The 990,817-nt window shown below is 43.2% G+C and overlaps 2 protein-coding genes and 1 pseudogene across 9 annotated transcripts in view; all 3 read left to right on the forward strand.

Annotated features, from left to right (window-relative positions):
- The window catches only part of DUS2 (dihydrouridine synthase 2), a gene marked incomplete at its 5' end in the record, with an annotated part of 554,363 nt that extends 471,423 nt beyond the window's left edge, over positions 1 to 82,940 (forward strand). Inside the window, 2 exons of the mRNA XM_089676359.1 lie at positions 55,581 to 55,654; positions 82,620 to 82,940. Of these exons, the coding sequence (XP_089532485.1) occupies positions 55,581 to 55,654; positions 82,620 to 82,845 (300 nt within the window). The remainder of the gene's footprint in view (positions 1 to 55,580; positions 55,655 to 82,619) is intronic.
- A 106,526-nt stretch (positions 82,941 to 189,466) lies between these two features.
- On the forward strand, positions 189,467 to 192,049 carry LOC149462794 (uncharacterized; annotated as a pseudogene).
- A 140,226-nt stretch (positions 192,050 to 332,275) lies between these two features.
- Positions 332,276 to 951,450, forward strand: NFATC3 (nuclear factor of activated T cells 3). Of its 8 annotated transcripts, none has more exons than XM_089676352.1 (12): positions 332,278 to 332,501; positions 408,286 to 409,396; positions 488,067 to 488,229; positions 512,266 to 512,465; positions 542,440 to 542,612; positions 632,729 to 632,869; positions 708,140 to 708,195; positions 711,389 to 711,475; positions 744,698 to 744,824; positions 792,244 to 793,233; positions 793,852 to 793,902; positions 950,307 to 951,450. In XM_089676352.1, the coding sequence occupies exons 1-12, from the start codon at positions 332,417 to 332,419 to the stop codon at positions 950,402 to 950,404; spliced, it is 3,282 nt and encodes a 1,093-aa protein (XP_089532478.1). In that variant the 5' UTR covers positions 332,278 to 332,416; the 3' UTR covers positions 950,405 to 951,450. The 8 variants fall into 8 exon arrangements, with proteins under 8 accessions (XP_089532484.1, XP_089532478.1, XP_089532481.1 ...); XM_089676355.1 differs by lacking the exon at positions 793,852 to 793,902 and adding an exon at positions 794,674 to 794,767; XM_089676351.1 differs by lacking the exon at positions 793,852 to 793,902 and adding an exon at positions 843,617 to 843,706.
- Positions 951,451 to 990,817: the final 39,367 nt, after the last annotated feature.

A 990,817-nucleotide genomic window follows, 5' to 3' on the forward strand; every position in this document is an offset into this window, starting at 1 on the left:
TGAAAGTGGCACATGGCAGAGTGTGGCGATGGAGACAGCAGCAATGGGAGGCCGTACAGGGACCCATGAGAGACTCTGGACTTGGCAGCAGCATGAGGAGGCGGTATAGGGGCCCATGGCAGATTAGGGGCCTGGCAGCAGCTATAGGAGGCCCGTAATCTGCCAGCACCCTATGACAAAAAATGGAACACACCAGCAGTGTGAGGAGACCTGAAAGTGGCACATGGCATGAGACACTGTGGACCTGGCAGCAGCATGAGGAGGCGGTACAGGGGCCCATGGCAGATTAGGGGCCTGGCAGCAGCTATGGGAGGCCCGTAATCTGCCAGCACCCTATGTCAAAAAATTGAACACACCAGCAGTGTGTGAGGAGACCTGAAAGTGGCACATGGCAGAGTGTGGCGATGGAGACAGCAGCAATGGGAGGCCGTACAGGGACCCATGAGACACTGTGGACCTGGCAGCAGCATGAGGAGGCGGTACAGGGGCCCATGGCAGATTAGGGGCCTGGCAGCAGCTATGGGAGGCCCGTAATCTGCCAGCACCCTATGTCAAAAAATTGAACACACCAGCAGTGTGTGAGGAGACCTGAAAGTGGCACATGGCAGAGTGTGGCGATGGAGACAGCAGCAATGGGAGGCCGTACAGGGACCCATGAGAGACTCTGGACCTGGCAGCAGCATGAGGAGGCGGTATAGGGGCCCATGGCAGATTAGGGCCTGGCAGCAGCTATGGGAGGCCCGTAATCTGCCAGCACCCTATGTCAAAAAATTGAACACACCAGCAGTGTGAGGAGACCTGAAAGTGGCACATGGCATGAGACACTGTGGACCTGGCAGCAGCATGAGGAGGCGGTACAGGGGCCCATGGCAGATTAGGGGCCTGGCAGCAGCTATGGGACGCCCGTAATCTGCCAGCACCCTATGACAAAAAATGGAACACACCAGCAGTGTGAGGAGACCTGAAAGTGGCACATGGCAGAGTGTGGCGATGGAGACAGCAGCAATGGGAGGCCGTACAGGGACCCATGAGAGACTCTGGACTTGGCAGCAGCATGAGGAGGCGGTATAGGGGCCCATGGCAGATTAGGGGCCTGGCAGCAGCTATAGGAGGCCCGTAATCTGCCAGCACCCTATGACAAAAAATGGAACACACCAGCAGTGTGAGGAGACCTGAAAGTGGCACATGGCATGAGACACTGTGGACCTGGCAGCAGCATGAGGAGGCGGTACAGGGGCCCATGGCAGATTAGGGGCCTGGCAGCAGATATGGGAGGCCCGTAATCTGCCAGCACCCTATGTCAAAAAATTGAACACACCAGCAGTGTGTGAGGAGACCTGAAAGTGGCACATGGCAGAGTGTGGCGATGGAGACAGCAGCAATGGGAGGCCGTACAGGGACCCATGAGAGACTCTGGACCTGGCAGCAGCATGAGGAGGCGGTATAGGGGCCCATGGCAGGTTAGGGGCCTGGCAGCAGCTATGGGAGGCCCGTAATCTGCCAGCACCCTATGACAAAAAATGGAACACACCAGCAGTGTGTGAGGAGACGTGAAAGTGGCACATGGCAGGGGCATGATTCATGGCGGATTTAGTCAGTTGTGTCAGGAACTGGTGGTTTGAAATCCAGACTAATCCACGCCTGATTCATTTTCACAAACGTGAGTCTCTCCACACTTTGGGTGGACAGTCGTGTCCTCCGCGGAGTTACAATACCTCCTGCCGCACTAAACACGCGCTCTGATGCCACGCTACTGGCCGGGCATGACAGCCTTTCAAGGGCAAATTCAGCTAGTTGGGGCCAAAGGTCAAGTTTCGTTGCCCAGTAGTCAAGGGGATTGTCTACCTCGGTTGGCAGGGTGCTGTCCAAGTAGGCCCAAGCCTGTTGTTTGAGGTCCTGCTCCAGGTCCACCTGATGCTGCTGCTGCTGCGGCTGGTTAGTAGTTTCCTCACTGCGCTGGTGAAGAAAGCTACTCATCATCGACTGCAGACTGAGGCAGCCGCTGCTGGTGGAGCTACCACTGCTCCTACCACCCCACCCCTCCCCTGCTGCCATGGCAGCGGAACACGAGCGCACAGGGCCCACAGTGTCTGAGGATGGACGTTGGCGCACAAAGGCAGAGACCAACTGACTACATAGGTGGTTTTTATAGTACGTTATTTTGGCCTCCCTCTCAGCAGGTGTGAAAAAGGCCACCATTTTTGAACGGTAGCGAGGGTCCAACAAGGTGGACAGCCAAAAGTCATCTCTCTGTCTGATGGTTATTATTCGGCTGTCGCTACGCAAGCAACCGAGCATGCTATGGGCCATTTGTGCCAAGGAATGCGAGGGACTCCCTGCCTCCATCTCCACAGCATACTGCCACGGTGCGTCTGGGTCCTCTGTCTCCTCCTCCTCCTCCTCTACCAGATGCTCCTGCTCCTCCACTCCTGTCCGCTGAGTGGAAAAACCACCCATTTCACTCAATAATTCCTGAGCACAAATGTCCTCCTCTACCTCCTCCTCTTCTTCCTGTCCTGCCCCCACAGGGGTCATGTGGCGTTGAGATCTGTGCGCCACGTCTACCGCACCCTGACCAGCCATTGTTAACAGCATTTGTTCCAGGACGTGCAACAGAGGAATGACGTCGTTCATCCCATAGTCCTGCCGACTCACGAATAGCGTGGCCTCCTCAAAGGGCCTGAGCAAGCGGCAGGTGTCACGCATGAGCTGCCAATGGCTGACATCGAAGTTACACAGGGGAGTACCTTTATCCGCTTGTAACATCAGGAAATCGGTGATGGCCTTTCGCTGTTCGTAAAGGCGGTCTAACATGTGTAGGGTTGAATTCCACCTTGTTGCAACGTCGCAGATCAGGCGATGCTGTGGAATTCCGTTCTGCCGCTGCAGCTCAAGGAGGGTGTGCTTTGCGGTGTAGGAATGGCTGAAATGCATGCAAAGTTTACGTGACATTTTAAGGATGTCTTGCAGTGGGATGGTGGATTTTAGGAACCGCTTGACAACCAGATTGAACACGTGAGCCATGCATGGCGCATGGCACAACCTTCCTTGACGCAGAGCAGACACCATGTTTTTTCCGTTGTCGGTCAACATGGTTCCGATTTTCAGTTTGCGCGGAGACAGCCATCTGTCGATTTCTCTGTTCATTACACTCAGAAGTTCCTCCCCTGTGTGACTACATTCGCCAAGGCATACCAGGTGCAGCACAGCGTGACACCATTGCGCCCTGCACATGTGATATGCCGGTCGGGTAATGGGACTTGGCACGTGGGTGGCGGCTGAGGACACGGCGGAAGAAGAGGTGGTAGAGGCGGACATCTTTTGTGGACCAAGGACGTGCAAACGTGGAGGCAAAAGCGGCATGACCTGTCCAAGTTGCTGGTGCGGCTGTGACGGCACCACGTTCACCCAGTGGGCCGTAAATGACATGTACTGTCCCTGACCGTAGTTACAGCTCCACACGTCGGCGCTGCCGTGCACTTTGGCAGAGACCGACATGCTCAAAGACTGGCCCACCATCTCTTCTACATGTGAATGCAGGGCTGGCACTGCCTTTTTGGCGAAGAAATGACGGCTTGGCACTCTCCACCGCGGCGCGGCACAAGCCATCATTTCTCGGAAAGGTGCTGAGTCCACCACTTGGAAAGGGAGGGACTGCAGCACCAGCAACTTGGACAGGAGGACGTTCAGCTTTTGCACCGTCGGGTGCGTGCTCGCAAACTGTTGTCTCTTGGAAACGGATTCCAAGAAAGACTGCTGACGGAATCCGTGAAGAGGAGTAGCAGGAGAAGGAGCATCTGAACGAGCGGAAGATGCCAACGAGCGACAACTTCCCTCAGCAGAGGTGTTGGAGCCTTGACTGGCTGATAGAGGGCGATTGACGTCGGGTGACGGAGCAAGTAACGGAGGGGGTGATGGAGCGGGGGCTGGGGCGGGCAGAACCGCCGTATCTTTATCACGGTTTTCCCAGGCCACCAAATGGCGACGCTGCATATGCTGACGCAACGCTGTAGTCCCAACATGGGCCCCCTGGCCACGCTTGATTTTCTGGCCACATAGTCGACATACGGCTACGTTTACTTCCTCGGGCGGCTTGACAAAAAATTGCCACACCGCCGAGTAGGAAACTTTGCCCCGATACTCCTCACTGGCTGACTGCTGCTTCCTCCGTGCACACCGGCACCACTACTGGCCGTGGTGGTAGGCTGCAGTGGAGCTGGTGCTGTACTCCATGGCCGTTTGCCTCCACTGACACTGCTGTGACCCTGCTGCCTCCTGGGCAACCCACCGACTGTTTTGCTCGCTGCCAAGCTGCCACCCTCTTCTCCTGATGATGCGGAAGCAATTGCCTGATGACGACGAGGCTGCCAAGTGCGATCAGCCTCATCATCATCAGTTAGGGTCTCCGCCTCACTACTAGCCCCCTCGGCTGCGTGTGGGTCAGGAGACAGACCTGTCTCTAGACCGGCTACCGAGCCACTCTCCTCGCCACTACTTCTTCGCCTGGCTGCTGAAGAGGCGGATGTCTCCCCCCGTTCCTGACCGCCCTCTGTTAGCTCTTCCTCACTGTACAGTGGGGCTGAGCCCACAGCATGCGATACTTCGCTTGGTGAGGGAACACCAAAGGACAGGGGCAGGTAGAGGACACGTGATTTCAGTGGGCTTGCTCCTGGGCCATGCCAACTAACGGTTGTGTCTGACGTACCCACCGACCGTTGGCTGTAGGTGTCAGAGGTGACCTGGGAAGAGGAAGACGACCGAGCCAACCAATCGATGATGGCAGGGTTGTCGGTGGAGACACGACCGCTGGATGACACCGGGAGCACTGGCCTCTGGCTGCGAATAGTGCTGCCTCGACCCCTTCCTCTGCTGCCACGTCTGCTCGCTCCTAAAACATTGCCTCCTCTGCCACTCCTCTGCATGTTGTCTGACATACTCTTTAATTAAACGATTCTGTGTCCCTGAGTAACAATTCTGTGTCTGTCCCTGAGTAACAATTCTGTGTCCCTGAGTAACGTTTCTGTGGCCCTAAGTAACAGTTCTGTGGCTCTCAGTAACAATTCTGTGTCCCTCAGTAACAATTCTGTGTCCCTCAGTAACAATTCTGTGTCTGTCCCTGAGTAACAATTCTGTGTCTGTCCCTGAGTAACAATTCTGTGTCCCTGAGTAACATTTATGTGGCCCTAAGTAACAGTTCTGTGGCCCTCAGTAACAATTCTGTGTCCCTCAGTAACAATTCTGTGTTTGTCCCTGAGTAACAATTCTGTGTCCCTGAGTAACAATTCTGTGTCCCTGAGTAACAATTCTGTGTCCCTCAGTAACAATTCTGTGTCCCTCAGTAACAATTCTGTGTCCCTCAGTAACAATTCTGTGTCTGTCCCTGAGTAACAATTCTGTGTCCCTGAGTAACGTTTCTGTGGCCCTAAGTAACAGTTCTGTGGCCCTCAGTAACAATTCTGTGTCCCTCAGTAACAATTCTGTGTCTTTCCCTGAGTAACAATTCTGTGTCTGTCCATGAGTAACAATTCTGTGTCCCTCAGTAACAATTCTGTGTCTGTCCCTGAGTAACAATTCTGTGTCTGTCCCTGAGTAACAATTCTGTGTCCCTGAGTAACGTTTCTGTGGCCCTAAGTAACAGTTCTGTGGCCCTCAGTAACAATTCTGTGTCCCTGAGTAACAATTCTGTGTCTGTCCCTGAGTAACAATTCTGTGTCTATCCCTGAGTAACAATTCTGTGTCCCTCAGTAACAATTCTGTGTCCCTCAGTAACAATTCTGTGTCCCTGAGTAACAATTCTGTGTCTGTCCCTGAGTAACAATTCTGTGTCTGTCCCTGAGTAACAATTCTGTGTCCCTAAGTAACGTTTCTGTGGCCCTAAGTAACGGTTCTGTGGCCCTCAGTAACAAATCTGTGTCCCTCAGTAACAATTCTGTGTCTGTCCCTGAGTAACAATTCTGTGTCCCTAAGTAACGTTTCTGTGGCCCTAAGTAACGTTTCTGTGGCCCTAAGTAACGATTCTGTGGCCCTAAGTAACGTTTCTGTAGCCCTAAGTAACGTTTCTGTGGCCCTAAGTAACAGTTCTGTGGCCCTAAGTAACAGTTCTGTGGCCCTCAGTAACAGTTCTGTGGCCCTCAGTAACAATTCTGTGTCCCTCAGTAACAATTCTGTGTCTGTCCCTGAGTAACAATTCTGTGTCCCTAAGTAACGTTTCTGTGTCCCTAAGTAACGTTTCTGTGGCCCTAAGTAACGATTCTGTGGCCCTAAGTAACGATTCTGTGGCCCTAAGTAACGTTTCTGTAGCCCTAAGTAACGTTTCTGTGGCCCTAAGTAATGTTTCTGTAGCCCTAAGTAACGTTTCTGTGGCCCTAAGTAACGTTTCTGTGGCCCTAAGTAACGTTTCTGTGGCCCTAAGTAACGTTTCTGTGTCCCTAAGTAACGGTTCTGTGTCCCTCAGTAACAATTCTTTATCCCTCAGTAACAATTCTGTGTCTGTCCCTGAGTAACAATTCTGTGTCCCTAAGTAACGTTTCTGTGGCCCTAAGTAACGGTTCTGTGGCCCTCAGTAACAATTCTGTGTCCCTCAGTAACAATTCTGTGTCTGTCCCTGAGTAACAATTCTGTGTCCCTAAGTAACGTTTCTGTGGCCCTAAGTAACGGTTCTGTGGCCCTCAGTAACAATTCTGTGTCCCTCAGTAACAATTCTGTGTCTGTCCCTAAGTAACAATTCTGTGGCCCTAAGTAACGTTTCTGTGGCCCTAAGTAACGTTTCTGTGTCCCTAAGTAACGGTTCTGTGTCCCTCAGTAACAATTCTGTATCCCTCAGTAACAATTCTGTGTCTGTCCCTGAGTAACAATTTTGTGTCCCTAAGTAACGTTTCTGTGGCCCTAAGTAACGGTTCTGTGGCCCTAAGTAACAATTCTGTGTCCCTCAGTAACAATTCTGTGTCTGTCCCTAAGTAAAGTTTCTGTTGCCCTAAGTAACGTTTCTGTGGCCCTAAGTAACGTTTCTGTGGCCCTAAGTAACGGTTCTGTGGCCCTAAGTAACGGTTCTGTGTCCCTCAGTAACAATTCTGTATCCCTCAGTAACAATTCTGTGTCTGTCCCTGAGTAACAATTCTGTGTCCCTAAGTAACGTTTCTGTGGCCCTAAGTAACGGTTCTGTGGCCCTCAGTAACAATTCTGTGTCCCTCAGTAACAATTCTGTGTCCCTCAGTAACAATTCTGTGTCTGTCCCTAAGTAACAATTCTGTGGCCCTAAGTAACGTTTCTGTGGCCCTAAGTAACGATTCTGTGGCCCTAAGTAACGATTCTGTGGCCCTAAGTAACGTTTCTGTGGCCCTCAGTAACAAATCTGTGTCCCTCAGTAACAATTCTGTGTCTGTCCCTAAGTAACAATTCTGTGGCCCTAAGTAACGTTTCTGTTGTCCTAAGTAACGGTTCTGTGGCCCTCAGTAACAATTCTGTGTCCCTCAATAACAATTCTGTGTCTGTCCCTAAGTAACAATTCTGTGGCCCTAAGTAACGTTTCTGTGGCCCTAAGTAACGTTTCTGTGGCCCTAAGTAACGATTGTGTGGCCCTCAGTAACAAATCTGTGTCCCTCAGTAACAATTCTGTGTCTGTCCCTAAGTAACAATTCTGTGGCCCTAAGTAACGTTTCTGTGGCCCTAAGTAACGGTTCTGTGGCTTTCAGTAACAATTCTGTGTCCCTCAGTAACAATTCTGTGTCTGTCCCTAAGTAACAATTCTGTGGCCCTAAGTAACGTTTCTGTGGCCCTAAGTAACAATTCTGTGGCCCTAAGTAACGATTCTGTGACCCTAAGTAACGGTTCTGTGGCCCTCAGTAAAAATTCTGTGTCCCTCAGTAACAATTCTGTGTCTGTCCCTAAGTAACAATTCTGTGGCCCTAAGTAACGTTTCTGTGGCCCTAAGTAACGTTTCTGTGGCCCTAAGTAACGTTTCTGTGGCCCTCAGTAACAAATCTGTGTCCCTCAGTAACAATTCTGTGTCTGTCCCTAAGTAACAATTCTTGGCCCTAAGTAACGTTTCTGTGGCCCTAAGTAACGGTTCTGTGGCCCTCAGTAACAATTCTTTGTCCCTCAATAACAATTTTGTGTCTGTCCCTAAGTAACAATTCTGTGGCCCTAAGTAACGTTTCTGTGGCCCTAAGTAACGTTTCTGTGGCCCTAAGTAACGTTTCTGTGGCCCTAAGTAACGATTCTGTGGCCCTCAGTAACAATTCTGTATCCCTCAGTAACAATTCTGTGTATGTCCCTGAGTAACAATTCTGTGGCCCTAAGTAACGTTTCTGTGGCCTTAACTAACGATTCTGTGGCCCTAAGTAACGTTTCTGTGGCCCTAAGTAACGTTTCTGTTGCCCTCAGTAACAAATCTGTGTCCCTCAGTAACAATTCTGTGCCTGTCCCTAAGTAACAATTCTGTTGCCCTAAGTAACGTTTCTGTGGCCCTAAGTAACGGTTCTGTGGCCCTCAGTAACAATTCTGTGTCCCTCAATAACAATTCTGTGTCTGTCCCTAAGTAACAATTCTGTGACCCTAAGTAACGTTTCTGTGGCCCTAAGTAACGTTTCTGTGGCCCTAAGTAACGATTCTGTGGCCCTCAGTAACAAATCTGTGTTCCTCAGTAACAATTCTGTGTCTGTCCCTAAGTAACAAATCTGTGGCCCTAAGTAACGTTTCTGTGGCCCTAAGTAACGATTCTGTGGCCCTCAGTAATAATTCTGTATCCCTCAGTAACAATTCTGTCTGTCCCTGAGTAACAATTCTGTGTCCCTAAGTAACGTTTCTGTGGCCCTAACTAACGATTCTGTGGCCCTAAGTAACGTTTCTGTGGCCCTAAGTAACGTTTCTGTGGCCCTAAGTAACGATTCTGTGGCCCTAACTAACGTTTCTGTGTCCCTAAGTAACGTTTCTCTGTCCCTAACTCTCTCCCTGAATACAGCCAGGTCTGCCTCTGTTGAATGACTGGAGGCAAATGGAGAATTCTAAAATAGCCGCCATTTATAGCTCGACCATTACACTGTGCTGGCTGGCTGGCTGCTGATTGGCTAATGCGATCACATGTCATGAATGAATGCATTAAGGGTCAGCGCGCCTTGTCTGCGCGCCTTCCCAGACATCCCCGCTCCGTCGCCGCACATGTCGCCGCCATTTTAGGAAAAATTTCGATTCGCGCATCCGAAGTCTGCTTATTTTCGGATTCGACGCGAATCGAAATTTTCCTAATATTCAAAACGAATTCCACTTCGCCTACTTCGATTCGCTCATCTCTATTTGTAACATTTACATTTAAGATCTCGCTTTTCGAGGGGTTGATTTTAAGGTTAGATAGTTCTCCGTATTATTTCAGTTTTCTCATTATATGTGGTAATGTTAATTTGGGGTTTGCTATATAAAACAGCATATCGTCTGCGTAGGCAGCTACTTTATGTTCTGTACCCCCCATCCTCATTCCCTTGACATCTACGCTATTTCTAACAGTTGCTAATAACGGTTACAAGGAGATCACAAATAGCAACAGGGATAATTCCTGTCTGGTTCCATTGTACATCCTAAAAAATTTGGATAGTGAGCTGTTTACTTTTACTACAGCTGAGGAACTCCTATTAATATTCCCCTAATACAGGCCTTATGTGCTTCCCACACCATGGTGATAGAGACTTCCTTAGACTCGTTTATCTTAAAATATTGATTTATTTCCTGTTTTACTCTCCTTTCCGCTTCCAGATTTTGTAGGATGGTCTCATTTAATCTCCACATATTTATTTTACTCTGCTCCCTTCCGAACCGTAGTTTCATTGTGACAGGAGCATGGTCCGATATAGATATTACATCTATCTTAGTTTTCACCAAAGACTCCAAGGCCTAGACACATTTCCGTGGGATAAAGTCTACTTTTCAATAGAGTCCGTCTACTTTTAGACGGCAAAGACATTTACTAAAGAAAGTAGACTCGAAAGCGAATTTACTAACTAGGCACAACCCAGGAATCAGTCTAAAAAAGCAGACATGCTAGAAGCATGTCTAACACAAAAAATCACTGCAGAAAAATGTTCACATTGAAATTGGCTTTCCCAAATATCTGTACTTCACTTTAAACAATATCTTACATTTTAAAAAATGTTTTCAATGGGTAAAAAATAGGGAATTCGTGACAGTCAAGAACTAGACGCTTTTCCAACGTCTATGCAGGGATAGAAATGAGCATGTACAGGACACAATTTATCCGTCTGCTGTTGGCGCTTTTTTTTAGATGCTGTTTAATATTAAATCTCTGTGTGGAGTCCTCTGCAAGTCGGCACTCAATCGCGTCTACTGTGTGTGACAACCAGCACGATTTGTAGCTAGGCATATCTTTATGTATTCTAATTTGATTTCCTTAGTTCTATTGATTTTGTTTTTGTCGGCAATTAAAAAAAAATCAGCGTGGGGTCCCCCCTCCCATCCATACCAAGCCCTTCGGGTCTGTTATGGATCTTAAGGGGTAACCCCACACCAAAATGAAAAAAAATTGCATGGGGTCCCCCCAAATCCATACCAGACCCTTATCCGAGCATGCAACCCCGCAGGTCAGGAAAGGGGGGCAAGCGAGCGCCCCCCCTCCTGAACCATGCCAGGCCACATACCCTCAACATGGGGGGGTGCTTTGGGGTAGGGGGGCTCCCCCCAAAGCACCTTGTCCCCATGTTGATGGTGACAAGGGCCTCTTCCCCACAACCCTGGCCTGTGGTTGTGGGGGTCTGCGAGCAGAGGGCTTATCAGAATCTGGAAGCCCCCCTTAACAAGGAGGCCCCCAGATCCCGCCCCCCCACGTGAATGAGTATGGGGTACATGGTACTGCTACTCATTCACAAAAAAACAAAAAGTGTAGTGTAAAAAAAGACAGGACACAGTCTTTGACAAGTCCTTTAATAAAAGAAAAATCTAAAAGAATGTCCCCCCAAAGTAGATCCAACGTCAATCACGATGTAAGCCACCAGCGACCCAAAAGAAGAAAAAAAAAAAGGTTCAGTTCCTGACGATGGCATCCAGCCCTCTGCTGTTGGCTGGGTTGACAGCTCTTAAATATGTAAGGAGCGAGGCCACCTGGGGACATCATCTGAGTGACCCCGCGCCATGTGACATCATTGATGTCACATGGGGTGGGGTCACATGCATGATGTCCCCGGGTGGCCCTGCCCCTTACATATTTAAGAGCTGTCATTGCAGCCAACAGCAGAGGGCTGGATGCCATATTAGGGAACGGAACTTTTTTTTTTCTTTTTCACTATGTAAGCCTCCGGCGACCCGAAAAAAGAAAAAAAAAAAGGTTCCGTTCCCGACTATGGCATCCAGCCCTCTGCTATTGGCTGGGCTGACAGCCCTTAACCTTTTGCCGCCCGGCCAATGGCCGCTCGGCGGCTGGCAAAATCCCTCAGCGTTTCCGGGTGGATGCCATATGGCGTCCTCCCGGGCATGTGCAGGGACACGACCAATGACAGATCTGAGTATCGGGCCCGTTGCCGGTACCATGTGACCTGCTGTGACCAATCACAGCAGGTCACATGACAATTGTATACAATGAATGACTTCATTCATGCCATCCATTGTATACTAGTGTGTCTAGCTGTGAATGGTCACAGCGATCACATGCACACACTGGGCCAATCACAGCCCAGCTGTGTCATGTGATTAGCCATGGCCAAATCACAGCTAAGCACAAAAAAAAAAACCCCTGAATGAATCGATGTCATTCAGGTAAATGCTTGCTTTTAGCAAAGTTATTCTTTGCTATAAGCAAATTATGTAAAAAAAAAAAATAAATACTGATCACTTCCCCAAAGTAGTACAATATTACTATGGTAACATTGTACTACTTTGGTTAGAGTGAAATATAAAAAAAAAATCTTAAAAAAAAGTAATAAAAAATTAAAAAAAAAAAAAAAGAAAAGAAAAATTATGTATTTTTTTTTTCATACTGTCAGTGTCCCTGATCACCGCCATGCCAGTTATATGATGACGCTGTACTGCACTGGTGACAGTATGTAAAAAAAAAATAATTTTTTCAATTTTTTAATTTCCTGAAAAATAATGACAAAAAATACAACTTCAAAAATCTCGCCATGCCTCTTATGAAGTACGTCGGACTGTCTACTTTGTAAAAAGTGGTCATTTGGAGGATATCTGTACTGTTCTGACATTCTTGGACCTCAAGAAATTAGATTGGCCGTCAGTACTTCAGGATTGATCAATTTTCAGATCTATACCATAGTTTGTGAACTCTATAACTCTATAACTTTCCTACAAACTAAATAATAGATCCTAATTTGGATTATTTTCACCAAAGACATGTAGCAGAATACATCTCAGCCTAAATTTATGAAGAACAATTATTTATTTGCAAACTTTTATAACAGAAACAAAGAAAAAGGTTTTTTTTTTTCAAAATTTTCGGTCTTTTTTTGTTAATTTAGCAAAAAAAAAAAATCCGAGCGGTGATTACATACCACCAAAAGAAAGCTCTAGTTGTGTGAAGAAAATGATAACATTTTAGTTTGGGTACAATGTATGACCGCGCAATTGTCATTCAAAGTGTGAGAGTGCTGAAACCTGAAAAATGGCCTTGGCAGGAAGGGGGTAAAAGTGCCCTGTATTGACATGGTTATATATGTAAGGGGCGGGGCCACCCAGGGACATCATCCGAGTGACCCTGCCCCATGTGACATCATTGATATCACATGGGGTAGGGTCACATGCAAGATATCCTGGGTGGCCCCACCCCTTACATACTTAAGAACTGTCAAACAACCAGAGATGTCACACCGCAGGAGCCAGCGTCGGGAACGGGACCTTATTTTAAATTTTTTTTTATTTCAGGTCGCCGGTGGCTTACATCATGATTGACATTGGATCTACTTCAGGGAACATTCTTTTAGATTTTTCTTTCAATAAAGGACTTGTCAAAGACCGTGTCCTGTCTTTTTTTACACTACACTTTTTGTTTTTTTGTGAATGAGTAGGGGTGCCATGTACCCCATACTCATTTACATGGGGGGGCTGGGATCTGGGGGCCCCCTTGTTAAAGGGGGCTTCCAGATTCCGATAAGCCCCCCGCCCGCAGACCCCCACAATGACCGGCCATGGTTGTGGGGAAGAAACCCTTGTCCCCATCAACATGGGGACAAGTTGCTTTGGGGGGGAGCCCCCCTGGCCCAAAGCACTCCCCCATGTTGAGGGCATGTGGCCTGGTATGGTTCAGGAGGGGGGGCTGCATGCTCGGATAATGGTCTGGTATGTATTTGGGGGTGACCCCACGCCATTTTTTTTATTTTGGGGTGGGGGCTTCCCCTCAAGATCTACACCAGACCCAAAGGGCTTGGTATGGATGGGAGGATGGACCCCACACCATTTTTTTTATTTATTATGTTGCTGGTTTTTAAATGTAATTCTGGCTTTTTTTTTCTTCACAATAGCTCGGAAATTCAGTTGTCACTTTCCCCCAGCTAAGAGAAAGTTTTCTTTGAGTTTATTTCCCTAAAGGAAACAATGTTTAATTTTAGTTTATTAAAAGATACAAAGTTTCCTGAAAGTGACATCTAAGCTTGTGAACTATAGTGAAGAAAAAAAAAAGGCTGGCAACTGCATTTAAAAATCAGCACTGACATACACTTCATATTGTGGAAAAAATTATGAAAAATTTGTAAACCGAGGCATTATTTTGAATGGATTTTCATTCGTAAACCGAAAATTATGTTAACCAAGGCGTTGGTAAACCGAGGTACGCCTGTATTAGTATTGCAATCCTTTGTATTGGGATACATAGAACCAACATACATCTGAATTGGAAACATAGCACAACATTTGTGTCACATTTGAGATATCTGGCTAGTTACACTGACCTTGCCCAGGGACTTGGGGTTGATTCACACCACAGAAATACAGGCTGGATTAGTGTCACAGCTCAGTAGATAAGTGGTTAGCACTGCTGCCTCACAGCGCTAGGGTCGTCGGTTTGAATCCCAACCACGGCAGTGAAGTTGCATGTTCTGCCTGGGCGGCTGCCCCAATGTAGATGTGCTGGCAGCATTTTTTTTTTTCTGTCTAAATGATCCCTAGAATGTGAATTAGAATGAGGCCTTGTCTGTTCAAACACTTTCAAAGCTGCACCTTATGTGAAAGTCAAACGATGGGGTGAGATAAGGGCCTAGACTAATGATTGATTTGATAATGCTGGTTTGCACTCCGCCCCCTTTTGGGAAGGGTTTGTCAAGCCAAGAGGTGAGAGCGAGAAAAGGATTTAAAAAAAAAAAAATAATGGCATGAAGTCCCCTCCCCCAAATCCATAACAGACCCTTATCCGAGCATGCAGATACACATGCCTTCAAAGATGTATTTCCTTTGTTGAATTGCCTGCTTGGTTCACATTAGATGCGTTTTAAAATTTCGCTTTTTGTTGGCAATTTCACCGTGTTTTCTGTAGATTTACCAACAAGTTATTGCATTGTCAATTATGTTTTGCATTGTGATTTCTCATGTAGTCTATATGTGAAATCGCTACAAAATGCAGAAAAAGTTCGACAAGAACTACTTTTGAAATTGTGCTGCAGCAAATCACATATGTTAAGACATTCACATTCAACATTTCTTGAATTGTTTTGTATATGACTTGAAAAATTAATATTTATAAAAAAAAAAAAAAAGACATTCACATTCATTAGATCTGATATCAGGTGTGATTTCAATTCCCAAATCGTACCTGAAGTTGCGCACCCTGGATGCGACTTGGCGTGCAATTTGCATGACCTGCAACTTGCAAATCGCATGCCAAATTGGACCCGATGTGACCGGGGGCTAACACCACAGTCACATCTAATCCGATTTGGAAATCGGGCAACTTACAGTGAAATCGCACAATTTCAAAATCAGATTGGATGTGAATGGAGCCTATAGTGGACAATAGGGTGCGACTTGGCCTACAATTTACAAAAAGTCGCCTGTCATGCAAATCGCATGCCAAATCGCACCCGATGTGACTGGGGGCCACCCCGGTCACATCAAAGCGGATTTTGAAGTGGTGCAACTTACACTATGACACTATGGTCACATCATGTGACTTACAGTGAAGTCGCATGATTTCAAAGTCAGGGGACATGCTGATTTAAAGTGCGATTTGCAATACATCGGACACAGATCTCTCTGCAAAACGCATAAAAAGTAGTGTATTAATTACTTTATAAATCGTTGCAGCTCCAACCAAGCTTAAACCACACTAATTTGAACGCTCTGATAGCGGTCACATTGAGTGCGACTTGGCATGTGATTTGCATGACATGCGACTTGCAAATCGTAAGCCAAGTCGCACCCTATTGTCCGCTATTAGAGCGGTCACATAGGTGCGTTTCCGACACTGATTTCTAAAGTGGTACATAATGTACTACTTTTGTGGTGATTTGCATAGATATCTGTGTCAGATGTCTTGCAAATTGCAAGGACAACGGCAACTTCACTGTAAGTCGCACGATTTCTAAATCGGCTTTGATGTGACCGGGGTGTAAGATCTTTTTATGTTTGATTTCCGGAATGTTTTTCCGAAAATCCCACATACTAGCAAATGTGAATTGACATTTTCAGTATTGCATGCGAGATGTGGTCTTGTGACTGCCGTAACTCATGCAATAATCTGGAGTGAATTGTGCTCATAGTACCAATAAATGTTGCCATGGGGTTCCCCTTCACATCCCTGTTCAATTTTCTGTTGTATGCTGCACAGGTACACTGCACTGTGGATTTCTTTCTGACTCTGATTTGTGGGGCCTGTATACCAAGGGTTAACGCAGGTGAGAAGAGGATTGGTGCTGGATAATCAAGTGCAAACACTTTCTCTGATCAAATGAATGACAGTGGTGGGTGTGGCCTTCGTTGGGAGTGGGGCCTTGTTTAGTGTGCTCCAATTGCAACCTATGTTATATAAAGACCTGCAGTGGTGGGTGATTTCCTGTTACTATGCCAGTTTATTTTCAGCAAGTCTGTGCTTGTGGTCATTTGGGGAGGAAGAGATATTGTGCTGAATTGCCCACAGACCCCACTCAGGCTGTGTTTTGATGTGGGCTGTAAATGTTTTGCATATTTTTTCCTTCTAAAGTATGTTTGTGTATTATTGTACAATGATTGTATGTTTATTATTTTTGCATTGTAATCCTAACACGTCAATTGCTCTGCTCTTCCAAATCTGCACTTGGCTATAGTTTGCTTATTTAAACTGAAATGCAGTTTTAGGACAAACCTGATGAGAAATGTATGTGTGGGGGATTTGGGGAGGTGGGAGGCGTTTGGTATTTTGGCACTGTCTTATGTATTTTTATATTGATATTTTGATCTGGAGCCTGTTTTGTGGATAGATAATCCTACTAAGTGATGGTGTGTGTTAATTTGATGGCCCTGAAAATGTTGCTTGATTCATATTAACCGTTTGTTTCCTGCTGTAACCTGTGAAAGCACAATTCATTAGAAGTATAATCTTTAGATTGTAAACTCTTATCAGCAGGACCGTTCTATTTTAGCAACATCAATCCTGCTTTTCTTTTTTTCTTTCCCACCAAGAAGTTGATTGTACCTACTTGTTGCTGCTGTCCAAATTAATGTGGAATATGTATTTGGTCAATAAATGTTTGGACTATGTATTTTTTGGGGTGGTTATTTCATGTTCAATATACTAGCACACCTAACACTTATATTTTGCGAGCTATATAATATGCCCAAATCTAGCTTGTTAGAGCGCACATATGCAAGTATGTCCAAACTAACAAACCAAAAGCCCCCTATTGCACCACAAGACCATGTTATGTACCAAAGAATGGGTCGGGTTCAATGTGTAGCTAGCTATTCTTTTTCTACAATCCTCCTAACCTCCTTGGCGGTATGATTATTTCAGATTTTTGGTGCTGAAAGCGGTACCATTATTTTGCTTGGAAATTTGGCATTTTATATTGTAGGCCTGTAATTCATTGAAATCTGTCCGAAAAAGAGTCTAGTAAACATCCCGGGTAGGATAAAACTTGAAACACAAAATTATAATTTAATAAATAATCATAAAAAATAATAATATAATAATACATTTAATTCAATAATATAATCAAACCAAAAACACTGAAATTTGAAATAAAGCGCCACGTTCGCACATCACTGAGCAAAGTCACAAACTTGTTTTCCGTGTCTGATGACGAATTTCCCCACGAATCATTATCACTCAATTCTGCAAGTGGTTCTAATTTACTATCGCTGTTCTCTAGCTGGTCTAAAACCGCTTTTGACCTAAAGGGACGCTTTTTGGACGCCATGGACATTTCTCAGTTTCCAGGTAGAAAGAACAGTAAAAATGAAGGCAGGGCACAGGACAAAGCACTAGGGACAAAAAGTAAGTGAAATGGTTTGATACAGTAATGTTTTACCATGTGATTTTAGTGAATGTTACTTTTTGTCATTTTCAAATTTCCCGCCGTTCCGTCCCCTGTACGTCCCGATGCTCGCAGGGGACGGAACCCAGATCACCCAGCATCCGCCGGATTACATTGCCAGGGACACTGCAGGAGGGACATCGCGGGAGCGCAGGACAAGGTAAGTGACTGAGGGATCGTGGAGCAGCGCCGCATGGTAAGCCCGAGTGTAGCTCGGGGTTACCGCTTGTGGTACTGAAACTTTACCCCGAGCTACACTCGGGAATACCACCAAGGAGGTTAACAGTAATAAATTAGGCCCCCAATTTATGTAGACTTTGGGCCTTTAAAGGCAAATATATATTAACCAATGCCAAATACACAATAGAACTGCAAACATATATTCACCAATGCCAAATACACAATAGAGCTGCAAACGTATATTCACCAATGCCAAATACACAATAGAGCTGCAAACAGATATTCACCAATGCCAAATACACAATAGAACTGCAAACATTTATTTGCGAATGTCATATACAAATAGAGCCGCGTGGAAAATTTTTATGGTGCACCAATAAACGCCAAGATGGCTGTTGGAGGAGGTGCTAGAGCAGCTGTCATACCGGAAATACGTCGTCACGTTTGCGGTCGGACGTTCGCGCGCACCCGGAAGTGGTTGTGTGGAGTGTTAGTGGATGGGAGTGTAATTAAGAGAGTTTAGTGGTAAGTTACAAATCTATTTTTTGGCTTTGTGAATTGTTCTTTTGTGGAATTCCAGACTACATCTGGACATGGCGAGATCGCTGTTCTCGTCCAAGGAGCTGATCCTCATTTGCAGGGGAAATATTACTAATAATCGTATTTTCAGCTAAAAACATGTCCGATTCCTAGATACATTGAGGTACATAGCAGAGGTTCAAGGTATTCCATAGAAGTTATTGTTCTTCCTAACTATAGAGGTGGCACAGACACAAGAATACACCAAGGGCCACTGTTAGCTATCACGGGGCTCCGTACAGCATACCTGACAGCCTCCCACTTCCAGAGAAAATATCAAAATTATATTTATGGTAAAAATACACTAGAAACATTATTAATGGACACAATCCCAACCAAATTCCCGTTAAATCTAAATGATAAAAGTTAATAAATAAAGCTGTGTGTGTAATTGAGGTCTTGGGGCTCATTCACATGGGTGCTGTAGCCTGCAGAGTGTGAATCAGTGGTTTGTATTTGTGGCTGTCGCCATTTGCAGGCAACCTATGTTACACTATGGAAATTCTGCAGGTCCTAATTTGACAAGCATATGGGTGCAGGTGTACAGCCCTGTACATGTACATGTGAATGTACAGTGAGCATTCAGGGCCACTTCCCCACGCCTGCACACCATACAGCTGCTGTGTCCCCATAGTGTAACAGGTGGCTCCAGCCACATGAACAACCCAATCATTCATGCTGTACAGGACAGACGACCTATGTGAATGTGGCATTTATGACTTTTTTTTTCCTCAGCTCATTAATTTCAATGGGCTGCCTAACGTGTGGGAACATACTGCATACTACATGATGTGTCACATCATCCCCCAGACGAAGCTACGCAGTCCCTGTGGCACAACGCATTGGGGAGGGGCAGTGATGTCACTGCACATCTGATACGGCGAGTACTGACGGCATGGGGTACACACCCTCTGGCCAGACCTTCACCACAGGCAGCGGTTGTTTGCTATACAAAAAGCGCTATTGATGTTTTTAACATGTGAGTGTAATGTGAAAGTGAATTAAAATCTGAATTTGTCTCTGGGATAAGGCACCATATATTCTTTTCTCTTTGCATGCATTTGGCTGTTACAACAAGGAGTGGATAAAAGGAGGGATCATCCCTCACAGACACACAGGCTAATTATAAAGCTGCAGGATTGAAGCAAACCATATGTTGGAAGGAGAGTATGATTTGATTTGATTTGACTTGAACACTATAGCACTTTCTTTTTGCACTTGGGACTTTTTATTTATACCTTTTGGATTTTTTTGGACTTTATATATTATTTTTATCATGAATTATTATTTGATTTATTAATTGGCACATATATAGGAGTATTTACAATTTTTTAAAGGTATCATTAATTGTTGTTTTATATTATTTTTCAAGCACTGAGCACTTTTTTAATTAGTATTAGAGCGCGGTAATTATTGAATTAATTGATATCAAATGCATACCTGTAGAGAGTGTGCAAAATAACCAGCGATCTAGAAAAATATATATGCTCCTCTGTTAGTATACCCTGGTGGCTCAAAAGTAAACACACTATAATTACAGGATGCAGGTAAGATTCACTCCCTTTCCACTTTCTAGTCAGTAGCCAAAATCTTAATTGATTGATCAATATTACTGGCACTGACAGAACCCTGGAAATTGATCTCCATATTTTGGGCTTTTATAAACATCAAGGAGCTTACAATCGAAGGCCAGAAACTCAGCCACGTACTAGGCCCAATTAATCTAACAGCAAGTCTTTGGAGTGTTGGCAGAAATACACCCATGCAGAGAAAGCATGCAAACTGCAGACAGGGGTAGCCATGACTGGGATTAGAACCCATGACCCAAGTGCTGTAGGTTTTGAGTTCTAACCATTAAGCCACTGTGGGAGACAGAGTTTGAGCTGGAATGTAGAATAGTTACATGATTAAAGAGAAGGAAGATGTATAGTTATATTGGGAAATTAGAACTAGACATTCAAATTTTTTGAGATATAAGTGTGAAAATGTTTGACATTTGAAAATAGAATGTATGACATTCATTAAAAAATGCTTTAGTTGGCCAATCATTTTTGGAGAAACAGCAAAAAAAATATATATAATATACCGTATTTTTCGCTCCATAAGACGCACCTGACCATAAGACGCACCTAGGTTTTAGAGGTGAAAAACAAGAAAAAAAAATATTCTGAACCAATGGACTGCAGACATAGTACAGGGGATGACCAGAGACTGCGGACACAGTACAGGAGATGACAAGAGACTGCAGACATAGTACAGGGGATGACCAGAGACTGCGGACAGTACAGGAGATGACCAGAGACTGCAGACATAGTACAGGAGATGACCAGAGACTGCAGACAAAGTACAGGGGATGACCAAGAGACTGCGGACATAGTACAGGAGATGACCAGAGACTGCAGAAACAGTACAGGAGATGACCAGAGACTGCGGACACAGTACAGGAGATGACCAGAGACTGCGGACACAGTACAGGAGATGACCAGAGACTGCGGACACAGTACAGGAGATGACCAGGGACTGCGGACACAGTGCAGGAGATGACCAGAGACTGCGGACACAGTGCAGGGAATGACCAGAGACTGCGGACAGTGCAGGGGATGACCAGAGACTGCGGACAGTGCAGGGAATGACCAGAGACTGCGGACAGTGCAGGGAATGACCAGAGACTGCGGACAGTGCAGGGAATGACCAGAGACTGCGGACAGTGCAGGGGATGACCAGAGACTGCGGACAGTGCAGGGAATGACCAGAGACTGCGGACAGTGCAGGGAATGACCAGAGACTGCGGACAGTGCAGGGAATGACCAGAGACTGCGGACAGTACAGGGAATGACCAGAGACTGCAGACAGTACAGGGATGACCAGAGACTGCGGACAGTACAGGGAATGACCAGAGACTGCGGACAGTGCAGGGGATGACCAGAGACTGCGGACAGTGCAGGGAATGACCAGAGACTGCAGACAGTGAAGGGGATGACCAGAGACTGCTGACCTTTGGGGAGGGAGGGGGAGCGGGTACCTGAATTTGACAGGTACCCGCTCCCACTTCCGCGGAGTTGCCTTCCCTCTTCTTCCCGGGCCGGCTTCTGTGACAGCCGGGTGCCCACTGCGCAGGTGCAAGAAGCGCTTCGCTTTGTGAATGGCCCGGCGCCTTCTGTGACCTTTCATGTGTCCCAGAAGACACCGGATCATTCACAAAGCGCAGCACATGCGCAGTGGGCCACCCGGCTGTCACAGAAGCCAGCGCGGGAAGACTGTGCAGCGCTGGAGCGAGGAACAGGTAAGGCCCTGCAGGGGAGAACAGCTGAGCGGCCGGCCCGGTATTCTGACATGGTGGCGGCAGAAATACCGGACCGGCCACTTTACATTCGCTCCATAAGACGCACTGACATTTTCCCCCCTTTTTGGGGGGGAAAAAAGTGCGTCTTATGGTGCGAAAAATACGGTATGTGTGCTTTTTTTTAAAATAAATATTCTCATATGCGAACAGATAAACGATAATGGGACAAAGCCCGTGGTTGTGTGCCACCTAGTAAACATATCTGGCATTGCATCTAGAAATGTGCCCAACGTCATTACGTATTTACTAGCAGGAAAGAGTCTAGAAAGTAAGACTCTTTAATCAGCTTGCTGGTCACCTTTCTGAAGACTGACAGGTCTTGATTGATTGAATTGAGTCTGCCTGATTGTTCAGTGTCTGCTGGTAGACTCAATTCTTAGTAAATCAGGGCCCAAGAGTCTATGTTCAATCAACATATAGTCCAGTCTTGAATGCATCCTGTGCGCTGCAGAGAAGAAGATATAGTCCCTTTCCTTTGGATGATCAAGCATCCATCAACTGACATTGATGTAACTTTTTTTTAATATTCCTTAAACTCCTGTCTCCCTCTCTTCTGGCGCACAAAGAGGCATCCATCCCTGGGTCCATGCAAAAGTTTAAATCACCTGCAACAATCACACTACCCCTTTTAAAGTCTGAAAGTTTTTTGCCAGTATGCCTTCCAAGTATAACGTCAGATTTTTATTAGGGCAGTATATATTTACTAGTGTACACTAGTGTGTACAGTATATATTTACTAGTGTTCCTTCTTCCTCCTCCAACCGCCCATTCTCCTTTTTTTTTTTTCCCTTCTCTGCTCTATCCAGTACACATTTTCCCCTGTCTTAGAGTCCCCGGAGAGAAAGGAAAAAAAAAATTAGAGGAGGTAAGGAGCACCAATGCTGGGTCCCCCCCCCACCTCCATCTCCTCTCTCTCACCTCTCCTCCATTGTGCCGACACCACCTGCCCTCCCACCTATCTCTTTTTAGAAACTCTGTCATTTCTCCTTGTTTGGTCTTATACTCTATTTCCCCCCTACAGACAACCCACTAATGTCTGGAGTCTGTAGTTCTAGTTTTTCACAAAAGTCATTTAAGTCTTCTGGAAATTTCAGTTTCACCGATTTTCCATCCGGGAATCCCCAGGTATAATGAACGTTTTTGTTCTTCATCTGTTCCAACAATGGTTTCAGAGTTCTGCTAGCGAGTGTCACCCTGTGCAATATCTGCAAAAATTTGCACCTTCATCTGTCCATACTTTGTCTGGGATCCCTTCTTCCAGATGATGTCTCTAGCTTTGTAATGATGAAATCGTACTATCACATCACATGGAGTTTCTGATGTAACTGTTTGGGGTTTTCTTACCCTGTGTACTCTTTCTATTTTAGATTGCTCTGTCTCTCTCCTCTCCATTATTGGATTAAACAATCTTCTCATGGTATCCCTTAGATCTTCTCCTTCAGACATTTCTGATAAACCTCTAATCCTTAGGTTATTCCTTCTGTCTCTATTTTCCTGATCTTCCAATTTATAGGATAAGAGTCTCTGCTCTTTTTTCATTTCCTCCATTTGTTTTTCGAGTTTATTAATTTCTTGTGCTTGTTTTTCCAATTTCCCTACTGTTTCGAGACAGGACTTGTCCCATTTCGCGGTGTAAAACCTCTACTTCACTTTACTGAGTTTTCAAGTTTTGCAAACATATCAATAATTTTCGTTTTAGTGGGCATTTTTAACGTTTCCTGCTTCTCCTTTTTCCCCTTTCATTCTCTTGTTTTGAGATTTCCTTCAGCTGATTTCTATCCACTACTCCGAAAGATAATCTCACTTGACGTCCGATACAATTTTCCTCTCCATGACTTTCTAGGGGTTGTTCCTCAGGGCTTTTCTCATGCAAAGGCATGCACTTTTTTATTGTAGATGATAACAAAGATCCCCCTGCGCTAATATGGAAACCTAAATCAATATGCAGCTACACCCTATCCTCTACCTATAAGTGGACAAGTGAAAAAATAAAGATAAAAAATGGTGTAGCACCTAAACTAAATGTGCAAGTACCACAATAAATAAATAAAATAAATACAGATATGATAAATAAATACGTGATAGATCCTACAAGATCTAAAATTAAGTGTCTCAACCGTGATAATATCAATACATAAAGTGCATATGATGAAGCTGGTCCTGTACAGGGACCCTTATAAAGTGACAAAAACCTATCCCATAGGGATCAAACCTCCAAACTCTAGGTGATATAAAAAGTGAATCCCAAAAGTGGAATATATATCAAATAAAGTGACTGGTGTAAAATACCCCCAAAAAAATCATAAATACACATGAAACAATCACAAAAAAGTGTCCAAAACAATGCAGAAATTGCAAAAATTGCAATATATGTAAACAAGTGCCTTTATCTTCACAAAAGTTCTTCAGTGCTGGTGCAGATGGTAAGCATATATCCTTAGATGGCAGATATGCCCCCTCACCTCCTTGATGCGACCCAAACGGGCCAAACCGCCTTTTGGATCACCCTGGATCCTGCAGGTAACAACTCTCCAGGCCACTCTGGTCCCTCACCGGTATCTCCTTCCAGTAATAGATCGCTCTTCCATACACGTATAAATTCAGTGCAGACCAATATATGAGCACCACATTACAGCCCTCTTACAATCAGTAGCACTCCCTTAGATGAGAAAGGAACCCATTCGCTAACAGATGCCTTCTGAATTTCTGTGCAAAAAACGTATTACTAGATACCAATTTACTTTTAAATAGAGTCCTGAACACACTGTCTCCTCTATGCCTGGGATCCCCAAAACACAGAGACCATATCTTCGTATCTCCCAGTATCTCCTAGTTTCTACAACAGCACTCTGGGACTCGGCTCAACCCTAGGGGTTTACTGCCGCCCGCGGCCACTCACCCATTCCTGAGCGCTGTTACCAAGGCTTGTTGTCAGTTGTTTCCTATTTTTCCTGGGTCTCCTACGCTCTCTTGTTTGGGGGTTCTCGGTCCTGACAGTCTCTGTCCCAGGTCTCCACTCCGGCTCTGCAATGTGATCTTCCTTTCGCTGTACAGTGCCGCCAACACCACCTCTCCCTCTATCTCCTTGCGGGAAATCTGACGCACTGGAGAGGGGAACAGACTGGGGGTCCTTAAACTCCATCCTCCTATCTCCAAAGATCAGCTCCGAGGCTTCTCTGCTCAGTCGCCTGACTGGTCATGTGGGTCTCCCTCCTCCTTCATTTCTCCGCTGGGTCCTAGTGACAGGCAGCAGCCTCGTGGTCCTCTGCCACTGTGCCTCTCCCAGGCCCCAGATCTACACAGGACGCCCTGTCTCCAGATCTCATTGCGGCAACACAGTCGGGTAGAGGAGTCGGGTAAGCACTATTACTTGGGGGATGTGAGAGCTCCTAACCCCTGCTGCCAAAGAGTGCCATGCTCACGTCCCTCCTCCTATAAACCTGATGTGGGAAGGTTTTAACATAATTGAAAGTGTGTAGAGCAAGTGTAGTATTTTGTAGTATAAACATTTTGAAGGAGGCAATTTTCCCTATCCAGGATAATTTAACTTTTGAGTTAAGTGGAAGAGGTCCTGACATATGTCATTAAGAAGTGGTTTAAAATTAGAATCAGCTAGAAGGGACATTTGGTTAGAGTGATTCCAAGGTAAGGTATGGAATGTTCCACCCAGGAGTATGGGAGTTGAGCTTTTAGGTGACTTTGGGCATGAGGGTTGACTCCTAAATCCAATATTAAACATTCAGTAAAATTAATCTAATAGCATGAAAAAATGCTGAAATGAGTAAGAACTTTGTGTGCAAATGGAAGTGAGACGTTCGGGTTGGATGAAAGGAGTATGACATCATCTGCAAATAGGTTTATGATGTGGAACTGCTGGTGAAAATGGCAGCCTGATATGAGGGTGAATCCGGATAGCTTCTGCTAATGGTTCCATCATCAGGTTAAATATGGAGGGGGAGAGTGTGGCATTTGAAATCATAAAAGGTTGGGATAGGAGACCTGCGATGAAGACTTGTGCTGAAGGGTGGGAATATAAGGCAAGGATGGCTGATATAATTGTACCCTGGAAGCCAAATTTTTAAGAACAGCGGACATGTAGCCCCAGCGCACTCTACCGAATGCCTTCTCTGCGTCAATAGCAGCAGAGAGTTTTGGTATAGTGGATAATATTTTATATACAGTTGCAAGAAAAAGTATGTGAACCCCTTGGGATTCCGTGGAGTTTTGCATGAATTGGGCATAAAATGTGCTCTGAACGTCATCTAAGTCACAACAATAGAAGAACACAGTCTGCTGAACATAATACTACACAAACATTAGATGTTGCCATAGTTCAGTGTTTCTCAACTCCAGTCCTCATGGACCCCCAACAGGTCATGTTTTCAGGATTTCCCTCAGATGAAACAGCTGTGGTAATTACTAAGGCAGTGAAACTGATCAAATCACCTGTGCAAAATAAGGGAAATCCTGAAAACATGACCTGTTGGGGGTCCATGAGGACTGGAGTTGAGAAACACTGCCATAGTTTAATTGCACATAACATGTAAACATTCACAGTGCAGGGAAGAAAAAGTATGTGAACCTTTGGACTTAATAACTGGTTGACCCTCCTTTGGCAGCAATAACCTCAACCAAACGTTTCCTGTAGTTGCAGATCAGACCTGCACAACGATCTGGAGTAATTTTGGACCACTCCTCTTCACAAAACTGTTTCAGTGTAGCAATATTCTTGGGATGTCTGGTGTGAATCGCTCTCTTAAGGTCATACCACAGCATTTCAATCGGGTTGAGGTCAGGACTCTGACTGGGCCACTCCAGAAGGCGTATTCTGTGCTGTTGCAGCCATTGTTTTGTTGAATTACTTGAATGCTTTGGGTCATTGTCCTGTGCATCACCCATCCTCTGCGGAGCTTCAGTTGGCGGACAGATGGTCGTACGTTTTCCTGCAAAATGTCTTGATAAACTCTGGAATTCATTTTCCCATCAATGACAACAATCCGTCCAGGCCCTGAGGCAGCAAAGCAGCCCCAAACCATGATGCTCCCTCCGCCATGTTTTACATTGGGGATGAGGTTTTGATGTTGCTGTGCTGTCCCTTTTTTTCTCCACACATAGTGTTGTGTGTTCTTCCCAAACAACTCAATCTTGGTTTCATCTGTCCACAGTATATTTTGCCAGTAGTGCTGTGGAACATCTAGGTGCTCCTTTGCAAACTTCAAACGTGCTGCAATATTCTTTTTGGACAGCAATGGCTTCCTCCGTGGTGTCCCCCCATGTACTCCATTTTTGTTTAATGTTTTCCTTATTGTAGATGTGTCAACAAAAATGTTAGCATGTGCCAGAGATACCTGTAGGTCTTTAGCTGACACTCTGGGATTCTTCTTTACCTCATGCAGCATTCTGCGCTGCGCTCTTGCAGTCATTTTTACAGGACGACCACACCTAGGGAGAGTAGGAACAGTGCTAAACTTTCTCCATTTGTAGACAGTCTGTCTTACCGTGGACACATGAACATCAAGGCTTTTGGAGATACTTTTGTAACCCTTTTCAGCTTCATGCAAGTCAACAATTCTTGATCGTAGGTCTTCTGAGAGCTCTTTTCTGCGAGGCATGGTTCACATCAGACAGTGCTTCTTGAAACCAGTAAACCCAAAACAGGTGTGTGTTTTTTAAGGGCAGGACAGCTGTCAGCAACACATCCAATATCATCACACTGATTGGAGTCAAGGTTGGCTCACTCCTGGCTCCAATTAGCTCTGGGAGAAGTCATTAAGCTAGGGCCTCACATACTTTTTCCTCCGTGCACTGTGAATGTTTACATGTTATGTGCAATTAAACCATGGCAACATCTAATGTTTGTGTAGTATTATGTTCAGCAGACTGTGTTCTTCTATTGTTGTGACTTAGATGACGTTCAGAGCATTCATGCAAAACTCCACGTAATCCCAAGGGGTTCACATACTTTTTCTTGCAACTGTATGACAGGTGGCGTCAGCTGCTTGGTGACCTTTGGTGAAGTCTAGTTGATCATCCGAGGGTTAGGATGATGTTAAACAACCTCTTAGCTATAAGTTTGGCATACATTTTGATGTCCACATTTAACAATGATATGGGATGAAAGTTGGATGGTGTGTCAGGAGGGTCGCACGGTTTGGGAAGAGTGATGATGTAGGCTTTACGCATTTCTGCTGGGAATGTGCCTGATTAGATTACTTCTTGAACTACTTGAAGGAGATGTGGGATTTAGGTGTTTTTAAATGTTTTGTGATATTCATTGGTAAGGTCATCTGGGCCTGGGGACTTATCATTCAGCAAGGAAAGGACAATATTTTGTCTGGGGTAACTTTAGCGTTCAGTGTCTCTAACTGAGATGTTGATAAAAAAGGAAGCCAGTGTTGCTAAGAAGTTTTGGATAACCATTTTAAAAGGTTGGGGGGCTGTTGGTGTTGTCCTTTAGGTTTAGAGTGAATGATAATAATCAGCAAAAGCTTCAGCAATTGCCTTATGGTTTTCAAGTTTAACGTTCATGATAACGTGTATGACATGGGAGATTTCACTTTTAAGCCTGTTAGCCAGGAATTTTCCTGCCTTATTATTATTTGCATAATAATTAAGTTTTTGTTGAAGGCAATCGTGTAGCGTGCATAGCAATTCTCTAAGATTGATTGTAAAGGAGCTTTGATATCTTCATGGCCAGTACATTAGAAGGAGCAGATAGGTTTTGTGAGTCTAGGATATGAATTTTGGACACAAGGGTGTTTAATATAGCTGTACGCCTTTTTTTAATTTGGAATTTAGTTTGATGAGAATAATCCTTATATAGACCTTAAGGGCATTCAAATTAGTAAAGGGCCCTGTAACTTGAGGATCATTAAAATGAAAAAAAATAATTTAAATGCTGAGTAATCTCCTCCCGTGTTTCTGGGTTTTGTATCACTGAATCATTACATCTCAATCAACATGATTGCGCAACCTTACCTTACACTATTCTGTTGTGATACAGGTGCATGGTCAGACAATGTTATGTCTTTTGTAGAGGAATCTGATATTCGTTGCATAAACAGCTTTTCTGTAGTAATATGAAGAGTAGTATGAGACGGTTCTCTCATTTGCATGCTAGCACCTCCAAACATCATAGAGTTCCTCCCTGTTAAGGAGATCGCATAGGAAGGAGAAGTGACTCCTAAAGGGAGAGGAAGTATCCAGGTTACAATCCACAATAGTATTAAAATCACCATATAGCATGGGGTTTCCAACCTACACTTGAGAGATCTTTTTAAATACTTTCCAGAGAAATCTCAGTTGGTGCGTGTTGTGAGTATATACAGTTGTGTTCAAAATAATAGCAGTCAGACATCACTAACCTAATCAATCACTGTTTTTGGTAGAAATTATATTTCTACATTGCAAATAATTTACTAGCAGGTGTAGTAGAGTAATATAAATCCAACAGACCCAACAGTCATGACATGGATGCTGCTGATTCTGTGTAATTGAATCACTAATTGAAAGGGGCATGTTCAAAATAATAGCAGTGTGGAGTTCTTTTAGTGAGGTCATTAATTCTTTGAAAAACAGGTTGCAATTATTGCCCTTATTTAAGGAAGGAAGGCAGCAAATGTTGTACATGCTAGTTACAGTGCATTTCTCTCTGAAATTCTGAGGAAAATGGGTTGTTCCAGACATTGTTCAGAAGAACAGCGTACCTTGATTAAAAAGTTGATTGGAGAGGGGAAAACATATAAAAAAGTACACCAGTAATCACATCTAGTTATTAGTTGAAGGTTTGGTTTTGGTTGCATGGTGCGTTTCTGTATATTGGTGTAAGCTCTTAATAAATTATATTATTACATCATTCCTGCAGTCTGCTATTCCCTGTGTCAGTCCACACATCTCTGGTCATATCTGGATCCTTGACATAACACCAAGGCCAGTCCTGACCAGACGTGGCTGCACAGGGAAGCCATCTTGGCTTATTTGTGAAGGATGCATCCGGAGGAGGTTATGTACTTGTCTCTGCTAGTAATAGAAGACAGAGAATACGGTTATAAGATTCTGAAGGAGTATGCCAGGGATCAGCTGCTAGAGTGCATGAGGGTTGCTCATTCCCTAGTAGATCAGGGCACGGTGTTTTCTGAGGTGCAGCCATTGATCCAGCCTTGTGCTGAGTTGGCTCTGTCCAGTACCCCTGAAAGCAGGGATGACTTTTCTCCGCCATTCAGTACAGATCAAGTAGAACCACTGGTATGGTTGTTGGAGGATGATCCGGATTGCTTTTTTGAGCATTATTCAGCATGTTCACCACATGTGCTTGTGGATTGTATAAACGCAGTGCAGTCTTTGGTCAGACAGGCTACGTGTAAGCTAAGCTTTGTTCAACCGGTATTAAAGACATGGTCAGATTTGTTACACCCAGCCTCAGTAAGCTTGCAACAATCCAGTCCCGCTTCTAATCATTCATCTTCTCAAAGCTCTCTTGCTTCATTCCCCACAGCACCCCCAGTTACAGCCTAGTATGCCCTGCTATCAACCACATATCAGTACCCTGTTCCCACTCGCTACACCTATCGTGCCTTTAATCCTGTAAAGAAGTCCTCTGTAGCGACTGCTCCCTCCTCTGTTCCATCCTTCAGCTCTTCTCTGTCTTCAACTGCTCCCTCTGTTTACAGCCCTGCATTCACTTGCAGTGCTTCAGTAACTAAACCCAGGAAGAAGCGAAAATTCTTTCCAACCAGTACCATCCTGCCAGTATCCAAATCGGTCAGCCTGCTGTCTGAGAACCCGCCTTCTGTTATCTTGCCTGATGACCTGATGCCTATTATCCAGCCTGATGCCTCGGTGCCCACTGTCCAACCTGATGCCTCGGTGCCCGCTGTCCAGCCTGATGACCCAGTGTCCGCTATCCCGCCTGATGATCCTACCCAGCCTGATGATCCTACCCAGCCTGATGATCCTGCCCAGCCTGATGACCCTACCCAGCCTGATGACCCTATCCAGCCTGATTCACATTTCTTGGATTCAAGCCTTGTATTCTTCCCCTTCGGCTTCCATTAAATATGCTGGGTATTTCTCAGATCCCTTTCCTATTTGGCAAGGGACGAGACAGGACTGCCCCCTGTCCCCGGCACTCTTTGTCCTGGCGCTTGAGCCGCTGGCTTTGGCGCTCCAGACTGATTGTAATGTATCGGGGGTTCCATACGTGGGACAGGAGTTAAAATTGAACCTTTTTGCAGACGATGCCCTCTTGACTCTCACTAATCCCCTGACGATGCTTCCAAATTTGCAACAGGTTCTTGAGCGCTTCTCTTTGATTTCGGGTCTCCGTATTAATTTGGATAAGACTTAATATTACTGTGACAGGAGTCACTTTGGGTGGGGGGCCCATGGAACAGAGCTCACTTTAGAGAGGTGGGGAGACCCCTGTCTTAGCTCCCCATATCCCTCCTATGTGTAAGTCACCCTTTGCCTGTTAGGGGTACAGGGTGGAATGTCCTGCTATTGTGTAGACATGTGTAGGTGGGGGTTGTTCATTGTTCACTGCCTTGTGTCTCTGGCTTGGTAGCAAACTATTATGGGATGTGTTTGTGTATTGGCTTGGTGGGGGGTGTCTGCTGTGTATCTCTTGTTACTAAATGTATTGACCCGCCCTGTGTATATATCTTGTATCTGTGTTAAAATAAAGCAGTCTATCTCCTGGAATCCTTCAAGTCTGGTGCTGTCTCCTCTTGTATCGTCAGTGGTGGTGTCCGTGGATCTGTGTTCGGACAGGGAAGCGGGAGTCTAATGAAAGTACCCTAGTGCAGTCAGGTTCCGGTCTGTTACAATTACTTTGGCCTCAGATTTGGTTTCGCGCCTACAATCCCACTTCCCTTACAAATGGGCTTCTTCTCTTGAATACCTAGGCATTCGCTTGACCCCACTTATGACTCACTGTTTACTGCAAATTATTATCCATTGCTTCGCTCTGTGTCCTCTCTTATGCATTCTTGGCAATTTCCGCAATGTCTTGGATAGGACGGGTTCATTCAGTAAAAATGACCATCTTGCCGAAATTGTTATACTATTTTCGCACCCTCCCAGTGCGTGTTCCTCCTCATTTTCTTAAGTTGATTCAGGCGAAGATTATGCTTTTCATCTGAGCCGATAAACGCCCCAGAGTCTCCAGAACTACACTTTTTGTTCATAGACTCCAGGGTGGTCTTGGGGTTCCTAATGTAACTAAGTATTATCAGGTGAGCCAGATTGCTCTGCTGTCTATGTTGCATGCTTCCTCAGTCATTCCTCTCTAGGTCCTGCTAGAACTACCTAATTGTGCCCCTATTGTGATATCGACGCTTCTATGGCTTCCCCCTGCCCTGCGCCCTACGGCACTAAGTACAATTTTGCTCCATGGCTTACAAGTGTGGGACTCGGTACGTTACTCCAGTGGCCTGATGTCACCTTTCTTGCCTTTGCTCCCATTTACTAACAACCCTCTCTTCCTACCGGGTTTAGATCAACCAAGGGCATTTTCTTGGTGGGTGACCAATGGTCCCTCTGGCGGAATTTTTTTGTTACCTTCAATTGCGGCATTGGCTTATCTCATTGCGGGGCACTTCTACTTTCCCGTACCAGAAATCTGCCTTTGAACTGCTTTGCCAACAGCGTCCGGGCCCCCTGGGCCTTATTTCCCTTCTTTATGCAGGCGCATAACACATACTTCTCTTTCATATGTTGTTCAGTGGGAGCGCGACCTGGGGGCAGTCATGGATCTGGAGAACTGGAATAGGGCCTGGTCACTTATAGCTAAATGTTTATTTAATATGACCACGCTGGAGGCGGCATACAAAGTATTGTTTCGTTGGTATTCGGTTCCAACTCGTTTGGCACAAGCGAACCCTGCCTGCAGTGATCGATGCTTTCGAGGTTGTGGCCATCGTGGTGATGTATTGCATATCTGGTGGTCATGCCCAAGACTACTTCATTTTTGGTCTCATGTGTTTGGCCTCCTTTTCACCTTGTTACATCTCTTTATATGATGGGATGCTCGGTATGCTTTGCTTCATTGTCCCATACCGAGCCTCTTGGCTCATCAGCAGAATTTGGCTTTCTATTTGTTTCTATTTCAATGGTTTTTATTAATTTTTAAACCGTATAAAATAGAAGCAATAAAACACGCCCACGCAGGGGCTATCAATTGCACAGATAAGAAAAATGCAAAATAAAAAAAAAAAGGAAAAACTCTAATGCCAACAGGGCAAAAGGTACGCCCACAAAGAGGCTATCAATGGCACATAAGTTACAAAACATTACTGTAACTGACTATAACAACTAAATGCAGCAGGCCAGTCACACCAAAACAGAGAAAGAATGAAAAAAGAAGAAAGAGGGGAAGAAAAAGAAAGAGAGAGAAAGAAAAAAAAAAAGAGAGGGGCAGGGGTCCAAGAGCGCCAATACCGAATGCCATTACATCCCCAGACTAAGGTGAAAAGGAGGCCAAACACACGAGACCAAAAACGAAACAGTCTCGGGCATGACCACCAGATATGCAATACATCTCCACAATGGCCACAACCCCGAAAACACTGATCACTACAGGCAGGGTTAGCCCGGGCCAACCGAGCCGGAACCCAGTACCAGCGAAACAATACCTTATAGGCTGCCTCCAGCGTGGTTGTATTAAATGAGCATTTAGCTATGAGTGACCAGGCCTTATTCCAGTCCTCTGGATCCACGGCCACTCCCAGGTCGTGCTCTCACTGAACGACATATGAAAGAGAAGTATGCGGCTTGCGTCTATTCAAAGCTGCATAAAGAAGGGAAGTAAGGCCTGGGGCGCCCGGCCGTTGTTGGCAAAGCAGTTCAAAGGCAGATTTCTGGTACGGGAAGACAGACGTGCCCCGCAATGAGATCAGCCAATGCTGCAATTGAAGGTAACGAAAAAACTCCGCCGGAGGGACATCCCGTGACTCCTGAAGAGAATTCCAGGTAGGAAAGGACCGAGAGGTCAAAAAATGTCGTACCTGGGAAAAACCATTGGTCACCCACCAAGAAAACGCCCTTGGTTGATCTAAACCTGGTGGGAAGAGGGGGTTGTTAGTGATTGGGAGCAAAGGCAAAAAAGGTGACATTAGGCCACTGGAGTAACGTACTGAGTCCCACACTTGCAAGCCATGGAGCAAAATCGGACTCAGTGCCATGGGACGCAGGGCAGAGGGAAGCCATAGAAGTGTCGATATCGCAATAGGGGCACAATTAGGTAGTTCCAGGAGGACCCAGAGAGGTATGTCTGAGGAAGCATGCAACATAGATAGCGGGGCGATCTGGCTCGCCTGATAATATTTAGTAACATTGGGAACCCCAAGGCCACCCTGAAGTCTATGGACAAAAAGCGTAGTTCTGGAAACTCTGGGGCGTTTATTGGCCCAGATAAAACGCATAATCTTTGCCTGAAGTAACCAAAGGAAATGAGGAGGAACCCGCACTGGGAGGGTGCGAAAATAGTATAGCAGTTTGGCTTTCTATTTGTTTTTGTCGGCCACTAGAACAATTGGTCAGGCCTGGAACAGCTCGTTTGTCCCTCTTCAGGGGGTGCGGGACCGTATGACCACTATGATGCTCAATGAACAGATGTTGAGTATCTGCAACGACTCCCAACATAAATTCTTGAAAATATGGGAGCCGTGGTTGCAATATGCCTTTCCCATGCTCCCCTGGGGATGTGATTTTGTTCGGCATTGGCATTCTTGGATCTCTGCTTTTGGTTTTGCTATCTTTTTTCGTTTGTACTTTTCCTTCCTTTTCTTTTTTTTTTTGGTGTGGCAGTGGATAGCTGCCTTTAGTTTGAGTTACTATCAGTGTTATACTAATGCTTTGTTATTTAAGTGCCATTGTTAGCCCCCGTGTGGGCTTACTTTTTGCTCTGTTGGTGTTAGAGCACTGATTTTCTAATTTTTTTATGTGCAATTGATAGCCCCTGCATGGGTGTGATTTGTTGCTCCTGTGTTAACTGTTATAAATTAATAAAAACCTTTGAAATACAAAAGTTTATCTTTGCATTCTGGGAGCTGCCTTGTTTACAGGCCACACCTTTAGACACTTTATCCCCCTAGTTTTGCCCATTTCTGCAGCACCAATGGTGGCCTACTGACTCTGAAGCTGAATGTCTGCAACTTGCAAGGACATTTAGTTTATTGTTCATGGAATCAAACTGACCAGAATAGTCTGTTTTTGGGGTTTCCCCACATGTCTGCTTGCACCAGGACCACCATCCTGGTATATTATTTTGCTTTCCCTCTGCCTTCCCTTCCCTTGGAAAATAAGCTGATATCTTGGAACATACGTGGCCTGAACAATACTTTTAAAAGAGCTATCGTGTTCAAGTTTTTTAACAACCACAAACCTCATATCCTTTTTTTTTTTTTTTTTTTTTTTTTTTTTTTTTTTTTTTTTTTTTAAAGAAACCCAAGATTCTTTCTCTTCGCAGAGCATGCGTGCAACAGGCCTTTCACTCTACCTATTCCAGCTACACCAGGGGAGTCGCTTCTTGAATAAATCCCTCCTGTATAAAGTTTTACATGTCTACACTGACCCCAGAGATAAATATATTATTCTGGTCTAGGAAGTGAATAATGTGAGGCTAGGATTGAGAAACATCTATATTCCACTGTCTTTTTCACCTGGCACACTTTACACCATCCAGGAAAAATTGGCCCCTTTGCAGATTTCCAGAATCATTTGAGCTGGGGATTTCAATTCTGTTTTGGATGTTCCCCTAGACCAGGGGTGGGCAAACTTTTTGACTTGAGGGCCGCAATGGGTTCATATATTGGACCCGGGGGCCGGACCAAGAGTAGATGAATGATGTGTATGTGTCATCCATAGTAAGTATAGTAATATTCCCCATAGTAAGCATAGTAATTAATCCCCCATATAGTAATTCATCCCCCATAGTAATTCATCCCCCATAGTAATTCATCCCCCATATAGTAATTCATCCCCCGTATAGTAATTCATCCCCTGTATAGTAATTCATCCCCCATAGTAATTCATCCCCCAGAGTAATTCATCCCCCATATAGTAATTCATCCCCCATATAGTAATTCATCCCCCGTAGTAATTCATCCCCCATATAGTAATTCATCCCCCATATAGTAATTCATCCCCCATATAGTAATTCATCCCCCATAGTAATTCATCCCCCATAGTGATTCATCCCCCATATAGTAATTCATCCCCCATATAGTAATTCATCCCCCATAGTAATTCATCCCCCATAGTAATTCATCCCCCATATAGTAATTCATCCCCCATATAGTAATTCATCCCCCATAGTAATTCATCCCCCATATAGTAATTCATCCCCCATAGTGATTCATCCCCCACAGTAATTCATCCCCCACAGTAATTCATCCCCCATATAGTAATTCATCCCCCATAGTAATTCATCCCCCATATAGTAATTAATCCCCCATATAGTAATTCATCCCCCATAGTAATTCATCCCCCGTATAGTAATTCATTCCCCGTATAGTAATTCATTCCCCATATTGTGTCAATTCACTTACCTTTGCTCCGCACGTTCCTCTCGCCGTGTTCCAGCGCCGTTCCGGTCTTCAGGGCGGACTGTGAGAGGAGTTTGTTACGCTGCCCCGCCTACATCCTGACAGCCAATGTTTGCCACGCTCCGCGGGCCAGATTAAAAGGTCCGCCGGGCCGTAGTTTGCCCATTGCTGCCCTAGACTCTGCTAATTGTCAGAGAGCTCCTACTATTAATCTTGAAACCTGGGTGCAAACATTTGATCTCACTGAATTTTGGTGATTTAGACATCCCCAGGAGCATTTTTCTCTCATTTATCTAGCTTTCACAGATCAGGCTCTAGAATAGACCTAGCATTCAGTTCTAGGCCAATGTTGGTCTTGGTGTCTGCTGTCTCATATTTTCCCGTAGGCATCTCAGACCACCCCCCTTTGGAATTAGCAACTGAGCTTGGAGGTCGTAGAAACCCGGGCTGCTAGTGTTTGGATTCCAGGTGGCTTCATAACACCAAGGTACAGGATCTGCTTTCTGACTCTCTCGCTCAGTATTGGGATGTAAATGATCAAACTGCGTCCCCCCAAGTGGTGTGGGACGCTTTCAAAGAAAATACTAAAGGTCAAGACATACCTGCCATAAAATTGGCCCGACAGGAATTCTCCACACAACTCACTAAATTGGAGTGAGATGAGTCAGGGACAGCTTCAGTTTTTGCACTTTTCCCTACTGGGGATAATTACTCTCAGCTGGCTTCAGCCTGCAGTGAATTGGAATTTCATCTTACCTTGCTAACCCACTCTGATGCTGCCATACAGGAAGGTAGGCTGTTCAAATCTGGAGACAAAAATGGCAAGCTATTGGCCAATTTGGTTGCAGATGCCAGACAGCTAACAGTTGTTTCTGAACTGATTTCGGAGTCTGGGGAGCGTCTTACTTCTTTCTTCTCTAGTGAAAACACTGCAGAGCCTCTCTTTGCCAACCCTGTCAGAGGAAGCTGTATCTGCTCTTGACAAAGAGATCTCCGCCCTTGAAATTGAAGCAGCTATCCAATCCTTTCCCCCCCAAAAAAACTCCAGGGCCAGATAGTTTCCCGGGAGACTGGTATAAGATGCATTCCAAGGAATTGGCCCAAAGACTCTGCAAAATATTTGCTGATAGTTATGAGTCCCAAACTCTCCCTCACTCTATGTATCAAGTGCACATCATGCTATTACCTAAACCAGGAAAAGACCCCAAATACTGTGCTTCATATAGGCCCATATCGCTCCTAAGTTATGATTTAAAGATTCTAAACAAAATCCTGGCCATGAGACTGATGAAGTTTCTGTCCTTCTTGGTTAGCATAGATCAAATAGGTCTTATACCTGGGAAATCCACAGATATTAATCTTTGTAGAGTTTTTACTCATGTACAGCTCCCCACGAATGACTCTGCCTCACAAATCCTTTTTTTTTTTTTAGATGTATCCAAAGCTTTCGATTTGGTAGATTGGGCTTATATGGCAGCTGTTTTAGAGGTGATGGGATTTGGACTATACTTCTGTAGATGGATTAACGTCCTTTTTTAAACACCATTGGCTCAGATTAAGTTGAGGGGAGCACTTTTGATTTGGGTTCTCATCAGTAGGGGGACGAGACAGGGGTGTCCCCTCTCTCCAGCCTTATTTGCATTAATGATGAAACACATTGCTCAGGAGGAGTGCGCATGCGCGGCCGGCGGGACGGACATGACCCGATAAAGCTCCGTCTCACCATTGAAGAGCCGAAGAGCCGCGGATCCTGGCCCGCACCACAAGCACAGGAGGACCCGATCCCCACGGCGGGCCCCCCCTGACCCGAACCGCTCCGTTTGCAGCTGATTTGTAGCTGCGGGGCACTGTAAATAAACAGGGGCTCCGTCCCCATAGAGCGCCGCATACAGGCCCGCCCACGGTCAGGAGCACGCACAGTGACACAGGGAGATAAGGGGGTTGAATTATTGGTGACAGCCCCCCCTCTGGCAAGCAGCACCATGGTCAAAGGGGCACCCCGACACCAGGCTCCCCCACCAAATAAGACAATTAAGGAGGCCCTGGCTAAAGCCTCTACAAAGATGGCCACTGCCCCAGCTCGTGGAAGCAAGCAGGTCGCAGGAACATACACAGCTCTGCAGGATTCGCAGCCCAGCCATCCCTGCACATCAGAGTCTTACATTGAACCGGACACCCCTACACATGCTTCGACATCTTACCTTATGCCCCCTGACTTGTTAGCACGCTTTGAAAAAATGTTGCATAAGGCTCTGAAACAAACTTCTGACCGCATCACCGCCACGCTATCTAGAGAAATCCGTGTACTAGGACAACTCCCTGCTGATCTAGAACAGAGAGTGGACAGCCTTGACGCCTCACTTCGGACACATACGGAAGACCTTGACCTCCTGCGTGACGAAAATGCAACATTATTAACACGACTAGAGGACTTTGAAAACCGAGCTAGGCGCTCCAATCTGCGTATCCGTGGCCTTCCCGAAACGATCGTTGACGTTCAGTCAACTGTAACAGCTCTATTCCAAGAGCTCGCCCCAGCTATCCCAATTGAAAGATTAGAAATGGATAGAGTTCATAGGGCGCTAGCTCCACGATGCACGGAAGGTCCACCGCGTGACATTATAGCCAAACTCCACTTTTTCCGCACTAAAGAGCAACTCCTCCAAGCAGCTCGCAATATGGACTCTCTGCAGTTTCAGGGTCACACCTACCAACTATTCCAAGACCTGTGCCCCACAACCATTGCCAAACGCAGGGCTATGAAACCTCACCTGCAGGCACTTCAACAGCATGGTATACCGTATAGGTGGAGCTTCCCTTTCGCAGTGCATTTCCGATACCAGACCCGAGAATTCACCTGCAAGACTCCTGAAGATCTACTGGATACTCTGCGGAACTTGCAACTACACTCCCCAGCAATGCCGTCAGAGAGTACTAAATGGAGGTCTACGTCCTGCTCACCGCGGACATTTTATCCCCTACACACAACCGATGGCCAACTCAGCTTCCACAAACTGTTGTCCTCTTTCTCTCTCTGTTTGAACTCGGTTGCCCCACAAGTTAGGGGCTGTTTTGGTTTTTGTCTCTCCTACGTCATGGAGAGCCTGTTGAACTTCGCAAGTTATATTCTGCATCACTCCTCCTGGACTATTTCTCAGTTTGTATATGGGAGCCTCGGCTCTGGCAGCATGGTATGACACACATCCCTACTCATGTCGATTCATCCGTGCAGCCGGTGCCGCCTGAGCCTAGGACCCCCTGGATTCTTCAGGTGTTTATCTATCTGCTCCCCCCCCCCCCCGGGATACCACTACCGTATATTTATTTTAATACTGTCATCACCACGGTCTACGTACCTGCGCACTCTACATTAGCTCCTGTGTTATTGACTATTTAACCATTTGAATACCGGACAATTTTACACCTTCCTGCCCAGGCCATTTTTCAGCTTTCAGCTCTCTCACAATTTGAATGACATATGCGCGGTCATACAACATTGTACCCAAACTAAAATTTTATAATTTTCTTCACACAACTAGAGCTTTCTTTTGGTGGTATTTAATCACCACTGGGGTTTTTATTTTTTGTTAAATTATCAAAAAAAGACCAAATATTTTGAAAAAAAACACGTTTGTCTTTGTTTCTGTTATAAAAGTTTGCAAATAAATAATTGTTCTTCATAAATTTAGGCCAAGATGTGTTCTACTACAGGTCTTTGAAAATAACCCAAATTAGGATGTATTTTTTAGTTTGTAGGAAAGTTATAGAGTTCACAAACTATGGTATAGATTTGAATATTGATCAATCCTGAAGTACTGACGGCCAAGCTAATTTCTTGAGGTCCAAGAATGTCAGAACAGTACAGATATCCCCCAAATTACCCCTTTTTGCAGAGTAGACAGTCCGACGTACTTCATAAGAGGCATGGCGAGTTTTTTGAAGTTGTATTTTTTTGTTATAATTTTTCGGAAAATGAAAAAATGCAAAAAATTATTTTCACTATTTTTTTTTTTACATACTGTCACCAGTGCAGTACAGCATCTTCATATAACTGGCATGGCGGTGATCAGGGACACTGACTGGTGACAGTATGAAAAAAATTTTTTTTTTTTTTTTTTTATTATTTTTAATTTTTTATTACATTTTTTTTCTTTTTTTTAAGATTTTGTTTTCATATTTCACTATGTCCAAAGTAGTACAATGTTACCATAGTAACATTGTACTACTTTGGGGAAGTGATCAGTATTTTTTTTTTTTTTACACAATTTGCTTATAGCAAAGAATTACTTTGCTATAAGCAAGCATTTACCTGAATGACATTGATTCATTCAGGGCTTTTTTTCTTTTGTGCTTAGCTGTGATCTGGCCACAGCTATTAACATGACATGTGCATGTGATTAGCTGTGACCATTCACAGCTAGACAGTAGTATACAATGGATGGCATGAATGAAGCCATCCATTGTATACAACGGTCATGTGACCTGCTGTGATTGGTCACAGCAGGTCACATGGTACCGGCAACAGGGCCAATACTCAGATCTGTCATCGGCCGTGTCCGAGGTACACGGCCGGTGACAGATCGCGCCGCAAGTACGAAAAGTGCACATGTGCGGGAGGACGCCATTTGGCGTCCAACCCGGAAATCCAGTACATTTTGCCGGCCACCTTTTGGCTATTGGCCGGGCGTGTATTGGTTAATAGCACTTGGGCTATCATTGTTCCCTGGCCCACCCTGCATTAGGGTGTCCTCGGGGACCACCTCCTAGGCCTTGAATACCTAGGCCCCCTATACCCTTTTTTTTTTTATTACCCTTCCCATATCATACCCATCCTCCCTCCCCCCTATATGACTCCATGACTTCATGCAACCTCTTACGCAAACTACCCGTCTCATACGGTAATCTTCAGGCTCCGTCCCAGCTGGCGATGCCATATTATTCAAAATACTACACACTCTCCCCATGGGCTCGCTAAACATCTTTACCCTGAATGTGCAGGGTCTTAACATACCACAGAAACGTAACAAGGCCTTCCGCTCCTTTGCATCACTTAAGGCTCACGTAGTCTGCCTACAGGAAACACACTACACCCCCAATTCCACTCCTAAGTTTTTTGGCCCCCGTTACTCACAGGTCTATACGGCCTCCACTGCCACCAAACGCAGAGGGGTACTAATAGCCTTCCATCACACAACACCCTTTACACTATATACTGAAGTCAAAGACCCAGAGGGTCGCTATCTCCTGTTAGTAGGGCAACTCTTAGATGTAGACGTCACCATTGCTACATATTATGCCCCGAATCAAGGTCCCCTACCATTTCTTTCCCACATACTTTCGGTTATAGAGCACCACAAGCAAGGGGTTTTGGCCCACACTTTTTAACCTGGATTTTCTTGCTATATCAAGAGCCTTCGGCCAGAATTGGGTATCTAGGACATAGGTCAGCTCAGTTTCCAATCTCCCGAGGTACGAGGCAGGGCTGTCCTCTGTCCCCCTTGCTCTTCACCCTGGCCATAGAACCTTTGGATCTTTTAATTAGAGCTAATCCGGATGTTCGGGGACTTGAGTTAGGCGGCACTCATCACAAGTTATGTCTCTTTGCGGATGACGTTTTACTTTTTCTCACATCTCCCTTGACTTCCTCTCCCTCCCTACTCTGGCTTCTCGAGACGTTTGGCTCACTTTCTGGTCTTATAATAAATCCCATCAAATCAATGGCACTCAACATCTCCCTTCCCCCTAAAGAGCTGGCCCACCTGAAACAGATCCTACCATTTCCCTGGTCACAACACCATATCCCTTTCTTGGGAATCAAATTGACCCCCAATCTGTCAGATCTTTATGCAGCTAACTACACTCCGATGCTAAATCACCTCTCTGCTCTTTTGACCAAGTGGTCCTCCCTACCCCTCGCATGGCTAGGTAGAATTGCAGTTATAAAGATGTCAATCCTCCCAAAAATGTTATACCTGTTCAGAGGCCTCCCAGTACCCTCTCACTACCTTCGCACACTGCAGCGCTGCATGTCCTCCTACGTTTGGGGCAATGCCCGTCCTCGTTATACCCCGCTCCACCTTATATCGCTCCAAGCTCAATGGAGGTCTAGGCCTCCCCGATATTGGTAAATATTGCCAAGAAGCACACCTAGCGCAGCTGCCAAAATACCATGTGACCTTCGAAATTCCCTAGTGGGTGGTCCTTTAATCGATAGAGAGCGATCCCCTTTCTACTGCTAACTTACTTTGGTTAAGGCCAGTAGACCACTGTTCAATAACCAACCCCATTACCTCCCACTTCTTATCATTATGGGACAAACTGAAAACCCGCTATCTCCTCCAATTGCCACATAACCCCCTGCTCTCGTTTCTTCGAAACCCAGCCTTTCCCCCGGCTTGGCAGACACCCCTCTCATTCAAAGCATGGACCTCTGCTAACCTGCTCCGTACACACCATTTCCTACAGAGAAATAAGTTTAAATCCTTTGCCTCACTACGGGAAATTTATAGCCTCCCAGCTTCGGAAATATTTAGATACTTACAGCTACAGCACTTCTACGCCCCCTACGCAACAACAACCAGCCAACCTAACACCATGTCTCTTTGAACGGGCATGTTGCAAAGACCCACACAGACGTGGCCTCATTTCATGCCTCCCTCCTCACAACTTGGGTCACCACATCCCCCCTCCTTACACCCATAGATGGGAAACTGACTTAGATATGCAATTAGACTCATCTGAGTGGGACCACATCTGGGCCAATACAAAATCATCTTCGCAGGACATTGTTGCTCTAGAAATCAATTATAAAGTCTTAACACAATGGTATTTGGTCCCAGTGAGAATCGCAAAATACACCCCTAATTACTCGCCCAATTGCTTTAGAGGCTGTACAGACCCAGGAACGCAGTAACCATATATGGTGGGATTGCCCAGTAGCTCAAACCTTCTGGGTTGAAATCTTCAACATGTTCTCCACACTTAGCGCTACCAAGCTACAACCCAATCCAACAACAACCTACTCAACATGAATCCTACTCAATCAACGCCCTCCTGGCATTTCCAATTTGGAATTCAAACTCCTTCTGCAAGTAGCTACGGCAGCCAAGCAGGTCATTGCGAAATCCTGGAAATCCTCCTCTTTAAATATTACAGCTGTTAAATCCAGAATAACGCAAGCTATGATACACGCAAAGGTGGAAGCCACAATTCTTGACACGATCCCTAAATTCTTAAATGTTTGGAGTCCCTGGGTAGAGTTTTTCCTCCCGCCTAACTTTGACGAATCTCTTCTTCTCCCTTGATTTGTATACAGTACACCCTTGACACTGCTCATGACCCACCTCATGTGGTGCATAGGTGTCGCCATGCTCTTATCTGCCGTTCATGGAGTCATTGCTGTTGCTCTTTATTTCCTCCCCCCCTTTTTCCTCTCCCACCCCCCTTTGATCCTCCTCTAAATCTCCTCAACCTTTCACAATGTTCCAGTGAGTCATTATCCAAACTGATCAAATTTACGAAATTTATCGCTAACAACTTCTACTCATTTGCTATCACCAGAAACTTAGCATTGTTTTTGTGATCTTCTCTTTCCTCCTTATCATAAGGACATTGACACTGTGATTTTTATTCCCTATGTTTTGTTGTCAGTACAATGCCTAATATATACTGGTAATGTCTCTCTGTCCTTGTTACATTGCTTCATTGTTAATAAAGTGTTTGAACAAGGAAAATTCAATAAAACGTTTGAACAAGGAAACACATTGCTCAGGCTATCCATAATAATCCCCTAATTATAGGAATCCCAGTGTGCCTCATCACAGAGAAGGTAGCACTATACAGTGATGATTTAGTCTTATTTCTTAATGACCCCGGGCCTTCCCTTAAGAAAGCACCTAATTTATTCTTGGGGGCTCTGGACGGCCCAAGTTTAAATTGGCTACTCTCCACGAGCCCTGGACACAAGGGGGTTGGCATGCCCTAGCTTGTATACCTATTATATTGCTGCTTTGCTTACTCATGCTCATAACTGGCTGGTGGCAAACGAGAGAAACACTGCAATGAACATGACTATGAGGCAATGAAAAGCCTGCTATTTATAGGGGCTTCGGCTCCTTACCCTATTACAGAATCCATGAAATCACTTATTAAGGCTTGGCAATTGTATCATCCTGCCACCTTCAACCAGTGGTCACCTCACATGCCTTTGTGGCTGAACCCCCATCTCAATAAATTCTTCTTATGCCCAGATCCTAATGTCTGGGCGTCTAAAGAGATCAAATATCTTCCACAAATTTGTGAGGCGGGTACTCTTCAAACTTTTCACTCTTTGAAAATAAAGTATACTCTCCCTAATTCATATTTGTTCAGGTACCTCCATCTGCGTCATGCATTCCAGCAGCAATTTTGTAATCAACCCATATCTTTTGAGGTGTCAGGACTTGAATCTCTATTGCATACTGATGATTTGGTGAAACCATTGTCTAGTATATATAAATATCTGCTACCAACGGTTCATGAAGATAGATAGGCTGCTCTCCAGCTGGCGGGAGGAGGTGCCTGAGCTAGATACAGAGGTTTTTGAGGACATCTAGGAATGTTCCATGCAGTCATTTGTTTCAACTAGAGATCGCTTAGTTCAGTTTAAAATACTACATAGAATATATTTCACCCCCAAAAAACTCCATAGGATTTATCCATCCCACTCCGCTAAATGTTGCTGTTGCCCAGAAGATCCAGCGACATTCCTACATGTATTTTGGGATTGCCTAGCAATTCAATCTCTTTGGTTGGAGGCCATTCAATGTATTAGGTCTGTAACGAGCATTTCTGTACCCTTAAAGGTGAATTTATCCATGTTAGGTTTAGTTCATCTTTTAGCCGTGGCTATGTTTGCTTGGGTTTACTACTTTTTTATGCACGTAAAGTAATTCTTCTCAAATGGAAGACCCCACAAGCTCCTACATTTGATTTCTGGAAGCATATAGTTAACAAAACAATCCCATTGTATAAATTTGTATACTAGTCAATGGGTTGTCTTCACAAATTCAGTCAAATCTGGGATATATTGATAGACGCAAGAGATTCAGTGGCTTCTATTGATTTACCCCATTAACTTTTTAGCTTGTGGTATCCTTGTATTTGGTATAGCATACTTCAGTTTACGTTGTGGAGCTTTGGAGACCATTTGTATTGCTCCTATCTTATTAGTACGGCAGGGAAGTGACGGCTGGCACTGGTCGTCACAAAGCTTAACAGTTAAAGTGTTTGTTATCTGTTTTGTTTTTAGTTTTCTTACCTGGGTATGCCCAATAGGCTTTGTTTTGTAACTTACACTTTAAAAAAAAAATAAAACAAAAAAAGAATAGAAGAGAATTTGCAAAAAAAAAAATGCAATTGTCCAGCTCCCCAGAGATACATTTTTCCCCCATAATATCTTTATTGAGAAAAAGAACAGAACAAGAAAAATGAATTGGTACAGTGTATGCAAAGTGATCATAGGAGGCACAATGGTCTGAGCGTCATATGCAATCTTGAAAGACGCACTTTATATTGACAATAACAATAAGAAAATATTTCCAACAAAGATGCATAATATAGCCTCTCCGAAATAGATATGATCAAGGAAGGATAAAGTATATTCAGAGTAATGTAGGGTAGGCAAGGTGTCGGTCAATAACCATCTAAGAGCTACTAATGTTCCCTTGGGAGGGGGCAATGGGGAAGAAGGGGTGAGTAAATTGACGTCATGCGGTGAGTTGTGAACGAAATGAAGTAGGGATCTGAGTGGTGGAGAGCATGTTATCGTGTGAGCGGTAGTATTAAGTATAGCCAATGAAGACTTCAGGTGATGTTGATCAAGAGCATGTGTAGGTAGGGGCGTCTATGTTGCGAGAGGAATAGTTTCAGCCAAGAAGACGGAGAAGGGGGTGTCATAGAGATCGGCAATGGAACAAGCACAGGAAATAAAGTACAAAAGGAAAAGAGGGAAATTCATGGATGAGAGAAAAGGGGGCACGAAGGAGAAAGAAAATATAAAAAGGGGAGGGGGTGGGGGGGAAAGGGAAATGAGGGGCGGGGGAGGGATGAAGGGAGGGGAGGAAAGGGAAGGCAATGGGGAGGAGGGGGACAGGGTGGTGGAGTGTAGACTAGGCCATGAAGCACTTCTGAAACCATTAAGTTAAGGGACCTGACAAAGACCAAAGCTATCCCTTATATGGGCTGCCTCCTCACCCTTTGGTGAGAAGGGGTATTTAGACATGAGGCCTGAGAAGAACATTAAGATAACAAATGGGTATGTAGGCGTTGCTCTCAACCTGAGCTCTTCATCTGGTAGTTGGCTGGCGGGGAGCTGAAGGATATGGTATTCCAAGGTGGTTTGAAAGCGAGTCCAGCAGGACCAGGTGTGTGAAAATTTTGTGGGATTATCCTGAGATGTCGCGATCATTTCTTCCATGTCCACAATTCTACCAAGGCAGGTAAGACAGTCGTGGACCAACGCAGCACGAGTGGAACCCCCAAAGAACCGGTATACAGAGTCTAGCAGCATTGATCATGTGCATTGCTAACGATTTAAGATACAATTTGCTGGGGAGGGAGGTGTGATGAAGGAGAAGTTGGGCTGGTGAGTAATCGAGGGTGAGGGTAGAGACTGAGGAAGTAATAAATTACCATAAAAAATGTTTAATAAAAAATAAAGTAGGTGTTGTACTCACAAACGACAATATAAAGTCAAGGCACATCATAAAGAACAGCTGGGTCAACACCGCGCTGAGTAACAGTCCGCAATAGGGAGTGTAGACATCCAATAGACTGATGCGTTTCGAGGACTTGCCTCTTCCTCAGAGCCACAAGTCCTCGAAACGCGTCAGCCTATTGGATGTCTACACTCCCTATTGCGGACTGTTACTCAGCGCGGTGTTGACCCAGCTGTTCTTTATGATGTGCCTTGACTTTAGTGTCGTTTGTGAGTACAACACCTACTTTATTTTTTATTAAACATTTTTTTATGGTAATGCACTAGGCCTGTGCGCCCTCTGTTTATTCTTTCCTCATTCAGTATGTTTGGATTCCCCCGGTGAGGGCAGCAAGGTGTGCATGTTCCAGGACATTCTTAATGTGGTTGTAGCCTGCATCGAGTCCATCCCCAAGCGCAGGAGCATTTGTGTTTGCTGGTTCCTTGAGGAAGTAATATGATGCACCTCTGCCCAGTAGGTTTGTATAGAGGGGCAATCCCATCAAATATATAGAAGAGAGCCCACCGCCACACCACATCTCCAACACTTATTGGACACTGAGACAATGAACCGATGAATTCTCGAGGGAGTCTTGTACCAGTGTAAGAAAAGTTTGTACCCATATTCCTGGGTGAAAACATTTAACGGAACCTTTATGAGGGAGATAAAAATACGTTCCCAGTCCAAAGCTGTCATTACAATGGATGTCTTTTTCCCTTGAACGGTAATCTGGAAGTGACTGAGGTGCTTGGTTACAGAACAATAAAAGATACATGGTTGACACAAGGTGTTGTTGAGGTTCAGCTTTGGAACAAACCGTCTCAAAGGGAGTAAGAGGTCCATTCCATTTATGTAGGTTAGCCGGGGTCTGAAAAAAGTGCCTTATCTGGAGATATACCCAAAAGGGAAAGGTCTGTTTCTGCATGGACCTGGCTAGGGACATATGGGTCACCACTTGGCCGTCATAAAATAAGGGCTTTGCACGGATGTGCCAATAGGGCCAGTTTCCAGCAAGGAAATTCTCCTGCATTCCTGGGGGGGAATTCTGGGTTTAAATGTATAGAGGTCAGTGGGCTTGGTATAGAAGAGATCGGAATTGTCTTACAAACCGAGTAGAAGGTTTTCAGAGTTGGACCTATGAGTGGGTGAGTGAGAAGTGTTTGGGGTAAATGTTTTACATTAAGCCAGGGAGTTGAAGCAATGGGCGTTTGCGAGAAAGTGCCTTCCAGATTCACCCAGGACTTAGTAGATGAATGGACATTCCAGTCAATGATTCTGGAGAGATGACAAGCCCAGTGATATTTTTGGAAATCTGGGAGCCCAATCCCACCTTGGATTTAGGGAGCACCAATTGAGAGAAATAGATATGCGGGTGTTTGTGACTCCAAAGAAACTGAGAGCAGATCCACCTGCAGAGAGTAAATAATGCAGGGAGCAAGTGGATGGGCAGGGCTTGTAGCAAGTAGAGGAGATGGGGAAGGATGTTCACCTTTAGTATGGCTGCCGTCCCAAACCAGGAGAAGAAGGGTATATGCCATTCCTGTAGATCAAATTGAATAGAACGGAGAGCAGGAAGGAAGTTTTTCGTAGAGTTCAGAAAGGTCGCATGGAAGTTGAATACCCAGGTAAGTGATGGCATCGGCTTTCGAGGTGAAGGGAAAATGGGACTGGCAGAAAGAGACCAAGTCTGTGGAAAGAGAGATGTTCAGAGCATAAGATTTGGAAAAGTTAATCTTTTAGTGTGAAATACTCTGGAAATGTGCAAAATCTTTAAGCAAATTGGGTAGAGTAAGACGGGGTTCGGACAGGAATAGCAAAATGTTGTCCACATATGCGGCTATCTTGTAATCGCGTCCTGAGACTTAGATGCCCTTTATGTCTTGGTTGGAACAAAGTCTACGGAGAAGTGGTTCAAACGTCAGAACGAAACGTAGCGGTGAGAGGGGGCACCCTTGACACGTGCCGTTACGGAGTAAGAAGGCATCCGACAGGTGGCCATTTACGCATACCTAGACTTTTGGGTGGGAATACAGGGCCATGATAAAGTTCAGCATGTGTTGCCGAGGGCCAATGGTCCTCAGGACCACCGCCATATAGTCCCAAGCCAACCTGTCGAAAGCCTTCTCAGTATCCAGAGAGAGGAAAACTTCAACTTTTAGAGGTGTGTAGCCAATGATGAAGGTTAAGGGCCTTGATGGTATTGTCCCTGGCTTCCCTGTCAGGGACAAAGCCCATCTGATCTAGGTTGACGGGGAGGAGGTGGTTAGCTGAGATCTTGGCATAGATTTTGACATTAGCGTTCAATAGAGATATGGGCCTATAGTTGACCACTCTCCTTTGGGGATGACCGTAATATACACCTCTACGAGATGATGTTGCGAATCAGGGAGCGTGGAGAAGGTGTTGAAGGCCGATAGGAACAAAGTATGTAGGATATCTGAAAACATTTTGTAGTAGGCTCCAGAGAAACCGCCAGGGCTTTTCCCAGGCTTTAGTTGTTTGATTGCCTGTTCTAACTCCATGTTGGATATAGACCTTTCCAAGTCTTGAACTGTGTCCTGCGAAACAGGTTTCGGGCTATATAAGCGCAAAAAGTCGGAGATCTTGAGGGATCTGGACTCGTTGCCACCATTAGGTGGGGACTCCAAGGGGAGATTGTATAAGTTGTTGTAGTAATGCTCAAATTGAGAAGCAATGTCTGCATTCTAAGTAGCTATGGAACTGTCATTACCCCGTATTCAGTGAACCGTTAAACAAGCTTTCTTTGCGTGAAGAGCTCTGGCAAGGTATTTGCCACTTTTATTAGCATGCTCATAAAAGAGTTTTTGTGTCAGGACATATTTACGTTTCATCATTTTGCCCAATTTTTCCGAAAGCTGAGAGCGTGCATCTGTCAGGTCTTTTAAACTTAGTGATGCTTGAGTGCTTTGTGGGCTCTTTCCAGGAAAGCAATACGATCTATTAGGGTATTTATACAGGTTTGCCTTACTCGTTTGTGTTTTGTGGCGAGGGCAATAAAAGTCCCGTGTATGACACATTTATGGGCTTCCCACGGTGTCAAGGGAGAGGTGTCTGGGGTGCGGTTTGTGTTGAAATACTCAATGAGTTCAGTGTGAATGGTAGCCTCATGAACTGTGGGATAAGAGTGAGGTGTCCAATCGCCACGTTTTGGTGTAGGTCTGTCTTTCAGGGAAGTGTAATGTGAGCTTAATAGGATGATGGTCCGAGATCAACATCAGTTCAATAGTGGCATCCTGCAGGTAAGGCAAGTCATTTTGAGTGAGAAAGAGGTAATCAATCATGTATCGTGGAGAAGAAGGTCTTGGAGTTGTATGTGGATCTGACGCAACGCTTTATAGGGCAATGAATTATGTGCCTGAGGAAGAGTCTACTAGAGGGTGTAAGGGAACATTGAAGTCACCCCCCATGGTTAACAATCCTGTATGGAAAGAGGCAAGCAGATTAACAACTGATTGGAAAAAGGATAACTGCTTGACATTGGGGGAGTAGATATTAGCTAATGTGATGGGTCTGTCAGCTAGTTTCCCCTTTAGAAACAGGTAACAGCCTTCATGGTTGATTAAGGAATCCGTTACAGCCAAGGGGAGGTGTTTGGCAATTAGAATTGAGACTCCTTTAGATTTGGATAGTTCTTTGGAAGCATGCTACAACATTGGATAGTATGTACGAAAGAGTTTAGGGATAGAATAAGAGCAAAAATGCATCTCTTGTAAGAAGACAACATCAGCTTTATGTTTGTGCAAAGATGAGAGCTGTAGGGAGTGTTTTTCGAGCTTGTTCAGACCTTTAGCGTTGAGGGAAAGCTCTTTCAAGGAGGAGCAGCCTGAAGAGGTCCTGGGGGTTCCCATGATGGAAGGGGCAAGATCAGGGGCAGGTGTGCAAAGGTCAGATAAGGGGGGGTGTGGGGAAGACTGACTTACACAGACCTATGGAGGGGAGGGTGTAATGGGAGGGGGACAGGAGGGGTTGGAAATTGGGGGGGAGAGAGGGGAGGGGAGAAAAAAAAAGGGGGTTGGGAGTAGAGAGGGGTGTTCAGTAGGAAAAGGGGAAGAGAAAGAGAATAATCCGGAGGTGAGAATAGCCCAGCTTTTCTCACAATGAAAGGGGAGGGGGGAATTACTAGAGAAGTCAGTAACAGCTCACAGAGCCTACTGTGTGGAGAACGAGGGTGGCGTAGATCCGGATGGGGAGTCGCCGCCGCAAGGGAGACCCCTAAGGCTTTAGGAAGGGTAGGTGAGAGTATCCGCTTGTGTGGGTTAAGGCTGGCATGGGACAGAAAGGCGGAGCGTGCGGTAAAGGAGAAAGGGGGGGTGGGATAGTTACGTTTCAGCGCATAACATCGATTAGGCAAATTCATAGAGAGTTCTCACAGTGATCTCCTCTTAGAGTATAAAGTATAGGATTGAGTCACCCAGGATTAGTGTATGCAGGGGTAAGGACAGCCGAATAATCACAACAGTAAGCCTGGTATCAACCTGCTAAGTGGGGGACAATGGTTGACTATGGTTGAGGTATAGGACACAGAGTTAAGCATAGTGTCCCTTGGGGGAGAAATGAGTGAGGTGTTGGAGGTTTGCAGGCTTCCAGTCTAGTTTCGCCAGGGATAATCAGGGCAGAGGCCTAACAATGCAAGAGAAGAGCACACTGAGAAGGAAAAGGCAAAATACTAGAAACCTGCAACTTTACAAAAATTGAGGAGAGAACACAAAAAATACAGACAAATAACAGAACAATCATATGGTAACATGCAAATTTACCATATCAATGAGGCCTAGAGACCAGCATAAACCAGAGTCCTAACCTTGCCTGGAGCATAAGTGTTTAGAGGGCGGACCAGGAAGATGGTGGAGTGGCAGAATGTAATATGGGTAGGGACCCCCGACCAGGACAGATTGGACAGAAGTAGGTCGCAGGGAGGAATGATGTCACAATAAGGCCTTGTATCACTTAGTCATCATGAGGTCTATCCAGGGGCGTCACTCATCTGTAGTTTGGGCTCTGATAAAAGCCAGCAAGAACCAGCACGTTCTTTGTGGTTGGTGAAAAGTATGGAGATAGAGTTGTTGTGGCCATAGCAGTAATATCCAACAGTGGGACCTTGTATCGAAGCAGCAGGATGTAGCAAATAGGCAACATTCAGTGAAGGTGACAGGAGTAGATGCAAGGGTCCATCATCTTGCGACCATTCATGTAAGATCCAGGAAGGATTCTTATTGTGGAAGAGAGTCCACGAATTCCCAGCCTTGATATGCCAGTAGAGACCTTTGTGTATATGCATGAGCTTGTACATCTCCAAGGCACGAGGGAGGGAGTTGGCCTGCTAGGCGAACCGGAGACGAGGAGGAGGGCGGTTGAAGAGTGGATGAAAAGTCGGATTTCTCCACTAGTCAGGAGTTGTGTAGACTGAATATCTCCTATTGTGTAGACTGAATATCTTCTTTTCTGGAAAAATCTTCCATGTTTAAATAGCCAGGGGGCCAGTAAGGCCTCGGAGGGTCCCCCAGTCTAGAAGTGCGCTTTTCACAGTGTACATCCAGTAGGGGGAGGAAGCAGGCAGGAACCAGGGAGAATAGAATATGGATAAATCCAAAAGGCAATCAATTCCGTGAGGAGTCAGTCCTCATACAAAAAATGTGAGATGGAGGATAATGCGTCAAGCTATGCGTTATCAGGCGTGTATCTATTCTTTTTCAGTCAGACTTTGTGGCGAGGTCTCCGATGCACTGGAGAGGCTGTCAGGCTGTTCTCCACGTGGGTCTCTTGGACCGCAGGTCTCGGGGAGTTGAAGGGATTGATCTGCGATGGCAAAGTTGTTGACCTTGCCATTCCATGTGGCTTGCTCCTGTATTAGAGTTCCAAGAATCAGGAAGATAAAGTGAGTGGTACCAGTCTGGTATGTCGACCAGAGGAATATCAGCAGCACAAAAATGAGGCAAATCCTTCGGGACCCTCAGGTATGCTGTATGACCATATGCGGTTGCCGAGAGGCAAAAAGGAAACTTCCATCTGTACGGGATTCCCCTGGAGTATTTTCTTTGTTGCAGAGTTAGGTTGGAGAGGTCCTGGAAGAGCTGAATTTCTGTACCGCAGTGTAGAAGGAGACATTTCTCTCTAGCGCGTCATAGAATGTCTTCCTTAAGTGGGCTGCTGACCAGACCGCATACAATGTCACGTGGGGGTTGGTATCTCTGCCCCTAGAGCGAATGGATCTATGTATGCATTCCATCTCAATGGGAGTTGTGGGCGGTTGGCCTAACAAGTCGTTGAAAATTGCAACCACTGCTTTAGGGACATCACCCGGTTCTACTGATTCTGGGAGACCGCATATTCTGATGTTATGTCTGCGCCCACGGTTGTCAAGATCTTCTAGGTGCCTATAGAGATCACAGATGTGATGCGAATGGTTTTTGGTCGCTTGCTGCACCTGCTCTATGGCTTCCGTGTGTGATCTGGTAGTGAGTTCAACCCCTTCTAGTCTTGTGACCAGGGTCTGGAGGTCACTGCATAGTTCAGCTAAGCCTGTAGTTTGGGTGTCCTTAATATCAGCTGCCACTGCCTGGAGATTTCCCAGAGAAAGTGTGTGAACCACTGAGGAGAGATCATGCTGTTGTAGACTGTGTCTCACAGGGCTCTGAGCGGTGCAGGCTGCTGCTGACGGAGGAGGAGAGGAAGAAGATGGCAGTGGTGTGTCCCTGTTGTAAGCAGACGTGATCTGGTATATTTCTGTTTGGCTGTGAGATAGGTGCTCGGAGGAGAGTGGGAATAGGATGCGGAGGTGTTCTGGTCCACTTTCCCCATTGTGTGGTAGGTGTACTTTCACCGATACCGCTACAAGTAGAGAGTGCAGGTCCTCAGTGGGGGCGATGGGCGCAACTGTAGCTATGGGAACATGTTCCATGTTCCATCCTAAAAGCGAGTGGAACGAGCAACATGTTCTAAAGGTAAACTTATCCTTTAACTAGTTGCTGACCTCAGATAGCCGAATGACGGCTGCACTGCGGCCGGCCAGTTCTGGGAGGGCGTCATATGACGTCCTCCCAGAACGCGCTCTCCTGCAATCACAGCTGCCTTTTACCACATGATCAGCCGTGTCCAATGACACGATGATCACAGGGAAATGCAATTGCCGGTTCTCGGCTGCACTTTCCTCACACTGTGAGAACATAGGGAAAGTACTGCTGAGAACCAGCAGTTGTCAGAGCAGGGATCAGCACTGATCATCAGTGCCCTGATGATCGGTGCCCACCAGTGCCGCCCACCTGTGCCCAGCAGTGCCACCCACCTGTGCCCAGCAGTGCCACTGTCAGGGCAGGGCTGTGGAACGGACAGGTAGGCCTAGTGGCAGGGTAAGGCACTGGCTGACGACAACCACCACCAACAGACCGAAGTCCCTCAGGGCGCGGAGTCTAAGTCCCAGGCTGCCCTTCACCAGGGCCCCTGATGGTGGGGATGGACTTGACGCAGCCAGGAACCAGGTCGCGGCCCCCGAGACACCCCGGCTGCGGTAATGGCCGCCGCCAATGGCGTGTAGCTGGTGAGAATGACAATAGCATAGTCAGGCAAGCCGAATCGACAACAACAGGACAAAACAGTACAGAACAGTAGACAGAGAATCACAGGTCACAGGCCGGGTTCAGCAACGGAAGGTCAGATCGAAGGAAAACACAGAGAATGGTCTTAGTCACAAGCCGAGTCAGAATACCAGAAGAGTCACGAGCATATACACAGAGCTGTAGCAAGACAAAGACACAAGACACAAGTGCAAAGAGCATGTGCGGATCACAGGCTTATATGTACTCAGCCACACCCCTCTGGGGGATGGACCTCAGAGACCTGAAGGCATAAAAGCTTCCCACCATGCTCAGCAGAAATCCAAGATGGATGCCAGCACATGGAGTAACATAACCTCTGGGAAAAGGTAGGACCTTGACAGCCACCCACCTGTGCCCATCAGTGCAGCCCAGCAGTTGTGCCAGTCAGTGCCCAGCAGTGACGCCAGTCAGTGCTAACTATTAGTACCCATCATCAGTGCCACCTATACGTGCCACCTCATTAATGCTGCCTGTCAGTGCCCATCAGTGCTGCCTATCAGTGCAGCCTCATCAATGCACATCAGTGAAGGAGAAAAATTACCTGTTTGCAAAATTTTATAATAGAAACAAAGAAACTTTTTTTTTCATATTTTTTGCTCTTTTTTTGTTTATAGCACAAAAAGTAAAACACCCAGCGGCAAGAAAATACCACCAAAGGAAAGCTCTGTTTGTGAGAAAAAAATGGTAAACATTTCATATGGGCACAATGTTGCATGACCGCACAATTGTCATTCAAAATGCGACAGCGCTGAAAGCTGAAAATTGGCCTGGTAAGGAAGGGGGTATAAGTGCCCAGTAGGCAAGTGGTTAAACTATTAAGCCTTGTAATAGTAATTGCATTTTTTATGCTATAAAATAAATTACATTTAAAGCCCGTTGATTTAAAAAAATATACAGCAATCTCACCACAAGGTGGACATCAACATCAATCCTAAAGTATGCCTGTTACAGAAGAAAGCCTAAATGCGCTTTGTAGCTTCCTGTATACATTCTTAGGGATATATAACTATTTAATAATTATGGACATTTACATTGTTTCCTTCCCCATACTGTAACTGATGTAACTAGTTTTTCTTCATCTGTGGCTTATTTAATTCATTTTTAAATTTTTTTTTGTGATATTTTATGTCATCTAGGTACAGAGGTCACTTGATAAGTTTTTCCACTCAGTTGTCACAGTGAATGAAAAGAAATACTGCTCTGTTCTGTGGTGAGTTATTATTAATTAATATTGCAACTATTTAGTGTGTTTAGTGTGAAAGTTCCGACTTCGTCATCTGCTAATATACGTTCTTCACTTTGAACTGGGTTCATACAGTATATAGGTAACAACATCCTTAGCTGTTCAAAGGATAAGTTCACCTTTAGGAGTGTAGCAGGCTCCTTGTACAAGAGGATTCAGAAGGAATCACATGTTGAGCAGTCAGTCCTTCCTCTCTCCCCTATTTGTAAAACCTGGGCATTCTGCCAAGTTGATGACTCATCCACTACACAGCAAAGAATGCAGGGAAGGGGAGGAAGCAGGAAGTGAAGGGGAGAACAGAGAGACACAAGGCTGGAGAAAAGACAGGGACACGTGGAGCCCATCCAAGCAGAGGAGGAGGCACTACAGCACTCAGCGCGGATAGAGGGACCCTGCTGTGTGTTCAGAGTCTGGTGAGCTGTCCCCCTGGAGAGAGTAAGACACACCATTTACACTTTGCATATAGACTGGGACATCCGCACCCCACTGCTGGGATCTCACCCATCCAGGGCCCTGTGCAAGCCACAGATCCCTCTGCCTGCTTTGCCCCTCACCACCAGTGTAATTGGGACTGTCCGCCCCGGGGACTGACACATACTGGGAGATTTCATCCTGCGACTGCCCCTGGTCTTGGGGTGCTTTGTGTTGCCTTTAGACACTGAGGTTGGACCCTCTCAGCCCAGAAACCTAGTGAAAGCTGATGTAACCCACACCAGCTGAAACTCCAAAGAAGTCTTCAGCTGCTATTTACTTCATTATAAGGACTAAACGTGCACCAACTAGAGCTCCACCGTTACAAGGACTGAAGTGGGGGAATCTGGCTTAGTAGCTTTATTAGAGGTACCTCTTTATTGCATTCTGTTCTGACTCTGAGGTGATTTTTGGCTAACGCCCCTCAGAAGCAGAATCATACACCGGTGTGGGTAATACATTTCATTGATAGAGTATAAGTAAGTTTATTTGTTTGATATCAGTTGTATTCTGCTTAAAGTGCGGCTCTGCCATCCGGAGACTCTTGGCTGTAAAGCCCTCTAGTGGCAGACCAAATTTACTGCATTGCATAAAAGAAGAAAAGTAAGTTTTGAAGTTGAAAGGGGAACCCCACCCCTCTACACTACATTTTATTCTCCATAAAATTGTTCTTGTTTTATTTAACCTTGTGTCAGCAAATTTCTTGGCGGGGTATTTGCTATTCATTACCAGTTGTGCCAGAGGGATTGGGTTTGCTTAGGGTTGGATCTATTGAGCGCAGGACCCATAATATATTACAGCTTGTCCCAAGGGGCAGTGCTACAGGAGCATGTTACATGTTACACTCATATTTATAGTGTAACATGCTCCAGTGCACCCATCTCTTGCTGCCAGCGCTCCCCTCTCTGTGACAGCAGGCAGGGGTTCTTCTCCCTGCACCTGCTGTCACAGTTTGAAAGCAGTGCGGCTGAGTGAGGCTCCACCCACATGGCCATGTCGTTTCATTCACAGTTTCCTGTGAATGAATAGACTACAAGTACTGCCATTGCAGCTGATGGCTTGTTGTTCTCAATAAACTGAGGGTACTGGTGAATGCTCTCAAAGTTCATTGATCCTTCCCAGCAACTGTGTCCGTAAGTCCATGTTGTGAAAAATGTGAACAAAAACAAACAAAATAACAGTTCTAAAATGTGTTCCAGCACTCTTAAATGTGGAACTGTTTTTTTTTTTCATATTATGGATTTTGGTGAAGTGGACTTTGTTCTTTCTATCCCATATAGTGATGTTTATTGATATAATATTTATACACTGTTTACACTTATGTGATATTTTTCAATCCTTTATTTGTTTTAGTGTTTATTGGTATAATGTTTATGTACTGTTTGCATATATGCAATATGATTTATCAAAACTAGCGCTGCTGTAAATAAATATATATACCGTATTTTTCGCACCATAAGACGCACTTTTTTCCCCCCAAAAAAGGGGGGAAAATGTCAGTGCGTCTTATGGAGCGAATATTCAGCGGCCGGTCCGGTATTTCCACTGCCGCCATGTCAGAATACCGGGCCGGCCGCTCAGCTCTACAGCGGGACCTTATAGAGATGACTGCTGACCTTTGGGGAGGGGGGGGGAGCGGGTACCTGAATTTGACAGATACCTGCTCCCACTTCCGTGGAGTTGTTCTTTCATCTTACCCGTTCCTCTATCCAGCGGCGCGGTCTTTCCGGCTTCTGTAGTGTGGGCATGACAGCCGGGTGCCAAGTGCGCACGCGCAGGAAGCGGTGCTTTTTGTGAATGGTAAGGCGGCACCTGGGACACATGACAGATCCTAGAAGCCGCCGGACCAATCACAAAGCGCAAGTGCTTCTCGCTCATGCGCACTGGGCACCCGGCTGTCATGCCGAGCGCCATTACAGAAGCTGGGAAGACAGCGCGCGGCTGGATAGAGGAACAGGTAAGATGAAAGAACAACTCCGCGGAAGTGGGAGCGGGTATCTGTCAAATTCAGGTACCCGCTCCCCCCCCCTCCCCAAAGGTCAGCAGTCATCCCCTGTACTATCCACAGTCTCTGGTCATCCCTGTGCTGTCCGCAGTCTCTGGTCATCCCTGTGCTGTCCACAGTCTCTGGTCATCCCTGTACTGTGTCCGTAGTCTCTGGTCATCCCTGTACTGTGTCCGCAGTCTCTGGTCATCCCTGTACTGTGTCCGCAGTCTCTGGTCATCTCCTGCACTGTTTCCGCAGTCTCTGGTCATCTCCTGCACTGTTTCCGCAGTCTCTGGTCATCTCCTGCACTGTTTCCGCAGTCTCTGGTCATCTCCTGTACTGTGTCCGCAGTCTCTGGTCATCTCCTGTACTGTGGCCGCAGTCTCTGGTCATCCCCTGAACTGTGTCCGCAGTCTCTGGTCATCTCCTGTACTGTGTCCGCAGTCTCTGGTCATCTCCTGTACTATGTCTGCAGTCCATTAGTTCAGAATTTTTTTTTCCTGTTTTCTGCCTCTAAAACCTAGGTGCGTCTTATGGTCAGGTGCGTCTTATGGAGCGAAAAATACGGTATATATATATATATATATATATATATATATGGCCCGTAGCATTGTTTGTGTTGGATCCTGCTTGAGAACCCACCTCAGAACTTAGTAAAATGCATGAAGTTGGCCACAACATGCTATGCAGGCCCATGGTCCATCCATATGGAACCTAGGTCCTGTTGACCCCTCGGGGTGTATGCCCACAATGTTGCATGACCGCACAATTGTCATTCAAAATGCGACAGTGCTGAAAGCTGAAAATTGGCCTGGTAAGGAAGGGGGTATAAGTGCCCAGCAGAAAGAAGCACAATGGCTCTATATGTTAAAATATAATTAGAATACGGGGGGCGCTCGTGAGCAGCCTGAAGAATGGCTGCTATTTAACCTTGGCTGCTTGACCACCGGCATATCAGCCGATTTTCAGCTCTCAGGGGGGGTTTCTCGCCTCTCCTCCAACCTCTCCTGGCCCCTCATCCCCTGGTGCCCCGATGGGGGAAAAAAACAGCTGCCTCCCGCGCTTCTAGCACTCCGCAGCCCGTTTTCAATCTTGCGGCCTACCCGCCGGAGATCGCGGGTGAAGCCGCGGCCTCGATTTTTGGCCTGCCGCCGGAGATTTCCAGAGCCCCGTCCGCGGGATCGAGTCTTCCCCCGGAGACCGCAGTTGAAGCCCCGGTCCTGATTTCAGGTCCCCCGCTGCCCCTACCCGCAGGTGGGCTGGATCCCAGGGGTGAAGATGACCTGGCATCATCAGCTTCCCTGCGGTCTTCCCCTCCAGGTCTAAGGGATGCTGAGCTTCTGCACCGTTTCAAGGCAATGCTACAGTCAGAACTGTCCTCCGCTACCACCAAGCTTGCTGACCGACTTTCGCGTGAAATCCGAGAATTGGGCAATCGGACGAATGATCTTGAGGATAAAATGGATGCGGTGGCCACAGTCATTGAGGGTCACGAACAGGACTTGTGTGACCTCAAGAAAGAATTAGCGGATGCGCTGCTCCGACTTGAGGATTTCGAGAACTGTTCCCGTCGCGGCAATTTGCGGTTAAAGGGTATACCTGAAACGATCACAGATCTCACCTCCACCGCTACTGCTCTGTTTCAGGAGCTGACGCCTGCAATTCCCATCGACCGGCTTGAATTTGACTGCATTCATCATGCATTGGGCCCCAGACGACCGGATGGGCCCCCGAGGGACATCATCATCAAGTTCACTTTTTACCGCACTAAGGAAACCATCCTCTTGGTGGCCAGAAACAAACCAGACCTCAGATTCCAGGGACATCGCTACCAGCTCTTCCCGGACCTCTCCCAGACCACTCTGCAGAAACGACGTCAGTTGAAGCCCTTCACTTCGGTCCTGGTGAACCACAGAATTAAATACACCTGGGGCTTTCCGTTCCGCCTCACCTTCAACTACCAGGGCCGCAGTCACTCTGTTGTTACGCCGGAGGAGGCCCAATCGCTCCTGGAATCTTTGCACCTTCTTCCGCCGGGGGCCGCTACTCAGAGCCCTGCTCACTTCAATGGATCCCCAGCAAGGCCGCTTCTACCAGGCCGCCTCTGGGAGCGGTCGTCCAACAGGAAGAGGGCCCTCCCTCAGACCCCTCAACGATCAAGTCCATCCTGCTCTTCTCCGGGCTGAAGATGCGTCTTGGATCTCCTGCGTTGTGTTTCACCGTTGGACTCTCCTGATGGGACTGTGAGTTTGGCCCCAGGGCTCTTCCAGTTTGTTAGCGTTCCAGACTAGGCCTGATCCAGCCTACTCTCTTGGGTTCCACCACTGAATGGGGGGTAGGGTCTCCTCTTGGACTCGTGGATTATGACTTTTTGCTGTCCTGGCCTATCTCGGGTCCGGGTGCCATTGTTCGGGTTCTCGTTTGGGTATGGGGTGATGGTTCCCTTGGGCTCCGGTGGCAGGTTGGTCTGGTGGGCCTGCTCGGGTGTTGGCCTTTTTGGGAGATGGGTGGGGGACCACTTGGGTTGTGTAGTGGTTCTATGGCGGCCTGTGGCTGTCCTCCTGGAGGGGGTTGGCCCCTAGTTTAGCTGGGTTCTCGATCGAAAGGTTGCTGTGGATGTGCTCACTTCTGGGACTCTTAGTTATTTCTTTTGGTGTTCTGTTCTACTGTGTTAATTGCCTTTTTGCCCCCTGGGGGCTTATGTTTTTGATGTTTTCATTTGCAGCCATGTGTTCGGTGGTAGAGCCACCCCCAACCGGTATCCTTCAGGTGTAGGAGGATGCATGTCACCATTGACGTGACACGTTTGTACTGCTATATATATTTCTTGTTTCTTCTTTTTTTTCTCCCTTTTCTTTTCCTTTCTGTTTTTTTGTTGTATCCTTATGCAGGGTTTCGGGATGCCATGGTCCGAAGGCCATTGGGAGTGGTAACTGGTGGCCGACCTATGCTTTTTCTGCTGAGCATGCTCTGCTGATACCGCCATGGCCTCACCCCTTCTGAAAGTATACTCACAGAATGTTCAAGGTTTTAATTCGCCTCAGAAGCGGGCTAAAGTTTTCCATCACCTCAAATTGCAACAAATTGATTTGGTATGTTTACAGGACACCAGGTTTTCTCAGTCCTCCGCTCCACGGTATCTTTCGCCTCACTTTCCCACCTTTTACACTGCCTCGGCCCCTGAGAAACACCGGGGTGTACTAATAGCTTTCAAGCGCAATCTTCCTTTTGTCTGTGCTCGGAATATAGCGGACCCCACGGGTAGGTACTTGCTTCTGCAGGGCATCCTCTGGGATCAGGAGGTTACCTTTGTCTCTTACTATGCACCCAATCGCTTTCAACACAAATTCTTTTCTCATCTTTGCACCATTGTCTCCCGACACTCCAAGGGTCTTCTTTTTCTTTTGGGAGATTCTAATGTTACCTTGGATTCCACATTGGATAGGCGCTATGCCCAGGGGGCAGCCCCTTCTCATGACTCGGTGCTAGAGGAATGTATGCGCTCTCTCTTGAGGACGGCGTGGTTGGCGGACGTCTGGAGAGAACTTCGCCCAACTGAGGGTGACTTTACATTCTACTCCAACTCTCATAACAGTTTTTGTACAATTGACCATATATTCATGCATGTTCAGCAGCTTCCTTTGGTCAGGCGGATAGCTATTCCCTCCTCGCCCTGGTCAGACCATGATCCCCTGGTACTCCTCCTGGCCCTTTCTGGGTCGGTGCAGCGCCCTTTTCACTGGCGCATTAATGATTCCTTATTGACCACCCAGGTCACTTGCCAACAAATAGAATCTTTCGTACGCACGTTTTTCGCGGAAAACTCAGGATCTGTTTCTTCGGCAGTTCCCCTGTGGGAGGCGCATAAAGCCACGGTGCGGGGTCAGGTTATACAGCTGGTGGCGGTTCGGAAGCAGGAACAGGGGCGCCGACTTTTGGAGCTTCATTCTCTGTTGGCCTCTGCGGATGCCCGTTGGAAGTCATTCCCATCCATGGCCCATAAACGTGCTCGGGACACCCTGGCGGCAGAGTTGGATCTACTTGCCTCGTCAGAGGCGGAACGGGCCCTGCGTTGGACCAAACATAAATTTTATTCCTGTGTGAATAAGCCCGGTCCGATGCTGGCCAGGAAACTCAATTCTGTGTGGAAACCCCACAAACCGATCCGATTGCGACTTCCCGTGGGTGGCTGTACTTCTAATCTCCAGCAGATTGTCTCCCGTTTTGCGGACTTTCTCTCGCGCCTTTACGCTAAACCAGATCCCTTCCCTGTGGCTCAGGCAGAGGCATTTTTTCAAGACCTCCACCTTCCTGGACTATCTGAGGCAGCGCAGAAGGCCCTCAATGCCGGTGTCAGTGCACCAGAAGTGCTACAAGCTATTAAATCTCTACGGTCCACCGCGGCCCCAGGTCTGGATGGCTTTTCCGGCCTCTACTATAAGAAATTTGCAACCCTGTTAGCACCCTTCTTGGCTGATTATTTTAATGAGTTATGACGGCTCCTTGCCCTCTCCAGACGCGCTTAGAGCTCATATCTCTATGATTCCTAAGACGACCGATGATGTGCAGGAACCGCAAGCCTTTCGGCCTATTTCTCTTCTTAATGAAGACCTAAAGATATTAGGCAAGATTCTTAGCTGTCGTATCAATAAATATTTGCGTAGCCTGATTCACAGGGACCATCCCTGGGAGGGGTTTCATCCCTGGGAGACAGGCGGGTGATAACGTTCATAAGGTGGTCCATCTTATACATTTTCTACAACAGCGGAAAATACCGGGATTCTTAATGTCCTTAGACATATATAAAGCCTTTGATTCTCTATCCTGGGACAATCTGCGGTTTGTGCTGTCTCGCTGGGGTTTTGGGGACTCGATTCTTTCTTGGATTCAAGCCTTGTATTCTTCCCCTTCGGCTTCCGTAAAATACGCTGGGTATTTCTCAGATTCCTTTTCTATTTGGCGAGGTACGAGACAGGGATGCCCCCTGTCCCCAGCACTCTTTGTTCTGGCACTTGAGCCGTTGGCTATAGCACTCCAGACTGGTTGTAATGTATCGGGGGTTCCATACGCTGGACAGGCGTTCAAGTTGAACCTTTTTGCAGACGATGCCCTCTTGACTCTCACTAACCCCTTGACGACGCTTCCAAATTTGCAACAGGTTCTTGAGCGCTTCTCCTTGATTTCGGGTCTCTGTATCAATTTGGATAAGACTGTCGCACTTAATATTACTTTGGCCTCAGATTTGGTTTCGCGCCTACAGTCCCATTTCCCTTATAAATGGGCTTCTTCTTCTCCTGAATACCTAGGCATCCGCTTAACCCCCACCTATGACTCCCTGTTTGCTGCAAATTATTATCCATTGCTTCGCTCCGTGTCTTCTCTTATGCATTCTTGGCAATTTCTGCACCTGTCATGGATAGGACGGATTAATTCCGTAAAAATGACCATCTTGCCAAAATTGCTATACTATTTTTGCACCCTCCCAGTGCGGGTTCCTCCTCATCTCCTTCGGTTGCTTCAGGTAAAGATTATGCGTTTTATCTGGGACTATAAACGCCCCAGGGTTTCCAGAACTACGCTTTTTGTTCATAGACTCCAGGGTGGTCTTGGGGTTCCCAATGTTACTAAATATTATCAGGCGAGCCAGATCACCCCGCTATCCATGTTGCATGCTTCCTCAGACATACCTCTCTGGGTCCTTCTGGAATTACCTAATTGTGCTCCTATTGCGATATCAACACTTTTATGGCTTCCCCCTGCCCTGCGCCCCACAACACTGAGTCCAATTTTGTTCCATGGCTTACAAGTGTGGGACTCGGTGCCTTTGCTCCCAATCACTAACAACCCCCTCTTCCCACCAGGTTTAGATCAACCAAGGGCGTTTTCTTGGTGGGTGACCAATGGTTTTCACAGGTACGACACTTTTTGACCTCTCGGTCCTTCCCTACCTGGAATTCTCTTCGGGAGTCACGGGATGTCCCTCCGGCGGAATTTTTTCGTTACCTTCAATTGCGGCATTGGCTGCTCTCATTGCGGGGCACTTCTGTCTTCCCGTACCAGAAATCTGCCTTTGAACTGCTTTGCCAACAGCGGCCGGGCGCCCCAGGCCTTATTTCCCTTCTTTACGCAGCTTTGAATAGACGCTCGTCGCATACTTCTCTTTCATATGTCGTTCAGTGGGAGTGCGACCTGGGAGTGGCTGTGGATCCGGGGGACTGGAATAAGGCCTGGTCACTCATAGCTAAATGCTCATTTAATACAACCACGCTGGAGGCGGCTTACAAGGTATTGTTTCGTTGGTATTGGGTTCCGGCTCGTTTGGCACAGGCAAATCCTGCCTCCAGTGATCGATGCTTTCGGGGTTGTGGCCATCGTGGTGATGTATTGTATATCTGGTGGTCATGCCCGAGGCTGCTTCATTTTTGGTCTCGTGTGTTTGGCCTCCTTTTCACTTTGTTCCATCTCTCCATACGCCGGGATGCTCGGTATGCTTTGCTTCATTGTCCCATCCCGGGCCTCTTGGCTCATCAGCAGAAGTTGGCTTCCTATTTGTTTTTGTCGGCCTCTAGAACAATTGCTCAGGCCTGGAAGAGTCTGTTTGTCCCTTTTCAGGGGGTGCGGGACCGTATGACCACTATGATGCTCAATGAACAGATGTCGAGTATCTGCAACGACTCCCAATGTAAATTCTTGAAAATATGGGAGCCGTGGCTGCAATATACCTTTCCCACGCTCCCCCCGGGTAGTCTGGGGATGTGATGTTGTTCGGCTTTGGCGTTCTTGGATCCCTGCTCTTGGTTTGGTTATCTTTTTTCTTTCGTACTTCTCCACTTCTCCTTCCTTTACCACCACCCCCCCCCCCCTTTTTTTTTTTTCTTTGTTTGCTTTTGGTGTGGCAGTGGATAGCTGCCTTTTATCTGAGTTATTCTCAGTGTTATATTTATGTTTTGTTATTTAAGTGCCATTGATAGCCCCTGCGTGGGCGATCTTTTGCCCTGTTGGTGTTAGAGCACTGATTTCTTTAATTTTCTACTTCTTTTATGTGCAATTGATAGCCCCTGTGTGGGCGTGATTTATTGCTCCTGTGTTAATTGTTATTAATTAATAAAAACCATTGAAATACAAAATATAATTAGAATACAATTTACGAAAATAATATTAAAAACCATAATATATATATATATATATATATATATATATATATATATATATATACAGGTTAAACTCAAAAAATTAGAATATCGTGCAAAAGTTCATTTATTTCAGTAATGCAACGTAAAAGGTGCAACTAATATATGAGAGAGACTCATTACATGCAAAGCAAGATAGTTCAAGCCGTGATTTCTCATAATTGTGATGATTATGGCTTACAGCTCATGAAAACTCCAAATCCACAAATCAGAAAATTAGAATATTGTGAAAAGGTGCAATATTCTAGGCTCAAAGTGTCCCACTCTAATCAGTTAATTAAGCCATAACACCTGCAAAGGGTCTCTCAGTCTGGTTCAGTAGGAATCACAATCATGGGAAAGACTGTTGACCTGACAGTTGTGCAGAAAACCATCATTGACACCATCCATAAGGAGGGAAAGCCTCAAAAGGTACTGTAATTGCAAAAGAAGTTGGATGTTCCCAAAGTGCTGTATCAAATAGAAAGTTATGTGGAAGGGAAAAGTGTGGAAGAAAAAGATGCACAAGCAGCAGGGATGACCGCAGCCTGGAGAGGATTGTCAGGAAAAGGCCATTCAAACGCGTTGGGGACTTTCACAAGGAGTGGACTGAGGTTGGAGTCAGTGCATCAAGAGCCACCACACACAGACGGATCCTGGACATGGGCTTCAAAGGTCGTATTCCTCTTGTCAAGCCGCTCCTGAACAACAAACAGCATCAGAAGCGTCTTACCTGGGCTAAGGAAAAACAGACCTGGTCTGTTGCTCAGTGGTCCAAAGTCCTCTTTTCTGATGAGAGCAACTTTTGCATCTCATTTGGAAACCAAGGACCCATAGTATGGAGGAAGAATGGAGAGGCACTCACTGCAAGATGCTTGAAGTTCAGTGTGAAGTTTCCACAATCTGTGTTGATTTGGGGAGCCATGTCATCTGCTGGTGTTGGTCCATTGTGCTTCATTAAGTCCAGGGTCAATGCAACCATCTAGCAGGAGATTTTGTAGCACTTCATGCTTCCTTCCACAGATGAGCTTTATGTGGATGCTGATTTCATTTTCCAACAGGACTTAGCACCTGCCCACACTGCCAAAAGCACCAAAACCTGGTTCAATGACCGTGGGATTACTGTGCTTGATTGGCCAGCAAACTCGCCTGCCCTGAACCCCATAGGGAATCTATGGTGCATTGCCAAGAGAAAGATGAGAGACATGAGACCGAATAATGCAGAAGAGCTGAAGGCCGCTATTGAAGCATCCTGGTTGTCCATAACACCTCAGCAGTGCCACAGGCTGATAGCTTCCATGCCACGCCACATTGAGGCAGTAATTGCTGCAAAAGGGGCCCAAACCAAGTCCTGAGTACATATGTACAATCCTTGTTTTATTGATTGCATGTAATATTCTAATTTTCTGAGATTGTGGATTTGGAGTTTTCATGAGCTGTAAGCCAAAATCATCACAATTATAACAAACCATGGCTTGAACTATCTTGCTTTGCATGTAATGAGTCTATCTCATATATTAGTTTCACCTTTTAAGTTGCATTACTGAAATAAATGAACTTTTGCACAATATTCAAATTTTTCGAGTTTCACCTGTAAATAATGGTATGGTAATATTACATATATACATGTGTTATATCATGATAATAATAGCTGTTAATGACACATCAAGACGAATGTCTCTATCAAGAAGAAGGGGGGTACAAAAATGAATGTGCCCAAGTTACAAATACTCAAGGTTATAAATTAAACTGGTGGACATAGTGGTGCAAAATTCTCTAAATTAATATACAATAAATAAAATAAATACACAGTTGTGAATACCACTACCATTAAAACACATATCTAAATGGCATACTTAATATTATAATACATAGTTAAATCACATATATAGACACACGTGTGCAGATACATTCATATGTGTGAATTAAAAATTTACTCCACTCATAATGGGCGACTTCTAAAATATATGTTATCGGAAGGGTCATTAGACCCAAAGATCCCAGTATCCAAATTGTTGGAAAAATGGGTAATCACATAAGTTTATTAGACAATAAAATTATATAAAAAATTATTATAAATAGAAATAAATTGAAATTATAAATCTATAAATATAGAATAAAATAGCCTAAAATTTGCAATGATGCTATAGTAGAAGCCATTTAAAATAAAGGAAGCATAAAATCAGTCACAAATTCAGAAATTCAGATATGGCATATGATACAAGGAGGTGATTATAATCAGCTATTATCTATGAAGCAGTTAATGTCCATGTCTATATTGAGCCTCCCTGGACTAAGGGTTCCCATTTCAAAAATTCATTTTGATTCCAAAATCACAATACGTGTAAATTAATTGGTTTACGTGAAAGTTATAGCGTTTACAAATGGCGGTATAGATACTGGAATTTTTTTTTTATACCAATAATGGCGGGACTACGGCGGGCATTCTGACACTAGGGGGAACTGACTCGGTGTCACTGACATCCCCAGTGACACCAATACAGTGATCAGTTCTGAAAAAACCACTGACACTGTATTAATGGTACTGGGCAGGAATGTGTTAACATTTGGGGGCAATCAAAGGGTTAAGTGTGTGATGGGAGAGTTTTACTAGGGGACGAGGGGGGGGGGATGCTTCACTGTAAAACACACTGATCGGGATGGCTGTGCTCAGCCATCCCGAGCAGCGTGTCCAAACTGACAGGGAGGTGATCGCCATTAATCGGGTAATCACTGGCTGGGTCCCGGTGATTGACACCTGGGGCCGTGGTCGGCGGTGCCGGTAGGGCGGTCGCATGCCCCTTACTTGAAAATGCAGATTCACGTATATATACATGATTTTGCGCACAGGGCCTGCCCTGCAGCAGTAAATGTTCTGTGGGCGGGCCTTAAGCGGTTAAAAGACTTTAGTTATCTTTCATATTTGCGGTAAGATAAGTCCTTTAATTTTTTCCCCCTTATTTTTTTGTCAGATGCTAATACCATCACTTTTTTTTGGGTCCTCCTTTTTAAGTCCCCCATGACTATCCCCCCCCCCCCCCAAGTTTAACCCACACCACAGTTTGGGGTTTTGCTTGTTTTTTTCCCACTTTCTCCACTGTCCTCTTGCATACTGTTTATAAATTTTCATATTGCAATTATGGTTTGCAATATTATTTTCATACATTGTATTCTAATTATATTTTAATACATACAGCCATTGTGCTTCTTTCTGCTGGCTTGAATCCTGATGAAGCAGTGTTAGCAAAACACGTTGATCCTGTACGCCTTCTTTAATCATGTACAGACAGAAGCCTATGAAATCTTTTATATTGCAAAATATATTTCTCACCTGTCTGATTATATATTGTACAGTATATGGCTTCTTTTAAACATATTTTTGTATCATATCTTTTATTGTTATTTGTAATAAAGATGTGTATAGATATTTTTTTTATATATTTTGGTTACATTCTTTTATTATGGCACATTTAAAGTCCCTTTACCTGTATTCCATTCTCTCCCTTAACCTCCCTAGCGGTCTGATTATGTCAGTATTTCTGTGCTCAAAGCGGTACATTGTTTTCAATGGAAATATGTTGTTTTTTTATTGTAGGCCTGTAATTCTTAGGAATAACTCACTGAAATCTGTCCTAACAACATCCCGAGTATGATTAAATGTGAAACACAAAATCATAAATAATAATATAATAAATAATCATAAAAAATAATACCAAATTTAATTCAATAATGTAATCAAACCCAAAACACTGAAATTTTAACTAAAGCGCCAAGTTCGCACATCACTGAGATCAGTCGCAAAATCGTTTTCAGTGTCTGACAAATTTCCACACGAATCATTATCACTCAATTCTGCAAATGGTTCTAATTTACTATCACTGTTCTCTAGCTGGTCTAAAACCACTTTTGACCTAAAGGGATGCTTTTTGGATGCCATGGATGTTTCTCAGTTTCCAGGCAGAAAGAACGATAACAAGGCAGGCAGGGCACAGGACAAAGCACTAGGGGAAAATGTATGTGAAATGGTTTGATACAGTAATGTAATACTATCAGATTTCTGTGTATTGAGTGAATGTCAAATTTCTACATTTTTAAAATTCTCACCGGTTCCATCCCCCAAATGTCCTATACGTCCCGACGCTGGCAGGGAACGGAAGACTGATGCCGGCATCGGCCGGAGGACATGGCCGGGGACGCTACGGGGGGACATCGCAGGACCGCAGGACAAGGTAAGTGCTTGAGGGATCCCAGACCAATGCTGCAGTGTAATCCTAAGTGTAGCTTGGGGTTACCGCTTCTGGTACTGAAAGTTAACCCCGAGCTACACTCGGGAATACCACCAGGGGGGTTAAAGAGGAGAGGGAATAATTTGTTTTCTGACAAATGAGTTAGCCCTGAAAGAATTTTCTCCACTCCAAGAATTATTTCTAAAGTCTATCCAATGGAAGAAGAGTTAATTAAAAGTGGTCAGTTCTGGTAGACCCTGCCATCTCATCTCACTTTCTAAGATTTCCTTTCACTTAACGTAATACTAAGACCCTAAAGTAAACATTTCTTATATTGCAGCTTACCAATTCTTAAATGTGATGGATGTATTAGTTTCCTTTTTTTGTCTTTCTTTCTTCCATATTCTTCTGGTGATTCAGTGAGAAAATCAGCTTACATGATGATATAATCAATTTACCACTGACAGGGGTGATTAAAACTATCCACTTCTATTCATGTAAAACTTTTATCCTAAAAGGAAAAATGTTTGCTGTAACTGATTATAAAGTGTAAGATGGAGCTTGGCTTCAATTTGTTATTTGTGTTCCAATCTACTAATACAGGTGTACCTCAGTTTACAAATGCCTTGGTTAACATAATTTTCAGTTTACGAATGAAAATCCATTGAAAATAACGCCTTGGTTTACAATTTTGTTTCGCAATACGAAGTGTATGTCAGTGCCGATTTTTAAATGCAATTGCCGGCTTTTTTTTTTTCTTCACTATAGCTCACAGAGCTGTCACTTTCCCCAGAGTTAAAGGAAGCTTTATTTCTTTTAAAAAAACTAAACGGAAACATTGTTTCTTTTAACTTGGGGAAATAAACTAAAAATAAACTTTCTCTTTTAGCTGGGGGGAAAGTGACAGCTGAATCTCTGAGCTATAGTGAAGAAAAAAAAAGTGGTAATTACATTTAAAAACTGGCACCAAAATAAATAAAAATAAGGGCATGGGGCCCCCCTCCCATCCATACCAAGCCCTTCGGGTCTGGTATGGTTTTGGACGGAACTCCCACTCCAAAACCCCCCAAATCCTTATCAGACCCTTATCCGAGCATGCAGCCCAGCAGGTCAGGAAAGGGGGGTGAGCGTGCACCCCTCCCCTCCTGAACCATACCAGGCCACATGCCCTCAACATTGGGGGGGTGCTTTGGGGCATGGGGGCTCCCCTCCCCAAAGCACCTTGTCCCCATATTGATGGGGACAAGGACATCTTCCCCACAACCTTGGCCGGTGGTTGTGGGGGTCTGTGGGCAGGGGGCTTATTGGAATCTAGAAGACCTCTTTAACAAGTGGGCCCCAAGATCCCGGCCCCCCCATGTGAATGAGTATGAGGTACATGGTCCCGATACTCATTCACAATCAACAAAAAGTGTAGTGTGAAAAAAGACAGGACACAGTCTTTGACAAGTCCTTTATTAAAAGAAAAAACTAAAAGAATGTCCCCCGCAGTAGATCCAACGTCAATCACGATGCCCGCCGCCGACCCAAAAAAAAGAATAATAAAAAAAAAGGTTCCGCTAACGACGATGGCTTCCAGTAGTCTACCTGCTCCGGTGGTTTGACAGTTCTTTTTATTTATTTTTTTAATTGCTGGCCGCTGACAGCTGAAACAACACATGGTTGTCACTACTAAAATACCATATGACTTGATAAAATACTTTTTTCTGACCTTAGGAACGGATTGGTTTTCAATGCATTCCTATGGGAAACAGCGTTTCGGTTTACAAATTTTTCGCTATACGAAAAGTCCCGCTGAACTGAGGTATGCCTGTATATTTAACACTCCCATCCATCCCAGACTGACAATACTGCTGTCTGCTGTGGCCTGGCTCATTCTTCGAAAGTGTTGTCTCACTAATACGGGAGGTATCAATAAAACAGTATGAATGCGGCGCTATAAAGTGCAAATGATGAACAAATATGTTTATAAAACAACAGAGGTTCAGTCTTAGATATAGTTCATAAGGTGCAGCGTGACAATAGTGATTCAATGAGTAACTATTAACTTTCGTGACTGCCGTGGTTGTGAAGAATGAGCGTACAATGCACTAACCAGATAGCACAAATTATTGTGCGTTGGAGTATACAAGACCTACTCCTAGGTGCTCTGGGGATAGGAACTCTGCATACGGATGAAGTCGTCAGGTAGGGGTGCGTCACCAGGTGTCATCCATCCAGGGCAGGTAACCTCTCTCCAGCAGTGTGTGAACACATCAGGTTAACTGCATCCAGCAGTACGGATTTCAGCCATCAGGGGGATCATACATTCAAGTGTTAATCCAAAAAAGCACATTCAGGGGCAGGGGGCTTAAAGTGCCAAAAAATTAGCTCAGAAGAGATAAAACTCCAATAGTGTAGTATGTTTATTGATCAAAGTGGAGTAACATCAAAATTCAGATAAAAGAGGATAAACACTTACATCAGAGGTAAACAATAGGTCATGCAGTCAGTAATCCATGATTTAGGGTACCCCCCTAACGCGTTTCGTGTAATAACACATTTTCAAAGGGAGAGAACCCTGTCTCATGTGGATCTTTATATATAATAGTGGAGAAGAGTAAAATAACAATCCAAGCTTTTTAAAATATTGTTTGTGAAATTGCGAGGTGGGAGCATATTGGCCCCATAAAGGATGATCAGAGGAAGTTGTTCACAAGTGACAGGGAGAAGGCAGCTATAATAAATACATATATTCTTTACAATAAAAAATGAGGGGTAAAATAATCAAGGTAGTATTGTTATTAACGCAACATGGAATGTACCCTTGTGGCTAACGGAAGCCAGTGTTCAAAAAATGCTTGAACAACCAGGACCAGATGGCTTTCACCTTGAAAAGCTTGAAAAAGAGAGGAAGGCGCCTCTAAGTGCAGTATTGACAATTTATTTAGTGAACAATGGATAAATTGCACTTACAAGATAATTGATTAAAAAGACTCATTGTGTGGTAATTGCATCCAGGTGGGACATCCAGCCGTCCAGCAGCAAACTATGTCTATAGGATCAGAAAGTAGAGTCCAGGATGTGCCTGTGCATCAAAAATGAAGCTTGGAGAGCAGAGTCAGATATAGCAGGTGAAGGGGGCGGTAATGCATTTCGGAGCATGCTCAATAGGCTCTGTCTTCAGACCTTCAGAGGCACATCCTGGACTCTACTTCCTGATCCTATAGACATAGTTTGCTGCTGGATGTTCCACCTGGATCTAGTTACCACACGATGATTCTTGTTAACCGTTTATCTTGTAAGTGCAATTTATCCATTGTTTACTAAATAAAGTGTCAATACTGCACTTAGAGGCGCCTTCCTCTCTTTTTCTTGTTACAGCATTAGAGCCTTGCTTCCACTCTAAGAAGAGCTGGCTCAGTGTTACTGCTCCCATCCATCCATCCCTGATATCCATCTGGCACCTTTATCTTACAGCTACAGAGTTTGGGCTCCAACAAGCGTGCCCTATATAATATACATTTACCTTGAAAAGCTTAGCTGTTATTGCCAGCCTATACTATTGCATACAGTACATAATGTTTACTAATTAAGTGTTCTTGCATGGCAAGACCACTTACTGTTATCTCACATATATATTCTTATTATAGCCAAATTAACCACCCTAACTCCTCCCACAGGTTTTACACTACATAGACAGTAATATACCGAAACGTGCGGATTGTTCCCGATTGGTGTGCTATTACTTTGTGGAACATTTCGCCGAATGGTTCACGAAATATCAGCGTTTTTGTGGTGAAATTGGTCCCATAGGAATGAATGGCAGAATGTTCAAAACTAGAGCGGGAGCTGACAAAAGCTAGAGTGTGAGCTGAAAAATCAGGACATGATTTCTAAACTGCCATCACTCCCTCATTTTCAAGCCCACCTACACAAATCGTATATCAAAACGTTCAGCTATCCCTGCTGCCACTATAAATGTCCACGGCTAAGCCATAGTCCTGATAGTTTTCACAATATGACCATTTGTTTGAAACTCATGCCGCCCAATTGACATTCATTGAAACTGCACTCTAGCCACCTCAAATTTGAAGGGCAATTTCTAAACTGCGACTGTGCCTTCATTTTTAATATTTCAGAGACATACTGTGCATCAAAATGTAGGTCTTGGTCTTGTGATTCTCACAATATTAAGCTTTGCGCTGTAGGATTTATAGTTTGTAAAACTACGACCATTTGAAGATGCCAGTGAAGTGAGCAATTTGGAGCAGTTTGTTTTTAACCGCTCTTCTCTGCCCTATTTGAAATCTAATTTTGAATGCGTGACAGTTTGGCCGGCTTCTGGTTAAAGGTTTGGAAATTAAATTTTCTACAGTAGAGTATTTGAGGTGATAATGCTGCTAATGTTTTTATAAATGTATGTTTTAATGTAACTGTGAAGCACTTTGGGCAACAACATTGCAATTAAATGTGCTATATAAATAATTAAAAGTTGAAATGCATTTCTCACTCTATCAAGCTTGCCATGTGAACTTTTTAAATTTGATCAATCAATTGGTTAGCGTAATGTTTACGATCTTTACTCACTCCAAACACTCCACACAGTTACTCTGCTCACTCCAGAAAATTACTCTGCCCAGTCCAACCTTTTCACAGTTACTCCAGCCACTCCAACCACACAACAGTTATTCAAGCCACTCCACCCAGTTACTCCACCCACTCCAGTTGTAGACTACTGGTGGAGGCAAGAACACTTCACACAATTTCCCCAGAAATTGTAGCTTTTCTAGTTAATATTATTATTATTATTATTATAATACAAGATTTATATAGCGCCAACAGTTTGCTCAGCGCTTTACAATATAACAGGAGACAATACAGCAACAATACAGTTTGATACAACTCTCTCCAGCATGCTCTTACTAACTCTCTTTATTGCTATAATGCCCTCTCTTCTCAAACTCTCTCTTGTATACCCCTCCTCCCCACCACACAACCTGTACTTATCACCCTCACTTCTGCCCTCTCAATATCACTGCACTTATCTCCTGCTCTCTCTTGGTCCATATAATGTCACGCTACAAAATCACTGCAGCATTTGCCCTCATATAAATCTCGCTCCCACCTCACCTCCCTCACCCTCCTATTACTACTAACTTCTGGAGACATTGCCCCAAACCCTGGCCCTCCACCATTAAACTCCAACCCACAGAAGCAGCAGCCTCCCCTCTTTGGCTGCAGCCGCAACCCTCACTCTCTCATCTTAATTCCCCTGCTTCCACGCACCAACTCCTCCCTCCTATGTGCCCACTGGAATGCCCGCTCAGCCTCTAACAAACTCTACTATCAATGACCTCTTCCTGTCCCACTCCCTCAACCTTCTTGCTATTACTGAAACCTGGCTCCAGGATTCTGACTCTGTCTCCTCAGCTGCACTCTCCCATAGCGGCCTCCTCTGGACTCACTCACCCAGTGCCAGTGGACAAAAACGGGGCAGGGTCGGACTTTTTTTCCCCACAAAGTACGTTCCAGGTTCTTCCTGCCCCTCCGTCTCTGTCCCTCCGCTCTTTTGAAGTGCACTGTATTTGTCTCTTTTCTCCTGTTTGTCTGAGGATCGCTGTCATCTACCGGCCCCCGGGCCCAGCTTCACGCTTTTTCGATGACTTTTCAGCATGGCTACCATACTTTTTCTCCTCTGAGGTGCCTGCCATCATCCTCGGTGACTTTAACATCCCAGTCAATGTTCACACCCCTGCCACCTCTCATCTACACAACCTAACTTCCTCTTTTAACCTAACACAATGGTCACAATCCACCACCCACTCCAATGGCTACACCCTTGACCTTGTATTCACCCACCTATGCACTCCCTGTAACCTCTCTAACACCCCTTTTCCTCTCTCTGATCACAACTTTATCAGCTTCACACTCTCCCTGACTCCTACCTCCCATGCCTCCAACCAGCAAACCGTTATCTGTAGAAACCTCCATCAACTCAGCCCTGACCTTCTCCACTCCGCTACTGAGCGCCTCTATGATGAAATTGCACCCCTGTCCTAGCCAGAGCTGGCCACATCTGCCTACAACTATCTATCATCCTCCCTGGACGCTCTTGCTCCTCTTTCTACATGCAGAACCAGGCCTCACCTGTCACAGCCCTGGCAAACAGATGACACCAGAAGTCTCAAGAGATGCAGCCGCACTCTTGAGTGAGCATGGCGTAAAAATAAATCCCTGGAAAACTTTACCCTTTACAAATCCGCTCTTCTCAAATACAACTCCAGCATCCACGCTGCTAAGCAAACCTACTATAACACTCTCATCAAGACCCTCTCATCCAATCCTCGTCAACTCTTCTCTTCCCTTAATTACTTACTCTACCCCCCACTGCCTCCACCCACTAACTTACTGCACAGGAGATTGCCAGTCACTTCAAGAAGAAGATTGACACGATTCGTGATGAGATCTCCAGTGTCAAGCTTCCTCCTCTAACCAACATACCAGGCCCAACACCAAACTCTACACTCTCCTCCTTCGACCCTGTTACCACCAAGGAAGTTACTGAACTCCTTTCCAAGGCCCACTTCACCACCTGTCCCCTGGATCCTGTCCCCTCATGACTGTTGCAGCCTCCTTCCTGCTCTATCCTAAACTCTCTAACCCACATCTTCAACCTCTCACTCTCCATGGGCACCTTTCCCTCCCCACTCAAACATGCACTGGTTACCCCCATCCTCAAAAAACCCTCGCTGGACCCCACCTGTTTGAATAACTTAAGACCCATTTCCCTGCTCCCGTTTGCCTCCAAGCTTCTCGAGCACCTTGTTCACAACCGTATGAACTGCTACCTCACCAACAACAACCTTCTTGATCCCAGACAGTCTGGCTTCCGCCCACAACATTCCACAGAAACTGCCCTACTAAAACTCACTAATGACCTACTAACTGCTAAAACTAACGGCCATTACTCCATACTCATACTCCTTGACCTTTCCGCTGCCTTTGACACAGTCGACCACCCGCTCCTCCTCAGTAAACTCCACTCCATTGGCCTCCGTGACTCTGCTCTCTCCTGGTTCTCCTCTTCCCTTTCTCAGCGCACTTTCAGTGTCACAACTCCTCCTCCTCCGCTCCGCTTCCTCTTTCTGTTGGGGTACCCCAAGGTTCTGTTCTTGGGCCCCTCCTTTTCTCTCTCTATACCTCCTCCCTTGGCCAACTGATAACCTCCCATGGCTTCCAATACCACCTCTATGCTGATGACACCCAGATCTATCTCTCCACTCCCCAGCTCACCCCCTCAATCTCCTCACGTATCACAAATCTACTAAGCAACATATCAACATGGATGTCACATCACTACCTCAAACTCAATCTTTCAAAAACTGAGCTTGAAATATTTCCTCCTCCCCGATCCCCCACTCACGACCTTTACCATTAAGATCAACAGCACAACCATTGGTCCTACCCCTCATGCCAGGGTGCTAGGCGTAATCCTAGACTCTGACCTCTCCTTTGGGCCCCACATCCACTCACTGGCTAATTTATGCCGCCTCAACCTCTGGAACATTTCCAAAATCCGCCCCTTCCTGACACCACAAAACAATTTATCCACGCCTTGGTTATATCCCGCCTCGATTACTGCAACTCCCTCCTCACTGGTCTATCGTTACAAAGGCTATCCCCCCTTCAGTCTATTATGAATGCTGCTGCTAGACTCATACACCTTACCAACCGATCAGCGACTGCTGCCCCTCTATGCCAATCCCTCCACTGGCTTCCACTAACCCAACGTATAAAATTCAAAATACTAACCACAGCTTACAAAGCCATCCACAACACTGCCCCTAGCTACATCACCAACCTCATCCACAGATACCGCCCAAATCGCCCACTCTGCTCCTCCCATGATATCCTCCTCTCTAGCTTCCTCATCACCTCCTCCCATGCTCACCTCCAGGACTTCTCCAGAGCCTCTGCCATCCTCTGGAACTCCCTTCCACAGCATGTCTGGTCAGCCCCCACCCTGTCTGCCTTTAGACGATCTTTGTAAACTCACTTCTTCAGGGAAGCCTACCCCACCTCCACCTAAGAACTCTTCTTGAATCACCTCCGCCAGATCATCCCCTGCAGCTATCACCTTTTGTATCACCTCCCCCTTCCTTTAGATTGTAAGCTCCACGAGCAGGGACCTCCTATTCCTTCTGTACTGAAATGTATTGTAAGTGTACTGTCTCCCTTATATTGTAAAGCGCTGCACAAACTGTTGGCGCTATATAAATCCTGTATAATAATAATAATACAAGAGGGTTAGGCTTCTTGGAGCTTACAATCTAAGAGGGAGGGGCTAGTAGTACAAAAAGTGATAACTGTGGGGGATGGACTGGTAGGAGGAATAGAAGATTCCATTATTATTTGAGGGCAGGATAGGCTTCCCTGAAGAGATAGGTTTTCAGAGATGGAGGGTTAGGGAGGACTTGAAATATGCTCAGTGGGGATAGAAGCAAACCAACTCCACCAGCTTTCCAACCATTGGGTCTGGGTGAGTGGGTCCAAAGAAGGCCTCCATAGGAAAGTGCTGCGGGAGAAGACGAATCTGATGCTTGAAGCCAGGTTTCTGTAGGTTAAGGGAGCGGGAGACAAAAAGGTCATGGAGAAATAAGCTTATTACAGACAGAGCGGGCATTCCAGAGTGCACTTGAAAAGGGGAGGCTGGTTTTTAGGAGCACGGGGATAGAGATTAAATTGAGCGGATTGAGGCTATTCCCAGAAGGAGGGTGCCTTGTGTGGGGGTGAAATACTGGAGGACCAGGGTTTGGGGAGATATCCCCAGAGGTTAGGAGGAGGGTGAGGAAAGAAAGGTGGGAGCGGGATGTATATGAGTGCACATGCCTTCCTGTCCTGCTGTTTGGGTCAGCAGGTGAGTAAAGTATCAGCAGGAGGTGATGAGAGCAGTAGTAGGGAGATGGTAGAAGTGAGGGTGAGATGTATAAGCTTTGGGGTGGAGCAGAGGGGTAAAGAAAGGAGGTTTGGGGAACACAGGATAGTAACATGAAAAGGAGGAGTAGAGGCAGGATATTAAAAGGTAGATGGAGTGGGACTCATACTTGTAGTAGATGTTTCCCAGGGTGTTTGTATGCAGTCCATCCAGCATGCAGTAGAGTTCTTTGTTGTATCATCCTGCTGCTTGAGTTATCCTGCCTTAGTTAAACTGCTGTGTGTAACTGCTGCTTCACACTCCAGCATAAAACACACTCTGTGTTCAACTGCTGCTGCACACTCCAGCATAAAACACACTTACGCAGAAAACTGTAACCTCCCCCATGAGCTGGTCTAAATTTATAGGGAGTTGATCAAATGAGCAACTCTTCTCCACCCCAATTAGGAACTGATAAGGATCACATGAATTGGGGGGATGTTGCTCAAAGACAGACCAGCCACAGACACAGGCCAAAGTCATAAAGATTCTCTGATCACAGAAAGGCAAAATGTGGTGAGAATCAATCACCACAAATAGACAAAAAGATATAGACTAATTATCCTGAGTTTTGCAGAAGTCAATGCGGTGCAGATAGACAGACAGTTTAAGGTAGAGATAAAACAGCAGCATGTACCCTAAGTTAGCAGAAGTCAATATGGTGCAGATAGACAGTTTAAGGTGGAGATGAAACCGCAGCATTTACCCTAAGTTAGAAGTCAGTGCGGTGCAGACAGTTTAAGGTGGAGATGAAACAGCAGCATTTACCTGTGAAAAAGCAGATGACTTTTATCTGCTTCACTTTCGCCATGCATATATATACAGTATGGCCCGTATTGAGGCGGTTATACCGGGATCATGGTAGAAGCTACAACCATGATCCTGGTATAATTTTTTTGTGCTAGCGATTCTCTTTTATTTAAAAGTAATCTGTGCTGCTATGCAGCTGCTGGATTACTTTCACAAGTGGAGCAAGGGTAATAAAAGTGATCCAAAAAAAGGGATAGTGTAAAAAAAAAAAAAAATTAAATTTAAAAACTTAAAGCGACCCTATCTCCCCGGCTTACACACAAAGGTGAATGCATGCATATGTTAGCCATAAACATGTTAGGTATCTCCGCAAACATCAGAAAGCAATAATTATAGCAGCAGACCTCCTGTGTAACTCTAATCTGGTAACCTGGAAATACTTTTAAAGCGTTGTCTATGGGTAATTTAAAGTACTGTAGTTTGTCATCATTCCATGGGCGTGCACAATTTTAACCAGAGGATTTGCCCCCCTTCCTCACCAGGCCATTTTTTGCGGTATGGCGCTGCGTTATTTTAACTGACAATTGCGTGGTCATTCAACACTGCACCCAAATGAAATTTATATCCTTTTTTTCCCCACAAGTGGAGCTTTCTTTCAGTGGTATTTGATTACCTATGCGGTTTTTATTTTTTGCGAAAAAAGCAATATTGTGACTTTCTGCTATTAAACATGTCCAGTAAAAAAAAATTAAAAATCAAATTTCGTCATACATTTAGGCCAAAATGTATTATCGTACAAAAAAAATTCCAATACTTGTAAATTAATTGATTTATGTGAAAGTTATAGCATCTACAAATGGCAGTATATATACTGATATTTCTTTTTCTTTTTTTTTTTCTATACTAGTAATGGTGGTGATCAGCGACTTATAGGGGGACTGCCGCGGGCATTGTAACACTGGGGGGGAACTAACTGTCAATGATATCCCCAGTGACACTAATACAGTGATCAGTGCTAATAAAAAGCACTGACACTGTACTAATGACACTCGGCAGAAAGAGGTTAACATCTGGGGCACTCAAAGGGTTAACTGTGTGTGTGTTTTGCTGTGTAAGCAAGCTACTTTGTATTGCTTTGCTATGCAGAGCAATAGAAAGCAGTGTGCTTGAGCTGATGGGAGAGATCTGTATTGTTTAACCTCCCTAGCGGTATGATTATTTCAGATTTTTGGTGCTGAAAGTGGTACCATTATTTTGCATGGAAATATGTAGTTTTTTTATTGTAGGCTGTAATATTTAGGAATAACTCACTGAAATCTGTCCGAACAAGAGTCTATTAAACATCACGGGTATGATAAAATTTGAAACACAAAATCATAAATTATAATTTAATAAATAATCATAAAAAATAATATAATATTACATTTAATTCAATAATATAATCAAACCAAAAACACTGAAATTTGAAATATAGCGCCAAGTTCGCACATCGCTGAGCAAAGTCGCAAAATTGTTTTCAGTATCTGATGACGAATTTCTCCACGAATCATCACTCAATTCTGTAAGTGGTTCTGATTTACTATCGCTGTTCTCTAGCTGATCTAAACCCGCTTTTGACCTAAAGGGACACTTTTTGGACGCCATGGACTTTTCCAAGTTTCCAGGCAGAAAGAACATTCAAAATGCAGACAGGGGACAGGACAGAGCACTAGGGACAAAATGTATGTGAGATGGGTTGAAACAGCAATGTTTTACTACGTAAAATCGTTTTGAAAAAAATGAAATTTTTTTAAAATTTTCAAATTTCCCGGCGCCCGTACGTCCCGACGTCACAGGGACCGTTACACAGGTGCCGGGATCAGCTGGAGGAGATGGCCAGGGACGCTGCAGGGAACACATTGCGGGAGCGCAGGACAAGGTAAGTGCTGCAGGGACTCCCTATGCAGCGCCGCATGGTAAGCCCGAGTGTAGCTCGGGGTTTCCACTTTTGGTACAGACATTTTACCCCGAGCTACACTTGGGAATACCGTTAGGGAGGTTAAATACAGACCTTTCCCCCGTCAGTGTTCCTTGGTGATCTCCGGGTGCTGGCAGGGAATCTCCAGCCGGGACCTAGTGATCGACCACTGAAGCTGCAAATGGCAAAAATGCAAAAAGCATGGTCAGCTCCCCCTACCCAGAAATACAAAATTATGTACAGTATATATGTGGGATTTTGCGCAGCCATGCCGCCCTGTAGCAGTAGTTCTGCTATACAGCGGTCGGGAAGCTGTTAAAGCATGATGTTTGGTATCTATTTACTCAGCGTAACATCATCTTTTATATTTTACCAAAAATGTGGTATTATATTGTGTTTGTGTTCACTAAAATGTATTAAAGTGTATTTAAAAAACAAAACAAAAATGGTATTGTAAAAACCACTGCACAACTACTGTGTCATAAAAGAAATTGCAACACCAATTATTTTATTTTCTAGTGCCTTTGCTTGAAAAATATGTTTGGGGGTTCTAAGTAATTTTCTAGCAAACAAATGATAAGTTTTGCATGTAGGAGAGAAATTTCATAATGGTCCCAGTAGGAACGTGGTTGAAAACATTTTTCAAATACAATTAGTGACTTTTAAATAACTATCTCATTCAAAGTAATCAGTACCTAAAAGGTCTCTTTCTGTTTTACATATGGTTGTATGTTTTTTTCTGGGGATGTTGTTGCAGTAGATATATTGATACTTTAGTTACATTTAATACTTTCTGTTCTTTACAAATCTTAAAATGTTTGTAAAAATTTAATTTGTAATAGCTATGACATTACTATGTATATGAACGTAGATCACTTGAAGGGAGATTTACTAAAAAACCATGCACACAGAACCTGGTGCAGCTGTGCATAGTAACCAATCAACTTATACGTTTTATTGTCAAAGCTTAGTTAAACAAGCTGAAGTTAGAAGCTGATTGGTTACTATGCACAGCTGCACCAGATTTTGTGTGCATCAGTTTTAGTAAATCTCTCCCATTGGCTACATTTGCACAGGCGACTAGCGCTGGTGTGCATGACAGCGACAGAAATCTACCGATTCCTGCAGCTGCTTCTGCCAACTGTGAGTGAACTAGTTACAGCAGACGAGCGCTGTACACTTCAATGACAGGCCGGTGTTGGCTGCAGCTATCCGTGTGCCTCCAGCAGCGATCATAGCAAGTAATTACTGACTGAGCAGATAGCCATGGATAGCTAAAGCTGACACAGACCTGGTGACAGAAACAGCGGCAGTAATGACCAGATTCATGCTGTTGTCATTTGCACAAGCACTAGTTGCCCTTAAAATGTAGCCTTACTTTCCTAGTTATCTATAAAAAATATTTTTTAATTTCAGGGATAAGTCCAAGAAGCTAGCAGAGCAGGCTGCTGCCATTGTTTGTCTTAGGACACTCAAGCTCCCTGAGGGAAGACTTGGAGAAGGAGAAAATGACCTTGTTCACAAACGAAAGAGAGAAATCCAGTATCAGAATGTTGGCTCAGGAAACTTGTCAGAAATGCCTCAGACAAAGAAACTACACCAAGAAGATGACAAATCTGAAGAGAAAGATAAAGAAAGTTGAAATCATATTTTAGTATAATTATTTTTTCCCAAAGATAAACAGTAATGAATTGTAATTACACAAAGGTAATAAAAACATAAATCATAGACATTGAATTAGTATGCCAGTAGTTCTTTAGATTTAACATCTGGTTGTTCCATTATCAACAACTTCTCTTCCAACTGAAATATAAATATTGGACTATGCCCCAAGCATTTATACTATTTCTACACTGTAGAATTTAACCCTTAAACATATTTCTTTGTTAACTAATTTTGGGGACTTTTAATGGTTTTACTAAAGGTTCAAAAAAACACCCACTTTAACATCCGGTTGCTCTATTATCAACAACTTCTCTTCCAACTGAAATATAAATATCAAACTAATTATTACTCCTGAGTCACTAGAAAGGTGCTTACTTACATTAAAAATATAATATAGTGTAATTTAGTGTTTTATATAATTATATTAGATCGCAGGATACTTCGTTCACTCACTCTAGGTGTGTATCAGTTGACAATATATTCCAATATAGTACCGTGCTCCAATAAATCTTACCACATATATCAATTCTATGAAAAACTTCTATATATACCACAAATCATCAAAACATAAAATCCATTCATTAGTGCTAAAATATATGTGGAAAAAATTCCTTTTTTTTCCGTTCCTCTGTGGATGCGTGATGACGTCACCGCCCCTCCCCTACGTGTTACGCTACAGGGATTTGTAGCTTCCTCTGGGGGACGAGTCCCTGTAGCGTAACGCGTAGGGGAGGGTTGGTGACGTCATCACGCATCCACAGAGGAACGGCGAGTATACACATTGAGGGCAGACACACCTACAAGGCTGACCCTATTGTGGTCTGGATACATTTTATACAAAGAGAAATTGTATCTTTAACAATGTGAGTGTAAAATCAGCGCACATTAAAATATCTTTAATCCCGGATAAGACACTATGTTTCTTTTCCCTTCTTTTCATGTTCCATATATGGAGGATAAAGTCAAGCAGCTAGCTGAGAATGATCTAATGAAACGGTTGTGCTGAGGAGAGAGAGGCTCACGCTGTTGACACAGATCCATGGTGCAGCTTTGTTTGAACATTATTATTTAATCCATCACAGAGGAGGAATATCTTGTGGTATATTGAATGCTGTACCCATCTGGGTGATTAACACTATATTACAGAATAGGAAAAATATTTTTCTTCCCACATATATTTTAGCACTAATGGTGCAACTTTGTTTGAACATTATTATTTAACCCATCACATAGGAGGAACATTTTGTGGTATATTGCATACTGTATTCACTTGGGTGATTACAGAAAGGAATTTTTTCCACATATATTTTAGCACTAATGAATGGATTTTATGTTTTGATGATTTGTGGTATATATAGAAGTTTTTCATAGAATTGATATATGTGGTAGGATTTATTGGAGCGCGGTACTATATTGGAATATATTATAAATATCAAACTATTACTAAAGATTCACAAAACGTCCACTTTGCACCAACAATTCACATATTTTTCAACCAAGATTCTATTAAAAAATGTATGTGTCATTGGTGAATATTGTGTGTTTGTTGGTGAAATGTGGGTGATAAATAGGCCCTTTATTGTAACCTGTTCATGTTTTTTGCTTTTTATTTTTCTGTTCTTTTTTACACCTCTGATGACCAATCCAATCTTTCTATTTTTGACTCGTAGCAACATAAATCAGTGCTCTAGAATCCAGGTGATAATCTTACTTAACTACCAAGTTAGATATAAATATTGAAGGTTGACTTAACTTTACTTTACTAGTAAAATACTTTTAAGTATCAAGTTCAATGAAACGACAAAAGAATAAAATAAAAACACCCTGCTTACTCAGAATCCTAAACCCTTAACTGATACTTTTTTCATTATGTGGTCTGCCCCACTCAATACAGTTCAGTTGTTAACTGCTTGCTGAAAAAGGACAGCAGCTGCAGGCTAGATAATGTACATATAACTAAATAGAGTAATGTCCTTAACCACTTGCCCTCCAGAGAATTTACCCCCCTTCATGACCAGGCTTGTTTTGCTATTCGGCACTGCACTATTTCAACTGGTAATTGCACGGTCATGCAATGCTGTATCCAAACAAGATTTATTTCTTTTTTCACAGAAATTGAACTTTCTTTCTGTGGTATTTAATCATCTGTGCGCTTTTTCTTTTTTGCTCTATAAACAGACTGAAAACTTTGAAAAAAAACAATATTTTCTCATGTCTGTTATAAAAAATCCTATAAACTTAAATTTTTCCATAAATTTAGGCCAAAATATATTTTTCTACATGTCTTTGGTAAAAAAAAAAATCCCACTAATAATTGGTTTGTGTGAAAGTTATAGCGTCTACAACTGGCAGTATGGATATTGGAATTTTATGCCACTTTTTGCTATACAGCGTTGCACTAGTTTAACTAGCAATTGCATGGTCATGCAATACTGTACATAAATGAAATTTTATGTTCTTTTTCACACAAATAGAGCTTTCTTTTGGTGGTATTTGATCACCTCTGGGTTTTTTGGACTATAAAAAAAAAGACCGAAAATTTAGAAAAACAAATATCCAAAAAACCTCAAATTTCGTCAGACATTTAGGTCAAAATGTATTTTGCTGCATGTCTTTGGTAAAGAAAAAAATCCCAATAACTACATAGCCATTGGTTTGTTTGAAAGTTACAGCAACTACAAACAATGGTATAGATACTGGAATTTACACTTTTACTTTCTGACTGCCTATCACATTTCTTGAGGTGCTAAAACACCAGGGCAGTACAAACACCCCCAAATGACCCCTTTTTGGAAAGTAGACACCCTAAGCTATCTGCTGAGTGGAATGTTGAGTCCATGGAAAATTTATTTTTCTACACACGTTTTTGGAATATGACAAAACATTTTTTTTTTACACAGAGTTGTCACTTAAGTGATATATTGCTCAAACATACCATGGGTATATGTGGAATTACACCCCAAAATACATTCTGCTACTTCTACCGCGTATGGGGATACTTTTTGGGAGCCTAGCCACATACAGGAGCTTGATATCCAATGACCACTTTGAAAGCCTGAAGGTGTGTATCTTCCTCATTTCACTTCCTCACTACCCTATCACAGTTTTGGAGGCCCCAAAATGCCAGCACCAAACCGCTCACCAAATGACCCATTTTCGGAAAGTAGATACCCCAAGGAATTTAATAAGAGCTGTGGGAATTTAATAAGAGCCATGAGTATTTTGCAGATCTAATTTTTTCTCACAAGGTTTTGAATAATAAAAAAAGAAAAGAAAAAATGTTTCTGTTTTCTTTCTTAATTGTCCAAAAACTTGTGGCAACAAACAAGATCCTCAAAATACTCACCATGCTTCTTAGCAAATTCCTTGGGGTGTCTACTTTCCAAAAAGGGGTCATTTAGGGGGATATTTTATACCCAGCATTAGAAGTTTATGCCACACATTCAGGGCCGTCTTTAACCACTTACCAACTGCGCTATAGCCGAATGACGGCTACAGCACGGTTGTCCAGTTCTGGGAGGGCGTCCTATGACACCAGATCACCGGTAAATGCAGTTGCTGGTTATCGGCTGCACTTTCTTCACGCTGTCACAGCGTGAGGAAAGTACAGCTGATAACCGGCAATTGCCAGAGGATGGATCAGCACCAATTCAGGGCACTGATGATCAATGCCCAGCAGTGTCACCCACCTGTGCCCAGCAGTGCTGCCCACCTATGCCCAGCAGTGCAGGCGGTCAGTGCCATCAGTCAGTGCCACCCATCAGTGCCCATCACTGCTATCCATCAGTGCCGCCTATCAGTGCCCATCATTGTTGCATATCAGTGCTGCCTATCAGTGCCCATCAGTGCTGCCTATCAGTCCAGCCTCATCAACGCATCAGTGAAGGAGAAAAATTGCCAGTTTTGCAACATTTTATAATAAAAACAAAGAATCTTTTTTTTTCTTCAATTTTTTTGCTCTTTTTTTGTTTACAGCCCAAAAAAATAAAACACCCAGGGGTGAGTAAATACCATCAAAATAAAGCTCTGTGTGAAAAAAATGATAAAAATTTGATATGGGTACAGTGTTGCATGACCGCGCAATTGTCATTCAAAGTGCGACAATGTAGAATGCTGAAAATTGGCCTGGGCAGGAAGGGGGTATAAGTGCCTGGTAGGCAAGTGGTTAAGGAGGGGCAAAAGGGACAGCTGCCCTGGGTCCAATCATTGTTGTGGGGCCCAAAGAAGCTGCCCCATACTTGCCAACTATACTGGTTTATGTTCCCTTGTCCCTTGGAGCCCAGTCTCCGAAGGGAGGGGATCATGCTCTGCTTCAGTATGTCGCAGTACATGTTGCCATTCATGTTTCCCTCAATGAACTGGAGCTCCCCAGTGCCAGCAGCACTCATGCAGCCCCAGACCATGACACTCCCACCACCATGCTTGACTGTAGGCAAGACACACTTTTAAACATTTTTAAAACCAAAAATAGCTGTAGTTTTTTTTGTTAACTTTAACCAGATTGCAGGGTCCCTCAAAATTTAGATAGCCAGTTTCCTGACTACCTAACATCTCTTTTAAGACCCTGTGCAATTATGTGTCCTGAACTGTGTCATGCTGTACCCTATACTAATAGTCCATTAGTGTATGGTAGCGACAGAAGCAGTCCTTGAGGCAGAGACCAGGTTGGCCAGGACAGGGGGGACAAAAAAAAGCGTGTGTCATGCCTAATTCCATGTCTGCCATAGACACAACACTTTTTTTGGGGTGTCCTTTGGGTTGGGGTACCAGGAATGGCATCGGGAAAATGCCTCTCATGCAGCCGGCTAACTGCATCTGGGTTGGGGGTTTGGGCCATTGCACCTTCTGGATACAAAAGGGCTGTGATGATCTCTTCCTGGAATTTTAGGAAGGATCCACTATGTCCAGTTTCTTAGTAAAGCACAAAAGCTTTATATAGAACCAACTGAAGTAAATAGACACTTTTTTGTGCCAGCATCTGACTTTTCGGGAAACTAAGTACAGCTTGTAGCGAACTAGCCCATCAGAGTTGGACGCAGAGTTCCCCTTTCTCTTTTCTTTTTAGTGGAAGTATTCATCAGCCCTCATTCCCTACCCCCTCCCTTCCTGAGAGGCAAATGTTATCTCCTGAGTGACAGATGGCGGGGGTCAACCCAAGTTAAGGCATCCTCAGTCCGGTGCCAGGCCGTCTGCGGAAGTGTAACCTTTCTCACTTAAAAGCACTGACCTGAGAAACTTATGTAGGCTCACCCATCATAAAAACAGAAAAGACAGCTTCTCCCCGGACTTGAAAGAAGTTGGAACCTCATAAACTGACCAGCAGTTAATTGAACATTCCTCAGGTCAGCTGTCACCTATGTTTCATATCATGGATTATGAAGCTGTTAGTTTTAATTGAGAGTCCACCGACATCCTGCCCAAAATATTGTATTGGGCAGACTAGAGCCACCCCCCCCCCCTGCAGAGGGATTTTAAAAAAGGACAGGCTGCAAGCCTGGTGTTTAGCTGGAACACATCTCCCAAAAATCATCAAGATACCACCTAGGGAGACCCTTTCGCTCTGCAACGTGGATCTGCTTACAAACCAGGGCGTAAGAGCAAGTAACTTAACCCTGTACTTTCCTTCCTATTATCTCTTTGCTGTACCTTTATATGCATATATATATTTTAGTGATATCTCTTTGTAAATATTTTATTGCACCTGTTTGACACTTTTAGTAATAAATCTTTCTTCTGAAAGTGTTAAACTGTTTTTAAGCGCTTACTTGCAATTCACGAATTCCTGCCTTTTGAAGAGACGCTACTGTCTTTGTTTACTCCCTGCCCAATCGGCCTGTGGTGACTGTATTGGACAGGCGACTTTTCAATCATTATAGTGTATATTTGATAACGGGAGTTTCCCAGTCTCCGACAAAAGTGGTGGTAGCAGTAGAGGGTTAGTTGCGTAATTAACCTGACCCAGTAACAAGCGCATTCAGGCTGCAGGCACCGATTGTAGCCCATTAGCTGGACAATCGCTGTGCAGGGTGCAGCTGGGTGGGGCCTTGTTACGCGCGTCACACCGCGGTTTTAGATCGGCCGGTCCTTCAGTCACGAGTTTGGTGAGAAGGTCTGGGGTCTGACGCCGCCGACGTATTACTGTTAGTCGCGTATTACTGTTAGTCACGGTCGTGCGATTGTCGCATGTTGGTGGCGGCGACCGTGCGATCGTGACATATTGGCTGACAGCATACGTGGGATAATTGCATTAAGAGCTTCAGTGCACTGTTAAAAGTTGGCTCTGCACTGAAGGATTGTAACCTTTGTGGAGACAGTCCTTAGAAACAAGAAGTGCATATTTTATATATATATAGAGAGAGAGAGAGAGAGAGAGAGAGAGAGAGAGACAGACATATAGCAACAGCTATTTCCTTTTCCTACTTTTCTCTACTATCTTTGCTTGCAACTATGCCTGGTGTAGCAGATTATGAGAAAATGAGCAAAGGTGATTTGAAAGCTGAATGTGCCTCACGAGGATTGGACGTCGGTCGCAAAACTCGTGAAGATTTGATTAGTGATCTAGTGGAGTATGATATCCGAGCAAGTCAGAACTCGGGGGAACTTGACCATGGAGGGGTTCCCGTTACCCACATTGTCAGTGGCTCAGAGACGGCCTCACAGGATGGGCATACAGAGACTGACACTGGAAGATCACCAAATGTTAGCGTCGCACCACCACCTGAGGGCGCTAGCACCGTGGTGCCTGTAACCAGCAGGGACTCTTCTCAGATGCAGGAAGCCCTGAAACGCCTCATGGAGACAGATCAGGAGGCATACCTGCGGTTCCTTGAACGCCAGGCTGACAGAGAAGCTGCGGTACGCCAAGCTGAAAGAGAGGCGGTGCAGAGGGAAGCTGATCATCGGCATGAGCTGGAGATGGCAAGGCTCCAGCCACAGCGACCAGGTCAGAACCTCGGGTCCCTAGATCACAGGGACGCCACTCTTTCCGTGGGCGCAGCCAAGTTTCCAGTGATGGAAAAGGACAGTGACATTGACACCTACTTACTGTCCTTTGAAAAAACGTGCCGTCAGTACCATGTGCCCCAAGCTCAATGGGTTCGGTACCTGACACCAGGGCTACAAGGCAAGGCCCTGGACGCGTTTGTTGAATTGCCAGAGGGGCAAGATGATGATTATGAACTTTTAAAAGATGCTATCATCCGGAAGTACCAGATGACCCCGGAAGTGTACCGCAAGCGTTCAGGTCTATGCAGAAGGGACCTGGGGACTCTTACACAGTGTAGCAAGTTACTTACGCACCACATTCCGACAGTGTACTAAGGGACTGAAAGCTGACTCCTATGAATCTTTGGAGGATCTCATAATCCGAGATCAACTCTTGCACATTTGCCCAGCAGACGTCAGACAATTTGTCTTGGAGAGGGAGCCAGCATCTACTAAAGCTGCAGCAGATCTGGCACATACCTTCGTCCACACATGAGTGTCTGACCCTCGTAAGGCTCCTCCAAACAGCTGGAAAGGGGGGAAATCGTCCCTAGCAACCTCTCCTACTTCGGTGAGTCAAGCTTCACCTCCACCCACCCCTGCAGCGCTTGGAGCCAAGCCATTCCTGCCTGACACTCGCAGATGTTTCGCCTGTGGGAAAGCCGGACATCTCAGGACCCAGTGTCCTGAGCAGAAGAAGATGACATCATCGGGCCAGCCAGCCCGCAACTCTTCCTCCGTGCTGTTGGTCAGTGGGAAACCTCGGGGACCCAGCACCAACCTACAGCCGGTCATCGTTGGCAACCGGACAGTAACGGGTTTCCGTGACACCGGAGCTGAAGTCACCTTAGTCCGACCCGAGGTGATAGAGGACACAGACATCATATGCCCGGGGTATGCGGGAACGGGTTCCCCCCACTCCGGTGAGGGTCAGGAACTTCTCTGGGATGATGTCTGTGTCCTCTATCACCTAGGGTCGATGAACACATATGCCCGGGGTATGCGGGAACGGGTTCCCCCCACTCCGGTAAGGGTCAGGAACTTCTCTGGGATGTGTTCATCGACTGGGGTGCAGGGAGGGGGATTAGGGAGGTAGGAGTCTCTGATGAAATTCCCACAGCTGTCTTATTGGGGGCCGATCTGGGCACCCTTATCTCCTATTATGCCCCTGCTAAGGACTCTCCGGATGCCTCCCTGGAACTCTCGGGACCTACCAAGGTACTGTGTGCAGATATTGGGATAATGTCTGGGCAGCCTGCAGAGGGACAGAGGGAGGGGGCTGGGAAGGGAGCGAGGTGGCAAGATTCTCCATTAGCTGGAGAGGGAGAAGAAATCCCCTTGTTGGGGGAGGTAACGAACTCAGGAGACATGGACAGTAGACAAGTAACTGTTGATAATTATGAGGACAATGATGTTGCAAATGCCTGTAATGTGGATGATAATGTCAGTAATATCATTACTAATGTCAGTAATGTCATTAAAAAGGTCAGTAATGTTGGTAATTATGATGACGATGATGTTGCAAATGGCAGTAATGTTGATAATGTCAGTAATATCATTAATAATGTCAGTAATGTCATTAATAAGGTCAGTAATGTTGATGGTTATGATGATACTAATGAGGCATCCCTCACCTTAGTGGTCACCCGCTAGCTGAGGCACAGACTCGGGTTTCAGAACAGCAGGAGGACGTCCCTGACCCCTCCCCTTGTTCTGACCCAGTGGACTCTGCCTCCAGTGAGTCTCAGCAGCTGTCATTGTTTGCTACAGGACCGCTGGCTGGGACCTGTAGTTCCACTTTTGAGGCTGCCCTACTGACAGACCAGACCCTGGAGCAGCTCAGGAATCTGGCTAATTGCCCCCCTGCGGAGAATGCTAAACAAAAGGTCTATTGGGAGCAAGGCAGACTGTATAGGGAGGGGCTGCCCACTGAGGGAAGGGGGGCTGACATTGGTAGACGACAGCTTGTCGTGCCTCATCCCTGTCGGGGGCAGCTGCTGAAGGTGGCTCATGAGATTCCTCTGGCTGGACACCTAGGGATCACTAAGACCCGAGCCCGGTTGATTCATAAATTCTTTTGGCCCACTATGTTAGAGGACTACTGTCGGTCCTGTGTTACCTGTCAGCGAGTGGGCAAAGCAGGAAAGGTGCACAGGGCCCCATTACAACCTTTGCCTGTGATTGACAAACCTTTTAAGAGGGTGGCGGTAGACATCGTGGGGCCTCTAGCCATCCCTAGCAGCTCAGGCAAACGTTATATCCTGACAGTGGTCGACTATGCAACCCGGTATCCAGAAGCTGTGGCTCTCCTCCCTCCGGGCAGACAAGGTTGCGGATGCTCTGCTGGGAATCTTCACCAGAGTGGGGTTTCCGGCCGAGCTTATTAGTGATCAAGGGCCCCAGTTTGTGTCCGACCTGATGCAAGCTCTCTGTCAGAAGATACAGATGACGCACATCATGGCCAGTCCTTACCATCCACAAACGAATGGCTTGTGCGAACGTTTCAATGGCACATTGAAGCAAATGTTGCGCACCTTTGTGGAGTCCCAGGGCAAGGACTGGGAACGATATCTGCCTCATCTGCTATTCGCTTACAGAGAGGTGTCTCAGGAGTCCACCGGGTTTTCACCCTTTGAACTTCTGTACGGGCGGAGGGTGAGAGGGCCTCTGGACCTAATCCGTGAGACCTGGGAGGGCAAGATTGCAGACCCTGAGGTCTCCGTGGTGGATTACATGCTCAGGTTCCAGGATAGAATGGAGATGCTGGTGGGGATGGTACGAGAAAACATGGCCGAGGCCCAGACCAGGCAGAAACGTTGGTATGACCATAATGCCAGGGACATACAACGTTGGGCAGCAGGTGTATGTTCTGCTCCCCTTGCGGCAGAACAAACTGCAGGCTGCCTGGGAAGGCCCGTACCCCATCACCCAACGCCTAAACAATGTGACCTATCTGGTTAGGTTGGGCGAAGGGAGCAGATGGCAGAAGGCCTTCCATGTTAATATGATCAAGGCCCACCACGAACGTACGGCCTAGGTCATGCCAGTCTGCAGCCCACAGGAGTCCGAGGAGGCTGACCCCCTCCTAGACCTACTCGCGGACACTAGGGAAGGGGAGTCAGCCCTCCTGATCAACCCCCTCCTTACCCCCACCCAGGTACCTGGGCTGGAGACATTTCTGGCAGTATATGGGGGTAGATTTACTGGGAAGCCTGGGCGAACCCACCTCGCTGCCCACAAAGACACAGGGGCCCATCCTCCTATTAGACATTCTGCCTATCACGTCTCGTTAGAGGTGCTGGCATATATGAAAAAGAAGGTGGAGGAAATGCTGCAGTTGGGGGTGATTCAGAAGTCCTACAGCGCCTGGGCATCCCCTGTAGTCCTGGTCCCCAAAAAGGACCAGACGACCAGGTTCTGTGTGGACTATCGGAAACGCCATCACCACTGCAGACGCCTACCCCATGCCTCGGATCAATGAATTGTTGGATAGGCTGGCGGCGGCCCGCTATCTCACAATCATGGACCTGAGCAGGGGGTACTGGTAAATTCCTCTAGCGCCTGAGGCCTGGGAAAAGTCGGCCTTCATCACCCCAGTCGGCTTGTTCGAATTCACGGTCATGCCCTTTGGGATGAAGAATGCCCCAGCTACTTTCCAGAGGGTCATGAACGACCTGTTGGAGGGGCTGGAACAGTGCGCAGTAGCCTACCTGGACAACATCGTCGTGTTCAGTCACACCTGGGAAGAACATCCTGTGCATCTGTCACAAGTTCTGGACAAACTGACCACCGCCAATCTGACAGTCAAACCCAGCAAGTGTCAGATAGGCATGACAGATGTCCAGTATTTGGGACACCAGGTAGGAGGAGGCGCCCTGAGGCCTGAAACAGGGAAGGTGGAGGCCATCCTGGCCTGGCCTACCTCACAAACCAAGAAACAGGTCATGTCATTCCTGGGGACATCTGGCTACTATCGGAAGTTTGTATGTAACTATAGTAGCCTGGCGAAACCCTTGACTGACCTGACCAAGAAGAAACTGCCCAAGGAGGTGTCGTGGACACCCGATTGTGAAAAGGCCTTCCAGGCCTTGAAGGAGGCGCTGGCCAGCGCCCCTGTGCTAAAGGCTCCAGACTTCACCCGTCGTTTCCTAGTGCAGACGGATGCCTCTGCATATGGATTGGGTGCAGTCCTGAGCCAGGTAGATGGTTCAGGAGAGGAACATCCCATCCTCTACCTGAGCCGGAAGCTGCTCCCGAGGGAGGTAGCATACGCCATGATCAAGAAAGAGTGCCTGGCGATCGTGTGGGCGCTCCCGAAATTACAAACGTACCTTTATGGGCGGCACTTCACCATGATCACTGATCACAATCCCCTGAGCTGACTAAATTGTGTTGCTGGGGAGATTGGCAAACTACTCCGGTGGAGCCTAATTCTCCAGCAGTACGATTTCACCATACAGCATAAGAAGGGCAGCACCCATGGCAACACGGATGGGTTATCACGGCAGGTCGAGCAAGCAGAAGTTGGTTGCGTCAGGAGAGAACTTGTAGTTCCCTCCCTGGCAACCACCTGAGGGGGAGGTGTAGCGAACTAGCCCATTAGAGTTGGACGCGGAGTTCCCCTTTCTCTTTTCTTTTTAGTGGAAGTATTCCTCAGCCCTCATTCCCTACCCACTCCCTTCCTGAGAGGCAAACGTTATCTCCTGAGTGACAGATGGCGGGGGTCAACCCAAGTTAAGGCATCCTCAGTCCGGTGCCAGGCCGTCTGCGGAAGTGTAACCTTTCTCACTTAAAAGCACTAACCTGAGAAACTTGTGTAGGCTCACCCATCATAAAAACAGATAAGACAGCTTCTTCCCGGACTTGAAAGAATTTGGAACCTCATAAACTGACCAGCAGTTAATTGAACATTCCTCAGGTCAGCTGTCACCTATGTTTCATATCATGGATTATGAAGCTGTTAGTTTTAATTGAGAGTCCACTGACATCCTGCCCAAAATATTGTATTGGGCAGACTAGAGCCACCCCCCCTTGCAGAGGGATTTTAAAAAAGGACAGGCTGCAAGCCTGGAGTTTAGCTGGAACACATCTCCCAAAAACCATCAAGATACCACCTAGGTAGACCCTTTCGCTCTGCAACGTGGATCTGCTTACAAACCAAGGCGTAAGATCAAGTAACTTAACCCTGTACTTTCCTTCCTATTATCTCTTTGCTGTACCTTTTATATGCATATATATATTTTAGTGACATCTCTTTGTAAATATTTTATTGCACCTGTTTGACTCTTTTAGTAATAAATCTTTCTTCTGAAAGTGTTAAACTGTTTTTAAGCGCTTACTTGCAATTCACGAATTCCTGCCTTTTGAAGAGACGCTACTGTGTTTGTTTACTCCCTGCCCAATCGGCCTGCGGTGACCGTATTGGACAGGCGACTTTTCAATCATTATAGTGTATATTTGATAACGGGAGTTTCCTAGTCTCCAACAAAAGTGGTGGTGGCAGTAGAGGGTTAGTTGCGTAATTAACCCGATCAAGTAACAAGCGCATTCAGGCTGCAGGCACCGATTGTAGCCCATTAGCTGGACAATCGCTGTGCAGGGTGCAGCTGGGTGGGGCCTTGTTACGCGCGTCACACCGCGGTTTTTGATCAGCCTGTCCTTCGGTCACGAGTTTGGTGAGAAGGTCTGGGGTCTGATGCCGCGGGCGTGACGCATTACTGTTAGTCGCGGTTGTGCGATTGTCGCATGTTGGCGGCGGCGACCGTGCGATCGTGACACAGCTAACCTGGCGGGGGGCAATTTCCCCCTTTATCCCCCTGTAGCAATGCCACTCTGTCCAGGCCCCATCAGTTCAAAAAGGGAACCTGGGCAGCAATTACTGGAACTGGTCCTCGCCTGTAATTCCTTCTTTGCAGCAGGTGAAAGCCAGACTCTTTCTCTCCCTCCTGCTGTGTTTCAGCTGTAACTCCAATAAATGCCACTCCTACTGTACCACTCACCCCTTTCTATGCAGGTTCTCCTTCCCTCTGAGGCCGGGCCCCACCACAATGCTTTGGTCCACAAACAAATCATACAAATCATCTGTGGAACACAGCTCCAAAAAATCAAGGGATTTTGCTGTTTCCACCTGAATTCTGAGTTGGGCAGTGAATGGGGGAAGTACGGGTAATGCAGAATTTGTGGGCTGCCAATCAGGATTTGCCAGCACACCCGGAAGGCCACTATGGGCTCTACGGGCCTGTATTTGAATTCATGGTGGATACGGGACACTACTTGTGCAAACCATCACACCAGCTTGTACTGCACTAATGGGACTTTCCAAATCACTAAGTGATACTGCAGTGCTGTTATGAAAAAGACCAGGATGTACTAGGCCGCAGGTGCTCGCCAGTTCATAAAAAGGTAGAACGGCACTAGTACTGGCACTCTGCTGCATATGAGAATCATCATGCAATTCTAACACCTCAGCAACCTGGGAACAGGTTCGGGTACCCCTGACCTTAGCAAGGACCTCTACTCCATCATCTAAGCTATCTGTCAGGGTGCCGCCGCTCTCTACAGGTTCGTATTCTGAGCCTGATTCTGTCAGTGAGGTATCCCCTTCACTTTCATCTGACATACTCAGAATCCTGTAGGCCTCTTCACTAGAGTACCTTTTGTTGAGCATTTTGGCCACTAAATTTATAGGTACTCAGTTTAGCTCAGTGGTAGATGTTTTTTTAAGTGAGTTAATGCCAGACAGGTATTAAGGGGCCTGGTAGCCCACTTTTATTAAATGATAAATTAAAAGTATGTCCATTACAAGGTTTCCCATGCAGGGGGTTCCAACTTAACTCAAAATCATACACAACGAAAATGCTGAGCCACCTGGCACTCTGGTTAGCAGTACCTCTGCTTGGTTTGGTCTCCCAGACTACTGGCTATTTAGGCTCTCTCAGCCTAGGTGACCGCTCCTTGCTGTTCAGGCCCCACATGGCCTCTTGAAAGAGTTTTCCTTGTACCTCAGCTTGCTTCCTCCAGAGACTCACGGATTCCCTCCAGCCACTTGGACTCACTGGCCTCTGCAGCTTCCTCAGCCTCCCAGACCCTCTCTTGGTTTCCCAGACTCATAGCTGGCCAGAGTTTCCCAGCCTTTGGGTCCAGACTCCCCCTCAAAAGGGTTGTAGTCTCCACCAGGAGTTTCCAGCTGTCCTGACAGGGCTCTGTCTTCAGACTGCAGCAACAGCATCTACTCTCCATTCTCCCTGCAACTTTCAGCAGACCATCATTATAAGGGCTGTGTGCACCTGGGTACACACCCTGCTGGTTGTCCACAAAACCTGGACACAGGGTTGGAGATTTCCTCCCTCCCAAGGCACTTTGAAATCTCCAAACTAGGGAGCCCTATCCAGAAATACAACAATCAAGAGAAAGCTGCAAAAGCAGTTTTCTCTTTTCCAAATCTATGCTCCATAGTCCTGCACTTAGCAAATGTGCAAACTCTGGGTGAAAATAGATAGAAATGGTCAGGAAAAGGACACAGTGACAGGGCATTGCAATGTTACAGTACCTAGTGCAACTCACGGGAAAAAGAGCACCTGGTTGTCAGGGACTGCTTAAACCAGTACAAAAAGAATTTACCTGCTAGTGCTAGCAGAGATCAGGCATGATTTTTTATAATTTTATAAAATTTTTTATAATTTTTATTAGAAGAGGTATTTGCAAAGTACAAGAAAAGGAAAAAGAAGATAACAAAGAGGGTCAAAACTTTCCCTCTAATAAGACAATATAAATCTTATATAAACGTTGATGGGGTATAATGTTATTATTTCAGTCATTGCATTCCTAAATTATGTTTAACCTCATCATGCAAGGGCAGATCACAAGGGGAGATGGGGACCTTTCTGAGAGACACCGAGATATGTGCTGGGAGCGTGCAGGGTGCGAGCTCTCAGCACATATGTGTTTTCAAATGGTAAGCAAATATGCGGCCGCTCGGTGTCAAGGCCCGAAAGGCCGCATATTTGCGTATGGTCGGCATCAAGGGGTTAATCTTTTTTATTAAGTATGAAGTATTTACATGTGGAACAGGAATACATAGCATTTATACAAAGCGTGTCAATAACTATGCCAGAAACATAATAACCTCATATGATAAACACAATATAATACAATATAGAGCATTAGAAGACTAAAATAATTCATAAAACATCTTTCATTAGATATGACCAGAACCTTGGAAAAATTACAGTAGGTTATCATATCCAATTCAATTAAGAAAGATAATATCTGGGAAGTATGTGAAGTATCAAAACTCCCTGTAAAGTGATTGATAACAAATTACTATGAAGCCAGCAATGGATAGGAAAAAAAATAAGTAGGAAACAGAAAAGAAAAAGAGATTAAAAAAGGGGGGGGGGGGGGTGAGGAATTCTATTAGCAAGAGGACTGTCGACCTAAGCTGAAATAAGAGTCAAAGCCCAATACCACACTGTCCACATAACCTTAAATTAGTCTGATTTATTTTCGTTCCATGCAATCATCCATTCCATATACTCAATCTTGTCAACCTCAAAAGTCCATTCAGCTATAGATGGAGCCTCGGTCTGACGCCAATGCCTTGCGTTCACAGAACGAGTGGCTGCTAAAAGTGTCGTACAAGACTTCTTTTCATTTGCTTATATAAACCTGGCAGCATAGACAATATGGTAATCCGAGGTTCATTTGGAATGTTGTCTCTAGAGATGAGCGAAGTATTCAAAAATTTGATTCAGCGAATTCGCGGAATAAATTCGATTCGAGTCGAATATATTTGCTGCGAATTTAACTTATAAAAAGGGTGTTTCTAGGCTTCAGAGAGCCTTTATATTAGTGCAGAACACTGTACCTTTAATTTAAATGCCCTTGGAGTCTGCTGGGGAAGAGAAATAATACTGTCAGTCAGTATGACATGCAGATGAGTGCCGTCGATCTTAGAATCACCGCACACTTCACTCATATGGGCAGTCACGGGGCCAAAACCAGAGTGTGGAGCCACAGTGTGGCGGTGGAGGCAGCAGCAATGGGAGGCCATACAGCACCCTATGACAAAATGGAACCCACCAGCAGTGTGAGGAGACCTGAAAGTGGCACATGGCAGAGTGTGGCGATGGAGACAGCAGCAATGGGAGGCCGTACAGGGACCCATGACACACTCTGGACCTGGCAGCAGCATGAGGAGGCGGTACAGGGGCCCATGACAGATTACAGGCCTGGCAGCAGCAATGGGAGGCCCGTAATCTGCCAGCACCCTATGACAAAATGGAACCCACCAGCAGTGTGAGGAGACCTGAAAGTGGCACATGGCAGAGTGTGGCGATGGAGACAGCAGCAATGGGAGGCCGTACAGGGACCCATGACACACTCTGGACCTGGCAGCAGCATGAGGAGGCGGTACAGGGGCCCATGACAGATTACGTGCCTGGCAGCAGCATGAGGAGTCGGTACGGGGGCCCATGGCAGATTACGGGCCTGGCAGCAGCATGAGGAGTCGGTACGGGGGCCCATGGCAGATTACGGGCCTGGCAGCAGCAATGGGAGGCCCGTAATCTGCCAGCACCCTATGACAAAATGGAACCCACCAGCAGTGTGAGGAGACCTGAAAGTGGCACATGGCAGAGTGTGGCAATAGAGACAGCAGCAATGGGAGGCCGTACAGGGACCCATGACACACTCTGGACCTGGCAGCAGCAAGAGGAGGCGGTACAGGGGCCCATGGCAGAGTGGCGAAGCGTAAGCAGCTTAAATTGAAGGCCATACAGAGGCCTATGTTAAAAATAATAACATGTTTGGGGCATGATTCATGGCGGATTTAGTCAGTTGTGTCAGGAACTGGTGGTTTGAAATCCAGACTAATCCACGCCTGATTCATTTTCACAAACGTGAGTCTCTCCACACTTTGGGTGGACAGTCGTGTCCTCCGCGGAGTTACAATACCTCCTGCCGCACTAAACACGCGCTCCGATGCCACGCTACTGGCCGGGCATGACAGCCTTTCAAGGGCAAATTCAGCTAGTTGGGGCCAAAGGTCAAGTTTTGTTGCCCAGTAGTCAAGGGGATTGTCTACCTCGGTTGGCAGGGTGCTGTCCAAGTAGGCCCAAGCCTGTTGTTTGAGGTCCTGCTCCAGGTCCACCTGATGCTGCTGCTGCTGCGGCTGGTTAGTAGTTTCCTCACTGCGCTGGTGAAGATAGCTACTCATCATCGACTGCAGACTGAGGCAGCCGCTGCTGGTGGAGCTGCCACTGCTCCTACCACCCCACCCCTCCCCTGGTGCCATGGCAGCGGAACGCGAGCGCACAGGGCCCACAGTGTCTGAGGATGGACGTTGGCGCAGAAAGGCAGAGACCAACTGACTACATAGGTGGTTTTTATAGTACGTTATTTTGGCCTCCCTCTCAGCAGGTGTGAAAAAGGCCACCATTTTTGAACGGTAGCGAGGGTCCAACAAGGTGGACAGCCAAAAGTCATCCCTCTGTCTGATGGTTATTATTCGGCTGTCGCTACGCAAGCAACGGAGCATGCTATGGGCCATTTGTGCCAAGGAATGCGAGGGACTCCCTGCCTTCATCTCCACAGCATACTGCCACGGTGCGTCTGGGTCCTCTGTCTCCTCCTCCTCCTCTACCAGATGCTCCTGCTCCTCCACTCCTGTCCGCTGAGTGGAAAAACCACCCATTTCACTCAATAATTCCTGAGCACCAATGTCCTCCTCTACCTCCTCCTCTTCTTCCTGTCCTGCCCCCACAGGGGTCATGTGGCGTTGAGATCTGTGCGCCACGTCTACCGCACCCTGACCAGCCATTGTTAACAGCATTTGTTCCAGGACGTGCAACAGAGGAATGACGTCGTTCATCCCATAGTCCTGCCGACTCACGAATAGCGTGGCCTCCTCAAAGGGCCTGAGCAAGCGGCAGGTGTCACGCATGAGCTGCCAATGGCTGACATCTAAGTTACACAGGGAAGTACCTTTATCCACTTGTAACATCAGGAAATCGGTGATGGCCTTTCGCTGTTCGTAAAGGCGGTCTAACATATGTAGGGTTGAATTCCACCTTGTTGCAACGTCGCAGATCAGGCGATGCTGTGGAATTCCGTTCTGCCGCTGCAGCTCAAGGAGGGTGTGCTTTGCGGTGCAGGAATGGCTGAAATGCATGCAAAGTTTACGTGACATTTTAAGGATGTCTTGCAGTGGGATGGTGGATTTTAGGAACCGCTTGACAACCAGATTGAACACGTGAGCCATGCATGGCGCATGGCACAACCTTCCTTGACGCAGAGCAGACACCATGTTCTTTCCGTTGTCGGTCAACATGGTTCCGATTTTCAGTTTGCGCGGAGACAGCCATCTGTCGATTTCTCTGTTCATTACACTCAGAAGTTCCTCCCCTGTGTGACTACGTTCGCCAAGGCATACCAGGTGCAGCACAGCGTGACACCGTTGCGCCCTGCACATGTGATATGCCGGTCGGGTAATGGGACTTGGCACGGGGGTGGCGGCTGAGGACACGGCGGAAGAAGAGGTGGTAGAGGCGGACATCTTTGCTGGACCAAGGACGTGCAAATGTGGAGGCAAAAGCGGCGTGACCTGTCCAAGTTGCAGGTGCGGCTGTGCCGGCACCACGTTCACTCAGTGGGCCGTAAATGACATGTACTGTCCCTGACCGTAGTTACAGCTCCACACGTCGGCGCTGCCGTGCACTTTGGCAGAGACCGACATGCTCAAAGACTGGCCCACCATCTCTTCTACATGTGAATGCAGGGCTGGCACTGCCTTTTTGGCGAAGAAATGCCGGCTTGGCACTCTCCACCGCGGCTCGGCACAAGCCATCATTTCTCGGAAAGGTGCTGAGTCCACCACTTGGAAAGGGAGGGACTGCAGCACCAGCAACTTGGACAGGAGGACGTTCAGCTTCTGCACCGTCGGGTGCGTGCTCGCAAACTGTTGTCTCTTGGAAACGGATTCCAAGAAAGACTGCTGACGGAATCCGTGAAGAGGAGTAGCACGAGAAGGAGCATCTGAACGAGCGGAAGATGCCAACGAGCGACAACTCCCCTCAGCAGAGGTGTTGGAGCCTTGACTGGCTGATAGAGGGCGATTGACGTCGGGTGACGGAGCAAGTAACGGAGCAGGTGATAGAGCGGGGGCTGGGGCAGGCAGAACCGCCGTATCTTTATCACGGTTTTCCCAGGCCACCGAATGGCGACGCTGCATATGCTGACGCAACGCTGTAGTCCCAACATGGGCCCCCTGGCCACGCTTGACTTTCTGGCCACATAGTCGACATACGGCTACGTTTACTTCCTCGGGCGGCTTGACGAAAAATTGCCACACCGCCGAGTAGGAAACTTTGCCCCCGCTACTCCTCACTGGCTGACTGCTACTTCCTCCGTGCACACCGGCACCACTACTGGCCGTGGTGGTAGGCTGCAGTGGAGCTGGTGCTCTACTCCGTGACCGTTTGCCTCCACTGACACTGCTCCGACCCTGCTGCCTCCTGGGCAACCCACCGACTGTTTTGCTCGCTGCCAAGCTGGCACCCTCTTCTCCTGATGATGCGGAAGCCATAGCCTGATGACGACGAGGCTGCCAAGTGCGATCAGCCTCATCATCATCAATTAGGGTCTCCGCCTCACTACAAGCCCCCTCGGCTGCGTGTGGGTCAGGAGACAGACCTGTCTCTAGACCGGCTACCGAGCCACTCTCCTCGCCAGTACTTCTTCGCCTGGCTGCTGAAGAGGCGGATGTCTCCCCCCGTTCCTGACCGCCCTCTGTTAGCTCTTCCTCACTGTACAGTGGGGCTGAGCCCACAGCATGCGATACTTCGCTTGGTGAGGGAACACCAAAGGACAGGGGCAGGTAGAGGACACGTGATTTCAGTGGGCTTGCTCCCGGGCCATGCAAACTAACGGTTGTGTCTGACGTACCCACCGACCGTTGGCTGTAGGTGTCAGAGGTGACCTGGGAAGAGGAAGACGACCGAGCCAACCAATCGATGATGGCAGGGTTGTCGGTGGAGACACGACCGCTGGATGACACCGGGAGCACTGGCCTCTGGCTGCGACTAGTGCTGCCTCGACCCCTTCCTCTGCTGCCACGTCTGCTCGCTCCTGAAACATTGCCTCCTCTGCCACTCCTCTGCTTGTTGTCTGACATACTCTTTAATTCAACGATTCTGTGTCCCTGAGTAACGATTCTGTGTCCCTGAGTAACGTTTCTGTGTCCCTGAGTAACGATTCTGTGTCCCTCAGTAACGATTCTGTGTCCCTGAGTAACGATTCTGTGTCCCTCAGTAACGATTCTGTGTCCCTCAGTAACGATTCTGTGTCCCTGAGTAACGATTCTGTGTCTGTCCCTGAGTAACGATTCTGTGTCCCTGAGTAACAATTCTGTGTCCCTGAGTAACGATTCTGTGTCCCTCAGTAACGATTCTGTGTCCCTGAGTAACAATTCTGTGTCCCTGAGTAACAATTCTGTGTCTGTCCCTGAGTAACGATTCTGTGTCCCTGAGTAACGATTCTGTGTCCCTGAGTAACAATTCTGTGCCCCTGAGTAACAATTCTGTGTCTGTCCCTGAGTAACGATTCTGTGTCCCTGAGAAACTATTCTGTGTCCCTGAGTAACGATTCTGTGTCCCTGAGTAACGATTCTGTGTCCCTCAGTAACGATTCTGTGTCCCTCAGTAACGATTCTGTGTCCCTGAGTAACAATTCTGTGTCCCTGAGTAACAATTCTGTGTCTGTCCCTGAGTAACAATTCTGTGTCCCTGAGTAACAATTCTGTGTCCGAGTAACAATTCTGTGTCCCTGAGTAACAATTCTGTGTCTGTCCCTGAGTAACGATTCTGTGTCCCTGAGTAACGATTCTGTGTCCCTCAGTAACGATTCTGTCCCCCTCAGTAACGATTCTGTCCCCCTGAGTAACAATTCTGTGTCCCTGAGTAACAATTCTGTGTCCCTGAGTAACAATTCCGTGTCCCTGAGTAACGATTCTGTGTCCCTGAGTAACGATTCTGTGTCCCTGAGTAACGATTCTGTGTCCCTGAGTAACAATTCTGTGTCTGTCCCTGAGTAACAATTCTGTGTCCCTGAGTAACAATTCTGTGTCCCAGAGTAACAATTCTGTGTCCCTGAGTAACAATTCTGTGTCCCTGAGTAACAATTCTGTGTCCCTAAGTAACAATTCTGTGTCTGTCCCTGAGTAACAATTCTGTGTCTGTCCCTGAGTAACAATTCTGTGTCCCTGAGTAACAATTCTGTGTCTGTCCCTGAGTAACAATTCTGTGTCTGTCCCTGAGTAACAATTCTCAGGGACAGACACAGAATTGTTACTCAGGGACACAGAATTGTTACTGAGGGACACAGAATTGTTACTGAGGGACACAGAATTGTTACTGAGGGACACAGAATTGTTACTCAGGGACACAGAATTGTTACTGAGGGGGACAGAATCGTTACTGAGGGACACAGAATCGTTACTGAGGGACACAGAATCGTTACTCAGGGACACAGAATCGTTACTCAGGGACACAGAATCGTTACTCAGGGACACAGAATCGTTACTCAGGGACACAGAATTGTTACTCAGGGACACAGAATTGTTACTCAGGTAAGTCTGTGTCCCTGAGTAACAATTCTGTGTCCCTGAGTAACAATTCTGTGTCCCTGAGTAACAATTCTGTGTCTGTCCCTGAGTAACAATTCTGTGTCCCAGAGTAACAATTCTGTGTCCCAGAGTAACAATTCTGTGTCCCAGAGTAACAATTCTGTGTCTGTCCCTGAGTAACAATTCTGTGTCCCTGAGTAACAATTCTGTGTCCCTGAGTAACAATTCTGTGTCCCTCAGTAACAATTCTGTGTCCCTGAGTAACAATTCTGTGTCCCTGAGTAACAATTCTGTGTCTGTCCCTGAGTAACAATTCTGTGTCCCTGAGTAACAATTCTGTGTCCCTGAGTAACAATTCTGTGTCTGTCCCTGAGTAACAATTCTGTGTCCCTGAGTAACAATTCTGTGTCCCTCAGTAACAATTCTGTGTCCCTCAGTAACAATTCTGTGTCCCTGAGTAACAATTCTGTGTCCCTCAGTAACAATTCTGTGTCTGTCCCTGAGTAACAATTCTGTGTCCCTGAGTAACAATTCTGTGTCTGTCCCTGAGTAACAATTCTGTGTCCCTGAGTAACGATTCTGTGTCCCTGAGTAACGATTCTGTGTCCCTGAGTAACAATTCTGTGTCCCTGAGTAACAATTCTGTGTCTGTCCCTGAGTAACAATTCTGTGTCCCTGAGTAACGATTCTGTGTCCCTCAGTAACGATTCTGTGTCCCTGAGTAACGATTCTGTGTCCCTGAGTAACAATTCTGTGTCTGTCCCTGAGTAACGATTCTGTGTCCCTGAGTAACGATTCTGTGTCCCTGAGTAACGATTCTGTGTCCCTCAGTAACGATTCTGTGTCCCTGAGTAACAATTCTGTGTCCCTGAGTAACAATTCTGTGTCCCTGAGTAACGATTCTGTGTCCCTCAGTAACGATTCTGTGTCCCTCAGTAACAATTCTGTGTGTGTGTCCCTGAGTAACAATTCTGTGTCCCTCAGTAACAATTCTGTGTCCCTGAGTAACAATTCTGTGTCCCTGAGTAACAATTCTGTGTCCCTCAGTAACAATTCTGTGTCCCTCAGTAACAATTCTGTGTCTGTCCCTGAGTAACAATTCTGTGTCCCTGAGTAACAATTCTGTGTCCTTGAGTAACAATTCTGTGTCCCTCAGTAACGATTCTGTATCCCTGAGTAAAAATTCTGTGTCCCTGAGTAAAAATTCTGTGTCCCTGAGTAACAATTCTGTGTTTGTCCCTGAGTAACAATTCTGTGTCCCTGAGTAACGATTCTGTGTCCCTAAGTAACGATTCTGTGTCCCTAAGTAACGATTCTGTGGCCCTAAAGTCTCTCTGGCCCTAACTCTGTCCCTAATACAGACAGGTCTGTCTCTCTTGAATGACCGGAGGCTAATGGAGAATTGTAAGATGGACGCAATTTATAGCTCCACCATTACACAGTGCTGGCTGGCTGGCTGCTGATTGGCTAATGCGATCACATGTCATGAATGAATGCATTATGGGTCAGCGCGCCTTGTCTGCGCGCCTTCCCAGAGATCCCCGCTCCGCTCCGAAAATTCGATTCGTGCATCCGAAGTTGGCTAATTTTCGGATTCGGCGCGAATCGAATATTTCCCAATATTCGAAACGAATTCCACTTCGCCATGTTCGATTCGCTCATCTCTAGTTGTCTCCCACTAATGTATTAAACAAATTGAGTATTTTCTCCCAGAAAGGTAACATTTTCGGACAAGTTCCCCAAATATGGGTCATGATACTAAGTTCTTCTAAGCATCTCCAGCAAGTCTACGGGATAGATGGGTCCATTTTATGCAGAATACCATCTAGACAGGATCTTGTAATTTCGCTCGTGTGCATACGAAGATACAGATAATTTGTATGATACAGCCAGTATCTTGTCCCAATCCAACCCGTCCACCGATGTGTAGTTCCTGTTCCCATTTAGAAAGGAACGGAGGGAGATTTGGATATGTTTCTCGTTGTAAGGTCTAGGCGATTGGGTTAGGAGAGATTCGAAAGTCAAAGAAGATCGTGTCAGAAGATCTGTATAGCGCTGCGTACTCAGATGTTTCAATTGTGTATATTCCAACTATGCAAGTAATGAGCTATGACAAGAGGGAAGAATTTGGGAAAGAAATAAAAGGGTCCAGCCACGCAAAGTGTGGCTCGGTAAAGGACAAACCTGGTGGTGCCAATGAAGAAACCGAGAGCAATGTTCCGTGGAAGGGAAGGATGCTAGCCAAAACAATGGGGTCAAAGGGCTCAACCTAGAGGACACTAGGCCCTTCCATAAGTAGGTATCCCAAGTTTGTAGAGTTGCATAAACCGTGAGGGGTATTAAATCTCTGAGGTCTCTGTCCAGGTTCCATTCAAGGTAAGGATGTAAGTTCAGGGGTGAAAAGATCATTCTCCAACTGAGTCCATAACTTGGTAGATTGACCATGGTACCAGTCAACCACTCTGAGCAGAGAGGCTGCATAACAGTAAAGCAGAAAATTGGGCAAGGCCACCCCACCCCTACATTTCGGTAAGAATAGAATAGTGGATTGTGTTCTAGGTTTCTCATGGCACCACTGAAAAGTGCGTATCGCCCTGTTTAAAGACAAAAATAAACCTGAAGTTGTAGGGATTGTGATAGCCTAAAAAGTGCATAACAATTTCAATCTTGATGGCATTCACGCAAACAATCCAATGTGTGGCTTGTCATATGTTTGGAGACAGGTGCAGACTGTTTTGCGAAGGGGTGCATAGTGGGCAATGAAGATAAAATTTTAATACCGAGATATTTAATAACAGTCTGTTGCCATCTGAAAGCAAAATTACATCGAAGCTGAGACACCGAAGATGGAGGTAACAAAATGTTCAAGGATACTGTCTTATCGTAGTTCACTTTAAAATTGCTTAATACCCCAAACTCTTCAAATGTCTGCACCAATTAAGGAATGGAGACAAGAGGGTTGTTAATGTAAACGAGGAGGTCATCTGCATACAAAGAAAACTTTAGTCATCGCGGCCGACTGAAATGCCATGTATATCAGGGTGTTGACGTATAGCGACGACAAGATGTTCCATTGTAAGGATATATAGTAACGAGGATAGGGGGCTCCCCTGGCGAGTGTCATTACAAATCCAAATATGAACTGATAAGAGACCATTGGAGCGGATTCTTGCTGAGGTGCAGGTATATAAAGCCAGGATTTTAGTCAATAACTTAAGGCCAATGTCAATCTGTTGGAGTGTTTGGCGAAGGAAAGACCAATGGACCCGGTCAAATGCTTTTTCGGTGTCTACCGAGATAAGACAAGCCGGAACGTGGCATTTTTTAGCATATTCCATCAGGTTATTTGTTTTAAGGGTATTGTCCCTGTCCTCCCTATCCGGGGTAAAGCCCACCTGATCAAGATGTAAAGATCCGGAAGTAAGGGTGTAAGCCTGTTAGCAATGATTTTGGAATACAGCCTAATATCTACATTTCTCAGGGAGATGGGACGGCAACTGCCACCAAAAGTAGGGTTTGGACAATACTGTGATATGAGCCTCTAGTGCCTGGGTCAGGAAAGGGGAATCTGCAGAAACGAAGTTAAACATTCTGGTCAGGAAGGGGGTAAGAAGGCCACTAAATGTTTTATAAAAGCGAGCGGTGTAGCCCTCAGGACCAGGGCTTTTATTAGGTTTAAAGGAAGAGAGTGCACAAACAAGTTCTTCCATAAAGGGTTGGTCTATATCCTGTACCATAGTTGGAGATATAGTGGGAAGAGCGGTTTTAGCAATGTATTCCCCTATTTTAGAGTCATGGATCTCGGAGGACATGCCATCTGGACAAGAAGGCAAACCTTATAAAGTTTCATAGAAAGAACAGAGAATATCATTACTTTCTTTCGGAAGATGAGTAAGTTGACCGTCAGGGTGTTTGAATTTTGTAATAGAAGCAATGCTATTTCTGGCATGCAACGCCCTGGTGAGCATTTTCCTTGGTTTATTAGCCTCGACATAAAACCGTTTGCTCATCCTGTCCCTGATAACCATAGTCCTTTGGTCCAAGAGTCAGAGAGTTTGAAAGCTGAAGCATAGTAGAGGGAGATTGAGTCTGTTTATGAGATTTTTCTAGAGTGGAAATATGAGTCGAGAGATCAGCTGTTTGGGCCAAATGATCTTTTTTTAAGCCTAGAGCCATGTTTAATGAAGACACCCTGAACCATGCATTTCAGTGCTTCCCACTGCATGAGAACGGGGTATCGTCATTTCAGTGGTCAGCAATAAAGTTGGTTATGGATTGCCTAATGTCGCTGGACCACAGATCATCTTGGAGAAGCGAGTCATTCAACTGCCAAGTCCATTCTTGTTTCGACAGATGTGGCAGAGAAAGAGACAAGCATATTGGTGCATCGTCAGACCAAAGAATATTGCCAATACTACTCTGCAGGTGGAAGGTCAAGGCAAAATGACTCACTAAAAAGAAATCTATCCGCAAATAGGATTTTGTGATCTGCTGAATAGTATGAGTAATCTCTGTCTGTTGGATAGGAAAGTCTCCACACATCCATCAGGTTATGTTGCTGGAGATATTTGTTCAGTTTTTGAGTCATGAATAGGAGATAGAACCTCGAGGGATTCAGCACACAATTAAAATCCCCCGCGAAAAGAATAATGCCGTCAGCAAAGTCCAATAATTATTTAATATAATTTATGAAGATATCAGAGCATATAGGTAATTTGATCCTGATTAGGGATATACATATCCACTATTGTGTACATCTTGCCAGATATAATGAGTTTCACAAACAAATATCTACTGTCAGGATCCATACAAATATCCAATTATGTGTATGGGATTGACTTGTGGATAGCATTAGCTACCCCACGAGATTTTGAATGAGCATAGGTGCTATGAAATCATGACGTGTAGTACTTGTTACGTAGGGTAGGGATATGATCAGTGCGGAAATGAGTTTCCTGAAAAAAGACCAAACCTACATTGGACTTGTGAAAGCTGTACAAGATTTGAGAACATTTAGAGGGTTCATTCAATCCATGAGCATTAAAAGAACAGAGCTTCAAAGAGGTCGCAGACCAGGGACCCCCCATGGCAAAAAAAATAAAGGGGGGAGGGGGATTCAAAGATAAAGACTCAACCCAAAAGTACAATACAGAGAGATCAGAGAAGGAATGGGGTTTCACTACCTCTAATAAAGATTGGCGAGGAAAAGAAGAGAGGAGCATAGAAGCCAAGAAAATAATCTTAACACTTTGTAATTAATGAAGGCAATCGGCAAAATACACCTACAAAGATCTGTATGAACCCAAATATTCAGGTGACAGACAGAGGTCCTGAAACTTATATGGGGAAAACCAAGTAATATCAGCAAGGACGGAGCTAAACCCACATAACGTAAAAGCAACAAATAACCAGATAATGAAGTGAAGGGATTCTCAACACTAAATTAGGACCGATGTTTATCGTCAAAGGGGTATATAGTCGGAGTACAAAAGACATCAGTGATCTACAGTTGCAAGAAAAAGTATGTGAACCCCTTGGGATTACGTGGAGTTTTGCATGAATTGAGCATACAATGTGCTCCGAACGTCATCTAAGTCACAACAATAGTCTGCTGAACATAATATTACACAAACATTAGATGTTGCAATGGTTTAATTGCACATAACATGTAAACATTCACAGTGCAGGGAGGAAAAAGTATGTGAGGCCCTAGCTTAATGATTTCTCCCAGAGCTATTTGGAGCCAGGAGTGAGCCAACCTTGACTCCAATCAGTGTGATGATATTGGATGTGTTGCTGACAGCTGTCCTGCCCTTAAAAACCACACACCTGTTTTGGGTTTACTGGTTTCTAGAAGCACTGTCGCATGTGAACCATGCCTCGCAGAAAAGAGCTCTCAGAAGACCTACGATCAAGAAAAAAAGGCACAGCACACCAACATCAAAACCTCATCACCACTGTAAAACATGGCGGAGGGAGCATCATGGTTTGGGGCTGCTTTGCTGCCTCAAGGCCTGGACGGATTGTTGTCCTTGATGGGAAAATGAATTCCAGAGTTTATCAAGACATTTTGCAGGAAAACGTACGACCATCTGTCCGCCAACTGAAGCTCCGCAGAGGATGGGTGATGCAACAGGACAATGACCCAAAGCATACAAGTAATTCAACAAAACAATGGCTGCAACAGCACAGAATACGCCTTCTGAAGTGGCCCAGTCAGAGTCCTGACCTCAACCCGATTGAAATGCTGTGGCGTGACCTTAAGAGAGCGATTCACACCAGACATCCCAAGAATATTGCTACACTGAAACAGGTTTGTGAAGAGGAGTGGTCCAAAATTACTCCAGATTGTTCTGCAGGGCTGATCTGCAACTACAGGAAATGTTTGGTTGAGGTTATTGCTGTCAAAGGAGGGTCAACCAGTTATTAAGTCCAAAGGTTCACATACTTTTTCCTCCCTGCACTGTGAATGTTTACATGTTATGTGCAATTAAACCATGGCAACATCTAATGTTTGTGTAGTATTATGTTCAGCAGACTGTGTTCTTCTATTGTGACGTTCAGAACACATTTTATGCCAAATTCATGCAAAACTCCATGTAATCCCAAGGGGTTCACATACTTTTTTCTTGCAACTGTATATATGTATATATATATATATATATATATATATATATATATTCATTAGAGATGAGCGAAGTATTCAAAAATTCGATTCGACTGATTCGGCGAATTCGTGGAAAAATTTCGATTCGAGTCGAATATATTCGCTGCGAATTTAACTTATAAAAGGGTGTTTCTAGGCTTCAGAGAGCCTTTATATTAGTGCAGAACACTGTACCTTTAATTTAAATGCCCTTGGAGTCTGCTGGGGAAGAGAAATAATACTGACAGTCAGTATGACATGCAGATGAGTGCCGTTGATCTTAGAATCACCGCACACTTCACTCATTTGGGCAGTCATGGGGCCAAAACCAGAGTGTGGAGCCACAGTGTGGCGGTGGAGGCAGCAGCAATGGGAGGCCATACAGCACCCTATGACAAAAATGGAAACCACCAGCAGTGTGAGGAGACCTGAAAGTGGCACATGGCAGAGTGTGGCGATGGAGACAGCAGCAATGGGAGGCCGTACAGGGACCCATGACACACTCTGGACCTGGCAGCAGCATGAGGAGGCGGTACAGGGGCCCATGACAGATTACGGACCTGGCAGCAGCATGAGGAGTCGGTATGGGGGCCCATGACACACTCTGGACCTGGCAGCAGCATGAGGAGGCGGTACAGGGGCGCATGACAGATTACGAGCCTGGCAGCAGCAACTTGGACAGGAGGACGTTCAGCTTCTGCACCGTCGGGTGCGTGCTCGCAAACTGTTGTCTCTTGGAAACGGATTCCAAGAAAGACTGCTGACGGAATCCGTGAAGAGGAGTAGCAGGAGAAGGAGCATCTGAACGAGCGGAATATGCCAACAAGCGACAACAGGGGCCCATGACAGATTACGGGCCTGGCAGCAGCATGAGGAGTCGGTACGGGGGCCCATGGCAGATTAGGGGCCTGACAGCAGCTATGGGAGGCCCGTAATCTGCCAGAACCCTATGACAAAAAATGGAACACACCAGCAGTGTGAGGAGACATGAAAGTGGCACATGGCAGAGTGTGGCGATGGAGACAGCAGCAATGGGAGGCCGTACAGGGACCCATGAGAGACTCTGGACTTGGCAGCAGCATGAGGAGGCGGTATAGGGGCCCATGGCAGATTAGGGGCCTGGCAGCAGCTATAGGAGGCCCGTAATCTGCCAGCACCCTATGACAAAAAATGGAACACACCAGCAGTGTGAGGAGACCTGAAAGTGGCACATGGCCTGAGACACTGTGGACCTGGCAGCAGCATGAGGAGGCGGTACAGGGGCCCATGGCAGATTAGGGGCCTGGCAGCAGCTATGGGAGGCCCGTAATCTGCCAGCACCCTATGACAAAAAATGGAACACACCAGCAGTGTGAGGAGACCTGAAAGTGGCACATGGCAGAGTGTGGCGATGGAGACAGCAGCAATGGGAGGCCGTACAGGGACCCATGAGAGACTCTGGACCTGGCAGCAGCATGAGGAGGCGGTATAGGGGCCCATGGCAGATTAGGGGCCTGGCAGCAGCTATGGGAGGCCCATAATCTGCCAGCACCCTATGACAAAAAATGGAACACACCAGCAGTGTGAGGAGACCTGAAAGTGGCACATGGCATGAGACACTGTGGACCTGGCAGCAGCATGAGGAGGCGGTACAGGGGCCCATGGCAGATTAGGGGCCTGGCAGCAGCTATGGGAGGCCCGTAATCTGCCAGCACCCTATGACAAAAAATGGAACACACCAGCAGTGTGAGGAGACCTGAAAGTGGCACATGGCAGAGTGTGGCGATGGAGACAGCAGCAATGGGAGGCCGTACAGGGACCCATGAGACACTCTGGACCTGGCAGCAGCATGAGGAGGCGGTATAGGGGCCCATGGCAGATTAGGGGCCTGGCAGCAGCTATAGGAGGCCCGTAATCTGCCAGCACCCTATGACAAAAAATGGAACACACCAGCAGTGTGAGGAGACCTGAAAGTGGCACATGGCATGAGACACTGTGGACCTGGCAGCAGCATGAGGAGGCGGTACAGGGGCCCATGGCAGATTAGGGGCCTGGCAGCAGCTATGGGAGGCCCGTAATCTGCCAGCACCCTATGTCAAAAAATTGAACACACCAGCAGTGTGTGAGGAGACCTGAAAGTGGCACATGGCAGAGTGTGGCGATGGAGACAGCAGCAATGGGAGGCCGTACAGGGACCCATGAGAGACTCTGGACTTCGCAGCAGCATGAGGAGGCGGTATAGGGGCCCATGGCAGATTAGGGGCCTGGCAGCAGCTATGGGAGGCCCGTAATCTGCCAGCACCCTATGACAAAAAATTGAACACACCAGCAGTGTGAGGAGACCTGAAAGTGGCACATGGCATGAGACACTGTGGACCTGGCAGCAGCATGAGGAGGCGGTACAGGGGCCCATGGCAGATTAGGGGCCTGGCAGCAGCTATGGGAGGCCCGTAATCTGCCAGCACCCTATGACAAAAAATGGAACACACCAGCAGTGTGTGAGGAGACCTGAAAGTAGCACATGGCAGAGTGTGGCGATGGAGACAACCCACCGACTGTTTTGCTCGCTGCCAAGCTGCCACCCTCTTCTCCTGATGATGCGGAAGCAATAGCCTGATGACGACGAGGCTGCCAAGTGTGATCAGCCTCATCATCATCAATTAGGGTCTCCGCCTCACTACTAGCCCCCTCGGTGCGTGTGGGTCAGGAGACAGACCTGTCTCTAGACCGGCTACCGAGCCACTCTCCTCGCCACTACTTCTTCACCTGGCTGCTGAAGAGGCGGATGTCTCCCCCCGTTCCTGACCGCCCTCTGTTAGCTCTTCCTCACTGTACTGGATGACACCGGGAGCACTGGCCTCTGGCTGCGAATAGTGCTGCCTCGACCCCTTCCTCTGCTGCCACGTCTGCTCGCTCCTAAAACATTGCCTCCTCTGCCACTCCTCTGCAAGTTGTCTGACATACTATTTAATTAAACGATTCTGTGTCCCTGAGTAACAATTCTGTGTCTGTCCCTGAGTAACAATTCTGTGTCCCTGAGTAACGTTTCTGTGGCCCTCAGTAACAATTCTGTGTCCCTCAGTAACAATTCTGTGTCCCTCAGTAACAATTCTGTGTCCCTCAGTAACAATTCTGTGTCTGTCCCTGAGTAACAATTCTGTGTCTGTCCCTGAGTAACAATTCTGTGTCCCTGAGTAACATTTATGTGTCCCTCAGTAACAATTCTGTGTCTGTCCCTGAGTAACAATTCTGTGTCCCTCAGTAACAATTCTGTGTCCCTCAGTAACAATTCTGTGTCCCTCAGTAACAATTCTGTGTCCCTGAGTAACAATTCTGTGTCTGTCCCTGAGTAAGAATTCTGTGTCTGTCCCTGATTAACAATTCTGTGTCCCTGAGTAACGTTTCTGTGGACCTAAGTAACAGTTCTGTGGCCCTCAGTAACAATTCTGTGTCCCTCAGTAACAATTCCGTGTCCCTCAGTAACAATTCTGTGTCCCTCAGTAACAATTCTGTGTCTGTCCCTCAGTAACAATTCTGTGTCTGTCCCTGAGTAACAATTCTGTGTCCCTGAGTAACGTTTCTGTGGCCCTAAGTAACAGTTCTGTGGCCCTCAGTAACAATTCTGTGTCCCTCAGTAACAATTCTGTGTCTGTCCCGGAGTAACAATTCTGTGTCTGTCCCGGAGTAACAATTCTGTGTCCCTCAGTAAAAATTCTGTGTCCCTCAGTAACAATTCTGTGTCCCTCAGTAACAATTCTGTGTCTGTCCCTGAGTAAGAATTCTGTGTCTGTCCCTGAGTAACAATTCTGTGTCCCTAAGTAACGTTTCTGTGGCCCTAAGTAACGTTTCTGTGGCCCTAAGTAACGATTCTGTGGCCCTAAGTAACGTTTCTGTGGCCCTAAGTAACGTTTCTGTGGCCCTAAGTGTCCCTCAGTAACAATTCTGTATCCCTCAGTAACAATTTTGTGTCTGTCCCTGAGTAACAATTCTGTGTCCCTGAGTAACGTTTCTGTGGCCCTAAATAACAGTTCTGTGGCCCTCAGTAACAATTCTGTGTCCCTCAGTAACAATTCTGTGTCTGTCCCTGAGTAACAATTCTGTGTCTGTCCCTGAGTAACAATTCTGTGTCCCTCAGTAACAATTCTGTGTCTGTCCCTAAGTAACAATTCTGTGGCCCTAAGTAAAGTTTCTGTGGCCCTAAGTAACATTTCTGTGTCCCTAAGTAACAATTCTGTGGCCCTAAGTAACGATTCTGTGGCCCTAAGTAATGTTTCTGTAGCCCTAAGTAACGTTTCTGTAGCCCTAAGTAACGTTTCTGTGGCCCTAAGTAACGTTTCTGTGGCCCTAAGTAACGTTTCTGTGGCCCTCAGTAACAAATCTGTGTCCTTCAGTAACAATTCTGTCTGTCCCTAAGTAACAATTCTGTGGCCCTAAGTAACAATTCTGTGGCCCTAAGTAACGTTTCTGTGGCCCTAAGTAACGTTTCTGTGGCCCTAAGTAACGATTCTGTGGCCCTAAGTAACGTTTCTGTGGCCCTCAGTAACAAATCTGTGTCCCTCAGTAACAATTCTGTGTCCCTCAGTAACAATTCTGTGTCTGTCCCTAAGTAACAATTCTGTGGCCCTAAGTAACGTTTCTGTGGCCCTAAGTAACGGTTCTGTGGCCCTAAGTAACGTTTCTGTGGCCCTAAGTAACGTTTCTGTGGCCCTCAGTAACAAATCTGTGTCCCTCAGTAATAATTCTGTGTCTGTCCCTAAGTAACAATTCTGTGGCCCTAAGTAACGATTCTGTGGCCCTCAGTAACAAATCTGTGTCCCTCAGTAACAATTCTGTGTCTGTCCCTAAGTAACAATTCTGTGGCCCTAAGTAACGTTTCTGTGGCCCTAAGTAACGATTCTGTGGCCCTCAGTAACAATTCTGTATCCCTCAGTAACAATTCTGTCTGTCCCTGAGTAACAATTCTGTGTCCCTAAGTAACGTTTCTGTGGCCCTAAGTAACGTTTCTGTGGCCCTAAGTAACGTTTCTGTGGCCCTAAGTAACGATTCTGTGGCCCTAACTAACGTTTCTGTGTCCCTAAGTAACGTTTCTCTGTCCCTAACTAACGTTTCTCTGTCCCTAACTCTCTCCCTGAATACAACCAGGTCTGCCTCTGTTGAATGACTGGAGGCAAATGGAGAATTCTAAAATGGCCGCCATTTATAGCTCGACCATTACACTGTGCTGGCTGGCTGGCTGCTGATTGGCTAATGCGATCACATGTCATGAATGAATGCATTATGGGTCAGCGCGCTTTGTCTGCGCGCCTTCCCAGACATCCCCGCTCCGTCGCCGCACATGTCGCCGCCATTTTAGGAAAAATTTCGATTCGCGCATCCGAAGTCTGCTTATTTTCGGATTCGACGCGAATCGAAATTTTCCTAATATTCGAAACGAATTCCACTTCGCCTACTTTGATTCGCTCATCTCTAATATTCATAAATGTAGGAGTTCTAAAACTGAAAGATACCGGACTCTGCATAAGAGTCCTAATCTGACTCTTGACATCAGATACAAAAGGAGAAATTTAAGCATACTTGTAGCTAGTTTAAGCAGTTCCTGCAGAGGTCTCTGCGCACCAACCATACCTCTGCTGTAATGCCCATATAATGCAGTTAAAAACCATATAACACACAAACAAGGGTAACCTCATATAACTAAAATAACATTAGAACAATAAGAAAAATATAGGCCAAGCCTGAGAGCGGGGAGCACCAAGTCTACTGAAGATGCCCGTATAGTGACCCTAGATGAATAGCTAAATCCATCCCACTATCCTTAGGGAGGCCCATGCAGTAAGGTTACTACAAAGAGCACGGCCAAGGTGAGGAAGGGTAGCGTCAGTCGATGAAAATAAGAAGATTGATCCATATCAGGGTTCACTCAGCAGAGGAACCAGGGATGATGGACCAGACTGGTTTCTGTTAGACGGTGCCTGGCGTCTGTGCTGCAGCAGCAGAGCCCCAACATGAGCGATATCAGAGGTAAGCCAGTCCGGGACTGCCACCGGAGCAGTATGGAGAAATCGGAAAGCCTCAGGGAGTTGATCCGGGTCATTCAGATTGAAGTCTGATAAGGCCAAATGGATAGCTCCAGACATACAGTAGGTTGCCACCACAATCTCTGATGGTGTCCAGTAGAGGTCGTAGTAGGTGGCACATAAGAGAGTCCTGTGCGAAAGGTCTTGTAGTAGTTGAATGGATATACCATCAAATTGCAGGGGCTCTCTGTTCCAGGGTCTTCTCATGATCTCTTCTTTGACAGTAAAAAAAATGTATACAACAGAGTATATCTCTGGGTGGATTGCATTCAGTTGACCCAATGTATCCTGTCAATTTCTATAGGAGAAGCAGCAGGTTTGCCTAGCAAATAATTGAAAAGACCAAGGAAGGTGGCCCTCAGGTCTGCCGGTTCAGTTGCCTCAGGCAACCCTCAAATTATTATTGTTATTAAGTGTTCTTGCATAGCAAGGAACACTTATTGTTATCTCACAAATATATTCTTATTAAGTGTTCTTGCATAGCAAGGAACACTTATTGTTATCTCACATATATATTCTTATTCTTATTATAGCCATATTTGCCACGCTAACTCCTCCCACAGTTTTTACACTACAAATACAAGTAATATATCAAAACGTGTGGATTGTTCCCGATCGGATTGCTATTACTTTGTGGAACGTTTCGCCAAATCGTTCAAGAAATATCGCGGTTTTTACGGCAAAATTTTCCCATAGGAATGCATTGAGCAGCAGAGCACAGCTAGAGTGTGCAAAGGAAAAATCAGAAAAATCAGAACATGATTTGTAAACTGCCATCACACTGCCATTTTCAAGCCCACCTACACATATCTTATATCAAAACGTTCAGCTAACCCTGCTGTCACTAAAAATGTTCACGGCTAGGACATACTCCTGATAGTTTTCAGAATATGACCATTTGTTTGGACCTCACCCCTTCCATTGACTTTCATTGAAACTCCACTCTAGATACCTGACATTTTAAGGGACGTTTTTAAACTGCGACTGTGCCTTCATTTTTAATATTGCAGAGACATACTATATATCAAAATTTAGGTCTGTTTCTTGTGATTGTCACAATATAAACCTTTTCACGGTAGCATTTATACTTTTGAAACTACACGCGTTTGAAAATGGCAATCGCCAGTGAACTTGGCAAGTTTAAACAGCCTGTTTAGAGCAGAGCTTCTCACACACCTGTGACTGACTGAGTCACAGGTGCACCAAAGGTCACTCAGGGGGCAGCTGAGTCACATTAGAGTGAGAAAGCTACAGTGTGAAAGGAAAAATCAGAACATGATTTGTAAACTGCCATCACTATGTCATTTTCAAGCCCACCTACACATATCTTATATCAAAACGTTCAGCTAACCCTGCTGTCACTAAAAATGTTCACGGCTAGGACATACTCCTGATAGTTTTCAGAATATAACCATGTGTTTGCACCTCACCCCTCCCATTGACTTTCATTGAAACTCCACTCTAGATACCTGACATTTTAAGGGACGTTTTTAAACTGCGACTGTGCCTTCATTATTAATATTGCAGAGACATACTATATATCAAAATTTAGGTCTGTTTCTTGTGATTGTCACAATATAAACCTTTTCACGGTAGCATTTATACTTTTAAAACTACAAGCGTTTGAAAATGGCAATCGCCAGTGAACTTGGCAAGTTTAAACATCCTGTTTAGAGCAGAGCTTCTCACACACCTGTGACTGACTGAGTCACAGGTGCACCAAAGGTCACTCAGGGGGCAGCTGAGTCACATTAGAGTGAGAAAGCTACAGTGTGAAAGGAAAAATCAGAACATGATTTGTAAACTGCCATAACTATGTCATTATCAAGCCCACCTACACATATCTTATATCAAAACGTTCAGCTAACCCTGCTGTCACTAAAAATGTTCACAAATGCCAGTAGTGTACCGCGCTCCAATATATTCTACCTTATGTGATATAATGAATTCATAAGTGTACCACCGATAATCAAATAATTACATCAATTAATTATACTTAAATATATGATTTGTGTAAATATATAAAATAAATTAATTTATCAATGTGAAAAAACAAAAACTATGAATGAAAAATATAAATAAAAAATATTTGCAGTGGGAATGACAGTTCCTTCTGTATAAATGAGATGGTGTTATTATTCAGTCTGGATAAAAATAAAATAAAAATAAAATTAAAATAAAATTAAAATAAAAATAAAAATAAACATAAAATAAAAATAAAAATAAAAGTAAAAATAAAAAAAAAATAAAAATTAAAATAAAAATAAAATTAAAATTAAAAAAAATAATAATAAACATAAACATAAAAATAAAATTCAAATTCAAATTAAAATAAACATAAACGTAAAATAAACAAAATAAAAATAAAATAAAAATAAAATTAAAATAAAATTAAAATAAAATTAAAATGAAAATGAAAAAGAAAATAAAAATAAAAATAATAAAAATAAAAATGAAAATAAAATTAAAAATAAATAATTGATATCCCGGATAAGACACTATGTTTCTTTTCTTTAATATTTAATTAATACTAATTTTGGCACGCAATTAATTAATTAATTCGTAATTAATTTGTAATATTTTATTATTTATATATTTTTCACATATATTTTTTTATAATTTTTTATGTATGATATCAATTAACAATAGAGTTTATATATAGAAAGAAAACTCCTAGTGGCTCACAAGTAACTATCCAACTTTTTTTAAAAATGTTCACGGCTAGGACATACTCCTGATAGTTTTCACAATATGACCATTTGTTTGCACCTCACCCCTCCCATTGACTTTCATTGAAACTCCACTCTAGACACCAGAAATTTTAAGAGACGTTTTTAAACTGCGACTGTGCCTTCATTTTTTATCTTTCAGAGGCATACTATACATCAAAATTTAGGTCTGTTTCTTGTGATTGTCACAATATAAACCTTTTCACAGTAGCATTTATACTTTTAAAACTACAAGCGTTTGAAGATGGCAATCGCCAGTGAATTTGGCAAGTTTGAGCAGTGTGTTTAGAACAGAGCTTCTCACACACCTGTGACTGAGTGAGTCACAGGTGCAACCAAAGGTCAATCAGGGGGCAGCTGAGTCACATTAGAGTGAGAGCTACAGTGTGGAAGGCAAAATCAGTACATGATTTGTAAACTGCCATCACTCTTTCATTTTCAAGCCCACCTACACATATCTTATATCAAAACGTCCAGCTAACCCTGCTGTCACTAAAAATGTTCACGAATGCCAGTAGTGTACCGCGCTCCAATATATTCTACTTTATGTGATATAATGAATTCATAAGTGTACCACCGATAATCAAATAATTACATCAATTAATTATACTTAAATATATGATTTGTGTAAATATATAAAATAAATTAATTTATCAATGTGAAAAAACAAAAACTATGAATGAAAAATATAAATAAAAAATAAAAAATATTTGCAGTGGGAATGACAGTTCCTTCTGTATAAATGAGATGGTGTTATTATTAAGTCTGGATAAAAATAAAAATAAAATTAAAATAAAAATAAAAATTAAAATAAAAATAAACATAAAAATAAAATAAAATTAAAAAAAAAAAAAATGAAAATAAAAAAGAAAATAAAAATAAAATAAAAATTAAAATTAAAATAAAAATTAAAATAAAATTTAAAAAAAAATAAATAAACATAAACATAAAAATAAAAATAAAATTAAAATAAACATAAAATAAAATTAAAAATAAAATTAAAATAAACATAAACAAAATAAAAATAAAATAAAAATAAAATTAAAATAAAATTAAAATAAAATTAAAATAAACATAAACATAAACTTAAAATAAAAATAAAATAAAAATAAAATTAAAATAAACATAAAATAAAAATAAAATAAAAATAAAAATAAAAATAAAATTAAAATTAAAATAAAATTAAAATTAAAATAAACATAAACATAAAATAAAAATAAAATAAAATTAAAATTAAAATAAAATGAAAATGAAAATGAAAAAGAAAATAAAAATAATAAAAATAAAAATGAAAATAAAAATAAAATTAAAAAAAAATAATTGATATCCCGGATAAGACACTATGTTTCTTTTCTTTAATATTTAATTAATACTAATTTTAGCACGCAATTAATTAATTAATTCGTAATTAATTTGTAATATTTTATTATTTATATATTTTTCACATATATTTTTTTATAATTTTTTATGTATGATATCAATTAACAATAGAGTTTATATATAGAAAGAAAACTCCTAGTGGCTCACAAGTAACTATCCAACGTTTTATAAAAATGTTCACGGCTAGGACATACTCCTGATAGTTTTCACAATATGACCATTTGTTTGCACCTCACCCCTCCCATTGACTTTCATTGAAACTCCACTCTAGACACCAGAAATTTTAAGGGACGTTTGTAAACTGCGACTGTGCCTTCATTTTTTATCTTTCAGAGGCATACTATACATCAAAATTTAGGTCTGTTTCTTGTGATTGTCACAATATAAACCTTTTCACGGTAGCATGTATACTTTTAAAACTACAAGCGTTTGAAGATGGCAATCGCCAGTGAACTTGGCAAGTTTAAAAAGCCTGTTTAGAAAAAAAATGCTGACATTCCTCTCAGAGTGAGTTGTCATAACAACCCAGCTGTCTCAGCACAGTGAGCCTACTCCGCCCTCTCCAGGTGCAGCAACCAAAGGTCACTCAAGAGGCAGATGAGTCACCAGGCTGGACTGTGAGCTTCAAAATACAAGCTGAAATGCATTTCTCACTATCAGGCTTGCAATGTGCACTGCTTACATTTCATCAATCATTTGGTAAAGTTTGCGGCAAGAACACTTTACACAATTTCCCCAGAAATTGTAGATTTTCTAGTTAAGTGTTCTTGCATAGCAATCGCCAGTGAACTTGGCAAGTTTAAACAGCCTGTTTAGAGCAGAGCTTATCACACACCTGTGACTGACTGAGGTAACAGGTGCAAGCAAAGGTCACTCAGGGGGCAGCTGAGTCACATTAGAGTGAGAAAGCTACAGTGTGAAAGGAAAAATCAGAACATGATTTGTAAACTGCCATAACTATGTCATTTTCAAGCCCACCTACACATATCTTATATCAAAACGTTCAGCTAACCCTGCTGTCACTAAAAATGTTCACCGCTAGGACATACTCCTGATAGTTTTCAGAATATGACCATTTGTTTGCACCTCACACCTCCCATTGACTTTCATTGAAACTCCACTCTAGATACCTGACATTTTAAGGGACGTTTTTAAACTGTGACTGTGCCTTCATTTTTAATATTGCAGAGACATACTATATATCAAAATTTAGGTCTGTTTCTTGTGATTGTCACAATATAAACCTTTTCACGGTAGCATTTATACTTTTAAAACTACAAGCGTTTGAAGATGGCAATCGCCAGTGAATTTGGCAAGTTTGAGCAGTGTGTTTAGAACAGAGGTTCTCAGACACCTGTGACTGACTGAGGCAACAGGTGCACCAAAGGTCACTCAGGGGGCAGCTGAGTCACATTAGAGTGAGAAGTGAGAATGCTACAGTGTGGAAGGCAAAATCAGAACATGATTTCTATACTGCCATCACTATGTCATTTTCAAGCCCACCTACACATATCTTATATCAAAACGTTCAGCTAACCCTGCTGTCACTAAAAATGTTCACGAATGCCAGTAGTGTACCGCGCTCCAATATATTCTACCTTATGTGATATAATGAATTCATAAGTGTACCACCGATAATCAAATAATTACATCAATTAATTATACTTAAATATATGATTTGTGTAAATATATAAAATAAATTAATTTATCAATGTGAAAAAACAAAAACTATGAATGAAAAATATAAATAAAAAATAAAAAATATTTGCAGTGGGAATGACAGTTCCTTCTGTATAAATGAGATGGTGTTATTATTCAGTCTGGATAAAAATAAAATAAAATTAAAATAAAAAAATAAAATTAAATTAAAATAAAAATAAAATTAAAAATTAAAATAAAAATAAAATAAAAAATAAAATAAAAATAAAATTAAAATTAAAATTAAAATAAATAAAAAATATTTGCAGTGGGAATGACAGTTCCTTCTGTATAAATGAGATGGTATTATTATTCAGTCTGGATAAAAATAAAAATAAAATAAAAATTAAATTAAAATAAAAAAAAAATTAAAATAAAATTAAAAATAAAAATAAAAATTAAAATAAAAATAAAATTAAAATTAAAAAAAAAATTAAATAAAAATAAAATTAACATAAAATTAAAATAAAAATAAAATTAAAATAACATAAAATAAAAATAAAAATAAAATTAAAAATAAAATAAAATTAACATAAAATTAAAATTAACATAAAATTAAAATAAAAATAAAATTAAATTAACATAAAATAAAAATAAAATTAAAAATAAAATAAAATTAAAATAAAATAAAAATAAAATTAAAATTAACATAAAATTAAAATAAAAATAAAATTAAAATAAAAATAAAATTAAAATTAACATAAAATTAAAATAAAAATAAAATTAAAAATAAAATAAAATAAAAATAAAAATTAAAATTAAAATAAAAAAAAAATTAAAATAAAAATAAAAATAAATAATTGATATCCCGGATAAGACACTATGTTTCTTTTCTTTAATATTTAATTAATACTAATTTTAGCACGCAATTGAACCTGGCAAGTTTAAAAAGCCTGTTTAGAACACACATGCTGACATTCCTCTCAGAGTGAGTTGTCATAGCAACCCAGCTGTCTCAGCACAGTGAGCCTACTCCGCCCACTCCAGGTGCAGCAACCAAAGGTCACTCAAGAGTCAGATGACTCACCAGGCTGGACTGTGAGCTTCAAAATACAAGCTGAAATGCATTTCTCACTATCAGGCTTGCAATGTGCACTGCTTACATTTCATCAATCATTTGGTAAAGGTTGCGGCAAGAACACTTTACACAATTTCCCCAGAAATTGTAGATTTTCTAGTTCTTATTCTTATAATTATAGCAAATTTGCCACGCTAACTCCTCCCACAGTTTTTACACTACAAAGACAAGTAATATATCAAAACGTGCGGATTGTCCCCGATCGGATTGCTATTACTTTGTGAAACGTTTCGCCGAATCGTTCAAGAAATATCGCGGTTTTTGTGGCAAAATTTTCCCATAGGAATGCATTGAGCAAAAGAGCACAGCTAGAGTGTGCAAAGGAAAAATCAGAAAAATCAGAACATGATTTGTAAACTGCCATCACTCTTTCATTTTCAAGCCCACCTACACATATCTTATATCAAAACATTCAGCTAACCCTGCTGTCCCTAAAAATGTTCTCGGCTAGGACATACTCCTGATAGTTTTCAGAATATGACCATTTGTTTGCACATCACCCCTCCCATTGACTTTCATTGAAACTCCACTCTAGACACCAGACATTTTAAGGAACGTTTTTAAACTGCGACTGTGCCTTCATTTTTTATCTTTCAGAGACATACTATACATCAAAATTTAGGTCTTTTGTGATTGTCACAATATAAACCTTTTCACGGTAGCATTTATACTTTTAAAACTACAAGCGTTTGAAGATGGCAATCGCCAGTGAACTTGCCAAGTTTAAAAAGCCAGTTCAGAGCACAGCTAATGACATTCCTGACAGAGTGAGTTGCTATAGCAACCAAACATGACTCACACGCAGCTGAGTCACACAGGCTGGACCGTGACATGGTAAATACAAGCTGAAATGCATTTCTCCCTCTGTCAGGCTTGCAATGTGCACTGCTTACATGTCATCATTACTTGGTAAAGGTTGCGGCAAGAACACTTTCCCCAGAAATTGTAGATTTTCTAGTTGATATTGGAATATCCCTGGATTGATCATATGTTTTTAGACTGATCCTTATCTAGATTCTACTGCGATTATACTTATCCTAGCACTGCACTTTATTAAGTGTTCTTGCAAGAACACTTATTGTTTTCTCACATATATATTCTTATTAAGTGTTCTTGCAAGAACACTTATTGTTATCTCACAAATATATTCTTATTCCGTTTCTTATTATAGCCAAATTTGCCACGCTAACTCCTCCCACAGCTTTTACACTACAAAGACAAGTAATATATCAAAACGTGCGGATTGTTCCCGATCGGATTGCTATTACTTTGTGGAACATTTCACCAAATCGTTCACGAAATATTGCGGTTTTTGTGGTGAAATTTTCCCATAGGAATGAATGGAGCAACTAGAGTGGGAACTGACAAAGCTACAGTGTGGAAGGAAAAATCAGAACATGATTTCTAAACTGCCATCACTCTGTCATTTTCAAGCCCACCTACACAAATCTTATATCAAAACGTTCAGCTAACCCTGCTGTCACTAAAAATGTTCATTGCTAAGCCATAGTCCTGATAGTTTTCACAATATGACCATTTGTTTGCAACTCATGCCGCCCATTGACTTTCATTGAAACTTCACTCAGAGTCACCTGAAATTTGAAGGGATATTTTTAAACTGCGACTGTGCCTTCATTTGTAATATTGCAGAGACATACTATACATAAAAATGTAGCTCTGGTTCTTGTGATTCTAACAATATAAACCTTTTTGCAGTAGCATTTATACTTTTAAAACTACAAGCGTTTGAATATGGCAATCGCCAGTGAAGTTGGCAAGTTGGAGCAGTGTGTTTATAAAAATTCCTCTCAGAGTGAGTTGCCATAGCAACCCAGCTGTGTCAGCAGAGTGACCAAGGCTACTCCGCCCACTACAGTTGTAGACTACTGCTGCAGGCAAGAACACTTCACACAATTTCCCCAGAAATTGTAGATTTTCTAGTTATTATTTATTGTACTTTTAAGGTTTCATTTGGTTGCCTGAGTGTATCAACTGCTATACTGGAGAGCACTCACTACCATTATCTTATACTGACTATTTCAACTGATAAATGTGTGGTCATGCAATGCTGTACCCAAACTAAATTTATGTCCTTTTTTTACACAAATAGAGCTTTCTTTTGCTGGTATTTGATCACCTGTGTGCATTTTATTTTTTGCGCTATAAACAAAAAAATACCAAAAATTTTGAAGAAAAACTATATTTTTTTACCTTGGGCAATAAAAAAATATAGAGTATATTCAAAGTAAGTCATAAATTTAGGCCAAAATGTATTCTGCTACATGTTTATGGTAAAAAAAAATCCCAGTAAGTGTATATTGATTGCTTTGTGTGAAAGTTATAGTGTCTATAAACTATGGTATAGATACTGCAATTTACACCATTTTTTGGCTATACAGCGCTGCACTAGTTTAACGGACAATTGCGCGGTCATGCAATACGGTACGTAAATGAAATTTATGTACTTTCTTTTACACAAATAGAGATTTCTTTTGGTGGTATTTGATCACCTGTGCGCGTTTTATTTTTTGCGCTATAAACAAAAAATTTTGAAAAACAAATGTTGGGAAAAAAAACCCAATATTTTCTCATTTCTGTCATAAAAAATATCCAAAAAACTAAAATTTCATCATAAAAGTTAGGCCAAAATATATTCTGCTACATGTTTCTGGTTAAAAAATCCCAATAAGTGTATATTGATTGCTTTGTGTGAAAGCTATAGCATCTACAAACTATGATATGGATAATGGAATTTAAGCAGCTTTAACTTTCTAACTGCCCATCACATTTCTTGAGGTGCATAAATACCAAGACAGTACAAACACCTCAAAATGACCCCTTTTCTGAAAGTAGACACACTAAGCTATTTGTTGAGAGGCATATTGAATCCATGGAAGATTTAGATTTTTTCCACAAGTTTTTGGAAGCATTTTTTTTTTTACACAAAGTTGTCATTTAAGTTATATATTTCTCACACAAGCCATGGATATATGTGGAATTACACCCCAAAATACATTGTTACTTCTACCGAGTATGGGGATACCACATGTATGAGACCTTTTGGGAGCCTAGCCACATACTGAAAGCCTGACTGTGCATAACTTCCTCATTTCATTTCCTCACTACCCATCACAGTTTCAGAGGCCCTGAAATGCCAGGATAGCACCCCCCAATGACCCCTTTTTGGAAAGTAGACACCCCAAGGAATTTAAAAAAAGAGGCATGGTGAGCATTTTGCAGATCTAATTTTTCTCACAAGGTTTTGAAATATAAAAAAAATAAAAAAAAAATATGTTTTTGTTTTCTTCATTCATTTTCCAAACACTTGTGGCAACAAACATGATCTGCAAAATACTCACCATGCTTCTTATCAAATTTCTTGGAGTGTCCACTTTCCAAAAAGGGGTCATTTGGGGGGTTTGGTGCTAACCTGGCATTTTAGGGCCAGGTTAGCACCAGGAAGTGTAATGAGGAAAAAAAGCCTGAAGGTGCTTATTGGATTTTGGGGTCCTGTACTTGGCTAGACTGCCAAAATGTCTCACATGTGGTACCCCCATACTCGGGAGAAGTAGCAGAATGTATTTTGGGGAGTAATTCCACATATACCCATGGCAATAAATCATTGAATTGACAATTTTGTGTAAAAAAAAAAAAGTAATTTTCAAAAAACTTGTGGTAAAAAATAACTTCTATTGACTCAACATGCCTCTCAGCAAATAGTTTGGGGTGTCTACTTTCCAAAAAGGGATAGTTTTGGGGAGTGTGGGCATTTTATGACCAGCATTAGAAATTTATGCCACACATCATTCACTCTTCTAACCACCTGAAGACGAAGCCTATGTTCCCATGAAAAAAAAAAATATTATTTGCTAGGAAATTACTTTGAACCCCCAAACATTATATATTTTTTTAAAGCAGAACACCCTAGTGAATAAAATGGTGGGTGCTGCAATTTTTTATGTCACATAGTACTCACGCAGCAATTTTTCAAAAAATTTTTGGAAAAACACACTTTTTTTATACTTTTAATGCACAAAAACACAAAATATTGGCCAATAATTTGGTAAAATATAAAAGAAGATGGTATGCCAAGTAAATAGATACCAAACATGACATGCTTTAAAACTGTGCATGCCCCATGCAATGGTGACAAACTGCATACATTTTCAATATCCATAGGCAACACTTTAAAAGCCTTTACAAGCTACCATTTTAGATTTACAGAGGAGGTCTAGTGCTAAAACTTCACGGTGATACCTCACATGCATGGTGCAACCGCTGTTTCCATACCGGCACAGGGTCAACGCTCACGCACAGGGGGGAGAGGGTGCTTTTCTTTTTAAGTTATTTTGATTTTTTAATTATTTTTACACTGTCCCTTTAATTTTTTTTTAAACACTTTTAACGCTACCACGGGGAACGCAAACATGCCCTATAACTTCAATAGGCATTGTCAAATATTCTCTTTTGAGAAATCTGGGGTCTATCAGACTCCAGATATCTCCTCTGCCCTTACATTATCTACTCTCACCAAGATCGGTGTGATCAGATGCTTTCCCAATTTACAAATGGCGCTGTTTAAATCCTGTCAAACTGAAGTGATGAAATGCTTGTAGCTTCCAATTTCTCAGACTATAGAGATGATTGGCATCATTCCGATCTCTAATCAGCTCTATGGTCAGCTGGCAGAAATACCCGCTGCATTCTAAGGTTCCCCCGATGGCATGGGACTGTCCAAGAAGTCTGTGGAAGGCAGTGGGGGGAGGGGTATCGTCTCCCACTGCTTGTAAAAGCAATCCTGCAGCTAATTAGCCACTAAGATTGCTTTTATATAAAAAAACAATACCAGGATGATGCCTGCAGCTGTAGGCATCATCCTGGTATAACCATTCAAAGTCCAGTGATGTACCAGTACGTCGCTGGTCCTTGTTGGGTATATATGCTATTTTTTTTGTATGCAGCCTGTGGGTTGAATGAAAAAAAAGAAAAGAAATCTCTGCCAGAAAAAAGTGTGTGGTATGCCCACAATTAGTATATACCACCCTGCATCCACCCACTTCTAATGGCGGGCACACATTAGGTCGTACGGTGCCACATGCGTGAATTCCAAGATTGTACAAATGTTTAAATAGTGGCACGCTTCAATAAAAATTGTCCACATATAAGTGGTACCCCATATGGAAAAAGGATGACACCAAGTCCCAAACTATCTTGCCACTACTCCCCATTTTTTGCTAAAGGAGTATAGACATCTGCAAATTTTTGGTTAAGGTGATTTACGAGGTGCCAGATTTTCTGAAGCCAGTCAAATTCAGGGTCACCCAAGGACGACAGAGTGTAATGTCGTTGAAATGCATAAAACACATTATACTCTCATATCTATGCCTGGCCATGGCAGCAGAGAACACGGGTATATGATGAATCAGGTCTGTGGATCAATACAACCGCAATTCATTTCTTTTTAGTAATGCCCATGTTGAGGGTTAGGCCCAAAAAAAATTTAAATTTGGAGACTGTAATGGGTTTCCAGGCAAATGGTCTGGCAAGGTTTGAATTTGGGTTGGCGGCGATAAATTTTTGTGCATTGCTTTGGTCCACAATCAATCTATACAGATCTTCCATGAAAAACAGCTCCAAAAAATCAAGGGAAGTAGTTAAATTTGCTATTTCCACTTGAATTCCAGGATGGGCAGTGAATGGGGGAAGTACGGGTGCTGCATAATTTGTGGGTTGCCAATCGGGATTTGCAAGCACATCTGGAAAGATACTAGGGGCTGTACGGGCCTGTGTGCAAATTCTTGTTGGTTGCGGGACAATACTTGTGCTTGCCACCGCACCAGCTTATACTGCACTTAGGGGACTCACCACATCACCAAGTGATACTGCAGTGCTGGTATGTGAAAGCTTAGGATGTACTAGGCTACTGGTGCTCACCAGTTCACCAAAAGGTAGAGCAGCACTAGAACTGGCACTCTGCTGCATATGAGTGTCATCAAAATTTGCCGGCAAGTGCTAGCAGAGATCAGGCCTGATTCTGCGAACACTGCGGTTTTGTGTGCAATGTATTAAGTAACAGTGACCTACTGACACTGCACTTGCTAGAGGAGAAGGGGGGGTAAGCGTAGGGGCTAAATGCAGGTGCTGGCAGGAGCTGCGGCTGATCCTGCTAACGCTGTGTTTTTGGGCACACTATACTAATGTGAACGCTGGTATAGTGCTGATCTGATCAAATATATTGATCCGTTCAGGAACTATACTAGCAATGGAGGTTTATTGTGTAGAGCATGTTCCTGGAAATCAAGGAGTTAAACGTGATTACTGGTGTACTAACGGGCAATCGGATGCTATCTGGGAGGGGCGTGAAAACCACGGGAGCGTGAATCACATATAGACAGATATATATCACAGATATATATATATATCTGTGATTTTGCGCATCTGTGCCGCCCTGTAGTAGTATTTCTGCTATAGGGAGGTCAGGAAGCAGTTAAAGAAGCATAAACAAAGATAAGGCAAGTGAGCGCAAAATACAAAATATCGGCAGCTAGCAAATAAGGCAATCCTCAGCACCTCAGATCAAAATACAAATAATTGGAATATGCAGCGCTATAAAACAAATAAAATGTTAAACACGAAATCTCAGCATAATCGCTGGAACATAATATCAACACCTTGAGTAAAAAAAGTCTGGTATGAAATGAATAAACCCAGTAAGAAAAGTTCCCGTGGACTTGAACATATGTGGGATGTACAAAAACAGCAAGAACTTCAGATGTTCACTCGATCTAAAATCCTGAAGAAACTAGTACAATAATGCGCTTACCACAAGAACATACAAACTGAGCGTTGTATGCATGTCATCAAGTATACCATCAGCAGCTGGAAAAGGGCCTGGACGGAAATGAGAACGGTAACCGGTTATCCACGTTAGACTCTTGAGGGCCTCAGCAAACACTCAGGGGTCACATCTGGTTCACCGGTGAGTCCAACGACGTCCAGCCTGGTCCTGGTGGTACTTCTCCTGAGATGGTCCACCTTACATGGCTCGCAAATAACGAGCCAAAGGCAAAAGGTACTAATGGTGAAGTACGTCTTTATTCTAATATGTCAAATAAAATTGGTATACAACTCACATTTGGAGTTTTAGGTGATCTCCAAGCATATAACAAAGATTCCTGGTGGTCAGTGGTTCCCTGGTGGTTAGTGGCGTCTGCTGGGTGGATCCCCTGACATGTTTCGAGCTCCAAGCTCGTTATCACCCCTTTGATAACGAGCTTGGAGCTCGAAACAAATGAGATTTACGCCCAAATGCGACCAAATGAGATTTACATCCTTTTTTTCCCCACAAATTGAGCCTACTTTCAGTGGTATTTTATCACCTGTGCATTTTTAATTTTTTGCTCTATAAACAAAAAGACCGACAATTTTGAGAAAAAAAAACAATATTTTGGATTTTTGCTATTAAACATGCCCAGTAAAAAAATCAAAATCAAATTTTGTCATAAATTTAAGCCAACATGTATTCTGCGACATGTCTTTGCTAAAAAAAAAAATCCCAATACGTGTAAATTAATAGGTTTATGTGAAAGTTATAGTGTGTACAAATGGCGGTATAGATACTGGGATTTTTTTTTTAATACTAATAACGGCGGCAATCAGCGACTTATAGCGGGACTGGAGCGGGCATTCTGACACTGGGGGGAACTGACTTGGTGTCACTGACATCCCCAGTGACACCAATACAGTGACCAGTGCTAAAAAAAAAAACTGACACTGTACTAATGGCACTGGGCAGGAGAATGGGTTAACATGAGGGGCAATCAAAGGGTTAAATGTGTGATGGAAGTGTTTTACTAGTGTGCTTCACTGTAAGCACACTGATCAGGATGGCTCTGCTCAGCCATCCCAAGCAGTGTGCCCAAAATGACAGGAAGGAGGGCTGCTGGTAAACAATACAAGCCCTCCTCCCTGTCGGTGATCACTGGGCGCCGGCGGGTAATCATCGGCCAGGACCCTGTGACTGACACTCGGGACCGCGATCGGAAATGCAGAATCACATATATATACATGATCCTGCGCACAGGGGCCACCCTGTAGCAGTAAAAGTACTGCGGGTGGTCCCAAAGCAGTTAAAAAAATCCCTGACCCTTTCCAAAAACGCACCAGCTCAAAAAAGCAGTGAACATCTTCCATAGGAAACCATGTTAAATGGACTGTAGTGCATTTCTGCAAAAAACACAAAAAAATGCATTGGTGTGAATGGAGCCTAAGAGAGTGGTGCTGTTCAGAAGAAGGCAAGTCACTGAAAGTCTGCAATCCCCAGCTGCTGAAATAATCCACTGATATAGTAAGTTGGTTAGAACTAAAGAAAAAATAATAAACAGGCAGCTAGCAGTAAGTGTACACAACCTAAAACAATATGACTTAACCACTAGGGGACTGCCCACTGTACATTTACTGCGGCAAAGCGCCCCCTGTAGGCAGGATCACGTTTATAAACGTAATCCTGTTTACATGCTAGGGGGCGCGCGCCCGCCCTACCCACGCCACCGATCACGGCCCTGAGTGTCAATCACCGGGTCCGTCAATCACCGGGTCCTAGCCGGTGATTACCCGCCAGGTCCCAGCAATTGCCGGCAAACACTGACAGGGAGCACAGCTGCATTGTTTTCAATGCAGCTCTGCTCCCTGTCAGTTTCCAGCACACTGTTCTGGAGAGCAGAGCTTAGCTTTCAGGGACAGTGTGTTCCTGTGAAGCACACACCCCCGCCCCCTAGTTAAACACTCCCCTCACACAGTTAGCACTTTGATTGCCAAAAAATGTTAACCCCTTCCTTCCCAGTGCCATTAGTACAGTGTCAGTGCTTTTTTTTGCACTGATCACTATATTGGTGTCACTGGGGATGTCAGTGACCCCAAGTCAGTTCACCCCCAGTGTCAGAATGTCCACCGCAGTCCCGCCATAAGTCGCTGTTTGCCGCTATTATTAGTATAAAAAAATATCTAGTATATATACCACCATTTGTAAACGCTATAAATTTATGAAGAAATTAGATTTTTATTTTTTTACTGGACATGTTTTATAGCAAAAAGTCCAAAATATTGTTTTTTTTCTCAAAATTGTCAGGCTTTTTTTTTATAAAACAATAAAAAAATGCACAGGCGATCATATACCACCAAAAGAAAGCTCAATTTGTGGGGAAAAATGACATATATTTAATTTTGGTGCAGCGTTGCATGATCGCACAATTGTCAGTTATAGTAACGCAGAGCCGTACAAAAACCGCTTCTGTAACCGCTTCCTGACCGCCTTATATCAGAAATACTGCTACAGGGCGGCACGAGTGCTCAAAAATCACATATATATACGTGATTCGTGCTCCCGCGGTTTTCATGCCCCTCCCAGATAGCGTCACCAGTAATCACATTTAACCCCTTGATTGCCAGGAAGGCGCTCATACACAATAAACCTCCATTGCTAGTATAGTGTCTGAATGGATCAATATCTTTGATCAGATCAGCACTATACCAGCGTTCACATTAGTATAGCGTATCCAAAAACGCACCATTAGCAGGATCAGCCCCGGCCCCTGCCAGCGCCTGCGTTTAGCCCCTACGCTTACCCCCCCTTCTCCTCTAGCAAGTGCAGTGTCAGTAGGTCACTGTTACTTAATACATTGCACACAAAACCGCAGTGTTCGCAGAATCGGGCCTGATCTCTGTTAGCACTTGTCGGTAAATTTTGATGACACTCATATGCAGCAGAGTGCCAGTACTAGTGCTGCGCTACCTTTTGGTGAACTGGCGAACACTAGTGGCCTAGTACGTCCTGGTCTTTCACATATCTCTTAGATTGTAAGCTCCCAGGATCAGGCCCTAACCCTCTTATATTGAACTGTATTGTTGCTGTATTGTCTCCCATTATATTGTACAGCACTGAGTAAATAGTTGGAGCTATATAAATGCTATATAATAATAATACCAGCACTGCAGTATCACTTGGTGACGTGGTGAGTCCCATAAGTGCAGTACAAGCTGGTGCAGTGGTGAGTATTGTCCCGCAACCACCAATAATTCGCACACAGGCTCTACGCCCCTAGTATCCTTTCGGATGTGCTTGCAAATCCCGATTGGCAGCCCACAAATTCTGCAGCACCCGCACTTCCCCCATTCACTGCCCAACCCGGAATTCAGGTGGAAACAGCACATTTAACTACTTCCCTTGATTTTTTGGAGCTGTTTTTCTCGGAAGATTTGTATGCATTGATTGTGGATCAAAGCAATTTATATGCACAACAATTTATTGCCGCCAACCCAAATTCAAACCTTGCCAGACCATTCACATGGAAACCCATTACGGTTACCGAATTTAAATATTTTGGGGGCCTAACTCTCAACATGGGCATTACTAGAAAAAAATTAATTGCTGTTGTATTGGTCCTCAGACCCGATTCATCATATGCCCGTGTTCTCTGCGGCCATGACCAGGCATATATATGAGAGTATAATGTGTTTTATGCATTTCAACGACAATACACTCTGTCATCCTCGGGGTGACCCTGAATTTGACTGGCTTCACAAAATTCGGCCCTTTGTAAATCACCTTAACCAAAAATTTGCAGATGTCTATAATCCCCAGCAAAAAACAGCTGCAGGCATCATATTTGTATTGTTTTTTCAGCCAGCGATCGGCTTTCATGTAAAAGCAATCCTAGTGTCTAATTAGCTGAAGGATTGCTTTTACAAGCAGCGGGAGATGATGCACCGCCTCCCCCGCTGCTTTCCACGGCCTTCTCGGGCAGTCCCGTGCCATCGGGGGAACCTGAGAATGCAGCCAGTGTTTCTGCCAGCTGACCATAGAGCTGACTGGAGACCAGAATGGTGCCAATCTATAGTCTAAAAAATCGGAAGCTATAAGCATTTCATCACTTCAGTTTCACAGGATGTAAACAGCGCCATTTGTAAATTGGGAAAGCATTATCTTGGTTTTAGATAATGTAAGGGCAGAGGAGATATCTAGAGTCTGATAGACCCCAGATTTCTCAAAAAAGAAAGTATGCCAATGCCCATTGAATTTATAAGGGATATTTGCATTCCCTGTAATAGCATTAAAAGTGATAAAAAAAAATTAAAGGGACAGTGTAAAAATTATAAAAAAAAATCAAAACATTAAAAAAAAAACCTCGCCCCATAACCTCGGCACAAGGTTATGTTTGTCTCTCCTTTTGGACCTAGTATGGTTCCTATATTGGAGAAAATAATAAGCAAAGAAGAGATGAAGAATAAAAATGTTAAAAGTAATGGGCCAAAGGGGTATCAAACTGGTGCGATAAAAAAATATACATCACAAGGCAAATTGACTCCAGAAAGATCTCAGGGGGCTAGTGAAAAAAGTGAATTGAAAGTGAGTGTTGATGGTAGCCCCAGACTGTCCCTAGGAGCAAAATATAGCAATCAACAAATAATAGGAAATATGGAGATAAGAGAAGAACAAAGTGAATTGCAAGTTCCAAATAAAAAAGAAATGTCGGATATGTTCAAAAGTTTGGAGGAAACAATAAAACAAGAAATGGCAACTTTGCGGAGTGATATGGGGCAGTTGTTATGTAGAGAGGAGGAAATGGAGGAAAAAGTTAAAAACCATGCCCAGAATATTGCTGATTTGGATAAAAGGACACTCGCCATAAAGAGGGATCAAAGAGAATTGCTATATAGGCTAGAGATACAAGAAAATAGGGAGAGGAGGTGTAACATAAGGGTAAAAGGTATTCCGGAACTTTTAAGAGGAGAAGAATTACGAGGTCTAATCGGCAAAATAGTAAACTCCATAATGGGTAGAAATGAAACTGAATTGGTCAACATAGGAGAAATATTTAGAATTGGAAGGTCCCAGCAAAGAAGTGGAAAAGAGAAATCAAGGGATGTAATTGTGCAATTTCAGAAGTATGGAGACAAGGAAGAAATATGGAGAAAGATCAAGGGAAGATCAAGTATTAAATACGGAGAAGTAGATATACAGATTTTTGCGGATATTTCGAGAGAGACCCTAAAAAGAAAGACTTTTAAAACCCCTAATAGAGCAGATGAAAAAACAGAACGTGCACTATAGATGGGGTACTCCGGTGTGCTTAATCGGATGGAAGAATGGAGTTACAGCTTATTTGAGATTCCCTGAGGACTTAAAGGACTTTTGTGATAGACTTGAATTGCAACTTATAGAGGTTCTTGGATGGGATGGGGAGGAGGGAGATTTGGGAGTTAAGAGAAGAGAGTGGCAGGTGGTTAGAGGGAGGAGATAGGAGGGAGGGAGAGGGGGGAGAAGGGAAGAAAATATATAAGGGGAAGAAGAAAAAAGGAAGGAAATTTTTTTTTTTCTCCTCTCTTTCCTTCCTTGTTTCTATGTCTCTTATTCTCTCTTGCCCCTGTATTCCCTTTTTTTTCTCCTCTTCATCCTCTCTGGAGATAAATGTGCATATAAAGGAGGGGTGTTTAGGGTAGGAATGAGCCATGCGGAGTCTGAGATGGAAGAGAGAAGCCTGGGGTGATGGGGAGGGAAGGAGCCGTGCAGGGTTAGAGCCCAACCCCAGGTTTTAAAGCTAAGGTGGGTTAGAACCCTAAAATGATTAGAAGGTAATTGATAAGCCAAATTAGGGATGGGATGGGAAGTGGGGGGGGGATTGATGGGGGGAGGGGCGGGGGGAATCTTAAAGTTGATATCCTACATGAAGAGGAGAAAGATGAAGTAGGGAAAAATAAGGAAGAAAAAGAAAGGAAAAAAAGTAAAAATAAAGAGAGTAGAGAAAAGTGAAGATAAAAAATCAAAAGAAGAATAGAGGAGTTACAGTTTATAACATATAACATAAATTGGCTGAATTGTCCGACCACTAGTTAGGGAACTTCAACATAGAGCAGTTTCAGTAGTATTTTTGCAGGAAACGCATTTTGCGTTAAGATCAAATATTAAGCTAAACTCTAGACATTATCCAACATGGTATTATGCAGATTCCCCTATTAAGAGGGCAAATGGTGTTGCTATAGGATTCGCTAAGAATATAAGATTTGAATTGGAGGATAGAAAAACTGATCCTGAGGGGAGGTTTTTGTTTTTGAAGGGTAAGCTGCAGGATATAGAGTGTACAATTGCTAATATCTATTGCCCAAATAAGAAGGAGGAGGTATTTTTGAAAGGAATTTTAAAAAGCTTGTTGGATTTTAAGAAAGGATTTTTGATAGTGGCTGGGGATTTTAATTTATGTATGGACCCACAGACGGATACGACTTCTTATGTTCAGAGAGAGGGGAGTAGGCCCTTGAGATTATTGAAAAAAAGAGATGAAAGAATGTCAACTGGTGGATAGCTGGAGAATTATGCATATGAGGGATAGAGAGTATACTTTTTTTTCAAGTGTCCATGAGATGTATTCCAGATTAGATTATATTTTGATTGATCACCAACTTATTGAAACCTTAGCTAAAGTAAAAATAGAAGCAATGTCTCTTTCGGACCATGCTCCTGTCATAATGAAAGTGGGTTGGAGGAGGAAACTGGTAAGAGGTATGTCATGGAGGTTAAATGAGTCATTACTTATGGATCAAGACACTGATAGAAGAGATTGGAGAAGAGATTAGGAGATTTTTTGAGGAAAATGAGACGGGAGATGTTTCACTGGCTACAGTGTGGGAGGCCCATAAAGCGTACATAAGAGGAATCCTTATTGCAATTGGGGCAAAAAAGAAAAGAGAAAGGAGAGAATAAAATTGTAGGCTCTTGGAGGAATTAGCTGAATTAGAACAACTGCATAAAAAAATGATGAGAGCCGTGAGGAAAAAGAAAAATAGAAATTATATAGATAAAATAAAAAACCCCAAGGGAGAATTGGTGTATTCAACTAAAGAAATAGCAAAGGTATTTAAGGATTTTTATAGTAAATTGTATAACATTGCCCCACATGACTCTATAAGTAAGGAAGATAGTGTAAATAATGGAAAAAGAAGGGAATATATAAAAAATGCAGACCTCCCGAAATTAAATGAAGAACTTTTAAATTCCCTAGACTCTGAAATTACACAAGATGAAATAAAAATGGCATTAAAGAGTTTTAAGACGGGAAAGAGCCCTGGGCCGGACGGTTATACAGTAAGGTATTATAGAAAATATATTGAAGTACTGATGCCTAAATTGAAGAATTATATGAATGGGGGGAGAGATGGAAATGAGGAGGGAATCCTTGCATGCTCAGGTGGTCCTTATCCATAAGGAAGGAAAGGATGTTTCCCAATGTTCAAGCTATACACCCATATCGTTGTTGAATACAGATACGAAACTGTATGCAAAGGTTTTGGCAAATAGATTGAGAGACCTAATGCCAGAATGGGTACATAGAGACCAGGTTGGATTTGTCCAGGGTAGAGAAGGTAGAGACAATGGGTTAAGATCGTTAATGTTAATTCAGAAATGTAAAAAGGAGAAGCTTCCGGTGGTTGTGCTTTCTGTGGATGTGGAAAAGGCATTTGATAGAGTTAGCTGAAGCTTTATGATGGATACTTTGGTAGCCTTGGGAATAGGAAGTAGAATGAGAGAGTGGATAGGATGGATAGGAAAATTATACAAAAGGCACTCTGCAGTGGTTCTGGTAAATGGGGAAATGTCAGAGTCATTTGATGTCATATGGAACAAGACAGGGTTGCTCATTGTCCCCCCTGTTATATGTCTTATCTTTGGAGTCCTTGCTGTTAACAATAAGGAGAAACGTTGATATTAGGGGAATAGGTATAGGAAGTACTGAACATAAGGTGGCTGATTTTGCGGATGATTTATTGTTTTATGTTGGAAACCCTAGAATAACACTCCCTAATCTAATGAGAACATTGAAGGAATATGGGGAGGTGTCTAACCTAAAAATCAACCCTAATAAAACGGTTATATTGAATATAAACCTCCGAAATAGTGAGAAAGAAAAGATGCAAAGGGAATTTCCCTTTGTATGAAAAGAGAAGGAACTAAAATATCTGGGGGTGAAACTTACTTCTTCATATAAATACCTGTATAGATCAAACTATATTCCCCTGTTAAATGAAATTAAGGAAGAAATAAAGAAATTAAGAGGAGGGAATATATCTTGGATGGGAAGAATAAACCTGGTAAAAATGATAATTGTTCCTAAAATCCTATATAAATTCCAAATGGTCCCTATTAAGCTCCCAGAGATGTATTTTAAAATAATTAAAAGATTAATAACAAGGTACATATGGAAAAATAAAAAGCCTAGAGTAGCATATGAAGTGTTAAGCAGAAATAAAGAGAAGGGGGGTTTGGGAGTGCCAGATATTAAGAGATATTATAGAGCGGTAATCTTGGCAAGAATATTTGATTGGACGCATAACCCAAATGGGAAAAGTTGGGGTACAATAGAAAATACACTTAGTAGAAATAATTTGAGTAAAAGCATATGGGTGTCTTCACAATATAGAAATTTTGAAGAGAGCATGAGTGTGTACACATTAAATGTTTTTAGAGTATGGGAGAAAATGCATACGCGGATGAAATGGGATTTCAATTCACTTTTAATGCCTTTGAGAAACTCAGAGTATTTTCCTCCAGGTAGAGAGGAGCTTACGGGAAGGTGGTTTAAGAAGGAAGAGGCACAATTGGGTGATATAATGGAAGGAGTAGAATTGAAATTATATGGGGACTTGGTGAAAGAATTGGGAGGGATATTTACTAAATTAGATATGTGGAAATATAACCAGTTGAAACATTTTGTTGGGACCCTTCCGAAACCTCTGAGAACGAGGGAAAATTGGAATGCGTTTGAAAGGTTGTTGGGATCACGAGGAGATGGGAAGCATGGCACAGCAAAAGTATATAAAATTCTCACTGAATTAGATATGGATACTAAAACAGAAAAAAAATGTATAGATTGATTCACAAAAATATAAGTATGTGTGAGGTGGAAATTAATTATAAGTGTTTGATAAGATGGCACATTACACAGAGTGTAGAACACAGGATGAGTGTGGAGAAATATTCAGGGTGTTGGCGAGAGTGTGGAGAAATTGGCACAATATGTCACATTTGGTGGGAGTGTCCCAAAATACAGATATCCTGGAAAAGAATAATACATCAAATCAGGTTGATAACAGAAGTAGAGCTGAGATTGGATCCAGAAATATGTCTCTTCCATAGTACAGATTTGTCAGTTAAAAAATATAAAGAAACAGGAATATGGCACTACTTGAATGCTGCAAAGGGATTGATACCTATGTTTTGGCGCAAAGTTGAGGCACCGGGGGAAGAGGATTGGAGGGATAGGGTGGAACAGATAAGGATGGAAAAACTGTATTACATTCAAGAGATTAGGAGCATATTATGTGAAATGGAACACATGGGAGGAATATAGATTGAAGGTCAAATGTATGAAGTAATAATGATTATCTCTGAGATTATTTTCCTTGCTTTAAGAACTGAAGTGTTTGTGTTTTGATAAGGTGGAAAACGTAGGATAAAATAGGGGGGGGGGGTTGAGGAAGGGGGGGGGGATTTTGATAGGAAGGGAGAGGAGATGGTATTGAATGGTAATAGAAGTGGAATATGTATTTTTTTTTGTATTTTTGTGAAAAATAAATAAATATTTAAATTATTTAAAAAAAAAAAAAAAATGGTCACTTAAATGATTCACTGCTCACACATGCCATGGGTATGTTGAATGCATTCTGCTACTTCTCCTGAGTATGGGGGCACCACATGTGAGAGACGTTTTGGCAGTCTAGCCAAGTATAGGACCCCAAAATCCAATAAGCACCTTCCTGACTACCCGGAAGGTGCATAACTTCCTCATTTCATACCCTCACTACCTATCACAGTTTTGGAGGCCCTGAAATGCCAGGATAGCACCACCACCCCCAAATTACCCCTATTTGGAAAGTAGACACCCCAAGGAATTTGCTAAGCATGGTAAGTATTTTGCAGATCTCGTTTGTTTTTGGAAAATGAAGAAAAAACAAAAACATTTTTTATTTTCTTTTTTTAGATTTCAAAACCTTGTGAGAAAAAATTAGATTTGCAAAATACTCACCATGCCTCTTTTTAAATTCCTTAGGATGTCTACTTTCCAAAAGTAGATCATTTGGGGGGGTTTGGTGCTATCCAGGCATTTCAGGGCCTCCAAAACTTCTGGGTTTCAAAGTGGTCATTGGATTTCAGGCTCCTGTATGTAGCTAGGCTCCCGAAAAGTTTCACACATGTGGTATCCCCATACTCATTAGAAGTAACAGAATGTATTTTGGGGTGTAATTCAACATATACCCATGGATGTGTGAGAAATAATTCATTTAAATGACAACTTTGTATAAAAAAAAAAAGTGTCATTTTCCAGAAACTTGTGGAAAAAATTAATCTTCCATGGACTCAATATGCCTCTCTTCAGATAGCTTAGGGTGTCTACTTTCAAAAAAGGGGTCATTTAGGGGTGTTTGTACTCTCCTGGTATTTTAGCACCGCAAGAAATGTGATAAGCAGTCAGAAAGTAAAAGCTGTGTAAATTCCATTATCTATACCATAGGTTGTAGACGCTATAATTTTACACACACAAAGCTATCAATATACACTTATTGGGATTTTTTTTTAACCACAAACATGTAGCAGAATACATTTTGGCCTAAATTTATGGTGAAATTTTAGTTTTTTTGGATATTTGTTATGACCAAAATGAGAAAATATCGTTTGTTTAAAAAAATGTTTTTTTCTTCAAAACCTTTTTTGTTTATAGCACCAAGATTAAAAAGTGCACAGGTGATCAAATGCCACCAAAAGAAAGCTCTATTTGTCTGAAAAAAAAGGACATACATTTCATTTATGTACCTTATTGCATGACCGCGCAATTGTTCGTTAAATTAGTGCAGTGCTGTATAGCAAAAAAAAAATGGCATAAATTGCAGTATCTATGCCATAGTTTGTAGATGCTATAACTTTCACACAAAGCAATCGATATACACTTATTAGGATTTTTTTTACCAAAAACATGTAGCTGAATACATTTTGGCTTAAATTTATAACTAACTTTAAGTTTACTATATATTTTCTATAGCCAAAAGTAAAAAATATTGTTTATCTTCAAACTTTTCTGTCTTTTTTTGTTTATAGCGAGAAAAATAAAAAGCGCACAGGTGATCAAAAACTACCAAAAATAAGCTCTATTTGTGTGAAAAAAAAGGACATAAATTCAGTTTGGGTACAGCATTGCATGACCGCGCAATTATCAGTTGAACTAGTGCAGCGCCGAATAGCATTAAGGTCATTAAGGGGGGGTAAATCCTCTAGAGGGCAAGTGGTTAAAAATAGTGTTGCTGCACAAAATGTAAATATTACACCCACAAAAAAAATATATATTTTCAGTGATCACAAAATGCTTATCTGTACAACAGATATGTCAAAACAAAAATGGACAAAAACTTTCTAAGTGTAAAAAACGTCTTATATAAACATTAATCCCTGTGTGTACATCCACATATGCCTGGAATTGAGTCTGCAAGTGCAAACCTCATACCCTTTTTTACAATTTTACGTCATCAGCAGAGATCAACTCTACTTAGATTAAGGATTCCTAAAATGGAATGTGCCTAAGCGGAATTGTCTCCCTTGAAGAATTATTTTCACAATCTCAAATCCTAAAGGAATATGTTCTTGGAGAAGGGTTACAAGGAGGAGGAACTGAGCTTGCTTATTCAACAAGTACGGAAGACCGACAGACAATCTCTGTTAGAGCCAAAGATTAGAGATAATAAATCAGATGTCATGTGTCATTTCATTACTAACGTCTCAGTCCAATATAGACAAATTAAAAAGGGTTATCAATAAGGACTAGGATATTTTTAAAAGGGATCCCACTTTGAATACCCTTCTGCTCACTCGCCCTGAAGTTATCTTCCAGAGAGCGTCTGATTTAAGAGACAGGAATTTTTTAAATGTATGTATGTGTGTATATATACCGTATTTGCCGGCGTATAAGACGACTGGGCGTATAAGACGACCCCCCTACTTTTCCTGCTAAAATGTAGTGTTTGGGCTATACTCGCCGTATAAGACTACCCCTCTTCCAATGCACACCAGTGGGAGGAATAGTGCCCCATCATTGATGTCAGTGGGAGGAATATTGCCCCATCATTGGTGTCAGTGGGAGGAATAGTGCCCCATCATTGGTATCAGTGGGAGGAATAGTGCCCCATTATTGGTGTTAGTGGGAGGAATAGTGCCCCATCATTGGTATCAGTGGAAGGAATAGTGCCCCATCATTGGTATCAGTGGGAGGAATAGTGCCCCATCATTGGTATCAGTGGGAGGAATAGTGCCCCATCATTGGTATCAGTGGGAGGAATAGTGCCCCATCATTGATGTCAGTGGGAGGAATAGTGCCCCATCATTGGTATTAGTGGCAGGAATAGTGCCCCATCATTGGCATTAGTGGCAGGAATAGTGCCCTATCATTAGTATCAGTGGAGGAATAGTGCTCCATCATTGGTGTCAGTGGGAGGAATAGTGCCCCATCATTGGTATCAGTGGCAGGAATAGTGCCCCATCATTGGTATCAGTGGGAGGAATAGTGCCCCATCATTGGCATCAGTGGGGGGAATAGGTGCCCCATCATTGGTATCAGTGGCAGGAATGGTGCCCCATCATTGGTATCAGTGGCAGGAATAGTGCCCCATCATTGGTGTCAGTGGGAGGAATAGTGCCCCATCATTGATGTCAGTGGGAGGAATGGTGTCCCATCATTGGTGTCAGTGAGGGGTGGAATAGTGCCCCATCATTGGTGTCAGTGGGGGGTGGAATAGTGCCCCATCGTTGGTGTCAGTGGGGGGGAGGAATAGTGCCCCATCGTTGGTGTCAGTGGGAGGAATAGTGCCCCATCGTTGGTATCAGTGGGAGGAATAGTGCCCCATCATTGGTATCAGTGACACCAATGATGGGGCACTATTCCTCCCACTGAGACTTGCTGACCCTGTTCTCGTATGGTGCTGCTGCAGCCAGCATATGTGGTTGCAGCAGCACCTCTACACAGCACACTTACCTGCTGCTCCGGCACTCAATTTTCGCGGGGCCGCTCGGCTCCGCCCCCTTCGCCGGTGATTGGCCGCCTGTGTGCCTTTCCTGAGCTACAGTTCTGGCGGCCAATCACCGGTGAGGAGGCGGAGCCGAGCAGCCGCACGAACATCCAGTGGCCGAACTGAAGGAGACGCCGCGCTTCCTGGACCGGATCGTCGTGGGACTGGATCCAGGTAAGAGACATCAGCCCCTGCAAACCCCTGTACTTAATGCCGCAGCCCCCCTAACATGTGTACCGGCGTATAAGACGACCCCCGACTTTTGAGAAGATTTTCAAGGGTCAAAAAGTCGTCTTATACGCCGGCAAATACGGTATATATATATATATATATATATATATATATATATATATCCATCCAGGCTTTTAAATATTTTTTTTATTTATCTTATATATTTTTATAGATTGGTTTTAATATAGTATCTTCTTTCATCTTCATCCATTTTGGCACCATTTGACGTTTTTTGTTTGACTGGTTTAGCGCATTAAGGAGAATTTAGTTTGTATTGCCTTTTATATACCTGGCATTTTATTTTTATTTTTTTAGACGTTTTGTCCAGATTTAATAGTATTTTATAACATCTGTATTTTAAATGTATCGGTGCAATTGCTGAGTATCTTTAAACCACAATAAGATGGCTTCTTTTGTTTATGGTTTACCCTTCAGTCTCATGCTGTTCCTAAGCCGAGGTGAATGTCAGTGGTATACAGGGGCGGACTGACCATTTAGAAACTCGGGCATTGCCTGAGGGCCCGGAGTCAGTTGGGGGCCCCATGAGATGCCCCTGGAACCTTTTTCATAGGCTTTTTTGATTTTGGGCAAGGACACAGGGGCCCCATGATCCCCTATTGCCCGGGGGCCCCATGAGTTGTCAGTCCGCCCCTGGTTGTATATCGCTGGAAAAATGGCCACCGTATTTATAGCTACAAGAAAATGGTGTCTATTAGTTCAATTCAGTGGCTCTCTAGTGTTTGAGTCATTCATTAACCACTTCAATACCAGACACCTTTATCTCTTTCCTGCTCAGGCCGATTTTCAGCTTTCAGTGCTCCCACGTTTTGAAAGATAAAAGTGCACCCAAACAAATTTTTAATTATTTATTGGGGGACAGATAGAGCTTTCCTTTGGTGGTATTTAATCACCTCTGGGTTTTTTATTTTTTTGCAATATAAGCAATAAAAAAACTGAACATTTTGTTTCTAGTATATCATTTTGCAAATAAATAATTTTTCTTCATACATTTAGGCCAAAAGTTAGACTGCTACATTTCTTTGGTAAAAAATAACCCAAGAGTATATTATTTAGTCTGAAAGTTAGAGTCTACAAACTATGTTAGGTATCATTGAAAAACGATCAGTCCTGATGTACTGACTGCGTATCTCATTTTTTGAGGCCCTAAAATGCCAGGACAGTACAATACGCCCCAAGTGACCCCTTTTGGAAAGTAGGCAGTCCAAGGTATTTAACAAGAGGCATGATGAGTTTTTTTAAGTTGTAATTTATTCCCACAATTCTTTGGAAAATTAAGAAATGAAATATTTTGTTACACAGAATTGCCATATTAACAAGCTATTTCTCACACATGGCATAGGCATACTTGCATGTACACCCCAAAACACACTGTGCTACTCCTCCTGAGTAGGGCAGTGCCATATGTGAGACTTTTGTACAACCTAGCCATATAAAGAGGCCCAACATCCATGCAGCATCTTCAGTTCTAGGGGCATAAATGACACATTCCCTGGCTATCTATCACATTTGAGAAGGCCCTGGAGCACCAGGGCAATGGAATTACCCACAAAATGACATTTTGGAAAGCAAACACCAAAACATATTTTCTATGAGGCGTAATGAGTCTTTTGAACATGTCATCTTTTTCCACAAGTTTTTGGAAAATGGGGAAAGAAAATTGAAACTTATTTTTTTTACACAAAGTTGTCAATGTATAAGATATTTCTAATAAACACCATGGATCTATTAGAATTACACCCCAAAACACATGTTGCTACTCCTCCTGAGTATGGTGATACCATATGTGTAAGATCTTTTCAATGTCTGGACTGATTATGTACCCAACATTGCAACCTGTGTAACATAAAAATCAACCAATACTGTATAGAAAACAATGTATTGTAATGGTTGTAAGAGTGGTCAGTGAATGTAACATAGTGTAGCTTCACCAACAGGATTTCATGTTCCTAAAAGCCAAGCAAGCCTAATCTCAATAGCAGAGTGTGTTTTGGGGTGTACATGTAAGTATACCTATGCTGTATGTGAGAAATAGCTCGTTAATATGGCAATTCTGTGTAACAAAATATTTAATTTCTTAATTTTCCAAAGAATTGTGGGAATAAATTACAATTTAAAAAAACTCACCATGCCTCTTACAAAATACCTTGGACTGTCTACTTTCCAAAAAGGGGTCATTTGGGGCATACAAGGCTGCCCCATAGATGAACAAAAGGTTATCTGTGGTTTTAGTAGTGCAGTTGTCCACAGAGGAGGGCATTGGTCCAAGCAGGGACATGGTCAGCAACAGCCAAAGGAATCATCCAGACATCAGGCAGGTATATTGTCCATGAACAGTCCAGGGTCAGTACAGGCAGCAGGCAGAGATATTGCCAGCTTAGCTAGTATTGGTCCAAGCAGCAGGTAGGAACATGGTCTATAAACAGGCAGCAGGTAGATACAGTATATGGTAAGCACAGCCAAAGTATTGGTCCACACAGCAGGCATGAACATGGTTCATAAACAGTCCAAGATCAATACAGGCATAAGGCAGAGATATGGTCAGCACAACCAAAATATTGATCCTTTCTCCTACCTCCACTCTTAACTCCAAAACGCATTGACTCCTGCTGCCTTCCTCCTGGGTAAATGCTCCTTTCTCCTACCTCCACTCTTAACTCCAAAACGCATTGACTCCTGCTGCCTTCCTCCTGGGTAAATGCTCCTTTCTCCTACCTCCACTCTTAACTCCAAAACGCATTGACTCCTGCTATATTCAGAACAAATGGTGTATTTATATTTTTGTATATGTTGACGAGCTCTCACCTTTAGCTGCACCCGTTTTACGATTGGTGTCTGTTTCCTGAGAGAATCATCCCCCACTCCTCATGTGATCTTTATCAGCTTCTAATTGGGGTGGAGTTGAATGCTCATTTGAGCATCTCCCTATAAATTTAGATCAGCTCATGGGGGAGATCTCTGATGGGGGGCACAGTCTCTGATGGGGTGCTGCTTCAGATTGAGTGCGGCTTCGAACGAGTGCATAGAAGAAGCAGTTAAACACAGCAGTTGAACTAAAGCAGGAGAACCCAAGCAGCAGGAAGACACAACAACAGTAAGAAGCTCTACTGCATGCTGGAAGACTGCAAGCAAACACCCTGGGAAACCTCTTACATGCCTGAGACCCACTCTGTGTGCCTTTATATAATACGCCCCTCTTCTCATCATATTACTACCCTCTGTTCCCAAATCTCATTTCTCTACCCCTCTGCTCCACCCCACAACCTGTACATCTCCCCCTCACTGCTATCATCTCCCTACTACTGCTCTCTTCACCTCCCCAAAATGTCTCTTCCACTCCTCCTTCTCATTTTCCTCTCCTCCGTTCCCAAATTCCATTCACTATATCCCTCTGCCCCTCCCAAACATTTGTATATCGTGTCCTCACTGCTTCCCTCACCCCTCTATGGCACCCACCACCTCCTCCTATTACTCCGCTCTCCCACTGACCCCAACACCTCCACTAGGAGTTTCTCACGCTCCTGCACATCCCGCTCCCATGCCACCTTTCTCACCCTTCTCCTCCTCCTAGCCGCGGGGGACATCTCCCCAAATCCTGGCCCTCCACCTCCCTCACCCGCTCAACACCCTCCCACTTCCACGTCCTACTACAACCCCCGCAACTTAGTATCTGTCTCCCTGCTCCCTAAAATCTCCCCCCCGTTTTCATGTGCACTCCTGAACGCCCGTTCGGTGTGCAACAAGCTTACCGCCATCCACGACCTCTTTGTTTCCCGCTCCCTCAACCTCCTGGCGATCACGGAAACCTGGATCCAGCCCACTGACTCTACCTCCCCTGCTGCACTCTCCTATGGAGGTCTCACCTGGACCCACTCACCCAGGCCTAACGGTCGTAAAGGTGGTGGGGTTGGTCTGCTCCTGTCACCGCAGAGCACCTTCCGAGTCCTCCCAAACCCCCCCTCCCTATCCTTCTCCTCCTTCGAGGCCCACTGCGTCCGACTATTCTCCCCAACCCCCCTGAAGATTGCTGTGATATACCGGCCTCCTGGATCCATACCCCGCTTCCTGGATGACTTCTCCTCCTGGCTACCATTCTTCCTCTCCTCTGAGCTACCCACCATAATTCTTGGGGATTTTAACATCCCTGTCAACCTCGACAACCCGGACACAGCCCGTCTCCTCCACCTAACCTCCTCCTTTGCACTTGCACAGTGCATACAATCCACCACCCACTCCGACGGAAATATCCTTGATCTTGTCTTCTCCAACCGATGCGCTCCCCACAACCTCACTAACACCCCCTTCCCTCTCTCTGACCACAACCTGATCACCTTCTCTATCTCCTCGTCCTCCAACGCCTACCCCTCCAAATGTCACACTACTACCAGCCGTAACCTCCGCAACCTTAACCCTGCCTCCCTCCACTCTGCAGCTGATCAACTCCACGACCGCATCCTCCCCCTGTCCTGCCCCGACTTGGCTTTGACCGCCTACAACAATGCGCTCTCAACAGCCCTTGACTCACTAGCGCCTTTAACCACACGCAACACCAGACCCCGACCGCTCCAGCCCTGGCAGACTGATCACACCAAAACCCTCAAACGACAAAGTCGTGCCCTAGAGCGACTATGGCGCAAAACCAAATCCAAACAAGCCTTCACCCGCTACAAATCTGCCTTCCGCACCTACACCTCCTCCCTCCATGCTGCCAAACAGGCCTACTTCTTGACCCTCATCAAGGCCCTCTCCTCCAATCCTCGCCGACTCTTCTCTGCCTTCAACTCTCTACTCTCTCCACCCCCACCTCCACCCAGCACCTCACTCACTGCCCTTGAGATTGCCAATCACTTCAAAAACAAAATTGACACAATTCACAAGGACATTGCCGCAACTCACACGCCCTCTCAACCTGTCCCCTCTCACACAGCTACCCCCTTATCCCCCCTCCCCCTCGACATAACCCGCAGGGACCTCGTCGCTGCTCAAACTCTCTCCAACCCCCTTCACCCTCACTCAGCTACCCCCTCATCACCCCTCTCCCACGGCCCCACCACTGCTCTGACCTCCTCTTCCACCCCACCCTACATTCCTCATACTGAAGCTCCCCCAACACTCCACACCTTTGACCTTACTACCATCGAGGAAGTCTCCAAGACCCTCTCTGATGCCCGCCTCACCACCTGCCCCCTCGACCCTATCCCCTCACAACTCCTACGACCTTCCTCCTCCTCCATCCTACGCTCCCTCACCCACATCTTCAATCTCTCCCTCTCCTCAGGCACTTTCCCCTCCCCTCTGAAACATGCACACATCACCCCCATACTTAAAAAGCCCTCCCTGGACCCCAATGACCCGAACAACCTCAGACCCATCTCCCTGCTCCCATTTACATCTAAACTCCTCGAGCGCCTAGTCTACACCCGCCTATGCTCTCACCTCAACGACAACAACCTCCTCGATCCCCTACAGTCCGGCTTCCGTCCCCTACACTCCACCGAAACTGCCTTACTCAAACTCTCCAACGACCTGCTAACCACCAAAGCTAATGGACACTATTCAGTGCTCCTACTCCTTGACCTCTCTGCGGCCTTCGACACAGTCGACCACCCCCTCCTCCTCAAAAAACTACACTCCCTCGGCCTCAGAGATTCTGCTCTCTCCTGGATCTCATCCTACCTGTCAAAACGCTCTTTCAGCGTTACCTATAATGCTACCACCTCCCCCTCACTCCCCCTCTCTGTTGGGGTCCCTCAAGGCTCTGTCCTCGGGCCCCTTCTCTTCTCCATCTATACCTCCTTCCTTGGCCAACTCATACACTCTCACGGCTTCAACTACCACCTCTATGCCGACGACACACAAATCTATCTCTCAACCCCCCACCTCACCCCCTTGGTCTCAGCCCGAATCACACACCTACTGAGCGACATATCAGACTGGATGTCGCTCCACTTCCTTAAATTGAACCTCTCCAAAACCGAGTTTCTTGTCTTCCCCCCAGCCCGGACACCACCCCCCATTGATTTCTCCGTCACATCCAACAACGCTACCATCAAACCCGCCCTGCAGGCCAGAGTACTGCGTGTCATTCTGGACTCCAACCTATCCTTCCAGCCCCAAGTCCAATCTTTAACAAACTCGTGCAGACTCCACCTCCGCAACATCGCCAAAATCCGCACGTTCCTAACCCCAGAAACCACTAAACAGCTCATCCACTCCCTCATCATATCACGACTCAACTACTGCAACTCCCTCCTCACTGGCCTGCCTCGCCGCTGGCTATCCCCTCTTCAGTCCATCCTGAACACGGCTGCCAGACTCATTCACCTTTCCAACCGCTCTGTCTCCGCCACCCCCCTCTGCCAATCCCTCCACTGGCTTCCGATTGCGCAACGGATCAAATTCAAAATCCTAACGCTGACGTACAAAGCTGTCCACCATACTGCCCCGAACTACATCACTGACCTAATATCCAAGTACTGCCCAGCACGCACACTCCGCTCCTCACAAGACCTCCTTCTCTCTAGTTCCCTGGTCTCCTCCTCCCATGCCCGCCTCCAGGACTTCTCCAGGGTGTCACCCATCCTCTGGAACTCCCTGCCCCAACCCATCAGATTATCACCTACTCTCCTCTCCTTTAGGCGCACCCTGAAAACCCATCTCTTCAGGGAAGCCTACCCCACCCCCTGCTAACTTGCCTCCCTCCTCCACTCTTCCTACCACTCCATCCCCCACAGCTATCTCCTTCTGTACCACCACCCCCTCCCTCCTAGATTGTAAGCTCGAAAGAGCAGGGCCCTTGATCCCCTCATGTTTTGCATTGTATTGGTATTGTTCTGTCACATGTTCTGTCTCCCTTTGTAATGTACAGCGCTGAGCGAACTATTGGCGCTTTATAAATACTGTATAATAATAATAATAATAATAATCCAGGCAGCAGGCAGGATCATGGTCTATAAACAGGCCAGGGTCAGACGGCAACAGGCAGAAAAATCAGGCTTAGGGCTTCGGTCAGGTAAAACCTGGGTACAGGGATAGAGGCTTCTTCCCATCCAAATCTCTTTGAAGCCTCCACACTCTAGCCTCTGATCTGGGAATTACAGAACCCAGAGAAAACCAAATATGAGACCCATGTTATCCCACTACTACAGTAGCAGGGCAAGAGATCCAAGCGGCAGGCAAAAGACATGGTTGATAAACAGGCTGAAATCAGTTCAAGTGGAAGGAAGAAATGTAGTTGATAAACAATCTAGACGACATGCAGAGGCATTGTTGATAAACAGACCAGGGTTAGTTTAGGTGGCAGGCTGAAAGGTGGTTGGTAAACAAATGATTATTTGTCAATAATGACCCCTCTCTCATGCAAGTCACAGCTATTCAGTCCATACCTAACACACTCTCTGAGGGAGAAAGATTCAAGAGACTTTGTGCCCAAGAAACCTATTGCATATTTAAGCTTAATAGTTTAAACCCCAGAGATCTGAATGAAGAGTTAGAAGTTCATACCATCCTCTGAACCACTCTTAGTCAATTGGCATGTTTATATTCTGCTTACCACCTTTTATACATGCATCTCTTACATACATATTTTGTCATTCATATCACCCTTCTATTCTTACTACATATGGCAGCTATTTTGTCTGCACATCCCCCATTTTATAGTAGGGCTTGGGTCAGATCATTTTAGGGCTATTCCCCCCTTTCCCTTTTTTGTTTTGTTTTCTAGCTTTAGTGCAATATCTATTACTAACCCCATCACTATTGTCCTTCCTTTTTTTCCCCCCACTCCACCCCCTCTTTTTTTCAGGTCACCATCATCATCATTTTCAATATTTTTAATATCTACATTGTCATTACCATTGTGATTGTAATGAACCACCTGGCGGGACCTCTATAACCCGCAGGATAGGATTCCCCAGAGCGCGGAGTCTAAGTCCCAGTCTGCTTGTTCACCAAGGCCCCTGATGGTGGGGATGGATTTGGAGCAGACCGAGACCAGGTCGCGGCCCCTGAGTACACCCACCTGTGGTAGAGGGGTCCGCCAGAGGTATCTGCAAGATGAGAGCCTGATGTGAAGAGGCGTATGGGCCCGAGCAGGACGGATGGATGAGCAGAAGCGTGGTCAGACAGGCCGAGTCGGTAACCGTGGGAGCAGCGCAGTACAAGGCAGCGAATAGTCGGGTCACACGCCGGGTCAGTAACAGAAAATCAGATCCAATGGGGGGCATCCAAGAGAGAGGTCAGGCAAGCCAGGGGTCAGAGCAGGAGAATACAGCACAGTCAGGGACAATCCGGGTCAGCAACGATCAAATAGCAAGGAATACAGGAGCAGGAACACAGGATAGACCAAACGACAATCAGTGTCAGCGCAGAGCGGATTTAAATACCGCGCCCTGCGCTGTCATTGGTGCCAGGCGCGCACCCGCGGCCCCGAGTGCGCATGCGCAAGTTCCGTCTCCGCCGTGGCCGGCCAGGACCTAGTGCCCGCACACCAGCGCGAGCCGGCACACTGTGCCTGCGCCGAGCCACGCGCCATGGCGGCCCCAGACATTGCCCCCCCCTACGGAAAACCTCCGGGTGCCCAACCAATCTCTCCACCGTGGGTGGCTACGATAAAATTACTGGATAAGCCTGGGGGCATGAACATTTTGGGCTGGTTCCCATGAGTTCTCCTCAGGACCATAACCCTTCCATTTGATCAGGAACTGTCTGGCCCCCCCTTTTCCGGCAATTCAGGATTGCTTCTACCTCAAATACTTCTTGTTCATCAATGGTTATTGCTTCTGGAGGTCTGGACTCCCAATCCGGGAAGGGGTCTGGCGTAGCTGGCTTTAGTAGCGACACATGGAAAACTGGGTGGATTTTAAAAGTCTCCGGAAGAGTAAGTTCATATGCCACCTTATTGATCATTCGCTTCACCCGGAATGGACCCACAAACTTCGGCCCCAGTTTCTTCGACGGGCAAGACATCTTCAAATTCGTTGTTGCCAGCCAGACCTGATCCCCAGGTTGCAACGCTAGTTCTCCCCTTCTCTTCCTGTCGAAGGCCTTTTTATTGTCCTCTTGAGCTTTTGCAATGGCTTCCTGAAGTACCTTGTTGGCAGAAAAAAAAATTCAGCGTGCTTTGAGTGGCAGGAACTGAGCTTTCGGCAATCAAATCAGGCAGAAATGTGTGATGGAATCCATAGTTCGCAAGAAATGGGGATTGCCCCGTAGCTGAATGATTCGCGTTGTTAAAGGCAAATTCTGCCAGTGGCAAGAGTGCCAGCCAATCGTCCTGCAGAAAGGACGTGTAGCATCTCAAATATTGCTCCAACATTTGGTTTGTCCTCTCCGTCTGCCCATTTGTCTGTGGGTGGTAAGCGAAAGAGAGGGACAATCTGATTCCTAATGCTTCACATAACGCCTTCCAGAACTTCGAGGTAAACTGGACTCCTCGGTTTGAGGTGATGTCTTCAGGAACTTCATGCAGTCTTACCACTTCTCTTATGAAGATTTGTGCGGTTTCCAAAGCTGATTGCATATTCTTCAGAGGTAAGAAGTGGGCCATTTTCGACAGGCGATCCACAATTACGAAGATCATGGTGTGGCTCTGAGATGGAGGAAGCTCGACTATAAAGTCGATTGCAATCATTTGCCACGGTCGATCGGGTATAGGCGGTGGGCGTAGCAAACCCCAGGCCTTGCTCCTGAAGGGTTTGTTCCTCTGGCAGGTGGTCTTGACGTAGCGCTCACAATCCTTGATCATACTTGGCCACCAGAATGTGCGCTGAAGTAATTCTAGAGTTTTTGCCATTCCGAAATGACCTGCCATCGGGTGATCATGGCAGTGTCCCAGGACCAATGTTTGGACCTCTTCCGGTACCGTGATTATGCCTTCCTTCCATAACAGCCCTCCCTTGCTCTGGAGGGACACCCCAGGTGGATTTGGCATTCCCATGGATGCATCCTGCAGCCTGGAACGCAGCTCTGTCTGGAGGGCAAGAAAGTTCCCCAAGGACAAGATAGTGTCAGGCTTAGGGACCTCTTTAGGGTCTTCAAACATGCGCGAAAGGGCGTTGGGCTTCGTGTTCTTGGAGCCTGGCCTGTATGTGACGTGGAAGGAGAACCGGGAGAAAAAGAGTGCCCATCTCGCTTGGCGTGGTCTCAAATACTCTAAGTCTTTGTGATCGGTGAAGATCAGAATTGGATGCGTGGCTCCTTCCAGCAGGTATCTCCACTCCTCTAGTGCGGTTTTTATGGCCAAAAGTTCCCGATCTCCAATATCGTAGTTCCTCTCTGCCGGTGTAAGTTTCCTCGAGAAGAATGCCACTGGGTGCAGGAGCTCCTTGGTGCCCTTTCGCTGGGACAGGATGGCCCCTACTGCGTTTTCCGAAGCATCAACCTCCAAGACATAAGGCAGGGAGGAATCAGGATGACTGAGAATGGGAGCGGTGGTGAATAGCTTCTTCAGAGTTTCAAATGCTGCTTGAGCCTCGGGCGTCCATTTGAAATGGACCCCCTGTTTGGTCAACTGGGTAATGGGGGAAACCAGACCAGAGAAGTTCCTGATAAACTTTCTATAAAAATTTGTAAAACCAATAAAGCGTTGTACGCCCTTCTTATCCGTGGGTACTGACCAATCCAAAATCACCAAGACTTTCTGTGGATCCATCGCAACCCCCGTGGTGGAGATGATCAGCCCCAGGAACGCAATACTGTGCTGCTCGAAGCTGCACTTGTCAGCTTTGGCATACAGTCTGTGTTGGCGTAATCGTTCTAATACACTTGTCACATGACCCCTATGAGCTTCGAGGGAAGAAGAAAAGATTAATATGTCATCTAAATAGATGACCATGAAAACATCAAGATAATCTCAAAATACATCATTGATGAAGTGTTGGAACGTGGCTGGGGCATTGAAGAGTCCGAATGGCTTGACCAAATACTCAAAATGGCCGAATCCAGTACGAAACGCCGTTTTCCACTCATCCCCCTCCCTTATACGGACCAGATTGTATGCACCTCTTAAATCTAGTTTTGTAAAGATCACGGCTGATTTCAGTCTCTGGAAGAGTTCTGGGACCAGGGGCAGTGGGTAGCGATTTTTTATCGTGATCTTGTTTAAATCGCAATAATCAATGCAGGGCCATAGGGACTTATCTTTTTTCTGAACAAAAAAGATTCCGGCCCCGGCTGGTGACGTGGAGGGCCGAATGAACCCCTTTCGGAGGTTCTCATCTATGTACTCCTTGAGGACCCCTAATTCTAGCTCAGACAGGGGGAAAATCCGACCGAACGGAATCTCAGAACCGGGTAGGAGGTCAATGGGACAGTCATATGTTCGGTGTGGAGGAAGGACGTCTGCCCCCCGTTTGCTGAAGACGTCCAAAAAACTGTGGTAGGCCGGGGGGATGCCCTGAATTAGGTTGGAATCTCCGTCCGTGCATAGGAGGAATTGGGGAGCCGCGGGGCCCGAGGCGTGGCAGTGTTCCCAACAATACGGGGATTGGAACTGAATGGACCTGGTCTCCCAATAAATCTGGGGGTTATGGGCCCGCAACCAAGGAAGCCCCAGAATGACTGGGAAAAGAGGGGAGGCTATAGCGTCCAGTCGGAGGAACTCCCGATGATGGCCAGCTACTGTAGTGCAGATAGGAGAAGTCTCCTGGTCCACCAACCCCGACTTGATACGTGACCCGTCGGCCAAAAATATGTTAAGCCCCCGTTCCCTAGTTTGGAGGGGAATTTTCTGTTGATTAGCAAAGTCTAAATCCACAAAGCAACTGCATGCTCCGGAATCAATTATTGCCATCACCGACACGGTTCTTCCTGGGAGCTGAAAGGAAACAGGTATGGCTAAGTAACTGGACTGGTTGAGACTTTCAGCAGATACAGAAGAAAAAAATAGAGGCAGATTTACTCATTTTCACCAAGCAGGAACGCACCATATGACCAGCTTCTCCACAGTACAGGCATAGATTCTTGGACCGCCTCCTCTGGCGTTCTTCGGCTGATAATGATGGCCGAGCCAGTCCCAGCTGCATGGGTTCAGGGGTATCCTCAGGCTCTGAGATCCGGTTTCCTCCCAGCAAAAGGTTGGACTGAACCCCGAGGGGGTACCCATGTTGCTCTCTGACCCTGGCTGGTCCTCTCAAATCTGTGTTCCCGTAGTCTACGGTCTATCTGAATGGCCAAAGTAATGAGGTCCTCCAAGGAATTGGGGAGGCCTACCCGAGCTAACTCGTCCTTGCGAGCCTCGGAGAGCCCTATGCGGAACTGGTGGCGTAAGGCAGCGTCGTTCCACCGGGTAACCCCCATCCACCTTCTAATTTCTGACGCATATTCCTCCGCTGCCCGGCGGCCTTGTCTGAGGGAGTACAGGGCCATTTCTGCGGAGGCTGCCCGCTGCAGGTCATCATACAACACGGCCATTGCATCGAAGAAATCCGTTACCATCTCCAGGTGGGAATCGTGGTTTTCCATCAGTCGGTGAGCCCAGTCCTGGGGTTCGTCCTGGAGCAGAGATACGATAAACCCCACCTTAACTGACTCCGTGGAAAATGTGCGTGGCTGCAGATTGAAGTAAAGTAGACACGCATTCCGGAAAGGCCTGAATCGTGCTCGGTCCCCGCGGAAACGTTCCGGCAATGGAACGCGGGGTTCTGGAGTAGGCAGCGCGTCTACAGCTCTAGTAGATTGTCCTGGAGATCCCCCAGATGGAGCAGGGGTAGCCGGACTCTGGGAGGTGGTGGCAGGTGCGGCTAGCATCTGAATGCGGTTCTCCAGATGTGTGTATCCATCTTGTAGTGTCTTGATGGCTTGGGTCAGAGCCGCCAGGTGCTGGCATATGTCCTCTAGGGGGGATGGTCCTCTCCAGGCTCTGTCATGGCCGTTTGGTACTGTAATGAACCACCTGGCGGGAACTCTAGCAATCCACAGGATAGGATTCCCCAGAGCACGGAGTCTAAGTCCCAGTCTGCTTGTTCACCAGGGCCCCTGATGGTGGGGATGGATTTGGAGCAGACCGAGACCAGGTCGCGGCCCCTGAGTACCCCCACCTGTGGTAGAGGGGTCCGCCAGAGGTATCTGCAAGATGAGAGCCTGATGTGAAGAGGCGGATGGGCCTGAGCAGGACGGATGGATGGATGAGCAGAAGCGTGGTCAGACAGGCCGAGTCGGTAACCGTGGGAGCAGCGTGGTACAAGGCAGCAGGCAGAGAATAGTCGAGTCACACGCCGGGTCAGTAACAGAAGATCAGATCCAATGGGGGGCATCCAAGAGAGAGGTCAGGCAAGCCAGGGGTCAGAGCAGGAGAATACTGCACAGTCAGGGACAATCCGGGTCAGCAACGATCAAATAGCAAGGAATACAGGAGCAGGAACACAGGATAGACAATACCAGAGAAGTATCACAGCAGCCAGATGAGGATATGGGAGATGGAGCAACCAGCTAATCTCCTCATCAGCAGTTCCAGAGTCCAGAAGAGGAGGTGATCATCCTCCCTTCCCAGCAGGAGATACACAGGGCGGGAAAGAAGTGGTCGTCCTCCCTCCACAAGGGCAGTTCCACAGTCCAAGAGAGGAGGTGGTCGTCCTCCCTCCCCAGTGGCAGATCCACAGTCTGGGAGAGGAGGTGGTCGTCCTCCCTCCCAAGTGGCAGATCCACAGTCTGGAAGAGGAGGAGGTCATCCTCCCTCCCCGGCAGCAAGTCCACAGTCCGGGAGAGGAGGTGGTTGTCCTCTCTCCCCAACAGTCAGCCAGAGCAGAGGATGTGGGGTCCTCAGCTGAAGTGCTGGCCTCTGTCCAGCACCTACCTTGCCTTCATAGCTCCAGGAAGTTGGGGCAGTCAGCCCCTCTCCCCAGCAGCAGACGGAGCCCTGGGAATGGTAAAGACTTCCCAGCTGAAGCGCTGGCAGCCAGAGAGAGGGTTCAAGACCTCTGCTCCACACCTATCCATGACAACTCTTCCTTGCGGTCAATAATGGAGATCGTGTGGACCGACTATGTGGGTTCCCTCTGCCTGACTAAAGCATGTCCAGACCAGGTGGAGGTCTGGGACCTGGTTAGTCTACCTTTGAGGGGGGAAATGTTATAGACCCAATTGAGACAGGGGCTTTTGGAGTGGACTGTAAGCAAGCCTCTTGCCTACTGGCCTACTTCAACCCCCCCTCCTAGACTCAAAGACTCAGAGCAGATGGTAATATAATCAGCTCAAAACAACCTGATGCTGAGGTCTCTTGCTGTAATTTGTTTATTAAAGTGGTGTGTGTTTACTGTTGTGCCTTTGCCTCATTTTTAATTGAGTTAATTGAGTCACCTATTGTTTCTGTCTGTTGGTTAATTCTCCTGGAGGTTCCTACATGATGAGATTAGTCTTGTGTCAACTTTACTTCATTACCTAATCAATCTGGGATATTTAACCACTTGCCTAGCAGGCACTTATACCCCCTTCCTGGCCAGGCCAATTTTCAGCTTTCAGCGCTGTCGCACTTTGAATGACAATTGCGTGATAATGCAACATTGTACCCATATGACATTTTTATAATTTTTTTCACACAAATAGAACTTTCTTTTGGTGGTATTTAATTGCTGCTGGGTGTTTTCTTTTTTTTGCGCTATAAACAAAAACATAGCAAAAAAATTGAAAAAAAAGTTTCTTTGTGTCTATTATAAAATTTTGCAAACAGGTAAATTTTTCTCCTTCACTGATGTGCACTGATGAGGCTGCACTGATAGACAGCACTGACAGGCACTGATAGGCACCACTGATAATGCTGCAGTGATCAGCAGCGCTGATATGCAGCAATGATGCTGCACTGATGGGAGGCACTGGGTGGCAGCACTGCTGGGCACTGACTCGCAGCACTGCTGGGCAGCACTGATGAGTGGCACTGCTGGGTGGCACTGCTAGGCACTACTGGACATAGGAGGGTGACACTGATGGGCACCAGTGGGTGGTACTTCTGGGTGGCTCTGCTGGGCACTGATCATCAGGGCCAATCTGTTCTCTGACAATTGCCTGTTATCGACAGTACTTTCCTCACACTGTGACAGCGAGAGGAAAGTGCAGCCGATAACCGGCAACTATATTTACCCGGTGATCTGCTGTGTCATTGAACACAGCTGACCACGTGGTAAAACACCCGGTGATTGGCTGTTTACCACATCACGTGATCAGCTGTGTCCATAGGACACAGCGTTCACGGAGATCGCTTGGAGGGCACGTTCTGGGGGGACGTCATACGATGCCCTCCCAGAACTGGACAACCACACTGTAGACGTCATTCAGCTATAGCGCTGTTGGCAAGTGGTTAACCCAATGTGTAATATTTGTTTTTATTGTATGTGGGGACTGCCCCTGTATTTCTGTTCAATAAACAAATTCCGGTTGCACCTAAGGTAGTGTTGTCTAGTTCTTGGGTGCAATGCCCAAATATAATATGCTGTGTCTCAGCAGCAAGGAAGCAGTTCACTGACGGAAGCACCTAGGCAGGGGTCCAGGAGGTCCGTCACAGAAGTTATCCAGGTAGATGTGATACCCCTTTTTGATTATTGAAATGCCAGGTCCCAGGCAATGTTTCCACTTTCGTTGATGCACGTTGGGCTGGAGCTGGGAATATTTGCCTTTGTACAACGCATACAGATACAGTACCCTGTGGCTCTTTCACCGAGCTTATAGAGCTTCACTCCATATTTGACCCTTTTACTAGGAATGTACTGCTTGATTCCCAGCTGGCCAGTGGAATACACAAGGGACTTGTCAAAACAGATGTATTAGTGAGGGATATACAAATCAGCGAATCTCTGGGAAAAAAAATAATTAGTGGGTGGGGTGAATTTTGTAAAGCTTCTCATAGCCATGCTGATCTCGGGGAGGGCACTGTGTATTATTGCTGAAGTGGAGAAAGTATATAACAGCTGAATAAATGGGCATGTGATGAATGGGGTGGGTGGACCAGTAATCATGCCCTTCACTTTTTTTGTAAGTCTCATGTTAATTGTGAAGCCCAAAATTAATTTGAATGGGCATAAGGTGAATTAGAGTTATTGGAGATATATTGCTGGGTAAAAATATTGGTCTGACTTAAAAAAATCAATTGTTGAACATTTTTAAATGTTGACCCGAACACCTGGCTGTGCAGTAAAAGAGGGAGTTGTAGCTGATCCTGAGTGGGGGGATTGTAGCTGATCCTGAGCTATCAATGTCCAGCCATAATGGGTTTGAAATGCCTCCTCACTAATGTAAAATTATTTGGACATAGCTGGCTATAGTGACACCGGGGCAGGTACACTGCTGATGTGTGATGGATACACTGCTGATGGCGGCTATGTGACAAGTACACCGCTGATGGGCGGCTGTGTGATAGGTCCTCTGCTGATGGTGGCAGTCATGGCTGCTGTGTGACAGGCACGCTGCTGATGGCAGCTGTGTGACAAGTACACTGCTGATGGCAGCACTGATGGCTGTTGTGTGATGGGTACACTACTGATGGGTGGCTGTGTGACAGGTGCACTGTTGATGGTATGGGCAATACTAAACGGTTAGCACTTCTGCCTGGCAGTACTAGCGTCATTGGTTTGAATCCCAACCATGGCCCCACCTGCCTAGTGTGTGCATGTTCTCCCTGTGCCTGTGTGGGTTTCCTCTGGATACTCCGGTTTCCACATGTGTAAGATTTTTCCACAGCCTGGCCACATCCAGAGGCACACCATCCAAGTAGCACCTTCAGGCTTCTAACACATAGCATGTACATACCAAGAATTACAGCCCAAAAATACATTCTGCTGAGCAAAGGATAAACAAAAAATTACCTGTGATTTTATTAGTGCAGTTGTCCACAGAGGAGAGCATTGGTCCAGGCAGCAAGTAGGGACGTGGTCAACAACAGCGAAAGGAATTGCCCAGGCAGCAGGAAGGAATACTGTCCATAGTCACTACAGGCAACAGGCAGAGATATTTAAATCACAGACAAAGCATTGGTCCAGGAAGCAGGAAGACATGGTCAGCAACAGCCAAATGAGTTGTCTAGGCAGAGACATGGTCAGCACAGCCAAAATATCAGTCCTGGTAGTAGGCAGGAAAACGGTCCATAGTACAGGGAGCAGGCAGAGGTGTGGTCAGTTCATGCGGGAGGCAGAGGCATGATGGCAGTAAATCAGCAGCAGGCAGAAATATCAGGCTTAGGGCCTTAGTCAGTTAAGACCTGGGCACAGGGGTAGAGACTTAGTTCCACCCAATCTCTTTGAAGCCTCAGGAGTGACACCCCCTTTTCCAGGAATTACAAAGCCCAGAGAAAACCAAAAACTTTGTTTTCTCCACTCGGAAAATCTATTCTGCAGCCCCTCACATATGTGACCCCTGTGTTGTCTTGAATCCAACTAATACACTGGCAGAGCATAAGATCAGTTCAGGAGGCAGGCAAAAAGCATGGTCGATTTATAGGCTGAGGTTAATTCACATGGAAGGCAGAAATGTGGTTGATAGTTCAAGCGGCAGGCAGGCGTCAATAAACAGTTCAAGGTCAGTTGATGCGGCAAGAATACATACAGGAATATAGCAGATAGTAGAAAAATATCTTGACTAATAGTGTAGTGATGTGTGATAGATCCGGAAGCACTCTCCAATACAGAGTCCTGGCTGGGAAGGACATTGGGGACAGTAGTTGTTAGGAATCCCAGGGCTCGTGGCGGCGCACGGGTCGGCGCATGCGCAGAACGCCGAAGCGCTTTAGCCGGCGGGCACTGGGACATAGGCAACCGCGGCAGCCGCGCATGCGCACTCGCGATTGCGGACATGCGCCTGGCACCAATGACAGCGCAGGGCGTGCTATTTAAGCCAGCCCTGTGCATACTCGAGTTGCCGTATGGTCTTTGTTCCTTGTTCCTTGCTCGTCTGTTCCTGAGAGATATATCTTGTTGCCGACCCTGCTTGATCCTGATCCCTGTTTCCTGTCTCCTGCTCTGTCTCCTGCTCTGACCTCTGGCTCGTTTAACTACTCTTTTGCCTACTCCTTACTTGACCTCCTGTTGCTGAACTTGGCTTGTGACCCAACTACTCTCTGTCTGCTGCTCTGTACTGTTCTGCCTCTGCTGTTACTGACCTGGCCTGTCTGATTACACTATACTTGCACTGTCATCTGTCCATCCTGCACAGATCCAGTCACTACTGCCCGGGCCTGCCAGCCTCTTCACATCAGGCTCTCTTCCATTACATACATCCAGCGGTTCCATCTACCACAGTTGGGTGTACTCAGGGGCCGCGACCTGGTCTGTCTGCTCCAAGTCCATCCCCACCATCAGGGGCTCTGGTGAATAAGCAGATTGAGGCTTAGACCCCACGCCCTGGGGAATCCCGTTCTGTGGGTTGCTAGAGGTACCGCCGGGCGGTACCTGACAATACCATACGGCCATGACTGAGCCTGGAAGAGGACCTTCCCCTTTGGACAATATATGCCAACATCTGGCGGCGCTTACCCAAGCGGTTCCAACGCTACAGGAAGGTTAAACACACCTGGAAGGTAGTTCAGACGCTAGCCTCGCCAGCATCCACATCTCAGAATCCGGTTACTCCGTCTCCAGCCAGGAACCCCTGGCAACCTTCTGTCGGAGCAGTGGTCTCAATACCTCCACCTGAACCCCGTGTGCCGACGCCGGAACGTTTCCATGGGGATCAAGGAAAAGGCAATGGCATTGTTATACGATGATCCACAGCGGGCAGCTTCAGCTGAAACGGCTCTGCATACACTCAGACAAGGTCACCGAGCAGCGGAAGAATACGCTTCTGATTTCAGACGCTGGAGTGGGGACACCCAATGGAATGATGCAGCCCTGCATCACCAGTTCCGCTTGGGTTTATCCGAGCCATTCAAGGACGAGCTAGCCAGAGTGGGCATACCAGATACCTTAGAAGACCTAATAACTCTGGCCATCCAGATCGACCGCAGATTACGGGAACGTAGGCTAGAAAGGTCCAGCCAAGGTCAGGGACCAACATGGGTACTACCTCATGTTCCGGTCCAGTCTACTCCTCTTGTTGGAAATCAGAACTCGGAAACAACCGACATGCCCGAGCCCATGCAATTGGGATTAACGTGACCTTCATTAACGTTTGAAGAACGCCAGAGACGTCGGTTAAATTACCTCTGTCTTTACTGCGGGGAAGCAGGTCATGTGGTACGCTCCTGCCCAGCAAAACTAAGTAAGTGTGCCTCTGTTTCTTCTGCTGTATCTCCCACCTGTCTCAATAACTCAAATTACCCAGCCGTGCCTATTTCTTTCCAGCTTCCTGGAAGGACCATGTCAGCGATGGCAATTGTTGATTCAGGAGCTTGCAGTTGCTTCATAGACCTAGACTTTGCAGCTCAGCAGCAGATCCCCCTACAGATAAGGGAATGTGGGTTAAATATCTTCCTGACCGATGGGTTTTGCATTAAATTAGGGTTGGTTGACTGGGAGACCCCATCCATCTGCACTATGGTGGCTGGCCACCATCGGGAATTCCTTCGCCTGGATGCCATTGCATCCCCTCTATTTCCAATTATCCTAGGGCTTCCCTGGTTACGAGCGCATGATCCCCAGATTAATTGGAAGACAAGGTCGATTCAGTTCCGATCACCCTACTGCCAAGAGCATTGCTGTCCCAAGGTTTCCTCAGTTCTACAGTCCCTATTATGTGTGAACGCAGAACTGACCCAAGTCATCCCCCCGGCCTACCACAGCTACCTCAATGTGTTTAGTAAGCGAGGGGCAGACATTCTCCCTCCGCATCGAACCTATGACTTCCCAATCTACCTTCTCCCGGGATCTGAGATTCCTTTCGGGCGAATATTCCCTTTATCTGAGCGGGAGCTGGGGGTATTAAAGGAATATATAGATGAAAACCTCCAAAAGGGTTTCATGCGTCCTTCCACGTCACCAGCCGGAGCTGGAATCTTTTTCTTGTAAAAAAAAAAAGACAAGTCCCTAAGGCCCTGCGTGGACTATCGGGAACTAAACAAGATAAAGGTGAAAAATCACTACCTGCTTCCTTTAGTTCCTGAGCTATTCCAAAGGCTGAAGTTGGCATCTGTTTTTACTAAGTTGGATTTGAGAGGTGCTTATAATTTAGTCCGCATAAGGGAAGGAGATGAATGGAAGACAGCATTCTGCACCAGGTTCGGGCACTTTAAGTACCTGGTCATGCCCTTCGGGCTGTGCAATGCACCTGCCACATTTCAACATTTTATAAATGATGTGTTCAGAGATTATTTAGATGTCTTTGTCGTCGTCTACTTAGACGATATCTTGATTTTCTCCTCATCCCTGGAGGTACATAGAGGTCATGTCAAGAGCGTGTTGGAGCGACTTCGCCAACACGGGCTGTATGCCAAGGCAGACAAATGTAGCTTTGAACAACACAGCATTTCTTTCTTGGGACTAATCATCTCCACCACGGGAGTTGCCATGGACCCCCAGAAGATCTCTGCAATCTTGGAGTGGCCAGTACCCACCGATAAAAAGGTCATTCAACGGTTCATTGGCTTCGCCAACTTTTATAGGAAGTTCATCAAGAACTTTTCGGGTCTTGTGTCCCCCATTACCCTACTCACAAAGCAGGGGATTCGCTTCCAGTGGACACCTGAGGCACAGGTGGCATTCGAATCCCTGAAGAGATTATTTACCGCAGCTCCTAACTTAAGCCACCCGGATTCCTCCTTACCCTATATACTGGAGGTGGATGCGTCCGAGAACGCAGTGGGGGCAGTCCTGTCCCAAAGAAAGGGCATCAAGGAACTCATTCACCCAGTAGCCTTCTTCTCTAGGAAATTCACATCAGCAGAGAGGAACTATGATATTGGAGATTGGGAACTCTTGGCGATCAAGACGGCACTGGAGGAGTGGAGGTACCTGCTGGAGGGGGCTACGCACCCGATCCTAATTTTCATGGACTACAAGAATTTAGAATATTTGAGGATGGATAAGCGCCTGAGACCACGTCAGGCCAGATAGGCACTATTATTTTCAAGGTTCGTGTTCCAAGTAACCTATAGACCTGGATCTAAAAACACAAAACCTGATGCGCTCTCGGGCATGTTCGAGGACCCTGAAGAGGTTCCTAAACCAGACACCATTCTGTCTACAGGGAATTTTCTTGCCCTCCAATCCGAACTGCGGTCCAAGTTACAAACTGCATCCATAGGAATGCCAAGTCCACCCGGGGTTTCCTTGCAGAACAAGGAAGGACTTTTGTGGAAGGGGGGACAGATCGTGGTACCCGAGGAAGCCCATACCTTGGTCCTGGGCTACTGCCACAATCATCCATTGGCAGGCCATTTTGGAGTATGTAAAACTTTAGAGCTTTTACAGCGCATGTTCTGGTGGCCGACTATGGTCAAAGATTGTGAATTATACGTGAAGACCTGTGCCATTTGTCAGAGAAGCAAGCCCACCAGAAACGAGGCCTGGGGTCTACTATGACCCTTACCAATACCCGACAGGCCATGGAGAATGATTTCCATAGACTTTATAGTAGAGCTCCCACCTTCTCAAGATCACACTGCAATCTTTGTGATTGTAGATCTGTGATACGAGTGTGACAAGCTTGTATAGAATGAATGTATACATTTTAATTGAACACTTGGTTTCTTTGTTACCGGTATAACAGGTTATTACAGGTTTTGCATTGTTATAGGTATAACAGGTTATTACAGTTCAGATTTGTTTGTGCAAAGGGAATGAAACTGGTTTTATCTGGAATTATGACTTATTGTTATGAGATAGGGCACACCGTGAGAACAAGCAACTGAGCATGAACCCGTGCTGTGTTCACACGCTGGAACTTATCTACTGCGCAGATACACTCTTGAAATAACAATTTTGTCTTATAAGAAGGGGGATGTCTGAGGAGAAAACGGGACTTAATCTTGGTGCGACAGACGTGTCTTGCGGTGTTTTCTCCCAGTTTCCTCCTCGCCGATTGCTGGAAGTCCCCCAATCAAGGCGAAGGGTGATGCTACAATATCCGGTGATGTATTGATGCTTACTCTTTATGATTTATTCTATATATGATTAGCTATAACCTGTAATAGGGAATATTAAATATCAATAAATATACTTTTTTTATTTTACCTCAAAAGACTTAGTCTTTGCCTATCTAGTATGATAGTGAGTGAGTAGCAGACTTAATTTTGAGCAGGTAAAATATAAATTGGCGTAGTCGGCAGGATTCCTTGGGGAAAATGTTGTTTTAAAGTATTTTGTTTTTGGGATTTTCAGCGGAGACCTCTTTTGCGCAGAAGAGTCTTCGTGCAAAATCTTGAAAATTGGCTTTTTGCCAATAAGATTCAAATGTTTATAGAAGGACAGCGGAAAGTGATATTGAAAAATTAAGGACAGAAATTGAAAGTGTGCATTCAGATGTTTTATTTAAACCTGTTGGCACTTTGCCAAAAGTTATGAATTGGTATGTTTTTAACATAGATGTTAAAAGAGGGACGAGACTTTGGGAGATTCAACTAGTAAAAGAGTGGAACCTCTGACCAGAGTCACGCCCGCATTTTGCCAAAAATTTTGAAACACATAACTAATATCCCTGTTTGAAAAGAATTAACCATGTTTAGGAAGAAGAATAAAGACAATTAGGAAAAAGTGGAGGTACCCGGCTGGACCGAGGCTCCATACAATATTGTTGCTAGAGAATTAGTTACACAGGGTTTGGCTGAATCATGGGAGAGTAAACTAAAAGAGGCAGAACCCCTTGATGTTGTAAATGTACTCAAGGGGGTCCCTGTAAAGACAGGTGATGCAGTGGCTTTAGGCCGGAGGGGCTGGATATTAGCATCCGCCTATCAAAAGGTTCATAAAAGGTTGCAGAAGCTACAAAAAGATTTTCAGAAGGGAAAATGGTGGTATTGCAGTGTAACCAAAAATTATTGAAGGATAAACTGGAGCATTATCAGAATATTGCAGAGAAGGCTGCAGTAAAAGTTGCCCAAAATAAATACAGAAAGAGGAAGGGAAGAGTTAATAAGAGTAAGATTCATAAAGCAATAGCCTCAGCGTAAGTGGATTGGAATCCTGATAAATGGGATGGAGATGTGTGGGATTCTTCATCCTCGGATGATTGGGATGATTGCCCTGGGGGGGTCCGATTGTCCTGATCCAAAGATAGATCCCCTGAAAGGGGTGAAGCCAGTAAAAAGGAGGCAGCAAACCACAGAGGATGGCCCACTACGACCTGTGTTAGACGCCGATGGAAACCGGTTAGAAATGAACAAGGAGAACCTGTCTTTGAACCTACCTCCATAGTTAGGAACAGGGTCAGAATGGAGGATTTTACACAGGCGGAGGTAGATGATATTCTCCACAGATTTAGGCAACAACCTGGAGAGTCGGATGCTCAGTGGATGGTGAGATTATAAAATATGGGGGCAGGAGGAGTGATGTTGGATGTGGGAGATGCTTTCAAATTTGTCACCCTATCTAGAGATCCGGTAGTTCAGAAGATAATCAGGACATATTTCACAGAACACCCAGAAGAGCAATTAAATTTATTTGCTCTGATAGCAGTCGGATTTAATGAAAAATATCCCAAGTGAATCGGATTGGCCCACTAATGATAAACCTTGATATACCCTTAGGGACAGGATAGAAAGAGTTAAGGAGGAAGCTATGAAAAGTGCAATAGTTTATATTGCGGACAATGATCTAATGCAAACCAGGTTAACGGTAGGGATAAGAAATAAAGCGATAAAGGCGGCGGCCCCCGCATATAAGAATGTGGTCATGACGTTGCTGTTGTCACTAGGAGGGGCTACCATTCAGGAGGTAGTGGATAAAATGAGGAAACTTCAGAAAATTGGGGCATGGGATTCTAGGGACAGAGAAAATGTTAAACCCCAAGGAAATAAGGAACGCAGTCAGGATAATTTTTCTGGGAACTCTGGAGGATTTCCTCGGGTCTCCAGAAAAGAAATGTTTCAGGCTTTATTAAAAGCAGGAGTAGATAAGGACAAAATTGATGGTCAGGATACCACAGTGTTGTGGAAATTATATAAACAAAAGGTTTTATCTGGAAAGAGGTTAAATAAAACTGAGTCCAGGGAGGACGAGGACCATGGCAAATCCAAGAAAGAGGAAAAGTTTCCAAATTGGGATGATTTTCAAAAAATTTACCCATGGGAGGAGATGGCCGCTATGGTAGCCACCAAGGTACAGGCTGCCATTAAGCCGTCTGCTCCTCCTCCTGTGGATGAGGGGAGTGAGGATTCAGCATAGGTAGCTAGCCAAGCCCCCATATGGATAAGGAAAGATGAAAGACCATATGTAAAGTTGGGTATCCATTGGAAAGAGGGCAATATGCAGCGTGTGCCCGCTCTGGTGGATACGGGGGCGGAGGCTACCTTAATTTACGGGAACCCTAAAAAGTTTAAAGGCCCAAAAGTAAAAATTTCTGGGTTGGGAGGAAAAGTAACAGAGGGAGTTCAAACACAAGTGACACTAAAAATAGGGAATTTACCTCTTAGAAAACACACAGTGCTGGTCGTTCCCATTCCAGAGTATATAATTGGAATAGATGTACTAAAAGGGTTGTCCCTACATTTAGAGGAAGGTAAATTGCTTTTGGAGTTGAGAGCAGAGATTCAGGCTAGGCCAGTGGTAGTAGGAAAAGCAAAGATGCCCCCTGTACACATTCCCCCAGCAACAAAAATGGTGTTAATGAAACAATATAGGATTCCGGGGGGACATAAGGAAATAGGAGAAACAATCAAAGAATTGGTTGATGCGGGGGTAATGAGGCCCGCTACCACTGCCTGGAATAATCCCGTTTGGCCCGTTCGCAAAAATGACGGTTCTTGGCGTATGACAGTAGATTACCGAGAATTGAACAAATATACACCCCCTTTAACAGCTGCCCAACCAGACACCATTACCATTGTAGAACAGACACAATCACATACAGGAGAATGGTATGCGGTTATTGATTTGGCAAATGCCTTCTTTACTATTCCTATAGAAGAGAAGGCCCAAGACCAGTTTGCCTTTTCCTGGCTAGGGAGGCAGTACACTTTCACTAGGTTACCACAAGGTTGGCTGCATAGTCCAACCATATGCCACTGGAGGGTGGCAGAACATCTGGATAAATTCCATATATCTAAAGAGATGCAAATTTCTCACTATATTGATGGTATAATGATTCAAGGGAATACCAAAGAAGAGGTAGAACAACAGCTTGAGAAGCTGTTGGTTCACATGAGGAGTAAAGGATGGGAGATTAATGCTGAAAAGGTCCAAGGACCGTCTCAGGTGGTGAAATTTCTAGGCATACAGTGGAACAAGGGACATAGGGAAATACTCCCTAAGGGCTAAACAGAAAATACTAAATTTTGTAACACCCAAGACTAAGCAAGAAACCCAGTCCTATTTTGGACTTTTTGGATTCTGGAGACAACATATTCCACATCTGGGTCAATTGTTGGCTCCATTGTACAAAGTCACCAGGAAAAAGTATGAATTTTCCTGGGGAGAGGAACAAATTGCATTTGAAGCAGTAAAAGAGGCTATTCAACAAGCAGTAGATTTGTGGCCAATAAAGGAAGGAGAGGTGGAATTGCATGTTTCCACCCAGCATATGTATGCTAACTGGTCATTATGGCAGAAACAGGAGGGAAAAGGGGTGCCTTTGGGATTCTGGAACAGGAAATTACCTGATGCAGGTTCCAAATATACCCCTTTAGAACAACAGTTATTGGCGTGTTATTCGGCATTGGTGGAGACAGAACAATTAACTTTGAATCATGTAGTGTTGTTGAGGCCGCAGATTCCCATTATGCAATGGGTCCTGTCCAATCCTAAATCTAACAGAATAGGACATGCACATCAGCAAAGCGTGATTAAGTGGAAGTGGTATATTTCTGAAAGAGCAAAAAAGGGGGAGGGGGGAGTAGCAGCTTTACATGAAAAAATAGCTGATATCCCTCCTGAAGAAATTAACCCTTTAGAAAGAGCAGCACAAATAGAAGAATCACCAGTAAAATGGGGAAGACAATATTTAGAATTAACTGAACAAGAACAAACACATGCATGGTTTACAGACAGGTCTGCCAGATATGTTGGAGGGCACAGAAAATGGAAAAGTGTGGCCTTCAACCCCAAGTTGGGAAAGACCCTGGCTATGGAGGGGGATGGCAAAAGCAGTCAATATGCAGAACTATATGCTGTGTATATGGCTTTCAAACAGGAACAAGGTAGTGAGTGTCATGTATACACTGACTCATGGTCAGTGGCAAATGGATTGGCCACTTGGCTCATGGGTTGGAAAAAACATAACTGGCAAATACATGGTAAAGAAGTGTGGGTGAAAGAGTTATGGCAAGATATAGAGAATTTTGTGAGAAATACCAAATCCTCTGTATTCCATGTAGATGCACATGTGCCTCTTGACTCATTAGAACGCTTGTTTAATTCCCAAGCAGACGCTGCCACAGCCATATCCAAAACATCCCATGAGCAAGAAGATAATACCGAAAAGGAAACATGGCTTCAAGGTACAGCTGTTTGGGCTCACCAATAAAGTGGACATCTTGGAGAAAAGGTCACTTACAGGTGGGCACAAGTGAGAGGCATACCTCTGACGTTAGACATTATTAAGCAAACAATAGCACGATGTCCAGTATGTCAACATACCCAAAAGAGGGAAGTTCCACATACTGTGATGGGACATATAGGGAGAGGACAGTTACCTGGACAGATTTGGCAGATGGATTTCATTGGGCCTTTCCCAGAAAGCCGAAGATGTAAGTATGTATGCACAGCAGTAGACACATTTTCAGGATTAATGATTGGTTTCCCTTGTCGGTCTGCCACTCAATGGAGTACATTGAGAACTTTGGAAATTACCACACAGTATTATGGTACTGCCCTACAGATTCAGGCTGACAATGGATCTCATTTCACAGGACAACAGGTAAAGGAATATGTGAAGGAGCATAATATTGAATGGGTATATCATATACCCTATTACCCACAAGCTGCAGGGCTTGTGGAAAGAATGAACGGATTACTAAAATCCACTTTGAAGAAGTTGACTGTCACGATATAAGGTCAGGTTCAGAGACCAGTTGCTATAGCAGTAAAAGGCTTACCTGAAACCAGCAGGATAGGTACACCAGCGGGTCCCCCTGGGAATGACGCAGGCTCACCTGAGGTGCGGGGTCTAAGTATTAACCGGTATTCACCAGAGCTCCTAATGGTGGAGATGCATTGGGCTGCGTGTTAATACCAGGTCGCAGATCTCAGGATCACCCCACCAGGGAATGAGCAGACTGGGAACCAATAGCGGATCAACAGGTTAGGGATCAGACAAAAGCAGAGTCAGTCACAAGCCAAGGGTCGGTCACAAATGGTAGCAGATCAATCGTAGTAGGTTAGGATGAGACAAAATCGTGGTCAGGAACAAGCCAAAGGTCGGTAGTGGAGGTGTAGACGGCAGCAGGAGCAGTAGCAGGATATTGGCTGGAAAGGCACAATAATCTGGCAAGGAGGAAGTGCATGGACATGACTTTTATAAGGAAGTTCATGGAAGGAGCAAGGAGTTCAAGGTTCAAGAGAAATCAAGGCACAAGGCAGGATTATCCAAGAATTGTCAAGGGAGCTGTCCAGCATTCCAGATAGCTCAGTGAGAAAAGACATTGCCTCCCACTGCAGAAGGACCAGGTTCGATCCCAGGCTCTGACAGTACTCCCCTCCTCACAGGACGTCCCCTGGACGTCTTAGGACCAGGCTTGTGAGGAAACCTCTGGTGAAATTCTCTTGTCAATCTAGGAGCATGGACATTTTGCTCAGGCTCCCAAGAATTTTCCTCTTGCCCATATCCTTCCCATTGGACAAGATACTGCAATTTTCCTCTAAACATCCTAGAGTCAAGAATCTCCTCTACCACATATTCTTCTTCACCCTGTACCTCAACAGGTGGAGGAGGAGGAAGAATTCTTCCAGAGAAAGGATTTTCATGAAATGGTTTGAAAAGTGATAAATGAAACACAGGGTGAATCTTCATACTGTCAGGAAGTTTTAAGCGAAAGGTGACTGGGTTGATCTGAGCAGAAATCTGGAAAGGTCCCACAAACTTTTGGCCCAACTTTGTAGCTGGAACCTGAACGTTCAGATTTTTGATAGATAGCCAAACCTTGTCGCCCACATGAAAGGTAGGAAGTGATCTGCGATGACTGTTGGCAGCCCTTTTATAATTTTCCTGAGTTTTCCCCAAGGTCTCGATCAACTTCGCCTGAATCTCCTGCAATGCAGTTAATCTGTTGGCAACAGCAGGAATTTGAGTTGTGATAGGGAGATCCGGAATAAAAACTGGATGATACCCCATATTAAGGAAAAAGGGGCTTTGGGAAGTGGAGCTATGTTTAGCATTGTTATAGGCAAACTCTGCTGTAGGTAGATAGTCCACCCAGTCATCGTGAAGATAACTGACGAAGCACCGAAGGTACTGTTCCAAAGTTTGATTCGTCCTCTCAGTCTGACCATTAGACTGTGGATGAAAAGCAGAGGACAGGTTAACGGTTACCCCTAAAGCTGAACAAAAGCTTTTCCAAAATTTTAAAGTAAACTGTACTCCTCTATCAGATACCACATCATCAGGGATTCCATGTAATTTAAAAACATCTCGAACCATCAACTCCGCAGTTTGTTCAGCAGACGGTACCCCCTTAACCGGTATGAAATGAGCCATTTTAGTAAGGCGGTCGACAACTACCAAGATCGTAGTCATTTCTCTTGAAGGAGGTAATTCGACTATAAAGTCCATAGAAATTGACCCCCAAAGCCTTGATGGAACAGAAAGTGGTTGGAGCAACCCCAAAGTAGAAGCTCAGGGTGTCTTATGATGTGCGCATGTCAAACAAGAGGCCATGTAGCTTTTGATATCTTTCTTATAACTAGTCCACCAGAAGGAACATGCCAGAAGATCCTCTGTTTTTCACATCCCAAAGTGTCCCACCAGTTTGGAGCCATGCACTAATTTGAGGACTTCCACTTGAGCCGACTCAGGTACATAGAGACGATGCTCTAGAGTCCAAAACCCGTTCTTGTACTCAAGGTTAATGTCTCTAGGAGGATCACTGAGAAGTGGGTCATTCTCATACCCCTCTTTGAGAAGACTCAAGAATGTCTTTGCACTTGTGGCCCCTAGAAAGTTCTTTTGAGTTAGGATCGAACATTCGGAATTACCCTCCTGGGGAGGCTCAGATAGCATCCTTGATGAGGCATCGGCCTTACCATTCCTCGATCCAGGTCGATATGAAATGATAAAATTGAATCTAGAAAAGAATAACGACCAACGTGCTTGTCTAGAAGACACTCTCTTGGCCGAGCGAACAAATTCCAGATTCTTATGGTCAGTGAGAACAGTTACAGGGTGATTAGCCCCTTCTAGCAGATGCCTCCATTCCGAAAAGGCTCCCTTAATTGCCAGTAGCTCTTTATTCCCAATGTCGTAATTTCTTTCGGCTGGAGACATCAAACGGGAAAAATAGGCACAAGGATGAAGCTGCATCTTTTCATCACTTCGCTGAGACAGGATCGCTCCCATGGCAGAATTGGAAGCATCTACTTCCACTATAAAGGGTAGTTCAGGATCAGGATGTACAAAGATTGGTGCAGAAGTGAAAAGAGTTTTCAGCTTTTCTTGTTCAAACATTTTTATTAACAAACCATAATGACACAAACAAGGAGACTTTGTTAAGGTACATTGGACATTGAAGTGGCAGTAGGACATAGAAAAAATGAATGAGAATCACATTACAAGTGTCTATACATTTCTAGCGGAAACAGGTACATAAGAGTCGACAACAAATGACATTATTGTCCCAGCCAATCAGAGTAGTGTCTCCCAAGTGCATTAAAGAAATAGGGGGAAGTTTGGAGAGGGGTCAGACGGGGGTGGAAGGGAGGGAAGGGGAAGAGGAACAACAATGACTCCATGAGCATTCATCAAGTTTACAGCAGACCCTACGTGCTGCCAAGAAGGGCTATTGACAGTATCCTTGGCGCACAGTATACAAATCAAGGGAGAAGGAGTGATTCATCAAAGTTAGGCGGGAGGAAGCGCTCTACCCAGGGGCTCCATATGCGCAAGAATTTAGGAATCGTGTCTAGAATTGTGGCTTCCACCTTTGCATGTATCGTGGGTTGTGTTATTCTGGTTTTGACGGCCGTGACACTTAGGGTGGTGGATTTCCAGGATTTCGCTATAACCTGCTTAGCTGCCATCGTAACTTGCATAAGGAGCTTGAATTGCGAAATGGAGACGCCAGGGGGGCACTGATTGAGTAGGGCTGTTGTTGGGTCGGGTCGTAGAGTGATAGTGCTAAGTGTAGATATCATGGTGAAAATTTCATCCCAAAAGACTCGGGCCACTGGGCATTCCCACCACATATGGTAGTGTGTTTCTGAGTCCGTACAGCCTCTAAAACAGTTGGGCGAGTAATTAGGGGTAAATTTTGCGATTCTCGCTGGGACCAAGTACCAGCGGGTTAAAACTTCATAATTCGTTTCCAATGCTACAATGTTCTGCGAAGATGATTTTGTGTTGGCCCAAATGTTCTCCCAATCAGATGGGTCGAATTTCTTACCTAAATCCACTTCCCACTTATGGGTATACAGAGGGGGGGGCGTGGTAATCGAAGTAGTGAAGAGTGAATATAAGCTAGAGATAAGCCCACGTCTATGAGGGTCTTTGCAACATGCTCGTTCAAAGAGAGACATGGCATCTGGCCGATTGGTTGTTATAGCGTAGGGGGCGTAAAAGTGTTGTAGCTGCAAGTATCTGAATATCTCGGAAGCTGGGAGGCTATGTGTTTCCTGCAGCGAGGCAAAGGATTTAAACGTATTCCTCTGTAAGAAATGATGCGTGCGGAGAAAATTAGCAGAGGACCAGGCTTTGAATAAAAGGGGTGTCTGCCAGGCCGGGGGAAAAGCTGGGTTGCGCAGAAACAAGAGCATAGGATTATGTAGTGATTGGAGGAGATATCGGGTTTTCAGTTTGTCCCATAAGGATAAAAAGTGAGAAGTGATGGGGTTGGTTATAGAACGGCGGTCTATTGGCCTCAACCAGAGTAAGTTAGCTGTAGATAAGGGGTCACATTCTATCGATTCAAGTGCAACCCATTGAGGGATTTCAAAGGTTGCATGATATTTAGGTAATTGGGCTAAATGCGCTGCTTGATAGTATTTGCTGATGTCGGGTAAGCCTAGACCACCATTGAGCTTAGGACGGTATAGGGTGGAGCGAGGTATACGAGGACGAGTATTGCCCCATACATAGGAAAAGATGCGACGCTGTAGTGTGCGGAGGTAGTGAGGGGGGACTGGGATTGGGAGGACTCTAAATAGATATAGAATTTTTGGGAGGATTGACATCTTCTTGATAACTGCTATTCTGCCTAGCCATGCAAGGGGTAGGGAGGACCATTTGGGCAGAAAGATGGTTTAGCATCGGAAGATAGTTAGCTGCATAAATGTAATGGACCTCCTGACAGCACCTCTATCAATCCCCTGGCAGAGCCTCCCCAGAGTGCGGAGTCTAAGCACCGGAGCACTTGTTCACCAGGGCCCCTGATGGTGGGAATGGACTTGGAGCGCTCCGGTACCAGGTCGCAGATGCTAGGTATCTCCAACAGGGGTAGAGGAGTCTGACAGGAGCTCCAGGGGGCTAAGAGTCTGATGTGAGGGAGCCTATTCATCCCTGCGGGATGGATGAGCTAAATCAGAGTCATACAGGCCGGGTCGGTAACCAGCGGGTCGGTGAGGTACAAAACGGTAGGCAAAGGATAGTCGGGTCACACGCAGGGTCAATACCAAAAGATCAGATTTAAAGGGGAACATCCAGGAGCAGAGTCAGGCAGGCCAAGGGTCAGGACAGGAGAAGGCAGCAAGGTCAAACAATCCAGATCAAGATACTCACAACACAGGTAACAGCATACAAAGACCATTCGGCAACAAGTGTTTGTGCAGAGCTGGTTTAAATAGCCCGCCCTGCACCTGACAGGCGCAGCCTAGGTCCTAGTGCCTGCCTAGTACTGTCAAGACGACGGGTGCGCCTGGGTCCTAGTGCCCTGCCACCTACACGTCTTGGCAGACACCTACGCCTGTGTAGACCCATGCGTCGCGATGGTCCCTGACATTGCCCCCCCCTATGGGTACCCTCCGGGTGCCCAATTGATCTCTGCACTGCGGGTGATCACGCACGAACCCCCGCATAAGTCTAGGAGCATGAACATTTTGAGCGGGTTCCCAAGAATTCTCCTCAGGACCATAGCCTTTCCACTTAATCAGAACTTGGGTCTGGCCCCCCCTCCTCCGACAGTTCAAGATTGCTTCTACCTCAAATTCCTCCTGTTCCCCTACTATAATAGCCTCTGGGGGCCTGGATTCCCGATCCGGAAATGGGTCTGTGGCTACTGGTTTCAGCAAAGAGAGGTGGAACACAGGATGAATCTTGAAGGTCTCAGGAAGGACCAGCTCGTAAGCTACCTCATTGATCATGCGTTTAACCTGGAAAGGGCCTAAAAATTTTGGTCCTAATTTCTTAGATGGGCACTGCAATTTTAGGTTAGTCGTTGCTAACCAGACCTTGTCACCAGGCTGCAATATTAATTCCCCCCTTCATTTTTTGTCAAACGCCTCCTTGTTGTCTTCCTGGGCTTTAGCCATAGCTTCTTGTAATCGTTTGTTATTGCTTGAAAAAAAATCCATCATGTTTTGGGTAGCTGGGACCATGCTTTCCGCAATCAGGTCAGGCATGAATGTGGGCTGGAACCCATAATTCGAAAAAAACGGTGACTGTCCTGTAGCAGAGTGATTCGCATTTTTGAATGCAAATTTCGCCAGGGGCAAGAGGGTCAGCCAATCATCCTGTACAAATGAAGTGTAACATCTCAGATATTGCTCTAACGTCTGATTGGTCCTCTCTGTCTGCCCGTTGGTCTGAGGATGGAAGGCGGAAGAAAGCGAGAGCTTAATGCCCAGGGCCTTGCATAGGGCCCTCCAAAATTTGGAGGTGAACTGCACCCCTCGGTCGGATACCACATCCTCAGGAACCCCATGTAGCCTAACTACTTCTCTGATAAGGATCCTGGCGGTCTCTTCTGCTGATGGGTTCCCCTTCAGTGGTACAAAATGGCCCATCTTTGAAAGTCTGTCCACTACAACGAAAATTGCCGTATGTCCTTGGGATGGAGGTAGTTCCACTATGAAATCCATAGCAATCTTCTGCCAACATCGGGTGGGAATGGGTAGTGGGCGTAGCAGCCCCCAAGCCTTGTTCCTGGTTGGTTTATTCCTTTGGCAAATCGCACAAGATTCCACGTAGCGTTTACAGTCCTTGTTCATTTCAGGCCACCAGAAGGTGCGTTTAAGTAGTTCCAATGTTTTTGCCGTTCCGAAGTGCCCCGCCATTGGGTGATCGTGACAGTGCCCTAATACCTGTGTCTGCACCTCCTTTGGAACCACAATCAGCCCCTCTTTCCGTATCAGTCCTTCTTTGCGGGAGAGTGGTACTCCTGGCACTGTGGGACAAGCCTCAGATGCGTCCTGCAACTTAGCTCTCAGTTCCGTTTGGAGAGCCAAAAAGTTTCCAGCAGACAGAATGGTATCCGGTTTGAGTTCTTCCTCAGGATCCTCAAACATACGAGACAGGGCATCTGGCTTTGTGTTCTTTGAACCTGGCCTGTATGTGATGTGGAATGAGAATCGCAAGAAAAACAGGGCCCATCTGGCTTGGCGTGGTCTTAGACGTTTGGCTGTTTTCAAATATTCGAGATTTTTATGATCCGTGAAAATCAAAATTGGGTGCGCCGCTCCTTCCAGTAGATATCTCCATTCCTCCAACGCGGTCTTGATGGCCAACAGTTCTCGGTCCCCGATGTCATAATTGCGTTCTGCCGAAGTAAGTTTCCTAGAGAAGAATGCCACTGGGTGTAGCAGTTCTTTGGGCCCCTTCCTTTGTGACAAGATGGATCCTACTGCGTTCTCGGATGCGTCTACCTCCAGTACAAAGGGCAGTGCCGTATCCGGGTGACCCAGAATGGGAGCGGTGGTAAATAGTCGCTTCAGGGTCTCAAATGCTTCTTGAGCTCCTGATGTCCATTTAAAGCGACTTCCTGACTTAGTCAACTGCGTGATAGGGGAGACCAGACCTGAAAAGTTCCTGATGAATTTTCGATAAAAGTTGGCGAATCCAATAAACCTTTGGACGCCCTTTTTATCGGTTGGAGCTGGCCAATCAAGGATTGCCGAGACCTTTTGGGAATCCATTGCGATTCCCGCAGTGGAGATGATCAAACCCAGAAAGGAAATGCTCTGCTGCTCAAAACTACACTTCTCGGCCTTGGCGTATAGGCCGTGCAAGCGCAGTCGCTCCAGGACCTTAACTACATGGCTTCTGTGGATGTCTAGGGATGGGGAAAAAATCAGACTATCATCCAGGTAGACGATAACAAAAATGTCCAAGAAATCTCTAAACACATCATTCACAAAATGCTGAAATGTAGCCGGGGCATTGCATAGTCCAAAAGGCATGACCAGGTACTCAAAGTGACCAAACCTAGTACGGAAGGCTGTCTTCCACTCATCCCCCTCCCGCATGCGTACCAAGTTATATGCCCCACGCAGATCCAGCTTCGTGAAGCAGACCGCTGTTCTTAGGCTTTGAAACAACTCGAGAACCAACGGTAGGGGGTAGCGGTTTTTAATGGTTACCCAATTTAATTCCCTATAATCCACACAGGGCCTCAATGTTCTGTCTTTTTTCTCCACAAAGAAAATACCCGCCCCTGCCGGTGAAGTGGAAGGGCGGATGAACCTCTTCTGGAGATTCTCCTCAATGTACTCCTTCAATACCCCCAATTCTCTCTCAGACAGTGGAAAGATACGACCAAAAGGGATCTCAGAACCTGGCAATAAATCGATGGGGCAATCATATGGTCGATGTGGGGGTAATGTGTCAGCCCCCCGTTTACTAAACACATCTAAATACCCGTGGTATGCTGCTGGCACAACCTGTCTTAAGCTAGCATCCTCCTCAGCACATAAGAGGATTTGGGGGCCCCGAGGCATGGCAGTTTTCCTGACAATAGTCAGAGGAAAAACGAAGAGACCCGGTTTTCCAGTTGATCTGGGGGTTGTGGGCCTGCAGCCACGGAAGCCCCAGAATCACTGGAAAAAGGGGTGACGCAATAGCGTTAAAATGTAACAACTCCTAGTGGGAGCCCAATATGGTGGTGAGTATGGGAGGGGTTTCTTGGTCAACTAAACCTGATTTTATCTGAGAGCCATCAGCCAAGAACAAATTAAGCCCCCATTTCCTGGCCTGTAGTGGTATCTCCTGCTGGCGGGCAAAATTAAGATCAAGGAAGCAACTGCAGGCCCCCGAATCAATGATTGCAGTGGTCTCCACGGTTCTTTCCGGCAGCTGAAACAAGAGGGGTACCGCTAAGTAACTGGATTGACTTGTGTTACTCAGAGACAAAGGAACTGTAGATCGTGACTTACGTGTCTTTACTGGGCAGTTCCGCACAGCATGTCCAGCTTCCCCGCAGTTAAAGCACAGGTTCCTGGCACGTCTTCTCTGGCGTTCCTCGGGGGTGAGGGCCTGCTGAGCCAATCCCAGCTGCATAGGCTCCGAAGTGTCAGTGGGAACGGCTGGTGGAACATCAGCAGGAATGGGGTGACCTGTGCCCCGGGAAGGTGTCCAAGTAGCTCCTTGACCCTGACCTGTCCTCTCAGACCGGCGTTCCCGTAACCTGCGATCAATTTGTATCGCCAGGTCGATCAGATCCTTTAGGGACTCGGGGAGGCCAACCCAGGCTAACTCATCTTTAAGCCCCTCCGAGAGTCCGACCCGAAATTGGTGACGCAGGGCTGCGTCGTTCCAATGCGTGTCCCCCATCCATCGCCTGAACTCGGAGGCATATTCCTCCGCAGCTCGACGACCCTGTCATAGGGCATAAAGGGTGGTTTCAGCCGAAACCGCCCGTTGGGGGTCGTCATAGAGGACCGACATGGCTTTAAAAAATGCGTCCAAAGTCTGCAATTGGGGGTCCTGCATTTCCCTTAGTCTAAGGGCCCAATCCTGCAGTTCGTCTTGCAGCAAGGAAATTACATATCCTACTTTGACCGACTCCGTGGTAAACGAACGAGGTTGTAAGTCAAACTATAAGTAACAGGCATTTTTAAATGTCCTAAAACGATCTCCCCGAAAGCGTTCAGGCATGGGCACGCGGGGTTCGGCTGGTGGAGCTGCAGCCGCAGCCCCTATGGGCGATCCAGAAGTTACCTCAGCGTCAACAGCTAAGGCCTGGCTTTGAGGGGGATCCCCGGACACAGTTAAAGTGTCAAACCGATCTTCAAATCGGGCGCATTTGTCCTGCAGGGCAGTTACTGCCTGCGTCAGGGCGGACAAATGTTGACACATCCCTTCAAAGGGGGAAGAATTCCCTCCAGACTCAGTCATGGCCGAATGGTACTGTAATGGACCTCCTGACAGTACCTCTATCAATCCCCTGGCAGAGCCTCCCCAGAGTGCGGAGTCTAAGCACCGGAGCACTTGTTCACCAGGGCCCCTGATGGTGGGGATGGACTTGGAGCGCTCCGGTACCAGGTCCCAGCTGCTAGGTATCTCCAACAGGGGTAGAGGAGTCTGACAGGAGCTCCAGGGGGCTAAGAGTCTGATGTGAGGGAGCCTAGTGATCCCTGCGGGATGGATGAGCTAAATCAGAGTCATACAGGCCGGGTCGGTAACTAGAGGGTCGGTGAGGTACAAAACGGTAGGCAAAGGATAGTCGGGTCACACGCAGGGTCAATACCAAAAGATCAGATTTAAAGGGGAACATCAAGGAGCAGAGTCAGGCAGGCCAAGGGTCAGGACAGGAGAAGGCAGCAAGGTCAAACAATCCAGATCAAGATACTCACAACACAGGTAACAGCATACAAAGACCATTCGGCAACAAGTGTTTGTGCAGAGCTGGTTTAAATAGCCCGCCCTGCACTTGACCGGCGCAACCTAGGTCCTAGTGCCTGCCTAGTACTGTCAAGACGACGGGTGCGCCCGGGTCCTAGTGCCCTGCCACGTACACGTCTTGGCAGACACCTACGCCTGTGTAGACCCATGCGTCGCGATGGTCCCTGACAGTAAAGGTCTGATAACTTAGGGGTCAGTTTGATTCCCAAGAAAGGGATATGACACTGTGACCAAGGGAATGGTAAAATCTGCTTCAGATGCATCAACTCCATAGGGGGGAGAGAGATGTTGAGTGCTGTTGATTTATTGGGGTTTATTATTAGACCAGAGAGCGAGCCAAACGCCTCGAGAAGCCGGAGTAAGGAAGGAGAGGAAGTCAATGGAGATGTGAGAAAGAGCAAGACGTCATCCGCAAAGAGACATAACTTATGATGTGTGCCTCCTATCTCGAGTCCCCTGACATCCGGGTTAGCTCTGATTAAGAGGGTCAGAGGCTCTATAGCCAGGGCAAAGAGCAAGACGGACAGAGGGCAGCCCTGTCTCGTGCCTCTGGAGATCGGAAACTGAGCTGACCTGTGCCCCAGATACCTAATTCTGGCCGAGGGCTCTCGATACAGCGAGAAGATCCAGGTTAAAAAGTGTGGGCCAAAACCCCAACGATGCAAAATATAGCTGAGGTATGGCCATGAGACTGTATCAAATGCTTTCCGGATATCTAGGGACAGGAAACAGGCGGGAATATTGCGAGACCTGGCTAAATTAGCCAAAAGAGATGCACGCCTGATGTTATCTCCCGCTTGCCTAGTTGAGATAAAGCCCGCTTGGTCGTTATGAATTAGAGAGCCGATACACAGGTTAAGACGTGAAGAGAGGATTTTGGCTAACAGTTTGATGTCAATGTTGAGCAGAGAGATTGGCCTATAATTGGACCAATGCGTGTCGTCAGAATTCGGCTTTGGGATCATTGAAATGTTCACATGCACGGTTTCATGGTTGAAGGTTTGGCCAGATAGTAAAACGTAAAAAGCATTAGTGAGGATAGGTGTAAGGAGATGAGCACATTTTTTATAATAAGTGGCTGAGAAGCCATCTGGTCCTGGGCGTTTACGTAGTTTTAGATTTTTAATAGCATCTAAGGTTTCGGCTGGGGAGATGGGTCGCTCAAGTGCCGCTAACTGGCACTCTGAGAGTTTCGGGAAAGAAATGGAAGTTAGAAGGGTATCAGCTTGTGCGGGGTCAAAAGGTGTGGAAGAGGAATAAAGCTGTGACAGGTGTTTATGGAAAGTCTGTGTGTTCTGGGTTACTAGTAAGGTTGCCAGAAGAGGTGCGTATCCGGATAGGTCTAGTGAGCTGGTCAAGCCTGCGAAGTGAGAGGGCCAGGAATGTATTGGGTTTAATTGCCCTAGTGTAAAATTTGTGCCTAGATCTACGGAGTGAGAGTTCCGCTTGATCTGTGAGAAAGAGATCTAGAGCCAATCTAGATCGCTCCAGGGCCTCACGGTTGGCAGGCGTAGGAGCCGCCTGGAAGGCTTGATGGGAGCGATCATAGGCCTGCTCCAGGGAGAGACGTTGTTGCCTTTTGCTTTTATTTAAGAAGGATGCATTGCTAATGCAAAACCCTCACAATACCGGTTTATGCGCTTCCCATAACAGGAGAGGAGAAATATCAGGCGATTGGTTAAGAGAAAAATAGTCTTTAAGGGCTGCTTCGATTTCTAGACAGTGAGCTGGGTTTGCAAGCAGGTTATCATTAATAATCCAAGAGGGTTCAGCGGGGGATGGGGCTAACGAGGTCATAGCCGTGAATACGGCGCAATGGTCAGACCAAGGGATTGGAATTATTTCAGAAGTCAGGAGCCGGGGGGTAGAGGCGGTGGTAATGAAAATATGATCTATCCTGGAGAATGACTGCTGGGGATGAGAATAAAAGATGTATTGGCGTTTAGCCGGGTTGAGTTCCCGCCATGTATCTATCAAAGAATAACGTTGTAGTATGGCTTGGAAAATTTGTTTAGAGGAAGGGACAGGGGATGGTTGAGGGGATTTGTTGAGAAAGGGATATATTACACTGTTAGAGTCTCCGCTAACAATTAAAGTTCCGCGCTTATGGTGGTCTATAACCGAGAATATGTGGGAAAGGAATGGTAAAGGGTCTTGGTTTGGGGCATAGTATGCAACAATGGTGACATCTACGTCCAGGAGGTGCCCTACTAACAGGAGGTAACGACCCTCCGGGTCTTTGATTTCGATGCATAGCGTGAAAGGTGTTGTGCGATGAAAGGCAATCAGTACCCCCCTGCGTTTGGTGGTGGTAGAGACTGTATAGACCTGAGGATATCGAGGGCCAAAAAACTTAGGAGTGGAGTTGGGAGTGAAGTGTGTTTCCTGTAGACAGACCACGTGAGCTTTAAGTGTAGTAAAGGTTCGGAAAGCCTTATTACGTTTCTGTGGAATATTGAGGCCCTGTACATTCAGGGTAAGGATATTTAACGAGCCCATGGGGAAAGTGCATAGTGGTTAGGATAGCATGTCACTACCTCCCGGGGTGGAGCTTGACAGGTACTGTGGGGGATGAGAACGCTGTGGAGTATGTTGTGCAGAGTCATGGAGTCATGTTGGAGGGAGGGCGGAGGGGTACGGTATGAGAGAGGTAACAGGAAAGAAGGGGTGTAAGAGGCCATTTAAGGTCTAAAAGGTGGGTTCCCAAGGACACCCTGAATAAGGGTGGGCTAGGGAACAATAGTAGCCCAAGTGTTATTAAGTAACCAATAACACAGGGGCTAGGTTGGAGTGTGCAGGTACACGGACCGTGAGGATGACAGCAACGTGATTGATAAATGGTGGTGAGGTCCCAGTAGAAAAAACAGGTATATAAAAAAAACACATTCAAGAAAATCATGGTATCCCAGACTCAGACGGCATTAGCAGTACTAGTGAGACATCATGGATGAAGGGGTGTGGCATCGCATGCCGTCAAAGCCTAGGCTCCCATATATAAACTAAACTAAAATGGAGCCCAGGAAGAGGGGTGCAGAACAATCCCCAGGTTGCGGAGCAACCAAAATTTAACAGGTAGAGGGAGAAAGGATATCAACGGTGTTAACCGCAAGGACAGTCAGAGTACACCGTTTGGTGTCTGTGGCCAAAAACAAAAGGGGGTTAAAAAGAAGGATAAACGTGGGACATAGTTCAGTCCATGGCATCTTGTGAAGATAGGCCCGGAGACGAAAAACGTCCTTGTTTGTGGAGGTTGAGTGGGCCTTCAGTTGCACGCGCGGGGAAGGACTTCCGCGGCGAGCAGGATGTGGACCTCCGCTTGGCACTTTCTGAAGGCGTCGCTGGGGGATGCAGGTGTAGAATCCACAAGGTGTCTAGTAGGTCTTCTGGAGTCTTGCAGGTGTAATCTCGGGACTGGTATCGGAATTGCACTGCGAAGCAAAAGCTCCACCTATATTGTATAGCGTGTTGTTGAAGTACTTGTAGGTGAGGTTTCATAGCCCTGTGCTTGGGGATAGTTGTGGGGCATAGATCTTGGAATAAATGGTAGGTATGACCCTGGAACTGTAGAGATTCTGCGTTACGGGCAGCTTGTAGGAGTTGCTCCTTGGTACGGAAAAAGTGGAGCTTGGCTATAATGTCACGTGGTGGACCGTCGTGGTGCTAACGCCCTGTGTACTCTATCCAATTCTAATCTTTCGATTGGGATAGCTGGGGCAAGCTCTTGGAACAGAGCTGTTATCGTTGATTGGACATCGACGATCGTTTCCGGAAGGCGCCATGCCCGGTTTTCAAAGTCCTCCAGTCGTGTCAATAATGTTGCGTTTTCGTCACGCAGGAGATCAAGGTCATCCGTATGTGTCTGAAGCGAGGCATCAAGACCATCTACCCTCTGTTCTAGGTCCGCAGTGCTTTGTCCTAGTTCACGGATTTCCCTAGATAGCGTGGCAGTGATGCGGCAGCATGTGTAGCATTTTTTCAAATCGTGACAATAGGTCAGGGGGTGTAAGGTCAGGCGTCAGGGCTTGTGCAGGGACATCAGTTTCAGTGTCAGACTCACCCTCAGACATGCAGGGATGGCTGGGCTGCGGATTCTGCAGGGCTGCATATGCCCCTGCTGCCTGCTTGCTTCCACGAGCTGGGGCGGTGGCCATCTTTGTGGAGGCCTTTGCCAGGGCCTCTTTGATTGTTTTGGTTGAAGGGGGACCTGGTGCCGAGGTGCCCCCTTAACCATTTTGCTGCTTGTCAGGGGAGAGGCTGTTATGGTGATCTCAGCCCCCCTGTTCTCTCTCTCCTCAGCCTAGGCGCAGTGTAGGCAACGGTGGGCGGGCCTATGTACAGCTCATAACGGGGACAGAGTCCCCTGTCGGATTTCTCCGACCTGCTGCGGGGGATCCGCCGCAAACCAGGGCGGATCAGACCCTGGGAGGGTTGCTTCGGGATCGGATCCCCCCAGGATATATTGCAGGCCGGGACCCGCTGCTTTTCAGCGTTGTCACCCGACGGGGAGACGGAGCCTCATCGGGACATGTCCATCCCGCCGGCCGCGCATGCGCACTCCCGAGTTTTCAGCTTTTCAAACGCAGCTTGTGCCTCAGAGGTCCACACGAAGGGTACCCCTTTCTTTGTAAGTTGTGTGATTGGAGCTATCACTCTAGAGAAGTTTCTTATAAATTTTCTGTAGAAGTTGGCAAACCCGACAAAACGTTGAATTTCCTTAACATTTCTGGGTGCTGACCAATCTACCACTGCTTTGACCTTCTCGGGGTCCATGCTCACTCCCTCCGGAGAAATGATACAGCCTAAGAACTGGATCTGGGTTTGTTCAAACTCACATTTCTCCAATTTAATGTAAAGTCTATTTTTCCTTAATCTTTCGAAAACTGTGCAAACATGTTTGCGGTGCTCTTCCCATTTATCAGAAAAGATAAGGATATCATCCAGATAGGCAATTACAAATTGGTCAAACAGATCACGAAAAAGACATCGTTGATAAAATGTTGAAATGTTGCAGGGGCGTTGCAGAGTCCAAACGGCATCACCAAGGATTCAAAATGCCCATACCTGGTTCTGAAGGCAGTCTTCCATTTGTCTCCTTGACGAATGCGGACAAGGTTATATGCCCCTCGTAGATCAAGCTTGGTAAAGATCTTAGCAGAACGAAGTCTTTCCAACATTTTCAAGATTAAGGGTAATGGATAGTGGCTTTTAATAGTGATTTTATTCATGTCTCGGTAGTCAATACATGGACGCAAGGTGGAGTCTTTCTTTTTAACGAAGAACAGGGCTGCCCCCGCAGGAGAAGTTGAGTGTCTAATAAAGCCTTTTCCCAAATTATCATCGATCCACTCCCTGAGTACTTTTAGTTCAGGTTCTGACAGATTGAACAGGTGGGCAAAAGGTATTTCTGTCCCTGGGAGCAGCTCAATGGGGCAATCATATGGGCGAAGAGGGGGCAATTTATCTGCATTTTTCTTGTCACAGACATCCCGGAACTCATGGTAATGTGGGGGCAAATTGTCATGTGACTGGATAGCCGCTATATCACTTAGCACCTCCTTGGTTGGTGATGGACTTGGTTGGCAAGGTTTTTTGCAATATTTTTTACAGTGGGAGGATGTAAAATCTATAGTTCGTGCTCCCCAGTTAATGGCAGGATTGTGAGTGGAGAACCAAGGAATGCCCAGGATGATGGGAAACTTGGGTGACGTAATCAGCTGAAAGCTGATGGTCTCACAATGGTCAGCCTCAAACAACAGTACCAGGACAACCATTTTATGGGTAACAGGTCCTGAAGATAAGGGTGACCCATCAACTGTCTCCATATCAATAGGGGTAAATGTATCTCTTGCTTGAATATTATTTCTGTTGGCAAACTCTATATCCATAAAGTTCCCCCCCCCCCGCCCCGGAGTCCAGCATAGCTGAGCAGGAGATTTCACGGCCCTCAGATACAAGTTTAATAGGGATACCAAAGTGAGAAAGTAGTGAGTTTACTTTATTCTCTTCAGGAATCAGTGGGGAGACAGACTGGCTTATGGAGTTTGTGTTCAGGCTCAATCACATCAGTCACAGCAATAGTTCTTTTAACCTTGTTAGGACAATTAATTGCATAATGACCAGAATCCCCACAATAAAGACATAAGTTCTCTGAACGTCTTCTCTCTTTCTCCTGGATGGAAATGGATCTCTTGATCGCATCAACCTGTATAGGCTCAGGAGTGTTAGAACCCAGAGAGACTCTTGAATCCTGCTGAACAAATGGACTAGCAGAGAGATGCATGCCCCTATTACCTCCAAACATTCCCAACCTCTCCTTCCTCCTTTCTGTAAGTCTTTGATCAATTTGGATACACAATTGGATGAATTCCTCAAGATCATTAGGAATATCTACTCTGGCAAGCTCATCCTTTACCTGTTCAGAAAGCCCTTGGCGGAACTGGCTCTTTTGTGCTGCAGGGTTCCAAGTGGTATCTGCCATCCAACTTCTGAACTTGGCTGTGTATTCAGTGACCGAGCGTCTACCCTGCCGCAGACTATGCAATTTTGCTTCGGCAGTAGCACAACGGTTGGGATCATCAAAAACCTGATTCATCGCGGTCAAAAAGGTGTCAAAATCATTCAACATGCCATGGTTTTGCTCTATATAAGGGGAGGCCCAAGCCAGAGCTTCCCCAGTCAGAAGCCCAATAGTAAACATTACCTTCTTTTTCTCTGAAGGAAACACAGCAGGGTACATTTGGAAATATACACAACAATGATTAAGGAAACCCCTGTAGTGGCGGCGGTCTCCATTAAACTTAGATGGTTGGGACTGGGGCATATGTAAACTAGTATCATCTCGGTTCAGCAGTTGTCTCTGTAGAGACTGAATCTCTCCCTGTTGCCTTGCTAGTATACCTTGCAGTTCAGAAAATTTCTCTTGGTAGGTAACACCAAACTCTTGCAGCTCTGAAATTTGCTGCCTGACAGGAGCCATGGCATTTGCTATAGTGGCCTCCATGTTTTGGGCTAGATTATTCGGCCAGATTATTCTGTCACGATATAAGGTCAGGTTCAGAGACCAGTTGCTATAGCAGTAAAAGGCTTACCTGAAACCAGCAGGATAGGTACACCAGCGGGTCCTCCTGGGAATGACGCAGGCTCACCTGAGGTGCGGGGTCTAAGTATTAACCGGCATTCACCAGAGCTCATAATGGTGGAGATGGATTGGGCTGCGTGTTAATACCAGGTCGCAGATCTCAGGATCACCCCACCAGGGAATGAGCAGACTGGGAACCAATAGCGGATCAACAGGTTAGGGATCAGACAAAAGCAGAGTCAGTCACAAGCCAAGGGTCGGTCACAAATGGGAGTTGTCCAGCATTCCAGATAGCTCAGTGAGAAGAGACACTGTCTCCCACTACAGAAGGACCAGGTTCGATCCCAGGCTCTGACATTGACAGGAACAGAATCCTATGGACAATGGAGGGATAATTTAACTGAAGCCTTACAGATAATAAATAATAGGCCCATTACTGATTTCATGACACCTCTGATGCGGATGTTAACCCCTAATTTGAGCATTGGGGCAGCAAAAGTTGAAACTATAATATATTGGAAAATGAATAAAGAAGCTCAGACACCATACAGAGGAACACCCGCATCAGCTGGTCTGGATCTTTATTCGATAGACACGATTGTTATAGGACCAGGAAAGGTAAGTACCATCCCTACTGGAATAGGTTGTAATATACCTGACAATCATTTTAGACAGATATCAACCAGGTCTAGTTTTGCACTTAGAGGAGCCGTAGTCATCGGAGGAGTGATTGACTCGGATTATCAGAGGGAAATAAAGGTAATTATAATCAACCTAGGAGGAGAATCCTTGACTAACGATAAGGGAGAAAGGATGGCATAGTTGATGTTAATACCCATATACCTGGCCCAACTGGAGGAAGGGCAGGCTCCAACCGAATTGACAGTGTGGGGGGATAAAGGATTTGGATCCACCGACACAGTCAATGTAGAAGCCAAAATATGGGTACAAGACGAGAAAAGTCCGCCTGCCTTTGCAGAAGTAATAGCAGTTGGCAAGGACCGAACCCTGTTAATCATGAGACCGGGAATAGAAAAATGGGAATATGTTCCTCAGGGAAAATGTTATTTGAGAGAATAGAGCTGAAATTTGTTTCTGATTACAGATCAAGCTAAAACATGTCATCGCCCTTGGAATCCTTGGTATCGGTTGGTCGGCCACTTTTTCCGTTGAAGCCTGGACACCAGGAACTAAAGTGACTGACACTCATCAAAGTAGGGTGGGGTGGAGATGGAAAAACTCAACCAAAAACTGGCAACAGGATTCCTTTTCTTGTCCTGCTAATCAAGCTTGCAATATTTTGAATATTACTTTCGATGGAAGCATGTGGGTTGGGGCTCCTGATCCAGCCAGAAGCAGATACCATCCGACGTATGCATTGCATAAAGACAATGGAAAAGTGAATATGATGGCTCGAGTAAATGTTAGTTGTTTCCAACGTTCTTCTCTCTTTCTTTTCCACAATAAGACTGTTCAAGACATCTTGTATAAGAACTGTACTAAGCACGGAACTAACTTTCTTTTCTATCTAAATGAAACTGAGGTGGTGAGGTGTGCCAACAGCACAGTCACACAAAACAGAACTTGGTGGGCACAACATCTGGTTTTTGTTAACATTAATACGTCGCGTGTCGATTCGGGTCATATCAAAAGACTCCCATCTACTTGTGAAAAAGTGGGGCAATATGCCCAAAAGACTATAATACATGCTCAAGTTGTTTTACCACAGACTATGAACTGTCCAAAGCCTGCACGTACTAAACGGGCGTGGTATGATACCATGCTTGGAGGTTATGGGACGTTAACAGGGACTTTGAATGGTTTTGATATTAAACATTAGTCAATAGATTACATAATGCTGGTAGCAAATTAAATGATGCTTTAACTTTACAAGCTAGATGGATGCCCACTATATGGCAGCCAGCTAAAATAAGTGCCAGTGTAGATACTAAAATGGCCGATTTACAAGCTGCTTCTAACATATTCAATTATGGTTTTGATCAACATGTTGCTAATTTTGTAAACTGGACAGTATGTTCACTGCAAACTATATATCAACAACAACAGAAAGGCGTTCTTCAGGCCATGCTGATGGCCAGAAATGAACAAATATGGAGGAATATGTTTAATCAATCCATTGATCTAAAGTTTTGGGTACATTTGGAATATCAGAAGATGGTTTGCAATGACACATTCTGTTCGAGAACAATCCATATGTATAATGTGACCAAATCTAGTGTAATGTGCAAATTTGTGGTAATGCCTTTGATTTTAGGAGTTTCCGGAGATTTACATTATTGGGCTCCGGAATTTTATGTGGATGGTGAAAATAGAACGCATGATCTTTCCTTCTGTGATAATACTTATGTTAAGTTATGTAAGTTGCAGTCTGCTGTATACGAACCTTGTTTATTGCAAAATACTGTAAATATTTGTAAATGGACAATTTTACCTTTGACATATAAATATATGATTGAAATTGCACCCCAAACTGTCTGTATGATCACAAACGTGCCCGCCATACCGAATATGCAAGTCCCCTTTTCAGGGTGTGTAAGTAATATGACAATATTACATTGGGAAAATGAAACCTTTATTTTAAAAGTGGATACTGAAGTGGATGTACAGACATATTGGAGACATATTAGTTTAGAAGTGCCTAATTGGGATTTTAGCCTTTCAAAGTTGGAAAAGATTATTAACCAATCATCTGAAGTTAGGAAACATATTAAACTGCTAAACAAATCAATTGCATTGCATGTGATAGGGACTACTATTGTTAAAGATAAAGATAAGCTTGTCAAGGTGGGCTCTGGCATAGCTGATGCAACTTCACACCATTGGTGGGATTTATTTACTGATCATTCTCCTTCTGCAACACAAGTCTTGAATCTTTTGATACACCCTGTATTGGTTATTTCTATTGTGGTAATTTTATTGTTTTATGGCCTATAAATTGTTTTGTAAAAAGCCAAGAGTATTAATGGTAACATATGGAACCTAAGCATTCAATTAAGGACCGATTGTGATACGAGTGTGATAAGCTTGTATAGCATGAATGTATACATTATAATTGAACACTTGGTTTCTTTGTTACCGGTATAACAGGTTATTACAGGTTTTGGTTTTGCACTGTTACAGGTATAACAGGTTATTACAGTTCAGATTCATTTGTGCAGAAGGGAATGAAACTGGTTTTATCTGGAATTATGACTTATTGTTATGAGAAAGGGCACACCGTGAGAACAAGCAACTGAGCATGAACCCATACTGTGTTCACACACTGGAACTTATCTACTAAGCAGATACATACGTGAAATAACAATTTTGTCTTATAAGAAGGGGGGATGTCTGAGGAGAAAACGGGACTTAATCTTGGTGCGACAGACGTGTCTTGCGGTGTTTTCTCCCGGTTTCCTCCTCGCCAATTGCTGGAAGTCCCCCAATCAAGGAAAAGAGTGATGCTACAATATCCGGTGATGTATTGATGCTTACTCTTTATGATTTATTCTATATATGATTAGCTATAACCTGTAATAGGGAATATTAAATATCAATAAATATACTTTTTTTATTTTACCTCAAAAGACTTAGTCTTTGCCTATCTAGTATGATAGTGAGTGAGTTGCAGACTTAATTTTGAGCAGGTAAAACAAGATTGCCTGTCAAAAATGGCCCATTTCTTACCATTAAAGAACATGCCTTCAGCTCTTGAGACAGCACAAATCTTTATTAAGGAAGTTGTAAGACTCCATGGGATGCCTAAAGAAATTGTCTCTGACCGGGGGGTCCAGTTCACCTCGAAGTTCTGCAAAGCCCTATGTGAAATCCTAGGAATCAAACTTTCCTTTTCATCTGCATACCATCCAAAGACAAATGGGCAGACCGAACGGACAAACCAAACATTGGAACAGTATCTCAGGTGCTACAACTCTTTTCTCCAGGATGATTGGCTGACGCTATCTTTAGCCGAATTCGCCTACATCAATGCGAGTCATTCCGCCACCAAGCAATCCCCGTGTTTTGCTAATTACAGGTTCCATCCCACATTTCTGCCTTATCTGATTCCAGAAAGTCCGGTTCCCGCTACACAAGATATGCTAAATTTTTTTTCCTCTAACAAGCTGTTACAAGAAACAATTGAAAAAGCCCAGGAGGATAATAAAAGGGCTTTTGACAGAAGAAGAAGAGGCGAACTAATTCTGCACCCTGGGGACCAGGTCTGGTTAGCTACGACCAACCTGAAAATGTCGTGCCCATCAAGGAAACTGGCACCTAAGTTCACGGGTCCATTCCGGGTGAAACGGAAGATTATTGAAGTGTCTTATGAGCTCACACTTCCTGAATCCTTTAAGATACATCTCATTTTTCATGTGTTTTTATTAAAACCTGCAATACCGGATCCCTTCCCGGACCGTAGGTCCAGACCCCCAGAGGCCATAAACGTTTACGGTGAAGAACAATTTGAAGTTGAGGCGATCTTGGACTGTAGGAAGAGGGGAGGCCAGATGCAATTTCTCATTAAGTGGAAGGGTTATGGCCCAGGGGAAAATTAGTGGGAACCAGCCCAAAACGTCCATGCTCCTAGGTTGATTCAAGAATTTTTCCGCAACCACCCACAGAGGAGAAATCAGTTGGGCATCCAGGGGCTGCCCGTAGGGGAGGGGCAATGTCAGGAATCCCAGGGCTCATGTCGGCGCACGGGTCATCGCATGCGCAGAGCGCCGATGCACATTAGCCGGCAGGCACTAGGACATAGGCAACCGCGGCGGCTGCGCATGCGCACTCATGATTGCGGACACGTGCCTGGCACCAATGACAGTGCACGGCACGCTATTTAAACCAGCCCTGTGCATACTCGAGTTGCCGTATGGTCTTTGTTCCTTGTTCCCTGCTCGTCTGTTCCTGAGAGATATACCTTGTTGCCGATCCTGCTTGATCCTGATCCCTGTTGACCGTCTCCTGCTCTGACCTCTGGCTCATTTGACTACTTTTCTGCCTACTCCTGATTACTTGACCTCCTGTTGCTGAACTTGGCTTGTGACCCGACTTCTCTCTGTCTGCTGCTCTTTACCGTTCTGCCTCCGCTGTTACCGACCTGGCCTGTCTGATTACGCTATACTTGCACTGTCATCCGTCCATCCATCCTGCACGGATCCAGTCACTACTGCCCGGGCCTGCCAGCCTCTTCACATCAGGCTCTCTTCCATTATATACCTCTGGCGGTTCCATCTACCACAGTTGGGTGTACTCAGGGGCAGCGACCTGGTCTCAGTCTGCTCCAAGTCCATCCCCACCATCAGGAGCTCTGGTGAATAAGCAGATTGAGGCATAGACCCCGCACCCTGGGGAATCCCGTTCTGTGGGTCGCTAGAGGTACCGCCGGGCGGTACCTGACATTAGTATTGGTTGTCACTGCAAATTTGGTTACTGGAACATACATGGCATTTTTTGGAGGGGTTGCGGCTTGTTTGGGTAAGAGGGATGATATCGGGGGAAATGCCTCTCATGGAGTCTGGTCATTGAATCAGAGCAAATATGTTCAGGGGCATGGCCATGCAGATAGAGAAGGGCTGTAACAATATCCTCTTGATATTTCAGGTAGGCTAGGGATCTTTGTGTGCACTTAGAAAAGATGGCATACAAATTGTACAGGGCTAACTGAAACAAGTAGATGGCAATCTTTTTATACCAATAGATTGATCTCCTGGTGGCTAAGTACGGCTGTAACATCTGGTCATTCATGTCCACCCCCCCATGAACTGGTTATAGTCGTGTATGCATTTTGGTTTCTAGACAGGACCTTGTCTTGTTTGAAGTTCCACCGAGGTGTCATCATGAATTGAGGAAAGGATGTAGACATCTCTTATCTTTCCACTTTAGAGCTAGGATCTCTTCATTCTGCACACTGGCTGTTTCCCCCTGTTTTAATTTTGTAGTGCCCAATCATTGTGGGAAGCCCTTGCGGTTGGCCTGTGCTGTCCCACAGGCCACAATTTTCTTCAAATAGAGATGGCGGGACAATGGGAGACTTGTGTAGAAATTATCTACATGCGTAACCCTTTTTGGACAGCAGTTCTATAAGCTGCCCAACAATTTTGCCAATTGTTCCCATATAGGTAGGGCATCCAGGGAGGTCTAACTGGCTATCCTTTCCCTCATATGTTTGTAAGATTTTAATAAACAAAAATGTATACTGGTACGGCGTGACAGATGTGGATCACTGGTACAGATGTGGATTTGACACTGGTAGGCAGTGACAGATGTTGATCACTGGAAAAAAGTGGATGAGCACTGGTACACTGTGACAAATATTGATCACTGGTACTGTGTGACAGATGTGGATCATTCGTGCACTGACAGCTGTGTGAGGGACACTATGGGGTGATGTTTTTGTATAACTCACTGTTTTTACACAGATCGGCTCTGCTTTTCCTCACTAGTGGGCTCTCTGTGAGGAGAGGCAGAGCCGATCAACTGAATGGCGGCTGTGTTGACATTACATAATGGCTGTGAATGGACACAGCCATCATGTGATCAGAAGGGACAATTAGATGGGGGAGGTGCTGGAACATGGCACTGGTAGGACACTAGTAGCAAGAGCTCCCGATGCCTGTATTTAAAAATGGATAGTCACTCCTGAATAGCCCCTCTCTTTTCTATTTTCTGATTGTGCCTCTGGTGTTGTGCGGGCAAACCGAGTAAGGGAGACCGCCTACCCTGGCCGAGCCGGAGCCCTGTCCGGTGAGTGAAGCGGTGGATGCTGGGAGTGCCCACGTGATGGCAGCAGAGCACCTTGGGAGCCACTGTGTGCTGGAGGGGAAGTCGGTACGGGACTCCGGAGAGTAGTGGATATCATGGGCGCCCCCCCAACAGCGGTGGAGTGTCCCGGGTGCTGCAGGTGAGCTACGGAAGAGGGAGAGAAGCAGGATACAGAACGCCCACAGCCCTGTTATCCACAGAGGGTGACCCCTCCACATCACCAGTGACCCCCGGTGAGTTAAAGTGACCGCTCCTGTAACAAGACCCTAGACTGGAAGAACAAACATGAGGTCCCCTTCAAATGGGGTACAGACAGTGAGGGAGTTACCGCGAGTAGCAGCAATTTTATTTTATTTTCTCTTGATTTCCATCGATACAGTGTCTGTGCTTAAGAGGAGTGGATGTTTAAAAAACTACAGAAGGCTCTAGGAGGGGTTCTGGGGACAGTAAACATAAGGAAAAGAAAAGAGAGGGGTCACCCAGTGGGCAAAGAAGATAAGGAGCAAGAGGCTGAATTCTCTTTGATGTGCTGTATCCTGTATAAGAGAAGAAGAGAACACCTGTTTGGAGTTTTGAATTAATTAGCAAAATTTTAAAAATACTATCTTTATTTTGGAGTCACAGTGATGAAAGGGAAAACTTGTAATGTAACAACATGAAGAGTAGATCTGTTAAAGGGGGAGGAACAAAAACTCCCCAATTTAGTACAATAAGGAAATATATGCCCCCACAAGAAAAAAGTCCAGAGGGTTATACCCCTGAGAGACAACAGGGAGCAAGTGAGAGGCATGAGCTGGGAAATAACAAGAGACCAAGCCAGACTGTCATTAGTAGTATCAAATTTGAACCAGACTAAAGAATCTATTAACATGGAAAGTGAAATAGACTCTAGAGACATAGAAGAACAAGGCTCAAGTTTGCAAATACTTACAAAAATGGAAATTGCAGAGATGTTTGCAAAACTAGAGCATTCCATAAAGAATGAAAGGGCCATATTACATAATGACATGGGACAAGTTCTATCTCGATTAGAAGAGACAGAGGAAAAATTAGAGAAACATGCACAAGTAATCATTAAGCTAGATGCACAGGTGGAGAATATGCGCAGGGAGCAAAAGACATTAGCATACAGATTAGAAGACAAGAGCATAGAGATAGAAGAAACAACTTGAGGATTTGGGGCCTGCCAGAAGTAAAAGATTTATTGGACGAAATGAGAAAAAATATTTCATCCGATAATGGGTAGGCCAGTGACAGAACAACTGAAAATAGATAGAGTGCACAGGATTAAGCAACCCCAGGGAGTGGCCCCGGATGCTCATAGAGATGGAATTATGCGTTTCCATCGTTATGAAGATAAAGTTAATATCTGGAAGAAGCTGTGTGGAATTCCAGATGTAAAATGTGGAGAAACGAGTTTGCAAATTTTTGTGGACATAGCACCAGAGACGCTGGCTAGAAGGAGAGTTTTGAAACTATTATTGAACTTGATGCACAAAGGGAATGTACGATAGAGCTGGAGCTTCCCAGCATGCCTAATTGGGTGGAAAGATGGACAATTGAGTTTGAGGTTTCTAGAAGATCTAAAGACCTTTTGTAAAACACTAGACTTACAGATAATATATATTCCAGGGTGGTCTGAAGGGACCAAAGAGAGTGCAGAATTAGGAAAAAATATGTGACAATTGGTTTCTAAACAGAGAATAGGATAGAAAGGCTGCATTCCCTGGTGGTGTTCTCTCTTTTTTTTTTTTTTTTTTGGAAATTGCTGACTAGATCCAAGGTATAAAGGTAGACACAGTAAGGAGGTAGGGTGGAGGAAAAAAAAAATTAAAAGAAGGGCTTCAAGAGGCTCAATACAAATTCGGTCATTTTAAAGTTTGGAGATAGTGGTCTGGATAGGTGTACATGATCTTAATTCCACCCCGAAGAGGAATCAATGATGGGAATTAGCCACAACTGATTACAGGGCTAGAATATGGGCCAAGGGGCATTAAGAGGTGGGGAGGGGAGGTAAAGGTCACCCTGAGGAAATCTTCACCCTGTTCCAAAATGTACAGTTGTGGCCAAAATTATTCAACCCCCACTGAAATTGAGTGTTTTGGCCAGTTTGACATTGCTTTTGATCATTCAGTCATCTTGCTTACATTTACATTAAAGAGGCACTTGTAGGTCAGACAAATATAACATAACAGTTATAATGAAATAACCACAAATGTCTTTTCTGTGCTCACAGCATTATCAGTTTTATTCAACCCCCAAGTGACATTCAATCTTAGTACTTAGTACAGCATCCTTTTACAGTTATAACAGCTTTTAAACGTGAAGCATAGCTTGACACAAGTGTCTTGCAGCGATCTACGGGTATCTTCGCCCATTCTTCATGGGCAAAGGCCTCCAGTTCAGTCACATTCTTAGGCTTGCGCACTGCAACTGCTTTCTTTAAGTCCCACCAGAGGTTCTCAATCGGATTTAAGTCTGGTGACTGCGATGGCCACTCCAAAATGTTCCAGCCTTTCCTCTGCAACCATGCTCTAGTGGACTTGGAGGTATGCTTGGGATCATTGTCCTGTTGAAAGGTCCAACGTCTCCCAAGCCTCAGGTGTGTGACGGACTGCATCACGTTTCCATCCAATATCTCCTGGTACTGAAGAGAATTCATGGTACCTTGCACACGCTGAAGCTTCCCTGTACCTGCAGAAGCAAAACAGCCCCAAAGCATGATTGACCCTCCACCATGCTTCACAGTAGGCAAGGTGTTCTTTTCATCATAGGCCTTGTTCTTCCTCCTCCAAACATAGCGTTGATCCATGGGCCCAAACAGTTCTAATTTTGTTTCATCAGTCCACAGAACACTATCCCACAACTTTTGTGGTTTGTCCACATGGCTTTTGGCATACTGCAGTCGACTCTTCTTATTCTTTGGAGACAGCAAGGGGGTACGCCTGGGAGTTCTGGCACGGAGGCCTTCATTACGCAGTGTGCGTCTTATTGTCTGGGCTGAAACTTCTGTACCCACATCTGACAAATCTTTTCTCAGTTCCTCAGCAGTCACACGGGGACTTCTCTCCACTCTACGCTTCAGGTAGCGCACAGCAGTCGAAGTCAGCATCTTCTTTCTGCCACGACCAGGTAGCGTTTCAACAGTGCCCTTTGCCTTGAATTTGCGAATGATGCTTCCTAAGGTGTCTCTTGGTATGTTTAACATCTTTGCAATCTTCTTATAGCCATTGCCCTTCCTGTGAAGAGAAATCACCTCTTCTCTTGTCTTCCTGGACCATTCTCTTGCCTTCACCATGTTTGTAACCACACCAGTAAATGTCTAGAAGGAGCTGAGTATCACAGTCATTTTAAAGCTGCCTAATTGGTGCTTATTATGCTTGATTGCTGCTCGGTGACATCCACAGGTGTTTTCAATACCTGATGGAAAGCACCTGTATGAACCTCTGTTCTTCAGAGTGGTAGTCTTTAAGGGGTTGAATAATTGTGGCAATGAAGAAACCACATAAGAACCATTTACTACTGTATTACATAAACAATTGATGTCATTTTAGTTGCATTTGGGTAGTTACAACGTCCTTGTAGGATTTGATTCTGAATACAATTCCAAATGTACACTATAGTCCCTAAACCCCTTTACAGCATTGGGGGTTGAATAATTTTGGACACAACTGTATATATCCATCACCCTTTGAGTTGTTATATAGATGGAGAATAGAGGCAGTAGTAGGAATGAATGTGGGTAATTTTATGACATACACTGTGAAAGGATTGAACACTCTGACTAAAAGGCATAAGATCCTTGGGGAAATTCATCAACATTCTATTGATGTTGTGTTTTTACAGGAGACACATTTATCCCAAGATACAAATGTTAAGTTATAATCCAAATATTATCAAACTTGGTTTTATGCAGATTCACCAATTAAACATGCAAAAGGGGTGGCGATTGGGTTAGCAAAAAATGTTAGCTTTGCTACGGAAGATAGATTGGTAGACCCAGAAGGTTGTTTTTTCTTTGTGAGAGGGAAATTACAAGGAATAGAATGTACATTAGTGAATATCTATTGCCCTAATAAGAACCAAGTGGTATATCTGGAGGGTTTATTAAGAAAACTTATGGATTTTAAGAAGGGTCAGCTGATTGTGGCAGGAGATTTTAATTTCTGCATAGATCTGTGGATGGACACATCATCACAGGTGCAGAGGGATGGAGGTAGTAGTCTAAAGTTGGTTAAAAGAAATGGTATATGGGGGCGCTCGTGAGCAGCAGCCAGGATGGCTGCCTTCTAAATCTGTGCTTTGGCCGCCGGACACATCGGCCGATTTTCGCCCTCCAGGGGGGGTCCCCCTGTTTCCTCACTGGCCCCCTGTCTCCCTGGTGCCCTGATGGGCAAAAAAACGCCGGCCGCCCATGCCTCCAGCTCCCGGGGGACCGTTCAGAAGTTTGCGGCCTACCCGCCGGAGATCGCGGCTGAAGCCGGAACCTCGATTTTGGGCCGGCCGCCGACCACTTCCAGTACCCCGGCCGTTGATTCGCGGCTCCCGCCAGAGACCTTAAATGGAGCCCCAGCCGCAATTTTGGGTCCCATGCCATCACCATCTGCAGGTGAGTCGGATCATGGCAGTGTGGAGGACCCGTCCCAGCAGTCTCCCATGCCATTGGAGCCATCCCAGCAGTCTCCCATGCCATCTCTGCGGGATGCTGAGCTCCTGCTCCGCTTCCAGTTTATGTTACAATCAGAATTGTCCTCCGCTACCTCCAAGCTGGCCGACCGTCTCTCACGGGAAATTCGGGAGTTGGGCAGTCGGACGAACGACCTTGAAGATAAAATGGATGCTGCGGCTACGGTCCTTGAAAATCACGAACAGGATTTATGCGACCTCAAGCAAGAATTGGCGGGCGCGCTGCTACGGCTTGAGGATTTTGAAAATCGTTCCCACCGTGGCAATTTGCGGTTAAGGGGTATCCCGGAAACGGTTACGGATCTTACCTCCACTGCTACTGCTCTGTTCCAGGAGCTGACATCCGCCATTCCCATTGACCGTCTTGAATTTGATTGTATACATCGTGCATTGGGCCCCAGACGACCAGATGGGCCCCCGAGAAACATTATCATCAAGTTCACTTATTACCGCACTAAGGAAACCATCCTCTTGTCGGCCAGAAATAAACCTGATCTCAGCTTCCAGGGGCATCGCTATCAGCTCTTCGCGGACCTCTCCCAGACCACTCTTCAAAAGCGCCGCCAGTTGAAGCCCTTCACTTCGATCCTGGTGAAACATAGTATTAAATACGCCTGGGGCTTTCCGTTCCGCCTCACCTTCACCTACCAGGGCTGCAGTCACTCTGTGGCTACACCAGAGGAGGCTCACTCTCTCCTGGAATCCTTATACCTTCTTTCACCGGAGGCTGCGGATCGGAGCCCAGTTCATTCATCTGGATCCCCGGCGAGGCCGCTTCCTCCCAGCCGCATCTGGGAGCGGTCGTCCAATAGGAAGAGGGCCCTTTCTCAGACCCCTTCGCGATCAAGTCCTTCCTGTTCTTCTCAGGGCTGAAGATGCGTCCTGGATTTTCCATGTATCATCTCACCGATGAACTCTCTGACGGGACCGTGAGTTTGGCCCTTGGGGCTCCCCCAGTTTGTTTGCGTTCCGGGTTGATACTGCTCCTCGGGCTCCGGGGTGGGAGGTTTACCCGGTGGGCCTGGTTGGGTGGAAGGGGATTGGCCCCTATGGTTCTCCAGGTTTCTATGGGGAGGTTATCGCGGAGGTCCCTGCTCCTGGGACTTTTAGTTTTATTAAGTTTTACTACATTATATTATGTTTATTACCTTTTTGCCCTCTGAGGGCTTCTGTTTTGATGTTTCCATTTGCAGCCATGTGTCCGGTGGTAGAGTTACCCCTAACTGTATCCTTCATGTGTAGGATGCACGTCACCATTGGTGTGACACAATTGCACTGTTGTGTATACTTTTTGTGTCTTTTTCCTTTTTTCTTTCTTTGTTCTTTTCTTTTTCTCTGTTTTTTTTTGTTTTTGTTTTCTGCAGGGTTCCGGGACGCCATGGTCCGATCGCCATTGGGAGTGGAGTTTGCTAGCTGCTTTGGGCTTTTTTCTGCTGAGCGTGTTGCGTTGATACCGCCATGGCCTCGCCCCTTTTGAAAATACATTCACAAAATGTTCAAGGCTTCAATTTGCCTCAGAAACGGGCTAAAGTTTTTCATCACCTCAAATCGCAACAAATTGATGTGGTATGTCTACAGGAGACCAGGTTTTCTCAGTCCTCCGCTCCGCGTTATCTTTCACCTCACTATCCCATCTTTTACACGGCCTCGGCTCCTGAGAAGCGCCGGGTGTTCTGTTAGCTTTTAAACGCAATCTCCCCTTTGTCTGTTCTAGGCATATAGCGGACCCCATGGGCAGGTATTTGGTTCTGCAAGGCACCCTCTGGGACCAGGAGGTTACCTTTGTCTCTTACTACGCGCCTAACCGTTTCCAGCATAAATTCTTTTCTTTTGCACCATTGTTTCTCGACACTCTAAGGGTCTTCTTCTTGTTATGGGGGATTCGAATGTTACCTTGGATTCCACATTGGATAGGCGCTATGCACGGGGAGCGACCCCCTCTCATGACTTGGTGCTAGAGGAACGTATGCGCTCTCTTTTACGGACGGCGGGGCTAGCGGACGTCTGGAGGGAACTTCATCCAACTGAACGCGACTTTACGTTCTATTCCAATCCTCATGACAGTTTTTGTAGAATTGATCATATATTCATGCAGGTCCAGCAGCTCCCCTCGGTCCGGCGGATAACTATTCCCTCCTCACCCTGGTCAGATCATGATCCCTTGGTACTCCTCCTTGCCCTTTCTGGGTCAGAATGGCGCCCTTTTCATTTGCGCATCAATGACTCTTTGCTGACCACTCAGGCTACCTGCGAACAAATAGAATTCTTTTTACGAACATACTTTGCGGAAAATTCGGGATCGGTCTCTTCAGCAGTGCCCCTTTGGGAAGCGCATAAGGCCACGATGCGGGGTCATGTTATACAGCTGGCTGCGGTCCGGAAGCGGGAGCGGGAACGCCGACTCTTGGAGCTTCATTCTCTCCTGGCCGCCGCGGATGCGCGTTGGAAGTCATCTCCATCCGTGGCCCATAAACGCGCTCGGGACGCTCTGGCGACAGAATTGGACCTCCTCGCCTCTTCGGAGGCGGAACAGGCCCTGCGTTGGACCAGACATAAATTTTACTCCTGCGCTAATAAGCCCGGTCCCATGCTAGCCAGGAAATTCAATTCTGTGGGGAAACGCCATAAACCGATTCGACTTCGACTTTCCACAGGTGGCTGTACTTCTAATCCCCAGCAGATTGTTTCCCGATTTTCGGACTTCCTTTCACGCCTCTATGCTGCCCCAGATCCTTTCCCTGTGGCCCAGGCAGAGGCATTCTTTCAAGACCTCCATCTTCCCGGATTAACCGAGGCAGCACAGGCAGCCCTCAACGCTGGTGTCACCGTACCGGAAGTGCTCCAAGCGATCAAATCTTTACGGTCCACCGCGGCCCCAGGTCCCGACGGCTTCTCCGGTCTCTATTATAAAAAATTCTCAGCCCTATTGGCGCCCTTTTTAGCGGGCTGTTTCAATGAGTTACGACAGGGCTTTTTGCCCTCTCCGGACGCACTTAGGGCACATATCTCTATGATTCCTAAGACGACCAACGATGTCCAGGAACCGCAAGCCTTCCGGCCCATTTCTCTTCTTAATGAAGACCTGAAGATATTGGGCAAGATCCTTAGTTTTCGCATCAATAAATATTTGTGCAGCCTGGTCCACCGGGACCAAGTAGGGTTCGTCCCCGGGAGGCAGGCGAGTGATAACGTCCGTAAGGTGGTCCATCTTATACATTTTCTGCAACAACAGAAAATCCCAGGATTCCTACTGTCCTTGGACATATATAAAGCTTTTGATTCTCTATCTTGGGAATATCTGCAGTTTGTGCTGTCTCGTTGGGGTTTCGGGGATTCTATTCTCTCTTGGATTCAGGCCTTGTATTCCTTTCCTTCGGCCTCCGTTAAATACGCTGGGTATTTCTCGGATCCCTTTCCTGTTGGGCGAGGGACGAGGCAGGGTTGCCCGCTGTCCCCGGCACTCTTTGTCCTGGCGCTTGAGCCACTGGCTTTAGCGCTCCGGACCGATTGCAATATATCGGGGGTTCCATACGCGGGACAGGAGTTTAAGCTGAGCCTCTTTGCGGACGATGCCCTCTTGACCCTTACTAATAATCTGGCGACGCTTCCTAACTTGCAACGAGTTCTTGAGCGCTTCTCCTTGATTTCGGGTCTACGTATCAACTTGGATAAAACCGTCGCTCTCAATATTACTTTGGCTTCAGATTTGGTTTCGCGCCTACAATCCCACTTACCGGTGGGCTTCCTCTTTTCTGGAATACTTGGGCATTCGCTTGACCCCCACCTATGACTCCCTTTTTGCTGCAAATTATCATCCTTTGCTTAGCTCTTTATCTTCTCTTATGCATTCCTGGCAATTTCCGCACCTGTCTTGGATAGGACGGGTTCATTCAGTGAAAATGACCATCTTGCCGAAATTGTTATATTATTTTCGCACCCTCCCGGTGCGGGTTCCCCCTCACTTTCTTCGGTTGCTTCAGGCGAAGTTTATGCGTTTTATCTGGGCCGATAAACACCCCAGAGTCTCTAGAAATACGCTCTTTGCTCATAGACTCCAGGATGGTCTTGGGGTACCCAATGTAGCTAAGTATTATCAGGCGAGCCAGATTGCCCCGCTGTCTATGTTGCACGCTTCCTCCGATGTTCCTCTCTGGGTCCTGCTGGAACTACCTAATTGTGCCCCTATCGCACTGTCGACACTCCTATGGCTTCCCCTGCCCTGCGCCCTATGGCGCTGAGTCCGATGTTGCTCCATGGCCTACAAGTCTGGGACTCGGTACGTTACTCCAGTGGCCTGATGTCACCCTTTTTTGCCCTTGCTTCCAATCGTTAACAACCCTCTTTTCCCACCGGGTCTAGATTGCCCGAGGGCATTTTCTTGGTGGGTGGCTCATGGTTTCTCACAGGTGCAACACTTTTTGACTTTTCGGTCCTTTCCCGCCTGGAATGTCCTTCGGGAGTCTCGGGATGTTCCCCCAGCGGAATTTTTTCGGTACCTTCAATTGCGGCACTGGCTACTTTCGCTGAGGACCACTTCTGCTTTCCCATATCAGAAATCTGCCTTTGAACGGCTTTGCCAGCAGCACCCGGGCGCCCCGGGCCTTATCTCCCTTCTTTACGCAGCTTTGAACAGACGCTCGTCTCACACTTCTCTTTCATATGTTGTTCAGTGGGAACGCGACCTGGGAGTGGCTGTGGATCCGGAGGACTGGATTAGGGCCTGGTCACTCATAGCTAAATGTTCATTTAATACGACCACGCTGGAAGCAGCCTACAAGGTATTGTTCCGTTGGTACTGGGTTCCGGCTCGTCTGACCCAGGCTAACCCTGCCTGTAGTGATCGATGTTTTCGGGGTTGTGGCCATCGTGGTGATGTACTGCATATCTGGTGGTCATGCCCGAGGTTGGTTCATTTTTGGTCCCTTGTGTTTGGCCTCCTTTTCACTTTGTTCCATCTCTCCATACGCCGGGATGCTCGGTATGCTTTGTTTCATTGCCCCATACCGGGCCTCTTGGCTCCTCAGCAGCGGTTGGCTTCCTATTTGTTTTTATCGGCTACTAGGACAATTGCTCAGGCCTGGAAGAGTCTGTTTGTACTTTTCCAGGGGGTGCGGGATCGTATGACTACTATGATGCTCAACGAACAGATGTCGAGTATATGCAACCACTCTCAACATAAATTTTTGAAAGTATGGGAGCCGTGGTTGCAATACGCCTTTCCCACGCTCCCCCCGGCCAGTGTGGGGAGGTAATGGAGTTTGGTATTGGCGCTCGTGGACCCCTGCTCTTTGGTTTTTTGTTTTTTTGGGGGTTTTTTCCCCTTTCTTCTCTGCTTTTCTTCTCTCCTTTTCTGTTTATTTTGATGTGACAGTGGAAAACTGTCTTTAGTTGCGATAGTCAGAGTCTTACTGATGTTATTGTAACCTATGTGCCATTGATAGCCCCTGCGTGGGCATACGTTTTGCTTTATTGGAATTAGAGCGTTGTCTGCTCTATTATGCCTTTTTTTATTGGTGCAATTGATAGCCCCTGCGTGGGTGTGTTTTGTTGCCTCTGTTTTATACTGTTTAAAATTAATAAAAAACCATTGAAATACAAAAGAAATGGTATATCAGTGTCAGTTGTTGGACACATGGAGAATGAAACATCCAAGAGACAGTGATTATACCTTCTTCTCTCCGACGCACAAGATGTACTCAAGGTTGGACTATATAATGATAGAACACAGACTCTTGGAGTCTTTGGTAAAGTGCAATATTGAAGTAATGTCATTGTCAGACCATGCACCTGTCACAGTGAGATTAAGATGGGGAAGGGAAAGGAACAGAAGTTACACGTGGAAACTAAATGAGACGCTTATTCAGGAATTAGAGATGGAGATGAAATTAAAGAAGGAGATAGAGCAATAATTTATACTCAATGACTGAAGAGATATCCGTTGCTGCAGTCTGGGAAGTATATAAAGTGTACATTAGGGGAATTTTGAACTCGATAGGGGCCAAAAAAAAGAAAGAATGGAGAAAGAAAATAAAACTACTAACTGAGGAATTATATGACCTAGAGCAATTATATAAAAAGAAAATAGATGTGGAGATACAACAGAAGATAACTTTGAAAAGAGAGGAATTGAAGGCTAGGATAGAACAGGAAACGAGAAGAGTCTCTCACATGGTGGCTAAATAAAGATATCAGTGGGGGAATAGACCAGGAAAATATTTACTGAGAAGGCTAAGGGAACAGAAATCATGGAATTATATAGAGAAATTAAAGATGAGAATAGAGAAATTATTTATTCAACCACTGATATCGCTAAAACATTTCAAAAATATTATAGCAAATTATATGTTATAAAATCTAAAAACCCAAAAGAATCAGAAGGAGAAAGAAAAGAAAAAAGGCAGTTATATGTAAAAGAGGCCGGATTAACCAAGCTAGAGGAAGAGAGGTTAGCAGCCTTGGAAAAACCAATATTGCAGGAATAAATCTATGCAGTATTGAAGAGCACAGCCGCAGGAAAGAGCCCTAGACCAGATGGTTATATGTTGAGATATTATAGGAAATTTAAAGAACAACTTGTGCCCAAAATGTGCTTGTACATGAATGCACTAGGAGAGGGGATGGAAATGAGGGAAGAGTCATGGTAGGCATACATTACAATTATACCAAAAGAGGGGAAAGATCTATCCCAATGCGCCTATATCACTATTAAATATAGACCTATATCACTATTAAATATAGACGCAAAATTATATGCAAGCGTTTTAGCAACAGGATGAAGGAGTTGTCAGATTGGATACATATAGACCAGGTGGGATTTGTAAAAGGGAGGGAGGGAAGGGATAATGTATTGAGATCATTGCTTCTTTTGCAAAAGAGTAAGAGAGAGACTGGTTAAGCGTTGGTTTTGTCGATTGATGCCAAAAAAGCCTTCAATAGGGTGGATTGGGGATTCATGATTGTGTCATTGGAGGTATTAGGAATTGGACCCAGGATGGTACAATGGATAAAGAGGCTATAGAGTTTTCCATCAGCAGCAGTGAAAGTAAGGGGTTCATTGTCACAATTTTTTAAAATGTACAATGGAACAAGGTAAAGATGTCCACTCTCTCCTTTGCTTTTTGTTATAGCTTCAGAACCATTATTGGGGGGGGGGTACAGTACAAGGGGTGCCAACATCCCTTGAAATATAGACAAAAAGGCGAAAGGTCCTCTACTAGGTGGGACTTTAAAGGCACAGGTTTGTAAATAAACTAATGAATCAGCAGTTAAAACATAACGCTGAATTTTATACAATCTTAAAAAAGACATAAGAAGTACATAAATTATGGAGGTAATTGTCAAAGGATAAGTAACTTAGTATTAAACTAGAAGCTTGCTCATGCAAATGTTGCATCTGATGCGTTTCTAGACTAAGCATTGTTTCTTCCTCAGGGCGCTCAAAGAGGCATGAAATCTGTAACAAACATACATATCAGTATACATCTTTATTCATAGAAATTTTTTCAAACATTTAAAATATGATAGAACACTTACATGGCCCCATGTAGGGGTAGGAAAAATACACAAATAAAAATGCAATTGGCGCAAGAGAATTTGTAGTGGACATAAGGTTCACTCAGCAAACCTTAAACAAAATAATCCAGTAAACAGAAATTAAGATATATAATCGTACATGCCAGTAATAAAGGGGCAACAAGTAGATGATGCAGCTTTAGTGGTGAGGAGAGGGAAGGGGGGAGGGGAGGGGGGTAGGGAAAGGAGGGGAAAAAAGGCCTTGTGATGCAAACAGTACTGGATTGAGATAGATGGTATATATGTGTATACATATATATACAACGCTGCAATGTAGACACCGTCGTGAGGCTTGCACTTTCTAGAGTAAACCGGACTCTGTGGTAAATGGAGAAGAAAGAGAAGTGCGCCAGACTAAGTGCAGTATGAATATAAAAGTTTATTGCACACAAGATTATAAAAACTCACAAGAAGTGGGTAGATATCAGGCATCAATATATAAGGAGGAGGATGTCATCTGTGCTGCACCTCACAAATGGATGGCTGTAATGTCAAGGTGTTGCGTGGCTGGCGCTCTAGGCGGGTCCCACAGGAGGAAGCGAGGATGGCAGGCGCAGTAACCGGGAGTCGCGGCGCAGATAAGAACCGGGATCCAGGGCAGGCACTGCTGATCTCTCACATCAGCGTGGGTACAGTAGCCAGCTTGAGGCACATCCAAGATGGCCACCGGGCAGGAAATGACATCAGAACGTTGCTGGGAATCCTCCAAGGGGGCGGTGACGCGTTTCTAGGCAACCTGCCTTTTCATCAGACCTGATTGGCTAGTGGAATGAGCCAATAAATAAGGAGAGGAGGAAGGGGTGGGGCAACTGAGGGCGGGGTAGTGAAATTAAAAAAAAATGTATAACGCATACAGGCTTAACAAGCAGTGGTGGAAAACATAAGAAATAAACGGTGAGCAGCTGCTTTCTGTAGAACATGTGAAAGATAGGAAGAATAGAAGGAAAGGAAAGAAATGGGGAAAAAAAAAAAAAAAAAACGCATGTGGAAGATAAAAGATTACACAGGAAATATTTAGTTATAAACGTTATTACTATGATGTGGATTGTAAAGGGTAAGATGGGCAGGTAAGAAGGTGGAATATGAAGGGGGGGGGGAGACAATCAGGGAAAAAAAAAAAAAAAAACACAAAAAACGCATATAGAAAAAAAAAAAAAAAAAAAAGGGAAGTGGTGGGAATTGAAGTATATACGATAAAAAATAATAAATAATAAAAAAGATATGAAGAATAAATTAAAATAATTTTTTTAAATAAATTTAAAAAAAAAAAAAAAATTAAATAATCGTGTGTATCTCAATCTCTTCATTGAGGCCCCTAGGTGCAAGGGTATCTAAAGTAAAAATCCAATAGGTCTCCTGTTGGCATAATAATTTGAAACGTTCAACTGGGGGGAGATGGTCTGGTATAGCCTCAATGACCCATACTTGTAGATGGAGAGAGGATTTAGAATGAAACTCTGAAAAATGGCGGGGAACACTATATTTAGTAATGCCATCATCAACTGACCTCCGGTGCTCTCCAAATCTTTTTCGCAGTGTTCTAATGGTACGTCCCACATATAAAAGGCCGCACGGGCAGGACAAACAATAAATTACATATGTGGAAGAGCAATTATAAAAGGCTTGGAGGGGATAGACTTTTCCATTAATTGTAAAATTTTGTTGGCCATGCTTCACATGGGCACACGTGAGGCAGAGCGGTTTGTTGCAGCGGAACATCCCAATAAGTGGGATTAGTACCGGTCTATTGTGAATAGGAGGGGATTTCAGGGGGGGAATTTTACTAGGTGCAATTTTATTCTTAATGTTAATTGCTCTTCTATATACAAATGTGGGGGTAGGAGGCATAATCATTTTAAGGTGTGGATCTTGATGTAAGATAGGCCAGTGTTTCTTCAGGATGGATTCCATTTTGTGATGTTTAGAATGGAACTGTGTAATGAAACGGATATTGTTGTTGTTCGATGATTGCGGCTTAGGTGGGGGGATCGTGTCTGATAAGTAGCTGAGATATGCTTGTTCCACTAACTCAGAGGGATATCCTTTTTCTGTAAATTTTTGTTTTAATTCAATGCTTTGGGCTTTGTAGTCCTTAAGTAAGGTACAGTTGCGTCGAAGTCTGCAAAACTGCCCTTTGGGTATATTTTTGAGCCATCTCGGATGATGACAGCTAGTATAATGAAGAAAGGAATTACCAGCGGTTGGTTTGGTGTAATTTTTAGCTATAATATTAGAGTCCGAGTGGCTAAGTTCCAGGTCAAGAAAACTTAGTGAGGTAGGGTCCATAACGTGGGTAAAAGAAAGGTTGAATGGGTTATTGTTACAGTGTTGAATAAAAGGTGCAAGAGAAGTGACAGGGCCGTCCCAGATGATGATAATGTCGTCTATATAACGACCATAGAACACCAAATGGGCAGCAAAGATGTTATTACTCCAGACATAGCGATCTTCCCAGAGGCCCATGGTGAGATTGGCATAGCTAGGTGCAAAATTAGCGCCCATGGCTGTGCCCGTTTTTTGTAAATAGAAACTATCATTAAACAAAAAATAGTTGTGCTGGAGGCAGAATTTTGTAGCAGTGAGGATGAAATTAATCTGGCTAGGGTGGAGGGAAGCATCCAAAGACAGGAAGTGTAGAACAGCTTCTAGTCCTACATCGTGAGGGATAGAGGTGTATAGGGAACTAACGTCAAGGGAGACCCAGATGTAAGAAGGTTCCCAGGAGTACGCCTCAAGAATTTCCAATAGATGTACACCATCCCGAATATAGGAGGGAAGTGATTGGGCTAGAGGTTGGAGAAAGCTATCAATATAGAGCGAATAGCTGGTGGTAATGCTCTCCATAGCTGCAACTATAGGGCGGCCAGGCGGATGATCAAGGTCTTTATGGATTTTTGGGAGATGATAAAAATATGGAGTTTTGAATATGTCTCTCCGGAAAAAAGAAGCCTCTGATTTAGAGAGAATTCCTTCCTGGGTGGAAATTTTGATGATATCATTCGATTCTAGAATGTATTTAGGAAGAGGGTCCGAGGCTAATTTAAGGTAGGTGTTGGAATCAGACAACAGACGATTGGCTTCATTAAAATAATCGACCTTATCTTGGATGACTATCCCTCCCCCCTTGTCAGCTGTCTTAATGATAATATCAGAGTTATTGCTAAGGGTTTTGAGGGCTAAGAATTCAGAGTGGTTGAGGTTAGATGTAAATTTAGTGTTTTCAGAACAGAGGATTTTGAGATCAGAGTGTACCATTTGAAAAAAAGTCTCTATGTAGGGACCCTTATTATAAGTTGGGTTGAATGTGGATGGAGGTTTTAGATTTGTATGTCTAATACGGGGAGAATCTGGAGGATATTGAGACAGAAGAAAGGTGTCATCTGGGTCTCCGTCATCCCAGAGTTCCATTAGTAAGTCTAGGGCCTGAGGGTCAATTGAAGGATCTGTTTCCACAATGGTGGTGTTAGGGGATAGAGATGATGTTTTGGCGTTCTTAAGGGCCTGTAGCTGAAAATGTCTTTTGAGAGTAAGATTGCGGGTGAATTTATTGAGGTCTTTGAATAGGGTAAAAGGATTAGGTGTAGTAGTCGGTGCAAAATTGAGGCCTCTTTTTAGTAGTGACAGTTCACTATCTGTTAATGTGATGGATGAAAGGTTATAAACTTTTATAGTTTCCTGATTTTGACAGGTTTTTTTGGGTTTGTGTCGACCCCCTCTCCTGCCTCTTCGTCGTGTTTTCTTTTTAATAGGCTGGAGCGGGGGGTCTGATCTAAAAAAGGGACCTCAATGTTGCTGGGCTGTTCAGGGGAATAATTGGTGGTAGCATTAACTGTAGATATATGACTAATATGGTTGGTGGTATGGGTAGTGCGGTGTGTGGTGTGTTGGGGTATAGGATCGGGGATGTGGTGGGTATGAAGTGATGAGTGGGGCCGAACAGATAAATGATGTTTAGTAGGTACTGTGATGGAATGGCTGTACCTAGGGAGTAATGATTTTGGATGGACTGGCCTACTATGCCATCTGGAGGAGGAGGTAGGTTTATTACTAATAATGCCAGGGGAACGAAATGGTGGATGGTTACGAGTAGTGGTATTTTTTAAAAGGGATGGTATATGTTTGGGAGGTAAAGATATATGTAGTAAACTGGGGATGGGGGGAAGGGAAGAAGGAGGAGAAATGGAAATGACAGTTTTAGGTTTCTTCCAATTGAAGACTCTATTAAGGTTATAATCATCCAGGTCTCTCCTAAGTTTACCTAATTTGGTACCTAGGAGCGAGTCCTCCCTATATTTAGTATTGCGTTTAAGTGTTTTAAGCCAGATTAGTGGAAGTGTGGGTGTAAGAGACTGAAGTTGATAAATAAGTTGTAAGGTAGTATTTTTGAGTATCTGGAACCTATCGTCTCTATACATGATTAAAAGTTTGATCCATTTTTGTGTACAAAATTCTGCAATTTGGGCCCATTCAGAGCAAAGATCAGGATCCTTAAAGGAACAGGTATTAAGAATACGTAGGCCCCGGGGGGAAATCATGGCCAGGGAATAGCGTTTTAGAAAGAAACTGTCCCACCATTGTTGGTTGGTACGATTAATAGAATCTTCTATTTTCACGTAATACATGTGGACCGCCAAAAAGCTAAAACAATGTTGATTCTCATGGTGCAATGAGTATTATCAGGCCTCTTACACCATGGATGATGCAGTGCAAGGAAAAGGAAAATGAGAGACTGCCCAAAATGTCTCCTGGAGGGGCCCCGCCCAAAACACCAATGGCAAACCCACAGAGGTCCGCACATAGATGCAAATGGGACAGTGCTGTGCTGGAATAAATAATAACACAAATGTAAATAATGGAAAAAAAAAATCATGATATACCAGAACATCATTAACTGTTTGTAATGCCAAGTCCACTTACTGGAAGGAACCGGAAAAGTGATTAGCTCCAAACAAATACAAAAAGGATTTACCGAGGAGGAAAAACAGGGGGGACCACTTCCGGGTCATTTGCCTATAACAGATAAAAAGTTTGGGACACAAATATTCAGAACAGTCATCAGCAAAAAGTGTCAAATATGCCTTTAAAAATTGTTAAATTGGTCCAGCAAGATGTAAAAATCGTGGCACACCTAGAGGCAATGTAGTGCTATATGCATAAGCCAGGCTGCATCAGCCATGTATGGGCTTGATGGCCAACTTAAATGCCCCACAGGAGACTTGAGGTTGCTCCAATGGTGTTACAGGGAACAAGTGACAGGCTCAGTCAGAGCTTATCATGGCCCTCGGCCAATCACAGCGCCCCCCCCGACAACGGGGCACGCAGCGTCGCCACATTGACGTGGCGAGATGATGTCACACCATCGCCGATGCATGGACTAGATCCTGGAAGAGGGGCAGACAGGAGAGAGCTCAAACCAAGACTCTCTCTGATGGAGTAACACTGTGCCGCCACCTCCCACACCCGGCAAATGCGGCCAGAGACCCCAGAAGCCCTGTGTGACGGGGAGACGCAGAGGCAGCAAAAGACAAAAAAATAAGAAAAAGTGAGAACAAAAGGAAAAAAGTGTGAAAAATAAAAGGAAAAGGAGCAAAATGTAGAGAATGAAAAACAAAAGCTGGAGCAATAAATGGAAAATGAAAGGGGAAAGAAAAAGGGAAAAAAAAAGTTGACAAAGGTAAAGTCAGAACCAAACAGTTAAAAAAAAAGACCTGCAATGAGAGAACACTCATAACCTAATACTCCTAAAGCATAACCTTAATGCACAGTATACATATATACATACATAAAAGTGCATATATAGTCTACAAAAAAGGGGGGGTGGAGGGATAGACAAAGAGGGAATGAAAAAAGGGGGTCACAGATTCTTTTCACAACCACCTGATACAAATCCCTCCAGAAATGGCTTGAATGACATGGCTTCATTCAGCCCTGGAGAGGAGGTGGCATTAAGTCTATGAATCCATATGAGTTCATGTTGGATCGAATTCTTGTTCCAATCGCCCCCTCCAGGCTCGGATGGACCCTGTCAAAAATCAAAACGTTTACTTTAGGAAAATTGCCCCCGTGGAGCCCCAGTGTATGACGGCCTAAAGGTACCTCAATATTATTGGATTTAATACTAGAAATATGGAGATACATGCAATGCCATAGTTTTGTCTTTCACACAAAGAAACAGTTGCAGTCAGGGGCGGACTGACAACTCATGGGGCCCCCGGGCACAAGTGAGTAAGTGAATCACGCCGTTGGTTTTGCAATTACCGTAATGTTTAGGATTAAACTTCTCACCATTGGGTACTGAGATGGACTTTTTAGTGTTCATATACTGACAATAATTGCATCCTCCACATGTGAAGTCCCCAGAAATTTTCAGGGATCTTGGTTTTTCTGAGGTTGATCACTTTTTACCAAGTGATCTTTTAGTGAGTTGGCTTGCTTAAAAGTGAAATTGGGAATATCTGATACAAATTGATGGCGGGATCAGTTGTCAAAAGATGCCAATATTTCTGCACAATGCGCTTAAATTGAGTGTGTTGGTTAGAAAATTTGGGTATTATCCGAACTTGGTTGCTTTATTTTTGGTTCTTAGTTTGATATAGTAAAGAGTGTCTAGATTGATTAGATGCTTTGTTGAAAGCTTTTTTGAGACAGGTGGATGAATAACCCCCTTAACAAAAGGCGTTGCCTCAGGTAGGTTTATTGTACAAAAACAAGACAGAGTCTATGCAAGTCCAACAGCAACAGCGGATGACTTGGTAGGACAGAAGCGAATTTATGTCCTACCAAGGAAATGGATCTCTTGATAGCATCAAACTGCATAGGCTCGGGAGTTTTAGAACACAGAGAGACTTTTGAATCCTGCTGAACAAATAGACTAGCAGAGAGATGCATGCCCCTATTACTTCCAAACATTCCCAGCCTCTCCTTCCTCCTTTCTGTAAGTCTTTGATCGATTTGGATACATAATTGAATGAATTCCTCAAGATCATTAAAAATATCTACTCTGGCAAGCTCATCCTTTATCTTTTCAGAAAGCACTTGGTGGAGCTGGCTTTTTTGTGCTGCAGGTTTCCAAGTGGTATCTGCGATCCAACATCCCAATTCGGCTGTGTATTCAGAGACCGAGTGTTTACCCTGTCGCAGGCTATGCAACTTTGCTTCAGCAGTAGCACAACGGTTGGGATCATCAAAAACCTGATTCATTGCGGTCAAAAAGGTATCAAAATTATTCAGAGTGCCATTGTCTTGTTCTATATAAGGGGAGGCCCAAGTTAGAGCTTCCCCAGTCAGAAGACCAATAATAAACATTACCTTCTTTTTCTCTGAAGGGAATGCAGCAGGGTGCATTTGGAAATATTTACGACATTGATTAAGGAAACCCCTGTAGTGGCGGCAGTCTCCATTAAACTTAGATGGTTGGGGCTGTGGCATATGTGAGTTGGTATCATCTTGGTTCAGCAGTTGTCTCTGCAGAGTCTGAATCTCTCCCTTTTGCCTATCCACTATGCTTTCTAGTTTGGCAACTTTTTCTTGATGGGTAACCCCGAATTCCTGCAGCTCAGCAATTTGCTGCCTAAGAGGAGCCACAACGTTTGCTATAGCGGCCTCCATGTTTGGCCCAGATTATTCTGTCACGATCAGGGGTCAAGCTCAAAGACCAGTTGCTATAGCAGTGGAAAGGCTTACCTGAAACCAGCAGGATAGGTACACAGGCAGGTCACCGTGGCGGAGGAGTGGGATCACCCGAGGTGCGGAGTCTAAGTACCAACCAGTGTTCACCTAATGGTGGAGATAGATTTGGTTGCGTGTTAGCACCAGGTCACGGTCCTCGGGATCACCCCACCAGGAAGTGAGCAAGCGGAGGTCCAGTAGTGTATGAACAGATTAGGATCAAACGGAAGCGTGGTCAGTAAACAAGCCAAGGTCGGTAAGGAGCAGTCGCAGGTTGGCATCAGGCAGAAGCGTAGTCAAGAACAAGCCAAGGGTCAATAACGAGTGTAGCAAAATACGGGTAACAGCAGAGATAAGGAGCACGATATTGGCTGGAGAGCACAATAATCTGGCAAACAGGAAGTGCAGGGACATGGTTTATGTCAGGAAGTTCATGGGAGGAGCAAGGGGTTCAAGGTTCATGATAAACAAGGTCAAGGTAGGATCGTACAAATAATTGTCAAGGGAGAAGTCCAGCATTCCAGGTGGCTCAGCAAGAAGAAACATTGCCACTCACCGCAGAAGGCCCAGGTTTGGACCCAGGCTCTGACAGGCTTTTTGGGAAAGAATATGTTGAATGCATGTTAAACCTTTGGACTGTGGTATAGAGCCTATATAGTGCCTCGATGTCAAGGGCTACAATAATTTGAAGTAGATGAATGGTGTCTTTGACATAGGTGGGTAAACTGGTAACATATGGTCTTAAGTGATCATCTATTAGTTTGCTCAAGCTTCCAGTTAATGAGCCATTCCCTGAAATTATTGGTCTACCTGGAGCTAAGATTCGACCTTTATGCACTTTAGGTAGGGAGTATAATGTCAGAATATGGGGAAAACTTGTTCTCACAAATTCCCACTGACTTTTGGTGATGACACCATTGGGATAAGTCACATCGATAAATTGATAGAATTTGTCTTGGAATTTATGGATTACCGTAGTGGAGATCCGGTGATACCACGCTTTGTTTTGAAGAATTTTGTTAAAAATCATTAAATATTGTTTGTTATCCATGATTACGACATTACCTCCCTTATCTGAAGGTTTTATGGTAATATTATGATTGGCTGCTAGATTGTGTAATGCTTATTTTTTTTGCAAAGACATGTTACTTTGGGAAGAGTGGATCTTAAATTGATTCATTTCCTGGCTTACTAATCTGGCAAAGGCCGCCACATTGGGGTTAAGGCTTAGAGAGGGAAATTTGTCCGATTTTTTTCTTGTTAGTACTAACATTTGTATTTGTTGGAGAGAATTTAGTTTCTTGATAGTCACAAGACTCAAATTCTTTGAGTATCTCCTCAATGTCAAATTTATCAATGAGGTCTACTGAATAATTTTCCTCAAGCAGTGATATCAGGGTGGCAAGGGCTTCATCTTGCAAATTCGGAGTATCGAGGGATTGATTGATTTTATTTTTTTGTATAGAATTGGATATCTTTAATGGCTTCAAATTTATCCATATTGGCATTGGGACAAAAACTCAGGTCTTTAGTAAGAATCTTAATTTCATGTGCAGAAAGATTATTTGAGGAAAGGTTAATGACACTTAATTAATTGTCCCTAATTAGGGGCTTTGGATTTTCTACTATCAATTTCTTGGGCCTTTGACTAGGTTGGGATGATTGTAGGTTGCTCTAAAAAAAAACCTCCTTGGGCGTAGATAGAGTACTCCCAGAAATACAAGAGATTACATTAGGGAGAACTATATTCTTCGATGAGTGTAAAGTAGGAAGAGTGGTGCTAAATCTAAATTATGATTCGGCATTTATATTGATGGCAAGCTTGCAAAATATTTGGTTTTTATGATTAGTCATAATTAATATTAATATGTGTAAGTGGTCTTTGACAAATGGTAGTATTTACTATTCTTCAATTATAGCTGAGACCAAAAGATATACAAGTTAAGCTGAGATAGTATATACCAACTGATAGTTGAAGACTATATTTAGATATAGTTGGTTAAAAGTATCTGGTAGTTATGTCAAGGTTATTAGAAGTGACTTACTATTACAGTATGTATTTTAATAGTATCTGTGAGTATTTAGTATACGTTTCTAACATTGATACATATATAGTTTAGTGATTATACATTGATATGTTCTTAAGCTATACTGTTCTTTATATATAGCTGAGGGTTACATCATTGGTATATCAGCATACATATGTTCCTGTCCATCAAACATCATATGTATAGCATCCTTTCCTTATATGAAATGGCTTTGCTAAGCAGTAATAATTTCCATAGAAGGTATTAAGATCACTAACTATGACGTACATTTGCCTCTTAAAAGTCCATGAGAGAACGGACAAGGAGACACTCACGCTCACACACTAATATTGACACTTTGACATACACGTACACACACGGATGAGATGCTGGAACAGGTGCTGCAAGACAAGAGATCATCATTAACATCACGTCCGGCTCTTTCTTTCTCGGACTCTGTGTTGGACAAGGACGTGAGAATCGCACATGGCAAGGACAGCCATGACAGATAATGGTGACTTTGTTTTAAACGTTTGCTTGTCATTTTTACAGTAGTTTTATCTACATGGAACTGTTCATAATACGCTTTACATTGTTATTTTACACCATTGTGTGATAGAATAAAATCACACTTCATTTTTTTATTTCAATGGCTCTTTCATTCATAATCGCCTCAAGACACTAGAAGAAGTATTATATGTGTCTAAAAATCCAACAAGTGGTGATACAATCATCATTGCTTGCATTACCTCCTATGTCTGTGAAGTCACTATTGGAACCATTGAGAGGTGCTTGTTCAGTAGTACGCTTCTTGGATCAAGCTGTCAGAGCTCCGGGTAAGACCAGAGGTATGTGAACTGACGCAGGGAAACGCAGGCTTCAGATATGTTATAAATGATATAATTTATTAATACTAACAATACATAAACGCAGTGCAATACTAAAACATAACAGTGCAAACGAACCAAATCAAACAACCCACAGATAACAATGCATACAATGCAAGCGTAATCAGGCAGGCCGGGTCAATAACAATCTGTAGTGACTTTTGGGGACTATCAAAAACATAATTTCATTCCAACAGCAAACCAGCCCAGCCGTCTGTTAAGGGTAAACTTTTCCTGGTTAGAATTCAAATGACCTTCTAGTGAAATTACAAACACAATGAGTAGAAGGGGCTCTTTCCAGAGACAATAGACTATTTGAATATCTACAGGTGGTCCCAAGACAGACAATCCTGAGAGCTTAGGTTGGTGACTATAAGACTAGCTAAAGTATATATTCTCAACAAATGCTATTTGTCTATTAGAGTTGAGGAGACTGCACCTACAAAAAAGTTAATTAGACAGTCAAATACAACGTTGGACTTCCAAACAGTGAATCACCACACCAACCAAGTTAACAATACATAAGACCATACTTGTAAGTCTGAGAAGATTAAACAAAACCTTGGAGAGAGTGATAAGCCAACAGATATCTCAAAGGAAGGTTACAAGGAGAACTGGTTGTTTACCCTATTATCTTTACAATGGACACGTAAGCAGCGGTTTCCTGTGTCATTCTTAAGACCAAAAAGTTGAAACTCAGAACTTATATTTTTACCCACAAAGACATTAAAAGAAAGACACATTATTCACACTCTTTCTCAAACAAAAATATATTCAGCAGAGTTGGGGATTGTATACCACTAAATTGAGTATGAAATGGTGAAAAGTAAGATATATTGTGAATTGGTATCAGTTGTATATTTCTATCAGAAAGCAAATGTTTTCACCCAAGTTTAAACCTCAGGGAAATGAATAACTGAATACACATATATCTTCTATGGTTCCTATCCAGGACATTATAGGTATAATCAAATATATATTTGGATGAGACGTCTATTTAATACCTAAAATCACCTTGGGTTCCACCCGAGGTATGATTCATCATAAATACTCAAATTGTTTTGTGATCCCTGACTGCCCCCTAGTGGACAGGTGAGAGATAGCTTAGGTACATACACTTCTTGACCGACCAATCAAAAAGCCTGTTGGGAGGGTCTTTTAGAACAATGGTTTGGATGGTATAAAAAAGCCATGCACCTCATTTAAAAAAAAACAAGCTGAAAAAAAAAAAACACACAAAAAGAAACAAGCTACCAAAGGAGAACAGCAAGCTGAAGAAATCTGACAAGGCTGAAATCTATCCCTTCTGAAGAACCACTACTTAATCCTTTCAAACTTTTAAAAACTTTTACTAAACTTCTAAATCTCTGTACCTTTAACTTCCTACATTTTCCAACATCACTGCCTATTGCACTCTCACTTGCCCCCTGCGGTCATCCCTGAAGGCGTTTCCATTGCCAGCTGAATCCACTGGGGAGGCGTCATAACCCAGGTTCTGGGTGTGGTGAGACTGTTTAGATCTAATATTGTATTGCATATTTCCTCTGTTGCTTAGAGTGATAAGAATTACATTAGAGTGATAACTGCATTGGGTTTATATATATATATACATATATATATATATATATATATATATATATATAGGAAGATCCATATTATTACTGCTAGAAATTGTTTGGTGTCATATTAAAAAATTTACATATTGCATAAATAATTAATTTTTATTGGTTAGAGTATATTTTATCAGGGAATATTTTCTCCCATTTCTATGGCCACGTTTTGGGAGAAATAACCTCTGAAATACTCTAAATTACCATATATCACAAAATGTTATTGTAACCTTTATTATCATTTAGAAATAAATGTTTGGTGTATAATATTGGTGTAGTATATCTTTGATCGTGTGTACCAGTATCCATTTATTACCAGTCTTTTGCGTTTTGTGTTAATATATATATGATTTTTGTACATAAATAAATTTATATATTTATTTATTATAAGACAATTTTTGTGTATATAGTACGAAATCATACTGGCTAAAAGGACTCAAGGTATAATAATAAGTGGCGATCAAATTATTAAGGTGTCCAAATTATTGGTTCATTAAATATTTGCCGTATTTTAATGGCTGGAGGCACTGTAATATTTTATCTAAGGGAAAGGGACACCGCCCTTCATAAGTAGAATAAATCCTTACATAAACCACCACAAATCAGGCAGGTAGGAACAGGAGGAGCAGGCAGAGAGTAGTCAGGTCACGAGCCGGGTACAGCAACTAACGGGCAGGTAGGTACAGGGGGTCAGGCAGAGAATGGTCGGGGTCACAAGCCAGGGATCAAACAGGAGAAGTCAGCAGAGGTCCGGATCAGGCAGGGTCGGCAGCGAGTCAGTCAGGCAGGAACAGGAACAGGAATGCAGGTAACAAGATACAGGGGCCCATAGAAAAACACACACCAAGGCACAGACTGCAGGTCTGGCCATCCCTTAAATACACTTGCAATCAGCCTCAGGTGTTTTGGCTGACTGCAGGGTTGAGTCTCTGATTGCTGAGAGCACCCGCTGGCCAGCCCTGGTACTGCAGCCCACAAGGCAGGTGAGTCCCACCATTATTGGCAAGTCCATTCCTGACAGTACCCCCCCCTCAAGGAGCGGCCTCAGGACGCTCCAAACAGTCCTAGCTGGGCAAAATGTTCCACCGCCCGGGTCTGGTAACTGGCGGGATATCAAAGACTGGCACATCGGGCTGGACTCCGGGCAGCGGCACATCGGGCTGGACTCCGGGCAGCGGCACATCGGGCTGGACTCCGGGCAGCGGCACATCGGGCTGGACTCCGGGCAGCGGCACAGGGCCCCCAGGCGGGGCGGCGGGCGCCGGGCCCCCAGGCACGACAGTGGGTTCTGAGTCAACTGGCATGACCGCGGGCACTGGGTCAGACATTGGATTGTCTGGCTCGACAGCGGGCATCAGGTCACCAGGCATCAGGTCATTTGGCTCGACAGCGGGCACCGCGTCATCTGGCAAGGCAGTGGGCACCGAGTCACCAGGCCCGGCAGTGGGCTCTGAGTCAATTGGCACGACAGCAGGCACCGGGTCATCTGGCGCTAGATCGTCTAGCTCGACAGCGGGCATCGGGTCACCAGGCATGACAGCGGGCACTGGGTCATCAGGCATTGGATCGTCTGGCTCAACAGTGGGCATCGGGTCACCAGGCATGACAGCGGGCACTGGGTCATCAGGCATTGGATTGTCTGGCTCGACAGCGGGCATCGGGTCACCAGATATGACAGCGGGCACTGGCTCACCAGGCATCAGGTCATTTGGCTCGCCAATGGGCACCGCGTCATCTGGCAAGGCAGTGGGCACCGAGTCACCAGGCACGACAGTGGGTCAGACTGGCATGACCACGGGCACTGGGTCAGACACCGGATCGTCTAGATCGACAGCGGGCACCGGGTTTTCAGGCATTGGATCGTCTGGCTCAACAGCGGGCATCGGGTCACCAGGCATGACAGCGGGCACCGAGTCATCTGGCGTTGGATCGTCTGGCTCGACAGCGGGCATCGGGTCACCAGGCATCAGGTCATTTGGCTCGACAGCGGGCACCGAGTCATCTGGCAAGGCAGTGGGCACCGAGTCACCAGGCACGACAGTGGGCTCTGAGTCAATTAGCACGATAGCGGGCACCAGGTCACCAGGTATGACAGCAGGCACCGGGTCATCAGGTACCGGATCGTCTAGCTCGACAGCAGGCACCAGGCCATCTGGCGCTGGATCGTGTAGCTCGACAGCGGGCATCGGGTCACCAGGCATGACAGCGGGCACTGGGTCATCAGGCATTGGATCGTCTGGTTCGACAGCGGGTATCGGGTTACCAGGCATGACAGCGGGCACTGGGCCATCAGGCATTGGATCGTCTGGCTCGACAGCGGGCATCGGGTCACCAGGCATGACAGCGGGCACTGGGTCATCAGGCATTGGATCGTCTGGCTCGACAGCGGGCATCGGGTCACCAGGGATGACAGCGGGCACTGGGTCATCAGGTACCGGATCGTCTGGATCGACAGCGGGCACTGGGTCATCAGGCATTGGATCGTCTGGCTCGACTGCGGGCACCAAGTCATCTGGCAAGACAGTGGGCTCCGAGTCACCTGACAAGACAACGGGCACCGAGTCACCTGGCATAATAGGATCATCAGGCTGGATCAGTTCATCAGGCTGGGTAGAGGCATCAGGCTGGGTAAAGACATCAGGCTGAATTGTGGGCGCTGAGGCACCAGGCTGAACCACGGAAGGCAGGTTCTCAGATGGCAGGCTCACCGGTTTGGATACTGGCAGGATGGTACTGGTTGGAAAGAATTTTTGCTTTTTTCTGGTTTTAACTACTGGAGCACTGCAAGTAAACGCAGGTCTGCAAATGAATGGAGCAGCTGAGGACAGAGAAGAGCTGGAAGATGGAACAGAGGAGGGAGCAGTTGCTACAGAGGACTTCTTTACAGGGTTAAAGAAAGGATAGGTGCAGCGAGTGGGAGCAGAGGACTGGTATGCGGTAGTTGGCAGAGTATACTGGGCCGTCACTGGGGGTGCTGTCGGGGATGTAGGAAGAGTACCTTGAGCGGAGGAATGACGTTGTAAGCTGACTGAGGCTGGGTGCAACAAGTCTGACCATGTCTGAAGTATGGGTTGAACAAAGCTCAGCTTACACAAAGCCTGTCTGGTCAAAGACTGCACTGCGTTTATACAATCCCTTAATACCTGTGGTGAACATGCAGCATAATGCTCCAAGAAGCAATCCACATCATCCTCTAATAACCATACCAGGGACTTTACCTGGTCTGCACTAAATGGTGGCAAAAAGTCATTCCTGCTTTCAGGGGTACCAGATGAAGCCAACTCTACACAAACCTGAATCAAAGGTTGCACCTCAGAGAACTCTGTGCCCTGATCTACTAGAACATGAGCGATCCGTATACATTCTAGCAGTTGATCCCGGGAATAAGCATATTCTCTGTCATCAAAAACCAGCAGCGACAAATACACAACCTCATCAAGATCCATCCTTCCCAGCAACAAGCCAAGATGGCTTCCCTGTGCAGCCACTTCTGGTCAGGATTGGCCTTGGTGTAATGTCAGAGCTCCGGGTAAGACCAGAGGTATGCGAACTGACGCAGGGAAACGCAGGCTTCAGATATGTTATAAATTATATAATTTATTAATACTAATAATACATAAACGCAGTGCAATACTAAAACATAACAGTGCAAACGAACCAAACCAAACCACCCACAGATAACAATACATACAATGCAAGCGTAATCAGGCAGGCCGGGTCAATAACAATCAGGCAGGTAGGAACAGGAGGAGCAGGCAGAGAGTAGTCAGGTCACGAGCCGGGTACAGCAACTAATGGGCAGGTAGGTACAGGGGGTCAGGCAGAGAATGGTCGGGGTCACAAGCCAGGGATCAAACAGGAGAAGTCAGCAGAGGTCCGGATCAGGCAGGGTCGGCAGTGAGTCAGTCAGGCAGGAACAGGAACGCAGGTAACAAGATACAGGGGCCCATAGAAAAACACACACCAAGGCACAGACTGCAGGTCTGGCCATCCCTTAAATACACCTGCAATCAGCCTCAGGTGTTTTGGCTGACTGCAGGGTTGAGTCTCTGATTTCTGAGAGCACCCGCTGGCCAGCCCTGGTACTGCAGCCCACAAGGCAGGTGAGTCCCACCATTATTGGCAAGTCCATTCCTGACACAAGCGATCTATCCCCGAGAGGGGTTCTTTTCCCTTTATGGAATTTTTTGAACCTATTTGAGCTCTGGGATACAATAGAAGGATTGGATGAGGCTAGGGAAGAATCAGAATGAGTATCATCAGGGATTCCATAATTTTTTTATTTTTAAAAGTTCTTTGGCTTGAATGCCATTTATATGCTTTATGATCACGGAATGCTAATTTATCCCTACAAAATTTATTTTCCTTGATGATCAGTATTTCTTTAGTATGTTGTTCTACAGTATATGACTTTTAAGATCACGTTCAAATTGGACAAATTTAGGATGACTGTTGAATGACAATAAACTGAAATATATATTGTCAACTTATTTATCAATTTCTTTTAATTTACAATTATATCCCTCTATTAATAAAGACATCATATTTCTAGAACACATTTTAAGATTATTCTCCCATTCTTCCTTGAAGGTTAGACTGACATTTTCTATGGTGGGAAGAAAGGCCTGAGTTTTTGTCCCGGTGCCAATATGGATACATTTTAAGCCATTAAAGATATACAACTTTTTTTCAAGGAAATTAATTCTAAAAACTATGTATACGAAAAATAAAATCAATCAATCCCTCGATACTCCGAATTTGCAAGATGAAGCCCTTGCCACCCTGATATCACTGCTTGAGGAAAATGATTCAGTAGACCTCATTGATAGATTTGACATTGAGGAGATACTCAAAGAATTTGAGTCTTGTGACTGTCAAGAAACTAGGTTCTCTCCAACAAATACAAATGTTAGTACTAACAAAACAATATCGGACACATTTCCCTCTCTAAGCCTTAACCCCAATGTGGCGGCCTTTGCCAGATTAGTAAGCCAGGAAATTAATCAATTTAAGATCCACTCTTCCCAAAGAAACATGTCTTTGCAAGAAAAATAAGCACTACACAATCTAGCAGCCAATCATAATATTACCATAAAACCTTCAGATAAGGGAGGTAATGTAGTAATCATGGATAACAAACAATATTTAACTATGTGCTACAAAATTGTTCAAAACAAAGAGTGGTATCGCCCGATCTCCACTACGGTAATCCATAAATTCCAAGACAAATTCTATCAATTTATCGATGTGACTTATCTGAATGGTGTCATCACCAAAAAGTCAGTGGGAATTGTGAGAACAAGTTTTCCCCATAATCCGACATTATACTCCCTACCTAAAGTGCATAAAGATCGAATCTTAGCTCCCCGCAGACCAATAATTTCAGGGAATGGCTCATTAACTGAAAACTTGAGCAAACTAATAGATGATCACTTAAGACCATATGTTACCATCTTACCCAACTATGTCAAAAACACCATTCACCTACTTCAAATTATTGATGGACTTCAAGTCTCTCCCACAGCTTTCTTGGTAGCCCTTGACATTGAGGCACTATATAGCTCTATAACACATTCCAAAGGTTTAACATGCAGTCGACATATTCTTTCCCAAAAAGCCATTGACAATTGGCGCTTTATTGAATTTATTCTAACCAACACACTCAATTTAAGCGCATTGTGCAGAAATATTGGCATCTTTTGACAATTGATCCCGCCATCAATCAGTTTGTATCAGATATTCCCAATTTCACTTTTAAGCGAGCCAACTCACTAAAAGATCACTTGGTCCAAAGTGAATATCAACATCAGAAAAACCAAGTTCCCTGAAAATTTCTGGGGACTTTCACTTGTGGAGGATGCAATTACTGTCGGTATATACAGTCATGGCCGAAATTGTTGGCACCCTTGATATTTCTCCAGGAAATCATGTATTTCTCACGAAACGTATTGCATTAACACATGTTTTGCTATACACATGTTTATTCCCTTTGTGTGTATTGGGACAAAACAAAAAAAGGGAGGAAAGAAAGCAAATTCGACATAATGTCACACAAACCTCCAAAAATGGGCTGGACAAAAGTATTGGCACCCTTTCACAACTGCGGATAAATAAGAATGTTACAAGCATGTGATGCTCCTGTAAACTCACCTGGGGCAAGTAACAGGTGTGGGCAATATAGAAATCACACCTGAAAGCAGATAAAAAGGAGAGACGTTCACTTAACCTTTGCATTGTGTGTCTGTCTGTGCCACACTAAGCATGGACAACAGAAAGAGGAGACGAGAACTGTCTGAGGACCTGAGAACCAAAATTGTGGCAAAATATCAACAATCTCAAGGTTACAAGTCCATCTCCAGAGAACTAGATTTGCCTTTGTCCACAGTGCGCAACATTATCAAGAAGTTTGCAACCCATGGCACTGTAGCTAATCTCCCTGGTCGTGGACGGATGAGGAAAATTGATGAAAGATTGCAACGCAGAATAGTCCGGATGGTGGATAAGCAGCCCCAAACATGTTCCAAAGACATTCAAGCTGTCCTGCAGGCTCAGGGAGCATCAGTGTCAGCGCGAACTATCCGTCGACATTTAAATGAAATGAAACGCTATGGCAGGAGACCCAGGAGGACCCCACTGCTGACACAGAGACATAAAAAAGCAAGACTACAGTTTGCCAAAATGTACTTGAGTAAGCCAAAAGCCTTCTGGGAAAACGTCTTGTGGACAGATGAGACCAAGATAGAGCTTTTCGGTAAAGCACATCATTCTACTGTTTACCGAAAACGGAATGAGGCCTACAAAGAACAAAACACAGTACCTACGGTAAAATATGGTGGAGGTTCAATGATGTTTTGGGGTTGTTTTGCTGCCTCTGGCACTGGGTGCCTTGACTGTGTGCAAGGCATCATGAAATCTGAGGATTACCAAAGGATTTTGGGTCGCACTGTAGGGCCCAGTGTCAGAAAGCTGGGTTTGCGTCCAAGATCCTGGGTCTTCCAGCAGGACAATGACCCCAAACATACGTCAAAAAGCACTCAGAAATGGATGGCAAAGAAGCGCTGGAGAGTTCTGAAGTGGCCAGCAATGAGCCCAGATCTAAATCCCATTGAACACCTGTGGAGAGATCTTAAAATTGCTGTTGGGAAAAGGTGTCCTTCCAATAAGAGAGACCTGGAGCTGTTTGCAAAGGAAGAGTGGTCCAAAATTCCGGGTGAGAGGTGTCAGAAGCTTATTGATGGTTATAGGAAGCGACTGATTTCAGTTATGTTTTCCAAAGGGTGTGCAACCAAATATTAAGTTAAGGGTGCCAATACTTTTGTCCAGCCCATTTTTGGGGTTTTGTGTGACATTATGTCATATTTGCTTTTCTGCCTCTGTTTTATATTTGTTCCAATACATACAAAGGGAATAAACATGTGTATAGCAAAACATGTGTTAATGCAATACCTTTTTTGTGTGAAATACTTGATTTTCAGGAAAAATATCAAGGGTGCCAACAATTTCGGCCATGACTGTATAACACTAAAAAGTCCATCTCACTACCCAATGGTGAGAAGTTTACTCCTAAACATTGCGGTAATTGCAAAACCAAGGGCGTGATTTACTTACTCACTTGTGACTGCAACTCTTTCTGTGTGGGAAAGACGAAACTAGAACTATGGCGTCGCATGTATCGCCATATTTCTAGTATGAAATCCAATAATATTGGAGGTACCTTTAGGCTGTCATACACTGGGGCTCCATGGGGGCAATTTCCCCAAAGTACAATTTTTGATTCTTGACAGGGTCCGTTCAAGCTCATGGGGGAGCGATTGGAACAATAATTTGCTCCAACGTGAACTCAGATGGATTCATAGACTTAATGCCTTCCAGGGCTGAATGAAGTCATGTCATTCAAGTCATTTTTGGAGGGATTTTTTTCATTCCCTGCCTTTTTCCCTTTCCCTCTTTTTTTTTGTACATAGACTATATATGCACTTTTGTGTATGTACAGTATATATTTATTTAAAATACTGTGCATTAAGGTTATGCTTTAGGAGTATTTGTGTTCTCTCATTGCAGGTCTTTATTTAACGGTGTTTGGTTCTGACTCTCTCTTTCCTTTCTCTTCCCCCTTCCATTTTCCCATTTATTGCTCCAGCTTTTGTTTTTCATTCTCTACATTTGCTCTTTTTTCTTTTATTTTTCACACTTTTCCTTTGTTTTTGTTCTCACTTTCCGGGGTCTCTGGCCTCATTTGCCGGGTGTGGGAGTCGGCACAGTGTTACTCCATCAGAGAGAGGCTTGGTCAATCTCTCTCCTGTCCACCCCTCTTCCAGGCTCTAGTCTGCGCGTGGGCATCGGCCTGACATCATCACGCCACGTCGACGTGACAATGCCACACAGCCTGTTGCCAGGAAGAGGCTGCTGTGATTGGCCGAGGGCCATGATAGGCTCTGATTCAGCCTGTCACTTGTTCCCTGTAATCCCATTGGAGCAATCTCAAGTCTTCTGTGGGGCATTTAAGCTGGCCATCAAGCCCATACATGGCTGATGCAGCCTGGCTTTTGTATATAGCACGACATTGCTTCTAGGTATATATAGACAATTTTTACATCTTGCTGGACCAATTTAACATAATTTTTAAAGGCATATTTGACACTTTTTGCTGATGACTTCTTTCTGAATATTTGTGACCTAAACTTTTTATCTATTATAGCCAAACGACCCGGAAGTGGTCCCCCCTCTTTTTTCCTCCTCGGTAAATCCTTTTTGGATTCATTTAGAGCCAAGTCACTTTTCCGGTTCCCTCCAGTAAGTGGACTTGGCATTACAAATAGTAAGTGATGTTCTGGTATATCGTGATTTTTTTCTATTATTTACATTTATATGCGTTATTATTTATTCCAGCACAGCATCCTCCCATTTGCATCTATGTGTGGAACGCTGCGGGTTCGCCATTGATGTGTTTTGGGTGGGGCCCCTCCAGGAGACGTTTTGGGCAGTCACTCATTTTCCTTTTCCTTGCACTGGATCATCATCCATGTCGTGAGAGGCCTTTGAATACTATTTATTGCATCATGAGAATCAACATTTTTAGCTTCTTGGCTACAGATATCATGCCTCTTTGAGCACCACTGAGGAAGAGACAGCTCTTAGTCTCGAAACGCATCGAATGCAACATTTGCATGACCGAGCTTCTAGTTTAATACTATAAAGTATAAAATGCAGCGCTAATAATCAGTATATACAATAATCAGTATAGGGTGAATATCCGATCATAAACTGCAAGAAAAATCAAGTCCTGTGATGGTGCTCCCTGTGTTCCCAGTGCATATGGAAAAAATGCGCACTAACCAGAGGCGTATTAAAAATACACGGTGTGTAAATATCATGAAGATCCCCCTTCTCTCTGGTCAGGATATGGACTGGAACTGGAGATATTGAAGATGAAACGCCCTCCTATGATGAAGATTGATCTGGAGTGTCAGAAATCCCCTTTAAGGGATATGCGGTAAGAAATCCTGGATTACAGGTCGTTCCCCTCTCTGGAACTGATGGGTGGATCACAGCAGGGCTCTGAAAGTTGAAAGCTCCTCAAGGAAGGCCAAGGGAAGTACTCATAGTGTAGTAATTAGGTAGAAGCTTTATTATGAACAAACGATGAGCATAGGGGTGAAATGAATCACAGCAGTGTCAGGTAAAAACAAGTGACTGACCATCCAAATTCAAAGATGGCCATCGGGCCTCCATGTGGCACCGGCGGCGTGACGTCACGACATCCTGGGCTCCACTGACGCGTTTCGTGCGCACACACTTCCTCAGAGGTAGAGACGAAGGAACGCCATGACAGTAGCGCCGTCTTTATATATGTAAAACGGCTCATGCGCACTTAGTCAGCGCCATTTTGCTGGAGTCCGGAGCAGTTTTAGTAGATCAGTGTGCCTGCGCAGCGCCATTTTACCATGGGCTTAATATCATATCTTGTCATTGTTTACATGGTGAAGGATAAAAAGTAAAAAAATAACAAATAGTAAAAGGGGTGCAATCCGCAGTGATGGTAAGTGGTATACAACACAGTGTCAGACCATATGATAAGGTCACTTGGTATTTAGAAAGCGCTACAGGCCATTACTACAAATGGAAATGACTGGTAAATATGCAAGTAAGAGGGGGGATTAAACAGCACTAAAATACCAATAAAAAGGATAATATAAAAGTTATAATAAAGATTATATTGAAAAAATATTTAACAACTCAGACGATGGAAGTGTCTGATAAAAATAAATAATCAAAAATTTAATAAATAATATGGCACCCAAGACAATCAAATATTGGTACCGAGCAGTCTCTTTTAAACTTTTTTAAAACTCTTAATAATAATAATAATACTATTAATATTAAATTATCTTTTAACTATAGCACCACCGAGATTGATTTTTTCCATTTTAATGGACACATTATCACTAAATCTTTCTTTAAACTTCAGACCGCAATAGTTATATTCCCCTAGGGAGCTGTCACCATCCCAGTTGGCTTTCCAACATCCCTAGGGGACAGTTCCTCAGGCTTAGGAGGAATTGTACAGAGGTTAATACCTACTACTCACAGGCTACCATACTTAAAGAAAGATTCCTTGAAAAAAGGCTATAGTAGTGAGATTTTAACTGATGTCCTTGAGTCTGTAGCCAGTCTAAATAGAGATGATTTACTCAAGACTCATACCAAACCTTCTAAAGACTTGGTTTGTCCCTTTATCACCACTTATTCGGTCCAACATAGATCAATCAGACATATCATCAAAATGAATTGGGGTATTCTAAAGGCTGATTCTACATCGGCTTCTTTCCTTGCAACAAATGCATCGCTTGCAAATGTAATGGTATTAGAAAGAAGAAAATGGATACCTTCATTTCCAACCAAACTAACAGATCTTATAAGATTGATAAATTAATTTGCTGCAACAGCAAATATGTAGTATATTTGCTCAAGTGCCCTTGTTCCAAACAATACGTGGGGAGAACGACTAGGAGACTTAGGGACTGTCTCCGAGAGCATATTAATATTATTAAGAGAGGATACAAGGAGCACTCTCTGTCCCTTCATTACAGGAGACACCACAATAGGGACCCCACCAGTTTGAAATTCACTGGTATGGATACCGTTATTCCCCACTGGAGAGGGACATTCAAAACTAGAGCTGTCTCACAATTAGAAACTAGGCTAACTTATGAATTAGACACTTTTCATCCAGCGGGACTCAACATTGAACTCGATGTCAATTGCTTTATTGACAATAGTTGAGCCCTTCTCAACCCCCCCCCCCCCCCTTTTTACATCCTAATACATTTCACTATATCTTGTGCTTTATTGTTTTTTATATATCATTTTTTTATATATTTATTTTATGAATATTCGAGCCGCTTGGTTTTATCTTTATCAATGTCGTTTTATATTCGTTGTTCATTATGGTATTAGGCTTCTGGTGTTTTTATCATATTGTATTGTGCTATGCCCTTTTACCATGCGGTTGTTTTTGCCTTTTGGCATTCATTTAGATTCGGTTTTTTATATTCATATAATTTTTATATAATTTTTGTTTGTCTTGGGTGCCATATTATTTATGATTAATTTTTTATTTATTTTTATCAGACACTTCCATTGTCTGACTTGTTAAATATTTTTTCAATATAATCTTTATTATAACTTTTATATTATGCTTTTTGTTGGTATTTTAGTGCTGTTTAATCCCCCCTCTTAATTGCATATTTACCAGTCATTGCCATTTGCAGTAATGGCCTGTAGTACCTAATAGCGCTTTCTAAATACCAAATGACCTTATCATATGGTCTGACACTGTTGTTTACCCCTTACCATCACTGCGGATTGCACCCCTTTTACTATTCGTTATTTTTTTACTTTTTATCCTTTACCATGTAAACAATGACCAGATATGTTTTTTCCTTGTATTAAGCCCATGGTAAAATGGCGCCGCGCAGGCTCACTGATCTACTAAAGCCACTCCGGACCCTGGCATAATGGCGCCGACTAAGTGCGCATGCGCCGTTTTGCATATACAAGGATGGCGCTACTGTCATGGCGTTCCTTCGTCTCTACCTCTGAGGAAATGCGTGCGCACGAAACGTGTCAGATGGAGCCCAGGATGTCGTGACATCACGCCGCCGGTGCCACGTGGAGGCCCGACGGCCATCTTTGAATTTGGATGGTCAGTCACTTGTTTTTACCTGACACTGCTGTGATTCATTTCACCCCTATGCTCATCGTTTTCTGATAATAAAGCTTCTACCTAATTACTACACTATGAGTACTTCCCTTGGCCTCCCTTGAGGAGCTTTCAACTTTCAGAGCCCTGCTGTGATCCACCCATCAGTTCCAGAGAGGGGAACGACCTGTAATCCAGGATTTCTTACCCGTATATCCCTTAAAGGGGATCTCTGACACTCCAGATCCATCTTCACCATAGGAGGGTGTTTCATCTTCTAAATCTCCAGTTTCAATCCATATCCTGACCAGAGAGAGGGGGGATCTTCATGTTATTTACAAACCGCGCATTTTTAATAAGCCTCTGGTTAGTGTGCATTTTTTCCATATGCACTGGGAACACAGGGAGCACCATCACAGGACTTGATTTTTCTTGCAGTTTATGATCGGATATTCACCCTATACCAATTATTTCTTATTGTATATACTGATATTAGCACTGCATTTTATACTGTATGCTATTTTCACAAGGTTTTATGTGGTTTCCTTGAATGTTCAGCTGCTTTTACTTTGAGAGCGCACACTGTAGCATTTTATTATCTAGTTTAATACTAAGTTACTTATCCTTTGACAATTACCACCATAATTTATGTACTTCCACTTATGTCTTTAAGATTGAATAAAATAAAATTGAGCATTATTTTTTAACTGCCAATTCATTAGTTTATTTACAAACCTATGCCTTTTACCACTAGGGGACTGCCCGCAGTACATATACTGCTACAAGGCGGCCCCTGTGTGCAGGATCACTTATATAAACATGATCCTGCATTCCAGGGTAGGGGGCGCGAGCAAGGTGCGTGACTGCCGTACCCGCGGCACCGATTGCGGCCACTGGTGTCAATCACCGGGTCCCGGCCAGTGATTACCTGCCGGAGCCCGGCAATTGCCGGCAAACACAGAAGGGGAGGAAGGCTGCATTGTTTTCAATGGAGCTCTTCCTCCCTGTCAGCTTCAGCACACTGTTCCGGGATCACTGATCACAGCCTTCCGGGACAGTGTGTAACAGAGGTACACACCCCCGCCCCCTAGTAAAACACTCCCCTCACACAGTTAACCCTTTCATTGCCTCCCAATGTTAACCCCTTCCTCCACAGTGCCATTAGTACAGTGTCAGTGTTTTTTTTTTGCACTGATCACTGTATTGGTGTCACTGGGGATGTCAGTGACCCCAAGTCAGTTCCCCCCCCAGTGTCAGAATGTCCGCCACAGTCCCGCCATAAGTCACTGATCGCCGCCATAAGTCGCTGATTGCCGCCTCAAGTCACTGATCGCCACTATTTCATAATAGTGGCGATCAGCAACTTGAGGGGCCGATCAGCGACTTATTGCGGGACTACGGCGAACATTCTGACACTGGGGGGGAACTGACTTGGGGTCCCTGACATCCCCAGTGACACCAATACAGTGATCAGTGCAAAAAAAAAAAAAACAGTATCTATACCACAATTTGTAAACGCTATAACTTTCACGTAAACCAATTAATTTACACGTATTGGGATTTTTTTTAGCAAAGACATGTCGCAGAATACATTTTGGCCAAAATTTATGATGAAATTTGATTTTTAAATTTTTTTACTGGACATGATTTATAGCAAAAAGTCCAAATTATTGTTTTTTTTCTCAAAATTGTCAATCTTTTTTTTTATAGTACAAAAAATAAAAAAAAATTTACAGGCGAGCAAATACCACCAAAAGAAAGCTTAATTCGTGGGGAAAAAAGGATGTAAATTTCAGTGTTGTATGACTGCTCAATTGTCAGTTGAAGTAACGCAGCGCCATAACACAAACCGCTTATGTAACTGCTTCCTGACCGCCCTATAGCAGAAATACTACAGCTATTGTCTCCAGTTATATTTTAAAGTGCTGAGCAAACTGTTGGCGATATACAAATCCTGTATAATAATAATAATACCAGCACTGCAGTATGACTTGGTGACGTGGCAAGTCCGATAAGTACAGGACAAGCTGGTGCGGTGGCGAGCACAAGTATTGTCCTGCAACCACCAAGAATTCGCACACAGGCCCATAGAGCCCCTAGTATCCTTGTGGATGTGCTTGCAAATCCCGATTGGCAGCCCACAAATTCTGAAGCACCTGTACTTCTCCCATTCACTGCCCAACCTGGAATTCAGGTGGAAATAGCAACTTTAACTACTCCCCTTGATTATTTGGAGCTGTTTTTCACGGAAGATCTGTATACATTGATTGTGAATCAAAGCATTTTATATGCACAACAATGTATCGCCGCCAACCCAAATTCAAACCTTGCCAGACCAGTTGCATGGAAACTCATTACGGTTTCCAAATTTATATTTTTTTGGGACCTAACCCTCAACATGGGCATTACTAAAAAAATTGCAGTTGTATTGGTCCACTGTCCCAATTCATCATATGCCCGTGTTCTCTGCTGCCATGGCCAGGCATAGATATGAGAGTATAATGTGTTTCATGCATTTCAACAACACACTCTGTCAAGATGTAGAAGATGTAGAAGACCTGTGACAGGACAACAGGCTATACTTATAAGTTTCGGATTTACGAGGGAAAGGATAGGCATGTGGAGCCCCCCGGATGCTCAGACTACATGGGGAGCAGTGGCAAGATAGTTTGGGACTTAGTGTCATCCTTTTTCCATATGGGGTACCACTTATACATGGACAATTTTTATTCAAGTGTGCCACTATTTAGACATTTGTACAATCTTGGAACTGGTGCATGTGGCACCGTGTGACCTAATGTGTGCCCACCATTAGAAGTGGGAGGATGCAGGGCGGTATATTTTAATGGTGGGCATACCACACTTTTTTTTTTTTGCCAGAGATTTCTTCTCTTTTTTTCAATTCTGTCCACAGGCTGCATAAAAAAAAAAAGAAAACATAGAATATATACCCAACAAGGACCAGCGACGTACTTGTACATCACTGGACTTTGGTTATACCACGATGATGCCTACAGCTGTAGGCCTCATCCTGGTATCATTTTTTTCAGCTGGAGATCAGCTTTCATGTAAAAGCAATCCTAGTGGCTAATTAGCTGCAGGATTGCTTTTACAAACAGCGGGAGACAATACCCCCCTCCCCCGCTGCCTTCTACGTCCCGAGCCATCGGGGGAACCTGAGAATGCAGCCGGAGTTTCTGCCAGCTGACCATAGAGCTGATTGGAGACCAGAATGGTGCCAATCATATCTATAGCCTAAGAAATCAGAAGCTACGAGCATTTCATCACTTTAGTTTTGCAGGATATAAACAGCGCCATTTGTAAATTGGGAAAGCATCTGATCACACCGATCTTAGTTTGATTAGATAATTTAAAGGCAGAGGAGAGATCTAGAGCCTGATAGACCCCAGATTTCTCAAAAAATAATGTATGACAATGCCCATTGACGTTATAGGGAATATTTGCATTCCCTGTGATATCATTAAAAGTGATAAAAAAATAAAATTAAAAAGGGAAAGCGCAAAAATTAAAAAAATCAAAATAACAAAAAGAAAAAAAAAAAAGTACCCTCGCCCCCCCCCCCCCCACGCATGCACGCACCTGCGTTCGTGAGCGTTGACCCTGTGCCAGTATGGAAACAGCAGTTGCACCATGCATGTGAAGTATCGCCACGAACGTCAGATCAAGGGCAATAATTCTAACACTAGACCTCCTCTGTAAATCTAAAATGGTAGCTTGTAAAGGATTTTAAAAGTTTCATATGGATATTAAAAACGTATGCAGTTTGTCGCCATTGCACGGGGTATGCACAGTTTTAAAGCATGTCACGTTTGGTATCTATTTACTCGGCATACCATCATCTTTTATATTTTACCAAATATATTGTGTTTTTGTGCATTAAAAGTAAAAAAAAAGTGTATTTTTTTTTTAAAATTTGCTTTTGAAAAATCCCTGCGCGAGTACTTTATGACATAAAAAATTGCAGCACCCACCATTTTATTCACTAGGGTGTTTGCTTTAAAAAATATATAATGTTTGGGGTTTAAATTAATTTCCTAGCAAAAAAGACTGATTTTTTTTCATGTGAACAAAAAGGGTCAGAAAATGCTTGGTCTTCAGGTGGTTAGAAAAGTCAGTGATGTGTGGCATAAACTTCTAATGCTGGGCATAGAATGCCCCCACCCCCCAAAACTACCCCTTTTTGGAAAGTAGACACCCCAAACTATTTGCTGAGAGGCATGTTGAATTAATAGAAGAATTTCTTTTTTTACCACAAGTTTTTGGAAAAGGACAAACAAAAAAATTCTTTTTTTTTTTTTACACAAAATTGTCACTTAAATGATTTATTGTTCACACATGCCATTGGTATATGTGGAAGTACTCCCCAAAATACATTCTGCTACGTCTCCTGAGTATGGAGGTACCACATATGAGACATTTTGGCAGTCTAGCCAACTACAGGACCCCAAAATCCAATAACCACCTTAAGGCTTTTAAAGGGCTTTATTTCCTCATTACACTTCCTGACTACCTATCACAGTTTCGGAGGCCCTGAAATGCCAGGATAGCATCAAACCTCCCCAAATGACCCCTTTTTGGAAAGTAGACACCCCAAGGAATTTGCTAAGAAGCATGGTGAGTATTTTGCAGATCTCGTTTGTTGCCACAAGTTTTTGGAAAATGAAGAAAAAAAACAAAAATGTATTTTTTCTTTTTTTATATTTCAAAACCTTGTGAGAAAAAATGAGATCTGCAAAATACTCACCATGCCTCTTTTTAAATTCCTTGGGGTGTCTACCTTCCAAACATTTCAGGGCCTTCGAAACTGTGATAGTTAGTGATCATTGGTCATTGGATTTCAGGTTCCTGTATGTGGCTAGGCTCCCAAAAAGTCTCACACATGGTATCCCCATACTCGGTAGAAGTAGCAGAATGTATTTTGGGGTGTAATTCCACATATACCCATGGCTTGTGTGAGTAATATATACTTTAAATGACAACTTTGTGTAAAAAATAAAAACGTTTGTCATTTTCCAGAAACTTGTGGAAATAAAATCAATCTTCCATGGACTCAATATGCCTCTCAGCAGATAGCTTAGGGTGTCTACTTTCCGAAAAGGGGTCATTTGGGGGTGTTTGTACTATCCTGGTATTTTAGCACCTCAAGAAATGTGATGAGCAGTCAGAAAGTAAAAGCTGTATAAATTCCATTATCTATACCATAGATAATGGAATATACACTTATTGGGATTTTTTAACCAAAAACATGTAGCAGAATACGATTTAGCCTAAATTTATGACAACATTTTAGTTTTTTTGGATATTTGTTATGACAGAAATGAGAAAATATTGTTTTTTGCAAAAAAAACATTTTTCTCAAAAATGTTTTTGTTTATAACGCCCAAAATAAAAAGCGCACAGGTGATTAAATAGCAACAAAATAAAGCTTTTGTGTGAAAAAGGACAGAAATTTCATTTATGTACCTTGTTGCATGACTGCGCAATTGTCAGTTAAACTAGTGCAGCTCTGTATAGCAAAAAAAGGAGTAAATTGCAGTATCTATACCATAGTTTGTAGACGCTATAACTTTCACACAAAGCAATCAATATACACTTATTGGGATTTTTTTACTAAAAACATGTAGCAGAATACATTGTGGTCTAAATTTATAACTAACTTTAAGTTTACTATATATTTTTTATAGCCAAAAGTAAAAAATATTGGGGTTTTTTTTCAAAATTTTTTGTCTTTTTGTTTATAGCACGAAAAATAAAAAGCGCACAGGTGATCAAATACCACCAAAAGAAAGCTCTATTTGTGTGGAAAAAAAGATGTAAATTTCGTTTGGGTACAGCATTGCATGACCGCGCAATTATCAGTTGAATTAGTGCAGCGCTGTATACAAAAAGAGGCCTGGTCATTAAGGAGGGTAAATCCTCTAGAGGGCAAGTGGTTAAAGTCCCACCTAGTAGAGGACCTTTCCCCTTTTTGTCTAGAATAGTTATTAGTGACTTTCCAAAAGAGTATATATGTAAAGGGAATTTTGATAGGAGATGAAGAACATAAAGTCACAGCTTACACAGATGACATGTTATTTTATATCCCTAGAGTAACATTACCTAACCTAATGAAACTTTTAAAATATTATGGAGAGCTATCAAACCTGAAAATTAACCCTTCAAAATCAGAGATATTAAATATTACAGTTTCAAAGACAGAGAAACAGATTTTGCAGAAAGTTTTTCCCTTTGTATGGAGAAAAAAATAATTAAGTCATTTAGGAATAAAGTTAACCCCTTCCCTAAAGAACATTTATCAGATAAATTATATCTCATTCACCACTGGCCTCCAGAAGATTTACCCCCCTTCCTGACCAGGTCATTTTTTGTGATACGGCGCTGCGTAACTAACAATTGCACGGTCTTGCAACTCTGCACCCAAATGAAATTTACGTCTTTTTTTCCCACAAATAGAGCTTTCTTTTGGTGGTATTTGATCTCCTGTGCATTTTTTATTTTTCACGCTATAAAAAAAAAAAAAGACCAATAATTTTGAGGAAAAAAAACAATATTTTTGACTTCTTGCTATTAAACATGTCCAGTAAAGATCCTTACTAATATATCTGGATCTGTTTCTCCACCGTTCTTGGGAAAGTGGGAAAAAGAACTTGGAACAAAAATTGATGAGAAAGAAAAAAAAGACAATATTTAAATGAACACAGGGTGCTGTAGATATGAACATAGTAGACATTAACTATAAATGTTTAGTAAGATGGTATTGTACACCTACTGTGGCACATAAGCAACGATCACAGAGTTCACCTTTATGTTGGAGGGGGTGTGGGATGGAAGGAACTATACAGTATGTGGTAGGTGTGTCCTAAAATACAAAAGTGCTGGCAAGGAGTAATACAACAAATACAGGAGATAACAGGAATTATAATATTGAAAGACCCTTGGGTCTGCTTATTAAACAATTCAGATTTTACAGTGAAACATAAGAACTTGATATTTCATTTAATAAATGCAGCCAAAGGAATGATCCCTAGATTTTGGCAGATACAGGAAACCCCCAAAATAAAAGATTGGATAAACAGAGTGGAGTGGACACAGGATAGAGGAACTATACCATATCGGAAAGGATAAAATTAAAATCATTTTAAAAACCTGGGAAAAATGAATCGGTTTTAAAACAACTAAGATATTTAGAACAGATAGGAGTGTAGAAGAGGGGAAGGGGAAAGATTGAAGGTTTCTTTTTCCTTTCAGATTCTCCTTTTTCTCACAAAGGATCAGTGTGTGAAGGAGAAGCCGGTAACGGCAAGTTACCAGTCTTTGTTTACATTTCAGTGATTGGAGACAGCGATCATGTGGCAAAGAGCCACTGTCATTGGCTTTTTTCCCTGACCAAATGATGCACTTTGTCCAGGGGACACAACTCACCACTGATCGCTGTGCTGCGCGAGGACGTCATATGTTATATTTTTGCCTCCACAGAAAATGTTGTGATTTGCTCAGACATTATTCAGAAAATGAAAGTTAATTGGCAGTCTCTGAGAACTGTATAGGTTGCTTGGATATGTGCTTTAAGGTTGTTTGTGAAGCAGACTGCTGTATCACTAGCTTGAGAAGATATAAGCAGAAATCAGAATACCTCAGCACATGTTGGAAGGAGAAGGCTGGCACATGCTCATACTTATGTGCATGCTCATAATTTTGAGCAAAAGCTCAATACAAAACAAGTATTGTCAACATATTTCCGTGTGCAGAAAACAACTGCACATTCACACATGCATTGGCATGCATATGAGCGCTGGCACCAAAAGGCCTATTTAAGCTGCACTCTGACATGGATGAATTACTGAATGGTGTTCAGCTAGTTCTGGCTTTACCTGAGCCTTGACCTGCTATACTTACCTGTGCACAACCTGGCTTGCTCTTGACCTGTATACTAGGATAATTATTTAAGAGGTTATTGAATAGATTAGCGTGTCACCCAATGTATGGTCTCCATTCAGTAGCCAAAAGAGGCATACAAAAAAAGGGATTGTGAAAAGAGATTCACAGAAAAGCGGCTACATAATGAACAGAACGTGACACTCAGGAAATAATTTCCAAAAATTATGCTTTATTACACATATATAGATATGACATATGGGCATTTGCCCTGGTTTACCATCACCTCAGTATGAGACAATACACACAGACCTAAAACCATTTAAAATGACACCAGAACCGGTCTAAATGTGTGTGTACAGCAGGAAAAATGGCTACATGAGTCTAGTGTCCCTGCAGCACAAACACATAGGTGAACACTTCCCTAGGGAGGTGTATCCAAAAATTATGCCATAGGCATACCAAAATGGAGGATAAAAGGGATTAAGCAGTAACCATTAAGGCAAATCCCTAACAAGGAATCCAAAAATTAAGCTATAATGTGTAAATCACATGTATGCAATTGAGCAAGCACAGGAGAATTTTGAAAAATATAATGAGCAACTGAAAAAGGAAGTTGAAAAAGTACAAAAAAATCTTAGAACCACAAAACAAACCAAATGTAGACGTGATCTAAAAGACTGGGAAACAGGTGAGATATTTGATCTCACTACAAAAAGAAGTAGAAGTCGGTCTAAACGAAGAGTTTTTCGTTCACACTCTAGATCAATGGGAGAAACTATGTCCAGTGAAGTGTTCACCTATGTGTTTGTGCTGCAGGGACACTAGACTCATGTAGCCATTTTTCCTGCTGTACACACACATTTAGACCGGTTCTGGTGTCATTTTAAATGGTTTTAGGTCTGTGTGTATTGTCTCATACTGAGGTGATGGTAAACCAGGGCAAATGCCCATATGTCATATCTATATATGTGTAATAAAGCATAATTTTTGGAAATTATTTCCTGAGTGTCACGTTCTGTTCATTATGTAGCCGCTTTTCTGTGAATCTCTTTTCACAATCCCTTTTTTTGTATTGCTCTTGACCTGTCCCTGGATTTCTGCCTGCCTACTGTGACTGGCTTATATTCTGACTCTGCTCCTGTATTGTGTTTCTGTACTTCGCTGCCCAGGTGTGTACTGATCCCAGCTTGTATCCTGCCTCTGTCTCTGCCAGATGTTCCTGTACCTCGTTGCCCATCTGTTGATGACCCTACACTCCCCATCATCACTATCAGGGGTGTTGGACAAGAGGTGCAAGAGAAGCTTCCTCTCCAGCTCGATCTCCACCAGGTACGTGACAATAGGTTGCTATTACTGTATGCATGTATAACAGACCCATTAGGCAATCACTATAGCATTGGTATTGTAGGCTGTAAGATGTTGTGCCTTGCAGGCATGTACAGGCTTGTATGATAATGGCTGCACTGTCCACATCCCATCTCACAGTGTGTTCCAGGGCTATACAGTAGATTTGTATATATTTTGTAGGAACTTGCATCAAGTGGTAGAGCTTTTTAAAGCACACAGCAACTCGTTTTCTTTTTAAGGGCCGTTTTAGCCCACTTTTATTTAAAGGAAAAGTTCCATAAATCCAAAGCAAACAATTTCCCTCACAGGGGTTTTCAGCATGTCATTCTTCCAAAACTGACTTTTAGCCTCTTGGCTTATACATACAATCCTCCTCTGGCCTTCCACTGCAGGCTTATTTCTGTCTCCTGCAGACTCTTTTCCAAATCGCTGTTTCGCACTCAGCTAGCCACTAGCACACAGCTATTCTGGCTTCCACCTCTCCTAGGTGAAGTCCTCCTGACTCCAAGGCAGTGACCTCCTGTCTGCTGGGGTGGAGGTCACTGCCTTGGACCTGACTCTAGAAGAGAGCCAGGCACACCTGTCCAATCAGTCTCCTGCTCATTCCCAAAACCTGGTCCCAGGATTGGAGATTTCATACCTCCCAAATCACTTTGACCAGGCTCCAGGCTCCAGGTCCCAAAATTGACTTTACAAAGACATGAGGAAAGTGAAAAGCCACTTTTCTCTGCATCAAATAAATACCCTGGAGCCCCTCAACCTGCCTTGAGAATCCTGGGTGAAATAACCTTTCCACAGATCACCACACTGTCACATATCCCCCCCTTTGTTTTGCCCTGGAGGGTGAAACACACAACTTACAGCTTCTGGCACCTCTGTGCCAGCTCTCACTTATAGGGGTCCAATCTGGTCTGACCATATCTTTCCTAAAGGGGAACTCTACCCAATGACTCCTTTGGTGTCTTTCCCCAAGCCCCATTGTCACTCTGCTATGGGCTCTAATCAGACCTTCCCTACTCTTTTTCGGGGTGCATTTCCATAAACACTTCCTTTCCTGAAATCTTAACGGGGTCCCCCTGGTCTGTCTATCAACCTTTCTGCCTCTTTGCTTCGGGTTCCAAGGTTTCCTAATACCTCTCTCAGGATTACTGTCCCAAGGCTGTAGGGGACCTATTTCTACTGTATTTGTACCAGGAACGCCCCTCTTATTTCTGGTACCTTTGGATATCAAACCTGCATGACTCATCACCACAGTATTAAGTTTACCATGAACAGATATATTCCAGTCAATATTACACCTCTCAATATCTTTTCCAGCATTTGTTAGGACAGTGTCTGCAGAGGGCACACACACCATTAGGGCAGCCATCACCCACGGGAACCTCATAAGATGCCACTTCACCAGGCATCATGCACTCTGCAGGCGGCTGTCCTACCATTTCAACTTTTCCTACACCACTTGGATCTGTATCCAAATCCTGAACAGATGAGCTCTCTTCTGATCCATTTTTCCAGTTTTCACATACCATTTGTCCCTGTATTCCAGGTGTCTTATCAGACCTACTACATAAACCTCTTTTTGGCCTAGTGACCCTGATTTCTTTAAGCACATCCATCTGAGCCCTGGTCAGGATCTCTGCTGTTCTCTGGTTCATGCTCGGCCCTTCCATCTCATGTGGTTTGTCCACTGGTGCAGTAAACACGCCCTTCACTGACAACTGACCAGCACCATCCTGGACCATAGCAGCACAAATGCTTCCCACCTGGCTGTTAGGAGGTGAAACCTTTGACTCATTTTTAATTTCTCCAAAACTTCTCTCATATATCACATTTACAGGTAGTCCAGCGGCATACCCTGATGCAACTTTTAATACCATCAACAAATTCAGGAATAAACCACTTTCTTGTTCCCCTTTGATCTGTACAGCCAGCCATTCGGTGCTCCACCTAGTGGTACTCCGCAGTACCAGACCATCTGATTGTGGAGGAGGCACCGCAATATACATTGGCTGTACAGGTGAAACTCAAAAAATTAGAATATCATGCAAAAGTTCATTTATTTCAGTAATGCAACTTAAAAAGGTGAAACTAATATATGAGATAGACTCATTACATGCAAAGCAAGATTGTTCAAGCCGTGATTTGTTATAATTGTGATGATTATGGCTTACAGCTCATGAAAACCCCAAATCCACAATCTCAGAAAATTAGATTACATGCAATCAATAAAACAAGAATTGTACATAGAACAATATCGGACCTATGAAAAGTATAAGCATGCATATGTACTCTGTACTTGGTTTGGGCCCCTTTTGCAGCAATTACTGCCTCAGTGCGGAGTGGCATGGAAGCTATTAGCCTGTGGCACTGCTGAGGTGTTATGGAAGACCAGGATGCTTCAATAACGGCTTTCAGCTCATCTGCATTGTTCGGTCTCATGTCTCTCATCTTTCTCTTGGCAATGCCCCATAGATTCTCTATGGGGTTCAGGTCAGACGAGTTTGTTGGCCAATCAAGCACAGTAATCCCACGGTCCTTGAACCAGGTTTTGGTGCTTTTGGCAGTGTGGGCAGGTGCCAAGTCCTGCTGGAAAATGAAGTCAGCATCCCCATAAAGCTAGTCTGCGGAAGGAAGCATGAAGTGCTCCAAAATCTCCTGGTAGACGGCTGGGTTGACCCTGGACTTAATGTAGCACAGTGGGCCAACGCCAGCAGATGACATGGCTCCCCAAATCAACACAGACTGTGGAAACTTCACACTGGACTTCAAGCATCTTGAAGTGTGTGCCTCTCCATTCTTCCTCCATACTCTGGGTCCTTGGTTTCCAAATGAGATGCAAAAGTTGCTCTCATCAGAAAAGAGGACTTTGGACCACTGAGCAACAGACCAGGTCTGTTTTTCTTTAGCCCAGGTAAGACGCTTCTGACAAGAGGAATACGACATTTGAAGCCCATGTCCAGGATCCGTCTGTGTGTGGTGGCTCTTGATGCTCTGACTCCAGCCTCAGTCCACTCCTTGTGAAAGTCCCCAACACTTTTGAATGGCCTTTTCCTGACAATCCTCTCCAGGCTGCGGTCATCCCTGCTGCTTTTGCACCTTTTTCTTCCACACTTTTCCCTTCCACATAACTTTCTATTAATGTGCTTTGATACAGCACTTTGGGAACATCCAACTTCTTTTGCAATTACCTTTTGAGGCTTTCCCTCCTTATGGAGGGTGTCAATGATGGTTTTCTGCACAACTGTCAGGTCAGCAGTCTTTCCCATGATTGTGATTCCTACTGAAACAGAGTTCCCTGGATATTTCTAAGGACACCTGTGCTGTCTTACCACCAGTTGCTATGTGAAATGACCCATCTTTAATTACAGCTTTTGCCCTGCAGGAGCTCAGGGTTTTTCCAACAGCAGTACATTTCTCATTATCACCATCATTATCAGCATTTTTAGCTCTTGTGGGCTGTACTAGCCCACTACCAACTTGTGCCTGGCAGATATCCCTTTCTTTTTTAGAACCACACACAGGTTTTACTTTAACTCCTACCTTCCCACTGTACAAGGCACTGCAGAGGGAAAAGTCACTCTCAAGAGCACATTCAATGGCCCAACTAACTGGGGTCACTCCTACATCAGAATGGACAGTATCATAACCAGTCCTTCTCAACATGACAGTCCCAGCCATGGCTTTATCACACACAGTCTTACCCACCACAGTAGTAGGTGTTGCCATCTTCATTTGAGTGCGTCATCTCATGAATCCATCCTCAACTGCACTTTCCTTGGCAACTTTTCCCTTGCCCCAAGGTGAAGTAACAGGCGTCCTCATAGGCTCCATGGACTCTCTGGCACCCCCTGTAGGCCCAACAGATACTTCCTCCCTGTTACCAGAGGTGGCTGCCAACATTTTAAAACAAGAATCTGTGCTTGCAGTTGAAGACATTTTCCCAGTATCAGCGGTATTCCAGAGTCTGGGACAGTAAAAGATCCCATGCCCCCACTGACCACATTCCAGGCAGGGTATATTTATACACTTCTTTCTTGGGACACTGAGCCACATCTCCAATGCAGCTCCTCCTTCCAGGCAATACTTTTTCTCCGGTCGCCATGGGAGATTGCACTCTCCAAGAAGAACTTTGCTGGCTCTTTCCAACACGCTGTATTGGCTCCTCTCGATACCACTTGCCATTATCCTTGTACAACATAGCCCCCCCTACACAGACAGCCCGACTGCCTCCTTTGTGTTGCTATGGGCAATCACTCTTGGTCCTGGCCTCTGGTCAGCCCCTCTCCTTGCACATAGCATGGGCTTCTCTCTGCTGGACCCTCTCTCAAGCCATGACATTCACATTTTTCACAACAGCTACTGGTTTAACTGCAGCAGCGTTGCCATGGGCGACAACACCCCTCTCCCAGATACGGACATCCTACAGCTCTCTCCTTGCACTGAAGGTTGGCTTGCTTTCCTCTGTAGGTTGGCTCAATGCTGCCAGGTGCCGCTTGCACCAGTCCGCAGCAGACTCACCCACATTTAAATTTCCCGGCTTGGCTGGGGCATGCGGTATATAACCCTCTAGCCACAGGGCTCCATCTCTTGCTTCAGCAAGCATTGCCTCCTTTTTCTGTTTTGACCGCCCCATCTTTGCAGTCACGCACACAGCAGTTTGTTACACAGTTCAGCAACACATGGAACACTGTCTCTTTAACCACTTGCCCTCCAGAGGATTTACCCCCCCTTAATGACCAGGCTTCTTTTTGCTACTCGGCGCTGCACTAATTCAACTGATAATTGCGCAGTCATGCAATGCTGCACGCAAACTAAAGTTACGTCCTTTTTTTCACACAAATAAAACTCTTTCGGTGGTATTTGATCACCTGTGCACTTTTTATTTTTCATGCTATAAACAAAAAAAGACCAAAAATTTTGAAGAAAAATAATATTTTTTACTTTCAGCTATAAAAAAAAATGTATAGTAAACTCAAAGTTAGTTATAAATTTAGGCCAAAATGTATCCTGCTACATGTTTTTGGTAAAAAAAATCCCAATAAGTGTATATTGATTGCTTTGTGTGAAAGTTATAGCATCTACAAACTATGGTATAGATAATGGAATTTACACAGCTTTTACTTTCTGACTGCTTATCACATTTCTTGAGGTGCTAAAATACCAGGATAGTACAAACACCCCCAAATGACCCCTTTTTGGAAAGTAGACACCCTAAGCTATCTGTTGAGAGGCATATTGAGTCCATGGAAGATTTATTTTTTTTCCCACAAGTTTCTGGAAAATGACTAAATTATTATTTTTTTACACAAAGTTGTCATTTAAACGATTTATTTCTCGCACAAGCCATGGGTATATGTGGAATTACACCCCAAAATACATTCTGCTACTTCTACCGAGTATGGGGATACCACATGTGTGAGACTTTTTGGGAGCCTAGCCACATACAGGAGCCTGAAATCCAATGACCACTTTGAAAGCCTGAAGGTGCGTAACTTCCTAATTTCATTTCCTCAATACCTATCACAATTTCGAAGGCCCTGACATGCCAGGATCGCACCAAACCCCCCAAAATGACCCCTTTCTGGAAAGTAGACACCCCAAAGAATTTAAAAAGAGGCATGGTGAGTATTTTGCAGATCTCATTTTTTCTCACAAGGTTTTGAAATATAAAAAAATACATTTTTGTTTTTTTTCTTCATTTTCCAAAAACTTGTGGCAACAAACGAGATCTGCAAAATACTCACCATGCTTCTTAGCAAATTCCTTGGGGTATCTACTTTCCAAAAAGGGGTCATTTGGGGGGATTAGGTGCTATCCTGGCATTTCAGGGTCTCCGAAACTGTGATAGGTAGTCAGGAAGTGTAATGAGGAAATAAAGCCCTTTAAAAGCCTGAAGGTGCTTATTGGATTTTGGGGTCCTGCACTTGGCTAGACTGCCAAAACGTCTCTCAAACGTGGTACCCCCATACTCGGGAGACATAGCAGAATGTATTTTGTGGAGTAATTCCACATATACCCATGGCATGTGTGAGCAGTTAATCATTTAGGTGACAATTTTGTGTAAAAAAAAAAAATGTAATTTTTCCAAAAACTTGTGGTAAAAAAATAAATTCTTCTATTGATTCAACATGCCTCTCCGCAAATAGTTTGGGGTGTCTACTTTACAAAAAGAGGTTGTTTTGGGGGGTGGGGTGTTTTATGCCCAGCATTAGAAGTTTATGCCACACATCATTCACTCTTTTAACTACCTGAAGATCAAGCCTTTTCTGACACTTTTTGTTCACATGAAAAAAAATCAGTATTTTTTGCTAGAAATTAATTTAACTCCCCAAACATTATACATATTTTTAAAGCAGACACCCTAGTGAATAAAATGGTGGGTACTACAATTTTTTTATGGCACATAGTACTCACACAGTGATTTTTCAAAAGCAAATTTATGTACAAAATACACTTTTTTTAAATAAATGAACACAATAAATTGGCCAATTATTTGGTAAAATATAAAAGATGATGGTATGCTGAGTAAATAGATACCAAACATGACATGCTTTAAAACTGCGCATGCCCCGTGCAATGGCGACAAACTGCATACATTTTTAATATCCATAGGCAACACTTAAAGCCTTTTAAAAGATACCACTTAAGATTTACAGAGGAGGTCTAGTGTTAGAATTACTGCCCTTGATCTGACGTTCACGGCGATACCTCACATGTGTGGCGCAACCGCTGTTGACATACCGGCACAGGGTCAACGCTTGTGCACACAGGTGTGCGCACATGGGAGGAGCGAGTTTTTATTTTTAACTTATTATGATTTTTTTTTATTATTTTTACACTGTACCTTTCATTTTTTTTTTTTTTTTTTGATCACTTTTAATGCTATCACAGGGAATTCAAATATCCCCTATAACTTCAATGGGCATTGTCATATATTCTTTTTTGAGAAATCTGGGGTCTATCAGACTCTGGATATCTCCTCTGCTTTTACATTATCTAATCAAACCAAGATCGGTGTGATCAGATGTATTCCCAATTTACAAATGGAGCTGTTTATATCCTGCAAAACTGAAGTGATAAAATGCTCGTAGCTTCTGAATTTTTAGACTATACCACCACTCTAGCTTATTAGCCACTAGGATTGCTTTTACATGAAAGCCGATCACCGGCTGAAAGAAATGATACCAGGATGATGCCTGCAGCTGTAGGCATCATCCTGGTATAACCATTCAAAGTCCAGTGATGTACCAGAACGTCGCTGGTCGTTGTTGGGTATATATACTATGTTCTTTTTTTTTTTTTTTTGTATGCAGCCTGTGGACTGAATGAAAAAAAGAGAAGAAATCTCTGTCAGGAAAAGTGTGTGGTATGCCCACTATTAGAATATACCACTCTGCAATCACCCACTTCTAATGGTGGGCACACATTAGGTCACACTTTGCCACATGTGCCAGTTCCAAGATTGTACAAATGTCTAAATAGTGGCACGCTTGAATAAAAATTGTCCACGTATAAGTGGTACCCCATATGGAAAAAAGATGACACCAAGTCCCAAACTATCATGTCACTGCTCCCCATGTAGTCTGGGCATCAGGGGGGCTCCAAGTGAATCCCTCGTAAATCCGAAACTTATAAGTATAGCCTGTTGTCCTCTCACATGTCTTCTACATCTTGACCCCATATCTGGCACGCCTGCTGAGGAGAAATTGTTTGAATACAAGGCGGCCAGAAAACTGAATCAGGGACTCATCAATGCAGATTTTTTGCTGGGGAGTATGGACATCTGCAAATTTTTGGTTAAGGTGATTTGCGAGGGGCTGAATTTTGTGGAGCCAATCAAATTCAAGGTCACCCCAAGGATGACAGAGTGTATTGTCATTGATATGCATAAAACACATTATACTCTCATATCTATGCCTGGCCATGGCAACAGAGAACACGGCATATGATAATCGGGTCAGTGGACCAATACAACCGCAATTCATTTTTTTTAGTAATGCCCATGTTGAGGGTTAGGCCCAAAAAAAAAATTTAAATTCGGAAACCATAATGAGTTTCCATGCGACTGGTCTGGCAAGGTTTGAATTTGCGTTGACGGCAATAAATTGTTGTGCATATAAAATGCTTTGATCCAAAATCAACGCATACAGATATTCTGTGAAAAACAGCTCCAAAAATTAAGGGGAGTAGTTAAATTTGCTATTTCCACTTGAATTCTGGGTTGGAAAGTGAATGGGGAAGTACAGGTGCTGCAGAATTTGTGGGCTGTCAATCGGGATTTGCAAGCACATCCGGAAGGATACTAGGAGCTCTATGGGCCTGTATGCGAATTCTTGGTGGCTGCGGGACAATATTTGTGCTCGCCACTGCACCAGCTTGTACTGGACTTATGGGACTCGCCACGTCACCAAGTGATACTGCAGTGCTGGTATTATTATACAGGATTTATATGGTGCCAACAGTTTGCTCAGCGCTACAATATAACAGGAGACAATACAGCAACAATACAGTTCAATACAAGAGGGTTAGGAGGGCCCTGATCCTTGGAGCTTACAATCTAAGAAATATGTGAAAGACCAAGATGTACTAGACTGCTGGTGCTTGACAGCTCACCAAAAGGTAGAGCGGCACTAGTACTGGCACTCTGCTGCATATGAGAGTCCTCAAAATTTACCGGCAAGTGCTAACAGAGAAAAAATAAAATATATAGTGTTGCGCTCCCAAACCTCAAATCAATATATTGTTATTTAAATTTGATCTCTATTATAAGGATCACAGTAATTAAGAATGATGTGTGTAAGTAAACATAAATACTAATACACTTATAATTTAAATTAGTACAAATAAATAATGTGCATAACAAATAAAAAATAAAAACTATAAAATAAAAATAAAAATAAAAATAAAAAATGTTCTAAAAAATAAAAATAAATATAAAGAAAATGTCCCAAAAAGTGACTTTGTGCTGGAAAATCTTCAATCTACAAAGATTATAAATCGGTGACTGCTTGTGAATCCTCCCTCAAGTGAAGATGTGCGCTCACCTCATAAGAAGCCTGCAATTAGGCTATATAAGCTTGTGGTTCACCTCCTTTGGAACCTGCTTATTTAGAACTCCTGCTTTAAGATATCCATGGTATGCGACATATGCTATAGGATGAATCTCCTCTCCAGAGGGTGCAATTCCTCTATATTTTCATCTCCATGCGATTATCCACATACAAAAAAGATCTCGACATGGTGCTTTATCTTTTATATAAGTATGACTTTAATTTGCTTGGGATATGGCACTCACATATAAAGTGTGCGGATAGTGGTAGCACAAATACAATCCCAAACCGCCGCTGATTGTCGGAGCTGTGTACTCGTGGTCCGGCAAACTGACTCCCTCCGAGTGACGTTACAGTCCCACCCCTACGCGTTACGCCACTGGTCACGTGGCTTCATCAGGGGGATTTGATTGGTCCGTCACTCGCATATTGCCGGCTTATAAAGCACGGCGCGGCCATTTTATTGACTATCTGATGGGGGCAGCCATTTTTCTGGTGGTGAATATAATTTATACACGCTATCTTCCTCTGCTACATATGATAATAGCATCTCTCTAATCATCCCGGAGGGACACATAGGGTCACAATTCCGCAATCAGCTCGGATATAAATAATCACTACAATAACATAAATATAAGATATATTGCTGGTACATCCATATGTGAAATAAGCAAACAATACCAAAGTACAAAACATTTGAAATTACATCAATAAATATGATGTTTTAATTCATCATTATTTAAAATTAAAAAATATATAAATAAAAATAAAAATAAAAATAAAAAATAAAAAATGAAAATAAATATAAAGATCAAAAAATAAAAATAGAAATAAATATAAAAATAAAAGATAAAAATAAAAGGATAAAAATTATAATTTATTATATACTGGAATACTAACAAAAATTAAAAAATATAAAAATGAAGTATATGATATACACTTCCTTATATATTGATATATAAATGGATACATATATTTATAATGACAACCTATAATATCACTAGGATAAGCCCTGATTGGGTACTAGTTTGATAAGGTGTATCAAGGATGTATGGTGGAAGATAATCAGAGCATAATGACGTCCTAATCCTATTCCGATATATCTCCACCGCACCTTATTGAACCTCTATATAATAATGTTGAACTAAATTATGATGGTGAGTCTAACGTATATTTCCCAATCTAAATATCACTGATAAAACATGATAAATCAAAATCCTTATTTAATCCTCCTGGTGCTAAACTGCCCAACTCATAAATCCAAAATGATTCCTTTTTACTTATTTCGCGTACTAAATTATCCCCCCTCCAGTGTGAATTATGTTTAGTGATACCCCAAAATTCTATTTTGTCTATATCTTGATTGTGGTGAGTTTTGAAATGTACTGATAGATGATGGTATTTGAATCCTATATCTATATTGTGTACGTGTTCTTGCATGCGTTCTTTCAGGCTTCTCTTTGTACGACCTATGTATAGATAATTGCAGGGACATTTTAAGGCGTACACTACACCCGTACTGTCACAAGAAATGAATTGGTCTATTTTATATTGTTTCCCATTCCTCGGATTTGTAAATGACTCTCTGTGTCTTGGATTTGAGTGTGTTTTTCTACAACTGTAGCACCGACCACATTTGTAAAACCCAGTTCCACTGAAGAAACTTAGAGTATTTTTCAAAGTTTGGGGGGGTTCTAACACATTCTTAACTACACGGTCACGAATATTTGGTGCTCTTTTATAAATGAACCTGGGTTGTTCTTTAACGATATTTTTCAATGTTTTATCAAGTTGGAGTATATTCCAATGTTTATTTATAATTTTTTGAACATCTTTATATTGTCTATTATACGGTAATACTATAGACAATTCTTGTTCTCTAACCTTTTGTTTCTTCTTCTTCTCTAACAATGTTGTTCTGTCTATAAGTTCTATTTTACTTCTTTCATCCAATATAGTTTCTTTCTTATAACCCTTGTCTACAAATCTTTGAACGAGTACTTGACTTTGTTCTCTGTAATCTTCAATATTAGTACAATTACGTCTCAGCCTATAAAATTGTCCCCTTGGTACATTTTTGATCCATGGTCTATAGTGGCAGCTATTAACAGGGATATATGAGTTACGATCAGTCTTTTTGAAATAATTTTTAGTTATTATCCCTTCATCTGTGTTCACTAAAGTGAGATCTAAAAAATTTATTTCCTTCACATTGATGTTCCAACTCAATATAATATTTTTGATGTTCAAATTTAAATTTTGGTAATAATCTGTCAATGATAATGTATCACCTTTCCACAATATCAGGATGTCATCGATAAATCTGCCATATACAACTATATTGTTATTTATATTGGAGTATACTACTTCCTCCTCCCATTTCGCCATGTACAGGTTGGCAATACTGGGTGCAAAACGGGCGCCCATGGCGACTCCCCTTATCTGCAGGTAGTAATCTCCCTTGTACCAAAAATAGTTATGGCTAAGACAAAATCTGATACATTTAATCAGAAATTTGATTTGTTTCTTAGAGAGAGATGAATATTTGTTCAAAGCCCAAGTTGCTGCTTCTATTGCTCCAACATGATCAATTATGGTATAAAGTGAAGAGACGTCTGCTGTACTTAGAATTAGATTATTCCTCTTTTCCACTGTTTGAACGATATTAATCACATGTGTAGTATCTTTTATATACGCTTTTGTTTTCTCTACTAAGGGTTGAAGAAATTGATCTATATATTGTCCAATCCTAGATAATAACCCATCTATACCATTAACTATGGGTCGCATAGGAGGGTCCTCTAAACTTTTATGTATTTTAGGTATTGAGTAGAGAACCGGTATCTTACTCACTGAGGGCACCAAATAATTTGCTTCCTTTTCATCCAAAATGTTTCTTTGTTTACCATATAGTATTAATTTACTTAATTCTGTCTTATATGTCTTTGTAGGGTTGTTAATTAATTTACAATAAGTATCAGTATCTTCTAACATTTTTCTCATGGAAATTTCATAAGAGTCCTTCGATAATAACACTATTCCCCCCCCCTTGTCAGCTGGTCTCACCACTAAGTTGTTTCTATTTTGCAGAGACTTTATTCCTCTATTTATATCAAATTCTCCTTTAAACGTTTTAATCTTAAGTTCTTCTATGTCTTCCATCACCATTTTCTTAAAATTATTTATATATAGGTTATCTTGATTTTTAGGATTGAATAATGATTTATTTTTCAACGTACTGTGTTGTATATTACCAGTGCACTGACTATTAGTCGCAATAGGATTCTGTAAAAAATATTTTTTTAAATTTAATTTTCTCACAAATTTTTGCACACTTACATAAGTTTCAAACTTGTTCAACCTATTAGTTGGCGCAAACTTCAAACCTCTATCTAATGTTTTAATCTCATCACTGGTCAATGGTATACCACTTAAATTGTATATACCTTCCCCTATGGATCCCTTCTCCTTTTCTTGTTTCCTTTTTCTTCCTCCTCTTTTTCCCCTCTTTCTGATCTTTCTATGTTGTGTGTGGGATTGTAATCCCATCCTAAAAAAGGGTTGGGGATAGAGTTGTCCTGTTGTTGTTGCTCTAATGGTGAATAACTGTTGTGAACTGGAACATTATACATATGATTGTATGGTGGGGGGTATCCTTGTGATTTGTGGTTTGGGGATTTATAATAGTTGGGTCTGTATCCTTGTGTGTATCTAGGTGGGTGTCCATATGGTCTCCTATAACCACCTCCTCTATATCCTGGATTATAATAGGGTCTATATCCTGGATGAGGGAATCTGTGGGGTTCCCTATTCTGGGATTGATAATAATCGTATTGCCTCCAATTGTTAGCGTGTTGAGATGGTCCCATGTCTTTTTTAGATGTGGGAGTTTTTTTATGATTGTGAATTGGAGCTGCATTTTTTGGTGTAACAAATCCTATGGTTTTTTTAACTGGAGATCCAGTTCCTGCAATGGATTTGGTAGGTGTATTTTCTACTGATGATGTACCTGTGTTGTTATCTTTACTTTGCCATTTAAACACCTGTTTTGAGTTGTAATCTTGTACCACTCTTTGATATTTCCTTTTCTTTTTTCCTTTATTTTCTTGATCTTTATTCTTAACACTCCTGTTTAATTCACTCATATATTTACCAAAATCAGAGTGATCTTTAAAGGTTTCTATTTTTGTTACTTGTTCTTGCATGTTTAATTCTATTTTCCTCATCTTCCTTTGTTTTCTTTTTTTTTTTTTTTTTTTTTTTTTTGAGAAATACTAATAACTCTAGACTTTTCTCACTGAAAAAATTGTACCATTCAATTTTATCTTCCTCTTCCATCAACCCATCTGCAATGGGTAAATCCCATCTCAACTTCCTAGGTATTAATTTTTCTTTTATATATTTCTCCATCGTTATAATATCCCACCATGTGTTAATCTTTTTTTCCATTAGATGTCCAGCCCGTCTAAACACATTGTGAATATTTACATCATTCTTATCATCGGCCTGAAAAATGGCCTCAATATCTATATTTCTATCTTCCAAATAGGTAAATACTTCCATACTGTCTCAAGCAAGTTGGTATGTATTAGTAAGTGTAAAATATTTAAAATATCTTGCGAGCCAGAAAGTGGACAAAAACTCCTTATTAATACACTCTAATATTGGATCGCAAACCTCTAGCACATAACTACCAATGTGATAAACCGCAAAAATAAAATATATAGTGTTGCGCTCCCAAACCTCAAATCAATATATTGTTATTTAAATTTGATCTCTATTATAAGGATCACAGTAATTAAGAATGATGTGTGTAAGTAAACATAAATACTAATACACTTATAATTTAAATTAGTACAAATAAATAATGTGCATAACAAATAAAAAATAAAAACTATAAAATAAAAATAAAAATAAAAATAAAAAATGTTCTAAAAAATAAAAATAAATATAAAGAAAATGTCCCAAAAAGTGACTTTGTGCTGGAAAATCTTCAATCTACAAAGATTATAAATCGGTGACTGCTTGTGAATCCTCCCTCAAGTGAAGATGTGCGCTCACCTCATAAGAAGCCTGCAATTAGGCTATATAAGCTTGTGGTTCACCTCCTTTGGAACCTGCTTGTTTAGAACTCCTGCTTTAAGATATCCATGGTATGCGACATATGCTATAGGATGAATCTCCTCTCCAGAGGGTGCAATTCCTCTATATTTTCATCTCCATGCGATTATCCACATACAAAAAAGATCTCGACATGGTGCTTTATCTTTTATATAAGTATGACTTTAATTTGCTTGGGATATGGCACTCACATATAAAGTGTGCGGATAGTGGTAGCACAAATACAATCCCAAACCGCCGCTGATTGTCGGAGCTGTGTACTCGTGGTCCGGCAAACTGACTCCCTCCGAGTGACATTACAGTCCCACCCCTATGCGTTACGCCACTGGTCACGTGGCTTCATCAGGGGGATTTGATTGGTCCGTCACTCGCATATTGCCGGCTTATAAAGCACGGCGCGGCCATTTTATTGACTATCTGATGGGGGCAGCCATTTTTCTGGTGGTGAATATAATTTATACACGCTATCTTCCTCTGCTACATATGATAATAGCATCTCTCTAATCATCCCGGAGGGACACATAGGCCCTGATTCACTAAGATGTGAGTGTAATAGCAGAGACTGACCATTCAGGCAGACTCCGGTCAATCAATCAGTGGTCTGACCAGCGTCTAGCAAGCTCATTAACGAGCGTCTACTGACTACTTTGCCATTAGTGAATGAGGTATCCTGTCTGGCACATTTTTAGGTGCAATACCGGATATATTCGCTAGATGGCGCACAAGCGCGGGCTTTATTCACATTGGCGTTTTTCTGATAGAAAATTCTAATACAGCTGTACTATTACATTCTGAAAATTCTCTTTTGCTATTTTTTTTTTTTGCTGTTTCTCCAAAATGATCAGGAAAGTATTGCATTTACTAATGAATGTCATACATTCTATTTTCAAATGTTAAACATTTTCACACTTATATCTCAAATAATTTATATACTTCTAATTTCCCAATATAGTTATATATCTTCATTCTCTTTAATCACATAACTATTCTATGTTAAAGACAAGTGCAGCGCTATAAATGCATGTGATCAATAATGAACGCATGTAAAAACCAAAAAGTGTAAAGAATTGCAATAATGATGTAAACTGGTAAATCGTGCTAAAATAAGTTCATATAATTATTCCTGAATAATGGAATGTCCTTGGTGTGAGAGTACCAACTCAGAGAGTGCCTATGAATGGCACATGTGTTCTCTCCATGACGGGCAGTAGTGCATGAACTCGTGAAAGGTAAACCACCCTTGGGACTGGTCTACACTCACCAGAACAAAAGTATTAATGTGCATGGGTTATACACATCGCACATCTGGGGGTGCAGCGGTATGCTGGCAGCTATGGGTTAGTCATCCAGCTCCATCCATCCATCCATCCATCCATCCATCCATCAGGGTGGGTGCCCAAATGGTCCTGGGGAGGAATTAGCTCAGCCACAGGAGCCAGAAAGGTGCTCAATAGTGTAGTACACTGTCACAGGGGTGGATGACCTTTCACGAGTTCATGCACTACTGTTCGTGGTTATATTTATCTTGTGTAAGACCATTTTACTAGTCTATATCATTTGACCAGCGCTCGCTTTATCATTTTTAAACAATGTAACTATTCTACATTATAACTCAAACTGTGTTTCCCACAGTGGTTTAGTGGTTAGAGCTCAGAACTTACAGCACTTGGGTCATGGGTTCTAATCCCAGTCTTGGCAACATCCCAAAAAAATGGAGATCAATTTTCTGGGTTGTGGCAGGAATATTGATCAATCAATTATGATTTTGCCTAATGACTAGAAAGTGGATGAATGTTACTTGCGTACTGTTCTTCTGCCAATTAGGTCATGTGCAAGTTTCATGCCGTGTATATTTCATTGTAACTTTTTTCTCTTTTAAATCTGTCTCCTTATACAACTTGACCCCCTCCCCCACCCCATCATCACCTGTCCCATATGCAAATCTATGGATCACCGCCCCACTCTTTAACTATCTATTTACTGATCAAGTGAATGTGTCTCATTTTCTATCAGCTACAGCTCAGATCTCACATTATTATACAATTGCTGATTGTATCTCACCACTAGTCTGATTGAATTCACAATTCCTGGTCAGTCCTGTTCCCTGACCTCTAATAACCTTTAGGGCCAGTTCACACTACATGTGTTTCAGTTGCTTTTTCAGCATCACAAACGCACAGAAAGAAGGTTATATGGTTGTCAATGTCATAGTTCACATCAGCGCTTGCATTTTCAATGCATTGCAGGTGCTGTAAACAAAGTTGACCACGCTGCATTGTTTCTGCACAGAACTGTACTGGAACACATTGAAACGTCCTTGAATGTACTAAAACGCACATGTCCCTAACTACATTGAATACAAAGAAAATAGAAAAAAATAAGTGGAAGGGATACAAAAATGCAATGTAAACATGTCCAAAACGCATCCAAAATGTACTGGAACACACTAAACATGCATGCCAAAAGGGCATGAAAAAAACCCATCAGGAACACATCTAGACTGTTTCTATAGTGTGAACCAGCCCTTAGGACTTGTTCACACCATTGGTGGTGCAGAAACGCATGCAAGAACACACATTTTCCAGCACAGCAAAGAAATGCAATGCCCTGTGTAGATGTGCGCAGGTACCATGATGAAAACGTTGTTGCACCTACACACGTCTATTAAAAACAGCCCCATTCACAGCCACAAATACGCATGGCACCACACTACTGTGCGGTTAGGTGCGACACACTTGGAAAATAACATAAAAATAAGCCAACATGGCTAAAACATATCTTGAAAATATGGGGACTCTGATATCCGGCGACAGTCCGTTCACGAACGAGAAGCAATTCTGCACCCCTAAAACCAACATAGAGGAAAGGGATGGTCAAATTGCTGTGCTGCTTCCAAACCACCTCTGGCATGCCAGGGTCATTATGCAGGTCCTCGATGCCAGTTCTTGCCTGCGGCCACAAAATATCCACTGGCCACAAGTGAAGGTGAGTGGAGGACGTGAAGGTGGATTTCTACCAGCTTCAACCGCAAGCAGTACCACTCCTGAAAAATGAGAGCAAATAATCATTGACACGTCATCATGACAGTCAATTCTCAGTGCAGGCTATCTAGAGTGTCTTTCCTTTTTAACCATTTCAAGAGTTTAAGGAAACATTCTTGGAGCATCTACTGTGTTTGGAAAGGCCAAAGGTCCCCCCCTCCCCCAGGCACACTAATGCTTATGCAGGCCATAGACGGGGAGAAAAACAGCCGATTTTTCTTTTAAAAAATGAAAAATCGGTTGTTCAAGCGGCCGACGTTACCAGCAATGGTAAAAAAAAAATCGGCCGATTTTCATCCCGTCTACAGCCGGCAAAAAGTGTCCCTGCAGAGAGCTCCGCTATTTCTTTGACAGTTCTTTGACATTTATAGCGGTTGCAACAATGTATTTGTATCCATTTCGGATACAGATGTTTTTATTCGGAAACAAATAGATACAATGTTGCAACCGCTGTAAATGTCAAGGAACTGTCAAAGAAATAGCGGAGCTCTCTGCAGGGAAACTTTTTGCCATACTGGAATTCCTCTCATTTTTCATCCTTCTTCTTCCTCTTCTTCTTCCTCTTCTTCTTCATCATCATCCTCTTCTTCCTCTTCATCATCTTCTTCTTCTTCTTCATCATCATCCTCTTCTTCATCATCTTCATCATCATCATCCTCTTCTTCTTTTTCTTCTTTTTGTCTTCCTCTTGCAGGTCACTGCTCATGTGCAGATTTTTTATCAGTAAAAAAATCGGCTGATTTGCCCATCATTGCCGCAAAAATCGGCCGATCGGCAAATTCGGCCGTTTTTTTCCAACTTTACCGAAAAAAAAATCTGCCAAAATACCGAAAAACGGCCGAACAAATAGCCCACCAACGATCCGAAAATCGGCCGATTTTCGACCCATCTATGGCCTGCATAAGATATGGTGTGGCCCTAGGGTCAATGTGTGTTTAGAATACTTCCAAAATGCACATACAAAAACACTCCATCCAAATGCATGTTGCATTTCTATAGCATGTTAAACAGAAGAAAAATGCACTTACATAATGTTAACATGCGCAAGTAAAAATAGACAAAATCCACATCCTTTTATTCTGGCTTCACATACATGCATTGTGGTCTAACACCGCACTCCTGGGCAAATCACATGCAATTTGTGTGCGTTGCAATTAGAGACAAACATTTTGCACACCTCAAATTGCACCGCATCCGGGCCAAAAATGTGCAGGACCCTTTTTCAGGGTATGCACATGGGTGTGAATAGGCATGCCATCCAATTTGGCAAATCGCAATACGCTTTGTGTACCAATATTGGTGTGTTGGTAACTTCACCTAGAAAGCCGCAGCAGGTGGCATGAAGGGGTTGCGGTTGTGATGCGGTGCAGCGCTTGCACAGAAAACACTGCAAAGTTCACATCGCATCTGTGTGACACCAGAATGTGCCAATATGTGGCTTGACAAAGCACAGTGGTCAGTGCAGATTATTTTCAATCCATGTTTTTTTACACTTTTCATTCACTGGTTTAACTCAGGTGATCATTAATCACAATTATCTCCGGAGATCACATGCAGCCCCTCAACCATCTACACATATCTCTGGAAATCTATACAGATCTCCTTGAAAAAATGTCTCCTCTCCTCTTCGGAAAACAATTGTCCTCCACCTCATAAACAGGGGGACAGAGAAGACTTCTCCTTGATAACTAAAATCAGATGAATTATCTGTGCTTAATAAACATACACCAATACTGCAAATGCATTGTACTGTCCAAGGCATTGCACACTAACGCATTGCACACTAGAAATGTCAAATGCGTTAGTGTGTACAGTGCATGAGTGTAAAATGCTTTAGTGCACACTGCAGTGTACAACGCATTGCACACTGTAATACTCTGTACAAAGTAATACCGTGTACACCCACACATTGTAGACTGTAATGCACTGTACACTGTCATGCAGGATGGAGCAACGCATTGCACACTGTGATACCGTGTACACCCACACATTGTAGACTGTAATGCACTGTACACTGTCATGCAGGCTGGAGCTACGCATTGCACACTGTGATACCGTGTACACCCACACATTGTAGACTGTAATGCACTGTACTCTGTCATGCAGGATGGAGCAACGCATTGCACACTGTGATACCGTGTACACCCACACATTGTAGACTGTAATGCACTGTACACTGTCATGCAGGCTGGAGCTACGCATTGCACACTGTGATACGCTGTCCACTGTCATGCAGAATCCAGCAACACATTGCACACTTTGATATCGTGTACACCAACACATTGTAGAATGTAATGCATTATACGCAGTATACATGTCCAGATATTCAAAGATTAGCCATGAAGGCCTAGCTGGTTACCTATTTGGCGACCGCAGATAGCCGAATAATGCTACACTGCATCCAGGCAGCTCTGGGAGGGTGTCATATGACATCCTGGCAGAACACGCTCTCCGTGATTGCTGTGTCCTAAGGACACAGCTGATCACGTGATGTGGTAAAGACCAATCACAGCGGCTTTTTACCATGTGATCAGCCATGTCCAATGACACGCTGATCACCGGGAAATGCATTTGCCGGGTCTTGGCTGCACTTTCATCACGCTGTCAGAATGTGTGGAAAGTACTGCCGAGAACCAGCAGTTATCAAAGCAGGGGTCGGCCCCGATGATCAGTGCCCACCAGTGCCACCCAACAGTTCCGCCCACCTGTGACCAGCAGTGCCGCCTCATCAACGCACATCAGTGTTGCTAAATTACCAGTTTACCAAATGTTATAATATAAACAGCCTTTTATTCATTATGAGCTATTTTGCGGTTTATCGAGCAAAAAGTAAAACTCACAGCAGCAAGTCAATACCACCCAAAGAAAGCTCTATTTGTCTGAAAAAACTGATAAAAATTTAAGATGGGTACAATGTGGCATGACCGCACAATTGTCATTCAAAGGGTAACAGTGCAGAAAGATGAAAATTGGACAGGACAGGAAGGGGGTAGGAGTACCCAGTAGGCAAGTGGTTAATATAATTGACCCATCAATACCCAGGAGCTAATGTACAGATAAGTAGCATGTGCACCAAGTGAGATTCTGCTAGGCCCCACCCACAAAATTACAATTACTTGTCCCTCACATGTTATAAACATATTTGCAATGGTCACAGTTACTTTACATATAAGGATCATCTCCTCAGTTGAGAACTGTGCTCTCGCCATGTCCAAATGCCAATAAAGTTATCAAAATTTTCAACCAACACAAAACCTCCAACCACTTCTCATCCACTTACACTCCCCACAACCACTTCCGGGTGCGCGCGCACCAGATGACGGACTTCCAGGAGGATAGCTGCTCGTGCGCCATGGGGGACACCTGTTTGGCGTTTATTTGTGCACGATCGCGCATATCTATGCACGATCGCTCATTTCTATGCACGGCTATGATAGCTTTCGCGAATGTGTGTTTTAGTGATTTTTTTTTCTTTTTAAACCTTGGCTAATATATCTTTGTTGCCAAAGGCCAAAAATCAACATACAGTGGGGGCTATTTTATTACTGTAAATCAAATTGTAGAAAACCTGTAGCTGGCTGCACAGTGAATGTGACATTCATTAGTACATAATATTGTGGTGCAAGCAGGTTTTTTATTTTTTTGTTTGGTTTTGAAAAAGCCAGTTTGCACCCACTTGCATATTCACGCTCTTACAAGCTACATTTGAGCAGATTATATAAGTATACAAAGTAACTATTAAGGTTGTTCATATATTGAACATAAAATAAACACAAAAACATCGGTCAGACATTTATTGATCAAATATATCTTCATTTATTTGGTCAGCAGGAACAAGTAGGTACAGTCAATATCTTGGTGAGTCACAAAAATAGGATTGATGTGGCAAAAAGAAAACACTCCTGCTCATAAGAGCTTACAATCTAAAGATACTTCTAATGAACTGTGTGTGCTCAGGTTATAGCAGGAAACAAAGGGGAAGATGAATCAAGTAACATTTTCGTGCACATAAGGTTTACTTACACAATCATTTAGTATAAAGATCCATTCACAAAAAAGTCTACAGATCAAAATATCAAGAAAACAAGACATATGTGAAAAACCCCTCCCACCTCTACAAACCCCCTACACATACATTTGTCAGCAGGTTTGTAAGAAAAATGCATTTGAGTCTAAATAAGCAAGCAAAATTAAAACAAGAGCAGATTTTAAACAAAACGATTGACATGTGTGAGGCTTTCAATGCAAAAAGAAAAAACACAATCATTGTGCAATAACACACAAACACACTTTACAAGGCCAAAAATATGCAAACATTTCCAGCCCACTTCCAAACACAGCCTGAGTGGTGTCTGGGGCAATTCAGCACAAAATCTCTTCCTCCCCCAAACCACTACAAGCAAGGACTTAGTCACAAACCACCCGGCCTAGTAACAGGCCAAATCACTCCCTACTGCACATCTTTATATAAGCTAGGTTGTATTTGGAGCGTGCCAAACAAGGCCCCACACCCAATGAAGCCACACCCACCACTGACCTTAGTTTGGTCAGTGAAAGTGTTTTCACCTGATGAATCCGCTTCCTACCTGCATTAACCCTTGGTATACAGGCCCCACAAATCAGAAAGATATATACAGTGAAATGTACGTGTGCAGCATACAACAGAACATTGAGCAGGGATGTGAAAGGGAACCCCAATTGGAACCTTTATTGCTACTATGGTCACAATTCCCTCCAGATTCTCGCATGAGTTAAGACAGTCACATGACCACATCTTGTATGCAATACTGAAAATGACAAATCGATTTGACTAGTATGGTGAATTTCCCATCAATTGGTAAAACACTCCAGAAATCAAACATCACCAAACATTACACTCTGGGCAAAGCTGATTTACAAATCATGCAACTTACAGTAAAGTTGACCATTTCAATGCAATTTTCAAGACATCTGACACAGATCTCTATGCAAATTGCCACTAAAGTAGTACATGTACTACTATAGAAATCAGTGTTTGAAACGCACCCATGTGGTCACTCTAATAGCAGACAATAGGGTGCGACTTTGCAGACGATTTACAGCTTGCATGTTGTGCAAATCACATGCCAAGTCCCACTCAATGAGCACGCTATTGGAGCGTGCATATTGTTGTGGTTCAAACTTGGTAGGAGCCGCAAGTAATAATAGAGTAATGAATACACTACTTTTCATGCAATTTGCTGAGAGATCGATGTCGAATGTCTTGCAAATTGCACTTGAAATCACCATGTACCCCGACTTTGAAATCATGCAACTTCTATGCAAGTCACATGATGTGACTGTGGTGTCAATAACACCACTTAGAAATCTGCTTTAATGTGACCGGGTAGCCCCCAGTAACATTGTTTGCGATTGCCATGCAATTGGCATGACAGGCGACTTGCAAATCGTAGACCAAGTCGCACCCTATTGGCCACTGTAGGCTCTGTTCACATCCAATTGGATTGTGAACTCGTGCAACTTCACTGTAAGTTGGACAATTGCCGCATCGGATTAGATGTGACAGTGGTGTTGGCCCCCAGTAACATTGGGTGCAATTTGCCATGCAAAGAGCAAGCTGCTGGCCATGCCAATCACATGACAAGTCACATCCAGGGTGTGCAATTTCAGGTGCGATTTGTGCATTGACATCGTACCTGATATTGGATATAATGAATGTGAGTGTATTAACATACACCATTTGTTGCAGCGAGAGTTCAAAGGTATTTGAGAATTGTGGCCATTTATTAGCAATTTAACATCTAGACTCAAATAGAAATCGCAATGCTACACACAATTGAAAACACAACTAGTTAGTAATTCTCTAGAAAACACAGTAAAATTGGCAACTTAAAGAGTAATTTTCAATTGCATATAGTGTGAGCGAAGCAGGAAAATCAACAAAGGAAATAAATCTTTGAAGGCGTGCGGTACCTGCCTGCTGGGATAAGGGTCTGCTATGCATTTGGGGGAAAAATGCACGCCAGGATTTGTGACAAGTTTGATGTGTGGATTCACCAACCAAGTCTGTTCTCTCTCGTTCACTCTTCTGAATGTCTCTCTTTATCACTCTTCAGTATGTATCTCTTGCTCACTCTTCTTTGTCTCACTGGCTCGCTCTTCTCTCTCGCTCACTCTTCTGAATGTCTCTCTTTATCACTCTTCATATGTATCTCTCGCTCACTCTTCTTCGTCTCACTCTTCTCTCTCTCTGTCAGCTCTTTGCTTGCCAAATCCTTCACAAAAGTGGGTGGAGTGTAAACCATCATTATCAAATAATTCAGGCCCTTATCTTATCCCATTGTATGACATTCACATAAGGTGCAGCTTTGAAGGTGTTTCAACAGACAAGGCCTCATTCTAATTCACATTTTAGGGATCATTTAGACAGAATGCAAAGATGTTGCCAGAACATGTATGTGAAGACAGCCACACACGGAGATCATGCTACTACCTCGCCGGGGTTGGGATTCGAACCGACAACCCTAGAGTTGTGAGGCAGCAGTGCTAACCACTAATCCACGGAGCTACATTGCTAACCCAGCCTGTATTTCTGTGCTGTGAATCAATCCTAGGTCCCTGGGCATGGTCAGTTTAACTAGCCAGATATCTCCAATGTGACACAAATGTTGTGCTATGTTGCCAATTCAGATGTATGTTGGTTCTATGTATCCCAATACAAAGGATTGCAATACTAATACAGGCGTACCTCGGTTTACCAACGCCTCAGGGAACGTCATATTTGGGGTACAAATGTCAAACCATTTCAGTTAATTGGTCTGTTTACAAATGTTTGAATAATTTGGTATGGGCATGTGGCCTGGTATGGTTCAGGAGGGGGGGAGGCACTCGCTCGTCGTCGTCCCCCCCTTTCCTGACCTGCCGGGCTGCATGCTCGGATAAGTATGTGTTATGGATTTAGGGGGGTACCCCATGCTGTTTTTTATTTAATTTCAGCGTGGAGTTACCCCTTAACATCCATACGAGACCCGAAGGGCTTAGTATGGATGGGAGGGGGGACCCCACGCCAGTTTTTTAAAGAACTGTTTATAAATCACTGCAATACTTTGACATTCAACTGTCAGTGGGGAAATCCGCCGACAGCTGAAACATGAGCGCTGCATTGGTTTTCATTACTAAAATGCTGCATGAGTTGATAACATAACTCATGCGGGATTGTAGGAGCGACAGCCATGAGTTAATGTTTCATCTGTCAGCGGGGTTCCCCACTGACAGCTGAATGTAAAATAATTCCCTTTATTGCATAAATAATAAAAAAAAAGCGTGGGGTCCCCCCTCCCATCTGTACCAAGCCCTTCGGATCTGGTATGAATATTAAGGGGGAACTCCACGCTGGAATTAAAAAAAAAACCAGCGTGGGTCCCCCTCAATATCCATACAAGACCTTTATCCGAGCATGCAGCCCGGCAGGTCAGGAAAGGGGGGGGACGAGCGAGCGCCCCCCCCTCCTGAACCATACCAGGCCACATGCCCTCAACATGGGGGGGTGCTTTGGGGCAGGGGGGGCTCCCCCCCCAAAGCACCTTGTCCCCATGTTGATGAGGACAAGGGCCTCTTCCCCACAACCCTGGCCGGTGGTTGTGGGGGTCTGCGGGCGGGGGGCTTATCAGAATCTGGAAGCCCCCTTTAACAAGGGGGCCCCCAGATCCCGGTCCCCCCCCCTACGTGAATGATTCCGCGGTACACGGTCCGCAGACTCATTCACAAAAAAACTAAGTGTGGTGTAAAAAAAACACAGTACAGGGTCTTTGACAAGTCCTTTATTAAAACAATGTCCCCCGAAGTAGATCCAACGTCAATCGCGGCGGCGGCGACCCGAAAAAAGGTAAAAAAAAAATGGTTCCGCTCCCGTCCAAGGCTTCCAGCCTAGTGAAGAAAAGCCTAGCTGACAGTTCTTATATAGGTATGGGCGGGGCCAGCCGGGGACATCATCCCAGTGACCCGCCCCATGTCACATGCTTGCTGTTCCCGGCTGGCCCCGCCCCATACCTATATAAGAACTGTCAGCTAGGCTTTTCTTCACTAGGCTGGAAGCCTTGGACGGGAGCGGAACCTTTTTTTTTTTTTTCCTTTTTTCGGGTCGCCGCCGCCGCGATTGACGTTGGATCTACTTCGGGGGACATTGTTTTAATAAAGGACTTGTCAAAGACCCTGTACTGTGTTTTTTTTACACCACACTTAGTTTTTTTGTGAATGAGTCTGCGGACCGTGTACCGCAGAATCATTCACGTAGGGGGGGGGGCCGGGATCTGGGGGCCCCCTTGTTAAAGGGGGCTTCCAGATTCTGATAAGCCCCCCGCCCGCAGACCCCCACAACCACCGGCCAGGGTTGTGGGGAAGAGGCCCTTGTCCTCATCAACATGGGGACAAGGTGCTTTGGGGGGGGGGAGCCCCTCTGCCCCAAAGCACCCCCCCATGTTGAGGGCATGTGGCCTGGTATGGTTCAGGAGGGGGGGGGTGCTCGCTCGTCCCCCCCCCCCTTCCCTGACCTGCCGGGCTGCATGCTCGGATAAGGGTCTGGTATGGATATTGAGGGGGACCCACGCTGTTTTTTTTTTTTATTTTCGACGTGGAGTTCCCCCTTAATATCCATACCAGATCCGAAGGGCTTGGTACAGATGGGAGGGGGGACCCCACGCTGTTTTTTATTATTATTTATGCTATAAAGGGAATTATTTTAGATTCAGCTGTCAGTGGGGAACCCCGCTGACAGCTGAAACATTAACACATGGCTGTCGCTTCTAAAATCCCGCATGAGTTATGTTATCAACTCATGCGGCATTTTAGTAGTGAAAACCAATGCAGCGCTCATGTTTCAGCTGTCGGCGGAGTTCCCCACTGACAGTTGAATGTCAAAGTATTGCGGGGAATTAGAAACTGTTTTTTAAATAACTGGCGTGGGGTCCCCCCTCCCATCTGTACCAAGCCCTTCGGATCTGGTATGGATATTAAGGGGGAACTCCACGCTGAAATTAAAAATAAAAACAGCGTGGGTCCCCCTCAATATCCATACCGACCCTTATCCGAGCATGCAGCCCGGCAGGTCAGGAAAGGGGGGGGGACGAGCGAGCGCCCCCCCCCCCTCCTGAACCATACCAGGCCACATGCCCTCAACATGGGGGGGGTGCTTTGGGGCAGGGGGGGCTCCCCCCCAAAGCACCTTGTCCCCATGTTGATGAGGACAAGGGCCTCTTCCCCACAACCCTGGCCGGTGGTTGTGGGGGTCTGCGGGCGGGGGGCTTATCAGAATCTGGAAGCCCCCTTTAACAAGGGGGCCCCCAGATCCCGGTCCCCCCCCCCCTACGTGAATGATTCTGCGGTACACGGTCCGCAGACTCATTCACAAAAAAACTAAGTGTGGTGTAAAAAAAACACAGTACAGGGTCTTTGACAAGTCCTTTATTAAAACAATGTCCCCCGAAGTAGATCCAACGTCAATCGCGGCGGCGGCGACCCGAAAAAAGGAAAAAAAAAAAAAGGTTCCGCTCCCGTCCGAGGCTTCCAGCCTAGTGAAGAAAAGCCTAGCTGACAGTTCTTATATAGGTATGGGCGGGGCCAGCCGGGAACAGCAAGCATGTGACATGGGGCGGGTCACTGGGATGATGTCCCCGGCTGGCCCCGCCCATACCTATATAAGAACTGTCAGCTAGGCTTTTCTTCACTAGGCTGGAAGCCTCGGACGGGAGCGGAACCTTTTTTTTTTTTCCTTTTTTCGGGTCGCCGCCGCCGCGATTGACGTTGGATCTACTTCGGGGGACATTGTTTTAATAAAGGACTTGTCAAAGACCCTGTACTGTGTTTTTTTTACACCACACTTAGTTTTTTTGTGAATGAGTCTGTGGACCGTGTACCGCAGAATCATTCACGTAGGGGGGGGGACCGGGATCTGGGGGCCCCCTTGTTAAAGGGGGCTTCCAGATTCTGATAAGCCCCCCGCCCGCAGACCCCCACAACCACCGGCCAGGGTTGTGGGGAAGAGGCCCTTGTCCTCATCAACATGGGGACAAGGTGCTTTGGGGGGGGGAGCCCCCCTGCCCCAAAGCACCCCCCCCATGTTGAGGGCATGTGGCCTGGTATGGTTCAGGAGGGGGGGGGGCGCTCGCTCGTCCCCCCCCCCTTTCCTGACCTGCCGGGCTGCATGCTCGGATAAAGGTCTGGTATGGATATTGAGGGGGACCCACGCTGTTTTTTTTTTAAATTTCAGCATGGAGTTCCCCCTTAATATCCATACCAGACCTGAAGGGCTTGGTATGGATGAGAGGGGGGACCCACGCTGTTTTTATTTTTTTTTTTTTTATTGCGGACCTTTATTTTTACATTCAGCTTTCAAAATAAATTTTATCTAGACCTTCAAAATAAGTAAAATCATAACAGAAATAATTATAAAGGATAAGAAACAAAAATATAATCACTAAAACGAAGGAAATCTAATTAGATTACATGAAGATATGCTTAATGCTGTTTATTAAACACAGTAGTCGCGACCGAGTGCCGGCTGTCAGAGGAATCCACAATCAGATTCACTATTAGTCAGTGGCTAAAAAGCAAACGCCCATGGCAGAGGACTAAAAGGTGTTCTGCACATGCTCAGTTCTATCTGCCAAAGACACTGCACGGGCATCTAGATTTTTACTGTGTCGATTTCCTTGAGAAAAACGATTTTTAACACATTCTTAATTTTTTTGGAAATAGCAGATATTGTTTAAAGTGAAGTCCTGATATTTGGCAAAGCAAATTTTTAAGTGAACATGTCTCTACAGTGATTTTTCATGGTGTTAGACGTGCTTCTTAGCAAGTCTGCTTTTGTGAGTCTGATTCCGGGCGTGTGTCTTTTTGTGAATTAGATTGGGCGTCTGCTTATGGGCTCTGCTCAATAGTGAATTAGGTTGCAGGGTCAAAAATGGACGGACGCCCATGAAAATTGGGCTTAAGCCCATAAATATGCGCCCACGCCCAATAGTGAATCAGGGCCATAGGCCCTGATTCACTATTGGGCGTGGGCGCATATTTATGGGCTTAAGCCCAATTTTCATGGGCGTCCGTCATTTTTTACCCTGCAACCTAATTCACTATTGAGCAGAGCCCATAAGCAGATGCCCAATCTAATTCACAAAAAGACACACGCCCGAAATCAGACTCACAAAACAGACTTGCTAAGAAGCAAGTCTAAAACCATGAAAAATCACTGCAGAGACATGTTCACTTAGAAATTTGCTTTGCCAAATATCAGGACTTCACTTTAAACAATATCTGCTATTTCCAAAAAAATTAAAAATGTGTTAAAAATCGTTTTTTTTCAAGGAAATCGACACAGTAAAAATCTAGAAGCCCGTGCAGTGTCTTTGGCAGATACAACTGAGCATGTGCAGAACACATTTTAGACTTCTGCCATGGGCGTTTGCTTTTTAGCCACTGACTAATAGTGAATCTGATTGTGGATTCCTCTGAGAGCCGGCACTCGCTCGCGACTATTGTGTTTAATAAACAGCACTCGGCATATCTTCATGTAATCTAACTAGATTTCCTTAGTTCTAGTGATTCTATTTTTGTTTCTTATCCTTTATAATTATTTCTGTAATGATTTTACTTATTTCAAAGGTCTAGATAATATTTATTTTGACAGCTGAATGTAAAAATAAAGGTCCACAATAAAAAAAAAAAAAAAAAAAAAAACAGCGTGGGTCCCCCCTCTCATCCATACCAAGCCCTTCAGGTCTGGTATGGATATTAAGGGGGAACTCCACGCTGAAATTTTAAAAAAAAAACAGCGTGGGTCCCCCTCAATATCCATACCAGACCCTTATCCGAGCATGCAGCCCGGCAGGTCAGGAAAGGGGGGGACGAGCGAGCGCCCCCCCCCTCCTGAACCATACCAGGCCACATGCCCTCAACATGGGGGGGTGCTTTGAGGCAGGGGGGCTCCCCCCCCCAAAGCACCTTGTCCCCATGTTGATGAGGACAAGGGCCTCTTCCCCACAACCCTGGCCGGTGGTTGTGGGGGTCTGCGGGCGGGGGGCTTATCAGAATCTGGAAGCCCCCTTTAACAAGGGGGCCCCCAGATCCCGGCCCCCCCCCCACGTGAACGAGTCTGCGGTAGATGCTCCCGCAGACTCCTTCACAAAAAAAAAAAGTGTGGTGTAAAAAAAACACAGTACAGGGTCTTTGACAAGTCCTTTATTAAAACAATGTCCCCCGAAGTAGATCCAACGTCAATCACGGCGGCGGCGGCAGGGACCCGAAAAAAGAAAAAAAAAAAAGGTTCCGCTCCCGTCGGAGGCTTCCAGCCATGTGAAGAAGAGGCTAGCTGACAGTTCTTATATAGGTATGGGGCGGGGCCAGCCGGGCACATCATCCCGCCCCTTACCTATTTGAGAAATGTCACCCTGTCTCTCCGCTGAGGCTAACTAGCTGAATGCAGGAGACAGTCTGACATTTCTTATATAGCTATGGGGCGGGGCCAGCCGGGGACATCATCCGAGTGACCCGCCCCATGTCACATGCTTGCTGTTCCCGGCTGGCCCCGCCCCATAGCTATATAAGAAATGTCAGACTGTCTCCTGCATTCAGCTAGTTAGCCTCAGCGGAGAGACAGGGTGACATTTCTCAAATAGGTAAGGGGCGGGGATGATGTGCCCGGCTGGCCCCGCCCCATACCTATATAAGAACTGTCAGCTAGCCTCTTCTTCACATGGCTGGAAGCCTCCGACGGGAGCGGAACCTTTTTTTTTTTTCTTTTTTCGGGTCCCTGCCGCCGCCGCCGTGATTGACGTTGGATCTACTTCGGGGGACATTGTTTTAATAAAGGACTTGTCAAAGACCCTGTACTGTGTTTTTTTTACACCACACTTAGTTTTTTTGTGAAGGAGTCTGCGGGACCATGTACCGCAGACTCGTTCACGTAGGGGGGGGGGCGGGATCTGGGGGCCCCCTTGTTAAAGGGGGCTTCCAGATTCTGATAAGCCCCCCGCCCGCAGACCCCCACAACCACCGGCCAGGGTTGTGGGGAAGAGGCCCTTGTCCTCATCAACATCAACATCAACCTGCCTCAAAGCACCCCCCCATGTTGAGGGCATGTGGCCTGGTATGGTTCAGGAGGGGGGGGGGCGCTTGCTCGTCCCCCCCCTTTCCTGACCTGCCGGGCTGCATGCTCGGATAAGGGTCTGGTATGGATATTGAGGGGGACCCACGCTGTTTTTTTTTTAAATTTCAGCGTGGAGTTCCCCCTTAATACCCATACCAGACCTGAAGGGCTTGGTATGGATGAGAGGGGGAACCCACGCTGTTTTTTTTATTATTTATTTAATTCACGGAAATAATTTAAAATTCAGCTGTCAGTGGGAAACCCCGATGACAGCTGAAACATTCCTTCTGTCCCTGCAGAGAGCTCCGCTATTATATTTGACATTAAAAAGTATAGAGACTGCAACATTGTATCCATTTGTATCCATTCCGGATATATATGTTTTTATTCGGATACAAATAGATACAATGTTGCAACCTTTATACTTTTTAATGTCAAATATAATAGCGCAGCTCTCTGCAGGGACAGAAGTAATTACTTCGCTATTATATTTGCAGGCCGTAGATGGGGCGAAAATCGAACAATTTTTTTGCCATTGGTGGTAACGTCGGCCCATTGAACAACCGATTTTTTTTTTTTTAAAACGGTCAGTTTTCGCCCCATCTAAGGCCTGCATTTTTCTTTTTCTTATTCTTTTTTTTTATTCTTTTTCTTGCAGGTCATGGCTCATGTGCAGATTATTTATCTGTTAAAAGATCAGCCAATTTGCCGATCATTGCAGCTAAAATCGGCCGATCTGCAAAATCGGCCAATTTTTATCCAAATTTACCAATTAAAAAAAGTTGCAAAATCCCCAAAAATGGCTGACCAATTAACCCACTAACGGGCTGAAAATCAGCCGATTTTTTTTGCGGACGATTTTAGACCCATGTAAAGCAGGCCATAGATGGGTCTAAAATCGGCCGATTTTTCTGCCGAAAAGAAAATCGAACGATTTTCGGGCCGTTAGTGGGTTAATTGGTCAGCTGTTTTTCGGGATTTTGGCACATTTTTTTTATCAGTAAATTTGGAACAAAAAATTTTCAACTTTACTGGTAAACAAAATATGCTAAAATCCCAAAAAATGGCTGACCAATTATCCCAATAACGGAAGAGGCCCTTGTACCCATTAACATGGGGACAAGGTGCTTTGGGGGGGAGCCCCCCTTCCCCAAAGCACCCCCCCATGTTGAGGGCAGGTGGCCTGGTATAGTTCAGGAGGGGGGGCGCTCGCTCGTCCCCCCCCCTTTCCTGACCTGCCGGGCTGCATGCTCGGATAAGGGTCTGGTATGGATTTTGGGGGGATCCCCAAGCTGTTTTTTTTTATTTCAGCGTGGAGTTCCCCCTTAATATCCATACCAGATACGAAGGGCTTGGTATGGATGGGAGGGGGGACACCACGCTTTTTTTTTTTTTTTTTACATTCAGCTGTCAGTGGGGAACCCCGCTGACAGTTGAAACATTAACACATGGCTGTCGCTCCTACAATCCCGCATGAGTTATGTTATCAACTCATGCAGCATTTTAGTAGCGAAAACCAATGCAGCGCTCATGTTTCAGCTGTCGGCGGAGTTCCCCACTGACAGTTGATGTAAAAGTATTGCAGGGAATTATAAACAATTTGTAAAAAACCCGGCGTGGGGTCCCCCCTCCCATCCATACTAAGCCCTTCGGGTCTCGTATGGATGTTAAGGGGTAACTCCACGCTGAAATTAAATAAAAAACAGCATGGGGTACCCCCCAAAATCCATAACAGATACTTATCTGAGCATGCAGCCCAGCAGGTCAGGAAAGGGGGGGGGGACAAGCGAGCGCCTCCCCCCCTCCTGAACCATACCAGGCCACATGCCCATACCAAATTATTCAAACATTTGTAAACAGACCAATTAACTGAAATGGTTTGGCATTTGTACCCCAAATATGACGTTCCCTGAGGCATTGGTAAACCGAGGTACGCCTGTATTAGTATTGCAATCCTTTGTATTGGGATACATAGAACCATCATACATGTGAATTGGCAACATAGCACAACATTTGTGTCACATTGGAGATATCTGGTAGTTACACTGAACTTGCCCAGGGACCTAAGATTGATTCACAGCACAGAAATACAGGCTGGATTAGCAATGTAGCTCCGTGGATTAGTGGTTAGCACTACTGCCTCACAACTCTAGGGTTGTCGGTTTGAATCCCAACCACGGCAAGGAAGTAGTATGATCTCCATGTGTGGCTGTCTTCAAATAGATGTTCTGGCAACATCTTTGCTTTCTGTCTAAGTGATCCCTAAAATGTGAATTAGAATGAGGCCTTGTCTGTTGAAACACCTTCAAAGCTGCACCTTATGTGAATGTCATACAATGGGGTAAGATAAGAGCCTGGAGCACTAATAGATTTGATAATGATGGTTTACACTCAACCCACTTTTGTGAAGGATTTGGCAAGCAAAGAGCTGACAGAGAGAGAGAAGAGCGAGCCAGTGAGATGAAGAAGAGTGAGCGAGAAAAATATACTGAAGAGTGATAAAGAGAGACATACAGAAGAGTGAGCGAGAGAGAAGAGCGAGCCAGTGAGACAAAGAAGAGTGAGCGAGAGAGAAAAGACTTGGTTGGTGAATCCACACATCAAACTTGTCACAAATACTGGTATGGATTTTTCCACCAAATGCAAAGCAGACCGCACGCCTTCAAAGATTTATTTCCTTTGTTAATTCTCCTGCTTCGTTCACACTATATGCAAATGAAAATTACTGTTTAAGTTGCCAATTTTACTGTGTTTTCTAGAGAATTACTAACTAGTTGTGTTTTCAATTGTGTGTAGCATTGCGATTTCTATTTGAGTCTAGATGTTAAATTGCTAATAAATGGCCAAAATCTTCAAATACCTTTGAACTCTCACTGCAACAAATGGCGTACGTTAATACACTCACATTCACATTCATTATATCCAATATCAGGTACCATGTCAATTCACAAATCGCACCTGAAATTGCACACCCTGGATGCGACTTGTCATGCGATTGGCATGGCCAGCAACTTGCCCTTTGCATGGCAAATTGCACACAATGTTACTGGGGGCTAACACCACTGTCACATCTAATCCGATGCGGCAATTGCCCAACTTACAGTGAAGTTGCACGAGTTCACAATCCAATTGGATGTGAACAGAGCCTACAGTGGCCAATAGGGTGCGACTTGGTCTACGATTTGCAAGTCGCCTGTAATGCCAATTGCATGGCAATCGCAAACAATGTTACTGGGGGCTACCCGGTCACATTAAAGCAGATTTCTAAGTGGTGTTATTGACACCACAGTCACATCATGTGACTTGCATAGAAGTTGCATGATTTCAAAGTTAGGGTACATGGTGATTTCAAGTGCAATTTGCAAGACAATCGACACCGATCTCTCAGCAAATTGCATGAAAAGTAGTGTATTCATTACTCTATTATTACTTGCGGCTCCAACCAAGTTTGAACCACAACAATATGAACGCTCCAATAGCGTGCACATTGAGTGGGACTTGGCATGTGATTTGCACAACATGCAAGTTGTAAATCGTCTGCAAAGTCGCACCCTATTGTCTGCTATTAGAGTGACCACATGGGTGCGTTTCAAACACTGATTTCTATAGTAGTACATGTACTACTTTAGTGGCAATTTGCATAGAGATCTGTGTCAGATGTCTTGAAAATTGCATTAAAATGGTCAACTTTACTGTAAGTCGCAGGATTTGTAAATCAGCTTTGCCCAGAGTGTAATGTTTGGTGATGTTTGATTTCTGGAGTGTTTTGCCAATTGATGGGAAATTCACCATACTAGTCAAATCGATTTGTCATTTTCAGTATTGCATACAAGATGTGGTCATGTGACTGTCTTAACTCATGCGAGAATCTGGAGGGAATTGTGACCATAGTAGCAATAACGGTTCCAATTGGGGTTCCCTTTCACATCCCTGCTCAATGTTCTGTTGTATGCTGCACACGTACATTTCACTGTATATTTCTTTCTGATTTGTGGGGCCTGTATACCAAGGGTTAATGCAGGTAGGAAGCGGATTCATCAGGTGAAAACACTTTCACTGACCAAATTAAGGTCAGTGGTGGGTGTGGCTTCATTGGGTGTGGGGCCTTGTTTGGCGTGCTCCAAATACAACCTAGCTTATATAAAGATGTGCAGTAGGGAGTGATTTGGCCTGTTACTAGGCCGGGTGGTTTGTGACTAAGTCCTTGCTTGTAGTGGTTTGGGGGAAGAAGAGATTTTGTGCTGAATTGCCCCAGACACCACCCAGGCTGTGTTTGGAAGTGGGCTGGAAATGTTTGCATATTTTTGGCCTTGTAAAGTGTTTGTGTGTTATTGCACAATGATTGTGTTTTTTCTCTTTGCATTGAAAGCCTCACACATGTCAATCGTTTTGTTTAAAATCTGCTCTTGTTTTAATTTTGCTTGCTTATTTAGACTCCAATGCATTTTTCTGACAAACCTGCTGACAAATGTATGTGTAGGGGATTTGTAGAGGTGGGAGGGGATTTGTAGAGGTGGGAGGGTTTTTTTTCACATGCTTTGTTTTCTTGATATTTTGATCTGAAGACTTTTTTTTTTTGAATGGATCTTTATACTACGTGATTGTGTAAGTAAATCCTATGTGCATGAAAATGTTACTTGATTCATCTTCCCCTTTGTTTCCTGCTATAACCTGAGCACACACAGTTCACTAGAAGTATCTTTAGATTGTAAGCTCTTATGAGCAGGAGTGTTTTATTTTTGCCACATCAATCCTATTTTTGTGACTCACCAAGATATTGACTGTACCTACTTGTTCCTGCTGACCAAATAAATGACGATATATTTGATCAATAAATATTTGACCAATGTTTTTGTGTTTATTTTATGTTCAATATATGAACAACCTTAATAGTTACTTTGTATACTTATATAATCTGCTCAAATGTAGCTTGTAAGAGCGTGAATATGCAAGTGTGTGCAAACTGGCTTTTTCAAAACCAAAAAAAAAAAACCCACTTGCACCACAATATTATGTACTAATGAATGTCACATTCACTGTGCAGCCAGCTACAGGTTTTCTACAATTCGATTTACAGTAATAAAATAGTCCACACTTTGTTGATTTTTGGCCTTTGGCAACAAATATTAGCCAAGGTTAAAAAAAACAAATCAATAAGAAACACACATTTGCGAAAGCTATCATAGCCGCACATAAAAATGCGCGATTGCAAACAAATAAGCACCAAACAGGTGTCCGCATGGCGCATGAACGGCTATCCTGGAAGTCCGTCATCACGTGCGCGCGCACCCGGAAGTGGTTGTGGGGAGTGTAAGTGGATGACAAGTGGTTGGAGGTTTTGTGTTGGTTGAAAATTTTGATAACCTTATTGGCATTTGGACATGGCGAGAGCACAGTTATCAACTGAGGAGATGATCCTTATATGTACAGTAAGTGTGGCCATTGCAAACATGTTTATAACATGTGAGGGACAGGTAATTGCAATTTTGTGGGTGGGGCCTAGCAGAATCTCACTTGGTGCACATGCTACTTATCTGTACATTAGCTCCTGGGTATTGATGGGTCAATGATATTAACCACTTGCCTACTGGGTACTCCTACCCCCTTCCTGTCCTGGCCAATTTTCATCTTTCTGCACTTTTACCCTTTGAATGACAATTGTGCGGTCATGCCACATTGTACCCATCTTAAATTTATATCAGTTTTTTCAGACAAATAGAGCTTTCTTTGGGTGGTATTGACTTGCTGCTGTGTGTTTTACTTTTTGCTCGATAAACCACAAAATAGCTCATAATGAATAAAAGTCTGTTTATATTATAACATTTGGTAAACTGGTAATTTAGCAACACTGATGTGCGTTGATGAGGCAGCACTGGTGGGTGGCACTGCTGGCCACAGGTGGGCGTAACTGTTGGGTGGCACTGGTGGGCACTGATCATCGGGGCCGACCCCTGCTTTGATAACTGCTGGTTCTCGGCAGTACTTTCCACACATTCTGATAGCGTGATGAAAGTGCAGCCAAGACCCGACAAATGCATTTCCCGGTGATCAGCGTGTCATTGGACATGGCTGATCACATGGTAAAAAGCCGCTGTGATTGGCCTTTACCACATCACGTGATCAGCTGTGTCCTTAGGACACAGCAATCACGGAGAGCGCGTTCTGCCAGGATGTCATATGACACCCTCCCAGAGCTGCCTGGATGCAGTGTAGCGTTATTCGGCTATCTGCGGTCGCCCAATAGGTAACCAGCTAGGCCTTCATGGCTAATCTTTGAATATCTGGACATGTATACTGCGTATAATGCATTACATTCTACAATGTGTTGGTGTACATGGTATTACAGTGTGCAATGCGTTGCTGGATTCTGCATGACAGTGGACAGCGTATCACAGTGTGCAATGCGTAGCTCCATCCTGCATGACAGTGTACAGTGCATTACAGTCTACAATGTGTGGGTGTACACGGTATCACAGTGTGCAATGCGTTGCTCCATCCTGCATGATAGTGTACAGTGCATTACAGTCTACAATGTGTGGGTGTACACGGTATTACAGTGTATTACAGTGTGCAATGCGTTGTACACTGCAGTGTGCACTAAAGCATTTTACACTCATGCACTGTACACACTAAAGCATTTTACACTCATGCACTGTACACACTAACGCATTTTACACTCATGCACTGTACACACTAACGTATTTGACATTTTTAGTGTGCAATGCGTTAGTGTGCAATGCCTTGGACAGTACAATACATGTGCATACCCTGAAAAAGGGTCCTGCACATTTTTGGCCCGGATGCGGTGCAATTTGAGGTGTGCAAAATGTTTGTCTCTAATTGCAACGCACACAAATTGCATGTGATTTGCCCAGGAGTGCGGTGTTAGACCACAATGCATGTATGTGAAGCCAGAATAAAAGGATGTGGATTTTGTCTACTTTTACTTGCGCATGTTAACATTATGTAAGTGCATTTTTTTTCTGTTTAACATGCTATAGAAATGCAACATGCATTTGGATGGAGTGTTTTTGTATGTGCATTTTGGAAGTATTCTAAACACACATTGACCCTAGGGCCACACCATATCTTATGCAGGCCATAGATGGGTCGAAAATTGGCCGATTTTTCGTCCGAAAATAAAATCGGCCGATTTTCGGATCGTTAGTGGGCTATTTGTTCGGCCGTTTTTCGGTATTTTGGCAGATTTTTTTTTTCGGTAAAGTTGGAAAAAAAAACGGCCGAATTTGCCGATCGGCCGATTTTCGCGGCAATGATGGGCAAATTGGCCGATTTTTTACTGATAAAAAATCTGCACATGAGCAGTGACCTGCAAGAGGAAGACAAAAAGAAGAAAAAGAAGAAGAGGATGAAGAAGAGGATGATGATGAAGAAGAAGAAGAGGATGATGATGATGAAGAAGAAGAAGAGGATGAAGAAGAAGAAGAAGAGGATGATGATGAAGAAGAGGATGATGATGATGATGAAGAAGAAGAAGAGGATGATGATGATGATGAAGAAGAAGAGGATGATGATGATGATGATGAAGAAGAAGAAGAAGAGGATGATGAAGAAGAGGATGATGATGAAGAAGAAGAGGATGATGATGAAGAAGAAGAAGAAGAAGAAGAAGAAGATGATGATGAAGATGATGAAGAAGAAGAGGATGATGATGATGATGAAGAAGAAGAGGATGATGATGATGATGAAGAAGAAGAAGAGGATGATGAAGAAGAAGAAGAAGAGGATGATGATAATGATGAAGAGGATGATGATGATGAAGAAGAAGAGGATGATGATGAAGAAGAAGAAGAAGAAGAAGAAGATGATGATGAAGAGGAGGATGATGATGAAGAAGAATAAGAGGATGATGATGAAGAAGAAGAAGAAGAAGAGGATGATGATGATCAAGAGGATGAAGAAGAAGAGGATGAATATGATGAAGAAGAAGAGGATGATGATGATGATGATGATGAAGAAGAAGAGGATGATGATGATGAAGAAGAAGAAGAAGAGGATGATGAAGAAGAAGAAGAAGAAGAGGATGATGATAATGATGAAGAGGATGATGATGAAGAAGAAGAGGATGATGATGAAGAAGAAGAAGATGATGATGAAGAGGAGGATGATGATGAAGAAGAATAAGAGGATGATGATGAAGAAGAAGAAGAAGAGGATGATGATGATCAAGAGGATGAAGAAGAAGAGGATGAAGATGATGAAGAAGAAGAGGATGAAGAAGAAGAGGATGATGATGAAAAAGAAGAAGAGGATGATGATGAAAAAGAAGAGGATGATGATGAAGAAGAAGAAGAAGGATGAAAAATGAGAGGAATTCCAGTATGGCAAAAAGTGTCCCTGCAGAGAGCTCCGCTATTTCTTTGACAGTTCCTTGACATTTACAGCGGTTGCAACATTGTATCTATTTGTTTCCGAATAAAAACATCTGTATCCTAAATGGATACAAATAGATACATTGTTGCAACCGCTGTAAATGTCAAGGAACTGTCAAAGAAATAGCGTAGCTCTCTGCAGAGACACTTTTTGCCGGCTGTAGACGGGATGAAAATCGGCCGATTTTTTTTTTACCATTGCTGGCAACGTCGGCCGCTTGAACAACCAATTTTTCATTTTTTAAAAGAAAAATCGGCCGTTTTTCTCCCCGTCTATGGTCTGCATAAGCATTAGTGTGCCTGGGGGAGGGGGGGGACCTTTGGCCTTTCCAAACACAGTAGATGCTCCAAGAATGTTTCCTTGAACTCTTGAAATGGTTAAAAAGGAAAGACACTCTAGATAGCCTGCACTGAGAATTGACTGTCATGATGACGTGTCAATGATTATTTGCTCTCATTTTTCAGGAGTGGTACTGCTTGCGGTTGAAGCTGGTAGAAATCCACCTTCACGTCCTCCACTCACCTTCACTCGTGGCCAGTGGATATTTTGTGGCTGCAGGCAAGAACTGGCATCAAGGACCTGCATAATGACCCTGGCATGCCAGAGGTGGTTTGGAAGCAGCACAGCAATTTGACCATCCCTTTCCTCTATGTTGGTTTTAGGGTGCAGAATTGCTTCTCGTTCGTGAACGGACTGTCGCCGGATATCAGAGTCCCCATATTTTCAAGATATGTTTTAGCCATGTTGGCTTATTTTTATGTTATTTTCCAAGTGTGTCGCACCTAACCGCACAGTAGTGTGGTGCCATGCGTATTTGTGGCTGTGAATGGGGCTGTTTTTAATAGACGTGTGTAGGTGCAACAACGTTTTCATCATGGTACCTGCGCACATCTACATAGGGCATTGCATTTCTTTGCTGTGCTGGAAAATGTGTGTTCTTGCATGCGTTTCTGTACCACCAATGGTGTGAACAAGTCCTAAGGGCTGGTTCACACTATAGAAACAGTCTAGATGTGTTCCTGATGGGTTTTTTTCATGCCCTTTTGGCATGCATGTTTAGTGTGTTCCAGTACATTTTGAATGCGTTTTGGACATGTTTACATTGCATTTTTATATCCCTTCCACTTATTTTTTTCTATTTTCTTTGTATTCAATGTAGTTAGGGACATGTGCGTTTTAGTACATTCAAGGACGTTTCAATGTGTTCCAGTACAGTTCTGTGCAGAAACAATGCAGCGTGGTCAACTTTGTTTACAGCACCTGCAATGCACTGAAAATGCAAGTGCTGATGTGAACTATGACATTGACAACCATATAACCTTCTTTCTGTGCGTTTGTGATGCCGAAAAAGCAACTGAAACACATGTAGTGTGAACTGGCCCTAAAGTTTATTAGAGGTCAGGGAACGGGACTGACCAGGAATTGTGAATTCAATCAGACTAGTGGTGAGATACAATCAGCAATTGTATAATAATGTGAGATCTGAGCTGTAGCTGATAGAAAATGAGACACATTCACTTGATCAGTAAATAGATAGTTAAAGAGTGGGGCGGTGATCCATAGATTTGCATATGGGACAGGTGATGGCGGGGTGGGGGAGGGGGTCAAGTTGTATAAGGAGACAGATTTAAAAGAGAAAAATGTTACAATGAAATATACACGGCATGAAAATGGCACATTTCCTAATTGGCAGAAGAGTACATTCATCCACTTTCTAGTCATTAGGCAAAATCATAATTTTTTGATCAATATTCCTGGCACTGACACAACCCAGAAAATTGATCTCCATTTTTTAGGATGTAGCCATGACCGGGATTAGAACCCATGACCCAAGTGCTGTAAGTTCTGAGCTCTAACCACTAAACCACTGTGGGAGACAGTTTGAGCTATAATGTAGAATAGTTCCATTGTTTGAAAATGATAGAGCGAGCGCTGGTCAAATTATATAGACTACTAAAATGGTATTACACAAGATAAATATAACCACGAACAGTAGTGCATGAACTCGTGAAAGGTCATCCACCCCTGTGACAGTGTACTACACTATTGAGCACCTTTCTGGCTCCTGTGGCTGAGCTAATTCCTCCCCAGGACCATTTGGGCACCCACCCTGATGGATGGATGGATGGAGCTGGATGACTAACCCATAACTGCCAGCATACCGCTGCACCCCCAGATGTGTGGAGTGTATAACCCATACACATTAATACTTTTGTTCTGGTGAGTGTAGACCAGTCCCAAGGGTGGTTTACCTTTCACGAGTTCATGCACTACTGTCCGTCACGGAGAGACCACACGTGCCATTCATAGGCACTCTCTGAGTTGGTACTCTCACACGAAGGACATTCCATTATTCAGGAATGATTCTATGAACTTATTTTAGCACCATTTACAATATTACATCATTGTTGCAATTCTTTGCACTTTTTGGTTTTTACATGCGTTCATTATTGATCACATGCATTTATAGCGCTGCACTTGTCTTTACCATAGAATAGTTACTTGATTAAAGAGAATGAAGATATATAATTATATTGGGAAATTAGAAGTATATAAATTATTTGAGATATAAGTGTGTAAATGTTTAACATTTGAGTACAGAATGTATGACATTCATTAGTAAATGCATTAGTTTCCTGATCATTTTGGAGACACAGCAAGAAAATAAATAGAAGAAAATAGAAAATTCTAATACAGGTGTACAGGTGTATTTATAACATTCTAAGAATTCTTTTGCCATCATGAAAACGCCAATGTAAATAAAGCCCGCGCTTGTGCGCCATCTAGCGAACATATCCGGTATTGCACCTAAAAATGTGCCAGTGATAGCAAAGTAGTCAATAGACGCTCGTCAATGAGCTTGCTAGACGCTGGTCAGACGACTGATTGATTGACCGGAGTCTGCCTGAATGGTCAGTCTCTGCTATTACACTCACATCTTAGTGAATCAGGGCCATAGTGTCACAATTCCGCAATCAGCTCGGATATAAATAATCACTACAATAACATAAATATAAGATATATTGCTGGTACATCCATATGTGAAATAAGCAAACAATACCAAAGTACAAAACATTTGAAATTACATCAATAAATATGATGTTTTAATTCATCATTATTTAAAATTAAAAAATATATAAATAAAAATAAAAATAAAAAATAAAAATAAAAAATGAAAATAAATATAAAGATCAAAAAATAAAAATAGAAATAAATATAAAAATAAAAGATAAAAATAAAAGGATAAAAATTATAATTTATTATATACTGGAATACTAACAAAAATTAAAAAATATAAAAATGAAGTATATGATATACACTTCCTTATATATTGATATATAAATGGATACATATATTTATAATGACAACCTATAATATCACTAGGATAAGCCCTGATTGGGTACTAGTTTGATAAGGTGTATCAAGGATGTATGGTGGAAGATAATCAGAGCATAATGACGTCCTAATCCTATTCCGATATATCTCCACCGCACCTTATTGAACCTCTATATAATAATGTTGAACTAAATTATGATGGTGAGTCTAACGTATATTTCCCAATCTAAATATCACTGATAAAACATGATAAATCAAAATCCTTATTTAATCCTCCTGGTGCTAAACTGCCCAACTCATAAATCCAAAATGATTCCTTTTTACTTATTTCGCGTACTAAATTATCCCCCCTCCAGTGTGAATTATGTTTAGTGATACCCCAAAATTCTATTTTGTCTATATCTTGATTGTGGTGAGTTTTGAAATGTACTGATAGATGATGGTATTTGAATCCTATATCTATATTGTGTACGTGTTCTTGCATGCGTTCTTTCAAGCTTCTCTTTGTACGACCTATGTATAGATAATTGCAGGGACATTTTAAGGCGTACACTACACCCGTACTGTCACAAGAAATGAATTGGTCTATTTTATATTGTTTCCCATTCCTCGGATTTGTAAATGACTCTCTGGCCCTGATTCACTAAGATGTGAGTGTAATAGCAGAGACTGACCATTCAGGCAGACTCCGGTCAATCAATCAGTCGTCTGACCAGCGTCTAGCAAGCTCATTGACGAGCGTCTATTGACTACTTTGCTATCACTGGCACATTTTTAGGTGCAATACCGGATATGTTCGCTAGATGGCGCACAAGCGCGGGCTTTATTTACATTGGCGTTTTCATGATGGCAAAATAATTCTTAGAATGTTATAAATACACATGTACACCTGTATTAGAATTTTCTATTTTCTTCTATTTATTTTCTTGCTGTGTCTCCAAAATGATCAGGAAACTAATGCATTTACTAATGAATGTCATACATTCTGTACTCAAATGTTAAACATTTACACACTTATATCTCAAATAATTTATATACTTCTAATTTCCCAATATAATTATATATCTTCATTCTCTTTAATCACGTAACTATTCTATGGTAAAGACAAGTGCAGCGCTATAAATGCATGTGATCAATAATGAACGCATGTAAAAACCAAAAAGTGCAAAGAATTGCAACAATGATGTAATATTGTAAATGGTGCTAAAATAAGTTCATAGAATCATTCCTGAATAATGGAATGTCCTTCGTGTGAGAGTACCAACTCAGAGAGTGCCTATGAATGGCACGTGTGGTCTCTCCGTGACGGACAGTAGTGCATGAACTCGTGAAAGGTAAACCACCCTTGGGACTGGTCTACACTCACCAGAACAAAAGTATTAATGTGTATGGGTTATACACTCCACACATCTGGGGGTGCAGCGGTATGCTGGCAGTTATGGGTTAGTCATCCAGCTCCATCCATCCATCCATCAGGGTGGGTGCCCAAATGGTCCTGGGGAGGAATTAGCTCAGCCACAGGAGCCAGAAAGGTGCTCAATAGTGTAGTACACTGTCACAGGGGTGGATGACCTTTCACGAGTTCATGCACTACTGTTCGTGGTTATATTTATCTTGTGTAATACCATTTTACTAGTCTATATCAGTGACCAGCTCGCTCTATCATTTTCAAACAATGGAACTATTCTACATTATAGCTCAAACTGTGTCTCCCACAGTGGTTTAGTGGTTAGAGCTCAGAACTTACAGCACTTGGGTCATGGGTTCTAATCCCGGTCATGGCTACATCCTAAAAAATGGAGATCAATTTTCTGGGTTGTGTCAGTTCCAGGAATATTGATCAAACAATTATGATTTTGCCTAATGACTAGAAAGTGGATGAATGTACTCTTCTGCCAATTAGGAAATGTGCCATTTTCATGCCGTGTATATTTCATTGTAACATTTTTCTCTTTTAAATCTGTCTCCTTATACAACTTGACCCCCTCCCCCACCCCGCCATCACCTGTCCCATATGCAAATCTATGGATCACCGCCCCACTCTTTAACTATCTATTTACTGATCAAGTGAATGTGTCTCATTTTCTATCAGCTACAGCTCAGATCTCACATTATTATACAATTGCTGATTGTATCTCACCACTAGTCTGATTGAATTCACAATTCCTGGTCAGTCCCGTTCCCTGACCTCTAATAAACTTTAGGGCCAGTTCACACTACATGTGTTTCAGTTGCTTTTTCGGCATCACAAACGCACAGAAAGAAGGTTATATGGTTGTCAATGTCATAGTTCACATCAGCACTTGCATTTTCAGTGCATTGCAGGTGCTGTAAACAAAGTTGACCACGCTGCATTGTTTCTGCACAGAACTGTACTGGAACACATTGAAACGTCCTTGAATGTACTAAAACGCACATGTCCCTAACTACATTGAATACAAAGAAAATAGAAAAAAATAAGTGGAAGGGATATAAAAATGCAATGTAAACATGTCCAAAACGCATTCAAAATGTACTGGAACACACTAAACATGCATGCCAAAAGGGCATGAAAAAAACCCATCAGGAACACATCTAGACTGTTTCTATAGTGTGAACCAGCCCTTAGGACTTGTTCACACCATTGGTGGTGCAGAAACGCATGCAAGAACACACATTTTCCAGCACAGCAAAGAAATGCAATGCCCTATGTAGATGTGCGCAGGTACCATGATGAAAACGTTGTTGCACCTACACACGTCTATTAAAAACAGCCCCATTCACAGCCACAAATACGCATGGCACCACACTACTGTGCGGTTAGGTGCGACACACTTGGAAAATAACATAAAAATAAGCCAACATGGCTAAAACATATCTTGAAAATATGGGGACTCTGATATCCGGCGACAGTCCGTTCACGAACGAGAAGCAATTCTGCACCCCTAAAACCAACATAGAGGAAAGGGATGGTCAAATTGCTGTGCTGCTTCCAAACCACCTCTGGCATGCCAGGGTCATTATGCAGGTCCTCGATGCCAGTTCTTGCCTGCAGCCACAAAATATCCACTGGCCACAAGTGAAGGTGAGTGGAGGACGTGAAGGTGGATTTCTACCAGCTTCAACCGCAAGCAGTACCACTCCTGAAAAATGAGAGCAAATAATCATTGACACGTCATCATGACAGTCAATTCTCAGTGCAGGCTATCTAGAGGGTCTTTCCTTTTTAACCATTTCAAGAGTTCAAGGAAACATTCTTGGAGCATCTACTGTGTTTGGAAAGGCCAAAGGTCCCCCCCCCTCCCCCAGGCACACTAATGCTTATGCAGACCATAGACGGGGAGAAAAACGGCCGATTTTTCTTTTAAAAAATGAAAAATTGGTTGTTCAAGCGGCCGACGTTGCCAGCAATGGTAAAAAAAAATCGGCCGATTTTCATCCCGTCTACAGCCAGCAAAAAGTGTCTCTGCAGAGAGCTCCGCTATTTCTTTGACAGTTCCTTGACATTTACAGCGGTTGCAACAATGTATCTATTTGTATCCATTTAGGATACAGATGTTTTTATTCGGAAACAAATAGATACAATGTTGCAACCGCTGTAAATGTCAAGGAACTGTCAAAGAAATAGCGGAGCTCTCTGCAGGGACACTTTTTGCCATACTGGAATTCCTCTCATTTTTCATCCTTCTTCTTCTTCTTCTTCTTCATCATCATCCTCTTCTTCTTTTTCATCATCATCCTCTTCTTCTTTTTCATCATCATCCTCTTCTTCTTCATCCTCTTCTTCTTCATCATCTTCATCCTCTTCTTCTTCATCATCTTGATCATCATCATCCTCTTCTTCTTCTTCTTCATCATCATCCTCCTCTTCATCATCATCTTCTTCTTCTTCTTCATCATCATCCTCTTCTTCTTCATCATCATCCTCTTCATCATCATCATCATCCTCTTCTTCTTCTTCTTCATCATCCTCTTCTTCTTCTTCTTCTTCTTCATCATCATCATCATCCTCTTCTTCTTCATCATCATCATCATCATCCTCTTCTTCTTCATCATCATCATCATCATCATCCTCTTCTTCTTCTTCATCATCATCATCATCATCCTCTTCATCATCATCCTCTTCTTCATCTTCTTCTTCTTCATCATCATCATCATCCTCTTCTTCTTCTTCTTCATCATCATCATCCTCTTCTTCTTCATCATCATCATCCTCTTCTTCTTCATCATCATCATCATCATCCTCTTCTTCTTCTTCTTCATCATCATCCTCTTCTTCTTCTTCTTCATCCTCTTCTTCTTCTTCATCATCATCATCCTCTTCTTCTTCTTCATCATCATCCTCTTCTTCATCCTCTTCTTCTTTTTCTTCTTTTTGTCTTCCTCTTGCAGGTCACTGCTCATGTGCAGATTTTTTATCAGTAAAAAATCGGCCAATTTGCCCATCATTGCCGCGAAAATCGGCCGATCGGCAAATTCGGCCGTTTTTTTTCCCAACTTTACCGAAAAAAAAAATCTGCCAAAATACCGAAAAACGGCCGAACAAATAGCCCACTAACGATTCGAAAATCGGCCGATTTTATTTTCGGACGAAAAATCGGCCAATTTTCGACCCATCTATGGCCTGCATAAGATATGGTGTGGCCCTAGGGTCAATGTGTGTTTAGAATACTTCCAAAATGCACATATAAAAACACTCCATCCAAATGCATGTTCCATGTCTATAGCATGTTAAACAGAAAAAAAATGCACTTACATAATGTTAACATGCGCAAGTAAAAGTAGACAAAATCCACATCCTTTTATTCTGGCTTCACATACATGCATTGTGGTCTAACACCACACTCCTGGGCAAATCACATGCAATTTGTGTGCGTTGCAATTAGAGACAAACATTTTGCACACCTCAAATTGCACCGCATCCGGGCCAAAAATGTGCAGGACCCTTTTTCAGGGTATGCACATGTATTGTACTGTCCAAGGCATTGCACACTAACGCATTGCACACTAAAAATGTCAAATACGTTAGTGTGTACAGTGCATGAGTGTAAAATGCGTTAGTGTGTACAGTGCATGAGTGTAAAATGCTTTAGTGTGTACAGTGCATGAGTGTAAAATGCTTTAGTGCACACTGCAGTGTACAACGCATTGCACACTGTAATACACTGTAATACCGTGTACACCCACACATTGTAGACTGTAATGCACTGTACACTATCATGCAGGATGGAGCAACGCATTGCACACTGTGATACCGTGTACACCCACACATTGTAGACTGTAATGCACTGTACACTGTCATGCAGGATGGAGCTACGCATTGCACACTGTGATACGCTGTCCACTGTCATGCAGAATCCAGCAACGCATTGCACACTGTAATACCATGTACACCAACACATTGTAGAATGTAATGCATTATACGCAGTATACATGTCCAGATATTCAAAGATTAGCCATGAAGGCCTAGCTGGTTACCTATTGGGCGACCGCAGATAGCCGAATAACGCTACACTGCATCCAGGCAGCTCTGGGAGGGTGTCATATGACATCCTGGCAGAACGCGCTCTCCGTGATTGCTGTGTCCTAAGGACACAGCTGATCACGTGATGTGGTAAAGGCCAATCACAGCGGCTTTTTACCATGTGATCAGCCATGTCCAATGACACGCTGATCACCGGGAAATGCATTTGCCGGGTCTTGGCTGCACTTTCATCACGCTATCAGAATGTGTGGAAAGTACTGCCGAGAACCAGCAGTTATCAAAGCAGGGGTCGGCCCCGATGATCAGTGCCCACCAGTGCCACCCAACAGTTACGCCCACCTGTGGCCAGCAGTGCCACCCACCAGTGCTGCCTCATCAACGCACATCAGTGTTGCTAAATTACCAGTTTACCAAATGTTATAATATAAACAGACTTTTATTCATTATGAGCTATTTTGTGGTTTATCGAGCAAAAAGTAAAACACACAGCAGCAAGTCAATACCACCCAAAGAAAGCTCTATTTGTCTGAAAAAAATGATATAAATTTAAGATGGGTACAATGTGGCATGACCGCACAATTGTCATTCAAAGGGTAACAGTGCAGAAAGATGAAAATTGGCCAGGACAGGAAGGGGGTAGGAGTACCCAGTAGGCAAGTGGTTAATATCATTGACCCATCAATACCCAGGAGCTAATGTACAGATAAGTAGCATGTGCACCAAGTGAGATTCTGCTAGGCCCCACCCACAAAATTGCAATTACCTGTCCCTCACATGTTATAAACATGTTTGCAATGGCCACACTTACTGTACATATAAGGATCATCTCCTCAGTTGATAACTGTGCTCTCGCCATGTCCAAATGCCAATAAGGTTATCAAAATTTTCAACCAACACAAAACCTCCAACCACTTGTCATCCACTTACACTCCCCACAACCACTTCCGGGTGCGCGCGCACGTGATGACGGACTTCCAGGATAGCCGTTCATGCGCCATGCGGACACCTGTTTGGTGCTTATTTGTTTGCAATCGCGCATTTTTATGTGCGGCTATGATAGCTTTCGCAAATGTGTGTTTCTTATTGATTTGTTTTTTTTAACCTTGGCTAATATTTGTTGACAAAGGCCAAAAAATCAACAAAGTGTGGACTATTTTATTACTGTAAATCGAATTGTAGAAAACCTGTAGCTGGCTGCACAGTGAATGTGACATTCATTAGTACATAATATTGTGGTGCAAGTGGGTTTTTTTTTTTTGGTTTTGAAAAAGCCAGTTTGCACACACTTGCATATTCACGCTCTTACAAGCTACATTTGAGCAGATTATATAAGTATACAAAGTAACTATTAAGGTTGTTCATATATTGAACATAAAATAAACACAAAAACATCGGTCAAATATTTATTGATCAAATATATCGTCATTTATTTGGTCAGCAGGAACAAGTAGGTACAGTCAATATCTTGGTGAGTCACAAAAATAGGATTGATGTGGCAAAAATAAAACACTCCTGCTCATAAGAGCTTACAATCTAAAGATACTTCTAGTGAACTGTGTGTGCTCAGGTTATAGCAGGAAACAAAGGGGAAGATGAATCAAGTAACATTTTCATGCACATAGGATTTACTTACACAATCACGTAGTATAAAGATCCATTCAAAAAAAAAAGTCTTCAGATCAAAATATCAAGAAAACAAAGCATGTGAAAAAAAACCCTCCCACCTCTACAAATCCCCTCCCACCTCTACAAATCCCCTACACATACATTTGTCAGCAGGTTTGTCAGAAAAATGCATTGGAGTCTAAATAAACAAGCAAAATTAAAACAAGGGCAGATTTTAAACAAAACGATTGACATGTGTGAGGCTTTCAATGCAAAGAGAAAAAACACAATCATTGTGCAATAACACACAAACACTTTACAAGGCCAAAAATATGCAAACATTTCCAGCCCACTTCCAAACACAGCCTGGGTGGTGTCTGGGGCAATTCAGCACAAAATCTCTTCTTCCCCCAAACCACTACAAGCAAGGACTTAGTCACAAACCACCCGGCCTAGTAACAGGCCAAATCACTCACTACTGCACATCTTTATATAAGCTAGGTTGTATTTGGAGCAAACAAGGCCCCACACCCAATGAAGCCACACCCACCACTGACCTTAATTTGGTCAGTGAAAGTGTTTTCACCTGATGAATCCGCTTCCTACCTGCATTAACCCTTGGTATACAGGCCCCACAAATCAGAAAGAAATATACAGTGAAATGTACGTGTGCAGCATACAACAGAACATTGAGCAGGGATGTGAAAGGGAACCCCAATTGGAACCTTTATTGCTACTATGGTCACAATTCCCTCCAGATTCTCGCATGAGTTAAGACAGTCACATGACCACATCTTGTATGCAATACTGAAAATGACAAATCGATTTGACTAGTATGGTGAATTTCCCATCAATTGGCAAAACACTCCAGAAATCAAACATCACCAAACATTACACTCTGGGCAAAGCTGATTTACAAATCCTGCGACTTACAGTAAAGTTGACCATTTTAATGCAATTTTCAAGACATCTGACACAGATCTCTATGCAAATTGCCACTAAAGTAGTACATGTACTACTATAGAAATCAGTGTTTGAAACGCACCCATGTGGTCACTCTAATAGCAGACAATAGGGTGCGACTTTGCAGACGATTTACAACTTGCATGTTGTGCAAATCACATGCCATGTCCCACTCAATGTGCACGCTATTGGAGCGTTCATATTGTTGTGGTTCAAACTTGGTTGGAGCCGCAAGTAATAATAGAGTAATGAATACACTACTTTTCATGCAATTTGCTGAGAGATCGGTGTCGATTGTCTTGCAAATTGCACTTGAAATCACCATGTACCCTAACTTTGAAATCATGCAACTTCTATGCAAGTCACATGATGTGACTGTGGTGTCAATAACACCACTTAGAAATCTGCTTTAATGTGACCGGGTAGCCCCCAGTAACATTGTTTGCGATTGCCATGCAATTGGCATTACAGGCGACTTGCAAATCGTAGACCAAGTCGCACCCTATTGGCCACTGTAGGCTCTGTTCACATCCAATTGGATTGTGAACTCGTGCAACTTCACTGTAAGTTGGGCAATTGCCGCATCGGATTAGATGTGACAGTGGTGTTAGCCCCCAGTAACATTGTGTGCAATTTGCCATGCAAAGGGCAAGTTGCTGGCCATGCCAATCGCATGACAAGTCGCATCCAGGGTGTGCAATTTCAGGTGCAATTTGTGAATTGACATGGTACCTGATATTGGATATAATGAATGTGAATGTGAGTGTATTAACGTACGCCATTTGTTGCAGTGAGAGTTCAAAGGTATTTGAAGATTTTGGCCATTTATTAGCAATTTAACATCTAGACTCAAATAGAAATCGCAATGCTACACACAATTGAAAACACAACTAGTTAGTAATTCTCTAGAAAACACAGTAAAATTGGCAACTTAAACAGTAATTTTCATTTGCATATAGTGTGAACGAAGCAGGAGAATTAACAAAGGAAATAAATCTTTGAAGGCGTGCGGTCTGCTTTGCATTTGGTGGAAAAATCCATACCAGTATTTGTGACAAGTTTGATGTGTGGATTCACCAACCAAGTCTTTTCTCTCTCGCTCACTCTTCTTTGTCTCACTGGCTCGCTCTTCTCTCTCGCTCACTCTTCTGTATGTCTCTCTTTATCACTCTTCAGTATGTTTTTCTCGCTCACTCTTCTTCATCTCACTGGCTCGCTCTTCTCTCTCTCTGTCAGCTCTTTGCTTGCCAAATCCTTCACAAAAGTGGGTTGAGTGTAAACCATCATTATCAAATCTATTAGTGCTCCAGGCTCTTATCTTACCCCATTGTATGACATTCACATAAGGTGCAGCTTTGAAGGTGTTTCAACAGACAAGGCCTCATTCTAATTCACATTTTAGGGATCACTTAGACAGAAAGTAAAGATGTTGCCAGAACATCTATTTGAAGACAGCCACACACGGAGATCATGCTACTACCTCGCCGTGGTTGGGATTCAAACCGACAACCCTAGAGTTGTGAGGCAGTAGTGCTAACCACTAATCCACGGAGCTACATTGCTAATCCAGCCTGTATTTCTGTGCTGTGAATCAATCCTAGGTCCCTGGGCAAGTTCAGTGTAACTACCAGATATCTCCAATGTGACACAAATGTTGTGCTATGTTGCCAATTCACATGTATGTTGGTTCTATGTATCCCAATACAAAGGATTGCAATACTAATACAGGCGTACCTCGGTTTACCAATGCCTCAGGGAACGTCATATTTGGGGTACAAATGCCAAACCATTTCAGTTAATTGGTCTGTTTACAAATGTTTGAATAATTTGGTATGGGCATGTGGCCTGGTATGGTTCAGGAGGGGGGGAGGCGCTCGCTTGTCCCCCCCCCCTTTCCTGACCTGCTGGGCTGCATGCTCAGATAAGTATCTGTTATGGATTTTGGGGGGTACCCCATGCTGTTTTTTATTTAATTTCAGCGTGGAGTTACCCCTTAACATCCATACGAGACCCGAAGGGCTTAGTATGGATGGGAGGGGGGACCCCACGCCGGGTTTTTTACAAATTGTTTATAATTCCCTGCAATACTTTTACATCAACTGTCAGTGGGGAACTCCGCCGACAGCTGAAACATGAGCGCTGCATTGGTTTTCGCTACTAAAATGCTGCATGAGTTGATAACATAACTCATGCGGGATTGTAGGAGCGACAGCCATGTGTTAATGTTTCAACTGTCAGCGGGGTTCCCCACTGACAGCTGAATGTAAAAAAAAAAAAAAAAAAGCGTGGGGTCCCCCCTCCCATCCATACCAAGCCCTTCGGATCTGGTATGGATATTAAGGGGGAACTCCACGCTGAAATAAAAAAAAACAGCTTGGGGATCCCCCCAAAATCCATACCAGACCCTTATCCGAGCATGCAGCCCGGCAGGTCAGGAAAGGGGGGGGGACGAGCGAGCGCCCCCCCTCCTGAACTATACCAGGCCACCTGCCCTCAACATGGGGGGGTGCTTTGGGGAAGGGGGGCTCCCCCCCAAAGCACCTTGTCCCCATGTTAATGGGGACAAGGGCCTCTTCCGTTATTGGGATAATTGGTCAGCCATTTTTTGGGATTTTAGCATATTTTGTTTACCAGTAAAGTTGAAAATTTTTTGTTCCAAATTTACTGATAAAAAAAATGTGCCAAAATCCCGAAAAACAGCTGACCAATTAACCCACTAACGGCCCGAAAATCGTTCGATTTTCTTTTCGGCAGAAAAATCGGCCGATTTTAGACCCATCTATGGCCTGCTTTACATGGGTCTAAAATCGTCCGCAAAAAAAAATCGGCTGATTTTCAGCCCGTTAGTGGGTTAATTGGTCAGCCATTTTTGGGGATTTTGCAACTTTTTTTAATTGGTAAATTTGGATAAAAATTGGCCGATTTTGCAGATCGGCCGATTTTAGCTGCAATGATCGGCAAATTGGCTGATCTTTTAACAGATAAATAATCTGCACATGAGCCATGACCTGCAAGAAAAAGAATAAAAAAAAAGAATAAGAAAAAGAAAAATGCAGGCCTTAGATGGGGCGAAAACTGACCGTTTTAAAAAAAAAAAATCGGTTGTTCAATGGGCCGACGTTACCACCAATGGCAAAAAAATTGTTCGATTTTCGCCCCATCTACGGCCTGCAAATATAATAGCGAAGTAATTACTTCTGTCCCTGCAGAGAGCTGCGCTATTATATTTGACATTAAAAAGTATAAAGGTTGCAACATTGTATCTATTTGTATCCGAATAAAAACATCTATATCCGGAATGGATACAAATAGATACAATGTTGCAGTCTCTATACTTTTTAATGTCAAATATAATAGCGGAGCTCTCTGCAGGGACAGAAGGAATGTTTCAGCTGTCATCGGGGTTTCCCACTGACAGCTGAATTTTAAATTATTTCCGTGAATTAAATAAATAATAAAAAAAACAGCGTGGGTCCCCCCTCTCATCCATACCAAGCCCTTCAGGTCTGGTATGGGTATTAAGGGGGAACTCCACGCTGAAATTTAAAAAAAAAACAGCGTGGGTCCCCCTCAATATCCATACCAGACCCTTATCCGAGCATGCAGCCCGGCAGGTCAGGAAAGGGGGGGACGAGCGAGCGCCCCCCCCTCCTGAACCATACCAGGCCACATGCCCTCAACATGGGGGGGTGCTTTGAGGCAGGGGGGGCTCCCCCCCAAAGCACCTTGTCCCCATGTTGATGAGGACAAGGGCCTCTTCCCCACAACCCTGGCCGGTGGTTGTGGGGGTCTGCGGGCGGGGGGCTTATCAGAATCTGGAAGCCCCCTTTAACAAGGGGGCCCCCAGATCCCGCCCCCCCCCCCCCTACGTGAACGAGTCTGCGGTACATGGTCCCGCAGACTCCTTTACAAAAAAACTAAGTGTGGTGTAAAAAAAACACAGTACAGGGTCTTTGACAAGTCCTTTATTAAAACAATGTCCCCCGAAGTAGATCCAACGTCAATCACGGCGGCGGCGGCAGGGACCCGAAAAAAGAAAAAAAAAAAGGTTCCTCTCCCGTCGGAGGCTCCCAGCCTTGTGAAGAAGAGGCTAGCTGACAGTTCTTATATAGGTATGGGGCGGGGCCAGCCGGGCACATCATCCCCGCCCCTTACCTATTTGAGAAATGTCACCCTGTCTCTCCGCTGAGGCTAACTAGCTGAATGCAGGAGACAGTCTGACATTTCTTATATAGCTATGGGGCGGGGCCAGCCGGGAACAGCAAGCATGTGACATGGGGCGGGTCACTCGGATGATGTCCCCGGCTGGCCCCGCCCCATAGCTATATAAGAAATGTCAGACTGTCTCCAGCATTCAGCTAGTTAGCCTCAGCGGAGAGACAGGGTGACATTTCTCAAATAGGTAAGGGGCGGGGATGATGTGCCCGGCTGGCCCCGCCCCATACCTATATAAGAACTGTCAGCTAGCCTCTTCTTCACATGGCTGGAAGCCTCCGACGGGAGCGGAACCTTTTTTTTTTTTTCTTTTTTCGGGTCCCTGCCGCCGCCGCCGTGATTGACGTTGGATCTACTTCGGGGGACATTGTTTTAATAAAGGACTTGTCAAAGACCCTGTACTGTGTTTTTTTTACACCACACTTTTTTTTTTTGTGAAGGAGTCTGCGGGAGCATCTACCGCAGACTCGTTCACGTAGGGGGGGGGGCCGGGATCTGGGGGCCCCCTTGTTAAAGGGGGCTTCCAGATTCTGATAAGCCCCCCGCCCGCAGACCCCCACAACCACCGGCCAGGGTTGTGGGGAAGAGGCCCTTGTCCTCATCAACATGGGGACAAGGTGCTTTGGGGGGGGGAGCCCCCCTGCCTCAAAGCACCCCCCCATGTTGAGGGCATGTGGCCTGGTATGGTTCAGGAGGGGGGGGGGCGCTCGCTCGTCCCCCCCCTTTCCTGACCTGCCGGGCTGCATGCTCGGATAAGGGTCTGGTATGGATATTGAGGGGGACCCACGCTGTTTTTTTTTTTAAATTTCAGCGTGGAGTTCCCCCTTAATATCCATACCAGACCTGAAGGGCTTGGTATGGATGAGAGGGGGGACCCACGCTGTTTTTTTTTTTTTTTTTTTTTTTTATTGTGGACCTTTATTTTTACATTCAGCTGTCAAAATAAATATTATCTAGACCTTTGAAATAAGTAAAATCATTACAGAAATAATTATAAAGGATAAGAAACAAAAATAGAATCACTAGAACTAAGGAAATCTAGTTAGATTACATGAAGATATGCTGAGTGCTGTTTATTAAACACAATAGTCGCGAGCGAGTGCCGGCTCTCAGAGGAATCCACAATCAGATTCACTATTAGTCAGTGGCTAAAAAGCAAACGCCCATGGCAGAGGTCTAAAAGGTGTTCTGCACATGCTCAGTTGTATCTGCCAAAGACACTGCACGGGTTTCTAGATTTTTACTGTGTCGATTTCCTTGAAAAAAACGATTTTTAACACATTTTTAATTTTTTTGGAAATAGCAGATATTGTTTAAAGTGAAGTCCTGATATTTGGCAAAGCAAATTTCTAAGTGAACATGTCTCTGCAGTGATTTTTCATGGTTTTAGACTTGCTTCTTAGCAAGTCTGTTTTGTGAGTCTGATTTCGGGCGTGTGTCTTTTTGTGAATTAGATTGGGCATCTGCTTATGGGCTCTGCTCAATAGTGAATTAGGTTGCAGGGTAAAAAATGACGGACGCCCATGAAAATTGGGCTTAAGCCCATAAATATGCGCCCACGCCCAATAGTGAATCAGGGCCTATGTGTCCCTCCGGGATGATTAGAGAGATGCTATTATCATATGTAGCAGAGGAAGATAGCGTGTATAAATTATATTCACCACCAGAAAAATGGCTGCCCCCATCAGATAGTCAATAAAATGGCCGCGCCGTGCTTTATAAGCCGGCAATATGCGAGTGACGGACCAATCAAATCCCCCTGATGAAGCCACGTGACCAGTGGCGTAACGCGTAGGGGTGGGACTGTAACGTCACTCGGAGGGAGTCAGTTTGCCGGACCACGAGTACACAGCTCCGACAATCAGCGGCGGTTTGGGATTGTATTTGTGCTACCACTATCCGCACACTTTATATGTGAGTGCCATATCCCAAGCAAATTAAAGTCATACTTATATAAAAGATAAAGCACCATGTCGAGATCTTTTTTGTATGTGGATAATCGCATGGAGATGAAAATATAGAGGAATTGCACCCTCTGGAGAGGAGATTCATCCTATAGCATATGTCGCATACCATGGATATCTTAAAGCAGGAGTTCTAAACAAGCAGGTTCCAAAGGAGGTGAACCACAAGCTTATATAGCCTAATTGCAGGCTTCTTATGAGGTGAGCGCACATCTTCACTTGAGGGAGGATTCACAAGCAGTCACCGATTTATAATCTTTGTAGATTGAAGATTTTCCAGCACAAAGTCACTTTTTGGGACATTTTCTTTATATTTATTTTTATTTTTTAGAACATTTTTTATTTTTATTTTTATTTTATAGTTTTTATTTTTTATTTGTTATGCACATTATTTATTTGTACTAATTTAAATTATAAGTGTATTAGTATTTATGTTTACTTACACACATCATTCTTAATTACTGTGATCCTTATAATAGAGATCAAATTTAAATAACAATATATTGATTTGAGGTTTGGGAGCGCAACACTATATATTTTATTTTTGCGGTTTATCACATTGGTAGTTATGTGCTAGAGGTTTGCGATCCAATATTAGAGTGTTTTAATAAGGAGTTTTTGTCCACTTTCTGGCTCGCAAGATATTTTAAATAAGTGCTAACAGAGATCAGGCCTGATTCTGCCAACACTGCGGTTTTGTGTGCAATGTATCAAGTGACAGTGACCTACTGACACTGCACTTGCTGGGGGAGAAGGGGAGGGTAAGCGTAGGTGCTAAATGCAGGTGCTGGCAGGTACTGGGGCCGATCCCGCTAACACTGCGTTTTTGGGGACACTATACTAATGTGAACGTTGGTATAGTGCTGATCTGATCAAAGATATTGATCTGTTCAGACACTATACTAGCAATAGAGGTTTATTGTGTATTAGCGTGTTCCTGGCAGTCAAGGGGTTAAATGTGATGACTGGTGTACTGACGGGCAATCTGACGCTATCTGGGAGAGACGTGAAAACCACGGGAGCGCAAATTGTGTGTGTATATATATCACGTGTATATATACACACATGATTTTGCGCAGCCATGCCGCCCTGTAGCAGTATTTCTGCTATAGGGCGGTCAGGAAGCGGTTACAGAAGCGGTTTGTGTTACGTCGCTGCGTTACTTTGACAAATGCGCGGTCATGCAACACTGCACGCAAATTAAATTTACATCCATTTTTTCCACAAATTGAGCTTTCTTTTGGTGGTATTTGATCGCCTGTGCATTTTTAATTTTTTGCGCTATAAAAAAAAAAAAAAAGGCTGACATAAATTTCGGCCAAAATGTATTCTGCGACATGTCTTTGCTAAAAAAAAATCCCAATGCATGTAAATTAATTGGTAAACGTAAAAGTTATAGCGTCTACAAATGGCGGGAAAGATACTGGAATTTTTTTGTTTAATACTAATAATGGCAGCGATCATCGACTTATGGCGGGACTGCAGGACTGCGGCAGACATTTTGACACTGGGGGGAACTGACTTGGGGTCACTGACATCCCCAGTGACACCAATACAGTGATCAGTGCAAAAAAAAAAAAAAACACTGATACTGTACTAATGGTACTGGGGAGGAAGGGGTTAACATTTTTAGGCAATCAAAGGGTTAACTGTGTGTCTGCGAGTGTTTTACTAGGGGGCGGGGGGTGTGTACTTCACAGGAAATTCTGAAGGACCCTCTGCACACTGGTATACCCTTTCAAGCAAACTATGCAATACATAGGGATATTTAGTTCACACATATTGCAATACATGCTTAAGCTGGCCAACTGCGTCAAAGTAATCCCTCTATGGCCAGTCCTACTCTGCCCTGCCTAAGCAAGTGCTACTGTGGACACAATGCTAGCATAGGGGAAAAGACACAATGGGGAGAGCTACAAGGTTCAGGTCTGGCTACTGACCCAACAATGTGGTTACACCCCTTCAGCACCTGATGGATAAATGCATGCACTAGCTGTATGGATTTGAGCACAGGGATCTCTTGTCTCTTGTTTGGTGTACTTCACAGGAACACACTGATCCAGAGAGCTAATCTCTGCTCTCAGAAACAGTGTGTTGGGAACCAGGGGCGGACTGACAACTCATAGGGCCCCTGGGCAATAGGGGATCATGGGGCCCCTGTGTCCTCGCCCACACCCAAAAAAGCTTATGAAAAAGCCAATGAAAGGTACCAGGGGCATCTAATGGGGCCCCCTTCAGACCCCGGGCCCTCGGGCAGTGCCCAAGTTCCCAAATGGTCAGTCCGCCCCTGTTGGGAACTGACAAGGAGCAGAGCTGCATTGTAAACAATGCAGCTGTGCTCTGTGTCACTGTTTGCCGGCAATCACCGGGAAATCACTGGTCGGGACCCGGTGATTGACACCCGTGGCCACGATCAACGGCGCGGGCAGGGCAGGCGTGCCGCCCTGCCGCAGTATATGTACTGTCGCTGGTCGGCAACCGGTTAAGGCAAGTTCCTTTTCTCTAGCAGGTTCTCCTCACCTGCACACATCGATAGTGCAGACTTATGCACCAAACACAGTTCATATAACAAATTAACTTACTTCATTGCAGGGATCTCCTGTTCTGCTCGCTGCATCCGCAACCATATGTGGTAACTCGCATCAAGTGGTAGAGCTTTTTAAAGCACACAGCAACTCGCTTTCTTTTTATTTCAAATAGTTTTTATTGAAATTATCAGTATCAAAAACAGGGTAACATCATATAGAAACATTATAGTACAAGGTTAACAAAAACAAGTGTACAATCTATGAGCTGAGTGGAGAGGTAGTAGATCCCCACCACACGGCCGGGGACCTATTGATCGTAATCATGCTTACATGAGAGGTATGCTCGTGGTATCTGAACCTTGTGGAAAAACGTAACACATTTGAAACTAGGTAGGGGTGGAAAAAGGGGGTTAGGAAGAATATGGGAGGGAGGGAGGGGGCACCAATAAGCTACGGGCATAAGATCCAGTAAGAGTTGGGATTAGTAATCAGGTGAGTGAGCAATTGGGATGTTTTAACCAACGAGACCATTGAGATATGAATTTATGATAAGTGGAGTTTCGGAGAGCCGTTCTTCGTTCCATCTCACATTGTAAATTGAGATCAACAAGAAGACGGGACAATAAGGGAGGTGACGTAGACCGCCATAGTTTAGTAATGTTTATCTTTGCTGCTGCCAGGATGTGTACGATAATAGTGCGTGAGCGTATGGGGAATTTTTCTATCGTTAAATGAAGGAGGGCTAGATCAGGATTTGGGGTCATTGGTGAATCTATAATTGAAGAAATTATTTGGAATACTTTATTCCAATACGAAATTGATGGATTTACATGACCATAGCAAGTGGAAAAGTGAGCCAGTTTCGCCACACTGTCTCCAACAGGCTTGTGATTGCTGGGGTAGTATACAGATAGTTTAGCAGGGGTTAAATAGCATTGGTGGAGAATTTTCAGGTATGATTCCCAATGTGAACTACACTTGGAGGCTTTGTATGTGATGGTAAACGCTGTTTGCCAGGATTGTGTGGATGTTGGGAGAAGTAAATTCCTCTCCCAGTTAGTCAGAGAGGACGTTTGGGTTATGAATTGCGCTTCAATTAGTAAAGTATAGAACGTGGATATTCCCTTCTTTGGATATATAGTCCTATGTAAGAAGTGGTGGGCAGTAGCTGGAAAGTCTATTTCAAGTGGTATGTTTGTTTTATGGAGCAAGTGTGTTATTCGCAAAAAAGTGAATCGCTCTTTATCAGGGAGATTGAATCTCTCTTGGAGGGTCTGAAAAGAGTCTGGTTTTTGCAGATTGTAGATATCTTGGATATGATATATACCGCACGCTTGCCAAGATGTCAAGTTCAATTGGGGGGAAAAAAAATGTAGAGATGATAATGGGGTAGGGATTTGTAGGTTAGTTTTGTGGGAATGCGTATAGGTCAAGAAGTCACGCCAAACCATCATAGAGGCCTGGATACATATATGTGTATGCAGAGGTCTAGTTTGATCTACATAGGGCGTGAAAAGTAGGTCTCTTAATGTGCCTGGCGAGTATAGGGAGGTTTCCATGATAGTCCAGGTTTTGTCTAGAGTAGGCTGCCACCAGTAGAAGAGCTGGTCTAGTAAGACCGCTTGGTAATAGGATAGATGCGGGAGGCCGGCTCCCCCTCTGGAGGGCGGACGTATCAGGAGGTTTGTGGTGCACCTCGGCCGTTTGGAGAGCCATATAAAGATTCAGAATTTTTTGAAGTGAGGAAAAGAAGGAGGAGGGTATAGGGATGGGCAGCGTACGGAAGATATATAATATTTTAGGCAATATGCACATTTTGATAGTCACTATTCTGCCTAACATTGATAAAGTAGCCGTACGTAGGTTTCTAAGCTCCTGTGGAATTGTATCTAGTAGCGGTTTAAAATTAGCTGCATAGAGTTGATTAGTGTTGGCAGACAGTTTAATCCCCAGGTAGGGGATATTATGTTTTTCCCATTTAAAAGGGAATCGTTTGGTAAGCAGGTTTTGGAGTGGAGCAGGAGTGTACAGGTTTAAGATAGATGACTTGGGTTCGTTGAGCTTATAGTATGAAACGTCCGTGTATGTTTGTATGTGGGTGCGTATCGCGGTAAGTGATTTATAGGGGTTTCTGATCATTAGAATAATGTCATCTGCAAAGAGACTGAATTTGTGTTCGTGTTTAAGGAATTTGATTCCTGAGAAACTGGGATCATTTCTGAGGTTGGATGCCAGTGGTTCAATGAGTAAAGCGAAGATTATGGGGGAAAGGGGGCATCCCTGTCTAGTTCCGTTAGAGATTTGGAACGGTTGCGAGAGTGTGCCGTTGGTGAGAACTCTAGCGGAGGGTTTGGAGTATAGGGACAAAATTGCAGATAGCATCCAATCCGTAATTCCAAATTTTTGGAGGGTAAGTGTCATAAATTGCCAGTAAATGCGGTCAAATGCTTTTTCTGCGTCAAGTGATAAGAGGAGTGAGGGTTGATTGTCTGTTTTAAGGTGGTGTAGTAGTGATATGATTCGTCGAGTCGCGTCAGGGGCCTGTCTGCCTGGTATGAATCCTACTTGGTCAGGGTGGATTAGGATGGGAAGGTATGGAAGCAGTCGTTGAGTTATTATCTTGGCATATATTTTTAGGTCTGTGTTAAGCAGAGAAATTGGTCTATAGTTTTGAACTAATTGGGTGTCTTTACCTGGTTTCGGGATAGTAGTAATTATTGATTGAAGCATATCAGAGGGAAATTCCCCTTTAGAGGCAACAAAGTGATAGAGAACCGAGAGGTGTGGTTTGAGATGGGGTGCGAACGTCTTATAGTATTCATTGGTGAAGCCGTCATTACCTGGTGATTTGTTCAAGGGGAGCTTGTTTATGGTTTTCTCGATCTCAGTAGGCGAAATCGGCACAGATAGGGAGGCCAATTGGGAAGGCGTAAGAGAAGGGAGATTGGTATGTTGTAGGAAATGTTCAATCGATGGGGTTGTTGGTTGGGTCGTGTTTGGATCGTCTTTTATATTGTATAGCGCTTGATAGTAACACGCAAATGCATTAGCTATGTCTTGTGGATTGGTCAATGGAGTATGTGAGATTGGGTGTTGGATCGTGGGGATTTTTTTTTAAGCCGTTTTTGTTTGATGATTTTGGTAAGAAGAGAGTTTGATTTATTGCCTAATTGGGATTTGGTTTTTTGGAGGTTCGTGTCATAAGTGTGCAATAAAATAGTACGTAGTGCATTTCTATCTCGGTTTAAGGCCGCGGTCGCGGTGGGGTTTGGATTTTGTTTGTTATTGTCTTCATTTTTGCGTATAGAGGTGAGGAGTTGGTCAATTTGTTGTGAGCGTTGTTTTTTAATGCGAGAATTTAGTTGGATGAGGATACCTCTCATATAAGCTTTATATGTTAACCAAAGCGTGGTGATAGAGATATCCGGGGTGCTGTTAGTTTCAAAAAAGAGGTGATGAGCATCTAATATAAATTTTTGGTTTTCCGGGAGTTTCAAAAGTGTAGAATTCAGTCTCTAAAGAGGTGGGATCGCTGAGCGTTGGGTATCGTCTAAGGATATTCTGATCGGAGCATGGTCGGACCAAGTTATAGTACCAATGTTGGATGAGGACACGTGTTGTAAAGTCCATTTGTCAGTGACGAACATGTCAATTCTAGAATACGAGAGATGTGGGGGTGAGAAGTAGGTGTAGTCTCTCTCCGAGCCATGTTGGCATCTCCAGATGTCGTATAGGTCATGGTCATGTAATAAACGGTTGAGATCAAGGTTGGTGTGTTTCTTGTTAGAAGATGAGTCTAGGAGTGAATTACTAAGAACATTAATGAGTCTACCTCGTTTGTGTTGGGAGATGAGATTGAAGAGCTTGCGATAAAATCTTATTTGTTTGCTATTTGGTCCATAAATGTTCACCAAGGTGTAGGTAATCTCGTTAATTTTGCATATCAAAATAAGGTATCGCCCTTGTGGGTCGATTATGGTGGAGGTAGATTGGAACGAGAGAGCGTCATTAACAGCGATAATAACTCCATTCTTCTTTTTAACATTTGTTGCCATAAATTGTTGAAACGGTGAAGATACAGTTTAGGGGTCTTGTCTGTGGCGAAGTGGGATTCTTGTATAAAAAGTAGGTCAGTTTGAGATCTTCGGATTTCTTTTGATAGCATCGATCTCTTAAATGGGGAATTGAGGCCTCGTACATTAAGAGATGTGATGGTAATCATTTATAAATGGATTTGCGGAGTATGTAGATATCTGGAGTGTTCTTTGGCAGTATTCGGGGTCAAGAGATCTAAATCAGGTGTCCGAAATATATAACTGGTGGTGCCACGGTAGGGAGCAGGTGGGAAGGAAAGGAACAACAGTAAAAAAAACTCTTGCGTATAATGCAAGTAACCAATGTAGCTAGGATAGCTACTTCAAAAATGGGGGAATCAGACAGGTTTTGACCTCCAGAAGGGTCATACCTATAGAAAATTTTGAAAATGAGAGTCATTGGGTATAGGCCGATCGCCAGAAAAAGGGGTGTTCAAAAGGAGCCTCCAGGGAACAATATAAACATGTGTATCGCGGCTTGTGCCGCTAGGCCCTTCAGGTCGCTTCCATGTTTTGAACGGAACCAGGGTTGTTCTTCTGTGGATCTGCAGGCAATATGCTCCAGGCCTTAAGAAAGTCCAAGCCAGCCTCCAAATTTTTTAATGGTATAAACTCTGCCTTGGTGTCGTACTATTAATTTTGTTGGGAAGCCCCATTGATAGGCCATATTATGATTTCTGAGTGCTTTTGTAATTGATATCATTTTCTTCCTATTGGAGAGTGTGGCCTTGGATAGATCAGCATAAAGACGCAGATTCGCATGAGAGGGTGGAAGTGGAGGTGGATTTCTAGTGGCCATCATAATTCTCTCCTTAATATGGTAGAAATGTAAGCGGACGAGCACATCTCTAGGGATGGATGCTGACAGGAATGAAGGTTTAGGAAGTCGATGTGCGCAATCAATCGTGGCCTCAACTTCAGAGAGTGTTGGGATTAAAAGCTTGAGAAAGTGTTGCAGATATGGCAATAACGCGTCGGTAGACACTGTTTCTGGAATCCCTCTGAATTTGATATTATTACGGCGTGATCTGTCCTCCATGTCAGCTAATTTTAAGTTGATTTGCTCGATGTCCGATACGTGGTCTGTATGAGCATCAATCAGATCATTGTGCGCTTCTATGATGTCTGCTATATTGGTCTCAATGTGGCGGATTCTGCGTTCCTGTCTTTGTACCAAAGCAGTAATTTGGGTCAATGGCGCAGATATATCATTGTGTAAGGTCTGGCGCAGTGATGTCAGCATGTTTTTCATGCAGATTTCAGTCAGTGGTTGGTCAGACGCTGGAAATGCGTCTATACCGGGCAAGGAGGGGTGTGGTGGCTGAGGTGGAAGGTTTAGGGCCTGGTGCGTGTCGTCAGAGTCACTCTCTAGCCGTGGCCGTGATTTTGCTGGGCTGCCGGTTGTGGGTGACAATGGAGGCGACAACTCACCAGGGTCCCCTGGATAAAGCTGGTGCTGCAGCCTGGGATCCACACTCTGGGACCTGTAGTCCTCCTCCTGGCCATTGCTGCCTCCCCGCACGTTTGTATGGCGGCCGCCATCTTGGTTTCCCGGCATAACGGCCGGGAAGAAGTTTGTAAGCTTCCCTGGCTGCCCCGGACTCTTTTTCCTCCGGGGCATGTCTAGTGGGCTGCGGGCACACTCCGGGAGCTGCCGTGTGCCGTTGGATTTCCCGGTGGTCTGAGTGAGCCGCTTCAGTGCTGGCGGGTGGACGGAGCGGGAGCTATCGCGCGTCCATCCTGGAGCCGGCCGCGCATGCGCCCCTCTCAACTCGCTTTCTTTTTAGGGCCATTTTAGCCCACTTTTATTTAAAGGAAAAGTTCTATGAATCCAAAGCAAACAATTTTCCTCACAGGGGTTTTCAGCATGTCATTCTTCCAAAACTGACTTTTAGCCTCTTGGCTTATACATACAATCCTCCTCTGGCCCTCCACTTCAGGCTTAAGTCTGTCTCCTGCAGACTCTTCCAAATGGCTGTTTCGCACACAGTTAGCCACTAGCACACAGCTACTTTGGCTTCCACCTCTCCTAGGTGCAGCACTCCTGACTCCAAGGCAGTGACTTCCTGTCTGCCAGGGTGGAGCCCAGAACCCTGGTCCTGACTCTAGAAGACAGCCAGGCACACCTGCCCAATCAGTCTCCTGGCCATTCCCAAAACCTGGTCCCAGGATTGGAGATTTCATCCCTCCCAAATCACTTTGAAATCTCCATGCTCCAGGTCCCAAAATGGACTTTACAAAGACATGAGGAAAGTGAAAAGCCACTTTCCTCTGCATCAACCTTGGAGCCCATCTACCTGCCTTGTTGAGAACCCCGGGTGACATAACCTTTCCACATCGTGACAGATCGCCACACTGTTACAATTTAAATTAAAAAAGTTGGTCAAACTACTATACCAACAGTTACACATTATGATATCTCATCACCTATTTATATATGTGAAAATATATAATTTGACAAGAAACCAATATGAAATTCCACCATAAAAATGAATAAAATACACAATGTTACCAAAAATTCATTCACAATTTTACATAAAAATAAACGTAAAATGTGAAAAAAAGAACATAAATAGTCCACTCCCAGTGTCCAATTATGGTCCAAAAAGGACAATCCACTTACAATATGAATGCTGTGTGCTATGACCTCCACATGCAGAGCTTCCAGGCCACCAAATAACCACCTAATTACCAGATTAGCAGGATCTCTAACCAAAAGAGATCAAAAGCGCTTGAACACATATGTAGGACCACTCCAAGAGTCCACTGCCACTTTCCAAACATGTCCAATCAATCCAGAATTTGCTAGAATACTCAGCTTTTCCCCAGGAATAGTAGGAAAAGAGTAGGTGGAAATGGGAGAGCAGGAGTCAGTACCTGGAAGAGCTCAAGTCTGCCAATAGCAGGCGAGCTGCATCTTGGGCTGGACAGCAGGTGGCCATGTAATGCCCCAAACGGATGAGGTGGTCCCCAGTGCAGGTGGTCATGGCTGTGCAGGGTTGGTAAGTAGTGACCTTGCCCAGTTCGGGTCTCATTTTTTCTTTTTTTTTTCTTCTTTTTTTTCTTCCTTTATCTTTCCCTGGTGCTAGTGGGTCCTGGTCTGGAACGGTCTCCACATGCACGGAGTGGGCCTCGGAACAGGCTTGGCTTCATGCATGCGCACTACGGCAAGATGACTCGTGCATGCGTACTGGTGTATATGCGTACTGGCATTCCGGGGTCTGTCGCATGCGCAGTACGGCAGCGGTGAGATCATAGCTTTGGCAGCAAATTTAAACAGCTGTCAAAGCTGTTTTATTTGGGATATACTGCAGGCTGAATGTGGCAGCTTCCCCAAGCTCTATGGTCCACTGTGGAGGCCATTACCTGCTTCCTCCTGCCCCCTGCTGGTCTGCTTGTATTCTGCATGTCATTTTTTTTCTTACAGCTTGGTTGCCTTCACAGCTGACCCGACATGGACGTGTCATCGCCTCCTTGTGGCCCTGCGCAGTAGGTACAGACAGGCGGCTTTATCCACCTTGATCCCCCACTGGTGCCTTTCTGTGGATTTGAACTATCCTCCATTCTGTGTCTTTTTTTTCTCTCTCTCAGCCCTTCTAGGTCTGATCGCCACTATACAGCACACGATGACCAAAGTGCGCCAAGGTCTCAGTGCCATCACTCGTCCTCTAAATCTGGACGCCACAGGTCTCTTTCCAGCTCCAGGCATCATAGGAGAAGCTCTCGTTCCTCCTCCAGGCATCACGTTAAGGGGCACTCCAGCCACTCCAATAGGAAAACTTGCTGGGGGTGTGGTTCTCAGGTTCTTGACGACAGGTCAGTATGTGACTCCTGTTTTGCATGGGCAACTGGCAAGAGAGAAAATGCCAACCAACAGATAGAGGCTTTGGTCAGACGGGCCGTTTAAGAGTCCCTGAAATAAATTGGGACTAGTCACGCCTGCAGCCCATCGGTCGGGGTGTGCTCCCTTCCCAAAGATCCCCAGGAGGGATTGGAGCCTTCTTAACCACTTGCCTACCGGGCACTTATACCCCCTTCCTTACCAGGCCAATTTTCAGCTTTCAGCGCTGCCGCACTTTGATTGACAATTGCGCGGTCATGCAACATTGTACCCATATGAAATTTTGATCATTTTTTTCTCACAAATAGAGCTTTCTTTTGGTGGTATTTAATCGCCACTGGGCACTTTACTTTTTGCGCTATAAATTAAAAAAAGTGCAAAAAATTTGAAAAAAAAAAAAAGTTTATTTGTTTCTTTTATAAAATTTTTCAAACAGGTATTTTTTCTCCTTCACTGATTTGCGTTGATGAGGCGGCACTGATGGGCACTGATAGGCGGCACTGATGGGCACTGATAGGCAGCACTAAAGGGCACTGATAGGCAGTACTAATGAGGTGGCACGGATAGGCGGCACTGATAGACAGCACTAATTAGGGGTCACGGATAGGCGGCACTGATATGCAGCACTGATAGGCGGCACTGATAGGTGACACTGATGATGGGTACTGATAGACGGCACTGACTGGCATCACTTCTGGGCACTGACTGGCGGCACTGACTGGCACAACCCCTGGGCACTGACTGGTGGCACTGACTGGCAGCACTGGTGGGTGGCACTGGTGGGTGGCACTGGTGGACAACACTGGTGGGTGGGCACAGGTGGGTGGCACTGGTGGGCACAGGTGGGTGGCACTGGTGGGCACAGGTGGGTGGGCACAGGTGGGTGGCACTGCTGGGCACATGTAGGTGGCACTTCTGGGCACAGGTAGGTGGCACTGCAGAGTGGCACAGGTGGGGGCACTGCTGGGCACAGGTGGGGGCACTGCTGGGCACAGGTGGCGGCACTGCTGGGAATGGGTGGGCGGGGCTAGTGGGCGCACTGCTGATCGGAACTTGCGGGGGTCACTGCTGGGCACCGATCATCAGGGCACTGATCATCAGTGCCCTGATGATCGGTGCCGATCCCCGCTCTGACAACTGCCGGTTCTCGGCAGTACTTTCCTCACGATCTGACAGCGTGAGGAAAGTGCAGCCGAGAACCGGCACTTGCATTTTCCTGTGATCAGCGTGTCATTGGACACCGCTGATCACGTGGTAAAAGGCCGGTGGGATCGGCCTTTCACCACATCACGTGATCAGCTGTGTCCGTAGGACACAGCGATCACGGAGATCGCCGGGTGCGCGCCCCCTGGGGCGCGCAGGAGAGCGCGTTCTGGGAGGACGTCATATGACGTCCACTCAGAACTGGCCGGCCGCGGTGAAGCCGTCTTTCGGCTATGCGCGGTCGGCAAGTGGTTAACCTAGCCACCTGTCAGCCAAAACTTCAGACAGCAAGGCAGAGAGTGAGGATCCATGTGTGGGCTTCAATTTCGCTTTGGTCTTGTCCTTAGTCAAAGCAGCCAAAGAGGCCCTGAAGTGGGAAGAAGCCATGGAGTCTCCCCCTAAACACAGGAAATTCTTCAAACATCTAGGGAAGGATCGCCCAAACTTTCTGTTCCTGGAGGAACTCGTCGATAAGAGGGCCACCTTACTTAATAAAGCAGCCAAGCTTTATCTATTCAAAATATAGAAAGTCAAACATTTAGAATCGACCTCTCTGGTGGATGCAGCCTTGATGAGGCTAGCCAAGCATGTTACCCTCCCTCTCGAGGTTTCGGTGTTCTTCAAGGATAACCTGGAGAGGAGAATCAATTCTGTTTGGGAACAAACTGGACAGCGCTATAGCCCGGGCTACAGGTGGGAGGTCCGTTTCCTGCCCCAGGATCGTCGTCTGCTAGGCCAGAAGAGGGCTCAGCCCAGAAGTCAAGGCTCAGAATGAGCTACGGATGCGCATCTCTACAAGCCTGGCCACAAATTCAAGAGGAGCTGGAGGAGAAGCCGATTATCTTTTCAGAAATCCTCCAAGGGCTCGATCTCTGGAAGTTGTGAGGCCACAAAGTCCTTATGAGATTGGGCCCGCTCAGGCAGGCCAGGTGGGACGCCGGAGCCGTCAACATTGTATCTTTAGGGCATGCTTGGGCGTTCAGGAACCCTCCTCATCTCAGGTTCACCCCTATGGCCCTTTCACATTCCAGGAAATCCTGCTGTCCTGTGTGGACTCTCTGCTGGTGCAGGGTGCTGTCGTGCCGGTTCAAGAGGGTGAAGAATTTCAGGGCATGTACTTGCCCCTCTTTTTGGTCCAGAAGAGAAATGGAGCCTAAAGGCCGGTTATAGACCTCACCCATCTAAATTCCTTTATCAGGAAGTCAAAATTCAAGATGGAGACACTGGCAAAAAGCAATTAATCCAGGCAACTGGCTTTTGTCTATAGATCTGAAGGACGCCTACTTTCATGTGCCCATTGCAAGAAATTTTTAGAGGTTCCTCTGGTTCACTGTGGACCATCGGCATCTCCAGTTCGTGTGTTTCTCCCTTGGACTTTCGACATTACCTCGGGTGTTTTCAAAAGTCTTGTTGGCGGTCGTGGCCCAGATCAGACCCAGAGGCATTGGCCTGTACCACTACCTAGAGGACCTGCTCCTACTATCCCAGGACAGACAACAGCTACTACAGCACAGGGCCCATGTCATCACCACCATCTCCCTGCCCTTGGAGAAGATTGTGGTGATCCAGAGCTGAATACTACCTACCCTGTTTTCCACACACCTTCGGGCCCTCCAATGCCTGAAGATCATTGGCACCATGGTGTCCACAGCACTGATGGTGAAGTGGGAACACTGGAGAATGCGACCCTTCCAGAAAGGTTTTCTTCAACAGTGGAATCCAGACAGCATGGGCCGGGTCATTAACATATCGCCCTCCATGAAGGAGAGCCTTCCTTGGTGGCTGCAGCGGAAGAACCTGCTCAATTGCCATTTGATTGCCCCCAGTTCTCCACCACAGTGAACCTTCCACTGCTACCGCTTACCTCATGGTTTGACCCACACAAAGGTAAGGTCAAACATGCTTTCCCAAAGTTATTAAACCCAGAGTGTTAGGAAAGCGTTGTAATTTTTTATCTTTATAATTTTCTTTGCACATTTATAGTGAGTTATACACATTTAGCTGTGATGCACTTTTTTACATTTGGTTTCTATTGGTGTTTGAATGTACAACATTGAGGAGCTGCAACATAATATATGGGTTTTTGATAAACATTTGGGTTAGCACAGAGGTTTCCATCTGTTTAGTACAAGGTCCATTGGCTGGTCTGATTTGATACAAATAGATTGTTCAGGTGTGTCCTCCTATTCCATAATTCTGGTAAATCTAAAGGAAATTGTACAGAGAGTGTCCAATCAGATTGCTTAGTGTATGGATATCTTTATACAAGAACATATGAGGGAGTAGATAGAGACACTCAAGCCCAGACTGAGACAAAAAATAGGCCCAGACATTTTAGACTGAGCTGGCAATTTTTCCAGGGACTTTATTGATTACAGTGCTCCTAGCAATTACAGCCTCCCATCACAGCGCCCCTTGCAGTCAATGCCCCCTTTTCTCTCTAATAAGAGTGCCCCCTTTTACTTCACCTACACAGTCCTACCTTCGGCACGGCACAGGCAGGATTTAGCCCTTGTGTCCTCTCCAGGGTCTCCCTCCCTAACGATGATCTCATCCTATCAGTAAAGCAACGGTGTAAGGAGCTGCAGATCTGGATTATATTTACAGTATATTTTGACCAAAGAGCAGCAAACAGACATCCCCATATATTCAGTAAAGGAATGGCAAAAACCAGCAAAGATGCATCCCCATATATCCAAAGAAATTGCCCGATCCAGCAAAGAGGCATCCCCATATATTCAGCAAAGAGAAAGTCCAATCCCACAAAGAGACATACCAATCCAGCAAAGAGAAATCCCCATATAGCAAAGAGACATCCCAAACCAGCAAAGAGCCCAAACCAGCAAAGAGACAGCCAAATGCAGCAAATATACATCTCCATATAGCAGAGAGACAGCCCAGTATAGCAAAGAGACATCTCCATTTAGCAAAGAGACATCCCAATGCAGTAAAGAGACATCTCCATATAACAGAGAGATAGCCCAGTATAGCAAAGATCCAGCAAAGTACAGCAATCCAGCAGAAACAGCTCCATATAGGAAGGAGCCAGCCCATTCAGCAAAGAGCTCCATATAGCAAAGAGACAGCTCAATCCACCCCCAACCCACGGCTACAGAGCAGGACTGTTTGGCTGTAACACACACTAGATCAGTGCATTCACCTGTCCCTGTGTGCTGGCTGGTGTTGGGAGGAAGCCTTCTGTTGAAGCTGCAGGTGTGTGTCACTGACTGGAGCCTTCTCTCCCGCACCCCCTAGGTTGCTGGCACTGGCTCTGCTATAGGAATGGCCGCATAACGGGAGGAGAGCGGCGGCCGCGGTCTGTGTTAGCCCCGTACAGACCTCGGTCGCCGCTTACCTCCCACTGCACAGCCCTGTCATCAACAGACGTCTCTTCTTGGAACATGTGGCCCGGCAAATGCCTGGTGTGCCCTATGGCCAGTTCCGGCCTGGTTGTCAGGCCCCATTCACAACTCCACATAGCAAACACTCACATTCCTGCATGCGTTTGTTTTGGGTGTTTTGGAGCGTTTTCACTAATCACGCGTAGGGCGGCCCATTCACTTGAACAGACTGCCCTACCCACAACAATCGCTCCAGAACCTTTTTGGAGCAGAGCATGGTGTGTTACTGCGTTTGCCACACTTGGGGTGCATTTATCATGTAATGGCAACACAAACATGATGCACATTTGCAGCATGTTTCTGAAATGCATGGCAAAGCATGCATTTTCTGTGCAGTTTGCCATGTGGTCAAAAACACACAGGTGTGAATGGAGCCTCATTCTTCTTGTGTAAACAAACCAATTTTACTTTCAGGCCCCATTCACACTAGAGTAGTCGGAGTGCATGTTTTTTGGCTCATTTTTCCAGTGACACACATAGGGCAGCCCAATGATTTCAATGGGCTGCGCTACAAGTAGCTCATGATACATTTTGTCGTGGTGCGAGTTGTTTTTTACTGCACGTTTTGCTGTATTTGTCACCCATTTTTTCGTATGGTTTAATGTGTTTGATTCTGTGTTTGGTGTGCCATTAACAGTTAATAACACTGAAAGTGCAACTAGGTAATTTTAGGTGTATAAATGTGGCCATACACTATCAAATCTGATTGTACAATCTCCTTTAGATTTACTAATACTATATAATAAGAGGACACACCATTTATCCAATCACTCTGTATCCAATCAAGCAGGCCCTTACACTACATCAGAGGTGTCACATGGACTGAATGCGGCCCCAGGGAGTTTAGCATGCGGCTTGAGCCCATCTGAAAGGATGCTGGGATGGCCAGGAAAATGCACATGTGGAAATATCCCAGGGATGCTGTGAAAAAAAAAGTTGATGAGTGAAGAGTGTGCGCTAATGAGGTCAGTGCATGATGTGTGTGCTAATGAGAACACCTGGTAATCTGTTTCCTGTTCATACTGGCGCCTCCGTTCTAAGGCCTCTTTCACATGGGCATTCCATTTTTTTCATCAGTTCAGTCGCATTTTTTTTTTTAAATCTGAGCTAAATGGATCAAGACTGAACTTTTTACCTCCATTTTCATATCCGTTGACATCTGTTTTTCATCCATTTTACATCCATTTTTTCATGAGTCATGGAAATTTCCCAAGACACTTTGCTCAGACCCAGCATCCATTGTGCTTCCCATGCTGCTTTGCGGATCCAGTGAATGACTCAGTGTGCATCACAGTGTTCTTCCTGTGTGTTCCTGCGATTTTGCATTGGAGAGCGATGGCTTGTTCCCGATTTTGGGGTGATATGACATGCTTTGTCATGATGACTTATGTGAGGAGAATGGAGAGCCGGAGGAGGAAAGCATGTGAGCAAAAACATCGCAGCTGTTAGTCACATCCCATGCTGCTATGAGGGATTTGTTGTCCTGCACTACACAGATATGCAACGTTATCCCTAAAAATTCTTAAATTTTACTCTGATGTCTATACCCACATTTGATGACCTATTTTAGACGTTGCAACCATGTCTTCAGTGTATAAATACCAACATGAGACAATGTGTGAAGTAGCATGTGAACATTGTTTATTAACCTAGGCAAGTAGATAGATATATACAACCCCTCTTGGGACACATCGAATGTACCAGTAGTGTCACAATGTGACATGCTACATGTGTTTTTTTTTTAACACTCCCTCCCCTCCAAACCAAAAAGATTTTAATATATGTTTTGCCAGCATTTTTGCCCTTAGCTATGTGGGTTTACTCAGAAACTGCATATCCACATATCCAGTCAATGCAATTTAAATTTCCTTTTTTTTTGCTATGTGTAGTCATAGCATAGTAGCGAAGAAGGGCCTGGTTTGGAATGTTCTATATTACGTGAATGTATATCATTCTGTTAAGGCATTCCTAATATCCTGCTTATTACTCCTCCTAGGTTTCTTGCATCGGGTCAGAAATTCACATCTTTAACCACTTGCCGACCACAGATAGCCGAATGACGGCTTCACTGCAGCCGGCCAGTTCATATGACGTCCTCCCAGAACGCGCTCTCCTGTGTGCCCCCGGGGGCATGCTCCCGGCAATCTCCGTGATCGCTGTGTCCTACTGACACGTGATGTGGTAAAAGGCCAATCACAGCAGCCTTTTACCACATGATCAGCCATGTCCAATGACTCACTGATCACCGGGAAATGCAATTGCCGGTTATCGGCTGCAGTTTCCTCACGCTGTTACAGCGTGAGGAAAATACTGCCGAGAGCCGGAAGTTGTCAGAGGAGGCCAGCAGTGCCACCCACCTGTGCCCATCAGTGCTGCCTTATCGTTGCCACATCATCAGTGCCACCTATCAGTGCTGCCTATCAGTCCAGCTTCATCAATACACATCAGTGAAGGAGAAAAATTACCTGTTTGCAAAATTTTATCATAGAAACAAAGAAAAACTTTTTTTTTTTTGCTCTGTTTTTGCTCTTTTTTTTGTTTATAGTGCAAAAAATAAAACACCCAGCGGTGAGTAAATACCACTACAAGAAAGCTCTATTTGTGTGAAAAAAAATTATAAAAATTTCATATGGGTACAATGTTGCATGAATGCGCAATTGTCATTCAAAATGTGACATCGCTGAAAGCTGAAAATTGACCTGGTCAGGAAGGGGGTATAAGTGCCCGGTTGGCAAGTGGTTAAATCACTACTTCCTACTTGGTATTTAAACCATTGTCCATGACTCTTGCCAGATGATGTAGGAGGAGCTACGTCCAACTATGATGTCAGTTCCTGATACTCGTATGTGGGAGGAAATCTAAAATGGATTTATGCAGAAAACCCAGTTCCCAAAATGCATTGGAGCCCTGGATGGCAAATGTGTGCATTCAAATGCCTTCTGGATCAGGCTCCAGGTATTTTAATTACAAGAAATATTTTTCATTGGTCCTCATGGCAATCTGCGACAGTAATTACAAATTTGTTGTAGTGGACATAGGTGCATACGGCAGCACAGCTGACTCCCAAGTGTTATATAGCATCCAGAATGGGGAGGACCAGATTAATCTACCTGCTGACAAATCCCTGCCTGGAACTGATGGACCTGATATACCTCATGTCTTCGTGGCTGATGTGGCTTTGCGCTGTCAAAGCATCTTTTCAGGCCATATGCCAGGCACAATCTGAATGACAAGAAGAGTCTTCAACTATCGACTTAGTAGAACTAGACAGCTAATAGAATGCACATTTGGCATCTTGCCCCGGCAAATGGCGCATTTTCCACAGTGTCATACAACTTAGCCTGGAGAATGCTGAATGTATACTATATGCTGCTGTGTACTATACAACATGATCTGTGAGAAGGAAGGCATCAGTATGGAAGAGGAAAATGAGACACATTTGCCCTCTGTTATTCTGGACTGCGACCAAACACTGATCTTGCCATATACGGTATGACACTTTCGCAGACTATTTCATGTCTCCTGACAGAGAAGTTCCATGGCAGCATGCGCATATGTAAATAGTCCCAACATTGCTAATTACTGACCTGATCACCATCACATCCTTCTGTTGAGAATGTTATTTCTGTACTATAGATTTACAAAAATAAATTAAATTATTGCACGTTTGCAGGCAACCTTTTTATTACTGTCAATATAATTGACCGCAACATGTTTTATTTACAAATAGTGTATGTGTTTCACAAATCACATACTTAAAACAAATGCAGGAAAACATACTGCAGATAAACAGGTACAACAGGCTGGAGGCATTGTCACATCCACGATTATCAGCTGATACCCGAGAAGAGAATACGGCAGATAAAGAAGTACAACACGCAGAAGACTGTCTCATCTGTGTGTTTCACCTCAGTACTGTCACTATAAGGTATATCCCAAGGCAAAACGTTTTGTTCATTTTTGTATAGACTGGAGATGGATCTGAACACCTGTCTGTGTTTTATCGCAGTCTGAGCCTCTGTAGTTGTCATGTTTCCCATAATCATTGACAGTCTCAATTTGAAAACTAGTTTTGGTGACATGGGGGTCCCCAAGGAAGTCCCTTCAGTTGCTGTGATATTATCTCACTTGCTTTTTGGTTATGGGACATGAGAGGGACACAGATAGCAAAAAAACGTGACAGGGGTTATAACCCTTAATTACTCTATACAAAAATAACTGTAAATTTACATAACTTTCTTACTACAGATCCTGATAAAAAGGACTGGGAGAATGTTAATACTGGGTGGTTGTTTGTGAGGAACTGCCATAGGAGTGTGATTGAGAACTTGCGGATTCATATGAGTTGGAGGTGTTATTATTTTGAGTGAACAGAGACACTTGGGATGGTGGCAATGTATTTGTGGAAGTGCAGGTTGGTGTTGCTGCATGAGATTGTGACTGGGGTACTGCTGCTGAGCATATGTGTTATGTGGTGGTATATCTGATGGATAACCTTGTGATGGCCGCTGCTGATGACTTACGCAATAAGTTGGCATTGTATCTCCAGCCATTGCAGCTTTAACACAAAATCCTGCACAGCTAAATATAGCCATTTGAACCTCCCATTTTTTTTTTGAGGAGGAGTTTGAGTAAGATGATGGTACATATTACGAAGAAATTTAGCATCTTGATTGGCTGGATCACTAAATAGATCCATCAGTCAGCCCTCCTCATTTCCCTCATGTCCTCCATGAAGGACATCATTGCCGCTTCCATGACTGGTTGCTCTGTCCTGCTATGGGGATGGTTGGGAAGATGTAGCTTGATCTGTACTCTGCTCAGGTGCTACATGTTCCATTTATGCCTGTGGCTCAGCATCAGTGTTCTCCGAGGACATTTCTCCCACCTGCTCCTCCTCATCAGAAAGGTTGCAGCTGGTACTGCAATAATAGGAGTGGATCATTATGTATAGTTTAGTCATGTAATTGGGGACATCAAGCTATTACACACAATTTGTTACTCACGGTCTTAAGTCCATCACATTTCTTAAGAAGTCCAACATCTCAAAAAGAGGGCTTTTCTTTTTTTTTTTGCTGGTTCCTGTACCGCTTTCCTCAGCTTCTTCTTTGAGTTCTCGTCTATAGCGGTTCCTCTGAGACCTCCAACATGTCATGATCTTTTGACCTATAGGTGTACTACAAATCACAACATTCCAAGAATGACAAATGGGTGGAGTACAAGTGCATGGTGGAGGGAAGTAAAAATAAATAACTAAAATAATATGGTTGCAGAAGTGTGCATCACCTTAAACTAATACTTTGATGAAGCACCTTTTGATTTTATTACAGCACTCAGTCTTTTTGGGTATGAGGCTATCAGCATGGCACATCTTGACTTGGCAACATTTGCCCACTGTACCTTGCAAAAACACTCCAAATCTGTCCGGTTGCGAGATCACCCTCAGATCACCCCACAGATTTTTCATAGGATTCAGGTCTGGGCTCTGGCTGGGCCATTTCAAAACTTTAATCTTCTCCTTCATTCCTTTGTTGCTTTGGATGTATTCTTTGGGTCGTTGTCATGCTGAAAGATGAAGTTCCTCTTCACATTCAGCTTTCTAGCAGAAGCCTGAAGAATTTTATGCCAATATTGACTGGTATTTGGAACTTTTCATAATTCCCTCTACCTTGACTAAGGCCTCAGTTCCAGCTTAAGAAAAACAGCCCGAAAGCATGATGCTGCCACCACCATGCTTTACTATGGGTATGGTGTTCTTTTGGTTCTTTTGGTGATGTGCAGTGTTGTTTTTGCGCCAAACATATCTTTGGTAATTATGGCCAAAAAGTTCAATCTTGGTTTCATCAGACCATAACACGTTTTCCCACATGCGTCTGGGAGACTTCAGATGTGTTTTTACAAAGTTTAGCCAGGCTTGGATGTTTTTCTTTGTAAGAAAAGGCTTCCGTCTTGCCACTCTACCCCATAGCCCAGACATAAAAAGAATACAGGAGATTGGTGTCACATGTACCACACTGCCAGTGCTTGTCAGATATTCCTGCAGCTTCTTTAATGTTGCTGTAGGCCTCTTGGTAGCCTCCCAGACCAGTTTTCTTCTTGTCTTTTCATCAATTTTGGAGGAACGTCCGGTTCTTGGTAATGTCACATATTTTTTCCACTTGATGACTGTCTTCACTGTGTTCCATGTTATATCTAATGCCTTGGAAACTCTTTCGTACCCTTCTCCTGACTGATATCTTATAACAATGAGATCCCTCTGATGCTTTGGAAGCTCTGTGCGGACCATGCTGACTTTTGCTGTAGGATGCAAAGAAAATATCAGGAAAGACCTACCTTGGGGTTAATAAGAGACAGTTTTAATGATGGCAGATGTGTACTGACTCCTATTTAACCACTTGGGGACTGCCCACAGTACTTTTACTGCTGCAGTGCGGCCCCTGTGCGCAGGATCACGCATAGGTCTTAGCCGGTGATTACCCGCCAGAGCCCCGGTGATTACCGGCGATCACAGACAGGGAGGAGGGCTGCATTGTTTACAATGCAGCCCTCGTCCCTGTCAGTTTGGGCACACTGCTCGGGATGGCTGAGCACAGCCATCCCGATCAGTGTGCTTACAGTGAAGTACACCCCCCCGCCCCCTAGTAAAACACTATCATCACACAGTTAACCCTTTGATTGCCCCCAAATGTTAACCCCTTCCTCCCCAGTGCCATTAGTACAGTGTCAGTGCTTTTTTTTTTTTAGCACTGATCACTGTATTGTTGGCACTGGTGATGTCAGTGACACCAAGTCAATTCCCCCCCAGTGTCAGAATGTCCGCCGCAGTCCTGCCATAAGCCACCATTATTGGTATTAAAAAAAAAAATTCCAGTATCTATACCGCCATTTGTGAACGCTATAACTTTCACATAAACCAATTAATTTTCACATATTGGGGTTTTTTTTTAGCAAAGACGTTGCAGAATACATTTTGGCCTAAATTTTATGACAAAATTAGATTTTTTAAATTTTTTTACTGGGCCTGTTTTACGTCAAAAAGTTAAAAATTAGTTTTTTTTCCTCAATCATCGGCCATTTTTTTTATAGTGTAAAAAATAAAAACCGCATAGGTGATCAAATACCACCGAAAGAAATCTCAATTCGTGGGAAAAAAAGGACATACGTTTCATTTTGGTGCAACGTTGCATGACCACACAACTGTCAGTTAAAATAATGCAGCGCCGTAATGCAAACCGCTTCTGTAACTGCTTCCTGACCACCCTGTAGCAGAAATACTGCTACAGGAAAGCACGGGTGCGCAAAATCATGTGATTCACACTCCCATGGTTTTCACACCCCTCCCAGATAGCATCAGATTGCCCTTCAGTACACCAGTAATCACATTTGATTGCCAGGAACACACTCGTACACAATACACCTCCATTGCTAGTATAGTGTCTGAACGGATCAATATCTTTGATCAGATCAGCACTATACCAGCATTCACATTATTATAGTGTGTCCAAAAACAGCGTTAGCGGGATCAGTCCCAGCACCTGCGTTTAGCCCCTACGCTTACCCCCCCTTTCTCCCCCAGCAAGTGCAATGTGAGTAGGTCACTGTCACTTGATACATTGCACACAAAACCACAGTGTTCACAGAATCAAGCCTGATCTCTGTTAGCACTTGCTGGTAAATCGTGATGACTCTCATATGCAGCAGAGTGCCAGTACTAGTGCGGCTCTACCTTCGGGTGAACTGGCAAGAACAAGCAGCCTAGTACATCCTGGTCTTTCACATAACAGAGCTGCAGTATCACTTGGTGACATGGCAAGTCCCATAAGTGCAGTACAAGCTGGTGCAGTGGCGAGCACATGTATTGTCCCGCAACCACCAAGAATTCGCACACAGGCCCGTAGAGCCCCTAGTATCCTTCCACATGTGCTTGCAAATCCCGATTGACAGCCCACAAATTCTGCAGCTCCCGTACTTCCCCCATTCACTGCCCAACCCAGAATTCAGGTGGAAACAGTAAATTTAAATACTTCTTTGATTTTTTTGGAGCTGTTTTTCACGAAAGATCTGTATGCATTGATTGTGGATCAAAGAAAATTATATACAATAATGTATCGCCGCCAAACCCAAATTCAAACCTTGCCAGACCATTCGCATGGAAACCCATTACTGTTTCCAAATGTTATTTTTTTGGGGCCTAACCCTCAACGTGGGCATTACTAAAAAAGATGAATTGTGGTTGTATCGGTCCACAAACTCGATTCACCGTATGCCCGTGTTCTGCTGCCATGGCCAGGCATAGATATGAAAGTATAATGTGTTTTATGCATTTCAACGACAATACACTCTGTCATCCTTGGGGTGACCCTAAATTTGACTGGCTCCGGCCCCTTGTAAATCACCTTAACCAAACATTTGTAGATGTCTATACTCCCCAGCAAAACAAGACCTGTGAGAGGGCAACAGGCTATACATATAAGTTTCCGATTTACGAGGGAAAAGATAGTCACGTGGAGCTCCCCAGATGCCCAGACTACATGGGGAGTAGTGGCAAGATAGTTTGGGACTTGGTGTCATCCTTCTTCTATATGGGGTACCACTTATATGTGGACAATTTTTATTCAAGCGTGTCACTATTTAGACATTTGTACAATCTTACAATTGGTGCATGGCCCACCATTAGAAGTGGGTGGATGCAGGGCAGTATATTTTAATGGTGGGCATACCACACACACTTTTTTTTTTACACAAAATTGTCACTTTACCCCCCTGGCGGTATTCCTGAGTGTTGCTCGGGGTTAAGTTTCAGTACCAGAAATGGCAACCCCGAGCTACACTCGGAATTACATTGCAGCGTTGCTCTGGGATTTTTGGATCACCTACCTTGTCCGCGGTCCCGCGCTGTCCTCCCACTGTGTCCCCGGCCATGTCCTCCAGCCGATGCCGGAATCCGTCTTCTGGGTTCCGTTCCCTGCAAGCGCCGGGACGTATGGGGGGCAGAATCGGTGGGAGAATCATAAATGTCAAAATTTTACATACACATGATACACTAAAATCTGATAGTATTACATTACTGTATCAAACCATTTCACAAACATTTTGTCCCTAGTGCTTTGTCCAGTGCCCTGCCTGCATTTTTACTGTTCTTTCTGCTTGAAAACTGAGAAACGTCCATTGCATCCAAAAAGAATCTCTTTAGGTCAAAAGCGGTTTTAGACCAGCTAGAGAACAGTAATAGTAAATTAGAACCGCTGCAGAATTGAGTGATAATGATTTGTGGGGAAATTCGTCATCAGACACTGAAAACAATTTTGCTACTGAGCTCAGTGATGTGCGAACTTGGCGCTCTATTTCAAATTTCAGTGTTTCTGGTTTGATTACATTATTGAATACAATTTATTACTATATTATTATTTTTTATATTATAATTTATGATTTCGTGTTTCAAATGTTATCATACCCGGGATGTTTACTAGACTCTTCTTCGGACAGATTTCAGTGAGTTATTCCTAAGAATTACAGGCCTACAATAAAAAAAAACAACATATTTCCATTAACAACAATGTACCGCTTTGAGCACAGAAATACTGACATAATCATACCGCTAGGGAGGTTAAATGATTTATTGCTCACACATGCCATGGGTATATGTGGAATTACTCCCCAAAATACATTCTGCTACTTCTCCTGAGTATGGGGCTACCACATGTGAGAGACATTTTGGTAGTCTAGCCAAGTACAGGACCCCAAAATCCAATAAGCACCTTCAGGCTTTTAAAGGGCTTTATTTCCTCAATACATTTCCTGACTACCTATCACAGTTTTGGAGGCCCTGAAATGCCAAACCCCCCCCCCCCCAAATGACCCTTTTTTGGAAAGTAGACACCTCAAGGAATTTGCTAAGAAGCATGGTGAGTATTTTTCAGATCTCGTTTGTTGCCACAAATTTTTGGAAAATGAAGAAAGAAAACAAAAAACACATGTTTCTCCTTTTTTATATTTCAAAACCTTCTGAGAAAAAATGAGATCTGAAAAATACTCAACATGCTTCTTTTTAAATTCCTTGGGCTGTCTACTTTCCCAAAAGGGGTCATCTGGAGGGGGGGGGGGGGGGGTTGTTGCTATCCTGGCATTTCAGGGCCTCCGAAACTGTGATAGGTAGTGAGGATGTGAAATGAGGAAGTTACGTACCGTCAGGTTTTCAAAGTGGTCATTGATTTCAGGCTCCTGTATGTGGCTAGGTTCCCAAAAAGCCTCACATATGTGGTATCCCCCAGAAGTAGCAGAATGTATTTTGGGGTGTAATTCCACTTATACCCATGGCTTGTGTGAGAAATATATAATTTAAGTGACAACTTTGTGTAAGAAAAAAAAAATGTTTTTGTAATTTTCCAAAAACTTGTGGAAAAAATATAAATCTTACATGGACTCAATATGCCTCTCAACAGATAGCTTAGGGTGTCTACTTTCTGAAAAGGGGTCATTTGGTCGTATTTGTACTGTTCTGGTATTTTAGCACCTCAAGAAATGTGATGGGCAGTCAGAAAGTAAAAGCTGTGTAAATTCCATTATCTATACCATAGTTTGTAGATGCTATTACTTTCACACAAAGCAATCAATATACACTTATTGTGATTTTTTTTTTTAAACAAAAACATGTAGCAGCATTTTGGCCTAAATTTATGAGGAACTTTTAGTTTTTTGGATATTTTTTATGACAGAAATGAAAAAATTTGTTCCAATTTTTCTTTTAAACTTTTTTGTTGATTGATAGCGCCAAAAATAAAAAGCACACAGGTGATCAAATACCACGTACATTTCATTTATGTACCGTAATGTATGTCCACGCGATTGTCAGTTAAACTAGTACAGCTCTGCATAGCAAAAAAATGGTGTAAATTGCAGTATCTATACCATAGTTTGCAGACACTATAACTTTTCACACAAAGCAATCAATATACACTTTACACCAAAAACGTAGCAGAATACATTTTGGCCTAAATTTATAACTAAGTTTGAGTTTACTATATATTTTTTGTAGCTAAAAGTAAAGAACATAGTTTTTCTTAAAAATTTTCGGGATTTTTTTGTTTATAGCGCAAATAATAAAAAGCGCAGAGGTGATCAATTACCACTGAAAGAAAGCTCTATTTGTGTGAAAAAAGGACGTAAATTTTGTTTGGGTACAGCATTGCATGACCGCGCAATTATCAGTTAAAATAGTGCAGCGCTGAATAGCAAAAAGAGGCCTGGTTATTAAGGGGGGTAAATCCTCTGGAGGGCAAGTGGCTAACATGATTGTGAATGCTTAATTTTGAACACACCCACATCTCCAGTTATAAGAAGGTGTGCACACTTATGCAACCATATTATTTTAGTTTTTGATGTTTACTTCCTCCCCTAAAATATTTGTTTGTTTTTCAATTGAGTTGTACAGTTTAGAGATCACATTAAAGGTGGAAAAAGTTCTGAAATTATTTATCTTTGTCTAATTTTTTATATCACAGAAATCTGACATTTTAACAGGTGTGTTGATTTTTTATATCCACTGTATATCCGCAAGTCCGTAGAAATACATTGGTGTCTGTTTTTCATCTGTAAATGGACAGATGAAAAATGGACATACAGAACACCTGTGTGAAAGAGGCCTAAATCTACATGTCAGGATGTGAAAAAACTTTCTAGGGCCCCTTTTACACAGGCGTTCCATATGTCTGTTTTGCATCTGTCCATTTGCGGATGAAAAACCGACAACCATGTATTTCTACGGACTAGTGGATGTAAATGGATGATCATCTGTTTACATCTGTTTATGTTCGCATCCGTTATCATTATTATTATTATACAGTATTTATATAGCGCCAAAGGGTTTGCTCAGCGCTGTACAATAGCAAGGGGGACAGAACATGAGACAAGACAGAAACAATACAATACAGTTATCATCTGTTTTCTTTTGAACGGAAGAAAACCCAATTTTTTTTCCGTTAAAAAAAAACAGAATGGACGAAAAACGGATGTAAATGGGCAAAAACAGATGTAATTGGATGTAAACAGACAAAAAGCAGATGTGAATGGACAAAAAAAGATGTAAACGGATGGAAGAAAAAGATGAAAAACTGATGGAAACTGATGAAAAACTGATGTGAACTGATCCGTTTTTTTCTTGGAAAAAGCGTGACTGAACTGATGGAAAAAAAACGGAATGCCCATGTGAAAGGGGCCTAAGACATTTGCCAAGGGCTAAGGTAAGGCCTTTTTCTCCAAATCAAAGACTGTATTTTTTTTTTTTTTTATGCAACTGAGATAGAGTAATAGTATATTGGTACATAGAAGAGCTGAATTTTAGAAAAAAAAAAAACTTAGCCTTTAAGAGTAGGGTTACTACCTCATCCCTTTAAAACTGAACACATAATAATTACACAAGTTCTGAGGCTAATTTAATACAGATAAGGCACTAAGTGAGTTTAATTACACCTTAATCAGCCACAGAACATGTGTAGTTAATGTGTTTGGGTTTAAAGGGATGAGGTGGCAACCGTATTTAACCCCTTCACGCCTAAGGGTAAAACAAATCTAAAGGCCTAAGCACAATTCTGCACCGTTGACATGTAATAGCAAAACCGTACATATCATCACAACTACTTTGCACATCCAGGTGGATTATACCTTGATTTTTTTTCAGGACAAATTGGGCTTTCATTTGGTGGTAAATGGTAATGGATATCTCCTGATTTTTTTTTTTATTATCAAAGGAAAACTGGACCAAAATAGTAAAAAAAATCCTTTTTTTTTATTTAGCTATGTGTTTCTTGTTATGAACATAACCTACCACCAAAGAGCAACCCAAAATAAATTCTCCAGCTCTTGACGATCGCAGCGATACCATATATGTGTATGTTATTTGTTGTTTGTACCCGTAGTACAGCCCAGAAACCACAGTGCGCATTTTGTTTTTGTCTTTTTTTTTACCTAAAACACACTAACACTAACTGACACTGACATTAACACTAACTGACACTGATACCAATTTTTTTTTAAATCTTGACCTTTGACCTTGACCCTGACCTAAACACTAACCCTGGCACTGAACTAGATCAAACCTTGATCTAGGTATTTTTTTTTATTTTTTCTTTTATTTTTTTAATATTTATTTATCTTTTTTTTTTTTACAAACTTTTTTTTTTCTTCTCTCTGACAGGAGTTCGAGAGATACAATGTATCTCTCTTCTCCATTCATAGAGAGAGAGAGAAAAAAAACAAGGGGGCCGGGCTGCACAGTGACTGATCACTGTGATAGCCAATCAGAGGCTATCACAGCGATCATGTGACCCGGGACCGGGAGTCCCGGGTCCCGATCGTTAGAACGGGACCTGGTGCTCTCAGTGACACCGCGGTCTCGGTGCTGGGAGCGCGCTGAGGGCGCGCTCCCAACACAAAGACAGGTACGCAAATATGCGGCCCCACGGAAAAAAGCCCAGGTCCGTGAGGCTGCATATTTGTGTTACGTCGGCGTGAAGGGGTTAAGAATGAAGGTTTCAAAGCTGTGCTACAAAGATGTACAGTTAGGTCCATATATATTTGGCCACAGACACAATTTTAGATTTTTTCAGGTATTTACCAAAAACATATTCAAGCTATAGTTATATAATAGATATGGGCTGAAAGTGCACACTCAGGTTTGATTTGAGGGTATGTACATCCAAATTGGAGGAAGGGTTTAGGACCAAATGTAATTGGACAATTAAATCAGAAGCTGTTTCATGGTCAGGTGTGGACTACTCCTTTGTTATTTCTTCATCAATTAAGTAGGTAAAAGGTCTGGAGTTGATTCTAAATTTGGTATTTGCATTTGGAATCTATTGCTGTGAACCTACATCAGGCATCAAAGGAGCTTGTTCTGCAAGTTTAACAGGGAATTTTAAGGCTTCAAAATCAATCAGAGAGATAGCAACAACGTTAGGAGTGGCCAAATCAACAGTTTGGTATATTCTGAGGAAAGAACGCACTGGTGAGCTCAGCAACATAAAAAGGCAAGGACCTCCACGGAAGACAACAGAGGTGGATGATCGCCTGATCCTCTTTATGGTAAAGGAAAAACCCATTCACAACATCCAGTCAAGTGAAGGACATTCTCCCGGAGGTGGGTGTATCATTGTCGAAGTCTACAATTAAGAGAAGACTTCACAAGAGCAAATACAGAGGGTTCAACACAAGGTGCCAACCATTCATAACCCTGAAGAATAGAAAAGCCAGATTTGACTTTGCCAAAAAACATCTAAAAAGCTTGACCAGTTCTGGAAATGCATTCTTTGGATGGATGAAACTATGATTTATCTGTTCCAGAATGACGGGAAGAAAAAAGTGTGGAGAAAGCTGAGAACAGCTCATGATCCAAAGCACACAACATCATCTGTAAAACATGGTGGAGGCAGTATGATGGCATAGGCATGCATGGCTTCCAGTGACACTGGGTCATTGGTGTTTATTGATGATGTGACAGAAGGAGCCGGATGACTTCTGCAGTGTTTAGAGATACAACGTCAGCCCAGATTTAGCCAAATGCAGCAAAGTTGATTGGACGGTGCTTCACAATACAGATGGCCAATGATCTAAAACACACTGCAAAAGCAACCCAAGAGCTTTTGAAGGAAAAAAATTGGAATATTCTGCAATGGTCAATCACCTGATCTCAACCTGATTGAGCATGCAATTCACTTGCTGAAGGTAAAACTAAAGGCAGAAAGACCCACAAACAAAGAAAAACTGAAGACAGCTGCAGGTAGTGCCTGGAAACGTATTTGGAAATGCCCATGGGTTTCAGGCTTCAGGCAGTCATTGCCAATAAAGGATTCTCAACAAAATATTAAAAACGAACATTTTCTTTGATTATATTAATTTGTCCAATTACATTTGAGCCCCTGAAAATGGAGGGACTGTGCATAAAAATGGTTGCAGTTCCTAAAAGTTGTACTTGATATTTATGTTCAGCCCCTTGAATTAAAGCTGAAAGTCTGCACTTCAAATTCATTTGGATTGTTTTATTTTAATTTATTCTGGTGGCATACAGAGCCAAAAGTATGAAAATTCTGCCTGTGTCCAAATATATGGACCTAACTGTATGTTGATTCCATCTTCAGTGTCCAAAACAACAGTTCGTTGTGAGTATAATCTCCTAATGATTGGCCGCATTGTGTGTAGGGTCTTAACCTTTGGTATTCCAAATGAGACTTGTGATCTGCTATGATATTGACTCCTAACTTGCAGCTGCTCACACCTCTCAGATCCTCATAAACTGTGTGTTCCCAACAAAATACTATGAATGGTGTAGAGCCTGTACTTCTAAACCTTGTTAGAACCTTTTATGTTCATGGGGGAAAATAAATGATTTAGCTCTACACTCTATGTGCCCACATCACAAAATATATATGCATGAGAAATTGTCATAAATGCATGTGCAACAAATAGTCTTTTTATCTAAAGTCATTTTGTGTTTTTTTTTAAATCAAACCTCTGACCAATAAATGTCCTTCCTTGCAAAAAGAGTCACTAACATGTACCCTCGGCAAAGTATCATAAATGCATGTGCCAAGAAAACTTCACTGGTAGCAATCATACGTGTGCCACCATCACCAACAGGTGTGTCCTCACCTTGCTGGTCGGACCCTACATGTTATGCATGGTCAAAAAAACCTTTGCCCTTTTTTTTAAACAGATACAGTCCCGAAACACCTCAGATAGTTCAACTTCTCATTATGTTAATCACCATATATTATGTAGCAATTTCCCTTTTAAGGCAATTTTCCTCAACTGGATCTCCAAATATTTTCTGCTGAACTGTCAATTACAGCCAGTGTGGAGGGGGCGGGACTGAGCCACACACTGTGTGTCCTATAGACACGCATGCGTGCGCATTCATTTTGGCCCGTCCCCCTGCTTGCTCTAGAGGCACTTGGCAAGGGGGAGGGGCCAGAAGAGCTGGCAGGGAACCTGAGAAGATGAGGATCGGGGCTCCTCTGTGCAAAAACATTGTATGTAGCATGTAAGTATAATGCGTTTATTATTTTAAAGGAAAAAAAAAGAAAAAAAAACAAGCCACCCGGCTGCGCTGTCATTGGCTCCCTTACATGCCGATCACCAGGTCCCAGCCAGTGATTCATGGTTGGGACCCACCGATCAGCGGAGCTAGTGACATGAAATAATTCTGTGTATGGAAATAACACAGATCTCTCTCCTGACAGTGGGGATGTGCCGATTTTTGTCGGGAATAAAAACCGGCACATCCTCTAGTAAAACACAGTACAAAACAATAAAACTCCCTAGAAACACAGTTAACCCTTTGATTGCCCAAGATGTTTTTTTTCCCTCCTACCCAGTGTCATTATTACAATGATAGTGCATTTTATTAACAAGGATCACTGTATTAGTGTCACCGGTGATATCAGTGTCATTTAGCCAGTGTCAAAATACCCACTGTACTATCACAGTTGTGCTATAAGTAGCTGATCACAGCCATTACTAGTATATATTTAAAAAAAAAAATTCCAGTAATTGTAGATGCTATAATTTTCATGCAAACTAATTAATATACACTTACTGGGACTTTTTTTTTATTAAAAACACGTAGCAGAATACATTTTGGCCTACATTTTTAAAGAAATTTTATTTTTTAAATGTTTTATAGCAAAAAGTAAAACAATATTTTCTGTCTTTTTTTGCTTATAGCGCAAAAAAATAAAACCCAGTGGCGGTTACCGTATTTTTCGCTCCATAAGACGCACCTAGGTTTTAGAGGCGAAAAACAAGAAAAAAAAATATATTCTGAACCAATGGACTGCAGACACAGTACAGGGGATGACCAGAGACTGTGGACACAATATAGATGACCAGAGACTGCGGACACAGTGCAGGAGATGACCAGAGACTGCGGACACAGTGCAGGAGATGACCAGAGACTGCGGACACAGTGCAGGGGATGACCAGAGACTGCGGACACAGTGCAGGGGATGACCAGAGACTGCGGACAGTGCAGGGGATGACCAGAGACTGCGGACAGTGCAGGGGATGACCAGAGACTGCGGACAGTGCAGGGAATGACCAGAGACTGCGGACAGTGCAGGGGATGACCAGAGACTGCGGACAGTGCAGGGAATGACCAGAGACTGCGGACAGTGCAGGGGATGACCAGAGACTGCGGACAGTGCAGGGGATGACCAGAGACTGCGGACAGTGCAGGGGATGACCAGAGACTGCGGACAGTGCAGGGGATGACCAGAGACTGCGGACAGTGCAGGGGATGACCAGAGACTGCGGACAGTGCAGGGGATGACCAGAGACTGCGGACAGTGCAGGGGATGACCAGAGACTGCGGACAGTGCAGGGGATGACCAGAGACTGCGGACAGTGCAGGGGATGACCAGAGACTGCGGACAGTGCAGGGGATGACCAGCGACTGCGGACAGTGCAGGGGATGACCAGAGACTGCGGACAGTGCAGGGGATGACCAGAGACTGCGGACAGTGCAGGGGATGACCAGAGACTGCGGACAGTGCAGGGGATGACCAGAGACTGCGGACAGTGCAGGGGATGACCAGAGACTGCGGACAGTGCAGGGGATGACCAGAGACTGCGGACAGTGCAGGGGATGACCAGAGACTGCGGACAGTGCAGGGGATGACCAGAGACTGCGGACAGTGCAGGGGATGACCAGAGACTGCGGACAGTGCAGGGGATGACCAGAGACTGCGGACAGTGCAGGGGATGACCAGAGACTGCGGACAGTGCAGGGGATGACCAGAGACTGCGGACAGTGCAGGGGATGACCAGAGACTGCGGACAGTGCAGGGGATGACCAGAGACTGCGGACAGTGCAGGGGATGACCAGAGACTGCAGACAGTGCAGGGGATGACCAGAGACTGCAGACAGTGCAGGGGATGACCAGAGACTTGACAGTGCAGGGAATGACCAGAGACTGCAGACAGTGCAGGGAATGACCAGAGACTGCAGACAGTGCAGGGAATGACCAGAGACTGCAGACAGTGCAGGGAATGACCAGAGACTGCAGACAGTGCAGGGGATGACCAGAGACTGCTGACCTTTGGGGAGGGAGGGGGAGCGGGTACCTGAATTTGACAGGTACCCGCTCCCACTTCCGCGGAGTTGTCCTTCCCTCTTCTTCCCGGGCCGGCTTCTGTGACAGCCGGGTGCCCACTGCGCATGCGCGAGAAGCGCTGTGCTTTGTGAATGGCCCGGCGCCTTCTGGGACCTGTCATGTGTCCCAGAAAACACCGGATCATTCACAAAGGGCAGCACATGCGCAGTGGGCACCCGGCTGTCACAGAAGCCAGCGCGGGAAGACTGTGCAGCGCTGGAGCGAGGAACAGGTAAGGCCCTGCAGGAGAGAAGAGCTGAGCGGCCGGCCCGGTATTCTGACATGGTGGCGGCAGAAATACCGGACCGTAAGACGCACTGACATTTTCCCCCCTTTTTTGGGGGGAAAAAAGTGTGTCTTATGGAGCGAAAAATACGGTAAGTACCACCAAAAGAAAGCTCTATTTTTGTGCAAAATGATATAAAATTAATTTGTGTATAGTGTTGCATGACCGCACAATTGTCAGTTTAAGTAGCACAGTGCTATATAGCAAAAAATTGCCTGGTCATGAAGGGGGGGGGGTAAATCTTCCAGAGGGCAAATGGTTAATGTTTTACATAGCTAGCTATACCAGCAAAGGGGGACAGCCTGAAGTAATCTATCAAGTTTTTATTTTCTGACTAAAAATAAAAAAGATGTGCAGAACATTACCCCCCTCATGACCGCATGATCGTCCAGTTCTGGGAAGGCATCTACAGACATCCTCCCAGAAATGCACCCCCTGGGGCGTGCATCTGGCACGATCTGTGATCACTGTGTCCCTTGGACACAGCAAATCAATGTAAAGGGCCAAACACATTGGCCTTTTACCATGTAATCAACTGTGCCTAATCATAGCTGATCACATTGTAAATAATACTATCAGTCCTTTCCTCATGTGCTGTCACAGCGCGAGGAGAGCCAGTAACTGGAGATCTTGGGACATTTACACTGATTATCAGTGCCGCTTACCAGTGCCTCCTCATCAGTACTGCCTAATTAATGCCGCCTCATCACCATACGTCAGTGAAGAAGAAAAATTACTTTTTTGCATAATGTTCTAACAGACGCTAAGAAAAACTTTTTTTTTTTTTTTAATTTTAGGTATTTTCCATTTGTTTAGCAAAAAAAATTAAATAACAGTGGTGAATAAATACCACCAAAAGAAAGCTCTGTCTCAAAAAATGATAATTTATTTGGGTACAGTGTTGCATGACCACACAAAATTGGCCCGGGCAGGAAGGGGGTGAAAGTGGTTAAAACAATGATTACAACAAAAAATTGACTAATGAAGACAGGATGCTGTAAACATGATTTATTTTCTCTCTACACGTGCAACACAGTCTCTATAAATAAAATCGAATTTATTTTTTTGTCTAGATGCCAACAACCTCAACTACTTCCTCGTCTGCACGACACAAGTTCACTATTGACGGCCATAAACATTTCTGTAATCTGAACGAGTCTTCAAGAACATGGCTACATCGCCCCTCCCCCATTTATCAGAAAAAATAAAGACCAACATGGCTAGAGCTGAGGGTTCTTCGGCGATCCGTTTCCAATGCAAGCTATCCACTACTAATACAGAAATAATAGACGGGTTTTACATGGGACAGTTAGGAAAATGTGTTGTTAGCGTCGAGGCGGGACAGTGACGTATTTGGACGTAGAACCAATGAGCAGTGTGGGGAGGAGGGGTGTGAGGCCCGATCGCTCGACACCGAGAAAGTTGGTGTGAGGTTAGAGAGGAGATCGACTAACCGGCAAAAAAGCGGGACGGAGGGGTGGCGAGGCCGGGAAGTGGTGCACGGCTTATAGGCACCGATGAGTGCCGCACATTGTGGTTCTGGCGAGTTGGATTTCAGGCTCATATTCGAAGAGGCTACAGCGCAGCCTTTAAGATCGACAGGTGAGGCTTGCTGAACTGTTCCTTGATGTGTGCTTTCATCAGAGTGAACACGTGAATCAGTCGATGCGAAATCCTGATTCTGGGATTTAATAGTAACTAGAGACTAAGCTGTGGTCATGTTTGCTGATTTATGGTTAGGGGGCGCTCTCATCTACGAAATCAGCAAGCAGCATAGACCTACGGCCTTCTAACTTTTGAAGATCCACATACCAAAGAATGCCTTGTTATAAAGTGCTGGGGCTTGACAACGGCTGCAGGTTTAGAATGAATAGTTGATTGATTGTATTAGTTTTTTTTTTTACTTGAGAAGGATTGCTATGTTAAAAGATGTGCTTTCTGGGTATGAAGGTGTGTGGCTTTTATCCAGTTACTGTATCATAGATGAGCGCATGTATTGATGACAATTTTCAGTGCTGTCTCACGTTGACAATTGCGCGGTCATGCAACATTGTACCCCTATGAAATTATCATTTGTTTCACACAAATAGAGTTTTCTTTCGGTGGTATTTAATCACCATTGTATGTTTTATTTTTTGCACTATAAACATCCCCCACCCAAAAGAAAAAAAAAACAAAAAAAAGTTTTTCTTTGTTTCTATTAGAAAATTTAGCAAACAGGTAATTTTTCTCCTTTCACTGTTTTGTGTTGATGAGGCTGCACTAATGGGGCATGGATAGGTGGCACGGATAGGCAGAACTGATGGACACTGACATTGCTGCATTGATGATGCTGCACTGATATGCAGCAATGATGAGCACTGCTGGGAGTGCCCTGACCATTGCCCTGATGATCAGTGCTGATCTGTTCTCTGACAGTTGTCGGTTATTGGCAGTACTTTCCTCACACTGTGACAGTGTGAGGAAAGTGCAGCCAATAACCGGCAACTGCTGTGTCATTGGACACAGCTGCTCATTTGGTAACAGGCCACTATGATTGACCTTTTAACCACATCATGTGATCAGTTGTGTCCATGGACAGCAATCACGAAGATCACTGGGTGTGCCCCGCTGGGGACGCATGGGAGAACGTCATATGACACCCTCCCAGAACTGGACAACTGGGCTGTAGACATCATTTGGCTATAGCACGGTTGCCAAGTGGTTAACCACTTCCCCTCCAGAGGACTTACCCCCCCCCCCTTCCTGACCAGGCCATTTTTGCGATATGGCACTGCATTAATTTAACTGACAAATGTGTGGTCATGCAATATTGCCCCTCAAATGAAATTTGTGTCCTTTTTTTCCCCACAAATAGAGCTCTTTTTCGGTGGTATTTGATCGTCTGTGCGGTTTTAATTTTTTACGCTACAAACAAAAAAAGACCGACAGTTTTGAAAAAAAGCCTATATTACTTTTTGCTATTTAAACGTGTCCAAAAAAATAAAATTTCGTCATAATTTAGGCCAACATGTATTCTGCTACATGTCTTTGCTAAGAAAAAAAAAAAGCTGGGTGCCTATTGCACATGCGCGAGACGTTCTACGCCTTGTGAATGGCCCGGTAGTCTTCTGGGACCTGTCATGTGCCCCAGAAGACTACAGGGAGGGGGGGGGGGGGAGGATAAATTCTGCTTCCGATCTCCTAGGCGATCGAAGTGGGAGTGGGTACCTGTCAAATTTGGGTATCCCCTCCCCACTGCTCCCTCCCCAAAGGTGCCAATCCCTATTGGGGAGCGGGGGACAAAGGCTTAAAGCGGACCTTCCCCTTTTGGGTGGAGCTCCGCTTTAAGTGTATTTTGTACAGAAATTTTGCTTTTCCTAGTCCTTTATGATAATATCGTGTGACATAAAAAATTGGAACTACCACTATTTTATTCTATAGGGTATCTGATTTCAGAAAATATATAATGTTTGGGGGTTTTGTGTAATCTTCAGGCCCAAAATTGTTTTTTAAACGTTCAAAAACCGCTATGGTAGTGAAAGGGATAAATTATAAGCTCGACACTCGCCTTTCCTGACAAGCACCCAATGGGTGCTCATTTCCTTCCTGCTATTCCCTGGGTGCGTTGCTGGAGACAGGCATGTAGGGGAGGAGGAGATTTGCAGTGCAATGTTAAAAATATTAAATGTTTAAGTCGCCAGAAAGCCCCTTTTGTTTTTAAAAGGCCCAGACATTACTTAACGCAGATTTAAATACGGTTTTGGTTAATTTTTTTTGTTCTGTTATCAGGAAAAGTAGATTGTCATGAGGACAAGTAGATTGGGACGCCAATCTAGTCCTTGGACAAGTAGTTTTTTCAAAACTTTCCACACCCCTGTAAAAACAAATTTTATTCACAAATGTTAATAAACACTCACAGGTTATAGAAGAGAATAGCGCTCATCGTATAAGACAAACACCGTCACTCATCCCCATACAGTTGGACATGCCAGTGGACTCCTATTTGCTGCCGAAGAGTTGGAGCCGGTATGCCGTGTAGACATCAGGAAGTCTCCAGGGCTAGCTAGTGTGGAGTGCACACATGGACAGATGTGACTTCACTGAAGGGAGGGACTGGAGTGACAGCATGCTACATGCTCGGAGCTCACTGCTCCTTCAACAGGCCTAATGGAGTACCATTTTGTACTACTATATGTAATGGAAACCTACTGCTGGGGAGCTACATTAACCAACAGTGCTTGTGGATTATATATATATATATATATATATATATATATATATATACATACATATATATATATACACAGTTGCAAGAAAAAGTATGTGAACCCCTTGGGATTACGTGGAGTTTTGCATGAATTGGGCATAAAATGTGCTCTGAACATCATCTAAGTCACAACAATAGAAGAACACAGTCTGCTGAACATAATACTACACAAACATTAGATGTTGCCATGGTTTAATTGCACATAACATGTAAACATTCACAGTGCAGGGAGGAAAAAGTATGTGAACCTTTGGACTTAATAACTGGTTGACCCTCTTTTGGCAGCAATAACCTCAACCAAACGTTTCCTGTAGTTGCAGATCAGACCTGCACAACGATCTGGAGTCATTTTGAACCACTTCTCTTCACAAAACTGTTTCAGTGTAGCAATATTCTTGGGATGTCTGGTGTGAATCGCTCTCTTAAGGTCATGCCACAGCATTTCAATTGTGTTGAGGTCAGGACTCTGACTGGGCCACTCCAGAAGGCGTATTCTGTGCTGTTGCAGCCATTGTTTTGTTGAATGACTTGTATGCTTTGGGTCATTGTCCTGTTGCATCACCCATCCTCTGCGGAGCTTCAGTTGGCGGACAGATGGTCGTACGTTTTCCTGCAAAATGTCTTGATAAACTCTGGAATTCATTTTCCCATCAATGACAACAATCCATCCAGGCCCTGAGGCAGCAAAGCAGCCCCAAACCATGATGCTCCCTCCGCCATGTTTCACAGTAGGGATGAGGTTTTGATGTTGGTGTGCTGTGCCTTTTTTTCTCCACACATAGTGTTGTGTGTTCTTCCCAAACAACTCAATCTTGGTTTCATCTGTCCACAGTATATTTTGCCAGTAGTGCTGTGGAACATCCAGGTGCTCTTTTGCAAACTTCAAACATGCTGCAATATTCTTTTTGGACAGCAATGGCTTCCTCCGTGGTGTCCTCCCATGTACTCCATTCTTGTTTAATGTTTTCCTTATTGTAGATGTGTCAGCAAAAATGTTAGCATGTGCCAGAGATTTCTGTAGGTCTTTAGCTGACACTCTGGGATTCTTCTTTACCTCATGCAGCATTCTGCGCTGTGCTCTTGCAGTCATTTTTACAGGACGACCACGCCTAGGGAGAGTAGCAACAGTGCTGAACTTTCTCCATTTGTAGACAGTCTGTCTTACCGTGGACACATGAACATCAAGGCTTTTGGAGAAACTTTTGTAACCCTTTCCAGCTTCATGCAAGTCAACAATTCTTGATGGTAGGTCTTCTGAGAGCTCTTTTCTGCAAGGCATGGTTCACATCAGACAGTGCTTCTTGAAACCAGTAAACCCAAAACAGGTGTGTGTTTTTTAAGGGCAGGACAGTTGTCAGCAACACATCCAATATCATTGCACTGATTGGAGTCAAGGTTGGCTCACTCCTGGCTCCAATTAGCTCTGGGAGAAGTCATTAAGCTAGGGCATCACATACTTTTTCCCCCCTGCACTGTGAATGTTTACATGTTACGTGCAATTAAACCATGGCAACATCTAATGTTTGTGTAGTATTATGTTCAGCAGACTGTGTTCTTCTATTGTTGTGACTTAGATGACGTTCAGAGCACATTTTATGCCCAATTCATGGAAAACTCTACGTAATCCCAAGGGGTTCACATACTTTTTCTTGCAACTGTATATATATATTCACACACATGAAATAAAGTAGATTGTTTTTTTTAGATTAGTGCTGCAAAATATGTAACAGGCATATAAGTGCATACAGAGCCAATTAATTGAATGACTTAAAAATACATATAAGAATAATAGTGAGCCCAATAAACAAAAATAAATGTAACAATATTAGTGGGTCCAATAAATCATGAAATAAATGTTCCACAAATAAACTGGAACACCTCTTCATAAATACTCCAGCGTACTGAAAAAAAACATTTGTGCTCCCCACACTACTGTAATCAAGCAGCTTACCAAGTATGTTTGACCAAAGAAGCATGTTTCCCCACTATGGGTTTATGGATTCACCAGCAAGATAGATCAGCAAGGACACCACTCAAACTCCACATCAATGTCTTGTAATGTACAGCGCTGAGCGAACTATTGGCGCTTTATAAATACTGTATAATAATAATAATGTCAGCAGACAGCATCTCACACTATAATCAAAGTGACTTGAAAAAAGAAAGCAATCTCCATTGCGTAAAACCTTACAGCAGGAATTTGTTAAAACCAAAGTGCAAGCTCACATAAAGACACTTTGTATGACAACATATAGCTCAAGTGATCATGTGTCATAAACACCACTCGGTCTGATTGTATGTGCAATAATGTCGCGTCCTGTGGCCTTGGCCAACCGGTTTAGCTGGTGACCGCATAATCAAGGGTACTGGCCGGATGTGTCGCATCTTTCAGCTGACATATATAAGGAAGACTTTATAGCAACAATTCTTAGTTGGCATACATATACAAATCAATTGTGGGAGTTCCCTCTAGTGTTAAGCCAGAGGAAATAATGATAAAAATACAGTTCACACAGAGCTCCCTCTGGTGTTCTCCAAAAATAACTACACGTTTGTAAAAAAAAAAACAAAAAAAACCCTGACACAAGGAGCACTTGTTTACAAAAGGCTGACATACAGGTGAAACTCAAAAAATTAGAATATCGTGCAAAGGTTCATTTATTTCAGTAATGCAACTTAAATGGTGAAACCATTATATGAGATAGACTCATTACATGCAAAGCAAGATAGTTCAAGCCGTGATTTGTCACAATTGTGATGATTATGGCTTACAGCTCATGAAAACCCCAAATCCACAATCTCAGAAAATTAGAATATTGTGAAAAGGTGCAATATTCTAGGCTCAAAGTGTCCCACTCTAATCAGCTGATTAAGCCATAACACCTGCAAAGGGTTCCCGAGTCTTTAAATGGTCTCTGTCTGGTTCAGTAGGAATCACAATCATGGGAAAGACTTCTGACCTGACAGTTGTGCAGAAAACCATCATTGACACCCTCCATAAGGAGGGAAAGCCTCAAAAGGTAATTGCAAAAGAAGTTGGATGTTCCCAAAGTGCTGTATCAAAGCACATTAATAGAAAAGTATGTGGAAGAAAAAGGCGCACAAGCAGCAGGGATGACCGCAGCCTGGAGAGGATTGTCAGGAAAAGGCCATTCAAAAGTGTTGGGGACTTTCACAAGGAGTGGACTGAGGCTGGAGTCAGTGCATCAAGAGCCACCACACACAGATAGATCCTAGACATGGGCTTCAAATGTCGTATTCCTCTTGTCAAGCCGGTCCTGAACAACAAACAACGTCAGAAACGTCTTATCTGGGCTAAAGAAAAACAGACCTGGTCTGTTGCTTAGTGGTCCAAAGTCCTCTTTTCTGATGAGAGCAACTTTTGCATCTCATTTGGAAACCAAGGACCCAGAGTATGGAGGAAGAATGGAGAGGCACACACCGCAAGATGCTTGAGGTCCAGTGTCCAGTGTTATAGCATCTAGAAACTATGGTATAGATCAGCAATGGGCAAACTACGGCCCGCGGGCCGTATACGGCCCGGCGGACCTTTTAATCCGAGCCGCGGATGTGGCTGTCAGGATGTGTGTAGGCGGGGCAGCGTGACGAACGTGAGGGGAGGGGAGCTAGGCTCCTCTCACAGTCCGCCCTGAAGACCGGAACGGCGCGGGAACACGGCAAAGGTAAGTGAATTGACACAGGGGGGACTTGGCTTACTACTTGGGGGGGAATAGTACTGTGGGGGATGAAATACTATATGAGGGATGAATTAATATGGGGGATGAATTACTATATGGGAGATGAATTACTATATGGGGGATGAATTACTATAGGGGGGATGAATTACTATAGGGGGGATGAATTACTATGGGGGATGAATTACTATGGGGGATGAATTACTATATGGGGGATTAATTACTATGCTTACTATGGGGGAATATTACTATACTTACTATGGATGACACATACACATCATTCATCTACTCTTGGTCCGGCCCCCGGGTCCAATATATGAGCCCTCAAGTCAAAAAGTTTGCCCACCCCTGGTATAGATACTGCAATTTTTTTGCTATACAGTGCTGCGCTAGTTTAACGGACAATTGCGTGTTCATGCAATACGGTACATAAATGAGATTTATGTCCTTTTTTTTTTTTTCACACAAATAGAGCTTTATTTTGGTGGTATTTGATCACCTGTGCACTTTTTATTTTTGATGCTATAACCCAAAAAATTTTGAAGAAAATTTTTTTTTGAAAAAACAATATTTTTTCATTTCGGTCATAAAAAAATATCCAAAAAAACTAAAATTTCGTCATAAATTTAGGCCAAAATGTATTTTGTTACATGTTTTTGGTTAAAAAAAATCCCAGTAAGTGTATATTGATTGCTTTGTGTGAAAGTTATAGCGTCTACAAAATATGGTATAGATAATGGAATTTACACAGCTTTTACTTTGACTGCCCATCACATTTCTTGAGGTGCTAAAATACCAGGATAGTACAAACACCCTCAAATGACCCCTTTTTGGAAAGTAGACACCCTAAGCTATCTGCTGAGAGGCATATTGAGTCCATGGAAGATTTATTTTTTTTACACAAAGTTGTCATTTAAATGATTTATTTCTCGCACAAGTCATGGGTATAAGTGGAATTACACCCCAAAATACATTCTGCTACTTCTACCTAGTATGGGGATACCACGTGTGTGAGACTTTTTGGGAGCCTAGCCACATACAGGAGCCTGAAATCCAATGACCACTTTGAAAGCCTGAAGGTGCGTAACTTCCTCATTACCTATCACAGTTTTGAAGGCCCTGACATGCCAGGATAGCACCAATTTTTTTTTCGTTATTTTCCAAAAACTTGTGGTAAAAAATAAATTCTTCTATTGATTCAACATGCCTCTCAGCAAATAGTTTGGGGTGTCTACTTTCCAAAAAGGGGTCGTTTTGGGGGGTGGGGGCATTCTATGCCCAGCATTAGAAGTTTATGCCACAAATCATTCACTCTTCTAACCACCTGAAGACCAAGCCTTTTCTGACACTTTTTGTTCACATGAAAAAAATCAGTATTTTTTGCTAGGAAATTAATTTAAACCCCCAAACATTATATATATTTTTAAAGCAGACACCCTAGTGAATAAAATGGTGGGTACTACAATTTTTTATGGCACATCGTACTCGCGCAGCGATTTTTTAAAAGCAAATTTTTTTTAAAAAAAATGCACTTTTTTTACTTTTAATGCACAAAAACACAATATAGTGGCCAATTATTTAGTAACATATAAAAGATAATGGTATGCCAAGTAAATAGATACCAAACATGACATGCTTTAAAACTGCGCCTGGCCCGTGCAATGGCGACAAACTGCAAACATTTTTAATATCCATAGGCAACGCTTTAAAAGCTACCATTTTAGATTTACGGAGGAGGTCTAGTGTTAGAATTACTTCCCTTGATCTGACGTTCACGGCAATACTTCACATGCATGGTGCAACCGCTGATTACATACTGGCACAGGGTCAAGGCTTGTGCACACAGCTGTGCGTGCATAGGAGGGGCGATTATTTTGATTTTTTTTTTATTATTTTTACATTGTACCTTTTTTTTCATTTTTTTTTTATAACTTTTAATGCTATAACAGGGAATGCAAATATCCCCTATAACTTCAATGGGCATTGTCATATATATGTTTTTGAGAAATCTGGGGTCAATCAGACTCTAGATATCTCCTCTGCCCTTACATTATCTAATCAAACCAAAATTGGTGTGATCAGATGCTTTCCCAATTTACAAATGGCGCTGTTTATATCCTGCAAAACTGAAGTGATGAAATGCTTGTAGCTTCCGAATTCTTAGACTATAGAGATGATTGGCACCACTCTGGTCTCCAGTCAGCTCTATGGTCAGCTGGCAGAAACACCGGCTGCATTCTCAGGTTCCCCCGATGGCACGAGACTGCCCGAGAAGGCCGTGAAAGGCAGCGGGGGAGGGGGGGCATCATCTCCCGCTGCTTGTAAAAGCAATCCTGCAGCTAATTATCCACTAGGATTGCTTTTACATGAAAGCTGATCGCCGGCTGAAAAATAACGCAGCTGTAGGCATCATCCTGGTATAACCATTCAAAGTCCATTGATGTACCAGTACAATGCTGGTCCTTGTTGGGTATATATACTATTTTTTTTTTTTTTGTATGCAGCCTGTGGACTGAATGAAAAATGAGAAGAAATCTCTGCCAGAAAAAGTGTTTGGTATGCCCACCATTAGAATATACCACCCTGCATCCACCCACTTCTAATGGTGGGCACGCATTAGGTAACACTTTGCCACAAGCGCCAGTTCCAAGATTGAACAAATGTCTAAATAGTGGCACGCTTGAATAAAAATTGTCCACGTATAAGTGGTACCCCATATGGAAAAAGGATGACACCAAGTCCCAAACTATCTTGCCACTGCTCCCCATGTAGTCTGGGCATCCAGGGGGCTCCTTTTCCCTCGTAAATCCAAAACTTATAAGTATAGCCTGTTGCCCTCTCACAGGTCTATTACATCTTGACCCCATATCTGGCACGCTTGCAGGGGAGAAATTGTTTGAATGTGTCAGGGATCGCGGCTCCGTAGTCCCGGATCGCGGCGCCGTCCCCCGCGCATGCGCACTGGCGGCAGATCGCGCCGGGACACAGGCACTAGGTCCCGGCGAGCCGCGGCTGACAGGACGCCGCGCATGCGCAGTAGGAGCCGCGGGCGCGCCTCAGGCGTCCAATGACAGCCGGGGGCGCGTCCTAGCCGGCCAATGACAGTGCAGGGCGCACTATTTAAAGATGCCCTGCACTGTCACAGATTGCCGCAAGGTCTTTCTGTGATTCTGAGTTCCTGCACCCGTCTAGTGACCCTGATTGACCCTGACTACGCTGCCTGCCCCTGTGATTGACCCGGATTGCCCTGACTACGCTGCCTGCTCCTGTGATTGACCCGGATTGTCCTGACTACTCTGCCTGCTCCTGTGATTGACCCGGATTGCCCTGACCATTCTACGGACTGACTTACCCTGCTGATCCTGCGTGTGACCCGACTACTCTTTGCCCACCGATTCTGTACCCCGCTTACCCTCACGGGCCCACGATCCGTTACTACCCTGCTGGGGCCGCCGTCCTCTTCACATCTGGCTCTCCCGGTACCTGTCCCCGGAGGTCTCCTCAGCCACTGGTGGGCCTGCTCGGAGGTCGTGACCTGGCCCGGGACTGTTTCAAGTCCATCCCCACCATCAGGGGCCCTGGTGAAAGCACAGCCCGGGCTTAGACCCCACGCTCTGAGTAGGTCTGTCAGTTGGCAGCCTGGGGCACCACCTGGCGGATCATTTTTTTGTTTTCTGTTATTTTGAAAGTGTAAATGATGGAAATAAAATTTAACTTTTGTTGACATATTATAAGAATGTCTAATCTGTAATTTGATGCCTTTTGGAGATTTTTCCATCTTTCCTTGGCTTCTTTATGCACATTAATACAAATTTTTAGCTGGGGTGCCCAAACTTTTGATCCCCACTGTGTGTGTATATATATATATATATATATATATATATATATATATATATATTGTGGGAACTCGCTTCAAGGTGGTAGAGCTTTTTCAAAGCACACAGCTACTCGCTTTCTTTAAGGGCCTTTTTAGCCCACTTTTATTTACAAGAAAGTTCAAATAAACAAGAATGCTTCCCACGCAGGGGTATCCATCATCAAGCAAATTCATAGTATTCAGCCTCCTGGCTTGCAAGCAGTTTTAAGTCTGCCTCCTGCAGACTCTTCCCAAAAGGTTCTTTTGGCACCCAGCGAACCTTTAGCACACAGCTATTCTGTAGCAGCCCCTTGCTGCTTTTGGCTTCCACCTCTCCTAGGTGTAGCCCACCTGACTCCACAGCAGAAACCTCCTGTCTGCCGGGGTGGAGCCCGCCTGACTCCTAACTGCTGGGGTGGAGCCCAGAACTATGGTTAGGCCTCTACAAAAAGGCCTGCACACACCTGTGCAATCAGTGTGCTGGGGGTTCTCAAAACATGGACCCCGGATTGGAGATTTCATCCCTCCCAGATCTCTTCGAAATCTCCAGGCTCCAGATCCCAAAACAAACTTAATAAATAAATGAGGAAAGCGAAAAGTCAGTTTCCTCTGCAATACATAAACTCTCTGGAGCCCCTCAACCTGCCTGGTTGAGAATCCAGGGTTTTCAACTGGAGTTTGACCGTGGCAGGACACCGCACTGCCACAATATATATATATATATATATATATATACACACAGTGGGGATCGAAAGTTTGGGCACCCCAGCTAAAAGCTAAAAATTTGTATTAATGTGCATAAAGAAGCCAAGGAAAGATGGAAAAATCTCCAAAAGGCATCAAATTACAGATTAGACATTCTTATAATATGTCAACAAAAGTTAAATTTTATTTCCATCATTTACACTTTCAAAATAACAGAAAACAAAAAAATGGCGTCTGCAAAAGTTTGGGCACCCTGCAGAATTTATAGCATGCACTGCCCCCTTTGCAAAGCTGAGACCTGCCAGTGTCATGGATTGTTCTCAATCATCGTCTGGGCAGACCAGGTGATGTCAATCTCAAAGGTTTTAAATGCCCAGACTCATCTGACCTTGCCCCAACAATCAGCACCATGGGTTCTTCTAAGTAGTTGTCTAGAAAACTGAAACTGAAAATAGTTGACGCTCACAAAGCTGGAGAAGGCTATAAGAAGATAGCAAAGCGTTTTCAGATGTCAATATCCTCTGTTCGGAATGTAATTAAGAAATGGCAGTCATCAGGAACAGTGGAAGTTAAAGCAAGATCTGGAAGACCAAGAAAAATATCAGACAGAACAGCTCACAGGATTGTGAGAAAAACAATTCAAAACCCACGTTTGACTGCACGATCCCTCCAGAAAGATCTGGCAGACACTGGAGTTGTGGTACACTATTCCACTATAAAGAGATACTTGTACAAATATGGTCTTTGTGGAAGAGTCATCAGAAGAAAACCTCTTCTACGTCCTCACCGCAAAAATCATCGTTTGAACTTTGCAAATGAACATATAGACAAGCGTGATGCATTTTGGAAACAAGTTCTGTGGACCGATGAGGTTAAAATTGAACTTTTTGGCCGGAATGAGCAAAAGTACGTTTGGAGAAGAACGGGCACAGAATTTAATGAAAAGAACCTCTGTCCAACTGTTAAGCATGGGGTTGGATCAATCATGCTTTGGGGTTGTGTTGCAGCCAGTGGCACAGGGGAACATCTCACGAGTAGAAGGAAAAATGGATTCAATAAAATTTCTGCAAATTTTGGATGGTAACTTGATGCCATCTGTGAAAAAGCTGAAGTTAAAGAGAGGATGGCTTCTACAAATGGATAATGATCCTAAACACACCTCGAAATCCACGGGGGATTACATCAAGAGGCGTAAACTGAAGGTTTTGCCATGGCCTTCACAATCTCCTGACCTCAACATAATTGAAAATCTATGGATAGACCTTAAAAGAGCAGTGCGTGACAGACAGCCCAGAAATCTCAAAGAACTGGAAGACTTTTGTAAGGAAAAATGGGCAAAGATACCTCAAACAAGAATTGAAAGACTCTTGGCTGGCTAAAAAAAGTGTTTACAAGCTGTGATATTTGCCAAAGGGGGCAGTACAAGATATTAACTCTGCAGGGTGCCCAAACTTTTGCAGACGCCATTTTTTTGTTTTCTGTTATTTTGAAAGTGTAAATGATGGAAATAAAATCTAACTTTTGTTGACATATTATAAGAATGTCTAATCTGTAATTTGATGTCTTTTGGAGATTTTTCCATTTTTCCTTGGCTTCTTTATGCACATTAATACAAATTTTTAGCTGGGGTGCCCAAACTTTCGATCCCCACTGTGTGTGTGTATATGTATATGTGTGTATATATGTATGTGTGTGTGTGTGTGTGTGTGTGTGTGTGTGTGTATATATGTATGTATGTGTGTGTGTGATTTTGTGCACCCATGCCGCCTTGTAATCGTATTTCTGCTATAGGGCGGTCTGGAAGCGGTTACAGAAGCGGTTAGTGTTACGTCGCTGCGTTACTGTAACTGACAATTGCGCGGTCGTGCAACACTGCACCCTAATTAAATTTACATCCTTTTTTCCCACAAATTGAGCTTTCTTTCAGTGGTATTTGATCGCATGTGCGGTTTTTATTTTTTGCGCTATAAGAAAAGGCTGAAACTTTTGAGAAAAACAATATTTTGGACTTTTTTGCTATAAAACTTGTCCAGTAAAAAAAATGTAAAAATCTAATTTAGTCATAAATTTCTGCCAAAATGTATTCTGCGACATGTCTTTGCTAAAAACAAATTCCCAATACGTGTAAATTAATTGGTTTATGTGAAAGTTATAGCGTCTACAAATGGCGGGAAAGATACTGGGATTTTTTTTTTTTTTTATTATACTAATAATGGCAGTGATCAGCGATTTATGACCGTGATCAGCGACTTATGGCGGGACTGCGGCGGACATTTTGACACTGGGGGGAACCTGACTTGTGGTCACTGACATCCCCAGTGACACCAATACAGTGATCAGTGCAAAAAAAAAAAAACACTGTACTAATTGCACTGAGGAGGAAGGGGTTAACATTTATTAGGTAATGAAAGGGTTAACTGTGTGAGGGGAGTGTTTTACTAGGGGGGGTTGTACTTCACAGGAACATGCTGATCCCAAGAGATAAAGTCTTCTCTCAGGTTCAGCGTGCTCTGAGCTGACAAATAGCAGAGCTGCTGTGTAAACACTGCAGCCGTGCTATCTGTCAGTGATTACCGGTAATCGCCGGGACCCAGCAGGTAAAGACCGGCCAGGAGCCGGTGATGGACACCCGGTGCTGTGATCGGCGGGACGGGAAGGTCGGGCATGTGCCTCGAGCGCCCCCTACCTGTTTTGCACAGCGACGTTTAAAGACGGCGCTGTGCGCAGAGGTGCGGCAGGTCAGCAACTGGTTAATAGTAAATCTCTGTGTGGAGTCCTCTGCAAGTTGGCACTGGATCACGCCTACTGTGTTTAACAAACAGCGCTATTTGCATCTAGGCATATCTTTATGTATTCTAATTTGATTTCCTTAGTTCTGTTGATTCTGTTTTTGTTTCTTATCCTTTATAATTATTTCTGTAATGGTTTTACTATTTCGAAGGTCTAGATAATATATATTTTGACAGCTGAATCTAAAAATAAAGGTCGGCAATTAAAAAAAAAATAAACAAAACGGCGTGGGGTCCACCCTCCTATCCATACCAAGCCCTTCGGGTCTGGTATGGATCTTAAGGGGTAATCCCACGGCAAAAAAAAAAAATTGGCGTGGGGTCCCCCCCAAATCCATACCAGACCCTTATCCGAGCATGCAGCCTGGCAGGTCAGGAAAGGGGGGGATGAGCGAGTGCTCCCCCTCCTGAACCATACCAGGCCACATGCCCTCAACATGGGGGGGTGCTTTGGGGCAGGGCATTTGGGGATATCTGTACTATTCTGACATTCTTGGACCTCAAGAAATTAGATTGGCTGTCAGTACTTCAGGATTGATCAATTTTCAGATATATACCATAGTTTGTGAACTCTATAACTTTCCTACAAACTAAATAATACATCCTAATTTGTGTTATTTTCACCAAAGACATGTAGCAGAATACATCTCGGCCTAAATTTATGAAGAACAATTATTTATTTGTAAACTTTTATAACAGAAACAAAGAAAAATGTGGTTTTTTTTCAAAATTTTTGGTCTTTTTTTGTTAATTTAGCAAAAAATAAAAACCCCAGTGGTGATTAAATACCACCAAAAGAAAGCTCTAGTTGTGTGAAGAAAATGATAAAATTTTAGTTTGGGTACAGTGTTGTCTGACCGCGCAGTTGTCATTCAAAGTGTGAGAGCGCTGAAACCTGAAAAATGGCCTGGGCAGGAAGGTGTAAAATTGCACGGTATTGAAACGGTTAATAAAAGTAAAATCTAAAAGAATGTCCCCCGAAGTAGATCCACTGTCAATCACAATATAAGCCGATGGCGACCCAAAAAAAGAAAAACAAAAAGGTTCTGTTCCCGGTGATGGCATCCAGCCTTCTGCTGTGAGCTGAGTTGACAGCTCTTAAATATGTAAGGGGCGGGGCCACCCGGGGACATCAAGTGACCCCACCCCATGTGACATTGATGTCACATGGGGTAGGGTCACATGTGTTATGTCCCCAGGTGGCCCCGGCCCTTACATATTTAAGAACTGTCAAACCTCCGGAGCTGTCACACTGCAGGAGCCAGCGTCGGGGACAGGACCTTTTTTTTTTTTTTTTTTTTTCTATATATATATTTCGGGTCGCCGGCGGCTTACATTGTGATTGACGTTGGATCTACTTCGGGGGACATTCTTTTAGATTTTTATTTTAATAAAGGACTTGTCAAAAGGGGGCTTCCATATTCCGATAAGCCCCCCGCCCGCAGACCCCCACAACCACCTGCCAGGGTTGTGGGGAAGAGGCCCTTGTTCCCATCAACAAAGCAACCCCCATGTTGAGGGCATGTGAAGTGGTATGTTTCAGGAGGGGGGGGGGAGCGCTCACTTCCCCCGCCTTTTTCCTGACCTGCCGGGCTGCATGTGAATGTACAGTGAGCATTCAGGGCCGGCCACTTCCCCACTCCTGCACACCTGTCAGATTAAAACCTGTGTTCATACAGCTGCTGTGTCCCCATAGTGTAACAGGTGGCTCCAGCCACATAAACAACCCACTCATTCATGCTATACAAGACAGAGGACCTGTGTGAATGTGGCATTTTTTACTATTTTTTTCCTCCGCTCATTAATTTCAATGGGCTGTCTAACATGTGCATGTGGGAACATGCAAAAATACTGCATGCATATTATTTTAAAAATGTGTTGCACCTAACCGCACAGTTGTGTGGTGCCATGCGTTTTGGTGGCTGTGAATGTGTCTGTGTTTACTAGACGTGTGGAGGTGCAATTAAGTTTTCATCATGGTACCTGCGCACATCTGCAAAGAGCATTGCATTTCTTTGGTGTGCAGGAAAATGCGTTCTTTTTTGCATGCTTTTCTGCACTACAAATGGTGTGAACAAGTCCTAAGGGCCAGCTCACACTATAGAAACACAGTCTAGATGTGTTCCAGATGCATTTTTGCATGCACTATTTTGATGCATATTTAGCATGATCCAGTGCATTTTAGATACGTTTTTGATGTGTTCCAGTGCATATTTTTATGCATTCCAGTAAATTTTTTCCCCTCTTTTTCTTCAATTTAATTAGGGACATGTGCGTTCAAGGGCGTTTTACTGCGTTCCAGTACAGTTCTATGTATAAACAATGCAGCCTATTCGACTTTTTTGGCAGCACCTGCTACACACTGGAACTGCAAGCGCTGATGTGAACTATGACATTGATAACCATATAACCTTCTTTCTGTGTGTTTTGGATGCAGAAAAAGCAACTGAAATACATGTAGTGTGAACTGGCCCTAAAGGTTATTATAAGTAAGGGAACGGGACTGACCAGGAATTGTGAATTCAATCAAACTAGTGGTGAGATACAATTTGGAATCTTCTAATAATGCTAGATCTGACCTGTAACTGATAGGAAATGAGACACATTAACTTGATCAGTAAAAAAATAGTTAAATAAAAAGAATGGGGCGGTGATAGATTTGCAGATGGAACAGGCGATGACAGGGGGGGTGGGGGAGGGGTCAAGTTGTATAAGGAGAGAGCTTTAAGGGCTCGTTCACACTATTTCTAAGGCTACCTTCACACTAGCTTTGTAAGCAGGCATCGGACAGGTGTTTGGGAAGCGTTTTTAATGCTTCTCAAATGCCTATGAAAATTCTGCACATGGCAGCACAGAGTGCTGTTCACACTGAAGCGTTAGTGTTGCGTCACTGCAAAACTGGCGCCTCATGTCCAGACAGGAGTTGAAGCCCACCATTCAAGTCTATGGTGCCGCTCCTCAAACGCCTGGCAGGCATTTGCGGTGTGGTTGCGAGCCATTTTTACGGAGCGTAATATCATTTAACTTCATTATAGGCGTTTGTGGTGCAGTTAACGCTTGGCAAACGCCTATCAAATGCCTCAAAACCGCGCATAGGGCGTTTGAGGAGCGTTAAAAACGCTTCCCAAACACCTGTCAAACACTATAGGGTTGTTTGGCAAGAGTTAGAAGTAAATTCAAGTGTGAACGAGCCCTTACTCTTGCCAAACGACCCTATAGCGTTTGACTGGCATTTGGGAAGCGTTTTTAACAATCCTCAAATGCTCCCCAAACGCCCTATGCGTGGTTTTGAGGCAAACTCCAGACAGGATTAGAACCCATGACCCAAGTGCTGTAAGTTCTGAGTTCTAACCACTAAGCCACTGTAGGAGACAGAGTTTGAGCTGGAATGTAGAATAGTTACATGATTAAAGAGAATGAAGATATATAATTATACTGGGAAATTAGAACTAGACATTCAAATTATTTGAGATATAAGTGTGAAAATATTTGACATTTGAAAAAAGAATGTATGACATTCATTGGGAAATGCATTAGTTGGCAGATCAACAGCAACAAAAAAAGAAATAAAAATTATAATATAAGTGTGCTTTTTATTTTAAATTATAAGTATTCTCATATGCAAACAGCTTAACGCCAACGGGACAAAGCCCGTGGTTGTGCGCCAACTAGCAAACATATCCGTCATTGCATCTAGAAATGTGCCCAATGTCATTATGTATTTACTAACAGGAAAGAGTCTAGAGAGGGGTGACTAACCTGTGGCTCTCCAGCTGTTGTGGAACTACATTTCCCATGAGGCATTGCAAAGATGGGAAGTTACTGACTTGCAGAGGCATGATGGAACTTGTAGTCCTGCAGCAGCTGGAGAGCCGCAGGTTGGCCACCCCTGAAAGTAGACTCTTTTTAATTGGCTTGCTGGGCGCCTTTCTGAAGACTGAAAGGTCTTGATTGATTGAATTGTGTCTGCCTGAATGTTCAACATCTGCTGGTAGACTCAATTCTTAGTAAATCAGGGCCTTTATGTCAAGGTTGAGGATTGAAATAGGACAATAGTTCATCCAAGTAGTGTTTGGGATTTTGGTAGCATAGAAACTATAGTTGTTAGGGTTTCCGGTCGAAATGAGTGCCCATTCAGCAAGGTGTTAAAGGCATTAATCACAGGAGGAATCAAAATATCAGAGAATTTCTTATAATATAAAGTCAAAAACCCATCTGAACCCGGGTGTTTATTAAGTTTAAATGTTTTGATTGCCGTTTTTAACTTCTGTTTCTGAGACAAGACATTTACGATTGGCTTGAAATAGGACCGAAAGGAGAAGAGAGAGTGTCTGCAGCATTTCAATCTAGTTCCTTGTCAGGTGAGTATAACTTGGCAAGATTAGAGTGAAATATTTGTGAGATTTTCACTGGAATTTACTGGTGTGAGTGTCACAGGATAATCTGACGCACTGATGTAGTAGGTTTATTCAGCGATTGTAGGGTATGTGCTAGTAGGGTGTTGGGTTTATTAGCATTAAGATGGTACGTATGTTGCATTTTGTGTAAAAGCTTGTCTGCGGAGTTGGTGAGAAACAAATAAAACTCTAAATGGGTTTTGTCCAATTTCAAGTTTTTTAAATGCAGAGGGAGTAGATTGATATGCAGTAAGACAAGCATTAAAGTCTGTTTCTATTTTTTGGTGGAGAAGTTTGTGTTCTCGTTTAAGGAATGTTGCCTGTTGACTACCCTGAATCACAGATTTGTGTGCTTCACAGAGTTAATGGTGTAACACCAGTGGATACATTGTTAGTGAGATAAACTCAATATCCATTTGGTGGGATGGGTGGGCTAGAATAGAATCATTGATGCACCAAGATGTATCATGTGATTTTGGGACAGAAGAGGTGATGGTAGTACAAACTGCACTATGATCGGACCAGGTGAAGTGTATAATGACCGATGTAAAAAGTTCTGAAGGCATACCTATAGTTAAATAAATATGGTCGGTCCTAGAAAACGACATATGCAAGTGGGAGTAGTAGGTATAGTGTCTACTTGCTGGGTTTGGATTCACGCCACTCTATAAGGTTGTTTGGAGAGTAATTGTTGGAATGTCAATTCGGTGGGACTAGTAGCAGGGGAGGAGGGCGGTTTATTTATCTATAAAAGGAAAGATGACTTGATTTGAGTCTCCACATAGTATGACTATTCCCCATTTGTGAGTCAGCCACATGAAAAAGATGGAAAAGAAATTCTGTTGGGTGCATAGTATGACACAATTGTTACAGACATGTGGCCAGTTAGTATAAGATAAGAGGCTTTCAGGGTCTTTTATTTCTTTAGAAGAAAGAGGTTGTGCAGTGGAAGGCTAAAAGAACTCCTCATTGTTTTTTTAGTTGTAGCTAAAGCTGTATAGGTTTGGGTGTATGAAAAGCTAAAACATTGTGGGCTGGTGTGAGCAGAAAACTGTGCCTCTTGTAAACCGAGAATTGGCAGCTTTACCACAGCAATAAGACAAAATGCCTTGGCATGTTTTTGTGATGTTTTAAGACCTTGAACATTTTAAGGTAAGGATGTTCAGTGGGGCCATGTTTGAAACAATAAGGGCAGTAGATTGACAGATGCAGATCCCAACAACAGAGTCTCAACTTCCTCAGGATGAAGAGCAGGAAAAGAAAAATAGCAGGAAGAGAGATAAATAAATCGGGAAGCCAGTTTATGTGTAATTTGCAATAAAGCAAAAGTGCAATATAGTGTACTGGTGGAGTCCACCAGAGGCCAATGGACTACCGTCAGACACCCACATATTATCAATGGGGATCTGAGGGTAGCTAGTTGGTGCAAGGATCACCTCCAGAGGAACAAAACATTGCATACTGTAGGTACTAACCGCATCGCCCTAGTAACATCTAGGTCCATAGCCATTCCATAGAGAGATTAGGGTGTTAACAAAAAAGGGGGGGGGGTTGGAGGAAGGGGGTCAGGGGAAATCTCTTAATGGAATGGCAGTGGAAGAGTACGTCATAATAAAATAATGTAGCATCACATACAATGTTCTAAAAAGGTCACTCTAGGATTGCAAAAAATAACAGTTAAAAACAAGCAAATAAAGGCTCAGATATCAGTCTCCAACAGCAGCCCATAAGATGACATGAAAATTGGAGGAATAAGCATACATTATCAGGTCTACATTGACTATTAGTACACAACTAACAAAAAGGGATCATTGGGTGTGGAGGGGAGGGGGGAAGGTAAGGAGGGACAACAGGAAAAGTATGGGGTTAGGGAGGGAAAGGGATAAGGGGGAATGTATAGGAGGAAAACTTGCTGATGTAAATAAACCCATCAAGAGTATGGTGAGGGCAAATAGAGGACTTATAAATGAATACGATGAATGCAGATATTAAGTAAGATGAGAAACATCCTGCCGATAATAGCATGGTTAACGGGAACTAAGGTAATAAATCAGGTGTCTAGTGAACTCTTTCTGGCTTAAACCAAATGGAGCAAAACAATCTTCAAATCATGCAGCTTTGTAAGTGGACAAAGTAGTATTATGTCATACGCAGATGGAGGTCAGATGCGGATGGCGTTACCCGTCCTAAAGGGGGTAAGAAGCTCCGTTTTTCCCCATGTGCACCTGACATTGCCGATTCAGAGCCTTGGGAGGTGGGAACTTGGGGACCACGCTTCAACATGGCCTTCCAGATGGACTTTGTGGAGGAAGCTGGTCCTTCACTAGGTATTTTGAAGTTATGGTGGCTATTAGAGCCAGTAGGGCTGTCCTCTCTAACAAGATTGAGGTGGTGCAGCTCAACATTGGCGTGATTCGACAAGATCCACTCCTGGCTCACTACTGACGAGCAGTGGGTTAGCCACGTGGAGGACACTGCGGAGGAGCATACTATGGCTATTCGTCCCTTGCAAACTGAGCTGTGGGCCCTGGAATACCAAGCTGAGGTGCTGAGGAACAATCTTTGTATCGTGGGGCTGGGTGTTTAGGGTAAGAAGCCTACTGTGTTCCTGGAGGAATTACTGTGCTCCTTACTGCCTTCTTCTCAGCTCTCTCCCTACTTCACATGCTGCCTCAACAGGGTCCTACAGCGTTGTCTCCTAGCACATTGATCCTTCGGTTGCTGAACTTCAGGGACCAGGATAAGATCCTGAGAGCTGCCCGCGCAGCTGGTGAGCTTTCCTAACAGAATTGAAGGTTCCTGCTGTTGAGACCCAGAAATTGCATAGGTAATTTGATTTGGTGGATCACAGGAGTGCAGTTTGTTCTGCCTTCCTGTGACCTATTTTCTGCTGACAGCTGGCTGAAGCCCGTTGTCAGCTGACGTCATTCTGCCGGCTGGGGAAGGAGTCTAGAGCGGCACCTGGCTCAGCCTCTCAGCGAGCGCATGAGAGCCTGAGCCAGCCGCACTCTCACCCTCCACAGCCCAGGGTCTCCAGTGAGTGTTGAGGGGAAGGGGTGTCAGAACAGACAATGGTGACTGACAGTTGCCGCTCTTTGCTACGAGTGGCTGCGTGAACAGCGGTCATGTGATTGATCAGCGGGCGGTTGGACCAATGCTGCTTCCACATAGGTAAGTATGATTAAAAAAAAAAAAGTCCCATACTTCTCTTTTAAGGCTGCATGCGGGCTAAGGGCATAAAGTACAACATCCTTTTTCCAGGTAAGTTTTGGGTAGTGCATGGAGAAATGGTGCGCTTTTTCACCACACTTAGTCTAGGTGCACACTTGGTGCGTTTTTCCGTTGCGTTTTGCAGAAATGCATAGCAGGTCCATTCAACATGAATTCCTATGGGACAAGTTCACGTTTCCGCGTTTTTACACGGTGTGTTTTTTGGAAAGGGTCAGGGACTTTTTTTTGGTAAATGAAGAATGTTGCAGTTTTGGTTCAATAGACTTCAATAGGGATGTTGCACAGAAATGCATGTAGTGCACTTTTGACAAGTTGGGGGACCCCCCCGCAAATCGTGTCAAAACGCATGTGCAGAAACACACAGCGCACCTCAAAAAGCACTGCAGAAACGGATAAAACACAAGCTGCATATGTGTGAACATAGCCTTAGAGATGCTGCAACCTGGCTGGAGTCTCTACCGCTGTAGCGATGAATGGGACTGTTATCCCTAGACGCCTTTGCTGTCTCTCACATGTTGCTGCTCATTGTTGGTCCCACGGCTGTGATGGCCTCCCTAATGTGCCTTCCTACCTTGCCTGCCAAACTTTCTGGCCTACATTTCGCCCCATCCCCCCCCCCTTCCCGGAGTTCTGACCTACTGTTTTAGGCAGGCACATGAAGTAACCATTGCCTACCTCTGTTCATATTGGACTTTTAAGATTTTGCCTTGCAACTGACTCTACACTATTTTTCCAGCATCTCTTGTTGAGAATGTTTTGTACCTTTATTATAATCCGCTGGTATAGGCTTCCCTGATACTATGCAGCGGGAATTTTTTGATATCCCACTCTTGGATACACGCCTCCAGTTTGTTGCTCCCATGGGGCTGGGTTTGGATCCAAGCATTTCCCCATTTTGGAGGTCATGACGGTGTTTTTTTACTTGTTGGGTTTTTCTTTTATTTTTTGTTTTTCTTTTATTGTATGGCATTGTCTTTGCTATGTTCAGTCTATCTGCCAGACAATGTTGCCCAGTATGTGGGTGTAACTGGTCTACCCCCTGGGAGGGAATTATCCCTCAGTCTATAGTGGTTTGGGGTGGAGAATACCTTTCTACTGTTGCCCTGCTTCATGTATTTCAGAATATCCGTGGTCTCAATTCAGCTGCTAAGAGGTTCCTAATATATACTTCTGTAAATTTGCTCCCCATCTGTGTGTAATCCATGAGACCCACCTCTTGGGCTCCCATATCCTTAGCCTCAATATCCTTAGCCTGGGTGGGTTCTCATTATACTATATACTCTAATTTACTCTAGGGGGGTTGAGTGTTCTGGTGCATAAATCTCTTCAGTTTCGACTTCTTGATTTCACATCAAGACTGACCCGTCTGAGATCTGACCCGGGGAGCAGATATGTTGTCCTGCATGCCTCGTTTGCTGCTACTGTATATGTGATGGTTGAACTCTACTTGCCTCCTCCAGCAAACAGCATTTCAATATGGTGTGGATATTGTGCTGCTCTCGGGTATGATTTTAATCCCTCTAGCAACAAATTTTTTTCACTCCTCTACTTTTCGGATGTGCTCCCTTAGAGACTTAACATTTGTTGCTCATGCTGTCCTGCAGCGAGTGTCCTCTGTGGAAATTCTTCCCAGGGGTATCTCAGATCATACTCCCTTACTTGTCACAATGTTGTTAGGCCACGATGGGTTGAGGTCTGTGGAGGCTACCCGGATACTGAATCATGGAAAAAAAGTGTTGCCTATAGAAAATATAAGGTACTGAATTTTGTTGCCATTTCACGAGCACATGGAAATTTAAGGTTTGACATGTTGGATGTCTATTTACTCAGTGCAACCTTGTCTTTTATACGTTACAAAAAAAATTGTAATTTATTGGGGGGTTTTTTGTGCCCTAAAATTAACTTTTATTTTTTACTGAAAGTTTACGATATGTGACATAAAAAATTGAAACTACCACTATTTTTTTCTCTAGGGTTTCTGCTTTCAGAAAATAGATCATGTTTGGGGCTTTATGTAATCTCCAGGCCTAAAATTATTTTTTTAAATGTGCAAAAACTGCTCTGGCAGTGAAAGGGATAAAGGATAAGCCCGACACTCCTCCTTCCTGAATAGCAGACAGTCGGTGCTCATTACACTGCAAGGTCTCTTCCCTCCCTGCTAGTCCCTGTGTGTGGTGCTGGAGACAAGCAGGAGGAGGAGATAAACAGTGCAATGTTAAAATTATTACACGTTTAAGTCGCCATTTGCTTTTGTTTTTAAAAGCTCCAGACATTGTAAAAATCACCTTGGATTTAAATAGTTTTTTGGTTAATTTTTATTTTTTTTTTAATCTGGACAAGTAGATTGTCATGAGGGACAAGTAGATTGGGACACCGATTTAGTCCCTGGACAAGTAGTTTTTTAGTTTTTAAAAAAATTTCCACACCCCTGGGGTAATTCACAGCTACCCATATTAGCAGGGTTAGAGACATTGACAGTGATCTGATTACGTCCCCTGACTGTATTAACCACAGATTTCCTGAGATATTCTATCCCAACTATATAACCCAACTTTAACCACTTGCCACCCAGAAGATTTACCCCCCTTCCTGACCAGGCCATTTTGTGTGATACGGCACTGCATTACGTTAACTGACAATTGCTCTGTCATGCGATGCTGTACCCAAATTTATGTACTTCCCCCCCCAAAAATAGAGCTTTCTTTGGTGGTGTTTGATCACCTCTGCAGTTTTTATTTTTTGTGCTATGAACAAAAAAAGAATGAGAATTTTGAAAAAAAAAAACTTTCTGCTATAAAACATACCCAATAAAATTTTTTTTTAAATAAAATGTATTCATAAATTTAGACCAAAATGGATTCTGCTACATATTTTTGGTGAAAAAAAATCCCAATAAGTGTATATTGATTAGTTTGCACAAACGTTACAGCATCTATGAACTCTGGTTACATATACTGGAATAGTTTTTTTTCAATGCACTAGTAATGACGGCGGTCAGCGACTTATGACTGTGATATTGAGGTGGACATTTTTAAACTAACTGAAACTGACACTTTGTGGGAACTAGTGACATGAATACAGTGATCAGTGCTAAAAATATGCACTGACACTGGCTGGGAAGGGTGTCATGGATCCAAACCGCACGCCCACGCCCACCGACTAGCTAACCGAGGCGTGAACGTCCGGCCGTGACTTGGGGTAAAGAGGGAATGAGGGGGATTTACTTTGAATATATAAGACCAGCCGTGATACACTTTCACAGCCCGCACTACCTCTGGCCACCACTAGAGGGAGACTCCACTCCAATCCAGCTGGCTGACCACACACAGGCAGATACGAATCTTATATACAATCTGGTTCACTATTAGGGTTGGGGAGCAGTCTAGCAATTGGCACTTCCTTCTAGGATTCCTCCAGCTATCCTACAAGCTAGAACCCCGGTGTTAATCACTCTTCCACTGTCCATACACTCCCACACCAGACACACAAGATATGGTAGCTTGCCACCACCCAACAGTTTGTCCGCAGACTGGTCTGCTAGACACACACACACACACACACACACACACACACACTCTCTCTCTCTCTCTCTCTCTCTGCTACTTTACATTCTGCATGCAATCTGCCAACACGCAGTGCAATTGCATACCAATAGGAAATGAACTTGACCAAGCATATAAAGATACAACAATCTCTCCGGAGATATGAGCCTGAGCTTAAGTACCCAGAAGTCACTTATTAATTTTATGATTTAATATCCCAAAAGTGGACAATGCATAAAATATGTACAAAGAAAAAACAATTACAGAAGATGCAAAAAGACACACTTGGCTATTATAAAATAAAAGGGAATAAAAGCAGAAATAAAAATAAATAAATAGAACTGGCTCCGTACAAATCACCCTGTCCATATCTCAGGGTCCTCAATTTATTGAAATATGGACATAGGCTGGAAATTAGCCCTTGGCCAATCAACCCTGGGGGGTGTTCCTGTACCAGCCCATAGGACGTTCTGGGTACTGAAGTGCCCAAAGTCGATTGAACCAGGAACGGTTTGAATCACCAAGTCAGAGACAAAATTTCCAACACCAGCGCATCAGTCCGATCATGACAGAACCAATCACTGTTCAGCTGTCGCAATCAGGCGCCATTTAACAGTTTTCTGCATTTCTCTGGGATTCCACAGAGGCTACAAATACAGTTTTACATACAGATGTAGCCTACAGTGTATGCAATCAGAAGGAAGGATTTTCATCTCTCTGCAACTAATATTTTAGCTTTTATGAGAGCTGAAATATATTCCTTTGATCTGCTGATATAAATCATAGCTCCCAGACAGATTGGAGCCACTCCTGGTCTCCTGCTGCTTCCTGAAGCTGAAATGGCTAGAGCCCTTCTTTTTAGATTTCTAGAAGGTGGCAAACTGTGACTACATAGGTGACAACGTTTTATTGGCATCCAGGTGTCACCTCCAGCCTAGAAGCTGCTCTGTCCTTTCAGGTGCTAATTGGTGAACATATGTCTCTGACTGAATACTGAACACATCTTTAATAACATGGAACTATGCTAGATATACAATGACATATTTCTGCTGATCACATCTCAGCTATCCGAATCCTACATTTATGTTACATCTCCTCCCTTCTAGATGACGTATAGCTGAACCTAAATGGGTTGGCTAATGCATCTGCCAGGAAGGTTTCCTAGGTTTAGGGGGGGGGGGGGGGGGAGTTCTCCCAACTAAAGCTTGGCACCGCTGACATTTCAGCCTGTCCCCCTGCAGATAGGAGAGGGCTACTGTACAGCTCTCAGAATGATCCTAAAGGGTCTGGAAGGGTACAGGCAAACTTGTCATTGTCTGCTGTCATCATTTTTAGCCACTGGCCATGGTCATCTGGTGGTTCTCTACTAGCTTCAACACCCAGATGCTTGAGCCTGGCATAAGGTTGTTCCTGGGTGATCTTGACCTGGTTCCATGGCTTGGATACCAGGGCCTCCACCCTCTGACCTGTCTCCCACACTTCTGCTCTTTCTCCTTCAGCCAGAGACTGGTCAGCACAACCCCTGAGTTCCTCCGGGCTGACATTAGACCTATTAGCCTGCAAGAATGCAGTGTTGTCAGATGCAGTCTCCGAGAAAGCAGATTCTGATGGGGTCAATGTTCCCCCATCATCCTGTGGTACTTCCTCTGCTGTGCACAGCAATGAATCCTCAATCATGATACCCTTAGCTCTGGGGACAAAGGATAGATCCACAGAAGACTTTATTTCACCAAGGGTCATCCTCTGACCCGTGCCACACCCTTTTATTCTGTCCTCAGCAGAACATCTCTCAGCACAACACCTGAGCTCCTCTGGGCCAGCAGCAAACCTATCAGCCTGGAAGTACTCAGTGATGTCAGCTGCTGAGGTGGAAGACACTGATTGGGCTGAATTTGCCCCAACATCCTGTAGACTTCCCTCTGCAACACACAGAAATGAGTCTGCACTTGCAGCACCCACGACTGTGGTGACAGTAGAAAGTTACAGGAGAAAGGATTCCACCAGGGGTTGTCCTCCGACCCACGTCACACACACTTTTACCCCATCCTCAGCAGAGCATCTGTTGGCCCACCTGAGTTCCTCTGGGATGGCATCAAATGTAACAGCCTCTGGAAACTCAGTGCCGTCAGCCACAGCTACTGAGGGAGTAGAGTCAGATTTAAACCCTCACCCTGTGGTCCCTCTTCTGTGCTCCACAGCCCAGGATACAAAATGTCATTAGTGGTATTTGTGGTGACAGGGAAGCAGACAAAAGAAAACTTCATCTCACAAGAGGATATGTCAGGGCTCCGGGTATGACCAGAGGTGTGTGGACTGACACAGGGAAACGCAGGCTTCAGGTATAGCGTAAACAAGACAATTTATTAAGACTAAACAACACGCAGTGCAAGGTAAACCTAACACAGTGCAAACAACCCAACCTCCAACAGATAACTATATATACAAATCAAACGTAGTCGGGCAGGCCGGGTCGGTAGCAAACGGGCAAACAGGGTACCAGGAGCGAGCGGAAGAGTGGTCAGGAATAGCTGAGGACAGGCGGAGTTCGTTCAGAGTCATGATCAAAGCAGAATCAGGATCAGACAGGATGCAGGTACAGGGGCTCATGGGAAACATACGCCAAGGCACTGATCACAGTGCCTGGTCCTGCTTAAATACACCTCCTGCAATCAGCCTCAGGTGATGGCCTGATGGCAGGAGTGAGCTTCTGGCTGCTGAGAGCACCCGCTGGCCAGCCTTGGTACTGCAGCCCACAAGGCAGGTGAGTCCCACCACTACTGGCGAGTCCATTCCTGACAGGATAGAGGCACACAATACTGGTCTTTACCAGGACTTACTGAAACACAATATGCCTTTTCACCGAGAACTTCAGAAGAACATTCTGTTTCTTTACATATGGGTACAAAACCAAATTCCTTTTGCCCGTCAACCTCATCCTGCCATTCTCTGCTAGCTGTCCTTCAGCCAGACCCCTGAGATCCTCTGGGCTGCCATCAATTTGTACAGCCTCAGAGGACTCAGAGCTATATGCCACAGGTGCCAGGTGGACAACAGTCTGAGGAGACCTTAGGCCCTCTGGGCCAGGTTCACAAGAGTCCAACCCAGCTAGATTGGGCCCTTCCACAAACCGTTCCTCTGTAGCAGTGGGCAATGACTGGTGGGCACCACTGCAACAGAGGGAAGGTCTGCCTTGCACATGTCATTACATTTGGCATCACATAACACATAATCAGTTGCAGAGGCCTTTGTGACTTTAAGCTCTTCTCCAGGCCTTGACTCCAGAGATCGACTAGAGCCAGGCCCTGGCACACAGTCATTCACCCCCTGACCCTTGCCAGGATCCCCAATCTTCATGTTTACATGAGTCCAGGGCCTCAGGTGGCGATGTAGGTTCTAGGGGGGCTGGATATGGCTCATAATGGGCTACAAAATGTCCCAGGTCAGTACCCAATAATACATTAGTGGGTATGGCATGTGTTACACCCACTTCTCTCATTCTTCTCCCAGCTCCCCAGTCTAGATAAACACAGGCCGTGGGGACAGCTGGGTTGATAATCCCAACACCCTTTACAGTCATGGTCTTACCAGGAAGAAGATCCTCAGGGCTCACCAGTTCTGGGTGGACTAAAGTCACCTCCGCTCTACTGTCCCTTAGGCCGGTAGTAACTTTGCCACCCACAGTGACAGGCTGCAGGTTATCAGAGAGCCCTCTGGCATTCCTGGAAGCACACAAAACAGTAGACTCTGGGAAGGTTGTCTTGGTAGGTGGTGGGGCAGCCTTCTTTCTCTCAGGGCAGGATACACTAAGATGACCTATCTGGTGGCACAAAAAACATCTCCGGGTATCCCTAGGTGTTGGGGTGGCTCCTGAAGGTCTGGGTGCCTTGGTCCTCTGGCTGTCCTGAGAAGAGGGTCTGGTTGCTTCTTCTCCTTTCCATCTGGGTGCAGTAGTCCACCTGGTGACAATTATTCTGTTAGCCACATAGAAGTCAGCTATTTCCGCTGCTTGATCCACTCTCTTGGGATCTCGGTCCAGTACAAACTGCCGGACCTCAAAAGGACATGTCTGTAGGAACTGGTCCTTAATCATTAGCTCCTGTAGTGTGTCAAAGGTGCTTATGGATAGTCCCTTTAGCCATTGCCGGAAAGCAGCGCGCAGACTGCAGACGAGGTCCGTGTATCTGTCATTAGGACCTTGATACAATGTTCTGAAACACTTGCCGTACACCTCTGGCGTGAGTTGGTACCATTTTAACAATGGTCTGCTTAAGAGCCTCATAGTCCCTTTCTTGGCCCTCTGGAAGACTTGCAAGCACATCCAGGGCCTTGCCTTTGAGCCCTGTTATGAGGTACTGTGCCCATTGCTCCTTGGGCAGGAGGTACTGACGACAAGTCCTCTCAAATCCTTGTAAGAAAGTGTCCATATCACCATCTAGGTCCATGGTGGGGAATTTGTCCAGGGAAATTTTGTGTACTTGTTTTGCCCTGGAATCAGCGTTACCAGCAGACCTGTTCTGCTGCAGCTGGAGTTTTGCTAGCTCTAGTTCATGTTGCCGTTCTGCTGCTGCTCACCTGTCCTCTACTTCCCGGCGCTGCGTAATGAACTGGAAGCGTAATGTTTCATTGACTGGGCCCAGCAGCTGTAGATCAGCCTGCAGGGACAACGAATGGGCTTCTAGTTGGTCCTCCTGGATGTCACCACAATCCACATCCGATGACGGGGAAGGCTGCTGTTCCTCTGGGGTATCGAGAGCCACATTCTGGGACTCTGTAGCCAAGGCTTGCTCCTCCTTGTCTTTCTTGGCCAGGGCGCATATCATCCTCTCCTTCGTCTGGCCTCTTGTGGTCAGGATGTCTCTGGACTCGCACAGAATCAGCAGGTCATCTCGACTTTGCTTCAGGTAGCTGATTACTGTTTCAGCCATTTTGCCAAAATAAAAGATAGAAAAGAAAAACAAGAGGGGGTGGGGAGCAAATAGCCAAGTATGTCTTCTACAAAACAAAAATTATGCACTGAGTGAGCTTTTGTAGGTCAGTCACTTCTACCAAGCTTCCAATCTTTAGTACACGGGTTAAATGAATAAACAATGCTCTAATGTACTAAGCAGATCCCGCTCCCTGCTGCCAATCTGTCACGGATCCAACGCACACGCCCACAGCGACTAGCTAACCGAGGCTTGCACCTCCGCCTGTGACTTGGGGTAAAGAGGGAATGAGGGGAACTTACGTTGAATATATAAGACCGGCCGTGATACTTTCACAGCCCGCACTACCTCTGGCTACCACTAGAGGGGGACTCCAATCCAGCTGGCTGAGCACCCACAGGCAGATACGAATCTTATATACAATCTGGTGCACTAATAGGGTCGGGGAGCTGGCCAGCAATTGGTACATCCTTCTAGGATTCCTCCAGCTATCCTACAAGCTAGAACCCCGGTGTTAATCACTCTTCCACTGTCCACACACCCCCACACCAGACACACAACAAACAGTAGCTTGCCACCACCCAACAGTTTGTCTGCAGACTGGTCTGCTGGGCCACCACACACACACAGATCTCCGTCTGGCAGATCTGCTACTTTACAATCTGCATGCAATCTGTCAACATGCAGTGCAATTGTGTCAGGTACCTACCTACCTACAGTAGCTCTAGCGCTCCACAGACCGGATTTCCCCAGGACACAGAGTCTAAGCCCCAATCTGCTTGTTCACCAGATCCCTGATGGTGGGGATGGACTTGGAGCAGACTGAGACCCGGTCACGGCCCCTGGGTACACCCAGCTGTGGTAGAGCGAACCACGTAGCAGGATGAGAGCCTGATGTGAAGAGGCAGAGTGGTCCGTGCAGCATGGATGGACGGAACACACGAACAATATCGGAGTCAGGCAGGCCGAGTCGGTAATGGTGGAGGCAGAATGGTACAGAGCAGCAGGCAGAAGGTTGTTGGGTCACAGGCCAGGTTCAGCAGCAGGAGATCAGATAATCGGGAACAGGCAGAAGAATGGTCAAACGAGCTAGAGGTCAGGGCAGGAGAAGGTCAGCAATAATCAGGACCAAGCAGGGTTCGGCAACAACAGGAAACTCTCACAGGAACAAGACCATACGGCAATTTGAGCATTGCCAGAGCCGGTTTAAATAATGCGCCCTGCGCTGTCATTGGTGCCAGGCGCGCGTGCGCAGTTGTTGCCGCGGGTGCCTATGTCCTAGCGCCCGTACGCTTGTCCGCATCGGGATTCTGCGCATGCGCAGACCCGTGCGCCGCGGCGAAACTCGGAATCCCTGACATTTTGCATACAGATAGGCAATGAACTTGACCGAGCATATAAAGACACTGCAATACAATACAATCTCTCCGGAGATATGAGCCCGAGCTCTGGAACAGCTCGGGGACTAAGGAAAGGGGATAGCGTTTTTTCACCGTTACCTTATTCAACTCCTGATAGTCCACACAGGGTCTCAGGGACTTGTCCTTCTCCACAAAGAAGATTCCAGCTTCAGCTGGTGACGTGGAAAGACGGATAAAACCTTTTCGGAGATTCTCATCTATGTAGTCCTTCAATTCCCCCAACTCCCGCTCCGATAAAGGAAAGATTCGCCCGAAGGGAATCTCAGACCCCGGGAGGAGGTCGATCGGGCAATCATACGCTCAATGCGGAGGAAGAACGTCTGCTCCCCGTTTGCTGAACACATCGAGGTAGCCATGGTAAACTGAAGGAATGGCTTGAGTTAGCTCAGCGTCAGCGTCCACACATAATAGGATCCATGGGACCGAAGGCGTCTTGGGGCAACAATGTTCTTGACAGTAAGATGAACAGAATTGGATCGCCCCTGTTTTCCAATTGATTTGTGGTTCATGCTCTCGTAACCAGGGAAGCCCCAAAATGACTGGGAATAAGGGGGATGCGATGGCATCCAAGCGAAGGAGTTCCTGATGGTGGCCGGCAACTGTAGTACAGATCGGTGGGGTCTCATGGTCTACCAACCCTGATTTGATACGGGACCCATCGGCCAGGAAGCTGTTTAGACCGTGCTCCTTCATCTGTAGGGGGATCTGCTGCTGGGTTGCAAAGTTCAGATCTATAAAACAGCTGCAAGTGCCTGAATCAATAACCGCCGTCACCGACACAGTTCTTCCGGGGAGCTGGAACGAGATAGGCACGGCTAGATGATTTGAGTTGTGGAGACAAGCTGGAGACACAGCAGAAGAGATAGAGGCACACTTACTCAGATTCTCCGGACAGGAACGCACAAAGTGGCCTGCTTCCCCACAGTAAAGGCAGAGGTTATTTGTTCGACATCTTTGGCGTTCATCAAATGTCAGTGAAGGTCGAATCAGTCCCAGTTGCATTGGCTCGGGTATGTTGGTAGTCTCAGGATTCTGGTTATTAACAAGGGGATTCGACTGGACCGGGAACCGAGGTAACACCCATGTCGGTCTCTGACCTTGGCTGGACCTTTCTAGCCTACGTTCCCGCAGCCTGCAGTAAGATCTGAACGGCCAGGGTTATCAGATCTTCCTAGGAGTCGGGTATGCCCACTCTGGCTAGCTCATCCTTAAGCGGTTCAGACAGGCCCAAGCGAAACTGATGGCGCAAGGCTGCGTCATTCCATTTGGTGTCGCCACTCCAACGTCTGAATTCAGAGGTGTAGTCTTCTGCTGATCGGCGACTTTGTTGGAGCGAGTGCGGGGCCGCCTCAGCAGAAGCTGCCTGCTGCGGATCGTCGTATAACTGCGCCATTGCCTCGAAGAACGTAGATACCGAATTTAGTTGCGGATGGCGGGCTTCCAGTAGACGGTGGGCCCAGCCCTGGGGTTCATCTTGCAGTAGGGATATGATGAACCCCACTTTCACGGATTCTGAGGAAAATGTCCCGAAGTATAACTGGCACGAGTTCCGAAAAGCCCTGAACCTCCCTCCATCCCCATTGAAACGCTCCGGCTTTGCACGCGGGGTTCAGGTGGAGGGAATGTGACCACCGCTCCGGCGGAGGGTTCCGCAGAGTTCCTGGCTGGAGGCAGAGAAGCCGGATCCGGAGGTATGGATGCCGGTGAGGCTAGGGTCTGAATACGTCCTTCCAAATGCGTATATCCCTCCTGTAGCGTCTTGACTGCTTGGGTGAGTGCCGCCAGATGTTGGCAAATCTCATCCAGAGGGGATGGTCCTCTTCCAGGCTCAGACATGGTCGTATGGAACTGTCAGGTACCTACCTACGGTAGCTCTAGCGCTCAACTGACCGGATTTCCCCAGGGCACGGAGTCTAAGCCCCAATCTGCTTGTTCACCAGAGCCCCTGATGGTGGGAATGGACTTGGAGCAGACTGAGACCCGGTCGCAGCCCCTGGGTACACCCAGCTGTGGTAGAGCGAACCGCCACTGGCACGTAGCAGGATGAGAACCTGATGTGAAGAGGCAGAGCGGTCCATGCAGGATGGATGGACGGAACACACTGGAACAATAGCGGAGTCAGACAGTCTGGGTCGGTAACGGTGGAGGCAGAGCGGTACAGAGCAGCAGGCAGAGGGTCGTCGGGTCACAGGCCAGGTTCCACAGCAGGAGATCAGATAATCGGGAACAGGCAGAAGAATGTGCAAACGAGGCAGAAGAATGGTCAAACGAGCCAGAGGTCAGGGCAGGAGAAGGTCAGCAATAATCGGGACCAAGCAGGGTTCGGCAACAACCGGAAACTTTCACAGGAACGGGAACAACAAGGAACAAGACCATACAGCAATTTGAACATTGCCAGAGCCGGTTTAAATAATGCCCCCTGCGCTGTCATTGGTGCCAGGCGCGCGTGGGCAAGTGCGCATGCGCGGCCGCAGTTGTTGCCGTGGGCGCCTATGTCCTAGCCCCCGTACGCTTATCCGCATCGGGATTCCGCACATGCGCAGACCCGTGCGCCGCAGCAAAACTCGGAATCCCTGACATTTTGCATACAGATAGGCAATGAACTTTACCGACCATATAAAGACACTGCAATACAATACAATCTCTCCGGAGATATGAGCCCGAGCTTAAGTATCCAGAAGTCACTTACTCATTTTATGATTTAATATCCCGAAAGTGGGCAGTGCATAAAATATGTATAAACTCCTCCTATCTCCTAGATTGTAAGCTCCAAGGAGCAGGGCGCTCGATCCCCTCATGTTTTGCATTGTATTGGTATTGTTCTGTCACATGTTCTGTCCCCCTTTGTAATGTACAGCGCTGAGCGAACTATTGGCGCTTTATAAATACTGTATAATAATAATAAAGAAAAAACAATTACAGAAAATGCAAAAAGACACACAATTGGCTATTGACTATAAAATAAAAGTGAATAAAAACAGAAATAAAACTTTTACCTAGAGTTCGCCTGCGACTGGAGCAAGTCAGAGAAAGTCCGTGATTCGCCAGTCAAATAGAACCGGCTCTGTACGAATCACCCCGTCCATATCTCAGGGTACTCAATTTATTGAAATATGGACGTAGGCTGGACATTAGCCCTTGGCCAATCAACCCTGGGGGGGTGTTCCTGTACCAGCCCACAGGATGTTCTGGGTACTGAAGTGCCCAAAGTCGATTGGACCAGGAACGGTTTGAATCACCAAGTCAGGGACAGAATTTCCAACACCAGCGCATCAGTCCGATCGCGACACTACCAATCACTGTTCAGCTGTTACAATCAGGTGCCATATAACCGTTTTCTGCGTTTCTCTGGGATTCCACAGAGGCTACAAATACAGTTTTACATGCAGATGTAGCCTACAGCGCGTCTAATCGGAAGGAAGGATTTTCATCTCTCTGCAACTAATATTTTAGCTTTTATGAGAGATGAAATATATTCCTTTGATCTGCTGATATAAGTCATAGCTCCCAGACAGATCGGAGCCACTCCTGGTCTTCTGCTGCTTCCTGAAGCCTAAATGGCTAGAGCCCTTCTTTTTAGATTTCTAGAAGGTGGCAAACTGTGACTATATAGGTGCTAAGAAGCAGTTGAACACAGCAGTTTAACTAAAGAAGGATAACTCAAGCAGCAGGAAGATAAAACCACAGCAAGAAACTCTACTGCATGCTGGACAGACTGCAAGCAAACACCCTGGGAAACATCTCTTACAAGTCTGAGTCCCACTCCGTGTACCTTTTAATATGTCCCCTCTACTCCTCCTTTTCATATTGCTATCCTGCATTCCCAAAATCCCACTTCTTTACCCCTCTGCTCCACCCCAAAACTTGTACATCTCACCCTCACTGCTACCATCTCCCTACTTCTGCTCTCATCACCTCCTGCTGACCCAAACACCAGGACTGGAAGGCATGTACACTCGTGTACATCCCGCTCCCATCTTACTTTACTCACCCTTCTTCTTCTCCTAACCTCTGGGGATATCTCCCCAAACCCTGGTCCTCCAGTATCTCACTCCCACACCAGGCATTCTCTTTCTTCCGGGAATAGCCGCAATCCCCTCAATTTAATATCAGTCCCCGTGCTCCCAAAAACCACCCTCCCTTTTTCATGTGCGCTCTGGAATGCCCACTCCGTCTGTAATAAGCTCACCTCTGTCCATGACCTTTTTCTCTCCCGCTCCCTTAACCTACTAGCAATTACAGAAACCTGGCTTCAAGCAGCAGATTCTTCTACCGCAGCACTTTCCTATGGAGGCCTTCTCTGGACCTACTCACCCAGACCCAGTGGTCGGAAAGGCGGTGGAGTTGGTTTGCTTCTATTCCCACTGAGCACCTTTCAAGTCCTCTCTAACTCTCCCTCTCTATCCTTTTCTTCTTTCGAGACTCACTGCATCTAGCTTTTTTCTCCCATTTCTCTGAGGATTGCAGTGATCTATCGGCCTCCTGGACCATTGTCCCGCTTTCTTGATTTCTCCGCCTGGCTACCCTACTTTCTCTCCTCTGAACTACCCACTATCATTCTCGGGGATTTTAACATCCCTATTAATATCAACAACCCGGCTACATCCCAATTCTTCAACCTAACTTCATCTTTTGAATTAGCTCAATGTATACAGTCCTCCACTCACTCTGATGGTAATACATTAGAACTTGTTTTCTCCCATCTTTGCACTCCCTACAACCTCACAAACACCCCCTTTCCTCTCTCTGATTGCAATCTCATCACCTTCACAGTGTCCTTGTCTTCAAACACCTATCCCTCCAAGCAGCAAACAATTACCCACAGAAACCTTCACAACCTGAACCCTGCTCCTTTCCACTCTGCAACTGACCAACTCTACGACAGAATCTCTCCCCTGTCCTGACCTGGCCACTGCTGTCTACAACAGTTCGCTTTCATCCACATTACTCACTTGCTCCTCTAACAACACGAAGCATCAGGCCCCGACCATTACAACCTTGGCAGACTGATGACACCAGAAATCTTAAATGACATAGTCATGCGCTGGAGCAATTGTGGCGTAAACCAAATATTAACAAGAATTCACCCTACATAAATCTGCTTTCTTAACATACAATTCCTCCCTCCATGCCGCCAAACAAGCCTACTTGTTCACTCTTATTAATACCTTGTCACCCAGTCCTTGTCGTCTCTTCTTCGCTAAATCCTGTATAATAATAACATACGTAACAACGTTTTATTGGCATCCAGGTGTCACCTCCAGCCTAGAAGCTGCTCTGTCCTTTCAGATGCTAATTGGTGAACATATGTCTCTGGCTGAATATTGAACATCTTTAATAACATGGAACTATGCTAGATATACAATAACATTTCTACTGATCACATCTCCGCTATCCGAATCCTACATTTATGTTACAAAGGGGTTAACATCTAGGGTGATCAAAGGGTTAAGTATGTGCTTGGTGTATACTAGGTGGTGCTTTTAATATGGGAAGTGATGAATCGTGTTCTCAGCTCTACAGAGAAATTATTTATGACTTTCCACTTTCACAACAGTGCTATGGCTCTGTTCCTCCTTCCTGACTGATGATCTGCAGGTGCTGACGAGCAACTGCTCACCGGGGCTTGCAGATCATTTTGTGCTGTGACCGTTCACAGCTGAAGATCTCCTCCAGCGGCATGCACACACCCCTGTGTGGTGTAAGTGTAGAGTGACATTTATATACGTGATTTTGCACAGGAATGCCTCCCTATAGCAGTAAAACTACTATAGGGCGGAGGGCAAGTGGTTAACCCGGTAAGGCCTCCGGGGCTGATAGGATCATTGTGGAATTTTATTCTCTTTATGAGGAATTGATAGCACCTAGGTTCCCCTTAATTTTTTACCAATTCACGCCCCTTTATTTCTTCCCAGACTGTATAAAGCTGTTATTGTGTTGATACCCTAACCAGGCAAGGATCCTAAAGTCTGTGCCTCATACAGCCCAATCTCTTTGCTCAATGTTAACATGAAGATTTTGGCAACTGTCTGTTGCATGTTCTGAATGATCTTATCCATGTTGAATCGGAGTTTATGTATGGAAAGGGCATCAATATCAATATACACTTGAAGCCGTAGCCTTTTCTGGCACTTTTTTGTTTACATTTAAAAATCAGTATTTTGTTTGCTAGAAAATTAACAGTGGGGACAATAATTATTTGATCCCCTGCAGATTTGTTTTTCCCACTTACAAAGAAAAGAAAGGTCTATAATTGTTTTTTGATTAGTATATATTTTATTAATTTACTTTAGAAAAAGAGACAATACAAATCACATCAAATACATCCCCTTTTCCCCCATTTCCTCCCCCCCAGTCCTCTCCACCCCCCCCCCCCCTTAAAAAAAAAACAATGTCCATCCCTGTCTTAACTTCTCTTTTTCTGTATACCAACCTATTTCTATTTATCTGTTTAATCATTTCAATTCTACAACTCAATTACCTAATCACCCCTCATTTTAACATATTTTCCTAATGTTTTAAAATCACACCACCCTCTCCATTTTTCTCTAAACACTTCACTTTATCCTCCTCAATATAACACAACTCCTCCATTTTATTAATATACTCATTTCTATCTATCCAGTCCTTCATTGTTGGGTGATCCTTGGCTTGCCAATATTTAGAAATCAAGCTCTTTGCCGCGCTAAGTAGATAATACAGTATATTATTTTTATATTGTTTTACTGACAACTCTGTTTTGTAGAAAAGGCACATCCACGGGTCCTTCTGGATTGAAGTCCCCAAAATCTCCTGTATATTTTGAATTATTTCTTCCCAAAATACCTGTATTTTTGGACATTCCCACCAAATGTGCACCATCATCCCTAATGCCCCACATCCCCTCCAACAAAATGGTGATATTTCCTTTCACTGTTTATGTACCACACTCGGTGTACAATACCATCTAGACAAACATTTAGAATTCATTTCAACTACGTTCATATTCCTCAATCCGTTTATTAATTTTAAAACTTTACTCTTCTGTTGATCATTTATTTTTGTACCCAATTCTCTTTCCCATTTTCTGAGAATGTCAGAATTCCAGCTCCCGTGAGTTCAGATAAAATCTTATAAATCCTTGACCAGGGTGGATTTGATTTAAATCAAACTGATTTAAATCTCTAGTCAGTAAGGCTTGATTTAAATCATAGTTTTCTACATAGACTAAATCATGCTGGTATAACTTTAATATGCAAGTAGATGAAGATTTTTAGAATAACTTTTCATATTAGTTTTTTTATCCCCAGTTTAATAGGTTAATCATTCATATTTGGACAACTTTTCTGTTGTGCTTAGGAAGGAGAAAGATATCATTACCTTAATAATAACAATATAAATAGATTTATTCAACTGAAACAATAACATTACAGCATATGTTATTTGCTTAAACAAACATCCATGTTTAACTAATTTGGCTAAACAAAATATATATATTTTAAGAAACTTGGACTGTCAGTCCCTTCCTCCTAACACTTAGTTTCACTTTCTTCTTGTGCAGATCTATTCTACTCCAAACAATCAGAAAAATATTGTTTCTATTCTATTCACTGAACTTCTTGAAACTTAGCACTGAAGGGGTTGATTCTGTATTCATAGGTTTGCAGAAGTTAGGATTAAGGTCTTTTTCTTAACTCTGTTCATGTTATAACATTTTTGCTGTGAAGAAGAGGCATGTGATCTCCGCTGAGTCAAATTCAGTTTTGAGAACTGCAAAAGTAAACCAAGCATCTGTGATAATATCTTGTAGGCAGAGAAACTGCCCAATAATCTTACAAAAACCTCTGGAAGAGCATGACCTTGTGAATGGATTAATGGAATTTATATTACCTTTGGATGGTAATATATTTTCCTCAAAAAGCATTTTATTTAAAAAAAATCCGATTTAAATAAAAAAAATCCGATTTAAATCAAAAAAATCCGATTTTTGTTTTTTTTTTTTTTTTTTTTTTGTTTTGATTTTTTAAAAAAAAAATCATTGATTTTTATCCACCCTGTCCTTGACTTTATATGTTCACAACTCATCTTCGAACTCAACAATTTTTCAAATGGTAGCATCTCTTCCGCCATCCTCAGTGGCTGGGGGAGTGTTGAGACAAAATGAATTGACTATATCTCAGTTCAGGGGTGGGCAACTTTTGCCCTCCATCTGTTGGTGAACTACAAGTCTCATCATGCCTCTGCCTTTGGGAGTCATGCTTGTAACTGTCAGTTTTGCAATGCCTTATGCGACTTGTAGCTCTACAACAGCTGGAGGGACACAGTTGCCCACCCCTGTCTCAGTTCATCTAGTGCAACAAATGTATTCTTTAATTCCTGAAAAGTGCATATTTTCCCCTTATCTATATCTCCCAAATGTGTATTTCTATCTTTAACTACTTGCCCTCCTGAGGATTTACCCCCCTTCCTGACCAGGCCTTTTGTTGCTGTTTGGCGCTGTACTACTTCAACTGATAATTGCGCGGTCATGCAATGCTGTACCCAAACGAAATTCACGTCCTTTTTTTCACACAAATAGTGCTTTCTTTTGGTGGTATTTAATCACCTGTGCACTTTTTTTTATCTTTTGCGCTATAAACAAAAAAAGACTAAAAATTTTGAAAAAAACCCGATATTTTCTACTTTCGGCTATAAAAGATATATTGTAAACTCAAAGTTTATAAATTTAACCCAAAATGTATTCTGCTACATGTTTTTGGTAAAAAAAACTCCCAATAAGTGTATATTGATTGCTTTGTGTGAAAGTTATAGCGTCTACAATCTATGGTATAGATATTGTAATTTATGCCATTTTTTGCTAAACCGCGCTGAACTAGTTTAACAATTGTGCGGTTATGCAATGCTGTACATAAATGAAATTTATGTACTTTTTTTCACACAAATATAGCTTTCTTTTGGTGGTATTTGATCACCTGTGCGTTTTTTATTTTTGCGCTATAAACAAAAAACCCCAACATTTTTGAAAAACACCCCTATTTTCTCATTTCTGTCATAAAAAATATCCAAAAAACTCTAATTTCGTCATAAATTTAGGCCAAAATATATTCTGCTACATGTTTTTGGTAAAAAAAATCCCAATAAGTGTATATTAATTGCTTTGTGTGAAAGTCATAGCGTCTACAAACTATGGTATAGATAATTTGAAATTTACACAGCTTTTACTTTCTGACTGCCTATCACATTTCCTGAGGAGCTAAAATACCACGATAGAACAAACACCCCCAAATGGCCCCTTTTCGGAAAGTAGACACCCTAAGCTATCTGCTGAGAGGCATATTGAGTCCATGGAAGATTTATTTTTTTTCCCACACCTTTTTGGAAAATGACAAAAACCTGTTTTTTTAGTTTTTTTTTTTTTTTACAAAAAAATTATAATAATTTTATAATTATTATAATATTAAATTATCAAATTATATATTTCTCACACAAGCCATGGGTATATGTGGAATTACACACCAAAATGCATTCCACTACTTCTACTGAGTATGAGGATACCACATGTGTGACTTTTTGGGAGCCTAGCCACATACAGGAGCCTGAAATCCAATGACCACTTTAAAAGCCTGAAGGTGCGTAACTTCTTTATTTCACAGTGACTTATCACAGTTTCGGAGGCCCTGAAATGCCAAGATAGCACCAACCTCCCCCCCCAATTGACCCCTTTTTGGAAAGTACACACTCCAAGGAATTTAAAAAGAGGCATGGTAAGTATTTGGCAGATCTAATTTTTTCCAACAAGGTTTTGAAATATAAAAAAAAAATAAAAAATATGTTTTTGTTTTCTTTCTTAGTTTTCCAAACTTGTGGCAACAAACGAGATCTGAAAAATACTCACCATGCATCTTATCAAATTCCTTGGGGTGTCTACTTTCCAAAAATTGGTAATTTGGGGGGGGGGGGGGGGTTGGTGCTATTCTGGCATTCCAGGGCCTCTGAAACTCTGATAGGTAGTCAGGAAGTGTAATGAGGAAATAAAACCCTTTTTGGAAAGTACACACTCCAAGGAATTTAAAAAGATGCATGGTAAGTATTTATTTGGCAGATCTAATTTTTTCCAACAAGGTTTTGAAATATAAAAAAAAAAAGAAAAAATATGTTTTTGTTTTCTTTCTTCATTTTCCAAACTTGTGGCAACAAATGAGATCTGAAAAATACTCACCATGCATCTTATCAAATTCCTTGGGGTGTCTACTTTCCAAAAATTGGTAATTTGGGAGGAAAGGGGGGGGGGGTTGGTGCTATTCTGGCATTCCAGGGCCTCTGAAACTCTGATAGGTAGTCAGGGAGTGTAATGAGGAAATAAAGCCCTTTAAAAGCCTGATGGTGCTTATTGGATTTTGGGATCCTGTAGACTGCCATAATGTCTCTCACATGTGGTACCCCCATACTCGGGAGAAGTAGCAGAATGTATTTTGGGGAGTAATTCCACCTATACATATGGCATGTGTGAGCAATAAATTATTTAAATGACAATTTTGTGTAAATGTTTGTTTTTTTTGTCATTTTCCAAAAACTTGTAAAAAAAATAAATTATTCTATTGATTCAACATGCCTCTCAGCAAATAGTTTGGGGTGTCTACTTTCCAAAAAGGGGTCATTTTGTGGGGTGGGGGCATTTTATGCCCAGTATTAGAAGTTTATGCCACACATCACTCACTCTTCTAACCACCTGAAGACCAAGCCTTTTCTGACACTTTTTGTTCACATTAAAAAAATTAGTATTTTTGCTAGGAAATTAAAGTGAACCCTCAAACATTATATATTTTTTTAGAGCAGACACCCTAGTAAATAAAATGGTGGGTGCTGCAATTTTTTATCTCACATAGTACTCACACGGCAATTTTTCAAACGCAATTTTTTTTTATTTTAAATATACTCTTTTTTAATTTTAATGCACAATAGCACAATATATTGGCCAATTATTTGGTAAGATATAAAAGATGATGCTATGCTGAGTAAATAGATACCAAACATGACATGCTTTAAAATTGTGCATGCCCTGTGCAATGTCGACAAACTGCATACATTTTTAATATCTAAAGGCAACGCTTTAAAAGCCTTTACAAGCTACCATTTTAGATTTACAGAGGAGGTCTAGAGCTTTAATTACTGCTCTTGATCTGACGTTCATGGCGATACCTAACATGCCTGGTGCCATACTGGCACAGGGTCAACGCTCACGACCACAGGTGCGCGGGTGGGCGAGGGTACTTTTGTTTTGTTTTTTTTTGTTTTTTTCTGATTTATTTAATTATTTTTACACTGTTCCTTTTTTTTTTTTTTTTTTTTTTGATCACTTTTAATGCTATCTCAGGGAATTCAAATATCCCTTATAACTAAAATGGGCATTGTCATATATTCTTTTTTGAGAAATCTGGGGTCTATCAGACTCTAGATATCTCCTCTGCCCTTACGTTATCTAATCTCACCAAGATCGGTGTGATCAGATGCTTTCCCAATTTACAAATGGCGCTGTTTATATCCTGCGCAACTGAAGTGATGAAATGCTCGTAGCTTCTGATTTCTTAGACTATAGAGATGATTGGCACCATTCTGGTCTCCAATCAGCTCAATGGTCAGCTGCAAGAAACACCGGCTGCATTCTCAGGTTTCCCCCATGGCACGGTACTGCCCGAGAAGGCCGTGGAAGGCAGCGGGGGAGGGGGGCGTTTTCTCTCGCTGCTTGTAAAAGCAATCCTGCAGCTAATTAGCCACTAGGATTGCTTTTACATGAAAGCCCATCGCTGGCTGAAAAAAAAGATACCAGGATGATGCCTGCAGCTGCATATATATATCCAATTGGAATAATTAAATAGACACTTTTTTGTACCAGCGTATGGATTTTCGGTAAACTAAGTACGGCTTCATCATCTGGTCGTTGTAGTCCACCCTTCCCATGTTAAGGTTATAATCGTGGACACAGAGGGGCTTCTCAACAACACCAGCTGCCGTGGAAATTTGGATGGTCGTATCTGCGTGAATGGAAGACAGGCGCAAAACATCCCATTTGTTCTTCCACTTCATTGCGAGCAATTCTTCATTTCTCAAGCAGGCTTTTTCCTTCTTTCTAAGACGGGTATGTACAAGCCTTTGGGGGAAGCCCCGGCGATTAGGTTGCACAGTGCCACATGCGCAAATTCTAAGATTGTACAAATGTTTAAACAGTAGCATGCTTGAATAAAAATTGTCCACGTATAAGTGGTACCCCATATGGAAAAAGGATGACACCAAGTCCCAAACTATCTTGCCACTGCTCCCCATGTAGTCTGGGCATCCGGGGGACTCTACGTGACTATCTTTTCCCTCGTAAATCCGAAACTTGCATGTATAGCCTGTTGCCCTCTCACAGGTCTTATACATCTTGACCCCATATCTGGCACTCTTGCTGGGGATAAACTGTTTGAATACAAGGCGGCCAGAAAATTGAATGAGGGACTCATCGATGCAGATGTTTTGCTGGGGAGTATACACATCTGCAGATTTTTGGTTAAAGTGATTTACGAGGGGCCGAATTTTGTGGAACTGGTCAAATAAAGGGTCACCCCGAGGACGACTGAGTGTGTTGTCGTTGAAGTGCATAAAACGCAATATCATCTCATATCTTTGCCTGGCCATGGCAGCAGAGAACACGGACACATGATAAATTGGGTCTGTGGACCAATACAACCGCAATTCATTTTTTTTATTAATGCCCATGTTGAGGATTAGGCCCAAAAAAACTTTAAATTCGGAAACCGTAATGGGCTTCCATGCGAATGGTCTGGCAAGGTTTGAATTTGGGTTGGTGGCGATAAACTGTCGTGTATATAAATTGCTTTGATCAACAATCAATGCATAAAGATCATCTGTCAAAAACAGCTGACACAAATAACATAAACACACAATATTAAATAGTGCCAAAAAACTCATAAATAATCACATGTGACAAGTGTCAATACGAGGTCCTAAAATAACATGAATGGTGCCCCAAGTAATCCAATGGGATCCAATAGTGCTCCAAATCAAACAAGTAAGTCACAACAGGACTCAATGTGCTAGAAAAACCATATAACACAACGCATGTGCATCCCAATAAACGCATAAACTAAGAACTGATCATGCAAACAAACATGAATGAATATATAAAGTCCCGTGAGGTGTAAAACACCTGACAATATACAAAAAACCATATATAAAGTCCACAGCAATTCTTGAAGAAAAAAAAAATGTGCTGATAAATGTGCAGAGATATCCAAAAATGGCTGAATTGCCCGCTCACCTCCCTCTTGCGACCCGCACAGGGTCATAAGGCCTTCAGGATCACTAACACATGGACCCTTAATAGTAGGTAATCCTCCACACTGACCTCCCCTCATGTACAGATTCTAGCACAGGCTCACAGGGCAGCAGTTCTCCTCTTCAGGCACATAAGGTGGCTGCAGCCACTTGATCCCTCAGAAAATAGCAGTGAATGCTTGCATAGTGTAAAACTATTTATTCACCAAACAAAGTATCACATATCTAGTATGCTCACATTTAGAATCATCTTGTACATCACATGTAAGTCAAACCTCAGATCAGATGTACTTGCATGGGTGTCCGATGTAAATTAAGAAGGCGTCCGACCGGAAGTGCGTCACCGCCAACGCGTATCGTCGCGCTTAACACATGACTTCATTAGGGCAAGCTGATAAGGTGACACACTTTCCTTATATAATGACCCCCTGTCAATAAATCTCATTAGAAAAGGCACTACTGCACATCTCCGGTGGCCATTTTGATGTAGTCCATAGGTCCGGCGGCCATTTTTCCTTAGTTCATTTTTCATGTAAATGGAATGACTGCATCAGAACAATATATGGAAGCGGCCATTTTAATGTAGTCCATAAGTCCGGCGGCCATTTTAATGTAGTCCATAAGTCCGGCAGCCATTTTCCTTTAGTTCATTTTGCATGTAAATAGAAGGACTGCATCAGAACATTATAGGGAAGTGGCCATTTTAATGTAGTTCATAAGTCCGGCGGCCATTTTTCCTTCATTTTGCATGTAAATAGAATGACTGCATCAGAACATTATAGGGAAGTGGCCATTTTAATGTAGTTCATAAGTCCGGCGGCCATTTTTCCTTAGTTCATTTTGCATGTAAATAGAATGACTGCATCAGAACATTATAGGGAAGTGGCCATTTTAATGTAGTTCATAAGTCCGGCGGCCATTTTCCTTTAGTTCATTTTGCATGTAAATAGAATGACTGCATCAGAACATTATAGGGAAGTGGCCATTTTAATGTAGTTCATAAGTCCGGCGGCCATTTTCCTTAGTTCATTTTGCATGTAAATAGAATGACTGCATCAGAACATTATAGGGAAGTGGCCATTTTAATGTAGTTCATAAGTCCGGCGGCCATTTTTCCTTAGTTCATTTTGCATATGAATGGAATATCTGCATCAGAACAATAAAGGGAAGCGGTGGCCATATTACTGTGGCCCAGAACAATCTCTTTTTTACAGCTGCCTTATTAATAGAGGTCTGAAAATACTTAATATACTCCTTAAGAGGCAGCAAAAAGAGTATATTAGTCAGGACAAGACACACTATAAAAATATATAAATTAATAACAGACTGAGAGACAATAGGAGCTAATAAAAAAAGTCGCATAAAAATATTAATAACGTGTCAAAAATCTGAAATAAAATAGTTAAGATCAAAATCAATGTTCAGGCCTTTAGGATTCAAAGTATGCATTAAGAAAATCCATTTTGATTCAACTTGGCTCAGGCTACGTATTTTGTCGCTGCCTCTCCAATGTCGGTTATATTTTTCAATACCCCAAAAACTAAGCTGTGTTGGGTCTTTATTGTGATGCGTTAGAAAATGCCTTGATACGCTATGCTTAGGAAACCTTTTTCTAATGTTTTGCACATGTTCCCTAAGCCTCATCCACAGCGGTCTTTTAGTCCGACCAACATACTGTAAACCGCAACTACACTCCAATGCATATACGACTCCTTCTGTCCTGCATGATATAAATTTTTTTATAGTATATTCCTTGCGTGTACTATTTGCAATGAATTTATTACGTCTCCTGTTTCTCCCTTTAGTAGCAATACAACTAAAACACATCCTACAGGGGAAAAAACCTTCTTGATCTAAGATTGTAAGATGTTTATTTTTTATGGGGGGATTCAAGACATTTTTCACAATTTTATCCCTCAATGTCGGGGCCTTTCTGTAAATGAATTTAGGAAATTCCGGTAAGATTTTAGTTAATACAGGGTCTGCTTTGAGTAATGGCCAGTGCTTTTTAAAAATCTTTTCAACTTTTCTATAATGACTATTGAAGTCTAGAATAATTGCCAGTTTATCATCATAAACATTACCTTTTTCCTTATCTTTTAGGAATGTAGATCTATCCTTTTCACCTATCTCCTGAATCACTTCTTTAATCTTATTTTCCAAGTATCCTCTCTCTTGAAATCTTTTCCCAATAATCTCTACTTGTTCATAGTAATCCTCCTGTGAGGTACAGTTTCTTTTTAACCTGACACATTGCCCCTTGGGGATATTAAGTAGCCAGGGAGGGTAGTGGCAACTGTCTAACGGAATATAACCGTTCGTGCGTTTTAGTAATAATTTTATCACCATCTACTCTGATACTCGGATCCAAGAAACTGATCTGTTTATCACTCATAACCCATGTTAAGACTATGCCCTTATCATTTTTATTCAGGTGATCAGTAAATTTAAGAAGATCATCTCTACTTCCTTCCCATATAATAATAATATCATCAGTATATCTCATATACAACAGTAATTCCTCTGGGGTATTTCCATATATAGTATCTTTCTCCCAGTGGGCCATAAAAAGATTGGCCACACTTGGGGCAAAACGAGCTCCCATGGTGGAAAAACTGTTTATCGTACCAAAAATAATTATGTGAAAGGCAAAAGGTTAAACATTCCAATAAAAAAGATTTCTGACTATTCTTTATATTCCCATATTCATTTATACTCCATTCAACGGCTTTCAAACCTTCCTCATGACTTATAATTGTATATAATGAAGCTACATCAGCACTGGCCAAAATTAATTTTTCAGACCCTTTAATTCCTTCCAAACATTGTATGAGATATTTACTATCTCTAAGATAAGATGTTTCTTTTACCAGAGGCTGCAAAAAAATATCGACCTATTGGCCCAATCTCGCCAATATAGATTGAATACCATTCACTATAGGCCTTCCAGGTGGATTAACCTTACCTTTATGTATCTTAGGTATGGTGTATATTAGCGGGATCCTGAACACATCTGGAATTCGATATCTAGCTTTCTTACTCAAAACATCCAATTTCTCCCCCCTCTTAATCAACTTTTCCAACTCCTTTTTTGTATTTGAAAGTGGGATCTTTACCAAATACCTGATACGTATTTCTATTGGCCAATTGCGTTTCTAACTCATTAGAATAGTAATCCTTAGATAGGACAACTATCCCTCCCCCCTTATCCGCAGGCCTAATAACTATGTCCTTTCTATTGCTCAGTTTTTTTATCCCCATCTCCAAACTTACATTCTTATGGATTTTAGGTATTGATAATGCATATAGGTCCTGATTTACCATTTTCTTGAAAGCCTCCACTTGGCTATTATTAGACACTTGCGGGTTAAATAGCGACTTGTTCCTTAAGGATGTATGCATGATTTTAGTATAAGGAGCATTACTAACAGTACTTTTTGCTCCTGGTAAACCTATAAAATGCTTCTTAGTATTAATCTTCCTGATGAATTTTTGAGCGTCAATAAATACATCAAACTTATTCACAGGCTTAGGTGGTGCAAACTTCAAACCTTTATCTAAAACTAAAAGCTCTTCCTTAGATAAGGTAGTGCCACTCAGATTAAAGATTCTCTCACTCACTACTCTTTTTCTTTTTGGTCTTCCGTCCTGCTCTGCAACCTCTCCTCGATTGTCCCATCCTTCCCTTATAGGGCTCCTTTCCCTCTGACCCCTCCATAAAAAATCTCTAGGTTGATGACCAAAATCATACTCAAGCTGTTCATACCTATTATATAATGGTATCGGGCTTCTTCCCTCATACCCTGGTCCATTCCATCCTCTTTGATCTCGCACAGGGGTACCTCCCTGACGCGGTCTATATTCAGGGCGAGGATACCAATTCTGTCTTGGAGGGCGGGGGGGTGGATAAAAATCAGGTCTTGATTGAAAGTATGGTCTCATGGGTGGGTGATAAGGTCTCCAATTTGACCCTTGCCCCCTATTAGGAGCATGTCCCTTGTAAGGCGGAGCACCATTCATTGGTTTTCTTCCACTATGAGGGACATGATGACTATTTTCGTTATACTGAACATGAGAGTCTGGACCTCTCTTGGGGCCTGGGACAAAACCCTTATTCTTATTAACCGAAGTCACACTGGAATCCATTTTAACATCTTTAATGGGCGTAGTATTGGTCGATGCAATATCAGTATCTCCCAAGGTTTGCCACTTGAAGACTTGATCTTTTTTAAAATCATTAAGATCACGTTGATATTTCTTTGTTTTCTTGTGCCTTACTTCCTGATCTACCTTTTCTAAATCCCTATTCAGCCTTTTGGTAAGATTGGCCATCTCAGGGGTATCTTTTAATGGTTCTAATTTGCTCTTTATATCGGTAATTTGGATCTCAAGATTCCTCATTTTTCTCTGCTTACGTTTTAATAAAAATTTAATAAGGTCAAGACTTTTTTCATGAAAAAATGGTTCATTCATCCCTTGTTTCCTGATCTCCTAATCCATCACAGATTGGTACATCCCATCGCAATCTTCTAGGGACCAATCTATCTTTAAGATATTTTTCGTGGGTAATCATATCCCACCATGTATTAACCTTTTTCTCCATTAAATGGCCTAACCTTCTAAATAAAGAATCTATATCCCCTGGAGAATCTGAACTAGGTTTCATAAAGATCTCATCTATATTAATAGATCTATTCTCTAGGAATCCAAATATATCCATAATAGCAGCGGGAGAACAAGGTAATTAAGAGTGAATCAATGTGACAAACTCCTGCGCTCCTACCTAAAAACTAATACCTACCAACAAAGGTAAAGCTGCTACATACAGTCATATACCCATAGACAAAAATTATAAATGAAACACAAATGATGCAGCGCTACTACCATAAAAATTCTTCACACATAAATGAATAAGTGAAACAATGCAAAATTAGTGACACAAATAACATAAACACACGATATTAAATAGTGCCAAAAAACTCATAAATAATCACATGCGACAAGTGTCAATACGAGGTCCTAAAAGATCCTAAATCATGTACAAGATGATTTTAAATGTGAGCATATTCGATATGTGATACTTTGGCGAATAAATAGTTTTACACTATGCAAGCATTCACTTCTATTTTCTGAGGGATCAAGTGGCTGCAGCCACCTTATGTGCCTGAAGAGGAGATCTGCTGCCCTGTGAGCCTGTGCTGGAATCTGTACATGAGGGGAGGTCAGTGTGGAGAGCTGTGGAGGATTACCTACTATTAAGGGTCTATGTGTTAGTGATCCTGAAGGCCTTATGACCCTGTGCGGGTCGCAAGAGGGAGGTGAGCGGGCAATTCAGCCATTTTTGGATATCTCTGCACATTTATCAGCACTTTTTTTTTTCTTCTTCAAGAATTGCTGTGGACTTTATATATGGTTTTTTTTGTATATTGTCAGGTGTTTTACACCTCACGGGACTTTATATATTCATTCATTTATTCATGTTTGTTTGCATGATCAGTTCTTAGTTTATGCGTTTATTGGGATGCACATGCGTTTTGTGTTATATGGTGGGAACTGATTTTTAGTTCTGGTGGGAGGTTTTTCTAGCACATTGAGTCCTGTTGTGACTTACGTGTTTGATTTGGAGCACTATTGGATCCCATTGGATTACTTGGGGCACCATTCATGCTATTTGGTCCTTTTAGGACCTCGTATTGACACTTGTCACATGTGATTATTTGAGTTTTTTGGCACTATTTAATATTGTGTGTTTGTTATTTGTGTCACTAATTTTGCACTGTTTCACTTATTCATTTATGTGTGAAGAATTTGTATGGTAGTTGCGCTGCATCATTTGTGTTTCATTTATAATTTTTGTCTATGGGTATATGACTGTATGTAGCAGCTTTACCTTTGTTGGTAGGTATTAGTTTTTAGGTAGGAGCGCAGGAGTTTGTCACATTGACTGCACTTATGGGACTCGCCACGTCACCAAGTGATACTGCAGTGCTGGTATGTATAAGACCCGGATGTACTAGGCCGCTGGTGCTCGCCAGTTCACCAAAAGGTAGTGCGGCACTAGTGCTGGCACTCTGCTGCATATGAGAGTCATCATGCGTTTGTGAATGTAGATATCCTCCTGCGCTTTAATGGATGATACAAATCTACTTAAAGCTGCTGCCACTCAACCTAAACCAATAAGTGTAAACATAAAATATATATAAATAGTGAAGTGCTATATCAATCAAATCTAACACTTGTGCAATACTACCGTGCTGTGTTATTGCAAATCGTGCCAACACAATAGTGCTCGGTGGAAAATCCAAAATTGTAATAATTATTAAACAATTCAAGGTGAACGAAACCTTAAAATACAGTGAACAACCAAAAATGTGATAGTGATTTTTCAAAAGGGGAGGATAGCATCACGTGCTAATTTGCCAATATATGATATAAACACACAATATGTAAATAATATAAACATTAAATAGAAAATAATAAAACAAAAAACATCTGTGAAACTTCAAAGCATAAAGTCCATACAAGTGAGACTGTGCCAATGTGATCTTCACTCTGGTGAAAAGGAATCCTCTAATGGTAGCAATGCCTGCTCACCTTCACACCCTGACCCACACAGGGCCAAAAGGCTATGATTCACAATACCAGATCCTCTCAATTGCACTCCTCATCAAAGGGACCATGGAATGTTATATGGACTTCTCTCAAGCGCACATTATCCACTCCACCTCCACTCAAGGTCATATGCATAAGGTACAAAACTAAGATCCTTCCATAGTGCAGTAATCTTTTTATTGGAAAGCAAACAGAACTACTATTGCACTCACATGTACTCCCAGCAAAAAACGCCTGTCACCACATCCCATAGGTGTACTGCATGGTAACTGGGTAGAGCAAGGTGGCCATCTTGCTCTACCCAGTTACCATGCAGTACACCCATAGGATGTTCTCAATCCATTGTCCTTTCCTTCTCTTCCTGGTATAAACCCGACCTGGTCCAAATGTATCCATTCCGGCATCAGTTCTTTCAACTTAGTAGCCAACACCTTTGCGAAAAATTTGGTATCGGTATTCAACAGTGATATGGGTCTATAACTAGCACATTGAGTGCCATCCTTTCCTGCTTTAAGAATTGTTATATGTGCATGCAATGATTCCCCTCTCATTTCCACTCCCTCTCCCAATGCATTCATATATCTACAGCGTTTAGGAATCTGTAGCTCTTTAAAAATTTTTTAGTATCCCACTGTATAACGATCTAGGCCCTGGCTCTTCCCTCCCACCGTATTTTTCAAAGCCTCACTAATTTCATCCTGAGAAATAGCTCGTTCTAATGATATTAATTTTTCTTTTGCAATCTTTGGTAAGTCAGCTACTGTTAGAAATTCTCGTCTTCTCTTACTCTTCCTCTGTTGCTTTTTGATTTATAGGGTTCACCTAATACAGTCCACTGTAAAACTTATGGAATCTTTCTGCAATACCAGTGATGGTATAGACCAGATCTCCATTTTTTTCCTTAATGTTTTCTGTGTAATTCTTTGATTTATTTTCCTTCAACCTCTTCATTTATTTTCCTGGTCTGTTCCCCCACTGGTATCTTTCTTTTGAAACTCTGTTAAAGGTTTTCCTTGTTTCCTCCTCTATGAAATCTTTTAAATCTCTTTTAAGAATGATCTTTCCATGTAGATCTAAATCCTGCTTTCTTTTATGTGCTTGTTCTAATTTATATAATTCTTCGGTTACTTCTTTTAATTTCTTCTCCCGATCTCTTTTGTTTTTTGTACCTGCCGCTATTAAGATTCCTCACATATATGGGCCTCCCATATCATTGCTACCGATATTTCCCCAGTTTCATTTATTACAAAAAATTGTTCTAGTTCTTCTCTTAACTTCTCTTCTATGTCTGGGTCATTTATAAGTGTCTCATTTAATCTCCACATAGCTCTTTTATTTCCCTCTCCTCCTGTTCATAGTCTCACCGTTACAGGGGCATGGTTTCGAAATAGTCATAACCTCTATATTATATTTAACAAAAGATTCCAACTGTCTATGTTCTATCAATATATAGTCCAATTGTGAGTACGATCTGTGTGCAGAGGAAAATAAGGTATAATCCCTTTCTCTAGGATGTTTTATTCTCCACGTATCTTAGTTTGTTTTGATGTAATTCCTTTTTCAACTTTCTTAGTTTTTTCTTCCTTCTCTCTGCACACTACAAGACGCATCCATCCGTGGATCCATATTGCAGATAAAATCTCCAGCCACAATCAAACAGCGTATCTTGAATTCCATGATTCTCTCAATTAAATTTGAAAGGAAATCTTCTGGGTTCTTATTTGGGCAATTTACATTTACCACTGTGTATTTTTGTCCCTGCAGTTTCCCTCTTAACCTCCTCGGTGGTATGATTCTTTCCGATTTTTTTTGTGCTGAAAGCGGTACCATTTTTTTGCATGGAAACATGTAGTTTTTTATTGTAGGCCGTAATTTTTAGGAATAACTTACTGAAATCTGTACGAACAAGAGTCTAGTAAACATTCCGGATATGATAAAACTTGAAACACGAAATCATAAATTATAATTTAATAAATAATCATAAAAAATAATATAAATTTAATTCAATAATATAATCAAACCAAAAACACTGAAATTTGAAATACAGAGGCAAATTCGCACATCGCTGAGCAAAGTCGCAAAATCGGTTTCAGTGTCTGATGACGAATTTCCCCACGAATCATTATCGCTCATTTCTGCAAGTGGTTCTAATTTACTATCGCTGTTCTAAAACCGCTTTTGACGTAAAGGGACGCTTTTTGGACGCCATGGACTTTTCTAAGTTTCCAGGCAGAAAGAACAGTCAAAATGCAGGCAGGGCACAGGACAAAGCAGTAGGGACAAAATATATGTGAAATGCATTGAAACAGCAATAATGAAATTTTTTAAAAATTTCAAATTTCCCTCCGTACGTCTCGACGTCACAGGGACCGGAAGCCGGATGCCGGCATCGGCCGGAGGAGATGGCTGGGGATGCTGCAGGGGACACATCGCGGGAGCGAAGGACAAGGTAAGTGCTTCAGGGACCCCCTGAGCAACGCCACATGGTAAGCCCGAGTGTAGCTCGGGGTTACCGCTCTTGGTACTCAAATCTTACCCCGAGCTACACTTGGGAAAACCGCTAAGGAGGTTAATCCCAAATACCGACCCTCTGGATTTACCGTTTTCCCCTCAACTTCAAAGTTTATATTTTTTACAAATCCTATTGCTACTCCTTTTGCCTTTATTGGCGAGTCTGCATAATACCAGGTTGGGTAAGACTTTGAGTATAACTTAATGTTGGTCTCATAAGAGAGATGTGTATCCTGTAGGAAAACCACATCTATGGAGTGGTGCACTTCCCTAAGTATCTTATGTTTTTTAGTTGGAGAATTAAGACCTTTCACATTATAAGTCATAATATTGATAAAATTCATATCTAATAGTTATTTTCAAATCTACGTTCCATTTACAGGTAGGGATACCCAGATCTTTTCATATATGGCCAACACCCCTATTCCTCCTTCCCCCCTCCCTGATCCCCCCCCCCTGCACCAGCATAGGATCTGACAATGGGTCCAAGAATTTTATCCTGATACCTAATGGCAGTCAGGGTGCCATTGTCTATCCTGTAGAGGTCTGTGCGTCCCTCCATGGATATGCCTCCCCAGACCATCACTGACCCACCACCAAAACGGTCATGCTGAACGATATAACAGGCAGCATAACGTTCTCCACAGCTTCTCCAGGCCCTTTCACATCTGTCACATATGCTCAGGGTGAACCTACTCTCATCTGTGAAAGGCACAGGGTGCAAGTGGTGGACCTGCCAATTCTGGTGTTCAATGGCAAATGCTAATCGAGCTCTATGGTTCTTGGCATTGAGCACAGGGCCCACTAGAGGACGTCGGGCCCTCAGGTCGCCCTCATGAAGTCTGTTTTCTGATTGTTTGGTCAGAGACATTCACACCAGTGGCCTGCTGGAGGTCATTTTGTAGGGCTCTGGTAGTTTTCATCCTGTGCTTCCTTGCACAAAGGAGCAGATACTGGTCCTGCTGATGGGTTAAGGATCTTCTACGGCCCTGTCCAGCTCTCCTAGAGTAATTGCCTGTCTCCTGGAATCTCTTCAATGCTCTTGAGACGGTGCTGGGCGACACAGCAAATCTTCTGGCAATGGCATACATTGATGTGCCATCCTGGAGGAGTTGGACTGCCTGTGCAACCTCTGTAGGGTCCTGGTATCGCCTCATGCTATCAGTAGTGACACTGACCCTAGCAAAAAGCAAAACTAGTAAAAAAAAACAGTCAGAAAAGATGAGTAGGGGAAAACATGTCAGTGGCCTCCACCTGTAAAACCATTCCTGTTTTGGGGGTTGTCTCATCGTTGCCCATCTATTGCACCTGTTGTTAGTTTCATTAACACCAAAGCAGCTGAAACTGATTAACAACCCCCTCTGCTACTTAACTGACCAGATCAATATCCCAAGTGTTGAATTGACTTGATGCTATACTCTGATTAAAAAGTGTTCCTTTAATTTTTTTGAGCCATGTACAGTGAGTAAAATAAGTATTTGATCCCCTACTAAATGACAGTAATTCTGGCTCCCACAGACTGGCTATGTGCTTATGTGGTACACAGATTAGTCCTGTCAATTTAAAAAGGTGCTCCTAACGACAACTTATGTATAAAAGACACCTGTCCACAGAATCTTTCTTTCATTCAAACCTCACCACCATGGGCAAGAGCAAAGAGACATCAGGGACAAGATTGTAGACCTGCACAAGGCTGGAATGGAGTACAAGTAGTGGTGCACTGAAATTAAAATTCTGGTGCCGAAACAGAAAATTCAGTATGTACTTGGCCGAAAGCCGAAACCGAAGTGGACAGTTTTTAAAAATGTTTTTTGGAAAAAAATACACTTTAATGAATAAAAATAAAACAAAACCCAATATTTTTTTGTAAAATATGAAAGATGTTATGCTGAGTAAATAGATACCCAACATGTCATGCTTTAAAATTGTGCATGCTCGTGGAATGGCGCCAAACTGGGTACTTAAAAATTCTCCATGAGTGACATTTTCAAAATTTCTACAGGTTACGAGTTTAAAGTTACAGAGGAGGTCTAGTGCTAGAATTATTGCTTTGATGTTTGTGGCGATACCTCACATGTGTGATTTGAACACTGTTTACATATGTGGGCGAGGCCTATGTATGTGTTCACCACTGCGGGGAAATTGGAGCACTTTATTTTTTTTAATTATATTTTTTTTACACTCCCTTTTTTAAATTTAATTTTTTATCACTTTTATTCCTGTCACAAGGAATGCAAACATCCCTTGCGATTGAAAAAAGCAGTGATGGGTCCTCTTTATGGAGAGATCTTGGATCAATAAGACTCCAGATCTCTTCTCTACAATGAAAAGCCTATTTTCATATTGGCCAAAGGTTAACGAATGTTTTCGGCTGAAGCTTGCCGGCGCATTCCTAGCCACAAGGCTTAGCAAGAAGCTTTGTGAGAAGAAAACAACTGTTTGAGCGATTATTTGCAAATGGAAGAAATGCAGAATATCAATCAGTCACCCTCGGTCTGGAGCTCCATGCAAGATTTTGCCTTATGGGGTAAGGATGATCATGAGAAAAGTGAGGGATCAGCCCAGAACTACACGGGTGGAGCTTGTGAATGATCTTAAGGTATTTGGGACTATGGTCCCCAAACAAACCATTGGTAACACAATATGGTGCCAGGTATTAAAATCCTGCAGTGCCCGCAAGGTTCCTTTCTTCAAGAAGGCACGTGTACAGGCCTGTCTGAAGTTTGCCAATGAACATCTGAATAATTCAGAGAAAGATTGGGAGAAAGTGCTGTGGTTAGATGAGACCAAAATTGAGCACTTTGGCTTTAACTCTACTCACCGTGTTTGTAGGAACAAAAATGCTCACTATGAACACCATCCCTACAGTCAAGCACAGAGGTGAAAACCTTATGCTTTGGGGCTATTTTTCTGCTAAAGGTACAGGCTGACTTTGCTGCATTGAGGGTCTAATAGATGGGACCATATATTGTAAAATCTTGGAGGAGAACCTTCTTCTTGGATGGGTCTTTCAGCATGACAATGACCAAAAACTTACCACCATGGTAATAAAGGCTCAAGAAGCACATTAAGGTGACCTAGCCAGTCTCCAGACTTTAATCCTATAGAACATTTTATGGAGGGAGCTGAAACTTTGAGTTGCCAAGCGACAGCTAAGAGACCTTGAAGACGAACTCTGGGATAGGCAAAACAATCACCCCTTTGTATACCCCCTACACTAAACTGAATTTTCAAAAAGTAATCTCTGTAAATCAAAAAATAACAGCATCTGCTCTGCCAAGGATGAGGTGTAGCAGCAAGGATTACATCATATCCTCTCCTCTCAGGAAACTACACTTCTCACCAACCACTGGGAATTGGTCGGGTCCAGTTAGCCTGTACTTGTTGAATGTGTACTTCAACATAAATCATGCCCCCTTATTCTCCTGCCACACTGCATAGCATTACACAGCAAATGCATATATATTATACCCACTGTATACTGCTGTAATTCATTATTTTAAATATTACTCTTCCTGCAGCTTTGAGATCTTTCTAACAGCATTTAGTGCTTGTATGGTGTTTGTGAGTACATCCCTAGCCGCAACACAGAAAGAGCTGGAACATGCTGCTTTATGTCGGCATGTAGCACAACTAAACATCAGCATGCTGAAGAAAAAAAAGGGCAGCGCTATTTTACTAATCAATAACTTAATAATAATGGTGGAACTCTTTTAATGTATGGTAATCTTAATTAAAGTCAATATTACTGGTCTCTGATATGTAACTTCACGTATAATACATATCAAACTTAACATAAGGCATACAAAATTACAGCTAGCAGGAATTATTATTATTATACAGGATTTATATAGCGCCAACAGTTTGCGCATCGCTTTACAATATAAGGGAGACAGTACAATTACAATACTTTTCAGTACAGAAGGAATGTGAGTGCCCTGCTCGTGGAGCTTACAATCTAAAGGAAGGGGGAGATGATACAAAAGGTGATAGCTGCGGGGGATGATCTGGTGGAGGTAATTCAACTACAGTTCTTAGGTGGAGGTGGGGTAGGCTTCCCTGAAGAAGTGAGTTTTCAAAGATCGCCTAAAGGCAGACAGGGTGGGGGCTGACTGGACATACTGTGGTAGGGAGTTCCAGATGATGGGAGAGGCTCTGGAGAAGTCCTGGAGGTGAGCGTGAGAGGAGGTGATGACGGAGCTAGATAGGAAGATATCATGGGAGGAGCGGAGTGGGCGATTTGGGCGGTATCTGTGGATGAGGTTGGCGATGTAGCTAGGGGCAGTGTTGTGGATGATGATAATAGTAGTAAAAGTGAGCGCTAATCAGACAGCAGCTGTGCACTCAAGGTAACCAACATACGCCTTATAAACAGAATGAATAAACAGTGCAGTGCTAGAAATATGATTGACAATAAATGTTGATAAATAAAAATTGGGGAAACAAATTCAAAGTTCCATGTAGACCGTCTGTGTGATTATAAAGTGCCAGGTGACTGGTAGAATCAATGGTGGTGCTCTGTGAGAAATAGCAGAATTGCACACTCACCAGAAGTAAAATGATTATACGCGGTATATATCACATCCAGAGATATCCTAATCAGGTATAGGTCTGGTCAGGTTAGGTGGTCCTCCCTCAAGGTAGTAATCATCAGAAGCCCACAGACGGAATTATTCGGATCCAGGTAACCAGAGGTCCCTAATAGGGAATGGGTAGAAGGCGCTGCCTGCTTACAGGATGTCTTCCTCCTCTTGGTAAGGTAACTGGATCATAATACTGGGCTCTGTGAATAAATACCCCTCTCAGGGAGTCAGGGAAGGATGCCCATAGTGTAGTATGGAAAATTGTAAATTTATTGATTAAAAGTATGTTTGCAAACAGAGTAAAACTAAAAACAGCATCAGGGTGTAGAAATGAAACTAACCCTTTAGTAATCAAAGATGGCCACCGGGCCTCCACGTGGCTCCGGCGGCGTAGCGTCACGACGTCCTGGCCCCTCCTTATGCGTTACGTGCGCACGCACTTCATCAGAGGAAGAAACCAATGACGGCTTAAATAGGCGCAATGACGCATGCGCTTTGAGCCGGCGCCATTTTATTGAAGTCTATAATTGTGTATCAGCGTGCGCTCATGCGCCATTTTGCTGATGATTTTAAACAAGTTGGAAATGTGTATAGGCGCAATGGCATATGCATGTTGAGCCGGCACCATTTTACTAAAGCCTATAATTGTGTATTGGTGTGCGCTCATGCGCAATTTTGCTGATGATTACATTAGTGCGATATGTTGCCAAAGAAAAATGAGTGTCAGAATTATCCAAATGAAAGGAATTTCAAGATGATATAATTTGATGATTATACAGGTGTGTTAATGTTCGGAAAATAGTGATAGTACATCATTTTAGTTCGCGCTAATATTGATTGCTATGCTTAGTGAGTTGATCATACTGAACAAATGAATACCAATATCAGCAACTGGTCTAATGGTATAAAAAAAAAATATATAAATATTGCTATTAAAATTGTCCGTAAGTAAATTACTAAAATATGAAAATATTAGATATCTGTCAAAAATTAATAAATGCCAAAAATTAATAAATTAAAACACCTGTTAATGCGATAGTAAATAATAAAAGGGAAATGAGCCCAAACAAGCATATATAAAAAAGAAATTATTATTTAGTTCCTCAGAACTAGAACTATAATAAAATTATATTGTTTTAGGCAAAAGAATTATATATAAAAGACATCCAACATTGGCAAAAATTTGCTCTAAGAACTACTAAAATGAAGGTACTAAAATCAAATATAATAATTATAATACATTTTGATAAGTAATACATCCTGAGAGGAAATGGAGCACATATTCTAAAATTGGCAAAATTCATTCTGTGATAAACTATAACGAATGTGCTGAAATATATTCTTAAATAATACGAATATAAGTAAAAGAAGAGTATAAGAGGGGATACAACACACATAAAAAGCAGATAAATTAACTATTGTCAATAAAGCAATTTAAATCTAGCTCAATATTAAGTCCTGCAGGGTGTAGGGTACTTAACTCAAAGATGTATTTGGTCTCCAACTGAGAGACTGCCCTGGTCTTGTGTCCCAGTCCAATGATAGATGATGGTATCTATTCCAACAAATTTGAGTGTTGAAGGATCTCTATTATGGTATCATCTGTAATGTAAGGACAGGGAATGTTCCTTATAACCTTTTTTGATGTTATAAATATGCTCGCGGAGACGGTCCCTCAGCCTTCTCGTAATACGACCCACGTATTGTTTAGAGCATGGGCATTCTAATAAATACACTACAAATTTGCTATTGCAACAGATAAACTTGTCAATATCATATGTCTTATTGGTTTGGTTAGAAAGATATGTAGTTATCTTTTTCTTTCTAATGCCATTGGCTTTACAAGCGATACACTTACTACAGGGATAGAATCCCTTCATATTAAATAAAGGAAGAGGTTTGGCAGGTGGAATAATAACATTAGGAGATATCTTATCTCTCAAAGTTAATGGTCTACGAAAAATAACCTGGTACTTCAGGTAAAATTTTCATTAGTACTGGGTCTGCTTTAGCCTCTTTGTGTTTAATGTCAAGAAGTTCTTCTCGATTCATGTTGGCCCCGGACATAATTGTATTCTCCAAAGCACTATTATTGTAGCCTTTTTCCAAGAACCTTTCTTTTAAGATCGTGGCCTGTAAGTGATAATCATCTACGTCAGTACAGTTTCTTCTCAGTCTTAAAAATTGCCCCTTAGGGATATTAGCAAGCCAGTTACGATCTGATAATTTAAAGTAAGACTTAGTAGTAATCCTACCATTCGTATTCATCAACGTGAGATCCAAGAAATTGACTTCCACAGTACTGTAATTATACGTAAATTTGATGTTACTATTGTTAAAATTTAAAGTACCAAAAAAGTTAATAAGGGATTGTTCACTACCATCCCATTGGAGGAGAACATCATCGATATATCTTTTATAAAAGACCAGTTCAGGCCAATCCCTGGAGTATATGATATCCTCTTCCCAATAAGACAAACAAATTGGCAAGGCCATTCAAGAGAGCCCATACAGATCAGGGCACCATGGGGGACATCCCTGGAATGGCCCGCCTAGACAACACAACCCTACTAATTATCACTCCCCGTGGACCCCAAGAGGTCCATTCAGACCCCCACAAAGGGATTGCCCCAATCTCCCTAGGAGACCCTTTTATAGTAACCATGCTCCCCCCATGACTCCCAGAACTCAAGACTCTAATGAATATCAACATCATAATAAACAACATTTTTTAGGGAAAGGCTGGATAAGAAAGTGAAGTACAAATACAGAGGGAGGAAGAAGAACACATAGATGCACAGAAAAGAAGGAAATTCTAACCGGCAAAGGGATTTTTAATCTTAGCAACATTAATCTCTCATCAGATGAATTGAAACTTCTTGACAAAGTGCCTTAAATAAGCTCCTATGAGATTTTTGAATAAATTTGAGACTTTCATCGATGTACAAAAGTTTACGAGGAGATTGTCCATCAAAAGACACTTCCTAAGCAACCCTATTATACGAGATATTGTTAGTAATAAGAATTTCTCCAACTTAAATAATACTTCTACTTTCAACCCCCCGCCACAAAATAACTCTAAAGTGGGTCTATTCACAGACCAAACTCTAAGGGACCTTAATAAACTACATGTTAAAAAATTTCACTGATCAATCCATTAAAGGTGCTGTAAAAACACTTTTTTAGAGAAGAATGACCTAGTAGTTCGTCCGGCGGACAAAGGTAGAGGTGTGGGTATAATGAACAAACAGGACTATGTAGATAAAGTTTACAAGATTTTAGATGATACTTCCACCTATTTCCCTCTGAAGAGAAATCCCATTGTGTCATCTAAAAAAACTTTAAAGACTATCAATAAATCAGGCTATGACAGTAATATTATTAACAAAAAGGAAAAAGAGTTTCTCTGTCCTAAAGCACCGAGGCTACCTAGCCTCTACATTTTGCCTAAGATGCACAAAAACCCTGTGAAACCCCCTGGCAGACCCATAGTCAGTGGAATTAATTCTCTCTGCTCTAAAATTGGAGCTTATATAGATCACTATCTTCAACCATTGGTGACGCATACTCCATCTTATTTAAAAGACACAAAACAGGTTTTGAATGCCATTAAAGATGTTACCACTCCTTCCACATTTTTGGTTACGGACGATGTTGAAGCCTTGTATAGTAATATTAACCATGCAGAAGGAATGAGAGCCGGTGAATTCTATCTTAGACATGATACTTCTCTAACCACAAAACATACTGATTTCATCATGAACTTACTAGAATTTGCTATGAATAAGAACTACATGTGGTTTGACAACAAATACCTTCTGCAGATTAAAGGCATGGTGATGGGGGCAAAATTTGCCCCCAGCCTCGCCAATTTGTTTATGTCTTATTGGGAAAAGGATATCATATACTCCAGGGATTGGCCTGAACTGGTCTTTTATAAAAGATATATCGATGATGTTCTCCTCCTATGGGATGGTAGTGAACAATCCCTTATTAACTTTTTTGGTACTTTAAATTTCAACAATAGTAACATCAAATTTACGTATAATTACAGTACTGTGGAAGTCAATTTCTTGGATCTCACCTTGATGAATGCGAATGGTAGGATTACTACTAAATCTTACTTTAAATCATCAGATCGTAACAGTTATATACCCCGGATAGCTGTCACCATCCCAACTGGCTTGCTAATATCCCTAAGGGGCAATTTTTAAGACTGAGAAGAAACTGTACTGACGTAGATGATTATCACTTACAGGCCACGATCTTAAAAGATAGGTTCTTGGAAAAAGGCTACAATAATAGTGCTTTGGAGAATACAATTATGTCTGTGGCCAACATGAATCGAGAAGAACTTCTTGACATTAACCACAAAGAGGCTAAACATATTATCTGTCCATTCATTACAACATTCTCGATGCAACATAGATCCATGCGACATATAATAAAAAAAAACTGGGGAAAATAAAAGCAGACCCAGTACTATTGAAAATTTTACCTGAAGTACCAGAAGTTATTTTTCGTAGGCCATTAACTTTGAGAGATAAGATATCTCCTAATGTTATTAATCTACCTGCCAAACCTCTTCCTTTATTTAATATGAAGGGATTCTATCCCTGTAATAAGTGTATCGCTTGTAAAGCCAATGGCATTAGAAAGAAAAAGATAACTACATATCTTTCTAACTAAACCAATAAGACATATGATATTGACAAGTTTATCTGTTGCAATAGCAAATTTGTAGTGTATTTATTAGAATGCCCATGCTCTAAACAATACGTGGGTCGTATTACGAGAAGGCTGAGGGACCGTCTCAGCGAGCATATTTATAACATCAAAAAAGGTTATAAGGAACATTCCCTGTCCTTACATTACAGATGATACCATATTAGAGATCCTTCAACACTCAAATTTGTTGGAATAGATACCATCATCCATCATTGGACTGGGACACAAGACCAGGGCAGTCTCTCAGTTGGAGACCAAATACATCTTTGAGTTAAGTACCCTACACCCTGCAAGACTCAATATTGAGCTAGATTTAAATTGCTTTATTGACAATAGTTAATTTATCTGCTTTTTATGTGTGTTGTATCCCCTCTTATACTTTTTTTTTTTTTTTTACTTATATTCGTATTATTTAAGAATAGATTTCAGCACATTCGTTATAGTTTATCACAGAACGAATTTTGCCAATTTTAGAATATGTGCTCCATTTCCTCTCAGGATGTATTACTTATCAAAATGTATTATAATTATTATATTTGATTTTAGTACCTTCATTTTAGTAGTTCTTAGAGCGAATTTTTGCCAGTGTTGGATGTCTTTTATATATAATTCTTTTGCCTAACACAATATAATTTTATTATAGTTCTAGTTCTGAGGAACTAAATAATAATTTCTTTTTTATATATGCTTGTTTGGGCTCATTTCCCTTTTATTATTTACTATCGCATTAACAGGTGTTTTAATTTATAAATTTTTGGCATTTATTAATTTTTGACAGATATTATCTAATAATTCATTTTTTAGTAATTTATTTACGGACAATTTTAGTAGCAATATTTATATATTTTTTTTATACCATTAGACCAGTTGCTGATATTGGTATTCATTTGTTCAGTATGATCAACACACTAAGCATAGCAATCAATATTAGCACATACTAAAATGATGTACTATCATTATTTTCCGAACATTAACATACCTGTATAATCATCAAATTATATCATCTTGAAATTCCTTTCATTTGGATAATTCTGACACCCATTTTTCTTTGGCAACATATCGCACTAATGAATGAACGCACATATGTAATCATTAGCAAAATGGCGCATGAGCACACGCCAATACACACTTATATGCTTTAGTAAAATGGCATCGGCCAAACAAGCATATGCCATTGTGCCTATACACATATCCTACTTGTTTAAAATCATCAGCAAAATGGCTCATGAGCGCACGCTGATACACAATTATAGGCTTCAATAAAACGGCGCCGGCTCAACACGCATGCGCCATTGCACCTATTTAAGCCGTCAGTCTCGTCATGGCGTCATTGGTTCCTTCCTCTGATGAAGTGCTTGCGCACGTAATGCGTAAGGAGGGGCCAGGACGTTGTGACGCTACGCCGCCGGAGCCACGTGGAGGCCCGGCGGCCATCTTTGATTACTAAAGGGTTAGTTTCATTTCTACACCCTGATGCTGTTTATAGTTTTACTCTGTTTGCAAACATACTTTTAATCAATAAAGTTACAATTTTCCATACTACACTATGGGCATCCTTCCCTGACTCCCTGAGAGGAGTATTTATTCACAGAACCCAGTATTATGATCAGGGTGGATTTGATTTAAATCACGATTTAAATCACTAGTCAGTAAGGCTTGATTTAAATCATAGTTTTCTACATAAAGACTAATTATTGCTGGTATAACTTTAATATGCAAGTAGATGAAGATTTTTAGAATAACAACTTTTCATATTAGTTTTTTTATCCCCAGTTTAATAGGTTAATCATTCATATTTGGACAACTTTTCTGCTGTACTTAGGAAGGAGAAAAATAATCATTACCTTAATAATAACAATTTAAATAGATTTATTCAACTGAAACAATAACATTACAGCATATGTTATTTGCTTAAACAAACATCCATGTTTGTTAACTAATTTGGCTAAACAAAATACCGTATTTTTCGCTCCATAAGACACACTTTTTTCCCCCAAAAAAAGGGGGGAAAATGTCAGTGCCTCTTATGGAGTGGCCGGTCCGGTATTTCCACCTCCGCCGTGTCAGAATACCGGGCCGGCCGCTCAGCTCTGCAGCGGGACCTTACCTGTTCCTCTATCCAGCGGCGCGTCTTCCCGGCTCCTGTAGTGTGGGCGCTCGGCTTGACAGCCGGGTGCCAAATGCGCATGCGCAAGAAGCGGTGCTCTTTGTGAATGGTAAGGCGGCACCTTGGACACATAACAGGTCCCAGAAGCCGCCGGACCAATCACAAAGCGCAGTGCTTCTCGCTCATGCGCACCCGGCACCCGGCTGTCAAGCCGAGTGCCCACACTACAGAAGCCGGGAAGACAGCACGCGGATAGATAGAGGAACAGATAAGGTCCCGCTGCAGAGTGGACACTAATTAACCATTAGCCGCCCGGCCAATGGCCGTTTGGCGGCTTCAGATGTGCCTCTTCATTCCGGGTGCACGCCATTTGGCGTGCTCCCGCACATGCGCCGTTTGCGGTAATGCAGAGCGGCGCAACAGCGGGATCTGTCACGGGCCGTGCACCTCGGACACGGCCGATGACAGATCCGAGTACCGGCTCCCGTTGCTGGTACCATGTGACCTGCTGTGACCAATCACAGCAGGTCACATGACAGTTGTATACAATGGATGGCTTCATTCATGATGCCATCCATTGTATACTAGTGCCTAGCTGTGAATGGTCACAGCTAATCACATGCACATGTCATGTGATTAGCTGTGACCAAATCACAGCTAAGCACAAAAAAAAAAAAGCTGAATGAATCGATTTCATTCAGGTAAATGCTTGCTTATAGCAAAGTAATTCTTTGCTATAAGCAAATTGTGTAAAAAAAAAAAATGCTGATCACTTCCCCAAAGTAGTACAGTGTTACTATGGTAACATTGTACTACTTTGGTCATAGTAAAATATGAAAAAAAAATCTTAAAAAAAATAAAAAAAATTAATAAAAAATTAAATATAATAAAAAATTAAAAAAAAATTAAAAAATATATATATATTTTTTTTCATACTGTCACCAGTCAGTGTCCCTGTTAACCACCATGCCAGTTATATGATGACGCTGTACTGCACTGATGACAGTATGTAAAAAAAAAAATAGTGAAAATAATTTTTTTAATTTTTTCTTTTTCCGAAAAATTATGACATAAAAATACAACTTCAAAAAACTCGCCATGCCTCTTATGAAGTACGTCGGACTGTCTACTCTGCAAAAAGGGGTAATTTGGGGGATATCTGTACTGTTCTGACATTCTTGGACCTCAAGAAATTAGATTGGCTGTCAGTACTTCAGGATTGATCAATATTCAGATCTATACCATAGTTTGTGAACTCTATAACTTTCCTACAAACTAAAAAATACATCCTAATTTGGGTTATTTTCACCAAAGCCATGTAGCAGAATACATCTCGGCCTAAATTTATGAAGAACAATTATTTATTTGTTAACTTTTATAACAGAAACAAAGAAAAATGTGTTTTTTTTTCAAAATGTTTGGTCTTTTTTTGTTAATTTAGCAAAAAATAAAAACCCCAGCAGTGATTAAATACCACAAAAAGAAAGCTCTAGTTGTGTGAAGAAAATGATAAAATTTTAGTTTGGGTACAGTGTTGTATGACCGCGCAATTGTCATTCAAAGTGTGAGAGCGCTGAAACCTGAAAAATGGCCTGGGCAGGAAGGTGTAAAATTGCACGGTATTGAAATGGTTAAAGAACAACTCCGCGGAAGAGCGGGTACCTGTCAAATTCAGGTACCCGTTTCCCCCCCCCCCTCCCCAAAGGTCAGCAGTCATCTCCTGTACTGTCCAGTCTCTGGTCATCCCTGTACTGTCCGCGGTCTCTGCTCATCCCTGTACTGTCCGCGGTCTCTGCTCATCCCTGTACTGTCCGCGGTCTCTGCTCATCCCTGTACTGTCCGCGGTCTCTGCTCATCCCTGTACTGTCCGCGGTCTCTGCTCATCCCTGTACTGTCCGCGGTCTCTGCTCATCCCTGTACTGTCCGCGGTCTCTGCTCATCCCTGTACTGTCCGCGGTCTCTGCTCATCCCTGTACTGTCCGCAGTCTCTGCTCATCCCTGTACTGTCCGCAGTCTCTGCTCATCCCTGTACTGTCCGCAGTCTCTGCTCATCCCTGTACTGTCCGCAGTCTCTGCTCATCTCCTGTACTGTGTCCGCAGTCTCTGGTCATCTCCTGTACTGTGTCCGCAGTCTCTGGTCATCTCCTGTACTATGTCTGCAGTCTCTAGTCATCTCCTGTACTATGTCTGCAGTCTCTGGTCATCTCCTGTACTGTGTCCGCAGTCTCTTGGTCATCCCCTGTACTGTCCGCAGTTTCTGGTCATGCCTGTACTGTCCGCAGTCTCTGGTCATCTTCTGTACTGTGTCCGCAGTCTGGTCATCTCCTGTACTGTTTCCGCAGTCTCTGGTCATCTCCTGTACTATGTCTGCAGTCCATTGGTTCCGAATATTTATTTTCCGGTTTTCTGCCTCTAAAACCTAGGTACGTCTTATGGTCAGATGCGTCTTATGGAGCGAAAAATACGGTATATATATTTTAAGAGACTTAGACTGTCAGCCCCTTCCTCCTCACACTTAGTTTCACTTTCTTCTTGTGCAGATCTATTCCACTTCAAACAATCAGAAAAATATTGTTTCTATTCTATTCACTGAACTTCTTGAAACTTAGCACTGCCATTGATAGCCCCTGCGTGGGCGTACATTTTGCCCTGTTGGCATTAAAGCATTGTTTTTCCCTTTTTCTTTTTCTTTTTTTTTTTTATTTTGCATTTTGTTTATCTGTGCAATTGATAGCCCCTACGTGGGCATGTTTTATTGCCTCTGTTTATACTGTTTAAAAATTTAATAAAAACCATTGAAATAGAAACTTAGCACTGAAGGGGTTGATTCTGTATTCATAGGTTTGTAGAAGTTAGGATTAACGTCTTTTTCTTAACTCTGTTCATGTTATAACATTTTTGCTGTGAAGAAGAGGCATGTGATCTCCGCTGAGTCAAATTCAGTTTTGAGAACTGCAAAAGTAAACCAAGCATCTGTGATAATATCTTGTAGGCAGAGAAACTGCCCAATAATCTTACAAAAACCTCTGGAAGAGCATGACATTGTGAATGGCTTAATGGAATTTATTTACCAAAAAAATTAAAAATATACAGCCTTATTCTACATAATTAAAAAACTAATCTTTATTTCATGATGGAACAACCTTTGGATGGTAATATATTTTCCTCAAAAAGCATTTTATTTAAAAAAAATCAGATTTAAATAAAAAAAAATCCGTTTTTTGTTTTTTTTTTAATTTTTTTAAAAAAATCATTGATTTTTATCCACCCTGATTATGATCCAGTTACCTTACCAAGAGGAGGAAGACATCCTGTAAGCAGGCAGCGCCTTCTACCCATTCCCTATTAGGGACCTCTGGTTACCTAGATCCGAATAATTCTGTCTGTGGGCTTCTGATTACTACCTTGAGGGAGGACCACCTAACCTGACCAGACCTATACCTGATGAGGATATCTCTGGATGTGATATATAATGCGTATAATCATTTTACTTCTGGTGAGTGCGCAATTCTGCTATTTCTCACGGAGCACCACCATTGATTCTACCTGTCACCTGGCACTTTATAATCACACAGGCTGTCTACATAGAACTTTGAATTTTTTCCCCCAATTTTTAATATCATTTATTTATCAACAGTGTTGTGGATGGCTTTGTAAGCTGTGGTTAGTATTTTGAATTTTATACGTTGGGTTAGTGGAAGCCAGTGAAGGGATTGGCAGAGAGGGGCAGCAGTCGCTGATCGGTTGGTAAGGTGTATGAGACTAGCAGCAGCATTCATAATAGACTGAAGGGGGGATAGCCTGTGTAACGGTAGACCAGTGAGGAGGGAGTTGCAGTATTCGAGGCGAGACATAACCAAGGCGTGGCTAAGGGGTTTTGTGGTGTCATTGGTCAGGAAGGGGCGGATTTTGGAAATGTTCCGGAGGTTGAGGCGGCAGGAATTAGCCAGTGAGTGGATGTGGGGCCCAAAGGAGAGGTCAGAGTCTAGGATTACGCCTAGCACCCTGGCATGAGGGGAAGGACCAATGGTTGTGCTGTTGATCTTAAGGGTAAAGTCGTGAGTGGGGGATCGGGGAGGAGTAAATATTACAAGCTCGGTTTTTGAAAGATTGAGTTTGAGGTAGTGATGTGACATCCATGCTGATATGTCGCTTAGTAGATTTGTGATATGTGAGGAGATTGAGGGGGTGAGCTGGGGAGTGGAGAGCTAGATCTGGGTGCTATCAGCATAAAGGTGGTATTGGAAGCCATGGGAGGGGTGGAAACCCCTCCTATAGATATTTGCAATACAGATCAACTGCAAGAATTAGTGATATGTGATTTCACATGTAATGCATATCAAAATGAGAATTAGTTATTTAATAAAAATGTAAAACTTAGCAGGGATGATGGAAACCCCATCTTACAGATATTTGCAATACAACCTAACTTCAAGTGCAATAAATCATATTATAATAGTATCTAAAACATATTAAATTCACTATACCAAAAACAAAAAAAACCCACCTAAAGTGCTATAACAATCACCCCCCCCATCCAGTGTCTCCCAGCATAGTCACCAAGACCCCCCCCCCTTCCTGCTGAGTACAGTAAGTTGACAGCTAACAGACCTTTAGACACATCATGGCAGCTTATGATACTTCCTTCCTCTCGGGCTCAGGGCTCGCTCCCATTGTGGGACCCTTTATTACAGTCCTGCAGTGGGACTTTCACATTTTGCAGCTGGCCCCCTTCCTACTTTTACATAAGAGTTCCCAGCTTTCCCAGGGCTCCTTTACAGTACATTAGAGTCCACATGGTTTGCTTTACAGTGCAAGGGGAACTCTGTGGACCTTGATGAAAAGGGGAACTCTGTGGACTGTGATATAAAGGGGGATGTTGTGGACTCTGGTGTAAAAGGGAACTCTGATGTAAGAGGTCCTCTGATCACAAGAGCCCCCCCTTACATCAGAGTTTGCAGAGTTCCTCCTTACCTCAGAGTCTGCAAAGTTTCCCCTTGCACGGTAAGGGTAAACTCAGCTGACTCTTATGTAGGCTGGGCTTGTAGTATGTAGGTCTGTTTGAATATAGTTCACTGACAGAACAGCATTCATAATAAGTATGTACCAGGGTGGATTTGATTTAAATCACTAGTGAAAAGGATCGATTTAAAACCTATCATAATTTTTAAAGAGCAACTTTCATCTCTGTCCCGCAGCGGCTCCTCCTCTGACCCGCTGTTAACTCACTGACAGTCCCATTCACTTTAATGGGACAGCTGGTGATGCGGAAGTGACACAACAAGGTGAGGGACATGGCGGCAGTAGGTGAGTGGATTCCGGGTAACAGGCGCTGCTTTGATGGATCTAACATGGCAGGTGCTCTTTAAATGTAAGGAATCCGACTCATTCTTGCTGGTAGTTAGAATCTTTAATATTTGCAAACCAAATGAAGGTTTCCTTTTTAGAATAAGCGGTCAGGTTAGTAAAACAGCGATATGAGAACCGATTTTAGGTTAATAGATTAATCGCACATAGCTGGAGAACTACTCACATTCTTTTATTTCATGTTTTTTTTTTCTCATGGCTACTGTTAAATTGTGTGAATGCGTCAATGCAGTGACTGTTATCTGAGCTTGGATTCGTTGAATGAGTTTACCAAAAATGTAAATATTGCAGAATATACAGCCTCATGCTGCATAACTAAGCTCCATTTCATGCTGAATAAACTAAATTATTAATGTATCTTCAATAGAAAAATATCTTTAGATAGATTTTTACTCCAAAAACATTTTATTAAAATAAATTTGATAAAAATAAAAAAAATGTGATTTAGCCACTTGCCCTCCAGAGGATTTACCCCATTTATTGACCAGGCCTCTTTTTGCTACTTGGCGCTGCACTAATTCAACTGATAATTGTGCAGTCATGCAATGCTGTACCCAAACAAAATTTGTCTTTTTTTCACACAAATAGAGCTTTCTTTCAGTGGTCACCTGTGCACTTTTTATTTTTCTCACTATAAACAAAAAAAGACCAAAAATTTTGAAGAAAAACAATATTTTCTCATTTCAATCATAAAAAATATCCAAAAAACTAAAATTTTGTCATAAATTTAGGCCAAAATGTATTCTGCTACATGTTTTTGGTTAAAAAAAAAAAAATCCCAAGAAGTGTATATTTATTGCTTTGTGTGAAAGTTCTAGAATCTACAAACTAGGGTATAGATAATGGAATTTACACAGCTTTTACTTTCTAACTGCTCATCACATTTCTTGAGGTGCTAAAATACCAGGATTGTACAAACACCCCCAAATGACCCCTTTTCGGAAAGTAGACATGGTGAGTATTTTGCAGATCGTATTTTTTCTCACAAGGTTTTGAAATAAAAAAAAAAAAAAATGTTTGTTTTTTTTCTTAATTTTCCAAAAACTTGTGGCAACAAATAAGATCTGAAAAATACTCACAATGCTTCTTAACACATTCCTTGGGGTGTCTACTTTCCAAAAAGGGGTCATTTGGGGAGGTTTGGTGCTATCCTGGCATTTCAGGGCCTCCGAAACTGTGATAGGTAGTCAGGAAGTGTAATGAGGAAATAAAGCCCTTTAAAAGCCTGAAGGTGCTTATTGGATTTTGGGGTCCTGTACTTGGCTAGACTGCCAAAATGTCTCTCACATGTGGTACCCCCCTACTCAGGAGAAGTAGCAGAATGTATTTTGGGGAGTAATTCCACATATACCCATGGCATGTGTGAGCAAGAAATCATTTAAGTGACAATTTTGTGTTAAAAGAAAAACAAAATTGTAATTTTTCCCAAAAACTTGTAAAAAAAAATAAATTCTTCTATTGATTCAACATGCCTCTCAGCAAATAGTTTGGGGTGTCTACTTTTGGGGGGTGGGGGCATTTTATGACCAGCATTAGAAGTTTATGCCACACATCACACACTCTTCTAAACACCTGAAGATCAAGCCTTTTCTGACACTTATTGTTCACATGAAAAAAAATATCAGTATTTTTTGCTAGGAAATTAATTGAAACCCCCAAACATTTTATATATATATATATATATATATATATATATATATATATATATATACACAGTTGCAAGAAAAAGTATGTGAACCCCTTGGGATTCCGTGGAGTTTTGCATGAATTGGGCATAAAATGTGCTCTGAACGTCATCTAAGTCACAACAATAGAAGAACACAGTCTGCTGAACATAATACTACACAAACATTAGATGTTGCCATGGTTTAATTGCACATAACATGTAAACATTCACAGTGCAGGGAGGAAAAAGTATGTGAACCTTTGCACTTAATAACTGGTTGACCCTCCTTTTGGCAGCAATAACCTCAACCAAACGTTTCCTGTAGTTGCAGATCAGACCTGCACAACGATCTGGAGTCATTTTGGATCACTCCTCTTCACAAAACTGTTTCAGTGTAGAAATATTCTTGGGATGTCTGGTGTGAATCGCTCTCTTAAGGTCATGCCACAGCATTTCAATGGGGTTGAGGTCGGGACTCTGACTGGGCCACTCCAGAAGGCGTATTCTGTGCTGTTGCAGCCATTGTTTTGTTGAATTACTTGTATGCTTTGGGTGATTGTCCTGTTGCATCACCCATCCTCTGCGGAGTTTCAGTTGGCGGACAGATGGTCGTACGTTTTCCTGCAAAATGTCTTGATAAACTCTGGAATTCATTTTCCCATCAATGACAACAATCCGTCCAGGCCCTGAGGCAGCAAAGCAGCCCCAAACCATGATGCTCCCTCCGCCATGTTTTACAGTGGGGATGAGGTTTTGATGTTGGTGTGCTGTGCCTTTTTTTCTCCACACATAGTGTTGTGTGTTCTTCCCAAACAACTCAATCTTGGTTTCATCTGTCCACAGTATATTTTGCCAGTAGTGCTGTGGAACATCCAGGTGCTCTTTTGCAAACTTCAAACCTGCTGCAATATTCTTTTTGGACAGCAATGGCTTCCTCCGTGGTGTCCTCCCATGTACTCCATTCTTGTTTAATGTTTTCCTTATTGTAGATGTGTCAACAAAAATGTTAGCATGTGCCAGAGATTTCTGTAGGTCTTTAGCTGACACTCTGGGATTCTTCTTTACCTCATGCAGCATTCTGCACTGTGCTCTTGCAGTCATTTTTACAGGACGACCACGCCTAGGGAGAGTAGCAACAGTGCTAAACTTTCTCCATTTGTAGACAGTCTGTCTTACCGTGGACACATGAACATCAAGGCTTTTGGAGATACTTTTGTAACCCTTTCCAGCTTCATGGAAGTCAACAATTCTTGATGGTAGGTCTTCTGAGAGCTCTTTTCTGTGAGGCATGGTTCACATCAGACAGTGCTTCTTGAAACCAGTAAACCCAAAACAGGTGTGTGTTTTTTAAGGGCAGGACAGCTGTCAGCAACACATCTAATATCATCACACTGATTGGAGTCAAAGTTGGCTCACTCCTGGCTCCAATTAGCTCTGGGAGAAGTCATTAAGCTAGGGCCTCACATACTTTTTCTTGCAACTGTATGTATGTATATGTATGTACAGTGGGGATCGAAAGTTTGGGCACCCCAGCTAAAAATTTGTATTAATGTGCATAAAGAAGCCAAGGAAAGATGGAAAAATCTCCAAAAGGCATCAAATTACAGATTAGACATTCTTATAATATGTCAACAAAAGTTAGATTTTATTTCCATCATTTACACTTTCAAAATAACAGAAAACAAAAAAATGGCGTCTGCAAAAGTTTGGGCACCCTGCAGAGTTAATATCTTGTACTGCCCCCTTTGGCAAGTATCACGGCTTGTAAATGCTTTTTGTAGCCAGCCAAGAGTCTTTCAATTCTTGTTTGAGGTATCTTTGCCCATTCTTCCTTACAAAAGTCTTCCAGTTCTTTGAGATTTCTGGGCTGTCTGTCACACACTGCTCTTTTAAGGTCTATCCATAGATTTTCAATTATGTTGAGGTCAGGAGATTGTGAAGGCCATGGCAAAACCTTCAGTTTACGCCTCTTGATGTAATCCCCCATGGATTTCGAGGTGTGTTTAGGATCATTATCCATTTGTAGAAGCCATCCTCTCTTTAACTTCAGCTTTTTCACAGATGGCATCAAGTTACCATCCAAAATTTGCTGAAATTTTATTGAATCCATTTTTCCTTCTACTCATGAGATGTTCCCTGTGCCACTGGCTGCAACACAACCCCAAAGCATGATTGATCCAACCCCATGCTTAACAGTTGGACAGAGGTTCTTTTCATTAAATTCTGTGCCCCTTCTTCTCCAAACGTACCTTTGCTCATTCCGGCCAAAAAGTTCAATTTTAACCTCATCGGTCCACAGAACTTGTTTCCAAAATGCCTCAGGCTTGTCTATATGTTCATTTGCAAAGTTCAAACAATAATTTTTGTGGTGAGGACGTAGAAGAGGTTTTCTTCTGATGACTCTTTCATGAAGACCATATTTGTACAAGTATCTCTTTATAGTGGAATAGTGTACCACAACTCCAGTGTCTGCCAGATCTTTCTGGAGGAATCGTGCAGTCAAACGTGGGTTTTGAATTGTTTTTCTCACAATCCTGCGAGCTGTTCTGTCTGATATTTGTCTTGGTCTTCCAGATCTTGCTTTAACTTCCACTGTTCCAGATGACTGCCATTTCTTAATTACATTCCGAACAGAGGATATTGACATCTGAAAATGCTTTGCTATCTTCTTATAGCCTTCTCCAGCTTTGTGAGCATCAACTATTTTCAGTTTCAGTTTTCTAGACAACTGCTTAGAAGAACCCATGGTGCTGATTGTTGGGGCAAGGTCAGATGAGTCTGGGCATTTAAAACCTTTGAGCTTGACATCACCTGGTCTTCCCAGACGATGATTGAGAACAATCCATGACACTGGCAGGTCTCAGCTTGGCAAAGGGGGCAGTGCATGCTATAAATTCTGCAGGGTGCCCAAACTTTTGCAGATGCCATTTTTTTGTTTTCTGTTATTTTGAAAGTGTAAATGATGGAAATAAAATCTAACTTTTGTTGACATATTATAAGAATGTCTAATCTGTAATTTGATGCCTTTTGGAGATTTTTCCATCTTTCCTTGGCTTCTTTATGCACATTAATACAAATTTTTAGCTGGGGTGCCCAAACTTTCGATCCCACTGTATGTATGTATATATATAATATTTTTTTTTTTTTTTAAAGCAGACACCCTAGTGAATAAAGTGGTGAGTGCTACAATTTTTTATATCACATAGTATTCGTGCAGCAATTTTTAAAATGCAATTTGTTTTTTTAAAATACACTTTTTTTTACTTGTAATGCACAAAAACACAATATATTGGCCAATTATATGGTTAAATATAAAAGATGATGGTATGCCGAGTAAATAGATACCAAACATGACATGATTTAAAACTGCTCATGCCCCGTGCAATGTCGACAAACTGCATACGTCTTTAATATCCATAGGCAATGTTTTAAAAGCCTTTACAAGCTACCATTTTAGATTTACAGAGGAGGTCTAGTGTTAGAATTACTGCCCTTGATCCCGACGTTCACAGCGATACCGCACATGCATGGTGCAACCGCTGTTTACATACCGCCACAGGGTCAAAGCTTGCTCACACAGGTGGGGGGGGAAGAGGATGTTTTTTTTTTTTTTTAATCTGATTTTGTTTTTTGTAATTATTTTTACACTGTCCCTTTCCCTAATTACCTATTTTTTTTTTCTCCTCAGATCTTGAGCCTGATGACAGTGCATCATTTTATATCTTCAATGTAGCCCAGCCTTTATCAGCAGTAAGCCAGCCCATTTGTCTTCCATGGCATGGTCATCAACCTCACAGCTCAGCTTGCACTCCCACCTCCGGTTTTCAAGGCTTCAAAACATTTGATGGCACTAATGAAATCCAGGAACATAAGTGCAATCCTTGTGGAGGACCAAAGCCTTTTGAATGTCCCAGCATTCAGATTACATCAATATCGCCTAACTGCCACCAGGATACTGAAACTACACAGGAACTGCAAAAAGGTGACCTTGAAAATGATTATGTTGAGAGGCCTTCACGTGACCATCTCCATCTCCAACTTGAACCTTCTTATAGAGAGCCATCTTTAAGTCCAAGTCCTGGAAGTAGCATATCTTCCAGAAGCTGGTTCTCTGATGCATCTTCTTGTGAATCAGTTTCCCACATCTACGATGATGTTGAGTCAGAACTGAATGAGGCAACAGCGCGTTTTAGCTTGGGCTCACCACTGACTTCTCCCAGTGGCTCTCCCAGAGGCTTTCCTAATGATGATGCATGGCAACCATTTTGCTTTGGTGCCTCTCTATCACCAAGACAGTCCCCATGCCACTCTCCTAGAACTAGCATTACTGATGAAAACTGGCTTAGCCCTCGGCCTACTTCAAGGCCTTCATCAAGGCCCTCATCCCCTTATGGCAAGAGAAGGCACTCTAGTGCAGATATCTGCTATCGAAGTTCTCCCCATCACTCCCCCACACCATCGCCCATCCATTCTCCCAGGGGAAGTGTTTCAGAAGATACATGGATTAGTTTTTCTCACAATGCAGCAAATATTGTATCTCCCTCTCAGTGCTTCCAGGAAACTGATATTCCTCTCAAAACACGGAAGACTTCTGAAGATCAAAATGCCACATTTTTAGGAAAGATTGATCTGGGTGTTGAGGATCAGGGAAATTTATCTCCAACTCTTGAAACACCCTCTGAAGACAGTGCTGGTTCTCCACTTCCACTCAGAAAAGACTCCTTCACTGATCAGTTTTTGGCAGTCCCATCACATTTTACCTGGAACAAACCAAAATCTGGACACACACCTGTATTTCGGTGAGTATAATTAAATATTTTATTTAGCCTTTTTTCTTTTTTACGTTGAATTTCTAAAGCCTGGTAAACTAAACTGTATGTTGCCTATATAAATTAGAGGGAAGCCACCCCATCTTGCCAATTCATTCTGAACTGTTGACAATCATATGTCTGTTGTGGTAGGCATATGCCTGTTGGGCAGAGGTGTTAGAAGGAATGCTTGCATTACTATCCTCTTCCCCCACCATAGGCTGAAGTTGCTGTATTACCACCTAGTGACCATACAGTATGACCTGTTTAAAACCTCTTAAAGTCCATGTTTTCAAACTACAGCTTTGCACAACACTAAATTATTGGCATATGGAGACACATGCAGAAGTAGTAAAATGAGTGTGCATATATGTAGAGGGGTATTGGCTTAGCACCTTTTGTTATTTCTGATGAGACAGTGAAAACATGTATATACAGTCAGGTCCATAAATATTGGGACATCGACACAATTCTAACATTTTTGGCTCTGTACACCACCACAATTTATTTGAAATGAAACGAATGTGCTTTAACTGCAGACTGTCAGCTTTAATTTGAGGGTATTTACATCCAAATCAGGTGAACGGTGTAGGAATTATAACAGTTTGCATTTGTGCCTCCCACTTGTTGAGGGACCAAAAGTAATGGGACAATTGGCTTCTCAGCTGTTTCATGGCCAGGCGTGTGTAATTCCCTCATTATCCCAATTACAATGAGCAGATAAAAGATCCAGAGATCATTTCAAGTGTGCTATTTGCATTTGGAATCTGTTGCTGTCAACTCTCAAGATGAGATCCAAAGAGCTGTCACTATCAGTGAAGCAAGCCATCATTACGCTGAAAAAACAAAACAAACCCATCAGAGAGATAGCAAAAACATTAGGCGTGGCCAAAACAACTGTTTGGAACATTCTTAAAAAGAAGGAACGCACCGGGGAGCTCAGCAACACCAAAAGACCCGGAAGACCACGGAAAACAACTGTGGTGGATGACCGAAGAATTCTTTCCCTGGTGAAGAAAACACCCTTCACAACAGTTGGCCAGATTAAGAACACTCTCCAGGAGGTAGGTGTATGTGTGTCAAAGTCAACAATCAAGAGCAGACTTCACCAGAGTGAATACAGAGGGTTCACCACAAGACGTAAACCATTGGTGAGCCTCAAAAACAGGAAAGCCCGATTAGAGTTTGCCAAACAACATCTAAAAAAGCCTTCACAGTTCTGGAACAACATCCTATGGACAGATGAGACCAAGATCAACTTGTACCAGAGTGATGGGAAGAGTATGGGGAAGGAAAGGAACTGCTCATGATCCTAAGCATACCACCTCATCAGTGAAGCATGGTGGTGGTAGTGTCATGGCGTGGGCATGTATGGCTGCCAATGGAACTGGTTCTCTTGTATTTATTGATGATGTGACTGCTGACAAAAGCAGCAGGATGAATTCTGAAGTGTTTCGGGCAATATTATCTGCTCATATTCAGCCAAATGCTTCAGAACTCATTGGACGCCGCTTCATAGTGCAGATGGACAATGACCCAAATCATACTGCAAAAGCAACCAAAGAGTTTTTTTAAGGGAAAGAAGTAGAATGTTATGCAATGGCCAAGTCAATCTCCTGACCTGAATATGATTGAGCATGCATTTCAGTTGCTGAAGACAAAACTGAAGGGAAAATGCCCCAAGAACAAGCAGGAACTGAAGACAGTTGCAGTAGAGGCCTGGCAGAGCATCACCAGGGATGAAACCCAGCGTCTGGTAATGTCTATGCGTTCCAGACTTCAGGCTGTAATTGACTGCAAAGGATTTGCAACCAAGTATTAAAAAGTGAAAGTTTGATTTATGATTATTATTCTGTCCCATTACTTTTGGTCCCTTAACAAGTGGGAGGCACATATGCAAACTGTTGTAATTCCTACACCGTTCACCTTATTTGGGTGTAAATACCCTCAAATTAAAGCTGATAGTCTGCAGTTAAAGCACATCTTGTTCGTTTCATTTCAAATCCATTGTGGTGGTGTATAAAGCCAAAAATGTTAGAATTGTGTCGATGTCCCAATATTTATGGACCTGACTGTAGGTAATACAATTCTGTTGGGTGTTTATACAGTAAACACATCTCTGCTCATTTGTATGGCAAAATGTAAATCTATTTACTGACCATAGACTGGTATCTGCACTAGTGTTCATACATAGCAGCATGGTCGGTGAATTGAATAGAAACACAGGTACATCCAGTTCAACCTGTGTGTATGTGTGCCCTCGTGTAACTGTGTGTGTACATATTGCTCACTGCTTCTTGTGAAACATCATGATGTGCTCATGTACTGTATCTTCTTCAGAATCCTTAGATTTAACCATTTTTTTTTCTAAATACTGTAGTCATAATTGTTAAATACTTTGTGTATACAGTATGTATGTATATACAGATGTGCTGAAAAGTTTGCAAACCCTGGCAGAAATTGTAACCTTTTTGGCAGTGCTATTGAAAATGAGACTGGTCATGCCAAAAAACTATTTTATTTTAGGATAGTGATCATATGGAGCCATTTATTATCACATAGTTCTTTGGCTTCTTTTAAAACGTAATAACAGAAATAACTCAAATGACCCTGATCAAAAGTTTACATACCTGGAATGTTTGCCCTTGGTACAGACACACCAGGTGATACAGGTTAAAATGGAAATTAAAGGTTAATTTCCCACATCTGTAGCTTTTTAAATTCCAATTTGTTTCTCTATAAATAGTCACTGTGTTTGTTAGCTCTCATGTGGATGCACTGAGCCATGGGGAACAGAAGAGAACTATGAAAAGACCTGCGTAACGAGGTAATGGAACTTTATAAAGTTAGAAAAGAATATAAAAAGATATCCAAAGCCTTGAATATGCCAGTTAGTATTGTTCAATCACTTATTAAGAAGTAGAACATTTGGGGATCTCTTGATACCAAGCCAAAGTCAGGTAGACCAAGAGAGATTGTAGCCACAACTGCCATATGAATTGTTCAGGATACAAAGAAAAACCCACAGGTAACCTCAGGAGAAATGCAGGCTGCTCTGGTAAAGGAGAGTGTGGATAGTTTAAAGGAAGACAATACAATGGTACTTGAACAAAAATTAGCTGCATGATTGAGTTGACAGTTTACTGTGTCAGTGCCACAAAAAGCCTGGTTACAATATGCCTGACAAAACCATGACATGCCTCACTGGTCCTTTTTGTGGCATTGGTGCAGTAAAGGTGGTTGTAAACTCCCCAAAAAAATCTAAATTAAAATGACCAGTGTACCTCACACAGCATTCCTGCAGAAGTCATCTGTCCCCAGTCTGTCCTGGAAAGGAGCAGCCAGTCATCTGAATTCCTATCTGCTTTCCTACACTTGAAAAGAAAGTCCCAGTAAGAATGCTGTATAATTTGGGATTTGCTGAACCATACTCCTAAGATTTTTCATCACGGAGTTAAGAAACAATCTGCTTTTTGGGGTATAAGAAAAAACAGAGAGCAAATTCAGTTTGAGACTTCAAAGTTCAACAATTAAAATATTGCCCAGGGTGGTTAGGCACTGCAATAAATCTAATCAAATGGTTGCAATAGAAAATAGGTTAAAAACAAAAACACCATTTAGGGAGCAGTAGAAAAACATGTTTACTTCGTGTTAAATCTCATGCAGTACACATAATAAAACCTGTGGAACCCTTTCAGTCCAATTTAAATCCAAAACCTATCCATGAAGTCCAAAACCCTGATAACTCTAATTTCTTGTTTGTTTAGGACATCTTTAGTACGGTTTATATGCAGCTTACCTTAATGAGTGGACAGTGTTAGAAGAAAGCTGAAGGGACATCCCCTACATACACCCTCCCATTCCCAGTTCACCCTAGTTTTTTCAATAGAGGTTAGGGTATGGATCTTTTCTCTCTATTGAGAGAAGCTTACCTTTCTGTGGAGCTTTTTTTCTCCAGGTTGTTTCCTGGCTGCACCGTAGCCACTGAGGCTCCTTCTGCAACTTCTGGATTACTGACTGCTGACCTGACAGTTTTGCAGAAAACCATCATTGACACCCTCCATAAGGAGGGAAAGCCTCAAAAGGTAATTCCAAAAGAAGTTGGATGTTCCCCAAATGCTGTATCACAGCACATTAATAGAAAGTTATGTGGAAGGGAAAAGTGTGGAAGAAAAAGGTGCACAAGCAGCAGGGATGACCGCAGCCTGGAGAGGATTGTCAGGAAAAGGCCATTCAAAAGTGTTGGGGACTTTCACAAGGAGTGGACTGAGGCTAGAGTCAGAGCATCAAGAGCCACCACACACAGACGGATCCTGGACATCAAATGTCGTATTCCTCTTGTCAAGCCACTCCTGAACAACAAACAACGTCAGAAGCGTCTTACCTGGGCTAAAGAAAAACAGATCTGGTCTGTTGCTCAGTGGTCCAAAGTCCTCTTTTCTGATGAGAGCAACTTTTGCATCTCATTTGGAAACCAAGGACCCAGAGTATGGAGGAAGAATGGAGAGGCACACACTGCAAGATGCTTGAGGTCCAGTGTGAAGTTTCCACAGTCTGTGTTGATTTGGGGAGCCATGTCATCTGCTGGTGTTTGTCCACTGTGCTTCATTAAGTCCAGGGTCAACGCAGCCATCTACCAGGAGATTTTGGAGCACTTCATGCTTCCTTCCGCAGATGAGCTTTATGGGGATGCTGACTTAATTTTCTAGCATGACTTGGCACCTGCCCACACTGCCAAAAGCACCAAAACCTGGTTCAGTGACTGTGGCATTACTGTGCTTGATTGGCCAGCAAACTTGTCTAACCTGAACCCCATAGAGAATCTATGGGGCATTGCCAAGAGAAAGATGAGAGACATGAGACTGAACAATGCAGAAGAGCTGAAGGCCGTTATTGAAGCATCCTGGTCTTCCATAACACCTCACCAGTGCCACAGGCTGATAGCTTCCATGCCACGCCGGATTGAGGCAGTAATTGCCGCAAAAGGGGCCCAAACCAAGTACAGCGTACATATGCATGCTTATACTTTTCAGAGGTCCAATATTGTTCTATGTACAAACCTTGTTTTATTGATTGCATATAGTATTCTAATTTTCTGAGGTGGATTTGGGGTTTTCATGAGCTGTAAGCCATAATCCTCACAATTATGACATATCACGGCTTGAACTATCTTGCTGTGCATGTAATGAGTCTATCTCATATATTAGTTTCACCTTTTAAGTTGCATTACTGAAATAAATGAACTTTTGTACGATATTCTAATTTTTCGAGTTTCATCTGTAGTTGTCTCCACTTTTAAGCCTTGGAGGATTGTATCTTCAATCTGCTTGGATGAAGATGAGGGGCTGGCCTGTAATGTGGCTTAAGGCACAGGATCCTGCATGGGTGCTCACCTTGTCATGTGCTGCTTTACAGTTAGCTCCAGGATGTTATACAGGTTCAGAGCTGTACTCTGCTGGTGCAGAGCCCTGCTCCTTAAGACCCCATTCAGGGTATACCAGTCATTGAGGCTGACTCCAGTACGGGCATCTAATTCCTTGTATTCTGGCTGGAGTGTATCGATTATTATTCTGAATTAATAATTCTGCACGTATAGGAATTTGGTTTTTATAATAAATCATAATTAAAATGTATGGATGAGCCTTGTGCAGATGATACTGAAAGTCCTATTTAAACCCCCACTCCCCCCCTCCCCTACCCACCCACCTTCCTCTCCTATTCTTTTTAATCCTTCCATTTACTTCTTGTTCTTTTATTGTTCTTTCTGACTCCCCCCTTATCCTTTTTCTTTCTCTCCGATCATGCCCATACTCTTATTCCTATTACCATTTATTTTCTTTTTCCATTACACTCCATCAACTTCTAGGTATCTTTTTGATCTTTTAAAACTATACCAACCTTCCCAGGATTTTTTTAATCTTTAGATTTTATCCTCATCTATATGACATAATTTTTCCGTCTTGTATATATACTCGACTCTATCTGTCCAATCTTTTATTTTTGGGGGCTCTATTGTTTGCCAGTATTTAGGAATGAGGCTTTTGGCCGCATTTAAAAGATGGAACAATATCGCATTTTTATATTGCTTCACTGAGAGATCTGATTTGTGACTAACGGTACACTAATATTCAGTATCTCTTGTGTATATTGAATTCCCTTCCTCCAAAACTCCTGTATTTTAGGGCAATCCCAATCCTGCCAAATATGTGCCATTATACCCTTACTCCTACTCCTACATCTCATCTAACACTGGGGTGAGGCCTCTGCTTATGCATCACGTTAGGTGTAATATACCATCTTACTAGACAGTTATAATTCATTTCAGCTATATTTATATTCACCGCCTAATGCATTAATCTAAACAGTTGATTTTTTTCTTGCTCGTTCAGTTTTGTTCCAAGCTCCATTTCCCACTTATTCAGAAACATTTGTGATACCAGTCCATCTATTTCAGTAAGGGCTTAATGAATCCCAGAGGTAGCCTGTTTTTGTATTCTATTTGAGCTAAACAATTGCTCTAAAGGATACATTTCTTCCTCAGTCCTTAGTGGTAGTGGGAGCTATGCAACAAAATGTCTTATTTGATAATACCGCCATTCATCCAGTGTAAAAATAATTTCCTTCTTCTTTTTCAAATCATGCAAAGAACATAAAACCATCTTATCCACAATATCTTTTAAACATGCATTTCTATCATTTATCCATTTCCCTGAAATATTTTTAATGGGAAAAACTTAGCTCTCACCAACGGAAATGACAATGAATTGAACTTCCAGTCCTTCTGCTTGTGCATTTTTTCCCAAATCCTTAATACATTCCGTATCCAAGTGCTTGAGTCTTCATCCAAAGTGTGGTACTCGTGGTATCCAAATGATTCTATCTAATGGTGCCTTACCAAGCGACCTCTCCATTTTTACCCAACTTCTCCCCCATACGTTATGTATGCAATCTGCAATTCGCGATAACATCAAATTATAATATCTCTTAAAATCTGGCATATTTAATCCCCCCTTTTTTTTATTACTGCATAAAACTTCATATTTAACTTTTGTTTTTTTTGTTAACCCATACATATGAGTATTATTTTTTTAAGGGTCCTAAAAAAAGACCTTTGTAGATATATTGGAAGCATATTAACTTTATATAAAACTTGGTACTATAATCATATTAATATTTATCCGACCTATCGAGGACAGCGTTCCCATGGAGATTTTTCTCAAATCATCCTTTATCTCATTTATTAACCCCCCTGGCGGTATTCCCGAGTGTAGCTCAGGGTAAAGTTTCAGCTACTCCCAAGCCCTCCAACCAAAATTGAACTCGGAGCCACAAAAGATAGAACAACAGGAGAATACTGATGATCTCAAGGTAATTAATCTATCTAAATTTGTTTTAGAAGAAAGACACTATGACCTATTACGTAAGGGACTAACTTTCTCACCAACTGATAAAATGAATCTGTTTGAAGTTTATAAAGACTTAAATTTATTTTTGAGGAAAATTATGCTAAGAATTCCTTATATTTCCCAAGAAAACACATGTGGACTAGATTCAGAAAGGGAACAACAGGCAGTAATGGATCTTTTAAGTCTCCTTGATGAGGCATCCAATATGAAAGAACTTGAGGAAGGATGCATCCCGGATAGATGGAAAAGACACACTAGATTATTAACACCATCTAGGATGCCTAATATTAGAGAAAATTAATGGCTTAGTACCTTTCTGGATCTAGTACATAACGATTTGTGTAAAATTAATTGGTCCATGAGCAGGGTGGATTTGATTTAAATCACGATTTAAATCACTAGTCAGTAAGGCTTGATTTAAATCATAGTTTTCTACATAGACTAATTCTTGCTGGTATAACTTTAATATGCAAGTAGATGAAGATTTTTAGAATAACAACTTTTCATATTAGTTTTTTTATCCCCAGTTTAATAGGTTAATCATTCATATTTGGACAACTTTTCTGTTGTACTTAGGAAGGAGAAAAATATATAAAAATAATAATTACCTTAATAATAACAATTTAAATAGATTTATTCAACTGAAACAATAACATTACAGCATATGTTATTTGCTTAAACAAACATCCATGTTTAACTAATTTGGCTAAACAAAATATATATATTTTAAGAAACTTAGACTATCAGCCCCTTCCGCCTCACACTTAGTTTCACTTTCTTCTTGTGCAGATCTATTCCACTCCAAACAATCAGAAAAATATTGTTTCTATTCTATTCACTGAACTTTTTGAAACTTAGCACTGAAGGGGTCGATTCTGTATTCATAGGTTTGTAGAAGTTAGGATTAAGGTCTTTTTCTTAACTCTGTTCATGTTATAACATTTTTGCTGTGAAGAAGAGGCATGTGATCTCCGCTGAGTCAAATTCAGTTTTGAGAACTGCAAAAGTAAACCAAGCATCTGTGATAATATCTTGTAGGCAGAGAAACTGCCCAATAATCTTACAAAAACCTCTGAAGAGCATGACATTGTGAATGGTTTAATGGAATTTATTTACCAAAAAAATTAAACATATACAGCCTTATTCTACATAATTAAAAAACTATTCTTTATTTCATGATGGAATAACCTTTGGACGGTAATATATTTTCCTCAAAAAGCATTTTATTTAAAAAAAATCGATTTAAATAAAAAAAATCCGATTTTTTTTTTTTTATTATTTTAAAAAAGTAATTGATTTTTATCCACCCTGTCCATGAGGAACCCTGATAATCTGACTAGAGAGGAAAGAAGAGCACTCCTAGAGGTAAAAAATGCAAAAGATATTGTAATAAAGAAAAGTGATAAAGGGGGGAACGTGGTGTTATTACAAAGTGATGATTATGAGATGGAAATTTTGAGACAATTAAGGGATTCTAGTATTTACTGTAAACTACATATGAACCCCTTTCCTAGGATAGTTGAGATATTAAACAGAAAGTTAAAGTGGGCATTCGAAGTAAATCTTCTAACAAAACAGGAATATGATATGTTGACAGTTGATATCTATAACATTCCTACGTTCTATGTTATTCCCAAAATACATAAGAATCCTACCCAACCACCGGGATGTCCAATAGTATCAGCCATAAAAGGCCCACTTGAGACAGTTGGCAAATTTGTCGATGACCTGTTTAAAGACATGGTCATCAAACTTAAGTCTTATGTAAGAGATACCGGAGATGTACTGGGAAAAATCAGTGATTTAGAGGTACCAAAGGGAGCATTTTTAGTGGGTATAGATGTTGAATCACTTTATACCTCAATCCCACATGGCTGGGGATTGAGAGCTATAGCTTTTTTTCTGGAAAAACATTTTCCAGGAATGGAGGCCCAGAACGAATTCATTCTGGACCTCATGGAATTTGTTGACCCACAATTGCTTTCAATTCCTGGGGGCATGGTACCAACAGGTATGTGGTACTTCAATGGGAGCACCATGGGCTCCGGCTTATGCATGTCTCCATTTGGGCCTCTGGGAGGAAGATTTGGTTTATCCCTCTATCCCATTTAACCTACATGTAGTTAAATGGCTTAGATATATTGATGACGTCCTGATGATATGGGACGGAGACATGGGACAACTGGTTTGCTTTCTTGAATTTCTCAATAAGAATGACAGAAATATCAGGTTAACATATATTGCTGACTGTGAAGTAATTTCATTCCTTGATATTTCTGTTTCAATATGTGAGAATAGACTAATTACTAAAACATTTAGAAAAGAAACGGCAGCAAATACATTGCTACATGCTACCAGTTACCACCCGGAAAGCCTAAAACAGGGTATACCCATTGGCCAATTTCAGAGAATTAGAAGGAACTGTACTAATGAGGTCCAGTATAAAGCTGAATCTATTCAGCTTTATAAAAGATTTAGGGAAATGGGGTTTTCACACAGGACTTTGAGAAGAGCGAAACGAAGAGCTTCCTATAAAACAAGAAATGAACTAATCTCTAATTCTAAAACTAAAGCGGGTGATAAATACTTTAACCAACCAGTAAGGTTTATAACAAAATTTGGACAACAACGGAATGATGTTAAAAAGGCCCTGCATACACATTGGCATTTATTAACTCAAAACTTTGGAATAGCACAGATAGTTGGTGATAATCCACACATGGTAGCAAAAAGAGCCCAAAATCTGAATGACATTCTAGTACAATCAGAGTTCCAAAGAACTCCTCAAACCAACTGGCTAACTAAGCAAACCCGTACTACTGGGATGTTCCCCTGTGGCCATTGTCAAATTTGCCCATATGTACACAAGACTAACCAATTTTCTAATATAGATGAATCCCAGAGATTTAAAATAAAGAATTTTATTAACTGTTCTAGCAATAAGGTGATCTATATGATAGAATGTCCATGTAAAAAGAAGTATATAGGGAAAACAAAAAGAACTCTTAGAACTAGGATAGGTGAACATCTGAGAGACATTAAAAATGAGAATAAGCATGGAAATGATAAAGAGTGGGAAAACCCGCTTACTCAACATTTTAAGGATGTACATGGGGGAAAAACTGAAGGCCTGAAAGTAAAAGGAATTTTCCTGCTGAACATCTCAGCTAGACAAGGGGATTTTGATAAAGTTCTTCTCCAAAAAGAAAAATACTGGATATATACTCTTGACACATTAGTCCCATACGGTTTGAACATAGAACTCAATTTCAAAGTTTTTTTTTAATTAAATAAAAGATATACCCTTGATACATCAGACTTATATGGTTTGAAAATAGAACCCAATTTTAAAAGTCTGTTTGAACTGAATAAAAGATCTATTTTAGGGTTTAAGGGTTTCTATTTCAGGGTCTATCCACACTGCTGTCTGAACCAAAAGAATTTTTGGTATGAATCTGTCTGTCTATGGTGGTCTGTAGTGATGGTTTTCTAACACAAGAGGGCGACATAAACAAGAATGTATGTAATTAGGGTACTATATAAGGCAATGCAATAGTAGTCCCCTCCCAGTTCTGATGAAGTCTGCGGTGATTGGTGGACGAAACGCGTCAACGTGATGGATGACATCATTACGCTCGGCGTCTCCATAGGGCGCGGTGCCCACGAGGAAGGAAGAAGCGGTTTGCTTCAGCTCCACACTGGAAAGGCAGGAGACACTCTAATTATGATGAGGATATCATCTAAAGCAGCCCGCACATGGCAACTTTGAGTCACAGCCTACTTCCACCGGTGGCAAGTATATAGCCGTTAGGCTAAATTAGGCTTTAGTGCTATCAATATAAATGGGTTACATACCCTCACATTTTTGGAAACCCTGTGCCTATTTACCTCATTTGGGTGAATATTTTTAACTCCTATTGGAGGAATATCTGTATACTATGCTTTATATGTGCTGTGGCATGCTTCTATAGTCTCATACATATTTCTAAGGAACCGTATTACTTTCTCACTACTGAGCAATTTTTGGAAACCCAGATTTGGGTCTATATATTCATATATACATAGACTGTATCAACCAGTCTGGACTTTACATATCAACTACCTGGCTGCCCACCACCATATTCACTTTTTCATCCAGACCTGATCTTACTTCAAGTGAGGAGGAGTCCCCTTGATCTTTTGTATGGTAATATTCTTTTGATTTTTACCCTTATTTTAGTCTCATTCAGGTTTGTTGGTAGATTCATATTTAATGTTTCATATCTATACACTTTTATAATCACTTACTACTGTGGATACATTTCCATTTGGGGTGGCTATCCAGGAAGGCCATATATCCATCCTTTCATGATGGTCAAGTTTATGAGAAGGTAATGGAATAACATATATACCTGTCATGGGGTTGTTTTGTTATTGCATATGGTTAGTGCATATATCCTATTTTTTGTTTCCTCTACTATGATCCTTTTTTTCTGGTTTTCCATTTTCAGGAGGTCATTCTATTCACTGTGGTGGTCACCAAAACATTTTTTTGAAGAATGTTCCCCTCATGCAGATATTATATGGAAAAATACGGAAACCCTTTGATGTAGTAGTTAGGAACTTCATTGCCTTATGTGGATTCCTGATTGCCGAATACTATTAGATCTGGAGACGCCGAATGTTTTTAATTCAGTGATTTTATAAAGACTTGTTTATCATGTCTCTGTCTAACCTCAGTATGATCCATGTGATCGAATAAAACTTGTTTGTTAATACTTATTATATTACTCCGCTTGGATTTTGTAATAACCACTCTGTGTGAGCAGTATTGCACTTGTCATACTGCTATGTTTTATGTTAAGCTTTTGGGTTTATACATCCACACTAATCATTAGTGAGACGGAGATATTTATATGACACATATTTACGTGTCATGTTAGGTGGCTACCCCTCCCCCTTTTTTCCTAAAGTTTCAGCACCACAAGCGGTAACCCCGAGCTACACTTGGGAATACCTTGCAGCGTTGCTCCGCGATCCCTTCTGCACTTACCTTGTCCTTCGCTCCCGCGTTGTCCCCCCTGCAGCGTCCCTGGCCATCTCCTCCAGTCGATGCTGGCATCCGTCTTCCGTTCCCTGCGACATCAGGACGTACGGGGGGACGGAACCGGCGGGAAATTTAAAAATGTCAAAAAGTGACATTCACTAAATACACTAAAATCACATAGTAAAACATTACTGTATCAAACCATTTCACATACATGTTGTCCCGAGTGCTTTGTCCTGTGCCCTGCCTGCATTTTTACTGTTCTTTCTGCCTGGAACTGAGAAACGTCCATGGCGTCCAAAAAGCGTCCCTTTAGGTCAAAAGCAGTTTTAGACCGGCTAGAGAACAGCAATAGTAAATTAGAACCACTTGCAGAATTGAGTGGTAATGATTCGTTGGGAAATTCGTCTTCAGACACTGAAAACGATTTTGCGACTTTGCTCAGTGATGTGCGAACCTGGCGCTATATTTCAAATTTCAGTGTTTTTGGTTTGATTATATTATTGAATTAAATGTATTATTACTATATTATTATTTATGATTATTTATTAAATTATAATTTATGGTTTAGTGTTTCAAATTTTAACATCCCCGGGATGTTTACTAGACTCTTGTTTGGCAGAGTTATTCCTAAAAATTACAGGCCTACAATAAAAAACATACATATTTTCCATGCAAAAAAATGTACCGCTTTGAGCACAGAAATACTGACATAATCAGACCACTAGGGAGGTTAATGGATATAATTTACTTGATTATAGATTTTTTTATGGGCGATGTTAATTTTATTTCCAGATACTTTAGTTCTTTTTCCCTCCCATGTAAAAGGGATTTCTTTTTGTAAGATTTTCTCAGCCTTTGGGACATTTATATTTAAAATCTCACTTTGAGGGGTTAATTTTCAGGTTTGATAACTCTCCATATTCTTTCAATTTTCTCATTAAGTTTGGTAGTGTTAATCTAGGATTTGTAATATAGAACGCATATCCTCTGCATATGCTGCCACTTTATGCTTGACGTCTTCTATCCACATTCCTTTGATCTTGACACTATTTTTTAAGGTTGCTAATAGCATTTCCAAGGAGATCACGAACAGCAACGGGGATAGTGGGCATCCCTGTCTAGTTCCATTATACATCCTAAAAAACTTTGATAATGATCCATTGACCTTCACTGCGGCTGATGGATTCCTATATAACTCTTTTATCCACCGCATCATTCTGGGCCCAATTCCTAATGTCTTCAGCGTGTGTATCATAAATCCACAATCTACTCTATCAAAGGCTGTGATGGAGAGCAGAAATATTTTATTTTTGTGTTGTTTTGTTAACATGTGTGGTCAACAGTCTGCTTTGTTTATAATTTGAAGTTCCTGTGCTCCGCAGGGGGTGGGAGGTGAGAGTTATTCCAGCAGGGAGCACAGACAGTATGGTTTCCTGTGGCTGTGAAAAGCCAGACTTGTCAGCACTGGGGGCTGGAGGCTTGGGGAAAATGGAAAGGACCTATGTGGGGAGAAGGACTCTTAGAATGTGCAGAGCTTGAGTCAAGATGTACAGAGCTGCTCATGGCTGCAGGCCTAACTAGGAGATGCATTGAACTGTGCTTTGCGCTTCACTGGGAATTGTAGTTCTACATTGCCTGTGTAGTCTTAAAGCTGCAGCCAAGACACACAGCCCTCTGAAGACCCATGAGGAGTTGGTGTCTGTCTGCGTAGACTTCCTCTGCTGAAGCCACTGCTGGCTTGTGAGTCCCTGAATTGCTGCCCTGTGAACTGCAATAGGAAGAAGGGTCAGCTGCACACCAGAGGATAGATGAAAATAGTGTGTATTTATTGATCCATAGGACACACAAAACACCAGGACATAAATACAGGACTTGTTAACGCGTTTCACACAATCTCATGCTTAATCATAACAAAGAAAACAACGAAAGTGCTGTCTTATATAGGTTTTAGTTAATAAAGAACACCTGTCCTAATCAGAGCTCCTGAGTCCTGAGGGTACACCTACTAATACATTGTAACAAGACATATAAAACCATTGTATCAAAAGTAGTGATCTTAAAGAACAACAAGAAAGGAAGAAAAGAAAAAAGGAAAGTGAAGTAAAATAAAAAGAGAAAAATGGATAAAAATAATTGTGAAAATTATAAATAAAAAATAGAATAACAAACACAGATAAAAGTGAGTAAATATCCCAAGAAGATATGGGCTAAGAAGCCACATTAGTAAATATACAAAATTTAAATATAAATATATGCAAAAAACGCATACAAAAATGCATTAAAAAAAACAAACAAAACGCATGTCTTCTTGGGATAAGATCACAAAAAAACATACATATTCAGACCGGGTTATATCAAAACGGCAGAAAAAGAAATATATACCAAAAGTAATGCATCGAAAAACAACGCATCAAATAACAAAAACGCATAAAAAAAAAAAAAAAAAAAGAAAAACCCAAAGGGAAAAAAGGATACATATAAACAACTCGATAAGCATAATAAAAAGCATATATACAAACATACATATATATGGATGCACACACATGTGCATATACACACACGCATCTAAATGCAGGGGTGAAGGGAACACTAGAGACATGCTCTTTATCAATCATAAAAATATGTGATGTCCCATTCATGGTTCAAACCCTGTGGAACACGTGTATTTAGATGAAATATCCAGAATACCTCCCGTTTGCACAACCCCAAAAACGTATCACCACCTCTTTTCAAAGGACAAATTTTTTCAATGACCTGTACCTGTACTGCCGTAATATCTCCTGCATTACAATTATTGAAATGGTGGGCTACACTAGTAGAGAGATGTCTTTCTATACTATATAGATGTTCATAAAAACGATCCCTTAAATGTCTGATCGTACGTCCCACATATTGAATATTACAAAGTTTACAGGTGTTAGAAGGAAGAAATACTATATTCTTTATTATGAGCAGTTGACTGAAATGTATTGCCCTTCATAATATGTACAGCATGGACAGGAGAGCGCACTACAAAGGTAGTTGCCTTTGAAATGCAACCATGTAGTGGATTGTGCTTGTATGGGACTATAGAAGCTGGGAGACAAAGAGTTACCTAAGGTGGGGGCACTTTTTGAAACTACATTAATACCGTTCTTGAGTATATTAGCACAGGTCTGGTCCTCACATGGGATAGGAAGAGAATGGGTGACAATGCGTTTAATTTCATTAAATTCCAAACTGAATGGAGTGGAAAATGTAAGATTCCTTTTACTGGATTGATTGACATTATCATTTCTCTTACTATCACTCCCACTGCATGGTTTTTTCTTCAATAGAAGATCTTCCCTACTGGCTATACAGTATACTCTATCCAGCATCCATTTAGGATATCCCCTATGTAAAAAGCGCTGGTATAGAACAAGAGCCTCTTTGTCGAAATCCTGTTGGGCACTACAGATGCGAAGAATGCGCAAAAATTGTCCAACAGTAATACTTTTCATAGTATGTCTAGGATGGCCCGATTGGGCTAATATAAGAGTATTACCAGATAGAGGTTTCCTGTATAGACTAGTGGTAACTGTACAATTATCACTGGTCAGATGGACATCAAGGAAGAAAATCTCTCTCTCTCCTCCGATTGTCCTGTGAAAAGGGAAAAAAAACACAAGTACAGAAAAATAAGGAAAAAAAAAAAGAAAATCAACAAATCCAACAGAATTCAACAAGGTTCCATAATTTTTGCCATAGGATCCCTCACACTTATAGGTCGGAGCTTAAATAAAGTGTTCCAACGTTGCCATTTAATTTCAAATACTCTTATAGTATGATTCGAGAATGCATAGGATCTCTCATATACAGTCATGGCCGAAATTGTTGGCACCCTTGATATTTTTCCTGAAAATCAAGTATTTCACACAAAAAAGGTATTGCATTAACACATGTTTTGCTATACACATGTTTATTCCCTTTGTATGTATTGGAACAAATATAAAACAGAGGCAGAAAAGCAAATATGACATAATGTCACACAAAACCCCAAAAATGGGCTGGACAAAAGTATTGGCACCCTTAACTTAATATTTGGTTGCACACCCTTTGGAAAACATAACTGAAATCAGTCGCTTCCTATAACCATCAATAAGCTTCTGACACCTCTCACCCGGAATTTTGGACCACTCTTCCTTTGCAAACAGCTCCAGGTCTCTCTTATTGGAAGGACACCTTTTCCCAACAGCAATTTTAAGATCTCTCCACAGGTGTTCAATGGGATTTAGATCTGGGCTCATTGCTGGCCACTTCAGAACTCTCCAGCGCTTCTTTGCCATCCATTTCTGAGTGCTTTTTGACTTATGTTTGGGGTCATTGTCCTGCTGGAAGACCCAGGATCTTGGACGCAAACCCAGCTTTCTGACACTGGGCCCTACAGTGCGACCCAAAATCCTTTGGTAATCCTCAGATTTCATGATGCCTTGCACACAGTCAAGGCACCCAGTGCCAGAGGCAGCAAAACAACCCCAAAACATCATTGAACCTCCACCATATTTTACCGTAGGTACTGTGTTTTGTTCTTTGTAGGCCTCATTCCGTTTTCGGTAAACAGTAGAATGATGTGCTTTACCGAAAAGCTCTATCTTGGTCTCATCTGTCCACAAGACGTTTTCCCAGAAGGCTTTTGGCTTACTCAAGTACATTTTGGCAAACTGTAGTCTTGCTTTTTTATGTCTCTGTGTCAGCAGTGGGGTCCTCCTGGGTCTCCTGCCATAGCGTTTCATTTCATTTAAATGTCGACGGATAGTTCGCGCTGACACTGATGCTCCCTGAGCCTGCAGGACAGCTTGAATGTCTTTGGAACATGTTTGGGGCTGCTTATCCACCATCCGGACTATTCTGCGTTGCAATCTTTCATCAATTTTCCTCATCCGTCCACGACCAGGGAGATTAGCTACAGTGCCATGGGTTGCAAACTTCTTGATAATGTTGCGCACTGTGGACAAAGGCAAATCTAGTTCTCTGGAGATGGACTTGTAACCTTGAGATTGTTGATATTTTGCCACAATTTTGGTTCTCAGGTCCTCAGACAGTTCTCGTCTCCTCTTTCTGTTGTCCATGCTTAGTGTGGCACAGACAGACACACAATGCAAAGGTTAAGTGAACGTCTCTCCTTTTTATCTGCTTTCAGGTGTGATTTCTATATTGCCCACACCTGTTACTTGCCCCAGGTGAGTTTACAGGAGCATCACATGCTTGTAACATTCTTATTTATCCGCAGTTGTGAAAGGGTGCCAATACTTTTGTCCAGCCCATTTTTGGAGGTTTGTGTGACATTATGTCGAATTTGCTTTCTTTCCTCCCTTTTTTTGTTTTGTCCCAATACACACAAAGGGAATAAACATGTGTATAGCAAAACATGTGTTAATGCAATACGTTTCGTGAGAAATACATGATTTCCTGGAGAAATATCAAGGGTGCCAACAATTTCGGCCATGACTGTAGGTAGTGGGAGTGTACTTTATTAATCACTTCCGAAATAGGCAGAGATATAGAAGATTTCCACGCTTTAGTAATTGTTAACCTAGTAGCAATTAAGATATGGGCAATAATTGTTCAAAATTGGACAGAAAATAAATTCAATGTAATATTTAAGAGTGCCAAATGAGGATTGGGATTTGTTTGTACTCCGGACACCCTAGAGATCAATGCAAAAACATCTCTCCAGAATTCTTTTATGCTTGCACATTCCCACAATACATGCAGCAAGCTTCCAACGTCTCCACAAGCTCTCCTACAAACAGGTGAAGTGTCGGGGTATATTTTTGAAAGTTTGTAGGGGGTGAGGTAGCTGCAATGTAAAATCTTAAGAGAGCTTTCCCAATGGTTAGTGCACTTTGAAAGGCTGAAATTACAAGTCCAGGCTGCTTGCCACTTTTCTTGAGTAAAGGATCTCTTCAAATCGCTGTCCTACCTCTCTACACATACTATCACTGAACTATCAGGATCATACTGCAGGAATCTATAAAACCATGAAATTCCCCTTTTTAGTCCAGATGGATTCGATAAAATATGCCAAATCTTAGAATCCACCTCCACTTCCAAATTATAATTGACTCCATTGTAAGCTTGAATCTTGAAAAATGGGTATATGCTGCCCCTCACTTGTGAAGCATGGATGTCCGTAAACTTGGAGTATCCCGTTTCTCTCAAAGATTTTACAGTAAGATTTGGAATAAGATGTTCATAGGTTGTTAATGGTATATCTAGCTTAATATTAGGGGTAGATGGAGTGGATTTAGATAAACCTATTGCCCATGCACTCAGATTCGCAGAAACAGAGGGAAGATAGGTATGAATTAACTGTGTAGAAATAGCTTTTGCATGCAGTAGAGCCTGAAGATCCCCAGCTGGGACTGTGCTTCTCTCTATTTGTACCCATAGCTTCTCTGAAGGGATCAGCCAGTACTGAAGTTGATCTAACAATGCAGCGTAGTAATAGGTAGATACAACAGGGAAATTTACTCCCCCCTTAGATTTATGTTTGAGTGCTGAGAACGGGATTCTAGGTTTATTCCCTATCCAAATCTATATTTTTAATGATATATCTAATTTTCTAAAGTAGGAATGAGGAATAAGTAACGGAATTGTTCTAAAGTAGTATAAGATTTTAGGCAAAACTAACATCTTAAAGGCCGCTAATCTGCCTAACCACGAGAGTTCATTTTACCAATTGCTAATAGATCCGTTAATATCACCTGGTATAGCTTCTCATAATTAGCTTTGAACATGTTGGAAGAAGGGGAAGACACTCGAATGCCCAGATACTCCAGATGCGTAGTGGACCAGCTGTGCATAAATTTATGTTTAAGACATTGTAAAAGAACCTTTGGGATATTTATAGGGAGTGCGCAAGATTTAGTAATGTTGAGTTTGTAATATGAAACGTAGCTAAATGTTTTAAGTGTAGAGGAGATTGCTGTCAATGAGGTCAATGGGTCCGTATGACATCATCCGTGAAGAGGCCATTTTTGTGGGAAATATCTGCTGTTTGTATACCCGAGATCAAAGGGTTAACTCTGAAGTCGCTAGGGGTTCCATCACCAAAGAAAAGATAATAGGGGAGAGGGGACATCTTTGTCTGGTCCCGTTTGTGATGAAAAAGGGATCCGACAAGGCATTGGATGTAAAAACTTACCCTATGTGTGCCATCCGCTGCTTGCCTACCTTTCACAAATCCTACTTGATCTGATTGAATATGGGAAGGAGTCACTGTTCGTAATCTGTTAGCTAGAATTTTAGCATAAATATTAAGATCCGTATTAAGGATATTGGGTGGAAATTTTGGGGCCAGTCTGGGGATTTACCCGGTTTAGGTAGGGTAACAATAATTGCCCTGAGCATCTCTGAAGGGAAAGTAGCTTTTTGTACAGCCTGTAAGAACACTTTCTTAATATGGGGAATTAATATATCCTGAAATTCTTTGTAGTATTCTGCAGCAAACCCATCTGCTCCAGGTGATTTCCCCTTCGGTAGTGCTTTAATGGCGGCTATTATCTCATTATCTGTTATAGGCCGATTTAGAATATCCAGCTTAGACTGGTCCAAATTTGGTAGAGAAAGATTCGCTAAGAAACTATTAATAAGGTCAGGGGTAGGTTTAGGCGAATGTTGGTCTTCTTTAAGATTGTACAATTGAGTGTAATAGGTCCGAAAGGCCTCTGCGATTTTATTAGGATGAAAGACTTTTTCTTTAGATTGAGGATCTATTATCGGGGGAATTTTAGATTTTGCCTATTTGACGTTGATATAATTTTCCGGCCTTATTGCCTTGGGAATAGTAATTCGTTTTGACTCTTCTGAGATTATTTTCGTGTTGGAGTAGTAGGATTTTTTTAAGAACCAGTCTATTAGACTGCAATTCCTGTAATACCCTAGGAGAAAGACCTCTTTAATGTTGAGTCTCTAAGCTAACGATCCTAGAAAGTAGTTCTGACATGGCCTGTTGTCTACGCTTTTTCTCCCTGGAGGCTACTTGTAGTAGCACGCCTCTACAGAATGCCTTATGTGCACACCAAACATTAAAGATATCCACATTTGAGGAAGCATTGAAGTCAAAATACTCCTGTAAAGATTTAGAGATAGAAGAGCGAGTATGGGGGTTAAGAAACATGGAAGTGTCATTACGCCATAAGAATACTGGTGAAAATCGTGTCTCTTTAATACTAATAGATATAGGCGTGTGGTCTGACCACATCATGGGGTGAATTGTTGCCTTGATAATATGTTGCAGAAGTTGTATATCGGTTAAAAAAATAATCAATTCTAGAATAAGACCTGTGCGGGGCTGAGTAATATGTAAAATCTTTCTCAGAGTCATGGCGACATCTCCAAGGATCATGAAGATTTGATTCTTGTAGAGCTGGCACCATAGAGTACCTTTTAATCCACGTGACTGGCCCAATACATCCAAAAATTTATGGATGACAGCATTAAAATCACCACAGTAGAGTAAGAACCCCTTCTGAATTTTCATGACTTTCCTCTTCAGGAAATTGAAAAATGCGATTTGATTGACATTAGGGGCATATAGATTCACAATCGTGTAGAGAACATTATTTAAGTCGCACACCATTATTATGAATCTGCCCTGCCAGTCACTCTCCAGCGAGTGGAGAGAGAATGATACAGAGCTTTTTATGGCTATCAAAACCCCATGTTTTTTCACAGGGGCATTAGCTGTAAACACCTGTGGGTACAGTTTGTGTGAGCAGCGTGGAGGTTTAATTGTAGAGAAATGAGTCTCTTGTACACAGACAATATCCACCTGTAATTTCTGTGCTTCTTTCCACATCATACTACATTTATAAGGGCTATTGAGACCATGTGTATTCATGGACACAATATTCACTACCATATTAAAATATACAAATTTGGGAATGTTCGCCATCTAGTGCTCTGAAGAACAATAGCAGCCCTCTATGGATGGCATGCATAAAATCATTCACGATATTCACCTCTCCTTGAAAAGGGTACATAGACAGACCTAATATCAAGAACCTTTCAGTGTCCCATAGAGGTTGCTGGGTTGAAGCAGTTGCCGATACTCTGTTGGAAAAACTGAGATAAAAACCCAGAAAAAATAGAACAGAAACAATGTGAACAAATAACAAATAATTGCAAGTAAACCAAATCACTTTAACGTATTGGGGGACATTCCGGGAACCGCGAACAACAATGGTAGACAATAATTCACGGTGCTAGGATAGTGAGGCAGCCTCTCAGGTGCAAAATATGGAAGTACAATTTCTATCCAGCCACTTTGTCCCATTCCAAATTAACTTTCTTAGGGGAAGATTTAGCGGCTGTCAGCTCCTCTCCTGTAGGTACAATCCCTCATTCTTTCGCAAGCCGGAATCCTTCTTCCGAGCTGACAGTCAATAGATGGTTATCCCTGGTGAGCAATTTAGGGGGGTACCTCCATTTATACTTTATATTATTATTGCTGAGTAATTTTGTAAAGAAGAGTAACTTTTTGCGAGCAATGATGGTATATTGGTAGAGATCTGCGAAGAAAGATATCTTGTGATATGGCGTCGGTAGTGGATTGTGTGTTCTCGCGAAGATCATCAATTCCTCTTATTCCTGTGGTAGTAGTGGATTCTAGCGATAGTGTCCCTGGGAACATGATCGGGAAGAAAAAAAGGCTTTGGCAGTCTATGCACTCTATCCACTATCACATCTCTCTCTGACATATTTATTTATTTCAGGTACTTATATAGCGCCGTCAATTTACGCAGCGCTTTACATATATATTGTACATTCACATCAGTCCCTAACCCTCAAGGGGTGTACAATCTAAGGTCCCTAACTTGCATTCATCCATACACATACTGGGGACAATTTAGACAGGATCCAATTAACCTACCTGCATGTCTTTGGTGTGTGGGAGGAAACCGGAGTACCCTGAGGAAACCCACGCAGGCACAGGGAGAACATGCAAACTCCAGGCAGGTGGTGCCGTGGTTGGGATATTTGGCAGCAAAGTGTGCATTATCTGTTGTATATAATGTCTGAGGTCTGCAGCAGGGACAGTCTCGCTCACCCCCCTAAATTTAATATTGTTCCTGCGTGAGCGGTCCTCCTAATCCGCCACGTTCATTTTCAGCGCTTTTAAGTCCTCTTCCGCATCATTATGAGCATCCACTAACTCGTTATGAGCAGACGCAAACTCGCCCAATTTAGTTTCCACATGGTTGACGCGCTCTCCCAAACTCTCAACCTCTGCCTTTACTTGTGAGACAAAACTCTTATCTTTATGTAAAGAACTTTTAAGTGTAACAAGCATATCCTTCGTAACTGACGCGGACAAGGGCAGAGTTTCAGCAGAGTAATTTTCCAGGTTCTCAATAAACTTTCTTGTACTATGAGAAGAATCATTAGATTGCTTACCTTGCAGTCGATGGTCTGGGGAGCAGCGCTGCTTAGATTTGTGGGGGCTGCTAGTAGGTTTAATTCCCTCTATAATTGCAGGCTTATTATGCTGATAGCTTGAGCGAGTTCTCTCCTCTGCTATGTGTGGATGCACAGAGGGAGAGATAGTGGGGCCGGCGCCATCTTGGGGGGAGGGGCCACTCACCGGAGTGAAGAACTCTGTCAATTTGCGGGGCCCCTCTGTGATCCTTCTCTTCCCCATCAGTACCTGTCGGGTCTGGGGACTTCCGTGCAGCTGTCAGATGTGAGAGGGTCACTCTCTGCTATCCCACGTCGCTGGTATTTGCCTTGGTTCCCAGAGCATACTCACTATGCAGCCACCCCGCTCTTTGGCTGGCCACGCCCCCTCCTTCAGTTTCTTCATTAGATGTTTCCCCTGTTTATTCTCTCACCGATATCTTTCCTTTGATACCCTATTAAAAATCTTCCTTGTTTTTTGTTCCATGATATCCTTTAACTTCTCTCTTTTTAATATTATCTCCTGTTGTAAATATATATTTATTTTCTTTTTATGTAATCTTTCTAGCTGATATAGTTCTTCCTTTTAATACCCTGATTTTTTTTCCCCCGTTCTTTTTCTCGGCCCCTATTGCAATCACTATACCCCTAATACAGGGCTATGTGCAGTGGCAACAGAAACCTCCCCGGAATTGTTTGTTAAAATATTGTTCTATTTCCTGCTTTACACTTATTTCTGTTTCTGGGTCTTGTAAAATGGTCTAATTTAATCGCCACATGTTTATTTTGTTCTGTTCCCTTTCAAATCGTAGACTCGTGACAGGAGCATGGTCCGATATAGATATTACATCTGTTAGTTTTCACCGAAGACTCCGAGTCTATGTTCAATCAACATATAATCCAATCTTAAATACACCCGATGTGCCACAGAGAAGGTATAGTCTATTTTCCTTGGGTGCTTAACCCTCCAAGCATCCATCAGCTGACATTGATGCAACTTTTTTTATTTAACATTCTTTAACCACCTCCTGCCCTCCATATAGTAATATGACGGACGCAAGGTGGTTCTCTCGTTTTTTTTTTTTTTAATTTTCAGTGGTTTTTGGTTTAAGAAAAAATAAAAAACCCAGAGTTAATTAAATACCACCACAATAAAGCTCTTTCTGTCACAAAAAAAAAGATAACAATTTCATATGGGTACAGTGTTGCATGACCGCGCAATTATCATTCAAAGTGCAACAGCGCTGAAAACTGGAAATTGGCCTGGGCAGGAAGGGGGTATAAGTGCCCTGTAGGTTTGTGGTTAAGCACTTGCCCTCCAGAGGATTTACCCCCTCCCCCCCTTAATGACCAGGCCTCTTTTTGCTATTTGGCACTGCACTATTTCAACTGATAATTGCATGATTATGCAATGCTGTACCCAAACAAAATTTTCATACTTTTTTTACACAAAAAAAATAAACAAAAAAAAAAGACCGAAAAGTTTGAAGAAAAACAATATTTTTTACTTTTGGCTATAAGAAAAATATATAGTAAACTCAAAGTTAGTCATAAATTTAGGCCAAAATGTATTCTGCTACATGTTTTTGGTAAAAAAAAATCCCAATAAGTGTATATTGATTGCTTTGTTTGAAAGTTATAGCGTCTACAAACTATGGTATAGATACTGCAATTTATGTAATTTTTTTGCTATACAGCGCTGCACTAGTTTAACTGACAGGAGCGTGGTCATGCAATATGGTACATAAATGAAATTGACATACTTTTTTTCACACAAATATAGCTTTCTTTTGGTGGTATTTGATCAACTGTGCGCTTTTTATTTTTTGGCGCTATAAACAAAAACTAATTTTGAAAAAAAAACAATGTTTCTGTTATACAAAATATCCAAAAAACTCAAATTTCGTCATAAATTTAGGCCAAAATGTATTCTGCTATATGTTTGGTTAAAAACTATGGTATAGATAATGGAATTCACACAGCTTTTACTTTCTGTGTGCCCATCACATTTCTTGAGGTGCTAAAATACCAGGACAGTACAAACACCCCCAATTGACCCCTTTTTAGAAAGTAGACATCCTAAGCTATCTGCTGAGAGGCATATTGACTCCACGGAAGATTTATTTTTTTCCACAGGTTTTTAGAAAATGAGAAAAACATTTTTTTTTTTTTACATAACATTGTCATTTAAATTATATATTTCTCACACAAGCCATCGGTATATGTGGAATTACACCCCAAAATACATTCTGCTACTTCTACCGAGTATGGGGACACCACATATGTACGACTTTGTTGCAGCCTAGCCACATACAGGAGACTGAAGTCCAATGACCACTTTGAAAGCCCGAAGGTGCGTTACTTCCTCATTTCACTTCCTCACTACCTATCACAGTTTCAGAGGCCCTGAAATGCCAGGATAGTACCAAATCCCCCCAAATTACCCCTTTTTGGAAAGTAGATACCCCAAGGAATTTAAAAAGAGGCATGGTGAGTATTTTGCAGTTCTCATTTTTTCTCAGAAGGTTTTAAAATATAAAGAAAAAAGAAAAAATGTTTTTGTTTTCTTTCTTCATTTTCCAAAAACTTTGAGCAACAAACGAGATCTGCAAAATACTCACCTTGCTTCTTAACAAATTCCTTGGGGTGTCTACTTTCCAGAAAGGGGTAATTTGGGGGGGTTTGGTGCTATCTTGGCATTTTAGGGCTTCCGAAACTGTGATAGGTAGTCAGGAAGTGTAATGAGGAAATAAAGCCCGAAGGTGCTTATTGGATTTTGGGGTCCTGTACTTGGCTAGACTGGCAAAAAGTCTCTCATGTGGTACTCGGGAGAAGTAGCTGAATGTATTTTGGGGAGTAATTCCACATATACCCATGTGTGAGCAATAAATCGTTTGAGTGACAATGTAGAAAAATCAACCAAAAGAAAAGGAAGGGGAAGGCCAATTGACGAACTTTAAAGGCACTACAACAATAATTAATTTAAAATTGCTTTTTTATTGTTAGAATATGTCATTACAATATATGAAAATTATATATCCGCTAAGAATTCAACACCCCCAAGAATGGGGGGGGGGGCGGTGCATTCTATGCAGTTACAAAACTCGTAAATACATATCGTAATTAAAATTGATACAAATATACCATGTCCCGGTAAGGGTATCAAGGAACATAAATCAGATGTCAATAATTGTAGTTACTCAACATGTTTCGCGAGAATATTGCTTCTTCAGGAGTTACTACATAAAAGAAGATTAAATAGGAGTATGACATTTTATAACATATTGTGAGATCAATTATTCCTCATTACATAAATAATGTGTATACCTTAAACATATCGGCTACAGTACAGGAACTGTGTGAGGGGGTTAATGGTGCGTATGGAACATCCATGTCTCAGGCAAGTCAGCAGGGGTATCCCGCAAGGATTAAATACGTACTAGGTGGTACTAGCAGGGGTCTCCTAATATGTACAAGGTATGCAGTCAATAAAATCTGGTAAGAATATAAAGAGGATCCTCCTGCGCTTAAATGGAGCCCTAACTCCAAAGCTGCTAACACTAACCTTATATCCAATAAGTAAAATGACAAAAATACTCAGTGTAGCACTATATAATAATACAAAAATCAATAATAAATAAATAAATACAAAGAAACAAAAAATGTATAAATGATCAGCATAAATATAAGTGCACCACACTCAGTCCCCCCTGAAATCCACACTTGAGGGATCCAAATGAATAAGTGCAACACGTGAATTCCCTCTATAAGAACATAACTAGTGAAACAGTGCCATGTGTCATACATCACACAACAGAATTGTGAATAGCACTAAAAATATACTCAAATCCGTAAGCAAAAAATATGCAGTGGGGCAAAAAAGTATTTAGTCAGCCACCAATTGTGCAAGTTCTCCCACTTAAAAAGATGAGAGAGGCCTGTAATTGGCATCATAGGTAGACCTCAACTATGAGAGAGAAAATGAGAAAAAAATCCAGACAATCACATTGGCTGATTTGGAAAGAATTTATTTGCAAATTATGGTGGAAAAGAAGTATTTGGTCAATATCAAAAGTTCATCTCAATACTTTGTTATACATCCTTTGTTGGCAATGACAGAGGTCAAACGTTTCCTGTAAGTCTTCACAAGGTTGGCACACACTGTTGCTGGTATGTTGGCCCATTCCTCCATGCAGCTCTCCTCTAGAGCAGTGATGTTTTGGGGCTGTCGCTGGGCAACACGGACTTTCAACTCCCTCCAAAGGTTTTCTATGGGGTTGAGATCTGGAGACTGGCTAGGCCACTCCAGGACCTTGAAATGCTTCTTACGAAGCCAGTCCTTCGTTGCCCGGGCGGTATGTTTGGGATCATTATCGTGTTGGAAGACCCAGCCACGTTTCATCTTCAATGCCCTTGCTGATGGAAGGAGGTTTGCACTCAAAATCTCACGATACATGGCCCCATTCATTCTGTCCTGTACATGGATCAGTCGTCCTGGTCCCTTTGCGGAGAAACAGCCCCAAAGCATGATGTTGCCACCCCCATGCTTGACAGTAGGTATGATGTTCTTTGGATGCAACTCAGCATTATCTCTCCTCCAAACACGACGTGTTGTGTTTCTACCAAACAGTTCTATTTTGGTTTCATCTGACCATATGACATTCTCCCAATCCTCTTCTGGATCATCCAAATGCTCTCTAGCAAACTTCAGACAGGCCCGGACATGTACTGGCTTAAGCAGGGGGACACGTCTGGCACTGCAGGATCTGAGTCCCTGGCGGTGTAGTGTGTTACTGATGGTAGCCTTTGTTACGTTGGTCCCAGCTCTCTGCAGGTCCCCCCGTGTGGTCCTGGGATTTTTGCGCACCGTTCTTGTGATCATTTTGACCCCACGGGGTGAGATCTTGCGTGGAGCCCCAGATCGAGGGAGATTATCAGTGGTCTTGTATGTCTCCCATTTTCTAATTATTGCTCCCACAGTTGATTTGTTCACAGCAAGCTGCTTGCCTATTGCAGATTCAGTCTTCCCAGCCTGGTGCAGGTCTACAATTTTGTTTCTGGTGTCCTTCGACACCATAGTAGAGTTTGGAGTGTGACTGTTTGACGTTGTGGACAGGTGTCTTTTATACTGATAACAAGTTCAAACAGGTGCCATTGATACAAGTAATGAGTGCAGGACAGAGGAGCCTCTTAAAGAAGAAGGTACAGGTCTATGAGAGACAGAAATCTTGCTTGTCTGTAGGTGACTAAATACTTATTTTCCACCATAATTTGCAAATAAATTCTTTCCAAATCAGCCAATGTGATTGTCTGGATTTTTTTTTCTCATTTTGTCTCTCATAATTGAGGTCTACCTATGATGCCAATTACAGGCGCCTCTCATCTTTTTAAGTGGGAGAACTTGCACAATTGGTGGCTGACTAAATACTTTTTTGCCCCACTGTACATTCATATAATCAAGTCCCAAAACAGCAACATATACATAATGGTGCTCCAACTTCACTCGCATGCAAGTGATAATGTGTAGGTGGTCAATGAGTGACAATCCTTCAGTGGCCAAAATGCCCCCTCACCTCCTTACAAAGGGCCAGCTCGCTTAAGGGATCACACCAATCCTAATAGGGACAGACTCCTCACAGGCTCCCCTCAGTGGTGGTATGCGCTCCTCACTGCAAGCCTCCACGCAGCTACCAGCAAACCTCTCTCAGGATTATGATAAAACAAAAAGATCCCCCATAGTGCAATCTGTTTTATTACTAGAATGTGCATATATAACATAAGAAATGCCCACTCACATTTTTCTCCCTTACAAATCTGCTTTTCTACCTCATGCTAAAGGTGTACTGCATGGGTATCTGCAAAAGGTGTTCCAAAATGGCCCCAACGCTGGAAGTGCCATCACCGCGTTGCCGGAAGTGCCTCCTTGCGTACCGACGCGCTGCGTCACGCTTAGCACGTGACTTCCTCAGGGTATCATCTGGTAAGAGCCTTCCCAGGTAGAGATATCCGCTATAATAATGGTAAAGACTGCTATACTAACCTTCCATTCATAGAAACTTCAAAATTATTGTCAACAATCTCAGATCCAAATGAGCCACTCAAATAGTATTTGACGACATGAAAAACATGAGAACGGCACAACAAAGCCTTAAATAGATCCACCTAGGTGCCAGTAACTGTTCAACAATGTTTGTAGTGCCTGAAAAGGTCCAATAGGAGGAGGGTTTTAAATAAAGGCAATATCCCATATATGAAAATTATGTTATAGTCAACTAGTGTATAAGCTGCTCCAGTGACTAGGGGTTAACGCTGCATGATAGAGAGATTGCTGACCTTATTGAGTACAGACGGGAAAGAAAAAGCAAGACAGTAAAAACAATATGGTAGGGTTCATCAGTCTCGCAGTATTGCAAGCAAGTTGAGCATGTTAGACTTGTATCTATAAACAGAAAAGCCAAAAAGATCCAAAATTGTACAAAAAGTAGCCCAAACATCAGTATACTTGAAATAAGGAGGTTAATGGCATATGTATGTCAAGTCATACCTGGATCAGAAAATAACCAAACCGACCAGTCTGACCAATACTTCCCCTTAGCCCGTGCGGGCTATGCACACCTGTCCTGACCACCAAGACTGCCTGAGGGCGTATCACTGGAGCTCCCCGATCTCCATCCTGCTGTGCTGGCTGCTGGACCGAGAGCTATGGCTCCCTCTTAAGGGATCCCAGCGTGGGATGCCTGAAGCGGTGTGTGACGTCACCGTGCTCGGCCAGGGAAGGCCTCACATGTGCACAGCGGCACACGCCCACCAACAAAATGGTGGCAGGGAAGCACCATGGGCGACACTCAGCCATTGCCGGCCACCGCCTAGGGTGGCCAGACATCTCAGCTCCCTGGATCGTACCACCCCACACACTAGGTGTGGGGGAACCCGGCCCAGTGCCACTGGTCGCCCTCCGACCAAGTCCGCGATCGCGGGCAAAGACCCTGCACACCATCCCACGGCCACCAACACAAACTAACCCCACGCCCACTCCGTCCAGGGAAAGCCCCCACCAAGCTCCTGCTAAGACATGGATGCTCCATACGTACCATTAACCCCCTCACACAGTTCCTGTACTGTATCCCATATGTTTAAGGTATACACAGGATTTATGTAATATTATTATTATTATTATACAGTATTTATAACGCGCCAATAGTTCGCTCAGCGCTGTACATTACAAAGGGAGACAGAACATGTGACAGAACAATACCAATACAATGCAAAACATGAGGGGATCAAGGGCCCTGCTCTTTCGAGCTTACAATCTAGGAATAAGGAATAATTGATCTCACAATATGTTATAAAATGTCATACTCATATTTAATCTTCTTTTATGCGGTAACTCCTGAAGAAGCGATATTCTCGTGAAACATGTTGAGTAACTACAATCATTGACATCTGATTTATGTTCCTTGATACCCTTACTGGGACACATCATTCACTCTTCTAACCACGCGAAGACCAAGCCTTTTCTAGCACTTTTTGTTCACATGAATAAAATCAGTATTTTTTGCTAGGAAATTGCTTTGAACCCCCAAACTTAATATATTTTTTAAAGCAGACACCCTAGTAAATAAAATGATGGGTGCTGCAATTTTTTATGTCACATAGTACTCGCACAGCAATTTTTCAAACGCAAATGTTTTGAAAAAAATACACTTTTTTTACTTTTAATGCACAAAAACACAATATATTGGGCAATTATTTGGTAAGATATAAAAGATGATGGTAAGCCAAGTAAATAGATACCAAACCTGACATGCTTTAAAACTGGACATGCCCCGTGCAATTGCAACAATCTGCATACATTTGAACATAAAATATGCAGCGCTAGATGTTGTGTGAAAACAAGATAAATATAGTCCCAAATAAAGAGTCCTCCCAGACAAAATTGATATATGTCAGAAATGCTCCATAAAAAGATCAAAAAGTCCTCCAAATAGCAAAAACTGGTTAGGTTAGCAGGTAACAAAATCCTTGTAGTAATGGTTTTATAATGTGCTTACCAGAACTACATACAAAATGCGCATTGTATGTATATAATCTGTAGAAGACATCAGGGTCTGGTCATTAGTATGGTGTCATCAGAACGCCTTAGCAGACTCCCAGAAATGATATTTAGTCACGCTCCCGGTCCACCACAGGGGCTCACCAATAAGTCCACCGTCGCTCAGACACTAGATGTCGATCCACCTTAAAAAGGCTCGTATAATAACAAGCCAGGGAGGCAAGATGGTGCTAATAGTGTAATATAGCCTTTATTCAATAAAATTCCAAAAAAGTTTCAGAGGAACACTCACATCAGAGCATAATAATCTGCAGATCATCCATAAAACATCAAAAGGTCAGCGTCACATTGAGGGATTCCCCTGACATGTTTCGTGTAAATCACACGTTTTCAAGGGGTGAATCCACTCAATGGGACGCCATGTAATAAAGGAACAGCGGCGCCTGCGCAGTACGCGCCTCGCGCCGCCGTTTACGATCGCGCATGAGCGAATGACATCACACGGCGCGATCGTGCATGCGCGAATGACATCACACGCCGCGATCGCGCGAATGACGTCACACGCCGCGATCGCGCGAATGACGTCACGCCGCGATCGCGCGGATGACGTCACACGCCGCGGCCTGCATTGGCCCAGCGTGTACCCGGAAGTCCACCGCTGTTATCGTACAGTCTCCGTCACTCTCACTTGTGCGGCTCCAAACAGTAAAGCCCCACTGCAGGAACATTTAACAATACCCATTAATGGATTGTAAGCCTATAAAGCAAAAAAGCATACCACATTCCTGTGCACTATTACATTCTAACTCAAATATATAAAAAGTTTAAAAAGATAAAAGTCCATAAGCCTCCATTTTCTTGAAGACTCAGCAAGTTATTATTTCCAAACCCTTGCTATTGCAATTATCAGGTAAGTATTAGAGCAAAAGTCACACAAAATATACTCTATATCTAGATGGCCTACATAAACATATATACGAGCCCCAGATGAGGGATAATAGGACAACGTATATAAGTAATAATATTCAAGCCATGACATATGGAAATAAAGATCACACATGTCAAATGGCTCATAGGGGGTCATTATCCCCCTCAAGAGATTATATTCTATTATTATTGACGTGCCCTTATATATACAATAAACAAAATATGCAATAAAAAATATATATGCAAAACACATATTAAATTCATCCTAAAAGAACTAATTCTGTAGGCTAAAACTATAAGAAGTTATCTTAAAAAAATTATTTTTTAAAAACCGAACTTTCTATAATCCATAATGCATTAGAAGTTTCAAGCAGTTCTCCACAGGTGATTAATCTATCCCAAATAGCACAAAGGTAAACGTATATCAAATGCTTCATAGACATTCTATCAACTGTTGTCTATAAAGCAGTTTATATCGAGATCTACATTAAGGCCCCGAGGCGACAGCGATTTCAGGTCCACTATCCACTTCGTTTCAAGTTGGGATATGGCTCTCCTTTTATGTCCCCCTCTCCAATGCTGTGTAATAGAGTCAATCGCTGCAAATTTCAATGTTGTGGGATCCCTATCATGGTGATCCCTAAAATGCCTAGAAAGGGAATGGTATTTGAACCCCTTTTTTATATTGTTAAAATGCTCCCTCAGGCGGTCCCTCAAGCGTCTTGTGGTCCGCCCTACATATTGAAGCCCACAGGAGCATTCTAAAAGGTAAACAGTATGCGTGCTGCTACATGTAATCAATGGTTTGATAGTATAACCTTTCCGCCGTTACATTAGACTTAAAATCCTTCATCCTACTTTTATGTATCCCATTAAAACGACACGCAACACACTTGTTGCACGGATAAAAGCCTACTAATCCGAATGTTGAAGTTATGCCCTTTGGCGGGTCTACCACATTAGGGGCTATTGTCAGTCTTAGTGGTGTAGATTTCCTAAGGGAAATTTCAGGGAAGGCTGGGATCACATCACCCAGGACAGGATCACTTCTCAGGACAGACCAATTTCTCTTAATTATCTTCGTCACGTCTCTGTATTGTATAGAAAAGTCAGTAATAAATGGGCAAAATCTCTCAGGTCTAACTTTTCTATTAGTTGTCAATAGATCCGCCCTATTTAAATGTTCAACTTCGCACATGGCCTGGTCAAGGGCCTTTGCATCATACCCCTTTTCCACAAATCTACTTTTGAGCATATTGGCCTGACCCAAAAAATCAGACAGATTTGTGCAATTTCTCCTTATTCTGAGAAATTGACCCTTTGGAATGTTACTTAGCCACGTAGGATGGTGGCAACTGTCCATGGGAATAAAGGCATTCCTATCCGTTGCTTTAAAAAAAGTTTTAGTAGCAATATTGTTGCCATTATTAATTAAAATCAAATCTAAAAAATTAATTTCTTTGTAATTATAATCGTAAGATAGTTTAATATTTAATTTGTTATCATTCAAAGTGGTAAAAAAATGTTTTAAGGAGAATTCATCTCCTTGCCATAGAAGAAATACATTGTCTATGTATCTCCTGTAAAAAATAAGGGAGGGCCATTCACGAGAGTATATCAGCTCTTCCTCCCACCTGGCCATAAACAGGTTGGCCAGGCTGGGGGCAAATTTTGCCAACATAGCAACACCCGTAATCTGCAAGTAATAAATGTGATCGAACCACAAATAATTCCGGTGCATGGCAAATGTTAGTAGTTCCAAGATAAATTCTTTCTGGTACCTGGGTATAGAATCTGTAGTATCTAAATAAAATTGTGCCGCCTCCATACCATCTCTGTGATTTATGTTACTGTATAAAGAGGACACATCGGCTGTAACCAGATATGTGTCTTCATTTATTACCACATTATTTAGATCTAAGAGAATTTGTTTGGTATCCCTTAAGTACGCTGGCGTAGTTTTAACCAGCGGTTGCAAAAATATATCTATATATTCACCAATGCGTGAATTGAGAGATCCGATACCGCTAATAATCGGTCTCCCTGGGGGACAGACCGGATCCTTATGGATCTTAGGGAGACAGTACATTATCGGAAGTCTAGGTGCAGTTGGGCAAAGATAAGCCTTCTCTTTCTTATTAATAATTCCTTTATCAAAACTCTTCTTTATTATCCCTTTAAGCTCTTTCTTATAATTAGATAATGGGTTACTTGGGAGTGGCTTGTATGTTTCGTGATCATTGAGTAATTTATATACCTGAGTCATATAATCCTCCTTGTCCATAATAACCACGCCACCCCCTTTGTCAGCTGGTCTTATAACCAGATCCTTGTAATAGTGCACAGGAATGTGGTATGCTTTTTTGCTTTATAGGCTTACAATCCATTAATGGGTATTGTTAAATGTTCCTGCAGTGGGGCTTTACTGTTTGGAGCCGCACAAGTGAGAGTGACGGAGACTGTACGATAACAGCGATGGACTTCCGGGTACACGCTGGGCCAATGCAGACCGTGGCGTGTGACGTCATCCACGCATGCGCGATCGCGGCGTGTGACGTCATTCGCGCATGCGCGATCGTGGCGTGTGACGTCATTCGCGCATGCGCGATCGTGGCATGTGACGTCATTCGTGCACGCGCGATCGCGGCGTGTGACGTCATTCACGCATGCGCGATCGTGACGTCATTCGCGCATGCACGATCGTAAACGGCAGCGCGAGGCACGTACTGCGCAGGCGCCGCTGTTCCTTTATTACATGGCGTCCCATTGAGTGGATTCACCCCTTTGAAAACGTGTGATTTACACGAAACATGTCAGGGGAATCCCTCAATGTGACGCTGACCTTTTGATGTTTTATGGATGATCTGCAGATTATTATACTCTGATGTGAGTGTTCCTCTGAAACTTTTTTGGAATTTTATTGAATAAAGGCTATATTACACTATTAGCACCATCTTGCCTCCCTGGCTTGTTATTATACGAGCCTTTTTAAGGTGGATCGACATCTAGTGTCTGAGCGACGGTGGATTTATTGGTGAGCCCCTGTGGTGGACCGGGAGCGTGACTAAATATCATTTCTGGGAGTCTGCTAAGGCGTTCTGATGACACCATACTAATGACCAGACCCTGATGTCTTCTACAGATTATATACATAGAATGCGCATTTTGTATGTAGTTCTGGTAAGCACATTATAAAACCATTACTACAAGGATTTTGTTACCTGCTAACCTAACCAGTTTTTGCTATTTGGAGGACTTTTTGATCTTTTTATGGAGCATTTCTGACATATATCAATTTTGTCTGGGAGGGCTCTTTATTTGGGACTATATTTATCTTGTTTTCACATAACATCTAGCGCTGCATATTTTATGTTCAAATCTGTTGCTGAGGTGCTGAGGTATACCTTTTATGCTAGCGGCTTGTTATTTTACTTTTAATTTTTTTATCTAACTAATTTAGTTGCGCTCATTCATTTTGTTTTTTTTAATCTGCATACATTGTTAATATCCATAGGCAAGCCTTTACAAGCTACCATTTTAGATTTACAGAGGAGGTCTAGTGCTAGAATTACTGCCCTTGATCTGACGTTCGTGGTGATACATCACATGCATGGCGCAACCTCTGTTTACTGGCACAGGGTCAACATGCGGGGAGTGGGCAGGGGTTCGTTTTTTTTTTTTTTTTTTTTTTATTAGTTTAATTTTTTTAAATTATTCTTACACTGTCCCTTTTTTTTTTTTTTTTTTTTTTTTTTTATATCACTTGTAATGCTATCACACAGAATGCAAATATCTCCTCTAACTTCAATGGGCATTGTCATATATTCTTTTTTGAGAAATCTGGAGTCTATCAGTCTCTAAATATCTCCTCTGCCCTTACATTGCCTAATCTCACCAAGATCGGTGTGATCAGATGCTTTCCTACTTTACAAATGGTGCTGTTTATATCCTCCGAAACTGAAGTAATGAAATGCTCGTAGCTTCCGATTTCTTAGACTATAGAGATGATTGGCACCATTCCTGTCTCCAATCAGCTCTATGGTCAACTGGCAGAAACATCAGCTGCATTGTCAGATTCCCCCGATGTCACGGGACTGCCCGAGAAGGCCGTGGAAGGCAGCAGGGGGAGGGGGGCATAGTTTCCTGCTGCTTGTAAAAGTAATCCTGCAGCTAATTAGCCACTAGGATTGTTTTTACATGAAAGCCGATCGCTGGCTGAAAAAAAGGGTTGATGCCTGCAGCTGTAGGCATAATCCTGATATAACCATTCAAAGTCAAGTGATGTACCAGTACGTCGCTAATCCTTGTTGGGTATATATGCTGTGTTCGTTTTTTTGGGTTTTTTTTGTATGCAGCCTGTGGGCTGAATGAAAAAGAGAAGAAATCTCTGCCAGAAAAATTGTGTGTGGTATGCCCACCATTAGAATATACCACCCTGCATCCACCCACTTCTAATGGTGGGCACACATTAGGTCGCACAGTGCCACATGTGCACATTCCAACATTGTACAAATGTCTAAATAGTGACACGCTTGAATAAAAATTGTCCATGTATAAGTGGTACCACGTATGGAAAAAGGATGACACCAAACTATCTTGCCACTACTCCCCATGTAGTCTGGGCATCCGGGGGGCTCCATGTGACTTTCCCTCTTAAATCCTATACTTATATGTATAGCCTGTTGCCCTCTCACAGGTCTTATACATCTTGACCCTATATGTAGGATGCTTGCTGGTGAGAAATTGTTTGAATGCAAGGCGGCCAGAAAAATGAATGAGGGACTCCATGCAGATTTTTGCTGGGGAGTATAGACATCTGCATATTTTTGGTTAAGGTGATTTACGAGGGGCCGAATTTTGTGGAGCCGGTCAAATTCAGGGTCACCCTGAGGACGACAGAGTGTATTGTTGAAATTCATAAAACACATTATACTCTCATATCTATGCCTGGCCATGGCAGCAGACAATACGGGCATATGATGAATCAGGTCTCTGGACCAATGCAACCGCAATTCATTTTTTTTTTAGTAATGCCCATGTTGGGGGTTAGGCCCAAAAAAGCTTTACATTTGAAAACCGTAATGGGTCTGGCAAGGTTTGAATTTGGGATGGCAGCAATAATTTGTTGTGCATATAAATACTTGATTTTGCGCACCCGTGCTACCCTGTAGCAGTATTTCTGCTTCAGGGAGCTCAGGAAGCAGTTAAAGAAGTGGTTTGGGTTACGGCGCTAGTTACTTTAACTGACAATTGCGCGGTCATGCAGCCCTGCACCCAAATGAGATTTGCATCATTTTTTTCCCCCACGAATTGAGCTTTCTTTCGGTGTTATTTGATCACCTGTGCTTTTTTAAAAATGCGCTATAAAAAAAATTGACCGATTTAATTTTGAGAAAAAAAACAATATTTTGGACTTTTTGCTATTTAAACATGTAAAAAAATAAAAAAAATCTAATTTTATCATAAATTTAGGCCAAAATGTATTCTGTGACATGACTTTGCTAAAAAAAAAAAAATTCCAATATGTGTAAATTTAATAGGTTTACGTGAAATGTACAGCGTTTACAAATGGAGGTATAGAAACTGGAATTTTTTTTTTTTTTTTTTTTAATTGGACTTGTGGTGATCAGCGACTTATAGCGAGACTGCGGCGGACATTCTAAAACTGGGGGGGAACTGACTTGGTGTCACTGACATCCCCAGTGACCCCAATACAGTGATCAGTGCTAAAAAAAAAGCACTGATACTGTACTAATGGCACTGGGCAAGAAGGAGTTAACATTTGGGGGCGATGAAAGGGTTAACTGTATGATGGAAGTGTTTTCCTAGGGGGCAAGGGGTGTGTGCTGCACTCTAAAGCACACTGATTAGGATGGCTATGCTCAGCCATCCCGAGCCGTGTGCCCAAACTAACAGAGAGTTAGTTTGCAGCCCTCCTCTCTGTTGGTGATAGTCAGTAATCACCGGCCGGGACCCGGTGATTGTCACCCGGGGCCGCGATTGGCGCCGCCGATAGTGCGGTTGCGTACGCCCCCTACCCGGAAATGGAGAATCACGTGTATATATGCATGATCCTGTGCACAGGGGCAACCCTGCAGCAGTAAATGTACTGTGGGCGGTCCCTAAGCTGTTAAACTCCTATCTCCCTCTCTCCCGAGTACACGATGAAGCAATCATCTCTGGATCCATGCAAACATTTAAGTCTCCTGCCACAATCTGGCTACCCCTTTTAAAGTCTATAAGTTTTCCCAATATTCCTTCCAAATATACCGTCAGGTTTCTATTAGGGCAATAGATATTGGGTAATGTACACTCCCTTCCCTGCAGGTTTCCTCTCAAAAATAAATAACGGCCTGCTGGATCTGCCAACCTTTCATCCAATGTAAATTTTATATTTTTTACAAGTCCTATTGCCGCTCCCTTTGCCTGTCTTATTGGAGAGTCGGCATAATACCAAGTTGGAAGATATCTAGAATATAGCTTAACATTTGAATCTTGGGATATGTGTGTTTCTTGAAAAAACACCACTTCAATAGATCGTTGGTATATTTCCCTTAAAACCTCGTGTCTTTTTGTTGGAATGTTCAGCCCTTTTACATTACTGTATATGTCATAAAGTTAACCATATGCCTTCCTCCCATTTTGTCTGTTCTCCTCTATGTATCCTTTTGCGGGGTTATAAGTAAACAACATTTAGAATAAGACCTTCCCCATTTACCCTTTTTCCCACCCCTCCCACCATCCCTCCCTCTTACCCACCCCTTCCCCTTGAAAACCCCTATGACCTATTTTTGGTCCTTTATTCAGTTGTGACCTACTATCACAATTGATTCCTTCTTCTGGGTAAGACTCTGAACATGCACGCCCATTCAGGCCCCGGTCTCTCATGCTTGGGTCTGAAATTTGACGGAATGTTTGGCATCCCTACTTCCCGCCATGGTACTCCAGTCTTCCTCTCTCACCTACCTGATCTTTTTTCTCCACTCTCTAGCCTGTCTAGTAAACTTTTTTTTTTCCCCATACCTAAGAGCCCCATTTAGCCTGGCCTCTGAAGAGGAGACTTTTATCCCTGAAATATTACAGGGCAAATGGGAGGAGTAAGGCAGTGGAGAGAGAAAGAGAGAAAAAAAAAGGTAGTTGGGTTGGGGGAGCGCAATACTTTGGTCCACCACCTCCTATCCCCCTCTCACCTCTCTTCCACAGCCATCAATCTGAGTTTATCCTAGGGAGAACCACAACATTGGATATTAGGAGAGTATTCTTAAATCTGCAAATTCCAACAGAGGAGGAGGGTTCAAGAGCTATTCTCTCCCTAGATGCTGCTAAAGCATTTGATAGTGTGGAGTGGAGTTATCTGTGGCAGGTAATGGCAAGGTAATGGCCAAGGCAAGGGTGAAAATTAACAATGGGTTATCTGAGTATTTTATTACTGGCACGAGGGTCAAGGCAGGGATGCCCTCTATCACCATTTCTTTTTGCGCTGGCTATAGAACCTCTGGTGATTTCCATCAGAGCTGCAAAGGAGGTAAGGGGCTTCTGTAGGGGAAAGGATGAGGAAAAAAAATCTCCCTATACTCGGATGATATACTCTTGTTACTGGAGGATACAAGGCATTCACTAACTGTAGTAATGGATATTATAAAGTCTTTTGGCTTCTTCTCTGGATTATCTATAAATTGGGAAAAATCCAATTTGCTTCCATTGGACACAAGGATAGAGAAATTACCCGTGGGTTTAAGCACCTACAAGTAGTAGAAAGTTTTAGGTACTTAGGAATAAAAGTAACAGCAAATCCTGAAACATATATTTCGAATAACTTAGTGCCCTTGTTAGCAAAATTTAAAGAGAAGTGTAAGGCACCAACTTCCTCTCTCAATTGTGGGACGATTTAGTTTGATTAAAATGGTATGGTTACCCCAACTTTTGTATATTTTGCATAACACCTGTATGGATTACAGGAAAGTGGTTTAGGTAGATAGATACTCTATTTAGGGAATTGGTGTGGAAAGGGGGGCATGCCAGAATACGTCTTTGGGTATTGCAGCTCCCTAGAGCTAGAGGAGGATTGTTGGTTCCGCATCCTTGGAGTTATTTTTTGACAGCCTGGGAGGCTGTGGACTAGGCGGGGGAAACAGGGATCATAGCATGCATGTGTTGTTACTTTGTATACTCCACCTTACTTTAGTGGAGGCGTTGGAGGCGGAATCCTTAAAGATGGAAAGACAATCACCAACAATTAAAGTGATGCTGAAATTATGGCGAATAATATGAGCGCTACTTTGGTATACAGGGTTCATGAAATACACGCCGATGTGGGAAAATAAAAATCTATCTGAGCTTGAAAAACTGGAGAACTTTCAAGATTGGAAACAGAAGGGAATTGTGTATTTAGCACAGTTATACACACCTAGGGGAATGAAAACTTTTGAGAAATTGAGAGGAATTTGGGCTTTCAAATGTTTCTATCAATATCTACAGTTGAGACATGCTTTGACAGATAAAGGAAATAGAGTGGAGTTATGCCCCTCTGTTAATATCACAGCTGTATACAAATATACAATTAATGGCCTTGGATAAGGATAAATAACTACCATGTAGGGCTAAATGGGAAGATGTGGGCAAATTAACAGATGATCAATGGAAGCATGTTTTAAAATCAGTTGATTTAGTATCATTTTTCCCCTGCACAAAAGCTGACACAGATTTTCATTATTCATAGAACATACCATACACCAAGGAACTGTTTTTGCTGTCCTAGGTGTGGGGACCAGGTGGGAAATTTTTCCCATATGATCTGGAGGTGTCCCAGATTATATAGATATTGGAAAAAGGTGATTGAGATAACAGGATGGGTGGTTTGTTTAACATTAGAGATGGAGCCCAAGTTGTATATACTGGGGACCATGAAAAATTATGAAATGTCATATTCTGTGCAACTGGCAGTGCAAAGATGTCTATATCTGGCCAGAAAATTGATTGTCCAGAGATGGATATCCTTGGCACCTCTAGTTGTGAAGACGGCTTAAAATTGGTGGATGGAACAATAATTAGGGAAAAATCAATATATGAAAGGAGGGGTTGTGTAGGAAAGTATGAGGAGATATGGAGATCATGGAATGTATCCTCTAGTTTGGTGTTAAGCTGTAGAGATAATTAGTGAAGAGGTATAATAATGTTATGTATTGATGTCTGTGAGGGTGGGAAAGGGTTGGGTTAAGAAAATGTAGAGCTGTAATGTTTTATGTATTGTATAATCTTTTAATGAAAGAAATGATTAAGAACAATGATTGGATATAAAAAAAAAAAATGTTGGCAGCTATACAGTGCCACTTGGCAGAACGTGGAGGGCCCTTTTCTATTTCAATGGTTTTTATTAGTTTTAAGCAGTATAAAACAGAGGCGACAAAACATGCCCCTACAGGGGCTATCAATTGCACCGATAAGATAAAAAACATAATAAAAGAAAAACAGTGCTCTAACTTCAACAAGGCAGAAGGTATGCCCACGCAGGGGCTATCAATGGCACATAGGTTACAATGACGGTAATGAAATTCTAACTGCAATTAAAGGCAACTGTCAACTATCACCCAAAAAAACTAACAGAAATGGAGAGAAAGAAAGAGAAGAGAAATAAGAGGAGAGAAAAAGAAAAAAAAAGAGAAGGGGGGCAGAGATCCAGGAGCACCACCATCAAACGCCAGTACATCCCCATACTAGCCAAAGGAAGCGTGGGAAAGGCATATTGCAACCATGGTTCCCATATTTTCGAGAATTTACATTGGGAGTCGTTGCATATGCTCGACATCTGCTCATTAAACATCATATTGGTCATACGATCCCACACCCCCTGAAAAGGGACAAACAGACTCTTCCAGGCCTGAGCAATTGTTCTGGTGGCCGACAGAAACAAATAGGACGCCAGCTTCTGCTGATGAGCAAAGAGACCCGGTATGGGGCAATGAAGCAAGGCATACCGAGCATCCCGGCGTATGGATAGATGAAACAACGTGAAAAGGAGGCCAAATACACAAGACCAAAAACGGACCAGTCTCGGGCATGACCACCAGATATGCAAGACATCGCCACGATGGCCACAACCCCGGAAACATCGATCACTACAAGCGGGATTAGCCTGGGCCAAACGAGCCGGAACCCAATACCAACGAAACAATACCTTATAGGCTGCCTCCAGCGTGGTGGTATTGAATGAGCATTTAGCTATGAGTGACCAGGCCCTATTCCAGTCCTCCGGATCCACATCCACCCCCAGGTCACGCTCCCACTGAACAACATATGAAAGAGAAGTATGCGACGGGTGTCTGTTCAAGGCTGCATAAAGAAGGGAGATAAGGCCCGGGCGCTGCTGACAAAGCTGTTCAAAGGCCGATTTCTGGTATGGAAAAGAAGAAGTGCCCCGCAGCGAGAGTAGCCAGTGCCGAAATTGAAGGTATCGAAAAAATTCCGCCGGGGGAACATCCCGGGACTCCCGAAGAAGATCCCAGGTAGGGAAGGACCGAGAAACCAAAAAGTGTCGTACCTGCGAAAACCCATGAGCCACCCACCAAGAGAACGCCCTTGGGTGATCTAAACCCGGTGGGAAAAGAGCGTTGTTAACAATTGGAAGCAAAGGCAGAAAGGGTGACATCAGGCCACTGGAATAACGTACCGAGTCCCAGACTCGTAAGCCATGGAGCAACATCTGGCTCAGCGATATAGGGCGCAGGGCAGGGGGAAGCCATAGAAGCGCCGACGGTTGGATAGGGGCACAGTTAGGCAGCTCCAGCAAGACCCAGAAAGGGACGTCAGAGGAAGCGTGCAACATAGACAGCGGGGCAATCTGGCTCGCCTGGTAATACTTAGTTACATTGGGCACCCCAAGGCCACCCTGAAGTCTATGAGCAAAGAGCGTATTTCTAGATACTCTGGGGTGCTTATTGGCCCAGATGAAACGCATAAGCTTCGCCTGAAGCAACCGAAGGAAATGAGGGGGAACCCGCACCGGGAGAGTACGAAAATAATATAACCATTTCGGCAGGACGGTCATTTTCACCGAATGAACCCGCCCTATCCAAGACAGGTGCGGAAATTGCCAGGAATGCAGAAGAGAAGATAAAGAACTAAGCAATGGGTAATAATTCGCAGCAAAGAGGGAGTCATAGGTGGGGGTCAAGCGGATGCCCAAATATTCAAGAGAGGAGGAAGCCCATTTAGAAGGGAAGTAGGATTGAAGGCGTGAAACCAAATCGGAATCCAAAGTAATATTAAGAGCGACAGTCTTATCCAAGTTAATACGGAGACCCAAAATCAAAGAGAAGCGCTCAAGAACCTGTTGCAGATTAGGAAGCGTCGTCAGAGGCTTAGTAAGAGTTAAGAGGGCATCGTCTGCAAAAAGATTCAGCTTAAACTCCTGTCCCGCGTATGAAACCCCCGATATATTGCAATCGGTCCGGGGCGCTAAAGCCAGCGGCTCAAGCGCCAGTATAAAAAGCGCCGGGGACAAAGGGCAGCCCTGTCTCGTCCCTCGCCCAATAGGAAAGGGGTTCGAGAAATACCCAGCATATTTAACGGAGGTCGAAGGAGACGAATCCAAGAAAGGATAGAATCCCCGAAACCCCAACGAGACAGCACAAACTGCAGATATTCCCAGGATAGAGAGTCAAAAGCTTTATATATGTCTAAGGACAGTAAGAATCCGGGGATTTTCCGCTGTTGCAGAAGATGTATAAGATGGACCACCTTACGAACGTTATCACCCGCCTGCCTCCCAGGGATAAACCCCACTTGGTCCCTGTGGACCAGGCTACGCAAATAGGTATTGATGCGAGAGCTAAGAATCTTGCCCAATATCTTCAGGTCTTCATTAAGAAGAGAAATGGGCCGAAAGGCTTGCGGTTCCTGTACATCCTCGTTCGTCTTAGGAATCATGGCTATATGTGCTCTAAGCGCGTACGGGGAGGGCAAGGAGCCCTGTCGTAACTCATTGATCTAGTCAGCCAAGAAGGGCGCCAACAGGACCGAGAATTTCTTATAATAGAGACCGGAGTAGCCATCAGGACCTGGGGCCGCGGTGGACCTCAAAGATTTGATGGCTTGGAGCACTTCCGGTACGGTAACACAGGCATTGAGGGCCACCTGTGCTGCCTCGGATAATCCCGGAAGACGAAGATCTTGAAAAAATGCCTCTGCCTGAGCCACAGGGAAGGGATCAGGCGTAGTGTAAAGGCGCGAAAGGAAGGCCGAAAATCGGGAAACAATCTGCCGAGGATTAGAAGTACATCCACCTGTGGGAAGTCGCAGTCGGATTGGTTTATGGGGTTTCCCCACGGAATTGAGCTTCCTAGCCAGCATCGGGCCCGGTTTATTAGCACAGGAATAAAATTTGTGTTTGGTCCAACGCAGAGCCCGTTCCGCCTCCGAAGAGGCAAGTAAGTCTAATTCGGTCGCCAGAGCGTCCCGAGCGCGTTTATGGGCTGCGGATGGAGACGACTTCCAGCGCGCATCCGCAGAAGCCAGGAGAGAATGAATCTCCAAAAGTCGGCGCTCCCGCTTCCGGACCGCCGCCAGCTGTATAACATGACCCCGCACCGTGGCCTTATGCGCTTCCCATAGGGGCACTGCCAAGGAGACCGATCCCGAGTTTTCCGTGAAGTATGTACGTAAGAAAAATTCTATTTGTTGGCAGGTAGCCTGAGTGGTCAATAAAGAATCGTTGATGCGCCAATGAAAAGGGCGCCGTTCTGACCCAGAGAGGGCAAGGAGAAGTACCAAGGGATCGTGATCCGACCAAGGTGAGGAGGGAATAGTTATCCGCCTGACCAAGGGAAGCTGCTGAACCGGCATAAATATATGGTCAATTCTACAAAAACTATCATGAGGACTGGAATAAAATGTAAAGTCGCGTTCAGTCGGGTGAAGCTCCCTCCAGACGTCCGCTAGCCCCGCTGTCCGCAAAAGAGAGCGCATACGTTCCTCCAGCACCAAGTCATGGGAAGGGGCCGCCCCCCGTGCACAGCGCCTATCCAACGTGGAATCCAAAGTAACATTTGAATCCCCCAAAACAAGAATGAGACCCTTGGAGTGTCGGGAAACAATGGTGCAAAGATGCGAAAAGAATTTATCCTGAAAACGATTGGGTGCGTAGTAAGAGACAAAAGTAACCTCCTGGTCCCAGAGAGTGCCCTGCAAAAGCAAATACCTGCTCGTGGGGTCCGCTATATTCTGAGCACAGACAAAGGGAAGATTGCGTTTAAAAGCACCCCGACGCTTCTCAGGAGCCGAGGCCGTGTAAAAGGTGGGATAGTTAGGTGAAAGATAACGCGGAGCGGAGGACTGCGAAAACCTGGTCTCTTGTAAACATACCACGTCAATTTGTTGCGATTTAAGGTGATGAAAGACTTTAGCCCGCTTCTGAGGCGACTTGAAGCCTTGAACATTCTGCGAGTGTATTTTCAAAAGGGGCGAGGCCATGGCGATATCAACGCAACACGCTCGGCAGAAAAACCCATAAAGCAGCTAGCAATTTCTGCTTCCAATGGCGAGCGGACCGTGGCATCCTGGAACCCTGCAGAAAACAAGAACAAAAAAAAAAACCAAAGGAGAAAAAAGACAAAGAAAGAAAAAAGGAAAAAGACACAAAAAGTATATACAATAGTGCAATTATGTCACGCCAATGGTGATGCGCATCCTACAAAAGGAAGGATACCAGTTAGGGGTGGCTCTACCACTGGACACATGGCTGCAAATGAAAACATCAGAAACTAAAGCCCCAGGGGGCAAAAGGGCAATAAGGCAACAAACCTAATCAAACGGGGTCCGAAGCTATAAAACTAAGGGTCCCAGGAGCGAGGCCTCCGTGATGACCTCCCATAAAAACCCAAACCTTGGGGCCAACCCCCTCCCACCCAGCCGGGCCCGCCAGATCAACCTCCCACCCCGAAGCCCGAGGGAACCTCACCCCATGCTACCAACGGAAACCAAAATACCCTCACCCAGGCCCAAGATAGGTTGCGGCAGCGGAAAGTCATAAGTCTTGAGTCCGCGAGGGGGCCCCCTTGTGGAGGGCCCTTTTAAATCTTCCGGGCCAATGCAGGATGTCTGATTTCAGCTACACTGCTGATCAAAGTGCTGGATTAACCACTTGCCTATGGGGCACTTATACCCCCTTCCTGCCCAGGCCAATTTTTAGCTTTCAGTGCTCTCACACGTTGAATGACAATTACTCAGTCATTCAACACTGTACACATATAAAATTGTAGTCCTTTTTTCACACACATAGAGCTTTTGGTTGTATTTAATTACCACTGGGTTTTTTGCGCTATAAATTTAAAAAAAAATGCGTTTTTCTTAGTTTTTGTTATAAAAGTTTGCAAATAAGTAATGTTTATTCATAAATTTTGACTAAAATTTATACTGCTACATCTCTTTGGTAAAGAATAACACAAATCAATCTGTGTGAAAGCTATAGTCTAAAAGCTATGGTACCCTAACAAGCTATGGTAATTCTAACAAGCCAGGACAGTACAAATACCCCCAAAATGAGCCCTTTTTGGAAAGTAGACATTCCAAGGTATTTAGTAAGAGGCGTGGTGAGTTTTTTGAAGTTGTAATTTTTTCCCCACAATTCTTTGGAAAATTCAGATCCCCCCCACAAAATTGTCATATTAACAAGTTTTTTCTCACACACAGCACAGACATACTTGCAACTATGCTGCAAAACACGTTCTGTTACTCCTCCTGAACATAACGATACCAAATTTGTGAGACACTTCCACAGCCTGACCACATGTTCCAACATGCAAGGAGCATCATCAGGTGTTCTAGGGACATACAGTTAGGTCCATATATATTTGGACACAGGCACTTTTGGCTCTGTATGCCTCCGGAATAAATTAAAATGAAACAATCCAAATTAGTTTAAAGTGTTGACTTTCAGCTTTAATTCAGGGGGTTGAACATACAGTAAATATCAAGTTCAAATTTTAGTAACTGCAACCATTTTTATACACAGTCCCTCCATTTTCAAGGGCTCAAATGTAATTGGACAAATTAATATAAACCTAAAGAAAATGTTAATTTGTAATATTTTGTTGAGAATCCTTTACTGGCAATGACTGCCTGAAGTCTGGAACCCATGGACATTACCAAGACTGGGTTTCCTCCTTTTGATGCTTTGCCAGGCTCTAACTGCAGCTGTCTTCACTTGTTCTTTGTGGGTCTGTCTGCCTTTAGTTTTGCCTTCAGCAAGTGAAATAAATGCTCAATTGGGTTGAAATTAGGTGATTGACTCAGCCATTGCAGAATATTCCACTTCTCTTCCTTCAGAAGCTCCTGGGTTGCTTTTGCAATGTGTTATGGATCATTGTCTATCTGCACTGTGAAGCGCCGTCCATTCAACTTTGCTGAATCTGGCTGACAGTATATCTCTAAACACTGCAGAATTCATCCGGCTGCTTCTGTCTTCTGTCACATCATCATTAAACACCAGTGCTACTGGAAGCCATGCATGCCCATGCCATCACACTGCCTCCACCATGTTTTACAGATGATATGTGCTTTGGATCATGAGCTGTTCCAAGCCTTCGTCACACTTTTTTTTTTCTGTCATTCTGGTACAGATTAATCTTAGTTTCATCCTTTCAGAGAATGCTTTTCCAGAACTGGTCTGTTTTTTTTAGATGTTTTTTAGGAAAGTCTTCAGGCTTATGAATGGTTTGCACCTTGTGGGAAACCTGTCAAGGTCCTACCTTTCTTCAGAGCTTGTGCATCTCCATGTGCTGGCGTCCATCTTGGGTTTCTGCAAAGCATGGTGTGAACCTTTATGCCTTCAGGTTTCTGCAGCTCCTCCTCAGAAGGGTGTGGTTGAGCACCTGCTGTCTGCAAGTGCTCTCTGCATTAGTGTCCTGTATGTTTTCTTGTTGCAAGCTCTTGTTCTGTTCTCGTTGCTCTCCTGGTAACCAACTCGGCTTGGACAAGACTATTCGCTGCTTTAACCCTTTACCTGACCTCCGTTGCTGAACCAGGCCCGTGACCTGAGTATTCTTTGCTTATCGTCTAGTACTGTCTGCTCCGTTGTTATTGACCCGGCCTGTCTGACTACGCTACACGTGTTTCCATCTAGCTTCCACCAGCTGTACATCATTGGCGGCAGTCGTTACCGCAGCTGGGGTAACTCGGGGGGCCGCGACCTGGTCTCAGGCTGCGTCAAGTCCATCCCCACCATCAGGGGCCCTGCTGAAGGGTATCCTGGGGCTTAGACTCTGCGCCCTGAGGGACTCTGGTCTGTGGGTAGTGGCTGTCGTCAGTCGCGGCGTGACCGTACCATAGGCCTGCCTGCCCATTCCATCGTTCCTGCCCTGACATTACACTAATGCCATGAATCCTGACGGTGCAGGTACGCCTTTGTTTCTCATGTTAATCACCAGACTTGACCAACAGGATCGTTTGTTGGATCAGTTCGCTCAGGCGTTGCAGGCTCTGCTTGCACACACAGCACACCTTACCTCTGGGGCTATTAGGTCAGTGGTCATTCCAGTTGTTGCACCTACCTCCGCATCTGTTGCTGAACCCGGGGTACCCAGAGGTATGACTGGTTCTGCCCCTCTTCCACAGCGCTTTGGGGGTGAACCGAGTTAGTGTCGTGGTTTCCTTAACCAAGTGGGGATTTACTTTGAGTTAATACCTCATGCTTTGCCTACTGAGAGGTCAAAGGTGGGCTTCCTAATCTCGCTACTCTCTGATAGGGCCTTGGCCTGGGCTAATCCCTTATGGGAGAGGAATGACCCGGTGATTCACAAGTTTACCCGTTTCGTTGCCTCCTTGCGTACGGTATTCGACGTACCTTCTCGCTTCGCTTCTGCTGCCAAGTTGCTCATGTCCATGGATCAGGGTTCACGAACCGTTGCCAAGTACGCCATTGAATTTCGTAGCCTGGCGGCAGAGGTGGGTTGGAACAATGAGGCTCTGGTGGCTGCTTTTTCTTATGGTCTCTCAAATGCGTTGAAGAACGAGATCGCAGCCAAAGAACTGCCTGTGGAACTAGAGGCACTCATCTCCTTCCTAATCTTGATTGACACCAGGCTCAGAGAGAGGCCTTCATTTAAGGAGCGTCTGCGGAGGCTTCCTAACCGTTTGGCACCTACGTTTTCTGTCCCACCCGTGCCTCCCTCTCCTCCCACTCCTCCTGGGGATGGCTTGTCTGGTAGTGAGCCCATGCAGCTGGGATTTGCTCGCCTTTCCGAGGGGGAGCGGGCCTCTCGTCATAGGGAGGGTCGCTGCCTGTACTGTGGTCTCGGGGGGCATTTTCGGCAGTCCTGTCCGGTCCGTCCGGGAAACGCCCGCACCTGAGATCCTGTCGGGGGCAGATCTTGGGTGGAGTTTCCTCGTCCCCGGTTTCCCGTAAAGGTAAACCGCTTATCACCGTTGTCCTCTCTTGGGCAGGAGGCTCAGTGACGGCCCAGGCGTTGGTAGACTCTGGGGCTGGCGGTTTGTTTATGGACAGTTCGTTTGCTGCCAAGTACTCCATTCCTCTGCAGGCTCGAGTTACTCCATTGGTCCTCGAGGCGATAGATGGCAGACCCTTGCAGCCGTTGCAGGTTACCCATGAGACCCTGCCGGTGGAAGTAGCTATTGGGGCTGTTCACAGGGAATTGGCCTGTTTCCAGGTAATTGCTTCCCCGCACTACTCCGTGGTTTTGGGATATCCCTGGCTTCAGAAGCACAATCCGACCTTTTTTACAGCCTGGCCACATACAGAGGCAACATCCAAGTAGCATCATCAGGTCTTCTAGGGACATAAATTCCACATGTAATTTCCAGACAACCTACAATTGTTGAAGGCCCTTCATATTTCTAACGCGTAGTATTTACATACCATGGTAATCAAATGATCACCTGTGGTTTTAGTAGTGCAGTTGTCCACAGAGGAAAGCATTGGTCCAAGCAGCAGGCAGGGACATGGTCAGCAATATCAAAAGCAATTGTCCAGGCAGCAGACAGGATTATTGTCCATAGTCAGTAGAGGAAGCAGACAGAAATATCGTCAGCACAGCCAAACCATTGGTCCAGGCAGCAGGCAGAGATTTGGTCAGCAGCAGCCAAAAGGAATTGGCCAGGCAGAGACATGGTCAGCACAGCCAAAATATCAGTCCTGGTAGTAGGCAGGGACACAGTCCATGGTACAGGTAGCAGGCAGAGATGTGATTAGTTCATGCGGCATAACAAAAAATGAACGGTGTACCCTTTAAATAATTCCCCAATTGCACCTAAACACTTTTCACCCCAAAAAGTGTATCATCCAAATATATATATATATATATATATATATATATATATATAAAGTGCTAATATACTAAATAACACTAATAAATAAATACTACTGTCCAAAAATTATATTGTCCACAATAAAAAATAAAATCAAATAAAATAAACAGAATAGACAAAAATCCTCCAGAAAGACAGTCCGCAAAAAGGCTTCCAGCCGAATGTAGATCACGTGATTATGGAGATCGAACCTCAAAAAAAGAGAGAACTCACATAGTGTGATACCATAAAAACGCATGAGGTAATATCAATATCACTGCAAAACGCATGTGAATCACACTAAACCACACGTGGTGACTCATGCAGGTGAGTATAATGTGAGCTGTGCAAACCGCTATAAACACTCTCATGCAGTGTGCAAACCATGTAAACACGTGTCCACTTCTAAGTGTAAGGATAAAACACCCTTACCAGAACATGGATGTAACAAGCATGTAAGTCCCAATCCAAAAATGGCTTTTCAAACTTAGCAAGTGGGAAATTCCTCCTCCATTACCATATAGATTCCCTCCAAAGCTGAGCAGATTATACTGATAAAGTTCATGTAAAAACTCATCTGGTCATGTTTTCAATGACTCTGGATAATGCCACCACAAACAGCAATAGGAAGTTCTTCAATACCACATAAATTTTATTGCATAAATGTTACATCATATTAAATTACGAACAGACCCTCCATAGATCGTCAGGAACACTCCTCCTGCGTCTCTGAATGGAATTTCCAGGATGGAATTTCCAAGATGGCCGACCGGCAACTTCCGCTTACCCTTTATGAATAAGTCAGGTGACGAAACATGTCAAAGGGAAGTGACGGCAAGACGTATTGAGTAACAGGAAGTTGCCGGTCAGCCATCTTGGATCCTGGAAATTCCATTCAGAGACACAGGAGGAGTGTTCCTGACGATCTATGGAGGGTATGTTCGTAATTTTAATATGATGTAACATTTATGCAATAAAATTTATGTGGTATTGAAGAACTTCCTATTGCTGTTTGTGGTGGCATTATCCGGAGTCATTGAGAACATGACCAGATGAGTTTTTACATGAACTTTATCAGTATAATCTGCTCAGCTTTGGAGGGAATCTATATGGTAATGGAGGAGGAATTTCCCATTTGCTAAGTTTGAAAAGCCATATTTGGATTGGGACTTACATGCTTGTTACATCCATGTTCTGGTAAGGGTGTTTTATCCTTACACTTAGAAGTGGACACGTGTTAACATGGTTTGCACACTGCATGAGAGTGTTTATAGCGGTTTGCACAGCTCACATTATACTCACCTGCATGAGTCACCACGTGTGGTTTACTGTGATTCACATGCGTTTTGCAGTGATGGTGATATTACCGTATGCGTTTTTATGGTATCACACTATGTGAGTTCTCTCTTTTTTTGAGGTTCGATCTCCATAATCACGTGATCTACATTCGGCTGGAAGCCTTTTTGCGGACTGTCTTTCTGGAGGATTTTTGTCTATTCTGTTTATTTTATTTTATTTTTTATTGTGGACAATATAATTTTTGGACAGTAGTATTTATTTATTTATTAGTGTTATTTAGTATATTAGCACTATATATATATATATATATATATATATATATATATATATATATATTTGCATGCGGCAGGCAAAGGCATGTTGGCAACAGGTTGGCAGCAGGCAGAAATATCAGGCTTAGGGCCTCGGTCAGGTAAGACCTGGGCACAGGGGTAGAGGCTTCGTCCCACCCATCTCTTTGAAGCCTCCGGACTGACAGGCTCTTTTCCAGGAATTATAAAACCTGGAGAAAACCAAAAACTTAGTTTTTTCCACTCTGAAAAACTATTCTGAAGCCACTCACATGTGTGAGACCCCTGTGTTATCTTGATTCCTACTACTACAGTAGCAGGGCAGAAGATCAGTCCAAGCAGCGGGCAAAAAACGTGGTCCATTAATAAGCTGAGGTCAGTTCAGTTGGCTGGCAGAAACGTGGTTGACAGTTTAGATGGCAAGCAGAGGCATCTTCAATAAACAGACCAGGGTCAGTTCCAGAACAAGCAGTGGCGCTGCCAATTAACAGGCTAGGGTCAGTTCAGGAGCAAGCAGAGGCATGAGGAGTGAATGGCAGGAAATTCAGAATTACATTTACCATACTAAATTAATATTGTAGAGAAGTATGGTAATAGCGGAAAGTTACCGATGCAGAGGCCTGGTTGGGAAGGACACTGAGGACAATAAAAACTGGTGTCTCCTCTAACTCCTCTTCTGGAGCACACCCAACATTTTTTTTTTTTTTTACATCTTTGACCTCTTTCTCCGGGAGGAACTTTTTTGGGAAAATGGCATTCGTGGAGTCCACTCACTTCATCTGAGTGAACACTTTCTGGTGGGCCTCCAGGGTACAAAAGGGCAGTGACAATTTCCTCCTGATAGCAAAGTAAGGACATGGGTGTCTCTGGATTTCCGATAGATCGCATATGTATTATAAATGGCCAAATTGAAAAAGTAAATGGAGACTTTTTTGAGCAATGGTGGGTTCTTCTTACAGTAAGGTAGGGCTGGATCATCTGATCATTGAAGTGGACCCCCTCATGAACAAAAAACACATTCTGTTTTTTGGATTGTGCCATTTATTCTGGTGATTTGCATGTGGGTGTCGTGAATTGATGAGAGCTTGTAGATATCTCGTTTGTCTCTCCAATGCCTGATTAACATTAACCTCTCTTATCCAGTCTTGAATCGAGGGGGTATGAGTGGTCTTCCAGTGTCTGGGAATTAAGGTCTTAGCCACATTCAAAAGGTGCTGCACCAAGGATCTCTTGAACGATTTCATCGAACACTCAGAAATATGGAGGAGGCAACATTCAGGAGTTAAGGGCAATGCATTCTCCATAATAGAGTAGCTCAGCTCTCGAACTTCATCCCAGAATGGCTGAAATCGTGGACATTGCCTCCAAACATGAAACAAGGAGCCCTCCGCTGACTCACAGAGCCAACATGAGCCTGATGTCTGGGCAAACCACCTCTTTAACCTGTCCGGCGCAGCGTACCAACGCGTTAACAATTTGTAGGAGGTTTCTTGAGTCCTGGTGCTGATGGAGCATTTATGAGCAAAATGCAGGCTTTTCTCCATTCGTCATCGTAGAACTCTGCCTGAAAGGCTAATTCCCAACCTAGCTGAAAATTTTCCTGGGTGACAGATTGTTTTGAAGCCAAGAATAGGCCAAAGAGGTGGTTTTGTCAACTGGTTTCCCTTTCAGACATAGCGTTTTTAGAGTCAAGTCTAGAGTCAAGGTTAGTCAAGTAATTATGTATTTGAAAATAAGTCCAGTATGGGAGAGAAACCTGACCACATATCTCCTGAAGCTCTCCTTTGGACCTAACTCCCCCTCTTTTGAGACAATGAGTCGCCAATAGAGATAGACCCGACTCGTGCATCGGAAACACATTCCAACCCAGGGGGAAACTCGGGATTATCAGCAATGGGGTGAGGGGGACTGGAGCGCTAGCAAAACCCTCAACCTTTGCAAGATCATGATATGCATCTGAAGTTGCACCAATTAAGGGATGAGCCATCAGATGCTTCAAGTAGGTAGAAGCATTTTTTGACAACCATGGTGAAAATCTTAAAGGAGCTGAGGAATAGGGACTTTCAAGGGAAACCCAGTGTTTATGTATGGAATGACAATTCCAGTCTATGATTCTGGTAATGTGAGTAGCATAATACTTTTTAAAGTCTAGCAACCTCATACCACCGGAACTTTCAGTGCGTGTGATTAGTTGAAATTGAATCCATGGTTTATTGGCCCACACAAAGGCTCTCTCTGAACCTGTTGTAATTGCTTAAAAAGATGGAGGGGAGTCTAATAGGGAGAGCATGAATACAGTATCCGAGGGAGAATATTCATTTTGATGATCGCTGCTCTGCCAAACTAGGATAAGGTTTTCGCATGCCAGTTTTTAAGATCGTTCTGAATCTTGTCTACTAAGGAGACAAAGTTTTGCTTGTACAAATCCTCCAAATTTGGAGTAAGCCAAATGCCTAAATATTTAAGGGCTAGAGGGAAACATTTAAAAGAGCAATTTCACTTAATGAGGCCTAAGGAGAAAGAGTGGACAGTTAAATTCAAGGTCACTGACTTAGTGTAGTTAATTTTCAAATTCGAGAGCAAATGGTAGCGGTCGAATAAGCTCAAAAGGTTAGGCACGGATATGTGGGGTTGGGATATGAAAAGCAGGTCATCCGCATATGCCGCCTTTTTGTAAGTCTCATTGTTAATGCAAAATCCATGAATCGCCTCATTTTGCTGAACCAGCCGAATGAAGGGTTCAAGGGTGAGGATGAACAGAAGGGGAGAACGAGGGCAACCCTGTCTTGTTTCATTCTTAATAGTGATTGTGTCAGAGAGCATGCCGTTGACCTTGATCTTAGCCATGGATTTTTTATACAGAGCAGTGATCCAGTTCAGCATGTTAGGTGCCAGTCCGATATGAGCACAGGTAGCATAAAGTCCCAAGATACACGATCGAAGGCCTTCTTTGCATCAGTAGAGAGGAGAAGGCCCTCGAGGCCCTCAACATGCGCTCTATAGATTAGGTTAAGAGCCTTGACAATATTGTCGTGCACTTCCCTACCCGGCATGAAACCAACTTGTTCCAGGCCAATGATATCGGAGAGATAAGGCCTATGCCGGTTAGCCAGTATTTTTTCAAGTAGTTTTATGTCAGTGTTCAGTAGGGAAATAGGTCTGTAGCTCGTGCATTCAGCAGGGTCTTTATCTTTTTTTGGGATTACAGTAATATGTGAAAGAGAGAAGGAAGGGGGTATTGGCTGAGACGTAGTAAGAGAACTGAGGGTCTGGAGTAGAGGTGTAGAGAGCAGAGAACTAAATGTCTTATAATAGTGTGACGTCAAGCCGTCTGGGCCTGGGCTCTTCCTGGGTTTTAAGCTTTTGATAGCATTAGCCAGTTCCACCTTCCCAATGGGGCATTCTAGCAATTTGATATCTGAGCAGTTTAGGGAGGGCAGTTTACTTTTCCTAAGAAAATCCTTAATTAAGTCAAGTTTTTCACCTTTAAGATCTTTGGGGGTGTGAGTGGGGGGCAAATTGTACAGGTTGGTGTATTTTGATGGAACAGCAAAGTAATCAGTTTACTATCGTGTTCCAGGTTATCTTTCAAGTTCCTGACCCCATAGATATTTTCATTTAGCTTAGCCTCACACAAGGCCCTGGCCAAGAAACGCCCACCTTTATTTGCTCCCTCATAATAAACTCGTTTTTTGAAGATCAAGGAACACTTGTAATTAGTGTCTAGAATAGCCTGTAATTCCAACCTTGCCTTTTGAAGTGCAGTCGCCATAGAATTAGCAAGGGATAGTTTATGCTGGGATTCAAGTTTTGTGATGTTTGCGGAAATTTCCGCAATTCTTCTGCTTTTTTTCCTGTTTCCTCCTAGTGCCCCATTTAATAAGCACTCCGCGAACAACGCATTTGTATGCCTCCCACATGTTAATAGGTGAAGTTTCCGTCGCCTTGTTGGCATAAAAATAATGCTTAATAGTAGTGGTGACATCGGTCAGAATTTCCATATCAGTCAACAAGGCAGGGTTAAGTCTCCAGTTAAACGTCTTAGCTACCCGGCCAGGGAGAGTCAAACTAAGTGTTATTGGGGCATGGTCTGACAAGGATTGGATCCCAATCTTGGCATAAAGCAGCAGAGGGAGGTCTCTCTGTGAGATAAAAAGAGAATCAATCAATCCAAACATCAATCAGCTGCAAAGATCTCAGGAGTAACTTGATCTTTTAAGATTTTTATATGCAATGCAAGTTGTCCCGATAGACATGTCTAAAGCAGGGTCAAAAGGAATGTTAAAGTTTCCACCTAGAATTAAGCAACCAGACGCAAAACCCTTTAAGTTCATCAATGATTTGCTGACAAAAGGAGAAGTGGGCTGAGTTGGGGAAGTAGACATTGGCCAAGATGATTGGCATGCCTGCCCATGACCCTTTTAAGAAGATGTATCTACCCTCCGGGTCAATTGATTGGTCTGTAATCGAAATCTGTGCCTCCTTACTGAGCAAATATGGTGACCCCCTTAGTCTTAGCCAAGGCATTAGTAGAATGGTATGCTTTCATAAAGTATTTACTTGCCAACTTTGGTATCTGTCCAGTTTTAAAATGCGTTTCCTGCAGAAACACTATGGTAGTTGGGATCGCTTTTCAGGAATATTTAAGCCCCTGACATTGCGAGATAAGCAGGGGCTTGTTTCCTAAATTCAAGTAGGCCATGGTGGTAAAGGAAGAGAGAAGAAGGGAAAAAAAGGGGGGGGGGGTGGAGAGAGGACAAGAAGAAACCACAAAGAATGCAGGGGTGGGCCTGCTCCAAACAAAGGTGCAGAGAGAAATAAATATCTTGTTTATTGCTAACCTATAGGATACTGTATACCAATAAAAGCAAGTGAAAAATGGTGTAGGGATAAAGTACTGTATCACAAGGTTAAATAAGTGTCAGCAGAAGTAAGCAGGAATGTTAAACGTTGTAATGTGCAACACAAATTGGTACAGATTGCAGGGCCAATGGGAGGGGCTATCGCACAAGCAAAGCCATCAGTCATGAAGCGAGGTCTGTGCTCAGCCGACAACACAAATATTAAATGCATGTTTCAGGTATTTGCAAGAACTATATCATAGGGTCAACATATATCCAAGAATCCGTTATAAACAGTAAAAAAAACCCTTATATAAGTGCAACAATTTCAAACAAAGAGCCAATGGGCACAAAACTATTAGACCATATGGGCCCTGCTGGCCATTTATAGATAGCAGCCTGACCGTCATGCCATAAGCAATATAAAATAGCTGCACCTGGCTGATTAAACACACAAACAATAATTAGGCTACTTATATCAGGCAGTAATACAGGAAGCTAGGACAAACACGCATCCAGGCAGGCCGGTCAGCAGTGGTTAACCGCATGAAAGACCGCTCCCTCCCCGACCCCCTGTCCCCGACATGCAAACTCCCAATGCCTCAGGTATCATCAAAATCCTCTAGCGCTGCGGTGTTTGGACTTGGGAGAGGACAAACTGGAGCCCGGACCGGCCTGCTTCTGGTTCCTGGTCTTCCTGAACTGTGCTTTGGAAGGGGTTTGCAGAGGCGTGCGTGCAGTGACAGGGACTGCTGATGCAAGTCAAAATTCCTCATACCATTCAGGAAGTTCCACGCGCGGAAGTTGGAGGTCGTCATAGAAACCCCGAAGGTCAGCAGGCAGTCTGAGCAGATAGTGTTTGCCGTTCAGAGTCACTTGTAAAGCAAAAGGAAACAGTCATCTATAAAGAATCCCCTTCTTCTGCATAACGGCCAGTAGGGGGCGAAATGCTCTTTTATTTTTCAGTGTAATAGGGGAGAAATCCTGAAAGAGGACAAGTTCATCACCGTTAAAAGTAATGAGCTAATTTTGCTGGCTTTTTGAAGGAGTTCTTCTTGCAGTGTGAAATTGGTAATACAGCAAATAATGTCTCTGGGAGGGGAGGCATCCGCCCCCCTTAGCCTAAGGGCTCTGTGTGCTCTCTCAAAATCAATGACAGTGTCCACAGACCGCACTAACCGATTATTGAAGATGGATTGTAAGGCTGACATGAGCTGTTCAGCAGACAGATTTAGGGTCACCTCTGAATATAATGTTATGCCGTCTCCCTCTGTTATCTAGATCTAGGTGGCGATTCACATTAATCAGGTGTGTGGCATGTTTTTCAGAAACTTTCTCCAGCCTAGAGTTTGTCCTGTCCCTGTAAGCACCAGCCTTCTGCACAGTTATCAATTGCTCAGAGTGATAGGAGATCTTCCTTCAAATCGGTTATGGCAGCTGTGAACGATCTCTTAAGATCTGCAGCAATCTGTGTCATCTCAGAATATGTGAGTGGTGGATCGGGGCGTGTCCTCTCTTACCCTGTCCTCCAAATGCTGGCAGAGACTCCTCACTGTGAACCTCCTCATGCTGTATAGGCGCCATCTTGCTCCCAGCAGGGCCGCTCCTCTGTGTGCCTCTATTCTGGAAAAGATCCTGGATCTGTTGTGCTGAAGCCCCGGAATGCGAGCGCTGTTGGCGATTGTGTGAAGTCGGCTTAGCAATCCTGCCCATAATTGTCCTGCTGTGTACTGCTTAAACTGCTCAAAAGCTGACTTCTCCCTAGAGATTACTCAGTGTGCTGCCATGCTGCTCAAACTCCAAGCCACGCTCCCCAATTCGAAGATTTCTATACGTCTCTGTATAACTTGTCCAATACGCCTCACCTTTTTGCCCTCTTCCCCAGATTCTTCCAGGCACCACCACATTTCTGAATTTTTACAATACGGCCCACTTCTAATTCCCAGGCAGAGGCACAGAGCCTTGAAACCCTTATTAATGGAGGGGAATTAGATAGAGCTATAAAAGAAATGAAAATCGGCAAAAGCCCTGGCCCAGACAGCTTAACTCTCCAGTACTATTCCTGGGTATTCTGAAACCACGCTTTCTGGCCGTCTTCATTTCTCTGGCTTCCTCTCCACCCCAGACCCCCCCACCTTTTGGAAGCTCATATGATTCTACCCAAGGAGGGGAAGGATGATACACTTGTTTGGAATTATCATCCTATCTCCTTCCTTAATGTGAACGTGAATATTTTTGGAAAAAACCCTTGACAACCGAATATTACCATTCTTAACTTGATAGATTACCCGGGATCAAGAGGCTCGGGACAACACTATCAAGGCACTGAATTTACATCACTGGCTGACATTGCAGCAGAAAAGGGAATTATTCCTGTCTTTGGATGCCAAAAAGGACTTTGACATGGTGGCCTGGGATTACCTAGCAGCAACTCTTAAGGCATTTGGCTTTTTATTGAAGATGCTTAATTATATCCAGGCTCTTTACTCTAACCCTTCAGCAAGGGTGCTCGTGAATGGTCACTTCTCTAATAACTTTAGTTTGAAAAATGGCACGAGGCAGGGGTGTCCGCTATCTCCGATTTTATATGCCCTATCCCTGGAACCATTCTTGAACAGGATAAGGTCAAACCCTAGTATAAGTGGGATAGCAGTCCATGGCACTATGTACAAAGTGGCCGCTTTCGTGGACGATATGCTTCTATTTTTAACAGAGCCTCACATATCACTACTGAATCTACTCCAGAATTTGGAGCATTTCCACTCGCTCTCGAACCTTAAGATTAATTATTCCAAATCTCAAGCCTTGGATATTACCCTGTCTGGTGAGGAGATAATTTCCCCTTTACTTGGTGTTCTGATGCTCTGCAGTACATAGGTACCTGTCGGATCTCTTCTGCCAGAACCATCAAATGATTCTGGAAGACATACGTAGAGATATGTGGGCTTGGAATTCTTTGAATGTCTCTTGGTTTGGTCAAGCAGCTTTAGTAAAAATGTTCCTTCTCCCCCATATCTTATATGTTATGCAAATGGTCTTGATTCTGGTCCCTTCCACTTTTTTTTCTGCCTATCGGAGGGACTTATTTGGCGACATAAGCCCCCATGGATCAAATATTCCCGAATTGTGCGCCCAAAACGCAAAGGATGCATTGGTCTGCTTGATCTCCTTTTCTATTATAAGGATTGTTTACTAGTTCATCTAGTGGATTGGAATGTCCATGCTTCAGCAAAATGATGTTGACCACCTAACAACCCTACGCTTTAGTCCCTCCTTTCTTCAGGGGATGTCTACTTTTTTTCCCCAGCGGGGATGGCCACACACAGATGTTTTGGCCATGCATTTTTTCCACCGAGGAAAACTTCTCTCCAGATAGGCTCTTAATGCGAAATTAGCTCCATTTGTTTTACCACACTGGGCTTACCTCCAAATTTACCATTTCTTGCTTACTAGGGGCACTACTACTATGGTCGACTAGACCCTTGTCAACCTTGGAATCTCTGCATGCACACTTCACCCCAAAGACACCTTATTTCCACATTATATTCCTCCCTACTGGACACCTCCTTTGGCTTTTCCAAACTCAGCTTGTATGCATTGGTCTAGAGATCTAGAACTCTGTCTTTCGGAAGAGGACTGGGAGGCCATCTGTATGTACATTCATCAAGGTTTGTCAAACGTTGCTATCCAGGAAAATGGATACAAAATCTTAACTCGATGGTATCGTACTCCTTCCTTACTGCACAATTTTTACCGCTTGGTCTCCAGTCTGTGTTTGCGATGCGGAGAGGCTTTGGGGTCCGTGCCCCACATATGGTGGACATGTTCCCGTCTACAGGCATTTTGGATCCAGGTCCAGGCGATAATCAATAAGGTAACGACTTACACGTTGGAGTTTACCCCAGCGCAAATTTTACTCAATACTTACTAAGAGAGCTTACAATAGTTCTCCAGCCATGCACATGGTTAATGTGGGGAAATTGTGTATACCATGTCACTGGCGTAGCACAACTACCCCCATGGTGTGGGAATGGTTCAACAGAATCAACAAGATGGAGGAACTGATTCACATTATTCAGGATAAACTGATTCACATTACTCAGGATAAAATGTCACGATAAAATGTCAGGCTTGTTGGCTGATTTTCAAAACATCTGCAGAATACAAATCGTATCTATAAACTGGTTGTAGCGCCTTTTGTCTGGGTATCTTGGTGCAACTTCTACTTTCAATGCAATTGGATCTAGGAACGTGGGGATGGCTGGAATTAAGTGGTGGTGTGGGTGGAGGCCATGAGAAGGTTGCTGTGCCCTCTTCCTTACCCTTCATATCCCCCCCCCCCTTTTTTTTTTCTCTCCATCTTTTATCTTTCTTTTTTCTTGGTCTGCATGTGTTCTGGCGTCACTTTGCTGAGTTGGAGCAGGTCCTAATGGGCACCTTTATTTGACGCGGTGATACACATAAAGGGGACCCTCGGTTGTCTGAGGTCAATATGCTGCGTTTCACTGGTTGTATTCAGCACTGTATCAAGTCCGTATTGAACCTAGGCTTACTTTGTTTATCAATGGGTGTGTTTGCTTCTCTCAAATGTGCTTTCTTTTTGACTCTTTCTGTACTTTTTTGATTGTCAAATGCTTAATCACGAAAATGTATACTACTCCTCTTCCTTAATAAAATGTTTATGAAAAAAAAAAAAAATGCTAGACTTGTTCAGACTTCTGCTGAAGATTACCCTTGAGTTTAAAATCAAATTTTCTAAGGCATATAAAATGATCATGGGAATAGAGGAGGAAGACTTGGTTATGATAAATGTTTTTGTAAAGCAGTTTAACTGCCTTTCGCCCGCCATATAAGGAATTGACGGTCACGAGGTGGTTCTCTCGTTCTGGGAGGATGTCATATGACGTCCTCTCACTATAACCGCGTGTGCGCAGCAATCGGTGGTGCGCTGTGTCCCTGGAACACAGATCACCGATCAACGGAAAGAGCCGTTGACGCCGGCTCTGTCGTGATCAGCTGTGTCCAATCACACCTGATTGCATGTAAATAAGGAAATGCCGGTTATCGGCATTCTTCTCCTCATGAGCTGTCACACTGACAGCTTGTGAGGAGAGGAGAGCCGGTAATTGGCATTACTCAGAGGGGACATCTACACTGATCATCAGGGCACTGATCATCAGTGTGCCCTGTTGATCAGTGTAGCCCTATCAGTGCCACCTGTCCCCATCAATGCCACCTGCCAGTGCCCATCAATGCCACATATCAGTGCCTAGCAGTGCACATCAATTCCACATATCAGTGTCACTCTGAGCTGCCTTTCAGTGCCACCTATCAATGCCAGTCAGTGCTGCCAGTCAGTGCCAGTCAGGGCCACCTAACCGTACCAGTCAGGGCCACCTATCAGTGCCTCCTATCCGTGCCATAAATGAGTGCTGCCTTTCAGCGCCCATCAGTGATGCCTGTTAATGCCAATCCGTGCCACCTACCAGTGCCTCATCAGTGCAGTCTATCAGTGCCCATCACTGCAGCCTCTATAGCGCACATCAGTGAAGGAGAAAAATCACTTTACAAAATGTTATTAAAAAAAAGTTTTTTCTTAGTTAATGTTATAACATTAACTAAGAGAAAACTTTTTTTTTCAAAATTTTCAGCTGTTTTTGGTTTGTTTAGCAAAAAATAAAAAACCCAGAGGTGATTAAAAACCACCAAAAGAAAGCTCTATCTGTCTCAAGAAATTATACAAATTTCATATGGGTACAGTGTTGCATGACCGCAATTGTCATTCAAAGTGCAACAGCACTGAAAAGCTGAAAATTGGCCTGGGCAGGTAGGGAGTATAAGTTCCCTGTAGGCAAGTGGTTAAGTACCTTGATCCAACAACATTCGCTATCAGCCAAGAAAAATCTAGTCTTACTGAGGTTTCAAGTTTCAGTGATAATATAAGGAGATAGTTGAAACAGCACTCTCAAATATGAGGTAGCTATGATTCAGTGTGCCAAAGTCAAGCAGCAGTCATGTCAGGAACTACAGGTCCCAGCAAGAATGACAATGACAAGTGCAGGTAAGTGAGTCAAGTAGAGTCTTATCACATTTTTATGGTCATAGACTTGGAGACAATGCTGGAAAAAGAGACGCACAAATAAATACTTTTGGATATGGAAAATGAAAACGCAGCTTTTTTACAACCTGCTTTATTATGTCAAGATAAAAATTAGATTTTACTAAATTGCCTTTTGCCCCAGCAGTCAAACAAATCAGTAGTTTTACGGTCAACAAAAGTTCAGACAATATGGCAAACAGAGCAGTCACTAACAGAGATGTTGTATTGCTTCAAGATTAATCTCCTTTACAATTAGAATATGTTGCTCCAATTGTATAAGATGAGAGTGGAAGACCATATGTTCAAGGTTCACTGAATGGTAAAATGACTAATATTATTAATAGTGTAGCACAGGTTAGTCTCACAAAAGACCATTTACCTGTGAAACCTAACTCTCATGTGTAAAATAGTGGTTTTTAATCATACCGGTAATTCCAAACTAGAAAAAGTTTCTAATGTAACTTTTGAAGTACCTGGGCTTGTACAAACTAACATTTGACATCTGGTTTTGTTACAGTGCAGAGAATATTCTTGCTATTGATGTAATCAATAAGGAAAAGTGGGTTATTGATTTGGGAAACAAATTTTTTGGAAAGATTCATCTATGCCCACATTTATGCTAATTGATCCCTCTGTATACAGTAATGTTGGTTTGATTACGAATATGTCTTCAGAACAAAAATGGCCTGATATAAAGGAAGTTGGTACAACATTTTACAAGTTTGTAGTCAAAGTTCACAAATGGCATAGAAATTTTGAAAAGTTGGGTGTGGAAATTTTTTTTAAAAAACTGCTTGGCCAAGGACTAAATTGGGGTCCAAATTTACTTGTCCCTTATGACAATCTACCTGTCCTGAGTAAAAAAAAATATATATATATTTTTTTTTTTAACCAAAACTGTATTTAAATAAGGTCTTATTTGTTATAATATTACTAAAGGGATTTTCAATGGATGTATGTCCCTTTTTTAACCTTGAAATGAAAAATGCAAAGGGTTGATGTTTTTATGAGACAGATCTGCTTTTGGGAATGTCTGGGGCTTTTAAAAATTAAAAAGGCTTTTATGGTGACCTAAAGTTTTATTATCTTTAACATTGCACTGTTACCCTTCATGCAATGGATCTTTGCTGCTACTGTACCTACCTGTCTTAGCTGTAATTTTTGGTCGATATTCAAAAAACTGTTAAAAAAATCCACTCTAAGCTACAAAACTGTGGAAGTCTGGTTATTAAAGCAAATAATTATTGAGATTGGATTGTAAAATAAGTTGAAGTTGGCATATTTTAATATTTTTTTTTTACCTTGGCACTTGTAAGCTGAATTTATTGGTAGTAATTATTGGTTTAACACTGCTTTGATTACCAGTTCTATTGTCTGTCTAGAGGTCACCTACACTATTGTTCATGGTGTGTTTACTGTAAAGCACTGTAACTCAACCCTATTGTTCCACTTGTCTCCTGGGTCTATTGTGTTTTGAGTGTAGACTCAGACTAGTAAGTGTAGATTCTATTGTGATTATATAACTTTGTGCCTCCACTCTTTTGTACAAATTATTTTGGTAAATGTGTAAATGACTAGGGTAAATGTTTGTTTTGTTGTGTGCTGGAGTTATCTATTTTATTTTGGATTGCTTTCCTTTCTTTATGCTTGTTTTTCCTTACTATGATCTCAATTGCAACAGTATAACCCAGTTGTATTTTTTTTTCTTTAATCTGAATTTGAGTTTTCGATAAGAGAAATGATAACAAGGAGTACAGATACAGTAAGGGAAAGTGCATAAAAGTAAGCGTCGGGAACCAATCCACACATAGCAATAACACAGGTCTGCGACTAAAAAGCTGTTTGATTATTTTCATCTAATTTCCATGTATTTTGGTGTGGCAAAAACAAATAAAATATTGGAAAAACTCCTAGACGTCATGACTTGCCGCAAAATGGTCTTCAAATTTATCAAATTTTTTAAATTTTTGGTATTTTTTTATATTATGGGTTTTTAACCAAATTTAAAGTCCAAATTACTATTAATTCACATAAGTGCATTTAAGATACAAAATGCCAAAAAAAAATCTTAAAGGGGTTGTCCGAGTTATGTAAAAAAAAATATAGCACTGTAAATCTGATGGTCAGCAGAATATACAGTCATGGCCGAAATTGTTGGCACCCTTGATATTTTTCCTGAAAATCAAGTATTTCACACAAAAAAGGTATTGCATTAACACATGTTTTGCTATACACATGTTTATTCCCTTTGTATGTATTGGAACAAATATAAAACAGAGGCAGAAAAGCAAATATGACATAATGTCACACAAAACCCCAAAAATGGGCTGGACAAAAGTATTGGCACCCTTAACTTAATATTTGGTTGCACACCCTTTGGAAAACATAACTGAAATCAGTCGCTTCCTATAACCATCAATAAGCTTCTGACACCTCTCACCCGGAATTTTGGACCACTCTTCCTTTGCAAACAGCTCCAGGTCTCTCTTATTGGAAGGACACCTTTTCCCAACAGCAATTTTAAGATCTCTCCACAGGTGTTCAATGGGATTTAGATCTGGGCTCATTGCTGGCCACTTCAGAACTCTCCAGCGCTTCTTTGCCATCCATTTCTGAGTGCTTTTTGACGTATGTTTGGGGTCATTGTCCTGCTGGAAGACCCAGGATCTTGGACGCAAACCCAGCTTTCTGACACTGGGCCCTACAGTGCGACCCAAAATCCTTTGGTAATCCTCAGATTTCATGATGCCTTGCACACAGTCAAGGCACCCAGTGCCAGAGGCAGCAAAACAACCCCAAAACATCATTGAACCTCCACCATATTTTACCGTAGGTACTGTGTTTTGTTCTTTGTAGGCCTCATTCCGTTTTCGGTAAACAGTAGAATGATGTGCTTTACCGAAAAGCTCTATCTTGGTCTCATCTGTCCACAAGACGTTTTCCCAGAAGGCTTTTGGCTTACTCAAGTACATTTTGGCAAACTGTAGTCTTGCTTTTTTATGTCTCTGTGTCAGCAGTGGGGTCCTCCTGGGTCTCCTGCCATAGCGTTTCATTTCATTTAAATGTCGACGGATAGTTCGCGCTGACACTGATGCTCCCTGAGCCTGCAGGACAGCTTGAATGTCTTTGGAACATGTTTGGGGCTGCTTATCCACCATCCGGACTATTCTGCGTTGCAATCTTTCATCAATTTTCCTCATCCGTCCACGACCAGGGAGATTAGCTACAGTGCCATGGGTTGCAAACTTCTTGATAATGTTGCGCACTGTGGACAAAGGCAAATCTAGTTCTCTGGAGATGGACTTGTAACCTTGAGATTGTTGATATTTTGCCACAATTTTGGTTCTCAGGTCCTCAGACAGTTCTCGTCTCCTCTTTCTGTTGTCCATGCTTAGTGTGGCACAGACAGACACACAATGCAAAGGTTAAGTGAACGTCTCTCCTTTTTATCTGCTTTCAGGTGTGATTTCTATATTGCCCACACCTGTTACTTGCCCCAGGTGAGTTTACAGGAGCATCACATGCTTGTAACATTCTTATTTATCCGCAGTTGTGAAAGGGTGCCAATACTTTTGTCCAGCCCATTTTTGGAGGTTTGTGTGACATTATGTCGAATTTGCTTTCTTTCCTCCCTTTTTTTGTTTTGTCCCAATACACACAAAGGGAATAAACATGTGTATAGCAAAACATGTGTTAATGCAATACGTTTCGTGAGAAATACATGATTTCCTGGAGAAATATCAAGGGTGCCAACAATTTCGGCCATGACTGTACATAAGCTAAGCAAGTTTTAGGGAAAAAAATATATATTTCCTCATTTCCCTAGTTCTCTTCTGGCCCTTTGTTGTTATTTGCAGGTAAACAATCTCTGCCCCTCCCCCCCTGCAAAGGGGGTGAATACAAGTGCTGCTCTGAGTGACATGTCTGACTACTGGGATACTCAGCAGCATGCTGTATGTGTAAGCCGCAGGCCTGAGTCTGTGCTTCTAATGGTAGAAGGGGTTAATCTTTCCTGAAGAATCCAGTGGGAGGGAGACACAGGGCAGATAGCAGCAGCTCCGGTCAGTGCAGGGGGGCGTGGCCAGCACTGTTAAGTCTCCTGTACAGACACAGAGCTGCTCTCTCCTGCAGTCCACACTTGTGCATGAATCATCATCAGGTTCTTGGTTCTAGGCTGTAAACACTTTTTCATCGCAGTTCGTGTTAGCTCGTCATTATTCAACCGTTATGTTATGGCTCCGCGAAAGTGTATTAATTCGCCAGACAGTTTCTGTTTCATCTGTGGTGCATATACAGTGTTGAAGCAACAGCAGAATATTACAGACTTTTATGAAAAAAGTATACTTGGCATACTTTGGTCTAAAATTTGAAGATCAAGATAAAGGTTGGGCGCCTCATAAAGTGTGCAAACGGTGTGTTGAGGACCTCCGAAACCTGTTCAAGGGTAAGAAAAAAATCTTTCCGTTATGGGATTCCTATGGCATGGCGAGAGCAAAAAAACCATAGTGATGACTGTTACTTTTGTTCATGCGATGTGAAAGGGTTTAATTCCAAATAGAAGCATTCCATTTCATACCCCAATCTTCACTCAGCAATTCGTCCCATCCCTCATGGCACAGATATACCAGTACCCAAGCCCCCTGCTACCTTGGAAGAGATACCTAGCTCCCATGAAGGTGAAGTCATACCTGAACCAGATGACGAATAAAGTTCTGACTTTGAAGATGATAAAAGACCAAAATTGTTTTCTCAGGAGGAGATGAATGATTTGGTAAGAGACTTGAATCTTCCCAAAGATGCCGCTGAGTTACTTGGATCAAGGCTGGAAAGCAGGAATTTATTGTTGCCAGGAGTGTTATCTTCATGGTTCAGACATCGTGAAAAGGAGTTCGTTCCTTACTTCGCCCAGGAAGACAAGTTGGTTTATTGTATCGATGTCAAAGGTCAGATGGGTCAATTTAAAATCCAATATGATTCAGAGCAATGGCGTCTTTTTATAGATTCTTCAAAAAGAAGTCTCAAAGCAGTTTTACTCCACAACGGTGGTTTTTATGCTTCCATACCTGTAGGTCATTTCGTGCACATGAAGGAAACCTACGAGAACTTGGAATTGTTTTTTCGTCAACTTAAATAGAAAGACCATGGTCAGCAAGTGTGTGGGGACTTGAAGGTCTTGTGCATGCTGCTCGGGCAACAAGCTGGGTATACCAAATACCCCTGTTTTCTGTGTCTATGGGACAGTCAAGACCGACAAAATCACTGGACCAAGAAAAGTTGGCAGCCGAGGGTGCTAACAGTCGGTGAAAAAAATGTCCTCCGAGAAACTTTGGTACCTTCCCATAAAGTTCTTCTACCACCTCTCCACATAAAATTGGGATTGATGAAGCAATTTGTAAAATCACTTTCAAGAGATGGAGAATGCTTCAAATACTTGGTCACCAAGTTTCCAGGCCTGTCGGAGGCAAAATTGAAGGAAGGTGTGAAGAATCGAGTTTAGTGTGTGTAGGTGAGCTCATTTCAGTTCAAAAAGGGATTTTCATGAAAAAATTGTAATAAAACTTTAATTTTATAAGTCTATTTCCATTTATTTTGAGGTATTGCCTTATTTACCATAGTTACCTAAATTTTCAGGAAACGTGATGTCCTATGACAAAATGGAGGTCATTTTCGGATTCAGCACACCAAAAAACATAAATATTACGTGGAATAAGCAAAACAGCTCTTTAAAAATTTTTTTTTGCAGACCTGTGTAATCACAGATATAGGTATGACACACATATGATACATTGAGTCAGATTGGCGAAAGACGAGAGAAATGTATATCAGTCCAACCTAAAGAGTAACCACAACAATAACAAAGGCATAGCCCTGGGCGCCAAGGCCTAGGGGCAAGGGTTGTATAGTGAGGGAACACATTTCAGAATATATTCAATAATATTATAAAGATTGGAGGAAGTGGTCGGCTAACAGAGGGCATGTTGAAGAGGAAGAGTGGGGTCAGCTCCACGGGCAACCCAACAGTGGAATTCGGAAGATAGAACAGATCCATATTCCCCGATTCCCGCGCCAACAGACGTTCAAGGTCATGGATAGAGTCCAGCTAATTAACCCACTCTCCCAAGGAGGGCACAGAAGTGTACTTCCAGTGGTGGGGGATAACTGCCCGGGTAGCGACCACCAGGTGTCTCAAGATATCTTGTTTCACTGATTTGATTGATCAGGTAGTAAAGAAAGAAGAGCCAGCTCTGGGGATGGAAGAACCGATGTCATCAGTTTACAATACAGGTCAAAAATAGATTGCCAGAATTTCCAGATAGGCGGACAGGACCACCAGATATGAAGTAAGGTACCCCGTGAGCTTTGACAACGCCAGCAAACAGGGAGTGAAGGGAAGAAGCTATGGGCATCTATACCATCTGGTTAGTAGTTTGAAACCTTTTTCCTGAGTTTTGGACAAGAGAGCTCTCTCATCTGGAGGCCAAGCTGAAGCAGGAGAACCGGGAGGCCAGGAGGAGGATCGAGCTGGAGATCAGCCTGCAGCGTGCACGGCCTACGTTTTAACTTCACAGCAATCCCCGGTGAACATTCCAGAGCCTGGACCAGGTTGATCCATTTACCCTGGCTTGCCAATATCCTGTAATCTAAGGAAGGCCATCCACTCCCAGGCTGCATTCCGGACCACCCTAAGAACCGATTCCTGACTGTTCCAACAGTATATGATACAACGCGCTATATTTATGCGCTTCTGGTGAGTGCGCATTTTATACATTAGCATACCCACCTGAGGATTTATACACTGGGATCTTACATAATCACCTAGCGATTATCCTGATAATTATCTGGAATATTTTACTGAGATTTTATTGAGATTTTATGTTTCAAAACGCATTAGAGGTGCCTGTGCATTTTTACTTAAGGGACTATATTTCCATGTGTTTATAGGCATTTTATGATGATAACGCATTTACTATTTGTTTGTTTGCCTTATGAGATTTTTTTTATCATTTTTAGCGCTGCACTATTATTTGAGATTTTATTGAAGGCTTATGGTGTACCTTTTAGTGTTTGCAGCTGCTTATATATATTTTTAGCGCTCGCTTCAATATTTTACATATTGGTAAGGCACTAGACCAGTTCTTTAAGAAGGTTACAGATGGGAAAGTTTTACTTTGTCAAAAGAAGTTATTAAAACCTTGCCCCTTAGGAGTCCCCTAGCACCTCAAAATGCAGAAATCACCTCCACGTTCTAAGCAGGTTTCAACTTCAAAACCCTTCCATTTGCAACAAAGTTTGGTCCTCAAAGGCCACTAAGCCTACCCCAAAGCCTGCTTCAAAATGAAGGTGTGCCTTCATTCTTATGGATGGGGGATGTCTGTTCCAGTTTGCTTATCTCTGGGTTTCAGACTTGTGGGTTCAGTTGGCGGTTTAAAAAATATAGTATTCACAACTCTTCCTCACTGCTCTCTTCTTTCAAAACAAACCAAAATCTGAGGACAGTCAAATTTTCTAAATGCTTTGAACCACCTCTTTCCCCAAGGAAACCTTTTATAGCACTGCCATAGGACAAGTTCAAGGTATTTTGCTCAAACCTGTTCACTGTATGCTGGACCTAGTGTCGCTAAAGGCAGCTTTTTTTTTTTGTTTTTTTTTTAATTTTGGATAAAGTAAGGGAGGGTTATAACCCATTTCAGGTTTTATTTGGCATCTGTGCCCATTGGGGAGATTCCCTTCACTTCCTTTCCCATAAAAAGGAAAGGAAAGGATGTGCTCCAGAACTTTGGCTGGTTGATCTATTTTAGAAAGAATCCCTCAAGACTTCCCTTGTCCTAGAAAATTTGGGTCTGATCCTGGAAACATCCCAAGATAAATTATTTATTTCAGACATTAAAGTTCTTTCTTCAGAAGCCCATGCTTGACAATTGAGATCCTAGATAAATCCCACACTGAGATTTGCCATGAGAGTTCTGAGTTTCATGTTTGCCTCTTTCAAGTGATTATCTTTTAGCCCAATTCCACTCAAGTACTCTAAACAAAACATTCTATCAGCATGAACAATACATATATGGACACAGGCCCTTATCGTTAACCTCCTCAATACCGGACGCTTTCACCCCCTTTCTGCCCAGGCCAGATTTCAGTGCTGTCACATTTTGCCAATTACTTAGTCATGCAACACTGTACACAAATGAAATGTTTATCTTTTTTTTTTTCTTTTTAACAGATAGAACTTCCTTTGGTGGTATTTAAGCACCACTGTGTTTGTTATATAAATTAAAAAAATACAAAAACATTTTTTTAAACCCACATTTTTCTCAGTTTCTGTTCTAAAATTTTTCAAATAATCTTTCTTCTTGGAGTTTAGAGAGCCGATCAGGAAGGTGTTCTGCTTTGCTGAATGTGGCAAGTTGTTCTCTGACTTGGTAGAAGTTCTCTCGGAGGATAACATCTCTAGGAACTTGTGATGTTAGGTTTGGGGACTCTGTGGATCCGGTCGATTGTGAGATCTGCTGATTTGAGTGCGGGTAGGGCAGCAAGGAAGAGGTCACGTGCAAATTGTGACAGTTGCACTGTTTGAATTGATTCCAGAATTCCCCGGATTTTTTAATTATTTCTGCGACACCTGTCTTCTAGATCTGCAACCTTTGATTTCAGCCACATCTGTTCATCTGCATGTGCAGAGTGTGCGTCAACTAGTGTATTAAAGGATTCAGCATAGTTTACAGGGGAAATGTCATCTGAGGAGTCCCTCCGTGGCCTCTATTTAACTGGGCTTCTTGTGGAGGGCGTTGAGGCTCCTGATGCAGGTGAATCTGTTTGTGAACTGTTGTCGGCACCATTTTGTTGGAGACCAGCAGCAAGCTTAGGGAAGAAGCCATCCAGTTTGCCAGGCTGTGGCACATCCCTCCGTCGTCGGGACATGCCTGGAGGTTGCCGAAGCTTATGGGGCCAAAACCACCACTGAGGGATGTTCGTGGGGCTCCAGGAAGCATCGTGTTCTCCAGTGGCTAAGCAGAGGCCATTCAGCAGCGTGGTTGACAAACCCCCCCTTAGTGAGTTTTTTAAAGTTGTAATTTTTGCCACTTTTTTGGAAAACAAATTGTGAAAAAAATACTTCCAAAGTATGGGTATACCACATGTGTTACTTTTTCACACCCTAGATTGCATAGAGGGTCCTAAAATCCCAGGAGCACTTTGGGGCTTTCAAGGAGCATAAGTTACGCGTAACTGACTACCTCTCACATTTTTGGAGGTTCGGGAGCACCAGAACAGTGGAAACTCCCAAAAAATGACCCCATTTTGGAAAGAAAACACTCCCAAGGTATTATCTGAAATTGCAGAAGAGAAACTGAAAATGTATTTTTTTTTTGTCAATAAGATATTTCTTCTATAGAGGGGCCCTGAATCCAAGATCCATCTTCAGGCGTTCTAGGAACAACAATTCCACATCTAATTTCCTAATCGCTATCGCATTTTTAGAGGCCCTGGAGCACCCGGACAGTAGAAACGCCCACGAAATGGCCGCATTTTGGAGAGTAAACACCCACTATTTTTTAAGAGGCATATTGACTCTTTTGAAGACTTCATTTTATTGCCACTTTTTTGGAAAATGCAAAAATAAACCTTTTTTTTTTTTTACACAAAGTTGTCATTTTAATGAGAGAGTTCTCATGTGCAGCGTAGAATTACACCCCAAAACACATTCTGCTACTCCTCCCAAGTATGGCAATACCAGATGTGTGAGACTCTTCCACTGTCTGTACTGATTATGTACTGGACATTGGACAAATCAACCAATAGTGTCAAAACCAATTTTACTTGTCAGCGAATATAGCTTAGCATAGTATCACCTATAGCAGGCCTAATTCCTATTAATCAAGCAAGCCTAGCTTACTAGTACATGTCTGTCCCCTGGAATGCCATGTCTACTGGCCTGGTGTCTTGCAGGAATGTAGTCAGTGGGATGTGCAGATGGGTCAGTTCTGGCCGCAGGCAGAGACATGGCCATTGAAAGGATTGGTCCAGGCAGCAGCCAGATATGTGGTCAATAAACAGGCCAGACTTAGTACAGGTGGCAGGCAGACACAACACTGCGCTCATGTGGTGATGATCAGAGACACAGTAACTGGTGAGGCAGTGATCAAGGACACCGGTGGTGTGTCAGTGATCAGGGGAATATTGTGAATGGTTTATAGGGACACTGACTGCATTGCGGTGATTAGAGATATTGACTAACAGCACTGGTCTGGTGACATTGTACTTCTGGGGCAGTGATCAGAGATAATTACTGATGGCGCTGACATACAGTGATATCAGAGCAGGCAGAAACAAAAATGAACAGTAATTGGCTGTGTCCAGTGGATACAGCTGGCTACAGATCGGGGAATGCACAAGGCGCAGTTCTGGGAGGACATAAGGGTACATCCTCCCAGAACTAGAGAGCACACACCCGGTAGTTTACGTACATTGGCCAGGCAGGAACTGGTTAACAATAGGTTTATAGAAAATGGATATGGTGAACAAGAGTTGGATGAAATTATTGGTTTAGTTGAGAGGATGGAGAGAGATTCTCTGCTGTCAACCCTCTCTGACAAATTCAGAATATGTCATTAAAATGTACCCATTTATTTATCACTAATTTTACCTATCGGCTTTTTGAGGGGAAACTTATTCTTAAAAACACTGGCCTATCCTGAAGAGGAACCTGGTGTTGATCGGCTCTTCACCTGATAATCCAGAGGTTTTATTTTAGGAGAGCCCGAATTTACAGAATAAATTTGCTCTTAATGTAATGAATTCCCCTAATTTTAAAGGATTGGTTCCTTGTTTATACTGTGAATACTGGTAAGTTTTCAACTGTCTATCTATATTATTATACAGTATTTATATAGCGCCAAAGGGTTTGCTCAGGTCTGTACATTAAAGTGGGGGGACTGTACATGAGACAATACAGTAACAATACAATACACGAGGGGTTCGAGGGCCCTGCTCTTTCGAGCTTACAATCTAGGAGGGAGGGGGTAGAGGTACAGAAGGAAGTGGCTGTGGGGGATGGAGTGGTAGGAGGAGTGGAGGAGAACGGCTGTTAGGTGAGGGTGGGGTAGGCTTCCCTGAAAAGATGGGTTTTCAGGGTGCGCCTGAAGGTGAAGAGGGTAGGTGACAGTCTGATGGATTGGGGTAGGGAGTTCCAGAGGACGGGGGAAGTCCTGGAGAAGTCCTGCAGTCGGGCGTGGGAGGAGGAAACCAGGGAGCTAGAGAGTAGGAGGTCTTGTGAGGAGCGAAGGGCACTGGTAGGGTGGTATCTGGGTATCAAGTCAGTGAGGTAGCTTGGGGCAGCGTTATGAATGGCTTTGTATGTCAGAGTTAGTAATTTGAATTTAATGCGTTGGGCAATCGGAAGCCAGTGAAGGGATTGGCAGAGGGGGGTGGCCGAAGTGGAGCGGTTGGTGAGGTGGATGAGTCTAGCCGCTGAGTTCAGGATAGACTGGAGCGGGGATAGCGTTTGTCGGGCTAGGCCGGTGAGAAGGGAGTTGCAGTAGTCTAGGCGTGAGATAATAAGGGAGTGTACGAGTTGTTTAGTGGTGTCTGGGGCGAGGAAGATACGTATCTTGGAAATGTTGCGGAGGTGGAGCGTGCATGAATTTGCTAGTGATTGGACATGAGGTTGGAAGGAAAGGTTTGAGTCCAGGGTGACACCTAGGACTTTGGTGTGTGGGGTGGGATTGATGGTGGCGTTGTTCGTGATGGAGAGGATGGGGGGGTGCGGGCTGGGGGGAAAACTAGGAGCTCGGTTTCGGACAGGTTTATCTTGAGGAAATGGAGCAACATCCAGTCTGTCGTTTACTAGGTGGGTGATGCGGGCTGAGAGTGAGGGGGTGAGGTGGGGGGTGGAGAGGTAAATTTGTGTGTCATCGGCATAGAGGTGATAGTTGAAGCCGTGGGAGTGTATCAGTTTGCCAAGGGAGGAGGTGTAGATGGAGAAAAGAAGGGGTCCGAGGACAGAGCCTTGGGGGACCCCAACAGAGAGGGGGAGAGATGGGGAGGTGGCAGCGTTATAGGTAACACTGAAGGAGCATTGGGATAGGGAAGAGGAGAACCAGGAGAGAGCAGAGTCCCTGATGCCAAGGGAGTGTAGTTTAGTAAGGAGGAGGTGGTGGTCGACTGTGTCGAAGGCCGCGCAGAGGTCGAGGAGTAGGAGGACTGAGTAGTGGCCATTAGCTTTGGCGGTTAGCAGGTCGTTAGTGATTTTAAGTAGGGCGGTTTCGGTGGAGTGTAGGGGACGGAAGCCAGACTGTAGTGGATCAAGGAGGTTGTTGTCAGTGAGGTGGGCGCTTAGGCGATTGTAGACTAAGCGCTCAAGGAGCTTGGAAGTGAGTGGCAGCAGGGAGATGGGTCTAAGGTTGTTCAGATCAGTGGGGTCCAGGGAGGGTTTTTTGAGTATGGGGATGATGTGTGCATGCTTTAGGGGGGAGGGGAATGCACCAGTAGAGAGGGAGAGATTGAAGATGTGGGTGAGGGAGCGAATGATGGAGGAGGGGGGTGACTGGAGGAGTTGTGAGGGGATAGGGTCTAGGGGGCAAGTGGTGAGGCGGGCTTCAGTGAAGACCTTAGTGACCTCCTCAGTGGTAGCAGGGCTGAAGGAGCGGAGTGTTGGGGAGGTTATAGTGTGCGGGACCTTAGGTGTGGTGGGGGGCAGTGCGGTTGAGAGGTCAGAGGAGGGGAGAGTTGAGGGGGCGATGAAGGGAGAGAGGCTAGGTGGAGAGGTAGATTGTGAATTGACAATGTCCTTATGGATTGCGTCAATCTTGTTTTGGAAATGATTGGCAATCTCGTGGGTGGTGAGGGAGGTACTGAGTGGAGGTGGGGGGGGGGAGAGAGCAGGGAGTTGAAAGTGGAGAAGAGCCGGCGAGGACAGGTGGAGAGGGTGTTAATGAGGGTTAAAAGTAGGCTTGCTTGGCGGCGTGGAGAGAGGAGGTGTAGTTGAGGAAGGCGGATTTGTAGAGGGAGAACGCACGAGGGGATCTGGTTTTGCGCCATAATCGCTCCAGCGCACGACTGCATAGTTTGAGACATTTTGTATGGTCATTTTGCCAGGGTTGAAGCAGTCGGGGTCTGACGTTACGTGTGGTTAGGGATGCCAGGGAATCTAGGGCAGCTGACAGTGAGTCGTTGTACGCAGTAGTGGCCAGGTCAGGGCATGACAGTGGAAGGATACTGTTGTACAGACGGTCAGCTGCCGAGTGGAGAGGGGCCGGGTTCAGGTTGTGGAGGTTTGCGGCTGGTGATGGTTTGACGCTTTGGGGGGGGGGGGCCGCCGAGTTAGAGGAATAGAGGAGGGGGAGACTGAGAATGTGAGGAGGTGGTGGTCAGAGAGAGGGAATGGGGTGTTAGTGAAGTTGTGGAGGGTATAGAGGTGGGAGAAAATGAGGTCCAGGGTGTTCCCATCGGTGACATCTATATCATGATGCTTCCCCATACTAGAAGATGTAAATGTACAATTTTGTGTCTTGCACATCCCAGTTTATGGTCTATCTCCTTGAGTTACCATGTGGGTTACAGTATGTGCGCAGGACCAGTAGAACACTCAGGGATGAACTATGTGAGCATATTTAAATTAAATTAAACATGGATTCCAGGGACACAGTCTTTTGGCCCGCTTTCATAAACAGTCTTTTGGCCCGCTTTCGTAAATACAGTATAACAATCAGAACCCTAAAGGTACTCATTTCATGAGGATAGACCAATTCAACCCCCACTGGAGAGGCACAGACCAGAGAGATATCGAAAAAAGGAGATAGTGGATTTATGCGCTGAAGCCTTATACACCACAGGGGCTTAATGTAGTGTGGGATATAAATGGTTTTAATTACACTAAATAAAACCCCCTCATATATATATATATATGCTTAGTCTTTTTTTTGGAATTATTTTTTCATTAGCACAGACTGTATTTTATTTATTTTTAATTTTTTTACTCTCCCTAACCGCAAAGCCTGATACATTCTCTACTTCTACTGATGCTGAGGCTTTTTCTACTTCCACCGGCCACAGTTTGGCCCTCCAAAGTCTGAAGGACAGTAAGCCGCTCCTTTGTTTAGAGAGTTTGTACAACCCTGCACTACAGCATACATAAATATTGTACGCATAGCTACTAAGCAAACCACATTTGTATTGGAAATAGGTTAATTTAAATATTGTACAATCATGTGAAAAACGTCACAGTTCTTTAATATAAACTCAGCAGTAATAAAATGAGTATTTTGTTCTCTGAAGCCTTTTTTAATAATTGAATCATTATGTTGTCTATTTTCATATACAGTGGGGATCGAAAGTTTGGGCACCCCAGCTAAAAATTTGTATTAATGTGCATAAAGAAGCCAAGGAAAGATGGAAAAATCTCCAAAAGGCATCAAATTACAGATTAGACATTCTTATAATATGTCAACAAAAGTTAGATTTTATTTCCATCATTTACACTTTCAAAATAACAGAAAACAAAAAAAATGGCGTCTGCAAAAGTTTGGGTACCCTGCAGAGTTAATATCTTGTACTGCCCCCTTTGGCAAGTATCACAGCTTGTAAACGCTTTTTCTAGCCAGCCAAGAGTCTTTCAATTCTTGTTTGAGGTATCTTTGCCCATTTTTCCTTACAAAAGTCTTCCAGTTCTTTGAGATTTCTGGGCTGTCTGTCACGCACTGCTCTTTTAAGGTCTATCCATAGATTTTCAATGATGTTGAGGTCAGGAGATTGTGAAGGCCATGGCAAAACCTTCAGTTTACGCCTCTTGATGTAATCCCCCGTGGATTTCGAGGTGTGTTTAGGATCATTATCCATTTGTAGAAGCCATCCTCTCTTTAACTTCAGCTTTTTCACAGATGGCATCAAGTTACCATCCAAAATTTGCGGAAATTTTATTGAATCCATTTTCCTTCTACTCGTGAGATGTTCCCTGTGCCACTGGCTGCAACACAACCCCAAAGCATGATTGATCCAACCCCATGCTTAACAGTTGGACAGAGGTTCTTTTCATTAAATTCTGTGCCCTTCTTCTCCAAACGTACCTTTGCTCATTCCGGCCAAAAAGTTCAATTTTAACCTCATCGGTCCACAGAAATTGTTTCCAAAATGCATCAGGCTTGTCTATATGTTCATTGGCAAAGTTCAAACAATGATTTTTGTGGTGAGGACGTAGAAGAGGTTTTCTTCTGATGACTCTTCCATGAAGACCATATTTGTACAAGTATCTCTTTATAGTGGAATAGTGTACCACAACTCCAGTGTCTGCCAGATCTTTCTGGAGGGATCGTGCAGTCAAACGTGAGTTTTGAATTGTTTTTCTCACAATCCTGCGAGCTGTTCTGTCTGATATTTTTCTTGGTCTTCCAGATCTTGCTTTAACTTCCACTGTTCCTGATGACTGCCATTTCTTAATTACATTCCGAACAGAGGATATTGACATCTGAAAACGCTTTGCTATCTTCTTATAGCCTTCTCCAGCTTTGTGAGCGTCAACTATTTTCAGTTTCAGTTTTCTAGACAACTGCTTAGAAGAACCCATGGTGCTGATTGTTGGGGCAAGGTCAGATGAGTCTGGGCATTTAAAACCTTTGAGATTGACATCACCTGGTCTTCCCAGACGATGATTGAGAACAATCCATGACACTGGCAGGTCTCAGCTTTGCAAAGGGGGCAGTGCATGCTATAAATTCTGCAGGGTGCCCAAACTTTTGCAGACGCCATTTTTTGTTTTCTGTTATTTTGAAAGTGTAAATGATGGAAATAAAATCTAACTTTTGTTGACATATTATAAGAATGTCTAATCTGTAATTTGATGCCTTTTGGAGATTTTTCCATCTTTCCTTGGCTTCTTTATGTACATTAATACACATTTTTAGCTGGGGTACCCAAACTTTTGATCCCCACTGTATCTATTTAGAATAATGGTAATGCAATACTACTTTGTATTTATTTAAAATAATAATTTTTTTCTTGATATTAGGACATCCTCTCTGCCTTCATTAGACTGGCCTTTACCCAGCCATTATGGACAGTGTGAACTGAAGGTAGAGGTCCAGCCAAAAACTCATCATCGAGCACATTATGAGACGGAGGGTAGTCGTGGAGCTGTCAAGGCTACAACTGGTGGTCATCCAGTTGTGAAGGTAAAAAAAAAAAAAAAAATCATAGTCTGCATTCAGTACTACAGTATTGTTTTAGTGTTAACCTGTAGAAAGAGAAATATTGAGGCCCCATTGCTGACCTCTCCATCAGCTGCTGCTAATCTGAAATTCACTTGATTGTTGGACTATGTGTCTGGTCTCAGCAGTTCCTGTGGGAAGGACATTGACACTGTTAAACCACTTGCCGCCCTGCTACAGTACAATAACTGAGGAGAGGCGGCATATATACGTGATTGTGCCTGCTCTGGTTTAGGAGAGTGCAGCACTCCCTCCTGTTACCGCTGTGACCAATGGGCACCGTTAATGGTAATCGGGTATCATGTGAGCGATACGATTGGTCACCACATAATAACAAGCCTGACATGTATGACTTTCCATTCATGAACAGCTGGGTTACTGTTGGGATCTGTGACTGGTCCACAGCAATCACACGGTACCTGGCTACTTGTACCACGTGATTAGCTGTAGCCAATCACAGATCAAAACCACAGGCAAGCTGTTCAAGAATATCAAAGTTTTAGGAATAACTGGGAGTAATTTGGTGTATTGGGAATAATTGAGATTAACTCAGATTAACTTGGAGTACGGGAAGTAAGGAGTAACTCGGAATTTTGGATTTGGAATAACCTGGAGTATCTTAAAATTAAAACTATATAGCAAGAGATAGTAAAAAAACCCCCAAAACTCAACTCTAAATTTTCTAATCTATTTCCAGGATTATCCCCATTTGAAGTAGTGGGTAAAATGTCCAACAGGATTGGTGACGCGACCCAGTGCACATCTTGCTCCATGTATACTTTCCTTGAAGAGCCATTTGAGGGCAAATACTGCTGTGCGAGGTGTGAGATTGTTGTTTCTCTGGAAGCCCAGATCTTGGAGAGAAACAAGTGGCAACACTGCGAAGCATCAACAACCTGGAAAGGATCTTGGACATTACCAAGCAGGTGCTGGCGGATGCCAGTATAAAGGGGGATGGGGATATGGAGGTACAGAAGCCAGATGTAAGTAGCTGGGTGACAGAATCAGCTAACTTCCCTACAATCTTTAATCCTTTCTACAGATGCCGAAAAGGCTTTTGACAGGGTGGACTGAATTTTTATGGAAGAGCTATTGTGGTTCCTGGGGATAGATATTTGTATAGGAGGTTGAATAACTGCATTATATCAGAAGCCAGGATATGAGTAAATTGAACTTTCTTCAACATGTTTCCAGTTAGAAATGGGACAAGACAAGGTTGTGCCCCGTCACCTTTACTGTTTGCTCTAGTGTTAGAACCCCTGTTTTGCAAGATTAGGCAAAATCCGAATATAAAAGGAATGTTGATTGGACCCATAGAAAATAAACTTAAAGCATATGCTGCCAACATTGTTTTTTTTATATCACAGACCCCAGCATAGCACTTCTCATATTAATGACAGACGTGAATAAATGCGGAGAGTTATCAAATTTTAGAATAAAATAAAATCTGAAATTCTTGCTACTAATGTACGTAAGTACACAACAATTGCAGGCATCCTTTCTGTTTTGAGTAAAACGGTCTATGCGTTACGTGGGTGTATCCATTTCAGCAGATCTGAAAAGATTATACTCAGAAAAGTATGAACAGTTGTTGAAAGATTTACAAAAAGATCTGCTTAGATGGTGACGGATTGCTCTTTTGTTTCTAGGGAGGATAAATGTTCTAAAAAAAGAATGCTCTCCCACAAGTATATCTCCTATCATACAATTCCTATTGCTCTCCCAAATGATTTTTGCAGACATATATGTCAGATGTCGTCTCTGGTGATGCTACCGACACATCTGGCTCTTCACTTTCAGCTTTGACACCACTTACCAACTGCATTATACATACAGTTGTAGGGCTACGCCCAAACATTCTCACTATGTGGTTCAATCCCTCCTTTCCCCACCAGAGCCTGTGAGCTGCTCCTCACATCACCCTCTGTCTTTAAATGGGCACTCTTGCCAACTTGAACAGCTCCACAGCTGACCCGAGAAACCCTCCGCTCCAACCCTGCGGGCTCCTGGGAGGTTTCCCTGGGCAACTCTGCAGCACCTGTATCTGTCACTAGGGAACATGGTATATGGATTTCTTTGCTCACCCCTAGTTCAGCTCTCCCAACCCTCTGCTGGATTTCACCAGGCACATACAGAGTTCCCATGTCCTTTTTAGTTTTTAGTTCTGCTGCCAGTTGGGCTTCCCCCTGTGCTTCTCCACTGCGACTGGTAGCACACTGCTGCGAGACCATGTCCATCGGTACTGCGGATCTCCCTGCTGGACACACTTCCACTTTATTGGGATCAGTCCCCAAACTGAAACAGTCTTACCAGTTCCTGTAGCAGGTATCATAGCCTGCACCTGAGTGCAATGTCTCTCATCTATCCTTGACATATCCACAGGCTGACTCTCCCATGTCATCATGGGGTGACACTGCAGCCTTTCCTGACCCACTGGTACCCCCTGCAGACAACACAGGATCCCTGTTGCTAGGGGTAACAGCAGACTTGCACTCCATAGACAATCAGCTAGACTTCCACAATTCTGCATTCCTCATGCTCACTCACGCTCTCCTGAGCTGTTGCTTGACTGATGTTTTGGCTTCCCGGTGATACTTCTCCTGGTGCTAAAGGTGACTAACTCCCCTTGCTGTAGTGTTTCTGGTTTTCCCATACACACCGGAACATTTCCCCAAGCAGGATCTCGGATTTGTACTGGTCATAATTATCCCGGCTTGGACCCATCTGTTGGTAGGAAACCTGGAAACGATTCAGCAGCAAGGGTTGCAGCAACTTTGGCCACCAGTCTCTAGGCTAGTGTTTCTCAACCTTTTTCCAGTCGGGGCGCCCTTGAAAAGTATTTTCAGTCACGAGGCACCCCTGTTCACGTTCACGTTACTGCATGTCGTGGAACGCACACGAAATCTCTCTCATTCCTGACACACAAACAAATGCCCTGCTCTTTAGGGATACCCCATACATTGGCAAATGCAGGGTGTTATTGGTGTGGTGCAATTTTAAAACTAAGGTCAGAGACTACTTTCCCTGCATTTCTGTGTGTAAGGCAGCCCATTAAAATTAATGGGCCGCCCTACACACAGCCACAAATATGTGAACCAAGGGCCTGCTCACCTGTGAGGTTGGATAGCGGTAAAACCACGCAATTGAGCTGCTTTTACCACCCCCAACTGCTCCCCCTTTAGCTGCAGAAACAGCAGCTGGGGGTATACACATGCTGTGCATTGCACACAGTTGTGATGTGGTGATTGATGCTGGGGTTGAACCAGGTGGTGAAGAGGCAACATATTGCCTCTTTACCACCTGTCAAATGCCTCTGAAAAGCGATCTGAGCATGGATTGCTTTTCAGATGAGCAGCAGTCCTTGCGGTTATTATGAACAAGTCCTAAAAAAGCAGTTCTGATAGGACAGGAATAGGGGGTCGAGATTAAAAGTAAAATACATATACACACATACAAACACAAGTGTACACACACACACACACACAGGTATATACACACACACGTACATGCACATGTACACAGACAGACAGCATTATGAAAAGTTACAGTACCTTAGCTTCCAAAACACAGCTGGATGCTGCACTCTAGGGGGAAGCAGAGAGCACAGAAGACACTCCCCTTCCCTTTTGCTTTCACTTTGCTCAGCGGTCTGACGGCTCCCAGTGCTGATGTACAGTGCAGCTGGGGATCGGGAGCTCGGGCTCAAGTGACAGCCATTATCCCCACGGCACCTCTGAAGACCTCTGGCGGCAGTTGAGAGAGGCTGCTCTAGGCCATGCTCTCCATATTGCAACTCTTTCAAACTCTGTCAGGAAGTCTTCAACCTCCTCAGTAGACAGCATTGGCTGTATGAAGTTGGATGCCAGTATCTCAACTTCCCACTCTACAGCCAGGGACAAGGGACACTGGACAACAGCCAGCACTTTCAACTTGGTTTAATGTGAACTCTTTGTTTTTTGACCGCCGCATCCTTGCAGTCACACATACAGCAGCTTGTTACACAGTTCACAGCAAAAAATTATTTTGACTTCTTTCACAGGCACACCACCTGCACACAATGCTTATTGCCTGGCTGCACTTCCACACACAGCCACTGACAGTTCCTTGTCAAATCCACTGTTGGAGCAGAGACCCGGATTTCTACCATCTGCATGCCCACATTCCTCCACCACTTGTGATATGGGGGATGCTTAGCTCAAACAGTAGATGCGTTTTTTTAATGCCAGAAAAGAACTGGTAGCCCACTTTTATTAAACAGTAACTGAAAAGTCCTTTCAAAACAAGATTTCCCAGGGGGTTTCAACTTCACTCAAAATAGAACACAATGAAAATGCCAAGCCATCTGGCTCTCTGGTTAGAAGTACCTCTGCTTGGCTTTGTTTCCCAGACCACTGACTAATCAGGCTCACTCAGCCTAGGTGACAGCTCCTTGCTGTTCAGGCCCCACATGGCCTCTTGATAGAGTTTTCATTGTAACTCAGCTTGCTTCCTCTAGAGACTCACGTATTCTTTCCAGCCCCTTGGACTCACTGGCCTTGGCAGCTTCTTCAGCCTCCAAGACCCTCTCTTGGACTCCCAGACTCTCGTAGCTGGCCAGACTTTCCCAGTCCTTGGGCCCAGAATACCCCTCACAAGGGTTGTAGTCTCTGTCAGAACCTCCAGCTCTCCTGACAGGGCTCTGTCTTCAGGCTTGTAGCAATAGCAACTGCTATTCCACTTCCACCACCTTTTGACCTATGCTCAGATCTGCTTTATTTTTTTTTCAATCCAAACTTTTTTTTTTTTAATTGAAAAATGAAGGTAAATACAGGAGCAAAGAGCAGGGCAGTAGACAATCATACAAATGGGTACAAGAAAAATGTACATTGTTCAAATACAGCATACACAATAGGATTACATCTTTATAGCCCTTTGTTGCAGAGTTTGAAGATCACATCAGTAAAAATTTTACAGAGTATGTAGAGGTTGAGTAGAGGAAACAATAGTCAGAGAACAAAAAGAAAGAAAAGACGAGCAGAACACACAACAGGAACGATAATAACAGTTGCAGGTGGGCCATCCAGTTCCATTTCAACAATCAACTAGCCGTAATGTATCATATTTGTAAAAGTCTGTTCATTATCAATCTTGGAGGTGCCAAACCAGGCGTATCTAGCCAGTTCTGCCAGATTAGCTCAGATTTACATGGGGCATTAAGGTGAGGATAGGTAATTTGTTCTCATAAAAGGAGATAATTAACATACTCCACCCAACATTTCTTAGAAGGTATTGTACTACACAGCCAATATCTAGCTATTAGTTTTCTTGCTAAGTACAAGAGACGAGTAATCATGGTATAGATACCTGGAGAGTACAGCTTGGGGTCCAGCGGTCCCAATAGACACACTAATGGATCCGAAGGGACAGGAGTCTGGGAGAGGGAAGACACAACCCCCAGAACATCCTCCCAATATCTTGCTAATTTTGGACATCTCCAATTAGATCTGCTTTATAATGCACCTGGAAACACACACCCTGCCGAACTTCTGAAAAACCTGGACCCAAAACTGAAGACTCCGTCCTACCCAATACTCTTCCTATACTCTTTGGAGCCTTGAAGCTTACAGCCTCAATCCAGACTTAACAAACCAAGGGAAAGCTTAAAACCGCTTTCTCTGCTTGCAAAACATTTGCTGGAGCCTCTCAAACTGACTATTTGATAGTCCTGTGTCCTTCTCAAAACCCATTTCCACAGTGAGAGAGCCTTGCACTGTCACACCAGATCCTGCTGAGGAGATACAGGACATTTATGTTATGTGACCAACAGGAACTGGGCTCTGTAGAGGGGGGCGGGGGGGTAACCCAACGCCCAGGTGAAGACAATCCATGTGGGGCATCTCTTGACCACCTAAACCATCTTTTTGAGTACATGTTGCTATTTCTTGGAGGCAGATTATTATTTTCCCTTTCTCTCTTATGGTGCTATGATACTTTAAAAGTCTGTTGTGGACACTCAATTCAGATGCTATGTCACTTTACGTCATAGCACTTTAACTTGGTCACAGAGGGCATTAATCGTTTTTACTTCACAGCGGTTGTGAGTACAATAGTATAGAGTTTTTCTTTCACTCGCACGCAGTATGTCAGATCAGAAGTGCTTCAAGGAAGCTCTCCTGTGGACTTCATGGACTTACGATCCTTTAACTGTCCAGGGGCGGATGGCAGTGCTTCCTTAAGAACCCTTATGTCACATTCCATCTAAACTGTGTGCACAATTATTAGGCAAGTTGTATTTTTGAGAATTAATGTCATTATTGAACAACTATAGTGCTCTCGGTCAATCCAAAATGTCAATAAACCTCAAAACCAGGGTGGATAAAAATCAATGATTTTTAAAAAAAAATCAAAAAAATCTGATTTTTTTTATTTAAATTGGATTTTTTTTATTTAAATCGGATTTTTTTTAAATAAAATGCTTTTTGAGGAAAATATATTACCATCCAAAGGTTGTTCCATCATGAAATAAAGATAATTTTTTTAATTATGTAGAATAAGGATGTATATGTTTAATTTTTTTGGTAAATAAATTCCATTAATCCATTCACAATGTCATGCTCTTCCAGAGGTTTTTGTAAGTTTATTGGGCAGTTTCTCTGCCTACAAGATATTATCACAGATGCTTGGTTTACTTTTGCAGTTCTCAAAACTGAATTTGACTCAGCGGAGATCACATGCCTCTTCTTCACAGCAAAAATGTTATACCATGAACAGAGTTAGGAAAAAGACCTTAATCCTAACTTCTACAAGCCTATGAATACAGAATCAACCCCTTCAGTGCTAAGTTTCAAGAAGTTCAGTGAATAGAATAGAAACAATATTTTTCTGATTGTTTGAAGTGGAATAGATCTGCACAAGAAGAAAGTGAAACTAAGTGTGAGGCGGAAGGGGCTGACAGTCTTAAGTCTCTTAAAATATATATATATCGTATTTTTCGCTCCATAAGACGCATCTGACCATAAGACGCACCTAGGTTTTAGAGGCAGAAAACAGGAAAATAAATATTCGGAACCAATGGACTGCAGACATAGTACAGGAGATGACCAGAGACTGCGGAAACAGTACAGGAGATGACCAGAGACTGCGGAAACAGTACAGGAGATGACCAGAGACTGCGGACACAGTACAGGAGATGACCAGAGACTGCGGACAGTACAGGGATGACCAGAAACTGCAGACAGTACAGGGGATGACCAAGAGACTGCAGACACAGTACAGGGGATGACCAGAGACTGCGGACACAGTACAGGAGATGACCAGAGACTGCGGACACAGTACAGGAGATGACCAGAGACTGCGGACACAGTACAGGAGATGACCAGAGACTGCGGACACAGTACAGGAGATGACCAGAGACTGCGGACACAGTACAGGAGATGACCAGAGACTGCGTACACAGTACAGGAGATGACCAGAGACTGCGTACACAGTACAGGAGATGACCAGAGACTGCGGACACAGTACAGGAGATGACCAGAGACTGCGGACACAGTACAGGAGATGACCAGAGACTGCGGACAGTACAGGGATGACCAGAGACTGGACAGTACAGGAGATGACTGCTGACCTTTGGGGAGGGGGGGGAGCAGGTACCTGAATTTGACAGGTACCCGCTCTTCCGCGGAGTTGTTCTTTAATTAGTGTCCGCTCTGCAGCGGGACCTTACCTGTTCCTCTATCCATCCGCGCGCTGTCTTCCCGGCTTCTGTAGTGTGGGCGCTCGGCTTGACAGCCGGGTGCCCAGTGCGCATGAGTGAGAAGCGCTGCACTTTGTGATTGGTCCGGCGGCTTCTGGGACCTGTTATGTGTCCAAGGTGCCGCCTTACCATTCACAAAGAGCACCGCTTCTTGCGCATGTGCATTTGGCACCCGGCTGTCAAGCCGAGCGCCCACACTACAGAAGCCGGGAAGACAACGCGCCGCTGGATAGAGGAACAGGTAAGGTCCCGCTGCAGAGCTGAACGGCCGGCCCGGTATTCTGACACGGCGGCGGTGGAAATACCGGACCGGCCACTCCATATTCGCTCCATAAGACGCACTGACATCTTCCCCCCTTTTTTGGGGGGAAAAAAGTGCGTCTTATGGAGCGAAAAATACGGTATTTTGTTTAGCCAAATTAGTTAACAAACATGGATGTTTGTTTAAGCAAATAACATATGCTGTAATGTTATTGTTTCAGTTGAATAAATCTATTTAAATTGTTATTATTAAGGTAATGATTATTTTTCTCCTTCCTAAGTACAGCAGAAAAGTTGTCCAAATATGAATGATTAACCTATTAAACTGGGGATAAAAAAACTAATATGAAAAGTTGTTATTCTAAAAATCTTCATCTACTTGCATATTAAAGTTATACCAGCAATAATTAGTCTTTATGTAGAAAACTATGATTTAAATCAAGCCTTACTGACTAGTGATTTAAATCGTGATTTAAATCAGTTTGATTTAAATCAAATCCACCCTGCTCAAAACTGAATATTTAAGAAAGTAAAAGTGAGATGTTGACTTTCTTAGGAGAGTATCTGTGTGCACAATTATTGGGCAACTATTAGAATGATTATGCAACTAAATGAAAAACGAAATTTTCCCACCTCACTTGTTTATTTTCATCTGTTAAATTGAGAATAATAAACAAATCAAAATTTACAAACAAATATTTAAAAAAAAAGCAGTGATCAATATAGCCACCCTTCTTTTCAATAACAGTCATGGAGTCTGTCAATTTCTTGATCTGTTGGCGATCAATTGTTTGTGCAGCAGCAACCACAGCCTCCCAGACACTGTTCACAGAGGTGCAAATGGAGAAACAAAAAAAAGGGCACACCAACCTAGTGCATTATCGTTTAAAAATATTTATTGAAGGAACAAAGTAAGTATCGTAAGTATCTTGTTCCTTCAATAAATATCTTTAAACGATAATGCACTAGGTCGGTGTGCCTTTTTGTTGTTTCTCCATTAGTATCTAGTGTATTTGGACCACCCCGGTCTGTAGAGGGCAGCAAGCAGTGCATATTTCAGAAAATTCCAGAACATTCCTATTGCGTCTACTGAGTCCATTCCTAGCGCAGGAGAAAAGTGTTTGTACTGTTCAGAGGTGTACTGTTTACCTTCACTGTAAATCTCCCATTTAAGAAGGGCCCATACGTTCTCAATAAGGTTTAAGCCAGATGTCATTATACTTTCATCTTTAAGGCCTTTACTGGCTAGCCACACAATGGAGTACTTTGATGCATGTGGAGCATTGTCCTGTATAAATATCATGGTCTTCTTGAAAGATGCAGACTTTTTCCTGTACCGCTGCTTGAAGAAAGCCTCTTCTAAAAACTGACTGTAGGTTTGGGAGTTAATTTTGAGTTTATCTTCAACCCGAAAAGTTCCAACTAGCTCAGGGGCGTGTCCAAGATGGCGACCAGAGTGGCGCAGTTATGCGGATAACTGAGAGCTCCGTCGCCTCATCAGCTAATCCACTGCCATCCTGGCGGCAGCTGAGTGGCTCTGTAAGGAAATTCCTATATGGCGACTGGCATATAAAAATGCGCAATATTGCGCATAGAATTGAGCACGGGTGCATTGGTAACAAATAAGCATAGGCTCACGCATACGCGCAAGAATGTGCAACACGGGAACACGTACGCGGGAGCCACAGTTTTTGGCGCCAGACTATTTAAAGGAGGCTCTCTGTCAGTGCTGACTGGTCTTCAGCTAATTCCCTGTGTCCTGCTGTATCGTGTGTTATCCGTTACTGACCCAGTTTGCCATTGACCTGCTCTTGGATTCTGTTTATGCTTCTGCTCATCGGTTTCTAATCCTGGCTTCCTCCTGAGCTTGTCCCTGCCTGATATTCCGGTACCTCATCGCCTGCTCGTTGCTGACCCTGGCTACTCTGACTACTCTTCCGGCTCCAGTTTGGCTCTACAGTCCTGCTGTCAGGGCTCCCAGTATGACCAGAGGTGTGTGGACTGACATAGGGAAACGCAGGTATAGTGTAAATAAGACAATTTATTAAGACTAAACAACACAAACGCAGTGCAAGATAAACATAACACAGTGCAAACAACCCAACCTCCAACAGATAACCATATATACAATCAAACGTAGTCGGGCAGGCCGGGTCGGTAGCAAACGGGCAAACCGGGTACCAAGAGCGAGCGGAAGAGTGGTCAGGAATAGCTGAGGTCAGGACAGGCGGAGTTCGTTCAGAGTCAGGATCAAAGCAGAGTCAGGTTCAGGCAGGAAGCAGACAGGATGCAGGTACAGGGGCTCATGGGAAACATATACCAAGGCACTGACTGCAGGTCTGGCCATTCCTTAAATACAACCAGAAGCTCACTCCTGCAATCAGCCATCACCTGAGGCTGATTGCAGGAGTGAGCTTCTGGTTGCTGAGAACACCCGCTGGCCAGCCCTGGTACTGCAGCCCACACAGCAGATGAGTCCCACCACTAATGGTGAGTCCATTCCTGACACCTGCTGAGTGCTTGTCCTGGCTATCCATTATATCTGCTCCAGTTGTCACGGTGTGTTCTGGCCTCACGCTTATCAGAAGTTCCGGCAAGCCATGTACCCCGATCTTGCAGTTCTAGTGGCGTGCCTCCTTAACCACAGCTGGCAGATTTGCCATCTCCTTTGTTCCTGATTGGATGCCCTGCTTTATTCACCGAGGCTACACCACCAGCCGCAAGTTAGACAATCAATACCCACAGGCACTCGAGTTTCTCCTGTCCCTCGGCACCATCTGTTCCACCTTCAGTGGGGCCTGAGTTGGAAATACAAGAGAGGCTGACCTCGTCAATTCAGACTTCTATCAGGTGCGTGACAGGCTCTGACCCCCCTCCAGAGCTCAGGACTTCCATGGCTTATTGAGGCCTCGGCCTGCTCTGTGATCGGAGCCTATTTGGAGCACCACCTCCTGGACACTGTAAGTAAGGCCTGCTGCTGGGGAGGGCTATTGGCAGCTACCTGATCCCCCATCCGGGGACCGTAGCCAGCTGGAGCCTGTGCTTTTGGGCCCGGAGGCCCCTCTTCAGAGAAACAGAGTTTCTACCAGGCCCAAAGGCCTACTCTAGCCTGCAGCCACGTGGGGGAGAAGAGTCCGGGCTCTGCACCCCCCTTATGAGACTCTGGTGCCGGAATCTGTGCAGGCCTGAGTAATAACGGACCCTGTGCCCCATCTGACTCCATAACCACGGCTGGAGTCTTTCTGGGGCCTGCAACTGAGCTGACTGGGCCTCTGGCCTTCGTGGGGAGTGTCACGTCTGACCACGGCCTATATCCACCCCTGCTGTGATAATGATTTCTACAATTCACAGAATGTTGGGGAGTCTGTGCTGTCCCTCGATCACTCCTATGTAGACAGAGCCTCGTTTCTGCATTGGGATTTTGTCCCCTGGGGCTTTTGTCTTCCTTGGCTATACTATTTTCAGTTGATCACCCCCAGGAGACTCCCTGCATGCCGTCCACCAAGAAGAAAAGTAAGGGAACTTCTCAGAAATCCCTTACAACATACTTGCTGAAGACGCAGGAAATTTGCAGCATGTCCCAAGATAATACCGACCGAGCATTCCCATCCTGCCTCATACAGGGTACTGCAGCGAATCCATCTGCACAGGACAGTGAGTATACACAGCAGCTTACAAAGGGGGACTTGGAATCCTGTTTGGAGACTATGTACACTAATTTGGCCGCTAAATTCCAGTCGGAGCTTCATAAGAGTATGTCGTGAATGTGCGCACCAGAGGCAGGACGCAGCCTCCATTTTGTTAAGAATCACCATTTTCTCTCCTCATTCTTTCCCCCCTCCCTCTCTGAGAGGCACAGTGAAATATGGCAGCGTGTGTGTGTGTTAAAAATGTCACAGGCCAGAGCCCAGCAGGGGGGCCATGAGCTATAGGACCCCCAAGGGAGCTGGGGCCTCACTGTCCAAACAACCTGTAAAATGTAGCACCTTGTAAAAGCTACAGCAAGCTTTCCCAGGAGTTCAAAGCATTCCAACGAAGCACGAATCAGATAAACACTTTTCAAAATCAATTTTTCCTCTATGTCTCATATCTTGGAAAATGAGAGACTTACATAAAAACCAGACATATCGTCAGATTGGCTAAGAGGAGACGAACAATTTGATGGGTCACTCTCCTTGTCTCGAATACATAGGAAAGCAGAAAAGTAGATCTCAGGAACCATTCAGTGTATAATTTCATAATTCATATCTAATCAATCCTCAGATGTGTCTGCATAATATTCTACCCGTGGGTGGAGTGTCACTTATGCATATGGAAAGTTATGAGCCAAAATATGAGTTAAGAGAGATTTTGGCTCTAGTTGAGGGATCCGCCCAGACGACCCCTCCCTAAATGAGGCATTGGTCCTTGGCTTTAGAGACACCCCCTGCTGGGGGACGACAAAATGGGCTGTCAGGCCTAAGAGAGCTAAGTTAAAGAATTCTCCCATTTTAACATCAATACCACCTGGGGAGACCCGTACGCTTTTGCTCTGAAACTTGATCTGCTAACCCAGGACTTTGGCAAGTACCTTAACCCTTTAACCTCTCTCTGTTATCTCTTTGCTGTGCTGTTGTTCTCTGTATATTTCTATATATATATATATATATATATATATATATATATATATATATATATATATATATTGATATTGGTTACATCTTTGTTCTGTAAATATTTTTACTGCACCCCTTTTTGACTTTTCAGTAATAAATCTTTCCTTCTGAAAGCGTTGAACTGTTTCTATAGCTCTTAATTGTAATTTACGAATTCCTGCCTCTAAAAAGAATGCTACTGTGTTTGTTTAACCCTCTGTATAACTGGCCTGCAGTGACCGTGTTATACAGACGATTACCTCAACCATTATACTGTTATTACGGATATCGCTGAGTTTCCTCTTTCTCTGTACAAAAAGGAGGTGGTAGCAGTGTGAAGGGTTAATTGCGTAATTAACCTGACCCAGTAGCAATCGCTCAGGCTGCCGGTACATTGATTGTGGTCCATTAGCTGGAAAACCATTGTGCAGGGTGCGGCTGGGTGTGACATTGTTACGCACATGACATAGCGGCTTCAGATTGGCCAGTCCTTCGGTCACGAGTTTGGTGAGAAGGTCAGGGGTCTGATGCCGCGTCCGTCACATATTGGTGACAGCGATCGTGGGATTGTCGCATATTGGTGGCAGCGATCCCGCGTCCATCACAGAGTACAAATGTCTTTTATCAAGAAATTGCTGCACTGGGCTCAAGAACAGATCACTTAGAGACAAAACATGATGAGCTTAGCTTATGGCGAGCTCTCCAGAGATCACGATCATCTACAAACTGCCTTTACACAGTTGCAGGCATAGGTTGAGGATCTCGATAATCGTAATCGCAGAAATAACCTGCGTGTTCGGGGAGTTTCGAAGACAGTGACCGATCTTTCACAAGCTACAACTAAATTGTTCAAATCCCTTCTTCTGGACCACGACACTAGATCCTCTACATGCAACCGTATATATAGAGCTGCGTCCAAAGCTTCCTAATGATAAATCACCTCTGAACATTGTTCTGTGTTTGAAAGATTAAAGAAGACATACTTAGAGCTGCTTGCAATACCCCTGTATATATACAAACACTATATTTCTAAATACAGTAATACCTCGGTCTACAAATTTAATTTGTTCTCCAGTACATTTTTTACAGCGAAAAATTTGTAAACTGAAACACCGTTTCCGATAGGGATGCATTGAAAACCAATTAATCCGTTCCGGAGGTCAGAAAAAAGTAAACGGTACTAACATACTGCGTGAGTTATTTTACGAAGTCATGCAGTATTTTAGTAGTGATAACCATGTGTTAATGTTTCAGCAGGGTTCCCCCCTGACAGCTGAATGTAAAATAATTGCAGACAATTAAAAAATAATTTTAAAAAATGGTACCATACCATACCAAGCCCTTCCAGTCTGTCATGGATTTTGATCGAAACTCCCACGCCAAAATTGAAAAAAAAAAATTCTGTTTGGGTCCCCCCCAAAACCCATATCAGATCCTTTTCTGAGCATGCACCCCAGCAGGTCAGGAAAGGGGGGGGGACTAGCAAAACCTCCCCCCCTTCTGGAACCATACCAGGCCACATGCCCTCAACATGGGGGGGTGCTTTGGGGCAGGGGGACTCTCTCTCCCCCTCCCCCAAATCACCTTGTCCCCATGTTGATGGGGACAACTGCCTCTTTCCCACAACCCTGGCCGGTGGTTGTGGGGTTTGCGGGAAGGGGGCTTATTGTGATCTGGAAGCCCCTTTAACAAGGTGGCCCTCAGATTCCCCCCCCCCATGTGAATGAGTATGGGGTGCATGGTACCGCTACTCATTTACAAAAAGTGTAGTGTGAAAAAAGACAGGACACGGTCTTTGACAAGTCCTTTATTAAATGAAAAAACTAAAGGAATTTCCCCTCACAATGCCCGCCGCCGCCCCCTAAAAAGGAAAAAAAAAAGGTTCTGTTTCTGACGATGGCTTCCAGCCTTCTGCCTCTGAGCTGGCTTGACATTTCTTAAATATGTAAGGGGCGGGGCCACCACCCGAGTGACCCCGCACCATGTGACATTGATGTCACATAGGGTGGGGTTACATGCGTGATGTCCCCGGGTGGCCTAGCCCCTTACCTATTTAAAAACTGTCAAACCACTGGAGCACAGGCAGACTGCTGGCAGCCATCGTCGGGCACATAACCTTTTTTTCTTTTTTTTTTTTCGGGTCGGCAGCAGGCATTGTGATTTGATGTTGGATGTACTGCGGGGGACATTATTTTAGTTTTTCTTTTAACCACTCTAGAGGATTTACCCCCCCCCTTAATGACCAGTCCTCTTTTTGCTACTCGGCGCTGCACTAATTCAACTGATAATTGCGCGGTCATGCAATGCTGTACCCAAACAAAATTTACGTCCTTTTTTTCACACAAATATAGCTTTCTTTCGGTGGTATTTGAACACCTGTGCGTTTTTTTTATTTTTCACGCTATAAACAAAAAAGACTGAAAATTTTAAAGAAAAACTATATTTTTTTATTTTTGGTTATAAAAAATATATAGTAAACTCAGTTACATATAAATGTAGACCAAAATTGTATTCTGCTACATGTTTTTGGTTAAAAAATCCCAATAAGTGTATATTGATTGCTATCTGCTGAAAGGCATATTGAGTCCTTGGAAGATTTATTTTTTTTCCACAAGATTCTGGAAATTGACAAAAACTTTTTTTTTACACAAAGTTGTAATTTAAATTATATATTTCTCGCACAAGCCATGGGTATATGTGGAATTAAACCCTAAAATACAGTCTGCTACTTCTACTAAGTATGGGGATACCATATGTGTGAGACTTTTTGGGAGCCTAGCCACATACAGGAGCCTGAAATCCAATGACCAGTTTGAAAGCCTGAAGGTGCTTAACTTCCTCATTACCTATCACAGTTTGAAGGCCCTGAAATGCCAGGATAGCACCAACTCCCCTCCCAAATGACCCCTTTTTGGAAAGTAGACACCCCAAGGAATTTAAAAAGAGGCATGGTGAGTATTTTGCAGATCTCATTTTTTCTCACAAGGTTTTGAAATATAAAAAAAGAAAAAATATGTTTTTGTTTTTTTTCTATATTTTCCAACAACGTGTTGCAACAAACGAGATATGCAAAATACTCACCATGCTTCTTATCAAATTCCTTGGGGTGCCTGTCACGAATCCAAACCACACGCACACGCCCACGGCGACTAGCTAACCGAGGCATGCACGTCCGGCCATGACTTGGGGTAAAGAGGGAATGAGGGGGACTTACTTTGAATATATAAGACTGGCCGTGCATACAGATTGGCAATGACCTTGACCGAGCATATACAGACACTGCAATACATTACAATCTCTCTGGAGATATGAGCCCAAGCTTAGTACACAGAAGTCACTTATTAATTTTATGATTTAATATCCGAAAGTGGGCAGTGCATAAAATATGTACAAAGAAAAAACAATTACAGAAAATACAAAAAGTCACACAATTGGGTATTGACTATAAAATAAAAGGAAATAAAAACAGAAACAAAACTTTTACCAAGAGTTATTCTGCGACTGGAGCAAGTCAGAGAAAGTCTGTGATTCACCAGTCACATAGAACCGGCTCCGTACAAATCACCACGTCCATATCTCAGGGTCCTCAATTTATTGAAATATGGACATGAGCCAGACATTAGCCCTTGGCTAATCAACCCTGGGGGTGTTCCTGTACCAGCCTACAGGACATTCTGGGTACTGAAGTGCCCAAAGTTGATTGGACCAGGAACGGTTTGAATCACCAAGTCAGGGATAGAATTTCCGACTCCAGTGTATCACTTTGATCGTGACAGTACCAATCGCTGTTTAGCTGTCGCAATCAGGCGCCATATAACAGTTTTCTGCGTTTCTCTGGGATTCTACAGAGGCTACAAATACAGTTTTACATGCAGATGTAGCCTACAGTGTGTCCAATCAGAAGGAAGTATTTTCATCTCTCTGAAACGAATATTTTAGCTTTCATGAGAGATTAAATATTTTCCTTTTTGATATGGGTATATAAGTCATGGTTTGACAGACACCTCGAAGCCACTCCTGGTCTCTTTCTGCTTCCCGAAGCCGAAATGGCTGGAGCTCCTCTTTTATTTATTTATTTATTTTTTTTACTTTTTATTTCAGAAGCTCCTCTTTTAGACTTCAAGAAGGTGGCAAAGTTTGACTACATAGGTGACAACGTTTTATTGACATCTATGTGTCACCTCCAGCCTCGAAGATGCTCTGTTCTTTCAGATGCTAATTGGTGAACATATGTCCCTGACTGAATACTGAACACTAGACCTATGATTACATATTTGTACTGATCACCTCACATCTCAGCTACTCGAATCTTACATTTATGTTACCAGCCTACTTTCCGAAAAGGGGTCATTTGGGGGGGGGGTTGGTGCTATCCTGGCATGTCAGGGCCTCCGAAACTTTGATAGATAGGAAGTGTAATGAGGAAATAAAGCCCTTTAAAAGCCTGAAGGTGCTTATTAGCTTTTGGGTTCCTGTACTTGGCTAGACTGCCAAAATGTCTCTCACAAGTTGTACCCCCATACTGGGGAGTAGTTCCACATATACCCATGGCATGTGTGAGCAATAAATCATTTCGTGATAAGATTTCCAGTGTCAAGCTTCCTCCTCTAACCAACATACCAGGCCCAACACCAAACTTGACACTCTCCTCCATCTACCCTGTTACCACCAAGGAAGTTACCGAACTCCTTTCCAAGGCCCACTTCAACACCTGTCCCCTGGATCCTGTCCCCTCACGACTGTTGCAGCCTCCTTCCTGCTCTATCCTAAACTCTAACCCACATCTTCAACCTCTCACTCTCCATGGGCACCTTACCTTCCCCACTCAAACATGCACTGGTTACCCCCATCCTCCAAAAACCCTCGCCGGACCCCATCTGTTTGAATAACTTAAGACCAATCTCCCTGCTCCCGTTTGCCTCCAAGCTTCTCGAGCATGTTGTTCACAACTGTATGAACTGCTACCTCACCAACAACAACCTTCTTGATCCCTGACAGTCTGGCTTCCGCCCACAACATTCCACAGAAACTGCCCTACTAAAACTCACTAATGACCTACTAACTGCTAAAACCAATGGCCATTACTCCATACTCATACTTCTTGACCTTTCCGCTGCCTTTGACACAGTTGACCACCCGCTCCTCCTCAGTAAACTCCACTCCATCGGCCTCCGTGACTCTGCTCTCTCCTGGTTCTCCTCTTACCTTTCTCAGCGCACTTTCAGTGTCACGTACAACTCCTCCTCCTCCGCTTCCTCTTTCTGTTGGGGTACCCCAAGGTTCTGTTCTTGGGCTCCTCCTTTTCTCTCTCTATACCTCCTCCCTGGGCCAACTGATAACCTCCCATGGCTTCCAATACCACCTCTGTTGATAACACCCAGATCTATCTCTCCACTCCCCAGCTTACCCCCTCAATCTCCTCACGTATCACAAATCTACTAAGCGACATATCAGCATGGTGTCTCATCACTACCTCAAACTCAATCTTTCAAAAACTGAGCTTGTAATATTTCCTCCTCCTCGATCCCCCACTCACGACTTTACCATTAAGATCAACAGCACAACCATTGGTCCTTCCCCTCATGCCAGGGTGCTAGGCATAATCCTAGACTCTGACCTCTCCTTTGGGCCCCACATCCACTCACTGGCTAAATCCTGCTGCCTCAACCTCCGGAACATTTCCAAAATCCGCCCCTTCCTGACCAATGACACCACAAAACAACTTATCCACACCTTGGTTATATCCCGCCTCGATTACTGCAACTCCCTCCTAACTGGTCTACCGTTACACAGGCTATCCCCCCTTCAGTCTATTATGAATGCTGCTGCTAGACTCATACACCTTACCAACCGATCAGCGACTGCCGCCCCTCTCTGCCAATCTCACTGGCTTCCACTAACCCGTCGTATAAAATTCAAAATACTAACCACAGCTTACAAAGCCATCCACAACACTGCCCCTAGCTACATCACCAACCTCATCCACAGATACCGCCCAAATCGCCCACTCTGCTCCTCCCATGATATCCTCCTCTCCAGCTCCCTCATCACCTCCTCCCACGCTCGCCTCCAGGACTTCTCCAGAGACTCTTCCATCCTCTGGAACTCCCTACCACAGCATGTCCGGTCAGCCCGCACCCTGTCTGCCTTTAGGCGATCTTTGAAAACTCACTTCTTCAGGGAAGCCTACCCCACCTCCACCTAAGAACTCTTCTTGAATCACCTCCGCCAGATCATCCCCCGCAGCTATCACCTGTTGTATCACCTCCCCCTTCCTTTAGATTGTAAGCTCCACGAGCAGGGCCCTCCTATTCCTTCTGTACTGAAATGTATTGTATTTGTACTGTCTTGCATATTGTACAGCGCTGCACAAACTGTTGGCACTATATAAATCCTGTATAATAATTTAAGTGACAATTTTGTGTAAAAAAAAATTTTTGTTTGTCATTTTCCAAAAACTTGTAAAAAAAATAAATTCTTCTATTAATTCAACATGCCTCTCAGCAAATAGTTTGGGGTGTCTACGTTCCAAAAAGGGTAGTTTTGCGGGGGTGGGGGCATTTTATGCCCAGCATTAGAAGTTTATGCCACACATCATTCACTCTTCTAACCACCTGAAGACCAAGCCTTTTCTGACACTTTTTGTTCACATGAAAACAAATCAGTATTTTTTGCTAGGAAATTTATTTAACCCCCAAACATATATTTTTTAAAGCAAACACGCTAGTGAATAAAATGGTGGGTGTTTCATTTTTTATGTCACATTTAAAAAAACTTTTACTTTTAATGCACAAGAACACAATATATTGGCCAATTATTTGCTAAAAGATGATGGTATGCTGAGTAAATAGATACAAAACATGTGCATGCCCCGTGCACTGCCGACAAACTGCATATGTTTTTAATATCCATAGGCAACGTTTTAAAAGCCTTTACAAGCTACCATTTTAGATTTACAGAGGAGGTCTAGTGTTAGAATTACTGCCCTTGATCTGACTTTCGTGGCGATACCTTACATGCATGGTGCAACTGCTGTTTCAATACTGGCACAGGGTCAATGAACGCAGGTACGCATGTGCTCCGGTGGGCGAGGGTACTTTATTTATTTTTTTTAAAGTTATTTTGATTTTTTTTAATTATGTTTACACTGTCCCTTTCATTTTTTTTTTTTATCACTTTTAATGCTATCACAGGGAATGCAAATATCCCCTATAACTTCAGTGGGCATGTTCATATATTCTTTTTTGAGAAATCTGGGTTCTTTCAGACTCTAGATATCTCCTTTGCGCTTACGTTATCTATTCAAACCAAGATCGGTGTGATCAGATGCTTTCCCAATTTACAAATGGCGCTGTTTATATCCTGCGAAACTGAAGTGATGAAATACTCGTAGCTTCTGATTTCTTAGGCTATAGAGATGATTGGCACCATTCTGATCTCCAATCAGCTCTATGGTCAGCTAGCAGAAACACCGGCTGCATTCTCAGGTTCCCCCGATGGCACGGGACTACCCGAGAAGGCTGTGGAAGGCAGCGGGGGAGGGGGGCATTCTCTCCCGCTGCTTGTAAAAGCAATCCTGCATCTTATTAGCCACTAGGATTGCTTTTATATGAAAGCCGATCGGTAGCTGAAAAAAATGATACCAGGATGATGCCTGCAGCTGTAGGCATCATCCAGGAAAAACCATTCAAAGTCCAGTGATGTACCAGTATGTCGCTGGTCCTTGTTGGGCATATATGTTATGTTCTATATATGTTATGTTCTTTTTTTTTTTTTTTTTTATGCAGCCTGTGGACTGAATGAAGAAAAGAGAAGAAATCTTTGCCAAACAAAAAGTGTGGTATGCCCACCATTAAAATATACCCACTGCTAATGGTGGGCACACATTGGGTCACACTTTGCCACATACGCCAGTTCCAAGATTGTACAAATGTCTAAATAGTGGCACACTTGAATAAAAATTGTCCACGTATAAGTGGCACCCCATACGTAAAAAGGATGACACCAAGTCCCAAACTATCTTGCCACTAGTCCCCATGTAGTCTAGGCATCCAGGGGGCTCTTCGTGACTATCTTTTCCCTCGTAAATCCAAAACCTATAAGTATAGCCTGTTGTCCTCTCACAGGTCTTCTACATCTTGACCCCATATCTGGCATGCTTGCTGGGGAGAAATTGTTTGAATGCAAGGCGGCCAGAAAAATTAACGAGGGACTCATCAACGCAGATTTTTTGCCCATGACAGAAGAGAACACAGGCATATGATGAATCGGGTCTGTGTACCAATACAACCGCAATTCGTTTTTGTTAGTATTTCCCATGTTGAGGGATAGGCCAAAAAAAAATATAAATTCGGAAACCTTAATGAGTTTCCATGCGAATGGTTTGGCAAGGTTTAAATTTGGGTTGACGGCTATAAATTGTTGTGCGTATAAATTGCTTTGATCCACAATCAATGCATACAGATCTTCCGTGAAAAGCAGCTCCAAAAAATCAAGGGGAGTAGTTAAATTTGCTATTTTCACCCGAATTATGGGTTGGACAGTGAATGGGGGAAGTACGGGTGCTGAAGAATTTGTGGGGTGCCAATCAGGATTTGCAAGCACATCCGGAAGGATATTAGGGGCTCTACGGGCCTGTGTGTGAATTCTTGGTGGTTGCGGGACAATACTTGTGCTGGCCACCGCACCAGCTTGTACTGCACTTATGGGACTCCTCACGTCGCCAAGTCATACTGCAGTGCTGGTATTATTATAATACAGGATTTATACAGCACCAACAGGTTGCTCAGCGCTTTACAATATGGGAGACAATACAGCAACAATATAGTTCAATACAAGAGGGTTAGGAGGGCCTGATACTGGGAGCTTACAATCTAAGAGGTATGTGAAAGACCAGGATGTACTAGACCGCTGGTGCTCGCCAGTTTACCAAAAGGTAGCGCGACACTAGTACTAGCACTCTGCTGCATATGAGAGTCAGCAAAATTTACCGGCAAGTGCTAACAGAGATCAGGCCTGATTCTGCCAACACTGCGGTTTTGTGTACAGTGTATCAAGTGACAGTGACCTACTGACACTGCACTTGCTGGGGGAGAAAGGGGGGTAAGCATAGGGGCTAAACGCAGGTGCTGGCAGGTGCCGGGGCTGATCCCGCTGACGCTGCGTTTTTGGGGACAGTATACTAATGTGAACGCTGGTATAGTGTTGATCTGATCAATGTGATTTTTGTGCACCTGTGCTGCTCTGGGAGGGGCGTGAAAGCCATGGGAGCGTGAATTGTGTGTGTGTGTATATATATATATATATATATATATATATATATATATATATATATATATATATACACACACACATGATTTTGTGCACCCTTTCCGCCCTGTAGCAGTATTTCTGCTATAGGGCGGTCAGGAAACTGTTACAGAAGCGGTTTTTGTTACGGCACTTCATTACTTTAACTGACAATTGCGCGGTCATGCAACACTGCACCAAAATGAAATTTACATCCTTTTTTCCCCACTAATTGGGCTTTCGTTTGGTGGTACTTGATTGCCTGTACGTTTTTTACTGTTTGTGCTATAAAAAAAAAAAAGACCGACAATTTTGAGAAAAATAACAATATTTTGGACTTTTTGCTATAAAAGATGTCCAGTAAAAAATCAAATTTCATCATAAATTTTTGCCAAAATGTATTCTGCGACATGTCTTTGCTAAAAAAAAATCCCAATACGTGTAAATTAATTGGTTTACCTGAAAGTTATAGCTTTTACAAATGGCGGTATAGATACTTTTTTTTTTGGATACTAATAGCGGCCATCAGCGACTTATGGCGGTGATCAGTTGCTTATGGCGGGACTGCGGCGGACATTCTGACACTGGGGGGGAACTGACTTGGGGTCACTGACATCCCCAGTGACACCAATACATTTGATAAGTGCAAAAAAAAAAAGCACTGTCACTGTACTAATGGCACTGGAGAGGAAGGGGTTAACATTTTTAGGCAATCAAAGGGTTAACTGTGTGAGGGGAGTGTTTTACTAGTGGGCGGGGGGTGCGCTCATTAGTTTACTTCACAAACACACTGTCCTGGAAAGCTAAGCTCTGCTCTCCGGAACAGTGTGCTGGAAACTGACAGGGAGGAGAGCTGCATTGAAAAGAATGCAGCTGTGCTCTGTGTCAGTGTTTGCCGGTAATCACCGGCCGGGACCCGGTGATTGATGGCCGCAATCTGTGCCGCGGGTAGGGCGGTCATGCGCCACGCGCACGGCCCCTACCCCAAAATGCAGGATCACGTTTATATACGTGATCCTGCGCACAGGGGCCACCTTGTAGCAGCATATGTACTGCGGGTGGTCCCCTAGTGGTTAATAATGGACTTGTCAAAGACCGTGTCTTGTTTTTTTTCACATTACACTTTGTTTTTTGTGAATGAGTAGCGGTACCATGTACCCCATACTCATTCACATTGGGGGGCTGGATCTGGGGGCCCTCTTTTTAATAAGCCTCCCGTCCGCAGACCCCCATCAACATGGGGACAAGGCTCTTGTCCCCATCAACATGGGGAAAAGGTGCTTTGGGGGGGAAGCCCCCCTGCCCCAAAGCACCCCCCCATGTTGAGGGCATGTGATCTGGTATGGTTCAGGAGGGGGGTGGGGGCACTCGCTCTTCCCCCCGCCCCCCCCCCCCCCTTTCCTGACCTGCCAGGCTAGATGCTCGGATAAGGGTCTGGTACGGATTTGGGGGGGGGGGGGGAACCCCCACGCTATTTTTAAAAAAAATGTATTTTCACATGGGAGTTTCTCTCAAAACACATACCAGACCCGAATGACTTGGTTTGGATGGGAGGTGGATCCCATGCCATTTTTTTTAAATTTATTATGGTGCTGGTTTTTAAATGTAATTATTGCTTTGTTTTTTTCTTTACTAAAGTTCAGAAATTCAGCTGACACTTTCCCCCCAGCTAATAGAGTTTTCTTTTAGTTTTTTCCCCCAAGTTAAAAGAAACAATGTTTCCCTTTAGTTTCCTGTAACATCTGGGAAAGTGACAGCTAATCTTGTGAACTGTAGTGAAGAAAAAAAAATCCGGCAATTGCATTTAAAAATCAGCACCGACGTACACTTTGTATTGCGAAAAATATTTGTAAATCGAGGCATTATTTTCAATGGATTTTTATTCATAAACCGGAAATTACGTTAACCGAGGCATTTGTAAACTGAGGTACCACTGTACCTGATTCAGGTTTTGAATTAAGAGTTGAAGCTTTTACAGCTGCAATGGGTAGGCCAATATAGTGTGTGTGTAGCTAAGATAAGGTAATTTTGGAGGTTGTATTTATACCAAGGTTTGCATATGAACTACTTTTTTTTTTCTCTCAGTTGCTAGGTTTCACTGAAAAAACAGTAAATCTACAGATGTTTATTGGAACAGCTGATGACCGTTACCTGAGGCCTCATGCATTTTACCAGGTACATAGAATCACTGGGAAAACTGTAGCTACTGCTAGCCAAGAAATTATCATAGCTAGCACCAAAGTCTTGGAAATTCCACTGTTACCAGAAAACAACATGTGTGCCAGGTATGTTTGGTCAAAAATTTATTTTTATTATAGGAAAATATATTTTTTTTTCCACATACATTGTTAATCTAAAAAACTAAATTTTACAGCTTACTAATGCTTAAATGGTGGTGGCTGCATTAGTTTACGTTTATAGATGAGTCAGCAATATACCTGTCTTAGGGTGTCTCCATGTTATTGTATACCCCATTAACACCCATCACCGATCATACCATACCAAGCGAACATACCTAAATAATACCGTAAACACACAACAAAGTTTTGTCTGTGGCCTCTTTATTGGGTTTCAATCACTTTTAATTATGAAATGATCATTAACCTTTAAGACCAAACAAATCTGTTAACCATTAGTAGACAAACATGCTTAGCCACTAATACTCAAGCAGCAATATACCAAAGCTATTCCTCCAATATTTCAGATATGACAAAGAGGGGCACCGTTTAGCACACATTCCCGGTAACACACACTGCAAAGATCTAATATGCAGAAAATTATTAGCTAAACAACACAAGTTTATCCACTTTTGCTTTTTTATTGATTTTTCAAAATAAATGCAGTAATCTGGAGGCTGGTTTAAAAAAAAAGTGTAGCATTACACTTTTGGCTGTAAAATATAAAATTTTATATAGAGACATTAGACCAAAAAGAGGGACAGCTGAGGGTGCATGAGGGACAGAGGGTTTTGGCCTCAAAGGAGTGACAGTTGAGAGCTATGCCAAAACGTTGAATGTTTGCATCTTCGGATGCTCGTTTTAGGTGCATGATTTGTGGGTTGCTGTTTAGGTTCCTCGTTTGCCCCTTTCGGGGTTGTTTGGTTGGTTGGCAAGTTTGCTCAGTTGCGCCAGTTGTTTTTTTTTTACCCACCCTTTGTTGAGGCACTGCTTTAGGACATGCCTATGGTCAATATTTAGAAGAGCTGTGTCCATCAATGACATAAGAGAAAACAGGATTTTTATTTTCTCAAATTTTAATTGCTAATTCTTTTGTTTAAACAAATCATCTGTTAAGGACATGGCGGCTGGCACCCACCCCTCTTTTTGAGTTTATACTTCTGACACTGCTTGGTGACTAACTGGATTGCCTATAGCAGAGCAGGGGTTTTATTCAAGCTAGGACTCCCCATAGGCAGTACTCTGTTCTTCTTTTTTTTGCCTAGTGTCCTACTCCTGTAGGTGGCGATATAAACCCATGGTCAAGATTAAGCAGAGCTGTGTCTGTCAATAAAATCAGAGAAAAGAATTTTACGGTTTTTGCTCCTAAATGCCAGTTCCAGCGTGTTGTGTTTTTTTTTCTTCTCTCGGTTAATAGTTGTAAAGGAGCCGGCTAGCAAGCTGGCTGCCACATCTTTAACAGATTACTTATCAGCTGTCAGCGAGGTTCCCCACTGACAGCTGAGTGTAAACAAAAGAATTGACAATTAAAATTTGAGAAAAAAAAAACGTGTGGGCCCCCCAATACATACCAGACCATTATCCAAGCATGTAGCCTGGCAGGCCAGGAAAGTAAGGGGGATGAGGGAGTGCCCCACCTCCTTAACCATAACAGGCCACATGCCCTCAGCCTGCGGGGGAGCTTTGGGGTAGGGGGGAAATGGGCCTCTTTCCCTGCAACCCTGGGTGGTGTTTGTGGGGGATATTTAAAAAGAGGGACCCCAGATCCCACCCCGCCATGTGAATGAGTATGGGGCACATTGTACCCTGACTTATTCACCAAAAAAGTGTAAAAAATAAAAACACAAAGACAGTATTTGACGAGCCCTTTAGTAAACAAAAACTAATGTCCTCCAAATTAAACCCAACGGTAAACACGATGAATGTTGCCAACCTGTTAACAAAAGAGATGTCATTGACCCATCGTGCCTCTGTTGATGTCACAATGGATCGGGGGGGTCACCGGATGGCCCACCCCTTTGTTTATTTAGTGGTTGGAGGCAGCGTCAGGTTCCCCACCCAGGATGACAGCTTCGGCGTCCCTCTTGATTGTCGCTGGATTTACTTTGGGGGACATTGGACCACTGTTTTTGAGGTTTTATTTTTTTTAAAGGACTGGTGAAAAACTGTTTTAATTATTTGTGTTGGAGGGGGCTTCCAGATTCTGATAAGCCCCCCACAACTACAGAATTGTGGGGAAGAGGCCCTTGTCCCCACCAACCTCCCCTCCATTTTACGGACATGTGGCCTGGTATGGTTAGGGGGTGGGGCACCTGCTCGCTGCCCCACCCCCTTCCTTTCCTGGCTTGCCAGGCTGCATGCTCTGATAAGGGTCTGTTATGGATTTTTTGGGGGGGCCCTAACACCATTAAAAAAAATATAGCGTGGGGTTCCTCTCAAAATACATTCCTAAATGTCTGCTATGGTTTTTGGGGGGAGCCCAAACTTTTTTTTTTTGTGGGGTTCCTCTTAAAATCTATACCAGACCAAAAGGGCCTGGTTTAAATTAAGGGTCTTTTTCTGACATTTTCTTTGCTGGCAATTCTTTTCTTTACATTGTGGTGATTTTGGGGTTTAATAGCTCATTGGTGGCGCCAAAACCACGAGTTCACTCCACTCCAGAGGTATTTTTTATGGCTTTTTTTATGCCCACTTTTATTTATTTATTTTTGTTAATTTAAATATTTATTAATTTTCCAGATAAACAAGTTATACAAACATACTCATTAAAACCTTAACATATCAAAACATTTATCGTTTCATCCCTTCCACACCCTAGTGTATTTCCTCCTGCGTTATTGCTGATTCTAGGGATTTTAATTGCTCCTCACTTAATTTTGGTAATCCTGCCTTTTTTAAGTATGTCTGTCTTTTTTCTCTTTTTCCTAATTCATCTTTACTTATGGAGCTGTGGGGGATAATATTATATAGCTTATTACAATATTCTTTAAACACTTTAGCTATATCTTTAGTTTAATACATCAGTTCTCCTTTGTGGTCTCTTATTTTCTCTATATAGTTCCTAGATTTTTTTTATTCTCTGAGCCCTCATTAAATACTTTACTGGCCTATCTCCCCATCTGTATCTCTCACTTATTTTATTGAACACTCTTATCTTCTTCCAGAAATTTATTTAAATCTTCACTTTTATTTATTACCCTCTGCATAATCTCTTTTGTTACTTTATGTTTATGTATCTGCTCTAACGCACAGATTTCATGAAGAAGCATGTTTATTTTTTCTCTTCTTTCCCTCTTCTTTTTTGCTCCAATCGCTATCAGGATTCCTCTAATATAGGCCTTATGAGCCTCCCACACTGTTGCTATGGACACTTCCCCAGAATCATTTTCCTCAAAAAATTGCTTTATTTCTTTTTTAATTCTTTGATCCACCTTTGAGTCCTGGAGAAGTGTCTCATTTAACCTCCATAATTTCCCCCCGATGTGCTCGTTTCCCCATAATAATTGCATTGTGACAGGGGCATGGTCCGATATTTACATCACTTCTATTTTTACTTTGACTATAGACTCGATAAGTCGATGGTCCAGCAATATATAATCCAGTCTTGGAATACATCTCATGTGCATGAGAATAAAATGTATAGTCTCTGTCCTTCATGTGCTTAATTCTCTATATATCTACAAGTTGACATTGGTATATCATTTTTTCAAGGATTTCAGAGACCTACTACCATCTCTCTGCACAGAGGACGTCATATCCATCTGGGGATCCACGCAGAGATTGAAATCACTACCACAATTAAATTGCCTTTTTTGAAATCCATTAACTTCCTCGGAGTATTTTTTGGGAATTCCTCCGGTTTCTTATTCAGGCAATACATATTTACTAATGTACAGTCTATTTCCTTTAATTTTCCCTTCAGAAACAGAAATCTCCCTTCCGGATCTACCAATCTGTCTTCCAGCTTAAACCTTATATTTTTTGCAAAACCTATTACCACTCCCTTGGCATGTTTAATTGGGGAATCTGCATAAAACCACATTGGATAATATCTGGAATTTAATATCACATTTGACTCTTGCATCAAATGTGTCTCCTGTAAAAAAAAACACTGAAGGAAATCTATGTTGAATTTCTTTAAAAATCCCAAATCTCTTCCCAGGGCTATTTAACCCTTTAACATTATAAGTCACCAAGTGAATATCTTTCATTCCTAGATTGTAAGCTCGTAAGAGTAGGGCCCTCTTACCCCTCGTACGTTGTTTGTTGTTGTTGTACTGTGCCATGTATTGTCCCCCCTATTGTACAGCGCTGAGCAAACCCTTTGGCGCTATATAAACTCGTAGTAATAATAATAATAATAATTCTTCTCCTCTCCACACCTCTATCTTCCCCATCTCTTCTTTCTTTCTCTTTCCTCCACATCTTCCCCTTTGATCTCTAGGATTTATCCAGACTGATGTTTCTCCCACTATTTTGCAGTCTTAAACTACCTATACCCTCCTCCCACCCTCCCATCCCTCCTCCACCCCTTTTCCCTCCCTCCCACTCCTCTTCCTCTCCTCCCCCCCCCCCCCCCACCATCTCCCTTTAAGCTTACATTTTGCCTATGAATCATTTGTGGTCCTAACCCCACCTTTGATTCAGCTTTTACCATTAACTTTTCCCCAATAAGCGTGTCTCATCCTCCATATCCTGCCATACTCTAGTAAACTTCAAAGATCATAAGAGAGAGGCAGAAATGGAGAGATAGAGAGAAAAAAAAGGAGAGAACCTCCCCCCCCCCCCCCTTCCCATCTTATTCCTCTTTCTTATTCCTATTCTCTATTTCTCCTTAGAGCTACCTGCCTCCCCTCATTTTCCATAGCCCACATTTCTCCTCCTTCTTCCTCCCAACCAGGGATATTTATTTTCTGTATACAAGTCTCTCACAAAAGTCTCTCAGATCTTTGGGGAATCTCATTCTTGCTGAACGTCCATTTCTCCATCCGATCAAACACGCTGGAAGCCCCCAGCTATATCGAACATTCTGTTTTATCATCTGTTCGAGTAACCGTTTCAGAGTTCTCCTTCTTATTAATGTTTCTGCTGCTAAATCAGCAAAGATCTGTATATTTATTTCTCCATATTATATTATTGCTCTTCCTTTTATCGTCTCCCAAAGCTCTTCTTTATCCCAAAAATTATGGAATTGCACTATTACATCGCATGGCTTTTTCTTTCTATCTTCTTGTATGTATTTTCCTTTTCTATATACTCCCTCCATTTTGAGACTATCCATTATAGTATTCAGCATTCTCGTTATTATTCCCGTCAAATCTTCTCCTTGGGAGATCTCTGGAAAGCCTCGTATCCTTAGATTGCATCTCCTATCCCTATTCTCCTGGTCTTCCAATTTTTATAACATATTTCTTTCTTCTTTTCTCATTTCCATTGCCTGTTTTTCTAATTTCTGTATAATTTGGGCATGTTTATCTAGTTTTTCTTTCGTCTCCTCTACCCTTGATAATATTTTCCCCAGGTCTTTCGCCGTTTCGCCGTTTCCTGTTTTAGGGATCTTTCCAGTCCTTTAAACATTTCTGCTATTTCTGCTTTAGTAGGCATCTGTGAGCTCTCCTCTTGTTCTTCTACTTTATCCATATCCACTTCTTCTTCCATATGTTGACTGTCAGGGCTCCGGGTATGACCAGAGGTGTGTGGACTGACACAGGGAAACGCAGGCTTCAGATATAGTATAAACAATATAATTTATTTAAGACTAAACAATACATAAACGCAGTGCAAGACTAAACATAAACACAGTGCAAACAAACCAAACCAAAACCCCCCAACAGATAACAAAAGAACAATACTAAGCGTAGTCGGACGGGCCGGGTCAGGAACAATCAGGCAGACAAGGTACCAAAGGAGCAGACTGGAGAGTGGTCAGGAATAGCAGACGTCAGGACAGGCGGAGTTCAATCAGAGTCAGGGATCAAGCAGGATCAGACAGGAAGCCGACAGGATGCAGGTACAGGGGCTCTTGGGAAAACATACACCAAGGCCCTGATCACAGGCCTGGCCATTCCTTATATGCACCTTCTGCAATCAGCCTCAGGTGTTTTGGCTGACTGCAGGAGTGAGCCTCTGGTTGCTGAGAGCACCCGCTGGCCATTCCTGGTACTGCAACCCACAAGGCAGGTGAGTCCCACCACTATTGGCGAGTCCATTCCTGACAGTTGACTACTGTTAGCTATTCCCAGGGATAGTCTGGAACATTCCCTGCTTTTTTCCCTCTCGCCTCTTACACTTATTCCCTGTTGTCTCTCTGGAGTCTGTTTCTCCTGTGAGGGTATATATTTTTTAATTGACCCTGTTTGGGAAGCCTTAGGCCCTCCCCCCTTTGTTTTTCACGCTGTCAGGGACTATTTCAATTTTCTGCAGTTCTGGTTTTGGGGGGGAGGTCTATTTTTGATTTGATATCAAAATTTGTTGTTTTCCATGGGTATACCCCTCTCAGTACTTTTCTTCCTTTTTCTCTCCTCCCACTCCCAAACTCATCTACCCGGGTCCTCTTCTTCTAGGTCTTTATTTGTTTTACATTGTCCTCCTTCTGATTTCCTCTAAGACCCCCTGGGTGAACCCCTCCTCAGTTTAAACATATAGTTCAATACATACAGTTCAGTTCCCATGCAATATATTAATCTCGGTACTTTTGCCGCTCTCACTCACCCTCTTGTCCCCCATGGCTTTTCCCCCGTATGAGACCTCTGTCATATATGAAGAAAAGGGTTTCTCTGAAAAACATTTACCACACTGAAAAGTATTTCCCTCCCTCAGGACAGACATATGGCTTTTCACCTGTGTAAGATCTCTGATATATGTAAAGTCTAGACTTGTCTGAGAAAACATTTCCCGCACTTAGAACAGGGATATAGCATCTTCCTCATGTGAGGTCTCTGATATATATGCAGGCTGGACTTCTGTGAAAAACATTTCCCGCACTCTGAACAAGGGTATGGCTGCTCCCTCTTGTGTTATCACTGGTATATATAAAAATACGACTTACATGAAAAACATTTCCCACACTCAAAACAGGATTACTTCTCCCCCATGTGAGATATCTGGTTTCTATAGAGATTGAACTTCCCTGAGAGACTTTCCCGCACTTTAGGACACCTCTTCCTTTACTCCAAGTGAGGGGTGAGGCGGCTCCAGGTACTGTCTTCTGGGGAACATTGCACTCGACATTCCCCTCACAATGAGTGGATTGCAGGGGGGGTTCACCCAGCCCGTTTCCGCGTGTCTCCAGCTGCCACGGTCCTGTGTGCAGGAGGAACTAGAGCCGGCGTCTCTCTTGCTCCAAGAAACGCCGGCCGGCTCCTCTGCCTTCCAGAGCTCCCTTGCGGCAGATCCCCTGGTTGCCCGGCATCCACTGAGCTCCGGTAACACACAGCGCCGGGACGAGAGCACAGGAAGACCCGCCGCGATGGCCGCCACTCCCGGAGGTCCTCGGTCCACGCACCCTGCCAGGCAAGCCCCCCCTCCCCGACTAGTCTCTCCAGGGCTTCCCACACGTCTCTCTCCTTCTCGGCAGGACACTGTAGGTGCTTGGGAGCCGAGAGCATCGAGCTCCGGTTCCAAGCCACGGTCAGGCTCCTTCCTACTGCAGTGCTGTTCCTGATCCATTTTACATGTGTTTGTCTGTGCTCACCTATGCCCACTCCTATTTAAAACAAAGCAAAAGTTCACAAAAAAAGGTTTCCCACGCAGGAGTTCTCACCATGAAACGTAAACCGTATTCAGCCTCGTGCCTCTTTTTTTTTTTATGCAGCTTTGCAGAACAGCACAAGAGAAGAAAAGCCGGGGGAAAAAAACCCTAATTCATTCACCACATATAAAAATGTGTAAGCTACAATAAATAAAATTTTGTGTGGGGTTTAATACCTCTTTAAGACTTTCAGAGTATATTACATGTTGAATTGTATCTGTGCAAATTTAGATGGGTTGCAAACCTATGGAGAAAAATATTAATTAAGTCTTATTTATAATTTTAACTGTTAGCTTCTGTGACAGATTCTTAATTTATGCATGGCTGTTGAAGATTTTGAGCTTCTGCTAATATGAATAATGCAACCATTCTGACATAGTTATGCATCCTCTCTAATAAGTTGAATGGCAGGTAAAATAAAATCTCGATTCAACCAGTTGAGGACACCGGACATGCTACACATTCCCAAAAACAGCAGCACAGTGGCTAAATGGTTAGCACTTCCCAACCACGGCACCACCTGCCTGGAGTTTGCATGTTCTCCCTGGGACTGCATGTTTCCTCCAGGTACTCCAGTTTCCTCCCACCTCCAAGACATGCTGGTAGGTTAATTGGCTCCTGTCTAAATTGACCCTAGTATGTGTATGTATGAATGTGAGTTAGGGACTTTAGATTATACACTCCTTGAGGGTTAGGGCTGATGTGAATGTACAAGATATGTATGTAAAGCACTGCATAAATTGACAGCGCTATAGACTTATCTTATCTGAAATAAATACTAAATAAATACACAGTGTGTGTAGCTTGTCTAGTCATTCTGCTGTCATTGCACCCCCCACCCAACATCAGTTCCTGGCTTTTTCCACCTGTCGTCTACATTCTTAGGACTAGAATATGAAATGTTCTCCTCCAATCACAGAAAACTTTGCATTCTGGGAAAGAATAATAGGAGTTCTATGAATGTATTGGACACAATATAAGCTTTATTTGGTTCCATGTTGGCCACAAAAAGACAAATGAACTCACAGTTCCTCAGTGCTAACTCTGGTTTTTTAGGCTTTAACATTGTTAGCAAAGGCACGCTTTGACTGTTGTAACAAAATGTGTATACAGCAAAAAGGAACTTAGACTTCAGGATATGTGCAATCTTTGTAGTTGTTATGAACAAAGCAAATGATTAATCAAATGATACGTTAGTGAAATAAATACAAACAGGAACGCACATAACTTTGTGCAGTAGAATATACAGTACAGACCAACAATTGAAGTATCATATATGTATTGTAAAAGAAGACTATATTAAGTAAAATGTGGTTTAGTTTTATCCTTTAGGTTAATAGAGTGATGTAATGATCAAAATACTAATAGATTAGGTGGGTACAGCAAAATCATGTCAGAATTTTAAATTCATTTTTACTTTGTCATATAAAGAATACATTTTCAACCCAGTCTTCAACATACTGGCAGCAGGTTTCTGTAGTAATGTTGGTGTGGGCATGCTGCTTATAGTTCTGATTTCAGGCTTCAAAGACTGACAATATGCATGTGCAGTATTTTGTGTAACACTCCCAAAACTGCATACTGGCAGTACACCTCTGTGACAGGAAAATTGTGTTCCTGTGTCATATTTTAGTTGAAATGGAAACACTACTGCACAATTTCAGTAGTGTCTTGGGGTTATTCCAAAATGACACCTGCTCCTCACACATGCAGTATTGTTTTCCATGATTCTTGTGGTCTCTGTGAAAATGACTATGCTACAGTATGTGTGTGTTAACATTTACAGATAATGAAAAATATAGCTGACAAACTGTTGCATACATAGTATTAAGTCAATGTTGATGCTGTGTTTGCCTATCTGTAGAACGTTACCATACATGGATGGTAGCATAGTCATTCTAACCCTTGAATCTCCCGACATGAAGACAATACTGCATATGTTTCCATTGTAGCTGCCATTTTGGGTTATCTGTTTTCTTCCTGCCTTTTCTGCACTCTTTACTGCTGAAATTCACATCCTCTGTCCTTTTCTTTTTTTTTTTCTCTATAATGTGATTCTTAGGACATGTGTACCACACTTTTTCACCTATCACCATTGTACCTCCAACCAATGCACATATTTGCACCTGCTTATAGTGCCCAAGCACACCCTTCCACACCTTTGATGTGTATCACTATTACACCTTAGTGGTTTTAACCACTTTCCACAATCACAATAGCCAATATACGGCTACAGCACGCCTCTCCAGTTCTGGTAGGGCACCCCTGCACGTCCTCCCATGTGCATGCCTCTTGTGCACCCCTGGGGTGCCTGGAGAAGTCTCTGTGATTGCTGCGTGCCTTGGACACAGCGCATTACAGATCAGGGTAAAGGGCCAATCACAGCAGCCCTTTACCACGTGATCGCTGTGTCCATTGCCACTTATCAGTATCCATCAGTGCAGCCTCATCAGTGCCCTGGTCATCCATATCAGTGCGGCCACATCTGTTCCAGTGTCACCATCCCAGCAGTATAGTGTGTGTCACTTCCCTCGCTTGTGAGCCTGACGGCAGAGGAAGGACTCTTGTACAGCTCCAGCTCAAGGGCCACTGAAGGTGGACCAGCAACCACAAGAGCATTGCGGAGTATGAGTGCCTGGTCAGTGCTGTAGTCTGTGTAATAATAGCTGGCACTTTACTGGCAGATGGAACAGCTGGCTGCAGACTGATGTAGCAGTGCAGGCTGGCAGCAGGATGCAGAGCAGGCTGGTAGCAGGTGGGCTGGCAATAGGCAGATGTTGCAGCTGGACAGGCTGGTGGCAGAGCAGGCTTGTAGCAGGCAGACACCACAGGTGGACAGGGTGGTAGCAAGGCAAGATGTCACAGCAGAATGGACTGGCAGCGTATGGCACAGCAGGACTGACTGGCAGCAGGCAGACGTCACAGAGTGGCCTGGCAGCAGATGGCACTGCAGAACTGACTGGCATCAAGCAGACATCACAACAGGGCAGACAGGTAGCAGAGCAGGCTGGCTGCAGGCAGACGTCACAGCAGGACAGGCTGGCAAAGCTAAATGAAGGGTCAGACAGGCCGGGTCAGTAACAGATGAGCGGATCAGGCATAAATGGCAGGCAGAAGAGTAGTCTGGTCACAGGCCAGGGTCAGCAGTGGTGGAGGTGGATCAAGTAGATACAGAAGGCAGAGGCGGAGTTCAAGAAGCAAGCCAAGGTCAATCACAGGTATCACACACAGGAACAGGTACAGTAATACAGGAGGATCTGCAGATCAGACAGCAGAGGATAACAGTACTGCTGAATTTAAATAGTCTCATTGGCGCCAACATTAGTGTTGGGCAGTCATGGGTGCACACACGCGCATGCTCGACTATGACTATGCACAGCAGAATGGGCACCCGCACATCTGCTCCTGCACAGCCGTGTATATCCAGAGGCTTCAGCTGCACTATGGCAAGTACCTTCTTTACATTGCCCCCTCCCTACGAGCAGCCTCTGGATGCCCAGCTGACTTCCCTTCTCTGGGTTGTCATGGAAAAAAAGCACAAATAAGTCCTTTAGCGTGGACATTCTGTTTGGGATGCTAGGAATTTTCTTCAGGACCATACCCTTTCCACTTAATCAGGTACTGCAGCTGGTTTCTTCTTCTCCTGCAATCCACAATAGCTGTCACCTCATATTCTTTATCTCCATTCACAAGCACAGGTTCAGTTGGACCAGACCCCCTATCTGGAAAGGGATCTGGCACCACAGGCTTTAGAAGTGAAATATGAAATACTGGATGGATCTTAAATGATTTTGGTAAAGACAATTCATACGATACCTCATTAAGTTTCCTCTTCACTGAGAATGGTCCTACAAATTTCAGTGTGGGTTTCCTTGACGGGCATGCCAACTTGAGGTTTGCTGTGCCATACTCGGTCGCCCAACTGTAGACTCAGTTCCCCCCTTCTTTTTCTGTAAAATGCTTTTTTGTTATCAGCCTGTGCTTTAGCCACTGCCTCTTGTAACAATTTATTGTTATGCTTGAGAAATTCCAACTTGCTCTGAACAGCAGGAACTGTTGATTCAGAAATAATGTCAGGCAGAAAGGAGGGATGAAAGTTGTAATTGGCAAAGAATGAGGATTGTCCTGTGGCTTAATGGCTGGCGTTATTACAGGCAAATTCTGGCAATGGCAACAATGATACCCAGTTGTCCTGGACAAAGGATGTAAAACATCAAAGGTACTGTTCAAGTGTGTAGGGTATGCCTGTTCATTACAACCTTTTCTACACAATATAGAACCATCAGCAAAATCATTAATAAAAATTCGGGAATCCTAAAAACGGATCCAGTCCTATCACAAATATTACCTGCCAAGCCTGAGATTATATTTCGGAAGGCGACTGCCCTGAGGAACCGAATAGCACCTAATGTGGTTAATCCACCAGAAAATATTTCCCTATTTTCCAACCTTAAAGGGTTTCATCCATGTAATAAGTCTGTTATCTGTCAATGTAACAACACTAGAAAAAAGAAAATTGTATCTTTCGCATCCCAAAACACCAGTAGATTGTATGATATTGACAAATTTATTTCATGTACTAGTCGCTATGTGGTTTATATGCTTGAGTGTCCCTGCCACAAGCAATTTATAGGACACACAACTAGAAGGCTACGAGACAGACTTCGAGAACGTCTACAACATCAAAAGGGGTTTTAATTCATTCATTATCCAAGCATTACAAGTATTTTCGCAACAAAGACTCCTCTACACTCAAATTTGTGGGGATTGACATTGTAACACCACATTGAAGGGGTACACATAAAAGAAGAGCGGTATCACAGCTTGAAACCAAGTGGATTTTTGAGATAAGCACCCTATACCCTGCTGAACACAATATAGAAGTTGACGTTAACTGTTTTATTGACAATAGCTAGACTGAGTTTTTTACATATACTGTACCTGTCCGCATATATCCTTTTTATTGCTTCTTATTCCCCTGTTTTTACTTGAAATATCCATCTTACCATATTTTAAGGTAATGGATTATACTGTGAAGCTATGTTTTCTTTTACATATGTTGATGTTGATTTATGGTTTTATATTTTTAGTCTTATCTGATTCTATATTTTTACTTGATATATAATAATTTTTATTGGCATTTTTCTTAAGCATATAACTGATTTATATATATGCTTTTATATGTTGATTTTATTATTCTATTCTAGATTCTGTTTTATCTGATTCTATAATAATTTCTTTGATATGCCATTTTAGTTACTTTTATCGATTTTGTGGGTTTCACGTGCGTTTTTTGCCATGAATTCTATTTTTATTTTTTATTTCTATTTTAATTTTTTTTTTGATTCTCGTAAACTGGGAGTGAGGGGTTCATTTTATATTCTCCCCTTACTAATATAAATTTTTTCATTTGATAATTCCGGTCAACTATAATGATTTTACTTTACCATGTTAAGATGTTCCCATTTCAATGCATTAGCATCAATGTGTCATTTGTTTTTATTTTTATATCAACGCTAGCCAATTGTCAAGCAGCGTTTTATGGCTTCATGATTTTTAACCCTCTGCACTTTTCACGCTAACCTTTAGTACAGTGTCCGAGGTTTTTAGTTTTGTTTTGTTTTTCTTGCACCTTTAAAATGGGGGACTAGGGGGGGCGCATGCGCGGCCGGCTCGGGGATGGACGCGGCATAAGCACAGCTCTGTCCACCCGCCAGCACTGAAGCGGCACACTACGACCCCAGGGAAAACAAACTACTCACGGCACTTCCCGGAAGGTGCCCGCAGGCCACTGGACATGCCACGCAGGAAAAAAAGCCCGGGGCAACCAGGGAAATTAACCCACTTCTTCCCGGCCGTTCAGCCGGGAATCCAAGATGGCGGCCGCCATGCGGACATGCAGGGACACTGCAGCAACCAGGAGGAGGACTACAGATCCCAGCCTGTGGATCCCAGGCTGCAGCAACAGCTTTATCCAGGGGACCCTGGTGAGTTGTCACCCCCACTGTCACCCACGTCCTGCAGCCCAGTTAAATCAAGGCCACGACTTGATAGTGACCCTGCTGACACCTGCCAGACCCTGAACCTTCCGCCTCAGCCACCATACCCCACCCTGCCTGACATAGACACATTTCCAGCATCAGACCAACCTCTAACTGAAATCTCCATGAAGAACATGCTAACACTACTGCGCCAAACTCTGCATAACGATATTTCTGCACCAATGACCCAAATTACCAATCTGGTGCAAAGACAGGAACGCAGGATCCGCCATATTGAAACCAACATAGCGGATATAGTGGAAGCGCATAATGATTTGATTGATGCCCATTCTGACCACATGTCAGACATCGAACAAATCAATCTAAAATTGGCCGACATAGAGGACGATCACGCCGCAATAATATTAAATTCAGAGGGATCCCAGAAACGGTATCTAACGAAGCATTATTACCATATCTACATCAATTCCTCAAGCTGTTAATCCCAACACTCTCTGACGTAGAGGCCATAATCGATCGAGCACATCGACTACCTAAACCTTCATTCTTGTCAGCAACCATTCCTAGGGACGTGCTCGTCCGAATACACTTCTACCATATTAAGGAGAAAATTATGTTGGCGGCTAGAAATCCACCTCCACTCCCATCCTCACATGCGACTCTGCGTCTTTATGCTGATTTATCTAAGGCCACGCTTTCCAACAGGAAAAAACTGATACCCATCACGAAAGCGCTTAGAAACCACAATATGGCCTATCAATGGGGATTCCCCACTAAATTAATCGTACGTCACCAAGGCAGAATCTATACTATTAAAAACCTAGAGGCCGGTTTGGACTTCCTTAAGGCCTGGAGCATTTTACCTGCTGATCCACAGAAGAACAACCCTGGTTCCGTTCAAAACATGGAAGCAACCTGAAGGGCTTAGCGGCACCAGCCGCGTTTACATCTTTCTCTTTGTATTTTTCTCTGGAGGCGATACCTGAATACTCCTAATTCTGGCGATCGGCCTAAACCCTATGGCTCTGAAATTCAAGGTTTTGATTAGATATGACCCATCCGAGGATCATATCCTGCTTGACCCCCCTTTTTTTGATGTAGCAATCCTGGCTACACTGTTTACTTGCTTTATGTGCAAGTATTTTTTTATTGTTATTTTTCCCTCCCCACCCATCCCTTCCAATGGCACCACTGACTATACATTTTTGACACAAACCTTCACCCTCGTGACCGTAACAAACACTAGCAAAAAAAACACCCCAAGTATATTTGTACCTCGAGAACTCATTTACGAATGATTACCATCACATCTCTTAATGTGCGGGGCCTCAACTCCCCTTTCAAGAGATCGATGCTATCAAGAGAAATCCGGAAATCTCAAACGGACCTACTCTTCATACAAGAATCGCATTTCGCCACAGAAAAAGTCCCTAAACTCTATCTACATCACTTCTCTCAACTCTTCATGGCAACAAACATCAAAAAGAAGAATGGTGTTATTATCGCTGTTAACGACGCTCTTTCGTTCAAACTCACCTCCAAACTAATTGACCCGCAAGGCCGCTATATCATATTGACGTGCCAAATTAATGAGATCTCTTACACCCTGGTGAACGTATATGGCCCTAACAGTAAGCAACTTAAATTCTATCGGAAACTCTATACTCTCATCTCCCAACATCAACAAGGTAGACTTATTATTGGCGGAGACTTTAATGTTCTCAGTGACTCACTACTAGACTCTTCCTCTAGTAAGAAATCCTGTAACCTTAACTTCAACCCCTTCCTGCACGACCATGACCTATACGACGTATGGAGATGCCAACATGGTATGGAAAGAGATTACACCTACTTTTCACCCCCTCATCTCTCATATTCTAGAATTGACATGTTTATCACCGATAAATGGACTCTTCCTCCAGCATCGGTACTATCACCTGGTCTGACCACGCACCGATCACCATAGTCTTGGATGACAACCGAAGGTCGACCATTCCACCTATTTGGAGACTTAACTCTGCACTTTTAAATACCCCGGAAAACCAGAAATTTATATTAGATGCACATGACCTTTTTTTTTACACTAATTCTACCCCGGAGATCTCTGTTACCACTCTTTGGTTGACATATAAGGCTTATATGAGAGGTATTCTCATCCAATTGAATTCTCGAAATTAAAAAACAAAGGTCTCAGCAAATTGAACAACTCCTTGACTCTATACGCACAAATGAAGATATCAATAAACAGAATCCAAATGCTACCACAACTGCGGCGATAAGCCGAGATAGGGACAAACTACGCACTACTCTATTACACACCTATGATTTTAACCTCCAAAAAACAAAATCCCAATTTTATGCGCTGGGCAATAAAACTAACTCTCTTCTTGCCAAAACCATCAAACAAAAACGGCTTAAAAACAAAATTGCCAAGATTCAACACCCAATTTCTAATGTTCCATTGACTAACCCACAAGATATAGCTAATGCATTTGCGTCTTATTATCAATCCCTATACAATATAAAAGACGACCCAAATACAACCCAACCAACGAACCCGTCAATCGAGAACTTCCTACGTCATACTGAGCTTCCTCATCTTACACCTTCCCAACTAGCCTCCCTTTCTGTCCCGATCTCACCTTTAGAGATAGAGAAAACCATAAATAAACTCCCCATGAATAAATCACCGGGAAATGATGGCTTTACTAATGAATTTTATAAAATGTTCGCGCCCCATCTCAAATCACACCTATCTGATCTCTATAACTATGTTGCCCCTAAAGGAGAATTCCCCCCTGACATGCTGCAGTCAATAATCTCTACCATCCCAAAACCGGGTAAAGACCCCCAATTAGTCCAGAACTATAGACCAATTTCACTACTAAACACGGACCTAAAAATCTATGCCAAGATAATAGCTCAACGACTCCTCCCGTACCTTCCCACGTTGATCAATTCTGATCAAGTGGGATTCGTACCAGGTAGGCAAGCCCCTGACGCAACTCGACGACTTATATCATTGATACACCACCTTGAATCGAACAAACAACCTTCACTTCTCCTATCTCTTGACGCAGAAAAAGCATTTGACCGCATTCACTGGCAATTCATGACACTTACTTTACAAAAACTGGGAATTACGGACTGGATGCTGTCAGCGATTTTATCCCTCTACTCTAAACCCTCAGCTAGAGTCCTCACTAACGGTACGCTCTCGCAGCCATTTCAAATATCTAACGGTACTAGACAAGGCTGCCCTCTTTCCCCCATAATCTTCGCTTTACTCATTCTACCACTGGCATCCAACCTTAGAAATGACCCCAATTTCTCGGGAATGAAATTTCTCCAGCACGAACACAAAATCAGCCTTTTTGCAGATGACATTATTCTAATGATTACAAACCCCTACAAATCACTCACTTCAATACGTACACACATACAAAACTATGCAGATGTATCTTATTATAAGCTCAACGAACCCAAATCTTTAATTTTAAACCTTCATACCCCTGCTCGGACCCAAAACCTCCTTACAAAACAATTCCCTTTCAAATGGGAAAAACATAATATCCCATACCTGGGGATTAAACTTACTCCCAAAACCAATCAACTCTATGTAGCTAATTTTCAGCCACTTCTTGACACAATCCCACAGGAGCTTAAAAACCTACGTACAACCACGCTATCAATGCTGGGCAGAATAGCTACTATTAAAATGTGTATATTGCCTAAAATTTTATATATATTTCGTACATTGCCTGTTCCTATACCCTCCTCGTTCTTCTCTACAATTCAAAAAATCTTAAATAAATTCTTATGGAATTCTAAACGGCCTAGATGCTCTACAAACCTTCTGATACGCCCGCCCTCCAGAGGTGGAGCCGGCCTCCCACATTTGAAATCCTATTATCAGGCAGCCATATTGGACCAGCTATACTACTGGTGGCACCCGACCCAAGACAAAACATGGACTATTATGGAAACCGCTATGTATTCGCCAAATACCTTAACAGACTTATTATTTACACCTCGTTCGACACAGATTAGACCTTCACACGCTCACCCATGCATCCAAGCCTCTCTGACAGCTTGGCATGACTTCCTGACTTACACTCATTCACATAAGACTAATTTACGAATCCCAACCCCTATTTCCTCCCTTTACTTCTTATCCCCCCACTTGAACCTAACATCTTGGAAGATGTTGGGTATACGCTATATCCAAGATATTCACAACAATCATAAACCCGAGTCGTTTCAGACCCTTCAAGAAAGATTCCATCTTCCCGATACGGAACAATTCACTTATATGCGAATATCCCATTTGCTCCATAACACGCATATTCCACTTGAATTAGACTTCCCTGCTACTGCGTACCATTTCTACGACAAAACTTTTTATCCAAAGAAAGGAATCTCTACCTTTTATACATTACTTTCTGAAGCACAATTTATAACTCATACATCATCCCTTACCAATTGGGAGACAAATCTCCTTCTCCCAACAACCCCGCAAACATGGCAAGTGACGTTCTCCATCACATACAAAGCCTCGAAATGTAGCTCCCACTGGGAATCTTATTTGAAAACTCTCCACCAATGCTACTTAACCCCTGCCAAAGTATCCATCTATTACCCACAGCAATCGCAAAATTGCTGGAGCCGTTGTGGTGACACTGGTTCGCTCTTCCACTTACTATGGTCATGCAAATCCCTCAAGTCCTTTTGGAATAAAGTGTTCCAATTAATCTCTTCAGTTACAGATTCCCCAACGCCCCCTAATCCAGGGCTAGCCCTTCTTCATCTAACGATAGATCAATTTCCCGTTTGCTCACGCATCATTATCATACACATCCTGGCAGCTGCAAAGACTAACATTACGAGACTATGGCGTTCTACCTCACCCCCCCTATTAGCCCGCCTACTAGCTGATCTCAACTTGCAATGTGAGATGGAGCGAAGAACGGCCCTCCGAAATTCCTCCTACCACAAATTCACATTACACTGGTCTCGATGGCTAAAACATCCCAAATGTTCTATTGTCTGATTACAAACCCTAAACCTTATAAGATGCTACATTTGTAGTTCATTGGTGCCCTCATCTCCCCCCCTCACACTTTCCTATACCCCTTTTCATCCCCTGTTTAGTTCCTTTATGTTTTCATATTCACTGATAAGGTTCACAATCCAATGAGAATACCTCTCTTGTAAGTATGATTATGATAATTTGAACTCCCAGCCAGTTGGTGGGGGTTTATTACCTCGTCTTTTCATTCTATATGTTGTTTCATTTATGTGAACCTTGTATTCGAATGTTTCTATATAATGATATAACATGTTTTGTTCAGAAACCTTAAAACTCCTAATAAAAAATTATTTGAAAATAAAATGGGGGACTATTACTTTCCTGATTATTACATTGTCTCCGGATTTAATTTCGAGCAATTTGAATCAAATTGTCAGAAGTTTAATTGTTCCCCATCCTGTGATCTCCAGTCTGTAAATCCATGGCAAAATGGAACCTGCACATGTGCGCGCGCGCACGTTTTGCCCTTCACTAAGATGGCGCTGGCGTAATGCTCATGCGCCATCTTCCCTATATATTTGTATGGCACACGTCATTGCGGTATTGGCATCCCCTTCTGAAGACGTGCGTGGCACGAAACGCGTAAAGGAGGAGCCAATACGCCGTGACGTCACGCCGCCGGACACTTGTGGAGGTCCGGCGGCCATCTTGCAAAGTGGACGGTCAGTCCTTATTTTAAATCGCATTTTACCTGGAAAATTGTTCATTTTGGAATAAAATTACCTTATTCAAATTTACTACACTATGGGCACCTTTTGTCTGGCTCCCCTGTTGAGCTATTAATTTTCAGAGCCCACCCAAGAGATGAGCTGTAATCTATCCCAGTATCCAGAGGAGGGAGTTTCCATAAACAGGCTGCAAACACCCATCCGTCCCTTAAAGGTCCCCTGGCTGGACGGATTCCTTTACAACCCACGAACACCTGCTGTGCTGTATGCCACCCAGAGGGAGGATATTCCATACCTGGCCTACCTCGCTTCCTTAAAGGGAACCTCTGAGTGTATATTTACATGCGTATTTCCAATACGCATCTGGTGAGTGTGTAATTTTACCATATCTTCAAGCACAAGCACTGAAGCATTTCCATTACTGCAACGGGCACCCTAGCACGGATTGTCATTTTATGAACTATTTATTTATATATATTTTATTTTGTCTTAACTACGGACATTAGTTATAATTTAAGCGCTGTACTTTGAACCTATATACGTATTGAGGTTATATTTGGTTACCTTTTAGTGCAATAGCTGCTTTTATTAGAGCGCTCACTGATTACATTTTAGGTTGTAGGACTGGTGTTGGCTATCTTCGAGGCAGTTGTGTACAGTCAGGTCCATAAATTTTGGGACATCGACACAATTCTAACATTTTTGGCTCTATACACCACCACAATGGATTTGAAATGAAACGAACAAGATGTGCTTTAACTGCAGACTGTCAGCTTTAATTTCAGGGTATTTACATCCAAATCAGGTGAACGGTGTAGGAATTACAACAGTTTGCATGTGTGCCTCCCACTTGTTAAGGGACCAAAAGTAATGGGACAGAATAATCATAAATCAAACTTTCGCTTTTTAATACTTGGTTGCAAATCCTTTGCAGTCAATTACAGCCTGAAGTCTGGAACGCATAGACATCACCAGACGCTGGGTTTCATCCCTGGTGATGTTCTGCCAGGCCTCTACTGCAACTGTCTTCAGTTCCTGCTTGTTCTTGGGGCATTTTCCCTTCAGTTTTGTCTTCAGCAAGTGAAATGCATGCTCAATGGGATTCAGGTCAGGTGATTGACTTGGCCATTGCATAACATTCCACTTCTTTCCCTTAAAAAACTCTTTGGTTGCTTTTGCAGTATGCTTTGGGTCATTGTCCATCTGCACTGTAAAGCGGCGTCCAATGAGTTCTGAAGCATTTGGCTGAATATGAGCAGATAATATTGCCCGAAACACTTCAGAATTCATCCTGCTGCTTTTGTCAGCAGTCACATCATCAGTAAATACAAGAGAACCAGTTCCATTGGCAGCCATACATGCCCACACCATGACACTACCACCACCATGCTTCACTGATGAGGTGGTATGCTTAGGATCATGAGCAGTTCCTTCTCCATACTCTTCTCTTCCCATCACTCTGGTACAAGTTGATTTTGGTCTCATCTGTCCATAGGATGTTGTTCCAGAACTGTGAAGGCTTTTTTAGATGTCGTTTGGCAAACTCTAATCTGGCCTTCCTGTTTTTGAGGCTCACCAATGGTTTACGTCTTGTGGTAAACCCTCTGTATTCACTCTGGTGAAGTGTTCTCTTGATTGTTGACTTTGACACACATACACCTACCTCCTGGAGAGTGTTCTTAATCTGGCCAACTGTTGTGAAGGGTGTTATCTTCACCAGGGAAAGAATTCTTCTGTCATCCACCACAGTTGTTTTCCGTGGTCTTCCGGGTCTTTTGGTGTTGCTGATCTCCCCGGTGCGTTCTTTCTTTTTAAGAATGTTCCAAACAGTTGTTTTGGCCACGCCTAATGTTTTTGCTATCTCTCTGATGGGTTTGTTTTGTTTTTTCAGCCTAATGGCTTGCTTCACTGATAGTGACAGCTCTTTGGATCTCATCTTGAGAGTTGACAGCAACAGATTCCAAATGCAAATAGCACACGTGAAATGAACTCTGGACCTTTTATCTGCTCATTGTAATTGGGATAATGAGGGAATAACACACACCTGGCCATGGAACAGCTGAGAAGCCAATTGTCCCATTACGTTTGGTCCCTTGGGAGGCACATATGTAAACTGTTGTAATTCCTACACCGTTCACCTGATTTAGATGTAAATACCCTCAAATTAAAGCTGACAGTCTGCAGTTAAAGCACATCTTGTTTGTTTCATTTCAAATCCATTGTGGTGGTGTATAGAGCCAAAAATGTTAGAATTGTGTTGATGTCCCAATATTTATGGACCTGACTGTATACCCAGTTCCGTCAGGAACTTTGCAATGGAAGAATTTTCCACATGCAGCAAATCTTCCACTTCCCTGGACGATCTGAGGTATCTGCAGTGGACAACGAGTACCTCACTTTTCTGGCGGCTGTGGTCTCTGTCTACAGCTGGGAAGGTCCTTCCTTCCACTTTGCTGGATAGTGGTCACGACGGATGCCAGCCTGCCGGGTTAGGGAGAGTCCTAGGATTGGACTCGGCCCAGGATCGCTGGATTCCGAAGCAGCTCGACTGGCCACCAAATGTTCTGGAGCTCCAAATGATCAGGCTGTCTCTGCTGCATGAACAGGTCTCCTAAGGGGTCTACCGATTAGAACACAATCAGACTGCGCCACCGTGGTGGCTTGGGTCGATCATCAGGGTGATACATGAAGTACAGCAGCAGCTCTGGTGGTGTCTCATGTCCTATACTGAATGCAAAGGTTTGTTCCAGGGTGGATAAAAATCAATGATTTTTTTTTTAAAAATCGGATTTTTTTTTATTTAAATCGGATTTTTTTTTATTTAAATCTGATTTTTTTTATTTAAATCGATTTTTTTTAAATAAAATGCTTTTTGAGGAAAATATATTACCATCCAAAGGTTATTCCATCATGAAATAAAGATTATTTTTTTAATTATGTAGAATAAGGCTGTATATGTTTAATTTTTTTGGTAAATAAATTCCATTAATCCATTCACAATGTCATGCTCTTCCAGAGGTTTTTGTAAGATTATTGGGCAGTTTCTCTGCCTATAAGATATTGTCACAGATGCTTGGTTTACTTTTGCAGTTCTCAAAACTGAATTTGACTCAGCGGAGATCACATGTCTCTTCTTCACAGCAAAAATGTTATAACATGAACAGAGTTAAGAAAAAGACCTTAATCCTAACTTCTACAAACCTATGAATACAGAATCGACCCCTTCAGTGCTAAGTTTCAAGAAGTTCAGTGAATAGAATAGAAACAATATTTTTCTGATTGTTTGGAGTGGAATAGATCTGCACAAGAAGAAAGTGAAACTAAGTGGGAGGCGGAAGGGGCTGACAGTCTAAGTTTCTTAAAATATATATATTTTGTTTAGCCAAATTAGTTAACAAACATGGATGTTTGTTTAACCTCCCTGGCGGTATGATCATGTCAGGAATTTTGTGCTGAAAGCGGTACCATTTTTTTGCATGGAAATATGTAGTTTTTAATTGTAGGCTGTAATTTTTAGGAATAACTCACTGAAATCTATCCGAAAAAGAGTCTATTAAACATTCCGGATATGATAAAACTTGAAACACGAAATCATAAATTATAATTTAATAAATAATCATAAAAAATAATAATATAATAATAATAAATTTAATTCAATAATATAATCAAACCAAAAACACTGAAATTTGAAATACAGAGGCAAATTTGCACATCGCTGAGCAAAGTCGCAAAATCGTTTTCAGTGTCTGATGACGAATTTCCCCACAAATCATTATCACTCAATTCTGCAAGTGGTTCTGATTTACTATCGCTGTTCTAAAACCGCTTTTGATGTAAAGGGATGCTTTTTGGCCGCCATGGACTTTTCTAAGTTTCCAGGCAGAAAGAACAGTCAAAATGCAGGCAGGGCACAGGACAAAGCAGTGGGGACAAAATGTATGTGAAATGCAGTGAAAAAGCAATGACAGCAAAAATGTCATTTTTTTAAAAATTTCAAATTTCCTGCCGGTTCCGCCGCCCGAATGTTCCGACGTCACGGGGACCGGAACACGGAAGTCAGATGCCGGCATCCGCCGGAGGAGATGGACGGGGACGCTGCAGGGGACACATCGTGGGAGCGAAGGACAAGGTAAGTGCTGCAGGGACCCCCAGAGAACGCTGCATAGTAAACCCGAGTGTAGCTCGGGGTTACCGTTCTTGGTATAGAAATTCTACCCCGAGCTACACTCGGGAAAACCGCCAAGGAGGTTTAGCAAATAACATATGCTGTAATGTTATTGTTTCAGTTGAATAAATCTATTTAAATTGTTGTTATTAAGGTAATGATTATTTTTATATATTTTTCTCCTTCCTAAGTACAACAGAAAAGTTGTCCAAATATGAATGATTAACCTATTAAACTGGGGATAAAAAAACTAATATGAAAAGTTGTTATTCTAAAAATCTTCATCTACTTGCATATTAAAGTTATACCAGCAAGAATTAGTCTATGTAGAAAACTATGACTTAAATCAAGCCTTACTGACTAGTGATTTAAATCGTGATTTAAATCAGTTTGATTTAAATCAAATCCACCCTGGTTTGTTCCAACTTGTCCAATGCGCACATTCCTTGTGTCATCACCGGGCAGGCAGATTTTCTCAGATGTCAAGTGGTCCCGTGGTGTTTCATCAGCCTCCTCTTTGTTGGGGGACACCCGACGTGGATCTTCTGGTGGCCTGGCCAGTTCCAAGGTTCGGGGCAAGCTCATTGGCTCCGCTGGCTGAGGCGACAGATGCGCTGGTGGCACATGGGCAATGAAATAGTACCTTTATGTCCCTCAGGACGTTCCCACTGCTGCTGCGCAGGAGAGAAGCCGAAGGCATTCTTGTTCTTCTTGTGGCTCCAGGCTAGCCTCGATAGCCGTGGTATGCCGCTTTGCGGTGGTGGCAGACATTCCCTGGCAGCTACCTCTTTGGGAAGCCCTTCTTTCCAAGGGACCAGTGTCCCACCATCTTGCTTTACTTTCACTGACATTGCCAGATGGTGATTGAAAGCTAATTTCTGAAAAACAGGGTTGTGTTGCTTGATAATTCGGATTGTATTAAAGGCTTGTACGTCTACATCTCAGAAGCTTTATCATCGCACCTGGACAGGTTATATCCTTTGGTAATTTGGCCTTGGAGTTCTATCCACATTCTTTCTTGGTAGCTCAGATGCTGGCCTTCTTTCCACGTGGCATTGCTCAGGCAGTGCTGTGAGTGGGTCAAGGGTCATGTTTCTGCTCTGGCTGTTTTATTTCGGCATTTCATGGCCACACGTTTTTTTGTTTCACACACTTATATGGGATTTGTCATGTGGTTCCCCCCCACACTCTGTCCTTTGCCCCCCTTGGCTTTGGAGTCTGTATTGTCTGCTCTTCAGAAGTCTCCTTTCAAGAGCATTCGTTATGTTCCCTTGCTTACACTCTCAAAGAAGGTTGCTTTCCTAGTCGCTATCACTCAGCGGGTGTCGGAGTTCACAATTCTGTCCTGTAAGCTGCCTTATTTGATTCTGCACATGAACGAGGTGGTGCTTTGGCGGTTCCCTTCTATTCTTCCGAAGGTGGTGTTGGATTTCCATTTGAATAAGGACATGTCCTTTTCTGCTTGCGTTGTTGGCCGTTGTATCCTCAGGAGGTGACGCTGCACACCTTGGATGTGGTTTGTGCAGGGATGGCCACCTTCCAGTGGTCTGTTTTGTGCTCACAGATTGTCCAGGAACAGGATTGTAGGCTTCTTCTGTCACTATTTCATATTGAAATGGCAGATGATGGTGCAGGTGTATGCCATTATGGGGTTGGGACCTCCCTCCCCTATGGCTCATGCCGCCAGAACTGTTGATGCCTCCTGGGCATTTCAACTTCAGGCGTCTGTTTCTTGACTTGAAGAAACAGAAGTGTTCATCTGTGCACGTTTCTAAAAGTAATTTAAAAAAAAAACGCTTTGTGTTGGCATCTTCTGATGCTAGTTTTGGCCACTAAGCTTTGCAGGCTGCTGTTTAGGATTCCTGGGCACCTGTTGGGGTAGTTCGGAGTGTTGGCATTTTGCCGTGGGTTTTTTTCTCCATTAGTTGATTTGTACACCCCTCATGGCACTACTTGGGGACGTCCCTCTTTGGTAATGAATAATGAAGAAACCGCTGTGTTCATCAATGAACGTAGGAAAACGGGATTTTATTGTAACTCACCATAAAATCCTTTTCTCTGAGTTTGTTGACAGACACAACACTACCCCTCTATGGAGTTTCTTCTTCTTTGACACTGCCCAGAGAGGACAGCCCATACGAGGTGCAGAGTTTTTTTTTTTCTACCTAGTTCCTACTCCTGTAGTTGGAGCTATAAAACCCTGTTTGGTAATGGATAATGAAGAAACAACTGTGTCCATCAATGAACTCAGAGAAAGGGATTTTACAATGAGTAACAAAAAAAATTCATTTTTTTCCTGAAGAGATCTTCTATCAACAGTTGGGCTGGGCGACGGGCTGGATAATTTAGATCCAGTGGTCACCCCAGTCTGACCAGCGAGCCTGCACAGACTGCAAGCTCCGTATTCCGTCGGCTGCAACAAAACCCAATTCTGGACTGGGATGACCAGCAAGGTAAACGTGTTGGGGGAAACATATGATCGGGCATCTTTAGTCTGTGTCAGCGTTACCCCTGGCAGACAGCCCCCACTTCGGTAGGGTGGAGGATCTGTTATGGGAGCCTTATCTATATGCTCTAGCTGGATTGGTAAGATGCCCCCCCCCTCCTTCTCTGGGCAAAGTGTGGGACGCATGTACTCCCTGTGGTGGTCGGTCTCCATGGGGTTCTTTCTTACCCCCCCCCCCCAGACCTGGGTCCCTATGTATCTCTCCCCTATGCCCTTGGGTTGGTATTGGTCCGGAGTTGGGTACCTGATTCCTCCAGTCCTCCCCCTTTTCGTTTGCACTTTGCGGGGTGCACCTGTGGAGATGATGGCCGTATGCGTCTGGGCAGCCCACCATACTGCTAGAAACCACAGGGCTCCATAGAGCCAACCTGATAGGACTATTCCCCCCCCCCCCTTTTCCCTGTCAAATAAAAAAAAACAGTTTACTATGCTTCAATTGATTGGTACCATTCACTCGTTGTGTTAATTCAAGAACGAACCTTTCCCCCACTCTCTATCCTTAATGATATTTTTATGTGATTGTTGCTGCCGGTGGGAAGGAGGGAAGCCAACAGCACTGCGGGAGTGGGGGCACACAGGGAAACGTGGTTCACAGGGAGAGTGATGGGTGCAGTGGGGGGCAATAACTGGAACTGATCCTCTGTATGGTTCTCTCTGCAGCAGTTGAAAGCCAGTTGGAGGGTGAGGAGAAGAAGCCAGCTTTCAGCTGTTGCAGAGAGAGCCATACAGGGAATCGGTTCTAATAATTGCCCCCCACCTCCACTGTGCTGATCATCCTCCCTGCCCACATAAAATTCACCCTGCTGGCCCGAGTCCCATACAGGAGTACTGGTGGTAGCCCCTTATCCACAGCCCTGCCAGCTCCTTCTAGCGTGGAAGGCTGTGCTGGACTCTCCCGCTTTGTGAGCTTCCATGTGGGTGGGTGGTCAGGCAATTTAAGCCGCAGAATTGCGGCCTGTTGGATCGGGTGGTGGCGTCCACCATCTTGATTATGGGCAGTTGCCCTTGCCTCCTGTGACGCAGCTGCTCCTGGCGCAATGCCGGGTGATGGGTGGTGCTTTGGAGGCGGACCCTGGGTGATCTGTAGCGGCCACCATGTTGACTATGGGCTTCTACCCTTCTTCCCTGGTCTGTTTGTTGCCTTGCTCTGTGCCCCAGGGGACTCAGACAAGCGGAGAGACTTGTGGCTGTGGCAGGGCTTGTTGAAGGTCCTACACATGGCACATGCCTGTTGGGGGTTGTGTCTGGCAGGGGGCTGGGTTGGCAGTGGCGGTTGTGCTTCCTGTTTGCTACTTGAGCCAGTTTGGGGATGGGCTGCTGCTGTTGGAGGCATCATGTCTGGTGCCTGGATGGGGGTCCTGGTTCCCCCTCCCTCTTTCTGTATCCCTGTGAATTCCACTTCTGCACATAGGGTGCAGGTTTTTTTGTGTCTAACCCTTGTGTGGTAACTGTTGCACAGAGAGATTTAAGGCACTTTGTGGTACATTACCCATTTGAGGGGCTCTCCTGCCAGAGTGAAGCCTAACCTCCTAGCCATGGTGATCCCATCTGTGGAATTCCCCTCCCTTTAAGGATCCTACACACCTCAGGGTGAAGACAAAGGCCCATCCCATGTTCACCATTGCTGGGTCAGCGCTATAATTCCAGAGTCACAGGCGCTGACCGGATGGGCCACAGTTTTGCGACAAGCCTTGTCTTCTAGGCTGTTACACCAAGCATAATGGAGCTGAAGTGCATTGGTGAGGCTGTGCCTCTTCGTGCCAAGCTTTCCGTTTTGACGGTAGGGCTGGTCTTTGACTCCATTATTGGTCGGCTGACCAGATTTTCACAAGGCCTTTGTGGACCTTCCCTTCCGCTCCTTCTTTTGGGCCTATGCTGGGTGAGACTCTCTAGAACCTTACAGCCTTTCTTCCACTGGACAAGGATAGGATATAATCGCTTAGGAAGGCTAGAGTGGCCTCACAGCGCATAAGTGGATTTTTTGTTCCCCTCGGTCCTTTACCAAGGGCTCCAAACCTTCAAGGAGTGCAGCAGCAGTGCTGGAAGCACCTCAAATCTTACCAAAGGTTGATTCCAGCTCTCTCTGCGATACACACTTCAGGCTTTGAAATACTGGCAGGCAACTTATTCCAGCCTTCAGTTGCTGGATCAGGGAGAGCGGTCCCTGCATTGGGAGGTTTTTCATCTGTATGATCTTTCCTGGAGGACACTGTCTGTTTTCTGGTGTACCGCCTCCACAAGAAGGTTCTGAGGTTCGTGATAAGATCGCTGGATCTCTGGCAGAATGTGCTGGTGGGCTCAGTACCATCTCATCTCCACTTTTCTGCCCCTTGGGCTGATTTCTTGCTGCACAGGATACAAGCCAAAGGAATCCCTGACATTCTTGTGGTTCCACACTAGCCCCTCTACCCGTGGTATGCTTGTGGTGTGCAGGATAGAAGCCGAAGGAATCCCTAACATTCTTGTGGCTCCAGACTGTCCCCTCCACCCATGGTACGTCTATACGATGTGGTTGGTGGCGAACAAACGGTCCCTTGTAGCGGCCTCCTCGGGAGCTCTGTCTATTAATGAACTCGGAGAAAAGGATTTTACGGTGAGTAACACTGTTTTCTGCATACATTGTGGTGCTAAGATAGGGCCGTGGTTGAAAAACCTGGATTGTGGCAATCTCACTACAGCAGAAATTCCTGTGTTTGAATAAAAAGTTTGGCAGACACCAGACTTTGTAATTTATACTTTGTGTGCCGTTTTATGGTCTCTCTAGGCAAAGAATCAGAATACATGCTGATGTAGTTAGGTACTTGATGGGATAATATAATAATAAGCAGGGCTATATTTACCTTAATAGCACTCGCGGGCCAGTGCTTAGGTCTGCAGGATTAAGCTCCAAAAATAACAATTTGTGATGACCTTTTTGCTAGGTTGTTTATCTCTTTTTGTCACATCAGGCATTTATGGCTAAATTCAGCAAGACATCTCTAGATTAAGGAGATGATGGAGGTGTAGAGTCACTACAGTTCATGAAATGTAAACTCTTTCCTTTCTCGTCTGTTGGTCTTTACAGTTAAAATTGAGCTTTGCATGTAAAGCAGACACATTGTAACTTTCAATAGCACATTCTAACATTGTTTCGCCAAAATGATCACGCCTCAAGAAATGGAGTTTGTTAAGCTTTAAATGGCATTATGGGGAAATTTGCAGAAGTTAAAGTACAGCATTGCTGAGAATACATGGGAGTTACAGACTTTTGTGTAAATAAGCAATATTATGGGGTTGACTTGCTAAAACTGGAGAGTGCAAAGTTAGGTGCAGCAGTGCATGACTGCCAATCAACTTCCAACTTTAGCTTGTTCAATTAAGCTTTCATAAAAAAGTTTGAAGCTGATTGGATTCTGTGCAGATTTCGTTTTATCTCGTATTAAAGAAAAAAAAAAATATGACCAATTTCCTCAGATAAATATGGATCTGTTTCAGGGTTACCAAGTAATTTCAAGCTTTTATTTTACAACTAAATTTCCTTTAAAAATGTCTGTTTTTTTTTTTGTAAAGAAGAAATATGAAATTTATATGCTAGAGTATAGGTGTCAAACTGGTGGCCATCCAGCTGTTGCAAAACTACAAGTCCTATAAGGCATTACAAGATTGACAGTTACAAGCATGACTCACGAAGGTAGAGGCATGATGGGGCTTGTAGTTTCGCAACAGCTGGAGGGCCGCCAGTTTGACACCCCTGTGCTAGAGAGTTTTACAAATGTTATATAAAATTGTAAATGTTGATTGCAACTTATGCTTTAGGTAACAAAGTACCTGGTAAGCATAGTTCTTGTGGTGTAGATATTATTCGAATCTTGGTTCCGAAACTGTTTCTAATATAGCTAATATGTATATGAATTCTTTTACAGTATTGATTGTGCTGGTATTCTAAAGCTGCGAAATTCTGATATTGAACTGCGCAAAGGGGAGACTGACATTGGCAGGAAGAATACCCGTGTGCGCCTGGTCTTCAGGGCACATATACCCCAGCCCAATGGAAAAGTGTTGTCTTTACAAACTGCCTCTGTACCTATTGAATGCTGTAAGTATTACTGACCTTGATAAACAGTAATTAAGTCCTAATATCTATTTCCAGTAGTAAATAGACATACCTTACCCATGGTATGCAAATCAGAATGCAAAATAAAGGGACACTATTTGTTTCTGGTTACATATTCAGATCAAATTATCCAAATTAATACCAAAAACAATTATTAGCAGTGCTAGGTCAGACAACAATCAGAAATAAAACAATTGATGCAATCAGAAATAAAACAATTGATCCAATCTCATATATATATGTGTGTATATATGTATGTATGTGTGTGTGTGTATATATATATATATATATATATATATATATATATATATATATATACACACACACACACATTGGATTAATGATTGTTTTATTTCTGATTGTCGCACTCTTATATGTGTTATGATTGTTATATGATTTGCACTTAGATTTAGTTGACCTAGAGCTGCTAATTACTGGTTTTGGTTTATATTGCATATCACAATGTTCTAGCTGGCAGCTGGGTTAGCTGTTGAAAAAAAATGTATGCTGTGACTGCAGGTTGTTCCTTTTTATTCCTTTTAGATTCAACAACAATGCCTGTCTCAGAAAAATTATTTTCTCTATCCTTCATTGAGGGACATAGCACTATAGAATCCATACCAAAGGTTATGCACTTACCAAAGGTTATGCAGCTAACCAAAGGTTATGCAGGAGGATGGACACTATACACAAATAGCCTAATATTTTTTATTATTATACAGTATATAGCGCCAACAGTTTGCTCAGTGCTGTACATTACAATGGGAGACAATACACGAGACAGTACAATAACAACACATTGTGATACACGAGGGGTTCGAGGGCCCTGCTCCTTGGCAGAGGGGGGTGGCGGATACAGAGCGGTTAGTAAGGTGGATTAGTTTGGCCGCAGTATTCAGGATAGACTGTAGCGGGGATAGCCTGTGGTGAGGTAGGCCTGTGAGGAGGGAGTTACAGTAGTCAAGTCGTGATACGATAAGGGAGTGAATGAGTTGCTTAGTAGTTTCCAGGGTTAGGAACGGACGTGTTTTGGAGATGTTGCGGAGGTGGAGTCTACATGAGTTTGTCAGCGATTGGACCTGGGGCTGGAAGGACAGATTGGAGTCTAGGGTGACACCTAGTACTCTGACGTGCGTGGTGGGACTGATGGTGGCATTGTTGGTCGTGATGGAGAAGTCGGGGGGGCGGGCTGGGGGGAAAACTAGGAGCATAATTTTGGAAAGGTTCAGTGGAGTGACATCCAATCCGATATGTCGTTCAGTAGGCTAGTGATTCGGGCGGAGACTGAAGGGGTGAGGCAAGGGGTAGAGAGATAGATTTGTGAGTCGTCGGCATAGAGATGGTAGTTGAAGCCGTGAAAGTGTATCAGTTGGCCAAGGGAGGAGGTGTAGATGGAGAAGAGAGAGGGCCCGAAGTCAGAACCTTGAGGAACCCCAACAGAGAGGGGAAGTGAGGGGGAGGTGGCAGCGTTATAGGTAACACTGAAGGAGCGCTGTGATAGATAGGAAGAGAGCCAGGAGAGAGCGGTGTCTCTGAGGCCAAGAGAGTGTAGTTTTTTGAGGAGGAGGGGGTGGTCGACCATGTCGAAAAGCCACGGAGAGGTCGAGGAGTAGGAGCACTGGATAGTGGCCATTAGCTTTGGCGGTTAGCAGATCGTTGGGGAGTTTGAGTAGGGCAGTTTCGGTGGAGTGTAGGGGACGGAAGCCGGACTGTAGGGGATCAAGGAGGTTATTGTCGTTGAGGTGGGAGCTTAGGCGGTTATAGACTAAGCGCTCATGGAGTTTGGATGTAAATGGCTGCAGGGAGATGGATCTAAGATTGTTCAGGTCGGTGGGATCCAGGGAGGGTTTTTTAAGTATGTGATGTGCGCGTGCTTCAGAGGGGAGGAGAATGCGCCAGTAGAGAGGGAGAGATTAAAGATGTGAGTGAGGGAGCGTAGGATGGAGGAGGAGGAGGGTGATTGTAGGAGTTGTGAGGGGACAGGGTTGAGGGGGCAGGTGGTGAGGCGGGCTTCAGAGAAGACCTTAGTGACCTCTTCAGTGGTAGCAAGGTCGAAGGAGTGGAGTGTTGAGGGGGTTTTATTGTGAGGAATGTTAGGTGGAGTGGAGGTCTGGACAGTGGCGAGGTCAAGGGAGAGAGGTGTTGAGGGGGTTTTTGTGTGAGGGATGCTAGGTGGGGTGGAAGTCTGAGCAGCGGCGATGTCCCTACGAATTGTGTCAATCTTGTTTTTGAAGTGGTTGACAATCTCGTGGGCGGTGAGTGAGGTATTGGGTGGAGGTTGGGGCGGAGAGAGTAGAGAATTAAATGTAGTGAAGAGCCGGCAAGGACTGGAGGAGAGAGTATTGATGAGGGTCACAAAGTAGGCTTGCTTGGCAGCGTGGAGGGAGGAAGTGTAGGTGAGGAAGGCAGATTTATATCAGGTGAATGCTAGTTGGAATCTGGTTTTGCGCCATAGTCGCTCAAGCGCACGACTGCGTTGTTTGAGATTTTTGGTATGATCAGTCTGCCAGGGCTGAAGCGGTCAGGGGCAAGTTATTATAAACAGTAGTGGCCAGGTCAGGACAGGACAGGGGAAGGATACTGTCGTAAAGTTGATCAGCTGCAGAGTGGAAGGGGGCGGTGTTCAGGTTGCGGAGGTTTCGGCTGGCGATAGTTTGACATTTGGAGGGGTAGGTGTTTGAGGACAAGGAGACGGAGAAGGTAATAAGGTTGTGGTCAGAGAGAGGAAAGGGGGTGTTTGTGAGGTTGTGGGGAGTGCAGAGATGAGAGAAAACAAGGTCCAGGATGTTCCCGTCAGAGTGGGTGGTGGACTGTATACACTGTGCGATGGCAAAAGAAGAGGTTAAGTGGAGGAGTTATGATGTACCCGGGTTATTGATGTTGATAGGGATGATGAAGTCTCCAAGGATGATGGTGGGTAGCTCGGAGGAGATAAAGAAGGGTAGCCAGACGGAGAAGTCGTCGAGGAAGCGGGAAACGGGTCCAGGAGGCCGATAGATTACAGCAATCCTCAGAGGGGTTGGAGAGAATAGCCTAGATACTGTATGCTATAACCTCAACCCTATCAAGCATGCATAGTTTAGGTTAGTGGCCTGTAGGGATGTAGGACATCTCTCCCTCGCTCTGCTGCATTGACTTGCCAAGTGGAATTAATCTACACTTATCGGCCACTTAATTAGGTACACCTGTTCAATTGCTTGGTAACAGAAATTTCTAATCATCCGATCACATGGCAGTAATTCAATGTATTTAGGCATCTAGAATTGGTGAAGGCGACTTGCTGAAGTTCAAACTGAGCATCAGAATGGGGAAGAAAGGAGATTTGAGTGACTTTGAACGTGGCATAGTTGTTGGTGCCAGACAGGATGGTCTGAGTATTTAAAAAACTGCTGATCTACTGAGATTTTCACACACAACCATCTCTAGGGTTTACAGAGAATGGTCTGAAAAAGAGAATATATCCATTGAGCGTAAGTTGTGTGGACAAAAATGCCTTGTTGAGGTCTGAGGAGAATGGGCATTCGATTTCAGTTGTCACATTCTAATGGTGAGGTCAGAATTTGGCCTAAACAACATGAAAGCATGAATCCATCCTGCCTTGTATCAATGGTTCAAGCTGATGGTGGTGTAATGGTGTGTGGTATACTTTCTTGGTACTAACAAGGTGTACTTAATAAAGTGGTGGATGAGTGTATATTGAAGCAGGTGGTAGTTGATTTATGCTTGATTTTTAAAATCCTTATGCAAAAATGATTTGCTATGTGCAGCATGCAAGTTCTTTTCATTGTTTTCTGCCTCTGCTACTGCATTTAGGCCCTCTGTCATGTAATCTGGTATGTCTGCATGTTCTTTTATCACTGTAGAAACTTTTTGTCTGTGTCACGGATCGCAAGATCGCTGCCACCAACATGCGATAATCTCACGATCGCGACATCCAATATGTCACGATCGCAGCGTCAGACCCCAGACCTTCTCACCAAACTCGTGTCTGAAGGACTGGCAGATCTAAAACCGCTATGTGACCTGCGTAACAATGCCACACCCAGCTGCACCCTGCACAACAATTTTCCAGCTAATGGACAACAGATCGATGTGCCGTCAGCCTGAGCGATTGTTACTGGGTCGGGTTAATTATGCAACTAACCCTTTCACACTGCCACCACCTCCTTTTTGTACAGAGAAAGAGGAAACTCGCGTTATCAGTTATAACACTATAATGATTGAAATAATTGTCTGTATAAAACGGTCCACAGGCCGGTTATACAGAGGTTAAAACAAACAGTAGCGTTCTCTTAAAAGGCAGGGATTTGTAAATTGCAATTGAGAGCTTATAGAAACAGTTCAACACCTTCAGAAGGAAAGATTTATTACTAAAAGGTCAAATGGGTGCAATAAAAATATTTACAGAAAAAGATGTAACTAATATATATATATATATATATATATCTATCTATATATATATATATATATATATAAAGAACCATAGCACAGCAAAGAGATAATAGGAAAGAAGTTAAAGGGTTTTAAAGGGTTAAGTTACTTGCCAGTATGCCTTGGCTTGTAAGCAGATCCAAGTTGCAGAGCGAAAGGGTCTCCCCAGGTGGTATTGATGTTAAAAATGGGAGATGTCTTTAACTTACCTCTTTAGGCCGGCTAGCCTGTTTTTTAAAGTCCCCCAGCAGGGGGGTGGCTCTGAGTAACTGACCAATACTCTGTTTAGGGAGGGGTTGGCAGGCGGAACCCAAAATTAGAACCAGCATCTCTCATAATTCATATTCTAGCCTATAACTTCCCAGCTGTACCAGCGACAATCTCTCTGCGGGTATTTTATTATGCAGATAAGTCTAAGGATCATGTAGATATGAATTATGAAATTGTACGGTACACGGTGTACGAGTTCTATGTTTCTGCTTCCCTGAGCGTGCGAGACAAATTGAGTTACCTATTAAACGATTCGCCTGCTCATCGTCCATCCGATGATATGTCCGGCTTTTATGTATGTCTCTCATATTCCAAGATATGGGACATAGGATAAAAATTGATTTAAGGAGTGCTTGTTTAATTCTGTCACCTACGCTGCTAGGTTTTATGAGGTTACAATCTCTCAATTCCTGGGAAAGCTGCCTTATCTCTGTTACGAGGTGAGAAATTACACAGGTTCTTGGGCAGAGAGGCTCTGTCTCTCTTGGGGGGCTTAGTAGCTCTGGGCCCCCTGCTGCTCTAGCCTACCAGTGACCCACAACCTGATGTCGCTGTGGCTGAACAGAGAGGAAAGAGGGGAGGATGCAGGAAAATATATTTCAGGATGGTTAGTCCCTTCGCCAAGATGGAGGTTGAAACCAAAATGGTTGAACCGCGTCCATCTCTGATGCGCGCTTTTGTGACAGTCTGTATGCCTCAATTTGATTAGAGTCTCACATTCTGGACACAAGGACCCCTCTATCTCCTGAATACATGTTGCAGAGGTCTCTGATGCATGTTTTTTTTCTCTCCATCTGTGGGACCTTAAGGTTAAGGACACCTCAGGCTGCTAGCTCAGTGACAGATTTGGGCTCATACGAACCCTAATCCTTACCCTTCCTTATCATCCACTATTAAATTATTTTATTTATAAAATTTTGAAGATTACTTTACAAGAAGCCCTCCATAAAATACAGAGTGGGCAAATACATGGCAAATAAAGTTTAATATTGAAAAATAATGCACTTGAGGTTAAAAATACTAAGTTACTTGCTAGGGGAAGAACCTCTGGGAGAATCCAGGATGGAAAAAGATCTGGGTGTCCTAGTGGATGACAGACTCCGCAGTGGAATAGAATGTCAAGCTGCAGCCAGCAAAGCTGGTAGAATTTTAGCATGGTTAATAAGGGGCCTGGGGGACCTCAGTTATAAAGAATGACTACAAACATTAAATGTATTCTCCCTGGAGAAGAGACACTTGAGAGGAGATATGATATTAATATACAAATACCTCAGTGGTAATTCTAGCATAAGGAATAAACTATTCTGTCGCAGGGAGCATAAGAAGACATGGGGCCACTCGAAATTGGAAGAGAAACGATTTAGCGTTAAACTGCATAGGGGATTTTTCACTTTCAGGGCTGTAAGGATGTGGAACTCATTTCCACAATCATTGATGTCAGCGGGAAGTATTGATAGGTAAAAAAAAAAACCTCTTGGATGGGTATCTTGGTGAACACAATATACAGGGATATGGGATATGAGTTTTTGACATGACCACACACATACCCACACAGATTGAACTGGATGGACGTTTGTCTTTATTCAACCTTACCAACTATGTAACTATAATTACTGGAAGGATCAGCAAGTCACAGTAAAGAAGAAAAGGACCCTAAAAAACAAAAATGAATGCAGTCACTAAATATAAGGATTTGTAAGCTGCAATATATAAACTTTTTCTTTTGGGTTTAGATATAAGAACATTACCTAGCGTAGGTTCCTCAAAGGTTAACTCCACTTTCACTAGAAATAAATATTGCAAACTAAAAAAAAACATGGCATGTACAGTTGTGACAATCCATATTGTGATTTAATGCTATTAAAATTATTTATTTTACAATCTGCAGAGCTGAAGTTTTCTGTAAAATTCAATGCAATATGGAGGCGTTACATACACAGTTGGCAAACAGAACTGGCATTGTGTCATTTCCTGCTCGTGTGATGGCTCACTGGTTTTCTCAGAAGTCTGTACAAAGATGCAGGTCAAATTTTAGCACCCTCTGCAACAGAAATTTCCATTTTGGTGATATGATCCTAAAGGGTTAAAGTGTATGTGAACCCATCCGTCCAAAGCTGATTTCAAAAAACCCTGGTAACCTCAGACCTCCAGATTTGCAGGTTGTCTGGTATAATTTACAGAAACTTGCCAAAACCACACAAGTGTGAGGGAAGTGGTATCTTTGTGATACAAGATACATTTCCAGTCTCTTTCTCAAAGGACGTTCTTTTCCTCAAACGTCTGTATATCCCTACAGTGATCTGAAGATCTCCATCGGGTGATCTAAGGTCTCCAATGCCAATAAAGTGATTGTCTCATTTGTCAAGGAGTTGTATCAGTTCTTCCACAGAAGCGGTTTAGAGGTTTCTACTGGAACCTCTTCAAGTTTCTCAAAAAAGTAGGCGTTTGCCATATTTTTAATCTGAAGACTTTAAATGCCTTTGTACATTTTATACATTTCTGGAGGGAAACTTTTTGGTTTGTGGTATCCTTCCTTCACCAGGACTGGCTTCTATAAACATTAAGAATACATACCAGTACACCCCATGATTCCTCAATCATCAGGGTTATTTCCATTTTGTCTCACTGTCAGTTTTTCTCAGCTGTTCAGGTTGACCTTGGCTCCAGTGTTACCACTCCTGAGTAGTATTCCCATGATGGGTTACCTCAGTTATGTCCTGTTGTGAGCTCACTCGTTCCAGGAAATGGAAGCCAACATTCAGCTAGCTTTTTTTGAAAGCTGGAGGAGTTTGGTTGGTTGATAAACTCAAAAAGTCCTTGCTGACTTTCTCTTTCCTGAACACATTGTATACAAGCGTCTGTCTCCCTCCAGCGAAGTTACTGAAACTGAGGTGTTACATTCATCAGCTGAATGTTCATCCTCTGTCAACCCTTGGGAGATTGCATGAGGTTGTTAGGTTTGACAGTATTCACATTCAAGACCGTTCCTTTTTGCCCAACTTCACACAAGCACCTTAAAAATAAAATCCTATAAACAGGAAAATCTCTGGTGTTGATGAACAAGTGACACAAGGATCAGATTTCCGGGGAGACCATCCCTTTTTTTTACCTCTGTCTTTCCTTCTGAAGGACAGACGTGTGTGTGTGTGATTTTTTTTTTTTTTTAGAAGAGGAGTGATGTGAGGAGTCCAAGCATCCCATAAATATTCTGCAAGTTCTGGCAGTTTGATTGTCTCTACATTCCTGAACCAAACTGTTATCTTGCTTCTGTTTTACATGCCACCACAGTGTTGTAATAAATCACCAAGGCGAAGCCACGATTTTGGCAGATTCCAGGAAGGTAAGTTCATTCTGTGATGAGCAGAAAGACATGTCTAGGTGCTGAAAGCTGTTCACATTTCCAGAATAGAAAATTGTCAGGCAGACTTCTTCAGTCATCGACCGCTGGATGCCAGGGCATAGTCCCTTTATATGGAAGGGAGTAGTTGCTCTGGTAGCGCCTTGGGAGAGGTTTTCTCTTCCGTACACATTTCCTCCTATCAGTGCTTCTCAAAATGATCTTCAAGTCATCCCAGTGGCACCAAGGGCTCTGTTCACAAATCTCATTCAAATGCTTGCAAAATTCCTTGAAGTCTTCCAGATCATTCAGACTCATTCATGACTGGGCTTAGGCCCAGTCATGTTTTACCTTAATTCATTCCCTACATTCCCTGCATTAAGATAAAAATGTTCCAGTATTTGTATCACCCCCCCCCCTTTTTTTACTTACCTGAGCCTGATGTCGATCCAGCACTGTGTGCACTTGTAGTGATTCTCCTTTTCTCCCAGCTCACAGACTTTGCTGAAAGCAGTGGAAAACCAGTGGCTGCTATCAGTCAAATCCTGTGATGAGGGAACAAGGGGGTGGGGCTGAGCGTCACTGTCTGTGTCTATAGACACAGGTAGCATGGTTCAGGTTGGAGTCCACAGGTGTGCCACAATAGAAAGTGTCTTCCTATGACTGGTACATAGAGAAGAGAAGGAGCGCCAGCAGGGGACCTCAGAAGAGGAGTTTCGGGACCGCTCTGTACAATGCCATTGCTTAGAGCAGGTAAGCATAACATTGTTTTAAAACAAAAAAAAATACTTTAGAAACATTTAAAGGCCCAAGTGCTGAGGGATAGGGGCATTTTGGAATCTGTTATTCCCACAATGCTGAAGATGCCAAATGCTGAAAATCTACTTTACATAAACTTTTCTATTGTCTATTAAAAGTGATCTGGTTTGTTTGGACCTTCAATCTGAATTACAATAGGATCAATATGGATTCAATATGGTTTCTATTAAAAAAAACTGTTTTAATATGTATTATTAATTAATTATTTACATTTTCTAGCTATGTTAGATATTAACTGATTAACCACATTATTATGGGATTCTGTTATAATTGGTAAAACCAATAAAACTGCATAGTACTTGAGATATGAACATCTGAATGTTGAGAGAGAAACATCACAATGTTAAATCATTATTACTATAATGATTACCATAATGTTACTACATTATGGTACTGATTAAAAATCTTTGTCTACATTACTTTGTAGCATTCTCAGTTGAGACCTAGGATGAAAAGTATGTAATTGATTAATATGAACCCATTTGTCCACAAGGACCTTTCCATGAAGAAAGAAATGTCTTTTCTTTTACTCTATCTCGAGCAAAATTGTACAAATACACTTTATCATTTACTTCATACTCCTTCTTGGTAGTTTTGAGATCATAGTAAGTTTTGTTGCTTACCACAGCTTTCTCTAGATTCTTGTGTGCAAATGCAAAAGTATGTTGTAGATACTGATGAAGGTTTTCAACATAATGATGTGTCGTGGCTGCATTGATCAGGTTATAGTCAGACGTGTGATACAACAGATGTTGTGGAAGTACCATTTTCCTACCTGTCATTAACTCAAATTGTGACAATTTTGTTCCGGTACTTGGAGTTGTTCTAATAGCCATGAGCACTAAAGGTAACTTCATATCCCAGTCTTTACCTGATTCTTTAACGAACGTCTTGAGAATGTTGACAATTGACTGGTTATAGTGTTCTACTGATCCGCTTGATGCTGGCAATATGTAACTTCCATTTGACACCCAAAATTTTCCACATCTTAGACATTACCTTACTTGTAAATATCTGCCCTGATCCGAATCGATCCTTTGAGGCAGACCAAATCTGGAAAATACATGGTTAATGAGTAAAGTTTCAGTGGTATTATTGGGAGCCGGTAAACATTCTTTTGTTTTTATTATATCTTTCTTATTTTTATAATGCAAAATCTACTTTATATCAAACATCATAAAACACAAATTCCACATAAATGTATCTATTCTCTGTATCCCTTTTAACCCCCCCCCCCCCCCCCACCACCACCACCACCGATTACCCCATTATCCATATACAGTGGGGCAAAAAAGTATTTAGTCAGCCACCAATTGTGCAAGTTCTCCCACTTAAAAAGATGAGAGAGGCCTGTAATTGGCATCATAGGTAGACCTCAACTATGATAGACAAAATGAGAAAAAAAATCCAGACAATCACATTGGCTGATTTGGAAAGAATTTATTTGCAAATTATGGTGGAAAATAAGTATTTGGTCAATATCAAAAGTTCATCTCAATACTTTGTTATATATCCTTTGTTGGCAATGACAGAGGTAAAACGTTTCCTGTAAGTCTTCACAAGGTTGGCACGCACTGTTGCTGGTATGTTGGCCCATTCCTCCATGCATATCTCCTCTAGAGCAGTGATGTTTTGGGGCTGTCGCTGGGCAACACTCACTTTCAACTCCCTCCAAAGGTTTTCTATGGGGTTGAGATCTGGAGACTGGCTAGGCCACTCAAGGACCTTGAAATGCTTCTTACGAAGCCACTCCTTCGTTGCCCGGGCGGTATGTTTGGGATCATTCTCATGTTGGAAGACCCAGCCACGTTTCATCTTCAATGCCCTTGCTGATGGAAGGAGGTTTGCACTCAAAATCTCACGATACATGGCCCCATTCATTCTGTCTTGTACATGGATCAGTCGTCCTGGTCCCTTCGCGGAGAAAGAGCCCCAAAGCATGATGTTGCCATCCCCATGCTTCACAGTAGGTATGGTGTTCTTTGGATGCAACTCAGCATTCTCTCTCCTCCAAACACGACGAGTTGTGTTTCTACCAAACAGTTCTATTTTGGTTTCATCTGATCATATGACATTCTCCCAATCCTCTTCTGGATCATCCAAACGCTCTCTAGCAAACTTCAGACGGGCCCGGACATGTACTGGCTTAAGCAGGGGGACACGTCTGGCACTGCAGGATCTGAGTCCCTGGAGGCGTAGTGTGTTACTGATGGTAGCCTTTGTTACGTTGGTCCCAGCTCTCTGCAGGTCATTCACTAGGTCCCCCCCCGTGTGGTCCTGGGATTTTTGCTCACCGTTCTTGTGATCATTTTGACCCCACAGGGTGAGATCTTGCGTGGAGCCCCAGATCGAGGGAGATTATCAGTGGTCTTGTATGTCTTCCATTTTCTAATTATTGCTCCCACAGTTGATTTGTTCATACCATGCTGCTTGCCTATTGCAGATTCAGTCTTCCCAGCCTAGTGCAGGTCTACAATTTTGTTTCTGGTGTCCTTCGACAGCTCTTTGGTCTTCACCATAGTGGAGTTTGGAATGTGACTGTCTGAGGTTGTGGACAGTGTCTTTTATACTGATAACAAGTTCAAACAGGTGCCATTGATACATGCAATGAGTGCAGGACAGAGGAGCCTCTTAAAGAAGAAGGTACAGGTCTGTGAGAGCCAGAAATCTTGCTTGTTTGTAGGTGACCGTATACTTATTTTCCACCATAATTTGCAAATAAATTCTTTCCAAATCAGCCAATGTGATTGTCTGGATTTTTTTCTCATTTTGTCTCTCATAGTTGAGGTCTACCTATGATGCCAATTACAGGCCTCTCTCATCTTTTTAAGTGGGAGAACTTGCACAATTGGTGGCTGACTGAATACTCTTTTGCCCCACTGTATATATACAGTTGTGTTCAAAATAATTGCAGTCAGCCAACACTAACCTGATCAATCACTGTTTTTGGTAGAAATGATATTTCTACATGGCAAATAATTTACTAGCAGGTGTAGTAGAGTAATAGAAATCGAACAGACCCAACAGTCATGATATGCATGATGCTGATTCTGTGTAATTGAATCACTAATTGAAAGGGGCATGTTCAAAATAATAGCAGTGTGGAGTTCTATTAGTGAGGTAATTCATTCTTTGAAAAACAGGTGTCAATTATTGCCCTTATTTAAGGAAGGAAGGCAGCAAATGTTGTATATGCTGGTTACAGTGCATTTCTCTCTGAAATTCTGAGGAAAATGGGTTGTTCCAGACATTGTTCAGAAGAACAGCGTACCTTGATTAAAAAGTTGATTGGAGAAGGGAAAACATATAAAGAAGTGCAGAAAATGATAGGCTGCTCAGCTAAAATGATTGCAAATCCTTTAAAATGGCAACCAAAACCTGAAAGACGTGGAAGAAAGGAAGATCAAAGAAGATCTAAAGTTACCTGTGAGTACTGTTACAATTAGAAGACGCCTATGTGAAGTCAAGATATCTGCAAGAAGCCCCCGCAAAGTCCCACTGTTGAAAAAAAGACGTGCTGAAGAGGTTACAATTTGCCAAAGAGCACATTGACTGGCCTAAAGAGAAATGGCGCAACATTTTGTGGACTGATGAAAGTAAGATTGTTCTTTTTGGGTCTAGTGACCGGCGACAGTTTGTCAGATGACCCCCAAACACTGAATTCAAGCCACAGTAAACTGTGAAGACAATGAAGCATGGTTGCGAAAGCATCATGATATGGGGATGTTTCTCATACTACGGTGTTGGGCCTATTTATCGCATACCAGGGATCATGGAGCAGTTTGAATACATCAGAATACTTGAAGAGGTCATGCTGCCTTATGCTGAAGAGGAAATGCCCTTGAAATGGGTGTTCCAACAAGACAACGACCCCAAACCAGTAAACGTGCAACATCTTGGTTCCAGACCAACAAGATTGACGTTATGGAGTGGCCAGCCCAGTCCCCGGATCTTAATCCAATAGAAAACTTGTGGGGTGACATCAAAAATGCAGTTTCTGAGGCAAAACCAAGAAATGGAGAAGAACTAGAATGTAGTCCAATCATCCTGGGCTGGAATACCTGTTCACAGGTGCCAGAATTTGGTTAACTCCATGCCTCACAGATGTACAGCAGTTCTCAGAAACAGTGCTTATACAACTAAATATTAATTGATTCAAAGGAAAGCAAAATCTTCAAAAAATTTTCAGTTTATATAGTGAATGTTTGAGTTTATAAAGAAGAATACAAACACTGCTATTTTTTTTAACAGTCTAATCTTCACTTTTCATCAATTTTTTTAGAGGAACAACACAAATTTGATATATTTTTCTTCATGTTTTGATTTGGAATAGAATGTGTAGTGTTCCCAATGCATTTGTGTGTATGGAAATAAAAGCTTTTAGAAGGATTTTGAGCTTTATTCACTTTTTTCAACACACTGCTATTATTTTGAACACAACTGTGTATATATATATATATATATATATATATATATATATATATATATATATATATATATATATACACACTCAGCTCTAGTTATCCAATCTTTTAGTTTAAGGGGCTCTGTTGCTTGCCAGAATTTGGGGATGAGACCTTTGGCCGCATTTATTAATTGAAACAGTATGGTATTGTTGTATTGCTTCACAGAAGTCTTAGATTTGTGGAATAAACAAACCCACGGGCCTAACGGTATACTAATCCTCAGTATTTCCTGTATGTATTGAATAAGGATGCACTGAAATTTCGGTGGCTGAAATGTTTTGGCTGAAAACACCCCTTTCAGCCGTTGGCCAAAATTAAAAAAAAAAAGGACTGATACAGGTGCCAAAAAACCCCGCCCCTCGCCCCCACCTACCCCTCGCCACTGCCACCTAGTAGTTCTCAGCCTTACCTGAGAAACCATCAATTCTGGCGTCAATTCCAGAGGAGAAATGTGGGGTCTTATTGACCCCATATCTCTCCATAAAGAGGACCTGTCACTAATTATTTCTATCACAAGAGATGCATGCATTCCTTCTGATAGGAATAAAAGTGATTTTTTTTTTTAAAGGGACAGTGCAAAAAAACAAAAAAAAAACAAAAAACATTGAATAAATGTAAAAAAAAAAAAGTTTAAAATGCCCCCGTGCTCGCATGTGGTGGTGAATGCATACATAGGCCATGCCCACAGGTGTTCAAACCACACAAGTGAAGTATCACCACAAACGTCAGAACATAATTCTAGACCTCCTCTGTAACTTTACACTGCTAACCTGTAGACATTTTTAAAGCATCACCCATGGAGATTATTAAGTACCTCAGTTTCACGCCATTCCACGAGCATGCGCAATTTTAAAGCGTGACATGTTTGGTATCTATTTACTCGCTGTAACATCCTCTTTCATATTTTACAAAAAAATTGGGGTATATATTGCGGGGTTTTTTTTTTGTTTTTTTAATCCATGTATTTTTTTCCAAAACTGTGCATTTCAGTTTCAGTTTTCGGCCAAGTGCATTTTCAGTTTCAGTTTCGACACCACAATTTTCATTTCAGTGCACTACTAATATTGAATTATTGCCCGCCAGAACTCCTGTATTTTAGGGCAGTCCCACCAAATATGTGCCATTGTTCCCTTAATCCCACACCCTCTCCAACTCAAAGGTTAGACCTCTGGTCTTTGTGTGCTACATTAGGTGTAATATACCATCTTACAAGACATTTATAATTCATTTCAGCTATATTTATATTCACCTTCCAATGTGTTAATCTAAACATTTTGTTTCTTTTGTTGCTCATTCAGTTTTGTTCCAAGCTCCTTTTCCCACTTATCTAAGAACACTTGGGACTCCAATCCAGCTAAGATAGCATGTGTTTGTATTATGTTTGAACTAAACATTTGCTGTAAAGGACACATGTCTTCCTTTGTCCTTAATGGTTGTGGGAGCATTGCAACACAATGTCTTAAGTGATAGTACTGCCATTCATCTAATGTAGAAAATATTTCCTTCTTATTTTTTAAATGGTGTAAAGAACATAATTCCCCCTTATCTACAGTATCTTTTAAATGTGCATGTATATCCTTGTTCCCACCAGTGGAATTGATAGTGATTTATACTTCCAATTCATCTGCTTGTACATTACATTCCAAATCCTCAATACATTCCGTGCTTGTATCCTCGTCCAGTGTACGAAACTTATGTAGTATCCAAATAATCCTATCTAATTGTGCCTTACTAAGTGTACTCTTCCATTTTTACCCAGCTTCTCCCCCTATCCAATCTGCTATTCGTGACATTAACACTGAGGTATAGTATCTCTTAAAATCCGGCATATTTATTCCCCTTTCAATTTATCTCTGTGGGGGAATGAGCCTGAGGAGATCGCTTACAAGAAAACTAAGAGCAGTTGGGGGGACAAGATCTTTTTGAATATTTTGTAGTAGTCATTTGTAAGGCCGTCTCAGCCTGGAGCTTTCCTATTGTGTAGGTATAATACTGTCAATTTCTTTTGGGGTAATGTTTGCGTTGAGTATTTCCTAATGAGATGAAGAAAGGGAGGCTGAGAATTTGTCTCTTCTTTTGCAGGTTGTATAGTGCTAAGGTCTTCTTGCAGGCTGTATAGGGAATAATAATAGTCCGCAAAAGCATCAGCTATTTCTTTTGGGTTTGTGAGCCTACCCGACGTGAAAGGTTGGATGATGTGGGAAAATTTAGACCTCATCTTTTGAGTTTTAATCTTGTTTGCCAGAAATTTGCCTGCTTTATTATTGTTGGCGTAATAGTTTAGCTTAATTTTTCGTAGGGACAAGTCATGTTGTTCACATAGAAGTTCTCTGTAGCGAAGCCCAGACAACCTCCTAGCCAGCTCATTAGAGGGATTATACTGTTTTTTTTATTCTATAATGCAGATATCAGTGAGAAGGGTTTCTAACTTAGCCATGTGGAGTTTCTTTTATCTGGAGCTAAGTTTAAGTATGCCTCGTATATAAGCCCTGTGGGCATTCCAGGTAATAAAGGGTCCTGTTATTTGTGGGACATTAAAGTCTAAATATTCTTCCAAATGTTCGATAACCTCTTGTATTTCTGGTGTCTGTATAGAAGAGGTCGATACAGGAGTATGAGTTATGTGTTGGAGAGTAGTATGTAAGCTTTTTCAGTTGCATGTTGGCATCGACAAACTTCATAGACATCCTCTCTAGCAAGGAGGTTGCGTAGAAAGGGAGGGCGGTTCCTAACCAAAGAGGACGCATCCACATTGCCATCAACAATTGTATTAAAATCTCCACATATCAATATGCTTCCAACTCGCACCTGAGAAATCTTCTTGAAAATTTGAGACTGAGTCTTTTATAGCGATCAGAACTCCCCTCTTTTTTGCTGGAATGGAAGCCGTAAAAATGTGAGGAAAGTTCCTATGAGAGCAGGCAGGAGATGCATCTTTATGGAAGTGGGTTTCTTGTACTGCTAAAATTTCAGCTTTGTGATGCATTGCTTCTAGCCATATAGAGTGTCGCTTAGTCGGATGGTTGAGGCCTCTTGCGTTTACTGAAAGGAATTTAAGTCCCATGATGGTAGGTCCATATGATTTGGAGAACCACAGTTGGAGGGTGTGGGTACTTCAACTTAGCATAGTAGGGATATATGCAAGAGGTGCAATATTGATATGGCATGGGAGATTTAAGACTCAGTGATTGGTCTGGGTACTACGGTGACTTCAAGAATGCACTTGTTGAGCCAGCAGAAGCGAGAAAAAAAAAGAGAATTGTGAACGTAGAGTACTGAATAAAATCGTCTGTAACAGTGAAACAGGAATATGAAAACTTGAGGCCTATAGTGTAGAGCAGAGTTTCTCAACCAGGGTTCCTCCAGAGGTTGCTAGGGGTTCCTTGAGCAATCAGCAATTTTTGCCTCTCAGGTAGGTTTCTCACTGACACCATTGATTTTTTTAGCAATCTGTAAGGGGGTAATTCGTGTAGGGAGCATTCTTACCATTGACTATCACACTAATGAAAGTTATGTCAAGGGTTCCTCTGTGTTGAAAAGGTTGAGAGACTGGTGTAGAGCTCTTAAGAAACATGGTCCAACATGGATCGGGCAGTGGATACTGCCAGCAATCATGGGGATCCAGGTAAGTTGACATGTACCTCAGGCACAAGGGTTGATTAGATCAACTGAATGACTAAAGTTGCAGGGATCCTCAAGATTCCTTGGAGGAGGTACTGCGTTGACCAGATTGGATGTGTGTCTGTAGCTGGGGAAGCCATTGTTTGTCGAAATCATGTTTAGGCGCAGTAGAAATAATATTCCAGGTCCGCAAGAGCCTTAAGCCTTCCTCTAAGGATTCAATCATGTGGTTTGAGCCTTGATGCGTAACCAATTGGTTCAAGTCACTGAAGATCTATATATATTTTTTTTTGGACACTAATATATATTTTTTTGGACACTAATTTATGTTTGGTCACTATAATTATTTATTTAAAACACTAAATGTTTTTTTGAATGATATACACCTTTGTATAAGTTTGTTATTAGCGCATACCTTTTTAATTAGGATAATTCCCCCACTGAAATCTTTCTTTCGAAACCCTATTAAAAATCTTCCTTGTTTCTTGTTCCATGAGGTCTTTTAGCTCTTCTCTTTTTAAAATGATCTGCTGTATATCTGCATCTATTTTCTTTTTATGCGATTGTTCCATCTTGTATAATTCTAAGGTTAATAACCTAATTTTCTTACTCTGTTCTTTTTTTTCCCCCGCCCCTTTCAAAATCAGGATTCCCCTAATGTTGGCCTTTTGTGCTTCCCATACTGTAGCAACAGAAACCCCCTCAGTCTCTTTAAACCTAAAATATTGTTCAATTTCCTCCTTTAATCTTATTTCCGTTTCAGGGTCTTGTAAAAGCGTTTCATTTAATCGCCACATATTTATTTTGTTCTTCCTTTCGAACCGTAGTCTCATTGTGACAAGAACATGGTCTGATATAGATATTACATCTATATTAGCTTTCACCAGAGACTCCAAAAGTCTATGTTCAATCATTATATAAGCCAGTTGTGAATACATCCTATGTGCCGAGGAGAAGAAGGTATAGTCTCTTTCCCTTGGGTGTTTAACGCTCCATGCATCCAAGATCTTTTTAACATACTTTAGACTCCTGCCTCCCTCTCTCAGTGCACACGATAACACATCCATCTCCGGGTCGAGGCAAAAATATAAATCTCCTGCCACAATCAGACAACCCCTCTTAAAGTCTGTAAGTTTTCTTAGGATACCGTTGGATTTTTATTAGGAAAATAAATATTTGCTAAAGTACATTCCATACCCTGCAGATTTCCTCTCAGAAATGAGAACCGACCCTCTGGGTCCGCCAGGCGTTCCTCCACAGTAAATCTTATATTTTTCCCAAACCCAATTGCTACTCCTTTTGCCCATCTTCTGGTGAATCCACATAATACCAAGTTGGAAAAGTATAGCTTAGCATTTGTGAAAAATTATATGCTACCTATAATATATATAAATCCTCAATCATATCACAAAATTATAAAATTTTAGTTAAAATAATACAAAATAAATGTCCAAATATAAATAGATACAAAAATAAAATAATGTCCTTCAAAAATTATATGAATAGTCACTCAGTGAAAAATTCCAAAAAAATCCTCGTGTTGAAGCCTTCCAAATGGCTCCTTTGGCCAAAGAAAACCTCAAAAGAAAAGAAAATTCACATAATGCATTATCCCTGATAAACCATAACACACACTGGATAAGCAAATGTAGTCTGTAAAAACCGCAAAAACACACGTGATCACTAATAGTGACAAAGTGAATTGATGTTTCAAAAAAAACACAGCCAACAGCAAGTGTAAATAACTGTATAAGTAGGTAATAGAGCGCTGGGAGTACATAAGTGAAGCAGCTAGCATAAAAGGTAACCTTGGGACCCAGATAGAAACATGAAAAAATAAATATGCAGCGCTTTTGAAATTAAATATGAACAAGCATAAAAAACAGAACATGAACAGCATAACTGCATGACAAATTCAGTCCATATTGCATGGTGCGATAAAGTGATAGGTGCAATTGTCCCAATAATTCATGTTCAGAGAAATTCGTGACTCTTGTGATCTCGTGATTTGTACAAATAATGCACTAACCAGATAGCGCAACCAATGCGCATGGAGCAATTAAGACCCGCTCCTGGTGCTCTGGACTTGTAGTATTAGGAGGATGTCATCTGCAGGTATGGCCACCAGATGTCATCAATCCAGGTATATGGGTAAGTCATCCACCAGAGAGATCATCAGCGGGGGAGGGGTGATCATGCATCATTCCCAAATGAACGTAACCTTCAAAAGCGGGCTCCCATAACATAGATGAGACCCAGAGAAGCCTCTGATAGTGTAGTATGTTTATTAAGTAAAAACTTACACCAGATACAATTGAAGGAAAAACTTACATCAAAGCAAGGTCAGGCCACCAGGGTGTCAATCAGGATGGCTTAGTGGTATGCATACACAGGTCAAGGGCACCTCCCTAACGCGTTTCGTGTGCAAAACACTTCCTCAGAGGGAGTGTGCCCGTGATAAATGATACTGCTTTTATAGAAAGGTAATTGGCGCGCTTTTGAGCGATCTAGCGCCGCCAATTACGGTTCGCGCATGCGCACTGGCGACTTGGCGGCCATTTTACCGGTGCTTTTAGTATGGACGGAGAACGGACTTTCGCGCATGCGCAGTGAGCGCTCGCGGCCATTTTCCAAAAGTTCCTAAGTAGGGAAGGCATTCGCGTTTGCGCTGTGAGCGTTCACGGATGCCATTTTTTCGGTGCCACACTGTGTACATACCAAAAGACAACCTAAACAGACACAGAGGCATCACAGAAATTCTCTTAATTTACTAGTACTCGGCTCGTGATGCAATTAATTAGTGGTGAGCTTTGGACATGAGAAATATAACATAGAAATTAAAATGCATAAAACTTTATCGCACCATGCAATATGGACTGAATTTGTCATGCAGTTATGCTGTTCATGTTCTGTTTTTTATGCTTGTTCATATTTAATTTCAAAAGCGCTGCATATTTATTTTTTCAAGTGTAAATAACTGTGCCCACTTCTATTGTGTAAGGGGTGAATACCCTTACCAAATGAAATAAACAATACGCCTTATAACCATCAGGACAAGATACTTCCACAGAATATGCTCCACCGAGGAGATCCTTTCAGGATATTATCACAGCCTCATGGATACATTCCTGATGTCATCTGGGTACAGCAACCGGCATATTTCTTTATCCTTCTAACATCAATCTCCAAGCTCCACCGATGCCCACCATATATGAAACAAAGTATAGTGTAAACCCGTAATACACCAATAGAATATACTTTATTATTATGCTTACACTTTACTCCATCTTTAAAAACACCAAATTGTAATGACCAGACCTCTAGGAATGTCCTGGTATCCTCCACATGTATTTTAGAGAGGAACTGCCAGTATCCAAGATGGCCGCTCAGTCACTTCTGGTTCCGCTGTGCGTCTAACGTCACTTCCCTTGATGTGTTTCGTCATCGAACTTATTCATAAGGGATACAGACGTCTGACAGGAAGGTTCTACTTATACTCCTCTCTAATATGGCGCCGAGACCATAGCTGCCATGTTAGAGCAGGGAACAATGCCAGTAATGTACGGTATACGGTAAAAGGATGGCATAATAAATATTGCAGCTTCCAATCCAGCTATTCTCTGCATTATAACTAGAAGATATTCCCCAGGGTATTACAAAGGCTAAGATAAAAACATTTAACAAATCGCCAAACAATAAATAAAATAATGGCATACCATTCACATAAGCTCCCCCTAAAGGGTGCTACATACAGTTGGGATCGAAAGTTTGGGCACCCCAGCTAACAATTTGTATTAATGTGCATAAAGAAGCCAAGGAAAGATGGAAAAATCTCCAAAAGGCATCAAATTACAGATTAGACATTCTTATGTCAACAAAAGTTAGATTTTATTTCCATCATTTACACTTTCAAAATAACAGAAAACAAAAAAATGGCGTCTGCAACAGTTTGGGCACCCTGCAAAATTTATAGCATGCACTGCCCCCTTTGCAAAGCTGAGACCTGCCAGTGTCATGGGTTGTTCTCAATCATCGTCTGGGAAGACCAGGTTATGTCAATCTCAAAGGTTTTAAATGCCCAGACTCATCTGACCTTGCCCCAACAATCAGCACCATGGGTTCTTCTAAGCAGGCACAAATTTAGTTATTTTCAGGTATTTACCAAAACATGCTCCAGCTGTACAATGGATATGGGCTGAAAGTGCACACTCTCAGGTTTAATTTGAGGGTATGTACATCCAAATTGGAGGAAGGGTTTCGGAATTTCAGCTCTTAAGAATAGCCATCCCCCTTTTTCAAGGGACCAAAAGTAATTGGACAATTGAATATAATCATAAATAAAATGTTCATTTTTAATATTTTGTTGAGAATCCTTTACTGGCAATGACTGCCTGAAGTCTGGAACCCAAAGATTGAGTTTCCTCCTTTCTGATGCTTTGCCAGGCTCTAACTGCAGCTGTCTTCAGTTGTTCTTTGTGGGTTTTCTGCCTTTAGTTTTGCCTTCAGCAAGTGAAATGCAAGTTCAATGGGAGTTGAGATCAGGTGATTGGCTCGGCCATTGCAGAATATTCTTCTTTTCCTTCAAAAGCTCCTGGGTTGCTTTTGCAGTGTGTTTTGGATCATTGTCCATCTGTACTGTGAAACACCGTCCAATCAATCTTACTGCATTTGGCTGAATCTGTGCTTACATTATATCTCTAAACACTGCAGAATTCATCCGGCTGCTTCTGTCACATCATCAATAAACACCAATGACCCAGTGTCACTGGAAACCATGCATGCCCATGCCATCACACTGCCTCCACCATGTTTTACAGACGTATGCTTTAGATCATGAGCTGTTCCAAGCCTTCTCCACACTTTTTTATTCCAGTGATTCTGGTCCAGATTAATCTTAGTTTCATCCGTCCAAAGAATGCTTTTCTAGAACTGGTCTGGCTTTTTTAAATGTTTTTTTTGGCAAAATCTAATCTGGCTTTTGTATTCTTCAGGCTTATGAATGGTTTGCACCTTGTGGTGAACCCTCTGTATTTGCTCTCATGAAGTCTTCTCTTGATTTTAGACTTTGACAATGATATGCCCACCTCCTGGAAAGCAGGGTGGATAAAAATCAATGATTTGTTTAAAAAAATCAGATTTTTTTTATTTAAATCGGATTTTTTTTTATTTAAATCGATTTTTTTTAAATAAAATGCTTTTTGAGGAAAATATATTACCATCCAAAGGTTATTCTTTCATGAAATAAAGATTAGTTTTTTAATTATGTAGAATAAGGATGTATATGTTTAATTTTTTTGTTAAATAAATTCCATTAAGCCATTCACAATGTCATGCTCTTCAGAGGTTTTTGTAAGATTATTGGGCAGTTTCTCTGCCTACAAGATATTATCACAGATGCTTGGTTTACTTTTGCAGTTCTCAAAACTGAATTTGACTCAGCGGAGATCACATGCCTCTTCTTCACAGCAAAAATGTTATAACATGAACAGAGTTAAGAAAAAGACCTTAATCCTAACTTCTACAAACCTATGAATACAGAATCGACCCCTTCAGTGCTAAGTTTCAAGAAGTTCAGTGAATAGAATAGAAACAATATTTTTCTGATTGTTTGAAGTGGAATAGATCTGCACAAGAAGAAAGTGAAACTAATTGTGAGGCAGAAGGGGCTGACCAGTCTAAGTTTCTTAAAATATATATATTTTGTTTAGCCAAATTAGTTAACAAACATGGATGTTTGTTTAAGCAAATAACATATGCTGTAATGTTATTGTTTCAGTTGAATAAATCTATTTACATTGTTATTAAGGTAATGATTATTTTTATATATTTTTCTCCTTCCTAAGTACAACAGAAAAGTTGTCCAAATATGAATGATTAACCTATTAAACTGGGAATAAAAAAACTAATATGAAAAGTTGTTATTCTAAAAATCTTCATCTACTTGCATATTAAAGTTATACCAGCAAGAATTAGTCTATGTAGAAAACTATGATTTAAATCAAGCCTTACTGACTAGTGATTTAAATCGTGATTTAAATCATGATTTAAATCAGTTTGATTTAAATCAAATCCACCCTGCTGGAAAGTGTCCTTCACTTGTCTGGATGTTGTGAATGAGTTTTTCTTTACCATAGAGAGGATCCTGCGATCATCCACCACAGTTGTCTTCCGTGGACATCCACGCCTTTTTATGTTGCTGAGTTCACCAGTGCGTTCTTCTTCCCTCAGAATGTACCAAACTGTTGATTTGGCCACTCTTAATGTTGCTGTATCTCTCTGATGGATTTGTTTCATTTTTGAAGCCTTACAATGCCCTGTTTCATTTGCATGGACAGTTCCTTTGAACGCATGATGTAGGGTCACAGCAATAGATTACAAATACCACACTTAGAATCAACTTCAGACCTTTTAACTGCTTAATTGATGAAGAAATAATGGAGTAGCCCACACCTGCCCATGAAATAGCTTTTGATTCAGTTGTCCAATAACTTTTGGTCCCTTGAAAAAGGGGGGATGGCTACTCTTAAGAGCTGTAATTCCTAAACCCTTCCTCCAATTTGGATGTACATACCCTCAAATTAAACCTGAGAGTGTGCACTTTCAGCCCACAGCCATTATATAACTATAGCCTGAATATGTTTTGGTTAATATCTGAAAAAAACTAAAATTGTGCCTGTGTCCAAATATATATATGGACCTAACTGTAAATTAAAATAATTACTATAAATAATATAATAATAATTATTCCAATAAATATAACTCGACTAAAATTAAGATTCACAAAATTATCACTATTTAGATCCCATAATATATGTAATCTCCAATATAATTATTATATAAATAAATTATATTTTATATAATCTAATATAACCTCTAAAAACATTAAAAATGAATCACTTCCTGCTCTGTTCATCAAAAATTAGAGATAAAATAATTTAGATCTCGATCTACATTTAAACCATGCGGTCTTAAAGTATGAAGCTCATATTTCCAGAAGGTTTCATTTTGGGAGATAGCTTTTATTTTGTCCCCACCTCTCCATTGAACTTCCATTCTATCAATACCGCGAAATCTGAGTACACTAGGATCACAGTCATGACAGTCCCTGAAATGTCCTGAAAGACAGTGATCCTTTTTCCCTTTCCTAATATTGGCTACGTGTTCACTCAATCTTTTGTGTAATGGTCTAGATGTCCTACCCACATACTGGAGTCGACACGGACATTCCAGTAGGTAGGTCACAAATGGAGTGGAGCAGGTGATACATTTCTTAATATTAAAATTGCTGCCTGTGCTACATGATGTAAAATCCGAATTCAGTCTATTCTTGATATTGGTAACCTTACATATTCTGCATTTCCTGCATGGATAAAACCCCTTTAGATCAAACATATGTTATTTTTTTCGTTTGTGGGGAGATATATTTTTAACCAAAACATCTCTTAAATTGTTTTTTTCTGTAAATAAAAGAAGGCTTTTTAGGTAAAACAGGACCCAGCACATTATCCTTCCTCAATAATGGCCAGTACTTATAAAAGATAATTCCATTTCTTTATATTGACAGTTAAAACCCGAAATAAAAGCATATTCCACCTTATTAAATTTATTCGTATTTTTATGTACCATTTTAGTTTTCTCCTATATAATTCTTGCTAACTTTATATCTAGTTTGCTCCAATACCTCAGGATCCTATCCTTTTTGTATGAAGCTACTTTTAATTAGCTCCATTTGCTCTATGTATTCTTTTAATCTAGAGCAATTTCTTAAGATTCTGATAAACTGTTCTTTCGGTATGCCATTGATCCAGGAGGGGTGGTGACAGCTATTAGTCGGAATATAACCATTCCTGTCTCCTTAAAATACGTTTTTGTAAATAAAACACCATTTTCTTTAAAAATACTCAAATCTAAAAAATTCACTGATGTCTTATCCACATTGAAAGAAAAACCTAAGTCATGTTCATTTTTTTCAATAACCAGAAAAAAAGGAGAGGAGTGGTAGTACTAGATAGACCAGCTTATGAGGAAGTTATGAGTTCTATTCTAAATGATACTGATATTTATATTATTTTCAGAAACAATCCTCTTATTAAATACAAGAAATCGCTTCAGGATTTAATTACAGTTGTGTCCAAAATTATTCAACCCCCAATGCTGTAAAGGGGTTTAGGGACTATAGTGTACATTTGGAATTGTATTCAGAATCAAATCCTACAAGGACGTTGTAACTACCCAAATGCAACTAAAATGACATCAATTGTTTATGTAATACAGTAGTAAATGGTTCTTATGTGGTTTCTTCATTGCCACAATTATTCAACCCCTTAAAGACTACCACTCTGAAGAACAGAGGTTCATACAGGTGCTTTCCATCAGGTATTGAAAACACCTGTGGATGTCACCGAGCAGCAATCAAGCATAATAAGCACCAATTAGGCAGCTTTAAAATGACTGTGATACTCAGCTCCTTCTAGACATTTACTGGTGTGGTTACAAACATGGTGAAGGCAAGAGAATGGTCCAGGAAGACAAGAGAAGAGGTGATTTCTCTTCACAGGAAGGGCAATGGCTATAAGAAGATTGCAAAGATGTTAAACATACCAAGAGACACCTTAGGAAGCATCATTCGCAAATTCAAGGCAAAGGGCACTGTTGAAACGCTACCTGGTCGTGGCAGAAAGAAGATGCTGACTTCGACTGCTGTGCGCTACCTGAAGCGTAGAGTGGAGAGAAGTCCCCGTGTGACTGCTGAGGAACTGAGAAAAGATTTGTCAGATGTGGGTACAGAAGTTTCAGCCCAGACAATAAGACGCACACTGCGTAATGAAGGCCTCCGTGCCAGAACTCCCAGGCGTACCCCCTTGCTGTCTCCAAAGAATAAGAAGAGTCGACTGCAGTATGCCAAAAGCCATGTGGACAAACCACAAAAGTTGTGGGATAGTGTTCTGTGGACTGATGAAACAAAATTAGAACTGTTTGGGCCCATGGATCAACGCTATGTTTGGAGGAGGAAGAACAAGGCCTATGATGAAAAGAACACCTTGCCTACTGTGAAGCATGGTGGAGGGTCAATCATGCTTTGGGGCTGTTTTGCTTCTGCAGGTACAGGGAAGCTTCAGCGTGTGCAAGGTACCATGAATTCTCTTCAGTACCAGGAGATATTGGATGGAAACGTGATGCAGTCCGTCACACACCTGAGGCTTGGGAGACGTTGGACCTTTCAACAGGACAATGATCCCAAGCATACCTCCAAGTCCACTAGAGCATGGTTGCAGAGGAAAGGCTGGAACATTTTGGAGTGGCCATCGCAGTCACCAGACTTAAATCCGATTGAGAACCTCTGGTGGGACTTAAAGAAAGCAGTTGCAGTGCGCAAGCCTAAGAATGTGACTGAACTGGAGGCCTTTGCCCATGAAGAATGGGCGAAGATACCCGTAGATCGCTGCAAGACACTTGTGTCAAGCTATGCTTCACGTTTAAAAGCTGTTATAACTGTAAAAGGATGCTGTACTAAGTACTAAGATTGAATGTCACTTGGGGGTTGAATAAAACTGATAATGCTGTGAGCACAGAAAAGACATTTGTGGTTATTTCATTATAACTGTTATGTTATATTTGTCTGACCTACAAGTGCCTCTTTAATGTAAATGTAAGCAAGATGACTGAATGATCAAAAGCAATGTCAAACTGGCCAAAACACTCAATTTCAGTGGGGGTTGAATAATTTTGGACACAACTGTATAATTGCTAAAAAGGATGGGATATTAAATGACGAAGCTAAGTATTTAATACCATCTCATTGTATTCCCGTTGGTATTCCCGGCGTCCTTCACTCTTCCGCCAGGCTTCTCCCCTGCAGCCACACGGTGCTCTGCAAGTTCCTACCATTATTTGCGGGCGTCTGGAGCTCCTAACACATTCGGCCTCTGAGCACCATGTTCACGCCCCTCCCCTCTGCCAGTAAACATTCTACTCACTTAGTAAATGAACAAGTGAATTTGAACATGTATTTGTTTCCTCTAGATGATTTTGTGGCAGGACCAATAAAATCAATCTGCAAATTGGACCATGGTAATGAGAAACCCTTTTTCTGAAGAGGAGCACGATGTTTAGGATCTTGAGGTTGAAACTGAGCACAAACTAGAAAACTCTGACAGTATGTTTTTAACATCCTTCAACATATGAGGCTACTAAGCATAATCACGTAGTAATTCATAGTTGTGGTACTGTACCACCATTTTAAGGTAACTGTAAAAGTATCAATATTTTATTTACAGTTGTATTGTACTGTACCACCATTTTAAGGTAACTGTAAAAGTTTATTTACAGTTGTACTGTACCACCATTTTAAGGAAACTGTAAAAGTAAAAAAAGTTTATAGTTGTACTGTACCACCATTTTTAGGTAACTGTAAATATAAAAATAGTTTACAGTATTTTTGAGTGTGTTTGGTTTTTTTATGTTTACATTGTATATTTGTGTCAGAGGTGTATAAGATTCACTTTGTCAGACTTGTGAACGAATGTGATTTACAAATGTTCTCCCAGACAGAACTCGTTTGTAAATCGGGGACTTACTGTATATGTTCCTATTTGTTTCAAATGTAGGCAAATCTCGGTGTGACCTCCAAAATATGTCAGAACTTTAGCGCTGAGAAAATAATCAGTATATAATGTATGAAAAACAGCCGGGGATCTGGAATTAAGGATATTCCCTACTAATTTTCAAAAATCATCTGATAATCCAAGCTCTTTATTTGTGCTAATTTGAAGATGAAATAAAAAGCAATAATGTGCAAAAATATATCTATTTATTAATACAAAAAATCATTGCAAATTGGTAATGAAATATAATAGGTGATGATAAATGATAAACAAATCAAAATAGCAGTGCAATGATCTAATCATGAATAATGGTTAGAAATTTGAACCAGCAGTTATTTTCAAATATTAATTAATTTGAACCAACTGTCTAAAAATGCAATGTAGGAATCTTTCAGTAACTTAGCAACATATGACAACAGCTATGCAAAGCAACCACGTGATCTCTCTACAACCAGACATTCAAGCTCAATGAGTACCTTGGCATGATTTGGTCGAGATCATATGTTACACTAAGTGGTCTACTTTGTCATATATACCTAGCTAAACCATTGAATAGAAGCTAAAATTAGCTTCTGAGTTATCTAAAATAAAATCTTTCCCCCAGAGAATTGAAATTAAATTAATTTATACTGCAGTTAAAATTAATTCACATCAACTCCAGTGCTAACCATAAACGTTATCAGACTAGATATAAGATAGAGATATAAGGTGAATACAAGTTAGCTAAAGAAAAAATTAAAGTTACAGTTACCAATATGGACTCTACAGTGTCAATGATGTCAGCTTCCAATCAGCTCACTTCATGGTGTGTCTGTTGTCCCTTGTCTCGTCTTGTGATGTGTTGTCCCCTCTTTGTCCATCTTCCAATTTTTATCCCCCCCAAAAAAACCTAAGCGGGCAAAGCTTATCTCACCTTATCATGATGTCACACTAGTTGTCATTTTCTTTACTAAATTATCCCAGTTACGTGAAGGGGCCAGTATAGGAAAAGGAATAGCTTTGGATTTTTTATTTTTTTTTACATTCCTAGTGTTGTGTGTAAGTTTACCTTTAACCCCTGGCTTGTAAAAATATCATGAATTTTAGAAGACAGACAGACAGAAGCCAGTGTCACTTAAAATAATGTATTACCTAAGTGATTCTGGAGAAAAAATTATATCTATACATCTTACAGACATTCGTTGAGGTCATTTGTATTGAGACGTTTTAATATCTCATGTCTTCTGAAACATAATATCCACAATATACCAATATGTATTAATTGTTAAAACAATTAATATAGATAAAATACATATGTATATGGAATTAAAATATAGTAATATAAAACCAAAATTACTTAACCCCTTCACGCTGGCGCCTCCCGGCACTTTAAGGGGTTTCTGACGCCGGGAGGCGGGGCAGGGTTTAGAGTCATGTGACCGCCGTGACACGACGTCACAGCGGTCACATGATCGGGAAAGGTGTGCGTGCGCTCTCTGCACATATGTCTTTTTTTAATAGAGCGCAAATGTGCGGCTGCTCGGCGTTTAGGCCCAGACGCCGGGAGGCCACACATTTGCGTGCGGCCGGCATGAAGAGGTTAAGCAATTATTAAGTTCATGTTATAATAATTCAATACATTTTTTTGGTTAAAAATATTCTTGTCAAATAATAGCACCATATACAATGTAAAGTTTAATATGCACTTTTTCCAGAGGTTCATGGGAAAAAAAAGCATTGTGAACAGTTCTTTTGTCATTTGTTCAATATAGACATGAACTTGTCCATTAATCTTACAACTTGGTATCATGTCTAGTATTTTTCTTGTAGCTGTCTGATTATTGTGTATTTAAATTGCTTTGGCCCATAATCAATTGATACAAATCTTCAATGAAAAACAGTGGAGGGGCTAAACGCTAGTGCTGGCAGCGAATGGGGCTGATCCTGCTAAGACTTCATTTTTGGGGACACTATACAAACGCGGCACTAGTATAGTTCTGTTTGTGATCAATATATTGATCTGCACTATACTAGTAGTGGCAGTGATCAGCGACCTATAGCGTGAGTGCGATAGTGTGTGGGCAATCTAATGCTAGCTTACCCTGGCTGGGAGAGAAGCTTATAGACCTTGACGTTATCTGATGTCGCTAGTGGCAGTAATACAGTGATCAGTGAAAAATTCTACATACTGACACTGTACTAATGGCACTGGCTGGGTGACAGGGCAATCAAAGGGTTAATAGGGGCAATTAAAGGGGCAAATGTGCTAATCTAATGTGTGTGTGTAAAATGTAGTGCTTTTGCTCAGTGTGGTGTTCTCTTTTCTCTGCCTGGACTGACAGGGGAGGGGGGTGCAGGCATGTTCACAGTCTGAAATAGAAAGTGATGTAAGGTTACATCGCTTTGCCCAGAGCCGCTGCTCACCCACACCATGCGGGCAGGTGGGGTCGGCAGGTAGGAAAATTAAAAAAAAAACCTTAAAAAAATGTTTAAAAATAAAATCTCAGTACAGTATTTTTATTTAAATTAATTTTTACTTTTATTTTAGATATATATATATATATATATATATATATATATATATATATATATATACACACTTTTCCTTTGCAGGAGCATATAAGGATTATTGCTCTACAATGCAAAGCTTGCTTTAACCTGTAATGAATGAGTTAAGTTCACTACAGTTCAATGTAATAGTGATCTGTGATTGGCTAGAGCTGGTCACATGGTACAGGGTGCTGTGACTGGCCCCATGCATGTATCGTATGAGAGCTGTGGGCCAATCACAGCTCACCAGGAAGAGAAGCAGGGCTGTTTATGAATCACTGGGTAACACTCACCGATATCTTCATTCTGCTGTGTCCGGTGGACACAGTGGTCGTGGTTGGGGAGTGCTGCAGAGTGTGTTAGTACAGCCAGTGTGATGTACCCGTACGTCGCTTTGCCTGTAGCTGCCCTAGCCATCCCCTTGTATAAGTTCAGGCTATTCAGTGACTTCCCTCCAGTAAGCATTCTGCCTCATCTACTCAAAAAATAGAGTAGAAAAGGAAGCTGGTGAATCTTCTAGCGCTGATTTGGCCCTACAAAACTTTGTGCACAGATATACTCAGAGGTCTTTTGGAAGACCCCTGACCTCTTCCCAACAGGGCAGATCTGCTATCTCAAGGTCTCTGTCTGGCTTTAAAGGCATGTCTGTTGAAAGCCAGGTATTAAAGAATAGAGGGGGTTCTTAGTTTGTGATTCATACCAATCTAAAAGCAAGAAAAGCTACTTCCTAGAACTATTTATACCTGGAAATCTTGCTACACCTTTGTGTGAGTGCAGTCGCTTCAGCTCCAGAGAGTTTTGCCCCTGCCCACTGGGGCTTGGTCACAGAAGAATTATCTGTGGCGCTACGGCTGAGTCCATTCCATAGACCGGACTTCATGAGGGGATAGAGTGGCGTCCTTTCTTCTAACAAAGGATAAGAGGTATCTCCGGTAGCAAGAGTCTTCAGTGACTACTTAACCTTAGAGGTAAATCAGACATTAAAAGCTCGTAAATCAGACATTAAAAGCTCAAAATTGTTGGAGAATCGAAAAGAAAACCATGGATTCCATGTTTTAGGAAAGCGTGCAACCCTATCATAAGCTTGTGCAAGTATTTCCTCCATGTCCAGTTATTAATTTTTTTAAGCCACTCTTGAATAGGAGGGACACAGGAAGACTTCCAATATAATAGGACAAAGGATTTGGTTACATTCAAATGGTGCCTGGATGAGGGATTTTTATATCTTTTCAATAAAAGGTTGGAAATATGCAACAAACAACAAGCTGCGTTCAAATCAAGAAACACAAATCTTGTGTTTTTTTACAGTATTTCTAGTTCTAGTTGCTTTTCTTAAATTGTTCACTTTTTTAAACATGGATATTGGGTTTGTGTTGCTACTGGTGATTGTGTACTAAGTACTGGAGTAATTGTTTATGTGTTGCTGAGGTGTTGAGTACTGGGTGTTATCAATTAGTAGGTGTTGAGTACTGGGTGTTATCAGCAATGTTAGAGAGGTGACCTTTTCTAATTGATGCCTAATTAGTGTTGTAATTAAGAGGGGTAGCAACTCTGTAGACTTGTTGGAAGTGCATAGTTGGAACAGCAGTATTTTGAAAACAGCTTGGAGTTTGGAAACAGACAACTATCTTTGGTTAGTACTTGTGTATGAATTTAAGTAATACTTTTTTTAAATGTCTGGTTTAGTTCAGTGCAGTACTTGTTTGACATTTGTTTTTTTGTGGTGCTTTTAGGAAGCTGGGATGCTGTCCCATTCGTATGCAGATGTCTAGCCTATGTGATGACATTGCGGCCCTGATTTACTAATGTGCCTAGGCGCATTTCCATAGGCTAACATCTACTTTTTTAATAGCGACCTTCTACTTTTAGATGGCAAAGACATTTACTAAATTAAGCGTCAACAAGTAGATATACGAAATTGAATTTACTAACCAGGCATAATCCAGGAATAAGTCTAAGAAAGCAGACTTGCTAAGAAGCACGTCTAACACAACGAAAAATCACTGCAGAAACATCTTCACATTGAAATTTGCTTTCACAAATATCGGGACTTCACTTTAAACAACATCTTACAGTTCAAAAAAAATTTTAAATGTGTAAAAAATTGTTTTTTAAAGGAAGTCATGACAGTGAAGAACTAGATGCTTTTCCAGCATCTATGGACGGATATAAATGCGCATGTGCAGAACACATTTTAGCCGTCTGTCGTGGGCGCTTTCTTTTTAGACGCTATTTAATAGTAAATCTCAGTGTGGAGTCCTCTGACAGATGGCACTCGATCGCGTCTACTGTGTTTAACAAACAGCACTATTTGTAGCTAAGCATATCTTTATGGATTCTGATTTGATTTCCTTAGTTCAATTGATTGTTTTTTTTTCTTATCCTTATCCTTATACTTATTTCTGTAATGATAATATATATTTTGACAGCTGAATCTAAAAATATAGGTCTGCAATTAAAACACGGTCTTTGACAAGTCTGTTAATAAAAGAAAAATCTAAAAATGTCCTCCGAAGTAGATCCAACGTCAATCACGAAGCCCACCGTCGGCAACCCGAAAAAAGAAAAAAAAAAGGTTCTGCTCCTGACGATGGCTGCCCAGCCTTCTGCTGTGAGCTTGGTTGATAGTTCTTAAATATGTAAGGGGCGGGGCCACTCGGGGACATCATCCAAGTGACCCCGCCCCATGTGGCAAGGTGCTTTTGGGGGGAGCCCCCCTGCCCCAAAGCACCCCCCCATGTTGAGAGCATGTGGCCTGGTATTGTTCAGGAGGGGGGGCGCTCGCTCGTCCCCCCCCCTTTCCCTTTCTGACCTGCCGGACTGCATGCTCGGATAAGGGTCTGGTATGGATTTTGGGGGTGACCCCACACTGTTTTTTTTTAAATTTTGGCATGGAGTTACCCCTTAGAATCCATACCAGACCCAAAGGGCTTGGTATGGATGGGAAGGGGGAACCCACGCCCTTTTTTTTGTTTATTATGGTGCCGGTTTTTAAATGTAATTCTCCCTTTTTTTTTTTTTTTTCTTCACTATAGCTCAGAAATTCAGCTGTCACTTCCCCCAGCTAAAAGAGAGTTTTCGTTGAGTTTTTATCCCTAAAGGAAACAATGTTTACTTTTAGTTTATTAAAAGATAGAAAGTTTTCTGTAATTTCAGGGAAAGTGATAAGCTTGTGAACTATAGTGAAGAAAAAAAAAAAGGCTGGCATTTGCATTTAAAAATCGGCACCTACATACACTTTGTATTGCGAAAAAAATTAACAATTGTGTAAACCGAGGCATTATTTTCAATGGATTTTCATTCGTGAACCGAAAATTATGTTAACCGAGGTGTTGGTAAACCAAGATAGGATGGGAGGGGGGACCCCACGCTTTTTTTACTGTTTATTATGGTGCCGGTTTTTAAATGTAATTCTCCCTTTTTTTTTTCTTCACTATAGCTCAGAAATTCAGCTGTCACTTTCCCCCAGCTAAAAGAGAAAGTTTTCTTTGAGTTTATTTCCCTAAAGGAAACAATGTTTACTTTTAGTTTCCTAAAAGAAACAAAGTTTCCTGTAACTCCGGGGAAAGTGACAGCTAATCTTGTGAACTATAGGCTGAAAAGGCTGGCATTTGCATTTAGAAATCAGCACCGTCATACACTTTGTGTTGCGAAAAAAATTATTAAAAAATTTGTAAACTGAGGCATTATTTTCAATGGATTTTCATTTGTAAGCCAAAAATTACGTTAACCGAGGCGTTCGTAAACCGAGGTACACCTGTATTAGTATTGCAGTCCGTTGTATTGGGATACATAGAACCAACATACATCTGAATTGGCAACATAGCACAACATTTTTGTCACATTTGAGATATCTGGCTAGTTACATTGACCTTGCCCAGGGACTTAGGGTTGATTCAAACCACAGAAATACAGGATGGATTAGTTACAGCTCCATGGATTAGTGGTTAGCACTTCTGCCTCACAGCGCTAGGGTTGCCGGTTTGAATCCCAACCACAGCATTGAACTCCCTGGGTGGCTACCCTAACATAGATAGGCTGGTAGCAGCATCTTTGCGTAATGTCTAAATGATCCCAAGAATGTGAATTAGAATGAGGCCTTGTCTGTTCAAACACTTTTAACCACTTCCCGACCGGTTGTATATAAACGGCCGGACGGTGGCACTGCAGGGTCGGGTGGCTGTTTATAAACAGCCTCCCCGCACCCTGCTTGTGCGCGCTCCCTGGGAGCGTGCAGCACCGCGATCCGGTGCCCGCTGTGTTTTCCGGACCCAGTGAAACACCGATCGTCGGACGGGACCTCTGTATGAGGTCCCGATCATGTGATCACTGATTGGCCAATCAGTGATTACATGCAAAGTAGTAAGCAATATGTCACTTGTGACATCATTGCTTACTACGTGTGAAATCTGTGAATGATCACAGAGGTCACATGGTACAAGGCTATTCACAACAGCCTTGTACCATGTGACAAGCTGTGACCAATCACAGCTCACTCAGTACTTCTCAATGACTGCAAGAATGCAGACAGAGAGAAAGAGAAATGATTGCTTTTACATCCTATATGGGTGTAAAAGCAATCAGTGTAAAAAAAAATCACCCCCCACAAGTAGTACAGTGTCCCCATGGTGACACTGTACTGCTAGGGTGACAGTATGTAAAAAAAAAAATAATAAAAAAAATATAAAAAAATAAAATAAAAATGTAAAAAAAAATGTTTAAAAATTATAATTTTTGGTTATAAACTAATTTGTATTTTTTCTTACTAAAAAGATAACGGAATAAATTTTGGCCAAGATTTATTATGAAATATTATTTATTTGCAAAATTTTATTAAACACTTTTTTTCAAAATTTGTGGACATTTTAATTTACATAGCAAAAAAAATAAAAATCCCAGCAGTGAATAAATACCACCAAAATAAAGCTTTATCTGTCTCAAAAAAAGGTAAAAAATTCATTTGGGTACAGTGTTGCATGACCGCGCAATTGTCATTCAAAGTGTGATAGCGCTGAAAGCTGAAAATTGCCCTGGACAGGAAGGGGGTAAAAGTGTATGGTCTGGAAGTGGTTAAAGCTGCACCTTATGTGAATGTCAAAGGATGGGATGAGATAAGGGCCTAGCCCTAGACTAATGATTGATTTAATAATGCTAGTTTGCACTTCACTCCCTTTTGGGAAGGATTTGTCAAGCCAAGAGCTGAGAGAGAGAAAAGGATTTAAAAAAAAATAATAAAAGAATGGCATGAAGTCCCCCTCCAAATCCATAACAGACCCTTATCTGAGCATACAGATACCGCATGCTTTCAAAGATTTATTTCCTTTGTTGAATTGCCTGCTTGGTTCACACTAGATGCGATTTAAAATTGTGCTTTTTGTTGGCAATTTCACCATGTTTTCTGTAGATTTACCAATGAGTTATTGTGTTGTCAATTGTGTTTTGCATTGCAATTTCTCATGTAGTCTATATGTGAAATCGCTACAAAATGCAGAAAGGTAGACAAGAACTACTTTTGAAATTGTGCTGCAGCAAATCACTTATGTTAAGACACTCACATCCACATTCATTAGATCCAATATCAGGTACAATTTCAATTCCCAAATCGCACCTGAAATCGTGCACCCTGGATGCGACTTGACATGCGATTTGCATGCCCTGCGACTTGCAAATCGCATGCCAAATTGCACCCGATGTGACCGGGGGCTAACACCACAGTCACATCTAATCTGATTTGGAAATTGGGCAACTTACAGTGAAGTCGCACAATTTCAAAATCAGATTGGATGTGAATGGAGCCTATAGTGGACAATAGGGTGCGACTTGGCCTACGATTTGTAAGTGGCCTAGCATGCAAATCGCATGCCAAATTGCACCGGATGTGGCTGGGGGCCACTCTGGTCACATCAAAGCGGATTTTGAAGTGGTGCGACTCACACTACGGTCACATCATGTGACTTACAGTGAAGTCGCATGATTTCAAAGTCGGCGGACATGCTGATTTAAAGTGCGATTTGCAAGACATCTGACACAGATCTCTCTGCAAATCGCATGAAAAGTAGTGTATTAATTACTTTATAAATCATTGCGGCTCTGGCTAAGTTTGAACCACACCAATATGAACGCTCTAATAGCGGTCACATTGAGTGCGACTTGGCATATGATTTGCATGACATGCGACTTGCAAATCGTATGCCAAGTTGCACCCTATTGTCCGCTATTAGAGCAGTCACATGGGTGTGTTTCTGACACTGATTTCTAAAGTAGTACATGTACTACTTTTGTGTCAATTTGCATAGATATCTGTGTCAGATGTCTTGCAAATCGCAAGGAAATCGGCATCTTCGCTGTAAGTTGCACGATTTCTAAATCGGATTTGATGTGACCGGGGTGTAAGGCCTTTTGATGTTTTGAGTGTTTTTCCGATTTATGGGAAATTTCGCATACTAGCAAAAGTGAGTTGACATTTTCAGTATTGCATGTGAGATGTGGTCATGTGACTGCCTTAACTCATGCGATAATCTGGAGTGAATTGTGCCCATAGTGCCAAAAAATATGCCTTCACATCCATGTCAATGTTCTGTTGTATGCTGCACAGGTACATTTCACTGTGGCTTTCTTTCTGACTCTGATTTGTGGGGCCTGTATACCAAGGGTTAACACAGGTGGGAAGACAATTAATCAGGTGCAAACACATTCTCTGACCAAATGAATGACAGTGGTGGGTGTGGCCTATGTGAGTTGCAGTAGTGGGTGATTTTTCCTTGTAATAGGCCAGGTCCTTGCCTGTGATGGTTTGGGGAGGAAGACCTATTGTGGTGAATTGCCCCAGACCACACTTATGCTGTTTTTTGATGTGGGCTGTAAGTGTTTTGCATTTTTTTCCTTCTAAGATATTTTTGTGTGTTAATGTACAATGATTGTGTGTTTATTATTTTTGCATTGTAATCCTAACACATGTCAATTGCTCTGCTTTTCCAAATCTGCACTTGGCTATAGTTTGCTTGCTTATTTAGACTGAAATGCAGTTTTCGGACAAACCTGATGAGATGTATGTGTGGGGGATTTGGGGAGGTGGGAGGTGTTTGTATTTTGGCACGTATGTATTTTTATATTGATATTTTGATCTGCAGCCTGTTTTGTGGATAGATAAGCCTACTACGTACAGTTTATTTCCTGCTGTAACTTGTGAAATCACAGTTAATTAGATGTATAATCTTTTAGATTGTAAGCTCTTATGAGCATGACCGTTCTATTTTAGCAACATCAATCCTGCTTTTTTTTTTCCCCACCAAGAAATTGACTACCTACTTGTTGCTGCTGTCCAAATAAATGTGGAATATGTATTTGATCAATAAACGTTAGGGGTGCTACTATATTGAACTTGAACATGAAATAACCCCCCAAACACTTATATTTTGCGAGCTATATAATATGGCCAAATCTAGCTTGTTAGAGTGCACATACGCAAGTATGTCCAAACTAACAAACCAAAAGCCCCCTATTGCACCACAAGACCATGTTATGTACCAATGAATAGGTCGTGTTCAACGTGCAGCTAGCTATTCTTTTTCTACAATCCTCTTAACAGTAATAAATTAGGCCCCCAATTTATGTTGACTTTGGGCCTTTACCGGCAAACATATATTTGCCAATGCCAAATACACAATAGAGCTGCAAACATGTATTCGCCAATATCATATACACAGTAGAGCTGCAAATATATATTCGCCAATGTCATATACACAGTAGAGCTGCAATCATATATTCACCAATGTCATATACACAGTAGAGCTGCAAGCATATATTCACCAATGCCAAATCCACAGTAGAACTACCGTATTTGCCGGCGTATAAGACGACTTTTTACCCCTTGAAAATCTTCTCAAAAGTCGGGGGTCGTCTTATACGCCGGTATACGGCATACTGACACTTTTTAGGGGGGCGGTGCCGCCGGCGCCCCCCCCCCTTCCAACGGAAGGGACACTAAGTATAGGGGTGGGCAGGGGCTGTTTCTTACCTGGCTCCGGTCCCACGACGATCCGGTCCAGGAAGCGCGGCTGCTCCTTCAGTTCGGCCACTGGATGTTCGCGCGGCTGCTCGGCTCCGCCTCCTCACCGGTGATTGGCCGCCAGAACTGTAGCTCAGGAAAGGCACACAGGCGGCCAATCACCGGCGAAGGGGCGGAGCCGAGCGGCCCCGCGAAAATCGAGTGCAGGAGCAGCAGGTAAGTGTTCAGTGTAGAGGTGCTGCTGCAACCACATATGCTGGCTGCAGCAGCACCATACTAGAACAGGGTCAGCAAGTGTAATTGGTGTCAGTGGGAGGAAAAGTGCCCCATCATTGGTGTCAATGATGGAGCACTATTCCTCCCACTGACACCAATGATGGGGCACTATTCCTCCCACTGACACCAATGATGGGGCACTATTCCTCCCACTGACACCAACAATGGGGCACTATTCTTCCCCCCCACTGACACCAATGATGGGGCACTATTCCTCCCCCCCACTGACACCAATGATGGGGCACTATCCCCCCCCCACTGACACCAATGATGGGGCACTATCCCCCCCCCCACTGACACCAATGATGGGGCACTATTCCCCCCCCCCACTGACACCAATGATGGGGCACTATTCCATCCCCCACTGACACCAATGATGGGGCACTATTCCACCCCGCACTGACACCAATGTTGGGACACTATTCCTCCCACTGACACCAATGATGGGGCACTATTCCCCCCACTGATACTAATGATGGGGCACTATTCCTGCCACTGATACCAATGATGGGGCACTATTCCCCCCACTGATACTAATGATGGGGCACTATTCCTGCCACTAATGCCAATGATGGGGCACTATTTCTGTCACTAATACCAATGATGGAGCACTATTCCTCCCACTGACACCGATGATGGGGCACTATTCCTCCCACTGGTGTGCATAGGAAGAGGGGTAGTCTTATACGGCGAGTATAGCCCAAACACTACATTTTAGCAGGAAAAGTAGAGGGTCGTCTTATACGCACAGTCGTCTTATACGCCGGCAAATACGGTACAAACATATATTTGCGAATGTCATATACACAATGGAGCCGCATGGAAAATTGCTGTGATGCACAAACAAACTCCAAGACGGCTGTTGGAGGCGGAACTATAGCAGCTGTCATACCGGAGATACGCCATCATGTTTGCTGAAGGACATTTGCACACACCTGGAAGTGGTAGTGGGGAGTGTTAGTGGATGGGAGTGTAGTTAGGAGAGTTTAGTGGTAATTTGCAAGTCTATTTTTTAGCTTTGTGAATTATTCTTTTGTGGAATTTCAAACCACATCTGAACATGGCGAGATCGCTGTTCTCGACCAAGGAGCTGATCCTCATTTGCCGGGGAAACTACTAATAATTGTATTTTCAGTTGAAAACATGTCCAATTCCTAGATACATTGAGGTATATAGCAGAGGTTCAAGGTATTCCATAGAAAGTTATTGTTCTTCCTATACAGGTGGCACAGACACAAGCATACACCCAGGGCCACTGTTAGATATCACGGGGCCCTGTACAGCATACCTGACAGCCACCCAACGCCAGAGAAAATATCCAAATTATATTTATGGTAAAAATACACTAAAAACATTATTAATGGACACAATCCCAACCATATTCCTGTGAAATCTAAATGATAAAACTGTACTGAGTTAATAAAGCTGTGTGTAATTGAGGTCTCGGGGCTCATTCACATGGGTGCTGTGGCCTGTAGAGTGTTATTCAGTGGATTGTTTTTGTGGCTGTCGCTGTTTGCAGGCAACCTATGTTACACTATGGAAATGCTGCAGGTCCTAATTTGACAAGCATATGGGTGCAGGTGTACAGCCCTGAACACAGACAGTGAGCATTCAGCGCCACTTCCCCACACCTTCACACTTGTCAGATTAAAACCTGTGTTCATATAGTTGCTGTGTCCCCATAGTGTAACAGGTGGCTCCAGCCACATGAACAACCCACTCATTCATGCTGTACAAGCCAGAGGACCTGTGCGAATGTGGCATTTTTTACTTTTTTTTTTTACCTCAGTTCATTCATTTCAATGGGCTGCCTAATGTGTGGGAACATGCAAAAATACTGCAGGCATATTATTTTAAAAGTGTGTTGCACCTAACGGTTGCACAGTAGTGTGGTGCCATGCGTTTTGGTGGCTGTGAATGCGTCTGTGTTTACTAGACGTGTGGAGGTGCAATTAAGTTTTCATCATGGTACCTGCGCACATCTGCAGAGGACATTGCATTTCTTTGCTGTGCAGGAAAATGTGTGCTCTTGCATGCGTTTCTGCATCACAAATGGTGTGAACAAGTCCTAAGGGCCAGTTCACACAATAGAAACAGTCTAGATGTGTTCCAGATGCGTTTTTGCATGCGCTTTTTTATGCATGTTTAGCGTGTTCCAGTGCATTTTGGATGTGTTTTTGACGTGTTCCAGTGCATTTTGGATGCGTTTTTGACGTGTTCCAGTGCATTTTGGATGCGTTTTTGATGTGTTCCAGTGCATTTTTTTATGCATTCCAGTTAATTTTTTCCCCTCTCTTTTTTTTCAATTTAATTAGGGACATGTGCTTTTTAGTGCGTTCCAGGGCGTTTTACCACGCCCAAGTACAGTTCTATGCATAAACAATGCAGCCTTTTCAACTTTTTTGGCAGCACCTGCAACGCACTGGAACTGCAAGCGCTGATGTGAACTATGGCAACCATATAACCTTCTTTCTGTGCGTTTTGGATGCAAAAAAGCAACTTAAACACATGTAGTGTGAACTGGCCCTAAAGGTTGTTAGGTAAGGGAACTGGACTGACCAGGAATTGTGAATTCAGTCAGACTAGTGGTGAGATACAATCAGGAATCTTATAATAATGCGATATCTGAGCTGGAGGTGATAGGAAATGAGACACATTAACTAGATCAGTAAATAAATAGTTAAATAAAAAGAGTGGGGCGGTGATACATAGATTTGCAGATGGAACAGGTGATGACGGGGGGTGGGGGAGGGGGTCAAGTTGTATAAGGAGACAGGTTTAAGGGCTTGTTCACACTTGACTTTATTTCTAAGTCTTGCCGAACGGCCCTATAGTCTTTGACCGGCGTTTGGGATGCGGTTTTAACGCTCCTCAAATGCTCCCCAAACGCTCCCCAAACGTCCTATAAACGGTTTTGAGTCATTTGATAGGCATTTGCCAAGCGTTAAAACTGCACCATAAATGCCTGTAATGTAGTTAAATGGTATTAACGCTCTGCAAACGCCTCGCAACCGCACTGCAAATGCCTACTAGGCATTTGAGGAGCAGCACCATATACTTGAATGGGAGGCTTCAACTCCTCCTGACTCGACATGAGATCCAGGTTTGGTGCGACGCAACGCTAACGCTTCAGTGTGAACAGCACTGTGTGCTGCCATGTGCAGAATTTTCATTCCTTTTTGTTTACAAACGATTTTATTGTACATAAGTAGACAGTAAAACAACAGCACAGTATGAAAGTGATATTGTCAACAAAAATATGGCACATTTGAAATGTACAATACAAAGTATATTAACATAAAACAGAAGATAGAGGAAGAAAGAAAGTTATGAGTGCATGAGATACATAAATGATAAAATAGATTGAGTGATACATCTATCAACAATATATGTCAGCCATTCTTTACCGGGGATGTTGTCAATCATGCAATAAATGTCTACAATCCTTCCATGACTCCCATTTTTTATCGTATAAGTGCATCTTATCCAGTAGTGTATAATGAATACGTTCCATAAGCATTACAGCGTCAATTCTGTGTAAAACGGAGTCCAAGGGTACAACATTAGACCGCCAATGCAGGGCAATGGACCATAAAGTGGCAATACATAATGTATGTAGCAATCTCAGAGTGGCATCAGGGACCCCTGGGATATGAACCCCCAATAAACAGGTCTGTATGGACAATTGTATCGGGTTGCCCGATAGTGAGGTAGCCACCTCAGATATCTTACGCCAGATCAAAGATATGTTCGGGCAATCCCAAAACATATGGACCAAAGTACCTGTGCGGCCACAGCCCCGGAAACATAAAGGGGATGTTTGTGGAAACATTGTATGTAGTCTGGACGGAGTATAATACCATCTGGTTAAAACTTTAAGGGCCGTCTCACGAACCGAAAGAGATCTAGAGCTCTTGCATATATTATCCACCATGGAGTCCCAATCCTCATCCGAAAAAGTGATACCACAATCCTCCTCCCACCTCTGCCTGTACATAGGGGGAGCATGAAAAAGACAGATCAAAAATTGGTGATAAAGATCTGAAATAAGACCCTTACCTCTAGGAGAGTCACGGCTGACACGCTCAAAAAAAGAGATCGGAGAAGACGGGGTAAGGCCAAAATGCGCATTAAAAAGTGCCTAATCTGTCTATAACGAAGGTACTCACGAAGAGGAACATCAAATAGCACGCGCAGCATATCGAAGGTAATATAAGATCCTCCTCTTTGGAAATCAGATAATCTGATAAAGGATCGATCATACCACCAACGAAACATGTGAGGGGAAGAAAAGGCTACAACAAAAGTAGGATCACCAAAAAATGAAACACCTGGGGGAATATGAGAGACTAAACTCAGCTTAGCCTTGTATTTGGACCAAAGTGTCAGCGAGTGGGTCACTATAGAGTTATAAAAAGTAAGCGATCGGGGGGAGATTTTAGACCATAAAATTCCCGGTAAATAAAAAGGACGTATCGACTGAGACTCAAACTTGATCCACGGGATTTGAGAGTTAATAGTAGCCCATTGTGATAATTGCGCAAAACGAGCCGAGAGGTAATATAGCCAAAAGTTAGGAAGACCAAGACCTCCCGTCCGTTGTGAACGATACAAAATGGATGAGGCAAAACATGGATGCTTATTTCCCCAAATAAAATTGTTAATAATCCGCTGAAAATGATCCAAAAACGTTTTTGAAACCGGAACTGGAAGTGCTCTAAAAAGATAAAGCAGTTTGGGCAAGATATTCATTTTAACCGCCGTGACTCTACCCAGAAAGGAGATATGATAACCATGCCAAATCTTCAGTAGAGTAGAGAGACGTGACACACATGATGGATAATTAGCCGTAAACATATCCGAGTATCTGGGAGCAAGATTAATCCCCAAATAGGATATCCTGTCCTTGACCCAGCGAAATGGAAAAGAACTACGGAGAGATGCACTTAGGGAGTCAGGAACATTAACAGGCATAATTACCGATTTGGTAAAATTAACGGTGAGACCTGACACTTTAGCAAAATCATTCAATACGACACACAAATTAGGCAAAGAAGTCAACGGGTTAGTAATAAAAAGCATAACATCATCAGCATACATGCTCAGCTTAAAATGTGAAACTAATAACGAATAGCCAGAAATATCCGAATGTGATTTCATCGCCAATGCCAAAGGTTCCAACACCAGCGCAAACAAAAGGGGCGAAAGAGGACAACCCTGACGGGTACCTCTACCCAATGTAAAAAAGTCAGAGTTACAGCCAGGAAGCCTTATTCTTGTTTTAGGAGAGTCGTATAGGGCATGTATGCCTGCCAAAAACCCATCACTGAAGCCCATTTTCTGTAGCAAAGAGAACAAGTAGGGCCAAAGAACACTGTCAAAGGCCTTGTTTATGTCTAAACTCATCAACAGAACCTCTTTGGAATGTAAATTGGCATCTTGAATAACGTTTAGAGTGAGACGAATGTTATCAGTAATAAATCTGTCGGGAATAAAACCCGACTGGTCTGGAGATACCAAAGAGGAGATAATAGGAGCCAACCTGTTCGCCAAAATGCGGCTAAATATCTTCAGATCGTTATTCATTACTGAGATTGGTCTATAGTTTTGCGGCAAACAGTGGTCTTTCTGTGGCTTGGGTATTAGAGACATGTTGGCTAACAACATCTCCTCGGGGAACTTACCCCCCTGTAAAACATCATTAAATAGTGTTATCAAGTATGGAGCCAATATAGAGGTAAAATGTTTATAATAGCCAGCAGTAAATCCATCAGGACCCGGTGCAGTAGAGCGTTTCAGCGTTCCTATTGCACATGTTATTTCCTCTAAAGTACATGGGGCATTAAGAGAGGCAATCTGAGAAGGTGTGAGAGCAGGAAGGGGTATAGAATCTAGCCATGAATCTGATAGAGAAACAGAATCCGACTGTGGAGAAGCCAGTAGTTTAGAATAAAAATTTTCAAAAATACCCAAAACTTCCTGAGGTAAAGATGAGATAGCACCTGAATTAGTACGCAATTTATACACATGTGGGGGGCGCAAAGAATGGTTCAATTTCCTTGCAAACATGGTAGATGCTGAGTTGCTATGTAATAGGAACGAGGCCTTCGACCAGCGGAGGGCCTTTTCAGTTTTTTGGGAAAGTAGGGCATTCAGTTCCAAGCGTTTTTGGGACAATAGCTGTTTATTGAGTAAAGATGGATCAGCTACATGGCTTCTATAGTGTGCTTCTAATTCTCGGGTTAAAAGTAGTATCTGCTGCCAACGTTTTTTATTTCTGGCCGAAGCCATAGAGATAAGTCGGCCCCGTAGGACCGCCTTGTGGGCTACCCAGAATGTGGCTGGGGAAATATCAGGGGTTGAATTAGATTGAAAGTATTCCTTAAGAGATGTAACCACCTCCTGCCGAGAGTCAGTATCAGTTAGCATAGAATCATTAAGTCTCCATGAAAAGGGAGTAGGTGCCAATCCCACAAACATGATAGATAAGGCCATAATACTGTGATCCGACCAGGGGCTCAAATGAATACTAGCTATCCTAGAATTAGCTAGCAATATAGGGGTACAAAAGATATAGTCTAGTCTAGCATAAGAGTCATGTGGGTGGGAATAAAATGTGTAATCCCTGGCTCCCGTGTTGTGCGCTCTCCAAGCATCCACCAACTGGAGGGCATCTAGTTTCTTAGTAAGGGATTTTGGGAAAGCTTGGGAAGTGTGCGAGGCGGAGCTACGGTCCAAAAGAGGATTTGCCACCAGATTAAAATCCCCACCCACCAATAGATGGGGGGACAAAAATTTATCCAGAGCACCAAAAAATTAAAAAAAAAAGGTAGCCTGTGCCGAATTTGGTGCATAGACATTAGCAATTGTAAGTTCTCGACCTGAAAGGGTGCCCTTAAGAATAATAAACCTACTGTCTGGATCACGATACACATGTTGAACCTCAAAGGGAAATGAGTTATGTAGAAAAATGGCCACTCCCCTACTCTTGGAGGAATGTAGGGTATAATACCCCTGCCTATAGGATCTATGAAAAAAGGTCGGGTGTTTTGCGGCTGCAAAATGCGTTTCCTGTAATAAGATGATTTTTGCTCCTAATCTTTTATATTGAAGAAAGGCTGTTTTGCGCTTATTTGGCGAATTGAAACCCTGGACATTATGTGAAATACATTGAATTGCCATAATAAACAGAGCTTGCCACTATCATCATAAAAATACACATTACAAAGATATCCCCTAAAGTTATTTGACTAGACATAGAAACCCGCAGGTCTGCATCAGACAGACATACAGGTGGCAGATCCAGCCTAGGGGACCTCTAGACCCCAACATAGGGGTCGTGATGTCCACAGACCGACACAATACCATCCTCATACACTAAAGTTTTGAGAGAAGAGAAAGCGAAAAACAATGGAGAAGAAGCTTTAATATCTTCTATATTTGAAAGGGTAACTGAAGAACATGGATCAGGCAGAAAAGTCGTCATACCTGATAAAACAAAAAGTTCAAACATTAAGGGGCCACATGGGCCCAAACCCTGTCTCCTTAGAACATGGAAAACAGAGCTGCCACCCCGCAATCGGGCGGCGACACCTCCGGCCATGTCAGGAGGCAGGGTGGGGTAACGTGTCAAAGAGTAGTACAACCATGAATTAATGGGCGCAATTAGAAGGGTCCAATGACCCTTGTTATACCTTAACTCGTCCAGTTATCAATGCAAGGCATACAAAATATTCAGTATTGCAAAAATATCACAGCAGCAACCACAGAAATATACAACCTGACAATGTAAGAAATAGAGAGCAAAATCCCTGTGTCCCAAATCTTAGTAAAGTCATAAAAAACAATAGACCAGACCAAAGACTATCAAGACAATGAGTATTAGGCAAGTGAGAATGGGCCTGTCAACCCAGTTCTTGTCTGACTCTCCTTCTATCCCTCCGTGGGGAAGGGGTATGCCAAATGGGAGAGATACGAGGGGTGGAGGGTGGGCGTTGAGGTGATGGGGCATCCGCCAAGCCTAATTTGGCCAAGATTGCTCTACCTTCGGGAGGGGATGTAGCGATATATGTGCTCCCATTGTGTGGAACTATCAGCTTAAAAGGGAAGCCCCACTTGTAGCGGATACGAGCAGAGAACAGGGCAGTTGTAACTTCTTTCATTTTTCTACGCCTCTCCAACGTGGCCGGAGAAACTTCAGGATAGATTTGTAAAACCGAGCCTTCAAAGGAGATCGTTGGAGTATTGCGAGCAGCTCTGAGTATTTCTTCCTTGGTCAGAAAATCCTTCATGCACAAGACAATATCCCTAGGCGGCTTGTCAGCAGGAGGTTTAGGGCGTAGGGCTCTGTGGATGCGGTCACAAGCAAAAGATCCAGGGTCACGATCTGGAAGGAGTGACTTGAATAACTTGATTATAATTAATGAAAGATCCGACATAGACTCCGGGATTCCCCTGATTCGCAGATTATTCCTGCGATTGCGATTATCAAGATCCTCAACCTGCGCCTGCAGTTGTGAAAAGGCCGTTTGTAAATGATCATGCTCTCTGGAAAGTTCACCATAGGCCAGGCTAAGTTCATCGTGTTTGGTTTCCAAGCGGTCTGTCCTAGAGCCCAGCGTGGCTATTTCCTGAGAGAGAACATTAGTGCTTTTATGCAATTCTGATTGAAATTTGGCGGCTAGTTTGGCGTACATAGATTCCAAGCAGGACTCCAAGTCCCCTTTTGTGAGTTGCTGTGTATTTTCGCTGACCAAGGCCGATAAGGGAACGGTGGTATCCCGTGCGGGATCGGACAGGGATGCTTGCTCTGTATTGACTGGAGACATGCCGCAAATCTCGTGAGCCTTAAGGAGGTATGTCGTGAGGGACTTCTGAGCTTGTCCCTTTTTTTTCTTGGTGGACGGCATACAAAGAATCTCCCGGGGGTGATCAACTGAAAATTGGAAAGTGAATGGAGACTATAACCCCAGGGGACCTATAGCGCCCAAAATAGGTTCAGGGTTGTAGTTACATGGATGCTGTCAAACCCATCTGCGATAACATTATATTGTAAAAATATTCAGCAAGCCTTGAAAGGGTAGATAGAACATAAGTCACAGCAACCAGCAAAAATTTCACTCCGGGGCAGGATGATAGCACCAGATCCCAACTCAGGACACGAGAGGGATGGGTGGGAAGCAGGAAGCAGAGGACCTCCGATTCTGAGCACAGGGCCCCGCAGGGAGACACCCCCTGGGGCAGTATCAAGGCCCCAGTAGGCCTCTGAGCCCAGCAAGGGCCACAGACAGAGAAGATGATGGGCTCTGGGGCTATTAATGTGAGGCCCACTCCCCAAATCACTGTGGGGAGATCATGATAACAGGATGCCACCTGTACCCCCCACTCACTGTGACCAGGTAAAAAGAGGCCTCTGGCAGATGGTGTAGGCCGCAAACGTCGCCGCCGCCGCGGGGAGCAGCAACACTCAGCGACGTCCCTCTCTCAGCCTCTGTGATGCAGAGGACGCTGCAGACGTCCACGGGTGATCCCCCACAGCCCGGATGGCAGCGGATGCGGATAGGAGGTGGCGGAGCCCCGGCCCACGCGGCCGCACCAGGCCGCGAACGTCCGCCGCCACGAAGGGCGGAAATATCGCCCGGATTCTACCTCCCAGGTATCCGGGATGATACCAGGGCCCTCCGCTGCTCCACTGTGATCCGCTGCTGCACGGATGGCAGCGGATTCCGGAATACGGCGCCGGAGCTCCAGATTATGCGGCCGCTCCGGTCGCCATCTTGGACACGCCCCCTAGAATTTTCATTCCTTAAAAACGCTTCCCAAACACCTGTCTGACGCCCGCTGACAAAGCTAGTGTAAACATAGCCTAAGAGAAGATAAACAAAGTTGTAATGAAATATAAACAGAAGGAAAATTGAAAATTTCAAACTTGTCAGAAGAACAGGATGCAGGTAAGATTCACTCCCATTGATTGATCAATATTCCTGGCACTGACAGAACCCTGGAAATTGATCTCCATATTTTTGGGTATTCACAAATGTCAAGGAGCATACAATCTAAGGCCAGAAACATATACTAGGCCCAATTAACCTAACAGCATGTATTTGAAGTGTTGGCAGAAGCACACCCATGCAGGGAATCCACGCAAACTGGGATGCAGCCAGGTGCAGCCATGACTGGGATTAGAACCCGTGACCCAAGTGCTGTAATGCAGGCCATAGACTGTTCGTTTACCGGTCAATTTTGCGTCCGAAAGAATAATTTTTTGCCGTTCCTCCTCATTTCTTTTATAGATCATGCTGGAAAATTTGTAATAAACGGCCGATTTTCGCAATCATTGGTGGCAACATCGTTTTACGGAACGACCGATGTTTCGTTTTTCGGACGAAAATCCGCCGATAAACTAACTGTCTATGGCCTGCAGAAGTCCTGAGTTCTAACCACTAAGCCACTGTAGGAGACAGAGTTTGAGCTGGAATGTAGAATAGTTACATGGTTAAAGAGAAGGAAGATATATAATTATATTGGGAAATTCGAACTAGACATTCAAATTATTTGAGATAAAAGTGTGAAAATTTTTTTACATTTGAAAATAGAATATATGACATTCATTAGAAAATGCATTTAGTTGGCTGATCATTTTTGGAGAAACAGCAAAAAAAACTAATAATATAGGCGTGCTTTTTATTTTAAATTATAAGTATTCTCATATGCAAACAGAAACCGCCAATGGGACAAAGCCCGAGGTTGTGCACCACCTAGCGAACATATCCGGTATTGCATCTAGAAATGTGCCTGACGTAATTCCGGATTTACTAACAGTAAAGAGTCTACAAAGTAGACTCTTTTCAGTGATCTTGCTAGACACCTTTCTGATGACTGACAGGTCTAGATTGATTGAATTGAGTCTGCCTGAATGTTCAGCATCTGCTGGTAGACTCAATTCTTAGTAAATCAGGGCCTGTTTGTCTAAATTCACTGGTTTAGTGTCCTGCAGTCTGAGATCAGGAGGCTCTCTAAGCCAATTTGTTCCGTTGAGCTGCCTTACAAAAAGCCACCTCTTCCTCAAAGACTGTGCAGGAGAAGGGCAGTGTGGACAACTGTTGGGTCAGGAAGAGAGAGGCCTGTGGACCATAAACATGTAGCTTTTGGTTTGACACTGCATAACTTCTATAGTGTTCTTTCTGAGCTAGAAGCAGAGACAAAGGCTGCAAACGTAGCTGATTGTGAGCATAGGAATGAGGACCCTGAGAAAAAAAATTGCTTTTTCCAAAAGTAACTGTTTTATCTTTGGGTTCCATTCCAGGCAGGTGTTGTGGATAAGGCTCCTAAAAGGAGAATTTATCATCTTTGTAATTCAATTATAAGAAGTGTTTCTTTAGGAAATCATGTGAAAGTGTCAAAGGATGTTTACCTGGTGCTACTGTAGGAGAGATAAAAGGCATATTATAAAAATTGTCAAGCTAGTGAAGAGTGCATTGTTGACATTGTCATTTACCTTGGCACAAATTATTTGTCCCAGAATGATGAGTGTTCTGTACAGAAAGACTTTCAGTATTTTGGACAGGATTGTTAGGGTGTACTGTTACATTTTCGGAGTTCTTACCTGTGCATAATAGACAACAGGAGAAAGTACTTTGTATAGCAGAGTTCAATGTTTGGTTAAAGGACTGGTGCAAAGCTGAAGGTTTTGGTTATGTTAGTCATGATGCTGTCAGGTAGTCTGACATTGAGCTGTAAAAAAGACATGGTCAGCATCCCTCACATAAGGGTGCTGAGCTTCTTAGTTTGGAATTTAGGAGTTGTTCGGACATGCATTAAAACTGAGAAATGGGGGAAGAGATGTAATTGTTGAGGAGCATTTCTGTCCCCAGCAGGTTAAAGCAAATGTGACAGTTTGTGTTGCTAAGAACTGGGCTGATGGGGTGGTAACTTCAGTTACAGTTTATGGTGGTAAAAATAAAGCAGTAGATAGCAGTGTTTGTCATGCCATGTGCACTAATGCTCTTAGTTTAAGCAACAAACTTTGTGAGCTGACAGCTCTTATGTCTAGGGACAACTTGGAGCTTGTTGGAATTACAGAGACGTGGTTCAAGGATTCAAATGACTGGGAAATAACTATACCAAGGTATACACTATACATTAAAGACAGAGTAAGGAAGAGTGGAGGTTGTTGCCATATATGTAAAAAATAGCATAAGGCTAACATTAATTAAAAAAAACAAATGAAATACTCGAAACCCTCTGGGTCTGCCTTCCAACCAGAGATCAGATCTTCCCTTAGAATTGGTGTAATATACAGAAACCCCCAGGACAGACTGAAGATTATGATAACTTGTTGATTGACGAGATAACTGAAATGGAAATTAAGGTTTTGATGGGTGACTTCAACATGCCTGACATTAACTGGAATTCTCAAACTGCTATTACAAGCAGGAGCAGGGATGTAATGGAAGTACTGAATGGGCTTTCTCTAAAACAATTAGTAAAAAGTCCAACCCAAGGTGACCATATTCTTAACCTAGTACTGACAAATGGGGATCAGCTGTCTAATGTTGAGGTATGAGATAATTTGGGTTCTAGTGGTCAAAAATGTCTTTGGTTTGATATTAAAATAAGAACTGTAAAACCATATACAAAAACAAAATTTTTAGATTTCAAAGACAAATTTTGCTGCAGTGGGTGAATTTCTGAAAAATGAGTTGCAAGGTTGGAGTAAAATGACAGAAATTAAGTAATCAGTGGGTACTGTTAAAGTCTACTATCCTGGAGGCAACTAGATTATATGTCAGGCAAGTTAGTAAGAATAAACGGAATTAAAAAAACAGTATGGTTCACATAAGTAGGATAGTAAAGGGAAAAAAATCAGCATATAGGAGATTCAAGGAAACAGGAGGTGTAGCAGACAGAGAAGAGTATACAAATAGACAAAAGAAGGCCAAACACATTATTAGCACTGCCAAAGCACAGAAAGAGGAGGAAATTGTTAAATCTATTAAGAAAGGAGGTAAAACCTTTTTAGGTACATTAGTGATAGAAAAAATACGATGGAATCTGTCAGAGCTCCAGGGTATGACCAGAGGTATGTGAACTGACACAGGGAAACGCAGGCTTCAGATATGTTATAAACAGTATAATTTATTAATACTAACAATACATAAACGCAGTGCAATACTAAAACATAACACAGTGCAAACGAACCAAACCAAACCACCCACAGATAACAATACATACAATGCAAGCGTCGTCAGGCAGGCCGGGTCAATAACAATCGGGCAGGTAGGAACAGGAGGAGCAGGCAGAGAGTAGTCAGGTCACGAGCCAGGTACAGCAACTAACGGGCAGGTAGGTACAGGGGGTCAGGCAGAGAATGGTCGGGGTCACAAGCCAGGGATCAAACAGGAGAAGTCAGCAGAGGTCCGGATCAGGCAGGGTCGGCAACGAATCAGTCAGACAGTAACAGGAACAGGAATGCAGGTAACAAGATACAGGGGCCCATAGAAAAACACACACCAAGGCACAGACTGCAGGTCTGGCCATCCCTTAAATACACCTGCAATCAGCTTCAGGTGTTTTGGCTGACTGCAGGGTTGAGTCTTTGATTGCTGAGAGCACCCGCTGGCCAGCCCTGGTACTGCAGCCCACAAGGCAGGTGAGTCCCACCATTACTGGCAAGTCCATTCCTGACAAAATCACTAAAATGAAAACTGGGCACAACACTTATGTTAAGGGAGACCTGAATGTAGCAAACCACTTAAACAATTATTTTTGATCAGTCTTCTCAGAAATAAATTACACTAACAATAATAAGTTGGGAAATCATATTGCTTCTAGAAATGATGGTTCATTTTTAGGATTTCTGGAGACAGAGGTAGCAGAGGAACTGGCTTGGTTAAAGATTAATAGCAATGGGACCTGATGGTATTCAGCCCAGAGTTCTAAAAGATCTTTGAGCTATAGTTGTTGGACCATTATCTGATGTTTTTAATCAATCTCTTCCAACAGGAGAAGTTCCCCATGACTGGCGGACAGCTAATGTTGTACCTATCCAAAAGAAGGGCATCAAGGTAGAAGCTGGCAATTACAGGCCAGTGAGTTTAACATTGGTTGTAGTCAAGTTAATGGAATCACTTGGGAAAAGAAGGATCATTGATCACTTAAAAACACACAACTTGCTTGAGCCAAAGCATCATGGCTTTATTGAGGGCAGATCATGTCAGGCTAATCTGATTGGATTTTTTGACTATATTACCAATGTTTTGGACCAGGGTGGTGCTGTGGACATAGCATATCTTGATTTTATCAAGGCATTTGATACAGTTCCACATAATGATCTAATACAAAAGTTGTACAAGCTAGGAGTTAGCCCTTGGGTGGTTCAGTGGATATGCAGCTAAAGGATACCAGAGTGTGGTTGTAAATGCTCACTCGGAAAAGGGACCAGTTACTAGTGGTGTACCCCAAGGCTCTGTACTAGACCCTGTTCTATTTAATCTATATGTAAGTGATATAAGTAAGTGAACATGATTTGGCATTGCTGGAAGATTGGTCGAAAAAGTGGAAATTGCATTTATAATTCCTTCATATCAACTAAAGTTAAACAGTTGACAGATATGAGTTCAAAAGACACATGACAGAGTGTTGTACATTAGGAAAATGCCATGTCATGAAAATGGTGTTAATTGTCTAAGTAAGGCCCCATGTACACGGGACATTTCTGAACGATGGAAACTGACTGCTGAAAAACGTAGCTTAAAAAACGTCTGTTTAGCTGCATTTTCATAACGCGTTTTAAAGATAAGCACAGGAGAACCACCCAAATGCCCAGAATGCACTGAAAAGTGGTAAATTATTAACTATTTCAAACTCTTTCAGAGAAATACGCACAGTAGAAGCAGAGACAGCAGTATGTGTTGAGAAAATTAGGTGTGAGTTGCTCATTTAACATTTCTTTTGTTTCCAAGTGTGGGACAGTATCTGCTGGAGTGAGTCATTAAGGTCACCTGGCAGGGGGTCATCATGAGAAGTTTGAGATGTGAATGCTCATTAACATATTTTTGTTTCCAAGGGTGGGAAAGGTCTGAGGTGTGAATTGGTCATTACAATGTGTGACAAGCTTGGTAGGAACATCCTGTGTTAAGTGTTTTGTCCATCTGAGAACCTTGAAAACTCTTGCATGCATTTTTCATGATGAAAAAAGGCTCTAGACAGCATCAAGAACTGGAAGAGTTAAAAAAACAATTTCAATCGCAAACGCTTTTAAACGCAATTTGCCGCGTTTACAAGCATTTTGCATTTGAAACGCTGATAAAATCGACGTCTGAACGCAAGTTTGTTGCATTCAAAAAAACAACTGTAAACTCAACTGCCTGTAAATGAAGATGTGTACATGGACATATTGGAAAACATTACGGTGAGTTCAGGGGCTGCTGAAAAAAACGCTGAACAGCTCCTAAATGTGAGTTTAGCAGCTCCAGTGTACATGAGCCCTAACACTGAGAAAACTTAATTCCAAAGAACAACATGATACCAGAGCGTAATTTGGAGACATACAATAAAAGATATTACTTTGATATTAGAAAAGGGGTCTAGGGAAAACATGGACACTTACGGTAGTCTAATCCCAGACATGGTATTAAATAAACAAGTACCAACATTTTTAAGCATAAAAACAGTGTGAAAGGCGCTTCCAGGAGGGGAGAAAAGTGAGGGAGGGGAAAACAGGCCAGAGCTTCCTGTTAAAGGAGAAAAAGAAGAGGGAGGAGTCCCTCTCCCAGGTAGGATGCTGGGAGACATGTGATTGGAATCACTGGGTTGTGGCTATCTCACTGAGGTAGGCATCTGTGTACATGAAATAGTGCCCAGGACCTCCAAGTTTCAGTAAACACTTCCTCCGTATTGTGCAGCGTGGCTGTAAGGTTTTCCATGTCCCGGAGTTCATAAACCTTAGTAAACCATAGAGCTTTTGTCGGCGAAAGAGGGATGCATGTTTTAGCAGCATTCAAGACTTGTATGTTAAGGGAGTGCTAAATTTTTTAGTGGGTCTCCCTGCCAGCAGGCAGGCCACAGGGTCATCGTGTAGGTCAACCGCAGTGAGTTGCTTAATGATGGCGACCACTGCCTGCCAGAAAGGCTTAATTAGTGGGCACCCCACAGCACCAGCAGGAGCCAGATATCTGAGGGGAAATGCAGTGGAGCATAGTGGGGACATTATACCACCTGGTGAGTATTTTGCACCTGGTTTTCTGAACCATCAAGGCAATAGAGGATTTGTGGGAGAAGTAGAGAATTTTATCCCTTTGCTGTGCTATGAGTTGTAGGCCCAGGTCTGCCTCCCATTTGGCCAGATAAGGTGGGACATAGTTGGCTCCCGGGTGGAATGCATATACAGGGGTGTGGAAATTTTTGAAAAATCTACTTGTCCAGGGACTAAATCGGGGCCCCAATCTACTTATCCTGATCATTTTTTTTGTTTTTTTTTTAACCAAAATCGTATTTAAATCGGAGCTGATTTTAGGAATGTCTGGGGCTTTTAAAAACAAAAGGGGCTTTATTGTGACTTAAACGTGTAATATTTTTAACATTGCGCTGTTTATCTCCTCTTCCCTTGCCTGTCTCCATCACCACAACCAGGTACTAGCAGGGAGGGGGGAGACCTTGCAGTGTAATGAGCACCGAATGGCTTATACTTTATCTCTTTCACTGCCAGAGTCGTTTTCGCTGCCATAGCCATTTTTGCGTTTTTTGCACACGTTTAAAAAATTATTTTAGGCCTGAAGATTACATAAAACCCCCAAACATATATTTTCTGAAAGCAGAGACCCTAGAGAATAAAACAGTGGTAGTTCCAATTTTTTATGTTGCATGATTTTACGGCAAAATTTTAGTAAAAAATACAAGTAAGTTAATTTTAGGGCACAAAAAAGCAATACATTACCCTATTTTTTTATAAAATATAAAAGATGAGGTTGCAGCGAGTAAATAGATATCCAACTTGTCAAACCTTAAATTTGTGCGCGCTCATGAAATGGTGACGAACTTCAGTACCCTATATTTTCTATAGGTCGACACTTTTAAAGCTCCTTAAAGGTCACTAGTATAGTGTACGGAGGAGGTCTGGTGCTAGAATTATCGTTCTCATCCTGGCGTGCGTGGTGATATGTAACATGAGTATCACAATCGACGGTCTCTTGCGTAGGCGCTCCAGCGTGTACTTTTGTGTTTGTACATGCACATATGTGGGGGTGGGGGCCTCAATATTTTTTTTTTGGGGGGGGTGATATGTGTTTGGGTGTAACTAATCTTTTACAATTTAAAAAAAAAAACTTATTTTTTCACTTTTTTTTTTTCATCACATGGGGACAAAGTCTCCTATGTGATGATTTTTGGTGACAGGTTCTCTTTGAGACATTCAAGGTCTAAAAGACCCTGCATGTCTCCCCTCTGCTCCACTGAATGTAATGTGGTACACGGAGAGGCTGGTACTGTGTGTAAGGAATCGTCGGCAGTTGCTTCATCTGACAGGTGTGCCCGCTGCTTGCCCACAGCAGGGCTAAAGGAGGAAAAAAGCTACCTGCCCAGCGCCCGGAACTACATGTCCCAGGCGTCGGGCGATAGGAATTCAACATCCCTGATATATCTTGGAGAGGGAATGGTGTACCCCTATATGACCTATAGAATCAAATCCGGTAAGAGGTCTGCAGGTGCCCGGAGTGAGAGCGCGTCGGCGGAGAAAGAAGCGCAGCTGAAGCCCGCACCAAAAGTCCAAGGGAGGGTCAGCAAGTCGAGAAAGGTCCGTGGTAATGAGCGCAGCCCCCGAGGTCAGAAAATCTGTCATGTGAGTGTGGCTGGAGGCTTTAGGTGGAGGAATTGAGGTACAAAATTTTTCCCTTGAAACCTGTAAAGTGCTGCTTGAGGGTAGGATGTGCACAGAGTTCTTTTGGTAATGGAGAGGAAATCCAGAGCCAATGCATAGCATTACCCCCAGAGTCATTCATTTCCATGTCAACCCAGTGTTTGGCACACCAATGACAGTGCCAGTCCACCAATCTGGTAAGATGAGTTGCCCTGTAATAGGCCTGAATATCCAGAAGGCCAACGCCCCCAGACATCTTGGGTAGGGTCAAGTGATGTAGAGCTAGACGGGGCTTTCCATGCAACTAGACAAAGTTCCAGAAGAGGGAACTGAGTCTGGAAAATGTTGAGGGGAGGTGTTTTGAAAGGGCTTGCAGTAGGTAGAGAACTCATGGGAGTAACGTCATCTTAAGAGCGGTGCATCGTCCAAACCACGTCAATATTAAAAAATGCCAATGTAAGAGGTCTTCCTTAATTTTAAGAAGTGGTTCATTGCTAGCCCCATAAAATATAGAGGGATCAGGGGTGATGTTCGTGCCCAGATACCTAATGGTTTCTGAAGCCCATCTGAAGGGAAAGGATAGTTTGAGACCACGGATAGTGGTCACGTTTGCAGTGATGTTAAGAGCGGAAGACATCAACAAGTTGACCTTGAAGTTGGATAGAGAGCCATATGTCCAAAGCGCCCGTAGCCATTAAGCAATGATGTAAGAGGGTTTGTGACAAAAAAAAATCGGGTCATCCAAGAAAGCTGCGACTTTTGTGGCTTCCCGAAGGTTTACAAAAACCTGTAATATTGGGTTTTGTGCACACAGTATACAGGAAAGGTTCCAGCATTAAGATAAAGATGAGGGGAGAAAGGGGCACCCCTGACACGTCCCTTTAGAAATGGGGGAGGAGTCGGACCTGGTCTCGTTGACTTTCACTGTTGCTGAAGAGAATGTGTAGAGAACAGAAATCCAGTGAAGCATGGGGGTCCCGAGGCCAATATGTTCTAAAGTCAATATATATGTATAGGCTACAAAAACAATGCTAAGCGAAAAATAATTGGTGCTGCGCTAGTAATAAAAATATATAAAATTGTCAAGAAAATTAATCGTAACAAGAAATTAATTGTTTTATTAGCGATGATTGATTTCTACTTTATCAATTTCTTGTAATGAATAATTTAAAGATATTATTTGCTTTATTAGTGTTTTTTTATATTATCAATTTTCTGGTATGTTATGAATAATTTATCATTTATTTTTCATTATTTCATTTTAATTTTGATTTTATGTATTAATTTGTACTTTCATAGTAATTAATGTTATATATTTATTAATTTAATGTCTAGTAGGTTGCAATTGATTTGGTAGATCATAATTGGTCAGGAAAAGATCTTAATCACAACATTTATTAGGTCCATTGTTATAATTATTTATGCAGCTAGCAATATAGTTTAATATCCACAAGATGGCAATAAGAAGGTAGATTATTTAATCAATGTCATTAGGAGCGGCTTTATTTAAGACCACTCGTCCTCACGCTTGGCAGCACCCTCAGGGGAGGTCGGAATGATGAAACGCGTCAGTGTGTGACCATCTGTGACGTCAGCACGCACGCCGGGAACATGTGACTGCTGCTGCGGGATTCCTTTTTAGAAGTGTGTGGTGAGATTGTCACCTGCTGCTGAAGCTGCTAATAGAATCTATTGGAGTATTTTTTTCATGCGCTTTTATATTTTGCCCACATATGGAATTGGATTACTATGATTAAATCTTGATGATGAGGAGGTCGGAAGGAGAGTGATCAATACTTTATTGGATGGAAGTTGATCTTGTTCTGTGATACTGAGGTTGAACGGCCCACTGTTGGTCTTGTAATCATTCAGTACTAAGGAGTTTGATTTTCCACTGCTGGTGAGTGTTCAGTTTGATGGGGTGTTAGTCACTGGAGGATCACGATGGTGGATTGAACAACCTTAAAGGAATATCACAGCAATGAACTGAACTGAACTTTTTTTTCACATTTTGCACACTTTGGTGGCAATTTCTTTATTTCTTTTTTTTTTTATGTGTTATTGATTTATGTATGATTCTTTGATTTTGGGTCAGATTAATTTATCTGAGCGCTGTTATGAGGACGTTTGAATTACTCATATATTTGTTCATGTTCTAAAGTCACTCGCATGAAACACCACCAGACCTTATTGAATGCTTTTTCTGCATCCACTAAGAGCAGAAGGAGCGGGTGCTTACTGGTCCTGGCACCATGGATTAGATTGAGTACTTGTATAGTATTGTGGCTCTCTAAGAGGGATAAAGCCTGTCTGATCTTTGTGAATCAACTGAGGAATATGTGGAAGTAACCTATTGACTATGACTTTTCTGAAGAGTTTCAGGTCGGTTTTGAGTAGAGCTATCAGCCGATAACTACCACATAGAGCAGGGTCTTTGCCATCCTTGGGAATCATGGAAATATAGGCCCAGAGGGAGTCAAGAGGCATGGGTTTCCCTTTCACCAAGGAATTTCATGCGGTCACCAGGTGGGGGGCAAGCAAGTCACAAAAGGTTTTAGAGTAGGATGCAGATAGAGCATCCGGGCCTGGGGCCTTCTTCGGTTTTGATTGGGAAAGCGCCACGCTGAGCTCCTCTACTATGATTGTTGCATTCAGCTAATTCCTCACTGGTTGTGGGAGTGATGGCATTCCGGAAGAGGAAATGTAGGAGCTGATGTCCAAGGAGAGGGCCCGTGCAGCCTCTCTAGTAGGTGTTTGTTGTAAATTGTATAGGCCATGGCATCCAAAGTAGTTAATTTGGAGCCAGAGGTGGAGTTGATGTGCAGAATGAACATACGAGCGCGAGCGCCCCAAAGTGCCCTGACCAGGAAGGTACCTGCCTTGTTAGAGAACTCATTCATCAAGCGATGAGACCATGCTAATTTCTCTTTAACTTTATGGAAAAGGAGGGAGTTCAGTTCTTCACGCGTTTTCACAAGGTCTCTATATGTGGAGCTAGGCTGGCCTTATGCACAATCTCAAGATGATGCAAGCGAGCTAATAAAGTATCTGCTTGTAAGGTCCTTTGCGTTTCAAATTTGCACCAATCTTAATCAGGGAGCCCCAGATTATGGGTTTATGGGCTTACCAGAGTAAAAGCAGGTTGTCACCCGAGCCCAAGTTGGGAGAAATATTCTGATATGGCACTTTCCACAGCCTGACGAATATCCGGAGATTGAAGAAGAGCATTTTTATGCCGCCAAGTCGGAGGACTACGGACAGAAGAGCCCAAACACAGGGCAAGGTGGATTGGGGCATGATCCGATAGAAGTATGTCATCTATACAGGAAGAGTGGACCTTGGGTAAGTCCACTAGGCATGCCCCCCCCTTTCCTCCTGGCCTGCCAACAACTGGAGTTATCACAGGAGGGCCAGGAAATGAGATGCAGCCCCTAACCATTGTTGAGGGGAACAACCCCCCAAAACCCGAGCACACATGCCGGTCAACCCAGACAAAGAGAGGGGAGGGCACACCACCAGAGAAACACACATGCTACATTCACATTAGAACAACTATATCCATATAGAGGCCATATAAGTCAAATAATGAGTAAGGCTGGGTCAGCAGGCACATAAACAACAGTGTGAAACTGGTATCCCATATACAGTCAAAAAGGGTTGGCACTAGAGGGTCACCGACTCACACCTCACCAAGCCTGAGCCGTGGCAATGTCCAGGAATACCTCCTCCCACAGAAGCAGTTCTTGTGGTGAGTCTTAGCGGTCAGTTCTCAGAGGATGTCGGAGTGCGCCTGGGAGCTGTATCGGCAGATGCGAGAGCATGACCTGCGGATCCTCTGCGGTCTTGGTGGTGGAGGATTCTGTGGCTCTCCTCTACAAAGAGAGTCCAGCCAGTTCGGCACAGTGACAGCCGGACGGTCCAGGAACTGGAACAGTGGTTGAAATTGATAAGGCAAGCGCAGGTAATAATGAGGAGCCTTAATGCTGGATAAACAGGTGGAAAACGTGACCCCAGCGGTACGTAGCCCCAGCTTCCCAGATAACCTTCAGTAAAGGCCGCAGCATACCGCACATTATGCAAGTCCGTTGGGAGACATCTGTATAGGACCCATACCTCAGCTCCATCAAAGTTAAGGGGACCTTTGGACTAGGATCTGCGAAGAATCTCCTCCTTAATGCAGTAAAAATGTACATGGCAGAGCACATGACGAGGAGGTGGCGAAGTTGAGGGTCTGCATGCACCGAGGGAGGAGAACATGGGCTCTGGACCTGATGCACCCGGTCTAGTTTAAGTTCTGCATGTGGTGGCTTGTGCAGAAGTTGGTTGAGGATGGCTACCACCGTGGAGCACAGATCGGGCCCTGCCATGGCTTCAGGGAAGCCCCAAAGGTGGATATTATTCTGCCATTTCCTATTTTCACTATCGTCGATTCTTTTTTTTTTTTTTTTTTTTTATTTAAATATTTATTAATCATTTTCACAGAAATAACAATAGAAAGATAAAAATAGACTTTTTCATCTCAAACATCATAAATATACAATTATTTCTTATTTCTTCCTTTACCCCCCTCTTAAAACCTTAACCCCTCCCCCCTCCACTCTGCATTTCCTTGTCTTGTATCCAAAGCAAGCATATCCTTCCCAGTTGTTTCTCTATGACGTTCTACTTATCACTTTCTTATACTTGTTACAGAATTTTCCCATTTCACGAGATATAATTCCATCTTATCTTCCTGTATATAATATGTCTTCTCCATCTCCTTAGTCCAGTTTACTCTCTCTATCCACTCCTCCTCTTTCGGTATTTCTTTTTTCTTCCAATACTTGGGGATCAGGCTTTTTGCTGCGTTCAAGTAGTACCCCAAACCTAATTTCTTATATTTACTAACTGATATTTCTGAACTGTGTAACAGGCACATCCCAGGATCTAACCCGTTGTTCATTTCAATGATGTTCTCTATTATATATATTATTTTTTTCCAGAATATTTGAATCTTTGGACATTCCCACCAAATATGATAAACTGTCCCCACACTCTCGCCAACACCACTGTGATTTCTCCGCACTTATCTTACCCTCCACACTCGGAACAATGTGCCATCTTGTCAAACATTTATAATTTAATTCCACATCCCTCAAGCTTACATTTCCGTGAACTAATCTGTTTATTTTTTTCTGTTTTCCTTCATCTAATACCACCCCCATATCTCTTTCCCAATTCACAATGTGCAATGGTTTAGTGTTTGTGTCCAAATCTGTGAGAATTCCATATACTTTAGCTATTCCGTGTTTCCCATCACCCCGTGCATCTAACAACCTTTCAAACAAATTCCAATCCTTTTTGGTTCTCGGGTTTTGGGAGATTTCCCCAAAAACATTTTAATTGATAATAACGCCACTCGTCTAGCCTAGTGAAGATGTTTCCCTTTTCCTTTTCCAACTCTTTAAAGGTCTTCAATTTCCCATCCCCCATTATATCTCTGAGTTGGACATCCTCCTTTATAAACCATCTACCTGTTATCTCTTCTCTACCTGGTGTAAAAAAATTCTGTGTTTCTTAGTGGCATAAGTATAGAATTAAATTCCCATTTCATATTTTTGTGTATTTTATCCCATTCCCTTAATACATTTACAGTGTACAAACTTAAATCCTCCCTTAATCCTCTGTATTGTGTCGGTATCCATATTATTCTATTCAAATTAGTTCCACTAAGTGTATTCTCAATTTTTACCCAACTCTTCCCCTCTGAATTGAATGTCCAATCAAAAATTCTCCCTAATATTACTGCTTTATAATATCTCTTTATATCTGGAACTCCCAAACCTCCCTTCTTTTTATCTCTACTTAGTATTTCGTGGGACACCCTCGGTTTTTTCTTCCTCCAGATATATCCCGTTATCATTCTTTTTATTACTTTGAAAAAAGCTTCCGGGAGTTTAATTGGTATAATTTGGAATCTGTATAAAATTTTTGGTACAATTATCATTTTTACCAGGTTTATACGTCCTAACCATGATGGAATTCCTCTCTCTAATGCTTTTAATTCCCCCTTTACTTCATTTAGTAATGAAATATAGTTTAGCTTATACAAGGTTTTATACGACGCGCTGAGCCTTACTCCCAGGTATTTTATATCTCTTTCTTTCCAAATAAAGGGAAATTCTTCTTGTATTTTCTCTTGTTCACTCTTTGGGATATTTATGTTTAAGATCTCCGTTTTTTTTGGATTAATTTTTAAATTTGATAATTCTCCGTATTCCTTCAGCAGCTTCATTAGATTTGGGAGTGTTATCCTGGGATTCCCCACATAAAACAGCAGATCATCAGCAAAAGCTGCCACTTTATGTTCTACACTTCCTATCTGAATTCCCCTTATATCTCCATTTTTCCTTATTGTTGATAAGAGAGGCTCTAATGACAAAACATATAATAAGGGGGACAAAGGGCAGCCCTGCCTTGTTCCATTTGACATCCCAATGGGCTCTGTTTTTTCCCCATTTACTATTACCACTGCAGAGGGTTTACTGTACAGTTTTCCAATCCATTCCCTCAATCTACCTCCGATTCCCAGGGCTTCTAAGGTGTCCATAATGAAGCCCCAGTCTACTCTATCGAAGGCCTTTTCTGCGTCGACTGAAAGGGCCACCACCGGTACCTCCCCCTTCTTACCTCTCTGTATCAGCATCAGGGATCTCAACCCATTGTCCCTGCCCTCTCTTCCCGGGACAAAGCCCACCTGATCTCTGTGTATCCATTCAGGCATAAACTCCTTCAACCTATTCGCTAGGACCTTTGCATATATCTTCGTGTCTAAATTCAACAGTGAAATGGGCCTATAAGTCGAACATTGCGAGGAATCTTTCCCTTCTTTATGTAACAGTATTACATGAGCCTGTAAAGATTCTCTCCTCATGTCCATCTCTCCTCCCAGGGCGTTCATATATTTTTCCAATTTGGGATTTAATATTTCGCTAAATTTTTTATAGTACCCTGCTGTATACCCATCTGGTCCTGGACTCTTCCCCATCTCCATGTTTTTTACTACTACCTTTATCTCTTCTTGTGTGATCTCTGCTTCAAGGGAATTTAGTTGGTCCTCTCTTATTTTCGGTAATCCCGCATTTTTTAAATAAATCTTCCTTTTTTCCTTTTTTTTCCTTTTCCATATTATTTATTTCCTCGTATGGGATAATATTATACAACTTCCTATAATAATCCACAAACATCTTTGCGATCTCTTTATTTGAGTGGACCAATTCTCCCTTGGGGCTCTTTATTTTGTCTATATAATTCCTATTTTTTTTTTTTTCCTTAAGGTTCTCATTAGATATTTTCCTGGCCTATCTCCCCATTTATAATTTTCACTTAATAGTTTGTTATACACTCTCCTTCTCTCCTCTTCCATCAGAGTTTCCAGTTCCTCTTTCTTTTTTATTATCTTCTGCTTAATTTCTTTTACCATTCTATTTTTATGAATCTGTTCTAACTCCGATATATCCTTTAAGAGCCCACTAATTTTTTCTCTTCTTTCTCTTTTTCTTCTTGCCCCTATTGCAATCAAAATTCCTCTTATATATGACTTGTGAGACTCCCATACTGTTGCCTTAGACACATCCTCTGTCTCATTCTCTCTAAAGAATCTCTCAATTTCCTTCCCAATCCTCTGTGCAATATCCTTGTCCATAAGAAGTGCTACCCCTTCTGTTCTCCTCTTTCCCCATCCCATCCTCAATACGACCGGGGCATGGTCCGAAAACGTCATTACTCCTATATCTGCTTTAACCATTGAGTCTATAAAGTGATGTTCTATCAATACATAGTCCAACCTTGAATGCATCTGATGTGCGTTTGAGAAGAATGTGTAGTCTCTATCTTTCATATGCAAGATTCTCCATGCATCTACCAATTGGCATTCATGGATCACCTTCTTTAATAGTCTCAAAGATCTACTCCCCCCTCGCTGCACATTAGAAGTTGTATCATTTTGTGGATCCATACAAAAGTTAAAATCTCCCGCCACTATTATACAGCCCTCTTTAAAATCCATCAACTTTTTTAGCACACCCTTCAAGTACTCCTCTGGTTTTTTATTTGGACAATAAATATTAGCTACTGTACACTCCACCTCTTGTATCTTACCCTTCAAAAACAAATATCTCCCCTCTGGGTCCACTTTTCTGTCCTTCAGTTCAAATCTTATATTTTTTCTGAACCCTATTGCCACACCTTTAGCTCTCTTAATCGGGGAATCTGCATAATACCATGTTGGGTAATCTCTAGATTTCAGCTTCACCTTAGATTCTATCTCGAAATGTGTCTCCTGCAAAAAAACCACCGAAACTGCTTGATGATGTAATTCCTTAAATAACCTAAATCTCTTCCCAGGACAGTTCAACCCCTTCACATTATAAGTGATAATTTGTAAATCTTCCATCCTTTTTATATCCTTATTTTTTCCCTTCTAACTGGAGATCACATAACTATCCTCCTTCTCTTTACGCTTGCTTTTTATACCTCTCTCTATCCTGCAGAGTATTGCCCTTATTATCCATTTCCCTCCCGCCCTCACCTCCCCCCAACCCCCCCCCCTCCCTAACCCTCCCCCCCTGCCATCTCCTCCCCCCCTCCCTCCCACCTCCCCACCCCCCCCAGGCCTCCTATGCCTTTGGATCATATTCCACTTTTGATCCCTCTATAGGGGTTCGACTCTGCCCATGACCGCTTACCTTCCCCCCCTCCTCCCCGATGTCCCCTTATCTGCTGATTCTCTCTTTCCTCTTTTAACCAGCTGCCACTTTCCTGACCCACAAATGTCCAGCTCTCCCTCCTCCCCTTCCCAACCAGATATCACTTGTCTCTGCAGTCCAAATTTATCACAAAATTCTTCCATATCCTCCGGGAATCTTAAGATAGCTGTAGTTCCATCCCTCCACCCAATTAAGCTTAAGTCACAGCCCCATCTGTATTTCACTCCTTGTTTTTTCATCACTTCTAATAGGGGTTTCAGTGATATCTTCCTTCTCAGAGTTTCTGCTGTCAAATCTGCAAAAATTTGAATATTTTTCCCTCCATATATAATATTTGATCTTCCTTTAATCTTTTTCCATATCTCTTCTCTATCTCCATAGTTGTGGAATTTAACAATTATATCTCTTGGTTTTTCTACCCCATTTCCTCGTTGATACTTCCCAATCCTGTATACTTCATCCAGTTTAAACATCTCCTCATCCGATTTATCCATTATGAAGTTCAAGATTTTGCCAGAAAGCTCTTTTAGATCTTCCCCCTGTGTCAGTTCCGGTACTCCTCTTACTCTGATATTATTTCTCCTTTCTCTATTTTCTTGTTCTTCCATCCTATAAAGCAATCTCTTATGTTCTTTTCTATCTTCAATTATCCATTTCTCTAGTTTTGGGATGGTCTGAGCTTGGGCTTGTACCTTCTCCTCCATTTCCTCCACCCTAGTTAACAATTGTCCCAGATCTTCCCGGATCATCCCCATGTCTTGCTTTATTGAATTTTCCAAACCTTTAAACATCTCCGCCATTTCTTTTTTGTTAGGTAATTGCATATCTCTTTCCAACTCTCTTGGTTCCATACCTTCCATTTGACTATTGTATACTGGGCCCAGGGAAAGTCTCGGGCTGTTATCCAGACTTATTTCCGATTCGCTTTTTTCACTTATTCCCTGAGTTCTTTCTGGGGTAACATTTCCTTGTGACACATACTTCTTAATCGTACCCGTTTGGGTGTTCTTAGGCCTGCTCCCTTTGATATTTTTACCTTTCATGCTGTTGTTAGAATTTTAACTCTTATTTCATGAAACTCCTGTTCTCTTACTCCTCCAATCTTCAGACCTGTCCTAGGAATCCCCTATTTCTTTTACTTTCAGGTTGAGTATTTAAGGCACTGTCTTATTCCAGGCACCTAGCAATCTAGTGCAGGAACTCAATATATATAAAAGTCTAATATACAAATCCAATGTATATGCTGTGTAAAAGAGGACCTGCAGGAAAACCCACGGTCATCACTCACCCACCGCGTTGGAACCTCACTTCAGAAACAGTTCTCCTCTGTGTTTAAATCCACTTGTCTCCTTTTGAAAGGATTCCTAGGGGTCTCCTGTAGCTCATGTAGCTTATCCTCCCATCACAGGTCCCCTTAGATTAGAGTTGATATGCAAGTTAATAGTTGAATAGCGAAAGGAGTAGTGTGGGAGTTAGGATGTTTAGCCGTATTATGAGAATAGGAATGGTAATATATAATTGTGAAGCTGTAAAATTGAAAGTGCTATGGAGATGATATGGAGATGGTGTGGAGTTAGGGTGGGTGGAGGAGGCATCAAGATGTTATGTTAATATAAAAGTTATATATATTGTGGGGGCAGTAAGTCCTTTACCCTCAGCCACTTCACCCACTTGCTGAGATGCCGGGCAGTCACTCTAATTCACGGAGCTCCCAGAGCTCCTCCGCGGCTTCCCATGTGTCGGCGTCGGCGTCTCTCCAGTGTCCCAGCTGACTCACTGACGTCTCCCTGGCAACCCTGCTCCTCCTCCGAAGCCACCGCCGCAAGACGCCAGACACCAGATGAAGCCACGAGGCGTCCCTCTCCCGGCTCTCTCCTGGTTCCAGGCTGCCCGATCGTTTCCCAGGCAACCCCACTCCTCAGTAGTCGCCGTAGGGGGGAAGACCCCGAGGTGTCCTTCTCCCAGTGCTCTCCCGACACTCCACTGGCTCTGACCGTCCCCGGAACTCCGCAGACCCTCTCCAGCAGGTGGGTCCCCGCACTCAGTGCAGCTGGTTGCTCTGACGAGGCCTCATGGGGAGATAGACGAGAGGGAGGCTAACGGAGAGTGCTAACTACACCCTCTCCCGTGCCGCCATGTTCAGGCTCCACCCCCCATTATCATCGATTCTGAGCTGTTTGTTGATGAAGTGGCACTGACCGATAACCTAATTAACCTCCAATACCTCCAGGCGATTGTAGTAGAGGCTGAGGATTCCAGGGTGTTCACTCTATCCTCGGTTGACTGTGTCAACCTGTTGTTTCAGGTTATGGAGCTCTCGGCACAGCTTCAACACTATGGAGGTGGCTATGGCTTGTTTGTCTTGACTGGTAGGTAGGTCAGCGATGAGGTCCTGGAAATTACCATCCTGCCGGGAGCCTGAGGTCTGATAAGAGGAAGAGCCAGCAAGGGAGTAGGCCCGAGGAAGCACCAGGGTCAGAATAGGTGAGACCAGGTGTGGGGTAGAGATATAATTTCCTGTTGTGGCAGATGGAGCTGGTTCTTCTTAGAAACTGAGGGTCCAGGCTGACTCTCGGCGGCACCGTCTTGGATGAAGGAGCTGGCGCCGGAGAGGAGGCTGCGTGTTGTCGAAGAAAGTAATGTGTAATCTGCTGTCCCCTCGGCTCACCAGTAGCAAGCTGTGATTTACTCTTATCCGGCATCTAAGGCAGTTCACTGGAAAGAAAAGAAAGTTCCCAGTTCAACTTGCCAGCCAGCTTGCCAACAACCGAATTAACCTGTCTTAACAGTATGCGTTAAAAACGGGTTTAGTTAGCACACATTTGCAAATACATACGTAAGCCACAGAGCCACGTCAAGGCACCCTCATATTCTGTGGTCCTAACTCTGCAAATTTTGAGAGCACTCATAGTAGAGGCACATGCATTTAATGGATAGTGCCTTTAAGGAGGGGTGGGCTCCCTCAGGTTAACCTGCCCTTGGTCCAACCATTAAATGCATGTGCCTCTACTATGAGGGCTCTCAAAATTTGCAGAGTTAGGACTACAGAATATTGGGGTGCCTTGGCTCTGTGGCTTACATATGTATTTGCAAATGTGCGCTAACTAAACCCCTGTGTTTTTAACGCATACTGATAGACAGGTTAATTCGGCTGTTGGCTAGCTGGCTGGCAAATTGAACTGGGAACTTTCTTTTCTTTTTTGTTGTTATGCGTTGCTCGTCCATGTTCCTTGTTGTAAAAGCCAGTTATAGACTGGGGCAGTGACCACTTTTTGTACAGTTCACTGGAAAGGCTAGACTGGTAGTCTTGGGGTCCGGGTCGCACAAAGCTCTTAAAATGTGTGTTTACTCCACCTTGACCAAGCCACGCCCCCTGCAGTTCATGTTTCTAAATGTAAAATAATGCACCTAGGGAAAGAGAATCCCCTCAGAGAGTGCAATATTGTTCATACATTGTTGGCCAGCACTACAGAGGAAAATAACTTGGGGGTGCTTATTTCAGATGATTGCAAAATGAGCAAACAGTTTGACCAGGCAGTGGGGAAAGCAAATAGAATTTTAGGATGCATCACTAGAGGTCACCAGCAGGAGGAAGGAGGTCCTGATTCCCCTATATAGATTTTTAGTTAGACCTCATTTAGAATACAGTGTCCAGTTCTGGAGACCTCACTTACAAAAAGATATTGATAAAATAGATCTAATCCAGAGATGGGTAACAAAAATGGAGAAAGGTCTGGGGGATAAAACATCAAGAGCGACTTCAGGAACAGTCTGGAGTCATGTACAGTCTGGAGGAAAGAAGGGAGAGTGGAGACATGATTGAAACCTTTAAATACATCAAGGAGGTGAATAATGCTCAGGAAGGCAGTATTTTCAATATGAAACCAAAATCAAGAACACAGGAACATGACCTTAAACTAACTGGAAGAAAGTTCAAAGCTAATCTCAGAAAGTACTATTTTACTGAAAGAATAGTTGATGCTTGGAATAAGCTTCCAGCAGATTTAGTGAGCCAGTCAACAGTAATAGCTTCAGACGTGCTTAGGACAAGCATAGATCTATACTCAAAAAGAAAACAAAAAAAGCAAGAAAAAACAAACACCCCTGACCCCCCCCCCCCCCGTCACATTTCTATGTTTCAATGTAATTTCAGTAATTTTGTAAATGTAGGGGACTATAATCGAACATTGCCATCATATGTGTAGAAGTGTACCCCTTGCTCACTGACAACGCTAGCAGATATCCTGAGGGTACCAATGACTTCTTTTAGAAGGTTTGGTATACCAGTGAGTTAGGCGGCCATAGACGGGCCGTTTATCAGCCGAATTGTCGGCCGATAAACAAAAAAATCGGTCGGCCCCATTGCCGATGCTGCCACCAATGTCCACGAAAAACGCCTGTTTTTCGTGGATTTTCCAGCATGAAGGATTAAAATAAATGAGTAGATCCGTGAAAAACGGCTGATAAATGACCTGTCTATCGTCTGCATAAATACAAGAACTCAGGAAACTGCATACTAACAACATACAATTTTAAGAGAGCATTTATGAGATAATATACAGGCTCTCTCCCATTGTTTATCAGTTATGTCCATTTGTAGAGCACTTGCCCAGCTATCTCTGAAGCTGTCCCTAGGTGGGATTTTGATCTTTTGTAACCAAGCATAGGATACTGAAGTCGCTCTTTTGATCTTCTCACCCTGTAAGTACACTGACTCTAATTAAGTTAAGTTTGGTGAAACTACTTTTCCATACATTACTTGTAAGGTAACTATGAATCTGCAGGTATTCCCAGAAGGGTAGGTTAACATGACTCATGTCCAGACAATTCCTGACCAAAACAGGTTTTTCAGGATGGCATGGACTTAAATAGTGATTCCCTACACCTGGAGCGAAATCTGAATTGTCCATTATAACAGTGAGAGGGCTTAAGGGGGGATGAGATAACCTTCTGTTTCACCTTGTGGAGAACTGCAAAGGTGACCCCTTATCAAAGGATGATTTTTTTTTTTAGTGAAGGTTTGTAACAGTACCACGGTGTCCAAGGAGAGAATTGCAGGAGGATAAGGCTGAGGTTTGACTCAATAGTAACCCAATCTTTGAACTCACTATGACAGTGCCAGTCAATCATTCTGATAAGATGGGTCTGGTAAGGTGGATCGCATAATAGTAGGTTCAAAAATTAGGAAGACCCATACCCCAAGATTTTCTAAAACAAATACTGTGGGATATTTTGATGGGTAATGTGCACATCAGGTATAAACATTTCGGCAGCACCGGCATTTTGACAAAGGCTGCATGACCAAACCAAGAAACGCATTTGAGATGGCATAACTGAAGGTCTTGTTCAATAATTTTAATGGGCAATGGAAATTGTGATCAAAAATTGATGGTAGGTGAGGTGTTATCCATATCCCTAAGTAATTAAGTGCTGAAGATTCCCATTTAAAGGGGCATTTATCCTTTACTGTAATGAGGGTCATGTGGAGTAAGGTGATATTTAAAGTCACTGATTTGGTATAATTTTTTGTTTATTAAAATCTTGCAAACATACAGCTGGTTATTAAAACTGTATTTACATATATACAAAAAATAAGATAAAAATTAACATATACATAAGTAAACAATAACAAACAAACTTACATCAGTAAATAACAGAAAAGAAAATGTATTTTTTCTGAAAATAGCATAAATAGAACTACCGTATTTTTCGCTCCATAAGACGCACTTTTTTCCCCCCAAAAAAGGGGGGGAAATGTCAGTGCGTCTTATGGAGCGAATATGGAGCGGCCGGTCTGGTATTTCCACCGTGTCAGAATACCGGGCGGGCCGCTCAGCTCTGCAGCGGGACTTTGTGGAGATGACTGCTGACCTTTGGGGAGGTGGGGAGCGGGTACCTGAATTTGACAGGTACCCGCTCTTACTTCTTTGTTCTTTGATCTTACCTGTTCCTCTATCCAGCGGCGCGCTCTCTTTCGGCTTCTGTAGTGTGGGCACTGGGCATGACAGCCGGGTGCCAAGTGCGCATGCGCAAGAAGCGGTGCTTTTTGTGAATGGTAAGGCGGTACCTGGGACACATGACAGATCCCAGAAGCCGCCGGACCAATCACAAAGCGCAAGTGGTTCTCGCTCATGCGCACTGGGCACCCGGCTGTCATGCCGAGCGCCATTACAGAAGCCGGGAAGACAGCGCGCGGCTGGATCGAGGAACAGGTAAGATCAAAGAACTAAGATCAAAGGAAGTATGAGCGGGTACCTGTCAAATTCAGGTACCCGCTCCCCACCTCCCCAAAGGTCAGCAGTCATCTGTACTGTCCGCAGTCTCTGGTCATCCCTGTGCTGTCCGCAGTCTCTGGTCATCCCTGTGCTGTCCGCAGTCTCTGGTCATCCCTGTGCTGTCCGCAGTCTCTGGTCATCCCTGTGCTGTCCGCAGTCTCTGGTCATCCCTTTGCTGTCTGCAGTCTCTGGTCATCCCTTTGCTGTCCGCGGTCTCTGGTCATCCCTGTGCTGTCCACAGTCTCTGGTCATCCCTGTGCTGTCCGCAGTCTCTGGTCATCTCCTGTACTATGTCTGCAGTCCATTAGTTCAGAATTTTTTTTTCCTGTTTTCTGCCTCTAAAACCTAGGTGCGTCTTATGGTCAGGTGCGTCTTATGGAGCGAAAAATACGGTATATACAAAGAAGCATAATTTATATTATCCGCAAACTACAAAAATTATGCAAAACACAACCCTACCTCCAACTAAACCCTCGGGCTAAGAAACGATTAAACATTGAACCCATGCAGGCAGCCTTTTTCCAAAATTATGATCTTATAAAAATCTAAGGGGATATGAAAGGACAGAAAAACTACGGGGACCTGACATTCCTACACGCCTTCATCCAGGTACTCTGATTTGGTGTAATTGATTTTTAAGTTATATCCATTTTGAGTGATATCCATATGTGGAGAAAGCCTGCAGCAAGTTGGGGATTGTGACATGTTGGTTTGTCAAGGAGAATAATAATCTAATAATCATCAGCATAAGCTGCAATTTTTAATTTCCTGCCAGGCACAGGAAACCCCCTAATAGACTTGTCAGTGTTTACCATCCTAATAAATGTCTCTAAAGAGAGAATGAACAAAAGAGCTAAAAGCTGGCAGCCTTGATTATGCCATCCTCAGATAAGGAGCCATTAAGTTTCAATTTAGCAGAAGTGTTTCTGTATAAAGCAGAAATCGAAGACATCATGTGTGGGCCCAAGCCAACAAATCTACAGGTTTCCAGCACATAGTCCCAGGCTACCCGATTGAAAGGCCTTCTCCGCATCTGCATAAATGAAACCTAGTTTATGCAGCACACACAGGTAAGATGGAAGACCTTACCAGTGTGTGCTGCATAAATTAGGTTTAGAACTTTAACATTATCCTTTGCTTCCCTGCCTGGCATGAAGCCGGACTGTTCAGGCCCAGTTAACCTGTTGTCAGAGCAGGGCTGTAGCACGGACAGGTAGGCCTAGTGGCAGGGTAACGCACTGACTGACGACAACCACCACCAACAGATCGAAGTCCCTCAGGGCGCGGAGTCTAAGTCCCAGGCTGCCCTTCACCAGGGCCCCTGATGGTGGGGATGGACTTGACACAGCCAGGAACCAGGTCGCGGCCCCCGAGACACCCCGGCTGCGGTAATGGCCGCCGCCAATGGCGTGAAACTGGCAAGAATGACAATAGCGTAGTCAGGCAGGCCGGGTCGACAACAACGGGACAAAACGGTACAGATCAGTAGACAGAGAATCACAGGTCACGGGCTGGGTTCAGCAACGGAAGGTCAGATCAAAGGAAAACACAGAGAATGGTCTAGTCACAAGCCGAGTCAGATACCAGAAGAGTCACGAGAGTATACACAGAGCTGTAGCAAGACAAAGACACAAGTGCAAAGAGCATGTGCGGATCACAGGCTTATATGTACTCAGCCACACCCCTCTGGGGGATGGAACTCAGAGACCTGAAGGCATAAAAGATTCCCACCATGCTCAGCAGAAATCCAAGATGGATGCCAGCACATGGAGTAACATAACCTCTGGGAAAAGGTAGGACCTTGACACCTGTGAAGCAAAGGTCTTAGTCTGGTGGCTAAGATTTTTGCCAGGGGTTTCACATTTAAATTTTGCAAGGAGAGTGGCCTATAGCTGGAGCCCTCTGATGGGTCCTTGTTTGACTTCGGTATAACCATGATAAACGCTGAAAGAAAGATCAGCAATATCTTTATAGCTAGATAAGGAATTAAGTGCCCCTCAAATGGGTTCTGTAAGGATGTTTTCAAAAGTCTTGTAATATACGGAAGAAAACCTGTTTGAACCTGGACTTTTTCCAGGCTTAAGGTCTCTTGATAGTCCACATACGTTCGGTTGTATCAATGGGTTTCTCTAAGTGAACAACATCAGTCTTACTTAAAGTGGGTAAGGTACTAGGTAATCTTTTATGATTTGTGATCTGTCTCCTTTCAGGCCCTGAGGTCTGTGTTGTAAGTTGTATAATTTTTTGCAGAAATTGTGAAAATGTGTAATCTTTTCCATGCAAAGTCTACTATACCGTCCTTTTTTCTGATGTTGAAAATATTGTGATTTAATTTGGGATATTTTACTGTTCTGGCCAAGTATATGCCCTTCTTGTCTCTGGACTCATAATAGATCTTTTTCTTGAAGAACAAGATACGTTTGGCCTTATTGTCCAATAATTGTTGTAAAGCTTTCCTAGATTCTAACAGGTAATGTGCGGATTGTATTGTTGTACAAGGAATGCTTGTACAGCATTTCAAGTTTAAAAATTGTCGTTGAAATTTGTGCAATTTCCTTTTCTCGCTCCCTTTTGTGTTGTTCCCCCATCCTAATCAGTCCCCCTCTTATGGTACATTTATGGGCTTCTCAAATTGTTGAGGGATCTATGTCTGGTGTCCCGTTGTGTAAAAATTTAGAGATTTTGCTGACAGTTGTTTACATAAAACAGTGTTGGTTATTAAGGAGGAATTCAGTTTCCAAGTAAAGGTTTTGGAGGTAGAAGGTGTCAAGTCCAAAGTCAGAGAGATCGGTGCGTGATCTGAGATGGATTGAATGTCTGTGAGTTTCCTTGATCGCATTTGTAGCTCTTTGGGTGACAAAAAGATAGTTTATGCGTGATTGTGGGGCATGGAGTAGATTGTGAAGCCCTTACCATCTGGATGTTGTAAACGCCAGGTGTCTACCAATGGCAGGAAATTTAAAGTAGTTTTTGTAGAATCCTATAGGTAACACAAGTTTTGCCTGACAAGGGAATGATGGATTCAAGGGAATGTTGAAGTCACCCCCCCCAGGATACGGCAACCCAAGGAAAAAACCCTCAAGTTGACGGATAATGCGTTGACAGAAAGTAATATGGGATGTATTTGGGAAATATACATTCGCCAATGTTACAGGTTTCCCAGAGCATATAACTTTAATAAACAAATATCTGCCCCCTGGGTCCTCCAAACTGTCCGTCAACTTAAAAGAGGCATTCTTCCTTACTAGTATGGACACCCCTTTTGACTTAGAAGTGTTATTAGTGGCATGGTAGACCATCGTAAAAAAGGAGTCAGTGAGCCTAGGGATATGCTGGGTCTTAAAGTGGGTTTCTTGTAAGAAAGCAAAACTTGGCTTTTATTTTTTAAGTTCTCTCATAAGTGTTATTCTTTTCTCTTGGGATATTCAAAACCTTGATTTTATGTGACACCACTATGGGACACACAATATCAATTGGGACTGTGGGATGAGTATGCCATTAGTTAAAATTTGTGCAGAAATGTGGGGGTATTAACCCCTTGATACCGACATGACACAAATATGCGGCCTCACAGAACTGGGCTTTTTTCCGTGGGGCCGCATATTTGTGTACCTGTCTTTCTGCTGGGAATACGCCGCACAGCGCGCTCCCAGCACAAAGACCACAGCGTCACTAAGAGCCCCGGGTCCCTTTATAACGATCGGGACCTGGGACTCCCAATTCCAGGTCACATGATCGCTGTGATAGCCTCTGACTATCACAGTGATCAGTCGCTGTACAGCCAGGCTACCTTATGTTTTTTTTTCCTCTATGAATGTGGGAGAGAGATACATTGTTTCTCTCTAACTCCTGGCATAGAGGGAAAAACAATGTTTGTAGAAAAAAATAAAAAAAGATAAATATTAAAAAAAGAAATAAAATAAAATAAAAATACCTAGATCAAGGTTTGATCTAGTTCAATGCCAGGGTAAGTGTTTGGGTCAAGGTCAGGGTCAAAGGTCAGGATTGGTATCAGTGTCAGTTAGTGTCAGTGAGTTTTAGGTAAAACAAAAAACAAAACGTGCACTATTGATTCTGGGCTGTACTACGTGTACAAACAACAAATAATATACACATATTTGGTATCACTGCGATCGTCAAGAGCTGGAAAATTTATTTTGGGTTGATCTTTGGTGGTGGGTTATGGTAGTAACAAGAAACACACAGCTAAATTAAAAAAATATATTTTTTTTTTACTAATTTGGGCCAGTTTTCCTTTGATAATAAAAAAAAATCAGGAGATATCCATTTCCCACCAAATGAAATCCCAATTTGTCCTGAAAAAATAAAGGTATAATCCACCTGGATGTACAAAGTAGTTGTGATGATATGTACGGTGTTACTAACACATGTCAAGGTTGCAAATTTGTGCTTAGGCATTTAGATTTGTTTTACCCTTAGGCGTGAAGGGGTTAAGGAAAATAAAGTGAAAGAGAGATAAAGGAAAAGAAAGTAAAAGGGAAAGGGGAGAAAAAGCAAAAAGAGAGAAGGAAGGAACATCAGTATCAGACCTTTAGATAGCAGTAAGTATCTTAAAGATATCAATATAGCTAGCTGTTATAATGGCAAACTGTATGCTAATAAGGTGCTATGCTGGAGAACTTAGGAGGTGCTTTCGAGGTAAGCAGCACAATAGCAAATAGTATACAGAATAGCAAATAGTATACAGTATATATTATTAAAATTAAACTATTAACTGTAGCAGAGAGTTAACATCTCACAGCCTTTATATAATTGAGTGGACAATACTAATAAATCGTCCTTGCCCTATCTGAGGCCAACACAGGCACTGATTACCACCAGGCAATCAGTGCCTGTGTTGGCCTCAGATAGGGCAAGGACAATTTATTAGTATTGTCCACTCAATTATATAAAGGCTGTGAGATGTTAACTCTCTGCTACAGTTAATAGTTTAATTTTAATAATATATACTGTATACTATTTGCTATTGTGCTGCTTACCTCGAAAGCACCTCCTAAGTTCTCCAGCATAGCACCTTATTAGCATACAGTTTGCCATTATAACAGCTAGCTATATTGATATCTTTAAGATACTTACTGCTATCTAAAGGTCTGATACTGATGTTCCTTCCTTCTCTCTTTTTGCTTTTTCTCCCCTTTCCCTTTTACTTTCTTTTCCTTTATTTCTCTTTCACTTTATTTTCCTTAACCCCTTCACGCCTAAGGGTAAAACAAATCTAAATGCCTAAGCACAAATTTGCAACCTTGACATGTGTTAGTAACACCGTACATATCATCACAACTACTTTGTACATCCAGGTGGATTATACCTTTATTTTTTCAGGACAAATTGGGATTTCATTTGGTGGGAAATGGATATCTCCTGATTTTTTTTTATTATCAAAGGAAAACTGGCCCAAATTAGTAAAAAAAAAAAATATTTTTTTAATTTAGCTGTGTGTTTCTTGTTACTACCATAACCCACCACCAAAGATCAACCCAAAATAAATTTTCCAGCTCTTGACGATCGCAGTGATACCAAATATGTGTATATTATTTGTTGTTTGTACACGTGCCTGGTGGTAATCAGTGCCCGTGTTGGCCTCAGATAGGGCAAGGACAATTTATTACCCTAAGAAGGACCAAGTTGGCCATATACAGTTGTGTCCAAAATTATTCAACCCCCAATGCTGTAAAGGGGTTTAGGGACTATAGTGTACATTTGGAATTGTATTCAGAATCAAATCCTACAAGGACGTTGTAACTACCCAAATGCAACTAAAATGACATCAATTGTTTATGTAATACAGTAGTAAATGGTTCTTATGTGGTTTCTTCATTGCCACAATTATTCAACCCCTTAAAGACTACCACTCTGAAGAACAGAGGTTCATACAGGTGCTTTCCATCAGGTATTGAAAACACCTGTGGATGTCACCGAGCAGCAATCAAGCATAATAAGCACCAATTAGGCAGCTTTAAAATGACTGTGATACTCAGCTCCTTCTAGACATTTACTGGTGTGGTTACAAACATGGTGAAGGCAAGAGAATGGTCCAGGAAGACAAGAGAAGAGGTGATTTCTCTTCACAGGAAGGGCAATGGCTATAAGAAGATTGCAAAGATGTTAAACATACCAAGAGACACCTTAGGAAGCATCATTCGCAAATTCAAGGCAAAGGGCACTGTTGAAACGCTACCTGGTCGTGGCAGAAAGAAGATGCTGACTTCGACTGCTGTGCGCTACCTGAAGCGTAGAGTGGAGAGAAGTCCCCGTGTGACTGCTGAGGAACTGAGAAAAGATTTGTCAGATGTGGGTACAGAAGTTTCAGCCCAGACAATAAGACGCACACTGCGTAATGAAGGCCTCCGTGCCAGAACTCCCAGGCGTACCCCCTTGCTGTCTCCAAAGAATAAGAAGAGTCGACTGCAGTATGCCAAAAGCCATGTGGACAAACCACAAAAGTTGTGGGATAGTGTTCTGTGGACTGATGAAACAAAATTAGAACTGTTTGGGCCCATGGATCAACGCTATGTTTGGAGGAGGAAGAACAAGGCCTATGATGAAAAGAACACCTTGCCTACTGTGAAGCATGGTGGAGGGTCAATCATGCTTTGGGGCTGTTTTGCTTCTGCAGGTACAGGGAAGCTTCAGCGTGTGCAAGGTACCATGAATTCTCTTCAGTACCAGGAGATATTGGATGGAAACGTGATGCAGTCCGTCACACACCTGAGGCTTGGGAGACGTTGGACCTTTCAACAGGACAATGATCCCAAGCATACCTCCAAGTCCACTAGAGCATGGTTGCAGAGGAAAGGCTGGAACATTTTGGAGTGGCCATCGCAGTCACCAGACTTAAATCCGATTGAGAACCTCTGGTGGGACTTAAAGAAAGCAGTTGCAGTGCGCAAGCCTAAGAATGTGACTGAACTGGAGGCCTTTGCCCATGAAGAATGGGCGAAGATACCCGTAGATCGCTGCAAGACACTTGTGTCAAGCTATGCTTCACGTTTAAAAGCTGTTATAACTGTAAAAGGATGCTGTACTAAGTACTAAGATTGAATGTCACTTGGGGGTTGAATAAAACTGATAATGCTGTGAGCACAGAAAAGACATTTGTGGTTATTTCATTATAACTGTTATGTTATATTTGTCTGACCTACAAGTGCCTCTTTAATGTAAATGTAAGCAAGATGACTGAATGATCAAAAGCAATGTCAAACTGGCCAAAACACTCAATTTCAGTGGGGGTTGAATAATTTTGGCCACAACTGTAAGCACATAACTGTCAAAAGCCTGTAAGCATGGGCCTGGTAGTAACCCGTGTTGGGGTATAGGGCTATTGGTATTACTAGGGGCTAAACAAAGTGCCTAAGTAGGGACCATTACATAAGCATTAGGTGTATAAACCCAGCTACTATAAATCTATGTTGTCCTCGATAGGCAAAAAACAATTAGTAAATAATCAAGTGATTGTGTGAACAATCATATATGTGTGAATAATCAAATGATTGTGTGAACAATCATATATGTGAACAACATGTAACTGTTCGTAGTAATAAAAAAAAAAAAAAAAGCTAAGCAATCTGGCTGGTGGCTAAGAGTTGGGGTAAATTAAAGGGCAAGCGCCAAAAACATACTAATCCCAGTGTCGTAGGTCTAGAGAATGACCTGAATGTAACTCTAAACTCTCTCGAACTCTAATATTATTCCAGTGTTCTCTGTTGTCAAGATCTTCAAGGTGTCTATTCATTTCAGTGAAATGGAGGGAGTGTGTGGCAGTAATCCTCTCTAGCTATTTAATGGCTTTCTCCCTGTGTTTCCCCGCTACCTCCGCAGAGGCCAGCTGCTCATTAAAAACCCACAGATCTGCCTTGAGGTCCATAATCACTGCAGAGAACGTGGATTTAAACTATTCTGCAAAAACATGTCCTCGTTAGTGAGGGGTGGCAAGAGTGCAGTGTATCTCTTACCGTGTCCTCTGAAGCAGACAGGGAGCCTTTGATTTGTTGTCTTCCCTTTGGTTCAGCACCATCTTGCCTCCTGCCATGCTGTCACGGGAGGATGTTTGACGAGATCAGAGATGTTTCTTGTCGATGTAGCAGTCGAAGAGTGGCGGGATCGGGTGAGAGAAGTGTGGTGGGTCAGTTTGCCCATGTTAGCGGCGGGAAAGAGCAAGGAGTCAGGCTGAGGGCTGTGAGAATGTCGGAGCTCCTCTAATGTGCAGCCATCCGAGCCACATGCCAAGCCACTCCCCTATCTTGGAGATTGTTGTCAGGAAAGTAGCCTTTCTGGTGGCCTTCATGTCTGTCAGATGTGTTTCTGAACTAGCAGACCTTTCCTGTAAAATGTCCTTCCTCATACTTCACAACAATAATGTTGTATTATGCCCTAGACAATCTTTTCTCCTATCTCAATCAGGATATTGTTCAACTGCATTTTTACCCTGCTTTAAGGAACCAAAGAAAATCTCTATACATTTCACCTCCCGATGCCGGGCCTTCTGCACCTCCTGACGCCGGGCCTTCAACACCTCCAGTCACGAGTCGTCAGCATCTCCAGACGCCGTGCCCACCAACACCCCCAGACACCGCGCCCTACAGCTCCTCCAGTCACCGAGCCACTGTACCCACTGACGCCGTACCACAGCACCCACGGATGCCAGCATACAGCACCCACAGACTGCAACTAGCCAGCTGCTGACCCAGCTGCCCACTACTCTCACTCTCCTCCTACAGATGGACTCAGATGAACTCCGCCATGGCGTGACAGACTCTCCGCATCATCACGCCCTGATGTGAAACCTTTCACCTCCCCTGATTTGACCAGCACTCCGCTCACCCTAACATGTCACCTGTACTCCTCCTCCTCGTATTCCTCTCCTCCATTCCCAAAATCTCCACCCTCCTACTCCCCCAAAACAGCTCTACATTGCTCCTTCACTTCTTCCCTCTCCCCACTATGGCACTCACCACCTCCTCCTGATACTCCACTCTCCCGCCGATCCGCACGCCACCACTAACAGATCCACATGCTCCTGCACTTCCCGTTCCCATGCCACCTTCCTCACCCTTCTCCTAACCGCTGGGGACATCTCCCCGAGCCCTGGCCCCTCACCACCTCACTCCCCCTCTAGGCACCCTCCTGCTCCCGCCAACCGCCGCAACCCCCTCAACCTCATTCCTGTCCCCCTCCTCCCCGCATCCATCCCTCCTCTCTCGGTTGCACTCCTGAACGCCCGCTCGGTTTGCAACAAGCTCACCGCCATCCATGACCTCTTTATCTCCCACTCCCTCAACCTCCTAGCGGTCAACGAAACCTGGATCCAAGCCACTGACTCCACCTCCCCTGCGGCACTCACCTATGGAGGCCTCGTCTGGACCCACTCACCCAGGCCGAGTGGTCGTAGAGATGGTCGGGTCGGCATGCTCCTGTCACCACTGAGCACCTTCCAGGTCCTCCCTAACCCCCCCTCTATCCTTCTTCTCCTTCGAGGCCCACTGCATCCGGCTCTTCTCCCCCACCCCTCTGAGGATTGCAGTAATCTATTGGTCTCCTGGATCCGTATCCCGCTTCCTGGACGACTTTGCCACCTGGCTTCCCTTCTTCCTCTCCTCCGAGCTACCGACCATCATCCTTGGGGACTTCAATATCCCTATCAACGACAACAACTCGGCTACTTCCCAACTCCTCCACCTAACCTCCTCTTTTGCGCTCACACAGTGCACACAGTCCTCCACCCACACTGATGGGAACACCCTGGACCTCATTTTCTCCCACCTCTGTACCCTCCACCACTTCACTAACACCCCCTTCCCTCTCTCTGACCACCACCTCCTCACGTTCTCCGTCTCCCCATCCTATAACTCCCCCCCCCCCCCACAAAGCGTCAAACCATCACCAGCCTTAACCTCCGCAACCTGAACTCGGCCCCCCTCCACTCGGCAGCTGACCGTCTGTTCAACAGTATCCTTCCACTGTCATGCCCTGACCTGGCCACTACTGCGTACGACTCACTGTCAGCTGCCCTAGACTCCCTGGCACCCCTAACCACACGTAAAATCAGACCCAGACCGCTTCAACCCTGGCAGAATGACCATACTAAATGTCTCAAACGACGCAGTCGCGCGCTGGAGCGATTATGGCGCAAAACCAGGTCCCCTCGAGCGTTCTCCCTCTACAAATCCCCCTTCCTCACTTACACCTCCTCCCTCCACGCCGCCAAGCAGGCCTACTTGGTAACTCTCATTAACACCCTCTCCACCTGTCCTCGCCATTTCTTCTTCACTTTCAACTCCCTGCTCTCTCCCCCCCCACCTCCACTCAGTACCTCACTCACCGCCCACGAGATTGCTAATCATTTCCAAAACAAGATTGACGCAATCCGTAAGGACATTTCAATCTACCTCTCCACCTAGCCTCCCTCCCACTATAACCCCATCAACTCTCCCCTCCTCTGACCTCGCAACCGCACTGCCCCCCACCACACCTAACGTCCCGCACACTATAACTTCCCCAGCACTCCGCTCCTTCAGCCCTGCTACCACCGAGAAGGTCACTAAGGTCTTATCAGAAGCCCACCTCACCACCTATCCCCTCTCAACTCCTCCGGTCACCCCCCTCCTCCATCATCCACTCCCTCACCCACATCTTCAATCTCTCCCTCTCTACTGCTGCATTCCCCTCCCCCCTAAAGCACGCACACATCACCCCCATACTCAAAAAACCATCCCTGGACCCCACTGACCTGAACAACCTTAGACCCATCTCCCTGCTGCCACTCACTTCCAAGCTCCTTGAGCGCTTAGTCTACAATCGCCTAAGCGCCCACCTTACTGAAAACAACCTCCTTGATCTACTACAGTCCGGCTTCCGTCCCTTACACTCCACCGAAACTGCCCTCCTCAAAATCACTTACGACCTGCTAACCGCCAAAGCTAATGGCCACTACTCAGTCCTCCTACTCCTCGACCTTCGACACAGTCGACCACCACCTCCTCCTTAATAAACTACACTCCCTTGGCATTAGGGACTCTGCTCTCTCCTGGTTCTCCTCTTACCTATGCCAACGCTCCTTCAGCGTTACCTATAACGCTGCCACCTCCCCCTCACTTCCCCTCTCTGTTGGAGTCCCCCAAGGCTCTGTCCTTGGACCCCTTCTCTTCTCCATCTACACCTCCTCCCTTGGCAAACTTATACACTCCCACGGCTTCAACTATCACCTCTACGCCGATGACACACAAATTTACCTCTCCACCCCTCACCTCACCCCCTCAGTCTCCGCCCGCATCACCCACCTCCTAAACGACATATCAGACTGGATGTCGCTCCATTTCCTCAAGTTAAACCTTTCCAAAACCGAGCTCCTAGTTTTCCCCCCAGCCCGCGCCCCCCCCATCCTCTCCATCACGACCAACAATGCCACCATCAATCCCACCCCGCAAGCCAAAGTCCTAGGTGTCACCATGGACTCAAACCTTTCCTTCCAACCTCATGTCCAATCACTAGAAAATTCATGCAGGCTCCACCTCTGCAACATCTCCAAGATACGTACTTTCCTAACCCCAGACATCACTAAACAACTCGTACACTCCCTTATTATCTCACGCCTAGACTACTGCAACTCCCTTCTCATCGGTCTACCCCAACGCAGGCTATCCCCGCTTCAGTCTATCCTGAACTCAGCAGCTAGACTCATCCACCTCACCAACCGCTCCACTTCTGCCACCCCCCTCTGCCTATCCCTTCACTGGCTCCCGATTGCCCAACGCATTAAATTCAAATTACTAACTCCGACATACAAAGCCATCCATATCGCTGCCCCAAACTACCTCACTGACCTGATACCCAAATACCACCCTGCCTGCACCCTTCGCTCCTCACAAGACCTCCTACTTTCTAGCTCCGTGGTCTCCTCCTCCCACGCTCGACTGCAGGACTTCTCCTGGACTTCCCCCATCCTCTGAAACTCCCTACCCCAATCCATCAGACTGTCACCTACCCTCCTCACCTTCAGGAGCTCCCTGAAAACCAACCTCTTCAGGGAAGCCTACCCCACCCTCACCTAACAGCCGTTCTCCTCCGCTCCTCTTACCACTCCATCCCCCACAGCCACTTTCTCCTGTACCTCTACCCCCTCCCTCCTAGATTGTAAGCTCGAAAGAGCAGGGCCCTCGAACCCCCTCGTGTATTGTATTGTTACTGTATTGTCTCATGTATTGTCCCCCCACTTTATTGTACAGCGCTGAGCAAACCTATTGGCGCTATATAAACACTATATAATAATAATAATACATTTCCTGGACATAGTCAGAGCCATTAGAGTGTACCAAAAAGCTACTGCTTCCATCAAACAGATTCTCTGTGCCTGCAAAGGACACCTTACCTCAAAATCCATCACTGCTTGGTCAGTAAGTGACTTGATTGCTAGAGCCTATGCTCCAAAACAACAACCTTTGCCTGGGCTCTCAACACATATAGTCTACCAGATCTGTTGGCATATCATGGATCTTTAGGCACCAAGCCTCTGTCTCCCAATTTTGTAAGGCCTCAACCTGGTCTGTTTGTACTTTTTCTAAGTTTTACCTGGTAGATGTCCAGTTTTCTGTTGACACAGCTTTTTGCTGCAAGGTTGTTTAACGGCACTATGAGCCAGGGTCTTTTACCCTTGTTTTTGGGCCTATTGGTACAGTTCAGTTTGCCTAGTTGTTGCCCACCTTTATATGCATTGCTTGGGGATGCCCCATGGTGTATCAATAAGAAAACTGTCCTGTACTGTACGATTAAGATAAGGATTTTTGACTTACCTGTAAATTCCATATATTAGCGTACAGTGAAGAACACAAGTCACACTCCCTAAATTTTCCTGGTTACTCAGCATTGCTTGTTCCAAAATTGAGGACTCACAGACTGGGGTAGAGTTATTGCGGAGGAGCCCCAGGGGGGAATGTCTGTGAAAGCTTGCTAGTGTCCAATCGCCTGAAGGGTACAAGCCTATAAACCATTTTTTATCATAAAGATGCATGCGTCCTTTAATCTAAGATATAGAATCTACAATTAAGTCGGAATTCCTCTCTTGTGTTCATCATAAAATACTTTTCCCTGAGTTCACTGAGTGACACCGCTTTCCTCTATTTTGCTGTGTTCGGCATGTAGCCTAAGTTAGAGTGGGGATTTTATACTTTTTGTACTGCTTGCTACTAACTATGCTTCTATGCTTCTATGCTTTGTAGTGGAGGTGAGGTTTACCAGGTTGTGCTAGCCCAGTAGGTTTTTTTTTTTTTTTTTTTGCTCCAAGCATCCACTTGCACGTAGTAATATAAACCCACTGGTTCCTGAACTCAGCTGTGCCCCCAATTGAACTCAGAATTTCAGGATATATAACATTTTTTTAGTTCGTTCATACTGTATGGTCTGAATATGTGGCCAGAAACAAACTAGGAACCCTGTCTTTTGCATAAATGCAGTGTTACTGGCATGCCTTTGTGAAGGTGTATGGAGACTGGGCAAGCAATTTTTTTCCTTAAAATATTTGTTCTAATATTTACAAGCATTTTACAACCCAGGAAGCCATCAAACTCAAATTGACTTTTGCCTTTGTTTTTATTTTTCACACTCACTTCCCACATTTTTGTTTTTTTATCCTAGCTAAAGTATGTAACTGATTTCAAATCATATGTATATATTTTAAAGCCCAGCTAAATTTTTAGAGTTTTAGGTGAGAAAAATAAAGATTAGTGCTCCCGCACTACCAAATATAAATAAATAATTAAACTTAACCTGAGTGCAAATAACTCAGTGGCTGCAGGCATCTACTTGTGTTCCCACAATATAAAATAAGTGAATATAATAATGGATGACTTGCCACTAATGCCTTTATGTATATGTGCTTATCATGCAGAAATCACATTACCATAAAATTAAATATATATACCATCAATTTTTCATGCGCTAATAATCATGTGCAATATAACGTGCATGTCCTATGTGCAATAAATTATGTCCATTACTAGTTGCACAAAATAAAAAAGAAGACAAGTCCCAGTATATGTATAATCACTTCAAATGACACAGCCCCTTTTAAAAACAAATTAAATTTTTTCAAATGTACACCACTAAGACTCTTCTGAAATAAATGTGTTCCTTTACACAAAGTTTTCACCCCTTCAGTGATTGCCCTCACCTTCAGCAGTTGACCCAACCACCATTAAGGTCCTCTTTAAGGGTGTTGCTGCTAACGTCTCTTTAAAGTGTAACTGCACTGCATCTGAATACCACAAACCAAAAATGCTATGTAATTAATGTTTAATATTCAAAACAAACTCTTTTATCCATCCATGTCTCCATGCTTTATTGTACTAAGAAAGTTTTTTTTTAAAACTCCTCCTGGCATTTCTGGCTGTGTTCATTTTGTGTAAGGGCAGATGATTCATGTAGCAGTTACTTCATGGAATCCATCTGTCCTTAGCTCAGGCATTGGCTGAGCTAAGAACTCCCCTCCTCTCCTGAAGACTCCTGGGATGTATGAATTCATTTGCCTAGACATAGATAACAGGAAGTAAATGAAGGAATGCTTACAAAAGGTTAAAACAAGTAAGAATGATATATTTTCCTATCTATTTACTAATGCTAGCAGCATAAGATTAGAAACAGTCCATATTGATTGAGAGAGAAGTTCTGCTTTAAAGTCAAGGTTCACTTTTTGACAAAAAATAATAAATGCACATTTTTTTGCTGGTAAATGTGTATTTATTAATTTTTGATGCAGGAGCATGTAAAGCATTGCGCCAGCAAACAGATCGCTGGTACCATGCAGGTCTCCTGCAGAACTGTCTGTATATCTACTTGCCCAATTGAATGAGTGATGCAGGCGGGTGGGTTTTTTCGAATTTTGACAGCTGGCAGGGGCAGAACATCCCCCGCTAGCAGTCAAAGTGGGGAGGAGCGGGGCCAGTCCATTCATAACATGTTACACCCTGAATATGGGTGTAACATGTTATGAAAGGTGAAACTTATTGTTTAACTGTTGGTTCCTCCGTGGGGGCAATAATGCAGTAGTATCCTTTACAGTAAGCATTTTGCTTATTTTCAAATACTTTTAACCTTTGTTAGTATATCTAGTGTACCATGAGGACAGCACACCCTGCTTGTGGGACACACATCAGGAAGTGAGAAAATGAGAAATTGTTGGATATTGTATATAATTTGATGGTATGGTGATTTTTGCATGATAGGTTCATAGACAGGAAGGCATACGTGATGCTGCATCCTTTTTATATGCACAGAATGTTTGGAAACCAACGGCAGGTTGAAGTAACTCATATCTTATCAAACTGAGTTGAGATTACCGTGCTGAATCTTATGGGTCCGGCCACTGCTGCAGCCATTGAAATCTTAGGAGTGATTGTCAGTCTCCTTAGTCTAGATTAAAATTATGAATTTAAAAGTGGTTTCTGCAATGTGCACTGTTTAAAGTCTTGAGATTTTGCTGACCTGGGTTTGACATGTATTCCAAATGCAGATCAAATGTAGGATAACACCACCTGTCAATTTGAGCCTTTATATTTACCTGTCTTGACAACCAACTTGCTGAAACTTAACTCTGTAGCTGAGCTCCTGATACCAATTCCATCCGACACACTGTGGAAAAGCCATGTCACTTACTTGGTCACTCTGGTTTCTCCTGACAATCCATAGATCCTCTTTGTCTTGCAGTGCCTACCTATCAGCAGGAAGAACTAGAAGTTGGTAGCTCAGACATGGAGTGATGTTTCAGTAGGCTGGCCATTGAAGTTTTAGTTATAAGGCATTTTTTCATAGAATACTACTAAGAGCATTGTTTTGAAATTTGGAATTGGAAAGCCCCAATCTCCAAGTTTATTAGCAGCCTCATGAGTTGCTTTTGCTAAACTCCCCTCCATTAAATGCTTTTGGTGTTTTGAAATAATATTCTCTATTTGATTTGTGTGTGTGTATGTACTGTATGTAAGGCTCCGTCCTCGGGCCCCTTCTCTTCTCCATCTACACCTCCTCCCTTGGCCAACTCATACACTCTCACGGCTTCAACTACAACCTACATGCCGACGACACACAAATCTATCTCTCAACCCCCCACCTCACCCCTCAGTCTACGCCCGAATCACACACCTACTGAGCGACATATCAGACTGTATGTTGCTCCACTTCCTTAAACTGAACCTCTCCAAAACCGAGTTTCTTGTCTTCCCCCCAGCCCGCACACCACCCCCCATTGACTTCTCCATCATGTCCAACAACGCCACCATCAAACCTGCCCCGCAGGCCAGAGTACTTGGTGTCATTCTGGACTCCAACCTATCCTTCCAGCCCCGAGTCCAATCTTTAACAAGCTCGTGTAGACTCCACTCCAGAAACCACTAAACAGCTCATCCACTCCCTCATATCACGACTCGATTACTGCAACTCCCTCCTTACTGGCCTACCTCGCCGCTGGCTATCCCCGCTTCAGTCGATCCTGAATACGGCTGCCAGACTCATTCACCTTTCCAACCGCTCTGTTTACTCTACCCCCCTCTGCCAATCCCTCCACTGTCTTCCGATCAAATTCAAAATCCTAACACTGACGTACAAAGCCGTCCACCACACTGCACCGAACCACATCACCGACCTAATATCCAAGTACCATCCAACACGCACACTCCGCTCCTCACAAGACCTCTTTCTCTCTAGTTCCCTGGTCTCCTCCTCCCATGCCCGCCTCCAGGACTTCTCCAGGGTGTCACCCATCCTCTGGAACTCCCTGCCCCAACCCATCAGATTATCACCTACTCTCCTCTCCTTTAGGCGCACCCTGAAAACCCACCTATTCAGGGAAGCCTACCCCACCCCCTGCTAACTTGCCGACCTCCACTCTTCCTACCACTCCATTCCCCACAGCTTTCTCCTCCTGTGCCACCATCCCCTCCCTCCTAGATTGTAAGCTCGAAAGAGCATGGCCCTCGATCCCCTCATGTTTTGTATTGTATTGTATTGTTATTGTTCTGTCCCCCATTGTAATGTACAGCGCTGAGGGAACTATTGGCGCTTTATAAATACTGTATATTAATATATATATGTGTGTGTGTGTGTGTGTGTGTGTGTGTGTGTGTGTGTATATGTATATATACACACACATACAGTTACTGGCACCCCTGCTTTTCTGTCAGATAATGCACCACTTTGCCCAGACAATTGTTGCAATACAAATGTTTAAGCATTCTCATGTTTATTTATTTTGTTTGTATTGGTATGACACAAAAAAGTGGAGAAACAAAAAGCTAAATCTGACACATTACAAAACTCCAAAAATGGACTGGACAAAAATTTTGGCACCTTCTCAAATCTGTAAGAAATAATTGCATTCAAAGTTTGTGATACTTATGTAATTTGTAATTAAACTCACCTGTATCAATTAACAGGTGCTGACAATATAAAAATCACACCAGCAACCATTTAAAATGGTGAAAAATTGACTCAAACTTTCTGTTGTGTGTCTCTGTGTGCCGCATGGAGAAGAGAGAGCAGCAAAGAATTGTCTGGGGATTTGAGAACAAAAATTGTGGGAAAGCATGGACAATCTCAAGGTTACAAGGCCATCTCCAGGTTACAAGGCCATCTCCAGAGACCTTAATGTTCCTGTATCCACTGTGCGCATTATCGTCAAGAAGGTTACAGCCCATGGCACTGTAGCTAATCTCCCTGGATGTGGATGAAAGAGAACATTTAATCAAAGATTACAACAAAGGATTGTTCGAATGGTGGATAGAGAACCTGAATCATCTTCCAGACAAATTCAAGCTGACTTTCAGGCACAGGGTACAACTGTGTCAGCTTTCACTATACATCATCTGAATGAAAAGGAGTGCTATGGTAGGAGACCGAGGATGACCCCAGTGCTGACACAGAGACATAAAAAAAACAGATTGGAGTCTGCCAAAACTTACCTCAGGAAGCCAAAATTCTGTTGTAAGAGTGTGCTGTTGGCAGACGAAACAGAATTACAGCTTTTTGATAAAGTCTATCTTTCTACTGTTTTCAAAAAAAGAAATGAGGCCTTTAAAGAAAAGAATACAGTCAAACATGATGGAGGTTCACTGATATTTTGGGGTTGCTTTGCTGCTTCAGGCACTGGATGTCTTGACTGTGGGCATGGCATTATGAAATCTGAAGACTACCAAAACATTTTGGGATGCAATGTAGGGCCCAGTGTAAGAAAGTTGGGATTCCGTCAGTGGTCATGGGTCTTACAGCAGGGCGATGACCCAAAGCGCACATCAAAAAGCACCTAGAAATGGTTTAAGACAAAGCACTTGAGAGTACTGAACTGGCCAACAATGAGTACAGATCTGAATACCATAGAGCACCTGTGGAGAGATCGCAGAACAGCAGTTGGGAAAAGAAACCCTTCCAACCGGAGAGATTTGGAGCATTTGTCAAAAGAAGAGTGCTCCAAAATTCCAGTAGAGAGGTATAAGAAACTCATTGATGGTTACTAGATGCAAATGATTTCAGATATTTTTTCCAAGGGGTGTGCTACTAAATATTCAATTGAGGGTGCCAATAATTTTGTCCAGTTAATTTTTTGTGTTTTGAAATGTCATATTTGGCTTTTTGTTTCTCCACTTTTTTGTGTCATACCAATACAAAGAAAAGAAATAAACATGAGAATGTCTAAACATTTGTAATTGAAACAATTTTCTGGGCAAAGTGGTGCATTATCTAAAAGAAATGCAAGGGTGCCAATATTTTTTTTTGGCCATGACTGTGTGTGTGTTTAAAATATATGCATGCACATAGAGGCTGTTGTTATCTGACTTTTCTTGTTTGTTTCTTGATTGTCAGCCCAACGATCTGCTCAAGAGTTACCTCAAGTGGACAAATATAACATAAATGCCTGCTCTGTAACAGGTGGAGCTGAGATGATTATCACAGGATCCAACATCCTTACTGAATCAAAAGTAATTTTTATTGAGAAAAGCCAAGGTGGGATGTCTTTTAATTATTTAATAATCTAAAACTGAAAGGAAAACTAGATATTGCAGTGTGATAAGGAAATCAACAAGTCTGTTCACTATGAAAGTCTTGAAAGTTTGAGAAGTGAACAATAACAGAGTAACACTATAGCCATACATGGCTAGGCTTTCTTTGATTTCCCCATATGCACAAAACAGTGTGGATGAAGGAATCTCCACTGTCAAGTATTGTATTCAGCAGCTGCATAACCCATGGTTGTCTACATGCCTGAAAAGTGACTGCATGAAATAGAATAGATTTTTACTTCAGTTTGTTGAGCCAGGAGGTGTTGACGGTTTGAGCCATCTATGGCCATCCTAAAATGACCGGATTAGAAAGTACAGAAACGCATATCTATGGATATCCCTAGACTGTTACTTAGAAGGATCTGATCTTTTGGCCAATAAGTAGGCTTGAGGACTCTCCCCATCATATAGACATTTTAAATATTACATTTAGGAATTCCTGCAAGCAGCACATCTTTGAAGGGGTTAGTTCACCTGTTCTGTACTTTTCGTACTTTTCCCACAACCCCCCCTAAGAATTCCAGGATCCCCAGTGCATTACATACTACTACCCAGCTTGGTAAAATGGTGCTCCTTTTCACTTCTATGTAAGTGGGCTGTATGCACCTCGGCGCTCGAGCAAGTGTACCCCTCCCCCCAAGCAGCTGCTCTGGATTGATCAGACTGTGCACATGCACAGTGTACCATCTTCTCTCTAGCTGTCAGGGATTGCGCGGCTTGCCGCGGCGCACGGGTCTGCGCATGCGGAGATTGCCTAGGCGCACCAATGTGCAGGCACTAGGACCTGGGCACCCGCGGCGGCAATTGCGGCCGTGCATGCGCACTCGCGCATGCGGGCGCGCACCTGGCACCAATGATGGTACAGGGTGCGCTATTTAAACTAGCCAGGCGGTGATCAGATTGCCGCAAGGTCTAGTTCTGTATACCTGTTCCTGAGTGAAGTTCCTCGTTGCTGACCCTGCCTGTCCTGATTCCTGTTGACAATCTCCTGCTTTGATCCCTGGCTCGTCCCTGACTACTCTTCTGCTTACCCCTATGTTGTTGGACCTCCTGTTGCTGAACCTTGGCTCGTGACCCGTTTACTCTTCGCCTACTGCTCTGTACCGATCTGCCTCCACCATTACCGACCCGGCTTATCTGACCACGCATACTCCTAACTATCATCCATCCCGCACGGGTCCAGGACGTGCCAGCCTCTTCACGTCAGGCTCACCCCTGGCACATACCCTCAGCGGGACCCCTCTACCACAGTTGGGTGCACTTAGGAACTGCGACCTGGTCTCAGTCTTGCGCCAAGTCCATCCCCACCATCAGGGGCTCTGGTGAAAAGGCAGACTGGGGCTTAGACTCCGCATCCTGGGGAATCCCGTTCTGTGGGTCACTAGAGGTCCCTCCGGGCGGTGCATGACAGTACCTTGCGGCCATGACTGAGCCTGGAAGGGGAGCTTCCCCTTTGGATGACATATGCCAACACCTGGTGACACTCACCCAAGGGGTTAAAGCCCTACAGGAGGGTTATACATATCTGGAGGACCGCATTCAGACTTTAGCCACACTGACCAGGAATTCTGGGGAACCTCTTGTGGGAACAGTGGTCTCAATACCTGCACCGGAACCCCGTGTCACCACACCGGAACATTTTGATGGGAATCGAAGCAGATTTAGGGCATTTTGCAACTCATGCCAACTATACTTTGACCTTCAGCCACGTAAGGGTAGGGTTCATCATTTCCTTACTACAGGATGAACCCCAGAGCTGGGCCCACCGCCTATTAGAGACCCATCATCTGCATTTAAATTCGGTAACGGTATTTTTTGAGGCGATGGCACTATTGTATGACGATCCGCAGCAGGCAGCTACAGCTGAGACAGCTTTACACACTCTGAGGCAGGGTCACCGAGCAGTGGAAGACTATGCCTCCGAGTTCAGGCGTTAGAGTAGTGACACTCAATGGAATGATGCGGCCCTGCGTCACCAATTCCGCATGAGGCTATCCAAGTCACTTAAGGACGTGCTGGCCCGAGTAGGCATACCCGATACTCTGAAGGACTATCCAAATCGCTCGCAGGTTGCGGGAACGCAGACGGGAAAGGTCCAACCAAGGTCTGAGACCAACCTGGGGACTACCTTGTGCCCTGGCCCAGTCTAATTCTTTTTCGGATAACCAGAACCAGGAGTCTGCAGATGCACCTGAGCCTAGGCCATCAGGAGGGACACGGCCTTCACTAACACTTGTGGAACGCCAGAGGCGTCAGGTAAACCATCTCTGCCTTTATTGTGGGGAAGCAGGCCATGTGGTGCGTACCTGTCCTGCTAAGACGGGTAAGTGTACCTCTGTTTTTTTTCTGCGGTAGCTCCCAATGGTCCTAGCAACACCAGTTATGTGGCCGTGCCTATATTACTTCAGCTTCCTGGGAGAACTGTGTCAGCAAGAGCAATTGTTGATTCCAGAGCATGTAGCTGCTTCATAGATTTAGACTTTGCAGCCCAGCAGCAGATCCCCCTACAAACGAAGGAGGTTGGGTTAAATATCTTCCTGGCCGATGGGTCCCGTATTAGATCAGGGTTAGTAGACCGTGAAACCCCACCTATTCGCACTACAGTGGCGACCCACCATCAGGAATTCCTTTGCTTGGATGCCATTGCATCCCCCTTGTTCCCAATTATCCTGGGGCTCCCTTGGCTACGAGCCCATGATACCCAGATTGATTGGAAGGCGGGGTCAATTCACTTCCAGTCACCCTACTGCCAACAGTATTGTTTCCCTAAGACTTCCCCGGCTCCGCAGGCCTTGTTGTGTATGGATGCAGAATTGGCTCAAGTCATTCCCTCGGCCTACCATGGTTACCTGGATGTGTTTAGTAGATATTCTTCCTCCGCACTACGACTGCCCAATTGATCTTCTCCCGGGATCTGAAATACCTTTTGGGCGGATATTCCCCTTGTCAGAGCGGGAGCTAGAGGTACTGAAGGACTACATAGACGAAAACCTCCGTAAGGGGTTTATTCGTCCCTCCACATCACCAGCGGGGGCTGGTATTTTCTTTGTGGAGAAGGACAAATCCCTAAGACCCTGTGTGGATTACCGGGAATTAAATAAAATAACAGTTAAAAAACGCTACCCTCTTCCCTTGGTCCCCGAGTTGTTCCAAAGATTAAAGTCAGCTTCTGTCTTTACCAAACTGGATTTGAGAGGTGCTTATAATTTAGTCCGTGTCAGAGAGGAAGACGAATGGAAGACAGCATTCCGTACCAGGCTCGGGCATTTTGAGTACCTGGTCATGCTCTTTCGGCCTATGTAATGCACCCGCCACTTTCCAAAATTTCATAAATAACGTGTTCAGGGACTATTTGAATATCTTTGTCGTCGTCTATTTAGACGACATTCTGATATTCTCCCCGTCCTTGGAGGTACATAGAGGTCACGTGAGGTGCGTGTTGGAACAACTTCGCCAACACAGCCTGTATGCCAAGGCAGACAAGTGCTGTTTTTAAAAGCGCAGCATTTCTTTTTTAGGACTGACCATCTCCACCACAGGAGTGGGCATGGATCCCCAGAAAATCTCGGCTATCTTGGATTGGCCAGTGAAAAGGCTATTCAGCGGTTCATTGGCTTCGACAATTTTTATAGAAAGTTCATGAAGAACTTTTCAGGTCTGGTGTCCCCCATCACACAGCTGACAAGGCAGGGGGTTCCCTTCCAGTGGACACCTGAAGCGCAGGTAGCATTTGAAGTGTTGAAAAAATTATTCACCGCCGCAGGATAGGTCCTGAGCCACCCGGATCCTTCTTTACCTTATGTCCTGGAGGTGGACGCGTCCGAGAATGCAGTAGGGGCAGTCCTGTCTCAAAGGAAGGGCATTAAGGAGCTCATGCACCCAGTGGCCTTCTTTTCTAGGAAAATGACCACTGCGGAAAGGAACTATGATATTGGGGATCGGGAACTCCTGGCGATCAAGGTGGCACTAGAGGAGTGGAGGTACCTGCTAGAGGGGGCTATACAGCCAATCTTAATCTTCACGGACCACAAGAGTTTAAAGTACTTGAGGACGGCAAAGCTCTTAAGACCACGTCAGGCCAGGTGGGCAGTATTCTTTTTGAGATTTACATTCCACATCACCTATAGGCCAGGGTCAAAGAATACAAAACCCGATGCACTCTCCCGCATGTTTGAGGACCCTGAAAAGATCCCTAAACCTGATACTAATCTGTCCACGGGGAATTTCCTAATCCTCCAAACTGAGCTCCGTTCTAAATTGCAAACCGCATCCGTAGGAATGCCAAGTCCACCCGGTGTTCCCTTACTGAACAGGGAGGGACTTTTTTGGAAGGAAGGTCAGATCGTGGTACCCGAGGAAGCCCGTACCTTGGTCCTGGGCTATTGCCACGATCACCCATTAGCAGGGCATTTCGGAGTACGTAAGACCCTAGAACTATTACAACGCACATTCTGGTGGCCAAATATGGTCAAGGATTGTGAAGTATATGTTAAAACCTGTGCCATTTGCCAAAGAAACAAGCCCACTAGGAACAAAGCCTGGGGTCTACTACGACCTCTACCGATACCAGACAGGCCATGGAGAATGATCTCTATCGATTTTATTGTGGAACTTCCACCCTCTCAGGATCACACAGCAATCTTTGTGATTGTAGATCGCTTGTCTAAGCTGGCCCATTTTGTTCCATTAAAAAGCACGCCTACGGCCCTTGAGACAGCGCAAGTTTTTATTAAGGAGGTGGAATGGCTTCACGAAATTCCCAAGGATATTGTTTCAGACAGGAGGGTTCAGTTCATGTCTAAATTCTGGAAGGCCCTATGTGAAACCCTAGGAATTAAGTTGTTCTTTTCATCAGCCTATCACTCACAGACTAATAGCCTGACTGAACGGACGAATCAAACCCTAGAGCAGTACCTCAGATGCTATACCACCTTCCTCCAAGATGACTGGTTAACGCTCCTGCCGCTGGCGGAGTTCGCATACAACAATGCGAGTCATTCCGCTACTAAGCAATCCCCGTTTTTTGCGAATTATGGATTTCGCCCCATATTCTTGCCAGACCTGATTCCGAAGATCACGGTTCCTGCTACGCAGAATATGTTACATTTTTTTTCCTCCAATAGCAAGGTGTTGCAAGAGGCAATGGCAAAAGCTCAGGATGATAACAAGAGGGCTTTTGATAGGAAGAGAAGTGGGAAATTAAGCTTGCACCCAGGGGATCAGGTCTGGTTAGCCATGACTAATCTGAAAATGTCCTGCCCATCGAGGAAACTGGCACCTAAGTTCCTGGGTCCTTTCCGGGTGAGACGCAAGGTCAATGAAGTCGCTTACGAACTCACACTCCCTGAATCTCTTAAGGTTCATCCGGTCTTTCACGTGTCGCTATTAAAACCGGCAACAGCAGACCCCTTTCCGGATCGTAGGTCTAGACCAGGGGTAGGCAACTTGCGGCTCTCTAGCTGTTGTAGAACTACATTTCCCATGAGGCATTGCAACATTACAAAACTGACAGTTACAGCTATGACTTGCAGAGGCATGATGGAACTTGTAGTCCTGCAATAGCTGGAGAGCCGCAGGTTGCCTACCCCTGGTCTAGACCCCCGGAGGCTATAAACATCGACGGAGAGGAGGAGTTTGAAGTAGAGGCAATCCTAGATTGTAGGAAAAGGAGAGGCCAGACTCAGTTTCTTGTTAAATGGAAGTGTTATGGTTCAGAGGAATATTTGTAGGAACCGGCCCAAAACGTTCATGCTCCAAGACTTTTAACAATGAAAACCAGCGCAAACCCACATGATCAATTACATTACTCAGTTTAAAAAAACATTAATGTGCTAATAAAGTAAATTATATATAAAATATATTGATATATAAAAATTTAAAATTATAAGTCCAGTGACAAAAAAGCAAAGTGACAAAAAATCAAAAAAATCAAAAAAAACCCCAGAAAATATATATATATATATATATATATAATTACAGTCCCGTGACAAAATTAAATCAAATTAAATTATAATATATTTTCCATTTGATTCTTCCGTGTTACTGATCCCTTCACCATCCACCAGTGCAGAAATCAACATTAACCGCACTCACCAGATAATGGTGAGTCACACGCCTTTCAGGATTGTTAAGGGCTCCTGGACCCCCTTTACTTTGTCTGAGACCTCCAAGTGCTGTTTCCTCTTATGTCTAGGTACCTCTTCTGCTTACTCCTCTCACCGAATCCCCCAAAGGAAAATCAGGAAGAAGAAAAGACCATAGCGTGATACCGCAGTAACTTCTCCTCAAATTAATCTCTCCAGACCACTCACATTCTTTTGCGGGGTATAGCCCACTTTTTATTCAAAACAACAGCGATTCTCTTCAAGAATGATCCACTTTTCATGTACACCGATTATACAAGGACCCCACAGTTTAGTGTGCAGCAGGATGGCAGACCTCAGCTACAGACTCTTCTACTTAGGCTAAGATGGCCCCTTGGAACGCACCGCTCGGCGTGCGCTCCACTCACCGGAAATGACGTCAGACGACGGACCAGGCAACCGGAAGTGCGTCAACGCGTTTCGCCCCACCCACAGGGCGTTATCAAGACGCTCATTACCACTTCCCAGCCGCTTATAAAGCTTTGGGAGATCCCTCCCACTAATTCCTCTGGCACAAAAACCTGGATACAAGCATGTCAATCACCGCCATCCATCTGCACACCCATGTGGGGTCCCTTTACATCAGAAACCATTACAAGAAATATATTGCTTAAAGGACACATTACTTCAAAAACATACTTTACTTAAAAAACATTCTTTAGATAAAAAATATTACTTTTAATCCTAAGTCTTCAACCCCACACACAAGGGAGAAGACCAATAAAAATAAATGCAAGTAAAAATAAATAAAAATAAAAATAAATATAAAAATAAAATAAAAATAAAAGTAAAAATAAAAATAAATAAAAATAAAAATAAAAAAATTAAAAAAAAATTTTTTTTTAAAAAAAAAATTTTTTTTTTACATTTTTTAATTAAAATAAAAAAATTTAAATAAAAATAGAAAAAAATATATAAAAAATAAATAAAAATAAAAATAAAATAAAAATAGAAATAAAAATAAATATAAAAATAAAAATAAATAAAAATAAAAATAAAATAAATATAAATCAAAAATAAAATAAAAAAGAAATAAAATAACCTAATTAAAATAAAAACCTAATCATGAACACGCACTACGGACCTATAACTGGATATTACCAATTCGACAAGAAACAGTTTATATCAATATCTACATTCAACCCATTGGGATGCAATGTACCCATTTGATAAATCCACTTTGTTTCATTTTGGGACACATTTATTACCATATTACCTCCCCTCCATGGGGCTTCTACTCTATCTATCCCACAAAATTTCAACGATGCCGGATCTCTATTATGATATCTTCTAAAATGATATGATAAACTATGATGTTTGAATCCCTTCTTTATGTTCCTAATATGTTCTCCCAATCTGGTGGCAAGTTTCCTAGTTGTTCTCCCTATATACTGGAGCTTGCAGGGGCACTCCAGCAGATAGGTCACATGCGTACTATCACATGATATGAATTTATTGATCTTATGGGATCCTCCATTATAACAGGATTGAAAAACCTTTATTTGCTTCTTTTTATCCCCTTTCAGGGTTCTACAAACCAAACACCTCCCACATTTTAAAAAACCAGCCCTATCCAAGAAAGTAACCAATTTTTTAGGTACATCTGGAACATTTTTAACAAGTCTAGACCTTAAAGTAGTCGGTTTTCTATATATAAACAAGGGTTTACTAGGTAACACTTTCCCAAGCGTTTCATCTCTCATCAAAATAGACCAATATTTTTTAATTATGTTTTCAACTAATTTGTAATGCTTAGAATATCCTGTGATAAAAGCCACATCCCCCAACTTGTTTTTACTTGCTTTTTTCTTAAGAAGTTCATCTCTACTAATCTTTTTAACCTGTTCTAATGAAACAGCCAAATTTTCTTCTCTATATCCTTTCTCCCTAAACCTTTGCAATAACACCTCAGCCTGTTCCAAAAAAACACCTTCATCATCACAATTACGTTTGATCCTAATAAGCTGACTCTTAGGGATGGATTTGAGCCAATTTTTATGATGACAACTAAAACTTGGGATATATCCATTCCTATCTACTTGCTTGAAATATGTCTTAGTGTAGAACCTGTCATCTTTCTTGTAAATTGTCAGATCCAAAAAATCAACTGCCACCTCACTAATATTTTTAGTAAATGATATGTTATAAGAATTAATCCCCATTTCTTGGATAAACTCCTCCAGTGTCTCTCTTGTACCTCTCCAGATTATAAAGATGTCATCGATAAATCTTCTATACACCAGCAACTCTGTGGTTTGTTTCTTAAAAATAGCTTCATTTTCCCACCTACTCATGAACAAGTTAGCCACCGATGGTGCATACTTGGCCCCCATGGCCACGCCTCTTGCTTGCCTATAATATTTCCCAGAGTACCAAAAGTAGTTATGTGACATAGCTAAATTTAAACTATTAAGTAAAAATTCAGTTTGTTGTGGTTTTAAGCCTGCCTTAGCCTCCAAGGCCCATCTAACAGATCCTAATGCATCCGTATGCCTTATGTTAGTGTACAGGGAATTAACATCCACACTCGCCATCACACATTTCCCCTCTTCCCTTATTCCCTTAATCAGATTAATCAGATCACCACTATCCCTCAGGTACGCTGGAAACATTGGAACTAGAGGTTGTAGAAATTTATCCACATATTCACCCAGTCTACAAAACAATGAATCTATCCCACTAACAATGGGTCTCCCGGGGGGTTTATTAAGATCTTTGTGAATTTTTGGTAATTGGTAGATCACAGGTGTTATTGGAGCAGAGGGTACCAGATATTTAATCTCTTTTTTGTTAAGTATACCTTTTCTACCCCCTTCTTTAACATGTTTTACTAACAGACTCTTATATTTATTGATAGGGTTACCCCTTAACAACTCATATGTTTCAACATCATCTACCAATCTACTTAGTTCTGTATAGTAATCCACCTTGTTTAGTACCACCAGGCCACCACCCTTATCGGCTGGCCTTATAACAATATTTTTATTTTCCTCCAGTCTTTTTATACCAATTTCTAAATCTTGTTTCTTTCTCATAAAGGGAATGGCTAAATCCTCCAGATCATGTTCCACCATTTTTTTAAACGTTTCTACACAACAATTATTAGAGATTTTCGGATTAAACACCGATTTATTCCTCAACTGCGTATGCAGAAAATAATCATCTCCTTTTACACTATTATACCCAAAATTAGTTTTATTCGCCCAATACTTCTTTAAATTTATTTTCCTTACAAACTTATGTATATCAATATAAGTTTCCAGTTTATTCAGTTTTTTGTCCGGTGCGTATTTCAATCCTAATGCTAAAACTTTTAACTCTTCTTCATTTAAAACAGAATCACTCAAATTGAAGATCCCTTGATTTAAGTTGACCTCTTTCTTTTTCCTTGTCCCCCCTCTGCATCCCCTCCTTTTGGCCAGTAGGGTTCTTGTTGGTTCATAGGAGGTCTCCACCCTCCTCCTCCCCTCCTCGGTGGATAAAAAGGTCCACCTCTTCCCCTCATCTGAAAAGACCCTCTTCCTCCTCCCCCTCTCCATGGGGGTCCCCCATACCCCCCCCTCTGAAAATCCTCCCTCATTGGAGGGTAACCATATTCCTGAGGTGCTAGGTTGCCCCAATTGTTAAATGGCTCAAACCTATTATATACTGGCACATTATATTTTGGTGTCCCATTTTGTCCCTTGTTTTTTATGGGGGATTTTCTTGTATCCTGAGGGGATTTATTTTTATTTTTGACCATAGGTGATTTCCCTGTCGTCCTCTCATTTCCTGTTCCTGGTGAGGAGCTCCTAGATTCACTATTAATACTTGTAACATCTTCCTGCCATTTATAAACATTATTATTTTTATAATCCTGCATATCCCGATAGTATTTCTTAATTTTCTTTTTCTGTGTATCTTCATCCACTTTTTTAACATATTCCTGAATTTGTTTAACCTTATCTCCAAACTCACTGGAATTATTGAAAGGTGTCATTTTATCTTTTAATTCTTGAATTTTCTCATCCAATATTTTAAGTTTCCTTTTCCTTCTCTGTACAATAAGTTCCATTAGTTTCATTTCCACATTATTAAAAAAAGAAAACCATTCCTCATCCAATTCTTTACTTATCAAACCATCATTTGGTCCCACCTCCCACCTTAACCTTCTAGGCGTGATCCCCTCTTTAATATATTTTTCTAGAGTGACTACATCCCACCATGCTCTAATCTGTTTATCAGGATACAAGAAAATCCCCCATAAAAAACAAGGGACAAAATGGGACACCAAAATATAATGTGCCAGTATATAATAGGTTTGAGCCATTTAACAATTGGGGCAACCTAGCACCTCAGGAATATGGTTACCCTCCAATGAGGGAGGATTTTCAGAGGGGGGGGTATGGGGGACCCCCATGGAGAGGGGGAGGAGGAAGAGGGTCTTTTCAGATGAGGGGAAGAGGTGGACCTTTTTATCCACCGAGGAGGGGAGGAGGAGGGTGGAGACCTCCTATGAACCAACAAGAACCCTACTGGCCAAAAGGAGGGGATGCAGAGGGGGGACAAGGAAAAAGAAAGAGGTCAACTTAAATCAAGGGATCTTCAATTTGAGTGATTCTGTTTTAAATGAAGAAGAGTTAAAAGTTTTAGCATTAGGATTGAAATACGCACCGGACAAAAAACTGAATAAACTGGAAACTTATATTGATATACATAAGTTTGTAAGGAAAATAAATTTAAAGAAGTATTGGGCGAATAAAACTAATTTTGGGTATAATAGTGTAAAAGGAGATGATTATTTTCTGCATACGCAGTTGAGGAATAAATCGGTGTTTAATCCGAAAATCTCTAATAATTGTTGTGTAGAAACGTTTAAAAAAATGGTGGAACATGATCTGGAGGATTTAGCCATTCCCTTTATGAGAAAGAAACAAGATTTAGAAATTGGTATAAAAAGACTGGAGGAAAATAAAAATATTGTTATAAGGCCAGCCGATAAGGGTGGTGGCCTGGTGGTACTAAACAAGGTGGATTACTATACAGAACTAAGTAGATTGGTAGATGATGTTGAAACATATGAGTTGTTAAGGGGTAACCCTATCAATAAATATAAGAGTCTGTTAGTAAAACATGTTAAAGAAGGGGGTAGAAAAGGTATACTTAACAAAAAAGAGATTAAATATCTGGTACCCTCTGCTCCAATAACACCTGTGATCTACCAATTACCAAAAATTCACAAAGATCTTAATAAACCCCCCGGGAGACCCATTGTTAGTGGGATAGATTCATTGTTTTGTAGACTGGGTGAATATGTGGATAAATTTCTACAACCTCTAGTTCCAATGTTTCCAGCGTACCTGAGGGATAGTGGTGATCTGATTAATCTGATTAAGGGAATAAGGGAAGAGGGGAAATGTGTGATGGCGAGTGTGGATGTTAATTCCCTGTACACTAACATAAGGCATACGGATGCATTAGGATCTGTTAGATGGGCCTTGGAGGCTAAGGCAGGCTTAAAACCACAACAAACTGAATTTTTACTTAATAGTTTAAATTTAGCTATGTCACATAACTACTTTTGGTACTCTGGGAAATATTATAGGCAAGCAAGAGGCGTGGCCATGGGGGCCAAGTATGCACCATCGGTGGCTAACTTGTTCATGAGTAGGTGGGAAAATGAAGCTATTTTTAAGAAACAAACCACAGAGTTGCTGGTGTATAGAAGATTTATCGATGACATCTTTATAATCTGGAGAGGTACAAGAGAGACACTGGAGGAGTTTATCCAAGAAATGGGGATTAATTCTTATAACATATCATTTACTAAAAATATTAGTGAGGTGGCAGTTGATTTTTTGGATCTGACAATTTACAAGAAAGATGACAGGTTCTACACTAAGACATATTTCAAGCAAGTAGATAGGAATGGATATATCCCAAGTTTTAGTTGTCATCATAAAAATTGGCTCAAATCCATCCCTAAGAGTCAGCTTATTAGGATCAAACGTAATTGTGATGATGAAGGTGTTTTTTTGGAACAGGCTGAGGTGTTATTGCAAAGGTTTAGGGAGAAAGGATATAGAGAAGAAAATTTGGCTGTTTCATTAGAACAGGTTAAAAAGATTAGTAGAGATGAACTTCTTAAGAAAAAAGCAAGTAAAAACAAGTTGGGGGATGTGGCTTTTATCACAGGATATTCTAAGCATTACAAATTAGTTGAAAACATAATTAAAAAATATTGGTCTATTTTGATGAGGGATGAAACGCTTGGGAAAGTGTTACCTAGTAAACCCTTGTTTATATATAGAAAACCGACTACTTTAAGGTCTAGACTTGTTAAAAATGTTCCAGATGTACCTAAAAAATTGGTTACTTTCTTGGATAGGGCTGGTTTTTTAAAATGTGGGAGGTGTTTGGTTTGTAGAACCCTGAAAGGGGATAAAAAGAAGCAAATAAAGGTTTTTCAATCCTGTTATAATGGAGGATCCCATAAGATCAATAAATTCATATCATGTGATAGTACGCATGTGACCTATCTGCTGGAGTGCCCCTGCAAGCTCCAGTATATAGGGAGAACAACTAGGAAACTTGCCACCAGATTGGGAGAACATATTAGGAACATAAAGAAGGGATTCAAACATCATAGTTTATCATATCATTTTAGAAGATATCATAATAGAGATCCGGCATCGTTGAAATTTTGTGGGATAGATAGAGTAGAAGCCCCATGGAGGGGAGGTAATATGGTAATAAATGTGTCCCAAAATGAAACGAAGTGGATTTATCAAATGGGTACATTGCATCCCAATGGGTTGAATGTAGATATTGATATAAACTGTTTCTTGTCGAATTGGTAATATCCAGTTATAGGTCCGTAGTGCGTGTTCATGATTAGGTTTTTATTTTAATTAGGTTATTTTATTTCTTTTTTATTTTATTTTTGATTTATATTTATTTTATTTTTATTTATTTTTATATTTTTATTTTTATATTTATTTTTATTTCTATTTTTATTTTATTTTTATTTATTTTTTATATATTTTTTTCTATTTTTATTTAAATTTTTTTATTTTAATTAAAATTTTTTAAAAATTTTTTTTTTAATTTTTTTATTTTTATTTATTTTTATTTTTACTTTTATTTTTATTTTTATTTTATTTTTATATTTATTTTTATTTTTATTTATTTTTACTTGCATTTATTTTTATTGGTCTTCTCCCTTGTGTGTGGGGTTGAAGACTTAGGATTAAAAGTAATATTTTTTATCTAAAGAATGTTTTTTAAGTAAAGTATGTTTTTGAAGTAATGTGTCCTTTAAGCAATATATTTCTTGTAATGGTTTCTGATGTAAAGGGACCCCACATGGGTGTGCAGATGGATGGCGGTGATTGACATGCTTGTATCCAGGTTTTTGTGCCAGAGGAATTAGTGGGAGGGATCTCCCAAAGCTTTATAAGCGGCTGGGAAGTGGTAATGAGCGTCTTGATAACGCCCTGTGGGTGGGGCGAAACGCGTTGACGCACTTCCGGTTGCCTGGTCCGTCGTCTGACGTCATTTCCGGTGAGTGGAGCGCACGCCGAGCGGTGCGTTCCAAGGGGCCATCTTAGCCTAAGTAGAAGAGTCTGTAGCTGAGGTCTGCCATCCTGCTGCACACTAAACTGTGGGGTCCTTGTATAATCGGTGTACATGAAAAGTGGATCATTCTTGAAGAGAATCGCTGTTGTTTTGAATAAAAAGTGGGCTATACCCCGCAAAAGAATGTGAGTGGTCTGGAGAGATTAATTTGAGGAGAAGTTACTGCGGTATCACGCTATGGTCTTTTCTTCTTCCTGATTTTCCTTTGGGGGATTCGGTGAGAGGAGTAAGCAGAAGAGGTACCTAGACATAAGAGGAAACAGCACTTGGAGGTCTCAGACAAAGTAAAGGGGGTCCAGGAGCCCTTAACAATCCTGAAAGGCGTGTGACTCACCATTATCTGGTGAGTGCGGTTAATGTTGATTTCTGCACTGGTGGATGGTGAAGGGATCAGTAACACGGAAGAATCAAATGGAAAATATATTATAATTTAATTTGATTTAATTTTGTCACGGGACTGTAATTATATATATATATATATATATATATATATATATATATATTTTCTGGGGTTTTTTTTGATTTTTTTGATTTTTTGTCACTTTGCTTTTTTGTCACTGGACTTATAATTTTAAATTTTTATATATCAATATATTTTATATATAATTTACTTTATTAGCACATTAATGTTTTTTTAAACTGAGTAATGTAATTGATCATGTGGGTTTGCGCTGGTTTTCATTGTTAAAAGTTTTTGGTCCTTTGTACCTGTGCACAGCAGCATCTCACGGGGATTTGTATGGTAAATAGGAAGTCCTGAGCGCTGAGGTTTTGTTTTTTTACATGCTCCAAGACTTGTTCGGGAATTTTTTTTAAATCAGCCACGGAAAAGGGGTCAGGTGGGCATCCGGCGGCTGCCAGTAGGAGGGGGGGAATGTCAGGGATTGCGGGGCTCGCCGTGGTGCACAGGTCTGCGCATGTGCAGATTGCCTAGGCGCACGCGGGCGCGTGCCTGGCACCAATGACGTTGCAGGGCGTGCTATTTAAACTAGCCAGGCGGAGATCAGATTGCCGCAAGGTCTAGTTCTGTGTACCTGTTCCTGAGTGAAGTTCCTCGTTGCCGATTCCTGTTGACCATCTCCTGCTCTGATCCCTGGCTCGTCCCTGACTACTTTTCTGCTTACCCCTATGTTGTTGGACCTCCTGTTGCTGAACCTTTGCTCATGACCCGTTTACTCTTTGCCTACTGCTCTGTACCGATCTTCCTCCACCAATACCGACCCGGCTTGTCTGACCACGCATACTCCTAACTATCATCCATCCATCCAGCACAGGTCCAGGACGTGCCAGCCTCTTCACGTCAGGCTCACCCCTGGCACATACCCTCAGCGGAACCCCTCTTCCACAGTTGAGTGCACTCAAGAACCGTGACCTGGTCTCCGTTTTGCGCCAAGTCCATCCCCACTATCAGGGGCTCTGGTGAAAAGGCAGACTGGGGCTTAGACTCTGCGTCTTGGGGAATCCCGTTCTGTGGGTCACTAGAGGTCCCGCCGGGCGGTGCATGACACTAGCATCAGTAAAAGGAGACTAAAACTGGCCATATATGGAACAAGATTCAGTTGGTCCCTGTTGAACCAGCCAAATTTCGATCCATGTATGGGCAGGCTAGTTGTACAGAAGTCAGTCTGTGGGTAATTTCTTTTAGCTTTGCGCACTCTGGAAAGTATCCCTGCTGTCAGAATACAATAGCACAACGGGGAGGATTTCCCCCATCCACCTCAAATGTGTGGAGGTCTTTTTTTGCTTAACCCACTAGTTTAACAAAAAACAGCGAGACATTCCAAAAATTTTGAAGACTGCAATTTGTTCTAATAACATCTGGTTGTGATCAGAGAGAGAAAAGCGGTGTTGGTGAGATTGTAGGGAGTGCAAAGATGGGAGAAAAACAAGGTCTAGGGGATTCCCATCAGAGTGAGTGAAGGACTGTGTCCATTGTGTTAGTTCAAAAGATGAGGTTAGGTTAAAATTTTGGGATGTAGCTGGGTTAACACTAATGGGGATATTAAAATCAACAAGAATGATAGTGGGTATTTCAGAGGAGAGAATATAGGGTAGCCAGGCAGAGAAGTCATCAAGAAAGCGTGACACCAGTCCAGGAGGCCAATAGATTATTGCAATAATGGGAGAAAACAGCTGAATACAGTTAGTCTTGAAAGAACAGAAGGATAGAGAGGGAGGGGTAGAAAGGACTTGAAAGGTGCTCAGTGGGAATAGAAGCAAACCAACTCCACCTCCTTTCCAATCACTGGGTCTGGGTGAGTGAGTCCAGTGGAGGCCTCCATGGGAGAGGGCTGCGGAAGAAGCAGAATACTGATGGTTGAAGCCAGATTTCTTTAATTGCTAGTAGGTTAAGGGAGTGGGAGACAAAAAGGTCATGGACAGAGGTGAGCTTGTTACAGACATAGTGGGCATTCTAGAATGCACATGAAAAAAGGGGGGGGGTTGGGAGCAGGGGGATCAAGATTAAACTGAGTGGCTTGGAGGAAAGAGGGTTCCTTGTGTGGAGGTGAGATACTGGGGACCAGGGTTTTGGGAGATATCCCCAGAGGTAAGGAGGAGGGTAAGTGAAGTAAAATGGGAGTGGGATATATATGATTGCACCCACCTGCTGACCCAAATACTGTCCTGGTGTTTGGGTCAGCAGGTGGGTTAAGTATTAGCAGGAAGTGATGAGAGCAGTAGTAGGTAGATGGTAGAAGTAAGGGTGATATGTATACATTAAGCTTTGGGGTGGATAAGAGGGGTAAAGAAATGAGATTTTGAGAACAGAGGATACTAATATGAGAAGGAGGAGTAGAGGGGTAATTATTAAGGGTAGATGGAGTGGGAATCAGACTTGTAAGAGATGCTTTCCAAGGTGTTTTGCTTGCAGTCCATCCAGAGTGGAGTAGAGTTCTTTGTGTGGCTTCTTGCTGCTTTAGTTAAACTGCTGTGTTCAATAAATCACGTCAATGTTGGGTGTCCTATGTGTGTGGATGTTGCTGCATTTTAGGGTGGGGTGCATCGAGATTGTGTATAATTTTAAAGGGTGCCTTGACTGAAAAAGGATTGAGAAACACTGCAGTAGAACAGTACAATGTCACCATAGTAATGGACTACTGCAGTCCAGGGATGTGCAAATCATATCACCAGATGCTCGAGACATGCAATTCCGGGCGCTGAGCAGATGTTTGGGGGTTTTTTTACATTTAGCCCTGCTGCGGGCAAGGAGCAGAGTTTACTTTATGCGGTGCGATTTTCATCTCAGTTTTTAGTGTTTGTCAAAGGCGGTTGTTCAGCGGTTCAGGTTTGAATCTGTCCTCTATCCATTTCTAAGCAAATTTATCTGCTTGCCACTTCTATCCAAAACTGCCTTCCAGCCACTTCTAAGCAAAAATAGCTATGAATTGCATCTTATGTGAACAGTTTTTAACCGGATCAAAAGTGCACCGCATAGATTTGAACAACCTTCATACAAAAGAATTTCAAATGCCTTGCGACTCCATGCCTGTTGGATCACATCCGATTCGCATCAGTGTGAACTGGGATTAAGTTTACACCTGGGAATTTTGGGATCGCAGCAGAATCACTGTGATTCTGCCTGCAATCTCAAAATGCACTACAATTGCAAAATGCAGGTTGAGGTGCCATTATTTTCAATAGCACCTAAAACGCAGTGTGTTATTGTCATGATTGTCTTGCAATTTATCGTGCAGCAATCACAGCAAATTGCTTTGCATGAAGATTGTCACGCAAAAAGCAACCGGGGCTTCTTTTGGCTTACAAGCTATATGCGATGCGAATTGCCGTGCTATAATTGCAACAAAACTGCACCGCGTTTTAGGTGCAACTGAAAATAAAGGCACCCCAACCTTTGTTTTGCGATATTACTGCATTTTGAGATCACGGTCTGAATCATAGCAATTCCCAATCTGCTCAGGCATGAATGGAGTCTCACAGAGCGGACACTGGAACTTGATTTTGGCTGCTCAGCATGTGCTGGTACTGAGCACCCAAGTGCTTTGGTGTGCGAGAGTAACCTGAAGGAATTTTTTTTCTCAATGGGGCCGGCGCCTCATTTATCAAGTGCCAGATGCACTTCTGCTAAGCATTGAGAGAGCCAGATACTCCCTTTTCCTGACAAGCACCCAATTGGTGCTCGTCACAGTGCAAGATCTCTCCCCTCCCTATTGGTCCCCGAGTGTAGTGCTGAAGAAAGGCAGTGAGTAGGAGATAAACAGCGCAATGTTAAAACCTTATTTAACTAAATAAGGTTTTGGTTAAAATAATTTTCTTTCTTATTAGGAGTAATAGATTGTATTGAGGGACAAGTAGATTGGGACCCCGATTAAGTTGCTTGCACAAGTAGTTTTAAAAAAAATTTCCACACCCCTGCCATTTGAACCGCTTCACATGTCTGGCATTGTGGCTACTACAAGAGCGTCTGCTCTGGCTTACTTCACTAAGGACTATTTAAGAGCAGCACTAGCAGGATTGGAAGGCAAGTTTGCAGGGATGCTTGCTTCTGTAACAGAGTGGAAAAAAGTGCGAGACATCCCTTAACCTGATCCCTCTGTCCTAGAGCAGGGGAGAGTAGAGCTCCATCCTCCTCCAGGACGATGAGGCTATTGAGTTAGAAGAGGGTCAGTGCCAGTAATACCACAGGCATCCAGCAAGAATGACCAGATCAGTTGGCTGTACCGCTGTGTAAGGTTAAATTAAGTTTATTAACATGAATATCACTCTTACGATACCAAGAACACCAACACCAATAAACCTAAACAATGTAAAGTGACAAAATAAATGTCAAGTGCAGCAAACCAAAGAATAACATAACTAACTATATACAAATGGAGGGAGCACACACAAGCAGGGCAAGGTCAGGACAAAGACAGGAAACAAGAGGAGCAGCAAGGTACTGGGAGAGCTGGATGCAGGGAGCAGGTGCAGGTACAAGAACAAGGCTCAGGAACAAAGCTCAGACTTGGGCAGGGACACGGTAGTCCACATCCGGTGCATCCTAATTGCCTGTACAGTTCAGCTGCTGGGAGACACCCACTGGTGGCCAATGGAACTACACCCTTTGATTCCAGGTACAACAGTGCCACCAGCAGGTGACCCAAGTAATGACAAGGGTTCTGACAGATTCTGACTCCTCAGACGCAGAATCTTCTGCTTGATGATGGGCAGGAAATGTCTGCTTTGCAGTCACAAAGATTTCTAGTTTGGTCGTTACTGAGATGGTCCACTCTGGGTACAAGTTGCCTCCGGTGGAGTCCTCAGAGGTTACTTACTCCTGTCTGGGTTCTCTGCAACCGCCGCAGAGTTTCCAATCCTTGCCAATACACCCGCTTCTGAATAGGTGGTATATGCAGGCTGGGACCACCGGATAGGGTGTTTTTTCACCCAAAAGGTTTTCACTTCTGTACCCTATGGAGAAGTTTGTTTAAAAAAATTGAAGCATGCTGGCAGTGGATGCAGCAGTTTCTTCCCTGAATAAAAATATAACTTGTCCAGTGTACAATGTTCAGGTGTTTAAGGATCTGGCTGAAAAAAAGCTGGAGTCCACTTCTGAAGGATTCTTTTAGGCTACATTCACACTAGCGTTGTGTGCAGGCGGCAGAGAGGCATTTGGGAAGCGTTTTTACCGCTTCCCAAACGCCTTGGACAATTTTGTACATTGCAGCACATGGTGCTGTTCTAAGGGGAGCGTTAGCGTTGCGTCGTGGCAAAATGGACACCTCTGGTCGAGTCAGAAGGCGTTGAAGCCTCCTATTCTAGTCTATGGTGCCGCTCCGCAAATGCCCGGCCAGCGTTTGCGACGAGGTTTCAGGGCGTTTGCGGAGCGGTAACACCATTCAAACTTCACTCTAGGCGTTTGTGGGGCGTTTTTAACACTCTGCAAATGCCTAGCAACTTCCGCTAAACCGCGCATGCGGCGTTTGCCGAGCGTTAAAAAATGCTCCGCAAACGCTGGACCAACGCTTGCCAAACGCTATAAAGGCGTTTGGCAAGCGTTGGTGAAACAGTCAAGTGTGAATGAGCCCTTACCGCTCCACAAACACCCCGCAACTGCGTCACAACCGCACCGCAAATGCCGGCTGGGCGTTTGCGGAGCGGCACCATAGACTAGAATAGGAGGCTTCAACGCCTCCTGACTCGACCAGAGGCGTCCGTTTTGCCGCGACGCTGACGCTCCCGTTAGAACAGCACCATGTGCTGCAATGTACAGAATTGTCCGAGACGTTTGGGAAGCGGTAAAAACGCTTCCCAAACGCCTCTCTGCTGCCTGCGCACAACGCTAGTGCCTTACACCATTCAAACATCATTCTAGGCGTTTGTGGGGCATTTTTAACACTCGGCAAACGCCTAGCAACCGCCGCTAAGCCGCGCATGCGGCATTTGCGGAGCGTTTGCCGAGCGTTAAACGCTCCGCAAACACTGGACCAACACTTGCCAGACACTATAGGGGCGTTGGGCAAGCGTTGGTAAAACAGTCAAGTGTGAACAAGCACTTACTTTGTCTGGGTTTGCAGAGCAGCCAGATGTAGCAGCTATTGGTGTTTGCCAAAGTTTGAAGGACGCTGTCAAGAGGTTAGTTAAGAAGGCTCTAGGGCAGGGGAAGGATACTGCTGAGGATTTGTCAGGGTTATCCCAGGCCTTATGTTTTGTGGTGGATGCCCTTAAGGATTCTGTCCAGCATATTTCACGCATGGCCCTAGTGTCAGCGAACATGCATAGAGTCTTGTGGTTAAAGTGTTGGTCGGCTGAGCTGTCTTGCAAAAAACTGCTGGCAGGTTTCCCTTTCATGGAGGATGTTTGTTTGGCAAGGATTTGGATAAATACATCCCAAAAATCTCAAGTGCAAAGAGTTCTCTCTTGCCATCTAAGAGGAAAAGTTAAACACTCGACCTATGAAGGGTCGGGGGCTTCTGCAGCTAGTTCCTCATCCTTTAAACAGTCATTTCAGCACCCGCAAGCATCTGAGAGACAAAACCAAGGGCAGAAAAAGCCGTGGGTACAAAAATCCTCGCAAGCTCAAAGTCCTCTTATGAAGGGGCACCCCACTCGTTCGGGTGGGGGGAAGTCTTCTAGAATATTAAAGTGTCTGGGAGGAGGAGGGGGTCCAGGACAAATTGGTAATTTCCATAGTTTCTCTGGGATACAGACTGGAATTTTGGATCTTTCCCTCTTCCCAGTTTTTTAAGAGAACCTGAACATACTTGAAGAGAACCTCATTATTTCAGACACTTGACCAGTCTCAAGGAGCAATTGTTGAAGTGCTGTCATGTGAGAGGTTCAGGGGTTTCTACTGCTCCCAAAACCAAATGGGAACATGAGGCCTACCTTAGATCTCAAGGCACTAAACAAATTTCTAAATGTTCATCTGTTGCAGCTGGAATAGGTCCGATCATGATCGCCTCACTGCAAGGGGAAGATTTTCTAGCATCCATAACATCAAGGATGTATACCTTCATGTACCAATTCCTTCTGCCTCTGGAGAAGAGCTGGTCTCTGAGAGATCAGGTGCAAAGTATAAGAAGTGAAAGGTATCCTTTGCTACGTCTCCAGATGAGGTTGCTGTGGAAACTGATATCTACGTTCTAAGCAGTTCCGTACGTGCAGCTCCACTCCAGACTTTTGCAGAGGAACATTCTGTCTGGAACAAGAAAGTCCAAGCATTGGATTGCCATTTGTCTCTGGCCCCTGTGGTATTGCAGAGTTTGAATTGCTGGTTGATTGCATGGAATCTGGAGAAAAGTAAGCCTTGTCCAGATCCAGAAGGAGGTAATACTGGTAGCCTCGGCCTAGCCCAGGAGGGCTTGGTACGCCAACAGTGAATCTCGCAGTGGACTGTCCTTGGACAATATTGGTCCGGCTAGACCCATTGTCTCCATTACCAATACTGCACCCTGCTTTACGATCGTTATGTTTTATGGCTTGGCTATTGAAGTCCAAGTCTTGAAAGATCAGGTGGTCTCGGGTCCAGTTATCTCCACACTCTTTAGTGCCAGGAAGCCAGCTTAAAGTAGCATCTGGGGAGTGCGCATGCGCGGCCACCGTGATCGGATGTCCTGGTGATAGCTCCGATAACAGCCATATAAGGGCATAGTGTGACACAACTCCCAGGGCCCCCCCCCCCGGACCTAGACCGGACCTCAGACACCCGCATGATGCCGGGAAAAACGGTGGGGAAGAGCCGTGTTGGCTCCCAGATGCTGCTCCCTGCAGGGACTGGGAGGCCCAAGATGGCGCCCGGATCGGCGCCCGTGGCTTCTGTCACCTCCTCTGCCTCTCCCAAGGCAGCACCTTTCCCCCAGAGCAGAAAATCAGGCACTTCATCCCCACCAGGATCGAGGAGGACTGTGCCAGCATCACCGGCTAGGGTGAGTTACCCCCTGCAGCCCCCCCCCGGTCGCCTTCCAGCCCTGTACCACCAGAGTCCCAGGCTTCGGCCTGTTCCTTAGGCCGTGACTCCCCTGTCTCCTCGCCATTGAGTAGCGAGATCGCTGCCATCTTCTCCAGCCAGAATAGCGGTCCAGAGCCCGCAGATGACAGCCCTGCCTCCTCGTCAACAATTCTTCCAGACCTGCCACAATATTTAGGTGACACGACCCTGATAGCTCGGTTCGCAGATTTGCTGCAATGCGAACTGGATAGAGCTACCACAAAGTTGGCAGCAGACCTTAAGCAGGATTTCCAGGTCCTGGGCCAACGCCTGGACAGTATTGAGGCTAAAGATGATGCGACAGCCCATAGTGTCTCCCAAAATTCCAACGTGATCACCGACTTGCAAGATCGCCTAGAGGAAGCATACTCTAAAATTGATGATTTGGAGAATCGGGCCAGGCGATACAATTTTCGCATCCGAGGTCTCCCTGAGTCGGTTAAGGAGCTCACTAGCTGCGCACAAACCCTCATGTGTTCTGCTTTGCCCGTTATTGATGACCTTCATCTTGAGATAGATTGTATCCACAGAGCACTGATCCCCCCTCGGCGGAGGGGACTCCCAGGGATGTCATCGTCAAGCCTTATTTTTTCCGGGTCAAGGAAGCGGTTATGAAGTTATGAAGTATGGCAGGGAGAATCCAGACCTGGAGCTTACGGGCACAAACTACACATTTTTGCTGATGTCTCAGGCCACCGTCCAGAAGCGACAATCCCTCAAGTCACTACTCTCTCACTTAGTACAGAAGGGCGTTAGATATCGCTGGGCCTACACCTTTCACCTGCAGTTCACTCTAAATGGCAAACCCTATGGGTTTTCTACATTCCAGGATGGCGAGGAATTGCTGCTTCAGCTGGGTGTTATCTCTCGTAGTCCAGCATCCCATTCCCTTCTCACCCTCCGCCGCTCTTACCATTGTGGACTATGCCAAATTCTAAGAAGAGGGGGTCACGAAAGCCACCTGAGAAGACCTCTTGAACTTCTTTATCCTTTTGGGGTCCTTTTACTGTGCTTTTTGATAGGCGGTGGCCTCTCTGTGGCTCCTGGGGAGCGTTGGCCGCTGCTGCTTTGTTGTTGGGGGGAGGGGGGTGGAGGGGACCGGGGGATTACATTGCATTTGTTCGCTGAATATAATTTAAGAAGGTTTGATTGTTTTGCTTTTATATTTATATGCACTAAACTTTTGATATATTGCTGATGGGTTACTGTCGGTGCCGGAGAGTGTCTTTGCTCTCTCCTTGACTGGAAGACTCTTCCCCAAGATCGTTTCTCTGGGTAGATCCTTTCTGCTACAGGGCTATTGCTCTGTTTTTCTTGGTACATAGACTACTTCATTTATATAGTATTGTTTCGTGTACTGCTCTTGGGTTACTCAACATGTGTTTTTTTTGTGCTCTGCATGTCTTCTCTTTTCTTTTTCGCCACTTCTTCTCTTCTTATCTTTCCTTGTTTTCCTCCGGGGTCAGCTGGCGACATTTAGGGACACTTCAGAACATTTTCACTTGTTAGGAATGGAGGGTCTCTATCCTACATAGTTCCTTGATTTTTTATAATGACTTCCCTACGGCCCACTAGAGGAGTGATTCGTCTACTTTCTCACAATGTTCAGGGGCTCAATTCCCCATCCAAACGCATACAGGCTTTTAGCTCATACCATGCCCTTGGGGCGGATATTGTTGTCCTACAGGAGACGCATTTTCCCCCCTCCTTCTCTCTGTGATATATCCATAAGAACTACCCTGTCTGCTTTTTTGCTAATGCTACGGAGAAGAAGCAGGGGTGGTTCTTTGCTTTTCTCGCCGACTGTCCTTTACCAAATCTAAAATTCTCCGGGACGGGGAGGGGCGTTATCTTCTGGTGAAAGACCATTTGGGAGGAAACCTTACCACTTACCACCTAATTTATTACACTCCAAATACCAATCAGGTGGAATTTTTTCAGTCCCTGTTACGCTCTATGGCCAAGGAATTTGAGGGTGATGTAATTCTGGCCAGTGACTCCAATTTAGCACTGGACCAGACTCTGGATCGTTCCCAAACCGTTACGCTTCAGCCCCCTTCTAGACGGAGCCGTAAGTTGGCCCAACTATTATTTCGCTATGACTTTATTAATGCGTGGAGAGAAGCTAATCCTACTTCTCGAGATTACTCCCATTACTCCAGGGCTCATACCAGTTACTCCCGCATTGATCATATATTTCTTCATACACATTTTAAAAATATAATATTCTTCCCAAATATATTGATATATATTTGAAATGCTACAATTTTGGCCATATTCAATATATTTCAATACATTTATATACTGTGTGTGTGTGTGTATATATATATATATATATATATATATATAATGTATTTATACATACAGTGACGGAAATAAGTATTTGAGCCCCTGCTGATTTTGAATGTTTGCCCACTCACAAAGAAATGATCAGTCTAAAAATCGAATGGTGGGTGTATTGTAACACTGAGAGACAGAATAGCAACAAAAAATTCAAAAGAAATGCATGTCTAACAAAATATGCACCGATTTGCATGTTCATGAGGGAAATAAGTATTTGATCCCCTATCATTCAGCAGGATTTGTGGTTACCAGGTATCTTTCATACAGGTAACAAGCTGAGATTAGAAGCAGTCTCTTAAAGGGAGTGCTGCTAATCTCATTTTGTTACCTGTATAAAAGACACCTGTCCACAGAAGCAATCAAACAATCAGATTCCAAACTCTCCACCATGGCAAAGACCAAAGAGCTGTCCAAGGATGTCAGGGACAAGATTGTAGACCTACACAAGGCTGGACTGGGCTACCAAACTATCACAAAGCAGTTTGGTGAGAAGGTGAAAACAGTTGGTGCAGTCATTCGCAAATGGAAGAAACCCAAAACAACTGTCAATCTCCCTAGGTCTGGTGCACCATGCAAGATCTCACCTCGTGGAGTGTCAATGATCATGAGACCAGTGAGGAATCATCCCAGAACTACACGTGAGGATCTTGTCAATGATCTCCAGGCAGGTGGGACCACAGTCACCAAGAAAACAATAGGTGTCACACTACGCTGACAAGGATTGAAATCCTGCAGTGCCCGCAAGGTCTCTCTGCTCAAGAAAGCACATGTCCAGTCCCGTCTGAAGTTTGCAACTGAACATCTGAATGATGCAGAGGAGGACTGTTTGAAAGTGTTGTGGTCAGATGAGACCAAAATCGAGCTCTTTGCCATCAATTCAACTCCCTGTGTTTGGAGGAGGAGGCATGCTGCCTATTACCCCAAGAACACCATCCCAACTGTCAAACGTGGTGGAAACATTCTACTTTGGGAGTGTTTTTCTGCTTAGGAGACAGGACAACTGCACCGCATCAAAGGGACGATGGACTGGGCAATGTACCATCAAATCTTGGGTGAGAACCTTCTTCCCTCAGCCAGGGCATTGAAAATGGGTTGTGGATGGGTGTTCCAGCATGACAATGACCCAAAACACACGGCCAAGGCAACAAAGGAGTGGCTCAAGAAGATGCGCATTAAGGTCCTGGAGTAGCCTAGCCAGTCTCCAGACCTTAATCCGATTGAGAATCTGTGGAGGGAGCTGAAAGTTCGAGTTGCCAAATGTCAGCCACCAAACCTTAATGAGTTGGAGAGGACCTGTCAAGAAGAGTGGGCCAAAATCCCTCCTTAGATGTGTGCAAACCTGGTGGCCAGCTACAGGAAACATCTGACCTCTGTGATTGCCAACAAGGGATTTGCCACCAAGTACTAATTCAGGTTCTGTGAAGGGGATCAAATACTGATTTCCCTCATGAACATGTAAATCCGTGCATAATTTGTTAGACATGCATTTTGAATTTTTTGTTGCTATTCTGCCTCTGTGTTACAATACACCTACCATTCGATTTTTACACTGATCACTTCCTTGTGAGTGGGCAAACATCAGCAGGGGATCAAGTACTTATTTCCTTCACTGTGTGTGTTTATATATATATATATATATATATATAACATTTTTAATTTTTATTTATTTTTTTACACACAATATACTCAAGGATGTGTATATTAATTTAGTCAGTGTTTTCTAAAAGAGGTAATTACAAAAAAATGTGCAGGCATTCAAGCACAGGGACTGATCTGCGATTTAAAGTGTGTGTAGGCGTGCATTGAGGGTTATTTAAGGTCTGATAAATTATATCTCATGGGGCTAATCTGTGATGTGAAGGTGCAGGAATTGGAGTGATCTGAGGCCTGAAGGTGCTCGAACTGGGGCTGATTTGAGGTCTGTAGGTACAGGAATTGGGGCTGTTTTGAGTTGTGAAGGTGCTAAAATTGGGTCTGATCTAATATTTGAAGGTGCAAGCATTGGGGCTGATCTGAGAGGTGAAGGTGCTTAAATTAGGGGTGAACTGATGTCTGAAGATGCAAAATTTGGGGATGATTTGATGTGTGAAGGTGTAGGAATTTGAGGGAGATCTAAGATGTGGCAGAGGAGGAATTGAGGATGATCTGAGGTCTGGAAGTGCAGGAATTGGGGCAGATCTGAGGTTTGTAAGTGCAGGAAGTGGGGTGATCTGAGAGGTGAAGGTGCAGGAATTGTGGCTGACCGGAGGTGTTTTTTTTTTTTAACTCATAAACAAGTTTATTGAACACAAATCAAAGGAAATAACAATGACAGTGTCAACACATATACAAGTCAGAGGGCATTAGGTATAGAAAACACACAAGACACCACAACCTCAGCCAATGAGTGGTAGCAATATAAATAGTACACATCCCCATGTGTCAATTATCGTTACAGCATGCTGGCACAGGATGGCCCATCAATCCCTTCTGGTACAGTTCTACATAGGGGTCGAGCACTCCAATAGCATCAGTCAGTTCTACATTAAGAGCCTATCCAAAAAAAGATCAGTTCGGGTAAGTCCAGGAACAGCTAACCAGTCTTCCCACAGGCGCTCAAACTTCCATGGACATCCTCTATGCTGAAATATAACTTTTTCCAACCTGAGGGTGTCCTCCATAAAATTGATCCATTCTCCATGGGTTTGGGCTTGGTCTGACTTCCATTATTTCAGAAAACGTCTCCTAGCCTGAAAAAGTGCTCTATTGATAGCCTCTGTCTGCATGTCACTCAGGGCAAGCTAATCCAAGATTCCCAGTACACAGTAGATGGGTTCAAGTGGAATCGTGGTTTGAAAAACCCTATTAATAGTATCCACTATTGCCTCCCAGAACCGATGAAGCCTGGGGCAGCACCTCATCAAGTGTATGAGATCACCCTGCAACGCCCTGCACATAGCACACAAAGGGGATTGCAAAACGCAAGTCTGGCAGAGTTTAACAGGGGTATGATGGGCCCGCAGCACAATGTCGCTAGATAGTAGAGCCATGGATTGGGGAGGGCTACCCCCCCACCCACGATTCTTGGGACGCTGCAACTGTTCAAGTTTAAGTCTCTGGATTTTGTCTTTCTTCAACAGAGAGTGAAATATAGAATTAACCAACCAGAAGATATGCAGAGGGATGACTACAGGAGCATTATACAAGAAGTATAGCAGCTGGGGCATGAGAATCATTTTGATCAGGTTGGTTCTTCCTATCAGAGAGAGCCATAGTTTGTTCCAAATTTGTAACTTGACCGGAGAAGTCGTGGCATGACATTAAGATTGCGGTAATTCACAATGGAAGGGGAAACTATTACTCCTAGATGTTTGAATGATTCCATCACTGGGAACAGGCAGCGGGAGCCTAAGTCTGAAGGAATCGCCCTGTCCAAGGGGAGTAAGGCAGATTTGGTCCAATTTATCGTTAACCCTGAGTGTACCCCAAAGGAAGTGATGGTGGCCATAACCTCCTGAAGGTAGGGTCCAAGGTCACCTACAAAGAGAAGCATATCATCAGCATACAAGGTTTTTTTCTCATGCAACTCCCCATAGCGGAAGCCGACAATGTTGTCATTAGCTCATATCATAGCTGCAAGTGGCTCAATAGCAAAAGCAAACAAAAGAGGGGAGAGGGGACAGCCCTGCCTCGTTCTTCTGCCCAGCCCAAAAACAGGGGAGTTCCGGCCACCCTCTTGGATTGAAGCAACATCCAAAGTTGCATGGTATAACAGTTTGACCCAGGAAATTAAATTATCTCCAAGGCCAAAGCATTCAAGAGTATGCCAGAGATAGGGCCACTCTACACTGTTAAAGGCTTTATTGGCATCCAGAGACAGGCATGCACAGTCCCCCCCCATGCCATGGTCTGAAAATTTAAGAAAACTATAGGGATATTGATAGCTGTGGACGTTTGAGGCAATGAAGACTGACTGATTGCGGTGAACAGTGGTAGTGATGCACTTACTTAATCTAAAGGCAAAAATCTTTGTCAGGATCTTAATGTCAACCATCAATAAAGAAATGGGCCTATAGGAGCCTGGATCAGTAGGTGGCTTACCCGGTTTCAAAACTAAGGCAATATTAGCCCTAGTCATAGAGGATGGGAGGCAGCATCTTTCAAAGGCCACCTCATACACCCTCAGCAGTTGTGGTACCAATGTCTCTGCTTATAGTTTATATACCTCAATAGGTAGGCCTTCTTCACCTGGGGCTTTACAAGTGGGAAAGGCAGCAATACCTGACATAATTTCCTCTTTCCTGAGGGGGGCATTAAGCAGCCGCCTATTCTGCAACGACCGTTAAGGGAGGTCAATGCCTGAAAGGAAGCGAGTCAGATTAGATTCAGTAGTCTTGGTTTTAGGGCTATAGAAATCTATAAAGAAGTGGACAGGCTCCTCCATTATTGTAGTGGGACAGTCAGAAACAGAGCCTCTAAGTGTACTCAAGGCTGAAATAGGTGGAGCCATCTGGTGTGCCATAGCAATTTTTGTGAGTAACCTGCCAGTCTGCTCACCCTCCTCATAGTATGCTTGTTGCTTAAAGAATCACTTACTCTCTGCTGCTGATGTTGTTCTTGCTCTTCCTCTACTAACTGGGCAACACCAGCCTCATGTCCCCTGGTTGTGTATTGCACTGCCTTAATTTAAGAAATGAAAAAACCCAAAAGGTAACTTTTAAAGGCATCCCAGGCAAGCAATAGGTCATGAAAATTTGCATGTAGGGTAAAATAGTTAGCTATACGAGATTCAACCAGAGACCTGGTTCGGAAAAAGGTGCAGCCAGAATGGATTTAATTTCAAGGCAACTCTAGGGAGGGTCGAATCATGTTTGGCTGTAAGCCACACAACCAGGGGTCAGATACAGAGCAGTTGGCATACAATAGACTAGACCAGACCTTGAAATTTCCACTGGCCTGCTCGCCAATGGCGAGTGGAAATTATGGTGGGGCAAGTGTGTGCCCAGGGCCGTCTTGCTGAGCAGGCTTGGAGCTCAGGTCTGTCATTGACACTGGGATCCGTCAGACTGCTCAATAGCTGAGTGTAGTGAAAGCAAAGGAAGGAGTGTGTGCTGTGCTCTCTGCCTCCCCCTAGAGTGCCCGGCTCTCTGAGTGAACAACGAAGTACTGCAACTTTTTATAGGGCTGTGTGTATGTACATGTATCTGTGTGTGTCTGTGTATGTATGTACGTGTGTGTATGTACATGTGTGTGTATGTACATGTGTGTATCTGTACATGTGTCTCCGTGTATGTACATGTTTGTGTGTGTGTGTACATGTCTGTGTGCATGTACATGTGTGTGTGTGTATGTACGTACATGTGTCTGTGTGTGTATGTATGTACATGTGTCTGTGTGTATGTACATGTGTCTGTGCGGGTGTATGTACATATGTGTGTATGTACATGTATGCGTGTCTGTGTGTGTATACGTGTCTGTATGTGTGTACACGTGTCTCTGTGCTTGTGTGTACATGTTTCTGTGTGAGTGTGTATGTATGTATATATGTATGTATGTACATGTCTGTGTGTGTACAGGTGTCTCTGTGTGTGTGTGTGTGTGTGTATGTACATGTGTCTGTATGTATACCTACATGTATGGGTGGTTTGGTCAGGTTCAGGATTATGTGGTCATTATGGGTGGTAGAGTATGGGACATTTGAGGTACTGCTGGGTTGGATAGTAGGTAGGATATGCTTGGTAGGGTTATGGTTTTGTGAGTGAAAGATTATAGGAGGTTATGGTTGTATGTGGTGCATGGTCTAAGTATGATGGGAGTGTTTAGGGGGACATTGGAGGCCCTGATGTAATGTGGGGGGATTCTGGGGACCCTGATGTAATGTGGGGGGACTCTGGGGACCCTGATGTAATGTGGGTAACATTTAACAGTGTCATTTCATGAAATAATTTATGAGGGTGTGTTTAGGGGCGGAATTAGGGGTGTAGCAGCGTAGGGGTTGGGTGGGGCAACTGGTGGCAAGAAACACTTAAGGCCTGGCTAGTTGCTCAGGACTTGAAATTTTAAGCCCTGGACTAGACACATAATAAGTGCAGTTAGGAGAGGTAACACACAAATCAATCCTCGATAGGGTCACACAGGACTAAGAAAAGCAGGAGATTTGGGATTACAACTACACCAAAGATCCAGCCAGCCCACCTCCTGAAGAAATCTAGATGGGGTACTACCTTTGTATCACAGACCTACCACTGCTGGTGGATGCTTGTTGAGTGCAGGACACAGATATCCATTAAAGTCACCCACCAGCAATGGTGGTACATCAGGTTTATCCAGCAGAAAATAAAGGAGTTGTCTGAGTACCACTGTAGAGAAAGGGGGTGGAATATGTACAGTAGCTAGTACAAACACCAATATGAACATTCTGCAGTACAGAAAGACAAATAAAAATCAATCTGTTGGTATGCCAGCACACTAACCCCACGGGAGTAAGAGGTATGAGTGGAGTGGTAGGTACATCCCACCCATCTGTAACCAACACAACTCAATGCCTCAGCAGTGAGATGTGTTTCCTGGAGGCAAATTACTGTCGGGTGATATTTAGCCAGAACAGAATAGTCTGTTTCAGGGGGTCACAGAGCCCCCTGACATTCCAAGAAACTATTGGGACATCAACCATATTAAGAGTTCAGAGAATCGTTTTAAGGATATTTGGCAGTACAATAAAATAAGGCGGGGGCCTTTGAGGAAGTTGGAGAGATCCAGCAGGTCTAAGGAGGTGCCATCTGATGAACGAAGAGTCACTGACTGACTTCTGGCAGTGGTGACAAGTGGATTCGATAGGTGCTAAAGAAGAACAAAAAAAGGTTCAAACCAATGCACAGTGGTGCCAAAGTAACTCCACATTACTAGTATTATTATTATTATACAAGATTTATATAGCGCCAACAGTTTGCTCACTGCTTTACAATATAACAGGAGACCATACAGCAACAATACAGTTCAATACAAGAGGGTTAGGAGGGCCTACTCCGTGGAGCTTACAATATAACAGTGAGGGGCTAGTGGTAATAACTGTGGGGGATGGACTTGTGGGAGGAATAGAAGATTCCATTATTAGCTGAAGGCAGGCTAGGCTTCCCTGAAAAGATAGGTTTTCAGAGATCTCCTAAAAGTGAGCAGAGTAGGCGATAGTCTGATAAATTGGGGTAGAGAGTTCCAGAGGATGGGGTAAGCTCTGGAGAAGTCCTGGAGACGAGCAAGGGAGGAGACAAGGGGGCTAGAGAGCAGGAGGTCGTGCGAGGAGCGGAGAGTACGGTTTGGGTAATATTTGGAGACAAAATTGGTGATGTCATTTGGGGCAGTTATAAATGGTTTTATATGTTATTGTTAATGTTTTGAATTTTATCCGTTGGGCAATGGGAAGCCAGTGAGGGGTGGCAGATGTGGAACGGTTAGTAAGGTGGATGAGTCTGGCAGCAGCATTCATGATAGACTGAAGAGGGGATAGCCTGCGATGAGGTAGGCCGGTGAGGAGGGAGATACAATAGTCAAGGCAAGAGATAACCAGGGAGTGAATAAGTTGCTTAGTAGTTTCATCACACGACTTCGTGATCAGCAGTGATGTCACCACGTACGCCGTGACCACGTGGCTGTATCATGAGATCGCAACCACGAGATCTGTTGTTGAGAGCGGGTGGTGAGACGGTACTGTTAGAGCTGGCGATTGTTTGCAGCTCTACTTATCATTGACTGCTGTTTTTTATCTGCTTTGATTTTTGGGGAACACACATATACGGAGTTAAAAGTCTAGAGGGAAGAGGGATAACTCCATCCATCCATACTCAGGAATAGGATCTCTTGACAACTGCGAGACCCCCTGCTGGAAAAGAGAAAAAACTCCATTCATCCATCCATCCATCTGGGATACAGGGATTTATCCATTTGTCCTATTCTGAGCCCAATTAAAGGGATACAAGCCTGTATGACTTCACTTAACGGTTTGGTCATACACATCAGGTGAGAGCACAACTGGTGAAGGAGCACAGTATACAATTATAAATTTGGTGGACTATTTTGTGTGTGTGTGTGAATATATATATATATATATATATATATATAATTTTTTTTTTTTCAATATATAGATTTTTATTTCTTTATTCTCATTTTTATTTTCCATTTTTTTATATATCATAGAAGACACTATAGAATCACGGATTGTTTTGAGGATTCCTACTTGATATGTGAAGATATGCATGCATTACTAGCGTGATTGATAATATCACGTTATGGAAATATATTAGTAATCAGTTTATTGTTTTGCACTAATTGATTTTTGTGTATATTGTTAGTGGAGCGCGACACAAAATGTTTTTTTAATTTGATAAAGACACATTTGTATGGGTATGTGTATAGTGTAGGCGACCCACTGATTCAATTTATGTATGTATTCACTCACTAGATAATATTTTCACCTTTTATTTTAATTGGTCAGATAATTTAAATACACCATAGTAGCTCACAAGAATCACACTTATAAAGTCTTTATTTTTTTGTTTCTGAGTATTTATATTTATTTATTTATACATTATTTAAGGGGTTATTTGAGAGTGCTGTTTATGGTATTTCCATTTATTTATATGTTGTTTAATTTGTTTAAAACAGCAGCTCTAATCACATATTTGATTAATCGTTATTTCATTATAGTTATTTCACATTTTTTTGGCATGGTGATATAAGCTACTAATTTATTAATTTACTAATTTGTCAGTTCATTACTGATAAATTGATATTGATATATTTTAGCTTCTATACAAGTCCTTTTATGTCACTTAGTAGGTTAGTAATGCAAGAGGAGATTGAAGGGGTAAGGAGTAGAAAGATTTGTGTGTCATCAGCATAGAGATGGTACTTAAAGCCATGGGCGTTTATCAAGTGACCAAGGGAGGAGTTGTAGATGGAGAAGAGAAGGGGTCCAAGGACAGAACCTTGATGGACCCTTACAGAAAGAGGGAGTGGAGTGGAGGAGACAGAGTTATAGGTAATTCTGAAGGAGCGCTGCGATAGGTAGGAGGAGAACCAAGAGAGAGCAGAGTCTTGGAGGCCAAGAGAGTGGAGTTTTATGAGGAGGAGGGGATGGTCAACAGTATCAAAACCCGCAGAGAGGTCAAATAGTAAGAGTACGGAGTAGTGGCCATTGGTTTTAGCAGTTAGTTAATCATTAGTGAGTTTTAGTAGGATAGTTTCAGTGGAGTGGCGTGAGTGAAAGCCAGACTGTAAAGGGTCAAGAAGGTTGTTGTTAGTGAGGTAGGAGCTTAGGCGATTGTAGACTAAGCATTCTAGGAGTTTAGAGGTAAATGGCAGCAGAGAGATGGGTCTTAAGTTGTTCAGGTTGGTGGGGTCCACGGAGGGCTTTTTAAGTATGGGAGTGATGTGTGCATTCTTTAGAGGGGAGGGGAAGGCATCAGTAGAGAGTGAGAGATTGAAGATGTGAGTGAGGGGAGCATAGGATAGAAGAAGAGGGTGATGGAGAGGGGTACAGGGGGGCGGAGCCTAGCCATGGCAGCGTAGGAGAGCACGGTGCGGGTGCTCTCCAATGCCTCTACACCACCTTGGATGCCTTTAGGGGAGACAGTAACGAGCTGGGGACCTACTTGAGAGTGGTTGGGCCCGGAGCAGAGTCGGCGGCCTTGGGAGCGGTAGAGAGAGGGAGGACTGCTGCGACGTGGCTCGCAGAGGAAGCCCGGACTGAAGAGTGAGGCTGCTGGGAAAGATGACGTGACACGGCGTGACCACGCAGTCAGCTGCAGAGGAGTATTGGGAAGGGGAAAAGCCAGCCTGCGTTTGAGAGAGAGGAAAGCCGCCGGTGTGCTCCCCCCCCCCCCGGTACATGAGCGATACAGTAGATGGACAGCCTACTCCCCTGGTGAAAGGAGCCAAAACACAGGGGAGTAGAAATTGATCTGACAGAGGAAAAAGCCCAGAGGAATCCCCCGGAAGAGAGCAATTAAAGCTTGAAGTTTTTCAGCTGGTGGCCCGGGCTGTCTCAACGGAAGAAACGCAAAGAAAGGGTGAAGTGTGAGCAGCTTGGGCTGGCCAATACTGCATAAGAGTGACTGTTTGCTTAAAAGGAAAAGAAGAGATGTAAAGGGGGGATTCCCTGAGGGGCCTGAATGGGATAAGGAAGAATCAGCAGCCCTGGAAGGAGAATACAGTGGAAAAGTGAATAATAAAAAAGGTGGATTAAAATTTGGGTCCCAGGCTTATACGGTGTATACTGCTTAGGATTCACTGTGGTTCCAGTGTTTAAGGAGAGAGAGGGAAGAAAAGAGGAAAGAGACGAGCAGAAGAGATGAACAATAAAAACGTTGAAAGTAGTGGGCTAAAGGGGTCCCAAACGGGCACGATATAAATATACGTCCCAAGGAAATGTGACTCCAGAAAGGTCTCAAGGTGTTGGTGAAAAAAGTGAACTGGAAATGAGCTTGGAAAGTAGCCCTAGACTCTCCCTGGGAACGAATTTCAGTAGTCAACAAGTAATAGAGATTTTGGAGACAAGAGAACTGGAAAGTGAACTACAAGTACCGAATAAGAAAGAGATGGCAGATATGTTCAAAAATCTAGAATTAACAATAAAGCAAGAACTGGTAAATATACGGAGTGACTTGGGGCAGATGTTATTGAGGGTGGAGGAGATGGAGGAAAGAGTTAAAAACCATGCCCAATATATCTCTGATTTAGAAAAAAGGACAATAGATATCAGAAAAGATAAAAAAAATTGTTTTAGAAGATGGAGGTACAAGAAAACAGGGATAGGAGAAATAATCTCAGGGTAAGAGGTGTTCCAGAGCTTGCAAAGGGGGAAGAAATACGAGGCCTTGTCTGTAAAATCGTAAACTCCATAATGGACAGACCAGAAACAGAATTGGTTAACCTGGAAGGTGTTTTTAGAATAGGAAGGATCCAACAAAGAAGTGGAACAGAGAAACCGAGAGATATAATTGTCCAATTCCAGAAGTGGCGAGATAAAGAAGAGATTTGGAGAAATATTAAGGGAAGATCAAGTATTAAATATGGAGAAATGGACATACAGATTTTTGCGGATTTAACATCAGAGACAATATGGAGAAGAAGATCTTTGAAACCCCTGTTAGAGCAGATGAAAAAGCAGAATTTGCACTATAGATGGGGTACACCGGAGTGTTTAATCGGTTGGAAGAATGGAGTTACAGCTTATTTGAGATTCCCTGAGGACTTAAGAGAATTCTGTGATAGACTGGAGTTACAAACTATAGAGATTCCTGGTTGGGAGGATGAAGAGGGAAGGAAGATTGGTAGTTAGAAGAAGGAGATAGGGGGGATAGAGGGGAGGGGGGGATTGTGAAGGGGGTACATTTTTTTTTCCTTCGCCTGATGTTTTCCTCCCTCTCCCTGTCTCCTCTTTGTTCCTTCTTTGTGTTTTTTTTTTCTCTCCCTCTCTTTCCTCACAGGAGATAGCTCTTTTTGGGACTTAAGAAATGTGCTGGAACCATATGGTATTTATTAGAGAGACCTGGGGTATCTGGGGTGGTGGGAGGTAGGGGGTGCCGTTCAAGGGTGGAGTTCAACCACAAGGTGGTAAATCTATGGAGGGTCTGGACCCTCAAAAGATGTATAGGCAAATTATAAGCCTAAATAAGGGTAGGGTGGTGAGTGGGTGGGGGGTGGGTTGGGGGGGTATTAAGGTTTTCACCCTGCGTGAGGGAAGGAGTAATAAAGGCAGAGAGAGAAGAAGAGAGGAGAAGGTAGGGAGGAAGAGAAAGGAAGAGACATAAGGAAGATGGAAGAGATACGGTTTATAACTTATAATGTAAATGGTTTGAATTGTCCAGGGAAAAGGTTTAGATTATTGAAGGAATTACAACATAGAACAGCTTCTGTGGTTTTCTTGCAGGAAACACACTTTGAATTAAAATCAAATGTTAAGTTGAACTCGAGATACTATCCAACATGGTACTATGCAGATTCCCCAATTAAGAGAGCAAAGGGGGTAGCCATAGGATTTGCAAAAAACATAAGGTTTGAGCTGGAGGACAGAAAGACTGATCCCGATGGGAGGTTCTTATTCCTGAAAGGTAAATTACAAGATATTGAATGCACAGTTGCTAGTATTTATTGCCCAAATAAGAAGCCGGAGATATTCTTGAAAGGAGTTTTGGGAAGGTTGATGGATTTCAGGAAGGGATATTTGATAACAGCTGGAGATTTTAATTTTTGTATGGATCCACAATTGGATACAACTTCGTCTGTACAAAGAGAAGGGAGTAAGTCCCTGAGATCATTGAGTAAAGTGATAAGGGAATATCAATTGGTGGACAGTTGGAGAATTATGCATATGAAAGATAGAGACTATACCTTTTTCTCAAAGGTCCATGAGACATATTCTTGGTTGGAGTATGTATTGATAGATCACCGATTAATCGAATCTTTGGTCAAAGTTACAATAGAGGTAATGTCCTTCTCGGTTCATGCTTCAGTTGTGGTGAAAGTGGGATGGGGAAGGAGCCCCCGGGGAGGTTCGGTATGGAGGTTGAATGAGGCACTTTTTTTGGATCAAGAAACTGAGCGGAGGATTGGGGAGGAGATTAGGAGATTCTTCGAAGAGAATGAGACAGGAGAGGTGTCAGTGGCTACAGTGTATATTTAGGTATAAAACTCACTTCTTCATATGAAAACCTGTATGAATTAAATTATATAGTAATCTTAAATGAGATTAGAGAAGAATTAAAGAGATTAGGAGGTGGAAATCTGTCCTGGTTAGGACGTATAAATTTGATAAAAATGGTAATTGTCCCCAAAATCCTATATAAATTCCAAATGGTCCCCATCAAACTTCCAGAGATATATTTTAAGTTGATTAAAAAGATAACAAGGTATATTTGGAGAAATAAAAAACCCAGAGTATCATATGAAGTGTTAAGTAGAAATAAAGAGAAAGGGGGATTAGGAGTGCCAGATTTTAAAAGATACTATAAAGCCATAATTTTAGCTAGAATATTTGATTGGACACATAATTTAAAAGGGAAAAGTTGGGTTATAATTGAAAATTCACTTAGTGGTAATAATTTAAGAGTATATGGGTGCCAACACAGTATAGAGGTTTAAAAGAGAGCATGAGCATGTTTTGAGGGTGTGGGATAAAATACACAAGCAGATGAAGAGGGAGTATAACTCAGTCTTGATGCCATTGAGGAATTCAGAATTCTTTCCGCCAGGAAGAGAGGAAATTTCAGGAAAATGGATTAAGAAGGAGGATGCCCAGTTGAGAGATATAATGAACGGGGTAGAATTGAGATCATTCAAGGAGTTGGAAAAGGAAGAGGGAGAGATTTTCACTAAGATGTGTGGAGGTATAATCAAAATATTTTGTTGAGAATCTTCCGAAGCCCTTGAGAACTAAAAAAGATTGGAATTTGTTTGAAAGGTTGTTGGAATCACGAGAAGATGGGAAACATGGCACAGCAAAAATATATAAAATTCTCACTGAGTTAGACACAGAAAAAAAACTAATGTATATAGAAAAATGGGAAAGGGATTTGGGGGTAGAGATTGAGGAGGTTAAACAGAAAAAAATATATAGATTGATTCACGAGAATATAAGTTTACATGAGGTGGAAATGAATTATAAATGTTTTGATAAGGTGGCACATTACACCGAACATAGAACATAAGATGTGTGGGGAGAAATCACCTTGGTGTTGTCGGAGGTGTGGAGAGATAGGCACAATGTTTCATATATGGTGGGAATGTCCAAAAATTAAAGTATTATGGAGGAAAGTAGTACATCAAATTAGGAGGATTACTGAAGTAGATATTAGTCTGGACCCTGGAACCTGCCTTCTACACAGTACAGAATTATCATTAAATAAATATAAAGAAACAGGTGTATGGTAATATTTAAATGCTGCTAAAAGTCTGATTCCCATGTTTTGGCGTAAAGTAGAGGCTTCAAAAGAGGAAGATTGGATAGATAGAGTGGACCAGATTGGTAGGATGGAGAAATTATTCTATATACAGGAGGATAGGTTAGAGACATATATCGTGAAGTGGGAAAAATGGGAAGAGTTTAGATCGAAGGTGAAAGATTGAAGAGGTGACTTTTATAAATAGGAATACCCTCATAGTCTTTTTGTCTCTTGTCTTGGTGTGGAGAGAGGATGAGAAGCGCTGGGTGGTTGGGGGGGGGGAGTGGGAGGGTTGTGAGGGAGGGAAAGACGGGTTGTTAGAGGGGAAGATGGGAGAAATAAGGAAAATATGGTGAATGTTTGGTTTTATGAGGTTGTTAAAAGAATTGATATTGGAGTTTTTATTTTTGCTATTATCATGAAAATCAATAAATATTTAAATAAAAAAAAAAAAAAGAGGGTGACTGTAGTAGTTGTGAGGAGACAGGATCCAGGGGGCAGGTAGTGAGATGGGCTTCTGAAAAAACCTTAGTGACCTTTTCGGTAGTAGCAAGGTTAAAAGAGGAAAGTGTTGAGGGAGGTTTAGTATAAGGTATGCTAAGTGGGATGGATGTCTGTGCAGTGGAGATGCCCCTATTAAATTATTTTCAATCTCATAAGCAGTGAGTGAGTTATTGGGTGGAGAAAGTAGAGAGTGAAAAGTAGAGAAGAGACAATGAGGACAGGGTGACAAACTATTGATGAGAGTGGCAAAGTAGGCTTGTTTGGCAGCATGGAGGGAGGAATTGCCTACAATTCACAAGTCACAAGCACAAGCATTAACCTATTAAGAAAGTAGATTTATATAGGGTGAAAGGTTGCTGAGATTTGTTTTTACGCCACAATCACTCCAGCGCACGACTATGTTGCTTAAGATTTTTGGTGTCATCAGTCTGCCAAGGTTGAAATGGTTGGGGCCTGATACTTTGTGTAGTTATAGGAGCAAGTGAGTCTAATGTGGATGAAAGCGAACTGTTGTAGACAGCAGTGGCCAGGTCAGGACAGGGAAGAGATTCTGTTATAGTCATAGTCTACACCCACTTATGCTCTCACCTCAACGACAACAACCTCCTCGACCCCCTACAGTCCGGCTTCCATCCCCTACACTCCACCGAAACTGCCTTACTCAAACTCTCCAACGACCTGCTAACCGCCAAAGCTAAAGGCCACTATTCAGTGCTCCTACTCCTTGACCTCTCTGCGGCCTTCGACACAGTCGACCACCCCCTCCTCCTCAAAAAACTACACTCCCTCGGCCTCAGAGATTCTGCTCTCTCCTGGCTCTCATCCTACTTGTCACAACGCTCTTTCAGCGTTACCTATAATGCTACCACCTCCCCCTCTCTGTTGGGGTCCCTCAAGGCTACGTCCTCGGGCCCTTTCTCTTCTCCATCTACACCTCCTCCCTTGGCCAACTCATACACTCTCATGGCTTCAACTACCACCTATATGCCGACGACACACAAATCTATCTCTCAACCCCCCACCTCACCCCCTCAGTCTCTGCCCAAATCACACACCTACTGAGCGACATATCTGACTGGATGTCGCTCCACTTCCTTAAACTGAACCTCTCCAAGACCGAGTTTCTTGTCTTCCCCCCCAGCCCGGACACCACCCCCCATTGACTTCTCCAACATGTCCAACAACGCCACCATCAAACCCGCCCCGCAGGCCAGAGTACTTGGTGTCATTCTGGACTCCAACCTATCCTTCCAGCCCCTAGTCCAATCTTTAACATTCTCATGCAGACTCCACCTCCGCAACATCGTCAAAATCCGCATGTTCCTAACCCCAGAAACCACTAAACAGCTCATCCACTCCCTCATCATATCACGACTCGATTACTGCAACTCCCTCCTTACTGGCCTGCCTTGCCGCTGGCTATCCCCGCTTCAGTCGATCCTCATCAATCCTTAGGGATAATTTCTCAGCACATGAACAGATGTACTCCCTTCAACAGTTTCATTTACTCCTCTCAGCTCTTTTCAGGCAACGGTACTGCAATACAGCTCACTCTCCACTCTCTCCAATCTGCCATCTTGCTTCCTTATCAGAGACACTTCTGCCGTTTGTTGATTTTACATTGATTAATCCTCTTACATTTATCTATTAATATTACATATCACAATCACAAGCATTTTTAGTCATTTTTAGTCATGAAATGGAAGACATATTTTGATTATAACATTTCTTATTGACTTGCATTGTTCTATTTTTCCTAAAATGGCCTAACTTCTTCTACAAGTGTTCTGTGAACTTAAATATAACAGGATGCTACATCTCCTTTTTTGGTCATGACTCAAAACCTTATTTTCACAAACAGAGGTTTTGTATCACCCCAGAGGTGACAAGGGACTATGCCTTTGTTCTTATCTCTATAAAATTAGAAATGTGTAACTGTTTTCAGTGTTGACTTACTTATTATTAGAGTTAGAACATAGTTCAATAGCTTTTTCAGCTCTTATGCTGAAAACATGAGGTAAAGACCTCTCATCTACAGCTGTACAAACAAGTGTTGGTATGTTTTCCTGAAAATGTCTTCCTGTTACATCTATCTGTGTTTGGATGACAATGTTCTGTACCATTGAGGATACTTTTCACGACATTCCGTTGAACCATTTTCCTCTAGGAGACGTTTTAGTGATGAATCGGCTGTCTGTAATGTGATCTTACTAGATCTCACAATGTTTTCAGTTACTTTGACTGCAAAGAAAATACTTAACATTTTTTTCCTATGTCCATCAAAGTTTGTGTCCATATTTGTCAAAACTCTTGAGAAGAAACCTATTATTTTCTGATTACCTTCTTTTAATTGAGACAAAGTTGCTGAGATTGCATTATTGTATTTCAATTTCAGCCCTGCTGTTTGAGATATTTACTTTGTTACAGACAAAAGAGTGATATGTTCATTCATATTTTGTGTAGTCAGCAGAAGCTTGCCTACATTCTGAACAATACATTCTGGCCTAAAGAATTTAGATAATATTTTTCCCAAATACTCATGAAAAATTCCATCACTCATATCCAAGCCTGGGACTAGCCTCGTGAATGTATACGTTTCTTTGCTGAAGCTAAAGGCACGTTTATACTGACAACTCTTAGCTAATGGTACTGAAAAATGGCTATTGGTGATTTCCAGTACAGCGAATACTTTGGCCTTGGCATCCAGATGTGACATTATGTTAAAATAAGGAACAATAGATTTGTTATTTGTGATTCATTTATTCAATATCCTGAAATCAACTGATAAAGAATATGAATTATCAGGGGGTTTTGTAGTTTACAGAACAGAACCGGTGATGAGGGGGCGGAGCCTAAACATGGCAGCGTCAGAGAGCACGATGTGAGTGCTCTCCGGTAACCTCCGAGCTGACCACCCCGAGAACCCTCATGGTTTGATGTGCGGAGCACTACCTGAGTGAGGAGGTCTCCAAGGGGGAGAAGCCGGCGCAGTGAAGGGAGAGGAGAGCGGGCACGGAGCTCCGGGAGGTGATCCCACCGAGATCAGCTGTCGGGTTGCCGGGGAAACGCAGGTGGCCGCAAAGGAGCACTGGGAAACAGAGATGCCTGCCGGTGCCCAGACAGGAGAGGGGAGACGCCGGACCAATCCCTAAACCTGCCGCACAGCAGAGCAAAAACAGGACACATACCCACAGGCCACAGGAGACCCTGTAGGAATCCCCCTGAGACACAAGCCAGGAGAAACAAGCGGACGGCTGTGGACTTGGGTCGACTCACTTGGTGAGTGAGTGAAGGAGAGTGAGTGAAGAAGCCACAAGATAAAAGTGAAATGTAAATGTTTAAGTGTCCTGGACTGTGGGAAATGACTTTAATTTGTCTATAAAAGAGAGAAGGGGGATTCCCAGGGGATCTGGAATGTGAAAAAAGGAAGAAGAGGGAAAGAGAAAATGTTAAGTGGCCTTAGAAAAGACGTGGGAAAAGAAAAGAAGTGTTAAATTGGTAGAGATCTGACTAATACCAATACCCCAATATACAGCCTAAAGTTTGCCTCTGGTTAAAGAGAATAGCCTGCACAGAAGATATGAAGAATAAAAGCACTAAAGGAAGCGGGCTTAAAGGGTCCCAGACGGGTACAATTAAAAAATATACTTCCCAGGGGAATGCGACTCCAGAAAGGGCCCATAGTGGAAATGAAAAAGGGGAAATGGAAACTAGCTTGGAAAATAGCCCCAGAATGTCATTGGGCCTGAATAGTAGCAGCCAACAGATGATAGAAAATCCAGAGAGGAAAGATCTTTGAAAAGATTTACAAGTGCCGAATAAAAGAGAGATGGCCGAAATGTTTAAAAATCTGGAAAAACTTTAAAGCAAGAAATGACAAATATATGACAGGATCTAGGGCACCTGCTAATGAGAATGGAAAAAATGGAGGGAAAAATTCAAAAACATACCCAATTCATTACAGACTTAGAAAAAAGGTCCGCTATGATGAGGAATATGCAGAAACAATTGCTGTATAAAATAGAAGTACAAGAGAACAGGAATAGGAGAAGCAACTTGAGGATAAGAGGAATCCCAGAAATCCTGAAAGGGGGAGAATTGCAAGAAATAGTCTGTAAAATGTTAAACTCCATTATGGACAGACCTGAAACAGAGGTAATTAAATTGGATGCAGTATATAGAACAGGAAAGTTTCACTAAGGTAATGAGAAGGAAAAACCAAGCGATGTGATTGTTCAGCTGCATAAATATGGAGATAAGGAAGAGATTTGGAGAAGGACTAAAGGAAGAACAACTATTAAGTATGGAGATATAAATTTTCAGATTTTTGCGGACTTATCGTATGACACATTGTGGAGAAGGAGATCCTTGAAACCCCTGTTAGAGCAGATGAGAGAACAGAATGTACAATATAGATGGGGCAACCCAGAGTGTTTAATCGGTTGGAAGAATGGTGTTACAGCATATTTGAGATTTCCTGAGGACTTGAGAAACTTCTGCGATAGACTGGAATTGCATAGAATAAGGATTACTGGGTGGGAAACAGAGGGAGAAATAGGTATTGGGGGAAAAGAGGAATGGCAGACAGTAGGCAGGGGGGAGGTAGGGAGGAGTTAAAGGGGATAACGTGGGGTTTTTTTTTTTGAGTATTCCTCTCTTTCTCTCTCAAACGCACCGTTAAAGTCAAAAGAAATAAATAGAACGAGGGTAATCGGGGGTGGTTGGAGGGAGGGAAAGCCGTACATGGGAGGAGTTCAACCCCAAGGTTTAAAAAAGCAAAGGTGGACTTATCTCCACAAATGATTGATAGGCAAATTGAAGGCCTAAAAAGGGGGGGGCGGGGAGATGGAGAGGGAGGGGGGGGAGGGATCAGCGGGAGAGGGGGGGAGGGATACGGTTAGAAAGATGAGCGGGTTGGGGGGGGTTTTAGGGACAATACTCTGCACGATAGAAGGGGGAAAAAAATAGCGATACAAGACGAATGGAAAATTTACGATTTATAACATATAATGTAAAAGGATTGAACTGCCCTGGGAAGAGATTTAAATTATTCAAGGAGCTGCAGCATAGAGAGGCTTCGGTGGTTTTTTTTGCAGGAGACACACCTTGAGATCAAGTCAAATGTAAAGTTGTACTCGAGAAATTACCCAACATGGTTTTATGCAGATTCCCCGATTAAGAGAGCTAAGGGAGTAGCAATAGGGTTTGCAAAAAACATAAGGTTGGAGATTGAAGAGAGAAAAATAGATCCTGAGGGGGGATTTTTATTTTTGAAGGGTAGATTACAAGAACAGAAATGTACAATTGTGAATATCTATTGCCCAAATAAGAGACAAGAGGTGTATCTGAAGGGAGTCTTGAGAAAACTGATGGCCTTCAAGGAGGGACGTTTGATAGTGGCTGGGGATTTGAATCTTTGTATGGACCCACAAATGGACACGACCTCTTCTGTGCAGCAAGAGGGAAGTAGAGCTTTGAAAATTTTGAAGGGGGTGATACATGAGTGTCAACTGGTGGATATTTGGAGAGTGATACATGGAAAAGAGAGAGACTATACCTTCTTCTCTAATGCACACAGGATGTATTCCAGATTGGACTATATATTGGTAGATCATCAACTCATAGAAATGGTGGATAAAATAGAAATAGAAGCGACGTCTCTCTCTCTGATCATGCCCCTGTTACATTGAAAGTGAGGTGGGGGAGACGATCGACCGGAGAGATAGGATGGAAGTTGAATGAAGCTCTTCTTCTGGACCAGGAGGTTGATCAGAAAATTAGAGAAGAAATCAAAAGATTTTTTCAGGAGAATGAGACAGGGGAGGTGTGGGTGGCTACAGTGTGGGAGTCCCACAAGGCCTACATAAGAGGTATATTGATTGCGTCCGGGGCAAAAAAGAAAAGGGAAAGAAGAGAGAAACTTACTGGGCTGTTAAAAGAAATAAGTGATTTGGAGCAGATACATAAAAATAAAAGAACAGAAGAGATAAGACAGAAGGTAGTAAAAAAGAAAGAAGAACTAGGGTTATTGATGGAGGAGGAGAAGAGAAGAGTTTTTAACAAAGTAGCAAGTGAGAGGTATAGATGGGGAGATAGACCAGGAAAGTATTTAATGAGAGCCTTGAGGGAAAAGAAAAATAGGAACTATATAGAAAAAATAAGAAACCCCAAGGGAGAAATGGTTTATTCTACCAAAGAGATCACTAAGGTGTTCAAAGAATACTATAGTAAGCTGTATAATATTGCCTCCCAAGATCCAGTAAATATAAGTGGAAAAGAGAGTAGAGAAAAAAGAAGGGTATACTTAAATAACGCAGGACTACCAAAGCTAAGTGAGGATCAGTTGAATTCCCTAGATTTGGAAATTACGCAGGAAGAAATAAAAAGTGCATTAAAAAGTACCATAAAGGGGAAAAGCCCAGGCCCAGATGGTTATACAGTGAGGTACTATAAAAAATATAGTGACTTGTTACTACCTAATATGGAGAAATATATGAATGCCCTGGGAGGAGAGATGGAGATGAGACGAGAATCTTTACAGGCCCATGTGGTACTAATTCAAAAGGAGGGGAAGGATGCTTCTCAATGCTCTAGCTATAGACCGATATCACTTTTGAACATAGACACTAAGTTATACGCACAGGTTCTAGCAAATAGGCTAAAAGATTTAATGCCAGAATGGATCCAGGCGGACCAGGTGGGATTTGTTCCAGGGAGGGAGGGTAGAGACAATGGGCTGAGAACTCTGTTGCTTATCCAGAAGGCTAGGAAAGGGAAAACTCCGGTAGTGGTGCTTTCGATCGATGCTGAAAAGGCATTTGATAGAGTAAACTGGAGCTTTATGATGGATACTCTGGAGACTTTAGGATTGGGAGCAAGAATGAGAGAGTGGATAGGAAAGTTGTATAGAGAACCTTCCGCGGTTATTATGGTTAATGGAGAGAGGTCGGAACCTATAGGAATGTCAAATGGAACTAGACAGGGATGTCCACTGTCCCCATTGCTGTATGTACTGTCGTTGGAACCTTTACTGGCAACAATTAGGAAGAATATAGATATAAAAGGGGTGCAGATAGGAGGAGACGAACATAAAGTGGCAACCTGTTGTTCTATGTGGGAAATCCTAGGGTAACACTCCCAAATTTAATGAAGAGCTTAAAGGATTATGGGGCGTTATCAAACCTAAAAATCAACCCAACAAAAACTGAGATTTTAAACGTAAATCTTCCAAATAGTGAAAAAGAAAAAATACAAAAAGAATTCCCTTTTATATGGAAAAAAAGAGAGCTAAAGTATTTAGGGGTTAAACTCTCTGCTTCGTATATGAACTTGTACAAATTAAATTATATCCCACTCTTAAATAAGATTAAGGATGAATTAAGGAAATTGGGAAGAGGCAATCCATCTTGGATAGGGCGTATAAACCTAATAAAAATGGTAATTGTACCAAAAATCCTGTATAAATTTCAGATGATTCCAGTTAAAATCATGGAGGTATTTTTTAAAGTAGTAAAAAAGATGTTAACAAGATATATATGGAAAAATAAAAAATCTAGAATATCATATGACTTGTTGAGCAGAAATAAGGGGAAGGGAGGATTGGGAGTGCCAGATATCAAGAGGTACTATAGAGCAGTAGTTCTAGCGAGAATGTATGACTGGACACATAACTCAGAGGGGAAAAGGTGGGTTAAGATTGAGAATGAATTAAGTGGAACTACCTTGAGTAAAACTATATGGGTACCAGCACAATATAGAGGTTTAAAAGATAACACGAGTGTTTTTACATTGAATGTTTTAAAGGTTTGGGATAAATTGCATAAACCTATGAAATGGTATTTTAATTCACAACTAATATCACTTAGGAACACGGACTATTTCCCTCCAGGTAGGGAGGAGAGTATAGGAAAATGGTTAAAAAAAGAGGATATTCAATTGAGAGATATTATGGATGGACAGGAACTAAGAACACTTAAGGATTTGGAAAAAGATAAAAGGGAACTTTTTATTAAAATAGATGTGTGGAGATATCACCAATTAAAACACTTTGTTAGAAACCTTCCGAAACCTTTGAGACTGAGAAAGGATTGGAATTTGTTTGAGAGGTTGTTGGAAGCACGAGGAGACGGGAAACGGGGCACGGCAAAAGTTTATAAGATTCTCACTGAGTTAGACACACACACAAAGCCAATGTATATAGCAAAATGGGAAATAGACTTGGAAATAGAGATAGATGAAGATAAACAAAGGAAAATATATAGACTAACACACGAGAATATAAGTATGAGAGAGGTGGAGGTAAATTATAAATGTTTAACGAGATGGCACATTGCACCGAACGTGGAGCATAGGATGAGTGGGGAAAATACACCAGAGTGTTGGAGGGGATGTGGAAAGATAGGTACGTTATATCATATATGGTGGGAGTGCCCAAAGATCCGAAGTTTCTGGGAGAAAATGGTTCAATTAATTGAGACAATCACTGGGATAAAGATAGGATTGAACCCAGAGGTGTGTCTACTACATAGTACAGATTTATCAGTAAATAAATATAAGGACTCGGGTGTATGGCACTACCTGAATGCGGCAAAGGGTCTGGTTCCTAGGTTTTGGCATAGACCAGAGGCGCCGAGGGAGGAGGATTGGGTAGAGAGAACGAATCAGATATGTAAGATGGAGAAATTGTATTATACGCAGGAAGACAAGATGGGGCTATTCTATAAGAAGTGGAGAAAATGGGAAGAATTTTTGGTGAGATATACGAAGTAGTAATGAGAAAGAGGAGGAAGTATTTGTATATACTATCTAGGAAAAGAGTTAATAGAACAATGCAGAGTGGGAGGGTTTATTAGTGGGGAGGGTGGGTATTTTGAGGTGGGTGGGGGGGTATTAGATAGGGGCGGGGGAGGTAATGGGAATAAAAGATAGGAAGAAATGTAATTAATGGTTTGGATAATGGTTTTTGCATGAAAACAATGATGAAATGTGTATTTTATATGGAAAATAAATATTTAAAAAAAAAAAAAAAAAGAATATGAATTATCAGCTTTCTTGATAGGCTAAATACAATTATTCACCACTGATTGTGCTTTCTTTAAAATTACTTGCTGTAAGCATTCCTGTATAATGGAAGAAATTGAATTAATTGATTCTAATGGCAATTTGTATTGAGGTTGGGGCTTAGGGTCTCTACCTTCAATGTCAGCTTCAAAATATTTAAGCAAACCTGCATCATTTTTGCTTTGACTCCACAGATCTTTATCTGATTGAACCAATTGTTCCAATTCAGGATTGGTTCCTGTATGTGGCCATTTATGATCTGCAGACATGTCAGCAATCGCTGTACAAGTACTTGCAACATTACTGTGCATGTCAGAATCCATTAACGTTGATTTGGGCCTAGATAGGTCTCTCCATAATGTTGAAGTAGATAAATCAATCATCAAATTGAGTTTACTAATCATATCAATCCCAAGAATATTCTCTGTACCATGTCAATACCAGATGTCAATGTCAGTTTTCAGAAATCCTGGAATCTCAAAAGTCACATTAGAAACTTTCCTAGCAACTGAACTACGTTTTCCACTAAAATCAAGTAAATCGCATTTTGGAGAATTGACATTTACAGGTAAATTTATGTTTAGTTAAACTGAGTTCAGCTCCTGTATCTACTAAAAACTTTATGTTCTTGCCATTCAATAAACCCTGTACATATGGTCTTCCACTTTCATCCAATAAAATTGGAGTAACATATTCTAACGGTAAAGGAGAAGAATCTCGATTTGATCCTAATTCTAATTTTGGCAATAAACCATTCCTGTTAATGATAACAGCACTGTTTTCCATATTGTTTAAGTTGTTGACACTCAATGAACTGATCTCTTTGACTTCTGAGGCAGAAGGCAGCTCAGACTATTGTTGGAACGTGGAGGAGTAGATTGTTCAGAAGTTGTATCTTCATTTTCTAATTCCAAAGTTTTTCTTTGTAAATCTAATTTATATTGAAAACAAAATTCTTTTCAAATATTTTACAATAGAAACAAATGGTATTTCCTGTCTGCTCTGAAATTCTTGTTCTGCCTGTGACGTGTCCATCACCATAATTGGGTGTGTCCATGCACGTGGTCTCTCTCTGGTCTCCATTTTGAACCGCTACACTTTCCATCTTCTGATTGTTTAGTTTTATTTGTCTTCTAACTGTATCTATAACTTTTACCATAGCAGGGGTCTCATCCTCCAAATTAAATACCATTTTGTATACTTTGTAAAATCTATTTTTAAAATCGAAAAGATCATCATTAATCATAGTTCTTAAGGAGTCTATTTCCAGAGAAGGACTTTCCTCTCCAGTTGTACATAGCAACAGTTGACGCAATCGGTCTGATGCACTGCTATGAATTTCCACAACATCCTCATTAAGATATGGCGTCTTGGTTAATCGACATGCCATAAAGTTGGGTGCCTAAAATCTGAAGAGAAAATTTCTGTGCTCCTCATTCAGGCAAAAGTTATTGCACAAAATTTCAAAAACCTCTGTATTATGAAATGCATCCGCTTTCATATCATAGGCTGGCATATCCTTCAAAATTTTCATGAGCTGATCAAGGATCTTAAGATTAAGTTCTGCAGCTTTGTCTATTCATTTTCTCTTAAGCATTGCTTCATGATCCTGCAGATCATCTTCTATAAACTGGATGTCTGCTACAAAAGATTTGTGTCTTTTCTTGCCTCTGGCTAGTCTCTGCTTTAGTATTTACACAAATTCTTTTTATATCATTCTTTAGTTCAGATAGCTGAATATCATTTATATGAATTGTACTTTGCAGGTCAACTATTTGCTCAGTCAAAGTCTGGCAATTAGCACATACAGTTGTGGCCAAAATTATTCAACCCCCAATGCTGTAAAGGGGTTTAGGGACTATAGTGTACATTTGGAATTGTATTCAGAATCAAATCCTACAAGGACGTTGTAACTACCCAAATGCAACTAAAATGACATCAATTGTTTATGTAATACAGTAGTAAATGGTTCTTATGTGGTTTCTTCATTGCCACAATTATTCAACCCCTTAAAGACTACCACTCTGAAGAACAGAGGTTCATACAGGTGCTTTCCATCAGGTATTGAAAACACCTGTGGATGTCACCGAGCAGCAATCAAGCATAATAAGCACCAATTAGGCAGCTTTAAAATGACTGTGATACTCAGCTCCTTCTAGACATTTACTGGTGTGGTTACAAACATGGTGAAGGCAAGAGAATGGTCCAGGAAGACAAGAGAAGAGGTGATTTCTCTTCACAGGAAGGGCAATGGCTATAAGAAGATTGCAAAGATGTTAAACATACCAAGAGACACCTTAGGAAGCATCATTCGCAAATTCAAGGCAAAGGGCACTGTTGAAACGCTACCTGGTCGTGGCAGAAAGAAGATGCTGACTTCGACTGCTGTGCGCTACCTGAAGCGTAGAGTGGAGAGAAGTCCCCGTGTGACTGCTGAGGAACTGAGAAAAGATTTGTCAGATGTGGGTACAGAAGTTTCAGCCCAGACAATAAGACGCACACTGCGTAATGAAGGCCTCCGTGCCAGAACTCCCAGGCGTACCCCCTTGCTGTCTCCAAAGAATAAGAAGAGTCGACTGCAGTATGCCAAAAGCCATGTGGACAAACCACAAAAGTTGTGGGATAGTGTTCTGTGGACTGATGAAACAAAATTAGAACTGTTTGGGCCCATGGATCAACGCTATGTTTGGAGGAGGAAGAACAAGGCCTATGATGAAAAGAACACCTTGCCTACTGTGAAGCATGGTGGAGGGTCAATCATGCTTTGGGGCTGTTTTGCTTCTGCAGGTACAGGGAAGCTTCAGCGTGTGCAAGGTACCATGAATTCTCTTCAGTACCAGGAGATATTGGATGGAAACGTGATGCAGTCCGTCACACACCTGAGGCTTGGGAGACGTTGGACCTTTCAACAGGACAATGATCCCAAGCATACCTCCAAGTCCACTAGAGCATGGTTGCAGAGGAAAGGCTGGAACATTTTGGAGTGGCCATCGCAGTCACCAGACTTAAATCCGATTGAGAACCTCTGGTGGGACTTAAAGAAAGCAGTTGCAGTGCGCAAGCCTAAGAATGTGACTGAACTGGAGGCCTTTGCCCATGAAGAATGGGCGAAGATACCCGTAGATCGCTGCAAGACACTTGTGTCAAGCTATGCTTCACGTTTAAAAGCTGTTATAACTGTAAAAGGATGCTGTACTAAGTACTAAGATTGAATGTCACTTGGGGGTTGAATAAAACTGATAATGCTGTGAGCACAGAAAAGACATTTGTGGTTATTTCATTATAACTGTTATGTTATATTTGTCTGACCTACAAGTGCCTCTTTAATGTAAATGTAAGCAAGATGACTGAATGATCAAAAGCAATGTCAAACTGGCCAAAACACTCAATTTCAGTGGGGGTTGAATAATTTTGGCCACAACTGTACACTGTTATCTTGCTCTGACTTATTCATTACACAAGCAGCATTCCTAGGAACCTCAAAAATCTTGGTGTTAAAAATGTTAACTAACTTCATTACATTTCTAACTTGTTTACTTAATTTCTTAAAGGAAAACCTGGATTTTTCTATCTTAATATTAGCCGGTAAGCATTCATTATACATGTACAGCCAAAGTTCATCATCTTTAACAAATTTAGACAGATTTTTGAATTCTAATTTACTCTCTCTAGATAATTCATCAATAAAATCCATTACTTACCGATTAAGAAGGTCTTTCTTCATGTAACGCGCCTTTTCTCTCTTGGCGGGAAATTACAACACCAAGGAACAGCGTTTTCTTGCATTTGCGCAAAATTCTCACCAATTCTGATTTTAGGTTATTTTGATTATGCCGAAGGGTCATCTTCTGAAGGTTTTTATTTCTCCTGAAAGCTTGACTTCATATTTTGCTGACCTTGCAGCCATCTTCCCTCTCATCAAGGTGAAGGAGAAAAAAGTAAAAAAACATCGATATTCAGGAAAATAAATCAAACTGGCCTGGCTCGCCACTGTAAAATAGCGGATTGTCTCGATATTTTGTTGTATTGGTGAGAAAAGTGCAAAATAGAAAGTCCTTCCATCTCTTGTATAAACTCAAAAATTGATTTAATAATAATGCAAAAAAATTAGAAATAAAATATTGGAATACAGAATGTTTAGATAATGTCCAAAAATATAGTTAAGTTCTTGAGATAAAAAATTGTAAGTAAAATTGTGTGTGTGTTGTGAATCTGTAGGCTCATTAGCTCAGCTTCCTTGGGACCTCTAAAACTTCACTGACTTTCCATCAGTCGGGTGATGGGATGTGTTACACACACACACACAAACACATATATATATATATGATCTCCCAAAGTAATCTTAATATAAAAGTTATATCATATATAAATATCCTAATCAAAAAATATTACAGTATAAAATTTGTATGCTTAACATGTATGAAATAGATTCTTACAATTCTATTACTAGTGAAACTTTAGCTCCTACAAACAGAGATGGTGGGAGTTGGGGGAGGAAAGCTAGCTAACCAATTCATGACTAATTACTACCACATGTTGCTTGAATGTAGAGAAAAAACCCAAAATATGTATCCATATACATATGTATTTACATAGACTAACAATAGTCTGTTTATCTCACTTTTCCCAATCTAGAACAAATAAAAATGTAACAAACTCAATTATTCTATAAAGATCAATATAAAGATCGAACACATTCATACATATGTTAGTAATGTTAATAAGCAGATATTAGGTTACGGAAGGCTTCTATCAGCACGGCACTGCGTTCCGGTGCCTGCTGTGCCCTCTGGACACAGCGGAATACCAATCGCTGTACGGGACCTATGTGTGAGGTCCCGATCATGTGATCACTGATTGGCCAATCGCTTCTGACATCATTGCTTACTATGTTTGAAATCTGTGAATGATCACAGAGATCACATGGCACAAGGCTATTCACGACAGCCTTGTACCATGTGACAAGCTGTGACCAATCATAGCTCACACAGTTTCTCAATGGCTGCGAGAATGCAGCCAGAGAGAAGGAGAAATTATTGCTTTTACAGCCTTTATGGGTGTAAAAGCAATCAGTCTAAAAAAAAAAAAATCTTCATCACCCCCTACAAGTAGTACAGTGTCACTATGGTGCCACTGTACTGCTAGGGTGACAGTATGTTAAAAAAAAAAGAATATAAAAAAAAAATACAAATGTAAAAAAATAATTTTTTGAAAAATTATAATTTTTGGTTATAAACTAATTTGGGTTATTTTGTTTTAATAAAAAGATAACTGAATACATTTTGGCCAAGATTTATGAAGAAAGATTATTTATTTGCAAAATTTTATAAGAAAAACACTTTTTTTCAAAATTTTTTGACTTTTTAATTTATATAGCAAAAAAAATACTACCAAAATAAAGTTTTATTTGTCTCAAAAAAATGCTAAAAAATTCATATGGGTACAGTGTTGCATGACTGCGCAATTGTCGTTCAAAATGCGACAGCACTGAAAGCCGAAAATTGGCCTGGACAGGAAGGGGGTAAAAGTGTCCAGACATGAAGTGGTTAAATAATAACCTTACTAGGGTTCTGGGCTCCAGCCTGGCAGAAAGGAGGTCGTTGCCTAGGAGTCAGGAGGGCACCACCTAGGAGCAGCCAGAGCAGCAAGGGGCTGCTAGCTGTATACCTAAGAGAGCCAGAAGGCTGAATCTTTGTTTTGTTTGTATTGATGGTGGATACCCCTGCATGGGAAACCTGTATTGTGTGGAACTTTCTTTAAATAAAATTGGGCAAAAACAGGCCTTATAAATAAGAGCAAGTGGCTGTGTGCTTCAAAAGCTCTACCCATGATGCTAGTTCTCACAGTGTTTACGGATGCATGGCAACTTGCAAAAAAACACATGCTTTTCTCTGTATTTTGAAAAATTGCAGCAATGCGTATTGCACTTACATTACCATTCATTTGCATCTGCGCATTTCTGAATGCATGGCAATGCCCAAGAAAACAAATACTTTGACATGCATTTCCAAAACACGCAGCAATGTGCATCTCTTGCATTACCATTTAGACTTCATTCTCACCTGAGCACATCTGAAAGCATGGTGACTCGCAAGAAAATGCAAGCTTTGTGTTTTGAAAATGCATGGCTAATGTGCGTCACACTTACGTTATCATTTAGGCTATGTTCACATCTGCACTTTTCTGAACGTCCGGCAACCTGCATAGAAAACTTGTGCTTTGCTGTGCATTTCAAAACCATGTAGCAACATGCAGCGCACTTGTGTTACCATTTGTGCATATCTGAACGTTTGGTATCCTACGAGAGAGTACGATTTGCCGTGCATTTCAAAATTGCACTGCAGTGTGCATCATGCTTGCGTTACCATTTAGACTTAGGCTTTGCCGTTTGTTTCAAAAACGTGCCACAATGTGTCACATTTGTGTTATTATTCGCTCATATCCGCATGTTTCCAAACACACGGCAACTTGCAAAAAAAAAAGCGTGCTTTGCCAGTGCATTTTCAAAAGCAGGCGGCAATGTGCGGCATGATTGCATTACCATTTAGGCTGCATTCACATTTGTGCATTTCTGAACGCTTGACAACCCACAAAAACAAAATGCACTGTGCACAGGATTCGGAGAAAAATCCCACTTGCGTTGCCATTATGGAAATGCAAGCGTGATGCACATTTGCAGTGTATTATTGAAATGTGTGGCAAAGCACGTTTTCTGTGCATGTTGCATGTTGATGCATGGTTAACAGACTCATGTTTTGCCACGTGAGAAATGTGCTACAGAAGACACCAAAATGTGCACTGAAAAAACATGCGACTCCCCACAACTAACAAAAATATTCTAGAGCTACTTTGGGGCATTTGTTGCTCATAGGGAAGCCCATTCAAGTGAATGGGCTGTCCTATGAGCGACGCACGTTTATGCTTGATAAACTTGCTAAAAAAGTGAGCGGAATCACTTGTTTCCACTATGCTCAGGTATGAATGGAATGTGTTTGGTAGGAAGTTTTTAGGCAACAAGACTGAACAGGGAGGAGAGGTGAGGGTTAAAAAATAAAAACCCTGATCCATCAAAATTGCATAGTAATGCTTCTTAACCGTATAGTCACATATACATTGTTTTGAAGTTGCAGGGAAGTGGTACACAAAAGTAACGCTGGAAGTAGTGCTAATTTTATGTTGCACTAGTGTGAACCAGTGCAAAAGTGTAACTATAAGCAAAACTTTTTTCTTCATTTTGGATAGAGTAAAAAGGGTTATAACCCCTGTCGGGTTTTTTTCTTTTTTTTTTAATGAGTGTCTCATTATGGAGATTTACCTTCACTTCCTGTTCCATAGCCAATATGGGAAATGGGGCAAAAAAAACCCTGCAAATTAAGGGAATTACTTAAGGGTTAAGGGCCCCTAGGTTATCAGAACTAGTGTTCCCATTGAAATATTCCCCTCTATTATTTTTCTGGGGACAACCTAAAATTTGGGATTTTCTTTTACTTTTGATAATGGTAAACAGTACAAATTGAGAGATTATTATTATCATACTGGACTTATATAGTGCATGATAAATGTCTATTTGGAGGGTGTAATAGGCTTCCATGAAGAGATGAGTTTTCAGGGATTGCCTAAAGACAGCCAGGGCAGGTGATAGCGAGACAGATTGAGGTAGAGCGTCCCAGAGGATGGGAGAGGTTCTGACAAAGTCCTGGAAATGAGCATGGGAGGAGGAGACAAGAGCTTGAGAGTAGGAGATCATGAGATGAACGGAGAGGACGGTTTGGGTGATAATTGGAGACAAGATTGGTGATGTAGCTTGGGGCAAAGTTGTTAGTATTTTGAATTTAAAGTGTTACTAAACCCACAACAGTAAAATCAGCCTGTATATGCAGTAAAACATGGTTGTTATACTTACTGTGGAACCTTAGGTGTTAACCCTCTGCATTGTGTAAAAAGGCTGTTTGATCCTGATTGCTCTGTTCCTTCCCTTGTTCAAGCAACCACCTCTTATCTCCTGATAAGACAGACTAAACCATAGGCATTTTGCACATGCTCAGTTTGGTGTGTATTGCTAGAGATGGTTTTTGTTTTGTTTTTTATTGGGAGAGTGCATGTGATTAGCACAGGGCCAATCAGCACTGGTCAGACAGAGGGTCAGGGGTTCTACATACTCCTAGAGCAGAAAGAAAATTCCTCCTACACACTTTAGCTGGTGCTTGGCTGAACACTGTTAGAAGCCACAAGCCTGCTGTAACTTCTGATGAGAAAAGGTATTTAGCAGTTTATATTTACTAAAATAATTGTATTTTCATGTTCTGTGTACTGTGGGAGACCAGATATAGTGAATGCAGGGTCCTGTGTTTAGTAACACTTTAATTCACTGGGCAATTGGAAGCCAGTGGAGGAATTGGCAGAGAGGGGTGGCAGGCACTGAGAAGTTGGTAAGGTATCTGATGCTGGCAGCAGCATTCATGACAGACTGAAGAAGAGATAACCTACAGAGAGGTAGGCCTATGAGAAAGGAGTTGCAATTGTCAAGGCGAGAGATAGCAAAGGAGTGAACGAGTAGCTTGACAGTTTCATTGGTTAAAAAGGGGCACGTTTTAGAGATGTTGCATGGTGAAGTCTACAAACCTTTGACAGTGATTGGATTTGGGGCCAAAAGAATAGGTCAGAGGCTAGAACTACACCTAGTGCCTGGGCTTGAGGGGAGGGATTGACAGTTGTATTACTGATCTCGATGGAAAAATCATGTAGGAGTGTACAAGGTGGAGGGAATATTATCAGCTTGATTAAGTTTAAGGAAGTGGTGTGACATCCACACTGGTATGTCAGTAATGCAAGAGGAGACTGAAGAATTTAGGTGAGTAGAGAGATAGATTTGTGTGTCATCAGCATAGAGGTGGTATTTGAAGCCATGGGAGGTTATCAGGTGACCAAGAGAGGAGTTGTAGATAGAGAAGAGAAGGGGTCTAAGAACAGAGCCTTGGGGGACCCCTATAGAAAGAGGAAGTGGAGCGGACGAGACAGAGGTATAGATAACACTGAAGGAGCTCTGCGACAGGTAGGAGGAGAACCAGGATAGAGCTGAATCTCAGAGACCAAGGCAGTGGAGTTTGAGAAGGAGCGGGTGGTCAGCAATATCAAATGCCACAGTGAGGTCTAGTAGTAAGAGTATGGAGAAATGGACATTGGTTTTAGCAGTTAGTAAATTGTTAGCGAGTTTTAGTAGGGCAGTTTCTGTGGAGTGCTGCGAGTGAAAGCCAGACTGTAAGGGATCAAGAAGGTTGTTTTCAGTGAGGTAGAAGCTAAGACGGTTATAGACTAAGCGGTCTATAAGTTTAGAGGTGAATGGGAGCAAGGAGATGGCTCTTAAGTTGTTCAGGTTGGTGGGATCCAGTAAGGGCTTTTTAAGTATGGGAGTAATCTGTGCATGCAGATTACTAAGGGAGGGGAAGGTGCCAGTAGAGAGGCAGAGATTGAAGATGGGAGTGAGGAAGTAGAGGGTGACTAGTAGTTGTGGGAGAACAGGATCCAGGGGACAATTGAGTATGTGAGCATCTGAGAAATGTTTGGTAACCTCTTCAGTAGTAGCCGGATCAAAAGAGGAAAGTGTTGACTGTGCTGTTGTTGGGCAAGGTATGTTAAACGGAGAAGATATCTGTATAGTGGATGTGTCCTCTCATATTTCATCAATCATTTGAAGTTAGGTGGGGGCCAAACAGAGAGTTAAAGGTAGCGAAGAGCTGGCAAGGACCAGAGGACAAGGTATTAATAAGAAAGACAAAGTAAGTTTGTTTGGCAGCATGGGGGAAGGAATGGTATATTAGGAGGGCAGATTTATATAGGGTGAAATCCTGTATGGATTTGGCTTTACTCCACAGTCGTTCAAGAGCATGACAGTGTCTTGAGACTTCTGATGTCAGTTTGTGAGGGTTGGAACGGTCGGGGCCTGATTCTTTGTGTAGTTAGAGGAGCAAGTACGTCCAGTGCAGATGAGAGTGAACTGTTGTAGACAATGGTGGACAGGAAAGGGAAGATATTTTGTCTTAGTGGTGGTCAGTAACAGAATAGAGAAGTGAAGGGTTAAAGTGGTGAAGGTTTCTACAAGTAATCATTTGCTGCTTGAAGGGATAGGTGGTTGAAGGGGAGATTGACTCTCCCTAACGGGGAAGGGGGGGGGGCACAAACAGCAATAAAAAAAACTAATAAGTGTTGTAATCCTTCTCTACTCCTTTCAAAACTAGAAAAAACTTTTGCTTTAGTTAATATTGTAGGTCTCTAGCTACAATATTGCACATGATCCTTATTAGCTTTGGGAAGAAAGTTATGTGAGCTTTTTGAGATTTTGTAAAGGCATGTGTATAATAAATGGAGGTAAATGTCTTTCCTAATATGGTTAATTGAAAATTGAGGATAAAAAGGTGATGTATAGCAATCCTGGCCCAGCGTTTGCCAGAAGGCAAGGACTTTATGACCTAAAGTATTTCCTGCAAGGTAAAAAGTGCTGGGAGGGTGTCGGTAACTGATTTTGAAAGTGTTGTCAGCGCTGTCAAGAGAGTTAACCTGGCCATACACTATACAATTTTCTTACAAATTTCTGTCCAATTTCCTTTAGATTTACCTTCAACTATGTAGTGCAAGAGCCTGCCTAATTGGATACAATTGAAAGTGTTGATAGGTTTGACCTCATATTATATGGTTTTTGGTAAATCTAAACCAAAAATCTCCAGAAAATTGTATAATGTATGGCCAGCCTTAGATAGAGCATTGTTTGCAGAACAATCAGCAGAGTTACTCAAGAACAATCAGCAGTTACTCAGGACCACTCAGCTTCCATGCCACGTGTAAAGTTGGAAGGAGGTGGTCAGCCTTCCGCAAGAATACTGTTGCAGTAGGTTAATGCCAGTTTTGCGGCTGCAGATGGTAAAGGATTGTTCATGGTGCTTGACTGTGAGCTTTGTGGGGAAGCCCCATTAGTACACAATTCCATGGTTACAGAGGGCTTTGGTGATCGTGACCAGCTTCTTCCTATTCAGCAAGGTGAATTGGGATAAATTGATGTAGAGTTTAGTACCAGCAAATGCAGCAGGTAAGGTTGGGGAGTTTTTGGCTGCAGACATCATTATGTGCGCCAGCACATCTCTGGGCATTGACACAGGTAGTAATTAAGGCTTTGGAATTCTGTGAGCTCTATCTATAGCTAGTTCGATATCAGTGATAGAGGATAACAGAGTTTTCATAAGCTACTGAATAAATGAAACAAGATCAGACTGCTGAACAGATTCAGGGATACCTCTAAATTTGATGCTATTCTTGCGCAAACGATCTCCTAAGTCTGCTGCTATAGCTCTGATTTGTGATCAGCATGGGCATCCACTAGATATTTGTGGGCAGAGAATTTATCCACCATTTTTGATTCTACAGTGGGTATAGAAAAGAATCGCAGTATATGCAGTATAACATACAGGTGAAAATGTAACACCAACATGTTGGAAAAAGAATTAAAAAAATTCAAAAACAGAAACACTGAGTTGGAGAAAGGACCACCCCTTTGTGTCAGTATTTTGTTTAACCTTTTGCTTTAGTTACAGCCTTTAGTCTGTAGGGTTATGTCTCTACTAACTTTGCACATGTAGACTGTTCAGTATTTGCCCACTCTTCTTTTCAGAACTGCTCAAGTTCCGTTAACTTTGATGGTGACCATTTGTAGACTGCATTCTTCAAGTCATTCCACAGATTTTCAATGGGGTTTAAGTTTTGGCTCTGACTAAGCCATGCAAGGACATTCACCTTTTTCTCCTTCAACCACTGAGTGGTATATCCCAGAACAGGATATTACCACCTCCATGCTTTACTGTAGGAATGGTGTTATTTGGATGGAGCGTTATTGGATTTCCGCCAGATATATTGTCTAGTGTTGAGGCCAAATAAGTTTTAGTCTCATCTGACCATAGCACCTTTTTCCATATGGTCTCAGAATCTTCAATGTGCGTTTTGGCAATGCTCAGTCATGACTGCATGTCGCCTTTCTTGAGGATTGGCTTTTTTATTGCAACCCTCCCATACAAGCCACATTTGTGGAAAATTTGTGATGTCACATGCACACAGTGATCACTCTTTGTAATAAATTCCTGCAACTGCTTCAGATTTGCTGTAGGCCTCTTGGTAGCCTCTCTGACCAGATATCTCTTGGCTCTTTGATTCAAATTGGAATGATGTCCTTATCCAAGGAGGGTCTGTGTTGTACCAAATACCTTCCACTTCTTAATGATAGACTTCGCTATGCTTCTAGGCGTTTATAAAGATTTTTATGTTTTTTGTATTCATCTCCTGACTTGTGTCTGTCCACAACTTTATCTTTTGACAGTGCCTTGCCACACACAGTTGTTTGCTTCAGTTGCACTATCAGAGATTGAAATGCTCCAGGAAAGCTCTTTTCATGCTGAGCTTATCAAAACGACCACAGCTGATTACAGTTGAAAGTCAAATGGCTTTGTGTGCTATTGAGATTAGCTGCACCCGATTGTCATTTTTCGGAGGGGGATACTTTCTCCAAATCAGTGATTCTGTTTTTGATTTTTTTTCTGACATGGTGTTATATCTTTCACTTGGGGGTTATATGTAGCACTGAGTAAATACAGCTGCATAAAACAAATTTTGTGCCTGTCTTCATTTCAGGCTGCAAAGCAACAAAATGTGAGTCTTTTCTATACCCACTGTATATGGTGGAGACGATGATGTCTCTGAATAGCTGTAAATAGAGAGGAGACGACATGAGAGAGATCAGCATGTAAGGTCTGTCTCAGTGACAATAAAATGATTTTTGTTGTTAGTTCAGAGATAGGCTGGGAAGACTATGGCAGACTTTAGCTGTAGTAAAGGCAAAGAAGGGGCATAGGCAGCTGTGTCAGATAAACCATCTTGAGGTTCCCCCCCCCCCCCTTTGGTCTAGATATGGCTTGGCTTCAGGTAGTAGGCAAGAAAGGTGGAGAGGACTCACTCAGATCACCTTCAGAATGACAGGAGGAGGATCGCTGATCACATCCTTTACCGCCCGCTGAGAAGTGTGGAGCCGCTCGGAGAGCAGCCGGCACCATCTTAGCTGCAGCTGTGTCCCACTGCAGAGAAGTAGTCGGTCAGCTTTTGAGGTAGTTTTGAAGCCTTGCATTGCTTGGACATGCCTAAGGGTAGAGGGAGTATTGTGGCCCCAAGGAATTGTGGTTCAATGCTCACCCGCTGCTGTGATGGATGTGAGTGGAGCTCTTATCCATTTCTTAACAAGGTACACCAGGTCATGCATTTGAGACCTCGATGGCCAATCTGCTCAGTATCTCATTATGCACTCTTTGTGGCCTGAGAGCAGTAGTCTTCCAGAGGCCGGCCAGGATCTCTCATTTCAGCTAATCATAATTGTCTTTTACAGATGGAAGGTTGTAGTAGGTGGATATCCAGTGGGAAAAGAGTCAGTGGGACTGGTGGGACAGTTATTGGAGCCACTCATCTCTGTCCTCTCAAATATGGTGCAACATGCTTGCACATCTTTGGTTGGGGTCTACTTTTGCAAATAGTGGCTGGCTCTAAGTTGCCTTGTTACTAGGGGCAAAGGCCCTTTGATCGTATCTCAGAGAGAGCTACTGCAGGCAGTCATTTCTACTTGTGTGTATTTTTGCTGAACAACAAGCTGTGCTGCCAATAAGCGAGTGCCTCCTTATTCACAATACACTTCTTTTACACACACTTTACTGCCATATAGCATTTCTGCCTTTTCCATTTTTTTTAATACAATGGTTTTTTTTAATTTATGCAAACTAAACCTAACAGCATGGCAAATGCCAATATAAATATATTGCATTACTACTATTGTTTGAAGAAAATATTGCTATTTTTTCACATGTGATGTGTCCTGCGCCACTGCCTCATTTTTTTTTGGACTTTTTTTTATTTCTTTAAACTGTGATAAAGTACAAAGTAACACAACAACCATGGTACAATAGCGCCAATGGCTGCAATAGCACCAGACAATTGGACATGTGAATAAAGGACATGATATACAATAATGGTTACAGACCTGTTTAAGCTTACACTAAAACCTCATGCAAAGCACCGGGATTACAGAGGAGACCTTGACAAGTCCCTAGTTAAAGGGAAGTCATACAGGAGCATTAGTAAAATATTGCAGAGAAAAAACAAGATAGGCAATCAGGGTAAGGGATACAATCCATCCAAAGAAACACTTCGGTGTATTTAATCCAACACTGTAGAGGTCATAGGTGTGCGCACTCCAAATCTGAAACACACAAACGTGTGTGTTTATTGTGAAAAACAGCCCCTGTCAGCTGTGGATGGAGTGTATCTGCCACATAAGATTTTGTGGTTCATAGGTAAATGGATGGCAGTGAGAGGCTTGGAGGGGGGGGTTAAGCACTGGCAACACCTTGCTCCCCACCCAGGGTATAATTTTTCTTTCCCTGGGTTCATTTGGGTTGGTGCAGAGACTGGAGACAAGCAGGCTGTGAGGCAACATGTCTGCAGGACTGAGCCTGGGTTCACACTGATGTGGTCTGGAATTTGAAGCGTTTTTTCGCTTCAGAATCGCACCCCGTTCATGTGAACCGCTGCAGGTGTGTATGTTAAGTTAACAACACCCCGAAATTGGTCTGCAAAACGCGTTGTGATGTGCAGAATTGGATCGCATAGGTGTGAATACCCAATGAGGTCCGATTCTAGTGCAGACTCAAAAAAGGGTCCTGCACCTTTTTGGTGCGGATGCAGTGCGATTTGAGCCATATATATTGTATGGCTCAAATTGCACCACACACATAATTCACATGTGATTTGCACAGGAATGCAGTGCAGTTCCTGTGCGAATCACATGCGATGTACCACACCACATGAGTGTGAACCTAGCAGACCCAGCGAGGTTTATTTACTATCCAGGAGGCTCAACAGCTGTTTGCTGAAACTAGAAGAAAAAAAAATGTATAATTTATGGCTGCTTATGGGAGTGTGTGTGTGTGTATATTGTGACAGTGTGGCGATCTGTCACCCTGGATTCTCAACAAGGCAGGTTGAGGGGCTCCAGGATAAAGGTTTGATACGGAGGAAAGCGGCTTTTCACTTTACTCCTTTGTTTGTAAGGTCTGTTTTGGGATCTGGAGCCTGGAGATTTCAAAGAGATCTGGGAGGGATGAAATCTCCAATCCTGGGACCAGGTTTTGGGATAGGCCAGGAGACTGATTGCACAGGTGTGTGCAGGCCTTTAGAGAGAGTCAGGACCAGGGTTCTGGGCTCCACCCCGGCAGCTAGGAGTCAGCAGGGCTCCACCCCGGCAGCTAGGAGTCAGGAGGGCTCCACTTGGAAGACAGGAGGTCACTGCCTGGAAGTCAGGTGGGCTTCACCTAGGAGAGGTGGAAGCCAAAAGCAGCAAGGGGCTGCTAGAGACTAGCTGTGTGCTAGAGGCCAGCGGTGTGCTAGTGGCCATAATTCTTGAAGAAGTCTGCAGGAGACAGACATCAAGCTGAGTGTAAGCCAGGAGGCTGAATCATTGTTTTGTTTGGTGGATACCCCTGTGTGGGAAAACTTCTGTTTTGAACTTTCGTTTAAATAAAAGTGGGCAAAAAGGCCCTTTAAAGAAAGCGAGTAGCTGTGTGCGTTTAAAAGCTCTACCACTTTGAAGCGAGTTCCCACATATGGTGGAGGATGCGGGCAGAATTGGAGATCCCGGCGATTGAAGTAAGTTCATCAGTTATATGAACTGTTTGGTGCATAAGTCTGCACTATCTGGGTGTGCAGGTGAACCTGCTAAAGAAAAGGACTTTGCCTTAAAGAGACAGTGTTCCATGGTGTTGCTGAACTGTGTAACACACTGCTGTGTGCATGACTGCAAAGATGGGGCGGTCAAAACAGAAAAAGGAGGCAATGTTTGCTGAAATGAGAGAGAGAGCCCTGTGGCTAGGGGGTTATATACCGCATGCCCCAGCCAAGCCGGAAAATTTAGATGTGGGTGAATCTGCTGTGGACTGGTGCAAGCGGCACCTGGCAGCATTGAACCAACCTAAAGAGGAAAGCAAGCCAACCTTCAGTGCAAGGAGAGAGCTGCAGGATGTCCGTACCTGGGAGAGGGGTGTTGTTGCCCCTGGCAACGCTGCTGCAGTTAAACCAGTAGCTGTTGTGAAAAATGTGAATGTGTCACGGCTTGAGAGTTGGTCCAGCAGAGAGAAGCCTATGCTATGTGCAAGGAGAGGGGCTGACCAGAGGCCAGGACCAAGAGTGAAGGCCCATAGCAACACAGAGGAGGCCAGTCAGGCTGTCTGTGTACGGGGGGATCATGGCAAGTGGAATCAAGAGGAGCCAATACAGCGTGTTGGAAAGAGCCAGCGAAGTTCTGCTTGGAGAGTGCAATCTCCCATGGTGACCAGAGAAAAAATTTTGCCTGGAAGGAGGAGCTGCACTGGAGATGTGGCTCAGTATCCCAATAAAGAGAAGTGTAGAAATATACCCTGCGTGGAATGTGGTCAGTGGGGGCATGGGATCTTTTACTGTCCCAGACTCTGGAATACCGCTGATACTGCGCAAATGTTTATAACTGCAAGCTCAGATTCTTGTTTTAAAATGTCGGCAGCCACCTCTGGCAACAGGGAGGAAGTTCCTGTTGGGCCTGCAGGGGGTGCCAGAGAGTCCATGGAGCCTATGAGGGCGTCTGTTACTTCACTTTGGGGAAAGGGAAAAGTTGCCAAGGAAAGTGCAGTTGAGGATGCGTTTATGAGACAACACACTCAAATGAAGATGGTGACACCTACTACTGTGGTGGGTAAGACTGTGCGTGGTAAAACCATGGCTGGCACTGTCATGTTGAGAAGGACTGGTTATGAGACTGTCCATTCTGATGTAGGCGTGACCCCAGTTAGTTGGGTCACTGAATGTGCTTTTGAGAATGACTTTTCCCTGTGCAGTGCCTTGTACAGTGGGGAGGTAGGAATTAAAGTAAAACCTGTGCATGGTTCTCAAAAAGCAAGTGATGTCACTAATGTGTGCCAGTCACAGGTTGGTAGTGGGATAGTACAGCCCAAAAGAGCTATAAATGCTGATGTTGTTAATGATGTGAAATGTACTGCTGTTGGGAAAACCCTGAGCTCTTGCAGTGCAAAAGCTGTAATTAAAGATGGGTAATTTCCCATAGCAACTGGGGGTAAGACAGCACAGGTGTCCTTGGACATCTCCAGGGGTCTCCGTGTATTGGAGCCGGAGGTTGCCCTGGACAACTGCAATGTCACTCTGGTGCAGCAGAGTGGAACTGCACCTTGTAATAGGAGTGTGTTGGTGCAATCTAATAATACTGAAAGTGTTCAGGTGAACAGCGGGTTACTGCAGCCTGGAAAAAATGCAAATGTGTGGGTAGTTCAGGAAGCACCACCAGAGCAAAGTGGTGGATGTGAGGTATTGCAACCTGCAGTTGGAAAACAGGTGTTACCTAAGTCTGACGTGATCCAGAGTGATTTGTGCAAGGGATCTACAACTAAGCCCGTCTATTCTTATGTGTCTCCTTGGGCGGATGGTTCGGTGCTGAGGAGCACTGGCGAAGTGAGCACATATACAATGGATTGGGATAGTTGGCGTAAAAAGCTAATTTTGTTGATAGATGAGGTTTTTATGCAAAAAAATGTGGACACCGTTTCTGCTGTGCCAGCAGGAGGATCTATAGAACAGCCTATAGATAAGGGCGTGCATACAGCAGAGACTTTGTCTGTGACCCACAAAAGTGATGTTGGCATGGAGTGTCAAAATGATGTTGTCACTGGGAATGATCAGGGGCAGCTTGTGGATGCTGAGTCTGAGATGTTGAGAGTAAGCCCACAACATGGCAGCGCTCTGGTGGAGCACCAGGCTGTGGTTATCTCCCGCTTGGAGGAGGTCCCTTTAAAAATTTCAACTTCTCAATTCTCAGCAGGTGAGTCTCTCAGCGTTCCCAGTGTGCCAAATATGGTCAGGAAGGTCTTAGGTTTAGAGTCAAGTGGTTGGGTTGTAACCAAAGTATTAAAGGAGATGCTTGAACTTTGGAATGTACAACCAATGTATACTGGGGTGTCTCCTCCACAGTCGGATGGTCTGGTACTGCGGAGTACCACTAGGTGGAGCACCGAATGGCTGGCTGTACAGATCAAAGGGAAACAAAGTTGTTTGTTTCTGAATTTGTTGATGGTGTTAAAAGTTGTATCAGGGTATGCTGCTGGATTACCGGTAAATGTGACAGATGAGAAATGTTTTGGAGAAATGAAAAATGAGTCAAAGCTTTCACCTTCTAACAGCCAGGTGGGAAGCATTTCTGCTGCTATGGTCCAGGATGGTGCTGGTCAGTTGTCAGTGAAGGGCGTATTGACTGCACCAGTGGACAAACCACATGAGATGGAAGGGCCGAGCATGGACCAGAGAACAGCAGAGATCCTGACCAGGGCTCAAATGGATGTGCATCAAGAAATCAGGGTCATTGGGCCAAAAAGAGGTTTATGTAGCAGTTCTGATAAGACACCTGAAATACAGGGAGAAATGGTATGTGAAAACTGGCAAAATAGATCAAAAGAGAGCTCATCTGTACAGGGTTTGGATACAGATCTATGTCGTATAGGAAAAGCTAAAATGGTTGGACAGCTGCCTGCAGAGTGCAGGACTCCAGGTGAAGTGGCATTTTGTGAGGTTCACGTGGGTGATGGCTGCCCTATGGTGTGTGTGCCCTCTACAGACACTGTCCTAAGGAATGCTGGAAAAGATATTGAGAGGTGTAATGTTGACTGGAATTTATCCGTTCATGGTAAACTGAATGCTGTGGTAATGAGTCATGCAGGTTTGATAGCCAATGGTACCAGAAATCAGGGGGGTGGTCCTGGTACAAATACAGTAGAAATAGTTTCCCTACAGCCTTGGGACAGTAATCCTGAGAGAGGTATTAGGAAACCTTGGAACCTGAAGCAAAGGGGCAGAAAGGTCGATAGAAAGGCCAGGGGGACCCCATTAGGATTTCAAGAGAGAAAGTGTTTATGGAAGTGCACCCGGAAAAAGAGTAGGCAAGGTCTGAGTAGAGCCCATAGCAGAGTGACAATGAGGCTTGGGGAGAGACACCAAAGGAATCATTGGGTAGAGTTCCCCTTTAGGAAAGGTATGGTCAGACCAGATTGGACCCCTGTAAGTGAAAGCTGGCACAGAGGTGCGAGAAGCTGTAAGTCGTGTGTTCTGCTCCCTACAGGATCAAAACAAGGGGGGGGGGATATGTGACAGTGTGGCGATCTGTCACCCTGGATTCTCAACAAGGCAGGTTGAGGGGCTCCAGGATAAAGGTTTGATACGGAGGAAAGCGGCTTTTCACTTTCCTCCTTTGTTTGTAAGGTCTGTTTTGGGATCTGGAGCCTGGAGATTTCAAAGAGATCTGGGAGGGATGAAATCTCCAATCCTGGGACCAGGTTTTGGGATAGGCCAGGAGACTGATTGCACAGGTGTGTGCAGGCCTTTAGAGAGAGTCAGGACCAGGGTTCTGGGCTCCACCCCGGCAGCTAGGAGTCAGCAGGGCTCCACCCCGGCAGCTAGGAGTCAGGAGGGCTCCACTTGGAAGACAGGAGGTCACTGCCTGGAAGTCAGGTGGGCTTCACCTAGGAGAGGTGGAAGCCAAAAGCAGCAAGGGGCTGCTAGAGACTAGCTGTGTGCTAGAGGCCAGCGGTGTGCTAGTGGCCATAATTCTTGAAGAAGTCTGCAGGAGACAGACATCAAGCTGAGTGTAAGCCAGCAGGCTGAATCATTGTTTTGTTTGGTGGATACCCCTGTGTGGGAAAACTTCTGTTTTGAACTTTCGTTTAAATAAAAGTGGGCAAAAAGGCCCTTTAAAGAAAGCGAGTAGCTGTGTGCGTTTAAAAGCTCTACCACTTTGAAGCGAGTTCCCACAATATATATATATATATATATATATATATATATATATATATATACAGTTGCAAGAAAAAGTATGTGAACCCCTTGGGATTCCGTGGAGTTTTGCATGAATTGGGCATAAAATGTGCTCTGAACGTCATCTAAGTCACAACAATAGAAGAACACAGTCTGCTGAACATAATACTACACAAGCATTAGATGTTGCCATGGTTTAATTGCACATAACATGTAAACATTCACAGTGCAGGGAGGAAAAAGTATGTGAACCTTTGGACTTAATAACTGGTTGACCCTCCTTTGGCAGCAATAACCTCAACCAAACGTTTCCTGTAGTTGCAGATCAGACCTGCACAACGATCTGGAGTCATTTTGAACCACTCCTCTTCACAAAACTGTTTCAGTGTAGCAATATTCTTGGGATGTCTGGTGTGAATCGCTCTCTTAAGGTCATGCCACAGCATTTCAATGGGGTTGACGTCAGGACTCTGACTGGGCCACTCCAGAAGGCGTATTCTGTGCTGTTGCAGCCATTGTTTTGTTGAATGACTTGTATGCTTTGGGTCATTGTCCTGTTGCATCACCCATCCTCTGCGGAGCTTCAGTTGGCGGACAGATGGTCGTACGTTTTCCTGCAAAATGTCTTGATAAACTCTGGAATTCATTTTCCCATCAATGACAACAATCCGTCCAGGCCCTGAGGCAGCAAAGCAGCCCCAAACCATGATGCTCCGTCCGCCATGTTTCACAGTGGGGATGAGGTTTGATGTTGGTGTGCTGTGCCTTTTTTTCTCCACACATAGTGTTGGGTGTTCTTCCCAAACAACTCAATCTTGGTTTCATCTGTCCACAGTATATTTTGCCAGTAGTGCTGTGGAACATCCAGGTGCTCTTTTACAAACTTCAAACGTGCTGCAATCTTCTTTTTGGACAGCAATGGCTTCCTCCGTGGTGTCCTCCCATGTAATACATTCTTGTTTAATGGTTTCCTTATTGTAGATGTGTCAACAAAAATGCTAGCATGTGCCAGAGATTTCTGTAGGTCTTTAGCTGACACTCTGGGATTCTTCTTTACCTCATGCAGCATTCTGTGCTGTGCTCTTGCAGTCATTTTTACAGGACGACCACGCCTAGGGAGAGTAGCAACAGTGCTAAACTTTCTCCATTTGTAGACAGTCTGTCTTACCGTGGACACATGAACATCAAGGCTTTTGGAGATACTTTGTAACCCTTTCCAGCTTCATGCAAGTCAACAATTCTTGATCGTAGGTCTTCTGAGAGCTCTTTTCTGCGAGGCATGGTTCACATCAGACAGTGCTTCTTGAAACCAGTAAACCCAAAACAGGTGTGTGTTTTTTAAGGGCAGGACAGCTGTCAGCAACACATCCAATATCATCACACTGATTGGAGTCAAGGTTGGCTCACTCCTGGCTCCAATTATCTCTGGGAGAAGTCATTAAGCTAGGGCCTCACATACTTTTTCCTCCCTGCACTGTGAATGTTTACATGTTATGTGCAATTAAACCATGGCAACATCTAATGTTTGTGTAGTATTATGTTCAGCAGACTATGTTCTTCTATTGTTGTGACTTAGATGACGTTCAGAGCACATTTTATGCCCAATTCATGCAAAACTCCACATAATCCCAAGGGGTTCACATACTTTTTCTTGCAACTGTATATAAATACACATACATACACACACATACAGTATATGTATGTATGTGTATATAATATATATATATATATATATATATATATATATATATATATATACAGTCAGGTCCATAAATATTGGGACATCGACACAATTCTAACATTTTTGGCTCTATACACCACCACAATGGATTTGAAATGAAACGAACAAGATGTGTTTTAACTGCAGACTGTCAGCTTTAATTTGAGGGTATTTACATCCAAATCAGGTGAACGGTGTAGGAATTACAACAGTTTGCATATGTGCCTCCCACTTGTTAAGGGACCAAAAGTAATGAGACAGAATAATAATCATAAATCAAACTTTCACTTTTTAATACTTGGTTGCAAATCCTTTGCAGTCAATTACAGCCTGAAGTCTGGAACACATAGACATCACCAGATGCTGGGTTTCATCCCTGGTGATGCTCTGCCAGGCCTCTACTGCAACTGTCTTCAGTTCCTGCTTGTTCTTGGGGCATTTTCCCTTCAGTTTTGTCTTCAGCAAGTGAAATGCATGCTCTGGTCAGGTGATTGACTTGGCCATTGCATAACATTCCACTTCTTTCCCTTAAAAAACTCTTTGGTTGCTTTTGCAGTATGCTTTGGGTCATTGTCCATCTGCACTGTGAAGTGGCGTCCAATGAGTTCTGAAGCATTTGGCTGAATATGAGCAGATAATATTGCCCAAAACACTTCAGAATTCATCCTGCTGCTTTAGTCAGCAGTCACATCATCAATAAATACAAGAGAACCAGTTTCATTGGCAGCCATACATGCCCACGCCATGACACTACCACCACCATGCTTCACTGATGAGGTGGTATGCTTAGGATCATGAGCAGTTCCTTTCCTTCTCCATACTCTTCTCTTCCCATCACTCTGGTACAAGTTGATCTTGGTCTCATCTGTCCATAGGATGTTGTTACAGAACTGTGAATCAGGTGAACGGTGTAGGAATTACAAGAGTTTGCATATGTGCCTCCCACTTGTTAAGGGACCAAAAGTAATGGGACAATTGGCTTCTCAGTTGTTCCATGGCCAGGTGTGTGTTATTCCCTCATTATCCCAATTACAATGAGCAGATAAAAGGTGTGTAATCAGTGTGGAAGATAGTTCTAGATTATCCCTGGGAATGGCAAATAGCTGTCAACAGATAAAGGAAAGAACGGAAACGGGAGAACAAGAAAATGACCTACAGATGCCAAATAAAAAAAGTAATAACAGACATGTTTAAAGGTCTTGAAAAAATCAATAAAAAAGGAGATGGCAATAATACAGAAAGAGTTGGGGCAAATGCTATTAAGGATGGAAGAGACGGAGGGGAAAGTGAATAAAAATGCCCAAAACATCTCAAAGTTAGAAAAAATGATGATAGAAATGAGAAGAGAACAAAGAAAGCTGCTATGTAGAATGGAGGATCAAGAAAATCGGGATAGGAAATCTAAGGATATGGGGAATACCAGAGATTTCACACGGAGAAGATCTAACGGGTATAATATATAAAATTTTGAATACCATAAGGGACAGATCTGCATCAGAGACTCTTAATTTGGATGGAGTATATAAAATAGGTAGGCCCCAAGCTGAAAAGAATAAAGAAAAACAGAGAGATGTAATTGTAAAATTCCATAATTATGAGGATAAAGAAGAGATATGGAAGAAGATCAAAGGGAGAACAATTATTAAATGCAGAGAAATAAATATTCAGATTTTTGCTGATTTGTCTGCAGAGACATTGACAAGGAGATCTTTGAAATCATTGTTGGAGCAGATGAGGACGCAAAATGTGCAGTACAGATGGGGATTCCCGGCGTGTTTAATCGGTTGGAAAAATGGGAATACAGCAAGATTAAGAGTTCCTGATGATATGAGAGACTTGGTCTGCAGAGAACAGAGATAGCTGGGTGGGAGGATGAGGAAGGAGAGATAGGGGCTACTGGAAAGAAGGAATGGCAGGTAGTTGGATGGAGAAATATGGAGTAGAGAGGGGAGGGAGATGGGAGAATTGTTTTGTTTTTTTTTTTCCCCGCTATCACCCTCTCCCTCATATTTTGCTCCCCTTTATGTACTATCCCCCTAAAACATGTACAACTAGACTAATAGGGCTGTTGGAGAATTATTTTTTTTTTTTTTTTTTGAGAGCAGTGGGATATGGAGAGGGGTAGGTGGCTGGCAAATCGTTCATGTTTGGAGTAACACCCCAAAATTGAATCTAGAGTGGGATTAGGACCACAAATGATTTGTAGGCAAAAAGATAGCCTATGGGGGGAGGGAGGTGGAGGGAGGGATAAAGGTAATACTCAACATAAGGAAAGGAGATAGAGGATACAGGAAGAATCCTAGGGAAAGAAAGAATGGAAAAATATATAGTAATGGAGGAGGTTAACTTTATGACTTATAATGTTAAGGGGTTAAATTGCCCAGAGAAGAGATTTAAGATACTTAGAGAGATACAAAAAAGATTTATTGAGGTAGTGTTTATACAGGAAACCCACTTAATGCAAGAAACAAGCGTGAAATTGTATTCTAAGCATTATCCACTATGGTATTATGCAGACTCCCCAACTAAATGTGCTAAAGGAGTAGCAATTGGGTGTGCAAAAAAAAATATATGGTTTTGTCTGGAAGAAAAAATGTAGGATCCGGAGGGGAGATTTTTGTTTTTGAAGGGGAAATTGCAGGAGATAGAATGTACATTGGCAAATATATACAGCCCTAATAAAAAAACAGAGGTCTATCTAAAGAACATATTGAAGAAACTATTGGCTTTTAAAAAAGGTAAAATAATTGTGTCAGGAGATTTTAATTGTTGCATGGAACCGCAGATGTATTTGACGTCACCGAAATTGAGAGAAGAGCAGTTAACTTTCCTGGAGAGATCAATATCTGAAGAAGAAATCCAAAGGGCATTGAAGAACACTAAGGCAGGGAAAAGTCCGGGACCGGATGGGTATACCGTGAGATATTATAAAAAATTTAAAGATCAATTGATACCTAAATTGAGGGCATATATGAATGCACTGGAAGGGGAGATGGAGATGAGAGGATTCCCTACAGGCCCATATAACAATAATTCCAAAAGAAGGGAGAGATGGTACACAGTGTTCTAGTTATAGACCAATATCCCTGTTAAATATAGATACTAAACTATATGCAAAAGTGCTAGCAGATAGGTTAAAAGACTTAATGCCGGAGTGGATTCATATGGATCAGGTGGGGTTTGTCCCTGGGAGAGAGGGTAGGGACAATGGATTAAGATCGTTGTTGCTTTTACAAAAAAGTAAAAGAGAAAAATCTTCTGTGTTCTTAATGTCGATAGATGCTGAGAAAGCATTTGACAGATTAGACTGGTCTTATATGTTAGATACACTGAAAGTTTTGGGAATAGGTCCTATAATGAGAACATGGATAGAGATATTGTATAGTAAGTCAACGGTGGCAATAAAGGTTAATCAGGAAATATCAGAGAACTTTAGGATGTATAATGGGACCCAGCAGGGATGTCCACTGTCACCTTTGTTGTTTGTCCTATCCTTAGAATCCCTTTTGGCAAAAATAAGGAAAAACATAGATATCCAGGGAATTTGTGTAGGAGAGACAGAGCATAAAGTAGCAGCATATGCTGATGATTTGCTGTTCTATGTAGATAACCCAAGGATAACATTACCCAATTTAATGAGGGCACTGAAGGAATATGGGGAGTTGTCGAATTTAAAAATCAATCCAACTAAAACGGAAATCTTGAATATAAATCTACCAAGGAGAGAGAGAGAGGCTTTACAAAAGGAATTTTCTTTCTAATGGAAGGAAAAAGAACTAAAATAATTGGGAATAAAGTTAACAGCATCCTTAAAAAATGTATATAAGGCAAATTATATTCCATTATTAAATCAAAGAAGAAATGAAAAAATTTGAGATAGGTGGTATATCTTGGTTAGGAAGAATACATTTAATTAAAATGTTAATTGTTCCAAAAATTTTATATAAAAATTCCAGATGATCCCAATAAAGCTGCCAGAACAGTATTTTAGGATAATGAAAAAAATCATGACAAAGTTTATATGGAGGAATGGAAAACCTAGAATAAATTATGAAGTTCTAACTAGAGATAAAGAAAATGGGGGAGGAGGTGTTCCTGATTTTAAAAGATATTATAACTCAGTATTAATAGCACAAATTTTTGATTGGATACACAATGCACAGGGGAAAAGTTGGATAAATATTGAAAATATATTAATTAAAGCACATTTGGGTAAGATAATATGGTTACCACCTCACGATCGTGGAATGATGGATAGTACAAAGATACTCACAAGAATGGTTATGAGAGTTTGGGACACAATGCACAAACAGATGGGGTGGGAATTTAACTCAATGTTAATGCCTATCATAAACACAGATTTCTTCCTGCCGGGGAATGAAAAGATTGCACGGAGATGGATAAAAAAAGGAGATGCACAATTAAGAGATCTAATGAATGGCGAGGAAATATGCTCCTTAGGGGAAATGAAAAAGAAGGAGTTGTTTATTAGAGTGGATGAGTGGCGTTATTTACAAATGAAACATTTAATAGAAAAACTCCTGAGGCCCTTAAGGAAGAAAGAAAAGTGGAATCCATTTGAACTTTTGTTTAGTACACAGGGGGGTGGGAAACACGGAACTTCAAAAATATATAAAATTCTTACTAAATTAACAATAAGCATGGCACCGGCATATATGGGGAAATGGGAAAGAGAATTATGAGTTAAGATAGAAGAAGATAAACAAAAAAAGATTTATAAGTTAACACACGGTAATGTAGGTATGAAAGATGTAAAGATAAATTATAAATGTTTGGCGAGGTGGTATATGACACCAAATATAGTATTCAGACAAAATAACGATAAATCACCTTTATGTTGGAGGGGTTGTGGGGAACAGGGCATGGTAGGTCACATTTGGTGGGAGAGTTATAAAATCCAAGAATATTGGGAAGAAATAATCCAGCAGGTACAAGAATTAACTGGGATAAAAATATTAAAGGACCCAGGGATATGTCTTTTACATGCAACAGAGCTAACAGTAGAAAAATATAGACACTCTGGGTTATTGCAGTACATGAACTCAGCAAAAGGTTTAATTCCTAAATTCTGGATGGAAAAGGGAGTACCAAATATAATGGTATAATGGATTGGATTAAGAGAGTAGATCATATATATAAAATGGAGGAATTGTACCATTTAGATGAAGCTAAAATAGAAGGTTTTTGTGAGAAGTGGAAAAAAGTGGGAGGAGTTTAGGAAGGTTAAACTAATTGAAAGTATATAGAAAACCCTAGGACTTCAAAAAAGAAGAGGATTGGTGCTGAGTGGAAGGGGAAGGAGGGGAAGGTACGGATTGGGAGGGGGGGGAGTGGGGGAAGGTTTTGTATTTGTAATTTTGTTTGTTGTATTTTGGGTGAAAATATTTGAATAAGTGACATTGAATTTTTATATTGGAATGGAATAGAAATGACAAATGTAATAAAATATTAAAAAAAAAATTATGTTGATGTATGCATTTGAATTGTGTTTACCATTAAAATGTTAACTGAGAGTACAGTAAATCTATTTTCTTTCTCCTAGATGGGCGTCCACAGTGGGAAGCAGAAGCAAAGATTCTAACTGAAAAGAGAGAAATGGTAGGATTTAGGTTAAATATTTACATGCGGCGTAGTGTGTACAGTATGTTTGTATCTATCATGTTATTACTATAACATGTATGTGTATATTTTATATATATATATATATATATATATATATATATATAGTGAAGGAAATAAGTATTTGATCCCCTGCTGATTTTGAATGTTTGCCCACTCACAAAGACATGATCAGTCTAATAATCGAATGGTAGGTGTATTGTAATACTGAGAGACAGAATAGCAACAGAAAATGCAAAATAAATGCATGTCTAACAAATTATGGACTGATTTGCATGTTCATGAGGGAAATAAGTATTTGATCCCCTATCATTCAGCAGGATTTCTGGCTACCAGATGTCTTTCGTACAGGTTACGAGCTGAGATTAGAAGCAGTCTCTTGAAGGGAGTGCTGCTAATCTCATTTTGTTACCTGTATAAAAGACACCTGTCCACAGGAGCAATCAAACAATCAGATTCCAAACTCTCCACCATGGCAAAGACCAAAGAGCTGTCCAAGGATGTCATGGACAAGATTGTAGACCTACACAAGACTGGACTGGGCTACCAAACTATCGCCAAGCAGCTTGGTGAGAAGGTGACAACAGTTGGTGCAATCATTCGCAAATGGAAGAAACACAAAACAACTGTCAGTCTCCCTAGGTCTGGTGCACCATGCAAGATCTCACCTCGTGGAGCGTCAGTGATCATGAAAACAGTGAGGAATTATCCCAGAACTACACGTGAGGATCTTGTCAATGATCTCCAGGCAACTGGGACCACAGTCACCATGAAAACAATTGGTAACACACTATCCCGACACGGATTGAAATCATGCAGTGCCCTCAAGTTCCCTCTGCTCAAGAAAGCACACGTTCAGGCCCATCTGAAGTTTGCCACTGAACATCTGAATGATGCAGAGGACTGTTTGAAAGTGTTGTGGTCAGATCAGACCAAAATCGAGCTCTTTGGCATCAACTCAATTCGCCGTGTTTAGAGGAGGAGGAATGCTGCCTATGACCCCAAGAACACCATCCCAACACCAAACATGGTGGTGGAAACATTCTGCTTTGGGGGTGCTTTAATGCTAAGGGGACAGGACAACTGCACCGCATCAAAGGGACGCTGGACCGAGCAATGTACCATCAAATCTTGAGTGAGAACCTTCTTCCCTCAGCCAGGGCATTGAAAATGTGTTGTGGATGGGTGTTCCAGCATGACAATGACCCAAAACACACATCCAAGGCAACAAAGGAGTGGCTCAAGAAGAAGCATGTTAAGGTCCTGGAGTGGCCTAGCCAGTCTCCAGACCTTAATCCGATTGAAAATCTGTGGAGGGAGCTAAAAGTTTGAGTTGCCAAACGTCAGCCACCAAACCTTAAAGACTTGGAGAGGATCTGCAAAGAGGAGTGGGCCAAAATCCCTCCTGAGATGTGTGCAAACCTGGTTGCCAACTACAGGAAATGTCTGACCTCAAGGGATTTGCCACCAAGTACTAAGTCATGTTTTGTGAAGAGGATCAAATACTTATTTCCCTCATGAACATGCAAATCAGTGCATAATTTGTTCGACATGCATTTCTTTTGAATGTTTTGCTGCTGTCTCTCAGTGTTACAATACACTTACCATTCGATTTTTAGACTAATAATTTCTTTTGTGAGTGGGCAAACATTCAAAATCAGCAGGGGATCAAATACTTATTTCCTTCACTGTGTGTGTGTGTGTGTGTGTATATATATATATATATATATATATATATATATATATATATATATATACACACACACACACACACACACTATATTGCCAAAAGTATTGGGACTCCTGCCTTTACACATCCGTAGGGTTCAATATTGAGTTGGCCCACCCTTTGCAGCTATAACAGCTTCAACTCTTCTGGGAAGCCTGTCCACAAGGTTTAGGAGTGTGTCTATGGGAATGTTTGAGCATTCTTCCAGAAGTGCATTTGTGAGGTCACTGATATCGGATGAGAAGGCCTGGCTCCGCTCTAGTTCATCCCAAAGGTATTCTATCGGGTTAAGGTGCAGGCCAGTCAAGTTCCTCCACCCCAAACTTGCTCATCCATGTTTTTTCAGGACCTTGCTTTGTGCACTGGTGCGCAGTCATGTTTTAACAGGAAGGGGCCATCCCCAAACTGTTCCCACAAAGTTGGGAGCATAAAATTGTCTAGGTATGCTAATGCCTTCAGAGTTCCCTTCACTGGAACTAAGGGGCTAATCCCAACCCCTGAAAAACAACCCCGCACCATAATCCCCCCTCCACCAAACTTTACACTCGGCACAGTGCAGTCAGGGAAGTACTGTCCTCCTGGCAGCTGCCAAATCCAGACACATCCATCGGATTGCCAGACAGAGAAGCGAGATTCATCACTCCAGAGAACACGTCTCCACTGCTCTAGAGTCCAGTGGTGGTGTGCTTTATACCAGTGCATCCAGCACTGCACTTGGTGATGTAAGACTTGGATGCTGCTGCTCAGCCATGGAAACCCATTCCATGAAGCTACCTACACACTGTTATTGTGCTAATCTGAAGGCTACAGAAGTTTGGAGGTCTTTAGCGATTGACTCTGCAGACTTGTGCGCTCTGTGCACTTCAGCATGTGTTGACCCCACTCTGTCATTTTACATGGCCTACTACTTGGTGGCTGAGTTTCTGTTGTTTCCAATTGCTTCCACTTTGTTATAATACCACTAACAGTTGACCGTGGAATATTTAGTAGCAAGGAAATTTCATGGATGAACTTAGATAGTACCACACTTGAATTCACTGAGCTCCTGGCAGCGACCCATTCTTTCACAAATGTTTGTAGAAGCAGTCTGCATGCCTAGGTGCTTGATTTTATACACCTGTGGCCATGGAGGTGATTGGATCACCTGAATCCAATGATTTGGAGGGGTGTCCCAATACTTTTGAGAATATAGTGTGTATATACATACACAGTGTATGTATACACAGGGGTGAGGGGGCTGCTTCGCACAAAGGTTTTTTTACCTTCCTGCATAGAAGGTAAAAAAAACCTTGAGCCTATAGAACCACTTTAAGTAAGATGTAATGGCTACATATACAGTAAATATGTTTAAAACCACTGCTTCCCCCTTCTTCTACATATTCTGTATAAAGCTTATAAAATATCTGTGTACCTAATACTTTATTTCACTCCATTCCGGTCCAGTTATGTGATACAGAAGCTCTGGCTCCCCGTGTCAAGGAGTGGCTGCTGCAGGGGAGAGGAAGGAACACCAACAATAGAACCCAGAAGGTGATGTCATGGTTCTCAGAATTTATCACTGTTGCTGAGCTTTCCATGACACAGTGGAGCTGGAGTTTTTGCACTTCGTTGTTTATAGAACACAGGGACAGGAAACTATGCAATTTTCTCTCCTGAAAGCCTTTTCAGTTTTAGTGAGAAAAGGCAGCAGATCACCTGAGCCAAAACAGCACACTTTTCATTAAAACAGTCACAACAGACAGATAGCTTTAGCATCAGCGGCCCTCCCAGATAGCGTGAGATTGCCAGCCACATATTCACCTTCATATTTAACCCTTTGATTGCCAGGAACATTACTAGTATAGTGTCTGAACCAATCAATATCTTTGATCAAAACTATGCTAGCCAATACCAATAGTATGCTGTCCCCACAACTGCAGGATTAGCAGTATTGGCTCCAACACCTGCCAGCACTTGCTTTTAAGCCGCCCCAACAAGCGCAGTGTTAGTAGATCATTGTCACCTCAAACATTGTGCTCAAAACCGCAGTGTTAGCAGAATCAGGCCTGATCTCTGCTAGCACCAGCAGGTGAATTTTATTTGTAGCAATTCAAGCAGTCCCTGACAGCCAGGTGCTCTTTTTCCTGTGAGTTGCACTAGGTACCTATAAATGTAGTGGCCAAAAGGTCCAAAGGAAGGTATACTAGTGAGGAGGCCTACAGGATTCTGAGTATGTTAGATGAGAGTGCAGGAGAATCCTCACTGACAGGATCAGGCTGAGAATACAAACTTGTAGAGATCAGCAGCATCCTGACAGATAGCTCAGATGATGGAAAAGAGGTCCCTGCTAAGGTCAAGCATACCCGACCCCATGCCCAGGTTGCTGAGGTGCTAGAAGTGCACAGTGATTCTCATATGCAGCAACGTGCCAGTACTCTGAGCTGACGAGCACCAGCGGCTTAGCACATCCTGCCTTTTTACATGCTAATACTGCTGTATCACTTAGTGATGTACCGAGTCCCATAAGTGCAGTACAAGCTTGTGAGGTGGCTAGCACAAGTAGCATCCTGCAGCCATCAAGAATTCTAACACAGGCACATAGAGCCTATGGTGTCCTCCCAGACGTGCTTGCAAATCCTGATTTGTAGCCCACAGATTCTGCAGCACCGGTACTTTCCCTATTTACTGCCCAACCCAGAATTCAGGTGGAAACAGCAAATTTAACAGCCTCCTGGATTTTTTTTTAGCTATTTTTCACAGAAGATCTGTATAATTTAAATGCTTACCAGTACATCGTCGCCAACCCAAATGTGTACCTTGCCAGGCCTTTTTAATGGAAACGTGTCATGACTTCCGAGTTTGACATTTTTTTTGGCCTAACCCTCAACATGGGCATTACAAAAAAAGAATGAATTGCTGTCATGTTGGTCCACAGACCCGATTCATTATAAGCCCATGTTCTCTGCTGCCATGGCCAGTAGATATGAGAATATAATGTGTTTCTGGGTACAGGGACCCAGGGTGTGGTAGCGTGGAAGGGTAGGTTATTCCAACCCTAGGTGGATGAGGGGGAGGAGTAATGGGGAAAAAAAAAAAGAGGTGGGGGGTGGAGGAGAAACGGTGACGCAGGGGGGAGAAGAAAGGTGAGGAAGAAAGCAGTAGGAGGGCAAGGGAGGATAGAGAGAGAAAAGAGCAGAAGTAGAAGAGAACAGAAGAGGGTGTCTGAGTTAGGCGGCGTCTCTCAATGGCCTGGCAATACCTAGGGTAGTTGGGCACAGGGAGGGAGGGGCATACGACCACCAGGGGCTCCACACTTTGAGGGATTTGGGGTGGGAGTCTTGGAGTATACTTGTCATTTTCTCATGAATAATAACAGTGGTCAAAATGCTCTTCACCTCTGCGAACCCCACTGAGGGCTTTTGTCAAGCCCTAGCAATGGTGCTTTCCACAGCTATAAATAGGTACGTTGCCAGCTTCTGCTGGTAGAAGAAGAGACCCGGAAGCAGGCAGTGGAGAAGTGCATGTTGGGGGTCCTTGTGAAAGGGTACATGAAAGAGGCTTGAGACGAGGCCATAGACCCGCGACCAAAAGCCCAGCAAACGGGCAGGACCACCATATATAGATCTTGTCTCCACGTTGGCCACAACCCCTGAAGCATCCATCACTACATGACGGGTTTGAGTGAGCTATGCATGCTGGGACCCAGTACCAGCAGAAGAGGACTTTATAGGCCGCCTCCATGGTGACAGTGTTGAAAGAGCATTTGGCTACAGCAGACCAGACCTTGCTCCAATCTTGCAGGTCTATATGGGCTGATACATCTCGTTCCCATTTGGAAATGTACAAGTGGGAGTGGCACAAACTTTCTGTGAGTAGGGAGGAATAGATGGAGGAGATAGTGCCCCAAGCTCCCGGAGAGTGAAGGCAAATGTGTTGAATGCTGTTTTCTTGAAAAAGGAGCTACGACGAAGGGTGGAGATCCAGTGGTGGAGTTGTAAGTAGTGATACGTCTCTGAAGGAGGCGCGGTGTAGGTCTTGGAGATAGAAGCCCATGAGGGAAAGGTGCAGGCTCCCAAGAAATAGCAGACCTGGGAGAAACCGTGGGCTGGCCACCAAGCAAAAAAGCTTGGGGCTGTTCTAGTCCCAGTGGGTAAAGAAGGGGGAGAAGTGGAAGAAAAGGGGACATCAAGTTGGCCAAATAGCAGACTGAGTCTCATAGGCACAAGCTGTGGACCATGAGAGGGCTAAGGCAGGGAGGTTGAGGGTGGGAGGGGCAAAGAAACAGGGACCACTGCACAGTTAGAGATTTCCAATAACACCCACAGGGATATGTCTAAGGTTGCGTGCAGCATCATTAGCTGCGAGATGTGTGCTGCCAAGTATTATTTGGGTAAATTCGGGACTTCCGAGACCACCCTGCAGCCAATGAGCGAAGAGGGTGGAACAGTCTACCCTGGGGCCAGATAAAGAATGCGGGAACTCGTCTGGGCTGTGTCCAGAAGAAGTACAAGATCTTGGGCAGCACAGTCATCTTTATAGCATTGATATGCCCAATCCATGATAATAAAGGAAAGTGCCAGGAGAACAGGAGAGAGGATATGGAGTGGAGAAGAGGATAATAGTTGGCCGCAAAGAGAGAGGGATGGGACAGGGTCAGGTGAACTCCCAGATACTCGAGATTGCGCTCCCCAACTTGCAAAGTGTACGAGTTGGGGAGCACAATTATAGTCTTATTGAGAGCCAGGAGGGCATAATCTGCAAAAAGATTCACTTTATAGGATACACCAGCATAAGAAATCCCCGTAATGTTGGGGTCAGCGCGAAGAGCTGATGAATAGCAGGGCAAGATGAATAGGGGGCAGAAGAGAAGCCCGCAGGGGTCATGTTCCTGGGAAGATGGGGAAGGGGGCAGAAGAGAAGCCCGCATAGGGATGAGAAGCTTCACAGGAGGACTATAAAACTGACAGCCAGGTTGGGAATGAGTCACCAAAGTCTCAGGGGATGTTGTATTGGTTCATTATAGAGATGAGGTGTACCACTTTGCGGACATTATCTGCTGCCTGGTGACCTGGGACAAATCCGACCTGGCCTCTGTGGATCAATTGGCGCAGATACTTATTGACGCCGGTGCACAGGATTTTTCCCAGAAGTTTTATGTCCTTATTCAGTAGAGAGATCGGCCGGAAGGCTTTGGGGATCATGAGCTTTTAGGATAAAAGGAAATATGTGCTCGTAGTGCGTCGGGAGAGGGTTTTTCAACCTGTCTCATGGCATTGAAATACGTTGTCAGATAGGGGGCTAACAAGGGAGAAAACTTGTGGTAGTATAAACCATAAAAGCCGTCAGGACCTGGTGCTTTCACAGGGCGGATAGATTTGATCACTAGGGCCACCTCCAGTTCGTTAATGTTTGCGTTCAGTGCCTCTTGGGCCGCCATGGGCAAGGCTGGAATGTGAAGGTCTTAGAAAAAGGCATCAGCCAGGTCAGAAGGAAAAGGTGTGGGCTTATTGTGCTGGAGTGATTATGGCGCAAAACCAGATCCCCTCAAGCGTTCACCCTTTACTAATCCGCCTTCCTCACCTACACCTCCAAACAAGCCTACTTCGTAACCCTCATCAATACCCTCTCCACCTGTCCTCGCCGGCTCTTCTCTACTTTCAACTCCCTACTCTCTCCCACCTCCACCCAGTACCTCACTCACCGCTCACGAGATTGCCAACAACTTCCAAAACAAGATCGACGCAATCCGTAAAGACATCGCCAATGCTCAGTCTACCTCCCCACCTAGCCTCCCTCCCTTGATGACCCCCTCAACTCTCCCCTCCTCTGACCTCGCAACCGCCCTGCCCCCCACCACACCTAACGTCCTGCACACTAAAACCTCCCCAACACTCCACTCCTTCAGCCTTGCTACCACTGAAGAGGTCACTAAGGTCTTCTCAGAAGCCCGCCTCAACACTTGCCCCCTTGACCCTGTCCCCACACAACTCCCTCGGTCACCCTCCTTCTCCATCCTACGCTCCCTCACCCACATCTTCAATCTCTCCCTCTCTACTCGCACATTCCTCTCACCCCTAAAGCACGAGCATATCACTCCCATACTCAAAGAACCCTCCCTGGACCCCACCGACCTGAGCAACCTTAGACCCATCTCCCTGCTGCCATTTTCATCCAAACTCCTTGAGCGCTTAGTCTACAATCGCCTAAGCTCCCACCTCAATGACAACAACCTCCTCGATCCACTACAGTCTGGCTTCCGTCCCCTACACTCCACCGAAACCGCCCTACTCAAAATCACTAATGACCTGCTAACCACCAAAGCTAATGGCCACTACTCAGTCCTCCTACTCCTCGACTTCTCAGCGGCCTTCGACATAGTCGACCACCCCCTCCTCCTTAACAAACTATACTCCCTTGGCATCAGAGACTCCGCTCTCTCCTGGCTCTCCTCCTATCTATCCCAACGCTCCTTCAGCGTTACCTATAACGCTACCACCTCCCCCTCTCTGTTGGGGTCCCCCAAGGCTCTGTCCACGGGCCCCTTCTCTTCTCCATCTACACCTCCTCCCTTGGCCAACTGATACACTCCCACGGCTTCAACTACCACCTCTACGCCTATGACACGCAAATCTACCTCTCTACCCCTCGCCTCACCCCTTCAGTCTCCACCCGAATCACCTGCTTACTGAACGACATATCAAACTGGATGTCACTCCACTTCCTCAAATTAAACCTTGCCAAAACCGAGCTCCTAATTTTCCCCCCAGTCCGCGCCACCCTCTCCATCACGACCAACAACGCCACCATCAGTCCCACCCCGCAAGCCAAAGTCCTAGGTGTCACTCTAGACTCAAATCTGTCCTTCCAACTCCATGTCCAATTGCTGGCAAACTCATGCAGGCTTCACCTCTCCAAAATACGTACGTTCCTAACCCCAGATACTACTAAACTCATTCACTCCCTTATTATCTCACGACTCGACTACTGCAACTCCCTCCTCACCGGCCTATCTCATCACAGACTATCCCCGCTTCAGTCTATCTTGAACTCAGCGGCCAGACTCATCCACCTTACCAACCGCTCCGCATCTGCCACCCCCCTCTGTCATTCCCTCCATTGGCTTCCAAATGCCCAACGCATTAAATTCAAACTACTAACACTGACGTACAAAGCCATTCATAACACTGCCCCAAACTACCTCACCGACCTGATACCCGAATACCACCCAACTTGTACTCTTCGCTCCTCGCAAGACCTCCTGCTCTCTAGCTCCCTGGTCTCCTCCTCCCACGCCCGACTGCAGGATTTCTCCAGGACTTCCCCCATCCTCTGGAACTCACTACCCCAATCCATCAGATTGTCACCTACCCTCCTCACCTTTAGGCGCACCCTGAAAACCCATCTCTTCAGGGAAGCCTACGCCACCCTCACCTAACAGCCCATCTCCTCCATTCCTCCTACCACTCCATCCCCTACAGCCACTCCACTTCCTCCTGTACCACTATCCCCTCCCTCCTAGATTGTAAGCTCGAAAGAGCAGGGCCCTCGAACCTCTCGTATATTGTTTTGTTACTGTATTGTCTCTTGTACTGTCCCCCACTATATTGTACAGCGCTGAGCAAACATTTTGGTGCTATATAAACACTGTATAATAATAATAATAATTGTAGACAGAGAATACAGGAAGGTGGCACAATATTTGTGGGTTCAGAACAAAAAAGCCACCCCCTTTTGGTTTTAAGTCGGATAGGTTTTAGGGGCTGGCCTGCCAAATTCAGTTTTTGGGCCAGCAGTGCTCCTGGCTTGTTCTCACAAAAATAGAACTTGTGTTTAGCCCAATGTAAGACTTTCGCCGCCTGATCAGAAGCCAGGAGGTCTAATTCAGTGTCGATAGCGTCATGGGCGTTCCGGGCCTTAGCAGAAGGGGAAGACACAAATACACACAAATCTCTCTCTCAACCCCCCACCTCACCCCCTCGGTCTCCGCCCGAATCACACACCTACTGAGTGACATATCAGACTGGATGTTGCTCCACTTCCTTAAACTGAACCTCTCCAAAACCGAGTTTCTTGTCTTCCCCCCAGCCCGGACACCACCCTCATTGACTTCTCCGTCACATCCAACAACGCCACCATCAAACCTGCTCCGCAGGCCAGAGTACTTGGTGTCATTCTGGACTCCAGCCCCAAATCCAATCTTTAACAAACTTGTGCAGACTCCACCTCATCGCCAAAATACGCACGTTCCTAACCCCAGAAACCACTAAACAGCTCATCCACTCCCTCATCATATCACGACTCGACAACTGCAACTCCCTCCTCACTGGCCTGCCTCGCCGCTGGCTATAACCGCTTCAGTCGATCCTGAATACAGCTGCCAGACTCATTCACCTTTCCAACCGCTCCATCTCCGCCACCCCCCTCTGCCAATCCCTCCACTGGCTTCTGATTGTGCAATGGATCAAATTCAAAATCCTAACACTGATGTACAAAGCTGTCCACCATACTGGCCTGTACTACATCACTGACCTAATATCCAAGTACCGCCCAGCACGCATACTCCGCTCCTCACAAGACCTCCTTCTCTCTAGTTCCCTGGTCTCCTCCTCCCATGCCCGCCTCCAGGACTTCTCCAGGGTGTCACCCATCCTCTGGAACTCCCTGCCCCAACCCATCAGATTATCACCTACTCTCCTCTCCTTTAGGCGCACCCTGAAAACCCATCTCTTCAGGGAAGCCTACCCCACCCCCTGCTAACCTGCCGACCTCCTCCACTCTTCCTACCACTCCATCCCCCACAGCTATCTCCTCCTGTACCACCATCCCCTCCCTCCTAGATTGTAAGCTCGAAAGAGCAGGGCCCTCGATCCCCTCATGTTTTGCATTGTATTGGTATTGTTCTGTCACATGTTCTGTCCCCCTTTGTAATGTACAGCGCTGAGCGAGCCATTGGCGCTTTATAAATACTGTATAATAATAATAATAATTTCCAGCTGCTGCCAGTTGGGTGTGGAGATCTTGGCATCTCTGTTCCTGTTCATGTTTATGGTTTGAAGAGATTTGGATAAGGTGGCCACGTAGGGTGGCTTTGTGGGCCTCCCATAGGGAAATAGCTGAGGTGACCGAGCCCATGTTTGAATGTGAGAGTGTATATCTTGGAAGGAGTCCTGGAAAGTCAGGAGGGACTTGTTGAGTCTGCATTGAGAATAGCTGCGGGGGGGACTAGCAAGCGAGATGGTAAAGATGAGAGGGTCATGGTCTGACCAGGAAGAGGAGCCAAGGGAGGATCAAGACATGGTTGATCCTACAAAAGCTACTGTGAGGTCTGGAATAATAGGAGTAGTCCTGGCCCCAGGGATTGAGTTCACGCCATGTGTCCACAAGGCCATGGTAGTGCAAGAGCATCTTGGCCTCAACCATTTAATCTTGTAAGGGGATGCTTCCCGGAAGGTAGGTCCGGTCTACCAAGGAATCCATGGCCACATTATAGTCCCCCATTAGGAGGAGGGTCCCAGAACTATATCAAGAGATCACATGTAAAAGGTGAGAAAAAGAAATTGTGTTGGAAGCAGTTAGGTATGTGACCATGGTGACCTCCTGCCCGTTGAGGGAGCCTTGAAAAAGTAAATATCGATCAGGGAGATCTGTAATTTGCTTGGTGCAATCAAAGACCCAGTGGCAGTGGAATGTGATGAGGACCCCCCTGTGTTTCTCTGGGGCAGAGGCTAGATAGAAATTGGGATAGTGAGGGGAATGATATTTGGGGGCGAAGGAAGAGGAAACCCTGTTCTTCTGCCAGGGGCGTAGATAAGAGGTGGGGAGGTCAGGGGGATCTGAACCCCCCCCCAGAGGAGAGTTGCCAACCATCCCTGCAGGCCTCGAAATTTCTAATTGCCCGTGAGTAGAAATAAGGTGGAAGTGGTGAGCAGTGCCAGGGCTAGGAGTGTGGGAGGGGCGGCGGTGTTTGTGGTGACAAGCAGTGATCTCCTGTATGGCTTTCAATGAAGCAGCTGAAAGCCGCTGGAGGGAGAGGAAGAGGATGTGGCTTCCAGCTGCTTCATTGAAAGCCATACAGGAAAATTGCTGCTTGTCACCACAACCACCGCCAACCCTCCCACACCCCTAGCCTCGCCGCCTCCACCGCTGCACAGCACTGTTTTCTTTCTGCCGCCCTCCCACTGCCACTGTGTTCTTCTCACTGCCCAGCCCCTCCCTCCATCCTCTGCACCAATAGGAGAAGAGGGGAGAGAGGCTGGATTTGTTCTATTTCCCCCCTCTGCCTGCCCACATTCCAGTCCGTGCAGCTTCAGAGGAGGTGTGGGCGGGAAACAACACAGCAGCTGACAGTCATAGCTCTGTTGCTTCTAAAGGAGTCATGGTGAGTTTGACCTGACCTTCCATCCTTCCACCCCCCTGCCTTCCAACCTTCCACCCCCCCCCCCCCCTCCCTTCCTTCCACCTACTTTGCAATATGACTTCCCCAAAATTGTAGCTTGGTGGCGTTAGTATTGCACGGGAAAGAGTAAGGAGGGCAACAAAGCAGGACAGCAACTAAGGAAGATGCAGAGCTGTGTTGTGAGTAGATAAGCTGTGTGCTGAGCTCCCTCTTCTACTGCCTTTGCCTACTGACCATGGCCCTGGTATCTGACAGAGCTCTACTCTTTGGTGTTTTCCTGGGGGAGACCTTTGCAGTAGTTTACTTCGGATTCCATGTCTCCCCAAAACACACATACTCTGACAACTGGAGCACCAAGATACAGATTTGGAGTCTCTGTTCCCAAACTAGCATTGACTGCTTCAACCTCCCTCCTTCCTAGACTCCAGAATATGTTGATATAATCAGCAAAACAACCTCAGGCTGAGGACTCTAATCTGTTTATTAAGGTGTTATTTGTTTACTATCTTCTCCCATTGTGTGCCTTCAAGGTGTGCATTCCCATTGTTAATTGAGTCACCTATTGTTTGTTAGGAAAGTCCTTCTGGAGGTGCCTACATGATAGGATTAGACTGATGTCAGCTTCACTTTGTTATCTAATCAGTGTGGGATGTTTATCCCAAAGTGTAATATTTGTTTTATTGTTCATGAGGGGATGGGCCCCATTTCTGGAGTGTATATAATCCTGTGTTTTCTGTTCAATAAAGAGTTCCTGTTTGACATCTAAGCTATTGTCATCTAGTCTTGGGTGCAACACCCGGCTATAATACCTTGTTCCTGTGTCCCAGTGGCGAGGAAGCAGTTCTCTGACGTAATCACCTACACAGGGTAACAGGCGTTCCGTCACAACCCCACATTCCCATTTGGGGCAAAATCTCCCTGAAATATTTAGAACACAATTGTTTTATACTAGAGGAGTCCCCTGCTAAGCCCAGTTGCTCTGAACCATCTGCCAAAGGCAAGTCTCACATTGACCCTGAAGCAGTGATTCATATAATTCAACAGATGCCTATGATGTCTATCGCAGGGGTGCTCAACCAGGAAAGCACATGCCCATGTTTTTAGATGGTTGGTTGGCAAGCCCAGATCACGATCAACAGGTTGCCGACCCACCATCCCAGAGCATCAGAGTTCATGGATCCAGCAGCAGAGGAAGCAGGTGGCTGCAAAGGGAGCGAAGCTGCATAAACCAATTCTTCCTCTGTAGTGCTGGCTCCTGTTCCATGCAGAGTGATACCAAGTGCACTTGCTTGGGACCTTTCTAGCAGCCTGGAGAGCTATGCCTGCAGAAGCTGGAAGAGGAAAAGATCTGCGTATTAAATCAAACACACTGCGCTTTTGTAGTGGGCATATTAGCACTTATAAAAAAAAAGGGGGGGTTTTAGGCTGCTTTCACACTGATCCCCAGTTGCAACGCAGTGCACCTGCGGCTTTCCTGCAGGTTAGCTTCACAGAGCCATAGGTTTCTTTTATACCCTATGGGTTTGGTGTGCTTTCTGAAAGTGCACAAAAACTCCTGAATGAATGAGCTTTAGTGTTCTTACAGAAAGTGCACCACATCCACAAGATGAAATAGAAGTTAGCTCAGTGCAGCTAACCCACAGGAAAACCGCAGCACATCAGTGTGAAAGCAGCCTTATAGGGGTCTGAGGACAGTAAGAGCTTGTTTACATTTGTGGTTTGGGGGGGGGATGGGGGTAGTAAAACGCCATAGTTCAAATCACTTAAGTGGCCCCAAAAGGTTGAGCACCTAATGGAAAAGGTTCAAGGTGTCTCAGACTGTCTTAAAGAGGTGAGCATATGATCACCTGCCATGAGGCAAACATCTTGTTTCTGCAGGACTCAGCATCCCAGCACTTCCGCCATTTTATTACGATGCAGAAGAAGCTTGAGGACCTAGAAGACAGAGGCTGATACTGAAATCTGAGAATGGGAGTCATTCCCGCATTAGTGGAACTCAATCAGAGCTCTGTGGCCCTACATACGCTCTTTAAGAACCTCTTAGGGCATCCATCTGACTCCCTGCTTGAGCTGTAAGGAGCACATAGAGCTTTGTGTCCACATGATTATATCCCCTTGTGATATAATCTGTTGTTTTCAGGAGTTTTGCAAGGAAGAGGTCTTACTCAGAGCGAGGGATCAAGAAATCTTCAATCTCAAATGAGTCAGATATATTGGTCTACCAAGGCCTTTAACCCATCATGCTACAGTTTTGCAGGACCCTGTGTCCCATTCATATGGAAAAAGATCATAGTATACGAATGGTGCTTTCCTTGTGATCTAACGGCGACATACCAAGGCTGCTCTGCATTGTTGTGAACTCCAGATAATCTGGATCATTTATTTGATGTTATTCAACTTTCTTCAGTCCCGGTAACAGGCTGATACCGAGACTTTCTACATCCTGACCTGCTTTCCACAGCACCACTTGAACTCTCAGCACAGCAGAGCTGAAGTCCACCAGCCTCTCAGGATGATGCCCAAGCTTTTCACATCTACTAGAGAACACCAACTTGTTCATAACCTGTCTACAGTTTCCGGTTCGGAGAAACTTTTTGACCTCCATCCCCATGTAATTTTTGGACAGATTCGTGAGTACCTTAACCTTCTTTGAACTTATCTGCTTTTTTTTCTTTTCCATTTTGTGCGGGTCGAGCCCAGATGTTAGGCAGCCCTCCCTACTTACGTTTTTGGCTTGGCCTAATTTACCTTATTTCAACTTTCTGTTCACTATACACAGACTTTTTAGTGAGATTACCTTAGCACCCTGGACACTTGCACATCTTGTACAGGGTTTCGCCAAAAAGCTTACACCCTGATTGGTTTACCACCTGATCGATGGCACTCTAAGGTGGAAAGCCCTTTTAATCTTGTGCCTCTCCAATGACACCCACATCTCATTCTCCCAAGCAGTAGCTTCTTCTCACATTAGCAACAACATCATGTTGTTTGATATTTCAGATATCTATATTAGTTAATAGTTCATGTTTTGTTAAATGGTTTTATAATTGCAGTTTCTCTGTTGCCTACACTTTCAACTATACTACATGGCAACATTGGGAAGTGTGATCTGTTGCATGGCCAAGCTCGTCAGACTGAGTCCTGTTGATACCAATAGAAGGATTTCAATGGTTTTCTTTTTTCCTTGAATGTTGGGCACCCGAGATCTATGGCAATCTGGGGCATCATAGCCTGAATTTCTACTGGAATCGCGAGGAGACCTGGAGCAATGATACCACTTAGCTTGGATCATATCTTCTACAATAGGACCAGCCCAGCCCCCCTTCACAACCTATTAGGAGCTGCCTTCTATACTCCCCACATTATTTTACGTGTTTTGGTTTAACTTTCCTGAGGAGTGGCTTCACTTTTATTTGTGCTCTTATTTTACTGTAACATATTGCTCGTATTGTATGAACCTGCACTTTTTTTTCACTTTCCTTGTTTGCTCCACATCCCTTTTTGAGACCAACAAGAAAATATTTTTCTTGTTGAAAAGTTTTTTTGAGAGTAAGACATCCACTGGCACAGAGACAGGTGATTTTTATAACTGTATGTTACTGTTTTACTTTGGTCTTTGCTCCTGGATATCTTTAGCTGAAATATGGACTTCCGGAAAAGTTTATATGAGTCTTGCTGGATGTTTAGCTTCATCAATATCCCAATTGGGCCTCCGTGTCTGTTACCCTCCATTGGCCAAATATCTTCTATCAACAGATTGTTATCTCTTATAGACGTAGGCACCATTGGTGGTTGTTCCAGTAAATTTATCTGTCATTGGCTATGCCAATGAGGCTGGACTCCAGCAAGGATCTCTTATTTCTGTATCATACAGCTATTGGATAACGAGCAAAGGACCCTGAGCGCTAGTGTTTTGGACTGTTGCTGCACGCATCGCGTGGACCCTGAGTTCTGGTGTTTAAGACTGTTGCTGCACATATTGCGTTATGTCTCAGTTAGGCCCACACATCCTTCTATGTTCTGCCTTTTGATTGTGACTGGTATTGTCTCTGCATTGGTTACTTTGCCATAGTATCAGTCTTCTCAGCCCCACCCATCATACATGAATCAATTGGGCCTTGCTGACCCTACATTTCTTTCTATTAGAATTTAACATTTGCTATAGAGATGCCTTGGCCACATTTTCTCTACATTTCTTTTTTCTGGACTCCACAAGCCCTACCTTATCTCTATAGCTTGCATTGATTCGAGTTACCCACCCTCACCTACTATGGCTCATCTCAAGCTTTTTTAGTTTATTCCCCAATATGGCATATGCAACCTTTTTGTTACTCCAAGCGGGCTTTCATGTGTTTTGTGCTGAGAAGAGACTTCGTCTCTAAAGCCCAGATCAGTGCAGATGGTTGTCAAATGTGAATATTCAGTTTTTCATAAATTTTGTAAACATTTCTAAAATTTTGTTTTTACTTTGTCATTATGGGGTACTGAGTGAAGATTAACCACTTGTCTACTGGGCACTTTCACTCTCTTCCTGCCCAGGCTAATTTTCAGTTTTCAGCGCTGTCACATTTTGAATGACAATTGCATAGTTATGCAACACTACTCCATATGAAATTTTTAGATTTATATTTTTTTTTTCACACCGATAGCTTTCTTTTGTTGGTATTTAATCACCACCGAGTTTTATTTTTTGCTAAACAATAACATTTTGCAAACAGGTAATTGTTTCCTTCACTAATGTGCATTGATGAGGCTGCACTGATGGGCACTAATAGGCAGCACTGATGGACACTAATAGGCAGCACTGATGGGCTGAACTGATGAGGCGGCACTGGTGGGCATTGATGAGGCTACTGCACTGATGGGTACTAATAGGCAGCACTGATTGGCGGTTAGTGTCAGGTCACGGATTGGCAGCACTGCTGGGCACTTTTGGGGCTGCACTGAAAATCAGTGCCCTGATTATCAGTGTAGATATCTCCTTTCACACTTTCCACCTACCTCCTGTACACTTGCATAAAGATAAACATAGGAAAGTGGGTGGAAATAAAACAAAAAAAAAATTGCAAAAATGAGAGAGGTGTGATACAGAGAGGTAGAACATTCCCTATTTTGTTCTGCAGTAAAGTAGTGCATGATGGGATATGAGGTTTCTTGGATTATCATATGATGCTACACTAAGCCAGGGGCTTAAGATGCTTCTTCGGAAATTTTAAAAAGAGGGTGAAAATTCAAGGCTGTCATGGATTACGTACAGTGAAAGAAATAGGTAATTGATCCCCTGCTGATTTTGAATATTTGCCCACTCAGAAAGAAATGATCAGTCTAAAAATCAAATGGTAGGTGTATTGTAACACTGAGAGACAGAATAGCAACACAACAAAAAAATTCAAAAGAAATGCATGTCTAACAAATTATGCACTGACTTGCATGTTCATGAGGGAAATAAGTATTTGATCCCCTATCATTCAGCAGGATTTCTTGCTACCAGGTGTCTTTCATACAGGTAACAAGCTGAGATTAGAAGCAGTCTCTTAAATGGAGTGCTGCTAATCTCATTTTGTGACCTGTATAAAAGACACCTGTCCACAGGAGCAAGCAAACAATCAGATTCCAAACTCTTCACCATGGCAAAGACCAAAGAGATGTCCAAGGATGTCATGGACAAGATTGTAGACCTACACAAGGCTGGACTGGGCTACCAAACTGTCGCCAAGCAGCTTGGTGAGAAGGTGAAAACAGTTGGTGCAATCATTCGCAAATGGAAGAAACACAAAACAACTGTCAGTCTCCCTAGGTCCGGTGCACCATGCAAGATCTCACCTCGTGGAGTGTCAGTGATCATGAGAACAGTGAACAATCATCCCAGAACTACACATGAGGACCTTGTCAATGATCTCCAGGCAGCTGGGAGCAGTCACCAAGAAAACAATAGGTAACACACTACGTCGACAAGGATTGAAATCCCGCAGTACCCTCAAGTTCCCTCTGCTCAAGAAAGCACATGTCCAGGCCCATCTGAAGTTTGTCACTGAACATCTGAATGATGCAGAGGAGGACTGTTTGAAAGTGTTGTGGTCAGATCAGACCAAAATCGAGCTCTTTGTCATCAATTCAACTTGCCATGCTTGAAGGAGGAGGAATGCTGCCTATGACCCCAAGAACACCATCCCAACTGTCAAACATGGTGGTGGAAACATTCTGCTTTGGGGGTGTTTTTCTGCTAAGGGGACAGGACAACTGCACCGCATCAAAGGGACGATGGACTGAGCAATGTACCATCAAATCTTGGGTGAGAACCTTCTTCCCTCAGCCAGGGCATTGAAAATGGGCCGTGGATGGGTGTTCCAGCATGACAGTGACCCAAAACACACAGCCAAGGCAACAAAGGAGTGGCTCAAGAAGATGCACATTAAGGTCCTGGAATGGCCTAGCCAGTCTCCAGACCTTAATCCGATTAAGAATCTGTGGAGGGAGCTGAAAGTTCGAGTTGCCGAACATCAGCCACCAAACCTTAATGACTTTGAGAGGATCTGCCAAGAGGAGTGGGCCAAAATCCCTCCTGAGATGTGTGCAAACCTGGTTGCCAACTACAGGAAACGTCTGACCTCTGTGATTGCCATCAAGGGATTTGCCACCAAGTACTAAGTCATGTTTTGTGAAGGGGATCAAATACTTATATCCCTCATGAACATGCAAATCAGTACATAATTTGTTAGACATGCATTTCTTTTGAATTTTTTGTTGCTATTCTGTCTTTCAGTGTTACAATACACCTGCCATTTGATTTTTAGACTGATCATTTCTTTGTGAGTGGGCACACGTTCAAAATCAGCAGGGGATCAAATACTTATTTCTTCACTGTACATGCGATAAGCACATTGGGATGGCTTGGGCAGAAAAGTAATTAGAAACTGCTTCTACATTTTGAAAATGTGAACTTTAAAGTAAGGCCTGAAAAACATTCTATATGTGAGTCTGAAAAATCACCAAACCCATACCATAAAATATATTTTGTGTGTGTGTGTATATATATATATATATATATATACACACACACAAACACACTATATCTGACATAAGACCGTTTCCCAGATTTGTTATGCCACCACCTGGTCTTCCATTCATACATTTTCCAAGCTCTACAAGGTAAAAATCCAATCTTCAATGGATGCCGCTTTCAGCCCCAAGGTTCTTGCAGCAGCACTCTGAAGTAGGGTCGGCTGACTCTTGTTTTTGTTGGGCCTGTTGACACAGTTTCATCCTTCTCTTCCCTTGCATGGCAATGTCCCAGGCACTGGCGTAACAATAGGGGTCGAAGTTGCGACCTGGCCCTTGCTCCAGAGGGCCCTAAGGACTGCCTATCAGTTCCTGTTCTTTAAAGCAGAAGCAGATTCCTCCAGTGTATCACAATGTGCTGTTTTCCTTCTACTTTGCTGAAAGAGTTAACATCCACCCCTTAGTCATCCTGTCAAGATGCCTTGTCCTATATTATCTCCCTCTGTGCAGCCCCCTCCTCACATGCACTGTGATCTCTTATCTAGAACTGGACACAAGATGTAAAGAGAACAGGAAGAATTACAGCTGTTCGGAGGGTAAGAGCCCATCTCTCTGTTTCAGTCCAGTCAGTGCTCAGTGTAGAGCAGACAAGGAATCGCCCTCGGCAGGCTCTGTAGTCCAAACTCTGTATAGACAGGTGAAATGTGTTAATGTGGCGATTGTTCACCAGACAGCAGCATTAACGTTCACATTATGGATACTACAGTCTTGCCTGGAACGTGCTCTGGGAATGGTTAGGACACTGCCTGTATTATTTGAACATATGTAATGTAAATGTTCTTCAGTGTGCAGTAAGCCAAACTTTTATTTTTTTTTTTTGGCATACATTCAAAAGTGAGAGATGAACACCTAACGAAACCAGGGCTGGTTCACACCATGCCTGCAAACGAATCACACAGGGACCTGCTGTGTGTTCCTGTGCCATTCACACTGCATGCAAAACACACTCCATTTGCGATCTGCAGTGGGTGTCAGTAAGGCGTTAATGACACCCCAAACACGGGTCGCAAGTGCTGTGCATTTGCCCACACCAAATCGCATGGTACTTTTTGTTGCAGAGCATTTTTAAAAGTTGTGCATTCAATACTTGTGGTACGGTGCAATTTCTGTCTAATCAAAATGAATGGGCTAATCCCACAATCTTGCATTATGCAGAACTGCACAGGAACTGCAAATTGTCACTGTGCATATCAAATGCAGTTTGTGGTATGAACTAAAACTGAACTAATGGAGTAAGATTAAATGAAAATGACAAAAAAAGAGAGAAAGAGAACATGAGAGAGAGTAGGGGAGAGAGAGAGAAATTGAAAGAAAAAAAGAGCAATGGGGGGGAGAGAGAGAGAATGAGATAGAAGTTTAGTTTGAGAATTGAAGAGACAGAGACAGCAAGAAGGAATGAGAGAGGAGGAAAGAGAAAAGGAAAGAAGAGAGAGTGAGTTTAATGATTTCACTGTGGGGATGGAAATAAAAGGTTGTAATATATTCATGCCCGCGATTTTACATTCTACACTGGGGTTTGCTTACAAGTATTCAAAAGAATTGGAGAGATATCTAACTGCGGACATCTTCTCCAAAATCCTTTGAATTACTCTCTCAATATGTAAATAAAGATCTGAAATAACTTTGAGTATGTTAGCGCAGTGGAAGCGGCGGGTGGTAGTGGGGGGCCCCCACGTCAACTTTTGCTTCAGGGCACACAAGCTTCAAGTAATGCCTCTGGTCCCAGGGTCTATAAATACTCATCCTGTGCCCTGTACTGTACGATGAAGATAGGAGGAATTTTGATTTACCTGTGAATTCCATAATTTGGATTACAATACAGGAGAGAGGTCATCCTCTCTTCTATTCCTGGGTTACGCTGTAATGCTCCTAGGAGGCATTGGGTAGGGTTATAGGGCAGTTGTCGACAGGTCCTGTCTTCAAAAGCTTGTCAGCACCACTCACCTGAAAGCATTAGCCTTTAACCCAGGTTCTTTGAATACTCAGCCTGTGTCCTGTACTGTAGTCCAAATTATGTAATTTATAGGAAAGTCAAAATTCCTTTTATTTCGCTTATTTTTTTCATTAAAAAAAAAAAAAACATTTTTCATATAGATAAAGTGGTCATGAGACTCAGACCTCCTTCCTTCTTAAAGTCGGCCTTTTCCTTTCACCTCAATGAGCATTTTATTCTCTCTTTACCCTGTGGTGCCCGAAGCACACCAATTCGTTTTTACTACATTGTCTGTCTGGATTTGGTTGGAGTGGTTAAGGTTTACCTAGCTGCAACATCTTCCTTCTGAAAAACTGATAACGTTTTTCTCCTCCCTGATGGCCCCAAAAAAGGGTCATCCTTCTTCCACCATAACTAGGTGGCTCTGGCAGGTCAATATAATTTCAATGTTCCTATAAAATGCACAAATCACAGTAAGAAAAATTAATAATAGCGCCTATGGTCAAAATTATATAACTTACTAATAGTGTACCAGCTGCAAAAAATCACCATATATAAAGTGTACCAATAAATAAATAATTTGCGCTAGTAAATGTGTATAAATGTATATAAAGAAATCATCAAATCATAAGTCCAGAAAAAAATATATATATGCCAATACCACAAAAAAATATAAAAAAACTTTTGAGTGCAAAAAACTTTTGTGCAAAAAAAAGTGTCTAAATATGAAAAAATTTCACCAAAAAACCTTGATAATATAATGGCAGATCATCCATAAATATATCTTCAGAAACGGAAACTCTGCAACACACCGATCCTCATCGATCGAAATAACAGGATGAAAAACTTTATCGTTAATCGAAAATCCACTTCTCCAATAGATAAAGGACCACCTTCAAACGTATCCATGGGGGGAAATGCCAAACACTCGAGAGAAACAGAAAGACTTCATGGTGCAATATTATAAAAACCAATTCCTTTATTAGGTACTCATTGCACTTACTCAAGAGGTGTCCCAGCCGACACCAGCATCAACAGCATAACAGCAATCACATAAACGAGCCTGGCTACTCAGCACATGCGCAGTAGCTGGCAGCCAAAAACGTAATGACGCTCCGTGAGGACGTCGATGACGAAACGCGTAGGGCGGAGCTTGATTGATGTGACGTCATTACGTTTTTGGCTGCCAGCTACTGCGCATGTGCTGAGTAGCCAGGCTCGTTTATGTGATTGCTGTTATGCTGTTGATGCTGGTGTCGGCTGGGACACCTCTTGAGTAAGTGCAATGAGTACCTAATAAAGGAATTGGTTTTTATAATATTGCACCATGAAGTCTTTCTGTTTCTCTCGAGTGTTTGGCATTTCCCCCCATGGATACGTTTGAAGGTGGTCCTTTATCTATTGGAGAAGTGGATTTTCGATTAACTATAAAGTTTTTCATCCTGTTATTTCGATCGATGAGGATCAGTGTGTTGCAGAGTTTCCGTTTCTGAAGATATATTTATGGATGATCTGCCATTATATTATCAAGGTTTTTTGGTGAAATTTTTTCATATTTAGACACTTTTTTTTGCACAAAAGTTTTTTGCACTCAAAAGTTTTTTTATATTTTTTTGTGGTATTGGCATATATATATTTTTTTCTGGACTTATGATTTGATGATTTCTTTATATACATTTATATATTTATACACATTTACTAGCGCAAATTATTTATTTATTGGTACACAAATCACAGTAAAATTGGTATTTTGATGAATAAATTAATTTATAGTTGGTTGTAAAAAATTACTAGGGATGCACCGAAATTTCGGTTGCCAAAACGTTTCGGCCAAAGACCCCATATCTCTCCAGAAAGCGGAACTGTCACTAATTATTTCTATCACAAGGGATGCATGCTTTTCTTGTGATTAGAATAAAAGTGATTAAAAAATTTTTTAAAGGGACAGTGCAAAAAAAAAAAAAATTTTTTTTAAAGTGCCCCTGTGCTCGCACATAGTGATGAACGCATACGTAAGTACGTTTTTTACAACACTCAATTTTAACAATTTGAATATTAAATTAACATACCAGTATGATTTTAGTGAAATTAATTTCTTGGATCTTACTCTTTTTAATGATGGCACTGGGATTTTTACGAAAACATTTTTTAAGACCGCAGATAGAAATAGTTTTATTCCACTAGACAGTTGTCATCACCCAAAATGGCTTAATATACAAAAAGGTACATTTTTGCATATCCGGAGGAACTGTGATAAAATGGAAGATTTTATCTCACAGGCAAATATACTGAAAAAGAGATTTTTAGAAAAAGGCTACAATGATATAACTTTGGAAAGAGAAATTGAAGAAGTCAGTAAGCTGAACAGAAATGACCTTCTTGTCTCTAAAACCGTTTCTAAACCAGATAGGTTCTGTCCATTTGTCACGAATTTCAACATGCAGTATAAAGATGTGGCAAAAATGATTAAGAACAATTGGTCTATCCTTAAGAATGACCCAGTACTAAGTAGAGTCATACCAGACCATCCAGAAATCACCTATCGTAAGGCACCATCATTAAGACTAACACTGGCTCCTAAATGTAGTGAACGCCCCCAGACCTCTGACCTTTAACTTTGGGCATAAAGGCTTCTTTCCCTGCAACAGGTGTATGATATGTGTGAACAATGGGGTTCACAAGAGACCAGGTAAATCTTTTTGTTCCAATACAACTAATAAAACATATGACATACAGTCAGTTATCACTTGTAACAGTACACACGTGGTCTATCTTTTGGAATGTTCCTGTGGCAAGCAATATGTTGGTAGAACCACTAGAAGGCTTCGTGATAGGCTAAGGGAACATTTATACAATATTAAAAAAGGGTGTAAGGAGCATTCCCTGTCAATGCACTATCGTTAATTCCATAACAGAAACCCTCGGTGTCTAAAATTTATCTGGATAGATGTCATCAAGCAACATTGGAGGGGGTTGTTTAAAAGCAGATCTGTGTCTAAATTAGAAACCAAATGGATCTTTGAGCTACGCTCCTTATCTCCACAAGGTTTAAATGTCGATCTCGACATTACCTGTTTTATTGATAACAGCTAAGTGTTACTCCCTCTTTTATATTCTGTTTTTTATATATATCCCATTTGATATTTCATTTTATGTGTTCCAACATATTGTCCTTTATCATGCGTTTTATCATTTTACAATTTTTTCCTCCACTTATTTTCCATTTTTTAGGTGGTTTTAGATAATCTTCCCAGTGTCTTTTTTTAGGTTTGCTTTTTGTATTACAGTATTACCATCTATTTGCGTATTATTAATATTTTTACATCAATTATATTACTATAATATGACTCATATTATTATTTTTTATATGCCCAGCTTATGATTTTTTTGTGGGTTTTTATGGTTTTTAAATATCCTATTTTATGTTTCACAATTCATTTATTATCCTTTTTTCCCCATTTAAGATCCTATTTTCATTCAAATCATACTGGTTCTTTCTATACGGGTTTTTTTATTTATTTTTTATTTTTTTATGGATCTGTTTATTGTGTTTATTTACATATACTTTTTATTATTATTTTTATATCCGGTGAATAAAGTATCCAGATTTTATTCACTTGTTTGTAGTATTCCCCTTTGTTTATTAAAGTGGGGGGATATGCGTTTTCCTTGTTTTCTTTTATATGTCATATACTATATAAATTGTTATCTTGTTTGTGAGATTAATATTATATATAATAGACAGCAACATAGAGACAGTTTTTTAATAGTTATTTTTGCTGGGATTTGTAGTCCCATGAATATGGGTTTTTAATACCACCCTATTGATGTTCGGACATTTCGGTCTGTGATTCAGCACCTGTTTGGCTATGGCAAAATGGAGGTGGTCATTCTCTGTTTTTGCATCAGAAACATCACTTTTAGTCCTTATATCCACGTGGTTATAACTAACCCTTTTGCTATCTTATTGATATACTGACATACTGTCCATTGCTGTAATTCTTATTACCAGACTGGATATATGCATCCACGACCGTCTCCCTATGTTTGTATGTAGCGACCACCTCACTGACAAAAACCTCCTCAATCCACTACAGTCTGGCTTCCGTCCCCTACACTCCACCGAAACCGCCCTACTCAAAATCACTAATGACCTGCTAACCGCCAAAGCTAATGGCCACTACTCAGTCCTCCTACTCCTTGACCTCTCCGCGGCCTTCGACACAGTCGACCACCCCCTCCTTAATAAACTACACTCCCTTGGCATCAGAGACTCCGCTCTCTCTTGGCTCTCCTCCTATCTATCCCAACACTCCTTCAGCGTTGCCTATAACGCTACCACCTCCCCCTCTCTCCCCCTCTCTGTTGGGGTCCCCCAAGGCTCTGTCTTTGGGCCCCTTCTCTTCTCCATCTACACCTCCTCCCTCGGCAAACTGATATACTCCCATGGCTTCAACTATCACCTCTATGCCGATGACATGCAAATTTACCTCTCCACCCCTCAATTCACCACTTCAGTCTCCGCCCGTATCACCCACCTACTGAATGATATATCAGACTGGATGTTGCTCCATTTCCTCAAAATGAACCTTTCCAAAACCGAGCTCCTGATTTTCCCCCAGCCCGTGCGCCCCCCCCACCCTCTCCATCACGACCAACAACGTCACCATCAGTCCCACCCCACAAGCCAAAGTCCTAGGTATCACTCTAGACTCAAACCTGTCCTTCCAACCCCATGTCCAATCGTTGGCAAACTCATGCAGGCTCCACCTCCGCAACATCTCCAAAATACGTTCGTTCCTAACCCCAGACACTACTAAACTACTCGTTCACTCTCTTATTATCTCACGTCTGGACTACTGCAACTCCCTTCTCACCGGCCTACCTCATCACAGACTATCCCCTCTTCAGTCTGTCCTGAACTCAGCGGCCAGACTCATCCACCTCACCAACCGCTCTGCTTCTGCCACCCCCCTCTGTCATCCCCTCCACTGGCTCCCGATTGCCCAACGCATTAAATTCAAACTACTAACATTGACATACAAAGCCATTCATAATGCTGCCCCAAACTACCTCACCGACCTGATACCCAAATACCACCCCACCCGTAATCTTCGCTCCTCGCAAGACCTCCTACTTTCTAGCTCCCTGGTCTCCACCTCCCATGCCCGACTGCAGGACTTCTCCAGGACTTCCCCCATCCTCTGGAACTCGCTACCCCAATCCATCAGACTGTCACCTACCCTCCTCACCTTTAGGCGCACCCTGAAAACCCAACTCTTCAGGGAAGCCTACCTCGCCCTCACCTAACAGCCGATCTCCTCCTCTCCTCCCACCACTCCATCCCCCACAGCCACTTCCTCCTGTACCACTATCCCCTCCCTCCTAGATTGTAAGCTCGAAAGAGCAGGGCCCTTGAATCCCTTGTGTTCTGTTTTGTTACTGTATTGTCTCATGTACTGTCCCCCACTATAATGTACAGCGCTGAGCAAACCTTTTAGCGCTATATAAATACTGTATAATAATAATAAAATATATAACCGAGAAAATGGCCGCTCCCATATGAGTTGCGCATGCAGACCAATATGGCGTCAATACACTGCTCCGCGCATGCGCGCGACATGCTATTTAAACAACCGGCCGACTGAGGCATGCTTCCTTTGAGAACGTGCACGGGCAAAAAACGTGTTAGGGAGGAGACCGGTTGGTGACGTCACGCCGCACAGGCCACGTGTTAGGCCGGAGGCCATCTTAACTATTGTCTTACCATTTGATTATGTTCAACAAATTTTTAATTTTTGCCAGTTTTGGAAACAAGGATCCATTTCTTAATGAATTTCACATTCTGAGTTCAAATATAACAATGAAATTTGTCAATTGGCTCTAGTTTTTCTGTAAACGGAAAGTTTTCTACTATAGGCGTAATGACTACATAATGCACAATAATTATATAGATAGATGTCTTTCCACAAATATAAAGCAAGTGATATTGACTACATAACAAAGCCTAAATGGCATAATATATTGCATAGGATTACCAAGAAAAATTATAGCCATAAGCTAAGTTGAATCATTTTAATACTTAGGATTCTCACTAGTTTTGTCTTCAGTTTGTGTCGGTTTTGCTTCTCTTGGCTTTTCTCTTGTATTCGAGGAAAGGGCTATCTCTTACAACTGCACGTGACTACACGCTTCAGGTTCTTCCTCACTTGACTCAGCCAAGAAGGATTCTGGTGCTTTAGGAATTGGTAGCCCCTCTCCATGAGGAACTGGACGTATTGCCGATGGAATATTTGGATAGTGCACAGATAACTTTTTCTTCTTATTTAGCCCTTTTACAATTGGAGGCACCATACAAAAGTAACAATTACTGACATGATCTGTTGGCTCTCTCCAAATCATTGGCACAGCAAAAGGCATAGATGCCTTTTTTCCATTCAACCATTGCTCCAGTGCCGTCCCACAAGAATTGCAGCATATATGTGGTGCCCAGCTCTTGTCCTGGTCTCCTATCTTGCAGCCAAAATACAAGTTGTAGGCTTTCTTAACCTCTTGCCGACCGCGCATAGCCGAATGACGGCTTCACCGCGGCCGGCCAGTTCTGAGTGGACGTCATATGACGTCCTCCCAGAACGCGCTCTCCTGCGCTCCCCAGGGGGCGCGCACCCGGCGATCTCCGTGATCGCTGTGTCCTACGGACACAGCTGATCACGTGATGTGGTGAAAGGCCGATCCCACCGGCCTTTTACCACGTGATCAGCGGTGTCCAATGACACGCTGATCACAGGGAAATGCAAGTGCCGGTTCTCGGCTGCACTTTCCTCACGCTGTCAGATCGTGAGGAAAGTACTGCCGAGAACCGGCAGTTGTCAGAGCGGGGATCGGCACCGATCATCAGGGCACTGATGATCAGTGCCCTGATGATCGGTGCCCAGCAGTGACACCCGCAAGTTCCGCCCAGCAGTGCGCCCACTAGCCCCGCCCACCCGTTCCCAGCAGTGCACCCACCTGTGCCACTCTGCAGTGCCACCTACCTGTGCCCAGAAGTGCCACCTACATGTGCCCAGCAGTGCCACCCACCTGTGCCCACCACTGCCACCCACCTGTGCCCACCAGTGCCACCCACCTGTGCCCACCCACCAGTGCTGCCCACCAGTGCCACCCACCAGTGCAGCCCAGCAGTGCTGCCAGTCAGTGCCACCAGTCAGTGCCCAGGGGTTGTGCCAGTCAGTGCCGCCAGTCAGTGCCCAGAAGTGATGCCAGTCAGTGCCGTCTATCAGTACCCATCATCAGTGTCACCTATCAGTGCCGCCTATCAGTGCTGCATATCAGTGCCGCCTATCCGTGACCCCTAATTAGTGCTGTCTATCAGTGCCGCCTATCCGTGCCACCTCATTAGTACTGCCTATCAGTGCCCTTTAGTGCTGCCTATCAGTGCCCATCAGTGCCGCCTATCAGTGCCCATCAGTGCCGCCTCATCAACGCAAATCAGTGAAGGAGAAAAAATACCTGTTTGAAAAATTTTATAAAAGATACAAATAAACTTTTTTTTTTTTTTCAAATTTTTTGCACCTTTTTTAATTTATAGCGCAAAAAGTAAAGCGCCCAGTGGCGATTAAATACCACCAAAAGAAAGCTCTATTTGTGAGAAAAAAATGATTAAAATTTCATATGGGTACAATGTTGCATGACCGCGCAATTGTCAATCAAAGTGCGGCAGCGCTGAAAGCTGAAAATTGGCCTGTTAAGGAAGGGGGTATAAGTGCCTGGTAGGCAAGTGATTAATCATTCCTGTTATCCTCCTTTTTTGTGAGATAAAAGTTATTTCACCGCAGATATAGCAGAAATTATCTGCTTTATTCACACAAGTTCGAGGCATTACTGAGTAGCCTATATAAGCATAAAACGAAATGTAAAGACGCTGTCGAACTACAATCAGCTACAGATACTGCAGCTTTTATGCAGTGAAGTGATGCAATTAAAGGCTAATATTGCATCATCTCAGTATACATGCAATTTTCTATTGGTCACCAGTATCAATTGCGCAATATGCAGCTGAAGTTGCATCATAATTTTGAATGGCTTACGTCATTAGATGGGTGAATATATCATGGAAACTAGAGCCAATCAACATTTTTTAGGGTCATTTTCGTTTTCAGCACCCCAAAATTATGTAAGATTAGCTAATTTTATGCCCAAAACTTTTTACCTGTTGAACAGTGACCTGTCTTTCGGTTGGTTTGCCAGATGATCCTTTGATTCTCACCTTTCCACATCCAGAGGACCAGGAGTGGTCAAATTACTCAAATGCACATAACATTGCGCTGTCTGGTTAGTGCAATGTATACTCATTTCATTATCACTGGAGTCACGGATTTCACCTTAAAATAGAGATTGGGACATATATGTAATTTTTACTATTTATCCATTATTAATGTCACTTCTTGCACAGGTAACGTCCTAAGATGTTCGTCTCACTTTAATATATATTTAGCGATTTACAGCGCATGTGTGGTTTTTGGAATTGTTTACATTCAATGTTTATTAGGATTTCAGCGCTGCATGTATTTACCATACGTAGGCCATGCACACATATGTAAAACGGTGTTCAAACCACACACATGAGGTATCGCCACGAACGTCAGAGCAAGAGCAATAATTCTAGCATTAGACCTCCTCTGTAACTTTACACTGTTAACCTGTAGAAAATTTTTAAAGCATCAACTATGGAGATTTTTAAGTACCACAGTTTCACGCCATTCCACGAGCATGCGCAATTTTAAAGCGTGACATGTTTGGTATCTATTTACTCACTGTAACATCCTTTCATATTTTACAAAAACATTGGGGTATACTGTATGTTGTTTTTTTATCTGTATTATTTTCCACAAAATATATATTCGTTTTTTAAAAATGCTCGTTTTGGTTTTTGGCCAAGTGCATTTTGAATTTTCAATTTCGGCACCAGAATTTTCATTTTAGTGCATTACTAATTATTAATATTATTGAAAAGGAATACCTTGTCTACCCCTGTAAAACTAAGGAAGGAGGTAGTCATACCCTCCTGGGCTCATTAGTGGGTCCAGCTTATGCCATAAAGTAAGCAAGTAAGGTGCCCACTTGCAGAGGTTTACCATGGTTTCCCTGTTGCCTACTAGTGGATATTTAACAAAGAAGAATCTGTGTCTCCCCAACCCCACCCCACCTTCCACAAATTTTTCATTATGCAAATCCACCTTGTGATTCTTACTTACATACGTGGGTAAGCTATCTGTAATTTCAATAAAACAAAATAAAGTGTATGTGTGTGTATATATATATATATATATATATATATATATATATATATATATATATATATACATACATACACACACACACACACACACACACACACACACACAGTTAGGTCCATATATATTATAACAAAAATATCCATCTATCACTAGCTCACTAAGGGACAAACTTGTCCATAGTGAGTATAAGGAGAAACCTAGAGATAAACATTGTCGGGACTTTGGAATATATACTTGTAGGAACTGTCCATGTTGTCCTTTAATCAATTAGACCAAGGTTATTTTGCTACCTAATGGCACCTGTTATACCCTTAAACATTTTGCTATTTGTCAGACTAGACGAGTTGTCTACTTCATGTCTTTTGTGAATGCAGTGCATTCTATATCGGTAAAACCAAGCAAGAATTTTGGCGTCTCAGTTATATCATGCAAATAGGCAGTCAATCTCTTCCGATTGGAAGACATGCAGTATTAGTCCATGATTACAGAGTTCCTATTGTGAAATTTCTTGCCCTGGATCACATTTACATCCCTGAGCGAGGTGGGGATTGGAACAAAAATCTCCTCCAGATAGAACAGAAATTGATATATAGAATGCAGGCCACGGCACTCCTGGGTTTGAATGAAGCAGTATCCTTTCACCCTTTTTTGAAGGGATTTACCTTGGGCAAAACTGATTGCACTTTCTCCCTGTGTTATTGATACTCTGCTTTGCAGATGACCAGTGACCCTGGAACTCATTCATATATATACATGTTAATCTGATGTGTCTGTCACAGTCTGGGTCAGGTTCAGAAACCAGTTGCTATAGCAGTGTTAAGGCTTACCTGAAACCAGCAGGATAGGTACACAGGCAGGTCACCCTGTGAAATGACTCAGGCTCACCTGAGGGGCGGGGTCTAAGCACTAACCGGTTTTCACCAGAGCTCCTAATGGTGGAGATGGATTTGGTTGCGTATTAGTACCATGTCGCAGATCTCAGGACCACCCCACCAGGGAATGAGCAAGCCGGAATCCAGTAGCAGATCGAACAGGTTAGGGATCAAGCAGAAGCGGAGTCAGTCAACAAGCCAAGAGTCAGTCACAAAAGGTAGTAGATGAGGATGAGGCAGAATCGTAGTCCACAAGCCAAAGGTCGGTAGCGAAGGTATAGACAGCAGCAGGCGAGACAAGCGGGATATTGGCTGGAGAAGGCACAATAATCTGGCAAACAGGAAACGCAGAGACATGGCTTTTATCAGGCAGTTTATGGGAGGAGCAAGGGGTTCAAGGTTCAAGATAAACAAGGTCAAGGTAGGATCATCCAACTAATTGTCAAGGGAGCTGTCCAGCATTCCAGGTGGCTCAGCGAGAAGAAACATTGCCTCTCACTGCAGAAGGTCCAGGTTTGAACCCAGGCTCTGGCAGTGTCTCTTTTGGTATACACATCAATAATTCTTTGACGCAATAATAATTTACTGACGTATGTCTTTTTTTTGTATACCCATTAATTCATTGCTTGTGCACTTGGATGCAAATCCAGAGGTTGTGCACTATAAACATCTATTCTACTTTATATTGTGTAACATATTTATTTTTTGTACATATTGGTTATTTTTGTCTTTATATTTTTTTTTCTTATGTTTTTGTTCTTTTCTTTTTTTCGGGTGATTTCCCGGTTCTGTTGGTTGGGCATCCGGCACGGGATATACTGTATATGGTTGGTTTTGTGTGGGAATCTCCCTCTTCTCCTACAGCCCGCCATTAGTCCTTGACAATGTGTCAGGGGCCGCCACGATCCGCGGCTCGGCGCAGGCGCACTGTGCCCGTTCACGCTAGTGTGCGGGCACTAGGTCCTGGCTGGCCGCGGCGGAGACGGAACCCGCGCATGCGCACTCGGAGCCGCGGGTGCGTGCCTGGCACCAATGACAGCGCAGGGCGCGATATTTAAATCGCCCTGCGCTGACAGGTGGTGCTGTTTGGTCTCCCTGTGTTCCTGATCGTGTTCTGCGATTCCTGCTGACTTGGATTTGTTGCTGACCTGGCTGTTCTCTCCTGCTCTGACCCCTGGCTTGCCTGACCTCCCTTCTGGATGCCCCCTTTTGGATCTGTTCTTCTGTTGCTGACCTGGCGTGTGACCCGACCATTCTCTGCCCGCTGCTTTGTACCGCACTGCTCCCACGGCTACTGACTCGGCTTGTTTGACCACGCTCTTGCTCATCCATCCATCCACCTTGCCCTGGCATATCCGCCTCTTCACATCAGGCTCTCACCCTGCAGGAACCTCTGGCGGATTCCTCTACCACGGGTGGGTGTACTCAGGAGCCGCAACCTGGTCTCTGTTCGCTACAAGTCCATCCCCACCATCAGGGGCCCTGTTGAACAAGCGGACCGGGACTTAGACTCCGCGCTCTGGGGAAACCTGACCAGTGGGCTGCTAGAGGTACCGCCAGGTGGTTCCTTACACCATGCGTGGGAATTTCTTCTTGGCATGTTCTTCCTGGGATAGTTTCCCGTGCTGGTGGCGTCCCAAGACTGCCCTTGCACGTCACGGTCTGCCGCGCATGCACATTTTTCTGGGACACAGTGCGCAGGTGCGGACCTGACGCCTCTACGCCATTTCCATCATGGCGGGGGTTGGCGGCAGAGGGCGGGAATTTTTCCCTCATGGACGCCGGGGTGGCCATATGGTGACGCCCTCTGGCATCATTGGCTGCTTTAGCCGCCACTTCAGACCTGGGGCACAGTTGTACTAATTAATTTTTCTATTATCAAACCATCCATATACAGCTTTATTTAATGAGCATCCATTTTACATTTGTCTCTCAGTCTTCTGATTCATAGGCTGTTTTTGTGCATCATTCTGATGATTTGGTGAGCATTACATTTGTTTTTATGTGTCTGCTATAAAGCAAGTAGTCATTGGCTGCTTCAGCCGCCACTCTAGACCCAGGACTCAGGTGCACTAATGAATTCCTCATTACCAAACCACCTACATACAGCCCTATTTTAATGAGTATCCATCTTACATTTGTCTCTTGGTCTTCTGACTCACAGGCTGTCTGTCCTTCACTCTGATGATTTGGTGAGCATTACATTTGTGTTTGCTATTAAGCAAGTAGTTGTGACCATGGATGATTACTTTAATGCATATATGGCTTGTTCTGATTTTATTCTTAGTTTACTACTTTGATATACTGGTTAAATCTCTCCCTGGCCGCATGGTTTGACTTGCCCTATCAATAGGCAATTACTTGGATGTAATTTATACTAATGGTGGCTCACCATCTCTTTTGCCTATTAGGGATTTGGTGGATTTGTTCCCTACATCACATTTTTTGTGCTTCCTTGCAAACTTGGTGAGCAACAATTTCTGTTTGTTTCTTGCAGAGTATATTATCATATATCTCATAATCAGGTGCCTTTTCTTTTCTAACCAGTATTGATAATTCTTGTTGCAGTATGATAAATTATTTATGTATAACCCCATCAAATTGTGATTCGGATATATTGTTCAATTCTTTCCTTTATATGATATTGTTAATTTATAGTTCTCTTTTTATAGTACTATTGGCTATTACTGTTAATATTTGGATCTTTCACAGTCTTACATGCCACTTTGGTCTTTGTTCAATGGGATTTGACATACTTCCATTCCTTGGAGAAATTAATTTTTCAAATTTACCAGTCTATTTCCTTGAGTTGTTACATCCATTATCGAGTGAAATTCTATGTGTTCCATACATTGGCCTGCTCAAGTCACGGTCAGTCTCATCTCTTGATATATCCTTTTATGGACTATTCTTGAACACATATTCTTTTATTAGGTATATCTCTTTGGTCTAATGATTTGGAATTTAATATATTCTGCTTTTCATACCATCTTTAGTCCCATTGGAGGAATGTTTTGGTGCCCCTTTGTCAGTCCTTGTTGTCTGGTGACTTGCATCTGACCACTCTTGCCCTCTTGGATGATGCACCCCGCCAGAACATGGTGTCCAGCCTCTCATCTTGGAAGTCATCTTCTTTTTTTTCTCTGACATATGTTTTTGTAAATAAAAAATTATTTGATTATGTGGTAATTTTTTTTTTTTTTATTATCTGTCTATTTTTTGGTATATTCATTTATGACTGCTTTTATATCTACTAGAAAGTCCTTTGTCTCTCATGCCCCAAGGAAGATCTAGAATGTGGAATGATCGAAATGCGTCGGGGGTTTTTTTCTTTCTTTTCTGTGTGGTTTCATATTCTTGTATTAAGAGTTCTCTTGTAAGAATACTGTCAGAGTAATATTATTTTTAGAAATTATGTATTCAATATTACAATGGAAATGTGTATGTAATAAAGTTGCTAGAAATCTTTTTTAACCAAATGTCTCTCTCAATATATGTATGATTCTATTGCTGCATTAAAGCCCCACTGGGGGTTCTTTGGGTGCATGGTCCATATATATTTGGACACAGGCACAATTTAAGATTTTTCAGGTATATACCAAAACATATTCAAGCTATAGTTATATAATGGACATGGGCTGAAAGTGCACACTTTCAGGTTTAATTTGAGGGTATGTACATCCAAATTGGAGGAAGTGTTTAGGAATTACAGCTCTTAAGAGTAGCCATCCCCCCTTTTTCAAGGGAGCAAAAGTAATTGGACAATTAAATCAAAAGCTGTTTCATGGCCAGGTGTGGGCTACTCCTTCATTATGTTTTCGTCAGTTAAGCAGGTATAAGGTCTGGAGTTGATTCTAAGTGTGCTATTTGCATTTGGAATCTAATGCTGTGAACCTACATCATGTGTTCAAAGGAGCTGTCCATGCAAATGAAACAAGCCATTTAAGGCTTCAAAAACAAAATAAATCCATTGCAGAGATAGCCGCAAGATTAGGAGTGGCCAAATCAACTGTTTGATACATTCTGAGGAAAGAAGAATGCACTGATCAGCTCAGCAACATAAAACGGCATGGATGTCCACGGAAGACAACAGTGGTGGATGATTGCAAGATCCTCTCTATGTTAAAGAAAAACGCATTCACAACATCCAGACAAGTGAAGGACACTCCCCAGGAGGTGGGTGTATCATTCTCAAAGTCTACAGTCAAGAGAAGACTTCACGAGAGAAAATACAGAGGGTTCACCAGAGCAAATACAGAGGGTTCACCACAAGGTGCAAACCATTCATAAGCCTGAAGAACAGAAAAGACAGATTAGACTTTGCCAAAAAACATCTAAAAAAAGCCAGACCAGTTCTGGAAAAGCATTCTTTGGATGGATGAAATGAAGATTAGTCTGTACCAGAATGCCGGGAAGAAAAAAGTATGGAGAAGGCTTGGAACCGCTCATGATCCAAAGCACACAACGTCATCTGTAAAACATGGTGGAGGCAGTGTGATGGCATAGGCATAGCTTCCAGTGGCACTGGGTCATTGGTGTTCATTGATGATGTGACAGAAGCAGTCAGATTAATTCTGCAGTGTTTTAAAGATATACTGTCAGCCCAGATTCATCCATATGCAGCAAAGTTGATTGGACGGCGCTTAACAGTACAGATGGACAATGATCCAAAACATACTGCAAAAGCAACCCAGAAGTGGTGGAATATTCTGCAATCACCTGATCTCAACCCAAATGAGCATGCATTTCACTTGCTGAAGGCAAAACTAAAGGCAGAAAGACCCACAAACAAAGAACAAGCGAAGACAGCTGCAGTTAGAGCCTGGCAAAGCATCAGAAAGGAGGAAACCCAGTCTTTGGTATGTCTGTGGGTTCCAGACTTCAGTCAGGCATTGCCAGTAAAGGATTCTCAACAAAATATCAAAAATGAACATTTTCTTTATGATTATATTAATTTTGTCCAATTACATTTGAGCCCCTGAAAATGGTTGCAGTTCCTAAAATTTGTACTTGATATCTATGTTCAACCCCTTGGATTAAAGCTGAAAGTCTACACTTCAAATTCATTTAGATTCTTATGTTTTGTTTTAATTTATTCTGGTGGCATACAGAGCCAAAAGTATGAAAATTGTGCATGTGTCCAAATATATATGGACCTAACTATATAAATAATGTGTACATTTTTATTTTACTAATCAGTGTTGTTTTATTTTTCAGGCTGAAGTTGTTGTTGAAGTTCCACCATACCATAATAAATCAATTGTAACCGCAGTCCAGGTTCAGTTTTATCTCTGCAATGGTAAAAGGAAACGAAGCCAGTCCCAGAGGTTTACCTACACACCAGGTTGGGTGCCACAACTACAGTATTTGTTTCAGTGATACTATTACAAGAGGGTCTCCTCTGCGCTCACCAGCTATGTATACAAAGTGTTAAAAAATGCAAATATATGCCTCTCCCTGTTGCAGCCTTGAGACTGATACATATCTTCCCATATCTGATACAATCCAGAAATAAAGTGCAGCACAGCCTCCTCTGTGATTACTATGTATGTGCTACGTCAAATAATATATGACCTGTTAATCCAAAAAAAAAAAATGTTTTAAATACAATAAATGTATCCATGTGTTCGTGTAAAATCCGGTGCAGCTGTGCATGGTAGCCAATCAGCTTCTAACTTCAGCTTGTACAATTAAGCTTTGACAGAAAAAAAAAAAAAAACTGGAAGGCGATTGGTTTCAATACAGAGCTGCACCAAATTTTGCACTCTCCAGCTTTAGTAAATCAACTCCATTGTGTTCACTATGTTATCTCTTGTCACTGATATATAGAAATAAACAATCTACCAACATAAATAAAAGGAAATGAAAAGCAATTTCATATATTTACACTAACATTTAATTTATTACAGGTACTTACAATTGCTAAATCCTCCATGAGTACTAAGTGGGATCATTTGAATATATGCTTGAACAGTTGATGAGATGAATAAATCCATAAATAAAATATAATAAATCTCATGCTATAATAGTCCAGCACTCCAGTCATCCAAGTATACATTTGTGCACAAGCTAGCTTTATGCTGTGATAATTTATCCAAATGTGAAAAAACACTACTCTTCCGTGACCTTCTACATCACCTGCTTACCTAAGAATATGACCTACTGCACAGTGCCTTACCCTTTAGCCACTTTACTACTGTGCTATAGTGGAATGATGGCTACAGCGCGGTAGTCCAGTTCTGGGAGGGCATCATATGACATCCTCCCAGAACGCGCCCCCAGCTGGTACGATCTGTGATCGCTGTGTCCTTTGGACACAGCTGATCACATGACATGGTAAAAGGCCAATCACAGTGGCCTTTTGCCACGTGATCAGCTGTGTCCAATCACAGCTGACCACTATGTAAATATACTTGCCGGTTATCGGCAGTACTTTCCTCACACTGTCACAGCGTGAGAAAAGTACTGCTGGTAACCGGCAACTGTCAAAGCAGACATTTGCACTGATTATCAGTGCCCTAATTATCAGTGCTGTCCATCAGTGCCCAAAAATGCTGTCCATCAGTTCCCAACAGTGCTGCCAATCTGTGCCTGTCAGTGCCCTCAGTGCTACCTATTAGTGCCCTTCAGTGCCGCCTATCAGTGCCCATCATTGCCGCATATCAATGCCGCCAGTCAGTGCCCTTCAGTGCTACCTATTAGTGCCATTCAGTGCAGCATTATCAGTGCCTCCCCATGAATGCCCATCAGTGCTGCCTATCAGTGCAGCCTTATCAATGCACATCAGTGAAAGAGAAACATTAACTGTTTGCAAAGCTGTATAATAGAAACAAAGAGAACTTTTTTTTTTTTAATTTTTTCTCTTTTTTTCTTTTATAGTGTAAAAAATAAAACACCCAATGATGATTAAATACCACCAAAAAAAGCTCTATTTGTGTGAAAAAAACATAAAAATGTCCTATGGGTACAGTGTTGCATAACCGCACAATTGTCATTCCAAGTGAAACGGCGCTGAAAGCTGAAAATTAGTCTGGGCAGGAAGGGGGAAAAAGTGCAGAGGAGGTGAGTGGTTAAGCTGGGCCACTATAATCCCAGTTGTCTCCTCTCTGTTTTTAAGCACCGGCTTCTCCTACTGCACTACACACCAGCTCCTCTCTACATCAGCCACGTTGGCTCAAGAGAAAAGATAGTTCCCATTGCACAATATATTAATTAAAATGACCACATTTATTTAAAGGATAAATTCACCTTTAGAAAAATAAAGCCATACATGCACATCTCTTTGCAGGTAAAACATTTGCATTTATTATTTTGTTTTATTAGGAGTCTGTAAAGCATTGCACCCACGATCAGCTGCAGCAATAACATGTTATACATTGAATACGGATGTAACATGTTATAAAAGGTTAACTTTTTTTTAAAACCAGATAAAGACACTCAAATAATATGCGCTGTACCCCAATGCACTCAGATATATGGCCTCCTTAAAAGCTGCATTACCACCTTAACTACTTGAGCCCCAGCCACTGCATTAAAACATTTGCAAACGTGGTTTTGCAAAACAGGTAGGGGGAGCGCGTGCCCGCCCTACCTGTCCCGCGGGTGTCAGCAGCAGGTCTCAGCCGCCGGGTCATGGCCGATCATTACCGGCCGTTTCCCGGCGATTAGCGGCAATCGCTGACAGAGAGCAGGGCTGCACTGTTTACACACAGCCCTGCTCTCTGTCAGTTGCCTGTCAGCTCCTGACAAGCTGCACCGGAGAGAAGAGTTTATCTCTCCGGATCAGCCTGTCCCCGTCCAGCACACACCCCTGCCCCCTAGTAAAACACTTTCCTCACACAGTTAACCCTTTAAGTGAATAAAAATGTTAACTCCTTCCTCCCCAGTGCCATTAGTACAGTGTCAGTGGGTTTTTTTTTCACTGATCACTGTATTGGTGTCACTGGGGATGTCAGCGACCCCAAGTCAGTTCCCCCTCAGTGTCAAAATGTCCGCCGTAGTCCTGCCATAAGTCGCTCATCGCCGCCATATGTCGCTGATATCCGCCATTATTAGTATTAAAAAAAATTAAAAATCCCAGTATCTTTCACGCCATTTGTAAACACTATAATTTTCATGTAAACCAATTAATTTACACGTATTGGGATTTTTTTTAGCAGACTTGTCGCAGAATGCATTTTGGACGAAATTTATGACAAAATTTTATTTTTAAATTTTTTTACTGGACATGTTTTATAGCAAAAAGTCCAAAATATTGTTTTTTTTTCTCAAAATTGTCAGCCTTTTTTTTTTTTTATAGCGCAAAAAATGTAAAATGCACAGGCGATCAAATACCACTGAAAGAAAGCTCAATTTGTGGGAAAAAAAGGATGTAAATTTAATTTGGGTGCAGTGTTGCATGACCGCGCTATTGTCAGTTAAAGTAACAGCGCCGTAACACAAACCTCTTCTGTAACCGCTTCCTGACCACCCTACAGCAGAAATACTGCTACAGGGCGGCATGGGTACGCAAAATCACATATATATATATATATATATATATGTGATTCGCACTCCCATGGTTTTCACACCCCTCCCAGATAGCGTCAGATTGCCCGTCAGTACACCAGTCATCACATTTAACCCCTTGTTTGCTAGGAACATGTACAATAATCCTCCATTGCTAGTATAGCATCTGAACTGGTCAATATCTTTGATCAGGTCAGCACTATACCAGCGTTCACATTAATATAGCGTCCCCAAAAATGCAGCGTTAGCGGGATCAGCCGCGGCACCTGTCAGCACCTGGGTTTAGCCCCTACGCTTACCCCCCCCAGCAAGTGCAGTGTCAGTAGGTCACTGTCACTTGATACATTGCACACAAAACCACAGTGTTCGCAGAATCAGGCCTGATCTCTGTTAGCACTTGCTGGTAAATTTTGATGACTCTGTGCAGCAGAGTGCCAGTACTAGTGCCGCTCTACCTTTTGGTGAACTGGTGAATACCAGCAGTCTAGTACATCCTGGTCTTTTACCTCCTTGATATTTGGAGCTGTTTTTCACGGAATATCTGTATGCGTTGATTGTGGATTAAAGCAATTTATATGCACAACAATTTATCGCCGCCAACCCAAATTCAAACCTAGCCAAACCATTCGCATGGAAACTCATTACGGTTTTCAAATTTACATTTTTTTGGGGCCTAACCCTCAACATGGGCATTACTAAAAGAAATGAATTGCAGTTGTGTTGGTCCACAGACTCGATTCATCATATGCCGTGTTCTCTGCTGCCATGGCCAGGCATAGATATGAGAGTATAATGTGTTTTATGCATTTCAGCGACAATACACTCTGTCATCCTCAGGGTGACCCTGAATTTGACCGGCTCCACAAAATTCAGCCCCTCGCTAATCATCTTAACCTAAAATTTGCAGATGTCTATACTCCCCAGCAAAACATCTGCGTTGAGGAGTCCCTCATTATTTTTTTTGGCCGCCTTGCATTCAAACAATTTCTCCCCTGCAAGCGTGCCAGATATGGGGTCAAGATGTAGAAGACCTGTGAGAGGACAACAGGCTATACTTATAAGTTTTGGATTTACGAGGAAAAAGATAGTCACTTGGAGCCCCCCCGGATGCCCAGACTACATGGGGAGCAGTGGCAAGATAGTTTGGGACTTGGTGTCATCTTTTTTCCATATGGGGTACCACTTATACGTGGACAATTTTTATTCAAGCGTGCCACTATTTAGACATTTATTCAATCTTGGAACTGGCACTTGTGGCAAAGTGTGACCTAATGTGTGCCCACCATTAGAAGTGGGTGGATGCAGTGTGGTATATTCTAATGGTGGGCATACTACACACTTTTTCTGACAGAGATTTCTTCTAATTTTTTCATTCATTCCACAGGCTGCATACAAAAAAAAAAAAGAACATAGCATATAAAACCAACAAGGACCAGCGATGTACTGGTACATCACTGGATTTGAATGGTTATACCAGGATGATGCCTACAGCTGCAGGCATCATCCTGGTATCGTTTTTTTCAGCCGGCGATCGGCTTTCATGTAAAAGCAATCCTAGTGGATAATTAGCTGCAAGATTGCTTTTACAAGCAGTGGCAGATGATGTCCCCCCTCCCCCGCTGCCTTCCACGGCCTTCTCGGGCAGTTCCATGCCATCAGGGGAACCTGAGAATGCAGCCGGTGTTTCTGCCAGCTGACCATAGAACTCATTGGAGACCAGAATGGTGCCAATCATCTCTATAGTCTAAGAATTCGGAAGCTACAAGCATTTCATCACTTCAGTTTCGCAGGATATAAACAGCATTTGTAAATTGGATAAGCATCTGATCACACCGATTTTGGTTTGATTAGATAATGTAAGGGCAGAGGAGATATCTAGAGTCTGATAGACCCCAGATTTCTCAAAAAAGAATATATGACAATGCCCATTGAAGTTATAGGGGTTATTTGTATTCCCTGTTATAGCATTAAAAGTGATAAAAAAAAAAAATGAAAGGTACAATGTAAAAATAATAAAAAAAAAAATCAAAATAACTGAAAAAAAAAAAAAATTGCCCCTCCCATGAGCACACACCTGTGTGCACAAGCCTTGACCCTGTGCCGTTATGTAAACAGCGGTTGCACCATGCATGTGAGGTATTGCCGTGAACATCAGATCAAGGGCAGTAATCCTAACACTAGACCTCCTCTGTAAATCTAAAATGGTAGCTTTTAAAGGCTTTTAATGCGCTGCCTATGGATATTAAAAATGTTTGCAGTTTGTCGCCATTGCACGGGGCATGCGCAGTTTTAAAGCATGTCATGTTTGGTATCTATTTACTCTGCATACCATTATCTTTAATATTTTACCAAACAATTTGCCAATATATTGTGTTTTTGTGCATTAAGTAAAAAAAGTGTATTTTTTTTTAAATTTGCTTTTGAAAAATCGCTGCGCGAATACTATGTGCCATAAAAAATTGTAGTACCCACCATTTTATTCACTAGGGTGTCTGCTTTAAAAAAATATATAATGTTTGGTGTTTAAATTAATTTCCTACCTACTGATTTTTTTCATGTGAGCAAAAAGGCTTGGTCTTCAGGTGGTTAGAAGAGTGAATGATGTGTGGCATAAACGTCTAATGCTGGGCATAAAATGCCCCCACCCCCCAAAATGACCCCTTTTTGGAAAGTAGTCACCCCAAACTATTTGCTGAGAGGCATGTTGAAATAATAGAAGAATTTATTTTTTTACCACAAGTTTTTGGAAAATGTAAAAAAAAAAAATTAAATGATTTACTGCTCACACATGCCATGAGTATATGTGGAATTACTCCCCAAAATACATTTTGCTACTTCTCCCGAGTATGGGGGTACCACATGTGAGAGACTTTTTGGCAGTCTAGCCAAGTACAGGACCCCAATATCCAATAAGCACCTTCAGGCTTTTAAAGGGCTTTATTTCCTCATTACACTTCCAGACTACCTAGCACAGTTTCGGAGGCCCTGAAATGCCAGGATAGCACCAAACCCCCCCCCCCCCCAAATTACCCCTTTTTGGAAAGTAGTCGCCCCAAGGAATTTGATAAAAAGCACGTTAAGTATTTTGCAGATCTCATTTGTTGCCACAAGTTTTTGGAAAATGAAGAAAAAAACAAAAACATATTTTTTCATTTTTGTTTATATTTCAAAACCTTGTGAGAAAAAATTAGATCTGCAAAATACTCACCATGCCTCTTTTTAAATTCCTTGGGGTGTCTACGTTCCAGAAAGGGGTCATTTGGGGGGGTTTAGGGCTATCCTGGCATGTCAGGGCATTCGAAACTGTGATGGGTAGTGAGGAAGTGTAATGAGGAAGTTACGCACCTTCAGGCTTTCAAAGTGGGTCAATGGATTTCAGGCTCCTGTATGTGGCTAGGCTCCCAAAAAGTCTCACACATGTGGTATCCCCATACTCAGTAGAAGTAGCTGAATGTATTTTGGGGTGTAATTCCACATATACCCATGGCTTGTGCGCAGGGGCGGACTGACAACTCATGGGGCCCCTGTGTCCTTGCCCAAACGCAAAAAAGCCTATGAAAAAGGTACCAGGGGCATCTCATGGGGCCCCCTACTGACCCCGGGCCCTCGGGCAGTGCCCGAGTTTCCAAATGGCCCCTGCTTGTGCAAGAAATAAATCATTTAAATGACAGCTTTGTGTAAAAAAAAAAAAAGTAATTTTCCAGAAACTTGTGGGAAAAAAATTAATCTTCCATGGACTCAATATGCCTCTCAGCAGATAGCTTACGGTGTCTAATTTCCGAAAAGGGGTCATTTGAGGGTGTTTGTACTATCCTGTTATTTTAGCACCTCAAGAAATGTGATGGGCAGTCAAAAAGTAAAAGCTATGTAAATTCCATTATCTGTACCATAGTTTGTAGATGCTATAACTTTCACAAAAAGCAATCAATATACACTTATTGGGATTTTTTTAAACCAAAAACATGTAGCAGAATAAATTTTGGCCTAAATTTATTCCGAAATTTTAGTTTTTTTAGATATTTTTTATGACCAAATTGAGAAAATATTGTTTTTTAAAAAAAAAAAAATTTTCTTAAACTTTTTTTGGTTATAGTGCCAAAAATAAAACGTGCACAGGTGATCAAATACCACCAAAAGAATGACCTATTTGTGTTAAAAAAGGACATAAATTTCATTTATGTACCATATTGCATGACCGCGCAATTGTCCGTTAAACTAGCTCGGCGCTGTATTGCAAAAAAATTTGCAGTATCTATACCATAGTTTGTAGACGCTATAACTTTCACACAAAGCAATCAATATACACTTATTGGGATTTTTTTACTAAAAACATGTAGCAGAATACATTGTGGTCTAAATTTATAACTAACTTTAAGTTTACTATATATTTTTTATAGCTGAAAGTAATTTTTCTTCAAAATATTTGGTCTTTTTTTGTTTATAGCGTGAAAAATAAAAAGCGCACAGGTGATCAAATACCACTGAAAGAAAGCTCTATTTTTGTGAAAAAAAGGACGTAAATTTTGTTTAGGTGCAGCATTGCATGAATTATCAGTTGAATTAGTGCAGCGCCGAATAGCAAAAAGAGGCCTGGTCATTAAGGGTGGTAAATCCTCAGGAGCTCAAGTGGTTGAGGAATACTTAGACATCAATACATATATCTAAAAATTCACTTCTGGTAATGACCCTGACGAGATGACCTCATACAGCCACTGAACTGATGCGTTTTGTCACTTTACAGTGACTTTTTCAAAGGAAGATGGCTGCAACATTGTTCCTGTGCTATTTAAAATAGGAAGAGAAATGGGAAGCCAGTATAAATAGCACAAGAACAGCATTGCAGCCATCTTCCTTCGATAAAGTTGCAGTAAAGTGACAAAACATGTCAAGTTCATGGCCGTATGATGTCATCACCCCAGGGTTGTTACCAGAAATGAGGTTTTACACACATATACTGACGTCTGTATTCCTTAAAGTGGTAATACAGCTATTAACTAGGCCATATCTTTGAGTGCATTGGGATACAGTGCACAACGTTTGAGTGTTTTTATTTGGCTGTGAAATAAATTTGGGCTTTTAATTAATATATAGCGTGATGAGAGCTTTCCTCTTTTCTCTTGAGTCAACTTTGCTGATTAGAGAGAAGCTGGTGTGTGTTGCAGCAAGAAAAGCCAGTGCTTACAGATGGAGAGGAGTCTGTTACACCTGGGATTATAGTGGCCCAGTTTAAAGGGCAAGAGACATATTGACCTTACTGTGCAGTAGGTCATATCCGTAGGTAACCAGCGTTTGGATACATTATCACAGCATAAAGCTAGTTTGTGCACAAATGTACACGTGGACGATTGAAGTGTTGGACTATTATTGCATAAGATTTATTAGATTTTATCGATTTATTCATCTTTCCAACCGTTGATACGTATATTCACATGATCCCACTTGGTACACGTAGACGATTTAGCAATTGATAGGGTAAATCTATGAAATTGGTTTTCATTTTTAATTATGTTGGTAGACTGTTTATTCATTTTATCTACTGATCATGCATATATTCATATGACCACACTTGGTACATGTGGGCAATTTAACAATTGTTAGTGTAATTATATGAAATTGTTTTTTTAATTCACTTTAAAAAACAATTAATGTTGGTAGACTAGTAATTTATTCACCTTATCAATTATTGATGTCTATATCCATATGATCCCACCTGGTATACGTGGACAATTGTTTGTGTAAATTTATGATATCCTTTTTCATTTCACTTTGTTGATAGATTGTTTATATATTACTGGCAAGAGATAACATGGTAAACATAAGATATATACACTGACATGCGCATATATTTATTGCATTTAATATATAATATATTGTGTATATACATCTATTTTTTACAGATGAACAGGTCACACAGTATTTGACATAACACATACATAATAATCATACAGGAGGTTGTGCTGCACTTTATTTCTGGACTGTTTGAGTGATGATAATGTGTTGTTAGGTTGGTCCAGCCATTTTGTAGAATATACTCCCTGCCAGTGTGTGTTCATTCTTAGAAAGGATAAAATTGAAAAAAAGTATATAACTAACAAAAGTGTGACCATTCCAGATTGGGCAAGGTTGAGGAAACTATAATGTTATAGAACTCTTTTAGTGGGTAAGATGTGCTGTTGAGGTGTGCAAAGACACTGCTCACATCTTGTTGGACAATGTATAGCCATCCTGCCGGATGGGCCTCCTATTTGGTGTAATTAGACTCGTTGGGATCTCTACATTTGCTGTCTGGCCCTGCCTGTTGATTCTCTCTTAGTTCCTGCCTGATTGAGCACCTTTACAATTTACATAGTGTGATTTTAATATACCGCAGGCCACATCTCTATATGCTTCTTATTATATCGCTGTGTATTCTCCTCTTGGTCTCTGAGGAAGTGCGTAAGTCTCGAAATGCCTGGACAGTTTGACTTCACTTATAAGATACAGAGATGTTTTACCTCCTTGTGTGTTGCTGCACAGGGGCTTTATAGATCATAATGTATAGGTAGAGAGCTTTTTGTGGTTGTATGTCCCCCCTAATTGTATCCTTTAATTTGTGAGATGCAATGTTTTAGGCCTGTGTTTTATTCTGTTTTATAAAAGTTTGCTACATTTTTTGCTACATCATTGTGTTGTGCGCTTTAAAATCCTTGCCACCTATTACATTGTTGTTTGAATTAACTGTTGAGATGAGCACTGATTTGGTCTCAGATCATACCAATTTTCCTGCGTAGAGGGTGTGCACAGTTTGCCAGCAGGCAGTATGTGTAGGAGAGAGGTGTGGAAGATATGACAGCAGGCAGTATGTGCAGTGCAAGAGAGGTGTGTGGAAGATCTTACTGTGGGAAATATGTTCAGGAAAAGAATTCAGAGGGTATAATATTAGAGATGAATGTGGAGGGTATGATACCGTGCATTGTTTGCTGAAGAGAAATGTGGAGGGTATGTCCTAGAGAGGAGTGCAGAAGGTATGAGAGGTGCAATGTGTGAGAGAAGAGGGTGGAGCGTATGACAGCAAGTCATTATGTGCAGGATAGGAATGTGATCTCATGTACACTGCTGCTCCTAAAAGTGAGTTTAGGATCCTTTTAGCATTTTTTTTTTTGCCAATGCCCCTAAACTCAGCCCAATAAAATCCTATGTGTCCATGCACACATAGGCTTTTATCAGAGTTTAGGTGCAGCAAAGTTTAGGGGCAGTTAAATGTTCCTCTCCTGAATGCAGAAGAATTGTGTTCAGGAGAGGAACGTTTTTGCCAGTGAAATGAATAAATGTCCAAGCACAAGACGCAGCTAAATGTGTCTAAGCGCAATACCTCGTTTACACAAGTTTTTGCCGCAGTTAGCGGTTTTCTGCAGCCAATAGAGTTAGCGCTTAAAGCAGTTCCAGTGTACATGTAGCCTTAGGTGTGACATTGGTGTTTAGGGAGGCAGTAGTTGCAGAAGAGGAATGTGGAAGGTAGAACACAAAGCATTATGTGCAGGTAGGAATGTCAACGTATCCTGATAGAGGATGATTGGAGTGCTGTGGTGAGAATGTGTCAGTAATAGGGGATGGTCAGAGAGTGTTGTCTGTCAGTCCGGTAGGGTGGGTATTGGGCAGACATGTCTATAAGTGGGATCAAGTGGAAATCTGGGGAGGGATGACTGTCAGCTGAGTGGAAAACAAATAGGGATTTTTTTAGGTGGGGGTGGCAGAGAGGAATGTCCTATAAGGTGGGGGGAATGGGGATAACTGATAGTGTTGGGATAGAAATCTGGGGACCTTAGGATGGATAACAGCCATCTGTGGGGGGCAAGGAGGAATGCCTGTCAGCGGTGTGGGGGATCCTTGGGATCAGCTGGGTGGTGGAGTCCACATGGCGGGATGTCTGTCGACTGGGGGTAGCAGGGGAAAGTATGCTGAGAACCAGCCAGGACTGCTGTTTAAGGCATATAGAATTAATTGTCACAGTGATGGATAGGTTGGACAAATTATTGTAATAAATCTACATAACAGTAAGGAGGAGGACCAGACACTGCACATCTTTCACAGAGCTGTCTTCTATCTTTGTTTCCTGCTCTGGATGTCCAATCTGTCCTCCACTATTCCTTGCTCCCGCCAACTCTAGCTGCCTTCTTGCATAGCCATTGTACTGTATGTACTGTGCTAAGAGCAGTAACAATGTCATTGTTACCAGTCAGTTAATATATTTCGCAGATCACTGGGGTAACCAGTGAGCCATAAGAGGCTTGCTGAAGAGGCATCAGAGAGAGGAAAAGGAGGTGGGTGATGCATTGGAGGAATTAACTGCTCAGAACTCTGCAAGAACTTTGGTCTGGAGTCACTGGAGACAGCACAGTGGGGAGCCTGGGATAGGCAAGAGCAGAGCTCAGGGATGTGGAGAATGCTTTCCATTTATGCGAAGTGTCCAGAACAGTGGTGGATAGGAATTAGGGAGCATGAGCACAATAAGATGTGGTTAGACAGTAGAGTTGGAAGAGGTGTACCAAGGGGTCAGGCAGACAGGAAATCACTGCTGGCGGCAGAATCGCTCACTTACCAAACAAAACTCTGGATCAAACATTTTCTGAAACTGTGCTGATAAAACAAAACTCTTAAGACCCATACACACGATGAGAATATTGGACAAATGATCGTCCGTTTTTGTTTTTGCGTGCTAGTCTCATTCCGAAAGTAAAGAGGTTACTAAAGTTACGAAAACTCTTGTACGACAGAATAAAAATCCGAAAGTGATATAATATATTTGTATTGTATTTTCGTAAGAAAACTGTACTGATTAAACGAAAATCGTACAATCTGGTATCATACAAGAAAAGGTTTTGTGCTCGTCCCTTCCAATAATTTTGGACGAAGGCAGATTATCATACAATTGTTTTGAAAGCGGTATTTTTCGTACGATTTTCTGATCGTGTGCACTAGGCTTTAAGCTCTAGCTTTCTGTTTACCTCTGTTTTAATTAATGACATTCCCTTGGTTTAGGACTGGTTCCTAGTCCAGTGCATTTTTATTCTGTATCAAAAATTCATGGACAGTGTTTAACATGGATTCAAATGGTCTTAGCTCACAACAGAGTAGTGCAGTCAACAAAAGCAGAAAATGTTGCATTCTTATTTTTTTACATGGAACACGGCAAAACACATCAAAAACGTATCTGAAAGGATATTTTCCTAGAAACCTGGCATCCATGACAACATTTTGTCTTAACAGATGCTTACCAGAACAAACTTTCTCCTCAGTGAGGCAGGTTCTTTGAGTGTGTTGTCTGCCCTGCCATGGAGAGGACTGTACTCTAGTTCATCCATTGCATTATCTTTTCTCCCAAATTTTCTGGTTTTCCCTCTCCCCTCCCCTTTCTTCCCCCCTTTCTCCCGGACCCACTTTTAATCCCCCCCCCATTTTTCCCCCTTGGCTCTGCGGGGTTTTGATGCGTGTTTCACCTCCAGTTCCCCCCTGTCTGATACTGTCCTGATTCTGTGCTGGCTGTTAGCAAGGCTCTATACGCTGTTTATTTAACCTCATAGTTGTCCAATGTAGTTCAGCCTTTTCCATGGCACTGACTAATCCCCTCTGCATACAGGATTTTCTTTTTAGGATATATACATTTGACTTGACTATGGTGATCTTTTTTGGTCTGTTCCACTTATTTGTATTATGTTCCTATTATATAAGTTGGTTCCTTATGATTCCAATCTATTCAGTTCATGTTGTATATGATCAGGCATCTTTTTTGTGGTCATAGTATGCTCTTTGTGTTCACGGTGTCTTAAATAAATAAAAGAATTACCAAAAAAAGTACAGTATCTGAAGACACATGTCCTCAGTTGAAATCAAGAAAAAATTAGGGGAAATGCACCAGAACACATCAAAAGCAAGCATTCAGAAACACATCCAAAACCACAAAAATTGTGGTGTGGACTGTCCCTTATAGTTTGTAGTAAATGTTTGTTTCAGGATTAGTGATGAACACCGTGGCTGCACTGAAGAAGTGATGCTTATTCTTGCCAAAGCAAAAATCTATTGTGTCTCTATTGTAGTACCTATTGTTTTCCTTAGTGTAACAGCATGTAGCATAATTTCTAAATTGCTGTTTTAACTAAAAACTTGTATCAACAGTAATATTTTTATTTTTTTCACAGCAGTCAACTAGAGCAACATTTCTCCATTTGTTGCTTCAGTTACTTAACCTCCCTGGCGGTATTCCCGAGTGTAGCTCGGGGTAAAATTTCAGTACCACAAGCGGTAACCCCAAGCTACACTCGGGCTTACCATACGGCGTTGTTCAGGGATTCCCTGCAGCGCTTACCTTGTCCTTCCCTCCCACGATGTGTCCCCTGCAGCGTCCCAGGCCATCTCCTCCGGCCGATGCCGGCTTCCGTGTTCCGGTCCCTGTGACGTCTTTTTTTTTTTTTTTAAATGATTATTACATAGCAAAACATTGCTGTTTCAAAGCATGTCACATACATTTTGTCCCTACTGCTTTGTCCTGTGCCCTGCCTGCATTTTGACTGTTCTTTCTGCCTGGAAACTGGGAAAAGTCCATGGCGTCCAAAAAGCATCCCTTTAGGTCAAAATCGGTTTTAAACCAGCTACAGAACAGCGATAGTAAATCAGAGCCACTTGCAGAATTGAGTGATAATGATTCGTGGGGAAATTCATCATCAGACACTGAAAATGATTCTGCAACTTTGCTCAGCGATGTGCGAACTTGGCGCTATATTTCAAATTTCAGTGTTTTTGTTTTGATTATATTATTGAATTAAATGTATTATTATATTATTTTATATGATTATTAAATTTATAATTTATGATTTCGTGTTTCAAGTTTTATCATATCTGGAATGTTTACTAGACTCTTGTTTGGACAGATTTCAGTGAGTTATTCCTAAAAATGACAGGCCTACAATAAAAAAACTACATATTTCCATGCAAAATAATGGTACCGCTTTCAGCACCAAAAATCTGAAATAATCATACCGCCAGGGCGGTTAATAAGCAAATATGATTGAGTAGTATGCTATTATAACATCTGAAATATTTTTTTCCAAGGAGGGTATAAAAGTATGGTGACTTATACACCAACTAGCCATAACTTTATGACCACTGACAGATTAAACCATGAATATTTATGGTCTTGTTTCAGTGGCATATGAAAGTGGATGGGACATGTAGGCAGCAGGTAAACATGTTGTCCCTTAACACAACTAAGCAGAAAAAGTGGAGATCACAGTTTGTTGTGTATAGGGCTTTAAAATCACAGACCAAATCAGGGTGCCCATACTGGCCCATGTCCACAGCAAACAGCACCTTCAATGGGAAAATGAGCATCAGAACTGAACCATGGAGCAATAGAATAAGGTGGCTTGGTATGACAAATCACATCTTTTTTTATTTAATGTATATTTGGGAAAGAAAACTACAATAACTCAAAGGTCCTTTCTGTTCAGACACAGGCAGGCCTGCGCAAACCTACTATGTCATTCACATGCTAGTATGACTTCTCTAGGCCAGCCTTTCTCAACCAGGGTGCCTTGGCAAAATGTCTAAAAATTGCCCAAAACTTGTATACAAGTCAGTTACACAGTCAGCCAGTATACAAGTTCTAGTTACACAAAGTCACAGGTTTTCATTGTGCACTATTACGACCTTCTAGCCACCAGCGTCCTCACACCCAATGACATCAGTTGATAACGAGGATGTCAGCTGCCTGCACAGCATCCTAGTTTGACCCACCCCTGCCCCTCTCCATCAGTGCTGGGGGTCACATTAGCTTAGTGATGGAGAAAAACTGAGGGAGAAGAGGAACACTGGAATACTACTCAGTACCAGTGTGCAAAAGTGTATTTGCTTTAGAAGAATAAATTACCTCTAATGTTGGGTGTCCTACATGTGTGGATGTTGCTGCATTATATAAAACTATTGGAATAGTTTTTCACATTTTAGAATGGGGTGTCTTGGGACTATCCATAATTTGAAAGGGTGCCTTGACTGAAAAAAGGTTGAGAAACACTCAACCTTTTTTTAGTCAAACGTTGGGAAAAACTCCTTTCAAAGTTGAGTTAAAGTGGAGTTCAACCCAAAAATGAAAGCTCCGCTTGTTTGCTTACTAACCCACCCCCCCCACCCCACAGCCATATTTTTTTTTATATGTAAAGCACTGCGTAAATTGACGGCGCTATATAAGTACCTGAAATAAATAAATACATTTTGATTTTATTATATTTTTTGAGAAGGGCTTTTTATTTAAATATTTTTTGTACACATTTAATATATATATTTTCTTGGACACTTTATAAATTATATATATTTATTTTTTGAATTATATATTGTTTTTGTTTATTGATGCTATTTATTTGGTGAGGAGGTTTTTTGATTTGCGCTGTTTATGTATTATTTTTATTAATTGGTGTATTGCATCGGTGTGCAGCAGCATACTTTTACCTTTATCACCCATTGTAAGGTTTTCCTATGAGCTGGGGTTTGTGATATATGTATTGCAACATTTAGCATGGTGCTTTATGGGTTCAGAGCTGTGGTCTTCCTGGTGCAGAGCCCAGTCTCTTGTGACTACTGAGGGGGTATACCCACTGTGGAAAGGACAAAGGCAGGAATGGCTTAACTCCCCCTTATTCCTGCTACTGATATAATGAGTACACTTAGTCCCAGAGTGCCCATTACTTTTCTTCCCATTGAGGTGTGACATAATGTCAGGGCAGGGCTGTGGAACGGACAGGTAGGCCTAGTGGCAGGGTAACGCACTGGCTGACGACAACCACCACCAACAGACCGAAGTCCCTCAGGGCGCGGAGTCTAAGTCCCAGGCTGCCCTTCACCAGGGCCCCTGATGGTGGGGATGGACTTAACGCAGCCAGGAACCAGGTCGCGGCCCCCGAGACACCCCGGCTGCGGTAATGGCCGCCGCCAATGGCGTGTAGCTGGTGAGAATGACAATAGCGTAGTCAGGCAAGCTGGGTCAACAACAACGGGACAAAACAGTACAGAACAGTAGACAGAGAATCACAGGTCACGGGCCGGGTTCAGCAACGGAAGGTCAGATCAAAGGAAAACACAGAGAATGGTCTAGTCACAAGCCGAGTCAAATACCAGAAGAGTCACGAGCATATACACAGAGCTGTAGCAAGACAAAGACACAAGACACAAGTGCAAAGAGCATGTGCGGATCACAGGCTTATATGTACTCAGCCACACCCCTCTGGGGGATGGACCTCAGAGACCTGAAGGCATAAAAGCTTCCCACCATGCTCAGCATAAATCCAAGATGGATGCCAGCACATGGAGTAACATAACCTCTGGGAAAAGGTAGGACCTTGACACATAACCAACAATACAGTACAAGGCTGTTTATATTGGTGCCGGTATTTGGCCTAGTAAAATATAAGTGTGATTTTACACAGTGTTTGTTTTTACATTGAATAAACCTACTACACTATGAGCTCTTTCTGGTGCATGTGGATTTGTTGTTGAGAGGGATAGAGTGGAGAATGGAGCTTCCTGAACTTTGCCAATTGCGGCTGGAGACTTTGGATGCCTAGATTGCTCTTTGCTGGTACTGATCAAGCCTGTGAATAAGCACATGTTGACCTTCTAGCATAGGGGTCAACAGTTTATGGTGAGTGTGCATTCTGATATTAAGTGGTGGAGGCACAGCTTGATCTGCAGTGGACTGCACAGTGAGGAAGCACAAATTTATATTAGAGACATGGACTTTATGGCCCTGATTTACTAATGTGCATAGACACATTTCCATGGGCTAAAGTCCACTTTTCATTAGAGTCCGTCCTACTTTTAGACTGCAAAAACATTTACTAAAGAGTCTAACAAGTAGACTCAAAAGCGAATTTACTAACTTGACACAATACAGGAATCAGTCTAAAAAAGCAGATGTCCTGGAAGCACGTCTAACAAAATGAAAAATCACTGCAGAAACATGGTCACATTGAAATTTGCTTTCCCAAATATCTGGACTTCACTTTAAACAATATATTACATTTCAAAAAAATTTTCAATGGGTAAAAAATTGTTTTTAAGGGAATTCAAGACAGTCAAGAACTAGAAGCTTTTCCAACGTCTACGCGGATAGAAATGAGCATGTGCAGGACACAATTTAGCCGTCTGCCGTGGGCACTTTCTTTTTAGACACTGTTTAATAGTAAATCTCTGTGTGAAGTCCTCTGCAAGACAGCAATCGATCGCGTCTACTGTGTTTGACAAACAGCACTATTTGTAGCTAGGCATATCTTTATGTATTCTAATTTGATTTCCTTGGTTCTAGTGATTCTATTTTTGTTTCTTATCCTTTATAATGATTTCTGTAATGGTTTTACATATGTCGAAGATCTAAATAATATATATTTTGACAGCTGAATATAAAAATAAAGGTCTGCAATTCAAAAATAATTAAAAAAAACGTTGTGCGGTCCCCCCAAATCCATACCAGACCCTTATCCGAGCATGCACCCCGGAAGGTCAGGAAAGGGGGGGGACGAGCGAGCGCCCCCCCCAACCATACCAGGCCACATGCCCTCAACATCGGGGGGTGCTTTGGGGCAGGGGGGCTCCCCCCCCTCCAAATCAACTTGTCCCCATGTTGATGGGGACAATGGCCTCTTCCCCACAACCCTGGCCGGTGGTTGTGGGGGACTGCGGGCAGGGGACTTATTGGAATCTGGAAGCCCCCTTTAACAAGGGGATCCCCAGATCCCGGCCTCCCCCCTATGTGAATGAGTATGGGGTACATGGTACCAAAAACAAAAAGTGTAGTGTAAAAAGACAGGACACGGTCTTTGACAAGTCCTTTACTAAAAGAAAAATTTAAAAGAATGCCCCCCGAAGTAGATCCAATGTCAATCACGATGTACGCAGCCGCCAACCCGAAGCACCCCCCCAAGTTGAGGGCATGTGTCCTGGTATGGGGCCGCTCGCTCGTCCCCTTTTCTCACCTACCGGGCTGCATGTTTGGATAAAGGTCTGGTATGGTTTTTGGGGAAGACCCCACGCCATTTTTTATTTTTTTTTCTTCTTCAAATTTTGGCATGGAAGTTCCCCTCTAAATCCATACCAGACCTGAAGGGCTTTGTGTGGATGGGAGGGGGGACCCCACGCCGTTTTTTTATTTTTTAATTGCCTGCAATTCTTTTACATTCAGCTGTTAGTGGGGAACTCCGCTGAAGGCTGAAACATGAACGCTGCATTGGTTTTCACTACTAAAAGGACTTGATAAAATAACTCGTGCAGTATTTTAGTAGTGACAACCATGTGTTAATGTTTCAGCTGTCAGCAGGGTTCCCCACTGACAGCTGAATGTAAAAGAATTACCGGCAATTAAAAAAAAATGGCGTGGGGTCTCCCCTCCCATCCATACCAAGCCCTTTGGGTCTGGTATGGATTTAGAGGGGAAGCCACATGCCAAAATAAAAAAAAATAAAAAAAAAATGGCGTGGGATCCCCCCAAAATACATACCAGACCCATATCTGAGCCTGCCCCCGGCAGGTCAGGAAAGGGGGGGACGAGCGAGCGCCCCCCCGAACCATACCGGGCCACATGCCTTCCACATGGGGGGGTGCTTTGGGGCAGGGGAGCTCCCCCCCCAAAGCACCTTGTCCCCATGTTGATGGGGAAAGGGGCCTCTTCCCCACAACCCTCGCCAGTGGTTGTGGGGGTCTGCAGGTGGGGGGCTTATCGGAATCTGGAATCCTGATTCCCCCCCCCCCCCATGTGAATCAGCATGAGGTACATGGTACCGTTACTCATTCACAAAAAAACAAAACGTGTTGTCAGGGACCATCGCGACGCATGGGTCTGCACATGCGTAGGTGTCTGTCAAGACATGCAGGCATCAGGGCACTAGGACCCAGGCGCACCCGTCGCCTATGACGGTGCTGGGCAGGCACTAGGACCTAGGCTGCACCTGTCAGGTGCAGGGCGGGCTACTTAAATCAGCCCTGCACAGACACAAGTTGCCGTATGGTCTGATCTGGTTCCTGTGTTCCTGTTGTTTGAGATTTGTTGCTGACCTGCCTGGACCTGACCTCTGCTGACTTTTCCTGCTCTGACCCCTGGCTAAGTTTGACCTCTCTTTTGGATATCCCTACCTGATCTGAACTACTGGTACCTACCCCGGCGAGTGACCTGACTATTCTTCTGCCTGCTGCCTTGTACCACGCTGACCCCTCTGTTACCGACCTGGCCCGTTTGACCACGCTATTGCTCAGCCATCCATCCGACCTGCACGGATTAGCTGCTACTCTCCAGACCTGTCTGCCTCTTCACGTCAGGCTCTCTACCTGTCATTACCTCTGGTGATTCCTCTACCTCAGGTGGGTATACTCAGGGGCCGCGACCTGGTCACTGTCCGCTCCAAGCCCATCCCCACCATCGGGTTCTGGTGAACAAGCGGACTGGGGCTTAGACTCCGCTCCCTGGGGAATCCTGTCCTGGGGACTGCTAGAGTACACCAGGTGGTCCATAACAGAACCATACGGCCATGACGGAGCCTGCAAGAGGATTGACCCCGCTGGAGGAAATCTGTCAGCACCTGTCGGCTCTATCTCAAGCTGTCAAGGTATTACAAGAAGGGTACACGCACCTTGAGGGCCGTGTCCAGACGCTGGCCGCACCAGCCACCGCAGTCCAGAATCCAGTCCCTCCTGCCACAGCAGAAGAACCTTCAGGACCTCCTTCCGGGGCAACGGTCTCTCTGTCCCCTCCGGAACCCCGTGTGCCTTTGCCGGAACGCTTTAATGGGAATCGGGCCAAATTCAGGGCCTTCCATAACGCATGTCTGCTGTACTTCAGGTTACAGCCACAGACATTTTCATCCGAGTCAGTGAAGGTGGGGTTCATCGTCTCGCTGCTCCAGGATGAACCCCAGGGCTGGGCCCACCGACTAATGGAAACCCAGGACCCCCGGCTGGAAACGGTAACAGGGTTTTTCAATGCGATGGCAGTCTTATATGATGACCCGCATTGCACTGCCTCCGCAGAAACCGCATTGTACGCCCTCAGGCAGGGCCTCCGGGCAGCGGAGGAATACGCCGCTGAGTTCAGATGCTGGATGGGGAACACCCAATGGAATGACGCTGCCTTACGTCACCAATTTCGGATGGGTCTATCTGAGTCCCTTAAAGATGAGTTGGCCAGGGTGGGCCTTCCTGATTCATTGGAGAACCTCATCACCCTGTCCATTCAAATTGACCGCAGACTACGTGAGCGCAGGGCAGAAAGGTCCAACCAGGCTCAGAGGCCTGCATGGGTACTTTCTCGCGCTCCTCTTCAACCCCTACCTGGAGGGAACCGGAGCATGGAACATGATGACACCCCTGAACCCATGCAGCTCGGTATGACACGACCATCTCTGTCAGCGGAAGAACGCCAGAGACGACGGGTGAATAACCTGTGTCTCTATTGTGGGGAAGCCGGTCACATGGTTCGTTCTTGCCCAGCAAAAATGAGTAAGTGCCACACTGTTTTTTCCTCTGTATCTGCTTCACATGCTAGTCATTTAAGTTACTTAGCGTTGCCTGTTTCCTTGCAGCTCCCAGGAGAAACCGTGTCAGCAACAGCAATTGTTGACTCTGGGGCATGTAGTTGTTTTATTGATTTGGATTTTGCCACGCAACAGAGAATCACCCTCCAGACCAGGGAATCAAGGTTAAATATCTTCTTAGCTGACTGGTCACGCATTAAGTCAGGGATAGTAGACTGGCAAACCCCACCTATTTGCACCACAGTGACCAATCATCATCAGGAGTTTCTCCAACTGGACGCCATTGCGTCCCCATTATTTCCAATCATTCTGGGACTTCCGTGGCTGCGGGCCCACAACCCCCAGATTGATTGGAAAACCAGGACCATCCAGTTCCGGTCACCTTACTGCCAGGAACACTGTCACGCCCCGACTTCCTCGGCTCCCCAGCCCCTTCTATGTTTAGACGGAGACACCGAGTTAGTCCAAATTATTCCCCTGGCCTATCATGACTTCTTAGATGTCTTTAGTAAGCGGGGGGCAGACATTATTCCTCCCCACCAGACCTATGACTGCCCCATTGACCTTCTGCCCGTATCTGAGATCCCGTTTGGACGGATATTCCCTTTGTCAGAACGGGAACTGGGGGTACTCAAGGAGTACATAGATGAAAACCTACAGAAGGGGTTCATTCGACCCTCCACTTCGCCAGCCGGTGCTGGAATCTTTTTAGTGGAGAAGAAAGACAAGTCCTTAAAACCATGCATAGACTACCGGGACTTAAATAAAATTACGGTTAAGAACCGCTATCCCCTCCCTTTGGTCCCAGAGCTTTTTCAGAGGTTAAAGTCAGCGGTACTGTTTACTAAGTTAGACTTGAGGGGCACGTATAACCTGGTCCGCATAAGAGAGGGGGATGAGTGGAAGACCGCGTTTCGTACTCGATTTGGGCACTTCGAGTACCTTGTTATGCCCTTCGGACTTTGTAACGCCCCAGCCACGTTCCAGCACTTCATCAATGACGTGTTTAGGGACTACCTGGACATTTTTGTTGTCGTCTACTTAGAAGATATTCTAATTTTCTCGCCTTCCCTGGAGTCCCATAGGGGTCATGTTAGAAGTGTGTTGGAGCGTCTACGCCAACATGGGTTGTACGCTAAGGCGGACAAATGCAGTTTTGAGCAGCACAGTATTGCATTTCTGGGGCTGATTATCTCCACCACGGGGGTTGCGATGGATCCTCAAAAAGTTTCGGCAATTCTTGAATGGCCGGTGCCCACGGACAAAAAGGGCGTACAATGCTTCATTGGGTTTGCAAATTTCTATCGGAAATTTATCAGGAACTTCTCAGGCCTTGTGTCCCCAATCACCCAGCTTACCAAACAAGGGGTACGTTTTCAGTGGAAGCCCGAGGCACAGTCCGCATTCGAGACCCTGAAGAAACTGTTCACTACAGCCCCCATTCTGAATCATCCTGATTCCTCACTTCCCTACATCCTGGAGGTCGATGCGTCTGAGAACGCGGTAGGGGCCATCCTGTCCCAGAGGAAAGGGACCAAGGAGCTCATGCACCCAGTGGCATTCTTTTCTAGGAAACTTACATCCACCGAAAGAAATTACGATATCGGTGACCGGGAACTCTTGGCCATTAAAACGGCACTAGAGGAATGGAGGTATCTGCTGGAGGGGGCCACACATCCAATACTAATCTTTACAGACCACAAGAATTTGGAATACTTGAGGACAGCCAAACGCCTGAGACCACGCCAAGCTAGATGGGCACTTTTCTTTTCCCGATTCGTGTTCCACATCACGTATAGGCCCGGGTCCAAGAACACCAAACCGGACGCCCTCTCCTGAATGTTTGAGGATCCAGAAGAAACCACTAAACCCGACACGATTCTGTCCCCTGGGAACTTTCTTGCCCTCCAAACGGAGCTCCGCTCTAGGCTTCAGTCTGCAACCGTGGAAATGGCAAGCTCACCCGAGGTTTCTCTACAGAACAAGGAGGGTCTCCTTTGGAAGGAAGGGCGAGTTGTGGTACCCGAGGAAGTCCGAACTTCAGTTCTAGGATATTGTCATGATCATCCATTAGCGGGCCATTTTGGAATCACCAAGACCCTAGAGTTGCTCCAGCGCACCTTCTGGTGGCCGAGCATGGTTAAAGATTGTGAGCAGTATGTAAAGTCCTGCGCCATCTGTCAGAGGAACAAGCCCACCAGAAGTAAGGCCTGGGGTTTACTACGACCTTTACCTATACCGAGTCGGCCATGGCAGATGATTGCTATGGATTTCATAGTGGAGCTTCCCCCATCTCAAAACCATTCAGCAATTTTTGTGGTTGTTGATCGTCTATCAAAGATGGCCCATTTCTTGCCACTAAGCGGCATGCCCTCGGCCCTGGAAACAGCGAAGATTTTCGTGAAGGAAATAGTAAGGCTTCACGGGATTCCAGAAGACATCATTTCTGACCGTGGGGTCCAGTTTACCTCGAAGTTTTGGAAGGCGTTATGTGAGATTCTGGGTATTGAACTATCATTTTCGTCTGCCTACCACCCACAGACCAATGGGCAGACAGAGAGGACAAATCAGACACTTGAGCAGTACTTGAGATGTTATACATCCTTCCTCCAGGACGATTGGTTGACACTCTTGCCATTGGCTGAATTCGCGTACAACAACTCGAATCACTCCGCAACGGGGCAATCCGCATTCTTTGCGAATTATGGGTTCCACCCCACATTCTTGCCTGACCTAATTCCTGAAGATCCAGTTCCTGCCACGCAGGATATGCTGAGTTTTTTTTCTGCCAATAACAAGGTGCTTCAAGAAGCAATCATTAAGGCCCAAGAAGACAGTAAGAGGGCTTTTGACAGGAAAAGAAGAGGGGAACTGATCTTGAAACCAGGGGATCAGGTCTGGCTGGCAACTACCAACTTAAAGTTGTCTTGTCCTTCGAGGAAATTGGGGCCCAAGTTTATGGGCCCATTTCGGGTCAAACGAAAGATTAACGAGGTGGCATATGAACTTTCGTTACCAGGGACCTGGAAGATTCACCCAGTGTTGCATGTCTCGCTACTAAAGCCAGCAGTACCGGATCCTTTCCCTGATCGAAAATCCAAACCCCCGGAAGCCATAACCATCAACGAACAGGAGGAATTTGAGGTAGAATCAATCTTGGATTGCAGGAAGAGGGGCGGCCAGACACAGTTCCTGATAAAATGGAAGGGCTACGGCCCTGAGGAAAATTCCTGGGAGCCGGCTCAAAATGTTCACGCCCCTAGACTTGTCCGGGAGTTCCATCGTAGCCATCCACGGAGGAGAGATCAGTTGGGCACCCGGAGGATGCCCATAGGGGGGGGGCAATGTCAGGGACCATCGCGATGCATGGGTCTGCACATGCTTAGGTGTCTGTCAAGACATGCAGGCATCAGGGCACTAGGACCCAGGCGCACCCGTCGCCTATGATGGTGCTGGGCAGGCACTAGGACCTAGGCTGCACCTGTCAGGTGCAGGGCGGGCTACTTAAATCAGCCCTGCACAGACACAAGTTGCCGTATGGTCTGATCTGGTTCCTGTGTTCCTGTTGTTTGAGATTCGTTGCTGACGTGCCTGGACCTGACCTATGCTGACTTCTCTTGCTCTGACCCCTGGCTAAGTTTGACCTCTCTTTTGGATATCCCTACCTGATCTGAACTACTGGTACCGACCCCGGCGAGTGACCTGACTATTCTTCTGCCTTCTGACTTGTACCACGCTGACCCCTCTGTTACCGACCTGGCCCGTTTGACCACGCTATTGCTCAGCCATCCATCTGACCCGCACGGGTTAGCTGCTACTCTCCAGACCTGTCTGCCTGTAAGGGACCGCCCGGCGGTACCACTAGCACTCCACTGAATAGACGTCCCCAGCGCACGGAATCTAAGTCCCAGATTGCTTGTTCTCCAGGGCCCCTGATGGTGGGGATGGACTTGGAGCACCCCGAGACCAGGTCGTGGCTACTGGGTCTGTCCGTCAGTGGTAGTGGTATGCGCCATGCGCCGAGGGCTCCCACGGGAAAGAGTCTGATATGAGGAGGTCAGAAGACCCCACTGCGAGGGATGGATGGATGAGACAGGCCGGGTCCGTAACAGAGAGGACGGTAAGGTACAAGGCAGCGGGCAGAGAATAGTCGGGTCACACGCCAGGTCAGCAACAGCAGGTCAAATCCAATAGGGGGCATCCAGGAGAGAGGTCAGGTAAGACCAGAAGGCACTGAATGACAGCTCAGGGCCATTTAAATATCCCGCCCTGCGCTGCCATTGGTGCCGAGGGGGCGGCCGCGGCTTCTACTGCGCATGCGCGAACTCGAACGCCGCGGCCGGCCCGGACCTAGTGCCCGTGTCCCTGCACAGGGCGGCGCAATGCGCCTGTGCCGGGACCATCGCTGCGGGGATCGAAGAGATCCCTGACATTGCCCCCCCCTACGGGCATTCTCCCACCCGATCTCTCCACCACGGGTGATCGCGAAAAAACCTCCGGACAAGTCTGGGTGCATGGACATTATGGGCTGGTTCCCAAGAATTGTCCTCAGGGTATCTTGGAAATTCGCTTTAACGACTTTCTCCTTACCGTGAGTACTCGCAGTTGGATGCGCAGAAATCCCCCATAAAGCTGTGCGAATCTCGCTTACCACGACTGCAGCTTAGCCCCAAGATTACTGCGCCTCCAACTGGGTTAGCTTCTGTTGAGATGTGGGGGATGGAGCTCCGTTACCCAGGAATGATCACACGACACTCTAAGGTTGCTGTTGGAATTCACATAGAGGAAGTTTTCATTCTCACCCTCTGGTTTTATTACAGACACACATGCCCCCCACATGAATAAGGTCAATCCCCTCCCACAGAACAATGCAATGGGGAGTGCCTATACACAGGATGTACATTCCGATTGGAGCATAGCCTTTCCTATTATCTATCACTGGTCCACCCCCCATGAGCCCTCTGAGGTCAGCAGACTTCCTCCCCTTCCCCCCATGAGCCCTCTGAGGTCAGCAGACTTCCTCCCCTTCCCCCCATGAGCCCTCTGAGGTCAGCAGACTTCCTCCCCTTCCCCCCATGAGCCCTCTGAGGTCAGCAGACTTCCTCCCCTTCCCCCCATGAGCCCTCTGAGGTCAGCAGACTTCCTCCCCTTCCCCCCATGAGCCCTCTATGGAGAGCATATTTCCTGTCCTACTAGCTCCTATTGGTATGCAAATTCTTTGTACAAGCATCCCCTAGGAACATCAGTCTGTACCTGGATGGGCCCGATACGATCTTTATTAAAACACATCCATCCAGATACAGTTTCAGGTCGGTAATGGGTTGTAAGATATGCATAAGCCTACACGCGGAGTTCACACCACTTGGCGCCTTGCGTTATGAAGTCCATGTGGTACTATGCTGCTGATATGTGGATACAGGCCCGCAGCCTACCGCCGGCGGCATTCGCATCGAATGCCGTGGTGGTATACACGCCGGTCTATAAGCGCAGATCTGCCATCTTATCCATTACCGAGCTGAGTACTGTAATACATACATTGTACATGCGCATGGCCCAATTGCAGCCTTCAGAGCTTTAATGAGGCCACACGAGAGACATATGAATAACACTCATATATGACACATTTAAAGTTCAACCAACAATACAAAATTTCAATGACAAGGGCCATAGCCCTTCCATTTGATTAGGAATTGGGTCTGGCCCCCCCCCCCCTTCGGCACTTCAGGATTGTTTCTACCTCAAATTCTTCTTCTCCTTCGACCGTTCTGGCCTCCGGAGGTCTAGATTCTCGTTCAGGGAAGGCATCTGGGATCACAGGCTTCAGCAGGGACACATGGAAGACTGGGTGGATCTTGAGTGTGTCAGGGAGGACAAGTTCGTAAGCCACCTCGTTGACCATCTGCTTAACGCAAAAGGGGCCTATAAATTTATGTCCCAATTTCTTTGAAGGGCAAAGCATCTTTAAATTGGATGTCGCTAACCAAACCTTCTCCCCAGGCTGCAACACCAGATCTCCCCTCAGTTTCCTGTTGAATGCCTTCTTGTAGTCTTCTTGGGCCCGACTGATGGCCTCTTGAAGTTTCTTGTTGTTTGCAGAGAAAAACGTTACTACATCTTGGGTTGCTGGAACTGGGCATTCCGAGACCAAATCCGGGAGGAAGACGGGGTGAAACCCATAATTGGCAAAGAACGGGGACTGCCCCGTTGCTGAATGGCAAGCATTGTTGTACGCAAATTCCGCCAGGGGTAGAAGTGGCATCCAGTCATCTTGAGCAAAAGATGTGTAGCATCGTAAGTATTGCTCCAGGGTCTGATTGGTCCTTTCGGTCTGTCCGTTAGTCTGAGGGTGGAACGCAGAGGAAAGGGACAATTTGATGTCCAGGGCTTTGCATAGTGCCCTCCAAAATCTTGACGTAAACTGGACCCCTCGGTCCGAGACAATGTCTTCGGGGACCCCATGCAGTCTTACAACCTCATGAATGAATACTCGCGCAGTCTCGGCTGCCGAGGGAGTTTTCTTCAATGGAATGAAGTGGGCCATTTTGGATAAGCGGTCCACGACCACAAGGATTGTCGTGTGGTCTAGCGATGGCGGAAGCTCGACTATAAAATCTAGCGAGATTCTTTGCCAGGAATCGGTAAAGGCCGCAGCAGGTCCCAAACTTTGTTCCTTGATGGCTTGTTCTTCTGGCAGGTGATACAGGATCTTACATAGCCCTTACAATCTTTAGCCATGTCCGGCCACCAGAAGGAGCATCGGAGAAGCTCCAGGGTCTTTTCTGGGCCAAAGTGCCCCGCCATCGGGTGGTCATGGCAATGTCCCAAGACCAGGGTTCGGGCTTCCTCTGGCACCACAATCCGATCTTCCCTCCATAGGAGTCCCCCCTTGTTCTGGAGGGGCCCTCCGACCGGGGTTGATACGGATGTGGACGCCTCCATTATCTTGGAACGAAGGTCCGACTGAAGTGCCTGAGGACAGGATAGTGTCGGGCACTGGGATCTCCTTGACGTCCTCGTACATGCGTGATAACACATCTGGCTTTGTATTCTTTGATCCAGGCCTGTACGTGATGTGGAAATTAAATCTCGAAAAGAATAATGCCCATCTCGCCTGTCGTGGGCGTAAACGCTTGGCGGTCCTCAGGTATTCCAGATTTTTGTGATCTGTAAATATCAAGATGGGGTGCACGGCGCCTTCCAGCAGGTACCTCCATTCCTCTAATGCCGTTTTGATCGCCAATAGTTCTCGATCACCGATATTGTAGTTTTCTCCGCGGGGATAAGCTTCCGTGAGAAAAATGCTACAGGATGGAGCAATTCCTTGGTGCCTTTCCGCTGGGAAAGAATGGAACCTACTGCATTCTCCGATGCATCTACCTCTAAGATGTAGGGTATGGCGGCGTCTGGGTGACCCAAAATGGGTGCCGAGGTGAACAGCTTCAAGGCTTCAAAAGCTTCCTGAGCCTCTGGTGTCCATCTGAACCGAGTTCCAAGCTTGGTTAGCTGAGTAATGGGGGAGACCAGACCCGAGAAGTTCTTGATGAACTTTCGGTAAAAGTGTTCAAACCCGATAAATCGTTGGACGCCTTTCCTGTCCGTGGGTTCAGGCCAATCCAGAATTGCAGCGACCTTCTGAGGGTCCATCGCGACTCCCGCGGTGGAGATAATCAGGCCCAAAAAAGTAATGCTGGATTGTTCGAAGCAACATTTATCCGCCTTGGCATACAACCCATGCTGCCGCAATCGCCCCAATACCCTTGCTACATGTATTCTGTGCTCCCCCAAGGAAGGTGAAAAAAGCAAAATGTTGTCTAAATAGACGATAACAAAGATATCCAGGAAGCCCCTAAAGATATCATTCACAAAGTGTTGAAAAGTGGCCGGAGCATTGCACAACCCAAAAGGCATGACCAAATATTCAAAGTGGCCGAAGCGGGTGTGGAATGCCGTCTTCCACTCGTCCCCCTCCCTTATGCGAACCAAGTTGTATGCTCCCCTCAAATCCAGCTTTGTGAAAACCACTGCCGCTTTTAAACTTTGGAATAACTCCGGTACCAATGGCAGTGGGTAACGGTTCTTTATTGTGACCCTGTTCAACTCCCGGTAATCGATACACGGCCTGAAGGTTTTGTCTTTTTTTTCTACAAAGAAAATTCCCGCCCCTGCCGGAGAGGTGGAGGGGTGGATGAACCCCTTCTGGAGGCTGTCCTCGATGTATTCCTTCAGGGCCCCCAATTCGAGCTCTGAAAGGGGAAAGATTCGCCCAAAAGGAATCTCTGAGCTGGGTAACAGGTCAACGGGACAGTCATACGGGCGGTGGGGGGGTAGAGTATCAGCTCCCCGTTTACTGAACACATCCAGAAACTCATGGTAGGCTGTAGGGATTACCTGTTTTAAATCGGCATCCCCCTCAGAGCACAGGAGGAACTGGGGGGCCTCCGGGCCCGAAGTGCGGCAGTGTTCCCGACTGTATGGGGAAGGGAACGAGATTACTCCGGTCTCCCAGTCAATTTGGGGGTTATGGGTCCGTAACCATGGGAGCCCCAAAATGACTGGGAAAAGGGGCGATGCAATAGCATCCAGGCGGAGGAGTTCCTGGTGCTGGCCGGCAGTGGCAGTTGCAATGGAGGGGGTTTCCTGGTTAACTACCCCCGATTTTATCCGGGAACCATCGGCCAAAAATATATTGAACCCTTTTTATTTTAATTGGAGGGGAATACCCTGCTGGTGAGCAAAATTAATGTCCAAGAAGCAGCTGCATGCCCCCGAATCAACTATGGCCGTCACCTCCACGGTCCTTTCTGGAAGCTGAAAGGAAAGGGGCACCACTAAGTATTGGGATGGACTAACATTGCCAATAGACAAGGAAGAAGAGGTGCACTTACTCAGTTTCTGCGGACAGGATTGTACCATGTGACCAGCTTCACCACAGTAGAGGCACAGGTTCTGGGATTGTCTGTGCTGGTGTTCCTCTGGAGATAATTTAGGCCGTGCCAGGCCAAGCTGCATGGGTTCAGGAATATCTCCAGGTGGCCGGTTCTAGATGTTTGGCCTAGTTGCTTGGCTGGGACCTTGAAATGACCCCCAGGGACTTCCATGACCCTGACCGGACCTCTCAAACCTGCGTTCCCGCAGTCTACGGTCAATCTTAATGGTCAGCGCAATTAAGTCCTCTAATGTCTCAGGCACCTCTACCCGGGCGAGTTCATCTTTCAGGGCTTCTGATAGGCCTATACGGAACTGATGCAAAAGTGCAAACTCGTTCCAGCGTGTGTCCCCCATCCAACGCCTAAACTCAGATGCGTATTCCTCCGCCGCTCGACGGCCTTGCCGGAGCGTGTACAAAGTAGCTTCAGCAGAGGCTGCCCGCTGTGGGTCATCGTATAGGATAGCCATTGCGTCAAAAAAATTGTCAACCGAACTTAGGTGAGGGTCATTCTTTCCCCGCAGTCGGTGAGCCCAGTCTTGGGGCTCACCCTCCAGGAGGGAGATGACGAACCCCACCTTCACAGATTCAGTCACAAAGGTCCGTGGTTGTAATTCAAAATAAAGAAGGCAGGACTCACGGAACGACCTGAAGCGTGTGCGGTCCCCGTGGAAGCGTTCTGGTATGGGTACTCGGGGCTCGGCCGCAGGAAGTGGTGCGGAAGCCCCAGAAGCTGGCACGGGCCGCTACGGCCAGGGGTGCGGGGACCGCGGCCTGTGGGGCAGGAACAGATATAGTGCAGGTCTGGAACTGATTCTCAATCTGTAGACATCTGTCCTGCAGGGCCGATACGGCCTGTGTCAAATTAGACAGGTGCCTGCAGATTTCCTCAAGCGGAGAGGGCCCTCCTCTAGACTCAGTCATGGCCTTCTGGTACTGTAAGGGACCGCCCGGCGGTACCACTAGCACTCCACTGAATAGACGTCCCCAGCGCACGGAATCTAAGTCCCAGAGTGCTTGTTCACCAGGGCCCCTGATGGTGGGGATGGACTTGGAGCACCCCGAGACCAGGTCGTGGCTACTGGGTCCGTCCGTCAGTGGTAGTGGTATGCGTCGAGGGCTCCCATGGGAAAGAGTCTGATATGAGGAGGTCAGAAGACCCCACTGCGAGGGATGGATGAGCAAGGTCAGACAGGCCGGGTCGGTAACAGAGAGGACGGTAAGGTACAAGGCAGCGGGCAGAGAATAGTCGGGTCACACGCCAGGTCAGCAACAGCAGGTCAAATCCAATAGGGGGCATCCAGGAGAGAGGTCAGGCAAAGCAAGGGTCAGGACAGGAGAATATAGCAAGGTCAGGTACAATCCGGGTCAAAAACTTACAGGGCACAGGTTCACAGGATACAGGATGCAGGTAAGACCAGAAGGCACTGAATGACAGCTCAGGGGCATTTAAATATCCCGCCCCGCCCTGCGCTGCCATTGGTGCCGAGGGGGCAGCCGCGGCTTCTACTGCGCATGCGCGAACTCGAACGCCGCGGCCGGCCCGGACCTAGTGCCCGTGTCCCTGCACAGGCCGGCGCACTGCGCCTGCGCCGGGACCATCGCTGCGGGGATCGAGGAGATCCCTGACACTGCCTCTTCACGTCAGGCTCTCTACCTGTCATTAACTCTGGTGATTCCTCTACCTCAGGTGTGTATACTCAGGGGCCGCGACCTGGTCACTGTCCGCTCCAAGCCCATCCCCACCATCAGGGGCTCTGGTGAACAAGCGGACTGGGGCTTAGACTCCGCGCCCTGGGGAATCCTGTCCTGGGGACTGCTAGAGTACACCAGGTGGTCCATAACACGTGTAGTGTAAAAAAAGACAAAACACGATCTTTTGTCTTTTTTTACTTGACAATAAATAAATAAATTTAATAAAGGACATGACAAGTCCTTTATTAAAAGAAAAATCTAAAAGACTGTCCCCTAAAGTAGATACAACGTGAATCGCGATGTATGCCGCCGACTCAGTAAAAAAAAAAGGTCCTTTTCCTGACGCTGGCGGTGTGACAGCTCCGGTGGTTTGACCGTTCTTAAATATGTAAGGGGCGGGGCCACCCAGAGACATCATCCGAGTGACCCCGTCCCATGTGACATCATTGTGATGTCCCCTGGTGACCCCGCCCCTTACATATTTAAAAATTGCCGGGCTGCATACTCGGATAAGGGTCTGGTATGGATTTGGGGGGGGGCACGTCATTTTTTTTTTTTTTTTAAATTTTGGCGTGGGGCTTCCCTTCTAAATCCATACCAGACCCAAAGGGCTTGGTATGGATGGGAGGGGGGACCCCATGCCGTTTTTTTATTTACTATGGTGCTGGTTTTTAAATGTAATTGTCGCTTTTTTTTTTTTTCTTCACTATAGTTCAGAAATTCAGCTGTCACTTTCCCCCAGCTAAAAGAGAAAGTTTTCTTTGAGTTTATTTCCCTAAAGGAAACAATGTTTACTTTTAGTTTCTTATATTAAGTGGTGGAAAGTGACAGCTAATCTTGTGAACTATCTTGTGAACTATAGGCTATTGTAATTCCTACACCGTTCACCTGATTTGGATGTAAATACCCTCAAATTAAAGCTGACAGTCTGCAGTTAAAGCACATCTTGTTTGTTTCATTTCAAATCCATTGTGGTGGTGTATAGAGCCAAAAATGTTAGAATAGTGTCGATGTCCCAATATTTATGGACCTGACTGTATTCGCAAATGTCATAACCACAATGGAGTCGCGTGGAAAATTGCTATGGTGCACAAATAACCACCAAGATGTCTGTTGGAGGAGACGCTAGAGCGGTTGTCATACCGGAAATACATCATCATGTTTGTGGAAGGACGTTCGCGTGCAGCCGGAAGTGGTAGTGGGGAGTGTAGTTAGAGTTTAGTGGTAATTTGCAAATCTATTTTTTGGCTTTGCGAATCGTTCTTTTGTGGAATTCCAGACCACATCTGGACATGGCAAGATCGCTGTTCTCGACCGAGGAGCTGATCCTCATTTGCAGGGGAAACATTACTAATAATTGTTGTATTTTCAATTGAAAACATGTCCGATTCCTAGATACATTGAGGTACATAGCAGAGGTTCAAGGTATTCCATAACAGAAGTTATTGTTCTTCCTAACTATACAGGTGGCACAGACACAAGCATACACCCAGGGCCACTGTTCGATATCACGGGGCCCCGTACAGCCTACCTGACAGCCCACCACCACCAGAGAAAATATCCAAATTATATTTATGGTAAAAAATACACTAAAAACATTATTAATGGACACAATCCCAACCAAATTCCTGTTAAATCTAAATGATAAAACTGTACTGAGCTAATAAAGCTATGTGTGTAATTGAGGTCTTGGGGCTCATTCATATGAGTGCTGTGGCCTGTAAAGTGGGAATCAGTGGTTTGTTTTTGTGTCTGTCTCTGTTTGCAGGCAACCTATGTTACACTATGGAAATGCTGCAGGTCCTAATTTGACAAGCATATGGGTGCAGGTGTACAGCCCTGAGCACAGACAGTGAACATTCAGCGCCACTTCCCTACGCCTGCACACCTGTCAGATTAAAACCTGTGTTCATACAGCTGCTGTGTCCCCATAGTGTAACAGGTGGCTCCAGCCAGATGAACAACCCACTCATTCATGCTGTACAGGCCAGAGGACCTGTATGAATGTGGCATTTTTTACTTTTTTTTTCCCTCAGCTCATTAATTTCAATGGGCTGCCTAACGTGTGGGAACATGCAAAAATAATCATTTTAAAAGTGTGTTGCACCTAACCCACACAGCAGTGTGGTGCAATGTATTTTGGTGGCTGTGAATGCATCTGTGTTTACTAGACATGTGGAGGTGCAATTAAGTTTGCATCATGGTACCTGCGCACATATGCTAAGGGAATTGCATTTCTTTGCTTTGCAGGAAGATGCGCGCGTTCACACTATAGAAACAGTCTATATTTGTTCCAGATGCGTTTTGCATGTACTTTTTTGATTCATGTTTAGCGTGTTCCAGTGCATTTTTTTATGCATTCCAGTTAATTTTTTCCCCTCTCTTTTTCAATATAATTAGGGGCATGTGCGTTCCAGTGCGTTTTACCGCGTTCCAGTACAGTTCTATGCATAAACGATGCAGCCTGTTCGACTTTTTTGGCAGCACCTGCAACGCACTGGAACTGCAAGCGCTGATGTGAACTATGACATTGACAACCATATAACCTTCTTTCTGTGCATTTTGGATGCAGAAAAAAGCAATTGAAACACATGTAGTGTGAACTGGCCCTAAAGGTTATTATAAGTAAGGGAACGGGACTGACCAGGAATTGTGAATTCAATAGAATAGTGGTGAGATACAATTAGGAATCTTATAATAATGCTAGATTTGAGCTATAGGTGATAAGAAATTAGACACATTAACTTGATCAGTAAATAGTTAAATAAAAAGAGTGGGGCGGTGATACATAGATTTGCAAATGGAACAGGTGATGACTAGGCGGGGGATCAAGTTGTATAAGGAGAGAGGTTTAAGAGAAGAGAAACAAAGTTGCAATCAAATATAAACAGAAGGAAAGTTTCAAACTTGTCAGAAAAACAGGATGCATGTAAGATTCACTCCCTTTCCATTTTATAGTCAGTAGCCAAAATCTTAATTGATTGATCAATATTCCTGATACTGACAGAACCCTGGAAATTGATCTCCATATATTGTCCATTCACAATAGTCTGTAATGTAAAGGAGCTTACAATCTAACGCCAGAAACTCAGACATATACTAGGCCCAATTAACTTAACAGCATGTCTTTGGAGTGTTGGCAGAAACACATCCATGCAGAGAAAGCATGCAAACTCCATACAGGGAGATTGGGATTAGACAAAAAATAGCAGTATGACTGATGCAGTACTGCTTAAACAAAAGTGGTTACTTCAAAATCCAAGTGGAGTAATATTGTTATTTAAAAAACTTTATTCGATCACCTGGATCATATAGAGGTTAGACATGGATATGGTAAACAAGTAATAATAAAAGCACTTAAAGACATTCGGCGTCTCCAAATAAAGTAGTTGTTCGGCAGTTTGAGGATCCACATAAGGCAATGGAGTTCCTAACCACTAGATCAAAGAATTTTCCATATTTTCCATAGAAAATCAGCATAGGGAGATCATTCTTCAGAAACCATTATGGTAATAATCACAATAAGTAGAATGACTTCCTAAAATGGAAAAAACAAAAAGAGAGATCATAGTAGGTGGAACTACAATAGGGTAAATATACTGGGCGAATGGATCAGCCCAGCAAACACAAAACTGGTGTATATTTAAATCATTACCTTCTCAAAAGCTTGACCATCATTGAAGGATGGATATATGGCCTTCCTGGGTAACCACCCCAAATGAAAGTGTATCCACATTAATAGATGACTCTAAAAAGGTGTATAAATGTGAAACATCAATGACAAAAAGCATATACCTGAATAAAAAATAAATAAAAGTTAAAAAAAACTAAATATTACCATATGGAAGATCAAGAGGACTTAATCCACTTGAAGTATGATCAGGTCTTGATGAAAAAAGTGAATGCAGGGGTGGGAAGCCAGGTGGTAAATGCATATAGTCCAGACTGATATAGCTCAGTCTAAATATACTGTGAAATATATACCCAAAACTGGGTTTCCAAAAATTGCTCAAATGATGAGGAGGCAATGTAATCCTAATGGATATGTGAGACTATTTTCACATGCCACAGCACATATGTAGCGTATTAAATACGCATTACTCCAATGGGAGACCAAAAAATTCCCCCAATTCTGAGGTAAAATAAGCACAGGTTTTTTAGAGGTGTAAAGGTATACCTCATATACAGGTTAGGGTTCAAGCCTCAATATACTATACGGCTAATAACTTGCCACCGGTGGAAGTATGCTGTGCCTCAAGATCATCATGTGCGGGCTGCTTCTGATGGTGTATTCATCGTGATTTCAATGTCTCCTGCCTTTCAAATGTGGAGCTGAAGCAAACCGCTTCTTCCTTCCTTGTGGGCACCGCGCCCTATGGAGACGCCGAGCGTAATGATGTCATCACGTTGATGCGTTTCGTCCGCCAATCACCGCAGACTTCGTCAGAACTGGGAGGGGACTGTTATTCCATTGCCTTATATAGTGCCCCAACTACATATACCGTTGTATATGTCGCCCTCTTGTGTTGAAAAAGCATCATTACATCTAAAATCAAAACTTATGCAAAGAATGTATACTCTATGGTGACATTATGGAGGGGCCTTTATTTATCAGAAAAGAGGATCACTTTTACAAAAACATACTTATATCAACGATTTTCTAACCCCAATGGCAATGTGGATATACATTCAATATTAAAGTGGCTCTCCAACTCGGTTCAAGAATACTTTAAAGTTGAGTTCAGTATTTAGTCCATATGGGACTAGTGTATTAAGAGAATATATCCAATATTTTTCCTTTTGGAGGAGAACTTTATCAAAGTCTCCTCGTCTAGCTGAAATATTTAGTTGGAAAATTCCTTTGACCTTTAGGCCCTCAATTTTTCCCCCATGTACTTCTTTAAAGTGTTGGGCAAGTGGATTTTCTCTCTCTTTATTATTTCTATATTTATTTTCATTCCTAATATCTCTCAGATGTTCACCAATTCTAGTTCTCAGGGTCCTCTTCGTTTTCCCTATACATTTCTTTTTACAAGGGCATTCTATCATATAGATTATCTTATTGCTAGAACAGTTGATAAAATTCTTTATTTTAAATTTCTGGGATTCATCTGTATTGCAAAATTGGTTGGTCTTATGTACAAACGGGCAAACTTGACAATGTCCACAGGGAAACATCCCAGTTATACGAGTTTGTTTGTTTAGCGAGTTTGTTTGAGGAATTCTTTGAAATTCTGATTGCACCAGAATATCATTCAAATTTTGAGCTCTTTTTGCTACCATATGTGGATTATCTCCCACTATTTATGCTATTCCCGGATTTTGAGTTAATAAATGCCAGTGGGAGTCCAGGGTCTTTCTAACCTCATTCCATTGCTGTCCAAATTTAGTTATAAATCTTACTGGTTGGTTTTGAGGATTGTCATTCATTTTAATTTTAGAATTAGAGATTAATTCATTTCTTGTTTTATATGAAGCTCTACGTCTTGCTCTTCTCAGAGTCCTATGTGAATATCCCCTTTCTCTAAATCTATTATAAAGTTGAATAGATTCAGCTTTATATTGGACATCATTAGTACAGTTCCTTTTAATTCTCTGAAATTGGCCAATTGGTATACCTTGCTTTAGGCTTTCCGGATGGTAACTAGTGGCGTGTAAAAGTGTATTTGCTGCTGTTTCTTTTCTAAAAGTTTTTGTAATCAATCTATTTTCACAGATTGAAATAGATAGATCTAAAAAAGAAATTACTTCTCTATCAGCTATATATGTTAGCTTAATGTTTCTATCATTCCCATTAAGGAGTTCAAGAAAACATTCCAATTGTGTTAAATCACCATCCCATATCTACAGGACATCATCTATATATCTTAGCCATTTAACTACGTGTTGCTTAAAGGGAATGGATGGATAAACCAGATCTTCTTCCCATAGTCCTAGATGGAGGCATGCATATGCCGGGGCCCAAGGTGCCCCCATTGACGTGCCACGTATCTGTTGGTACCATGCCCCCAAGAATTGAAAACAATTATGCGTCAGCATGAATTCTATGAGATCCAAGATAAATTCGTTCTGTGCCTCCATTCCTGGAAAGTGTACTTCTAGGAAAAAAGCTATAGCTCTCAATCCCCAAATATGTGGGATCGAGGTATATAGTGATTCGACATTGATACCTATTAAAAGTGTTCCCTTAGGTATTTCCAAATTGAAAATTTTTCCCAGTACATCCCTAGTGTCTTTTACAGAAGACTTAAGTTCGATATATACCTCGATCCCACATATTTGGGGATTGAGAGCTATAGCTTTTTTCCTAGAAGTACACTTTCCAGGAATGGAGGCACAGAACGAATTTATCTTGGATCTCATAGAATTCATGCTGACGCATAATTGTTTTCAATTCTTGGGGGCATGGTACCAACAGATACGTGGCACGTCAATGGGGGCACCTTGGGCCCCGGCATATGCATGCCTCCATCTAGGACTATGGGAAGAAGATCTGGTTTATCCATCCATTCCCTTTAAGCAACACGTAGTTAAATGGCTAAGATATATAGATGATGTCCTGTAGATATGGGATGGTGATTTAACACAATTGGAATGTTTTCTTGAACTCCTAATGGGAATGATAGAAACATTAAGCTAACATATATAGCTGATAGAGAAGTAATTTTTTTTTTAGATCTATCTATTTCAATCTGTGAAAATAGATTGATTACAAAAACTTTTAGAAAAGAAACAGCAGCAAATACACTTTTACACGCCACTAGTTACCATCCGGAAAGCCTAAAGCAAGGTATACCAATTGGCCAATTTCAGAGAATTAAAAGGAACTGTATTAATGATGTCCAATATAAAGCTGAATCTATTCAACTTTATAATAGATTTAGAGAAAGGGGATATTCACATAGGACTCTGAGAAGAGCAAGACGTAGAGCTTCATATAAAACAAGAAATGAATTAATCTCTAATTCTAAAATTAAAATGAATGACAATCCTCAAAACCAACCAGTAAGATTTATAACTAAATTTGGACAGCAATGGAATGAGGTTAGAAATACCCTGGACTCCCACTGGCATTTATTAACTCAAAATCCGGGAATAGCATAAATAGTGGGAGATAATCCACATATGGTAGCAAAAAGAGCTCAAAATTTGAATGATATTCTGGTGCAATCAGAATTTCAAAGAATTCCTCAAACAAACTCGCTAAACAAACAAACTCGTATAACTGGGATGTTTCCCTGTGAACATTGTCAAGTTTGCCCGTTTGTACATAAGACCAACCAATTTTGCAATACAGATGAATCCCAGAAATTTAAAATAAAGAATTTTATCAACTGTTCTAGCAATAAGATAATCTATATGATAGAATGCCCCTGTAAAAAGAAATATATAGGGAAAACGAAGAGGACCCTGAGAACTAGAATTGGTGAACATCTGAGAGATATTAGGAATGAAAATAAATATAGAAATAATAAAGAGAGAGAAAATCCACTTGCCCAACACTTTAAAGAAGTACATGGGGGAAAAATTGAGGGCCTAAAGGTCAAAGGAATTTTCCAACTAAATATTTCAGCTAGACGAGGAGACTTTGATAAAGTTCTCCTCCAAAAGGAAAAATATTGGATATATTCTCTTAATACACTAGTCCCATATGGACTAAATACTGAACTCAACTTTAAAGTATTCTTGAACTGAGTTGGAGAGCCACTTTAATATTGAATGTATATCCACATTGCCATTGGGGTTAGAAAATCGTTGATATAAGTATGTTTTTGTAAAAGTGATCCTCTTTTCTGATAAATAAAGGCCCCTCCATAATGTCACCATAGAGTATACATTCTTTGATAAGTTTTGATTTTAGATGTAATGATGCTTTTTCAACACAAGAGGACGACATATACAACGTTATATGTAGTTGGGGCACTATATAAGGCAATGGAATAACAGTCCCCTCCCAGTTCTGACGAAGTCTGCGGTGATTGGCGGACGAAACGCATCAACGTGATGACATCATTACGCTCAGCGTCTCCATAGGGCGCGGTGCCCACGAGGAAGGAAGAAGCGGTTTGCTTCAGCTCCACATTTGAAAGGCAGGAGACATTGAAATCACGATGAATACACCATCAGAAGCAGCCCGCACATGATGATCTTGAGGCACAGCATACTTCCACCGATGACAAGTTATTAGCCGTATAGTATATTGAGGCTTGAACCCTAACCTGTATATGAGGTATACCTTTACACCTCTAAAAAACCTCTGCTTATTTTTACCTCAGAATTGGGGGAATTTTTTGAACTCCCATTGGAGTAATAGGTATTTAATACGCTACATATGTGCTGTGGCATGTGAAAATAGTCTCACATATCCATTAGGATTACATTGCCTCCTCATCATTTGAGCAATTTTTGGAAACCCAGTTTTGGGTATATATTTCACAGTATATTTAGACTGAGCTATATCAGTCTGGACTATATACATTTACCACCTGGCTTCCCACCCCTGCATTCACTTTTTTCATCAAGACCTGATCATACTTCAAGTGGATTAAGTCCTCTTGATCTTCCATATGGTAATATTTAGTTTTTTTTAACTTTTATTTATTTTTATTCAGGTATATGCTTTTTGTCATTGGTGTTTCACATTTATACACCTCTTTAGAGTCATCTATTAATGTGGATACACTTTCATTTGGGGTGGTTACTCAGGAAGGCCATATATCCACCCTTCAATGATGGTCAAGCTTTTGAGAAGGTAATGATTTAAATATACACCAGTTTTGTGTTTGCTGGGCTGATCCATTCGCCCAGTATATTTACCCTATTGTAGTTCCACCTACTATGATCTCTCTTTTTGGTTTTTCCATTTTAGGAAGTCATTCTACTTATTGTGATTATTACCATAATGGTTTCTGAAGAATGATCTCCCTATGCTGATTTTCTATGGAAAATATGGAAAATTCTTTGATCTAGTGGTTAGGAACTCTATTGCCTTATGTGGATCCTCAAACTGCCGAACAACTACTTTATTTGGAGACGCCGAATGTTTTTAAGTGATTTTATTATTACTTGTTTACCATATCCATGTCTAACCTCTAAATGATCCATGTGATCGAATAAAGTTTTTTAAATAACAATATTACTCCGCTTGGATTTTGAAGTAACCACTTTTGTTTAAGCAGTACTGCATCTGTCATACTGCTGTTTTTTGTTAGGTATATATTGAGTTTATAAATCCACACTAAGTATGAGTGAGACGGAGATATTAATATGACATATTTATAGGTGTCATATTAGGTGGCTCTTTTTCGTTTGGTTGTTTAGATTCGGATTAGAACCCATGACCCAAGTGCTGTAAGTCCTGAGTACTAACCACTAAGCCACTGTAGCAGATAGCGTTTGAGCTGGAATGTGGAATAGTTACATGATTAAAGAGGATGAAGATATATCATTATATTGGAACATAAAAACACTAACGGTACAAAGCCTGTGCTTGTGCGCCACCTAGCGACGATATCCAGCATTGCTCCTAGAAATGTGTCTAACTGGACTGTGTATTTACTAAGGGAATTGTGCCTAGAAAGTAGACTCTTTTCCAATCAGCTTGCTAGACTCTTTTCTGAAGACTGACAGGTCTTAATTGATTGAATTGAGTCTGCCTGAATGTTCAGCGTCTGCTGTTAGACTCGATTCTTAGTAAATCAGGACCTATGTTTCACTTATGTTTGTTATTTTATATTTTGAATAATTTGCACAGCATAATGTCACAAATGTTTCACTTTTGTGTGTGTGTGTGTATATATATGTATGTATGTATGTATGTGTGTGTGTGTATATCTATCCTACGGTGTGCGGCTGACCCTTCTTCCTATTGCATTGTGTGTGGTGGCGAGCCAGAGCCTGCACCTGTTGTGGATTGATCTGGATTGTTTGCCTGAGTGGTATACCTTTGTTCTTTGGATTCGCTTGACCCCTATCTATGCCTCGTTGTTTTCTGCAAATTATTATCCATTGCTTCGCTCTGTGTCCTCTCTTATTGTCAGGGCTCCCAGGTATGACCAGAGGTGTGTGACTGAAGCAGGGAAACGCAGACTTCAGATATGTGATTAACAATGTAATTTATTAACACTAACAATACAAACATAAACGCAGTGCAATACTAAACATAATACAGTGCAAACAAACCAAACCAACCACCCACAGATAACAGTACATACAAGCAAGCGTCGTCAGGCAGGCCGAGTCAATATCAATTGGGCAGGTAGGTACAGGGGGGAGCAAGCGGAGAATGGTCGGGGTCACAGGCCAGGTTCAGCAGGTAGCAAGCAGCGTAGTACAGAGGGTCAGGCAGAGGGATGGTCAGGGTCACAAGCCAGGGATCAGAACAGGTAGCAAAGGAACAGAAACAGGATGCAGGACAGATACAGGGCCCAGGACAAACACAACACCAAGGCAGAGTCTGCAAGTCTGGCCATCCCTTAAATACACCAGTATCATCAGTTCCAGGTGTTAGCTGGCTGAAAGGTTGAGTCTCTGATTGCTGGGAGCACCCGCTGGCCAGCCCTGGTACTGCAGATCAAAAGGCAGGTGAGTCCCACCATTGCTGGCCAGTCCATTCCTGACACTTATGCACTCCTGGCAATTTCCGCACCTGTCTTGGATAGGACGGGTTAATTCAGTGAAAATTACCATCTTGCCGAAATTGTTATACTATTTTCCTACCCTCCCAGTGCGGGTTCCTCCTCATTTCCTTCAGTTGATTCTGGCAAAGTTTCTTCGTTTTATCTGGGCCGATAAGCGCCCCAGAGTCTCCAGAAATATGCTTTTGTTTCATAGACTCCAGGGTTGTCTTGGGGTGCCTAATGTAACAAAGTATTATCAGGCGAGCCAGATTGCCCCGCTGTCTATGTTGCACGCTTCCTCAGACGTTCCTCTCTGGGTCCTGCTAGAACTACCTAATTGTGCCCCTATTGCGACATCAACACTTCCATGGCTTCCCCCTGCCCTACGCTATATGGCACTGAGTCCGCTTTTGCTCCATGGCTTACAAAGTGTGGGACTCGGTACGTTATTCCAGTGGCCTCATATCACCTTTCCTACCTTTGCTCCCCATTATTAACAACCTTCTCTTCCCACCGGGTTTAGATCAACCAAGGGCGTTTTTTTGGTGGGTGGCCAATAGTTTTCCGCAGGTGCAACACTCGACTTCTCGGTCCTTCCCCACGTGGAATTCTCTTTGGGAGTCACGGGATGTCCCTCCGGCAGAATTTTTTTGTTACCTTCAATTGCGGCATTGGCTGACCTCACTGCGGGGCACTTCCGCTTTCCCATACCAGAAGTCTGCCTTTGAACTGCTTTGCCAACAGTGTCCGGTCACCCTAGGCCTTATTTCCCTTCTTTATGCAGCTTTGAACAGACACTCGACATATACTTCTCTCTCATATGTCGCTCAGTGGGAACGCGACCTGGGGGCAGTCGTGGATCTGGAGGACTGGAATGGGGCCTGGTTGCTTTTAGCTAAATGTTCATTTAATATGACCACGCTGGAGGCGGCATACAAAGTATTGTTTCGTTAGTATTGGGTTCCGGCTAATTTGGCCCAGGTGAACCCTGCCTGCAGTGATCGATGCTTTTGGGGTTGTGGCCATCGTGGTGATGTATTGCATATGTGGTGGCCATGCCTGAGACTGTTTCATTTTTGGTCTCTTGCATTTGACCCCCTTTTCACCTTGTTCCATCTCTCCATATGCCGTGATGCTCGGTATGCTTTGTTTCACTGTCCCATACCAGGCCTCTTGGCTCACCAGCAGAAGCTGGCTTCCTATTTGTTTTTGTCAGTCACTAGAACAATTGCTCAGGCCTGGAAGAGTCCGTTTGTCCCTCTTCAGAGGGTGTGGGACCGTATGACCACTATGATGCTCAATAAACAGATGTCGAGTATCTGTAATGACTCCCAACGGAAATTCTTGAAAATATGGGAGCCGTGGTTGCATTATGCCTTTCCCATGCTCCCCCCGGCTAGTCTGGGGTTGTGATGTTGCTCAGTATTGGCGTTCTTGTACCCCTGCTCTTGATCTTGTTATCTTTTTCCTTTTGTACTCCTCTTTCCTTTTCTTTTTCTGATTGTTTTTGATGTGGCAGTGGATAGCTGCCTTTAGTTTGAGTTACTGTCAGTGTTCTACTAATGTTTTTGTCATTTTTGTGCCATTGATTTGTGCCACCTTTTGCTCTGTTGGTGTTAGAGCACTGTTTTTTTTTGGGGGGGGGGTTTATGTGCAATTGATAGCGCCTGCATGGGCGTGTTTTGTTGCTCCTGTCTTAAACTGTTTATAAATTAATAAAAACATTGAAATACAAAAAAAAATTATACTTTTTGCTTGGGTGGTTTTGCTTACAGGTTATAGTGAAACCTTTGCAGGCAGCACAGTGGCTAAATGGTTAGCACTTCCACCTGGCAGTACTAGGGTCGTTGGTTCGAATCCCAGCCCCGACACCACCTGCCTGGAGTTTGCATGTTCTCCCTGTGCCTGCATGGGTTTTCTCTGGGTACTCCAGTTTCCTTCCACAAGACAAGGTTAATTGGATCCTGTCAAAATTGGCCCTAGTATGTGTGTCTATGAATATAAGTTAGGGACCTTAGATTGTATGCCCCTGAGGGTTAGGGACTGATGTGAATGTACAATATATTTGTAAAGCACTGTGTAAATTGACAGTGCTATACAAGTACCTGAAATAAATAAATACAAATAAATAAACCTTTACTAAGAGAATTATGGGGGTTGCCATTGTTGGTCACATTTTTAAACACTACTTGACTGCTTGACTCAGGCCTTTGCACTTTCTTTGACACTGACCCATAGTAATCATTCAGATAAGAAAAGTCTGAATGAAATTATAATACTTAATTCATGCTCTTCATTGTCAAAGACAGAAAAAGTGTTCATGTGGATCAGTGTGGAGGCCAAAGAAACTACGACGTAGTAGTATTATAAGATTTTGGTTAGGACTGTATCGTTACAAACTACAGTTGCAAGAAAAAGTATGTGAACCCCTTTGGATTACGTGGAGTTTTGCATGAATTGGGCATAAAATGTGCTCTGAACGTCATCTAAGTCACAACAATAGAAGAACACAGTCTGCTGAACATAATACTACACAAACATTAGATGTTGCCATGGTTTAATTGCGCATAACATGTAAACATTCACAGTGCAGGGAGGAAAAAGTATGTGAACCTTTGGACTTAATAACTGATTGACCCTCCTTTGGCAGCAAAAACCTCAACCAAACATTTCCTGTAGTTGCAGATCAGACCTGCACAATGATCTGGAGTAATTTTGGACCACTCCTCTTCACAAAACTGTTTCAGTGTAGCAATATTCTTGGGATGTCTGGTGTGAATCACTCTCTTAAGGTCATGCCACAGCATTTCAATCGGGTTGAGGTCAGGACTCTGACTGGGCCACTCCAGAAGGCGTATTCTGTGCTTTTGCAGCCATTGTTTTGTTGAATTACTTGTATGCTTTGGGTCATTGTCCTGTTGCATCACCCATCCTCTGCGGAGCTTCAGTTGGCGGACAGATGGTCGTACGTTTTCCTGCAAAATGTCTTGATAAACTCTGGAATTCATTTTCCCATCAATGACAACAATCCGTCCAGGAGAAAAAGGAGAGAAGCGCCTCTAAGTGCAATAAGTCTTTTAATTCAAGTCTAAATGTAGAAACACTCACATGTGTGAAGTAATCATGAGCTTAAAAACCGTGGTTAACAATAGTTAACGGTGGGGTGGTAACCCGGGTGAAGAGCCGCCATCTTACTGCGATGTGGGGAGGTAAGCTCTCGGCTGGAACAGCGTGGTGGCTGGAGGGGAACAGCGGTGAGGCCAGCCTGCATGCACGTCCTCCCTCAGAGCTGGATGGAACGCACACTGAAACGTAGCGGCGGCGTGGCCGTGATGATGTCAGATCCCAGGGTGCACTGCGACGCGTTTCGGAGCATGCACTGGCCGTGGAAGGCGGAAGTGCACTCCTTTTTCAAGCAGGGGGAGGTGGATGAACAGGGGTGAATATATAGGGAACGTGAGTCTAATTGATCAATTAACCAATTAACCAGTGATTGACCATTGCTGTCAGGTGAATAGTGTAAAGTCATGGATGTTAAATGGGGGGGTAAAGGAAACCAAATGGGAAAAAAGAGAGGATGTAATAAATAAGAAGACGGAAGACGAAAGAAAAATGACAAAATGAAAAAAATGATGAAAAAAAAAAAAATTATTAATGAAATGAAAAATGACATCAATAAACGATTTTTGAACAGCTGAAAATCGAAGAAGCTATGTGAAAAAAGTTGATGGGGGTAATAAGAATACAAAAGGAAACAAAGAAAAAAAAATATATTCTGGGAGATTAGTGGGGTAAAATGTTCACCTTGCAGCACTGGCACATCAATTATGTAACAGTAGTGAGCAGATATTTAGTGGTAATACAGCATGATTGCAAGGTGGGATATGGTTATGGCTCTACAGGAGCTTCATAATAATTATAACATAATTATTGCACCCTGGGATCTGACGTCATCACGGCCACGCCGCCGCTACGTTCCAGCGTGCGTTCCATCCGGCTCTGAGGGAGGACGCGCATGCAGGCTGGCCTCACCGCTGTTCCCCTCCAGCCACCACGCTGTTCCAGCCGAGAGCTGACCTCCCCACATTGCAGTAAGATGACGGCTCTTCACCCGGGTTACCACCCCACCGTTAACTATTGTTAACCACGGTTTTTAAGCTCATGATTACTTCACACATGTGAGTGTTTCTACATTTAGACTTGAATTAAAAGACTTATTGCACTTAGAGGCGCTTCTCTCCTTTTTCTCATCTACAGAAGTTGCTACAGCTTATTTGGAAGCCTTGCCCTCAGTGCCACACGGAATCCTACGCTCTTCATACAGTAGCCACTAATACCACGATCACCCCATACTACCATTTCCCAGGGCTTTGCAGTGTTTGCGCTGTTACAACCCTTCCTCATTTTTTCTGAACAATCCGTCCAGGCCCTGAGGCAGCAAAGCAGCCCCAAACAATGATGCTCCCTCCGCCATGTTTTACAGTGGGGATGAGGTTTTGATGTTGGTGTGCTGTGCCTTTTTTTCTCCACACATAGTGTGTGTTCTTCCCAAACAACTCAATCTTGGTTTCATCTGTCCACAGTATATTTTGCCAGTAGTGCTGTGGAACATCCAGGTGCTCTTTTGCAAACTTCAAACGTGCTGCAATATTCTTTTTGGACAGCAATGGCTTCCTCCGTGGTGTCCTCCCATGTACTCCATTCTTGTTTAATGTTTTCCTTATTGTAGATGTCAACAAAAATGTTAGCATGTGCCAGAGATTTCTGTAGGTCTTTAGCTGACACTCTGGGATTCTTCTTTACCTCATGCAGCATTCTGCACTGTGCTCTTGCAGTCATTTTTACAGGACGACCACGCCTAGGGAGAGTAGCAACAGTGCTAAACTCTCTCCATTTGTAGACAGTCTGTCTTACCGTGGACACATGAACATCAAGAATTTTGGAGATACCCTTTCCAGCTTCATGCAAGTCAACAATTCTTGATCGTAGGTCTTCTGAGAGCTCTTTTCTTGCCAGGCATGGTTCACATCAGAAAGTGCCTCTTGAAACCAGTAAACCCAAAACAGGTGTGTGTTTTTTAAGGGAAGGACGGCTGTCAGCAGCACATCCAATATCATCACACTGATTGGAGTCAAGGTTGGCTCACTCCTGGCTCCAATTAGCTCTGGGAGAAATCATTAAGCTAGGGCCTCACATACTTTTTCCTCCCTGCACTGTGAATGTTTACATGTTATGTGCAATTAAACCATGGCAACATCTAATGTTTGTGTAGTATTATGTTCAGCAGACTGTGTTCTTCTATTGTTGTGACTTAGATGACGTTCAGAGCACATTTTATGCCCAATTCATGCAAAACTCCACGTAATCCCAAGGGGTTCACATACTTTTTCTTGCAACTGTATGTTCAGGTTTCATTAAAAAAAAAAATTAGTATTGCATGCAAAATCTCATGCTACTTGTATTTTTTTTCAGCTTTACAGAAAGAAAAATACACTGAAGAGAATGATCTGCCACCTGTGTCTGATGCATCCCTTCACCATGTTAGTTTTTCTGGGCAACATGTTCTGCACTCCAAAAGGCCTTGTGCTGATCAGAAATATAACCATGAGAATATAATGTGCTCATTGCAATGCCCTTCTCAAACTGCATACTCTACACTGATGAACCAGAGAGTTCCAGACCTTTCACAAGGTAGGAACATTAATGAGAAAACAAAATTCCTGTCTTCGACTTTACAACAGTTGTATAATTTATCAGCATCTGCTACTAGGTCTTCCTATGCATCTATGCAGTCTAATGGACAATCAAGTCTTCCTCTTAATTTAACTCCTGCCCAGGAGTATGATCCCTTGCGTTTTCAGCAAGAAATAGCTGTATGTCGGCAGCTCGGCCTTAGTCATCAATCCATGGCAATTACAGAGTTCTGTGCCTCCACCACAATCTCTTCATCCTCATTCCCTTCCATTACAGAACCATTGGTCCATGTAGTGCAATCACCACAGCTTCAGCAGATCAGTTACCACTGTCCAAATACTGGGCAAAATACCATCACTTCAACAAATCAGTTCACCGGCCATCTACCACGTCAGCTTACATCTGTTTCTCACCATCTTACAAAACCTGACCCTACCTCTTCCAGAACTGGTTCTTCTTTACCTTCATTAACACACTCGCCAATGTCTAATTCATCCTCTCCTCAGCTGCAGGAAATGCCCCTCAAACCCACCACTTCAGGTGTAGCTGCTTCACCACCATCACTCAACCCCATGGCACATTCTGGACAACTACCTGCTCAAACACATAGAGTTGGACCGAGTAGACTTTCCTACTCTGCCATTCTTGGCCACCAAGAAATTCAGGACTCCTCTTCATTCCATCCTGATGATTCATTTTCAGAGGAGCCTGAGGATGGTGAATTGAGTTTCCAGACAATTGGCTTGCAGGACATCACACTGGATGATGGTAAGAAATGTACAATACCTAAATTGCAATTATGTTAACATAAATTGTGGAAGAAATGTCTTTCCTGAAAGGTCACTGTCCATTTGGGGAGGGGTTGGTGGGATGGGCACACTGCACGCATATGAAGTCAGAACTGGTTAAATGTTTTTACCTATTTTTAATTTTTAGATTGTGAGACAAATGTTATAGGTAATACATATATCTGCATGTGCAAATGCCAAATGACAGCAAGTTTTATTGTTGCATGGAAATATTTTCAGCTCAGCACAGCTGAGTATTATGTTTATAATACCATATTGGTTTAAATGGTCACAAAGCACATATTTAACCTATTCAGCCAAGTGTGAAAAGCAGTAGGAATGTGTAAAGTGTAATTACTCATAGTAACAAGTCATATTAGTAAAAAGCTTATGCATATAGGTTACTTGACTTTGCATCATTTCTTTGCTTTAAGGGAAAGACAATGTGCTTTTTCTTAGAGCAGGTATAATGTTAAACTCTACATCTTTATATGTTATGTTTTATTTCATAAGTAGGCTTAAGCTGGCCATACACTAGTAGAATTTATTTCAAAATTTTGAACAATACATTTTGAGAACTTGTATTTGATTTTGGCAGCTCACATGACTTGCAACTGTCAAGGGGTACTCCCTGTATCGGAGGAACAGAGTAGGTATAAGAAGGGGAGGGGCTTGCCTATATGTGCATAGTAAGTTGATCATCAATTTGCGTAATGACATGGCTAACGGGGCTATTGAGGAGGTGGAGTATTTGTGACTGAAGCTTCAAAGGGACTTTTGCATTTTTTTGTAAATTTTGTAAATTGCTTGTTATGGGCCCTCTAACTTTGAGGAGGAGGAGACCCATCTGCTTTCACAGTAAGGAATGCCAGGGAGGCAGGGCAATTTTTTTTTTATTCATGAGGGTCTTTTGGATTCTGATTGGGCAGGTGGAACTGCGCACTCAACTAAGGGTCATCATTTCTTGAATGTAATGCAGGCCATTTTCATGAGTCAGATGGTAGAAGCCCCAAATAGAAATAATGGCCTGCTGGACCTACTACTTACAAACAATGCAGAGCTGATTGCAGATGTGGTAGTAAGGGGCAATTTAGGGAACAGTGATCACAGGGAAATTACGTTTGCCAAAAATGATAGGAAAAGGAGCCATGAGGGTAGGGCAAGAATGCTTAAGTTCAAAAGATTCACTTTTAAAGTGTTACTAAACCCATGACCCTGCATTCACTATATCTGGTCTCCCACAGTACACAGAACATGGAAATGCAATTATTTTAGTAAATATAAACTGCTAAATACCTTTTCTCATCAGCAATGTATAGCAGTCTTGTGACTTCTACCAGTGTCTAGCTGAGCAGTGTTTAAAGCTTGTAGGATGAGTTGTCTGGACAGCACTGATTGGCCCTGTGCTGATCACATGCAGATGGATTGTGGACAGTGGAAGAAGGGGAGGATCAGAAGACAGAATCAAACAGCCTTTTTACACAATGCGGAGGGTTAACATCTTAGGTTCCACAGTGAGTATAGCAAGCATGCTTTACTGCATATACAGACTGATTTTACTGTTGGGTTTAGTAACATTTTAATAAACTGGTCTCCATACTAAGTGGGATCAAATTCTTACAACAAAGAACACTGAAAGGAAAGTGGGAATGCTTTAAAAGAGAAGTGTGTTTTTTTTCTTTAAATTATACTTACCTAGGTGAATGCAGCTTAACTAGAAAACACGTGTTTTTAATAAACGTAAGGCTGAAGGTTTACCGTCAGCATTTCAAAACTACAAAGAATGCATGAGCATGATCAGAGCAGCTCAAATAGATTGCTAGCGACACATTGCTGAGGAGAGTAAAAAAATATAATGTTTTCTATAATAAGCCAAGATCAGAAAATATTAGCCTATAAAAGATGATCATAAGTGACAAGAAAAAGGCAACTGTATTAAATACATTCTTCTGCTCTGTGTAAATGAAAAGTAGGGATATAATAAGCAAGATAGTAATATGAATAACATTTTATTGAATGTATGCTTGTAAAAGACAGAAACCGGTATTCAAAAAGGACTAGAAAAAACGTAATGTAAAAAAACCCCATGACTGGATGGCTTACACCCAAGAGTTCTCAAAGAATTTAGCCATGCTAATAATGGTTTATTATTACAAATTTTTAAGGCAGCTTACTGCCATCAATTGTACTAGCAGATTGGCGAAAGCAAACATGGTATTAATATTTATAAAAGGGCCTAGATACATACCTGGAAATTACTACAAACCAGTCCGCTTAAAGGCATAGTTCACTTTTTCATCAGAAATTCACTTTTCATAATATAGAAGCCTTTTCTAATGTCGTGTAATTTCTGCCCCAGTCATCCCAAAGTGCTCATCTCTCACTTACCTCATCTATACCAGATTTGATTTTCCATCTGCCTATTTCAGTTTTAAAAAATGCTTTCTGCTTCCATCACTTCCTGTAGATCATCTCCCATCTTGCACTGCAGCAAGATTGCTGCATCAAAGTATAGGAGTGTAGTTTCAAGCTGGACCACACCTCCCTCATTACTATGCCACGTCTTGTTTTATTTCCACCCACTTTCGGTACAGTATGCTTGTGCAATCTTGGGGGTTTTTTTATGTGTTTTTTTTTGGGGGGGGGGGCGCGTTTCGGAGCATTTTCATGGGTCATGCATAGGGCAGCCTATTTATTTGAATGGGCTGCTGTATGCTTGACAATCGCCCCAAAGAAGCTCCAGAACTTCTTTTGGAGGGTGTGTTTTTACCTCACTTTTTGGTGCATTTGCAGCGCATTTGTCACTTGGCAGACGCGCATCTGCTACCTGCACTTGGGGTGATATTAACATTAAACGGCAATGCAAGTGCGAAAACGTAACTCAAAGTGTGCATTTTGTTTTCTCTTTAATATTTTTTATTGAAAAATATTTAAAAACTTCCAAGTATAGGGCGAAGGAAGGAAATCCCCCAACAATATACACTACAGAAACAGATGACATTATTATTATTATTATACAGTATTTATAAAGCACCAATAGTTCGCTCAGCGCTGTACATTACAGAGGGGGACAGAACATGTGACAGAACAATACCAATACAATGCAAAACATGAGGGGATTGAGGGCCCTGCTCTTTCGAGTTTACAATCTAGGAGATTATAACAAATATACTGTTATAATCTGAAATGTTCTTATCAGCTACTATCAGAGATAGAAAAGATTACCCATTTGGAGCAGGAGTGGAGGTAGTGCCAGGATAAGAAAAAAAGAGGGGGGGGAGAGGAGAGAGAGGGGGGGAAAGAGAGAGGGAGGAGATCGATCATCTATTGCACTTATCTAGGGTCCGTGGCTGTGATACCGGACATGCAGCAATGGAGTCTCCTCTCTTGCTCCCCCTCTTCATGGTCAGCTCTAGGCTCCGCCCTCCAGCCATGACGGTTGCATATACTGATCAGAATAGATGGCCGGCTGGCTGCAGAGAGGCCAGGTGAGTGGTGCGGTTTCATAAGCTGAGCCCACCTTCCCCTGTTCTAGAATTGCTGATCCCGCCCGAGCCCTGCCGAGCTCTCCCGACCTGCCAAACCCTAGTCCCTTGCCTCGAGGCAGATATGCCCCTGCCGGCGGGCCGGATAAATGTCCTCGGCGGGCCGCATGTGGCCCGTGGGCCGTAGTTTGAGGACCCCTGATGCAGAGAGACATAATTAAACAACAAGATGAATAGGCTCAGCCGGATATGGGACAAAGGTCGGGGGCTGAGGGGAAGAGGTTATGTGTAAAAGATAGAGCAGGGCAAAAGGGGGTCTTCTGGCTATCGTTAGGAGAAAATAACAAATAGGAACAGAGCAAAAATAGGATGGGGAGAAAGACAAAGGAAAGAGAATCAGAATAGTACCAGTAAAAGGAAGAGATGGGGCAAGATAAAGAAGCATTGTCCCTCCTGGAACGGATCAAATGGGTCAAGGATAAGAGGAGTACTCAGGGAGCACAGGAAGAGGCGTTCAGGTAAGCGTCTGTGAACACAAAGTATTGCCAAGGGCGCCAGGTGTCCCAAGAAATCTCTCTGTTGTATAGGGTGGCGGTGAGATTCTCCATGTCCCTAAGTTCATTTACCTTAGAGAACCATAAGGAGAGAGGAGGGTGGTCACTTTTCCAACAACATGGAATACATGCCTTAGCAGCATTTAGTAATTGCATGGTGAGGGAAGCCTTGTATTTCTTAATTGGTCTGTCCGTGAGGTGCAACAGGCAGCCCGCAGGGTCATCTCTCAGGTCTACAGAAGTAAGATGTTTGATAATGTCTGTCACCGCATGCCAGAAAGGTTGAAGCCTTGGGCAATGCCAGAAGACATGGAAGAGAGAACCACTCCCCGATCCACAGCGCCAGCATACATTAGGGAGCTGCGGAGAGATGCGAGGAAGAGTGGATGGAACCCAGTACCAGCACGTCAAGAGTTTGCAGTTGGTCTCCTGGATTTTAGTGGCCAAAGAAGACTTGTGAGCAAGAAGTAAAATTTTCCCCTTTTGAGCCGGGGTAAAGGTCCTTCCCAAAACCCACTCCCATTTAGAGAGAAAGGGGGGTACAGAGTCCTGATCTGGCTGGATCAGGAATGTGTGATGGTAGAGAGGTTGTATCGAATCGGTTCGCCTTTATGGCAAAGTGTTTAGAAAGGAGTCAGCTTACCTCCCATAAGACCCGGTTGGCGCAGGAGCGAGCAGAGCTAAGAGCGGAGTTGTAGACCCCTCCAGAAGTTTAGTGGAGGGTCTATCAGAAGAGTCAGGTCTGTGTCCAACAGACCTCCAGAGGGGCTGAGGAAATCCACAAGACAGCAAGGTGAGCAAAGTAGGGGTCAACATGCCCCAAGGGAAAATTGGGGATAAGGGGGGAAGGCAACGGGGAAATGTGGGTAGAACGAAAAACTTTACGTGTTTCTAAAAGAGTTGCACCCAAAGTCGGATGGACCTTGATCTCAGGAAGAAGGGAAACATGCAGCCAAGGAAGCTCAGGGCCGTGCCACCCGAATCCTCCAGCTCCATCGACACCCAGTGTTTAGCTGCCCCATGACAATGCCAGTCCACCAGGCGCGCAAGGTGAGCGGCCTTGTAGTAGGAGAGAATATCCAGTAGACCAACCCCCCCAGCAGACTTGGGAAAGGTGCGAAAAGCTAAGCGCGGGCCCCCCTTAGGCCAGATGATAGAATGGAATGAGAAGTCAACCTTGCGGAAAAAAAGAGACCGAGATTTTGATATGCAAAGCTTGCGCTAAATAAAGAATCTGGGGCAAAACCGTCATTTTAAGAGCGCTACACCGGGCAAACCAGGTAAAGGTAAGAGATTGCCAGCGAAGAAGGTCTTCTTTGATGCCAATGAGCAGTGGGTCAAAATTTTCTTCCAAAAGGTGTGAAGGGTCCAGTGTAACATTAATTCCAAGATATCTGATTGAAGCTTTGAACCAGCAAAAGGAAAATGAAGGGCGCAGGCGGTCCAAGACCGAGGCTGCCATGGAGATATTCAGAGCTGAAGATTTCGAATGATTTTAAAGAAGGATAGGTTGCCGTAGTCCTTGAGCACCTTAATGAGATTAGGAAGTGAAACAAAAGGGTTAGTCAGGAAGAAAATTAAGTCGTTGGCAAAAGTGGCAACTTTGTGTTCCCCAGAAGATTTGTGAAATCCAGAGATTGAGCTGTTAGTGCGGATTGTGCATAAAAAGGGCTCCAACATCAAAATGAAGATCAGGGGGAAGGGGGGTATCCCTGACGAGTTCCATTAGTAATGGGAAAGAAAGCTGAACGAGTTTCGTTGATGATTATCGAGGCTGAGGGACATGAATATAGAGAAGCGATTCAGAGAAGCATAGAGGTTTGAAGCCCAATGTGAGCCAATGTTGCTTGCAAGAACTGCCAGTTAACCCTGTCAAAAGCTTTTCAGCATCTGTGGATAGTAACAGAAGAGCGGACTTGGCTGTTCGTGCAGCATGTATCAAGTTCAAAACCCAGATTGTGTTGTCTCTGGGTTCTCGAAGAGGGACAAATCCCGCTTGATCCCTGTGTATCAGGCTAGGAATATAGAGTAGAAATCGTTCAGCAAGGATTTTTGCAAATAATTTCAAATCCGTATTAAGGAGCACAATAAGGCGGTAACTTCAACACTGTGCAGGGTCTTTGCCTTCCTTTGGGATCAAAGAGATGTATGCACGCAGTGCATCCAGCGATATTGGGGAGCCCTGTGCTAGAGAGTTAAATGCTACCAACATGTGGGTAGAAAAGGAAGAGAGAGAGGTTTTGTAGTACATAGCCGTGTAGCCATCTGGGCCAGGGGCCTTTTTAGGTTTAGAACGAGATAGTGCTAGTCCCAATTCCTCCATGAGATTGGAGTCTCCAGTGCCTCGCAAGTGGAAGGGGGAAGGAAGGGCATGCCAGATGCAGCCAGGTACGACTATCAGCTGCGGTAAATTGTGAGAGGGACCCTGGGGAGTCGTCGCAAAGATGTTGTATAAGTTCCGGAAGAACTTAGAAAATTCCTTAGCCATCTCGTCGGAGTTAGAAAGTAGCTGCCCCGTGGACGACTTGAGCTACATTATGTGGGATCGGGTACAAGTGCCTCGAAGAGCACAAGCCAGAAGGGTACCAGGTTTGTTGGAGTACTCGTACATGGTGCGATGGGACCATGCCAGTTTCTGTTTAAGTTTGTAAAAGAGAAGACGGTTCAGTTCCTCCCTGATTTTCAGGATTTCTTTGTAATGAGCTTTAGCAATACTGGCCTTATGTGCGCCCTCCAGCATCCAAAGACGGTCCATGAGAGCATCTACTTGGGAAGAGCACTCCCTTTTGAGTTTGGCAGATATATAAATCAACAAACCTCAAAGAACGGGCTTATTATTATTATACAGGATTTATATAGCGCCAACAGTTTGCTCAGCGCTTTACAATATAACGGGAGACAATACAGCAACAATACAGTTCAATACAAGAGGGAAAGGAGGGCCTGCTTCTTTGAGCTTACAATCTAGGAGGGAGAGGCTAGTGGTACAAAAAGGTAGTAACTGTGGGGGATGGCCTGGCTGGAAGAGTAGAGGATTCCATTATTAGCTGAGGGCAGGATAGGCTTCCCTGAAGAGAGAGGTTTTCAGAGATTGCCTAAAAGTGAGCAGAGTAGGCGATAGCCTGATAAATTGGGGTAGAGAGTTCCAGAGGATGGGGGAAGTTCTGGAAAAGTCCTGGAGATGAGCATGGGAGGAGGAGACAAGGGAGCTACAGAGCAGGAGGTCTTGCAAAGAGCAGAGAGTACGGTTTGGGTGATATTTAGAGACAAGATTGTTGATGTAATTTGGGGCAGTTATAAATGGCTTTATACGTTATTGTTAATGTTTTGAATTTTATCCGTTGGGCAATGGGAAGCCAGTGGAGGGATTGGCAGAGAGGGGTGGCAGATACAGAACGGTTAGTAAGGTGGATGAGTCTGGCAGCAGCATTCATGATAGACTGAAGAGGGGATAGCCTGCGATGAGGTAGGCCGATAAGGAGAGAGTTACAATAATCAAGTCGAGATATAACAAGGGAGTGAATAAGTTGCTTAGTGGTTTCCGAGGTTAGGAACGGCGCATCTTGGAGATGTTGCGGAGGTAAAGTCTACAAGATTTGGACAGTGATTAGATTTTGGGGTGAAAGGACAAATGGGAGTCTAGGATTACACCTAGTACCCTGGCATGAGAGGAGGGAATGATGATTGTGTTATTGATCTTGATGGAGAAGTCAGGGGAGGGGGCACAGGCTGGGGGAATACTAAGAGCTCAGTTTTGGAAAGATTGAGTTTGAGGAAGTGAAGTGACATCCATGCCGATATGTCGCTTAGTAGGTTAGTAACGCGAGAGGAGGCTGAAGGGGTGAAGGGTAGAAAGATTTGTGTGTCTTCAGCATAGAGATGGTACTTAAAGCCATGGGAGTTTATCAAGTGACCAAGGGAGGAGGTGTAGATGGAGAAAAGAAGGGGTCCAAGGACAGAACCTTGAGGGACCCCTACAGAGAGAGGGAGTGAAGAGAGGAGGCAGTGTTATAGGAAACGCTGAAGGAGTGCTGCGATAGGTAGGAGGAGAACCAGGAGAGAGCAGAGTCTCTGAGACCAAGAGAGTGGAGTTTTTTGAGGAGGAGGGGATAGTCAACCATATCAAAAGCCGCAGAGAGGTCAAGTAGTAAGAGTACGCAGTAGTGGTCATTGGTTTTAGCTGTTAGTAGATCGTGAGTTTTAGTAGGGCAGTTTCAGTGGAGTGTAGTGAGCGAAAGCCAGACTGTAAAGGGTCAAGAAAGTTGTTGTCGGTGAGGTGGGAGCTCAAGCATTTGTAGACTAAGCGTTCTAGGAGTTTAGAGGTAAATGGGAGCAGGGAGATGGGTCTTAAGTTGTTCAGGTTGGTTGGGTCAAGGGAGGGCTTTTTAAGTATGGGAGTGATGTGTGCATGCTTTAGAGGGGAGTGGAAGGCACCAGTAGAGAGGGAAAGATTGAAGATGTGAGTGAGGGAGCATAGGATGGAAGAAGAGGGTGACCGTAGTAGTTGTGAGAGGACAGGATCCAAGGAGCAGGTAGTGAGACGGGCTTCTGAGAAAACCTTAGTGACCTCTTCGGTAGTAGCAAGGTCAAAAGAGGAAAGTGTTGAGGGAGGTTTAGTATAAGGTATGCTAAGTGTGATGGGTGTCTGTGCAGTGGCAATGCCCCTACGAATTGCGTCAATCTTGTTTTTGAAATGATTTGCAATTTCGTGAGCAGTGAGTGAGGTACTGGGTGGAGGTGGAGAAAGTAGAGAGTTAAAAGTAGAGAAGAGACGACGAGGACTGGATGACACGGTATTAAGAAGAGTGACAAAGTAGGCTTGTTTGGCAGCATGAAGGGAGGAATTGTATGTTGAGAAAGCAGATTTATATTAAGGTGAAAGCTTGCTGGGATTTGCTTTTACACCACAATCGCTCCAGTGCACGGCTATGTCGTTTAAGATTTTTGGTGTCGTCAGTCTGCCAAGGTTGTAATGGTCGGGGCCTGATGCTTCGTGTTGTTAGAGGAGCAAGTGAGTCTAATGCGGATGAAAGCGAACTGTTGTAGACAGCAGTGGCCAGGTTGGGGCAGGACAGGGGAGAGATCTGTCATAGAGTTGGTCAGTTGCAGAGTGGAAAGGAGCAGGGTTCAAGTTGTGAAGGTTTCTGCGGGTAATTGCTGCTTGGAGGGATAGGTGTTTGAAGATGAGGACACTGTGAAGGTTATGAGATTGTGATCAGAGAGAGTAAAGGGGGTGTTAGTGAGGTTGTAGGGAGTGAAAAGATGGGAGAAAACAATGTATTCCCATCAGAGTGAGTGGAGGATCGTTTACACTGTGCTAATGCAAAAGATGAGGTAAGGTTGAAGAGTTGGGATGTAGCCGAGTTGTTGACATAGGGATGTTATAATCTCTGAGAATGATAGTGGGTAGTTCAAAGGAGAGAAAGTAGGGTAGCCAGGCAGAGAAATCAAGAAAGCAGGACACCGGTCCAGGAGGCCGATAGAACACTGCAATCCTCAGAGAAATGGGAGAAAACAGCTGGATGCAGTGAGTCTCGAAAGAAGAGAAGGATAGAGAGGTAGGGTTAGGGAGGACTTGAAAGGTGCTCAGTGGGGATAGAAGCAAACCAACTCCACCACCTTTCCGACCACTGGGTCTGGGTGAGTGGGTCCAGATGAGGCCTCCATAGGAAAGTGCTGTGGGAGAAGCAGAATCTGTTGCTTGGAGCCAGGTTTCTGTATTTGCTAGTAGGTTAAGGGAGCGGGAGACAAAAGGTCATGGACAGAGGTGAGCTTATTACAGACGGAGCGGGCATTCCAGAGCGCACATGAAAAAGGGAGGGTGGTTTTTGGGAGCACGGGGACTGATGTTAAATTGAGGGGATTGCGGCTATTCCCAGAAGAAAGAGGATGCCTGGTGTGGGGGTGAAATAGTGGAGGACCAGGGTTTGGGGAGATATCCCCAGAGGTTAGGAGAAGAAGAAGGGTGAGGAAAGTAACATGGGAGCGGGATGTACACGAGTGCACATGCCCTCCAGTCCTGGTGTTTGGGTCAGCAGGAGAGTGAAGTATCAGTAGGAGGTGATGAGAGCAGTAGTAGGGAGATGTTAGCAGTGAGGGTGAGATGTACAAGTTTTGGGGTGGAGCAGAGGGGTAAAGAAGTGAGATTTTGGGAACGCAGGACAGTAACATGAAAAGGAGTAGAAGGTACACGGAGTGGGACTCGGACTTGTAAGAGATGTTTCCCAGGGTGTTTGCTTGCGCTCTGTCCAGCATGCAGTAGAGTTTCTTGTTGTATCTTCCTGCTGCTTGAGTTATCCTGCTTTAGTTCAACTGCTGTGTTTAACTGCGTCTTAGCACTTCATCAACGCAGCACTCACGCAGAAGCAGCACCCCATCTGTGACTGTGCCCCCCATCTGTGATTTCCCCCCATAAGCTGATCTAAATTTATAGGGAGATGGTCAAATGAGCACTCTTCTCTGCCCCAATCAGGAACTGATAAGGATCACATGAATGGGGGGGGGGGTGTTTCTCAAACAGACTAGACACAGACTACCTTCATAAAAAAGAGTGCAACTAGAGGTGAGAACTAATCAACATAGACAAAAATATATATACACTATTAGTTCTGAAATTAACAGGAGTCTATGCGTTGTCATAGTTAAGAGTGGAGAGGAGATAGCATTACCCAGAGAAAGCAGGAGTCTATGCGTTGTTGTAGTTGTGGCTTATGCGCCTCCCACAACGTGTAGGGGTTGGGAACTGAGGCAGCATTGAGAGCAAAGTATTCCTTGATTGACTGAAGGATGGCTTAATTTAACCGCAAAGACGGGGGTCTGCGAACACACTGTCCCAAAGTCAATTTGAGGAAAACTGGAGCGTGATCAGAGAAAGTGATGTTACCAATTAACTATGTTCAAACTCTGGGAAGGTCCTTCTGTTGAATAAAAAAGGTGATCTAGGTACGAGTACGTCTGATGAACTGAAGAGTAATAGGAGTAGTCTCTTGTGTTAGAGTGTAGAATGCGCCACGGGTCAACTAAATTAAGTAGATGAAGTTCAGCCTTCAGGCGCTTAAGACAGGAGAACGAGAGATGGGAGGATCCCTTAGAAACGTCTAGATGTGGTTCCAGTGCGAAATTAATATCTCCACCAAAGAGTAGGAAGCCCTCAAGTCAAGCAGAACCGGAAGCAGCCCTCTCAGAAACGGCAGATGATTGGCGTTAGGGAAGTAGACATTGGCGAAGGTCACCACCGAATGACCAATCTTACCCTTGACCAACAGATAGCAACCCAGCGGATCCTGACGCACCACGGAGAGGGACCAGGGCACAGATTTAGCTATTAAAAGGCTCACCCCCTTCGATTTGGGAATGGGTGAAGGACTGTGGTATACAATGGGGAAATCACAATTGTATAACCGTGCAATGTGGGCAACTTGAAAGTGGGTCTCTTGTATAAATGCCACCTGTAACACAGCAAACACTTTTTCTCCTGCGTTGGGAATGGACTCAGTGGAACCAATAAGAAAGTTCTGGAATATGCACTGCTTGCTGCCCTCAACAGACCCGGGTGGTCCAAATTCAAATGGAAAAACAAAAAAGAGGGCACACCGACCTAGTGCATTATCATTTAAAAATATTTATTGAAAGAACAAAGTAAGTATCATACTCACAATGGACATAAAAACACAGGCATATCACACTGAACAAGATGTTTGATCCAAACAGCATCTGAGTCCATACGATGGAACCCTGGATGACCAACTTGCTAACGTGTTTCGAGGACACAACCTCTTCCTTTAGAGCCAACACTTCAAGAGTCTGCATTTCTCCTATATAGTCTAGTAAATGATGACCGTGGGCCGTATCGAATCCACCCAAAGGCGGAGACTAGCATCACGTGACCCATTAGCATCTAATTCCAACATTGGATAGAATGGCAAAAACCACACACACAAAAAAAAAAGGAAACAACATTTACATATTAGCATATGATGAATGCATAAACACTTACACTTCTGTCTCTGTAAATGGTGTTGAACTGGATGACAAGGATGGGATGCTCGTTGGTAAAGTAAGGCATGTAAATGAAATATAGTCAGGAGAGATGTATGGTATATGAAGCTGGAGCGCACGCCAGCATGTGTGATCCACCGCCACATTGCTGAACTGTGACACTCAGACTGTAGTCAACTGGGGACTATAAACCCCTCAGGTTTGAGGTTTAGGGTTAAGATCTGAATAGTAGGCCTGCCAACTCTGATTGAGATTTTGCTGTATGTGTTTTCTTTGCTTAGAGTTGCTAAGAGTGGTAATTGCCATTGTGTACACATATACCACTTTATGTTGTTGACCGAGCTTACGGTTAAGTTTAATATAAACATCATATCCGTTCATGCTAATCTCTGTGTGTTTATTTTCTGGTGATATTTTTTTTTAAATGCTTTATTGCCATATGCAAATATTTATGCATCAGACAAAAAGTAACGGTATTTATGTATGCCAAAACTATCAGTAGGCCGTAATAAAATAAGAATAGCATTCAATTCCAACATTTATGACATACCGAATGCACACCTAAACCATTGTCTGGAAAACCGTTTAGAAACAAGTATTATTACGTATTATAGGGCGACTTATCATAGTCTCATAACACATATAGTATATGAATACATACGAAAAAAATACACAACTATTCTCCCATACTAAAATACACTCAGAAAAGAGAAAAAAAGAAAGGGGAATCATGAAAACTAAACAACAAGAAAAAATTTAAAAAAATGTAGCTTGGGTAAATCCATTCCACACATCCAAAAGCCGCAAGAGGTATCTCTAGGATTCATAGCACTCCCTATCATCAAAAATAATATGCTTGTGGAGCACTCTACCTGCTACAAGAGTCCTAAAAAAAGAAGGGGGGGATAATATGTTATAATTATCACTTAAGAGTTATCAGCCACTGTTGCAGTGGAGTCCACCCATTTAGACCATATCTTTCCAAACTTCCCTGGATACCCCCTAGCTTCATACGTCATTTCATACAGTGGATGATCCAGTTAGCCAATTTTTTCCATGTCATCAGGTCAAGAGCATCAGTACATATCCAATGCAACTCTATCAACTTTCATACATAAAAAACAGGAGTCTCAGAAAAAGTTTGGTAGCATTATTCATAATATCATCTTCAAGTACCCCAAAAAGGCATACCATAAGACTACATACATTAGATAAATCAAATGCATCAGATATGAATGCAGTGACTTCAGACCACAAGGGCCTAACTTTAGAGCATTCCCATACCATGTGTGAAAAGGATCCCGTAATAGCCTGATACTTATGACAGGCAGCTGTAGCAGATCTCCCCATAAAAAAGAGACGTTGAGGCATATAGTACATTTGATGTAGATAATGCTAGTTTATCATTTAGTCCCTATGTGACAAGAACATCTCTCCACAACTCCTCCATCAAGTCAGGATCAAAGTTTATCCACCGTTCACGGGTGCTATGACATTGCCTACTATGTATGAGAGTTAATTCTGAGTTGTATGAGGACAACAATTTAATATTTTTCCGTTGTAGGAGAATTTTTCCAATCTGGTATTGTTTAGACTAACCTCCCCAAGGCCGTACTGGGCTATTGTAGCATGTTTGAGCTGATCATATTGAAAATACCAGGAGCCCGGTACACCCAATTCCAACCTTAGTTGTAAGAAGGACTTAAACCTGCCATCCTCATAGATATGATGAGCATATTTAATAGCATATTGAGCCCAGTAGTGTCCCCCCTTAAGTCTATAAAATTCAATCATATTTGGGTTACACCAGAAAGGATCATTTGGAGACATTGATAGGGCAGTATCTGAAACATGTCTAGCACAGATGGTAAGAATCTTTTTGGACACCGATAGGATAGCCATACCCTCTTTTGACGGGACCTCTCCTCGATAAAAAAAATTTAGAAGAGCTTCATAGGAAGTAGCCACGGCCTCTATCTATCTATAAGCCTCTATCGCAGTGGCGGCCTTATTTAGTTGAGGAAACATTCTCCAATGTGTATACATCAACTAAGAGTATTACATACGTAGATCAGGCAAGGCCAACCCCCCCCCCCCCCCCATGAATAGGTGATTAAAAGTATTTCAAAAGGATACCCTTGGAGGTTTAGAACCCTATAAAAAGGAACTAAGTAAAGAATTAATACATTTGAAAATTTTTTGGGGAATATAAATTGGAGAGAACATACAAAAACTTTGGAAGATAAATCAGTTTGAACACGTTTGCTCTTCCCAACAAGGTCATAGGCAGATCTTTTTAATTACAAACTCTTTCTTTAAATGTTTGTATATTAGGCCAGAGATTATTATCCAGATATGAATGTAATGGAAGCTGTACAGTAATCCCAAGATATTTAAATGTATCTGATATCACAAGGGGGTACGCTAGGTCTGAAATTAACATCCGCTGTCCATCCAATGGGAACAAAGTAGCTCATTTTATTCTAAACCCTGAGTAATCTCCAAGTTCCTGAATCAGTGAAAAGGCCCTAAATAGTGACACATGGGCAGACATCGTTTAAATATAATAATGTCATCTGCATACAGTGATAAACACTCCTCCAACCCTCCCACATGTAGACCTTGGACTCCTACATCCTCTCTCAACCTTGCAGCCAGTGGCTCAATGGCCAGTGTGAATAAGAGAGGTGATAAGGGGCACCCTGTCTGGTTCCCCTATGAGCCTGAAAAGCTTCTGATATGAGCTCATTAATCCTAATGCGAGCTCTAGGCTCCCAATATAAAAGCTTCACCCATAAAATGAGCGTGGGCCCAAAGCCAAACTTAGCCAGGAGTGGGAAGACCATCTATTGACCATGCGGGACACCAGTCCCAACAACTGCGCTACTAAAACCACAGATGGGTGTTTGCTTTCCAAAATGTAGTCATGTTGTGGGTGTTTCCACTGTCCTGGGGCTCGAAGGCCTTCAAAAATGTAATAGGTAGTCCGTAAATTAGATGTGTAATTTATGCCCCTGGAATGCCTAAAGGTGTTTTTTTAGAAGTTGGGCCTCTCTATGTGGCTAAGCTGTGAAAAAAAGTCTCACATGCCGTATCACCATACTCAGGAGAAGTAACAATGTATTTTTGAGGATGTAATTCATCAGCTGGATGATCAAGAAACCAGGGACAAGAGACAGAATATTTGCATTTACAGTTTGCCTGAAGCAACTCGTACTCCAGACTTACTACCTACTGTTTTGCCAGATTTTGGGTGACGCTGCTCCTGAAGCAATTGAATTGGATAGGGTCCACAGAGCCCTCCTGCCTGATCCTTAAGTTGCTGACAACCCACGGGACATTATTTGTAAGTTGCACAGATATTCGGTGAAAGGCAATTATGAAAGCTGCTCGCGCTCTTCCCCATATTGATTTTGATGGGGCCACTGTAGCACTATTTCCAGACTTGTCCAGAAGGACTCTCATGCAAAGGCGTGCTGTTTGCCCCCTGCTTGATGCCTTGCTTGCAGCCCAAGTGCCTTATCGTTGGAGTTTTCCTCTTCGCCTGACTGCGTTCCGAAAAAGACTGCAACATTGCGTACTAAGGATGACCTGTCACACTTCCTTACCACACTGGAACTTTCATCGACTGACTTTCCGGATTGGAGGTTGCACAGTTCCATCCCACTTCCGCGACGCCAGGATCACTGGCAACATGCTTCTTCAGGGTCCCGCAGAAGAAATTGCATGGACCGAAGGGGTCCAGATTCAGACTCCTCCCATCCAGATTGATTTGTTCTGGTCTGCGTTTATTGTTAGGCTGAGTGTACCTGCCTTAATGTTTGCACTAAGTTTTCTAAGTTTCAAAATGTTGCCTTCGGGCTTCTGTTGTCAAGACATATATTTTTGTTATTTTTATCATGCTGCTGCTTTCACAATGCTGCTGTTCACACTGTTGTTTATACTGTTTTATATACGGTTTTGCTCTTTTGAATCTGTCCTGTGGTGGCCGGGTGACGCCCCTGCTCTGTCCTTAGTCATATCCCCCAGATTAGGCCAGTGCTCTGGTGGAGGACTTGTACTCTGCGTTTTTGCAGTGGAGGTGGCCCCTCTGGAGGTCATCTCCTTAGAAGATCCGCTTCTTTTCTATTCCATTCCATTTCTGACTATGCTTCCTCACTGATATTGTGCCTATGGCTAGCAAGTTGAACGCTTTGAATATATTGTCCTATAATGTTTGGGGGATGTGCTCGCCTCAGAAGAGGGGTCGCCTTTGGCAGGAATTGCATCATCTGTCCCCTGACGTATTTTTTACATGAGATGCACTTCACTACCACCTCTACGCCACGCATGCCCCATGTGACTTTTGACCAGTGGTTTCACAGTGTCTCCCCTATTGCCAAGGCGGGGGGGGGTTCGATTTCCATTTGGAAGTCCTGGCCATTTTCTCTTTTGTCTCAGAAAATTGATCTGGAAGGTCGTTTTTTATTTTTGATGGGCTCCTTACATGGTCATACGTATACTTTTGCAGCATTCTATGCCTCAAACGCCCGCACTGTTGACTTTTTGTCCACTACCCTGAAAAAACTGAAGTATTTTAGAGAAGGTATGGTGATTCTTGGAGGTGATTTCAATGTTTCCTTGGACCCTTGCTTAGACGCGTCTTCCGGGAAAACTTCTTTATCTTTTCGTGCGTTGAGGCATGTTCAACAACTTTTGTGTGATCTTCATCTGGTGGACAGCTGGAGGGCAATGCACCCTCGGAACAAAGACTATAGTTGCTATTCCAAGACACATGATTACTACTCACGTTTGCATCTCATTTTTTTTTTATCAGTTTGTTTTGCATGACGCACTTATGTCATCCATTCGTTCTATTACCATATCTGATCACTCCCCTGTGATGCTGTCTATTCGTTCCCCGGCTGCTTACCGGAATGAAATGGTGTGGCGGCTTAATGAGAATTTGCTGGATGACCCTGCTGTGGTCTAGGCGATCTCCCGCTCTCTACAGTTTTATTTTGAAACTAATTCTGCTAGTGACGCATCCACGCAGGCGGTCTGGGAAGGTCATAAGGCTGTGATTTGGGGGGGAATTGATTGCTCATGGCTCCAGGCGTAAAAAAGGAGAACCAGAGGGAGGTTGTGGAATTGCTGGATAAAATTCATGCCCTGGAAATTTAACATAAAACACGTTTTGATCCCTTGGATGCCCAGGCTCTGGGGATTTTGCGCACTAATCTGTCAATGTTTGGATCGTAGAGCTAGGGATAAAATTTTATTTGATGCTCACCGCTTCTATGAGCATGGGAACAAATGTGGTCGACTTTTAGCTAGACAATTAAAGAAGCGTCAGGCTTTATGTCATGGTTTGACAACGCGAGATGGTCGCTTTGAAGACTCACTCTATTGCAGAACTGTTTCAGCAGTTTTATGCCTCTCTGTATAACCTCCCTAATACTCCACCTAATATAGATTCCAAGACTCAGCTCACTTCCATACGGAATTATCTAAAGAACTCCCCTCTTCTTACAATGTCCTCTACTGTCATCGAAGATCTTGAACAGCCGATCGCTGTAGAGGAACTGTAAAAGGTTGTTGCCACCCTTCCTTTGTGCAAGAGCCCAGGACCAGATGGCTTTACCAATCAGTATTATAAAAAATTATTCCCGATTCTGGCTGACCCAGTATGCAATTATATCAATTCCATCACCTCTACCAATCCTGTGCCTTCGGAAGAGCTTTTAGCACATATCACCATTTTTCCTAAGCCAGGGAAATATTGTGCTAATTATAGGCCCATCTCTTTATTGAATTCAGATATTAAGTTATTGGCCAAGATTCTCGCAATGTGCTTGCAGGACCCTGTTACGGACCTAGTTCACCTGGATCAGACTGGTTTCATGGTGGGTCGTGAGGCCAAAGACAATCCTATTCGGGCTTTGCGTACATTACATTGGGTCCGACATGGTTCGGATTGTACACCTTGTGTAGTCCTTTCCATGGATGCCGAGAAGGCATTTGATCAAGTGAACTGGGCCTATATGACAGAGGTTGCGAGGCCTCGGTTTGGGGGAACGAATGTTGGGCTGGATTTTAGCATTGTATCACGACCCTAGGGCCCGTGTGAAAGTGAATGGTGCGCTATCTGCCTGTTTAGATATTCATAATGGGACCAGGCAGGGTTGCCCTTTGTCCCCTTTGCTGTTTGCTTTAGTTTTGGAACCTTTCCTGCAGAGAGTTTGTGCCCATCCAGACATTGCGGGGATTCGTATTGGGTCCACGAAGCATAAATTGTCGGCATATGCGGATGGCTCTCTTTTTTATTTGTCGAGACCCCATATCTCTGTCCCGGTTTTTATGACAGAGCTTCAACAGTTTGGTGCCTTGTCTAATTTTAAAATAAACTATAATAAATCTGTTTTGCTTCCTATTCATGTTCCTCCCCTTTGGCTGAATCGCTGCAACAGGCCTTCTTTTTCATATGACGGAAGGACTCTTCTGGGGACTCAGATTTCTCCTAACCCGCAGCTTTTATATGACCTTAATTATGGCAAATTATTGACTGGCATATTACAGGACTTGCAGCAGTGGCGGACCTACCCTCTGACTTGGTTTGGTAGGTTGAATGTTTTAAAAATGACAATCCTACCGCAAATGTTATACTTTTTATATACCATACCTATTACATTGCCTCAGTCCTTCTTTAACCAGTTGCCTACAGGGCACTTATACCCCCTTCCTGCCTAGGCTAATTTTCAGCTTTCAGCGCTGTCACACTTTGAATGACAATTGCGCAGTCATGTACCACTGTAACCATATGAAATTTTTATCATTTTTTTGAGACAGAGCTTTCTTTTGGAGGTATTTAATCTGGCATGATAAACAACCTATATTGGCGTATGACATATTGCGCAGACATAAGCTGGACGGCGGGGTGGGGCTTCCAGATGTGGCTTTATATTATAGAGCCATGGCCTTAGTGCGCATTCTTAACTAGCAACATGATGTCCCGACGAAACAATGGGTCGCCTTAGAGAAAACGATAGCGGGTATGAACTTGGTGGGTGCCTCTTGGATTCAGATGGCCTATAGAGTCTTTTCCGACTGGACCTCTCCCCTGACACGTACCGCCTTGACAGCTTGGGACAGAATAAATGAGAACAGTATATATGCTCCTGGGACATCTCCACTGGCCCAGTTAGGGGGCTACCCCTGGTTCCCTTTAGGGGAGGACATTGGATTTTTTCGTTCTTGGGGTGTAGATGGGGATTTTTCCTGTGCCAAGTTTGCTCCCATGAGCACCCTCCTACTCCTTCCTGTGTTGCTCTCTAGCTATGAGACTTTTCCTTTTGCTGCATGGCGGTTCCGTCAACTAACTAATTTTTGATGAGCTTGCACCCTAGGCCGCACTCTGGACATACCTTTATACCATATGAGTGTATGTGCACCACACTTCCAAATTCTAAGCATCTATTATCTCAAATTTATAAATTGGTGTTGAGTTTGCACTCTACGTCGGTTCTATACTACATAAGGGAGTGGGAGAAGGAATTGGACCTAGAATTTCCCCCCCAGCAAATACATAGGATTATTAAAATGACGCATACCTCCTCTATTAGCTCCCATACTCAGGAGTCATCTTATAAATTTCTCACTCTGTGGTATAGAACCCCATCCCATCTAGCTCAAATCTTCCCTACTGCCAATACTCGCTGCTGGAGAGGATGTGGTCACCGTTGTACCTTTCTCCATCTCTGGTGGACCTGCCCCAAAATTGTGCCCTTTTGGCATGCATGGATTCAGAAATTCACTTTGAGTCAAATGGAGCAATCTCCTCTTTCATGTGACTTAATCTTTCATGAAGGTCTATAAGCGTAGTGTCACTCCCCACCTCTTGAATGCAGCTAGATCTTTGATCCCTAGGATTTGGAAACAATCTGTGTGTCCCACACTTTGATTGGAAAAGTGAGGTAGATAAAATCATGGAAGCGGAGCGCTGGATACACTTGGATAGAAATCAAAGGGAGAAATTTAAAGATACAGTCATGGCCGAAATTGTTGGCACCCTTGATATTTTTCCTGAAAATCAAGTATTTCACACAAAAAAGGTATTGCATTAACACATGTTTTGCTATACACATGTTTATTCCCTTTGTATGTATTGGAACAAATATAAAACAGGGGCAGAAAAGCAAATATGACATAATGTCACACAAAACCCCAAAAATGGGCTGGACAAAAGTATTGGCACCCTTAACTTAATATTTGGTTGCACACCCTTTGGAAAACATAACTGAAATCAGTCGCTTCCTATAACCATCAATAAGCTTCTGACACCTCTCACCCGGAATTTTGGACCACTCTTCCTTTGCAAACAGCTCCAGGTCTCTCTTATTGGAAGGACACCTTTTCCCAACAGCAATTTTAAGATCTCTCCACAGGTGTTCAATGGGATTTAGATCTGGGCTCATTGCTGGCCACTTCAGAACTCTCCAGCGCTTCTTTGCCATCCATTTCTGAGTGCTTTTTGACGTATGTTTGGGGTCATTGTCCTGCTGGAAGACCCAGGATCTTGGACGCAAACCCAGCTTTCTGACACTGGGCCCTACAGTGCGACCCAAAATCCTTTGGTAATCCTCAGATTTCATGATGCCTTGCACACAGTCAAGGCACCCAGTGCCAGAGGCAGCAAAACAACCCCAAAACATCATTGAACCTCCACCATATTTTACCGTAGGTACTGTGTTTTGTTCTTTGTAGGCCTCATTCCGTTTTCGGTAAACAGTAGAATGATGTGCTTTACCGAAAAGCTCTATCTTGGTCTCATCTGTCCACAAGACGTTTTCCCAGAAGGCTTTTGGCTTACTCAAGTACATTTTGGCAAACTGTAGTCTTGCTTTTTTATGTCTCTGTGTCAGCAGTGGGGTCCTCCTGGGTCTCCTGCCATAGCGTTTCATTTCATTTAAATGTCGACGGATAGTTCGCGCTGACACTGATGCTCCCTGAGCCTGCAGGACAGCTTGAATGTCTTTGGAACATGTTTGGGGCTGCTTATCCACCATCCGGACTATTCTGCGTTGCTATCTTTCATCAATTTTCCTCATCCGTCCACGACCAGGGAGATTAGCTACAGTGCCATGGGTTGCAAACTTCTTGATAATGTTGCGCACTGTGGACAAAGGCAAATCTAGTTCTCTGGAGATGGACTTGTAACCTTGAGATTGTTGATATTTTGCCACAATTTTGGTTCTCAGGTCCTCAGACAGTTCTCGTCTCCTCTTTCTGTTGTCCATGCTTAGTGTGGCACAGACAGACACACAATGCAAAGGTTAAGTGAACGTCTCTCCTTTTTATCTGCTTTCAGGTGTGATTTCTATATTGCCCACACCTGTTACTTGCCCCAGGTGAGTTTACAGGAGCATCACATGCTTGTAACATTCTTATTTATCCGCAGTTGTGAAAGGGTGCCAATACTTTTGTCCAGCCCATTTTTGGAGGTTTGTGTGACATTATGTCGAATTTGCTTTCTTTCCTCCCTTTTTTTGTTTTGTCCCAATACACACAAAGGGAATAAACATGTGTATAGCAAAACATGTGTTAATGCAATACGTTTCGTGAGAAATACATGATTTCCTGGAGAAATATCAAGGGTGCCAACAATTTCGGCCATGACTGTATCTGGCAAGGGTGAATGCACTACTCCTCTGAGATACTGGTTACCTAAGTCCTTTTGGGTAGATTGTACTGTTAGTGATCCCCAATCATGTCGTTATATACACCTGGATAATATGTGTTATTGCTTGTTTAGTAGTACCGCTACATTATTTGTTTAGTGGATTTTTTTTTTATTTTTTTTCCTTCACTTCTTTTTGTTCCTTTTATTTTTTTTTTTGTTTGGAATTTTGGAGTCACTAATTGCCATTGATATTCAAACTACGATTTTGGTCAAGGTGTTAGTTTGCTTTTGTTGTTATACATTTTATTTCTGTTTTTTTGACCAATTGGCATATATTTGCTGACTTTATTGCCTACTTTGTATCACTAGAAAATGTTAATAAAGATTGATTACAAAAAAGAAATATCTTATAAATTGACAAAAATATGTTTTCGTTTTCTTTCAAATTTTCCAAAAACTTGTGGCAAAAAAAATACCTGTTCAAAAGACTCATTATGCCTCATAAAATATACATTGGGGTGTTTGCTTTCCAAAATCTGTCCATTTGTGGGTGTTTCCATTGCCCTGGTGCTCCAGGACCTTAAAAAATGTGATAGGTGGTCAGGAAATTAGATGTGTAATTTATGCCCCTAAAACTCCTGAAGGTGCTCCATGGATGTTGGGCCTCTCTGTGGCTAAGCTGTGAAAAAGTCTCACACATGTGGTATCATCATACTCAGGAGGAGCAGCAGAATGTGTTTTGGGGTGTAATTGCAAGTATGCCTATGCCGTGTTTGAGAAATAACATGACATGACATTTTTGTGAAAAAGAAATAATTTATTAATTTGTCAAAAAACAAAATCTTACAACTTCAAAAACTCACCATGCCTCTTACTAAATACCTTGGACTATCTACGTTCCTACAAGGAGTCATTTTGGGGGGTATTTGTACTGTACTGGCATGTTAGGGCCTCAAGAAAAGAGAGAGGTCATCAGTACATCAATTTTGATCAATTTTCAATAATACGTACCATAGCTTGCATTATTTTCACACAGATGAAATAATATACACTGATTTTGGTTACTTTTACCAAAGAAATGTAGCAGTGTAAATTTTGCTCAAAATTTATGAAGAAAAATTACTTATTTGCAAAGTTTTTTAAGAGAAACTAAGAAAACCACATGGTGTATGTTTTTTTTCAAAATATTCTGTCTTTTTTCATTTATTTAGCAAAAATAAAAAATCCCAGTGGTGATTAAATACCACCAAAAGAACGTTTTATTTGTGTGAAAAAAATTCTAACAATTTCATTTGGGTATAGCAATGCATGACCATGCAATTCTCATTCAAACAGCACTGAAATCTGAAATTGGCCTGGGCAGAAAGAGGGGGAAAGAGTCCAGTATTATCTAATTATCTCTTTGATTACATTTTTCATTACAAAAACACAACAAAATGTCATTTACATCCAAAATACAAACGTTTCACCTACATTTCCCATTCCCACCTCCCTGCTTCCCCCCACATTACCCAACCCCCCTTACAACTCATCCCAGTCCATATACCTCTTTCCATCTCTTTCAAACAATCCAGTCCATACCTACAGTCAGGTCCATAAATATTGGGACATCGACACAATTCTAACATTTTTGGCTCTATACACCACCCCAATGGATTTGAAATGAAACGAACAAGATGTGCTTTAACTGCAGACTGACAGCTTTAATTTGAGGGTATTTACATCCACATCAGGTGAAAGGTGTAGGAATTACAACAGTTTGCATATGTGCCTCCCACTTGTTAAGGGACCAAAAGTAATGGGACAATTGACTTCTCAACTGTTCCATGGCCAGGTGTGTGTTATTCCCTCATTATCCCAATTACAATGAGCAGATAAAAGGTCCAGAGTTAATTTCAAGTGTGCTATTTGCATCTGGAATCTGTTGCTGTCAACTCTCAATTTGAGATCCAAAGAGCTGTTGCTATCAGTGAAGCAAGCCATCATTAGGCTGAAAAAAAACAAAACAAACCCATCAGAGAGATAGCAAAAACATTAGGCGTGGCCAAAACAACTGTTTGGAACATTCTTAAAAAGAAGGAACGCACCGGTGAGCTCAACAACACCAAAAGACCCGGAAGACCACGGAAAACAACTGTGGTGAATGACCGAAGAATTCTTTCCCTGGTGAAGCAAACACCCTTCACAACAGTTGGCCAGATCAAGAACACTCTCCAGGAGGTAGGTGTATGTGTGTCAAAGTCAACAATCAAGAGAAGACTTCACCAGAGTGAATACAGAGGGTTCACCACAAGATGTAAACCATTGGTGAGCCTCAAAAACAGGAAGGCCAGATTAGAGTTTGCCAAACGACATCTAAAAAAGCCTTCACAGTTCTGGAACAACATCCTATGGACAGATGAGACCAAGATCAACTTGTACCAGAGTGATGGGAAGAGAAGAGTATGGAGAAGGAAAGGAACTGCTCATGATCCTAAGCATACCACCTCATCAGTGAAGCATGGTGGTGGTAGTGTCATGGCGTGGGCATGTATGGCTGCCAATGGAACTGGTTCTCTTGTATTTATTGATGATGTGACTGCTGACAAAAGCAGCAGGATGAATTCTGAAGTGTTTCGGGCAATATTATCTGCTCATATTCAGCCAAATGCTTCACAACTCATTGGACGCCGCTTCACAGTGCAGATGGACAATGCCCCAAGCATACTGCAAAAGCAGCCAAAGAGTTTTTAAGGGAAAGAAGTGAAATGTTATGCAATGGCCAAGTCAATCACCTGACCTGAATCCGATTGAGCATGCATTTCACTTGCTGAAGACAAAACTGAAGGGAAAATGCCCCAAGAACAAGCAGGAACTGAAGACAGTTACAGTAGAAGTGTGGCAGAGCATCACCAGGGATGAAACCCAGCATCTGATGATGTCTATGCGTTCCAGACTTCAGGCTGTAATTGACTGCAAAGGTGCAACCAAGTATTAAAAAGTGAAAGTTTGATTTATGATTATTAATCTGTCCCATTACTTTTGGTTCCTTAACAAGTGGGAGGCACATATGCAAACTGTTGTAATTCCTACACCGGTCACCTGATTTAGATGTAAATACCCTCAAATTAAAGCTGACAGTCTGCAGTTAAAGCACATCTTGTTCGTTTCATTTCAAATCCATTGTGGTGGTGTATAGAGCCAAAAATGTTATAATTGTGTTGATGTCCCAATATTTATGGACCTGACTGTATAACCTTTCTCCTCAATCCTTACTTTCAACTCTTCCTTTTCCTACTATTCTTTCTTTCCCTCCAACCTCTCTTTTCCCTTTTCCTATTTCTGCTACAGCCTTACAAAACATTCCCTTTATTCTCCTACCTCAGATCAGATCACTCCCACTACTTCCATATATTTTCCAGATGCCTTGAAATCAAACCATCTTCCCATTTCCTTTCTAAATTTTCTCATATTACTTTTGTCTATATAGTATAACACCTCCATCTTATTTATATATTCAACCCTGTCTAACTAGTCCCTCATTGTTGGAGGTTCCTGTACTTGCCAAAATTTGGGAATGAGCCCTTTAGCTGCACTAATTAGATGGTATAATACACTATTTTTATACTGCTTCACCGGTACTTCAGTCCTGTAAAATAAACACACCCACGGATCCTTCTGTATAGTTGTCCCCAGTATCTCTTGTATAAATTGGATTATATCTTGCCAAAATCCCTGTATTTTTGGACAGTCCCACCATATGTGTGCCATTGTTCACTTATCTCCACATCTCCAACATAACGGGGAGACTTCTACTCGTTTATGTGCAACACTCTGTGTCAAATACCACCTCGTTAAACATTTATAATTAATTTCAACTGTGTTCATGTTAATCACCCCATGTGTTAATTTAAACATTTTATTTTTCTGTGATTCATTCATTTTGTTCCCTTTCCCATTTCTCTAAGAAAAGCGGAGGACCTGCCCTCCCCCTCAATTCAACAAGAATCTTATATATTTCGGAAGTAACATGGTTTGTAGCCATACTAGAACCCAACATCTTTTCGATCATGTCCTCAGTGGTTGAGACAACTTCAAAACAAAATTTCTTAATTGACAGTATCTCCGTTCATCTAAAACCACAAATAACTCTTTTTTGCTCTTTAAATATTGAAACGTGTCCAACTTCCCTTTCACTACTATATCCCCCAAGCGTGCATCTATGTCTTTAAATCATTCCCCCGAAATATTATTCTTCTCCGGTAGGAAAAACTCAGTACCCACCAGGGGAATCAACAGTGAATTATACTTCCAATCCATTTGCTTGTGCATTCCATCCCATATTCTTAATACCTCCTTTGTCAATGTACTACTAGTCTCATCCTTAATACGAAACTTTTCTGCTATCCAAAATAGAAGGCATATTAAGTAACACACGATTAGAGAGGATTACTCTCTAATTGTGTTACTTAATATGCCTTCTATTTTAACCCAACTCTTCCCCTGTGTATAATAATTCTTAATATTGGGCATGTTTAGTCCTCCTTTCTCTTTCTTATTACACAGAAGTTCATACCTAATTCTCGGTTTCTTATTAGCCCATATATATATTTAAGTATTGGTTTTTTTTATTATCCCAAAAAAGGATCCTGGGATATGGACTGGGAGCATGTGGAATTTATAAAAGATTGTTGGGACTATCATTGTCTTAACCATATTTATACGCCCAATCCAAGAGACCCTTCCCCTTGGAAGCTTTATCAACTCATCCTTTATTTCATTTATATATGGGACATAATTTACCCGGTATATATTTTTTATAGAAGGGGTCAGCTTTACTCCTAGGTAACCTAATTCATTCTCCCTCCATGAAAATGGGAAGTCTTTTTGTAGAGTCTGCGTCTCTTTCTTTGAAACATTAATGTTCAAGATCTCTGATTTTGAATAATTAATTTTCAAGTTTGAAAGCTCTCCATACCCTTTCAGTAGTCCCATTAGGTTAGGTAATGGTAACTCGGGGTTCACATTATAGAACAGCATATCATCCGCATATGCCGCTACCTTATGCTCTATCTCACCTATCTTGATTCCTCTAATATCTACACTCTCTTACCATCGCCAACAAAGGTTCCAGGGATATAACAAATAATAACGGGGATAAGGGAATCCCTGTCTTGTGCCTTTGTGCATCTTAAAAAACCTAGAGAGGGAGCCATTTACCCTAACCGCTACTGACGGACCTGTAACGGAACCGACCCAGACTGCGCTTGAGTACTTCCGTTAGACTACCTCTTCCCTGTCCGAACACCGACAACAGACACCACAGCTGACCATACAAGAGTAGACGACTCCAGTCTTAAAGTAATCCAAAGGTAAACTACTTTATTTGAACACAAATACAAGATATATACACCCAGGGGACAATCCCCCCTCCCTGCATAATGACACAGGGCGGGGCAATCTACATTTAGTAGACACACAGGTATTCAAACTTCACACCAGCAGACAGCCCCATTAGGAGGGAGGGCTGCTGGAGACACCCCCCCCCCAAGCTAATACACATAAACACATACATCCCATAATAGTTTGCTCCCAAGCCAGACACACAATAGAACAATGGGATGCAACCACATGACATTAAACAATCAACAGGGAGAAGAAGGTATAATCTTTCTCTTTCTAATTCACCCTCCATGTGTCCATTAGCTGACTTTGGTGTAACCTCTTTTTCAACATCCTTTTTTTTACCTCCTCCTCTCTGGGTATTCGAAGATGTATCCATCCATGGACCAAGACAAAAATTAAAAATCTCCTGCCAAGACTAGAGTCCACTTCTTAAATTCCATAATTTTCCCCAACACTCTGAACAGGAATTCTTCTGAATTTTGATTCAGGCAATAAATATTAACCAGTGATTAGACCCCCTCCCTGAACCACAGAAAGAGGCGGGGGGGGGCGATCGCCTCCTTCCTCACCCTGGGGGGGTCTCACCAGCCCCCCACCTCCCCCTCCCAACCCATCTATTTTATTTTTTTATTTACTGACTGCAACTTCTCTTTTCTCAACTTTATATTCTCTTTAGACCCCTCTGACCATCCCACAGTGTCACTGAGATCTTCTGGAAATCTCAACCTTGCCGATTTCCCATCTTTCCACCCCACCAGACATGCTGGAAATCCCCAATTATATCAATATTGGTTTCAGCATCCTTCTTCTGGATAATGTCTCAGATGCAATGTCCACAAAAACTTTGTTTCTCCAAATGTTATTTCAGGGATCTCATGCAGTTTTTTCCATATTCTCTGTCCTGAAAACAGACAATCAAATCTCTGGGGAGGTCTGATGTTACTCCAGGCGGGCGTCTAGACCTATGCACTCTCTCCATTTTCAAAGGATCTGTGACTGATCTACCTATCATTGGGTTAAACACCCTCCTTATTTTTTCCTGGAGGTCCTCTTCTTCAGAGTCTTCTGGTATACCCTGAATCCTTAAATTATTTTTCCTCTCTATTCTTTTGATCTTCTATTTTAAATGAGAGCTTCCTCTGTTCTCTTCGCAACTCTTCCACCTGCGTTGCTAGTTTAGTAATCTGTTGGGCTTGGATCGCCATTTTTACCCTCTACTTCTTCCACTCTTGTCAACATTCGTCCCAATTCCTTATGTATCCCCGCCATTTCATTTTTCATAAAAAGCTCCAATTTTGCAAACATTTCCGCCATCTCAGTTTTCATAGGGATTTGTGATATATCTCCCTATTCCGAGACATTTTGATCTGTAACACTATCACCTATCACCATTTATGGATTCAGTGATCGGATTCCCTTCTTGTGTCCCAAATGACAATCTAGACTGCTCTCCGTTATATTTTCTATTCTCTTGTTGATGTTTCTCCAATCTTTGTATCTCTGGGCTTTTTTCCTGCAATGACATGCATTTCTTTATTGTGCTAATATTTGCTTTAGATTGTGGGGTTTTTACACCACCACCTTTAGCGGATATGCTCTTCATGTTGATTGAGCTTAACCGCAGATTTTCTACTTTAAGGTTCAAATGCAATATTATAACACCTAGGAAAGACCCCTCCTCTTTCTTCTCCTCCAGTAACTTTTACAGTCCCAAATAACTCCAGAACGTGAATAATGTTATCACCAACACTCGGTCTCTGAGTTTCCCAGCGCTTTCTTCTAGCCACCCAGCCCCACAACTCAGGCATATATTTATTTACAACAAAGACTTAAATGACCTACCGTTGCCCAATGGCAACTCACCGTCCCCCTTCGAGCCTAGGGTACTGGATCCCACCGTCTCTGAATCCCTGAATCTCTATCCCTGTCAGAGTCCCATGTCCGGCCGCCCGGTTCGTCTGGGCTGGTGCTCACAGTGCCCTGTGCTTTCGGGTGTCTCAGGGTCTCCTGGATGTGTTGCTTTCCCCAGGCCTCCAGAGAATTGCCAAAGTGTCCAGCTGCCTTCACGGTCTGTCCCCATGCAAACTGTCACTCCCGTGTACTTCCGTGTTCTCTGCCTGTTCCTCTCAGGCCCTGCCGCCATCCGCTTACTCCAGCACTCCCCTGCATGCCAGGTAGCACCTCCGTCTGCATATACCGGCCCTTCCAGAGACTCCGGGATCCCAGCCCCGGTCTGCTGCAACACCATCCACTAGCAAGTGCTCACCACCGACACGCAGGCTTCCAGAAGCCACGCGGACACCCCTCTGCCCCAATCCGCTGATGGTGTCAGGTAAGGTTAGGGGTTAGAGCCAGTGGGGACCAAGTCCTTGTCAGCTTCCATGTGGCGGGCGCCCGGGGTGCCAGGCGTTAGTCTCACAGAGCCATGATTAGGCCACTTGCAGATGCACAGGACAACTATTCAGAAACCCCTGAAAAGTGTCCAGTATTGAAGTGGTTAACATACCTACCATGGCCGGGAAATAGGGAAAAGAGTCTAAAAGTCTAAAATCTGCTCTCCAGGCAGGTTCTATGCCTGTGAGTTTTCAGGATGGCCTCAACATCTCAAGACCGAGAATCGCAAATTACATGTCAGTGAGCCATCTTCAAATCAGCGAGTGGTTGTCCCGACATCAGCAAATTCCATAGTGGTCCAAAAATGCATCCAACAGGCCCATTTGGTGATGTGTTTCTGGAGATTATCTTGTTCTATATGAATCAGTTCTTCTATTTCAGCAAGTTTGCTAATGCGGGTGAACCATTCTGTAAGAGAAGGCACCTCTTACTCCAATGGGTCGGGATGCACATCCTTGCCACGGTAAACATATGCCAGAGATTTATGATATGAGATATGAAGACTTCATGGTTGACAAGTGATGGAGGAGGTATTGGAGAAGGTTGAAATCAAGAGAATAAGTGAATTCTAACAATAAGATCACTCTGGGCCAGTAAGGTTTCAGGGCCAGGCACAACCACCAGATATGTAGCATAGTGCCTGTATTGGCGCCGAAGCTCCAGCAGGGGTCAGAAATATTTGAGAACATTTTTTGGAGTAGTGTTGCAGTTCTATACCAGCAAGAGTATACCTTAAAGTTGTGTTCCTGGATGGTCACGTTACAAGACCCTTTATGAATCACGGTCAAAGCTCCACTCCATTCTTTCTCCGACCATGTCAGCTCTAGTTCTCTTTCCCAGGCCACAACCGATTTAAGTGGCAATACTTCCAGATAAAATTACAGGTTCAAGTGATTTTGTGGAGATCAGGAACAGCATAATTTTTCGAAGTGGGACATGGGCCGACTATATGCGTGCCTTCTCTGGAACGTTCAGTATATTACGTATCTGTAAATAGATTCACCATGGAAGACGAGAGGTTGTAAAAAGATCAGACAGCTGCAATCTGTCTTTAAAGACCTTTTTTGTAAAAAAAAAAACCCTTTGCCCCTAAACTTTCTCCCGCACTCCTTCCACCATCAAGACCTTCACCTAGTCCTGGGGAAAATTCTGGGTTGAATTTTATTGATGTCAGTGGGTTGATGAAATCGTAGAAGTCTCAAACCTCCTGAAAACACTGTTGCAACTCCCCCAAGGAATGTTGAAGAATATCCAGCTTCTTGTCCCCTTCTGCTTTCCAAGGGAGAGACGCCAGCAGACCTTTTAACACAGACCTGTTCAAGAGAGATTCAACCTTTCAAAGTACCATGTATGCGCCAATCCACAAGTCTCATTAAGTGGCAGGCTTATAGTACAGTTTGACATCTGGTAAACCGATTCCCCCCCCTTAGTTCAGGGAAGAGAAAGCTTATGAAGACTGAGTCTGGGGGGCTTTGACCTCCACAGATAGGTGGATGAACAATGTCAGGAGTCTGAAAGGAGTCGTCTGCAGCTCTGCCAAACTATGAAAAACAAGGTTTTTCCCAACATTTGAGATCTTGCTGGATTGAATGTAGGAGTTGCAGGTATTTATGTGAGTACAAGGTGGATAGATCCGCTGGCAGTCAGATGCCAAGATACGTAATGGAATCTATTGTTCAGCTAAATGGGAACTGAGTTTTGCATTGTCATACTGTATCTGGAGTCAACGTGATGTTAAGTGTGTAAGACTTCATATAGTTAATAGCTAGATTGGAGATCTGTCCAAAAGCTGTAGTTCCAACAGTAGAACAGATAAAGAGGAGAAAGGGTCTGACAAGAACAGAAGCATGTCATTAGTGAATGCTGCAACTTTGTGCAATTCATCAGCTATTTTGATTCCCTTAATGTAATTGTTAGCTCATACATTATTCAAAAATGGTTCCAGAGTTAGTATGAAAATGATTGGACACAAAGGGCATTCTTGTCGAGTTCTGTTGTGGATAGAGAAGGTGTCAGTGAGGTGGCTGTTTACCTTGACCCTTGCTTGAGGTCAGAGTATAGAGTGTTAATCCAGTGTTACTTCCAAGATGGCCACGATCGCACTTCCTGTCAACGTCGATGCGTCTGACGTCACGTGTCCCTGGAAGTGACGAAACGCGTCAAGACACGTGACGTCAGACGCATCGACGTTGACAGGAAGTGCGATCGCGGCCATCTTGGAAGTGGGAACATGTGGCCAGTGTTCCCTAGTCTGTCTGCATGTGCATCTCTATGAGGAGGAGCTGCCTTATTCTAACTGTAATGTAAGTTACTGAATAAAGGTTGTTATTTATTGAATCTACCATATGTAATTTCGATTTTCTTATGAGGAGAATGGAAGAAAAATTGCTTTATTGGATCTAATACTGGATGGAATTCTACAGTTAAGGAGATTTGTATCAAGCCCTGTTTTTGGATATATAGGGTAATTATCCATTTAGCACACGAGTTGGAGATCGTTTTTGGTTGGGGATGTGTGTAGGATCACTGATATATAGAGTGTGGTGTTACACAGTTGCAGTGTTAAAATTTGAGGAGTTTTCACAGATTCACATAGTGGATATGATGTGTGTATGTTTCACTGGTTAAGTATTTGGTGACACAGAAATCTAAAATATATGCGTATATGCAGATATTCGCATAGAGATTAACACATTTTTATTTTTTTTTGCTTTGGAGTGTCTCACAAGTATTGTATGGTGCACTGTAAGGGGCACGTGTGTATTTATTACCAAAAAGGTATGACACTATGTTGAGTTTTTTCTTTTTGAGGTATATTGGCATCAGAATTTGCGGGTGTTGAGAAAAAGATTTTTCGTTGAAAAGAAGAAAAAAAGAGACTTTATTGAACATTTGTTTACATTAGTGGGGTTTGTTTTTGATATTTGGGACATTTATGTGATTTTGTTTAAAAGAAAAGTCTTTATATATAATTTTGATTAACCTTCAAGGGTGGAGGTGGATTACTTTTCTGGGAATTTTTGTTCGTGCTGTGTATTTGAATATATAAGATTTTATATGGTTTAGCAAAGTCAAATGCTTTTCACATTAAACCTTTTCCCTGATACTGTTTTTTGAGTGGAGGTGTATTGCATTGGAAGGAATCACATCCTGGTACCTGGTCAAGTTGGTGACAGTGGGTCAAACCAAAAAAGCGCAGTGAGACTTATCTAGTAAAGAAGGATCATCCATTGTGGTGACTGCAAATCGATGTGGGGTCACCTGGAAGTGGTCACCTGTTTATCTGTTACTAATGGCACCAGCACTAGTTCACTTATCTTTTGGTTTTTAAGCAACTATTAATTGAATAGGACTTACTGATACATTGGACACTACACTAGTGGTAATTTCTGTTGTTCATTCATTTATGAATTTTTTGCACTTGTGACACGTGACAAATTGTTTAGTAGTCTTTATTCACATTTTTGTCAGCAAGATCTATATACACATTTAAAGGGCTCAGGTTTTAAAGGGCCTCATAGTATGCTTGAAACTGCGATGCTGTGGCGTCTGTGCTGTAATGAAGTTTGCCTGTACAGTCTCAGCATGTATGGTCATTTCAGCCTTGTGAGCCTGTTACATTTTGGACAAGTACTTGGCACTCTTTTTAGTCTGTTCATAAAATTCCTCCAACAATTCCACTCTTATTTGGGCCAGAGTGCGCCATTCCTTGCAGGAAGGTTTTTTAAACTAAAAGGAACAATTACCCTTCTCCCCATCAAGACTGACAAGCAACCAGCAAACACAAATGCTCCTGCACTTGGGGATGGACTCGATGCAGGCTACAACCACATTAAGTATGTCTTGGAACATGCACACCTTGCTGCCCTCAAATAGACCGGGGGAATCCAAATATACTGAAAGAGGAAAGAAAAAACAGAGGACGCACAGGCCTAGTGCATTACCATAAAAAATAAAGTGGGTGTTGTACTCACAAACGACAATATAGTCAAGGCACATCATAAAGAACAGCTGGGTCAACACCGCGCTGAGTAACAGTCCGCAATAGGGAGTGTAGACATCCAATAGGCTGACGGGTTTTGAGGACTTGCCTCTTCCTCAGAGCCACTGGCGGATCAGGATCTGGCAGTTGCTTGTCAATCTTGATGAGGAGAAGGGTAATTGCTCCTTCTTTAGTTTAAGAAAACCTCCAACGATGGACGGGTACTATGATTTGTCAGTTTCGGTATAACAGGACCCTTAAAGTAGGTCTTTTGATGAAAAGCTATTTGTGTATTACTCTTATGGAGTTCATGCAAAATCTGCAATTGTTTTCCAGAACGTTGAGAGACAATAGTTTGACAAAGTCTATTGCCCAATTGTTTCAACTGCTTCAATGGCATGATAAGCTAGAAGGAGGAGGAGAAGGGGTAAAATAAATTAATAAAAAGGGAAAGAGAGTGGGAAGGGATTAGAGAACAGGGATTACAAGAAGAAATAAAGAAAAGTCCATAAACTGGAGGCTAGAAAAAAATCCCCCATCAAACTTACAATGGGTTGAGATTAAAACGTTGCGCCATGAGAGGCAGTGGTGCCGAAAAAAAATTTGGGTGGGTGTCAGAGAAGTATCTCCCACTCACTATGTAACCTGAAAAAAGTCAGGAAGGCTACAGCTCATTCCTTTAGGGAAGTAGAACAAGAAGTGGCGAATAAGAACATCCAGTGGAAAGAGGTCCGTTTACGCCGCTCAGGGATTCCAAAAATACTCAATAGAATAATTATACTATCATATCACCCAGCAAGGTGAAAAGGGATGAAATCTATGGGTCATTAGCGACTATGGACCGTATTAAGTAACATCGACATAGTTAAGGTAATACAGTATAAGAATATCTATCCAGTCAGTCCATGGGGCTGATTCCATAGTGTGCAAGTATAAATTAATAATAGTAGGAAACATTTGAAAGCTAGGGATCCCCCGTTACCATTCCCAGCCACCCCCAAACTTGTGCGCATATCAATGGCCTGGAGCAGCTCCCAACAGGGGATGTGATGCCTCAGCCGAGTTCAAAATGTTCACTAAGATTTGAGGCTGGGTCATTGTAATTTCCATGTTCAAGTAGTATGATCGTCATTCTTGCCTGCAGCTATAAACACAGTGCTCAGAATAAATGAATACACCCCAACATATGTAAGAAAACCTTTACTTTCAGAATCCCCATTTTCTATGGGACACTATGCTACAAAACACTCCCACGAATGTGGGCCATTGATTACAAACAAGATTTGTTAATTTGCACACACAAAAAAGTATTTTTCCTAACAAATTAATTCAAGTCCTTGTTGCAAGAATGAAAATACCCCCAATGAACATCTTACGAGCAAAGCTAAATTTTAGACAACAAAATCCTAATTAACAAGAATTGCACTACAGGTGAGTCTAATTATTCATTAAACAAGTGTCCAGCAGACATTTGATTATAAAAGGGCGTTACTTAAAGAAAGCCCCTTTCCATTTCATGCTGTCAGCAATGGCATCACATGGAAGAGAAATGTCACAAGGCCTGAGAAAGAAAATAATTTCTTTACACAAGAAAGGTGAAGGCTACAAGATGATCAGCAAAGCTTTACTTATCAGTCAGAATAGTGTAGCAAAAGTGATACAAAATTTTTACAAAGAACTGCAATCATCTCACAGAGATGTCCAGGCCGTCCACAGAAGTTACCACCTCGACAGGAGCGTCTTCTGATTAGAAGGGTTGAAGAAAAACGCCATGCACGATCACTGTAGTTAGCTAAAGAAGTTAGAAAGTCAAACTGGGGTGATTGCTTCCCGTAACACAATACGGCGTACATTGCAGAGGAATGGCTTGCATGGGTGTTGTCTACAAAGGATGCCACCCCTAAAGCCCATGCACAAAAAATCCCACCTAGAATTTGCCAGGTCCCATGCTGAAAAGAAGACTACTGGGACTCTGGAGTGATGAGACCAAAATAAATGTTTTTGGAACTGATGACTTCAAAACTGTATAGTGTCAGAAAGGTGAGGAATACAAAGAAAAATGCATGATGGTGGCAGTGTCCTTCTGTGGGGCTGCATGAGTGCTGCTGGTGTTGGGTAGCTGCATTTCATTGATGGTATCATGAATTCACAGATGTACTGCTCTATATTCAAAGAGAAGATACTACCATCGTCGTCGTGCACTTTTCCAAAATGACAATGATCCAAAACACACATCTAAGGCTCCTGTTGCATTTCTGAACAACAGGGTGAAAGTGATAAAGTGGCCAAGTATGTTTCCTGATCTGAACCCAATCGAACACCTATGGGGAATTCTGAAGAGACAAGTTGAGCATCATTCTCCATCCAGCATCCAGGCTCTAAAAGAGGTCGTTTTTTGAAGAATGGAAAAAGATAGATGTTGCAATATGTTGCCAACTTGTTCATTCCATGCCTAAAAGACTTGGTGCTGTCCTTACAAATCATGGAGGTCATACAAAATACTAGATGTAATAGTTTTTGTTGTGGGGTGTATTCATTTTTGCAACTAATTTGAGTAAAACTGAAGATGTAATATAAGTTATATTATTAAGCTTACTTTCATGTAATAAGCTAAAAAAATTCTATAAAACTCAGTTTTGTTAAAATTTTGGATATTGTTCTTATGTTCATTGAGATATTGATTAAAATCATACTTTTCAAAAGGGGTGTACTCATTTAAGCTGAGCACTGTATCTAATGGTGGGAGTTGCACTATGCGGTATCAGTATAAAGGGGATGTAAAAAGATTAGTAGAAGACTGCCTGCCTATGAGACTGGGTCAGTGATGTTATTCACAAAACTATAGGTACCTAACACTCTGCACAGAAGCAAACAAAAGTCAGCTGTCCTGATGTTTCGCTGTCAGTCCAAACTGAAATTTACATTGTAGGGGATATTAGGCTCCCAATGTGCCTGAAGCAGAAGGCACAAAGCTCGGAGGTGTTGTAGAGTTATGGGTTAGAGGTCTTTGAACACTTTAACCTATGATTCCTTAAATGTAAAAGCTTACTGTTCCCTTGCCCCTTGTGCAATCTCTTCTTTCAGACAAAAGTCCCTGAAGCAGCATAGTAATGTCCTGAGGGGGGTCAGTATCTCTGCCTTCATAGCCGAAGTGCTCTGTGATCCACATCAACCGGAGAGTCGTAAGGACGCTCAAGTAGATTGTTAAACAGGGTCTGGAGTGTAGATGTAGTCTTGACTGTCTTGGGGATTCCGCAGGTTTTGGCGCCTGCCTCAGTTGTGCATGTCCTCCAGTTTGCAGTTTATATATATTAAATGGTGGACATGTTTCATCATCACTTGTAGTTCTATAAGGTCTCCATCATGGCTGTCGGTGGTCTGCAACTCCCTGTATCGCCTCCTTCAGATCAGACACCACCAGAGAAAAAGCATTTTAATGTCCGATGCAATAGAACGGAGATCCGACGGGGAGAAGCCTGAGCATGGTGCCGACCGGGAGCTTATTGTGAGAGCTCCTGGATAGTGAGTGCGTCCTGCGACCTTCAAAACAGTGATGCCCAAGAGGCTGCGACATACCTGGGGCTTCAGGGCTGCTCCTTAGGGGGAGTCTGAGTGGTTTTACGGTGCACCCTGTGTTGCTGGCCAGTGGTGATGGTGGGACGGAGGATGGAGTCTGGGGAGCCGGCTGACGGAAGAGGAGGCGGATCTTGCCAGAGGTCGGAGCAGTGGACACCGGGTGGTCACGTGGCCACCACAGAGGAGTGCTGGGAGGCAGAGACACCGGCATATATATGCCTATATGAAGGGCTACTTAGGATGGTGAGTTAAAATGTAAAATCGGACTTGTACTGTTTAAAACTTAGTAAGGGAGATCACCCAGGGGATCCAGAAGGAACAGAGACATAAGAGAGAAATAGACCCTGGAGACCCCTATTGAGGAAATTGTGCGGGGGGGAGAAGAAAGGAAAATAAAATTTTCAAGGGACACCACCTTCGGGGGACCCTAACCCCAGTTTGTTTAGTGAAAGGAACCCCTTTGCCAGGGAAAATTAGAATAATATATGAACACCATGAAAAGTAAAGTGGCAAAAGGGGGGGGGGGGCAAGGAATCCCAAACAAGTTCTATAAAAAAATATATACCCTCACAAGAAAAACATTTAGAGGGACAAACCCCAGAGAGACATCAAGGAGTAAGTGGAAGACGGGAGATGGTGATCGCTCCAGATTGTCAATGGGAGAATCTAATAACAGTCAAAGTGTAGAAGCAGAAGATATACTGTAGAGAATGAGTCGGTCAGTGAGAACCCTGAAGAGCAAGAGAGGACCTCACAGATGCTTACTAAATCCGATATAGCAGACGTGTTTGAGATTTAAACGCTCCATAAAATGAGATGGTGATAATACATAAAGATCTGGGGCAAGTTTTGTCACGAGTAGAGGAGACTGTTATTACTTGGGCTTGTTTATCCAGTTTCCCCTCAAAGTTGGAAAAACAGATGGAAGAAATGAGAAAAGGAGCAAAGGAATCTGCTATATAAACTGGAAGATCCGGAGAACAGAGATAGAAGGTGCAACCTGAGGATACGGGGTTTACCTGAGACCTCGCAAGGAGAAGATTTGATGGAGATAATGGTGAAAATATTTAACACAATAACGGACCGATCAGCAACGGAGCATCCGAGGATTGACAGAGTACGCAGAATAGGAAGACCCCGTGGAAGTGGAAACCCTAGAGATTTGATCGTACGATTCCATCATTATAAAGATAAAAGTAGAGCTATGGAAGAAGACAAAAGGATACCGGTAATTAAATATGGAGCAGCAAATTTACAAATTGTTTCTGATACAGTGGGGCAAAAAAGTATTTAGTCAGCCAGAGGAACCTCTTAAAGAAGAAGGTACAGGTCTGTGAGAGCCAGAAATCTTGCTTGTTTGTAGGTGACCAAATACTTATTTTCCACCATAATTTGCAAATAAATTCTTTCCAAATCAGCCAATGTGATTGTCTGGATTTTTTTTCTCATTTTGTCTCTCATAGTTGAGATCTACCTATGATGCCAATTACAGGCCTCTCTCATCTTTTTAAGTGGGAGAACTTGCACAATTGGTGGCTGACTAAATACTTTTTTGCCCCACTGTATATCATCGGAAACATTGGCCAGAAGGAGAATGCTGAAACCATTACTGAAACAGATGAGAAAGCAAAACGTACGATACAATTGGGGGTTTCTAGCATGCCTAATCGGATAGAAAGACAGTTCTGCAAGACTGAGATTTCTGGAAGACTTAAGAGACTTTTGTGAGAGACTCGATTTACAGATAATAGATATCCCAGGATGGGAGGAAGGGGCAAAAGAGAACCGGGGATCAGAAAATGAGAGTTGGCAGGTGGCCCTCAAAAGGAAAATGCACCAGAGATAAAGTGGGGAAGAGGAGGAGGAATGGGAGGGAAATTTTTGGAAGCCCGTAGTTGACTTTTTTTTTTTTTTTTTTTCTCTCTGACCACAGACGATTTAAAGGCAAGTTAAGAGCCCAGGGGGAGTAGGGGAGGATGGAAGGGGAGGAAGAATTATGTAGGGGATAGCCCCGTGTCCCTTCGAATGGATAATGGTACTCTCGCTGGGAAGAATTTAGGTGGAGGGAGAGGGAAAGGAAGAAGGAGTGGAAGGAAAAATAAATAAATTTTTTATATATATATACACACACATACACACACATGGAGTTTAGTTTTATGACCTATAATGTTAAGGGACTAAATAGTCCAGAGAAAAGGTATAGGATCCTTAGAGAATTACAACAGCGATCTATTGCAATAGCATTTTTACAGGAGACTCATTTATTATAGGAAACAAATGTGAAGTCAACTAAGCGTGCTAAAGGACTGGCAATTGGTATAGCTAAAGATTTAAGTTGGAAGATAAATGGGAGGATCCTGAAGGGCGTTTTCTGTTCCTGAAGGGGAGATTACAGGAAATAGAGTGTAAAAAAAATCAATACTGGACGAGGGTGCGTTTCCCTATGCACCATCTGACCAATTGATGAATCTAAAATATAACCTTTATGCAAATATAAAAAAATTATGCTCAGCTGTAATTAATGCCTATTGGAGTAGAATGTACGGCGCACAATAATATAACTGGATACCATTGCAATTATTTACCTTACATCCAAATGATTAATACCAGAGCAAATCAAATACCATACCGTTTTAGATGAAGTGACGGCATACAAAGAGGCACTGTAGTTTGATCATACGCCTATCAACTTGAATATATAATCTCTGTTAAGGAAATGGAGTTACCCCATGGACAAAACTAATTAGATAGTGTAATCTATCTTGCTGCAGATATGTAATACGGTACACTCATCCACGGGCTTAAATGTCAGCCTCTCATGGATGAACCATATACGTCACCATAATCCACCAAAAATACCTCACTGTCTTGAGGAATGCAAATGATGCACTGTAAAACGCAGTACAGACCTCTCCAAAAAAAGGGGGGAGAGGAGTAAATACCATGTGCGTTCAAAAAGTGCTCCCAAAGAAAGACTCAAAGAAAAAAAAGAAACTCTTCATGTTTCACTCCAGAAAACAGAGCTTTGTCAGGAGTATAAAGAATTAAAATAGGTCACATAGTGGCTAGAAGTTGTGCTCAGCTGTACATGGTGGCAAAATGGCATTTGTTTCACCTCTATATATAGATCTCCCCGCACATGCTCAGTTCCTCAACAGACACCATCTTGCAGACAAAAAACTGCACATGCTCAGTACCTCAACAAATGCCATTTGTGGACAAAAAACAACACCACAGCAGCACATCAGTCCACAACACAATATACTCTGCTGGTGCTCTCAAACACTGTTAATGCCCCAGGACCAAAATTGCAGTTCATACCATTATATAGTATTTATGGAGCAAAATCAAACAAAAAAGCACAGAATCCCTAATCACACACAAAAGGAAGGAAGGTAAATCCTTAATTTAAACCATAAGGTGCCTTTGAGCCTAAACGGAAAATCCATTTTCCTTCAAGATTCAAAAGACATTTATCTAGGTCAATAATCCAAAAGTCTAAGAGGTCAGCCTTACCATCATGTTTTTTACTGGTCTGTCCTTGTTTCGAGCAATATCGTTCACATGTGCAAGAACTCGTCTCCTAAAGTGGCAAATTTGTTTTCCTACATATATTAGGGGGCATGGGCATTTTAAAGCATAAATCACCCCCTTTGTGCTGCAGTTATAGGTATATCTTATTTTAATAATCTCCCCATTTTTAGGGTTAACAAACTCCTTGGTATTGCTCAAGAAAGTACATGCCTTACAGTGACCACACCAGAAACTACCTTTTGGTTTCTCAGGTAGCCAGGTGTGTTTCATTGATGTTTTTTCTAGATGACTATGTACTAAAATGTCTGTCAAATTCCTAACCCATCTGTAGGTTATCTTGGGGTATTTAGATAGGATAATTGTCCTGATGCAAAATGTTCCAATATCTCTTTATGATGTTGAAAATCTGCCCTCATTGATTGAATATTTACCTGGTGAATATTTACCTGGTGAACTTCCCCAATGTACCAGGCCAGCAGCTATGAAAAGAGGAATTCCTACTGGTCAATTTATGAGAGCCCCCTAATATATGTAGGAAAAACTATTTGCCCCTTTAGGAGACGAGTTCTTGCACATGTGAACGATATTGCTCGAAACAAGGACAGACCAGTACAAAAACATGATAGGCCACTCTTAGACTTTTGGATTATTGACAAATATGATCTGGGTCCTAGAAAAGGAGACCTAGATAAATGTCTTTTGAAAATTGAAGCAAAATGGATTTTCCATTTAGGCTCAAGGGCACCTTATGGTTTAAATGAAGGATTTACTTTCCTTCCTTTTGTGTGTGATTAGAGATTCTGTGCTTTTTTGTTTGATTTTGCTCCATAAATGCTATATAAATGGTATGAACTGTAATTTTGGGGCATAAACAGTGTTTGAGAGCACCAGCAGTGTCTATTGTGTTGTGGACTGATATGCTGCTGTGGTGGGTTTTTTTGCCCACAAGATGGTGTCTGTTGAGGAACTGAGCATGTGCAGGGGCCATTTTAATGGCCATCTCTATATAAAGAGGTGAAACAAACGATAGTTGCCATTTTGCCAACATGTGCACCCGAGCACAACTTCCAGCCATTTTAATTCCTTATAGCCCTGACGAAGCTCTGTTTTCTGGAGCAAAACATGTACAGCTTTTTTTTTTCCTTAGGGTCTTTCTGTGGGAGCACATTTTGAATGCACATGGTATTCACCTCTCCCCCATTTTTATGGAGAGGTCTGTACTGCATTTTACAGTGCATCATTTGCATTCCTCAAGACAATGAGGTATTTTTGGTGGCTATGGTGGCGTATGGGGCTTATCCATGAGAGGCTGACATTTAAGCCCGTGGATGAGTTTACCCGTATTACATATCTGTAGCAAGAGAGATTATACTATCTAATTAGTTTTGTCCATGGGGTAACTCCATTTCCTTAACAGAGATTATATATTCAAGCTGATAGGCTTATGATCAAACTACAGTGCCTCTTTGTATAGCTCAGAGTAGTAGATGTTAGCCCATGGAAATGCGCCTAGGCACAAAAGTAAATCAGGGCCCAAGTGTCTATGTTCCAACAATATATAATCTAATCTAGAATACATTGCATGTGCTGGAGAGTAGAACGTATAGTCTATCTCTAGGATGTTATACTGATATAACATTCTTCGCATAGCTTTCAGACATCTACCTCCCTCTCTCTGCACGTGCAGCGTCGTGTCAATCTGATGATCCATGCAAAAATTAAAATCCCCTGCCACAATTAATTTGTCCACTTTAAAATCCAGGAGCCTTCTCGATAGGCCATTGGATTTCTATTAGGGCAGTGAATATTTGTCAGTGTACACGCTATTTCCTATTGAACTAAGCCCTTATTGTAAATCATCATCTTTGGCAAATAACAAATCTATACTGGACGAGGGTGCGTTTGCATTTAAAAATCAGTGTCAACATACACTTTGTATTGCGAAAAAAATTAACAATTGTGTAATCTGAGGCATTATTTTCAATGGATTTTCATTCGTAAACCAAAGATTACGTTAACCGAGGCGTTGGTAAACCAAGGTACGCCTGTATTAGTATTGCAATACTTTGTATTGGGATACATAGAACCAACATACATCTGAATTGGCAACATAGTACAACATTTGTGTCACATTTGAGATATCTGGCTAGTTACACTGACCTTGCACAGGGACTTAGGGTTGATTCACACCACAGAAATACAGGCTGGATTAGTGTTACAGCTCCATGGATGAGTGGTTAGCATTGCTGCCTCACAGCACTAGGGTTGTCGGTTTGAATCCCAAGCACGGCAATTAATTTCCATGATCTCCCTGGGCGATAACCCTAACATACATGTGCTGGTGGCAGCATCTTTGCTTTCTGTCTAAATGATCCCTAGCATGTGAATTAGAATGAGACCTTGTCTGTTCAAACACCTTTAAAGCTGCACCTTATGTGAATGTCAAACGATGGGATGAGATAAGGGCCTCGACTAATGATTGATTTGATAATGCTGGTTTGCACTCCACCCCCTTGGGAAGGTTTGTTGAGCTGAGAGAGAGTGAAAAGGATTTAAAAAAAAAGTTAATAAAATAATGGCATGGAGTCCCCCCCCAAATCCATAACAGACCCTTATCCGAGCATGCAGATACCACATGCCTTCAAAGATTTATTTCCTTTGTTGAATCGCCTGCTTGGTTCACACTAGATGCGATTTAAAATTGTGCTTTTTGTTGGCAATTTCACCATGTTTTCTGTAGATTTACCAATGAGTTATTGCGTTTTCAAATGTATTTTGCATTGTGATTTCTATTGTAGTCTATATGTGAAATCGCTACATAATGCAGAAAAAGTTAGACAAGAACTACTTTTGAAATTGTGCTGCAGCAAATCACTTACGTTAAGACACTCACATCCACATTTATTAGATCCAATATCAGATACAATTTCAATTCCCAAATCGCACCTGAAATCGTGCACCCTGGATGCGACTTGGCATGCGATTTGCATGCCCTGTGACTTGCAAATCGCATGCCAAATTGCACCCGATGTAACCCAGGGGCTAACACCACAATCACATCTAATCCGATTTGGAAATTGGGCAACTTACAATGAAGTCCACGATTTCGAAATCAGATTGGATGTGAATGGAGCCTATAGTGGACAATAGGGTGCGACTTGGCCTGCGATTTGCAAGTTGCCTAGCATGCAAATCGCACGCCAAGTTGCACCCGCTGTGACTGGGGGTCACCCCGGTCACATCAAAGCGGATTTTGAAGTGGTGCGACTTACACTACGGTCACATCATGTGACTTACAGTGAAGTCACATGATTTCAAAGTCGGGGGATATGCTGATTTAAAGTGTGATTTGCAAGACATCTGACACAGATCTCTCTGCAAATCGTATGAAAAGTAGTGTATTCATTACTTTAGAAATTGTTCCGGCTCCGAATAAGTTTGAACCACACCAATATGAACGCTCTAATAGCGGTCACATTGAGTGCGGCTTGGCATGTGATTTGCATGACATGCGACTTGCAAATCGTATGCCAAGTCACACCCTATTGTCTGCTATTAAAGCAGTCACATGGGTGCATTTTCGACACCGATTTATAAAGTAGTACATGTACTACTTTTGTGGCGATTTGCATAGATATCTACAGTTGTGTCCAAAATTATTCAACCCCCAATGCTGTAAAGGGGTTTAGGGACTATAGTGTACATTTGGAATTGTATTCAGAATCAAATCCTACAAGGACGTTGTAACTACCCAAATGCAACTAAAATGACATCAATTGTTTATGTAATACAGTAGTAAATGGTTCTTATGTGGTTTCTTCATTGCCACAATTATTCAACCCCTTAAAGACTACCACTCTGAAGAACAGAGGTTCATACAGGTGCTTTCCATCAGGTATTGAAAACACCTGTGGATGTCACCGAGCAGCAATCAAGCATAATAAGCACCAATTAGGCAGCTTTAAAATGACTGTGATACTCAGCTCCTTCTAGACATTTACTGGTGTGGTTACAAACATGGTGAAGGCAAGAGAATGGTCCAGGAAGACAAGAGAAGAGGTGATTTCTCTTCACAGGAAGGGCAATGGCTATAAGAAGATTGCAAAGATGTTAAACATACCAAGAGACACCTTAGGAAGCATCATTCGCAAATTCAAGGCAAAGGGCACTGTTGAAACGCTACCTGGTCGTGGCAGAAAGAAGATGCTGACTTCGACTGCTGTGCGCTACCTGAAGCGTAGAGTGGAGAGAAGTCCCCGTGTGACTGCTGAGGAACTGAGAAAAGATTTGTCAGATGTGGGTACAGAAGTTTCAGCCCAGACAATAAGACGCACACTGCGTAATGAAGGCCTCCGTGCCAGAACTCCCAGGCGTACCCCCTTGCTGTCTCCAAAGAATAAGAAGAGTCGACTGCAGTATGCCAAAAGCCATGTGGACAAACCACAAAAGTTGTGGGATAGTGTTCTGTGGACTGATGAAACAAAATTAGAACTGTTTGGGCCCATGGATCAACGCTATGTTTGGAGGAGGAAGAACAAGGCCTATGATGAAAAGAACACCTTGCCTACTGTGAAGCATGGTGGAGGGTCAATCATGCTTTGGGGCTGTTTTGCTTCTGCAGGTACAGGGAAGCTTCAGCGTGTGCAAGGTACCATGAATTCTCTTCAGTACCAGGAGATATTGGATGGAAACGTGATGCAGTCCGTCACACACCTGAGGCTTGGGAGACGTTGGACCTTTCAACAGGACAATGATCCCAAGCATACCTCCAAGTCCACTAGAGCATGGTTGCAGAGGAAAGGCTGGAACATTTTGGAGTGGCCATCGCAGTCACCAGACTTAAATCCGATTGAGAACCTCTGGTGGGACTTAAAGAAAGCAGTTGCAGTGCGCAAGCCTAAGAATGTGACTGAACTGGAGTCCTTTGCCCATGAAGAATGGGCGAAGATACCCGTAGATCGCTGCAAGACACTTGTGTCAAGCTATGCTTCACGTTTAAAAGCTGTTATAACTGTAAAAGGATGCTGTACTAAGTACTAAGATTGAATGTCACTTGGGGGTTGAATAAAACTGATAATGCTGTGAGCACAGAAAAGACATTTGTGGTTATTTCATTATAACTGTTATGTTATATTTGTCTGACCTACAAGTGCCTCTTTAATGTAAATGTAAGCAAGATGACTGAATGATCAAAAGCAATGTCAAACTGGCCAAAACACTCAATTTCAGTGGGGGTTGAATAATTTTGGACACAACTGTATGTCAGATGTCTTGCAAATCGCAAGGAAATCGGCATCTTCACTGTACGTCGCACAATTTCTAAATCTGCTTTGATGTGACCGGGGTGTAAGGCCTTTTTATGTTTGATTTCCTGAGTGTTTTTCCAATTTATGGGAAATCCTGCATACCACACCAATATGAGCGCTCTAATAGCGGTCACATCGAGTGCTACTTGGCATGCAATTTGCATGACATGCGACTTGCAAATGTACTACTTTTGTGGCGATTTGCATAGACATCTGTGTCAGATGTCTTGCAAATCACAAGGAAATCGGCAACTTCAATGTAAGTCACATGATTTCCAAATCGGCTTTGATGTGATCAGGGTGTAAGGTCTTTTTATGTTTGATTTATGGGAAATGCCGCATACTAGCAAAGGTAAATTGACATTTTCAGTATTGCATGCGAGATGTGGTCATGTGACTGCCTTAACTCATGCGATAATCTGGAGTGAATTGTGCCCATAGTGCCAATAAATATTGCCATGGGGCAGGGGCGGACTGACAACTCATGGGGCCCCTGTGTCCTTGCCCACACTCAAAGCACACCCAAAAAAGCCTATAAAAGGTACCAGGGGCATTTCATGGGGCCCCCTACTGACCCTGGGCCCTCGGGCAGTGCCCGAGTGCTTGAATGGTCAGTCCACCCCTGCCATGGGGTTCCCTTTCACATTCCTGTTCAATGTTCTGTTGTATGCTGCACAGGTACACTTCGCTGTGGCTTTCTTTCTGACTCTGATTTGTGAGGCCTGTATACCAAGGGTTAACGCAGGTGGGAAGAGAATTAATCGGGTGCAAAAACTTTCGGTTGCAGTAGGGGGTGATTTATTTATTTTCTGCAAGTCCTTGCCTGTGGTGGTTTGGGGAGGAAGAGATATTGTGGTGAATTGTCCCAGGCCACACTCACGCTGTATTTGGATGTGGGCTGTAAATGTTTTGCATTTTTTTCCTTCTAAGGTGTGTTTATTATCTTTGCTTTGTAATCCTAACACATATTAATTGCTCTGCTCTTACAAATCTGCACTTGGCTATAGTTTGCTTTATTTAGACTGAAATGCAGTTTTCAGACAAACCTGATGAGAAATGTATGTGTGGGGGATTTGGGGCGGTGGGAGATGTTTTATTTTGGCAGGTATGTATTTTGATATAGACATTTTGATCTGCAGCCTGTTTTGTGGATAGATAAGCCTACTACGTGATTCATATTAACTGTTTTTTCCTGCTGTAACCTGTGAAAGCACAGTTCATTAGAAGTATAATCTTTTAGATTGTAAGCTCTTATGAGCAGGTCTGTTCTATTTTAGCAACATCAATCCTGCTTTTTTTTTTTTCACCAAGAAATTGAATGTACCTACTTGTTGTTGCTGTCCAAATAAATGTGGAATGTGTATTTGATCAATAAACATTTGGACTATGTATTTTTTGGGGGGATTATTTCATGTTCTAGTTGAAAGTACTAGCACCCCTAACAATTATTTTTGCTAGCTATATCATATGCCCAAATCTTCCTTGTTAGAGTGCACATATGCAACTATGTCAAAACTAACAAACCAAAAGCCCCCTATTGCACCGCAAGACCATGTTATGTACCAATGAATAGGTCATGTTCATTGTGCAGCTAGCTATTCTTTTTCTGCAATCCTCTTAACAGTAATAAATTATGTCCCCAATTTATGTTGACTTTGGGCTTTTACCAGCAAATATATATTCGCCAATGTCATATACACAGTAGAGCCGCAAACATACATTCACCAATGTCATATACACAGTAGGGGCTGCAAACATATACAGGTGAAACTCGAAAAATTTGAATTTGCATTACTGAAATAAATTAACTTTTGCACGATATTCTAATTTTTCGAGTTTCACCTGTATTCACCAATGTCGTATACACAATAGAACTGCAAACATATATTTGCGAATGTCATATACACAGTAGAGCTGCAAACATACATTCACCAATGCCAAATCCACAATAGAACTGCAAACATATATTTGCGAATGTCATATACACAATTGAGCCGCATGGAAAATTGCTATGGTGCACAAATAAACGCCAAGACGGCTGTTGGAGGCGCTAGAGCAGCTGTCATACCAGAAATACACACACACCCAGAAGTGGTAGTGGGGAGTGTTAGTGGATGGGAGTGTAGTGTGAGAGTTTAGTGGTAATTTGCAAGTCCATTTTTTAGCTTTGTGGAATTCCAGACCACATCTGGACATGACGAAATCGCTGTTCTCCACCAAGGAGCTGATCCTTATTTGCCGGGGAAACATTACTGATAATTGTATTTTCAGTTGCAAACATGTCCAATTCCTAGATCCATTGAGGTACATAGCAGAGGTTCAAGGTATTCCATAGAAGTAGTTATTTTCTTCCTAACTACACAGGTGGCACAGACATAAGCATACACCCAGGGCCACTGTTGGATATCACAGGGCCCCGTACAGCATACCTGACAGCCTCCCACCGCCAGAGAAAATATCCAAATTATATTTATGGTAAAAATACACTAAAAACATTATTAATGGACACAATCCCAACCATATTCCTGTGAAATCTAAATGATAAAACTGTACTGAGTTCATAAATAAAGCTGTGTGTGTAATTGAGCTCTTGGGGTTCATTCACATGGGTGCTGTGGCCTGTAGAGTATGAATCAGTTGTTTGTTTTTGTGGCTGTCGCCGTTTGCAGGCAACCTTTGTTACACTATGGAAATGCTGCAGGTCATAATTTGAAAAGCATATGGGTGCAGGTGTAAAGCCCTGAACACAGACAGTGAGCATTCAGGGCACTTCCCCACACCTTCACACCTGTCAGATTAAAACCTGTGTTCATACAGCTGCTGTGTCCCCATAGTGTAACAGGTGGCTTCAGCCACATGAACAACCCCCTTGTTCATGCTGTATAGGCCAGAGGTCTTGTGTGAATGGGGCATTTTTTACTTTTTTTTTTCCTCAGCTCATTAATTTGCTGCCCAACGTGTGGGAACATGCAAAAATACTGCAGGCATATTATTGTAAAAGTGTGTTGCACCTAACCGCACAGTAGTGTGGTGCCATGCGTTTTGGTGGCTGTAAATGCGTCTGTGTTTACTAGACGTGTGGAGGTGCAATTAAGTTTTCATCATGGTACCTGCGCACATCTGCAGAGGGCATTGCATTTCTTTGATGTGCTGGAGAAAAAGTGCTCTTGCATGTGTTTCTGCACCACAAATGGTGTGAACAAGTCCTAAGGGCCAGTTTACAGTATAGAAACACAGTCTAGATGTGTTCCAGATGCGTTTTTGCATGCACTTTTTTGATGCATGTTTAACGTGTTCCAGAGCATTTTTTTATGCATTCCAGTTAATTTTTTTCCCCTCTCTTTTTCTTAAATTTAATTAGGGACATGTGCGTTTTCATGCATTCCAGGGCGTTTTACCACGTTCCAGTACAGTTTTATGCATAAACAATGCAGCCTGTTTGACTTTTTTGGCAGTACTTGCAACGCACTGGAACTGCAAGTGCTGATGTGAACTATGACATTGACAACCATATAACCTTTTTTCTGTGCGTTTTGGATGCAAAAAAAAGCAACTGAAACACATGTAGTGTGAACTGGCCCTAAAGGTTATTATAGGTAAGGGAACGGGACTGAGCAGGAATTGTGAATTCAATCAGACTAGTGGTGAGATACAATCAGGAATCATATAATAATGCGAGATCTGAGCTGTAGGTGATAGTAAATGAGACACATTAACTTGATCAGTAAATAAATATTTAAATAAAGTGTGAGGCGGTGATACATAGATTTGTAGATAGACAGGTGATGATGGGGGGGGTGGGGGAGGGGGTCAAGTTGTTTAAGGAGAGAGGTTTAACCTCTCTAGCGGTATGATTATTTCAGATTTTTGGTGCTGAAAGCGGTACCATTTTTTTGCATGGAAATATGTATTTTTTTTTTATTGTAGGCCTGTAATTTAGGAATAACTCACTAAAATCTGTCCGAACAAGAGACTAGTAAACATTCCGGATATGATAAAACTTGAAACACAAAATCATAAATTATAATTTATTAAATAATCATAAAAAATAATAATATAATAATAATACATTTAATTAAATAATATAATCAAACCAAAAACACTGAAATTTGAAATATAGTGCCAAGTTCGCACATCGCTGAGCAAAGTCGCAGAATCGTTTTCAGTGTCTGATGACGAATTTCTCCACAAATCATCACTAAATTCTGCAAGTGGTTTTGATTTACGATCGCTGTTCTCTAGCTGGTCTAAAACCGCTTTTGACATAAAGGGACGTTTTTTGGACGCCATGGACTTTTCTAAGTTTCCAAGCAGAAAGAACAGTCAAAATGCAGGCAGGGGACAGGGCAAAGCAGTAGGGACAAAATGTATGTGAAATGTTTTGAAACAGCAATGTTTTACTATGTAATAATAATTTTTTAAAAAATGACATTTTTTTTTAAATCTCAAATTTGCCTCCGGTTCCGGCACCGGTACGTCCCGACATCAAAGGGACCGGAACACAGAAGCCGGATGCCTGCATCGACCGGAGGAGATGGCCGGGGACGCTGCAGGGGACACATGACGGGAGCGAAGGACAAGGTAAGCGCTGCAGGGACTCCCTATGCAATGCTGCATGGTAAGCCCGAGTGTAGCTCGGTACTGAAACTTTACCCCGAGCTACGCTCGGGAATACCGCCAGGCAGGTTAAGGGCTCGTTCACACTTGACTTTATTTCTAACTCTTGCCAAACGGCTCTATAGCGTTTGACAGGTGTTTGGGAAGCATTTTTAACGTTCCCCAAACGCCCTATGTGTGGTTTTGAGGCATGTGATAAGCATTTGCCAAGCGTTAAAACTGCACCACAAATGCCTGTAATGAAGTTAAATGGTATTAACGCTCCGAAAACGCCTCGCAACCACACCGCAAACGTCTGCCAGGCATTTGAGGAGTGGTACCATAGACTTGAATGGGAGGCTTCAACTCCTCCTGACTCGACATGAGGCACCAGTTTTGCCGTGACACAATGCTAACGCTTCAGTGTGAACAGCACTGTGTGCTGCCATGTGCAGAATTTTCATAGGCATTTGAGAAGCGTAAAAAATGCTTCCCAAACGCTTGACACCTGTTGACAAAGCTAGTGTGAACGTATCCTTAGAGAAGATAAACAAAGTTGTAATGAAATATAAACAGAAGGAAAATTGAAACTTTCAAACTTGTCAGAAGAACAGGACGCAGGTAAGATTCACTCCCTTTCCACTTTCTAGTCAGTAGCCAAAATCTTAATTGATTGATCAATATTACTGGCACTGACAGAACCCTGGAAACTGATCTCCATATTTTGGGTATTCACAAATATCAAGGAGCTTACAATCTAAGACCAGAAACTCAGACATATACTAGGCCCAATTAACCTAACATCATGTCTTTGGAGTGTTGGCAGAAACAGACCCGTGCAGAGAAAGCATGCAAACTGGGATGCAGACAGGTGCAGCCATGACTGGGATTTGAACCCATGACCCACGTGCTGTAAGTTCTGAGTTCTAACCACTTAAGCCACTGTAGGTGACAGAATTTGAGCTGCAATGTAGAATAGTTACATTGTTTAAAAATAATGATAAAGCGAGTGCTGGTAAAATTATATAGGCTACTAAAATGGTATTACACAAGAGAAATATAACTCTAGGTATAGATATGAAGGTAGCAGCTAACACTCAGGGTATTGGCAATAGTCCCAGAATAGAAATATGTTAAAATAATAGTGCAGTGCTATAAATGCATGTTATCAATCATAAACACATGTAAAATCAAAAAAGTGCAATAATGATATAAACTGGTAAATGGTGCTAAAAAAAAGTTCATATAATCATTCCTGAATAATGTTTAAGTAATATGTTAAAGTAATAGTGTAGAGCTATAAATGCATGTTAACAATCATAAATGCATGTAAAGTCAACAAAGTGCAATAATGATGTAAACTGGTAAATGGCGCTAAAAAATGTTCCTGAATAATGGAATGTCCTTCCAGTTATTCATCCAGCTCCATCCATCCATGCATCCATCCATCAGGGTGGGTGCCAAAATGGTCCTGGGGAGGAATTAGTTCAGCCACAGGAGCCAGAAAGGTGCTTAATAGTGTAGTACTTTATTATAATGGTCACGAATAACAATTTAAAATATCCACGTGGAGTTTATTATAGCAAAGTGAGTACCAAGATGGCGGCCGCTCCTCAATTTCGGTGGCGTGGCGTCAGCAATAGGGCTCCACTCAATGCATTTCGTGTACCAACACGTCCTATTGGTGTGCCCCTGAAGACTTGTTGGTACACGAAATGCATTGGGTGGAGCCCTATTGCTTACGCCAAGCCACCACTATTGAGGAGCGTCCGCCATCTTGATACTCACTTTGCTATTATTTTTATTACTCCACGTGGTTATTTTAAATTGTTACTTGTGACCAAGTACTACACTATTAAGCACCTTTCTGGCTCCTGTGGCTGAGCTAATTCCTCCACAGGACCATTTTGGCACCCACCCTGATGGATGGATGGAGCTGGATCCCATAGCTGCTAGCATACCGCTGCACCCACAGATGTGTGATGTGTATAACCCATGCGCATTAATACTTTTGTTCTGGTGAGTGTACACCCGTCCCAAGAGTGGATTACCTTTCACGAGTTCATGCACTACTGTTCGTCACGGATAAACCACACGTGCCATTCATAAGCACTCTCTGAGTTGGCACTCTCACACGAAGGACCATTAGCACCATTTACCACCTTACATGATTATTGCACTTTGTTGACTTTACATGCATTTATGATTGTTAACATGCATTTATATCGCTGCACTATTACTTTAACATATTACATTAACATTATTCATGAATAATTATATGAACTGTTTTTTTAGCAGCATTTACCAGTTTACATCATTATTGCACTTATTTGCACTTTTTTGATTTTACATGCGTTTATGATTGATCACATGTATTTATAGCGCTGGACTATTACTTTAACATGGAATAGTTACATGATTAAAGAGAAGGAAGATATATCATTATATTGGGAACTTATAACTAGACATTCCCAATTATTTGAGATATAAGTGTGAAAATTTTGACAATTGAAAATAGAATGTATGACATTCATTAGGAAATGCATTAGTTGTCTGATCATTTTGGAGAAACAGCAACCCAAAAAATAAATAAATAAATATAGGTGTACTTTTTATTTTACATTATAAGTATTCTCATATGCAAACAGAAAACCGGCAACGGGATAAAGCCCGCGGTTGTGCGCCACCTAGCGAACATATATGGCATTGCATCTAGAAATGTGCCAGGCGCGATTCTGTATTTACTAAGAGGAAAAGTCTACAAAGTAGACGCTTTTCAAGGAGTTGGCTAGACGCCTTTCTGAAGACTGACAGGCTTGATTGATTGAATAGAGTCTGCCAGAATGTTCAGCGTCTGCTGGTAGACTCAATTCTTACTAAATCAGGGCCTTGGAGTCCTTGGTTAAAGTAAACATAGAAGTTACAACAATATCGGACAATGCAGCTATCATAGGGGAGAGAGCAGAATAAGATTGTCGGAGATCGCCGCGCCGCTGGGCTCGGCGCAGGCGCAGTACACCTCCCTGTACGCGGGCACCGGGACTTGGCAGACCCCGGCAATCAGGTTCGCGCATGCGCAGTAGTGACCACGGGCGTGCGCCTGGCACCAATGACAGCGCAGGGCGGGATATTTAAACGGCCCTGAGCTGTCATTCAGTGCCTTTTGGTCTCCTTGTATCCTGTGAACCTGTTGTAGTAAGTTGCTGACCCGGATTGTGCCCTGACCTTGCTCTTTTCTACTGTTCTTGACACTTGCTTGCCTGACCTCTCTCCTGAATGCCCCCTATTGGATCTGACCTGCTGTTGCTGACCTGGCGTGTGACCCGACTATTCTTTGCCCGCTGCTCTGTACCGCACCGTCCCCATAGTTACCGACCCGGCTTGTATGACCTTGCACTTGCTCAGCCATCCATCCATCCCTCTCAACGGGGTCTCCAGACCTCCTCATACCTGGCTCTCACCCGTGGGAGCCCCTGGCGAATACCCCTACCACTGACGGGTGTCCTCAGTAGTCATGACCTGGTCCTGGGGTACTCCAAGTCCATCCCCACCATCAGGGGCCCTGGTGAACAAGTACTCTGGGGCTTAGACTCCGTGCGCTGGGAACATCCGATCAGTGGAGTGCTAGTGGTACCGCCGGGCGGTCCCTTACAGTACCAAAAGGCCATGACTGAGCCTAGAGGAGGGCCCTCCCCGCTAGAGGAAATTTGCAGGCACCTAGCTAATTTGACGCAGGCCGTAACGGCCCTGCAGGACAGATGCATGCAGCTGGAGAATCGCCTCCAGACTGGCTCTATTTCTGACCCTGCCCCACAGGCCCCGGTTTCTGCACCCCCGGCCCTGGTAGCTCAGGAGCCAGTCTCAGGGGCTTCCGCCCCGCTCCCTATGGCGGAACCCCGAGTACCCTTACCGGAGCGTTTTCACGGGGACCGCACACGCTTCCGGTCATTCAGTGATTTCTGTCTCTTGTTCTTTGAGCTACAACCCCGTACCTTCTTGACCGAAAATGTGAAGGTAGGATTCATTATTTCACTATTACAGGGTGAACCCCAGGATTGGGCCCACCGGCTAAGGGGAAACAATGATCCTCATCTGGGATCGGTCAATAGTTTTTTTGAAGCAATGGCCATCTTGTATGATGACCCACAGCGGGCAGCCTCTGCCGAAGCGACCTTATATGCGCTCCGACAGGGCCGGCGGGCGGCAGAGGAATACGCCTCTGATTTCAGGCGGTGGATGGGGGACACACGCTGGAACGAGTTCGCTCTATTGCACCAGTTCCGTATGGGGCTCTCCGATCCCTTGAAAGATGAGCTGGCCCGGGTGGAGGTTCCCGAGTCTCTAGAAGACCTTATTGCCCTGACAATTAAGATTGACCGAAGACTGCGGGAACGCAGGCTTGAGAGGTCCGGCCAGGGTCGCGGAAATACCTGGGGTCCATTCCTAGGCCCCAGCCCACCAACCCGACAAAGCATCCAGAACCCACCACCAGGAGATGTTCCGGAACCTATGCAGCTAGGTCTGGCACGGCCTAAATTATCACCGGAGGAACGCCAGCGCAGACGAGTCCAGAACCTCTGCCTTTACTGCGGTGAAGCTGGTCATATGGTGCGATCCTGCCCTCAGAAAATGAGTAAGTGCACCCGTTTTTCTTCCTTGTCTATTAGCAATACCTGTCCTTCGCAATACTTAGTAGTGCCCCTCTCCTTTCAGCTTCCAGAAAAGACCGTGGAGGTGACAGCCATAGTTGATTCAGCTGTTTCCTGGATTTAGAGTTTGCTCACCAGCAGGGTATCCCTCTCCAACACAGACAGAAGGGCTTCAACATCTTTTTGGCCGATGGTTCCCAGATAAAATCGGGGGTAGTTAATCAGGAAACTCCCCCCATTGCCACTATCATTGCCTACCAGCACCAGGAGTTCCTCCGCCTGGACGCTATTGCATCACCTCTTTTCTCAGTCTTTCTGGGGCTCCCATGGTTACGGGCCCACAACCCCCAGATTGACTGGGAAACCGGATCAATCTCGTTCCCTTCCCCATACTGTCGGGAACATTGTTGCACTTCGGGCCCCGAGTTCTCCTTTGCTCCGAAGGAGACTCCGATTTGAAACAGGTTATTCCCGCAGCCTATCATGGGTTCCTGGACGTGTTCAGTAAGCGGGGAGCCGATACGCTGCCCCCCCACCGCCCGTATGACTGTCCAATCGACCTGTTACCAGGCTCTGAAATCCCTTTTGGGCGTATTTTCCCCCTATCTGAGCTTGAATTGGGGGCCCTAAAGGAATATATCGAGGACAGCCTCCAGAAGGGATTCATCCGCCCCTCCACTTCTCCAGCAGGAGCGGGAATCTTCTTCTTGGAGAAAAAAGACAAAACCCTGAGACCTTGTATCGACTACCGGGAGCTGAACAGGGTCACGATCAAAAATCGTTACCCATTGCCATTGGTACCAGAACTGTTTCAGAGCCTAAAGGCTGCGGTTATATTCACAAAGCTTGATTTAAGGGGGGCCTATAACCTGGTACGCATAAGAGAGGGGGACGAGTGGAATACGGCTTTCCGTACCCGGTTTGGCAACTTTGAATACCTGGTCATGCCATTTGGGCTGTGCAATGCACCAGCCACCTTCCAACATTTCGTGAACGACATCTTCAGGGATTTTTTGGATGTCTTCGTTATCGTCTACTTGGACGACATACTAATTTTTTCACCCTCTCTAGAGGATCATAGGATACATGTGGCAAAAGTATTGGGGCGGTTGCGGCAGCATGGGTTATATGCTAAGGCGGAGAAATGTTGCTTTGAGCAATCTAGCATCACGTTTCTAGGCCTGATTATCTCCACTGCGGGGGTCGCGATGGACCCCCAGAAGGTCTCTGCAATTTTAGATTGGCCTGAACCCACGGACAAAAAAGGTGTCCAACGGTTTATAGGGTTCGCAAACTTTTATCGGAAGTTCATCAAGAACTTCTCGGGTCTGGTCTCCCCCATTACTCAACTAACCAAACTTGGAACCCGGTTCAAATGGACACCGGAGGCTCAAAAAGCTTTCGAAGCTCTGAAAAAGCTATTTACCTCGGCACCCATCCTGGGCCACCCGGACGCGGCCCTGCTCTACATCTTGGAAGTAGATGCATCGGAGAATGCGGTAGGATCCATCCTGTCTCAGCGGAAAGGCACCAAAGAGTTACTCCATCCCGTAGCGTTCTTCTCGAGGAAACTCACCTCAGCGGAGAAGAATTACGATATCGGTGATCGAGAGCTGCTGGCTATCAAAGCAGCGCTAGAGGAATGGAGGTACCTGCTGGAAGGTGCCTCACACCCCATATTGATTTTCACAGACCACAAGAATCTGGAATATCTGAGGACTGCCAAGCGTCTACGCCCACGGCAGGCAAGATGGGCTCTGTTCTTTTCCAGATTTAATTTTCACATTACTTACAGGCCCGGATCTAAAAATACGAAGCCCGACACGTATGTATGAGGACTCCGAAGAAGAACTGGTACCCGACACTATCTTGTCTTCAGAGAACTTCTTGGCGCTCCAGACGGACCTTCGCTCCAAGTTAATAGAAGCATCTACGGCCACACCAACCCCAGTTGGGGTATCCCTCCAGAACAAGGGGGGACTCCTGTGGAAGGAAGATTCAATCGTGGTACCTGAGGAAGTCCGGACCCTGGTTTTGGGGCATTGCGACGATCACCCGCTGGCAGGTCACTTTGGCCCAATCAAGACTCTGGAGCTTCTCCGGCGCTCGTTTTGGTGGCCAAACATGGCTAAGGATTGCAAGCGCTACGTGAGATCCTGTACCATCTGCCAGAAGAGCAAACCATCGAGGAGCAAAGCCTGGGGGCTGTTGCGACCTTTGCCGATTCCCGAACGGCCTTGGCAGAAGATCGCGATGGACTTTATAGTCGAGCTCCCACCGTCGCAAGACCACACAGCAATTCTGGTGGTCATTGATCGCCTATCCAAAATGGCTCACTTCGTGCCACTAAGGAAGACTCCGTCAGCAGCCGAGACGGCGCGAATATTTATCCGGGAGATCGTTAGACTTCATGGAGTACCTGAGGACATCGTCTCTGATCGAGGGGTCCAGTTTACATCTAAGTTTTGGAGGGCTCTGTGCAAGGCCCTGGACATCAAGTTGTCCCTCTCTTCCGCGTTCCACCCTCAGACCAACGGTCAGACCGAGAGGACGAACCAGACCCTGGAGCAATACTTGCGTTGCTACACGTCTTTCCTGCAGGATGATTGGTTGTCACTCTTACCCCTGGTGGAGTTCGCTTATAACAACGCAAGCCATTCGGCAACGGGGCAGTCCCCATTCTTTTCGAATTATGGGTTTCACCCTGTCTTTCTCCCTGATTTGGTCTCTGAATGCCCAGTTCCAGCAACGCAGGATGCGTTGACCTTCTTCTCCGCCAATAACAAATTACTCCAGGAAGCCATCTCTCGGGCCCAAGAGGACAATAAGAAGGAGTTTAACAAGAAACGAAGAGGGGATTTGGCGTTGCGGCCTGGGCAGAAGGTGTGGTTGGCCACAACCAACTTAAAGATGCTTTGTCCCTCGAAAAAATTGGGACCTAAATTTGTGGGGCCTTTTCAGGTAAAGCGGATGGTCAACGAAGTGGCATCTGAGCTTATCCTTCCGGACACGTTCAGAATTCATCCAGTCTTCCATGTATCCCTGCTGAAGCCAGTGATCCCAGATGCCTTCCCAGAACGAGAATCCAGACCCCCAGAGGCCATAACGGTCGAAGGACAAGAGGAATTTGAGGTGGAAACGATCCTTAAGTGCCGAAGAAGGGGGGGCCAGACCCAATTCCTAATTAAGTGGAAGGGCTATGGTCCTGAGGACAATTCCTGGGAACCGGCTCATAATGTCCACGCACCTAGACTAGTCCGGGAGTTTCTTCGTGATCACCCGTGGTGGAGAGATCGGGTGGGCATCCGGAGGTTGCCCGTAGGGGGGGGGGGCAATGTCAGAGACCGCCGCTCGGCGCAGGCGCAGTACACCTCCCTGTACGCGGGCACCGGGACTTGGCCGACCGCGGCAATCAGGTTCGCGCATGCGCAGTAGTGACCACGGGCGCGCGCCTGGCACCAATGACAGCGCAGGGCGGGATATTTAAACGGCCCTGAGCTGTCATTCAGTGCCTTTTGGTCTCCTTGTATCCTGTGAATCTGTGAACCTGTTGTAGTAAGTTGCTGACCCGGATTGTGCCCTGACCTTGCTCTTTTCTCCTGTTCTTGACCCTTGCTTGCCTGACCTCTCTCCTGAATGCCCCCTATTGGATCTGACCTGCTGTTGCTGACCTGGCATGTGACCCGACTATTCTTTGCCCGCTGCTCTGTACCGCACCGTCCCCATAGTTACCGACCCGGCTTGTATGACCTTGCACTTGCTCAGCCATCCATCCATCCGTCCCTCTCAACGGGGTCTTTAGACCTCCTCATACCTGGCACTCTCCCGTGGGAGCCCCTGGCGAATACCCCTACCACTGACGGGTGTCCTCAGTAGTCACAACCTGGTCCTGGGGTACTCCAAGTCCATCCCCACCATCAGGGGCCCTGGTGAACAAGTACTCTGGGGCTTAGACTCCGTGCGCTGGGAACATCCGATCAGTGGAGTGCTAGTGGTACCGCCGGGCGGTCCCTTACAAAGATAAATATGTGGAAATTAAACGAGATGCTACTTCAGGATCAGGAGACAGAAGTGAGAATAAAAAAAGAAATAAAACAATATTTGAAAGAAATTAGACCAAAGGAGTTTCAATGGCCACGGTGTTGGAGGCACATAAGGCATATATCAGAAGAATTCTGATAGCGTTTGGGTAAAAAAAATAAAAGGAACGGCAAAAGAAAATGAATACGCTAGTAAGGGAATTATATGAACTAGAACAGTTACACAAAAAGAGAATAGCAAAAGACATACAGCAGAATTATCTAATCTAATGGGGGAAGAAACAATGAAAACAACATGATGGCAAGAGAGAGATATCAGTGGGGGAATAAACCTGGTAAATATTCTGCACAGAGAAAGAAGAAAGGAATTATATAGAGAAAATCAAGGATAATAAAGGAGAATTGGTTTACTCAACCACTGATATCGTTAATGTATTTAAGGGGGGAAGAAGAAAGAACTAGAAAGAGACAGATGTACTTAAGAGCGGCGGGCTACCAAGATTGGGAGAAGAACAGTTAACATGGCTAGAAAGACTGAAGGGTACAGTTGCTGGGAGGAGCCCGGGGCCAGACAGGTACACTGTGAGATACTATAAAAAATGGAAAGAACAACTAACCCCCAAACTGAGTGTATATATCAATGCATTAGGACAGGGCTCAAAATTTCAAGTCCTGAGCTACTAGCCAGGCCTTAAGTGTTGCTCGCCCCCACTTGCCCCACCCAACCCCTACCCTGGCTCGCCCCTAAACATGCCCTCATAAATTATCTCACGAAATGACACTGTTAAATGTTACTCATATTACATCAGGGTCCCCAGAGTCCCCCAACATTACATCAGGGTCCCCAGAGTCCCCCCTTATTACATCAAGGTCCCCAAAGCCCCCCATATTACATCAGGGACTCAAATGTCCCCCTAAGCACTACATCATACTTAGACCATGCACTGCATACAACCATAATCTCTCACTCACCAAACCATAACGCTACCAACCATATCCTACCTTCTATCCAACCTAGCAATACCTCAAATGCCCCATACTCTACCACCCATAATAACCACATCATCCTGAACCTGACCAAACCACCCATACAAGTATGCTTAAACACACATATGCACACAAACACATGTACATACACACAAACGTATACACACACAGACACATGTACATACAAACACACAGACACGTGCATACACACACGCACAGATACACACACAGATACACATGTGCACACAGATACGCGCACACAAAGATACACATACACACACAGACACATGTACATACACACGTACACACACACAGACACATGTACATACAGATGCACACACACACAGATACTCGCACTCACACACACAAACACACAGATACTCGCGCGCGCGCACACACACACAGGTACACAGCCCTATAAAAAGTTGCAGTACAGTACTTCGTTACCTTCACTCACAGAGCCGGGTACTGCACTCTAGGTGGAGGCAGAGAGCACAGCACGCACTCCTTCCTTTGCTTTCACTTTGCTCAACTGATGGCTCCCAGTGCAATTGACGGAGCCAGCCCTGAGTTCCGAGCCTGCTCAGCAAGACGGCCCTGGGGGACACACTCGCCCCCACTTTATTTCCACTCGCCAATGCGAGGAGGCGAGTGTAAATTTCAAGGCCTGCATTAGGAGACGGGTTGGAAATGAGGGAGGAGTCATTGCAAGCATATATCACAATAATACAGAAAGAGGGGAAAGATTGGACCCAATGTGCTAGCTACAGACCTATCTCACTGTTAAATATGGATACCAAACTATACGCAAGGGTCCTGGGAACTAGATTGAAAGATCTTCTGCCAGAATGGACTCACCTAGACCAAGTGGGATTTTTCCCCAGGAGGGAGGGAAGAGATAATGGATTAAGATAATTGTTCCTCTTACAAAAAAGTAGGAGGGAAAAATCCCCCATACTGATTTTATCAGTGGATGCAGAGAAGGCTTTTGATAAGGTAGACTGGGGCTTTATGTTAGATATGTTGGAGGTTTTGGGAATTGGTCCCAAAATGAGAGAGTGGATAGGAAAGCTTTACAGTCGACCCTTGGCAGTAGTATAGGTCAATGGTTTGTTATCATGGAGGGAAAGATATTTAAAATATTTGGGAATAAAACTGACCTCGTCCTTAACCACTTGTCGACCGCAGATAGCCGAATGACGGCTTCACTGCGGCCGGCCGGTTCTGGGTGGACGTCATATGACATCCTCCCAGAATAAGCTCTCCTGCACGCTCGGGGGGCGCACACCCTGTTATCCCCGTGATCGCCATGTCCAATGACACACTGATCACCGGGAAATGCAATTGTCACAGCTTGAGGAAAGTGCTGCGGAGAACCGGCAGTTGTCAGAGGAGGGATCGGCACCGATCATCAGGGCACTGATGATCAGTACCCTGATGATCAATGCCCAGCAGTGCCACCCACCACTGCCCATCAGTGCCGCCAGTCAGTGCCCATCATCAGTGCAGCCTCATCAACGCACATCAGTGAAGGAGAAAAATTACCTGTTTGTAAAATTTTATAATAGAAACAAAGAAAATCTTTTTTTTTTTTTCAAATTTTTTACTCATTTTTTTGTTTATAGCGCAAAAAAATAAAACAACCAGTGGTGAGTAAATAACCACCAAAAGAAAGCTCTATTTGTGTGAAAAAAATTATATAAATTTCATATGGGTACAGTGTTGCATGACCGCACAATTGTCATTCAAAGTGTGACAGCTCTGAAAGCTGAAAATTGGCCTGGTAAAGAAGGGGGTATAAGTGCCCGGTAGGCAAGTGGTTAAAGAACTTATATAAAATAAACTATCAAAACAGTAAATAACCCGTGCTTATGTGACAAATTATAAACTCAAATAATTAATGCTGCTGCTCACAAAGTAAAAGACCCATCATACATAAGTATAATTAATAATACATTGCAAAAATCAGAAATTAAACAATTAATAATAATAAAGTGATAAAAAGTGCACTGTCCCAAATAAACGGTGATTAGGTGTTCCAGTAAAAAACGGTTCCAAAAAGAAATGTGTTCTTTAAATGATATCCCCAAACCATGATCACCTTCCAATACAATCCACACTCACCAGATTAGATGGACTCTTAGCTTGTAGAGCTTAAGAGTCAAAAGGGCTTTTATACCGGTGAAGTGTGTTCCCAAGAATAAACAGTATTGAGAGTGGAAATGCTTGCTCAATACCCTCCAATGATCATCAAGTGGGCAGATGAAATGCAAAAAAACAAGGGGGACACTAATAGTGTAATACTTCTTTATTCAAATAAAACCGAAGTAATATTGCACTCATAAAATAATATAGGCTTTAAAATGGTTTGTATTTTGTGACTTCCCACATCAATAGGTGCTTAATTGGCAACAATGGCTCTGGAGAGCCGCTAATGGCGTGCGCTCTACTCACCAGTCGTGACGTCACAAAGCCTTCGCCGGAACCGAAAATTACATCGACATGTTTTGCCCCTCCTCCAGGGCGTTCTCACAGACAACAATCTCCGGTTCCTGCTTGCAAAATATACCCCACTACTACTCCTCCCACCTTCATGACTCACTTTCTATTTGGTGTACTGGCTTCAAAACCATAGATCAAAACATCACTTCCTGGCATTCTCAATACAGCCAATATAAAGGGAACAACATACTCATAAAATTACATAAATCAATCTAAAAACAACTAATTAATGTGATATCCAATGAATAATACAATAAAATTAAGTAAACATATTAAAATGATATATATTACTGAGAAATAAACAAATAAAATCTTAAACCCTCCATTACTAAAATTACCTCTATTACTAAAATGTAGTATGCTTCACCGAAAAGACAATAAATTAAATGGAATTAAATCCTGAACAATGTGGGCAATTCACTATTATTCAAGATACATAATGTAATTACCAATTTGACAGAAAACAATTTAAATCTATATCTGTATTTAACCCCTTAGGGGCTAGGGTGTCCAACCTAAGGATCCACCTAGTTTCATCCTGCGAGATTGCCTTCCTTAACCGCCTCCAACCGCCATATAGTACGACGGGCGCAAGGCGGTTCTCTCTTTCTGCGAGGACGTCATATGACGTCCTCCCATTCTAATTGCGCATGCGCGGCTCCGGGAGCTCACAGCGTGGCGATCAGCGGTGCACTGTGTCCCTCGGACACAACGGATCATCGATCAACGGAAAGAGCCGAAGATGTTGGCTTGGTCATGTGATCAGCTGTGTCCAATCACAGCTGATCGCATGTAAATAGGGAAATGCTGTTTTTTTTTCAAAATTTTCAGTGGTTTTTGGTTTAAGAAAAAAAAAAAAACCCAGAGGTGATTAAATACCACCAAAAAAAAGCTCTATCTGTCACAAAAAAATAATAAAAATTTCATATGGGTACAGTGTTGCATGAAAGCACAATTGTCATTCAAAGTGCAACAGCGCTGAAAGCTGAAAATTGGCCTGGGCAGGAAGGGGGTATAAGTGCCCTGTAGGCTAGCGGTTAAATCCCCCCCTCGCCAGTGAGGTTCGATCCTATCTATCCCACAGAATTTCAATAAAGATGGATCCCTATTATGGAAATTCCTAAAATGATGAGAGAGGCTGTGATTTTTAAAACCTTTTTCTGATGTTCCTAATGTGTTCACTAAGACGTACAGCAAGCTTCCTAGTAGTTCTTCCTACATACTGTCATTTACAGGGACATTCTAGAAGGTAGGTGACGTGAGTGCTTACACATGAAATAAATTTTTTCATTTTAAAGGTTTCACCTTTGGCATAAGATTGAAAATCAACTGTTTTTTTGTTTTTACTCATCATTGTCCTGCACACCAGGCACCTACCACATCTAAAAAAAACCTACTTGATCTAAAGAAGTAGCCTTTTTATATTGAGGATTAGGAACATTTCTCACAAGCTTATTCCTAAGAGTGGGTGGTCTTGTATAAATGAACCTGCGTTTCTTGGGCAAAATCCCTCTCAGAATTCCGAAGAGTCAATTTATGAGAATTATGTGGAATTGTGATGAGGATAGAGATTATGAGGAACAAACAGATATCTTAATACAGAGATTTGAAGAAAAAGGGTATAAGAACAAAGATCTCAGGAAAATAATGTACGTGATGTTGGTGACCGATTTTCTTTCACAGCATTGCTAATAGTAAGCAATATATCTTCCCTTAGATTTAATAGCGTTGTGGATGGTAACTAGTAATCCTTCTCAGATGCTAAATAAATCCCAGAAATCCTCCTCTCCTCCACAGGTGATTTAGCAACTTGTCAGCATAGAAATAGAAACAAAAACGGACATACCATAGTGTAAAACTGTAAAACCTTTAATAGCAGGGACAAATAGTAAGAATGCAACTCACAAAAAAAGTGCCTATGACTTGGCACTGAGTGCATTCAGCTTTGTTGCTTGTGAATGGAATCAAAGATGGCCGCCGTGTTTCAGCGTGCGTTCCAAAGGACAGAAGTGTCATCGGTGTAAGTTGCATCATCAAACCTTGACGCGTTTTGACCAATAGATCGTCATCAGGAAGTGCAAGAATGGCCATTTTAGAGATGGTATTTATACCTACAGTCATTATCCCAATTGCTTGGTTATCTGAACACAGATGCAACTGCATGACACAAACCCCATATCTGGAACTGATCTTAAAGGGAAATGACCCTGAATATGTACACATAAATGAACGCATGTTCATGTGGTTCTACTAAAATTGAGAAACAGAAAAAAAATTAAGAAAAAAATAGGTATAAAATAAATAATAATGGAAATCTTGTGTCATACTTTTACATTTGTACCACTAATTAGAAATTATTAAGAAAACAGTTTAAATCTATCTCCACATTTAACCCTTCTAGTGCTAAAGTCTGGAGCTGGTAAATCCACTGGGTTTAGTTTTCTGAGATCTCTCTGATCATATGTGATCCTCTCCAATGCCTCTCTACTTTATGGCAAAAAAGGAAAGATGTGAGGGATCCTTATTATGTACCATCCTGAAATTGTTGGATATGCTAGGCTTGGGATAACCTTTTTTGATATTAGCAATATTCTCACTAATCCTTTTAGTGAGTTTGCGGGTGGTTCTCCTTATATATTGATAGCCACAGGTACAAACTAGCATATAGGTCACAAATTTAGTCCGGCAGGTTATAAAAGGTTTGACGTTATACTGTTTTAAAGTCTGATCGGACCTAAAAGTGGTACATTTTCTGGGTGTGTTTACATAGTCCACATTTACCACACCTGTAAAAATTGTTGAAAAAAATATTTTTTCAGAAGTGTTGGAAATGTTATGTACCAGCTTAGTTAAGGCAGGAGCTCTCCTGTAGATAAATTATTATTACATAGGATGGGCCAGTGCTTTCTAAAGCACCGCTCTACTTTTTTATACTGTTTATTAAACCCTGTAATATAGACTGGTTCTCCTCTCTTGGCTGATAGTCTGTTGTTCTAGTAATAGAGAGTGTCAAGAAGACCAACATCCTCCCTCACTCTCTTTAGCTCCTCTACCTGGTAGCCTTTTTGTTGCAATCTGTCTATGAGGATATCCATTTGCTGCACATAATCCTCCTGTAACAGACAGTTCTTTTTAATTCTCATGAACTGCCCTTTAGGTATAGCTTGTTTCCATTTAGGGTGCTGACAACTTTTGATGGGTATATACCCATTCCTATCTGTGCTTTTGAAAAAAGTTTTTGTCCCCAAAATGTTGTTTTGAATAAGGTAAGAATCTAGGACGTCTATAGTAGTGGGTTGGATGTTAACAGTGAACCTCATCCCATATTTTTTTGAGTTGATATGGGAGATGAATTCTTCCAGTGAGTCTCTAGTACCCACTCATATCACCAAGATGTCATCAATGTATCTTTGATACATGTGTAGGTTATGCCATGCCTTACCATAGATCTCCTCCTCCTCCCATTTGTTGAGGAATATATTAGCTACACTGGGGGGCATACTTGGCCCCCATAGATACTTTTTTTATCTGATTATAATATTGGCCATCATACCAAAAAAAAGTTGTTGGCCATGGCTAGCTCCAGTTCTTCCTGAATGAAGGTTTTTTGTGCTGTTTTGAGGTCAGTAAACTTATTTAACGCCCATTTAATTTCCTCCATGGCATGTTGTTGTTTGATATTTGTATACAGTGACTCAACATCAGTCGTGACTGATAGACTGGGAGTCATCTACTTTAAGGCCATTGATCTTGTTAATGACATCTTTAATATCTTTAAGGTATAACAGGCTTTTATTCACTAAGGGTTGGAGATAGAGTTCCTAATATTCACCTAATCTAGAAAACAGGGAGTCTATCCCACTCAAGATTGGTCTCCCTGGTGGTGCTGTCATACTTTGATTTTAGGTATTTGGTAGATTATAAGTACTCTGGGTGCATGGGGTACCAGACACCTGCTATCGCTCTTATGTAAGACTCCAACTTTGGTTTCTTTGTCTACCAATTTGCTCAGTTTTTGTTTCAACATTTTACTGGGGTTGATCAGATAGAATAAAGTGCAACAGCGCTAGGTGTCTGATAATTGATAAGAAGAAAGAAAAATAAATGAATAAATAAAACAAGCAGCTAGCATAGGAAGTAAACCTCGAGAACTTCGGATAGTAAATTGACCATAAAAAATATGCAGCGCTCATATGCCAGATAATATCATGATCGCATAAATCAAACAAAGATTCATGGTTGAAATAAAGCATTAAGATATTAAACTTGTGACTTCTGTGGTGCATCCAAGGTTGAGAAACCAGAAAAAAGTTTGTGACTCTTGTGGTAAAGAACTGAGAATAGCTTGCACTAACCAGATGTCTCAGCACATGGAGCATGGAGTAATTAAGACCTACTCCTGGTACTCTGAAAAGGAAGTCACTGGAAAGGTTGATGTCATCTTATCTCTCGCCACTAGATGTCATGTTCCCAGGACAGCAGGACAGAGATCCCAGAGGTGTACATCAGCCAATGGAGGGATTTATCCAGCACATCAGTCAGCAACCCACAGAAAGTCAGGAAGAATCGAGCACCTTCAAAAAGCCCGGGCTCCCTCCATAATAAGAGAGCCACAGGCCAGAAGCTTTGATAGTGTAGTAGGTATTTATTTGTGCAGTAATTTCAAAATGAATAAAAACACACTTGCAGAGTTTCCTGGGAACATGACATCTAGTGGCGAGAGATAACATGACATCAACCTTTCCAGTGGCTTCCTTTTCAGAGTACCAGGAGTAGGTCTTAATTACTCCATGCTCCATGTGCTGAGACATCTGGTTAGTGCAAGCTATTCTCAGTTCTTTACCACAAGAGTCACAAACTTTTTTCTGGTTTCTCAATCTTGGATGCACCACAGAAGTCACAAGTTTAATATCTTAATGCTTTATTTCAACCATGAATCTTTGTTTGATTTATGCGATCATGATATCTGGCATATGAGCGCTGCATATTTTTTATGGTCATTTTACTGGGGTTACTCTTTAGTTTTTTATATGTTGATTCATCATTGAATAATCTAGTCATTTCAGCCTCATAGTCTCTTTGATTGAGAACAACTAGTCCCCCTCCTTTGTCCGCTGGGCAGATTACTATGTTATTCCTTTGTTCCAAATTTTGAATACCTTGCCATATAATATTATCTGTGGTATCCCTGGTGACGGAGATCTTTCTTATATCCTCCTCTATCATCCTCCTAAAAACTTCCAGGTAGTGGTTAAGTGGATGACTTAGGGTTAAATGTGGAATTATTTTGAAGTCCACTATGTAAATATTGAATAGTATGTGAACATGTATCAGATTCTCCTTTTTCCTAGAAGAACTTCTTTATGACTATTTTCCTGATAAACTTCTGCAAGTCTATATACGCCTCAAATTTATTTAACTGTTTTGTGGGTGCATATTTGAGGCCTTGGTCCAATGTGATTAATTCCTCCTTACTTAAAGTGACATTGCTTAAATTAAAAATACCTTTCCCTAACTGTCTCTTTTTCTTTTTGATCCCCTTTCTGGTTCCTTTCTTACATGTCTTCCATCTCCCCTGTCGTGGGATACCGGTAACTTGTAAGGTTCCTGCCATTCCCTACATTCCCCCCCATTTGGTCTCGAGTGGGGGATTTCCCTCCCTCTACCTCTATTCCTTCCCCTCCATGGTCTCGAGTGGGGGATGTACCCATACTCTCTGTGGGGATATACTGGGGCATTCTCGTATGTCCCAGATTCATGGAGGTGGTGTCCTTCCAATGGTTGAAATCTGTTTTGTGTGCTAACTGTATATTTTGAGGTACCAGGCCACTGCTGGCCAGATCCCCTCTGACCCCCCTGAGGAGTACGTGGGCCTTTTGGGACCCTTACATGGTTGGAAAAAATCTCTTTGGTCATCTGTAGATCCATATACTCCTCCATACCATTGTTGGTGGATGAATTTTTTGTTGGATCCTCCTGCCATTTATATATTTTATTATCTGCATAATCTTTCTTGTCTCTGGTATATTTCTTAATTTTTTTTGTTTTAGTATCATTCTCCAGTTTTAGTAATACTTCTTGTAATTGCTTTTCTTTTTCTTTATATTCAGCAGTATTCATATGAGGGGTTAATTTTCCCTTCAACTCCTCTATTTGTTGTATTCCTCCTTTGAACAATGATACTTAACAATTTCTGTTCAGTCTCCCAGGAATATTACAGGGTTTAATAAACAGTATAAAAAGAGTGGAGCGGTGCTTTAGAAGGCACTAGCCCATCCTATGTAAGGACCCCACTATACTTCCCACCAAACCACCATTTATCTACAGGAGAGCTCCTGCCTTAAGAACTAAGCTAGTACATAACATTCCCAACCCTCCTAAAAAAAAATTATTTTTTTAACAAGGGGGTTTTTTACAGGTGTGGTAAATGTGGAACATCTAAACACACCCAGAGAATGCCCAGGAAGATTACCACCTTTATGTCCCATCAGACTTTAAAACAGTATAACATCAAACCTTTTATAACCTGCCAGACTAAACCTGTGTACATGTGGGTACCAATATATAGGGAGAACCACCCGCAAACTCACTAAAAGAATTAGTGAGCATATTGCTAACATCAAAAAAGGTTAACCCAAGCATAGCGTATCCAATCATTTCAGGATGGTACATAATAAGGATCCCTCACATCTTTCCTTCTTTGCCATAGATAAAGTAGAGAGGCATTGGAGAGGATCATATATGATCAGAGAGATCTCAAAAAATGAAACCCGGTGGATTTACCAGCTCCAGACCTTAGCGCCAGAAAGGTTAAATGTGGAGATAGATTTAAATTGTTTTCTGACTAATTTCTATCTCCACATTTAACCCTTCTGGCGCTAAAGTCTGGAGCTGGTAAATCCACTGGGTTTCGTTTTTTGAGATCTCTTTGATCATATATAAAATAAATAATAATGGAAATCTTGTTTCATACTTTTATATTCGGGCCACTAAGTAGAAATTAGTCAGAAAACAGTTTAAATCTAATTACTGGCCCAAATATAAAAGTATGACACAAGATTTCCATTATTATTTATTTTTTTCCTAATTTTTTTTCCATGTTCCTCAACCACGTGCACATGCAGTCATTTATGTCAGTGTACATATTCAGGGTCGTTTCCCTTTAAGATCAGTTCCAGATATGGAGTTTGTGTTTTGGCATCTTGGAGAGGTTATTCCCTTAAAGCAATGTTGCAGTCAAATTTAACATAATTATGAGGAAAAACAAGTGACACAGCTGCAGTATAACCAATCAATTGGGATAATGACTGCAGGTATAAATACCATCTCTAAAATGGCGGTTCTTGCACTTCCTGATGACGATCTATTGGTCAAACGTGTCAAGGTTTGATGACGCAACTTCCGCCGATGTCACTTCCGCCCTTTGGAACGCACGCTGGAATGTGGTGGCCATCTTTGATTCCATTCACAAGCAACAAGCTGAATGCACTCAGTGCCAAGTCATAGGCACTTTTTTTGTGAGTTGCATTTTTACTATTTGTCCCCGCTCTTAAAGGTTTTACAGTTTTACACTATGAGATGTCCGTTTTTGTTTTTATTTCTATGCTGACAATTTGCTAAATTACCTGTGGAGGAGAGGAGGATTTCTGGGATTTTTTTAGCATCTGAGAAGGATTACTAGTTACCATCCACAACACTATTTAATCTATGGGAAGATATATTGGTTACTATTAGCAACGCTGTGGAAAAAAAATCGGTCACCAACATCACGTACATTGGGATAGTCCCAAAAAAAGCGCTAGTGACTTCCTATTAGGTGTACCAGGAAGTGATGTTTCGATCTATCCTAGAGTTAGGTGGTCATGGGATGACGGTGACTGCAAACCCATGTGGGGCACCGGTCTGAGCATAGTGGAGCACTTGTCACTTTAATATGAACTTCACGATCAAGAACGTAGCACGCTTGCACCCTATTTTCACATATTGGACTGCATACTTAATACAACCAGTTTAATTAGATGTTTATTACTTATGATTATTGATTATTTTCAAGTGTCATCAATTTTTTATTGTTTACACAACTCATGCGCGGTCCACATGGTATTTATTATTAATTTTGTGTTTATAAGTTCACAATTAGGACTGCTGCATTGCACAGTTATTTCACATTAGGTTTTTTATTCATAAGCACAGCAGCATTCCTTTACTTTTCACATATTTATTTTATATATATATATATATTTTTTTTTTTTGGGACTGAGTCACATTTTTTATGTTTTTCGGATTGAGTCACTCATCAATTAATTTTGATTTATTATTTGGGACTGAGTCACTTTTGTATACATCAGCCATTGATATATTAATTTGTGTCACTAGCACTTCATAGCCATTTTTCTTTTACTGTCACTTGGCATTTTTTTTAACCATTTATGCATTTATATGTTATGTTTCCACCCGGATGAGGGACTTATATATTTAGTTTGTCATTTATTTTTTCACTTATCAGTCACTTAGTAGTGCGCTGTCACGCTTTAATTGTTTTTTCACTTTTTTGGAATATAGTTAGGTGTCTGCAGCCACTTTTTTGTTTTTGGGGTCACTTGGGGTAGGAAGGTAGCACAGGAGGTTCATGTCTATACCATTTAATTTTATTGTCTTTTTGGTGAAGCATACTAAACTTTAGTAATATAATAGTAATGGAGGGTTTAGGATTTTATTTGTTTATTCCTTGGTAATATCATTATTATTCTACAGTATTTATATAGCGCTAAAAGGTTTGCTCAGCGCTGTACATTATAGTGGGGGACAGAACATGAGACAATACAGTAACAAAACACAAGGGATTTAAGGGCTGCTTTTTCGAGCATACAATCTAGGAGGGAGGGGATAGTGGTACAGGAGGAAGTGGCTGTGGGGGATGGAGTGGTAGGAGGAGTGGAGGATATCGGCTGTTAGGTGAGGGCGGGGTAGGCTTCCCTGAAGAGATGGGTTTTCAGGGTGCGCCTAAAGGTGAGGAGGGTAGGTGACAGTCTGATGGATTGGGGTAGTGAGTTCCAGAGGATGGGGGAAGTCCTGGAGAAGTCCTGCAGTCGGGCGTGGGAGGTGGAGACCAGGGAGCTAGGGGTGGAGAGGTAAATTTGCGTGTCATCGGTGTAGAGGTGATAGTTGAAGCCGTGGGTGTGTATCAGTTTGCCGAGGGAGGAGGTGTAGATGGAGAAGAGAATTGGCCCGAGGACAGAGCCTTGGGGGACACCAACAGAGAGGGGGAGGTGGTAGCGTTATAGGTAAGGCTGAAGGAGCGTTGGGATAGATAGGAGGAGAGCCAGGAGAGAGCGGAGTCTCTCATGCTGAGGGAGTGTGGTTTGTTAAGGAGGAGGGGGTGGTTGACTGTGCGAAGGTCGAGGAGTAAGAGGACTGAGTAGTGGCCATTATCTTTGGCGGTCAGCAGGTCATTAGTGTTTTTGATTAGGGCGGTTTCGGTGGAGTGTAGGGGATGGAAGCCAGACTGTAGTGGATCGAGGAGGTTGTTGTCAGTGAGGTGGGCGCTTAGGCAATTGTAGACTAAGCGCTCAAGGAGCTTGGAAGTAAATGGCAGCAGGGAGATGGGTCTAAGGTTGTTAAGGTCGGGGGGGGCCAGGGAGGGTTTTTTGAGTATGGGGGTGATGTGTGCATGCTTTAGGGGGGAGGAAAATGCGCCAGTAGAGAGGGAGAGATTGAAGATGTGGGTGAGGGTGCGTAGGATGGAGGAGGAGGGTGACCAGAGGAGTTGTGTGGAGACAGGATCAAGGGGGCAAGTGGTGAGGCGGGCTTCTGAGAAGACCTTAGTGACCTCCTCAGTGGTAGCAAGGCTGAAGGAGCGGAGTGTTGGGGCGGTTATAGTGTGTGGGACGATAGGTGTGGTGGGGGGTAGGGCGGTTGCGAGGTCAGAGGAGGGGAGAGTTGGTGGGGTTGTGGTGGGATGGAGGCTAGGTGGGGAGGTAGGTTGAGCATTGGCGATGTCCTTACGGATTGCGTCGATCTTATTTTGGAAGTGATTGGCAATCTCATGGGCGGTGAGTGAGGTACTGGGTGTGGGGGAAGAGAGTAGGGAGTTGAAAGTGGAGAAGAGCCAGCGAGGACAGGTGGAGAGGGTGTTGATGAGGGTTACAAAGTAGGCTTGTTTGGTGGCATGGAGGGAGGAGGAGTAGGTGAGGAAGGCGGATTTGTAGAGGGAGAACGCTCGAGGGGATCTGGATCTCCAGTGCACGACTGCATCGTTTAAGATTTTTAGTATGGTCGTTCTGCCAGGGTTGAAGCGGTCGGGGTCTAATGCTACGTGTGGTTAGGGGTGCTAAGGAGTCTAAGGCAGCGGACAGTGAGTCTTTATACGCAGTAGTGGCCAGGTCAGGGCATGACAGTGGAAGGATACTGTCGTACAGATGGTCATCTGCAGAGTGGAGAGGGGCTGCGTTCATGTTGCGGAGGTTGCGGCTGGTGATGGTTTGACGTTTGGGGGGGGAGGCATTATAGGATGGGGAGATGGAGAATGTAAGGAGGTTGTGATCAGAGAGAGGGAAAGGGGTGTTTGTGAGGTTGAGGAGGGTGCAGAGATGGGAGAAAACGAGGTCCAGGGTTTTCCCATTGGTGTGGGTGGAGAACTGTGTGCACTGTGTGAGTGCAAAAGAAGAGGTTAAGTGGAGGAGTTGGGATGTAGCCGGGTTGTTGACATTGATAGGGATATTGAAGTCTCCAAGGATGATGGTGGGTATCTCAGAGGAGAGGAAGAAGGGCAGCCAGGCGGAAAAGTCGTCAAGGAAGCAGGATACGGGTCCAGGAGGCCGACAGATTACTGCAATCCTCAGAGGGGTGGGAGAGAAGAGTCGGATGCAGTGGGCCTCGAAGGAGGAGCCTTCTCCTCCTTCGAGGCCCACTGCATCTGACTTTTCTCTCCGGGCGGTTTGGGAGGACCTGGAAGGTGGTCAGCGGTGACAAGAGCACGCCGACCCCACCACCTCTACGGCTGCTCAGTCTGGGTGAATGGGACCAGACAAGACCTCCATAAGAGAGTGCCGCAGGGGAGGCGGAGTCAGTGGCTTGGATCCAGGTTTTGGTGACTGCTAGGAGGTTGAAGGAGTGGGAGATAAAGAGGTCATGGATGGCGGTGAGCTTGTTGCAAACCGAACGGGCGTTAAGTAGTTCAACCGAGAGTGAAGGGATGGATGCGGAGAGGAGGGGGACAGGTATAAGGTTTAGGGGGTAGCGGCGATTCGTGGGGGTAGGAGGGTGCCTAGTGGGTGAGTGAGGTGGTGAAGGACCAGGGTTTGGGGAAATATCCCCAGAGGTTAGGAGAAGAAGTGTAAGGAAAGTAACATGGGAGCGGGATGTACACAAGTGCACATGCCTTCCAGGCCTGGTGTTTGGGTCAGCAGGAGAGTGAAGTATCAGCAGGAGGTGATGAGAGCAGTAGTAGGGAGATGGTAGCTGTGAGGGTGAGATGTACAAGTTTTGGGGTGGAGCAGAGGGGTAAAGAAATGAGATTTTGGGAACACAAGAAAGTGATATGAAAAGCAGGAGTAGAGGGGACATATTAAAAAGGTACACGAAGTGGGATGTTTCCCAGGGTGTTTGCTCGCAGTCTATCCAGCACGCAGTAGAGTTTCTTGCTGTTGTTGTGTCTTCCTGCTGCTTGAGTTCTCCTGCTTTAGTTCAACTGCTGTGTTTAACTGCTTCTTCTTAGCACTCCATCAACGCAGCACTCCCGCAGAAGCAGCACCCCATCTGTGACTGTGCCCCCCCATCAGTGATCTCCCCCCATGAGCTGATCTAAATTTATAGGGACATGCTCAAATGAATATTCAACTCCACCCCAATTAGAAGCTGATAAGGATCACATGAATAGTGGGGTATGTTTCTCAGGAAACAGACTACAGTCATGAAACGGGTGCAGCTAGAGGTGAGAACTGGTCAACATATACACAAATATAAATACACTATTTGTTCAGAATTTAACAGGAGTCCATGCGTTTTCCTAGTTAAGAGTGGAGATAGGTGCATTTACCCAGAGAAAAGCAGCAGGAGTCAATGCGTTTTCCTAGGTAAGATAGGAGATAGGTGCATTTACCCAGAGAAAAGCAGCAGGAGTCAATGCTTTTTCCTAGTTAAGAGTGGAGTGCATTTACCTGTGAAAGCAGAGAAGGCATAATTAGACTGCTGTGTTTAACTGCTTCTTATTAGCACTCCTTCAACGCAGCACTCACGCAATGCAGCACGCCCCTCAGAGACTGTATAATAATATAATATTTTAATGTTTACTTAGTTTTATTGTATTTTTCATTGGGTATCACAATAATTTGATGTTTTTAGATTGATTTATGTAATTTTATGAGTATGTTGTTCCCTTTATATTGGCTGTATCGAGAATGCCAGGAAGTGATGTTTTGATCTATGGTTTTGAAGCTGGTACACCTAATAGTAAGTGAGTCATGAAGGTGGGAGGAGTAGTAGTGGGGTATATTTTGCAAGCAGGAATCGGAGATTATTGTCTGTGAGAATGCACTGGTGGAGGGGCGAAACATACTTAATTTCCAATTCCAGCAAAGGCTTCGTGAAGTCATGTCTGGTGAGTGGAGCGCACACCATTAGCGGCGCTCCGGAGCCATTGTTGCTTATTAAGCACCTATTGATGTGGGAAGTCACAAAGTACAAACCATTTTAAAGCCTATATTATTTTGTAACATGTGAGTGCAATATTACTTCGGTTTTAGTTGAATAAAGAAGTATTACAGTATTACACTATTAGTGTCTCCTTTGTTTTCTGCATCTCATCTGCCCACTTGATGATCGTTGGAGGGTATTGAGCAAGCATTGAGCAAGCATTTCCACTCTGAATCCTGTTTATTCCTGGGAACACACTTCACCAGTAAAAGCCTTTTTGACTCTTTTTAATTAGAGTCCATCTAATCTGGTGAGTGTGGATTGTATTGGAAGGTGATCACGAAGCATGGTGATGCTTTTTGGACGCCATGGACTTTCTAAGTTTCCAGGCAGAAAGAACAGTCAAAATGCAGGCAGGGCACAGGACAAAGCAGTAGGGAAAAAATATATGTGAAATGCATTGAAACAGCAATGACAGCAAAAATGAAAGCCCATATGTCCCGACGTCACAGGGACCGGAACACGGAAGCCGGATGCCGGAGGAGATGGCCGGGGACGCTGCAGGTTTAGCTAGGTGGTATATTACACTGAATGTGGCACATAAGCGACAAGCAGATAAATCACTTATGTGTTGGAGAGGATGTAGGATTAATTGCACATTCAGAAGTACTGGGGAGAAATAATTCACCAAATTCAGGTGATAACTGGGGTAATATCTCAAAAGATCCAGGTGCATGTTTATTTCATACAACCAAGACTACAGTAGAAAAATATAAGAATTTGGTGATATTCCACCTAATAAATGCAGCAAAGGGATTAATACCCAAATTCTGGCAGGAACAAGAGGTACTGAAAATAAAACATTGGATAAGTAGGGTAGAATTATGTGTATAGGATGGAGGAACTATTACCACATGGAAGAAGATAAAATGGAGAGATTTAGAGAAAAATGGGATGAGTTTAAAAGATCAAACAAATCTGTTGAAAGGGGAGAAATTTAGAAGGAGGAGAAGACAGGATAGGTATAATTAAGTCAAGAAATGAGGGATAGGTAGGAAAGGAAGAAGGAGAAGATATTTCCGAGAGTACTTAAGAGGGAGGAGGAATGGGGGGGGCTAAAGGAAAAAGAGTTGGGAGTGCGTAGAGATGGGGGTGGGAGGGCGGGGGTTGCAGAGGATAGGTATATAGGAAAATGTGTTCTTTTTTTAATATTATGATAATTTATTGATGTAAAGTGGAAATGATGAAAATGAAATATTTATAACAAAAAAAGAACGGAGGTCTGACAGCTGAGCAGCTGAGTGTGGAAGATGTCAGACAAGTTGCACTCCAATTGTGACTGGGGGTCCTCATAGGGTAAAGAGAGCAACCAATTTCCCCCATGGTAGGATACAGGGTGGCTAACAGCGAAAAAAAAATCCCCAAGGGCAGCTGAGCTCCTGTTTCAATCTTCCATCTTGCTCATGCTCCAAATTACGTCCCCTGAAAGTTCACTTATGCTGGCTTAAGGTAGAATTTTAGGGGGAAAAAAGTAGTTTTGAATTACCTGTAAATTCTTTATCTTGGAGTACAGTACGGGACACAGGGCTTGTATTCATAGTGTTATATGCAGGCTACTTCCAGATGATTGTAACACTTTCTAGGACCACTCCTAATGCACACTCATATAACCCCAACTGCTCTGTGATACTGCAGCTTTTATGCAAGCACTAAGGCTTGACCACAAAAGGGGTGGAGCGTATATCCTGTACTCTATTTCAAGATAATGAATTTACAAGCAAGTCAAAAATATAGAGACAACTATAACAGGGAGTAACACAGTAAAGTGAATAATTCCTTATTCCTCTGCCTATGTATCCTCATTGTGTGCTTAATTTATAGTTAGGAACAACTCCCAAAAGACAGGAAATCCTGTCTTAGGCGAAGTTCATACCTATGCAGGTTGCATTTGAGCTGTTTCTTTATTGTGTTTTGCACCTGCGTTTTTGACACATTTTTTTTATTCATTTTTTTTTCTTGTTGCTAGGCAGATTTAAAATGCAAAACGCAGCAAAAACACAGCATTTCCATTGAAGTATATAGAACCAAAAAAGCAACTATAAGCATTCAAAAAAGTCCCTGACCCTTTCCAAAAAACATACCGGGTGAAACCATGCAGATGTCCCATAGGAAATCATGTTAAATGGACTGTACTGCTTTTCTGCAAAACGCTGCAGAAAACGCTTAGGCGTGAACCTTGGGTTACAGTGGACCACAGATTGTTAAAATGTCAGGTTTCTGTGATGTAAAAAAAAATGAGACACAGATAAATAATTTCAGATGTTTTTCCACCTTTAATGTGACCTATAAAAGTATACAACGCAATTGAAAAAAAAGACTGAAATCTTTTAGGGGGGGGGGAGTAAACATAAAAAACTAAAGTAATATGCTTATAACTAGGGATGTAGCTGTGTTCAGAATTAAGCAATCGCATTCACAATCATGTTAAATAGGTGTCAGTACACATCTGCCATCATTTAAAGTGCCTCTGATTAACTCCAAGTAAAGTTCAGCTGTTCTAGTAGGTCTTTCCTGACATTTTCTTTGTCATGGTCCACAGAGAGCTTCCAAAGCATCAGAGAGATCGCATTGTTAAAAGGTATCAGTCAGGAGAAGTATACAAAAGAATTTCCAAGGCATTAGATACTGTATACCATGGAACACAGTGAAGACAGTCACCATGAAGTGGAGAAAATATGGTGACATTACCAAGAACTAGACGTTCTCCAAAGTTAATGAAACGACGAGAACAAAACTGGTCTGGGAGGCTGCCAAGAGGCCTACAACAGCATTAACCACTTGCCCTCCAGAGGATTTACCTCTTTCCTGACCAGGCCATTTTTTGCGATACGGCGCTGCATTACTTTAACTGACAATCGTGCAACACTGCACCCAAATGAAATGTATGTCATTTTTTGCCCACAAATGGAGCTTTCTTTTGGTGGTATGTAATCGCCTGTCACGTACCTGATAGAATTCTGAATTGACGAGGTCATCCTCTCTTGTATCTCCAACCCAGGCCCCACTGAAGGTGAAACAGATGGTGTCGAGGGACAGGAGGAACACGAGTGCCTGTGCATATTGATTGTGGAACTTGCAGCTGGTGATGTAACCTCGGTAAATCAGATAGGGCATCCAGTCAGGAACAGAGGAGATGCCGGAATGGCAAGCTGAAGTTAAGGAAGCACTCCACTGGAACTGCAAGATCTGGGTACGTGGTTTGCCAGAACTTCTGATAAGCGTGAGGCCAGAGCACACCGTGACAACTGGAGCTGATGTAACGACAGCCAGAACAGGCACTCGGCAGGACTGTAGAGCCAAAACTGGAACCAGAAGCGTAGTCAGAGTAATAGCCAGGGTCAGCAACGAGCAGGCGATGAACATCAGACAGGGACGTAGTCGGAAGGAAGCCAGGATCAGAAACCGATGAGCTGAAGCATAAACAGGATCCAAGAGCTCTGAGGAAGTGTTTTGACACGAAACGCGTCAGGGGTGCCCCTGATCTGTGTGCATATACCGCAAGGCCATCCTGATTGGTTGACTTATCAGATCCGGATGTAAGTTTATCTTTCTATTTATGCTGGAATTTTGACCATTAAAAACCTACTTCACTATCAGAGGCTTTCTTGGGGCTCATTATTTGTATGTGAGCCCAATTTTGAAGGTTCCTGAGGTTTTGGAAGATATATGGCTCCCCCTCTCCTCTGCTGATGATGATCCGGGTGGAATGCTTAAGAAGACATCTAGACTGGTGACATCTAGTGGTCGACTTGCTGATGACATCTGCCTGGTATCATAAGTCCAGAGCACCAGGAGCAGGTCTTAATTGCTCCATGTGCAATTTATGCGCTATCTGGTTAGTGCATTATTTGTACATTCACAACACCACAAGAGTCACGGTTTTCTTGATTATGGACTGTTGGAACACCTGCACTTAATCACTTTATTATAAAGGACTGAGTTATCTAACATATTTAATATATGTTATTGTGCATTATATAATTCATTATTTAATTATTCTTCTTTTCCATCACTTTATTGTACATATAGAAGCGCTGCATACTCATTTTATATTTCCATACTGGGTTGAAAGGTTGCCTTTATGCTAGCGGCTTTATACTTGATTATTGTTCCTAGCGCTCAATTACTACTCTTTTAGGATCCAAGAGCAGGTCAATGGCAAGCTGGGTCAGTAACTGATACAGGATACAGCAGGAAACAGGAAGTTAGCTGAAGACCAGTCAGTACTGACAGAGAGTAAGAGCTTCCTTTAAATAGTCTGTCTGGCGCCAGAAACAGTGGGTACGCTCCCACATGTGTGCACCCGTGTGCACGCATTTCTGCACGCATGCGCGAACCTATGCTCATTTCTATTAGCCAGTTGCCGTACAGGAATTCCCTTACATTGCTTCTGCGGTTTTTATTTTTTTGCGCTATAAACAAAAAAAGACCAACAATTTTGAGGAAAAAACTATATTTTTTACTTTTTGCTATTAAAAAATTAAAAATCAAATTTCATCATAAATTTAGGCCAAAAATGTATACTACTACATGTCTTTGCTAAAAAATAATCCCAATACGTGTAAATTAATTGGTTTATGTGAAAGTTATAGCGTCTACAAATGGCGGTATATATACTGGAATTTTTAATTTTTTGTTATATACTAGTAATGGCAGCGATCAGCAACTTATAGTGGGATTGCGGTGGGTATTCTGACACTGGGGGGAAACTAGCTGTCACTGACATCTCCAGTGACACTAATACAGTGATCAGTGCTAATAAAAAGCACTGACACTGTACTATTGACACTGGGCAGGAAGGGGTTAACATCTGGGGCAATCAAAGGATAACTGTGGGCTGTGTGTTTTACATTGTGTGCTGTTTTACTTTGGAGACGTGCTGCTTTGTATCGCTCTGCTGTGCATGTCCATGCTGACAGGAGAGAGACCTGGGCAGGAAGGGGTTAACATCTGGGGCAATCAAAGGGTTAACTGTGTGCTGGGTATGTGTTTTACTATGTAAGCACATTGACTTGTATTGCTCTGTTATGCGGAGTAATACAAAGCAGTGTGCTGGAGCTGACAGGGGAGAGATCTGTATTGATTACCTACAGACCTTTCCTCCATCAGTGATACTCGGCGATCGCCGGGTGAAGTTGGGGAATCACTGGCCGGGATCCGATGATCAGCAGCTGAATCCGCCAATACTAGCGTGAGTAGGGCGAGCGCGCCCCCTACCCCGAAATGCAAAATCACGTGTGTATGTTTATATATATATATATATATATATATATACATATATATATATATATTTATTATTAGTATTTCTGCTATAGGGCGGTGGGCAAGCGGTTAAAGAAGCTGTAGGAATATCTGACAAGTACTGGCTGTGTAGTACACGTGACAACAATCTCCCGTATTCTTCATATATCTGGCCTATGGGGAAGAGTGGCTAGAAAGAAGACTTTTCTTACAAAGAAAAACATCCAAGCCCCCAAAAAGTTGGCAAAAACACATCTGAAGTCTCCCAAAAACCATGTGGGAAAATGTGTTATGGTCTGATGAAACCAAGGTTGAACTTTTTGGCCATAATTCCAAAAGATATGTTTGGCACAAGAACAACACTGCACATCACCAAAAGAACACCTTACCCCAAGTGAAGCATGGTGGTGGCAGCATCATGCTTTGGGACTCTTTTTCTTTAGCTGGAACTGGGGCCTTAGTCAAGGTAGAAGGATTTATGAACAGATCCAAATACCAGTCAATATTGGCACAAAACCTTCAGACTTCTGCTAGAAAGCTGAAAATGAACAGGAACTTCATCTTTCAGCATGACAACGACCCAAAGCATACATCCACATCAACAAAGGAATGGCTTCACCAGAAGAAGATTCTAGTTTTAGAATGGCCCAGCCAGAGCCCAGACCTGAATCCGATCTAATATCTGTGGGGTGATCTGAAGAGGGCTGTGCTCAAGAGATGCCCCCGCAGTCTGACAGATTTGGAGTGTTTTTGCAAGGAAGAGTGAGCAAATATTGCCAAGTCAAGATGTGCCATGCTGATAGACTCATACCCAAAAATATTGAGTGCTATAATAAAATCAAAAGGTGCTTCAACAAAGTATTTAAGGGAGTGGACACTTATGCAACCATATTTTTTTAGTTGTTTTTATTTTTTACTTCCCTCCACCTAAAAAAAGTTTAGTTTGTTGTTCAACTGAGTTGTACAGTTTATAGGTTACATTAAAGGTGGAAAAACGTCTGAAATGATTTATCTTTCTCTCATTTTTTATATCACAGAAACTTGACATTTTAACAGGGGTGTGTAGATTTTTTATATCAACTGTACCTTAAAATGGTTCTAAAAGCACAAGGTTTTTTCACTTTCATGCATTCTATGCCTTAAGGTAAAAAAACCTTCTGTGTGCAGGAGTCCCCTTAATACTTACCTGAGCCCCCTCTGTGCACAAGAGCAACGGCTCTCCCAGGACTCTCCCTCATTGGCTGAGGCAGCAGTGGGAGCAATTGGCTCCTATTACTGTCAATCACAGCCAGTGAGCCAATGAGGAGAGAGAGGGGGTGGGGCTGAGCTATGCTTTATGTGTGAGTGGACACGCAGAGCAGTGGCTCAGGAGCCAAACTACCTTAGTGCCCTCTTAGCAAGTTTCTTGCTCTGGGGGCAGAAGGGAGGGGCCAGGGGTGCCGGTGGGGGACACAAGAAGAGGAGGATCAGGGCTGCTCTGTGCAAAACCACTACACAGAGCAGGTAAGTATGACATGTTTTTTTTTTTTTTGCCTTTAATATTGAACCACGTTGCTAGGTCATAATAGGTCCAGGTTTCACCCATCATGGTTGGCATACCCCTTCCTGTTGACCACAAAATCTTCAGAATCTAGTAACTATAGAGATGGACCACAGCGCTGGACCTGATGTAGCAAACTTTGCAGGATCTAAAGGAGGACTGAAGCAAACAACATAAGTTGGCCCCACAAAGTGGGGTACAGGTACGGTCTTGAAGTTAAAACACAGAAGGGTATCAATCCATAAATTGCTAGATGTCCCATGGCAATAAGTCAGATGTTACATTGTTGGTAAGGTTGAATAAAGACACCAGTCCATCCAGTTTATTCTACCAATAACTTTTTATTTAAGTTTGCACATAACAAGAATAAAACATAAACGGGAAAGGAAAGAGAAAGTGAGATGATTATCACACTACTGAATAACAGAAAAAGCATATATACTTGTAGATCATTTGTGGTCTTTCAGTATGAGTAAGGAGTAGCAAGTCAGAGGTAACCGCACAAGGTTTGTTCTAAGGATTACATCCAGACTTGTGCCAAGCATTCCATTTTCAAATAATTAATTGTAAGTGACCTTCAGTAGATACTATCATATGTTCGTATGTCACCAAACATCCACTATCTCCTGCATTCATGGACTCAGACCAAAAGAAGATTATTGTATTCATCCACTGCTGATCAAAGGTTGTGCAGCTCTATCAATGAATAAAATTATTCATTGTTTACTGAGGTAATGCGCAAGGTTGGTGCGCTCTTTCTTTTATCCCCATCTACAGTTTTATCAAGCTTCCCCAGCTGAAGCTGGGGAAGCTTGATAAAACTGTAGAAGGGGATAAAAGTGTGCACCAGCCTTGCGCATTACCTCAGTAAACAATGAGTAATTTTATTGAAGAAATATACTCACAAGAGTAGCAATAAAACAGGCATAAAATAACCATAGTCCACACAGGGTTACAGGTCAGTCCAAAGGGGAGATAAAACTAAAGCGTTTCGAAGGGTGATCCCTTCATCAGAGCTGATCAAAGAAACACACAGATTCCTCTCAAAGAATTACATAAATCACAGATATTAAACATGGCATAACAGGTGGTAGTACTGTAAATGAGCATAAACATACTAATAATTATAATGATAAAAACAGAAAAAATGGGTAGGAATATATACGGCGGAAAGATTGAGCGCTTAATGGTAAAACTAACAGAAGAATCGCTGGTTAAAAATCGATTAACAATTTAAAGTAGTGTAATCTGTAACTCATAGAATGTACCGTATTTTCCGGCGTATAAGACGACTGGGCGTATAAGACGACCCCCTACTTTTCCTGTTAAAATATAGGGTTTGAGCTACAGTCAGGTCCATAAATATTGGGACATCGACACAATTCTAACATTTTTGGTTCTATACACCACCACAATGGATTTGAAATGAAACGAACAAGATGTGCTTTAACTGCAGACTGTCAGCTTTAATTTGAGGGTATTTACATCCAAATCAGGTGAACGGTGTAGGAATTACAACAGTTTGCATATGTGCCTCCCACTTATTAAGGGACCAAAAGTAATGGGACAATTGGCTTCTCAGCTGTTCCATGGCCAGGTGTGTTATTCCCTCATTATCCCAATTACAATAAGCAGATAAAAGGTCCAGAGTTAATTTCAAGTGTGCTATTTGCATTTGGAATCTGTTTCTGTCAACTCTCAAGATGAGATCCAAAGAGCTGTCACTATCAGTGAAGCAAGCCATCATTAGGCTGAAAAAACAAAACAAACCCATCAGAGAGATAGCAAAAACATTAGGCATGGCCAAAACAACTGTTTGGAACATTCTTAAAAAGAACGAACACACCGGTGAGCTCAGCAACACCAAAAGACCCGAAAGACCACTGAAAACAACTGTGGTGGATGACTGAAGAATTCTTTCCCTGGTGAAGAAAAACACCCTTCACAACAGTTGGCCAGATCAAGAACACTCTCCAGGAGGTAGGTGTATGTGTGTCAAAGTCAACAATCAAGAGAAGACTTCACCAGAGTGAATACAGAGGGTTCACCACAAGATGTAAACCATTGGTGAGCCTCAAAAACAGGAAGGCCAGATTAGAGTTTGCCAAACGACATCTAAAAAAGCCTTCACAGTTCTGGAACAACATCCTATGGACAGATGAGACCAAGATCAACTTGTACCAGAGTGATGGGAAGAGAAGAGTATGGAGAAGGAAAGGAACTGCTCATGATCCTAAGCATACCACCTCATCAGTGAAGCATGGTGGTGGTAGTGTCATGGCGTGGGCATGTATGGCTGCCAATGGAACTGGTTCTCTTGTATTTATTGATGATGTGACTGCTGACAAAAGCAGCAGGATGAATTCTGAAGTGTTTCGGGCAATATTATCTGCTCATATTCAGCCAAATGCTTCACAACTCATTGGACGCTGCTTCACAGTGCAGATGGACAATGACCCAAAGCATACTGCAAAAGCAACCAAAGAGTTTTTTAAGGGAAAGAAGTGGAATGTTATGCAAAGCCTAAGTCAATCACCTGACCTGAATCCGATTGAGCATGCATTTCACTTGCTGAAGACAAAACTGAAGGGAAAATGCCCCAAGAACAAGCAGGAACTGAAGACAGTTGCAGGAGAGGCCTGGCAGAGCATCACCAGGGATGAAACCCAGCATGTGGTGATGTCTATGCGTTCCAGACTTCAGGCTGTAATTGACTGCAAAGGATTTGCAACCAAGTATTAAAAAGTGATAGTTTGATTTATGATTAATATTCTGTCCCATTACTTTTGGTCCCTTAATAAGTGGGAGGCACATATGCAAACTGTTGCAATTCCTACACCGTTCACCTGATTTTTATGTAAATACACTCAAATTAAAGCTGACAGTCTGCAGTTAAAGCGCATCTTGTTCATTTAATTTCAAATCCATTGTGGTGGTGTATAGAGCCAAAAATGTTAGAATTGTGTCGATGTCCCAATATTTATGGACCTGACTGTATACTCGCCGTATTAGACTACCCCTCTTCCAACGCACACCAAATAAAAATGAAAAAACATCAGATTTGATTTCAATATGGTATGGTATTTCAGTATGGTATTCCAATGATGGGGTGCTATTCCTCCCACTGACACCAATGATGAGGCACTACTCCTCCCACTGACACCAATGATGGGGCACTATTTCATCCACTGACACCAATGATGGGGCACTATTCCTCCCACTGATACCAATGATGGGACACTATTCCTCCCACTGACACCAATGATGGTGCCCCATCATTAGTGTCAGTGTGTGAGGAATAGTGCCCCATCATTAGTCAGTGGGAGGAATAGTGCCCCATCATTAGTCAGTGGGAGGAATAGTGCCCCATCATTAGTCAGTGGGATGAATAGTGCCCTATCATTGGTGTCAGTGGGAAGAATCGTGCTCCATCATTGGTGTCAGTGGGAGGAATAGTGCTCCATCATTGGTGTCAGTGGGAGGAATAGTGGCCCATCATTGGTGTCAGTGGGAGGAATAGCGCCCCATCATTGGTATCAGTGGCAGGAATTGCGCCCCATCATTGGTGTCAGTGGGAGGAATAGCGCCCCATCATTGGTATCAGTGGGGAGAATAGTGCCCCATCGTTGGTGTCAGCGGGGAGAATAGTGCCCCATCGTTGGTGTCAGTGGGGGAGGAATAGTGCCCCATCGTTGGTATCAGTGGGGAGAATAGTGCCCCATCATTGGTATCAGTGGGAGGAATAGTGCCCCATCATTGGTATCAGTGGGAGGAATAGTGCCCCATCATTGGTATCAGTGGGAGGAATAGTGCCCCATCATTGGTATCAGTGGGGAGAATAGTGCCCCATCATTGGTGTCAGTGGGGAGGAGGAATAGTGCCCCATCATTGGTATCAGTGGGGAGAACAGTGCCTCATCATTGGTGTCAGTGGGGGAGGAACAGTGCCTCATCGTTGGTGTCAGTGGAGGAGGAACAGTGCCTCATCGTTGGTGTCAGTGGGGGAGGAACAGTGCCTCATCGTTGGTGTCAGTGGGGGAGGAACAGTGCCTCATCGTTGGTGTCAGTGGGAGAGGAACATAGCCTCATCGTTGGTGTCAGTGTGGAGGAGCAATAGTGCCCCATCGTTAGTGTCAGTGGGGGAGAGGAGCGGCTGCTCCTTCTTCCAGTGCAGCCGCTCGATTTTCGCGGGGCCGCTCGGCTCCGCCTCCTGGCCGGTGATTGGTCGCCTGTGTGCCTTTCCAGTGCTGGCGCCCAATCACCGGTGAGGAGGCGGAGCCGAGCGACCGCGTGACCATCGAGCAGCCGAACTGAAAGAAGGAGCAGCTGCGCTTCCTGGACTGGATCGTCGTGGGACCGGAGCCAGGTAAGGTACAGCAGCCCCTCTGTCCACCCCTGTACTTAGTGTCCGCTGGAGGAGGAGGGGGGCGGCACCGCGCCGCCCCTCGAAAAAGTGCCGCCCTGACACCGGCTCGCACCGGCGTATAAGACGACCCCCGACTTTTCAGAAGATTTTCAGGGGTTGAAAAGTTGTCTTATACGCCGGAAAATACGGTATCTATAGTATAAATAAATATATCTGATAATAGTATAACTAAAATGAATTAATTAATATCATATAAAATATATATATATTTGTAAAAGCACACTTAATACTTCAAAAACCAGGATACGTACAATCTATCGGAAAATGTGTGTGATATAAATACCTGGGTTTGACAGATAAAAGCCTCAGTTTGGCAGAGTTCCCATAGCTAGAAAACATTCAGCCACTGAGTGTCAGTATTTCAGCATTTCAGCCTGTTTAGTGTGGCTGGCGGTTAAAATAGTGAAATAAATACTGTAGACTGCCTGCAGGTGGCAGTGGAACGCACGCCGGCTAATATGCACTACTGCGCATGCGCCTTGCGTTCCAGCGGCCATTAAGACGAGGATCATGTTATGACCCAGTGCAAATTCAATGCAGGAAAACAGGAATTGAGCTTGTGAATAGTGAAAACTTAGGTATCTTGCTAAAAAATATTGTATTGCTATTAGTCCAAAGTCATGTTTGATGGAAGTGTAGAGTGATACTACATCTAGAGACAACCATCTGTACCCTTCTTCCCATGTATAGTTACTCAGTATTTCGAGAATATGATTGGAGTCCTTTATGTAAGCTGGAAGATTAACTACAATATCTTTAAGAAAGAAATCAATATAAGCCCTCAAATTACTAGTCATACTAGTAAGCAGTCAGATGGACTGTGCACCACAGATCTTTTTTCAGTTCTGCAATGAGGCTTTACATTGGGAGAGGAGTATATATTATGGTCCTGGCTACCATTCATATCATAGGTGATTATTGGAGGAACCTCCCTGTCTCAGCATTTTCGAATCTATATAACAAGATGGAATAAAGGATGAGTTCTGGTGATCCTACTATCTGGAATCTATGTAATAAGGCTAATTAAAGGCTATGTTCTGGTGAGTGCACACCTGAAAGGAAGGGTATGAGAAGACACAGCACGTAGTTCATTCATTTTTCACTGGAAGTCACTTTAACAGAGGATTCCCATTGTGGAAGATTTTTTGGGACTTTTTTTGTTTTAATTATTTTTTTTTACGGGACTTATGATTTATTTGTTTAATTTGGGCTCTATTATTTCATGTCACATATATTTTATTAGTATTTTTGATATACAAATATGTTTGCATTATGGGAATGGCAATGAGGACAATGAATTATACACAGAGATTAATAGGATTTAATGTACTATAGATACAAAATGCGCCGCTAATAATCACTAGCATTGAACGTGGTAATTTTTGACACAAATATTACCTCGCTATTTCACTTTAAACATATTATATTGATATATTTCACAGTATTTTTAATCCATTTTTGCAACCCAAGTGCTCTGTCCTGTCTCTGTGTGTGTTTGTAGCTTTGTGGCTGTACGAGGTTGGGGTCAGCAATTCAATCTATTTTCTGTAATGTAGCCTGCAGTTCTTAATGCTGACACTAGATGGCGCTTGTCCTCATACAGATTGAGGGCCGGAATGTAAGGCGCATGCGCGAACTGTCGGCAGCCACCACCTTTTATTTAGTCACAGTCCCCCTGTATTATTACTAATTAGTATTGGAATCCCTGGAGGTCTAGTGGTTAATTGACCATCATTTGGTCTTCGGATTACTATTTTAGTTTGATTTTCTGCACAAACTTCCTACTATGTGATCCTCGTCTTAATGGCCGCTGGAACGCACGGCGCATGTGCAGTAGTGCATATTAGCTGGCGTGCGTTCCACTGCCACCAGCAGGCGATCTACAGTATTTACTTCACTGTTTTAACCGCCAGCCACACTAAACAGGCTGAAATACTGACACTCAGTGGCTGAATGTCTCCTAGCTATGGGAACTCTGCCAAATTGAGGCTTTTATCTGTCAAACCCAGGTATTTATATCACACATTTTTCTATAGATTGTACGTATCCTGGTTTTTGAAGTTTTAAACGTGCTTTTACATATATATATATATAAATATTTGTTTTTCACACATTTTTTATATATATGGATTTTTTATATGATTTTAATTCATTCATTTTAGTTCTACTATTATCAGATATATTTATATATTTATTTATACTATAGATACATTCTATGAGTTACAGATTACACTACTTCAAATTGTTAATCGATTTTTAACCAGTGATTCTTCTTTACAGTACTACCACCTGTTATGCCATGTTTAATATCTGTGACTTATGTAATTCTTTGAGGGGAATCTGTGTGTTTCTTTGATCAGCTATGATGAAGAAGGGATCACCCTTCGAAATGCGTTAGTTTTATCTCCCCTTTGGATTGACCTGTAACCCTGTGTGGACTATGGTTATTTTATGCCTGTTTTATTGCTACTCTTGTGAGTATATTTCTTCAATAAAATTATTCATTGTTTACTGAGGTAATGCGCAAGGTTGGTGCGCTCTTTCTTATCCCCTTCTACACTCATGTTCGTATGTACCATGGGTGTGCACCAGAGTGATAACTTCCTCTTTGGAAAGAGGTTCTGCAGTTCTCCAGTGCCGTGCTATGACTGAATGTGCCGCTAAGAGAATGTGTGTTATGATACACTGGTGTGCACTTTCCAATATCTATATTCAATATTGCATGTTCTGGAGAAAGTGTTAAAGATATCTTAAAGCGGAGTTCCACTCACACTGTAAAAAAAAAGTCAGCAGCTACAAAAACTGTACCTCTTGACTTCCTCCCCGCAGCGCGTTTCACCATCCGTCTGGTGTTCCAGGTGCCGGCATCTTCAGTATGGGCACCCAGCTGTGACAGCTTGCAGCTTCACAGCAGGGTGCCCACTGCACATGCGCGAGTACCGCTGCGCTTTCTGAATGGCCCCGTAGTCATCTGCGATCTTTCATGTGTCCCAGAAGACTACAGGGAGGGAGGGTAGGAGGACAACTTCCGCTTCTGTTCGCCTAGGCGATCGCAGCGAAAGTGGGAGCGGGTACCTGTCAATTTCTGGTACCCACTTCCCAAATGTACCAATCCTTACCAGGGACCAGTGTTTAAAGTGGAACTTCCCCTTTTGGGTGGAGCTCCGCTTTAATAACATTTTATAAAGGAGGAAATAGTTTCCCAAACAAATTTTACTTTGGTGCATTCCCAAAGAATATGATATAAGCTTCCTTTGGCCCCACATTCTCTTAAGCATAAAGGTGTCTTAGTTGGGTTCATTTTATGGATAACCGTTGGGGGGATGTACCAACAAAGGTTAATCTTAAAATCATAAAGTAGAAGAATGGGTATTTTTGAAGACAGTTTAGAACACTGTTAACCATTGGGAGTTTGTAAAAGTACAGCCAATATTTGATTCCCATTTTGTAAAGGAGGAGAGTTTGGGGAAATTAACTTTATCTTGTAGTAGATTGTAGAATAGCATAATTCCTTTTAAATTAGTGTCTATAATGTATAATACTTCTAAGCCAAGCAGTTTATAGATTTTTGAAGGTAAAGCCTGTGAGTCAGACAATGGGTTGCTTGGAAGTATTTATAGTGGTCAGAATTAGGAAGGGCATATTTAGCTTGCAATGTGGAGAAGGGCATAATTGACCCATGGGTATATAGATGCAAAAGTTTAGTAATTTCCTTATCTAGCCAATTTTGCAAAGTGATGTTCTAGATAAGTGATTGGAGCACTTCAGTAGGGATGGCGTTTGAACTGGGGTCACGCCTAAAGGTGCCTTTTGAAAGAAGTATCAAAATGCTAGAGCCGAGGCTACAAGTGTGGGTGAGATAGATTTGTCCTTAATTTTGTGTTCGAGTTACATTTATCAACCAATTATAGAGATTATGGCCCTTAACTTGCAATTATTTCCATAAGCCTTTCCATAAACTAGTGATATTTGGCATGAACCAGGCTTGAATTTGTGCCTGGATAGTAGCAATATAATAATCTCTGAAATCCACATGACTTGTGCCTCCTGCCGATCTATGCTTCACTAGCTTATCGTGGGCACATCTAGCTTTTTTTGTCTTGCCATACAAAGCTTCTTAGATCGGATTGCAGGGCTCTAAAATATATTGTTGGTATCGGAATCGGCAACGATCTGAATAGATACAAAAGCTTGGGATATTGGATCATTTTAAAAGCAGCTAATCTGCCGGACCAGGAGAGTTTAACCTTAGCTAAATGGTCAAGATCTCATGGTAGGTTGTGCAGGAAAGGGGTATAGTTTGCTTGAAATAGTGACAATACAGATTTAGTTAATTGGACCCCTAAGTAATTTATATTATCTTCTGCCCACACATAAGGATACTTTTCCATTAATAGATTTTTTTTGCGATGGTGGGAGCCCCAAATCTAATACATAGGATTTATTTTCATTCACTCTATAATATTAAACATTAGCACTAAATTCTGAAATTATACATTGTACCGAAGCAAGGGAGGAAATGGGTTTAATCAATATTTGGATGACGTAACCTGTGAATAAATTAATTTTGTTTTCTAGATCCTGTGGAGAGACCTGATATAGCAATATGTGACCTAATCCTTTCAGCTAAGGGCTTCATGAGGAGATTGAAGGTTAGGGGGGATAGGGGGCATCCTTGCCTAGTACCATTTGTAATGTTAAATGGTTTGGATAACATAGCTGAACTTGGGCAGAAAGGCAAGAATACAGAGCCATAATTGCCGAGAAGATATGGCCTTGGAAGCCAAACTTACACAAGGTCATAGCTAAGTACATCCAATGGACCCTGTCGAATGCCTTCTCTGCATCTAAAGATAAAGGCAGAGAAGGACCCCCGTGGTGTTCAGCATGATGTTGATCATATGCCGGGTGGCATCAGAAGTTTGCCACCCTTTTGTAAATCCAGATTGATCTGGATGGATAAGATGTTCCGACATCCAAAATCTTTGCAAATAGGTTAGCAGATATACTCCGGTATATCTACTAACCTATTTGCAAAGATTTTAGCATACAGTTTGAGGTCCTGGTTACATAATGAGATCAGACGAAAGTAGGAGGAGGCATTGAATAGCTGTGTCAAAGGCTCAATAAGAATATTTTTTAAATGTTTAAAGTATTCCCCTGCATATCAGTCAGGCCCTGGGGCTTTGTTGTTCGGTAGTGAAATGAGATCTCAGATGATGTGAATGGGGAGTTAAATTGTTCTAATTGTGTTTTTGTTACTTTCTGAACATGAATTTCATTAAAAAAAATTTTGAATAGAAGCGGGCTCTGGTTGGGTCGTTAAGGGATAATCTTTTAGGTTATAAACTTTTTCATAATATGCACTAAAGACATCCGCTATAGCTTAAGGGTTAGTCATTTTTTCTTATATGGAAAGGTGGAGCAAATAGGGGATGTGTGATTTAGTACGATGGCCTTTAATTTGGTGGGCCAAGAATTTCCATGCTCTATTGCATAGAAAGACATTCTTAATCGTTTTTGTATTTTTTTCAAATCTGTCTAAAAGAAGGGCTCATAATTCTAATCTCAAGATGCCCAGTTTTTTCTTTAGGTCAGGACAGGGCTGTTACTTATTAAGGGTATCAGTAGTTGGAATTTCAGATAGCAAGCCATCAATGCGCTGAGTCCTCCTTTTTTTTTTTCCCTAGCTCCTAATTGAATAAAAAGACCCCGCATAAAGGCCAAATATTAATTGGATTGGAGAATGAACCATTGTTAAATTTAAACTTTAAAGAATTCTTTAAAGTGCTTCTGCAGGGTTTCCCCATGCAGAGTGGATTGTAGAAGGTGTGTGTTCATTTACCAGACGTAGGTAGGATTAGATTGAGGGCTGTCTTCAATAGTAATGAAGACAGGTGAATGATCGGACGAAGTGACTGATAGGATTTCTGATTCTGACACTTTTTGTAATAGCCATTGATCTGTTAGAAACAGGTCTATATGAAAGTAAGAGTTATAACATGGGGAAAAAAAGATATCACAAAGTTGAAATGTAGATAATAAAGAAAGGTCTTCTGCACCTGGTTGTTGTGGAATCCAACTCTGGATTGGGGATTATGTTGAAGTCTCCACACCATATGAGAAATCCTTGTTGTACAGTAATAATCTTTTTGTGGAGCTTTTTTAGAAAGCATACTTGGTGAGTGTTGGGAGCATAGGTGTTAACTATTGTAAAGCAAGATTTATTAATAGTGCACAGGAGGATAATAAACCTTCAGGGTCAGCAGTGCAATCATGTAGTTCGAAAGAGACATTATGTTTAATCGCCAATAAAACACCTTCTTGGCTGGTGCGTTTGCTAAAAACACGTGGGAAAAGTTCTTGACAGAGCAGGATGGTTGAAATGATGCATGAAAATTTGTTTCATGTGCACAAAGGATATCACAGTGCGATTCCATGGCTAGTTTCCATAGAGAAGATCTTTTCTGCTGGGTGGTTAAGTCTTTTAGTGTTTATTGAAAGTATTTTGATAGTCATACTGTTAGCTGGTGAGTTTGTGTTGCTGCGGAGCAACAATGATGGCAGAGGAGAATACGGAGAATACGGTCAGACGGAGCTAATACTGCATAGGGCACACTTGGTTGCTGACAAGATACTGTTATTCTTATGGGAGAGTTTAAACGTGTTTAGAGTTTAAACTTGTTTCAATGAAGCTGCACTAGTGTGTAGAGGACAAGAAGAGAAATAATGGTGCTAATAGCAACCAGAGTAGTAAACCTGAGGGTTAACAAAAAGAAGACAACGATAAGGGCCTGACACCCTAATTGAACTTCCAAAGTAATAGGCACTCCTTGTACCTTGGAAGAGGATTGGGGGGGGGGGGAAATAAGTTCAAAGGGCTGGAGACAAGTGAACACTGGACAAGGTGAGTGCAAATTATATCCTTTAATGCAGGTGAAGGAGGTTGAGGTTCAGTGAGGATATCCCAAGTGTATAGTATATTTAGACCAGCTTGCAAAGAATATATTGCGTGGTTAGTGCCGTTGTATGTAACGAGCAATTTTGTAGGGGCGGAACATTGATATGCGATGTTGTGGCTCTGCATGGCCTTTTTCAGGGTATTAAGCTGCCTGCAGCAGTGGAGCGTTTGCTGAGACAGATCTGTGAATATTTGTAGATGAGCATAGGGGTCAGAAAGGGTTCCTAATGCCCTCAATTTTTGCATAAGTTGCTTTTTTGTCTGGCAAACATTTATTCTTAGTATTACATCCCTTGGTACTGAGTCTGGAAGATGTGGTGACTTGGGGAGCCTGTGGATACGATCTATGACAAGTTCAATATTTTATAATTCGGATAGTAATGCCTTGAGCAAGCACAGGAGCCTGCACTGATTTGGATATCTTGCAAATCTTAACATTGTTGTGGTGGGATCCATTCTCTAGGTCTATTAGTTTATCCTTGATCCATCTATACTCCTCCTCTTCATGGGCATCATCAAGCTCATTTACAGTTGATGTAATATCCCCCATTTTTGTTGAACCCTGTGAAGGGGGATGAGCCAGGCAGATCCAAAAGCAGATGACCAGTTTGTTCTATTTCATAACGCACCAAGTCACTGTCTAAGCCTGACAGTGTCTGTGTATCTCTCGGCCCTCCTCCCTCTTCCGGTGACATCCGCTTGCAGTCCACGCTGGTTTACAGTGGACTTCCTGGATAGCACAAAGCACGTCTGCCTCTCCTACATCAGAGACATCCAAGGCCCTTCCAGCGGTCCCTGCAGGAAGAAGACAAGTGGCCCAGGACTTATACACAGATGAGCTTTTATACATTACTATCCTGTGAGTGTTTTTAAACGTTGTGTGAATAAATTTTCTTACACTAATACTACACTCAGGTGGCGCCTCCTTTTTTCTTCCTCCTATTTGTCATTTGAATGGAGCTGGCAACTCTCAGGATGGCGGCCACCCACCTGTTTTAACCCCACACAGAGACTGGACTTTATAATAGATCATATAGTCAAAGTTCACATTGTATGGATTAATTGTCTCTATGCGCCAGAATTATTCTATTCTGCTGATCTTCTGCGGGTGTCTCTCCTTCTGCTTGAGATACATCTCGCTTCTGTGAAGAGGAGGATCAGCACCTGCTAGTACTAGTTATGCGCTGTGAGATGCTGAGATCCGTTTGCAATCAGGTGCGGTGTATGGAGCTCCTCAGTCAGGCATCCATCTTGCCCATGCGCCCCCCCCCCCAGTCCATCCAGTTTAACCTGTGTGGGGATGTGTGTTTTTATGTCTCTACCATTTCCCATACCCCTTTATGCTGAGTTTATATTGAGATGCCCATCTAAGATTTTTTTTTGTAATTGGCTACACTTGCTGCTGAGACAACTAATTGTGGAAGGGAGTTCCACATCCTTACTGCTCTAACAGTAAAAATAACCCTTACGCAGTTTAAGGTTCTTGTCCAACTTCACTGAGTGGCCATGTTTATTCTTGAGTGACCTGGAGACTGAATAGTTTCCTCCCAATGCTGGAATCATCATTAAGATGATTGTATATAACTATCATATCCCATCTCAAGCGTCTCTTTTCCAGGGAGAATAAGTTTAATGTTTGTAATTTTTCTTCATAACTTAAAAGTCCTGTGACTCCTGCGGTACCAATAAACTGAGTGTAAAAATTGACTAGTTGAGTAGCTGCTGATAACACCAGAATGTGTTCCCACAATTCAAAGTAGTAAATAAAGAAAAGATGTTGTTCTGCTATACTATTATTAACCACCTCAATACCGGGCACTTTTACAGTGATAAAATTGTCATGAATGTGTTTTTTGAACAATCTGCTTATGTATAAAACATCCAAACCAAATGTATTAAACAGGTAAAAAAAAAATAGTGTCATAAAATTCAAAACATAAATTGCTGAATGCTACAATATACACTTACCAGCCACTTTGTTAAGTAGCAAATCAATATATCTTAAAATCTAGGCTCTAAGAAAAAAGGTGAGAACTACAAAAATTATATAGCAGCTGAAGTCTATACCCTGACACCAGGCATTCCATATAAAGTGTAGAACAAGCTATGCTGGTCTGATCATGCACCCGTTTCACTTACTTTTGGTAGATTTCCTCCCGCCCAAGACATCTTGGCATCTCAATGACAATCTCCTGCTTGCCTCAGTCTGCGTAGCTGACGTAATCCAAGCGATCCGCACCTTTGTGTTAACGCATGCTCAAGACGACACTCATTCCCTGATCAAGTGGGAGGCTCTAAAATGCATTATTCGGGGTGTGTTTATTAAATATTGGACAAAAAACGAGCACATGATATTTCTTCATTACTCTCTACCATATCCTGTCTGGAAGCCCTCCATAAAAAGGATTTAGATGCCTCTGTTCTTCTTGAACTTTCTAATGCTCACCGTGAGCTTCTCCGTCTTACTGAACAATACTCCCTGGGATATCGTATGTACTCTCCAGCGCCTCAGGATATGCACAGCCAAAAGGGAAGCCAAGGGTACCAGGACAGCGACAACCAAAGGAAATGTTCCAGGGGTGCAGCCCTACTCAGACGGGGAAATCAGCCACTGGATAGAGAGAAAACAGGTGGCGCACACACCTAGTGCATTATCCAAGGTTTATTGTAGGAATGAAATAATAAAAACATACTCACAGACGAAGCATGTATCTAAAAAGCATAGAAAAATTACAATGGCCACAACGGCGGGCAAGGTGTTCTCACTGTCAGTGCGGTCAAATGGCTGACGCGTTTCGGGGACGAATCCCTTTCCTCAGAGCTGATGACCAACCTCTGATGCTGATGTATGGAAAGAAAGAGCCTCGCTGTTGATGCCTGACTGTTTTCTCTCTAATACTCCCTGGGAGTTAGAGATAGAGCCCATAAAACTTACTATGCCCTTCCCAGTAAATGTCATCAGCCTTTATGTACAGTAGGGTCTTACACCCAAGACGACCTAAGACTTCTATCCCGTTCATTATGTCCTCTGTGAATGTTACATAACACATCTGCCATCTTGGAGATGTTCCGTCAATATTATTCTTTCTTCTATAACCTTCCCTCATCCCAAAACACCTTACCTTCCCATTCTGCCTCTACTTGTTTGTCTTCAGGAAATGGCGCTGCCAACTATTGACCCAGAGCAAATGGCCAAGTTGGATACTTCTCTATCCATCCCAGAGTTCCTTACCACTATTAAATCTTTGAAAATTGGTAAATGGCTGGGCCCTGATGGGTTTACACCCCGATTCTACAAAAATTTGGTGATCTCATTCCTATCATGGTCTAGACTTTTAACTCTATTGACAACGTCCATTCTCCATCTTCTCAACTACTCTCAGCCAACATAGCTCTCATTCTTAAGCCTGGGAAGGACCCCTCTACTGCAGAAGTTATAGGTCTATCTCACTATTGAATGTAGACCTGAAAATTTACTCAAAAATACTGGCGCCTAGGCTGTCTCCCCCTTCCCAAACGTATCCACCCTAATCAAGTTGGATTTGTCCCTGGTCATGAAGCCAGAGACAACACGACTAAAACTTTGAACCTCAGGAGGAGATCCGTCGCAGAGCCTGGTCCAAAGGTCCCCTTAACTTTGATGGACCTGAGGTACGGATCTACCCAGATGTCTCCCGAGTAGCTGGGGCTACTTACTGCTGGGGTCACCATTTCCATCTAGTTATTCAGCATCAAGGATGAGGATCCTGCGCTCAGCTGATCAGCTTCCCACTCTGTTGCAGTTCCTGGACCGTCCAGCTGTCACCGTGTCAAATTGGCTGGACTCTCTTCTTCGGGAAGATGCTCAGAATCCTCCGCCACCAAGACCGCAGAGAATCCACAGGTCACGCTCTCGCAACCCTGTCGCTACGGCTCCCAGGCACACTCCGACATCTTCTGAAGACTGACCACTAAGACTTATCATAAGAACTGCTTCTGGGGGAAGAGATATTCCCGGAAAATAACAGGGCTCAAACTTGGTGAGATTTGAATTGGTGACCCTCTTGTTCCAACCCTATTTAACTGTATATGAGATACTGGTTTCATACTGTTGTTAATGTGCCTGCTGACCCAGCCTTTCCCGTTATTTTTTATATGGCTGAGGTTGTCCTAATGTGTATATAGGATGTGTGCTTCTCCGGTGGTGTTCCCTCCCCTCTCCTTGTGTGGAATGCGCTCCCCTCGACCGGCATGTGTGCTCACTTCTTGAGGGGTTGCTCCCCTCAACAATAGATGCAGGCTGCATCTCGATTCCTAGCCCTCCTGCGATAATCCAGTCGTTGGTCAGTCGAAAGGAGGGGGGGCACACCTGGCGGGCTCTTCCTTTGCTGTCCCGGGGAGGGGAAATGTGCACAGATACGAGTTGATCCTCCTGATCTGGCTGTGGTCTCTGGGGTCACTGTCGGCACTATTTAGTTTTATGTGTGTCATGTTGGTATAGGCCCCTTGGTCTACTCATTCTATGTTTCTCTTTTGGGGAATGTTAATACAAGCAGTATGCTTTAACCTATTGCTATGTCTTGGTTCTCCGGGTCTCACATCTCTGACAGTCTAATCCGAGCCTAACTTCATCACCCCCGTTAGCATACTTCCCCTGCACTATTGTGCTCAATACAGGAACTTGGTACACTGTACCAGTAGATAACTCTCATTCTTATCTTCTTTTTACCCCCCTGATTTATAATCCTTTCCCTTTTTCCCTCCCCTCTTTTCCCCTCCTCTAGTCTTTTCCTTCCAGTTTTTTCCCATTTGTTCTCCCTGTTTGTATCTTTGTTTCTGGTTGCAGAAGGAGCTCCCCCCTTTCCACCCGCTCTCCTTTCTGTCCCTTCCCCCTCCGCTCCCCCCCCTTCCTCTTCTCTTCTCTTCTCCCTTCATATTTCTCTCTTTTTTTCTCCTTTCCCCTTGTTCTTTTGCACCCCCCTCCGTGGTTTGGTTAGGGGGTTTTCCTTCTTTCTTTTCTCTTCCTTTCCCTCTCCCGGGGTGACCATTACCCCATCCCATACTGGTGGATAAGGCGCTGGGATGGCCATGGACATTGTCAATTTTACTTCCTTCAACGTGCGAAGCCTTAGCGTCCCTGAAAAACATTCCAGGCTCCTCACAGATCTGAAGAAGCTGAGGATGCAAGTGGCATTCTTGCAGGAAACACACTTTAAAATTGACCATTTGCCCAAACTGACCAATAGAGCTTTCCCGATGGTTTATCTCAGCCCCTCGTCCATATCTAAGTCGAAGGGGGTGAGCATTCTGATAGCTAGGTTTGTCCCCTGGTCTCTCTCGGCAGTGCAGCAGGACCCCCAGGCCAATTCATTTTACTCAAAGGCAAAATCTGTACTCACCTTGTCACTCTGGTGAATGTATACTTTCCCAATGTGGACCATCTCCCTTTCTTGCGCTGCATGGTGCCGGCTCTGCTGGAGTTTCCTGAGGGAACTCTGATATTTGGACTTACATTTTTTCGATGGACCCAACCCTGGATGTTTCAAGGGGCAAGCCTCATCTTTCTTTTGCCAGACAGAAGTGTTTCAAGGTGGAACTTCATTTATTGCAGCTAGTGGACCCATGGCATATAATGCATCTCCAGGAAAGAGATTACTGCTTTTTTTCCTCCGTACACCGAACTTACACCTAGACTATCTAATCTCTCAAAAGGACTTGCCCAAGGTCCAATCTTCCAGTTTAGGTGACTTACTTCTATCGGATCATGCCCCGATCCATCTTGCCCTGTGTTTGGGCTCTTCTGTCTGTAGTCCTCCAGCTTGGCAGCTCAACAAAGCTCTTCTTCAATTTCCGGATATTCATCAGGCTGTGGAGAACGCCATATAAGAATATTTCTCCCTCAACTCGGGCTCGGTTGAAATGCGAGAGAGCCTTACAAGTAGATACCTTACTAGCTTGCTTGTGTCATCTTGAGAGTGTGCATAAGGCCAGCCTAGTGTGCTCCACATATAGAGGTCTTGTGAAGAACTAAACTCCCTCCTTTTCCATAAACTTAAACAGAAATTGGCATGGTCCCATCGCTTGATGTATGAGTTCTGTAACAAGCTGGGTACCCTCCTGACCAGGGCATTCTGGGTCTCTCATGCTCCTACGGCTCCAAATTAACTACCTTGGATGCCATAGCCTCAGAATTCCACTCTTTTTACCATGATGAATTTACAACCGACATCTATTATAGCGACTGCAAGGGGCCTCTCCTTGGACATCAGGTCCTACATTTCCTCTTCCAGAATGCCATCACTCCCACAACCAGTGCGGAAAGAGCTGAATGCACCCATCACAGTAGAAGAGTTTGGTGTGGCACTTTCCCAATCCAAACCGAAGAAGGCCCCGGGCCCGAATGGTTTAACTGTGTCCTATTCTAAAACCTTTTGGGACTTGCTTGCCCCCACCTGGTGACTGCTCGGAATTCCTTGGTCAATAAACCAGAAACAAACTCTCCTGCGCTCTGAGACCCAGGTGGGTGGCGAATAGATGGAACCAGAACTGGAAGATTCGACCACCAGTACATATAGGGTTGTGCAGCTCCAAACAAGGCTGGGGAAGCCTGACCAGTACTACAAAGCAAAATAAAAAAGAGAAGCGCACCAACCTTGCACATTACCTCAGTAACCAAAATTTATTATAGAAATAATAAAGGTGCAGCGCTGAGAATAGGAATAATATCATGCAAATGTTAGCAGAAAATGAGATATATAATGTGCAAATTTTGTTATATGGAGCACAATCTGGAATGTATAATTGTTAATGATCACAATTCAATATAATGTCCAGATCCCAAGGAATGTGACATAAAGATCTTGCAGAGTCCCGTCTAACGGTGATAATATGTGATCCAGAGGTGAAGATAATTAAATAGGTAGAATGCGCACTCACCAGAAGTGCGTATTAGATACGCATGAAAGAAGTTTCCTTTGCCATCAGATACATCTAGGTCATCTGCATTCTGGTCAGGCTGCATTCCCTAACATCCTTTGGTCATCCGTTATAGCAAGGCTCCAGGGTTCATCAGACAATCACAGAATATCTGGGGTCCCCCTTTAAGGTGGGCACTGCGGAGGGTGGTGCTCATAAAGAGAGCCGAATAAGGGACACCACATAGTGTGATACTGTATAAATGAACTTTTATTCCAAATGTAGGTAAGTAGAAAACAAAATAGTACTGACCGAAAATTCAGGATGGCCACCAGCGGTGGCTAGATGTCTGAATGCTGTAGCCACTGACGCGTTTCGTGCTAATCACGTACTCGTAGGGTGCAGGGCTTACAACAGGACATCCGTGTAGAGCTATTTATCTTCAAAACTGGCGTTCGTGCTTATCGCGCCCGCCATTTTGCCGGCGACCGGCACATGCGCAATACGCCGGCGCCATTTTGCCGTGGATTGCGGTAATATGCAATCTTCTTCCCTCTTGTCACGTTATGTGCACATTACGGTGCAATTTTGTTGGAGGGAAGAGAACCCATTTATGAGTCAGAAAACGGATCCATTTAGAACTGTGGCAAAATAACAAAACTGGGATAAATAAACAGGATTGGTATCCTTTAGTAATAGTGTAATGGGTGATGGAAGGGCAGTGAAAGGGGAAATGGTAACTTATAAAACCTTATATACCCCTACATAGATGTGTTCATAGATATGTAAAAATTGCATATATATTAAAATATGCGATGCCCACCCATTTACACATATACATGAATTCAATATAGTAATCATGTATAAAATATGTGTAATTAAAATGGATAAATGATTCGTCAAATTAACGTATGTTCCCAAGTGTGACATCAATTAATGGATGTCAAGTTTTGCGCAAACAATAAATACTTCTAACAAAAGGAATATATATAGCAAATGTACAGTAAATTATGTCAATCAATACATAAGTTAAAATCATGGTCAGTAAAATATACAAGGTCAGTAAAATGTACATAATTAATAAAAATATACACATAATTAATGATATAAAAATATACAATAATTCACAATAAATATCCATAAATGTGATAAAAAAGGATAAAACATATCATAGAGTTGCAATGACAAGAACCCATAAAAATGTATATATGTGTGTGTATATATATATATATATAACTCAAATAGGGTGAGTGAGCGCAATCTCAGAATAGCAGCTAGCACACAAGGCAATCCTCAACACCTAAAGAATGAAAAAATAAAAAGGTATGCAGCGCTAAATGATAAAGCAAACATCCGTATAACCAGAGTCACTGTAAATAGATTTTTTCCTAGTATGAAAGGGTTTTACCGGTGTAAGAAATGTATGATCTGCCTGAGCAGCAGATTTACAAGCAAACATACATGTTTTGAATCTACAACAAAGGGCAATGTTTACCAAATTGAAGATTTTATTACTTGCACAAGTAGATACGTAGTCCACTTATTACAATGCCCATGTAAGTTACAATATATAGGACGAACAACCAGACGTTTAAGAGACTTGTCTCTTCGTACAGGGAAGGAAGGGGCGACTCTTGCAAGCTTTCCTCGGATGTGGAAGCGGTTCGGGCCGGAGCTGTGAGGGCCTGTCGGTGGAAGCGGAGATAGAGGAGGAGCGGAGAGGAGACAGGTCATGTGTGCTTGCTGAGGAGTAATGTGAGGAAGCTGGGAGTGGCATGGCCGGATGTCCTCATCCATATGACAGTAACTCCAGTGATCCAGAGAACTGGGATCGGAAATTGTGTAATCGACCTCGTAAACTTTATAAGCACTCAAGGTGGAGCGATTTGGAGGAGTACGATTAGGAGTGGACTCCGTTGGACCTGCCAGCGAAACCTGAGATGACCCTTGAGAGTGTTTCCCACCATTCCTGGGGGTCTTACATGGTGACCGGATGCAGTCCTGTTTGCTGACCAGGCCCTGATGTCCACCGATATACATACAACGCTTAGTTTGTATGTCTTTGTGGTAAGCGCATTAATTTACCGGATTCTTCCACAAGCCTGACTGGAATTGGCATTGCCGATCTTTCACCTTTACCTTTTTATCACATTTGGGACTATTTATGTTTGATTGATGGTTCACATCATCTTATCTATTTACATTGACTCTGGTTATAGGGATGTTTGCTTTATCATTTAGTGCTGCATACCTTTTTATTTTTCATTTGTTTAGGTGTTGAGGATTGCCTTGTGTGCTAGCTGCTATTCTGAGATTGCGCTTACTCACCCTATTTTAGTTTGAGATATATATATATATATATATATATATATATATATATATATATATTGTGACAGTAGGCAGGTGAAATCACCTGGTTGCGTCCTGGATGGACGATATATTTGTCCAAGGTTCAGGCTTTATGGGGATTTGTACCACTAGAGGAAAGTGCTGAGTCCTTCAGCACTGAGGTAATGAGCCCAGCTGAAGGTAGTGGGCTCATTAAACACCTCTATAAAACCTCCCAGAGTGCTTAGGGAGTTGCTCCACCCTGGAACCAGATCTGTGCCTGAACTGTCTGGGGAGCTGACCTGTTACCTGTGTGCAGAGAGACCAAAGCCTGTGTGGCTAGCCTCCAAGTACTAGCAACTAGGTATAGCAGCAGGCTGTACCTAGTGGATAGCTAGGGAGAAGCTGTTGTTGCAGTAAGTAGCCAAGTTGGCCAGGATTTATTTTGATGTTTCTTTTTTGTTTATCATTTTTTCTGTAAATATTGTAAATAAATTGCACCTGTTTGTTTTCACCTCCACTATTGTTGTGCTGTGCCTATTTTTTTTTGTGTTGTGCACCCATCCAGGGGGTCACACACACCCGCTGCCGAGCTAACCCTGTTACATATGGTGGAGGATGCGGGCAGTTGTGGTAACTAAAGGCCAGCATGGAGGAGATAATCAGACAGTTGGCTCTGGCAAATGCCAATCAACAACAGGCAAATGCAAGTTTCCAGCAGAGCATTGCAGCCCAGCAGAGGGCCTTGGAACAAGCAGAGGTCCGCCATAGGGAATTGCTGGTGCAACAGGACCAGAAACACCAGCAACAAATGGAGGCTGTTTTGAAGCAGCTCCAGCAGAGGCAGCAGACTGAGGCTGATTCTGGTAAAACACCATCATTTTCTGTGGGCCGTTTATTGCCAAAAATGACGGGAGAGGATGATCCGGAGGTGTTTCTAACCACCTTTGAAAGGACTGCTGAAAGGGAAAAGTGGCCTAAAGAACAGTGGGCTGGATTGATGGCCCCATTATTAACTGGAGAGTCGCAAAAAGCTTACTATGACCTAGAGCCGGACCAAGCCAAAAACTATGATGTGCTAAAAGTGGAAATTTTGGCCCGGTTGGGTGTTACCCTCGCTGTCCGTGCTCAGCGGGTACATAATTGGACTTTTCGGCTTGGGAAACCTCCCAGGTCACAGATGTATGATCTCATTCACCTGAGCAGGAAGTGGCTGCAGCCAGAGACTTTGACCGCCCCAAAAATTGTGGAACGTGTCGTCATGGATCGGTTCCTAAGGTCTCTGCCTACTACTATTCAAAAGTGGGTCAGCCATGGAGACCCAGAAACTGCAGACAAGCTGGTGGATCTAGTGGAGAGATACTTGGCTACTGAGAACCTGACCTCCTCTTCCAGAGACTCACGGACTTTCCACCCTAAGACCAGACCATCCCCAGCGGCGGGTAAGATGACTACAAGGGGTGAGGGTGGAGAGAGTGAGAGGGTGGGAGTATTACCCAATGTCTGGCAAGAGCGGCCAGGAAGGCCAAGGCTGCAAGAAGCGGTGAAAAAAATTGTCTGTTACCGCTGCCGGCAAGAGGGACACATTGCAGCTAATTGCCCAGTGGTGGATGAGCCTATGCAGTGTGACTTTCTGAGCAATAGACGTCAGTCGCTGTTTGCGACAGTGGTATGCACGGCCAGCCCGGGCACTGAGAAACATTTGTGCAAAATGACTGTTAATGGAAATAATATTGTGGGGTTGCTGGATTCAGGTAGCCTGGTAACCTTGATAAGAGAGGAGATGGTCACTACAAAGGTCTCTGGGCATAAAAAGGTGGCGGTGATTTGTGTGCATGGGGACACTAGGGAGTATCCCGTGGCTACTGTGTTTTTTGAGACCCCCAAAGGTAACCTGTCTCATCAGGTAGGATTGGTACCTCATTTACCACATGATGCCATTGTGGGGAGGGATTTTCCAAAATTCTGGGAACTCTGGGATTGTTCTGACCCCCCCACTGTCTCCCCTGCAGACCAGGAAGGTGAATCCCAGAAAGCGTCTGAGTGTGGTGAGGTCTCTCCCAAGTTCCCCTTGTCGGTACTAGCTGGGGAGACCCAAGGAACTGAGGAGGAGCCCGCCTCCTCAGATGAAAATCTGCCGGTTGTGGAGTTCTCGGACTTAGAGGTGCATAGGGAAAATTTTGCAACCGAACAGCTGAAAGACCCCACACTGATAAAAGCCCGGGAAAATGTAGTAAAAGTAGATGGTCAACTAGTGAGTCCTGAGAAAACTGCTGCTTATCCATACTTCCTTGTGGAAAGGGACCTACTCTATCGAGTTGCTCAAGGGGCAGAAGAAACCATTGAGCAACTGGTGGTGCCCAGACCTTACAGGAAGTTGGTGTTGGAGTTGGCCCATGGACACATCCTTGGGGGTCATTTGGGGGCGGAGAAAACACGGGAAAGAGTACTGCAGCGGTTCTATTGGCCTGGGGTCATAAAGGAGGTGGATAATTACTGTTCCTCTTGCCCTGTGTGTCAGAAGTCGGCCCCTATGCCCCATTTCCGTAGTCCACTGGTACCTCTTCCCATCATTGAGGTCCCCTTTGAAAGGATTGCCATGGATTTGGTAGGTCCGCTGGTGAAATCTGCTAGGGGGCATCAGTACCTGTTGGTCATACTCGACTATGCCACCCGCTATCCAGAAGCAATTCCACTCCGAAATACCTCTGCCAAGACAATAGCTAAGGAGCTATTCCTCGTTTTCAGCCGAGTGGGTATTTCAAAGGAACTGCTGACGGATCAGGGAACCCCCTTTATGTCCCGGGTGATGAAAGAGCTGTGCAAACTGTTCAAGGTCAAACAGTTGCGCACCTCTGTGTATCATCCCCAAACTGACGGGTTGGTGGAAAGGTTCAACAAAACCCTGAAACAAATGCTAAGGAAGGTGGTAGATAAGGATGGAAAGGGTTGGGATTATTTAGTACCCTATTTGATGTTTGCCATCCGGGAGGTACCCCAGTCCTCCACAGGGTTTTCACCATTTGAGTTGCTCTATGGGAGACACCCAAGGGGGCTGTTAGATATCGCCAAGGAAACTTGGGAAAGTGAGAGTTCTCCCCACCGGAGTGTGATTGAGCACGTCGCCCAAATGCAAGATAGAATTGCCCAGGTCATGCCTATCGTAAAGGAACATTTGTCCCAAGCACAGTTAGCGCAGCAGAGGGTGTACAATCGGGGGGCCCGGACCAGGTCATTTGCTGAAGGAGATAGAGTGCTAGTGCTAATCCCTACGGTTGAAAGCAAATTCCTGGCCAAATGGCATGGCCCCTACGAGGTGATTGAGAAAGTGAGTGAAGTGAATTACAGGGTCAGACAACCAGGAAGGCGGAAACCGGAGCAGATCTACCACATTAATCTGCTAAAGGCCTGGAGGGACAGGGAATCCCTAGTTGCTGAGGGTTTGTCACCAGCGCCATCTAACTGCTTGGTTCCGGAGGTTGGAATAGCAGTCACGCTGTCTACAGTTCAAAAACAGGAGGCTAAAGAGTTTGTGCTCCGCAACACAGATGTTTTTTCTGAGCTGCCGGGACAAACCTCGGGGGTGGAGCATGACATTATCACCCCACCGGGTGAAAGAGTAAAACTGAAACCCTATAGAATCCCAGAGGCTCGACGGGAGGCAATACGTGGGGAAGTACAGAGAATGCTAGATTTGGGGGTGATAGAGGAGTCCCAAAGTGACTGGTCCAGCCCCATAGTGTTGGTGCCCAAACCAGATGGGAGCTGGCGATTTTGTAACGACTTTCGACAGTTGAATAAAGTTACAAAATTTGACACCTACCCCATGCCAAGGATAGATGAACTAATCGACCGACTGGGAGCAGCCCGGTACATGACAACGCTAGACTTGACAAAAGGTTATTGGCAAATTCCCCTAGCTAAGTCGGCAAAGGAGAAGACTGCATTTGTAACCCCAGAAGGGTCATTCCAGTATAAAAGAATGCCGTTCGGGTTACAGAATGCACCGGCCACCTTTCAGCGAAAAATGGATCAGATTCTTCGTCCCCATCAGAAGTATGCTGCAGCGTACTTGGACGATGTGATTATCCATAGCGCAGACTGGGCCTCACATTTGCCAAAAGTTCAGGCTGTGCTAGACTCAATACGGAAAGCTGGGTTTACGGCCAACCCAAAGAAGTGTACGATTGGACAGGAGGAGGCCAGGTACCTGGGGTACACTATTGGGAGAGGGGTAATAAAACCTCAGATAAACAAAGTGGAAGCAATACAGAATTGGCCACGCCCAAATAACAAAAAGCAGGTACGGGCTTTTCTAGGAATTGCTGGCTACTATCGGCGATTCATTCCCCATTTTGCTTCTATGGCAGTACCCCTAACCAACCTGACAAAAGGGAAGGAGCCTGTCATGGTTAAGTGGTCCCCTGATGCTGAAGCAGCCTTCCAGTCTTTAAAAAGGGCCTTATGTAGCCAGCCAGTCCTATACTCCCCAGACTTCTCAAAAGACTTTGTGGTCCAGACGGATGCATCCAATGTTGGCTTAGGAGCAGTGCTGTCCCAGGTTTGGCAGGGGGAGGAGCACCCAGTAATCTATCTCAGCCGAAAGCTAAAGTCTCACGAGGAAAATTACGCCACGATTGAGAAGGAGTGTTTAGCGGTGAAGTGGGCCCTAGATTCCCTTCGGTACTATCTGCTGGGCAGACATTTTGACCTGATCACAGATCACGCTCCCTTGAAATGGATGGCTCAAAATAAGGAGACCAATAGAAGGGTAAATAGGTGGTTTCTGGCCCTACAGGAATTTACCTTCACGGTGAAGCATCGCCCTGGTGTTCAGATGGGAAATGTGGATGCTTTATCCCGGGTACATGCCTGCCTGGCTACTGGTGTTACAACCCCAAGGTTGAAACAAGAGGGGGGGGTATGTGACAGTAGGCAGGTGAAATCACCTGGTTGCGTCCTGGATGGACGATATATTTGTCCAAGGTTCAGGCTTTATGGGGATTTGTACCACTAGAGGGAGTCCTTCAGCACTGAGGTAATGAGCCCAGCTGAAGGTAGTGGGCTCATTAAACACCTCTATAAAACCTCCCAGAGTGCTTAGGGAGTTGCTCCACCCTGGAACCAGATCTGTGCCTGAACTGTCTGGGGAGCTGACCTGTTACCTGTGTGCAGAGAGACCAAAGCCTGTGTGGCTAGCCTCCAAGTACTAGCAACTAGGTATAGCAGCAGGCTGTACCTAGTGGGTAGCTAGGGAGAAGCTGTTGTTGCAGTAAGTAGCCAAGTTGGCCAGGATTTATTTTGATGTTTCTTTTTTGTTTATCATTTTTTCTGTAAATATTGTAAATAAATTGCACCTGTTTGTTTTCACCTCCACTATTGTTGTGCTGTGCCTATTTTTTTTTGTGTTGTGCACCCATCCAGGGGGTCACACACACCCGCTGCCGAGCTAACCCTGTTACAATATATATATACACACATATATACATTTTTATGGGTTCTTGTCATTGCAACTCTATGATATGTTTTATCCTTTTTTATCACATTTATGGATATTTATTGTGAATTATTGTATATTTTTATATCATTAATTATGTGTATATTTTTATTAATTATGTACATTTTACTGACCTTGTATATTTTACTGACCATGATTTTAACTTATGTATTGATTGACATAATTTACTGTACATTTGCTATATATATTCCTTTTTTTAGAAGTATTTATTGTTTGCGCAAAACTTGACATCCATTAATTGATGTCACACTTGGGAACATACGTTAATTTGACGAATCATTTATCCATTTTAATTACACATATTTTATACATGATTACTATATTGAATTCATGTATATGTGTAAATGGGTGGGCATCGCATATTTTAATATATATGCAATTTTTACATATCTATGAACACATCTATGTAGGGGTATATAAGGTTTTATAAGTTACCATTTCCCCTTTCACTGCCCTTCCATTACACTATTACTAAAGGATACCAATCCTGTTTATTTATCCCAGTTTTGTTATTTTGCCACAGTTCTAAATGGATCCGTTTTCTGACTCATAAATGGGTTATATGCTTCTCTTCCCTCCAACAAAATTGCACCGTAATGTGCACATAACGTGACAAGAGGGAAGAAGATTGCATATTACTGCGATCCACGGCAAAATGGAGCCGGCGTATTGCGCATGCGCCGGTCGCTGGCAAAATGGCGGGCGCGATAAGCGCGAACACCAGTTTTGAATATAAATAGCTCTACACGGATGTCCTGCTGTAAGCCCTGCACCCTATGAGTACGTGCTTAGCACGAAATGCGTCAGGGGGGTACAGCATTTGGACATCTAGCCACCGCTGGTGGCCATCCTGAATTTTCGGTCAGTACTATTTTGTTTTCTACTTACCTACATTTGGAATAAAAGTTCATTTATACAGTATCACACTATGTGGTGTCCCTTATTGGGCTCTCTTTATGAGCACCACCCTCCGCAGTGCCCACCTTAAAGGGGGACCCCGGATATTCTGTGATTGTCTGATGAACCCTGGAGCCTTGCTATAACGGATGACCAAAGGATGTTAGGGAATGCAGCCTGACCAGAATGCTGATGACCTAGATGTATCTGATGGCAAAGGAAACTTCTTTCATGCATATCTGATACGCACATCTGGTGAGTGCGCATTCTACCTATTTAATTATCTTCACCTCTGGATCACATATTATCACCGTTAGACGGGACTCTGCAAGATCCTTATGTCACATTCCTTGGTATCTGGACATTATATTGAATTGTGATCATTAACAATTATACATTCCACATTGTGCTCCATATAACAAATTTTGCACATTATATATCTCATTTTCTGCTGACATTTGCATGATATTACTCCTATTCTCAGCACTGCACCTTTATTATTTCTATAGTTCTCTGGAAGGTCTTTTTGGTTGCCTTTTTGGTGTTCTAGCGGCTTTTATACATAATTTGCATATATTTTTGTTGCAGTAGCGCTCGCTATACAGTCTATACATTAACCAAAATTTATTGAATACAAAGTGATACTCACAAACAGCGAAGTAATTCAAGCATGTAAGTCCTCAAAGGAACTTGAAAGATAGGAAGCCTGCGTGAGTCCCATCATAGAGGTAGACACTCAGAGTACCACTGACGCGTTTCGAAGGGCATCCCTTCTTCATCAGAGCTAACTGAACTATGAGTGCTCACTCCCATATATACCCAAGGACTAAAGTTTGGCCCTCCCCTCTGGGTTGGGCATGTACAAATAAATATATATATTCAAAAGCACTTATACTTATATTTGGAATAGAGATGGATAAAAATTGTTAAATTATTAATAAAAGGTGTTTAAAATGGAAATTAACAATTCATCTGGAGTACTAGTTATAATTGAATAAATTATAGATATATATAGGTCAATGAATAAATATAATTAAATATATATATCAAAAATAATTGTGAATAATAGAATGATCAAATATAGTGCAACATATATTACCAGGCGGCTGCGTGTACTTGTTTGTAAAGTAGTGGAGATTCCACATCCAAGGTTAAAATGATGGATAATACAAATAGGTAATATTTGTTAATCAGCAGCAGAGGGAGATCTCGTGCCTCCCAATATGGCTTCAGACTGATAGTGTGTGTGAACCGCACGCCAATGCAGCGTGGTAGTGACTGCGCATGCGTGGTCCAGCACACGCATGCGCAGTACGAAATGTCTGATCCAGCGGAGTCATCCTGGAACGCAGATCCGACGGGTCACTGCACGTGTGTGGGGCGGCGCTGCTGCACTCGGCCAGCCCCCAGGTCTCCTGCTGAACACTATACTGAGGAGGCACCTGCTGGGAGAGTGTTTTGGGAAATCCTTTCCTTGGAATGTGACTGCTTAACCCTTGTTGTGCCTAATCCTATGGGGTGTTGACTTCTACACCAACAAGAATGTTGTAAAAGGTGCAATTGTAAAAAATATATATAAAACTACAAATGTAAAGTGGTAATATTATAATAATATAATAAAAACTATATACCGTATTTTTCTCTCCATAAGACGCACCTGACCATAAGACGCACCTAGGTTTTAGAGGAGAAAAACAAGAAAAAAAATATTCTGAACCAATGGACTGCAGACACAGTACAGGGGATGACCAGAGATTGTGGACACAGTACAGGGGATGACCAGAGGCTGTGGACATAGGGCAGGAGATGACCAGAGACTGCGGACACAGTACAGGAGATGACCAGAGACTGCGGACATGGTACAGGAGATGAACAGAGACTGCGGACACGGTACAGGAGATGACCAGAGACTGCAGACCAGGGGCGGACTGACAACTCATGGGGCCCCCGGGCAATAGGGGATCATGGGGCCCCTGTGTCCTTGCCCAAACTCAAAAAAGCCTATGAAAAAGGTACCAGGGGCATCTCATGGGGCACCCTACTGACCCCAGGCCCTCCAAATGGTCAGTCCGCCCCTGCTGCAGACAGGAGATGACCAGAGACTGCGGACACAGTACAGGAGATGACCAGAGACTGCGGACACAATACAGGAGATGACCAGAGACTGTGGACACAGTAGAGGAGATGACCAGAGACTGCGGACACGGTACAGGAAATGACCAGAGACTGCGGACACGGTACAGGAGATGACCAGAGACTGCGGACACGGTACAGGAGATGACCAGAGACTGCGGACACGGTACAGGGAATTACCAGAGACTGCGGACACGGTACAGGAGATGACCACAGACTGCGGACACGGTACAGGAGATGACCAGAGACTGCGGACACGGTACAGGAGATGACCAGAGACTGCGGACACGGTACAGGGGATGACCAGAGACAGCGGACACGGTACAGGGGATGACCAGAGACAGCGGACACGGTACAGGGGATGACCAGAGACTGCGGACACGGTACAGGGGATGACCACAGACTGCGGACACGGTACAGGGGATGACCACAGACTGCGGACACGGTACAGGGGATGACCACAGACTGCGGACACGGTACAGGGGATGACCACAGACTGCGGACACGGTACAGGGGATGACCAGAGACAGCAGACAGTGCAGGGGATGACCAGAGACTGCAGACAGTAAAGGAGATTACCAGAGACTGCAGACCTTTGGGGAGGGAGGGGGAGCGGGTACCTGAATTTGACAGGTACCCGCTCCCATTTCCACGGAGTTGTCCTTCCTTCTTTCCGCAGCAGCTTCTATGACAGCCGGGTGCCCACTGCGCATGCACGAGAAGCGCTGCGCTTTGTGAATGGCCCGGAGCCTTCTGGGACCTGTCATGTGTCCCAGAAGACACCGGACCATTCACAAAGCGCGGCGCTTCTCGTTCATGCGCATTGGGCACCCGGCTGTACAGGAGATGACCAGAGACTGCGGACACGGTACAGGAGATGAACAGAGACTGCGGACATGGTACAGGAGATGACCAGAGACTGCAGACCAGGGGCGGACTGACAACTCATGGGGCCCCTGGGCAATAGGGGATCATGGGGCCCCTGTGTCCTTGCCCAAACTCAAAAAAGCCTATGAAAAAGGTACCAGGGGCATCTCATGGGGCCCCCTACTGACCCCGGGCCCTCGGGCAGTGCCCGAGTTTCCAAATGGTCAGTCCGCCCCTGCTGCAGACAGGAGATGACCAGAGACTGTGGACACAGTACAGGAGATGACCAGAGACTGTGGACACAGTACAGGAGATGACCAGAGACTGCGGACACAATACAGGAAATGACCAGAGACTGCGGACACAGTACAGGAGATGACCAGAGACTGCGGACACGGTGCAGGAGATGACCAGAGACTGCGGACACGGTACAGGAGATGACCAGAGACTGCGGACACGGTACAGGAGATGACCAGAGACTGCGGACACGGTACAGGGGATGACCAGAGACTGCGGACACGGTACAGGGGATGACCAGAGACAGCGGACACGGTACAGGGAATGACCAGAGACTGCGTACACGGTACAGAGGATTACCAGAGACTGTGGACACGGTACAGGGGATGACCAGAGACAGCGGACACGGTACAGGAGATGACCAGAGACTGCGGACACGGTACAGAAGACCAGAGACTGCAGACAGTGCAGGGGATGACCAGAGTCTGCAGTTAGTAAAGGAGATTACCAGAGACTGCGGACCTTTGGGGAGGGAGGGGGAGCGGGTACCGGACCATTCACAAAGCGCGGCGCTTCTCGCGCATGCGCATTGGGCACCCAGTTGTCACAGAAGCAGCCGTGGAAAGACTGCAGCGCTGGAGCGAGGAACAGGTAAGGTCCTGCAGGAGAGAAGAGCTAAGCGGCCGGCCCGATATTCTGACATGGTGGTGGCAGAAATACCGGACCGGCCACTTTACATTCGCTCCATAAGACGCACTGACATTTTCCCCCCTTTTTTGGGGGGAAAAAAGTGCGTCTTATGGAGGGAAAAATACGGTATATAAATATGATGTAATAAAAAATAATGTAATAAAAGAATGATGAAATTATATTGTATATATAAATTGAGCAGATGATGCACTGGCTCAATACAAGGGAATGCCACTGGGAAGTGACTAATTGCCACTGTACCACCAGGGGGAGCAGATATGTGTGTATGTGTGTGAGAATGCACATATACAAGCAAGGGGATGGGCTTGATATACAACCATGGAGCTGGATGTGTATATGTGAATGTGCATGTGTAATAAATCATAGAACTGTAAAAAAAATTGAGCCTAGATGCATAGAAATACTTAATAAATAATATACAGTGGGGATTGAACGTTTGGGCACCCCAGCTAAAAATTTGTATTAATGTGCATAAAGAAGCCAAGGAAAGATGGAAAAATCTCCAAAAGGCATCAAATTACAGATTAGACATTCTTATAATATGTCAACAAAAGTTAGATTTTATTTCCATCATTTACACTTTCAAAGTAACAGAAAACAAAAAAATGGCGCCTGCAAAAGTTTGGGCACCCTGCAGAGTTAATATCTTGTACTGCCCCCTTTGGCAAGTATCACAGCTTGTAAACGCTTTTTGTAGCCAGCAAAGCGTTTTCAGATGTCAATATCCTCTGTTCGGAATGTAATAAGGAAATGGCAGTCATCAGGAACAGTGGAAGTTAAAGCAAGATCTGGAAGACCAAGAAAATATCAGACCGAACAGCTCGCAGGATTGTGAGAAAAACAATTCAAAACCCACGTTTGACTGCACGATCCCTCCAGAAAGATCTGGCAGACACTGGAGTTGTGGTACCACTATAAAGAGATACTTGTACAAATATGGTCTTCGTAGAAGAGTCATCAGAAGAAAACCTCTTCTACGTCCTCACCACAAAAATCATCGTTTGAACTTTGCAAATGAACATATAGACAAGCCTGATGCATTTTGGAAACAAGTTCTGTGGACCGATGAGGTTAAAATTGAACTTTTTGGCCGGAATGAGCAAAGGTACGTTTGGAGAAGAAGGGGCACAGAATTTAATGAAAAGAACCTCTGTCCAACTGTTAAGCATTAGGTTGGATCAATCATGCTTTTTGCAAATAATATAAATGATGAAGCGCTCAACTTATATCCTTCAAAATAATAATCAATCTACAAACATATATAGTGCAAAATCCCCCACATAAATTATACACCCCCTAGTGGTAAATAGTGATATTCAACAGAATGACACTTAGACTGTGCAAAGTGACAAATATTAAACAAAATATAATGCAAGATCAAATCCAAAAATTTTATTAGTGATGCCACACTGTGTAAAATAATAAAAGTGTTCAATACACTGTGGTAATGATTTCACTCCATGCTGCCATTGTGCTCTTCGTGACTCTTGAAGTGACTCCCCTCATAAATAGCCAAAGTGCCCCCTCACCTTCAATATTCGACCCTTGCGGGTCACAAGGCTTTATATATATAATATATATCTCTGCCAGGATATTGATACTCCACTGCCTCCACCGACTTAAATCAAGATCCTCCTCCAAGCTATGGGTTCCTCTCAAATACCTTCCCTCACAAACAGGGCGCATATGCAAGAGAAGAGCAGACCTCCATAGTGCAACAATGTACTCCAACAGAGAGAGGCAGTTCCCATGTGCTATGGGTATACTCAGGTGTACCAAGATGGCGTCCGAAACCGGAAGTACGTCACCCCTATGACCGGAAATACGTTGACGCGTTGCGCCACGATCACGTGGCTTCTTCTTCGTGTGTCTTATGGTCAGGTGCGTATTATGGAGTGCGAAATACGGTAAATCCTTTCGCTAGAGAAGTTCTTCTAACTTCCCTTTCTTTAATAGATAGGACCATGATTATACAGTCTAGTGAGTCTTTAGATGAATACTGAAATACTGAAGCAGAATAGTCTACTAAAGCCAGAGGTGTTCAGTGCTGAGTCTAGGCTTCAAGAGCCGCAAAAACCATGTCAATAAACCAGAAATGAACTCTCCTGCACTCTGAGACCCAGGTGAATAGATGGAACCAGAACTGGAAGATTCGACCACCTGTGCATATAGGATTGTGCAGCTCCAAACAAGGCTGGGGAAGCCCGACCAGTACTGCAAAGCCAAACAAAAAAGAGAAGCACACCAACCTTGCGCATTACCTCAGTAACCAAAATTTATTGAATACAAAATGATACTCACAAACAGCGAAGTAATTCAAGCATGCAAGTCCTCAAAGGAACCTGAAAGTTAGGAAGCCTGCGTGAGTCCCATCATAGGGGTAGACACTCAGAGTACAGCTGACGAGTTTCGAAGGGCATCCCTTCTTCATCAGAGCTAACTAAACTATGAGTGCTCACACCCATATATACCCAAGGACTAAAGTTTGGCCCTCCCCTCTGGGTTGGGCAGTCTCAGGCTGGGAGGAGGGGCCAAGGTGTCATCAGAATAAATAAACAATATGTATTTGTGATGCCATCATAGAAGTATAATACATTATAAAACTCAATTTAAATTAAAATATATTAAAATGCACATTAAAAATAATAATAATAATGAATACATTGCATGAGAAAGAAAAACAGAAAAATAGAGAGATCTTATTAATGATGTTACGCGAAACTATCCCGTTAAGCGTAGTGGCTGATTAAAGTAGGTACAGTTGTGTTCAAAATAATAGCAGCGTGTTGAAAAAAGTGAATAAAGCTCAAAATCCTTCTAATACCTTTTATTTCCATACACACAAATGCATTGGGAGCACTACACATTCTATTCCAAATCAAAACATGAAGAAAAATATATCAAATTTTTGTTGTTCCTCTAAAAAAAATTAAGAAAAGTGAATATTAGACTGTTCAAAATAATAGCAGTGTTTGTATTCTTCTTTACAAACTCAAACATTCACTATATAAACTGAAAAATGTTTGAAGATTTTCCCATTCCCAGTTCGAGATTACGTCACTTCCGGTCACGTGGGGACGTTTGTCCGGATGCAGCGGCCATATTTGTTTCCCTCCCTGTATGTGAATACACCCATGATGTGAGGTGGAAAGCGCTGTTTACAAGGATTACATGTGAGTGGGAAAAATATGTTATGCCAAATTACTCCTATTAAACGGTATTACACTATGGGAAGCTTTTGTTTGTGTCCTATATGACGTTTGAGAGGAGGTGGAGTGGAAGTCCTGAGGTCCCTTGCTGAGCTGCCTGGAATAAAGGATTGCCTTTGAGGGGAGTTTTTTTGCCTTGTGGCCCTGTGTGGGTCGAGGAGGGGAGGTGAGCAGGCATTGCTGCCATTGGAGGATTCCTTTTTGAGCACTAGAAGTGAAGATCACAGAGTGTTTTCACAATTTGCATGGACTTTTTGAGTATATTTTGGACACTGAGTTTATTTATTTTTTCACAGAATTAAGTAGTTATCTATTTAATTTAATTTGTTATAGGGTTTTATCACAGGATATATGTATTGCATATTTATTTATTTATCTATTTATTTTTTGTAGAATCACTATTTATTTGATTTATAGGTTTGTCACAATTTATCACGATTTGTCACATGAATTAGTACTATTATTATCACTAATATTTGAGTATTTTTCATGAATTTCATATTTGTTATTTTCCATCACAGATTAATTATGAGGCATTATTAATTGATATTAAGAGAGGTGTTTATGTATTTTCACTAATAGATTTAGTTTTTATGTTTTTCATCACCTTATGGTATCGATTACTTTTAAGTTCAGTTGGTATTTATGGTATGTATAGAGGGATTTTTCTTAGGTAGTTTGGGAGCGCTTCACTATTTAATATATGGTTTGAAGATTTTGCTTTCCTTTGAGTCACTTAATATTTAGTTGTATAACCACTGTTTCTGAGAACTGCAGTACATCTGTGTTGCATGGAGTCAACCAACTTCTGGCACCTGTGAACAGCCCAGGATGATTGGACTACATTCCACAATTCTTCTCTATTTCTTGGTTTTGCCTCAGAAACTGCATTTTTGATGTCACCCCACAAGTTTTCTATTGGATTAAGATCCGGGGATTGGGCTGGCCACTCCAATCTTGTTGGTCTGGAACCAAGATGTTGCACGTTTACTGGTGTGTTTGGGGTCGTTGTCTTGTTGGAACACCCATTTTAAGGACATTTTCTCTTCAGCATAAGGCAGTATGACCTCTTCAAGTATTCTGATGTATTCAAACTGATCCATGATCCCTGGTATGCGATAAATAGGCCCAACACCGTAGTATGAGAAACATCCCCATATCATGATGCTTGCGCAACCATGCTTCACTGTTTTCACAGTGTACTGTGGCTTGAATTCAGTGTTTGGCGGTCGTCTGACAAACTGTCTCCGGCCACTAGACCCAAAAAGAACAAACTTACTTTCATCAGTCCACAAAATGTTGTGCCATTTCTCTTTAGGCCAGTCAATGTGCTCTTTGGCAAATTGTAACCTCTTCAGCACATGTCTTCTTTTTCAGCAGTGGGACTTTGCGGGGGCTTCTTGCAGATAGCTTGGCTTCAAATAGGCATCTTCTAAATGTAACAGTACTCACAGGTAACTAGACCTTCTTTGATCTTCCTGGAGCTGATTCCTTGCCATTTTGGCTATTCTTCTATGCATTCGAATGGTAGTTTTTCGCTTTCTTCCACGTCTTTCAGGTTTTGGTTGCCATTTTAAAGCATTTGCGAATATTTTAGCTGAGCAGCCTATCATTTTCTGCACTTCTTTATATGTTTTCCCCTCTCCAATCAACTTTTTAAGATCTTTTTAAGACTTCTATGATGGCATCACAAATACATATTTTGCCCCCTTTCTCCTCTTATCTTTATCTTAACGCTGGAACCTTTCCTGTGTACAGTTCGCACAGATCTTAATATTACAGGTTTTTGTAAACCTTCAGGAAGCCACAAAAGTCGCAGCTTTCATGGATGATCTGATATTTTTGTCACAAATCCTCTTTCATCATTGCCCAATATTGTACGGGCACTGCGGACATACGGCTCTACCCAACTTCAGGGTCAACCTGTCGAAGTCTTCCGCTCTTAACATCTCTGCGTACGCAATCACCATCCGTGGCCTTAAACCATCCTTTACCTTTAGATGAGCTTCAGAAGCCATTAGGTATTTGGGCACGAATATCACCCCTGATCCCTCAAAATTTTATGGGGGCTAACTATGAAACACTTCACCTTAAAATTAAGGAAGACCTCTTATGTTAACATTGGTGTGGTTTGAACGATGCACCACTCTCAAGATGACGTTACTCCCAAGAGTTCTCTACCTACTGTAAGCCTCCTTTCAACGTTTTTCCACAAACTCAGTTCCCTCTTTGGTCACATGGGAAGCCCCGTGTATCTCTACATTGCTTGGTCCTACCCAGGATGTCTGTGGGCGTTTGAGCTTATTACAGGGCAACTCATCTTACCAGATTGGTGGACTGGTACTGTCATTGAGGCGCCAAACACTGGGTTGACATGGAAATGGAGGATTCTGCGGGTACCACCATGAGTTGGCCCTTGATTTCCTCTCTATTATCCAAGGAACTCTGTGCACATCCTACCCTCGGCAGCACTTTACAGGTTTCAAGGGAAACATTTTGTACCTCTCCAGTCTCTCCACAGCCTTCTCCTATGATTCCCATCTTAGGTAACCCAGAATTTAGCCCCGGTCTTTGCCACCCTCAATTTCTCTGCCTTAACGCTTCCAGCCACACTCACCTGACCGATTTTCTGACCTCGGGGGGTGCACTCATTTCCACGGACCTTTCTGGACTTAACAACCCTCCCTTGGACTTTTTGGGGAGGGCTTCAGCTGCGCTTCTTTTTTCGCCGACGTTCTCTCACTCCGGGCACCTCCAGACCTCTTACAGGTTCTGAGTCTATTTGTCATAACGGGGAACCGGTACACCATTCCCTCTCCTAGATATATGCGTCCCTGATCCACCGGGGAGCCAACTGTGTCAAACCTTTTCTGGCCAAATGGGAGACAGACCTGGGCCTACAACTCACAGCACAGCAAAGGAATAAAATTCTCTACTTCTCCCACAAATCCTCTATTGCCTCGAGGGTTCAGGAAGCCAGCTACAAAATACCAAGTGGTATAAGGTCCACTGCATTTCCCCTCAGATAACTGGCTCCTACTAGTGCTGTGAGGTGGGTGAGGGAACCATGGTCCACATCATCTGGCAGTGCCCACTAATTCAGCCCTTCTTGTAGGCAGTGCTCGCTGTCATTAAGCAACTCACTGCGGTTGACCTAGACGATGACCCTGCAGCCTGCCTTTTGCACCTGACAGGGAGATCTGCTAACAAATATAAGCACTCCCTCACCATACAACTCTTGGAAGTCTGCTAAAACATGCATTCCTCTCCACTAGAGAGATGTCAACCCACCGACAAAAGCTCTATGGTTTACTAAGGTCAATGAACTCCGGGACATGGAAGACCTTACGGCCACGCTGCAAAATAAGGAGGAAGTGTTTACTGAAACTTGGAGGCCCTGGCACTATTTCATGTACACAGATGCCTACCTGAGTAAGATCGCCACAACCCGGTGACTCCAATCCCATGTCTCCCAGCATCTTACCTGGGAGAGGGACACCCCCCCTCCCTTCTTTTTTTCTCTTAACGGGTAGCTACGGCCTCATTCACTTTCCTCCCCTGCTCCTGAAAGCGCATTTCACGCTGTTTATATGCTGAAAAATGTGATATTTTTTTATTTAATACCATATCTGCTAGATTGTAAGCTTGAAAGAGCAGAGCCCTCGAAACCCCTCGTGTACTGTTTTGTTACTGTATTGTCTCATGTTCTATCCCCCACTATAATGTACAGTGCTGAGCAAACCTTTTAGCGCTATATAAATACAGTATAATAATACCTGGGATTAGTAAGTGTCCATGTTTCTCCTAGATCTCGTTACAATGATCACTGTAATATCTTTATTTTACGTCTCCAGATTACACTCCAGCATCCTATTGTTCTTTGGAATTAGTTTTTGTCAGTGTTATTTAGATAATTAACGACATTTTCATGACATGGCATTTTCCTTGTGTAAAACACTGTTTTGTGTCTTTTGAACCCATATCTGTAAACTGTTAAACCTCTATTAAAGTAAAGGAATTATTAGAAGGGAAAAAAAAGACACATACAAGAAACATTAGTTGGGGGCAACCAATCCTAGCCCTCTTCTCAACTGAATTAGCAATGTTTGTTGACAATATCTCCAGGGATTCTTCAGACACCTCCTGCCTTTTCCTCCCGCACCTTTTTTTTTTCTTTCCAACTTTATTCTTTCCCCGTTTTCTAATTAACTTTCCATTCCACTTCGTGCCATCTTGTAGTAAAAAAAAAACCTGAAGCCATTATATGATTAATTCATGACCTCTCAGATGCCTTCAATGCACATGTATACCACAGCACCATCTTGTGGTGAGGGAGTATAACAAACTTATCAAAAAATTATTTTATATCTTGGAATAATAATATCTTACACTGATACATAAAAAAAATTAAAATCATGGAAATTAGTTAAATAAAATTTGAAAAATTGAGGTGATCAAGCTTTAAATTGTTACTAAACCCACAACAGTACAATTAGTCTGTATATTCTGTAAAGCATGCTTGTTATACTCAATGTTAAACCTGAGGGGTTAATCCTCTGCATTGTGTAAAAAGCTGTTTGATCCTGACTTCTCTGATCCTCCCCTTCTTCCAGTGTCCCCCTCTTATCTCTTGATAAGACATATCATGTGGAGTCACTCTTCACATGCTCAGTTTGTTGTGTATTGCTAGAGAGGTTTTTTTTCTTGGGAGAGTGCATGTGATCAGCACAGGGCCCAGTCAGCACTGTCCCAGACAGAGGTCAGGGGTTTCTATCCTCCTAGAGCAAAATGAAAACTACTTCTACAAGCTTTAACCAGTGCTTGGCTGGACACTGATAGAATTCACAAGACTGCTCTAACTGCTGATGAGAAAATGTATTTAGCAGTTTATATTTACTAAAATAATTGCATTTCCATGTTCTGTGTATTGTGGGAGACCAGATTTAGTAAATGCAGGGTCCTGGGTTTAGTAACACTTTAAAAGCAATCCTGCTTGGCCAATACAATAAAAAAAGAGGAAGAGAGAGACTTTGAATAATGCACAACAAGCATACAATATCAAATAATCAACAAACATTGCAGAGAAGAGCATCAAATCATATAAATAGAGGTCACTTAGAAACATAATTAGCTAGTGTTGATGAAACAATGAATATTCCATTCTATATTTAAACCCAGAGGGTTTAAGCCAGTAAATCCAGCTGGTCTCTGCTCTAGAGATACTTCTTTTGGCAGTACTGCCCCTCCACTTAGGCACATATTTTTCTAGTGCCACAAACGTGGTACCAGCAAGATTATTATTATGCTTCAATATACAATCTATGAAGCTATGTTTCTTATGGCCCTTTTTACTATTGGCAACATGTTTGCCCAAATAAACATGTAGGGCCCCGTGTGGTACATCCCACATATTCTAAACCACGCGAGCACCTCAACATACACTGTATTGCCAAAAATTTTGGGACATCTGCCTTTACACACACATGAAATTTAATGACATCCCAGTCTTAGTCTGTAGGGTTCAATATTGAGTTGGCCCACCCTTTGCAGTTATATCAGCTTCAACTCTTCTTGGGAAGGATTGCATCTATGGGGATGTTTGACTATTCTTCCAGAAGTGCATTTGTGAGGTCAGGCTCTGATGTCAGACGAGAAGGCCTGGCTCCCAGTCTCCGCATTAACTCATCCCAAAGGTGTTCTACCGGGTTGAGGTCAGGACTCTGTGCAGGCATGGATGAGCAAGTTGACTGTTCCTCCACCCCAAACTTTCTCATCCATGCCTTTATGGACCTTGCTTTTTGCACTGGTGCACAGTCATATTGCCCAGATGCGAATTCGCCTGCGCTCTAGGACCCAGGCCGGTGGCGAGTGGATGAAACCAAAACCAGAAAAAGTAACCATCAGTGCATAAAAGGTTGTGCAGCTCCAAACAAGGCTGGGGAAGCCCGACCAATACTGCAAAGTACAACAAAAAAGAAAGGCGCACCAACCTTGCGCATTACCTCAGTAACCAAAATTTATTAATTAAAGAATGGTACTCGCAAACCGCGAATAAAATCAGGCATGTAAGTCCTCCAAGGGACTTCAGAGATAAGGAGCCAGCGCGAATCCCATCATGGGGGTAGACACTCAGCACAGCTGATGCGTTTCGAAGGCCATGCCTTCTTCATCAGAACTAACTGGACTGAGAGCGTTCGCTCCCATTTATGCCCACAGACTGAAATTTGGCCCTCCCCTCTGGGTTGGGCAGTCTTAGGCTGGGAGGAGGGGCTCAGATGTCAACAAGGTACAATAACTCGTTATCAAGCCATCAGAAGACAGATAAAAAATACAATAACTCATTAAATTTAAATGCATAAAATCATGTCAGTATTAAAACTGATGATGAAATACATACAAGAGAAAGAAAAACTCATAGTTGAATGATCAATGATTGGCAAGTGATTTGTATATAGAATGGGCAATTTGTCCAGAGTGCTTGCTAAACATAATTGAAAAATGACAGAAAATACATCGATTTATCAATAAATAGGTGTATATACATTTATATATATATAAAAAAAGTGGATATTCACATGTATTACCAGGAAAAGGCGTGACTAATGCAGATAGGGAGATGGAAATATCATGTTTCAAGTGGACCAAATATTTCATGTTTGGCAGCAGAGGGAGATCTTGTGTCATTTAATATGGCTTGCAGACTGGTTCTGACCATGGAACACACGCCAGTATGGCGTGGTACAGCACGCGCATGCGCACTATGTTAGGACCTGGTCTGTCTGTGCGATCTCATAACTGCATATTTGATGGCCATTGCGCACGCGTGAGGCGGTGCCGCTCCATCTAAACAGGGTCCTAGTTTCCCTGCCAGCCCGCACACTGACAAGGCTCAGGTTGGCAGAAACGAATGTCCAGGAGAGCTCACTTAGTTCAAAAGCCTATCCAGCCTCAAATGTGCCTAATCAAATGGGGCAATAATAGGGGGCACTAGCTTCCACAAATAAAGAAGGATTGTGGAAAATGTAGTGATTTCATACTTATTAAATAATCACTATGTGAAATTGGTAGAGCCAATGTTACTAAATAAATAAATGGATGGATTAAAAATACTAAAGTAAATGTATAAATACACATAACTGTATATACATGTAAATAGTGGCAATATCAGTGTATTCCAATAAAATAGACGAAAATACCAATGAAAACATAAAGTAGCCAAGCACTGAGGACATCACTCCCACACCAAAGAACCTATCATATTAATAAAACACATAAAAATATATATATATAAAATTATGCACAATAAATATGTATAATACGTGATGTCAATAGATATTGGATATACAGTAAAATACAATAAAGAATATATATAATTAAAAATGTCCATAAATATAAATCCGCACACATATATATGATTAAACATGAATTATGGTTGCGGATATAAATACATTAAATATTATATATATTATATATTATGTAGATGTATAAGTAAATGAATAAATAAATCAATCAATAAATAAGTGTATGGGAAACTATATTAGAAACAAATTGATGTATTATGGTGTATATGTATCAATTCATCTCTATACACATATGGTATCCAATAGGACATTGTCTCAATATGCTCAATAACAAGGAATCATGTTAGGAGGTTACAGATTATCACCATACCCTCAGGAAGAGCAATTAAATGGACGTGGTATAATATAATATTGTAGATGGAAGACTGATGTGGCCAAACCTAATACTAGATGGCAACAATACTCATATCCAACACATTACTGGTAGGTTAATAAATTATTAAATTAATATGAAAAATATGAATAAATGAATTGATTCTGTCATTAAAAACCACGCATAAAATTGAAATAAGGAAAACCTCACCAACCGGATATGAACAGCACTAGCTGGTGGTTAAATGAGAGTGAGAAATGAATTTCAAGGTCATCATTAAGACCTCTAGGAGACAGGGTACCCAATGTGAAAATCCAAAAGCTTTCTCTTCTGCATAGCTCTTGGTGTTTCCTCCCACTATCCAAATCCTTTGAGATGGCCTCAATTCCAAAGACTTTCATACCGCAGTGGTTACTCAAATGCTTTTCTTTTTAAAATGGCGGGGGACTGAGTATTTGTCTTTCCCCAGTTTAATGCTCCTTTTATGCTCACTAAAACTTATCCTCAGGCAACGCGAGGTACGGCCTACATATAATAAGCCGCATGGACAAAGTATGCCATAGGTAACAAAGGAGGTCCCACAATTTATAAACTGTTTTATGGGAAACCTTTTCCCGTCAGTGCTTGTAAAATCTCATTTCCGATGGCATATAACTCCACAGGTACCACAGTTGGAGACGCCACACCTATAGCTTCCCTTTTAATCAAATAGCGCTGACCACGGGCCCGGGTTGGATGTCATAGTTTTGCATAACCTACTTGGCGCTATTAGACTCCTAAGGTCTCTAGGTTTTCTGAAGATTAATGTAGGTCTATCCGGGAGTGCATTTCCTAGAGTAGGATCGTTTTTTAGGATATTCCAATTTTTAGACAATATGTTTGATGTCCCAGGCTTTGTTACTGAATCTAGTGCAAAAATGTACTTCATTCTTGTTGAAATTGACAGTGGAGTTCTGGGAGTTAGGGACAATTGCCATGTCATTAGAGACTATGGAATCATACATAACTAAATATTTGTTGAAAGCTGTTTCTATATGGTTTTCGTTGTACCCTTTCTCCTTTAATTTCTTTTTAAGAATCAGACTCTGTTCAATGTAGTCCTGTTTTAGCGTGCATGTACGTTTTAGCCTGCAGAACTGTCCAAAGGGAACATTTTGGATCCATTGGGGATGGTGGTTGCTCTTAGCATGTAGGTAAGAGTTGCCTGCTGTTGGTTTAAAGTGTGTTTTAGAGCATATCTGACCATTACTGTCATGTCTAAGTTCTAGATCTAGAAATACTAAAGTGTCATTGTCAATCACATGAGTGAATGAGATGTTATATGGGTTGTTCCCGCAGTGATCTAGGAATCCATCTACCGTATTTGCCGGCGTATAAGACTACTGGGCATATAAGACGACCCCCTACTTTTCCTGTTAAAATATAGGGTTTGAGCTATACTCTCCGTATAAGACTACCCCTCTTCCAACATACACCAAATAAAAATGAAAAAACATCAGATTTGATTTCAATATGGTATGCTATTTCAGTATGGTATTCCAATGACGGGGTGCTATTCCTCCCACTGACACCAATGATGGGGCACGATTCCTCGCTCTGACACCAATGATGGGGCACTACTCCTCCCACTGACACCAATGATGGGGCACTATTTCATCCACTGACACCAATGATGGGGCACTATTTCCTCCACTGACACCAATGATGGGGCACTATTCCTCCCACTGATACCAATGATGGGACCCCATCATTAGTGTCAGTGTGTGAGGAATAGTGTCCCATCATTAGTGTCAGTGGGAGGAATAGTGCCCCATCATTGGTGTCAGTGGGAGGAATAGTGCCCCATCATTGGTGTCAGTGGGAGGAATAGTGTCCCATCATTAGTGTCAGTGGGAGGAATAGTGCTCCATCATTGGTGTCAGTGGGAGGAATAGCGCCCCATCATTGGTATCAGTGGCAGGAATTGCGCCCCATCATTGGTATCAGTGGAAGGAATAGTGCCCCATCGTTGGTATCAGTGGCGGGAAAAGTGCCCCATCATTGGTATCAGTGGGGAGAATAGTGCCCCATCATTGGTGTCAGTGGGGGGGGGATAGTGCCCCATCGTTGGTGTCAGTGGGGAGGAGGAATAGTGCCCCATCGTTGGTGTCAGTGGGGGAGGAACAGTGCCTCATCGTTGGTGTCAGTGTGGAGGAGGAATAGTGCCTCCTCGTTGGTGTCAGTGGGGGGAGTGGGGGAGGAATAGTGCCCCATCATTGGTGTCATTGGGGAGGAGGAATAGTGCCCCATCATTGGTGTCATTGGGGAGGAGGAATAGTGCCCCATCATTGGTGTCATTGGGGAGGAGGAATAGTGCCTCATCGTTGGTGTTAGTGGGGGAGGAACAGTGCCTCATCGTTGGGGTCAGTGGGGGAGGAACAGTGCCCCATCGTTAGTGTCAGTGGGGGAGAGGAATAGTGCCAAGAGTGTCACAGCTTGGTGCTACTGCACACTTACTGGCCGCTCCCTCACTCGATTTTCGCGGGGCCGCTCGGCTCCGTCTCCTCACCGGTGATTGGTCGCCTGTGTGCCTTTCCAGTGCTGGCGCCCAATCACCGGTGAGGAGGCAGAGCCGAGCGACCATCGAGCGGTCGAACTGAAAGGATCAGCCGCGCTTCCTGGACCGGATCGTCGTGGGACCGGGACCGGAGCCAGGTAAGGTACAGCAGCCCCCTGCCCGCCCCTGTACTTAGTGTCCCTTCCACCACCGCGCCGCCCCTCGAAAAAGTGCCGCCCTGACACCGGCTCACCGTATACTGGCGTATAAGACGACCCCCGACTTTTCAGAAGATTTTCATGGGTTAAAAAGTCATCTTATACGCCGGCAAATACGGTAGTTCTGAGTCAGTGCCATTCCAGATGATAATGATGTCATCTTTGTATCCTCCGTATAAGACTAGGTTTGCACTGAAGGGATTATTACTTCAAATGTAATTGTTTTCCCAAAATCCCATAAAGATGTTTGCATAGCTGGGGGCGAATCGTGCGCCCATAGCTGTGCCCTGGATCTGGCAATAATGTTTATCCAAAAAAGAAAAGTAATTGTGTTCTAGAGCGAATTCAATGCAATCAAATAAAAATTGAATTTGAGTATGGTGAAGTGGTGAATCTTTGGCCAAGAAATACTGAATGGCTCGAAGGCCATAATCATGTTTGATAGACGTATACAATGATACCACATCCAGGGATAGCCATCTGTATCTCTGTTCCCATTTGTAACCTGCTAATATATCTAGTATGTGGCTGGAGTCTTTGACATACAATGAAAGATTTGTCACTATGTCTTTTTAAAAATGATCTATATAGCTGCCTAGATTACTTGTCAGGCTGCCAATGCCAGAAATGATGGGTCTGCCAGGAGGGTTATCTTTGTTTTTGTGTATTTTGGGAATATGATAAAAAAAAATGGAGTGGCTGGGTGTTTGATAAAAAGAAAAAGGAATTCCTCTTTGGTGAGTATTCCATCTGATAGTGCCATTTCCAGTAGTATTTTGTATTTTGATTGGTACTGGATAGTGGGATCATTGGATAGGACTTCATAAGTCTGACGGTCATTAAGGAGTCTCAGGGCCTCGGTAATGTAGGTGACTCGGTCTTGGATGACCAGACCTCCTCCCTTGTCAGCTTGTCTGATTATTATATCTTTGTTTTCCTTGAGGATTTTAAGAGAGGCTTTAAGTGGGTCCTGTTGTAGATAATGTCTTTGTGTGGATACATTAGTGTTACAGATTTTCTTGAATTCTGTTAATACTGTCTCATAAAAGGTGGGTAAATGATGACCTTTAACCCAATGAGGATAAAATGTGGATTTGGGTTTGAAACTGGTGTGCATAATTTCTCCCTGGGATGCAGTCACCATCTCTGTGAGGTTGAGATATTCAGGTGCACTGTCCGTGGATATGCCTTCTATATAAAGGTTTTCTAAAATATTTAAAATTGGCGTTTCTAATGAAACATCCATCAAGGGAGATTTTGGGGAGAGATGTAAATGGTTCTCATTCTCAGTAAATGTGTTGTCTTTCAATAGAAAAAATCTCTTGACCGTCAAGTTTCGAATGAACTTATTCAAATCTACAAAAAGTTCAAACAAGTTGGGTGGGTTGGGAGGGGCAAAATTGAGACCTTTTTTAAGGAGTTCAATTTCAGAGTCCGAGAAGGTCGATTGTGATAAGTTATACATTTTAATGGTAAAGAGCTGAGCTCTTACAATTATCTCCTTTCTCTCTTTGTGTCCCTTTCCCCCTCTCTTTCCTCATCTTGTACGCTTTCTCTTTTTTTCCTTTGAGGGATTGATGTAGTTGTCTGATCTTATGGGGCTGCGGGCAATGGATAATTCGCAGCCCCCTCCCTTAAAAAATTGAGTTGGTTTCGGTCTGAATGTGTATGACCTCGACCGTTAGTATCTGTTGGTCCCTTCGGGCCCAGATGATTAGTATGACCGGTCAGATTATTAGAATCTTGGTGAAAGCTTGAATGGTTGTGGACAATTCTATAATTGTAAGGAGATGGGGGTCTCAATGGTGTGTTTTTGTGCGGCCATGACCCTCTGAATTGGGAACCTATATGATCCCTGGTAGATGACCCAGCTGGACCATTGGGATGATTGTTGTGTGACGAAGGAGTTTTGTGATAAGTGGGTCTAAAACTATGGTTATTGTAAGACCGCTTATTGGAGTGATGGTTCTTATTGGTGGGATGATGATTCCTGTTATGAGTATAGGAATTGTGGTGATTAGTTTTAGGTTGATTATAGATGGGTTTAGAACCCTTGTGATAGTGGGCATGAGAGAAACCTTGGGAGTCGTGAATCTTCAGAAAATACCTTAGGAGTCTAATAGCTCCAAGTAGGTTACGCAAAACTATGACATCCAACCCGGGTCCGTGGTCAGCGCTATTTGATCAAAAGGGAAGCTATAGGTGTGGTGTCTCCAACTGTGGTACCTGTGGAGTTATATGCCATCGGAAACGAGATTTTACAAGTACTGACGGGAAAAGGTTTCCCATAAAACAGTTTATAAATTGTGGGACCTCCTTTATTATCTATGGCATACTTTGTCCATGCGGCTTATTATATGTAGGCCGTACCTCGCGTTGCCTGAGGATAAGTATTAGTGAGCATAAAAGCAGCATTAAACTGGGGAAAGACAAATACTCAGTCCCCTGCCATTTTAAAAAGAAAAGCATTTGAGTAACCACTGCGGTATGAAAGTCTTTGGAACTGAGGCCATCTCAAAGGATTTGGATAGTGGGAGGAGACACCAAGAGCTATGCAGAAGAGAAAGCTTTTGGATTTTCACATTGGGTACCCTGTCTCCTAGAGGCCTTAATGATGACCTTGAAATTCACACTCTCATTTAACCACCAGCTAGTGCTGTTCATATCCGGTTGGTGAGGTTTTCCTTATTTCAATTTTATGCGTGGTTTTTAATGACAGAATCAATTCATTTATTCATATTTTTCATAATAATTTAATAATTTATTAACCTACCAGTAATGTGTTGGCTATGAGTATTGTTGCCATCTAGTATTAGGTTTGGCCACATCAGTCTACCATCTACAACAATATTATATTATACCACGTCCATTTAATTGCTCTTCCTGAGGGTATGGTGATAATCTGTAACCTCCTAACATGATTCCTTGTTATTGAGCATATTGAGACTATGTCCTATTGGATACCATATGTGTATAGAGATGAATTGATACATATACACCATATTACATCAATTTGTTTCTAATATAGTTTCACATACACTTATTTATTGATTTATTTATTATTTTATGCGGATTTATATTTATGTACATTTTTAATTATATATATTTATTGTATTTTACTGTATATCCAATATCTATTGACATCATGTATTATACATATTTATTGTACATAATTTTATATATATATATTGTTATGTATTTTATTAATATGATAGGTTCTTTGGTGTGGGAGTGATGTCCTCAGTGCTTGGCTACTTTGTTTTCATTGGTATTTTCGTCTATTTTATTGGAATACACTGACATTGCCACTATTTACATGTATATACAGTTATATATGTGTATTTATACATTTACTTTAGTATTTTTAATCCATCCATTTATTTATTTAGTAACATTGGTTCTACCGATTTCACATAGTGATTATTTAATAAGTATGAAATCACTACGTTTTCCACAATCCTTCTTTATTTGTGGAAGGTAGTGCCCAATAATAGAATTGCCCCATTTGATTAGGCACATTTGAGGCTGGATAGCATTTTGAACTAAGTGAGCTCTCCTGGACATTCGTTTCTGCCAACCTGAGCCTTGTCAGTGTGCGGGCTGGCAGGGAAACTAGGACCCTATTTAGATGGAGCGGCGCCGCCTCACGCGTGCACAATGGCCATCAGATATGCGCTTATGAGATTGCACCGACGGACCAGGTCCTTACATAGTGCGCATGCGCGTGCTGGACCGCGCATGCGCAGTTACTACCACGCCACACTGGCGTGTGTTCCATGGTCAGAACCAGTCTGCAAGCCATATTAAATGACACAAGATCTCCCTCTGCTGCCAAACATGAAATATCACTGATCCATCTGGTCCACTTGAAACATGATATTTCCATCTCTCTATCTGCATTAGTCTCGCCTTTTCCTGGTAATACATGTTAATATCCACTTTTTTTATATATATAAATGTATATACACCTATTTATTGATAAATCGATGTATTTTCTGTCATTTTTCAATTATGTTTAGCAAGCACTCTAGACAAATTGACCATTCTATATACAAATCACTTGCCATTCATTGATCATTCAACTATGAGTTTTTCTTTCTCTTCTTTCTCTTGTATGTATTTCATCATCAGTTTTAATACTGCCACGATTTTATGCATTTAAATTTAATGAGTTATTGTATTTTTTATCTGTCTTCTGATGGCTTGATAACGAGTTATTGTACCTTGTTGACATCTGAGCCCCTCCTCTCAGCCTGCGACTGCCCAACCCAGAGGGGAGGGCCAAATTTCAGTCTGTGGGCATAAATGAGTCTCAGTCCAGTTAGTTCTGATGAAGAAGGCATGGCCTTCGAAACGAATCAGCTGTACTGAGTGTCTACCCCCATGATGGGATTCGTGCTGGCTCCTTATCTCTGAAGTCTCTTGGAGGACTTACATGCCTGATTTTATTCGCTGTTTGTGAGTACCATTCTTTAATTAATACATTTTGGTTACTGAGGTAATGCGCAAGGTTGGTGCGCTTTTCTTTTTTTGTTGTACTTTGCAAAGTCATATTGCAACAGGAAGGGGCCATCCCCAAACTGTTCTCATAAAGTTGGGAGCATGAAAATGTCCAAAATGTCTTGGTATACTGATCCCTTAAGAGTTCCCTTTACTGAAACTAAGGGGCCAAGCCCAACCCCTGAAAAACAACTCCACACCATAATCCCCCCTCCACCAAACTTTACACTTGGCACAATGTAGTCAAGCAAGTACCGTTCTCCCAGCAACCACCAAATCCAGACAAGTCTATCAGATTACCAGACAGAGAAGCGTGATTCATCACTCCAGAGAACACATCTCCACTGCTCTAGAGTCCAGTTGCGGTGTACTTTACACCAGTGCATCCGATGCTTTGCTTTGCACTTGGTGATGTAAAGCTTCAGTGCAGCTGCTCGGCCAAGGAAACCCATTCCATGAAGCTCTACGCACTGTTGTGCTAATCTGAAGGCCACACAAAGTTTGAAGGTGTTTAGTTATTGACTCTGCAGACTAGGGATGCACTGAAATTTCGGCCACCAAAACATACCGGCCAAAAATAGCCCTATCAGCATTTTGCCGATAGGAAAAATTTAGCCGATACAGGTGCCGATGCAGAAGACTGTGTGTACTGCAGATGTGAGGGGGTGGCTGAGAAAGGCAGGAGAGGAGCAGTGACTGGCTGTCACTATATGTCAGTGTTGGTTTTTAAATGTAATTTCCGGCTTTTTTTTTATTCTTCACTATATCTTACAGAATTAGCTGTAACTTTCCTTCCAGGTAAAAGAAACAAGGTTTCCTTTTAGTTAATTTCCCGAGATAAAATAAACAAAAGTTTCCTTAAGCTCCGTGGAAAGTGACAGCTAATTCTGTGAGCTATAGTGAAGAAAAAAAAAAAAGCCGGCAATTGCATTTAAAAACCGTCACTGACATATAGGCCCTGATAGTGAAGTGAGCATTCAGGCAGACTCAATTAAATCAATCAAGACCTGTCAGTCTTCTGAGCGGCGTCTAGCAATCTCATTAACCAACGTCTACTTTGCTATTAGTAAATGTGGAATCAGGTCTGGCACATTTTTAGGTGCAATACCGGATATGTTCGCTAGATGGCGCACAAGGGCGAGCGTTATTAGCATTGGTGTTTTTGTCTTAGCAAAAGAGAATATTTAGAATAACAAATAGTACACCTATATTAGAATTTTTTTAATTTTTTTTTTTTTTTTGTGCTGTTTCTCCAAAATGATCAGGAAACTAATGCATTTACTAATGAATGTCATACATTCTATTTTCAAATGTTAAACATTTTCACACTTATATCTCAAATAATTTGGATACTTCTAATTTCCCAATATAATTATATATCTTCATTCTCTTTAATCACGTAACTATGCATGTGATCAATAATGAACGCATGTAAAAAACAAAAAGTGCAAAGAATTGCAATAATGATGTAAAATGGTAAATGGTGCTAAAATAAGTTCATATAATCATTCCTGAATAATGGAATGTCCTTCATGTCAGAGTACCAACTCAGAGAGTGCCTATGAATGGCACGTGTGATCTCTCCGTGACGGACAGTAGTGCATGAACTCGTGAAAGGTAAACCACCCTTGGGACTGGTCTACACTCACCAGAACAAAAGTATTAATGCACATGCGTTATACACATCACACATCTGGGGGTGCAGCGGTATGCTGGCAGCTCTGGATTAGTCATCCAGCTCCATCCATCCATCAGGGTGGGTGCCCAAATGGTCCTGGGGAGGAATTAGCTCAGCCACAGGAGCCAGAAAGGTGCTTAAAAGTGTAGTACACTTTCACAGGGGTGGATGACCTTTCACGAGTTCATGCACTACTGTTCGTGGTTATATTTATCTTGTGTAATACCATTTTAGTAGTCTATATAATTTGACCAGTGCTCGCTTTATCATTTTTAAACAATGTAACTATTCTACATTGTATCTCAAACTGTGTCTCCCACAGTGGTTTAGTAGTTAGAGCTCAGAACTTACAGCACTTGGGTCATGGGTTCTAATCCAAGTCATGGCTACATCCCAGTTTGCATGCTTTCCCTGTATGGATGTGTTTCTGCCAACACTTAAAGACATGCTGTTAGGTTCATTGGACCTAGTTACATGGCTGAGTTTCTGCCCTTAGATTATAAGCTCCTTGACATTTATGAACGTTAAAAAAATGGAGATCAATTTTCTAGGTTGTGTCAGTGCCAGGAATATTGCTCAATCAATTATGATTTCGCCTAATGACTAGAAAGTGGATGAATGTTACCTACAGAAAGAAGGTTATATGATTGTCAATGTCATAGTTCACATCAGCGCTTGCATTTTCAGTGCATTGCAGGTGCTGTAAACAAAGTTGACCACGCTGCATTGTTTCTGCACAGAACTGTACTGGAACACATTGAAACATTGAATGTACTAAAACGCACATGTCCCTAATTAAATTGAATAAAAAGAAAGTAGAAAAAACTAACTGGAAGGGATACAAAAATGCAATGCAACGTGTCCAAAACGCATCCAAAATGTACTGGAACACACTAAAACATGCATGCCAAAAGGGCATGCAAAAACGCATCAGGAACACATCTAGACTGTTTCTATAGTGTGAACTGGCCCTTAAGACTTGTTCACACCATTGGTGGTGCAGAAACGCATGCAAGAACACACATTTTCCAGCACAGCAAAGAAATGCAATGCTCTTTGCAGATGTGCATGGTTAGGCGCACCACACTTTTAAAATAATATGCCTGCAGTATTTTTGCACGTTCCCACACATTAGGCAGGTCATTGAAATTAACGAGCTGAGGGAAAAAAAAGTAAAAAATGCCCCATTCACACAGGTCCTCTGGCCTGTACAGCATGAATGAGCTACCTGTTACACTATGGGGACACAGCAGCTGCATGAACACAGGTTTTAATCTGACAGGTGTGAAGGCGTGGGGAAGTGGCCCTGAATGCTCACTGTCTGTACACCTGCACCCATATGCTTGTCAAATTATGACCCACAGCAATTCCATAGTGTAACATAGGTTGCCTGCAAACAGCACCCACGAGCTCCAAAACCTCAATTACACACACAGCTTTATTTATGAACTCAGTACAGTTTTATCATTTAGATTTCACAGGAATATGGTTGGGATTATGTCCATTGATAATGTTTTTAGTGTATTTTTACCATAAATATAATTTGCATATTTTCTCTGGCGGTGGGGGGCTGTCAGGTATGCTGTACGGGGCCCCATGATATCTAACAGTGGCCCTGGGTGAAAGGGAAGCCTATTGGCAATATTTCTTGGCCCTATGGGCACAATTCACTCCAGATTATCGCATGAGTTAAGGCAGTCACATGACCACATCTCGCATGCAATACTGAAAATGTAAATTCAGTTTACTAGTATGCGGTATTTCCCATAAATCGAAAAAACACTCAGGAAATCAAACATAAAAAGGCCTTACACCGCGGTCACCTCAAAGCCGATTTAGAAATTGTGCGACGTACAGTGAAGATGCTGATTTCCTTACAATTTGAAAGACATCTGACACAGATATCTATGCAAATCGTCATAAAAGTAGTACATGTACTACTTTAGAAATCCGTGTTAGAATCGCACCCATGTGACTGCTCTAATAGCAGACAATAGGGTGCGACTTGGCATACAATTTGCAAGTCGCATGCCATGCAAATCGCATGCCAAGTTGCATCCAGGGTGCACGATTTCAGGTGCAATTTGGGAATTGAAATTGTACCTGATATCTGATCTAATGAATGTGGATGTGAGTGTCGTAACGTAAGCGATTTGCTGCAGCACAATTTCAAAAGTAGTTCTTGTCAAACTTTTTCAGCATTTTGTAGCAATTTCACATATAGACTACAATAGAAATCGCAATGCAAAACACAATTGAAAACGCAATAACTCATTGGTAAATCTACAGAAAACACTGTGAAATTGCCAACAAAAAGCACAATTTTAAATCACATCTAGTGTGAACCAAGCAGGCAATTCAACAAAGGAAATAAATCTTTGAAGGCATGCGGTATCCGCATGCTCAGATAAGGGTCTGTTATGGATTTGGGGGGGGGGGACTCCATGCCATTATTTTTTTTTTTTTTTTTTTAATCCACTTTTTTTGCTCACTCTTCTCATGATTTGACAAACTCGTGTCTTGAACATAATAGCCCACCCAATAAGTTTGAAGCATTGAACCCGTTCACTTTGAGAGAAGAAGCATCCCCTTTGGCAGCAGCTGAGGGAGGGGTGGAGCCTGAATATGGCAGCACGGGAGAGTGTGCAGTAAGCACTCTCCGTTAGCCTCCCCTCGACTATCCTCCCCATGAGGCCCCATTAGAGAGACCAGCTGCACCGGAGGGTGTGCGGAAACTCGCCCAGCTGCAGAGGGTTCTCGGAGACGGTCGGTCCGCCTGGAGCCAGGAGAGAGCCGGGAGAAGGACGCCTCGTGGTTTCCTCTGACGTCCAGCAGCGGCTTCGGAGGAGGGTTGCCAGGGAGACGCCAGTGAGACGGACGAGGCAGTGGAGCGGCGCCGACACGTGGGCAGCCGCGGAGGAGCTCTGGGAGCTCCGAGTGTGGGAGAGATTGCCTGGTGTCTGAGCAAGTTGGAGAAGTGGTGGAGGGTAACCGGCATACTGCCTCCACAACATACCATCTCCATACCATCTCCCTGATTCCTTTAACCTCCCTACCTCCATACCATCCCCATATCATACCATCATTACAGCCTTCACAATACGGCTAACCCCCCAACCTTCACACTACTCCCGATCTCTATTCTACTACTAACCAGTATACCACCTCCAATCTAAGGAGGTATCTGATGGGAAGACAAGCTACATGAGCTATATGAGACCCCCAGGAATCCCCTCAAGAGGATACAACTACACTGCTTCTGAAGTGATATTCCAACGTGGAGGGTGAGTGATGACCGTGGGTTTTCCTGCAGGTCTTCTTTTACACTCTTTATACATTGGACTTGTATATTGGAGTTTTATATACATCGATTCCTCGTATTAGATCTCCAGGTGCCTATAGTAAGACATTACATTAAATATACAATCTGAAAATAAAAGAAATAGGGGATTCCTAGGGCGGGTCTGAAGACCGGGAGGAGTAAGAGAACAGGATTTCTTGAAATAAGAGTAAAAGTTTTAAAAACAACATGAAAGGTAAAAATATCAAAGGGAGTGGGCCTAAGAACACCCAAACTGGTTTTAATCGTACCAGAAGTATGTGTCACAAGGAAATGTTACCCCAGAAAGAACTCAGGGAATAAGTGAAAAAAGTGAATTGGAAATAAGTTTGGATAACAGCCCGAGACTTTCCCTGGGCCCAGTATATAATAGTCAACAATTAATGGACGGCATTGAACCGAGAGATCTTGAAAGAGATATGCAAGTACCTAATAAAAAAGAAATGGCAGAGATGTTTAAAGGCTTGGAAAAATCAATAAAGCAAGAGATGGGGATGATCCGGGAAGAACTGGGACAATTGTTAACTAGGGTGGAGGAAATGGAGGAAAAAGTTCAAACTCATTCCCAAACCATCCCAAAATTAGAGAAATGGATAATAGAAGATAGAAAAGAACAAAAGAGATTGCTTTATATGATGGAAGAACAAGAAAATAGAGAAAGGAGAAATAATCTCAGAGTAAGAGGAGTATCGGAACTGACACGGGGAAGATTTAAAAGAGCTAACTGGCAAAATTTTGAACTCCATAATGGATAAATCGGATGAGGAGATGTTTAAATTGGACGGAGTATACAGGTATGGGAAGTATCAACAAGAAAAAGGGGTAGAAAAACCAAGAGATATAATTGTTAAATTCCATAACTACGGAGATAGAGAAGAGATATGGAAAAAGATTAAAGGAAGAACAAATATTACATATGGAGGGAAAGGTATTCAAATTTTTGCAGATTTAACAGCAGAGACTCTGAGAAGGAAGAGATCACTGAAACCCCTACTAGAAATGATGAAAAAACATAATATGAAATACAGATGGGGTCGTGCCACAAGCTTAATCGGGTGGAGGGATGGAATTACAGCTATTTTAAGATTTCCGGAAGATATGGAAGATTTCTGTGATAAACTTGGACTGCAGAGACAAGTGATACCGGGTTGGGAAGTGGAGGAGGGAGAGTTGGACATTTGTGGGTCAGGAAAGTGGCAGCTGGTTAAAAGAGGAAATAGAGAGTCAATAGATAAGGGGACACCGGGGAGGAGGGGGGAAGGTGAGCGGTCATGGGCGGAGTCGAACCCCTATAGAGGGATCAGAGGTGGAATATGATCCAAAGGCAAAGGAGTCCTGGGGGGAGGAGGTGTCAGGGGGGGAGTGCTAGGGAGGGAGGGGCTTTAGGGACAACACTCTGCATGATGGAAGGGAAAAAAAAAAAAGAAAACGGAGAGATAAGACAGATGGAAGATCTCCGATTTATAACATAACGTAAAGGGATTGAACTGTTCTGGGAAGAGATTTAAATTATTCAAGGAGCTACAGCATAGAGAGGCTTCGGTGGTATTTTTGCAGGAGACACACCTAGAGATCAAGTCAAATATAAAGTTGTACTCTAGAAATTACCCAACATGGTTTTATGCGGATTCCCCAATCAAGAGAGCTAAGGGAGTAGCAATAGGGTTTGCAAAAAATGTAATGTTGGAGATAGAAGAGAGAGAGGTAGATCCTGAGGGGAGATTTTTGTTCTTGAAGGGTAGATTACAAGAGCAGGAATGTACAATTGTGAATATCTACTGCCCAAATAAAAAACCAGAAGTTTATCTGAAGGGAGTCTTGAGAAAACTGATGGCCTTTAAGAAGGGACGCTTGATAGTGGCAGGGGATTTGAATTTTTGTATGGACCCACAAATAGATACGACCTCTTCTGTGCAACAAGAGGGAGGTAGAGCTCTGAGAATCCTCAAGAGGGTGATACATGAGTGTCAACTGGTGGATATTTGGAGAGTGATTCATGGAAAAGAGAGAGATTATACCTTCTTCTCCAAAGCACACGAGATGTACTCCAGATTGGATTATATATTGGTAGATCATCAACTTATAGAATTTGTGGATAAAGTAGAAATAGAGGTGATGTCCATTTCAGATCATGCCCCTGTTACACTGAAAGTGAGGTGGAGAAGACGATTGACAGGTGGGAAAGGTTGGAAGTTGAACGAGGCTATTCTCCTGGATCAGGAGGTGGATCAGAAAATCAGAGAAGAGATTGAAAGATTTTTTCAAGAGAATGAGACAGGGGAGGTGTCGGTGGCTACAGTGTGGGAGTCCCATAAGGCCTATATAAGAGGTATACTGATTGCGTCCGGGGCAAAAAAGAAAAGGGAAAGAAGAGAAAAACTTGGGCTGCTAAAAGAAATATCTGACCTGGAGCAGATACATAAAAGTAAAAGATCAGAAGAGATAAGACAGAAGGTAATAAAAAAGAAAGAAGAGCTAGAGCTACTGATGGAGGAGGAGAAGAGAAGAGTCTTTAACAAAGTTGCGAGAGGTATAGATGGGGAGATAAACCAGGAAAATATTTAATGAGAGCCTTGAGGGTAAAAAAAAAATAGGAACTATATAGAGAAAATAAAAAACCCCAAGGGGGAAATGGCTTATTCTACTAAAGAGATCATTAAGGTGTTTAAAGAATACTATAGTAAGCTGTATAATATTGCCTCCCAAGACCCAGTAAATATAAACGGAAATGAGAGAAGAGAGAAAAGAAGGGAATATCTAAAAAATGCAGGACTACCGAAGCTAAGCTATGACCAACTGAATTCCCTTGATTTGGAAATTACACAGGAAGAAATAATAAGAGCATTAAAGAGTACTATGACGGGGAAAAGCCCGGGCCCAGATGGTTATACAGTGAGATACTATAAAAAATACAGTGACCTGTTAATACCCAAATTGAAGAAATATATGAATGCCCTGGGAGGAGAGATGGAGATGAGACGGGAATCTTTACAGGCCCATGTGGTGCTGATACAATAGGAAGGGAAGGATGCCTCCCAGTGCTCTAGCTATAGACCGATATCACTTTTGAACATAGACACTAAGCTATATGCAAAGGTCCTAGCAAATAGGCTAAAAGATCTTATGCCAGAATGGATCCAGGGGGACCAGGTAGGATTTATCCCAGGGAGGGAGGGTAGAGATAATGGGCTGAGAACTCTGTTGCTTATCCAAAAAGCTAGGAAGGGGAAAGCCCCGGTAGTAGTGCTTTCGATCGATGCTGAAAAGGCATTCGATAGAGTAGATTGGGGCTTTATGATGGATACCCTGGAAACTCTAGGAATAGGAGTAAGAATGAGAGAGTGGATAGGAAAGTTGTATAGAGAGCCCTCTGCGGTTGTCATGGTTAATGGAGAGAGGTCGGAACCTATTGGGATGTTAAATGGAACTAGACAGGGATGTCCACTGTTGTATGTATTGGCATTGGAACCTTTATTAGCAACTATTAGGAAGAATATAGATATAATAGGAGTGCAGATAGGGGAAGTCGAACATAAAGTAGCTGTCTTTGCGGATGATCTGTTGTTTTATGTGGGAAATCCTAGGATAACACTCCCAAATCTAATGAAGAACTTAAAGGACTATGGGGAGCTATCAAACTTGAAAATCAATCCAACAAAAACGGAGATCTTAAATGTAAACCTTCCAAATAGTGAAAAAGAAAAAATACAAAAAGAATTCCCCTTTATATGGAAAAATAGAGAGATAAAGTATTTGGGGGTTAAACTTTCTGCTTCATGTACGAACCTGTATAAATTAAACTATATCCCACTCTTAAATGAGATCAAGGAGGATCAAGGAGATTGGGAGGAGGTAATCCGTCTTGGATAGGCCGTATAAACTTGATAAAAATGATAATTGTACCAAAAATCCTCTATAAATTCCAGATGATCCCAGTCAAAATCCCGGAGGTCTTTTTTAAAGTAATAAAAAGGATGGTAACAAAATACATATGGAAAAATAAAAAACCTAGAATATCATATGACTTGTTAAAAAAAGGAGAAGGGAGGTTTGGGAGTGCCAGATATTAAGAGGTATTATAGAGCAGCAGTCTTAGCGAGAATTTATGATTGGACACATAACCCAGAGGGGAAAAGGTGGGTTCAGGTTGAGAATGAATTAAGTGGAGTTACCTTGAGTAGAATTATATGGGCGCCAGCACAATATAGAGGGTTAAAAGATACCACAAGTGTTTTTACATTAAATGTTTTTAAGGTTTGGGATAACTTGCATAAACTTATGAAATGGGATTTTAATTCACAATTAATATCACTGAGGAACACGGATTATTTTCCTCCAGGTAAGGAGGAGAGCACAGGAAAATGGTTTAAAAAAGAAGATATCCAATTGAGAGATATAATGGAAGGACAGGAATTGAGAACACTTAAGGATTTGAAAAAAGATAAAAGGGAACTCTTCATTAAAATAGATGAGTGGAGATATCACCAATTAAAACACTTTGTCAGAAACCTTCCAAAACCGTTGAGATCGAGAAAGGATTGGAATCTGTTTGAAAGGTTGTTAGAAACACGAGGTGATGGGAGGCGAGGTACGGCAAAAATTTATAAGACCCTCACTGAGTTAGACACTTACACAAAGCCAATGTATATAGTAAAATGGGAAAGAGATTTGGGAATAGAGATAGATGAAGATAAACAAAGGAAAATATATAGATTAATACACGAGAATATAACTATGAGAGAGGTGGAGGTAAATTATAAGTGTTTAACGAGATGGCACATTACACCGAAGGTTGAGTATAAGATATGTGGGGAAAATTCACAAGAGTTCTGGAGGGGTTGTGGAAAAATAGGCACGTTATATCATATATGGTGGGAGTGCCCGAAGATCCAAGGCCCGAAGATAATTGTCCAACTAATTGAGTTATCAGTAAATAAATATAAGGACTCGGGTATATGGTGCTACCTGAATGCGGCGAAGGGTTTGATACCTAAGTTTTGGCATAGACCAGAGGTGCCGAAGATAGAGGACTGGGTGGAAAGAACGAATCAAATTTGTAAGATGGAGAGATTGTGTTATATGCAGGAAGACAGGATGGGGTTGTTCTCTAAGAGGTGAAGAAAATGGGAAGAATTTATGGTGAAATATATGAAGTAGCAATGTGAGAAAGATGAAAGGATTTACATACCCTATATTCTCGTTGGGAAAAGAGGTAATAGAACAATGCAGAGTGGGTGGGTTTACATGGGGGGAGGGAGGTTTTATTTAGGGAGGGGGGGGGGATTAGATAGGGGGGGGAGGTAAATGGGAATAAAGATAGTAAGAAATGTTATGATATGGAAATGTTTTTTTGTATGAGAATAATGATGAAATATGTATTATATATGGAAAATAAATAAAAATTAAAAAAAAAAAAAAAAAAAAGAAGCATCCCCTTTGGGAGCTTATGCCAACTAACTTCACGATGGGGAGTCCTGCCAGACAAGGCTTTACTGTTTCTATGAAGAATAATTCATAAAGAAGTCGAAGAAATAAAAAAAAAAAAAAGAAAAAAAAATGATTTGACAAACTTTCCCAAAGGATGTGGAGTGCAAACCAACATTATAAAATCAATCATTAGTCCAGGCCCTTATCTCATCCCATGGTTTCACATTAGGTGCTACTTTAAAGGTGTTTGAACAGACAAGGCCTCATTCTAATTCACATTCTAGGGATCATTTAAACAGAAAGCAAAGATGCTGCCACCAGCACATGTAGTCACACGGAGATCATGCAAATTCATTGCTGTGGTTGGGATTCAAACCAACAACCCTAGCGTTGTGAGACAGTAGTGCTAACCACTAATCCACGGAGCTGTTGAACACTAAACCTGCCTGTATTTCTGTGTTGTGAATCAATCCTAGGTCCCTGGGCAAGGTCAGTGTAACTAGCCAGATATCTCAAATGTGACACAAATGTTGTGCTATGTTGCCAATTCAGATGTATGTTGGTTCTATGTAGCCCAATACAAAGGATTGCAATACTAGTACAGGCGTACCTCAGTTTACCAACGCCTCGGTTAACGTAATTTTCGGTTTACAAATGAAAATCCATTGAAAATAATGCCTCGGTTTACACAATTGTTAATAATTTTTTTCGCAATACAAAGTGTATGTCGGCCCTGATTTTCAAATGCAAATACCAGCCTTTTTTTTTTCTTCATTATAGTTCACAAGCTTAGAAGTCACTTTCCCCGAAGTTACAGAAAACTTTGTATCTTTTAATAAACTCAAAGTAAACATTGTTTCCTTTAGGGATATAAATTCCAAGAAAACTTTCTCTTTTAGCTGGGGGAAGTGACAGGTGAATTTCTGAGCTATAGTGAAGAAAAAAAAGGGAGAATTACATTTAAAAACCAGCACCATAGTAAATAAAAAACAGCGTGGGTCCCCCCTCTCAGGTCTGGTATGGATATTAAGGGGGAACTGCACGCCGAAATAAAAAAAAAACCAGCGTGGGGACCCCCTCAATATCCATACCAGACCCTTATCCGAGCATGCAGCCCGGCAGGTCAGGAAAGGGGGGGGGGACGAGCGAGCGCCCCCCCACCTCCTGAACCATACCAGGCCACATGCCCTCAACATGGGGGGGGTGCTTTGGGGCAGGGGGGCTCCCCCCCCAAAGCACCTTGTCCCCATGTCGATGAGGACAAGGGCCTCTTCCCCACAACCCTGGCCGATGGTTGTGGGGGTCTGCGGGTGGGGGGCTTATCAGAATCTGGAAGCCCCCTTTAACAAGGGGGCCCCCAGATCCCGCCCCCCCACGTGAATGAGTCTGCGGTACATGGTCCCGCGACTCATTCACAAAAAAACAAAGTGTGGTGTAAAAAAAACACAGTACAGGGTCTTTGACAAGTCCTTTATTAAAACAATGTCCCCCGAAGTAGATCCAACGTCAATCACGGCGGCGGCGACCCGAAAAAAGAAAAAAAAAAGTTCCGCTCCCGTCCGAGGCTTCCAGCCTTGTGAAAAAAAGTCTAGCTGACAGTTCTTAAATCATTACAGAAATAATTATAAAGGATAAGAAACAAAAATAGAATCACTAGAACTAAGGAAATCAAATTAGAATACATAAAGATATTCTTAGTGCTGTTTATTAAAAACAGTAGATGCGACCGAGTGCCGGCTGTCAGAGGAATCCACACTGAGATTTACTATTGGGCAGTGGCTAAAAAGCAAGCACCTGCAGAGGACATCTAAAATGTGTTCTATCAGTTATATCGGCCAAAGACACTGCACGGGCATCTAGATTTTTACTGTGTCGATTTCCTTTAAAAAAACTATTAACACATTCTTAATTTTTTTTGAAATGGCAGATATTGCTTCTTAGCAAGTCTGCTTTGTGAGTCTGATTCCGGGCGTGTGTCTTGTTAGTAAATTCGATTGGGTGTCTACTTATGGGCGCTGCTCAATAGTAAATCTCGTTGCGGGGTAAAAGTAGACGGTCGCTCATAAAAATTGGATGTTCGCCCACGAATATGCGCCCACGCCCAATAGTAAATCAGGGCCATAGTGACAGCCAGTGAGGGATCTTCTCTGTATACACTGTTCCCTTACTGTATACACTGCTCCTCTCCTGCCCCCTCTTTGCTCACACACTGCCCCTCCACCCCCTCCCCCCTACAAAAAGGACCTGTCACTCATATGCTATCACATAGGGGACTATTGGTCCCCTATGTGATAGCAATAAAATCATAAGGTGAAATAAATACAAATATACAAGAAAGTAGAAAAAAAATTGGAGACTCTCCACCCCCACATACGCAGACATTTTGGTTCGGTTTTTGGCCACATGTATTCTGAAGTTTCGGCACCAGAATTTTTATTTCAGTGCACCACTACTGCAGACAGTTGGTGACTTCTGCGCATTGTGCTCTTCAGCATGTGCTGACCACGCTGACTTCCACTTTGTTATAATACCACTAACAGCTGATTGTGGAGTATTTAGTAGCAAGGAAATTTCACAGATGGACTATCACGGTACCACGCTTGAATTCACTGAGCTCCTGAGAGTGACCCATTCTTTCACAAATGTTTGCAGAAGCAGTCTGCATGCCTAGGTGCTTGATTTTATACACACGTGGCCATGGAGGTGATTGGAACACCTAAATCCAATGATTTGGAAGGGTGTTGCAATACTTTTGGTGTCTTAATGACAGTGTGGTTGAGCTGCCTTTTTCTTGTCCACTAACCGTTTCTACTTAGACAGCGGACAGGGATGTTTTCATGCCGCTGCAGAGTTGACCAGACGTCATTTCGGCAGGCAGCAAGCCCACCAGACGCTACACATGCACGTCAATGGGGAAGCATCACATATGCACCGCAACTGCATGCAATGGACACGGAGTGATTGTCGGCACAAATGGGGTTAAAACAGGCAATGAGGAGGCATCGTATTGCACCCTCACTGCCTGTCAGTAGCCTCTGGACCACAATCCGAACACAGATCAGGCTTCAGAGGCGGATGCACGTCTAAATCTACTCTAAATAGAATTGATGTTGCTTTGTGTATGGTGCTTCCTAATTTCACATTACTATGAACTTGTATACAATCTCCGTATTTTATTTTATATCATTTTACCGTCCTTTGTGGGCCACCTAGTAAGGATTTTGCCCAAGGGGATGTTTTTCAATCTGAATTAATTTAATAAATCCACCTTCTGTTTTTACTGCCATGTCTCGATAATCATTTACACCTTGGCACATTAGGAGTTTATCCAGAGCTTTTTAATGGTCTCGGAGGTAACTCAGGTATTCAAGCTGAGAATTGGGAAGTTCTCCCTTTAAACACTTCCCATTTGCTACTTCAAGATGAAGGATTGCAGATAGCTTCACATCATATCCCTGCTAGGTCCAGAGGTGGGAGGCTCCTATCAAAGGCACAGTTGCAGTAGCTGACACTAAAATTGCTTTTTAATGTTTATGTATCCAATATACAGTATATTTTGATATGCAGTGCTATCAAGCTCATTTTGCACCACTTTCTTTGTTTTTTTGGGAGGTGATCAAGCCATAAAGTGTAACTAAACCCAAAACAGTAAAATCAGCCTGTATTATGCAGTAAAAAATATATAAAAAAAACTTTTTGAGCCGCTACTAGAAAAGCGGCTATTGGGACAGTAGCACACACCTGATTATACCACTAGCAAAAAACAACAAACAGAAAATTTGTGTTGTGATTGGCCTTGTACTGATCACATGCACTCTCCCAAGGAAAACTCTCCAGCAATACACACCAAGCTGAGCATGTGCATCTTGCCCCCCAGGGATCTATTCTAACAAAAGATGAATTGGGGAATGTGGAAGGAGGGGAGGATCAGAGAAGATAGGATCAAACATCCTTTTTACACAATGCGAACGATTAACCCCTTAGGTCCCACACGGAGTATAACAAGCATGCTTTACTGCATAGTAACAAACAGAAAATTGATGTTGCGCTAATCACAATAATGCCACAGTCATGCCAAAACAAATAATGAGATGAGAAGATAATATATAATATGCCATAACATAATCAGTAAATGGAAGAAATATGGGAGTGAAGGGAAAGGTGAAATAATGAAGGTCCAAAATGAGAACCAAAAGGTGTAACAGACAATAAACCGTGACCGTGGGCAAAACGCATGGAAATGATCAGGGAAAAATAAAATATTAGCTAAATCACAGTAATAGTGGGACATATGACTCCGTCATAACATAAATTAAATAACATAAATACAACTAATGAGAAAGTGGATTAAAATGTGAAAAATACGAAATGAAGTGCTTAAATATTAAAAGTGGACAAACCACTTATCACAGAAGAATGACAATAACAACGCACAGTGAGACCAAAAAATGTGACCATGCGACTAAAGGGTCTTGACACAATGTGCATCAAAAGGCCATGTGACTTAAAACAAGTAATAAGTGTCGATATACAGTGGGGCAAAAAAGTATTTAGTCAGCCACCAATTGTGCAAGTTCTCCCACTTTAAAAGATGAGAGAGGCCTGTAATTGGCATCATAGGTAGACCTCAACTATGAGAGACAAAATGAGAAAAAAAATCCAGACAATCACATTGGCTGATTTGGAAAGAATTTATTTGCAAATTATGGTGGAAAATAATTATTTGGTCAATATCAAAAGTTCATCTCAATACTTTGTTATATATCCTTTGTTGGCAATGACAGAGGTCAAATGTTTCCTGTAAGTCTTCACAAGGTTGGCACACACTGTTGCTGGTATGTTGGCCCATTCCTCCATGCAGATCTCCTCTAGAGCAGTGATGTTTTGGGGCTGTCGCTGGCCAACACGGACTTTCAACTCCCTCCAAAGGTTTCCTATGGGGTTGAGATCTGGAGACTGGCTAGGCCACTCCAGGAACTTGAAATGCTTCTTATGAAGCCACTCCTTCGTTGCCCGGGCAGTATGTTTGGGATCATTGTCATGTTGGAAGACCCAGCCACGTTTCATCTTCAATGCCCTTGGTGATGGAAGGAGGTTTGCACTCAAAATCTCACGATACATTCATTCTGTCCTGTACATGGATCAGTCGTCCTGGTCCCTTTGCAGAGAAACAGCCCCAAAGCATGATGTTGCCACCCCCATGCTTGACAGTAGGTATGGTGTTCTTTGGATGCAACTCAACATTCTCTCTCCTCCAAACACGACGAGTTGTGTTTCTACCAGTTTTATTTTGGTTTCATCTGACCATATGACATTCTCCCAATCCTCTTCTGGATCATCGAAATGCTCACTAGCAAACTTCAGACGGGCCCGGACATGTACTGGCTTAAGCAGGGGGACATGTCTGGCACTGCAGGATCTGAGTCCCTGGCGGCATAGTGTGTTACTGATGGTAGCCTTTGTTACGTTGGTCCCAGCTCTCTGCAGGTCATTCACTAGGTCCCTCCGTGTGGTCCTGGGATTTTTGCTCACCGTTCTTGTGATCATTTTGACGCCACGGGGTGAGATCTTGCGTGGAGCCCCAGATAGAGGGAGATTATCAGTGGTATTGTATGTCTTCCATTTACTAATTATTGCTCCCACAGTTGATTTGTTCACAGCAAGCTGCTTGCCTATTGCAGATTCAGTCTTCCCAGCCTGGTGCAGGTCTACAATTGTGTTTCTGGTGTCCTTCGACAGCTCTTTGGTCTTCACCATAGTGGAGTTTGGAGTGTGACTGTTTCAGGTTGTGGACAGGTGTCTTTTATACTGATAACAAGTTCAAACAGGTGCCATTGATGCAGGTAATGAGTGCAGGACAGAGGAGCCTCTTAAAGAAGAAGGTACAGGTCTGTGAGAGCCAGAAATCTTGCTTGTTTGTAGGTGACCAAATACTTATTTTCCATTATAATTTGCTAATACATGCTTTCCAAATCAGCCAATGTGATTGTCTGGATTTTTTTTCTCATTTTGTCTCTCATAGTTGAGGTCTACCTATGATGCCAATTACAGACCTCTCTCATCTTTTTAAGTGGGAGAACTTGCACAATTGGTGGCTGACTAAATACTTTTTTGCCCCACTGTAAATGCCATAAATAAATGTGGCAAACATATATATATAGAATGCAACTAATATGAAACAGAAAATGGTGAAACAAACGCACAGTGAAACCAAATGAATGTATTACTGTGCAACTGTTCAACGGTGGTAAGGGTTCAGACAGAGGGTCAGGGTCCTGCAGCCTCATAGGACAATCAGCGGAAAATGAAAACTCCTCCTACAAGCTTTAATCAGTGCTCTGCTGGACACTGATATAAATCACGACTGCTCTAACTGCTGATGAGAAAAGGTATTTAGCAGTTTATATTTATTAAAATATTTGCATTTCCATGTTCTGTGTATTGTTGGAGACTGGATATAGTGAATGCAGGGCCCGGGGTTTAGTAACACTTTAACTGATGGTCAGGTCTTGAGAGACAGGGGTCTCTCTGACACCGTAGTTCCCACACTTTTGAAAGCCAGGAAAATGGACCTTAGGACCATTTCACAATGAAGGCCTAATTTGCATGGTACGAACAAAGAAAGTTTTTACAGTCTTTTCTGTATTTCAATGTTTTTAATGAAAATTTTTCTTTATGGAATATTTGTTCCATATATAATGAAGTAAACAAAAAACATATATGGGGGGAAAAAAAAAACAAATGAACACGTCCCATTTATAGGGATAGTGGTGCATCATACTAACAACTTTGTGGTTAGAAAGTGTGCCTTGTGAGCAAGACAAATGGTATGGTAGTTCTATTCCCATAGAACAGAGAGAAAAGAGGGAGGGGAAAAAGAGGGGGAGAGTGGCCCCGTGGTCTTATAGGAAGGTCCATCCACTGCTAGTCCACCGGAGAGATACTGTATACTGAATCCAAGGGTCCCATTAAATTTAGCAGTAGTATTATGGAGAGTACAGGTGAGTTCATCATTCACCATAATCCAGTTCAATTTATGTTTGACGTAATCCAGGTGCACCACGCTGTCTTAAAGCAACGCACAATTGCAGTTCTTGCTGCCAAAAGCATATAAAGTATAAGCATTTTGGGATGGCCAGATCCAATTTCTGGAACAAGGCTATTTCTGGGGCCTGAGTAAGGTTAACATCTGTAACTGAGTGTAAAAGGTTAAAATTTTGTATCCAAAATCAGGTCACATTGGGGCATTGCCACCACATGTGGAACATTGTTCCCTGCTGACCACATTGGCAAAAACAGTTCGGAGAGGCTGTCGGATGTATCTTAGCTATCCTCGTCGGCACTAAATACTAGTGTAGAAGGGTTTTGTAATTGGATTCTATTAAAATGGTATTGATTGAAATCTTCGAGAGTTTGTTTGCCATGTTTTGCCAATCTGACGATTCCCAGGAAATCTGCAAATCCCTTTCTCATAATGTCATATAGGGAAGTTTACAGTTGTGAAAATAAGATAAACAGTGGAGATTTGTCCCTTGGGCCAATCCACCGACAGTTCAAACGAGGTCCGCATGGGAGAACCAGACACTAAATTAAGCTTGGTTCATAGAAAAGATGTTATTTGATTGTATCTGAAAACTCAGAAGAGGTCATATGTAGAGTATTTTGAAAGGGAGCTAAGTTATACAGTGTATTGCCAATCTGAAGAAAACCTTTATTTTTCCACCAAAAAATTCCAGATTATAAAATACCTGGGCTAGGAGGGTGTGAGGAGAAGAGAGAGGTTGCCTGCTAGGAATCCACATAAGAGCCCCAATTGGGCAACTGGGACATGCCAATGCTTCAGTCGAAGCCCGCTGCAGTGGTGTAGTATTTTGTGCTGCCTGATAATAAGCTAAAAGATTCGGAAGGCCCAACCCGCCCCATGATTTAGGTGTATAGAGCATTAGACGGTTCATCCTAGGACATTTGCCCCCCCAAAATAAATTGGGAAATCATGTTTTGAAGTCTCAATAAATCTTGTCTGGGGATCGCTATAGGCAAGGTTCTGAAGTAATAGAGCAGCCAAGGTAATATATTCATCTTTACTTTATTGAATTGTTTGAACCAGGACAGAGGGTATCCAGGTCCAAAGACACCCTTTGAAATAGTCGGGGATAGTTGACTTTATATAAAGTATCGATAGAAGAGGTCAAATGGATGTCGAAATAAGGAATTGAAGAGTGGGCCCACTGGAAATCCAAAGTGCCTTTAATCCAGTCTACCTCAGTTTGTGGCAAGCTAAAATTCACAGCAATAGTCTTAGTAGGATTAAAGGGTGAGTCCCGATAGGGTAGAGAAGTCCTGCAAAAGTGATAGTAAGGCTGGTACCATTGTTTGCAAAGATGAGACATATGAAAGGACATTGTCTGCAAACAAGGCACATTTATGTTCCTGACTGCCACAGGAGATACCACAAATCCTAGGATCAGCCCATATTGCAGCTGCCAAAGGTTCCATGGCCAAATAGAAGCGGAGACAATGGGCAACTCTGTCGGGTGTCTTCTGAATATGCAATAGGGGAGATTTAAAGACTTTGATCGACACCTGGGAAGTGGGAAACTCATAGAGGGCTTGTAAGATTGTCAGGAAAAAAAAAACAAAGCCGAAAGCATAGAAAAGATAGTCCCATGATATACTATCAAAGTCTTTGTGTAAGTCTAAAGATAGTAACATAAGTTCCCTCTTAGATGGGGAGTCCCAATTAGAACGAACTTCAGAGATTAAGGCTAGTGTTCTGCAAATTTGGCCTAAAGTTTGGCAGTCTCTAATACCCCTGACTGATCATTATGAACATACTGATCTAAAACGGAATTAAGGCATAAGACCAATGTCTTTGTAAGGATTTTCAGGTAGCAGTTAATCAGAGATATGTGCCGATAATTAAGCACATAGGATGTGTCCTTATTAGGTTTGGGGAGGACGCTAATAAATGCCCTATTCTAGTCAGCAGGAACAGAGCCGCCCTCCCTTAAGTGTTTAAAATATAATACCATATGAGGTCTGAAAACTACTTATAGTAGCTATTTGGAAGCCCACCCAGTCCTGGAGATTTACAGAAGTCTCTTTGGTCTTTGCTTAAGTCCTAAGTACTTTACTGAGTTCATCCAGAGTTATGGGTCTATCCATTATTGTCTGGTGGGCAGTAGTAAGAACAGGTAAGTGTAAAGAAGTGAAAAACTGTTGTAGGTCACACTCCCCTGGCTTGCGGCATAAATTACTGTAATAATCCTGAAATTCTTTAAGCACGCGGGGAGGATTTTGAGTGCATGTACCATCCTGCAGTTTAAGCTTGGGCATAGCATAGGCCTGAAAATGGGGGGTCAGTTTATTAGCTAACATAGACCCTGGGCAAACTCTCCAAGTAAAGAATCTATGTTGAGACCAATGTAGGTATTTTTCCACCCTGGTAGTTAAACAGGCATTGAGTTCAGTGTGGGCGTGTTCTAATTTCTCCAGTAGTTGTGGGTTAGGATAACACTTGTGTTGGGCTACCAGAGTTTCGTAGTCCCTAGTTTTAGTAATAATTAGTTTGTTAAAGGCTTTATGCACCCCCACTATCTCCGCCCGCATCACTCACCTCCTAAATGACATCTCAGACTGGATGTCGCTACACTTCCTCAAGCTCAACCTCTCCAAAACCGAGCTTCTCGTCTTTCCCCCTGCCAACACCCCCCCCCCCATCCTATCCATCATCACCAACAACTCCACTATCACTTCCGCCCCGCAAGCCAAAGTCCTTGGCGTCATTCTTGACGCGAACCTCTCCCTCCAACCGCATGTCAAATCACTCACAAACACATGCAGGCTCCATCTTCGCAACATTGCCAAGATACGCTCCTTCCTCACCCCAGACACCACCAAACTTCTAGTACACTCCCTCATCATCTCACGCCTTGACTACTGCAACTCCCTCCTCACTGGCCTACCCAAGTGCAGGCTCTCCCCGCTCCAGACCATCCTGAACTCAGCTGCCAGACTCATCCACCTCACCACCCGCTCCACCTCTGCCACCCCCCTCTGCCTCTCCCTCCACTGGCTCCCGATTGCCCAACGCATCAAATTTAAACTCCTAACCCTGACCTACAAAGCCGTTCACAACACTGCCCCTGACTACCTCACCAACCTTATCACCAAGTACCACCCTACCCGTACCCTTCGCTCCTCACAGGACCTCCTTCTATCCTGCTCCCTGGTCTCCTCCTCCCATGCACGACTGCAGGACTTCTCCAGGTCCTCCCCCATCCTCTGGAACTCACTGCCCCAATCCATCAGACTGTCGCCTTCCCTATTCACATTCAGGCGCTCCCTCAAAACCCATCTCTTCAGGGAAGCCTACCCCACCCTCACCTAACGGCCATCCTCCCTCATTCCTCCCACCACTTCATCCCCCTCAGCCACTTCCTACTGTACCTTTTACCCCCTCCCTCCTAGATTGTAAGCTCGTAAGAGTAGGGCCCTCTTACCCCTCGTACATTGTTTGTTGTTGTTGTACTGTGCCATGTATTGTCCCCCCTATTGTACAGCGCTGAGCAAACCCTTTGGCGCTATATAAACTCGTAGTAATAATAATAATAATAATAATAATGCAGTCTGGAAGAAAGTTGGATTAGAAACCCATGGATTGATGCTTTATGTGCCACCCAATTGATGGATGGGGAGGTGTATTCCGCTACATATGTCTTAAGATGCTAGTCAATATCAAGACCGTAGGATTCATCACTTAAAATAGATTCGTTAAGCTGCCAGTGCAATCAAGGAAATGCATAGGAGAGATTAGGGAATGACAACAAAATAGGGTAGTGATCGAAACAATTTTAGCCAAGATCAGTCTGGAGAGTAATCTGGAGGCCAAAAATATATGGTCAAACCGCTAGGTATTGAGAGTGTGCCTTTAAGAAATAGGAATAAACCCTGCCCGTAGGATTGACCTCTCTCCATGCATCCACTAGATTGTACTGAAAAAGTAAAGCAGCTAACTTGCGGCTGTCTTTTGGGGACCTGTAGGTTGTAGTTCCAGATTTATCAAGAATCTGATCTAAGGCAAGGTTGGAGTCACCTGACAGAATCACCTCTGCCTCTAGCTCGGTAGACAGGGACTGGAGGTGAGACTGGAAAAATTGCACCTGACTAGTATTAGGCACATAATATACCAAAAAGGAGGCCCCAGGTGGCCTTTCACTAGCAGGAAGTGTGTTCGTGATAATCCTAGTGTTAGAAAGTCATACGTTTTAGAAAAACAAAGTGCAACCCCCCTTTTCTGCTCCGTGGCATTGGCTAAGTAACAAACAGGAAAATCTCTATGGAGATATCTTGGAAAAAATGAGGTAGGAAAATGGGTTTCCTGTATAGCTACTATGTCAGCTCCTATAGGGTGGTAAGTGACGAAAGCCTTAATATGCTTAGAAAGAGAGTTCAGACCTTGGGCGCTGTGGAAAAGAAGCCGAGTGGTGACCTTAGTAAGATTTACAGACTCCATTCTAAGTATAATGTAAAACTGTGCTGGTATGACTCGCCAATATCCTCCAAAGGTGGACCAGCTGTGACCCGGACGAGAAATGGCTGGGGAACACCCTCCAAGGAGAGGAAAAAAAAAAGTCAAGAAGAAAGAAACCGATAACAAGAGAGAGACATTCTAAGAGAAGCACACCGAATGTCATGGTAGTAAACAATGTCATCAACCAAAATAAGGTATCGCAAGGCATCTAGCCTAGACTTTTAAGTCCAGGACAAAAAGAGGCTTCCTGAGAGAAAACCGCAGAAAAGGGTTGTTTACTTGAGAGGGCATGATTACCCCCTTTAGAAGTTTAATAATATGCTATTATAAGGCACTAGGGTAACACATATATACATATATTGGCAAAGAACTATAAGTATATCACCAAAAAAAAGAATGCCACTCCAGGGACTCCCCAACATTCCAGGGTCCCCTGGTGCCATCAATCACTAATATCTTAGAGTAAATGATAACCAGCATAAGAAACATTTTAAGAAACCAGCGGTCCCTCAACAATGATGGAAAGGGAAGACTGTAAAGAAGAATAGATGGTTAACATGGCTAGGCCGTAGCACCCCGTGGTCCTCAGGTGGGTGGGTGAGAGTATCTTGCTCATTTGGATGGAGCTGCCTTCCACAACAGAGGAGAGTCCTTGGCTGGAGAGTGTCTCTGGGTAGAGCAACTGGTAGAGATGAGGCCTAGATCCAGGAGCACTTCAGGTGGAAAGGGCAGGCCCATTGATAGCAGATATCTCGAGCCACTAAGGGTGATAGCAGAGGCCTAAAGGTGCACCACTTTTGGATGGTTGGGGGGGGGAATGATCCGGGAAACTGTGAATTTTGTGACCATCAAGTTCTAGATCTAGCATAGCCACCTCCTTAGCTTGGAAAAAATGTGGTTTTACTGTACGTCCTGTGGAGGACCCTCAGCTCTAGGAGCAATCAGATCCCTATGGATTCTATCAATTTCCAAGTGCAAATCATCACTGTTGGATAAAGCTTGAATATCAGAGATATGCCCTTTTCCACTCCCATTCGCAAGGCAGCGTTCCTTGTCAACATCACCTCTGGATGAACTGTGTCTGAGCTAGCAACCTTGTCCTGTGAAGAATCCTTTCTAGTCACAAAAACAAGGTAGTATTGAGGCATAGAGCCTCCTTTCTTCCTCAGGTAGTTTTGGGAGGAGCTTTTCCTTCACTACCTGGATGTAATTTGTGCTGTTTGAGTTTGCCTCTCAGCCACTGCTTCTATTAGAAAGGTTGACTATTTATCATTCCTGATAGTCCCTGGGTACCAGATTTGCATTCCAGTGTTTCTCAACTGCTCAGCAAGATGATTGTTCAAGCTTAGGGTCTTACAGTGATTGTAAATCTTGTTTTCTTTAATTAAAATGACAAACATGTTATACTTACCTGCTTTTTGTGCAATGGTTTTGCATAGAACAGCCCCAAACCTCCTCTTCTGGGGTCCCCCGCTGAGTGCCTCCATAGCAAGCTGCTTGCTCTGGGGATACTCATGCATCCAAAAGACACAGAGAATGCGGCTCAGATCCTCATCACTGTCTCTGATTGACAGCAGCAGGAGCCAATGGCTCCTGCTGCTGTATCTGAGCCAGTGAGGAGCAAGAGAGCTGAGAGAGCATTGGCTCTCATGCACATCACTGGATCGAGATCAGACTTAGGTATTTAGGGGGACTGCAGGGAGAGCTGCATACAGAAGGTTTTTTTTTACCTTGCTGCATAGTATGCAGTAAGGTAAAAAAAACTTCTGCTTTTACAACCACTTTAAATAAATCTTTACTTGTCAAGGTGCACTCTACTAGGCCAAAAAGTGCCTCTTGGGCATTTAGGCTTAAGGCAATGGTTTCTCAGTTTTGCAAGCCTGCCACCTTAGGCGTCTGTTTTTTCATTCTATACGTTTTACCAGGTCTCACCTATTTCCAGCTTCAGACTTAAATTGATTGTAAAGGATTTTTTTTTAAATAACAAGCATGTCATGACATGCTTACCTGCTCTGTAGAATTGCACAGAGCAGCCCCAATCTTCTCTTCTCAGGTCTCCTCCTGGCGCTCCTGGCTCCTTCGCTTGTTGGAGTCCCCAATAGGAAGCCGTTTCCCATGTCCAGGCTCGTTCCTGAGTCCCGCCGCTGCTTCCGTTTCTTCATCACTGGAGCTGATTGACAGGAGCAGGAGCCAATGGCCCCACTGCTATTGATCTGCCCAGTAAGGAAGGACAAGCCCAAGAGAGCCACAGCTCTCGTGCATGCTGCTGGATCTCAATAAATTCTCTGGTGGGATTATGAGAATTAGAATCATTGGATTGCTCACCTTGGTTGTGGAGGTCTGGAGAACAGGGCTGCTTTGCATTTTGGGGGCTGCTGTGCAGGGCTATCTTGCGGTGAGTGGGAGTGAGGCTTCTCCTCTGCTGTTTGTAGCTGCACGGAGGGAGAGGTGCTGGGGCCGTCGCCATCTTGAGGGGAGGGGCCACCCACAGGAGTGAAGAACTCTGTTAATTTGCGGGGCCCCTCTTTGATCTTACGTTTCCCCATAGGGGGCAATTGGGTCCGGACACTTCAGGGCAGCTGCCAGGAGTGAGAGGGCTGCTCCCCACTGTCTGCTGTCGCTGTGAGCTGCTTCGGTTCCTGGAGCTCACTGACTATGCGGCTATTCCGATCCGCAGCCAGCCATGCCCCACGCTGCTGGATCTCAATAAGGCTCAGGCAAGTATCAGGTGACACAGATTTTTAATTTTTTTACCTTAATTCATTAAAGTAAAAAACGTTGAGGCTTTAGAACCACTTTAAGATCATTCAGAAAGCTCTTTATCCCCTTTACGCCGGCCGCACACAAATGTGCGGCCTCCCGGGACCTGGGCCTAGACGCCGAGCGGCCGCACATTTGCGTTCATGTAAGAAAAAACATATGTGCTCCCAGCACACATGTCCAGTACTCACGGAACGGTCCCGGTCTGCTCTTTCGATCGAGACCTTTCCTGATCAGTCTGTGGCTACTAAGGGTTGGACTCTTCCCTTCCCTGCTACTGCGCATTCTACAGAGGCGATTTTTGCATCCTGGGTGTTTCGACATCAGGTATCAGTTTCTCAAGTTTGTAAGGCGACTACCTGGTCATTTGTGCATACTTTTATTAAGTTTTATAAGGTGGATGTTTGACATCTTTTGATGTTACCTTTGGCTAAAAAGTTGCAAGTGGGCATTCTAATGTTTTGAGTGGTATTTTCCTATTTGCTTGTTTTGGAGCATAGTGGCCGTTTTGACTCCTGTTTCCCACCCCTCTGTATTGTTGACAATGTTTACAGACGTCCATACAGTCGAGAATAAGAAGAGAATGTGTCCGTCAATGAACGAAAGAGAATGTGTTCGTCAATGAACAAAAGAGAAAACAGAATTTTTTTTTTTTACTGTAAAATCCCTTTTTCTGAGTTCATTGACAGACACAAAACCCACCCCCCTTTATTGTTTTGTTTTTTTTTTGTGTACTGCTTGTTACTAACTGGTTTGCCTACAGCAGAGAGTGGGTTTATACCAGCCAGGACTGCCCATAGGCCCGAGTTTCTTTTCTGCCTAGTGTCCTGTTCCTGTAGGTGGTGCTCCCTATGGTTCATCATTGAACTCAGAGAAAGGGATTTTATGGTGAGTAACATAAAACACCATTATTCCTCACACTGAGAGGTACTGGGTTTTCAGGGGGAGTCAGGTGGTGCGGGAGTGAGATAGAGGTGAGAAAAGGAACTGTTTTGCTATAGAGCGTCAGACTTATGTTTCCTTTAGGTTTCCTTTAAATTGAAGTTCCTACCTTTTTAACCTTTTTTTTGCTTTCTTTTTAATATAGTAAATGAGATCATAGGACGGGACATGTCGCATGGAACCACAAGAACACCTCAAGAATGTCAGGAGTCTGTGAAGTCCGGTATACCAGATGTGGTCTGAGATTTACTGTGGAAAAGGAAATAAAGATGATGATGGAAGAAGGGCTACATTTTAATCTACTGTTCAAAGATCTGTGTCTTTGGTTTAATGCTTCCAGTCTTTCTTATTTCTCTTTGGGGAAGTTAACTTCCCCAAAGATAATAATATAAAAGAGAACATTTTGGGAATCATTAAAATTAAATAGCCGTAATGATTAGATTGAAAATATATCCATATATTGATGTAGATCATCAGCATATTTATAAGTGTGGGCTTTCAGTTACCTTTTATTTTTTTTAAACAAATAACCATACAGGTCTTAATTTCTCAGGGAAAACATCTGAGTATCTTGTTTAATAAAATTATTGACAATGATTTACAAATGTTAAAAAACAAGCATTTCTGCAAAGTAAAAATCCATAGCATAAGTCATAGATTTCTGCTATTGTCATACAAATATATTTAATAACATTACCATAAATGTTGCACAGTGGGGCTCAATCTTGCCCATCGATGTTTTTTGCAAAGTAAATTGATAGAAAGTAGAGTAAGGCAGGCCATAGATTATACAATTGTCTTTCCTGCAACTACAGAAAAGAAAATCGCTTGAATCCCTCATCAAAACAGTCAGTGTTGATGGGGAAATACCTCCTGCAGAGCTATTGCTTTCTCCAAGACTATGGACATTAAAATATTTAAAGATAGCAGTAAAATTTACCTTATTGACCTCTTTGTAAGGACATTGGCATCGTGGAGCAATATGTTCTCAAAGATTACAAAAGAGGCTCTGGGTCAGGCTACTTAAGTGTGGGTACACACTATGGGAAAATCGGAAGAAAAATTACGTAAGAAGCACAATCTTTTGATTTTGTACACAACTTTCGACTTCCAATTCAGACTTTCCAAACATGAAATTTCCGAAGGGACAAACTCCAAAATTTTTCTTTTATGAGAAAAGAACTAACAATTTTTGTTTAATATGTACCGTTTTCATACGGGTTTCTTACAAGAAAAATCATATACAAAAGACTGTGCATAATCAGAAACAATAAACAACAAAAAAAGCCTTTGTTGTATTCGAATTTTCGTACAATTATTACCATCCTCAGTTTCGACCTGCTCTGAAATTTTGAGGAAAACTGGGTTATCATTTGTTTGGATTTTCTTATAGTGTGTAGTGGGCTTTACAGCATCCAGTGTTTGTTTACAACAGCAAGTGTAAACAAAGATTACATAAATATAAAATTAGAAGTGCATGCGTCTAAGAAGGTCAACAATGGCTTATTTTAAAGGTCTGGTATGTGTTGTTAAAGTGACCCTGTCACCCCCAAGTCACTTGGAAACATAGCCAACTCTTTAAGGCCTCATGGATGCTTTGCCAGTTCTCCTAGAAGCCTTTCCTCCTGGCAGCAGCGTTTTGTCAGAAAAAATACTTGATGTGTAGGCATGTTTAGGCACACAAGGATTTGGGCATTAATTAATTTCATTGGCCAGAATAACAATTTACATGCGTCAAGCGGTTTTTCTGCTAAAGTCCAAACAACTCACCCAAGCTCTACTGCTTGGAGTGGGAGTGGGGTGCTCAGTCTGGAACACTCGCTGAAGCAACGTTGCTGGCAACATGATCACTTCTTCATAAACAGTCTATATTGTTGCAACATGGACATAAAACTGACTTGTTTCAGCCAAAGCCTTCCTCAAAGCATACATGAAACAAATAAAATCAAAGTATGTGTATATATATATATATATATATATCAGCCCCCCCATAATGTATTTAATTCAGATGATACCGTCCACTAGGATGGTATCATCTTAATTAAAAACATTCATTGGTTGAACAGATGGAGATAGAACCAAAGAAGACCAAACAGGAATAGAAATCGATCTCATTAATAAAGGAAGCAAATATACTAACTTGAATAGAGTGTAGGCAGGCATTTTAAATAAGAACAACCGAGACTCCATTACACCCACCACTATTAAAAGGGAATATGCAAAAAAAAACTAATTTATCAAAAAGATTATTCTTAATAAATACCTGATATTTATTTCAAAAACTGATTAACAGCCATCCTGTTGTTTAAGTTGAAAGGAACCCTAGTGGATCAACCATACCTCACTCTGGAGTAAGATACAATGAGTATCAGACCCCTCTTTCTGGCTTTGTAATCTGTTTTTTTAATTTGTAATTTTGAGACCAAAAAAAGAATCAATATTACCTTGATGTGCCTCCCTGAAATGCTTCAAGACATTTGAAATATATTTGCATGTAAATTGTTGGTATCATTGTAGTGCTCTGATATTCTGACACATAGGCAGCGAAAAGTGCATCCCACGTGTTGAACGTGACATCCAACAATATAAATCACTGATTTAGAAATTAATGTAGCGCTTCAGAGGGTATGTTTCTCCTGTTGAAAAAGAAGTAACCGCTTTACTCTTATGTCTTTTACACTATCTACAAGTGTTCGTTCCACATGGAAAAGATCCTCTAATACGCAGCCAATCACAGGAGCGACAAGTAACCTGTGAGCTAAATAGACTAGTACGTAATGTGGAAGCTTTCCTGCTGGAAAAATTACAACCTAGTTTCAAAATATATAAGGTTTTATCTGCATACAAGATTGGTAAACAGTGTTTACCAGTCTTGTATGCAGATAAAACCTTATATATTTTGAAACTAGGTTGTAATTTTTCCATCAGGAAAGCTTCCATATTACAAACGTTGTTTACCAATCTTGTATGCAGATAAAACCTTATATATTTTGAAACTAGGTTGTAATTTTTCCAGCAGGAAAGCTTCCACATTACGTACTAGACTATTTAGCTCACAGGTTACTTGTCGCTCCTGTGATTGGTTGCGTATTAGAGGATCTTATCCATGTGGAACGAATACAAGTAGTCTATACTCTCCGCAATAAATTATATGTGAACTCCAGGTTCAATTGATTCTTATTTAAGTATAGAACAAATTGTTCCATCTCCAGGACGGAGCCAGTCCACACAAAGATCAAATCATCAATTAAACGACAGTACCAAGAAGTATGGGTCTGAAATGTGTTTTCTTGGGAGAATAAAATAATCTACTCCCACCAACCCTTATATAGGTTCGCTAGTAAGGGGGAGAACTTGGCTCCCTAGTAAGGGAGAGAACTTGGCTTCCATCGATGCCCCTTGGCACTGTTTACTATTTAGTATCTAGAGTCGAACATAAAAAAATTGTGTTTCAGTAAAATTCTACTGCCATACACAAAAAACTCACATAATTGCAAACTATGGGTACTGTACCATGTCAAATGATGTTTTATAGCCAAATTTTGTGGTATACTTGAATACAAGGCTTGACGTCTACTGTTAACCTCTATGCTATCCTGTGCCTTTAATCTCGTGTACGAGATAAAATAATAAATGATCGGTATCGCTAAGATAACCCGGGGTTGAACATGTCCATCAACCCACTAGCTGAGCTTTTCTAATAGGAAACCTATCACCGCCACCATGGGACATCCCTGAACAGGAATAATCATTTATGCACCTTAGGAAGATGGTGGAATATGGGGGGCTGATCATACAATTTACAGGCTAAAAATATTTCAAATGTCTCAAAGCATTTCAGGGAGGCACATCAAGGTAATCTGAATTCTTTTTTCTTTTTTGGTCTCGAACAGATTGATACGCTTGATACTAGGTTTCCCTTCGGCTTAAACAGGATGGATGTTAATAATGTTTTTAAATAAATATGTACTTTTTGAGAAGAACCTTTTTGGTAAATTAGTTTTTTTGCATATTCCCTTTTGACAGTGGTGGGTATAATGGAGTCTCAGTTGTTGTTATTTGTATTTTGATGGTTTTTATTAATTTTAAACATTTTAACAAAGAAAGACTAAAGCAAAATGCACACCCACGCAGGGGCTATCAATGGCACAGAAAATACAAAAAGAACAATGCTGTAACACCAATGGTGCAGAAGGCATGCCCACACTGGGGCTAGCAATGGCACATAAAATGCAAAAAGTGAATCAAATCAAAGGCAGACATTACCACCTCACAAAAATCAGGCAAAAACAAAGAGGAAATAAGAGTAAGGGAAGAAGAAAAAGATAAGACCAGCAGCAATGACCTGGGAACAGTGCATCCCACATGTTGAACATGACATCCAACAATATAAATTACTTTTATATTACACAACAATATTTTTTCCATATCAAAACTGTTTACACTAAACAAACAAAGAAAAACTCAAAGGCAGATTTCTGATATGGGAAGGCGGAAGTGCCGTGCAGCGAGGTCAGCCAATGAAGGTAACGAAAAAAATTCCCCCTAGGGAGCATCCCAAAGAGAGTTCCAGGTGGGGAAAGTCCAAAAAGTCAAGAAGTGTCACCTGCGGAAAAAACATTGGCCACCCACCAGGAGAACGCCCCAGGTTGATCTAAATCCGGCAGGAAAACAGTATTTTTAGTAATTGGGAGTAGGGGTAGAATGGGTGACATCCCTGCCTGGAGCTCCTCGAGGGGGGTATGGAGCGTAGCGTCTCGTAGCAGCGTGGCCTAGGAGCTCCGGAGCCCCACGATGGGGCTCACCTGATCCCCTGCAAGTCTGCTGTCGCAGAGAGGTGGAGGGTCCCGCGTGGCCGCGGAGAGTGGGAGAGTCATGCAGCCATGCAATGGTGCAAATTGGGAGAAGGACACCCGCCTGCAGGTGGAGAGAGACCCAACTAGGAGTAGGAGAATCAGTCAGGTGATCGGGCAGGGAAGCCTGGGACTGGTGCTGACGGAATCTCCCCGCTCCCTCTTTGAAGGACTGCTGGCTGACCAACAAGTGGATACAGGAGAAGGGTGCACTAAAGAGTCGACCAAGAGCCATGAAGTGGTGACTTGAGACAGATCACCAGGCCAGGGACACCAAAAGAGAGCTAGCGAGACCATGATAAAAAAACGTAAGGAACAACTACCGCCTGGCCAGCGTGAACAGAGCGGGTGAGTGGCCAGGGGAGGCTGTAAATCCCCAAGGTTTGAATCCACAAAGTTCTGTATGCTGAGGCCAGGAGGCAGGAGGACAAAATATTGGTGTTGTTTTGGGGGGCCCCAGAGGTCTACTGAAGGACTTAGTCTGAAAAGTAAATTTGCACGTATTATTATAACTCCCCGTATATCCTGAGAAATATGTAAAGTCATAGGAGGGGGAGCGAGAACCCTTAAGCCAAATTTTAAACACAAGCACAATAAAAAAGTATATGCCTGTTGTGGCACTGTGATATCCTGCCACGGTGAAAATCACAGTGATAACCCAGGATTCTCAATCATACAGGTTGAGGGGCTCCAGGCAGCTTTCTTAATGCAGAGGAAACTGGTTTTTCAGTTTCCTAATTGGTTTGTAAAGCCTGTTTTGGGACCTGTGGCCTGGAGATTTCTACGGGATTTGGGAGGGATGAAATCTCCAATCCTGGGTCCATGTTTTGAAAGCAGCCAGCACACTGATTGCGCAGGTATGTGCAGGCCTTTTTGTAGAGGCCCAAACCATGATTCTGGGCACCACCCTGGCAGACAGGAGGTCACTGCCTTGGAGTCAGGTGGGCTTCACCTAGGAGAGGTGGAAACCAGAGTAGCTGTGTGCTAGAAGCTAGCTGTGTGCAAAACAACCATTTTGGAAAGAGTCTGCAGGAGACAGACATAATTCTGTGTACAAGCCAGGAGGCTGAATATTTGTTGCATTTGTGTGATGGTGCATACCCCAGCGTGGGAAGCATGTTATTGAACGTTCGTTTAAATAAAATTGGGCTAAAAGGCCTTTAAAAAGAAAAGAAGATGCGAGTTGCTGTGTGCTTTAAAAAAAGCTCTACCATTTTAATGCGAGTTCCCACACTGTATAGAAGAGTTCTGAGGATTTCATGTCAGAAACTCAAGGAACAAAAGGTATACCGCTCAGGCAAACAATCCAGATCAATCCACAACAGGTGCAGGCTCTGGCTCGCCACCACACACAATGCAACAGGAAGAAGGGTCAGCCACACACTGGAGGATAGATGAACATAGTGTGTATTTATTAATCCATAGGACAAACAGAAAACCAGGACATAAATATTATTATTATTATTATACAGTATTTATAAAGCGCCAATAGTTCGCTCAGCGCTGTACATTACAGAGGGGGACAGAACATGTGACAGAATAATACCAATACAATGCAAAACATGAGGGGATTGAGGGCCCTGCTCTTTCGAGCTTACAATCTAGGAGGGAGGGGATGGTGGCACAGGAGGAGATAGCTGTGGGGGATGGAGTGGTAGGAAGAGTGGAGGAGGTCAGCAAGTTAGCAGGGGGTGGGGTAGGCTTCCCTGAAGAGATGGGTTTTCAGGGTGCGCCTAAAGGAGAGGAGAGTAGGTGATAATCTGATGGGTTGGGGCAGGGAGTTCCAGAGGATGGGTGACACCCTGGAGAAATCCTGGAGGCGGGCATGGGAGGAGGAGACCAGGGAACTAGAGAGAAGGAGGTCTTGTGAGGAGTGGAGTGTGCGTGCTGGGCGGTACTTGGATATTAGGTCAGTGATGTAGTTCGGGGCAGTATGGTGGACAGCTTTGTACGTCAGCGTTAGGATTTTGAATTTGATCCATTGCGCAATCGGAAGCCAGTGAAGGGATTGGCAGAGGGGGGTGGTGGAGATGGAGCGGTTGGAAAGATGAATGAGTCTGGCAGCCGTATTCAGGATCGACTGAAGCGGGGATAGCCAGCGGCGAGGCAGGCCAGTGAGGAGGGAGTTGCAGTAGTCGAGTCGCGATATGATGAGGGAGTGGATGAGCCGTTTCGTGGTTTCTGGAGTTGGGAACGTGCGGATTTTGGCGATGTTGCGGAGGTGGAGTCTGCACAAGTTTGTTAAAGATTGGACTTGGGGCTGGAAGGATAGGTTGGAGTCCAGAATGACACCAAGTACTCTGGCCTGCGGGGCGGGTTTGATGGTAGCGTTGTTCGATGTGATAGAGAAGTCAATGGGGGGTGGTGTCCGGGCTGGGGGCAAGACAAGAAATTCGGTTTTGGAGAGGTTCAGTTTAAGGAAGTGGAGCGACATCCAGTCTGATATGTCGCTCAGCAGGTGTGTGATTCGGGCGGAGACCGAGGGGGTGAGGTGGGGGGTTGAGAGATAGATGTGTGTGTCGTCGGCATAGAGGTGGTAGTTGAAGCCGTGAGAGTGTATGAATTGGCCAAGGGAGGAGGTGTAGATGGAGAAGAGAAAGGGCCCGAGGACAGAGCCTTGAGGGACCCCAACAGAGAGGGGGAGTGAGAGGGAGGTGGCAACATTATAGGTAATGCTGAAAGAGCATTGTGACAGGTAGGATGAGAGCCAGGAGAGAACAGAATCTCTGAGGCCAAGGGAGTGTAGTTTATTGAGGAGGAGGGGGTGGTCGACTGTGTCGAAGGTCGCAGAGAGGTCAAGGAGTAGGAGCACTGAATAGTGGCCATTAGCTTTGGCGGTTAGCAGGTCGTTGGAGAGTTTGAGTAAGGCAGTTTTGGTGGAGTGTAGGGGACGGAAGCCAGACTGTAGGGGATTGAGGAGGTTGTTGTCGTTGAGGTGAGAGCATAGGCGAGTGTAGACTAGGCGCTCGAGGAGTTTAGATGTAAATGGGAGCATGGAGATGGGTCTGAGGTTGTTCGGGTCATTGAGGTCCAGAGAGGGCTTTTTAAGTATGGGGGTGATGTGTGCATGTTTCAGAGGGGAGGGGAAAGTGTCGGAGGAGAGGGAGCGTAGGATGGAGGGGGAGGGAGGTCGTAGGAGTTGTGAGGGGATAGGGTCGAGGGGGCAGGTGGTGAGGCGGGCATCAGAGAGGATCTTGGAGACTTCCTCGATGGTAGTAAGGTCAAAGGTGCGGAGTGTTGGGGGAGCTTCAGTATGAGGAATGTAGGGTGGGGTGGAAGTGGAGGTCAGAGCAGTGGTGGGGCCGTGGGAGAGGGGTGATGAGGGGGTAGCTGAGTGAGGGGGAAGGGGGTTGGAGGGAGTTTGAGCAGCGACGCAGTCCCTGCGGGTTATGTCGAGGGGGAGGGGGGATGAGGGGGTAGCTGTGTGAGAGGGGACGAGTTGAGAGGGCGTGTGAGTTGCGGCAATGTCCTTGCTAATTGTGTCAATCTTGTTTTTGAAGTGATTGGCAATCTCAAGGGCAGTGAGTGAGGTGCTGGGTGGAGGTGGGGGTGGCGAGAGTAGAGAGTTGAAGGTGGAGAAGAGTCGGCGAGGATTGGAGGAGAGGGCCTTGATGAGGGTCAGGAAGTAGGCTTGTTTGGCAGCATGGAGGGAGGAGGTGTAGGTGTGGAAGGCAGATTTGTAGCGGGTGAAGGCTTGTTGGGATTTGGTTTTGCACCATAGTCGCTCCAGGGCACGACTGTGTCGTTTGAGGGTTTTGGTGTGATCAGTCTGCCAGGGCTGGAGCGGTCGGGGTCTGATGGAAGGCACTAGTGAGTCAAGGGCTGTTGAGAGCGCGTTGTTGTAGGTGGTCATAGCCAAGTCGGGGCAGGACAGTCCTGTATCTATGTCCTGGTGTTCTGTGTGTCCTATGGATTAATAAATACACACTATATTCATCTATCCTCCGGTGTGCGTCTGACCCTTCTTGCAGAAACTCAAGGAGAAGAAAGTTGGAGAGCAGGGGAGATTATCACTGGAGGCAGTTGAAAGATACCATTCAAAAGAAAGCTGGAGAGGGAAAAGGGAAAAAGAAACATGGAGGAACAAGAAGTAAGGTCCCAAATACCCACAAAGGGCCAAAATGTTCGCAAAATTAGAAACTCTATAAAAAGTGAAATGGCGGAGTTACACGGCAATATGGGACAAGTTCTATCGTGTAGAACTGAGGGAATGGAAGCTGGAGAAGCAAGCACAAGTAATAAATTAGAGCAAATGAATGAAATGAAAAGAGAACAGAGACTTCTATCCTACAGATTAGAAGAGCAGGAAAATAGAGCCAGGAGGAATAATTTTAGGAGTCTTAAGGACTTAAGTCTTAAGGAGAACATCTAAGAGATGCCATGAGAAAATAGTTTAATCCAATAATGGGAAGAAAAGAAACCGAGCAATTGAAGAAAGAATACATATCCAGAACATCTCAAAAAGTCCCATCAGATACCCCTAGGGATAGTAAGGTTCCATCATTATGAAGACAGAGATTATTTGGAAGAAGCTACGTGGAGTGTCAGATATAGTTTGGTGGGACGAAAGTACAAATTTTTGTGGGCATAGCATCAGAGACACTTATCAGGAGAAGGTTACTGAAACCATTGTTGGAGCAGATGAGAAATAGGAATGTGCGATATAACTGGGGATTTCCGGTATGCCTGACTGGATGGAGGGACGGAAAATTGGTGACACTGAAATTCCTAGAAGATTTAAATGACTTTTGCAAAAAATTAGAACTACACACTCCAAAGGGATGGACTGATGGAGAGCAAGAGAACATAAGAGTAGTTGAGGAGAAATGACAAAGAGTTATAAAAAAAGAGATAGATGGGGAGGGGTGGTGTCTGATAATGTCTCGGAGATGAGAGCCTTTGCCTCTGAAGGCAGGCTAAAGGGGGCTTTAAGAGCCGGATAGAGGTGTATCAGACAGGCAAGAGACATGTAGTAAAGAAGAGGCAGGGGGAGAAGAGGATAGAGCAACACAGCGGGCAATATCCATGCTGGCAATTTCAGACCTAAAAATGAGAGATCAGGGTCTGAAGGAGTTTTACCCAAAAGAAGAAATCAACTGTGACGGGGTCACATTTGATTCAAGGACTAAATATAAGTCGGAGGGGAGGAAAGGGAAGGTCTTCTTACTGCAAAATTCCATTTACCACTGCCCCTACAAAGAGCATATGCTCCTGTCACAATAAAACTACAGTTCGGAAGGAACAGAATAAAATAAATATGTAAATTTACTTGTAAAATCAAACAAGATCAATATCAATATAGATCAATATTTTAAGATTAATAAAACTGAGGAAGTGTCTATTGCCACGATCTGGTAAGGGGCATACTGATAGCAATAGGGGCGGAGATGAAGAAAGAACGAGGGAAAAGGATTAAGACATTAACGGAAGAACTATATCAGTTGGAACAACTACATAAAAAGAAGTTACAACAAGAGATATTAAAAAGAGAGAAATTAAAAGGAGCAAGAAACCAGCAACATTTTCAACAGGGTTTCGAAGAATAGATATCGGTGGGGGAATAAATCAGGGAAATATTTAATGAGGAAGTTGAAGGAAAAGAAATCAAAGAATTTCATAGATAAAATGAAAAAGGAGAAATGGTTTATGCAACCATCGATATCACCAACACATTTCAGAAATTCTAAAGCAGGCTATATGGGTTAGAAAGTAAAAACCAGAGGGAATCGGAAGAAGGATAGGAAGCAGACTAATCTGAAAGAGACTGGACTACCTAGAGTGGATAAAGCCAGATTAGCAGCTTTAGATAGCCCAATATCAATTGAAGAAGTTAACTTAGCATTAAAGGACACAGTTGCAGGGAAGAGCCCAGGACCTGACAGATTCACAGTGTGATACTAGAAGTTCAAAGAACAATTAGCCCAGAAACTGTGTACTTACATGAACGTTCTGGGAGAGGAGACAAAGATGAGGGAGGAGTCATTGCAGGCATATATCATGGGTATACCTAAGGAAGGCCAGTTATAGACCTATATCTTTGTTAAACATTGATACAAAATTGTACGCAAAGGTATTAGCGACAAGGATGAAAGAGTTGATGTCTGACTGGATACACTTAGACCAAGTGGGATTTATTCCATGTAGAAAGGGAAAGGATGACAGCTTAAGAACATTGCTTATCCTACAAAAGCATGAAAGAGGAAAGGTACCAGGAATTATTCTGTCGGTAGAGGCTGAAATAGCCTTCAACAGAGTAGATTAGGGTTTTATGATTGATTTACTTAGAACATTAGGAATAGGGTCTAGAACAGGGGTCCTCAAACTTTTTAAACAGGGGGCCATCTAACTATGGTCATCTCCTGTACTGTGTCCGCATTTGTTCAGAGACTGCGGACATATAACGGCGGTGGGAATACTGGGCCGGCTGCTCTATAAGACGCACAGACATTTCCCCCCAAGTGTGTCTTATGGAGCGAAATAGTGTCCCATCATTGGTGTCAGTGGGAGGAATAGTGCCCCACCATTGGTGTCAGTGGGAAGAATAGTACCACATCATTGGTGTCAGTGGGAGGAATAGTGCCCCATCACTGGTGTCAGTGGGAGGAATAGTGCCCCATCATTGGTGTCATTGGGAGGAATAGTGCCCCGTCAATGGTGTCAGTGAGAGGAATAGTGCCCCGTCATTGGTATCAGTGAGAGGAATTGTGTCCAGTCATTGGTATCAGCGGGAGGAATAGTGCCCCATCATTGGTATTAGTGGGAGGAATAGTGCCCCATCATTGGGAGGAATAGTGCCCCATCATTGGGAGGAATAGTGCCTCATCATTGGTGTCAGTGGGAGGAATAGTGTCCCATCATTGGTGTCAGTGGGAGGAATAGTGCCTCATCATTGGTGTCAGTGGGAGGAATAGTGCTCCATCATTGGTGTCAGTGGGGGGAGGAATAGTGCACCATCATTGGTATAAGTGGGAGGAATAGTGCCTCATCATTGGTGTCAGTGGGAAGAATCGTGCCCCATCATTGGTGTCATTGGGAGGAATAGTGCCCCATCATTGGTGTCAGTGGGAGGAATAGTGCCCCGTCATTGGTATCAGCGAGAGGAATAGTGTCCAGTCATTGGTATCAGCGGGAGGAATAGTGCCCCGTCATTGGTAGCAGCGGGAGGAATAGTGCCCCATCATTGATGTCATTGGGAGGAATAGTGCCCCATCATTGGTGTCAGTGGGAGGAATAGTATGTCATTGGTGCCAGTGGGGGTTGGAATAGTGCCCCATCGTTGGTGTCAGTGGGGGGAGGACGAGTGCCCCATCGTTGGTGTCAGTGGGGGGAGGAATAGTGCCCCATCGTTGGTGTCAGGGGGGGGAGGAATAGTTCTCCATCATTGGTGTCAGTGGGAGGAATAGTGCCCCATCATTGGTGTCAGTGGGGGGGAGGAATAGTGCCCCATCATTGGTGTCAGTGGGGGGGAATAATGTATGAATAAACGTACTCAGGATATCGGATGAAATGCACAAACAAAAGGATTGGAAGTTTAATTCACTGTAAATACCATTGGCGGGAACTAAATTTGTTCCGCCAGGGAATGACAATACTTCAGGGGATAAAGGGGATTTATGTTCATTACAAGAGTTGAAGTGCAAGAAGGCAATATTTTCTACACTAGATGAGTGGAGGTATGGTCAGATAAGACATTTTGTTGCAGAGCTCCCACAACCACTAAGAACAGAGAAAGAAAAATATCCTACTACTGTTGAGTATAAACAAAAACATACCATCTCTAAGATCTTTTGAACTCTTACTGAAATAGAGGGATTGGCAAGTTTAAAGTTTTTAGAGAAGTGGGAGCTTGGAACAAAAGTGAATGAGCAGCAAAAAAGTAAAATGTTTACACATGGGGTGGTAAATATGAATATAGTTGGAATGAATTATAAATGCTTGGTAAGATGGTATATTGAAACATAAACTAAGACCAGACACCTCACCCCAGTGTTGGTAAGGTAAGTAAGGGTACAATGGCACATTTTTAGTGGAAATGTCCCAAAATACAGGAGTTTTGAAGAGATAGTGTAATACATACAAGAGATTCAGAAAATAAGTGTACCGGAATAACTTGGATGACGATAGGAGGCGGAGAAAGGGGGGAAATTAAGTAAAGATTTTTTGTATTGTATGAAGCTGGTAAGAAATAGATTTGTACGTTTAAAAATGAATTAAGATATTAAAAAAGGGTGACATCACTGACTCCAGTGAACCAAGTCCCACACTTGCAGGCAGAATTGGACTCAATGTTGTCAGGTGTAGAGCACCCTATGGGGATAGAAGCGTCGATGTCGCAATAGGGGCACAGTTAGGAACCCAGAGAGGAACATCAGAGGAAGCGTGCAACATAGACAGTGTGTCTTGGAAATTCGCTCTAACGAATTTCTCCTTACCGTGAGTACTCGCAGTTGGATGCGCAGAAATCCCCCATAAAGCTGTGTGAATCTCGCTTACCACAACTGCAGCTAAACTACACGATTCCTGCCCTTCCAACTGATTTAACTTCTGTTGAAATGTGGGTAAATGGAGCTCCCTATACCCCAGAATGATCACACGACACTCTCAGGATGCTGTTGGAATTCACATAGAGAAAGTTTTCATTCTCCCCTCTGGTTTTATTACAAATACACACACGCCCCCCACATGAATAAGGTCAATCCCCTCCCACCGAACAATGCAATGGGGAGTGCCTATACACAGGATATACATTCCGATTGGAGCATAGCCTTTCCTATTATCTATCACTGGTCCTCCCCCATGAGCCCTCTGAGGTCAGCAGACTTCCTCCACTTCCCGCCATGAGCCCTCTATGGAGGGCATACTTCCTGTCCTACTAGCTCCTATTGGTATGCAAATTCCTTGTACAAGCATTCCCTAGAAACATCAGTCTGTACCTGGATGGGCCCGATACGATCTTCATTAAAACACATCCATCCGGATACAGTTCAGGTCGGTAATGGGTTGTAAGATATGCATAAGCCTACACCCAGAGTTCGTACCGCTTGGCGCCTAGCGTTATGAAGTCCATGTGGTACTATGCTGCTGATATGTGGATACAGGCCGGTGGCATTCCCATCGAATGCCGTGGTGGTATACACGCCGGTCTATAAGCGCAGATCTGCCATCTCATCCATTACCGAGCTGAGTACTGTAATACATACATTGTACATGCGCATGGCCCAATTGCAGCCTTCAGAGCTTTAATTAAGCCACACGAGAGACATATGAATAACACTCATATATGACACATTTAAAGTTCAACCAACAATACAAAATTTCCATGACATTCCCTCCTGTTTTATCATATTCTCCTCGTGTCCCTTCTTGATCTTCTTCAGCTTGATGGGTGTAGTCTCAAAACCTCAAAGAGTTGGTCTTAGACCAGAGTTCCTGTAGTTGTCCCTGAGAATAAAGCTCCACGGGGTACCTGAAACAACAAGACCCGACGCAGACTCGACGCAAACGGGCTTGATTGAAGCGATGATCCTCAAGAGCGTTGGAACCTTCACTACAGGAAGACTCTTGCAAAAACCACAAACAGACTTGTGGTATGAATAAAGCTTGTGGTCCCACCGTGGTCTGGGGAGATCCAGCAGCAGATTCTCAAATTGCCCCTGCAGACGAGGCCACACAAGGCTGGTCTCGACCCAGACAGTTTTCCAAATCGCAGACACAAACCATGATGTGGCTTGAAGCTTGCTTGGAGGTCTTGGAGAATGTGGTCTTCAGGGAGATAAATTAGAGGAAAGCCAGGACGTAATCTGTAGAGAAGGTGGTTGGTTGGTGAGGTCTTCCTCCGATCAGTGGTTGGAGTGGGATCCCAGGATGGGGCATGGAGATGTGGTCGTCTGCCCGAGCTTGGCTTACACGGTCGATGAGGCAACAGGAACATCTCACCGCGGCATATAAGAGGCAGAGGAAAAAGAGAAGCATCAGGATATACACTTCCTTCAACCAAGATCCGATGGAGAACAGGAAATCTCCCAATCCTCCCAAACCCTTGAACGGATTCCAACCCTCACTAGCTATAGCTCTAGCTTTTGCCTGTAGTTCACTAACTTTGTCCATATGGGCCTGGACCTTGTCATCGGTGTCTTCTATCCAAGTACAACAATCCTCTCCGATTAACTCACAGAACCCCCCTTTGGCAGCTAAAAGGTAATCAAGGGCCATCTTCTCCTGAAGCACTAGAATTCCCATCTGCCGTTGTTCTTGGGCAATTTCTCTGACAGCCTCTACGGTCTCGTTAAACATACTATCCACGATGACAGAAAAATTGTTCAGGCACTTCATAAGTTCTATTCCCCAACCTGTCCATGAGGGGAATTAAGCCCATGCTTGGTCGCCCTCAGAGAACAGCTCCCTGCGAACTCTCCCTGCCATCCTTACCTTCTTGTGGACCATCAACTCTTCATGATCCATCACTACATAGGATGCGTGGACTAGCTTTATGAGGGCACACGAACCTTTCGCGTTCTGGGGAAATGTTCTATAGGCTGCCGAACCACACAGAAAATAGTATGGACCTGTCAGAGCAGAGCAGGAGGAGTTCCTCGTTCGGCCTCTGGCACTGAGCAACAGTTGCACAGACTGCTACATCACATCCGTCCTTCCAGCAAACGTGCTCTGGTCGGTCAGTGTGGTTACTCAGAAGGGAAGTCTGGTTAGTCAGATTGACAGTTATACCTCCCTCACAGGTGGTAGTCCCAACAAACTTGTTACCTGTGCCAAAGCTGGTGTTAAAGCACACCTGAGGGCTGCCTAGCTGCCCAGTTACCCATAATGGACTGGTGAGGGCCCTACAGGAGCTAGAGCTAATATTGGTGCTAAAACTGATGTTACCTGCTAAAAATGTGTCATTAAGTTCTACCGACAAATGTCTACGTGGGGGCTGACCAGGGGTCCCTTTCTTTTTCATGCCGACGCGGATGTCATATAGGACATGAACAGCGGCCATTGCGGACATGTGATGACTGGGTGGGGGCTTAGAGCATACCCAACAGTTGGTTTTGTTGGCGGTTCTGACTAAACGCAGATGCATTTTAAATAAAAGGTTGGGGTATCTGCCGTCTTTTCCTCCGTTCACACACATGTAAGACATACAAAGAAAAAGGAAAATGACACCCCTCATTCTCTGGTGTAGCTGAAAAGCTTCTTGCAGTGGCTTGCGTGCACCCAGTTGTCTCGTCCCTCGAGCTTGAGTGAGGTAGGTGTCGTCAGCTGGACTTGGTATGGTCCGGTGAACCGAGGCTCGAGTCCGGTTCTTTGATGTTTCTTTAGGACGACCCAATCACCTGGCTCAATAGAAAGAACACCTGTTATTGCATTTGGATCGGGGAGCGATTCACGAACCCGATGGTGTATCTTCTGCAGCTCCCGTTGCAGAGATTGCACGTAACCTGTAAACTGTGAATGCAAAGACGACAACTGTTGAGGAAAGTACAACCCTGTTTTGGGAGGTCCCCCAAACAACACCTCGTAGGGTGACAGCCCATGTGGTTTCCGAGGGGCATTCCGGATGGAATAGGGGGCAATGGGGAGACACTCAGGCCAAGGTTTTTGGGTATCGGCCATGATGTTGGAGATCCTGTTTTTAAGGATTCCGTTAAGACGTTCAACCTTACCGCTACTCTCGGGGTGATATGGGGTGTGTCGCCGCTGACTCCAGTTCCACCAAACAAATGCAGTCGTGTCCTTTGGAAGAGAGGTTAGTAGTGGACAAAGAAGACATGTTAGCAGAAGAGGTGTTAGTATTGTTAGTCGTGTTGCAAAATTCAGCACTGTCGTTGCTGTCCTCCCCCCCTTCTCATCTTCCAACACAGGAAGAAGAGAAGCTGGGTTAAGAATAGTGCATCATTTGATAGTGAGGTTCGTAGGGGTTAGGAGGGCTTTCCCCTGAGAGGGGTACCTTGCCTTGGATGTCCTGTTTTCGCAAGACCGTTCTTGCTGCACTGGTGTCGGTGAGGCAAGGGAGGGGATATTTTAATTCCTCTAGAAAAAGATGGATCTGGGCCGACACCGATTTGTCAACTTCCTATGAGAATTCATAGGAGTTACTTACCATGGTGGTCACAGGGGCGGAGGACTCATCAGGAATTAACTGCCACAAACCTTTAGGTAATTGGGGACAGCTCCTCCTCATGTGCCCCATTTGGTGGCACTGGAAGCACCTGGGTGGGGGACTATCCTTCCTGTGACCCAGATCCCTTGGTTTTTTGTGTGGGGTCTGGGACATAAGAACTTTGGCCTTGTCCTGTTTTCTTCTATCCATTTCCCTCTCTATTGCCGCAAGAGTGGAAAGGATAGCAGGGATAGACATCTCATTATATTTGGGTCGGGCCAGAACCAGCCTTTCCCGAATTTTAGTATCGATGCCTTCCAAAAATTTGGCCCGCAACAGAATGTGCGTCGCGGTCACCTTTACCCCTTCAGTTGGAGCATCAGGTCCAACTTCCAGATCCGCATCCAGTGCCGTCTGTTTGAGACGGCGCCAGAAGCAGGCACTTTCCTCATTAGGACCCTGGGTGAGCATCATGTCCGTAGTAGAGGTAGCACCATACATTTCTGGAAGCTTTGCCTTTAGCTGTGCACAGAACTCTTTGCCCCCTGAAGTCATCTCCTCATGAGTGGTTATAGAGCACCCTGCAATCACTGTACTGGCCACTTCCATGCCCACCTTTGCCCGCAGGATCTGCGCACAATCTGACCCGCTCATACCATAGCTGAACTGGTTTTGTCCAAACATTCGAGCAAATCCTCTCGGATTGACTCGATAGTCCGGGAGCTCAGCCAGAATAGTGCGGATCTCTGCCGGGGTGAAGGGGACATGCCAAACTACCCGTTCCCCTAAAGTCCGTTCCCCCTGTGCATTGGGAGGACCTTCAAATTGCTGCACCCTGACTAGATAGGCCTCGGTCCGGGAAGAGTGCAAGGGCTGGCTTCATCGGTGGGCTTAGATTAACCACCTCGCTTACTGCACCTTCAGGTTTGAGGTCCCTCAGATCAGGGTATAGCTGGTATATCAGGGTATAACTGATCAGGGGTCTGATCAGTGGCTCGTAGCGCTTTGATGCAATCCGCCCTGTTTCTTAACCATGTGTCTATTCCCCTTGATTCACAGATAGTCTGCAAATCGGTTGTTGAGAAGACTTCGTAGTTGGAAACAGAAGGAGCTGGGGTGAAGCAGGGAGAAGGGAGAGGTAGAGGCTGAGGCATAGATACAGAAGACATGGAAGGTACGTCAAGAGTGACGTCACTAACAGAAGAGACAGGTGCAGTTATACTTATCTCAGCCACTGTTGGTTGTTCGGGAACCCCAGCAGACCCTGATCCTGCCTGCCTTAGTAGAGTCAGCCCTGAAAGAGCTTCCTCCACCTCTGACACTGGATCCTCCTGTTTTATTCCCTCTGGAGGCCAGGTATACATCACCTGGTTCTTCCGGACAGACACCAGTTTATGTATGCCCTGCTTCCCTAATCGGATTGACCTGTGAAGCCATAGCTGTGCGATCTCTACTTCTGACGCCTGCATCTGTGGTCCAAATTCAGAGATGAATTTTTCCCACCTCCATGCGTCAAATGTACCTTCCCGGGGAATTTCCCATCTGGTACCCTTCGACCATTTATTCCACCTTTTGAGGGGTTCTGTAGACTTCCCCCCCAAACTCACCTTCATCAGTTGTGCAGCTGTCCTTACCCTGAAGAGGGCTGGTTCCCCCTCTCTCTTCATGGACTGACTACTGCCCATCGTGACTAGTCACTGGTATATATCCCGCGTCCGGGTACCTGTTTACCCCCTGGAGCACTCGGTGGGATCCTACCGAGAGGCCTGATTCCACCACTTTCCCAGCACAGCGTAATTTATGTGATACTTATCGATCACCCGAAGCGCATCAAGTGGTGGCCAGACTGAGAGCACACCTCCCACTCCCACAGCGCAATTTATGTGATCCTGACCACCCGAAGTGTTTGTGGTAACCAGGCTAAGCGTTACACTTCCCTGGACCGCCCACTCGCACAGCGTAATTTATGTGGTTCTCATCCCCCACTGTGTTTGGCAGGCCACACCGCACAATGATGAAAGTGGCTTTTCTCTCCCTGCACACAGTAGCTAACACAAGTCCAACCAAAAAGAGGGGTTCTTGGATGTTACTTAGGGGTCACTGGTTGCCCGGAAACCTGCTAACTGACCTTTAGGAAAGATTGTGTAAAGAAAAAAACTTCTCTAATACACACAGAAAAAAACCCTTTTCAGCTAGAAAAACCGTTAAAAAAAGGACAAAGTGGAACCTTATGGAAAACACGGGACGTTTCGCAGTAAAACAATTACACAGAGTTGAACCGAAAAACTGCTCCAAGAATAACCCGTTGCTGACACGAAAATCAATCCTATCAGCGCCGCTAAACGATCCGCGTTACAAACGCAATCTTCACTGTAACCACCTAAAACCGTTTACACAAAAAGTCTGCTGGACGCGAAACACGCAACGCAGCAGCTTTAAAACAAACCCGCTTTACAATAAGGAACTACTTTTAACAAGAAAAACACAAGAGAAACATAATCACTATACAAGAAATCTATGTGCAAAAAACCCAAACTTCACCACGCTCACTAAATGTGGAACACGTGAGGGAAAAACTCGCTTAACACACTTTAAATTGGCTGGCAATACGCAAATTTAAAGCTAAAAGCAAACAACTTAAACTGGAAAAATTTGGATTAAAAACACAAAATGTGTCAAATGCATATAGGAAACAGACTTTTGGACAGAACATACACTGGACAATTACACAGCAATATACAGCACACATACAACACAAATTGGTACAATCACGGAACGGACATAAAACACCAACATATCACACTAACATGCACATGTAACAGAGTACAGACAAAACATTGCACAGACTACATACACACAAAGATCTTACAACAGTTAACAATTAACCTAAGCCTTTCAGCACTGTGATAATTACCTCACGTGGAGGGGGGTAGAGCAATCACCACAGTACCTACAACCCACAAATACTTACCTAAACATGCAACAACTTTTACCCGCTAAAACATATACCCATTTAATTTTTGGTTGGAAGATTTTTAAACTTGACCAAATCCAGCCAACCAAACCCACCCCTCTGCTGCTCTCAGCAGAGAAAAACCCTTGTCTTTCACCCACAAATCAAGATTTTAGGACAAAACTAGGTCCTTGTTAAGCGGAATTCACGTTAGCTAACAGAGAGCGAAATTAGCCACACAAACGCACAAAAAGCGATCCTCTTAAAGGCAGAGAGACCTGAAATGTGCCGGCATACTTTTTGCTAGTTCATGATGGCTCATTCCCCCCTCGAACTTGGTTAGCTATCGCAGAATTCACGTTAGTATCCACTGGCTCGCCAAACTGTCTTGGAAATTCGCTCTAACGAATTTCTCCTTACCGTGAGTACTCGCAGTTGGATGCGCAGAAATCCCCCATAAAGCTGTGTGAATCTCGCTTACCACAACTGCAGCTAAACTACAGGATTCCTGCCCTTCCAACTGATTTAACTTCTTTTGAAATGTGGGTAAATGGAGCTCCCTATACCCCAGAATGATCACACGACACTCTCAGGATGCTGTTGGAATTCACATAGAGAAAGTTTTCATTCTTCCCTCTGGTTTTATTACAAATACACACACGCCCCCCACAAAAATAAGGTCAATCCCCTCCCACCGAACAATGCAATGGGGAGTGCCTATACACAGGATGTACATTCCGATTGGAGCATAGCCTTTCCTATTATCTATCACTGGTCCTCCCCCATGAGCTCTCTGAGGTCAGCAGACTTCCTCCCCTTCCCCCCATGAGCCCTCTATGGAGGGGATACTTCCTGTCCTACTAGCTCCTATTGGTATGCAAATTCCTTGTACAAGCATTCCCTAGAAACATCAGTCTGTACCTGGATGGGCCCGATACGATCTTTATTAAAACACATCCATCCGGATACAGTTCAGGTCGGTAATGGGTTGTAAGATATGCATAAGCCTACACCCAGAGTTCGTACCACTTGGCGCCTAGCGTTATGAAGTCCATGTGGTACTATGCTGCTGATATGTGGATCGCATCGAATGCCGTGGTGGTATACACGCCGGTCTATAAGCGCAGATCTGCCATCTCATCCATTACCGAGCTGAGTACTGTAATACATACATTGTACATGCGCATGGCCCAATTGCAGCCTTCAGAGCTTTAATTAAGCCACACGAGAGACATATGAATAACACTCATATATGACACATTTAAAGTTCAACCAACAATACAAAATTTTCATGACAAGTGGTAGTACCTCCCTGCAGTCTATGAACAAAAAGCGTATTTCTGGAGACTCTGGGGCATCTATCAGCCCAGATAAATCGCATAATCCTCGCCTAAATCAGCCAGAGGAAATAGGAGTGAACCCGCCCTGGGAGAGTACGAAAATAATATAACAATTTACGCAGGATAGTCATTTTCACTGAGTTGACCCATCCTATCCAGGTCAGGTGCAGGAATTGCCACGAGCGCAAAATAGAGGACACAGTGCGAAGCAATGGATAATAGTTTGCAGCAAACAAAGAGCCATATGTGGGGATCAGGCGAATGCCCAAGTATTTGAGTGAACAGGAAGCCCATTTGTAAGGAAAGTGGGACTGCAGGCACAAAACCAAATCTGAAGCCAAAGTGATATTGAGAGGGACAGCCTTATCTAAATTTATACGGAGACCCGAAATTGAGAAGAAAAACGAAAGAACCTGTTGCAAGCTTGGGAGCATCATCAAAAGATTAGTGAGAGTCAATAGGGTCAATCCACCAAAAAATTCAACTCAAATTCCTGTCCCGCTTATGGGACAACCAATATATTACAATCAGCCCAGAGTGCCAAGGCCAGCGGCTCAAGCGCCAGGACAAAGAGCATCCCTGTCTATTCCCTCGCCAGATAGGAAAGGGATCTTAGAAATACACTGCATACTTAACCGAAGCCAAAGGGCCTGAATCCAACAAGGCCTGAATCCAAGAAAGGATAGAATCCCCAAAGCCCCAGAGGGACAGCATGAACAGGAATCAAAAGCTTTATATATGGCCAAAGAATCCTGCTATTGCAGAAGGTGTATAAAGGTGAACCACCTTACCATTGCCGTCCGCCTGAATCCCAGGAACAAAACCTACTTGGTCCCTGTGGACCAGGCTACGCAAATATTTATTGATACACAGACTGAGAATCTTGCACAATATCGTCAAATCCTCATTAAGAAGAGAAATGAGCCAAAAGGCTTGTGGTTCCAGCATGTCTTCCGTTGTCTTAGGAATCATGGTGATATGAGTAACCAGTCAATAATGCACCAACAGGGTTGCAAATTTCTTGTAATAGAGGCCTGAAAAGCCGGGGCTGCGGTGGACCGTAAAGATTTGATAGCTTCCAATACTGTAACACCTGCATTAAAGCTGTAGATACTTCCAATACAGTAACACCTGCAATAAAGCTGTAGATCTTGAAAGAACACTTCCGGCTGAGCTATGGGAAAGGGATCTTGTTTGGCGTACAGATGCGAAAGGAAGTCCGCAAAGCGAGAGATGATCTGCTGGGGATTGGAAGTATAACCCCCCGTAGGGAGCTTGTAGGGTTTCCCCACAGAATGCAGTTTCCTAGCCAGCATCAGACCCTGCTTATTAGCACAGGTATAAAACTTATGTTTGGTCCAACGCAAAGCCCATTCAGCCTTGTTCGGATGAAAGATTCAATATGCTGACCTTAGTGGTCAATAGAAGCTCATTAATGCACAATTGAAAAAGGCACTGTGCCAAACCGTGGTCAATAGAGGCTCATTTAATGCGCGAAAGAAAAAGGCACTGTGTCAAACCGCCTTGGACCAGGAAGTAAGACCAGAGGATCATGGTCTGACCAGGGGTAGAAAGGGATGCATATGTGCCAGACTACACCTGACTGAACCTGCATTTATGTGCAGAAACTGTTATGAGTAGAATGTGAATTCTCTCTCAGTTGGGTGAAGTTCCCTCCAGCCTTGCAGACTGCAGGAGTGATGTGTTCTTTCTGCATGAGAAGGGACCACCCCCCAAGCAGAGCGCCTGTCTAGAACGGAATCCAAGGTAACATTTTAATCCCCCGAAAGAAGAAGTGTCGGGAAATGATGGAACAAAGATGTGAAAAGAATTTGTGCTGAAAGCGATTGGGGGCATAATGAAAAGTGACCTCCTGATCCCAGAGGGTGCCCTGTAGGAGTAGTTGTTCTTATTTAAAATGCCTGCTTACACTCTGTTCAACTTAGTATACTTGCTTCCTGTATAAATAAGAGAGGTTCTATCTCCATGTCATATAAATCAACCAATTAATGTTTTTAGTTAAGATGATACCGTCCCCTATATTGGTTATATACTCATACTTGGATTTTATTTTTTTCATGTATGCTTTGAGAAAGGCTTTGGCTAAAACGCGTCAGTTTTATGGATCATACTATGTGTTGTACCAATAAAGACTGTTTATGAAGAAGTGCTGGCAATGTTTTTTCTGCTAAAGTTCCTCTGCTCCTGGATGCACTGGCAGTGTTTATTTTTCTGCCTCTAAACTCCTTTATCCCTTTCACTGCCAGGCCTTGCGCTCCCCTTTTAAACTCAGATGGCTAGGCCATTTTTGCTTTTTTTCCATTGCTTTTTTTAGTTTTCCCTTATAGTTTTCAGAGTTTGTGAAAGACCCACCATACATTTTCTGAAAGAATAGGACCAATAGAATAAAAGGAAGGTGCTACTAATTTTTTTTAGGCTCAAATATTTGCGCAAATGTTTGTCAAACCAATAATTTTACTAAAAGTACACTAAAATAATTTAGTGGATACATGCATGGAAAAAATTACAAAATTCCTGCTAAATTCCTACTAGTTATAAAAGTAAGAATTGTATTAAGTTAATAAATAACAAATATTTGTACATTGTAAATTGTGCCTTTTTGTGAAATGGTGAAAACTGAAGGTGCACAAAACTCTACATAAACTATTTGCTCTAAATTTCTGAGGTTATTTTTCACTTACAGCTTTCAGAGTTTTTTTTTACAAAAAAGACCCCCAAACTATTTTCTGAGAGCACATAACCTATAGAATATAAAAAAAAGTACTACTGATTTTGTAGACCCTGCAATAGTTGCACAAATGTTAATTAAATTGCTATACACTAAAATCATTATTAGTGAATACAAACACAGCTTACAAAATTTCTGCTAAATTGCTGCTAAGGCCTTGTTCACATGGGGCATACTAAAGTGGAGTGCCAAGTATTTTGTGCATCCCCCATGCAGGCAGTCCCATTCACGTCAATTGTGATGCAGCAGCTGCACATTCACAGCTGCTGCTCCCAATCTGACAACCGTGTGGGTGCATGACTCAGCCGCTTAGGGACATTCACCCGGACCCACATGGATGTCATTGGCTGTGTTCTTGCAGTATCCACATCCCAGATTACATCTGCCTACATGTGCATACATGGAACACCTGGGCATCCCTGTGTAGGTAAACACAGTTTTGCAGAGGAGTATGTGGTAGTATATCCTGTAAACAAGGCTTTATGTTTTTGGGGGTTTTTTTGTATTTTACAATTTATTTTTTTTTGGGGGGGAGACTTTTGTGAGATATCAGAGGTCTAAAAAAAAGCACCTGATGTCTCTTTTTTGAGACAGAAAGGGACAGAAGTCCCTTTCTCTGCAGCCTGAGCTGTACTGTATATGAATGAAAAGCAGTCTGTGCTCCAGTGATGAATGTAAACAGGAGTGATCAGTACTCATCGCTCACTATGTTCATTCAAGGAAAGGTAAGGGTAAACAACCAGCCTTCCTTTCCTTTTCAGCCCCCTCCCCGTTCTCCATCCTGACATCTTCCCTGTGCCCTGTGTACAAAAGCTGCAGCCGATGGGAGGGGGAGGAAGGAATGCCAGCCAGAAGCACAGCGGGGACAGATTGGTGGATTGGAGAGGGGAGGACATTATGGGGACCTGGGCTGTTTTTAATGCAGGGTGATGTGCTGTTAGTGCCAAGCGGTGAACCGGAGGTGCTGGAGCAGTGGGTCCGAAGCAATGAATAGTGAGTGTGCTGCCACGCAGCTTTACTGTTTAGCAGTTGGTATTTACATGTTATGTTATAATGTTATTTGGTATCATCCACACACCCCTGCTGTTTCTGACTAGTTGGTTGCTTCCACCCTTCATTTCCTGTTGTAACACCATTTTTGTTTAGTGGTTATCAAGATACTGTAGAGTGAGGAGGCTATGTACATCACTGTAAATTTACCTATGAAAACACCTTTATGTTCAACCTTTGTTACCTTGAAGAAGCATTCGAAAATACCTCTGAAGTTGTTATTCATTGAGTAAACTATCTGTTAAGGCGATCATTCAACTTGCTGCACACATTCTGACAGACTGGGTCTGAACGAATCTCGCCATAAGTACAACTGATGCCAAGACAGAACAGTAAATTTCCAGTAAATCTCCATGAGAATTCATCACACAGCCATCTCTGCAGCTTCAGAACTGTGAGTAACCATTCTCCTGTATGAAGAACAGTAATCTTGTCTGTGCACTGAGTGGAGCATCCAGTGTGAGCCAGGCTGCTGCTCTAGCTGCCTCATTGCAATAGACATTCAGCTCCCCATGCTCAGCCTGCTTGCAAATAAAAGTAACTACAGAGCTGAGCTTCTGCAGATTTCCAACAAGACACTAAAACTACAGCACTTGTCATTATGTCTGACAGAGATCCCACTTATGAGTCACCTGTATGTAATCAAGATAAAACAGACACCATGCTGCATTCTGCTCGTCCTATTAGAGCCCCTCATCCATCTTTGAAGGCAAGAGAGGTTTATGATGCAAGTAAGGAAGAGACATACAGTAACCTGACTGCATTATGGGAGAAAACTTTAAGTTGTATAACAGCCAGTAATGAAACTAGCAACAATTCTGAGCAATTGAACACGGGTCTCAAGGGTTAAGAAGGCATTTGAGAATTATAAAAGACTTTCTGAAAAGTACTCTTCCCTTTTGTCACATTCCGATGTAGAGGAAGCTTTACTAGAATTAAAGAACTTTATTTCTACTGACCAGCAGAGACATATCACTTATCTTGAAGCAAAGACACAGATAGAGGTTAGATTAGCACAACTACATGAAACTACATCCTGTATATCTACTGCTTTCAGACACTCAGGAAAATCAAATAGATCTGCCCGCTCATATCATAAATCATCTTCTAAGTCATTGCGGTCCTGCTCTGTAAGGTCAACACTGAGCGACCAAATACTCAAAGCTCGCCAAAGGGTTGCAGTAGCCCAGGTTCAAGCCACCTGTTCTGAAAGAGAAGCAGCCTTCAAGGCAGAAGCTAAATGCAAGGAAGCAGAAGCTAAATGCAAGGAAGCAGCCTTCAAGGCAGAAGCTAAATGCAAGGAAGCAGCCTTCAAAGCAGAAGCTAAACGCATTCAAGCAAGAATACAAGCAGAATCAGAGGCTCAGCTAGAAATCCTTCAGAAAAATAGAGAAAAGGAAGTAGCCTTAGCGGAATTATCCGTCTTGGAACAAGCCATTTTAGAAGAAGAAGGAGCATATTCTCCCAGCTTGGTTGCTTGTCAAGTCCCTGTTGAAAGGACCCTACAGTTTGTCTTAACCCAGAACCACGATGATACAGTTCCACCTACAGTTGGAGATTCTTCCCATAATCATCCAGCAATTCAATCAGAAGGCAACATGTCGTCAAAGCAAGCTGATCAACCAGATGCACCTTCCAACAGAGACACTTCACAGCTACCGCGTGCCACAAAATTAAGTGTACCAACTTATCCAGCTCATGTGCCACCACAACCATATGTGAACAGAGATTACAAGGACACAACAGAAGACTACAGAGTGAACTCTATACCACCTGTAATACAGTTAACTTCAACTTCAAACGCACAGAGATCTTCAGACACCAGACCCATACCTGGATTGAACCCATCTGCAATACCTTTCCACCTATCAGCCAGCATCAGATACCAACCATGATTCAAGATGGTGCACCATCAGTATCACCTGTGGATGTAAAAACTGAAAGGGTTGATAGTGCAGAGTTCAGCAAGTACATGATTCAGCGAGAGTTAATTACTACTGGACTGTCTAGATTCGACGATCACCCAGAGAACTATAGGAGTTGTAGATCTACATTTAAGGCGGTAACCAAGAACTTAGACATTGAACCTCAAGCAGAACTTGACTTACTAATAAGGTGGTTGGGGCGTCAATCTTCAGAACAAGTAAAGAGACTTAAATCTGTCTACATTTATAACTTTGAAGCAGGCCTTAATGCTGCCTGGGAAAAACTGGAACAAGACTATGGGAGCCCCGAAGTCATTGAATCTGCCTTATTCCAGAGACTAAAAGACTTTCCTAAGATTTCTGTTAAGGACAATCATAGGCTTAGAGAGTTAGGTGACCTCCTTCATGGACTTGAAATTGCTAAGTCAGATCCTAGTCTTAGCTATTTAGACACTGCTCAGGGCGTAAATCCTATTGTAGCAAAGTTGCCTAGTCATCTCCAGGGAAAGTGGACTAGCGTAGGATCAAGGTATAAATATGAACACCATGTTTCTTTTCCCCCCTTTTCCTATTTTGCAGAGTTCGTCAGGAAGATCGCAAGAACCAAGAATGAACCAAGCTTCCTGTATCCAGATACAACCATCTTTCCTTCAACTACTTCAAAGGATGATGCGGGATGTTGTCTAGGGCGGCGTTGCGGGCCAGCTTGAGGACCTCAGCCGTCAGATACTCCAGGACGGCGACCAGATAGATGGGAGCTCCGACCCCGATCCGCTCGGGATAGTGGCCCTTCCAGAGCAGGCGATGAACACGACCGACTGGGAACTGCAGACCAGCCCGAGCATTGCCTCCTTGTTTGCTGCGACCAGAGATGATTGGATGACTGAGGAACCACACAGAGATAACAGAGATTCTTAACATACATTTCCTCTTTTCATGCTGCTAAACAAGCCTACTTTGTCACTCTTATTAATACATTGTCATCCAGTTCTCGTCTCTTCTCTACTTTTAACTCTCTACTTTCTCCACCTCCACCCAGTACCTCATTCACTGCTCACAAGATTGCAAATCATTTCAAAAATAAGATTGATGCAATTCGTAGGGGCATTGCCACTGCACAGACATCCATCCCACTTAGCCTACCTTATACTAAACCTCCCTCAACACTTTCCTCCTTTGACCTTGCTACTACCGAAGAGGTCACTAAGGTTTTATCAGAAGCTCGTCTCACTACCTGCCCTCACAACTACTACGGTCACCCTCACAACTACTACGGTCACCCTCTTCTTCCATCCTATCCACATCTTCAATCTCTCCCTCTCTAACGGTACCTTCCCCTCACCTCTAAAGCAAGCACACATCACTCCCATACCTCAAAAGCTCTCCCTGGACCACCGCCAACCTGAACAACTTAGGACCCATCTCCCTCTAAACTCTTGGAACGCTTAGTTTACAATTGCTTTAGCTCCCACAACACCTTATTGACCCTTTACAGTCTGGCTTTTGCTCACTCCACTCCACTGAAACTGCCCTATTAAAACTCACTACTTACCTCTCTGCGGCATTTGATATGATTGACCCTCCTCCTCAAAAAACTCCACTCTCTTGGCCTCAGAGACTCTGCTCTCTCCTGGTTCTCCTCCTACCTATTGCAGCGCTCCTTCAGCATTACCTATAACGCTCCCACTTTCTGTAGGGATCCCTCAAGGTTTTGTCCTTGGACCCCTTCTCTTCTCCATCTACACCACCTCCCTTGGTCAATTGATAAACTCCCATCTCTATGCTTATGACACACAAATCTATCTTTCTACCACTCACCTCACCCTTTCAGTCTCATCTCGCATTACTTCCCTCCTTCCCTGCTTTCCTCCCCTATCTTCATTTCTTTCATATCTTGTCTTCCTTCCTTCCTTTCTTCACTTCTTACTCCTTCCTTCCCTTTGCTCCCTTTCATTCCTTCCATCCTGAACTTCTCTCCCCATCCATCCCTTTCTTCCCTCCCATCACTTCCTTTTTCTTCCCTTCCCCTCTTTTCTTCCTTCTTTCCCTTCCTTTCCTTCTTCCCTCCAATTCCTTTTTTCGTCTTTCCTTCCTTCCTTCTTTCCTTCATTCCCTCCCTCCCTCCCCTCCCCTTCCCTCCCCTAACTCTGCTTCATTCATTTCCTTACTTCTCTACCTTTTCCTTCTTTCTCTTCCCTCACTCACTCCCCTGCACTCCCTTTCTTCCTTCCCTCCTTCCTTCCTCCTTTCCTTTTTCCATTCCCTCCCCTCATCTCCTTAATTCATTCCGTACTTCCCTCCTCTCCTTCCTTCCTTCTTCCATTCTATCATTCCTTCCCTTCCTTCCTCTCTCCCTCCCTCCCTCCCTTCCCTTCTTATCATTCTTTTCATCCTTCCCTTCCCTCCCCTTCCTTCCTTCCTTCTTTTCTTCCTTTCCTTCCCTTCCATCCCAAACCTCCCTCCTTTTCTTCTTTTCCTTCCCTTCCATCCCAATCCTTCCTCCTTTCCTTCCTTCATCCCCCTCCCCTTCTCCATTTCCTTACAATCCTTTCCCTTCATTTCTTCTTCCCTCTCCCTCATTCCTTCCTTTATTTCTTCCCATCCTTTCCCTTTCCTTCCTTCAATACATTTCTATCTTCCTTCCCTCCTCCCTCCTCCTTCCTTCCTTTCTTCCTTACTCCTTTCCTCCCTCCATTCCCTCCCCTCATTTCCTTCCTTCATTTATTCCCTACTTCCCTCGCTCCCTTCCTTCGTTTTTTTCTTCTCTCCTTTCTTCCCTTTCTTCCTTCCCTTCCTTTCATTCTTTTCATCCTCACCTCCTCTCCTTCCTTTTCTCCTTCTTTTTTTCCTTTCCTTTCCTCCCTTCCATCCCAATCCTCCCTCCTTTTCCTTTCTTCACCCTCTCCCCTTCTCCATTTCCTCCCATCCTTTCCTTCCGTCCCTCCCTCTTTCCTATCCTACTACTTTCTTACTTTCTTCCTCTTCTTCCTCCCATCCTTCCCTTTCTTCTCTCCCTCCACTTCCCTTTCCTTCCCTTCCCCTTTTTCCTTCCGTCTTTCTTTTCCTTCCCATACTTGCAACCTTTCTTCCTTTCCTTCCTCCCTCCTTCATTCCTTCCATTCCTTCCTTTCTTCCTTTTTTCCTTCCTTCATTCCCTCCCTCCTTCTTTCCTTCCTTTCCTCCTTCCATTCCCTTCATTCATTGCCTTACTTCCCTACCGTCCTTCTTTCTCTTCCCTCCTTCACTCCCCTCCACTCCTTTTTCCATTCCATTCCCTTCCCTCATATCCTTCATTCATTCCCTACTTCCCTCCTTTCCTTCCTTCCTTCTTCCCTTCTTTCCTTCCTTCCCTTTCTTCCTTCATTCCTTTCCACTTTTCCTCCCTTTCCTATCCTTTCTTTCTTTCTTTCTTTCTTTCTTTCTTTCTTCCCTTCCCTTCACTTCCCTTCCCTTCCTTTCATTCTTTCCATCCTTACCTCCCCCCCTTCCTTCCCTCCTTCGTTTCTTCCTTTCCTTCCCGTCCCTTCCATCCCAATCCTCCCTCTTTTCCCTTCCTTCACCCCCCTCCCCTTCTCCATTTCCTCCCATCCTTTCCTTCCGTCCCTCCCTCTTTCCTATCCCCCTACTTTCTTCCTTCCTTTTTTCCTCTTTTTCCTCCCATCCTTCCCTTTCTTCCCTCCCTCCACTTCCCTTCCCCTCTTTCCTTCCTTCTTTCCCTTCCTTCCCTTACTTGCAACCTTTCTTCCTTTCAATCCCTCCTTCTTTCCTTCCATTCCTTCCTTTCTTCCCTCCCCTACTCTCCTTCATTCATTCCCTTACTTCTCTACCTTCCTTCTTTCACTTCCTTCCTTTCTCCCTTCCTCCCTTCCTTCCTTCCTTCTTTCTTTCTTTACTTACTTCCTTTCTTCCTTCTCTGCTTCCCTCCCGTTTCTTCCTTCTCTTCCTTTCATTCTTTTCATCCTTCCCTCCCCTTCCTTCCCTTCTTCTTTTCTTCCTTTCTTTCCCTTCCCTTTCATCCTAATCCTCCCTCCTTTCCTCCCCTTCTCCATTTCCTTCCATTCTTCCTTCTTATATCCCTTCCATCCTTTACTTCCATCCTTTCTTCTTCCTTCTCCCTCATTCCTTCCTTCATTTCCTCCCATCCTTTCCTTCCTTCCTTGCTTTCCTTCCTGCTTAACTCCCCTCCCTTCCTGATTTCTTCCCCTCTCTTAATTTCTCTCCTTCCTTTTCTCCCTATATTCACTCCCTTGCACTCCTTTCCTTCTTCCCTTCTTTCCTTCCTTCCCCCCTTCTTTCCTTTCATACCTTCCATACTGAACTTCTCTCCCCATCCTTCCATCCTTTTCTTCCTATCCTTCCCTTCCATCCCATCCCTACCCTTCTTCCTTCCATTCTTCCTTCATCCCTTCCCTTCTTATCTCCATTTCATCCTTTCTTCTTCTCTCCCCCATTCCTTGCTTCATTTCCTCCCATCCTTTGCTTCCTTGCTTTCCTTCCCGCTTCCCTCCCCGCCTTTCTCTCCACCCCTTCCTGATTTCCTCCCCTCCCTTCAATTTCTTTCCTTCATATCTTCTTCCTTCCTTCCTTTCTTCACTTCATACTATTCCTTCCCTCTTTTCACTTTCCTTTCTTTTCTTTTCCTTTATCTTCCCTTTTTCTCCTTCTTCCTTCCCTCTTTTTCTTCCTTTACTTTATTCCTATCCTCTCTCCCCAGGAGGGGTAGGAAGGAAAGAAGGAAGGAAAAGGAAAGAAAGGGTAGGGAAGAGAAGAGAAGGAAAGGGGAGAGACGAAGGGAAGGAAGGAAAGTAGGAAGTTAGTGAGGGAAGGAAAGGGAGGTATGGAAGAAAGGAAGGAAGGGGAGGTAGGGAAGAAGGAAGGAGTGAAAGAAAAGAAGTAAGGCAGGGAAGTAGGGAATGCATGAAGGGAGGGAGGAAAAGAGGAAGGAAGAAAAGAGGAAGGAAGGGGAGGAATGAAGGAAGTAGGAAAAAAGCAAGGAAGAAAGTAAGGGAAGGGAAAGAAAGAAGGAAGGAAAGAGGGGAAGGGAAGTGGGGGGAGGGAAGAAAGGGAAGGATGAGAGGAAGAAGAGGAAGAAAGGAAGGAAGAAAGGAATGGGGAAGGAAGGAGGATAGAAATCTATGGAAGGAAGGAAGAAATTAAGGAAGGAAGGTAAAGAAAGGAAAGGAAGGAAATGAAAGGAAAGAAAGAAAAATGGAAAGGCAGGGGAGGGAAGGAAGAAGGGAATGCAGAAAGGAAATAAGGGACGAAAGGGGAGGAGAAGGGGAAGAAGGAAAGTAAAGAAAGAATAAAATGAAGGGAGAAGAATAAGGGATGGTAGGAAGGCAAGGAAAGCAGGAAGGAAAGAAGGAAGGGAAGGGCTTCCCTTCGTAAGGAAGGGAGGGAGGGAAGAAAAGAATGGAAAAAGAGGGGAGGAAATGGAAGGAAGGAATGAGGGAAAGAACAAGGATGGAAGAATAGAAGGAAATGGAGATGGGGAGTGGTGAAGGAAAGAAAGAACAGAGGTAGGATTGTAGGGATGGAAGTGAAGCGAAAGAAGAAAGGAAGGGAATGAAGGGAGGGAGGGAAGAAAGAAAAGATAGGAAAGGGAGGAAGGAAGAAAAGGAAGGGAAAAGAAAGGCATGGAAGGAATGAAGGAGAGGAGAGGAAGAAAGGAAGGTAAGGATGGAAGGGTGGGAAGGGATGAAGGAAGAAGGGGAGGGAGGAAATAAAAGGAAAGGAAAGGGGCGTGAAAAATTGAAGCAAAGGAGGAGAAAGAAGGAAAGGAAAGAAAGAATAAAAGGAAGGGAGAGGAATAAGGGATGGAAGGAAAGGGAAGGAAGTGAGGGAATGAAGTGAAGAAAGGAAGGAAGGGAAGGAGGGGAGGAATTGAATGAAGGAGCAAGGAGAAAAGCAAAGAAGAAAGTAAGGGAAGGGAAAGAAAGAAGGAAGGAAAGAGGGGAAGTGGAGGGAGGGAAGGATGGGAGGAAGAAGAGGAAGAAAGAATGGAATGGGGAAGGAAGGAGGATAGAATCAATGGAAGGAAGGGAAGGAAAGAAAGAAGAAATGAAGGAAGGAAAAGAAAGGAAAGAAAGAAGAATGGAAAGCAAGGAAGAAGGAAGGATAAGAGGAAGAAGAGAAAGGAAAGAAGGGTAGAAATGGAAGGAAGGAGAAGGGGAAGAAGGAAAGTAAAGAGAATAAAAAGGAAGGGCGAAGAATAAGGGATGGTAGGAGAGGGAAGGGGAAGGAGAGAATCCCAGAAGGAACGCAGGAAGGAAGGAAGAGAAAGCAGGAAAGAAGGAAGGGAAAGGAATGAAATGGTGGGGAAGGGTGGAGGGAAAGGAAGGAAGGGAAGAAGAAGCGAGTGGAAGGGAAGCAGGCAAGAATGTAGCTTCCCTAGGAGGAAAGGAGGGGAGGAAATGAAAGGAAGGAGAACAGGATGGAATTGAAGGTAGGAAGAAAGAAAAGATAGGATAGGAAAGGGTGGAAGGGAGAAAAGGAATGAAGGAAGAAAGGGAAGGAAGGAGAGAACGTAAGAAGGAAGAATGGGGGGAAGGGAAAGGAAAAGAAAGGCATGGAAGGAATGAAAGAAGGAAGGAGGAAAGAAGGAAGGAAGTTAAGGATGAAAGTGTGGGATCCTTCCCTCCTGGGAAGGGATGAAGGATGAAGGGGAGGAAGGAAAGAAAGGAACGATGGAAGGAAGGAAGGAGGATTTCTCCCTATGTAGGGAGGTTAGGAAGAAATTAAGTGTAGGAAAGGGGACAATCTTGATATAATGATTGCTACACCTGGCTAGATGCACGGCCATGAATCTGAAATTACACATTACAAAGACTTTTTGCAGCTGCAGGAGATCCTTGTCCGTCTTTCAGAAAGTCGCCAAACCTTGCTTTTCTTAGCCACGCTTCCCAAAATGCTGCTAGCAGGCCAAGGTCTTACTGAAACTGTGCTAATCCGTCTGGATACGGAGCTAAAGCTGGCCATGTTTTATGTTGTGCTTTCTACATCTACATCTCAGGCACAAACAACCATGCTGGATATGGTAGCTCATGATGAAACTCTAAATGTGTATGATCTCTAGGAAGACCCTTGAAACGCCTCCCTTCCTTCCATCGTTCCTTCCTCTTTGCGTGACCCCCAGTTTCCGATCAAGAAGCGGATGGTGCTATAGGACGAGTCCCACAAAGTTTGAATGATGTTGAAGATTCTCCCCAATCACAAATCATGAGCGTACTTTAGAACTGCAGAACCTTCATCTCTGAGAAGGCTTACAAACAGTACAGCAAATCCAGACCAGCCCCAGCTCGAGTCTATGAAACCTGTCAAAGAGGCCAGTTGAGGTTACAATGAATTTAAGAAAGTAAAGCTGAAGAAAAGATCTTGACACTTCCAAGCTTGACACTTGCAGTTGTTTAGAATATGACATGGCTCATTTAGAATAGAATTACTTGCTGTGCAGATTGTATTTATTATGATTGAACCAGTGACCAAAGATTGCTTGTGTTCTGGGAGCATGGGTTAAAATCCTTGAATTAATATGAAAGCGTTAAATTGGAAAATGTAGTGCTTTGCACACTGCTCCTATTTTGGGTGAGGATAAGATGATCAGATGAGATACTGCTCCTGGACAACATGAAGAATTGAGTACTGTCCGTGATACTTTATTTATTTGCACTAACATACAATTTTGAGGACAAGCTTTCCTCCCCGAGTCAAGGTCAAAGCAGTACTACATGAAAATCCTGATATAATCATTGCTTCACCTGGCCGTCTGATGCAGAGCAATGTGGATTATGTCATTTTTGAGGAAGCAGAAAGACTTTTGCTGAGCTGCTGCAGGGGATCCTTGCTTGTCTTCCAGAAAATAACCACACCTTTTTTTCTCAGTCACTCAGTTTTTCCCAGGATGCTGCTAGAATTTGCCCGTGCAGAATTTACTGATAATGTGCGGATTACAGTTTTAGACGGATCAGTCTGGATTTTGATTACAAAGCTAAGTGATCAGTTAAAGCTGACATGTTTAATGTGAGGGCAGAAGGTAAACCTGCTGTGCTTCTACATCTTATTACGCTGCATTATGAATCCTTTACTTTATGATTTCCTTTCTTTTCCATCCTTTTGTCCTTCCTTCATTCCCTTCCTTCCATACATTTCTATCCACCTTCCCTCTTTCCTCCCTTCCTTTCTTCCTCCCTTTCTTCCTCCCATCCTTCCCTTTCTTCCCTCCTTCCACTTCCCTCTTCAACTTCCCTGCACTCCATTCCTTCCTTTATTCCTCATCTCCTTCTTTCATTTATTCCCTTCTTCCCTCCCTCCCTTCCCTCCTCCCTTTTATTCTTTTCTCCTTCCTTCCCTTTCTTCCCTTCGTTTCTTTCTTCGCACCCGTTCCAGCCTTCTCTTCCTTTTATTTTTTTCATCCTTACCTTCCCTCTCCTTCCTTTTCTCCTTCTTTTCTTCCTTTCCTTCCCTTCACTTCATCCCAATCCTCCCTCCTTTCCTTCCTTCACTTCCCTGCCCTTCTCCATAACCTCCCATCCTACCATCTTTTCCTTCCGTCCATACCTCTTTCCTAACCTACTACTTTCTTCCTTCCCTTTTCTTCCTTTCCCCTCTTTCCTTCCTTCTTTGCCTTCTTTCCCTTACTTGTAACCTTGCTTCCTTTCCTTCCTCCCTCCTTAAATCCTTCCATTCCTTCCTTTTTTCCTTCCTCCTCCATTCCCACCCCTACACTCCTTCATTCATTCCCTTACTTTTCTACCGTCCTTCTTTCCCTTCCTTCCTTTCTTCTTTCCTTCCTTCCTTCCTCCTTCCCTCTTTTCACTTCTTTATTTCCCTCGCTTCCATTCCCTTCTCTTCTCTACCCTCCTTTCCTTCCATCCCAAACTTCCTTTCCCTTTCTTTCTTCATTCTTTCCTTCCTGCTTTCCCTGCCTTCTTTTCTTCCTTCCTTCTATCCCTCCCTCCTTCACTCTGTTCTTTTCCTTCTTCCCTCCGTCCCTCCCTGTTTCCCTCCTTCCCTAGCTCCCTTTTCCCTTCTTTCCTTTTTCCCCTTCTCCTTCTTATGCTTCTATTTCTCCTCTTTCCTTTCTGCCTTGATTTCTTCCCTTACCTCTCCTTCCCATCCTTCTTTTTTTCTCATCTTTCCTTTTTTTTCCCATCCTACCTTTCCCCCTCTCCCTTTCTTCCCTTCCTCCATCCCCTTCCTTTGTTCCTTTTTCCCTTCCCTCATTTCCTTTCCTTTCTCTACCCTTTTCTTACCCTTCCTTTCTTCCCTTTGCTTCCTTTCATTCCTTCCATCCTGAACTTCTCTCCCCATCCTTCCCTTTCTTCCCTCACATCACTTCCTTTTTCTTCCCTTCCCCTCTTTCCTTCCCTCCCATCACTTCCTTTTTCTTCCCTTCCCCTCTTTCCTTCCTTCTTTCCCTTCCTTTCTTTCTTTCTTTCTTCCCTCCTTCATTCCTCCCATTCCTTATTTTCGTCTTTCCTTCCTTCTTTCCTTCCTTTTTTTCTTCATTCCCTCCCTAACTTTCCGTCCCCTAACTCTCCATTCATTCCCCTACTTCCCACCTTCCTTCTTTCTCTTCCCTCCCTCCCTCCCCTACACTCCCTTTCTTCCTTCCCCACTTCCCTCCTTTCCTTCCTTCCTTCTTCCTTCTATCCTTCCCTTCCTTTCCTTTTTCCCTCCCTCCCTCTCTCCCTCCCTCTTGTTCTTTCCTTCCCTTCCTATCATTCTTTTCATCCTTGCCTTCCCTCTTTTTCCTTCCCTCCTGCTTTTCTTCCTTTTTTTCCCTTCCATTCAAAACCTCCCTCCTTTTCTTCCTTTCCTTCCCTTCCCAATCCTTCCTCCTTTCCTGCCTTCAACCCCTCCCTTTTTCCATTTCCTTCCATTCTTCCTTCTTATCCCCTTCCATCCTTTCCCTTCCTTGATTTCTTCCTTCCATACATTTCTATCCTCCTTCCTTCCACTCCTTTCTTCCCTCCTTCCACTTCGCTCTTCACTCCACTCCCTTTCTTCCTTCCTTCCCTCCCCTTCCCCTGCCTTCCCTCCCAACCTTCCTTTCTTCCTCCTTTCCTCCTTTCCTCCCTCCATTCCCCCCCTCAATCTCCTTCTCAATCTGAAAGGATCCCACACTTTCATCCTTTCCTTCCTTTCTTCTTTCCTCCCTCCTTCCTACTTTCCTTCATTCCTTCCATGCCTTTCTTTTCCTTTCCCTTCCCCCATTCACATCCCTCCCTTTCTTCCTTCTTACGTTCTCTCCTTCCTTCCCTTTCTTCCTTCATTCCTTTCCTCCCTTCCACCCTTTCCTATCCTATCTTTTCTTTCTTCCTACCTTCAATTCCATCCTTGTTCTCTCCCTCCTTCCTTTTATTTCCTCCCCTCCTTTCCTTCCTTCCCTACATTCTTGCCTGCTTCCCTTCCACTCGCTTCTTCCTTCCTTCCTTCCTTCCTTCCTTCCTTCCTTTCCTTCCCTCCACCCTTCCCCACCATTTCATTCCTTTCCCTTCCTTCTTTCCTGCTTTCTCTGCCTCCATCCTTCCCTCCCTCCACTTCCCTTCTTTGCCCTTCCCCTCTTTCCTTCCTTCTTTCTTTCCCTTCCCTTACTTTCTTCTTTGCTTTTTTCCTTCCTCCTTCCTTCATTCCTCCCCTCCTTCCCTTCCTTCCTTTCTTCACTTTGTTCCCTCACTTCCTTCCCTTTCCTTCCATCCCTTATTCCTCTCCCTTCCTTTTATTCTTTCTTTCCTTTTCCTTTCCTTCTTCCCCTTCTCCTCCTTTGCTTCAATTTTCCCGTCCCTTTCCTTTCCTTTTATTTCCTCCCTCCCCTTCTTCCTTCATCCCTTCCCTCCTTCCTACCCTTCCATCCTTACCTTCCTTTCTTCCTCTCCTCTCCTTCATTCCTTCCATGCCTTTCTTTTCCCTCCTTCACCTCCCCTCCCTTCCTACGTTCTCTCCTTCCTTCCTTCCTTCCTTCCTTCCCTTTCTTCCTTCATTCCTTTTCTTCCTTCCTCCCTTTCCTATCCTATCTTTTCTTTCTGCCCTCCCTCCTTTCATTCCCTTCCTTTCTTCTTTCGTTTCACTTCCATCCCTACAATCTTACCTCTGTTCTTTCTTTCCTTCACCACTCCCCATCTCCATTTCCTTCTATTCTTCCATCCTTGTTCTTTCCCTCATTCCTTCCTTCCATTTCCTCCCCTCTTTTTCCCTTCTTTCCTTTCTTCCCTCCCTCCCTCCCTCCCTTCCTTCTTTCCTTACTGCTTTTCTTGCCTTCCTACCATCCCTTATTCTTCTCCCTTCATTTTATTCTTTCTTTACTTTCCTTCTTCCCCTTCTCCTCCCCTTTCGCCCCTTCTTTCCTTTCTGCATTCCCTTCTTCCTTCCCTCCCTTCCTTTCCATTCTTCTTTCTTTCCTTTCATTTCCTTCCTTTCCTTTCTTTACCTTCCTTCCTTAATTTCTTCCTTCCTTCCTCCCTTCCATAGATTTCTATCGTCCTTCCTTCCCCATTCCTTTCTTCCTTCCTTTCTTCCTCTTCTTCCTCTCATCCTTCCCTTTCTTCCCTCCCCCCCACTTCCCTTCTCTTCCCTTTCCCTCTTTCCTTCCTTCTTTCTTTCCCTTCCCTTACTTTCTTCCTTGCTTTTTTCCTAATTCCTTCATTCCTCCCCTTCCTTCCTTTTTTCTTCCCTCCTTCCTCTTTTCCTTCATGCATTCCCTACTTCCCTGCCTTACTTCTTTTCTTTCACTCCTTTCTTCTTCCCTACCTCCCCTTCCTTCCTTTCTTTCTTTCTTTCTTCCATACCTCCCTTTTCTTCCCTCACTAACTTCCTACTTTCCTTCCTTCCCTTCCCTCCGTCTCTCCCCTTTCCTTCTCTTCTCTTCCCTATCCTTTCTTTCCTTTCCCTTCCTTCCTTCTTTCCTTCCTGCCCCTCCTGGGGAGAGAGGATAGGAATAAAGTAAAGGAAGAAAAAGAGGGAAGGAAGAAGGAGAAAAAGGGAAGAAAAACGAAAAGAAAGGAAAGTGAAAAGAGGGAAGGAATAGTATGAAGTGAAGAAAGGAAGAAGTTATGAAGGAAAGAAATTGAAGGGAGGGGAGGAAATCAGGAAGGGGTGGAGAGAAAGGAGGGGAGGAAAGCGGGAAGGAAAGCAAGGAAGCAAAGGATGGGAGGAAATGAAGGAAGGAATGAGGGAGAGAAGAAGAAAGGAAAGGATGAAATGGAGATAAGAAGAGAAGGGATGAAGGAAGAATGGAAGGAAGAAGGGTAGGGATGGGATGGAAGGGAAGGATAGGAAGAAAAGGAGGGAAGGATGGGGAGAGAAGTTCAGTATGGAAGGAATGAAAGGAAGCAAAGGGAAGGAAGGACGGGAAGAAAGGATAGAATGGGGGAAGGAAGGAGAGAAGGGAAGAAGGAAAGGAGTGCAAGGGAGTGAATATAGGGAGAAAAGTAAGAAAAAAGGAGGGAATTAAAAAAGTAGAGGAAGGAAGGATAGAAATGTATGGAGAGGAAGGAAGGAAAAAAGGTAGGAAAGAAAGAAAGGAAAAGAAAGGAAAAGCAAAGAAAGGGTAAGAAAAGGATAGAGAAAGGAAAGGAAGGAAGGGAAAAAGGCACAAAGGAAGGAAGGGGATGCAGGAAGGAAGGGAGGGGAGTTAAGCGGGAAGGAAAGCAAGGAAAGAAGGAAAGGATGGGAGGAAATGAAGGAAGAAATGAGGGAGAGGGAAGAAGAAAGGAAGGTAAAGGATGGACGGGATATAAGAAGGAAGAATGGAAGGAAATGGAGAAGGGGAGCAAAGGAGGGAAGATTAGGATGAAAAGGAAGGGAAGGAAGAAAAGAAAAAGGGAAGGAAGGGGAGGGAAGGTAAGGATGAAAAGAATGAAAGGAAGGGAAAGAAGAAACGGGAGGGAAGCAGAAAAGGAAGAAAGGAAGGAAGGAAAGAAGGAAGGAAGAGAGGAAGGGAGGAAGGAAGGAAGTGAAAGAAGGAAGGTAGAGGAGTAAGGGAATGAATGAAGGAGAGTAGGGGAGGGATTGAAAGGAAGAAAGGTTGCAAGTAAGGGAAGGAAGGGAAAGAAGGAAGGAAAGAGGGGAAGGGAAGTGGAGGGTGTTAAAAAAGGGAAGGATGGGAGGAAGAAGAGGAAAAAAGGAAGGAAGAAAATAGGGGGATAGGAAAGAGGGAGGGACGGAAGGAAAGGAAGAAACGAAGGAGGGAAGGAAGGGGGGGAGGTAAGGATGGAAAGAATGAAAGGAAGGGAAGGAAGGGTAGAAAGAAAAAGAAAGAAAGGGAGGAAAGCAGGGGAGGAAGGGAGGGGAGTGAAGGAGGAAGGAAAGCAAGGAAAGAATCTAAGGATGGGAGGATTGGGATGGAAGGGAAGGAAAGGAAGAAAAGAAGGAGGGAAGGAAGGGAAGGGAAAATAAGGATGAAAAGAATGAAAGGAAGGAACAGGAGGGAAGGATGAAAAGTAAGGAAAGGAAAGAAGGAAGGAAGGAAGTGAAAGAAGGAAGGTAGAGAAGTAAGGGAATGAATGAAGGAGAGTAGGGGAGGGAAGAATGGAAGGAATGGAAGGAAAGAAGGAGGGATTGAAAGGAAGAAAGGTTGCAAGTAAGGGAAGGAAGGGAAAGAAGGAAGGAAAGAGGGGAAGGGAAGTGGAGGGTGTTAAAAAATGGAAGGATGGGAGGAAGAAGAGGAAAAAAGGAAGGAAGAAAGTA

The sequence above is a fragment of the Staurois parvus genome, unplaced genomic scaffold, assembly GCF_062004578.1.
Source record: "Staurois parvus isolate SC_StPar_1 unplaced genomic scaffold, SC_StPar_1.0 ptg000167l, whole genome shotgun sequence".
NCBI classification, from domain to species: domain Eukaryota; kingdom Metazoa; phylum Chordata; class Amphibia; order Anura; family Ranidae; genus Staurois; species Staurois parvus.

Bases quoted from the DNA above. Each gene is read 5' to 3' on its own strand.
- NFATC3 (XM_089676351.1), top strand. From the start codon at position 332,417: ATGAGTGCCGCACATTGTGGTTCTGGCGAGTTGGATTTCAGGCTCATA. The intron at 409,397-488,066 runs GTGAGTATAATT...TCTTGATATTAG, and splicing joins GGACACACACCTGTATTTCG to GACATCCTCTCTGCCTTCAT. The intron at 711,476-744,697 runs GTGATGTCATGG...TTTATTTTTCAG, and splicing joins CCAACAATAGAACCCAGAAG to GCTGAAGTTGTTGTTGAAGT.